The 1,153,433-nt window shown below is 43.8% G+C and overlaps 3 protein-coding genes, 1 non-coding gene and 3 pseudogenes across 4 annotated transcripts; 3 read left to right on the top strand and 4 right to left on the bottom strand.

Moving 5' to 3' along the window:
- Positions 1-213,337: 213,337 nt before the first annotated feature.
- On the bottom strand, positions 213,338-213,410 carry Trnar-ucg (transfer RNA arginine (anticodon UCG)). Its single transcript has one exon. It is a non-coding gene; the product is annotated as a tRNA-Arg (tRNA).
- An 82,897-nt stretch (positions 213,411-296,307) lies between these two features.
- LOC126284016 (nucleoredoxin-like) lies at positions 296,308-1,000,061 on the top strand. The gene is made up of 7 exons (XM_049982561.1): positions 296,308-296,899; positions 793,633-793,890; positions 860,510-860,610; positions 977,609-977,807; positions 987,491-987,581; positions 988,213-988,334; positions 998,225-1,000,061. The coding sequence occupies exons 1-7, from the start codon at positions 296,483-296,485 to the stop codon at positions 998,459-998,461; spliced, it is 1,425 nt and encodes a 474-aa protein (XP_049838518.1). The 5' UTR covers positions 296,308-296,482; the 3' UTR covers positions 998,462-1,000,061.
- LOC126285504 (5S ribosomal RNA) lies at positions 615,854-615,971 on the bottom strand (annotated as a pseudogene).
- LOC126285532 (5S ribosomal RNA) lies at positions 768,747-768,864 on the bottom strand (annotated as a pseudogene).
- Positions 803,580-803,697, top strand: LOC126285531 (5S ribosomal RNA; annotated as a pseudogene).
- Positions 1,000,062-1,010,605: 10,544 nt separating the features above from the next.
- Positions 1,010,606-1,148,722, bottom strand: LOC126284015 (cell division control protein 45 homolog). The gene is made up of 14 exons (XM_049982560.1): positions 1,148,246-1,148,722; positions 1,147,965-1,148,117; positions 1,136,664-1,136,801; positions 1,136,516-1,136,581; positions 1,117,050-1,117,223; positions 1,096,183-1,096,244; positions 1,083,422-1,083,613; positions 1,076,051-1,076,182; positions 1,046,066-1,046,270; positions 1,044,437-1,044,492; positions 1,044,215-1,044,353; positions 1,033,985-1,034,184; positions 1,026,930-1,027,006; positions 1,010,606-1,011,333 (listed from the first exon to the last, which is right to left on the bottom strand). Exons 1-14 carry the CDS (start codon positions 1,148,294-1,148,296, stop codon positions 1,011,269-1,011,271), a joined length of 1,710 nt encoding a protein of 569 aa, XP_049838517.1. The 5' UTR covers positions 1,148,297-1,148,722; the 3' UTR covers positions 1,010,606-1,011,268.
- Positions 1,148,723-1,148,768: 46 nt separating this feature from the next.
- On the top strand, positions 1,148,769-1,150,206 carry LOC126284017 (mitochondrial fission process protein 1). Its single transcript, XM_049982562.1, has 3 exons — positions 1,148,769-1,148,966; positions 1,149,046-1,149,173; positions 1,149,276-1,150,206. The coding sequence occupies exons 1-3, from the start codon at positions 1,148,915-1,148,917 to the stop codon at positions 1,149,567-1,149,569; spliced, it is 474 nt and encodes a 157-aa protein (XP_049838519.1). The 5' UTR covers positions 1,148,769-1,148,914; the 3' UTR covers positions 1,149,570-1,150,206.
- Positions 1,150,207-1,153,433: the final 3,227 nt, after the last annotated feature.

Raw genomic sequence — 1,153,433 nt, 5'->3', positions numbered from 1 at the left:
ATTGAAGGTTAGTGTAACTATGTAAATAAATGATTAACTTTGTATGACTTGTACAGAACCCACCTGAGTGAGTTATATTTCTGTTGGTCCGTAATGGGCAGGGGACATCGGCTGGGTAAGTAAAAAAAAAATTGTGTGACTAGAGCCTGCCGTCGGGTAGACCGTTCGCCAGGCGCAAGACTTTCGATTTAACTCCACTTCGACGACTTCCACGTCGATGGGGATGAAATGATGATGATTAGGACAAAACAACACCCAGTCTTTAACCAGTTAAAATCCTCGATCCTCGCGGGAATCGAACCCGGACCCTTAGGATTGACATTCTGTCGTGCTTTTTTTATTTTTTTTATACAAATGGATAAAAGGAAGGTCGTTCCTCTTTAGCTACATAAACAGAATAATAGGAAGTCATCCCGTTACGACAAAGGATGCTCCATATTATAGCCCGCTGCGAATTTTTCGATGACTGTCTTCTCGTTGCTGTGTTGTTTCCGTTGTTTGTCCAATCTCATAAAAAAAGGAACTGGGAAGAGGTGCTATGGTTATCTTTTCATGTCATCGATAATCCAGCTGCAAGGCGGACTATGGAATGCGCTCCAAAGAACATTAGAGAAATATTGCCTATATTTAGGGTTCTTGACGATCGCACAATGTCGTTCGGTGAAGTAATACCAAAAATCGGGTACTGTCTTTTCGCCATTACCGAAGAGGTAGTGAACAGCGTGGCCGCTGATCCACGTCACAGAGTTCGTTTTTACTCTTGGGAAATAAATATTATCGGGGAAAAGAAGCTATCGGGTAGTTATCCTGTCGGGAGTCGAGCGTGTGAGAAAAGCCAATAGCTGACGCACCAAATACCAAACGTCCTTTGCCGAACTGCATTCGAAACGATGTTCATCCGTGTCAATCACTTAGCATGTGGCACACAAGCGGGAATCAGCGAGGTGGATGTGATGTAGGCGGGAATGGTACAACTGTTTCCCATTAACAGTTACGTACCATGCAGATTGCACGTCAGTATCAAGAGTGGTGGCATTCACTGCCTGCCACACAGCGCGCCACTTTGTATTGGGGTGTTTGCTTTCAATCACATTCGGCGTCATGTTCATTTGCATGGCAGCACGTATCGCCCTCGTCATCATCAAGCGTGTGGGTAGTAGTGCAGTGCGGATGTAGCTTAATTCAAGGAAGAATTGGCTAATGTAGAAGAAAGGTGCTGGGGTGTCCGATATCATCACAGGGGGTGCGAGTGAGATTGGTCGTAAGGCTTCCAGTAAGAGACTTGTGAGGCACGTCGGACTTGGTCGCCACAGTTGCAGGTGACAGCTGACGAACAGGGCCTTCGGTCTGTTCTGAACATGACAAAGGCCTAAACCTTCTCTGCTCCTCGGGAGGGTTAAGGACTCGTAACGAATCTTAAACAACATGTCCGTGTTAACAAAGGATCCCAAAACCACCAACATGCGGTGAGCCAGGGTAGATGGTATGCTGAGTATCTGTGCAAAATGGGGTATACGTGACGCCAAATAGACGTTAACATATTGTGTCCGTTGCAGGAGGTCTAGATGTCTCAGACGGTGGTAACTTATTCCTGCTCTCATCTGATTCAATAAACGCCTGTAGTTAAGGGCTGTTGAACGCTTCATGTCAGATGTGAAATCAATGCCAAGACAGCGGATTGTGTCACTGATTCGTAGCGGTGCGACGCTCTCGTCGGGTAGGCCTCTGCCTATAGACAGGGCGTGTGATTTGTGGAGATTGAGATGGCTTCCCGATGCCGCGCCGTAGGTCGCCACCCAGGCCAGTGATGCACGAACATCGTCATTATTGCGTAGAAGGAGTACCAGATCATCTGCATAGGCAGTGCAGCAGAAAGTGTGTCCACCAAGGGACATCCCGGTCAGGCGTTGTCGGAGGCCGCAGAGGAGTGGTTCCAAGACGAGGGCGTACAATATCGCCGAAAGAGGGCAGCCTTGTCGCACCGATCGCTGGATCTGTATCGGCAGCATAAGACGGCCATTATATAACACCTTGGACGTCGCGCCGCGTAGGAGACGCATCAGTACATTAACTATGACGTCCGGATACCCCATGTGTCGCAGTACCTCCATCAAAAATGTGTGGTCGACTCTGGCTAAAGTCGAGTGAGGCCAAAACTCCTGTCAGTTGGTGAGCTTTGGCTAGCGCGATCATATCTCTATATCGGCACAATGCAGTGCGAATATTATGGTCACCGCCTAACGATGCCTGGTCCTGCGACACAACACATCGCACTGATCGCTTTAGGCGTGCCGCCAGAAGCCGGATGAAAATCTTCAAGTCACTGTTGAGTAAGGTCAAGGGCCGATAGTCACTGATCCTGGATCCACCTCGTGGTTTGTGTATGGGCACTATCAGTCCTTCTAGGAAGACCCGGGTATCTGCGTCGTGGGAGACATAAGATCGCGGCAAATATCAGTCCATGCTGGTGCCAGCAATTGTTGATACGTCCGGTAAAATACCAGAGGAAGGCCTTCTGGTCCCGGGGACTTATGAGCAGCCCCAGCCTGTATTGCTTCAATGATTTCCTCTTCCGTTACATCTGCAGTCAAACCCGCCGCCGCTGTCAGAGAGATCGAGCCGTAAGTGAGTTGAGAGACTTCGGCGATCACCTCTGGGGGATGTCGATGTTCCGAGTACAGCCTAGTGTAGTGAGCCTGAAGGGCGTTTCCTATGTCGCGCTGGGTATCAAGGCGCCGTCCGTCGTGATAGCTTGGATCAGTGTCCTGCGTCGGCGCCGTCGTTCTGCAATGAAGTGATACATGGACGGTTCCTTCCGGGCCACTCTGTCTTGAGTGCGCGCTCTGAAGATCGCACCCTCAAGGTGGCAACGTGTTAATCTGATGATCTGTGCCTTGGCACGGTTCACTGTCACCTGCCGTGCAGGTGAGTACGGCAGTGTTGTACATTCCCTTAAGATGCTGTAGTAAAAGTCCATGGTATGTCTCTTCCATGCTGCAACATCTCGGGCGTAGCCTATCAAGGTCTTCCGAAGGGCTGGTTTGGCGCAGAGTAACCACCACGACAGTGTAGTCCGGTAGGTGCCACGCCGGCGGCTGAGTCCCACGTGTTCTCTATAAGGCGGCGGCATTCCTGAGAAGCTAGGTGGGCGACGTTCAACTTCCAAGGACCACGGCTGTGCCATACCTTCTGGCGGCCGAGGGTAATAGCGCAGATGTAGGCCTCGTGGTCAGAAAAAGCTGTGGGCCAAACTTCAGCAGATCTTGTCCCCACAGCTATGGAGCGTGATATGTAAACCCGGTCGATGCGGCTGGAGGAATGGCTGGCGTAGTGAGTAAATCCGGCCCGATCGCCACAAACACGTTCCCACGAGTCCACCAATTGAAAATTATTAATAATTGTCGTAAGTTCTGCGCAGGGAGAATGATGCGGTAACTGATCCTTAGGTGCTTGGCTACAGTTGAACTCCCCTCCCATTATCAAGGCGTCCTGACGGCCCATAAAGAGGGGCGTGATTGTATGAGCGAAAAACGTGGATCGTTCGCGACGCCGACCAGATCCTGACGGTGCATAGATGTTAATAAGTTTGACTCCTTGGATAGTAAGGGCCATGCCTCTGGCGTCAGGGAGATACTCGACGTCTTCTGCGGTTATACCTTCGCGGAGGAGGATCGCCACACCACTGCCATTGGCAGACGCATGTGAGACCCAAGTCTTGTAGCCATAGGTCCCTTGAAGTCTGCGACGTACACCTCTTGAAGGAGCGCAATGTCCATGTCTGCTGCGTCGAGTAGATCCTGTAGCATCGCTAGTTTATGTCGGGCACGTATATTGTTGATGTTAATCGTCGCTAGACGGTATGTTTGGTCAGCCAGGTCGGCAACTGGGTTGTGTAGCAGGCCAGGTGTGGGCGGCAGGGGCGGCGCCACAAAGGCTGACGATACAGCCGTAGTCACTGTGGTTGGCTGGTGCTGGGTACAGCCGAGGGAGCATCTCCGCCTTCGGCATCCTCCTGGTGCTGTGGCTCATCCTCGACATCATCCGCCCAAGAATCAGGTACAGCAATTGGTAACTGTTTATTAGTGCTGTCAGTAGAGCGCTTGCGCATATGTTTACTGGCAGAAGTGATGTTGCCAGACCGAGGCTCAGAAATTGTATCCGCCGTAGCATCGTGATGGGAAGGGTGAGTTGTGGTCGTAGAGTCCTGAGTGTCGTCCGACGCCGGATGTTCGTCCGGGTCACACATCCGAAGCAGGCAGTCATCGGATGGCGTATGGCGCCGTTTCTTGCGTTTTCGGGGGGACCGTTGTTTCCGGACATCTACATGACTACTCTGCAATTCACATTTAAGTGCTTGGCAGAGGGTTCATCAAACCACAATCATACTATCTCTCTACTATTCCACTCCCGAACAGCGAGCGGGAAAAACGAACACCTAAACCTTTCTGTTCGAGCTCTGATTTCTCTTATTTTATTTTGATGATCATTCCTACCTATGTAGGTTGGGCTCAACAAAATATTTTCGCATTCGGAAGAGAAAGTTGGTGACTGAAATTTCGTAAAAAGGTCTCGCCGTGACGAAAAACGTCTATGCTGTAATTACTTCCATCCCAACTCGTGTATCATATCTGCCACACTCTCTCCCCTATAACGCGATAATACAAAACGAGCTGCCCTTCTTTGCACCCTCTCGATGTTCTCCGTCAATCCCACCTGGTAAGGATCCCACACCGCGCAGCAATATTCTAACAGAGGACGACATGTTGTTCTGTGTCAGAGTGCGGGCGACAATCATCTGATGCGGTCTCCATTGGTAAGAAGGCAGAGGTCGGTACAATTTCTACTTCCATCTTCTCTTTAGGCTCGTCTTCGTGGCACAATTGATCACCGTCTTGAAGCAAGTGTGCCGATGACGTCGTAAAGGGGGATATGCTGTCCGCCACACTGTCATCGACCACTGACTGCAATAAGGCGTTACGATCCTGGGCAGGAACAGCTGTTGCGGTTGCAGCCGCTGCATACGTGATGGGGAGTGAAGTAGACGTCGCCGGGGGTGGAACTTCACCAACCGGTGTATGAGTCAGTCGGCGTTGAATGCAGGCCGATCGGACATGTCCTTCCTGGCCACAGCCGGCGCAAGTACGAGGTTGTCCGTCGTACATGACAATGGCTCTGCAGCCGCCAATTACTAAATAGGATGGCACATGCTTCGTCAGTTCAATCTTAATTTGTCGCACTCCATTTAAGACGGGTACGTCTCAAACGTTTGCCATTTTTCAGCCAAGTGGCTTAGCACGTTGCCGTACGGTTTGAAAGCTGTCATCACAACATGTGGCGGGGCTTCGAATGGCAGCTCGAAGACGCTCAGAGTGCGAAGGCCTAATCCAGCGTGGTCGATCGTGACAGTTCCTATGTGACCATCAAAATGCTTAAATTTAAGTCTATGAGCGTATCGGCACACAACATCAGTGCACGCCTTTCCATTGATCATTTTTATGTAGGTGACACTTTGTGTTATAGAAAAGTGGATCCCAATGATGTCTTGAGGTGCAATATGAAGTTCTTCCCGGATGAAACGTTGAATGTCAAGTGCTCGAGGTCTTGCGTAGTCCGCCTGAAATGTGATCTTAATTGTGGACTTGCGATACGAGTGCGCCATGGCACTACCGAGACACGGACGCGTGACACTCGCCGCAGCGGATGGTAAACAGTCAACATTCGCGCGCGCGGTGCGCTAACAGGGGGACACATGGATGAGGACTTTGCCCCACCGCTGCTAACAGCGGACTTTGAGCACTCAGCTACCGGGGACGGACAGTTGGTTAAGTAATTGTTAGTGTCAATGAAATTGACCAACAGCTGTATACTTTATTATTTTATTTTATTTTGAAGGCTACAAGCATCAGATCTACATGAGTTGCTATCTAGTCTTCAAATGAAGCACTAGTGTAACGATTGAATTCACGACATCTAGAAATTTATGGCACTGTACGACATTTCCGTTTATTTGAAGAGATGCATATGGGGCCTGTAGATCGCATACCGAAATGCTGAAACTAGTAGCCTCGAAAATAAGTTACAGCTATTGGTGAATTTCATTGACATCGAATCGTTCAGTATCCAGATTTACGGAGCATTCAGATGTAATAATGGGCTAATGTTGGACTTCATGCAAATGTGAGAGCTGGCATATTCGCCGTCAAGTTTCAGTCGACTACGTCTAATCTTCACAAGGGAGGATCGCCTTATTGTCCACCAAGCTCATCGTGGCCCCTTCGCTCCTGCACATACCATTTGACAACAAGTATTGGACTCTGTGCAACACTTTACGTCATCCTCTACCATTAGTCAGAAATTATCAGTTGCCGTACCGTACGTAGGATGCCGTTAACACCACACACAACCACACAAACGGCTAGTTTTGAAGTGGTGTCGTGACTGGTGAGCATGGAGTGCTGATGTTACTCTCTTGGCGTCGTGGAGTGGGATGCAACAGGATACGACTTCAGGTCACGACTGCTTGCGATGAGGGAACTCTGATGGCAGATTGGTACATCACAGACGTCCTGCGTCCTTACGTGTGACCTGTCTAGCGATGGTATGGTGCTGCAGATTTTGAGCTGGACTGTGCTCCTTTACAAGTGCCACGAGTCTCTATGATCTGTCTGCGTGAGGTTGAGGGACTCCAGTGGCAAGCAATGTTCTCAGATCTATCCCCGATAGAACATGTATGGGACCAGCTGCTACAACGGCTAAGTCCCAGGTCAGTGTCCACAATAACCAGTAATCAGTTACAACTTGTGGGGCAGCTTGCCTCGAAGAGAATACTACGGCTACATGACATTCTTACCAACGGAATCATTCCATCCCTGTAAGAGGGTGTACAACGTCATACTGATAAGTGGGCCAAAACTGCTGAGGTGTTTGTAAATTTGACTCGATTTTGTAATCATTGAAATAACACCACATACCCTCTCAAACCGTTTAGTTTCATTTCGTTTCCTCCCCTTATTCTCGGTGCTTCACATTTTTTGTCAGCCATTGTACACACATCAAAAATGTTTTGCATCACCCCGGTTCGTAGAACTCCTGAAGACAGATGTTGACTGTGGATATTGTATCGCAGACACAGTCCCTTTGACTGTTCAGAGATGTCACTAAACCAGCCTAAAGATGTAAATAACCATGAATGAGCAGCGCTTATTAGACGGAGGGCGTACGAAAGCAGATCAGTTCCAGTCACTCGACCAGGAAGGAAGTACACGGCTCGTGTTGTCTGTAGTTCAACTGTTACATCCACAGACCAACAACCACGTGCGAACAAAAATTTTTATTTGGTGTAGCAAGGCCACCGCTTAATTTTACAATAAGATAAACTTTCTCCGAAAACAAAAGGCTTCTTCTCCTACCAAAATTTTATAACAAGCCAAAGAATATGCCACGTTATTGAATTGAAATACTAGCAACCGAACTGAATATTCTTTCCTTTGTCGAGTTTTCTCTAGAAGCTTTCCGGCGGATGCCGAGAAAGTAGACGGGCGCAGAGTCCGGTGTCGATGGCCGGCGTAGCGAAGACGTGGCACCTGGACGTTCCGGCTGTGTCGACGTATCTTCCGGGCGCCAACCTGTTTCCCTTTCTTCCGGCTATTTAACACGGCGGCTCCAGTCTTCCTCCGCTGATACCGGAGTGATGATTGGCGGATGTTCGCGATCCCTTTCTGATGGATGGTGATATCATAGTGCGACCATCCACGAAGGAAAAAGGCTCGAGCGCGTGCCTAGTTCGCGGCTGATTGAATGTTTGGCGGCAAAGTCTCTAGGGCCGGCTGGCGGAACGCGCCGGCACTGTTGCAGGCGCCGCTTAACTCTGCCGAGGTAGCCGACTGTTGCGTTTGTGTGGCTGTACGCGCTACGGCATCAACCATGCCTAGACGGTCAATACCGCGGTTCGATCGCGTCCGCTTTGTTACTTTGTGCCAGGAAGGGTTTTCAAGAAGGGAAGTGTCCAGGCGTTTCGGAGTGAACCAAAGCGATGTTGTGCGGAGATACAGAGAGATCGGAACTATCGATGACACGCGTCGCTCAGGCCGCCCAAGGGCTACTACTGCAGAAAATGACAGATATCTACGGATTATGGCTCGGAGGAGCCCTGACAGCGAGGCCACCTTGTTGAATAATGCTTTTCGTGCAGCCACAGGACGTCGTGGGACTTAAACTGTGTTCAATAGGCTGTATGATGCGCAACTTCCCTCCCGACGTTAATGGCGAGGTCCATCTTTGCAACCAAACCATGCAGCGCGGATAAAATAGCCCCAAAAACATGCCTAATGGACCGCTCATGATTGGCATCTTCGCCAATGAGTGTCGCATATGTCTTCAATCAGACAATTGTCGGAGACGTGTTTGGAGGCAACCCGGTCAGTGCGAACGCCTTAGATACACTGTCGAGCGAGTGCAGCAAGGTGGAGGTTCCATGCTGTTGTCGGGTGGCATTATGTGGGGCCGAAATACGCCGATGGTGGTCATGGAAGGTACCGTAACGACTGTGCGATAAGTGAATACCGACCAATAGTGCAACCATATGGGCATCATATTGGCGAGACATTCGTCTTCATGCACGGCAATTCGCGTCCCCATCGTGTGAATGACTTCCTTCAGGATAACGATATCGCTCGGCTAGATTGGCCAGCATGTTCTCCAGACGTGAACTAAATCGAACATGCCTGAGATAAATTGAAAAGATCTATTTATGTACGACGTGACCCACCAACCACTCTGAGGGATCTACGCCGAATCGCCGTTGAGGAATGGGACAATATGGACCAACAGTGCCTTGATGAACTTGTGGACGAATACAAGCATGCATCAATATAAGAGGACGTGCTACTGGGTATTAGAGGTACCGGTTTGTACAGCAATCTGGACCACAACCTCATAATTTCCCGCTGTATGGTGCTACAACATGCAATGTGTGGTTTTCATGAGCAATAAAAAGATCGAAAATGATGTTTATGATGGTTTCTATTCCAATTTTCTGTACAGGTTCCGGAACTCTCGGAACCGAGATGACGCAAAACTTTTTTGATGTGTTTATTTACGAGATATGTGGTGCGTAAATTCCGGAGTATGGTGTCTGCTGTCTACTGAAAGTTAATCGTTTAATATTTACACACTTAGAGCAATTTTCACCTGTATATAACATTTATACATGTCTGACTTATTATCTAAAGATTACACATATATACAACATTTGAAAGTAGTCACAATATGAAACTGTATTACTGGTACCTACATCGTGGAGAATGCGTATGTACGATTAATCGCTTAGTTTCCCAAAATTAAGATGTGGCACCAGCAAATAAAATGTGTGATGCATCGTTAAATTGCTGCATTTCTGGACAACTTCACTTTGGCAGATCAGGAAGCCATTTCACGACGTCGCTGAGAGAAAATTTATTAAAAGAAAATCTTTAAGATACGGTCAAATACCCTTCTGACTGGTTTGATCTGGCCCGCTATCCCGGAGTAGCACCACATTCCACGTCCGCAGTTATTAGTTGAATCAGTCTCTGTCTGCCTCTACAGTTCTTGACCTAAGGAGTTCCCTCTAATGCCCTGAAACTATCATTGTACTGTGTAATATTGTATTAAACTGGAGACCTTGAAACAACGAAGAGGCTTCGTACCGGCATAGCCCTCAGTGGTTCACAACCCCTCAACAGGACACAGAAATCTATCCACCCCACCGCTTCCCTACACACCGAACCCAGGGTTATTCTGCGGTTCGGCGGTTCTGTCCTCAGTGGACACCCCCCCACCACCCATCCCCCGCTCCGGGGAAGTCTCATACCAGACGAGTCTAACTCCAAATGTTTGCGTGGTAGAGCAATTATGGTGTATGCGTACGCGGAGAAGGTGTTTGTGCAGCAATCGCCGACATAGTGTAGCTGAGGCGAAGTAAGGCGAACCAGCCCGCATTCACGGAGGTGGGGTAGATTCGTGCCGGGGACCGGCGCCTCCTCCCTGGGGAAGCAGCGCGTTAGACAGCGCGACTAGCCGGGCGGGCTTGAAACTACCGTACCTTAACACATGTCCTGTCATACTGTCCCTCCCTCATGTCAGTGCTTTCGACATACTTCTTGTGTGGTATAGCTGCTAATTTTTTATCTTACCATTCCACATAATTTTTAAAATGTTTCTGCAGCATCAGATCTGAAACGCTTCGACTCTCTAATTTTCCGGTGTTCGACAATACGTGATACACTTCCAGACAGTGTTGTGCTCAGAAGTTTCTTGCTCACGTTTTCTTACAGCTTACCTTGTAATTTCTGTGAATTTCTAAGATCTTCCTCCGCTTTACGTTGTAGATCGCTTTTGCCTGGGTCTACAAATGTAAATGCCTAAAACGACTAGAAGAAAGCGTTGTTTTTAAACGCTACTGGCCATTAAAAATGGGTACACCAAGAAGAAATGCAGATGATAAATTGGTATTCATTGGACAAATATATTATACTAGAACTGACATGTGATTACATTTTCACGCAATTTGGGTGCATAGATCCTGAGAAATCAGTACCCAGTACAACCACCTCTGGCCGTAATAACGGCCTTGATACGCCTGGGCATTGAGTCAAACAGAGCTTAGATGGCGTGTATACAGGTACAGCTGCCAATGAAGCTTCAACACGATACCACAATTCATCAAGAGTAGTGACTGGCGTATTGTGACGAGCGAGTTGCTCGGCCACCATTGACCAGACGTTTTCAATTGGTGAGAGATCTGGAGAATGTACTGGCCAGGGAAGCAGTCGAACATTTTCTGTATCCACAAAGGCCCGTACAGGACCTGCAACTTGCAGTCGTGCATTATCCTGCTAGAATGTAGGGTTTCGCGGGGATCGAATGAAGGGTAGAGCCACGGGTCATAACACAACTGAAATGTAACGTCCACTGTTTTAAGTGCCGCCAATACGAACAAGTGGTGACCGAGACGTGTAACTAATGGCACCCTATACCATCACGCCGTGATACGCCAGTATGGCGATGACGAATACACGCTTCAATTTGCGTTCACTGCGATGTCGCCAAATATGGATGCGACCATCATGATGCTGTAAACAGAACCTTGATTCATCCGAAAAAATGACGTTTTGCCATTTGTGCACCCAGGTTCGTCGTCGAGTACACCATCCCAGGCGCTCCTGTCTGTGATGCAGCGTCAAGGGCAACCGCAGCCATGGTCTCCGAGCTGATAGTCCATGCTGCTGCAAACGTCGTCGAACTGTTCGTGCAGATGGTTGTTGTCTTGCAGACGTCCCCATCTGATGACTCAGGGATCGAGCGTGGCTGCACGATCCGTTACAGCCATGCAGATAAGATGCCTGTCATCTCGACTGCTAGTGATAAGAGGCCGTTGGGATCCAGCTCGGCGTTCCGTATTACCCTCCTGAACGTACCGTTTCCATATTCTGCTAACAGTCATTGGATCTCGACCAACGTAAGCAGCAATGTCGCGATACGATAAAGCGCAATCGCGATAGGCTACTACCCGACTTTTATCAAAGTCGGAGACTTGATGGTACGCATTTTTCCTGCTTACACGAGGCATCACAACAACGTATCACCAGGCAACGCAGGTCGACTGCTGTTTTTGTATGAGAAATTGGTTGCAAACTTTCCTCATGTCAGCACGTTGTAGGTGTCGCCACCGGCGCCAACCATGTGTGAATGTTCTGAAAGGCTAATGATTTGCATATCACAGCATCTTCTTCGTGTCGGTTCAATTTCGCGACTGTAGTACGTCATCTTCGTCGTGTAGCAGTTTCAATGGCCAGTAGTGTACATTCTCTTCCTATACTGTAAAAACCGGCCGGGGTGGCCGAGCGGTTCTAGGCGCTTCAGTCCGGAATCGTGCGACTGCTATGGTTGTAGGTTCGAATCCTGCCTCGGGCATGGATGTGTGTGATGTCCTTAAGTTAGTTAGGTTTAAGAAGTTCTACGTTCTAGGGGATTGATGACCTCAGAAGTTAAGTCGAATAGTGCTCAGAGCCATTTTGAGCTATTTTTATACTGTAAAAAAGCTACATGTGAACCGGAGCACTTATTGTTAAAGAGGGAAATGCCGTTACATTTACCTCTTAAATGTTTTTACGACAAGTTTGTTCTAGACACGGAATGCAAATCATTAAATTGTGGCTGAAAAGCTTATATAAAATCCACTGTAGTCTTGAGCGGTATCTGCTTGTACTAACGATGAAGTGGCATTCAAAATATGAGGGGCTTTGACGGACAAACAGTACGCCACGCCGTAGTCACTCGACTTTTGCAGTTACGAGAAAAATTACATTTTGTGCAAAACTCCATATGTATTCTAACCCTTTCTCCGAGACGCATTGAACAGAATGGCTTTGCAAATCAGCGTTGATATAACCATTGGCCTCACTTTTTCTGTATGTCTATAGGGAGGGCTTCTTCCTTTTTGGTGTCTGCTTCTGCTGGATTTCAAGGTGTGCTCTCCCGTGGGACGGGGCTGAAGTGATGGCTTCGTTTGGCCAAATCCTTCGGATGGTCTCTGCTGCACTGTGTGTCTTTTTCTGCTTTTGCCATGGAGATACACTGTCCTTAAGTGACACAAAATTCCAATCGCATTTGAGTTTGGAAGCCACGAAGGGACACGGCTTGCAGGAGTGAATGGCGACCTAGAGGCACCACGTTCGATACAGCACGCAGTCCGTCCCACACACAGCAGAGGCGCATCTTCCATTTACTCGTGCCGAGCCGAGGAATTGCATTCAACACACCTAGCCTAACAGCCAGATAACGACGTTCCCACCGAGCGAGTAATCGAATAAGTTTCGCCGGACGAACGGCAGGAGTTTCGGCCCTCCCGCTGCTTCGAAAGGACGGGAAAAAAGGCAGGAAAGAGGAGCGGGAGCCGCGAGGCGTCCAGGCAGGCGCTAAAAGCGTTAACAGGGCGGGTGTCGGGCCGGGCCGAGCGCTGCTCCACGGCGGTACACAGCAGCACACAGCCGCGCCGCCGACTGACGGCTGAAATATTACTCGTCGGCAAACACCAGCTGCCTGCCTGCCTGCTCGCGAATGCACAAAGGCCCGACCCCGTAGTCCACGCTTCCCTCTCACATACACTGTGTGCGTGACGACCATGGCCGGGTAAACTCCTCGCCTATTACTTAGTGTGTTACGGTGCAAATATTGCGAGAAGGATAACGTTCTTTTTTTCTAATACATCCATAAATAGCTTGAAGAAGTACAGCGCTGGCCACTAAAATTGCAGTAAATTAAAACTGCCTGCAACAAACGACAAACTGGAGTGAAGTTCATGGACTACATGCTTCGATACGTCAATGATTAGTATTTCAGCGCAGCCACACGAAGTACCGAGTGATCAAAAAGTCGGTACAAATTTGAAAACTTAATAAACCACGGAGTAATGTAGATAGAGAGGCAAAAATTTACTCACATGCTTGAAATCACATGGGGTTTTATTAGAACCAGAAACCACATCTACCGTTATCGGGCCTTTTTTCTTCGAGGAAATGCGTGATTCTGGTTTTGTAACTGCTACCGTGACGGGTGAGACGTACGCCAATATGTTACAGAACCGCATCATCCCTAGCCTGGCTGATAAACACCTGCTGGAACGTACGATGTTTATGCAGGATGGCGCTCCACGCCATATTGCTAGACGCGTGAAAGATCTCTTGCGAGCTTCGTTTGGTGATGATCGTGTGCTCAGCCGCCGCTTTCGTCATGCTTGGCCTCCCAGGTCCCCAGACAGCAGTCCGAGGAATTATTGGCTTTGGGGTTACCTGAAGTCACAAGTGTATCGTGATCGGCCGACATCTCTAGGGATGCTGAAAGACAACATCCGAAGCCAGTGCCTCACCATAACTCCGGACATACTTTACAGTGCTGTTCACAACATTATTCCTCAACTAAAGGTATTGTTGAGGAATGATGGCGGACATATTGAGCATTTCCTGTAAAGAACATCATCTCCACTTTGTCTTACTTTGATATGCTAATTATTGCTATTCTGATAAGATGAAACGCCATCTGTCGGAAATTTCTTGAACTTTTGTATTTTTTCGGTTCTAATAAAACCCCATGTCATTCCAAGCATGTGTGTCGATTTGAACCTCTCTATCTACATTATTCCGTGATTTATTCAGTTTTCAAATTTATACTGACTTTTTGATCACCAGTACATAGCAACGACTCCAGCTCCTGTACAATTACTCATCATTGCCAGTAGCTTCCAGCAACAGGCTGCGTGTGTTTGGAACATAAGCCTCACCATCTACTCTTGTTTCCCCACAATCTTTCTGTGTTCACGCCGGTTCAGTACTCGCCTCTGTTTTTCAACGCACTCCTCTACACCTTTCAGCCATCTATCCCTTGCTCTTCCTCTTGCTCGTTTCCTTCTCGTCTCTATTTCATGTTTCTTATTGGGAATCCTCTTGCTTTCCATTCTTTTTAACAGCCCTTACAATCTTAACCTAGATGTGTCTATCCTGCTCTGCTAAGGTTCCTCTTCCATTATTTTCCTTACCCTTTTATTCCTTATGCTTTCTCTCCTTGTTACGCCCATCCTACTTCTGAGGAACTACATTTCGCATACCTCTAATCTCCTTCCATTTCGTTTCATTACACATGTTTCGCTGCGCCGGATTAGCCGAGATGTCTAAAGCGCTGCAGTCATGGACTGTGCGGCTGGTCCCGGCGGAGATTCGAGTCCTCCCTCACCCATGGTTGTGTGAGTTTGTCCTTAGGATACGTTAGATTAAGTAGTGTGTAATCTTAGGGACTGATGACCTTAGCAGTTAAGTCCCATAACATTTCACACACATTTGAACTTTTTTTTTTTTTTGAACACATGTTTCAGACGCATAAGTCAGTACCGGGATGCAATAACTTCTGTACATTACTCTCTTGCTTTTCCGTCGCTCATCTTTGTTCCAAACAGGCTTGTAACACGTCGTAAGAAATCTTCTGCCTATGTGCCTCATTCGTTCACCTCTTTCTCATTTCGTTCATTTTCCTCTATCACACTTCCCATGTACCTGACACTCTCCACCTTCTTCAACTGTTCACCACTAATCCTCATTCCGCTAGTTGGTCTATCTTTCTTTCAGGTTGTAAACAGTATTTCACATTTGTTTACATTAAATTTTATGCTGCACTGTCTCACAGTTTCTTCCCATGCATCCAGATGTTCCTGAACCTCCTATTCTCTGTTTCTCCAGACCATCAAGTTATCTGTGAACATTATTGTTTTCATCTTACCTTCTCCTGCTTTTCTGCCGCCTTAGTCATTATCTCATCCAAGACCGCAATGAAGAGGTGACAAATCACTGGTCTGTTTCACGCCATTGTTTGTTGGAAACAATCTGTTATTCCATTTCCCACTTTCATTCAAGTCATTCTCCCATGGTACCTCCCCTCTACTCTGTTCGTTGTCTCTTTTTCCACAGACGCTACCAAATGCCTCTTCTGTATCGAGAAAGGCCATCATAAGATCTTCCCCAAATTCAAAACGGTCCTCCTGGAGCTGGCTTACTGCGAATATGAAATCAACAATTGACCTCACAGGTCCGAGGCCATGCTGTTTCTCTCTGTCTGTTCTCGGCTCGTTTCCGGACTCTGCTGTCCACGAGTTTTTCATGCATCTTGGCACAACGTGGTATCAGTGTAACTCCACTGTAGTTTCTACACTCCTTCCTAATCAGTTTCTTGAATATAGGGACAATTAGCGCCCTCTTCCAGTCTTCTTCTCACCACCCTTATCACACGATGAAGCCTCTGTTTCCCAACTTCCCCTGCTACATTCACCATTTCGACATATCTGTTTCTTTCCATCCCCTACCCCCTGTTCCCACCCCCCCCCCCCCCCACCCCGCCAAGGTTAACTTCTATTTTATTTAGTCTATTATCGTCATCTCATCCTCGCTCGTTGCGTACTATTTTTTGTGTCTCTTTGTTATCATTCCTTTCCATCCGTCATTATTGCATCCGCTCTCAAACCTCTCCTCTTAGTTTTGATCATTCAATATAGAACTTTCTTACTTCTTCAGCAATCTGCCTCCATTATCTCTGTCCATTTCAATATAAGGGGTTGTACCTTGAAAAGCCATTATACTATTAATATCGACAAGAGTAAATCTAATATAATGGAATGTAATTGAATGCTCAGGGGGATTAGATTAAGAAATGTGACAGTAAAAATAATCCCAGTGTTGTATTTGAGGAGGAAAATAACTGACGATGGTGGAAGTAGGAAGGATATAAAATGCAAACTGGCAGGTGGCGAGAGTCTCAAAAAAGAGAAGCATTTTAATAACTAAATTAATTATTAAACAGTATTTTCGACAAAAAATTGTATGGGATGTAGGCTCCTGAGGAACGTGGACGATATGCAGTTTAGATAACAAGTGAATAGAAGCTTTTGAAATATGGGACAGCACAACAATGCTCATGAATAGACGGGTAAATAGTATAAATAATGGAAATATACTAAATTGAATTTGGAAGAAATATTATGGTCCAACTAGATTAAGAAAGGGGATGAGTTGATTGAACACGTCCTTAAATATGTATCCTCGTCTAGCATTCCTTTTCAGTTTTAGAATGGTCAGTATTATCTCAGTTACTTTTCTGAAAACTTTCATATAATTTCATACACAATATCTTTTATTTTAAGTTAAAATTTATGAACAGTAATTACTTTACAAAATATTTTAGTCTCGATGCTATAATCCACAAGTACTTGTTCTGAATTTACAGTTAAAATTTTTTCTATAGACATTTCAAATTACGAATTATTGGCACACTTAAAAATTGTGTTATTAATTACATAATCCTGTACTGATTACTATATTTATTTCTGGATTCGTTATGCAATAATAATCGAAATTAAAATTAACGGAAACTACTAGAAATTCATTTGTTAAGAAAAATTGTAAAACCTTTGGAATGTTGTCATTTCTACAGTGTGTGGAAGTCGTACGCTTGCCTCTGATGTGATCGGACGTATTTTTGTGCAAATAATGTAATTTCGGCTATGTTAATGTGAAAAATCAAAATACAGTATGATATACTAAAATGTGAGAAAGTATATTTACGTACAAAACATTCTGCAACAACAATCTTCAGATTTATTTAGTTCAAACAAACCGTGAGGACTTGATGTTAGATTTTCAGTATCAAGAATCAGACCCCTAGACAAGAAGAATTGGAACCATCTCCGAATGAGAAGCTAAATAAACTAGAAAGGTTATTGTAATCTTCACTCCTCTCAAATCTTTATAAAAAACTTTCCTTATTAATTACTTGGATTATACATTGTTTAATGTGGACAATAGAAGGACGAAGGAAGGAGGGGGAGACTACAGGTATCACGGAAATGTTTATCTCGTTATTAAGGAACATATGGGACTAAAATTTGCGGAGGCAGATGAAAGCTTGACTACAGCAAGGAGGTTTAAGTCGATGTAGATTCCAGTAGTTAGGCAGAATGTAAAGGTCAGCACAGCAGTGGTTATCGTGAATAGATGAAGCCAACCAGTTTTAGATTAAAGAGCACAACAAAAACAAAAATATCAAAAACGGAGCAAGCCACTAATTATCACAAAATCTAGAAGTACTATAGTCTCTGCAGTGGATCCCTGACGTCACTAACTGCATTTACGATGTGCTGAAATTGAATTCGGAAAACAATGAGGAAAATAAAACCGTTCCTCTAGTGTGTTTAGAGGGACACCCAGGTGTTCGGCATAATGAGCTCCCGTATTCCGATTTTATCCACGTTTCAAAAAGACAGGCATTTCCAGCAATGGAAATAGCAGTGGCAAACATCGCAGCAGGAAAAACTGGTTTATGTTCGCTCCAGTCCAGAGTGCCATACCATCAAAGCCGTAGCATAGCCGGAAGAATCTTCCATAGTGACATGTGACATTATTTATCGGAATAAGCTTGAGCACGGCGTGATTCCCAGCGTGCCTCTATAGGACTGCAGAGTCAGACTCTTCCATTCGCCGCGATCACACTAAAGAACATCACAGATATGTTGGGATGTACTAATTATGCTCCACCCCAAAACAAACTATGGGAGAATCCCAAAAATTCGGATTCCCGAACCAAAAAGCTCATACGATTCAGAATAATATCGAAACCGACTGTGTGATCCAGAATGAGATTTTCACTCTGCAGCGGAGTGTGCGCTGATATGAAACATCCTGGCAGATTAAAACTGTGTGCCGGACCGAGATTCGAACTCGGGACCTTTGCCTTTCGCGGGCAAGTGCTCTACCAACTGAGCTACCCAAGCTAAGAGACGAGGTATTGGCAGAAGTAAGGCTGTGAGGACGGGGAGTGAGTCGTGCTTGGGTGACTGTGTGATACCATGTTACTTGCAACAAGCGGACATAAATCTGTGAGCTATCAAATATTGATGTTTGTAAAGATACGTGGTGGCCAAGAAGGAATGGTCAGTATTCAGAGGTAGGACGGAATGATCATTCGAAGGAAAAAGGGTCCAGTAAATACGGGCTATAAAATGCACAACTTAAGAGCTATGAATACTCGTTCATCTTTGCTACGGTGAAACACATCTGTTCTATTGAACAAGTGCTCACAGTTCTTAAGTTGTGCGTTCTAGAGCCCATGTTTACTGGACCTTTCTTTCTTCGAATAATTATTCCCATCTTATCTCTGAATATTGACCATTCCCCCTTGGGCACCCTATAAACCCCTATAATTTGGAGATAGCTGGCTGAAGTAACCTTAAAAAGCACTTATATAACAGAAGTTTTCAGAGGAAAGGAAATGAAATTACATTTTTAATATCAGTAACTGTAAAACCCTGTGAATACGCCGTCAGTGATAAGGAACAGGAAGAGGAAATTAGTTTTATTAAAATAACAGTCGAGATCGCAATAAAACAACCAGTGTACGATCGTGGTATCGCGTGGAAAACTGAGGAGCCGCCAGCGCAAGCCATAGGGGGCCAAAAGATCTGAGGATGGTTTTAACATAGCCTGTCAAAATAAACAAATTTTATTCCGATCTCTACTGTTGCTTTAATCAAAGTTAGCACCAGATCGCTGCGCTCCACGGGCAGTGTTGTTTAAATTTATGAGGGCAAATTAGTGTTTAACGTCCCGTCGACAACGGGGTCTTTAGAGATGGAGCAGAAGCTCGAACTAGGGAAGAACAGAGGAGGAAATCCACTGTGCACTTTCGAAGGAACCATCCCAGCATTTGCCTTAAGTAATTTAGGGAAATTACGGAAGATCTAAATCAGGTTGGCCTGACGCAGGTTTGAACTGCATACTGTCTAATGAGAGTCCAGCGTGATAACCACTGCGCTACCTCGCCCGGTGTACAACAGTGACAAAGCAAGGCAGCTAGTTATGTGCATGAAACCGGAGGCACGTTTAAAAGAGAAGAACTGATGCCCTTAGCGAGTAATTTAACAGTGAAGGACGAAAGCTGATAAAAATGAAATCAGGCATCATAAAGGGACAAACAGTGGGAAACAGGAGATACGGCTTTATCTAACACATAGAGCTTGGAAGAATACACTGACGATACAGAAATTGTGAGATAGTTAGGGGGGGGGGGGGGGGAGAAAGACGAAATGTGGACAAACCAAATAGAAGACAAACCCTATTGATGTACAGCTGGAGCCGTAACAAGTCGTGAGGTCTTGAATGAAGAAAACGAAGGAGTTAATGACGATGAGGCACAATGGAGAGAAAGCAGGTACTCCTTCATTCGTTATCATGGGCTGAATGATCCAATTATTATTCAGCACGGTGTAGGAAAGTTAAAGTTATTGATTTCAGTACACTCAAAAACTTTATAATTTGCAGCTGCGTCGATACGTACAAAATTTGAAGAACAATTACTCCATGCGACGTAGACATAGGCGCCTAGGTAAATACAGTGTTTTTTGACTTGCGGAAGGAATTTATCACAGCTCTCGACTGTCGTTTGGCGTCGAATTCTCGATTGTGCTACTGGTGCAAAATCGTTAGAATCAAAAACAACAGTAAGACATTTACGTCCAACTGTCTGGAGCGACATAACGCTTAAAGACGACATAAAACTTTTTGTAGAAAAACGGCTGGCAGACTGAGATGCAGTGACAGAATCTTACAGAAATTTAATTCCTTCACTAAAAATGTGAAGTCTCCTTGAAGTCTGATGGTATTTTGCCTGTCTCATATATCCTGCTCAATAGGTGGAAGAGTCTCCTCATGGCTGGCTCTACCAAGGCTAGAAATAGCTCTAACGGAATGTTGTCTACTCCCAGAGTCCTGTTTCGACATCGGTCTTTCATTGCTCTGTCATATTTTCAAGCACTATCTTATCTCCCATTTCATCTTCATCTACGTCCTCTTCCATGATATTGCCCTCCAGTACACCCCCCTCGTAGATCCTCTCTACCTTGCTTCCACCTTTCTGCTTTCCCTCCTTTGCTTAGGACTGGTTTTCCGTCTCAGCTCTTGATATTCATGCAGGTGGCTCTCTTTTCTCCAAAGGTCTATTTTAATTTTGATTTAGACAGCTTTTTTTGATCCTATTGATATGTGCTTCTTACATCAATACATTTGTCCTCTAGCCATTCTTGCTTAGCCGTTTTGCACTTCCTGTCGATCTTTTTTTTAGACGATTGTATTCCTTTTCGCCTATTTCACTTACTGCATTTTTATATTTTCACCTTTAATCGATTAAATTGAATATCTCTTGTATTACCCAAGGTTCCTTCATTTTATCTAGGACCCTTCTCCTTAAAATCCCGCCTTTTTGCATTCCTCAGTTTTAATCAGCAGTTCATACCCAATTAGTTGTGATCAGAGTCCACACCTGCGCCTGAAAATGCCTTACAATTTAAAACATGGCTCCAAAATCTCTGTCTTACCATTATATAATAAATCTGAAACCTTCCGACGTCTCCGGGTTTCTTCCACGTACACAACCTCCTTTCATGATTCTTACACTAAGTGTTAGCTACGTTTAATTATCCTCTGTGCAAAATTCTAAGAGGCAGCTTCCTCTTTCATTCCTTTCCCCCAGTCCATATTCACCTACTACTTTTCCTTCTCTTCCTTTTTTCTATATTCCAGTAGCCCACGACTATTAAATTTTCGTCTCCCTTAACTATCTGAATAATTTCTGTTATCTGATCATACGGTTCTTCTATCTCCCCCTCATCTGCGGAGCTAGTTCCCATATAAACTTGTACTACAGTGGTGGGAGTGGGCTTCGTGTCTATCTCGACTACAATAATGCGCTCACTATGCTGTTCTTAGTAGCTTCTCCACATTTCTACTTTTAATCCAATATGACATCTACCCCTGCATTTCCCCTACTCGATTTTGTATTTATAACGATTATTCATCTGGCCAGAAGTCTTAACCTATCCATTCTCCTTTTTAAATTGTCTAACCTACCTGCCCAGTTAAGTGATTGTGGTTGCACCTACGCAGTATGGCTATCTGTACCGCTGAGGCTCACAAGCTTCCCCACCAACGGCAAGGTCCGTGGTTCATTGTGGGGGATAGCGGGGGTGTTGAAAAACATAAAAAATTAATTTTTCTCAAAAACATAAAAATACAATTAATGGAAATTGGAAGACATTTTCGTGAAGCAATACTCTCACAACACACGTGTAATTGGCGTATTAGTCTGGTACACAACACATTTAGCATCGCACACACTCACTAACAGGTGAACACAGCAGGTGATCGATGGCGCCAGGCAGTAGATGCCAGGCGAATGCAGTGAACGTCGATTGTTGCGCAGTAGCTGGCAGTGCGGTTGAAGGTTGCAACTTCTTTAGATACGGCAGATGGCAGTAAATGCTGATATGTCGCCGGCTGTGGGGTGCAGTGGGTAATCGGTGGCGGGTATGGTGGGTGGCGTGTAGGCGCCTGCTTTGGAAGCGAGGGTAAGTGGCCTCCAACGCCCCGGACGAGAGGTAAACACAGAAATTGCCCAGCCGCTCTACATTGGGTCGACTCCATCTAGGCAACAGGAATTGAGATGTACCACAGTGTCTAATTATCGACTGCAGAATAATCACTTGAAGGAGGAACATCCAGTAAATATCTGGAAGAGTACGGACAGATTTAAAGTGGAACTACCACATACAGTTAATAACGGCAGAGGCAAATGGCAGACAGATTCAAGAGCAGAAACCTCAAAGGTGTAGTCCACCTGAGATTGCTTACAAAACACACGTTCAGCCGACATTTCAATAATACCCGTCAGTCTGGAAACAAAAGAAGAGAGGGTTCAAACAGGAAATAAAGAGTACCAAACGCAGGACACCTTTCGCCACAGGTTCGTTAGTTAAGTGCGAGAGTGTGAAGGAAATTCTTTGTCATCTGGCAGACGCTGCAAGAGAGTTGTAGTGCTTCATGATTTGGTTCACTGTTAAAGTTCCGTGTGCATACGTTCCTACAAAAGTCAACCAACACACTGCTTTCTATTACGTCCACTATGTGTTCAAAAGTATCCGGACACCTGGCTGAAAATGACTTACCAGTCCGTGGCGCCCTCCATAGATAAACCAGGAATTCAGTATGGTCTTGGCCCATCCTTGGCCTATATGATAGCTTCCAATCTCGCAGGCATACGTTCAATCAGGTGCTGGAAGGTTTCTTGTGGAATGGCAGCCCATTCTTCACGGAGTGCTGCACTGAGGACAGGAATCGATGTCGGTCGGTGAGGCCTGGCACCAAGTCGTCATTCCAAAACATCTAAAGGGGTTCCATAGGATTCAGATCAAGACTATGTGCCGGCCAGTCCATTAGAGGGATGTTATTGTCGTATAACCACTTCGCCGGAAGCCTTGCATTATGAACAGGTGCTCGATCATATTGAAAGATGCCATCGCCATCCCCGAATTGCTCTTCAACAGTGGGAAGCAAGAAGGCGCTCAAAACATCAATGTGGCCTGTGGTGTGATAGTGCCACGCAAAAAAACAAGGGGTGCAAGCAACGTCCATAAAAAACACGACCACACCATAACACCACCGCCTCCGAATTTTGCTGTTGGCACTACACACGCTTGCAGATGACGTTCAGCGGGCATTCGCCATACCCACACCTTGCCATCGGATCGGCTCACTGTATATCGTGATTCGCCACTCCACACAACGTTTTTCGAATTTCGCTCCTTACACCAAGCGAGGCGTCGTTTAGCATTTACCGGCGTGATGTGTGGCTTATGAGCAGGCGTTCGACCACGAAATCGAAGTTTTGCACATCTCATAGTACTTGCAGTGGATGCTGATACAGTTTGGAATTCCTGTGTGATAGATGTGTGCCTATTATACATTACGACCCTCTTCGACTGACGGCGTCTCTGTCAGTCAACAGACGAGGTCGGCCTGTTTGCTTTTGTGGTGTATATGTCTCTTCAAGTTTCCACTTCACTACCACATCGGGAACAGTGAACCTAGGGATGTTTAAGAGTGTGGAAATCTCGCGTTCAGACGTATGAGACAAGTGACACCCAACCACCCGACCACGTTCGAAGTTCAAGAGTTCCGCGGAGCGCCCATTCTGCTCTCACGCGATTGATGATTACTGAGGTCGCTGATGTGGAGTACCTGGCCGTAGGTGCCAGCACAATGCACCTAATATGAAAAACCAATGTGTCCGGATACTTTTGATCACATAGTGCACATCTCGTGGAAAGACCTAACGGTAAATTTATTGAGAGTCGACATTACACCGGCTTTACCAAGAATCGCTTATCTTTCGCACTGTTAGCGACTGGAACAGGAAAGAGAGAAAGTGACAGTGGTACACAACATACCTTCCGCGACACATCATAGGATGGTTATGGCTATACGCCAGCTTTTGTTTGCTCGAAATCAAGCATATATTATGAGTGAATTCGTCGGACTTGAGGCTCAATTTTAGAAAGAAGTATGTTCACTGACGGTAAACATCGTAGCACTAAGAAAAAGCTTTGCAACATAAACAGAAGTTGACAAGCAATCTTCACGCTTCTCGCGTAGTAGAAGCGCCACTATGGGGATGCAAACCATGTTTGCTTTAAATACACGCAGTAACTGTCAAGTGTGTTAACTACATTTGAGATTAGACGTGGTGAATTGATGTTATCCAAGAATGCATTTAAGGTGATAAAGACGTCATTACCAACACGTCACTGAGTTTGAACGAGGTCTTGTAACAGGGCTCGATGTTCTTTCTGCGATACTGCAGAAAGACTGTATGTAGGCTGTTTAGGTTTTCTTATTGGTAACGCCACGTAGCGCTCTGTATGAAAATCACTGGCTGTGCTGTCTGCAGTCTGTGGCTGGTTTGCATTGTTGTTTGCCATTGTAGTGTTGGCCAGATAGATGTGAACAGAGCGTAGCATTGCGCAGTTGGAGGTGAGCCGCCAGCAGTGGTGAATGTGGGGAGAGAGATGGCGGGGTTTTGAGAGCGGATGATCTGGACGTGTGTCCATCAGAGACAGTAAATTTGTAAGACTGGATGTCATGATCTGATATATATATATTATGTCTGTTGAATACTATTAAGGTAAATACATTGTTTGTTCTCTATCAAAATCTTTCATTTGCTAACTATGCCTATCAGTAGTTTGAATCTTTTATTTAGCTGGCAGTAGTGGCACTCTCTGTATTGCAGTAGTTCGAGTAACGAAGATTTTTGTAAGTGATTCATAAAAGGTATAGGTTATTGTTAGTCAGAGCCATTCTTTTGTAGGGATTTTTTAAAGTCAGATTGCGTTGCGCTAAAAATATTGAGTGTCAGTTTAGTGATGATCAGAATAAGTAAAGAGAATAATGTCTGAGTACGTTCAGTTTTGCTCAGTTGTTTGAAAAGCAAATAATGTAAGAAGTTTATCAGCACAGTCATTCATAAACGTTTCTAAGGGGACGTTTCATAAGACTTTACACGGACATAGAAAATGTACACGATTTGCTGACAGTGTACTGCAGAAAAATCTGGCAGGTATATAGGCACTGTGCATGATTGCTGACAGCTGTGGTCACAGGAATGTTCGATCGCGAGAGCAGAAACATGAGCAGCATTTTGCACCACAGTGACACAACGAACTGCAACTAATCGGTTACTTCAAGGACAGCGAGCCAGACACACAGTGGCGTGCGATCCCAAACCACTGCCATTTGCGACTTCAGTGGCGAGAAGCGAGAGCTCATTTGACGGCAAAGAGAAAGGTCTGTTGTGTTTCCTGATGAAAGCTGGTTCTGCCTCGGTGCCAGTAACGATCCTGTGTTGGTTAGGAGGAGGCCATTTGAGGTCTGTCTGCGTGCTAGACACATTGGGCCTACAGCTGGAATTATGATCTGAGGAGTGTTTTTGTATGACAGCAGGAGCACTGTCATCGTTAGCCCACACACCCTCACTGCGAAACTGTTCGCCAGTCAGGTGTTTCGACCTGTTAAGCTGCCACTGATGAACAGCATTCAAGGGGGGAGGGGAGGGGGGGGGGGGAGGTTGCAAGACGAAAACTGTAGCCGCTGTAACCCAACAATCTTTAATCTTTACATAGTGTCGTCATGTTACTTTGTCCTGCTTATCAATAGATCTGTCTCCAGTCGACCAAATATTGGACAGTACCGGATGACAGTGTAATCCACAACCGGTATTAACCGTACTGTATTGACCTATCAAGTGCATCCCACAAATTGACATCCGGCACTTGTGCAACACAATATGTGCAGTTTTGTATGGTTGTATTCGACATTCCACATCTACATACATACTCCGCAATCCACCATACGGTGTGTGGCGGAGGGTACTTCGTATCACAACTAGCATCTTCTCTTCCTGTTCCACTCCCAAACAGAACGAGGGAAAAATGACTGCTTATATGCCTCTGTACGAGCCCTAATCTCTCTTATCTTTTTGGTATTTCCGCGAAATATAAGTTGGCGGCCGTAAAATTGTACTGCAGTCTGCCTCAAATGCTGGTTCTCTGAATTTCCTCAGTAGAGATTCACGAAAAGAACGCCTCCTTTCCTCCAGAGACTCCCACCCGAGTTCCTGAAGCATATCAGTAACACTCGCATGACGATCAAACCTACGAGTAACAAATGTAGCAGCCCGCCTCTCAATTGCTTCTATGTCCTCCCCCTGACAGGGGTCCGAAACGCTCGAGCAGTACTTCAGAATAGGTCGTATTAGTGTTTTATAAGCAGTCTCCTTTACAGATGAACCATATCTTCCCAAAATTCTACCAATGAACCGAATAAGGCTATCCGCCTTCCCCACAACTGCCACTACATGCTTGTCCCACATCATATCGCTATGCAATGTTACGCCCAAATATTTAACGACGTGACTGTGTCAAGCGCTACACTACTAATACAGTATTCAAACATTGCGGGGTTCTTAGTTCTATTCATCTGCATTAATTTACATTTATCTTTATTTAGAGTTAGCTGTCATTCTTTACACCAATCACAAATCCTGCCCAAGTCGCTCAACGACGACACCTTCTCGTACACCACAGCATCATCAGCAAGGCAGGTACACCAGTTATTAATGGCACCAGCGTTACAAATTTGAAATGGCTTATCTTGTGCTTACATTAACCTGTGATTTTGCAGTGTTAATTACTTAAATACGAGTATATTACCCAGACAAATGTACTCCCGAAATTTCGTTACTCTATATTAATTATTTTTTGATGTTGCGAATTTTTCTGTCAGTATACAGTACAAAAATACGAAATTAGTTCTGAACAGCACGCGGAAGTTCGCTCGTTTTGAAGTGCCGATAAAAAAGAAGTGCTTCTCTCTAATGACTGCGGAGTAGCAGAGCAGTACGGTGTTTAGTCGTAACTGCCTGAAAACTACCCTTCCCAAACTTTATTAGACTAGACGCCTAGCGGCTGTTTACGAAAGTTTGAGCGCCGCTGATATTCAGCGTGGTGCAGTAAACGTGGCATCGCCACTGAGGCAGTAAATGAAACAGCTGCCCGGCCTGAAGACGCTGCTAAATGAGCTGTGGGGCGTCCGGTGCGAGCAGTAAACAAGGTAACAGCGGCACTCCGGCGCCGAGTGAGGGAAGAATTTTGTAGACCGCTGGGTGCTTTGCTTGAGTAATACGCACTGAGCTATCCGCGCAGCGTAACGCTTTTCTGTAACTGCACTCCCAGAAGTGGCACTTCTAGTTCTGGGTGAAAATGACGCATTTGAAGTCCACGTAAACGGGCCCTTCGGCGGCTGTATTATTGTCTTCTTTGATCAGCCACGTAATTGTTTCTAGCATTATAGTGGAAGCAATAGAACGAAGTCACACAAAAGACAATTGAGTCATAGGAGGGTTTGTAATAAAACATAACTCCGAGCAGGATTGGTCAAACGACACTCGAACATCATCGAGTTTTCCCGACACGCCGCTCCAACAGTCATGTGACATTTTACTCGCGCGATGCGAGTGCAAGCGATTGACGTGGAACTACGAACTAACAACAACAAAAGTCTAAAGCTCTGCTGGAAATCTGGTAATTTAATGTAACACGAGAGGAAATAGCGTTAAATCATACCATCTTGTAACTCCCATTGTGTCTGAATATATCTGCAACATGAATTTTGAAACATGTGGGCAAATAAATATTTAGCGTGTTTTTTAAGAAAAGCTAACACTCAAAATGGCAACTCTGAATACAATGTTTCACTTGGTTATTAGAGATTATAATGATTCGGTGAGTAGAAAATCATCTTTCAGGTCTTTGTTCGTGTGCTGAGATAACGATAAAGGAGTCATCACCTTGCAACGAGATGAAAACGAGATGGTAAGACTCAGATGAAACACGGAAGACAATGAATTAAGAATTAAATGTCGGCAATTGTGTACAGAAGAATGTCAATTACAGCCTTAGTAATGGGTAATAAAGGTAATTTTTGTTATGGAGTTGTAGGTATGAACGTCTGTATTCATCTGTAATTTTGGTGGATTATACACGACGAATTTCACTAGTGAATGGTCGGCGTGTGAAGGGTATAAATGCAGATATTTCTTCTATTGGTGACTCAGTACGGTGTACTGAGCAACAATACGTCAGTATTTACGTCATTTGGAGTCTAACGATTATAGTTATTACAAGTTGTGTGTTTTTACATTGGTTAGTATCTCAAGTAATGTGGCAAGAGTAAGACGTTAGACACTGTCACATGTTGAAGTGTCGATGGGTAGACGCAAAACGGCTAGTCCATGCTAACAGGCGCAGTCTAGTTAGTGGGGCGGTGTAGAAAACAGCAGGTAGTAAATAATGTGGCGTATCTGCGGAAAGACCGTTAGATGCATAAAAATAACAACCAGCTCACTAGTGTGTCCGCATATTAAGGTAACACATATATAGCCGTCCAGTGTGGTCATGCGGTTCTAGGCGCCACAGTCTGGAGCCGAGCGACCGCTACGGTCGCAGGTTCGTTCGAATCCTGCCTCGGGCATGGATGTGTGTGATGTCCTTAGGTTAGTTAGGTTTAATTAATTCTAAGTTCTAGGCGACTGAGGACCTCAGAAGTTAAGTCACATAGTGCTCAGACCCATTTTTTTAATCACATATATAATATCTACACTTATACCCATTACACCGTGTATACAGTACGCATACAGGGGGAATCGCCTAAAGTTTGCAGCGAAAGTAGTGTGGAAATGGTAAGTGCAGTTAATGCGTGGTTTTCGCAGAACGGATTGGTATCCAGGGGCTCGCGTTGATAGCCAAACAACAGATTGTAATAGTACTTAAAATGTGAATTTTGTGTAAACATACACTTCTTTAAATGGAACAGTGCCTACTGACATTAACAAGCTAAAAGTAGGGTACATCAAATTGTCAGTGGTGTTTGTTGCACTACTCTAGTGAGAGATGTTTACGAGATATCGTATTTTGAAATGTTTCCACACCAACACTTTTACAGTACCTGTTGTAAAGTGCAGTTTTGCTTATTCTATCAATGAGAACAACAGTATAAGGTGAAATGACAAGTTTAATATCGCAAATTTTAGCACAAAATTACAGTTTTTACACAGTTTTCAACTCGACAACATAAAAACAGCACAATGGACAACACGTCTTGCCAACATCAAAAAATGAAATAATCTTATTCACAATAATGTTAAATATTAACTCTCTGGAAGAACATTAATCCTAAGCACAATATTATGAAACTTTTATTGGAATTTTCTTCACATTAATCTGTAGCACAATAATATGAATGTTTAATTGGAAGTTTCTTCACAAAATTTCTCCTACACATACGTTATTATGTTGGTCAGTACTACAAAAATCGTCTGATTCCACTTCAAAGTTTGGTACTATTTAGGATGACAATCAAGGCTCCTCGAGTTTACAGTGGACGCAAGCTGGTGAACCAACAAAGTTTACGCCTCTGCATGCGGTATTTACCTTAAGCTGAGAGATGCTGTCGAATGCAAGACCGCTATCTCCCACTGAAATTCCTACAAAACTAATTTGGCCTTTGCTGAACTTTCCAGCAGAAACTTTCCCTATGTTTCCGATGTGCAAGAAAACATGTACTCAGCCCTAGTCAGCCGGCCGAGGTGGCCGAGCGGTTCTAGGCACTGCAGTTTGGAACCGCGCTACCGCTACGGTCGCAGGTTCGAATCCTGCCTCGGGCATGGATGTGTGTGATGTCCTTAGGTTAGTTAGCTTTAAGTAGTTCTAAGTTCTAGGGGACTGATGACCTCAGAAGTTGAGTCCTGTAGTGCTCAGAGCCATTTGAACCATCAGCCCTAGTCTCATTATGTGGCGATATACACATGCAAGGTTGGAGCAGCATTCATATAATAGTGCCCTCTCAGTTCTCGCAAGAACAGTTTACTAGTTTGGCTGGTTCGTTTCTCCACCGTTGGAGCTAAACATTGCTACAGTTAATTTCTATCTGAAGTGCAGCTTCTGTGAACGCAGTGTCCACACAAATTTCTTCTTCCGTCACATAGAGAGTTAAGCGCTACATTCTGCACTTGGCGCCAGGTTAGAGAACAGTCCTGAAAATTTCTCTCTTGTTCTGTACAAGCAGAACTGCTTCCCCCGACTTGGGTTCATTTATTTTTCATGTTATGGCTGTTTTCGACCAATAGGAGCGTTCCTCTTATTTTGTAGGAACTCTCTCTACCAATCGCAATGTCCCTTCTATCAAACTGCATCGAAATTTCAGTATTTTTCTTCTTCCTAAGTGCGTTTCCGCCAATTGGATGTTTCGTGCCCGTTCTAGAAGCCTAAAGTACATTGACCTTCTTGTGTGTCTCACTCGCTGGACGAAATGCGTCACTGGCTCTTGTTTGTATCCTATTAGAATTCCGTAATGCAGCTTCCTAAAGCTTTTTCTCTGTCCCTTGTGCAGATGTGCCACTACAAATGGCCCTCCAGCCCGAATTACCTGGTCCAGATCGCTGACTTTCCTCCTTCCACCCCTTTAAGTGGTTTCCATTATAGCCCCCGCGGCAAGCCTTCGCTACACCATTGTACAGCTGCCTTTTCAAAACTAAAAGCGACTTGTATTGCGTGTTCTACCTTCCACTCAAAGACATGCATTATATAGGAATAGTGTATTAATTACCCTCAATTGGCTGTCATCCGTTTTTGCATTCCATACTGATAGGCAAATGTTCTCCGCCAAGTTACATTATACACTCCTGGAAATGGAAAAAAGAACACATTGACACCGGTGTTTCAGACACACCATACTTGCTCCGGAACTGCGAGAGGGCTGTACAAGCAATGATCACACGCACGGCACAGCGGACACACCAGGAACCGCGGTGTTGGCCGTCGAATGGCGCTAGCTGCGCCGCATTTGTGCACAGCCGCCGTCAGTATCAGCCAGTTTGCCGTGGCATACGGAGCTCCATCGCAGTCTTTAACACTGGTAGCATGCCGCGACAGTGTGGACGTGAACCGTATCTGCAGTTGACGGACTTTGAGCGAGGGCGTATAGTGGGCATGCGGGAGGCCGGGTGGACGTACCGCCGAATTGCTCAACACGTGCGGCGTGAGGTCTCCACAGTACATCGATGTTGTCGCCAGTGATCGGCGGAAGGTGCACGTGCCCGTCGACCTGGGACCGTCGTATGCGTGTTTGGCGCGGTGCAGGTGAGCGCCACAATCAGGACTGCATACGACCGAGGCACACAGGGCCAACACCCGGCATCATCGTGTGGGGAGCGATCTCCTACACTGGCCGTACACCTCTGGTGATCGTCGAGGGGACACTGAATAGTGCACGGTACATCCAAACCGTCATTGAACCCATCGTTCTACCATTCCTAGACCGGCAAGGAAACTTGTTGTTCCAACAAGACAATGCACGTCCGCATGTATCCCGTGCCACCCAACGTGCTCTAGAACGTGTAAGTCAACTACCCTGGCCAGCAAGCTCTCCGGATCTGTCCCCCACTGAGCATGTTTGGGACTGGATGAAGCGTCGTCTCACGCGGTCTGCACGTCCAGCACGAACGCTGGTCCAACTGAGGCTCCAGGTGGAAATGGCGTGGCAAGCCGTTCCACAGGACTACATCCAGCATTTCTACGATCGTCTCCTTGGGAGAATAGCAGCCTGCATTGCTGCGAAAGGTGGATATACACTGTACTAGTGCCGACATTGTGCATGCTCTGTTGCCTGTGTCTATGTGCCTGTGGTTCTGTCAGTGTGATCATGTGATGTATCTGACCCCAGGAATGTGTCAATAAAGTTTCCCCTTCCTGGGAGAATGAATTCACAGTGTTCTTATTTCAATTTCCAGGAGTGTATATCTTCACCTGCCCGTTGCGATGCATAAATGTCTCATGTAAGGTTTGAATGTGACCATTCATTCTGCCACCTTACACTGTGATAACACTAGTTCCGTGTATTCTGACCACCACAAATTTCTTCACGTTCTGCATGCTTGCAAATTTAGCTCAAAAGTGCATTGTGATCTGCTGACGCGGTAGGGAGTGGCCGCACGGTTTTAGGCACCATCAATCGATTGTGCCAGGCGCCTGCTGTCGGAGTTTCGAATCGACCCTCCATGGGTGTGTTTCGTTCTTAGCAGAAGTTAGTTTAAGGTAGTTTAAGTAGTGTAGGAACCGATAACCTCAGTAGTTTGGTCCCTTAGGAATTCACACACATTTTGAAGTGCTGAGCAATGAATCTCGTCCATCGATCGTTGTAAATTTTCGTTGTTTCATTGTTAACTAAATTTTTAAATTCTTTCTGCATGGTACGGTAATATTGTTTCACAGTACATTTGTACTACCTGTCACTTATGTGAGTGCATTATAGACATTGAGAGTTTTCATCCCTGTTTTCTGTCATTCTCAGTCTTTATGGAGGCCTGTGACGATAGATCTGTAGATTGACTTTTTTTGTGCAAACAGCCATTGTTGAATGAGATTCTGAAGTTGTATACATTATTCCACTATCAGTTGCAACAGTTTTCGATTAAATTGAACGAAGCGTATAGAGACAACATATTACGGCAAAGTACGTTGGTTAAGTCAAGGGACATGCCTGGAACGATTTTTCGATTAAAACTCGGTATTGTTGAATTTATGAATGAAAAAGAAGGAATGCAGGAAAAAAATTAGAACATCCTGAATTGATTGAAGGCCTTCCATTTTAAATGGACTTAACTGCACACAGCCCACGGAGAGACACTGCAAGGTGAGAATCAACTTCTGTCTGATTTTATGGGGCTGTATTAAAAAAGAAAATAGTGTTATACAAGGAACATATTCTGACAATCATTGCCATTAAAGAATACGCGGGATTTGAAGAATTTAATGTGGCCTTGAAACAATTGCAAGAATAGACTCCTAAACGTTTCCGGGACTCTGGCAATCTTACATCTGTTTTCGACACCATTTGCCATTTATGTTCAAAGCACCTGTGTGCAGGAGCAGTGACCTGTAGGGTAATTCTTGTTCTAGCTACAATTCCTTTTAAATTAAAACTGCCCATGATGTCTACATTGCTTTCCTCAGGTATATTTAGTGGTCTCCGTGATGACGATGTTACAAAACTTGTACAATATTTCGATCGATATATTTGTTTGAAAGATTTTTTTCGATTACGAACATGTGGCAACTTGTCTGTGAAAGTCTGTGGAACTGTCTCTGTTTGTCTGTATGCCGACAGTCTGAAATGGATGAAACTTTACTATGTCCTACACGAGCCATAATTAATTAAGTAATACTGAAAGTTGCTTTTGTTTGTAATGCATGTTGTTGAGAAATGTGAAATATAAGTTGTGTGCAGTACTACTGAACCACCATTTAAATGCAGTGCGTTCGCAGTTTTGTTGTTTTGCGCTCTTTGCTCTCCCCAGGCTCAGGCAGCGTGGCGCGGCAGTGGGGGAATAGGTGCAGTGAGGCTGAACGTCATGGCATTGGTGCCCGGGAATGGCCTGCGAGCGAAAATTCTTGGCTGCCCCTGTTTCAGACAGTAAGGCTGGCCATTTTGGAAGACACTGTTTCGGCTCCAGAACTAACTTGATATTTAAAAATGTGCGTCTCAGTATCGAAAGGGAGGGAATTTGTAAATGCTTTACTCTGCTTTATCATGGATTTAGCAACATTTCTAACCTAGCACACTGGCAACGTCAGAGAACTGTCCGCTCCATGTGGAGGTTTTTGAAATGTGGATTTGGGTAGAAGCACAGAAGTTACAATGAGTTGGCAGCCAGGTGTCACACGGCGAGGTTGTGGTGTCACCGCCAGACACCACACTTGCTAGGTCGTAGCCTTTAAATCGGCCGCGGTCCGGTAGTATACGTCGGACCTGCGTGTCGCCACTATCAGTGATTGCAGACCGAGCGCCGCCACACGACAGCTCTAGAGAGACTTCCTAGCACTCGCCCCATTTGTACAGCCGACTTTGGTAGCGATGGTTCACTGACTTAGACGATAGTTAGCATAGCCTTCAGCTACGTTATTTGCTACGACCTAGCAAGGCGCCATGATCAGTTTCTATTGTTATTGTGAATCATGTACTATAAAAAGCGACGTTCGTCATTAATGGATTAAAGTTAAGTATTCCACCAGCTACGTCCGTTTTTCTCAATTCTAATTCCCTTGTCATGTTCCAGACCTCACGCCAGCCTGCGTGAGCTAAAACGCGTGCATTTCGGCCTCCTTTAGTAACCCTGTGTTGGCTCTCCTGCCAACCACAACAGAGGTCTTTGTGAGGGACCACCTCCTAGTGTCGATCTGATGCTGTTAAGTACACTTTGGTGTTCTTGAGGAAATGTAAGTTAGCAGTCAGTGGTATTGTGATCGATATTCTAAGCAGCTCGTTTACTTGTTTGTTTCTAATACCGAGATTGTGTTGCCTATTTGATTTATTCTGAAGTGTATTTCTGGATTCCTTAAGTGTGGATTACAGAGCTACTCAGATAAGGAGCTTCATTCTCCGTGCTGTATTCGAGGTAAATTTCGGTACCCTCCCCAGTGTTAGCGTCATCCTTGATGAATTTAACCGAATATTCAGATAACTTTGCTCTCTGTCCATTTTTTATCAGTTTCATGAACCTCCAGAGCAAATAAACTCCTGTTATATGCAGATTTGACTTAAATTTCAAGACTGTTTAGATAGTCCAAGCACTTATCTTGGTCGAGGGACCTGTTAAAAATAATCTGTTTTGCACCATACTGGTTATATTCATTTTGTTGTCATACAAGGATAATTTATTTAGTGAAAGAAACGAGCATTGCACTCGCTCATCTGGTATCATTGTTATTTAGTTTTATATATGATTCCATGCCAGTAATGAGCATGGCACTCGCTCGTCTTTCTATAGGGTTCCTGCGGTTACGACAGCACAGTGGAACACTACTTGGAGTGCAAAAAGTTATGGCGGCCATGTTATTCCATTTTACTTTCTCCTATGCTGAAATCTACAGCTGCAACTTACGACAGCATAGCCTTTGCAAACTTTTTGCTATGTATTGATTTTTTATATGTGTACGCCATTGCCCTTGAGCCCCTCATTGGGGGCTTGACGACCAAGCTCTCTGGCCTCAACCTTCGCCAACACACTTTTCGCTGTCAGGCTTATGCTGATGACCTCCTCCTCCTCATTCGCTCCAGCTCTGAGATTCGAGCAATCCTCAAATTGATCACACTATGGGGCTGCCGGTGGCAGTGCCATGAATGTCGCCAAATCTTCTGCAACGCCTCCAGGAAGGTGAAGTGGCACCCCTGCCACTTGTGCGGACTTTCCGGTACCTGCGCATTACCTTCACCCCCACAGTCTCACGCACAGCGGCAACGAATTTCCGTCGCCTGTTAGACGTTATCCGCAGCGACATCTGTAACAAAATCCGCCAGAACCTCCTGCGCGTTGAGTTTCTTAATCATTATGTGGCATCAACATTGGTCCACATCAGAAAAGTTCTCCCTATGCGCTGGGAAAATGATCTGCGTGGCGCTACGTAGGGGAGGTGTGTTGCCTTCCGTAACTGGGTTAAAAAGGTCAGGAGACCATCCGATTCCCTGAAATCTTCGGTTTTGTTCCGAAGTGCTCTTGTGACTCAGAGGAACCTGAGTGGGGCGCGGACCGCAACATGACCTTCACGTGGCCCTGGTGCTCAGTAGCCCGCTTAGCTGGGGTGTAGCTAACGTGGAAAGGACCGTCCATGCATGACGGTAAAAGGTTAGCAGCCCTTTACTGGATGCAAACCTCACTGGTTCACACTGGCCCATCGTGAGTTATCAAAAGCGGTGGGTAAGGCATGGTCGGTCATGATCCCTCAGTACGTGTGGAGGCCCTTCGGGGAACGTAACTCGGGTTCGAGTGCCGCACCGTTTCGTTGATGTCAAACTCCACAACAGAAGACCCAGGTCTACATCCATAACACCTCCCGGCTGTGTTGAACAGTGAGGGTTGTCGTTGTGTCAAGGAAGGACGTAAAACTCCCATCATAGTAGGACGTTAAATGCCCCCAACCCGAGGCGAAAGCAAAGGGTGCGTGGTGCAGGGGAAGCTGCGTTACGAGAGACACACCACCTGTCTCTCCTGAGTTGAGCGTGGTGGTCGGGTGAGGGCAGGAGGACAAGTCTAACGACGATCCCAGAACCCTGTGTCATGGTTTGCAGCGCCTCTTGGTCTTGCAAGGCGTGTTTCGCCAAGCCCAGGAGGTGGTAACACAGCCTGGGTTAGGTTAGATGGGTCCAGACCCCCAAACGACTGGGTGACCGGCCCACAACCAGAGGAGGAGTAGGAGTGGGTCCTCAGCCGTAAGATGGAAGCTCGGACAAGTAGGGAGTGGAGGACGAGAGGTGCATCCGCGGAGTGCACTTGCCGATGCGAGAGGAGTGAAATCGGCGATGACCAGGTACTGAAGGGGACTAGTGCGCTGGCAACGGCGCGTTGAACCCAGCAGCTCTGAAGAGTCCTTGGTCTAGGGGCGAGGCCGGTGGGCGAGCTGCATTTTAGCCACCCCCACGTCACAGGAGCGAGTCTGGGGTAAGAGACGTGGCTCCCAATCCATTCACTTGTCTGTTAATAATGATGGCTATTAAAGAGGCAAGAGACTCCATCGCGCCCATAACGGCTTCAATACTAGCTGATCCCTCGCCTCATGATGGCCTGGGTCAGGCAATGGAGGACACCATAATGGATTGGCACATGAGGATAACCCAATTCTTACATCGGAATATCAAAAATGGGAAAATTAGCCAGGTTGCAGTCCAAGCCATCAAGACCGACTTGGCGGTATGGGCAATTGCCAATGCCAAACTAGAAGGCACGAATTTGAAAATGAAAACGAACCAAACGGCCGGACACAGTGGTCTTTCTAAGACCAGTGCCCGGCCAGGATGTCAAAATAGACCAAGAGAAATTCGCCACTGCCGTTAACCCAGATAGGAAAGAAATTAAAATCAATAGGGTTAAGGCTATGAAGAATGTCGTCATAGTGGACGTTGACACAGGACAGAAACAAGTTGCTAGCAAATCAGAAATTGTGCAAGGCAGTGAAGTGCGAGCTACCCCCAAAAAGGAACCAACTCGTTATCTTGTATGACGTTCCAACCTCACTAACAAATGACTAACCTATGTGAAACTCTACACCAGCAAAATTTAGATGATATGGATATAGAGACATTCATGAAAGACTTTAAGCTAAGGTTTAGGACAGGACCCAGGGACTGTGATGTAGGCCACTATGTCAGGTAAGTCTCCGGAGCTCTGTGGAAAAAACTCACATCCATGGGCAAGGTTTACACAGGATTCCACGTGATAAATGTCAAAGATTACTTAGTGGTACCTCGTTGCACAACTGCGGTGACATAGACCACATACACAGATACTGTAGCAAGAAGCTGGCATGCTCCAAGTTCAAAATCGTTCAAATGGCTCTATGCACTATGGGACTTAACATCTGAGGTCATCAGTCCCCGAGATTTTGAACTACTTAAGCCTAACTAACCTAAGGACACTACACACATCCATACCCAAGGCAGGATTCGAACCTGCGACAGTAGCAGCCACGTGGTTCCGGACTGAAGTGCCTAGCACTGCTCGGCCACAGCAGCCGGAAAGTTCCAAGTGCGGGGCTAAGGACCATGTAAGAAAAAATTGTAATAGATCAAGTATTTGCATAACATGCACGTGCAGGGGCAAAAGACATGCTGTGCTAGTGGTAGGAATTGCCCAACATATAATATGTTGGAACAGCGATTAATTTCCAGAATAGATTACGGCTGATGCTGTCTACGATACCAGGACAAACAAGGAAAGAGAGTCCCCGAGTAAGAGAAGAAGGGATGCAGAAAGAGCACGCAAATTTAAAGACTTCCTAAAGTCTTTATCAGAAGCAAAAAATAATAATGATTGATGCATGTATTCAGACCGAACAATGGCTCAGACTCCCCTGGGTGTGTCCTCCTCCCTCAACTGGGGGCGTAGGCAAACAGAGGAGGCAGAAAGATATGTTGGGCGACCAGAAGCAGAGAACCTACCACTCATAATCGAAGAAGGCCTAGCACCAGACAACAGCTTGCGTGGTAGTATGAGCGTTATACCCGTACAAGGAAGACTTTCACAGCTAATACTACGACAGCACAGTTACGAGCACAATGCAACTGAAGGTAGCACAAAGACCAATGGCAGCAAACCCGAGAAGGGTGTACCCAAACTTTGAGTATGCCATGCAGCTGCCACGCTTGGAGCATCTGGCTATTTTAACAATGGCGCTCAGATACGTCGTACAGGTAGGCCACAAATATGGCAGAAAGGTCACCTCTCAGCAATGGAGGCTGTGGACAGGATACAAGTCAAGTCGATGAATCTCCCCACGGACTTTGGGGCCCTGCGTGACCTCCTAACGAAGGTTTTTGAAAGACGAGGGGAAAACTTTGATCTGGAGGAAATTTACACACAGTCTGACCTAGCAAACGGTCGCATGGCTTTAGATAGGAGAAAGACATGGCCCGATTGTTATATTCGCACTTACTTTCCATAATGTCAAATGAGATAATGATGGGACGGATTAACTCACACAACAGTCGTTTAGTCATGCAGGAGCTGCGAAGGGTGGTGCAGGAGTGGAGACTGCACGTAATCTGCCATACTCTCAAACTGGGCAAATCCCTTTTATGGCTGCCACTTGGCAGGTAATTCACTACGGAGAAGAGCCAAAGGCGGTTGTAACTGTAACAAATAAGGCTCTATGGGTCACTACCATAACGCTGCTATCAAATAGCCATTCCAACATCGTGGAGTTACAATCACCTGTTGGACTTGTGAACATTGTTAACATGTACTTCTAATATGGAGGTAATTTCGAAGAATTTTTGGGCCACCTCATCGAGTTACCACGGCTTTGAGTGGGCGAAAGATCATAATCATGGCTGACATGAATGCCGAGTCCCCCCTGTGGTACATCGGCACTAGAGACGCAAATGGGGAAAAGGCTGAAGAATTCATCATGGCCTTCTAGTTAGTTGTGGTAAATAGACCAGGGAATCCCCCCACCTACAGAGGTAGAAGCGGACCTGGAACAAACATAGATGTTAATCAACACCAAGTGCCATCAGCAACATCAAAACCTGGGAAATTGTAGATCAAGTCACAACTAGGGACCATAACCTGATTGTTTTCAGCCTAAGGGCCGAAGAGTGCCGCTGGGACCTGAGGTGGGAGATCGAATACAGTTTTAATAAGACTGACTGGGAACGCCTAGCTCGGCTGTGTGACAATCCTACATGCCGAAGAACTGGCAGGGTCGGTAGATAGAGCAGTGAAAGGTGCTCTGCCGACTAGGAGGAGAGCCGTTGCGGCCTTCCCATCACAATGGACTCGTCAGCCTGTGAGATGGACGAGGAAGTACTATCAGCGAAGTATCGTCTGGCAGGAAAAATAGTTTAGGCTGCAGCATACCGGTAAGCCAAAGATATGTTCCAAAAATAACTGAAGGAGGTTAGGATTAAAAGCTGGGAGAGATATGTGCAGCACCAACTAGCCACTGACCCTTCGCGAGTCCCCTATAAGTTGGCCAGAGAAAAAAATAAGGTCTCCCGCGGTTCTATCGACAATCAGAGATGGAAATCGAATGACAGAGTCCTGGCAGGAGTCTGCTGAGGTCCTACTGCGAACTCTGTTTCCGGATGATGAGGAAACCGGGGACGATGAAATCCAATGCCAGATCCGCAAGGAAAATCATAAAGACTACACCAACGACACCGTGGTGTACTCCTATTCGGTGGATGAAGTGGTGGCACATCTCCCAAAAGGGGTAAGGGTCCAGGGCCAGACGGCATAATAGCGGAGGTTGTACAATTTCTCGCCCCTTAGCTAATAGCGTTTCTGACAGTGTTCTTCAGTGAATGTTTAAGGCTTCGTAAAATTCCCAAAAGTCTGTAAAAGGGCAAATATGGTGATAATAAAGGAAGAGAAAGACAAGGACCCTACGGAAGCTACGTCTTACAGATCTGTATGTTTCCTGGACATCTTGGGTAAATTACTAAAGAAGCTACTAGCTGACAGACTGACAGCACACAGGACACTACGAGGGATGAGCGACAGGCAGTTTGGCTTTCGGCTGGGGCGATTGGCGTCAGACGCAATTGCCATGGTGGTCGAGGGCTGCAGCTCAGCCCTGCACAAGTATGTGGTAGGCATCATGGTGGACACCAGTGGCGCCTTCGGCAACCTGTGGTGGCCCTCGATCTTCTCCCGCTTGTGTGAGTGTCCAAGGCCCCTCTATGGCTGTCTGAGGATATGTTGTGAGGACAGAGAGGTCTAGCTATGATCGCCTAGCTGAAAAATAAGTAAAACCATCACGAAGGGGTGCCCTCAGGGATCTGTCATGGGGCCACTCTTTTGGGACGTAAATATAGATCCACTACTAGAGAAATTACCACTCAGCAAGGACGTGCTAGACGTTACAGCCTACGCAGACGACCTCCTCCTGCTGGTTGGCGGCTGTAGCCGTGAGGATATAGTACTGTAAGTGGAGCAAGCAATAATAGATCTCGCCGAATTGTGATATGAAGCAAAAATGAAATTTGCACCGCAAAAAGCCACGTACCTATTGTTGAAAGGTAGCTTGGTCAGAAATCCAACAGTAAGAATTGAGGGAACACCAGTTCATATGCGCCGCGAGGCAAGATACCTAGGAGTTGTAATTGATGAAAAGTGGAGCTACACATCACACATGCACTCCTGGAAATGGAAAAAAGAACCCATTGACACTGGTGTGTCAGACCCACCATACTTGCTCCGGACACTGTGAGAGGGCTGTACAAGCAATGATCACACGCACGGCACAGCGGACACATCAGGAACCGCGGTGTTGGCCGTCGAATGGCGCTAGCTGCGCAGCATTTGTGCACCGCCGCCGTCAGTGTCAGCCAGTTTGCCGTGGCATACGGAGCTCCATCGCAGTCTTTAACACTGGTAGCATGCCGCGACAGCGTGGACGTGAACCGTATGTGCAGTTGACGGACTTTGAGCGAGGGCGTATAGTGGGCATGCGGGAGGCCGGGTGGACGTACCGCCGAATTGCTCAACACGTGGGGCTTGAGGTCTCCACAGTACATCGATGTTGTCGCCAGTGGTCGGCGGAAGGTGCACGTGCCCGTCGACCTGGGACCGGACCGCAGCGACGCACGGATGCACGCCAAGACCAAGGCCATAGGGGACCGCACCGCCACTTCCCAGCTAATTAGGGACACTGTTGCTCCTGGGGTATCGGCGAGGACCATTCGCAACCGTCTCCATGAAGCTGGGCTACGGTCCCGCACACCGTTAGGCCGTCTTCCGCTCACGCCCCAACATCGTGCAGCCCGCCTCCAGTGGTGTCGCGACAGGCGTGAATGGAGGGACGAATGGAGACGTGTCGTCTTCAGCGATGAGAGTCGCTTCTGCCTCGGTGCCAATGATGGTCGTATGCGTGTTTGGCGCCGTGCAGGTGAGCGCCACAATCAGGACTGCATACGACCGAGGCACACAGGCCCAACACCCGGCATCATGGTGTGGGGAGCGATCTCCTACACTGGCCGTACACCTCTGGTGATCGTCGAGGGGACACTGAATAGTGCACGGTACATCCAAACCGTCATCGAACCCATCGTTCTACCATTCCTAGACCGGCAAGGGAACTTGCTGTTCCAACAGGACAATGCACCTCCGCATGTATCCCGTGCCACCCAACTTGCTCTATAAGGTGTAAGTCAACTACCCTGGCCAGCAAGATCTCCGGATCTGTCCCCCATTGAGCATGTTTGGGACTGGATGAAGCATCGTCTCACGCGGTCTGCACGTCCAGCACGAACGCTGGTCCAACTGAGGCGCCAGGTGGAAATGGCATGGCAAGCCGTTCCACAGGACTACATCCAGCATCTCAACGATCGTCTCCATGGGAGAATAGCAGCCTGCATTGCTGCGAAAGGTGGATATACACTGTACTAGTGCCGACATTGTGCATGCTCTGTTGCCTGTGTCTATGTGCCTGTGGCTCTGTCAGTGTGATCATGTGATGTATCTGACCCCAGGAATGTGTCAATAAAGTTTCCCCTTCCTGGGACAATGAATTCACGGTGTTCTTATTTCAATTTCCAGGAGTGTAGATATCACATCGCAACGAGCCCTAGAAGTCCTAAACAACCTCATTAACATAGGTCATAAAAGATTCCATCTGCCACCCAATCTCATCAAACTCTATTATAACATAATCTTAAGATAAATAGTAGGATATGGGTGTGGGGTCTGGGCACACAGGCTTACGAAGATAATGCCTACCATGACTGTGAGAAGGGTGCAGTGGGACATCTTATTGCACTCTATTGGGGCATATCGAACCACTCCTGAAGGGGGTGGGGGCTTTATTGGTTTTAATGGGGCTGTGTCTACTAGATATTAATATCTGGGAACAGGCAGCTTGCTACTGCACAACAAAAGGGAAAGTTGAAAAGAATAGGGAAATTATGGTAGTACAGGTAGGTGATAAATTTGCAATTAGAAGAAGGGGGAGGAACTATGGCAAGAATCATGGGAAAATGGGGAGAAGGGTATTTCGACTGCTGTCCAATATAAGGGAAAGATTAGAAGTGGGATACTTTGAGCCAAGCAGGGGTCTGCTGAACTTCCTCACAGATCATGGGCCATATCCAACATATCTATGTCGGTTTGGTAAACGGGCTACACCAGCGTGAGACTGTGGTGCTCAAGACGCCATAAGCGAACACATCATTTGTGATTGCCCATTGTACAATGACGTGGCGAGTGAACTGAGAGTTCAGCTACCTAATCGCGACACCTGTTCCTTAATACGACGTACTAAGATCTTTCAAGTATTAAACAGTGCGAATGTAGTCACTGCTGCCACTCCCCCTGTCTGTGACGTATGAAAATGCGGCCATCATTTTCAAACAAATAGAACATGCATTCGTCCGTAAACACTCTCTGATGTCATTCCTGTCGCCAGTGACGTCGTTCCATACACCATTGCCATCTAGCATGTTCCTCACATTCGTCAAAGGTAGTCGCAGAAGTGGACGAGGCGCACGTAATCCATGCCGTAATAAACGGCGATTGACTATCACCTCTGACAGTGTGTGAAGTACTACATCGTTCCACTGTTACGCCAGAGCCGAGGAGAACGCAGATCTGTCCTGCAATGCCATTCTCATGAGGTGTCGATCTTCTCGGGGGGAGGTCTGGGTGGCGCGACTGAAACCAACTCGTCGTCTTCTATGGCCTTTCGTGAGCCATTCTGCACACACCCATTGCATTGCCGAAACACTTCGTCCCACATGAGCCGCAGTTTCCCGGATGGATGCATCACATTCTCTCGTGCCAATAATTCGGCCTCATTCAAACTGACTGATCTGGCGGTACGGATCGCGTATCCGTCTGCGAGGAATCCTGCACGTCTGCTCAAGTCACACTGATCCATTACCGCCGGCCGGGGTGGCCGAGAGGTTCTAAGCGCTTCAGTCTGGGACCGCGCTACCACTACCGTCGCAGATTCTTCAAATCCTGCCTTGGGCATGGATGTGTGTGATGTCCTTAGTATAGTTAGTTTTAAGTACACTCCTGGAAACTGAAATAAGAACATCGTGAATTCATTGTCCCAGGAAGGGGAAACTTTATTGACACATTCCTGGGGTCAGATACATCACATGATCACACTGACAGAACCACAGGCACATACACAGGCAACAGAGCATGCACAATGTCGGCACTAGTACAGTGTATATCCTCCTTTCGCAGCAATGCAGGCTGCTATTCTCCCATGGAGACGATCGTAGAGATGCTGGATGTAGTCCTGTGGAACGGCTTGCCATGCCATTTCCACCTGGCGCCTCAGTTGGACCAGCGTTCGTGCTGGACGTGCAGACCGCGTGAGACGATGCTTCATCCAGTCCCAAACATGCTCAATGGGGGACAGATCCGGAGATCTTGCTGGCCAGGGTAGTTGACTTACACCTTCTAGAGCACGTTGGGTGGCACGGGATACATGCGGAGGTGCATTGTCCTGTTGGAACAGCAAGTTCCCTTGCCGGTCTAGGAATGGTAGAACGATGGGTTCGATGACGGTTTGGATGTACCGTGCACTATTCAGTGTCCCCTCGACGATCACCAGAGGTGTACGGCCAGTGTAGGAGATCGCTCCCCACACCATGATGCCGGGTGTTGGGCCTGTGTGCCTCGGTCGTATGCAGTCCTGATTGTGGCGCTCACCTGCACGGCGCCAGACACGCATACGACCATCATTGGCACCAAGGCAGAAGCGACTCTCATCGATGAAGACGACACGTCTCCATTCGTCCCTCCATTCACGCCTGTCGCGACACAACTGGAGGCGGGCTGCACGATGTTGGGGCGTGAGCGGAAGACGGCCTAACAGTGTGCGGGACCGTAGCCCAGCTTCATGGAGGCGGTAGCTAATGGTCCTCGCCGATACCCCAGGAGCAACAGTGTCTCTAATTTGCTGGGAAGTGGCGGTGCGGTCCCCTACGGCACTGCGTTGGATCCTACGGTCTTGGCGTGCATCCGTGCGTCGCTGCGGTCCGGTCCCAGGTCGACGGGCACGTGCACCTTCCGCCGACCACTGGCGACAACATCGATGTACTGTGGAGACCTCAAGCCCCACGTGTTGAGCAATTCGGCGGTACGTCCACCCGGCCTCCCGCATGCCCACTATACGCCCTCGCTCAAAGTCCTTCAACTGCACATACGGTTCACGTCCACGCTATCGCGACATGCTACCAGTGTTAAAGACTGCGATGGAGCTCCGTATGCCACGGGAAACTGGCTGACACTGACGGCGGCGGTGCACAAATGCTGCGCAGCTAGCGCCATTCGACGGCCAACACCGCGGTTCCTGATGTGTCCGCTGTGCCGTGCGTGTGATCATTGCTTGTACAGGCCTCTCGCAGTGTCCGGAGCAAGTATGGTGGGTCTGACACAACGGTGTCAATGTGTTCTTTTTTTCCATTTCCAGGAATGTAGTTCTAAGGTCTAGGGGACTGATGACCCCAGAAGTTAAGTCCCATAGTGCTCAGAGCCATTTGAACCATTTTTTGATCCATTACCTTCGGTTTACAGCGACAACGGGGGCAGCAGGAACATTTTACCGGTAGGTGGTATTGCGCCGCGATATCGAAGTTGAACTACGACCCGCCGGACGTCACGGTTCAAACGCTAATCATTTTTGCAGAACATACTAATGTACATGTCCTGTGAATATGAACGTCTTATCACTAGTCGTTCAAGGTAGTCTTTTTTTCTGAACATTAGTACCCACGTACACCTCCCAACAAATACACGGAATCCTATAAATTCCTGCTTTTTACAGCTATTTTCAAGCATTCTTGGACACTTTCAGGCGATCCTGTATCTTCCGGATGCATTTGCAAATTATCGCAACGTTCCATTTTACAAGATTTTTCCAATACGTTCAGTAACGTCATTACCGAAAGGTAAGAGATCTTTTGTTCCCCCTTGAAAATGTTCTTTGCAGGTGGGGACGAAACGTTGGGTTTTAATGGAAAATCCCTCCGACCATCGTATTATACCCCCAAATTATTTCATTAACTGTGAGATTTACGACCGTGAAAGTTTACAATTAGAAGTATTTCTTCCGCCTCTTTGACAATCGAGTCCCAGAAGCCGTTGGCGCTGCATAACTTCTCCGTTTGTTGAGAATCGAATTTTTATTCTTCACAGATGCTACGCTCTGCCACCGCGGTCGTGTCTCTCTGACCCAATTGAATGTTTTCGATGTGTTCCGTACGGCACTGTGAGATGTATCGCTGCGTCTGTATGATGAGGAAAGTATGTGATTGCTAGCTGTACAAAGTACCCTTTGGCATTCACCGTAAGGTTGTTTCTGAAGCGTATATATAGCTCTAGATTACAGTGGAATTAAATCAAGTGATTCTAACGGAACCAGCTACTTGGACAGCTAAATAACTGATGGTGGCTGAAATAACGGGGATACAAACTGTAGACTGGCAATGCAAAGAATATCATAACGTCTAATACAAAATTTAAGTATTAAGAAATATTTTTCTGAAAATATTTTTCAGGAGTTTACACTTGCACAGAAGTGAAACGTGGACCATGAACAGACCATACATGAAGAGACAAAATTTTTTGTAGTAGTACATCAAAATACAGAAGATTAGATGGGTGGATTAGTAACTAATGAAGAGGTACTATATGTGATGGCTCTCGATCTTCCACCATAATTGAGTCCTTCAACTTGTGGTGGCAAATATGAGGTAGCCAAGGAGGTGGAAAGGTTTCTACTATGCCATGACTGCTTGGTAGCTACAACAGGAAAACACAATTAATTACGGTGGTTCAAATGGCTCTAAACACTATGGGACTTAACATCTGAGGTCATCAATACCTTAGACTTAGAACTACTTAAACCAAACTAACCTAAGGACATCACACACATCCATGACCGAGGCAGGATTCGAACCTGCGACCGTAGCAGCAGCGCGGTTCCAGACTGAAGGGCCTACAACCGCTCGACCACAGCAGCCGGCTAATTAATTAGCAGGAGTACAAAATAAGAAGGAATTTATTTCTTAACTTTGCTATTGTCCATGATCAGTTGGTTGACAAATATAGAAGACGCGACTAGACTAAACGTCTGTAGAATGACATAATTTAAAAGTCACAAATCTTGCAGGGACGAATTAATCTCTCGTAATCTTGAATGTCGAATCCGGTGAATTTGGAGACTAACTTGGCACTGGGCTACAAAGATTTGATGGCAGCAATAACTGAGCTACAGACGATGACTGACTAACATCGGCGCTGCCTGACCACTGAGCGTGGCTACGAACTGCAGACTGGCACAACTGCACTACTCTCCTGCTGCACATGAAGTGGCCCTGCGACGAGCGTTTACTGCGACTGGCTGTGTTCTCTTTAGCTAACACAGCCGTTCTTCTGTTCCGTTTATAGAGAGAATCACATCCGGCGGATCGATCTCTCAGGGGGCTGTGTGGTCGTATGACTGACGACGTCACGATATCGAATCGGGGAGAAAATATCCGGCACGCAGTTTTAGTTTATCAGGACGTTTAGAAATATTTACAATGAACATAATGAAGCACGATGCTCCACGGAGGAATTATTCGAATGACACGGATATCGGTAGGTGTGATGTACATACAAACTGTGATTACAGTTTCAGAAAAATTGGATGATTTATTAAAGAGATGGGCAACGGCCTTGCTGCAGTGGATACACCGGTTCCCGTGAGATCACCGAAGTTAAGCGCTGGCGGGCGTGGTAGGCACTTGGATGGGTGACCATCTCGTCGTGTTCTATGGCCATTTTTCGGGGTGCACTCAGCCTCGTGATGCCAATTGAGGAGCTACTCGACAGAATAGTAGCAGCTTCGGTCAAGAATACCATCATCATGACTGGGAGAGCGGTGTGCTGACCCCACACCCCTCCTATGCGCATCCTCCACTAAGGATGACACGGCGGTCGGATGGTCCCGGTAGGCCACTCGTGGCCTGAAGACCGAGTGCTTTATTAAAGAGATACAGCTTCACTATTTCAACAAGCCAATAACGCGTTGATCTACCTCTGGCTATTATGCAAGTAGTTATTTGGCTTGCAGTTGATTGACAGCGTTGCTGGTTTCCCTCCTGAGGGATGTCGTGTCAAATTCTGTCCAACTGGCGATTTAGATCGTCAAAATACCGAACAGGTTGGAGAGCTCTGCCCACGATGCTCCAAACGCCCTCAATGGGGCAACTGTTACGTTGGTATCACACCGCTCTCCTACGCAATTCCAGACACGTTTTCGGACTGGAGTCTCAGTGAATGGAGTAGAACTGTTTTCAGTGATGAGTCCCGTTTGGTCCCTGATCAGCAGCGAAGACGTGTTTGGAGACGGCACAGCGGTGGGATACCAGCCTGTCAGTCGCCACCATAAGGCCTGACAACCAGAGCTCACGGTCTGTGGTGACATTTGATTTCATTGCAGGACATCGTTGGTTGTCATCCGCGGCACCTTTACAGCACAGCTGTACGTTGACGATATTCTACTTCCCGTTTAGTTGCCTCTCATGGGACGCCATCATGGGCTTACTTTTCAGAAAGATGAAACCTGCGTCATACTCTGGGAGGTACTACTGATGGTATTCGCGCTTGCCAAACCACATCTGGGCCAGAAAGATCTCCAAATCTCTCCTCAATTGCGAACGTTTGGAATATTATGGAGCTCTGCAAAACCAGCTCTGGATTTTGACCATCTGACTCTCCATTTGGACATAATTTGGCACGATATCCCTCAAGAGGACACCCAATGATTATCTCAATCAGTGCCAAGCCGAATAACTGCTTGCGTAAGGGCCAGAGGTCGGCCGACGCGTTATTTACTTGCTCAGTCTCCGAAGCTCTCTCTTGTACAAATCATGCACGTTTTCTCCTCAGTAAATCACATCTATCGTTTTTTCGTCCCATTCGGATGATCTCTTCGTGGAGCGTCTTTTTTCTTAATTTTTATAAGGAAATAAGGCGATATACCAACAATGAGGTACCGAGCGAGGTGGCGCAGTGGATAGACACTGGACTCGCATTCGGGAGGACGACGGTTCAATCCCACCTCCGGCCATCCTGATTTAGGTTTTCCGTGATTTCCCTAAATCGCTCCCGGCAAATACCGGGATGGTTCCTTTCAAAGGGCACGGCCGACTTCCTTCCCCGTCCTTCCCTAATCCGATGAGACCGATGACCTCGCTGTCTGGTCTTCTTCCCCAAAAACAACCCAACCGACAAAGAGAACATATTGCTATGAGCAATAACTTCTATCAAAGATTTCGCACAAATCTGGAATCAATTCTGGTGATTATTTTGTTGCTTTGTTACTTTTCAGAGGAAAATGTAGTTATTTGCCCTCCCACTAAGTCTAGAGTTTAACGGTTTTCACTGAACACGCTAAGCGACCTTTGCTGGTGAATAACGAGTACATCCTCGGTAAGCAGAACTGCGCGATGACAAGCCTTCAGTTAGCGACAGCTGGCTCCTGGTGGCGCCTAAATTGCTTCCGCGAATGCCCAGCGCCTGCTGCAGTGGCACGCGGAATTCGAGGCTTAACAGGTTTCCAGGAGCACAGCCCGCCGTTTTCAGGAATCAGCAACGCCCCACGCCCAGCGGCTCCTTCTTAGAACGACTCAGGCAGCGGCAGTCTCTGTCGCCGCTCAACTGCTTTACGGGTGCCGGCGGTTCTCCGCCTCCCGAAAACCCGCGGTCGCTTTCTATGGAGACAAAGGACCATACCTGCTGATGTGTCGGAGTCTTCGCTATAAGGATGGGGTCAACTGAGCGATGGCTGTTCTCTGAAAACCCTGAACTGTAATAAGAAGGCTGATCTATGAAGTTATACGAGCCAATGCCTAATAATGGCCTTCTCGATGACGCTGAAATTCTATCAGTGACTGCAACGGACCTGGAACGTCAGTTTAGCTGAATAGATAGCGTCTTGAAAAGAGGTTACAAGACGAGCATTGTTAAAAAACAATGCTAACTAAGTGTAGCCTGGATCACATGACGCTGAGGGCATTAAGGAAACGGGACACTAAAACTACTCAATGAGAATCGTTACTTGGACAAAAAGTAGCTTCTATGATCGAAGTAAAAATATATAAAACAGAGTAAAACTAGCAAGAAAGAGAGATGTGTTGACACGGAGTGTAAATTTCAGTATTAGGGAGACAGCACTGAATATATCTGTCGTGACTGTTGCATTGTACGCAAGTAAAACGTGGAAGATAAACAGTACTTGCAAGAAGAGAAAAGGAGATTTTGTAATGTGGTGCTACAGAAGGTTACATGGCAGATCGTGTGACTAATGCACACGTACTGACTGTAATTTCCGGCACAAATTGGCCTAGAGGAGCAGTCGGTTGATAGGATACGTCCTGTGGCATAAATCATTGGTCCGTTTGGTAATAGCCGGAAGTGCGCGCGTGTAAGAATTGTTGAACGAGACCAATAGATGAATATCTACATCTGCATACATTTTCCGCCAGCCACCGTATGGTCTGTGGCGCAGGGCATCGTGTGCCACTACTACGCACTTCATTTCCTGTTCCATTCACGAACACAGCGAGAGAAAAACACTGTCTATATGCCTCTCTTGTCTTGTGGTCCTTACGTGAAATTGTACGCTCGCGGCAGCAGACTCTTTCCAGTATTTCATTTTATCATGTACATTTAGTGATCCTGTTGATCACGCCTTGTTTATGTATTCATTGCCTCCCAGATTATACAGCCTGCATCCCCTCCAGCTGCAGGGGGTCTTGCATAACCAGCACTTGGCCCCGAACCTACCGTCCTGGACCCTCCAACTCATCCATCTCCAAGTGGACACCAGACGTCCATAGGTATTGGTCCCCTCTACTCCGCCACCAGCCAGAGAGCCGCCACACATCTTCACGGCGCTGCTGCGGTTCGACCACCAGAAGACCTCATACCGTCGCTGGATGCAGTGGCGCGCCATTCATCTCGTTTCTCGGTTGCTGTTCCGGAACGGTCTCAACGCAGATGCTGGGCAAAGACTGGAGCTCGGCCCTGTCTCCTCATCACTTCCTGCATCCACACCTCTTCCTCCACCCCCCCCCCCCCCACTCCCACCCTCACCCTGCGTCTTTGCAGCAATCGTCATCATACGCCATGATGAAGACTTCTGCTCGTGGCACGAGCGGCGGCTTGAATATCGCCACCTCTGGTACCGCGCGCCGCGGAATTTGAACCCCGCCAGACGTCAAGGACGTCGAAGGCCCATAGAAATCTCTGCACCATCGCGCCGTAAGCTGTGGCGGCGCGCGCTTCCTGGCCAGCATTTAGAGTGAAGGCGCCACAGTGGAACACGTGGTTGCAGTGGCCAATAGCGGCGTCCCCGACAGAGTACTTAAGTGCCTACCTGTCGCTCAGCCTGCTCCCCCACGCGGATCCTCTATGATATCATTCCTGTCCCCCATCTGCTTCTATTCCTCGAACATACCTGCATACTCTACACCTCCCGCCGCTTTCCTCCCCCTCACCCGCTGGTTGCTCCTCTCCTCTCCCATCCCCACCCCCTGCCATGTCTTCATTGGTGTGTCCCCCCTACCCCCCATCTCTACACCCTTCTCTCCTTTCCCAAGGTGGGTTCCATCAACTCCCCCTCCCAGATGATACCCTCTCTCCCTCTGTCCTTTTCCTGGACTCTCTCTGCCCCCTTCTATCCTCTTTTTTCCCCACCTACCCTCTCTCTGCCCCCCTTCTCTCTCCCAAGTCCTTTTGCATTTCCCTCCTCTGCCTTTTCCCATTCCCTCTAGCGTCATCCCTGCCTCCCCCCCCCCCCCCCGGTTATGCGTCCTCTACTTCTTTCAGTTCCCCCCCCCCCCTTTCGTTTTCCCTCTCCTGCCTCCTTGTTTTGCCTCTCATCTGTTCAGTCCCCCCCCCCCCCCCATCTACCCTTGGTTATGGTGTGTCATCTTTGTGCCGACATTTTAGTGCAGTGTTTACAGTGAGTGTTCAGTGTTGTGTGTCTTTTCCAAAGTGTTGCAATCGGACATCATACTGTCGCTGGGTGTGATTTTTATATCTCTTGCAAACAGAAACCAGATTGTCGCCATGTTTTTTAATTGCCTGTCTACTATGTTAACTGTCTGCTTCCTGTGTATTTTATTAGCATTGCCAACCCTTTGTTTTATGTTTTAACTTTGCACAATTTTCCGCCGTTTTACAATTTAAGTCACTGTTTTATCGCCTGTTTTATTGTTTCTTATCTTCTCCTTACGTTTTAACAAGTCTGTAGGCTGCAGAGCAGCGTACTAAGCTGCTGCCAGCCTGCCCCCTTACAGAGGAATCGAAATTTAATAAACGAGAAAGAAACAAGTAAGCTCACCCTGCCAGTCTAACCTTGCGTACGTCTCAGGACATATCGTCTCGCATTAGACAGCATATTTACATTCGTGTTTTCTTTACGAGTGGGCGTGGTTGTCTTGTTTGGTTTTCTTGACTCTGTTGTCCATTCTTGTTTTTGATGTGAGGTCCTTCATTGGTTGTGTCCGTCCTCTCCCATTGTATTGTTGTTCGCAGGCCGCTCCGCGGGTTCCACCACGTTTCCATCACTTCAACGCCGCGACTGTTCCGGTCGCAATTATAACAACACCAACAGGATGACTTGACCAATGATGAATCCCCAGGTCCCCGATCAATGAAGACCACCAGGACGGTGTTACCTGGGCACCATCTTGTTGTTCGAGATTAATTCCATGCCGAACATTACACAGAGTTGTCGATAGCTATAGTTGGAGTCATGAACGATGGCGGTCGAGTTTACGCTTGTTCTGCGCACCTAAGTCACCCATTCTCCGACAGCTAACGAGCGTTCAACATGTTTTGAGTGCTCTGCTGTGAATGTCACAGCTATTGCGAGAATTAAACGTGATTGTAGCGAGTTGTTTTGTGAATTTCGATTCCATTTGTTGCGAGTTGTCATCGCTGATTGCGGTAGTAAGTGATAAAGTCTGCATAAGCAAGAGAGAGACATGTTTTGCAGGATACACGCTTTCTTCGAAAGTAAAGCACCCGCATGCGGACATTGTAACTGTCACTTGGAATCGTCAACATGCAATCCGCGTCCGTGCCTTGACATACGTGAACCGTCGTCGTGGATCGGGCTATAGCTCTAGTGGAAAACATTCCGTGTACACACTCAAACGTCCGTGTCGGGCCTCTCCCTATACCTATCAATGGCTGACACAAGCTGTCAACAGCGTAGTTGTTCTTTCGCACAAGTTGAGTAATGTATTTATTTAAATTATACTCGTGTCAACTAATCTTTTGTTTGCCTGACCAGATTCCTAAGTTGACAGACAACTTTGGCCACATTCCACCCATTTATGATTAGCAACGAGAACATAACATTTGGCTCTTCAGAACATAACGATTGCCGACTTACGCTTTTACACTTAATCATGCTCCAATTTTAAAATTGGAAAGCAGTCTGCTGTGCCGGAAGGAATGCGATGAAACTGTTGTTGGAGCTATTTCCATACTATTCCTTACTAACGATATTTATAGTGTATAAACAGTCCACAGCCGCGACTGTCTGACCTACTTAACGTCTGGAGTGCTATCCACCAGACGAAAATATCATAGTTGGACAATCGTAAGAAATTGCAGAAAACCAAGGACAAAAAGTACGATAACTGCTATAACTTGACCGCACGTTCGTGCAGCTACCTCTTCTCGGTTTTGTTGTTTAAAACTTATTTATAGAGTGTGTGCTTTCTCTGTATGACTCTTTTCCTGCTTTTTATATATTATTAGTAGCTTTCTGTGTGACGTATGGTGCACATTCTACTGAGCACGAAGGAAGATTAAAGTTCCCGTCGACATGAACGCCATTAGAGATAGAGCACAGGCTCAGATAGAGTGAAGGATGGACAGGAAATTGGAAGTGCCGTAGCGATTTACGGAAATCACAGAAAACCCAAACCTGAATGGCCAGATGAGGATTTGAACCGTCGTCCTTCCGAATGTGAGTCCAGCGTGTTAACAACTGAGCACCTCATTCAGTTAATGAATAGTGGTTTGTAGTGACACGCGATTCTCCGTAATTTTCCCCCTAGATTCTTGTTATTAATTCATATGCCAAATTCACTGAGTGCTACAGCTTTTCTGGAGTTTTTTGTATGTATTTCGGTGAGTTTCCTTTATACATTCGGTGCACAAGGGGCAAGAGACATTGTGAATTGACTCACAGTCAGATACTACATGCAATCATTTTTTAAAAAAATGCTTCTGGGACTATAAAAGACTACTCACACGAGATTAAAAATGAATCTAGTGTGCCTCTTTGTGATAGTAGCCTATTGTTTGGCCAGTCAATTTGGCTCGGCGCTGTTTATATGCAACTGCCAGTAACGTGGCATTAATTCTATTTGTATGTGCGTCTGACACTCACAGCATCTCATTTCAGTCATAAAAACGTAAGAAAAAGTCAATTAACTAAGGGACCTATTCAATACATTCTGTCTTACGGCGCTCCTATGATTGTTTGAAATCTGTCTGACGTGTAAGTTGAATAACCTGCACCATATCGCCTTCATTTGAATAAAATTGCTATGTAAATCTTACGTTGATAAATGGGGATTCTCCTTTTCTTATTAACATTCGTAAACCTTTGCTACTGGTTTTATTGATTTGTGTAAATTCTGGCGTGCTCCAGGGAAGTTTGTTCAGACCTTTGCCGTTGGTGTTATGTGTTAATGACCAAAGTGTCTACTTTAGTTTTTCTGCAGGTGACGTAGTTTGCTATATAGAAGTACTGTCTGAAAAAGCTGCACAAATATTATCAGATGTTGATAAGATATAACACGTATGTAATGACTGGTAACTCGGTTTAAATATTCAGAAGTATAAAATTATGTGCTTTACGAAACCAAATAATGTATTGTCATTCGATTACAATATCAATGAGTCTCAGCTGGAATTGGTCAACTCATGGAGATACCTGCGTGTAATAGTTTGTAGGGATATGAAAAGATACAATGACACAGGCTCAGTCGCATGTAAAGCATGTGACATACTTGGTTCATTGGTACGATACAAGGGAAATGCAGTTAGTCTAGAAAGCAGATTGCTTACAAAATGCACTGGACATTCATTCCAGAATACTGCTCAAATGTGTGCGACCTTTATCAAGTAGGACTAACAGGGACACTGAATCTAAAAAAAAAATGGCTCTGAGCATTATGGGACTCAACAGGTATGGTCATCAGTCCCCTACAACTTAGAACTACTTAAACCTAACTAACCGAAGGACAACACACAACACCCAGCCATCACGAGGCAGAGAAAATACCTGACCCCGCCGGGAATCGAAACCGGGAACCGGGGCGCGGGAAGCGAGAACGCTACCGCACGACCACGAGATGTGGACACTGAATCTATATAGAGAAGACCGAATGAATGGTCGTGGTTTTGTTTGGCGCATCGGAGAGTGCAAAGGATGTTCTGAGGAACGGTTGACAGATGTATCAAGATGGACGCCTGCTTTTCCGTAAAAGACTAATTAAAAGGATAGAAAAACTATCAGTAAGTAGCGAATGTAGGAATATACCACAAAGCATTACATTTCGCTCCCTTACGGATTACAGAGACAAGATCAGACTAATTACTGAGGTATGTAAGCAATCATTCTTCCAACTCTGCATAGTCGAATGTTATAGGACGAAGCTGTACCCTCTGCCACAGCCATTGCAGTGGTCTTTCAGAGTATACATGTTGATAGAGACATGGCTGATTCTGCTATTCCTCGGTGCTTGCAATAAGACCATGAGATCTATTAATCACTGCGGCATGTTGTACAGGTACAGTCTCAGACAAAAAACACTGATCGCAGGCCGGCCGTGCAAGGGACTAAATCCGAATAGTTCGCTTAAGGTGGCCAATAAAGTCGATCCTCCCTCAGAATTCCAACTCCGGTGATATGCACTGTAGAATGCGGAAGCGTCTGGAGGAAGTTCTGAAACACCCTCGAGAGGCGCGCCCGGCTAGCCGCGCGGTCTAACTCGCTGCTTCCTGAGCGGGAAGGGGTACCAGTCCCTGGCACGAATCCGACCAGCAGATTACTGTCGATGTCCGGTGTGCCGGCCAGCCTGTGGATGGTTTTTAAGGCGGCTTTCCATCTACCTCGGCGAATGCGTGCTGGTTTCCCTAATTCTGCCTCAGTTACACTGTGTCCACATGTACATACACCATAACTACTCTACCACGCAAATATTTGGGGTTACACTCGTCTGGTGTGGGACGTTCCCAGGGGGGTCCACTGGGGACCGAACTGCACAGTATCCCTGTTGTAGGGTTGTGAACCCCTGAGGCCTATGGCGGGACAAAGCCTCTACGTCGTTTGTAGGTCCCTGGTTTAATACATACATACATTACCTCGAGAGGCAGCTAGGCTGGAACAGCTCGTGATCTAGTGGTAAACGTGGCATAATGTAGCCACAGAGTGGCGATATCGAATCCACACCATGCCATTTTTCTTTTCATTTTTTTAAACAGCATTTCGGTTATCTTCGAAAGTAGTCCGTCTGACGAACCTAAAGAATAATGCCCTTCACTTTGTAATCCACGTATAAGACCAGAAATCTCCACAACAATTCCGCCACATATGTCACGGCTGTGTGAAGATCAAGTTTACGCTCGGCAATTTCCTCGCTCTGCAGCAGTCCCTGGCAGCCAGCTACCGGCCGCACGCCACTCGCCAACGTACGCAGGAGTCATCCAGCCACGTGAGCGCGGCGCTGTAATTGTGTTTATCAACGGTCATCTGCTAATCTGAGGTTCTTTACGTTGCAGTTACATATCCGATTGTGCATGCTCGAAACTTATGAACATTGTTCAACAGTTGTAAAATAGAATCCGAAGTGGAAAAAGTCTAATATTTGCCGCATTTTGTTTGCTCTGAATTTAACACAGGTGTGAAGAAAACGGTCTATTGGCGCACAGTCAGCATGGATTTAAAAAACTTCGTTCTTGTGAAACGCAACTAGCTCTTCACTCGCATGAAGTGTTGAGTGCTATTGACAAGAGATTTCAGATTGACTCCATATTTCTGGATTTCCGGAAGGCTTTTGACACTGTACCACACAAGTGGCCTGAAATTCCATGAATATCGTCTCAGTTATGTGACTGGATTTGTGATTTCCTGTCAGTGAGGTCGCAGTTCATAGTAATTGTCGGAAAGTCATAATGTAAAACAGAAGTGATTTCTTGCGTTCCCCAAGATAGTGTTATAGGCCCTTTGCTGTTCCTCACCTATATAAACGATTTGGGAGACAATCTGAGCAGCCGTCTTAGGTTGTTTGTAGATAACGCTGTCGTTTGTCGACTAGTAACGTCATCAGAAGATCAAAACAAATTGCAAAACGATTTAGAAGAGATATCTATTCGGCGCGAAAATTGGCAATTGACCCCAAATAAAAGTGTGAGGTCGTCCACATGAGTACTAAAAGGAATCCTTAAACTCTGGTTACACGATAAATCAGACAAACACGAAATACCTAGAAATTACAACGGCCGCTGCGTGCAACAGCCTCTGAATGTAGGGTAACCTGACACAGAAAATGTTGTGGGGAATGCCAACGAAAGACAGCCTTTTATTAGCAGGACACTAGATCTACTAAGGAGTAAGGAGACTGCCTTCACTAAGCTTGTCTAACCTTTTTTTTTAATACTGCTGCGCGGTGTGGAGTCCTTACAAGATAGGATTGACGGAATGCATCGAAAAATTTCAAAGTAGGGCAGCACATTTTATATTATCACGAAATTCGGGAGAGTTTCACTGAAATGATACAGCGTAAGGGATGTCCATTATTGAAACAAAGGTGTTTTTCGTTTCGACGGAATCTTCTCACGAAATAGCAATCACCGAGTTTCTCCAGAATGAGATTTTCACTCTGCAGCGGAGTGTGCGCTGATATGAAACTTCCTGACAGATTAAAACTGTGTGCCTGACCGAGACTCGAACTCAGGACCTTTGCCATTCGCGGGCAAGTGCTCTACCATCTGAGCTACCGAAGCACGACTCACGCCCGGTACTCACAGCTTTACTTCTGCTAGTATCTCGTCTCCTACATTCAAAACTTTACAGAAGCTCTCCTGCGAACCTCGCTGAACTAGCACTCCTGAAAGAAAGGATGGTAGAGCACTTGCCCGCCAAAGGCAAAGGTCCCGAGTTCGAGTCTCGGTCGGGCACACAGTTTTAATCTGCCAGGAAGTTTCATATCAGCGCACACTCCGCTGCAGAGTGAAAATCTCATTCTGAAAACATCCCCAAGGCTGTGGCTAAGCCATGTCTCCGCAATATCCTTTCTTTCAGGAGTGCTAGTTCTGCGATGTTCGCAGGAGAGCTTCTGTAAAGTTTGGAATGTAGGAGACGAGATACTGGCAGAAGTAAAGCTGTGAGTACCGGGCGTGAGTCGTGCTTCGGTAGCTCAGATGGACAGCCGGCACGGTAGCTTAGCGTGTTCGGTTCGGAGAGCCGGTTGGCCTCTGCAATAAAAAAACTGATGGAAGGATCAACCACCGAACTTGAACAGGATGTCTTGCGATGTCCGCAACGACCAAACCGACCAAACACTACGATATAAAAAAAAAATTAAAAAAGATGGTAGAGCACTTGCCCGCGAAAGGCAAAGGACCCGAGTTCGAGTCTCGGTCGGGCATACAGTTTAATCTGCCAGGAAGTTTCACCGAGTTTCTCCTCCGAATGCCAAAATATTTTGTTGGCATCGACCTACATAGGGAGAAACGATCACAATGATAAAATAATGGAAATCAGAGTTCGTAGAGAAAGATAAAGGTATTCGTCCTTTCCGCGCGCTGTACGAGATTGGAGTGAAGCTGGCTCGATGTACCCTCTGTTAGGCACTTAAATGTGATTGACAGTGTATCCATGTAGATGTAGATGTAGATGAAGATGAAGGCAGCAAGGTGTGAAGTCAGTAAGGTACCTCGGAATACTGTCGGTTGAGCGAGTGCTTTTGGACAAAACACGCCAGCAAAGGATTTTAATGTTGCAGGAAACGTCACTCGTTCTCACACGATTCATTGCCTATAGTCAATAAATCTCAATAACTGGCATATGTGATGAACTACAAGAATTTAACCGCAGCAAGCCATTTTCATTCAATAGACAATGTTCAGAAGCCGTCTGTATGAGTACAACGTGTTCTGACTGAAAGAAACTCAAAGGGGTTACTATTACTGCATTTTACCTTGAACGTCATCATTTCGCTCATTGAGCAATCCTATGCAGTATTGTTTCTGGAGTCTAGTTATGACGTCTTTATGTTAACTTCTTAACAGGAAATTATTGTCTGAACAGTAAGAAAAGACATTTCCTCGAGTAAAGTGCAGTGTGAACATAATATTAAGCAGCTGGTGGCTCAATAAAGATGTTGTACACTACGAAGCCCTCCACAGGGCCATGTCCATGAATAAGATATTACTCATTTTGGTCTTCGAAACCGTTTATGTTTATTTGCTGTCCTAAGTCAAACTGAAATGTTATGCACATTTAGCATTTCATCGTTATAATTTATTTCCTAATTTATGATCTGACTGCCTGTAGCTCTATTAGGAAACGGCGGAAAAATCTGGCCTTCTGTGAGGCTGGAACCGTGTTTCACAGGAAACGCGTTACCTCAGTGGCGTTACCTCAGTGCACCGAAGCGCTGAGGTCACTTCTTTATTGTCCCAGTGGTGGCTACAATTGATAAACTGCAACGCAAAATAGGAGATTAATTGCAATTTCCTCGTGGAGTAGCCTCCCTGGATTCAAAAGCATAAAGTGATACACCGATGTTACACCTTTAACTCGGAATATTCAATCAAACTGACAAGGAAATATCAAGTGAAATTGTCAGCGTATTTATACGTGATCCAGGAAGTAACTCGGCAGCCACACCTTTTCCAAACATATTCTACATGTTGCCAACTTTCAGTCATACTACGAGCAGGAAATATTCATTTCATCAGACGACGGGAAGCCTCGCGCGGAATAGGTCACCTCTTGTGTTTGAAAGAAACGACGATTGAGGCTCTGAGTACCAAAGGTATATGTCAATGGATTTCTGAACTACAGCATAGTTACTAATATTCACATATTCTGATTGCAGATTAAACATCATAAATCAGTAACTCTCACAATTATTTCTGTTTTTCTGTCGTAAGCACATCGAAAACTGAAAATCTAATTCACTAAACGTGATCTACATATATGGAGCATCTCAAGTGGTTATGCTGCATAAATTACGTAAAACGTTTTTCTTAAGAATTCTTTCATTTCAAAACGTGAAAATCCAAGAAGAAGCATCGTAAGCTACGAATAATGTCGCATTCCAAACCAAGAACGAGCTGAAAAACTGTATAAAAATTGACATCAGAGAATGTGTGCAGTGTGAGTTCGATTCGAGCTGCTGCTAACGCGAAAGGAGAAGTAATTGTTGTCAGGACAGGGAATGAGGAACGAAAAACGCACACAGTAATGTCTGGAATACGTCATCCTTAAGCAAAACCCTCGTTAAGTCTATAAATACTGAAAGCACGACAAGTATTAGCTCAGCTGCAAATAGATTGGACCTTATCTACAATATAACTATGGAAACGGGGATTAGTACTCATGATGTCATTATAGCAACCATGATTACGAAAGTTAATTAATCAGTCGGCCCGCATCTCGTGGTCGTGCAGTAGCGTTCTCGCTTCCCACGCCCCGGTTCCCGGGTTCGATTCCCGGCGGGGTCAGGGATTTTCTCTGCCTCGTAATGGCTGGGTGTTGTGTGCTGTCCTTAGGTTAGTTAGGTTTAAGTAGTTCTAAGTTCTATGGGACTGATGACCATAGATGTTAAGTCCCATAGTGCTCAGAGCCATTTGAACCATTTAATAAATCAGTCAAGAGGCTAGCAGAGTGTTTCTGCTAGACAGAGCAGATAAGCAGTTATTAGAATCTCACTTCGTTCCAGTAACATGGATGTAGAGGAATTATGGGAAAAGGTTTAGCAGATTGTAAATCGTAGTTCTGGAGCGTTATGTGCCTAAAAAGTCGATGATAGACGGAACAGACTCACCATAGTTTAATAACGAAATTCGTAGGATGGTGAAGAATTAGAGGCTACCACCGTCGCACCTTAGGAAAAAAAACAGCAAAGAAACCGAGAAAATATTGTTCGTATGAAAAATCGCTAAGCGGGTGTAATAGGCTACCATTTAGTCCCTTGAATGAGATTTTCACTCTGCAGCGGAGTGTGCTCTGATATGTAACTTCCTGGCAGATTAAAACTGTGTGCCTGACCAAGACTCGAACTCGGGACCTTTGCCTTTCGCGGACAAGTGCTCTACCATCTGAGCTACCGAAGCACGACCCACGCCCGGTACTCACAGCTTTACTTCTGCCAGTATCTCGTCTCCTACCTTCCAAACTTTACAGAACCTCTCCTGCGAACCTTGCAGAACTAGCACTCCTGAAAGAAAGGATACTACGGAGACATGGCTTAGCCACAGCCTGGGGGATGTTTCCAGAATGAGATTTTCACTCTGCAGCGGAGTGTGCGCTGATATGAAACTTCCTGGCACATTGAACTGTGTGCCCGACCGAGACTCGAACTCGCCTTTCGCGGGCAAGTGCTCTTATCGACAATATAACTATGGAAACGGGGATTAGTATACATGATGTCATTATAGCAACCTCCGCTATATCCTTTCTTTCAGGACTGGTAGTTCTGCAAGGTTCACAGGAGAGCTTCTGTAAAGTTTGGAAGGTAGGAGACGAGATACTGGCAGAAGTAAAGCTGTGAGTACCGGGCGTCAGTCGTGCTTCGGCAGCTCAGTTGATAGAGCACTTACCCGTGAAACGCAAAGGTCCCGAGTTCGAGTCTCGGTCGGGCACACAGTTTTAATCTGCCAGGAAGTTTCATTTAGTCCCTTGTTTACCACTCTGGTGTGGCTGTTGAAGATGAAAAACGAAAGCTGAAGTTTTAAATGTCACGATCAATAAATCGTTCACACAGAATAATGGTAGAATAGTACAGTGATACCGTAATTTCATCATCGGACAGAGTCCCGTATGGACGATATAGTAATGAGGATACCCGGCGTAGAGAGACTACTGAAAGATTTGAAAGCAAATAAATCATCAGGTCCTGATGGAATCCCAGTTCGATTTTACAAAGACTACTCCACAATTGGCGTCTTACCTAGCTTTCATTTGTTTCGCCCAGCACAAAGTCCCAAACGACGGGAAAAGAGCGCAGGTGACTCCACTATAAAAGAAGGGTAAATAACGGACCAGCAAAATTACAGACCAATATTCCTAACTTCGGTTTGCTCCAGAATCGTTGAAGTAATCTCAGTTCGAATATAATAAAATTTCTTGAGACTGAGAAGCTTATGTACCTGAATCAACATGGTTTTAGAAAACATCGCTCGCACGAAACTCAGCTTGCTCTTTTCTCACATTTTACACTAGGAAGTATGGATGAAAGGGAACAGGCAGACACCATATTTCTACATTTTCGGAAAGAATTTGACACGGTACCCCACTGCAAGCTGTTAACGAAGAAGGTACGAGCAGAAGGAATAAGTTCACAAATATGTGAATGGCTCGAAGACTACTTAAACAATAGAACCCAGTATGTTGTTCACGACGGCGAGCGTTCATCAAAGATAAGATTATCGTCAGGAGTGCTCCAAGAAAGTGTAATACGACCGATATTGTTCTCTACATACATAAGTGATTTGGCGGACAGGGTGGGAAAAAGTGTGAGGTAGGTTGCTGATGATGCCGTGGTTTACGGTAAGGTGTCGGTGTTCAGTGACAATAGGAATATACAAAACAATTTGGACAAAATTTACAGTTGGTGAGATGAATAGTAGACATCGCAAAATGTGGAAAGATGTAAGTTAGTGCGGATGAGTGGGAAGATCAAATTTGTTATTTTCGGATAGATCATTACTAGTGTCCTGCTTGACACAGTCAAGTCGTTTAGATATAAGGACGTGAAGTTGCAAAGCGATATGAAGTGCAACGAGCGTGTGAGAAATGTGGCGGGGAAGACGAATGGTCGACTTCGGTTTATTGGGAGAATTTTAGGAAAGTGTGGTTCACCTACAAAGGAAACCTTAGGGTGACATCGCAACACAGAAATTGCGTCGCGAATGAATACTACAGGGCCTAACCTGCTTCAATCTCAGAGAATTTTTTGCTTTTGTCACAGCATGAAACGTCTCCTGGGAGACCAGTAGCTAGTTTCCAATACAAGACAACCAGCTTTCTCTTATCCTAGAACCCTAAGAGGGACAAATCAAAGCAGAAATTGCGTCGCGATTTAATGTTTCAGAGAACATACCGACTTCTCCCTGAGAGAAAAATTTCACTTCTGTCACAGGATAGAACTTCTCCTCGGAGACCAGTAGCTAGATTCCAATGCACCATAACCAGTTTTCTGTACCCCTAGAAAACTTAGGGAGACGTCGCAACACAGAAATTGCATCACGATTGAATACTACAGGGACTAACCTGCTTCAATCTCAGAGAATTTTTTGCTTGTGTCACAGCACGAAACGTCTTCTGGGAGACCAGTAGCTAGTTTTCCATACACGACAACCAGTTTTCTCTAATCCTAGAACCCTAAGAGGGACGATTCATTGCAGAAATTGCGTCGCGATTGAATGTTTCAGAGACCATACCGACTTCTCCCTGAGAGAAAAATTTCTGTTCTGTCAAAGTATGGAACGTCTCTTGGGAGGCCAGTAGTTAGATTTCAATGCACCATAACCAGTTTTCTGTACCCCCAGAACACTTAGGGAGACATCGCAACACAGAAATTTCGTCGCGATTAAATACTACAGGGACTAACCTGCTTCAATCTCAGAGAATTTTTTGCTTTTGTCACAGCATGAAACGTCTCCTGGGAGACCAGTAGCTAGTTTTCCATACACGACAACCAGCTTTCTCTAATCCTAGAACCCTAAGAGGGACGATTCATTGCAGAAATTGCGCCGCGATTGAATGTTTCAGAGACCACAGCTACTTTTCCCTGAGAGAAAAATTTCTTTTCTGTCACAGGATGGAACGTCTCCTGGGAGACCAGTATCTAGATTCCAATGCACCACAACCAGGCTTCTCTACCCCTAGAAACCTTAGGGTGACATCGCAACACAGAAATTGCGTCGCGATTGAATACTACAGGGCCTAACCTGCTTCAATCTCAGAGAAATTTTTGCTTCTGTCACAGCATGGAACGTCTCCTGGGAGACCAGTAGCTAGATTCCAATGCCCAGAACCATTCTCTCTACCCCTAGAACCGTTAGAGAGAAGACGCAACACAGAAATTAGGTCGCAATTTAATTCTACAGGGCCCAAGCTGCTTCACTCTCAGAGAAATTATTGCTTCTGTCACAGCATTGAACGTCTTCTGGGAGACCAGTAGCTAGTTTCCAATACACGACAACCAGCTTTCTTTAATCCTAGAACCGTTAGAGGGACGATTCATTGCAGAAATTGCGTCGCGATTCAATGTTTCAGAGACCATACCGACTTCTCCCTGAGAGAAAAATTTCACTCCTGTCACAGGATGAAACGACTCCTGGGAGACCAGTATCTAGATTCCAATGCACCATAACCAGGTTTCTCTACCCCTAGAACCCTTAGGGTGACATCGTAACACAGAAATTGCGTCGCGATTGAATACTACAGGGCCTAACCTGTTTCAATCTCAGAGAAATTTTTCTTCTGTCACAGCATGGAACGTCTCCTGGGAGACCAGTAGCTAGATTCCAATACACGACAACCAGCTTTCTCTTATCATAGAACTCTAAGAGGGACGATTCATTGCAGAAATTGCGTCGCGATTGAATGTTTCAGAGACCATACCGACTTCTCCCTGAGAGAAAAATTTCTGTTCTGTCACAGGATGGAACGTCTCCTGGGCGACCAGTACCTAGATTCCAATGCACCATAACCAGTTTTTTCTACCCCTAGACCCTTATGGAAAGGTCGCAACACAGAAATTGCGTCGCGATTGAATACTACAGGTCCTAACCTTCTTCAATCTCAGAGAATTTTTTACTTCTGTCACAGCATGGGACGTCTCATGGGAGACCAGTAGCTAGATTCCAATGCCCACAAACTGTTTTCTCTAGCCCTAGAACCGTTACAGAGACGACGCAACACAGAAATTAGGTCGCGATTTAATTCTACAGGGCCCAAGCTGCTTCACTCACAGAGAAATTTTTGCTTCTGTCACACCATTGAACGTCTTCTGGGAGATCAGTAGCTAGATTCCAATACACGACAACCAGCTTTCTCTTATCATAGAACTCTAAGAGGGACGATTCATTGCAGAAATTGCGTCGCGATTGAATGTTTCAGAGAACATACCGACTTCTTCCTGGAAGAAATATTTCAGTTCTGTCACAGGATAGAATTTCTCCCCGGAGACCAGTAGCTACATTCCAATGCACCATAACCAGTTTTCTCTACCCATAGACCCCTTAGGGAGACGTCGCAACATAGAAATTGTATAGTGATTGAATACTACAGGGACAAACAAGCTTCATCTCAGAGAAGTTTTTGCTTCTGTCACAGCATGAAACGTCTTCTGGGAGACCAGTAGCTAGCTTCCCATACACGACAACAATCTTTCTCTAATCCTAGAACCCTAAGAGGAACGATTCATTGCGCAAATTGCGTCGCGACTGAATGTTTCAGAGACCATACCGACTTCTCCCTGAGAGAAAAATTTCTGTTCTGTCAAAGTATGGAAGGTCTCTTGGGAGGCCAGTAGTTAGATTCCAATGCACCATAACCAGTTTTCTGTACCCCCAGAACACTTAGGGAGACGTCGCAACACAGAAATTGCGGCGCGATTGAGTACTACAGGGACTAACCTGCTTTAATCTCAGAGAAATTTTTGCTTCTGTCACAGCATGGAACGTCTTCTGGAAGACCAGTAGCTAGTTTCCAATACACGACAACCAGCTTTCTCTAATCCTAGAATCGTAAGAGGGACGATTCATTGCAAAAAATTGCGTCCCAATTGAATGTTTCAGAGACCATACCGACTTAACACTTAGAGGAAAATTTCACTTGTATCACAGGATGGATCTTCTCCTGGGAGACTAGTAGCTAGATTCCAATCCCCACAACCATTCTCTCTACCCCTAGAACCGTTAGAGAGACGACGCAACACAGAAATTATGTCGCGATTTAATTCTACAGGGCCCAAGCTGCTTCACTCTCAGTGAAATTTTTGCTTTTGTCACAGCATGGAATGTCTTCTGGGAGACCACTAGCTAGTTACCAATACACGACGACCAGCTTTCTCTTATCCTAGAACCCTAAGAAAGACAATTCATTGCAGGAATTGCGTCGCGATTGAATGTTTCAGAGAACATACCGACTTCTCCCTGAGAGAAAAATTTCACTTCTGTCACAGGATAGAACTTCTCCTCGGAGACCAGTAGCTAGATTCCAATGCATCATAACCAGTTTTCTGTACCCCTAGAACACTTAGTTAGACGTCGCAACACGGAAATTGCGTCACGATTGAATACCACAGGGACTAACCTGCTTCAATCTCAGAGAATTTTTTGCTTCTGTCACAGCATGGAACGTCTTCTGGGAGACCTGTAGCTAGTTTTCCATACACGACAACCACCTCTCTCTAATCCTCGAACCCTAAGAGGCACGATTCATTGTAGAAATTGCGTCGCGATTGAATGTTTCAGAGACCATAGCTACTTCTCCCTGAGAGAAAAATTTCTTTTCTGTCACAGGATAGAACGTCTCCTGGGAGACCAGTAGCTAGATTCCAATGCACCATAACCAGGTTTCTCTACCCCTAGAAACCTTAGGGTGACATCGCAACACAGAAATTGCGTCGCGATTGAATACGACAGGGCCTAACCTGCTTCAATCTCAGAGAAATTTTTGCTTCTGTCACAGCATGGAACGTCTCCTGGGAGACTAGTAGCTAGAATCCAATCCCCACAACCATTCTCTCTACCCCTAGAACCGTTAGAGAGACGACGCAACACAGAAATTAGGTCGCAATTTAATTCTACAGAGCCCAAGCTGCTTTACTCTCAGAGAAAATTTTGCTTCTGTCACAGCATATAACGTCTTCTGGGAGACCAGTAGCTAGTTCCCAATACACGAGAACCAGCTTTCTTTAATCCTAGAACCGTAAGAGGGACGATTCATTGGAGAAATTGCGTCGCGATTCAAAGTTTCAGTGACCATACCGACTTCTCCCCGAGAGAAAAATTTCTGTTCTGTCACAGGATGGAACGTCTCTTGGGAGACCAGTAGCTAGATTCCAAAGCACCATAACCAGTTTTTTCTACCCCTAGAACCCTTATGGAGACGCAGCAACACAGAAATTGCGTCGCGATTGAATACTACAGGTCCTAACCTGCTTCAATCTCAGAGATTTTTTTCTTCTGTCACAGCTTGGGACGTCTCCTGGGAGACCAGTATCTAGATTCCAATGCCCAGAACCTGTTTTGTCTACCCCTAGAACCGTTAGAGGGACGACGCACCAGAGAAATTATGTCGCGAATTATTTCTACACGGCCCAACCTGCTTCAATCTCAGTGAAATTTTTGCTTTTGTCACAGCATGCAACGTCTTCTGGGAGACCAGTAGCTAGTTTCCAATACACGCGACCAGATTTCTCTTATCCTAGAACCCTAAGAGGGACAATTCAATGCAGAATCTGCGTCGCGATTGAATGTTTCAGATACCATATCGACTTCTCAATGAGAAAAAAATTTCACATCTGTCACTGGATGGAACGTGTCCTGGGAGACCAGTAGCTCGATTCCAATGCACCATAACCAGTTTTTTCTACCCTTAGAACCCTTATGGAGACGTCGCAACACAGAAATTGCGTCGCGATTGAATACTACAGGTCCTAACCTGCTTCAATCTCAGAGAAATTTTTTCTTCTGTCACAGCATGGGACGTCTCCTGTGAGACCAGTATCTAGATTCCAATGTACCATAACCAGGTTTCTCTACACCTAGAACCCTTAAGGTGACATCGCGACACAGAAATTGCGTCGCGATTGAATACTACAGGGCCTAACCTGCTTCAATCTCAGAGAAATTTTTGCTTCTGTCACAGCATGGATCGTCTCGTGGGGGACCAGTAGCTAGATTCCAATGCCCAGAACCTGTTTTCTCTACCCCTAGAACCGTTAGAGAGACGACGCACCAGAGAAATTATGTCGCGAATTGTTTCTACAGGGCCAAACCTGCTTCAATCTCAGCGAAGTTTTTGCTCCTGTCACAGCATGGAACGTCTTCTGGGAGACCAGTAACTATTTTACAATACACGACAACCAGCTTTCTCTAATCCTAGAACCCCAAGAGGGACGATTAATTGCAGAAATTGCGTCGCGATTGAATGTTTCAGAGAACATACCGACTTTTCCCTGAGAGAAAAATTTCACTTCTGTCACAGGATGGAACTTCTCCTCGGAGACCAGTAGCTAGATTCCTATGCACCATAACCAGTTTTCTGTACCCCTAGAACACTTAGGGAGACGTCGCAACACAGAAATTGCGTCGCGATTGAATACTACAGGTCCTAACCTGCTTCAATCTCAGAGAAATTTTTTCTTCTGTCACAGCATGGGACGTCTCCTGTGAGACCAGTATCTAGATTCCAATGTACCATAACCAGGTTTCTCTACACCTAGAACCCTTAAGGTGACATCGCGACACAGAAATTGCGTCGCCATTGAATACTACAGGGCCTAACCTGCTTCAATCTCAGAGAAATTTTTGCTTCTGTCACAGCATGGATCGTCTCGTGGGGGACCAGTAGCTAGATTCCAATGCCCAGAACCTGTTTTCTCTACCCCTAGAACCGTTAGAGAGACGACGCACCAGAGAAATTATGTCGCGAATTATTTCTACAGGGCCCAACCTGCTTCAATCTCAGCGAAGTTTTTGCTTCTGTCACAGCATGGAACGTCTTCTGGGAGACCAGTAGCTAGTTTACAATACACGACATCCAGCTATCTTTAATCCTAGAACCCTAAGAGGGACGATTCATTGCAGAAATTGCGTCGCGATTCAATGTTTCAGAGAACATACCGACTTTTCCATGAGAGAAAAATTTCACTTCTGTCACAGGATAGAACTTCTCCTAGGACACCAGTAGCTAGATTCCAATGCACCATAACCAGTTTTCTATACCCCTAGAACACTTAGGGAGACGTCGCAACACAGAAATTTGTCGCGATAGAATACTACAGGGCCAAACCTGCTTCAGTCTCAGAGAAATTTTTCTTCTGTCACAGCATGGAACGTCTCCTGGGTGACCAGTAGCTAGATTCCAATGCCCAGAACCTGTTTTCTCTACCCCTAGAACCGTCAGAGAGGCGACGCACCAGAGAAATTATGACGCGAATTATTTTTACAGGGCCTAACCTGCTTATATCTCAGCGAAATTTTTGCTTCTGTCACAGCATGGAACGTATTCTGGGAGGACAGTAGAAAGTTTTCAATAAATGACAACCAGCTTTCTCTAGTCCTAGAACCCTAAGAGGGACGATTCATTGCACAAATTGCGTCGCGATTTAATGTTTCAGAGACCAACCAACTACTCCCTGAGAGAAAAATTTCACTTCTGTCACAGGATGAAACGACTCCTGGGAGACCAGTATCTAGATTCCAATGCACCATAACCAGGTTTCTCTACGCCTAGAACCCTTAGGGTGTCATCGCAACACAGAAATTGCGTCGCGATTGAATACTACAGGGCCTAACCTGCTTCAATCTCAGAGAAATTTTTGCTTCTGTCACAGCATGGATCGTCTCGTGGGGGACCAGTAGCTAGATTCCAATGCCCAGAACCTGTTTTGTCTACCCCTAGAACCGTTAGAGAGACGACGCACCAGAGAAATTATGTCGCGAATTATTTCTACACGGCCCAACCTGCTTCAATCTCAGAGAATTTTTTGCTTCTGTCACAGCATGCAACGTCTTCTGGGAGACCAGTAGCTAGTTTCCAATACACGCGACCAGATTTCTCTTATCCTAGAACCCTAAGAGGGACAATTCAATGCAGAAACTGCGTCGCGATTGAATGTTTCAGATACCATATCGACTTCTCAATGAGAAAAAAATTTCACATCTGTCACTGGATGGAACGTGTCCTGGGAGACCAGTAGCTAGATTCCAATGCACCATAACCAGTTTTTTCTACCCTTAGAACCCTTATGGAGACGTCGCAACACAGAAATTGCGTCGCGATTGAATACGACAGGGCCTAACCTGCTTCAATCTCAGAGAAATTTTTGCTTCTGTCACAGCATGGAACGTCTCCTGGGAGACCAGTAGCTAGATTCCAATCCCCACAACCATTCTCTCTACCCCTAGAACCGTTAGAGAGACGACGCAACACAGAAATTAGGTCGCAATTTAATTCTACAGAGCCCAAGCTGCTTTACTCTCAGAGAAAATTTTGCTTCTGTCACAGCATATAACGTCTTCTGGGAGACCAGTAGCTAGTTCCCAATACACGAGAACCAGCTTTCTTTAATCCTAGAACCGTAAGAGGGACGATTCATTGCAGAAATTGCGTCGCGATTCAATGTTTCAGTGACCATACCGACTTCTCCCTGAGAGAAACATTTCTGTTCTGTCACAGGATGGAACGTCTCTTGGGAGACCAGTAGCTAGATTCCAAAGCACCATAACCAGTTTTTTCTACCCCTAGAACCCTTATGGAGACGCAGCAACACAGAAATTGCGTCGCGATTGAATACTACAGGTCCTAACCTGCTTCAATCTCAGAGAATTTTTTCCTTCTGTCACAGCTTGGGACGTCTCCTGGGAGACCAGTAGCTAAATTCCAATGCCCACAGGATGTTTTCTCTACCCCTAGAACCGTTAGAGAGGCGACGCATTACAGAAATTAGGTCGCGATTTAATTCTACAGGGCCCAAGCTGCTTTACTCTCAGAGAAAATTTTGCTTCTGTCACAGCATATAACGTCTTCTGGGAGACCAGTAGCTAGTTCCCAATACACGAGACCAGCTTTCTTTAATCCTAGAACCGTAAGAGGGACGATTCATTGCAGAAATTGCGTCGCGATTCAATGTTTCAGAGACCATACCGACTTCTCAATGAGAAAAACATTTCACATCTGTCACTGGATGGAACGACTCCTGGGAGACCAGTATCTACATTCCAATGCCCAGAACCTGTTTTGTCTACCCCTAGAACCGTTAGAGGGACGACGCACCAGAGAAATTATGTCGCGAATTATTTCTACACGGCCCAACCTGCTTCAATCTCAGTGAAATTTTTGCTTTTGTCACAGCATGCAACGTCTTCTGGGAGACCAGTAGCTAGTTTCCAATACACGCGACCAGATTTCTCTTATCCTAGAACCCTAAGAGGGACAATTCAATGCAGAATCTGCGTCGCGATTGAATGTTTCAGATACCATATCGACTTCTCAATGAGAAAAAAATTTCACATCTGTCACTGGATGGAACGTGTCCTGGGAGACCAGTAGCTAGATTCCAATGCACCATAACCAGTTTTTTCTACCCTTAGAACCCTTATGGAGACGTCGCAACACAGAAATTGCGTCGCGATTGAATACGACAGGGCCTAACCTGCTTCAATCTCAGAGAAATTTTTGTTTCTGTCACAGCATGGAACGTCTCCTGGGAGACCAGTAGCTAGATTCCAATCCCCACAACCATTCTCTCTACCCCTAGAACCGTTAGAGAGACGACGCAACACAGAAATTAGGTCGCAATTTAATTCTACAGAGCCCAAGCTGCTTTACTCTCAGAGAAAATTTTGCTTCTGTCACAGCATATAACGTCTTCTGGGAGACCAGTAGCTAGTTCCCAATACACGAGAACCAGCTTTCTTTAATCCTAGAACCGTAAGAGGGACGATTCATTGCAGAAATTGCGTCGCGATTCAATGTTTCAGTGACCATACCGACTTCTCGCTGAGAGAAACATTTCTGTTCTGTCACAGGATGGAACGTCTCTTGGGAGACCAGTAGCTAGATTCCAAAGCACCATAACCAGTTTTTTCTACCCCTAGAACCCTTATGGAGACGCAGCAACACAGAAATTGCGTCGCGATTGAATACTACAGGTCCTAACCTGCTTCAATCTCAGAGAATTTTTTCCTTCTGTCACAGCTTGGGACGTCTCCTGGGAGACCAGTAGCTAAATTCCAATGCCCACAGGATGTTTTCTCTACCCCTAGAACCGTTAGAGAGGCGACGCATTACAGAAATTAGGTCCCGATTTAATTCTACAGGGCCCAAGCTGCTTTACTCTCAGAGAAAATTTTGCTTCTGTCACAGCATATAACGTCTTCTGGGAGACCAGTAGCTAGTTCCCAATACACGAGACCAGCTTTCTTTAATCCTAGAACCGTAAGAGGGACGATTCATTGCAGAAATTGCGTCGCGATTCAATGTTTCAGAGACCATACCGACTTCTCAATGAGAAAAACATTTCACATCTGTCACTGGATGGAACGACTCCTGGGAGACCAGTATCTACATTCCAATGCCCAGAACCTGTTTTGTCTACCCCTAGAACCGTTAGAGGGACGACGCACCAGAGAAATTATGTCGCGAATTATTTCTACACGGCCCAACCTGCTTCAATCTCAGTGAAATTTTTGCTTTTGTCACAGCATGCAACGTCTTCTGGGAGACCAGTAGCTAGTTTCCAATACACGCGACCAGATTTCTCTTATCCTAGAACCCTAAGAGGGACAATTCAATGCAGAATCTGCGTCGCGATTGAATGTTTCAGATACCATATCGACTTCTCAATGAGAAAAAAATTTCACATCTGTCACTGGATGGAACGTGTCCTGGGAGACCAGTAGCTCGATTCCAATGCACCATAACCAGTTTTTTCTACCCTTAGAACCCTTATGGAGACGTCGCAACACAGAAATTGCGTCGCGATTGAATACTACAGGTCCTAACCTGCTTCAATCTCAGAGAAATTTTTTCTTCTGTCACAGCATGGGACGTCTCCTGTGAGACCAGTATCTAGATTCCAATGTACCATAACCAGGTTTATCTACCCCTAGAACCCTTAAGGTGACATTGCGACACAGAAATTGCGTCGCGATTGAATACTACAGGGCCTAACCTGCTTCAATCTCAGAGAATTTTTTCCTTCTGTCACAGCTTGGGACGTCTCCTGGGAGACCAGTAGCTAAATTCCAATGCCCACAGGATGTTTTCTCTACCCCTAGAACCGTTAAAGAGAAGACGCAACACAGAAATTAGGTCGCGATTTAATTCTACAGGGCCCAAGCTGCTTCACTCTCAGAGAAAATTTTGCTTCTGTCACAGCATATAACGTCTTCTGGGAGACCAGTAGCTAGTTCCCAATACACGAGAACCAGCTTTCTTTAATCCTAGAACCGTAAGAGGGACGATTCATTGCAGAAATTGCGTCGCGATTCAATGTTTCAGAGACCATACCGACTTCTCAATGTGAAAAAAAATTTCACATCTGTCACTGGATGGAACGACTCCTGGGAGACCAGTATCTAGATTCCAATGCCCAGAACCTGTTTTGTCTACCCCTAGAACCGTTAGAGGGACGACGCACCAGAGAAATTATGTCGCGAATTATTTCTACACGGCCCAACCTGCTTCAATCTCAGAGAATTTTTTGCTTCTGTCACAGCATGCAACGTCTTCTGGGAGACCAGTAGCTAGTTTCCAATACACGCGACCAGATTTCTCTTATCCTAGAACCCTAAGAGGGACAATTCAATGCAGAAACTGCGTCGCGATTGAATGTTTCAGATACCATATCGACTTCTCAATGAGAAAAAAATTTCACATCTGTCACTGGATGGAACGTGTCCTGGGAGACCAGTAGCTAGATTCCAATGCAACATAACCAGTTTTTTCTACCCTTAGAACCCTTATGGAGACGTCGCAACACAGAAATTGCGTCGCGATTGAATACGACAGGGCCTAACCTGCTTCAATCTCAGAGAAATTTTTGCTTCTGTCACAGCATGGAACGTCTCCTGGGAGACCAGTAGCTAGATTCCAATCCCCACAACCATTCTCTCTACCCCTAGAACCGTTAGAGAGACGACGCAACACAGAAATTAGGTCGCAATTTAATTCTACAGAGCCCAAGCTGCTTTACTCTCAGAGAAAATTTTGCTTCTGTCACAGCATATAACGTCTTCTGGGAGACCAGTAGCTAGTTCCCAATACACGAGAACCAGCTTTCTTTAATCCTAGAACCGTAAGAGGGACGATTCATTGCAGAAATTGCGTCGCGATTCAATGTTTCAGTGACCATACCGACTTCTCCCTGAGAGAAAAATTTCTGTTCTGTCACAGGATGGAACGTCTCTTGGGAGACCAGTAGCTAGATTCCAAGGCACCATAACCAGTTTTTTCTACCCCTAGAACCCTTATGGAGACGCAGCAACACAGAAATTGCGTCGCGATTGAATACTACAGGTCCTAACCTGCTTCAATCTCAGAGAATTTTTTCCTTCTGTCACAGCTTGGGAAGTCTCCTGGGAGACCAGTAGCTAAATTCCAATGCCCACAGGATGTTTTCTCTAACCCTAGAACCGTTAGAGAGGCGACGCATTACAGAAATTAGGTCGCGATTTAATTCTACAGGGCCCAAGCTGCTTTACTCTCAGAGAAAATTTTGCTTCTGTCACAGCATATAACGTCTTCTGGGAGACCAGTAGCTAGTTCCCAATACACGAGACCAGCTTTCTTTAATCCTAGAACCGTAAGAGGGACGATTCATTGCAGAAATTGCGTCGCGATTCAATGTTTCAGAGACCATACCGACTTCTCAATGAGAAAAACATTTCACATCTGTCACTGGATGGAACGACTCCTGGGAGACCAGTATCTACATTCCAATGCCCAGAACCTGTTTTGTCTACCCCTAGAACCGTTAGAGGGACGACGCACCAGAGAAATTATGTCGCGAATTATTTCTACACGGCCCAACCTGCTTCAATCTCAGTGAAATTTTTGCTTTTGTCACAGCATGCAACGTCTTCTGGGAGACCAGTAGGTCGTTTCCAATACACGCGACCAGATTTCTCTTATCCTAGAACCCTAAGAGGGACAATTCAATGCAGAATCTGCGTCGCGATTGAATGTTTCAGATACCATATCGACTTCTCAATGAGAAAAAAATTTCACATCTGTCACTGGATGGAACGTGTCCTGGGAGACCAGTAGCTAGATTCCAATGCAACATAACCAGTTTTTTCTACCCTTAGAACCCTTATGGAGACGTCGCAACACAGAAATTGCGTCGCGATTGAATACTACAGGTCCTAACCTGCTTCAATCTCAGAGAAATTTTTTCTTCTGTCACAGCATGGGACGTCTCCTGTGAGACCAGTATCTAGATTCCAATGTACCATAACCAGGTTTCTCTACCCCTAGAACCCTTAAGGTGACATCGCGACACAGAAATTTCGTCGCCATTGAATACTACAGGGCCTAACCTGCTTCAATCTCAGAGAAATTTTTGCTTCTGTCACAGCATGGATCGTCTCGTGGGGGACCAGTAGCTAGATTCCAATGCCCAGAACCTGTTTTCTCTACCCCTAGAACCGTTAGAGAGACGACGCACCAGAGAAATTATGTCGCGAATTGTTTCTACAGGGCCAAACCTGCTTCAATCTCAGCGAAGTTTTTGCTCCTGTCACAGCATGGAACGTCTTCTGGGAGACCAGTAACTATTTTACAATACACGACAACCAGCTTTCTCTAATCCTAGAACCCCAAGAGGGACGATTGATTGCAGAAATTGCGTCGCGATTGAATGTTTCAGAGAACATACCGACTTTTCCCTGAGAGAAAAATTTCACTTCTGTCACAGGATGGAACTTCTCCTCGGAGACCAGTAGCTAGATTCCTATGCACCATAACCAGTTTTCTGTACCCCTAGAACACTTAGGGAGACGTCGCAACACAGAAATTTGTCGCGATTGAATACTACAGGGACTAACCTGCTTCAATCTCAGAGAATTTTTTCTTCTGTCACAGCATGGAACGTCTTCTGAGAGACCAGTAGCTAGTTCTCCATACACGACAATCAGCTTTCTCTAATCCTAGAACCCTAAGAGGGACGATTCATTGCAGAAATTGCGTCGCGATTCAATGTTTCAGAGACCATACCGACTTCTCCCTGAGAGAAAAATTTCTGTTCTGTCACAGGATGGAACGTCTCCTGGGAGACCTGTAGCTCGATTCCTATGCACCATAACCAGTTTTTTCTACCCCTATAACCCTTATGGAGACGTCGCAACACAGAATTTTGCGTAGCGATTGAATAGTACAGGTCCTAACCTGCTTCAATCTCAGAGAACTTTTTTCTTCTGTCACAGCATGGGACGTCTCCTGGAAGACGAGTAGCTAGATTCCAATGCCCACAACCAGTTTTCTCTACCCCTAGAACCGTTACAGAGACGACGCAACACAGAAATTAGGTCGCGATTTAATTCTACAGGGCCCAAGCTGCTTCACTCTGAGAGAATTTTTTGCTTCTGTCACAGCATTGAACGTCTACTGGGAGACCAGTCGCTAGTTTCCAATACACGACAACCACCTTTCTTTAATCCTAGAACCGTAAGAGGGACGAATCATTGCAGAAATTGCGTCGCGATTGAATGTTTCAGAGACCATAGCTACTTTTCCCTGAGAGAAAAAATTCACTGCGGTCACAGGATGAAACGACTCCTGGGAGACCAGTATCTAGATTCCAATGCACCATAACCAGGTTTCTCTACGCCTAGAACGCTTAGGGTGTCATCGCAACACAGATATTGCGTCGCGATTGAATACTACAGGTCCTAACCTGCTTCAGTCTCAGAGAAATTATTCTTCTGTCACAGCATGGAACGTCTCCTGGGAGACCAGTAGCTAGTTTGCAATACACGGCAACCAGCTTTCTTTAATCCTAGAACCCTAAGAGGGACAATTCTTTGTAGAAATTGCGTCGCGATTAAATGTTTCAGAGACCATATTGACTTCGCAATGAGAGAAAAATTTCACATCTGTCACCGGATTGAACGTGTCCTGGGTGACCAGTAGCTAGATTCCAATGCCCACAACCTGTTTTGTCTACCCCTAGAACCGTCAGAGCGACGACGAACCAGAGAAATTATGACGCGAATTATTTCTACAGGGCCCAAACTGCTTATATCTCAGCGAAATTTTTGCTTCTGTCACAGCATGGAACGTCTTCTGGGAGACCAGTAGCTAGTTTTCCATACACGACAACCAGATTTCTCTAATCCTAGAACCCTAAGAGCGACGATTCATTGCAGAAATTGCGTCGCGATTGAACGTTTCAGAGACCATAGCTACTTCTCCCTGAGAGAAAAATTTCTTTTCTGTCACAGGATGGAACGTCTCCTGGGAGACCAGTAGCTAGTTTCCAATACACGACAACCAGCTTTCTCTAATCCTAGAATCCTAAGAGGGACGATTCATTGCAAAAAATTGCGTCCCAATTGAATGTTTCAGAGACCATACCGACTTAACACTTAGAGGAAAATTTCACTTGTATCACAGGATGGATCTTCTCCTGGGAGACGAGTAGCTAGATTCCAATGCTCACAACCAGTTTGCTATACCCCTAGAACCGTTAGAGAGACGAGGCAACACAGAAATTATGTCGCGATTTAATTCTACAGGGCCCAAGCTGCTTCACTCTCAGTGAAATTTTTGCTTTTGTCACAGCATGGAATGTCTTCTGGGAGACCACTAGCTAGTTACCAATACACGACGACCAGCTTTCTCTTATCCTAGAACCCTAAGAAAGACAATTCATTGCAGGAATTGCGTCGCGATTGAATGTTTCAGAGAACATACCGACTTCTCCCTGAGAGAAAAATTTCACTTCTGTCACAGGATAGAACTTCTCCTCGGAGACCAGTAGCTAGATTCCAATGCATCATAACCAGTTTTCTGTACCCCTAGAACACTTAGTTAGACGTCGCAACACGGAAATTGCGTCACGATTGAATACCACAGGGACTAACCTGCTTCAATCTCAGAGAATTTTTTGCTTCTGTCACAGCATGGAACGTCTTCTGGGAGACCTGTAGCTAGTTTTCCATACACGACAACCACCTCTCTCTAATCCTCGAACCCTAAGAGGGACGATTCATTGCAGAAATTGCGTCGCGATTGAATGTTTCAGAGACCATAGCTACTTCTCCCTGAGAGAAAAATTTCTTTTCTGTCACAGGATGGAACGTCTCCTGGGAGACCAGTAGCTAGATTCCAATGCAACATAACCAGGTTTCTCTACCGCTAGAAACCTTAGGGTGACATCGCAACACAGAAATTGCGTCGCGATTGAATACGACAGGGCCTAACCTGCTTCAATCTCAGAGAAATTTTTGCTTCTGTCACAGCATGGAACGTCTCCTGGGAGACTAGTAGCTAGATTCCAATCCCCACAACCATTCTCTCTACCCCTAGAACCGTTAGAGAGACGACGCAACACAGAAATTAGGTCGCAATTTAATTCTACAGAGCCCAAGCTGCTTTACTCTGAGAGAAAATTTTGCTTCTGTCACAGCATATAACGTCTTCTGGGAGACCAGTAGCTAGTTCCCAATACACGAGAACCAGCTTTCTTTAATCCTAGAACCGTAAGAGGGACGATTCATTGGAGAAATTGCGTCGCGATTCAATGTTTCAGTGACCATACCGACTTCTCCCTGAGAGAAACATTTCTGTTCTGTCACAGGATGGAACGTCTCTTGGGAGACCAGTAGCTAGATTCCAAAGCACCATAACCAGTTTTTTCTACCCCTAGAACCCTTATGGAGACGCAGCAACACAGAAATTGCGTCGCGATTGAATACTACAGGTCCTAACCTGCTTCAATCTCAGAGAATTTTTTTCTTCTGTCACAGCTTGGGACGTCTCCTGGGAGACCAGTATCTAGATTCCAATGCCCAGAACCTGTTTTGTCTACCCCTAGAACCGTTAGAGGGACGACGCACCAGAGAAATTATGTCGCGAATTATTTCTACATGGGCCAACCTGCTTCAATCTCAGTGAAATTTTTGCTTTTGTCACAGCATGCAACGTCTTCTGGGAGACCAGTAGCTACTTTCCAATACACGCGACCAGATTTCTCTTATCCTAGAACCCTAAGAGGGACAATTCAATGCAGAATCTGCGTCGCGATTGAATGTTTCAGATACCATATCGACTTCTCAATGAGAAAAAAATTTCACATCTGTCACTGGATGGAACGTGTCCTGGGAGACCAGTAGCTCGATTCCAATGCACCATAACCAGTTTTTTCTACCCTTAGATCCCTTATGGAGACGTCGCAACACAGAAATTGCGTCGCGATTGAATACTACAGGTCCTAACCTGCTTCAATCTCAGAGAAATTTTTTCTTCTGTCACAGCATGGGACGTCTCCTGTGAGACCAGTATCTAGATTCCAATGTACCATAACCAGGTTTTATCTAACCCTAGAACCCTTAAGGTGACATCGCGACACAGAAATTGCGTCGCGATTGAATACTACAGGGCCTAACCTGCTTCAATCTCAGAGAAATTTTTGCTTCTGTCACAGCATGGATCGTCTCGTGGGGGACCAGTAGCTAGATTCCAATGCCCAGAACCTGTTTTCTCTACCCCTAGAACCGTTAGAGAGACGACGCACCAGAGAAATTATGTCGCGAATTGTTTCTACAGGGCCAAACCTGCTTCAATCTCAGCGAAGTTTTTGCTCCTGTCACAGCATGGAACGTCTTCTGGGAGACCAGTAACTATTTTACAATACACGACAACCAGCTTTCTCTAATCCTAGAACCCCAAGAGGGACGATTAATTGCAGAAATTGCGTCGCGATTGAATGTTTCAGAGAACATACCGACTTTTCCCTGAGAGAAAAATTTCACTTCTGTCACAGGATAGAACTTCTCCTCGGAGACCAGTAGCTAGATTCCTACGCACCATAATCAGTTTTCTGTACCCCTAGAACACTTAGGGAGACGTCGCAACACAGAAATTGCGTCGCGATTGAATACTACAGGGACTAACCTGCTTCAATCTCAGAGAATTTTTTTCTTCTGTCACAGCATGGAACGTCTTCTGAGAGACCAGTAGCTAGTTTTCCATACACGACAACCAGCGTTCTCTAATCCTAGAACCCTAAGAGGGACGATTCATTGCAGAAATTGCGTCGCGATTCAATGTTTCAGAGACCATACCGACTTCTCCCTGAGAGAAAAATTTCTGTTCTGTCACAGGATGGAACGTCTCCTGGGAGACCAGTAGCTCGATTCCTATGCACCATAACCAGTTTTTTCTACCCCTATAACCCTTATGGAGACGTCGCAACACAGAAATTGCGTAGCGATTGAATAGTACAGGTCCTAACCTGCTTCAATCTCAGAGAACTTTTTTCTTCTGTCACAGCACTGAACGTCTCCTGCGAGATGAGTAGCTAGATTCCAATGCAACATAACCAGGTTTCTCTACCGCTAGAACACATAGTTAGACGTCGCAACACGGAAATTGCGTCACGATTGAATACCACAGGGACTAACCTGCTTCAATCTCAGAGAATTTTTTGCTTCTGTCACAGCATGGAACGTCTTCTGGGAGACCTGTAGCTAGTTTTCCATACACGACAACCACCTCTCTCTAATCCTCGAACCCTAAGAGGGACGATTCATTGCAGAAATTGCGTCGCGATTGAATGTTTCAGAGACCATAGCTACTTCTCCCTGAGAGAAAAATTTCTTTTCTGTCACAGGATGGAACGTCTCCTGGGAGACCAGTAGCTAGATTCCAATGCAACATAACCAGGTTTCTCTACCGCTAGAAACCTTAGGGTGACATCGCAACACAGAAATTGCGTCGCGATTGAATACCACAGGGCCTAACCTGCTTCAATCTCAGAGAAATTTTTGCTTCTGTCACAGCATGGAACGTCTCCTGGGAGACTAGTAGCTAGATTCCAATCCCCACAACCATTCTCTCTACCCCTAGAACCGTTAGAGAGACGACGCAACACAGAAATTAGGTCGCAATTTAATACTACAGAGCCCAAGCTGCTTTACTCTGAGAGAAAATTTTGCTTCTGTCACAGCATATAACGTCTTCTGGGAGACCAGTAGCTAGTTCCCAATACACGAGAACCAGCTTTCTTTAATCCTAGAACCGTAAGAGGGACGATTCATTGGAGAAATTGCGTCGCGATTCAATGTTTCAGTGACCATACCGACTTCTCCCTGAGAGAAACATTTCTGTTCTGTCACAGGATGGAACGTCTCTTGGGAGACCAGTAGCTAGATTCCAAAGCACCATAACCAGTTTTTTCTACCCCTAGAACCCTTATGGAGACGCAGCAACACAGAAATTGCGTCGCGATTGAATACTACAGGTCCTAACCTGCTTCAATCTCAGAGAATTTTTTTCTTCTGTCACAGCTTGGGACGTCTCCTGGGAGACCAGTATCTAGATTCCAATGCCCAGAACCTGTTTTGTCTACCCCTAGAACCGTTAGAGGGACGACGCACCAGAGAAATTATGTCGCGAATTATTTCTACATGGGCCAACCTGCTTCAATCTCAGTGAAATTTTTGCTTTTGTCACAGCATGCAACGTCTTCTGGGAGACCAGTAGCTACTTTCCAATACACGCGACCAGATTTCTCTTATCCTAGAACCCTAAGAGGGACAATTCAATGCAGAATCTGCGTCGCGATTGAATGTTTCAGATACCATATCGACTTCTCAATGAGAAAAAAATTTCACATCTGTCACTGGATGGAACGTGTCCTGGGAGACCAGTAGCTCGATTCCAATGCACCATAACCAGTTTTTTCTACCCTTAGAACCCTTATGGAGACGTCGCAACACAGAAATTGCGTCGCGATTGAATACTACAGGTCCTAACCTGCTTCAATCTCAGAGAAATTTTTTCTTCTGTCACAGCATGGGACGTCTCCTGTGAGACCAGTATCTAGATTCCAATGTACCATAACCAGGTTTTATCTAACCCTAGAACCCTTAAGGTGACATCGCGACACAGAAATTGCGTCGCGATTGAATACTACAGGGCCTAACCTGCTTCAATCTCAGAGAAATTTTTGCTTCTGTCACAGCATGGATCGTCTCGTGGGGGACCAGTAGCTAGATTCCAATGCCCAGAACCTGTTTTCTCTACCCCTAGAACCGTTAGAGAGACGACGCACCAGAGAAATTATGTCGCGAATTGTTTCTACAGGGCCAAACCTGCTTCAATCTCAGCGAAGTTTTTGCTCCTGTCACAGCATGGAACGTCTTCTGGGAGACCAGTAACTATTTTACAATACACGACAACCAGCTTTCTCTAATCCTAGAACCCCAAGAGGGACGATTAATTGCAGAAATTGCGTCGCGATTGAATGTTTCAGAGAACATACCGACTTTTCCCTGAGAGAAAAATTTCACTTCTGTCACAGGATGGAACTTCTCCTCGGAGACCAGTAGCTAGATTCCTATGCACCATAACCAGTTTTCTGTACCCCTAGAACACTTAGGGAGACGTCGCAACACAGAAATTGCGTCGCGATTGAATAGTACAGGTCCTAACCTGCTTCAATCTCAGAGAACTTTTTTCTTCTGTCACAGCATGGGACGTCTCCTGGGAGACCAGTAGCTAGTTTCCAATACACGACAACCAGCTTTCTCTAATCCTAGAACCCTAAAATGGACTATTCATTGCGGAAATTGCGTCGCCATTGAATGTTTCAGAGGCCATACCGAATTCTCACTGAGAGAAAAACTTCCCTTCTGTCACAGGATGGAACGTCTCCTGGGAGACCAGTAGCTAGATTTCAATGCACCAGTTTTCTCTACCCCTAGAACCCTTAGGGAGACGTCGCAACACAGAAATTGCGTCGCGATTGAATACTACAGGGCCTAACCTGCTTTAATCTCAGAGAAATTATTGTTTCTGTCACAGCACTGAACGTCTCCTACGAGAACAGTAGCTAGATTCCAATGCTCACAACAAGTTTTCTCTACCCCTAGAACCGTTAGAGAGACGACGCAACACAGAAATTAGGTCGCGATTTAATTCTACAGGGCCCAAGCTGCTTCACTCTCAGAGAAATTTTTGCTTCTGTCACACCATGGAACGTCTTCTGGGAGACCAGTAGCTAGTTTTCAATACGCGACAACCAGCTTTCTCTAATCCTGGAACCCTAAGAGGGTCGATTCATTGAAGAAATTGCGTCGTGATTGAATGTTTCAGAGACCATACCGACTTCTCCCTGAAAGAAAAATTTCACTTCTGTCACAGGATTGAACGTCTCCTGGGAGACCAGTAGCTAGAGTCCAATGCCCACAACCAGTTCTCTCTACCCCTAGAACCGTCAGAGAGGCGACGCTACAGAGAAATTATGACGCGAATTATTTTTACAGGGCCTAACCTGCTTATATCTCAGCGAAATTTTTGCTTCTGTCACAGCATGGAACGTATTCTGGGAGGCCAGTAGAAAGTTTTCAATAAATGACAACCAGCTTTCTCTAGTCCTAGAACCCTAAGAGGGACGATTCATTGCAGAAATTGCGTCGCGATTTAATGTTTCAGAGACCAACCAACTACTCCCTGAGAGAAAAATTTCACTTCTGTCACAGGATGGAACGTCTCCTGGGAGACCAGTAGCTAGACTCCAATGCACCATAACCAATTTTCTCTGCCTCTAGAACCCTTAGGGAGCGTGGCAACACAGAAATTGTGTCGCGATTGAAGACTACAGGGCCTAACCTGCTTCAATCTCAGAGAAATTTTTGCTTCAGTCACAGCATGGAACGTCTCCTGGGAGGCCAGTAGCTAGATTCCAAAGCCCACAACCAGTTTTCTCTACCCCTAGAACCGTTAGTGAGACCAACACAGAAATTAGGTAGCGATTTAATCCTAGAGGGCCCAAGCTGCTTCTCTCTCAGAGATATTTTTGCTGTCACAGCATGGAACATCTTCTGGGAGACCATTAGCTAGTTTCCATTATACGACAACCAGCTTTCTCTAATCTAAGAACCCTAAGACGGACGTTTCACTGCAGAAATTGCGTCGCGATTGAATACTACAGGTCCTAATCTGCTTCAATCTCAGAGAATTTTTTTCTTCTGTCACAGCTTGGGACGTCTCCTGGGAGACCAGTAGCTAAATTCCAATGCCCACAGCCTGTTTTCTCTAACCCTAGAACCGTTAGAGAGACGACGCATTACAGAAATTAGGTCGCGATTTAATTCTACAGGGCCCAAGCTGTTTCACTCTCAGAGAAAATTTTGCTTCTGTCACAGCATATAACGTCTTCTGGGAGACCAGTATCTAGTTCCCAATACACGAGAACCAGCTTTCTTTAATCCTAGAACCGTAAGAGGGACGATTCATTGCAGAAATTGCGTCGCGATTCAATGTTTCAGAGACCATACCGACTTCTCAATGAGAAAAAAATTTCACATCTGTCACTGGATGGAACGACTCCTGGGAGACCAGTATCTAGATTCCAATGCCTAGAACCTGTTTTGTCTACCCCTAGAACCGTTAGAGGGACGACGCACCAGAGAAATTATGTCGCGAATTATTTCTACACGGGCCAACCTGCTTCAATCTCAGTGAAATTTTTGCTTTTGTCACAGCATGCAACGTCTTCTGGGAGACCAGTAGCTAGTTTCCAATACACGCGACCAGATTTCTCTTATCCTAGAACCCTAAGAGGGACAATTCAATGCAGAATCTGCGTCGCGATTGAATGTTTCAGATACCATATCGACTTCTCAATGAGAAAAAAATTTCACATCTGTCACTGGATGGAACGTGTCCTGGGAGACCAGTAGCTCGATTCCAATGCACCATAACCAGTTTTTTCTACCCTTAGAACCCTTATGCAGACGTCGCAACACAGTAATTGCGTCGCGATTGAATACTACAGGTCCTAACCTGCTTCAATCTCAGAGAAATTTTTTCTTCTGTCACAGCATGGGACGTCTCCTGTGAGACCAGTATCTAGATTCCAATGTACCATAACCAGGTTTCTCTACCCCTAGAACCCTTAAGGTGACATCGCGACACAGAAATTGCGTCGCGATTGAATACTACAGGGCCTAACCTGCTTCAATCTCAGAGAAATTTTTGCTTCTGTCACAGCATGGATCGTCTCGTGGGGGACCAGTAGCTAGATTCCAATGCCCAGAACCTGTTTTCTCTACCCCTAGAACCGTTAGAGAGACGACGCACCAGAGAAATTATGTCGCGACTTGTTTCTACAGGGCCAAACCTGCTTCAATCTCAGCGAAGTTTTTGCTCCTGTCACAGCATGGAACGTCTTCTGGGAGACCAGTAACTATTTTACAATACACGACAACCAGCTTTCTCTAATCCTAGAACCCCAAGAGAGACGATTAATTGCAGAAATTGCGTCGCGATTGAATGTTTCAGAGAACATACCGACTTTTGCCTGAGAGAAAAATTTCACTTCTGTCACAGGATAGAACTTCTCCTCGGAGACCAGTAGCTAGATTCCTATGCACCATAACCAGTTTTCTGTACCGCTAGAACACTTAGGGAGACGTCGCAACACAGAAATTGCGTAGCGATTGAATAGTACAGGTCCTAACCTGCTTCAATCTCAGAGAACTTTTTTCTTCTGTCACAGCATGGGACGTCTCCTGGGAGACCAGTAGCTAGTTTCCAATACACGACAACCAGCTTTCTCTAATCCTAGAACCCTAAAATGGACTATTCATTGCGGAAATTGCGTCGCCATTGAATGTTTCAGAGGCCATACCGAATTCTCACTGAGAGAAAAACTTCCCTTCTGTCACAGGATGGAACGTCTCCTGGGAGACCAGTAGCTAGATTTCAATGCACCAGTTTTCTCTACCCCTAGAACCCTTAGGGAGACGTCGCAACACAGAAATTGCGTCGCGATTGAATACTACAGGGCCTAACCTGCTTTAATCTCAGAGAAATTATTGTTTCTGTCACAGCACTGAACGTCTCCTACGAGAACAGTAGCTAGATTCCAATGCTCACAACAAGTTTTCTCTACCCCTAGAACCGTTAGAGAGACGACGCAACACAGAAATTAGGTCGCGATTTAATTCTACAGGGCCCAAGCTGCTTCACTCTCAGAGAAATTTTTGCTTCTGTCACACCATGGAACGTCTTCTGGGAGACCAGTAGCTAGTTTTCAATACGCGACAACCAGCTTTCTCTAATCCTGGAACCCTAAGAGGGTCGATTCATTGAAGAAATTGCGTCGTGATTGAATGTTTCAGAGACCATACCGACTTCTCCCTGAAAGAAAAATTTCACTTCTGTCACAGGATTGAACGTCTCCTGGGAGACCAGTAGCTAGAGTCCAATGCACCATAACCAGTTTTCTCTACCCCTAGAACCCTTAGGGGGACGTCGCAACACAGACATTGCGTCGCGATTGAATACTACAGGGCCTAACCTGCTTCAATCTCAGAGAAATTTTTGCTTCTGTCACAGCATGGAACGTCTTCTGGGAGACCAGTAGCTAGTTTCCAATACACGACAACCAGCTTTCTCTAATCCTAGAACCCTAATAGGGACGATTCAATGCAGAAATTGCGTTGGGATTGAATGTTTCAGAGGCCATATCGACTTCTCCCTGAGAGATAAAATTCACTTCTCTCACAGGATGGAACGTCTCCTGGGAGACCAGTAGCTAGATTCCAATGCTCACAACCAGTTTGCTATACCCCTAGAACCGTTAGAGAGACGACGCAACACAGAAATTAGGTCGCGATTTAATTCTACAGGGCAAAAGCTGCTTCACTCTCAGAGAAATTTTTGCCTCTGTCACAGCATGGAACGTCTTCTGGGAGGCCAGTAGCTAGTTTCCAATAGACGACAACCGGCTTTCTCTAATCCTAGAACCCTAAAATGGACTATTCATTGCGGAAATTGCGTCGCCATTGAATGTTTCACAGGCCATACCGAATTCACCCTGAGAGAAAAACTTCCCTTCTGTCACAGGATGGAACGTCTCCTGGGGGACCAGTAGCTAGATTTCAATGCACCATAACCAGTTTCCTCTACCCCTAGAACCCTTAGGGAGACGTCGCAACACAGAAATTGCGTAGTGATTGAATACTACAGGGCCTAACCTGCTTTAATCTCAGAGAAATTATTGTTTCTGTCACAGCACTGAACGTCTCCTACGAGAACAGTAGCTAGATTCCAATGCTCACAACAAGTTTTCTCTACCCCTAGAACCGTTAGAGAGACGACGCAACACAGAAATTAGGTCGCGATTTAATTCTACAGGGCAAAAGCTGCTTCACTCTCAGAGAAATTTTTGCCTCTGTTACAGCATGGAACGTCTACTGGGAGACCAGTAGCTAGTTTTCAGTACGCGACAACCAGCTTTCTTTAATCCTCGAACCCTAAAAGGGTCGATTCATTGAAGAAATTGCGTCGTGATTGAATGTTTCAGAGACCATACCGACTTCTCCCTGAAAGAAAAATTTCACTTCTCTCACAGGATGGAACGTCTCCTGGGAGACCAGTAGCTAGATTCCAATGCACCATAACCAGTTTTCTCTACTCCTAGAACCATTAGGGAGCCGTCTCAACACTGAAATAGCGTCGCGATTGAATACTACAGAGCCTAACCTGCTTCAATCTAAGAGTAATTTTTTCTTCTGTCACAGCATGGAACGTCTCCTGGGAGACCAGTAGCTAGATTACAATGCACCAAAACCAGTCTTCTCTACCCCTAGAACCCTTAGGTAGACTTCGCAACACAGACATTGATTCGCGACTGAATAATACAGGGGCCTAACCTGCTTCAATCTCAGAGAAATTTTTGCTTCTGTCACAGCATGGAACGTCTTCTGGGAGGCCAGTAGCTAGTTTCCAATACACGACAACCGGCTTTCTCTAATCCTAGAACCCTAAAAGGGACTATTCATTGCGGAAATTGCGTCGCCATTGAATGTTTCAGAGGCCATACCGAATTCTCCCTGAGAGAAAAATTTCCCTTCTGTCACAGGATGGAACGTCTCCTGGGAGACCAGTAGCTAGATTTCAATGCACCATAACCAGTTTCCTCTACCCCTAGAACACTTAGGGAGACGTCGCAACACAGAAATTGCGTCGCGATTTAATACTACAGGGCCTAACCTGCTTTAACCTCAGAGAAATTTTTGCTTCTGTCACAGCATGGAACGTCTTCTGGGAGACCAGTAGCTAGTTTCCAATACACGACAACCAGCTTTCTCTAATCCTAGAACCCTAATAGGGACGATTCAATGCAGAAATTGCGTTGGGATTGAATGTTTCAGAGGCCATACCGACTTCTCCCTGAGAGATAAATTTCACTTCTGTCACAGGATGGAACGTCTCCTGGGAGACCAGTAGCTAGATTCCAATGCCCACAACCAGGTTTCTCTACCCCTAGAACCGTTAAAGAGAAGACGCAACACAGAAATTAGGTCGAGATTTAATTCTACAGGGCACAAGCTGCTTCACTCTCAGAGATATTTTTGCTTCTGTCACAGCATGTAACGTCTTCTGGGAGACCAGTAGCTAGTGTCCAATACACGACAACCAGCTTTCTCTAATCCTAGAACCCTAAGAATGACGATTCATTGCAGAAATTCCGTCGCGATCGAATGTTTCAGAGACCATACCGACTTCTCCGTGAGAGATAAATTTCACTTCTGTCACAGGATGGGATGTCTACTGGGAGACCAGTAGCTAGATTCCAATGCACCATAACCAGGTTTTCTCTACCCCCAGATCCCTTAGGGAGACGTCGCAACAGAGAACTTGCGTCGCTGTTGAATACTACAGGGCCTAACCTGCTACAATCTCAGAGAAATTTTTGCTTCTGTCACAGCATGAACGTCTCCTGGGAGACCAGTAACTAGATTCAATTGCACCATAACCAGTTTTCTCTACCCCTAGAACCCTTAGGGAGACGTCGCAACACAGAACTTGCGTCGCGATTGAATACTACAGGGCGTAACCTGCTTCAATCTCAGAGAAATTTTTGCTTCTGTCACAGCATGGAACGTCTTCTGGGAGACCATTAGCTGGATTTCAATGCACCACATCCAGTTTTCTCTAATCGTAGAACCATTAGGGAGACGTCGCAACACAGAAATTGCGTCGCGATTGTCTTTGCTGCCTTCACACAGAGAGAAAAATTTTGTTTCTGTGACAGCAAGGAACGTCTCCTGAGAGTTTAGTAGCTAGTTTCGAATGCATCACAACCTATTTTGTCTAACCCTAGAATCCTTACAGACACGACGCAACTCAGAAATTCTACACGGTTTAATACCACAGGGTCCATACCAGATTCACTCTGAGTCAAAAATTTTCTATACTTACAGCACGGAAAGTCTCCTTGGAGACCAGTAGCTAGTTTCCAATGCATCACAACCAGGTTTCTGTAACGCTAGAACCCTTAGAGAGATTACGCAAAACAGAAATTGCGTCGCGATTTAATACTATACAAACCATGCAGACTTCTCTGTAGCAGAAAAATTTTGCTTCCGTCACGGTGTGAACTGTCTCCTGAGAGACCAGTAGCTAGTTTCCAATGCACCACAACCAGTTTTCTCTAGCCGTAGAGCCCTTTAACAGACGATGCAACACAGGGGTTGCATCGCGATTGAATACTACTGTGATAATGCTGACTTCACTCTGAGAGATAAATTGTGCTTGTGTCCCAGCATGGAACGACTCCTGGGAGACCTGAAGTCTGCTTCCAATGCACCACAACAAGTTATCTCTAACGCTAGAACCTTAAGACAGAGGAGGCAACACAGAAATTGCGTCGCGCTTGAATAACACTGTGTCCATGCCGGCACCACTCTGAGAGAAAAATTTTGCTTCTGACACAGCATGGAACGACTTCTGGGAGACCAGTAGCTAGCTTCAATATACCACATCCAGTTTTCTCTAACCCTAGCACACTTAAAGAGACGACGAAACACAGAAATTGCCACGCGATTCAATACGTCCATGACTACTTAACGCTGAGAGCAAAATTTTGATTCTGTTACAGCATAAAACGTCTCCTAGAAGACCAGTAGCTAGTTTCGAATGTACCACAACCAATTTTGTCTCACCCTAGAACCTTTAAAGAGACGACGCAACACAGAAATAGTGTCGCGATTGAACACCACAGGTTCCATGCCGACTTCTATCTGAGTGAAAAATTTTGCTTCTGTCACAGCAAGGAACGTCTCCTGGGAGACCAGTAGCTACTCTCAATGCACCAAAACTAGTTTACTGTAACCCTAGAACCCTTAGAGACCCAACACAACACAAAAATGGCGTCACGATTGAATATTTCAGGAACCATGCAGACTTCACTATGAGAGAAAAATTTTCCTTTTGTCATATCAATGAACGTCTCATGGGAGACCAGCAGCTAGTTTCCAATTCACCATAACAAGTTTTCAGTAATCCTCGGACCTTTAGAGGGACGACACAACATAGAAATTGTGTCGCGATTGAATACTACAGCGTCCGCGCCGCCATCTCTCTGAAAGAAAAATTTTGCTCTGTCACAGCATGCAACGTCTCCTGGGAGACCAGTATCTAGTTTCCAATTCACCACGACCAGTTTTCTCTAACCCTAGTAACCTTAGAGGTCGATGCATTACAGAAATTGTGTCGCTATTGAATGTTTCAGAGACCAAACCCATTCACTCTGAGAGAATAATTTTGCTTCTGTCACAGCAGTGAATGTCTCCTTATAGACCTGTAGCTAGTTTCCAATGCACCACAACCAGTTTTCTCTAACCTTAGAGCCCATTAAGAGACGACGCAACACAGATATTGCGTCTCGGTTGAATACTACAGCGTCCACGCCGACTTCAACCTGAGACAAAATAACTGCTTCTGTCTCAGCATTGAACGTGCACGACAAACAGTTTACTTTAACCCTAGAACCCTTATAGAGATGATGAAATGGACAAATCTTGTCATGATTGAATACTACGGGGTCCATGACGACTTCACTATGAGAGAGGAATTTTTCTTATCTCACAGTATGGAACGTCTCCTGGATGGCCACTAGCTAGTTTCCAAAGCACTACAACCAGCTTTCGCTAACCCTAGAAACCTTAGAGAGACGACACAACACAGAAATTTCGTCGCGATTGAATGATTCAGGGTCCATGCTGACGTCACTCTAGAAGATTAATTTCGCTTCTTTCACAGCATTGAACTTCTCTGAGGAGATCAGTAGCTAGTTTCCAATGCACTACAACGAGTTTTCTCTGACCCTAGACACCTTAAAGAGACGGCGCAGCACAGAAATTGTGTCTCGATTTAATACTACTGTGTCCATGACGACATCATTCTGAGAGAAAAATTTTGCTTCTGACACAGCATGGAACGTCTCCTGGGAAACCGGTAGATAGTTTCCAATGGTCCACAACCATTTTCTCTAGTACTAGAAAACTTATAGTGACCACGTCATACAGAAATTGAGTCGCGACTGTCTGTTTCAGACACCATGCCTATGTCACAGAACGGAACATCTCCTGAGAGACCAGTAGCTAGTTTTCAATGCACCAGAACCTTTTTTTTCTAACCCCAGTACCCTTAGAGAGACGACGCAACACACAAATTGCGTCGCAATTGAATAGTTCAGGGACCATGCTGACTTCATTGTGTGAGAAAATATTTGCATCTGTCTCATTGACGAACGATTCCAGGGAGACCAGTAGGTAGCTTCTAATTCACCATAACCAGTTTACTCTAACCCTTGAACCATTAAAGACACGACCCAACACAGAAATTGCGTCGCTATTGAATACTTAGGTATCCATGCAGACCTCACTCTCAGAGAGAAATTTGGCTCCTTTTACTTCATGGAACGTCTCCTTGGTTACCAGTAGCTAGTTTACAATGCACGACAACGAGCTTTCTCTAACCCTAGAACCCTTAGAGAGACGAAGCAACACAGAAATTGCCGATTTGACTATGAGACAAAAATTGGCTTCTGTCACAGCATGGAACGTCTAGGTGGAGACCAGTAACTAGTTTCCGATGCACCACACAAAGATTTTTCTTACCCTAGAACCCTTAGAGAGGGGATGCGACATATAAATTCCGTCGCGATTTAATACTACAGGTTTCATGCCGACTTCACTCTGAGACAAAAATATTGCTTCTATCACTTCATGCAACTTATACTGGTTGACCAGTAGCTAGTTTCCAACGCATCACAACCAGGTTTCTGTAACAATAGAACCTTTATAGAGACTACGCAAAACAGAAATTTCGTCGCGATTGAATATTTCAGAGTACATGATGACTTCACTATGGGAGAAAAACTTTCCTTCTGCCACAGCAAGGAACGTCTCCTGCGAGACTAGTAGCTAGTTTTCAAAACAACACAATCAGTTTTCTCTAACCATAAGACCCTTAGAGAGACTACGCAACACAAAAATGGCTTCGTGATTGAATACTACAAGGTCCATGACGACTTCACTCTGAGAGAAAAATTTTGCTACTGCCACAACATGGAAAGTCTCCTGGGAGACCATTAGCTAGTTTCAAATGCACCACAGTTTTCTCTAAACCTAGAACCCTTAGAGGGACGACACAACACAGAAATGTCGTCGCGATTTAATAATACAGGGTGCGTGCCGACGTCACTCTGACACACAAATTTTTCCTCTGTGACCGCATTGAACGTCTCCTGCGAGTCCGGTAGCTAGTTTCCAATGCACCACAACCAGTTTTCTCTAATCCTAGAACCCTTAAAGAGACGACGAAGCACAGAAATTGTGTCGTGATTTAATACTACAATGTCCATGACAACTTAACTCTGGGAGAAAAATTTTGTTTCTGTCACAGCATGGGACGTCTCCTGGGAGACCAGTAGCTAGTTTCGAAAGTACCGCAACCAGTTTTATTTAAACCTAGGGCCATTTAAGGGACGAAGGAACACAGAAATTGCGTCGCGATTGAATGCTACAGGGTCCACGCTGACTTTACCCTGAGAGAAAAATTTTCCTTCTGTAACGGCATGGAATGTTTCCTGGGAGACCATTAGCTAGTTTCCAATTACCACAACTAGTTTACTCTGTGCCTAGAACCCTTAGAGACACGACGAAATGCAGAAATGGTGTCGCGATTGAATATTTCAGAGACCATGCAGACTTCACTGTGAGAGAAAAATTTTGTTTCTGTCACAGCACTGGAACGTTTCCGGGGTGACCAGTAGGTAGTTTACAATTCACCACAACCAATTTTCCCCTACTCTATAACCCTTAGAGAGACTACGCAACAGTGAAATTGCGTCGCGATTCAATACCGTAGGTCCATGCCGACTTCACACTGAGAGAAAAATTTGTCGTCACGGCATGGAACTTCTCCTAGGAGACCAGGAGCTCGTTCCCAATGCACCAGAACCAGTTTTGTCCAACCCTACTACCCTTAGAGAGACGACGCATCACTGGATTTTTTTGTCGTGGTTGAGTACTGCACCCTGAGAGAATAATTTCGCTTGCTTCACCTAATGGAACGTCTCGTTGGAGACTAGTAGCTGGTTTCCGATGCACCACACAAAGTTTTATCTTACCCTAGAAGCCTTAGAGAGGGGGTGCAACACAAAAATTGCGTCGCGTTTTAATACTACAGGCTCTATTCCGACTTCACTCTGAGACAAAAATATTGCTTCTGTCACTTTATGGAACATCTCCTGGATGACCAGTAGCTAGTTTCCAAATCATCACAACCAGCTTGATCTAACCCTAGAGCGCTTAGAGAGACAACGCAACGCAGAAATAGAGTCGAGATTGAATTTTTCAGAGACCATGCAGACTTCACTTAGAGAGAAAAATTTTGCTTCTGTCACAGCATAGAACGTCTCCTGGGAGAACAGGAGCTAGTTTCCAATGCACCACAACCAGTTTTCTCTTTTCCTAGAACCATTTGAGAGACGACACAACACTGAAATTGCGTCGCGATTGAGCACTACAGGATCCTAGCCGACTTCACTCTGAGAGAAAAATTTTGCTTGTGTGGTAGACAAAAATGTCTTCTGGGAAACCAGAACCTGTTATGTCTAACCCAGAACCCTTAGAGAGACGATGAAACTCAGAAATTGCGTCATGACTCAATACTACTTCTCCACGCCGACTCCCTTCTGAGAGAAAAATGTCCTTCCGTCACAGAAAGAAACGACGCCTGGGAGACTAGTGGGTTGTTTCCAATTCACCACAACCAATTTTCTCTAACCGCAGAACCCTTAGAGAGAAGACGCTACACAGAAACTGCGTCGTTAATGAATACTACATTGTAAATGCCGACTTCACTCTGAGAGAAAAATTCTGCCATGGTGACAGCATTGAACGTCAACTAGCAGACCAGTAGCTAGTTTCGAATGTACCAGAACCAGTTTTTTGTAACCCCAGGACCATTAGAGAGACGTCGCAACACAGAAATAGCGTCGTGATGGAATGCTACAGGATTTACGGCGAGTTCATTCTGACAGAAAAATTTTGCTTCTGTCACAACATGGAACGTCTCGTTGGAGATCAGTAACTAGTTTCCGATGCACCACACTCAGTTTAATCTTACCCTAGAACCCTTAGAGATGGGATCCGATACAGATATTGCGTCGCGATTTAATACTACAGGCTCCATGCCAACTTTGCTCTGACACATAAATATTGCTTATGTCACTTCATGGAACATCTCCTGGGAGACCAGTAGCTAGTTTCCAATGCATCACAACCAGGATTCTGTCACCCTTGAACCCTTAGAGAGACGACGCAACACAGAAATTGCGTCGTGATTGAATACTATTAGGTCCACGAAGACTACACTCTGAGAGAAGAAATTTGCTTCTGTGACAGCAAGGAACAACTCCAGCGAGACTAGTAGCTAGTTTCCAATGCACAACAACCAGTTTTTTTTCTAAACCTAGAACCCTTAGAAAGACGGCGCAACATATAAATTGCGTAGCGATTGAATACTAGAGGGTCCTTGCCGACTTCACACTGAGACACTAGAACCCTTAGAGACACGACGCAACTCAGAAGTTGTGTCGCAATTGATAATTTGACAGATATGGCGAGTCCACTCTGAGAGAAAACTTCCCTTCTGTCACAGCATGGAACGTTTCCTGGGAGTCCAGTAGCTAGTTTCCAATGCACCACAACCTCTTTTCTCTAACCCTAGAACACTTAGAAAGAGAACACAACACAGAAAATGCGTCGCGATTGAATAAACAGGATCCATGCCGACTTCACCCTGAGAGAAATATTTTCCTCCTCAGACAGCATGGAACGTCTCCTTGGAGACCAGTAGCTAGTTTCCAATGCACCACAACCAGTTTTCTCTAACCCTAGCCCGCATCTCGTGGTCGTGCGGTAGCTTTCTTGCTTCCCACGCCCGGGTTCCCGGGTTCGATTCCCAGCGGGGTTAGGGATTTTCTCTGCCTCGTGATGGCTGGGTGTTGTATGCAGTCCTTAGGTTAGTTAGGTTTAAGTAGTTCTACATTCTAGGGGACTGATGAGCATAGATGTTAAGTCCCATAGTGCTCAGAGCCATTTGATCCATCTCTAACCCTAGAAACCCTAGAGAGACTACGCAACACAGTAACTGCGTCGCGACTGAATTCCAAACGGTCCTTGCCGTCTTCACTCTGAGAGTAATATTTTGCTTCTGTGACAGCATGGAACGTCCCCTGGGTGACCAGTAGCTAGTGTCCAATGCACCACAGCCAGTTTTCTCTAACCCTAGAACCCATACACAGACAACGCAACACAGAAATTGCTTCACAATTGAATACTATAGGGTCCAAGATCACTGCCTCCGTCTCATGGGGGTCCACTTGCTTGTTCCAGATGGACCACAACCGGTTTTCTGTAACCCTGGATCACTCATATCGACGATGCAACACAAAAATTGCATCGCGATTGAGTGCCACAATTTCAATGCTAACATCCTCCGAGAGAATAATGTCGCTGCTGTCACAGCATGGAACCTCTCCTGGGAGTCCAGTAGCTAGATTTTAATCCAATACAACCCATTTTCTGTTCCCCTAGAACCTTTAAATAGACGACGCGACGCGAATGAATACTACAAGGTTCATGCTGACTGCCTCCGAGAGAATAATGTTGATTGGATAACGGTATGGAACCTCTCCTGGGAGTCCAGTGATTTCCAATGCACCACAACCCGTTTTCTGTAATCCTAGAACCCTTACATAGAGCACGCAACACAGAATTTGCGTCACGAATAAATACTAAAGGGTTCACTCTTTCTGCCTCCCAGAGGAAAACGTTGCTTGGGTAACGGCATATCACATCTCATTGTAGTCCTATCACTTGTTTCCTTTGCACCAAAACCTGTTTTCTGTAAAATTAGAACCTTCACATTGACGACTCTACATAGGACATGCATCGCGGATGAATACTACAGGGTCCAAGATGACTACTTGCGAGACAATACTGCTGATTCTGTCACAGAATGGAATGTCCCATGGGAGACCAGTAGCTAGTTTACAGTGCACCACAACCCATTTTCTGTAATCCTATAACCCTTAAATAGACGACGCAACAAAGAACTGCGACGCGGTTGAATACTTCAGGGTCCATGATGAGTGCCTCCTAGAGAATAATGTATATTCTGTCACAGACTGGAACGCCTCCTGGGAGTCCAATAGCTAGCTTATAATGCACCACAAACCGTTTTCTGTTACCCTACAACCCTTAGATAGACGACGCAACATAGAAGTTGCGTCGCGATTGAATACTACAGGCTCCATGCTGACTGCCTCTGAGACACTAATGATGCTTCTGTCAGAACATGGAACGTCACCAAGAGTCCAGTACCTAGTTTTTAATGCACCACAACCCGTTTTCTGTAACCCTTGAACCATAGCATAGACGATGCAACACAGTAATTGTGATACGATTGAATTCTGTAGGGTCCGTGCTGACTGCCTCCGAGAGGATAATGTTGCTTCTTTCACAGCATCCAGCGTCTCCTCGGAGTCCAGTACGCAGTTTCCAATGCACCACAACTTGGTTTCTGTAACCTTAGAACCCTTCCATAGACGATGACGCAGATAAATTGTGTCGCGATTCAATACTACAGAGTCCATGGAAACGCACTCAGAGAGAATGAGGTCGCTTCTCTCACAGCATGGAACTTCTCCTGGGAGTACAGTAGCTAGTATCCAATGCACCACATCCCGTTTTCTGTAACCCTTGAAACCTTCCATAGACAACGCCGCACAGAAATTTGCATCACGATTCAATACTGCAGGGTCCTTGCTCAGTGCCTCTTAGAGAATAATGTTGCTTCAGTCACGGAATGTAACGTATCATGCGAGTCCAGTCACTTGTTTCCTTTGCAACACAACCAATTTTTGGTAACATTGCAACCGTCCCATTGTAGACTCGACATAGAACTTTTGTCGCAATTGAATACTACAGGGTGCAGGATGACTGGCTCCGAGAGGATACTGTTGCCTCTGTCACCGCATGGAACGTCACTTGGGAGTTCAATATCAAGTTTCCAATGCTCCACCACCCTCTATCTGTAACCCTAGAGCCCTTACGAAGACGACGCAACACAGAATGCGCGTCACGATTAAATACTGTAGGATCCTTGGTGATTTCCTCCGAAAGAATAATGTTGCTTCTGTCACATCATGGAACGTCCCCTAAGAGTCCTGTAGCTAGCTTCCAATGCACAACAGCCCGTTTTCTGTTCCCTGAATCCTTACATAGTAGACGCAATGCAGAAATGTCGTCGTTATTGAACACTACAGGGTCCATGCTGTCTTCCTTCGGTCATGGTAAGGAACGTCTCATGGGAGTCCAGTTGCTTGTTTATTTATTTATTTTACTTATTTATTCATTGTTCCGTGGGACCAAATTAAGGAGAAGTCTCCATGGTCATGGAACGAGTCAACACATGAAATTATAACACGATAGTAGAAACAGATAAAATGAAATACAAGAAACGTATTCAGGCGACAATTCGTAAGTTTAAATAAAGAAAATCAAGAATGTAACACTGGAATTTGCTTAATTTTTCAGCTCTTCCAGGAGCTCCTCGACAGAAGAGAAGGAGTGAGCCATGAGGAAACTCTTCAGTTTAGACACAAAAGTGTTTGGGCTACTGCTGAGACTTTTGAGTTCTTGTGGTAGCTTATTGAAAATGGATGAAGCAGAATAGGGTACTCCTTTCTGCACAAGAGTCAAGGAAGTGCATTCCTCATGCAGATTTGATTTCTGCCTAGTATTAACGGAGTGAAAGCTGCTAACTCTTGGGAATAAGTTAATATTGTTAACAACAAACGACATTAAAGAAAATATATACTGTGAGGGCAATGTCAGAATTCCCAGACTATTGAATAGGGGTCGACTAGAGGTTTTCGGACTTACACCACATATAGCCCGAACAGCCCGTTTTTGAGCCAAAAATACCCTTTTTGAATCAGAAGAATTACCCCAAAAAATTATACCATATGACATAAACGTATGAAAATATGCGAAGTAGACTACTTTTCGTGTTGAAATGTCACTTATTTCAGATACTGTTCTAATGGTAAATAAAGCAGCATTTAGTTTCTGAACAAAATCCTGAACATGGCTTTCCATAACAGCTTACTATCTATCAGAACGCCTAGGAACTTGAACTGTTCCGTCTCGCTTATAATATGCCCATTCTGTCTGATCAAAATATCAGTTCTTGTTGAATTGTGAGTTAGAAACTGTAAAAACTGAGTCTTACTGTGATTAGCATCGAATTATTTTCCACAAGCCACAAACTTATTTCCTGAACTACATTATTTAATAATGTTTCAATGTTACACACAAGATCCTTCACTATCAAGCTGGTGTCGTCAGCAAACAGAAATATTTTTGAATCACCTGTAATACTAGAAGGCATATCATTTATATAAATAAGAAACAGCAGTGGCCCCAGCACCGATTCTTGGGGAACGCCCCACTTAACAGTGCCCCATTGGGACTGAACATCACTACCACTCTCAATATTTCGGAGAATTAGCTTCTGCTTTCTGTTCTTAAAGTAAGAGGCGAACCTATTGTAAGCTACTCCCCTTACTCCATAATGGTCCAACTTCTGCAATAATATTTTGTGGTCAACACAGTCAAAATCCTTCGTTAAATCAATGAAAACACCTAGCGCTCGCAAACTTTTCTTTAATCCGTCCAAAACCTCACAGAGAAAAGACAATACAGCATTTTCAGTTGTTAAACCATTTCTAAAACCAAACTGTACATTTGACAGCAAATTATGTGAATTTAAATGCTCCAGTAACCTTGTATATACAACCTTCTCGATAACTTTAGCAAACACCGATGGCATAGAAATAGGTCTATAATTGTCAACATTGTCCCCGCTCCCTTTTTATAAAGTGGCTTCACTACCGAGTACTTTAATCAGTCAGGAAACAGTCCACTCTTAAAGGAAAAGTTACAGATATGACTGAGTACTGGGCTAACATACATAGAACAATACTTCTGTATTCTGCTAGTTATCCCGTCATATCCATGAGAGATCTTGGTCTTCAGTGATTTAATTATTAACTCAATCTCTGTCTTGTCAGTCTCGGAATACTTTTTTCTACGAGCGCTATATGATTCCCTGTTCCCTGTTGATCCTAGGTTTCTATTTAGTTCACCTGCTGTAATCAGAAAGTGATTATTAAATACTGTACATATATGCGACTTATCAGTAACACGCACATTCCCACTACGCACTGATTCTATATCCTCGACCTCTCTCTGCAGACCAGCAACTTCCTTTACGACTGACCATATGGTTTTAATTTTATCCTGAGACTTAGCTATTCTATCTGCATACCACATACTTTTTGCCTTCCTAATAACTTTTTTAAGCACCGTAGAATACTGTTTGTAATGGGCTGCTGCATTTAGATTTTGACTGTTTCCAACGTTCTGAATTGCCACTTTGTTCTACAGGATATTCTTACCCTCTAGTCAGCCACCCAGGCTGCCTGTTTGTGCTAGTACCCTGTTTTGACGTTCTAACGGAAAACAACTTTCAAAGAGCACGAGAAAAGTCTTGAGGAAATCATTATATTTATCGTCTACTGTATCAGCACTATAAACATCTTGCCACTCTTGTTCCTTGATAAGGTTTACAAAGGTCTCTACAGCAACTGGATCAGCTTCTCTAAAAGGTTAATAACTATATTTGACATGCATTGCAGCACAAAAATCTTTTAGAGTTAAAACTTGTGCATCATGATCTGAAAGGCCATTCACTTTTTTTGCTAACAGAATGCCCTTCTGGTAATGAGGAATGGACAAAAATGTTGTCTATGGTTGTTCTACTGTTCCCTTGCACTCTCGTTGGAAAGAATACGGTTTGCATAATATTATATGAATTAAGGAGGTCTACCAGCATCCTTTTCCTTGCACAATCACTTATACAATTAATATTGAAGTCACCACATATAACTAACTTTTTGTATTTCCTACAAAGTGAACCAAAAACCTGCTCTAGCTTTAGCAAAAATGTTGTGAAATCGGAGTCTGGGGATCTATAAATAACAACAGTTAGAAGTTTAACTCCACTAAATTTAACCACACCTGCACGACATTCAAACACCTTTTCAGTGAAATACTTTGAAACATCAGTTGACTCAAATGGGATAGCGTTTTTCACATACATGGCTACTCCCCCACACCGCAAAGAGCTCCCAGGAAAGCTGCCAGCCAAGCTGTATCCTGGTAAAGGAAGCCTCTGAATTATCTCCTTATTTAAGGAGTGTTTAGATACACCAATAATTTCAGAGTCAATATCTATAAGCAGTTCACTAACTTTAATACCTTGTATAATTTGATGAAATATACTAACTCCCTCATTACTCGGCTACCTAAGCTTTGTCGAAAGTGGTTTCTTTGTTAGAGAGACTTCCCTTAAGCAGGAATACCTATCAGCTGACTTCAATCTAAAAAAGGTGCAGCTCTAACACATACTACTGCAGGAATTTTCCCATGAGTGATCCACTACACCCACCTATGCTGTCACCTATAAGCTTTGCCAACCTCCCCTTTCCATACCTGTTGAGGTGCAGGCCATGTCTAGTGAAACCCGTCCTGCTGATAGACTCCACCGACACCACAGAAATGTAACTCATGCCTTCTCTCATCAGCGCACTCCCAAGTCTCATGGTATTACGCTTGACGGCTGTATTAAGATGCCGATCGTGACGCTGAAACAGTTCCACGAAATGCACGTTCGTGTTGCCAGTCTGAGTGACTATCTTTTCCAGGTCACCATCTATGTCATACCTTGCACAACAATCCATCTTCTGTATCCCTAAAACCCTTAAATAGTCGACGTAACACAGAAACTGCGTCGTGATTGTATAGTAATGGGTCCATGCTGACTGCCTCCGAGAGAATAATGTTGCTTCTGTCACAGCATGGAACGTGTCCTAACAGTCCAGTAGCTAGTTTCCAATGCACCACAACCCGTTTGCTGTAACCATAGGTCCCTCACAATGACCATGCTACACAAAAATTGATTCGCCATTGAATACTACAGGCTCTATGCCGACTTCTCATCAAGAGACCAACGTGACTACAGTCGAGGCTTGGATCGTATTCTTGGAGTGTAGTAGCTTGTTTGCGATGCTCCATATCCCGTTTTGTGTAACCCTAGAACCCTTACGCAGACGACACAACACAGAAAATTCATCGGCATTGAATACTACAGGGTCCATGCTGACTCCCTCCGAGAGAATAATGTTGCATCGGTGACTGCATGGAACGTCTCATGGAAGTCCACTTTCTTGTTTCCTTTGCACCACAACCCGTTTTCTGTAACCCTAGAACACTTACACAGACGACACAACACAGAAATTGCGTCGCTATTGAATACTAGAGGGTCCCTGCTGACTGTCTCCGAGAGAATAATGTTGTTTCGGTCACGAATTGGAACGTCCAGTTCTATGTTTCCTTTGTACCACAATCTATTTTCTGTTAATTTAGAACCCTCACATTGATGACTCATCATAGAACTTGCGTCGCGCTTGAGTACTACATGCTCCATGCCGACTTCTTTGCATGAGACTAACGTGGCTACAGTCAGGGTTTGGCACGTTCCCTTGAGTGTAGTAGCTTGTTTCTGACCCCTCACATTGATGGTGCATAAGTAACTGCATCGTGATAAAACACTACAGGCTCCATGCCGACTTCTCCTCGAGAGAATAACGTGCCTACCGTCACGCCATGGAACGTCTCCTGGGAGTTCAGTAGCTTGTTTTCAATATACCACAACCTGTTTTCTGTAACCCTAGGACCCTCATACTGACAACGCAATTGAATACTACAGGCTCCATGCTGACTTCTCTCCGAGAGACTAACGTGCTACAGTCTCCGAATGGAACCTCTCTTGGGAGCCCATTGGATTGTTTACAACGTACCAAAAGCCGTTTACTGTAACCTCGCATGCTAACATTTATGATGCAACACAGAAATTGTATTTCGATTGAACTTACAGGCTCCATGCCAACTTCCCTCCGTGAGAGTAACGTGCTATGGTCTCCGAATGGAACCTCTCCTGGGAGTCCAGTAGCTTATTTCTGATGCACCACGATTCATCTACTGTAACCCTCGCAACCTCAAATTGGCATTGCGGCACAGAAATTGCGTCGCGATTGAATACCGTTTACTGCAACATACACTCCTCACATTGACGACGTGACACGGACGTTGCGTCGCGATAGAAAAATACAGGGTTCATGCCGACTTCTACCCGAGAGACTAATGTGGCAACGGTCACCGCAAGAACCTCTCTTGGGAGACCAGTAGCTTGATTCCGATGCTCCAAAAACCATCTACTATAACCCTCACAATCCCACTTTGACAGTGCCACACAGAAATTACTTTGCCTTTGAAGACTACAGGCTCCACGGCCCCTTCTGTCCAAGAGACCAATGGGGCTACAGTCACTGCATGGAATCTCTCCTGGGAGTCCATTACCTCATTTCCGATGCGCCACAATTCGTTTACTATAACCCTCGCATCCTCACTTGGCCGATCCAACACTGTGTCGCGATTGAGTAGGCTCCATGGCGACTTCTCTCCCAGAGACTAACGTGTTACGGTCTCCGTATTGAACCTCCCTTGGGAGACCATTAGCTTGTATCCGATGCACCATAACCCGTTTATTGTAACCCTCGCACCCTCACATATCCGATGTCACACAGAAATTGCGCCGCGATTGAATACTACAGGCTCCATGCCGACTTGCAGATAGACGTGCAGATAGTGATATCGAAACACTGCGTTTAGTATGTAACATTATGTGATTGCATTATCATTTTAAATCGTTCACTATTCGAGCAGTCGCTCTGCAACAGCTACAGTTAGCCAATAATGTTGTGAGAATATAAAAGGTGAACGACCTGTGACGTAAAGTGTTTGTTGTCGAAGCGCCGTCAGAGATGCACTGAGTTACTGACTTTGAAAACCGCTGCGCTAAAAACCGACAGAACACTTTTACACATTCTTTTGATGTACGGGATATTCTCGATTAACACTTACTCATTTACTCATTTTTTTTCTCTTGTCTCTTGTAATCTGTGTCGGACGCGCATGTCTTGACGCCGTATTATTGTTGCTAAAAATAATATTATTTTAGTGTAAAGTAAAAATGTAATACAAAAACTGCAATAGTGCATAGCAGTAGATTAACTGTGCGACGTGTATGTGAAAACGTCAAAGTAATTATTTTCATTACTAGTAGAGAAGTGCCAATCAAAACGGCATCCATGTTAAATCCTTCATTGCAGTGTACGTTCATCTATTAATAGCCATAAATTCAGAGTTAAATGGAAATGGTGTATGGACTATTTATTTAGTATAGAATCTATGTCTCACTTCTTCATGAAGTTATTTTTCTTTATGTTTCTGCCAAATAGAGAGTTCACAGTCATGAATTGTTTCGTCGATATCGGACGGAAGTTGTATGCGGCGAAATATTCTCTCCGCGCAGTATTCTACTGGTAAATGCATGATAAACAACGTCCCTTAGGAAATACATGTTGAGCTATCCAAAAAATAATTATGTTTCGAATAGGCATTTACTCTCCTCTGCAATGCAACTGCCGACTGATCAGACGATACAGCAAGAAACAGCCTCACACGGTCGGCGTTCGCAAATATATCTCCACCGCTGATTATAGATGTATGTTACAGCACAAAAGTAAACATATTATTATAATTAGCGACTAGGGTAGTGATATTTCAGGTGTCAGGCACATCCAACACCTTCCATGAAAACTCTGACATGATAAGCAAATCCAGTAGTATGTCACATAGCTCCGAATAAATCGTGATATTAAATTAACCAAAGTAATACGAGTAACGAGAGAGCAAATGGAATACCACAGACTAACACAAGAATGCCTAAATGCATGTCGTACCTTCCTACCGTGAGACAGACGCAGCTCTGAGGGGAGAAACGAGAACAGAAGCCTAGAACAGAACCATGTTAAGCTAGAAGGCCCTACGATAAGGCACGGACTCGACACCCACGTTGCCAGTTAACCACTAGGACAACGCCAGCTGCAAGTTTTAGCGTGAGACTTTTTCGCGTCTTTATTACGTCAAGGACCACCCCCGAGCCCATGTTAAAAGCTAGAGCCCTCCAGAACAACAGTATAGACCTTACAATAACACAAAAAGGGCCACGCCACCCGCAAGTTTTAGCGTGAGACTTTTTCGCGTCTTTGTTACGTTAGGACCACTCCGCAGCCAATGTTAAAAGATAGACCCCTCCAGAAAAGCAGTATAGATCTTACGATAACGCTAAAAGGACCACACCAGCTGCAAGTTTTAGCGTGAGACTTTTTCGCGTCTCTGTTACGTTGCAAACTTTAAAAACATTGCCCCACCACGAAAAATATAACGTTTCTCATTGGATAGTCTCTGACTGGTCAGATGAAAACACAGCCAGATAGTTTTTTTTTAAACCAATTCGGTAAATGGTAGTAAGAAGAAGTTAGTTGCTTCCGAGATGACGAGGTGAGCGGAGCTGTGCTTCCCGCCGCCGCCCTGACGCTGCCTAAACACCGACAAGGTAATGAACGCACGTGATGCCGCATTTTTGAACGCATAAGGCTTCACTCAGAACTGCAGAAGTCTCATCTGTTACACCCATTTTTGCGTAATACTAGTGTCTATCGTTAATTAAAACTCATGGTGTTCACATTTGCCACTTGAAGTAAAAATCTGAAACGCGATTTCTCTGTCATATAATTATTGAGAAGCCACATCAGCCACTGTAATTTACGACAAGTTAGATAAGTAATTAAAGATAATTGAGGGTCACTGTAGACTATTTTGATAGTTTTCTCTCTTGTGTAACTTAATTTAAACCTAGATTATAGATGTGATATGGCATAGGTCGTCCTTCGATCCATTGTAGAACTTGGAAACCCACTCAGGGAATATTCGTTCACATTTTTGTTGAACGCAGTTGGTTTTTACCATCCTGTATTGAAACATTTCCTTTTATCAATAGTGCAATTTATAAGTAATGTTTTGTGAGTAGAATAAAATTTCCAATTGTAAACTTAACTGCTTTTTCGACGTTATTTTACGAGCTAACGAAAAGTAGGGAAGCCTTGAACCCCTTCCACTAAATTTAGTTAGTATTAAGATTTTTTTACAGGAGTGCAGTGGAGCTGACGCTGAAATCATTAAGTATGTGGTTATATCATCGCCAGTCTCACTGAACTGTTCTGAATTCTTCATGTCATGTGTGGTCTGGCGTCTCCTTACCAGCAACAGGTCTCAGGTTCAAACTAGTCAATTCCCTAAAACACACACTCAGAGCGTCGTTGCGTGAAAGTGGTAGGGAGACACGATATAGAACAAACAGACAACACAATGAATGTTAGAAAATGGCGACGCTGCCAGGATGGTAAAGTACCATAATTTGAAGGTCGACCACATGCCTAATTAGGTCAGAAAAATATCCTGTTCAAAATAAAAAAAATTTTTTTGAGCATTATAAATAGTCGAAAACAGTAGCTGCAGCGATAGATAGCAAGAAGGTATTCAATAGAGACAATCTAGCAGAGACAATAGCATAATTAAGTTATGAATTTTGAAAATTGTTAGAATTAAGTTTTCTCTCCAATGCAAGCACGCAGGTGGCGGATACATCGTTGACAAGATGGTTCTGACCCAACAAGTTAGAGAATTGATTGTCAAGTCGTGTGTGCAAAAAGTTTATCAAACGCGTGTGATCGTATGAGCGCATGTAAACGTGAAGTAGGGCGCGTGAATTGCTTTTAAAAAAGAAAATAAGGGATTCGGAAAGATTAGCAATGGCAGATCGAGAACTTGACCGAATTGAGGTAGAGACCCAGAATAAAAATGGACAGAGAATAGAGGACAGTACAACAGACGATGCAGTATCGCGAGAAATAGGACAGATAACGCACCATAACGATGATAATGTACGCCAAGGCACAGAAAACCTAGGTCAGCATACGACATAGGAGCAGGAAAGTAGTGAGACAGTCGATGAGGATTCTAACTTGCGTCTTGAATACGTAGAACCCATAGTACAAGTAATCAGAGCTCCCTAACCACAGAGTACAAGGAATGCGAGCAGAAACGTGTCACAGCACAGTTCAATGCAATCGGTTGCAAACCAACACTTGGGCGAAAACACAGAGCGTTGGACGTCTTAAGAAAACGCAATAGGACCCACCAATCTGGCAGAATTATTACAATTAATGACGGAAACCATGACAAGACAAAACAAAGAAATTGTGAACCGAATTAAAATTCAGAATGCAGAAATGGCGCTACATAATGCAGAAACCACGAGACAAATGCGTGTAATTAAAGAACAAAACAAAAAAATTCAGTTACACCTAAGTCATATTGAAGACGAAGCAAAAGAATCTCGAGAAGTGATAGGAAACTTAATAACAGGTCACAATCAATTGAGAACAGACGTTGACAAGGTACAAGCGGACGTACAATCATTGCGTAATGACACTCAGGACGAGATCAAAACATCACGTAACAACACCCAGGGAGAAGTCAAGAAACTAACGAAACAGATAAACGTAATTACTAGACAAGCAGCAGGTACAGCGCATGAAACTGTTGAAAACAGTGTGTTACACAAACGTATCACAAAAGCATCGCTGAAAAGATATGATAACCGCATAGTCAAAATAGAAGCGCAGACGAAGCGGCAATTTCAGAAATTGCGAACAGAGTTGTTGCAAACCATTGAAGAGCGTAGTGAACAGGATCAAACAAGCACAGAGTCTGCAACCACATCCGTATCTCTAACAGCACCGGAAAAACAAGCAATTAACGAAGACATTACGCATTTGAGATTCCAATCACAGGCGGAAAGTAACATACGTGAAATCAGACAGCCTGCACAGCAACAAACACGTTTCGAAATTCTTGATGAACAAACGTCATCACAAACACATGCGGAACCACAAATGTATGTTTCAAGACAGTTTGGATCGTGCAATGAAGCAGCAAGGTTAGCCAGATAAGATACCCAATCAATACGTGACAATGGAAAGCCAGGACGCGAAGAGTACAGTACAATGCATGCACCTACACGTTCACAACCGATAGAAGAAAACTATTGCGTACCACTCCAACGATACTACGCAAGGGTAGGCGAACGTTACAGTGGACAATATCCAATGGATCTACCACAACCGGAAAGAACGACGGGAGAAATGATCAGAAGCAAAAGTGGCGAAGAATCACAAATTTCATATGGAACTATGACGAAGTACGACGATCATTTCCTCACAGTTTGAAAATTTCAACACTTTCGAGAAGGAAACTCATTACATCCACGAACTTTTATTGATCAATTCCGAGTAGGATTACTAGAACACTGGACGCTAGCAGACAAATTAGACTTTATAAGTGCACACGTGCTAGGAACAGTCGCAGAAACCATGCAGAATGTTGCAGCGACATGCCGATCGTACGAAGATTTCAGAGAGAAGTTTCTCTTACGATATTGGTCCAGCGAAGCACAGAACAGAGTGAAGTACGAATTATTACAGAACCCATATTTTGAAAATTCAGGAGAGAAGAGTCCCGCGAAATTTTTGGAAGTAACGGCAAAGAAAAATCAATGCTTAGATGTACCATAGAGTGACGGAGAGTTGATTAAATTATGCGCGATGAAGCTGCCATTGAAATACCAGCAATCATTAGTAGGCCGCGGAGGCAATGACGTCGAAGCATTTAAAGGTATTCTAAGGGAACTAGAGTTCATATTTTCGGAAGATGACGCAAGAAAAAGACGAAGCGCACGTGACAACGAAAGCAAAAAGCAGTGGAATCCACAAGACACAGTACGAAGAAACAATAATTACGAAACACGTGATGACTTCGCACCAAGAAACGACAATAGATTTCAACAAAGAACCGGTTATGGATTTAGAGAATATGGCAATAACTATAATTCACCCAGGAACGGCAAAAACTATTACAGAGGGAATAACGACAACTGGAACGGTTACTGGATTACCAACAGACCGACAAACTATCAACAAAGAAACCACTATCAACAAGCTGAACAAGAAAAGCGAATACAGATAGAAGAGCTGGAGGTAATACCACCAAACCCCGATAAACTTTCGAATTGACAGCTAAGTGCCCATGCCAAAGAGAATGACGCACCAACCCAGGACAATTGTAGCACCTTGACCAGAGAAGTAAAAATCTTATCACGAGAAGAGAAGAAGGAAGAAACAAATCCACAGGGACCAGATGAAAACGAAGACAAGAAAATAACAATATTGTGTTGGAACGAAATTAATTGGGAGAATACTGACGAGGAAGATGAATTACCAGAGGCATGCACAACGAATATAGGAGGAAAGGACGAAGTAATGAGTATTGCAGAGCTATTTGAGATGGAACCCAGGGAAAGCGAATTCAATGAGGATAATGCGCAGTCGACAGAAGTTGAAAATAAGTTACAAGTGACCACACAACCCAATGTATATAATGAAGGGAAGTTATGAAGCGATAATTAGAGCATTTAGATGCGATTATGTGGAAGTAGCGACGAAAAAGGAGAAGATAGACGAGGATGAGGAAAAAGTAGAGGATGTTGAAGAAAGTGTAAATGAAGGAAGAAATAGAGAAGAGGAAATAAAAGAGAGAGAAGTAGCAGTCAAAGCTTATCCTACAGAAAGTTCGAATTCACAAGGGAAATTCCTAAAAAGACTCATGTATGATTCAGTGGAGGATTCGTTGATGCAAGAAGAAGAAGAACAGAACCAACCCTTTCAAATTTAACTAGCTGTGAAGGCCATATAAAGCATATCCCAGTCAATATTGTAATTGATAGCGGAAGTGAACTGACTGCGATCTCAGAAAATTTAGTCATGCAGTGTAATGCCAATGATGAATTGCCAGTTCTGAAAACACGTAAGATTAAAGTAAGAGGTCCTATTAGAAACAATTCTGCGGAAGTTACGAGACAAACAAGGTTAACTCTTTCGTGCCAAGGTCAAAAGATCGAAGCCAACTTAGTGATTATACATAAACTAACTGTAGATTGGATTATAGGTGCAGATTTTTTTTATGAGAGACGAGTGGTATTAGAGGTGGGGAAAGGTAGCATAACATTCGGGAATGTCACACTTCTCTTTGAGCAAAAGCTAAAATCAGAAGAAATACCAGTTACAAACAAACAATTAAGAATGACGTGAGATAAAGAGGACGAAGAATTAGAATGGTATGCATAAAAGAAGAAATCGCCTCAACTCATGTTAGAAGTCCATAAAGAAATCGACGAAAAATTGCAAGAAGTTCAAGGTATTTCGGAACACAGTAAAAGAGAATTAGAGGATATTTTGAGAGATAAAGCAGAGGTATTTTTACCTAAGACTGGCAGTATTAAACACTTTCAGTACAAGTTTGATGATTAATTTTATTACTGGTAAATAATCAGCAGAATATTTCAAGATTATGTTGCAGATAAGATCGTCAGGAGAAGGAAGAATGAAGAGAGAGGAAGGTGGGAAACAGAAAGTAGTTTCAATAATAACACCAATAGGACCATAGATTAAGGCGAAGGGATAAAGCGTAGATAGTCTAACAGCATGAAATACTAAAATGCTATACACCACGACACTACACAAAAATAAAAAACGAATTTGAGGATTCTTGAGTAGACGTTAAGACTCCAAATATCTTAGAATTGTAACATGGAAAGGGCACCGAAATTTGTAAGGCTTTTTAAAAGAAGGCGCAAAATAATGTAGGTACTAGACATATGTCAGATGATTATAAGTAAAACTTTTTGTAAGAACCATTGTAAAAACTCCAACAAAGACCAGATGCAACGACCCACAAGTTGCAACGCGAGAAGTATCAAGAAAGACACGAGGGCAGCGAGACCAACAGAGTGACCTTCTTGTAGCGGAAGTGGACAATAAATTTGCCTGCTAGGTGGAACCCTGCTGGGATGGAACACGGAGCCTCACAGTGACAGGGCCCTGCAGATACGCGATGGGACTATGAACGCCAGAAGGGACTGGTGCAGGGACACCGGACTTTCACCGCTCGTAAACCCCCGAGGGCCCAGACTCAGCGGTGCGAGCAAAATACGGCCCGAAGAGAAGACCGCTTGGGCAAGCCACCACTGGCAAAAAATATGCATAAAAGTCACACTACTGCTATTAAACAGCACACTGATGCACGAAACTGAAGAAAACTTCCACAAAGTAAAAATGACACACCCATACAATTTATCAAACTGTTACTAAGAGGAGAACTTCAAAGCTACTAGTTATCAATAAATATTTCCATATCCTACCCAGAGAAGAACCAAGAAGCAAGTAAGAAGCAGAGAAAAAGCAGGAAGAACAGAAGTTGAAGATCCGCAAGATTGAGACCAAGAAAAAAGATGGGTGAAGACATACCTTCCCAAATCCCTATCCTATTGTAAACTAGTCGTCTGCGAAGTATTACAACGAAAAACGACCACATTCAGTGACACATAACGATGACTTTCACGCATACAAAGCCAGTAAACCACGAGATTCTGCACTCACAGCTCCATTCCATTATGGGACCTCCACAACAGCAACACACACTTGCAAAGCCAACAAGGAACGATGAACGAAGCTATACGTCAAATACTTGTCCACATCCATCTCGCTGAAGTCCATCATCTTCGTGCAAAAACAGTCGCCAACCTCATGCTTAAACATTCATAGGACTGTGTGAATGTGTGAAATCAAATTACGTGATGTAGGAATTGTGCAAAAGAAACGTGTGAAAAACTAAATACGTTAAGCACACCAGACAGCTAATAAACTACAAAATAACAGTCATTGACTATGGACTTAAGTAAAAAATAGACTATCGATAAAAATAAGTCATTAGTTCTGAAATGGACAGTATATAAAGAACAAAAGTAAGGCAATTCTTGGAAATAATTCTTATTTGTTAGTGTACAATTTTGAAATGAGTGTCTAGAAACAAAAACATTTTACTTGCACAAAAGTAAAGCATAATAAACAATAAAACAATATGCCACTTATTTTCTCCTCATGAAAATAAAAGGATAACTATGTTTTACTTATTTTCTCCTTATAAAAACAAAGAATAAAAATTTATCTTGTTGGATGTTTTCCCTTTTTTTAACATTTGTACCATTTGTTAGGATAATATCTCAATACTTGTGTATGTATATTTTTTTGTCAAGGCAATTCTTGGAAATAATTCTTATTTGTTAGTGTAACAATGTTGAAATGAGTAGAAACAAAAACGTTTTACTTGCGCATGATATTTAGAAAATGTGTTAGAAATAGATTTCACTTAATTACTACATTTATAAAAACTATATTTCTAAGAAAATCGATGTGAAAGACTCCTCACTTTCGACAACAAACTTCTTCAAAAACATTCACACATAAATAAAGAAAGAAAATAATTAAAATTAATAATAGCATAAAATATTCTTCCCTTATCATTTTTTATTATAACGTGAAAGAATATAAAAATATAAATTAGTAATACAAACTAGCATAGAAGAGAATAACGTGGCTGAACAGTATGAAACAAAATTTAAATAAATTAGAAAATTTTTGACTGACTTAGACTACGATTCAATCATTGCCTAAATTCAGTGCAAAAATTAAGTTCGAGGGTGGTGATATTTCAGGTGTCAGGCACATCCAACACCTTCCATGAAAACCCTGACATGATAAGCAAATCCAGTAGTATGTCACATAGCTCCAAATAAATCGTGACATTAAATTAACCAAAGTAATACGAGTAACGAGAGAGCAAATGGAATACCACAGACTAACACAAGAATGCCTAAATGCATGTCGTACCTTCCCACCATGAGACAGACGCAGCTCTGAGGGGAGAAACGAGAACAGAAGCCGAGAACAGAACCATGTTAAGCTAGAAGGCCCTACGATAAGGCACGGACTGGACACCCACGTTGCCAGTTAACCACTAGGACAACGCCAGCTGCAAGTTTTAGCGTGAGACTTTTTCGCGTCTTTATTACGTCAAGGACCACCCCGAGCCCATGTTAAAAGCTAGAGCCCTCCAGAACAACAGTATAGACCTTACAATAACACAAAAAGGGCCACACCACCCGCAAGTTTTAGCGTGAGACTTTTTCGCGTCTTTGTTAATTTAGGACCACTCCGCAGCCAATGTTAAAAGATAGCCCCCTCCAGAAAAGCAGTATAGATCTTACGGTAACACAAAAAGGGCCACTACGATCCGCAAGTTTTAGCGTGAGACTTTTTCGCGTCTCTGTTACATTAGGACCATGTTAAAAGATAGAGCCCTCCTGAAGAACAGTATAGATCTTACGATAACGCTAAAAGGAGCACACCAGCTGCAAGTTTTAGCGTGAGACTTTTTCGCGTCTCTGTTACGTTGCAAACTTTAATAACATTGCCCCACCACGAAAAGTATAACGTTTCTCATTGGATAGACCTTGACTGGTCAGATGAAAACACAGCCTGATAGTTTTTTTTAAACCAACTTCGATAAATGGTAGTAAGGAGAAGTTAGTTGCTTCCGAGATGGCGAGGTGAGCGGAGCTGTGCTTCCCGCCGCCGCCCTGACGCTGCCTAAACACCGACAAGGTAATGAACGCACGTGATGCCGCATTTTTGAGCGCATAAGGCTTCACTCAGAACTGCAGAAGTCTCATCTGTTACACCCATTTTTGCGTAATACTAGTGTCTATCGTTAATTAAAACTCATGGTGTTCACATTTGCCACTTGAAGTAAAAATCTGAAACGCGATTTCTCTGTCATAATTATTGAGAAGCCACATCAGCCACTGTAATTTACGACAAGTTAGATAAGTAATTAAAGATAATTGAGGGTCACTGTAGACCATTTTGATAGTTTTCTCTCTTGTGTAACTTAATTTAAACCTAGATTATAGATGTGATATGGCATAGGTCGTCCTTCGATCCATTGTAGAACTTGGAAACCCACTCAGGGAGTATTCGTTCACATTTTGGTTGAATGCAGTTGGTTTTTACCATCCTGTATGGAAACATTTCCTTTTGCCAATAGTGCAATGTATAAGCAATGTTTTGTGAGTAGAATAAAATTTCCAGTGGTAAACTTAACTGCTTTTTCGACGTTATTTTACCAGCTAACTAAAAATAGGATAGCCTTGAACCCCTTCCACTAAATCTAGTTAGTATTAAGACTCTTTTACAGGGAGTGCAGTGGAGCTGAAATCATTAAGTATGTGGTTATATCATCGCTAGTCTCACTGAACTCTTCTGAATTCTACATGTCATGTGTGGTCTGGCGTCTCCTTACCAGCAACAGGTCTCAGGTTCAAACTAGTCAATTCCCTAAAACACACACTCAGAGCGTCGTTGCGCGAAAGTGGTAGGGAGACACGATATAGAACAAACAGACACCACCATGAATGTTAGAATTACATAAGCGGTGGGTCACACCACGTATGTTTCAGTCATCATGGCAGTTCACTGGAAACACGGGAAGAGTGCCTGAGTTGTCGAATTGATCGAGGACTGGAGTCACTGCCCCTCCGACACTGGTGAGTGAAGCGGTGTCCCAAAAGCGACGGCTAGGCGCCTGTGGACGAAATATATCGCCATTGGCCGTACCGGGAGTAAAGGTGTGTGTGGACGTCCTGTGTGTCCAGTGAGAGAGACGACCGACGTTTACTCGGCAACACAGGTCTCAATCCGTTCCTCGATTGCCGGCACGTAGGAGAGATTTCTGAGTTTCCTGGCAGTGGAAGAACTGTGAGCAGGAGGTTCAAAGATAATGGACTTTTATGCAGAACAGCTGCTATAAAGCAACGCTTCACTATGTATCCCAAGATCGACCAAATGGCATTGCCTTTGACTGGAGCAGAGTCATATTTGCTGACGAGAAAATACTTTCTTCAGAGAATAGTGCACAGTTCAGGTGGGATATCAATAAATTGTGTATAGTATCATAAATGCAAGATTTTTATGTAAAATTGGGTTTTCGTTATTGCAGTACAGAACATTCTTTATTAAATCGGCAAATTCTTTATTACGTACACTTTTATGATGCTGAATTTGTTCAATAAATGTTTTCTTTGAATTTGTGGGCGGTTTCATTAACCTCAAACGGTTTTCATATTACTAGATTTACCGTCCGCAAGGCGAATGGTTTACTCCGAGGTATCTCGTGGAAAGAGAAAGGAATGGATGCTATTCTGTCTGCTACATCTAGGCACGGGGAGCCCGAGCCCTATAGAAAATTGGGGGCATTCTCTAAGCAAAAGCCAACGTTAATATTCCGGATAATATAATGAAGCCAAGCGCTGAGATGCTGTATCTTCTAGGCGTCGTCTATATCCTGCAAGTATGGACACCAAATAATGTAAAAGAGTTTTCATAGTTTTCAAATATTCATTTATTATTATTATTGTTATTACTATTGTTATTATTATCGTATTTACCAACCAGGATCACGTAACAACATCAGTTACTCTTCTTTCTTTGTTGTTGTTCCCAATTTTTTCAAGTATCCCTTCATTTTCTCCCATGTGTTTTCCTTCTTCTATCCATGTTGTTTCCAGTTTCTTACTTCTTCTGCTTTGAAAGTCTTCTGAATTCAAGATTTTACTGTTAAAGAGATTTACTTCCGTTAGTTCCGATTCTTTAATGTCGTTTCTTCCTAGTTCTTTGCGTACTTCTTAACCCGTGCTAAAGTTGATTTATTCCTCCAGAACTAAAGGAATATTTCTTTCTTCATCCTGTTTGCATTCATTCGGTAGATTCGTCAACAAAGATTAATCTTCGTTTAGCCATTATGTCCGTTATTTTCTCTATATTTTTGTGGATCTCCTCATTTCTACACACTTTCCAACCATTTTTAATTTGTATTTTTCCCACTTTATTCTAATAATCCCTCTTTTGTTATCATGATTACGATTATTATTGTTACACTACTGGCCATTAAAATTGCTACACCACGAAGATGCTGTGCTACTGACGCGAAAGCAACCGACAGAAGAAGATGCAGTGATATGCATATGATCAGCTTTTCAAAGCATTCACACAGGATTGACGCCGGTGGCGACACCTACAATGTGCTGACATGAGGAAAGTATCCAACCGACTTCTGATACACAAACAGCAGTTGACCGGTGTTGCCTGGTGATACGTTGTTGTGATGCCTCGTGTAAGGAGGAGAAATGCGTACCATCACGTTTCCGACTTTGCTAAAGGTCGGATTGCAGCCTATCGCGATTGCGGTTTATCGTATCGCGACATTGCTGCTTGCGTTGGTCGAGATCCAATGACTGTTAACAGAATATGGAATCGGTGGGTTCAGGAGGGTAATACGGAACGCCGTGCTGGATCCAAACGGCTTCGTATCACTAGCAGTCGAGATGACAAGAATCTTATCTGTAACGGATCGTGCAGCCACGTCTTTCCCTGAGTCATCAGATGCGGACGTTTTCCAGACAACAAGAATCTGCACGAACAGTTCGACGACGTTTGCAGCAGCATGCATTATCAGCTCGGAGACCATTGCTGCGGTTACCCTTGACGCTGCATCACACACAGGAGGGCCTGCGATGGTGGTGTACTCAACGACGAACCTGGATGCACGAATGGCAAAACGTCATTTTTTCGGATGAATCCAGGTTCTGTTTACAGCATCATGATGGTCGCATCCGAGTTTGGCGGTGAACGCACATTGGAAGCGTGTATTCGTCATCGCCATACTGGCGTATCACGCAGCGTGATGGTATGGGGTGCCACTGGTTACACGTCTCGGTCACCTCTTGTTCACATTGACGGCACTTTGAACAGTGGACGTTACATTTCAGATGTGTTACGACCCGTGACTCTACCCTGCATTCGATCCCTTCGAAACCCTACGTTTCAGCAGGATAATGCTCGACCGCATGTTGCAGGTCCTGTAAGGGCCTTTCTTGATACAGAAAATGTTCGACTGCTGCCCTGGCCAGCACATTCTCCAGATTTCTCACCAACTGGAAACGTCTGGTCAATGGTAGCCGAGCAACTGGCTCGTCACAATACGCTTGTCACTACTCCTGATGAACTGTGGTATCGTGTTGAAGCTGCATGGGCAGCTGTACCTGTACACGCCATCTAAGCTCTGTTTGACACAATGCCCAGGCGTATCAAGATCGTTATCACGGCCAGAGGTGGTTGTACTGGCTACTAATTTCTCAGGATCTGTGCACCCAAATTGCGTGAAAATGTAATCACATGTCAGTTCGAGTATAATATATCTGTTCAATGAATTCCCGTATATCATCTGCATTTCTTCATGGTGTAGCAATTTTAATAGCCAGTAGTGTATGTCGTTCATTTTTGCTGCAATTTGATTGGTGGAGCTGCAAGAATAGAGACATTGGATGTTCATTACAACGAAATATTAGTAATTTCCTAACATATTCATCTCCAGAGTAACAGCATAAATGTAAGGCGACAAAAAGAACATGAAAAGGTAAGTACGAAACTGCATTCAGTATCATATATTAAGAAACTTCCACGGCTATTGTTGTAGTTGGGTAGAGAGGGAGTGGGTATAAATTATGCTGTGGTAGGCTGTAGCAACTGTTTATCGCTTCCAAAACGAAGTTGCAACCTACTGCAATAGATGAAAAAAGAAAAAAAATGACGCTGGCATAAAGAGGCATATGGCATTTCACTGCGATTAACTGGCATATTACTGGCCTGTGTTATATGTGGAGCACCATAGTGTGGATGCTATTCACCCACTGCTGAGCAACTCTTTCGTGAGCAGAAAATAGTTTCCCCAAGTAGTTGAACTATTTGCCCACCTGTGCCGTCGTGTTACACCCTGACAATTCCATCTGAGTAATGTGGCAGGATAAGAGGCGTCGTTCATAAATGATAACACCAGCGACTCAGTTAATAACAGCGTGCACTGACTGTGAAGAACTGCATAGGAAATTAGCACAGCTCTCAGCTTGGTGAACGGATTGCTATCTTCGTATCTCTCTGCCGTAAGTATAATGCAACTGCTAAAGCTCTTCAACATGGCTGCCCTCCGCCTTCACTGACAAAACATCAACAGTGTTGTACTGCGATCACTATGAGTAGGTACTTGTCATTCTTTATTTCACTATTTAACGGCTTAATGACGGTTTTGTTCAAGGACGACTTATCCAAGACTTTACTGCCTGTACTTTTCATTACTCATTTCTTTTGTTGATGAGAGCTGCTTCTCCATTATCAGCAGCTAGAATCGAACTATCACTTCACATATTCGCTGGTGTCAATTTTTACATAGTTTTTTTGAGAACGCTTTTCAGGTAGTTCTTGGTTTGGAACGTATCCTTGGATGTTCACGTTTTGCAATGGAAGCCGAGTTGTCCTTAAATATGTGTTCTTCTGTTTCGGGGTTGCTGCCTCGAACAGAATTCTTAAGAAAACATTTTCAGAGTCTGTGACGATCAAGAGACGTGTTACGTTCTCGTAATTTAGGCAGCGTAACCACTCAAGACGCTCCATAGATGTGAATCGCCTTTGTGAATTAGATTTTCAGTTTTCAATGTGCTTACGTCAGAAACACGGAAATAATTGTGTCAGTTACTGATTTATGACGTTTAATCTGCAGTCGGGTCATCTGAGTATTATTAGTAACTACGCAGTAATTCACAAACGCGAATAAAATCCATTGACATATAGATTTGGCACTGAGGTCCTCATTCCCTGTGTCTTACAGACACAAGAGGTGCTCACTTCAGCAGCAGGCTTCATATCGCCCTGTGAAACTGTTGGAATGTTCGTACATTTATATAGATATATGGAATCCAGTGAAGAGTGATATATCTTTATAGCACAACCGTTTTGGTCTTTGCGTGTTTTCTCACTCACTGTAAAACGATGGATGTGTGTAGTTGTACCATGATTTGTACTTAACCTTTGTTCTGAATAAATATTATCAACAGAAACGAATATTCCTGCTCGTAGTATTAATGAAATTCGGCAACCACGCTGAATATATTTGGCAACAGTAAACTGCTGAGTTAGTTCCTGCATGATGTATAAATATGTTGACAAATTCACTTGATATTTCCTTGTCAGTTTGATTGAATAATCTGAGTTATTTCCTTTAAAGGCGTTATATCAGCGTAACATTGTATGCTTTTGAGACCAGGGAGTTAATTGCACTGGGAAATTGGAACTAATCTCCTCTTTTTACGTTGCAGTTTATCAATTCTAGTCACAGCTGGGACAATAAGGAAGCGACAGCAATGCTTTAGTGTCACTGAGATAACGTGTTCCATCTGCAGCAAGGGCTGCAGATGGAGTTCGAGTCTCACTGAACACCAGATTCTTTAGCCGTTTCGAGACACAGCTGCAGGCAGTCAGATCCAAAATCAGTAAATAAATTATACCTATAAATCTCCAAATATGCATACTGTTGCAGTTCAATTTACGACTGGAAGCACAGACAGTTTCGCAGTCCCAAATGAGTAATATCTTATTCATTCGTGCTGTTACAGACGTACTCGTGTTACTGCGTGTTTTATTAAAATATTCATCATAAGGCTACCTTGATAAGCTGAATAATAGTTCTTATTTGTTGGCAATAAATACTAGCTGCGATAGACACGACCCTGGAGAGGGTTTCGTAGAAAACAAATCCTTATTGTGCCACTAGCGGCGTAATATTATGTTCACACTGCTCTTTGCTGTTTTCTTACGGCTCAACCATCAATTTCCTCGGAGGAAGTTAACATACAGATGTCATAATCAGAAACCAGTAACAATCCTACATAGGCATTTTGAATGAGCGAAATGACGACATTCGAGTTAAAATGCAGTAATGGTCACACCGTTTGGTTTTTGTTGCTTTCGTTTAGAGCCTGTTGTGCTCCTACACCCGACTTATGAACCTTATCTACTGAATACAAATAGCGTACGATTAAATGTTCGCAGTTCATTAAATATGTCGGTTATCGAGACTTCGTCAACGTAGAAAATGAGTCGTGACAGAACTAATGACGTTTCTTCAAACATAAAAATCTTTTGCTAACGTCTTTTTCCCAAAGGCACTCGCTCCACATATAGTATGGGTCTTCCGGGCCACCTTCCTGCCTTCACACCTCTGTTAAATCCAGAGTGAACGATACGTTGCAAATGTTAGACTTTTTTCCATTTGCGACTATTTTTTACAACTTCGTGGCTACATTCCGCGACGTTTACCACGTTTTTTTGTTCTTTTTACAGGAATGAAGGTACACAGTAAGCTTCAAACAGGGTGTAGTTTGCTATTTTTGTATATTTTCTTTATTTTTTTTCCTTTATTTTCGTTGTTAGTTGCTTTATTTTATGAAAATAAAACTTGTTAGACAAAAATTACACCGTTTTGGGACTCAAAACGAAACAATTTTTTTCTCTTGGAAGAACACAATCAGGGAAGGCTCCAGTGAAAGAGATATATGGAATTCCTTCATGATTAAAGACAAAGTGAAATGTTATTGCAAATAAAACACGATAACTTCCAGTGAGCATTCGCCATATATTGCAGAAACACAACGGGGGCGGGCAGTATCCGAGGAGCCATATGATCGAATTCCCACGTAGGCGGACGGGCTCCTGGGAATCAACGGAAACGGAAACTGGCGCGCACACACACGTGGAACCTGGCGCACTTGGGACGGTCTGGTTCTGATCAGCAGTGGCTTGCGGCATGCATTCCCCATCTGGGGCCGCAGAAGAAGAGTGGGAATGTTACAGACTCAATGGCTCTGAGCACTATGGGACTTAACTTCTGAGGTCATCAGTGCCCTACAACTTAGAACCACTTAAACTTAACTAACCTAAGGATGTCACACACATCCATGCCCGAGTCAGGATTCGAACCTGCGACCGTAACGGTCGCACGATTCCAGACTGCAGGGCCTACAGACTCAGGGATGTCTGACAAGTCCGTAGATACAGTACGGAGCTGTGGATCAGGTCTGTCATCATGTGAATCCGAATAGGCGGTCTCGGTCTTGGAAGTCAGGTCGCAGGAAGTGGTGAACGCTTTCGTATCTTAAACAGCAACCGACACGTTATCATCCGGGCTAAACTCACGGATGGGAGAGTCCTCCTCCACCGGAATTTTTTCAGTAGAGAAGAGAAGCGAAGAGCAATAGTCTGACTCTTCACCATTTTGCATCCGTCTACGCTAGTTTTGAAGTGAAGGTTCTGACGACGCGGAACCTACAGTGGCGAAGTCTTTACGCGAGGCTGACGGCGGAAATGCGCTAGCACCATCACGCAAATTGCTCACTTTGCCCCTCAGATGAGTGGTTACGCACAGGCTGTCACTTGGGGAACCAGATCCGCTAAAGTTAGCCTTTTACATTGTTCATAAGTGAATTTTAAGACCGTGACATGACAAGGGCAATTTGTCTGGAAGTGTCCACTCTTATTACATATAAAACAGGTCTGTTCTTGTCCTGTATAAATTATATGTACCCGGCATCTACAAACCTGCAAATGAGAAGGAATATTCCGTTCAACCACCATGTCCACGGATCGAACTCCACTACAAACTTGTAAACGATGTTGAGCGGACCAGTGTTCCCGCCGTATGCTGCGTATATCCCCAAACAAAACAGGACGGTTTTGAGGAAACAGTCATCAACTTCGGAAGAAAAGTTAAACCCCTAACATTGGTATATCCTACCTGCGCGTTCGCCGGAATAACTATTCTAGCAGAGACATCGCGATGATCGAAAGGGACTTATTGTCCGTGCCGCGAAATGAGCCTGTGAACCTGAAGCGGGTCTATAAACTTGGCAAACAACATATACGATTCGGAATCGAAGTAAGCCGAGTGAACCTGTTGTGAAGTGACCTTGATCGTATCTACAAGCAAATCGTGAATTTCTAATGAACTCGGGTGCACATGACGAGTGGACTTGTCAAAACTAAAACTGACGTTACCTGTACGTGGAATATTCCTGGAAGCCGTGGACGACATCACGGCGCAAGACAACGCTACGTCGAAATGGAATCAGAAACACGAGACGCTCACGATTCACACGGCACTGAGAACACACAAGGATGCTCTGGCAGCGGAATGATAGAGGCGGGAACAGCCAGAACCTTCTGACCGGCGTATGTAGCGGGAATGCCACTAGGCCACGAGGAGTTACAGTCTTGCTGTCTCTTGAGGAAATGTCAACACTTTCTCTAGAAACTTCCTAATCCCATAGGTTGCCAGATCGTGCCTATCGCCGGACATAGAGTTCTGAGGAGCGATCGACTTTATTGTTCAGCTTAAAGTGAATGACTCGCACGTAGCGTCTGCACCAACCAGCCAGCTATCAATTTTTCTTGGCTAATACTGTACCTCTCCTGACCACCTGGCTAGCGCTTTTCATGCGACGGCAGCTGGTTTCCGAGAAACTCGATGTTGAAGTTTTATGGGAACCTCGTGCACCTGTAACGTGAATCGCGTTTCGGCCAAGTGAATGTGCTGCAGCGGCAGCCCTGCCTGGAAACTGATGCTTTTCTCTTGTTTTCTTTCAATTCTGAGCTACAGAATATCATTAAGTTGTATATGCCATACAAAATTATTCGAAATACCCATTTTCGCATTAATAAATCAATCAAACTTTCTGCAGATGTGTAGTCTGTTTGTTACAGTGTAGATTACAGAATCGCCTTACTTGCTATCGCTTGCATCGCTTGTTGCGCTACAACAGAGTTACGGATTGCATTTGTTGCAGAAGCAATGGGGATAGAAATCAGTAGAGTACCAAGAATATTTAATAAAAGCTACTGCCTTGGAGGCTCACGAATGTTTCAGAAGCGATACCTGGAGAACACAGCTCGTTTAAATTCAAGAAAACTGTTCACGGAGCGAGGTGGGGCAGTGGTTAGCACACTGGACTCGCATTCGGGAGGACGACGGTTCAATCCCGTCTCCGGCCGTCCTCATTTAGGTTTTCCGTGATTTCCCTAAATTTCTTCAGGTTAATGCCGGGATAGTTCCTTTGAAAGGGCACGACCGATTTTCTTCCCCATCCTTCCCTCACCCGAGCTTGCACTCCATCTCTAATGACCTCGTTGTTTGATGGGACGTTAAACACTAATCTTCTCCACCCTCCTCCTTTCTTCTATCGACTTCAAGGCGGACAACGCTGTGAAAGGAGGTGCACTAAATTAATGCCAAATAGAAAAACGTATTTTTTATTGAATCTTCTCTCGAAGCTATATCTGCATTAGTGTTTAGCAAATCGGGATCATTTTCAATTTTTTTCATGAAAAAGCTGCCTTTAAAAATACAAATCACACCAATGGCAAAATAGAGCACATTGAGATTTTATAATTTATACAGTACAGGTGCATGCTTATGTTTCGTCTACAATGTAATTGCAAATCGTCTTATCGGTCTGCCCTATCCACGTATGTACGAAGTAAAGAACTTTATCTTGCCCCACATACAGAAGAATGACAAGTACAGTACAGTACTATCGGAAACTTCACTGATTTCGTGCAGTTCGCAATTACATTATGTTGTGTACATAGTTCCGCATAGTCGGCGCGTACACAACTTTCCCACTAGGGCGCGCCCCGCTAAGTACAACAGTGCAAGCGCAGCGCTCGGCCGTCTCCGCACTACGAGATGGCCCTGCCTTAGAGACGGACCAAACTCTGCTTCCGGCGATCCGCATATTAATATTTAATGCAGCCAATGAGATTGCTGCTAACGTAGAACCTTTTCTCCTCGCGGATCACAATCGCGCAGTGATACCTGAACGCGCGAGGTATTATAACGAGTGTACAGACCTCCGATTAGTCAGTCTGCATTTGTCTGCACCAGTCTGCATTAGTCTCTACCAGTCTATAGTCAAGTTTCAGTCAGCACCTAACAAAATTACCATATTCCTGTACATAGCCATGAAGATAAATGTATAGACACTTGGCCAAGTATCAGAGATATGAGAATAAGATTAACGTACCAAGACCAAAGGAACTTCGGATTCTCAATTGTAAATAGCATGCTTGTTATTATTTTAATAAATGTGTGTGAAAATTAATCAAGTTCTGTTTAAAGTTGGTCACCGTCAATCTGCTACTCTAAGCCTGCAAGTGGCATTTCTATCGTCTGACCTGACGGCAGAAGATAAACACGCCACGATAAGACCACGAGACATATTGCTGACACTCGCTTACTTCGTTAGAGCGACAAGTCAAATAATCTGATGATGTGTGTTCCGAAGGTCTTACAATACGCACACCACACATTTTTTAATTTGTGAGTCCACTCGTTAGATCCTTTTTGAATAATCCGAACAAATTTCCCGAACGGTTCTTTCGTACTTAAGAAAACTTACGGAATTACCTTTTCTTACCCAGTTACACTATTCTGTTCTGTGAAGGAATAACTGATTTTGTTAAAGTCGTTTTTCTGCTCAGGGACGACTTTCCCTCCTTGTTCTGCATAGGATCGCCGGCCGTGGTGGCCGAACGGTTCTAGGCGCTACAGTCTGGAAACGCACGTCCGCTACGTTCGCAGGTTCGAATCCGGCCTCGCGCGTGGATGTGTGTGATGTCCTTAGTCTAGTTAGGTTTCAGTAGTTCTATGTTCTAGGGGACTGATGACCTCAGAAGTTAAGTCCCATACTGCTCAGAGGCATTTGAACCATTTTTTTTTTTGCATAGGATCAATTGTACGTCGATTGCTACTGGCTGCCGGTTTGATAGGTCAAAATCAGTGATGCGTACTTTCGTCTGTATCCGGAATCCTTCAGTAACTGCATATAATATTTAAACATATTCTGTATCATGAAACTGAAAAAAAATACGCAGCCAGTATTCGAACCCATGCTGCTGGCTCGCTAACCGTGAACCTTAGCCGTTGCGCTGCGCTCGCTTGCTCTAAAGACAATAAACGTTACCGGTATAGGAGGTACGCATAAAACTCTGACATCAATTTTCTCAGAATTTAGGGGCGGTTGCACCAAAAGCCACTTGCTACGTACTCACGATAGATCCCTGTACAATACACTCCCCAGAACCAATGATTAACAGGTCTCGTGGTCCCTTTGTCAGACCACGTGTGACCGGCCGTCCGCATGGCTAATTCGGCAAGTATTGATCGCATGGTGAGGCGGGGTCGAGTCACGTTGCCGCCGGCATTCTAGTGTACTACAGCGGCAGGAGGTGTGGCTAACTCCCCATCAGCCACAGAGTAGGGCAGCGCTCTCACCCAGTAGCGAGACAAAACCAGTGCCGTGCGCCTCAGCCATCCTTCGAAGCAGTCAGTACTGGGGCGTGTCATAAAACTGTAGCCGCTCAAATCTGCGCACACAAAATGTCGAGGAAAGGTCCACTATTCCCCCGTCCAAATTCCGCAACTTGCTCGCCAAATCGAAGAGCCTAGTGCTCTTACGTGGGGTACTGAAACAAATGTCTGGAGATGCCCGGACAATGACTCTAGTGCCAAAATGTTTACATTCGGAGCGATCATGATTTATTGTCCGACGCAGTCATAAGACTTTCGCTTCTGACCAGATCTTCAGAAACACCATCGAAGAACATAAAATCCAAAGTAATTTCAAAATCTTATCTCTTCTACTTGACAAAGCGTACTTTAAAATAAACATAAAATAAAAAATGGTCAATACCTTACGACCAGTATATGCTACATGTACTAGGTGTGATAAAAAATGTGGTGCGTGAACTTTTTTAGCAGCTACTGCTGACGCTACAGCCATTTGCAGTAATTTGTCCGATAGCCTGGTCCGTTGGGACACTCAGCGTGAACATGGAACACGTTCTGATTTGTTAGTCTGCGTCAGGATATGCTATACCGAGGTTGTGTTTACCGTGTCCGTCGCGCACGGTGGATTTCTAGCAACGCGTGAACGTTATGTTCTGTGTGAAGTTGCATAACCTGCCAGGGAAACTTATAGAATGTTGAAACTGGTGTAAGGTGATAACGCTGTAGCTCGGAAGACTGTTTAGAAATGTTATTCAAATGGTTCAAATGGCACTGAGCACTATGGGACTTAACATCTAATGTAATCAGTCCCCTAGACTTAGAAACTACTTAAATCTAACTAACGTAAGGACAGCATACACAACCATGCCCGAGACAGTATTCGAACCTGCGACCGTAGGAGCAGCACGGTTCCAGACTGAAGCGCCTTAAAAATGGTATGATCGATGTACAAATGCAAATGAATGGGTAGAAGACGAGCAAAGTTCGTGACATTTATTAACCTCGAAAACAGAAGAAAATGTCCAAAAAGTTGCAAAAATTGTTCTTTCAAACGGTCGAATAACTATTCAAGAGCTTACCCGAAGAATTCTGCATCTCATACGTCTCCGCGCCAAACATGTTAATCGATCATTCGCAAATAAGACAAGTGGGTGCAAATTTTTTTTTCCCAGGCTTTTGAGTAATGAACAGAAAGAAAATGTTTGTCAGTTTGCAAGGAGCTGAAGGGTCGTCAGCATTCCGATGTGCACTTCATCTCCAAAACTGTAAATGGGCATGAAACTAGGACCTATAGATATGAGCCTGAAACGAAAATTCAGAGTTCCCTATGGCAAACCAGTGAAGCTCTTCGCCCTAAAACGGCACGTCACTCAGAATATCGAAGTCAAGCTGGTTGTTTTTTTTTCGGTACTGAGGACATAAAGCGACCAGAGTTCGTTCTAATCAGAACTGCTGTAAGCGCCGAAATTTACAAGGCAGTACTGCAACATTTGTAAAACGATGTCACGAAGAGAAAGATCAGAAAAAATGGGCAATGGCTTCCTTCATCACGACAACGCGTCGTCCCACACCTCGCATTTGATTCCCGAGTTTTTGGCCGAGAGAGGTGCTCCTGTCACCACATTCAACACCATGCGATTTCTGGCTCTTCCCAAAACTTAAAACCGTGCTTAAACGAAAACGTACTTAAGCCATGCCTGATGCTGATAGGGCTACGACAGAGCACCTAAAGATCCTTCCAAAAGAAGCTTCCAGTCATGGAAGCAGTCATGGTGCCCTAGCGAGCACGCTGAAGTGCCGCAACACGACCTAGCAGGGACTCGACTAACGGCTGGAGTAGTGCTGGAGGGAACTGACACCATGCATCCTGCACGGCTCTCCAGGAGAACGAGTAGCTGTAGGTCTCATCTGAATAGGACGTTGCAAGGCATCCCAGATATGCTCACATGGGAACCTCCCCATCGCACCCCCTCAGATTTAGTTGTAAGTTGGCACAGTGGATAGGCCTTGAAAAGCTGAACACAGATCAATCGAGAAAACAGGAAGAAGTTGTGTGGAACTATGAAAAAAATAAGCAAAATATACAAACTGAGTAGTCCATGCGTAGCATAGGCAACATCAAGGAGAATGTGAGGTCAGAAGCGCCGTGGTCCTGTGGTTAGCGTGAGCAGCTGCGGAAGGAGATGTCCTTGGTTCAAGCCTTCCCTCGAGTAAAAACTTATATTTTTTATTTTCAGACAATTATCAAAGATCAAGCAATCACACATAATCAACTTCGCTCTCCAAAATTCCAGGACAGGTTCAGATTTACTTGGACATATGCTAGATTTGACGGTCTACACACGGAAAAATTTGAAAACGTTAAAAACATATGTTTTGACAGAGCACAGGGAAAACTGTGCGACAGTGAAACTGTTGCATTCATTTGTTGCAGTTTATGTGAGAAACTCTTGTGTTTTGATCACTTTTTGGGAGTGATTATCACATCCACAAAAAAATCTAAATCGGGCAAGGTAGAAGAATCTTTTTACCCATTCGCCAAGTATACAAGTTAGGTGGGTCGACAACATATTCCTGTCATGTGACGCACATGCCGTCACCAGTGTCGTATAGAATATATCAGACGTGTTTTCCTGTGGAGGAATCGGTTGACCTATGACCTTGCGATCAATTGTTTCCGGTTCCCATTGGAGAGGCACGTCCTACAGTGAACAGAGACGTCAATGAACGAGCGGACAGATCATAACTTTGCGTAAATAGAGAAAGTAAACTTTTCACTCGAGGGAAGACTTGAACCAAGGACCTCTCATTCCGCAGCTGCTCACGCCAACCACGGGACCACAGCGCTTCTGACCTCATATTCTCCTTGATGTTGCCTATGCTACGCATGAACTACTCAGTTTGTATATTTTGCTTATTTTTTTCATAGTTCCACACAACTTCTTCCTGATTTCTCGATTGATCTGTGTTTAGTTTTTCAAGGCCTATGCACTGTGCCAATTTATAACTAAATCTGAAGAGGGGGCGGGGGGGGGGGGGGGGTGATGAGGAGGTTCCCTTGTCAGTAATGTTTATGTATGGAGAGTTTGGTGGCCAGTGGAACTGTTTAAACACAGAAGAGTGTTCCTGGAGCCATTCTGTAGCGATTCTGGACGTGTGGGGTGTCACATTGTCCTGCTGGAATTGCCAAAGTCCGTCGGAATGTACAATGGACAGGAATGACTGCAGGTGATCAGACAGGATTCTTACGTACGTGTCACCTGTTAGAGTCCTACCTAGACGTATCAGGAGTCCCATATCACTCCAACTGCACACACCCCACAGCATTACAGAGACTCCACCAGCTTGAACAGTCCCCTGCTGACATGCAGGGTGCATGAATTCATGAGGTTGTCCCCATACTCGTAGACCTCTATCCGCTCTATACAATTTGAAGCAAGACGTCCGACCGGGTAAAATGTTTCCAGTCATCAACAGTCCAATGTCGGTAGTGACGGGCCCATGTGAGGCGTAAAACTTTGTGTCGTGGAGTCATCAAGAGTACACGAGTGGATCATCGGCTCCGAAAGCCCATATTGATGACGTTTCGTTGAATGGTTCGCACGCTGCGCTCGTTGACGACCCAGCACTGAAATCAGCAGCAATTTACGGAAGGGTTGCACTTCTGTCACGTTGAACGATTCTCATCAGTCATCGTTGGTCCCGTTCTTGCAGAAACTTTTTGCAGCCCAGCGATGTCGAAGATTTGGTGATTTACCGGGTTCCTGATATTTACGCTACAGTCGTGAAATGGTCGTACGGTGAAGTCCGCACTTCATCGCTACTGCAGCGATGCTGTGTCACATCGCTCGTACGCCGACTATAACACTATAAACCTTGATAACCTGTCATTGTAGCAGCAGTGACCCATCTAATAACTGCGCCAGACACTTGTCTTGTATAGGCACTGCCTCTTTAAATATACCTTTACTGGAATACGCATACATATACCAGTTTCTTTGGTGTTTCTGTGTATGATTTGAAGGACGTGATGTGCATTAGAAACTAACAGAAGTAATAACAAAAAAATTTAAGGCTACAATGCATAATATGATTTCTTGTATTAGAACAGGGTAAGAATTATAGAAGAAGGAGAAGAAGAATTTAGACATGTAAACAGGTAGAACTGGTGTTATAAAAAAATGGCCCTGAGCACTATGGGATTTAACATCTGTGGTCATCAGACCCTAGAACTCAGAACTACTTAAACCTAACTAACCTAAGGACATCACACACATCCATGCCCGAGGCAGGATTCGAACCTGCGACCGTAGCAGCCGCGCGGTTCCGGACTGAGCGCCTGAACCGCTAGACCACCGCGGCCGGCAACTGGTGTAATAGGCGTATGTAAGAGGGAGTGTCATTCATGTCATGCTCAACACTAGCGTCGCTTTCTTCCGGCAGAAGGGCGTCGATGTTGCATAGCGGATGCGACGCGGCTGGCACCACCTTAGTACTTACGTACGGAGCATGTGCGTTGGACGAGGACACGCAGGGCGCGGGTGGTGCGCACAGACCTGCAACAAATGGTAACAATAATGGCTCCAGCGCTGCTGGACGTCGAGTCGAACTGATATTGATGACAAAACCACCGGACATCATACTACGGTGTTTCAACTCCGAGCCAGACTTCGTCAGTCGTAGCGGCTGGTGAGTCAGCCCAGGACTGAATGTTTTCATTGGACGAGTCATCTGTCGAACGTGCTGGCTAGGGAAATAGGCTACCACCATCTGTAGTGAGGTAGGTCAGGACAGCGAGGACAACAATGCAAATTTGCGTTTACTTCTTCAAATATAACGTCACGGAAACCTCGAAGGTAGGGCACAGGCTACGGACTTAAGATGTCGTACATCTACATCTACATTTATACTCCGGAAGCCACCCAACGGTGTGTAGCGGAGGGCACATCACATGGCGCTTTCATTACCTCCCTTTTCTGTTCCAGTCGCGTACAGTTCGTGGGATGAACGACTGCCGGAAAGTCTCCGTGCGCCCTCTAATTTCTCTAATTTTACATTCGTGATCTCCGCAGGAGGTATAAGTAGGGGGAAGCAATATATTCGACACCTCATCCAGAAACGCACCCTCTCAAAACCTGGACAGCAAGCTACACCGCGATGCAGAGCGCCTCTTTTGCAGACTCTGCCACTTGAGTTTGCTAAACATCTCTGTAACGCTATCACGCTTACCAAATAACCCTGTGACGAAACGCGCCGCTCTTCTTTGGATCCTCTCCATCTCTTCTGTCAACCCGACCTGGTACGGATCCCACAGTGATGAGCAATACTCAAGTATAGGTCGAACGAGTGTTTTGTAAGCCACCTCCTTTGCTGATGGACTACATTTTCTAAGCACTCTCCCAATGAATCTCAACCTGACACCCGCCTTACCAACAATTAATTTTATATATGATTCCACTTCAAATCGTTCCGCAAGCATACTCCCAGATATTTTACAGAAGTAACTGCTAAAAGTGTTTGTTCTACTATCATATAATCATACAATAAAGGATACTTCTTTCCATGTATTCGCAATACATTACATTTGTCTACGTTAAGGGTCAGTTGCCACTTCCTGCACATGTAAACGCATGCTGTCCAAAACACCACCTACGCGAACCAGATATGGCATTTAGCACACAGCGGTACCCTGTATCATCACCGCTGTCAACTTCCACAGTTGTTACCGTTCGGTTAATAAGTTTCACTTCATTTTACCTGCGAGTAACAGGTGTTCGTTGTTTGATTGCCGGGCGAGCGTCTGAGTATCTGACTTTGATATCCACATATATTCCGCCTTTTAATGTCAATATGAAATTTCACTCAGACGAGTGCTAATATTCTCCATATTTCGTCATTGTTCTTGTTGTTATGATGTTGTTTTAATGTTCTTCAGTCCTAAGATTGGTTAGATGCAGCTTTCCACTCTACTCTGTCCTTCCAAGTCTGTTTACCTCTGCGTAACTACCGACACCTACACCCGTTTATAGTTATTATTCCTCTACTTTTCCAGTCTGTAGCAAAAGGAATCATTCTTTATAGGTCACGATCTCTCCAGTCAACTAATCCCTCCTTTTAGTCAGGTTGTCGGACAAATTTCTTTTCTACCCAATTCCATTCAGCACTTTTTTATTAGTTAGCCGACCCATCCATCTAATATTGAGCATTTTTCCGTAGCACCGTTTCCTTATTCTCTGTACATACTACTTCCGAACAGTGCTACACTGCAAACAAATACTTTCAGAGAAGACTTGATAAAAGTTAAAAAATATTACACATCAATAAATATTTTTTTCAGAAATGACTCTCTTGTTGTTACTAGTTAGCATTTTATGTCCTCTGTATTTCGCTCATCATTAGTTATTTTGTCACCCAGATAGCAGAATTCTGATACTACACTCCTGGAAATGGAGAAAAGAACACATTGACACCGGTGTGTCAGACCCACCATACTTGCTCCGGACACTGCGAGAGGGCTGTACAAGCAATGATCACACGCACGGCACAGCGGACACACCAGGAACCGCGGTGTTGGCCGTAGAATGGCGCTAGCTGCGCAGCATTTGTGCACCGCCGCCGTCAGTGTCAGCCAGTTTGCCGTGGCATACGGAGCACCATCGCAGTCTTTAACACTGGTAGCATGCCGCGACAGCGTGGACGTGAACCGTATGTGCAGCTGACGGACTTTGAGCGAGGGCGTATAGTGGGCATGCCGGAGGCTGGGTGGACGTACCGCCGAATTGCTCAACACGTGGGGCGTGAGGTCTCCACAGTACATCGATGTTGTCGCCAGTGGTCGGCGGAAGGTGCACGTGCCCGTCGACCTGGGACCGGACCACAGCGACGCACGGATGCACGCCAAGACCGTAGGATCCTACGTAGTGCCGTAGGGGACCGCACCGCCACTTCCCAGCAAATTAGGGACACTGTTGCTCCTGGGGTATCGGCGAGGACCATTCGCAACCGTCTCCATGAAGCTGGGCTACGGTCCCCCGCACCGTTAGGCCGTCTTCCGCTCACGCCCCAACATCGTGCAGCCCGCCTCCAGTGGTGTCGCGACAGGCATGAATGGAGGGACGAATGGAGACGTGTCGTCTTCAGCGATGAGAGTCGCTTCTGCCTTGGTGCCAATGATGGTCGTATGCGTGTTTGGCGCCGTGCAGGTGAGCGCCACAATCAGGACTGCATACGACCGAGGCACACAGGGCCAACACCCGGCATCATGGTGTGGGGAGCGATCTCCTACACTGGCCGTACACCTCTGGTGATCGTCGAGGGGACACTGAATAGTGCACGGTACATCCAAACCGTCATCGAACCCATCGTTCTACCATTCCTAGATCGGCAAGGGAACTTGCTGTTCCAACAGGACAATGCACGTCCGCATGTATCCCGTGCCACCCAACGTGCTCTAGAAGGTGTAAGTCAACTACCCTGGCCAGCAAGATCTCCGGATCTGTCCCCCATTGAGCATGTTTTGGACTGGATGAAGCGTCGTCTCACGCGGTCTGCACGTCCAGCACGAACGCTGGCCCAACTGAGGCGCCAGGAGGAAATGACATGGCAAGCCGTTCCACAGGACTACATCCAGCATCTCTACGATCGTCTCCATGGGAGAATAGCAGCCTGCATTGCTGCGAAAGGTGGATATACACTGTACTAGTGCCGACATTGTGCATGCTCTGTTGTCTGCGTCTATGTGCCTGTGGTTCTGTCAGTGTGATCATGTGATGTATCTGACCCCAGGAATGTGTCAATTAAGTTTCCCCTTCCTGGGACAATGAATTCACGGTGTTCTTATTTCAATTTCCAGGAGTGTATTTCCAGTGTCTGACTTTCCAAGCCAATTCCCTTAGCATTGCCTTATTTAAAAGCACTCCTTTCCATTACCATTGTTCTATTTTTGTTGTTGTTCATCTCATAACACCGTTTCAAGACTTATTCAGTTCGCTCAATTGCTCCTCCTAAATGCTTTGCAGCCTCTGACAGAACTATAATATAATCAGCAAACCCACAAGTTTTATTTTTGCTAGCTGAATTTTAATTCGGTTTTTCAGTTCGTCTTTGCTTTCCTGAGCTGCTTGTCTGCTGTACAAGAATTGGATAACATAGCGCTCTCAGTAGCTTTTCCGAGTCAATACTGCCAAAAGATATTCCTAACCCTACAAACTAATGAGGAGGTGTTGAATAGGATTGGGGAGAAGAGAAATTTGTGGCACAACTTGACTAGAAGAAGGGATCGGTTGGTAGGACATGTTTTGAGGCATCAAGGGATCACAAATTTAGCATTGGAGGGCAGCGAGGAGGGTAAAAATCGTAGCGGGAGACCAAGATATGAATACACTAAGCAGATTCAGAAGGATGCAGGTTGCAGTAGGTACTGGGAGATGAAAAAGCTTGCACAGGACAGAGTAGCATGGAGAGCTGCATCAAACCAGTCTCAGGACTGAAGACCACAATAACAACAACAACCCTACAAAAGCTGTAAACACACTTTTCCTTCTTTCATTCCGCCTTCAAAGAAAGATCGTAGTGTGCGTATTATCTCAAGTGTTTCCACATTTCTCTAGAACCAAAAACGGGCTCCCTCAAGTTCGACTTCTAGCAGTCCCTTCATTCATTTGAAAATATTTTTTTTTAATTTTTTGCAACGGTGACAGATTACTCTGATCGGTCATATTAACAACTCTGAGTACCTGCTGGATTCCTTCTTAGTTCGGTGATACTGAACTATCAAGATGAGTATGTGTCCCGTAATTTCGTTTCAGTTTCGATAACGGATTGATTTCAGAACGATGTCATAAATGCGGTTTATTATTTCATTTTGGATTATCAGGAATATTATACGATATCAAGTGAACGTGGCAGTTAGTACCTGGGATCCGTGGTGCAGATTAGAGTACCGCCAGCCCATTTCCTGGCAGCTATCCCTTGAGGTGCGTGCAGCGTGGCTCCCCTTCGCCGCCTGCTGTCCCGCACGACCAGGCGGGGATTCCCCACCGCAGCGTGAGCCACGCCGGCCAGTCTGTCGCGTGAATAAACCACCAGGTGGGGCGAGCGTCAGTCACGCGATACGAGCCGTCTGACTCACACCGCCAGAGCCGCGAAGGGGGCCCCCAGCTGTCCCCTGTATGTTTGTAAGCGGCAGTAACGATTATCCACCACCAACCACTCGTGTCTCAGTCACTCGACAAAGAATACAGTGCCACGGTACACTACACGGCCCACGCACAATAATCTGACCACCTGACAGAAGCCTGAATAACCACCTACTGCACCGCGGACCGTTGCGAGAAATGCAAGAAGAGAGTCAGTAAGGTTCTGTAGAGTCTTGCCGACTCCGATGCATTGGCCAGCTGTGCTAAGTTTCTCAGCTGAGGATCCATAGAGTGAACACTGAGTTGGTCCCACAGTGTCTCGATTGGTTCTACATCCAGGGAGTTTGGTGACCAGACGAGTAATACACACTCATCCTGGGCTCTTAAAAATCTCGCACATACACTGCGAAATATGCGATGTATTGCGCAGTCTTGCTGATAGATACCATCACACTAAGGAAAAACAAGTTGATATATAAGAAACTATCAGCCTCGATTGCGGTAATGAAACCAACCTTTACCAAGGTTTCAGCCCTAATAATTGAGCCTTCTTCACAAGATATACCTGAATCTACAATTTGTCTAAGAGGGCATGGGCTAGAAATAAAACTAAAACTAACTGCATGTAGGGGTGGAAATGGTCCCCGAGGATATGTGCATACTAGTGTTGATCCACTGTACCTTCCTCAATGACGAGACTACACAGAGAATGCCAGGAAAACATTCCCCAGACCATGACGCTCCCTCTGCCGGCCACTGTTTTCCAGGTCCCTCCGGAACACTCGGCATACCCTCTACTGTTAGTGCTGCCACACTGACATTGAATATTGACGGTGATCACACTAATGTGCCCAAACCTTACACACTATGTGTATCCGAACACCTGGCTCAAAATGACTTACAATGTCGTGGCGCCCTCCAAAGGTAATGTTCGAATTCAGTATGGTATTAGACCACCCTTAACCTTGATGACAGCTTCCACTCTCGCAGGTATACATTCAATAAGGTGCTGGAAGGTTTTTTGGGGAATGGCAGCCCATTCTTCACGGACTGCTGCACTGAGGAGAGGTATCGATGTCAGTCGGTGAGGCCTGGCAAAAGTCGTCGTCCCAAGTAATCCCAAAGGTGATTTATACGATTCACGTCAGGACTCTGTGCAGGCCAGTCCATTGCAGGGATGTTATTGTCGTGTAACCGCTCCGCCACAGGCCGTGCATTATGAACAGGTGCTCGATCGTGTTGAAAGATGCAATCGCCATTCCCGAATTGCTCTTCAACAGCGGGGAGCAAGAAGGTGCTTAAACATCAATGTAGGCTTGTGCTGTGATGGTGCCATCAAAACAATAAGTGGTGGAAGCCCCCTCCAGGAAAAACACGACCACACCATAACACCACTGCCTCCGAATTTTACTGTTGACACAACACACGCTGACAGATGACGTTCACTGGACATTCACCATACCCACACTCCGCCATCGTCTCGACACATTGTGTATCGTGATTCGTGACTCCACGCAACGTTTTCCCACTGTTCAATCGTCCAATGATTAGGCTCCTTACACCAAGCGAGGCGTCGTTCGGCATTTACCGGCGTGATGTGTGGCTTATGATCAGCAATTTTCTCACCTCCCTACTGTCATAGTATTTGCAGTGGATCTTGGAATTCCTGTGTGATGGTCTAGATAGATGTCTGCCTATTACACATTACGACCCTCTTCAACTGTCGGCGGTGTCCGTCAGTCAACAGACGACGTCGATCTGTACGCTTTTGCGCTGTACGTGTCTCTTCACGTTCCTACTTGAATATCACATCGGGAACAGTGGAGCTAGGGACGTTTAGGAGTGTGGAAATCTCGCGTAGAGACGTATGACACAAGTGACACCCAATCACATGACCACGTTCAAAGTCTGTGAGTTCCGCGGAGCGCCCCATTCTGCTCTTTCACGATGTCGAATGACTACTGACGTCGCTGATATGGAGTACCTGGCAGTAGGTGACAACACAAAGCACCTGATATGAAAAACATATGTTTTTGGGGGTGTCCGGATACATTTGATCACATAGTGTATGTCCTGTCGTAACTCTACCTGACGTAATTTCCTTTTTTATTATTTTTCTTTCACCCAGCGCAATTTATAACATAATGGCGCAAGGTTCAAATGTTTTTTGACCATTGTAAGTAATTCACCTTTATTGCAGAGGGACAAAGATGCACGAGAGAAGTCCACAAGTAGTGAATAAGATCCTTGACTCTGCGCTGAATTTAATCTGTGAATCTGGAAGAAATTATCTGGAATACTTTATTATGGAGATGGTAACTTGTTTATAAAGCTATTTTATTAATTGTATTGATGGAGAAGAGTTTTGGACGAATATTTCAATGTAACCCTGGATGCACAAGAATGAAATGTTTGTTCGTGAGAACTATCAATTGAAGGAAATCTGCGTCATTTATGTAACTCATACTAATATTCATGATTTGTATTAATTTGGTGTCTTTGGTTTCGTTACGTCACTAATTACACAATTGGTTGAAATTTCTGTAGTTTTGTAATGGGAGAAATTCGTACTCTTAAGATCTCTTTATGTTGTGCAGTCTTTTTTGAGTTTAATTTTTCAAAAACGATTTTCTTTTAATTAAAACACTGGTCCATCATTCTTAAAAAAGTTTTGAATATTTTGTCATGTGTGCATTGCAGCTTACGTCACACGCACACAGATTGTTTCTGACAAACAAAGAAAAATTTAGAGTAGATTATTTTTCTTTTGCTGCGACACTGCCTGATTTCAGTTTGCTTTCGAGAATATCGAAGCACCAAACACAAAACTGCATTCTGAGATAGAGGTAAGTCACTTCTCTTCCAAGAGAGATCTCACCTTGCATTCTTGTGACTTAACATTATGTAGTTAGAATTTCAAGGTGTTGAGTCAAGTGAGAAGATTAATTTATAGTGAAGAGAGTATGTTCTCTTTATACTGTGTTGAGTAGTATTTTATTTTGTGGACATTTCAAGTCAGACATTGCACTTCGTAACGTACTCCAGTATTGAGTCTCTATTCAACAGTTTTCACAGAGTACACAATTAATTCCTTTTGAGATTTAATCAGTTTCATTTTCATTATTTCAAATTCAGCATTTTCTCGGATTTATGTTTTGTTTCACGACACTGTTCACATGCGCAACACAGAGCCAACGAACAGCACGTTTTTCTAGGCAGCTGAAGACGATATCTACAGCACATGTATACGAGGAGAAAGCTTTTGGAAAGAGAATATTCGGTATTTCACATAGAGAACATACAATTGGAATGAATTACGAATGAGTATCCTAAAATATTATAAATAAGACTTTTGAATTTTTTTCTGCGTGGACGTGAATTATGGAAGCATGTTTCTACTAGACGGTGGGGCCACGCTCTATGAACTATGTGATGCGGCAGCGCTGACAATGAGGTGATAACAATCGCCAACAACAAGCCGCAGCTGAACCAGAGACAATCTTGGAAGAGGAATTTTAGATTTTACTCAAAACAAGGTCTCAATGAATTTTTATAAAGGAGAAACTGTAACATCCCCCATCCTAATCGACCTACTGGATTGCGATATAATTAACCGTTATCGCGCATACCTAGGGAAATTTTACAGTGAGTGAGGCTATCGTTATCAAACGAAAATAATACCGATTTGTAGGAGGAAAGTGTACAACGGACCTTTCTGCAGAAGAATCTATTCTAAACCTAATCTCAATATTGGTGATACTTTTGAAATTGGTGGAAATTAGTGCAATCGCTCACGAACCACATAGCGGGGAGAACGGCACCACGTATTATTTTTAATACAAATAACACTCATTAGCTAAAGACCGGATAATTAAACGGTCGCCAGCCTACTAGGGCAACGAATATCCAAAATCCTAATAAATATAATGGTAAAGAAAATTAAACAAATAATCACTGGCATGGCAACGGAAGATTTTAATTTGAGGTACTAAATTTTGAAAGTGAAGTTAAATGAAGTTGCTAATTAAATACATGACTGGCTGTAACTGAAACTTTGTTTCGTAAAAAAATGAGTTTCATTAAAGTCAGCATAACGAATGCAAAATGTAGAAAAAGGCAAGCCATTTATTTTTAATTACTGAAATATTGAGTCGAAATTACTTTAAGCAAATGATCAACTGATCTAGTTTTAACGGAACAATAAGGTACGAACCAGGCCATCAGAAGTCACCCGCTAATATAGAACAAATGAAACTGCGCACTCTAATTTTAGTCATTAGCTTTGCCAGTGAAATTTTGCGTTACTTTAAGTGATTTAAGTTAATTCAAAACTGCAAATTAGTTAAGCCTCTGTTATGCAATACAAGAATATACAGTTACTGAGACAGCAAAATTTAGACTGGAACTGGTCATTAGCTAACAAACAAAGCTGGCAGTAAATAATTAATGTTTCATATTTTTACCACACATGGTAATCACATGGAAAGGAAAGAGACCCAACTTGGTAATAATGTCTGAGGACAGTTACAATACAGGTACCCTATGAGTTTAACTATTGCAGGTTATTACTGAAGAAAGTTAAACTTTGTGAAAGAAAGGCCACTGGCTAATGCCTATACGATAGTAGTTAACAGTCCCACGATGTTGTAGCTGTGCGAACGACAACGTGTGTAGGCAACGACAATACTGGGCTATCACTGTTGCTGCTGCTGGTGGTTCAGAACCGCGAGTTGTCTGCAAAGCTATGGATAGTTACGGGACGGGCAGCAGTTAGAATTGCACCTTCTGGCGCCTATTCACTCCTACCGTCCTCTCAATACTCGCGGGACAACGAAGTATTTTACACCTACACTGGCGCGGTCATAGCTGCACACCGCATCTGCGGGAGCGCCCAACAAATACTTCGGCACCCTTTCATGACTCAAGCTGCTCTACTTCCTCTCTTTTCGCAGCGCGACAGAGACTCTCCGTACGCAATGATAAACAACGGAACAGCTACTGCCATTTCGTCGTTGCTATCATACATTAAAATGAAGTTCCTTGGTTAGTATCCAGCAATTTACAATATGCAAATTATAATTACAATCTATTATATACATTCACAAATAAATACACTATTACATCCAATTCATGTTCAATTTAGTTCTTGTAACAAAGCCTACAGTTTCAGAATTAGAAGTACAGCACAATTATCAACGGATATCAAATGGTGAAAAATTTTGGATGGTCCATAAGGTATTTATCAGAATTTTCGGTATTACAAGATGCTAGTTTGATCTCGAAAAAAAACGTGCAATGATTGTGGTTAGGTGTTCTTTCAGGTGGACTTAAGAAGAACCAAAAACATTGTTTGTAAACAGAATGATAAACCGTTCGTACATAAAATATGAAAATTGAGGCCCCTCCCGCCGGAGGTTCGAGTCCTCCCTCGGGCATGAGTGTGTCTCTTGTTCTTAGCATAAGTTAGTTTAAGTAGTATGTAAGTCTAGGGATCGATGACCTCAGCACTTTGGTTCTTTAGTAATTCATACACATTTCAACATTTTTTTCTGTTGTGAAAATTGCATCCTTGGTTTATTTTATTTACTTTCATCTGAAAATTTTAAATTGCGACTTTTAAATGTTATTTCTTAATTAGGGTTCTGTATCTCAATTAGTGAAAACGGATCAGCTCTAGGAACACTTTCTAGTCCATCTGTCTATTTGCCTGACAGTTTGACTGTTAAAAATCCTTTTTTCTCAGGAACGGGTAGACACATAAAGTTGAAATTAATCTCACATACTAACGTCTACCGATCCTTGACTGTGTGAAAAATTAGAGCATGCAAGTCAATGCAATCAAAAGATATAGCTATATATGTGACATATTGTGATACTCGCAAAGTCGCTTATCAAGACATGTATCGTTCCTGATGACCTAAATTATGAAATTTGGCAAGAAGCAAGGTTTTACAGTAAAACTAACGGAAAATGCCGAAGATTGGTACGAGTAATTTGTAATAGCAGACGAAAACTGTTTTTCCCCTTTGTTACCCTTCTATTTGTCTGTCTGTCTGACTCTTAAGAATCCTTCTTCTCTGGGAAGGGTTGACGTACAAAGTTGAAATATAACTCACATACTAAAGACTATAGTAGCCTGGAAGTGGAAAGTACATTAGTTTGTAAGTCTATCCAATATATGTCACATATTATCAGGCTCGCAAACTCACACATCAAAACCTATAGGACACTCTCTGAATCATGAAATGAAGAAACTTGGCAAGAAGCAAGGTTTCACAATACAAATAAGAACAGTAGATTTGCAAACTTGCTCAATCAAAACATTCTAAGAGACAAAAGTTTAGAGATAACGAACAGTTTAACACCAGTGTAAATACACTCCTGGAAATTGAAATAAGAACATCGTGAATTCATTGTCCCAGGAAGGTGAAACTTTATTGACAGATTCCTGGGGTCAGATACATCACATGATCACACTGACAGAACCACAGGCACATAGACACAGGCAACAGAGCATGCACAATGTCGGCACTAGTACAGTGTATATCCACCTTTCGCAGCAATGCAGGCTGCTATTCTCCCATGGAGACGATCGTAGAGACGCTGCATGTAGTCCTGTGGAACGGCTTGCCATGCCATTTCCACCTGGCGCCTCAGTTGGACCAGCGTTCGTGCTGGACGTGCAGACCGCGTGAGACGACACTTCATCCAGTCCCAAACATGCTCAATGAGGGACAGATCCGGAGATCTTGCTGGCCAGGGTAGTTGACTTACACCTTCTAGAGCACGTTGGGTGGCACTGGATACATGCGGACGTGTATTGTCCTATTGGAACAGCAAGTTCCCTTGCCGGTCTAGGAATGGTAGAACGATGGGTTCGATGACGGTTTGGATGTACCGTGCACTATTCAGTGTCCCCTCGACGATCACCAGAGGTGTACGGCCAGTGTAGGAGATCGCTCCCCACACCATGATGCCGGGTGTTGGCCCTGTGTGCCTCGGTCGTATGCAGTCCTGATTGTGGCGCTCACCTGCACGGCGCCAAACACGCATACGACCATCATTGGCACCAAGGCAGAAGCGACACTCATCGCTGAGGACGACACGTCTCCATTCGTCCCTCCATTCACGCCTGTCGCGACACCACTGGAGGCGGGCTGCACGATGTTGGGGCGTGAGCGGATGACGGCCTAACGGTGTGGGGGACCGTAGCCCAGCTTCATGGAGACGGTTGCGAATGGTCCTCGCCGATACGGCAGGAGCAACAGTGTCCCTAATTTGCTGGGAAGTGGCGGTGCGGTCCCCTACGGCACTGCGTAGGATCCTACGGTCTTGGCGTGCATGCGTGCGTCACTGCGGTCCGGTCCCAGGTCGACGGGCACGTGCACCTTCCGCCGACCACTGGCGACAACATCGATGTACTGTGGAGACCCACGCCCCACGTTTTGAGCAATTCGGCGGTACGTCCACCCGGCCTCCCGCATGCCCACTATACGCCCTGGCTCAAAGTCCGTCAACTGCTCATACGGTCCACGTCCACGCAGTCGCGGCATGCTACCAGTGTTAAAGACTGCGATGGAGCTCCGTATGCCACGACAAACTGGCTGACACTGACGGCGGCGGTGCACAAATGCTGCGCAGCTAGCGCCATTCGACGGCCAACACCGCGTTCCTGGTGTGTCCGCTGTGCCGTGCGTGTGATCATTGCTTGTACAGCCCTCTCGCAGTGTCCGGAGCAAGTATGGTGTGTCTGACACACCGGTGTCAATGTGTTCTTTTTTTCATTTCCAGGAGTGTATTTGTGTGTTGCAGTATAAACGCAAATATAGCTCGCAGGTAACTTCTATTGTCTCACTGCATTATAGAAACACACTACAATTAAAGAGTTTTTCAGTGATATCATTTTACAATTATATCAATTAAAAACCATATCTGAAACACGGGAAATTAGCTACAGATTTATTTAGGATAGAAAGCCTTTATGGAACTTTACCACAGTCTGCCGTAACACATATATACTTAACCAGCCACTTAGTTATTATTATCGTTATTATTCTAATTCATCACTGTTTTTTTAATATTCTATTTGCCTTGTAAGAATGTGCCACACTGGATGTGTGTATGTGTGTGTGTGTGTGTGTGTGTGTGTGTGTGTGTGTGTGTGTTTTCCATTCCGAGGCAGTGCAATTCCAAGGAAGATTTTTTCAGTTTTTATTGTGGTTCGATTACTTTTACGAAAACGGAGTCGTAGCGGTATCTCTCGACAACAGTTCTATTACACAGCAGTCATTACAGGAGCACCTGCACAGAACTAAAGTGTGAGTAAAGGCAGTATGCTTGTAGTTTGGTATAGGAATAGTCTGAATACGTAAAACGTATCTGGGTGATCGAGTGTTAGCGGGTGCACAATTAAGATGTGTAGAGAATACGTGTTTACATTTAGACATGTTTTAGGACGTGATAAATTCATGACACTGTTATAACAACTAGAACTGGTATGACTTTATCACGTTTTCAGCAGAGATGTGATAATAGTCTACCTCGTAAGTGCAGCGTACGTCATCTGTGTATGTGCTTCGCTTTCCTTGCAACAGTAGTAAACTTAAGAGTTATCAAACAAGGCAGCCCATTCTGTTATTCGTAAGGTTGGCTACACTTCGGGTATATTTTTATAATTTTCGAAGATGAATGGTGACAAGCGAGTTGTTATAAAAGAGTAACAATTCGTACTCTGTTAAAAACCAACATAATACCGAATTTTAAATAATTTTCTTGAAAGAAAAACCTGATTATAGTATTTTTTTTCCTTTCTCTAAGACGTAAGGCAGCCTCCCCCCTCCCCCTGCCACACCTCCCTTGACCTCTGGTATGGATGCCCTTGTTACCACTCATTATCAAAAATGCAGAAGTCAGCAGACATGTAGTTCCCTTTAGTTCTTCCATACTTTCAAAATTCAGTATGGAAACTGAATACAAGGAGCCGGCCGCTGTGGTCGAGTGGTTCTATGCATTTCAGTCCGGAACCGCGCGACTGCTATGGTCTCAGTTTCGAATCCTCCCTCGGGCATGGATATGTGTGATGTCCTTAGGTTAGTTAGGTTTAAGTAGTTCTAAGTCTACGCGACTGATGACCTCAAATGTTAAGTCATGCAGTGCTCAGAGCCATTTGAACCATTTTTTTTAAAAAATAAAAGTCATGTGTAAGCAGAGGAACGCGAAGCTCCGCATTATGAGCGAGGTGGGCCAGTCGGGACCAAAGAACCACTGTGTCAATCTCTGCCAATGACGTCTTTCCGATGCAGTACGGAGTGTCATCGGGTCAGCACACTGCTGTTCCGGCCGTTGCCGGGTTTCTTGACCTTAGAGATGCAACGTCTCACTCGCGTAGCTGCTGAACTGGTATCACAAGTCAGAGTGCACCCCATCCCAGTCCTACCATCACTGAAAAACCCCTGGCAAAACTAGCAATTGAACACAGCTCCTCTGTGTAGCAGCCAGACATATGGACCCTGACCTATGGAGGCAGACTGTACAAGCACGCCAGATATAAATGCAAATAGTGTCACTGATTTTCTATGGGATTAAGATTTGGTGGACGAGCCGAGGTGCAATAGTGTGCCCATATGTACCTCAACTTTAACTCGAGCAGCTCTTTCAAGACGGATTTTGTCGTCTTAAAAGAAAGCGAGGTTCACAAGATACTCGTTGTGAAAATGTACACTCCTGGAAATGGAAAAAAGAACACTATGACACCGGTGTGTCAGACACACCATACTTGCTCCGGACACTGCGAGAGGGCTGTACAAGCAATGATCACACGCACGGCACAGCGGACACACCAGGAACCGCGGTGTTGGCCGTCGAATGGCGCTAGCTGCGCAGCATTTGTGCGCCGCCGCCGTCAGTGTCAGCCAGTTTGCCGTGGCATACGGAGCTCCATCGCAGTTTTTAACACTGGTAGCATGCCGCGACAGCGTAGACGTGAACCGTATGTGCAGTTGACGGACTTTGAGCCAGGGCGTATAGTGGGCATGCGGGAGGCCGGGTGGACGTACCGCCGAATTGCTCAACACGTGGGGCGTGAGGTCTCCACAGTACATCGATGTTGTCGCCAGTGGTCGGCGGAAGGTGCATGTGCCCGTCGACCTGGGACCGGACCGCAGTGACTCACGGATGCACGCCAAGACCGTAGGATCCTACGCAGTGCCGTAGGGGACCGCACCGCCACTTCCAAGCAAATTAGGGACACTGTTGCTCCTGGGGTATCGGCGAGGACCATTCGCAACCGTCTCCATGAAGCTGGGCTACGGTCCCCCACACCATTAGGTCGTCTTCCGCTCACGCCCCAACATCGTGCAGCCCGCCTCCAGTGGTGTCGCGACAGGCGTGAATGGAGGGACGAATGGAGACGTGTCGTCTTCAGCGATGAGAGTCGCTTCTGCCTTGGTGCCAATGATGGTCGTATGCGTGTTTGGCGCCGTGCAGGTGAGCGCCACAATCAGGACTGCATACGACCGAGGCACACAGGGCCAACAACCGGCATCATGGTGTGGGGAGCGATCTCCTACACTGGCCGTACACCTCTGGCCGTACACCATTCCTAGACCGGCAAGGGAACTTGCTGTTCCAACAGGACAATGCACGTCCGCATGTATCCAGTGCCACCCAACGTGCTCTAGATCGTGTAAGTCAACTACTCTGGCCAGCAAGATCTCCAGATCTGTCCCCCATTGAGCATGTTTGGAATTGGATGAAGCGTCGTCTCACGCGGTCTGCACGTCCAGCACGAACGCTGGTCAAACTGAGGCGCCAGGTGGAAATTGCATGGCAAGCCGTTCCACAGGACTACATCCAGCATCTCTCGATCGTCTCCACGGGAGAATAGCAGCCTGCATTGCTGCGAAAGGTGGATATACACTGTACTAGTGCCGACATTGTGCTTGCTCTGTTGCCTGTGTCTATGTGCCTGTGGTTCTGGCAGTGTGATCATGTGATGTATCTGACCCCAGGAATGTGTCAATAAAGTTTCCCCTTCCTGGGACAATGAATTCACGGTGTTCTTATTTCAATTTCCGGGAGTGTAGTTGAAATTGTATGATTATTTGTCCCATGTCACTGTTCCTTGAAATTCAGCTGAATCTTTGGAATTAGTTGCGAAGCATACGCCTGATGGGCACCTACAGTGATTACTCGTCCCTCCTCGGTGGTTCGTTACTCTTGGACACTGTCTGGCAGCGCAGTAGGCCGCCGCCGCTCCGGACGGCAAAGCAGCGCCCTCCGTTGCAGGCAGACTGCCGCGGGCCGGGCCGTACCCCCTTTGTCCGCCCAGAATTTCACAGCCGCCTCCTCAAACAATGGAACAGCCGGCCCGGGCGGCGCGCGAGGTTAAAACTCGTCCCCAGAGCCGGCCTCTTTCCAACGCCGCCGTCAGTGCTCATACTCACTGCAGCCTACAATTAAAGCTCACCAGTCGGTACATCCAAACTCTGTACTCTGTTGACTAAGGATGGGAAAAACCAACCGGTTAAAACCAGTATCGTTATTTTAGTTCTGAATAATCGGTATCTTTCGGTATTTGTTTGGTTTCGCTGATAACAGTTTTGTTTTAATAATAACCTGCCAAAGGGCTGAAATATCATTTAGCCGTCGCAGCATTACTAAAAGTTTTGGTTTTACAATAAACCTTTTAAAAAGCAGTAATATTTATTCATAAATTTTCCATTGTTCTGAAACGTTTGTTATTAGAGACAACAGTAAAAGCGAAAGGTGTTATTTTAATAATAATGCCGACAGAAACGAGCAATATACGGATGGCATAAGAATTGCTGCAGCATTGCTGAAACAATAAGGTACCTGTCACCAAGTGACGAGGCGTACTGGATAGTACGCAAGTTAATGCAGTGATCGAGACTTGCCGCTTTTGGGCTATTGGTAGTTTCTCGCTGTTGTTTCTGGACATTAGTTACAGAATGGCAGCATCCCTAGACTGCGAGTATTTTACGAAGGGGTTCCGCAGCTCTTGGTCGTGTGGTAGCGTTCTCACTTCCCGCGTCCGGGTTCCCGGGTTCGATTCCCAGCGGGGTCAGGGATTGTCTCTGCCTCGTGATGACTGGGTATTGTGTGCTGTCCTTAGGTTACTTAAGTTTAAGTAGCTCTAAGTTCTAGGGGACTGATGACCATATCTGTTAAGTCCCATGGTGCTCAGAGCCATTTTACGAAGTGCAGCACCAGTGAAGTGCGATGCCCCATTTTCCTTAAGAATGGGGGGGAGTCACAACAAACTTGCGGCATCATATAAGGAGAAAAATTTAACAATTCAGTCATAGTTTACAATACATAAAGTTTACAATATAGAAAGTGACGGATCTGTTCTCTGTGTCTACATAGTATGTCTTTGTCTGCTCACAGTGCTTCAAAACAGACAAATTAACATGAAAAATATGGTACTCCGACCTCAGTTTTCATGCTATTTTGTCGAAAACTGATATTCTGAGCCCGCGGTTGTGTACAAAATACAGGTTGACTCTTACAGAGAAGACAGTAGCAGCAAGCCACTTTTTACAATGCTGTTTATCTATTTAAATAGCACCGTCACCGGTCTCCAACCGAAATATTCAGACGGCTAGTTCACCTTGTCCCAAATGATAAAATTTCCTTGGATTGGTTGTGTCCTACAATCAAAACAAGACGTGAGACAACGTCTTTTTAATTGTAATTGTGCCTCACAACGATTTGAGATCATGTGAACAAATTACTCGAGTGAAGATTTTTTTGTTACTTATGTTGAAAATACTGCGCCATAACGTTCCGGTGCTGACTACCTGTGATCATGTAGAACAAACACTGTATGATGCCCTTTTTTAAGTATATTTATACACATAATCTGAAGCACCAATCATAAACCAAGAAATTTACCACATGGTAGTATGTACACAGGGATGGCGATAACACAACCATAACAATGTCAAAGACTTCCACTCTCAGAGATATTTCGATATGTATACGTGACAGTAGGAATTTACGAATTTCTGATGTTCTGTTACTTACTATTTGTATTAATATAAACTGATTAAAATTTAGATAAAGAAACAAAGCAGCCAGTTTGTTTCAAAGTGATACAGTAGTGATATTATGTAAATATTATTGTATATATTCGAGCTATAAATGATAAGGGATCTTTGTACTATGACATACATAGGAAACAAAGCAGATGAATTGGAATGGATGTACATAAATAAGTACTACAACTGTCGACATTACAATTTTTGTAAGGTATACCTAGTTGAAGGTATTGTTTGAGAAAGCAATCAGCTATATATTATTCATTATTTCACACTGGGTTAGCGTTGCGTGTTGTTATTGTTAAAGGTGAAGGGAAGTTGTGTTTACTTTGCACTGTAGAGCAGGCGAGTGAAATTTTGAAGAAAGGCTGCATTGGCTAACTCGGTCTGTTTATTGAGAAGATTTTATGGTGATTTGCTTTTATGTATGTATAATTCAATCTCTTCAAGAAAATTCATAAAACTACCTTTCTGAGCATGGTGCAATACTCGTATGTGGCCGTCCTCTTTATTCCATGATTGTTAATTGCAGTGTGCAAGGCCAATGTTGCAATACCTTTCTCAGTATGCATATCCTATAAAATAACATACGTTAAAATAAGCTTCCACACAAACAAAAAACTTCAGCAGACAGCATTTCACAATTTAAAGAATGATAACCCCTCCATACAAAAGATGTGGCATACACAAACTCACCTGTCAAAGTTGCCCCAGATACTCTATTGGACATACTGGAAGAAGCATTGAGACTCGGTTCAAAGAGCACATAGATGTCATACCTTTGAATAACGTATGAAAATCCAAAATTTTCCCAGGCTCAGTCTTAGGTCTGCTGTTGTTCCTCATATGTGAAAGCGATCTTCTGTATAATTTCTTTTTGCAGATGACACTAGTATTGTAATCAGTCAAACTACATACAGCAACAGAAGAAATAATAAACAGTGTTCTCAAAATTTCGTGCAAATTGTCTTGCCGTCGATAGTAAAAAGGTACAACATTTCAGTTCTGCACATCTAAGAATATTACACCAAGAATGACTTAACAGATGGTAAGGAAATTATAAATCTGGGGGAACATAAAATTCTTCGGGGTTCATAGTGATGAGAATTTAAATAGAAAAAAATATTTTGGAACTCCTTAGGTCAGCCACATACTAACGGAGAATATTTGTAAGTCTTGTGAAGAGACAAATCAGTAAGTTAACATATTTTGCGTGTTTTCATTCAAAAATGTTACATGAAATTATGTCCTGGGGTAACCCATCATTCAGAAAGAAAATCTTCATTGCTCAAAAACGTGCTGTAAGAATGATATGTGGCGCTTACCTACGGTCATCTTGTAGAAATCTGTTTAATGAGTTGGGCATTCTGGCTACTACTGCACAGTATATTCACTTCCTCATGAAATTTTTGAAAATAATCTACTGTAGTTCAAAGGAACAGTGATATACATAATTACAATAACAGAAAGGAAAATGACATTCATTACTCCGCATTAAGGATATCTTTAGCATAGAAGGGGGTGCACGATGGTGGTACTAAAATTATTGATAACTGGCCCAGAGACATAAAATATCTGACAGACAGCAAAGTAAAATTTGGAAACAAAAATTTGCTCCTTGACAACTTCTCCTATTCTGCAGAAAAATTTGTCGTATTGTAATATGTGAAAGCTCTTAGGAATTACCAACTCACATTTATAAATTTAATAATAATTATTACCAAGAAACTATAAATGTCCAACATGCAGCCACACTCACAGTCAGTTTGCGATATGAATGTAAAATGAGTCATTCTACATAATTAATATATATTTTGCAAATAATAGATAGAACATGAAACTACCTAACTAACTGACTGTCGAAAGTACGATCGTATGGGACAGCAAGCGAAATCTATGACTGTACTGAGGATTTATTGGCAGGAAGGACACTGCGAGTTATCTTGGATGCAGTGTCATGGACAGCTGTAGTAAAGACTTCGGCTGTACCACAGGGAAGTGTGATGGGTCCCTTGATTTTCATATTATATATTATTTTAATGGTCTTGCAAATAATATTAATACTGAAGATAGCCTCTTTCCAGATGATGCAGTCACCTATAACGAAGCACTCTGAAAGAGAGTGTACGAATATTCAGATTTCAAAATGTTACAAAGTTTGGCAAATTGCAATAAATTTTGTAATGAGTATGCCACAACGCTCCATTACATAAAACAATATATCCAACTTAACGCTATTCTTTGCATTGTGTAAGTACTCAGATATCGTTACTAACAATCTGAGGGCGCAACATGGGAGAAGCTTTGTTGTGAGACGAGGTGTGTCTGCGAGATTGGACGAGTAGTGTCGGACGAGAGCTCGGTGACAGAAGACGTGTCACGCTGCCCTCACGTCGGTGACCGCAGGTCTTACCACACTCAAGGATTGATTTCATTTATGTAGCCAGGAGACACCTAGATGGCTTAACTACGCTTGAAGATAGGATTCAAGGTAAAATTCGCAAGCAATACGCAAAAGCAACTGCAGGGTTAGGCTCGTGATTCTTAGTCCGAGTTTGCAGTAATCCCATGTTCTGCTTGTCAGTGAAAGTAGCCTCGTTATCCTCCAAATAATAATAATTATTCTCCACATCTAAATAATATGCTATGGTTACTAAAATTTGATGCAATTTTGAAGCTGAAATAATTTTTTAACCTGGCACTTAGCTATTATTGACACATATGTCATTTGGCCTTGTCATTACTTCTTCATGATGATTCTGAAGTTTTAAATAGACTTATTTTAATAAAATACCTTCTCAAAAGCTATTTAGTAATTAACAGGACCCAAGCAAACTCCTTTTTATTAAATTCATTCATAGTAACAATAAGCTTTCGTCATCTAAAGAGGTGAGTGCAAAACTTAGCGCCAAAACAGACACACTGACACAACAGAACATGTCATGTACCCTAGTATAGCAAATTCCGTTGCACAAGTCAGTTTCTGTACTACTTGTAAATTCATACTCAAATACACGGTCAGATAGCTTATCGAAATGTTAGTTTTACGTTTTTCATGGAATGATCTGTTCAGGGCATAAATGACAGTGAAACTGACATACAACACACACACACACACACACACACACACACACACACACACACACACAATGTTATGCAGGTTAGTTCCGTTTACTAAGAGCTCAGGTTTCTTTGTGGTGTCACCGCCAGACACCACACTTGCTAGGTGGTAGCCTTTAAATCGGCCACGGTCCGGTAGTATACGTCGGACCCGCGTGTCGCCACTATCAGTGATTGCAGGCCGAGCGCCGCCACACGGCAGGTCTAGAGAGACTTCCTAGCACTCGCCCCAGTTGTACAGCCGACTTTGCTAGCAATGGTTCACTGACTTCTACGCTCTCATTTGTCGAGATGATAGTTAGCATAGCCTTCAGCTACGTTATTTGCCACGACCTAGCAAGGCGCCATTATCTGTTGCTATTGATATTGTAAATCATGTATCATCAAGAGCGACGTTCACCATTAATGGATTAAAGTTAAGTATTCCACCAGCTACGTCCGTTTTTCTCAATTCTAATTCCCTTGTCATGTTCCAGACCTCACGTCAGCCTGCGTGAGGTGAGACGCGTGCATTTCGGCCTCCTTTAGTAATACGGAGTTGGCTCTCCTGCCAACCACAACTTGCTTATCGAGCCCAGTTTCACTGACGAATAGGTATATTGGCTGTAGCTTCACTATATGATAAAAAGCATCCGGACACCTTCAGAAACACACGTTTTTCATATTCGTTGCATTTTTGTGCCACCTCCTTCCAGGTCCGCTGTATCAGCGGCCTCAGTAGTCATTCGACATCGTGAGAGAGCAGAATGGGGCGCTCTGCGGAACTCACGGGCTTCGAAAGTGGTCAGGTAATTGGGTGTCACTTGTGTCATACGTCTGTACATGAGATTTCGACACTCCTAAACATCCCTTGGTCCACTGTTTCTGAAGTGATATTCAAGTGGAAACGTGAAGAGACACGTACATCACAAAAGCGTACAGGCCGACCTCAAAAAAATGGTTCAAATGGCTCTGAGCACTATGGGACTTAACTGCTGAGGTCATCAGTTCCCTAAAACTTAGAACTACTTAAACCTAACCAACGTAAGGACATCACACACGTCCATGCCCGAGGCATGATTCGAACCTGCGACCGTAGCGGTCACGCGGTTCCAAACTGAAGCTCTTAGAACCGCACGGCCACACCGGCCGGCTAGGCCGACCTTGACTGTTGACTGACAGACACCGCTGACAGTTGAAGAGGGTCGTAATGTGTAATTGGCAGACATCTATCCAGACCATCACACAGGAATTCCACGACCCAATGCAAGTACTATGACAGCTAGGCGGGAGGTGAGAGAACTTGGATTTAATGGTCGAGCGGCTGCTCATAAGCCACACATCACGCCGATAAACGCCGAATGACACCTCGCTTGGTCTAAGGAACGTAAACATTGGACGGCTGAACAGTGGAAAAACGTTGTGTGGTCACGAATCCCAGTACACAATGTGTCTATCTGAAGGGAGGCTGTGCGTATGGCGAATGCCCAGTGAACGCCATCCGCCAGCGTGTGTAGTGCCAACAGTAAAATTCGGAGACGGTGGTGTTATGGTGTTGTCATGATTTTCATGTAGGGGTCTTGCACCCCTTCTTGTTTAGCGTGGTACTATCACAAAACAGGCCTACATTGATGTTTGAAGCACCTTCTCGCTTCCCACTGTTGAAGAGCAATTCGGGGATGGCAATTGCACCTATCAACACGATCGAGCATCTGTTCTTAATGCACGGCCTGTGGCGAAGTGGTTACGCGACAATAACTTCCCTGTAATGCATTAGCCTGCACAGAGTTCTGACCTGAATCCTATAGAAAACTTTTGGGATGCTTTGGAACGCCGACTTCGTGCCAGATCTCACCGACCGACATCGATACCTCTCCTCAGTGAAGCACTCTGTGAGGAATGGGCTGCCATTCCCCAAGAAATTACTGAATTCCAGCATTAGCGATTGAGGGCACCACGAACTTGTAAGTCATTTTCAACCAGGTGTCCGGATACTTTTGATCACTTTGTGCACATAATAGATATTTGTTACATAGACGTCGCTTTAGCCGCTGTTGCTTCGGAATTGGTTGTATATACGTTACAATGTTCAGAAATGTAAAGCTGTTGACTTCCTAAAGCGAAAAAATGTGGTATCCTACGACTATAATATCAAAGAATAACAACTATAATCAGTCAACTCATACAAATACTTGGGCATGACACTTTGTAGAGACATGAAATGGAACGATCATATAGCCTCAGTCGTGAGTAAGGCAAGTAACACACCTCTGTTTATTTTTAGAACACTATGTAAATGCAGTCAGCCTACAAAGGAGATTGCTTACGATACACGCTACTCATCCTAGCATAATGCTCAAGTGTATGGGATCCATAACATATAGGACTGACACAGGATGTTGAACACATACAGAGAAGGGCTGCACTAATGGTCACAACTATGTTCTAGGAGAGTGATATGTAGGTGATTGTAGCACATTCCTGTATTCCTCAATTAAAGCTGGTTCTTTAAATGCTGTAAGCAGCCTTTTTCATGATTCTTCATGCCAATCTTCAAGCACCTGTCACTTCAGATTTCTCATACTCTCTTTGACTGCTGTCTTCTAGGTCAAACAAGTCCAAACCGTCTGTGCTGCTGTACTTTGTATATGTTGCATGTTCCCTCTAGTCCTAACTGGTATAGGTCTCAAGGACTTGACCAATATTGTTAGGATGGGTTGCACAAGTGTTTTGTACACAATTTTTTTGGTATCTTGACTGCATTTTTCCAATATGCTAGCTATCATCAATCGTCTGTCATCTGCTTTACCTTTGGCTGATGCAATGTTATAGTTCTATTTCATATCTACACCTACACTGTCTGACATACAAAGTGAAGCACCCAGAAGACACAGATAGATGTCAATGTAAGAAATGTTTTCACAATTACAAATACCATCAGACTCCTGCTGCACAATGTATTCTTAACAATGAAAATTTGCGCCTAACCAAGACTTGAACCAGGATTACCTGCTTGCTTCATACATGTGGTCATCTTAACCATCCACCCACATCCCCAGGACCAACACAGACTTCCGTATTTCCTAGCGTCTAATTGTGCTAGTCGCACAAGTTGCTGTGATTCCTGCACAGGGAAAGAATTGAGGTTACTGTCGCGGCCTTTTTTGGTATCAAATATTATATTTCAGTGCTTGTGTTTTTACAATGTACTCTGCAGTGTCCTGCAGACATACGTACATGTCTCAAGGAATTTGCGGAGTAGATAGTAAAAACACGGGTATTGCAATATGGTATTTCATAGCAAGAGAAGGCTGCACAATAATAAAAAATCTCCACCTGTGCACAAATCATAATAGCGAACTGTGGATCCTGCTTGTGTAGGCTTTGTCATTTGCTTCGGGTACCCAACAGGCAGACCCATCTATTATAAGTAGTGGGATAAAGTTCGTTCTGCACCACTTTTGACATCAAATTGATGTCCAAATTGATTAAATTGTTACAGCAGATTGATCTATAACATTAACCTATTGTTTTGCTAATTGATTTGTCATGTAATCCCTTCCTCTCCCATTCCCCTTAACCTATTATTCTATTAACTGATTTACGACTCTCTGGAGATAATCCTTCTGAGAAATCCTACCCCATCCGTCACCCTTTGATGTGTTACAGCAGAAACGTGATGTATCAAACTGCTTGTGAAAGAACAACACAGTGATCCTGCCTTGCAATTGACAGTCTGTAAGATATGGTCCTCTTAAACTACAGGCAACAAAACTTTCTACTGGTGTGTGCACGGGACTTCGATCACTGACTACCTGCTCCAGTAAACCAATACCTGTATATTTAATAGGATCGCCACATATTCTCAATATCAGAAAGCATTCGGTATTTGTCATAGGTCATGGTAATATCGAGTTCTGTACTGGGTGATGTTAGCAAAGACTTTCATAGTTCATAGTTTTTCTCTGTTGGGTTGTACAAAATAACGAGGACAGAGAGAATGTTTGGATGACAGAGATGAATGCACACTGAGGGACACAGATCTCCTTTGGACTGCATCACCTGTATGTAGTATGGAAATCCACCACAATGCAGTAGGAAAAGCTTGTTCTTTTCGCAGTTCCTGTATGATGTGGAGTCTTCTTAAGATTTCCGATAAGAAACACTGCTGTAAGTGCTCTTTTCTATTGCCCTGTATTGCAGGAGAGAGCTCGTTTGGCGCTGGTCTTACATATTGCGCACAGTTGGTGGAGCTACAACAAGTTGCAATTCCCACTGAGTGGTCAAAAAACAATCCTGCAGATCTACTCAGGTCACCCTGTTTCATCACAGGATGCAGAAGGTGGTAGATATAGGGCTCTCTGACTCGCGCTCAGTTTCCACTTAAGCTAGAATGATCACATGGACAAAGCTGCAGAGAGGACGTGGCCGAGACTGAGGAACAGTTATAAGACGTAAAGGGACTATCTAAAATCACGCTGGAGTTTTGCTGTATGGGGTCCTTAGCATATAGGTCCGAGAAAGGTGACTCGTAGACTGCCTGAAACCGGATACTGACGTACGGGGCGTTCAGAAAGTCTCTCCGCAGTGCCGTATGATTGCTCGCCTGCCTGGATTGCTTCCCATCAAGTGGACTCTCCCAACATTCCACTGTTTCGTTTATCTCAGTCAGCGTCAGTAGTATCGTTGGTGTGTGTGTTATTTTCAACAAGACGGTGTAACCGCGCATACAGCTCGCGTTTCAATGTCACTGCTTGCTGATGTTTTTGGTGATCGCCTGACCTAACACCACCTGACTCTTCCTTCTGGAGTGCAGCAAAAGCAACTGTCTACAAAAACCGTCCAAAATCCATCGATGAATTGAAAACTGCAACATTCCCTTTCACTGCTTCTGTTACAGAAGAAATGTTACAGCTTGTGTTAGGGAACATGATTAGACGAATTGAATTGTGTATTCGACAACAGGGGCGGGACAGGGTAAATATTCAATAAATTAATAACCTCTATTTCACTGAGTTTCATTTCGGTATATTCACTGCGCAAACGGCACGCGCAGCTAACAATCATACGGCACTGCGGGGAGACTTTTCGAACATCTCGTAAAAAAGAAGGAAAATGTATATAGTCAATTATCCATATGTGCACTTCCTTCAAAAATAGATCCCTATATCCAGTTTTGTGATGTTTGAGAAATGAATGATTGGTTTGTTGTCTGCTGGCCAGAGACAGTGGATGTAGAATCCGTAATTATCTTTGAGACCGTCCTCTGGTCAGCTTTGGCAGAACCAAAGAAAGGAAGTATTCCAGAGCACTAGAGGGCCTGGAGTGTGGCTGACCAATACGGTAACAGGATCCTCCCCCACTTCACAGGAACCGTGGGATGGCCATGTTCCGGCACTCTGGCGCTGCATCCTGAAGCTGAAACACCTATTTTCAGTGTGCTCTGTAAAACTAAAGATATGGGAATGGTATGCATGTGGAACATTTAAGAGTAGCTAGAAATAATGATTTCCCTTTTCAGAAGATGGACGAGGACAAAACTTTCCGGTGGGAGATTCATGTAAAGGTAGGCAGATAAAAACTTATGGAAAACTTAGGATTCTTTGGTAGTGACCAACGGTCACAGTGAAACCACGTGTGGTAATTTTAAACTGAGGTACTTGCATGTCGTAATTTTACGCTGAGAAACTTGGGTGTGTAAATTTAACCAGAGAATATTTAAGAACTGCGTGTGCAGAATTTGAATTAGGAACAAACACTTCCACATGGTGAGTACTGGCTTTATCTCAATGTGACTAAGAGAGAATGGAAAACAGAAGTGCTTGTGCAAACTTTCAGTTGAGGATCCGTGTGTGAGATAGTTAAGTAATCATGATACCAAAATTACCGTTATTAATTACATTCGTGTGAAGCAAGTTAGAGATTTTGATACTCTGAGGGAGAAAAAGGTGAGCTAGTCATTTGCCCAGCAACACAATGAGAGTTACATTGCAGTGGGACGTGAGCATAAATCCTCCAGAGTATGTGGTAGGTCCGTAGGAAAGGTTACGTGCGAAATTTAATCTGAAGGTCTGTGACTTGTTACTCTGGGTTGAAATTTTGTTGTGGGGAAGATTTGATTCATACTGGCTAAAGTCGGTTTATCTGTTTTATTTACATGTTTAACCTGTGTAATTTGAATGTGGCGACCTAGTCACCAGTACTGTTCCAAAAATCAAGAATTTTGTTTGAATAGCCTGACCATTAGTAAATTCTATTGGTTATTAATGAAAAATGAGCTTATGAGGGCGAGAGAGAGAGAGAGAGTAGTATTGGATATCCGTACCAATCCAGGATGTGCACTATAGTAATAAGGAGAAACATTTAAACCATAGGATATTGAAATGTGTACGTATTATCATGCCAACTGGGCAGAGAATTCCTTGTTTTCCCTTACTTTAAATGTATTGAAGGAAATTATGTATCATTGCGGTGGCAGAATCTCAGAAAATATAAGAGGAGATATGGAACATAATGGTGGTCATGATTATTTAGTACAGGGTAGCGATTTTGTTCAGACATTTTCTGCCATAAGCTCCGTATTAGTAGGATAGCGAAGCTATGATTAAAATGAATGCTACAGAATGGGAATGTGGTCGTGCCAAGGTGGCAAGTGAGTCCATTGGAAATGTTTACAGACAGTGTGATATTTAAAATTTATTAGTCAGACGCGTTTAGTGCCGTTGCGTTGAGATAGAAAAAGAAAAATTTATAGCGAGACAGTCGAGTGATAAGGCTTTGATATCATTGTACGATAAGCCATATCAACATTTCCGATGCACAAATATTAAAAACACTCGCTTGGAGGGCCCCACATCTAATAGGCCTGACTGCATACATCTCTAAGGCTTATCGTTCACATCACATTGCAGGTGTTGTACAGTTCAGAATAAATGTTCGAATATTTCCACCGTCAGGCTGAGTGTATTTGTGCACTCTTGAGAGACCGTGTTGTGTTGCTTGGCCGAGTACCTGTGCACATTCCTTAATGAGGGGGGCAACGTCCACGATGCTTCAGACCATTTCATCTTGCATAATCACCTTTCGTTTGTACACCTCGCACTTGATCCAGGCCCATAAGCAAAAATCTGTCGGCATAAGTCGTACCGATCTTGGTGGCCAGTTATCTGTCCCACTACGACAAACCCAGCGGTTAGGGTTAGTGCAGTTGAGACGTTCCTTCACACGTATGGTAAAATGTGGATCTGCTCCGTCATGCTGAAAGTTCTACATTACAGTCCGCGTGGGCACAGGAACGTCCTCAAGGTCTTCAACAAACGAATTTCCTAAATATGCAACTAATTCTGTCCCATCATGCACTTCTCTAAAATGACAGGACCTATCAACATGTTACCGATCATGCCGCACCACACAACGATCGAAAAACGAACATGAAAATTGGGCACAAGTTTTCTGCGAGTAATATTATACAAAAGGGTGGGTCAAAGATAGGTGCGGAAAGCTGAAGTGTGCTAATAGCAGGACTGCACTGCAGCATTTCAACAATGTGCTGCTGCTCCTACACAGGTTGTTGAACTTGGAAGAAGACCCATATTACACAATGTGGAGAAAACTAGGCGATTACGAATTTGACTTATCGGAAAAACCCGAAGGTATTCTCCGACAGAAGTAGGAACACTACCCTCGCAGAAGTCGTAAACGTATGCCACATCTGCATATTCTTCATTATGCAGATGTGCGGCATTTTAGCCAGTGAGCGTACAAACACAGTTAACCGATGATTCTTCCTGATGCACTTTCAGTCACTCGTATTACTTCACTCGCAATACACGATGGATAACTGCGCTTTCAGCGCACTAGTTCAACGCCAGATAGGCGTCCCGAGCAAGGAAGTTGAAAGCAACGACGTAGATGGCTCTAGAGTAGTCAAAACGTTCCGGTGGGTAACAAACATACACGCGCGCCACTATAGTCCGATTAAAATTACTTGGTAGTTGACATTTCACGCGTTGGAGTTGGTTTCCTGGAATCAGAGCGCTCTACGTCACGCCCGGGCCGTTCGCCGTTTCCAACCTCCCACAACAATTCGTCAGTTCACTTCCAGTTGCCTGTCCGGCTTTTTTTCTTGGTATGTTTGCATGCAGAATCCTAGGTCTGGCACTTGTATTTCGTATTTCATCACAGATGTTAAACATATCAAAAACAACACGCACAGAACGATGCTAACGAAATGCATATGTTTCATACACAACATTAACCAAACTCTACTGGATCCTCCAGCACGCTCTTCAGTGTCGCATACACAGCTACTATAATAACAGAGATCGACTTGCACAAGACCACACGAAGCCAAATTTTTCAAAGCTGCAGTCCACTGTTGTGACTGAGTTACAAGAGCACAGATGTAATAACATCAGACAACGTAATGGCAAAGCGCTGTGCTTAACGTATAAACCTCACGTGTAGAAGCTCGTAGATTCTTATCTTGTCAAATGCAGCGACTTTTTTTCTATTTTTATTTATAAATCTACTCAAAAGACTTTGATTATTATCTTTATTCATTTATTGATTTCAAGTTAATGTCCTTATTTCTAACACTTTGCCGCGTTATTTTCATTATCCTACTGTCTGTTTTATTTGCTCTTATTTTTCTTCCTATATTTCTTTTTCCGTTTGGAATTAGCCTGTGTCGCTTACAATCTCCAACTGAGGGCCAGCCAGGACTGATCATCGGTTGGTAACGCGGTAGCTCGTGCAGCCAGTGAGAGGACAGTTTCACGTAATCAATGATAGTGAGAAATTACAGTTTGCTTTTTGCGCTGAAACTGCAACTTTTCTGTCTTTAGTTTGCTGTTAGAGATTAGCTTTAATCGCCATGAACAACGAGATCGTGATGTTAGTACTGTTGTCGATTGACGATCGCCACTTTCTCGGATACATTGTACATCACGAGATTGTGAGATCAGCTATCGACAGAGCATCTCGCATTTCCGTCACATCACGCGGTGGCACCTTGCAACGTTGCTCTGTGATACACACTAACAACATCTGTAAAGTGAAGCACTGTGTTCGCGTGTAGCCTATAATCGAGTGGTAGTCGTCAGCAAGACTTTAGCGGTAAATGACAGAGATCAACTGCCAACTAATTTCAATCGGTCTGTAGGCCAAAAACAGATGTACATCAAGTGTGCTCTATCTTGAAAACCATTCGGACAAGGGCGCATGTCAATATGAAATTTTACGCTTCAAATGAGTGTCCCCATCATTTCCCTTACATTCCTCGTGGGAAATCCTGTATATCTCGCGAAAAGGTCGTGAAGTCAGGAAAATTCGAACTCGCAAGGGGCGCGCCAAAGGCACAAGAAGGAGGGAGGCGGCGAGGGGAGTAACAATGGAGTGCGAAGTAACCTCGGTCTGACAAAGAGAAGCGCTGTACCAAAATTGCAGTTTGGTAGTTTTGGTACACTACATAAATAACGCAGTAAATTGCAGGATTACCAGTAGTATTGGTAGCATTTCTAGGGAAAGAAATAAATGAATATCTGACAGAGAAGTAGCTGACGACTTCTCTTTGCTTTTTGTTTGTTTGTTTTGCACACCATTATAGCCGTACATCATTTAGTGTTAGTCCATTGTGCTAGTTAATCCTTTAAAAATATAAATTGTGTTTTATAAGTAATAGAATTCAGCTTATCGCGTAAATTCTGCGTTTTTATATAACCGAAGCAATTACTTCTGATGCAAAAACACAAAAAATATGTATTATTATTGTTGTTTTTTGCACTCAATGGGACGTTCTTCATCATGATCAAAGGCAAGAGTTTTCTGTTGTTAGTAATAAGTGCGAAATATGTTTCTGAATATTAGAAACATGTTTCTATAAGGTCGACGAAGCATTGAAGAGATGTTACATATGTTTTCGTTTTGCCATTTTTTTAAATTTTAGCTTGTTTTCAGGAAATTCTGTTTTCTAGCGCTACATGATAAATCCGTAGTCTTTTATTTTTCCAACAACATCCCCCTGTTTAACGTGAAAAATCAACGATTTTCAAATAAAAGCCGAATTAAACATTATAAATTTCAATAAATACTGTTTATTTAAATTAAAAGGAAGGTCAGCGTTGGCCGTAATATTGGTGGTTTATTCATAGCAAAATAGATTTTCGATCATATAGTGATCATCTTCAGTGCTGGAAGTTAAAAATTTCACATAGTGATCAGTGAATTAAAAACAAAAACCACAAATACAGCTGAGTATAAACCAACTGTTTGAGAGAACATATCTGTGGTGTACAAATTAAACTCATAGCCACTGGTATCCAGTTATTATCAGCAACCAAAACTGAGAAACGATCACAATAACTGAAGCCGATGTTAACATTCACCTATGCAGCAGACCTCAGTGTGACAGGGTCTGTTTCCTCAATGGGGATATTCGTATATAAATTGACGATGTCTAACGAAATAAACATCATAGTGTCTGCAATAGGTATATCTTTTATTTTTTCTACTAATTGGGCACTATTTCTAGCCGAAAATTGCTGCTAAAATTTATAGCGTTTGTTCAAAATTGTTAAGCATTTTTTCGCAATGTTCACCAATCTCCACCCTCCCGTCGAACAAACGCCTAATGGGGTAAAACTCCTTATGAACCTTGACCTGTGATCGTAGCCTAGGAATTTTTGGATTCATTACCCTAAGATACTATATCGCACGTGGGGCTATCAAATTTGAAAATGATTTAAGTTTCTCATTTAGCTTTCTTTAGATCTCATTCGTTGGGTCTCTCTCAATTTATGTAATACCGTTTCCTCGAAAAAATTGTTAAGTTTTTTTCTACATACAGTCTTTTGTAACAATGATAACGGAGTTCCCTTTGTCTGCCTTCCTTTTAATTTAACATACATGGTCGTTGTGCAAACAGCACTCCATGGAGTCGCCAATTAATACTGTTTATATGTAAGTAACAGACAAGAATCTCTTTTTGAAAGGTTCAGTGCTTCCGATTTCTAGCAGAATATAGTAAGATACCGGTACTGATAGCATACGCAAACAATGTGATCGAAATAAGATAATGCCCGACAGATCTGCAGCACACTTTACGTACACGTTACGCGGTTACTATCTTAACTGGCCGCCGTACACGTAACGCGGTTAGTTAACTGACCGCAGCCACTAGGAATACTACCGCAGTTCACGCTTACTTGTAATAGTCTACGGTAGCCTACGGTAGGTCTACAAATCCAGCCCCAGACAATTAAGCAGCCTGCAGAATACGGATGTAGACGTTATCATTTGAGACGACAGCTACCTACATAAAAATGAGCTTCTATACGGGGAACAGAGCAGAAGTGGTTAGGTGGTATTTGTGGAGTGAGAGCAGATGGAAACGCCGAGCAGAAGGCGGCGGGTAGCGTCAGTGTGTGTAAGAGTGTACGGGCCAACTGGAGCGCACGTGACGGGCTGGGGCCGGCCATTCACACACCTGGCGGACGGCGCGGGCTGCCAGGAATAGACGCGGCGTCAGCTGTACGCACCGCACCGTGCCACGCACTGCCCTGACGCAACGCTGGCCACCACCAGAGCAGCCAGGGCGGACGTCACCACGCTACACCACTCCACTGTCGCCAGGACATCCCACCACACCACACCAGTCTGTGACGCGCAACAGCAGGGTTGGCTAGCTGGCCCCCATTTTGGGAGTGACCTGACGCCTGATTTGTCACTTGTTGCTATGCACTTCGCATTCATTTAGTGATTTCATCCTCTTCTCCCTAGCGTTAGTCCCGTCTAATTCGGACCCCCTTTCTCCCGGACTTGGCAAGTTATAATTTACTAGCTGACTACCCGGCGCTGTCCTGGTATGTATTTATTCCAACCATCTATTAGTGCATCTCCGTGCTCCCCCTGTCTATATCCTCCTTATCCCATCCTCCTGTCCTTCTCGCCCTCTGCTCACCTTCTCCATTGCCTTGCCACCTCCCCCACCCCCATCTCCACCACTCTCTCTCCATATCCTCCTCCCTTCTCTTCTCGCTCTCTCTCTCTCCTCTGCCCCTCTCCTCTCTCTCCATCTGCTCATCCCGCATTTTAACGTCATCTCCCCCTCCCTTTGTCCATCTTTCCTCTCTCTGCCCATGACCACCTTACCTGCTCCCTGCCCATTTCCATCTCCCCCTCCCACTGTTCGTATCCTCTCCCTTTCCATCTCCTCCTCTCCCATTTGCCTGTACATCTCCTCCTTTTTCTCTGTCCATTTCCTCCTCTCTGTTGAGTTTCGCCTGGCCCATTTCTGTCCTTGTCCCCTGTAGCTGCCAACCCCTCCTTCCCCCTCTTTCTGTTCGTCTCTGGTTCCCACCTTTTATCACTCCCAATCCGATAGGAAGCTGATGGTTCTCAATGCTACGGTATTTCTTTCCAGATCATAACTAATAACTGTACGAAATTTGGCTACTATCGTTCCAGGCGTTTCGGATGAGCTTTTTGCGAGTAACTTTGCTCGTCTACATACGTCTAGAACGCATTTCACATATACACTCCTGGAAATTGAAATAAGAACACCGTGAATTCACTGTCCCAGGAAGGGGAAACTTTATTGACACATTCCTGGGGTAAGATACATCACATGATCACACCGACAGAACCACAGGCACATAGACACAGGCAACAGAGCATGCACAATGTCGGCACTAGTACAGTGTATATCCACCTTTCGCAACAATGCAGGCTGCTATTCTCCCATGGAGACGATCGTAGAGATGCTGGATGTAGCCCTGTGGAACGGCTTGCCATGCCATTTCCACCTGGCGCCTCAGTTGGACCAGCGTTCGTGCTGGACGTGCAGACCGCGTGAGACGACGCTTCATCCAGTCCCAAACATGCTCAATTGGGGACAGATCCGGAGATCTTGCTGGCCAGGGTAGTTGACTTACACCTTCTAGAGCACGTTGGGTGGCACGGGATACATGCGGACGTGCATTGTCCTGTTGGAACAGCAAGTTCCCTTGCCGGTCTAGGAATGGTAGAACGATGGGTCCGATGACGGTTTGGATGTACCTTGCACTATTCAGTGTCCCCTCGACGATCACCAGAGGTGTACGGCCAGACAGGAGATCGCTCCCCACACCATGATGCCGGGTGTTGGCCCTGTGTGCCTCGGTCGTATGCAGTCCTGATTGTGGCGCTCACCTGCACGGCGCCAAACACGCATACGACCATCATTGGCACCAAGGCAGAAGCGACTCTCATCGCTGAAGACGACACGTCTCCATTCGACCCTCCATTCACGCCTGTCGCGACAGCACTGGAGGCGGGCTGCACGATGTTGGGGCGTGAGCGGAAGACGGCCTAACGGTGTGCGGGACCGTAGCCCAGCTTCATGGAGACGGTTGCGAATGGTCCCCGCCGATACCCCAGGAGCAACAGTGTCCCTAATTTGCTGGGAAGTGGCGGTGCGGTCCCCTACGACACTGCGTAGGATCCTACGGTCTTGGCGTGCATCCGTGCGTCGCTGCGGTCCGGTCCGAGGTCGACGGACACGTGCACCTTCCGCCGACCACTGGCAACAACATCGATGTACTGTGGAGACCTCACGCCCCACGTGTTGAGCAATTCGGCGGTACGTCCACCCGGCCTCCCGCATGCCCACTATACGCCGTCGCTCAAAGTCCGTCAACTGCAGACACGGTTCACATCCACGCTATCGCGGCATGCTACCAGTGTTAAAGACTGCAATGGAGCTCCGTATGCCACGGCAAACGCTGACACTGACGGCGGCGGTGCACAAATGCTGCGCAGCTAGCGCCATTCGACGGCCAACACCGCGGTTCCTGGTGTGTCCGCTGTGCCGTGCGTGTGATCATTGCTTGTACAGCCCTCTCGCAGTGTCCGGAGCAAGTATGGTGGGTCTGACACACCGGTGTCAATGTGTTCTTTTTTCCATTTCCAGGAGTGTATTTATTTCACACGTTTTTGTACATACTGGGTGATCAAAATGTCAGTATAAACTTGAAAACTGAATAAATCACAGAATAATGTGCTTGGGATGACATGGGGTTTTATTGGAACTACGAAATACAAAAGTTCAAAAAATGTCCGACAGATAGCGCTTCATCTAATCAGAATAGCAATAATTAGCATAACAAAGTAAGACAAAGCAAAGATGAAGTTCTTTCCAGGAAGTGCTCAATTCGTCCACCATCATTCCTCAACAATAGCTGTGGTCGAGGAATAATGTTGTGAACAGCACTATAAAGCATGTCCGGAGTTATGGTGGGGCATTGGCGTCAGATGTTGTCTTTCAGCACCCCTAGAGATGTCGGTCGATCACGATACACTTGCGACTTCAGGTACCCCCAAAGCAATAATCGCACGGAATGAGGTCTGGGGACCTGGGAGGCGAAGCATAACGAAAGTGGCGGCTGAGCACACGATCATCACCAAACGACGCGCACAAGAGACCTTTCACGCGCCATCTGTAGTACATTTTCTGAACTTCTTCTTTTTTTTTGGGTTCTAGTTAAACCCCATGTCATTCCCAGCATGTGTCTCATTTTTACCTCCTTATCTACATTATTCCGTGGTTTATGAAGTTTTCAAATTTATACTGACTTTTTGATCACCCTGTATTTCCAGCGAATTTCGCCTTCCAGTTTCATTTTCACACTTCTCATTTCTTATGACAGCGTATCTCCTGAAGTATGTGATATAATTTTGTAGGTAAATGCAGTGGTATACATGGCTACTGTCTACGAAATGCGTTGTGCATAGATTTAGTTTTAAGGCAGTAACAAATTAAAACGTCAGCATGATGCGGAAGTTTTTCGCGCATCTCAGTATTGGACGTCATATATCCTGAAAAATGTGTCGTACAAAGATATACTTTTGTAAGTACATTTAGTGGCGCATCTGGAAACTAACGGCGAAATGTGTTGCGAATAGAGTTAGTAGTAAAGAAGTAATAAATTAAAACGTCATGCATGTTGCGTCAGTTTTTCACGCGTCTCAGTATTTTACGCCATATATCCTGACGTATGAGTCACACAATGACGTAATTTTCTTGATACGTTCACTGTTATGTAATATGATTACTGACTACGAAATGTGGCAGCTGTTCGAGCAGTGGCGGTGTTAATACATGCTGGACACAAATCGATACATAATAAAAAGAAATAAGAGATGTGCTTGGATTCATTACTGGAACAAAAAAATACTTCAGCTCCGTTTCACAGGACCTTGATTATGGAAGACCCGAGAAGTTATTTTATTCATATGAGAATGCCACCAGACCAGTTTGCATTTTTTTTTTTCTAAATAAAATTAATGATGCAACAAGGAAGAAAGATCAGCTTGAAGTTGAAGCTCTTTTATCCATGTTTGCTTTAACAATACATATGTTTTTAGATCGGTCCCGCCTTTTGCACAACACAATTTCGTTTTTTATCCCTAATATATTTCACTGCAGTTCCAGCAGCAGTAGTAGGATTTTATTTTATGGCTTTTTACCACATGGTGCTGTTTTCCTGATGTGTTATGTTTTTACATTTCATTCACAGTTTGTCATGTTTTCTGTTTTCCTTATCTTCTTCACTGTGACGTTTTGTATATTGAGCTGTCATTGTCACTGTTTAACTGTTTATTGGTTGTAAAAACAAGATACTGAAACAGCTGATAGTGTCCTGCATGACACAGTCACGTCTTGTAAATATCTGAGCCTAGCGTTGCAAAGCGAGATGGAACGAGCATGTGAACAGTATGGAAGAGAAGCCAAATAGTCTCCTGCGGTTTAGTGGCAGAATTTTAGGAAAGTGTGAGTCATCTGGAAAGGAGACCGCATATTGGACGCTAGTGCGATCTATTCTTGAGTACTACTCGAGTATTTGGCATCTCTACAAGGTCGGGTTAAAGGAAGACGTCGAAGTGATTCACAGGCGGGTTGCTGCATTTTTTAACGGCGAGTTAGAGCAAAACACAAGTGTTACGAAAATGGTGCGGAAACTGAACTAGGAACCCGCAGAAGAAGGGCGAAGTTCTTTTCAAGGAACACTACTGAGAAAATTTAGAGAATCAGCAATTGAATCTGACTGCTGAACAATACTACGCCGCCAACACACATTTCGCGTATAACTACAAAGATACGAGAAATTAGGGTTTATGTGGAGGTATACAGACAGTCTTTTTTTCCTCGCTCCACTTGCGAATGGGACAGGAAAGGAAATGACCAGTAGTGGTACAAGCTACCCTTTGCCACGCACCATACGGCTTGAGGATTATCTATGTACATGTGTTTTTCAACTTTTTCCTGCAACACCACGTCTGAAGAGTTTCCAGAATTCTTTTCCGCCTTATTCAGCATCCGAGTTTCACCCCCACTGAAACATCCGCTCCATGTGTGGCTCCTTAAGAATCGTTAACTGGTTGCAGTAGATATCGGCACCTAGGAGGATGCCGTGTTGCTTCAGTTCCGGAAAGCATTCGATACAGTTCCACAGTTCCGCCAATGAACAAAGTATCAGAATGAGATTTTCACTCTACAGCGGAGTGTGCGCTGATATGAAACTTTCTGGCAGATCAAAACTGTGTGCCGGACCGAAACTCGAACTTGGGACCTTTGCCTTTCGCGGGCAAGTGGTCTACCAACTGAACTACCCAAGCACGACTGACGCCCCGTCCTCACAGCTTTACTTCCGCCAGTACCTCGTCTCCTACCTCCGGCACGCAGTTTTAATCTGCCAGGAAGTTTCATATCAGCGCACACTCCGCTGCAGAGTGAAAATCTCATTCTGGAAACATCCCCCAGGCTGTGGCTAAGCCATGTCTCCGCTATATCCTTTCTTTCAGGAGTGCTAGTTCTGCAAGGTTCGCAGGAGAGCTTCTGTAAAGTTTGGAAAGTAGGAGACGAGGTACTGGCGGACGTATAGCTGTGAGGACGGGGCGTGAGTCGTGCTTGGGTAGAACACTTGCCCGCGAAAGGCAGCGGTCCCGAGTTCGAGTCTCGGTCCGGCACAAAAGTTTGATCTGCCAGAAAGTTTCAACAAAGTTATGGAGTTTTAGACCAGCTATCTGACTGGATTTAAGTAGTAGCAAACAGCACACAGTATGCCCTTCTCAGCGCAGAGAAGTCTTCTGGCGAACACGTAACTTTGGTTGTATCCCAAGGCACTGCTAAAGGGCTACTACTTATCACAATATATACTGGGTTAATCACTTAAAATCTGCATCGCAGATACTGCGGAAACAGAAAGTGCTATAGACGTGCGGTTTTCGTGGAATAGATAGGTAGTCTGGGATTCGTTCCGTTAGTCGATAAAAATATTGTAATAATACTTTGAAAGTGTATTTTTTGTGCAAACAGATACTTTTTAAAACACAACAATGTCTACTGACATTAACAGACTAAACGTAGGGTACGTTAAAATGTCAGTTGTGTTTGTCGTAGGATTCTAGTGCGATTCGTTTGCGAGATATCGCATTTTGAGGAGTTCCCGAACCGACACCTGTACAGTACCTGTGGTAGCACACATTGAGGAACAACCCAAGTGCATACACTAGTTATGTGGATTCTGACCAGTAACGAGACAACTGACCATCACATGCAGCGTGCAAAATAATGACCACCATCGGCAATACACGTTTCCGGCCTGGAATGGAACGACTGCTGCACACTTGTTAGCACTTCAGCGGATATGCCCGAGAGGACTGCAGTAACACGTCGTTGCACATCATCGAGTGTAGTTGATACAACGTTGTACACAGCGTCTTTCAGCTTGTCTCACAGAAAAAAGGGTACAGAGACGAATCCAGGGAACGGGTCGGCCAAGGTACAGATCCTCTCCGTCCAATCCATCGATTTGGAAACAATTCGTGAAGACATGCTTTAGCTTCGTCCACTATGGGCTGGTTAGCCATCACGTTGGTACCACAATTGGCTCCTAATCTGCAGAGGAACGTCTTGTAGTTTTCGTGGAAGATGGTCTGTTTGGAGGCTGCGATACTTGTGCGCGTTCAGTGTTCCGTCTATCAAAAACGGGCGTATGAGCTAATCGTTCACTATCCAACGCCACATTTTTACGTTCCATGGACGTTGACGTTCCACCTAACGAAGCCAGCGTGGATTGTCAACAGGCCAACAGTGCATGTTTCGGTGGTTTACCTGACCGTGCTTGGTAAATAGGGCATCATCACTAAAGAAAATGCACGATGCATCTGGAGTATCCCGTCTTAATACCCAGGAGCAAAAGTTAACGCGATTCTCTTAATTGTTTCCATAAAGCTCCTGATGGAGAGAGATGTGATAGAGAGGGAATCTATGTTGATGGAGAAAGCTTAAGACGCTTGCCTGAGACTTTTTCATGCGACGGCGAGGGATCAACTGCAGCAGCAGCAAGAACATTAATTTCCCCTCTTCTTTTCGTCACTTGTTCCTTTCTGTTACTTTGCATAGGTGTTACACTGTGAAATTCACATAACTGATTGAAGAGGTTTATAAACAATTGTCGAGATGCTTGAGGTCTATTTGGGTAACTCACTGCATACAACATACAAGAATCAACCGCATTCTTGCTACGCTCACCATATACCATGAACATATCGACATTTTGCGCATTGGGAAATCTCATCGTCCATTTATGACCCATTTCTTAGACTGTCACACACTAACTGCCTAGTAAGTCGTAATGCACTTAAGGAACGCACAAGCATGTGTAAACAAACATAAAAATACCCTAAATAGCAACTAAGCAGGTTGTATGGCACAAACGAATGTCCGTGTGCAATTTTTCAAAATACGACATCTCGTAAACGTGTCGCACTACAATCCTCCAACAAACACCATTAACATCCTGATTTACCCTCTCTTAGTTTGTTAATGTCAATGGCAAAAATTGTTCGGTCAAACAGGGTAAGTAACTATTCAAAAGCTTACCGAAGAACTGTGCATTTCGTACGGGTCTGTCGATAATTTGCAAATGAAATGAGTGAGTGCAAAATTTGGTCCAAGACGTTTGGGTTATAAGCAAAATGAAAATCGTGTGTTAGTTCGCACAGAGCTGAAGGATAGTCTTCATTCAGAACCGGACTTCGTATTAATTTCTCTTTTTTTCATATCCGGCATATTCACCAGATTTAGCATCATACCACTTCCGGCTGTTACCAAAAATTAAGACCGCGCTTAAAGGAAAACGTTTTCACACCATTCCTGACATTGAGAGAGCCATGTCATAGCAGCTGAACGACCATAAAAGAAGCCTTCGAGAAATGCTTCTAATCATGGATTCAAAGTCGGGATAAGTGCATTACTAGCCTAGAAGAGCGCTATGAAGGAGATTAAATCAAATTCCATGTAAATGTTTTACTTTGTTTCTAATAAAATTATTCACTGTATTTTTTATCTTATCTCGTATTGCTTCCTCCCACATACACCTGGAAGAAACACCTTGAGGGTAAAATTTTAGAGACTCAAACTCACGCTGAGGCTACCCGCAATCGTTCCTCCCGCGAACCGCACGCTGCTGGAACAGGAAAGGCGAGAATTGACAGTGGTACACAAAATATCCTCCACCACACACCGTAACGTGACTTGCGGAGTGTAGGTGTTGATATAGTTAAAGTCATTGTTGCGTTTGCAATACAGAGACAAAGGTATTCTCTTTAGACACATGCCATGTGAGGACGCACACCGCGTATATAATAAGAATCACTTTAATAAAAAAGCACAAAAATAATCCCCTAAAGGAATGATTGGGTTCAAGGGACTGGCTGGTAATTTTTACTGAAATCCAGAACTAATGTGCCGAATCAAACAAATTTTTATTATTACTAGGTTTTTACGTTAACATCTGTATATGCATAATGAGATGATCCCTCCAGATTAATTATGGAGCAGTGTGTTTAGATGAAAATGACAAGTAACACAGAAGTATTAATTTTTTTCCAGTTTTCAGTACGGATAGGCACCTCTACTATCACTGACAGAACGCACAAGATTCTAGTTGATTTACATATCAACATGAAGGTTATTGACATACAGAACAAACGACACTTTGAGCACGCACTGTATGTATGACCCACAACTAGCCATTCGGTACCTGTCTCGGTAAGACTGATTTCAATACGAGCGGAGCTGCGTATATTTACCCTGTGATGTTCTCTGAAACGTCGAAAACACAGAGGGCGGTCCCCTCGTGGTGTCCAGATGTGTATCAGCGTCTTATTGCAGCTGTGAATGCCCCACGCGATCGCGTGTGTACAAGACTAACGTCCGGGCTGCAGGACTAAATACTAAACTTCGCTGTCAATCCGTCGCAAGGATCGGAGCAAAAGCGACCGCTTCCTTTCGAAGCCAAATCGCGAGTCCTTAATTTCTGTAGCTACCAGATGCTCCGCGCACGGCGCCCGGGCCCGTCCAGCAATAACAATTTTTTTATTAACTACCCACTTTCACTCCTGCTCGTCGTGTGGATGCCGAGCGTCTGTCCAATCAGCGTTGGTTTTGGGAGGCGCACGTCGTCTGAGGTCACTGGCCCGAGCACTACACAGGCGCCGTTTTCAGAATTCGCGGAAGGTCCCTCTGCTGCTCGGACGCCGGCGCCGCCATTGTCTGGAACGGGCGTCTGGTCTAGGGAGAGATCAAAGGGACGCATCTGCGCAGGATGCCGACTTGGGCGGCCCTCTCTGTGGGTGTCATAAAATCGCCCCCTGACTGCTCAGCACCGAGACCACATGCAGTGGTTTCCGGCAGAGAGCACTGCCACTTAAAAGTTCTTCATAATACGTGATCATTGCTGTAATACATTGTGCGCTTTAATAGATAGGCGCGCGGAACCCTTAACTTGATCTCCTCACTTTGCTGGTTGCTATGCCAACCCTCAATTCAGTAATAACAATGCAAATTGGCGGATAGTGTGGGCTTTGCACCTGCAGTGCAACTTTTAAAGATGGGCCTACCCCTGTCAGATTCAGACTTAATAATACATTATCATTTTGACAAATTTGTGGGAATTCGTTACTTCTATACTTTTTAAATGAACTGTATGAAATGCACTGTGTAACCCGCAGGCCAGGACAGGCAGTTTAAATTGTGGAAAGGAGCCAAAATAAGGGGTTGTCAGTTACACTCGAACATACAATTTTATTATTTGATGAAACATTACAAGAGACAAAAAAATTGTTTAAACACACAGCTTTAATCTTTGGGACTTAATTACTGGCTGAAAGACACTTTAATTTAAAAACGGCTGTAGGCCAATAACTTAAAACGCAAGCACAATTTTAAAACTAAAAGGCAGGCCTTATCTTACAACAGTTCTTTATTTAGGCTGAAGGACAAAAGAATCTGAGATTTTCAGAGCAAACAATTTGAATTCAAAATCGGCTGAAAGCCCAACACTTACAGCTAAAAAACGTTAAATTAAAAAAAAGTTAAAAACACGGCCTTACATAAAACAATTCTTAATTAGCCAAAACTCAACCAAAACAGAAATGTAAAAGGCAAAGCCTTATCTTAAAACCATTCTTTAATTAGACTGAAGGCCCAAAGAATCAGACGCTTCAAAAGCAAACAAGTTAAATTCATATCGGCTGAAGGCTTAACATTATTTTTTTTATGTATCAAGGGCCTTGACTAGAAGAAGGAATCGGTTGGTAGGACATATTCTGAGATCGATTTAGTATTGGAGGGCATCGTGGAGGGTAAAAATCGTAGAGGGAGACCAAGAGATGAATACACTAAGCAGATTCAGATGGATGTAGGTTGCAGTAGGTACTGAGAGATGAAGAAGCTTGCACAGGATAGAGGAGCATGGAGAGCCTCATCAAACCAGTCTTGGGACTGAAGACCACAGCAACACAACAACAACAACATCAATGGCCTTACGTGAAACAATTCTTTAATTTAGGGTGAAGGCCTTAAGAGCAAAACAACTCAAACTCAAATTCGGCTGTAGGCTCAACACTTAAAATTCAACAACATTAAAACTTTTAAAATGCCAAAGGTCTTACGTGAAACAGTTCCTTAAATAAGGCTGAAGGCCTAAAGAATCTTACGCATTAAGGGCAAAACAACCTTAATTTAAAAAACAAAATCGGCTAGAAGCCATACGAGTACAAACAACAAGAACAACTAAAAAAAAAAACTACACCCAAGGGCGCTCAGATGTTCGAGGGTCTCCCTGGAATTCAAACACTAACGCTGGCTTAGGTGAGACAGGCAGTTAGGCCAACCATTCACGATCCGACGACACAACCCAAGCGACCGACAGCCAACGGACCCACCGACAAGATAACTTCCACTTCACCCAACCAGTGGACAACAGGGTGTTCAACGGAATAACATAGAAGATATTGGCGCCTACAACCAATCATATTTGGAGCTGTCAAACTACACACCGTGCTGGTCAGCAACAACACGATGAGGAATCTACACTTCCTGAAATTTACGTGAACGGCCAGGGAAGGTAACCATAACATTAACGGCCACAAAGCAGAAGATTCTGCTGGTGCACTTCAATTCAAATAACCAAATACAGTGAAACTCCACTAGAGGGTGGCTAGAATTTTCCAACTTGAAAACCATTTTGTTGCTCGTGGGAGTACCCCATCAGCCGACAACGAACTCCAAACGACACAATGTGAACAGTCTTCACTTGCCGGTAGATTAAATCAAAACTCAACTTTTGTGTCCAGAGTCGGAAAGCCACGGACGTTGTAGCAATGGCAACAGCCCCACACACTCCGACACCACGTAGAGACCGCCAGCGGCCGCTGCCAAACGACGTCCCGCAGCGAATTCCTCACTGCTCCACGCCAACCGATTGCCCAGGCCCAGAAACGGTGAAAGGACCAGATATACGTCGGCCGATGAGACGACCAACCGAACGACCAACCAATTGTCGTCCCGCTCCAATCTCTGTCCTTCGGACAGTTCACGTGTGTCACCAGAGGTCGGCGAGCACTGGCTGTCGGCGCCTCACTTCACTTTACTGCTGCTGCGTCCCTACTGTACTGCTGGTCCGCCCCAAACTGACCGCCAGACACACGACCCGGAAATACCGTCGGTCGCTCCAGAGATGGTACAACAGTGCACTTATCGATACGCGCTGCTGCTGCTGCTTACGGGCAAGTAAGGCAGGAAATTAGTGACTCCAGTAAATGGAAAAAGAAAACGACGCGGGAGTACCGTAATAGAAGATGACAGACCATAAATGGGATAAACGCGAGCCGTGCATGGCTCACTGTATCACTGATGTACCTGACAAATTTTCAGAAGAATGAATTTCGGACACTAAACAGGCATTTTCACATTGCCTGTTACAGGCTTATCGAGGATGTACAGAGGTCTTAGTAAAATTTTGATAATCGCCACTTGTCCAGAAAAGTATCGTTTGTATGGGATCGTGCAAAGAACGAAATACCAAGGCAGGATCAGTACCCTGCAATGAAGCCACTAGAAAGCACAGTCCCTGCCTCAGGCAGCAACTAATGGGCAGAGTCGCGGTGGACGCCCCCAGAAGAGTTTTCACACGTCACCGCATCAGCATGCTGACCCACGTCTGAGTGCAGGCCCACTCAGCAATTACCGCCGATCGACTCTGTCGTCTCTCTATAGGCGGCAGTGCGTCAGTTCCGTTGTGCAGAACTCTGCACAAGTGTTTACCGTGCGTTGTACCCTGTCTTATGTAACCTGAGGCTTTCCCGGCGAAGGTTCTCTGGTGTCCAGCCGGATCCGATCGTCGACGTTCCACGATATTTCGTCGTTCCGCCATCATCAGGTGGTGCTGATGGAATGATCTGTCTCCGCTGTGTCCGTGGTATGCGCAGTTCATCTCCATCCGCCGTGGCGGAAGGATCTCGCGTCCGCTGGCGCCGTTGCTCTATCATGGTGTTTAATAATGGTTTCCAGGCCTTGCTAAGTTGAAACTTGGTGTCCCTGTTGATGAGGTTATCTGTTACGCGAATTTCTATGGCCTCCTTGTGGATAGTGTCCCAGTAGGCACTTGTGGCAGTCAGGATTTTTGTCTCTTCGAATTTCGCTCTGTGTCCGGTTTCAACGCAGTGTTCTGCTAGGGTCGAATGGCGTAAACGTGTGTGGCGTTCGTGTTCCTTGCATCGGTCCTCGACCGTGCGAACTGTTTGACCGATATAGGATTTGCACAGGATTTTGTATACGCCCGCTTTCTTAAGGCCTACGCCATCTTTTGCCGTTCCTAGTAAGTCACGAATCTTTGCTGGAGGTCGGAAGACTGTGTCAATCTTGTGTCGCCTTAACAGTGACCCTACTTTTGACGACACGTTGCCAGCAAACCGCAGAAAGGCCCGAGCTTGCTTCTCTTCTTCGGGTTGTTCCTCATCTCGGTTCTTGCTGCACTTCTGTTGTCGGAAGACCCTTTGGATTTGGCGGTTGCACAAAGGTCTACAACTGTTAAACTACTTTTCTTCATAGCGTCGCACAAGTTTTTGTATGCCTTCTTCGCAGGTGTGTATTCATCCATGTGGTAGCATGTTCTTTCAGCTCGTGGTCATCGTTGAAGTGTTGACCACCAAGGACATATTTTAGGTGTAAGAAGAGATGAAAATAGCTAGGAGCGAGATCCGGGCTGTACAGAGGAGGATCAAACGCGTCTAAGTGAAATTCCCGTAAGAGTTGTTTGGTCACATTCGCCGTGTGAAGTTGGGCATTATCGTGGAAAAAAATGAAATTTCAGTTTTACAGTAACTATTTCATGAATTAGTGATCGTGAGACTTGCGGAACTTCCATAGCAAGGGTATTGAGTGTAAACTTACGGTTGTGCTTAATATTCTCTCCAATTGTGTGAACCAGTTCATCAGTAACCACAGACGGGCGTCCACTTCGTTCTTCATCGTACACTTGATCGCGTTCTTCATTGAACAGTCTGACCCATCTTGTAACCATTATATCACTCACTGCATTTTGTTCGTAAACCTCGCAGATTTACTGATGAATTTTCTTTAGTTTAACTTTCTTTGCATTTAGAAAACAAATCACAGATCTGACTTCACGCGTGAAGGCATTTTCAATTACGGCTGACATTGTAAAGAATCACTACAAAGCACACGTCGGCAGCAGCGATCTGAAAATGGCGTACATGTCTCCTCCTTGAGTCAGAGTAACTGCCGCGCATGCTTGGAACTTCGATCGTAGAGATGCCACCAATAGAAATAAAAACGGAACTTACTTTGCGGGCGACCCTAATACTTAAAATATTACTGTGGACATGGATTGTTACAAAGTTAAGTATTTCATCATGTTCAAGTTGCAGTAAAGTGATCTAATATTTCATGCGTTGTATGAGGGCTGTTCGGAAAAGTAAGGTGCGCACAGTCGCGAAACGGAAACCACAGTGAAAATGAAAAATGTTTTGTTTGCAGCAGTTTCCTACATCTTTCTGATACTTCCCTACATAGTCGCTGCCGCGACTTATACATTTGGGGTCGCTTGAAGTCAGGCGAAACCTGGCAGCAGGCACCCGTACTCGGCGGGAGACTATTTATTCTTCTAAGCACATTTACGTGCTCACTTTGTGTTCAGAACTGGAAACAGCGACGTGACGCGATCGACAGGCATAATAGAGACACTGTCCAACACATCTGCGCAATGCTTCACACGATTTTCACTGTCGTTTCCATTTGGCGACCTATCGGACCTTACTTCTCGAATAGACCTCGTACTATCAACTCGGCTTCCTCCAGGAGTAAAGCAAGAACCCTCCACTGTACTAAGGAGCGTTATTTCGTTCAGTACATCAGGTTCCATGTAAAATCAGTTTGAAGATCAGATCACCTTCAAATCTCCCGCTTAACGGTCCACTATGTAATGTATTGTGTACTGTGTATTTAAACTGGGGACCTAGAAACGACGGAGATGCTTTGTCCCACTGTAGCCCTCAGTGGTTCACAAACCCATAACGGGTCACAGCAGTCCACCCTCACCATCGCCGCCCACACCCGAACACAGGGTTATTGTGCAGTTCGGCCCCCAGTGGACCCGCCCCCCTCTCCCCCCCTTGGAGAACGTCTCATAACAGACGAGTGTAACCCCAAATGTTTGCGTGGGAGAATAATTATGGTGGACGCATATGAGGAGACAGTGTTTGTGCAGCAGTCGCCCTGTGTAACCGTGTGTGTGTGTGTGTGTGTGTGTGTGTGTGTGTGTGAAATCTATGGGACTTAACTGCCAAGGTCATCAGTCCCTAAACTTACACACTACTTAACCGAAATTATCCTAAAGATAAACACACACACCCATGCCCGAGGGAGGACTCCACCGGGACCAGTCGCACAGTCCCATGACTGCAGCGCCTTGGACCACTCGGCTAATCCCACGAGGCCCCAGTGTAACTGAGGCGGAATAAGGGGAACCAGTCAGCATTCGCCGAGGTAGATGTAAAACCGTCTTAGAAACCATCCACAGGCTGGCCGGCACACCGGAATTCGCCAGGCGGAATCGTATCAGGGACCGGCACAACTTCCCATTCGGGAAGCAGCGCGTCAGACTGCGCGGTTAGCCGAGCGGGCCCAGTATGTAGTGGTAGAGCTGCACAACGAATATATCGAGAAGTTTTTCCAGGCCGCCTTGATCCAGCATGCCGCGTCCCTCCTGCAAAACAGCTGTCCTCCAAACCTGCAACACACTCAGGTCTAGCGGGTAGCCGCACTTCATTCGTCGTCTACCACTAGAGCCAATAGAATCTGCAAGCCAAATAACAACCCATGCCCGACCCCTATGTAGATAAACGTTCCAGACAATAACAACGATTTGTTGCCCACAGAGTTTCTGGCAGCAGCCACGAGAGACGACAGTTCGGCCGTGAATAATATACACCACTTGCAAACCTGACTCCAATAATCCTACATTTTCCCCTCTCCTTTCCGGTCCTCATGTGCTACTGCGCCTTTACCAACCCTACACCCAAACACCCTTTACGCACTCTGCCAAAGAAACTTCAACCATCTCCCCCTCCGAAATCATAGTCTCTGCCCTCATGTTTACCCATTCTACCAGCTAAGTCCATCCCACACTTTCTACTTCATTACAGCTACTTCTCCCTCCGCTCCTCCCATTTCCTTACCAACCTGATATCGGTCTGCCTTTCTTTCCCCATCGCCTTCCCAACATTTCTTAGCCTCACCAGTACCCCTCTACTCTGTCCCCTCTTCTGTCCCAACAGCCACACATATCCCATCAATACTATACTCCAATCCTCCAGCACTGTACCACCACATTCCTACCTCTTCGCCGGCCAACCTTTTCGCGTACAATAGTCTACTCCAGAGAAGGTCCTTACAGTTTTAGTTTTGGGAAAGTGCTTATTTTAAATATGACTGTTTCACCACCACATTTTGAATAATTTTAAATGTATGCTTATTGTGTTTCGCATTACCTTTTATTTTTACTGTTTTTAACTACAAGTGCAAGAAGTCTCGTCTCTCATATACATGAAAACTTTAATTTTGTTTTCACCTTTGAAAGTTTTAAATTCATTGCAAATACATTACCTTCTGTTTCTTATTAGTGTTTATTGTAAACTGGCTGACGAGCGGGTTGACTCTACTACCCCTTCTCCCACTCGCCATTGTGCACCGAAGGGAGGATGAATACAGAAAACAAGATGGAGTGGAAGTTTGGTCTCAGCTATTGAACGAGTCACTGAGCGAGGAAGTACCGTGGTTAGCACACTGGACTCGCATTCGGGAGTACGGCGGTTCTAACCCGCGTCCAGCCATCCATTTTTATGTTTTCCGCGACTTCCCCAAATCACTCTAGGCAGATGTTGGGATGGTTCCTTTTGAAGGCCGGCCAGAGTGGCCGAGCGGTTCTAGGCGCTACAGTCTGGAACCGCGCGACCGCTACGGTCGCAGGTTCGAATCCTGCCTCGGGCATGGGTGTGTGTGATGTCCTTAGGTTAGTTAGGTTTAAGTAGTTCTAAATTCTAGGGGACTGATGACCTCAGAAGTTAAGTCCCATAGTGCTCAGAACCATTTGAACCATTGTTCCTTTTGAAAGGGCACGATCGATTTTTTTCCTTATCACTGACGCCATACGAACTTGTGCTCCACCTCTAACGACCTCAATGTCGACGGGACACTAAACCCAGTTTTCCTTCTTCCTTCCAGAAGCTGGTTTCATATGTAGGCCATGAATCAAGGCTTTTGCTAGGAACCATCGTTGGACAGCTGCTGTGTAAGATTTAACTTCAAATCTCTGTCGAACTTAGCGTAGCGCCCTTAGTTCTTCAGACTTTGGCCTTACGCCAGCTAAATAGTGATTGTTATTAATTTCAGAACATTCCAAGTGAACGTGAACTTGAACCTATTTCTACTAGTCTCGGCTTTCCCCCACTTCATCATTATCTGCTTTTACTTGATGAGACTCAATGTAGCAAGCAAAACTTTATTTGCAAGTGACTTACGCCAAACAAAAGCTTTTATTTATGTAGTTACGAAACTTTTTCACTTAAAAATAAACTTGTTTCACATTGTTTACCTGGCCAGTGTTTTTATTGTGCCTCCACTGGAGCAAGACACATTACATCAGATACCACTTTCGTCTGACTGGTTGCAGCGTTGCGAGAAACGAATACGTTCGCATCTAGGAGGGTTGACTGACGTGCTCCACGGCCATGCACCAGAGTTAGTGGACCGTGTGTATGAAAGCATGCGTCACGGATACACCAGCAGGTAGAGCAGCATGGAGGAGCTCCTGTAGAGCACAATCAGGTCAGACCTCGTTCTCTCAGCTGTTTTTGTGCGCCGTGAAGCTGGAGATTTGACAGCGAGTCGGCGTGCTAAAAAGCAATGCCACCGACTTTTTCACTTGAAATATCTTAAAGCTTTTTAAATAAACCATTCTATATCTTGATTCCTCATTTTTACATATTTGCTACCCTCTACCTTTAGACGGCTCCGAATTGGGTTTAACATGGCGGTGTATAAAGTAAATATGTCAATGACCGTGTAGTGATCGAGTTTGCAATTGGAAGACTTCGTCCACAGGTGTTGCACCGTCTCTTTCAGCATGATGACGCCAGACCACACGTAACGTTGTAATGTTAGTGCTACAATTTGTTCTGAAAGCGGTGCTGACATTCAAGACAATAAAAGCGGGTTAAAACCTGTGAGCTGTCTGGGGAAGTTAACCTTGCACTAGTGCGCAACTGTTTCACCAGGTATCCACTCTAGCTTACCAAATTCCTAACCACACTAACATTAATTATAATCTTTTAACTGTCGTATATATATATATATATATATATATATATATATATATATATATATATATATATATATATATCCGTTTATATTTGGACATTTATTTTAACATTGATCATTGTTCCGTTAAAATTTCAGCATATTAAACTTGATTCATAACGAAACTGGTGACTTGCAAGAGGAAATTAACCACAACCAACCGATTCAATTTTCACTCGAAGGAGTTACGTTTGTAGCGCAATCCTGTCCGCCATAAAATTACCACACACTGGTATCCTAAATTCATACTAACTCTCTGTGAAATCTTCCCGAAAAGAATAGCTGAGGGCTACTTTGATGCTTACACCACATGCTTCACGTGGTCAACTTGGTTTACATAAAGAGTGTAACTCGACAATAATTTTGATAAATAAAATAAATTACATCCAAACGCAATTTACAAAAGAAAATCCACGAACTGGTTACTATCGTCTTACTATTAACCTGATGGGTCAAACAATTGTATAAGCACGTGGTACTGGTCTCGCAAAATACGCCCCACGTGGGTTGAACATAAAGAAAAATTGCTATATTGAAAAATATTGTTAAGACGAGACGTTATAATCTCACGCACATTCGCATTTAAAATTGATAATCTTAGAGTTACGGATCATCAAAAGTGGTTTCACTTTACTCACAAAGTAATGACAAAGCAACTACTGGAAGATATTCTGAACTTCACACTCGAATTACACTGCGTTGCAATTTAAGATAACATAAGATATTTTAGATCTAAACCTGAAATAAATGTGATTAATTTTTCAGTTAGGCTGAACTTAAGAAATCCATTGTTCTACGGACTTAGCAGAGACGCGCTTAGCCGGAGATCTTACCACTTCAGACGCTCGCCGCCGACAGACTGGCCGTGGGCCCCTACCGAGGGTCCTTCCAGATACAAAACGGAAGTGACCAGAGAGGCAGCTTCCTCTACCAACATGACAAGGGACGGACTGGACCATACTAAGAATAGAAACCTCTCTGCTTTTATAAAGCGTAGCTACCTGTTCCGACGTTGGTCCTACTGTTCTCTAGCAGACAGGCTTCTCTGCTACCATCAAGCATGCAACTAGAAATACATTTGATCATTCATCCTTTCACACAGAAGGGAAAGGGGATGACAGTATCTTATCATATACAGTATATAAAAGAAAGCTGATGTAGGTTCCGTATGAGACTGTGCGACATGAATTACATATAAACTGTGTTTTAAAGTGTAGTAGTGTGAGAGATCGTTCTTGATTATGTGTAAAAGTAACATGTTCCACGGCTCAGTCTCCTCCCAGATAGTCGAAAACACCACAGTAAATTTAGAAGTCGAATGTATGCCGTAAATGACAACAGTTTTAAGTAATTAACATGAAAGGCATCCAACAGAGACTTTTCAACGTATGCAACAATCCGATTCCTTGGGTTCACTGTTATCTGTCATCCCCTGTACTGTCCCGACTTGCTTCCATCCGATTCTCATCTGTTTCCAGAACTTAAACAACACCTTCGACGACTCTACTTTGATAGTGATGAAGTGGTGAAGGCGGAGGTGAAATTGTGGGTCCATTATCAAAATCGAAGATTCTACAGTGGCGGTATCAACGAACTTTTCTCGTTGGGACAAATCTGTTAGTCGCCAGGAATACTATGTTGAGAAATAAATATGTAGACATGAAGAATAAAGGTGTAGTATGTTCATTTAAAAATGTTTATTTAAAAAGCTTTAGGAGTATTCGCATGAAATATTCAGAGTCATTACTGTTCAGCACGCCCTAGTATTTTATATGCATACAATACATTTCCCATTAGTGGTTCCTCATCAAAACGTCTTTTACTAAGTCCCCGTTACAGCAGCCATCAACCTGTAACAAAGATTATGAAACACCCTGTATTCCCGTAAATTCTTTATTTTCATATATTATTATTGTTGTTATTACATAAACAAATTTTACAAATTTTATTGTAAGTGAAATTATTATTTGTCATTAATACTCATACCACTATTATTAAAATTGTACACGCCTATGGGACAGTAAAAGTTAGGGTGACGGCAATTCATATTTAGGGCGAGCAGAGATGAGAGGACAGGGGGCGGGGGAGATGGTAACTCTGGATGAACTGCCGCAGTAAGAAACTGCTTTTTAGCCAGGGGACGTGACAGCAGACAGCCAATCCGACTCTTACTTTATGACGGAGATCGTGACACACTGACAAGACAAAAAAAAAAAGGCATGAAAGAAAGCCACCCTATACAATTTCCCGTAAAGAATAGAAAATATTGCCGGCCTCTGTGGCCGAGCGGTTCTAGGCGCTTCAGTATGCAACCGCGCAGCCGCTACGGTCGCAGGTTCGAATCCTGCCTCGGACATGGATGTGAAGTCCTTAGGTTAGTTAGGTTTAAGTAGTTCTAATTTCTAGGGGGCTGATGACCTCATATGTTAAGTCCTATAGTGCTCAGCCCCATTTGGAAAATATTGTGTTGGTTCATAATCTCGTATAGTTTTTGCCATGTATGTTAGTGTTCCGATTGCTATGACTTTATTTATCGACTGTCATTTTTTTTATTTATGCTTCACTGTTGCTATTTGACTTTACATATTGCCATTTTGTCATTTGGACATTGGGAGTGCAGCTGTGGAACGCTAGGATATAGAGTGCCAAGCGGGAATATTGGAACATTTGCGACATATTATTCTTGTTCAGTTCAGTAGAGGGCTGACACCATCGGAGCCAGCCAGATACATTTGCTTCGCGTACGGGGATGATGGCACTGGACAGACGACGCCAAGAAAGTGGTTTTCGCGATTTAAGAAGGATCGTTTTGAGATCAGTGAGTCTCCATGTTCAGGAAGACTTTGGGGGTTTGACGAAAATCTTTTAAACGCATTAATCCACAGTGATGCACTTCACGAGAACTGGCAAATATGATCAACTGTGATCATTCCAGATTAGTGTGACATTTGCATGAAATGGGGAAGTTTCAGAAAGCAGTTGTATGGGTACCGTATGCTCTAACCCAGAATCCCAAAAATCTGCGGATGGGCCGATGTGATCTCTGCTTGCTCGTCACCAATTGGCTCGTAGACAACATCGACCATTCCTGTTGTGTATCGTTGCTGCTGACGAGAAAATGTGGATTTATTCCCCATACAAAGACATGCGCACATCCACAGTAGATCATGTTACAAATCTGGCGGACCTTCGACGGTGTGAGGTACTGCAAAGTACTTCCCCAAGGTGTAACCATCACTGTTGACTTTTACTGTCAATATTCCGACAGACTGAAAAGAAAAATATTATACCGGTGTCGGCTTGGGCCTGTCGAACAACCTATCCGAATGAAAATGTTCTCCGAACATGAGTAGACGAGTATTTCGCCTCAAAACCACGTGATTTATACAGCAGCTCGTGTTCATGCCGTTTGTTGCTTGGCACCTTGTCATTGCGGTTATGGCATCTCGTTTCTTATTCGATTTATTGGCATCACTAAGTTGTGGCTTGTCTGTCTGTGAGTGGCAGCAGCAGCGATTATCGTTATGAGTACTGTGGTAGCATCTTTGGAGCGCCCGCTAGTATTTCCGGGATCGCATTGTGTGGAGTGGCGAGTTGCAAACGGAGATTAGTTCGGTTGGGGCGCAGCAGCGAACAGGTCCGTGCAGGGGGAAGGTGGGGGGGGGGGGGGGGGGGAGGCAAGCCGGGGCTGCTGGGTGGCGGCGTGCTGCCACTGCCGGATCGAGGAGAGCGACGACTTCGTTGCACGCGGAACCCTGGACGTTTAAGCTGAGTGAAGACTTAACTGTCAATGCAACCTCGACTATTATGAGATCTCGCCTTTGGTCGGTGGGCTGTTGCTCTCAGGGCCACACAACCTGCCAGCAATGAGTGAAGTGTTTCGAGGTGGTAAAAAATTGCATCCTTCTCTATAGGTTATTCATCATTGAATTTAGGTTATTCTTATTAAAGAAGTGCACCCAGAGATATTTTCTGACTTGTGGCCGCTAACGCCCCAGTTACCTGCCCTGGAGGTTAGTGTACTTCTCTGGCAGTGTACCTTTCCTCATTATGTTGATGCTGTCTGATAGGGCGTGTAGTTCGGCAGCCTCTTGTATTGCACTGTGCATATTTTTCTTTTGAAGTCTACTTTGGTTCTAGTGTTTCCTTTGGCCTTCGGTGTTCACGCCGGCCGGAGTGGCAGAGCGGTTCTAGACGCTACAGTCTGGAGCTGCGCGACCGCTGCAGTCGCAGGTTTGAATTCTGCCTCGGGAATAGTTGTGTGTGACGTGCTTAGGTTAGTTAGGTTTAAGTAGTTCTAAGTTCTAGGCGACTGATGACCTCAGAAGTTGTCCCATAGTGCTCCCATTTTTTGGGTGTTTGCTGAAGACGTAGTGCTTTCTGTGTCTTCGCCCTTACCAAAAACTATTCCATCGTTGTATCGGTGATCTTACATTAGGCGGATTGGTTAGTCGGTCGGTCGGCCGCCTGTCCTAATTCCTTAGATTGTGATGTTTGTTTTAAGGATATTTGTAAGTTTATAATGTAAGATGCCAGGACATGGGCACTTACACGTTAGCTTACCAACATTAGTATTAATAACAAAGGGACTAGCAAGGGCATCAGATCACGACTCTATTGAATTATGCTAAATATGAGGCACTCTCGGGCAGTAGTCCCTGCATGTCTGCATGATTGAGCCACTAACTTAAAGCGTTGGTGAAAATTGTGGTATATAGGGTGAGTCACTTAACGTTACCGCTGGATATATTTCGTAAACCACATCAAATACTGACGAACCGATTCCACAAACCGAACGTGAAAGAGAGGGGCTAGTGTAATTGTTTAATGCAAACCATATAAAATGTACAGAAGTATGATTTTTAACACAAACCTACGTTTTTTTGAAATGGAACCACGTTAGCACATCTGAACATATAAACAAATACGTAATCAGTGCCGTTTGTTGCACTGTAAAATGTTAATTACATCCGGAGACATTGTAACCTAAAATTGACGCTTGAAACCTCCGACGTTCAGTTGCGTGTTGTAACAAACAAGGGCCACGGTCGGCGAGCAGCATCTCCAGGGACATGTTTACGATGACGACCGTGTTTACGAATGTGGCGGTAGTGCACTGTTATGGTTTGATCTAGCTGTCGCAGTGTCCGCATGTAGCGCTTGCTGCTATTGTTATTCTGCATTCGTCTCCGCACGCAGACCAACTGTAGTACACCGTGTTACCAGACGCCTGTGATAGTATAGTGTTGTAGGAACTGTGACCATGGTGTATTCGAACTCTGACAAGGCGATGATAATCATCTATGGCGAATGTCGACGAAATGCAGCTGAAGCCTGCAGGGTCCGTAACAGGCCCGTCACAGGAGAAGCGGGTGCAGTTGGTGTGTTAGCAGCTGTTGCCATGTACCCACACATGAGTACACGGGACATTGCGAGAGCCGGTTGACTGAGTCAAAGTAGTATCATGCGCATACTGCATCGTCTCCGCTTTCACCCGTTTCATGTGTCGTTACATCAGCAATTACATGCTGATGACTTTAATCATCAAGTGCAATTCTGTCAACGGGCAGTAACAGAGAATGCGTTGCCGTTCTACCTGTTTACCGATGAAGCGGGCTTCACAAACCACAGGGCAGTGAATCTACGGAACATGCATTACTGGTCCGTGCACAATCCTCGCTGGCTCAGACAGGCAGAGCGACAGCGACCGTGGACTGTAAATGTATGGTGTGGAATTATTGGCGACCACCTCATTGGTCCTCACTTCGTTGCAGTGGCCCAAACAGCTGCAACATACGTCGCGTTTCTACAGAATGATCTGCCAACGTTGCTCGAAAATGTCCCACTGGACACGCGTCGACGTATGTGGTACCAGCATGATGGTGCACCTGCAAATTCCGCAATTAACACTAGGCTGACCCTTGACAGGATGTTCGACGGGCGTTTCATAGGACATGGAGGACGCATAAATTGGCCAGCCCGTTCTCCTGATCTTACACCTCTGGACTTCTTTCTGTGGGGTACGTTAAAAGAGAATGTGTACCCTGATGTACTGCGGCGTGTACGACATTCATTACGCCAGAGATTGCAATTGTGTGCAGGAAATGATGGCCACCACATTGAACACCTATTGGCCTGACATGTCGAGACACACTCTATTCCACTCCGTAATTGAAAACGGAAACCACGTGTGTACGTGTACCTCACCCCTCATGGTAATGTACATGTGCTCAGTGAAAAAGACAAATAAAAAGGTGTTAGCATGTGGACGTAATGTGCTGTTCCAGTCTCTTCTGTACCTAAGGTCCATCACCGTTCCCTTTAGATCCCTACGTAATTCGGTGCTCTCCGATACACACGATCGAACAGCGGAGTAGTGGTACTCAAGCGTCAACTTTAGGTTACAATATCTCCGGATGTAATTAACATTTTACAATGCAACAAACGGCACTGATTACGTATTTGTTTATGTGTTCAGATGTGCTAACGAAACTAACGGGGTTCCATTTTAATAAAACGTAGGTTTGTGTTAAAAACATACTTCCGTGCATTTTTTATGGTTTTTATTAACCAATTACACTAGGACCGCTCGTCACATTCGGTCTGTGGAATCGATTTGTCAGTATTTGATGTGGTTTACGAAATATATCCAGCGGTAACGTTAGGTGACTCACCCTGTATGAGTCTGCAGCTGGCCGTAGCTCGCCGGGCCGCCGTGGGCGGCAGGTAGCGGTTACCAGAAACGCGGGACGATATGGCGCTTTTGGGGATAGCCCGGCATCCGGAGGCTCCTGTGGTGGCAACACGTGGCGAAGGTGGGAATTTCGCTTGCCTAGGGGCGTTATGACCTTCTCGATCATTGGGTAGATCTCCGTGGAGCGATATCGCCGATGATAGAGCGTTCGACATTGGCCTAAACTGATTATCTTCCGCCGCGTTTTCGTACGCGTGGCAGACGAGAGAATTGTGGAAAGGATTTCGTCTTCAGCCATCGAGCGGTACGGACTTGGATACGGCGCCTTGGCCATGGTCTTAGAAGGGAGATATACGGTCTATACCGCAGCATTGCACCAACGCGTGTTCCGTGCAGAGTTCTGCGGTTAGAGGTCTTTGTGTGCTCAGATTTTCACCAACGCTTAACCACTTCCAACAACTTACCTAATGTTCTCGATCTAGAAGTTATCCTTGCCGAGTATTTATCAACGCATCTGCAGGTAATAGGGGTGCGTAATTGCAAATAGTTAATGTGCGATTCTCAGGAGTGGGTGGGTGGACAAAGAGATTCAAATTTATTTGCAAATTTTGTCAGTTGTGGAGAATATCAAATTAAAATGCCAATATTACGATCGAATTTCGACTTCATTGAAGCTAGGATTAACCCTGCCCCAGTAAGTTTTACAAGTACTCTAGTCACTGCACAACTTGCCCAGACGGGAAGGAAAGAAGGTTTGCAGTCTTCAGTGTCAGCGACGGAGTGATAAGCTTACACTAATTATTGTTGGTGTGGCCTTCAGCCGAGCAATAATTCCACTTCTTTCGTGATAAGACCTTCAGCCGTGTTACAGGTTGTTTTAAAATGAAGTATTTATCTTAATAAGTGCTATTTAGAATTGTTCTTCTGACTTCTAATTCAGGCCTTCAGCAGTTTGTTTGAGGTTATTCTTGGTGGCCTTCACCCCTAAAATTGTGAAATTTTTTCTTGTGATAAGGCCTTCAGCCGTCATACAGTCATTTGCTTTTTTACGAGGGTGTTTCAAAATTATAATTTCTTTAAATAAAGTTTACGTATTTGTTGTGCAACAGAGAGTAACTTATTACGGTCCTGTCCACAATCATAACCTTATCCTGCATCATCCTAAGAAACCAGCTCTCAACCCCAGCGCTGAAAATTGTGAAGGAGGAATATATTATAGACGACTAAAGTCTCTGTTATGTGTATCTGTTGTATTTATGAAACTTACGGAAAAACGCTATACACTTAAGCACCAACCCAACAGAATTAAACTATGTGTTGCAGAAGGCTGGTCTGAGGATCAAAATGTAATTCGCAAACAGCAGATTCTAATCCGAGCTAGATATTTGAAAGTGTTGTTTTCCGGTCCAATAACGGAATGTGACGTTGCAGCTAAAGCCGTCGGCACAGGGACCGTGTATCCGATCGTTGAGCGTTGAGCGTGCCGGGTTTCTGACGTCATAGCGTGGAATAGCACGTTCGGGAGTCTTTTCGGACGTGCAGAGCGATATCTGGCATGTCAGATATTCTGAGCGCACGTCTGAGCGTTGACCAATGAGATGCCACAACGCCACTTACGTCACACGCACGCCATCTCCCTTCAGTATAGAGTTATGAGGCGCCATATAGGCATTCAAGCCTATATGTATATATGGCGTTTCTGAGCATCAGCAAATTGAGAATCACTGGAATACCCGTTGTTAGTTGTGTAATTCGTTCCAATAAAGTAATGAGAAACATCATTTTCGTGGCAAAAGAATTATTGTAACTTACGTATTATGAGAGTAGGCTATTTGAACGCAACGACACACTAAAGATCCGTCGAAAACGCATTGTTCTTGGTACAATTTGTTATAATTAAATTTCTACTTGTAACATAATAATCTACGATTAACGTTTTCAGTAAGGGGTAACATAATATGATTAGCTACAAGGAGCATGTCGTTGGTTTAACGCTGGCATGGTAGCTCAGCGTGTTCGGTCAGAGGGTTTGCTGCTCTCTGTCATAAAAGAAGAAAAAAACTGAGTTAATGGATCAAGGAACAAGTGAAACAAATGTCTTGCGACGTCCGCCCCGAGCAGATGCAACGAACAAAAGCGAACAAAATCAGATTAAAAAAAAAAAAAGAAAAAAAAAAAAGAAAGCGTGTTCGGTCAGAGAGCCGGTTGGTCTCTGTAATAAAAAACTGAGTGGAAGGATCAACAAATGAACTTGAACGGATGTCATGTAACGTCCGCAACGACCAAATACAAAAATCAACAACGAACAAGATCCAAAAAACAAAAAAAAAGCGTAATGAGTAGCGTCTCTCTCGTAAATGAGTTTTTGTTGATGCGGTGGTTCGCGTCTTAACACTTCCATTTTTTTCCTAACATTCGTGTTTTTATTAGGTTCTGATACTTTATTATTAGTTTAATATATGCTATTATATTTCATGTTATGTAAATATAAATTCACCTATTTTTAAGGGGTGACTTTGTTCGATTGGCTTAATCTACAGCACAGCTTGCGCTAATTGTATAAAGATATTTTGCTCCTTTTTCTTTTACGCTTCGTAATTCACATGTTGCAAAGATTCTGCTACTGGGTAGGAACAGTGAACAAGTAAGACTGACCTTCGGGTTTTACTAAAAACTGGGAATGGTGAAATAATGTTTATCTGATGAGGAGAAGTATTGCAAATTTGTACCGCACTGTTTGTAATGGAACTTTTATACGCCTGTGTCCTTATTGACTGGACATGGTACTTTCCTTTTCGTGGACGACGGAGGAACTGTGCGTTTAAATAGAGCTAACGTGGGAATTTTACGCTCGCCCGTTGAGTAAACAGTGTGATTTTCGAATTAGAGATATCCGTCAAACTGTCGCTAAAGTGCGTTGCGATCGCGTATACCACGTTGGGACCCACGTACCGTATGCACAAGTCGCGTCGTGTCTGAGCGTTTAGCAGCACTTTGAACGTTGCACGTTCAACGTTAACGTTCGACAGCACGGTCCGTGTGCCGACGGCTTACGGGACAAGTGCGCCCCGTGGGAGGGCACGGCTTTTAGACGGCGCGAGGACATGGGCAGCGGGTGGTGTGCCCACTGGGACCTCGGCCGGCCATCGACCGCAGGGACACGTGCGCCGGCGGCCGGCGGCCGACACGCGGGACACAGCCGCAGCCACCGCCACCGACGCCGTGACGTCACGCGCCGCAAGCCTGACGCAGCCCAGCCACTACCGGGACGCTGGGTCGGCCCACTGCGACGAACGGAGCAGCGCCTCGGAAAATACACCCCTGGAAATGGAAAAAAGAACACATTGACACCGGTGTGTCAGACCCACCATACTTGCTCCGGACACTGCGAGAGGGCTGTACAAGCAATGATCACACGCACGGCACAGCGGACACACCAGGAACCGCGGTGTTGGCCGTTGAATGGCGCTAGCTGCGCAGCATTTGTGCAGCGTCGCCGTCAGTGTCAGCCAGTTTGAAGTGGCATACGGAGCTCCATCGCAGTCTTTAACACTGGTAGCATGCCGCGACAGCGTGGACGTGAACCGTATGTGCAGTTGACGGACTTTGAGCGAGGGCGTAAGTGGGCATGCGGGAGGCCGGGTGGACGTACCGCCGAATTGCTCAACACGTGGGGCGTGAGGTCTCCACAGTACATCGATGTTGTCGCCAGTGGTCGGCGGAAGGTGCACGTGCCCGTCGACCTGGGACCGGACCGCAGCGACGCTCGGATGCACGCCAAGACCGTAGGATCCTACGCAGTGCCGTAGGGGACCGCACCGCCACTTCCCAGCAAATTAGGGACACTGTTGCTCCTGGGGTATCGGCGAGGACCATTCGCAACCGTCTCCATGAAGCTGGGCTACGGTCCCGCACATCGTTAGGCCGTCTTCCGCTCACGCCCCAACATCGTGCAGCCCGCCTCCAGTGGTGTCGCGACATGCGTGAATGGAGGGACGAATGGAGACGTGTCGTCTTCAGCGATGAGAGTCGCTTCTGCCTTGGTGCCAATGATGGTCGTATGCGTGTTTAGCGCCGTGCAGGTGAGCGCCACAATCAGGACTGCATACGACCGAGGCACACAGGGCCAACACCCGGCATCATGGTGTGGGGAGCGATCTCCTACACTGGCCGTACACCTCTGGTGATCGTCGAGGGGACACTGAATAGTGCACGGTATATCCAAACCGTCATCGAACCCATCGTTCTACCATTCCTAGACCGGCAAGGGAACTTGCTGTTCCAACAGGACAATGCACGTCCGCATGTATCCCGTGCCACCCAACGTGCTCTAGAAGGTGTAAGTCAACTACCCTGGCCAGCAAGATCTCCGGATCTGTCCCCCATTGAGCATGTTTGGGACTGGATGAAGCTTCGTCTCACGCGGTCTGCACGTCCAGCACGAACGCTGGTCCAACTGAGGAGCCAGGTGGAAACGGCATGGCAAGCCGTTCCAGAGGACTACATCCAGCATCTCTACGATCGTCTCCATGGGAGAATAGCAGCCTGCATTGCTGCGAAAGGTGGATATACACTGTACTAGTGCCGACATTGTGCATGCTCTGTTGCCTGTGTCTATGTGCCTGTGGTTCTGTCAGTGTGATCATGTGATGTATCTGACCCCAGGAATGTGTCAATAAAGTTTCCCCTTCCTGGGACAATGAATTCACGGTGTTCTTATTTCAATTTCCAGGAGTGTATTGCGCGGCTGTGTGTGTCACGTATTGTGCGCGCCGAGACCCGGCTGCCACGCGCTTTCGTCCTCCGCGGGCCGAACGGAGCCACGTGCGCTGTGGTCCGACACGGGCCGGCTGTGCTCATGCTGCATCTTATGCCGAAACCGGTAATCGCTTCAGCGAAAAACCTACACTAGTGCCCAAATTAAAGCAACAAACTGTTATTTCCCCGTTCTTTGCCTAATTCATCCAGATCTACATGGTTACTCTGCAATTCGCACTTAAGTGCCTGCCAGAGTGTTCATCGAACCATTTTCATACAGGGGTGAGTCAAATGAAAACCTTTTTTTAAGTATTATAATAGTTTAATAAGTCACGGCTGCAAAATACTAACGTGAGGATAAAGTAGGTAAAAAGACGAGGGCTAGAAGAAATCCTTGGGTAACAGAAGAAATATTGAACTTAATTGATGAAAGCAGAAAATATAAAAATGCAGTAAATGAAGAAGGCAAAAAGGAATACAAAAGTCGCAAAAATGAGATCGAGAGGAAGTGCAAAATGGCTAAGCAGGGATGGCTAGAGGACAAATGTAAGGATGTAGACGCTTTTCTCACTAGGGGTAAAATACATACTGCCTGCAGGAAAATTAAAGAGCCCTTTCGAGAAAAGAGAACAACTTGTATGAATATCAAGAGCTCAGATGGAAACCCAGTTCTAAGCAAAGAAGGGAAAGCAGAAAGGTGCGAGGAATAAATAGTCTATACAGGGGCGATGTTCTCGAGGACAATATTATGGAAATGGAAGAGGATGTAGATGAAGATGAAATGGGAGTTATGATAATGCGGGAAGAGTTTGACAGAGTACTGAAAGACCTGAGTGGACAACAATCCGTTAGAACTACTGACAGCCTTGGGAGAGCCAGACCTGACAAAACTCTACCATCTGGTGAGCGAGATGTATGAGACAGGCGAAATACCCTCAGCCTTCAAGAAGAATATAAATAATTCCAATCCCAAAGAAAGCAGGTGTTGACAGATGCGAAAATGATCGAACTATCAGTTTAATAAGTCACCGCTGCAAAATACTAACACGAATTCTTTAGAGATGAATGGAAAACTAGTAGAAACCGACCTCGGGGAAGATCACTTTGGATTCCGTAGAAATATTGGAACACGGGAGGCAATACTGACCCTTCAACTTAGAAGCTACATTAAGGAAAGGCAAACCTAGGTTTCTAGCATTTGTGGACTTACAGAAGGCTTTTCACTATGTTGACTGGAATACTTTCTTTCAAATTCTGGCAGGAGTAAAATACAGGTAGCAGAAGGCTATTTACAGTTTGTACAGAAACCAGATGGCAGTTATAAGAGTCGAGGGACACGAAAAGGAAGCAGCGTTTGGGAAGGGAGTGAGACACGATTTTAGCCTCTGCCCGGTGTTATTCAATCTGTATATTGAGCAAGCAGTGAAGAAAACAAAACAAAAATTTCTTGTAGGTACTGAAATTCATGGAGAAGAAATAAAAACATTGAGGTTCGCCGATGACATTGTAATTCTGTCAGAGACAGCGAAGGACTTGCAAGAGCAGTTGAACGGAATGGATAGTGTCTTGAAAGGAGGATATAAGATGAACATCAACAAAAGCAAAACGAGGATAATGGAAAATAGTCGAATGCTGAGGGAATTAGATTAGGAAATGAGACACTAAAAGTAGTAAAAGAGTTTTGCTATTTGCGGAGCAAGATAACTGATGACGCTCGAAGTAAAGAGGATATAAAATGTACACTGGCAAGGAAAGCGTTTCTGAAGAAGAGAAATTTGTTAACGTTGAGTATAGATTTAAATGTCAGAAAGTCGTTTCTTAAAGTATTTGTATGGAGTGAAACATGGACGATAAATAGTTTGGACAAGAAGGGAATAGAAGTTTTCGAAATGTGGCGCTACAGAAGAATGCTGAAGATTGGATGGGTAGATCACATAACTAATGAGGAAGTATTGAATAGGATTGCTGCACAACTTGACTAGAAGAAGGGATCGGTTGGTAGGACATGTTCTGAGGCATCAAGGGATCACCAATTTAGTATTGGAGGGCAGCGTGGAGGGTAAAAATCGTAGAGGGATACCAAGAGATGAATACACTAAGCAGATTCTGAAGGATGTAGGTTGTAGTAGGTACTGGGAGATGAAGAAGCTTGCACAGAATAGAGCAGAATAGAGAGTTGCATCAAACTGGTCTCTGGAGTGAAGACCACAACAACAACAATTACGAATTTAAGGTTTTCATTTGACTCACCCTCGTACTACTTCTCTACCATTCCACTCTCGAATGGCGCGTGGGAAAAAGGAACATCTAAATCTTTCACTTCGAGTTCTGATTTCTGTTATTTTATTATGATGATCATGTCTCCCTACGTAGGTGGGTGTCAACAAAATATATTGGCATTCGGAAGAGAAAGTTGGTGATTGAAATTTCGTAAATAGATCTCGTCGCAAAGAAAACCGCCTTTCTTTCAGTGACTGCCACCCCAACTCGCGTATTAATTCAGTGATACTCTCACCCCTACTGCGTGATAACACGAAACGAGCTGCCCTTCTCTGCACGTTTTCGATGTCCTCCGTCAATCCTACCTGGTAACGATCCCATACCGCTCAGCAGTATTCCAGCAGAGGACGGACAAGTGTAATTTAAGCTGTCTATATCATTGGGTTTATCGCATCTTCTAAGTGTTCTGCCAACAAAGCGCAGTCTTTGTTTCGCCTTCCCCACAATATTATCTATGTGGTCCTTCCAACTTGTTGTTGTTGTGGTCTTCAGTCCTGAGACTGGTTTGATGTAGCTCTCCATGCTACTCTATCCTGTGCAAGCTTCTTCATCTCCCAGTCCTTACTGCAACCTACATCCTTCCGAATCTGCTTAGTGTATTCATCTCTTGGTCTCCCTCTACGATTTTTATCCTCCACGCTGCCCTCCAATGCTAAATTTGAGAACCCTTGATGCCTCAAAATATGTCCTACCAACTGGTCCCTCCTTTTTGTCAAGTTGTGCCACAAACTCCTCTTCTCCCCAATTCTATTCAATACCTCCTCATTAGTTATGTGATCTACCCATCTAATCTTCAGCATTCTTCTGTAGCACCACATTTCGAAAGCTTCTATTCTCTTCTTGTCCAAACTAGTTATCGTCCATGTTTCACTTCCATACAAGGCTACACTCCACACTTTCAACTTAGGTGGCTCGTAATTGTAATTCCTAGGTATTTAGTAGAATTGGCAGCCCTTAGATTTGTGCAATTTATCATATACCCAAAATTTATCGGATATCCTTTAGTACCCATATGAATGACCTCGCACTTTTCTTTGTTTAGCGCCAATTTCCACTTTTCGCACAACACAGAAATTCTCTCTAGATCATTTTGTAATTGAAATTGATCGTCTGATGATTTTACCAGACGGTAAATTACAGCGTCATCTGCAAAAATCTAAGGGGGCTGCTCAGATTATCACCTAGATCATTTATGTAAATCAGGAACAGCAGATGGCCTATGACTCTTCACTATTATGCTTCTCAAACAACGACAGTTTGCTGGCTGCGAGACACGGACAGTTATAATGCTGAAAGACGATATCGTCGTCGGGGAAGACATCAAAAATGAAGGAATGCAGGTGGTTTGCAGCTGTCAGCGTGTCTTTGAATACCAACACAGGTCCCACGCAGGCACAGAGGAATGTCTCCCATAGCTAATAGTGCCCACACTAGCCTGCGTCCCGAGCAGCCTTTCATCTCGATGACGGCCTTTGTGGAGACGACCGTCGACCTAGTGTAGCAAAAATGTGATGTGCCCGAAGAGCAAACAGGTTGATCGGTGGTCGAGTCCCGATGGCCCTGCGCCCACTGCAGTCGTAACTAACGATGCCGTTGGGTCAACACATGAACAGGTACGAGTGGTCTACTGCGGACCTCCATGTTCGGCAATGTACGATGAACGGTGTGCGCCGAAACACGTATGTGCACCAGTACTGTACTCTAGAGCCAGAGATGCCACAGATCACCATCTATCCTACTTTACAGAACAGACAAGCCACCGAACCCCAAGACTCGTGGTCGTCCAACCATTTAGCGCTTAGTGGTAGTTTCACTGTCCTTCTACCTCTTTCCGTAGATGCTCACAGCAGAAGCAAGTGAATATTCAACCAGCTCCGCCGTTTTCGAGATACTCGTTCACAGACTCTGCGTAATAATAATCTGCCCTTTGTCAAAGTTGCTTATCTCGATGGATTCCCCGTTTGCAGTCCATGTTTTGCTAGCATGCTAGCTGTTCTGCTTACATAGTTTTGTTACTGCATCACGTGTCTGCAATGCCACCAGGCGGCAATCCAACGCCGCGCTGGGCACTGGTCATAACTCTTTAGATTATCAGTGTATGTTAATAAGATTGTAGGGTAGACAAGTTTTAGAGGTGGTAAAACGGACCAAACAGGAAACAATGGCTAGTAAACATGGGCTTTAAAATGCATGATTTAAGAGTTGTGGCCAAATGTTCAATAGAGGAGATGTGTTTCACACTAGCGAAGATGAGCAAGTGCTCATAACTCCTCAATATGCATTCTAGAGCCCATGTTTACTAGACTCTTTTCTTCTTTTGGTCCACACTACCATCTCTGAAAATTGCCTTGGGAGGTTCCTATCCCATTCTGTGGCATCTAGTAGTCAGGTCTACTAGATGAGTGGCTTGCCGAGAGAATGCAATTATTATTCGTACATCAGAAATATTTTCATGATTATCGTACCCACTGCAACTATGCTTGAATATGATCCCTAGCACCTAACAGTTAAGCTATAATTTATTTCCGTCTTTACTTCTTAATGCAACGCAATGGATAACGCATCTGACTAATAGTTAGTGCACATTTCTGATGGACTCACTCCACCCTGGTAAGGCCACATTTCCTTCCTGTGGTATATATTTTATGCAAAGTGAACATCCCAGCAAGAAAATGGAAGTTATCGTAACATACCTCAACAAAATGGCTACCCACAACTCAATAATCAAGACCATTATTTGTTTCATATATTTCCTCTTTTATTACTATAAATTCTTTCACGCTAAGGTATCAAAATTTCGTGCATTACACTTAAACAAGTTAAACAAGGGTTTCTCCACCCAGTGTGCATGACATAACATAAGTATTTTACTATTCTATGGTCTCGTAATGTTTCTGTCTATTGCTACAGTGCACTTTCTGGATTGTCAAGAATCTTACGCTACTTCATCCTCTCCCACACTCTCGTAATCTCATTCACTTCCAACGTAACGAATTACTGACTTTCGTGGTGTACTACAAAAAATCATGCTTGACGCACTAAAATCGCTACTGTCTCATGCAAATCACACAGATTAAATACACGTAATAAATCAAAATGACAGTATAAAACACATCTCAAAAAACAAAATGTTTGGTTTTCAACTTGTTCTGCTTTCCCACATCAAACAATAGTCACTCTACATTCACACGTCACTGACCCACGTAATAATTTTCCTACCACAAACTCTGGAGGTTTTATGCACATCTCCCTCTGCAATGCAACCCATACGGAGTTGCCGGGTAGATGGCTGTCTCACCTTAATTCACTCTCAGGGTATCTGAATATGAAGCTGGCGTCACACGAATGTATCTCATAATGGAAGTTTTGGTATCTTATTTATCTCTCACACGGATCCTCAACTGAATGCTTGGACAAACACTTCTAATTCTTTTTGTTGCCTCATAGTCAGATTGAGACTCACACTGTACTCACCACGTGGAAGTGCTTGTCTCTAATTCAAGTTCTGCGCACGGAGATCTTGTTTTTGACTTAGATTTACACACGCAAGTATTTCATCTTAATACTACCACACGCTAGTATTTCGTCTTATAGTTATAACACGTGGTTTCTTCGTCACTTACGAAGAATCCTATGTTCCCCATAAACTTTTACCTGCCTATCTTTTTCCGAACAATTTACATGAGCCTCCCACCTAAAGATTCTAATAAGAGAAATTATTAGTTCATCTACTATTAAATATTCCACATGCATACCATTTCCATTTAAATTTGTTTTTATAGAGCACACACAGAACACGTCTTCACACCTCAGGAACCAGCGAGAGTGCTGAAACATGGCCGTTCATCCGGTCATGCCGCGCTTCCGCAGAAGTGTGGGAGGACCTTGCCACCGTACTGGTCAGCCACATCCCAGGCCCTCTGGTGCTCTGGTATACTTCCTCTCTTTGGTTCGGCCAAAGGTTACCAGAGAATCGTCTCAAAGATGATTATAGAATCTACCTTCGCTATCCGTGGTCAGCAGACGACCAGCCATTCATTCAATGCACAAACATTACCAAACTGGATTCAGGGGTCTATTTTAAGGAACTGCACATCTGAATAATTAAACATACAAATTGCCCTTATTTCCTACATTGGTATCCGGCTTCGGTGTATTAAATAAAATGTTCTACAAAAAACGCTGTTCTGACAAGAACGACAAAGTATGTTGTCGCACATCTTTTCTATGCCGGGCAGTACTGAACCCTTTCAGCCTATCTTACAATCTTAGCAACAACAGAACCAGCACATATTGTCAGACTTATCAGAACGGCTTCTGCTTCTAACTTTGGACTTGTTCGTTTCCGGTACATGGATCCTAACCTAAAAGTGATACATTTGTCTTTCTCCATCATCCTTGAATACCATCACAGAATCATCCTGCATATACATGCATTGATAGGCGCAGGCGCCTGTAACTTTGATGCTCTATAGCGTGATTCGATGACGTTTCCGAATATGGGTTCCTATTCGAAATATTATGTACTCATTCCCCACATCCTAGGAGTTTGTTACGTTAATTTCTGAACACCCTATATATCAGTGAGAGCTGCGTATTCAGAGATTTTTTTGAACACTCATGACGCGGCAAAGTTATTGCTTACAGCCAAGAGGGTCCCACCGTTCATTGTCAACATAAAAACAGGTAACACGCTAAAAGCGGTAATCCCTGATTAAAACGACTGCAATCGCGGTATGCCTATAAGTAATACAAAGCCAGATAAACTTGTTTTAAATTTCTAACTAGCGCATAATTATGCGAACTAACTAAAAATCACACTGGCATGCCTTAACTTCGACAGATAGGTATAATAAAGCTTGAATGTCTTGACATGCAGTAGACACCACAGAAATCTGTACGGCGCCAGCATAGACTGTATTAATGAGTCCGCATTACGAGCCACGTGTGTGAGGTGGCACCAGAGCGAGTCTCCGGTAGGACTGATGCTATCTACGACGAGAAAGATAGGGTTCGCTTTAGAATGCGTTTCTCTTAATCTGCAGGCAGAATTACATTGCTTCCGAAGCAACTCAGGCCATTTTGAAATCTTGTCGGGTTTTCAGTCGGGAGACGTCGTCTGAATGGTGCGATATTTTGGCAAGCTGAATTTTTGCCAGGTAAATCAGTCATCACAATCGCCTAAAGATTGCAACACGTCAGCTTTTCGAAACATCGCACCACTCAGACGATGCCACTCGGTTGAAAACCCGAGAACATCGTACGCAGGGAGAGACTAAAACCGCACAAGAAGTCAGACAAGTTTCATTTTAACATTCTTTAACGAACGGAACAATGATATGTTAATATCACGGTGCAGTCACATAAGACTTCGTCTCTTAACATCATAAAATCAGAAACGAAAATTTAATTGTGATGGGGAACTGGAGTCCGATAGTAAAGGAATGACGAGAAGGAGAAAGAAATGGTTCAAATGGCTCTGAGCACTATGGGACTTAACTTCTAAGGTCATCAGACCCCTAGAACGTAGAACTACTTAAACCTAACTAACCTAAGGACATCACACACATCTATGCCCGAGCCAGGATTCGAACCGGCGACCGTAGCGGTCGCGCGGTTCCAGAGTGAAGCGCCTTGAACCACTCGGCCACCAGCGGCCGGCAAAGAGGAAGAGAACGGGGACTAAGGGAGAGGAATGAAAGGGGAAGCCGCCTAGAAGAATTTGGTGCAAAGCATAATTTAATCACCGCTAACATTTCATTTAAGAAACATAAAAGTAATTACGTACGTGGAAGAGATCTGGAAACACGACAATGTTTCATATGAACTACATCATGTTAAGGAATAGATTTCGAAATCAGATTTTAAACAGGAAAATTTTCTCCGGGACGGGCATAGATTCTGACTATAAATCATTCTTTATGAACTGTGGATTAAAATTGGAGAAATTTTGACTTTCTTATGAAGGGTACGTCTTATTTGATTTCTATGTAAGGGTCACCGTTTATACTGAAGGTAATATTTAATTCAAAAGAGTGGATATATCAAACATTCTACATCAGACTACAGGCTTTTTCTCTCCACGGTTGTTGCTGTGCTTTACTGGGCTGCTAAAAAAGACAGGAGGTAGATTTTGTGTGCAGATTTATATATAAACTTTCTGATTCACGTTCCAGAGAAAAGAATGTTAATGGATCTACAAGGAAACAGCAGTACGGCGATAGACAATATCTTCATAGATGGTTAGCTAGTTAATGGGCAGAGCGTGATAAAAATTATAAATGTCCTGTTAGACCATGACGCGCAGATAATAATACTAAAAGGAATCAAGGCACAGTCGCAGCCGAAAGGTGAACAAAAGATTTAGAAATACGAGTCCACTTGCGATGCAGTCTTAAAAAGCCAGTTTCGAAGAGCGAACTCGGCAAAAGTCCACGATACAGACGATTTGAACTTTGCTTGGTAGCTCTGTCCGATGCAGGCAGATATGTAGTATTAATAAGTAAAGCATTTGGATAACTTACGACACTGGAATATCACAGGAGAAAACTGAATGTCTAAAATCACGCGTTACACCCGAAGCTCTTCCAACAGACTTAAAACTATATGGTCAACTTGAGAAAGACTCCACCGTGATAGGGCAGAGTTTAGTGCTCAGCATATTGTGCTTCTCTTGCACAAGAATCAAAGTGATGCAACTTGGCTGCGCAAAATACTTAATAACCACTTCTTGTGAATAGAGAGTGTCGAGAGTGATGGTCCAGTCGTAAAGTGAGTGCCTGGAAGCAGAGAGGTCGCGGTATAGGACCTCGGTCGGACAGTGGTATTTTTCAGGCCGAGTTTAATCTAAACTCTCGACTATGTGAGGAGTCTCCAGGAATAACAGGTGGTCCGAATTCCGCGTTAAACCGGAAGTCGCCCTCCCCCAGGTGGATATCTCGGGTAGATTACGGACACGCCAGTCACGTAAGTGGCGTCCAATAGAAAGACTTGCACCAGTCCACTTAGCACACGAAATCAATAGTCGGCAAGGAGAATCGAAATTTTATTGGTACGGATAGATATGTAGATGACTTGAAAGCTGGCGTTGGGTGAGAACCTGGAGCTACAGGAAACAAGCAAATAAGAAGTTGAATCAATTATTACATGACTAGCTGACAAACCTACAATTCCTGGGGTATTCATTTTTCCAGTTTCTTATTATAAACTAAAACAAGAAAATGAACCGCGTTTGTAGTGTAATATCGAAAACAATTCATTTCCGCGTATTTGTAAAAACATCTTTGAAGTTATGAAACAGCAACACAACGATAATTGCATAACGTACTAAAGTATATGTGCAGAATCAAAATTAAGAAACGCAGAATGCAAAATCTCTCTAATGTTTATTGAACTCACAACTTGATTGTAAACAATACTTGTTGTAACACGTCTAGGCAGCTGGGCGCCGTTGCTTCAGGTGTCTACAATGCGATTTTGTAATCTCTATGGCAACGCCTCTTTATAGCTCTGTAGACGGCCATTGTTTGCGACTACAGCCGTTTTCGCTTCGCAGCTAAAATCTGTCCAAAGTGCTGCCAGGCGTCAGGGATTTCCTTTATTTGACACGAATGTACGAATGTATTAACTTCATCCATAATACAGCCATTTTTAACGCATTTGAGTGTTTCTGACTGTCTCAGGTAGGTAGTTCTTACCACTACAGCGATTGTTGACAGACATATGGCTTAAAGAATGAAGTCTCCTCTAGTATGAATGATACAATTTCACGTAGGACTATAAAAATGAGTGCATGACATATTAAATCTGTACCCACCCACCTGTGAAATTTGTCTTTCAGGTGTGGTGAATTTTCTGACGGACTGAAATACTCTTCAATGAAACCACTTTATAAAAATTGTGTAAGAGATAATGTAGACAGTTACCGGCCAGTTTCTTTGATACCAGTGTTTTCAAAAGCTTTTGAGAAGGAAATATATAGGAGAGTAGAGCGACATCTCAGTAAACATCCAACGATCAGCTAGAACATTATGACCACAGACTTACTGTCGATATGAACCCGTCCAGGAGATAGCAGCGTCATGACTGCTAGTTCCGACCCACGCACGATGCCTACAGTACCAGCGAGAGTGCTTTCCGTGTTTAGAATGGGGAATCTGAGTTTGACCCAGGGTAGACTGCGATGGCCTAAAGGCTCGGCATGAGCATTTCGGAAACTGCACGGCTTGTTGTGCGTTCGAAGAGTGCCGTGGTGAGTGTCTTTAACATGTGGTGAAACCAAGCTGATACCACATCCAGACGTCGTGGCTTTGGGCGGCCATCACTTATTACAGAGGTCATACCTTGTAGGGTGGGCAGGCTGGTAAAAAAGGATAGGCAGCGAACCGTGACGGAAAATAACAGACGTTAATGCTGGACAGACTACAAGTGTGTCTGAGCACACAGCGCACCGAACACTCCTAACGATGGTCCTCTGCACCCGACGACCCGTGCATGTGCCAATGTTAACACCGCGGCATCGGCAACCAAGACTGAAATGGGCGCGTGACCACAGGCACTCGAGGTTGCCGTTGTGGCAGAACGTTGCATGGGCTGATTAATACCGCTACCTTCCTCGTCATGGCGGTGTATAGGCGCGAATCCGTCGTCGTCCACGGGAACAGCTCCCTGACACTTGTACTGCGGGAGGGACACAAGCTGGCGGAGGCTCCATTATACTCTGCGGAATATTCATGCGGGCGTCTATGAGTCCAGTGGAGGTCGTGCAAGGTACCATGATGACCACGTACACCCTTTCATGGCGATCATGTCTCCCGACGGTGGTGGGACTTTTTAATACGATAATGCGCCATGTCACAAGGCCAGGAGTGTGACGCAGTGATTCGAGGAAGACAGTGGCGATTTCCGTTGGATGTGCTGCCCCCCCCCCCCCCCTCAACTCACCAGATTGAAGACGATCCATCACATCTGGAATGTGGTCGAACGTCGGTTCAGAGCTCATCACCCACCTTGCCGGGAATTACGGGAATTATGTGACTTGTGTGTGTAGATGTGGCGGCTGCTCCCTACAGCGATCTAACAAGGCCTCAAGGCAGTTTGGGCGAGGGCATGCGGGAGGAGGAGATAGTGCACTGTTGCAGTGTTGTGAGCCTCCTGGCTGCGCAGGCGACTGTAAAGATGGATGTTGCCACGACCCTGAGCTACTTGCGTAGAGAGAGTTGTCCACGGATGCCAGAGCGGAGTAGGTATGGGGGCGGATGGGGTGAAGGCGGCTGTGGCTGCTGCAACTGCCCGCCCAGTGACAAGTGGCGTCTTACACAGTGGAGCATGCGGCACAGGACCTCATATGGGTCGTTGTTTCTTCACCCCCTCTGTATCCGCGCCACGGTGTATTGTGGTGAGGCACCTGCTGGAAGAAGAAGAATAGGGAAAGAAATTAAATTTAGCATTCTAGACATTGCTTGCTGCTGCTGCAAGGAAAGAATTTCGATTATATATAAGCAGCTTGAGTGTGCATATAGATTACCCATACAGCTCTGGTTCCATGACACACCCCTCAAGCCACTGGGAATCAACTCTGGCCTCTGCTCGTGGCGAGACAGGTCCATCTGCCCCACCCATTGTGGCATCTCATCATTCTCGCCCGAACCGCCGTGGACCCAATGACCCAATCGTCTACAACAGCAACACATATATTTAATAAAAATGTATACACAACCAAAACTGGGAAAAAAATACATTTGGAAGATACGCTTATACAGGGTGTTACAAAAAGGTACCGCCAAACTTTCAGAAAACATTCCTCGCTCACAAAGAAAGAAAATATGTTATGTGGACATGTGTCTGGAAACGCTTACTTTCATCTTAGAGCTCATTTTATTACTTCTCTTCAAATCACATTAATCATGGAATGGAAACACACAGCAACAGAACGTACCGGCGCGACTTTAAACACTTTGTTACAGGAAATGTTCAAAATGTTCTCCGTTAACGAGGATACATGCATCCACCCTCCGTCGCATGTAATCCCTGATGCAGCCCTGGAGAATGGCGTATTGTATCACAGCTGTCCACAATACGAGCACGAAGAGTCTCTACATCTGGTACCGGGGTTGCGTAGACAACAGCTTTCAAATGCCCCGATAAATGAAAGTCAAGAGGGTTGAGGTCAGGAGAGCGTGGAGGTCATGGAATTGGTCCGCCTCTACCAATCCATCGGTCACCGAGAAGCTGAAACGTCCCCTTTGAAAAATTGTGCAAGACTGTACTTAAACTGACACACAATATTTTTAGCGTAACGCAATCTGACTTTCAGTAATCGCTACAAAGAATGGCCCTGACTAACATTAACCTATACGTTTCACAAATCGCTTACCTCACAAAAATCTTGGTTACTCGAAATACTGCAATACAGCGAGCGCCACTACTGCCAGCTAAATAAAAGATTCGAACTACTGAAGGCACTAACTACTGATAGGCATAGTTTTCAAATGAATGATTTTGATAGAGAACAAACAATGTATTTATCTTACTAGTGTTCAAAAGTCATAATGTATATAGCAGTTCATGACATCCAGTCTTACAAATTTCAAAACTCCGCCATCTCTCTCCCCACATGCACCACTGCTGGCGGCTCACCTCCAACTGCGCACGCTACGCGCTGTTAACATCCATCTTCCCAACGCTACAATGGCGAGTATTACAACAAATCCAACCAGCCACAGACTGCACACAGCACAGCCAGTGATTTTCATACATAGCGCTACGTGGCGTTACCAATATAAAAAACCTAAACAGCCTACTTACAAAGCATATGAACACTTCGACTGAAATGTGCAGGAGCCCCATCGTGCATGAACCACATGTTGTGTCGTACTTGTAAAGGCACATGTTACAGCCGCACAGCTAGAGTATCCCGTATGAAATCATGATAACTTCCGCCATTGAGCGTAGGTAGAAGAACATGGGGCCCAATCAAGACACCACCAACAATGCCTGCCCAAACGTTCACAGAAAATCTGTGTTGATGACGGGATTGTACAATTGCGTGCGGATTCTCATCAGCCCACACATGTTGATAGTGAAAATTTACAATTTGATCACGTTGGAATGAAGCCTCATCCGCAAAGAGGGCATTTGCTCTGAAATGAGGATTGACACATTGTCGAATGAACCATTCGCAGAAGTGTACCCGTGGAGGCCAATCAGCTGCTGATAGTGCCTGCACACGCTGTACATGGTACGGAAACAACAGGTTCTCCCGTAGCACTCTCCATGCAGTGACGTGGTCAACGTTACCTTGTACAGCAGCAACTTCTCTGACGCTGACATTAGGGTTATCGTCAACTGCACGAAGAATTGCATTGTCCATTTAAGGTGTCCTCGTCGTTCTAGGTCTTCCCCAGTCGCGAGTCATAGGCTGGAATGTTCCGTGCTCCCTAAGACGCCGATCAATTGCTTCGAACGTCTTCCTGTCGGGACACCTTCGTTCTGTAAATCTGTCTCCATACAAACGTACCACACCACGGCTATGGCCCCGAGCTAATCCATACATCTAATGGGCATCTGCCAACTCCGCATTTGTAAACATTGCACTGACTGCAAAACCACGTTCGTGATGAACACTAACCTGTTGATGCTACGTACTGATGTGCTTGATGCTAGTACTGTAGAGCAGCAATGAATCGCATGTCAACACAAGCACCGAAGTCAACATTACCTTCCTTCAATTTGGACAACTGGCGGTGGATCGAGGAAGTACAGTACATACTGACGAAACTAAAATGAGCTCTAACATGGACAATAAGCGTTTCCGGACACATGTCCACATAACGTATTTTCTTTGTTTGTGTGTGAGGCATGTTTCCTGAAAGTTTGGCCGTACCTTTTTGTAACACCCTGTATACAAGCAGCATGAGTGTGCATAGAGATTACCCATACAGCTCTGGCTCTGTGACATATCCCTCAGGTCACTGGGAATCAACTCTGGCCTCTCCTCAGGGCGACACAACTCCCTCTCCATCTGCTCCACCCAGTGTGGCATCTCATCATTCTCACTCGAACCACCATGTACCCAATGACCCACCTCGCCAAAATCGTCTACAACAGCAACACAGATTTTATACAAATGTATACACAACCAAACAAGGAAAAAAATATTTTTGGAACATAAGCTTATATAATAGCTGTGACAGGGAAGGTATCACAGCCACTACCCCTCGCTGCTCCTCTTCCTCGAAATCTTCGACAACAATAAATAATGTGTCTCAGATGGCAACATATTCCACATAAACACAGCACTACAAGACAGGAAAATATACACACTTACAATGCTGCTGCTACATCTCAATTTCCAGATAATCCACGATTTGGTGACTTTGTTCCTAGAAGATAAGAAAGCACTCCGTCTTCAGGCCACAAGTGACCCATCGGAACCATCCGACCGCCGTGTCATCCTCAGATGATGATGCATATAGGAGAGACGTGTGGTCAGCACACCGCATCCCTGGTCGTTATGATGGTTTTCTTTGACCGGAGCCGCTAGTATTCGGTCGAGTAGCACCTCAGTTGGCATCACGTGGCTGAGTGCACCCCGAAAAATGACAACAGCGCAACTTCGGTGATCTGACGGGAACCGGTGTATCCACTGTGGCAAGGCCGTTTCGAAACTATAAGAAGAAGACAAATATTAAGCACTATTCTTAGTGACTGAATTGTGGAAAAAAATGACAGTTACCGGCGTCCTCAAATTTCCGCAGCACGTGATTTAGGGAGCTGCATGGCCTGTGAGTGTTCATCTGGAGCACCATAACCTGCGAAGGACATCTTGAATCAACGCCACACATTGCAGTCCTATATTGTATTCCAAAAGCACAGGTGATTATAATGGTTTGCCTCACAAGTGTATCTTCAGAACAGCTGTTGTGATTGGATTTCCGAAATGAGTAACGCACAGCTGTTGTCAATTGGTCAGATCAACGTCGTCCTACACGGATTCCATTTTGTAAAGGACAAGAAATTGAGACAGCTGCCGTAATGGTTGTACGTTTATTGTGGTCTTTAGATAACAGATTAAATCAATAAATAAAACATATATATCTAAATTACATAATATCTGTCCCCTAATGATTTAAAATAGCTCCCAGTTTGTTGGTCTCTGGTTGGCACAATTCCCATCGGTTAAGGGACGTATAAATTGTCACTTTATTGACAAATTTTAATTTATGTATGCATTAATATTGTTTGGAATTTGTTGATTAATTTGGACGTTTTTAGGATTTCATAAGCCATTGGCCATTTAAAAATTAATGTCCCAATAATCTTAAGGTCTATAAGACAGTGGTATGATTCAGGTTACAGTGGAAACCTTGCTGAATGAGTTGATAGGATTCTTGTTTGCGTTGTCCGTGGGATATTCTTGGTATAACGGAGGAAGCAGGATCTATTGGTGAAACTGCTGGTTTGTGGTACGGCCTTATGGGACCAAACTACTTAAGTCACCCGACCCTAAACCTACACACTACTTAATCTGATTTTAACTAACTTACGCTATGGACAACACACACACCCATGCCCGAGGAAGGACTCGAACCTCCGACGGTGGGAGCCACACGGACCGTGACAAGGTGCCTACACCACGCGGCTATCCCGCGCGGCTGACACCGCTGTCTGATGGCAAGATTACTAGCAGTCGCCTGATAAACAATACCATCAATCAACTGTCAGTATATTGTCGCCAAGCCATAAGAAGCATTGGAAGTAGACTAGATGATATGAAAAAGGCTGACATGCAACGTTTTCCCGTAAAATATCAACAGATGCCAAGCCAGTCCACAATTTTTGGTCAAGCGAGTGGTTTAAACATAAAAATCTGAATCGGCTGAAACTTTAGAGAAGTTTACTCGGAAGAAATATATACTTGAGACTATTATGTAGGTTATAAAGCCAGTTTATAAGGATTTGACAAACTCAAATTTGTTGAAGAAAGGTCTGACAGGGGAAAAACAAAAGGTGAATGAGACATTCAGTGATGTAGTGTGGACAAGAGCACCTAAAATGCATCTATGTGATGTCATACATTGAAGCTCGGTGTGTATGGTGCTGTCATCACATTTAGTCATGATACTGCTGGCAGACTGAAAGCGTTAGAGGAGCGGTGTGATTGGAATACGCGAGCCACTCTGGAGAAAATGGACAAGGAGCGAGTCGACAAGGCTGAGCTGTGGGCCAAAACCTGTCCAAGGAGGGGTGAAGAAACCTCGTGCATTCAGACTATGTAGATGACGACGATGAAGACTACAGTGCTGCCGCGTTTTAACTACTATTTCTGTTAAAATGTTTGTATAAAAAATAATTTGTGACTGCAAAAAAAAAAAAAAAAAGTACAAATGGCTCTGAGCACTATGGGACTGAATTTCAGAGGTCATCAGTCCCCTAGAACTTAGAACTACTTAAACCTAACTAACCTAAGGACATCACACACATCCATGCCCGAGGCAGGATTCGAACCTGCTACCGGTAGCGCTCGCGGGGTTCCAGACTGTAGCGCCTAGAACTGCTCGGCCACTCCGGCCGGCTTGTGACTGCAATTTCTGGAAAATAATTCCCATACAAATTACCCGTTTTCTTAGGAACTTTGCCGGCAGCGGTGGTCTCGCGGTTCTAGGCGCTCAGTCGGAAACCGCGCGACTGCTACGGTCGCAAGTTCGAATCCTGCCTCGGGCATGGATGTGTGTGATGTCCTTAGGTTAGTTAGGTTTAATTAGTTCTAAGTTCTAGGCGACTGATGACCACAATGTTAAGTCGCATAGTGCTCAGAGCCATTTGAACCATTTTCTTAGGAACTTTACATGATAGACTTTTATGTGACCCAACACTTCTGGAATGGCTGTAGCAACTTTTATACTTCTAGTAAAATGCAAAAATATTTAAGGAAAAAATATAAAAAAAAGGTATAACAGAAAAATAATTCTATCCTAACGCCTAGAATATAACTTTGAACATAGCTGCTAAGGATCAGTGACCGTGTCAGAATTATATTAGAATAAATAAGCCCTAGGTCATAAATATTAAGTCAAAATTGACCAGGTTTCTACGCTATTATGAGCATCGTCTTCAGAATTAAACTAACTGTTCTAAAACATGTTAGGTATATAACACATTAATAAAATTAAAGTTTGTACTGACTGGAAAGAGATGCAGTAGCTACAAGTCATATTTAAAAAAATCTAAGCCGGAAAGGCGACGTCATGAATAGTTGTAAATAAAATTGTGAGCCGCTAAGGGCTGCTCGTACTTGAGTGTACAAGGGTTGCTCATGTAGCTGTGGGTCACGGAGGTTGCGATAGGATGTTAGCTGAGACATCAAAAAAATATGCCAATATCATAAAGGAAATGATATGCCTCTTCTTATCAGTGTGTGATATTTGTCAACAAAAGAAGACAAAAAGGAAAAGAGGGCTAGTTTCAAAGCCAATTCTCTATTCGGAAATGCATAACAGATGCCAAGTCGATTTGATAGATTTCAAAACACAAACACACAGGAATTTAAAATTCATTCTAGTTTACCAAGACCATCTCACAAAAGAAGAAGTGGCTTATCATTTGGTGGACATATTCCTAACTGTAGGGGCGCCGTGCATTCTGCTGATAATGGCAGAGAATTCGTCAATAATGTTATAAGTGAACTCGCAAAGCTTTGATCAGAAATGAAAATTGTGCATGGGAAACCAATTCACAGCCAAAGTTATCGTTCTGTTGAACGTGCCAACCAAGACATTGGTTAAAGGACAACAATTCGACGAAGTGGTGGAAAGTATTAAGGTATGTCTAATTCATGAAAAATCGAGCTTACCACTCTCGCATAAAACAATCACCTTACAAATCATTATTCGGAACCGAACCTAGAGTAGAACTTTTCACTACCTCGTTCCCTCAAAAAATCATAAATGATATTCAGAATGAAGATGACCTAAAGAACGCAATCGAAGATGATAGTAATACCAAACAGTACGAAAACAGTGATGATATAACATTGTAAAAATTGATACAAACGACATTCAAAATGCTAGAAAAATTGCGGCATAAAATTTAACAAAACACGCTAAAAGAATGAAAGCTTCCTCTGACAAATCCTATCCACCAGCTGTCATTGGAGACAACGTCACCAAACCTATTCGAGATGTACATAAAGGCAGAGGTGACCTTCGAAACGTAACTGGAGTAATGCTTCAAAAGACTGATGAGGGCCTCTACAAAGTTGCCACCAAACATGGCGTACTTCAAAAACATTATTTTCCGTAATTTTTTGTAGTAAAATATTAAAAATATTTATTTTAACATCTTTTTTATTTTTTTAGGACTGATTTCGACGTCTGAATTCAGAAGTTTTTAGATGTAGGAGATATTAACCACGATATTGAAATATCTTTAAGGACCGCAGCCACAAAACATTCTGTTGGATCAAGGCAAGGCTTCGTGAAATGCAGCTGTATGAAAAACTGTACAACAAATAAATGCACTTGTAAGAAAAACGAAGTGGAATTCTAAGTGCCACCAAAGTAAACCTTGCAAAAATAAGCAAACTGCAGATAAGATGATTTCTGTGGATCTGAAGACAGATGTGAAATTACTGATTAGTTAATAAATAACTTTAGTGAATTGTATTGACTATTTTATTTCTACTCCTTTATTCAGTTTACTTTCAAACTAGGTGAAATTAGTTCAGACTAGGACGTACGGTACCAGTTTGTCGTAAAGCATGCAATTTCGAACGAGGATAAACCGATTCGACCTAGGCTAAACTGCTTTATCCTGTCGGAAACAGGATGAACGAGTATGATCTAGGCGAAACTAATTCAACCTAAAATCGGATTTGGGCGGTAACATATACATACTTCTACCAAACTAGACGAGTGAGTACACGTAGTATCTATAAGAAACCTGTAAAAGTTTCGATTAGCTGCATGAAGTAGTTCTTGAAAAAAATGGGTCATGAAATTAGAAAAATTAACATTAGCGGAATACGCCATTCATTCTTCCCTTGAGAGCCTGTACGTAATAAATGACTAAACGAAATTCAACGCAAACACCGATGGCACAAGGATAAAAGAAGAAGTTATCGAAATTAGTTTTTTTAATCAAAACTACAGAATAAATATGTTTAGCCTGTAGGGGAAATCGTTTTACCATGCATGCAATAAGAAGCAGTTGTAAAATATATATATTAACGTTTACTATATATTTTGGATTTGAGTCTTTTGTACGTTCTATATAACACCAGAGGCAATTTCGTTGCTTGTTTGTGAGTAATTCTGGACAGTATTCATCGGTTAATTTGTTCGTGTGCTGGAAAACATTCTGTCGACCTAAATACATCTTGGTCGACAAGGTCTATGAGCCGACGTTATCAATTTTCATGGCCTTCTTCCAGGTCGACGTCGTCTGCAGCAAAACAACGCGTCGAGTGTACATGGGAGCCATCTAGCGGACGGCGCGTTAACTGCATATTCTACGGCCGTCTACCACGCGGCGTTGCGACTGGTCAGATAACAAGGCGTGTCAGAGAATGTTGTACTGATCACGTACGGCTTTACGTGCTATCACGCACATGAAACATATTCAGCATTGGGTAGGGAAGCCATATAGAGCACACAGGGTGTTCGGAAATTCCCATTCCAAACTTTTAGGACCTGCTGAGGGGAATGAGTAAATAACATTTTGAATAGGAATCCATGGCCGCAAATGTACCGTTACTTTTCTACGAAAGATTCAGTTCAGACGTTAGCTCATCTATTTCTGTTTGAGGGATTGAATTAGGTATGACGCTGTACAATTATCAAGTTACAATTCGAAAGGAAACATAATGAAGAATCCACTTATCATTTAAATACACTTCTTTGTATTAATACTTAAACATACGTTTCTACATTATTCTAAAATTTAAAAAACCAGCGCACTGTACCTACAGAACAGTATTAGTGCATAACAACATCCGCTCGATGTGGCGACCGCCAACGTTATTATGCACGTCATCCCGTCTACAATATTACATACCAGTACAAGAAACTCTGAGACTTTTCTCATTCTCTAAGCAGACTTGGACGCGTTACACATCTGAACTGAAACCGCAGTCCGGACATTTGGGTTCCCATTCAAAGTATTATCTACACAGTCCCCTATACTAGTCCTAGAAGGTTGTTAACGGGACTATCGAACACTCCGTATGTTACCTGAGGAGCCGGTTACTCATTCACTTCCTCAAATTTCAAACGGAGATTTGAATGTCACATGGACGAATAATTTTCAAAACAAAACAAAAGTGGACAATGTGTTATGGTAGTCATTAAGCAGATAACTTCGTTCGCACAGCTATCTTCATGAGACGAAACTACGTTTCATAAACTGCTGTCAATCACATACTACGAAATTTACAATAAAATGATACACCACCAACTGTGCCTTTTAGCTTCGGAACAGTGATCTTAAATTTTTGTATACTGCCTTTCTTATTTAAGCTACAAAATAATGTCAAGAATATAGCTATGTCATTCTTTTCGGAGATAACTCATAACTTCCCAGCTCAGAACATGTCCTAAGATTCTACAACATATGACTGTCAACAACTTTGACTGCAATTTTGTGGATCAATTACGCTAGGCTTCCAGTAGATGGATGTGAGCCGTGCTTTCTTCCAAATATTGCGTACGGTTTTTATGTCACACGATTATAGTTAGAACAGTAGTAACTCAGCCGTAAATTCAGTGTAGACTTTAATAGGGATTCCATCGGGCCCTGGAGCTTTGTTCAGTTTTAACGAGTTATGTAGTTTGTTAACGCCACTGATACTAATATCTATTTCACTCATCTTTTCAGTAAACGTGTCGTATTTCACACATGGAGCTCGTAAACACTGATGATGTCATGACACTGTTTCGTATCAATCGTCCACGAAGTTCTTGTGTAATAAGACATCCGACAGAGTTGTCATTAACAGTTCAACGGATTCGTATCGTCGAAGGCAAATGGCTCAAATGGCTCTGAGCACTATGGGACTCAACTGCTGTGGTCATCAGTCCCCTAGAACTTAGAACTACTTAAACCTAACTAACCTAAGGACATCACACACATCCATGCCCGAGGCAGGATTCGAACCTGCGACCGTAGCAGCCGCACGGTCGTCGAAGGCAGTGTTCCGCTGTTAAAAATATAGTCCCCACACATAATTTGTAGTTTCTGGTTAGTATACGACTTCGTTAAGAAAAAATATTTGCTGTTGTAAAACAGCTAACACATCAGAGTACAGAAGAGAATCAGATCTCTCAAAACTTTGTATAGTAATCAGCATAAGAGAGAGATAAAGAACAAACGAACAAAAACGAAGATGGTAAAATGATTTTTCAGAATACATTTCAGTTGTCAGTTACGAATATTTTTTATTACACCTTATTGGTTTCGTCAAATTATTTTTGTCTCTTTAGAAGCTACAAAATTAGGGCCACAAAATGATCCTTTTGGAAGACTGGAATATGTAAGCATTCCCACCTGAATTCATAAGATTTATTGAATTATAAACTTGTATTAAAGCATACACCCTATTTTGGCTGCATATCATCTCTTATTAAATGTGTAAATTAGCAATTCCTTTTATATATGAGAACTGCGTTCCATGTTTTTTTCACATGTATTATATAAAACTTCCTTATATAACTTGGTTATATTTTTATATATTTTTATTGTGTTCCTTTCTACTACACACCAGCCTGGCATATACTTAGATGTGATTCAGTTACTGTAAATTGTCAATCTATGTTTGCAGTACCCACACACAATAACTACATTTCTGGTCATATCACTAGATTTTACTTCTATGGAGAACACATTGATACATACGTACGTTGCTGTAACATACTTTTTATACTTCACATATATCCCTAGTTTTATAGGCTTCTGGAGATAACAAATTAATTCGTCGAAATTGGAAAGGTGTAATAAAATATACTTGAAACTGGTGACTTAATGTTATTCTGAAAAATATATACTAAAGTTGTTGAAAATTACAGCGATGAATAAAACAATAAATCACTGCGATATTTCCCAGATATCGTTCAGCTGATACAAGTAATAATAACCTTTCATCTCTATATGAGAATGAAAGCAATTGCGACTTTCTTTGTTTTTCAATAATGAACAGTTATTTAGGTGTTAAAAGGGTAGTTAGGCAGTTCATTTCGAACTTAGTCTATTCAACAAAGTACACCATTCTCTGAAGGTCAGTCCAACACAATTGCCTAGTGATGAAGATCTGCCCTTAATGCTTGCCATAATAGAGTGGAAAATGTCACGACCTGACTTCTGGCTAACATTTCGGAGCAAAGGTTGTTCCTCTCCGTATGAAGGCAGTCACTTGCCCTGACATTTACGGTGAAGACTGTCTCAGTAAATTTTCACTGCACGCCGCGTTACTTCGCACACGTGGCAATACAATTGTATCAGTCCAAGTGCACCATTTATAAATTCTTCACGCGGTACCGTACACTCCACGACGGATTCATGACAACGGAAGGGCAAAACATCCATCTAGTAAAGTGTGAGAAAAATAATTCGACCGTGACAGGACTCGAACCTGCAATCTTCGGATCCGAAGTCCGACGCCTTATCCATTAGGCCACACGGTCCGTGTGCATAATGCGCTCTGTAGCTTCTTTTGATTACAAACTAGTTCACTCTCCTGCCGCTAGAGGTTGTTACGTTGGTGGTTTCACGTTAACTCTAAAGATGGCAGCACACTGTAGGCGTAGAGCTATGCACTGACTTCAAAGTGTACAAATGGAAAGATTTGCTGGTGTCTTCTCGAAAAAACATTCCATATTAAGAAGACTCATACTCGACATTGTTTTTGTGCGAAGCAATTGTCGTAACGTGTACTTCAATGTCAGACGTTAAACGGGAAGAAACACGTCTCACATTGCTATGTCGAAAGTTTTGAATGCAGACGGTAGCTGCATATGGATCCAGATTGAATATTATATTTTATACGCGGTTATCCCCTCTTAGTCCATACACCCAACATGCTGGAAATGAGTAAATTTAATTTTCTTCTGATGCACGAGAAATAATGTTACAGAGCTGTATTTACGTCCCACTGCACCAGTTATTAGAGCTTCTCCCGTTCCATTCACGTATAAAACTCGGGAAGAATAATTTTTTTTGCCTCCGAGCGTGCTATAATTAATCTAATCTCGTTCTCGGCATCCCTACGCGTGGGGTACGTAGGGGGCTGTAGCATACTGCCAGACTCGTCATTTAAAGCCGTCTCTTGAAACTTAGTGAACTTTAACATCTGATCTTTAACATCTCTTAACTTTCAACATAATTTTGCTGAAACATGTTCTTCCAGTAAATCTTACACAGATTCATTGCGTGTTAAAAAGATTTTGGGTACAGATTTTACAAGAATAATAAAAAGCGCAACTGGAAACAAAACTACTGGGATTTCCGTCACAGATTTTTATGAGCAGTCAGTTTTCGTTATCAATTTTAATATCGTTCTATCTTCATTGATGAAAAATTGAATTATACTGTACTGGAGTATCTAACGGCATTGGATCTGCAGGAGCTATGCTAATAAACTAGTCCAAGACAGAGATCGGAAAAAGGCCTAATTTTCAAAAACTCCTTGTGAATAATAAGAACTGGTAAGTGGAGCAGAATATGGTAATTTTAGGAATAATGGATCCCAAGCCAAAGACCCGCAGACAAGCAATGTTGATTTAAAACGTTCCCGGACATCATATGCGTGAAGTCTACGGTAATTGCGATAGCAAAATACAGGGTTACTGTAAGTGATTCATTCGTTTTCATAGTTCTGTATGCAAGAAAGTATTACATGTAAAATTATTACTGACGCAGAAATAGAGCCGTCAACTCACCATGTTTGCATTTTGCAAATTTTCTGTGTTGGTCCCTCTGATTACACGTCGTACGTCTAAACGGTAATCAGGTTCGTTCCATACCGTATGCAGCAACATTCTGGCAGTAGTCATCACAGCAGCATAGATGCGTTGAATAGCTGTTCCAGTGTTTTATGTAAGTCTGCAGGCTTTCGTGGCCGTTGTCATTGAAGTTAATATCTTTTGGGTTATTATGACGCGTCATTTTTCTTCTAAAATTTCGACCCCTCTGCAGGGATTTTCCTCAGGATATTTTGGTGTCCACTACTGCTGGAACACTCTCAGAGACGAGTGTCACGTCCACTTATAAAGGGGGAGTTTTCTGACGTTCGTGCTGGAGAAGCGATAGTATTGGTTAAAATTCACATGGGTGCTATTGGTGGGCCATAGCCATAGGCTAATATTCCCGCTCTGATGCAGAAGACGCGGCGTAGGTCGGCGTAGGTAGCTCTTCTCCTGTGGATACCATTGACGGTCATCGTCATTAGATAGAAAGGCACTATTCCACACTTATGCTGGAGAAGGGTTATTGATTGAAATTCCTGCTACCGCTATTAGTTGGTCGTCATCAGTGGCTAGATTCGAAACGGATAGAGCAAGAGAGGGGGAATGTTAACCCAAAATATTATTGTCCTCCGAGGTGACTTGCAGCGCGTTGTTTATGCCGCTCACACACCACGGCCGCGTATTTACTTCCTTGATGGCGGAGAGCTAAATGGCTCAGAGCACTGTGGGATTTAACTTCTGAGGTCATGAGTCCCCTAGAACATAGGACTACTTAAACCTAACTAACCTAAGAACATCACACACATCCATGTCCGAGGCAGGATTCGAACCTGCGACCGTAGGAGTCCCGCGGTTCCAGACTGTAGCGCCTAGAACCGCTCGGCCACCCCGGCCGGGATGGCGGAGAGCCACGAATCCGGAAGCCTGCAGCCGTCCTCTCTATTAAAATTAGATGCATTCTTAGAAATTTCAACCGCTTCTAGATCTTTCTTCTATAAATGTTTGTTTATTTAGCCAGTACACGTACTTTATTAAAATCGATGTGAGAGCCACAGTTTTCGTGATGATCCGCTACTGCCGATTTTGCACTTTGTTTTAGGCGCATGTACCGTTAGTGTTCCTTAATGCGTTCTTTAAGAGTTCTTCCCGTTTCGCCTATATACACTTTGACGCAGCCACATCACACTTGATAGACGCCTGCATTGTGGAGGCAATCAGGCGCATCCGTTTTCCGTCGGAAAAAGTCTTTTATTTTGTTTAGACTAAATGAATACCACTTTTATTTAAAATTCTGCTTATACGGTCAGTGAACCCAAAAGCGAACGGTAACGCGACGGAGTGAGAAGGCGGTTCCTCGTCATTCTTATTAGCGGTATAAATATTCCGCCTAACAGCCCTGTCGATTGAATAACTATCATACCCATTTGCCTTCAATGTCCTCTTTAAAAAATTAAACTCCGATTCCAAGTTGTCATCGGTGATAGGGAAGGCACGAGAAGACAGTGTAGTGCTTGCTTCTGGGCTGGGTGGTGGTGCGAAGTGGCATCTAAATACCTGTTCGTGTTAGTCGGCTTTGTGTACACTCTGTGACCTAGAGTGTTATCAGATCTTGTGTATACCAATACATCTAGGAACGGGAGACCGACCTCACTTTCAACCTCCAAGGTGAATTTGATTTTGGGGTGAATTCCATTTAAGAAATTGTGGAACGCAAGAACTTCTTCTTCGCCGTGTGGCCATATAACAAATGTATCGTCCACATAGCGGAGCCAGCAAGAAGGCTTCAAAGGAGCACTACTTAACGTTTGTTGCTCAAAATGTTCCACAAAAACGTCAGCTGCAACTGGCGAAATGGGTGAGCCCATAGCAAGGCTGTCAGCCTGTTCATAGAATTCACCATTGTATTTAAAATAGCTAGAACGAAGACACAATTCAATTAAGTCACAAACATCTGGTGCAACATTCTCTCTTATGATCTCCATTGTATCTGATACTGGGACGTTAGTAAATAACGATGTCACATCAAAGCTAACAAGAATGTCACCTCCAGATATCCTCAGTGTGCTTATAATTTCTAAAAAAATGTTTCGAATCTTTTATAAAAGTATTTGTTTTACCAACTAGATGTCTCAGTTTGCCAGGTACATGACGTGCTAAAAAATAAGTCGGCGAGTTATAGGTCACAAAGGAACCGATTCATTTTGTATTTTCGGTAGTCCGTACATTCTGGGTGAGACAGGTATTCGAGGTGTCAGATTCTTTGTAATAGAGCTGTCCAGTCTGGACTCTGATATCCGGTTTTTCACTTTCCGAACGATTCTGTTCGTCGGATCGCTTTTTAACTTGCGATACACAGGATCAGCTAGTAGTCGTTTCGTCTTCGTGTGATAATCCACAGCGTCCAAAACAACATTAGCATCCCCCTTATCCGATTTTGTTAAAACGATTCTTTCAATTCTCATGAGTTCCTGCGCCGATATGTTGCTTTTCGGAGGAATTCGATTTCCGTAGAACTCCCGACAAATCTTGCCTAACTTCTTCGGCCTGCACCTTCGGAAGACGAAACAAGGATGCTTCGACGCCACTTGCGATTTCTTCTACAGGTATTCTCTTCGGTGTAGTTGCGAAATTCAGACCTTTGCCCAGAACTGAAACAGCTGCTTCATCGAGTACTTCTGACGATTCACCACTACTCGCTTCGGATCCACAGTAGCGTCTTCCTTCTGAACTGTAACCGATAGCTTCTCGAATTTCTCTTTTTCACAGCACTGAAATCCGAAAACCTTGTTGAATGATCAAACGTTATTCTGTCCACTTTATCCTAGTCCTGGGGTGAGAGAGTTGCCGCCAGTGAAAAATGCACATCAATTAAAACGGAGCTAATATAATTCAAGTCTCTGCGTATTTGCTGGATTCTTTCACAGAGAAGTGCTTCGCTGGCCATTTGGTGGATTCTCCTGGCTTTCTCTGTCTGCACATGGTGGCTAATTCTGGCGAATGTGGAAATAACATCCTTAGCACGGCACCGGGATAGAAAGGCCAAATCGCATAGTAATTTACCTCTTCTTCTACGAAGGTTCTCCAGTCTTCTGATGGTGGTATAAACCTCTTGCCCATAAAAGCGTTTTATGTAACTCTGCAGGCTTTCGTGGCCGTTGTCATTGAAGTTTCTTCTAACATGACGCGGCCTAATAACCCAGAAGATTTTAACTTCAACGTTCCAGTGTTCTTGGCAGTGGGGGGGGGGGGGGGGGGGGGGCGTAAACGCGGTCCGTAACGTAGCCCCAGAGGAAAAGAAAAAAAAAACACAATGCGTTTGTTTAGGTGAAGGTGGGTAAGGCGAAAGAGCCAAGCTATTCGTTTAGGTAGCGACAAACATGGATCCTCCAGTGAGAGTGTGCACCGTCTTATTGGAAGTTGAAATTCTCGGAATAACCAGCAGTCATTTGTGGAAACGACCACAACTCAACATATCATGATGACATATCCGTCACGGTCATCTCACAGAAAACGAGCAGCGATAGAAATACGCCGTTTGTTGCAATATGCTTGGGACAACAGTACATTTTCAGGCGGACAAACTTTCGAAATTACAGTAGTTACAATTTTCAACAACAGATGGCGCTGCAAGTGATGTGAAAGATATAGAAGACAACGCAGTCTGTGGGTGCGCTATTCTGTATGTCGTCTTTCTGCTGTAAGCGTGTGCTGTTCACAACGTGCAAGTGTGCTGTGGACAACATGATTTATTCCTTAGAACAGAGGATTTTTCTGGTGTTGGAATTCCACCGCCTAGAACGCAGTGTTGTTGCAACAAGACGAAGTTTTCAACGGAGGTTTAATGTAACCAAAGGACCGAAAAGCGATACAATAAAGGATCTGTTTGAAAAATTTCAACAGACTGGGAACGTGACGGATGAACATGCTGGAAAGGTAGGGCGACCGCGTATGGCAACCACAGAGGGCAACGCGTGGCTAGTGCAGCAGGTGATCCAACAGCGGCCTCGGGTTTCCGTTCGCCGTGTTGCAGCTGCGGTCCAAATGACGCCGACGTCCACGTATCGTCTCATGCGCCAGAGTTTAGACCTCTATCCATACAAAATTCAAACGCGGCAACCCCTCAGCGCCGCTACCATTGCTGCACGAGAGACATTCGCTAACGATATAGTGCACAGGATTGATGACGGCGATATGCATGTGGGCAGCATTTGGTTCACTGACGAAGCTTATTTTTACCTGGACGGCTTCGTCAATAAACAAAACTGGCGCATATGGGGAACCGAAAAGCCCCATGTTGCAGTCCCATCGTCCGTGCATCCTCAAAAAGTACTGGTCTGGCCCGCCATTCCTTCCAAAGGAATCATTGGCCCATTTTTCAGATCAGAAACGATTACTGCATCACGCTATCTGGACATTCTTCGTGAATTTGTGGCGGTACAAACTGCCTTAGACGACACTGCGAAAACCTCGTGGTTTATGCAAGATGGTGCCCGGCCACATCGGACGGCCGACGTCTTTAATTTCCTGAATGAATATTTCGATGATCGTGTGATTGCTTTGGGCTATCCGAAACATACAGGAGGCGGCGTGGATTGGCCTCCCTATTCGGCAGACATGAACCCCTGTGATTTCTTTCTGTGGGGACACTTGAAAGACCAGGTGTACCGCCAGAATCCAGAAACAATTGAACAGCTGAAGCAGTACATCTCATCTGCATGTGAAGCCATTCCGCCAGACACGTTGTCAAAGGTTTCGGGTAATTTCATTCAGAGACTACGCCATATTATTGCTACGCATGGCGGATATGTGGAAAATATCGTACTATAGAGTTTCCCAGACCGCAGCGCCATCTGTTGTTGACAATTGTAACTACTGCAATTTCGAAAGTTTGTCTGCCTGAAAATGTACTGTTGTCCCAAGCATATTGCAACAAACGGTGTATTTCTATCGCTGCTCGTTTAGTTTGTATTGCCGTTTCAAATATACCGGTCATTTTTGAAACACCCTGTACAACCCATATAGCTTCGTGGGTGACACCGCACAGAAAACATTAAGCTCAGATGAATCTCGTTCATGGACCGCAACTTCATGAGGATTTCCATTGCCCGATACTCTTACAACACAACGTGGCGATTAATCTTTCCATGTGACTGGACGGTTACTTCGTCCCTGAACATCAGCTTGGAGGCGAAATGTTCATCTTCAAGTGCTCCCTGCCCTGTGATGAAATCTGAAGGCACAGGCCGTTAACTTCTTCCAGTTTTAATAGTAACACCAGCTGCAGACGGTACTCTTTGAAATATAACCGCCGCCGCAAAACCTTCCACACAGTTTGCTGCTGTTCTGTTTTCTATTTCGTGGCCTGCGCAGACCTTTTTTCTCCACGGTAGCGTCTGGAACACTTGATCGACTGGTACTTTTCTGTTTATAGAGACAACCAGAGTCCATAAACTGTCGATGCACTGCCGCACAATGCTCTGTTTACGAGGCAGTTCTTTTCCATAACTCCTTCTGAATGCACGCTGCGCTATTCTAACCGATAAACATCTCGCATATTCCAAAACACAAAAGCTCTTTTCTCGCTTTGTCTCCATTTTGTACAGGTACTGCACCTGTAATGCCAACTCTTGGGTTCAATGCGAAATCGGTGAGTTTATAGCTCTGTTCATGCATCGATCATCTATATAAATAAAAATAAATGTATCTTTATATGTTTGTCCTCCTAAACGACTCATCCGCTTGCGATGAAATTTTGGTGAGTTGTTCTGTGTCTCTCAGTAATTCCTAGACCCCCACCCCCCCCAGAAAAGAGTGCGACACGTACTTCAGGAGGTATGACGTCATAAACAATGAGACGCCACAGACTGAAAACACCCAGATTTATGCATCCAGTACTTGAGAATGAGAGCACTTCGCGACTCGTAACAAACTTTACACAATTTATAATTTTAAATCTTTAAGAAAATTTTTCTCGCTGGCAACCCCTTCGAAATGATGAAAGGAAAACATGTTATGCCTTATTACATTTCCGCTGTATACCACCGTCGAAACAAGGCCACGGGAGTAGACAACATTCCAGTAGGACTACAGACAGCCTTGGGAGAGCCAGGCCTAACAAAACTCTATCATCTGGTGAGAAAGATGTATGAGACAGACGAAATACCCTCAGACTTCAAGAAAAATATAGTAATTCCAATCCCAAAGAAAGCAGGTGTTGACAGATGTGAAAATTACCGAACTATCAGTTTCATAAGCCAAGGATGCAAAATTCTAACACAAATTCTTTACAGACGAATGAAAAAACTGGTAGGAGCCGACCTCGGGGAAGATCAGTTTGGATTCCATAGAAATATTGGAACACGTGAGGCAATACTGACCCTACGACTTATCTTAGAAAATAGATTAAGGAAAGGCAAACCTATGTTTATAGACTTAGAGAAAGCTTTTGACAATGTTGACTGGAATACTCTCTTTCAAATTCTGAACGTGGCAGGGGTAAAATACAGGGAGCGAAAGCCTCTTTCCAATTTGTACAGAAACCAGATGGCAGTTATAAGAGTCGAGGGGCACGAAAGGGAAGCACTGGTTGGGAATGGAGTGAGACAGGGTTGTAGTATCCCCCCGATGTTATTCAATCTGTAAAGGAAACAAAATAAAAATTTAGAGTACGAATTAAAATCCATGGAGAAGAAATAAAAACGTTGAGGTTCGTCGATGACACTGTAATTCTGTCAGAGACAGCAAAGGACCTAGAACAGCAGCTGAACGGAATGGACATCGTCGTGAAAGGAAGATATAAGGTGAACATCAACAGAAGCAAAACGAGGATAATGGAATGTATATAATGAATTAGATTAGGAAATGAGACGCTTAAAGTGGGAAATGAGTTTTGCTGTTGGGAAGCAAAACAAGTGCTGATGGTCGAAGTAGAGAGGATATAAAATGTAGACTGGCAATGGCAAGGAAATCGTTTCTGAAGAAGAGAAATTTGTTAACATCGAGTATAGATTTAAGTGTCAGGAAGTCGTTTCTGAAAGTATTTGTATGGAGTGAAGCCATGTATGGCAGTGAAACATGGACGATAAATAGTATGGACAAGAAGAGAATAAAAGCTTTCGAAATGAGATGCTACAGAATAATGCTGAAGATTAGATGTGTAGATCGCACAACTAAAGAGGAGGTATTGAATACAATTGGAGAGAAGAGAAGTTTATGGCACAACTTGACTAGGAGAAGGGATCAGTTGGTGGGACATATTCTGAAGCATCAAGAGATCACAAATTTAGTATTGGTGGGCAGCGTGGGGCGTGAAAATCGTAGAGGGAGACCAAGAGATGAATACACTAAACAGATTCAGAAGGATGTAGGTTGCAGTAGGTACTGGGAGATGAACAGGATAGAGTAGCATGGAGAGCTGCATCAAACCACAACAACAACAACCCCCGTAAAACTGCTGCATCATGCATGACGTTTTAATGTATAACATCGTTACTGGTAACTCTTTTCGCGACATATTTTGCGTGCAGTATCCACATATATCACGAAATGTGCTGGCAAATTTATATCACTGTACAGCACATAGTTACCGCGATACGACATATCATAAACAATGAGATGCGTGAGAAATTGCCGCGTTACACATGATGTTTTATTACCTCTTTGCTACTAAAGCTATCCGCAGCACATTTCGCAAACGTATTTAAAAAAAAGTATATGAAACCATGGGCCAATTCCAATGCAACGACGTGTCAAAATTTTAAATCAGTTTGTGGCATTTCAACACATGCCGAATACAGATAGTATCTGCGTATTTAGTAGTTTGGATAATATAAAACTTTGACTACGAGTGAATCATGTATTGTGGCCTGTTTTATCGTGGGCGAGGCAATTGTATATTCTGGCTTGGTACATGGGAGGAATCTGCTGCGACCATTTTCAAGTACTGTTGAGGAATTCGCCTAGCGTGACATAGCAGAAAGGAAAAAATTAAAACGCAACGAAGAGACGATAAAGAGAACGTCACAACTTCTGATCACGTGACTCCACCGGCCTTATCGCTATGACACAGTTTGGTGTAGGCTACGAGAGAATCTCTTAGATGACAATCAGTATGGCATTAGGAAAGGTAAAGGCTCAATCAAATGGAACACTATAAAAAGTTAAAAATTTTTGAAACTTTTCAGAATTTTCTTATATTTTCTCAGTCGCAATTAAAATCAAAATTTTTTTGCAAAGTTATAACCGTTTTCGGTAACTTAACTACCAACTTCAGATTTGAGAAGAGACAAAGCAAGAGAACAATTATCCGAAGTAAAAACGGTTATTGGCTTATTGTTAAAAAATTTACAGGGAATTAACATAGCAATGTTGTATTACAAATGCACTGGGAGTTTATAACAACGTTGTATCATCCATAACATTCTCATTTTAAATCTTAAGATAAAATCATAATTATTTAGAAGAAAGATCAGTTCGTTGAACTTATCACGCTATTTGCGACAATAATTGAAACAAAAGGCCAGCAAGCGTCTTAAAAATTTTATCCACTGTAACGTCCATGCAGTTATTTTCGTTGTAGTCAGTAACTGCAAGCAGGATTTTGCCTTTGAAAAAGAAGAAGTAAACGACACGTTTGCTTTTAGTTAAGAGCGCATAAAAGAAATCTGATTATTCAAAATCATACACTGGATGACACCAGACGCCCACGTACTGAGAGTTACAGCAATACTTACCGTTATGTTTAATGAAAGTGGCAAGTTAGCAGTTAGAGAAAGCGCCGATCGTTACCGTTTTGGTATATAAGCGATAAAGAATTTTCTCTTGTTTTTTTTTAAAAAAAAGACAGTAAGTAATTAAATTAAAGTTACGTTAACACATATCGCAGAATATGATTTTTCCCCTTTATGCGCTATTTCATCCCCCTCGCTCTAGATAGGCGGAGGGAGGGGTGCCAGTAGTACAATTCTCCGCACTTCAGCCAAACGAATTAAAAAATTTTACAGTGAGAAATATAAACAAAATTTGTGATTGTGTTCTACCTTAAATTAAAAAGCACAGACAGATATTTAAAAAAACTGAAATGTATACATTTTAAAAACACATTGCAGGAAGCTGAAATTCTTCTTATAGAAACGCCGAAGCACTGAACCTACACTTAAAAACTGAAAGACTTGCTCTAGGGTGAAAGAGATCGGTGGAGGTATATTCCCAAGGATTGAGGGGTCTGGGTAGAAACATAGGAGTCTATTACACAGGAAACACTATGGAGATGAGAAGTAGAAGCAGAGATGGATAGTGGGAAATACAGTCGGTGGGAAAGACAGAGCGTGAGCAGTAGTGTATCGTGTAAATGGGGGGGGGGGGGGGGGGGCGGGGTAGGGGGGGTTGCAAGTCAGAGGGGATGGTGATGGATGAAGAGGGGAAGGAACCCTGATGGACTGGGATAGGTCGGGAAAAGCTAAAGTTGGTAGGAGGGATAAATATCGTGGCGGTTCTCACTGTCGGGTAGAGGGAATTGAAGTTGTATTGGGGCAGGCTGTGGAGTGTGTGCAGTTGTTGGGAGAGAGGCATGTGTTTGTGAAGGTGCTCCAGGATAGCACGTTTGGTGATCAGAGGCGGGACATGGGGTGACTGGAATGTAGTTTGCGGACAATATAGAGGATGCGACGTATTCGATGTGGGTGAAGAGGGGTGGGAATTTGTCGAGATGGTAGAGGAACCAGGCGGCGGGAGGTAAACGGACGCGGGAAGCGAGACGGAGTGCGTGGCGTACGAGATTTCGGAGAGACTTACGGGGTGGAGATCCATGCAGCATTTGCGTAGCGAAGGATGGGTCTGATCAAGCTTTTGTAGATGTGGAGTATAGCTGAGGGCCGTAATTCCCAAGTTCAACCTGTTAATAATTTTAGTAGTTTTAGTCTATTATGGGATTTTTGTTAGATGGTTAGTAGGTGAGGTTTCCAAATTATCTGTAGGTCGAAGGTTAGTCCAATATATTTCAGCGCGTTAGTTAGCTGGATGGGACTGTTGCAAATGGTAAGGTAGATGTCATGGAGGGGTAAGGTGCGGTTGGTTCATACTAGAATTACTGCTTGAGTATTGAGGAGCCGTTAGTTACATCAGACGTAAACTGTTTGCGGTAGATTTGGAAAGATCTTACGATTAAAGAATATCAAACTTCATTACAGAGTTTGCGACTTTACCAGATTAAAAATGTAGTGTGATTAAAATAAAAGAAGCCAACAAATAATGTTATTTACTACACTACGAGGGGAGTTTGAAAAGTCTGTGCAAAAGTAAAAACTACTTACGTGTTTGGGGTAGACCTTTTTTATTTTTCGACACAGTCTCCTTTTAGACTTATACACTTCGTCCAACGCTGTTAAAATTTATTGATCGCTTCCGAATAATAGAAATTGTCCAAGTCTGCAAAATAGCTCCTCCTTTGTATTTAATATTTGTCCCACCAGCCATTTCTTCAAATTGGGGAACAAATAGCAGTCCGATGGAGCCAAGTCTGGAGAATAGGGGGGATGTGAAACGAGTTGGAATCATATTTCCATTAATTTTGCGACCACAACTGATAAGGTGTGCGCTGATGCATTGTCGTGATGGAAAAGGATTTTTTGCAGTTCAGTCACCGGCGTTTTTCTTGCGTCTCGGTTTTCAAACGTCCAATAACGATGACTAATATGCACCTGCAATAGTTTTACCCTTTTCCAGATAGTCGATGAGGATTATCCCTTGCGAATCACAAAAGACAGTCGCCATAACCTTTCCAGCCGAACGAATGGTCTTCGCCATTTTTGGTGCAGATTCTCCCTTCGTAAGCGATTGTTTGGATTGTTCTTTGGTCTCAGGAGTATAGTAATGTATCCATATTTTATCCACAGTGAAGAAACGACTCTTAAAGTCCTGCGGATTCTTCCTGAACAGCTGCAACCCATCCTTGCAACACCTGACACGACTCCGATTTTGGTCAAACGTGAGAAATCGCGGAACCCATCTTGCAGATAGCTTTCTCATATCCAAATTATTATGCAAAATATTATTTACTCGTTCATTCGAGATGCCCACAGCGCTAGCAATCTCATGCAACTAACTCTTCTGTCATCCATCACCATATCATGGATTTTATCAATGATTTCTGGAGTCGTAACCTCCACAGGGGGTCCAGAAGTTCAGAATCACTTGTGCCCATATGGCCACTCCGAAAATTTTGTAAGCACTTATAAACTGTTCTAATCGAAGGTGCAGAGTCACAGTAATGTTCGTAATGTTTATCAAGCTTCTCTTTAGTCTCCTGAGGCGTTTTGCCTTTCATAAAGTAATGTTTAATCACCACACGAAATTCTCTTTCGTCCATCGTCTGACAATCACTAGAGTTCCTTGATTTACACGAATGCCAAACAGAAAGAAATAGACCAATATGGCTGAAACTTGGTGTGTGTTCTTTACAAAGATGCTACTAACTAAACATGACCTCGACACGCGCCGGTGGTCTCATCTCTCGGACTTTGCACGGACTTTTCAAGCGCCCCTGGTATATAATTCATCGTCATTTATTAATAAAACCATATAAGTTAATAAGTTTATTCGGAAGTTTATAACGCGAAACAATTAATAAAGTATGGAAGGCGCTAGGAGAAAAGGCTGTTGTTTTTGTACAAGACACTGGTAAATGGAGGTTGTTGGCATTATAACCTGCCTCGCCAGATCGCATTGAAATGAACAAACTGAATTTAATCAGACCTGTTATTTAAGTATCTATGATGACGTACCTCAACTGGCGGCAATCATAGCAGGTGACCCAAGCCAGCAGCTGCAGTTTTACAGAAAGTTTTTCTAAAATTTTTACAATTTTGCATTTAATTATCTGCTTGCGATCGCTTTCTCCTATTCTGAGAATGTCAGATATATTCATTAAAGGCACCAGGCAGACTGTTTTGACGTTGCGATGGATTACGAAAGCAAACCTAGAGAAAAAAAGGGCACGTTCATGGGATTTGTTGAACTGGTAGAAACGTCCGACAAAGTAAAGTCAAGCAAAATTTCAGTGATTGGAATTCCTGTGAAAAATGGGTGTAAGCTGTAGGGCAAGACTAGAGACATACAACATGTACAAGAAGCCAAAGGAATTATTACGAATGGAAGATCAAGATCGAAGTGTTAGGATGAAAGACAGGGGTGGTGTCTGTCGCCGCGAGTATTCGACCTAAGGCACGAAGATGCATTGAGGGAAATAAACAAAAGTTTCAGGACTGTGATGAAAATTCATGGCGAAAAGATATCAGTGATAAGATTTACTGATGGCATTGCTATCTTCACTGAAAGTGAAGGAGAAATACGGGAGATGTTGAATAGAATAAGTAGTCTAATGAGTACAGAATATCACGTGTAGTTAAATCAAAAGAGAACGAAAATTTAAATAATAGCAAAAATGATACTAGCTGTAAACATGATATAAAAATTGATAACCTCAAAGCCGGCCGCAATGAGGTTGTAGGCGCGCAGTCCGGAAGCGTGCGACTGCTACGGTCGCAGGTTCGAATCCTGCCTCGGGCATGGATGTGTGTGATGTCCTTAGGTTAGTTAGGTTTAAGTAGTTCTAAGTTCTAGGGGACTAATGACCACTGCAGTTGAGTCCCATAGTGCTCAGAGCCATTTGAACCATTTTTGAACAGAAACCATTTTGAGAACCTCAAATGGACGAAGTCAAGGAATTTCGCTACCCTTGAAGCAAAATAACAAACCAACGACATCCTACCGACATCAAGATGATTAGAGATGGATCACAAGCGCGGATGAAGGATGGATGCGGAAGGTCTTCGGCTGTGGCCTTACAAAGCAACCACCGGGACCTTCGCCTTCAGTATGGTGACCATATTTCTGGGCGTCGAGGATGGGACCATTTTTATAACTGCTCGCTCAATGTAACGCAACATACGCTGTAATTCTTATACATTATTGAAGCTTACAACGAAGTGAACAGGAGCACCAAATGATAATACAACAAACATAACCTAAAACATAAGAACATTCATAGTTACTATATAATTATAATCCACTTAAAATTTGGTAAACAGGACACATTTGCTTAGGTAATTACACGCAATTTTTTATGTCGGCATACCACTGTGGTGAAAGAATTTGATTCAGCAAATCTTTGCTTGCCTTTAAGTTTAAGAAGTCATAGGATTCCATACGACGGTATTTCTAATTAATTTACAGCATTATTATTGCTTTCAGAGTCTATCCTTTTATTTGAGTTTTCTCTGTTGTCAATATGTTCCTCATCAGAGAAAAAACAAGCTCAGCTGTTGTATTTTTACGAGGAAATAACAGAGATCCCATAGTCTTCGAAATATTTTCGTAAGATATATGTTTGGTTGCGAAGTGCTGCAACCTTTGTATCATATGCATATCAGCAACGGTTTTTTCTATGCTTCATTCTCTGTTTCCTGTGATGTGACAAACTGATGCATATTAACACACTGCGAAACCATTTGTAGTCTAAAAAGGCATGAAAATAATCTGTCCACTGCTCATTGTTTACTGATTTTGGAATAAAGTATAGTATGCTATAAATATAAAAAATTATATACTGATTTCTTACACGAGCGAGAATTTGGTTCCTGAAAACCAGAACATTTAAGCGTCCCTACAGAACCAATTGGTGAATAAGGGGACTATAATCCAAAAATCGCAACTTTCCCGGCCAAATCACGACGTTTGTTCACTTTACCTTAAGCCACACAGAGAAATCACACAAAACATAAATCATGACGGCATCTGGCCATGACATGACCGGGATGTGAACTGTCGTCCTATTGAATGCGACTCCAGTGTGCTATCTCGATGGGTACCAAAATAGCACAAGGCACAAGGAGGACTGAGTAGACACATTAAAACCACACTAGCGTAGGCGAAGACGGGTTCTCGGCCAAAATAAGTTTACTGCTGCAGTATCAAACTTCGGCCTTAATTTGAGATTGAAATCTCTGAGAATGTACATTTGCAGCAACAGCATTGTATGGTAGTGAATCAGGGACTGTGGGAAAACCGGAAAAGATGAGAATCGAAACGTTTGAGATGTGGCGCTATAAACGGATGCTGGATACTAGGTGGACTGATAAGGTTAAGCAATGAGGCCTTTCTGCTCGGAATCAGCGACGAGAAGGACAGATGGAAAACACTGAGACGAAGAAGCCACACCATGATGGACGTTTCTTGAAGTATCAGGGAACAACTTCCGTACTACTAAAGGGAGCTGTAGATAAAACTATAGGAGGGCATAGATATCGGAAAATAGCCAACAAACAGCTGAGGACGTAGCGTGTAAATGCTCATCTGAGATGAATTAGTGGCGGGTCGGACAAGAAAACCAGACATGAGAAAGTAGGACTCGAGCTAAAAGGATTCCGCACGAATTTACTTACACTACTGCCCATTAAAATTGCTACACCACGAAGATGACGTGCTACAGACGTGAAATTTAACCGACAGGAAGAAGATGCTGTGATATACAAATGATTAGCTTTTCAGAGCATTCACACAAGGTTGGCGCCGGTGGCGACACCTACAACGTGCTCACATGAGGAAAGTTTCCAACCGATTCCTCATACACAAACAGCAGTTGACCGGCGTTGCCTGGTGAAACGTTGTTGTGATGCATCGTGTAAGGAGGAGAAATGCGTACCATCACGTTTCCGAAGGTCGGATTATAGCCTATTGCGATTGCGGTTTATCGTGACGCGACATTGCTGTTCGCATTGGTCGAGATCCAATGACTGTTAGCAGTCGAGATCCAATGACTGTTAGCAGAATATGGAATCGGTCTCTTCAGGAGGGTAATACGGAACGCCGTGCTGGATCCCAACGGCCTCGAATCACTAGCAGTCGAGATGACAGGTATCTTATCCGCATGGCTGTAACGGATCGTGCAGCCACGTCTCGATCCCTGGGTCAACAGATGGGGACGTTTGCAAGACAACAACCATCTACACGAACAGTTCGACGACGTTTGCAGCAGCATGGACTATAAGCTCGGAGACCATGGCTGCGGTTACCCTTGACGCTCCATCACAGACAGGAGCGCCTGTGATGGTGTACTCAACGACGAACCTGGGTGCACGAATAGAAAAACGTCATTTTTTCGGATGAATCCAGGTTATGTTTACAGCATCATGATGGTCGCATCTTTGTTTGGTGACATCGCGGTGAACGCACAATGGAAGCGTGTATTCGTCATCGGCATACTGGCGTATGACCCGGCGTGATGCTATGGGATGCCATTGGTTACACGTCTCGGTCACCTCTTGTTCGCATTGACGGCATCAAAGTGCCGTGGACGTTACATTTCAGATGTGTTACGACCCGTGACTCGACCCTGCATTCGATCCCTGCGAAACACTACATTTCAGCAGGATAATGCACGACGGCATCTTGCAGGTCCTGTACGGGCCTTTGTGGATACAGAAAATACTCGACTACTGCCCTGGCCAGCGCATTCTCCAGATCTCTCACCAATTGAAATCGTCTGGTCAATGGTGGCCGAACAACTGGCTCGTCACAATACGCCAGTCACTACTCTTGATGAACTGTGGTATCGTGTTGAAGCTGCATGGACAGCTGTACCCGCACACGGCATCCAAACTCTGTTTGACTCAATGCACAGGTGTATCAAGGCCGTCATTACGGTCAGAGCTGGTTGTTCTGGGTACTGATTTCTCAGGATATATGCACCCAAATTGCGTAAAAATGTAATCACATTTCAGTTCTAGTATAATATATTCGTCCAATGAATAACCGTTCATCATCTGCATTTCTTGTTGGTGTAGCAATTTTAATGGTCAGTGTTGTACGTGTATACATAGGTCGTCCATCACGGGAATCGAGAATGTGAAATATTTTTGCCTATTATCAATAGTAATGCCGGTAAGACATCGGTCGCGGGGATTCCAAGACTTTCGAGAATATTTTATTTTCATGTTTGAACTTTGTGTAATTTTGTATGTGTTATTGTAATTTTCATTTATTTTATTAATTTTGAAGTTATATTAAGATGTTACGCTAATTGGAAATCGCAGATTCGATGAATTCATCTGCTCTCTCCACTGTTGCTATTTCTGGTAATGTTTAATGGAAGCCTCCGGAGAAGGAAACGGTAAAACCGACCTTAGAGCTATTACTGTTACGAAAATGTAAAAATTATTGCTCTGTGGAACGCTTTATCGGATATTTAATGGGATGTCGCAACCTTATCCCAAACAATGGAAGTGTAATCCTGCATCAGTTAGCAGTAAAAGTATTACTTTGCTGCAAAACATTGCAGATGCTGCTGCCAGGGTGGTTCAGTTTCTCAGTCGCAGGGGAATTCATCATAGTTCAGCCAATTAGCAAGATATGTTAGTAAATTATTTACACTGACTTTCCTCGTGAGTCACTGTGTCCATTACTGAAAACCAGATCAAAATTTCTACAGTAGCTGCCAAGGTCTAATTTTGTGTTTGCTGTCCCTACGGGAGCGATGCTTAGCGGAGGTTGCAATACATTCGAGATTCGTCACTTGAGGTTCCCTCTTGAAACTTTTCTATCCAAATGGTCGAGCGGAGTGTAAACAAGAATCGCTATAAATTACATCATGGGTTTTTTCATGGACAATAGAAGGAGTAGGAAATTGAAAAATTGGTTGGTTTCGCTAAAAAAGTGCTTCAAGTAATGAAGGTAATTAACAAAAATGTATTTGTAATTTAAAACAAAACTGAAACTGCACTGTAAGGGGTAAAAAGCGACGCAACACGAAAACATGATTCGAATGTGACGGCAATCTGGAGACTAGAAATCTACTCTCTAGGAATCAGCATGGGTTTCGAAAAAGACGATCGTGTGAAACCCAGCTCGCGCTATTCGTCCACGAGACTCAGAGGGCCTTAGACACGGGTTCACAGGTGGATGCCGTGTTTCTTGACTTCCGCAAGGCGTTTGACACAGTTCCCCACAGTCGTTTAATGAACAAAGTAAGAGCATACGGACTATCAGATCAATTGTGTGATTGGATTGAGGAGTTCCTAGATAACAAAACGCAGCACGTCATTCTCAATGGAGAGAAGTCTTCCGAAGTAAGAGTGATTTCAGGTGTGCCGCAGGGGAGTGTCATAGGACCGTTGCTGTTCACAATATACATAAATGACCTGGTGGATGACATCGGAAGTTCACTGAGGCTTTTTGCAGATGATGCTGTGGTGTATCGAGAGGTTGCAACAATGGAAAATTGTACTGAAATGCAGGAGGATCTGCAGCGAATTGACGCTTGGTGCACGGAATGGCAATTGAATCTCAATGTAGCGAAGTGTAATGTGATGCGAATACATAGAAAGATAGGTCCCTTATCATTTAGCTACAAAATAGCAGGTCAGCAACTGGAAGCAGTTAATTCTATAAATTATCTGGGAGTACGCATAAGGAGTGATTTAAAATGGAATGATCATATAAAGTTGATCGTCGGTAAAGCAGATGCCAGACTGAGATTCATTGGAAGAATCCTAAGGAAATGCAATCCGACAACAAAGGAAGTAGGTTACAGTACACTTGTTCGCCCAATGCTTGAATACTGCTCAGCAGTGTGGGATCCGCACCAGGTAGGGTTGATAGAAGAGATAGAGAAGATCCAACGGAGAGCAGCGCGCTTCGTTACAGGATCATTTAGTAATTGCGAAAGCGTTACGGAGATGATAGATAAACTCCAGTGGAAGACTCTGCAGGAGAGACGCTCAGTAGCTCGGTACGGGCTTTTGTTAAAGTTTCAAGAACATACCTTCACCGAAGAGTCAAGCAGTATATTGCTCCCTCCTACGTATATCTCGCGAAGAGACCATGAGGATAAAATCAGAGAGATTAGAGCCCACACAGAAGCATACCGACAATCCTTCTTTCCACGTACAATACGAGACTGGAATAGAAGGGAGAACCGATAGAGGTACTCAGGGTACCCTCCGCCACACACCGTCAGGTGGCTTGCGGAGTACGGATGTAGATGTAGATGTAGATGTGATGTGCATGTACAGGCAAATAAGTGATTACAATTTCAGAAAATTTCGATGGTTTGCTTAGGAGAAACAGGAGTTGTCGCATGTCCTCCTGAGGGAAACTGTAGCAAACTCTGTCCACCTGGCGCGTTAGATCGTCAGAATTCGTCAAAATTGCGAGGTGGTTGGAGGGAGCCCGTAATAATGCTCTAGATGTTCTCAACTGGCGAGAGGTCCGGCGGCCTCGCTGCCCAAGACAGCGTTTGGTCGGCACGAAGACAGGCGGTAGAAACTCTCGTCGAGTGCCAACGGGAATTACGCCGCTGAAATGTAGCCCATGTATCGCTGTGCCTTAAGGGTACCGCAGATGACAACCAAGGGGTCATGCCACGGAAAGAAACGGCACCTCAGACCATCCATCATTCATAGTTGTCGGAACGCACAGCGGCCGACGGTCAGATTGGTATCCCTCCAGAAACGCCTTCGCAGGTCATCGGAGCCCAGTTCTAAGCATGACTCATCACTCATCTACTCCAGTAGAAGATTCCAGGCCGATGACGTGTCTGGGGACGTACCGGACAACGGTGGGACTACCGACCTGACTGTCACCAGCCATGCAACCCAATAACCTGAAGTGATGGCCTGGGGAGCCATTTCATCTCATAGCAGAACCCCTTTGGTTGCCATCCGCGGACCCTTGCAGGACAGAGGTACGTCGACGATACTCTACGCCCCTTTTCATTATCCCTCATGGTAATCCATCCTGGCCTTACATTTCAAGACGATTATGCCCGCCCACACAAAGCGAAAATTTGTGCCTCTTGTCTCTGTGCTTACCAAATCCTAGATGTTAAGTCCCATAGTGCTTAGAGCCATTTGAACCATTTTTTGTTAATTTGCGCAATTTATTAAGCGACTGTAATCTCAAGCCGTGATAAAGAGATGCGCGATGTTACTAAGCCAAAGAAAAAGAAGATGCGAAGTGATGAGTTGCCAAAAAGTGACAAACTTCAGTACAGACTTCATTTAACCCACACTGTGTGGGAGGTGTACAGCATTTCCTCCATGAATAGAAAAGGACTCTAATAATTACTATAAGGCAAAACGCAAACACTGTAATGATTCTATAGCTGGTACTCTAACTGTATTAAAGAAACACACGCAACCAAAGAAAATCTTAGTAAAATGAATGGTTTCACTGAAAAATCTTGTGGAACTTTTGCAACGGTTTTGTGTAAAGGCACGACAATGCTCGACAAACATCCTACGGAAGTAGAATAAAATATTGTGACATTGAATAAAATATTGTGACATTGTTTTTATTTATCCATACTATCATAATCAAATGTACAGCCCATCCAAGCGTAATAGTAGAATAACATTCAAGGTTCGGTATTGGCGCCACTACTTTTCAATGTGTACATAAGCGACATACCAACAACAAATGCGCGGAAGTTCTGTTACGCAAATGACATGGCCCTGGCTGTGCAACATGAAAGTTTTGAACGGTGTGAAAACTCCCTTAACCAAGACCTCGGAGTAATGGGTAAATATTTCAGATCTTAGAGATTAATTCCTAACCCAATAAAGTCAGAAGTTACAGTGTTTCATTTAAACAACCAACAGGCAACCCGATCCCTTGACGTTACCTTTGCTGGTAGAAAGTTAAATCATAACCCAAACCCAAAATATCTTATTATTAAATTGGATAGATCGCTTAAATTCAAACCATACCTAATAGATACTGCTGCTAAGATACGCACAAGAAATAATGTTAGTCAAAAGCTCGCCAATCCTAGCTGGGAAGCTGATGTACGTACTCTGAAGATTTCTTCTGTAGCGCTGGTATACTCTGTTGCGGAATATTGCTGCCCTGTTTGGCTGAACAGCAGCCACACGTCTAAAGTGGATACTCAACTAAACAATACCATGAGAAGCTTAACTGGGACCATTAAATCCACCCCACCACCTTGGCTTCCTGTTCTCTGCAGTATAGCTCCACCACATCTTAGGCGGCAAACCGCCTTAGTTAATGAATGGCGTAAAATCTCCTCCAATACCAACCTTCCAATCCATCAGGACATTGCCCCAAATCTTTCCCGACTAAGGTCTAGAAGACCACGATGAAGAACACCTCAAAACCTTATGGCTACGTCTTACGATGCCATGGATTCATGGAAAAATGAATGGTCTCAGACTGGACTATTCAAGAACTGCAATGAAATATCACCTGGTGGAAACCTATCTGGTACAGACCTGCCAAGAGGAACTTGGGTTATACTCAATAGACTCAGAACTGGTCATGGCAGAAGTGGCGAGATGCTCTGTAGATGGGGCATACGAGACTCACCACAGTGCGATTGTGGACATCCAGAGCAAACGATCCAGCACATCATTCAGGAATGCCCTAAACGTGAGTTTAAAGCATCCATTCGAGAACTTTATGCAGCCTCTCCTGCAGCCGTCGAGTGGATGGAAAACCTAGACATAGAACTATAAAGAGACTCTATAGATTCCATATATGTGATTGCTGAATGACCTTATAGCAACAATTTCTATATGATAATTTTATCTTACCTATGACAAGATACCTTATTGTAACAACCTGTGTATGCCTACTTTATACTTAATTGAATGTCCATAAGACGAGACATTATCTATGTGTTACAATGTATCTTGATTTTATCTTTATCTGTCTATATGTATTTAAACACGAAACCATTTGTACTTGAAAACCACATACGCTAAATAAATACATAATAACAGTAAAAATCAAGGTATAGCTACATGAAAAAACTGTCAGTTGTCAAAACAGTGTAAGTTTGTTGAGGGAACAAGCTGCTTCCCGTTAACCACTCTCTTTTGTCCGTCCTAACCAAGCAGACGTAGGTATGAGTAACTGGCAAATTTTGTACTTTACATTGTTCTGAATAATAACTTGGCATCTACGAGTATATAAAAAGCGTCTATCGTTAATGTGGTCATCTATTGATCACTCACATATGTTTTATTGTTGTGTATTTTGTATTTTAGAGATGGTGTGTCAGGAAGAGTAATGTACGAGGGTCGGTCAAAAAGTAATGCCTCCCATTTTTTTTCTACTTAAAAAAATTAAGTTAAGTGAAAAATCTGAATTTGGCGCCATTCCTCAAACCTTCTTCTTCAATCCACTGCAGTAGTAACTTTCTGTGTCAACAGGTGGCAGCACAGCAGAAGTTTGTAAGATGGCCGACATCGATGTTCGTTTGAGACAGCGTTGTGTGATTGAATCCTTGAATGCAGAAGGTGAAACGCCCATACGCATTCATGAAAGACTGAAGAAGGTGTATGGTGTTGTGACAGTGGATGTCAGCACTGTTAGACGATGGGTTCGTCGTTGTAAGGAAGCTGAAGGGCAAACACCGTTGACTGACGAAAAGCGGAGCGGCAGGCCGGTGAGTGCAGTGACTCCACACAACATTCAGCAAGTTCATGACATCATTCGTGGTGACCGTCGGGTGACTGCAGATGAAGTGTGTCGCATTATTTCTCTTAGTAAAGGCAGTGTGATCACGTCAAAACATCCGTGCGTCAATGGCTTAGGAAGCAGAGCTGTGATTTTTACCGTGCTGGGATACATGCCCTTGTTCAAAGATGGACCAAAACTGTAGAGATGGGCGGAGATTACATTGAAAAATGACAAAATGATCCTCAATGTTGTGGTTTTCAACCTATGTAATTGCATTTAAATTTCCTGACAATTAAACGTAGAAAAAAAAATAGGAGGCATTACTTTTTGACTGACCCTCGTACATCGTTCGATAGCAATCACGCCGATCGCTGATCGTGTCCTATTGTTTGAGAACTGTGTTCCGAGTATTGCCTGCATCTTTAAATATGATGTCCTATTCAGTTTTGTTGCCATTATTTAGGGTAGAAATTAATGTAAGACATTTCACGAACAGTCTGCCAGCACTCACCAATCAGGAAACGACAGCGATTTCCTTTTCTTCTTACAGGAATTAGTATTATTACTCAACGAGATAATAAATATGTTTCGATGTAAATCCAAACATCGTGCTATCGCTTCTACATCTACATAGATATTCTGCAAGCCACCGTACGGTACGTGGCGGTGGGTACCCTGTACTAATATACCACTCGAAAGTAGAGCAATGGAAAAACGACAGTCCATATGCCTCCGTATGAGCCCTACTTTCTCGTATCCTTACGCGCAATGTATGTCGGTGGCAGTAGAATCGTTCGGCAGTCGTCTTCACATGCCAGTACTCTACATTTTCTCAATAGTGTTTCTCAAAAAGAACATCGACTTCCCTGCAGAGACTCCCATTTGAGTTCCCGAAGCATCACCGTAATACTTGATGCTCATTCGTATCTATTTGTAACAAACCTAGCAGCCTGCCCCTGAATTGCTCCTATGTCCTCCCTCAATCCGACCCGGTACGGATCCCGAACACTGGAGCATCAGCGTCTTGTATGTGGTTTCCTTTATAGGAGGACCACTCTTTCCTAAAATTCTCCCACTAAACCGAAGTCGATCATTTGCCTTCCCTACAACCTCATATCGCTTTACATCTTTACGCCCACATATTTAAACAACTTGACTGTGTCAAGCAGGACACTAATAATACTGTATCTGAACATTACAGAAATTATCTTCCTACTCGTCCGCATTAACTACGTTTTTACACATTTAGGGCAAAATGCCACTCATCACGCCAACTGAAAATTTTGTCTAAGCCGTCTTGTATCTGCCTACAGTTAGTTAACTTCGGCATCTTACCGTACACAATGGCACAATTAGCAAACAACCCCAGATAACTGCCCACCCTGTCCGCCAAATTATTTCTGTCTATAGAGAACAGCAGCAATCCTGCCACACATCTCTGAGGCACTCCAGACGACAGCTTCGTCTCTAACGAACACTCGCCGTGTAGGTCAACAAACTGAGTAATTTTACTTACGAGGCCTACGAGCCACTCACATATCTGTGAACTTACTCCATATGCTCGTACCTTCGTTAACAGCCTGCGATAGTCCACCATGTCGATGTCACGAGTCTCTAATTATATCTGTTTGCAAATTGCAAGAAATTTGATTAAAAGCATTCTTGAGTTCAGAATCTGTAACATCAAGATTCCTACCTGCGCTCATGTTGTAGTTAAGATGTCGATGCGACGCTAGTTTTTCTTCTCGCGAACTGAGCAAGACAATTTAATATTGCCAACTGTAGTATTTATAACTGCTGTGTCTAGCAATCCTGCACACTCGGTTCGCTAGACAAACATTCAGACATCTCGTATTAATGAGTTTTATTACAACTACAAAAATACAAACACTTAACTTCGATCACACAGATGTGTAGCAAGCAAAGGACGACATACAAAATAATCAGTGCTTTCCAGAATAGAAAAACAGAAGTCTGTGCTACATGTTGTTGTTGTTGTTGTGGTCTTCAGTCCTGAGACTGGTTTGATACAGCTCTCCATGTTACTCTATCCTGTGCAAGCTTCTTCATCTCCCAGTACCTACTGCAAAATACATCCTTCTGAATCTGCTTAGTGTATTCATCTCTTGGTCTTCCTCTACGATTTTTACTCCCCACACTGCCCTCCAGTACTAAATTGGTGATCCCTTGATGCGTCAAAACATGTCCTACCAGCCGATCCCTTCTTCTAGTCAAGTTGTGGCACAAACTCCTCTTCTCCCCAATTCTATTCAATATCTCCTCATTAGTTATGTGATCTACCCATCTAATCTTCAGCATTCTTCTGTAGCACCACATTTCGAAAGCTTCTGTTCTCTTCTTGTCCAAACTATTTATCGTCCATGTTTCACTTCCATACATGGCTTCACTCCATACAAATATTTTCAGAAACGACTTCCTGACACTTAAATCTATACTCGATGATAACAAATCTCTCTTCTTCAGAAACGCTTTCCTTGCAATTGCCGGTCTACAATTTACATCCTCTCTACTTTGACCATCACCAATTATTTTGCTCCACAAATAGCAAAACTCCTTTACTACTTAAAGTGTCTCATTTCTTAATCTAATTCCCTCTGAATCACCCTACTTAATTCGACTACATTCCATTATCCTTGTTTTGCTTTTGTTGATGTTCATCTTATATTATCCTTTCAAGACACTGTCCATTCCGTTCAGCTGTTCTTGCAAGTCCTTTGCTGTTTCTGACAGAATTACAATGTCATCGGCGAACCTCAACGTTTTTATTTCTTCTCCATGGATTTTAATACCTACTCTGAATTTTTATTTTCTTTCCTTTACTGCTTGCTCAATATACAGATTGAATAACATCGTGGAGAGGCTACAACCCTGTCTCACTCCCTTCCCAACCACTGCTTCCCTTTCATGTCGCTCGACCCTTATAACTGCCATCTGGTTTCTGTACAAATTGTAAATAGCCTTTCGTTCCCTGTATTTTACAACTTCCACCTTCAGAACTTGAAAGAGAGTACTCCAAGCAACATTGTCAAAAGCTTTCTACAAATGCTAGAAACGAAGATTTGCCTTTACTTAATCTATTTTCTAAGATAACTCGTTGGGTCAGTATTGCCTCACGTGTTCCAATATTTCTACGGAATCCAAATTGATCTTCCCCGAAGTCGACTTCTACTTGTTTTTCCATTCGTCTGTCAAGAATTCGTGTTAGTATTTTGCAGCCGTGACTTATTAAACTGATAGTTCGATAATTTTCACATTTGTCAACACCTGATTTCTTTGGGATTTGAATTATTATATTCTTCTTGAAGTCTGAGGGTATTTCGCCTGTCTCATACATCTTGCTCACCACATGGTAGAGTTTCATCAGGACTGGCTCTCCCAAGGCTGACAGTAGTTCTAATGGAATGTTGTCTACTCCCGGGGCCTTGTTTCAACTCAGGTCTTTCAGTGCTCTGTCAAACTCTTCACGCAGTATCATATCTCCCATTTCGTCTTCGTCTACATCGTCTTCCATTTCCATAATCTTGTCCTCGAGTACGTCGCCCTTGTATAGACCCTCTATATACTCCTTCCACCTTTCTGCTTTCCCTTCTATGCTCAGAACTCGGTTTCCGTCTGGCAGTATCTATCTAACCCTTAGTGGGATATGCCTCTACATTCTTACATTTGTCCTCTAGCCATCCCTGCTTAGACATTTTGCCCTTCCTGTCGATCTTATTTTTGAGACGTTTGTATTCCTTTTTGCCTGCTTCATTTAGTGCATTTTTGTATTTTCTCCTTTCATCAATTAAATTCAATATTTCTTCTGTTACCCAAGGATTTCTACTAGCCCTCATCTTTTTACCTACTTGATCCTCTGCTGCCTTCAGTACTTCATCCCTCAAAGCTATCTATTCTTCTTCTAGTGTATTTCTTTCCCCCATTCATGTCATTTATTCCCTTATGCTCTCCCTGAAACTCTGTACAACCTCTGGTTTAGTCAGTTTATCCAAGTGCCATCTTCTTAAATTCCCACCTTTTTGCTGTTTCTTCAGGTTTAATCTACAGTTCATAACCAATAGATTGTGGTCAGAGTCCACATCTGCCCCTGGAAATGTCTTTCAGTTTAAAACCAGGTTCCTAAATCAATGTCTTACCATTATGTAATCTATCTGATACCTTCTAGTATCTCCAGGATTCTTCGATGTATACAACTTTCTTTTATGATTCTTGAACCAAGTGTTAGGTATGATTAGGTTGTGCTGTGTGCAAAATTCTGACAGGCGCCTTCCTTTTTCATTTCTTACCCCAATCCATATTCACCTACTACGTTTCCTTCTCTCCCTTTTTCTACTCTCGAATTCCAGTCACCCATGACTATTAAATTTTCGTCTCCCTTCACTACCTGCATAATTTCTTTTATTTCATTGTACATTTTATCAATCTCTTCGTCATCTGTGGAGCTAGTTGGCATATAAACTTGTACTACTGTAGCAGGCGTGGGCTTCGTGTCTATCTTTGCCACAACAATGCTTTCACTACGCTGTTTGTAATAGCTTACCCGCACTCCTATTTTTTTATTCATTATTAAACCTACTCCTTCATTACCCCTATTTGATTTTGTATTTATGATCCTGTATTCACCTGACCAAAGGGCTTGTTCCTCCTGCCACGGAACTTCACTAATTCCCACTATATCTAATTTTAACCTATCCATTTCCCTTTTTAAGTTTTGTAACCTACCTGTCCGATTAAGGTATCTGACATTCCGTGCTCCGAACCATAGAACGCCAGTTTTCTTTCTCCTGATAATGACGTCCTCTTGAGTAGTCCCCGCCCGGAGGTCCGAATGGGCGGACTATTTTATCACCAGAATATTTTACCCAAGAGGACGCCATCATCATTTAATCATACAGTAAAGCTGCATGCCCTCGGGAAAAATTACGGCCGTATCCCCTTGCTTTCAGCCGTTTACAGTACCAGCACAACAAGGCCGATTCGGATAGTGTTACAAGGCCAGATCAGTCAACCATCCAGACTGTTGCCCCTGCAACTACTGAAAAGGCTGCTACCCCTCTTCAGGTACCACACGTCTGTGTGGCCTCTCAACAGATACCCCCCATTGTGGTTGCAACTACGGTACGGCCATCTGTATCACTGAGGCACGCAAGCCTCCCAACCAACGGCAAGGTCCGTGGTTCATGGGGGGTCTGTGCTGCGTAGGGAGTGCTAATGAAGAGGCTACGATGCGTTGGTTAACGAAGTGGGTAACGTTTACGCTGCTATCGAAGTGGGCTGCCACCATTCGGGCGCGGCACATATGTCGTCCTGGAGGGAGGTCGGTTAGCGTGCGATTGGCTGACCTCTTCTCACAGCAGTCTCTTTTCTGGCGTGCCGGCGCTGACTACGCCGTAACAGTAACTACGCTAGTGCAGGCAAAGCGAGTGAATGTAGTCCTAAAATATATTTTGTGGTATGACTAAAATTGGTAAAAGAGTGTCACGGAACATACAAATGAAGTTCAGCCCTAGAAAATGTCGAAAATGACAGTGTGAGCGAGTCGGCCGCCGAAATTGTAGTCGCGGCCGCCGTTGATATTCAGGCAGAAATTCATGTAGACCTGTAGAAACAGTTTTGCTACAACCGTCGTAACGTCAGATCCTTTGACTTCATTGTGTCAGAAAAATAGAAAATATGATAAAAACAATTTCGACCTTATGGCATAGAATCTTGTCAACAAATAATAAAATGGGCGCCCGAATAAAACTGAATTTCGAGAAAGTAAAAAAAAGAACAATCCGAACAAATAAGAGTTACGCTTGATCACATCGCAAAAGAGCAGTCGGAATAAATTTCCGACTATTTCACCGCAATGTGAATCAATACAAATGCGTTTCAAGAAGCATATCGCTCAATACCGTTGACATTATCGCAATTTCTCGCTTTCCGAGCACGGGATCCTGGGTTCGATTTTCACCTGCCTTGAGATGACTGGGTGTTTGTGTTGTCCTCATAATTTCATCATCATTCCTGCAAGTGGAAGAATGGACTCCGAAGAGGCTGGGAATTGGTACAGGCGCTGATAACCCCGCAGTTGAGCGCCCCACAATCATTATCGCAAGTGCTGGATGACGTAGGCTCAATGAAAACAAAACAGACAAGTATGAATATTTCAATAAAGCAGCTTACGAGCCAGTTCCAAACTTTAGCAACGGAACATGAAAACAAATCCAAAGAAAGTTTTGATGCAAAGCATCAGGAACTGACAACTGATGTTCCCTCATGTTTGAAGGCACAGGAAAAGCATACAAATAATATCTTTAATCTAGAAATACATGATACACCACAGAATGTAACTCAGGGAACAGTAAGCCAATGTAGTACTCCTAATCACCATGTGACACGTGCACTGCAACACACAAGCCAGCGACTTACTGCAAAAAATAGCCGCCGTAAGAAACGTAGTATACGAACCAACAATAACACGTACAGGTAACGGGGATGGTAGCGCACAATCAAACGAAAGGCTATAAGGGAGGAAGAAGGATCAGTTCACGCACAGATAATTCATTTGATTGCGTGATTGGGTAGGGACAGGACCGACTTTATCTACAGTATTACTTGTAGAAAGCCTAGTAAAACATAGGCAGTTCTAGGCATTCTTACCTGAAAAGCAAACACCCCACTCAGTCGTATTTATAAGAAGTTTGCGAGGTGGCTTTTCACAAGCGTGGATGACCAACAGAAACACAGTTTGTCATAGAATATACAAGCGGTGAGGGAGCACTTTGAGCGACGGACACAACCGAGAAATACACATCATACGCTGAGTCCGAAACGACTTTCCTAAATCAGTACTGGTCCGCGCAAATTCAGGAAACATTACGGAAACAAAACAAGTCTATAGTCTATGATTTGCAGCCCTCTCATCCATTACAAGACAACCTCAGAAAATATTTTGACCGTTCTTTAAGTAAAACTGCATACAGGGACGAGCCGATAGGAAAGAAAGATGTGATTAACTTGTTGAAGTCCAAGTTACCAGTGCACGTTAAGGAGAAACTCATATTTGTGCAGGACGCTTACGTAAAACAATTAGTTTCAGTACCGGATTAACAAGATCTAACACAGTACAGTTCTGGCGGTGTTGATGCACTAGCGACATCTACTAACAGCAACGGCAAGGACGGCCGTAGCAGGTTCTGGAGAGGCAACAGCGACCAATACCATGTCGAATCTGTAAACAACAAACGACGTTATGAAAACAGTGAAAACTTGTACCAAGTTGTCTGTTTCATATTTTTTATACCTCATTCCATTACTGCTCTACATCGAATTTTCAGGCTGATGAGGAACACTTAGCGAGCTGAGAGAAACCCTTTGCCAACACCTACATTAGAAACTGAATTAATGGTGAAGATGATTAGTCAGTTACGTGCCTGCAGTTTTGTTGTTTTATCGACGGGGAAAAAGGGAAGATCCTACTGAGTAGGTTGAAAAGCGAGCAAAAATATCAATACGGTAAAAGGCCTAAGTGCCTTTTGTCTAGGTTTCGTAAAAAATCCCAATTTAGTGCAGAAAGAACCTGCCAACGCTGGTCGTGGGTACAGGTTAGAACAACCCAATATAAACAGTCGGTTGTACGTTTACTTATCGGTTGAATTATCCATTCATTCCTTCGATTGTAACCGACCTGTGGCAACAACCAGCGAGTTTAAATTTCATATACTGGCTATGCCTCTGCTATATTTGAAACTAATTGAATACTCGTCATACATTTTATGTTTATCAAGGAGCGTCGTCTGCTGTGTCAGCCACTTGAAATTGACTTCGACTAACTTCGAATTGCTCATGCCAGCTTGATTTTTTCTGAAAAAACAGTAAAGACTTGTGATCTGTATGTACAATGGCAACAACAAGGAACATTTTAGACGAATTAAGAATAAACTTTTCGATGTATTGGGTTGTTGTATAAGTTCGTAGCCTTTTTCAGAAAGTTTAATAAACACAACACATCCATAGTCATCAATAATATATTCTGTTTGACTATTTACAAGTCAAGAGGTAACAAAATGGTTCAAATAGCTCTGAGAACTATGGGACTTAACTACTGTGGTCATCAGTACCCTAGAACTTATAACTTCATAAACCTAACTAACCTAAGGACATCACACACATCCATGCCCGAGGCAGGATTCGAACCTACGGCCGTAGCAGTCGCGCGGTTCCGGACTGCGCGCCTAGAACCGCTAGACCACCGCGGCCGGCTAAGAGGGAACACCTCTGTTTGGAGAAGACTTGGTGAAAACATTGAATAAACTTGATACAACCGTCAGGAGCCATCTGGAGTGGCCATGCGGTTCTAGGCGCTACAGTCTGGAACCGCGAGACCACTATGGTCGCAGGTTCGAATCCTGCTTCGGGCATGGATGTGTGTGTTGTCCTTAAGTTAGTTCGGTGTTAGTTCGGTTTAAGTAGTTCTAAGTTCTTGGGGACTGATGATCTCAGAAGTTGAGTCCCATAGTGCTCAGAGACATTTGAACCATCAGTCGAATATCTCACGTTACGTGAAACCACTGAAATCCAGAGAGTGGCTGACGAACATCCACACAGCCGACATGGGCGCAGAGACTGGTCACCCTCGACTGAAAAAACCGATTGGCCAACCGGTTGTTAGAAACCATCTGGTTGTCCCGCCGCTAGCCGTAAGTACCGTACAACAGTACAGCTCAGTCGGCAGAACGAAGGTAGAAATTCCGGATGCTAAACCCAGCTCTAAAATTCCAGGCAGCTTTAAATGGGAGGACACTCCGTTGGAGAGTGAACAGTTCATTATGGGCAATAAAAACGTACAGCAAGTAAGAAAAGGCGAGAAAAAGGTAATTGTGTGGTGGAACGGCGCCTGTTCCCAGGCCCTGGGCCACGTGGACTGTGAGAGACCACCGAATCGCTAGCGGCTACTCCGGGCATAGGCACCCTGGCTGAGACTTGTGCAACGGGAATTCCACTGTTAAATGCTGAAGAGAGAGCAGATAGGTGGAAAGAATACATTAAAAGCCTCTATGAGGGCGAAGATTTGTCTGATGTGAAGAAGAAACAGGAATCGATTTACAAGAGATAGAGGATCCAGTATTAGAATCGGAATTTAAAAGAGCTTTGGAGGACTTACGGTCAAATAAGGCAGAAGGGATAGGTAACATTCCATCAGAATTTCTAAAATCATTAGGGGAAGTGGCAACAAAACGACTGTTCACGTTGGTGTGTAGAATATATGAGTCTGGCGACATACCATCTGACTTTCGGAAAAGCATCGTCCACACAATTCCGAAGACGGCAAGAGCTGACAAGTGCGAAAAATTATCGCACAATCAGCTTAACAGCTCATGCATCGAAGCTGCTTACAAGAATAATATACAGAAGAATGGAAAAGAAAATTGAGAATGCGCTAGGTGACGATCAGTTTGGCTTTAGGAAAAGTAAAGGCACGAGAGAGGCAATTCTGACGTTACGACTAATAATGGAAGCAAGGCTAAAGAAAAATCAAGACACGTTCATAGGATTTGTCGACCTGGAAAAAGTGTTCGACAATATAAAATGGTGCAAGCTGTTCAAGATTCTGAAAAAAGTAGCGGTAAGCTATAGGGAGAGACGGATCATATACAATATGTACAACGACCAAGAGGGAATAATAAGAGTGGACGATCAAGAACGAAGTGCTCGTATTAAGAAGGGAGTAGGACAAGGCTGTAGCCTTTCGCCCCTACTCTTCAATCTGTACATCGAGGAAGCAATGATGGAAATAAAAGAAAGGTTCAGGAGTGGAATTAAAATACAAGGTGAAAGGATATCAATGATACGTTTCGCTGATGACATTGCTATCCTGAGTGAAAGTGAAGAAGAATTAAATGATCTGCTGAACGGAATGAGTACACTGTATGGTTTGAGAGTAAATCGGAGAAAGACGAAGGTAATGAGAAGTAGTAGAAATGAGAACAGCGAGAAACTTAACATCAGGATTGATGGTCACGAAGTCAATGAAGTTAAGGAATTCTGCTACCTAGGCAGTAAAATAACTAATGACGGCAGAGCAAGGAGGACATCAAAAGCAGACTCGCTATGGCAAAAAAAGGCATTTCTGGCGAAGGGAAGTCTACTAATATCAAATACTGGCCTTAACTTGAGGAAGAAATTTGTGAGGATGTACGTCTGGAGTACAGCATTGTATGGTAGTGAAACATGGACTGTGGGAAAACCGGAACAGAAGAGAATCGAAGCATTTGAGATGTGGTGCTATAGACGAATGTTGAAAATTAAGTGGACTGATAAGGTAAGGAATGAGGAGGTTCTACGCAGAATCGGAGAGGAAAGAAATATGTGGAAAACACTGATAAGGAGAAGGGACAGGATGATAGGACATCTGTTAAGACATGAGGGAATGACTTCCATAATACTAGAGGGAGCTGTAGAGTGCAAAATCTGTGGAGGAAGACAGAGATTGGAATATGTCAAGCAAATAATTGAGGACATAGGTTGCAAGTGCTACTCTGAGATGAAGAGGTTAGCACAGGAAAGGAATTCGTGGCGGGCCGCATCAAACCAGTCAGTAGACTGATGACCAAAAAAAAAAAAAAAAGGACAGTCACCCCGGTCACCAGACTCCATGACGCAACCGGAGTACGGAGGCGAGGTTGTCGCGACAGACGCCAGCGACGACGAAGGAGCAGCTTCTGTCTGCGCGTCTCCTGTGGCTCGTGTGAGTGGGCCCTTGAAGGCGCCCTTACTGGGCGATACTCCATCTCGTCTGGGTTAACGTTGTTAGCAAAAGTGGAAACCACTGATCTAGTGGGCATAACGGCGACGCTGCCAAGTGTAGCCCTAGCTACAATTCACACAGTGGATGGTTGCTTAAACACGGGTGTTAAAACTATTAAATACAAAACTGAATGAGGAATCCAACAGTTTGCCGTATCTGTGTTTATTCAGTAAGAGTAATCCTGGTCATTAGACTAGTGTTGCTACAGGGGAATATCGGACTCCTCATTCAGTTTTATATTTGATTGTTTTAACAGCTTTACTTAAAGAACTGCCTGCTGTACAAATTGTCAGTCAGTAGTGTATAACCATTTTAGCTGTGCCTGCCCCAGTTTTAGAATTATCTGTAGCCATAGCTGTCTTCTTGGCGTCATATTATTATAGTCTGTCACCAGCGTGATTTTTACTGGGAAATGTCTTACTGTTTAGTAATCTGAATGTACTAAATTTAGTTAAAATGAATACGGAGGCAGTTTAGAGAATTCACTTTGTAGGTACCGTGCGCGTTGAAGGTTATGCGCTTCCAAGGTGACTACTTCTAGCTGGGAGTAGTGGCGCCCTCCTGTGACCCAAGCGACTAGGGGGCCGTTGTGTGGGAGAAAACTGCGGCTGTGCACGCAGTTTCGATCGTACTGTGAGCTCCAGGACGACCGCGGCGACGTCCTCGAGCATTGCCCGGGGGTGTGAGGGGGTTCTCCGTGCTCGACAGCCGCCTGCTGACAGGGGCGCTGCTCGCCTCGCGACGCCGCACGAAACGCGACCGAGGCCGATCGAGACAGTAAGACGCGACGTGCTACGAGAGCGAACTGCGCAGCAAGTCTCAGCCAGGGCGCCGAGGCCCGGAGTAGCCGCTAGCGAGGCAGCGGTTTTCTACCTTCGTTCTGCCGACTGAGCTGTACTGTTGTACGGTACTTACGGCTAGCGGCGGGACAACCAGATGGTTTCTAATAACCGGTTGGCCAATCGGTTTTTTCAGTCGAGGGTAACCAGTCTCTGCGCCCATGTCGGCTGTGTGGATGTTCGTCAGCCACTCTCTGGATTTCAGTGCATTCACGTAACGTGAGATATTCGACTGATGGTTCAATTGTCTCTGAGCACTATGGGACTCCTTCTGAGGTCATCAGACCCAAGAACTACTTAAACCGAACTAACGCCGAACTAACTTAAGGACAACACACACATCCATGCCCGAAGCAGGATTCGAACCTGCGACCATAGTGGTCTCGCGGTTCCAGACTGTAGCGCCTAGAATCGCATGGCCACTCCAGATGGCCCCTGTCGGTTGTATCAAGTTTATTCAATGTTTTCGGCAAGTCTTCTCCAAACAGAGGTGTTCCCACTTACATATTTGACTTCTCAGACTTCTCAGTTAATAGATTTCCACATTTTCCCTTCTCTTTCGAACAAACTTCAACGAACTTGATTTCCAGATGAAAATGCACTCCGAAATAGGTTCGATGAGTTCTTCGCCTCTGCTCACCGTTGGCAGACCTGTAAATAGTCAAACAGCATATATTATTGATGACTATGTATGTGTTGTGTTTATTAAAATTTCTGAAAAAGGCTACGAATTTATACAACAACCCAATACATCGAAAAGTTTATTCTTAATTCGACTAAAATGTTCCTTGTTGCTTCTATTGTACATACAGATCACAAGTGTTTACTGTTTTTTCAGAAAAAATCAAGCTGGCATGAGCAATTCGAAGTTAGTCGAAGTCAATTTCAAGGGGCTGACACAGCCGACGACGCCCCTTGATTACACGGGTATTCAATTTGCATCAAACATGGCACAGGCATAGCCACTATATGAAATTTAAACTCGCTGTTTGTTGCCACAGGTCGGTTACAATCCAAGGAATGAATGGATAATTCAACCGATAAGTAAACGTACAACCGACTGATGGCATTATTTCCCAACAACCGACTGAAGTGACTGTTTATATTCGGTTGTTCCCACCAGTACCCACGACCAGCGTTGCCAAGTTCTTTCGGAACTAAATCGGGATATTTTACGAAACCTAGACAAAAGGCACTTAGGCTAAAATTAAAAATACAATAAAACTAAACACTGCATTTTACCGGATTTATTTCTTTGCTCGCTTTGCAATCTCCGCAGTAGGATCTTCCCTCCTTCCCCGTCGTTAAAAAAACGAAACTGCAGCCATATAACTCACTGAATCATCTTCACCATTAATTCAGCTTCTAATGGAGGTGTTGGCAAAGGGTTTCTCTCAGTTCGCTAGGTGCCCTTCATTAGCCTGAAAATTCGATCTACAGCAGCAGTGGAATGAGGTATAATAAGCACAAAACATGCGACTTCATACTTCACTGTTTTCATAACGTCGAAAATATTTCATCCACTTATCATCCGACTTCACCTTAAAAAATTCCGCTCTTCATCCTTAAGAAACGTGTTCAACTGCACACATCGAACATCAAATCCTCGCCTACACGAAGTTCATATAGAGACGTCACTTCTAAGAATTCTCAAACTAAGCACTGCTTCCCTATTAATGAGAGTTGTTTGAAAGCTTTGCACACGGCCTCTTCAAAGTCAAATCGTTTGTCACACTGCAATTCGTCTGTCGCTTCTCTTTTCGATGTTTTGACACACTCGTCCTTTCTATATCTACATCTACATGGATACTCTGTAAATCACGTTTAAGTGCCTGGCAGACGGATCCTCTAACCACCTTCACGACTCTCTATTATACCAATCTCGTATAGCGCGCGGAAAGAACGAACATCTATATCTTCCCGTACGAGCTATGATTCCCCTTACTTTATCGTGGTGATCGTTTCTCCCTATGTTGGTCGTTGTCAACAAAATATTTTCGCATTCGGTGGAGAAAGTTGATGACTGGAATTTAGTGAGAAGATTGCGTCCCAACGAAAAACATCTTTCTTTTAATGATGTCCTGCCCAAATCCTGTATCATTTCAGTGACACTCTCTCATATTTCGCGATAATACAAAATGTCCTGCCCGCCTTTGAACTTTTTTTGTGTATTCCGTCAATCCTGTCTGGCAAATATCCCAAACTGCGCAGCAGTATACTAAAAGAGGACGGACAAGCGTAGTGTAGGCTGTCTCCTTATTAGATCTGTTACATTTTCTAAGTATTCTGGCAATCAAACGAAGTTTTTGTTAGCCTTCCCCACAACATTTTTTATGTGTTCCTTCCAATTTGAGTTGTTTGTAATAGTAATTCCTAGGTCTTTAGTTGAATTTACGGCCTTTAGATTAGACTGATTTATCGTGTAACCGAAGTTTAACGGATTCCTTTTAGCACTCATGTGGATGACCTCACACTTTTCGTTATTTATGGTCAACTGCCAATTTTCGCGCCATCGTTTCTAAGTAGATTTGCAATTTGTTTATGACTTTATTAGTCGATAAACGACAGCGTCATCTGTAAACAACCTAAGATGGCTGCTCAGGTTGTCTCCCAAATCGTTTATGTAGATAAAGAACAGCAAAGGACTTGTAACTTTACCTTGGGGAACGCCAGAAATCACTTCTGTTTTACTCGATGACTTTCCGTCAGTTACTACGAACTGTGACCTCTCTGCCAGGAAATCATGAACCCAGTCACTCAACTGAGACGATATTCCATAAACACACAATTTCACTACAAGCCGCTTGTGTGGTACAGTGTTAAAAGCCTTCCAGAAATCCAGAAATACGATCTGAAATCTCTTGTCAATAGCACTCAGCACTTCATCGCGAATAAAGAGCTAGCTGTGTTTCACAAGAACGAAGATTTCTAAACCATGTTGACTGTGTGTTAATAGAACATTTTCTTCGAGGTAGTTCATAATGTGTTGAACACAAAATATGTTCCAAAATCCTGCTCCAATCGACGTTACCTGTATGGGCCTATAGTTAAGTGGATTACTCCTTCTACCTTTCTTGAATATTGGTGTGACCTGTGCAACTTTCCAGTCTTTAGGTACGGGTTTTTCGTAGAGCGAACGGTTGTATAAGATTGTTAAGTGTGGAACTAATGCATCAGCATACTCTTAAACGAACGTAACTGGTATTCAGTCTCGACCAGAAGACTTGCTTTTATTAAGTTATTAAGTTGCTTCACTACTCCGAGGATATTTACTTCTACCAGCTGTTCTTGAAATCTGGAATATTTACTTCGTTTTCTTTTGTGAAGACCTTTCGGAAGTCTGTGTTAAGTAACTCTGCTTTGGCATCACTGTCTTCGATAGTGTCTCCATTGATATCGCGCAGAGAAGGCAATGATTGTGACTTGCCGCTAGCACACTTCACATACAAACAGAATCTCCTTGGATTTTCTGCCAGGTTTCGAGACAAAGTTTCGTTGTGGAAAGTGTTATAAGCATCTCGCATTGAAGTCCGCGATAAATTTTGAGCTTCTGTGAAATATCCCAAACTTAGGGATTTTGCGTCTGTTTAAATTTGGCATGTTGGTTTCGTTGTTTCTGCAACAGTGTTCTGATCCGTTTTGTGTACCAAGGAGGATCAGCTCCGTCGTTTGTCAGTTTATTTGGTATAAATCAATTGCTGCCGATACTATTTCTCTGAATTCAAGCCACATCTGGTCTACACTTATATTATTAATTTGGAAGGAGTGGACATTGTCTCTCGGGAAGGCGTCAGGTGAATTTTTATTTGCTGTTTTGAATAGATATATTTTTCGGTTAGTTTTGGAGGATTTGAGGATTACAGTATTCAATGTCGCTACGACAACCCTGTGTTCCCTAATCCCTCTATCCGTTTTGATGCTCATTATGGACTCAGGATTTTTTGTTGCTAGGAGGTCAAGTGTGTTTTCACAACCGTTTACTATTCGCTTGGGATCATGAGCTAACTGCTCTAAATAATTTTCAATGAATGCGTTTAGCACAATTTCGGATGATGTTTCATGCGTACCTCCGGAATTAAAGATGTATTTTCGACAACATATCGAGGGTAAATTAACGTCACCACCAACTATAATCGTAAGAGTCGGCTGCGTGTGTGAAATCAAACTTAAGTTTTCTTTGAACCTTTCAGCAACTGTATCAAGAATTGGGAGATCAGTAAAAGGATCCAATTATTATTTTATTCCGGTTGCCAACAATAACCTGTGCCGATATTATCTCACAGGAACTATCTAGTTCAATTTCTCGACAAGTTAGACAACTTTTAACAGCAACAAACACGCCACCGCCAAGCGTGTTTACCCTATCCTTTCGAAACACGGTTAGGTTCTTCGCAAAAAATTTCTGCTGAGTTTATATCCGGATTTAACCAGCTTTCAGTGCCTATAACGATTTGACAATATGTGCTTTCTATTAGCGCTTCAAGCTCTGGTACTTTCCCAACACAGCTACGACAATTTACAACCGTTACCCCGATGGTTCCTGTATATTACGTTCTTCCTGTGTTCGGCCTGCACCCTATGTGACTGAAGCCCTCCTTGTGTTTTCCCGAGACCCTCTAAACTAATAAACCGCCCAGTCCACGCCACATAGCCCCTGCTACCCGTGTAGCCGCTATTGAGCGTAACCCAAAACCCAACCACCCTTTGGCGCAATTCGAGGAATCTGCAGCCTATACGGTCGCAGAACCGTCTGAGCCTCTGATTCAGACCCTCCACTCAGCTCTGTACCAGAGGTCCGCAATCGGTCCTGTCGACTATGCTGTCAAATGGTCAGCTCTGATTTCGTCTTGGAAGGAAGACTGGCAGCCTTTACCACTTATGTTAGCCGCCGGAAACCAGAGAGAATCTCTTTTGATCCAAAGTGACACATATCAATGGTACCGACGTGAGCAACCACCTGCAACTGGCTGCACCCTGTGCTCTTCATAGCATCTGGGAGGACTCGTTTCACATCTGAAATGACTCCACTCAGTATCCACACGGAATGCACATTGGTTTTCTTTCCCTTCTTGGCAGCCACGTCGCTAAGGCGCCCTCTAAAGCGCCTATCGTTGGAGCTTCCAACTACCAATAAACCCACCTTCTGTGACTGTCCGTTTCTTGCAGACTGAGTGGTTTTCTCTGAAACAGGACAGACGACAGCATGTGCCTCAGCGACAGTGTCAGCCACAGGCAGCACGTGGAACCTGTTTGTCAGACAAACCGGGGAGGTCTTACGTGCGGCCGTCTGGGAAGTCTTTCGCCGCCTGCTTCGCCCCGGGGCGACCTCCCACACCATGACAGGTGAGGGGTCAACCTCAGTGCGGGCAGTAACTGGGTTTGCCACCGGTGAGGACCGATGGGAGGACTCGGACGTGCTGGACGTCCGTTGGATCCCCACGCCCGGCCCACAACAGTGGCGCCCATCCACTGCAGCCTCAAGCTGTGTAACCGAAGCCATCACAGCCTGAAGCTGAGAGCGAAGTGTCACCAACTCGGCTTGTATCCGCACACAACAATCGCAGTCCCTGTCCACACTAAAGACCATTGAAAACTAAACCATGCAAATAAACAGACTATCGGCATGTGCTGCGCAACCCTATTGTAGACCCTGACGAAAATGCAAGAACTGTATCTAATAGATTAGATTAATACGCAGAGATTCAAAAATCTAACTACCGAAGCACTCAGATGAAATTCTTCCAATCCATATGTGTCACACAACAAACCAGTGCTTAACAGTATTAGTTAGAAACAGTCTTGTTTCCAATTTTAGTTTTTTATTTTTCAACGACGCGTTTCGCCTGAAGATACGTAAATAAGGCGAAACGCGTCGTTGAACAATAAAAAAACTAAAATTGCAATCAAGGCTGTTTCTAACTAATACTCAGGTGAAACTAAATAATTCGCCCCTGATTAGGTACTTTTAATATGTCACAAAATCGGTCCACTTTCCGACGTGGCTATTAGATATTAAATAAACACACAGAAACTCAAGAAACTAAACTATTATAGCACACAGATGATATTATGAAATTACCTCCTGATTAGGCGCTCTTAAAACTCACGAAGTCGGTTACTTATCCGTTGCATGTCTCGGCCGGCTACTGCTGCCTAACTGCTGCCTTATCAAAGAGTGTGGCCGAAAATATGTTTAGCTTTTCATAATAATGTGAGTGTATGAACTTTTAAAATAGTTTCAATTTGAACCTGAATGTGAAGGGAGAAGTGTTATGCCATGCTTTAAAAGTATGTATATAAATACGGCCCTAATTAAAGACCAAAGAGGATACTTTTCAGGTTGGACATATCTCATCCAATGTCGACGCGCATGTGTATGGTGATTTATCGGATTTCATCCTGGCAGTACTATCACTTCCGGAATTCCACAGCTGAATGCGAGCAAGTATTCAGGCAGGTATACTGCCAGGAGATTGTAAGCTGTTTGATTGTAACTACTACCAGCCTTATCGCCAACTACTGAGATTATTAATTCAACAAGAAAGAATGAGAGGTGAGACGTAGCAATTTCAAAATTTTCGATATAATTTTTAAAGTTAATTTCCTTTATAAATTTCTTGTTTTCAGCAAAGTATTCAGTAGCTGAGAAACCGTCTCACTACATCAACAATGAATGAAAATCTCTCGCAATGACAGTGTGGCAAATGGTCCGCCGGCTGCTGCACTACATATCAGCCGACAACGTCTATGACTGAAAGAATTTTTACCCATCGAAGAATGTATAAGAAGTTTATACGGTTGCACCTGTATCCGACGATTATACTGAACTGACATTGAATGGTTTCATCCAGACAAATGCAAACTATTCTAGTGGTGACATTGGTTATTTTTATTTTATTAAATAGTTTAAATGTTTCTTTTTGTAACTATAGAACACAGGCTAATTAATATTATCAGCGTAGGCCGAGATGGTAGCAGATGAGCGGAGATTGAAAAATAAAAAGTATGTTTTTTTTAGTGCGATATTGTTGTAGTGGGTTGTTCGGTCGATTTGTACTAAATTCCTAACAACACTGGTCTAGAGGCAACGTGAAATTAGCGTAGTGAGCGGTCGATACTGCATTTTTTTTCTCTGTTGGACGGTGACATTTAGCCAACGTCGCCCGTCGTTAGAGACAAATGTAATGAATGAGTCTTGACTCGGTGCCAGGAGTAACTCAAATACAACTAGAGACCTAGGCATAACCACATCGAAGTGCTGGGACACAGAATTTGGTGGTCGCCTGAAGTCAGATACCCCATAGTTTCACTGGAAACGGTTCTCCTTATGCTTTATCATATTCACACAAAAAGTCAAAACATATATTCAAATGACAAAAGCTATCTCTCCGTTGTTTGTAGGCAACGAATTAGACCAGAGGACGAAGTTGCGCCTACGCACAGCCCCTGTCCTTGCAGCAGTGCTACACGGCAGCATCGGCGCATTGCCTGGGGAACAGCCTCTGCCGGGCAACCTATCCAGTCATAAAGATTCCAAAACAAATTTTTCCGTTGGGTTGTTAGGGCACTACCATGGGAATGCATCACAGACTTGCATGCTGCCACACAGCTACGTATCGTCAGGGAAGCAATAAAAAAAAAGGCTAATACCGACAACCTTCGCCATACAGTAACTTGCAAAGCCTCCACCGAGGCCACTGACACAAGTTACCCCTCTGCTTTATAGCACTCGACGACCAGCAATTCGTCAGCTCCGCTCATCGCCCACGTGAAGATCGCGCCATCAAGGAAAGGTCGGCTAGGGGCCGCTGAGCACCGTTACAACCGGTTCCTTTCAATGGCACCTTTCGACAATAAACAAACAAAACCTAACCTGCTACAGCAACCCAAGGTTAGTCGCATGAGTGGTAGGCCTCCTGTCCAACCCATAACACCTGGTGGTAGTAATTAAAGCGTAGCTATCCAAGCGGTCCAGTGTGGGCTGTAATTATTACATGGAAGCGAAACTTGGTAGAAATGCTCATGCGTTAATACAAAGCTGATTTACTCTGGGAAACAAACTGGTTCGAATTTTGGCCACCAAGTGCAAATCTCTCGCTGTGAATGGAAGAAATGTTTCCGAATGTAATGCATCAGGAACGGGACGGGCCAGAAAAGGTCAAACAAGTGAGATAAGGTTATGATGATTTTATTGTTAATCACCGCTTACCCAATTTGTTCAACGTGAGCACTGGAGTCGTGGACGAGATTTCACATCTGTAAAATGACGTGATCAGCAGGCGTTCGCAGCAAAAAAATCGTTCTAATGGCTCTGAGCACTATGGGACATCTGAGGTCATCAGTCCCCTAGAACTTAGAACTACTTAAACCTAACTAACCTAAGGATATCACATACATCCATGCCCGAGGCAAGATTCGTACCTGCGACCTTTGCAGTCACGCGGTTCCAGACTGAAGTGCCTAGAACCGCTCGGCCACCGCGGCCGGCCGCTCGCAGCAGTTTTGATGGAATCTCAGGAACGCGTTCCTGTATACTGGCCTTCAGCTCAAGTAGGGGCCGAACGGGACCCTGCTAAACCCGTTGTTTTACATGTCCCCAGACGCAGAAGTAAAGTGGATTCAGATCAGGTATCTTCCAAGCCATGCATCTGGGAAACCTCTGGGGATAACACATTCGCGGAAGGTTTCTGAGCCGTGTGTGCCTCGTGTTCGAGCCATCTCTCTCTTTTTACATTCTGTTTTTACTTACTGCCACCTTGTTTCTTTAATTCAATTACTGGTGTTACTGAGTTGCTGCCTCACCGGCCCGTGAGCGGCAGCAGCAGCGCTTTCGATGTATGCCCCGCCGTATTATCTTTGCTTGAGATTACTTCCCGGTTGTCGTGTGTTGGAGAGAAGTTGGTATTTGGCAGTGAATTTGCAACGCGCCAGGAGTGGAGTTCCGGACCTGGCAGTCGGACAGTTGGGACGCGGCAGGAGTCGGTCGGGTTGGAGCAGTAGTGAGGTCGGATAGCCATGACTCGCCCGTCCGTTGCCGGCACACGTGTTTTCAGTAGGGACGGTCTTGGTTGATCGTCGGTTGGTCGTCTTACCGGATGACGTGATTACTCGCCGATCGTTTATGTGTTGGCGATGTGTGTGTCTCAACTCGCCGTTCGTCTTCGTCACTGCATAGTCACTGCTTTTACCATCGGTCATGTTCTTCGTTCAAGTGTTTGAGATATTGTGTGTACCTTGTGAAGTCGACTGCCCAGTTATTTTAGTGCTGTTTCCGTGCTGATGTGTAGCAGTTGGTCGGTTGGCGCTCCAGTGGGGCATGCAGCGTAAGGAAGATGCGGATAGCGATCATTTGCCCGACGATTGCCGACACACACGTTTTGCGTGGGGACGACGTTGGTTGACCGTCGGTCGGTCGTCTTGTTAGAAGACGCGTATTTGGCCGGCGATTGCTTATCGGTTGGCTGTGTGCGCCGACTCGTGGTTCGTCCTCGTTACTGCACAGTCGCTGCCGTGGGCGTCGCCTAGTCCTCGTGCAGATGTGTAGTTTATGTGATTTTCACTGACATGTTCATTTGAGTGTTGCCGGCGTACTGCCTCTGAATTAGTCGGTGGTTTGATTAAAAGACGTGGGTTTTCGGGTCCTCCACCCTTATCGGTTGTCTGGGATCCGTTCTTGTTTGGTTCCACAGTCTCTGCTGTCAGCATCGTTGGAAATTTTGGTGCGACTGCGGAGCGGAATCTTGCTAGAAGTGTGGAGCATTGGTCCGCTCACCGTCGATCGGTTGGGTTGTCGTCGGATCGTGAGTGGTTGGCCCGACTCCCTGTCTCACCTAAGCGAGCGTTCGTGTTTGAATTACAAGCCGACCCTCGAAAATCTGGGTGCCCTTGTGTGGACTGCCTGATCTTTTTCTTAATTTATTCTTCTTGTTGGTACTTGTATGGCTTCTAGCTGTTTTATTGCTTTCAATTAGAGTTGTTTTCTTCTTAAGGCCTTCAGCCTAGTTGAAGTACTGTTTCACGGAAGCCCTTTGTCATTTTGAAAAATTGTTGAATTTTTAACTCTTCGGCCTTCAGCCGATTTGAATTTAACTTGTTTACTTCAATCTATTACATTTTTAATTCTTCGGCCTTCAGCCGGTTTGAGTTTCAGTTGTTTGTTTTTAAGGCCCTCAGCCTAAATTAAAGAACTGTTTCACGTAAGGACTCTGGTATTTTTTTAAAAAATTAATATTTTGGAGTTTCGCCGGGCAGAGTGGCAGAGCGGTTCTAGGCGCTGCAGTCTGGAACCGCGCGACCGCTACAGTTGCAGGTTCGAATCTTGCCTCGGGCATGGATGTGTGTGATGTCCTTAGGTTAGTTAGGTTTAAGTAGTTCTAAGTTCTAGGGGACTTATGACCTCAGCAGTAGAGTCCCATAGTGCTCAGAGCCATTTGAAGCTTTTTTGGTGGGGGGGGGGGGGGGAGGAGGGGTTTTGTTCACTTCAGCCTAACTAAAGAAATGTTTTAAAATAAGTCTTGCCTTTTACATTTCTGATTATGCTTGAGTTTTAAGTTATTGGCCTTCAACCGTTTTTAAAATTAAAGTGTCTTTCAGTCAGTAATTAGATTAAAGCTGTGTGCTTAAAAAATTTTTTGTGCTCTAGTAATGTTTGGTCAAACAATTCTACCTGTCCTGTCCAGCGGGATAAGGAGGGCGTTTCAGTTGCATTACACAAACCTTTCACTGAGCGAATGATGTGATGTGTGGCCTCATATTGCACGAAAACAGTGACTTCCATAATACTGTGCTCTCTCAAAGCAGGAATCACGTGTTATACAAGAAAGTCTCGATAATGTGCGGATGCCACAGTACGCCTGACAGGCCGTCCAAGTGTATTCTCTTCAAAGAAGAACGGACCAACGATGCAGGTGATTGTGAATCCATAACACAAAGACACATGCAGCGAGTTCAATGACTCTTCGTGCATAGCATGCGGTTCAACATTATCCCAAATTCAGCAGTTCTATATATTTCCTGCACCCTGTAGTGCAAAAATGTCCTTTTCACTCCACAGAATATTACCCAGCCACGTGTCATCAACTACGACCCATGCCAGAAACCGAAGAGCAAATCCAGAATGTTGGTGCGGACAATAAGGTTTCAGTTGCTGCACCGTGTGGGTGCTAGCGTAAACTAGACCACAAGGCATTTCGTGCTCTTGACCATGGGATGGACAATTCTCGTGACACTATACGAGCGCCAGCACTACACGTAGCACGTGCTACATGGTCAGTTAAAGCAACAGCAACCTCGTCAGAACTTCCACCGGAATAGGACACCTTTCTGCTTTTATATGTCCGACAGAAAGGTCGCCAGCGATTTTGAATGTGATTATCATCTTCCTTAAACAGGGCCTCCTCTCAGACCTTAAAGTCGGCGATACTCTCCCGATGCAGCACTGTAATTACTGCCGTTCACACGAAACAGTTTCACTAACAGCATTCCGTCTCCCATATCCATAGCCGTACTGTTCACACACATTATGGTTTGTCAAATGACAGCGTTGATGTCGTACCACATACAAACAGCATACAACGCTACATTTGCACCTTGTGACCATAACTGGATCTAATTTGTTTCCCAGTGCAAAGAAGTTTCGCATTAGCGCATTTGCATATCTGCCAAGTTTCGCTGCCATTGTGTACCTACACCCCACACTGGACTCAGTATATATACACTCTAAAACAAAAACAACAGAAAAAAACAAAACAAAAAAAAACGTACAACACGAAGGAATTATCCGAATGGGACGGAAATCGGGAACTGGTAGGTGTAATGTACATGCACAGGCAAACAAATGAATACAATTTCTGAAAAGTTGGATCATTTATTCAAGAGGAATAACTTCACACATTGAGCAACTCAGTAACGCGTTGCTCCAGTTCTGGGCCTTAAACAAGCACTTTTTCGGCTTGGCACTGATTGACAGAGTTATTGGATGTCCTCCTGAGGGAAATCGTGCCACATTCTCTGAAATTGGCACGCTGGATCGTCAAAATCGGGAGCTGGTTGGAGGTCCCTCTCCATATCGCTTCAAGCGTTGCCAACTGGGGAGAGAACGCTTGCTGTCCAAGGTGGGGTTGGCGAACATGAAGATAAGCAATAGGAAATCTCGCCGTGTCGAAATTTTAAGCCAAGGATGACTTGCCATGAAGGGTAACAAAACGGTGTGTACATTATTGTCGACGAACAGCAGTGCTCTTAGGGTGCCTAGGATGATATCCAAAGAGGTCCTGCCATGAAAAGAAATGGCGCCTGAGGCCGTATGTGGGGCTACAGTCAGGCTCGTATCCCACGGCCGTCTGGGGCATCTGTTAACACGATTCCGCTGATCATCGCCGCTCAGTTGGAAGCGAGGACAATTCCACTCCAGTCAGTGAGATTCCAGGCCGTGTTCCATATCCATAACGCCTTTCTGTCGCCACACTGACCTACAAAACAAATATTCAATTAATTACCTAGAATAAATAACGCATTAAAAATTTATAAAATACTTTAGAAAAATTTTGTTGCATTAATGATGCTAAATTCAGCGATACGTTAGGGGAAACTTCGCTATCTTCTGTTTGCCAGTTTCCTACAAACGAACCAGGACGAGTACAGATTCTTGGTTTTTTGAATACTAACGTTGTTCCATGTATATGCACTCATAAATAAAAATGTTGCCACGTACCTTATAACAGTAATTCCCTTCGCCATGTACACAAAACCTTTGATTAAAACTACCGCAAAATCAAAATCAATGTTGTCAAAACACTGAACGAACAGCTGCCAGTAAGTCTCCAAGAAGCAAATTGTTCACACTGACCTCACTAAATGTCGCATAGCACAAGCGGTACGAATATTATAGTAGTAGTATGTACACTTAGATGACGAAAGTCATAGGGTAACGACGCGCATATATATAGATGGCGGTAGTTCCGCGTACACAGGGAATTAAAGGGCATTGTCTGAGCTGTCATTTGCAGTTAGGTGATTCATGTGCAAAGGTTTCCGACGCGATTATGGCAGCACGACTTTGAACACGGAATGCTAGTTAGAGCTAGACGCATGGGACGTTCCATTTCGGAAACCGTTAAGGAACTCAATACTGCGGTATGCACAGCGTCGAGAGCGTGCCGAGAATACCAGGCTTCAGTCACCACCTCTCACCACGGACGGCGCAGTGGCCGACGGCGTTCGCTAAGCGACCGACAGAGAGCAACGGCGTTGGACTAGAGTTGTCAGTGCTACCAGACAAGCAACACTGCGAGAAATAACAGCAGCGTTCAATGTGGGACGTTTGTGTTAGCACACTGAAGCGAAATTTGGCGTTAATGGGCGATGGCAGCGGACGGTCTGGTGACCAGGGTGACTGTCCTTTTTTTTGGGGGGTCATCAGTCTACTGACTGGTTTGATGCGGCCCGCCACGAATTCCTCCCCTCTGCTGACCTCTTCATCTCAGAGTAGCACTTGCAACCTACGTCCTCAATTATTTGCTTGACGTATTCCAATCTCTGTCTTCCTCTACAGTTTTTGCCCTCTACAGCTCCCTCTAGTACCATGGAAGTCATTCCCTCATGTCTTAGCAGATGTCCTATCATCCTGTCCCTTCTCCTTATCAGTATTTTCCACATATTCCTTTCCTCTCCGATTCTGCGTAGAACCTCCTCATTCCTTACCTTATCAATCCACATAATTTTCAACATTCGTCTATAGCACCACATCTCAAATGCTTCGATTCTCTTCTGTTCCGGTTTTCCCACAGTCCATGTTTCACTACCATACAATGCTGTGCTCCAGACGTACATCCTCAGAAATTTCTTTCTCAAATTAAGGCCGGTATTTGATATTAGTAGACTTCCCTTCGCCAGAAATGCCTTTTTTGCCATAGCGAGTCTGCTTTTGATGTCCTCCTTGCTCCGTCCGTCATTGGTTATTTTACTGCCTAGGTAGCAGAATTCATTAACTTCATTGACTTCGTGACCATCAATCCTGATGTTAAGTTTCTCGCTGTTCTCGTTTCTACTACTTCTCATTACCTTCGTCTTTCTCCGATTTACTCTCAAACCATACAGTGTACTCATTAGACTGTTCATTCCGTTCAGCAGATCATTTAATTCTTCTTCACTTTCACTCAGGATAGCAATGTCATCAGCGAAACGTATCATTGATATCCTTTCACCTTGTATTTTAATTCCACTCCTGAACCTTTCTTTTATTTCCATCATTGCTTCCTCGATGTACAGATTGAAGAGTAGGGGCGAAAGGCTACAGCCTTGTCCTACTCCCTTCTTAATACGAGCACTTCGTTCTTGATCGTCCACTCTTATTATTCCCTCTTGGTCGTTGTACATATTGTATATGATCCGTCTCTCCCTATAGTTTACCCCTACTTTTTTCAGAATCTCGAACAGCTTGCACCATTTTATATTGTCGAACGCTTTTTCCAGGTCGACAAATCCTATGAACGTGTCTTGATTTTTCTTCAGCCTACAGTACGACATTGCCCGCAGCGCCTCTCCTGGGCTCGTGTCCATGTCGGTTGGGCCCTAGCCAACTGGGAAACCGTGGCCTGCTCAGGTGAGTCCCGATTTCAGTTGATAAGCGCTGATGGTAGCGTTCTTGTGTGACCAAGACCCCGTGAAGCCATGGACCCAAGTTGTTAACAAGGCAATGTACAAACTGGCGGTAACTCAACCGCGGTGTAGCCTATGTTTACATGGAACGGACTGAGTCTTCGGGTCCAACTGTACCAAATCATTGATTGCAAATGGCAATGTGTGACTACTTGGAGACCGTTTGCAGCCATACATGGATTTCACAAACAACGACGGAATTTTTATGGATGGCAATGCGTCGTGTCACAGGGCTACAATTATTCGTGATTTATTTGAAGAACTTTCTGGACATTGGAGCGAATGATTTGGCCACCCAGATCGCCCGACATGAATCAAAAAAATGGCTCTGAGCACTGTGGTACTTAACAGCTGTCATCAGTCCCCTAGAACTTAAAACTACTAAAACGTAACTAAGGACATCACACACATCCATGCCCGAGGCAGGATTCGAACCTGCGACCGTAGCAGTCGCACGGTTCCGGACTGCGCGCCTAGAACCGCGAGACCACTGCGGCCGGCACATGAATCCCATCGAATATTTATGGGACATGATCAGGGGTAACTCCATGCACAATATCCTACAACGGCCACATTTTCGGCATTATGGATAGATACAGAGGCTGCATGGCTCAATATTTCTACAGGGAACTTCCAAAGACTTCTGAGTCCATGCTACGTCGAGCCTACGCGGTTTGAGAAGGAATCCTGTGACTTTTATCACCTCAGAGTAGGAGCTCTATGAATGAAGACACCAGCCTAGAACACCGTCGACCTCCCATGACGAAATTTTGTGCGATAGAGTTCAGTAAAGTTTGATTCACGTGAGACTTCAGATGGTATTATACTGTCAATCGCAGTGAGTGGTTTGTACATAGCTTGAGAAAAGTATATTAGAGATAGTAAAATATGATAAATTTTATTTAAACACATTGTAGCGTAGAACAGGGATGCTAAGTTTTAGATGCAGAAGACAGAGCACGATGAAGACAAGACCCAAAGGAGATTGAAGTAAGTGGCAATTGAAATCGAGCATGGTAATGAGAAATATTCAAATTCAGTCTACACAAGGGAAAATAGATCCAGTCATACAAACACACTAAAGTTGCTGAGAAGTCATTTAATAATGTTTGACAGGATGTCTTGTCAGACCCACCATTTACAAAACTGTGATTTCCCCAGTCGATTGTTGGATGACTCCAGTTTGCGCCAGAGGTGACAATATTGTTAGGGAACATTCATAGTAGATAACAGTGCACTTCTCTTAATTTTTGGTTACATCTGGAGTGAGTTTGGTGGTGAATAAAAGGATCAGACTATGTCCCCCCCCCCCCCCCCACCCCGATACTGGTTCTGGCACAAACCATCTACATGCTACGTCAGTTTCTATCTTGGTGAATTTGAGAGATTTGTTGGCTCCGAAAAAAATCAGCACCTATATTTTCTATTCGTCTTAGATTTACACCAAAGATCTCACTACTTTGTATGTACGGTTTTAGCCCGATTTTGTACCTCCACTGCTCTTTAGAACAGCTTCAAATTCTGGGTCTGTGTTTGCGAATGCGTTGAAAATTGATGAGTAGTACTTGAGATTCTAGGCCAATTCTTTGGGGGTTACACTGATACTTTGTGGTCTCCTACAGCTATTGGAAGGAGAGTCTCGTAAGCTAAAAAACATATCTGTGCAGCCCACACACAGTCGTCCACATGATGCATAGTGCACCCCAATGGCGCAAGTCTAGCAGGTATTTTCTATCATTAAATACTGTCTTTTATGTGTGATGCGTAGTTTCTTAACATTACCTACCTAGACTTACAGGAGCCTGACAAGAATGTCGTTTCGCAGTGTGATAACACTACAGCTGCACTGGAAGCTACGCTTACGGTCACAGCTCTTTTAAATCTGTCTTGGCTTGCGCAGTTACACAACCTCACAGCCGCTTTTGCCTACACGTGAGTGCTGGCGGAAGTTGAGACCAGCAGAGTGTGACGAATGAGATGGAAGTCTTTCCAAAAGGAGCTGTCCATTCTGGTCGGGCGAGCCATTAATTATGTTAGCGCAAGTGTCAGCCACACTCTGATGAGCATCTGTCCGTCTAAAAGGCAGTCTGGAGGTTGCACTCTTCCGCCTCCGTGTGTGGCGGTCCATAAGCGTGAACGTGGGAACGAGTTGGAAAGCCAGTCTCGTTCCTTCGTGAGTTTCCGACCAGCTTTCCACTCCCATGGTTGTCATAATCCTTCTACGTCATTCGGGCAAGATGCAAAGCTTTAGAAATATTTGTAGCTAATTCATATAACAAAGTAAGTGCGTAACCCCCAACACTCACAACCGCACGAAAACGTGCTTACAATATAAATCGCTCACCCAAAATCAGTGGTATGAACCCAAAAACAGTGGTATGAACGATTCGCATGCAAAGCCGTGCGTCTTACCAGGAGAGACACTTGAATGATCACTTAATCAAGGTGCACGATAAGAAATTTAGTACAACATAAAAACAAAATATCGATATAATAGGACTAAAAAGACACCGAATGCAACAAAATATTACCAACGTCTTGATGTATACTCCTTAAGACTATACGAACTCCATACTAAGGTTCTTGTATGCGAATCACTTATACAACTTTTTCAGAGCCGAGCGGTTTGTATTCTAAGCATATTTTCGTGTGTTTCTGAAAGATCCAAGCGAACACTGCCCTTTTAAGAGCCAAAACATGCGTTTATGTGAGAATGAAGAAACACTAATGCGGTCTTAATTTAAGCAAATTGATTATTTATTCGCCTGTTACCTGTTGAGAATTACGAACATTTCCAGATATAGTTACAATATTTCGATAAACACATGAAATGTATTTTTTTCTGTACTGATGTCCAAATTTAAAGCAATAAATGGAAGTTCCCCAAGGTTGCGTTTATTTTTCCTCAAAACAGTATAAACAGGTGATAGTAAAGTAGAAAAAATGACGAGAATACAGAACGCAATCAGCTGCAACATGCATAACGATAGGTAAAAATGTTCTTCGTTTTTTCCCACTCAACGGATTTGCATGCACATTGTAACAACTGGTTAATGTGCTCAGTATGGGGTGTAACCACTTCTGCCACCAATACAGGCATGACAACGACTCGTGTTCAGGCAATGACGCCCATTCTTTCTGCAGAGCTGCTCGCAAGTCTTGGAGAGTGATTGGTGGATACTGATGTGATGCATTCCGTCTCCCTCATACACCGCAGACATGTTCTATGGGATTCATGTCGGAGAGCGAGCAGGTCACGCCATTCGTGCAGTATCTTCCGTTTCCAAAAAACCTCAACCACCTCTGCCCTAGGAGGTCGAGCACTATCGTCCATCATTACGAAGTGTGGGCTCACCGCACGTAGCAATAATCGCGTATGAGACCCCAAGATCTCCTCACCTGAAGCAGTTATGTCTTGCTGTACGCCCCTACAATTTCGTGAAGAGGTGTTCGAGTGGTCAACATAACGTCTGCCCACACCATTAGGGGTCCTCCTCAATGAGCTACCGTTCGACCGACCAGAAGGCATGTTAACGGCTCTAGTCTAGAGGTTCCCTTCTGTGAAGTCACGCCAGAGGTAAACAGACAGCAAGTCTCCAAGAATAAAGGCCACTCTGCTGAAGCCTTCTGCACACCGTTTGCCTCGATACAACACGTCCAGGGGATGCTGCGACGCCAGATGCCAGTTGCAGTGCAGTACTAAGGCGGAACCGTCGTGCCCTTACAGCCAAACATAGTCCACAGATGTCACACGTGGTCGGTCCTGTCCTGGTCTCTCGGTCTCTATAAGCTGTCGCCTCATCCGAGAAACAACAGAACGATTCACGTTAAACCATCAGGCCACATTAGATTACGACTCTCCTGCTCCCATTTTTCCTATGGCCCTTCTCACAGCAGAGAGTATCTAGACGTCTTCTCTGTGCCATACTGCACCGTTTGTGACCGTGTACACAGTGACTGTGGATCTGCGACAACCCTGCAAACACTACTCCGCTTGATAGCTGCCCTGGCGTTACAGCTAGCGTGGTTGTCCGTTGCCAGAAAGCCATCTTCCGTTCAGAACACGATAGTAACGACATCTATTGACAGTTTGTATGATTATACCGTGAATTAGACACAAGACGGGGAGACATCAGTTTGTTGCTTTAATTTTGGTTACCAGTGTATTTTGTAGGATCAGGAAAGTTCTACGTCCAATTTCAGTTGACCAATGTGATCCAAGTCCAATCCTTAAATACACTACTGGCCATTAAAATTGCTTCATCAAGAAGAAATGCAGATGATAAACGGGTATTCATTGGATAAATATGTTATACTAGAACTGACATGTGATTACATTTTACACGCAACTTGGGTGCATAGATCCTGAGAAATCACCACTGGCCATTATAGAGGCCTTGGTACGCCTGGGCATTGAGTCAGACAGAGCTTGGATGGCGTGTACAGGTACAGCTGTCCCTGCAGCTTCAACAGGATACCACAGTTTATCATGAGTAGTGACTGGCGTATTGTGACGAGCCAGTTGCTCGCCCACCATTGACCAGACGTTTACAGTTGGTGAGAGATCTGGAGAATGTGCAGGCCAGGGCAGCAGTCGAACATTTTCTGTATACAGAAAGGCCCGTACAGGACCTGCAACATGCGGTCGTGCGTTATCCTGTTGAAATATAGGGTTTCTCAGTGATAGAATGAAGCGTAGAGCCATGGGTCGTAACACATTTGAAATATAACGTCCACTGTTCAAAGTGCCGTCAGTGCGAACGAGAGGTGACCGAGACGTGTAACCAATGGCACCACATGCCATCACGCCCGGTGATACGCTAGTATGGCGATGACAAATACACGCTTCCAAAGTGCGTTCACTGCGATGTCGCCAAACTCGGATGCGACCATCATGATGCTGTAAACATAACCTGGATTCATGCGCAAAAAATGACGTTTTTCCATTCGTGCACACAGGTTCGTCGTTGAGTACACCATCGCAGGCGCTCCTGTCTGTGATGCAGCGTCAAGGGTAACCGCAGCCATGGTCTCCCAGCTGATAGTCCATGCAGCTGCAAACGTAGTCGAACTGTTCGTGCAGTTGTTTGTTGTCTTGCAAACGTCCCCATCGGTTGAATAAGGGATCGAGGCGTCAACTGCACGATCCGTTACAGCCATGCGAATAAGATTCCTGTCATCTCGACTGCTAGTGATACGAGGCCGTTGGGATCCAGCACTGCGTTTCGTATTACCCTCCTGAACACACCGATTCCATATTCTGCTAACAGTCATTGGATCTCGGCGAGCGCAATACGATAAGCCGCAATCACGATAGGCTACAATCCGACCTTTATCAAAGACGGAAACGTGATGGTATGCATTTCTCCTCCTTACAAGAGGCATCACAACAACGTTTCACCAGGCAACGCCGGTCAACTCCTGTTTGTGTGTGAGAAATCGGTTGGAAACTTTCCTCATGTCAGCTCGTTGTAGGTGTCGCCAGCGGCACCAACCTTGTGTGAATGCTCTGATAAGGTAATCATTGCCTATCACAGCATCTTCTTCCTGTCGGTTAAATTTCGCGTCTGTAGCACGTCATCTTCGTGGTGTAGTAATTTTAATGGCCAATAGTGTATTTCGTTACACACTTGGCATGCTGTTATAAAATCCCGTTTCACTCAAAAAATCGAGCGTTAAATGGCTGCACTTTTCTTTGTCTCACTGAAAGGTACTGCAGGAGGCGAACACGGAAATTCTGCTGATCTCACGTGATCGACAGCGCTGTCCAGCTGCAGAAAAAAATGCTTAGCCCATTGAAACAGGTCTTAATTCCCATCCGCAGCCATAAATGCTGGTTAATGACACGCCTCAGGTGTCAGCGTATTTTCATGAGGTTTGTCCTGCCAGATATAAAGTCCTGTAGAGTCTAGCTGGTCTAGCAGTAGTAACGACACTTTAAAGTCTTCTACATTTGGAATGGATGAGGTATCGAATATATTGCTTCCCCCTACTAATACCTCCCGAGGAGATCACGAATGTAAAATTAGAGAGATTCGAGCGCGCCCTGAGGCTTTCAGGCAGTCGTTCTTCCCTCGAACCATACGCGACTGGAACAGAAAAGGGAGGTAATGGCAGTGGCACGTAAAGTGGCCTCCGCCACACACCGTTGGGTGGCTTGCGGAGTATGGATGTAGATGTAGATGTAGACTTTTAGGATTATTCGCATATTTCCAGACAAGAGAAAGATAACAATCTGACTCAAAAGCGAAAGAAACTTCTCTTCTGCCATTGCATTAAAAAAAAAATGGGGGTTCACAAGTTGTAAGTGGGGGTCCACGAAAATTTTTCTTAACCTTAACTTTTTTGAGTAGCTAATATATTTTAAGAAGGTCAGCGACTGCTACCTGAAACAAAAAAAAAAAACATATTCGATATTCAGTACAACGCGTATAGAGACTTGCAAAGTGCCACCCGCGCGCCCGTTAGCCCGAAATCCTTACTTAGACAAAATACGACTTGTGTTGTGCTTGCAAGCTTCACTAATATTAATACGAATGCCAAGGGCAAAACGTTACTCATTTTTTTCCGGAATTTTGGGAATAGAAGTGTTAGTGAATCGATGTCAGTGTTTGCAAGTACCGAAAAAATTAAGTACCTGCCCTTTTGTTAGCGGTATACTAAATTTATATTAAATAGCTTCTCAAGCTTCTCAGTCTTATTGCTTGTATTAACAATAAGAATCAGTACTAATCAATGAGGCGTTGCTCTTATTGAGTGCAGTACAAGTAAATAATAATACAGTCCACTAATAAAGAGAATCTATGCTTATCAAAAGAGGCATTGGTCTCGTGAATTAGGTATGTATTTTCTTTAATCGTTAATTAAAAACCGGCTATTTAATCTCGTGGCTGCTAAAGCTTCGACGGTTAAACAATGAGTCTTAGCAGTTTATTGCTTTTAATAATTAAAAACATTTGGTTTTTTCATTGTAATAATTAATTCTATTCTGCTCTGTTAAAATATCCATATCCTGTTAAAATCACCTCATGATTACTAAAACAAACACTTTTTTTCTTTACAGGTTACCTGATACGAAAAATGGCTGAATCTAAGAAGAAATGTCGACAGTGCAGTGTTGATTATTTGAAATTTGGTTTTCTTCCATCAAAGACAGACAAAAGATTGCCAATGTGTCTTTTATGCAACAAAATTTTGAACAAAGACTTTATGAAACCATCGAAGCTCGATGATCATCTAGGAAGGTGTCATCTTGATGGAATAGGTAAAGATTCGAAATACTTTCAAACATTGAAGGAAAAATATGAAAAGAGACCCACTGTGGACAGTATATTCACTTCAACATCTCAAAGTAACGATGATGGCTTACGGGTATCGTACAATATCTCATTGCTTATAGCGACATACACTGTTTCACGTTTTTGTATTCGTTCTCTAACAGCCGCTCACACAGCTGCATATGACAACATGCATGCCGAGAAAAATTACAGCACAAAAACACAGAAAATATGCAGCAAACAGTGGCAACAATCTCAAAAACCATGCTGTGACGTATTGTAAATAAGGTCTTACGGAAGTTTTCACAGACAACAAAATTAAAAAAAAATACTATCCACAAGTTCATCAAGATACTACTGGTCCAGATTGTTCCGCTCTCAGCGGATATTCAGCGTACATCCCTCAGAGTGCTTGGTGGGTTACCCTTTTTCAATATATCCCAGGAATGTCGATAGGGTTCATGTGTGGAGAATATGCTGGCGACTCTAGTCGAGCGATGTTGTTATCCTGAAGGAAGTCATTCACAAGATGTGCACAATGGGAGCGCGAATTGTTGTCCGTGAAGACGAATGCGTCGCTAATATGCTGCCGATATGGTTACACTATTGGTCGAAGGATGGACTCATGTATCGTACAGCCGTTACGGCACCTTCCATGACCACCAGTGGCGTACGTCGGCCCCAAATAATACCCCCCCCCCCAAAAAAAAAACAGCAGAGTACCTCCACCCTGCTGCACTCGCTGGACAGTGTGCCTAAGGCGTTCATCCTGACCGGGTTGCTTCCAAACACGTCTCCCACGATCGTCTGGTTGAAAGCATATGCGAGACTCATCGGTGAAGCGAACGTGATGCCAATCCTCAGGAGTCCATTCGGTATGTTGTTGAGCTCATCTGTACCGCGCTGCATGGTGTCGTGGTTGCAAAGATGTACCTCGCCATGGTCGTCGGGAGTGAAGTTGCGCATCATACAGCCTAATGCGCAGGGTTTGAGTCGTCCTATAGCTGCACGAAAACCATTATGCAATATGGTAGCATTGTTGTCAGGGTTCCTCCGAGACATAATCCGTAGACAGCTGTCATTCACTGCGTTAATAGCCCTCGGGAGGCCCGAACGAGATATGTCATGGACAGTTCCTGTCTCTTTATATTTCCTCCCTTTCTGAACAACATCCCGTTGGTTCACTCCGAGACGACTGGTCGCTTCCCTTATTGGGAGCCCTTCTTGGCACAAAGTAACAATGCGGGTCCGATCGAACCGCGGTATTGACCGTCTAGCCATGGTTGAACTACGGAGCACACGAGCCGTGTACCTCCTTCCTGGTGGAATGACTGGAACTGATCGGCTGTCAGACTCCCTCTGTCTAATAGGCGCTGCCCGGGCAAGGTTGTTTACATCTTTGGGCCGGTTTAGTGACATCTCTAAACAGTCAAAGGGACTGTGTCTGTGATACAGTATCCACAGTGAACGTCTGTCTTCAGGTGTTCTGGGAACTGGGGTGGTGCAAAACGTTGTTTCATGTGTTTTGCATCAAGGTGGACCCACCTCCATATTGTTGAAATTTTAATAGTTTGTTTGTCTTTAAATGTACATCATATCTAGCAATAACTATCATTTTCAGATAACTCCTCCGTGCTACATCGTTCTTTCTTTTTGCCCTGAGAGTGTATACTTCCATAATGACAAACTACCTGTCATCTGACTACTCAATAAAATGGCATCGTCTTGTGGGTGTCAGTGTACCTCGTTAAACCTGAATCTGGAAGGGTGGAGGGGGATTTGAACCGCCATCCCCGCGTATGGGAGAGCAGCGCTTGACCTCTAGTCGGCCACCTGACACTGCCCCAGTTGCCAGGTGTGCGGCGGAGGCGAGCTGACAGCAATTAGCGGGGAGACGGGCGGGCGTCTTAATTGGCGGATAGTGGGTGGGGAGCGGGCGCGCCCAGCCGTGGAGGAAGACCGGGGACTGCCCCGGCGTGGGAAGACTGCGGCCAGAGGCTCTCAGACCCACCAGCCGACGGCGGAACGCTGCTGGAGGGGCGCGTGCAGTGTGAGTCGCGCGTGCAGCATATACACTGCTGGCCATTCTAATTGCTACACCACGAAGATGGCGTGCTACAGACGAGAAATTTCACCGACAAGAACAAGATGCTGTGATATGCAAATCATTAGCTTTTCAGAGCACTCACACAAGGTTGGCGACGGGGGTGACACCTACAACGTGCTGACATGAGGAAAGTTTCCAATCGATTTCTTATACACAAACAGCAGTTGACCGGCGTTGCCTGGTGAAACGTTGCTGTGATTCCTCGTGTAAGGAGTAGAAATGCGTACCATCACGTTTGCGAAGGTCGGATTATAGCCTATTGCGATTGCGGTTTATCGTGTCGCGACATTGCTGTTCGCGTTGGTCGAGATCCAATGACTGTTAGCAGAATATGGAATTGGTGGCTTCAGGAGGGTAATACGGAATGCCGCGCTGGATCCCAAAGGCCTCGTATCACTAGCAGTCGAGATGACAGGCATCTTATCCGCATGGCTGTAACGGATCGTGGAGCCACGTCTCGATCCCTGAGTCAACATATGGGGACGTTTGCAAGCCAACAACCATCTGCACGAAAAGTTTGACGACGTTTGCAACAGCATGGACTATCAGCTCTGAGACCATGGCTGCGGTTACCCTTGCTCTTGACGCTGTAGCACAAGCAGGAGCGCCTGCGATGGTGTACTCAACGACTAACCTGGGTGCACGAATGGAAAAACGTCATATTTTCGCATGAATCCAGGTTATGTTTACAGCATCATGATGGTCGCATCCGTGTTTCGCGACATCGCGGTGAACGTAAATTGGTAGCGTGTATTCGTCATCGCCATACTGGCTTATATTCCGGAGTGATGGTATGGTTACACGTCTCGGTCACGGTCACCTCTTGTTCCCATTGACGGCACTTTGAACAGTGGACGTTACACTTCAGATGTGTTACGACCCGCGGCTCTACCCTTCATTCGATCCCTGCGAAACCCTACATATCAGCAGGATAATGCACGACCGCATGTTGCAGGTCCTGTACGGGCCTTTCTAGATACAGAAAATGTTCGACTGCTGCCCTGGCCTGCACATTCTCCAGATCTCTCACCAACTGTAAACGTCTGGTCAATGATGGCCAAACAACTGGCTCGTCACAATACGCCAGTCACTACTCTTGATGAAATTTGGTATCGTGTTGAAGCTGTATGGGCAGCTGTACCTGTATACGCCATCCAAGCCCTGTTTGACTCAATGCCCAGGCGTATCAAGGACGTTATTACGGCCAGAGGTGGTTGTTCTGCGTACTGATTTCTCAGAATCTATGCACCCAAATTGCGTGAAAATGTAATCACATGTCAGTTCTAGTATAATATATTCGTCCAATGAATACCCGTTTATCATCTGCATTTCTTATTAGTGTAGCAATTTTAATGGCCAGTAGTGTATTTTTCTGTAAGGAGCTGATCGTTACAAGAAGAAACGACAATGGTGGTCGACGCTCTCTTGAAACACATGGTACAAAAGTACAGTGGTACAAAATTAATGTCTGCCTTAGAGCTGAATTGGAATACGAGGCATTTCATATTTTTTTCGTAATGTAAGGTCAAATTGTTATTGAATTGAATGGTCCGTAAAATTTTCATAGATGAGGCCTCTTTTAGGACAGCTGTAGCTGCAGGAGAAAGTTAACGGTCACTCCCAGTTTTCTTTATTTCTCTTTGTCGTTCACCGCGAAAGACGGCAGTAAAGACAGAATTTTCTTTTTCACATCGTGCTTATCATTTTGTAATGACTGAGTTATTTCTCTCCTGTCGTCTAGTCTTTTCAGTTTGTTTTTAGAATCGCAATTCGAAGGGGCCAATGAACATGTCCCTTGAGGATAAAACTCTCTCAGCTTTAATACTCTTCCATATACGACTCTATACACAGTAAATACACGCCCTTTAGTAAGACTTGATCACTTTTGCTATCCAGTAGCAACACGTGAATTACGAAGTGTAAAAGAAATAGAAGCAAAATAGCTTTACACAAGTAGTGCAAGGTGTCCTGCAGTTCAGGCCACTCGAACACCCAAAGAAAGGTGAACTTATATTTACATAACATCAAGAATTATAGTACATACTTACATTAAACTAATAATAAAGTAACGTAACCTAACAAAAACGCAAATGTTAGGAAAACATTTACGTACTGGCGAGTCAGCAACGTTTGCCCAAACATAAAAATTTTCACAAATCAGTGACACTACTTACCACGCTAACCCAACATCCTGTAGTTAATCGCCATTCCTAGGATGTTACCAATCTTAGCACTTGCTGAAAGCTTTAATCGTAACTATGTTACTAACTGAAATTCAATTATAACAACTTGTACCAAGAACAGTGCGTTTTGGGTGCATCCTCAGTGTATTGCTGCCTTCAAATAGCATACTCTCATAATAAACCAGTTACAATAATTCTTTTACCATGAATATGATGTTTCTCATTATTTTATTGCAACGGATCACACAGTTAACAGCGGGTTTTCCAGTGATTTTCAATTTGATAGTGCTCAGAAACGGCATATATACGTGTAGGTTTGAAATGAATGCCAATATGGCGCCTCACAACTTTGTGCGTGCATGTGACATAGGCGGCGTTGTGCCATCCCATTGGTCAACGCTCAGACGCACGCACAGAATATCTGACATGCCAGATATTGCTCTGCACGCTCGGAAACATTCCTGAACGTGCTATTCCACGCTATGAGACAGAAACTCGGCACGCTCAACGTTCAACGTTTGGATTCACGGTCCCTGTGCCGACGGCTTTACCGCCAGAGCGGTAACTGCACTCCGTACGGCGAGATAAGAGTTTGGCCAGCTTTCAAGCGCGAGACGCAAAAGGCTGCCGTCAACACTGCCTGAAGGAGTAGTTGCCTAAAAATGCGGCTGCACTGAAGTGTTGCCATAGAAACGTAAGACAAATCGGGCTCAGTCTGTGCAAAATCCAAATCACGCTTGTCTCATGTGAGATGCTGATAGTCATGGATCATGATAGTCAGGCCAATGCAACGCAACTTCACTTTATAAAAGCGTTTGACTCGGTATCACACCAACGTTAATTAACAGAAGTACGGCGAAACGAGGTCTCAAACAAAATTGGTAAGAAGCATATAACGTGTTTTTCTTGGATGGAGAGCTATCAATAGGCGTTGAAATTGTTATCTTTATATTAGACTAGTTTATAAGTCCATGTCGTTTTTGTTTTGCACGCAGTATTCCAGTTGACATGGGAGTATTTATCGATTGTCATTTTTTTTATTTGTTGTTCATTTAGATATTATCATTTTGTCATAGTGAATGGAACTATGGGCGCTAGAAAATGCAGTGCCATGTGGATAAATCGGAACATTTTCTACATATTCTGCTCTGTTTGTTCAGTAGAGAGGTGAAAACATTTGCGCAGTGTATGACGATAATGCCACTGCACATAGCACGGCAAGAAAACGGTTTTTCATTTGATGGAGGATCGTTTTAACATTAGCGACTCTTCATGTTCAGGAAAATTTTCGGGATTTGATGAAGATCATTTGAACGCATTAATCCACAACGATCCACATCACTGTACTCGAGAACTGACAAATGAGATAAGTTGCAGTCAGTCCACCGTCGTGTGACATTTACATGCAATGAGAAATTGGATACTGTCTTGAAAGGAGGATATAAGATGAACATCAACAAAAGCAAAACGAGGATAATGGAATGTAGTAGAATTAAGTCGGTTAATGCTGAGAGAAATAGATTAGGAAATGAGACACTTAAAGTAGAAAAATTAGTTTAGCTATTTGTGGAGCAAAATAACTGATGATGGTCGAAGTAGAGAGGATATAATATGTAGACTGGCAATGGCAAGGAAAGCGTTTCTAAAGAAGAGCAACTTGTTAACATCGAGTATAGATTTAAGTGGCAGAAAGCCGTTTCTGAAAGTATTTGTGTGTAGCCATGTATGGAATTGAAACATGGGCGATAAATAGTCTGGCCAAGAAGAGAACAGAAGCTTTCGAAATGTGATGCTACAGAAGAATGCTGAAGATTAGATAGGTAGATCACATAACTAATGAGGAGGTACTGAATAGAATTGGGGAAAAGAGGAGTTTGTAGCACAACTTGACTAGAAGAAGGGATCGATTGGTAGGACATGTTCTGAGGCATCAAAGGATCACCAATTTAGTATTGGAGGGCAACGTTGAGGGTACAAATCGTAGAGGGAGACCAAGAGATGAATACACGAAGCAGATTCAGAAGGATGTTGGTTGCAGTAGGTGCTGGGAGATGAAGAAGCTAGCACAGGATAGAGTGGCATGGAGAGCTGCATCAAACCAGTCTCAGGACTGAAGACCACAACAACAACAACGAGGACGTTAAAAAATCGGATAATGGATACTACATTCTCCACGCCATAACCACCAAAATCGCAAAAACCAGGTGCTTCTCTGTTTGCTCGTCACCAATTGGCTCTTGAGCAACACCGAAAAATTGGTTCAAATGGGTCTGAGCACTATCGGACTTAACATCTGAGGTCGTCAGTCCCCTAGAAATTAGAACTACTTAAAAGTAACTAACCTAATGACATCACACACATCTATGCCCGCGGCAGGATTCGAACCTGCGACCGTAGCAGTCGCGCGGTTCCGACTGAAGCTCCTAGAACCGCTCGGCCACAGCGGCCGGCGAACAACACCGACCGTTCCTATCCTGTATCGTTACTGGTGACGATAAATGGTGTCTTTATGATAAGGGATGGAAACGAAATGAACCACTGAGCCCAAGTAAAGCAGTAACTCTTCATAAAAAAAAAAACTTGAGCGCATTCTCAAAAGATAATATTGGTCATCCGGTGGAACATCGATGATATGGTTTACTACGAAATGCTTCCCTGAGATATAACCATCACTGTTGACGTTTATTGCCAACACCTGAGACGTCTTGCAGACGCAGTCCAGGAACAGTGACCAGGAAAACTGCTTGAAATGATGCTACTCCACGATAAAATCCTCCCACATTCTGCAAGAATTATAAACAACACTATACACGAAACTTCCTGTCAGAATAAAACTATGTGCCGGACCGAGACTCGAACTCTACATCTACATCTACATCCATACTCCGCAAGCCACCCAACGGTGTGTGGAGGTGGGCACTTTACGTGCCACTGTCATTACCTCCCTTTCCTGTTCCAGTCGCGTATGGTTCGCGGGAAGAACGACTGTCTGAAAGCCTCGGTGCGCGCTCTAATGTCTCTAATTATACATTCGTGATCTCCTCGGGAGGTATAAGTAGGGGAAGCAATATATTCGACACCTCATCCAGAAACGCACCCTCTCGAAACCTGGACAGCAAGCTACACCGCAATGCAGAGCGCCTATCTTGCAGAGTCCGCCACTTGAGTTCGTTAAACATCTCCGTAACGCTATCACGCTTACCAAATAACCCTGTGACGAAACGCGCTGCTCTTCTTTGGATCTTCTCTATCTCCTCCGTCAACCCGATCTGGTACGGATCCCACACTGATGAGCAGTCCTCCAGTATAGGTCGAACGAGTGTTTTGTAAGCCACCTCCTTTGTTGAAGAACTACATTTTCGAAGGACTCTCCCAGTGAATCTCAACCTGGTACCCGCCTTACCAACAATTAATTTTATATGATAATTCCACTTCAAATCGTTCCACACGCATACTCCCAGATATTTTACAGAAGTAACTGCTACCAGTGTTTGTTCCGCTATCATATAATCATACAATAAAGGATCCTTCTTTCTATGTATTCGCAATACATTACATTTGTCTATGATAAGGGTCAGTTGTTGCCACTCCCTGCACCAAGTGCCTATCCGCTGCTGATCTTCCTGGATTTCGCTACTATTTTATAATGCTGCAACTTCTCTGCATACTACAGCATCATCCGCGAAAAGCCGCATGGAACTTCCGACACTATCTACTAGGTCATTTATATATATTGTGAAAAGCAATGGTCCAATAACACTCCCCTGTGGCACGCCAGAGGTTACTTTAACATCTGTAGACGTCTCTCCATTGAGAACAACATGCTGTGTTCTGTTCGCTAAAACCTCTTCAATCCAGCCACACAGCTGGTCTGATATTCCGTAGGCTCTTACTTTGTTTATCAGGCGACAGTGCGGAACTGTATCGAACGCCTTCCGGAAGTCAAGGAAAATTGCATCTACCTGGGACCCTGTATCTAATATTTTCTGGGTCTGATGAACAAATAAAGCGAGTTGGGTCTCACACGATCGCTGTTTCCGGAATCCATGTTGATTCCTACAGAGTAGATTCTGGGTTTCCAAAAACGCTATGGTACTCGAGCAAAAAACATGTTCCAAAATTCTACAACAGACTGACGTCAGAGATATGTGTCTATAGTTTTGCGCATCTGCTCGACGACCCTTCTTGAAGACTGGGACTACCTGTGCTCTTTTCCAATCATTTGGAACCTTCCGTTCCTCTAGAGACTTGCAGTACACGGCTGTTAGAAGGGGGGCAAGTTCTTTCGCGTACTCTGTGTAGAATCGAATTGGTATCCCGTCAGGTCCAGTGGACTTTCCTCTGTTGAGTGATTCCAGTTGCTTTTCTATTCCTTGGACACTTATTTCGATGTCAGCTATTTTTTCGTTTGTGCGAGGATTTAGAGAAGGAACTGCAGTGCGGTCTTCCTCTGTGAAACAGTTTTGGAAAAAGGTGTTTAGTATTACAGCTTTACGCGTGTCATCCTCTGTTTCAATGCCATCATCATCCCGGAGTGTCTGGATATGCTGTTTTGAGCCACGGGACCTTTGCCTTTCGCGGGCAAGTGCTCTTTCATCTGAGCTACCCAAGCACGACTCACGGCCCGTCCTCGCAGCGCCAGGAAGTTTCATATCAGCGCACACTCCGCTGCAGAGTGGAAATCTCATCATGGAAACACTATAGACGAGTTAGGTTGGGAAGTTACTCCGCGTCCGTCTTATTCACCTGATATTCCGCCCTCAGACTTTCGCCTTTTCCGCTTTCTGACAAACAGCCGTTAAGGAACGTCCTTCACAGACGAAAATGCGCTTCGAACGTGGATCTACGAGTTTTCGCCTCAAAATCACGTGACTTCTACAGTCGCGGCATCGAATCGTTACCCCAGCGTTGGCAGACTGTTGTAAATGCAGAAAGAGAATATGTGATTGATGATTAATGTCTTTGTTATGTGCGCCTGCTGTGTTTATTAAACTACAAACGGATGCACCAACATAATAGTTAAATTGGTACAGGGCTTATCTGATGTACAATATGTCACGAGCGCACCGCTGGGGACCATGGGAACTATGTATTTACTTGCGAACTATGGCGTCACGGTTCACGTGGAGACAGCGTCTCCAATTCTCATTGTCTGAACAAAGCGAGACCTTGTGAGGCAGCATGGATTCTACTCGACGCTGATCGGTCAAAGCGTATGAGAAGCTCCGCCGTCGCTGACAGTTGTTTGATAGCCGTAGCCGAGTGGGGTTGAGTGTATAAGGTCGTGGATCGCGCTAACTAACTGCATGGGCTGCAGTGTGTTAAATGCTCAGAATAAGTTGTTGTGGTATTAAGAACTAATTGTGTGAAGACGTACTATGATTCACATTAGAATTATCAAGTCTCAATCTCTGACTTACAAACTAGAACGTCATGTGGAATGTTGCTGCGACGCTTGCCGCTCATGTTGTATATTAATGACCTTGCAAACGATGTTAATAGCAACTACATGTTTTTGGCGGGTGTTGCAGTTATCTACAATGATATAAAAACTAAACTAAACTCCTCCCGCACAGGCCATGAAGACGCAAAGGTACTGACTGGCCGCCGTGTCATCCTCTGCCCATAGGCGTCACTGGATGCGGATATGGAGGGGCATGTGGTCAGCACACCGCTCTCCCGGCCGTTTGTCAGTTTCCGCGACCGGAGCCGCTACTTCTCATACAAGTTGCTCCTCAGTTTGCCTCACAAGGGCTGATGCACCCCGCTTGCCAACAGCGCTCGGCAGACCTGATGGTCACCCATCCAAGTGCCAGCCCAGACCGACAGCGCTTAACTTCGGTAATCTGACGGGAACCGGTGTTACCACTGCGCCAAGGCCGTTGGCCTATAACGATATACTGTCATATAAATCTGAAGAAAAAGCGCTGCAGATCTCGATAAGATTTCAAAGTGGTGCAAAGCCTGACAATTTACTTTATACGTTTACAGATATAAAACAGTGCACTAAAAAAAATTTAAAAAAACGTAGTATTATTTGACCGCAACATAAATGAGTCACAACTGGAATTGGTCAACACATACAAATATCTGCATCTAACATTTTGTACGAGTGTGTAGTAGATTGCTCATGTAGGCTTAAGGGGAGGTTTACTGTCTTTGGCCCGAAAAAAGCATGTTTTTGAGAATTTTTTTTCTCGGGATGTACTATAGATATCAATGTAAAATTTGGTCAAAATGTTTATTGATATTTCCTCTAACAACTGGAATTTTTTCGACCGGAAATGAGCTAAGAGCAAAGGAGGAAGTGCCGTCGGAACGAAACAAAATTTCGCTTGTAGTTCGCTTATTTGGACCACAGGGATCAAAATAGCGGCCATTTTTTTTTTAAAAAAAAAGGTTTTTTCATCGACTTTTAGACTTTGTCGGCCAAGTAAAAATATTTGTACCAGATGGATCGGAATAAAAGTGATACAACTCCTAAACAATTTAGTTAGCTTCGTCGGAAACAAAGTATCATGCCAACCGGTTCAGAAGGTTTGAAGTTATCATACCGATCGTTAAAAAAAAAGAAATCGAGAAAAACGCGTTTGAAGTTTTGATTACATATAAATGTAATATTATGCAGCTTACGTTCAATCTGCTATTTCGGGTGCATAAACTAGTCCTTCCTCTTCCTCATAGAAGGCGTTCTGCTCGATGTGGGCCATTCCGCGCTGCTCCAGAGCCGCTCGTACGGCAGGTGACAAGCGGCTTTCGGCCGCTTGAATCCGGTGGTCGTCCGAATGCTTGGCGAACTGCGTCGAATAGAGTCCCAGGGTGACGTCCATCGTTGTCATGGTCTTCAGAATTGCTGAATACCCTTCGTTGAGGCTGCTCACTGCCAAAAAGTCGCAATCTCCACAGTCTTCGCACCAGAATGCAAATGCTTGGGGGCTAACTTCCAAACACATGCCTGCAAACTTTCATTTGAATTTTGTGTGTTTCCTCCCAAGCACCAGTACAATAGCTCGTCCTCCGAAAGGGCCTCGTAGATCGGATGAATCACTTTTTGAACTTTGGAGAGCGGCTGGTCGTGTTGATATTCGTCCAGATGTCCGGTAGCCTCTGCAATGCGCCATTTGCACCAACTAGTTTCCCCAGCCGGACAATTTTAGTGCTGTGGATGGTCATCCGTCGAACACTTGTCGAAATACGTTGCCCAAATTGCCTTCTTCATCTGTTCTACCGAATTGGAATGCCGTCGGATTGCCAAGCCGTAGTACGTCGTAAGCTCCTCGATCACTTTATCAGTATCAGTCATACGCAAGCACACAGAATAATTTTTCGCGGCTACAAAGTCGAAATTCCGGGGAAAAAACTGGTGCGTGAAAAAGGTCGAATTCAGACAAGTGCATTTTTTTGTTCAACCGCGAATAACAAACATTTCCGTTCCGTATTAGGAAAAACCGTATCGGGGGTGGATTCTAAACACTTTTATGGATCCAAAAATGCATTTTTTTAAATCGAGATTTTTAATCAAAAGATAGTAAACCTCCCCTTAAGCTGTCCTGTCGTGTGACTAGGGCCTCTCGTCGGGTAGACAGTTGGCCGCGTGCAAGTCTTTTGATTTGACGCCACTTCGGCGTATGAATTAGCAGAAGAATTTTCCGTTTTCTAACATTTCAACCAATGAATCATATTTCCACAGACAGCTACCATTTTATTTATGTAGTATTCCTTTTCTTTCTTCAGGAGTCTGTATTTCATTGCACGACTTGAAACAATCAGAACAGCTGAAGGTAATGTTTTGATGCAAACTAAGATGGCGGACGACGTCTTCAAGTTTTTGACAGTTCCCCTCATTTTTACTTCTACGAGTATTTCGACAATAGCCTTGTTTCATGGCACTTACAGACTTATCGTGTGTTGTTGGATATTTTTCAAATAAACAGAGAAACCTATACCCGAGGTTTAATAGTTTGATGAAATAGGAGAAGACAAAAAAAGTCGATAGCAATCTTGTATAAGCAAACATTTAAGAAAGAATGCGGTGAACTTGAAGCATGCCATTCTGTTTCCTCACTCGTGCGCCGAACAAAATCAAAATGGCCCTAAAGCTATTAAAAAGGCCTCAGACTCCTGATCTGAAACTAGAAATGTAAATTTAAAGTTCTCAGACTGAGAGTGTTAATTTCTGCCTGACGATGCTTAGGTAAAATCGAGAAAGGTAGTAAAAAGGTACAATATATTTACGTGCCAGAAGATCGAATCAAAATCATAGAATCAGCAAAGACGAAGGAGTGTAAATTCACAGTCGTTTTAACATTTAGAAAAGTACTTCTAAGCATAAAAAACTTTTAAAACGTAAAAGGACAGTCTGTCAATCGAATGAATACAACTACTGTCTGGGAGTTGAAAAGGCTTATTCTTAATGATTGAACTCAAGGAAACTTATAACGAAAATCTCTAGGGAAAATGAAGTTACCACGGTATAATTAACTGATTCCTTAGATTTATATTGACAGCAATAAATTATTCCGCCGCTACAGGCGCCGCCCTGTGCACAAATGCGCAGAACACGATATAAAAACTGTAAATTAAGGTACACTTTGACGTCAGTCTATTTAGTAAAAAAATTGCAGATCTCTGATTTAAAACCTCATGTTGGCTCCCAGTAGAGTTACATTGTGCCTCGTCATATTAAACTACCCAACAGTTTTTAAAAATACCAATGATAAGTGCAATAGGACTGGCTGGCGAAGTTTTCAACACTAATGTCCAGAATGGATACAATATAGTGGCTGACTACAGTGAGGCGACAAAACTCATGGCATACCTCCCAATGTCGCGGCGATCCCAATTTGGCCGGCGTGTTGCGCAGACTCAAGTCGTTCGAAGACCCTTGCACAAATATTGAGACATGCTGCCTCTATAGTCGTCTATAATTGTGAAAGCGTTGCCGGTGAAGGGTTCTGTGCACGAACTGAACTCTCGCTTATGTCCCTCAAATTTTGGATGAGAATCATGTCGGACGATCTGAGTGGCCTTATAATTCGCGAGAATTCTCCACAGTGGCCTTCAAACCAATCGCGAGCAATTGTTTCCCTGTGACATGGCGCATTGCCATGCATTAAAATTCCATCGTCGTTTGGGAATATGAAATCGATGAACGGCTGCAAATGGTCTCCGGGCAGCCCAACATAACCATTTCCAGTCAATGATCGGTCCAGTTGGTAGAGTGGACCCAGTCCGTTCCAAGTAAACACAACTCACACCGTTATGGAGCCACCGCCAGCTTGTACAGTGCCTTGACAACCTGAATCCATGGCTTTGTGGAGTCTGTGCCACAATCGAAGCCTACCATCTGCTCTTACCAACTGAAATCGGAACTTATCTGAGCAGACTACGGTTTTCCAGCCGTCTAGGGTCCAACTGATATGGTGAGGAGTCTAGGGAGGCGCTGAAGGAGATGTGCTGTTAGCAGACACTCGCGTCGTTCATCTGCCATAGCCCATTAACGCCAAATTTCGAGGCAGTCCTATCGGATACGTTTGCTGTAGGTCCCGCATTGATCTCTGCGGTTATTTTACTCAGTGTTGCTAGTCTGTTAGCACTGACAGCTATAGGCGAAAGCCGCTACTCTCGGTCATTAAGCGAAGTCCGTCAGCCGTCCGTGGTCAGAGGTACTGCTTGTAATAGGGGTTATTCTCGACACACGCTTGACAATTTGGATCTCAAAATATCGAATTCTCTCATGATTTCCGAAATGTAATGTCTCATGCCTCTAGCACACTAGCTCCAGCTACCATTCTGTGTTCAAAGTTTGTTAACACCCGTCTTGCGTTCATAATCGTGTCGGTAACCTTATCACGTGAATCACATGAGGGCAAATGACAGCTCCGCCAATGCACTGCACTTCTATAAGTCGTTTATACGATACAAGTGCCATCTGTGTATGTGCATATCGCTATCCCGTAACTTTTGTTACCTCAGTGTATATGACTGTCGTAGCTGCCTGCTGTTCGTTTTCTCCGCACATCAGGCAGGTCATGCGGGTAGCCGCCCCACTAGGAGGACGTGGCTACACGGCTGTCATTAACACAGAGGTATTTTCTTTTTATGGCCTGTGCTGTTTACCACGGAGTTATTCGTCGCCTCCACAGCGTCTGGGGGCGACAACCTCCCGTGTCACGGCAGGACACTATTTTTCTACACCATATCACGTTCTTTCGTAGCAATACAGACATATCTATGTGCTCACGGCTACTTAGACCACCGTTGGACCTTACGATGTGAGTAACGCAATACACCGCAAGTCGGCAATACCAGCAGTTTCGTCGGGCCCAGCGCTACCAGATGGCAGTACCAGCAGATTCGTTTCAGCGCTGCACGCCAGCAGACCCGCTCAGTCCCTTGTGGTCGTCACCAAGAGTACGTCAGAAGTCACACGCCGGCAGACCGGCCCAGGTGTTCACGACGACCCCCAACACGACTCTGAGGTTCGTCGTGTAGGTACATTAGAGTCAACGTCAAAGGAGAGATATTGTTGTTGTAGGTACTTGTGTGGACGTTCATCCAAAAGCATTGTAATTGAATTTCGTCATAAAAGTGTCTTCCATCAATCCTCAGAACGACGATACTATAATTACAATCTCACATTTGTTTCGATTCTTGAGAAAACAACGACTGGTTTGGACCAAGTGTCGTCTCTTGTTCGTAGACAATTGCTCCACACCCACATTAGGTTAATTGGTATTCCATTACCTGGATAGCAACTGTGGGTATCGGCTCGAACTTTCTTTGAAGCATGCATGGAGCAGATTTTTACAAAATTGCTGTTTTCGGTTGTAACACTTTTCCCACCATTCAGCTGCCGTTTAAAATTTGTCATCTTCCCTTCTGAACATTACTGCATGAATTTTAGGAGAGTATAAATACGTATGTTACGTGACCATTACACGGTTTCGTGAGATTAATCTGGAAAAGAAATGAAAAGGAAGATGTCTGCAGACTCCAGCGAGCGTGCATCGATGTTTGCTTCATCAGTGCAGAGGACCTGTGAGTGTTCTTCGTTTTATTGGGAGAATTTTACGAAAGTGTGGTTCATCTGGAAGGCAGACTGCATACCGGACGCTGGTCCGGAATATTCTTGAGTACTGCCCGAATGTTTGGGATCGGTACCAGGTCGGATTAAAGGAAGAGGCAGGCTGCTAGATTTGTTACTAGGAGTTTCGAACAACAAATAAGTGTTACTGAGATGATTCGGGAAATCAATTGGAATTCCCGGAGGGAAGGCAACGATTTTACTGCCGCCAACATACACTGCGCGTTAATACCACGGAGCTGGTCATCATTTTGCAGGATAATGCTCAAGCGCGTAAAGTGCAAGCTCTTACTGATTTGAAACTTTCTGGCAGATTAAAACTATGTGCCGGACCGAGACTCGAACTCGGGGCCTGCAAGGTTCGCAGGAGAGTTTCTGTGAAGTTTGGAAGGTAGGAGGCGAGATACTGGCAGAAGTAAGGCTGTGAGGACCGGCCGTGAGTCGTGCTCGGGTAGCTCAGATGGTAGAGCACATGCCCGCGAAAGGCAAAGGTCCCGAGTTCGAGTCTCGGTCCGGCACATAGTTTTAATCTGCCAGGAAGTTTCATATCAGCGCACACTCCGCTGCAGAGTGAAAATCTCATTCTGTTACTGATTTGTTTGACTGATGGGGCTGCTAAGTCCTATACCACCTACTGAATTCCGCTGACGTAAGCCCTCGTGAGTTCGATTTCTAAACTGAAGGAAACAGTTCACAGCATTCGCTTCAGAACTGTTACAAATTCGTCGGGCAATAGACCGCACAGCTCGGAAACACAACTGGCACTGCTAGGAGTATCCTGTGACTTCCATATTTCTGGGTATACACAATGGTGGTGATAGTTTGAGAGTCAGTAAAGCTTTGAATTACGTATCTATTTTGTAAGAGCTGTAAATAAATACTTGCCACTATTTAAGTTCCAACCCTCGTAGACAGTCGCTTTTCTGTCGCTCTATTTCCAAGTAGAACATGAAATAAAATGTCTAGTAGTGGTACAGGGGGCTCTCCGCCATGCACGGTGGCTCTCGCAGAAACCATGTAGATGAACTTGTACATGTAGATGGAAAACATCACCTGGAATGCTGTTCAGGAATGGCAAGACAACAGGTCGAATAACCAGATTGACGTACAATTTTGCAGACACTGTGCATGGGATAACCACGGCAGTGCTCCTGCTGTTATAAGAAACCGCACCCCTGATTGTAACTCCAGGTGTAGGCCCAGTGTGTGTAGCAATCAGACAGGGTGGAACCAGCCCCTCAACTGACCTCCTTCTAACCGACACAGGGCCGTCACTGTCACCGGAGCAGAACCAGCTTTCATCAGAAAACACGACAGACCCCCACCCTGCTCTTCAATGAGTTCTGGCTTGACACAGCTGAAGTCGCGATGGCGGTGGTTTGGTGTCAGTGGAATGCACGTAACAGGGCGACTGGCTGGGAGCAGACCTTGTGCCACTGTGGTGCCAACTACTGCTCAGACTGCTGCCGCAGATGCCAGAGCCATACGCCGAACGCGATGGTCTTGCCTCTCCGGAGACTGGTCTTCTTGTGGCCGTATATTCTCGTCAATACCGCTGCCAGCAATAATGTACAGTGGCTACAACCCTGCAACGCCTTTCTGCAGTTCGCAGAAGGAATATCCAGGTTCTCATAGCCCTATTTCGTGACCTCGTTCAAACTTAGTGAGGTGCTTGTAATGGCGTCTTTGTCGTCCTAAAAGCATTATTGATTAACATCGCCACCTCCAATCTCAAAGGTAAGTAGCACTCGCAGCCGTTACAGCGTATATTTAAAGGCAACCTACAAACTTTCGGTTACGTCGCGCATTTTTCTTGGTGTTGCGATTCTGTTTCCGTCAGTACACTTATATAGTCGGTAGTGTTCTAATTCCTTTCTACAAGAACAAAGTAGACGTATGTAACTGCGGGAACTTTAGGTGCATACAACTCACGTGTCATACTATTAAAATACGGGAAAGAGCCCTTGAAGAACGTGTAGCTCAACTTATCTCACTAACAGGAAATCAGTTGAGTTCACAGCAGGAAATCTGTTTGGTTCACAGCATCATAAGAAACTACAGATGCTAATTGAGCTAGACGACTACTGACGAAAAATCCCGAGAGGGGAAGTAAAATCTAGTAAAGATCTTAGCCTAAGTACCAAGACACATCCTACGCCCACACGCCTCCTCCCAGAACACTATATTCGACTTGTCACGCACATCTACAACAATGTCCCAACTTGCGTCAAAATTTCTGTATGAATATCTTAAACTTTCATGTTATTTACACTGAGATGCCATAAGCCACGGGTTACCTCTTAATATCGTGTCGGACTTCTTTTTTCTCAGTGTAGTGCAGCAACTCGAGTTGGCGTGGACTCAAGAAGTCGTTGGAAGTCCCCTGCAGAAATATTGACCCACATTGTCTCCACAGCCGCCCATAACCTCGATCATGTCCCAAAAGTTTTCGATAGGATTCATGTCGGGCGTTCTGGATAGCCAAATCATTCGCTCGGAATATCTGTAACGTTCTTCAAGCCAAATGCGATCAATTGTGGTCGAGTGACACGGCGCTTTGTTTTTATTACAAATTCTATGTTTATTTGGGAACATGACGTCCAGGAGTGGGTGCGAATGATGTACAAGTAACCGACTGTGTAGGGGACCATAAGCTTGAACAGTGCCTTGTTGACAACCTGGCCCCAAGGCTTCGTGGGGACTGCGCCATACTCGAACCGTACTTTCAGCTCTTACTGAAATCGCGACTCATCTGACCAGGCAACAATTTTTAGCCGTCTAGGTTCCAACCGATACGGTTAAAAGCCCAGGAGCGGTGCTGCTAGCGGAGTGCTGCTGTTAGCAAAGTCACTCGCGTAGGTCGCCTGCTGCCATAGGCCATTAACGTCAAATTTCGCCCACTGTCCTAACGGATACGTTTATCGTACCTACCACGTTGATTTCTGCTGTTGTTTCTCGCAGTGTTGGTTGCCTTGCATTTCTATGGAAACGGTGCTGTTCTCGGTCGTTAAGTGAAGACATTCGGCTTGCGTGTTGTCCGTGTTGAGAGGTAATGCCTGACATTTGGTATTTGCGGCACACTCTTGACACTGAGGATCGCGGAATATTGAATTCCCCAACGATTTCCGAAACGGAGTATCCCATGCGTCTAGCTCCAACCATCATTCCGCGTTGAGAGGCTGTTAATTCCTTTCGGGCCGCCAGTATCATGTCGGCAAAGTTTTCACATGAATCACCAGAATACAAATGACAGTGCTACCAATGCACTGCCCTTTTATATATGTAGTGTACGCGATGTTACCGACATCTGGATATGTACATATCGCTATCAAATGGCTTTTGTCATCTCACAGTGAGTATCCATCAGGGAAATGCCTTAAGTCACTTATTGTTTAGTGTTGTAATGAAGTATCTAACTGAAAACACGGAAACAAAAACCGTGTAATCTTTTGCATTGTATCGATGTAGCCATCACATCCGATAACATCGAGAAAATTCACGAGAATCTTGAGGAATGGAAGATGCTACCTGAAAGAAATGCTCGCGCATCAGTAGAAAAAGAGTTCATAATGTGCCACTTCAGCTGTGATATCACAAAACCGACAGATATCTCGCTTGATAACGTCACACTTTCAACTTCGTACTTTGGGATAGTAATAGCGCAAGAATGAAGAAACTGAAGGAAAGAGGCTCTGCGCCGATAAAAATGGAAAAATTTGTATAACGACTGTAAAAACAGCGCTATTGTGTGACCGTAAAGCCTGGACACCAAAACTCAGCCGATGCTTTGTACAACATAAATGAGCATGGGATGGTCGAGTAACAAGTGAGCAACGATGTACCAAGAAGTAGTTTAAAAACGATCACTGTAGACGAAAATCTCTAATATTCCAGGCTGAGACGGTGCGGTGACATAACAAAAAGACGTGAAGACCATGTGTCGAAGAAATGCCTTTCCTTGGTTGAAAAGAGGAGAGGCAGAGGAAGGACTGAAACCAGCTGGTTGATATATGTGACACGAGGAAGCCAGCTTTAGTGAAGACGCCTGTCAGCGGGGTAAATGATTAGAAAAGCCGGTCCCAAGTACCGGGAAAGGGCGAGGACAAAGAAAAACATGTAGGTGGCATAGGACTCCGAAGGAACCTGGAGGGCAGGGAGGGCGGTTGGGGGGCAAGAAGGGGCACTTGCCCTCTCCTGGAATTTCAGTGTTGTCACGTATGTCTCGAGATGAATGTTTATGATTCTGCTCAACAGCATTCAAGGGCTGACACAGCGGCTTCAGTGAATACCACGTTGTCTCTTCTCACGTTGGTCATGGGAAATGACACCGTCGTGGTGGTCGTATCGACGTAATTTTGCACTGCATCTTTACAGTACAATTCTGAAGTGCAGTACGTTATGTCTTCTCTGACTCTTCAGCTCCAACTCATAGCACAGTATAGATATGGCTGAATTATGTGTGCCCGAAACCTGTTCCCAGTTCCGACAAGAACAGCTCCCTTCGGTTGTGCACATCATTATCTCGAGAGCAAGCTTGCTTTTTAGGCGTTAAAGCTTGCTGAAGCTTCATTCAGTTTTTCGCGGTAGAGCAATCGTAGCAAAATATGAAGAGTATGGTTATGCTATACTGCTTGTGTAATCACATCTGCTTCATCTGTGGACCAAACTACAGAAAAAAATACGAACTTCTTCACTCGGCGAGAGGAAAAAATTGTGAGATATCAAGGTCGAAAATGTGTGTTGGTCTTGTTGAAGTATCTGCGTCATTAACTATATCGCGTGCATCCAGGTGCAACAGCAAAACCATAAGTTTGTGAGTTCTGTAGTCCCGTCGCTATCTCTGCACAATAACATTCCAAATAAGCGAGCTGAAGACCATCATAATGGTGTCCTAGGTTTTAAGTGCTTGTTCTAGCGAGGAATTTGATTGTTGTTTTCGAAAGTTTTCCACATCCTTAAAATTAAGCTAATAAAATAAAAATGCGAACCTGCCTTTAAAAAATAACTGGATAAATACACACATCAAAAAAAGTTTTGCATCATTCAGTTCCCAGAACTCCTGAAGATAAACGTTAACTGTGGGTGTTGTATCACAGACACAGTCCGTTTGACTGTACAGAGATGTCACTAAACCCTCCCAAAGACGTAAACAACCACGCAAGAGCAGCGCCTATTAGACGAAGGGGGTCCGACAGCCGATCAGTTCCAGTGATTGCAACAGGAAGGAGGTACACGGCTCGAGTTGTCTGTCGCTCAGCCATGCCTAGACGGCTAATACCGCGGTTCGATCGCGTCCACATTGTTACTTTGTGCCACGAAGGGCTCTCAAAGAGGGAAGTGTCCAGGCGTCTCGGAGTGTACAAAAGCGACGTTGTTCGGACATGAAGGAGATACACAGAGGCAGGAACTGTCGATGATATGCCTCGTTCAGCCCGCCCAGTGGCTACTACTGTCGTGTATGGTACAAATGGCTCTGAGCACTAACATCTACGGCCATCAGTACCCTAGAACTTAGAACTACTTAAACTTAACTAACCTAAGGACATCACACGTCATCATGAGACAGAGAAAATCCCTGACCCCGCCGGGAATCGAACCCGGGCATGGGAAGCGAGAACGCTACCGCACGACCACGAGATGCGGGCACTGTCGTGTATGACGGGCTATGGAGAAACCCTGACAACAACGCCACATGTTGAATAACGGTTTTCGTGCAGCCACAGGACATTGGGTTACGACTCAAACTGTGCGCAATAGGCTGCATGATGAGCATTTGCGACGTCCATGGCGAGGTCCAAATTTGCAACCACGACACCATGCAGCACGGTACAGATGGGCTCAACAATATGCCGAATGGACCACTCAGGATTGGCATCACGTTCTCTTCACCGATGAGTGTCGCATATACCCTCAACCAGAACATCGTCGGAGACGTGTTTGGAGGCAACCCGGTCAGGCTAAACGCCTCAGACACACTTTCCAAGCCGGCCGCGGTGGTCTCGCGGTTCTAGACGCGCAGTCCGGAACCGTGCGATGGCTACGGTCGCAGGTTCGAATCCTGCCTCGGGCATGGATGTGTGTGATGTCCTTAAGTTAGTTAGGTTTAAGTAGTTCTAAGTTCTAGGGGACTGATGACCACAGCAGTTGAGTCCCATAGTGCTCAGAGCCATTTGAACCATTTTTGAACACTTTCCAACGAGTGCAGCAAGATGGGGGTTCCCTGCTGTTTTGGGGTGTCATTTTGTGCGGCCGACGTACGTCGCTGGTGGTCATGGAAGGCGCCGTAAGGGCTGTACGATACGTGAATACCATCCTCCGACCGATAGTGCAACCATATCGGTAGCATACTGACGAGGCATTCGTTTTCATCGATGACAATTCGCGCCCCCATGGTGCATATCATGTGAATGACTTCGTCCAGCATAACGACATCTCTCGACTAGAGTGGCCCGCATATTCTCCAGACATGAATCCTATCGAACATGCCTGGGATAGATTGAAAAGGGCTGTTTATGGACGACGTGACACACCAACCAATCTGAGGGAGCTACGCCGAATAGCCGTTAAGGAGTGGGACAATGAGGGTTCTGTACATACTTAATCATGTACGAAGAGCGTTCTCCGCCAGTTTCGGTTGAAAAAAAGTGTGGAATTTGTAGTGAGACATTGTGGAAAACTCGCGCTTCAGCCTCTATATCTTCATAAATTTCCGATTCGTGGTGGCGCAGTCCATAGCCTCCAAAATGGGGTCTGTAACGGAGATGCGTTCCAAGCAGATTGCTGTCATTGAGTTCCTTTCGGTGGAAAATCAGAGCATGACAGATATTTACAGGCGTTTTTAGAATGTCTACGGAAACCTGGCACTAAACAACTGCACGGTGAGCCGTTGGGCGAGGCATCCGTCGTCATCACAAGGTCGCATAAACCTGCCCGATCTCCCGCGTGCAGGCCGGCCGCGACTCGTGCAATGCTGAAAATTGAACAAACGACTTCAGCGTGTTCGTAGACACAAAAAATGCAAACGAACAACTCCTTCTCGATGCGAATGCAAGCCCTCACACAAATTTGTTCACCCGACAGGAGCTAACAAAAATTCATGAGGATTGTCTGTCTCATCCACCCTTACAGCTAGCATCTTGCACGTTCCGACTTCCATTCTTTTGACTCAATGAAGGATGAACTCCGCTGGAAGCAGTACGTGGATTATAAGGAGGTTATTAATACAGCGAGACGTTGGCCTCGACGCCGATAAGTAGAGTGGTGCCATGCCGGAATAAAGGCCTTGTCGGTAAGGTAGCATAAGGCCGTCACATTGAACGGATGTTATGTCGAAAAACAGGGTTGTGGTGCCAAAAGAAATGGTTCAAATGGCTCTGAGCACTATGAGACTCAACTGCTGTGGTCATTAGTCCCCTAGAACTTAGAACTACTTTAACCTAACTAACCTAAGGACATCACACACATCCATGCCCGAGGCAGGATTCGAACCTGCGACCGTAGCAGTCGCACGGTGGTGCCAAAAGAGTTGGGAATAATATGGTGTTCTGGAATCGTGAATAAAACCAACCTGCTTTCAGAAAGAAGCAATACATTACGTATTGAACACCGCTCGTGTGTAGACAGTTCGTATGTTTGTTTTGATTAGTGTGTTTACAATATCAAAACATGTGACAGTAATGGTCGTATCTTTTGATAACGGTGGCTTACAAGCTTTGTTTGTATGCTTCGATACGTGTGTTTAGAGTATCAAAACATGTGACAGTAATTGTATCTTTTGATAACAGTGGCTTAGAAGCTTAAATTTTTCGCACCGCTAAGAGACCATAGACTTTAGTATTTGACATAAATTTCAACTTGGAGCCTCTATTCTTTCCTTAGAAAAAGAGGTCTTAACAGACGGACAGACATCAGAACAACCAAGTTGCCTTGTAAGGGTTGCGGTTTCACGAACTGAGATATGAAACCAAGGGTGCCAATAAGCTGGACAGGAATACACTATAGCGTAGTCAGGTGTTTTTATTTCAACAAAATGATTTAAGTCGGTATTATGCATGTTTCTAACGGGATTGAAAGTGGAAATTTTGTGGCTAGTTACAATTCGCCACTGTGTTCTATAATATTAAAAATATTCCGTATCCCAAGGTCTAGGCTCTCCCCTTGTACGGAACCAGAGAAACTCGAACTTTCGGAATGTTGTCCTCTGTTCCATGACAGTAGGCACCTGTCTGCTAGCATTTGTATGTCTGATACATGCGTTACATCTAATACCTCAAACGGTACTGAAAACAGAATAAAAAATTCGGAGGCGTTACTTTTCAGCACGGCCTCATATAATTTCATCAGATTTGTTTCGGTCAGGAACGTCCTCTATACCTTTGGTAGCTTTTTATTTGTCCTCCCCATCCCGTCTGTCGAGGTACAAAAATTCCTTCACTTCATCTCCTTCGTAGTCCCAAGTTTTGGTGCCCCGTTTATCGATAATCTCATTTCTGTTCCTCCTCATTACTTTCGTCTTTGTTCGGATTTCCATCAGTTCTTAATGTGTGTTCGTTAGAACATTCCATTCAACAGGTTCCGCAGTTATTCCTCATTTTCATTGAAGATAGCAACGTGATCAGCAATTTTTTTTCATTTTTAACCTTTGATCCCGAATTATAATACAATTGCTGCAGCTTTTTTTCCGTCATTCCTTCTTCGATAACTATTTTAAACTTTCGCTCCTAGTCTTCTTATTATCTTCCGCTTCCATTTTTTTGAAAGCCAAAGGCTTTGCCGCAGCAGTAACACCGATTCTTGTCAGATCACAGTAGTTAAGCGCTGTTGGGCTTGGATAGCACTTGGGTGGCTGACCATTCGGAGTGCGATCAGCTCTCGTGACGCCAAAAAAATTAGGAGCTACTTGACTGAGAAGTATCGGCTCCGATCACGTATACTGAGAACGGCCAGAAGAGCGGTGTGCTGCCAACATGCTCCTCCACATCCTCATCTATTGACGCATCTCGCTTGAAGATGACATGGCGGTCGGTCGGTACCGTTGGGCCTTTAGAGGCCTGTTCAGGCGGAGTTTAACGGGTTTTTCACAAAATTAAAAAAAGGTCTTACAACAATTGAAAGAAAAATAGCCCTCGGTCACTATTTTTAAGAAATTAACCTGGTTTCAACACTACTAGGAGTGTCTTCCTCAGAATTTAAATCAAAGAATGGTCTATATTCTATAACATGGTCACAGAATTATGACTGAAAATGTATGATAGGGTATAAGAGAAATTTGTTAACATGGAGTATTGATTTAAGTGTCAGGAAGTCGTTTCTGAAAGTATTTGTATGGAGTCTAGTCATGTATGGAAGTGAAACATGGACGATAAATAGTTTAGACAAGAAGAGAATAGAAGCTTTTGAAGTGTCGTGCTACAGAAGAATGCTGAAGATTAGATCGATAGATCACATAACTAATGAGGAGGTATTGAATAGAATTGGAGAGGAGAGGAGTTTTTGCCACAACTTGACTAGAAGAAGGGATCGGTTGGTAGGACATGTTCTGACGCATCAAGGGATCACTAATTTAGTACTGGAGTTCAGTGTGGGGAGTAAAAATCGTAGAGGGAGACCAAGAGATGAATGCACTAAGCAGATTCAGAAGGATGTAGACTGCAGTAGGTACTGGGAGATGAAGAAACTTGCACAGGATAGAGTAGCATGGAGAGCAGCATCGAACCAGTCTCAGGACTGAAGACCAGAACAACAACGGGGTATAAGTACAGAATCATCGTGAAAGGTTGGCAGTACTTATGTGTCATTTATAAAACAATCAATATGCCAAAAGGGCATTAGCCACAAAGAAATTTAAGATAAAGAAAACTGTGATGGCGAGCCACTAAGGGCTGCTCGTTACTTGGTGGTGCAGGTTGCAGTTTGGCCAATCTTTCACGACGATTCCGTACTTATATTCTATCATACGTTTTCAGTCATAATTCTGTGACCATGTTATAGAATATAGATCATTCTTTGATTTAAATTCCGAGGAAGACACTCCTAACCGTGTTGAAACCAGGCTAATATGTTAAAAATAGTGACCGAGGGCTGTTTTTCTTTCAATTTTAACTATTCACGGTCTCTGAAAGTGCAGCCGTGCACAAAATTTTGAAAGTCTAACAAGTTTAAATTAGGAATTATCTGTGTTGCATTTCTATTTGTATTTTAGCCAGACACAAGAAACAGCCTACCAAACATGTATAAGAGTAAAGTAAATATTTTCATCAGTTTAGTAAAATCGAGTGGACTGAAGTGTGCCGATATTGTTGCTGCTATGCTGATCGGGGCGCTCTCTTTCGTTCTGTAGGGAATGCGGTTTCTTATCCTCGGTGTATCCCTTTTCCACGAAAGTAACATTTTATGTGGTGTCACCGCCAGACACCACACTTGCTAGGTGGTAGCCTTTAAATCGGCCGCGGTCCATTAGTATACGTCGGACCCGCGCGTCGTCACTATCAGTGATTGCAGACCGAGCGCCGCCACACGGCAGGTCTAGTCTAGAGAGACTCCCTTGAACTCGCCCCAGTTGTACAGCCGACTTTGCTAGCGATGGTTCACTGTCTACATACGCTCTCATTTGCAGAGACGACAGTTTAGTATAGCTTTCAGCTACGTCATTTGCTACGACCATATTCAGTTAATATAATTAATATCTTCAAGAATGTATTCTGAACAGATAATACTGTGAATCATGTACCGTCAAGAGCGACGTTCATCATTAATGGATTAAAATTAAGTTGTTGTTGTGGTCTTCAGTCCTGAGACTGGTTTGATGCAGCTCTCCATGCTACTCTATCCTGTGCAAGCTTCTTCATCTCCCAGTGAACTAATTACGTCCGCTGTCTGAATTCTAATTCCTTGTCATATTCTAGACCTCACGTCAGTATAGTTCTTCCCTCCTCACGCCAGCCTGCGTGAGCTAAAACGCGTGCATTACGGCCTCTTCAGCCAACACAACAGTTTACTTCCCCCATCCCCCACACGTCAAGATCACATCCTGGGTACGCTCTCGGTTACGATACACCGCACTCGGTGAGGCTACGGAGTCTGCGGCAGCGTCGCCATGACTACCGCACTCGGGCAGAGCGTGCCCCCGGTCAAGTGGCGCGCTCTGCTGCCCGCGCGCGCCCTGACGGCGGCGACCCGGAACTAGCGGCCCGGCTCGCAGCAGCGGCGGCGGGCGGCGTGGCCTCAGTTCTCCTCCGGACCCCGCGCCGTGAGCGTCCACAGCCGAGAGCAGGCGAGTTCGCGAACCGACGCCGCCGCCGCACTCCCGCGTGTTCCGTGAGCCAGCCAGCCGCCACCGGACGGAAAGCCAGCGAGCCATGTCGTGCTGCGACTGGGCGTGGCGCGTGCTGGGACGCGCGGGGCTGTCGCGCTGCGCCGACCCGGACGCCGTGGTGCCGCTGGAGGCGGCGCTGCGGCCGCGCCCCCAGGTGCTGGCGCTCTTCTTCCTGCCCGCCGGGGGCGGCGCCGCCCCCGAGGACCACGGCGTCTTCACGGCGCGCCTGCTCGACCTGTACCGCCGCCTCAACGACGAGCCGGCCGGCGCGGAGGAGGAAGCCGGCGCCGCCGCCGCCGACTCGGCCGCCCCCGACACCAAGCGGCTGGAGGTGGTGCAGGTGCCTCTCACCAACGTGGACACGGCCGCCGTCGCGCTCCAAGACGCCGAGCTGGCCTTCCGCAAGGCCGCCGCCGATCTGCCCTGGCTGGCCGTGCCCTTCCACGACATGCACAGGAAGGTCAGTGCTCGGCGCCCGGGGCAGCCCTCCCCCTGCCTGAAATCTCGATTGTGGTGACAGCCTAGCTTCGAAGGGGTCTAGAGTGTTCATCCCAAATATGTTGTCTGTGTCGACAGTAGCATAGCCCGAAGTCGAGGTTAGGTTGATAGATGACAATTTGTTGAGAGGTGGCCAAGCCAATGAATTAACTGAAGCGCTCGATACCGCTTCGCAACCAGCCGGACCTAGACCGTAGGCTCCGCTTCTAACAATACCACCACTTGCAAAGTAGGTTAGAAATCAGATTAATAATGTTGCTCGCGCAGCATACGTTCGCTCTATAGGGCAACAACAAAGTTATTGACTTGGATGGTGATGCGTTGGCAGAAGAGCCAACACCGTGTTACTAGAGGAGGCCGAAATGCACGCGTTTTAGCTCACGCACGCTGGCGTGAGTGCGGAAGAACTACACGGACGTGAGGTCTGGAACATGACAAGGAATTGGAATTCAGAAAGCGGACGTAATTAGTTTGATACTTAACTTTAATCCATTAATGATGAACGTCGCTCTTGGCGGTACATGATTCACAATATTATCTGTTGATTATAAAAACTGAGTAACTTGCTAGGTCGTAGAAAATGACGTAGCTGAAGGCTATGCTAAGCTGTCGTCTCTGCAAATGAGAGCGTATGTAGACAGTGAACCATCGCTAGCAAAGTCGGCTGAACAACTGGGTGAGTGCTAGGTAGTCTCTCTAGACTAGACCTGTGGCGGCACTTGGTCTGCAATCACTGATAGTGGTGACACGCGGGTCCGACGTATACTAACGAACCGCGGCCGATTTAAAGGCTACCACCTAGCAAGTGTGGTGTTTGGCGGTGACACCACAGATGGTATCGTCAGAATGGAAAGAATGACGTCACTGTAAAAAAGTCATCAATTTTGGCACTTAGATTTCGTCGAAGTTGTTATGGCTCATCTTGTTGATTCTAGCGTGATTCCATATATTTAATTTCCACTTTAACCAAACACAAGTCTTGACTGTTCTTGTACAAAGCGAAACAACAACTTAACTTCTGCAAAGTGAAAGTAAGACTGCTCTGTGCGCATTCGCGCCAAAACGGTTACAAGTAAGTCAAAGATTATGATTATGATTATACATTAATCAAACCAGATGGGAATATTCTCACAAAAATATGTCTGTTACTTCGCAGAAAAGTAGTACGATATTATTGGTATCGAGAACTGGGGTTGGAGTGCCGTAATGGTCACGTAAATAAAGAACCATTACACGCTACAGATGAACATGACACCACCTCTAATTTGCCCCGTGTGGCAGTTTTACAGCGATCATGAGGAAACTTAACTGGAAAAATGTTGAAGACAGACGTAAACTGTGGTGTCACCGCCAGACACCACACTTGCTAGGTGGTAGCCTTTAAATCGGCCGCGGTCCGGTAGTATACGTCACACACGGCAGGTCTAGAGAGACTTCCTAGCACTCGCCCAGTTGTACAGCCGACTTTGCTAGCGATGGTTCACTGACTTCTACGCTCTCATTTGCCGAGGCGATAGTTAGCATAGCCTTCAGCTACGTTATTTGCTACAACCTAGCAAGGCGCCATTATCCGTTACTATTGATATTGTAAAATATGTACCGTCCAGACCGACCTTCGTCATTAATGGATTACAGTTAAGTATTCCACCAGCTACGTCCGTTGTTTCTAAATTCTAATTTCCTGGTCCTGTTCCAGATCTCACGCCAGCCTGCGTGAGTTAAAACGCGTGCCTTTCGGCCTCCTCTAGGAACACGGTGTTGGCTCTCCTGCCAACCACAACATAAACTATAGTGAGAAAGTCTACTAATAAAGTTGCAAGAACAGGCTTTAAATGATGATTCCACGAATATACGTATCTCCCATTTAGCAATCATGAGGATGAGATGACAATAATTACAGTATCCACAGAGGCATTCAGAATTCTTCCCGCTCTCTAAACCGGACTGAATCTAATAACCTAATAACTTGTACACTGGGAGATACTCTCTGCCATGCACTTCACGCTGCTTTGTAGCGTATAGACGTATATGTAGATGTATGTCTAAGATTTCGATTCACTTTCGTCGATTTTGCTAACTCTCAACCGAACTGTCACCTTTCAAACTAACCTAAACCTTGGGTTAGGCAACAGATGACCGTGCTCTAGAAACGGAAAACTGATATAGGCGCAAGAGACATTTTGTTCGAGTCGTGTCTCTGTTTTCCTTCTGTTTGCACACATATGTAATCACGCGCCAGGTCATTAGTCTGTTACGAGACGGAGCCAGTAAGCGGTATAGGTAAGTTCAATTTATTCAAGCCAACGCATGTGAATGCCAAATAAAATTCGTGGTAACACAGTGATCCGTAACGTAGCCAAATGTTTACATTCACGCTATATTTCATCGCAGTTTGGCATATTTAACGCACTATTCGTCTCGTAAACCAAAAGACTCACAAAAGTTTTTGATGCGTATGATGTACATACATCACACATAAAATACGAAAATTGTAACGGAGTTCCACTACGTAACTTCTGCCAATTTGGTTGGGATTTTGTGAACCTACCGAATGTGAATGTCAAATAAAGTTTTTGGTAACAGATTGATATGTTCCGTAGACGTCTGCTTTCGCGCTATGTTTAATGCACTTTCCTTGTCTATAAAAACTAAAATTGCAAGGTTATTTCACAAAACCAAGAAATTTTGCTGCTGATTATGTATGTTTATTGTAGATACACTATAAACAACACGCTTCAGGAGCAATAACATATCTTTGTCGCAGGTCGCGATCCTATCTTTGGCACTGCTGGAGGGGATAAGGTTGAGGAGGAGGCGGGTGGAGGGAGCCAGTTGATTGGTGGTAGGTTCATAGTTTGTTAATGCCTCCTCCAAGATATCACCTACCATCACACGGAATTTTTAATGGGACACAGATGTCTAACATTTTAATAATAACAACAATAAAATATGAAAACGTTTTAATAATTTAATCATGAAATTTTTTAATATCGAAAGGAGGTACTGAACAGAATTGGGGAGCAGAGCAATTTGACGCACAACTTGGTAGAAGAAGGAATCAAATCGTTCAAATGGCTCTGAGCGCTATGGGATTTAACTTCTGAGGTCATCAGTCCCCTAGAACTTAGAACTGCTTAAACGTAACTAAGGACATCACACACATCCATGCCCAAGGCAGGATTCGAACCTGCGACGTAGCGGTCGCGCGGTTCCAGACTGAAGCACCTAGAACCACTCGGCCACTCCGGCCGGTGAAGAAGGAATCGGTTGGTAGGACACGTTCTCAAGCATCAAGGGATCACCAATTTAGTACTGGAGGGAAGCGTGGAGGCTAAAAATCGTAAAACCAGTAGATGAATGCACTAAGCAGATTCACGAAGATGTAGGTCGCAGTAGTCAATCGGAGATGAAGAAGTTGCGCCGGACAGAGTAGCTTGGAGAGCTGCATCAAACCATTACGAAGACCACAACAACAACAACAAAATCTCCGATAGCAATAAAATAAGTGCCCTACGCACAATATAACTTAGCACTTTTTAAGGATGCAAGCAACTGAGAATGTACTGTGTGAATCACATTTCGTACATTTTAAAAATCCCTCCTATTTTCAGAACTGTTAGTTTTCCTGCTATATTATTATTCGAAAAATTATCTGAGAAATTTGGAAATTGATATCCGTTTGGGAACCGTAATTTAGTTTGACGTCTCCACAGATTTCCTGCGTTGTGGTGGTTACTACCGTACGGCTGTCTGCAACGCTGAGGTACGCAAACCACCCCAGTTCGGCAAGGTCCATGATTAATGGAAGGGGGAAAGAAATTCCATACTCGGATAACATATAATACCAAAAGATTGTTGTTGTGTAGAATATAGTTCAATTGATATATCGTATGACTGCACGATAAAAGACAATGCTACAAGAGGCGATCAAAAAGTTTGCGGGCGTTGCTGCAGTGTATACGTAACGTAGCGCGACTCCAATGCGGGTATATAAACAGCGACATCTAGCCGAGGGATAAGTGTTGCATTCGTGTCATTCCGACGTGCGTGCCGTAAATGTGGAAAAGTGAAATATGGGGACGTTATTACCGAATGCGTCCAAACAGGACCAACGTGTTTTCTTGGCCATCCAAGGACGAACACGGCTAGACATCCATCGGAGAATAAAGAATGTGTACGGAGGAACAGTGCCTCTCGATAAGTACCGTTGTGGAATGGAGGTGCCGCTACTTCATGACAACGCACGTTTCGATATGGCAAATGTCGTAACGCAGAGCTACGCCATTTGAAGTTGGAGGCACTCGAGAACCTGCCCCAAAGTCCTGGTCTTTCTGCGTGCAATTATCACCCATTGGATTCCTGAAATAAGATTCTGAAGGGCCGACGCTTTATGTGCAGCAGGCAGTTACGGAATTCTTCACCCAGCAGGACACGTTTCTTTGCCGAACGGGTCTCCTCAAACTCGTGTGTCGGTGGATTGTTTGCCTCAAAGATAACGGCGATTTTGCGTGATTAGTGTACCGATTCTGGACTGCACGGCCTTCGAAAGGAAACTGTTTGATACTTTCTCATATACCAGAATCATTAGTATGCAAGGACGAGGCCTGTACACAGTAATAATAAAATATCATCGTGGAAAATCATTTAGCAAAAATTTTTTGATAACATGGTTCTGGAGATGAAGCAGCGATTAGTATGATTAATCAATTATTCAAAAACAGTCTTAATCGTACTTATTATTATTATACCGCCAACCGATTTCAACCCGACGCAGGGGTCATCTTCTGGGCGTTTACACCATTGGTCGACTGCGGGTGGTGTCACTCCTGTCTACATAACGGCAGGAAACTATGATAGTTATGTAGACAGGAGTGACGCCACCAGCAGTCGACCAATGGAGTAAATGCCCAGAAGATGACCCCTACGTCGGGTTGAAACCGGTTGTCTACTTATTTTCTGTCTCTGTCTTTTGAGTAGACAATTGAAGAAGCACAGCTGGTTTCAGTCGATGTTTTCGGTTGAATGACCTTGTGTACCGTCTAGAATCGTTCGCGGGGTGTACGAAAATTATTGAAGAAATGGCCTGAACACGACCGCAGTCCCTCACAAAGACGATGAAATTCACCGCGGCCCTCCCCTTTGCCACTGACGCCGTATAGCCGCTTCGCCCGCTTCCTAGAAGAGGCTGCAGACAGAAGCAACAGCTGGCCGCCGCCGGCTCGGCAGCACAGCAGGCACGTCCGCCGCCTCCCCCGCTCTCCGCGTCACGCCCGCCCCCACCGCGCGCTCTGTTTGTCCACTCCGCGGCGGGCGACGGCACGCCTCCTCTGTTTTGAGCCCTGGCAGGGTGGCGCAGACCTGCCATAACTCCTTCTGCAGTACCCACAACGCTCAACAGTTCCCGGCGTGACTTTAATTTAGAAAAATTCCCTCATTCGGACTTCTCAGCACAGTTCCTTACACACTGGCGATTCAAAAATTGTCTCCCCCAAAATTTCGTTCCGTGCAAGTTTTAGGATGATGAATATCAAAGACCTAAATTATCAACATCTGTATTCACTGTAATTGATATCTTCATCCAAGTAGTGAGAACAGCCACTCTCCAGCTAGTGCAGTGGGGGCACTTTTTTGTTGTAAGGCTAGAGGTGAGAATTTCGGTACATTCGTGTATTTGCTTGCACTTACTCATTTCTAGCTTACATGGTATTATATATTTTCCGTATTCATTATACAACTGTGACAATAAAAGTAGTAAAATTCACGTGACAATGACTCTGCACCAACACGCAAATGAATATAGAATCGTTTTTAGGACTCCGGACATCAACCCTTATAGGATCACTTCATAGCCGTTTGTCTGCCGTATCTGTCTGTCTGTCCGACTGTTAAGAACCCTTTCTCTCAGGAGCGGGTAGAAGTATCAAGTTGAAATTTACGTCATACTCTGGTCTCATGGTGATGTAAAAAAATTTAAGCGTCTAAGTCAAAGCAATCAAAATACGTAGCCATTTATCTCATGTCGCAAACTCACTCGTGAAAGTCTATAGGGTGCTGTCCATTGATATAGAACCATGAAATTTCGCAAGAGGTAAGGTTTCGCAGTACAAGTACGAGGGGTGTTTGAAAAGTTTGTGCAAAAATAAAAACTACTTACGTGTTTGGGGTAAGCCTTCTTTATTTTTCGACATAATCTTCTTTTAGACTTATACAATTTGTCCAACGCTGTTCTAATTTGTTGACCCCTTTCGAATAATAGGGATTGTTCAAGTCTGCAAAATAACTATTAGTTGCTGCAATCAGTTCCTCGTTTGAATAAAATTTCTGTCCCGCCAGCCATTTATTCAAATTGGGGAACAAAAAGTAGTCCCAGGGAGCCAAGTCTAGAGAATAGGGGGCATGGGAAACGAGTTTGGATCCTATTTCCAATAATTTTGCGACCACAACAGCTGAGATGTGTGCTGGTGCATTGTCGTGATGGAAAAGGACTTTTTTGCCGTCCAGTCGCCGGCGTTTTTCTTGCAGCTCGGTTTTCAAACGGTCCAATAACCATGGATAATATGCACCTGTAATAGTTTTACCCTTTTCCAGTGAGTCGATGAGGATTATCCCTTGCCAATCACAAAAGACAGTCGCCATAACCTTTCCGGCCGAAGGAATGGTCTTCGCCTGTTTTCGTGGAGATTCTCCCTTGGTAACCCATTGTTTAGATTGTTGTTTGGTCTGAGGAGTATAGTAATGCATCCATGATTCATCCACATTGAAGAAGCGACGCTTTAAGTGGCCGGCCGAAGTGGCCGTGCGGTTCTAGGCGGTGCAGTCAGAAACCGCGAGACCGCTACGGTCGCAGCTTCGAATCCTGCCTCGGACATGTATGTGTGTAATGTCCTTAGGTTGGTTAGGTTTAACTAGTTCTTAGTTCTAGGGGACTAATGACCGCAGAAGTTGATTCCCATAGTGCTCAGAGCCATCTGAACCATTTTTGACGTTTTAAGTCCTGCGGATTCTCCGTGAACGTCTGCAAATCATCCTTGCAACACTTCACACGATTCCGGTTTTGGACAAGCGTGAGCAATCGCGGAACCCATCTTGCGGATAGCTTTCTCATGTCCAAATGTTTATGCAAAATATTATGTACCCGTTCATTCGAGATGCTCACAACACTAGCAATCTCACGCACCTTAACTCTTCTGTCGTCCATCGCCATATCATGGATTTTATCAATGATTTCTGGAGTCGTAACCTCCACAGGGCGTCCAGAACGTTCAGCATCACTTGTGCCCATATGGCCACTCCCAAAATTTTGCAACCACTTACAAACTGTTCTAATTGAAGGTGCAGAGTTACCGTAATTTTTATCGAGCTTCTATTTAGTCTCCTGAGGCGATTTGCTTTTCATAAAGTAATGTTTAATCACCACACGACGTTCTTTTTCGTCCATTTTTTGACAATCACTCGACTTCCTTGATTCACACGAATGCCAAACACAAAGAAGTTGACCAATGTGGCTGAAACTTGGTGTGCGTTCTTTCCAAAGATGTTACTAACTAAACATGATCTCGATACGCGCCGGAGGTGCTACCTCTCGGACTTTGCATGGACTTTTCAAACGCCCCTGGTATTTTTTGACAGCTATCCGATTGTGTGTTTGTCCGACTGTAAAGATCACTTTTTTTCTCAGGAACAGGTAGACGTATTGGCAACGGCCTTGCCTCAATGGTTAACACCGGTTCCCGTCAGGTCACCGGAATTAGGCGCTGTCGCGCTGGGCTAGCACTTGGATGGGTGACCATCCAGTCTGTCAAGCGCTGTTGGCAAGCGGGGTGCATTCATCCCTTCTGATGCAAACTGAGGAGCTATTTGTATGAGAAGTAGCGGTCTCTAAAACTGACATACGGCCGGGAGAGCGGTGTGCTGAACACATGCCCCCCTCCCCCCCCATATCCTCATCCAGTGACGCCTATGGGCCGAGGATGACACGGCGGCCGGTCGGTACTGTTGGGCCTTCATGGCCTGTTTGGGATGAGCTGAGTTGTTAGTAGACGTATTAAGTTGAAGTTTATGTAAGATACTAAAGTCAACGGGCACTGAAGTCTACGGTGTAAAAAAGCTTCTACGTCAATAAAAAGAGATACGGCCATTTATGTCACACATTTTGATATCCTGCCATTATTTCCGACCTGCCATTATAACAGGCAAAAATTGTCGTAATTCTGGATTTCCTTAATGGGTGAGCTGTCTGTGTAAACATAATTAAGTTTGAACGGAAACCCCAGTGCGGGGACCCTGCTCACACCTGTCCTGATTATCTCATTCCAGAGACACATTGGTCTTTTGCCACTTGAATACATTACAGGCGCTTTGGAAATCTGCTGCTAGAGAAGAATGTTGAAGATTAAGTAGGTATAGTGGATATCTAGTCAGGATGTAGTAAGTGAAATAATGTGGAAAAGGTCAATTAAGACGTCAATTAGTACCAACGTTCGTTGTTTCCAATTTCATTTGCTATGCGTATAGTTGACGGAGAACTGCACCAGCGGGACAGACAACCTGCCTTGCATACAGTTCCAAAACACAATTATTATTATTATTTGCTGTCAGCTTTGCAGGAAATGGCATAGCTGACAAGAAGGGGAGTGGTGTCACCTATGACTTGTATTAAATGAAACACTTTAGGTTAAGACAAGATCAAAATTTTCAGTGTCCAGCTGTGAACTGTGAAGCACTCTCTGGAAAAATTCGCCTTTGTTAATTAACGAAAATGCTGCACCAGTTGCTCTATAGTACTTCATTCAGCCCACTACATGTTTCGGCTTTGTTGCTAACCCATTCTCAAGCGAATCTAAAACTGTCATAGATTTGATAGATGTATATTTGTATGTGAATGAAGATGGAAGAAAAGATAGCTTAAATATGTTTATGTACAGATAAGCTGAAAAATTTGGTGCCGAAGTAATATGCAAAACATGCAAGCAGATTTAAAACCTTGCTTGTCTGATAATGCGATGATTCTGTCGTCTCAAAACTGTGTAATTGATTACATTATATTTATTCTTTTGGTTTAGAGAGATTTATGTTTGGACCCATTCGAACATGCAAATTATATAAGCAACAAGCTAAAAAATAGTTTTTCAATAAAGGTGCAACATAGTTGTAGTGGATGGGGCATCCAAGTGAAGCGGAGATTTATACTCTCAGTGTGCAAAAGTTGAACTACAGGGAACCCCAGAGATTGTTGGTATAGCTTGGATTTTCGTATAGACTGGATGTTAGCATAGCTTGGATGCGTCGTGCACTGCTTACATATTTCTAAACATCTGGATACCATCTAGATACAGTTGCGAATTTGGGGAGTAACTTTAGCTAAAGGCTATACATAACGAGGCGGCAAATGCTTTTAAGGCCTCATCCTTCATCGAGATTAGGCCTGTCAGGTGTACCGTGGCATTTCCATGTTATCGAGGCATCCTTGTACAGCATATGATCCGTTAAGTCGTAATTTCATCTCTTATCAAACGATCAAGTTGTGAAGTGCAGCGACGACCGAACGAAGCGTTTACCCACAATATGGGAAGTGTAGTTCAGGCTGGATGTGCTTCTCTGTTGTTTTTGGAGTTCCTCTTCGTACAATGCTTTGGGGCCTGTCGTGCAGGTTACTGTGAAAATGAACCAGAGTGTTCATTTCAACGTTCTCGCTGACGATATATTGTCCTTTTACCACATTTCCTTGACGAGAGTTCTTCGGTCAGTCCCGTCTTCCAATATAACAGCCGTGTTCATGTACACGTCCCTGGTTTGGCGAATAGTTCAAATGGCTCTAGGACTTAACTGCTTAGGTCATCAGTCCCCTAGAATTTACAACTACTTAAACCTAACTAACCTAAGGACATCACACACATCCATGCCCGAGGTAGGGTTCGAACCTGCGACCGTCGCAGCCGCGCGGTTCCGGACTGAAGCGCCTAGAACCGCTCGGCCACTCCGGCCGGCTGGCGAATAGTCAGACATCCTACCGCACCCAGCCTGGTCCTGATACCACCAAATCTTCATCCTACAGGAAACGTCTGTCCTGTGGACAAGATCTGTTTCGCAGTAATTACGTGTTGGATCCGAGGATCACACGTTACATAGGTGGAAACTAGTAATACAAATAAGCATATAAAAATGTTGTCCGTCTGTGTACAGTGTACCCGAACAAACACGTGGACTCTCTTCCTCGCCAATGTCATTGCTAGAGGAGGCGTTATGCGATATTAGCACAGTTTGTGACACTTGCGAAACTCCTGCCGTTACTTTGCAACCGCTAGTGCACCGTTCCCAAGTGGCTGGCATGTCTAAACACGCTGCGAAATATTTGTGTATTATATCAGTGGAGTATACGAGGGTGAGTTAAATTAAAATCTTAAATTTGCAATAACAAATCGACATTTCGCGCCGTTATTCTGTAAGTTGGTAAGTGTGCTGCAAACAGCGTGCAGAAAGGCCTGTAGGTGGGAGCACAGTGCACATGCATACATACTGTCGCAGTATCACTATGAAGATGGCCGCCCCACTTGCTTCTTGCATCTTGAAAGAACAGCGTTCTGTTATTCGGTTTTTGCGTAGTGAAGGTGTGAAACCTACTGAAATTAATCGACGAATGAAGGTTCAGTACGGTGATGCATGTTTGTCACAGCAGCAAGTCTACGAATGGAGTAGGAAGTTCGCAAATGGCGTGACTTCAGCGGAAGATGCTCCTCGTCGAGATCCGGCACAACGAGTTGTGACTCCATAGAACATTTCAGCAGTTGAAGCCATAGTGAAAGAAAACCGCCTAGCCGCGCGGGATTAGCAGGGCGGTCAAAGGGGCTGCAGTCCTGGACTGTCCCGACGGAGGATCGAGTCCTCCCTCGGAAGTGGGTGTGTGTTTTTGACCTTAGGATAATTTAGGTTAAGTAGTGTGTAAGCTTAGGGACTGATGACCTTAGTAGTTAAGTCCCATAAGATTTCACACACATTTGAACATTTTTGAAAACCGCTCAGTGACACTGAATGACATTGCAACATGTTTACAGATTAGTCATGGGTCAGCACACCACATTGTGCATGATTTGCTCCAGTCTCACAAAGTGTCTGCAAGATGGGTGCCACGACAGCTGACTCCTGAAATGAAAGATGTGTTGATGCTTGTGAAGAGCTTCTTCGGCCATCACGGCTTCCTTGCAAGAATTGTTACAGGGGACGAAACTTGGGTTCACTTCCACCAACCGGAAACGAAGAGAGCGAGCAAGGAATGGCGCCATTCCTCATCTCCAAAACCAAAGAAGTTTCGAACAGAACCATCAGCAGGGAAGGTTATGCTGACTCTCATTTGGGACGAAAAAGGTGTCATTTTTTAGCATTACATGCCTAGAGGGACCACAATGCAACAATCACAGAACTGCATTTTGAGTGTCTTCCTCATCCACCATACTCACCAGACCTTGTCCCAAGTGATTTCCAGACGCAGTGGGAGGAAAGAAGTTCCGTTCTGATGAAGAGGTACGCCACGTCGTGCATGAGTGGTTGCGCGCTCTGAGCACTATGGGACGTAACCGCTGAGGTCATCAGTCCCCTAGAACTTAGAACTACTTAAACCTAACTAACCTAAGGACATCACACAACACCCAGTTATCACGAGCAGAGGAAATCCCTGACCCCGCCGGGAATCGAACCCGGGAACCCGGGCGCGGGAAGCGAGAACGCTACCGCACGACCACGAGCTGCGGACTGCGCACACTACCAAAAGAATTTTTTTGTAAAGGAATTTATGCACTCTGTAAGCGCTGGAGGGGTTGCAGTGAGCGTTGGGGGAGATTACGTTGAAAAGTGATACAATAAATATATTTTTTTAATTTAAGGTTTTCATTTGACTCACCCTCGTAGAAGCATTTTCAAAACGCAAGTGAGGTCGTATTTCGGAGTGAATTGTTCCGCTATAAAGTATAGCAGCAATAAAATATGTCTCGAAGATTATAAAAAAGTGCCTAATTTTGACTGTATTGGCTCCGTCGGAATGGGACTCGGAAGAGGCGACTGTGCCGATGGACGGCCGTGTGACCTCAGCCGGTAGGCGGCACTCCCTGGGGATATGTAGGGGCACGTGATCAGCACACCGCTCTTCCGACCGTTGTCAGTTTTAGTGAGCGCAGCCGCCACTTCTCGGTCAAGTAGCTCCTCAATTGGCATCACAAGGTCTGTTGTGCACCCCGCCTTGCAACATCGCTCGACAGGCCCAGAGGGTGACGCATCCAAGTGCTAGCCAAGCCCGGCAGCACTTGACTTCGATGATGTGACGGGAACCGATGTTACCACTGCCGCAAGGCCGTCGGCTGACTGTATTAAAATAAATGTTAAATCAACAAAGGAACTTGTGAAACAAAGTGCAATCGGCAGAAAGCATCAGGATTCAGAAGGTATGTGCCAACTAGGCGGATATACTCGGTACCAGTTCCTTTTGAGCTTTAACATTTCGGATAATAATTCGTTTCCCACCTTAAACGATTTTCCATTATGCGAGTACGACTCCGATGCTGTGAACCATGTATATTACGTTGCACTCAGGTTTCGTGATTATAATTTGACACTGATAGGATATTATTTTAATTACATTTTCCTATTCGTATTGGAAAAGTCCCCGACACGTTTATTTGCGTCTGTGTTATCGTAAATACAAACCTGGGAATGTCAACTGACTACCTAAATGTGCTACTGAGCTCAAAGTCATATCAGTTACATGAAATTGACAAGAATCTTGTGTGTGTAAAAAGCGACGTCATTCATAAGCAAATAAATAAGCAAACCAATAATTTCGCGCTCACTACACTTGGCCAGTGAGAACTGTTTGAGAAAAAATGGAACTGTATATAAAAGAAAACCAAACCGTAATGTCGACCTGTGTAAGAATATAACATGAAAAAAATTTCTGCAGTGACATATGGCTCTGGTAAAACAAAGAAACTGACTAAACCCACATTGCGCAAAGGAACCGAAACATTCACGTCTTATGAATCTCACCTGCAAAATGAAGTACTGGCAGAAACAGCAACACAGCAAGACTCCGCAACAGCTAAAAAAATACAGCTGAAAAGTAACTACAGTTTGTACAGGGAAACTGGGTTCATAATCTTGACAAAGAATGCCAATGAAACACATGAGTCAACCTTAAGTACTGAAATTTTAGTTAGAAATAAACGTATCAAAGAAAACAGTTACAGATTCTAATATAAAATTCGTTTAATTAACTCAGAAAATCAATCAATATAATAACTACCAAAAAATCGACTGTGACGAGAGTGAAGTAGACCAATAATACGTCCATCAAAATAAAGTTTTTACTTCATCAAACAATACCCCGTTCCTCATTTCAAAACCTTTTTGATGGCCATATGCTATTCAGCCATCCTCGTATTAAATCTGCAACTCACGTAGTTCCACAAGTGTGTCCACTCATTACACCCCGCCTGCTGCACACTGCAACTGTCCACTACAGACTGTCAAATATTTTACGACTCCACAGTGCTGGCGTCACAGACAGATATCGCAGGCACAGATATTGTTGTCCAACAACTCTTTCTCTGACCGCAATTCTTGAAATGTATCATTTTTCTTTACAGATATTAACATATTCAATAACATGACAAAATAGCCATCTTACAACGCCCAGTAAATGTGTAAATATCGAAGTAAAACCATTAATAAGCAATTTCTCCGTTTATATCATTCCATTCTTCCGTTACTGCAGGACAGCGGCTTGGAGAGCTAGCATCGCTCCAGCTGTCAAAACTTCGGAGAACTGAAGCGACGCTAGCACTCCAAGCGGTTAGTGTGTAGTAACTTCACTCAAAAGGTTACACTTCTTTTCCCTACAGAGTTTTGGGACTGTTTGTCGTATACTTGTCGTCGCATACCGCAGTATAAGTGCGTTGTCCCCTGGTAACAAATAACCTTTTGTTTGATGAGCTCAACAAACAGTGATAAAGTATTCAGATTGTAAATTAGGATATAACAGGTCTCGCGTCGGTAGTAACGGGTAAATATTCGTGGGAGCAACCACGGTACGGAAGACTGGGACGAGTGTGTGCAATGGCCGTATTGTTATGGAAATGCAAGGAGGTGGAAGGAGCGGGTGCGGCCATCCCTCCCGTGTAGTGTCGCGATTATCTGGTGAGGGAGGAGAGAGGGTGGGGCAGCCAAACCCTTATCGCGGCGTGCGATTCTCTCTAACGGCCCGGCCCCATTACGCTGGGGAATCTCTAGCAACACCCTCGTGATTCCACATTACGTGACGTCACGGAGAAGTACACTGCATACACCAAGGGGTTGCAACGTCGCTATTGCCCCTTCAGTGCACGTCTGACTCTGCTGACGAGTATTCTTTTCACCAACTGTAGCACTTGTCCCGTTATACACGCTGTAACGGATGTGAGTGCAGATGTTTTTATCGATAAAATTCAAATGTGTGTGAAATCGTATCGGACTTAACTGCTAAGGTCATCAGTCCCAAAGCTTACACACTACTTAACCTAAATTATCCTAAGGACAAACACACACACCCATGCCCGAGGGAAGACTCGAACCTCCGCCGGGATCAGCCACACAGTCCACGACTGCAGCCCCTTTGACCGCTCGGCTAATCCCGCGCGGCTTTATCGGTAACTGAGGACGTTTTACTGTACAACATTAGATCAGTATTATGCCATTAGTAGGCTAATAATTACAGGTATTAGGAGTAATATGTTTTCAGCTTCGTTGGTACCTGCCGCGGGCAGCTGGTCAGGTGTTAATTGCGGATGTATGCAAGCAAAGCTGTTAGTCTGTACTGGCAGGCAGGCGTAGTCCACTTAGTAGTGCAGTTACGACCGTGCATAAAACATCTGGTGGTAAATTATCTGACCTATCTGTGTGAAGACAATTTTGAAAATTTGCGAATATTGCAATATCTGTCAACAACGCAAAAGCGTTGACGTTCATACTGGCTATATCACAACTGCTACGGTCACCCAGTCATAGCTGCACTTTCTCTGTCTAATGGCTTCTACGGGCAACAAAAATTTAATTTCCAATATTTCACATAAGTGTTCACCGAATTCAAAAATTTAAATTGTTGTTGTAATCTGCTCACTCGGAAGCGTAATATATATTTTGAAACAACGTAACTCATAGCGCACAAATTACCCGTGCTATATTCATACATTATTTGAGAATAACACGTAACGGTTTCCAACAAAGTTTACACATAATTTAAAGTCTTACTTATACTTTTTCTCGCCCTTTCCCCTTCCACGAAAGAATGAAAGGAAAAAAGTTTCTCTTACTGTATTTTCGGTCTTCATGCAGCAAAATTTCAGCACCAGGCATGACGTTTTAATTTATTACTCTGTTCACAACATATTTTACAGATAGTATTCACATATACCACTAAATATACTCCCAAAATTATGTGCTTATTCGACACACAGATCAGGAGATGAGAAGATATTACCACTGATATATGCGAAAAATGTAGTTCTCTTTCAAACGGAGAGCAAATTACCCAGACCATATTACCCAGTGTTTGATAATAAGCGCACTTAGCCACTTCGAATAGGCTTTATAAATAACTTCAGACTTTTCTTAAAGTTTTCATTTGTCTACGGACGACTAATCCGAAACTAATAAAAGCAATATAGTTAGGATTTTGTGTCTTCAACCGTGCAGTTTTTACCTGCGCAACGTCAAATATTTAAAACAGTAAATTATTTGATCATAGTATGAAGACTTTCACGACCGGATGACATATCTTCTGGTAAATCACGACCTTACATCCCGGAAGGTTTACCAGTAAATTATTTGTAAAGTAATCAGACGTGTGCTGCTGTTTTGTACATCGCAACTAGATTCTTTAAGGACTCGGGGATGGGAGGTATGCTGTTATTCGTCATTTCCTAAGCTCTCGTAGGAGATCGCCTGAAGTCATTAAGATATGCAGTGAGTGACTCTGCGTTGTTGTGGCGTGATGCGGTGTATGACGCAGGTATTTTATTATTATCATTTACTTGTTTTTCGCTTTGGGCGGCAAAGATCGTACAACCAACAGTGATAACAATATGGCATATTAATACAGTTGCAATTTTTGCACAGTAGAACGATAAAAAGAGTTGGATGTACAAATATAACTTCTAAATGTAAAATGAAAACACTAAAAGACGTACAACAGTTCACACCAGTGCAATTTTCACAACATAACAATGATATTTATCTGAAGTGTACAAAGATAATTTCATTATATACGGTAACAAATTCAGCGTTTGGATCTGCAGCTCTTGTCCTTTCTTTCGACGTTTTCAATTAAATTGTAGGATATAAGTTCCGCCTTTTTTTTGAAAATACACTGTATTTTATTTTTATCCAGATGTGTTTCAGCACCTCTTTGCCATCATCAATGGGCTTTTGTTTATTGAAAACTGTAAAAAGTGAACATATTTTAAATTGTAACTGATTTAACAGAGTGAGGCCTAAAAAAAGGTTTTGTTCGTTTTGCTTCTTATCGTGATTGTTAAATCAGTTAAAACCTAAAATATCTTCACTTTTTACAGTTTTCAATAAGCAAAAGACCACTGGTGATGGTAAAGAGGTGCTGAAACATGTTTGGGCAATAAAAAACCAGTGTGTTTACAAAAAGGCGGAACCCACATCCTGTAAAAAATTCAAAATTACAGCCCAGAATTCGAACTGGACTGGTCACTGGAGGAGAATGACGTCGGAGTTTTCTAAGGGGGCTGATTGCACCAAAGGACATGATCCACACAATTTATGAGTCAAAGCTGATAACAGCGTATTTTAAATAGTGCGAGAGCAAATAATACCAATCCATATCCAACCGACGAAGTAAAGCCGACTAGTCTTGTAGGTATTCGGTGTGTACGGCCGAGCACTTGATACACGGCAGTATGATGTGGTTCAGGCCCGCCGCCGTCGTTGTGTTCTTATCACAGTTTCCAGAAGCCGGCATAGGTGGCTGGTGTAACACCAATGTCCCAGCCTTATGCTGATGAGAGGGGTCACATGATGTCTCCTAAGTTTCACGGAGGTGAAGCACGGCCGAGAAGAGGCTTTCGGTTGTGTGGCTGTCAGATGGCCGGCTTTACAACACTGGGATACGAGCCATTGACAGTTTCAGTCATGATAAGTAGCTTTCTTTACCGTCGAGTTGAACTCCATGTAAGGGATTGGTGTTGGGCGGAACTCTCCTTCCGTATGTGAGGCCCTTTTATCGTAGTAAGTGGACGCAGAACACAACCTCTGCGCCTCTATTATGGCCCGCGAGACATCCAAGACACATCTGTTAGTTTGTTTGTCAAACGCCGGGGTGCAGAGCGGAAGCTTCAGCAGCGACGACCATCACATTCAACGCCTTCCTACGACTTTTGGCTACTCAGTGCAGTATGCTAAACAGCTAGTCCACACTTTCTGTACTGTCTGTCTAGTAATAGGTATCGTAGAGTGCTGTGCCGAAACGCGTAACTGCTAACACTTTTATTAGCTCATCTGTTGTGACTGTTCGTGATTTGAGTTTTATGGGCTCTAGCGCGTGGTCCGATGCAAATTTCGCTGCCTGACGTTTTGTCTTCCAGCACTACAAATATCTTCAGAAATTATGACGACTCAGAAAGGAGTTACACTGTGAAAGAATATTTCTGATTGTTTATACCCTCTGATAATTCTCCAGCGGCCGGGCGGAGCGGCCGTGCGTTTCTAGGCGCTACAGTCCTGAACCGGTCGCAGGTTCGAATCCTGCCTCGGGCATGGATGTGTGTGATGTCCTTAGGTTAGTTAGGTTTTAGTTCTACGTTCTAGGGGACTTGTGACCTCAGACGTTAAGTACCATAGTGCTCAGAGCCATTTGAGCCCAATTCTCCAGCATTGGAAGACGGGACTTCAGATAGAGAAATACGCCTTGTACGACGGCCTAATGTCCACAAAAGAAAAATTAGGAGGGACTTTTCGAAATTGCTTTTCAACATAGTCTCCACGAAAAGCGTGGCATCTGCGACGTCACTGAACCAAGATGTCTTCTGGAATTTAAAAAGGATGTTAAACGTCGTTGACTGCGATAGACGATCGTGGTCTGATGACAGCTTGCAAGCTAAAAAGCGGTTAGCTGGATAAGTAAATGGTGTACATCATTACGTCTGTTTCATTCTTAAATAATCTCCATATTTTCTGAATTCATGTTATTGATTTTCTGTAATGCTATTCACCCAACTAAATACGTAATACGCATGAAGGAAATATATCACAGATAATACAGAGCAGCTAAATATTCAACTATAGTACCTTGACAAATAGCACAAAAATGTACGAAATGTTATAAGAACCACATTCCAACATTAAAATTAATATTTTGTGGTTTATGTATATCTGTTATACAGGATGTTCCACAATTCCTATCAGAGGCTTCTAGAGGTTGTAGATGTGGCTTAGTAGGCAAAGTTTTGTCGAGGAACTAATATAGGGAAACGTACGGTTTGGATGCAAAATAAGTTTTAAAGTGGATTACTTCCGAGTCCATCGCTTTATTTATTTATTTATTTAACCTGATTTGATTAGGACCACCAAGCCCTTTCTTGCACCGTACCGGGTTTTCACAAACACAGTATCTTTTTTTAAATTCATAGTTGTGTAAGAAATAACAATTTTAATATGACAAATATTATTAAAATAATTTGAGTGTCAGTAGGGACGATGCGAGTCAGCAATTCTAAGAACTAATAGAGTTACTAGTGGCAGTACTTTATTACTACTTCTGCTGCTGCCAGTAAAAGTCATAATAGCAATAAAAATATAAGTAGAGAAACTTATAAAAACTTATAAACAATTATAATAGCAATAATGATAGTGGCAGATATAAAAAAGAATTTATAGGTGTACAAAATAAATGTTTTCTGACATATCGGCTTTTGGAGGACGGGCGGAGACAGTGACCTCTGACATGCGTGCTCTTCAGCTGCCCACAGCACGGGCAGTGTTTGGAGGACACCTCGTCGGGATCTCTTCTACTTGACGGAGGGCGTCTTCTTCAGAATAGTGGGTGAGAGGGGCGGGCGGCGGGGGGTGTTACCGTGCAGCATCACAGTTTCTCGCAGCCGTTGTTGCAGTCAGCGGAAAATGGTGTGTGACGTTATAATTACAACAGGAGCTGACTTCTCAGTTTACTTCCGAACCGTGAAGTGCGGGAACTGAAAGTGATCCGATCTTCAAACGTATATCCTAATAGGTCACTTCCGAAGATGCGTTCCTCCCTGTGTAGTGCGTTTCTGCGATCCAGAAGTCACAGAATGGAACAGACGCTGGCCAGAATGCCGCCCGAGGCGGGAACAGACGCATCTACACTTTAATTCAATTTTATGAGATCTTTATCCGTCGTGGAGGCTGTTGGTATTTTTCCTATACATCCCTAGATATGGGTCCCTTTTCTTACGCGTTGTTTCTCTTCTATCTCTTCGTTTTGCAATCGCCCTGGGAACGGATGTGGAAGAGTTTTGTCATACTTTACAAAATATTCAAAATTATTTATTTGTATTCAACGAACCGAATCTTCACGTCACAATCTCAGTGGAGCTTAATTTGCAGTGTTAATACACGGATATTCTCCTGGAGGGAGAAAATCAACTTTTGTATGTCAGGCCTAACAACTATAATAAATTTTTCGGTTACAAAACATTCACATACGCCAGAAACGCTGGCTTCAGCGAGTAAATAAACGTTGGGACGGGTTGAAGCAGTCATTAGAGACACTGTCTAGAAACTATTATAAACTTGTAGTCCTTGGGTCGGCAACAGAACACAAGCAGACCGCCGCTACTGTACTGTATGTTTGACCGCAGGGCACCAAGTTCAATAATTGAGGAAGTCAATTAGCACTGTACCAACAGCCGGAAGCTATTCGCCTGGGCCTAGGCGAGGGGCCCATGTAGAAACCGTCAAGTTCTTCCCTACATCCCCCCTCCCCCTCCATCGTCTCCACCCATAAAGTCAGTAAGGAGGCGAAATGAATAGACAGTCGCTGAGGCCTTCAGCTCTTCCAAAATGAACGCTTATTTGCTTCATCGATCAGCATCATCAGTTCGCAAGTAGCCTCCAGCTTACTTTGCAATGTTAAGGTTTTTTATTGTTTATCTTGTTTGTGAACGAATGACTGTTAAAGAAAACAGCACGCAACATCGAAGCGATTTCGACAAATACGCTGTGGCTGAATACAGCCTCACACCAAGAAATTATGGCGTCATAACACGATTATGTTGAACTAGCTGCAGTACCCTGCGTTGCCCGACATGTTTAACTGATTGGCCCTGTGCCTCGTTGGTACTCATAATGAGTGCAAGTCGGTCGGGAAACAGCAATCGCTTTAAATCGGAAGGTATATTTGAACCACAGGCTGTCAACAGAAAGGACAAATGAATACGGCTTCACCTCAACAATTCATAAAAATCGTGTTCTAGGTTTCCAGTCCTGACTTCCGCAAATATACGCCAGTTTCAAACCAAAAGTTGAGGAATAACAATTACACCATAGATTATGCTTTGGTTTCTTTTTAAGTTACAAACTGAAATAATATATCTGGAATCCATAATGTGCCTAAAATTTAACTGCAAAGTATAAACTTTTATCATTTTCCCTGTATGAAAAGATGATTAGTTGCACCATCTGTTATTACATTTTGCGAGAAGTATCTCATTGCGTTTTTGGAGAATTCGTCTATTACTGTTTCCGTTCAGTTTTAAGTGTTTCGAGGAGGGCTGCGTTTGAACATGACTCGAACTCTTCGAACAGTCTACGTCACAGTTCGGAAAATCTCGGGTTCTTTTCGATCTTTTGCTCGACCCACGATCTGGTAACTTTCGTCGGTAGTATAGATTAACTTTTGTATGGCACTGTGCATTTTAATAATAAGAATAACTGTGAAACATAGACCGAAATATCTTCTCATGTAACAACTGCAATTAATCAATAAACGAGAACTGGCACTCATGTTTCTCTCAAATTCTGGAACTTTCGCTCGTCCCGCGATCTAGTGATGTCAGATGATACTACCTCCAAGTCTGGTATTGCCCCTGTAATTTATTCTCGCGATAGGAAATACAGTCAGTTTGCCACAATGTATTTCGTTTGTTAGACATGTTATTTTTCCATCAATTTTTTCATTGTTTCAATTTAATGTAGAAATTTAAAGCAAATCGGCCAAGAACTTTAAAGTAAATCGGTGGAAATGCTTTTCGACGTTTCTGGTAACTACCCTTCCGCTTTACATACACTGAAGAGCCAAAGAAACTGGTACACCTGACTAATATCGTGTACGGCCCCCGCGAACACGCAAAAGTGCCGCAACACGAAGTAGCAAGGCCTCGACTAATGTCTGAAGTAGCGCTGGAGGCAACTGGCACCATGAGTCCTGCAGGGCTGTACTTGGGGCTGGAGACCTCTGCTGAACAGCACGTTACAAGGCATCTCATATGTGCTCAATAATGTTCATTTCTGGGGAGTTTGTTAGCCAGCGAAAGTGTTTAAACTCAGATGAGTGTTCCTGGAGCCACTCTGTAGCAACTCTGAACGTGTGGGGTGTCGCATTGTCCTGCTGGAATTGTCCAAGTCCGTCGGAATTCACAATGGCCATGAATGTACGCAGGTAATCAGTCAGGACGCTTTCGTACGTGTCACTTGTCAGAGCCGAATCTAGGCACATCAGGGGTCCCAAATCACTCACTGCAAACCCCCCACATCATTACAGAGCCTCCACCAACATCATTAGTCCCCTGCATAGTCCATCCGGTCGATACAATTTGAAACGACACTCGTCCAACCAGGCAACTAGTTTCTGGTGATCAACATTCCAATGTCGGTGTTAACGGGCCCAGGCGAGGCATAAAGCTTTGTGTCGTGTAGTCATCAAGGGTACACGAGAGGGACGTTGGCTCCAAAAGCTCATATCGATGATGTTTCGTTGAATGGTTCGCACACTGACACTTGTTGATGGTCAAGCACTGAAATCTGCAGAGATGCACTTCTGTCGCGTTGAACGATTCTCTTCAGTCTTCGTCGGCCCCTTTGTTGCCAGATCTTTTCCAGCCGCAACGATGTCGGAGATGTGATGGGTTACCGAATTCCCGATATTCACGATACACTCGTGGCATGGCCGTACGGGAAAATCCCCGCTTCATCACTACCTTGGAAATACTATGTCCCATCGCTCGCGCGCCAACTGTAACGCTACTTAAATGTAGATAATCTGCCACTGTAGTAGCAGTAACCGATCTAACAAGTGCGCCAGATACTGGCGTTGCTGACCGTAGCGCCGCATTCTGGCTGTTTACAAATGTCTGTATTTGAATACGCATCCCTACACCAGTTTCTCTGGCGCTTTATTGTACTACATTATATATGTTTCAAGTCAGATTACGAAATCTTTTGTAGACAGTGATCTTCCTCTTGTCTTCCAAAATTTCATCAAGGCTGGAATGAAACTGTACATTTGCATCAGTTACAAACAAACAAAGAATCTGGCACTTGTCTTCATATATATGTAGATGGAACGATGTCTTATGTCGTCTAACAAGTCATTGAAATCAGAGTGTGCAACATCTACTTTAATCAGGACAACGGCTGCAGGTCTAGTGTGCAGTAACCAAAACCAACCGCGGGAACGCCTTGGGCTGCGGATAGGAGCCGCGAGGCGGTGAAGCCGTCCGAGGTGGAGCACGTACCACCGGGTAAACACAAGGACGACAGACCAACGGCAACCGATAACAACCGACTATAACCGACACAACAAGGAAGATATAAACAACGGAGGCTTGTAGAAACCACAACACCAAACACCAACAGTAAATCCATTCGGAACCAGAGCCAGGCAAATGTCAACAGCGGGCAACAACCAGAATGCAGTACCGCCGAGATAGAAACGCAATCCAGAGCGAGTACCAGACTGACTGGACTAGCTAGCTTCAGCCTGACAGAGACAGATTGGTCTCTGTTGTTCGGTGGAGTCTAAGCTGGTTGGCTATTCCTCCAAGCTGGCGGTGTGTGTGGGTTGTCCTTTCGTTGTGTTTATGTCCTTTCAGTCTGCTGGGACGGCGTTCCTGACGTGCTTGCAACTTATTGGTCGCGAAGCAGGTGTGGCCATCTGGTGGCGTTGAGACGCTGCACACGGTGGCCTAGTGCTCGGAGGAGCGGATTTGTTGACTGCATGGTCTTCTCGTAGAAGAGTCGTGCAGCCTGGCGAAACCTCTCTCTAACAGTTCATCTACATCTACATGACTACTCTGCAATTCACATTTAAGTGCTTGGCAGAGGGTTCATCGAACCACAATCATACTATCTCTCTACTATTCCACTCCCGAACAGCGAGCGGGAAAAACGAACACCTAAACCTTTCTGTTCGAGCTCTGATTTCTCTTATTTTATTTTGATGATCATTCCTACCTATGTAGGTTGGGCTCAACAAAATATTTTCGCATTCGGAAGAGAAAGTTGGTGAGTGAAATTTCGTAAAAAGGTCTCGCCGCGACGAAAAACGTCTATGCTGTAATGACTTCCATCCCAACTCGTGCATCATATCTGCCACACTCTCTCCCCTATAACGCGATAATACAAAACGAGCTGCCCTTCTTTGCACCCTCTCGATGTCCTCCGTCAATCCCACCTGGTAAGGATCCCACACCGCGCAGCAATATTCTAACAGAGGACGAACGAGTGTAGTGTAAGCTGTCTCTTTAGTGGACTTGTTGCATCTTCTAAGTGTCCTGCCAATGAAACGCAACCTTTGGCTCGCCTTCCCGACAATATTATCTATGTGGTCCTTCCAACTGAAGTTGTTTGTAATTTTAACACCCAGGTACTTAGTTGAATTGACAGCCTTGAGAATTGTACTATTTATCGAGTAATCGAATTCCAACGGATTTCTTTTGGAACTCATGTGGATCATCTCACACTTTTCGTTATTTAGCGTCAACTGCCACCTGACACACCATACAGCAATCTTTTCTAAATCGCTTTGCAGCTGATACTGGTCTTCGGATGACCTTACTAGACGGTAAATTACAGCATCATCTGCGAACAACCTAAGAGAACTGCTCAGATTGTCACCCAGGTCATTTATATAGATCAGGAACAGTAGAGGTCCCAGGACGCTTCCCTGGGGAACACCTGATATCACTTCAGTTTTACTCGATGATTTGCCGTCTATTACTACGAACTGCGACCTTCCTGACAGGAAATCACGAATCCAGTCGCACAACTGAGACGATACCCCATAGCTCCGCAGCTTGATTAGAAGTCGCTTGTGAGGAACGGTGTCAAAAGCTTTCCGGAAATCTAGAAATACGGAATCAACTTGAGATCCCCTGTCGATAGCGGCCATTACTTCGTGCGAATAAAGAGCTAGCTGCGTTGCACAAGAGCGATGTTTTCTGAAGCCATGCTGATTACGTGTCAATAGATCGTTCCCTTCGAGGTGATTCATAATGTTTGAATACAGTATATGCTCCAAAACCCTACTGCAAACCGACGTCAATGATATAGGTCTGTAGTTAAATGGATTACTCCTACTACCCTTCTTGAACACTGGTGCGACCTGCGCAATTTTCCAATCTGTAGGTACAGATCTATCGGTGAGCGAGCGGTTGTATATGAGTGCTAAGTAGGGAGCTATAGTATCAGCGTAATCTGAAAGGAACCTAATCGGTATACAATCTGGACCTGAAGACTTGCCCGTATCAAGCGATTTGAGTTGCTTCGCAACCCCTAAGGTATCTACTTCTAAGAAACTCATGCTAGCAGATGTTCGTGTTTCAAATTCTGGAATATTCCATTCGTCTTCCCTGGTGAAGGAATTTCGGAAAACTGCGTTCAATAACTCCGCTTTAGCGGCGCAGTCGTCGATAACAGTACCATCGGCACTGCGCAGCGAAGGTATTGACTGCGTCTTGCCGCTTGTGTACTTTACATACGACCAGAATTTCTTCGGATTTTCTACCAAATTTCGAGACAATGTTTCGTTGTGGAACCTATTAAAGGCATCTCGCATCGAAGTACGTGCCAAATTTCGCGCGTCTGTAAATTTTAGCCCATCTTCAGGATTTCGCGTTCTTCTGAACTTCGCATGCTTTTTCCGTTGCCTCTGCAACAGCGTTCGGACCTTTTTTGTGTACCACGGGGGATCCGTTCCATCTCTTACCAATTTATGAGGTATGAATATCTCAATTGCTGTTGCTACTATATCTTTGAATTTGAGCTTCATCTCGTCTACATTCGCATAGTCAGTTCGGAAGGAATGGAAATTGTCTTTTAGGAAGGCTTCTAGTGGTACTTTATCCGCTTTTTTAAATAAAATTATTTTGCGTTTGTTTCTGATGGATTTGGAAGAAATGGTATTGAGCCTAGCTACAATGACCTTGTGATCACTAATCCCTGTATCAGTCATGATGCTCTCTATCAGCTCTGGATTGTTTGTGGCCAAGAGGTCAAGTGTGTTTTCGCAACCATTTACAATTCGCGTGGGTTCGTGGACTAACTGCTCGAAATAATTTTCGGAGAATGCATTTAGGACAATCTCGGAAGACGTTTTGTGCCTACCACCGGTTTTGAACAAGTATTTTTGCCAACATACCGAGGGTAGGTTGAAGTCCCCACCAACTATAACCGTATGAGTGGGGTATTTATTTGTTACGAGACTCAAACTTTCTCTGAACTGTTCCGCAACTGTATCATCGGAGTCTGGGGGTCGGTAGAAGGAGCCAATTATTAACTTAATTCGGCTGTTAAGTATAACCTCCACCCACACCAATTCGCACAGAGTATCTACTTCGATTTCACTACAAGATAAACCACTACTGACAGACACCAACACTCCACCACCAATTCTGCCTAATCTATCTTTCCTGAACACCGTCTGAGACTTCGTAAAAATTTCTGCAGAACTTATTTCAGGCTTTAGCCAGCTTTCTGTACCTATAACGATATCCGCTTCTGTGCTTTCTATTAGCGCTTGAAGCTCAGGGACTTTTCCAGCGCAACTACAACAGTTTACAACTATAATTCCGACTGTTCCTTGATCCAAGCACGTCCTGTAATTGCCAAGCACCCTTTGACATTGCAGCCCATCCCGCACTTTCCCGAGGCCTTCTAACCTAAAAAACCGCCCAGTCCACGCCACACAGCCTCCGCTACCCGTGTAGCCGCCAGCTGAGTGTAGTGAACTCCTGACCTATTCAGCGGAACCCGAAACCCCACCACCCTATGGCGCAAGTCAAGGAATCTGCAGCCAATACGGTCGCAAAACCGTCTGAGCCTCTGATTCAGACCCTCCACCCGGCTCTGCACCAAAGGTCCGCAGTCGGTTCTGTCAACGATGCTGCAGATGGTGAGCTCTGCCTTCATCTCGTAAGCAAGACCGGCAGCCTTCACCAAATCAGATAGCCGCTGGAATCCAGAGAGAATTTCCTCAGATCCAAAGCGACACACGTCATTAGTGCCGACATGTGCCACCACCTGCAGCTGGCTGCACCCTGTGCTCTTCATGGCATCCGGAAGGACCCTTTCCACATCAGGAATGACTCCTCCCGGAATGCACACGGAGTGCACACTGGATTTCTTCCCCTCCTTAGCCGCCATATCCCTAAGGGGCCCCATTACGCGCCTAACATTGGAGCTCCCAACTACCAGTAAGCCCAACCTCTGCGATTGCCCGGACCTTGAAGGCTGAGAATGATCCTCTGAAACAGGGCAGGCAGCTGCATCTGGCTCAGCCAGAGACAGTGCCTGAAACCGGTTTGTCAGACGCACCGGGGAGGCTTTCTGGTCAGCTTCCGGGGACGCCTTTCGCTGCCTGCCACGCCTTGGAACGACCTCCCAATCAACCACAGGCGAGGGCTCAGCCCCACTGCGGGCAGCAACCGGGGCAACCACAGCGGCAGACCGATCTGGGGACAGGCGGGATGAGGTTGACATCCCCGTGATACCCGAGTCCGGCTCCCCACAGTGGTGCCCATTGGCAACAGTTGGAATGTTGGAGACTCGGTTAAGGTCGTCCGACGGGAAGTCCCGAGGGAGGTGCAACGCCAGCCGTAGGATCCGGTTTTGGAGTCGTTGTAGTCTTCCGACGTGGCTCGCTGCGGCGTTGCCCCAAACCACAGCGGCGTAGTCGATGAGTGGACGGATTAGAGTCAGATACATCGCAACACCCAGGTCAGGTGGGAGTGCAGTTGATGGATTGAGGAAGGGGTAGAGCTGTGTCATTCTACCCCTGACCTTTTTGACTATATCATCGATGTGTTGTCTCCAAGTGAGCCCTCTATCCAGCGTCACACCCAGGTACTTTGCTGTAGTGCCCCAAGGTACGGCGGTTCCCCTAATGGTGATCTGCGGTAGAGCAGCTGGAATATGTTTCTTCGTGATGAGGAGGGCTTGCGTCTTAGCCCCATTGAAGCTGAGGCGCCACCTCCTGGCCCACTGACTAAGTGTGTCAGCTGCTGCTTGCATGCGTCGTTGGAGTAGAGCTGCATTCATGCTCCTTGCGTACATCGCCGTATCATCTGCGTAGAGGGCAAGGTGGACCCTGTCCATCCGCGGCATGTCTGCAGTATACAGGATGTAGAGTATGGGGCCGAGGACGTAGCCTTGGGGAACTCCAGCCCCGACCAGACGGCGCGTCGACAAGTCCTCCGTGCGGACATGGAAGCTTCTGTCGGCGAGGTAAGATTGTAGGAGGCGGACATGCGGCAGGGGCACACCGAGGTCCAAAAGCTTGAAAAGGAGCCCCTCATGCCATACAGAATCGAACGCCCGTGAGACATCCAGGAAGATGGCCCCGAAAAACTCCCGTCGTTCGATGGCATCAAGGGCCTCTTCGACTAGTCGAAGCAGTTGGTGCGTTGTTGCATGACCAGGGCGAAAACCACATTGTTCGTCCGGCAGTAGACGTTCTTCCTGAATGTGACGTTGTAAGCGTCTGAGATAAAGTCTTTCAAAGACCTTGCTGACCGCTGGTAGTAAGCTGATGGGCCTGTAGCTACTTGGTAAACGAGGGTCCTTCCCAGGCTTCTGGATGGGCACTACCTCCGCATGTTTCCATGCTTGAGGATAGTGTCCAGTGCGGAGAATGTTGTTGAAAAGTCGAGCCAGGTGTTCTGTGGCTGCTGGTGGCATCTGTCGCAGCATTTCATTTGTGAGCTGGTCAGGGCCTCCCGCCTTGCGCTTGTTGAGTCGCCGAAGTTCTACGGAGACTTCATCAGCATCCACCTCTTCGATGTGATCGTCGCCCACAGGTGCATTGAGGAATACCGGAAGACGTTGTGTAACCAGTCGAATGTGATCCGGATCCACGGGGTCCATGATGGGCTGGAAATTTCGTTCAAAAACATCAGCGATGGCGGTGGCTTTGTCCGCTGGGCTGCTGGCGATGTTTTGACCGACTTGTAGCGGCGGTATCCTCTGTCGTCGGCGGAGGAAGAACTGCGTGGCTTTCCAAGCAGTACCATCATCAACCCGAAGAGTGTCCAGGCGGTTGGACCATTCCTGATGGCGGTGATTTGCAACGGCAACCTTTATCTCTCTCCTCATCCGGTTTAGTGCCCTCTTCGTTGCTGCGTTTCGTGTCAGCTGCCATTCACGGAATAGGCGATTTTTGGTGGTTATCGCCTCCATTAGATGTGGTGGCAGTTGCCGAGATCGGTCAGGTGGTTCAGATCGCGGCCGCGGTGTGGCCCGGTGCACCGCCTGTATAGCACAGTCTTGAAGGAATCGGGCATAGCCATCAACTCCAACCTCAGCAGCATCTGGTGCATCTCGGAGGCCCTCAGCGATCAGCTCCTGGTATCGGATCCAGTTGGTGTTCCTGGTCTGGATTCCTCTCCGCGACACTGGCTGAGCATCGACATCGATGTCAAAGATAACTGGAACATGGTCCGAGGATAAGGCGTTGCGAGTGCTGGCAGATATAACATAGGGCACCCCCTTGGCCACGTCTGGAAGTCCACCATTGTTAGGAAAGTGGGTGGGATCATGAGGTCCGAGGATGATGGCGTTCCACCGCTGTGCGACTCGGAGAAGTTTTCGTCCGTAGTTGTTGGTAAGACGAGAATGCCATTCAGTATGTTTTGCATTAAAATCACCGCCGGCAAAGACCTTTCCAGGTAATGTCAGCAGCGCTTCAACGTCCTGTTGGAGTAACTGCCTGCCAGGTGGACGGTAGACAGCCACAAACGTGATGCGCCCATGTGAGGTGTCAACAGCTACAGCAGTTGCCTCCATCGCTTGTAGTGGCGGAAGCTGAATCTGATGGTGCGCCAGTGAAATCCGGACGTAGACCGCAGTACCACCGCCATGGGTTGGTCTGTCAGTCCGATAGCACACGTAGTTCGCTGCTCGGACGTGAACTCCAGGCTTGAGAAAAGTCTCCGAGACGAGGCAAATGTCAACGGCTTCATCTCGCAGCAGCTGACGAAATTCGCCATCTTGGGTGCGGATGCCCTGGGCTTTCCACACGCATACAGTGACTCCTCGTTGACTACGGGCCATGCTGGGTCTGCGATGAGTTGCCGCGGGATATCCCTGAGAAGCTCCCGAAGTTCTTGCAGGAGGAGCTTCATTTCTTCCATGCTGGAATCGGCCGCCTGGGAGGGTGCAGATGCAGCGTGTGGGTGTTGAGCTGGGGTTTCCACGACGACAGCCTGGCGTCCCTGTTGGGAGCGGTCGTGTTGTCCCTGGTCTTCACTCTGTTGCTGATCAGGACGCAGTGCTGGTGGTCGCGCTGTGCCTCGTGGACGGCGGGCCTTCTTGTTGTCTGCAGCTGTTGCAACAGTGGCTGGCGCCGTCGCAGGTACGGGGGCCTGCGGAGAGGAGCCAGGGGAAACAGCAGCAGCAAAACTGACTCCAGGTCTGACTGGTGCAGGCCGCTTTATTGAGCCAGGGCGCTGGCCACGGCTCCGTGCCGCAGCCCGTTGGAAGCTGGAACAGCCGCGGTAAGAGGCAACATGTTCTCCCCCACATCCAGCGCATTTGGGCGGTCCATCTGTCCGCTGCCGTGTGCAGTCGCGACTAGCGTGCTCCCTTGCACACTTAACACAGCGTGGGGGTAGCGTGCAGAACCGTGCTACATGCCCAACCATTTGGTAGTTGTAGCACTGAGGTTCTCCCCTCTTCGAGCGGAGTTTTTCTGTAGTGACTGGTGTCGCCGCTATCTTCGTGACCTGCCACAGCCCACGGTTGTGTGGGATATCACAAGTGACCACTAGGACCAGCGGCGTCTCCTTTCTGGTTCGGCGAGACGGTAGGCGGGTTATCGACCTGAGTCCAAATCCATAGCCCATATCCTCCAGTTGCTGCCGGATGTGATCCAGGCTGTAGTTTCGAGGGAGCCCTCGAAAGACGATCTTTAGCGTCTTGTCCGTTGCCGACGGATAAGTGTAGAACGGCTTTTCCTGTTCTCCGAACGCAGCCGTAACCTTTCTGTAGTCATCAGCTGTTTTCAGTGTGACCTTGTACAGGTTGGTGCCAGCAGGCTTGATGACAACGTTGTCTTGGCCAACAAGACGAAGCAGCATCCTGTAGAGGCCGTCGTAGTCTTCAGTATGTTGGACCACAATAGGCGGCGGCCTTGGTTCACTCTTCTGAGTAGGTAACTCCACACCCTCAGCGAGCTCATCATAACTGTTTGTCGTCGGAACCGGCGGTGCAGACGACAGTTGAGCCTTCCTGGCCGGCCGTTTGACGAGTTGAAAACCTTCCTCATCGACGACGACATCCGCCGGTTTTGCCTTCTTTCCCTTAGGAGGGGCTCGAGTAGTTCCTGTGGTGGTGGTCGCTCTTCTTTTCTTCGTCCTGGTGGAGGTGGACGCTTCATGTCGTGCCGCCGTCTCGTCGTCTGATTCGGGCAGCGGTACTTGCAGTGCAGCCGACTCGAAATCTATAGTCATGTCCAATGACGATGCCTGGGTCGTCTTAAGTGGGGGGCCGGATGGGGCCGCCGGCAAAGCAAGCTCTGCCGGACGGCGATCCGCCACACCCTTCGCTGTACGGACATCCTCTCGCTCCGACATCTCAGCGCAGACTTGTGCTTTTGTGGCCGTGCTGACTGGACTAGGGCAGAGCGAGTCCCTATATACGAAACCGGAGGGAGAAGCTATTGGCCGCGGTCTGCACGTGGCGTAGAGGTGGCGCCCTCGCTGCGCGAGAGCCGCTGCGCGGAATAGCCGCCGCTGAGGCGGAGCCCTCTATGGGCTGACCACCTCCATATGTTCTGTCGCGTGTTCGACTTCCGGGGCGGGAGGTACTAGATACTGGTGTGCTCGATGGTGAAAGGTGCCAGAGAAACAACCTCAGTCATCCGCTACCCAGGGGAAACTGCATCTCTACTAGAACTCCTCCATCACAGAGGGAGACACAATCTCTGGCAGCATACGCAAGTTCCGTGAGTTAGTCACACCTGCACGACAGAATTCGGCTAGCTAACCAAAGTGCCACATGGTGTGCACTTAACTCCTGGCAACAGCGACAGATGAAATCGTCGAAATCTCGATATTAAGCACAAATCTGACGCTGCAAGAAATCCGCGAAGCACTTATCCAAGGAAGTCACCGAAAAGTACTACGTTGTCATAACGATTCGGCATCTTGTTCAGATAGGTCCGTGACACCAGAGAATGGTTGTGTCCCTACACCATGTAACCTTCATCGCTAGCTAAACGTAAAGATTCAGTTCTGAGTCGCTCATTCGCAACGGTAAACTGCGGTAAACAAAATACTTGAGGCCTTCGTCAATATCCACCTACCTAGGTTGATTTAATTGTAGTAGACGCATTACGTATTGTATTTTCAAGTAAATCTTTTGTAGGGTACGATGCCCATTTTTCGGGTGTTTGCCTGAATCTGGGCAGCTGAATATCTGCCTTGCTAGGTGCTGCACGCCGTAGTTTGCTCCGACAACCGGTATCGTAGGTCGTTTGATACCCCACTGTCAGTTTGGTGCCGGTGCTGTAAACGTTTCGTTCTCCACAGCCGTTTTCGCTTTGTGGTCAAGATAAACATTTTTTGCAGAGTTTAGTAGGAAGACGTTCCCCAAGCCAGGTAAGATGTACTTTCAAAGTATTTCGTATGAGACAGTAGTCTGAAGTATGCTCTTTCCTATCGAATTGGTAAAACGTGTCGACCACTGTTCCCTTCAGAGCTACATTGTGCGCAAACAGAAGTCCTAAAAGCGGTTGTAATGGGCTGCGCTGTTTAGGATACCCGAAATTTGGCGTCAGTTTTTATACAAACAGATGTTCCGAATTTTGTTGCACATGCCGCCTTGCCAGTCTTTGAGGGACAAAGACGTTGCGCCACTGATGGGTTTGGCGGAATGCACAGCAGCAATAATGGAAGTGGCTGCAAATGGCTTCAAAAAATGTGGCACCGGTCCTTGTGACCCCTGGTTTCTTCATCTATCGATTTTCCTACTCAGCAATCTGCAGCAAATGCGGATATATCCTCAGAAGCCACAGCTGGGCCACTGTCGACTGAAGTTCATGGAATGCAGGAAACTGTGTGTATTATTGAAAGTAGCCCACCTCCTGTATTTCCAGCATCAAACCAAACACAAAAATCAGGTAAAGCAGTAGTGTTGACGTTACCTCATTTTAAAAAGGAGTCCCTAGCTAGAGGGGCAAAGAAAGCAATTACCACGTGTGCAAGGCAGACGCCACCTTCAACAAACCTAATCCAGGATCTTCATTTGATGCATCTGACAGACCTTCAAGATCTGGAGCTACCAAAAGCAACCTCTCTGTAAGAAAGAACCAAAGTGTCACGAAGCAGCAGAATCCTGATGAGGTGGACTTGGATTCAAGCATTGATGAAACCATATTGAGAGACTCATCATCTGACTCTGAAGAGGACGAAGAGTGCATTTATTGCGCCCCGCTGTTGTCAGATGATATCTCTGAATAGCCATGGGTTAAGTACATCGGTCACTTTCGCTGGTTTTATGAGTTTTTGTGCAGGTGTCGACGTTGATACCCGGTAAGTTTTTAAATATGACTTCTGTATCAGAAACCACCAACACTGAGCATTTTTCTTATAATGACTGAGACATCTGCAGAATAACCGACAATCATTCAGGACTCGTTACTTTGAAAACAAGCATTTGGTGCGAATAAAGGCTATGTTACTAATTCATCAAAATGTAGTGTTTATTTTATCCGAGGCAGGATTCGAACCTGCGACCGTAGCAGTCGCACGGTTCCGGACTGCGCGCCTAGAACCGCGAGACCACCGCGGCCGGCTAAAATGAGAGAATGATGGCATATTTCGAGTCTTCAAAAAATTTATCAATCTGCCATATGTCTTTTCATTTGTGCGAGTTCTTTGACGAAATGTAATCCAAGATTTTCAGCATTTCTGTGGTGATACCATCTTCTCTCCAAGCTCTGTTATTTTTGATTTTGGTGATATTCTTGTGTATCTCTTCTTGTGAGTGTAGTGAGGGATCGGTTTGGGTGTACGTGGAAATTTCCTTAGGGAATCTTGAAAGGGGGGGGGGGGGGGGGTTGAACAGATGAGTTCAGCAAAATATCGTGCCACTTAGCGACAGTTATTCTGATTGGTCGAGGCATGGATTTCGTCTGATACTCTAAAGCATACGTTTTGAAGAATAAATCTTCGGATTATTTCTGCAAAAGTCCTACAGAAATTCCTAATTGTTTTAGTTACGAAAATTTACTTCAGTGGAGTCCAGTTTTTCTTTCTTATATTTGCTCTTAGTTTATCTAATGGTTTTTCTTAACTTATTTGCCGATTTCAAAGAAGTCTTATTTTTGCTAGGGTCTTCTTACTGTTATACTTAAGATCAACAACTTTTTGTTCTTCTAGCGCTTTCCACGTTTTAAGCGCCACCAGGGACGTCTGAAATTCTTTTCCAGTGGATTGATTCTCTAGACTTTGGTGTGATTTTCTTGTTTTCCCAGTTCTTTGCATGTTGGTATACTATTTTCAAAAATGGGACTTAACATATGAAGTTATCAGTCCCCTAGAAACTACTTAAAGTTAACTAACCTAAGGACATCACACACATCCATGCCCGAGGCAGGATGCGAACCTGCGACCGTAGCGGTGGCGTGATTCCAGCAGACTGAACTGCCTAGAACCGCTCGGCCACAGCGGCCGGCTATACTATTTTCTGGAGCTTTTTCTTTTTTTGGGGGGGGGGGGGGGGAGGTGGGATATGTTCACTTTGCTTCTTATTGAATTGTGTTCCGTGTCATTGCTCGTTCTCTTGGAATCTGAATCTCGTAGACTTCTTTCTGTAAGCGATAGCATTTGGCTATGTGATCGACTTCATATTCACTAATCTGAAAGATGTCGACATGATTCTTAAGCTGTTTTGGTCGGCATACTTCGATGAGTCTAGTTCCGCTTTTGCTTTTTGAACCTCTGGACTGGAAAATGACATACTGTCTCCTAGCATTCTCTTTCTTTGCCGATTTGCACATTGAAGTCACCCAGCAGAATCTTCATGTCTTCTTCAGCAAATCTGCGAGGGTTTTCTCTAGTTTTGCCCAGAACTTCTCGGTGATTTTGTGGGTCTTCTCTGTCGTCTATGTTACCGGGCGCGAGGAGTCTGATGAATGTGTGCGTCTTGTTGGCGCACTGTATGCGCATGGTCGTGATGCCGTTGTTAATGGAAGATACTTCTGTGACTGAGTTGACTATATTTTTGTGTTTGGCAAAGGCCATGTCCAGAAGCGCATCGCCACGAGTGACTCGTATTCCTGTTTTACTCTTCAAGTTCGACTGTCGCTCTAACTCTGACACTAGGATGTGTGATTATCCACGTTGAAATAGTGTGTTGATATTGGAGGTGCTACTGTATGTTTGAATTCTGGATGGAAGTTTGCCAGAGCACTCCGAATTTCGCTGTATTCGTGATTGCCCAGGTCCTCCAGATTCCGAGAGTCCGATTGCCACATGTCGACGGGTGGACTCGTTACAACCTGGTGCAATGCTGTATTTACTTTCACGAACCATGATAACTTCTGTTTATTTGTCCAATGCTTCCGTCGGCTACCTAGAAGCAGGGACTGTCAGTTCCTGTAGCCGAGAGGCAGCCATGCGCACTGTGGTTTCTGCTGCAGACGCGTCTTTGGATTTTTCCTTACTTTGGTCTGCTCCAAGTAACAAGTTTTCGTGGTACGTGCCACATCGAGCGTGCACTTTCCTGTCTGTTTCTTGATCTGGAACTAGCCCTAGCTTCCAGCAACAGTACAGGTGGGAAGCGAGTGAAACTGCTAGTGACTGGTGAGCGCCCGCTCTCTACGCTTGCGCCAGACTGGTTCTCGCTTCCGATGTCGCCACCCACGGCCGGCCGTGTCCCAGTAATGCGAGCTCCTCACTCGAATGTGAGGGCAGCGCGGCAGCGTGCCGCTATCCGGTATCAGTAGCTAATGTAGTGCCGTGGAACCCAGCCTAGCGTTACACCACTTCTGCGGAAAACGGAGCTACGAGCACTCGATCGTGTCTCCGCTTCATTCGCAGCACCGACCACATCAAGGTCATCGTTACTGTGCGAAATCGCTACAATAAACATTGCTGAAAACACTGCGGGCAGAAACGTGACTTTGGGGAGGAGGGTCTCGGTTCCTATTTGAACTAGGGACATGAGGCGCCCTTTGCGTTGCAGTAAGTATGCTACTGACCATTAAAATTGCGACACCACGAAGATGCAGTGCTAGAGACGCGGAAATTTAACCGTCAGGAAGAAGATGCTGTGATATGCAAATGATTAGCTTTTCAGAGCATTTACATAAGGTTAGCGCCCGTGGAAACACCTACAACGACCTGACATGAGGAAAGTATCCAACCGATTTGTCATACACAAACAGCAGTTGACCGGCGTTGCCTGGTGAAACGTTGTTGTGATGCCTCGTGTATGGAGGAGAAACGCGTACCATCACGTTTCCGACTTTGATAAAGGTCGGATTGTAGCCTATTGCGATTGCGGTTTATCGTATCGCGACATTGCTGCTGCCGTTGGTCGAGATCCAATGACTGTTAGCAGAATATGGAATCGGTGGGTTCAGGAAGGTGATACGGAACGCCGTGCTGGACCCCAACGGCCTCGTGTCACTAGCAGTCGAGATGACAGGCATCTTATCCTCATGGCTGTAACGGGTCGTGCACCCACGTCTCGATCCCTGAGTCAAGAGATGGGGACGTTTGCAAGACAACATCCATCTGCATGAACAGTTCGACGACGTTTGCAGCAGCATGGGCTATCAGTTCGGAGACCATGGCTTCTTTTACCCTGGACGCTGCATCGCAGACAAGAGCGCCTGCGATGGTGTACTCAACTACGAACCTGGATGCACGAATGGTAAAACGTCATTTTTTCGGATGAATCCAGGTTCTGTTTACAGCATCATGATGGTCGCATCCGTGTTTGGTGACATCGCAGTGAACGCACATTGGATGCGTGTATTCTTCATCGCCATAGTGGCGTATCACCCGGCGTGATGGTATGGGGTGCCATTGGTTACACGTCTCGGTCACCTCTTGCTCGCATTGACGGCACTTTGACCAGTGGACGTTACGTTTCAGATGTGTTACGACCCGTGGCTCTACCCTTCATTCGATCCCTGCGAAACCCTACATGTCAGCAGGATAATGCACGACCGCATGTTGCAGGTCCTGAACGGGCCTTTCAGGATCCAGAAAACGTTCGACTGCGGCCCTGGCTAGCACATTCTCCAGATCTCTCACCAGTTGAAAACGTCTGGACAATGGTGGCCGAGGAACAGGCTCGTCACAATACGCCAGTCACTACTCTTGATGAACTGTGGTATCGTGTTGAAGCTGCATGGGCAGCTGTACCTGTACACTCCATCCAAGCTCTGTTTGACTCAATGCCCAAGCGTATCAAGGCCGTTGTTACGGCCAGAGGTGGTTGTTCTGGGTAGTGATTTGTCAGGATCTATGAACCCAAACTGGGCGAAAATGTAATCACAGGTCAGTTCTAGTATAATATATTTGTCCAATGAATACCCGTTTATCATCTGCATTTCTTCTTGGTGTGGCAATTGTAATGGTTAGTAGTGTACATACATAGATGGCGGTAGTATCGCGTACACAAGATATAAAAGGGCAGTGCACTGGCGGAGCTGTCGTTTATACTCAGATGATTTATGTGAAAAGGTTTCCGACAAGATCATGTCCACACGAAAAGAATTAACAGAATTTGACCGCGGAATGGTAGTTGGGGCTAACGTATGAGACCTTTCTTTTCGGAAATCGTTATGGAATTTACACTCCTGGAAATTGAAATAAGAACACCGTAAATTCATTGTCCGAGGAAGGGGAAACTTTATTGACACATTTATGGGGTCAGATACATCACATGATCACACTGACAGAACCACATGCACATAGACACAGGCAACAGAGCATGTACAATGTCGGCACTAATACAGTGTATATCCACCTTTCGCAGCAATGCAGGCTGCTATTCTCCCATGGAGACGATCGTAGAGATGCTGGATGTAGTCCTGTGGAATGGCTTGCCATGCCATTTCCACCTGGCGCCTCAGTTGGACCAGCGTTCGTGCTGGACGTGCAGACCGCGTAAGACGACGCTTCATCCAGTCCCAAACATGCTCAATGGGGGACAGATCCGGAGATCTTGCTGGCCAGGGTAGTTGACTTACACCTTCTAGAGCACATTGGATGGCACGGGATACATGCTGACGTGCATTGTCCTGTTGGAACAGCAAGTTCCCTTGCCGGTCTAGGAATGGTAGAACGATGGGTTCGATGACGGTTTGGATGTACCGTGCACTATTCAGTGTCCCCTCGACGATCACCAGAGGTGTACGGCCAGTGTAGGAGATCGCTCCCTACACCATGATGCCGGGTGTTGGCCCTGTGTGCCTCGGTCGTATGCAGTCCTGATTGTGGCGCTCACCTGCACGGCGCCAAACACGCATACGACCATCATTGGCACCAAGGCAGAAGCGACTCTCATCGCTGAAGACGACACGTCTCCATTCGTCCCTCCATTCACGCCTGTCGCGACACCACTGGAAACGGGCTGCACGATGTTGGGGCGTGAGCGGAAGACGGCCTAACGGTGTGCGGGACCGTAGCCCAGCTTCATGGAGACGGTTGCGAATGGTCGTCGCCGATACCCCAGGAGCAACAGTGTCCCTAATTTGCTGGGAAGTGGCGGTGCGGTCCCCTAGGGCACTGCGTAGGATCCTACGGTCTTGGCGTGCATCCGTGCGTCGCTGCGGTCCGGTCCCAGGTCGACGGGCACGTGCACCTTCCGCCGACCACTGGCGACAACATCGATGTACTGTGGAGACCTCACGCCCCACGTGTTGAGCAATTCGGCGGTACGTCCACCCGGCCTCCCGCATGCCCACTATACGCCCTCGCTCAAAGTCCGTCAACTGCTCATACGGTTCACGTTCACGCTGTCGCGGCATGCTACCAGTGTTAAAGACTGTGATGGAGCTCCGTATGCCACGGCAAACTGGCTGACACTGACGGCGGCGGAGCACAAATGCTGCGCAGCTAGCGCCATTCGACAGCCAACACCGCGGTTCCTGGTGTGTCCGCTGTGCCGTGCGTGTGATCATTGCTTGTACAGCCCTCTCGCAGTGTCCGGAGCAAGTATGGTGGGTCTGACACACCGGTATCAATGTGTTCTTTTTTCCGTTTCCAGGAGTGTAGTATTTCGGGATCCACAGTATCAAGGATGTACCGAGAATGCCAAATTTCAGGCATTACCTCTCACTACGGATAACGCAGAGGCCGACGGCCTTCATTTAACGAACGAGAGCAGCGGCGATTGCATAGAGTCGTCAGTGCTAACAGACAAGCAACATTGCGTGAAACAACGGCAGAAATAAATGTGGGACTTAGGACTACGTATCCATTAGGACAGTGCTGCGAAATTAGCCCTTAATGAGCTATGGCAGAAGAAGACCGGCGCGAGTGCCTTTGCTAACAACACGACATCGCCTGCAGGGCTTCTCTTGTGCTCGTGGATTCCAGGCGACTGGAAAACCGTGGTTCCCTTTCAGTCTGTAAGAGCTGATGGTAGGGTTCTAGTGTGGCGCACATTCGACGAATCCATGGACCCAGGTTGCCAACAAGGCACTGTGCGAGCTGGTGAACGGCTGTAAATGGTTTTCAGATAGCTGAACATAACCATTTCCAATCAACTATCGGATCAATTGGGCCAGAGGACGGAATCCCTTCCATGTAAGCACAGCCCTCACCATCATGGAGCCACCACAACCTTCTTGAGTGCCTTGTTGACAACTGGTAGGGTCTGCGCCACATTGAAACCGTGCCATCAGCTCTCACCAACTGACTCACCTGACCACGCGACGTCTTTCCAGGCGATATGGCGAGGAGCCCAGCAGACGCGCCGCAGGCAATATCGTGCTGTTGCCATTGCCCACTAAAGCCACAATTCGCCGAACCGTCATAACGGATACATTCTTCTTACGTCCCACATTGATTTCTACGATCGTTTGACACATTGGTGGTTGTCTGGGCGTAAGAGAACTACAACATTGATATGAACACTGCTTTCAGCCAGTAGCTGGTCAAAATAACTTGCTTTTTCTTGATTCCTGGTCTGTGTATAAAAGTCATGCTTCTTTGGAGCAAACTAGCCCTCCTGAAAAGTGCGTGGCGCTACAGTTCATGCCACCTGGAACTACTGGTCAAACTCCTGTGTTTTTCCGTTCCTATAAGTGATATGATTGCACTACGTGCAGCTACACCTGAAAGGATAGCCAGTTTCCGTATTAGCTCCACCAAAGACTGTTCCGCATTCGTTTTTATGGCACACATTCCACCGATCCTCATCACTCCGATACCAATGTGATTCTTTAAGAGTTCTTACCCAGCTGAAGGTCCTGCGCGGTTTGTAACTCACCAGGAGTTCGCCTTCGACCGGGATGCGGGAACCTTTGTGACCACTGTGGCGCCCCATTTTTCATACGGTGTTCATGGTGCAAGTTAATGGTTTGTTTTGAACACTTCTTGAAAGTCGATGATATCCGTTTTGTTAAGCGTAGTACATAATTCCCACAGAAGGTTGATCTCTGCAACTCCCGATGCACTCATTTCCTGTCGCCTTCCTGATGTGCATGGTGAGTCATTAGCAGCTAATATATATCCTAATTGTTTACACAACAATGAGTCACACTAAAGAGACACTGCACTCGAGGGTTCCTTGTTAGCTATGGAGCTATATTTTTGTACACTGAGCATTTTGTACTTAGAGAGAAGACTTTAGCAAATGTGTGTCTCAAATGATGCTTTAATATTCAAACAAAGTTGTGAACATTCGGCACGTTTCTGACAATAAGAGGTTGTATAAAGTGAACTAATATTTCACATGTTGCGGTTCCGATCTGCCATCTCCCGGAGCAGTGAAGGAACCCGCAGTTATGATCGGACGATTGTAGTTTTGTCAGGCCATAACGAAAGTCATCTGAACGGTCCTCCCACACCTCGGTATGGCGGGTGGTTCTAATGGGCGTAAGCATCGCGGAACCCGGTCTGCAGCGAGTTTTTCACGTTCCAAATGTCGTTCAAGATGTCGAAAATTGATACATGACTGATTTCCACCTTCTCCACTGTAGCCTCGACCGTGGTACTACCAGGGCGCGCACACCTCGTGCGACTCTCTGTTATCGGCAGAGAGATGATCTGCCACTTGTTATTGAGACTTACCTCGCCACAAGGTAAGTGTCTGCAATCCCAAACCACTGTGTTATACGCTGACAAAAACTAAAATCCCTACACCAAGAAGGAGTAGTGGGAGATAAACGAAAATTGTTAGGTGTGTTTCTACATATTTAAGATGATGTCTATTCAGATTTCGCGCCAATCGCATAAGACTGCCTACTATCAGGATGGAAATCAGGTTTGCTTTAAATACAAGCTGTAACAGTGGTGAGCGTTTGATGGATGTGGTGGGTTGATGTCAGTCAGGAATGGATTTAAGACGGCAAAGACGTCATTATAAACACCTCAATTACACTCCTGGAAATGGAAAAAAGAACACATTGACACCGGTGTGTCAGACCCGCCATACTTGCTCCGGACACTGCGAAGAGGGCTGTACAAGCAATGATCACACGCACGGCACAGCGAACACACCAGGAACCGCGGTGTTGGCCGTCGAATGGCGCTAGCTGCGCAGCATTTGGGCACCGGCGCCGTCAGTGTCAGCCAGTTTGCCGTGGCATACGGAGCTCCATCGCAGTCTTATCACTGGTAGCATGCCGCGACAGCGTGGACGTGAACCGTATGTGCAGTTGACGGACTTCGAGCGAGGGCGTATAGTGGGCATGCGGGAGGCCGGATGGACATACCGCCGAATTGCTCAACACGTGGGGCGTGAAGTCTCCACAGTACATCGATGTTGTCGCCAGTATCGGCGGAAGGTGCACGTGCCCGTCGACCTGGGACCGGACCGCAGCGACGCACGGGTGCACGCCAAGATCGTAGGATCCTACGCAGTGCCCTAGGGGACCGCACCGCCACTTCCCAGCAAATTAGGGACACTGTTGCTCCTGGGGTATCGGCGACGACTATTCGCAACCGTCTCCATGAAGCTGGGCTACGGTCCCGCACACCGTTAGGCCCTCTTCCGCTCACGCCCCAACATCGTGCAGCCCGCTTCCAGTGGTGTCGCGACAGGCTAAAATGGAGGGACGAGTCGTCTTCAGCCATGAGAGTCGCTTCTGCCTTGGTGCCAATGATGGTCGTATGCGTGTTTGGCGCCGTGCAGGTGAGCGCCACAATCAGGACTGCATACGCCCGGGGCACACAGGGCCAACACCCGGCATCATGGTGTGGGGAGCGATCTCCTACACTGGCCGTACACCTCTGGTGATCGTCGAGGGGACACTGAATAGTGCACGGTACATCCAGACCGTCATCGAACCCATCGTTCTACCATTCCTAGACCGGTAAGGGAACTTGCTGTTCCAACAGGACAATGCACATCCGCATGTATCCTGTGCCACCCAACGTGCTCTAGAAGGTGTAAGTCAACTACCCTGGCCAGCAAGATCTCCGGATTTGTCCCCCATTGAGCATGTTTGGGACTGCATGAAGCGTCGTCTCACGCGGTCTGCACGTCCAACACGAACGCTGGTCCAACTGAGGCGCCAGGTGGAAATGGCATGGCAAGCCGTTCCACAGGACTACATCCAGCATCTCTACGATCGTCTCCATGGGAGAATTGCAGCCTGCATTGCTGCGAAAGGTGTATATACACTGTACTAGTGCCGACATTGTGCATGCTCTGTTGCCTGTGTCTATGTGCCTGTGGTTCTGTCAGTGTGATCATGTGATGTATCTGACCCCAGAAATGTGTCAATAAAGTTTCCCCTTCCTGGGACAATGAATTGACGGTGTTCTTATTTCAATTTCCAGGAGTGTAGTTTGAACGATATCGTGTAACAGGTCTAGGAGAAGCTGGACGTTCCTTTCGCGATACTGCAGAAACACATGACACAAATGTAGCCACAGTACATGATTGCTGGCAACGGTGGTCGCTCCAATGTACGGCCACAAGAAGACCTCTTTCCGGAGACCAGGTGGCGCTACCGAGAGGGAAGACCGTCGTGTTCGGCGTGTGGCTGTGGCGCACCGTACTGAGTTTGCACCAACAGTTCGAGCAGCAGTTGCCATCACAGTGACACAACGAACTGTTACAAATCGGTTACTTCAACGACAGCTCCGAGCCGGGAGCCCTATTGTGTGCATTCCACTGCCCTACACTACCGCCAATTCCGACTTCAGTGGTGTCAAGCGAGAGCTCGTAGGAAGGTAGGGTTGAGGTGTCGTCTAATGAAAGCAGGTTCTGCCTCTGTGACAGTGATGGTTGTGTGTTAGGAGGCCATTTGAGGGCCTGCAACCAACCTGCCTGCGTCCTGGACATACCTGACGTGCACCTGGAACCTAGAATTATGGTCTGGGATAGGATTTCACAAGACAGCAGGACCATTGTCGTGGCTGGCCCATGCACACTGATCGCACATTTGTTCGTTAGGCTGGTGATTCGTCCTGCTGTGGTGCCGTTCAGGAACAGCATTCCAGGGGGTGTTTTCCAACACGATAACGCTCTCTCACATACGCTGTTGAAACCAAACGTGCTCTACAGAGTGTCGACCTGTTGCCTTGGCTTTCTCTGTCATCAAATGTGCGTCCAGACGAGGACCTACGGGACATCATCGGATGACAACTCCAACTCCAATGTCATTCAGAAACAGCGTTAGTCGTTCCTATATTGACTACATGGAACTTGAGCCCACAAACTGACAAGTGGTACATGTACGATACAGTATATGAGCTTATGGATGCTTGCATTCAACACTCTGGCGGCTATACTAGTTATTAAGGTACCGGCATTTCACACTAGCAATGGAATATCTCTCTCTTCATTTACGTTCGAACTCTCAGCGTTAATCGCTTTAATATGTAACCTAGACAAATGTATTCCCAAAATTTTATTACGCTACATTATTTCTTTCTGTTGACGGAGCAGTGTTGCCGTTCACTTCCAGCAATTCGGCGCGGAGTGCTGAGCGGTGTTGCCCTTCAGTACAGGAAACGAATCAGCGCACGATAGTCCACTTTATCAACAGGCTTCGCCTTCCTGTTTGGCTGCTCCGGTGACGTGCTACGGTAATGTGGTGTGGGGATGTGAGAGTATCTGGTCTTGGTGAAAACCTTCAGCTGTCTTTTATTTTGGACACTGCTATAGACTATTTTCAAACTTAGCCAAAAAGAGGAAACTCAAAACGTTTGGGACTGCACAATTTGACAACATAGTGTAAGGTTGTAAACATCATACTTGTAAGCATAAATAGCAGGAATGTAGTACCTTGATGTAAACGATTACAAGCTACTGTTGCAGGCCAACCATAGTCGGGAAAATTGTCAACCGTATAATAATTGTACAGAGAAATTGTCACCAGAAGGCTTATTCACAAGGAAAGTCAATAGCAAACTAATGGACGAAAACAGCTCAAGCAGTACAACCGATAAAAATAGTGCCATGATAAATATGAAAACAGTACAGCGTATGCTAGGAGGTGAATTTTTAAACTAACAAACAAAGTGGCACAGTGTAGTCTTTGGCTGAAAGTAAACAACTTACATATCTGAAATAGATCGTAATATTAAGTGTACAACACAGATAGAAACAAAGAGAGTCAAACTGACCAAAATGTCTAGTAATAAATTGAAAATGACTGTCAAATACATTGAATTGAATCTAATGCTTAGAAAAATATTGTAGTTTTAACCAGCATAACCAAAGAAGAGGGGGGTGTGGAACCAAAATGATGCACTGTAAGCATAGGACTATGAAAAGAAAAAGAAGAGGTAATAGGGTAGAAGAATGAGGGGGAAAGGGAAAGGTAGGGAGAAAAATGAAAATCAACAAAAGAAGACAAGGCAAATAAACTGTCAAGTATTACCTTATACATCAATTAAGTAGATATATATGTACTTATATTACTTGCACAGGCACCAGGTATTTGGCGGGGGGTAAAGGCGGGGTGAGAACCCATAAACAAAATTATTGACCGAGTCACTGCATCTACAAAACAAAGCAGCGAACGAATAAAAAGCGGGAAGAAAGGAAGCTAAGAGGGTGGATAGGGGCTGGAAGGAAGGACAGGAAGATAAAGAAGCAAGAGACATGTAAATGAGAAAAAGAAGCAGTGCTACCGAATCACACGAGTATTTTAAGAACTTTCAGCCCCAACAGGCCCTGGAGTGCCCAACGGTACCGACCGACCGCCGTGTCATGGCTCCGAGCACTATGCGACTTAACTCCTGAGGTCATGTGTCCTCTAGAACTTAGAACTAATTAAACCGAACTAACCTAAGGACATCACACACATCCATGCCCGAGGCAGGGTTCGAACCTGCGACGCCGTGTCATTCTGAGCCGATAGGCTTCACCTGATGCGGATATGGAGGGGCATTTGGCAGCACACCGTTCTCCCGACCGTTGTCAGTTTTCGTGATCGGAGCCGCTACTTCTCACTCACGCAGCTCCTCCATTGGCCACGCAATGACAGAGTGCAGCCCGCTTGCCGGCATCGCTCCGCAGACGCGAACGGTCACCCATCCAAGTGCCAGACAAGTCCAACAGCGCTTAACTTCGGTGATCTGACGGGAAGCGGTGTTACCACTGTGGTAAACCCGCTGGCTAAGTATCCTAAAAGCTTACATCAAGATTATTTTTAAGCACAAGAATATTCATAAAGATGTAGTCGTTTACATCATGGTATAACATTCCTGCCATTTCCGCCTGTACATATGACGCTTATAATCTTACACTATTTTGTTAAATTGTACAGTCTCCAACGTTTTACATTTTCGTCTTTTATGCTAAGCTTGGAAATGATCTATGACCGAAAAAAGTAGCACTGTGGAAAATAAAAAACAGCTGAAGGTTGTCACCATGAATGTCAACAATTATTTATCAGCTGATAGCCCATCTATATACACAAATAAAAAATTAGTTCCACAAATTTACTTTTTCGAGGTGAAAATTAAGACCTAGTGAGTAGCCATCATTTTTATCCAGTACGTTTTGCGGCCTTGTAATTAGACATTCTGTTTCGCTTGTAACCTGCCTTCTGCGTTTATAACGTACTAACTACGGATGCTGAAGACGTTACTCCAGCGATGAACTGTGCTATTGAGGGGTCGTGGAGTGAGAGATACCTTGAGGTATCGTGACGAGGGCAGTATTATAAGGAATCTCACAGCACGGCCGCCCCTTGTGAGACAGGGCCGGCTGAGCAAATCGAGGCGGCAGTTCTCACACCGCCTAACGAGCGGGCCTCGCCCTGAGCGCCGGAGCTTCGAGGCTGTTGAAAGCAGACGAGGCGTGAAGAGTCAGAACGTGCCAGCAAATGTTGGCAGTTTTGAGCGGTGCTCCAGAGACATTTTCTGGAAGGCTGGATAAACATTAATATAAATAGGCATATAAAGAACCCCATCCCAGGACTTCCTCGAGTCCTTTTTACCTGCTGTCGAGCTCGTATAATAGCGTTCATTGCAGCCAGGCTAGATGGCAGTCAGGTAAATTCTCGCTTTTTACATTAAGATACATCGTCATCTGCTTACAGAGTAGCAGTCTTATAGCATCTTTGAGAAAAGATAAATGTTAGAGCCTGTCACACCTGTTCAGTGATTTTTATTTAGTAACATATGTCTGTATATGCAGGCTAGTCTCAGGAACTGCTCTACGGATTTTTATCCGTTATTGACTATCCACACACACACATTATAAAAGAGTACGTATGTATGTATGTGTGTGTGTGTGTGTGTGTGTTCTACATCTCCTCCTGAACCACTGGATCACTTTAATGCAAACTTGATACACGTATCAGTATGAAAAGAGACCACCTCAAAGACGAGGTGGCGGTGGGCGTTGAAACAGTAGCGTACCTCACGACGCACGAACAGCCGGAGTATATTAATCCACTATTTGTGAATGAGAGCACAAAGTGAGTAGTTGGGCCCAAACAAAGCAGCAGCTCCCCATACAAGGATTTGCGCGCATTCACAAAAGACAATGTTATGCATGTGGTGGAACAGCGACGATGTAGTGTAGTATGTTTTTCTTCACCGAGGCGCAACCATCACTACTTATCCTTACACTGATGGCCTTTAAACATATTTTGTTTAAAGCATGAATATTTCTTTACTTAAATATTCTTAAGCGTTTTAATTAAAATATTGTTTTGGTGGATCAATGAGATTAACTTTCACGTCTTAGGAGCCGTGTATTTTTTTTCTCTTTGTTCTTTATTGTCAACAACTGAGATGTCTGCCAGACGCAGTCCAAGAACAACGAGTAGGAATACTGTGTGAAGTGATGTTACTCCACAATAACGCCCGCCTGCGTTCTGCCTCAAGGATGTTCCGCCGTAACGTGAAACGGCGACACGAAGATGAAGAACGCAAGAGCAGAGAAGCCTGTGAGACGAGGTCAGCGCAGGGCGGAGCGGCCGCGCGGTTCGAAGCGCAATGTCACGAATTGCGCAGCCCCTCCCGCCGGACGTTCGGCTCCTCCTTCGGGCATGGGTGTTGTTCTTAGCATAAGTTTGTTTAATTTAGTTTAAGTAGTGTGTAAGACTAGTGTGGTGTGCGTACTGTAAGACCTTCAGTACACACACCATCAGATTATTTGACTTATCACTCTAACGAAGTAGGCGAGTGTCAGCAATATGTCTCGTGGCCTTATAGTGGCGTGTTTATCTTTTGCCGTTAGGTCAGACGATGGAAATGCCACTTGCACGCTTAGAGTAGCAGATTGACAGTGACCAAAATTGACAATCTGGAGTTCCTTTGGTATTGGTACTTTAATCTTATTCTCACATATATCTCTGATAGTTGACAAAAGTGTCTATTCGTTTATCATCATGGCTATGTACAGGAATATGGTAATCTTGTTGGGTGCAGACTGAAACTTGACTATAGACTGGTAGAGACAAACGTAGAACTCGTACAGACTAGTACAGACAAATGCAGACTGGTACAGACTGGTGCAGACAAATGCAGACTGACTAATCGGAGGTCTGTACACTCGTTATAATGCCTCGCGCATTCATGTATCACTGCGCGAGTGTGTTCCGTGAGGAGAAAAGATTCTACGTTAGCAGCAATCTCATTGGCTGCGTTACATATTAATACGCGGATCGGAGGAAGCAGAATTTAGTCCGTCTCTATGGCAGCGCTATCTCGCAGTGCGGAGACGAACGAGCGCTGCGCCTGCGCTGTTGTGCTTAGCGGGGCGCGTTCTACTGGGAAAATTGTGTACGCGTTGACTACGTATAACTATGTACACAACGACTAGGGACCTTTAAATGGCTCTGAACACTATGGGACTCAACATCTGAGGTCATCAGTCCCCTAGAACTTAGAACTACTTAAACCTAACTAACCCAAGGACATCACACAAATCCATGCCCGAGCAGGATTCCAGCCTGCGACCGTAGCAGACACGCGGTTCCAAACTGAAGCGCCTAGAACCGCACAGTCACACCGGCCGGCAACTAGAGACCGATGACCTCAGCAGTTTGGTGCCATAGGAATTCACACACATTAGAAAATTGTGAACGACGCCAGCCAATAGCCCGCTGACTAGGACCGCGCCACGACAGTGGCGACCTCTACAAGAAGAGAATGTAAGCTCCGCTCCTGCCAACCTCGGCTGGATGGTAGCAGACCGGCAGTAGCAGACCAGAAGCAGAAGCCGCCAAGTAGAAGACACACCCAAGTAGACCCGTCATCCTAACTGTTTTACTGAGACTTTTGCCTTATATTAATTGCTTGTACGGGCATTGTATATACAGAAGGTCACTGACTGCATGTCGCCAATCGCTTGCGAAAGCTCATTGTACACGAAAGTTAAGTACTGTCATCTGCTTTATTGTAATAAAAATCAGTAATGAAATTGGCGTGAATTGTAGCGTAACTATCTGAGAAAGCAGCATCCTTTAGGCACCCTACAAGAGACAAGTGGGCAGGACCGCACAAAGGAACTTCCTTTCCGGATGAAATGCATTCCGAATATGGGTCGACGACTTCTTCACCTCAGTACGAACTGTCGCGGAATCTAGAAGTTACCCTAGCGTTGCACAGTGTTGTAAATAGTGAAGGAGAATATATTATTGATGACTAGGGCCCGGATTTTAATAACAAGTCATATTTTTTTTCTGAACTATAGGGTGAATTTTAGAACAAATCTAGGCACTTTAGTGTCGAAAAATGTATTTTGATTGTGCATATAAAGTCATATTTCAACAAATTTTAGTAATAGGTCATATTGTGGCTAACTTTTAATATAATAGGTCATATTTCCGTCAACTTTTTCCAAAATTGCGTATACCGTTTTTCTCGTATCTTACGGGACACACGAATAAGAAAATGAATATGTTGCTTACGAGACAATATTTAACGTGCTATTATGAAAGATAAACAGATAAATTAGTACACAGATTTATTTCTCAGGACTGTAGCAGAAAATCGGTGTATCACAACTGTCGTTTCGCGAACATAAAACATGGTTGCGCAGAGTCGACAATACGCTCTCAGAGACAACAAAGGCGGCTTCTGCCGTAATAATCATCGCAGTCGCACAGGTGTTCCCAGTAACCAGTTTGAATACAGCCTTTGCCTTGTTCAACATGCCTAAAGCAAAGTGCTCCGACAACTTTAAGTTGGGAGGGTGTGTTCGAGAATCTGGAGAGCTTTAGTACTTTGGAAAGAAGGTCTTTACTAGTGATGGGGAAAATATTATTTTCTAAACTGTGTGAAGTTAAAGTTAGTGCAGAAAATCGCTTTAATGTGCAACAACACCGTAACAGCGCTAAAGATAGCAGCTGTGTGAAACGAACTGCTGAAAATAACAGCAGGCAAACGCTATTATTAGAACAGACAGGTCGATCGTTAACCGTGCAATCATTCTGCAAGGATTTGTGTGAGATAATGCTGTCCCGCAACATCCCATTGGAAAAGCTGAAGAATCCACATTTCAGCCAGAGTGGCCGTGCGGTTCTAGGCGCTACAGTCTGGAACCGAGCGACCGCTACGGTCGCAGGTTCGAATCCCGCCTCTGGCATGGATGTGTGTGATGTCCTTAGGTTAGTTAAGTTTAATTACTTCTAAGTTCTAGGGGACTGATGACCTCAGAAGTTAAGTCGCATAGTGCTCAGAGCCATTTCCACACTTCATGCGGTTCTTGGAGAAGTACACAACACATCCAGTTCCAGATGAATATACATTGAGAAAGAACTATTTTTCTACAATGATGTGCAATCAAATTACCCTGGCGTCGACAAATTAATTTCCTGTGGCAAGAAAATCTATGTGAAGGCTCCGCTACGGGTGCAGAAATTCAACTAACAAGCACGTTCAACGCCCCTCCCACTAAAAACCTGTTCTTACACGATAGGGTTCTTAGCTTAATGTTGCTGAGTATTACTGCACTAACTACACCCAAATAAAGACAATCTTCTGTGAGCTTGATAGCGATGAATCAAGTACTGTCAAAATTGTGAAAGATGTTTTTACAGATTCATTGTTTCAAAACTTGGCATACATCAACGCGAATTTTTCAGTGATATCAAAAGCCATCAAAATACTGGTATCTGTTGGCACTCAGCTATGTGGGGCCCTGAGTATTGTGCAACGTGTGCAGAGTGAGTTGAGTCGAGCACGTGGTCATGTGGCTGACAAAGTGGAAACCAAATTGCAAAGTGTTCTCCAACGGAATCCTGGATATTCTACACTGTACAAAATTAGTGACAGTCTTTCAGGGAATGCCGCAACATTTGAAGAAACTGAAACAAAGCTGAACTCCAGTGACGTGGCTGCCTTCAAATACGCTCCAGTGACGTCTTGTGAAATAGAGAGCAGCTTTTCCAGGTACAAAACTATCCTCAGGGACAACCGTAGATCTTTGACAATGGAAAACCTGAAAATGCACCTTGTGATCCAGTGCAACTTTGCAGATACTGAAGATTGACATATGTTATTAAATAATATGAAACGCTTTAAATATTATATAGAAATAAAAACATTGTTTTACTGTTTCGATAGATGATCTTTTCACTGTACTTCGTGTTTAGAAAATAAAACACTCAGACATTAAAAAAATAGGTGCAAATTAGCCACACACCCAACTGCAAGAAAGAACTATACTTACAATATTTTGAGAAGTGAATTTTTTATTACTTTATGGACAATAAAAAATTAAATAAACAAACCAGAATGCTTTAAGTAAACTTGTATTAAGTCATATTTTATTTTTACGGTCATATTTATGTAAGTTTTAGGTCATAAATTCTTACATATTTAAATGTTTTTCAGGTAATTAAAATCCTGGCCCTATTGATGAGTAAAACCTCGGTTACGTGTTAATTAAACTCATCGAAAAACGCTTCGAACTTATGCACCGATCTAATATGAGCAAAGTCCATATCTGGCTCAAAATGGCTCTGAGCACTATAGGACTTAACTTCTTTGGTCATCATTCCCCTAGAACTTAGAACTAGTTAAACCTAGCTAACCTAAGGACAGCACGCACATCCATGCCCTATCAGGATTCGAACCTGCAACCGTAGCGGTCGCGCGGTTCCAAACTGTAGCGCCTAGAACCGCTCGGCCACTCCGGCCGGCGTCCATATCTGGAAATGTTTTTTTTGTTTGTTTCTCTATTACATTGGTTTTTTGTCTCAGTGCAATTATGTCTCGAAACTGAAGAAGAGTACGTGACGACCACACCGGTGAAAGTTTTCCCTGAGGCCTGGAAACTGGGACAAATTAAGCCACTGCCTAAAAAGGACATAGCCACAGCACCCTCTGACTACCGCCCCATCTGCCTTCTTCCTACACTATCAAAGGCCTTAGAATATATAGTTCATGACCAGCTCACCATCTACCTCACTACTAACAACCTATTAGACGAATACCAATCAGGTTTCCGTAAACATCGAAGCACAACATCTGCTCTGATAAAGGTGACAGATAACCTGAAACTTGTCATGGACAGACAAGAAGCGACTATCATTTGCTTCTTAGATTTCAGCAAAGCATTTGATACTGTCGACTTCGACATCTTACTGGCCAAACTTAGCGGTCTAAATTTCTCACGAAGTGCAGTGCAATGGTTTCGCTCATACATGACGTCTCATCAGCAACACGTCCTATCTGGGAATATAAAATCACAATGGCGGCAGGTAGTGTCAAGCGTTCCCCAAGGCTCAGTATTAGGTCCTATACTCTTCTCTCTGTATGTCAACGATGTGTCATCGGTCTGACCTATTGCAAATACCATATGTATGCTGATGACCTTCAGTTGTATCTCAGTTCGAAACTAAGGAATCTCAAGAAAGCTATTGAAAATTTCAATACTAACCTCGATGCACTGTCAAAATGGGCGCAGGACATAGGTCTAAAACTAAACCCATCTAAAACCCAAGCGGTACTTGTTGGTCACTCTAAGCTCATTAGCCCAAAACATCGGGAATCCGTACCACCTCTTATCCTAAATGGAACAAATATTAACTTCTCTCCCTCAGCAAAGAGTTTGGGAGTAATAATAGATGAAAATCTAAATTGGACAGAGCACGTAACTGCAGTGTGCAAAAAAGCATCAGTATCCCTTCATGTCCTACAAAAATATAAAAAACTCTTCCCTTTCGATCTGAAAAAGAAATTAGTACAAACGCTTATACTCCCAATCATTGACTACAGCGATATTATCCTACAAGGCCTCTCTCAGGAAAATTCCCGACGTCTAGAACTGGTCATGAATGCCTGCGTCCGATATATTTGTGACGTTCGACTTTTTGATCACATTTCACCAGCATATGCAAAATTGTCCTGGCTGCGTGCAGACAAACGCAGAGATTTCCATACACTCTGTCTCATCTACTGCCTTATAAATGTAAACTGTCCCTCATATCTCTCCTCGTCCCTAACGCTCATGTCGGAACAACATGACAGAAACACACGTTCCCATTATAATAAAATCCTCTGTTCCACTGCATCGCTCAGTCACCTTCTCCAAGTCCTTTACAGTAGCGGGAACCCGACTCTGGAATAACCTCCCTCGTTATGTTAGAGAACTTAAAAGCATGTCCAGCTTCAAAAAACAGTTAATGACGTATCTACTTAAGCAACAGTAATGCCTTCCTCTGTACATGAATGCACTTCACCTCATTACTTCCCTCTTTCCCCCCTCCTTAAATCTCCATTCCCCAAAACACGCTAAACTAGTAAACATCTACTTTACACACATCTGCACAAACCTTCATTACTATTGCCAATCCTTCTCATGTTTGTAATTATTATTTGATTTTTTTACTGTTATTATTATTGCTTATTATTGCTTTTATCATAATCTGTATGTATAGCACCTGTTGTAAAAATACTGCCGCATTTACTTTATTAGGTCTTAGTCACTACTCTTTATTCATATTGTCACTAGAGTAAGCTAATATTCTCATTTAAACGATGGTCATGATGTAACTCTGATATGTGAAATGCTATATGTGTGGAACACTGGTCCGATGTAAGAGAGGGCCTGATGGCCCTAATCTGATCAGGTTACATAAATAAATAAATAAATAATATGAGGTCTGCAGATGGTCGCTGACGGACTAGCAACTAGTTTGCACCAGCAAAGCACTCATTCTGCGTCATTTATGGCCTGCCAATTATCATAATTACGCGCGCATCTAATTGCTGTAATCTCTCAGGAGGGAAGAAACGTAATTTCGCTATCCGGGCGTCAGAATTAGAAGCCGAAGTTAAGGCACCCAACGCTACCGGAGCCAGTAGACAGCGAATCCCTTGCCTTCCCGGCTGCGGTAATCGCCTTTCGCGACGCGAGGAGCAGAACAGATAACTTAATTGCGGAGGAGATTAAAAGAGAGCGGATTTCCGTAATTGAGCGCAGTTTCGCCTACGGGGCGTTCCATTATACCTCTGTGCGGAATCTACCGACAGTGCGCCGGGCACGTTCGTTACCGCACCTGGAAACCAGATATGGGGGAAGAGCAGGAAAAAGAAGAGGAGCAGAGAGAGGGTGGGAGGTAGCGTGAAAGAGCAAACGCAGCAGAGGGGCGGAGGACCTGCATCGCTTTGAGCAGCACCAACCAGTCTCACTCCGGAGTAGGACGAGCTGGCGCCAAGACCACGGCGGCGAAATACTGTTCATGGCACTGCTATTAACTGATGTCAGTTTTTACGGTAACTTTGTATGTAAATCCCAACTTACAGTGCACATTATTGAAAGCAGGTATATCCTGGTATGGCTTCACTGCTATACCATGCGAATGAAAAAAAAAAGATCATTTCTTCACGATTGCGTACGATACCTTGATTAACTTCGCCACGAATACACCTCAGTGATTACCACTTTTTTTTACGTTGATGAGCCAAATAAACTGGTACACCTTGTATTCTTACCCTCCCACACATAACTGCTAAAATTTTCAGTATTAGCACAAATTTTCAAAGCTTCGAGAGCTGTAAGATATACAAAAGAATAATTTTGTACTTATCTTCATTATCTCGTTGTTGCCGATGGCTCGAAATCTTGGCTAGGCCTCATTCTTGCAGCTGAAATTTCGATTTTGTAGGTCCTTGATGAATGCCTGTATTATTCTTGAAGTTTTTTCCTTTGTCACATCTTTGAAAATTACACCGTCATTACATTTTCCACATTAAAAATAATAAAAACAATAATTACACTTTTGTTGACAAATTTAGGAAACGTCTACTTCCATCAGAGACATGCCCACCACTACATACATTCCGCGATACTCACATTATTGCAAAGAGTTTACAAAGCAAAAGAGTTTACAAACTTTCTTTTCCAAAGAAGAATCTTCATCATATTATATCATTATTTTATAAATCAATCCAGACATAAATTTAACAATTAGAGCTAGATTGAAAAATTAATAATATGAATTTTAACCCCCCATGAACCATGGACCTTGCCGTTGGTGGGGAGGCTTGCGTGCCTCAGCGATACAGATGGCCGTACCGTAGCTGCAACCACAACGGAGGCCAGACAAACATGTGGTTCCTGAAGAGGGGCAACAGCCTTTTAAGTAGTTGCACGGGCAACAGTCTGGATGATTGACTGATCTGGCCTTGCAACATTAACCAAAACAGCCTTGCTGTGCTGGTACTGCGAAAGCAAGGGGAAACTACGGCCGTAATTTTTCCCGAGGACATGCAGCTTTACTGTACGATTAAATGATGATGGCGTCATCTTGGGTAAAATATTCCGGAGGTAAAATAGTCCCCCATTCGGATCTCCGGGCGGGCACTACTCAGGAGGACGTCGTTATCAGGAGAAAGAAAACTGGCGTTCTACGGATCGGGGCGTGGAATGTCAGCTCCCTTAATCGGGCAGGTAGGTTAGAAAATTTAAAAAGGGAAATGGATAGGTTAAAGTTCGATATAGTCGGAATTAGTGAAGTTCGGTGGCAGAAGGAACAAGACTTTTGGTCAGGTGAATACAGGGTTATAAATACAAAATCAAATAGGGGTAATGCTGGAGTAGGTTTAATAATGAATAGGAAAACAGGAATGAGAGTAAGCTACTACAAATAGCATAGTGAACGCACTATTGTGGCCAAGATAGACACAAAGTTCATGCCTACTACAGTAGTACAAGTTTATATACCAACTAGCTCTGCAGATGATGAAGAAATTGATGAAATGTATGATGAGATAAAAGAAATTATTCAGGTAGTGAAGGAAGACGAAAATTTAATAGTCATGGGTGACTGGAATTCGTCAGTAGGAAAAGGGAGAGAAGGAAACATAGTAGGTGATTATGGATTGGGGCTAAGAAATGAAAGAGGAAGCCGTCTGGTAGAATTTTGCACAGAGCATAACTTAATCATAGCTAACACTAGGTTCAAGAATCACAAAAGAAGGTTGTATACATGGAGGAATCCTGGAGATACTAAAAGGTATCAGATAGATTATATAATGGTAAGACAGATTTTGGGAACCAGGTTTTAAATTGTAAGACATTTCCAGGGGCAGATGTGGACTCTGACCACAATCTATTGGTTATGACCTGTAGATTAAAACTGAAGAAACTGCAAAAAGGTGGAAATTTAAGGAGATGGGACATGGATAAACTAAAAGCACCAGAAGTTGTATATAGTTTCAGGGAGAGCATAAGGGAGCAATTGACAGGAATGGGGGAAAGAAATACAGTAGAAGAAGAATGGGTAGCTTTGAGGGATGAAGTAGTGAAGGTAGCAGAGGATAAAGTAGGTAAAAAGACGAGGGCTGCTAGAAATCCTTGGGTAACAGAAGAAATATTGAATTTAATTGATGAAAGGAGAAAATATAAAAATGCAGTACCTGAAGCAGGCAAAAAGGAATACAAACGTCTCAAAAATGAGATCGACAGGAAGTGCAAAATGGCTAAGCAGGGATGGCTAGAGGACAAATGTAAGGATGTAGAGGCTTATCTCACTAGGGGTAAGATAGATACAGCCTACAGGAAAATTAAAGACACCTTTGGAGAGAAGAGAACCACGTGTATGAATATCAAGAGCTCAGATGGCAACCCAGTTCTAAGCAAAGAAGGGAATGCAGAAAGGTGGAAGGAGTATATAGAAGGTTTATACAAGGGCGATGTACTTGAGGACAATATTATGGAAATGGAAGAGGATGTAGATGAAGACGAAATGGGAGATAAGACACTGCGTGACGAGTTTGACAGAGCACTGAAAGACCTGAGTCGAAACAAGGCCCCCCGGAGTAGACAACATTCCATTAGAACTAGTGACGAACTTGGGAGAGCCAGTCATGACAAAACTCTGCTAGCTGGTGAGCAACATGTATGAGACAAGCGAAATACCCTCAGAGTTCAAGAAGAATATAATAATTCCAAATCCAAAGAAAGCAAGCACTGACAGATGTGAAAATTACCGAACTATCAGTTTAATAAGTCACAGCTGCAAAATACCAACGAGAATTCTTTACAGACGAATGGAAAAACTGGTAGAGGCGGACCTCGGGGAGGATCAGTTTGGATTCCGTAGAAATGTTGGAACACGTGAGGCAATACTGACCTTACGACTTATCTTAGAAGAAAAATTAAGAAAAAGCAAACCTACATTTCTAGCATTTGTAGACTTAGAGAAAGCTTTTGACAATGTTGACTGGAATACTCTCTTTCAAATTCTGAAGGTGGCAGGGGTAAAATACAGGGAGCGAAAGGCTATTTACAATTTGTACAGAAACCAGATGGCAGTCATAAGAGTCGAGGGGCATGAAAGGGAAGCAGTGGTTGGGAAAGGAGTGAGACAGGGTTGTAGCCTCTCCCCGATGTTATTCAATCTGCTTATTGAGCAAGCAGTACAGGAAACAAAAGAAAAGTTCGGAGTAGGTATTAAAATCCATGGAGAAGAAATAAATTAATCTATGCATCCCAGGGTAGCACTTACTCCCAACGTAATTCGTAATTCGTTGGATACATTCAAATCTCTGTCTTCCCTTATTGTTCTTGCCCTCTACAGCTGCGTTTAGTGTCGATGTTATTCAGTCTGTATATTGAGAAAGCAGGAAAGGAAACAAAAGAAAAATTTGGAGTAGGTATTAAAATTCATGGAGAAGAAGTAAAAACTTTGTGGTTCGCCGATGACATTGTAATTCTGTCAGAGACGGCAAAGGACTTGGAAGAGCAGTTGAACGGAATGGACAGTGTCCTGAGAGGAGTATATAATATGAACGTCAACAAAAGCAGAACGAGGAACGATGGAATGTAGTCAAATTAAATCAGGTGATGCTGAGGGAATTAGATTAGGAAATGAGACACTTAAAGTAGTAAAGGAGTTTTGCTATTTAGGAAGTAAAATAACTGATGATGGTCGAAGTAGAGAGGATATAAAATGAAGACTGGTAATGGCAAGGAAAGCGTTTCTGAAGAAGAGAAATTTGTTAACATCGAATATAGATTTATGTAATGTTACTTAAAAACCGTCTTGATTGCAAATTTTTTATTCACATGACCGGTTTCGGTTCATTCAGAACCATCTTCAGATCTGATATTTCAGTTACAGGAGTAACCCGTCCAAATCCGGCAATTTTCACATGCTACGTCAGATCTGATATTTCAGTTACAGGAGTAACCCGTCCAAATCCAGCAATTTTCACGTGCTACGTCACATGTAACTGAAATATCAGATCTGAAGATGGTTCTGAATGAACCGAAACCGGTCATATGAATAAAAAATTTGCAATCAAGACGGTTTTTAAGTAACATTATAAAATCACTGATTGCTGTTATCCCATAAGACATTATGTCTGTTTTTGCATCGATTTATATATCAAGTTTCTGAAGAAGAGAACTTTGTTAACATCGAGTACAGATTTAGGTGCCAGGAAGCCTTTCTCAAACTATTTGTATAGAGTGTAGCCATGTATGGAAGTGAAACATGGACGATAACTAGTTTGGACAAGAAGAGAGTAGAAGCTTTCGAAATGTGGTGCTACAGAGGAATGCTGAAGATAAGGTGGATAGATCACGTAACTAATGAGGAGGTATTGAATAGGATTGGGGAAAAGAGAAGTTTGTGGCACAACTTGACTAGAAGAAGGGATCGGGTGGTAGGACATGTTTTGAGGCATCAAGGGATCACAAATTTAGCATTGGAGGGCAGCGTGGAGGGTAAAAATCGTAGAGGGAGAGATGAATACACTAAGCAGATTCAGAAGGATGTAGGTTGCAGTAGGTACTGTGAGATGAAGAAGCTTGCACAGGATAGAGTAGCATGGAGAGCTGCATCAAACCAGTCTCAGGACTGAATACAACAACAGCAACAACAATGAATTTTAAGGGACCAGATCGTAATTTCAACTATTTTTAAAAGAAGAGTAATTTTAACTGTTAGTACATACCGATTGTAACACAGTTTCTTTTTTATACATTTTTGCCTGAAATATAACACATTGTATACAAAATGATATGAATTCTTTTAGTGAAACAGCTGAGTTAATTTTAACCTATACAAGAATCGTTAGTATACATGATATCGGTTGTCTCTACAAAAAAAAGGGTAATGTTAGAGGTGGGCGAATCATTATAACCTGCCTAATATCGTGTAACGCCCCCGCGACCACGCAGAACTGCCGCAACACGATGTGACATTGACTAGCCTTATGTTTGATGTAGCGATGGAGCGAATTGGCAACATGTATCCTGCAGGGCTGTCCATAAATCCTTAAGAATACGAGGGGTTGGAGATCTCTTCTTGACCGGACGTTGCAAGGCATCCCAGATGCGCTCAACAGTGTTTACGTCTCGAAAGTTTGGTGGACAGCGGAAGTATTTAAACTCAGAAGAGTGTTCCTGGAGCCGCTCTGTAACAATTATGGACGTGTGGGGTGTCGCATTTGCCCAAGTCCGTCGGTATGCACAATGGACATGAATGGATGTAGCCGATCAGATACGATGCTTACGTACGTGTCACCTGTCAGAGTGGCATCTAGCGGTATCAATGGTCCCATGCCACTCCTACTGCAATCGCCCGGCACCTATACAGAGCCTCCACCAGCTTGGACAGTCCCCTGCTGACATGCAGTGTCCATGGATTCATGAGGCTGTCTCCATACTCGTAGACCTCCATCCGCTCGATACAATTTGAACCGAGAATCATCCGACCAGGCAAAATGTATCCAGAAATCAACAGTCCAATGACGGTGTTGACGTACCCAGGCGAACCGTAAAGGCTGGTGTCGTGTAGTCATCAAGGGTACATGGGTGGGCCTTCGGCTCCGAAAGCTCATATCGATGATGTTTCGTTGAATGGCTCTCACGCTGACACTTGTTGATGACCGAGCAATAAAATCTGCACTTCTGTCACCTTGAACAATTATCTTCAATCGCAGTTGGCCCTGTCCTTGCAGGATCTTTTTCCGGCCGCAGAGATGTTGGAGATTTGATGTTCTATCGGGTTCCCGATATTCACCGTACAGTCGTGAAATGGTCGTAAGGGAAAATCCTCACTTCATCGGTACGCCAGAGGTGCTGTGTCCCATCGCTAGTGCGCCGACATGTGGCTCCCATAGTTAAAAAAGACAAAGTACAATGGAGAGCTAAGAAATATATTTTTCCTCGTTTTACAGCGTGTCGTCCTCTATTCCGGCTTGCTGGACGGCTGTTGCTGTGATTGTGGGTCTGAAATCGCCTGCAGTGTGTCCCACATGCCCATCATCACACGATTAACAGCATGGATTGTTCCCCTTGTTCTCCCCTGACCCCAGTTGAAGTAATGTTATTATAAAGAGTCGAAGGAAGATACCAAAATAACATTGCAGCCATGTTTACAAATGCAGTACCGACGACAAATAGCTGCAGCGACGCAAGCGGTCCAGGCGGTTACATTTCACACTGCAGTGAACAGAAAAAGAACGACTTTTATGATCAAATCTACGGCGAAGCGCTAGATAAGATCATATTTTTATACGAAAGGCGAACTTTGACAAAGTTTCCTATGACACTATCAAATTTCTTTGACATAAATATTTGGCATATCGACTTTGACAAAGAAATATGATAGTGTTTAACCGGCGTAACCCATCGTCAGGTATCCAGGGGCTATTGCTGCACGTAGTTATAACATGTCGAGCTGACTAGTCTGCCAATGTTTGTTTCACATACAAGAACATGAAACGCCATATCTATGTGCAGTAGTGGCTCCTGGCTATCTGATGATGGGTTGATTCCGAAACTCATCGTATGAGCGGTGAAGCCATTCTTTGCCTGCTGTGTGATTTTTACCATTTACAACCCAGTCAGGCTGTACGCAGAACTACTGACTGATTGGCATTACAAGTTCGACGTCGTTGTCGAATGACAAAAGAAATATTTTCGTGTGATGTTGTTGTGGTTGGCAGGAGAGCTAACACCGTGTTACTAGAGGAGGCCGAAATGCACGCCTTTTAGCTCACGCAGGCTGGCGTGAGGTCTGGAACAGGACAAGAAAATCAGAATTTAGAAACAACGGACGTAGCCGGTGGAATACTTAACTTTAATCCATTAATGATGAACATCGGTCTTGACGGTACATGATTCACAATATCAATAGTAACTGAATATGGCGTATTTTGTTAGTGAACCATCGCTAGCAAAGTCGGTTGTAAAACTGAGGCGAGTGCTAGGAAGTCTCTCTAGACCTGCCGTGTGGTGGCGATCGGTCTGCAACCACTGATAGTGGCGACACGCGGGTCCTACGTATACTAACGGACTGCGGCCGATTCAAAGACTACCAACTAGCAAGTGTGGTGTCTCGCGGTGACACCAGAGATGTAATCACAAGTTAACAATTTTCGGATACTTTTCTTTACTTGTGGTATCCGTCGTTGCTTCTTGCCAAATTTCATTGTCCTATGTCAGCAGGAAGTGCCCTATAGGTTTTGAATGAATGAGTTTCCTAGTCTCAAAGTAGACCTTAGTATGTGATATAAAGTTCAACTTGACACGTCTTCCCTTTCCTGAGCAAAAAGGGGCCTTAACAGACGGTCGAGTAGTCAGACTATCAGATAAAAAATCACAAAAAGAAAATTTTCGTGTGGTATCGTTATACATTTACGGTTTCTGGATTTTTCCTTTTGTGTTACTCTATACCTTCCTCCCCCTTCCAAAATTTCATGATTCTATGCCAACAGGAAGTTTGGGAAAATTTGGAAATTTGTGGTAAGTTCCTATGGGACCAAACTGCTGCCGGCCGATGTGGCCGAGCGGTTCTAGGCGCTTCAGTCTGGTACCGCGCGACCGCTACGGTCGCAGGTTCGAATCCTGCCTCGGGCATGGATGTTTGTGATGTCCTTAGGTTAGTTAGGTTTAAGTAGTTCTAAGTTCTAGGGGACTGATGGCCTCAGATGTTAAGTCCCATAGTGCTCAGAGCCATTTGATACATTTTTTGAACCAAACTGCTGAGGTCATCGGTCCCTAGGCTTACACAGTACTAAACCTAACTTAAACTATCTTACGCTAAGGACAACACACACACACCCATGCCCGAGGGAGAACTCCGACAGGGGGAGGCGCGAGAAACCGTGACAAGGCGCCTGAGACTACGCAGCTGCCTCGCGCGGCCTATTTGTTTTGACGAGTCAGTTTGCAAGTATCAAAACATGTTACATAACTGACCGTATATTTTGATTATATTGACTTAGAAACTTCACCTTTTTACACCGGCAAGAGAACATAGACATGAATATGTGACAAATTTCAATTTGATACATCTACCCGTCCCTAAGAAACCGGGGTCCTAACTGACGCGGGAAGAGACAGAGAGAAAAAAAAATTGTTGTCTGATGAAATTAGAAATTAATTTTCGGATTTTTTTCCTTTGTTTCTAGTATAAAACCTTACTTCTTGGGAAAATTTCCTAATTTTAGTCAAACTGAATGTATTCTGAAAGTTTTAATGAGTGAGTTTGCAGGTATCAAAACATGTCACATTAAAGGCCCTATCTCCTGCTGCACTGACTTAGAAGTTTTATTGTTTAACACTGCCAAGGGGCCGTAGATCTCAATATATGAGATAGAATTGAACTTGGTATGGCTATCTTGTCCCGGGAACAAGGATTCTGGAAAAGGTGGACAGACAGAGAGGCAGACACAGAAATACAGCAAAGTGATCCCATAAGGATTCCGTTTTTACCGATTGTGGTACGGAATCTTAAGAAATAACGTGGCATCAACGCATCAGGGCCAGATTTGTAGACTGGTGTCTCAGCCAGACGCACTAACGACGGCGCTCTCGCGTGGTGTGGACGAGATCCTAAAACTCTGAATCTACTCAAAAACTCGTAATAAAGCAGCATTAGTTAGGTCTGACAGTAATAACCTACCGGAGAGATGAAGAAACGCGGTGATCCGTTAGACTTACGCCGCCATGGTGCGCTTCTCTCCATCTACACTCATATCTACGTGATTACTTTGCAGTTCACACTTAACTGATTCGCTGAGGGTTCATAGAGTTGATCGGTTTTGACTGAACGTAAGACAGAATATGGTCAAAGTTGAAGTTAGACATACATTCGCTCACTAATAAGCCATAGCAGATCAATTTCTAATGACTGCGGTTATATAACCTTCCATCATATTAGTGAGAACAATTTCTGGTGATAAATGTCTTCCAGAACTAAACTTTAGTGGGCATAGATAAGGAGGACGTGATCACCCCGACGATGGTATGGTCATAGAGGTGGAGGAACACCGAACGAGGTGGTGCAGTGGTTAGCACACTGGACCCGCATTCGGAGGAAGACAGTTCAATTCCACGTTCTCCATCCTGATTTACGTTTACCATGATTTCCCTAAATCGCTCCAGGCAACGAGTTAATGTGTTAAACATTTAACGTTAAGCAATGAAACCTCTACGGTTGAACACGCAAATTCCTAATTACGTTGATTTTATTAGTTTTCAATTATTAACGTAAGGACTAGTGACAACTTGAATAATCAGTTGACAAAACGTCATAGATTTTGCGTAAACTTTACTAGACGTTGCTAATTGATGTTATTATCAAACGCTGGATGAATGTAGTTTGTGTATTTTGCACTCTCCTTTGAAAAAAGCTAATTTCTTCACGCATGCCAAAGTTTGTGACGTCATACCTCCTAAACAATGTCTCGTACAGATACATTCAGTGGTTGCCAAGAGAGATAGTAGTAAGGAAGTAACATAAAAACGGCATGCCTGATTCTGAAGTTTTAGTGTTGTTGTTGTGGTCTTCAGTCCAGAGACTAGTTTGATACTGCTCTTCATGCTACTCTATCCTGTGCAAGCTTCTTCATCTCCCAGTACCTACTGCAACCTACATCCTTCTGAATCTGCTTAGTGTATTCATCACTTGGTCTCCCTCTACGATTCTTGCCCTTCACGTTGCCCTCCAATACTAAATTGGTAATCCATTGATGCCTCAGAATATGTCCTACCAACCGATCCCTTCTTCTAGTCAAGTTGTGCCACAAATTTCTCCTCTCCCCAACTCTATTCAATACCCCCTCATTAGTGATGTGATCTACTTATCTAATCTTCAGTATTCTTCTATAGCACCACATTTCGAAAGCTTCTATTCTCTTCTTGTCTAAACTATTTATCGTCCATGTTTCACCTCCATACATGGCTACAGTCCATACAAATACTTTCAGAAAAGACTTCCTGACACTTAAATCTATACTCGATGTTAACAAATTTCTCTTCTTCAGAAACGCTTTCCTTGCCATTGCCAGTCTACATTTTATATCCTCTCTACTTCGACCATCATCAATTATTTTGCTCATCAATTATTTTGCTCCCCAAATAGCAAAACTCCTTTACTACTTTAAGTGTCTCATTTCCTAATCTAATTCCCTCAGCGTCACCCGAATTATTTCGACTACATTCCATTATCCTCGTTTTGCTTTTGTTGATGTTTATGTTATATCCTCCTTTCAAGACACTGTCCATTCCATTCAACTGCTCTTCCAGGTCCGTTGCTGTCTCTGACAGAATTACAATGTCATCGGCGAACCTCAAAGTTTTTATTTCTTCTCCATGGATTTTAATTCCGAATTTTTCTTTTGTTTTCTTTCCTGCTTTCTCAATATACAGACTGAATAACATCGGCACTAAACGCAGCTGTAGAGGGTAAGAACAATAAGGGAAGACAGAGATTTGAATGTATCCAACGAATTACGAATTACGTTGGGAGTAAGTGCCACCCTGGGATGCATAGATTAACGCTGAGGAGGAAATCGTTGCGTACCACATCAAACCAGTGGGAAGATTGGTGATGATAAAGTAATAGCCTTTTTTTTTAGCCTCCCTTTGAGGGAGTTTTGCAATTGGCTGCCATTGTGGTCAGGCCAGCAATACTGAATGCAGTTCATTATACACGCCGCTGGTCTGCGGTCACACACACACACACACACACACACACACACACACACACACACACACACATGCACACCACAGCAATGGCGGCATCAATTACCAGCGACCAAGCTTTGTGTGTTTCTCCGCGCGCCTACATACAACAGGACTACTGATTTTCAGTTTATCTGGTTCATCTGACGATGTGAAGGTGTAAATTTAGTATCCTGCTCATCTTGCATCAATACCGAAAGCATTCCGAGATAAATTTTATTATCTCTGCGCATCTAACGGAAGCGTTGGTACATATCGATGTCGTATATTATCAGCCGAATGGAATCACGCATGAAACCGAATATCCTTTTGAGGCAGTGTAATATTCATTCGCTGTGATCGTGTATCTTGGACAATGCTAAACGATGTACAAAGCATTCAGTCTTGTATTTGTAAACTGAAACTAGGACCTTTAAAAAAATGGCTCTGAGCACTACGGGACTTAACTGCTGAGGTAAGGACATCACGTACATCCATGCTCGAGGCAGGATTCGAACCTTCAACCGTAGCGGTCTCGTGGTTCCAGACTGTAGCGCCTAGAACCGCTCAGCCACTCCGGTCGGTCCTAGGACCTTTAGTTTACTTTTATCGGTAGTAGTTAATGTTATAGAGACGACTGATACATTAGCAAAGTATAGACGATGAACATGTTCCTCTATGTACAAACCGTGAGTTTTGCCATATTTTTATATTATGTTTTTGTAAATAAGCAAATGATTTCAACATCAGTAGTTTTACAGATTAATTTTTTCCAAAAGTATTGAAACCATAATATACCGAAATATATCAACCCTAACATCTACATAAATCTCTCTTTTTAACCACGGTTGCGTCACGAATAGAAACATTACAGTAGCTATACTTTCAGGTGTTTACGTTCTTATAAAATACTCCGGTACTTAGAGTGGTTGCATGTGAAAGAAAGACCAGTGTAAAGAGCAAATTCCATCTTTTACAACTTATAGTACCCGTACTTGAAGACTGTACAGCTTATAACAGAAGCAGTAAGTAATTGTTTATCTAGTCGCAATTATTTCATCATCAAAGTAAACTGCATTTGTGTAATGGGGCCAATGTGAACTTCAATGTATAAATAATGATGAAATAATCACGATAAGCACCTCAATATGGTAGTTCTTTGCTTTATATATGTCGTATATTTAAATAGGAACCGCGGTATGTAATTGAACATTAATAATTTTCTTTTATAAACGTTAGGTGATTGTTACTTTTTTATCTCACTTTGGGCAGTAACTCCAATGCGGAAACTATCAAATCAAACTTGCGTAACTAAAAACCAACGAGCAACAGTAGTTTTTTTATAAGGAAATATATCTTTGACCATATTATTAGCTCAAACGTAATAAGGTGTATCGATCACAATGACGTCCTCCATTCGAGCCGGCATGACTTGCGAAAACACCGATCATCTGAAACCCAACTCGGACTTTTCTCACAGGACATCCCGGAAGTCATGGATCAATGCAGTCAGGTAAATTGAAAATATCGGCGTCCTGTAAGTGTAACAGGAACACGTATCATTGGAGATGTACTTTTTGACACTGCCTTCAACACGGTTGCATTGTGGAAATTTTTGATATGTTTGCGCTCAACTCACTGAATATGGAAGACAATACTGGTTCTTTCAGCACGATGGGTCAGCATTACACACGTCTAAGATATCCTTCGAACGAGTCCATGAGGCCTTCACTGAGGAACGAGCCGTCAGCCACCACGTTCGCCGGATCTAACAACATGTGACTTTTTTCTGAGACTTCAAGAGCAAGATCTATAACCAAAAACCACACACAATACATGAACTGTAACACAACATCAGTCCCGAAGTTGCCGTCGTCGATATTCGTACTTTAAGTCAGGTGTATCCAAATATACTTAGGCGTGCACAGCTGTGTGTTGACGTTGCAGGGAGTCACTTTGAGCATCTTGTATAAATGTATTTTTCACTGTAAATAAATGGAAATTCCGTTTCTGCTCCTCGTTTCTGTAATTTTACTGCATTTTTTTAATACTTAACTGGGCTACTTTTATCTGCGCAACCCTGTAAAATATCAAGGAAAACTACACCGGTGATTTAAAATGTGCCACCTATACATCTAAGTGTGGTGTCACCGCCAGACACCACACTTGCCAGGTGGTAGCCTTTAAATGGGACTCGGTCCGTTAGTATACGTCGGACCCGCCTGTCGCCACTATCAGTGATTGCAGACCGAGCGCCGCCACACGGTAGGTCTAGAGAGACTCCCTAGCACTCGCCCTAGTTGTACAGCCGACTTTGCTAGAGATGGTTCACTGTCTACATACGCTCTCATTTGCCGAGACGACAGTTTAGCATATCCTTCAGCTACGTCATTTGCTACGACCTAGCAAGGCGCCATATTCAGTTACTTTTCTGAACAGATAATATTGTGAATAATGTACCGTCAAGAGCGACGTTCATTATTAATGGATTAAAGCTAAGTATCAAACTAATTTCGTCCGCTTTCTGAATTATGATTCCTTGTCATGTTCCAGACCTCACGCCAGCCTGCGTGAGCTAAAAAGTGTGCATTTCGGCCTCCATTCGTAACACGGTGTTGGCTCTTCTGCCAACACAACACTAAAGACAAAACTACTGCATAGGAATATAAGCCATATCTGATGTTTACCAACGTCACATGGTCTCTTGACTGCTGATGTAGAAATGAAGCTTTCTTTGAGATGAACCTTTTAGGCATATGGGCAGACAAACTTTGACGCAACTTTGTGCTGTGTATGCACTTGAGAAAGTTGGGGGCATCTTGTTTTCCTAATTTGAGAATCTATAGACCAGTCCATTATATCCGAGCTGGATAAAAAAGAAAAATCCATTCTCAGATACTAGAAACCAACTCTGTCATCTACAATAACGAACATGACGCACACACATATGAGGCCAGGGAATGATGCATTACAAACGTTCTTAAGAGATTTTTTTCCCGACCCATTTTTTACACAGTTGATTTAGACGTGTCCGTTTCCGGAAGCAAAATGTTTGTGGCTGAACCGTGCATCAAATATATTCGACAACTGCCGCGGGAGATCGCTGCAGCGGCACGTCACGCTGCTGACTGGATCCCGTGTGTGGTGGTTTGTGAACGCTGGGCAGCCAGGCTCAGCACCGACTCAGCTTGTATGTCAGCTGTCAAGTCAGCTAGGGAGGACGGCTTAGCACCAATTACAAATTCCTTGTGCTCCGCTAAACTTCTGGTTTTTCGGATCCATTTCTTCACTGTAATTAATTTTTGATATCTCGAGTCTTAGGATCGAAAGCGGTCTACTTTTGTCCTGTCCACCTTTTGCACGATGACTGACGAATGGAAGCCGGCTGTTTATTGCTTTTCTGAATGCAAATGACCACGTGCGTGTGGCATGCTCCATAAAACAAAGTACGACTTCTTCAAACCCAGTGACCGATATTACTAAACCACTGATGCGATCGCTTGCGGCAAGTTCCAGGTCTAATGACATACAGACGCAACAAAAATTTGATTTTCTGTATTTGGTATAATTACTAACCAAATTTAAAAATGTAGAATGCTACCATGAAGTACTTATTAAGGGGCGTAATCTTACGGTTAATGTTTAACACAATAAGTACTAAAGATTTCCAACAAACTTTACACATAATTTCATAGTTTTTCGAAACTCGTTCTCACTCACAAGCTCCGCAAAGTAATGAAAGGATAAAAGTTTAACCCTTCTCCCTGTTCATGCAGCAAAACCTCAACATCAGGCATGATGTTGTAATTTAATACTTCTTTACTACTAATTCTATTCGCAACACACTTTGCAAATGGAGTCCACGTATACCACTGAACGTAACTACAGAATTATACAGGGTGAAGAATAAATGCCGCACTTGGATGTCGGAATGCGATTCCTCAACCAGATTCAAGACAAAATATTATTATCTAGCAAAATCAAATCTGGAGCGTTTGGAAGACATATGAGTGAAAACGAGGAGCTGGGTACGCAGTCACATCGTACAGCGCATCTGAATGTACAGAGGAACGTGTGTCATCCCGCACTACCGTGTTAGGTGGCGTAGCTTACTGAGTAGACTGCTGGGACATCAAACGCACAGCCACCAAGAAGCAGAAAAATGGCAGACCTTCGAGACATACCACACATTAAATGGCGTGCGTCAGATCAGACTTTAACTGGCGAAGCACGTGTCCTCTTATTTGATGATTGGTGGCGTGTGGGAGACGGTAATATACGATAGTCAGCTGTCCACAGGAGTACCACCTAAGGTCATGTTGCATCCGCAGACGCCTGATTCAGACGCCAGTAGGAGACGTCGCACCCACAGTACTCCCTATCGCCTAAGCCGCTGTTGCAAATGTGTCGGATGCACTGGTCCAGACTTCTTCCGACCTGCCATCGTTGCCATTACTGACAGAGCAGCGAGTCTTCACATGCCCTTTACGCCACCTCCAGCGGAAACGGCGCCCTCTGACGCCTTCAGAACCCGAGAAGTAACGTTGTAGTTATTACGGTCGTTTGACTCGGGCGTCGTACCAACCTTTTTTCCCAGCTGGGGCTGTGTCGGATGGTGGCCGATCCCACTCCGATATGGTACAACACCCTCGGAAGCAGATGTCACCGAGGAAACACAAGGAATGCACTTGCACATCTGACAATTGTCTCCTCAGAATGGCCGCACCGCAGGGCGAACCGATGTCGGAAGACGCACTGATCTAGCAAGACTGGCCGTCGAGCGTGCTTCCTTCCCCACCTATGCCCAGTTTGTCCTCAGCAGCCTGTAACGGCTTCAAAAGATGTTCAAATGTGTGTGAAATCTTATGGGACTTAACTGCTAAGGTCGTCAGTCGCTAAGCTTAAACACTACTTAACCTGAAGTACCCCAAACACAAACACACACACCCATGCCCGAGGGAGGACTCGAACCTCCGCCGGGACCAGCCGCACAGTCCATGACTGCGGAGCCCCAGACCGCTCGGCTCCCCCCTCCCTCCCTCCCCCCCCCCCCACCAACTGCGCCCTCTGTTGACAAGCTGTCTCTGGACAATGAAATGCTGCTTCTGTTTCTTCGGTGAAGGACATAGAGAAGGAACCGCAACGAGCTGTGAATACCTACGTGGGCGTATGCTGCCGTTGTTGCCTCCCACAACCTCATCACAGTGACCACCAGGACCTCCTTAGCTGAATGCCACTGGTAAACCCAATTTCTCGACAGTAGGAGTGCCAGAACAGACATCTCGCATAGCTGCAATTAAACTCTATTCGAGCCCAACATAAACTGACTACGCTCCATGATCTACTTTGTGCGGTAGACTTTGACGTGACCCTCTTACAAGAAATGCATGGGATGGTTTCTTTAACCTATCTGGATTTATCGCTTTCATCTCCCGCGTCCCAGATACCGGTAGTGGTGTGGCGATCCTCGTCCATGAAGGGTCACCCATCGACAACAATCTATATGCTCCATTTCGAGGGTCGTGGCTCTCTCATCCTTCAGTGTCGGAAATGCTAACATCTACACTCCTTCAGTATGGGAAAGGTGAAGGGAATGCTCTCCCTTCATTGTGGAGGCAGTTTTACCTCTTCTCCTGGAGCGGCAAGATGCATTGGTGCTGGCTGCTGATTTTAATTCCGACCTCACCCCAAAGATCAGCTGCCACGTCAATAGCTTTCGACAGACCTTACCGCCATCGTCAAACATCCCTGGCTTGTCGAAAAAAAGAAAAACGTTCAGGCGAAAACCTCAGTTTCAGGCACTACACCGCATGTTCTTCCAGTAGCCTCGATCGCTGTCGTATTTCGCGATCGCTGGTGAGATGACGCAATACCTGGCTGCTGCAGTGGTGTAGCTGCGAAACTTTTCGATGTCATTTTGTGTTTTATCGACGTAGCGGCATTTTGCAACAGTCGCTTAAAATGCCTCTAAGCCGAAGTTGCGAGTAATAGCTTGATTTTAAGACTGATTCATGAAGATAATAGTACGTACTTAAGGACGGAATGAAAAAGAAGAAGGATTGTCGTGGAATCTAAAACTTGTCTCCTATTTTCCTTGCTTGCATTCCGATAAGAAGTTAATTAACAAAATCCAGTTGTTAATTAATGTTTAAATAATGGAGTGAGTATTCGTATTTAAGTACATACCTTCTGCAATAGCCTCCATTTAAAAAAAAAATTCGGTCTGATTTCGTTGAACAAAAGTATTTCATGCGAACAACGCAGTACTTTCCAGCACGGTTAATTCGGCGCATGGCTAACAGATTACTGCCGCGTTCGACCTGAAATCCAACCTTGGGAAGAAGCAGCTTCCCGCTTCAAAGCCTACGATTCAATATTCCCAACATTCTCCAGCCAACCTATTGAAAAAAACGTCTTAACTCCATTTTTTTTATTTGTGGCCACATTTTTGGGATTCTGACAGAATATGAGCTCAATTATCATGTGAAACATTGAAAGGCGGCTACATATCCCATAACGTTTCCACATCGTTTCATCATCTCGGCTGTCGTGTGGCAGATGTCATCCCTCCGCTATCCGTCTGCCTGGTAAGACCGACTGTCGCAGCATGCACAGGCGTCGTTGCAAACCTTAACCTCCATATATGCAGAGGCAGGTAACAGCATGTGCAGTGTGGTGAAACGTTTTGGTCGGCGGGAAGTGACATCATGGGCTTCCACCCTCGGGAAAGGGAGAGACCTCCACAGATCGCGGTGGAAGGAACAGATGCCAGAACGCAGCGTGTGGTTAGCGTGACCTGGTGGCTCATACTGATAGCCTAAGAGGTTCTACCTAGGATATTACGATACCAGTAAAAGGAGCTTGAGGTATTTGACCGCGATGTGATCTTGATTTATTTTGTTTTCTTTTATAATTCATTTCACCCGATGGAACATGGGTTCCCTTTGCGTTCTTTTCGGTAGCACGCGATCCAGCCTGCAAACACCACTTATTATGAGCTCTGACAGCATGATAACTCAAAAACGTTTTCTCTTTCGCGCCAAAAATTTTTTCAGCATTGTCCTGGGAATGGGAGCTGGATCACCAGGTCATGTGAGTGTCCATTCATTATGACCTATGATATGATGATAACTAACAAACTTTTCTCTTTCACGACAAAGATTTTTTCAGCATTACTCAGGGAATGGGAGCTTGGACATTCAGGTCACGTGAGTGTCCATTTGGTTTAATTACTATATTCAGCAGTTATTGATGACGCGTTTTTGTAACATCATTGTGTCTATACGATAAAAGAAACAGTATAAATGGAATACCATTTTTTTTCACGCGATCTTGGCCACTGAACACCGACCACCCAAATTTCTAATGCGCTTGCGTCTAGTACCTGGTAATGTTTCAAATGGTTACAATGGCTCTGAGCACTATGGAACTTAACATCTGTGGTCATCAGTCCCCTAGAACTTAGAACTACTTAAACCTAACTAACCTAAGGACATCACACACATCCATGCCCGAGGCAGGATTCGAACCTGCGACCGTAGCAGTAATGCGGTTCCGGACTGAGCACCTTAACCGTGAGACCACCGCGGCCGGCTCGAAATGTTTGTTGCTTTGGTAATATACGAGTGATTTTCTTCGCTATGTGTATTTCAGCGAACAGGTTGCAGACCATTGCAGACCTGAGATGTAGTCAAAAGAGGTGCGCAAAATTTTGGTACTCAAACTTAAAAGACCAGTCATATTATTAATTCAACCCTAAAAATTCGAACTCCCATATATAACGCAGCTTCAAACGTCTGACTACTAATGTTTTAAATACATGCCGTCAAGCATGTAAAACCTTTGTGGCTGAAGACATAAAACCCTAATTATGTTGCTTTTATTAGTCTAGGATTGTTCATGCATATTCTAAGGAAAGAGTTGAAACTAAACAGGGTAAACAAAAAATAATAATCTATTTACGTCTTCCGGTGGATCTTTTTATTAAATAGTGAACTGTCAAACTCTTAGTTTTAGGCGTCATCACAGCAAAAGTAAGTTATAATAGTAAAGTAGTAAAACATAACAAATTAAAAAGTCAAGCTGGATGCTGAAGCTTTAGAGCATAAACAACCACTGTTTAGTAAGCGATAAATTGTTTTACTTTCTATACTTTTGGGGGGGTGTAGGCGACGAAACGTTTACGGAAGATTTAAAATTATGCATAAAGTTTGTTTTGAAGTCGCTAAGTGCTCTCATTATTTAACACAGTATGGGTATAGTTCCGGTATTTTGCGTCTGTTTTGACAAAAGCTATTTTTTTTACATATCTCAAACTTTATGACGTCATATCACCTGAGGTTTGTGTTGTAAAAATGTACAGCGTGGCGGTCAGCATGCGATTTGTCACCCCAGTCCAAAGCAAAAGTGTGCCTTGCAAAACCTAGTCCCACTAATATGTTTAACAAAAATGTAGTTTACAAAATGAGGCTCTGACAGCGCTGTAACTGGGAGAAGCGTGCATTCCGTATTTCAACTACTATCAGAATATAATTTTAATTCTTCTTAAATGTCACCACGAATTAAACAATAACATACCCTTAAGAAGAAGGATGTTTTGATTTCAAGAACAAATTGAAGTTTATAGTTAAATTTAGTGAAGAAGAATTTAGTTACTTCGAAAAAATATGGAACTAAACAATGAAGAAAAAAGACGAGACAGTGCTGTGGGAACGGTATGCAAACCCGCTGATGTTCGAGGTACGTTTGCGCCAGACTTTTTTTTCAGTTAAAGCATAAAATTGTATCCACTTTACTCCTCCACAATGAGATATCTTGTGAATTTCTTTCTAGCACTGTTATCATTATTTAAATATTAATACATATCATGAACTTCTTACAGGCTTAAACGACCACTTTGTTTCGCACATGGCGCAAATAAAACAAACAGAAAGTAATAAGTAATAATAGTTGATACCGTAACATCGTATCCATTCAAGAAAAAAAAAGAAGAGAGAGAGAAAGAGAAACACGATAGGCAGGCTACACATTATGCTACGCACAATTCTTTCTTTCTGTGCGTTTGATGTTGAGGGTTACCTTCACAGACCGGTACAAGTAACCTTCACTTTAGAGAAGGTGTTCAAAGATATCACCTTTCATTTGGAAAACACTTCGCCACTCGCTGGATCATGCTTTGCTGCAGCCTACGCTACACATCTCTATCCATTATCACCAAAGAGGCAGGCATGTGAGCTATTAGGTCGTGTACGTCCATGCGTTCAGTACTATAAACTTGTTCCTTTAAAGTGTTTCCACAAACCAAAGTCTAGCGGATTAAGTTCAGGATAACGTGGAGGCCAGAAGGCTGGATCACCACGACCAAGCTGTTTCCCTGGAAACGCTTCATATAAATACACTCCTGGAAACTGAAATAAGAACACCGTGAATTCATTGTCCCAGGAAGGGGAAACTTTGTTGACACATTTCTGGGGTCAGATACATCACATGATCACACTGACAGAACCACAGGCACATAGACACAGGCAACAGAGCATGCACAATGTCGGCAATAGTACAGTGTATATCCACCTGTCGCAGCAATGCAGGCTGCTATTCTCCCATGGAGACGATCGTAGAGATTCTGGATGTAGTCCTGTGGAACGGCTTGCCATGCCATTTCCACCTGGCGCCTCAGTTGGACCAGCGTCCGTGCTGGACGTGCAGACCGCGTGAGACGACGCTTCATCCAGTCCCAAACATGCTCAATGGGGCGCAGATCCGGAGATCTTGCTGGCCAGGGTAGTTGACTTACACCTTCTAGAGCACTTGGGTGGCACGGGATACATGCAGACGTGCATTGTCCTGTTGGAACAGCAAGTTCCCTTGCCGGTCTAGGAATGGTAGAACGATGGGTTCGATGACGGTTTGGATGTACCGTGCACTATTCAGTGTCCCGTCGACGATCACCAGAGGTGTACGGCCAGTGTAGGAGATCGCTCCCCACACCATGATGCCGGGTGTTGGCCCTGTGTGCCTCGGTCGTATGCAGTCCTGATTGTGGCGCTCACCTGCACGGCGCCAAACACGCATACGACCATCATTGGCACCAAGGCAGAAGCGACTCTCATCGCTGAAGACGACACGTCTCCATTCGTCCCTCCATTCACGCCTGTCGCGACACCACTGGAGGTGGGCTGCACGATGTTGGGGCGTGAGCGGAAGACGGCCTAGCGGTGTGCGGGACCGTAGCCCAGCTTCATGGAGACGGTTGCGAATGGTCCTCGCCGATACCCCAGGAGCAACAGTGTCCCTAATTTGCTGGGAAGTGGCGGTGCTGTCCCCTACGGCACTGCGTAGGATCCTACGGTCTTGGCGTGCATCCGTGCGTCGCTGCGGTCCGGTGCCAGGTCGACGGGCACGTGCACCTTCCGCCGACCACTGGCGACAACATCGATGTACTGTGGAGACCTCACGCCGCACGTGTTGAGCAATTCGGCGGTACGTCCACCCGGCCTCCCGCATGCCCACTATACGCCCTCGCTCAAAGTCCGTCAACTGCACATACGGTTCACGTCCACGCTGTCGCGGCATGCTACCAGTGTTAAAGAATGCGATGGAGCTCCATATGCCACGGCAAATTGGCTGGCACTGACGGCGGCGGTGCACAAATGCAGCGCAGCTAGCGCCATTCGACGGCCAACACCGCGGTTCCTGGTGTGTCCGCCGTGCCGTGCGTGTGATCATTGCTTGTACAGCCCTCTCGCAGTGTCCGGAGCAAGTATGGTGGGTCTGACACACCGGTGTCAATGTGTTCTTTTTTCCATTTCCAGGAGTGTAGCTACGCACATTCATTCCAAAGCGTGACGGTGGGCCGTCATGCTGAACCCATAGCCGAACACCAAGAGGAGCGTTTTCTAATGCGACAAGCAAAGTACTGCAAAGAAACATGCGATACAGAGGCGCAGTCAACTTGGCCGGCAGTATGTAAGGACCCAAAAGCACTCCTCCCACGATGTCAGCCCGCAGGTTTATATCAAAGCATGCCTGAAAGCCACGTTTATGTGTGACATGTGGGTTGTATTCCGACCATCTGTGGCTGCTTGGACGTTGAAAATACCTTCACGAGTGAAGCTAGATTCGTAAGTACGTATCACGTCATTCATAAAATGTTCGTTATCTTACACTAGGTGCGAAAGGAATACACAAAATCTTTACTCGTCAAATGCCGTCTTATGGCCGTTGGTGTTGAGTGAACGTGTAATGATGTGGGTGCAGTTCTTCATCGTGCAACACTTCAACAACTAGTCCTTGAGATATTTGGAACTGCCTTGGTACAGGTACTTCGCCGAGGTGATCCGTCAACGCTATGAAGAATCGCCCGCATCTCGTGGTCGTGCGGTAGCGATCTCGCTTCCCACGCCCGGGTTCCCGGGTTCGATTCCCGGTGGGATCAGGGATTTTCTCTGCCTCGTGATGGCTGTGTTGTGTGATGTCCTTAGGTTAGTTAGGTTTAAGTAGTTCTAAGTCCTAGGAGACTGATGACCATAGATGTTAAGCCCCATAGTGCCCAGAGCCATTTGAACCATTTGAGCTATCAAGAATCGCGTCCTCTGCTTGTGGACTACGCCTAATCCGTAAACGATCTCTGTCCATTAGTTTCCCGAAGACTTTGATGCAAGCGACGAAAAAATTCTCATCGGGATGTCGCCTTTGATGGTATCGTGCAGCTATGCACAAGCAGTAGCAGCGGCGCCTGAGTATCGGATACACCCAGCGCCAAAACGCGCCGACCCATTCGTCGTTTGTGTATTCCATCGGGAATCCGCCCACCTGAAATGGACAGCCCCTGTTACGATTGTGTACCGCACGTCTCGTAGACACATGCGTGCAGTTTAATACATTCCAGTATCCTGTGATAGGTTGTTGTCATGTGACAATGTGATCCAGCTTATAAACGACGAGAACTATGGAACGGATCTCTAAAAAATAAAAGGAGGAACCTGGCGAGGATATTTAAAAGCACTGGGCGCCGAACCGCACAATAAACCTGGATTCGGTGTGGGGCGGCGGTGGGGTGACTGGACTGCTGTAGCCTGTCGTGGAGTTGGGACCCACTGAGGGCTTCGTCGGGGGTGAAGCCTCTACGTCGTTTCTAAGGCTCCAGTTCCATACAATACAAGCTATATTAATTGTAACATCAACAGGTAAACTTTACAATGATGCAGAAGTCGAGACAAGCTCGTAGTGACGAAATAAAACCAGCACAAGGTAAATAAAATAGTTCGCAACTAATTGTGAATAAATTTATATAAAATCTCACATTTTGACCACATATAAGCCATGGGCCCTGCAGAAAAGATAAAGGATAGTTGTCATGAGTCCTATTGGAAAATGAAGTCACAAAACTAATTCGCAAGTACATCGATACGAAGCTGTCGCTGGGTAGTTTATTACAGGAGGGAACTGCACAGAAGCAGTAGGAGAGATCAATCTGGGACAGAATAATAAGACAGAGACGTCTCATTCATCTCCCCTCGAATCCCCCTGCGTTTTTATAATGGCGTTGAGGCTTCTGTCAATATCAGCGGCGTATTATCTTTCTCTGAATGGATGAATGTCAGAGGTGCGCGAACAAAAGAAGCGAAAAATGAAGGGCGTCCTAGCTCGCGCAACATGACAGGGAGGGCGGTCCAAGGATGGCTCACACCGCACTGTCTAGAACGTAGCATCTGTCTGTCTCCTCCGTCTCATTCTCTAGAGAAGGCAGTCAAGTCCCTTAATGGGGTAGGTAGGTTTCAGAATTCAAAACAGGAAATATGCAGGTTGTATTGAGATATAGTGGGAATGATAGGAAGAACAGGATTTCTGGTAGGTGACTACAGGGTTACCAATGCAAAACGAAATAGGGCAATGCAGGTGTAGGTTTAAGAATGAGTAAGAGAGTAGGAATACGGGTAAGCTACTGTGAGCAGTATATGAAACACAATGTCGTAGCCAAGACAGACATGAAGCCAAAGCCCTTCTCAGTAGTACAAGTTTATAGATGAAGAAACGAGTGCTAGTCAAGCAACAAACGCCGAATAATTGCTGTATAGTATAAGGAGATGGTGTACTGGTGGAAGTACATCTGTGAGGGCGGGTAAAAAGTGGTGTTTGTATAGCTCAGTCGGTAGAGCACCTGCCCACGACGTCGTAGGTTCGAGTCCCGATGCGGACTTGCAGGAAGTTTCTGTTATGAGAAAGACTGCAAACACCTTCATTAGTTGGCGAGCGTGTACCTGTGGAGCCGATCAAGTAATGTGGTTATTGCGGGTCGGTGTCTTTATATCTTACAAATTGTAAGTGAATGTGAATGTCTTGCATTGTGGACACAGATTTTTATCTGTCAGGCAAGGTTAGCGACAGTTGTCAGGAATCCGGGGGAATCCCCAGTTTGCCGACTGACCTATTTCGGGCTGCTGAATGGCACACCGCAAACAGCTGAGCAGTTTTTACGGGGGTCAATCCAAAAGAAATGCACACTATTTTTGTACAAATGCAGTTTTCATTCTCCATGAATGAAAGCTTTACAGTGTGTAGATAGATCCATCCCGCTTGTTTTCAAACTTAGTTCAATCTGTTCCCGTGAATGTCGCCGTCACAGCATGTCTTCAAGATGGCTGCTAAACTTGACGTTCGTCAGAAGCAACTTGTTGTCATAGAATTCCTGTGCTGTGACAGTGGGAAACATCCACAGGAGGTTGAAAAAGGTGTACAGAGATGCTGCTGTCGATCGCAGTACAGTTAGTCGGTGGGTAAGCAGGTTATGTCATGAAAGCGGGCTCGGCAATATTGGAGATTGTCCTCGCAGCGGTAGGCCTCTTACTGCCCACACTCCAGACAATGTGCACAGAGCTAACGAATTGGTGACTGCTGACAGACGCAACACAGTGAACGAATTGTCACGCTGCATTGGGATAGGGGAAGGAAGTGTTTGCAGAGTACTGAAAGTGTTAAAAAAGGTTTTTGCCAGGTGGGTTTCCAGGATGTTGACAGTGGCTCACAAAGAAACAAGAAAAACTTTATGCAGCGAACTTTTGGAACAGTACCAGAATGGTGGGGATGAATTTCTTGGAAGAATTGTGACAGGTGATGTAACATGGCTCCGTCATTTTTCACCAGAGACGAAGAGGCAATCAATGGAGTGGCACCATGCAAATTCGCCCAAGAAAAAAAAAATCGAAACCACACTTTCTGCTGTAAAAGTTATGGCTATGGTGTTTTTCGATTCCGAAGGACTCTTGCTTGTGGACATCATGTCACGTGGAACCATCATAAATTCTGATGCATGTGTGACGACACTGAAGAAACGTCAAGCTCGACTGAGTCGTGTTCGACCACATCGGCAAAAGCAGGATGTTTTGCTGTTACACGACAATGCACGGCCACATGTCAGTCAGAAAACCATGGAAGCGATCACACATCCCTGATGGACAACACTGAAACGCCCGCCTTACAGTCCTGACCTGGCTCCATGTGACTATCATCTCTTTGGGAAACTGAAAGACTCTCTTCGTGGAACAAGGTTTGAAGATGATGACTCCCTTGTGCACGCTGCCAAACGGTGGCTCCAAAAGGTTGGTCCAGAATTTTACCGCGCGGGTATACAGGCGCTGGTTCCAAGATGGAGTAAGGCAGTTGAGAGGGATGGAAATTATATGGAGAAATGAAAATATTGTTCGTAAAGGATGTATCTACACACTTTAAAACTTTCAAACATGTAGAATAAAAGATGGATTTTTAAAAAAATAGTGTGCATTTCTTTTGGAGTGACCCTTGTAATTTATATACACCAGTCCTGAAGGCTGGTCTACACTTTATGGAAAGGTTAAAATTCTGATTCTGTGAAGATATGGAGCGTAACAGTCGTCCCGGTTTCATATTGCCACATAATGTATCATTCATTTTGTATGGTGTACTGAAAGGTTTGACATCTACACGTACACTCCTCCTACCTTACGATGCGTAGCTATGGTGCTCCTGATACCACTAACATTGCCCGCTTCTGTGTATCTCTTGCCAAAGCCGAGGGGGGGGGGGGGGAGGATCTCTGATTTTCTCGTTGTGGTGATTTTGAGAGGAATATTGGGCAATATGTTGCCCGAATCTTCCACAAGGTAATCTCTCGAAATTTTAGCAGTACAACTGTCCATGACTGACCTCTGTTGTAGCGACCGACAGTGCAGTTTGAATAATTCCGTACCGATTAAACAGTTCCACGACGAAGCGTGCCGCTACTTTAGCTCGTCTATCAGTCCAGCCTGGTAAGACTGCAAGATTGATAAGCAGCATACATCAGTTGGTGGAACGAGTGTAAGTGACTTCTTTCGTGGATGAACTTCTACATCTACATCTACATGGATACTCTGCAAATCACATTTAATGGCCTGGCAGAGGTTTCATCGAACCACCTTCGCAATTCTCTATTATTCCAATCTCTTATAGAGCGCGGAAAGTATGAACATCTATATCTTTCCGTACGAGCTCTTATTTCCCTCATTTTATCGTGGTGATCGTTCCTCCCTATGTAGGTCGGTGTCAACAAAATATTTTCGCATTCGGAGGAGAAAGTTGGTGATTGGAATTTCGAGAGAAGATTCCGTCGCAACGAAAAACACCTTTCTTTTAACGATTTCCAGCCCAAATCCTATATATCATTTCTGTGACACTCTCTCCCATATTTCGCAATAAAACAAAACGTGCTGCGTTTCTTTGAACTTTTTCGATTTACTCCGTCAGTCCTATCTGGTAAGAATCCCACACTGCGCAGCAGTATTCTAAAAAAAGGACGGACAAGCATATTGTAGGCAGTGTCCTTAGTAGGTCTGTTACATTTTCTAAGTGTCCTGCCAATAAAACGCAGTCTTTAGTTAGCCTTCCCCACAACATTTTCTATGTGTTCCTTCCAATTTAAATTGTTCGTAATTGTAATACCTATGTATTTAGTTGAATTTACAGCTTTTAGATTAGACTGACTTATCGTGTAACCGAAGTTTAACGAATTTCTTTTAGCACTCATGTGGATGACCTCACCATTTTCGTTATTCAGGGTCAACTGCCACTTTTCGCACCATTCAGATATTTTTCCTAAATCGTTTTGCAGTTTGTTTTGATCTTCTGATGACTTTATTAGTCGATAAACGACAGCGTCTGTTCAAATAGCCGAAGACGGCTGCTCAGATTGTCTCCCAAATCGTTTATATAGATAAGGCACAGAAAAGGGCCCACCGCAGCTCGTGGTCTCGCGGTAGCGTTCTTGCTTCCCGAGCACGGGGTCCCGGGTTCGATTCCCGGCGGGGTCAGGGATTTTTCACCTGCCTCGTGATGACTGGGTGTTTGTGTCGTCTTCATCATCATCATCAATCATCCCCATTACGGTCGGAGGAAGGCAATGGCAAACCACCTCCACTAGGACCTTGCCTAGTATGGCGGCGCGGGTCTCCCGCGTCGCTCCCCTACGCTCGGTAAACGGAGTATGGGACTCATCATCATCATCACCTTGGGGAACGTCAGAAATCACATCTGTTTTACACGATGACTTTCCTTGAGTTGCTACGAACTGTGACCTCTCTGACAGGAAATCACAAATCCAGTCACATAACTGAGACGATATTCCATAAGAACGCAATTTCAATACGAGCCGCTTGTGTGGTACAGTGTCAGAAGCCTTCCGGAAATCCAGAAATACGAGATCGATCTGGAATCCCTTGTCAATAGCACTAAGCGCTTCAGGTGAATAAAGAGGTAGTTGTGTTTCACAGGATCGATGTTTTCTAAACCCCTGTTGACTGTGTCTCAATAGTTTTCTTCGAGGTAATTCATAATGTTCGAAGCCAATATATATTCCAAAATCCTGCTACATATCGACGTTAACGATATGGGCCTGTAATTTAGTGGATTACTTATAGTACCTTTATTGAATATTGGTGTCACTTGTGCAACTTTCGAGTCTTGGGGTACGGATGTTTCGCCGAGCGAACGGTTGTATATGATTGTTAAGTATGGAGCTAATGCATCAGCATACTCCGAAAGGAACCTAACTGGTATACAGTCTGGACCAGAATACTTGCTATTATTAAATGATTTAAGTTGCTTCACTGCTCCGAGGATATTTACTTCTACGTTACTCATGTTGGCAGCTGTTCTCGATTCGAGTTCTGAACTATTTACTTTGTCTCCTTTTGTGAAGACGTATCGGAAGGCTGTGTTTAGTAACTCTGCTTTGGGAGCACTGTTTTTGATAGTATCTCCATTGCTATCGCGCAGAGAAGGCATTGATTGTTTCTTTCCTCTAACATACTTCACATACGAACAGAGTCGCTTTGGATTTTCTGCCAGGTTTCGAGACAACGTTCCATTCTTCTTTGAGGTTTTTCGCTGGCCCTATTATTATTTGCTTTGTTTTATTATTACTGGAATAACAACTAATATATGAAATAAAATATGTTGCTACGAAAAGAGCCCCGAAATGCCTTTTAGTGATGCTGTGCTGTGACTTTCTTTGGATCATTAATTTTCAACAAAACAAAATATATTATGTTCTTGTTGTTCTGAATCTGGCTTTCTATTAAAGGAACATTTTTTCGTTACTGTAACTCGCCATAAAGTTCAACATATCTTCCTTACTTTACAGTTACTGAAAAGGTTACTGAAAATTATTTCGTTATCACTACTGATGTTCAGTACGCAATGATTGTTCAACATCAAAATTTTGCAGTGGATTTTTGTTAACAGTAAGACACGAATAAGTACCACGACTAACAGGAGAGCATGAGACTACTATCAGAGAAAAAGATGTTTTTACTATAAGGTTTGCCAGACCAGAACTACACACAGCAAGAGTTCTTTTACGTCATGAAGGTAAACTATATTTTTGCACTGTTAATAGTATATTATCAGCAGCCCGCGTCAACCTGTAAAACACATAATAAAATCTGCTGCTCTGCTCTGCAATTCCGAAAGCTGAAAGAAATAATTGTAGTTCACTATTACCTGTCCGCTTCTTTTCGGTATGATTGGTTTCATTTAATGCAGTTTGAATGCGCCGCGGCAGCGGCTCGTTCGTTCGTAGCGCAGCTCTGCACCACAAATGATACAGTATTTAAATAACTGAAAATGTCTGAAAGGGATGGGATAAAATACCAGGCAAGCTTATTACAAATCATAATGCAAGGTTCCACTAAGTAACTCTATTCAAAACATTTAAACAAATCAAGTTAATACACACCTTTTCAAAGCTATGTCTAATGGCGTCCCTCTCACAGTCTTGACAAAAGAATGCTACGCAAGCGTTCAATATAACGTCACAGGCTCTTCCTACTCACGTAACTACAAGAAGACGACAGAGAAATTAATGTTCATTTTTTACTATTTATACTAGTCACATATTGTCATCTTTGTTTGATATTTAATAAGTATCATCTGTGGCGGTTTCAGTACTCGCCGACACAGATATTATCTAAATAAAAAAAAACAGTACATAATTCTATACAAGAAAAAACACGGCGCATAATGCTTTTTCTTTATTACATAATATGTCTTTTGCTAAGAGACGTTACAGGTTCTTCCGATGAGTGATACAACGCACTTTCCATGCAGACCGTGAAACGGCTGACGTTCGCCCGTAAGACTAGGCTGCTCGTGTTTGGCATGCGCACAGGTCTCTCCCCTCCCACCGCGGCCCTCACCGCTCTGACAGCGCAGCGGACGCCTCGCGGCGCGAGCACAGCAGCTCGCGGGGGCGAAGCGCGCTGCCAAGCGGCTGGCGCGCCAGTCCAATCAATAGGCGCGGAAGAGGGACGTTGGCGGGCGATCATCTTGTCAGCGGCGGGATTGGCATCAGACGGGAGAGTGGCCAGCAGCTGGCGCGGAGAGCCACTGGCGCCAGCTGTGTGCCGTCCAGGCGTGAGGAGCTAGCACGGCGATTATGAACACTATAAACGCCACCCAGGTGCTCTGGAAAACAATCAGAAAGAAGGAAGAAAGAATAACATTGGCAGAAGTGCACACACTGTTTCTTGGCGCTTTATGCTGTGCATCTACGTCTGTACCATGCAAACAATAACATGACACACCTCACTGACTGTATTGCCAGAAGTGTCTGCCACATTTCGTCACATTTTGTATAAGTGCATGTGAGGTGAAGTAGTGAGCGGAAATTTATGAAGAACGGGGTGAAAGCAATGCACTAAATAGTAGCTGATTGAGACACCACCCAGGGACACGAAACATGACGGAAAATTTTGCAGATGACATGCTGCCAAAAAACACGACGGAAACGAACACTAAAATCGATGTTTAATAATACAGTTCAATTAGCGATGTAAATTTAAGGAAACAAAAATTTGACCCACAGAATATGACACATTGGTATCGTAACATGTCTGGGGAAATATGAAAGTAAACTAATTGTGTTTGCATAAGGCTGATTTACAAAATAACCCAGATGTGAAGTACATGGCAGAAATTGTGGTATCATATAATGATACCTCCCTCACCGGCGTTCACAGCTTAGAGCGGAAACGAATGTTTCCGGCTGACGCCAATGGCGGGGAGCCAGTGGATCCAGCGAAGCGCGCCCGCTGAGCCACGTCTTCAGCAGCTCCAACTAAGAGCGCCCTCTGCACTGCGATAAAGGATGTCCGGCGGCAGCTGCACGGCCCGGTCTCAGTCGCAGCCTTCAGTCTCAGCCTTCGATAGTTGCTCGTGTATTACACTACCGGCCATTAAAATTGCTACGCCAAGAAGAAATACTGATGATAAACGGGTATTCACTGGACAAATATATTATACTACAACTGACATATGATTACATTTTCACGCAATTTGGGTGCATAGATCCCGAGAAATCAGTACCCAGAACAACCACCTCTGGCCGTAATAACGGCCTTGATACGCCTGGGCATTGAGTCAAACAGAGATTCGATGGCGTGTACAGGTATAGCTGCCCATGTAGCTTCAACACCATACCACAGTTCATCAAGAGTAGTGACTGGCGTATTGTGACGTGCCAGTTGCTCGGCCACCATTGACCAGACGTTTTCAATTGGTGAGAGATCTGGAAAATGTGCTGGCCAGTTCAGCAGTCGAACATTTTCTGAATCCAGAAAGGCCCGTACAGGACCTGCAACATGTGTTCGTGCATTATCGTGCAAAAATGTAGGGTTTCGAATGAACGTCCACTGCTCACAGTGCCGTCATCGCGAAAAAGAGGTGACCGAGACGTGCAACCAATGGCACCCTATCCCATCAGTGATACACCAGTACGGCGATGAGGAATACACGCTTCCAATGTGCATTCACCGCGATGTCGTCAAACACGGATGCGACCATCGTGATGCTGTAAACAGAACCTGGATTCATCCGAAAAAATGACGTTTTGTCATTCGTGCGCCCAGGATCGTCGTTGAGTACACCATCGCAGACGCTCCTGTCTATGATGCAGTGTCAAGGGTAACTGCAGCCATGGTCTTCGAGCTGATAGTCCATGCTGCTGCGAACGTCGTCGAACTGTTCGTGCAGATGGTAGTTGTCTTGCAATCGTCACCATCTGTTGACCCAGGGATCGAGACGTGGCTGAGGCTAAGATGCTCGTCATCTCGACTGCTAGTGATACGAGGCCATTGGGATCCAGAACGGCGTTCCGTATTACCCTCCTGAACGCACCGATTCCATATTCTGCTAACTGTCATTGGATCTCAACCTACGCGAGCACAATGTCGCGATACGATAAACCGCAATCTCGATAGGCTACAATCCGACCATTATCAAAGTCGGAAACGTGATGGTACGCATTTCTCCTCCATATACGAGGCATCACAACAACGTTTCACCAGTCAACGCCGGTCAACTGCTGTTTGTGTATGAGAAATCGGTTGGAAACTTTCCTCATGTCAGCACGTTGTAGGTGTCGCCACCGGCGCCAACCTTGTGTGAATACTCTGAAAGGCTAATCATTTGCATATCACAGCACGTTCTCCTTGTCGGTTAAATTTCGCGTTTGTAGCCTGTCATCTTCGTGGTGTAGCAATTTAATGGCCAGTAGTGTAGTTTCTATACACTGACAACACGCCGTAGCAACTGTAACCATATAGCATCTTCGGCCAGCTTTCACAACTGTCGATTTGTCAAATTTGACGATAAAGCGTGAAATTATAAATATTACATGAAAAAGCCATTACCAAAAGGAGAAAATCATTAAATACCTTATTCATGTCAGCACGTTGTAGGTGTCACCACCGGCGCCAACCTTGTATGAATACTCTGAAAAGCTAATCATTTGCATATCATAGCATGTTCTCCTTGTCGGTTAAATTTCGCGTTTTTAGCCCGTCATCTTCGTGGTGTAGCAATTTAATGGCCAGTAGTGTAGTTTCTATACACTGACAACACGCCGTAGCAACTGTAACCATATAGCATCTTCGGACAGCTTTCACAACTGTCGATTTGTCAAATTTGACGATAAAGTGTGAAATTATAAAAATTACAAGAAAAAGCCATTACCAAAAGGAGAAAATCATTAAATACCTTATAGCATAAGAGTCCAAAACATACACCACGCTGTAGTACAATTCACATAGGCAGCGATCACTCATAATAGATGGACGTACGTACTGAATTCGTTTATCCGAAAATATTAGGCAACATTATAATAAAATAAAAATGTTACATAACTTTCGCAGATGCGCTGAAGATGGCAGTCTAGCCGACAATAAGTACAGCATTAAACTACTATACCAAAAAAATGTTGAAATGGCTCTGAGCACTATGGGACTTAACATCTGAGATCATCAGTCCCCTAGAACTTAGAACTACTTTAACCTAACTAACCTAAGGACATCACACACATCCTTGCCCGAGGCAGGATTCGAACCTACGACCGTAGCAGCGGCGCGGTTCCGGACTGAAGCTCCTAGAACCGTTCGGCCACAGCGGCTGGCCTAAGAACATCGATGGCACTTAAAACTACTGCTGAAAATGTAGGTTGTTATAATGGAGCGCAACGCCCTGTCTTCCCCTGGCTGGAACAGAGCTTCAGAAACCCTATCTCTGCGCTATGATGAGAAATGGACGACTTAGAAGTCCCTGAACAGGTTGAGATCTGGATTTGGCGGATCAAAGATGAATTTTACAATAAGTAGCTACACTGATCAAGGTTATATTCAGTACGACTGTGGAGAAGATTAGATTGTTCATCATATGCTTCAAAGGCGTCTGTGTCCAGGCCCTTGCACAAAAACTATACTGGAAGTGGAAAAGCTTTGGGCAAAGGTAACGTATTCGTAACACAGAATAACTTCGTTAGTGCGAAATAGCTTAAGACGAACTCACAGTTAGCGCGAAAAAAAATATTGGCCCCTGCACGAATACATCAGTTCTTATGGGAAGATTGATCGGATAACACGAGTATCGGTTAAGGCCAATTGCGAATTCTTTTTCAGTCCCTAGCGTAATAAAATTTCATTGCAATACAAATTTCCGCTGTTACGGTATTTCCAGTGTTAATTGTTTTCGTAAGTGAGTGCAATTTATGTAACTACAAAGCTAACTACCCATTGTTGACTCGTTTCTAATGTATTGTAGGTCGGCAGTCGCGATTGCCACCTCAACAATGAGCGTGTGTGGTACTTTTAAAAAACATTCAGTAATTTGTGCTGTAACATTTATACTCGTGTTCGATGGCATGTGTTTTATTAGTCTTGGCCAAATGGATATAGAATACTGAATAGAATCTACAAATGATAGCACACGAAACATGGCAAACAGGAAATAGACAGCTCTAAATGTACAAGTGAAGCTTAAGATTCTAAATCAAGTGAACCATGGCACAAAGAAAACAGCAATTACAGAGCAGTCTGGCATTACCGAACCTGCTCTGTTTATGATAATTAAGAATCGAGGAAACATGATTCAGATTCCGGAAACAAATCTGAACTGTTTCGTAGCGCTGCGCATGAAGACCCCAAGACCTTACTACTAGAATTTTTCAGTCATATGCGTGCATCTAACATATCTTTAAGTGGCCCTATGATCTAGTCGAAAGCAAATGAGACTGCCAGAAATATAGGCATCGAAGACTTCAGTTGTTCTGCTGGTTCGCTGTATAAATTCCAATATTCCAAAACAGACATTCAGATGAAAGTGCGAACAGCAGGTTCCATGAGTTCCACCGAGTGAGGGAAAAGTATGCCTCGTGTGATGCGTTCAGTATGGAAGAAATTGGACTTTTCTACAAACGTTTCCCAAATCGCACCCCAGGAGATAGAAGGCGATAAGTCTTACGATGGAGCACTCAGCAAACAAAGTGTAACCGTTGCCCTCTTATGTACGCGGTCGGCGGTGAGAAGTTTAGTCACTTGTTTCTCGGTAAGTTCGAGAAACCGTGTTATTTTAAAAACACAAATATGGACACCTTTACCACGCAACTACTCTCACCATACGAAAGCTTGGATGGACGGCATATCGGATCGCAAATGACTTCTTTGTTACTTACTCCACGGCCGTTAAGGATAGTTGGTGAATGACGCATCCAGTCAAAAACATGTTTTAAATGTTTTATTTCAGTGCCATAACCGGTTTCGGTAAAAATGTTACCCATCTGAAGCCCGATATCGGTTATACCACGAAAACAAAACATTTGAAAAATATTTGAGGCTGGTTGCGTCATTCATCAGCTAGTGACTTCTTCGTTTCAACAGTGCAATGGTTTGCTCAAAACTGACTTGTTCTTCTTACACTAGACGAAAGTATTGCCCATAACGTACAGGATCCGAACCTAATCAACATAAAGGGTCAGTTTTTTCCACGATAATTCACTTTCAGCCCTTGGACCAAGGCGTCATTTCTCTCATGAAGAGAGCTCATCGCAAGCGACCTGCTTGAGCCGCTGTTCATGCTGATGAAAACAATACTGCAACCCCAAATTTTATTTATTTATGTATTGATTTATTTAACCTGGCAAGATTAGGGCCATCAGGCCCTCTCTTACATCTAACCAGGCATTCTACTTATTTTACATTCATATGATTTAGTAGGCATGTTAAACTACATCTAGTACAAAAAGTGAAATAAGCAATTACAAAGGCACACTTAGAAAAATACATACATATAGAGTTTAGATGATAAGTACTGTTATAATTAGGCATTATGAAAGGGACAGATTTTAGACAGAAGTGTTAGCAGCAGGGAGTTTGGGGGAGACTGATGGTGAAGGGAGGAGAAGAACAGAGACATGATGAAACATAGTTAAGGGAATGTAAAGGAAAATAAGATTGCGTGGCTAATAGAGATAGATCAAGAGGAAAAAGAGAAAGGAGCAAGATACGAAACACTAGCTTTGCTATTTGGCAGAGGAGAGGACTGGCCATGTACATTAATTTTGTGGAAAACGTTACGAGCATGATAGTAGGAAATGCTTCAACTTCTTCTTGAAACCAGGAGGGGATTGAATTTTTCGCAAGATAAGAGGCAGTTTGTCCCAGAGGCGGACAGCGGTAACTGAGAAAGAGTTTGCAAAAGTTTTTGTTTTGTGAGTGGGCAGTTAGGATACCAAAATTGGAATCTGTTTGCGTAGTAAAAGCTATCTCAGCAGCATGGAACTTCGTGTCGCCACATCATATACAGAAGTGCTCTAGCAGAGGCGGGAGACACAGCAGCACTGAAGATGTCCAGGAGTTAGACGATGCTACCTCACCTGATCAGTGGACAGCTCTGCTGACCTGCGGATTAATTCTGTACAATTCATTAATGCAGACGCCGATGTTGCTGTAAGGATCATCAGGAGGAGGTGGGCAGGAGCAGAATACAAATACCATCCCAGGAGATGTTTACAGCCTTGTCCAGCTTAAAACGACTTTTTTCGACGTGCGACGTCAACTGCTATAGTTACAAATGGTTATGAAATTACAAGATATTTTCGTTCCCGTGAACGTGAGCAAACCATGCTAAAAAAAATTCCAAGCAAATAGAATAATTTATGAGTACTTGTATTTTTACAGTCACTTTTAGTGTTACAAGTCTATAGTAAAATTTTTGGAAATTTGTGGTAAGGTCTAATGGGGCCAAACTGCTGAGGTCACCGGTCCCTGCGCTTATGCACTACTTAATCTAACTTAAACTAACTTATGCTAGGGACAACACACACACACACACACACACACACACACACACACACACACACACACACACACACACACATGCCCGAGGGAGGACTCGAGCCGTTCGGACCGTGACAAGGCGCCTCAGACCGCAGTCTACAGTAAACGTAAAGTGATTGACATTATAGTGTATTAGCATTACTGTACTACTGCACATACAATACTGGCCATTAAAATTGCTACACCAAGAAGAAATGCAGATAATAAACGGGTATTAATTGAGTCAAACAGAGCTTGGATGGCATGTACAGGTACATCTGCCCATGCAGCTTCAACACGATACCACAGTTCATCAAGAGTAGTGACTGGCGTATTGTGACGAGCCAGTTTCTCGGCCAGCATTGACCAGACTTTTCAATTGGCGAGAGATCTGGAAAATGTGCTGGCCAGGGGAGCAGTCGAACATTTTCTGTATCCTGAAAGGCCCGTTCAGGACCTACAACATGCGATCGTGCATTATCCTGCTGAAATGTAGGGTCTCGCAGGGATCGAATAAAGGGTAGAGCCACGGCTCGTGACACATCTGAAATGTAACGCCCACTGTTCAAAGTGCCGCCAATGCGAACAAGAGATGACTGAGATGTGTAACCATCACGCCGGGTGATACGCCAGTATGGCGATGACGAATACACGCTTCCAATGTGCGTTCACCGCGGTGTCGCCAAACACGGATGCGACCATCATGATGCTGTAAACAGATCCGGGATTCATCCGAAAATCGCAGGCGCTCCTGTCTGTGATGCAGCGTCAAGGGTAACCGCAGCCATGGTCTCTGAGGTGATAGTCCCTGCTGCTGCAAACGTCGTCAAACTGTTCGTGCAGATGGTTGTTGTCTTGTAAACGTCCCCATCTTTTGACTCAGGGATCGAGACGTGGCTGCACGATCCGTTACAACCATACGGATAAGATAGCTGTCATCTCGACTGCTAGTGATACGAGGCTGTTGAGATCCATACTCTGCTAACAGTCATTGGATCTCGACCAACGCAAGCAGCAATGTCGCAATACGATAAACCGCAATCGCGATAGGCTACAATCCGACCTTTAACAAAGTCGGGAACGTGATGGTACACATTTCTCCTCCTTCCACGAGGCATCACAACAACGTTTCACCAGGCAACGTCGGTCAACTGCTGTTTGTGTATGAGAAATCGATTGGAAAGTTTCCTCATATCAGCACGTTGTAGATTTCGCCAACGGCGCCAACCTTGTGTGAATGCTCTGAAAAGCTAATCATTTGCGTATCACAGCATCTTCTTCCTGTCGTTTAAATTTCGCATCTTTAGCACGTCATCTTCGTGGTGTAGCAATTTTAATGGCCGGTAGTGTATATATATTTTGAAATCAGTGTTTTTCAGTTAAGACCATTTTTTTAACGCCAACTCTTTATATTTCGCTCCCTGCGGATTCGTGTTAAAGCGGCTGTACTGTAATATGTATATTTGTTATAAGAGAATACTGAGGTGCTTCCACAGAACCAACTGCCACACACACACAAACCATTTCATCGCCATGACTTACATAGGTCGGCAGCGGATAGTGACACAACGACTTGGTATACCGGTTCTACAGCGTCGACAGCGTTCTTAAGAAATTAATGCGCTCTTTTAAAGAGATGAAAACTATTTTCTTATCTTGCACTTCTGTTGCATTCGACAGTCTGTCCGATGCCACAGACTATGATACGCCACAAGAGCCTAGGGAGGTAGCAAGAGGAGGTCATCCAACATTAGTGCAAGAGAAAGGACACTTCTAACGCCGTATGAGGTGGTATGGAAGCTAGGCGTCCGAGTGTCTTTTGCGGATTCATCTTCTACGTGCACTTATTCAGGAAAATGTGCCGGAACTGCATTATTAAAGGCGACGTCGCCTTCGGCTCGTGGAGGTTGTTGCTTCTTTTGTCTAGCGGCGGGCTGCGGCCGGTGTGGAGGGCGTCCTGGCCTCTCAAGGCGCCACGTCGCCATGGTAACGGCCAATTAGCGGCTGTCAGGCCTCTGCTTGCTGCCTGGCAGCTGGGTGAGGGGCGGGGGTGGACTCCTCACACCCAAGAGAGCAGGCGGGGTGGCGGCGTAGGCGGCGGCTATTCTTCCCGTGCCGCGCGCCGCACACAAAAACAACAGAGGCCGGTCCGACACACAGGACCGCCCCTGGAATAGCTATATATATATTTCAGCCCGCCACTTCCTTTTGGCAATGAATTGCCTTAAGAGCACTCTTAAGGTCATGTTTGTAAGTCAACAGTAGCGCTGAGAGGGGAGTTGGAGGCTTTAGTGCACAGCACGAGATTATGATTATGTTTTCATTAATACAATAGCAGTATAATGGGGCATTGATTACCAGTGTGGTGTCACCGCCAGACACCACACTTGCTAGGTGGTAGCCTTTAAATCGGCCGCGGTCCGTTGGTATACGTCGGACCCGCGTGTCGCCACTGTCAGTGATTGCAGACCGAGCGCCGCCACACAGCAGGTCTAGTCTAGAGAGACTCCCTAGCACTCGCCCCATTTGTACAGCCGACTTTGCTAGCGATGGTTCACAGTCTACATAAGCTCTCATTTGCAGAGACGACAGTTTAGCATATCCTTAAGCTACGTCATTTGCTACGACCTAGCAAGGCCCCATATTCAGTTACTATAAGTACTATTTTCAAGAATGTATTCTGAAGAGATAATATTGTGACTCATGTACTGTCAAGAGCGACGTTCATCATTAATGGGTTAAAGTTAAGTGTCAAACTAATTATGTCCGCTTTCTGAGTTCTCATTCCTTGTCATTTTCCAGACCTCACGTCAGTATAGTTCTTCCCTCTTCACGCGAGGCTGCGTTAGCTAAATCGCGTGCATTTCGGCATCCACTTGTAACACGGTGTTGGCTCTTCTGCTAACAGAAAAACCAGAAAGAATCGGAACATGAAGATGTTCGATAACTCATATTATGGATGCAAAATCATTTACATAAACACTGGATTAAACACAAGACTGTACATCAAATAAGGGGGGAGTCAGGAGGAAAGGTACGTAGTTCGAAGGCTCAAAGCATTACTGATTCTGAACAAAAAACTTCATGTGAACATATGCCTATTCGGAATAGTTTCCGAGATACAACAGTTTTAATTTACATCTACATCTACATGACTACTCTGCAATTCACATTTAAGTGCTTGGCAGAGGGTTCATCGAACCACAATCATACTATCTCTCTACTATTCCACTCCCGAACAGCGAGCGGGAAAAACGAACACCTAAACCTTTCTGTTCGAGCTCTGATTTCTCTTATTTTATTTTGATGATCATTCCTACCTATGTAGGTTGGGCTCAACAAAATATTTTCGCATTCGGAAGAGAAAGTTGGTGACTGAAATTTCGTAAAAAGGTCTCGCCGCGACGAAAAACGTCTATGCTGTAATGACTTCCATCCCAACTCGTGTATCATATCTGCCACACTCTCTCCCCTATAACGCGATAATACAAAACGAGCTGCCCTTCTTTGCACCCTCTCGATGTCCTCCGTCAATCCCACCTGGTAAGGATCCCACACCGCGCATTGTCATTGTTTACAAAGTACCACAGTATGCTCGCGATTTCTCCACGGAAACTGTCAGTCCTAGACAAAAAATTAATAGTATATGTTTCGGTAGCAAATTTAATTAAATTAAATTGTGTACTGAGACACGTTTTCGCTGCAGTTTTCGAGTTATTAAAGAAAAACATGTTAAAATGATATTAAACGTGTTCTATCTCGGAAACTATTCGCAGTAGGGCATATGTCTATATGAGGTTTTTTGTTCAGAATGACCAATACTATCACCCCTCAAAGCATGTACCTTTCCTCCTGACTCACGCTGTGTATTACAAGTTTTGTAAAAAACACAAGAGAGCTGACTGCGTAGCCTATTTTCTAAAGGCCGGAGTGTAAAAATGGAAATGTCGTGTGGCTGGGGCCTACCGTCGGGTAGACCGTTCGCCTGGTGCAAGTCTTTCGAGCTGACGCCACTTCGGCGACCTGCGTATCAATGGGGATGATAAGGACAACACAACACCCAGTCCCTGAGCGGAGAAAATCTCCGATCCAGCCGGCAATCGAATCCGGGCTGTTAGGCATGACATTCCGTCGCGCTGACCAATCAGCTACCAGGGGCGGACACTCCGAAGTGTACACTAAAGCAGACATACAGGTTACGTAAGAAAGTCCAAGATTTCTTTTTGTTACAGAGCTAAATCGCGCCAACGCTATTAAGACAGAAATCCTTCTCGTTGTTCTCAACGCTTCACAACTGCCTTTAGGCAGTGAAAGGCTTCCCTACTGGACGCCCCTTTCATGTGTGCTAACTCTGTCACTGGACCCTCCCTCGGAGTCGCAAATCTCCTGCTAGTCATTTCATCGCCCGTCAGTGTTGGATAGCGTGGACCATAAACATCAGATTCGAGTCCGTTTTACATATTTTCTTCGCCATATTTTTTAAATCTTGAAGATTTTTTAATCAGCCCAGTCATTTCGCATACAAATTAATTGTTCCTGACGCTTCTGGTGCAGTGATAGCCCACCTGAAGGAACGAGCCCATTCCAACCACATACCAGCGTACTGTACTTGACGGAAACCGAAGTTTCTGCCGCCGTATGTACAGCAACATCGTAGTCGATTTCTTTGAACGTTTGCTGAATTGTTATTTCACCTGTCAGCAGGAAAGCCTTAATGCAACGACGTTTCAAGGTGCTCCATCAGTTGGAGGAGTGAAGCAATGTTGGGAGAAGAAAAAGTCCTCATACAATTTGCAAATCAATATTTGCAAGCTATGTTTACTGCGGTAACACCTTTCTTGGACTAGTCTATTACCGGTATTTTCAGTTTATTGAAAACACTTTGGCCTAAGATTTACGTTTAGTAGCCATTGCGAACAGAGCAACAGCGTCACGATACCGCACAAGCCAAGGCCCGCACAGCTACACAGAACAGCAACAATGACATCTGGCATTCAGCGGAAACTTCCGAAGAGGCCTGCCCAGCGCCACCGAATCTGTACTTCGCGGTCCACTGAAATTCGATTCTGCCCACTGGAAGGTTTCCGTTAACCAATGTTCCTGTTGATCGCTGTATCTATAACCGAAGCTCCGTTGTAGTTGATAACTAAGTAAAACGCACAATTCACAGTCTTACCCACAGTTTATTTCAACCCACACCCACTGTTAGCTTCATAGCCATCATTGCGTCTATAAGACAGAAATAAAAATAAACGTATTTCAGGCTTTGTGATACATGAACTGAACATTCCCGGCAGATTAAAACTGAGTACCAGATCAGGCACACGCTCTACCGCTGGGCTATCCGCTCGCGAAAGGCAGTGTTCTGGGTTCGAGACCAAGTCCCGCACACATTTTTAACCTGACGGCTTTGAAATCAGCGCACACTCTGCTGCAGAACTGGAGGTCGATCTGGAAACAAACGTGAACCTACTGCATACAAAAGGAAAACAATAAAGTTTACTACCGCATAACACAGCAGGAGTTAGATAGATCCCGCCTACAGAAAAATTAAAGGGACCTTTGGAGAAAAGAGAAATACTTGTATGAATATCAAGAATTCAGATGGTAAACGAGCCCTAAGCAAAGTAGGGAAAACCGGAAGCTGGAAGGAGTATAAAGAGGGTCCATACAAGGACGATGTACTCGAGGGCAATATTATGGACATGGAAGAGAACGTAGATGAAGATGGGAGATGTGATAATCCGTGAAGAATTTGATATAAGTAGAAACAAGGGCCCGAGAGTAGACAATATTCCGTTACAACTACCGATCGCCCTGAGTGAGCCAGCCATGACCAAACTCTTCCATCTGGTAGGAAAGATGTATGAGACAGGCGACATACCTTCAGACTTCTAGAAGAATATAATAATTCCAATTCCACAGAAAGCAGGTGCTGATGGGTGTGAAAATTACCGAACTATCAGTTTGATCAGTCACAGTTTCAAAATACTAACTTCAGCTCCGACGACGAGGTAAAAGAAGAGGTTCGTAACTTTCTCAACGACATGACGGTGAGCTGGCATGACACGGGCATACAAAAACTGCCACGGCGTCTACAAAAATGCATCGACAGAAATAGTAATTATGTCGAAAAATAGCTAAATATTCAAGCTGTAAACTGATGTAAACCATTGTAGAAATAAACAGGTCTATGTACTTACAAAAAAATTAAGACCTTACTTTTGGGACTACCCTCGTAGATAACGTCGTGAGGAAGTCAAACCAAAGATTACGTTTTATTGGCAGAACACTTAGAAAACGCAACAGCTCTAGAAAGATACGCTTACCAGATACGAATGACGGAGGCCATCGAAAAGTTTCAGATAAGGAAACTCGATTTGTATTATCGCGAAATAAAGGAGAGAATGACAGTAATCGTTAAAAGAAGCGTTTTTCGTTGTGATGAGACCCTTTCACGAAATTTCGATCACCGACTTTCTCCTGTGAATGCGAAAATGTTTCATAGCCGCCAACCTAAGTATATAGTTAGAAATGACCGTCGTAATACAATAAGAGAAATCAGAGTTCTTCACAAAGGGACCTTCCTAACATTTGGCTTAAGTGATTTTTCGGGACCACAGGGGAATTACACCTGGGTGGTCCCTGACGGGTCTGAACCACCGACCTCCACAGCCCAGCTCGCACGCCTGCTCCGCACTGTGAAAAGAGGCCATTTCGGAACAACGCGTGAATACGCGCGCGCACTTAAGTGTAAGGGAGGTGACGCATTGCGATCGGCATCCGGTTGTGGCCGGCCCGCCCTGTTGCCCACGCGACCCGCAATGAGGGAGGAACCGCAGCCGCAGGGCGTCGCTGCCGAGGTGGGGGAGCCATTATTTTGGGCGCGCCATGAAAATTCATCGAGGGTCACGGCCAGGGCAGTGGCCTTCCGCACGGGCTACGAATCCGGCCCGCCCGAGCGCTGCCACTTGTCCATTACTTTTGGTGAATTTTGTTTTAAGGGCACTAGGCCGTGCTCCGAGGCATATATCCGTACTTTTTTGTCTCCTAATGAGGCTGACATCATCAGAAGCCATAAAAAACTAGAACAAAATTTTCAAACTTGAATAAGCTCAGAAGAGAGCAATACGAACTTACCCTCCCCGATTTGATTCATATTGACAGAATTGGTAGGACAAGACTACGAATTGAACATATTTATTTATTTATTTCTCAAGTAAAGACCACCAGTCTGTTGTTATGTAGCAGGTCGAACATTACGTATCTTTATATGTTGTGTTGTTGTTGTTGTGATCTTCAGTCCAGAGACTGGTTTGATGCGGCTCTCCATGCCACTCTGTCCTGTGCAAGCCTCTTCATCCCCAGATAGCTACTGCAACCTAAATCATTCTGAATCTGTTTACTGCATTCATCTCTTGGTCTCCCTCTACGATTTTTACCCTCCACTGTTCCCTCCAAAACTAAATTGGTAATACTTTGATGCCTGAGAACGTGTCCAACGAACCGATCCCTTCTTCTACTCAAGTTGTGTTGCAAATTTCTCTTCTCCCCAATTCTATTCAGAACCTCCTCATTAGCTACGTGATCTACCCATCTAATTTCAGCATTCTCCTGTAGCACCACATTTCGAAATCTCCTATTCTTTTTTTGTCTACGCTGTTTATCGTCCATGTTTCACTTCCATACATGGCTACACTCTATACAAATAGTTTGAGAAAGGCTTCCTGGCACCTAAATCTGTACTCGATGTTAACAAATTTCTCTTCTTCAGAAACGCTATCCTCGCCGTATCCAGTGTACATTTTATATCATCTCAACTTCGATCACCCTCAGTTATTTTGCTGCCAAAATAACAAAAATCTTCTACTATTTTAAGTGCGCACACCTACATCTACATCGACATTTATACTCCGCTAGCCACCAAGCGGTGTGTGGCAGAGGGCACAATTCCCTTCAAAGTCATATTCCCCCCCTCTGTTCCACTCGCGGATCGCGCGAGGGAAAAACGACTGTCTGAACGTCTCAGTACGAGCTCTTATTTCCCTTATCTTTGAAAGATGATCATTACGCGATTTGAAAGTTGGTGGTAATAATATGTGCTCTGCATCCTCGAGGAAGATTGGATTTCGGAATTTAGTGAGCAGCCCCTTCTGTTTAGCGCGTCGTCTATCTGCAAGTGTGTCCCACTTCAAACTTTCTATGAGATTTGTTACGCTCTCGCGATGGCTAAATGTACCAGTCACGAATCTTGTCGCTCTTCTTCGGACCTTCTCAATCTCTTGAATCAGACCCAACTGGTAAGGGTCCCATACAGACGAACAAAACGCTAAGACTGTATGATCTAACGTATTGTAAGCTATTTCCTTTGTTGAAGGACTGCATCGATTCCGGATTCTACGAATAAACCGAAATCTAGAGTTCGCGTTACCCGTTACTTGTGTAATCTGATCGTTCCATTTGAGATCATTTCGAGTAGTCACACCCAGATACTTGACTGATGTTACCGCTTCCAAAGACTGACCATTTATTTTGTACTCATACATTAATGGGGATTTTCGAGTTGTTATACGCAGTAGGTTACGCTTACTAATAATGAGAGATAACTGCCACACAGCCGGCCGAGGGGGCCAAACGGTTATAGGCGTCACAGTATGGAACTGCGCGACCACTGCGGTCGCAGGTTCGAATCCTGCCTCGGGCATGGATGTGTGTACTGTCCTTAGGTTAGTTAGCTTTAAGTAGTTCTAAGTTCTAGGGGACTGATGACCTCAGAAGTTAAGTCCCATAGTGCTCGGAGCCATTTGAACCATTTTTGAACTGCCCGACATTAACCCTGCATATATATACTGCAAATTCTCATTGATTTGTTCGTGATACTACTTTCCTGTAGACTACAGCGTCATCGGCAAACAGTCTAAGGCCGCTGTCAATAGCATCAACCAGATCGGTTACGTAAATCGTAAAAAGCAGAGGACCTATTGCGCTGCCCTGTGGTACACTTGAACTTACTTTTGTTTCTGTTGAAGTTACCCCGTTCAGGATGACATACTGCCCTCTGTCTGTTAGAAAACTTTCTATTCAACCGCATATGTCATTGGATAGACCGTAAGCGAGCACTTTTTGTAGCAAGCGATTGTAGTTCAATATTTCCGTTAAAATTCTGTGAACGGTGCTTCGGGAAACCTCAGGAACCAACGTGCAGAGATCATCCAGGGTGATCCACCGATCTTCACACATGCTTTGCTCAACCTTCAACACTGTCTCCTCAGAAACTGACGGTCTCTCGCTCCTTTGTTCATCGTTAATTTCAATCCGACCAGCTGCAAACTCTCTCCACCACTTACGAACATTATTGACATCCGTACATGACTCACCATACACTTACGTCAATTGGCGATGGATTTCAATCAGCGCAGTGGCCTTTGCTTTCAAAAACCGAATAACTGAGCGCAATGCGCACTTGGCGGTAACATCCAACGGGAGCTCCATTCTCAAAGGCTGCCAAGCCAAGACTGAGCGCCTCAGCGCGGCGTGCGCATGTTTACACACAGCGCGCGAAGCACTCTTCATAACAGCGTGACCAACTGCCACGCAAACAGAGTTCTGTACTTATAAAAAAGAATAGGATATCTTACTTTTGGGATTACCCTCGTAATTCGACTGCATTCAATTATCCTCGATGATATCCTCCATTCAAGACACTGTCCATTCGGCTCACCTGCTCTTCCAGGTCCTTTGCTGTCTCTGGCAGATCTACAATGTCACCTGGCGAACCTCAAAGTTTTATTTCTTCTCCATGAATTTTACTTCCCACTCCAAATTTTTCTTTTGTGTACTGTTTGCTCAGTATACGGATTGAATAACATTGGACATATGCGACAACCCTGTGCCATTCCCTTCTCAACCGCTGCTTGCCTTTCATGCCCCTCGCTTCTTATAACTGCCATCTGGATTCTGTACAAATTGTAAATACTTTTTCACTCTCTATATTTTACACCTGGCATCCTCAGAATGTTTTAGCATACAAATTCAGCTTTATTACTAGTACATTTCTTGACAATATTACAAAAGTGTAAAACGAAAAGTAAAAAAATAAAAAAATGTAGAGAATTTATATACACAATTTTTTGAAGCTAATTTGTATAACAATAATAAAAAAGATACGTAATAGGTTTTAGATGTATTTTAGGTTAAAATTAGAAGTGTATTACGTGGAAGAAATAAAAGATGACAATTTGATTTAGACATGATGTGACATTTCCCGCCTTTATACTTTCTATGCATGTGGTTACATCTTTTACGTATGCTGCCTGTGGTAGTAATTAATACTGTATTGATTAATTAGGTTACAATATGCTTCCGAACTTAAGGCAACAGTGGAGATTGGAATTGATTTAATGTGTACTAGTCAGATGCATAATGGAAAATGTTTTAATTGTGGTTTTAATGTTTTTAATAGAGCCATGTTGCTCAAATTTCCTTTCAACCACATGTAAGGTAACAGTTTCTTCTGAAGAAGGCGCACCTAGCTGGCTCTGAAAAGTAGTTAAAGAATTTTAAATTCTATTTGCGACCTTTTGGCTGGAAATTTGTGACATTGTAATGATACATTCATTATTTTCAAATCTTTATCCTGGAAAAAGGAGAAAAAATTTCGTAATAACACTAGAAAAAATGGGTACACAAGATCTTACAATATGTGCACTCGTTTTATTCATATTATTTTAGCTACATGTGTGGTAAATATAACGTGTAACCTATGGGGTAGTGCGCGAATAAGGACGACACTAATCACAGAAACATGGCAAACAATGATCATTGCGTCATACAGCACTTGTAATGAACGCCAAATCTTTGCGTGTGCATAGTTTTTTCAGTGTGTGTTTTGCAGAACAAATTTGGGTTACATTCGTAAGTGGTCATCACACAATTTCGCGGAGTATCTCGCTAATCGGTTCTTGGAATTGCATGGGAATGCAATAAAAAAAGTGGCCAGGTGCGACTAGAATTCACACACCAAGGGTTCCGTTCAAACGTACGTATGTACATGGACAGTTCATCGACTCCGGGAATCGAAAATCTCGACCATTTTGCCTGTTATCGATACTGGCCAGATACCTGTCACAGATTTTCGACAATATTTTAATTTCAATCATATAAACGTGACATGAAGTCAAGCAGGAGGCATGCTGCCGTTATTATAATAATCTATAGTTGTCCATTCAGTCTGATTGGGCCGCAGTGGTAAAAGTCAAACATCAGGAATGTCTTTATTGCTCATATGACACGTTTCGTGATTTATCCATTCATCACATATTCAGCAGCGATTACTGCACGTAGACATGGGGTTTCAAGTTGTATTTAAAATAAATATTTCCAGACTAAAATCTGGCAAGATGAGTCCTCTTTGCAGATGATGCAGACATTATTGTCGAGTAATAGCTCATTAACAGGGAAGACGTTATAAGCTGTTTAGGATAAATAGGCTTGCTTGAACTTAAAGAAAAATATAGCTGATGTAATTTTGTGCTGTCAAATACACCCCACGTCCTATTAACACTGTGACCAAAAAAAAAAAAAAAAAAAGTTGTAAGTCCTTGGATCTAAACATTGATGAAAACTACCTAGAAAAATCGTAAAGCTTAATAGATCTGCTGAAGTGCTGCGTTTTAGCAATTTTTGTCGGTCGAAGTGGCAGAGCGGTTCTACGCGCTACAGCCTGGAACCGCATTCCGCTACGGTCTCAGGTTCGAATCCTACCTCGGGCATGGATGTCCTTAGGTTAGTTAGGTTTAAGTGGTTCTAAGTTCTAGGGGACTGATGATCACAACAGTTAAGTTCCATAGTGCTCAGAGCCATTTTTAGCAATTTTTGCCGTAATGATAACTGCCAACTTTGGGCGCAAAGATATCAGTAAGAGAACGAATTTTATGTGTTTTTATTCAAAGATAATATTTTAGGGTAATTCATATCTTAGGCAGCAAGTTTTCATTACACAAAAGAAAGTAACTAGTATTATGTGTAGGGTTCACACGTAAGCAACTTCCAACATTCTGTATACAGAGCTGTAAATACTAATTACAGCCTCACTATATATTTTTTACTGATGAAATTTTTTGTGCCCCAGTCAATTGCAAATAAGTGCAATTTGAGACTCGTAGAAGTGCTCGGCGGTACAATGCTAGAAAGAAAAATTATCTGCACTTCTATAAAAAAGTGAAATACAAATAAAACAAAGTTCTATTACACAAGATTTGCAGCTGTAAAACCATTTGATAATCCCCTCGTTGGAACTCAATGACTAGCAGACAGCTAATGTATCTCAAATATAGATTACAGTTGTTTCTCCTTTACAACTCCTATAACAGGAATAAGTAGTCAATTACAAACAGGTAAACGGTCAGTGTTGCTGTATGTTATACGTAATATCAGCGCGGCAGTGGTAGATACTGCCTCATTCTAGACTTGTGTGACCTGTAGATGGCTTTTTCGGCTATGTGCTTCGTTTTCCTCACTTTCTTAATTAAGTTTCAGTTAATGTTGCGGCTGTGGAAAGCAACAGTGTCATACATATGCATAGTATCAGCGATAACAACATGAAGATTATAAAACAGAGATATAACACCAATGTAAATCATAGACAGTAACAAAATTAAACATATATGGTAACTATCTAAACATGTAATATCGCTGATCCATTGTCATCCAAGCTGTCAGAAAAATAGTATATATGGGAAACAAGTAAAATCCGATATACATCTCCAGTGTACAGCTAGGAGAAAGTAATAATTCTCAAAAACACAGGACATGACAGCTATGATGGTAAATGTAAGGTAAAAACACCTAATGATGTATTATAGCTTTTCAGATCATAGTTACAAGGGCATTATATTAAGACCATCGCTTACTCATGTATTTACAGAGTACCTGACTATGACAGCATACCGAAACGGGTTAATCTTGAATGATATAAAACATAAACAACCTACATAGCAGTGTAGCTGCCTATTATTCATAAAAATCATGTCATAAAAAGACATATTTAGCAGTGCTAGATCCAAAGAACAAAAGAAACACAATGCGACTAATTACGTTTTCTTTTCTCTTGCAGGTGAGTCGTTGGTGATGTAAGGCGACCTGGTAATTTCAAGATGCGTAATGTAAGTAGAAATTCTGAAGCTAATGTTTATTTTTGTAGACGGTCACTCGGTATAAAATACAGGTAGAACATACAGATGGAACCGTGGGTGACGTAATTCTGTCACAAAAATATGAACGGGCACATGCTCAACGGGCCCGACAAAGTTTTCAAATAACTCATCGCAGCGATCGACATCATGCAGACACGCAATCTACGTTTCACTGACAACTGTTCACAGACACTGCCAACCCACCTTCACTAGAACCCTGTTAAGGGATGCATTCTGGGTATGTGTAGATTTCAGGACATGACAAGGTTGCATTTTAACGCTCTTTAACCAATTTCTGTCTGCGATTATTATCTTTATGTCTGTTTCACAACGGAAAACTATAAACACAAGTAAATCTACATCGTGTACTGTACAAGGTAACATTGAATCAGAAATTTTGCTACATGTGCATGGGCGTTAAGCATTAGATAAACATACCTGGAAACAAAAATGTAATTAAATGCGTGGACTAAAGGGACTTACGCCAACACGGTGACATCAGTTACAATCCAATGAGGAATACATGTAACGTGTCCAGAAACGAAAATCGTAATATGACATGGAGCATACACAAACTACTGACGTCACACCGCAGTACGGAGCACGAGCACACTTGGCGAAAGTCGCCTGGGGACGTGACTGTAAGCTCAGCTTATCTGACCAAATTTTAATAAAAATATAATAACAGTTGTGATAGGTGTATAAAACAAAATGTCTGGGCTGCAAAGAGTTATGAATACTAACTAATTAATAAAGCCTTCAGAAACTGGGGATAAAGTGTTATATAAACCTAAGGTGGGAAAAAAACCTGAAAATAATAAACCAATGTTAGTGAAATAAATGTGTGTGAAACGGGGACGAACAGAAATTGTCTTTGTATCAAATAAGGATAAAACATATGGATATGTGTAGCAAGGAGAAGCTAATTTACGCAGTGGAGAAAGCAGTACTGCATGCTCTAACAAGAGTATGGGGAACAACGACGGTGTTCAACTCTACAGGTAGGCAATCGACATAGGAAGACCTACCATGTACCTCTCGAGAGGGACAATGTGAGAGTTATAGTACTGTGCAACCTCAGCTGTCACTCGCATCGTGGACGCCAAAACATTAATAATTTTTGTTGTCTTATTATCTCGTTAATATTTTATATTCAGTATCCACTATTTCTAGTCAGCTGCACATGCTGTTACATGAGTGTTGCGTTGACAGTAAGGCGATTCAAGAATTAAATATTGCATTCAGAGTGCGTGAAACCTGCGGTATCGTAAATCGATACCACACCCACCGGCGTCTCACAGATGGCAACGGAAACGCAAGTTACTGACAGACGCCGATAGCGGGCTTTCTTGGTGTGTTTGGAGCCCGAATCATGGATCTGTCACTTGTATTTCGTACTTCATCATACATCATAACCACTCCAAAAACAACACACACACACCACTGCACAACGATGCTAATTAAATACACATGTTTCATGCACATCACTAACCGAACATCAGCAAGAGAAAGGGAGAGAGACGCGCCGACAGCACTGGAGAGGCAACTCGTCGGCTTTCCAGACGAGCCCTTATTTGACATAGATCGCCACGGACAGATTTGGAAGGTCCAACAACAGAAAGCTGGACTCCGTATCATATTTATCCTCACATTTTGTCCTAAAAGCCGCACTGTCTCGTTAGAATATGGGCCTTTTTGCAAAAGGCACCACAAAAAATGACTTAGATACGGCAGCTCCTATCTAATAGCTTGCTGGATCCAACAAGTAAATATTTTCTTGCAAAAAATACCAAATCTCTTATATGGAGGTCGTCAAAACCAGCATTTTACACAAAAATATACCAAATCCACTTGGAGAGTCATAGCAAGAAGTACCAAATCCTCTTGTACTGCTCTGGCTGAGTGCTGTAATGTCTCAAACGTAGTGAGCCAACATCTGTGCAATGATGTGGTTACAGTTTCAGTGATGGCTGTCATCAGTTCGTTACTGTGTTGCTTCATGTAATATTCTTCTATTTTCTGTGTGCTTGTTTATGGTGAACACTTGAAATGAGTTCTGATATGTGCAATGAATATGCTGATATGCCTGAATTTACAGAAAAGTTTAAAAGATTTTTAATTATGTGGAAGCGAAGTATTTTGAAACTCGCTAAACATATTTCTGATGAAACTGCAAAACCTCAAATCAAACATAAATGCGATGATAATTTTTGCAAAGCATTATGCAAATCCGAGGGAGACGTGATAAGTGAAAGTAACAGAGAGTGAAGGTGCTAGGAGTCCAAAGAAAATTAGTTCATATTCTGGCATTTTTTTCTTCAAAGTAATTGTTAAAACTAATCTGTGTGTGGCATGCTTAGTCGCTGCTGAACTACCAGTCAATCTTCAATTTTTGGTGTCCCTGTTAACGCATATCGGTAAAACGAATATGGCTAATTTGAGACCGCTCTCTCGCATGGGCACTCAAAATTCAGCTTTAAAAATCATTTTGCTTGTAATGGGAAACAAACTGATGCTTTCGCTTGACACTGGGCGACACACGAAAGATGAGACGGGCAGTATTTGTTCTAGCCGACTGTCTCTACACACTGCAAAGCTGAACCAAAAATATCTTCTGAGAACCAGAGAAAATGTATCTGATGACTCTTCTCCTTCTCCTCTTGAGTCGTGTTCCTCAGGTTTACGTCGTTAGTTTGGAACGAGCCATAGTAGTGCGTTCTCTGCTTCGTCGCCAGAAAACCGAACAGAAGCCGGACAGGGTGTACTTCTATATATTTGGCGGGACACTACCGTAAAGTAAAAGGGACACGTGGCAACCCTAAAGACAATAGACGTATCCGGTGTAAGGGCTGCGAGAAGAACGAACGTTGCCAGGCTGCATTCCTCATCGTCATCGTGGTACAGTATGCGGTATGCTGTTCTGTCTGTCCGTCCTGACACGGGACGTGGTAGCTAACGTTGAGGTGGACGAGGACGGGACATCCGACCTCACGAGAGGCAGTATCTTCAACACACGAGACGAGCTGTGATTTGTGTTCTCAGCGCTCTCCAGGCGTCGTTGTTGGCTTTATTTGACTCGCAGACCTCTCACTTTCGTTACGAAAATAACGCGCGTAAAATAGGTGCGTTATCTCTGTCAGCGACTGTCGAAGAAGAGCGGAGGAAATCGCAAAGTAGAATCTGGGCTCGTCGATGGCTTGAATTGTGAATTGTTGGTAGAGGAACACCGCATAATGCTGTACAACGATTTGAGATACATATAGTACAAGTTATCTCTAATTCAATTGAATGTTGATCCCATTTTCGTTTTAAACTCAGTGTTGTTACGATATGACGACTGTCAGATTGCGCGTGCATAATATCCATATTATCGATGTTGCACTGACTACAACTTTTCATGACGTCGTCTTTCCGACTTAGATTTTTTTTTATAATGTGACTTGTAGGTACTGCATCTCTTTCCAGTCAGTACACACTTCACTTTATTAATGTCTTATACACCTATTATGTTTTAGAAGAGTTAGTTTAATTCTGAAGACGACGCTCATAGTAGCGTCGAAACCTGGTCAATTTTGAATTAATATTTGTGACCGAGGGCTTATTTGTTCTAATATAATTTTGACACGGTCACTGAACCTTAGTAGCTATGTTCAAAGTTTTGACTACCAATTCTCTGAAGTAACGTACTTCATCATACAGATTTCAAGACAGAAATTCGTTTCGTAATTTCATTCGAATGGAAAAGACGAGCTTTTCGCAGCAGCTCACTCTTACTGAAAAAGATGTTTACTGGCAAGATACAAACATGAGCGAGTCCATAAACCCAGAAATACGAAAATATATTTTACACGAAGTATCATGATAGCGAACGCTTCCAGTGCGTAGCTTTCGTTTAGTTCCAAACATAGGCTGGTAGTCTCGTTAAGATTTCTTGTCACTGGGGAACATTTCAGCCGCTGGAGGTGTGTGCGAACTCGCTACCGTCATCCTAGACACAAGAGCTCATGACGTCACCACTTGCGCTACATAGAGATTAGTCTTCTCCGTATATGGCATAGACTGAGTAAAGACCGTAACTACGAATGTCATTATTAGATATTTAATACGTATATTGTACCAAAAAGACGTGCGTTTTTGATAAATCATACCGCCGTAGCACTGATACGGTATACTTTCATAGCAGTATCAATAAAAACAACTATATCCCTGTTACATGCCAATATGTAGTTTCTTGTCATTTTGTTATAACGAATCGCACCTAAATCGAGGCGTTTTCGAGATGATTTCAATTTGCTGGTGCTTTGAAACAGCTTATATTTCTATGAGAAAGAAAATCCACCAAATACGATGTATAACGCTATACAATATGGCGGCTCCTCTGTCCTTTGTGTGGCGTAAAACGATATCGCATCGCATTGGCCACGTTCATCTCCAAGAGGTACAAATCTAACATGCCAGATTCTTTATTTCACGGTCCAAAGTGTAGTGCGCAGTGGAATTCCACAATGTGGCGTCACCAGCCGGGTTTTCAGGTCCCGTGAGAGAACGACTTTAGGTACGCATCGAAACATCCATAGTTTCAACAGCAGCAGCTACTTTTCTGACGTGTTACGATCTCTGGTTGTCCTCTATATTCGAGGCCTCCATGGCGTTATGTTTCAATAAATTAACGCAAGACTGCATGTTGCTCATGGTGATTCGATATAAAGGTTGCTTGACTGTAACCTGGTCAGCACGTCCTCCAATTGTCTCGCCCAGTGAAAATATCTGCTCATAGGTTGCCACAATTCGTTAGCCACTATGACCAACTCTGGCACAGAGCTGATGCAGCATGCGGTAATGTACCTATATCAGTGACGTATACAGTCTATGCCGACTGAAATGACGAATGAAATTTTTTGCCATCACCGAGATTCGAGCCCAAGTCTCCAGCTCACTAGGCAGATGAGCTAACCCCTGCGCCACCCTAACATAGTGGCTTTGCAAAAGTGCACGGAATACCGTAGCACACCTCCCTCCACAATCCAAAGCCCCATTCACACCGCAAATCCACTTTGTATTCCCACTAAACTCGAACAGAATTGCATAGGCCCTCCCACTTCACCGTAATAGTTCGTGTACACCGAACAAAACAGGAGATCCTGTTTAAAACCCAGGCACAGATGTTTTAATCAAAAGAAACTATATGATTCCGGATACCTTTTCAAGTCTGAAACACTTGCGATGCCCGGCTTTCAGGCAGGATCTTCCGTTTCGTTTGATACACTGGTGCTATTGCAATACAGTTGGAGAGCCTCTGCCATGCTACTACAGTTTGGTAGATGTAGTCCAGGTGGTACGGTAACTGGCATTTTAATCGTCAAGAGTGATTACAGCAGGTCCTCTGTAAAACATTTGCACTTATATACGACAAACGTAGAAATGGAACATTGGTCGGCTTTGAAAGATGCCCTTTCCACGTCGTGGGCTCCAATTTATTCGCACCACTTCCTCTACTAGAAGCGAAACCTGTTTTCTTTGTACCCTCCTCTAATAGTTACATAGATTAGTACCAACTATCATTCTCGCCTCGTTCAGGTCCATTACATTTCGTTATGGCCTTACGTTACCAGTAGGACTGACAACGTGCTTTGCGAATAATGTCCAAACTCGGTTACTATTCGTATGTGTTATGACCATGGTCCCATTAATTGTTTGAACTGTCTATTTCTTAATTGTGTAACAATGTATTTGCTGTGTTTAGCGTTACAAAGTGTTGTGAATATAGAGTACATGTGACATAAGAAACGGTGTATTTTACAGCATGAAATGTCAGAATGAAATTAGCAAATAAAAAAAATGCACCCCAACCCAGAATTGAACCCTCGACCTCGTGCATGCTAACCCAAAACTCTGGCCGCTGTGCCAACTGGACAACACGATGAAATATGTGTTGTCAGAGGACGTTACTGTACGTGTTCTTAGAGTGTTACCAGATTGCCACTCTTTAACGTTCTTTTTCAGCCGGGTATACTCACCAGACGAAATTTTGTATCACATTTTTTTTTATCGCTGGCATGTGTCGAGTCGCGCTGCGAAGCCCGAGTGCGCGAATTTCGCTTCACCCTGTATATTCCCAAATGTCGTCCAAATTGAGTGATATACGTTCAAAATGGTTCAAATGGCTCTAAGCACTATGGGACTTAACATCTTGGGCCGTCAGTCCCCTAGACTTAGAACTACTTAAACCTAATTGCATTTTATTAGTAATAAAAATTAGTTGATCACATAACTTCTGCGTTTATAAATAACCAAATCAAGTGCAGTTAAAACGCACAAACATAAAAATCTATACGACTGTTATTATTTTCTAATTAATGGAGCGTTCTTCATCATGATCAAAGGCAAGAGCTTACAATTTTTTCTTTTTATTTATTTATTTTGAGGAACGTGCATTTCTGGCACTGTGATCGCAGGTTTAGATGGCTCTGGGCACTATGGGACTTAAGTTCTTAGTCTCGTAGAACTACTTAAACCTAACTAACCTAAGGACATCACACACATCCACGCTCGAGGCAGGATTCGAACCTGCGACCGTAGCAGCAGCGCGGTTCAGGACTGAAGCGCCTAGAAACGCTCGGTCACCGCGGCCGGCCATCATACCATCAATAAGTAAAATTTGTGCGACTTTGTGAAAGAACACTGGTTATTTCTCTGCTGCGATTCGCACTCGCTGCTGGTGGGGATTATGTGTGTCGCACACAGCGCCGTACCGCCGCGAAGGAGAGCCAGCGGCCGCGGTGGAAAGGCCGGGGCCGGGGCAGCAGCGGCCACGGTCAGAGGGCGGCAGGAACCCCGTCCCGCGGCAGCCGCCTCCGGCACTTAGCATCGATTCGCGGCGGCCGGCTCCCAGCGTCGCAACATCCAGAGGTCCGCCACCTGCGGCCGCGTCCGGCCGTGTGAGCCGCGATCGATGAGGAGGGGACCGGAGGGCAGGTGGGACCCTCCCACCTGGGCGCCTTGGCCCTGCTCCACTTAACGGGCCGGCAGAAGAGGCGCCCCTGGGTCCGAACCCCCCTACCGAGGCAACCCAGCACCTCCTGAGGACAACAGCGCCGTAAACAGTCGTGTCCGGGGTGATTCCGTGTTCCTTCTGGAGGGCATCTAATATACACTTATGAGCGAAAAAAGAAACACACACACACACAGCACCGAGAAGGAGTTGTGCGATATGAACGAAAGTTGGCAGGAGTGTTTCTACATTTCTGAACCGTGATTTTAAACTATCAAAATATTTTCTTAAAGAATACCTTTAACAAATGTGAATTTTATTCCTAAAAGCCTTTTCAAAAACCGATTTAAAATTACAATCAGAAAGCACGCTTTAAATAACAAGTTACAATTATTCAGAGGCAGAGTAACCAAACTTTTTTTTTTTTTTTCAGTAGGAGTCTTCGGGCTGAGAAGCTTCCGCCACCTTTCTGCACGGCCGTAGTCACGACTGCTCACAACGACCTCCGAAAAACTACACTGCTGCAAAACTGCAACACACCAGATTTTAACAACTCACACAAACACATTGACTATGCTCCCCGTAAGAGGAATGGAAATGGTAGAAACACTCACACTAAGAAATTATTTGACACCAAAAGTAGAAATTGTTTTTAAAAGAGCTCTTACGGTGGGAGGGTGGCAACTTTATAAAAATTACTATTTAAATAAAACCCATGAAATTCAGATTTACATAAAGTGTACAACATGCTCTATATTACACCGCCTCTCAAGATGATAGGCCAGATAAAAACATATTTCAGAAATTCGGCCTTTACCTTAATTCTGTAATTCGTTAACACCGAATCCAAAAAACATGACAGAGGCAGCTATTAACGTACGGCAGAGCGACAGACAGACAGACAGATACTAACTGCCTAACGAATGCTGACGAGAGACAGACGAGCAAGTTGGGGACGAAAGACTGACCGAGAAAACAACTAGAATTTAACAACTAAATGACACAACATATCTCCAGTCAGTTAACATCTAATAAACTGCGATTTCTGGCGAAGACCTGGCGCGGCGCCCCCAAAACGCTCTCCCGAACCGTCCGCTGCCAGCCGCTTCAACGGAGGCATGAAGGCGTGCCGATCACCCCTCTCACGGCGTCGCAGCTCCCGCCGGCCAGACCGATGTCGTTGGTTGACTCCTGTTGCTCTCGTGTCGACCGTGAAGCCACTACGCCTCGCTATACGGCCCGGCCACTGGACTCACGTGGCGACCTCAAATGCGCCGACGTTCAAGGCGGACAAGTCATCTTGTGTCTCAGTGCGCGACCGACCAACCGATCGATCCAACCGCCAATGCCCATTACCTGAGCAAACTCGAGCAGACTGTCGGCCTAACACATACTAGCACTCCAGAGGACAGACTGACCGCCTCACCAGTGCCGACGAGAGACAGACCCAGACTGACTTGGCTGACGAACTGACCAGACTCACCCAGACTGAAAGACTCAGATTGACTGACTGCTCGACCGCGGGGCTCATACCGCCCCTTAAATGCACGTGAACAGGCAACATTTCCCCTTTCCCACCCGAGGGAGACCAAGGCTGCGATTACCACAGCGGCGCCACCGCCAGAAACGGAGGGCGTCTGCTTTACACTACGCGCTGCGGCGCGCTTTTCAAAACTGCAAATTTTACCACGGCTCAATCTGAAACACGAAATCTATTCAAATCTTAAGCCACTCGTAGGCGCTAGTAGGATGTAAATCGGATTTCCTTTAAATACTCGCTGTAGTAAAGGTCGTGAGCGTTAGCTACCTTTGAGATTGGGCGCGGTGAGTTGATGTTGGCCAAGAACGCCTTTAAGGCGACAAAGACACCATTACCAACATCTCACTGAGTTTGAACGTGGTCGTGTAATAGGGCTACGAGAAGCTGGATGTTCCTTCTACAACACTGCAGAAACACGTGGCAAGAAATAATTGCTGGCAGCGGTACCGAGAGGGAAGACCACCAAGTTCGACGTATAGCTCTGGTGCGTTGTACTAAAACTCCAACAGCAATTTGAGTAGCACTCGGTGACACACTTTAAGGACAACTCCAAGCGTGACTCTCTATAGCGGGAATTCCAGTGAAGCCAATCCACCGAGACTTGTCACTTCAGTGTTGTCCAGCGGGACCATTTTGGAGAGCAGGCTGAGGGTCTCTTGTGCTTTCTCATGAAAACTGGTTCTGCCTCGGTGCCGGTGATGGCCACGTGTTGGTTAGAAGGAGCACAGTTGAGGGCCTGCAACCAATTTTTCTTATTGACGAACCCATCCAAATGAAAACAGGCTTCGCCGCTGAACCAAACCATACAACGCATACTAACTGGCACCCCGCGCCGCGCCCAACCGTGCAGCTTGAATGTCCCAGCGTAAATCGTTCAGAAGTTATGACGATGTTATTTCATACCATTCAATAATTGTCACCCTGCGCATATGTGGCAGTGGTGATGTCGTTGTGGCTCATCAGGGTCATCAGCATACAGGTTGAAATTTCTACATGGGAGCAAACTGTGGGCAACGATCTCTCAGCGGATTAGGAGCAAAAAATCTCACATGGACATCGGAACTGAGTTCGAAGGGAGGTATAGCCACTTGAATGTGAAAACAACTTTGGCAGTGACCCCACTATCACCACCAAACAGGTGGTCCGTCAACAACCTTGAGGAGTGTTCTCCACGACGACTGCCATTGCTACGGTTGCCACGTGTCCACCTTTTTTCGGTCATACCCGGCCAAATATATATAATTCCGGTCTGACCTGCTTTTGTTAGGTTTTTCCGTGACAAAGTAGAAAACGCACAACTAAGGCTTGTTCTAAGCTAATGACGCAAGTGCGAGGAATAAGTATGAGAGGGGGAATGTGGTGAGATATCATAGGTATATATGGCTATACACCCAACGCTGTTCTTGTATCTGTGTCTTATACTTTTCTTCGTTCACTGAACGAGCCTGCTACTCAGTAACACAACCACGCAACACGCAGAGCGAGGGAGGCAACGTAGAATGTGTCGAGTAGCCGATGCCAGCCCGTTCAGTTGAATACTGTAGAACCTCGATGAGCCGACACCTGCGATTATAATCAGCGTCGAAAAACTTGCAAAGCGTTATCGATCGATTTTACTCAAGAAATCTACACTCATGCGACTGTTTTACTAGCCAATCCACAAGCCACTCCTCTGAGTCTGAGCTTCAATAAGATGACATAAAATCTGTTTCTTCCACCCTCCCCTCCCCCCGCCCTCTCGCATGCAACGGACCATGGCCTTACTGAGTGGTTAAAACGACGTTACAGGAGGAGATATGTCAGCGTTTTGTTACAGAATACAGAAGGGGGTTGTTATCTTTTTGAAGCAATGAAAAGCCTGAACATGAAAGATATAACTTAAACAGCCGCCCAAGGTTGGGAAGACATTAAGAAAACCATTCTATAAAATCATGGAAGAAAGTTTGCTCTAGCCTGAGCCATGAGAAAAAACTTCTAGATGCAAATACTGTGCACATGGAGACACTGATTTGCAATCTCTTCATAATGACATCCAGTCTTCTGATGTAGAGGAATGGCTAACGGAAGGTGACGTTGCTGCAGTCACGAATGAAAAACTTGAAGATGCAACAGTATAGTGTTTAGTAACAGAAGTCAGATGACGAAAATTAAGGGAAGAAAACGCCAAGATGAGCCATTTTCCAGCAAAGGATGCGTTCAAGATCACTCTCTAGTAAATGGAATGACAGCCAACCGCTACGGTTACGGACAGATTGTGTGCAAAGAAATGAGGTGATGGAGCCGCAAAGTAAAGGTTTAAGAAATTGAAACAAAAAACATAATAAACGTTTTAAATAAATTTTCAGTGCCTAAAATTTTCTGTTTCCCTTTCTTTTTATTACAAATGTATTAATTTTGATTCATGGCATAGGTTCGAGCTATGTACGTGGCTTGTTTCATTCCCTTTCAATTATCCGACCCTTTTAGCGTTCCGACCACTTCCTTCCTTAAAAGCGATGGTTCATCGACGTTATACCCTATTATCTTTTCATAAGTCTAATTGAAACGACCAAAGTTATTCAACATCTTTTTCCGTCCTAGAAGAATAGATTATCGTTTATTTAATGCAGAACATTTACTTTGTTCTGACACAAGATGATCTTGCGAGGAAAATAGAGCAATTAAGAAGCTTCAGCATTTTGTTATTATCATAACTACCAAATTATAAGGCTGTTTACTGGCTTATAGTTTAAGTGTGTTTAAGGTTGATCCCTCAAAACTGACTGTAAATGTTTATTAATAAACAACTGAAAATACTCAACTGACAATTTATATTTAAAATATACGGCTCAATATGACTTCCGAGTCTGGCTTTTATGATTTTGGACTTGTCAACTCTAGCCACTACCCATACAACTTACAACGTGTGCAGGCCTCATTACCTATGAGTTTTGCCTTGGGGGCGATGGCTTTGTGCCTGGTTCGTCGCACAAACCACCACTGAACAACGATTTCTGCCGTCCGTCCTGATCACACATGAGGCTATCCTCACGAGTAACGGTGTCGTCGACCCCTACAACACGCCTGGAGGCTACAGGGAATCCCGTAGTATGGTGGCAGCGAACCATCAGCACCAGTTCAGTCTCAGTGTGTGGGCGGGGATTTTTGGCAACAGCTTCGTAGGGCCTTCCAAGCAGGGCCTTCCTTGATAACGCCTCACGGGCAGTGTATATCTGTGCACTTCCTCCTCTGCTGGAAGAAGTGCCTGCTATGGTAAGCAAGATGACGTGACTGCTACATAGTCGTGCTCTACCAAAACTACTGTTCGGTAGGTATAGTTCAGTACACAAACGACGTAGTAAACAATCTGATTACCTGCACTGTTGGTATCATTGGTAGCGAAAGAGACATAAATGCATGTATGAGAGATAAAGTGCGACCCAACGACTTATGTTGGTTTTTTGGTGGTGTGTTTGTTAGTTTTTCACTTAATTAGAACTGTACATCGTACAATGTAAGTCCATTGTGTATTTTATATCCTTACAAAATATGAATTGCATTTTATTAGTAATAAAAATTAGTTGATCACATAACTTCTGCGTTTATAAATAACCAAATCAAGTGCAGTTAAAATGCACAAACATAAAAATCTATACGACTGTTATTATTTTCTAATTAATGGAGCGTTCTTCATCATGATCAAAGGCAAGAGCTTACAATTTTTTCTTTTTATTTACTTATTTTGAGGAACGTGCATTTCTGGCACTGTGCTCGCAGGTTTAGATGGCTCTGGGCACTATGGGACTTAACTTCTCAGTCCTGTAGAACTTAGAACTACTTAAACCTAACTAACCTAAGGACATCACACACATCCATACCCGAGGCAGGATTCGAACCTGCGACCGTAGCGGTCGCTTGGTTCCAAACTGTAGCACCTAGAGCCGATCGGCCACGCCGGCCGGCTGTTCGCAGGTGATAAATGCGTCCTGAAGCCGTCCACCGCAGCTCTCGAGTTCTCAGCACGAAGTTGTAACGTCTGATGAGCATCTAAGAGCCCGAAACCGATCATGTTTTAGCTATTTTCAATCTCTGCTACGACATGTATTCCGAAAGTAGAGTCCAATCCGTCGCGAAATAGAAACCACAGTGAAAAACCGATAAAGGTTTGCATGGGTGTGTTGGACAGTGTGTCTAGTATGCTTCCTGACCGCGTCACGAGTGTCTTTTCAGTTATGAGCGCAGAGTGAGCACATAAATATGCCTAGCAAACAGTGTCTCCCGCCAAGTACGAGTGCCCGTGAGAGATTTCGCCTGATTTGATGCAGCCCACACAACATTTCTGTCATGCGTTTCCATCTTCATGACAGTTCTCGGCCGCCCTCTGCAGGAACAATGATGACGCCCCTGCAGCATTTTCGATGGGAAGTGTTTGATCGCCCTCTGTACAGCCCAGACTTTGGTCTCACTGATTTTCACCTCTGCTGATATGAACTCCAGGCTATGAAGTAAACGTTTTGGCACAGACGACGATTGCAGACCAGCGCAGATAATCGGCGAAAAGTGCAGGCGACTGCCTTCTATGACGGGGCTATTGGAATGTTGGTACGACGCTACGACAGATGTCTCAGACGGAGCGGCGACTATGTAGGGATGTTCCTGGAAGGTCTGGCTAACTATTGCAAATAAAACGCTTTTGATTTTCGCTGTGGTTTCCATTTCGCGACCGATCGGACCTACTTTCAGAATATGCTCAGTTGCGGATGTTCCTCCGGCATGATTGTTTACTCAAGGTTAACTGAAAACAATTCGGAGAGAGAATACTCAACCGAGAGAACTTTGTTTCGGCAACAAAAGGTGGGCTGGCAAACTTTGGAGAAGCTTACTGCATTGCTGGGCTGGGGCTGTTGCTCTCCCGTAGTATCGCGAAACGCTCGCGATCGCATAACCACAGAACCGGCTATCGAAACCGATCATCATTACTAGACTGTGCCCAAAGTAACTAGCCATTACATTTTCTGTAGCATGGGAGTGCCTATCTATGGAGAAGAGGCGGTCGCGGATGACACGGCAGCTGGTGGACCCTCCAAGAAGACATTGAGAATCCTCCGCAGCGGTGATGCTCACCGGTTTTGTTGGCTGGTCGGCACCTCACACTTGTGTACCTACGGCTGAAAAAAGTAGTGCAAGCGACAACTTGCTGGGTGGTCAAGCGGCTGTCGCCTGCTGGACCGTAGAACTGGCCGCTTCCCTTTTGCACCAAACGTTTCCTAACCTGGTGCAGCCTCGGCTGTTCAGACGGTGTGCTCCTCTGTGGTTGTGCACGCCTCCACAGCAAGAAGATGCTTCGTTTAAACTTCAGTCTTTTTAACAACCGCGGCCATATTGCACAGTTTATCAATTCCCCTCAAAATGACAGCAGGCCAAGTCTGTTTACGGATTTCAGTTCCTCTTGAAAGCTTCCTTCAAAAACTATTTTCGTCGTACTGACTTGGTTGGCTGGTTGTAGCTTTGCTGTTGTTTAGTTCGCAACAGTGAGAGAAATCGAATATTTCTGCCTGTACGAATACAACGCCAATCTGACCCTGTTTTGTAATCTATCTAAACATGTTGCAAACTGATTAAATCCTGAAGTTTACTGTTAATCTCTTTAACCCTTTCGGTCATGGTGTCCTCATAGAAGGACATACTAAATAAATGCTTAGTATATTAAAATTCGTTAAATTTTATCATTTGTGATTTTTGTCATCATGTTGTCACAAGCTGAGAGTTTGTTTGAGAACAGTGTCGACATCTCCTGTGCCACAAAACAAAACTTTCATGTGCGCAGTCACATAGACGCCTCCAATTACTCTTTGTACCTCCCATCAACCGGTTAACATCTTCTGAGTTTTGATTTTAAAAAATGTATTTGCGCGTAGAAAGGTGCATTCTTGAAGGTTAAAACTAAAAGTGTCTTTCAGAACGAAAGGTATGTGACATATTTAGAACTTTTTATCCATGTCTCCAAATGAGGATATTGTGATTGGAAGGTTGTAATAACATAGAAATCTAGGACATTACTTCGGTGTCTTTTTAGTCATCTTACGGTGATTTAACATTGCCCCGAGTCCAAGACAGAGGAAGGCCACTTACAGAAGAAGAAGTTATAGAGCTCCTTAATTCATCTGAAATTGACGATCTATCCGATGATCCCGGCGATAATTTTGAACAAGAGGATTTATGTCACACGGTATACTGGAAGCTGATTAGCCTAGATGCAAATCCCACTAAAGTTGCATGATAAGTGACACTGAGATAATCCGAAACACTCGTCCCATCCAAACGACAATGCATTGGCAGTGAGAATGTCATTGTTGGGTGAGAATTTGTTAGAGCGCAGCCAACCTAAAGCTCAGTAAGAAAAATATCTATCAGACTGAAAGGTAGCTTTGAATGTCCAGATTGGTATGTGTGATGTATGCTCACGTGCTTTTCATCCGGCCATGGCAGGACGGCAGCCACGCCTGTTGGGTTTTAGACCTGCGATCTTTTTTCCGTCATTGTATTTTATCTCTGAAAATCTTCTGGCATGTAAAGCAAAGGCAGTGCGATATATGAGCATTAAATGTGCCTCGGGGTCTGTTTTCATGATTCATCACAGCAGCGGGCTTTGCACCCGAAGACAACGTGCAGTTAACTGCTTTTAAATCCGAACACGATTTTCGACAGCTCTTTTCATACAATTTTATAGCCGTTTTTGCAACATGAAACATTACTTTAAGATATTTTATTTTATTCGGACAGCAACCAGTTTCGGCAGATCAGTTTGCCATCTTCATGCCCCATACTCTTTTATCCAAATAAACGAACTTATCGTATAGCGCCATAAAAAACAGGTTATCGTGAATTCCAGTCATTACGCAAATGCTTCATTTGTGTAATTTATGTATTTCGGTGTTTTATTAACCTCCATTGCATGATGTAATTTTAGATTTTTTACTTCTGATGAAGGTATATTTATATATACCGAAACTTTGGTCAAGAATTTTAATAAATCTTTATCCTGCAACTGTTCTGGCTGTCATCCTTTATCGTGAAGAATTTCAACAGTTGCTGTTTCAGCCATGTTTAAAATCTTAAAATCTAGAAGTATTTCTTTGAAATAAAATCAAATACAATACTTTGACTTTTCGACTTGTACTACACCCACTTGAACACAATGTCCTCATTTGGGAACTCGTTTTATCCCCCTTGGGGGGCATCTCGGAATATCATAAAATCATAAAATAATTTGAAGAACTGGATAGCAAAGCCATGATTTTTTTCTTAAGGAAATAAATAATTCGTGACCGAAAGGGTTAATTAAAGAAAGTGGGCCCAGTGCGTTAATTATCTGCTTTATAATGCTGTTCATGAAATAGCTCCTGAAATGAAAATACCTTGTCTCGTAAGGCAGTTGCTTGGAAACGAGGTGCTCCTTGTGCTCCACCTGCAAATTTCTGACTACGGTTGCTGATGCAAAGTGTGTACAAATTTCAGAAATGCAGGTAACAAATTCCCAGTAGACCTGTTTCACTCTGTATATAGGGAATTTATTACAAGGTTTATTTCGTTTCTGTAGTTGTGTAGGTGCTTTAATTCTCTGGTGAATCTTACATACTTCGAAATAAAACTGATTGCAAATTACTGATAGAGTAGCCGTTTGTTCCTCATAAAAATGTCCCGAATCGTAACCTGATTTTATATTCATTCATGCCTTCTCGACGCATCTTTGTTTCCGGCCTTGCGTGACAGCCCATGCACACTTCACTGCACGTGGCGTTCTTGGGAGAGTTCGTAACACGATGTTTTGTAGTTGTTGTAACATCATCTGAATATCAATAAGTGATGTCAGCTGGATGTAGCATACGTGAAGAAACTTGTGGAATTAGAACTAGACTTGTGAGAGCGGATGATCTGGAAAGAGACAGTAACTTTGTAAGACTGGATGTCATGAACTGATGTATATATAATATGACTTTTGAACAATATTAAGGTAAATACATTGTTTTTTCTCTATCAAAATCTTTCATTTGCTAACTATGGCTATCAGTAGTTAGTGCCTTCAGTAGTTTGAATCTTTTATTTAGCTGGCAGTAGTGGCGCTCGCTGAACTGCAGTAGTTCAAGTAACGAAGATTTTTGTGAGGTAAGCGATTTGGAAAACGTATAGGTTAGTGTTAGTCAGGGCCATTCTTTTGTAGGGATTTTCGAAAGTCAGATTGCGTTGCGCTAAAAATATTGTGTGTCAGTTTAAGCACAGTCATGCATAATTTTTTCTAAGGGGATGTTTCAAATGGTTCAAATGTCTCTGAGCACTATGGGACTCAACTGCTGTAGTCATTAGTCCCCTAGAACTTAGAACTACTTAAACCTAACTAACCTAAGGACATCACATACATCCATGCCCGAGGCAGGATTCGAAATGCGACCGTAGCAGTCGCACGGTTCCGGACTGCGCGCCTAGAATTTCTAAGGGGACGTTTTACCCTGTATCACCTGACCAAAAGTCTTGTTCCTCCTGCCTCCGAACTTCACTAATTCCCACTATATCTAACTTTATCCTATCCATTTCCCTTTTAAAATTTCCTAACCTACCTGCCCGATTAAGGGATCTGACATTGCACGCTCCGATCCGTAGAACGCCAGTTTTCTTTCTCCTGATAAGAATGTCCTCTTGAGTAGTCCCCGCCCGGAGATACGAATGGGGGACAATTGTACCTCCCGAATATTTTACACAATAGGACGCCATCATCATTTAATCATACAGTAAAGCTGCAATCCCTCGGGAAAAATTACGGCCATAGTTTCCCCTTGCTTTCGTCCGTTCGCAGTACCAGAACAGCAAGTCCATTTTGGTTACAAGGCCAGATGAGTCAGTCAACCAGACTGTTGCCCCTGCAACTACTGAAAAGGCTGCTGCCCCTCTTCAGGAACCACACGTTTGTCTGGCCTCTCAACAGATACCCCTCCGTTGTGGTTGCACTTACGGTACGGCTATCTGTATCGTTGAGGCACGCAAGCCTGCCCACCAACGGCAAGATTCATGGTTCAAGAGGGGGGGGGGGGGGGGCTCGGTGGGGGGGGGGGGAGGCTGTTTAAATTACCTAATGACATTTGTCTCAATATTGTTACAAGTTAAAATCGGGCCACTCTTTTTGGGAAACCCTGTATTACCGCGTCACTTGCCCGCATCGCCTCCTGGCCAACTTCATAGTGGGCAGTGGTCATAATGTTGATTGTACATGACTAGAGTCGCGTCGTTCTGTGAGTGCTGAAAGCTGGTGGTTTATGTTCCGGATGTACCCTCGACGTGAACGTTTTACTGCCCTTCGGGATAAACCCGTTACCGTCCATTCAATGCAAATGAACCGTCTGAGTTGAGAGCCAGGGGTCTGCACTGCGAAGAGCTCCACCCCGCCTGCGCCGGCGGCAGCCGTGTCGCGCTTAATTAAAGTGTCTCGCTGCCTTTGACAAATGAACAGGGCGAAGGCGACCATTTTAGTGCGTACGCTGCCTCGTCGCTGGCATCCGACTGCGTATTAATGGCGGCCGCGGACAATATGAGCCCATTTCGTCGCTGTGTACAGTGCGAGCGGTGGGCGTCATCTCCTAATGATCACTAGTTTGTTACGGCGCCCCTGGCGGCCTGGTACTGTGTTGTGGCGTGGGACGGCAGAGTCTACCACCACTGGAGGCACGTTCCTGCTTGGAAACAAAAAATAAAGTACGGGACAGCATTTTTTCTACTGATAATTGGAACGATACGTCTAGACATACGCCGCGCGGGATTGCCGAGCGGTCTTAGGCGCTGCAGTCATGGACTGTGCAACTGGTCCCGGTGGAGGTTCGAGTCCTCCCTCGTACATGTGTGTGTGTTTGTCCTTAGGATAATTTAGGTTAAATAATGTGTAAGCTTAGGGACTACACCTACACACACTGATGAGCCAATACATTATGACCACTGCCCACCGTGAGGCAGAATGCCTCCTGGTAGTGTTGCGGGCACCTGACACCGCGAGGAAACGATGTAAACGGGAGACAGACGAATGGGCAGTCATTACAGCGAAGATACGGGCCACTGCTATAAGCGGTTTTGACAAAGGGCACATTGTTTTGGCGCTGCGGCAGGTAACGATAATCTCTGAAACGGCGAAGCTGGTCGCCTGTTGGCATGCTACTGTCGTTCAAAGGCCATCGCTGAACGTGGAGCCCCACATCACACGACCCCTACGTGTTCCTCAGCTGACCCAACGACGTCGTCAGTTATGACCGCAGTAGACACAGCACCACTCAGTTTTCACCCTGGATTAATAGAAACGTGTCGCCTGTCGAATGAATCGCGTTTCTTCTTACATGAGTTCGATGGATGGGTCCTCAAACACCGTCAGCCTTGCGAACGGCTTCTCGAAACGTGCACCGTGCAGCAGATGCAGGTCGGTGAGGGCATATTGAGTTGGGGTTCCTGCGGATCTGTGGTAGTAATCGAATACATTATGACGGCAGTGAACCACGTCAACATTCTAGCGGACCACCTGCATCGCTTCATGGTTGAAGTCACCCTTTACAGCGACGACATCTTCAAGCAGGTAAACTGGCCGTGTTGCAAGATTAGAATCGTGCTACACTGGTTTTAGGGCTATTATAGTGAACTCACATTGATGTCTTGGCCAACAAACGTTCCTCACCTGTAGCCATTGGAAGACATATCGGGCCGGCCGGAGTGGCCGAGCGGTTCTAGGCGCTACAGTCTGGAATCGCGCGACCGCTACGGTCGCAGGTTCGAGACCCGCCTCGGGCATGGATGTGTGTGATGTCCTTAGGTTAGTTAGGTTTAAGTAGTTCTAAGTTCTAGGAAAATGATGACCTCAGAAGTTAAGTCCCATAGTGCTCAGAGCCATCCAGTAATTTGGGGAAGTGAGTAGATATCTGGGGCCACATGCATCTGGAATCCTGTCATGGACTCGTAGAATCTATCCGTGCCAAGTAAAATCTCTGTTGTACTGTGTTTGAAAAGCGGAATGCTGCGCGGAGTGGCTGCATGGTTCGAGGCGCCATATCACGGATTGTGCGGCCCCTTCCGCCGGAGGTTCGAGTCCTCCCTCCGTCATAGGTGCATGTGCTGTTCTTAGCATAAGTTAGCTTAAGTTAGTTTGAGTAGGGTGTAAGTCAAGGGACCGATAAGCTCAGCAATTTGGTCCCTTAGCAATTCACACACATTTGAACACTTTGAAAAGCGGAATAAGCCGCCATTAAATAGGTGGTAATAACGCTTTGACTCATTCGTGTACATATTCCGAAGCCACCGCACGGTCTGCGGCAGAGGGTATCCTGTGCCACTACTAGCCGTTTGTTTTCCCATTCCACTCGCAGGCAGGGTGAGGGAAAAAAGACTCTCTATATGCTTCCATATTTTATCTTCATCGTCCTTCGGCGAATTGTATCATGGCGACAGTAGGATGCATGTGCAATCAGCTTGAAATGCCGGTACTCTCAATTTTCTCAACAGTGTTCCTTGAAAAGGACGTAGCCTTACCTCCAGAGATTCTCATTCCTGTTCCCGAAGCATATTCGTAACACTTGTCAGTTGTTCGAACCTGCTGGTAACAAACCTAGCCTCTGAATTGTTTCGACGTTTTCATTTGATCCGACCTGGTACGGATCCCAAACACTCGACCAGTACTCAAGAATAAGTTGTATCAGCATCATATAAGCGGTCTCCTTTACAGATAAACCACCTTTCCTAAAATTCTCCGAAGTCAACCTTTCGCCTTTCCTACCACAGTCTTCCTATGCTCCACTTCATATCGCTCTGTAGCGATACGCTCAGATACTCAAACGACGTGACTGTGTCAAGGTGTATCCGAACATAACTGGTCTGTTTTTCCTACTCATTTGCATTAACTTACATTCTTCTTCATTGAGAGCCAGCTGCTGTTCACCACACAAACTAGAAATTTTGTCTAAGTCATCTTCTGTCACCCTAAAGTCACCTATCTTCGGCACTTTCCCGTAAACCACAGTATTATTAGAAAACGTCCGCCGATTGCAGCCCACCCTGTCCGCCATATCATTTATGTATACAGAGAACAACAGCGGTCCTGTCACACTTCCCTGAGGCACTCCTGACGATACCCTTGTCTCTGACGAAATCTCGCCATCGAGAACCACTGGGTTTTATAGCTTGAGAAGTCTTCGAGCCACATGTCGGTGAACTTATTTCATATTATCGTACCTTCGTTAACAGCCTGCAAAGGGGTACCGCGTCAAACTCTTTCCGGAAATCTAGAAATATGGAATCTGCCTGTTGGCCTTCATCCACATTTCTCAGTAGATCGTGTGAGAAAAGGACAAGCTAAGTTCCACACGAGCGATGCTTTCTCAAACCGTGCTGATTCGTAGACATAGGCTCTTCGAAGTCAGGATCTGTTCTAGAATTCTGCATCGATGTGAGGGTGTTGGTCTGTAATTTCTTGAGTCCATTCTTTTGCCCTTCTTATACACAGCAGCCACCCGTGCATTTTTCCAGTCACGAGAGCCCCTCGATAAATGCAAACTAAGTAAGGGGTCAATGCGATAGAGTACTCTTCGTGAAACCGACTTGGGATTCCATCCAGACCCGTAGACTTAATTCTTTTTTCGAGTCGTTCAGTTGTTTCACTGCGTCAAGTATCTCTGACGCATAGGGGACTCTGTACGATCGTGAAACGACGTTACGTTAGTACGGCTCTCCTGAGTGAACGATTTCTTGAACGCCAGAACCAGGCTCGCTCAGTTGCTTGCTGCCGTGTTCATTGGGAACGGTGTTGCTTTTATGCTGCAGCCTGGCTGAGCGAGCCTGGTTCACTGGTAGACAAAAGTACTCGCACATTATGGATGTGTTTACACATCTTGGGTACTTCGCTGTTGTATTACGAAATTATGTTATATGGTAAAACAGCAAAAACTGATGAAGTATTTATATTAAAAGGCAGCGCGTTAATACACGTGAAAGGGCAGCAGCGTTTCTATAAGTACCAATTTCGTTCCTGCGATCAAGTTGTTTTGGGAAACAATTTCAAGTGTTGATCGAGACAGGGAAAATCACAATTATTTTTGCATTAATGGAATTAAAATTATTGTTAGTCATTAATCAGTGTTTGTCTGGTGGTATTTCCGGTATGTACAGTGGATATTGTTTTTCTTTATTGAGACAATATTAAATCACTCACTGACATATTTCCAAAAATGCGTTTTCTGCATGTTCAGTGGAACATAACTTCTCATCACAGGAAGGTTACTTGGACATGTACCATGACAGTAATCTCCAAAGTATTATAGTGCCTCACCCACGCTACACTTTGGGGGGGGAAACGTTCAGAGTTCAGTATCAGTACTGAGGACAGAGAGCAAGTGTGTGACTGTAGACCTCTGTCTCAGTTCACTGAAAAACAGAAGTTCACAGTAATTTCCTGATTGGGTTAGAAAGTGATAGGTTTCTGAGACAAAATACCTTCTTTACTGTTGAAATGTTAATGTGCATCACGCCATCCTTATTTAGACATAAAATTCTAAGATGCCGTAAATTTCTGAGGTTGATACAAATTCATTATTGATGCTTTATGTGTTATTACTTACATTTATCATTGTATTATTTAAAATTATTTAGATGCGGATTAGTCATATGGGGCCAAAAGACACTAATATATATTTTCAGTTTGAATATTTTAGTAATAATTGTTCCATATTCAGTGCTTTCGTATTACACCGTTTACAACTGTTAATATATATTTCAGAGTTCAGATACACTTCAAAAAGATTTAGAGTCCAATAGAATCTCAAGTCAGTATTAATTATTACCCCTTCTGTTTGCATTTATTTAACATCTTGTATATCAAAATTTTGTTTTTCGAAAATTAGTTTCCTGTTGTCACTTTCTAATGATTTTCTAAACTTTGTATTTCGGCTATTCCATGTAAAATAACGTAATCACTGCTCATTTTGTACATTTTAAGGAAAATGAAAACTAATTATTGCCAGTAAGGCAAAATAATTAAATTTGGTTAATTCCATAATTTTCCAGAAAAAGTTGGAGTGAGCCTAATTAAAGTGAAATCAGTGCATGTATAAGAACGTCTTGTATATAGGCACTTCAGAAAGACACACAGTACTCTAAAAGATTTGAACGAAAAACTGAAATATAGTGAAACATTCAAAATTCAAGAGTGATAACTTTCAAACTCTTGCTGTGCGCAAAATGGTAGTTCTTTCTTAGACTCAGTAAGGGAAAAACTCGAATGCCTTGCATTCATATTTTTTCATAATTTTTTCCTAGTTACGAGACTGACTGCAGTGAAGTCATAACCAAAAACAAGAACTGAAAGTGAATCAACTAAACTGGTGTCAGCTATTTGTTTACCAAGTGGGTTGGAAAAATATGAACGGATACTTTTTACAGGGAACAGTCGTAACACCAGACATCAGAATTCGCAATGATTTTGTGAAACGATTTTTTTTTTCAGTTCGGCTCATTTATATTATTCTTCTGGCATCTTGCAGTCTTAAATAGGACAGACACTACAATTTTATACGAAGGTGCATAATTTCACTGGTGCATAGAGAAGTATTATTATTCCACTCAGATTTCTTTTGAAATTAAAGACGGCCGCATCTGATGAGAGCAGCAAGAGACCTGTTACTCCGCGGAGTCCCGTGCCTCTGAATGGCCCGCGCTGCCCGTCCCTCGTGAAGAGAGGGAGATTGCGATGTGCGGTAGGCATGCGGCCTGACGTTAAACGCTCATTGTTCTGCGCCGGCATAAAAGCCCAGCGGAACAAACGACGCGGCCACCAGGAGTACCCATTGTTTCTCCGTGTTTATGGAAAAAAAAACTTCCGCTGTGGAACTGCAGGAAGGAAGAACGAATTCTACTCTGCACCAGCGCACCGAGGACCTCCTGTCATGGAAGATGGATCTGATGATAACGTGGATATTCGAGAGGCAACCTACACATAATTAAGTAGAAACACGCCCATAATCTTGCGGACAAGTGCGGCTATTAGAAGTCTTATACAACTGAATTTCGGCTCTGTTTTTAGCCAAGCACGTTTCATCTATCGTGCAGAGGTGTCAAAGAAAATAAAAGAAATAACTGTGTGGTTAAATAGAAACATTTTTGTTTGAGGTACGCAGTGCTTCAAACCAGTAGTTTCTGATGACTTTAACATTCCCATTTTCCAATTGAAAATACAAGCTGCTGTGCCCACTCAAACTAATTACATTATACTTTCCGCTGGGTCTTTCGGAGGGCTATACCTGTACTAGCAATGGGATGTATGTCAATTAATAAGGAATGTGTGTTTTGTATGAACGACTTTAGGTAACCTGTGACCCTGTCTATCACTGGCCACAATTGCAGTTAGTGTAGGGAAATTATATGTGATGTAAATATAACTACAAGACAAAATTACAGACTACACAAAGTACATAAAATACAGCCACACCTTAATTAATTGACACGTATGTATTTGATGCGTTGTTCATGGAATTTCCTGCTACCACTGTATAACTTTGGAGTGAGCACGAATTATTTCCCACATTCTACTTTTTTTTTTGGCCTTCATTGAGAAGTCCTATAATGTCACCGCATTAGTCGAGCACTTACAATTGTAAAATTGACGGTTGTGTAAATTTTACCTAACAATTTTGTGATTTTTGTTGTGGCTCGCATGAGAGCCAACTGTGTTATTAAAGGAGGCCGAAATGCACGCGATTTAGCTCACGCAGGCTGGCTTGAGGTCTGGAACATGACAAGGGAATTACAATTGAGAAAAACGGACGTAGCTGGTGGAATACTTAACTTTAATCCATTAATGACGAACGTCGCTCTTTACGGTACATGATTTACAAAAGCAATAGAAACTGATCATGGCGCCTTGCTAGGTCGTAGCAAATAACGTAGCTGAAGGCTATGCTAACTATCGTCTCGACAAACGAGAGCGTAAGAAGTCAGTGAACCATCGCTAGCAAAGTCGGCTGTACAACTCGGGCGAGTGCTAGGGAGTCTCTCTAGACCTGCCGTGTGGCGGCGCTCGGTCTGCAATCACTGATAGTGGCGACACGCGGGTCCGACGTATACTACCGGACCGCGGCCGATTTAAAGGCTACCACCTAGCAAGAGTGGTGTCTGGCGGTGAGACCACAATTTTTAATATCACAAAATAAGCAGTTACGTCGTTGTAATTGTCAGGTACCGGCCGCTGTGACCGAGCGGCTCTAGGCGCTTCCGTTCGGAACGACGCTGCTGCTGCGGTCGTACGATCGTACGCCGTATGGCCATTTTCATGTAACACTGCAAAACTTACATTCTGTCAAAATATAAGACTCGTCGGATCTTGTGGGACTCTCACAGTCAAAAGGCTACATTTTGACGACGACATGTACTCATGTCAGGTAGGCTTATATTCTGACAGAATGTAACTTTTGCAGTGTTACTTGAAAATGGCCATACGGCCGAAATTTCAAAAGTAATAATAAATATTTTATACAGTCAACGGTGACTATGATGTCTTTTAAGTGTAACAGAAATGTTTCATTACCGTACTGTAGCTTCTATTTTCGATTACTTCAGTTGTACTAACATTGTTCGTAATATGCACTGACGGAAAAAAATAGCTATTACAAAAAATAATTACTGTAGAGTAATGAAATTTTGGAAATACATTTGTCTAGGTAACACATGTACGTCATTAACATTGTAAGATCTCAGGTTAATGTAAGCACGAGATGAGCCATCCCAAATGCGAAATGCAGGTACATTAATAACCCGTGTAACAGGCAGGATGTTGAATGCAAACATGCATCCATTGTGTTGTACAGGTGCCCGGTGTCAGTTGCTGGGAAGCACGATGTACTTAGCTGGACAAAATAAGGACGATTAATACTGATTATGGATGAAACTAGAGTTGTGTTCCCATGATGTCCCATTTCTGCACGATAGCGAACATATCTGGTGATCGTGAAAGTCAAGGCAACATGTCGACACTGTGTACAGCATGTCTGGTTACAACAGCTGTGTACTACAAAGCGTTATCCTGTTGGAAAACACCTATTGGAATGCTGTTCATGAATGGCGGCACAACAGGTCGAATCACCAGATAGCCGTACAGATTTGCAGTATGGGTATGTGGGATAACCATGAGAGTGCTCCTGCTGCCACACGAAATCGCACACCAGGCCATAACTCCAGGTGTGGATCCGCGTGGCCAGCACTGGCACAGAGGCAGAACCAGCTGTCATCAGAAAACACAACAGTGCTCAAACCTGTCCTCCTATGAGCTCTCTTTCGACACCGCTGAAGTCGCAAACGGCGGTGGTTTATGTTCAGTGGGATGCGCGCTACACGGCTACTGGCTCGGAGCTGCCCTCGAGGTAACGGATTCGTAACAGTTCGTTGTGTCACTGTAGGGCCGGCTGTTGCCCAAATTGCTGATGCAGACGCAATACGATGCGCCAGAGCTATACAGCGAACACGATGGACTTGCTTCTCGGTAGTTCTACGTGGCCTTCCAGAGGCCCATCTTTTTGTGACCGTACATTCTACTGATGACCACTGCCAGCAGTCATGTTTCAGTGCTTTTGCAGTATCGGCGAAGGAACATCCAACTTCTCGTAGCCCTATTACACGACCTCGTTGAAACTCAGTGAGGTGTTGATAATGGCGTAGTTGTCACCTTAAAGGCATTTTTGACTGCATCGCTTCAATATGTCCAATCTCACAGGAGACTAACACTCACGAACATAACAACTCTGTTCTCTGCCCTCAAAGAATTAGTATTTAAATCCTTAAACCTACTCTCTCTTTCTCTCTCTCTCTCTCTCTCTCTCTCTCTCTCACACACACACACACACACATACACACACACTCTTTCTTTACTCTCTCTCTCTCTCTCTCTCTCTCTCTCTGAGAAATTCAAAACAACCGCGAATTACATCTTCAACTGTTTCAGTTTCTGCCATCTTGTTTTCACACCTACTGTTCCACTGTCCGCCATCTTGTTACCACAGCTGATAGACAGTGACAGTGACATCTCAAAACACTGAACTTGGCAATGAAGAAGATGACGAAAAAAGAAACCGAAGTGAAACATAATGTAAATAGACACTCAGACACACACACACACACACACACACACACACACACACACACAACGTTTCACATAAATTTATATCAGGCATAGAAATCGTAATTTTTGCATAAATGTTTCACCGACATATAGTTGCAGGTGACAAACTGTAAGGAAAAACAGACACTATAAAAACGTAATACAGCAGGAAAACCACACCATATGGTAAGAAGGTATGAATACACAATTTTATGTTCTCTTGAAAAACCTCTAATTACGATTTAGAAACTAATATTTGTATCTTTTGAAACACTAAAGAACATTCCTTGTGTTTAACAGCCATAGCAATAAATAAAAAAGCCACTGATGATACTGCAACGGCAGTGAAACATATCTGGGGCAAAAACAACATAGTGTTTTGCTAAAGGCGGACCCCTTCCAAAAACCTATATTATTTAAAGCCAATTTGATTTGCATCCGCATAATGGCGCTACTAGCACCACACTTGGCGACTGTTGCGAAGTTTGAATGGACATCACCTTTCAGATCTAAAAACACGTCCAACAACTTTTTTTTATGTCGCACAACTCGTTGGTGTTGTGATTTTTGTATCCGTCAGCGTATTGTAAGGAAAGACTTACGGTACCTGGCAGCACTATAGCGGGGAACGGCAGGATGCGCCACGGAGCCAGCTGGCAGAATTCGCCACTCGCTCGCCCGCTCGCTACTTAGCGGTCGCGGCCCGCCTTATAACGGTCTGACGGGCGCTCTGTTTGCCTGCCGGCGGCTCTGCGTAACGGCCACAGCGCCTGCCTTCCCCTCCCTACCCACCCCCCTAAATGACACTAATTATCAGCACCGCGCATGCGCTGCTTGCAGGGGTGGCTGCTGTGACGACACGGCAGGCGCGAGCCCCAGACAACACACGGAAGCCTTTGTGTTGCCCGTGAAGGGATTCGACACACTTCTGCCACCTTTCTTGGGCTTGGACGCCCCAGACCAAGCTGGGGCGTTGTGAAACAGGGAGATAATGACCGAGTGTACCCACTCTTTAGGTGATTGAATAGACGTTCTACTCTCACGCCTTGCGACTGACCGATAACCCTGTCGGATTCGTTAGAGGGGAGCAAACACCATCCATCGGACAATATCGCTACTCGCTTCCCCAGCTTTGAAAGCAAAACATCACCGTAGCACACTACAGTTGAGCACCTATAATACGATAGAACTCAGGATGAAAATTGTTGCAGTAACGGATTTTTCAGATAAGATATCATAGTTTGTTCATACGTATATGAAGCTCAGAAACAATGAATTAAGAATAAAACGGTATATATACTCAGCAACTGCAGGTTAAGTAGGATTTTTTGAATTTCGTTGGAATAGTGTTGAACAGACACTGTTAATCTTTGTCACAATTACTTAGAGAGATTTCAGTGCTAACCAAGAACAAGTGATTGCTTTGTACTTGTTTCTTATATGTACTGGAAATTAGCTTTGAAGTGGCCGGCTGAAGACGCAAACACCAGGGCGACAATATAGCAAGAGAGTGTCAGTCACGTGCGGAAAAGATTCCTGTGGAACCAAATTAAGTGGTGTGCAGCTAGAAACGGAAGGCATTCTTGTGCAAGCCGACCAATTAGAAACGAGAGTGTCATGTGGAACCATAGGCATTCTTGTGCAGTCCCATCACTTAGAAATGAAAGGGTCGTGTGAAACAAATTCACTCGTGTGCACCCAAGTACATGAGAAACGAAATAAAAGGCCAGGCAGCGGAATAGCTAGGGGAAGAGATTCAGATGCAGATTCAGAGCTAGTGCTGGCAGTTTGTAGATTCCGCAACGAGACGCCAGCGGGGCCGAGTAGGCCCATAGCAGCCTATACAGCTGATAAAGACTTCAACTACGAGAAATCGGCGATAGACTCAGGAACTGCAGGTCAAGTAGGATTTTTAGAGTTTCATTGGAACATTGTTGAACAGAACCTGTTAAACTTTGTCTCACTTAGAGAGATTTCAGTACTAACCAAGGATAAGTGATTACGTTGTACTTGTTTCTTATATGTTCTGGCAATTAGCTTTGAAGTAGCAAGTCCGAATAAATAGACTGAATGTTACTAAGGGGTTTATGGTCCGACACGTCACGTAAGTATACGTGAGAATAAACTTGATAGAAGCTAACCAATCTATTCTGCCTATTGCAATTCTGGAACCTATTTTCAGGAAACTTAATTGCTTCAAAGCAAGGAGATTCTCTCCCTCTCATCTCCGATATAAAGGTTGACCGCAATTTATAACTAACCTATTGTCGTTAACGTCCGGATTGCGCTAGGCAGTTCGCACTTACATCATTCTGGTATAGGGAGGCTGTGCCGGGACGCGACAACAGGGCCAGTTTTTCTGGGATTTTAATGTAGCAAAATTTTGTACTGGGATAAGTTTTCGATAGAGGCCATAGTTGTCGAGTTATTCAAGAAAAACGTACAAAAGTCATTTTAAATTGCACCCCATTCTCTTACTAATCCCCTACCAGTTAAGGTTTCTAGTTTGATTTCATGATACGCCCTCGTAGCACTATACAACTATTTGCGACTGCACGAATTATTTCCCACATTCGCCATTTTTGGTCATCATTGACTGGCCTTATTAGCTATCGAGCACTTACAAATCATAAAATTGATGTTTGTATAAATTTTACCGACTCGAACCTGCAACGTAGCGATCTCGCGGTTCGAGACTGAAGCGCCTAGAACCGCGCGGCCACCACGCCTGGCCCTCGTTTGATGTTGGGACCGATTCTACCACTCATAGAGAAATGTGTTACGCAGCGACGCTTTCCCCAAACAACATAATTTCACTTTTAGTGAGAACAACGTACAAGTGCTTACATTAAGCATGGAATCACAACGAAAATCAGTTTCACTATTCGACTTTCATTAATACGAGCTGATATTCTGTACTATTTTAATGTCTTTCGTATGATCCGTGTTTTAACGTGTGCAAATGCCTGTCCAGCTGATTCAATTCTGAAGACTTGATGCAAAGGACCTCTATTGTAATGTGCGCCTGTTAATAACCAAATGGGGCGACTGTAATGTCTTTGACCAAGTGCCGCCGACAAAAAAGCTTCGTGTGGCCGGCAAAATGCAGTTTCTACGGTCCATGGTAACGCAGCTCTAGTCACACCACTGTCGTAATATTTCAGAGCGCACTTCAAATTGACGATTACTTGCCAGAGCTGTTTTTGGGAACGATTTGCGCCTGGAGCTTCGGGAGTGATGTGTGTGGAAAGCCGTTGGCCGGACCTGGCGCCTATTGGAGTGACTCCATTCCAGACCGGAGATTGGCAGGTGCACGGTCTGCACCTGCGATGTCAGGAAATGAGAAGGCGCGACGCAGATGTGGCGTGGGCGAATTTGGTGGACTCTTCGGAAGCAGAATTTTAGTGGCGCGAGGCCTCCTGTATTAGGATACAGAGACCACTTCATCTACGTCTACGTGATTACTCTGCTATACACAATAAAGTGCCTGGCAGAGGGTTGAATGAACCACCTTCAAGCTGTCTCTCTACCGTTCCACTTTCGAAAAGCAAGCGAGAAAAACGAGCACTTAAATTTTTCTGTGCGAGACCTGATTTCTCTTATTTTGTCGTGATTATCGTTTCTCCCCATGTAAGCTGGTGCCAACAGAATGTTTTCGCAATCGGAGGAGAAAACTGGTGATTGAAATTTCATGGCAAGGTCCCGTCGCAACGAAAAACACCATTGTTTTAATGATTGCCACGCCAATTCACGTATCATGTCTGTGACACTATCTCCCTTATTTCGCGATAATACAAAATGAGCTGCCGTTCTTTGTACTTTTTCGATGTCACCCGTCAGTCCCACCTGATGCGGATCCCACACCGCACAGCAGTACTCCAGAATAGGACGGACAAGCGTGGTGTAAGCAGTTTCTTTAGTAGACCTGTTGCACGTTCCAAGTGTTCTGCCAATGAATCGCAGTCTTTGGTCTGGTCTACCCACAATATTATCTATGTGATCGTTCTAATTTAGGTTATTTGTAATTGTAATCCCTAAGTATTTAGTTGAATTTACAGCCTTCAGATTTGTGTCGCTTATGGCGTAATCGAATTTTTGTATTGTGAATAACTTCACACTTTTTTTATTCAGCGTCAATTGCCACTTTTCGCACCATACAGATATCTTATCTAAATCATTTTGTAAGTCGTTTTGATCATCTGATGACTTTACAAGACGGTAAATGACAGCATCATCTGCAAACAATCTAGGACGGCGACTCAGATTGTCTCCTATGTCGTTAATATAGATCAGGAACAATAGAGGGCCTATGACACTTTCTTGGGGAACTCCGGATATTAATTCTGTTTTACTCGATGACTTTCCGTCTATTACTACGAACTGTGACCTTTCTGACAGGAAATCTCGAATCCAGTCGCACAACTGAGGCGATACTCCGTAGGCACGCAGTTTGGTTATAAGACGCTTGTGAGGAACGGTGTCGAAAGCCTTCCGGAAATCTAAAAATATGGAATCAATTTGACATCCCCTGTCGATAGCACTTATTACTTCATGAGTATAAAGAGCTAGTTGTGTTTCACAAGAACGATATTTTCACAATCTGTGCTGACTATATGTCAATAAATCGTTGCTTCGAGGCACTTTATGATGTTCGAATACAGTATATGTTCCACAGCCCTACTGCAAATCGACGTTAGTGATATAGGCCTGAAATTCAGTGGATTACTCCTACTTCCCTTTTTGGGTATTGGTGTGACTTGAGCAATTTTCCAGTCTTTAGGTACGTATCTTTCTGTGAGCGAGTGGATGTATATAATTGCTAAATATGGAGCTATTTTATCAGCATACTCTGAGAGGAAGCTGACGGGTATGCAATGTGGCCTTGTCTTTATTAAGCGATTTAAGCTGATTCGTTACTCCGAGAATCCCTACTTCTATTGTAGGTCCTTGATTGGAATTCAAGAATATTTACTTCGTCTTCTTTGGTGAAGGAGTTTCGGAAAACCGTGTTTCTGTTAGTCATGTTGTTAGTGGCGACGCAAGGTCATCCTGTTTATAGACTACATCTTTTTTCTTTCGAAGTCTAACGGTGATATTGTAACTTAGTCAGAGACGGAAAAGGCTTTGCAACGAATAGCGCTTTAAAAATTAGCAAAGCGAACATCAGTGAAAGTGAAAGCAGTGTGATGAAAATGGTTTTAGGTTAGATTTAAAATTTGCTTTGCTACCTGTCAGACATTTTATGTTATTGGACAAATGAAAAATTGGACAAATGAAAAATTTTGTTCCTATACATCGAACTCCTTTCTGGGCCCCTGACAGCTTTAATAACAGGTAATAAAGGACATTGTTTCCGCTAGCGTTTTACGTATGGGCGTCAATGGTCTTCTCAAACTGTGATAGATTATTTTTTACTAATTTCGAGAGGGAATATATATATTCTGATTGTGTTGACAAAATGGTTTACTTCTTGAATAGGTAACTAAATGCCGGCTGCGGGTGAAGACTAGATATTATCATTACGTCGCGCTATTATACAATCAGTACTTTCTCTCTACGAGTGAGTTACTCAAGAAAATAATTTCACGAGGCACTACTGAGTGGGAATATACAGAATATGCTGGAGGTTTATTCATTCGTTTCCAACTCTAGCAATCATACGAAGAGGAAATGTAGTTGAACTTAATTATAGCAGGAGCTCAGTAATATCCTCCTTTGTGTCAGTATGTACACCCGAAAATCTGCAACATTCTACCCTATTTACTGACTCACGTTCATGGACTACGTAAATTACTGATACCACTATATTTGTCCTATAGAACCGAATATAGCATTCACTTTTTTTTTCAAAAGTAAGGGAAATCGTTAGTAACACCAAACGGTAATTTAATCTCACGAACCTTGTACTGCCAAAGTTGTTTCTAATCTGAAAAACAACAAGTAAAAAACCACGAGAAGACGGGACTTAGTAACATATTTCTAAATACTGCATAATGCATTTATTATATGTATATAAATAAACCAATGAAAATGCTTTGTAACGCTCCATGTGAGCCGCTACATAGTTCTATGAATGTAAAGAGCAGTGTAGCCAACCCTTGTGTACAAGAAAAGATCCGTTACCGAAGGAGCTATTTTGGTAATTGATCAACGAAAGGATAACGTCTTTTGAAGAATTCAATAGTTTTCGAGTGATGTCGTAATAAGATTGAAACTGCTTTTCAGACGGGAAAATTCCGTTGCTTTCAAAAAATTTACGTGAATCTGAAGAGTAGTTACTTGATTTTTGTAGGAGGTACAGACTTTAACAGTTATATTGTATCGCCGCGACAAGCTCAGAGCCGTGGTGGCTAGCGTGCTCAAATGTCGCGGCAAAGCCGCAAAGTCAGAAGTCAAACTACTTTAAACCAGAAAGTAGGGACAGAATTGCCATTCTTGGCGTTAAAGGCCTTCAGCCGTGACTGTCGCTACTTGTCTTAAAATTCTAATGTGGCAACTGTATTTTACAGTTAACCTTTAAGGTCTAGGTGATTAGTTTTCAAGATTTTAATAACTATAGTATGTTGCAACTAGTTAAACAGTTCTTAATTTATCGCCATTACGGCCTTTAGCCGTGAAACAGTTCTTAATTTATTCTCATTAAGGCCTTCAGCCGTGAAACAATTCTTAAATTATTACCATTATTTTATTGTTGATTTTAAAAAAAACGTGAAATTAACTGATTTAGTGACTGATTACGGCTCCGTCCACAAGCGTTACCGAGTCCTGCCTTTCTTGACCACCAAGTCTCAGTTACATTGGCTCCAAATATGAACATAATTCTGACGAACACGACCGTGGACGTGTGACACAATGCGAATGTCGCCACACACCCTCTTACTCACATTTCAGCCCTGCTTTCTGCGCATCTGCGTTAGACTCAGAACCGCGACGTCCAGCGTTGAGATCACCCCGTTTTCTTATGGGTTGCCGAGGAAACCTTCGGAGACACACAGCCGCTGAGAATCGCCACAAAAAAGGTTCAAGGGATGGCATAAAGGGCGTCAAAATGAAACCAATTATTTGCTTGGACGTTGATTCACACACATTTCGCTGCGAAACGGCATTTGTAGTGTGCTGAGCAACAGAAAGACGTTTCCGACATCATTCGAAACTGCTGACATACACCAGACGACTTATCCCTTCTCTAAAGACATCGTGGGCACGCAGTCCCATTGAATTTAATTGCATCCCTCTGGAGTGTAGTACAAACGCAATTTTTGCTCTGATGTGGAGGATGAAACTGCTAGGGACCGATCAAAATTATTGGACGAAATGTGAACGTGATATGAAGCAGAAAAGAATACTTATGCTTCTTCAGCCCTCCTGTTTTTCACCCTTTTGTGGCATGATAATAGGGGGAAGCGACGTTGACACATGCACGAATAAAACGACAAGGGTCTCTCTAAGACCACCCAGTTCGGCACCAACCTAGATGCCAGCTGCCACTTTTGCCGAGCAGCTCAAAATTATACGTGTACAGAGACAATCTGTGTCGGGAGTCCAAGGCGCCTGCAGGCTGGCTGCACTGCTACCTAGCTGCTGTTAGTGGGCACTCGGAATTAGAGAGATGTCAGGGGATTGCCTGCCTGGATGTACCTAGGACCCCACCACAGACTGTCTCTGTAGAGGCACATTTTTAAATTATTCAACAAAGCCACACATGTGACACCAAGGGTGCTGTCAAACTGGGCAATATTACAGGGATGCTTTGCCATTTTATTCGTGCATGTGTCAATGTTGCACCCCCATATGATAATGCAAGCGGAGGCTGCGAAACACGAAGCCTGAAGAAGTATAAGCACCCTTTGCTGATTCTGATCATGTTCAAATTTCGTCCAAAGGTTTTGAAAGTTCCCTGGTAGTTGCACCTTGTACGTTGGGCACTACACACTAAAGATGTTGCAGGACGATGATGTTCTTTGATCAGGGATCAATTACCCACGGGATACCAGCAGTGTCAAATGTTGTCCAAAACATCGTCGTGTTGCTCATTGCGCCTTTTCACCCTGAAATACGAGGGAATCAACGCCCAAGGAAAGGGTTGGTTTCATTGACGTCGTTTATGCCGCCTTCTGTGCCCTTCTCGTGACGATTCTGAGCGGCGGCGTGTGTGAAACGTTTCTCTTCGCCATCCATAAGAAAACCGCGTGAATTCAACGCAGGGCGTTGCGGTTCTGAGATCCAATGCAAAGGTGTCAAAAGAAGGGGTAAGATGTGTGAAAGAGCGGTGTGACAACATTCTCATCACCCACGATGGCTTTGGACAGAACTGAGTTGAAATCTGGTGCGTCAGGAACCCACCATACACCTCACTTTAATGTGTGAGCTGTGGTCTCTTTTTTCGCACGTGTGGACACCTCGCTGTTTGAAGTGACGCGGTGCCCGAGGGTGACGTCACAAGGCGCCTTGCCTTTCCTTCATTACAGAGGAAGGTTTTAGGCATCAATGATCCAAATTTTTAAACTTCTGTGCCGCAATGGAAGACAATTACGGGGTTTCGAAAACGTAACCTTTCACTATCATTTCTCTTGTTTTCTTCTTCATACTGACAACACTTTTACACATGCGACAGTGGACTGCATGAGTGGCACTAAGGGGTTTGTGTGCCGAGAACCGACTACAGAGACATTAGACTCACTGCATCCAAAAAAAGAAAAGTGATTGTATGGTATTGTTGGCCGAAAGGCCCCGTCTGCTGATTGACATGTCCTGACATAGGCGGGAGAGACAAAAAGGGGTTACTAGTCAGTCTGTGCTCCCGAGCGGTACAGAGCAGAAGGCAGAAGGACAATTCACAGTGAAAGCATTTGATTGTTTTTTTCTATCTGAGCCAGCACTGGTACAGGCATTTACTAGAAATGCATGTGGTGAGACTCGGTAGGGAACTCGTTGTGGAGACCCTTGGACAAAGAGGGTTTTGAAATAGATGTTTATTCCAGACAGGACTAACTAATACACTGGAGGCTAGTTCTAGGGTTAGAATAAGCATGAATAACACTGTTACAACAGAAGCCAGTGCAGAAGTCCCACGAGTGGAATCTAACCACAGTAGCAAATTCTAGCAGCATCTTAGGGGAACAACTTAGTTGCAAAGCAAAACATACTGAAAGTGACACTGTTCACTTTCACTGAGGCACTCCAAGAGAGAGAGAGAGAGAGAGAGAGAGAGAGAGAGAGAGAGAGAGAGAGAGAGAGAGCAGAGTTATGAGGAGCTGGACCGAGGCTGGAGTCGACGGACGCGGATTCGGCGCCCAGATCGTCCGACTGAGAACTCTGTCAAAATGCGGAATCTAGGGGTTTTAAAGAGTCGCGTGGAGGCACTGTTTTTCCCACTTAAAGCCACCCAGCCAATCCCGTAGGTCTCTTGCAGGTGCCTGCCAATCACGGTTTAGTCAGGTCTCCTCTGCTGCTCCTAAGGCGGGGATGTTAATGCAGTTGCACTAACTAAGTCTGTATTTGGTATCAACAATGTTCAGCTGAAAGCTAAACGTAACTGCTCTGCCAAAATAAAGCTTGCAGCATTATTATTATACGTCATTTAGCCCCGCCCCTCGGGCTCCCCGGAGTAGGGGCTGCTTAGTCAACAGTTTTCTGGCATTTTCGCTCTCTTTCTAACCATTGTGTCTACTGACGTTGCTGTTCTCAGGGATGGTATCAAGTACGTGCCTGTTGGTTACAAAGTTCTACGGTGACAATCTATTACAGCGTCTAGGCGACATATGAAGTTACCTGTTAATTCCTTGAAGAGTAACTAACACCCTGGGACCGCGTCTGGGGGCGTCTGCATTTTCGCAAGGCTCTCCCCTTGCTGTAAACTTCATGTAACAATATCTCTCCTAGTTTCGTCTGCCCTCAACATCGTCTCTGCTTATGCGCCTTGGAACGCCTGTCCTCCTTTCTCACAGCTTCAAGATAACACTACAGAAGCAAGGATTAAGCAATATATTACAGGATGTTCGGCCTCCAAGTGCATTTCAGTCGGCGCCACATTGTGCGACTTGCTGGCCAGTGATAAGGATGAAATGATGATGAGGACAAGGCAACACCCAGTCCACGAGCGGAGAATATCTCCAAACCGGTCAGGAATCGAACCCGGGCCCGCTGCATGGGAGGCAAGCACGTTACCACTCAGCTAAGAAGGCGGACACTGCATAGAATTACAGGCGTTCTCCTGCCTTGCGAAAGGCGCCTAAACACTCGCACGTCCGGTAAAGGTGTCATCAGTGGCGGCAGAGATACTGTAGCTAAGATGACCCTTACCTGACCGAGAAAACGTGCCTAATACATCGACTGCATCAAAAGCACGGCCATTTTGCACTGTTACATCTTCTAGCCTCAGCTGTGTCTAGTACTGAAGCAGCATATTCTATCCGAAGATCTCTGCCCATTTTCTTCGCTAGAATCTGTTTTTAAGGCCACGTTTCAAGCCAGAACAGAAACAGACGTGGTCGTGTTCTGGTTTAACGGTCACAGTGCAGCTATGGGCGACAAAGAATTTGATGTCTTTTCTAATAAGCAGTGTTCTCCGGCTCAATAAAGTAGGGCAGACTGTCAACGTACAACTTCCTGTGCACCATCAGGCCCCAAATTAGGAATTAGTAGAATGACAAATCATACGAAAGCAAGGGAGTAGATTACGCAGTAGTGGTTCCTAATCTATCAAACAATCCTTGATATCACAAGAATAGTGGTAACAGGAACTTCGAACTGAAAGTACTGTGTCTCGCGTCTAATCACTGGAGTTTCCACCAACACCTGGATCCAGTACGGTCCCATCTCCCTAGTGTGACAGTGGATCTGGACAACTCTTCAACCATAAGATCTCCAAAGTTTAAGCAAATTGTAAATCTTGTTTTGGAGATGGGAAGGCTCCACCATTTATTGATAACGAAATTTGGAAGACGCTGAGGAAGCAGAGGCTGCTGCGCTCTCGGTTCAAAATGACCACAACCAAAGTTTAGTAGAGATTCGTGAGACTGTGAAAAGATCTACGCGCGAAGCATACAACAACTACCACAGTCACACCTTAGCAAAAGAAATTTTTAATCCTATGTGAAATCGCTAAGTGGGTCTAAGGGTCCCGTTAAGTACCTTGTTGACCACCTTGTTGACCAATCTGGTGTGGCAGTTGAAGATAGAGAAACGAAATTATACATTCTATAAATCGTTCAAGCAGGAGAATCGTACGAACGTACCGTCGTTTCACCATCGAACAGACTACCGTATGGATGACGTAGTAATAAGCATCCCTGGCGTAGAGAAACAACTGAAAGATTGAAAATCAAGTAAGTCATAAAGTCCGGATGGAGCCTCAATACGGTTTTTCAACGACTACACTAAACCACCGCCCTCTTACCTCGCCGAGCGCGAAGTCTCAAGCTACTGAAAAAAAGCGCAGGTGACTTCAAAAGAAGGGCAAAGGTTCGGAACCGCAAAATTACAGACCAATATCCCTACATTCATTTGCTGCAGAATCTTTGAACACATTCTCAGTTCGAATGCAATAAATTTTCTTGGGACCGAGAATCTTATGTCCACGAATCAGCATGATTTTAAAAAGCGTCGTGCGAAACTCGGCTTGTCCTTTTCTGACACGATATACTGCGAACTATGGGTGAAGGGCAACAGGCAAATTTCGTATTTCTAGATTTCCGAAAAGCATTTGAGACGGTGCCCCATTGCAGGCTGTTAACAACCGCACATCTACATCTACATATACACGGTTACTCTGCAATTCACATTTAAGTGCCTGGCAGAGGGTTCATCGAGCCATTTTCCTACTACTTCTCTACCATTCCTCTCTCGAATGGCGCGTGGGAAAAAGGAACACCTAAATCATTCCGCTCGAGCTCTGATTTCTCTTATTTTATTATGGTGATCATTTCTCGCTACATAGGTGGGTGTCAACAAAATATTTTCGCATTTGGAAGAGAAAGTTGGTGATTGAAGTTACGTGAATAGATCTCGCCGAAACCAAAACCGCCTTTGTTTCAGTGACTGCCACCCCAACTCGCGTATCATATCACTTACACTCTCACACCCATTGCGCGATAGCACGAAACCAGATGCCCTTTTTTGCACTTTCTCTATGTCCTCCGTCAATCATACCTGGTAAGAATCCCACACCACGCAGCAATATTCCAGCAGAGGATGGACAAGTGTAATGTAGGCTGTCTCTTTAATGGGTTTGTCGCATCTTCTGAGTGTTCTGCCCACAAAGTGCAGTCTTTGTTTCGCCTTTCCCACAATATGTAATAGGTTCACAGATATCTGAATGGCTCTAAGACTTCTTAAGCATTGAAACCCAGTATGTTATCCTCGACTCGAGTGTTCATCAGCGACAAGGGTATCGTCAGGAGTGCCCCAGGGAAGTGTGATAAGACGGCTGTTTTTCTCTACATAAGTAAATGATTTGGCGATCAGAGAAGGCGGCAATATACGGTTGTTTGCTTATGATACTGTGGTGTACGGTGATATGTCGAATTTGAGTGATTGTAGGAAGATACAAGACGACTTAGATCATGTTTCTAGTTGATGCGATGAGTGGCAGCTAGCTACAAATGTCGAAAAATCTAAGTTAATGCGGATGAGTAGGAAGAACAAACCTGTAACGTTCGGATACCGTATTACTTGTGTCCTGCTTGGCACAGTTATGTCGTTTAAATATCTGGCAGTAACGCTGCAAACCGAGATGAAATGAAATGAGCATATGAGAGCTATGGTGAAAAAGGCGAATAGTCAATTTATTGTGAGAATTTTGGGAAAGGGTCGTTCATCTGTAAATGAGGCCGCATATAGGACACTGGTGCGACCTATTCTTGAGTCCTGCTCGTGTGCTTGCGATCCGTAGCAGGTCGGATTGACATCAAAGCAATTCAGAGGCGGGATGGGAGATTTGTTTCCGGTGGGTTCGAATAACACGTAAGTGTTACGAACGTGCTCCGAGACTTAAAATGGAAAGCCCTGGAGGGAAGGCGACGTTCTTTTCGTGAGACCTTATTAAGACAATTTATAGAAACGCCATTTGCAGCTGATTACTAAACGATTCTATTGCCGCCAGCGTGCATTGCGCGTAAGGTCCCCAGAGATAAGATACGAGTAATTAGGGTTCATACGGAGGCTTGTAAGTGGTCGCTTTTCCTTCATTGTATGTGCGAATGGAACATGCACTGTATGGTGGCGCTCGGAGTATATGCAGATGTAGATAACAATATTGTATTCAGCTACTCCAGAAAGTACTGAAGGATGTAGCATGTAATGGACATGAGAAACGATATAACGCAGTTCAGACGCATATTCGATTTCTTAGTAGAGGACAATATTCCAGTTACATACACTACTGGCCATTAAAATTGCTACACCACGAAGATGACGGGCTACAGACGCGAAATTTATCCGCCAGGAAGAGTATGCTTTGATATGTAAATGATTAGCTTTTCAGAGCATTCAGACAAGGTTGGCGCCGGTGGCGAAACCTACAACGTGCTGACATGAGGAAAGTTTCCAACCGATTTCTCATAAACAAACAGCATTTGACCGGCGTTGCTTGGTGAAACATTGTTGTGATGCCTCGTGTAAGGAGGAGAAATGCGTACCAGCACGTTTCCGACTTTGATAAAGGTCGGATTGTAGCCTCTAGCGATTGCCTTTTACCGTATCGCGACATTGCTGCTCGCGTTGGTCGAGATTCAATGACTATTAACAGAATATAGAATCGGTGGCTTCAGGAGGGTAATATGGAACTCCGTGCTGGATCCCAATGAGCTCGTATCACTAGCAGTTGAGATGACAGGCATTTTATCCGCGTGGCTGTAACGGATCCTGCAATCACGTCTCGATCCCCGAGTCAACAGGTGGGGACGTTTGCAAGACAACAACCATCTACAAGAACAGTTTGACAACGTTTGCAGCAGCATGGGCTATCAGCTCGGAGACCATGGCTGCGGTTACCCCTGACGCTGCATCACAGACAGGAGCGCCTGCGGTGGTGTACTCAACGACGAACCTGGGTGCACGAATGGAAAAACTTCATTTTTTTTTCGGATGAATCCAGGTTCTGTGTACAGCATCATGATGGTCACATCCGTGTTTGGCGACGTCGTAGTGAACGCATATTGGAAGCGTGTGTTCATCATCGCCATACTGGCGTATCACTCGGCGTGATGGTATGGTGTGTCATTGGCTACACGTCTGGGTCACGTCTTGTTCGCATTGATGGCACTTTGAACAGTGGACGTTACATTTCATACGTGTTACGACCCGTGGCTCTACCCTTCATTGTATCCATGCAAAACCCTACATTTCAGCAGGATAATGCACGACCGTGTGGCAGGTTCTGTACGGCCCTTTCTGGATACGGAAAATGTTCGACTGCTGGCCTGGCCACCACATTCTCCAGATCTCTCACCAATTGAAAAGGTCTGGTCAATAGTGGCCGAGCAACTGTTTCGTCAAAATACGCCAGTCACTACTCATGATGAACTGTGGTATCGTGTTGAAGCTGCATGGGCAGCTGTACCTGTACACGCCATCCAAGCTCTGTTTGACTCAATGCCCAGGCGTATCAAGGCCGTTATTACGGCCAGAGGTGGTTGTTCTGGGTACTGATCTATGCACCCAAATTGCGTGAACATGTAATCACATGTCAGTTCTAGTACAATATATTTGTCCAATGAATGCCCGTTTATCATCTGCATTTCTTCTTGGTCTTTCGATTTTAATGGCCAGTAGTGTAGCACTGTGGATCATGAACATGTGTCAAACTAATCATACCAAACTATAAGATCCGTTCTACAATAATACTTTTGTGTGTAATTATCCCCTGTTCCAAAATGTGTTATAATCCATAATGTTCCTTCAGATATACACGAAGTTATATAACTGGATAAAACACGTGGTGGCTTCCTGTACAGGCTATGTTCGGAAGCCAATAAAATAAATTTAAAAAACTTGCCTTTCTTCGTGTATTCTTTCAGTATCGCTGTAATGAGTGTCTTATCGTGTGTTTTCTTCTTTTACAGGTGAGTTGTTGCTACCAGAACATAGGAAGGCAGTAGTAATTTCGACCACAGTAGTGTAAGTAACTCACAAAAGCTTAAAATGCTACGTCTTTTCCATCTTTAGTGACAGTAGGCCCTCGGTATTCTGCTTTTCACCTTTCTGAGTGTTTTTATACTATTGTCAGATATTGTCCTATATTTTCTGGAACCACACGTATGTAACTATCCATCCATCTCTTCATCTAAGTAATATTCGAACGTCAGTGGAAGGAATAGACCATCGAGCTGATCCTAAACCGAGATAATATGCAAAATACACATGCACTTAAATTGGCTTTGCCTCCTTACATTTACTACTTCGAAATGGTAAGCAGATGATTTAGAATTTGCAGTTTAATTTTTGCATCCACAGCTTTCAGAGTGTTTTGCATCTTACCGCCCACTTGACGAATGAGATTCAGCAAATGACTGGTGTGTCAAGGCAGGAAATGGCAGCTGCTCACCCTTACGCCATCCCCCCTCCATACCCCTCTCCCAACCACCACCTTTAAAAAAGAAAAAATGTCAGCTTCCATTTCAAGATGAATTCAGCATCATACGAGAATGCAGGCTTTCTCTGTGACTTTCATTGATGAAATCTTCTCGGTTTATCAGCCAATCGTGGCGCTCTCCTGCTGTCGTGACGTTTCGACGAGTTTTCTGCACGTCATCTTCAGGCGATGTGTAACATTCATGTGCAGGTCGTTCCTTTAGAGCCGCTGGAGAGCAGACTCCTTTGCCTATGTTCCAGCAGGTGAGCCATTCGTGTACTTCCGGAAGAGATGTCCCCCCCCCTCGCCCCCCCCCCCCCCCCCCCCCCAGCAGGCACGACATCTTTTCCAGTGGCATGGCGTTGGCCCATAAGTTGTGAATTATCTCCTCATTTTCTGCGAAAGCATTTTACATCGCTTGACAAAAGCGAAAGAGGTTATTGTAATTTTGAGGTTGTTGGCAATGATTCTTCAAAATCATTGTCACTGATCGATTGCTGAGATCTAGCTCTTTGCTTTTCCGTCTAGATGATTTTCGCTGACTGCTTCGTCAAGCTTCACCTACACGATCAGCATACCTTTGGGTCTGGCTTGGTTATAAAAATGGTTCAAATGGCTCTGAGCACTATGGGACTCAACTGCTGTGGTCATCAGTCCCCTAGAAGTTAGAACTAATTAAACCTAACTAACCTAAGGACGTCACACACATCCATGCCCGAGGCAGGATTCGAAACTGCGACCGCAGCAGGCGCACGGTTCCGGACTGCGCGCCTAGAACCGCGAGACCACCGTGGCCGGCGCTTGGTTATACATAACCATTTTTTTAGACTACGGCTTTCCTCTGTAGTACTACTAGTGACTTGAACGTTCAAAAGGTCTCTGTGTACTGCATCACTATAAAAATACTTAAATTACCTGAGTGTTCAAATGCAAGCCCTAAAATTATATTGAATATACACTACGTGATCAAAAGCATCTGGACACCTGGCTGAAAATTACTTGGAAGTTCGTGGCGCCGTCCACCGGTAATGATGGAATTCAATATAGTGTTGGCCCACCCTTAATCTTGATGACAGCTTTTACTCTCGCAGGCATATGTTCAATCAGGTTCAAATGTTCAAATGTGTGTGAGTTCTTAAATGACCAGCTGCAGAAGTCATCGGTCTCTAGACTTACACACTACTTAAACTAACTTAAACTAACCTATGCTAAGAACAACGCACACATCCATGCCCGAGGGAGGACTCGTACCTCCGGCGGGTTTTAATTAGGTGCTGGAAGTTTTCTTGGAGGATGACAGCACATTCTTCACGGAGTGTTGCGCTGAGGAGAGGTATTGGTGACGGTCGGTGAGGCCTGGAACGAAGTCGGCGTTCCAAAACATCCCAAAGGTGTTCGTTAGGATTCAGGTCAGGACTCTGTGCAGACCAGTCCATTACAAGGGATGTTATTGTCGTGTAACCTCTCCGCCACAGGTCGCGCATTATGAACACATGCTCGATCATGCACTTGCCATCCCCGAATTACTCTTCAACGGTGGGAAGCAAGAAGGAGCTTAAAGCATCAATGTAGGCTTGTGCTGTGATAGTGCCACGTAAGACAACAAGGGGTGCAAGCACCCTCCATGAAAAACACGACCACACCGTAACACCACCGCCTCCGAATTTTATTGTTAGCCCTACACACACAGATTACATTCACCGTCCATTCGCTATACCCACACCCTGCCGTCGGATCGCCACAATGTGTACCGTGATTTGTTAGTCCACACAACGTTTTTCCACTGTTCAATCGTCCAATGTTTTACGCTCCTTACAGCAAGCGAGGCATCGTTCGGTATTTACCTGCGTGATATGTGGCTAATGAGCAGCTGCTCGATGATGAAATCCAAGTGTCACCTCCCGCCTAACAGTGGATCCTGATGCAGTTTGGAAGTTCTGTGTGATGGTCTGGATAGATGTCTGCCTATTACACACCACGACTCTCTTCAACTGCCGGCGGCCTCTGTCAGTCAACAGACGAGGTCGGCCTGTACGCTTTTGCGCTGTACGTGTCCCTTCACGTTTCCGCTTCACATCGGAAACAGTGGAGCTAGGGTTGTTTAGGAGTGTGGAAATCTCACGTGTATTACTCAAGTGACACCCAATCACCTGACCACGTTCAAAGTCCATGAGTTCCGTGGATCGCCCCTTCTGCTCTCTCACGATTTCTAATGACTACTGAGGTCGCTGATATGGAGTACCTGGCAGTAGGTGGCATCATTATGCACCTAATATGAAAAACGTATGTTTTTGGTGGTGTCAGGATAGTTTTTAATCACATAGTGTATTTTATGCTTCTAGATTTCCATCCTTCTCATTACTGTCTATGTGAAAGTGCATGCGAATCTATTTTTCGTGTTTCCATTGGTAGATAGTAGTACGGAACTTGCTGTCTGCTGTGGTCAGTCTGGCCAACTTTGGGTGTTGAGTCAATGTAAAGAGCTTTGTGCCTTCTAAATCGTCTTTATCGACAATGGATAGCTTGGTACCGGAAGCAACTTCTTTGGTCTGTTCTGGCTACCTGCGGAGATTCGTTGTTCTGGGGTGGTTAAGCACTTGGTGGTGGGCAGTCGGTGAGTGTGGTCGGTAGCTTAAGATTGAGCTTAGAGTGAGATGTGTAAGTCTTCAGGCTAGCTGAAGTAGTATATTTCACTTTTTATTACAGCGATAGGTTCATTATGTAATTCACAGTTTACGCAGTATAGTGCATGGTGCAATTTACCAATTTTAATAAGTGTCTTGTGGTACTTTCTTTGTGCTACCAGAACTTCTAGTGTGCAGAGGCTTCCCACCTAGTGACGCTGACATTATTACAGTAGATTTTCCTAGTGTGTAGGCGTGCGTGGATACATTCTCGTGTGAATGTTTTCATTTATTATTGCAGTTTGAATTCTTTCGGTTTCACCTGTGATTTGATGAAATTTCCTTTATACTTTGTACCACGTGGCGTGAACTTGCCTTTTGTGTTGCAATCAGACGTGAATTTAGGTTGTGTTGATTGTTCTATGTAATTAATGGATTTTAGTGTAGTTTATCGTGTGAAATTTCAGATGGGTAGCGTACTTGCTTTGTTAGTTTGAGCTAGGTGCTTGGACGAGGCAGTTGAGCCGTCAGCTCTCCGTGTCCCTCGAGCAATAAATTTCTTGCAGCTCATTTGATCTTTTTTTGCGCATCGCGCATATAATTTAGCCGTTTTGTGAAAATATTCAGCCACGTGGTGAATGCCCTACCTTTTCAATGTAGTTTTCACGTGTCTCCTCCCCCCCCCCCTTCCCCATCTGGTATCGATTTCATTTACGTCAGAATATTTCAAGCACTTGCTTTTGTCGGAAGATTACTACTTCGGAAGGCGTGAATCTGCTTCCCTGACTCTTTGGTGAAGGCGTAATGTGTCTTGAGCTTTGTTCTTTGATATGGATCTTGCGTAAGTACGTGAATTTACCCTACCCACTTCCCAGAATTTTCACATACCTTCCCCTTCATGTGGTCCGTCACCATTCAACCATTTGAAAGAGTGTTAAACTTAACTAAGGCTACGGCAAGCGTTATTACAATCTCTTTACTGTACAGTGTTTAACTTATATTTCTGGTTAAATAAATTGTGTTTATATTTGATGAGTGCCCATCAACACAGCCACCCCATCCGAAATCGATCTTAGTACATCGAACCTGTCGTTACCAAAGCGCATGCCCAAATTCTGAAATTTAATTATATTCTAAAGAATTGTGTTTTATTTTAACTAACTGCTTTCGTTCAGTGTGATCACGCTTTTGAGTAAATTAATTTCAGCGTTCATTTGATGAGAGTACTGACAACTTAATGGTCACTAAAACAAGTTAACTAATTCTTTAATTAATTGTAATTAATTTATTCCAAGGTTCGTTGGGTGGCGAACATAAATAATTTACTATCAAAGAGAATATCAGAGCGCTTATTTGCATTAGCATTCGGTAGTCCAGTAAGTTTAAAAAGCCACCCATCCCGTTTCTGTAGAACCTATTTAAGGTTTCTCATTGGAAGGTTGATAGCGCTGGAAGATGACACGGGAGCTCATGGGCTTGATCAAACTCTCGGTGGAAACCCCACAGAAGCACTGAGCTCCAGCAAAGCTTTCCGAGCTCCATGGCTACTGAAACTGCCATCTGTCCACATGCCCAGGATCAAGTCCCCCACTCGCAAATTCCTCATCAGCCGTACCTGAAATCTTCGTGTTTGAGTGTGTCACCCGATATGTAAAAATTATTTAAATAAGAAGCTTATTAATATAACACATATTTAAAACGGACTGAAGAGTACAAAATAATTTCCCCCAGCCGGCTGCAGATTCCACACCACATACAGATAATTCTAGAAGTTTGTGCTTGTGAATTTTTAATAGATATGACAATGCTTGTAAGATATAGAACGAAAATCTTGGGGCGCAAGCAATGGATATTTGTTGTACGAAGGATTCACATAAGTTACTAATCATTTTACTACTTTGCAAATCATGTGAACAGTTGTGTGATTTTTCTCAACGAGAGCTGCTCTCTGCACTCTCCTTTCCATTATATGTTGCATGCGGCCGACGTTTTAAATTTTACAAACATTGCCGTAGTTGTTAACAATTCATAAGCACAAATTTTCAAAACTATCTGTATGGGGTGGGAATCAGTGAGGGGCTGGAAGAAATTATTTTATACTTTTTAAGCCGTTTTAAAAACAGTAAAAAGATTTTTGCTTAAACACTTATTTTCTGCTTCTCAGTCTTGCGTGTGTGAAGTTATTCAGTCGATTTGAACATTTTAATGAGATTCCAACAGAGACATGTGGTAAACTTCAGTTTCTCTTCACCTGAATCAAACACTGTATTACTTCCTCCGATGTACAGTATATCTCGCGAGAAGACCGTGAAGGTAGAAAGTGAAGAGAATCGTACTCACACCGTGACTTACCCGCATTCGAGGCTGGAACAGCAAAAAGGGGAAGTACTCTCCACCTAAGACCAGACAAGAAAGACAGTTAATCTTGCGTCGTCACCCAGTTCTGGGCCATGTTACAACTTTCAGGCCTCTAGCTGAGCGGGAACTAAGGTTAAAACCAATTGCGAAATTTGTGCCAAACAGATAAACAGACGAAAAAGCGATGTACACTATTGGACATTAAAATTGCTACACCATGAAGAAATGCAGATGATAAACGGGCATTCATTGGACAAATATATTATACTAGAACTGACATGTGATTACATGTTCACGCAATTTGGGTGCATAGATCAGTACCCAGAACAACCACCTCTGGCCGTAATAACGGCCTTGATACGCCTGGGCATTGAGTCAAACAGAGCTTGGATGGCGTGTACAGGTACAGCTGCCGGTGCAGCTTCAACACGATACCACAGTTCATCAAGAGTAGTGACTGGCGTATTTTGACGAAACAGTTGCTCGGCCACTATTGACCAGACCTTTTCAATTGGTAAGAGATCTGGAGAATGTGGTGGCCAGGGCAGCAGTCGAACATTTTCCGTATCCAGAAAGGCCCGTACAGGACCTGCCACACGGTCGTGCATTATGCTGCTGAAATGTAGGGTTTCGCAGAGATGGAAAGAAGGGTCCACTGTTCTAAGTGCGGTCAATGCGAACAAGACGTGACCCAGACGTGTAGCCAATGGCACACCATACCATCACGCCGAGTGATACGCCAGTATGGCGATGACGAATACACGCTTCCAATGTGCGTTCACCGCGATGTCGGCAAACACGGATGCGACCATCATGATCCTGTAAGCAGAACCGGGATTCATCCGAAAAAATGACGTTTTGCCATTCGTGCGCCCAGGTTCGTCGTTGAGTAGACCATCGCAGGCGCTCCTGTCTGTGATGCAGCGTCAAGGGTAACCGCAGCCACGATCTCCGAGCTGATAGCCCATGCTGCTGCAAACGTCGTCGAACTGTTCTTGCAGATGGTTGTTGTCTCGCAAACGTCCCCATTGTTGAGTCAGGGATCGAGACGTGGCTGCACCATCCGTTACAGCCATGCGGATAAGATGCCCGTCAAAAATGGTTCAAATGGCTCTGAGCACTATGGGACTTAACATCTATGGTCATCAGTCCCCTAGAACTTAGAACTACTTAAACCTAACCAACCTAAGGACAGAACAGAACACCCAGTCATCACGAGGCAGAGAAAATCCCTGACCGCGCCGGGAATCGAACGCGGGAACCCGGGCGTGGGAAGCGAGAACGCTACCGCACGACCACGAGCTGCGGAAAAAATGCCTGTCATCTCGACTGGTAGTGATACGAGGCCGTTGGGATCCACCATGGCGTTCCTATTACCCTCCTGAACCCACCGATTCCATATTCTGCTAACAGTCACTGGACCTCGACCAACGCGAGCAGCAATGTCGCGAAACTGTAAACGGCAATCGCGACAGGCTACAATCCGATATTTATCAAAGTCGGAAACGTGATGGTACGCATTTCTCCTCCTTACACGAGGCATCACAACAGCTTTTCACCAGGCAACGCCGGTCAACTGCTGTTTGTCTAAGAGAAATCGCTTGTAAACTTTCCTCATGTCAGCACGTTGTAGGTGTCGCCACCGGCACCAACCTCGTGTGAGTGCTCTGGAAAGCTAATCATTTGCATATCGCAGCATCTTCTTCCTGTCGGTTAAATTTCGCGTCTGTAGCACTTCATCTTCGTGGTGTAGCAATTATAATGGCCAGTAGTGCAATACAAATGTCTTACAATGTATGCGCTTGTATCGAAATTTGTTTGAGGATGGAGTCATGACTCCCCCTCTCTCCTGTTGGACCCTCGCGTGTCGCAACAGAGCAGTCTGCTGTTTCAAGGGGGCGTTTTCAGTGCTGCGAACAGTAGCACCGTCTATGGAGCTGGCGTCTGCCTCTCTGCACGACCCGTGTGTAGAGAACGTAGAGCGTGCTGCGTCGAAGGGTGGCTGTGAGCTGTCTCCGGGTGGGGAACGTGTGAGAGGGAGCCTCGTGGAGAGATGGCGAGACGTGCGGTGACTGCGATGCAGCAGCGGGGCGAGGCAGCATCTCACGCGGGATTAACCGAGACACCGTCAGCAGCTGCAGCCCGCGTCAGGAGCACGTTAAGGGCTGTGAGAGGGGGGGGGGGGGGGGTGAGGCTACGAAGTGTAGGGAAGGGGGGGGGGAGGCGAAGCGGGACCCGGACTACGTCAGCTTCTGCTAGACGCAGCGCATTGTTCGCGGGCACCATCACGGCGCATGCGCAGCAGCTCCGGCCGCTAAGCGCAGGTTTTAAAGCGAGGTACGCCCTCCTAAGTGGTCACTTGACCGTCCGGATAAGGGCACAGTCACTAAAAGCTTTAATCGCCGCAGACAATTACCGAAAAACGGGCGTAAATGGTCTGTACGTCAGAAAGAATTCTTGAAATTACAGAATCGCAGCGACATTCAGTTTCAGAATCTCATACCTGTTCGCTGGAGTTGACATTTTAGGAATGGAACGCGCGCTACTTTGCGTTCAGTGACCTTCCACCTCGTTATAGTTAGCTAATGCACGTACACGTTTCTTACTGCAAACTTTAAGACTCTACTGGTTTCAGTATTGAGTGCCTTTGTCACTCCGACGTCCACATGAACAAGTACTGCGGCGACCACAGCCATTACGAAACACACGAAACGAATTCGCAGTTGCGAATAAGGACTGCCATCGGCTGTGGAATGGAATGACGACAGTGAACATTTGTGCCGGACCGGGAATCGAACCCCGATTTCCCGCTTATCGCAGTGAACATGTATGGACATAGATGCATGTCCAAAAGGAACTTTGCATCGTATCCAAATTACACAGGCACTGCAATATCGTATTTATCTGCCGCTACCGGGCAAGCGACTTTCAAGCGCAACGTCTGATCGGTACGGGAATGTATACGAGGGTAATCCCAAAAGTAAGCTATTTTTATAAGTTTATTTCTACAATGGTTTACATCAGTTTACAGCTTGAACATTTAGCTGTTTTTCGACATAATCACCATTTCTGTCGATGCATTTTTGTAGACGCTGTGGCAGTTTTTGTATGCCCATCTCATACCAGCTCGCCGCCATGCTGTACAGAAAGTTATGAAGTGGCGTGATTGTTACTTGGTCTCAGGTGTAAAGTGCTATCACCAGGTTTCGTCACCCGTGACAATTGAGTCCAGAAAGTTGTCCTGTTCGACTGCAAGGCGGTGAATAAATGCATGGCAAGCACCAACTCGTTGCCGCATGTGGTCCTCAGTCAGCATGCGTGGCACCCATCTTGCGCACACCTTCCGGTAGTTCAAAGTTTCCATTAAAATTCTGTGAGCGGTGCTTCGGGAAACCTCAGGAACAAACGTGCAGAGATCATCCAGGGTGATCCGCCGATCTTCACACGTGCTTTCCTCAACCTTCAACACTGTCTCTTCAGAAATTAACGATCTCCCGCTTCTTTGTTCGTCGTGAATTTCGGTCCAATCAGCTGCAAACTCTCTACCCCACTTACGAAAATTTTTGACTCACCATACACTTCCGTCGATTGGCGATGAATTGCAATCGGCGCAGTGTCAAAAACAGAATAACTGCTCGCAATTCGCACTTAGCGGTAACATCCAACGTGAGCTCCATTCTCAACGGCTGCCAAGCCAAGGCTGAGCGCCTCAGCGCGACGTACGCATGTTTACACACAGTGCGAGAATTACTCTTCATAACAGTGTGACCAACTGCTACACAAACAGAGTTCTGTACCTATAAAAAAAAGGAGCCCTTACTTTTGGGGTTAACCTCGTATAACAAATGTGCGACTACAGGTCGTAGACGCATGGTTGACGACACATGGAAGTTTCGGTCTGGCCTTGGCTCGTGCACGGATAGCGAAATGGTAAGGCCACCATTCGCGATAAGCGGGAAATCCGGGTTCGAGTCCCGGTCCTGCAAAGATGCCCACTGTCGTCATTCCATTCTACAGCTGGTGGTAGTCCTTCTTCGCAACTCCGAATTCATTTCGTGTGCCTACTGATTTCATCCAACGCCTCATGCAACACAAGAAACTCCTCCGTCCCCCCTCCCCCCCCCCCCTCCCGCACCTTCCCCGCCTCACCGTCATTACCAAACTGCTGACCATATCCGTTAGACCGTTTATGTTTGGTGGAAATAACAACGATCCCGTCACACGTTTCCAAGCCACTCCTGTTGATACCATGTCTCTGACGAACACTCACCGTGGGCGACAACTTACTGCCTTGTACTCCGAGCCACTCACGTATCTGGGAAACTAACACGTAGCCTCGGATCTTTGTTAATAGTTTGCAGTGGGGTACTAGCAAACTAGTAACGCGTGATTCGCTGGGAGACCCAGGATGGCAGGTTCAGCCGCCTGAACTGGAAAGTTGTTTGCTATGCTTCGCACGCGCAGGTTCCTTGAAGTGTGGCCGTTGTGTGTCGCTGAAGTGTAGCTGTAGACAGTGAATGACTGTAATGGGTGTCTGTGTTTAGTATGGTGTAACATAGCCCGCTCCCCCGAGCTGCACCAAGGAAGCCGCCGAGCTTAACGCCCACATCCGACAGACGGATCACAATGAAAGCAACGTGTAAATATTTCAATCCGTGTTGGTAACGGTCTGGTTAGTCGGTGCAGGGCAACGAAACTGTGTTGAAATTAAAATTTTAACGAAAGTAATGCAAAATTTCTACTACCCAGTAAACCATCAATTTCCCTGCGAGAGAATAACCTGGTTTTAATGAAATTTACATATGCTTAAACTTAACTAACCTAAGGACATCACACACGTCCATGCCAGAGGCAGAGTTCGAATCTGCGACTCTCGAGTTTTACGTGCGTCCATCTATGTAGCAGAAGTGTGCGCCCACGTCAGTGCTAGTAAAAATGGTGTCGGGGCAACAGAGATCGTTTTGTGTTCTACTGTTCGCGCAGTGCTTTTCATTAATAACCGTTCAGCGTGACTTTCGTATTAGGTATGGCGTGGATCCTCCTACAGCACAGAGCATTGGACGAAGGCAGGTAAATTCCGAGAAACAAGTTGTTTGCGTAAAGGCAAATCCTCCTTGTTGATGGTGTTGTCAGACGTTTTTATTTCAACGGCTCCTTTTATTACGCTATTTCAAAATCCTTTCGTCCTCATAACGACAGATGTTCCGTCGAACAGATTTCAGTGTCCATTTTCTAAGGGCGTGTTCTGCCACGACTGATTTTTCTGGATAGCGTAGGCGTAAAGCGCCTCTCGTCTTCCGGCCGGCGTTGCTCCACAGTCCGTACTGTTTGGCCGACGTAGTAACAGCCACACTGACATGGTATCTTGTACACTTTTAACCACCTGACGCGGCTGGAAGCCCGAGAAAATTTTGTTAATATACAGTGAATTTTGTTTTTTTATTATCAGGAAACTGAAAAAGTTCATTTTTTTTCATAGGTGTTCCGTATGTCCCCCTTGCGATGCACGGCATATGTCAACGCGGTATTCAAATTCTTCCCACACTGCATCGAGCATGTCTTGAGCTACAGCTTCCACAGCTGCTGTTACGCGATGTCTCAGTTCATTCATTCTCGTATGTAACGGAGGCACATAAACAGAGTCTTTTATAAACCCCCCACAAGAAATAATCACATACAGTCAAGTCCGGTGATCTTGGAAGCCAGTAATGTAAGACTGAACCACTTGCTCCAGTGCGACCGATCCATCGCTCAGTGATCCTTTGGGTCAAAATTTTCCTCACTTCCAAATGCCAGCGTGGCGGTGCCCCACCTAGTTGGTAAATGAAGTCGTTTGAATCAGTCTCCAACTTTGGGGAAAGGAAGTTCCCAAGCATGTCGAGATATGTGCTTACTGTAACAGTGTTCTCGGTAAAGAAAAACTGACCAAAACTGCACAAAACACATTAAATTTTGGAGAGTCCTTCTCATGTTGTTCAACTTCATGAGGTTGTTCCGTATCCCATATTCTCACATTATGACGGTTCACCTTTCCATTTAAACGGAATGTTGCTTCGTCACTAAACACTAAGCGTGGAAGAAAAATGTCATCGTCCATCTTGCCAATAACGAAACTACAGAACTCCACACGTTGTTGTTTGTCACCTTCACCAAGGACTTGCAGTAGCTGAATTCTGTATGGTTTCATTTGTAAACATCGACGCAACTCACGCCAGAAGGACATCGAGAGCATCTTGAGCTGTCGAACTGCACGGCGAGCGGATGTCTGCACACTCCTTATGAAACTACGGCGGATGCGTTCGACGTCTGTGTCAGGCACTCGGGGACGGTCCGGATTTGCCTTTACACAAACAACCTGCTTCTCGGAGTTGTACATACCTTCGTCTACTGCTCTGTGCTGTAGCAGGATCCACGCCATACCTAATACGAAAGTCACGCTAAACGGTTATTAATGATCCGCACTGCGCGAACCGTAGAACACAAAACACTCTCTGTTGTCATCACAGTATTTTTGCTAGAACTGACGTGAGCCCACACTTCTGCTACCTACCTGGAACCAAGTAAAACTTAAGAGTTAGCTCTTTCCAACAGTACGTTGTTCACGAAGGTATCTCAATTTTTAAAATCGGAGGGCCGCCCGGAGTGGCCGTGCGGTTCTAGGCGCTACAGTCTGGAACCGAGCGACTGCTACGGTCGCAGGTTCGAATAGTGCCTCGGGCGTGTGTGATGTTCTTAGGTTAGTTAGGTCTAAGTAGCTCTAAGTTCTAGGCGACTGATGACTTCAGAAGTCGCATAGTGCTCAGAGCCATTTGAACCAAAATCGGAGGATTCTTTTTGATACACCTTGTATTACTTTAACAAATAATCTCTGACAATCACTGTGCCTTTCAGTGGATATGAATTTTGACGGTAATTGCATTCACTGGCCTACCTGTGCACAGGGAACGCTCGTCCCTTCTGCAACCTGTCACTATTAATACGATGATGAAACTGTCAAAGAACAAATTTCATTTACCCTGCTTGCGATGTGCAATGCAGCACGGTGCCTTCTCACCTTCCACACAAATCGCGATGTGAAACGCGAGTGTACATGCACATTTATAAACGCAAAGAACGAAAACTAAGAAACTAAGCTTAACGAATGATAAATGAGAACAAAAACTTCAAGTATAACTATGCTTCATAAAACCAGAACGAAAATACACATCTTCATAAAGTTCTCGCAACTAGTCAAGTTAGCGAAACATTTCATAATAATTTTCCTGTCTACAATCACTTTCCTTGATACTTGTTTCAGTTATAAAACAATTTATATGCTTCACTATTTCTACAATGGACTTTAACCAAATGGCTAGCTTACAATTAAATGACATAAATAAGGTGACAGATAATTGCAGTCATAAATTGCAGCATTCATAGAATGAGGACTGATATTCAGTCTTTGGAGTCTTTAGTAGTGGCACACATTTAGCACCTTCATCTGGTGGCACTTCCTCACCATCATTTCCCAGCCCGAAATTAATCATTACGTAAATCCTTGATGTGTGTTCCTTCCAGGGCAAATTACGTGAACAGAAGAGCAGTCCCGAACAGCGACGTCGCAACGTCCTTCACTGGGTTATTTTTGTCAGTTCCAGCCTTCTAAACGCATCCTCAGGCAGTTCAATATCTTCCTTTATAACAGAAACCAGGTGTTTGCCGCCATAGTCTTGTATCTGCTGTACTACTGATTTATTTTTCATGTGTGACTTGCAGGACAGGTTAGGACCAGGAACTTGAGACAACCCATCCCCTCTCCACGAGGAATCCAGTTCCTAACCTATACCGATTCTGTTGAAGACCATTCGGAGCATGTTTCCATATTTCGTATTGTGATTCTGATACTTAAGTATTTTCTCGAATTCATTTTCCATATAAATACTGTATTCAATATGTTCATCGCTCCCAGTACTGTTAAAAATATAACTTGTATATTTGCCCATTAACCAGATCACTGTGTTATTTTTTGCCTGAGGATAGTAACTTTCTTCTGGTCTGAAGAAAATGTTAGTCAGTACATTATTTGCTGAAGTTCTTGTTATTTGAGCAATTTTCTCCCTTGTCCACCTCCAGTTAAGAATCCGATCTCCATATGTGTAACGATGAGGCACACCATCAACGACGCTGCATTTGCCGCAGAGGTTAGTGTCACTTAAACCGATGGCAAAGAGACACTCATTAGTGCTGATGATGTTATTGACTACATTGTGCCACGCTGTTCTCACGTCAGACGAGTGGAATAAATAAAAAAAGAACACTGTATATAACTAGGCAACCTTAGAAAACTCCTATTTTCTATTGTGACATTCTTGGAGTCATATCATCTCAGTACCGCAAAATTTTTCCTCAGAATATATTAATTCAAAATCCTTTTCAAATAATGTTGCCTCCAGTACATGGCAGGCCAGTTTTCATTTTTCTGAAAGCAAGTACATAGCCAGACTGTCCAAAACATACTAACTTCTACTCTGGCAAACTAAAGCTAACCTCTCTGACCAAGATCTGTGGCCTCAGGAACGGGCTTACAAAGAATATGGTTATATCGACACTATGGAGGTTCAGTACATTTATCAAATTCATAATTTCATTCACATTTACTACCAAATCTACCTGGAAAAAATGACAAATAAAAGAGATTCCTTTCAACATTCCCTCAGTTTGTGGGCCACTGCGGAAAGGTTTTTAAAAAAATGGCTCTGAGCACTATGGTACTTAACTTCTGAGGTCATCAGTCCCCTAGAACTTAGAACTACTTAAAACAAACTAACCTAAGGACATCACACACATCCATGCCTGAGGCAGGATTCGAACCTGCGGCCGTAGCGGTCGCGCGGTTCCAGACTGAAGCGCCTAGAACCGCTTGCCCACTCGGGCCGGCGGAAGGGTTTCGAGTTTAATCCAGGACACTGGCGCCAAGATTTGCGATCAGGGACCCGCTGTACCAGCACCCCTGCCGCCTCTGCCAAGGAGGAAAACTGCCAACAGCGAGGGCCGTTCTGTTCCAAATATTGACCACGCCAGGGGGTGCTAAACTTCAGCGATCTGACGGGAAGCCATTTCCCACCGCGGCACGGCCGTTGACACTCTGGCGGCGTGCCAAACGCTTTCCGGTATTCTAGGAGTATGTAATGTGCACGGTATAGCATTTTCTTTGTTCAGGTATTGTAAAACGTCAACTGCTCCTTGCCTTCAGATATCTGGTTCATCTTGTGGCAGAACACTTGAAGGACATATGCGCTCCGGATCTAACTGTCTTGCCCTACAAAACACGGGAAAGGGGTGCAGCGGAGGGGAGGGGGGGACGGGTCTTCAATGGTAATGTATTAATGTTTAATTTCGTGGGGTACCATACTAGGTTTAGCTATATCTGGATATTTCAACAATAGGTCTGTAAATATGTGTTTTGATTCATGCTACTTACGACAAAAAAAAAGGTTCAAATGGCTCTGAGCACTATAGGACTTAACATCTGTGGTCATCAGTCCCCTAGAACTTAGAACTACTTAAACCTAACTAACCTAAGGACATCACACACATCCATGCCCGAGGCAGATTTCGAACCTGCGACCGTAGCAGCAGCGCGGTTCCGGACTGAAGCCTCCACAGCGGCCAGCCTCAGAACTTACGTTAGTTATGTCATCTACTTATCTCTTATTTTGGACATCTACTAATAATTGGAAGTTATTCAAACAAACATCTCCCAGTATAGCTTTATTCATTTTCGCAGCGATAAACGGCCATTGAAATTGACGTCGCAGTCCCAAATCGATGGTACGAAGGACGATCCCGAATGCAGGAATTTCGGTACCATTAGTAGCATACAGTTTAAACGGTGATTCATCATTAACGTTTGAGTCAGTTGGAATTACAGAAACATCATCCCCCACTGTCAACTAAAAATTGCAGTCCTTTTATTTTTGTCGGTTACAAATGGGCGAGTTTTGCGGCAATTGCCTCGGGCAACAGAACTTGCCGCTAGTTCAACTGTTCGGTTGCCTTTCTCTGTTCAAACCAGCTATATGGAGGCATGAATTTTGTTTCACATCAGCGCACATTCCGCTGCAGAGTGAAAATCTCATTCTGGATCATTCAGTTGTTTCATTCGACTGAGAAAACCGACTGAACGAAAAAAAAAACAACAATAAATTGGCCTGCCAGTTGTTAAAACTTGTGTTGAGGCAGCCTACAGCCCCCCAGCGGGCGGCCGCCTTCTCACACATTTCGCTCGGTGGTCCTCGCGGTGCAGCCGCGCCGCCTCCAGCGTCTGACGCTGGTGACGTCACGGCCGGGGTGGGTGTGGTGGGCAGGCGGCATTCCTCAGGCGAACGTGGACGCGCCGGCAAGGTCACGCGAGGCGGCGAAACGCGAGAGCTCACACACAGCCGTGCGGTGTGGCGGTCCGCTTTGCTCAGCCAGCGCCCCTGGAGGGGGAAGGGGGAGGCCACTCTGGAAGCGAGGGAAGTAGGCGCAAAGAAACATCGTCCATCAGGAAAAAAACCGTTACGCAAAACCGGAAAATGTTTCGAGAATCTCTGCTCGAAGTTTCTTCGTCTGCCAGAAGTGAAACTGGAGGAAGGCGTATCCTTTGGATTCGCATTCCAAAAATGATTTTAGAGCCCAACCCTGAACCAAGCTCTGCAATGAACCCCAACGTTCTACATCTACATCATATCCCGCAAGCCACCTAATGGTGTGTGGCGGAGGGTACTACAGACCTATATCATTGACGTCGGTTTGTAGTAGGGTTTTGGAACATATACTGTATTCAAACATTATGAATCACCTCGAAGGGAACGATCTATTGATACATAGTCAGCATGGTTTCAGAAAACATCGTTCTTGTGCAACGCAGCTAGCTCTTTATTCGCACGAAGTAATGGCCCTATCGACAGGGGATCTGAAGTTGATTTCGTATTTCTGGATTCCCGGAAAGCTTTTGACACCGTTCCTTACAAGCGACTTCTAATCAATCTGCGGACCTATGGGGTATCGTCTCAGTTGTGCGACTGGATTCGTGATTTCCTGTCAGGAAGGTCGCAGTTCGTAGTGATAGACGCCAAATCATCGAGTAAAACTGAAGTGATATCAGGTGTTCCCCAGGGAAGCGTCCTGGGACCTCTGCTGTTCCTGATCTATATAAATGACCTGGGAGACAATCTGAGCAGTTTTCTTAGGTTGTTCGCAGATGATGCTGTAATTTACCGTCTAGTAAGGTCATCCGAAGAGCAGTATCAGTTGCAAAGCGATTTAGAAAAGATTGCTGTATGGTGTGGCAGGTGGCAGTTGACGCTAAATAACGAAAAGTGTGAGGTGATCCACATGAGTTCCAAAAGAAATCCGTTGGAATTCGATTACTCGATAAATAGTACAATTCTCAAGGCTGTCGATTCAACTAAGTACCTGGGTGTTAAAATTACGAACAACTTCAGTTGGAAAGACCACATAGACAATATTGTGGGGAAGGCGAGCCAAAGGTTGCGTTTCATTGGCAGGACACTTAGAAGATGCAAGAAGCCCACTAAAGAGACAGCTTACACTACACTCGTTCGTCCTCTGTTCTAATATTGCTGCGCGGTGTGGGATCCTTCCTTACCAGGTGGGGTTGACGGAGGACATCGAAAGGGTGCAAAAAAGGGCAGCTCGTTTTGTATTATCACGTAATAGGGGAGAGAGTGTGGCAGATATGATAAGCGAGGTGGGATGGAAGTCATTAAAGCAAATACGTTTTTCGTCGCGGCGAGATCTATTTACGAAATTTCAGTCACCAACTTTCTCTTCCGAATGCGAAAATATTTTGTTGAGCCCAACCTACATAGGTAGGAATGATCATCAAAATAAAATAAGAGAAACCAGAGCTCGAACAGAAAGGTTTAGGTGTTCGTTGTTCCCGCGCGCAGTTCGGGAGTGGAATGGTAGAGAGATAGAATGATTGTGGTTCGATGAACCCTCTGCCAAGCACTTAAATGTGAATTGCAGAGTAGTCATGTAGATGTACTTTCGGTACCACTATCTGATCCCTCTAACGCTGTTCCACTAGGAAATAGTGCGTGGGAAAAATGATTGTCTGTAAGCCTCTGTATTGGCTTTAATTTCTCGAATTTTCTCCTCGTGATCGATAAGCGAAATGTACGTGGGGCGAAGTAATATTCTGTCTAACTCTTCCTGAAAAGTGTTTCCTCAAGAGTCACTTCAAATGTTTTTCATAAATTTTGGTGGTGTCTGTTGCGAACCATGTGAATTCTTTCATGTGAATGTTGGAACGATAGCTTCAGAGACGCTGGAACAGAGTTTTTGTAGGGGGACTATAATTGCTCACTTCCTCGACACGTGCAACTGGCAATCCACCGCAGAAAAAGACGATATTAAATGCTTGAAACAAAGCATCTTGATCTTCAGCAGTAGATCTGCAGTTTTATTTCTCAACCGGTTTCACTTAATGGAAGCATCACCACCGGATGACTAGAGGTAAAATGAAACGAAAAATATACCTTGTATACGTGGTCAAATTAAAGTAAAAATGTTGTTTGTATGAACAGAGAATTACCTGCGGTACTTACAGAACTGTACTGTGAAAAATCAAAATGACGTTAACATCAAAGGAGGCACTCTCACATGTTCTACATAAATAAGTGTCACGATGAAATGCTTCGCGGGGTAGCCGTGCGGTCTGGGGCATCTTGTCACGGTTCTCGCAGCTGCTCCCGTCGGAGATTCCAGTCCTCCCTCGAGCATGGACGTGTTGTGAGTGTTGTCCTTAGCGTAAGTTAGTTTAAGTTGGATTAAGTAGTGCGTAAGCCTAGGCGCCGATGACCTCAGCAATTTGGTCCCATAGTCCTCACCACAGATCTCCATGATGAAATGCATACAAACAATAAAACTGTCTTCTGTGCGACAAGGTATTGCCATGAATAGATGGTAACAAATAGGTATGTATTGTCATTATAACACCACAGACTGTATACACTGAGGTGACAGAAGGCATTGGATAGCGATGTGCATATATGTATACAAATGGCGGTAGTATTGCTTACGCCCTGCATAGCCGCAGTTGTCATTTGTTCTCAGGTAATTCGTGGGAGATGGTATTCGACGTGGTTATGGCCGCACGGCGAACAGGCATTGAACGCGAGATGACTGTTGGAGCTGGACGCATTGGATCTTCCATTTCGGAAATCGTTAGGGAATACAATATTACGAGACCCACAGGCATTACCTCTCACCACGACAAAACAGTGAACGATGACGTGCATTTAACGAGCGAGAGCAGTGCCGTTTGAGCAGAATTGTCAAGCACCACTGTGTGAAATAACCGCAAAAATCGACGTCGGGCGTACGACGAAGGAACCTGTTAGGACAGTGCGGCGAAATTTGGCGTTACTGGGCTATGGCAGTAGACGACGGTCTCGAGTCCCTTTGCTAACGCCACGACAGTGGCTCTTCTGTGCTGGTGACAATATCTGTTGGACGCTAGACGACTGGAAAACAGTGGCCTGGTCAGGTTACCGCCGATTTCAGCTGGTAACTTGATGGTGGGGTTCGACTGTGGAGCATACCCCACGAAGCCATGGGCACATGTCGTCATTAAGACACTGTGAAAGCAGGTGGTAGCTCCGTAATGGTGTGGGCTGTGTTTACATGAAATGGACTGCATCTCCTGGTGCAGCTGAACTGGTCATTGACTGGAAACGGTTGTGTTCCGGCATTCATGGACTGCATGTTGCCAAACAATGGTGGAATTTCTGTGAATGAGAATGCGCCATGCCGCTAGGTCACAATTGTTCGCGACTGGTTTGAAGAACATTCTAGACAATTTGCGTGAATTATTTTTCACACAGATCATGCCACATTTACGGGACATAACCTAGAGGTTAGTCCGCGCACAAAAACCCTGCATCAGCACCTCTTTCGCAATTATGGACGGCTATAGACGTAGCATGGCTCAATATTTCTGTAGGCGACTTATTGACCCGTGCCACGTAGAGTTACTGCACTACACAAACCAAGAGAAAATCCGAAACGATATTTGGTGATATCGCATTACCTTTGTCGCCTCATTGTAATGAAAGAATATCAAGAGCAATGGATTTATGATGACAGTCCAACGATCCTTTTGTCAGGAGTTATGGATAACAACAAAAATAGCGTCCAAAATATCGATGAATATTACTCTCCGCTCAATCCTTAGCCTAATAATAGCGATATCCAATAACAAGACATTAGCAAAACGTGCAGTAATAATGTGTACTCCAAAAGGAAATAAATACTGTAAGTAACAGCATCCTCCACCATTTTTTATGAACAACACCTTGAATGTTTTTAGTTTGGCTAACGGCCTTGCCGCTGTGGTAACACCGGTTCCCGTCAGGTCACCTAAGTTAAGCGGTGTCGGACTGGGTTGCCGGGCGCTGCTGGAAGGATCTGAGCACTCGGCCCTTGTGAGGTAAACTCAGGAGCTGCTTGATTGAGAAGCAGTGGCTGCGGTCTCGTGAACTGACTTCGACCCGGAGAGCGGTGTGCTGACCACACGCCCCTCCATATCCGCATCCAGTGACGCCGGTGGGCTGAGGATGACACGGCGGCCAGCCGGTACCGTTGAGCCTTACAAGATCTGTTCGGACTGAGTTTTAATATAACAGTTTTAATGCATTATGCAATGTGAATAATTTTGATTAAATCTGTAGCACAAACTTCGTGAGGTGAAAATTATCGTTCGGTGTGTGGTCCTGAAACACTACACACCGTAAACACACGCTTGTTGAACACAAAATTTGAAGTGCAGGCGATGTAAGCGATGTGTCGTGACAAACGAGGGTGAAAGAACGCCGGAAATCGGCCAGTTGGGGTATGGAGGCTAATGAACACATTTCCAGAACTACATACATGGGCTAACAGCACTTGAAATCGTTAAGTACCACGAAATTTGCACTAAAAAGTTAATTGTAACCTGAAAAACAAGAGAGAAACATGGTAAAATGTAGCATACTAACATACTACAATCATACTAACATATTGTAACCACCACATAACATATTTACTGTACGTATAAAATTAGACTTGTGTTACAGGTCACTGAAGATCCTTCACAAACAAAAGAAGCAAAACGCGTATGGCAATAAACAAACTGCCATCCGTTAGTTACATAGACGGAACACACCTCCATGAATTTTGAAGCAGCTAAGAAACGACGGAAAACAGAAAAAATAAAAGGATTCCTCTTGTCTGGACCGGCCGCGGTGGTCTCGCGGTTCTAGGCGGGCAGTCCGGAACCGTGCGACTGCTACGGTCGCAGGTTCGAATCCTGCCTCGGGCATGGATGTGTGTGATGTCCTTAGGTTTAAGTAGTTCTAAGTTCTAGGGGACTAATGACCACAGCAGTTGAGTCCCATAGTACTCAAAGCCATTTGAGCCTCTTGTCTGGCCTTCAGCGGGGCTTACTTCGACCGAACTCAGCCACGCGGGATCCTCATTGGTTAGTTCCATAGCACCGACTACGTCTACATCTTCACTTGACCAGGCGAAGACTATATGTTGCTTAGCAGTCGAGAACTTAGGAACAAAAATGTTCAAATATGTGAGAAATCTTATGGAACTTAACTGTTAAGGTCATCAGTCCCTAAGCTTACACACTACTTAACCTAAATTATCCTAAGATCAAACACACACACCCATGTCCGAGGGAGGGCTCGAACCTCCGCCGGGACCAGCCGCACAGTCCGTGACTGCAGCGCTCCAGACCGCTCGGCTAATCCCGCGTGGCAACTCATGAACAGAATGCATTTGGAATAATTTCGTGATTCATAACTCTCGTAATAATGAATAGCCTGAAAGGCGACTTATAATTAGCAGCTTTCAACATAGAGCTGGCAAATTTGGAGCACTGAATGGCATCTTAACGAGCGTAGAACCTGTCGAAACAAATCTAATTAAATAGGGCTCTCAAAGGTGAAGGATTCGATAAATACGGCTGTAGTGAAGTCAGATACATGAAACCAAGGGTGCCCATTCTATAGTTTGTAGGGGGAGAAAGGACCAGATGGCGTAGACGTAGGGGTATTTTTATTATCTTGAAAACGAATGGTGACTTGTAAGTGACCATATTAAAATTCCATTTCCAATCCCATTAAAAACATGCGCAGTACTGACTTCTGAACACGTGGCTACACTATTCTTTTTTCTTTCCCTAAGTGCTAGGGTGGCCGCGGGCGTCCCCCGCTCTCCGCTATCCCATCGGCATGGGCGCCTTGTCTGGTTGGCACTTGGTTGCAGATTATGGGTGACACAGGCAATTTCCAAACGGAAAACAGAATGACAGGAAGAAAAATAGTAGCAAATAAAAAAGTCATCACGATTATGACAATGACTTGAAAAAACATCAGAACCAAAAAAAAAATACATTTAAACCAGCTAACTGAATAAAACAACACTACTGCCCATTAAAATTGCTACACCACGACGATGACGTGCTACAGACGCGAAATTTAACCGACAGGAAGAAGATGCTGTGATATGCAAATGATTAGCTTTTCAGAGCATTCATACAAGGTTGGCCCGGGGGCGATACTTGCAACGTGCTGACATGAAGAAAGTTTCCAACCGATTTCTCAGTTGATCAGCTTTGCCTTGTGAAACGTTGTTGTGATGCCTCGTGTAAGGTGGAGAAATGCATACCATCACGTTTCCGACTTTGATGAAGGTCGGATTGTAGCCTGTCGAGATTGCGGTTTATCGTATCGCGACATTGCTGCTCGCGTCGGTCGAGATTCAATGACTGTTTGCGGAATATGGAATCGGTGGGTTAAGGAGGATAATACGGAACGCCGTGCTGGATCCCAAAGGCCTCGTATCACTAGCAGTCGAGATGACAGGCATCTTATCCGCATGACTGTAACGGATAGTGCAACCAAGGCTCGATCCCTGAGTCGACAGATGGGGACGTATACAAGACAAAAACCATCTACACGAACAGTTCGATGACGTTTGCAGCAGCATGGGTGCACAAATGGCAAAACGTCATTTTTTCGGATGAATCCACGTTCTGTTTACAGCATCATGATGATCGCATCCGTGTTTGACGACATCTCGGTGAACGCACATTGGAAGCGTGTATTCGTCATCGGCATACTGGCGTATCGCCCGGCGTGATGGTATGGGGTGCCACTGGTTACACGTCTCGGTCACCTCTTGTTCGCATTGACGGCACTTTGAACAGTGGACGTTACATTTCAGATGTGTCACGACCCTTGGCTCTACCCTTTATTCGATCCCTGCGAAACCCTACCTTTCAGCAGGATAATGCACGACCGTATGTTGCAGGTCCTGTACGGGCCTTTCTGGATACAGAAAGTGTTCGACTGCTGCCCTGGCCACCACATTCTCCAGATCTCTCACCAGTTTAAAACGTCTCGTCAATGGTGTCCAAGCTACTGGCTCGTCACAACACGCCAGTCACAACTCTTGATGAACTGTGGTACCTTGTTGAATCTGCATGGGCAGCTGTACCTGTATACACCATCCAAGCTTTGTTTGACTCAATGCCCAGGCATATCAAGGCCGTTATTACGGCCAGAGGTGGTTGTTCTGGGTACTGATTTCTCAGGATCTATGCACCCAAATTGCGTGAAAATGTAATCACATATCAGTTCTAGTATAATATATTTGTCCAATGAATACTCGTTTATCATCTGCATTTCTTCTTGGTGTAGCAATTTTAATGGTCAGTAGTGTAATAATCAAAGTAATTTAATCTGATTTAGAAATTAAAAAATTCGCTGTATTCGAACTTGATTGTACGCTAACCACTTCCATACATCCCTACACTGCAGAATAGTGCTATATGTGTCATCCAGTCGCAACGATCAATAGCAGCCTTTAAAAATTCGGTTTCACTCAAAGTCGTGCGAAGCTTATCTAATATACACAGATCTTTGTGATTATAGTAACTGTATATGTGACGTTGAATCGCGTCTTGTGCGGAAGGATCCAACAGCGTTTGGTTAATGCTGTGGCTGAAAGGTGCGTATATTATTAGCATGGTTGCCTGTGTATGTATGTATGTGTGTGTGTGTGAGTGTGTGTGTGTGTGTGTGTGTGTGTGTGTGTGTGTGTGTGTGTGTGCGTGCGTGTGTTGTTCTTCGCGTAGTTATCGTTTGTGATGAAATCCGAAATAAAACCCAGGATTCGGGATCCAAATACCTCAAGAAATAAAATCAGGGAAAGAGTCGGAAGTGAACCAACTGTTGTGACAGTTTGTCAATGGCGAACGGCGTGACGTTGAGTGCACTGTTTGGAGGAGACCAGCTCCAGCGCCTGAAGTGTCAATAATCAAGTAACTAATTGTGGTGTCCCCGCCCGACGCCACACTTGCTAGGTGGTAGCTTTAAATCGGCCGCGGTCTGGTAGTATACGTCGGACCCGCTTGTCGCCACTATCAGTGATTGCAGACCGAGCGCCGCCACACGGCAGGTCTAGAGAGACTTCCTAGCACTCGCCTGAGTTGTACAGCCGACTTTGCTAGCGATGGTTCACTGACTTCTACGCTCTCATTTGCCGAGACGATAGTTAGCATAGCCTTCAGCTACGTTATTTGCTACGACCTAGCAAGGCGCCATGATCAGTTTCTATTGCTTTTGTAAATCATGTACCGTCAAGAGCGACGTTCGTCATTAATGGATTAAAGTTAAGTATTCCACCAGCTACGTCCGTTTTTCTCAATTCAAATTTCCTTGTCATGTTCCAGACCTCACGTCAGCCTGCGTGAGCTAAAACGCGTGCATTTCGGCTTCCTTTACTAACACGGTTGGCTCTCCTGCCAACCACAACACTAATTTTAATCGATATATAGTGATTGCAGAATGCATCGAATCGCAAGACATTTCACTATGAGCAACGCTCATAAATTTTAAAATCGATTATTTGTATGTCAGGTATTTCCTGAACAGCGGTCCAACACTTTCTAGCAACAACTTTGTTTCGATTCTGTCCTCCACAGTGCTCGCTAAAACAGGAAATGTGGCTAATCATTCCAGGGAGAGATATGAAATATTCGTACAGCTTGCTATCTCTCAGCTTCCTCGTTTGACCTCTGTTTCTGATCACATGAAACAATCTACTTGTTTTCGTTACGCGCCATACACCGTAAAGTTAGAAGATTTTAGTCATTTCTTCTAAAACAAAATATTGTTGGAGGGATAAGTTGGCGCCAGCAAAACTTTCTGGAGGTCGAACCTGCAACTTACAGAATTCCCATCTGAGTTCTGCGCTCTCTCGGTCTCTTGGTTCCTCTCCTCTGCAGCTCTGCCTTTTGCTAAAAGGTGTGCATTACAGTTATATGTAAGTTAATATTTCTTAACAACAGCGCTACTGTAGGCCATGCATGGACGTCGCCGGACTCTTTTGAGGTGATGAAAACCGGGATTCTACTCCTCTGAAAATATCTTCCAGTAAATATAGTCTTCAACTGCTTCAAGATTGTTTCTGCATGTCTGAGTTTTAGTAACACGATTAGTAAAGAGAAGTATGGGAAAGGAGGACTAGTTACATTTCATAGGTATGTACAACAAATTTGTAATTGTAAATCTAATACTGATATGAGGCACTTTACATATACAAAAATTTTCTTCTATTCTAGAGATAATTTGTGCAATTTTATGTCATGTGTTTACGAAACAGATGCTAGATAAACCTGCAAGTGTGTTTCAGTAAACTGCCAGTTAATGTATACATGCTGTGTTCATATGTAGATAAAATTTATACACGACACTTTGATTAATTTCCTCCGATTTATTCAGGCTCTCAATTCCTTTAGTGTATGTAAGTATTTCTGCATGAGACAGTTTGCTGTACAGTGACATTGTACCGCAGTTAATTAGATAAGAGCCGGCCGCGGTGGTCTCACGCTTCTAGGCGCGCAGTCCGGAACCGTGCGACTGCTACGGTCGCAGTTTCGAATCCTCTCTCGGGCATGGATGTGTGTGATGTCCTTAGGTTAGTTAGGTTTAAGTAGTTCTAAGTTCTAGAGGACTAATGACCACAGCATAGTGCTCAGAGCCATTTTTAATTAGATAAGATTCGGAAATACGATCAGTGCAATAGAAAACGTAAAAAAACACATGTTTTATTACTCCAAAATTCGAACAGTGATCCTGTATTTTTTATTTTTTGTGTGCATAATACACAGTTTTACTTTTCTGCTGAGATGGCAAAAAGGGCTACATTTGTTTTACTTGTGTACAGAAAGCAGAAGGGTAAATAAAGAATAACTGAAAATAATAATGGACAAGCAGGTGCTGCAAATTGCTTAGCGTATTAACTGTAACAGTTGCATAGATCCAAACGCATCATTTTTTCTTTTTTTTTTGCGACGCTTCGGCGCCGTCTACTGTGTCATCATAATGTAATTAATTAGAACAGAAATCCGAGAATATGAATAAATGCAATAGAAAGCGTAAAAATATTGTTGACTATCAAATGTTATCCCGTTACCGAGGAAAATGTAAATAAAGTGTATCTGAGCTATTGATGTTAAGGCGAAAAAGCACAGTACTATAGCTCTTCACATCTTTAAGCCAACTTCAGTTCTTGGTATCGATTTGTTAAGCTGTCTGTAAAACACGTTACAGAATTTCACGGTTCTTCTGAAGGTGATCTATCTGATGCATCGCGAAGTAGTAACACTCAAAATACGCTAAGCGCTATACGGTTCAAACGTGCTGTCCCAAAGTAACGTGACTTCGAGCTGCAGATGTTGCGGACAGAATTGTCGTTCTGGGCACCCGAATGGTCGCTCCATAGACATTTATGTTCTATGGAACAAACACATGCATTAACAACTGGCTAGAGCAGAACTGTCAAATAGATCCGATCTCAGAGATACCGATGCTGTCTGTGATGTCGATAGTCAATTCGCGCCGGCCGCTGTGGCCGAGCGGTTCTAGGCGCTTCAGCTCGGAATCGCGCTGCTGCTACAGTCGCAGGTTCGAATCCTGCTTCTGGTATGGATGTGTGTGATATCCTTAGGTTTGTTGGTTTTAAGTAGTTCTAAATCTAGGGGACTGATGATCTCAGATATTAAATCCCATAGTGCTCAGAGCCATTTGAACCAATTTTGAAGAACGCCTACCCACAACGCCATCTTGTGTAAAGCCTGCCTCAACAGTAAATAAAATCTTGGAGACAAATTGTGGATCTACACCACACTGCCTCAAGAACCATTAGCAGAACTGCACTCTGGCAGGATGGCCTTGTGGCCTAACTGCCTGCACGCAGAGAACATGACACGTAAACAACTGCTCATGAAATGCCGCCCACGCCAGAGGATGTCTAGCACTTTCGGCTGCTGCTATTCATCGCACACTGATTCCAGGATTGTCGTCCACTGCACCTGGGACACGCTCCTCCATTTCATGGCGTGAGAACTGAACGAGGCCTTCCACTATCTACTTTGTTGGGTGCTACGGAATCCGTTTCCCCAAGACGCTGAAACAATCGGCTGTACAGCTTAACAGAAGGTACCCTGCGTGCTGGAAATCGTTCAGGGCACATTTGCTGAACCACAGTAGTACATCACGCGTGCCATTTGTCTTGTAGAATAAAAGGCGTCCATTGAAAGATTGTGTCAGATTATCTGCAAGAGAGAAAAATGTGTTGTGTCTCACTACAAACATCACAATAATATGTACTTTAAACGTGACCTGTAAGTGAGCCTAACACTACGGTACGCGTCCGGAGTTAGTAGAAATGTACGCGAACGTAACAAGATGTAGCAAGACTACAATGCAATCACAGAACGAGAACGGAACAACTCACCGCAGACCAGTGAGCCAACTTAACAACACGGGGGTATCGTAGCACGCTGCTGACCCTGGAATAACAGGAGCGCCAATGCAACAACGGTGCTCAGATACACAACCACACGTTCGTGATGCCCTCCTACCTTGCAGTATTCCACGCCAGGGATTGTTTCTAACGTTAATCATCAGGTAGTGGTCTGTAGTATGAGAAATAATGGATTGCCATGGATGACATTACAGAGCACCTCCTATGAACACGTGTTCATGTCATACCTCAGAACATGTACTTTGTGGGACTCATAGTAATAAGACATTTTTGTCTTGTAGTGGTGCGAGAATGAAATTGAGGCAATTTTCATTTGTGAAGGAATGCAGATGAAACGCCACCAAAAATGCTTAATTAAGAAAGTTAAAAGAAAAAAAAATGTTGTGTGGTGGAGCGGCACCGACGCCGGGCTGTGCACTCGCCTCCAATGCGCGCCAACTATCTCAGCTCACCGGCAACCCCGAAATTCGTCTTCTCGAAGAACTGCTACCTGCAGTGGATACCGATCAATTGCTTGACCATAGTTACGGACATTCCGTCTGAAATCTGATTTTTCCCGGAGGAGTAATCTGAAGTACATCGCTTCGGTTTCCCGAGGACAATTGAGGCTCATCTGCTCCAATTCCAGTAGCTGCAGCTCACGAAACTGTCGGCACTGTCATCTTCGTTGAGTCCATAGCACGGCGGAAGCACCGCGGACGTCCCTGAGCTCACGAAACGCCCGAACATGTAGTTGTACTACAGATCTCTCCCACACAACGGCCTCCCAGACGCAGGGATTACAGGAGTACGCCACAACTCCCAGCCGGTAGAATCGCGCTTCTGAGCGGGTGACACGACATACCTGCTTCTCAGAGCAACCTGCCTTTTTCCCCTTAAAATTTTCCATGGCGTTGACGTCATTTTAATTATCACTAACTATACCGGATCAATCCAACAATGTAATGTCGAGACGAAGTAATGAGATATATATATATATATTTGGCTGTTTGCGTTATTACCTGCTACATAATATGGCGAGTGCGAGCAGTGGCGGTTGAGGGTTGCCGCCGAGTTTACAGCTTCGGTGGGCAGATGGCGCGCGCGTCGGCGCGCCACTAGACACACCCGCTTGTTCGTTTACAAAAATACTCACTGTTTATTGGTAACTTTGGAAATGCCGTTATATGTGCGTCCACACCTTGCCATTTTCTGTTCAGCTTTACACATGCGCTTGCGTTATCAACAGTTCAAGCACACTTGCGTATTTAGCCAGGCGCATTTTCTTTGGGTTGGAGAGCGTGCATCGCAGCGCATTGCTTCCCGAGTTAGGTTTGGCAGACGACAGGCACCTGGGGTTCATGCACTCAGGGTCGTTATAATTAAATTTCACTGTTTGAGAGTGCTAGCAGGACAATAAAACTTTGTGGGCGCATTTGTAACGACACGCGGAATAGAGATAACGAATAAACCACCTATAGAAACACATTTCAATTTCGATATGAAAGGCTAACATTTGTTAATTGAGTTCCAAGATTACGTTACGGGTTACAAACGTTATCGAATGTGGCGGTCTTCTGCATCCACGTCGACGCTGGAAACGCACTAGAGATATCATTTTACAACTGTTCACAGACTTCTCATACGTTGGATCATGGAATGTTTAACTATAGTGACTGCTCGCGCATTGCTTGAAGATCTCATATTGCGTCCAGCATTTTTAGCCGTGGTAACAGTAACTACAACAATCTGTCGCACAATTGGCTGTCGGCCTCTCCCAGCAGCAATTCGCAAAGGACCGAATTAACTTTCTTCAACCCCGGTACGGAAAGAGGACCTCTCCGTACTTGTTTAGTGCTTGCTACGTAAGCATCTTGTCTGATCATATGCATACATTCACGTCCACTGTGCATTCTGACGGACTTTGACAGTCCCAGCGGGCAAATGTGACATCCCACACTTCCATAATAGTTACAGAGTAGCTCTAGGAACACTCTTCTCAGTTTAAACACTTCCGCTGGTCGTCAACTCCCCAGACATGAACATTACTCACCGTATTTGGGAAGCCTTGCTATGTGTTGTTCAGAAGAGATCTCCACGCCCTCGTACTCTTTACGGATTCATGGACAGCCCTGCAGGATTCATGGTGTCATTTCCCTCCAGCACTATATATAAGGTGTGATATATATATATATATATATATATATATATATATATATATATATATATATATATATATATATATATATATAGTTAACAGATTCTGAAAAAACTCCTTTATTAGTCAAGATCGCAATTTTTATTTTAATTGCCACTAGTTTTGGCAGCAGTTGTTAACCGTCTTTACATCTAGTAATTACACGGAAAGTAGAATACAACTAAAAGTAGTATGTACATGTATAGAACTAAAATTTTTAGTTTATATGTATATATATGAGGAGATCGGACCAGGATAAACTGAAAGAACTAGACGTTGCAGAGAGCTTTAGCGGGAGCATTAGGAAACGATTGACAAGAATGGCTGAACGAAATACAGTAGAAGAAGAATGGGTAGCTTTGAGGGACGTGTGGTGTCACCGTCAGACACCACACTTCCTATGTGGTAGCCTTTAAATCGGCCGCGGTCCGTTAGTATACGTCGGGTAGCCTTTAAATCGGCCGCGGTCCGTTAGTATACGTCGGACCCGCGTGTCGCCACTATCAGTGATTGCAGACCGAGCGCCGCCACACGGCAGGTCTAGAGAGACTTCCTAGCACTCGCCCCAGTTGTACAATCGACTTTGCTATCGATGGTTCAGTGCCTACTTACGTTCTCATTTGCCGAGAAGATAGTTTAGCATAGCCTTCAGCTACGTTATTTGCTACGACCTAGCAAGGCGCCATTATCAGTTACTATTGATATCGTGAACTATGTACAGTCAAGAGCGACGTTCATCATTAATGGATTAAAGTTAAGTATTCAACCGGCTACGTCCGTTGTTTCTAAGTTCTAATTTCCTTGTCCTGTTCCAGACCTCACGCCAGCCTGCGTGAGCTAAATCGCGTGCCTTTCGGCCTCCTCTAGTAACACGGTGTTGGCTCTCCTGCCAACCACAACAAGACGAAATAGTGAAGGTAGCAGAGTATCAAGTAGCTAAAAGGCGGGGGGCTAATAGAAATCCTTGGTTAACAGAAGAGATATTGAATTTAATTGATGAAAGCAGAAAATATGAAAATGCAGTAAATGACTCAGGCAAAAAAAAAAAAAAAAAAAAAAAAATACAATCCCCTAAAAAATAAGATCGACAGGAAGTGTGAAATGGCTAAGCAGGAGGCTACAGGACAAATGTAACGATGCAGAGGCTTATCTCACTAGGGGTAAGATAGATACTGCCTACAGGAAAATTAAAGAGATCTTTGTATTTGGGTTGTAGCATATCCCCGATGTTATTCAATCTGTATACTGAGCAAGCAGTAAAGGAAACAAAAGAAAAATTTGGATTAGGAATTAAAATCCATGGAGAAGAAATAAAAACTTTGAGGTTCGCGATGACATTGCAATTCTGTGAGAGACAGCAAAGGACCTGGAAGAGCAGCTGAAAGGAATGGACAGTGTCTTGAAAGGAGGATATAAGGTGAAGTGTCGGAAGTTCCATGCGGCTTTTCGCGGATGATGTTGTAGTATACAGAGAAGTTGCAGCATTAGAAAATTGTACCGAAATGCAGGAAGATCTGCAGCGGATAGGCACTTGGTGCAGGGAGTGGCAACTGACCCTTAACATAGACAAATGTAATGTATTGCGAATACATAGAAAGAAGGATCCTTTATTGTATGATTATATGATAGCGGAACAAACACTGGTAGCAGTTACTTATGTAAAATATCTGGGAGTATGCGTGCGGAAAGGTTTGAAGTGGAATGATCGTATAAAATTAATTGTTGGTAAGGCGGGTACCAGGTTGAGATTCATTGGGAGAGTCCTTAGAAAATGTAGCCCATCAACAAAGGAGGTGGCTTACAAAACCCTCGTTCGATCTATACTTGAGTATTGCTCATCAGTGTGGGATCCGAATCAGATCGGGTTGACGGAGGCGATAGAGAAGATCCAAAAAAGAGCGGCGCGTTTCGTCACAGGGTTATTTGGTAAGCGTGATAGCGTTACGGAGATGTTTAACAAACTCAAGTGGCAGACTCTGCAAGAGAGGCGCTCTTCATCGCGGTGTAGCTTGCTCGCCAAGTTTCGAGAGGGTGCGTTTCTGGATGAGGTATCGAACATATTGCTTCCCCCTACTTATAGCTCCCCAGGGGAACACGAATGTAAAATTAGAGAGATTAGAGCGCGCACGGAGGCTTTCAGACAGTCGTTCTTCCCACGAACCATACGAGACTAGAACAAATGCCTCTGGGCACTATGGGACTTAAACTGCTGAGGTCATCAGTCGCCTAGAACTTAGAACTAATTAAACCTAACTAACCTAAGGACATCACACACATCCATGCCCGAGGCAGGATTCGAACCTGCGACCGTAGTGGTCGCTCGGTTCCAGACTGCAGCGCCTAGAACCGCACGTCCACTCCGGCCGGCGCGACCGGAACAGGAAAGGGAGGTAATGACAGTGGCACGTAAAGTGCCCTCCGCCACACACCGTTGGGTGGCTTGCGGAGTATAAATGTAGATGTAGATGTAGAACATCAACAGAAGGAAAACGAGGATAATGGAATGTAGTCGAATTAAATCGGGTGATGTTGCGAAAATTAAACTAGGATATGAGAGGCTTAAAGTAATAAATGAGAAGCAGGACTATTGTTTCGATAAAATGGCTTTACGAGAAAATCCCTGCTCATCTTGTCCAAACCCATATTGACTGTCTGCACCTGTAATGCACATTGATGCAAGAGGGCACGTACGATAGTTTGTAGGGGAGGGCGGGGGGCGGCTAGATCTCGGGATGTGGAGTATTTCTAATACCTTGGAAGACGAATAGTGCCTGTAGCTATAAAAAGTTCCAAATTGTTACAGAAACGCGTAATATCATTTCCTTGAAAGAAAAACACCTGCCTACACTATATTTTCCTTTCTAAGTAAAGAGCTAAGGCAGTTAGGCGCGGGGGGGGGAGGGATCCATGGACCCCAAAAGATCCACGAGACGTACCCGTGACGACCTAAGGCTTGACGAGAATGAAGTACTGGATTGATCTGACACGGGGAGGGAATATATTAACAGAAATTTTCCACATGTGAAAAAGAAAAAAAAAAGACCAGGTGTGAGTAGGACACACGCAGTGAGGAATCCGCCGGCCGCTGTGGCCGAGCGGTTCTAGGCGCTTCAGTCTGGGACCACGCGACCGCTACGATCGCAGGTTCGAATCCTGCCTCGGGCATGGATGTGTGTGATGTCCTTAGGTTAGTTAGGTTTAAGTAGTTCTACGTTCTAGGGGACTGATGACCTCAGCAGTTTAAGTCCCATAGTGCCCAGAGGCATTAGATTTTGAGGAGTCCACGTTTACATCTCCATCGCCATAGATACTCCGCAAGCGTACGGTGCTCGACGGAGGGTACCACGGTTAGTCATTTCCTTCCTGTTCCACTCGCAAAAAGAGTTAGAGAGAAACTACTGTGTATATGCCCCCATATGAGCCCTAATCTCTCTAATCTTCATAGTCCTTATGCGGAATGTACATTGACGCCTCTAATGCCGACTCCCTAAATTTTCTCAGTAGTGCTCCTCGAACGTACAAACGTACTTTCGTATATAGACATAGAAATTGTTATCGACACGGATACCGGCAAGTTATCGGCCCTAGGAATGCCAAGACTTTCGAGAATGTTTTACTTTCACGTGTGAAGTAGGATAACAAATGACAATAGAAGTATGATATAAATAGAAGTTAACAGTTTCGAAATTTCAGTTTTCTTGTACCATGAAGCATTGCGTCTTGCCAGATTTTATGATTCTAGGTTAACGGCAAGTGCTCTGTAGGTTTTGATGAGTGAGTTTTCGGGTATAAAAACTGTGGCATAAATGGCCGTATCCTTTGATATAAAGTTATAAGCTTGAATGTTTTCAGATGTCAAGGGACCACAGGTCATAATGGTTCAAATGGCTCTGAGCACTCCCTACAACTTAGAACTACTTAAACCTAACTAACCTAACGATATCACACACATCCATGCCCGAGGCAGAATTCGAACCTGCGACCGCGCGGTTCCAGACTGTAGCGCCTAGAACCGCTTCACCACCCCGGCCGACACACGTCATAGCATGTGACATAAATATACACCAAACTGTCCCATAGGAAGAGGGTCCTAAGAAACGGGCAGACAAACAGGCGAGGTAAAAAGGCAAAAAATATTTTTCGTGTCATATAATTACAAAATTACACAAGATTCTTTCTAAAGTCCTTTTGAACTGGGCAGAGCCGCAATTGGACCCGCAAATCGGGGAATACCAGGGAGGTTTTAGAAAGAGTAGATCATGTTCAGAACAAATACTAAATCTCAAAAACATTATAGCATACCAAAAATCAAGGTCAAAGACATACCTAATCTCCTTAATTGATTTCAAAAAAGCATATGATTCGATTGATAGGGAATCTATATTATTAGTCCTGGAAGAAATGGCTTTGGATAAGAAAACAAACAATTTATAAAAGCGACCCTTATAAATACATTTTCGAAAGTTAAATTTATGGGCGAATTATCGGAACCCTTTGAAATAAAATCGGGAGTCCGACTGGAGGATGGGCTCTCACCGATGCTGTTCAGCGTTTGAAAAAGTAGTCAGAGAATGGAACAGAAAAATTAAGAGCGCTGTAAGACTGGATGCAAAAAGAAGAACCTTAAAGTAAATTGCATTGCTTTTGCAGATGATATGGCCCTGTTTGCTGAAACAATGGAAGAAGCACGGGAGCAAATCCGTGAACTAAAGAAACAAGCAGCTGCTTTGAAAAAACTAAGATATTGACAAACATCAAGCACTCGTGTAAATACATCCAAGAACAGAAGATTGAAATATTAAAAGAATTCAAATATCTCGGAGAATGGATTAGTTGGAATGCTGGCGAAAGCAAAGCAATGGAATCCAGAAAAAATAAACTTGAATTGGCCTTCGAAATAACAAAAAATACATACCAAAAAAAATCTCTTTCATAGGGGTCCAAAATTACACATTACAAGACAGTGATTAAGCCAGAAGCACTGTATGCAGCAGAAACACTTAACATGAATTTCAAAGGGCAAATAGAGATACTTGAGCTAAAGGAAAGAACATTTTTGAGAAAAATCATTGGGCCAAAATTTCAAGACAATAAGATTATATACACCAAAAATGAAACACTCTACAAGAAAATTGAATAACTTTCAGATTCTATGCGAAAAAGGAGAATAAATTTTTAAGGTCATCTTCTCAGGATGAATTCCAACAGATTAACTAAACAAATCTTTGACTTCTTCCGTAACTGCAAAACCCAACTGGTTTAAAGAAACTAAGAAAGACATAGTAGAATTAAAGATTTTAAAACATTCACTTATTGATCGAACAGCTAAATTAATTACTAAAGATGAAAACATAATGTCCCTAGACAAATCTACACAAGATTCCAAACCCTTCATCTCTGAAGAAGAGAGGAGAAGAAAAGAACAACGCACAAAGAAATGATTGATCCAGCGTACCCCAAAGAGGGTGAAACGAAATAAGAAAAAGAGAATTACAAAGTAACAGTTCTCTGATTTTTTCCTTTACTTGTTTTGTGAAACATTTCTTCTTGTCAATGGGAAGCGCATTATACGTTTTGCTGAGTGAGTTTTCGTATATCGAAATGTTTGACGAAAATGGTCGTATCTCTTGATTCAATTGACTTAGAAGCTTAAACTTTTTGTATCGCCAAAAGAGCACAGAGTGTAATGTGCGACGTGGGTTTGAACTAAATACGTTTGCTCGTTTTTAAGAAGACAAGATCTTAACAGTTGGACACACAGACAGTCAGACGGACATGAAAGGGGTCCTTTAGGAGTTCCGTTTTCAAAGACTGAGCCTCGGAACTCTAATGAAAATACGTTTGGAGCCAAGGAGCCTTACTTTAGCTTAATGTGGCGTTAAACCGTGACTTCAGCAAGGCGCTACTCTCACTCAGCTTTCTGTGTGTGCCTTGCGACCGGCAGTGACGGCCTTGAAGGCTCTGCGTGGAGGGAAGGCCACGCTAGCTACGCCGGCCCGCACTTCCGGTCCGCAGGGCGGCGTTGAAAACCCCGCCAAGGCGGACCCGTCGCGTCACTTCCGGCCGCGGGTCGCCACCCTGCGCCAAGGCCGCGCACGACCAGGTGCACCGCGGTCGGACCCGCCGATTGGCTAACGTTCGAGATGTCACAAGAAAGGCAGCTTGCTCGTGTAAGATCCAGCAGATGTCTCTGCGGTCAAGGTATCTCCACAGTCTAACCCTAACGTAACAGTCGCGACACTGCCTCGATTTTGTTGCCTACCGCGCCAGCAGCGCCCCAAGCGGCTACTAACTTAAACTGTGAGTTCAGCGCGATCGTGAAAGCGAATAGTGGTCGTTTATTTTGATTCCTACAACGGTTTTTACAAGTGAGAGCGTTTGTAGCGCAATACGAATTCTTTACAGACGAGTGGAAAAACTAGTAGAAGCCGACCTTGGGGAAGATCAGTTTGGATTCCGTAGAAATATTGGAAGACGTGAGGCAATACTGACCCTACGGAATATCTTAGATTAAGGAAAGGCAGACCTACGTTTCTAGCAATTGTAGACTTAGAGAAAGCTTTTGACAATGTTGACTGGAACACTCTCTTTCGAATTCTAAACGTGTCAGGGTAAAATACAGAGAGCGAAAGGCTATTTACAATTTGTACAGAAACCAGTTGGCAGTTATAAGGGTCTAGGGGCATGAAAGGGAAGCAGTGGTTGGGAAGGGAGTGAGACAGGGTTGTAGCCTCTCCCCGATGTTATTCAATCTGTGTATTGAGCAAGCAGTAAAGGAAACAAAAGAGAAGTTCGGAGTAGGTATTAAAATCCATGGAGAAGAAATAAAAACATTGAGGTTCGCCGATGACATTGTAATTCTGTCAGAGACAGCAAAGGACTTGGAAGATCAGAATGGAGAGTGTCTTGAAAGGAGGATATAAGATGAACATCAACAAAAGCAATACGAGGATAATGGAATGTAGTCGAATTAAGTCGGGTGATGTTGAGGGTATTAGATTACGAAATGAGACACTGAAATTAGTAAAGGTGTTTTGCTATTTGGGGAGCAAAATAACTGATGATGGTCGAAGTAGAAAGGATATAAAATGTAGACTAGCAATGGGAAGGAAAGCGTTTCTGAAGAAGAGAAATTTGTTAACATCGATTATAGATTTAAGTGTCAGGGTGTCGTTCCTGAAAGTATTTGTATGGAGTGTAGCCATGTATGGAAGTGAAACATGGACAATAAATAGTTTGGACAGGAAGAGAATAGAAGCTTTCGAAATGTGGTGCTACAGAAGAGTGCTGAAGATTAGATGGGTAGATGGGCACAAATTGACTAGAAGAAGGGATCGGTTGGTAGGACATGTTCTGAGGCATCAAGGGATCACCAATTTAGCATTGGAGGGCAGCGGGAGGGTAAAAATTGTAGAGGGAAACCAAGAGATGAATACGCCAAGCAGATTCAGAAGGATGTAGGTTGCAGTAGGTACTGGGAGATAAAGAAGCTTCCATAGGATAGAGTAGCATGGAGAGCTTCATCAAACCAGTCTCAGCTCTGAATACCACAACAACAACAACAACAACAACAAATTGCAGCACCAACATGAAGAAGACACCACAGCTGTCTTTTTTTTTTAAATTTTCCTAAGGATCCTGATAGGTATATACCATCATGTTACTAAACTGTATCGTCAGGATTCACTTGCAAAACTACATGTGTATTAATGATTAATTTTTCGTTTTAGGAGTAGAAAATGGCTAGTTAATAGCAGACGAGAAGACCTTGTGAAAAAAAAAAACCATTTTACCTGTATAATAATATTAGGTTTTGTTCGTTACATTTCAAACAAAACCAGTTCTTGAGCGCAGACAATAATAAACTCGTGTGGAATTGCTGTACCCACACTGATATCCCAAATAAGCCACCTCAACTGACGATGAAGAGGAAACTGCCACAAAGATTTGACAATCCTCTAAAGCTGTAAAACAGTCCTATGACACAGAAGCATCCAGTTCAACTCTCCATGTATCAGTGCCAGATTCGTGTGAATCGTCAATACAGACCTGCTTTGACGATGAAGTGGTTAGATTAAGTGCAGTTATTCGTGTCTCACAAAATCGTAATGTTTGGTATGTATTTCATTCACTTCTGTTGATAGTCACTTAATTTTCCATGCTTCCTTCGTTTGATATTATTTTATTAGCACCTTGTTCACTGGCAGATTGTTTGAAAATTATTCAATTATTTGGTTTTGCGTGAAATCTAATGTAAACTCATTATAATGTTTTCAACATATTTCTCCCACAATTTGGAATTTGCTTTTCCCACTTAGACTAATATAAAGATGAAGGTCGTACTTCTGGCAACAGGCGACGACAGTGACAAACACAGAATGTCTACAGAACGATAAATGAGCTGTCGATCGCTTTTGCATGTAGAGGTACATGTCTGTGCTTCTTACTTTTGAATCTGTGTGTTTATATTCTTTTGATGTCGACGTGGTAAGCGGCAGTTCTATCCAGCGTCACAAGTGTTACTTCACAAATGTGTTGTAGCTCGCCTCTCGATTCACGGTTTATGTCCACACTTGCGCTTATTTTAGATTCATTTTTAGAAACATATATGCCTGCTGATACTACACAAACCCTTGGAGGCAAGAAAATAACTCAAATATTTCGTAAATTACGTAGGAAATAGATGCAAAACAAACATGCTTACGACGAGTCTGATGTTCACCTTATTAGCCGCTTGGAGCGCTAGTGTCGCTCCCTCTGTCAAACGGTAACGACTTTTGTAGCAGTGAGTGTCGCCACTGTTATGTTAGACTGTGGTATCTCCGTGAAGGCCCTTAAGCTGTCGGCATACGGGCCGTGCTGGCGAACGTTAACGTTGAGCGTGCGAAGTTCAACGTGCTGCTGAACGCTCAGAAACAATGCGACTTGTGCATACGGTACGCGGGCCTCAACGTGGTATACGCGATCGCAACGCACTCCAGCGGCAGTTGAACGATGTTTCTTGTTCGTAAATCACACTGTTTACTCAACGGGCGCGCGTAAAATTCCCACGTTAGCTCTATTTAAACGCACATTTCCTCCATCGTCCACGAAAAGGAAAGTATCATGTCCAGTCAATAAGGACACAGGCTTATAAAAGTTTTTCCGCTTAAGATAAACATTGCAGTATAACCCCAAGGTCAGTCTTACTTGATCACTGTTCCTACCCAGTAGCAGAATCTTTGCAACATGTGAATTACGAAGCGAAAAGAAAAATAAGCAAAATATCTTTATACAAGTAGCGCAAGCTGTCCTTTAAATTAAGCCAATCGAACGAAGTCACCGCTCAAAAAGCGGTGAACCTGTATTTACATAACATCAGATATTATAGTATATACTTATATTAAACTAATAATAAAGTATCAGAACCTAATAAAAATGCGAATATTAGGAAATAAATTCAGAAGCGTCAAGACGCGAACCACTGACCAAACACCCATACCTTTAATAGTATAGTGACATTACCCATTACGCTAAACCAATAGCAATTATCTTGCTTCTAAATACAGTATTTTACCCCTTGGTGAAAACCTTTATTGTAGATATGTTACTAATTGAAATTTAATTATAAGAAATTGTACCAAGAACAATGCGTTTTGGATGGATCTTCAATGTGTCGCTGCCTTCAAATACCCTATTCTCATAATACGCAAGCTACAATAATTCTCTTGCCACAAATATGATGTTTCTCATTATTTTATTGTAACGAATCACAGTTAACAAAGGTTTTTCCAGTGATTCTCAATTTGCTGGTGCTCAAGAACGGCATATATACAAATAGACTTGAAATGAATGGCAATATGGCGCCTCGCAAGTCTCTACTGAACGGATACGGCGTGCGTGTGACGTAGGTGGCGTTGATCCATCTCATTGGTCAACGCTCAGACGCACGCTCAGAATATCTGACATGCCAGATATTGCTCTGCACGCTCGGAAAGACTCCCGAACGTGCTGTTCCACCCTATGACGTAAGGAACTCGGCACGCACAACGTTCGCGTGCACGGTCTGTGTGCCGACGGATTATTTAGACCACGGGTATCGTAATCCTACACATCGGTAGCTATTCAACCAGACAAAATGAAGCAGGAATTGATCAAATCTTCAGCTAGGGCTTCCACTGCAATTTGGAGGTTAGTGCAGCCCTTTCTTTCTTAGTAATGGAAACCTCCCAACTTCATTCTCGCAAATTACGTAACTTTTATGGAGAGAAATAGGTCTCCAACAAGTAAGCTACTGTATGTTTACCCACTGCGCCCGTTGGGTTCTCTGACCCACTCAGTAAATACTAGACTAGTGACCTTACGGCTCAGGCCTTCACTCATGCTATGTTTTTTTTTTATTTATTTATCGCTTGTTTCATTTCTGGAAACGATTCTTTAACGTAAAAACTGCAAACTTGGAGCAGGGCACAGAGTCCATAAACAGGATAACCCAGTTGTAACATTAGGTAAGCAACTTCTGTTATTCCTATTTGGTATATGTCCCACATGTCTGAGAACTATTCAAACGTGCGCTACTGTTTTGTAGCCATTCACCTTCAAAAACGTCATTTTTATTTGTTCTTGGAGCACGTTACTTTAAAAACCTGGCATTCAGTTTCTTTTCAATTTGGGTCTTCTACCTTATTTCAAAGTACGTTTATGGAAAGTTAAGCAGTGACCCTTAACGAGCACACAAAGCTGTCACGGGCATAGAGAACTTGATTCAATGACAATGGCGAAACCCATCTACTACTTTTAATTTATCTCTTCCTAATATGAGGGTTGGAACTTAAATAGTGGCAACTATTTATTCACAGCCGACACAAAAGAGTTACACATTTGAACCTGTTACTGCCCTTGAAAGTAGTCACCAGCGTTGTGTAGCACCCGTTGCCAATGATGTAGAAGACGTAGTATACCGTTAGCAGAGCCTGTTCTGTTGATGGAGCGAATGGAGCGGTCTACTGCCTGTCCAATTTCTGGAACAGTTCTGAAGCGAATGCCACGAAGTGTTTCCTTCATCTTCGGAATCAAATCAAAGTCACAAGGACTTAAGTTCGGAGAGTATGGTGCATGGTACAGTACTTCCCAGTCCCATCGACCGAACAGAGCAGCCACAGCTTCATTCTCAGTCGCTCGCTCATACGATTTCAGATGAAAGTAGAATCTATTGTTAAAATACCCAGACTATAACTTCACAATACCTAAAATGAAGTTACAGGAAAGTCTGACAAGCTGATCGCTGGGAAACAATAGAATCACCGAGCATCCTTGGGAACACATCAAATTCTCCTACATAACAACCCATGTAAAAGATTTTCAGTTGTTCAAAAGATGTTAATCTTTTGCGTTGCTGTAAACTTTCATTTGCATTTATACTTTGTACCACTTAATATGTTTATAACTTGGCTAGATCCATTGATGATCTACGATTTTTCTTTGCATTTTACGCACATGCCACATATAAGAGCCATCATATGTATGTGCATCAAGTTATACACCATCTGATCAAATGTATTTTGACACCTATCAGTGGACATTGCTTTGGGTTCGAAAATGGCTCTGAGCACTGTGGGACTCAACTGCTGTGGTCACTAGTCCCCTAGAACTTAGAACTACTTAAACCTAACTAACCTAAGAACATCACACACATCCATGCCCGAGGCAGGATTTGAACCATGCGACCGTAGCGGTAGCGCGGTTCCTGACTGCGCGCCTAGAACCGCAAGACCACCGCGGCCAGCCATTGCTTTGGGGTGAGACCACGTTTCGCCTTGGCTTGAAATCTTATGGGGAGATTTTTAATGAGGCGTCTGAATGTCTGTGGAGGACTAGCAGTCCATTTTTCCTCAAGAGCCGAAGAGCAGAGAAGGTAGCGATGTTGGACGAGAGGATCTCGAGCGATGTTGACGTTCTAACTCGTCCCAAAGGTGATCGACTGGATTCAGGTTGGGATTCTGTACAGGCCAGTCCATTTCAGGAATGTTACTGTCCACAAACCATTGCATCACAGATCATAGATGCCCCTTTGAGCGGGTACTTCGGCATGTTGGTACAACCAGTCATCGTCTGCGACATTCTCTTCCGTACGCAGTAAAGCGTGTTCACAACCTTCTGCATTTAGAGTTTTTTTTAAGCCCAATAAGAGGACCACATGCTAACTACGAAAACCACCTCCATAGCAGGACACCACGTCCTCTGTACTCCGCTGCTGTAACATACACATGTTGGCATGTAAGGTTCACCAGTCATCCTACAAACCCAAACCATACCGTCGGAATAGCAATAGGGTGTGGCGAACTTGTCACTCTAAATTACTCGTTTCCAGCCACCGACTGTCCAATGGCATCACTCTTTGCAGCACATCGAGTGCCGCTTACCAGAAATGTGTAGCTTATCTGGAGATGGTCGACATAAATTGTACTTCAAAAAATGGCTCTGAGCACTATGGAACTTAACATCTGTGGTCATCAGTCGCCTAGAACTCAGAACTACTTAAACGTAGCTAACCTAAGGACATCACACACACCCATGCCTGAGGCAGGATTCGAACCTGCGACCGTAGCGGTCACGCGGTTCCAGACTGAAGCGCCTAGAATCGGACGGCCACGCCGGCCGGCTATAAATTGTACTACATTTCCTTCAACTTCCTATGCACAGTCAGTGTGCTAGCTGGACTTCCTAGTAGCACTTTGATACTGACGAGTGATTCCTTCCACTGATTTCGTGTGTTTACAGCCACCCTCCGCAATGTTCGACGGTCCGTGACCATCACTATATGAGGCTGCCTGGTCTTGGTTCAGCCACGGTTGCTCCTTAGCGTTCTCACTTCACAGTCGCCCACTTGGGCTGAAATGTCCCTGGCGAACTTCGTAATCCAGTACCATCCAGTGACTAGTCCGGGTTAGAAACTACTGAACTCTCCTGATCGACCGATTGTGAAGTTACTGTTTCTTTAGAGACAACGCAAAACTCGTCGCCTCTTTTTAAACTTCCAGGTCCTCCTCTCGTGACATCTGGTGGTCATTTCTGCATTACTTGTAGGTACCGATATACCTTTGATCAGACATTACATTTATGACTTTACTACATGATACAGTGTTCCTCTGTTCAATGACTATGTCAAGAGCTTACTTCGGAATTTCCTTGTTTCAAGTTACATGTTCGCTCTTCAGGTTGTGTATCAAATGTCGGTTGTTTGAAACACGGGGTCCAGCAAACAACGAAAGAGATGCGTCGTACGGGCTGCGGGATGGTACTGCTCGACCAGAACACGGCGGTGATCCCTGACCGCTGGCAGGGCTTTCCTAGGCTGGGCGACCGTGTCTTCTAATGGGGCGTGTGTGATTGGCAGAACTGCGCGCTGCGGTTCCAGTGACCCAAAGCTTAACAGCACTCGTTAACAGCGGTCGTTAATTAACGCGCGCAAATCAATGCGCTTGCACGGAGTCCGACAGCGCTCTCGATTCAATTGGCTCAACCACCGACTGGGCGATTAAATTAATACCACACCGTATAACGACTGACTGAGCCCTCCGATTCATTATTGACGGGGAAGGCACTTGACAGCCGCACTCTGCGCCGAACGACGATGTTTTTCTACTGCACGGGAAGTCTAGGAGTAAAAGTACAATCAAAATTTGCTTATAATTATTTTCTGACAGTAATACGGCACATTATTCAGCCAGTCACACTAAAAATTGTCAGAAGTTTGAACGCTATAAATCCTTCTGAATGGTACTAATGTAACCTGTCATCTCACATCCCTGAACTGCAATACCTCCACTGATCTGTACTGCATTAAAATGATCAGTGAATCCAAGTTCTATTTTGACTCTTGTTTTCCTGAAAAGATACCTGCGTATTCAGCCCATACTTTAATTTGCGCAACTACTCGAGGCACTCGAACTCCATAACCTGAAACATTAGGCACTGTCTGCATTCGTAGCGTAGCGGTAGCGTTTCCACCTACCACGCAAGGAGCTCCAACGTTACGCGCGGTAAGGAGCCGCTAAGGGAAATAGCGTGCAGGGGGAGAAAGAAAGCCAAAATACTATCGGTGCGGCTGCTGGGGGGCCACATCTGAGATTTGGGAAGGTCATGCCTGCAGCGATCGAGCATGAAGGTTGCAGTCGTCTGCAAGACGTAGCTCCGTCGGCAACAACGGCGCCTGTCACTTGGGTTCTGGCAGAAGCGGCTGAGGAGCTGGCCTCGCACACGGGGTGCAAGAAGAGCTGCCAGTTGGCAACTGTGTTCCCACAGGTGGTCGTGATCCTCTGGTTTGGAGCCTGGAGGGAAGTGGATGATCTCAACCAAAAGCTTAACTCACTATATGTGACATCTTGGCTGTAGATTCCTACACGTGCGTTATCTGGATGAGAACTGTAGGACTGCCTTTGATAAGCCAAAGATGCATTATACAAAGGCAGCAGCTACTCGGGTAGCAAAGTAATTGGGGTTGCACAGTAGATTTTTTTTTTTTTTTAGGTAGTAGTTTGTGGTACTCTGGTGCACATTCGTCGGCCGACACGCCACCAAGTGAAATCAGATCGCTTTCAGAGTAAAATCACTTCGACTGTCAAAATTTTACCAGTAAATTGTTGAAGTGTTCGTAACAAAGTTCCCGGGTTTATTGCCCTCACGGAAATTTGTTGCGCTCCAATTATTCTGGAGCTGGCTGAACTCCGTATTCGAAAACTTTGAAATATTTTTCAAGTCATGGAATGTGTTTCGGAAACAGAGATTAGATGCCATAGGAGGGGGTCTTCATTTCAATCGACAAAATTGTCTCTGTTGAGCTTCATTTTGAGTGTTAAGTTAACTGGATACGTGTAAAAGGTCAAGTTAATTGTTTGATATTTATACCGGCCACACGATTCTGACGTGACAGTTCTAGAGCCATTCAAAGTAAGCGCGAAAACACACTGATCATGCAACATTAGATAGAGGCGACTTTTCCCTACTGAGTACAGACTGGAGCGTCTATGGATTTATTGCAGGGGTCATGCGAAGTACACTCCTGGAAATTGAAATAAGAACACCGTGAATTCATTGTCCCAGGAAGGGGAAACTTTATTGACACATTCCTGGGGTCAGATACATCACATGATCACACTGACAGAACCACAGGCACATAGACACAGGCAACAGAGCATGCACAATGTCGGCACTAGTACAGTGTATATCCATCTTTCGCAGCAATGCAGGCTGCTATTCTCCCATGGAGACGATCGTAGAGATGCTGGATGTAGTCCTGTGGAAGAGCTTGCCTTACCATTTCCACCTGGCGCCTCAATTGGACCAGCGTCGTGCTGGACGTGCAGACCGGATGAGACGACGCTTCATCCAGTCCCAAACATGCTCAATGGGGGACAGATCCGGAGATCTTGCTGGCCAGGGTAGCTGACTTACACCTTCTAGAGCACGTTGGGTGGCACGGGATACATGCGGACGTGCATTGTCCTGTTGGAACAGCAAGTTCCCTTGCCGGTCTAGTAATGGTAGAACGATGGGTTCGATGACGGTTTGGATGTACCGTGCACTATTCAGTGTCCCCTCGACGATCACCAGAGGTGTACGGCCAGTGTAGGAGATCGCTCCCCACACCATGATGCCAGGTGTTAGCCCTGTGTGCCTCGGTCGTATGCAGTCCTGATTGTGGCGCTCACCTGCACGGCGCCAAACACGCATACGACCATCATTGGCACCAAGGCAGAAGCGACTCTCATCGCTGAAGACGACACGTCTCCATTCGTCCCTCCATTCACGCCTGTCGCGACACCACTGGAGGCGGGCTGCACGATGTTGGGGCGTGAGCGGAAGACGGCCTAACGGTGTGCGGGACCGTAGCCCAGCTTCATGGAGACGGTTGCGAATGGTCCTCGCCGATAACCCAGGAGCAACAGTGTCCCTAATTTGCTGGGAAGTGGCGGCGGTGCGGTCCCCTACGGCACTGCGTAGGATCCTACGGTCTTGGCGTGCATCCGTGCGTCGCTGCGGTCCGGTCCCAGGTCGAAGGGCACGTGCACCTTCCGCCGACCACTGGCGACAACATCGATGTACTGTGGAGACCTCGCGCCCCACGTGTGGAGCAATTCGGCGGTACATCCACCCGGCCTCCCGCATGCCCACTATACGCCCTCGCTCAAAGTCCGTCAACTGCACATACGGTTCACGTCCACGCTGTCGCGGCATGCTACCAGTGCTAAAGACTGCTATGGAGCTCCGTATGCCACGGCAAACTGGCTGACACAGACGGCGGAGGTGCACAAATGCTGCGCAGCTAGCGCCATTCGACGGCCAACACCGCGGTTCCTGGTGTGTCCGCTGTGCCGTGCGTGTGATCATTGCTTGTACAGCCCTGTCGCTGTGTCCGGAGCAAGTATGGTGGGTCTGACACACCGGTGTCAATGTGTTCTTTTTTCCATTTCCAGGAGTGTACTTTTGAATACACTTTCCGAAAGGTGTCTTTAAGAGATGATAGACAATCGACGAGCAGTGGAGATTGGTTCAAATGGCCCTGAGCACTATGGGACTTAACATCTGAGGTCATCAGTAACCTAGAACTTACAACTACTTAAACCTAACTAACCTAAGGACGTCAGGCACATCCATGCCCGAGGCAGGATTCGAACCTGCGGCCGTAGCAGCCGCGTGGTTCCGGTGCACGAAGATCTCGATTTTCACCCGTATAAGCTGCAGACCATTCAGGAAATTAGGCCTCGCGATTGGGTTTCACGCGAAACATTCTGCTTAACCATGCGTGATCTCCTTCGCCAAAATCCACAAATGTTGCACACCATCCTGAAGTCCGATGAAGCTCATTTCGAGTTATGTGGTTCAGTGAATAAACATAATATGCGTTATTGGAGTGATGTCCATCCGCATGAACTACCTCAAGCTCTTGCACAGCTCTCGTGTCACAGTGTGGTGTGGAGTTGCTTCCTTTGGGATTTTTAGCCCTTGCTTCTTTGAGGATGACAGCGGTGTGGCTGTAAGTGTCACAAGTGAACGCTACCTAAAGATGCTGCAAGAATTCTTTCTTCCCCAATTAGGTATGGCCGACGTGGATGTGGAACAATTACGGTTCCAACAAGACGGAACGACCTCGTATATAGCCAGAATTTGCATGGATTTTTTGCGACAGACATTTCCCAGTAGAGTAAATTCCCGTTTTAGTGACATTTCCTGGCCGCCCGCTCACCTAAACTTTCATGTGCAGACTTTTTCCTTTGGTGCTGCCTGAAGCAATAAGTGTTCCGAACACGTTGTGCCACCATTCCTGAGTTGAAGGATCGCGTCAGAACTGCCTTCGCCAATGTCCCAGGGCACACGTTAAGCCGAGTTACGGAAAGCTTCCAACGCCGCCTAAATGAATGTGTTGTGCAGAGGGGGCATCATTTGGCAGGAATCATATCCAAAAAGTAATCCACGCAATGGACAATGACTTTCACATTAGTAAATGGCATACCTTTAACTATTAATTGAAATAAGAGGTAATAAATAAATTACAGTAAGTGCTTGGTGGTGTGTTTTTAATATCCTACTATGAACGCTGCCGCAGCCTGTATGTTTACAAGTGATTCATCGACAGCACATTGTGCCATACACATCCGTACACTTGTTTCTATTTAAGTAGCGTATTGTGCTTATGAGTCCAGCTGTGACGTTGTCATAAAACGTATGACACTAGCACTGTTAGTACAGGTGCACGTTAGCAGAAGCCGACGTCACATCGCTGGCCAGTCTTACCGACGAAAGCGACTTGCAGCGCGCACCTGCTGCACGTCCAAACAGCTTCCTGCTTCGAGACTATGGATTGTGGAATTAAACCTCTTCTCAGCTGCGACTCTGCAACTTACCGACATTTTCCGAAAACTGTCTTTAGCAGCTACTTAGACAACACAAACGTAATGAGAATATTTTATACTTTGCAGCTCCAAAAAGATGTGACCTTATCAACAGAACAAAGATTAGTGATCATGATGTCATCAAAGTGACGATGGTTGCTGAAGTTCAGAAATCGATCTAGAAGCCTAGGAGAGCATTTAAAAAATGTTGATTAAGGACGAATTGTCGCACTCTCGGTTCAAAAAAGGACGCGGATACGTCGGCAGCCAAAATCTAGTGGAAATTTGTGCGTCCAAAAAAGATTGATGCTCGAAGCATAGAACGACTTCCTCCATCATAGCCAAAAATCTTGACGAGAACACGAGAAAATTCTGGTCCTACTTAAAATCACTAAGCGAGTGAAAGAGTTCTATATAACCTTTCGTTTACCACTCTGTTGTGGCAATAGAAGACAACATATGGAAAGCTGAGGTTGGAAATACCCCTTCAGTTGTAAATTACTTTATTTTCACACGACCGGTTTCGGACTGTTATAAGCCCATCCTCAGGTGTCGTAGCTGTGCTGTGGTCCCCGGGCGCTCATAGGCAGTACACTGCGCCTGGTACACGCGGCGCTCGGCGGCTACAGCACAGCTACGACACCTGAAGATGGACTTATAACAGTCCGAAACCGGTCGTGTGAAAATAAAGTAATTTACAACTGGAGCGGTATTTTCCACCTCTGCTACAATGATCAGTTGCGGATGTTCTGCCAACAGGATTGTTAAAAGGAAAGCTGATGTTTTTAGTTTCGTGTTTAAAAGAATAATTCTCGCAGGACGATCCTAATACACACGAGTAAGGATGACCCTAATACATACAAGTATCATCATGTAACTGCCCCATTGACTACGTATGGATGACATAGAGATTGTTTTGTAGTTACCCTGGTGTGCATGACCAACTGAAAGAGTTGAAAACAGATAAGGCACCAGGTCCGGATTGAATTCGAGTTAGGTTTTACAGCGGATGCCCATCGGCATTGCCGCCTTTCTTAGCTTGCATTTATCGCGTATCTCTCGTCCAGCGCAAAGTCTCAAGCGACTAGAAAAAAGCACGGATGTGTAGTGTATACAGAACGGTAAAAAAACGGACCCGCAAAATTACAGACCAATATCGTGAAACTCAGATTGCACTTTCCTCAGACGATATCATGCTAACCTAGATGAAATGTAACAGGCTTGGTATTCTTAGATTACCAGAAAGTACGTGACAGTGCCACACTGTTAACGAAGGTCAGTGCCGGCCGGTGTGGCCGTGTGGTTCTAGGCGCTTCAGTCTGGAACCGCGTGACCACTACGGTCGCAGGAATCCTGCCTCGGGCATGGATGTGTGTGATGTCCTTAGATTAGTTAGGTTTAAGTAGTTCTAAGTTCTAGGGGACTGATGACCACAGATGTTAAGTCCCATAGTGCTCAGAGGCATTTTTGAAAGTAAGTGCGTACGGAATAGGTTCTCAGATATGAGATCTCGAAGACATTTTAAGTAACAGCCCGTACTTTGTCCTGGAGGGCGACTGTCTATTAGGGACAAGGGCATCGTCAACATTAGCCGAGGGAAATACGATGGCATTGCTCTTTTTCTCTATATACATAAATAACCTGCGAATGCTTGCTGATGACGCTGTGGTGTACGGGAAAAATGTCGCCTTTGAGCGGCTGTGGGAGGATACAGGCTGTCTTAGACAGAATTTCTATTTGGTGTGATGAAAGGCAGATTGCTGTAAGTTAGGCAAATGTAAGATAATGCGGATGAGGAAGAAAGGCGGTACTGGTGGTGTGCTGCCTGACGCAGTCACATGATTCGTAACGTTGCAAAGCGATACGAAATGAAACCATAACGTGAGGTTGGTGGTAGGGACGGCGAGTGGTCAGCTTCTGTTTATCCGGGGAACTCTAGGAAAGTGCAGCCCACCTATAAAGGAGATCGCATGTAGAACAGTAGTGCGATCCATCCTTGAGTACTGCTGGAGTGTTTGAATGGCCACTAGGTGCGATTGAAGGAAGACATAGAAGTTCAAAACCGTGCTGCCACATTTTTTACCGGCAGGTTATACCAACACGCGAATGTTACGGAGATGCTTCGGGACCTCAAATGTGAATCACTGGAGGGAACACTATTGAGAAAATTTAGTGAACAGGCATTTGCGCCTGATTGCAGAAGAATCTTACTACCGCCAAGGTATATTTCGCGTAAGAACCGCAAAGACAAGAAGAATTATGGCTCTTACATAGCCCTGTAGACAGTCGGTTTTTCCCTCGCTCCATTTGCGAGTGGATCAGGAAAGTAAATGACTAGTAATGGTACAATGTACCACCCACCGTGGCTTGCGAAATATGAGGATGTAGATGTAGATCCGAACATACCAATTTTCCAAAGCTGTGTAAGTGTTACCAATCATTTAGTCTTGTAGTTATTAATTATATAACTTTATTTTATAATGTGATAGTTATAACTCTATGAACGTCTCTCCTGTATATACCTCTGTGAGCGTCCGTGACTCTTCTGTCTCATTTCCACGATCCCTGCGCAGGGTGTACAACACCGTCGTCGGATACCGACTCTCTAAACCTAGCCACTAGCGTAGGTCGCCTATTGCTTGTTCCCTACGATGGGACGGGTTTTATTCAGCACTCGTCCACGATGATTAGGTGTCCATCTAGACTGACGTAACGCAGGAGCAACGTCTCTACTCTTCTCCTTTCTTAATGGATGGAAGCAGTCACGGAGACCAGCGGACGGTGACCTTTGTCACTTTCAGCACGTCGTACAAGATTTAGAAAACTGATCCGTGATAGATTTTCATTTCTTCCAGTATCGTCTCTGTAGTAGAACTAAACTGAACTCCGTCCGAACAGGTCTCGGAAGACCTTAACAGCAGTGTCATCGTCAGCCCGAAGGCGTCACTGGATGCGGACACGGTGGGGCGCGTGATCAGCGCATTGCTCTCCCGGCTGGGGTCAGCTTTCCTAACTGGAGCCGCTGTCGCCTACACAGTGGTTCGCCGATATTCGAAGACCAGAGCCTCATCTTGTGGCCACCGGTACTTCAAAGCCAGATGGTATTCTGCCACATTGTTCTTCGGCGTTCAGACGCTGGAACCGCCTTCGTCGGCTAGCAACAGTTTCACATGATGGAGCTTTGTTGCTGCCCTTATCCGCCAACTAGGATGGATTTTTCTGCCACTTCTCGCTTTTTCCACATCTGTAAATACATTTAATGTGAAAAATCTCCAAGCCACACAGTGATTACACTGTAAGTCCCCCATAACTGACGAGGAAAACAAGGCACGTGCCATAACCTGATTTCCCAGACACTTCGTTACGTGGAAGAGGCGTCAAAAAAGAGAGCACGTACGTTTTCTTATCCGTAGATACTTGGCCAGTAGAGAAAACGATGGTCCAACATTTCGAGGCAATTTACATGACTTTTAGTGAGCAACAAGCTCGGCCGAAGCGGTAGCACAGTGTCTAGCGTCACGGCTTCACACTTTTGCGCCCCGTGTCCGAAATCCGATTATTGCCTCTTTTTTTCATTTATCTACCCATGTCTGGAGAAGATCATTACACGAATGTTTTCCAGAGTATACTGAAGTAACGTTGTCCTTACTCGCCTACTAATTGTATGTCTAGTGAACAAATTTAAAATGAATAAACCAAAAAACTGAACGTGAAAATTATTTGAAACTGTTTTTGGTGAAATTCCTGTAGTGTATCTTGATTCATAATCTTTTGCGATCGCGAATTTCCGGAAAAATTATCGATTATGCGTTTGCCGCGAAATTATTGCCAACGTGTGAAATCTTCAGGCATCTCTTAACCGTAGTAAGATTTATACGAAGAAATGCCCTCTGACAAACTTGCCTTCGCGCATTGCTGGTGCTGTTTGGAATTTCTATGTTCAGAATATTTCTGCCGTCAATATCATACAGGGAAATGCACCAAATCTTCCTTTAGAATTGATAGAAGAACCAAATAAAAGCCCCCTCAAATATCACACATACATATACATACTAAATGTATGGCAGATATTTTTGAAACCCAGTTGTAATTTTACAGATAATATGACGTCCTGGTATCCCCCAACTTGACAAGGCACGTCCGTGTTGTAACCTCGTACGGATGTGGGTAGATAAATTAAAATTACAGTCGGGTTTCGAACATGGGAAGCAAACGTGACAGACCACGACGCTAGCCACTGTGCTACAATATCGGCTAAGACTATTGCGTGCTAAAAGGCATCTGCATGACGTCAAGCGCTTTGACAGACGTTCTTAGAAATTGTCGAATATCAACGTATAAGCCGGGGCATGTATTTGCTTCTTATTTTGGCTCCCACTAAGTATCAATGAAATCTGGTTATGGCACTTATCGTACTCTTCTCGTGAGAGAGCAAGTCGATTCGTGGATCAGCGGTGGGCAAAAGTATACCGCGTCCAGTAGGAGCACACCCAGTGGAGCTCTGCGGCGAGCCTTCTGGTTGAGGCATTATTTATGTACCACAGACGTGCTTGGAATGTTGGAAACCAGCGCTGAAGATTTCTGGTGTTGGAACGTATATTACGACGTCCGCGTTAACGTAGATTCCCATCTGTCCCCATCGATTGCCGTACTGCAGCTGGACGAAAGAGATCGGTCTGTACGTGATCGAGGATCGTCTATCTATTTCTGTGTGTAAACCTTGTGTCATTGACTGTAATAGTACCTCAAGCATGGAATTACCGTATTAGCACAGAATTGCAACACTTCATTACGTAGGGCTTTTAATAAGTAAAGCAACTCGTTCTTTTTTTTTTTTTTTTTCCTCTGCCGATTTGTCCGACTTGTTCCGACAATGGGTGACAGTTTGTAGCCGAAGTAGACTGTCCATTCACATTAACGTGGCCACCTGTCAAAGGCCTGATAAACTCGTCCTTTTGCCGCGCGAGTTATGCAGGAAGAGCGTCGGTGAGGCTCTGAAAGATACCGGAAGGGACGTGGAGGCAGGGCGGCACCAGTACGCTGGTAAGCTGCGCCAGGTGTCTCGGTTGAGGACCCACGGCGCGAACACCCCTATCGAGATGGTTCCACAGACTCTCGATTGGGTTCGAATTCTGGGAGCTCAGTAGCCAGGGGAGTACTGCAAACTCATCTTGGTGGTGCTCGATCCACTCCCGTACATTGCAAGCTCTGTGCAACGTTGCACTGTCCTGCTGGTAGATGCCCTGCAGTCGAGGAAAAACAAACTACATGTAGTGGTCGATACGGTTCCCAAGGATAGATGAATTCTTGTGTTGATCAACTGTACCTTGCAGAATGATGAGATCATCCGGGGAATGCCACGAAAACATTCCCCAGATCATACCGCATGCAGGGTCTTTGTACACGAGAATGTCTGTACAATGGAGCATGAAACCACCACCTACCACCACTCAGTGAGGTCCTGTTGCGGTACTGACGTATAAATTCCAGTTGTCCTAAAAATGAACTGCGGTCGGCTTGGGTGCATGAACGAGGCACCTACTGCAGAGGCACACACGCAGCAACGGTCGCTGAATGGTTCTTGAGGAGACACTGTTAGCAGCCCCTTGGTTCATCTATGTCGTCAGTTGCTCAACAAGTGGTTCAAACTGCTCTGAGCACTATGGGACTTAACATCTGAGGTCATCAGTCCCCTAAGAACTACTTAAACCTAACTAAGCTAAGGACATCACACACATCCACGTCCGAGGCAGGATTCGAACCTGCGACCGTAGCGCTCACGCGGTTCCAAACTGAAGCGCCTAGAACCGCTCGGCCAGACCGTAGCGATCGCGCGGTTCCAGACTGAAGCGCCTAGAACCGCTCGGCCACACCGGCTCTACACTCGCACGTCTACTCGCCTGTACACATGTCCGCAGCCGTGGATCAACGTTGTCATCTATGGCTCGTGAGGCACCACAGTTGCCTCACCACCACTTCTGTATAGTGCCATTTGCCGAACACGGTATACTTTCACGGCGCCAGCACGCTAACAGTCTACAAACTTAGCCGTTGCAAACGCATCCACGCTCTGCCAGGAAAATGATGATGATGCCGTTTTGGACGTCATACAAATCTTTCTCTTTGCCATTACGACGACGACAGCACTGTTTGCGCCCCCCCCCCTCCCCCTCTCCTCCCGACACGCTTTATAGACCCTCCACCACTGGTGCTGCCATCTGCTGCCTGTGATTGGCTATTGCATGTTGACGTGGAACATAGGCAGTGGACACATTAATGTGACTGGACCGCGTACAAGCAGAAACGAAGTGTGGTTACCGGCTGAATTCCTGCAATTTTGTGGATCAGTTAATACGCCGTGATAACATGAAGACCCACACGAAACTATCACATAGGCTAAGTCGTTGGTAACGCAGGCGGCAGACTTCAGAAATTGGAAAAAAACATCAATCTTAAAAGGAGACTGCCTACAAACTTCTTGTTAACTCAGGTGATGTGGAGAGAATTAGCGTAGGAAAAAAGACACTTAAAGTAGTAGATGAGTTTTGCTGTTTGGGCAGCAAAGTAACTGATGATGGCCCAAGTAGAGAGGATGTAAAAGGTAGACTGGCAATGGCCAAAAAAGTGTTTCTCAAGGCGAGAAATTTGTCAACATCGAATATAGCCTTACATGGCTACACTCCACACAAATACGCACATGGACCAGAAATGAACAGAAGCTTTTGAAATGTGATGCCATATAAGAATGCTTAGGGTGGCATCAGTAAATTAGGTAACTATTGAGCAGCTACTGAACTGCAGTGAGGAGATAGGAAATTTGTGGAACAACCTGACTAGAAACTTCCTGGCAGATTAAAACTGTTTGCCGGACCGAGACTCAAACTCGGGACCTTTGCCTGTCATGGCCAAATTCTCCACCAACTGAACTACCCAACCACGACTCACGACCAGTCCTCACAGCTTTACCCTCCTACGGAAAGCTTCTGTGAAATTTGGAAGGTAGGGGACGAGGTAGTGGCGGATCTAAAGCTGTGAGTATATGTCGTGAGTCGTTCCTGGGCAGCTCAGTTTGGGGTGTTATGATTCGAATGCTTGGAAGTGTGGATAATTATTTGATATTGGGTAATGTTTTAAATGCGTTAGAAGGTCTGTGATGTCGGGAATGCCAGCATCTCCAGATTCTGGAAGAGCAGAGCTGTATGAAGAGGCTAAGCTGACCGAAATGCAAGAGAGAGAGAGAGAGAGAAAGAGAGAGAAGTATGATAATGCGGCTGACTTGAATGCTGTAGTAAATATTTTTCAACATCTGGAAAAAGCCTTTATACGTAACTGTGTAACACTAAAAGAATACAGAGCAGCTTGTGCAAATTTGCTTGTTCAGTATAAAGCAGGTTTTAAGCAAGTGCAAGGGGGTGAGTTTCCTAAAACTGAATCATTTGTACGGAAATATCGTCTTGATTGTCGTGCTGTTTTGAAAAGGATTAAGGAACAGCGGCCAGTCACAAGCAAGGATGACAAGGGAAACACAAGGAAGCGCATAGCTGATATTATTCCGGTAAGATTGTGTACTTCTGTTTTAAAACACCGCAAGAAGAAAGTGAAACAAGAACAGAATTCTGTGAAGCATAAAAAATATAAAAAATGTTGGCAGAGCACTTGCCCGCGAAAGGCAAAGGTCCCGAGTTCGAGTCTCGGTCCGTCACATAGTTTTAAACTGCCAGGAAGTTTCTTCCATACTAGCGCACACTCCGCCGCAGAGATAAAATTTCATTCTGGGAACCCAGAAGAAGGTATCGTTTGGTGGGACACGCATTCTGAGGCATCAACGGGTCACCAGTTTAGTTTTGGAGGGTAGCGGGGGTCTTAAAATCCTAGAGAGAGAACAAGAGATGAATGCAGTAAGCAGGTTCAGAAGGATGTAAATTGCAGTAGTTTGTCGGAGATGAAGAGGCTTGCACAAGGGGGAGAGAAGCACGGAGAACCGCATCTGAACAGTCTTCGGACTGAAGACCAAAACAGCAGAGAGAGAACCTTCCTGTAGCCTCAAGCGCAGCCAGTTCGGCCTATGTGGACTAATATACTAGCTGATACTCAGTACTGGCGTACGCTAGCTGCCGTTTCCCCGGACGTGGGTACGGCGGATACTGGCGTGTGTGTGTGTGAGTGTGTGTGTGTGTGTGTGTGTGTGTGTGGGAGAGCCCGCGGCGCCTGCCACCCGGCGAGCGTCTTGTTTAGAAGCGGGCCCCAGGGCGGCGCCTGGTGGGGACGGAGCTCAACACAGGCTGCGATGAACGATAAGGCCGCCCGAGGCGTGTAGGAGGGAAGGGGAGGGGGGCGACGCCGGCCCCCAGATAAACCACGCGCCGCCCCGGGAAAACTAATAAAAAGGAGGCAGGGCGGGCGGCGGCGCGAGGCGCGGCAGCATTCCGCAGGGCCATCAGATAACCAGTGCAGTTTTGTCAGCGGCCTCCGAGATTCAGGCCGCCCGCCTTTCTGGTAGAAAAGCACCGAGAAAAGAACATGACCTCGAGAAAGGGCTTGACAGGTCCCTTCGAGCTCATCCAGCAAGCCCTTCGTCACCGTGTTATTCCGCAGGTCTTTGTTCAGAGTAATATCACAAGTGACAACGTTTTAAGTTAACCTTGACCTTAACTCTTATTGATAACAATTGAAACTACAAGTTTACTCTTACCAATCACAATTTATTTTATTTTCTCCATTCGTTTCAGAGGTTTAAACCTCCATCATCAGTAGCATTTATGTCAACTATAGGAGGCGATAAAAAGTTTCCGTTTGAAGGCGTTGCTACAGAGTATTTCGAACGTAGCGCGAGTCCGATGCAGGGCTATAATCACCGACACGTGGGTAAGAGATTAATGTGGCATTCGTGTGTTCCCGACGTGCGTGTGGTAAATGTGGAAACGTGAACTATGGAGACGTTATTGCTATATGCCTGGAAACACGGCCATCGTGCTGTTATTCTTTTCGTGACTGCCGTAGGAGAAACACCGTAGACATGCCCAGAGAACGAAGAATGCGTATTGGGCAGCATGTGGAATGGTGCCCCAAGTTCTCTGCTGGTCTGCATTTGACGCAAGACACCAGTCGATCTGGGAGGCCAGTCTCGTCCATTACGCACCACACCACGTAGAATACACTCGAGCACACGCCCTATAGTCTTCACGTCTTCCTATGTAATAACCAAACCTCCAGTCGCTTAAAAAACTCTTGAAGGGCCTACGTGGGTGTGCATCGGGCAGTTACGGACTTGTTCACGCAGCAGGTCACGGTGTTTTACCAGACGGGTATCTTCAACCTGGTCCGTCGGCGGGATGATTGCCTCAATGCTCACGGCAATTTAGCCTGAATGACACACCAGTTCTGAACTGTACGGTCTTTGAGCGGAAAGTTTTTGATCGCACCTTATAATGAAACATGCCCCTTGTAGGTACGACCAGTGAAACACGTTATAAAGAAGTCGTACACACAACTCAGACATGTCTTATTAACTGACATAAACCCTCCTTTGTTTGAACCTCTGAAACGTCGGGCCTGATGGTTTAGTGTGTGCCTGGAAACCGAGAGGTCGCGGGAACGAATCAGGGTCGGACCACGACATTTCCAGTCTGCTTTTTCTCTGACCTGATGTGAGGAGTCGTCAGGATATCCGGTTAAACTGTACGTCCCGTTTGCCCAGTTGGATAACTGGAATGGGCTATGGACACGTAAGTCGCTCAAGTGTCACCCAGTCGGAAGACCTGCACTCTGCCAATGAGCCACACGAAATTATTATTGCCCGTGGAACAAGTAGTCGAAATGAAAATAAAGTAACTGGTGAGTGGTGGCACTACACCTGGCTTGATTTTGCTACACTCCATTACCCCTGCTTTACTTTTGTTTACTTCTACCTGTAAACTCGTTTCAGAACATTATCCTCTTCGTCCAACTGCTGTTCCCAGTCCTTTGCTGTCTCTGGCAGAAGTACAATGTAATCGAAAAACTTTGAAGTTTTTTTCTTCTCCCTGAACGTTGACTACGTCTTCTATATTTCTCTTTCGTATCATTCAGTGCTTGCTCGCCGTACAGTTATAACATTCAGGATAGATCACAATCGAGTGGAACTGCCTTCCCAATTACTGCCTCTGTTTCATCTCCTTTGACTCTTGCAGCTGCAGCTTGGTTTCTGAACAGTTTGGGAATAATCTGCGGCTTTCTTCTGATGCAGTGTTGACATGATTAAAGCTACTCACTCAACTGTAGGATGGCAGAGTAGTACTTAGACGAGAATAAAATGCATATTTTCTGATCTTCCATTACAGGCGTACAAAAGACAAAATCTCAATAATATTAATAACACTGAAAAAGGTGGGAAAAGGACCTACTCAGTTGAACCTGAATACAGGAGCCAATCCAGGGGAAAATTCTTGGTTTAAGAAGCATTATAGAATGAGGCGAGCGAGGGAGAGTTATGATATAACGGCAGCAGAATATTTGCCTTTACCTGATCAGCATCATGGATGATCTAGAGAATCGATGGGACCATCTTTAAATTTCCAATGACGTATGGCGATTTGCGAGTAATAAAGGAATATAATCCAGAATGAGATTTGCACTCTGCAGCGGAGTGTGCGCTGATATGAAACTTCCTGGCAGATTAAAACTATGTGCCCGACCGAGACTCGAACTCGGGACCTTTGCCTTTCGCGGGCAAGTGCTCTACCAACTGAGCTACCGAAGCACGACTCACGCCCGGTACTTACAGCTTTACTTCTGCCAGTACCTCGTCTCCTTTCTTTCAGGAGTGCTAGTTCTGCATGTCTCGCAGGAGAGCTTCTGTAAAGTTTGGAAGGTAGGAGACGAGGTACTGGCAGAAGCAAAGCTGTGAGTACCGGACGTGAGTCGTGCTTCGGTAGCTCAGTTGGTAGAGCACTTGCCCGCGAAAGGCAAAGGTCCCGAGTTCGAGTCTCGGTCGGGCACACAGTTTTAATCTGCCAGGAAGTTTCAAAGAATATAATGATTGCCGGCTGAAGTAGTTGCTTTTATAATTATTCTCAATATCTAACGCACTGTGAATCTTGAGCCTGCAGCTCCATATTGCTTGGTGGCGGACTATACCCATAGCGGAAGCGTCTGTTGTGTCTCTTCTGAGTTCGGCGACAAGATGAGAGTGTTCTCCGTAGCCTCTGCCAACAGGCAAACAGTCCACTGAGAAGAAACGGCACACTTCGTAATGCGAACTTGACGGGACTTTTTTTTGCACCGAGTTGCAAAGGAGTCGCTCTGTGATGACAGGTTACGGGGCTCGGCCGACAATTTACCGCCAGTTCCAGATTTCAGGTGTGTCTCTGTGCGTAAGACACCCCTCATATATAATACAAATACTCCGCTTTAACGGAAATCGTCATCGTGGCGATAGACTGTAACTTAACAGTGCCAATACTTATTAGCCCTAAAAATTGTGGGCAAAACAGTCTCTTCTTGATAAAAATCATTACGTTATCGTCATCTTACTGGTCACCTTGGAGGCATCCACAAAATTAATAAATTCAAATTTTAGTTTTACGTTAAGTATTGCTTTGGGTCCACGCAATTGCAACGGAATAAAACTGATTTCTCGTTCCATACGCGTTTCGCTCGTATTACGCATTTGCAAAGCGGCTTCAGTGGCAAGTTTCGTAGCTGCTGCTCTGGATGTGTTCCGTTTCCAGTTTTACTGGTGTTCTTCTTCTGCTTACTGCCACGCAAAATTCCGTTTAAACAGCACTTGCAAATGAGTGATGAAAATACCTTGCTAGTAATAAAAAGGAAATTCATATCGAACGCAAAATTCGTTTTATTCAATTGTTATTAGACAGATCCGAAGTAATAATTATCAGTATAATACACACATCAAAATAAAGTTTTGCATCACCTCGGTACAGAAAATTAGAGTAGAGATCAACATAAACATCATTTCCGCCCTTTTTATTGCTTATGAAAACCACACATTGCATGTTGTAGCACCATACAGCGAGACCTTCAGACGTGGTATTCCAGATTTCTGTACACACGGGTACCTCTGATACCCAGCAGCACGTCCTCTTGCATTGATGCATCCCTATATTCGTCGTGACATACTATCCACAAGTTCATCAAGGCACTGTTGGTCCACATTGTCCCACTCCTCAACGGCGATTCGGCGTAGGTCCCTCAGTGTGGTTGGTGGGTCACGTCGTCCATAACAGCCCTTTTCAATCCATCTCAGGCATGTTCTATAGGTTTCATGTCTGGAGAACATGCTGGTCACTCTAGTCCAGCAATGTCGTTATCCTGAAGGAAGGCATTCAAAAGGTGTGCACGCTGGGGGCGCGAATATTCGTCCATGAAGACGAATGCCTCACCAATTTGTTGCCGATATGTTTGCACTATCGGACGGAGGTTGGCATTCACGTATCGTACAGCCCTTAGGGCGCCTTCCATGACCACCAGCGGCGTACGTCTGCCCCACATAATGCCACCGCAAATAGCAGGGAACCTCCGACTTGCTGCACTCGCTGGACGGTGTGTCTTAGGCGTTCAGCTTGACCGGGTTTCCTCCAAACACTTCTCCGATGATTGTCTGGTTGAAGGCACATGCGACACTCATCGGTGAAGAGAATGTGATGCCAGTCCTGAGCGGTCAATTCGGAATGTTGTTGGGCCCACCTGTCGTGGTTGCAAAGATGGATCTCGCCATGGACGTCGGGAGTGAAGTTGTGCATCATGCAGCCAATTGTGCACAGTTTGAGTCGTAACAAGACGTCCTGTGGCTGCACGAAAAGCGTTATTCAATAATTTGACGTTGCTGTCAGAGTTCCGAGCCATGATTCGTAGGTAGCGGTCATCCACTACAGTAGTATCCCTCTGCGGCCTGAGCGAGGCATGTCATCGACAGTTCCTGTGTATCTCCTTCATGTCAGAACAACATCGCTTTGGTTCACTCCGAGAAGCCTTGACACTTCCCTTGTTGAGAGCTCTTCCTGGCACCACTTTACAACGCAAAGCGATCGAACCGCGGTACTGACCGTCTATGCATGGTTGAACTACAGACAACACGAGCCGTGTACCTCCTTCCTGGTGGTATGACTGGAACTGATCGGCTGTCGGACCCCCTCCGTCTAATAGGCGCTGCTCATGAGTGGCTGTTTACATCTTTGGGCTGGTTTAGTGACATCTCTGAACAGTCAAAGGGACTGTGTGTGTGATACAATATCCACAGTCAACGTCTGTCTTCAGGAGTTCTGGGAACCGGGGTGATGCAAAACTTTTTTTTTTGATGTGTGTGCTACATGCAACTGGGGATGACGTGACAACAGAAGTTAAAGACTTCAAGTTTCAGTACTTAATAAACTTAACCTCATCTCCTATCTAATTCTCCCTATCAATTGAGAGACCACTCTGTATGGGCACAACTTGAGTGCATGGTTAAACGTTACAATAAATAATTTCGGTGGTAGATGAAATATTTTGATCTCTGTAGGAAAAACAGTAGGTATGTTAAGGTTGGTCTTAATTTGTCATATTCAGATATCTTGACATTTTTAGCGTTGAATAGAGTTCAGTGTTTAATAATAACCATTAAAGTGAAGAAATCGGTGTACATAATAATTATTATTATAGCCCTGTGGCACCCTAAACTGTTGAGAACGCGAAGGAGTTTTCTTCGATGTTGTAAAAGGAGGTAAGTGACAACAGATTAATTCTTGGCTGGCTTGGACTGCGTGAAAATGAACGTTTGTGCAGCACGTAGCAGTTAAGAGAGTAATTCTCATCCCTTTTAAGAAGCTTTCAATCTTTAATTTCCCGAATTCACGGTCAAAACATAAAAGGGAATAACAGTTCTCTCCAGGTCCATTCATCAGAGAAGCTCTCTGCCTCTTGCTCTAAAGCGAGGCAGGCATTTTTTTCTAGCTCGTAAAACTGAGCATAATCATAAAATATGGCACAAGGAAATTATTATTATAGTCCTGTGGCATCTTTAACTGTTGAGAAGGCGAAGAAATTTAGCGGTACCCTTCTCGCTAATGTAAGTCCATTTTGCGTGCTGCATCCTCAAATTGCTGGCGCATCTGATTTTCAAAATTATTAAATTATTTTGTGGCATAGTTGATCGTAGTTGATTCCATTTGAAATGACTTGGGCCTCACAGTGGATTCATGTAAACAATGTCAGATTGCGTTGTAAAATGGATTAATTCAGGGAAGAATTTGTACAGCTCCCACGCCAATGTAGGCTTTCACACGAAAACACCATTCCTTATCTGGTTTGTGTTTGTTATTTTTGTGTGAGATTTATCAGCTAGTTGTAGTTACTAAAGGTTTAATTAATAATAGTTGCCATTGTTTTGTAAACTTAAATACGCCACTGTTCTCATTCGTACTCCCTGTACTATCCCCTTTCTTTATTTTATTGTGGTGGTACATGGGTAGTATCACGAGCGACGGCTTGCCGTTTCTCACGATCCATGTTTAGCGCGTGTGAGCATCGCCCGATTCGACCGAAGAAAAACTGCACTCCTTGCCATTAAAATTGCTACACAAAGAAGAAATGCGGATGTTAACGGGTATTCATTGGACAAATATATTATACTACAACTGTCATGTGATTACATTTTCATGCAATTTGGGTGCATAGATCCTGAGATATCAGTACCCAGAACAACCACCTCTGGCCTTGATACGCCTGGGCATTGTGTGAAACAGAGCTTGGATAACGTGTACAGGTACAGCTGCAGCTTCAACAAGATACCACAGTTCATCAAGAGTAGTGACTGGCGTATTGTGACGAGCCAGTTGCTCGGCCACCATTGACCAGACGTGTGCAATTGGTGAGAGATCTGGAGAATTTGCTGGCCAGGGCAGCATTCGAACATTTTCTGTATCCAGAAAGGCCGGTACAGGACCTGCAACATGCGGTCGTGCATTATCCTGCTTAAATCTAGGGTTTCTCAGGGATCGAATAAAGGGTAGAGCCACAGGTCGTAACACATTTGAAATGTGACGTCCACTGTTCAAAGTGCCGTCAATGCGAACTAGAGGTGACCGAGACGTGTAACCAATGGCACCACATACCAGCACGCCGGGTGACACGCCAGTATGGCGATCAAGAATACACGCTTCCAATGTGCGTTCATCACGATGTCACCAAACACGGATCCGACCATCGTGATGCTATAAACTGAACATGGATTCATCTGGAAAAATGACGTTTTGCCATTCGTGCATCCAGGTCCGTCGTTGAGTAGACCATCGCACGCGCTCCTGTCTGTGATACAGCGTCATGGGTAGCCGCAGCCATGGTCTCCGAGCTGATAGTCCATGCTGCTGCAAACGTCATAGAACTGTTCGTGCAGATGGTTGTTGTCTTGGAAACGTCTCCATCTGTTGACTCAGGGAAAGAGACGTGGCGCACGATCCCTTACAGCCATTCGGATAAGATGCCTGTCATCTCGACTGCTAGTGATACGAGGCCGTTGGGATCCAGCACGGCTTCCGCATTACCCTTCTGAACCCACCGATTCCACATTCTGTTAAGAGTCATTGGATCTCGACCAACGCGAGCAGCAGTGTCGCGATACGATAAACAGCAATCGCGAAAGGCTACAATGCGACCTTTATCAAAGTCGGAAACGTGATGGTACGCATTTTTCTTCCTTACACGAGGCATCACAACAACGTTTCACCAGGCAACGCCGGTCAACTGCTGTTTGTGTATGAGAAATCGGTTGGTAACTTTCCGCATCGGCGCGTTGTAGGTGTCGCCACAGGCGCCAACCTTGTGTGAATGCTCTGAAATACTAATCATTTGCAATATCACAGCATCTTCTTCCTGTCGGTTAAATTTCGTGTCTGTAGCACGTCATCTTCGTGTTGTAGCAATTTTAATGGCCAGTAGTGGAATTTGAATTCCGTCGATCGACGTCCGAAGTCTGTACGTGCGAGAGTTGAGATGGGTAGCTCTAGGAAAGCGCTCTTACTGGCGACAATTTCGGCCGTTTTCCGTCATCGGCGGAATCCGCCGACGTCGGTGAAACTGCGAGGCAGCCAAAGTGGCGCGCCACGCCTCGAACGCACGCCACCTGTGTTGGGACAGGGCTGGTGGCAGGGCTTGCGGTCCGCGGTCTGGCCGCTGACCGCTGACAGCTGGCAGTTGGCAGTTGGCAGTTGGCAGCGCGGCACGTCCACAATCCCAAACAGACGGCCGGACCTCGCGAGCGGCGACATCTGCACTCCCATTTCCCACTATGGCAGCCAGTGCTTGTGCTGTATACATCCTCAGCACGCACTATTCTACAACTGAAGTCGTCTGTGTGTAGCCCGTATGCTCTTTTGAGTACACATCTTTAGCTGTGGTCGTACCGCCTTCACCCACCCTTTTATTCTGAAAGCTATACTGGGTAGTCCAAAATCAATGTAGAGATTACAAAAGGGTATAAGTCTTTAAGGGGGGTAGGACGTCAAACGGGCCGATTTGGGGCAGGAGAGACACCACAGGACATTTTAATTTCCACTGTCTATACTTTTGCAAAAAAATTCATAAAACTTTTGCAGCATGACCAGGAAGGATTCAGAATTGACACTCATAACAGTGGAAGTTCAAAAACACAACAAAATAAAAAATTTTACATGTGAAATTTCATCATTTTTTCACTTACTATTGGCTGCTGTAGGTACACTTTTCTTCGTAAGTAAGAGAGATTCTTCGATGAATTTTGCACAGCATACAAACCATACTTACAGGCCTATGAAACTGTAGAATGTATTTAATTAATGGTTAAATGAATGATCTACTTACATTCTAAACGTCATGTTTAGAAAAAACACAAATTCTACAGTTAATTAAATTTTTACCACAGTTTTTAATAGGTTTGGAAAATTCTACAATTTTGCATTAAAGAGTTGTGTTTAGTAAGTATACCAAGTTTGAAAGTAATAAGTGATATATTTTGAAAGTTACATGTACCTAAGTACAGAAATTTGTGTTTTCCGGAAAATGGCCATTAAAATTTCTGCTTGTATTTGGCATTCTTTGAGAACTGTCCAGCATCATAACCAGGTTCATTTTCATTTTCTAAATCAGTTTCCTTCCTTTTCACATCCCTATGATGCACGCCTCTTAATTTTATCACCTCCAAAAATGCTTTATCTGTTTTCACTACACGCTCTCTGCCTATCACATATAGAGCTTTGATGCAGTTCACGCCGGACCTAATTCCCATTTTCTCTAAATATATATTTCCTGCTTTGCACACAATCATTAAAACATGAAACTGAATCATAAACACCAATAGCAAGTGCACTCCTTCCCACAAAAATAGTTTTTGGCAATGTTTCCCATAAACTTTCATTTGGGTTTTGGGTACCGCCATGAAGACATTTCTTCAATAAGTTTTCAAATGGTTCAAATGGCTCTGAGCACTATGGGACTTAACATCTGTAGTCATCAGTCCCCTAGAACTTAGAACTACTTAAACCTAACTAACCTAAGGACATCACACACAGCCATGCCCGAGGCAGGATTCGAACCTGCAATCGTAGCAGTCCCGCGGTTCCGGACTGAGCGCCTAGAACCGCGAGACCACCGCGGCCGGCATAAGTTTTCATTTGCAAGGTCTCGGAATATAAGTTTGATGACAATCTCTGGCACAAATATAAACATTAGAATTCTACAGAGCGAAATACACTTACGTATGACAGAAGAATAATTAATGTCCAAAGGAGTGTGGCGCTGCATTATTGTACGCTTCAGAGCAAATAACGTCCCTTGTAATCTCTCAAACATATATGAATTATACACCAAACTATTCAGGAAGATGTGCGCTACAAAATAGGCCTATCTTTGAAAAATCGATTTCCTGTTTAATTTTTGACGTCCTACCCCCCTTAATGCGTAGCGATTCACCGATAAGAACTTCGGAGAATGTAAAAGAGAGTTCAAAATTACGATCGCTGGCCAAGTACAGCGGGCGTTTGCTGTGTTGCAGGTCCTCGGCTCTAGCCAGAAACGTCCGGCTTTTTACGGTCATGTCCGGCCAAATAAATTAATACAAGTCCGCCCGTCCGAAATTTGTTAGTTTTTTTTTAGTAAAGAAGTACAGACGGCACGGCAGGGAATTAACTGACTTTGAACGTGGAATGGTAGTAGAACTACAGGCGTAAGACATTCCATTCAGGAAATCGTTACGGAATTTAACTTTCCGAGATCCACAGTGTAAGAATTGTGTCGACAATACCAAACTCCAGGCATTGCCTGTCACTACGGACTACGTAGTGGCCGACGGCCTTCACTTAACGACCGAGAACAGCGGCGTTTGCGTGGAGGTGTCCGTGCTGACAGACAAGCAACACTGCCTGAAACAAGCAACACTGCGTGAAACAATCACCGACATCCATGTGGAACGTGCAATGAACGTATTGGATAGGACTGGGCAGCGAAGTCGAGCGTTAATAGGCTATGGTAGAGGCGATAGACGTGAGTCCTTTGTTGTCAGCACACTTATCGGTTGGACCGTTTGGTCAGATGAGCCCCGATTTCAGTTGGTAAGAGCCGATGGTAGACTTCGAGTGTGGCGCAGACCCCACGAAGTCATGGAATCATCTTCGCCTGAAGATGGCAAGTAAGAAACTTACTGAAACGTTTCTGGAGAACAACGCATTGACTCGGCTTTCAACCAGAAAAGATTTTATCATGGAACCTAGGTGTCAAAAAGGCAGTGTGCAAGCTGGTGTTCACTCCATAATAGTGTGGGTTGTGTTTACATGGAATGGAAGACAGGAAAATAAAAGAGAGTGAGAGAATGAAGGAATACTGAGTCAAAAGGGAAGAACAACAAAGGATTAAGAACTGAAATTCGAATTTGGTCCCCTTAACGCAAGAAGAAGATGAATCACAGCATTCTCTGAAACTGTAATCACGTAGTGTTTTGCTGGCTGCCGTTCTCCAGGGCTCCTCCAAGCCCAGGCAAGAGGTGAGGGCACCGCTTCATTTTTCGTGACGTCAGCCTGTGAAACCTCTGGCCTGGTCTGCACCATCCCGAACGACGCCGCGCAGACGTCACGGTCATTAGTGACGTAACCTGCCCCTTATTGACGGCTAACACTCACCATTTACGCCCGTGTATGACAGAAGGCTGCCACTCCCACTGCCGCCTGTGTACACGTCGTTCTTCCCCTTCAGTACAACGCCTCGGTTAACAATAGAAAGTCACATTAGCCCTGTTACTGGGAAGGGGAGGTGACGATTTTCGGCAGAATCCCGCACTAGTAGTACGTAAAAAACTGTTCTTATGTAATCTCCAAGGGTCCTCTGTGTCATGCAAATACAAAGCAGATTGGAGCTTCATGTAGCAAATTGCTGACGATACCACTCCGTAATGCCTTCTTACTTCAGCAAGCAAGCAAGATTCGTGGGGACTTATGGAAGACTGCGTGGCCATTATGGACCTAAGTTTACTTCATCAATTATGGAAGCCAATCAAGGCGGTTAATTGAGACCCCTGAAATGTTGCCCGACCGACCCTCTGTTTAATGAGCACACACAATGTTCCTTACCCCATGTCTGCCCTCCTCACCAGCTACCCAACACGCGATAAATTATTCGCTCGATATATTCGCGCAGTAATATTGTGTCTGGTTTCGGTACGGGGGTATCTGAGTTTATGACTTAGGTATCTGGACTCATATTAAATTAGCTCTTATGAAGCTATATGAACAGAATGCGAATGTGTTTGAAACGTTTTATCACAGATAACTTTTTTTTTCTGTGGGATACCCGGTAATCCATATGCTGCCTTAATCTTACACCTCAGAGAGTAACACTTTTAGGAAGAGCTCATAGTAATTCCAGGGAACACAAACTAGGACCGGATTTGTAAGATGGAGAAGTAACGGTTTTCATATTACTCCGATCTGAAGTCAAGCGCTTATCATATTTTCCAAAAGTAGTGAAGATTAGAGTTTGTCCTATCGACGTTAAAGACGTAGTGATTTGGACAACGACAATGAAAAGATATTATGTCGTCCTTTTTCACAGCTGACATTGGAAATGACTGTAGCGGAAAAAAGTTTGGGGAAGTTAGCTCCAGAATTTATATGTAATTGAATGGGTAACGTAATTCATCTATCTCCATACATACCTTGCAGACAATTGTGAAATGCATTGCAGGGATTTTTCCAATTCTGCCACATACTAGATGCGGCGTTACCCCCTGGCTCCGACGTACACTATTAAGTTTGGAGAAAGTGACTGTTTGAATTAATCTGCCTGACCGTCCACTGATTTCTACACGCCAGCTTGTAACCCGTTGTTAAATCTTGAATTGAAATTAGTCAGTATCAGTTTGTAGTTAGACAGCGGTTCCATTGACCGGGAGACTAAACTGGATAAATGCTTTTTTTCTTTTGTCGTTGTAAAATTACTGATTTTGTCGATAGAGATCAAAGATGCTGTTTATTGCTGCAGCCTACTTCGATTTAGTGATGTCTGTCTCAGATTTCAATCTTCGAGTGTTTATTGACAAACTTACTACTTGTAAAATAATTTCATTCTAATGTCGAAAAAATTCCCCTGCCTTAAAATCGTTGTCCACACATTAAATAATCTCTTTACATTTCTTGATTGAGTAGGCAGAGAAGTGAGTTCCTCTTCGTAACACTTTTATTTGCGTCGTTTAACACACAAATGTTATATGACAGATATTGACAGATAGACGTCAGAACACAGATTGGTTCAAATGACTCTGAGCACTATGGGACTTAACATCTGAGGTCACTAGTCCCCCAGAACTTAGAACTACTAACCTAAGGACGTCACACACATCCATGCCCGAGGCAGGATTCGAACCTGCGACCGTAGCGGTGGCGCGGTTCTAGACTGAAACACGTAGAACCACTCGGCCACAACGTCCGGCAACAAAGATTGTTTCTCAATATCATAATATGCACATCTGGAATTACATATCGTCATTCAATTTTCATTCAAACACAATTCCTGTGTCAATTTTATAATGAAACTCAAGAAGGGAACAACAGTTGCTGGCAGTAACTCCTTCTTGCTGCCGGCTGTTGTTGCGGTTGCGTAGTGGCATTGAAAGTGGTCAGCATAGCATCTTTGGCGCCAGCCAGTGAGAAAACAGATACTTTCCCGGAACGCAATCGCAATAAAATAACACTGGTATTACAAAACCATATTAACTTCATCAACTTAGTGGACATTAAATATTAACTCTCTCTCTCCTGTACATGGCGCGGCGCCAAAAGTACCTATGTGACAGTAGTTAATTTTTCTGTTACGCAACGCAAGTCATTAGGGTTTTTGCTCACACAGTTCGTATATCGAACGTGCGAAGTATGACTGCTTAAGAAGATCTGTGCGCTCTGTAATTTGTGTAATTCTTTCAGCATGGTCGCTCCGGAGCGATACGTAGGGGGCTGCAGTGCATTCCTAGATTTGTAAGCAGGCTTTACGGCTATTGGGTCTGCGATCAAGCGTTTTCTGGGTCTGTCTTCAAGCGCCTACCAGTTGAGGCATTTCAACAAGTCATACTGAACAGCACCGAGGGCGCCAGCGGGTTTACCGACCCCGTCTGGCTGGTGGATCACCATCAACAGTGCCACATGCTCTAACTTGGCACGTAATCGAAGACATTGGCGCAGAGCCAATAAGAAATTTCATGCTGCCAGCGCTCTTCCACTTGAAAAACTGTCTGTGAAAATGTCATCCCCCATCGGGACTCGAAGAGGCGTACCTCCGAGTCGAACGCCAACACACAGGCCGACCCTTCTGTATGTTGATGTAACAGAAGAAATATACAGCCCATACATGACGCACACAATAACTGCGTTCTACTTGATGTCTTTGGACGTTCTTTGTTGTACTTCATAGAATACTCCTACAGTGAATAGAGCAGAAAACACAAAGGAGTGTCTCATTTTCTTCCTTCATGAACTTAGTACGAATTTTATAGTCATACAGCAAGCTCTAGATGACACGATTATTGGTCGTGTGAAGTTCGGTAATTTAACAACAAATAAAAAAATCCTGAAGGATCATGTAGATAATTGCGGCGACAGTATCCCAGTAATATGAACATGTATGTGGTCATCTTCCTGTCTGTTCGGCTACGAAGTTTCTGGGGATGCAGTCCTTGGATGAAAATCTATCGGTTAACTTGCCAAGTTAGTCGGACTTAGCCCTTGTTGACGGTGATGCGGTAGTCATAAAATCTTGGAATTTGATGAATTTTGACGTCGCAAGTCAACGCACAGTTTCTGTTGTGCCGTTTACTGTGGGAGTCAGCGCGGACGCAAAGGAGAGAAGTTGCGATGGCTGGTGGTAGGAATCCAAAAACATCTGTACATAGATTTCCTAATCAATAGAAAACTATTTCTAAAAATAGAAGAAACTTCTCTTGACTGCTGTGCCTCCTACATACCAGTACTTTACTCAGTATTCCTACTCGAAGAAAGCACGCGAAATACTACTGCTGCTACTCAGTACCCATGCTTCCTTGACAGGGGACGGTGAACCCTGTCTTTTCTTCCTGGAGCAGTAGCGCTGCCCTCTCTTTCCGCTGGCACGCCGGTCACCGCCTTCTCGACTCCGTTTCGGGGCCCTGCACTGGTCGGTGTGCAATCGGTGCTTTAGGACTGCTCGTTTTTAGTTCTGTCTACAGCTTTGCTTAACCCTCTCGCTACGAGCAAAACGTCGAAGATTTCCAACCCGTTGTTTCCAGCGAGTAAAGCAATGCAGTGGACTTTGAAAGACCTAGCATGTTGAGTAAATAGCAGTTTTAGTTTGGATTATTCGCGTTTTTCGGTTATCCGTTGAAAGCCAATCGTTGCCTTCTACATTAAGTACTAAAAAAAAAAAAAAGAATTATATGTAACTGATCACAGCTGATTTTCAGGCAAACCCTAACTATAATTGTGTGGCGACAACCATTAACCTGCGAAGGCGTCATGTGTCATGTGTCTCAGAACTGATAAGTTAGTCCTGCAACGGTAAGATGTCGAACTAAGCCTTTTGGACGAACTTCCGTACAATGCATATGTTTATGGACGTTTTTTAAACTGCAGCAACTCCGAAGCTGTCTTAAATGCAAAAACTCTGACCTCTGAACACGGGAGAAAAGCTTTCCTCTAAACATTCGGTACGAGCTGATCTGCAGCGTGTGCTGACTGCGCTGCTGCATCTGCCATCAGTCTGCTGTACACGTAGTTACTGTGAAATGCTGAAACATCATGTAACACCTAAAAATACTCGTTAACGTTGTGAAATGTACCAGAGATTTATGAGTACCTGGATGCAGTCACTGTGTGTCCTATTACGGATTGTGAGCAAGCTTCAGATCCATACTGTACCTATTAAGCGGAACACTCATAAGCAGACTAAACTACACATACTGTAAGAGCTAAACACAATAAAAGAAACAGTAGTTGAAACTGGTTATGATACTTATGTGACAAAGAAAGTAAATCAATAATTATGTAAACAGAAAAGGAATGGACAGGACATATGTACACAATATCTCGCACAACAACACGGAAGAACGCAACACACAAGCAATTATCACATGCAGGACAGAACACAGCAAGAACCCGCACAAAAAGCAAAAATATACTTAGTAACCTACAATACTAAAACAGTTCACAGGATAGGTAAAATTTTAAAGAAATAGTGATTCAAAATAGGAAACAAAACAGACAACATAATGCAGGCAAAACTGAGATCACAGCAAATAAGCACAGTTAAATTCAAGAGATTGGACTTATATGAGCTTAAATGCAACATTCAACAGTCAGTATTCATAGGGAAACCGTTCAGGAAGTTTTAAGGAAGATACTTCAGAGCTTTAAAAAGCTCACTTAATAGCTCACAACTCTCTCTCAACCGAAACGGAGACAGATTTTAAAATACCGAAATTCAGCCACAGCCCATACCATAAACTTACCTTTCAAAAAAACGTCTACATAGAGAAGGTTTTACCAGAAGGAAAACATACTATAAAAGAGTACACTATGCTATGCAATGACATAATATTTAACACGTTAAAGGAAGTTTACAGAAAAAACGATACATACAGGTAAACACACACCCATACACAGAGAGAGAGAGGGAGAGAGAGAGGGCGAGGGAGGCGGAGGGAGGGAGATAGGGAGAAAGGAAAAAGAATTCGAATTTGCCGCCAAACTCACAAGAGAACAAACGAAAGCCCACTGGAACTAGACACACAACGGCAGGATTAACACTCTGTTTTGGTAAAGTTAAGAAGTGTTACTTCCAAACGAAGTTCGATGAACCCTCTGCCAGACACTTAAATGTGATTTGCAGAGTATCCAAGTAGATGTAGATGTAGAAGTTCCGCAAAATGTGTGTAGCGTTTGTGTGCGATTCTTAGCAACTTACGGGATTGCATATGAAACAGGATATCAGAAAGGTAAATGTAAGCAATCGCATAATATAGTCGCGAAATATTTTCGAGCAATAAAATTGCGTTTAGATGTAAAGTATTGTGTTAACTCGTCAGGTAAATACACATTAACATCATTTAGTTGCAGATGACGAGCTACCGATGTCTGATAATGTGCAGAGCATTCTGCGTAGCCCTACAGTGTAAAAAATGAAGGTAAAGACAACAAAAAACTAAAACTGTTTTTGAGACTAATTTTCGTAGACTGGCAGATAGGCAAACGGACGGACGGACAACAAAGCGATGCTATAAGGGTTCTGTTTTTACAGATTCAGGCACGGAACCCTAAAAACAGGGTTTGCGTAAAGGTGGAGATTACATTTAGTAAACTAAGCTCCGTTTTCAGTTGCAAATTATGCCAAGAGATTTGCCGTACCTAACTGCAACATCAGGAAACGAACTCGGCCTACGTTAATGAAGCTAATTACATGTGCAAGGCATCGTTTAAGCCAATAGCATCTAGGAATCTGACCAATACATTTGCAGCGATTTGGAACACTGTGAATTGAAGCAGAAACACGAATAAAAGGTGTGTAAAACGCATGAGCAATTCGGACAACCATTCCTCCGGCATGGATGTGTGTGATGTCCTTGGGTTAGTTTGGTTTAAGTAGTTCTAAGTTCTAGGGAACTGATGACCGCAGAAGTTCAGTCCCATAGTGCTCAGAGCCATTTGAACCATTTTTCTTACGGCAAACCATCTGCCGTACAATTGGCCACCGCAGGGCCATAGCTTTCCGCGAGACTTGTCACACGTCCGGTCAGGCCAAAGAGCTACGCTACCATTGACGCCAGCGTGCTGACGTGCATGTCTCTTTGTCGAGGACGGGTAGCGTCATGTCGACTTACCTATGAACTGAGTCGAGACGGAAACAGACGCCTTTCACCGCGACGTCTCGGGTCCGCATTAACCCGTATAATTGGTGCGTCCACGATGTGTTTTAGTTACGCGGGGAAGTAAAAGTACTTCTTTCACTCTTTGTCTGAGAGTGCCACCAACCCTTCCAAGTGTGCGCCAAATACGAAGAACATTTACACTTTGAAGACAGCTGTTCAGAAAATAAAATTAAAATCCGGGTAGTTGCTCGAAGGGAGACGTGGAGTGGAGTAAGAGCGTCGCTGAAGCAAAACGCGTGTCTCTAAGAACACTCTCTGCAACTTGGAGGAGGGGGAGGAGGCGTCACGAATAGCGGTGACGCTGCTGTCGCGGCGTACACACAGGGCCGGGCGCCGTCTGCATTCAGCTGCAGCGACGAGGCGCTGTGTACACAGTGCGTGCGGGGGCGCCGTGAAAGAGCCGCGCCGGGGCTCTGCTGCTGGCGCTCGTTACTGCGACGCGGCAGTCACCTGTAACCGACCGTCCCGCTCTGCTCTTTGGCGGAGCGCGCGCTCGCAGCTCGAGAGGCCTGTTGCGGCCGCAGCTTACACCTCCAACCTGCCACCCCCCACCCGGACGGCACTCCGCTCGCTACGTTCCCCTTTGTCTCTAGTCGCTATGCACGGAGGTAGCTATCCGGAGGCTCTCGCCACATTTCTATGGCGCTTATTTCACGCCTCGCCGGGTTTCATTGCTCACACAGACCATCCGCACTTCGTGCGAGAGAACTGCACTGGAGCTTACCGTCCACCAGGAGCAACACGTTGTGCAAACGGCACTCACCAGTCACTGGAGCTTACCGTCCACCAGGAACAACACGGTGTGCAAACGGCACTCACCAGTCACTGGAGCTTACCGTCCACTAGGAGCAACACGTTGTGCAAACGGCACTCACCAGTCACTGGATTACGCCCATCCATCTAATAGGTCGCTGGTACGCATGTGGCAGGAGAAATGGTGTACATTCTCTGAGTTGTATGCGGTGTCCAACAGCGAGAAATCGGCAGATGTCAGGCTAGCGTCGGGTTTACTCAGAGGGCAGCTTTCATTACACAAATATACATGGGTCCTTGATGACGTTAGAGAGTTTGATGGATGATGGGGAAGGGCAACGGACCATAGGTCGAAAACGGCTGAGCTTAAAGTTATGAGGGGCGTTTGAAAAGTCCGTGCAAAGTCCGAGAGATGGCACCACCGGCGCGTATCGATGTCATGTTTAGTTAGTAGCATCCTTGGAAAGAACGCACACTAAGTTTCAGCCACAATAGTCCATTTATTTGTGTTTGGCATTCGAGTGATTGTCAAAAAACTGACGAAGAAGAATTTCGTGTGGTGATTCAGCACCTTCGGGTAGAACAGTTTATAAGTGGTTTCAAAATTTTCGGGGCGGCCATATGGGCACAAGTGAAGCTGAACGTTCTGGACGCCCTGTGGAGGTTACGACTCCAGAAATAATTGATAAAATCCACGATATGGTGATGGATGACACAAGAGTTAGGTGCATGAGATTGCTAGTGCTGTGGGCATCTCGATGGACGGGTACATAATATTTTGCATAAACATTTGGACATCAGAAAGCTATCCACAAGATGGGTTCCACGATTGCTCAGGCTTGACCAAAAACGGAATCGTGTGAAGTACTGCAAGGATGGTTTGTAGCTGTTCAGGAAGAATATGCAGGACTTTAAGTGTCGTTTCGTCACTGTGGATGAAACATGGATACATTACTAAACTCCTGAGACAAACAACAATCTGAACAATGGCTTACTAAGGGAGAATATGCACCAAAAAAGGCGAAGTCCATTCCTTCAGCTGGAAAGGTTATGGCGACTGTCTTTTGGGATTCACACCGGATAATCCTCATCGGCTATCTGGGAAAGGGTAAAACCATTACAGGTGCATATTACTCATCGTTATTGAACCGTTTGAAAACCGAGCTGCAAGAGAAACGCCGAGGATTGGATAGCAAAAAAGTCGTTTTCCATCACAACAATGCACCAGCACACTCCTCAGCAGTTGTGGACGCAAAATTAATGGAAATAGGATTCCTACTCGTTTCACATCCCCCCTATTCTCCAAACTTGGCTCCCTCAGACCACTATTTGTTCCCCAATTTGAAGAAATGGCTGGGTTCAAAATGGCTCTGAGCACTATGGGACTTAACATCTTAGGTCATCAGTCCCCAAGAAGGTAGAACTGCTTAAACCTAACTAACCTAAGGACATCACACACAGCCATGCCAGAGGCAGGATTCGAACCTGCGACCGTAGCAGTCCCGCGGTTCCGGACTGCAGCGGCTAGAACCGCACGGCCACAACGGCCGGCTAAATGGCTGGTGGGACAAAGATTTTATTCAAACGTGGAGGTGATTGCAGCAACTAATCGCTATTTTCCAGACTTTGACAATTCCTGTTATTCGGAAGGGATCAACAAATTAGAACAGCGTTGGACGAAGTGGATAAATTTAGAAGGAGACTATGTCGAAAAATAAAAAAAAAAGTTTACCCCAAACACGTAAGTAGTTTTTATTTTTGAATTGACTTCTCAAACGCCCCTAGTACAACTGAAAATCTCTCTGATACCTCTGATAGTGGAGTGTATTTAGAGGATGCGGAGAATAACGTGGCGGCTAGATGCGCTGTCGGGAGGGTAAGCGGGGGAGAGCGGCAATGGTGGGGGTTGCGTACAGGGGTTGCGGCCACAGCGGCGTGGGAGAAAAGGCGAGGACTGATGGCCAGGTGCTAACTGAAGCCTATGCTCACATTTGTGGCAAATACTAAGTGGAGCCTCCCAATGTCCACGCTTCCATGGTCGTGACTCAAAAAAAATCATTGTCACCTCTGCTTTCGTTAATATTTACAAAACATTCCGCTCAAAGTGCAACAAAAGCAGCGATTTACTTTCGCCTGACATGTCAACCGTTTGCAACTTTCAGACAAGCGTCATGTGATGGCGAATTTTCAGTAAAACTTGCGTTTCTCTTGTCGTCATTTTAAAATTTCCGCTTCCTGCCAATACACAGCGGAGTTTAACGTCATCTCACTAACATGCTGTGCTGAAGCAGTTGTTAGAGAATTCTGAAACAGTGATTTATTAAGTATGTTAAGTGAAGAACTGACGACAAGTAAGGTCAATAGGTTATGAAAAAGCTCGTCCTCAGTACTGCGAAAACGTTGTTCTAAAACCCAAAGCATTTCGCGATTCACCAGCCATCGATGGCCCTCAAAAGTTGGATACCTTCATCAAACACCTTTGTAGTCAGGGGAAAAACACAATAGGTAATGAGCCTTCACATGATAACCATATGGAAATATTTGGTGTGTCCATCCTGTAAGAGGTCCGTAATTAAAGAATTTGTTGCTAGCGCACTCGAGCTGATGTAATTTCGATGTATTGCTCACGCGCTGCCTGCGATATGTAAGCTAGAAGAGAATCTGAGACCAAAGAGTAGTATTGACTGCAGTAGGAACTGTGTAGCAGTAGCAGTTTGTTGTTGGTAGCGAGCAGTCTGGTCTGGTGTATCGTGTTGGCTGGGCCGGTCGTGTGCAGCGATGGCAGAGCCTGTGCATTATAGGATAAGGTAAAAGCAGCCTCGCGCATATGTAGTATTGTTAATCAAGTCCATGTAAATGTTTAAAAAAATCTGTTAATAACAATCTTTCTCATAAAAAGTAAGTGAAAAGTAAAGTAAGTAAAAAGCACCACAATTCGAAAGCTTCTATTCTCTTCTTGTCCACACTATTTATCGTCAATGTTTCACTTCCATACATGGCTACACTCCATACAAATTCTTTCAGAAATGTCTTCCTGACACTTAAATCTATACTCGATGTTAACAAATTTCTCTTCTTCAGAAACGCTTTCCTTGCCATTGCCAGTCTACATTTTATACCCTCTCTACTTTGACCATCATCAGTTATTTTGCTCCCCAAATAGCAAAACTCTTTTACTACTTTAAGTGTCTCATTTCCTAATCTAATTCCCTCAGCATCACCCGACTTAATTCGACTACATTCCATTATCCTCGTTTTGCTTTTGTTGATGTTCATCTTATATCCTCCTTTCAAGACATTATCCATCCCCGTTCAACTTATCTTCCAAGTCCTTTGCTGTCTCTGACAGAATTACGATGTCATCTCCATGGATTTTAATACCTACCTCAAAATTTTCTTTTGTTTCCTTTACTGCTTGCTCAATATACAGACTGAATACGTCGCGCATAGGCACAGTTCTGTCTCACTCCCTTTCCACCCACTGCTTCCCTTCCATCTCCCTCGACTCTTATATCTGCCCTCTGGTTTCTGTACAAATTGTGAAGAGCCTTTCGCTCCCTGTATTTTACCCTGCCACCTTCAGAATTTGAAAAAGATTATTCCAGTCAACATTGTCAAAAGCTTTCTCCAAGTCTACAAATGCTAGGAACGTAGGTTTGCCTTTTCTTGATCTATTTTGTAAGACAAGTCGTAGGGTCAGTATTGCCTCACGTGTTCCAACATTTCTACGGAATCCAAACTGACCTCCCCCGAGGTTGGCTTCTACCAGTTTTTCCATTCGTCTGTAAAGAATTCGTGTTAGTATTTTGCAGCTGTGACTTATTAAACTGATAGTTCAGTAATTTTGACATCTGTCAACACCTGCTTTCTTTGGAATTGGAATTATTATATTCTTCTTGAAGTCTGAGGGTATTTCGCCAGTCTCATACATCTTGCTCACCAGATGGTAGAGTTTTGTCATGACTAGCTCTCCCAAGGCCGTCAGTAGTTCCAATGGAATGTTGTCTATTCCGGGGGCCTTGTTTCGACTCAGGTCATTCAGTGCTCTGTCAAACTCTTCACGCAGTATCGTATCTCTCGTTTCATCTTCATCTACATTCTCTTCCATTTCTATAATATTGTCCTCAAGTACATCGCCCTTGTATAGACCCTCTATATACTCCTTCCACCTTTCTGCTTTCCCTTCTTTGCTTAGAACTTGGTTTCCATCTGAGCTCTAGATGTTCATACAAGTGGTTTTCTTATCTCCAAAGGTCTCTTTAATTTTCCTGTAGGCAGTATCTATCTTACCCCTAGTGAGATAAGCCTCTACATCCTTACATTTGTCCTCTAGCCATCCCTGCTTAGCCATTTTGCAATTCCTGTCGATCTCATTTTTGAGACGTCTGTATTCCTTTTTGCCTGCTTCATTTACTACATCTTTATATTTTCTCCTTTCATCAATTAAATTCAATATTTCTTCTGTTACCCAAGGATTTCTACTAGCCCTCGTCTTTTTGCCTACTTCATCCTCTGCTGCCTTTACTACTTCATCCCTCAAAGCTACCCATTCTTCTTCTACTGTATTTCTTTCCCCCATTCCTGTCAATTGCTCCCTTATGCTCTCCCTGAAACTCTGTACAACCTCTGGTTCTTTTAGTTTATCCATGTCCCATCTACTTAAATTCCCACCTTTTTGCAGTTTCTTCAGTTTTAATCTTCAGGTCATAACCAATAGATTGCGGTCAGAGTCCACATCTGCCCCTGGAAATGTCTTACAATTTAATACCTGGTTTCTAAATCTCTGTCTTACCATAATATAAATTATCTGATACCTGTCAGTATCTCCAGGCTTCTTCCATGTATACAGCCTTCTTTTATGATTCTTGAACCAAGTTTAGCTATGATTAAGTTGTGCTCTGTGCAAAATTCTACCAGGCGGCTTCCTCTTTCATTTCTTTGCCCCAGTCCATATTCACCTACTACGTTTGCTTCTCTCCCTTTTCCTGCTGTCGAATTCCAGTCACCCATGACTATTAAATTTTCGTCACCCTTCACTATCTGAATAATTTCTTTTATTTGATCATACATATCTTCAATTTCTTCGTCATCTGCAGAGCTAGTTGGCATATAAACTTGTACTACTGTAGTAGGTGTGGGCTTCGTATCTATCTTGGCCACATATTATGTAACATGAACTAATCATAGCTACCCCTATTTATCATTGCAAACTTTTCAGAACCATGCGCAGTTCCTTACTTCAACGCAAATGTCACAGAAACTATGACCATTAACGAAATGATGGGCACATCATCATGTAGCTGACTTATAAATCTCGAAATAACGCAAAAAGGATTTTCTTATCGATTAGTTTCTATAAAATCGTTTGAGGAAGATTGCACGGTGTGCGCTTCGATTCTGTCATCCCAGCGAGGCGCCAACCAGACGAAAGCGAGCGGAGAATGTCGGTTTCTCTTTCCGAACAAACGAACGAACTAGCTCAACACTTCGGATGAAAAATGATCGCTGCGCATCGACCATCGTCGCTACGCGGACTCTGCTGATACTGTTGTTGCTAAGACTGTAGGGCAGGCAGGTTGAGCGGTGGTACCATGTACCAAAACAAGAAAGAAAATCTGGTAAACATGAGGTCTAAAACGCATACCTTAAGAGCTGTGGGCACCTGGTCAGCAGAATAGATGTGTTTCACAGTATCGAAGGTGCTCATAGCTCTTAAGGTTTTCATTTGTAAGTTAAGAGTCCGTCGGTTCGACACGAAGGTCTTTTATCTAGAATTGATTCATTTATCCTTCTACACATCCCTGCGTATCGGTTGGCATTTCCTATCATTACTGACTGAATTTAAAATTTATTAAATGCTGTCATTATGCACTCATTAAGAGGTATAATCTTACGTTGAACATTTAACAAACTAAGCCAAGCATTTAAATTAGAAAATTCGTCTATGTCTTGAGCCAGCATAACGCATGACGCACAAAATATCCAGACTTTATTCAATCAGTACTTCCTAATGAGAGCACTTAGAGACATCCCACAAACTTTCCACAAAATTTCACACATTTTGAAACTTCTTTTCGCTGACACCCACCACTAAATAATCAGAGAAAAAGTGTCTACCGCATACTACATTTACGCTGTTTCCGCAGTAGCAACTCACCATCATGCATGGATCTTAATTTATTACTTGTTTACTACTACCTCTGTTCACAGTACATTTTACAGCCAGCATCCGCACGTACAACTGAACTAGCCTACTGTATTATATCACTGTCTGACGCGTAGTTCAGGATATATGACGTCGTTAACAAACTCATCACACATTTGAAGTTGTTTCATATAATGGAGTATGATTTTTTAGAGAATCGGATGTGGGACAGTTATACGTACTGTCGTACTTACTATAAACGTATTTGAATGTAATTACTTTTATTAGCGCCCACCTGGCACTTATTTTTGCCCAAGCTCTACTTTAGCAAGAAATGCAAAACTACAGCACGTTGCGTTCTACAGTTTTTTATACTCTCGTACCTGTTAAGGAAATTCTTCCACGTGTCGTCCTCCCATTACTTCAGTGAATTACGTTTTATTTCAAACATCATCTCATAAAATCCTCACAATTCCATGCGCAACCTTATCTACGGCAGACGTTAGTTTACACTTTACTTCTGAGATTGCCCAAGACGGGAAAACCCAGAGGATTGTCAGCTGATCTAGGAGGCCTAGTGCCGGCCGCGGTGGTCTCGCGGTTCTAGGCGCTCAGTCCGGAACCGTGCGACTGCCACGGTCGCAGGTTCGAATCCTGCCTCGGGCATGGATGTGTGTAATGTCCTTAGGTTAGTTAGGTTTAAGTAGTTCTAAGTTCTAGGGGACTGATGACCACAGCAGTTGAGTCCCATAGTGCTCCGAGCCATTTGAACCATTTAGGAGGCCTAGATAGACGTTTAGGCTCTTTTCGACCTGTGCATTTTGAATCATATCGCCACAATGGAAGTTGTCTTACATGCCAAAGACAGATAACCCACTTTATATATATATATATATATATATGACTTTTAAAGAAGTGGAAATTACTAGAAGATCTAGGCCTTATATTGTGAAACAGTGTCTGTTCAAACTCGCTTTCATTTGCAGACGATCACGTAATGATTCAAGCAAATGAAACTTAGTTACAGAAATCAATGTATGTTTTAAATAATCTACGTAAAACTTATAATTTTAAAATCTTAATTAATAATTCCAAAATTGTGGGCTTTAGAGGAAAAGACTGATTAAAATTTGTCCTAGAAAACAACATTTTACAAGTATCGAATTTTAAATATTTTGCATTGACCAAAAAAATTAGCGAATTTCAGGCTCTAGGGCAGTGCAGAGAACTTGGTTAGAATAGAACTGAAAATGAAATATTAAATAGTAATGCTTTACCCGCACTGCTTCATAGCAGCGAAACCTGGGTGCCGACTCAAAAGCAGCTAAGTAAAATACCGTCGGCAGAAATAAGATTTTTAAGGTGTGTTAAAGGATGTACGAAAATACGAAATGAAAGGATTAAATAAAGCATCAGTACATTATAAAATATTAAACCGTTGGCAGAATGGGAGCGGCCATTTAACAAAGAATGTAAAATGCCAGATTTCCCGAGGCAGCGCTGGATTACGTACCGAGAGGAAAGAGAGATGGAGGACGACACAGGATAGGCTGAAGACGCCTGTGAAGCCGCAACGGGCGAAAATGCTTAATCAATGAAGTGAAAAAGGAGCGGAGACCTGCTGCTGACCATCTTTTGTGATGAGGGCATTAATTTTATTTTTAGGCGACACTTGCGAGTAGGGGAATATCCAGTCTGGCGATTAGTTAGGGACTCTTGCCTGCTGACTAGGGTAGAGGGAACAGCTGAGCAGTAGCTCTGCTAGTTCCGAAGGTCTACGTTAACTATATTGAGAGGTTAAAAGATTGACTCTGTGTAGATGTGCAGTGCTGTGTGTTAAACAGGTGATATCTGCGGCTTCCTTGACTGAGATTACCGTTTCAGCTCAGGCTTCTTGTGTGCTCCTCGCGTGTAAGTAGTTTTTCGTTTGGCACCACACAATTCAGACTACTTGAATTTTTGTTGATGTAATGTGTTGATGTGCCTTTAAAATTACGTTTTGTGTGCCGAATGCTTTACAAGTCTTTCATGCTGAAAAATACAGTCACACGAGCTTCAGTGTCTGATAAGTGGCGAGCAAGGGTCGATTCATCTCCTCTTCTCTGTCGTTCAATCATAGAGTCTGGTACTGACCTGAGCAGTAATGTGTTGTATCTGTAACCTCCGACTGTAGGTGTGAAAGTAAAGTACTACCACCGCATAGTGTGGCATATTTCCTAATTTGTTGTCAATTCCAGTATAATAATGAACGAAAATAATGCAGAAGATGAGTTTAGAATTGCTGTCATTGTAGAGTTTGTGTGTGTGTGTGTGTGTGTGTGTGTGTGTGTGTGTGTGTGTGTGTGGGCGGGGCGGGGGGGGGGGGGGTTGCGGATCAGCGGGTTGGTCAGAGCAATCAGCCGTTGCAAAGCATAGGTTTCACTAGTTAAACATTCAAATGAAGCAGTGTGTATGTTTGTAAAGGGAACATCTAGTAGACGTGCATTTGTAGCACAGAAAGGTACCGCATCGTACGAAATGGATGAGCCAGATCTGTTGTGTGGACACTGAACGAGTAATAACAACTCACTGTTGCGCGGTGTGGGATCCTTACCAGACAGGATTAACGGAGTACTTCGAGAAAGTTCAAAGAAGGGCAGCACGTTTTGCACTATCGAGAAATAGGGGAGAGAGTGTCTGGGGCATAGTACAGAAATTTGGGGTGAAAATCATTCAAACAAAGGCGTTTTTCGTTGCGGCAGGATTTTCTCATGAAATTTCAATCACAAATTTTGTGCTCCGAATGCGAAAATATTTTGTTGACACCGAACTACACAGTTAGATACAATCTTCATAATAAAATAAGGGAAATTAGAGCTCACGTGTGAAGATATAGGGGTACTTTCTTCCACGCGCTGTTCGAGAGCGAAATAATAGAAAATTATTGTGAAGATGCTTCGATGAACCCCTGCCAGGGATTTAAGTGTGATTTGCTGAGTAGCCCTGTAGATGGAGATGTAGAAGCCTTTTTTGTGAACATAAGAAGTATTTTATTTTGTATCTTAAATTTGAATAACTGCCGATCTAAAGATCTCGAGTTCGATGCCTAGTCATATGATTTTTGTCTGTCACCTATCGCTTTTTTCACCTCTCACAACTGCTTTTATTACGTTAGCGTTGCTCTCTGGTTCGCAGTCTAGGTTAAACTGTACGTATTTCTCAAGCTGCGACATCGTCGCGAAAAAACAGTGAACCGCATATGTAATAAGTTTCCTTTAATTTACGTCTATGGCCACAAATTTTTTGTTAACAAATTACCGGGTTCGGTCTTTAATGACCATCATCAGATCTGTTTCATAAAAACAAATTCCTAATATACTGCGGCCATAGAGCCTGCAGTATATCAGGACTTTGTTTTTATGAAACAGATCTGAGGATGAGCATTAAAGACCGAAACAGGTAATCTGTTAACAAAAAGTTTGTGACCATAGATGTGAATTAAAGGAAACTTGTAGGTATTTCCCTCTCCGCCTCGATCACCTTCCCTATACAGAACTGTCCACCTCCACAACTGAGTGGTCAGTGTGGCTGATCGTCAAGCGGTTGACCCGTACTCGATTCCCTGCATTGCCAGCGATTTTTTCTTGGTGGGGGACTTCCAACGGTGTCCAGTTAGTCCCGTCGTGAAGCCTAATGAGGAGCCGCTTTAATGTAAAGTACCAGCTCAAAGGTTTGGAAAGTCGATAACCGCCGGGATAGCGGTGTGGTAAGCACATGACCCTCCAATACCACATTGCAAAAGATGACACGGCGACCGGTCGGCTTCGCTCGGTCCTCTGGAGTTACCGCTATGACTGGATGGGTGTGGGAGGAAGCCGGGAACGTACCACCTCTAACGGGACCAACCATAGTGAAACACACGTGGGATTCAAACAAGACATCCAGGTGGTGCCGGTGTTACTTTTAAATTCGAATAAGACGTATTCCTCCACAAGATAACTGAAGTGTTCACGAGATGAACGCACGTGTCTCAGTTTGTCCCTTGGACGCCACCCAAGAGCGACGTCGAGATAAGTAAACATTTAGATTTCGAGTAAAAGCGCCAACTTGCAAGGCACTCTGTGGGACGGAATGCGCAACTCTGAATGTTTACTCGTCGACCGGAGATGCGGCTGTCGGCGAGGTCCGCCTCGGCAGAGAGCATTCCCCACTCAAGCCAGACCGGGAAACCCACTATGCACTCCGCGGTTCGCCGCCTCATCAACGAGCCGGAAATCTACTCAGCTACGCGACTTCCTGCAGTCTGTGTGGTCGCTTTCAGCAGACGTGCCCTAACAGTATGTACTGGAATCGTTGTTGTTTACTTGTACGGTAACTACCAGCCAGAGAATGTTAATAATAACCTCAGGCTTTTTGCAAATGAAGCAGTACCTATAAAGAAGTACTACCAAAAAACGCTGCACAAATGTCTAGTCAGATCAGGATAGGAATTCAAATTGTTGCAAAGATTCGCAGCTTGTCTTAAGAGCTCTGAAATGTAAAATTCTGTAAGTCATAAAACGCGATAAAGTAGTAGCGTGTTGGAATCGGTCAACTCACAAATAACTGGATGTAAATTTTTTTGTAGGGATGTGAAATGGAACAATATCGGATCAATCGTCGATAAAGCAGAGCAGATTCAGTTTATTGGAAGCACACTGGGAATATGCAGCGAATTTACAAACAAGGCTGCTAACAAATCACTTGTTCTTCCTATCTTAGAATGTTACTCTCAAGTTGAAAGGTAGTTACGTTGTAAACAGTTGCAGTTTTGTTTCTAACATTTGCCACTGTAAACACTTATCCTGAGTACATGTACGTATAAAGGAGACCCTCTGGATTGCAAAGTCTGTATTGTTGTCAAGTAATCTCTTCTGTGAGTGTCCGAGCACTTGCGTGCCGAGCGTTGGCTGAAGTACACTTTTGTGCAGGTGCGCAGTCCTGATCTCAGAATGCTGTTGTTCCAGCTTAGTATTAGCTAGACAAACTTAGTTATTCTACATTAATAACTGCTTTGTGACTGGATTTATTTTTTTCGTCGGTGTCTATCGTGAAACAAGAAAGTGAGACCGTAGCACATTGTATTTCACACGACCAATTACTTACAGCTTACCAAACCAATAAAGGAGGGCAGTCTCTGGTGAATTATGGTTCAGATGGCTCTGAGCACTATGGGACTTAACATCTGTGGTCATCAGTCCCCTAGGCTTAGAACTACTTAAACCTAACTAACCTAAATACATCACACACACCCATGCCCAAGGCAGGCTTCCAACCTTCGACCGTAGCAGCCGCGTGGATCCGGACTGAAGCGCCTAGAACCGCTCGGTCAAATCGGGCGGGCCGGCCGGAGTAGCTGAGCGATTCTAGGCGCTTCAGTCCGGAACCGCGAATTAATTGAGGATCCCTGGAATAAAGACGACGTTTTTTCGCAAGGCAGTGTTAAGAAAATGTAGAAGTCACTTCAGGCCACATCTACATCTACCTGATAACTCTGCTATTCACAATAAAGTGCCTGGCGGAGGGTTCAATGAACCACTTCAAGGTGTCTCTCTACCGTTCCACTTTGGAACGGCGCGCAGGAAAAACGAGCACTTTCATTCTTCTATGTGAGTCCTGATTTCTCTTATTTTATCGTGATAATCATCTCTCCCTATGTAGGTGGGTACCAACAGAATGTTTTCTCAATCCGAGGAGAAAACTGGTAATTGCAGTTTCATGAGAAGATCCAATCGTAACGGAGAACGCCTTTGCTTTAATGATTTCCAATCCACTTCACGTATCATGTCTGTGGCACTATCTCCCCTACATCGCTGTAATACAAAACGAGCTGCCCTTCTTTGAACTTTGACGATATCATTTGTCAGCCCCACCTGATGCAGATCCCACACAGCACAGCAATACTCCAGGATAGGGCGAACAAGCGTGGTGTAAGCAGTCTCTTTAGTAGACCTGTTGCACCTTCTGTTCTGCCAATGAATCGCAGTCTTTGGTTTGCTCTACCCACAGCATTATCTATGTGATCGTTCCAATTTACGTTATTTGTAGCTGAAGAACGAGTCCATTCCCTCCAACGTTCATTTCGCGTAAGTACCACGAAGATAAGAGAAATTAGGGTTCGTACCGAGGCATATACACAGTTGTTTTTTCCAGTATATTTGCCAGAGGAACAGCAAATGGAAATGAGTAATAGTGGAACAAAGTGCCCTCCTCCATGCAGGATGTAGTACCTTGTGGCGTATGTATGTAGATGTAGATTATCGGGCAACCAAAATTTCACCAGTTCTTTGGTCCTGTAGCGAGAAAAGATGTAGGCAATGTAGCGGAAACACGGAAGGAAAGACGTTGAGAGCAGCGAGCAGGTGGACAAATCAAATTAAGAAGACCTTCTAGGACAGCAATAATGTCAGTACTTCATATAGTTATTGGGCGAATAAAAAAAAATTAAAATGTTGTCATAATCTGCTCATTAAGAAGTATAATCTTACGTTATAGCCGGCCGAAGTGGCCGCGCGGTTCTAGGCGTTACAGTCGGGAACAGCGCGACCGCTACTGTCGCAGGTTCGAATCCTGCCTCGGGCATGGATGTGTGTGATGCCCTTAGGTTAGTTAGGTTTAATTAGTTCTAAGTTCTAGGGGACTGATGACCTCAGAGCCATTTGAACCATTTGAACCATAAGCCATTTTGAAGGGATTTCTGGCTACTGACTTTGTTTCCCCGGGTCTGAAGAACGCCCGAAACAGTCTGACTAGCGCAGCCGAAGTATTTCGTCTCCCAGGCGCACCACAGCAACCCCAAGGTGTCCGAAGCACTTCGCTTGTAATATCATTACTCTTATGTTTATCAAAACTAGTAAAATTTAATAAACAAAAACGGTAGTCTCGTAGGGTAACCATGATAGATTGTCATACCGAAAACAGGGTTAAATACAATGAACAGTTTATAAATAATGTGCCGACCAATCAGAAGTAAGTTCAGTAGAATTGTATGTCTCTCCCACGGGAATAGTACATACTGTACCATCTGCTGCTTGTATGTCACTCCACTTTTGTACCATATGCTACTTCACGTGTAATAAGCTGCATCAAGGCGTACTTCTTGGGAGATAAAATACTGGTGGCCACAGCCAGGAATATCACAGTCTTTATAGCATCGCCTCAGCTTTGCCGGAGCTCTATAGACGATCTGCGGTGCATGGTATGTTGCCTCTTGCGTTTGTTTTGGAATTGTCGAAATTTAGGACGGCAATCTGTACGTGGTGAGATTGATTTTGTTTCCGCGGCTTGCTCGTGTTTTTTTTTTTTTTTTTTTTTTTTTTTTTGCACACGCACGCACACACTCACTCACACACACACACTCACACACACACACACACACACACACACACACGCAAATGGCTCTGAGCACTATGGGACTTAACATGTGAGGTCATCAGTCCCCTAGAAGTTAGAACTACTTAAGCCTAACTAACCTAGAGACATCACACACATTCATACTTCATTCTCATGCTCATTAAGAAGTATAATCTTACGTTATAGCCGGCCGAAGTGGCCGCGCGGTTCTAGGCGTTACAGTCGGGAACAGCGCGACTGCTACTGTCGCAGGTTCGAATCCTGCCTCGGGCATGGATGTGTGTGATGTCCTTAGGTTAGTTAGGTTTAAGTAGTTCTGAGTTCTAGGGGACTGATGACCTCAGAAGTTAAGTACCATAGTGCTCAGAGCTATTTAAACCATATTACATTATAAATTTAACACAGTCCTAAACATTTTCTCGCTTACAGGCCCACATAACGAAAGGAAAACCGTTTATTGCTTACTAAATTGTAGTTGTTTATGCGGTAAAGGTTCAGCATACAGCATAACGTTTTAATCCATTATTTCTTTTACTACTAACTCTACCTGCTGCGTATTTTGCAGAAAGTATTCACAAATACTACTGAAGATACCTACAAAGTTAAAGCGTTCTACGTCTTATAGTTTAGGAGACAAACTAGCTTCTCAGGAAAATGTAAATAATTCCCGATTGACACTGTACTTTGTAAATCAATATGAGATGCTATCAATGCACTTTATATAACTCATTATTTGTAACGGAATTGTTAGTATTCCCGAGTAATTAACTTCGAGAGTATTTAGTCGTGTCTAATGGAACTGTTGTCCCGAACGTCGACGGCGAGCGAACGTAATAACTAACATGCACGGCGGCTTCTCTGGATTACGATAATCTATTCTTTAAAGATTCTAGGACGGCAGGATTAGTATTAAAAACGTAACCTAACACCAATACTGTCAAAACGGATAAACCGTCCGAACAGGAAGCCCAGACAAGCGTATAAAACAAAAACAGAAAGGGTACCTCAAAAGAGCGGGTTGGAATCCCGTAGTGCGGTGTCTGAGGTTTGGGCGCTGCTCTACTCCACAAGCTTAGCGCTTAGGACAGAATTCTCATGTCCTGATGTGTAGTAGGCGTAGTGTGAAACGGTGTAACCGAGGTTAAGGTGGTGTTTGAGTTTTGCGAGGTGAGGTCCCCTTCTGCGGAAGGCCAGCCGGCGCACCCCTAAGCCGAGGAGAGATTTGGGTAGAAGCATATTCACCGCATATTCACCGCCAAACACAAACAACGACAATACACCAATCAGGATAGTGCACCGCACCGAGACATTTTCGCCTGGGAATGATACCGAAGTAGCTCCCGCAACAGGTTCAGATTTCGTCGCAAAAAGCAGTGCACGCCATGGGCGTGAAAACGAAATAAGATGTGGAAAACGCAAATCCGACGTCGCGAAATATCACGCGACACATCGACACAGTGAATCTGACGCCGAATAGGGTTTCTGGCGTCACATCACGTGAATCCGCCAGCTAAAATTGAAGCCATCTGAAATTGAAGCCAACTCCTCATCTATCGAAGTTCCCGTGTACGAAACGAAGCGGCAAAAATCATTGACGAAGCAGTCTCAAAACTTTCTGCAATTCTCATCCCGGATACAGAAAAAGCAGACGCAGACGCGCAACTTGTACAGCTGTCAATAGAGATTTCACAGAAGTTATGGAAACAAACGAATTGAGACATGCGCAACAAATTCGATTCGTAAACCTAAAGACACTGTGGCGTCGCAGTAAAGCACAGAGGAAGACACCATCGCGTATAATGTCACGACTATAAATGTATATCAAAACTTCGTTTTAGAAATTGACAATTCAGATGAAAAATACCACCACTGGTAGTTCACGACAGCGAAAATTATTGTCAACGTTAAACAAGGCCATCTCTGGATCGCTGCGAGCTTTCCACAAAGGCGATTACACAAACGAACACTTCGATACCATTGGAGATTACACACACACACACACACACACACACAAACAAACACACACACACACAATTCCGTGGCTTCGAAATCGTAAAAAAGGGACTGACCAGACAATTTACCTCCGTTGACATTTTCTTTGATGTACTTCATACATGTTATCCAATACAGTTCAAAACGAGAGACCCAGCGACAAGAAATTCGCACCGAGAACTGATTTGTGTCGCCATATGGGAAGAGGCGACAACGTTTCTATTATTCAGACTGAACGGTTTGTGCCTTGCGCCAGGATCATAATCGAGAATTAAGAACTGAAATGCAGCGCTGCACAACGCAAGAATTGTCAACGATTGAGCCATACGATAAGACATTGTTACTTGCCGCTCACTGCATTAAAATTCTTGAAGATCACGACACGCCACAAAGCCAACTTCCGCGAAAACAAAAAGCGATAAGCGTTCAGGGGCGGATGTGTGGTCCAGTAAGAAATTAAAAAAAAAAACATATTCAGCTACAAAAAGCAAAAGCCAGTCGCTGTGGCCGACCGGTTCTAGGCGCTTCAGTCCGAGACCGCGCGACGGCTACGGTCGCAGGTTCGAATCCTACCTCGGGCATGAATGTGTGTGATGTCTCTAGGTTAGTTAGGCTTAAGTAGTTCTAACTTCTAGGGGACTGATGACCTCACATGTTAAGTCCCATAGTGCTCAGAGCCATTTGCGTGTGTGTGTGTGTGTGTGTGTGTGTGTGTATGTGTGTGAGTGTGTGTGTGTGAGTGAGTGTGTGCGTGCGTGTGCAAAAAAAAAAAAAAAAAAAAAAAAAAAAAAACACGAGCAAGCCGCGGAAACAAAATCAATCTCACCACGTACAGATTGCCGTCCTAAATTTCGACAATTCCAAAACAAACGCAAGAGGCAACATACCATGCACCGCAGATCGTCTATAGAGCTCCGGCAAAGCTGAGGCGATGCTATAAAGACTGTGATATTCCTGGCTGTGGCCACCAGTATTTTATCTCCCAAGAAGTACGCCTTGATGCAGCTTGTTACACGTGAAGTAGCATATGGTACAAAAGTGGAGTGACATACAAGCAGCAGATGGTACAGTATGTACTATTCCCGTGGGAGAGACATACAATTCTACTGAACTTACTTCTGATTGGTCGGCACATTATTTATAAACTGTTCATTGTATTTAACCCTGTTTTCGGTATGACAATCTATCATGGTTACCCTACGAGACTACCGTTTTTGTTTATTAAATTTTACTAGTTTTGATAAACATAAGAGTAATGATATTACAAGCGAAGTGCTTCGGACACCTTGGGGTTGCTGTGGTGCGCCTGGGAGACGAAATACTTCGGCTGCGCTAGTCAGACTGTTTCGGGCGTTCTTCAGACCCGGGGAAACAAAGTCAGTAGCCAGAAATCCCTTCAAAATGGCTTACGGTTCAAATGGTTCAAATGGCTCTGAGGTCATCAGTCCCCTAGAACTTAGAACTAATTAAACCTAACTAACCTAAGGGCATCACACACATCCATGCCCGAGGCAGGATTAGAACCTGCGACCGTAGCAGTCGCACGGTTCCGGACTGAAGCGTCTAGAACCGCTCCTCCACAGCGGCCGGCCGAAGTGGCTTACCTCAAGGTTTGGTATTAGCCCCACTGCTTTTCAGCATTTACATTGCTGAGATGCCAGAAACAGCTTGTATGAAATTTGGCCACGCTGACAACTGGGCTATTGCCACAAGGCACACTGATTTTGATACAATGGAAGAAACCATGCCATCCGCTCTGTCTTCTCTGGCAGCATACTTCCGTAAATGGAGACTTAGGCCTAACGCCACGAAGACAGAAGTTAAGTTGCTTCCACCTCAATAACAGAGAAGCCGACAGAGCTCTGGAAGTATACCTTGCCGCGCCTCAACCACACCAAGGAGCCAAGGTAACGTTAGACAGAACGTTGTCATTTAAATCACACCTTACAAAAACAGCTGCCAAGGTGCATCCATAAACTCGGCGGAAGCACCTGGGGATCAACGGCAACAACTCTGAGGAAGCCGGCAGCTGTGGCCGAGCGATTCTAGGCGCTTCAGTCCGGAACCGCGCGACCGCTACGGTCGCAGGTTCGAATTCTGCCTCGATGATGTCCTTAGGTTAGCTAGGTTTAAGTAGTAGTGAGTCTAGGGGACTGATGGCCTCAGATGTTAAGTCGCATAGAGCTTAGAGCCATTTGAACCATTTGAACTCTGAGGCAGTCTGCGCTGAGCCTGGTGTACTCTGCGGCGGAGTACTGTACACCAATATGGCTAAATAGAGTTCAAGTGAACAAAATCGATCTCGAAGAAACTCTGAATTACCGGTACACATCGATATACCAGATCTGAGTACCAAGAGCCGTCGCTCAAGACATCCTCCTCTTGCTCTCGACAGCCTCACTGGGTCTGACATCAACTCTTGGAGAAGAGAATGGCTCCATAATGCCCCAACAACTTTCCACCTAATGCCTTGTATTACCGAGGCAGTACCTGGGTTTGATCAGCCCCGCAAGGTCTGGTCAACTCTTCAACGATTTAGAACTCGGCATGGAAGATGTGATGACTCACTCTTCAAATGGGGCTGCTGTCTTCGCCAGCATGTGACTGCGGTGCGCCTACGTAGACCATCAAACGCATAAGAGAAGAATGCAATGCTAGAGCGTTCCTCGTGGCATCCCAAAAATCCATCGAATATATATGCAAAGACTAGATGTTTGTCTGTGAATATATGTAATTTTGTGTAATGTAGAATAACGTGATCCAATACTGAAACGTATTTAAATGCCATACGCTAAATAAATATATAAAATAAATTCAGAGCCGGATGTGTGTCTCTGTTTCGGACGGACATGTCGTACTCTATATCGGAAGTTGTTAGAGAAGTGACCGTTCTATTAAGAAAGTTATGTGAACTGTTTTAGAAGATAATGTGAAAAGTGATTATTTAAAATATAAACAAACAGGATACATTAAGAAGAGGTGTCGCCTACCATCATCGTCTGTACTACTGATCTTCCCCTCTGTGGAAACAGATACTAACCTGGGCAAGCGGCATCCCCTAAAAGCACAATCACAGGTTCAAGCTCGAGATGAGAGCATAGCAGACTCCGCGGAAGAAGATCTCACGACCGACGAGCTGTCTTCTGCGCTGAGAACACAACTTTAGATGACGACAGGTTGGTGGAAAGAACGGTCAGGGACTCTTGTTCAATCTCTACAGATCTCTCCAGCGTCCAGATCTGACTTCCAACACGACAACGTATAATTTATGAGACGTATACGAAAATCGCGTTGTGTGACTGGTTTAACTAGACGTGCGAAGAAGCCACGCCAAATCCACTACAGCTCTCTAGGATTTTCTCTCTGTTACAGGAGATCTTACTTCCAAAAGAATTTTGCTTACTGACGCCCTGTTAAGCCCGCACGACAGGACAGGTAGTTGGAATTTTGGAAAGTGTCCAAAATGAGCGACTGTCAGTTACACTCGAACACATATAACTTTATTTATTTGACCAAACATTACAGTACAAATTCTTGAACTTAGTTATCGGCTGAATACGCCACACTATCTTATGCCTTAAGGGCACAACCACATCAATTAAAAAAAAGACGGCTGAAAGCCATTAACTCAAAATTGAGGCGCCAACAAGAATATTTAGAAGGCAGAAGGCCTCACGTTAAGTAAGTTCTATAATTTGGCTGAAGGCCCAAAAATCTAACACTTGAAAAGTGTTAATTTAAAGACTGCTGAAGGCCAATGATTTAAGACCCAAGGTAAAATTAAGTTAAAAAAAACACACACACACACACAAGACAGAAGGCCTTATCTTCAATTAGGCTGAAGGCCTCAGTCTGATGCTCGAAAGACAAAGATCCTTAATTTAAAAATGACTGAAGGCCGCATGACTTACAACTCAAGGTAAAATAAATTTAAACAACAAAGCCTTATCTTAAATTAGGCTGAAGGCCCCAAACAGTCTAACACTTGACAAGCAAGGAGCTTTAATTTTGAACCAGCTGAAGGCCCATGACTAAAAACACCACTAAAAACAATTCAAGTGTAATTGAAAACCATCGGCTATGAGCCATACAAATACACACAACAGAAAATAAGAAAAGGCAGTGCGGCTAACGGTGCTCAGAAGTTTCGGCCAGCACTTGAAATATTAACGATCACTTAGGTGAGACAGGCACATCACAAACTACACACAGTTTCACAAACACTAGTACGAAGAAAGCAACCAATGCTAAAATTCTTGACTGATGAAGGACACGGCCGAACCACGAGTTGAGACACACACCGCCAACCCATGAGCGACCAGCGAGCAAATACACGTCGTCCGGTAAGACGAGGAACCTAGGATCAGCCAAACTGTCCCCACTTAAAATCACGTGTGCCGGCAACTGTGGGGCGAGTCACGGCTATCGAAGCGTCACTACTGCTCCAACCCGACCGACTTCGGCCGCGTCCCAACTCTACGACTGCCAGGTCCGAACTGCATTACAGGCGCGTTCCCACCTCCTGGCAGATCCGAACACACGACAACCGGGAAGTAATAGCAGTCAGCAAAGACAATACGCCAGGGCTTATATCGATAAGCGCCGCTGCTGCCGCTCATGGGCAGGCAACTCAGTGACACCAGTAATTGAAATTAACATAACGAGGTGGCAGTACAGTAAAAACAGGATGTCAAATGAGATATGGCACGAACAAGAGCCACGCACGGCTTCCTTACGTCTTTGCTGTTCATAGTTCTACAAAACTCACCTATGAATGAAAATACACTCCTGGAAATTGAAATAAGAACACCGTGAATTCATTGTCCCAGGAAGGGGAAACTTTAGTGACACATTCCTGGAGTCAGATACATCACATGATCACACCGACAGAACCACAGGCACATAGACACAGGCAACAGAGCATGCACAATGTCGGCACTAGTACAGTGTATATCCACCTTTCGCAGCAATGCAGGCTGCTATTCTCCCATGGAGACGATCGTAGAGATGCTGGATGTAGTCCTGTGGAACGGCTTGCCATGCCATTCCCACCTGGCGTCTCAGTTGGACCAGCGTTCGTGCTGGACGTGCAGACCGCGTGAGACGACGCTTCATCCAGTCCCAAACATGCTCAATGGGGGACAGATCCGGAGATCTTGCTGGCCAGGGTAGTTAACTTACACCTTCTAGAGCACGTTGGGTGCCACGGGATACATGCGGACGTGCATTGTCCTGTTGGAACAGCAAGTTCCCTTGCCGGTGTAGGAATGGTAGAACGATGGGTTCGATGACGGTTTGGATGTACCGTACACTATTCAGTGTCCCCTCGACGATCACCAGAGGTGTACGGCCAGTGTAGGAGATCGCTCCCCACACCATGATGCCGGGTGTTGGCCCTGTGTGCCTCGGTCGTATGCAGTCCTGATTGTGGCGCTCACCTGCACGGCGCCAAACACGCATACGACCATCATTGGCACCAAGGCAGAAGCGACTCTCATCGCTGAAGACGACACGTCTCCATTCGTCCCTCCATTCACGCCTGTCGCGACAGCACTGGAGGCGGGCTGCACGATGTTGGGGCGTGAGCGGAAGACGGCCTAACGGTGTGGGGGACCGTAGCCCAGCTTCATGGAGACGGTTGCGAATGGTCCTCGCCGATACCCCAGGAGCAACAGTGTCCCTAATTTGCTGGGAAGTGGCGGTGCGGTCCCCTACGGCACTGCGTAGGATCCTACGGTCTTGGCGTGCATCCGTGCGTCGCTGCGGTCCGGTCCCAGGTCGACGGGCACGTGCACCTTCCGCCGACCACTGGCGACAACATCGATGTACTGTGGAGACCTCACGCCCCACGTGTTGAGCAATTCGGCGGTACGTCCACCCGGCCTCCCTCATGCCTACTATACGCCCTCGCTCAAAGTCCGTCAACTGCACATACGGTTCACGTCCACGCTGTCGCGGCATGCTACCAGTGTTAAAGACTGCGATGGATCTCCATATGCCACGGCAAACTGGCTGACACTGACGGCGGCGGTGCACAAATGCTGCGCAGCTAGCGCCATTCGACGGCCAACACCGCGGTTCCTGGTGTGTCCGCCGTGCCGTGCGTGTGACCATTGCTTGTACAGCCCTCTCGCAGTGTCCGGAGCAAGTATGGTGGGTCTGACACACCGGTGTCAATGTGTTCTTTTTTCCATTTCCAGGAGTGTAGTTAGAAGACAAACCGCTTTAACAACAGGATTCATGCAAATAATAAGGAAGAGGAGGAGCAGCCTCGGCGATTATCAGCCGCCATTGATTCACTCAGGAAGGTGCAGGAAGAGGAACAAGTTACTGCCGCGGGGAACAAAAGCAAATTCTACCGCCGGAGTTTGCGCCAAGTTTGGCCGTGGGCGAAACTGTCGTTGTGGGTAGCTAGGGGGAGGGGTGAAGGCAGCGGCGGACTGTAGTCGAGGGTGGCGGGGGCGGAGGGGGGAGGACCAGGCGCCGATCAGCTGCACGTATCTCACGCCTCGGCCCGCCCACGGTTAAGAATTCAGCGCGAGTCTGCAGGCAGGGCCGAGCCAAACTCACTCTGGATTTTCACACTGGCAACACTGCGTCTCTGGCGCTTTCCACAGAGCTCCTCACTGCTGTCTGCCCAGCACTATCAGCTATGTAAGAATTTTTTGTTTATTTATAGACGCAATCACTCACTCTATTGACAAAATCTCGTTTGTTCCACTGTCAGTTCATCGGACAAAATGTTAGTGGCCTCGTGATGAGAGCACATTAATCACTTTGGAACACTGTAGGTGGTCTAGACTGGTACCAGGCGGTGGTGTCTCTCCTCATAAGTAAACTACGGCAATGAACTGGTGTACGTGTATCTATCGGTCGCATTAACGTGGGTCGACTTGGAAAGGTGACATGAAGGTGCAAAGTGAGTACCGTGTATCGACGTGGTCGAATGAATGAATGAAGTCGCCGCATTTGTTAATATATTAAGACTGTGTGACGGATCTACAAGGAACGGTGTATCGTCTGCCAGCCATGTAAGACGGTTACGCGGCAGCGCAACAGTGATCGTAAAAATATCCTAACCGAGAACGGCCCGCAGACGTGTACCACGTCTTCAGCAAACCCGACACGAATTGCTGCGAATTTCAACCAGTTTCCGGCTAAACATTGCCAAGGGAACTGAATCCAACAGACGTACATCGCAAAAGGCCATTGCTCATAACGGCCATTGATATGTTTGTAAGTTATTCCACTTGTTATCACTTGTAGTGACGAAACTACAAGTGGAACGTTTTGGAGCAAACACCGTTGCCGTGCTACAGCCATTTGAAAACATGTTTGCTATGTAGGCCGGTGGAGGCTCATTCACGCGTCTGTGAGTGTTGCAGCGACGCGGTTGAGTACACATTTGCAGAATACATCGACGTGATCCTGAACGGCGAAGCTCACGGTAATGGAAGAGCTTCTCGTCGCCTTAATCAAGATCGTTCACCACAACGTCCGACTCCATCGCATATGCTTCTTGCCACAATTAAGCAATGGTTTCGAGAAAGAGTTCCTTCAGCAACAGCAGGCGTGACTATGTTGTCCCAAGGAGACGCCGCACACACGAATTGGAAAAGGCCCCAATACACCGCGTAGAAGAGAAACCGTTTAAGAGTACACGAGCAATTTTCTGCGTTATTAATGATTAGAATTGTAAAATAAGTGATGTGCTGAGTCACGCGTAATCAATTACTTGTAAAAGTGGTCCCTTTACCAACATGTTTTTTTTAATGATTGTAGCATGGAAATGGTACGTTTCCATACGTGGCTTTCCATTCAAATTATTATCTACTCACTCCCCTCTACCAGTCCTAGAAGTCTGTGACAGGAATTTCTGAACACCATGAGTAGAAAACTTACGTCCACTGCTCTCTGTATCGACGCCTCTAACCATCACCATCAGTCACAAAGAGATTCGGTGCCGAGGATACTGGTCCACAAAGCTCGGCCATTTTCGGTTCAGGAGAACCACGTCGAAGAATTGCAGCACCTACGAATAATATTCCGCAGGACTGGGTACTCAAAGCACGATGTCTTTCGGAGTGAACACGAATACTGAGAAGAGTACGAGTTTCTAGCAATGTTCGATATGCTCCACTCGGAGTCCTACGATTACGATACCGACGGTGATATTTGGCAACAGCAGCTTTCGCATTACCATCATAGAAGCCCAAAATGTACACCATCTCTCCATACTCCTTCATGAAAACGTATACGGCATCGCAAAGAATAGTGTACACAGGAGACAATAACAGTAAACAGTGACTGCAGTATCAACAACGTGATTGTTATGCAGACGTACCACTCGCTGCACTCGTCTACATAAGACTGATTGTGTGTCCCATGAACACAAGTGTAGCGCTCCATACACCGTGACATGTTTCGGAATTCTGTTGTAGCTTCTTATTTATGGATCTGATTGTTGTGTTGGCAGAAGAGCCAACACCGTGTTACTAGTGAAGGCCTAAGTGCACGCGTTTTAGTTCACACAGGCTGGCGTGAGGAGGGAAGAACTAAACTGACGTGAGGTCTGGAAGATGACAAGGAATGAGAATTCAGAAAGCGGACGTAATTAGTTTGATACTTAACTTTAATCCATTAATGATGAATGTCGCTCTCGACGGCACATGATTCACAATATTCTCTGTTCAGAATTTATTCTAATTACTGAATATGACGCCTTGCTAGGTCGTAGCAAATGACGTAGCTGAAGGCTATGCTAAACTGTCGTCTCTGCAGATGAGAGCGTATGTAGACAGTGAACCATCGCTAGCAAAGTCGGCTGAACAACTGGTGCGAGTGCTAGGAAGTCTCTCTAGACCTGCCGTGTGGCGGCACTCGGTCTGCAATCACTGATAGTGGCGACACGCGGGTCCGACGTATACTACCGGACCGCGGCCGATTTAAAGGCTACCACCTAGCAAGTGTGGTGTCTGACGGTGACGCCACACTGATCACATTACTCTGTTTACATTTTTTGTTCCAAATACCTTAAGGAATAACCTCCGGCAACCGGGGGAAAACCTCGTGACTCACCCTGTATTAGTCTTGGTCCGCAGGTGTTTATAAATGAGAACCGTGTGACGTCTGTAGTAGTTGCGTGGGGTTAATCATTAGAAATACGTAACTAATGGAAATTGAGTACTAAGGCTGTGAACAAAAATAATCGGTTATGAGTAAATGACTCCAGATAATTTCTTCAATTGATTTCTCGTAGGTTATATTATTCTCGAACAGGTAATTACCGTTATTTTTTATTAAAATTAAATAGCTGTCGCTGCTGTTGTAGATGATTCTAAGCGTTGAACTACTACGGTGGATTCGAAATACGGACGAGTGCATCCGGCAGCTCATACGTACGGTATAGCGTACCGTGTAATAATACGCGCTCATTACGAAGCTGTAGATGCTCAGTAGCGACCGATGAATCTGCGCACGTACGGGTATCATGATTACCGATGCCTGCGGAGCCCACGTAATGTCAGAGCCTAAACTGAATAGACGAAAGGGAATGAATGCGAGAGAGGAAAGCGCCTCCTTTTTCTCGGAGGCGGCGGTGCGACGCCGTGAATCGGCCTCTACACACGCGTCGCCGCTACAGAGGCGAGGCCTGCCTTTGTCCTCCGTGGCGGACCGCCGTGAGTGATTCGGCGGCTCTGAATGGAGATGCGGTGAAAAGGCGGAATGATGACCCAGCGTAGCGCGCGCTCCGCTGCTGCCACACCTGGGCGGCGGTCCGCTACTTCCCGTGGCTACCCACACTGAAGGGAAGAGGGCGGAGGGATGTTCAACAAACTGCAGACGCATCAAGAGGGTCGTGGAAGAACACCGAGTAGTTTACTATTGAAATTCGGAGAGCACAGTTTTGGGAAGACTCGGATTTTCTCCCTCATACGTCTCCCAAAATCACTACAAGGAGAAAATTCGACTTAGAGCTAATTCGGAGGTTTACCAACAAACATTCTTCCCACATGTCACTCGCGAAGCATATTGCGGTACCAGAAGTACACTCTGCCACACACGCTAAGGTGGCTCGCAGAATATCAGGAATACTGATGTGGAGGTAGACATAGATACCTAACATTCCTTATGTTGTATGTGACGCACAAACATGAGTCAGTTTACAGCGATGGAATGACATGCTTCATATAACCTTGTGGTATCTTCCTTTAATTATGCAAATGACTTCTATTAATGCATATGGAACAGGTATGACTCAGACGTAACGCAACTGTTGGCCGAACGGAAGCAGGATGTGCGTGTGATAGTGAGCTGAATCACGTCGCCACCTCTGGTCCTTGCAGATATGGACAACACATCTACTGTGCCCCGGTTACGGCTCATTGAACCTAATTTACTTCGTCCCTAATGAGTAAAACGAGTGACAAAATCACTATTATCCATCTCTTGCCTTGCAAAAATAGACGAAAATCGAAATATTGCACAGTCCTGTAACTTTTAACCACAAAATAATTATCGTTGCTATTTCCAGGCGCTATTTCCAGGTGCTTGCTTCAGTATCTCTGTGTATACCACATAACAAAGTTACATGCCATTCTTGGTACTATTGTATGCCGTTTCGATATCTTGGGCTATTACGTATTGTCATCAATAAAAGTCTATCGCTGACTGAAAACAGGAAGTCCATGAATGGCTGTAAGTGGTCTTCAAGTAGCCGAATATCCGAAGGACCCAGTCAAGGCTTCGTGGGGTCTGCGCCACACTCTAACCCTGCTATGAGTTCTTACTAACTGAAATTGGGAATCATTTCATCACGTCAAGATTTCCCTGTCGTCTAGCAGGGGGAGGGGGGGGGGAGGGAAGGGGCGCTGAGGGCGATGTCGTGCTTGTAGCAGAGGCATTGGTGTCGGTCGCCTGCTGACATCATAGCGCATTAACACAGATTTCACCGCACTGTCCTACGGGATACGTGCGTCGTACGTCCTACATTGATTTCTGCGGTTATGTCGCGCGGTATTCTCGTCTGTTAGCAGCGACAATTCCAACCAAGTTCCGCTGTTCTAGGTCGTTAAGCGAAGCCCATCGGCTACAGCGCTGTCCGTTGTGAGAGGTAATGCCTGAAATTTGGTGTTCTCGGCACCCTCTTGACATTGTGTATCGCGGAATACCGAATTGGCTAACGATTTCTGAAATGGAATGTCCCACGTCCCAAGCGTCTAGTTCCGACTACCATTCCGTGTAGAAAGTCCGTTAAATCCCGTCGTGCGCTCATAATCACGCCGAAAACCTTTGCACGTTAATCAAATGACGGCTGCGCTAATGCACTGCCTTTTTATAGATTGTGTACGTGATACGACCATTATCTGTGCACGTACATGTCGCTATCCGTAGACGTTTGTCAACTCGGTGTATTTAAATTTATTTTTTATCTAAATTTGTACAATAAATACTTCGTGATAGTCTTGTAGACTGATAATCTTCAACAGTTTCTCGTACGTTGCTGGGGCTGCCACAGTGATGGACCATAAAATGGTGCGTGCTATCTTGAAATTGCAAAAAAAAACTCTGTAGATGTAACGCAGTAGCTGCAAGGGAAACGCATTTTACTTGGCTTGTACTACTAAGCTACACGATGTTTTCTGTTGGGCTTTTTCACTCGCTCATATCGATTACATGAGTCACCGTGAAGTGTCGGAAGCCGCTTTCCCGCTGAGAGATAACAGGCGAGTGAATCACAAGACCGGTACGAGGACGTGCGTCTACCTGAAATGTACGAATGTTTCGATCTTCTACTACTGGGATGACACACGTACATATTTTCCTTCCATATGAGCGCCCAGTGTTATTCTCTGAGAGTGACATGGCTGGAATGCGGGAAATGTTCTGTCAACTAGACAAAGGCGCTACGCATCTTCACCGGGCTATTTGGTTCAAGTTCGACGGGGAAAATATTCCACAAATGAGAATGTCCTAAATTGTAGCGAACTGTGCAATAATTGCAGCAGATTAAAGGTACGTCCAGAACTGCAATTCGCAATTAGGTTGATTACTGTGCCTAATATTCCACTCTTGAAATGCTACATGAGTGGATTTCCTTTAAAAATTGGCATTTTTCACCTAGTCGACCTCGTCTATGTCTAAGATTAGTAAAGAGAACACGGTGGACATGGTACTGCCTTGTTATGGAGCACATCGTCAGACGGTTAACCACAACATAGACGGCGCGTTTACGCAACAATTCTGTGGCTGCCTGTTTTTCAAATAGTTTAATACTATGTTTCGTTTATTTCCCGTATTAATCTCTCCGTCCGCCTGTGCTTACTACATGGCGGCCCTCGGAAAATGGTTATTTTCAAATGCCGACCATGCTACGATGTAGATCTGCTGACGCCATCTGCCAAATCTGATCGGACCTCCCACCAGTGTCCCATTCAGATCACTATGGCACGTTGGCCAATGTAGGTGTGTGTCGAGACGGTGGAGGAGTTCTATCATCTTCACGGCGTTGCGGCTGTCCGATGTGCCATGTATCGCTCAAGTGATCGCCATTTCAGTCTTCCAGAAACAAGGGCAACTTCGGAGTTGGTAAACCAGCGACGTGAAACGGATTCCGTAACCAATGTGAGGTGTATGAAACCTGAAATAACGGTTCAAACGCTGATAAAATATCGGAAGAATTCGTGCAGCTCTGCAACGAACCCAGTAGCGATCTGTCAGTCGCTATTCCAGAACACTGAACATCCCTCAAACGTGTTTGCTGTAGACTAAGAAACAGGATTTAAAGTTTCATTATTATGATCTGCAAGTGTCTCAACAGCTACGGGCAGGAAATGAGTAGGCGTACTAGCTGCCAAATATTACGGGAGATAATTGACCAGGACGACGCATTTCTGACAAATGTTGTGAAATCTGATGAGGCAAACTTTCATCTGACTGAATTTACCAATAAACAAAACTTGCAATATAACTCGGACACATGAAAAGGCCCAGGGTGTTCCAATGCTTGTTACCTGGTGTGCTGTTGGACAATCCATTAGAATCGTTTGGTTATATTTTTTCGAAGACAACAACGGCAAGCTAGTGGCAGTTCGAGAGTTATGTGGTTCTTCATTCCCCAGGCGCAGGGACAGTGCTGTCTAAACGAGATATGGTTTCAGTAAGATGGGGCTGCAGTCCATACGTCCCGTAATTTAATGGCTACAGTGAGGCGCCACTTTCCACATCGACTACTCTCACGATTTGGTGATATCCCACAGTCAGCGAGATCATTTCATTTTCAGCCCTCAATTTTTCTGTTTGGGGTCTTTTCACCGTGGCTCCACAGTACTGCGTTGAAGCTGCAATCCGGGAAGTGACACAGGCCATTCATCAAGAAGTAATTGAGAACGTAATGGGGAGCTTCCACGAGTATCTTCAGCAACTGCGATTGCGGTTTATTGTATTACGACATTGCTGCTCGCGTTGGTCGAGATCCAATGACTGTTAGCAGAATATTGAATCGGTGGGTTCAGTAGGGTAATACGGAACGCCGTGCTGGATCCCAAGGGCCTCGTATCACTAGCAGTCGAGATGACAGGCATCTTATCCGCATGGCTGTAACGGATCGTGCAGCCACGCCTCGATCCCTGACTCAACAGATGGGGACGTTTGCAAGACAACAACCATCTGCACCAACAGTTCGAGTCCACAGCTCGTGGTCGTGCGGTAGCCTTCTCGCTTCTCGCGCCCGGGTTCCCGGGTTCGATTCCCGGCGGGGTCAGGGATTTTCTCTGCCTCGTGATGACTGGGTGTTGTGTGATGTCCTCAGGTTAGTTAGGTTTAAGTAGTTCTAGGGGACTGATGACCATCGATGTTAAGTCCCACAGGGCTCAGAGTCTTTCGAACCATTCGAACAGTTCGACGACGTTTGCAGTAGCTTGGACTATCAGCTCGGAGACCATGGTTGCGGTTACCCTTGATGCTGCATCACAGAGAGGAGCACCTGCGATGGTGTGCTCAACGACGAACCTGGGTGCACAAATGGCAAAACGTCATTTTTTTCGGATGAATCCAGGTTCTGATTACGGCATCACGATGGTCGCATCCATGTTTGGTGACATCGCGGTGAACGCACATTGGAAACGTGTATTCGTCATCTCCATACTAGCGTATCACCATGTGTGATGGTATGGGGTGCCATTGGTTACACGTTTCGGTCACCTGTTGTTCGCATTGATGGCACTTTGATCAGTGGACGTTACATTCATATGTGTTACGACCCGTGGCTCTACCCTTCATTCGATCCCTGCGGAGCCCTACATTTCGGCAGGATAATTCACGACCGCATGTTGCAGGTCCTATACGGGCCTTTCTGGATACAAAAAATGTTCGACTGCTGCCTTGGCCAGCACATTCTCCAGATCTCTCACCAACTGAAAAGGTCTGGTCAATGGTGGCCGAGCAACTGGCTCGTCATAATACGCCAGTCACTACTCTTGATGAACTGTGGTATCGTGTTGAAGCTGCATGGGCAGCTGTACCTGTACACGCCACCCATGCTCTGAAGCTCTGTTTGACTCAATGCCCAGGCTTATCAAGGCCGTTATTACGGCCAGAGGTGGTTGTTCTTGGTACTGATTTCTCAGGATCAACGCACCCAAGCTGCGTGAAATGTAATGACATCTCAGTTCTAGTATAATATATTTGTCCAATGAATACCCGTTTGTCATTTGCATTTCTTCGTGGTGTAGCAATTTTAATGGCCAGTAGTGTAGCACTGTGTATCATGAACATGTGTCAAACTAATCATGCCAAACTATAAGATCCGTTCTACAATAATACTTTTATGTGTAATTATGCCCTGTAACAATATCTGTTATAATCCATAACTCACCTCCAGATATACACGAAGTTGATAAAACACGTGGTGCCTTCCTGTAGAGGTTATGCTCGGAAGCCAATAAAATTAATTTAAAAAACTTGCCTTTCTTCATGTATCCTTCCAGTATCACTGTAATGAGTGTGTTATCGTGTGTTTTCTTCTCTTACAGGTGAGTTGGTGCTACCAGAACATAGGAAGGCAGTAGTAATTTCGACCACAGTACTGTAAGTACTTAAAACGCTACGTCTTTTCCATCTTTAGTGACAGTGGGCCCTTGGTATTCTGCTTTTCACCTTTCTGAGTGTTTTTATTCTATTATCAGATCTTGTCCTATATTTTCTGGAGCCACACGTATGTAACTATCCATCCATCTCTTCATCTAAATAATATTGGTAAGTCAATGAAAGGAATTTGCCAATGAGCTGATGCCAAACTAATCGAGATAATATGCAAAATACACATGCACCTAAACTCACTTCGTCTCCTGACATTTACTACTTCGAAATGGCAAGCAGATGATTTAGCATTTGCAACACACCATCCAAGCTCTGTTTGACTCAATGTTCAGGGGTATCGAGGCCGTTATTACCGCCAGAGGTGGTTGTTCTGCGTACTGATTTCTCAGGATCTATCCACCCAAATTGCGTGAAAATGTAATGACATGTCAATTTAGTATAATATATTTGTCCAATGAATACTCGCTTATCATCTGTATTTCTTCGTGGTGTAGCAATTTTAATGGCCAGTAGTGTAATACTGCATCCGAATGTTCTTCCTACTCATCCGCAGTAACATGCACCGATTTTTTTTTCCCAGCATAAGTCTGCATTAACGTATTAGCCCTTGTATCAAGTTTCATTGCCATACAATAATTACAGCCCATAGTTGGCCTCCGTGAGTAGCTGCACTATACTACCCGGTGTCTTACAGCTACTCCTCGTATTACTGACTGACGCCATAGGAAGACAGTCGCCAGCGCCAGATACAAGTAGCGGTGACGTTTTTAATCTAGAGACGGCCTCCCCGACCAGTGAAGCACCGCCGAGGAGGCGGCGGCTCTGGGGAAGCCCGTGCTCTGGCCTCCCCCTGGCACTGCTGTGGCTGGCACTCCCATGGGAAATCGGGTCACGGTGCGGCCAGCGGCCAGTATTTGGAGAGGAGCCCCTGCTGGCGCGGCGTCCCACCAGGCGGACGTGCTCCGCGTGCCACACGCCGGCACAGCGGGCAGCGGGCACGGGGCAGGGGGCAGAGGGTGGCCGAGCACGTCACCCGGCACACAGTGGCTGCCGCAGGCAGGGGCCTGTTCACAGTGCTAGAACACTCGGTATCTAACATTTCCATTTGACACAGAGTTTAAGTTTTTTTTTATTTTGAGATTTTCCTCATTACAGAGGCTTATTTCCAACACAATAATTTACTCAGAAATTACCACACAAAGAATAAACTTTCTTAAACTACATTTTCAAAATATTGCTTCAGGTGTTTCGATCTTGTGTGTCCTCTTCCTCTTCGCCCATTCTCCTCATTGTGTGTTGTACATTTTGGAGCCAGGTGGTCATAGGTCGTCCTTTTCTTCTGCTCCCTTCCGGCTCCCACTCCAGTATCAATTTCGGTATTCTGGTTTCCTCCATTCGTCGTACATGCCCGTACCACTCTAATTTCTTCCTATCCATTACGTCATATAGTCTTTCTTTTATTTCCATTCTCCTTATCTTCTCTTTCCTGGAGTGTCTTGCCGATCTTCTCCAGAACTCCATCTCTACAACTTGTAATTTTTAATGTCCTTCAAGTTAATTGTCCAGGTCTCTGTTCCATACAGAACCACACTCTAAAATATAGATTTTTTATACTAACTTTTTAGTTCTGCTCATTACATTCCTGTTCCATAAGACCGAGTTAAGCATCCCAATGACCTTCCGTCCGCTATTAATTCTTTTATTGATTTCTGACTGATTTTCCCTCGAATTCTAAAATGGTTCCCAAATAACAGAAAGTGTTTATCTTTTTGATTTTCTTTCCTTCAATGTATAGCTCATCTTATCATTAGTCAAGTATTGTGTTTTTTGATAATTAAGCTTCAAATCCCAAGTTTTGTAAGCTACTGCTAGTTGATTGCACATATAGTTAGTATCCTCCCCATCTTGTGCTACGACTACTTCATCATCAGCAAACAATAGACGATAAACTCCATCTCTTATTTCTAATCCCATACTACTACATTTACGAGACCATGCTCTAAGGCTAATATCTATATAGGTTTTATATACTGATGGTGTCATGGGACAGTCCTGTAAAAGGCCATTGCTTGTCCTAAATTTCTGTGAAAGTTTGTTACCAACTTTCACTTGACAAATGTTATCCTTATACATCCGTTGTATTATTTTAATCAAGGAAGGGTTTATGTTTGCCATATGTAGTGCTCTCCAAAGTAATTTTCTTGGGACGGTATCATACGTTTTTTCTCGATTTATGAAAATTAATCCTATAAGTTTTGATTTTTCCCTATGTTTCTCCAAAATCTGTCGTAATGTGAAAATATGGTCTACACAGCCGTGAAACCACATTGTTCTTCTTGGGTTCTAAAATTTTTTTCCAGTTTATTTTTAATTACTTTCGCAAAAATTTTCATTGATGTGTTTATAACACAAATTCCTCGATAGTTTGAACAAATTTTGGGATCCGCTTTCTTAAATATGGTATTAATGTAACCTAGATTCATCTCGTTGGGTATTGAATCTCCATGTATCATTTTGTTGAAGAGCTGTGTTATCAGTTTCACAGTTTTGTCACCACCGTATTTCAGACACTCCAAATTGATAGTGCCTGGTCCTGGTGATTTACCGTTCTTTCCTTTTCTCAACTCCTGAAGTATTTCACTTCCTAAAACTGGATCTCATCATCTTCATCTCCATTTTCTTCCACTGTTCCTTCTTCTACATATTCTTCTCTGTCCTCATTTAATAATTTTTAGAAATACTCTTCCCATTTCTTTTGTGTTATCAGTTGGAGATTGGTTTTGCTTTTTGTATCTTGTTGAAGGCCTTTTAATACAGACCATGTTTCTTTTGCTCTCCCAAATCCTTTTACGTAAATTTTCAAAAAAAAAAAAAAACGGATAACAGCTAGGAACGAACCAGCGACTTCGCCATCCACTAATGTCGCTACGATCGAAAACTATTTCTCTCCTCTGGTACGCCGACATATCCACCTTATTATTGGTTCAAGTTACAATGAAATGCAGAACTTACTGCACCGACCCACCTGGTTCATCTACGTCTACATGGATACTCTGCAAATCACTCTTAAGTGTCTGGCAAAGGGTTCATCGAACCAGTTTCACAAGACTCTCTATTATTCCACTCCCGAACAGCGTGAAAAAAAAAATCTATATCTTTCCGCACAAGCCCTGATTTCCATTATTTTATTATGATCATAGTTTCTCCATCTTAGGTCGGCATCAAGAGAATATTTTCGCATTCGGAGGAGAAACCTGGTGATTGAAATTATGGTTGAAGACCTCGCCGCAACGAGAAACGTCTTCGTTTTAATGATGCGCACCCCAAATTCTGCATCACGTTCGTGACACTCTCTCCCCTATTTCTCTATAACGCGAAACGTGCTGCTCTTCTTCAAAGTTTCTCGATGTACTCTGTTAATCTTATCTGGTAAGCATCCCACACCGCGCAGCAGTACTCCAAAAGAGGACGGACAAGCGTAGTGTAGGCAGTCTCTTTAGTAGAACTGTTACATTTTCTAAGTGTTCTGCCAATAAAACGCAGTCTTTGAATCTCTTCCCCAAAACATTATCTATGTTATAGTTCCAACTTAATTTGTTCGTAATTGTAACTCCTAGATATTTAGTTGAATTGACAGATTTTACATTAGTGGGATTTATTGAGTAAAAGAAATCTAACGGGAACCTTTCGGTATTCATGCGGATGACATCGCACTTTTCATCATTTAGGGTCAGTTGCCACTTTTCTCACCATATAGATGTCTTTTCTAAATCGTTTTGCAGTTTGATCTTCTGATGAATTTACTATACTATAAAGGACAGCGTTATCTGGCAACAACCTAAGACTGTTGGTCAGATTGTCTTCTAGATCGCTTATACAGATAAGTAACAGCAAAAGGCCTATAACACTTACTTGTGGAACGCCAAAAATCACTCTTTCTTTTACTCGACGACTTTCCATCATTTACTATGAAATGTGATCACTCTAATAGGAAATCATTAACCCAGTCTCATAACTGAGATGATATCACAAGCACGCAATATGATTACAAGCTGCTTGTGAGGTGCGGTGTCGAAAGCCTGATTGGCTGGTAAACAGACTCGTTGGCGGGAGACGTCACGCTCCGTAGCTTACTCTGGTCTTTAACTGAGAAATGGTTACTGTTGTCACTTCAAAAATGGTTCAAATGGCTCTGAGCACTATGGGACTTAACTTCTGAAGTCATCAGTCCCCTAGAACTTAGAACTACTTAAACCTAACTAACCTAAAGACATCACACACATCCGTGCCCGAGGTAGGATTCGAAACTGCGACCGTTTCGGTCACGCGGTTCAAGATTGTAGCGCCTAGAACCGCTCGGCCACCCCGAGTGGCTTCTCGCTTCACGACGGCTGCCAAAGCCACAATAACTTTACTACTGTGGTAAAAATAAATGTCGCCAACTGCCGAAACTTTAATATTGAACACTCTGATTCAAAAACATGTTAAGGCATCAATACATTGGTTTGTTTGTAATGTCATTCTAGCGGAAATACTCCATATTTCTACAGTGAGGGTGCAGTATGTGTAGTCTATGACAAGGAGTGCCATGGACAACGTACTACAAATCCTAACTGGCGGGGACAGAGTGTGGCATTGGAGATGCATTGGAATGTGACTTTTCTACGTTTTTCTTGAATAACTCAGAAACAACTGAGTCTTTCGAAAACGTATCCTAATACAAAATATTACTACATTAAATTTCCTACACATAGGTCTTGTTCATTCTTCTGTAGCACTAATAGTTTGCACGTAGCGATAGAGAGAATATGAAAATGTCGCGCGTCTTATTTGAAGGCGTTGTGGGTAGGTGCCGATGAATAACCCTGTATATTAACAATGCTGGGGAAAATCTAATAGTTTAGATCGCGTGCTGAACTTTGTGATGGATAGTTGCCTCTGTGTTCAAGTCTTTCTGCACTTCCATGATGTACTCCTGTAGACGGAACAAACATGAGAGCATTCGTGCTGGCCTTCTTTGAATAAGTTTAGTACACTCATGTTCAGAAAGAAAGACACCATGTACGATTAGAGACAGGGCTTTCATATTCATGAGACGTGTACATTAGTATGTTCTGCAGGAGTTATTAGCATTTGAACCATATCGATCTACGGGCTCAAGGTCAACATCAATATCGCGGCGTGACATTATCTACCAGTAAAATGTGCCTGAGGCTGTCGTTGTCGATGTAAACCGAAGGTAATGGATCAGTGTGACTTGAACAGACGTGAGGGATACCCAGTAGATGTGCACGCGAACCGTACCATCAAAGCAGTGAGTTTGAAAGAGAGCGCATTATGGGCATGAGAGAATGTGATGCATCCACCCGCGAAATTGTTGCTCCTGTGGGAGGAAGTGTTCCGGCAGTGCAGCGATTGTGTGCAGAATAGTTCACGGAAGAAAACTTTTATCCATTCTGGATTTGGAACACTGCGACTGTCTTGTTAATGGTTTCAGGAATTACTGCAACCAATCGCCGGTTACCAGTATCGTTAAATACGATACTAGTAAGCGAACATTATGTTTTCCAGGGCAGTGCCTGCCACAAGAATAAAAACAGTGCACGACCCCCACAATACTCCAAACTAAATCGTATCATCTGATGATGAATCACCAGGCGATTCGAAACCGGTCATGAATAAATAAAAATTGAAAAAAAACAGCGATTGACTGCAGTAGTTCCTGAAACCTTTAGTTCACGGAAGGCTGTAGAACACGACGAGAAGGGTCAGGTCGAACCAGCCAGACCATACCCCGAAAAGAACGACACCTCGTCCGAATGGCCTTACAGGACAGATCTGCGCCCTCCTGGGCGTACTCTACCCAGGGTGGCAGTCCATCCCCGTTTATTATGGCACTCGTTACGTGCGCGTCGTCCACTTCTCCGCCTACCTTTGACAAATATGCAAAAACATGCTAGACGGCAATGGGGTATGAAACGACGTCATTGGGGACAGGAATGGCATCAGACAGTGTTTTCAGACGAATCCAGGTTCTGTTTGTTTCAAAATGACGGCTGCGTTTCGGTTGACGGCAGACAGGGGGAGCGGCATCGCAGTGAGTGCATTCGCACAAGACTTACAGCGCCAACTTAAGGCCTTATGGTGTGGGTACAACCAAAAACCACAGTTGTTGTGTGTCCAGGGTTACTGTGACCAGTGTGACCTACGTGAATGACATCCTGCGATCCGTAGCCACGCCCTTTCTGCAGAACATCCCAGACGTCGTTTTCCAGGAAGATAATGCACGGTGTCAGCATTTTGCTCTGGCCCGCCAGATCACCACACTAGTCGCCAATCGAAAAGGTGTGGGATATGGTGAAGCGACGGGTGCAGCGCTGTGACCCAATGCCAACCACCACAGATGAACTTTCGAACCAGGTGAATGCAGCATAGATGGCTGTACCACAGGACGCCATTCTCACCTTATACGTGTCGATGGCATCACGCATAGAACAAGTTATGAGGACCCATGGCGGACCCTGTGCCTACTAGCCAACAGTGCACGTGCTACACGCTACACTGAGATCACTGAAATGCTAATCATTCCTCCAGAACATACTAATGTACATGTCCTGTGAATATGAACGTGGAAGCATTTTTCCAAACAGCTATGTATTTCACCAAACCATACCATATTTTCAAATTCATAAAGTGCCATAGCGAATGCTCTGTTAACCATTTTTCAGTGGTGCATACAATGACTACTCTCGCAGAGGACTATTAAAATAGTTTATGGTTAAAAGAATACCTGAAAAATCGGATGTGAGGCATGAAATGTACAAAGGCGAACTGAAAAGCAGTGCTCACTAAAGTTGTGTTGCTCGTTCGTGGAGCTCTGACACTACTTAAATGGAGAATATTGTCAATATTGACCACATATATTCAGTATGAATTAGTTTGTGGCACAACTTGACTAGAAGAAGGGATCGGTTCGTAGGACACGTTTTGAGGCATCAAGGGATCACAAATTTAGCATTGGAGAGCAGCGTGGAGGGTAAAGATCGTAGAGGGAGACCAAGAGATGAATACACTAAGCAGATTCAGAAGGATGTAGGTTGCAGTATGTACAGGGAGATGAAGAAGCATGCACAGGATAGAGTAGCATGGAGAGCTGCATCAAACCAGTCTCAGGACTGAAGACAACAACAACAACAACAATATTCAGTATGTATTGACAACAGTGAGAGTATTTTGAGGGCCATTAGTATTGCTTTCCAATATTTCTAGTATTGGCAACACACCAATATGTGCCCTCTTTCTGAGGCACAGTATTTTTTAAAGGATGCGCCGCCATGTAACTGTGTATTAATGCATATTTCTTATGTACAGTCTAGATTTCGGCTTTCACGCTTTTATCGTGCGCAATACTAAAAACAAGAATATGCAAATAGCAAGAGACATTATAAAAAACTGTACTCTTTAAATATTAGACGAAACCTGATATAAAATTACGAGATATGCTCTATTTCTTAGCCCATTTACGTCATTCTGCTGCGTGCTGAGCACGATAACAAATACACAGTTCAACTCATTTACTGAACGTGTTACGACTGGTACAAAATTAACATCTTGCACAATGATATGCGGCAGTCCTCTAAGACAATTTTGTACTACTTATATAATGTTAACCAAATGTACTGAACTGTATATTTGTCATCCTGCACAGCACACAGCAAAATTATTCTAATGATCTTTAAGTGATGTTATATCAGCTTGCTTCTAATTATTTATGTTAATCCAGTTTTTTTATTGTGTGTCGTACTATTTGCCTATTCTTAGTTGTAGCACTATACTCGATAATGGTGTAAAAGCAGAAATCTAGATTGCACAAAAGAAATATGCAGGAATAGGCAGTCAAATGGCGGTGTTTTCTTTCAAAGAACTACACTGAAGAGCCAGAGAAACTGGTACACCTGCCAAATGTCGTGTACGTCCCCCGCGAGCCCGCAGAACTGCCGCAACACGACGTGGCCTGGAGTCGAGTGATGTCAGAGGTGAACTGACACCATGCGTCCTGCAGGGCTGTCCATAGCATCCCAGATATCCTCAATAATGTTCATGTTTGTGGAGCTTGGTGGCCAGCGGAAGTGTTTAAACTACGAAGAGTGCTCCTGGAGCCGGTATGTAGCAATTCTGGACGTCTGGGGTGTCGTATGGTCGTGCTGGATTTACCCAAGTCCTTGGGAATGCACAATGGACATGAATGGATGCTGGTGATCAGTCAGGAGGCCTACGTACGTGTCACCTGTCAGAGTCGTATCTAGACGTTCTACGGTCCCATATCACTCCAACTGCACACGCCCCACACCATTACAGAGCCTCCTCCATCTGGTTCATTCCTCTCGTGGCATGCACGGATTCATGAGGTTGTCTCCATCCGCTCGATACAATTTGAAACGAGACTCGCCCGACCAGGCAACATGTTTCCAGTCATCAACAGTCCAATTTCGGTATTGACGGGCCCAGGCGAGGCGTAAAGCTTTGTGTCGTGCAGTCATCAAGAGTACAAGAATTGGCGTTCGGCTCCGGGAGCCCACATCGATTATGTTTCGTTGAATTGTTCGCACGCTGACATTTGTTGATGGCCCAGCATTGAAATCTGCAGCAATTTGCGGAAGGGTTGCACTTCTGTCACGTTGGACGACTCTCTTCAGTCGTCGTTGGACCCTTTCTTGCAGGATCTTCTCCCGGTTGCAGCTGTGTCGGAGATTTGGTACTCCGGTGTAATGATCGCACGGGAAAATCCGCACTTCATCGCTACTTCGAAGATTCTGTGTTCCATCGCACGTGCGCCGTCTATAACACCTCGTTCAAACTCACTTAAATCTTGATAACGTGCCATTGCAGCAGCAGTAACCGATCTAACAACTGCGCCAGACATGTATTGTGTTATATAGACGTTGCCGACCGCAGCGCCGTATTCAGTCTGTGATCAAACGTATCCGGACACCTGGCTGAAAATGACTTACAAGTTCGTGGCGTCCTTCATCGGTAATGCTGGAATTCAATATGGTGTTGGCCCAACCTTAGTCTTGATGACAGCTTCCACTCTCGCAGGCATACTTTCAGTCAGGTTCTGGAAGGTTTCTTGGGGAATGGCAGCCCACTCTTTACAGAGTGCTGCACTGAGGAGGGGTATTGATGTCGGTCGGTGAGGTGTGGCACGAAGTTGGCGTTCCAAAACATCCCAAAGGTCTTCTATAAGATTCAGGTCAGGGCGCTGTGCAGGTCAGTCCATTACAGGGATGTTATTGTCGTGTAATCACTCCGCCACAGGCCGTGCATTATAAACAGGTGCTTGATCGTTTTGAAAGATGCAATCACCATTCCGAAATTGCTCTTGAACAGCGAGAAGCAAGAAGGAGCTTAAAACATCAATGTAGGCCGGTTATGTGATAGTGCTATGCAAAAAACAAGCCCCCTCCATGAAAAACACGACCACACCAATTTTACTGTTGGCACTGCACACGCTGGCAGATGACGTTCCGAGGATTCGCCATACCCACACCGTGCCATCTGATCGCCACATTGTGTACCGTGATTTGACACTCCACACAACGTTTTTCCATTGTTCAATTGTCCAGTATTTACGCTCCTTACACCAAGTGAGTTGTTTGGCATTTACCGCCGTGATGTGTGGCTTATGCGAAGCTGGTCGACGAAGAAATCCAAGTTTCAAGTAACTATCGTAGTACTTGCAGTGGATCGTGATGCAGTTTGGAATTCCTGTGTGATGGTTTGGATAGATGTCTGCCTGTTACACATTACGACCCTCTGCAACTGTCGGCAATCTCTGTCAGTCAACAGACGAGGTCAGCCTGTACACTTTTATGCTGTTCGTGTCCCTACACGTTTCCACTTCAATATGACATCGGAAACAGTGGACTTAGGGATGTTTAGGAGTGTTAAAAGCTCGCGTACAGAGGTATGACACAAGTGACACCCAATCACCTGACCACGTTCAAAGTCCGTGAGTTCGGAGGAGCGCCCCATTCTGCTCTCTCACGATGTCTAATGACTACTGATGTTGCTGATATGGAGTTCCTAGCAGTAGGTAGCAGCATAGAGCACATAATATGAAAAACGTATGTTTTTGGGGGTGTGAACCCCTGAATTCAAATACGCGTGCCTATGCCAGTTTCTTTGGCACTTCAAAGCATATTGACAGTTTTACAGCATTACTGAACGTGTTAGTGGCCACTTAAGGCACTCAGCCAGCAATGTGAGCCAGTTTCTATGGAGACAACTTGGGTAACTCCAGCAGGACCATGTGAAACCCCACACGTCCAGAATTGCTACATGGTTGCTCCAGGAAGACTTTTGAGTTTGGTTCCCACCGAGCACAGTTGCGCCAGCAGCGAGGCTGCAGCGTCAGCGTCTCCTCCTCACAGACCAGCAGCAGACTACCTGGAGTGATAGCAGCAGCCAGACAAGAAAGCACCTGCCTCTCTCTCCTCTCCTCAGGAGGGCGCCGTAGGGCGGCTGGCGGTGTTGGCGGAGAAGCGGCGAGAAACCCTATCCGGCCTCTCTCTACCCTCCCGCCCTGTGTTCTAGCCACTCCTGGCGGCTGTTATTACCAGCGCACACGCCTGGGGACCCCGCGACAAACGACACCCATTACACTCCTCTTGCCGCCCAGGGAAATTGGCGCTCCGCGGCCGTAACTGGAGAACACGCTTTTTGTCACGGGCACGGTATACCGGCGTCGTGGCGGCTGCAGGCGCAATTAATGGAACGAAGCAACTTCATCACCGCCCGCCGAGTGTCACCGAGAGATCTCCGCACAAATACAAGGAAGACGACGCTAATAAAATGCAAACGAACACTCGTAGACAACAAGGTAAACGTCGTACCGAAAGCATGAAATACACTGCTGCCCAAAAGAACTGCAATACCATCAAAGCGGCACATACAACAAACTCCAAATTGGCATACACTGCGTGTATATACAAATTCTTAGCGCTTCGGGGGGTATGCACATATACAGGTGGCGGTAGTATCGGGTACAAAAGGCATAAAAGGGTGGTGCATTGGCGGAGCTGTCATTTGTTCTCTCGTAATTCAGGTGAAAAGGTTTTCGACATGATTAGGGCCGCACGGCGGAAATTAACAGACTTTGAACGCGGAACAGTAGTTACAGCTAGACGCATGGGACATTCCATTTCCGAAATCGTTACAATATTACGAGATTCACTGTGACAAGAATGTACCGAGAATTTTCAGCAATTACCTCTCGCCACAGACAACGCAGTGGCCGACGGCCTTCATTTAACGACCGTGAGCAGCGGCGTTTCGCAGAGTTGTCAGTGCTCACAGACGAGCAACACTGGGTGAAATAACCGTAGAAATCAATGTGGGACGTACGACGAACGTATCTTTTGTCATCTCAGCATAAAGAAAGATCTCGTAGAGGATTTCTCACTCAGGAATGGCATTTGAAGGTCGGTTGCTCGAGAGAACATCGCGATTTTCCTCGTCCAAGGAGATAAAACGGCTACAAGCACAAGTTGGAATTTGACTGCCGCAGAATCGTGGCCTCCTGAGAGTACGATTGCTCTGGGTGGCATTGCTGTTTGTGTTGGTCGTAATCCCAAGAACATCGTGTGAATATGTACCGGGAAGATCCAGAAGAGCCATACGGTAGATCATACAGGATTTTAAAGGTTCCACGGGACTAGCACCCTAGAGGACAGGTACAGTCGTGGACAAAACGAGCGAGACCCCTCGCCCTTTTCGTTATGCTGATCCGCACAGCTTTAGAGTCTGCTGCACAGCATACAAGGCAAGGCGACCAAGTGCTACCAACATACTCTGCACAGACGTGAAATTGAAAAACTATCCGAACTTTGGCAGACAGTTTTCAGTCGCGTGTAAGACTATATTAATGCTGGTTAGTGTGTTAAACAACACGTAAATATAAGATATAAATGAAAGAAGAAACGCTAATTAGTATGAACTGTACTAACAAAAATGGGTAGACAGACGGTCAAGAAAGTAAGGCTAGTAGGGTTCCATGTTTAACAAATTGGGTGACGAAATCCTAACAACGAAAATAGCTACAACAGTTACTGAAGATGAGGGCCGCATAAATAATTCCCCCTACTCTTTATTCGAAATGTTCTAGTTGCAGTCGATACATCAGCATATTAATCGTAGCTACGCTTTCGATCCAAATCACGTTTACAGGAATGCAAATAAAGTCCACTTGCCTATACACGTGGTAATTCAGATCCCAGTATTAATGCCACCGCGTTTTAGAAGTGCGAGCATTCCCATTAAGAAACACTTCGGCTAATGAACGTTTTCTGGCTGTGGCGAGTGTAATGGAGAATTCGAAACGTTGTAGAATACGTTTGGCAGCTATGTAGCCGTTTATTTCCTGGGGTGATGCACAATTATGTAATGGTTCTTGCATTAACGTGAGGTGTAAGCGGTGCTGCTATTCACGACTATAAAAGTGGGATAAAAGCTGTGAGCTGTCTGAGGAAGTTGACCTTGCATTACTGCGCAATTGTTTCACCAGGTATCCAGTGTAGCTTACCAAATTCCCAACCAGACTAACATTAATTATAATCTTTTAATAGTCATACGAAAACCGGTGATATGTATTAAAAAGGAGAATTAAAATAAAAAGAAATAAATCAGTTTATATTTGGAAATTTATTTTAACATTGATCATTGAAATTTCAACATATTAAACTTGAGTCATAACTAAGCTGGTGCTTTATTTAGAATTGTGAAAATGTGAGTTTGTAATCTTACGGAACACATCAAATATGGAGCCAAGATTGGGAGACTGCATACAACACTGCATTCATAAATTAACTCACGAAGAATGTTGAAACGTATGCGAGAGGAAATTAACCACAACCAACCGATTCAATTTTCACCCAAAGAAGTTACGTTCGTAGCGCAATCCTGTCCGTCATGTAATTACCACACACTGGTATACTAAATTCATACTAACTCTCTGTGAAATCTTCCCGAAAAGAATAGCTGAGGGCTACTTTGATGATTACACCGCATGCTTCACGTGGTCAACTTGGTTTACACAAATAGTGTAACTCCACAATAATTTTGATAATTAAAATAAATTAGATCGAAAAGCAATTTACAAAAGAAAAACCTCGAACTGGTTACTATCGTCTTACTATTAACCTGATGGATCAAACAATTGTATAAGCACGTGGTACTGGTCTCACAAAGTACACCCCACGTGGGTTGAACATAAAGAAAAGTTGCTATATTGAAAAATATTGTTAAGGCGAGACGTTACAATCTCACGCACATTCGCATTTAAGATTGATGATCTTAGTTAGATTTACTGATCAGCACGTGGTTCCACTTTACTCACAAAGTAGTAACAAAGCAACTACTGGAAAATATTCTGAAGTTCACACTCGAAATACACTGCGTTGCAATTTAAGATAACATTAGATATTTTAGAGCTAAACCTGAAATAAAGGTGATTAAATTTTCAGTTGGGCTGAACTTAAGAAATCCATTCTCCTGCGGACTTAGCAGACACGCGCTTAGCCAGAGATCTTACCACTTCAGACGCTCGCCGCGGACAGACTGACCTGTCCCGCTACCGAGCGTCCTTCACAAATACAAACGGAAGTGACCAGGGAGGCAGCTCCTTATACCAACATGACAAGGGACGGACAGGACCATACTAAGAATAGAAACCTCTTTGCGTCTAGAAAGCGTAGCTACCTGTTCCGACGTTGGTCCTACTGTTCTCTAGCAGACAGGCTTGCCTGCTGCCCTCAAGCATGCAACTAGAAATACATTTGCTCATTCATCCTCTCACACAGAAGGGAAGGGGGATAAAGAAAGCGGATGTAGGTTCCGTATGAGACTGTGTGACATGAATTACAAATAAACTGTGTTTTAAAGTGTAGTGGTGTGAAAGATCGTTCTTGTTTATGTGTAAAAGTAACACGTTTCACTGCTCAGTCTCCTCCCAGATAGTCAGAAACACCACAGTAAATTTAGAAAAGGAATTTATGCCGTAAATGGCAACGGATTTAAGAAATTAACATGAAAGGAATCCAAGGGAGACCTTTCAATTATCCTACTAAATTTATCGCTAATAACAGTATTTTGTTATTTCACCAAAAATCCCGAATGATTGTCACATAAGCGGTGACATAAAGGTAGAAAATTCATGTTTTTGAGTCTAGAAAGCTCTATGCAACAGAAATTGCAAATCATTTTGCCATTTTCAGTGCGAAATTGCCAGCTTATTCATGTGTGGGTTGTCTGCTAGCGTAATGAAAGGTGTTTGCTACTGCAAGGGAGGTCTGGTTTGTTTCCGGTTCCAATCTCGATGGAGGCAGATAGACTATCAGTGAAGCAATTGTAAGAAATTCTCGTGCCCCCAATAAGTTTTATTGTTACCTTTATTACGTACCGGCGCCATGTGGATGTAAATATGAAAATCTTGCAGAATTTCATACTTGTTACTGCCTACTTTTTCGCTTCTGTCAATAAATGAATTGACTAAGTGTGGCACTGAATGATTTTTAACTGAATTTCGTTATGAATCTTCACGCATTGCTGAATTTGCACAGTTTCATGGTAGGTCAGCAACGGGTATCCAGTATGTCTGGCCTGAACGTTGACACAAACCGTTTTGCGGCCGAATGCGCATAATATTTTGCTAATTCGTAACCATCTGGGGTGCTTTGTCTTACTAAAACAATTATGATATTTCGATAAGCTGAAATTCATTTTTATTAGTACAGTTCATACTAATTAGCATTTCTTCTTTCATTTATGTCTTACATTTACGTGTCGTGTTTAACACAGTAATCAGCATTAATCAGCATAGTCTTACACATGATTGCTAACAGTCGACAAAGTTGGATAGTTTTTCAGTTTCACGCCTGTGCATAGTATGTTGGTAGCACTTCGTCGCCTTGCCTGTTATGCTGTGTAGCAGGCTTTAAAGCTGCGAGGGTCAGCATAACGAAAAGGCGAGGGGTCTCGCTCGTTTTGTCTACGACTGTACATCATTCGCTCAGTCGTGAAGTATCGTGCGGCCACGTCACGCATGTTGATCCAGGAAACGGGCTTCTTTACGGTAAGACAAAGTGCTCTCTGACGTGGAACGTGTGCGAGACCGGACGCTGTCAACAAGACGACCGTCGTTGCAGCTTTCCTCGAGGTGTCAGAAGATACAGAGCGCCAGGATAGACATTTCTCTGTGTGGGGTCTCTGAGAAAAATGAACGTTGCCAGATAACATAGCATTCACTGTGCCACTCAAGCGGCTTGTCGTGAAATTGCATGCTTCTGGAATATCGTCTCAGTTATGTGACCAGATTTGTGATCTCCTGTCGGAAAGATCACAGTTCATAGTAACTGATGGAAGGTCATCGAGAAAAAAAGAACAGATTTCTGGCGTTCCCCAAGGTATAATTATAAGCCCTCTGTTTTTCCTCAACTACATAAACGATTTAGAAGACAATCTGAGCAGCCGTCTTAAGTTGTCTGCAGATGACGCTGTCGTTTATCCAGTAGTAAAGTTATCAGAAGATCAAGAAAAGTTGGAAAACACTTTAGAAAAGATATCTGTATGGTGCAAAAATTGGCAACTGACCCAAAATAACGAAATGCGTGAGGTAATCCACATGTGTGGTAAAAGGAATCCGTTAAACTTCGGTTACGCGATAAATCACTCAAATCTAAAGGCCGTAAATTCAACTAAATACCTTGAAATTAGCAACAACAAAGTGAAAGGAACAAATAGAGAATGTTGTGTTCTTATTTCAATTTCCAGGAGTGTATAACATAGATAATGTTTTGGGGAAGAGATTCAAAGACTGCGGTTTATTGGCAGGACACTTAGAAAAGATAACAGATCTGCTAAAGAGACTGCCTACACTACGGTTGTCCGTCCTCTTTTACAATACTGCTGCGCGATGTGGGATCCATACCAGATAGGATTGACGGAGAACATTGAAAAAGTTCAAAGAAGGGCAGCACGTTTTGTATTATAGCGAAATAGGGGAGAGAGTGTCACTGAAATGAAACAGGATTTGGGACGGACATCAATAAAACAAAGGCGTTTTTCGTTCCGGACGAATCTTCTCACTAAATTTCAATCACCAGCTTTCTCCTCCGAATGCGAAAATATATTGACACCAACCTACATAGGGAGAAACGATCACTATAATAAAATAAGGGAAAACAGAACTCGCACCGAAAGATTTAGGTGTTCGCTTTTTCCATGCGCTGTCCGAGGTTGGAATAAAAGAGAATTCTTGTTAAGGTGTTCGATGAACCCTCTGCCAGGCAATTAATGTGTTTTGGAGAGTATCCATGTAGATGTAGATGTAGTTCGTGATACGGGCGCTGGACCTCGAGTGATAGTATAGGGTGCCATTGGGTACACAACAGGATGAGCTCTGGTTCACACAGCCGGTCACCTCGACAGCTGACGTTACATTTTTGCAGGAGTAAGGCTGGTCTATGCGCCCTATCTTTTTGGTCTCCTTGACGCTATCTTTCAACACGGCAGCGCAAGATTGTATGCCACCCGTGGCGTCTCGACGCACAATCATACACACAGTGTTCGACTGTGGCCCTGGCTAGCACGTTCCGTGGATATCTCAACCGCTTAAAACAGATCGTCACAGATTGCCGACACACTGATACTCCACAAGTTGCCAGCCACAATAATTGATGAACTCTGGCGTCTGTCATGCAACCTCATTCGTCTGGATGGTCAGTCAAATGGTTCAAATGGCTCTGAGCACTATGCGACTTAACTTCTGAGGTAGTCAGTCCCCTAGAGCTTAGAACTACTTAAACCTAATTAACCTAAGGACATAACACACATCCGTGCCTGAGGCAGGATTCGAACCTGCTACGGCAGCGGTCGCTCGGCTCCAGACTGCAGCGCCACTCCGGCCGGCGATGGTCAGAACTGTTGTCACTGGCAAAGATCGCAGATCTGTGTAGTAAATTTCACATCCTGTATAGCCTCAAATGTTCTAAAACGTTAATCAGGGATTTTCCCCTGTGAACCGAATTTGCACAGCAAGGAAAATTATTTGCTGTCCTTTGCAGAGTTGCTGTTTTAGCGGCCAGCAGTGTAGCTTACGTTAGTAGCGACCGGCTGCGGTGTGGCTTATAGGAGGTTCCTCTCACCCTCCCCCCCCCCCCCCCCCCCCCCCCAACTTAGTACTGACAGGACACTGCGCGTCAGCGCGCTAGCGTTTTAGCTAAGAGCAACCCGCTCGGCTAGCCGTGCGATCTAACGCGGTGCTTCCCGAGAGGGAAGGCGTGCCGGTCTCCAGCAGGAATCGGCCCGGCGAATTAGTGTCGAGGTCCGGTGTGCCGGCCAATCTGTGGATGGATTTTAAGACGGTTTTTCATCTACTCCGGCGAATGCGGGCTGGTTCCCCTTCATTCTGCCTGTTACAGTATGTCGGGATTGCTGTTCAAACACTGTCTCCACGTACGTGTACATCATAATTACTCTACCACGCAAACATTTGGGGTCCACTCGTCTGGTATGAGACGAAACGTTCCCGGGTGGTGAGGGAGGAGAGGCAGGGAGGGGGGTGGGGGTGGACAGAGGGGTCGAACCGCACAGTAACCCTGGGTTGAGTGTGGGGCGGCGGTGGGGTGACTGGGCGGCTATAGCCTGTTGTGGGGTTGTGTACCACTGAGGGCTATGGCGGGGACGAAGCCTCTCCGTCGTTTCTAGGTCCCCAGTTCCATACATACATAGCCAAGACCACATCGTGGGTACTTGTATAGCGAGGCGATACAGACGTACCAGTATAAACGTCTTAATGGTTTTAGAAAAATATAATGGGGTGTTAAATTATATTACACTATTTTTAACCGAAAACCTTTTCTAGATCCAGATATAATAACGCGTTCGGCATCGCATAACGTGCTGCACTGCCTGCGTATAGATCTTAATGCGCACAGATGTAGCTGCTGATTATACTCAGAAGAAGCCTTTCGCGCACGAAGACGAAACGTCGGTGAGTAGTGTTGTAGTTCGACCACCGCCTCTCAGCCTGCAGATTTCAACTCAATTACAATATTTATCTTCTCAATATTTTAAAACAGTGTGAGATAAAGGGATACTATTCTCTGCGTTTTCTGTTGCTTGTGTGAGGTCATGGTTCGCCGTTCAACATACACAATGTGATAGATTTACGATGTATAATGCGAAGGTAAAAGAAAATAGGCGACTTTTCTAAATTCCATCTCTAAGGGGATGTAATAGGCGATGAAATGTTTTTTGGAAATACGTCGCTATTAATGCTGGGTCTACGAATCCTGCCTGCTCGGTTCGCTAGACAAAGAATGAAACAACTCGTATTAATGAGTTTCATTGCAATGAGAAAATTGCAATACTTAAGTTTGAAAGACGTGTCGCAAGCAGAGGGCGACAAACAAAATAATGATCAAATACAGGTCTGTGCTACAGAAGAGATTCCTAACGAATTCGCTAACGTTGACGCTAGTACCCAAGTGCGTACCGCTGAAGCTGCTACGGGAGTGGCCGCCAGCAGTCGACCGCGGCGCTTGTGTCCTCTGCACGCAGGCGCCGCTGCTGTCGCGTTGTCGTCCTGGAAGGGATGTCGGTCAGCGTGCGACTGGCTGACGTCTTCTCACAGCCGTCTCTTCTTTATCGTTCCTGACTGACGTGCCGGCGCTTGACTTTACGCCGTTACAATTAAGGCAATTTTGAATCTGGACCTATTAAAATTGGTATTTGGTTTCAAAAATGGCTCTGAGCAGTATGGGACTTAACTTCTGAGGTCATCAGCCCCCTAGAACTTAGAACTACTTAAACCTAACTAACTTAAGGACACCATACACATCCGTTCCCGAGGCAGGATTCGGACCTGCGACCGTAGCAGCAGCGCGGTTCCAGACTGTAGCGCCTAGAACCGCTCGGCCACTCCGGCCCGCGGCATTTGGTTTCTCGGTCGTAAATAAAAAAATACGTATTCCAACGCTATTGAAAATTTAATCACTAAGGGGATAAAATAGTGGTTGAAAGTATTCTTTTAAAAATATGTAATTATTATTTTTAAAGCTACATATACGAAGTTGGTATCTGACTTCTCGTTTCGATTTTTTTAAAATCTTGTTTCACCGCTTTTGGAATTTCAACCGCTAAGGGGATGAAATTTTTACTGATAATATTTAGCTAGGAAAGCACTTTTAAAGCTAAATCTAAGAAAATTTTCATTTGCCCTCTCATAAACAAAAAATACGTATCTCAGTGTTTTTTGAAAATATTTCGTTACTTTAAAACATTTTTAAAGCTAAATCTATAAAATAGGGCTTCTGAAGAAACATGCATTACGGGTGAAAGCTTCTAAGGAAATGTCACCAGTAGAACTCAAGAGGCAGGATTAACAAAAGACCTCCGACTCCATCTACCAGAATCGCTTTTTGGTCGGAATTACATTCGGAAAAGACCATGCTTTTATTAGCCGAGTGGTCTGAGGCGCTCCAGTCATGGACTGTGCGGCTGGTCCCGGCGGAGGTTCGAGTCCTCCCTCGGGCATGGGTGTGTGTGTTTGTCCTTACAATAATAGAGACTGATGACCTTAGCAGTTAAGTCCCATAAGATTTCACATACATCTGAACATTTTTGAGACCATGCTTTTACGGCCTTAATTAGCATGAAAAATGCTGATGATGTTGCAATTTGTGAACAACTAAAAAGTTGGTTAACGAAAAGTAAAGGAATCCGTGCATACCATACAGCGTATACGAGCAAAACAGCGCTCGCAAAGCTGGTTACCGATATCTCGGTCGTTGTTCTGTGTTCAGATGCATGAAATAGTGCAGACTGAAAGTCGCTACAAGTTCTGAGAAACAAGTGCGGTCCTCCGTCACAGCCTTCTTCTTAAAGTTCGCAGGAACAGAAATTTAATATCGGGACTGGAGGGCAGGCGGGAAGGCGGTGGAGCAGAAGCTTTAATTAGAGCCGCGGCGGGAGGAGCCGCGGCGGTGGACGGCCCATAATTCAATTACGGCGGACGGGATACAGGGAGGCTCACCGTGTCTGCCTCCCAGCTGGGCGGAGAGCGCGGGCCAGAGGAGGCCAGGAGCCGCAGTGCAGCGCCCGAGAAGCCGCGTCCCCCCGCTGTGTCACTGTCTCCTCCAGATCCCACTGACACTCCTTCGCAACTCGTTACGACACACGATGTGTACCCTCCGAATTGCGCATCTTACTCGTGAACAGTAATTGTTCTCACACAAAACTACATCGATCAATCTTGTCTACAAAACGGCTAAAAGAAATATACATCCTTTTCACCTGTAATTGATTTCATTTTTCCTCTTTCTGCAATGGCCACCTGCGAGCCAAGCCCGATACTGCATAGAATCACCGCGCGCACTGGACTTCGTCCCTGAGGCGAAGGAAATACACTACTGGCCATTAAAAGTGCTACACCAAGAAGAAATGCAGATGATAAACTGGTATTCATTGGACAAATACATTATACTAGAACTGACATATGATTACATTTTCAAGCAATTTCGGTGCATAGATCCTGAGAAATCAGTACCCTGATCAGCCGCATAGTCCATGACTGCAGCGCCTAAGACCGCTCGGCTAATCCCGCGCAGCCCACTCGTACGTGTCCCATAAATCTTCTATGGGGTTCATGTTGGACGATATGGGTTGCTACACCTTTCGCTCCAATTGTCGATAATGTTCTTCAAACCAATCGCCAACAGTTGAGCCCTGGTGACACGGCGTACTCTCATCCATACAAACTCCATCGTTGTTTGGGATACGAAGTCCATGAATAGCTGCAAGCCGAAAATAATCGATTCAGTCGCATCAGGGCACTCAGTACATTCCATGTAAACACAGTGCACACCATTATTTGACCACCACCAGCTTGCACACTACTTCGTAGGATGTCCACCACACTCGAACTCTACCTGAAATCGGGACTCATCTGACCTTCCACGGTTTAGCAGTCGTCTAGGATGCAACCACAAGCCTCGGAGAGGCGCTGCAGACGAAATCGTGCTGCTAGCAAAAGCACTGGCTTCGGTCGTCTGCTGTCATAGTCCATTAACGCTAAATTTGGCCGGACTGTCGTAACGAATACGCTCGTCGTACGTCCTACGTTGTTTTCTGCTCTTATATGACTTAGTGTTGCTTGTCTGTTAGCAATGACACCTCTACTCGAACGCCACTGCACTCGGTCGTTAAGTGATGGCAGTCCGCCACTGCGTTGTCGGTGGTGAAAGGAAATGCCTTTAATTTGATATTCTCGGCAGATCTTGACACTGGATTAATAAAACCAACAAATTGCAGGGACCGATTCCTGACTGGAAATGAAGGGAAAAAGGTCCTGCGAACATGTGTCCGGAAAGGGGCGGTATGTGTGTAACGAGAACAAGTCGTCACGCATCACGCGACAACAGATGTTCAAAGTGGTCTCCATGGGATGCAGTGCACGCGTACACAAGTCGCATCATTGATTGCCGCAATCTTTTGCACGTCTCGGCCTCTCGCGGAATAGCGTCACAGGCGTCGTGGACACACTATTGTTGGATTCGCACGTAAGGAACAGGTTAAGAATACACAATGCTTTTCAGATGCCCCCAAAGGTAATAACCCGGGGGGGATTTCAGTGCGGTGATCTAGCGGGCCATACTACAGGGCCTCCCTGTTCTATCCAACACCCGGGGGAGATATTGTTGACGCGTCGGGTAACTGTAAGGCGGAAGTAGGGTGGTGTTCCGTCATGCAGAAACCACATAAACTGTCCGCCAAAAGCACGTTCTCAGTCAGCCCAGACAGAGCATTCCGCAGGAAGTTTAGGCTCATTCCTCAGTCTAGGCGTTGTGGAATAATAACTGATCCAAGTATGTGATCGCCAAAAACCCTGCCCATATATTGATGCAGAACCGATCCTGATGGAACGCCTGGGAATTGTCTGTAACCCACAGATAACGATTATGCAGATTCGTGATGTCAGTTCTCGTGAAGGTTGCTTCGTCGGCAAAGAGGACTGACAACAGAAATCTCACAGTTGTGATGGTCTGGTGCAAAAACTATTGATAAAATCCTTACCGCAGAGGGAAGTCCGCTGCTGATAATCCTTGCTCTCGTTGCAGGTGACTGGGATAGTAACGGTTGTTATACAGGATACACAAAATCGTACTTTGGTTTACACCATGTTAACTGGCCATTTGCCTGGAGCTTGCACTAGGGTTCGTCTCAGCATCTTTTAGAGCCTCGTCCTCCAGATCTGGTGTACGCGCAGTCTGCCGCCTCCCTGCACGTTCGTCTGTCTGAAAGGACCCATGACCACACAAACCCCTCAAAAAGGGCTTTAAATGTTGTGTGATGTGGTTGGTGACTGTGAAAGTACTTGTTTTGGTGTAGCCGTGCTGTCTCCCAATCGTTTCCATCTGCTTCGCCCTATACAAGCACCATATCGGCTCGTTTCCCACATGAATAACGAATCATTTTACTGTTTACAGTACGCTTCGTCGATCACGACACTGCCTGAAAAACACACACACATACACATGCACACGCACGCACACACTCACTCACGCACACACTCACACACACACACACACACACACACACACACACACACACACACACACAAATGGCTCTGAGCACTATGGGACTTAACATATGTGGTCATCAGTCCCTTAGAACTTAGAACTACTTAAATCTAACTAACCTAAGGACATCACACACATCCATGCCCGAGGCAGGATTCGAACCTGCGACCGTAGCAGTCCCGCGGTTCCGGACTGAGCGCCTGAACCGCTAGACCACCGCGGCCGGAACACACACACACACACACACACACACACACATATATATATATATATATATATATATATATATATATATATATATATATATATATATATTCCAGTATTTCCCGATTCTCTGAAAATGCGTCGTTGCACCTCCCATGCTATCTGCTCAGAGGCTGGAGCTATTACCTGTGTACGAAAGAGTCAGTGAATAAGTCTAATTAAAACCACTCACCGCCCTCTCTCTGTCCTAATCACATAGTAAAAATGTTACAATGTTACACCAACCGACCAACCGACAAAATTTGATTACCGTTGTGCAAGGCTTTTCACTTTACCTGCTGCGCTTCTCTCTGTAAGTAAAGTTATAGCCGGTCCCACGCAAGAGCAACGGGGCTCCGATTCACAACAGCTTACTTACGTCACTTCTTTTGATTTGCGTTTAAAACTAAAAGGCTGTAATTCAAAATTTACAAGAAAACAAACCGTCTGAAATATAATTATTTACATTGTATCTCACATTTCATTTAATTGACACACTTCCATTATATAGATTACGAATCATCATCCGTGACAGTGACTCGATTGGACCGCCGAAAAACATTGGACTGTGTAAAAATTGGAACTGTATGGGTGCTGTTGAGCGCCCCACAAACCAAACGTCATCACCATCAACCATCAATAAACCAAGTCAGTCACACGATATCCATCAGAATCAATAAGAAAATAAAATTTATTTGGGCCCACTATCTCATAAATTCACCAGGACAAATACGAACAAATTCACCTCACAAGAGACCAAAGAGACCCACACCACACCAATACTAACGCTGTGCACACGTCATAAGACCTCATTTCTGTGATCATCTACTACGCAATGGAGCTTCTGTTGCCAATATGGCTTGTGGATCGGCAGTTGCTATCTCGCCATATTAGCCTACGTTTCGCCGGTTTCCGAGCACTTGTCATCTGGGCTCTCTGACCTGTGCGTGTTGCTGCTTGGACGATTCTGGCTCTGTTCATCGGAACTGATCTGAGCTCACTTTGCAGCCTTAGCGCTCACCTTGTAGTGTTCATCGACATAGCGTCGATCTGGGCTTCCACACGGTACGTGATTTGCGGAGTCACCTGTCTACATCGTGTCTGGCTGCTACACAGCACTTCCCTTGTGGTTAAGAAAGAGCTTGTGGCCTTATTCTTGTGTTGTTAGTTAGCCAGTAACCGTCATAGGCGGGGTTGTTACACAAATCATTCGAGCAGTCTGCACTAAAAGTCGCCTTCCACTCGTCCGTATGTCTCTTTTCCTAGTAATGAACTCAGAGGCTTCTATAATACAACCAGTCACAGGCAACTAGGATTTAACTTAACAATGGAGTCATATCCATAGAAACGACTGAAACACCCAATGTTACAGACGGTGTATCAACCGACGTTGAAGAAACTGAAGGCGACTATATTCTCAAAGAATCTGCAACAGATAGCGGCAAGTCTCATTGGCAAGTATCTGCGAGAGAGAAACACGTGTATTGGTTCACCGGAGGAGGTAAGAAACGTGTATGTGTCAGTTGTGTTCTATAGGAAACTCTATTTGTCCATTCTTCATGTGAATTTCGTGAACGAGACAACAACGTTGCAGAAGAACGAACTTGTCGATCAGAAATAGTGTTAATACTAAATTCATGACGTTTTTAGCTCTTTTTCCTGAATGCAAATAATATTAGTATAAGCAGTAATATACTGCACGACCGGTCTTTAGATATTATCGACGATACAGGCTCACCATTTCGAAGTTGAATTAAAGTGCAGTTTCAGTGCCGACGAATTTTTCTTGAGGTGTAGTTGTTGGTAACGGTGCGATCAGACAGCCACACATGAATCAGATGGAGATAGCCAAAGAAATTGTTGTTCTTCATTTTTTTCATTTCGTAAATGAAGTTATATTTAGTTAGGTTACATTTTACTTGTGTCGCGTTGACACAGATGTTGATAATCAGTGAGGATGTCGTCTCTCAAATAAAATTAGCTGATAATTTTTTTGTGTCTTAGGAATTTATATCTTATATTGTGTGTAATTATCACTGTTGTATTACGTTTCATAGTAGCGAAAACGTTTTAGATTGTCATATACTCCATGAGTATTCACTGAATGTTATTTCTTTTTTTGGGTAATTTAGTAGAGTTCTGTTTCGTTTATTTCTTTGCGGAAGGGTTGAAAATTACGTATGCTAACTTGATTATTGTGGGTTTTAGGGTTTGTTAGATATTATCCATATTTTTTGGTGTAGTCTTTATTTGTGGGCATATTTTTAGGAGTTTTCGTGACTGTCCACAACTCAAATGGATTCAATTTAATTTGCAGGGTGAAATAGAGGAGTGGTGTTTCAACCGGATACTATCTGGAACAAAAAGAATTTGTAGTAAATGTTCCGCTGAAATTATACTTGTTTCGAGACTGATTCCAATGGTGCTGCAAGAAAGAGGGGTGCCACATATTATGCTGTTTGACCACATGACAAAGCGGGGGTAGCCGCGCGGTCTCGGGCGTCCTGTCACGGTTCGCACGGCCCGTCGGAGGTTCGAGTCCTAAACCCCGGGAATGAGTGTGTGTGTGTGTGTGTGTGTGTGTGTGTGTGTGTGTGTGTGTGTTTTGTTGTCCTTAGCCTACGTTAGTTTAAGTTAGATTAAGTAGTGTGTAAGCTTAAGGACCGATAACCAATCCCATAAGATCTTACCACGAATTACCAATTTCCACATGACAAAGGAGTTGGTTTGCTGGCAGTAGATTCTACATTGGAGACATCTCCGAAATGACATATCTGTTGGACAACAAAATGTTCTGATATTTTCATGTCATCAGAATTATGTTTGTCGAAACACATCCTCGCTGGCTGGATAAGCTTCAGCCAGGAAGTTTGTATATTGGACTGAGTTCTAAGTGATGATCTCGTGGGGGGCGTAAAGAAACTAGCCGAGATCAGTCATCTACATTAGGCAAATGCAAGTTTCCTACAGAGAAGTGTGTTGTTGACAGGTGCGTCTTTAGTGATGTGGAGAGGGGCAGTAACAAGTGTTCTTCTGAAGCGGCACGGAGGCTGTACATTTCAGAGTTATGAAAAGAAACGTTCTCATTGGTACTACTGTCATATCAGTTTGCTTCATTCGTACAACTGCCTCAGAGATGCCGGTTTTGTTCATTTACCTTTAAATCATAGTTTACATTTCAAAGAGCCAAAAGGAGGTGCCCACAGCAACGGCTGTCATAAAATGATCATTTCGGTGTCCCGACAAATGCAAGGACACTTTTGATTCCTATTTAGTTGAGTATATATGGAGAAGGAGATGGAGCCATGAGGAAGACTTGATTCTGAGTGTTATCGACTCTGTGGAAAGGATTTATAATGGCCTATGAGTTTTTTTTATTTTCATTTTAGTTTCATGTTATTGCTACTTTACTTAGAGGACAGACATGTTTCTCATTTCATTTCAAGAAGTGATAAACAATTATCAATAGCAATAAATTTCTATTCTTCATTCCACTTTTTTCCGCGTTTTTTACTTGATTTACAGAACCATTACGTTATGTCACATCTTTACACTCTTGCTTCGAAAAAAAATTTTCTTTTCTACGAATATGTCACATTTTTGGAGTATGTGATTACGCAGGATCCTAACAGGACCGGCTTAAATTGTTGCGAGTTAAACGAACGGCAATTATATTTACGTCAAAGTGCTGTTACAGTGTCGAGTGTTACTATAATGTGAAAAGCGAAGCCACGACGCAGTTTAGTTTAGGAAACGAAATAAATGAAGAAGCACAATGTCGTAGGGTATGTGCATCTGATTGATGACTAGCCGTCTTCGCTTCCCGTGAGTCAATCGTGCCGCAGTATCCACACGTCACGCCAAAACCACCGACGCTCTAAGTGCGCTGTTGTGTGAATTTGAATCATTCGGTTCAGTATAGCCTCAAATCTGACGTAAAGATAAAGATGTGGCAATGTCGTTTACTACAGTCATTTATTTAATATAAGATATTTGTACGCACGGAGCATCACATTTTCAACATATTTTTGGAAAACATACTGATCAGAAGCTCGCTGCGATTGAAATAGTGAATACACAGGGCGCACAGAGCTTGTTACTCGGACGCTCATCATTCTGGATGCTTCATTATTACTAGCATTGTGTGGTTAAATCCAATAATCGACAGGAGACAGCTGACGTCGTGTTTAAAAGGTAATTATGTGTGGTAGACTCGCGAAATACTGGTAAAATGAGAAAGGAAAATGTTACATTTTTGGTGCGTCCGTCAGTCCTTCTCTCCCTACGTTCCCAATGCAGTCGTAAAATGCTTAATCATCGGTAATGGCCGCGCGGTCTACGGCGCCTTGCCACGGTTTGCGCGGGAATTAACGGCAAGAGAGCATGGTCTACCATACGACTAGATCAAAAGGCATCCTGTCAAAGATTGCCGACTATGGCGCACAGTTTGTAATTTGAGCACACAATCGGTATAGTTAGTATAAGTTCATACATCTTCGGTTATTAATTTATTTATAAATATCGACTTTTCCTGGGATTGTAAAGTTACTGAAATATAGTATTCATTACCCATAGATAAAAATGGTTCTTCCGTGAAGTATTCTGCACACAGCCGTTGCACTGCCGTAATACTTCCTCCCAAAGAAGCAACAAGTTTCCGGATGGATGCATCACATTCTCTCATGCCCATAATACGCTATTTTCAAACTCACTGGTTTGATGGTACGAAAAATGGTTCAAAAGGCTCTGAGCACTATGGGACTTAACTTCTGAGGTCATCAGTCCCCTAGAACTTAGAACTGCTTAAACCTAACTAACCTAAGGACATCACACACATCCATGCCCGAGGCAGGATTCGACCTGCGACCGGAGCAGTCGCTCGGCTCCAGACTGCAGCGCCTAGAACCGCTCTGCCATTCCGGCCTGCTGACCCGTAGACTCCTCCTAATGTTTTAGTGGCAAAAGGCGACTTCTGTTGGCAAATGTTTGTTAATAACGATTACTTGATTCACGTCAGAATAAATGCATACCCTGCGCATTTCTTTGCTGACGTCACGACCGATTTCTGCATCGGCACGTCATCCCACTGACTGTGTGTTTTGAAGGATATCATTCAGTATTACTAGTAATTATCCTGGCCAGGCGCATCATAAAATGATCTGGCGAATCAAAAATCAACACGAAAAAATGGCTGCCGCAGTATAGTTCATTCGTAATTTTAATTCATAGGGAAACAGCGACTGTTTGTAGCCATCACGCGTTTTGTTCTTTGCCCATCGTTCTGCGACTCCAGCTCTCTGGCATCCGCCGTATTTTCTCCCATTTCGTGTTGTTATTCCATCATTTAGCGAAATAATGGTCGAAGCAGACGAAATGAATTAAAATTTGTGCTGCTCGAACCCGCGTCTTCTTGAGTGCTAGGCAGATATATTAACCATCACATCACCGCAGTACTATGGTCAACGTTGCTTCACGAAGAACCTAAGCTGAGTGCCCTCCCCAACACAAACTTCATTTCATTTTTCCCTTACATATTGTCACTACTGCCGGGGCTCTCCAATATTGGCAAGCACCTCGGCATTGGACGTAATGGGACGTCCTTGTCCCGGCGGCAGCACGAATTTTAATTCATTTCGTCTGCTTCGATCATTACCGTAGATAATAAAAAGAGACTTAAATGTCTCGACGAAACATTTAATTATAAGGTTTAGCGAAATGTTGCAAAGTATCATTCGAGTTCCAAGTGTTAAATTAATACCTTGATAGGGGGAAAAGGGGAATGTTACCGGACCGTTAAAAAATGAAAAAGAAAAAATGGAATATTTCGAAGCGTACAAAAAGAAACAATAAGAAAAAGAAGAGATTTCTAGCTCATTTATACACGAGTGACAACAGGCTGACGAAACGGCTCTTCAGGTACATCTGGGAAAAGAAGTTAACGGCACGCTAGCTCCGAAAAGTTGAAAAACATTAGAAATGTGCAACATAAAAGGAATAAAAGGAGAAGAAGCAGCAGAAAGAGATACCGTCAGAAACAAAGTGTTAAATTTTGGCGAATTTGGAGACACAAGCAGTAAGAAAAAAGATGTGGCGCAATAACAAAAAGACATGGTGGAGAGACAAGAGCAAATAAGAAGGAACAAAAGTTGCCCGTCGGTCACTGGTTAGACAAAAGGGAAGGTGAAAAATAATTGAGGTGCCTGCAGCCTGTCGTGGTGCGAAGAACTTCTTGAAATTGCCCCACTGGTGATAAGGATGATACACAACAGTAGGTGTGACGCAGAGATGTAGGAAGTGGCAGTGTCGACAGGCTGTATCCGCAGCATGGCCCAGAGGGCTCTAAGTGCGCGCGGACTGCAGTTGGTATGGTCATGGTCATGGCCATGGTTATGGTAATGGTTATGGTTACGGTTACGGTTAGACAAGCAGTTGGCGCGCCTTCCTCTCTCACGTAGCATCACGTGACGTGGCGCTCTTTGTGCGACAAGAGCGTCGGGAAGGAGGAGTGGTGGGGGAGAGGGGCGGGGTGTGTCTAATGAAATTTCCCGGGGGAGCGGGTGACGCGCGGCGCACAGCACCCTCCGCCACGCACCGCACTCCATTAGCGGCGCCGACACGCAGCAAGCGGGAGCATCGCTTCTCAGCACTCCTCTGCTTTCCGCCGGCTCAGTGCTCGCAGGCGGGTACTCCGACGTATCTCCCAGCATCAACAATACACCGTACACCATTTCTCGCACCATCACCGAAACGATAAAGTCAAATACGTGCAACTAATCTGCGACTACGGTTCCGTATTGATTTACACTTTGTCTTTTCCCCCTCAGACATGAAACACAAGTGGACTCATCACTACAGCTGCAAGTTCTTTGTCTAGCCGTAGGTTGGAGGATAATCACTGGAAGAGTAATGATCACACAAACGCCCAAAAAAGGACGTGAAATGTTGTGTGATGTGGTTTGTGCCTGTGATGGTACTTGTTTCGGTATAGCTCTGCTGCCTGTCGACCGTTTCCATCTGCTTCGCCGTACACAAACACCATCTCGGCTTGTCCCGGACATAAATACCGGACATTTCTAGTCAGGAATCCACCCCTGCAGTATGTCGGCTTCATTAATGTCCACCCTGTATATCTGCCGTGAGGCAGCATAACTCACAGCGCGCAAATCATCGACACCATACTCATCCACTGGTTGAGAGTGAGAGCACCTAGCAACTTCCAGCAAACTTCACGTGTAGTTTCAAGCCTTTTCCAAACTTATTCTCACCGACAGCACCACAAAATAATAGAAGTAAAACAGTTTATTGCTTACTAAATACTCGTTTTTCATCCAGTAAAATTTCAGCATCACAAATGACGTTTTAATTTTATACTTCTTTTACAATAACTCTGTTCGCTATCTATTCCGTACCACGTACCACTATGGATACAGACACAACGATATCATTGTGGGACACAAAACTGCACAAGAAAGACTAGCTTGTGAGAAAAATGTAAGCAGCTAGCAACATCGGTTGTATAAATCTGCATAAAAGTAGGTAGTTATCATAAGACCCTCTGGTCACCGAACTAAAAACAATAAATACGAATGTCGTTGCAACTGATATTACAAATGATACTTTCCTTCTACGGCAAATAAATCTCGTCCCTCGAAAATTTCCCTCCTTACCTACCACAGATGAAGCGCAGTAAATAGCACGTAGCCTGTGAACCCGTTGTCTTCACGGTGTAATAAATTCTTAGCGGCGAACTGGAAGGGATACCACTCATTTTGTATTAGCATAAGACGAGAATCTGCACAGTTATATTCGACTTTATGAATCGCAAATATACTGAAGCGCCAAAGAAACTGCTATAGGCTTAGGCATGCGTATTCAAATATAGATATATGTAAACAGGCAGAATACGGCGCTGCAGTCGGCAACGCGTATACAGGGTGAGTCACCTAACATTACCGCTGGATATATTTCGTAAACCACATCAAATACTGACGAATCGACTCCTCACTTCACAGACCGAACGTGAGGAGAGGGGCTAGTGTAATTGGTTAATACAAACCATACAAAAATGCACAGAAGTATCTTTTTAACACAAACCTACGTTTGTTTAAATAGAACCCCGTTAGTTTTGTTAGCACATCTGAACATATAAACAAATACGTAATCAGTGCCGTTTGTTGCATTGTAAAATGTTAATTACATCCGGAGATATTGTAGCTTAAAGTTGACGCTTGAGTACCACTCCTCCGCTGTTCGATCGTGTGTATCGGAGAGCACCGAATTACGTAGGGATCCAAAGGGAACGGTGATAGACTTTAGGTACAGAAGAGATTGGAACAGCACATTACGCCCACATGCTAACACCTTTTTATTGGTCTTTTTCACTGAGGCACATGTACATTACCATGAGGGGTGAGGTACACGTACACACGTGGTTCCCGTTTTCAATTACGGAGTGAAATATAGTGTGTCCCGACATGTCAGGCCAATAGATGTTCAATGTGGTGGCCATCATTTGCTGCACACAATTGCAATCTCTGGCGTAATGAATGTCGTACACGCCGCAGTACATCTGGTGTAATGTCGCCGCAGGCTGCCACAATACGTTGTTTCATATCCTCTGGGGTTGTAGGCACATCACGGTACACATTCTCCTTTAACGTACCCCACAGAAAGAAGTCCAGAGGTGTAAGATCAGGAGAACGGGTTGGACAATTTATGCGTCCTCCACGTCCTATGAAACGCCCGTCGAACGTCCTGTCAAGTGTCAGCCTAGTGTTAATTGCGGAATGTACAGGTGCACCATCATGTTGATACCACATACGTCGACGCGTTTCCAGACTTGGACCTCGCTGTTTCTCACGATTCTGCAAGCTGCCTCCTAATCTCACACCACTCGCTTCTAGGAAGGACTTTCCAGCTTGAAAACAAACTTCTTTTGTCAAACACTTACACCTGGATGCGTCGGTTCGCTAAGCTCGGCAAGTCGACCGAACTCAAGTGTTCTGCCGCTCCATTATCAGATTCCTGGGAAGCCTCACGGAAAACACCTGGTGGGAAATATGGTATAGTGAAGGGGTACTTGCTCTGTGAGGGGTGGTCTTCGCTTTGCTGTCCAAAAGAAGTTTCACAGGCGGTTTCTTGCTCTGGTATACAAAAAGTACGGGAAGCTACAGAAAGATTTCTATGCGACTACCAGTATAGTGAATAGTAGAGAAAGAAGATATTAACTGACACTCTAATCTCCACAGTCACTGATTATTACTTTCTATAAACGTGTTCATACATCAACTAGTCTCAATTGAACTCAAACCAAGTGAATTAAATAGCCTTATGACAATGGATTCCGGAGAAATGTAGGAAAGCACGAGGCAATACTGACCTTACGACTTCTTTCAGAAGATATCTTAAGGAAAGGCAAACCTAGTTTATAGCATTTGTAGACTCAGAGAAAGCTTTTCACAAAGATGACTGAAATACTGTCTTTGAAATTCTGAAAGTAGCGGAGGTAAAATACAGGGAGCAAAGGGCTATTTACAACTTCTATAGAAACCAGATGGCAGTTATCAGAATCGAGACCGGTGAAAGGAAAGTAGTGATTGTGGAGGAAGTGAGACAGGTTTGTGGCCCATCCCCGGTCTTACCCAATCTGTGTATTGTGCAAGCAGTAAAGGAAACAAAAGAAAGGTTTGGAGTAGGAATTAAAGTTCATGAAGAAGAAATAAAAACGTTTAGGTTTGCCGATGATATTGTAATTCTCTCAGAGACAGCAAAGGACTTGGAAAAGCAGTTGAACTGTATGTTCAAAAAATGGTTCAAATGGCTCTGAGCACTATGGGACTTAACATCTGTGGTCATCAGTCCCCTAGAACTTAGAACTACTTAAACCTATCTAACCTAAGGACATGACACAACACCCAGCCATCACGAGGCAGAGAAAATCCCTGACCCCGCCGGGAATCGAACCCGGGAGAACTGTATGTAAAGGGTCTTGAAAGAAGGATATAAGATGAACATGAACAAAAGCAAAACAAGGATAATGGAATGTTGTCGAATTAAATCAGTTGATGCTGAACGAATTAGATAAGGAAACGAGACACTTAAAGTAGTAGATGAATTTTGCTATTTGGGAGCAAAATAACTCATTGTGACCGAAATAGGGAGCATATAAAATGTAGACTGATAATGGCCAGAAAATCGTTTCTAAAGAAGAGGAGTTTATTAACATCGAATATAGATTTAAGTGACAGGAAGACTTTCCTGAAAGTATTTGTTTGGAGTCTAGCCATGTACGGAACTGAAACATAGATAATAAACAGCTTAGACAAGAAGAGAATAGTGGCTTCTAAAATGTGATGCTACAGAAGAATGGATAAGATTAGATGGATAGATCACATAAATGAATACAATTGGAGAGACAAGAATTTGTGACACAATCTGACTAGAAGAAGGGATAGGTGGATAGAACACATTCTGAGACATCAGGGGACCACCAATTTAGTACTGGAGCGAAGTGTGGAGGGTAAAAATAGTAAACGGAGACTGAGAGATGAATACAATAAGCAGACTGAGAAAAATGTTGGCTGCAATAGTTATTCGGAGATTAAGAGGCTTGCGTAGGATTGAGTAGCATGGAGAGCTACCAGTCTTCCTATTGAAGACCACAACAACATCACCAACAACAATAGCAACATGACAGTACACATGAGACTTGTCAGTCCAGCAACAGACTGCCGCCTATCATATTACATTTTTCTCAGTTTTGATATGGGGTTTAAAACTAAACTTTTTCATGCTTCTGCTCAATCCCTTCGTCTTTCTTTGGTTAACTCTCATTACACGTTTAGTCCTCATTAGACATCACATTCCGTTCAAGAGTTTATGTCATTCTTCCTCACTTTCACTGAGGACAGCAATGTTGCCATCTAATCTTTTCGTTGATATATTCTCACCTTGAATTTATATTTCATTGTGACGTTTCTTCTAATCTCTTCTTTGCGTCATCGACGTAAATGTTGTATAATAGAAGAGGAAGACTGCATCACTCTTTAGTCAGGGCTTTCCTGTCTTGATTTTCCATTGATCAAGTTCCTTCTGGGTTCTTGTACGTATTGTGTATTGCCCTGTTTCGTACAAACGTATGTTACTCCAGCATTGAAAATATGCTTTGTTTTTGACTGCTGGTAATGGCACAGTGCTATTTTGCACCAAGTGCACAGGAACACAGTGTATTCTGAAGGTCGTATCTTCGAATGCAGCTGCTACGGTCGCAGGTTCGAATCCTGCCTCGAGCGTGGATGTGTGTGATGTCCTTAGGTTAATTAGGTTTAAGTAGTTCTAAGTCTAGGGGACTGATGACCTCAGATGTTAAGTCCCATAGAGCTTGGAGCCATTTGAACAATTTTTTTCTTCGAATGCAGATGAAGTAACAAAATGCGTGTATGTGGTTTGGAAGGCCGACGGTTCCTGGAGACGGCTCATATGTTACGAATTTAGTTGAGAGTCTTCAGTATCGCCCAAAAAGACGCGTGCCGTGGAGCTGAGCTTTGAAATCGTAGCTGAGTATGAAGTGTGATAAATGTCATTGTCGCCGGCCGCGGTGGTCTCACGATTCTAGGCGCGCAGTCCAGAACCGTGGGACTGCTACGGTCGCAGGAATCCTGCCTCGGCCATGGATGTGTGTGATGTCCTCAGGTTAGTTAGGTTTAAGTAGTTCTAAGTTCTAGGGGACTAATGACCACAGCAGTTGAGTCCCATAGTGCTCAGAGCCATTTTTTGTCATTGTCAACTGATTTATCGGCTCTCTGTATCTAAGCTCGCACTGATTTCATGTTATCATTTACAGTATGAGTAACTCTATTTTTTTTTTCTTTTCAGGTACGCTGATTTCCACATCTCTCTACTCTTGTAGGAATCGTAATCAGAAACCTGGTAAGTAAAAGGTATGAAAATATTTAAAGAAAGAAGAGGTCTGTAGAAGGAACTAGGTTACGAATTTCGTGATTTTTTACCGTTTATGTTCTCTTTATCATAAATTAAAACCACGTGCAGTAGCCTCACTTAGTACATTATTTTTTATTTAAATAATGAAAAACTGCACCAGTTACTCATCTGTTCCTGCAACGTGTTTAGACAATTTATTCTCATTTTCAAGCTTGCATTTGTTTATACGAATGTTTCTGGTGGAGTTTGGGTGTGCGATTTCCCTCCTCTCTTGCATTATAGATGTCATATTGAAAATCGGAGAAAATGAATATTGGAGTATTTTTATATGCTAATGTTCAAAAATGGTTCAAATGGCTCTAAGCATTATGGGGCTTAACATCTGAGGTCGTCAGTCCCATAAACTTCGAACCACTTTAACCTAACTAACCTAATGACATCACACACAACCATGCCCGAGGCAGGATTCGAAACTTCGACAGTAGCAGCAGCGCGGTTCCGGACTGAAGCGCTAGAACCGCAGGACCACAGCGGTCGGCATATGCTAATGTTAGAAATAGTAATTTTGTTTGTCTAATTACAGGTATTGTGCCTCCTCCTTTACGCAGAATGTCACACACACGCAGATCATGATTTACACTGTTTGGTTTTGTAGTCATAACATATTACAAAGATGTTAGACGCTGTTGCTTCACAAAGATATTGCTCACAGTCAGAGGTGTTACAATGTTTCTAGGTTACATTATGCATATAGAATTGTCAATTATAAAATTTATTTTTCCTGTACTGACTACTGAATTGTCGACTGCATTTTTTACATATGATGAAATGTAATAAAAATGGAATCAATAATTCAGCACTCAATAACGATAAAAATAAACTTAATATTTGTGAAACCATAGCGTCCTAATACCTTTACAGCATGTTTTGATTACATGAAAAAACACTGTGAGTGATGATCTGCTTGTGTGACATTCTGTGTAAAACCTATAAGTAGACAAAGAAAAATAACACTTCTAAGACTAGCATATAAAATCACCTCAAGATTCATTTTGTCCGATTTTACGAGTGAAGTGTAACGTCAAAAAGACATCTACAATGCGAGAGAGGCGGAAAATTACACACGCAGACACCACTAAAAAACATTCGTGTAAGCAAAGGCACTAGAAAATGAGAGTAAATTCTCGAAAAGCGTTGTGCTAAGCATGAAAAAATAAGTAACGGGTGCAGTTTTGCATTATTTAAATCATGAATGACATATTTGCAGGCTTTTCTAAAGCATCGATTATGCTGAACAAAACTACATTATTTTGTTTATTTCGAGCTGCACTAGGCCAGACTGTGGCAAGATTCATTCAACAACGAAACGACTTCCATACCTGTCACGAAAGAAAAGCGTAAAAATAAGGTTTAATGCCCCATCGACGGAGAGGTTTTCAGAGACGGATTTTAGAAGGAAACAGGCAGTAGCACTGTCAAAGGAACCATCGTTGTATTTCCTTCAGGTGACTTAGGGAAACCCCGAAACCGAAATTTGCTTGGTCGAACAAGGAGTTGACCCTCTCATCCTCCCGAAAGCGAGTCTGGTGTCTAGCGTGTTACCACTGCCTTAACTACTGACGTGACCAACATAGCGTGCTATACGTAAAGGTCCAAAACCTGAACGTAATCTCTTGAAAACGAAAATCGAAGAGGAAGGACGAGTACTAACTGTAAATGGCGGCAAAAAAATTCGAGAAAGGCCGGAGTTGTTGAATCCGTTTAGCTATAGACCACACCCTCTGAGATCTAACTGTGTTTAGTTTTCAGGCCTATCGAGCCCCATCAGTAGATTCGCACATCCACAATTCGGGTGTATATATTTCTGGCAGAATTCACTACGAGGCGGTAGGATTATATCAGTAATGAGAAACGACATGAGGGTGATAATAATTCAAGTTAAACTTTCAAATAACACCACTGGTCAGAATGACGTCAAATTGCAACGGAATATTATCGGAGAAGGGGGAAATCGTATGGCACAAGAAAAATAATTAGTTACAAAATGTAGCAATATTGGCGCTGTAAGCATCATAATTTAATAGTGGTCGACTACAAATGACAAATGAATTATACAACACTGCCTAAGGTGTATGTTTGACGTTAAACAAACTGCAGTACTCACTGTACTCGGCTTACAGGAGTGATACTGTTAGTCACGTAAGCCCATCCACCACGGCAAGGTCATATGACATCGCATGGGAAAAATCGGTTTTTAATTGTCCTGAGACCAAAAACAGCATGAAAAACATCAATCAAAATCAAATTGTATTATTAATTTCCGTGTGGCTGGCGCAAAACGTGTTCAATATGCTGGCCACCGTTTTCTGCAACAAGTTGAAATCGAGAAACAGCATGTTTCAAAACTGATCGAAGTGTTTCTGGGGTCACGTTCAAAATGCGTTGCGCAATGCTTGCCTTCAATGCAGCTAAGTTTGCAACCGGAACACTGAACACAACATCTTTCAAATAGCCGTACAACTAGAAGTCACACGGAATAAGAGCAGGTGATCGGGAAGGCCAGGCTGTAGGGAAATGGTGATTGATAATTCTAGCATTTACGAAATGGCGCTTCAGGAGCCGCTTAACTGGATTTGCATTGCGCGGAGATGCGCCATCTTGCATTAAAATTATCCCATCCAGCCGGCCGCAGTGGCCGAGCGGTTGTAGGTGCTTGAGTTCGGAACCACGCGACTGCTACGGTCGCATGTTCGAATCCTACCTCGGGAATGGATGTGTTTGATGTTCTTGGGTTAGTTAGGTTTATAGTGCTTAGAGCCATTTGAACAAGTTGATCCAAAAATTGTTCAAATTCCTCTGAGCACTATGGGAATTAACTTCTGAGGTCATCCAGTCCCCTAGAACTTAGAACTGCTTAAAATTAACTAACTTAAGGACATCAGACACATCCATGAGCGAGGCAGGATTCGAACCTGCGACCGTAGCGGTCGCGCCGTTCCAGACTGTAGCACCTAGAACCGCTCGGCCACTCCGGCCGGCGTCTGCACAATGCAGAGCCGGCACCATAAGGTGCACGGCACTACTTACTGGTGATTTCTTTCTCTGTGAAAGGAACAGCAACTGAACTGTCTATATACGTCTCTACGAGCCTAAACGTCCGTTATCTTGTCTTTGCACTCTTTACGCGAAAATGTACGTCGACGGCAGCAGAATCATTCTGCAGTCAGCCGAAAAATGGCGTTTCTGTATATTTTGTCAGCAGCGTTTCACGAAAGGAACGTTGTCTTTCCTCCAGGGATTCCCATTTGAGATCACGGAGCATTCCCGGTGTACTTTTCTCTTAATCGATCCTGCTTATTGCAAATCAAGCAGCACGTGACAGGGGGTCCAGTCGGGTAGACCGTTCGCCGGGTGCAAGTCTTAAGTTGACTCGCACGTCGATGGTGTTGACATGTTTATGACTAGGACAACACTACACCCAGTCCCTGAGCGCAGAAAATCTCCCATCCAGTCGGGAATCGAACCAGGGCCCTGAGGATTGACATTCCGTCGCGCTGACCACAGGGGCGGACATCCGGGCTCGTAGGGATCTGAAACACTGCAGCAGTACTCAAGAATGGGTCCCACAAGTGCTGTACGCGCTGTCTGCTTCAGAGACGACCTGCACCTTCGTAGAATTCTCCCAACAACGAAGATTACTATGCGCCTCCCATACTACTGACCTTACATGCTTGATCCATTTCATATCGCTTTGCAACGTTATGCACAGATATTTAATCAGCGTGACTGTGAAAAGCACCACACTACTAATACTGTATTCTAACAGTACAGGATTGTTTTTCCCACTCATCTGCGTTATTGTGAGGATATCTCTACATTTAGAGCAAGCTTACATTCATAACACCAAACAGATATGCTGTGTAAGTCGTCACTCAACAAGGCCGTGCGGGATTAGCCGAGCGGTCTAGGGCGCTGCAGTTAGCGACTGTGCCGCTGATTCCGGCGGAGGTTCGAGTCCTCCCTCGGGCATGGGTGTGTGTGTTTGTCCTTAGGATAATTTAGGTTAAGTAGTGTATAAGCTTAGGGACTGATGAGGGGTTGGGTTGGGTTGTTTGGGGGAAAGAGACCAAACTGCGAGGTCATCGGTCTCATCGGATTACGGAAGGATGGGGAGGGAAGTCGGCCGTGACCTTTCAAAGGAACCATCCCGGCATTGCCCGGATCGATTTAGGGAAATCACGGAAAACATAAATCAGGATGGCCTGACGCGGGATTGAACCGTCGTCCTCCCGAATGCGGGTCCAGTGGGGACTGATGACCTTAGCAGTTAAGTCCCATAAGATTTCACACACATTTGAACATTTTTCACTCAACAACGAGACTTTCCAATGCACTACAGCGTGACCAGCTCAGTCGCAGATTACTGCTCACTCCATCCATCATCTGTAGACCCAAGACGGCAAACCTCACACATTATGCCAAATAAATAAATGTCCCACTACTTACATCTTTTCGTAGAGCGACCATGGGACAAAAAATGGTTGAAATGGCTCTAAGCACTATGGGACTTACCATCTGAGGTCATCAGTCCCCTACAACTTAGAACTACGTAAAACTAACTAACCTAAGCACATCACATACATCCATGCCCGAGGCAGGATTCGAACCTGCGACCGTAGCAGTCGCGCGGTTCCGGACTAAAGCGCCTAGAACCGCTCGGCCACAACGGTCGGCGACCAAGGGACAGACCACTAATCTCGCTGCGGGCAACGATTTATCACCTAGTGCAGTTAAGTTAGTTTTCCTGTTTCATAAGGTGTAATTCTGGCAGTCCCTGATCGCGACGAATATGGAGCGGGGCACGTTGGCCTCGACTTGCGCGCTGTTCCCTCCCGGAAACACCCAGCCGACTTCGTCTGCACATCGCAGCTACGCGCTGTAGCGTACACCGTAGTGTGCGTGTGCCGGCATGTGAGCGGCGCCGCGCCTCGCGTCGCTCTCTGCACCGGCGTGCAGCGCCCCCATTGTGGAGGAGTAATGGCGGCGGCAGTAGCCCTCGCGTCTGAAGCCGAGCTGGGACTCGAAACCGGGACCGCCACTCAGCGCCGGGAGCGCCGCCATTCGGCAGCGGCCGCGGTCGGAACAATGCGCAGCCCTAATTAGGCGGCGCAGCCACTCCCCACTCCTCCCCAGATGAGCGGGAGGCGCGCCCGATGTCACGCCACGGGGCGAGAGCGATGAGCACACAATGGGCCGATGTTTCGCGTCGTCGGGGTGGCGCACCTGCTGCCGCGTGACGTGAATACCTGCCGTGCTGTCACTTCGCAATTGTTGACGGGTAACGCATCGCCTGCTGATTAAAACGCGACATTCCTTTCACCTGCGTCCCATTGCTGCGAATGAGCGTTCCGAGCTGCAACTCACGAGATCAGTCTACAAATTGTCCCCAGGCAGTGTCAGGGGAAACAGACGTGGTTGTCAAATGTAAGCTTCCGCCGCCACTCCACGTCCTGTAGCTGTGGATATTGCTGTCGTGGATTTCAGTCCGAAGGTAGGCTCGGTGTAGAAATGGCGGTTATTGCTCAAACAACCGATTCTCGGTTATATCGGTACTGCTCCACGACAGTTTAACCTGGCCATTAAAACCGCTCTGAAATAATCGGTTTCTGAAATAATCGGTTTTCGATTTTTATTGCTATTATTTCGTGCAATAAACGTAGAAACCGAACAAAGATTGGAAAATTTTAGATCTCTCACTTTCAAGCATCATAGAACCAAAATATTATATTAAACAGGCAAATAAAAGAAAAGTTTGTCTGTCCGCCATCTGCTGCTTTTCTACAAAAACAATAAGTGGCTGAATACTACAAAAAGGCTCCTGTGTACTACTGATTCTAATTTTTTGAAGCTTCACTCAAAAATCATGTTTTAATCGGCGATAATACCACTGTTTGCGCATTAAGAATAATCAGCGCTGCTGGCCGCTGTGGCCGAGCGATTCTAGGCGCATCAGTCTGGAACCGGGCGACCGTTACTGTCGCAGGTTCCAATGCTGCCTCGGGCATGGATGTGTGTGATGTCCTTAGGTTAGTTAGGTTTAAGTAGTTCTAAGTTCTAGGGAACTGATGACCTCAGATGTTAAGTCCCATAGTGCTCAGAGCCATTTGAACCATTTAATCAGCGCTAAGTCCAAGGCGCTGCAGTCACGGACTGTGCGGCATCTCCCGGCGGAGGTTCGAGTCCTCCCTCGGGCATGGGTGTGTGTGTTTGTCCTTAGGATAAAGTAGTGTGTAAGCTTAGGGACTGATGTCCTTAGCAGTTAAGTCCCATGAGATTGCACACACATTTGAACATTTTTGAATCAGCGCTAAAGGGTAAAAATTGAGGCTGAATAAACTCTGTCTTTCGTGTTAATTTGTCCATGCAGATAATGGAACATGTACACACAGTCAACAGATCATCTCCTCTCTATTTCTATTGCATACTTTGAATCTTCCAAAGGCAAGGAAAGCGTTTCTGAAAAAGAGAAATTTGTTAACATCGAATATAGATTTAATTGACAGGAAGTCATTTCTGAAAGTATTTGTATGGAGTGTAGCCATGTATGGAAGTGAAACATGGACGATAAATAGTTTGGACAAGAAGAGAATAGAAACTTTCATAATGTGGTGCTACAGAAGAATGCTGAAGATTAGGTGGGTAGATCACATAACTAATGAGGAAGATTGAATAGGATTGGGGAGAAGAGAAGTTTGTAGCACAACTTGACCAGAAGAAGGGATCGGTTGGTAGGACATGTTCTGAGGCATCAAGAGATCACCAATTTAGTATTGGAGGGCAGCGTGGAGGGTAAAAATCGTAGAGGGAGACCAAGAGATGAATACACTAAGCAGATTCAGAAGGATGTAGGCTGCAGTAGGTACTGGGAGATGAAGAAAGTTGCACAGCATAGAGTTTCACGGAGAGCTGCATCAAACCAGTCTCAGGACTGAAGACCACAACAACAACAACTTAGAATCATTTTCACCCAGCTTTTAATTGCCTTCCTCTTTTATTATTTCATAGAAATGGCAGACAACTCCTTAGTCTTTTAAAGTAAATGATGCATCGTACTTGTTTGCTAAGTACTTTGCTAAAAATATTTCTGAACTGGAGTTGCAACCATTCTGCAGTACGACGGATGCCTGTCGACGACAGCGAAGAACTTCCGCATAGATCAGGATGGGGGAAATCTTGCACACTCCATGTGCTCGCGTACCGTAAGACAAGACACACAGCAATAGGAACATTACTGTCTCAACAATGTTTCATCAGTTCTTATGATATGCGTGTTTGTTGCTCGTTTCAGTTAGTAAATAGCACCGACCGATTTTCCCATTTTGTGTAATAGCGCAATATTTCAAATCAATGCAGATTTAAGGAATATAAATTACTCCTTTTTCTTTTTTTAAAAAAAGAGAAAATGTTTATTTAACAACGAGAAGTCTTAGCACTGCTTCTATGAGTTATTCATATTTCTGTTTTGTTCCCTGGTATTAGTAAAAGATGAAAAAAACACCTCTTACAACCGAGACCAAACAAATTTCGAAAAACATGGGTTATTTGGAACTGAAATGTCGGTATCGGTTTTAGCCGGTCGGTTCTTCCCATACTTAAAGTGGACGTTATGGACTTCCGCTCAACCATTTGATTCGTATTGCCAGGGTGTGTAGATCACGACTAGGACATACGTAAACATTAAGGCGCAAAACACAAACCGTTTTCTGGAAACAGAGTTGGAAAAGTTCAGGCCTACTTACAGTATACTTTTCAGGGTAACTTGGTACCCATGGAGTCCGTAGTAGAACGAGTGAGCGCTTAAGTTTTATAAGAGCGGAGTCGTCGGACCGAATCTTGTTGCCAATATTACTTTTTAGTGTGCTGTCTGCACCAGTAACTGACGCTATGCTTTGATATGCGTGATGCGCCACGAAATTGTGACGACCCAACACCCACTTATGAATGCAAACCAAATTTGTTTTGCAATATACACAATGAGCAAACAGATTTGGAATCGTAGATGCAGCAGTGTGAAACAGTTCACGTCCACAACGTGCAAAAGGCTTCTTTAAAAGCTAACCAGTAAAAACGATTGTATTTCCATTTCTGTGTTCGTAGCATGTAAGTACAAATGTTTTGTGGAATACTCCCTGTAATCGCTGTATGACGATTAAGACTTCAGATATCGTACTACGCAGACTACATTTAGCAAATAAAAGCAAATATGGCTCGGCCCAGAATCGAAACCTCGATCTCCTGCACGATAACCCGAAGTGCTATACGCTGCACCAACTACGCACCACTGTTCTGATCTGCTGACTGAGGTAGTTACCGTACATGTGATTACAGTGTTGCCAGATTGCCAGTCTTGAATTTCCATTCACTGCCGGAAATACGCGGAGCGAAATTTTGAAAGAGACATTTTTGTATTGCTAGTATGTGAGGAATCGCGCTGCCAAGTCCGAGTGCACAAATCTGTTCAGTCTGTATATGTGACATTTAAAAATAAAAGGTGTTGTCGAATCCTACAGAGTGTAAGTATGCCACATACAGAGCTAGTGACAGGCGCCGACACATTTTAGCAATACCGAAGGCGATGGCGAACAGGTTGCTAGCAGCGTTTGGCTATTTTGTGTGCATGGGTGTTATCTTTAAAATTTGTTATGACACACTTACTCTTCCCCCTCGGGAGGAAGGCCTTGGTGTTGTCAACGTACGTGATAGAGCGACTGCAGTCTATGTCTGCACAATGGTAAAATTGTGGACCTTCCATCTCACTGGTTTGTGGGCAGCCCTGCTTGATGAACTGGTTCCTCTTTCCCGAGTGCTGCCCGTTGCAATTACGCATATTTCTACTTCCCTGTTGCACATCAAGAATTCTATCATCGAATACAGTTGTCTGTGTGCCATGCCCTCAGGGCCACAGAAAATGGTACGACCCGATGTATCAGAAAAAACAAACACTGTCCGAAGAGGCCGTGAATCGGTACTGACCGGTCGCCGTGTCATCCTCAGCCCTTAGGCGTCACCGAACACGGAACGGAGGGGCATGTGGTCAGCGCACCGCTGTCCCGGCCGTTGTCAGTTTTCGTGACCGGCGCCGTCAATCAGATAGCTCCCCAATTGGTCCCACAATAGCTGAGTGCCTTCCGCTTGCCAACAGCACCAGGCAGACCCCGACGGTGACGCATTCAATTGCTAGCCCAGCTCGACAGCACGTAACTCCGGTGATCTGACGAGAACAGGTGTTACCAATGCGGCAAGGCCGTTGGCCGACCTGATTGTTAGAGAAACAGATGACACCACTCTGGCTGCAATGCCATTGTGGAAGATTTTCCGCTTTGGCATGCTTGACGGTTGAATATCGACTGTTTATGAACCTACCTCATAGCTCTGGTTTCCCGGATGAAACTCTTTTACCACCCACGAATACAACCGAAATGAATTGGCTTAAAGGACTCTCAGTTTATTATTTGCTTCATGACGGCAGCCAGAGCGACATTGATTTTTGGGCGTTTCTCCAGTATAGTCATACTTATTTACTGCTCCATTCGAGATATCGTCAGCATTACGCCAGTGTCTTTGGGCAATGTTTTCATGGAACCTTTCTGCAAGTGGCGTGTGTCGGGCATGAGAAGGTGAGTTCTTGTTTGTTCCGGAATCTGACTCATGTGGTGAGCCAGGGAATACGTTTTCGAGAAGACGTGCCCGTCCGTTGGGGATCGGTGTGAACCTACACATCTCTCGTGAGTACGCGGCGGCCGTTCTGTTTTGTTTCACTAAAAGTGCGTCCCTACGTCAGTTTTTGTTATTTGTTACTTTGATGAAGTTCCCAGATCCTGAATGAACCTACTACTTGTTGGAAAACTAATTAAATAAAGGTTATACTGTTTATGGTTCAAATGGTTCTGAGTACTATAGGACTTAACGTCTAAGGTAGAACTTAGAACTACTTAAACCTAACTAACCTAACGACATCACACACATCCATGCTTGAAGCAGGATTCGAACTTGCGACCGTAGCGGTCGCGCGGTTCCAGATTGAAACGCCTAGAACCTCTCGGCCACACCGGCCGGCATACTGTTTATGGAATTCTAATTAAATTCATCTGTATCAGTCATTTGTATCAATTTTAAATGTTATGTAGACGATATATTCTTTGTATAATTGTGTAATTTCCATTATTGAACGGTATTGCACCATTATAAAATAAATGGCAAGGCCAAAGCAAGTGACAAGTGAGTTAAGAAAATGGTTAGCATTGCTACCGCCGGTGCAGAAGGACCCAGGTTCGATTCCCAGTATGGCCTCCGTTTACTTCTGAGGCAGGGAAGCCTGGTACAGGGGGTATTGAGCCCTTGTGAGGCCAGATTGAAGCTTCTTAATAAAAATATTCTTTGCTTATATTGCTGAGTGAAATCCACGTACTGTCACTTTAATATTCTTTATCATCTCAACACTGACCCACAATATTCCAGCGCAACACAGCCTGACTGTTCAAAAAATGATAATCTGACTACAAATAATTAATACACAAAAATGGGCCTGAATTAGTAGAAACCCTATCAATGACCTATACATTTCATAAGTCACTTACCTCACAAAAATATTCATTACACGAACCACAGCAATGCCGCAAGCACCAATACTTCCAGCTAAATAAAAGATTGAAACTACTGATAGGCTTGTGGTTAGCAAAGGAAAGATTTTGTGCAGAGCAAACAATGTGTTAACTTAATAATGTGACAATCAGTTCAAAAATTATATAATCGTCCTTGACATCCAGTTCCAAAAAATAATCATCGACAAATTACATTTCCATGGACGACACACACGTCCAGATCGCCCGCTTGCGCTAACACTTCAGACCTCCAACCTCAATCTCCGTTGGGTATTCACCTTCAACTTCCATCACTGCTGGCGATTAACTTCCAACTGCTAGTGCGACCAGCCACAGAGTCTCTTACAGAGAGCGCACAGCGCTGTCAGAGTTATTAATGCAGTGCGCTACATAGAGCTGCCAACATACAACCACATAAGCAGCCTACTTACAAGAGGAGGAGCTGCTTGAAGAAAGAAACAGCAGCATCATCAGGGTTCACGTACTGCCAGTAGGAGCTGGAGCGATTGGCTAGATGCTGGTCGCCGTCCCATGATCACGGATGGCCGCTCGTACTGTCCTGTACGCAGCAGTCGATCAGTCGGAACAGGCCTAAGGCGTAATCCGTGAATGGTGTTTACATTTGCTTTTTCCGCTCATGTTTGGGAACCACACAGTGTCAGTGCCAGAACGAACTGATAAACCTGAAGTGACGCTGGCACCGTCGGAGTTTGACGTCGTCAGTATTAGCCAAGAGCACTTAGCCGGCCGGCCCCGTGTTTGATTCTTGCAAGCCGCCTCCTCTGTATGCAAATTGGCGAAGCGTCGTGCCGCCGAGTGGTGTGATTTAATAACAGGTTCCGCTCCGGCCGCCTTCGACGAGGCACTTTGCGTCCCGGCGGCGCGTGCAGCACCAGAGTAACTTGTCTGCGCTATTTTGCCCCTGCGCTCCGGCAAATGGAGCGACCGTGGCTATGGCTTTGGGCCGACTAATTTGCATGCTAACGTCGGGAAGTCTGGCGACGGAGGAGGGGCGCAGAAAAATTGGAGTGAGCTTGTTTGGGCCGGCGAGAGAACGGACAGGGGATGTGACAAGGAGGGAGAGGTAGAGGGAGAGAGAGAGAGAGAGAGAGAGAGAGAGAGAGCAGGAGAGGGCAAACGACGCGGTGTCGGGTGGGAGGGGGAGACGGCGGTACGGAGGCACAGACGAGACCGAGCTATGGGGATAACGCGATTGGGCGCGCACGGGATCGCCGAATGCGATTACTGGCGACCCGAAGCGGAGCGCGCCCAGCCGAGCGTTAAGGGGCTGAATGGGGGCGGCAGTGCTCTTGAGCCGGGGGGGGGGGGGGGGGGGGGGTTTCTGTTCTGTTCTGCAGCCTGGGGCTGGTGGCGCGCGTCCAGATAATGGGCCTTGATCCTCCACTTCTGGCAGCCTGCGATAACAGCGTCTGGCGCACCGGAAAGGTCGTCCCATCTCTCCTAAAGGACGCGGCTTCTGCGTATCACGTGGTCATCACCTTAAGCCAGTTTTACCAACTATCCATCCACCTGCTGACTAAGCTACTTGGGAGCGAAGCTCTACGTAACCACATTTTTGTACAAACACGTCGTATCTATTCAGCAGTGTCTCGATCGTACAAAAGACGTGCACCGTAATATCCAGTTCACTGTTGCGAGGGAGACGGAAGAAATGTTGCCATTCCTAGATGTTCCACCAGAATCTGCAGGTGACTCCCGTAATCGAGAAGGTTCGTCGAAGAAACGCACGGAACTACATAAACCAATATCGCCGACTCTGCTGGAGACCGGACATCTGCTCCGTAGCAAAGTAGCAAACGACGGTCAGCGGCAGATACCGGGGTCCAGGTTGAAGCTCGTGTTCCTTGAGTTCCAGAAGACGTTCAATAGAATTCCGCACTGCCGCCTCATGAACAAAACGCGAACGTGTGTAATATGAAATAAATGTGGGATTAGATTCAAGAGTCCCTACAAAAAAGAACGGCACGTCATCCCTAACCGAGAGAAAGAAGCAAATATAAAATTTCTAGCAAAGCTGCATGGTCACCAACGGTAACTGTTCTTTCTGGAACAGATACTACCGTCATATATAGTTAAAGTATGGATTCCCGGCCATTGACCTTCTTGTGCGAACGCGCACGCTATGCCCGAACTCGTACAGGACTTGGTAGATTAATCTGCCACGAGTAATGAGTATGATGGGCAAACATCTATTAGGCGCACAACGAATGTAGTGGTGTGAACATTAGGTTGGGAGTGTGGGTCTCACGGGGAGCGTGCAAGGAATAAGTCCATGTAGGCGCACTACCCTCTGTGCCCTCGGTGGTTCAGATGGATAGAGCGTCTGCCATGTAAGCAGGAGATCCCGGGTTCGAGTCGGGCCGCACATTTTCAACATGTCCCCAATGAAGTACATCAACGCCTGTTTGCAGCTACTGTGTCCATTTAACTATCATTTCATTTCTAGCAAAGCTGCATGGTCACCAACGGTAACTGTTCTTTCTCGAATATATATATATATATATATATATTCGAGAAAGAGCAGTTACCGTTGGTGACCACTCCACTCTGATGTGCCCGAAATCGCTTATATATATATGTATGCGATTTCGGGCACATCAGAGTGGAGTGATACAGGGCCATCACTTATCACAGTATGGGCACCGTCCAGTCGCATTAAGGTGACCACCTGTCAAAAGCCTGAATAGTCACCTTCTGCAGTGCGGACCGCTGCGAGACATAGAGGAGGACAGTCAGTCAGGGAGGTTCTGAGAAGTATCGACAGCGACGTGGAGCCGTATCGACTCCAGTGGAGTGGCCCGCTGAGCCAGGTTTCTCGGCTGATGATCCGTGGCGCGAACAGACCGGTCAAGGGGGTCCCGTAGATTCTCGACTGATTTTAAATCCGGCGAGCCTGGGGTCCAGTAGAGTATGGTAAACTCATCCTCGTACTCTTCAAAGCACGCACGTACACTCCGAGCTGTCTAACAGGCAGCATTACCCTCCTGGTAATTGCCGTTGTCCCGAGGAAAAACAGGTTGCATATAGAGGTGGACATGGTCCCAAGGATAGGTATATACATGCGTTGATCTGTTGCGCCTTCCAGAATAACGAGATCAGCCAGGGAATGCCACCAAAACATTGCCCAGTTCATAACGCTCCCTCCTCCGGTCTCGACCCTTCCGACGATTTTTGTACGGCCATACACTCCAAGGGCCACCTGTTCGATGGAGCATAAAACGTGATTCGTCTGAAAAGGTCACCTGTCGCCACTTAATTGACGTACAGTTGCGATACCGACGTGAAAGTTCCACCCTTCGTCGCCAACGAACAGTAGTCGGTGTGGGTGTATGAGCCAGGCGCCTACTGCGGAGCCTCATACGTAGCGTGGTTCGGTAAATGGTTGAGACGCTGTTGGCAGTCGTTTGGTTGACCTGGGAGGTCAGCTGCTCAATAGTTCCACGTTTATTCGCCGTTACATATCTCACATGTAACATGTTTGACTGTTTATCAGCTGTAAAAGCAAACATGGCGGGCATCGTAATTTTGGCTTAAACAATTTATCTACTTTAAGGTGTAAGTGGTTACAGATGACAAACTGTGGAACAAAACAGTCACTGTAGTAACACAACACGTCAGAAAAAAACACACCATGTGGTAAAAAGGCATGAATTCATAATTTTATGAGTTTTTTTAAATATCTGTAATGACGATTTAAAAAACTAATAGTTACATGTATACAAACAGTTTAGAACATTCTTTATCTTTAACAGCCATAAAATAAAAACCCACTGAAGATGCTGCAACTGCAGTGAAACATGTTTGGGTTAAAAAACAAAATTGTGTTTCGCTAAAGGCGGACCCTATGCAAAAACATGCGTATATTGGAAATGGCGGACACGTTCGTTGGGGAAGTCTAGATTTTGGGATTCAAGGAAACGTCTCACCACAAGAATCTCTTCTGCGTCATAGTGGAGATGCTCGCCAAGCAACGGTTTCTTTATCCGAGGAAAGAGGAAGACATCTCTTGTCCTATCTCGGAAGAAAACGGGAGTGACCCAAAATTTGATAGCCTGAAGAAGCAGCAGCTATATGTGACTGCGCCCTTGTCGCTTTCGCGTCGTAGTGGAGCAAAAAAATGTTCAAATGTGTGTGAAATCTTATGGGACTTAACTGCTAAGCTTACACACTACTTAACCTAAATTATCCTAAGGACAAACACACACACCCATGCCCAAGGGAGGGCTCGAACCTCCGCCGGGACCAGCCGCGTAGTGGAGCGAAACCAGCGTCTTGGACAGCGTCTCACAACGCTTCGTATGGACAGCCTCCTGCGAACTGGTCACGTGATTTCGGTAGTATCCTCTTGTGACGGTTTGCCTCTTAAGAGCTTAGTCTGTCAGCAAACACTGTGGCAATCCCAATAAAATGTTGCGTCCGTAGCTGTTACGGACTGGCCTTGCTAGCTATGAACACTCCAAACATTCAGTACATTAATAAAAGACCATCGCTTTTAATTACAGTGTTTCCAGGAAATGAAATTTACGTAACTTTGAACATCTGAGTCCGTCCCAGTGATGTCTGTCAATCGTAGATCAGAGAATACTACGAGGGGCGTTTAGTGGGTAGTGCAACACTCTCTTTTTTGGTCAGTTGCGGTTGAAAAAAATTGCTGTGGGACATCTAGGAAAATTCCCGCTTCTGGCCCTATAGATTGATGAAATTCCGATATGTGGCGGCGCTATACGTAACCTTTCAAAATCGTATCTTTGAGTTTCTTTTGGCAGAAAAGCAGAGCATCGCAGGTATTCATAGGCGCTTGCAGAATGTGTACTGAGACATGGCAGTGAACAAAAGCACGGTGAGTCGTTGGGCGAGATTTCTGTCATCACAGCAACAAGATCGCGCAAGCCTGTCTGATCTTCCGAGGGCCAGCCGGTCGCACACAACTGTGAAATTGAAGAAATGACTTCAGCGTGTTCATCGGCACAAAGAGGCAAACGAACTTGTCCTTCTTCACGACAACGCAAGATCTTGCACAAGTCTGCGTAAGCGAGAAGAGCTCACAAAACTTCTCTGGACTGTTTTTCCTCGTCCACCTTACTGTCCGTATTTCGCACTTCCCGACTTCCATTTGTACCGCCCAATGAAGGCTACACTGCGCGGGAAGCAGTACGTGAATAATGCGGAGATTATTGATGCAGCAAGACTTTAGCTGTGCCGTCGACCGGCAGAGTGGTACCATGCTGCCACACGGGTCTTTCCAGTAAGGTGGCGAAAGGCTGTTGCATTGAACGGAGATTATCTGAAAAGTAGGGTTTATTAGCCGAAAGAGTGGGGAATAATGTGACGTGTTGGAATCCTTAATGAAACCAACCTGTTTTCAGAAAAAAATGTGGCTCTTTACTTATTGAACGCCCAGGGGAGTTGCGAATGTAGTCCGGAGATTAGTAGCGTCGTGCACTGTTTGTTGTTTCTCAGTGCGACTCTTCTGAGATCTGGGAGCAGAACTCGTCGAGCGGCATCTTAAGAAGACGAGCGGACGGATACATTGGTACGCAGCGGGTGGAACCGAAGGCGGCGTCCGCTGGTGGCGTTCGCGTCTCCACGCATACGTATGCGCTGAGCCCTCTGGCGACCGTAAGCCGCGGTCGCACCTGCTGGAGGACGACATACGTGTTGTGTCTTCTGCCGAGACGTGGGCGGTGCCGTGGGCGGTTGACGTACGTATAGAGACCTCCGACACCGCAGTAACACCCAGGGTCACCTTGGTCTATGGTGGCTTCACCTTCGACTGTTTCAGCGCTGCCGAATCCACGCTGTTTAACAGCTTGCTTTGCTGTTTTGTCTCAGGTTCGCAGTGATAGACCTAGCACTCATCCATGATGACTACTAGGGATGACGGTTATCGGTGAAACAACCGGTTTTCAGTTGTCTTTTTTCTTCGCGCCAGTTTAACCTGACAATTAAAACCGCTCTAAGTAACCAGTTTCTAAAATAACCGATATTAGATTTTTTTATTCCCATTACTTCCTGTAATAAACGTACTCAGTTTCAACAAAAATAGAATCATAATATTAAATTTAAAGGCAAATAAAAGAAAACTATTCCAGCCACTGTTCGCTGTTTTCTACAAACCTGATAGTTCGTTGCATACGACATGAAATCAACAGCATTCGCCTACTGATCTAATGTTTTGAAACACTGTTAAAATATAATATTTTAATCGAGGACCATACCAGTACTTGACCATTACGAATACTAAGTGCTAAAGGATGAAAACTGAGGTCGATGAACTCAGTTTTTCGCTATAATTTGTCCGTTTTGAAGGGCTACAAGCAGGTAGAGGCATATCATGTACACGCACGCAGCAGATCAGCTACATGCTATTTTTATTGTATACTGTGAATCAATTGTTGAGTTTTTAATTTATTGCTGTTACCATAATTTTCTTCCTTTTGTATTAGTTCATACAAATGACAGACAGATCTTTACTCTTTTAGCCGCGCGGGGTAGCCGTGCGGTCAGTGGCGCCTTGTCACGGTCCACGCGGCTCCCTCCGTCGTAGGTTCGAGTCCTCCCTCGGGCAGGGGTGTGTGTGTCGTCCTTAGCGTAAGTTAGTTTAAGTTAGATTCAGTAGTGCGTAAGCTTAGGCACCGATGACCTCAGCAGTTTGATACCATAAGACCTTCTCACAAATTTCCAAATTTTACTCTTTTAAAGCAAATAAAGCATTCTACTTCATTGCTATATCACTTCGTAAAACTATTTCCAGACTGGAGTTGGTGCAATTCTACAATACAACGGATATGCAGCGACGACGGCAAGAAAACAACTGTACAGAAGAGGTGGGAGCGAGTCTTGCACACTGCACACAACGCGTACCTCAAGCCAGGGCACACGAAATTAGTAGGAAGTAAAAAACACATACAAATACCAAAAAATACCGGTTCTTCAGGACTAAAATACAGATATAGATTTTAACCGATTGATTTTTATATCCCTTGGGGACTATGCGGCTAAAGGAGACATTGGCTGGCCTGGTATGGGTACGTTTCTACTAATACTCCAATCGTGTGCACTTTCTAAATTGGTGTGAGCAGTTGCAGAGCATACCGGATTGCAATGTTTATCATGTTGAAAATGACGTGAAAGATGCTAAAAACTGATGCATCACCGATTTTCACATTTACCTCTCGACACGCCGGTCTTCGATTTCAGGGCTTCCACTACTTTTGTGATTCCCGGTTTTCCACAGAGAGATGATCTGCCACCTCGTTCTTCGTCGTACATATTTGTCTGACCACACTGGAAGCGTCTGCATAACCTAGCACTGCGCCATATGGTGGTACACTGTTGCTCACGCAGCCACCAACTCATCATTTGTTTTGTACCGTTCTACGCCGTCAAATTCAGAAAGCGAATTACCTCATAATACCCCACTTCTACTGTGCGTCGCATGATTTTGTTTTGTCTCTTCTAACTGCTTGCTGTGATCGTGTGGTACAGCGATTTCAGTGCATACCATTATTGCAGTCATGCGCCAACAAAGAAACAAAAAATAAATAAAGAGAGAGAGAGAGAGAGAATGTCTCTGATTCAATGCAACCAAAAAATACGGCCGTTTATGTGATATATTTTGGTGCAAACTCACTCATTAGAACCTATATGGTACCTCCCGTGACCTAGAATCATCAAATTTGGCAAAAGTTGGGTTGTTTGGAGGAAGGGGCCAAACAGCGAGGTCATCGCTCTCATCAGATTAGGGAAGGGCGGGGAAGGAAGTCGGCAGTGCCCTTTCAAAGGAACCATCCCAGCATTGGCCTGGAGCGATTTAGAGAAATCACGAAAAAAGTAAATCAGGATGGCCGGGCGCGAGTTTGAACCGTCGTCCCGAATGCAAGTCCAGTGTGCTAACCACTGCACCATCTCGCTCGGTAAATTTGGCAAGAACTAAGGTTTCACTGCACAAGTAAAGGAAAACACCCTAAAACTGGGACTCTGTTACTACAAAAAATATTTACTTTCTCACTAACTTTTGAGAACATTGCTTGTGGAGAACAGCGGTTATCCTTAGTACTTTAAAATGAACACAAACATTGCTTGTGGAGAACAGCGGTTATCCTTAGTACTTTAAAATGAACACAAACCGCCCCAGCCGGAAGAAACGTTTATTTTTGTGGTTATCAGTTTCCGTCAGTTACTGACCATCTTCAGGGTCATACCATCTTGGTAGGCGGTGGCGGTGAATGGAGCAGGCGTTACGAACTCCAACAACGTCACGTTGCTGCTTTCACCGCCACCCCCTACAAACATGGTATGAGGTCTGAAGATGGTCAGTAACTGACCGAAACCGGTAACCACAAAAATAAAGGTTTCTTTCAGACGAGACTGTCGATGTTCATGTTAAATGTATTTTCTCGTTTATTACCCGTTTTCATACTTCGAACATTCTCCAAAGTCCCGTTCCCGGTAATGTTACCTTGCCAGCATCAATGCCAATAACAGGCAAAAATAGTCGAGGTTCTAGATTCCCGGGGTGGATGAACCGTGTAGTGTATACATCGTGAAGTTTGTACAGAAGCCTCAGGGCGCGAGTCGTGCTCGCACCTGGATAACTTTTACGATGGGTTGACACTCTGCGGTGGACGTCAGAACACGCCGTTACGCGATGGGTTCGTCGCTCTAGAGAAGGTGAGTGGCAGACACAGTTTGCCGATGCAGCGTGGGGCGGCTGTGATGTCACAGAACATCTTTTGTGTACTACTTTATAAACAACGGCCGGCCATTGTGGTCGAGTGGTTCTAGGCGCTTCAGCCTGGAACCGCACGACCGCTACGGTCGCAGGGTCGAATCCTGCCTCGGGCGTGGATGTGTGTGATGTCCTCAGTTTAGTTAGGTTTAAGTAGTTCTAAGTCTAGGGCACTGATAACCTCAGATGTTACGTCCCATAGTGCTCGGAGCCATTTATATATAACGGTAAGTGGTGGTGGTGGTGGTGGTGGTTAGTGTTTAACGTCCCGTCGACAACGAGGTCATTAGAGACGGAGCGCAAGCTCGGGTTAGGGTAGGATTGGGAAGGAAATCGGCCGTGCCCTTTCAAAGGAACCATCCCGGCATTTGCCTGAAACGATTTAGGGAAATCACGGAAAACCTAAACCAGGATGGCCGGAGACGGGATTGAACCGTCGTCCTCCCGAATGCGAGTCCAGTGTGCTAACCACTGCGCCACCTCGCTCGGTATATATATATAACGGTAAGGACAGGAGGGCTACACAGTGGTGCAGCAGCTGCCGTCGTAGAAAAACTCAGGGGCAGTGCTGATTAGCGGACAAGTAAATCAGTAAATGGAAACTTTACTTAACAGCAGTTAAGTCCAGCTAATACAACAGCAACAAGAGCGTCTTAGGATGACGGTCTCTTAACCAATGCACGAGTGATAGCCAGAGCTGCGACTGATCTGCATCTCGGTGGCGACTTCGTTGTGATTGGCCCGTACCTCATTGTGAATGGACTGTGCGGCTGCCTCCCACATCCTACATCGCGGCGGCAGACGGCGCTCGTGTACGGAATTGCTGGATGTGTGGCTCACCAGGCGTGCTCCATTGGGTCTGCCAGATGCCGTACGACCGCTACCGGCTTCTGACGGAAAATTGCATTGCCATTATCAACTGTGGGATGCCAGTGTGGCGTCTATGACACGATAGCAACCAGCGTGTCGACCAAATCATCTGTAATGGCTGACAATTAACAACAGACGAGTTCTTTCGCCAGTTATCCACCGATAATGGCAGTATGAGAGCCTTTACTGAAAAACTGGCTACTCCAGGAGTTGTGCACTCTAGGCACCAAAAATGTTGACTGACCGGAATGAAGAACTTTGTACCATTTGAGTTCCATCTGGTGGGCACACTCAAAGAAGCTCATCGGGAGCATCAGTTTAAAGATGCAGAGGCCCTGAAAAATCCAGTACACCCGTGGCTGAAGAAGTAGTGGCATGAATTTTGCTGCACATATATATTTGCTCTTGTTTCAAGGCTGAAAAAGGCTGTGGACAAAGACCATGCTCATACTGAAAAGTAAGAAATTGACCGTGAATGTTGTAGCTGCTATCCTATCGGTATGGCATGTACTTTTCTTGTTAAATAAAAAGATAACTGGAGGCCTTATCTTGTAAGCGAGCCTCTTTGGCAGCTGACTAGTCGATTTCTGTTGAACTTCAAAGCGTAGTTTTACACTTCAACAGAAAGTACGAGTAAAGCGTAGGTGTTATACGGCAGCATCAACCAACCAATAGCCGTCTCATACTTAAGTTTTGAAGTTATGCAGCGGAAATATCAAAGTTACTTAGTTTTTAAACAGTTTGTTATTTTCAGAAATTTGAAACATCTGTTATAATAGAGTCATCTTGAGCAATTTATTGATTCTTCCTATCTGCTGTGCTATGGTTGGACATGAAATGAACTACGAAGACCTCTGGCCAACACGCTCAGATAGCTGCATTTCGACATACAGACAGTTTAGGCATGTTTGTGACAGGATCGTTCGTATTCTCTGCGTACGTAAACAATCTGACGGACTGTATTAAATATCTAGGAGTAACGCTGTAAAGCGATACGAAATAGAATGAGCACATCAGATTGGTTGTAGTTAAGAGGAATGGTCGGTTTCGTTTTATTGGGAGGATTTTCGAAGAGTGTGGATCATCTACAAAAGATACGGCATATAGAACATTAGTGCGACCCATTCTTGAGTATTATTTTAGTGTCTAGTAGCCCCATCAAGACTTCAAAGTAGTTCAGAGGCGTGCCTCCACATTTGCGACTGGTTGTTTCGATCAGTACACAAGTATTACGGAGATGCTTCGGGAGCTTACTTAAATAGGAATTCCTGTAGGGAAGACTACGTTCTTGCGGAAATTTAGAGAACCGGCATTTGAGGGCGACTACAGAATGATTCTACTGCCACCAACATGTGTTTCGCGGAAAAACTAAGAAGATAAGACGACGGAAATTAGCTTCAGTTCAGAGCCATATAGACAGTCGTCTTTCCGTCGCACTATTTGCCAGTGGAACAGGAAAGGACATGCCATTATTTGATGGAGAAATACATCCATGGTAGACTCAGACGACCATTCAGATATGAGACAATTTTGAAATATGGAAAGGTCTTGATCGCATAGTTCTTTATTGTTACTCATTTCAGAATTTCATCATCAGACAGAAACTGCGGGATAAGGTGAACAAAAGAAATTACCGATAGCAAATATATACATACTAACGTAATATTTATATTAGTAATCAATGTAGGAATTTTTCAATCAATATCGTACTTACATGTAAATCAAATTTTAGTAAAGGGCTCACGAAACAGATCTGATAATGATGAGATCTGTAACATATTCAGATGACATCTGTATTATGTTCAGCCTACGCCCTCACTATCGTGAGCCTATTATTAAAGTTTGATTCACATGTGAGTATAATACTGACTGAAGAATCTGTATATGGATCACTAATATATGTAGTTATGTTAGCATATGTTACTATGTATATATTTGCTGTCGTCGATTTCTTTGTGCACTTTACGCCACAGCTTCTGTCTGATGAAATTGTGAAACGCGCAACACTTCATAAAGAAGCGTGCGATTAAGGCCTTTCCATATTTCAGTAATGTGCCAGGAAAGGAAATGAGTAGACGACGCGTGAATAAAAAGATGTTTGTCCTTTACGGTGTCACGTAGAACCCGGGATCAAGTACCAGTGTACGATAGCAAGATCGTCAGCAAACATAAACACTACACTCTACGGGAAGCACATCTGTGTAGCACACACTGGAAGTACACATGAAGTTGAACTGTCTGTCTTAGTAGATAATTGTGTTATTTATTCATGCCCTGAATATTATAGAAAAGTACTATTTTCCATAAATAAGCAAGTCCCAGAACCTTCGAGAAATGATAAATCTTAAGAATTACAGGCAGCGCGATTGCAAATTACGATCTACACGTGTCCAGCCAATGTCCATAACCGTTGGATTATGGCAGGCGACGGTACTGCACGCGGTAATATTGATTTTGCCAACAGTCTTTTGATTTATTTGAACTGACCATCAGTTTTTCATGCACTTCCACTTTCTACCTCGGAGCGTATTTGGCAGTTCCTTATTTGTCACTATTTTCATGCTTTAAGAAAAATTTATATACGTGTTCTGTTTTCTCAATGAAAGGGGGTTCTTGACTATAGTTGGTTAGCTAGTTTGTTTGTTAATTATTTATTATTCTCCAAATAGGGCAGAGTGGTATCGCACACGCGACATTAATACTACAATAAAACATAATCCAGAGTGAACATACACGCAAGACTACAATTACCAACAGATGTACTTAGCTGGAAGACTATAGTCACGTTACACAGTGTAGTCACATTTCACTTGAGTCACTTCACACGCTGCACTCACCGCATACACTACATACACCACACACCCGTGTCTCTCCATTACATTTTTTGTGCTTCCCCATTAGTCAGCCTGAAAAACTCATTCAACGTCGTTCCATAACGAAATTTGAGCTCAGCAAGATATGAGGAAGTTACCATTTCCCTTTCAGACCATAGACAAACAATTTTCCAGCTATAGATAAAGAATTTGTAACGGTATTACCGTAGGATATGTATAACTATGGAGTGAGTACAGCCAACAGCTGTGTTCTCAACATCATGTGATTTTGAGACGGCGTTACTTGTCTACAATTGGCAGTAGCAGCGAATGTGAATAGTACATTTATTAGTCTTGTATTATATACGTTTCTGCACGTTTGAGTTTTAGTAATAACTACGGTGTGGTATTATCGTTGTTACTAATCTACAGAGAAGTATGTGAAAGGAGGACCAGATACTTTTCCCAGGTGTGTACAACAAACATACAAATGTAAATGTAATATTGCTGTGAGGAAATTTTATGTACTGAAAAATATCGAGACACAGTTTGATAAAGTCATGTATCGTAGAGGTAATTTGTGTGATTTTATGACCATGTTTTTACGAGACAAATGCTAGACAAATTTATAAGTTTGTTTCAGTAAATTGTTAGTCAGATACACATATTGGTGCTACGTGTATATGCAGATAAAATGTATACATAACAGTCTGATTAATTTCCTCCTGTTGATGCAGGTTCTCAAAGCTTTGTATGTATCTAAGTATTTCTGCACGAGACAGTTTCCTATACAGTGACATTGTAATGTAATTAATTAGAACAGCTTCGACAAGACGGAGCAGTGCAAAAGAAAACCTAAAAAAATGAATATTATTGGCTGTCAATTGTTTTATCACTCCAAAATTCGAGCATTCATCCTGTATTTATTTTTCGTGCGTAGCGCCGGGATTTACTTTTCCGACGGGATGGCGAAAAAACGTTACAGATATTTTACTTGTCTATAGAAAGCAGAAGGGTAAACAAAGAAAATTTGAGAATAGTAATGAGTCGGAAAATCGCTCACGGCATTTGTTGTAACAATGTCATAGTTCAAAATGCGCTGGTTTTTCGTGACACTTCTTTGGCGCCGTATATAGTGTCATTGTCTATCTAAGGCAGCTAAGTAATAACACTCAAAATACGTTAAGTGCGATGGGGCTAAAATACGCCGTCCCAAAACTACGTTACTTGGGCTGCAAGAAATGTTGCGCATCGAAATATTCAATCCATAGATTTGAGATCAATTATAATTTCCATTATAATTAATTGGCGGCCGAAGACTTCCGGCATAAGAAGTCAGCCTCATTCTGCCAACGGCCTTGTCAAAGAGGGCGGAGGAGTGGATAGGGGTTCCGGGCACTCTCTTGTCCTAGGGGTGGGAAATTGCCCCTAAAGGCGGAGGAATCAGCAATGATCAACGACATGAGGATGCAGAAGGCAATGGAAACCACTGCATTAAAGACACGTAACGCGTATCCACAGGACATGTGGCCTGCAGTTGAAGAAGTGTCATGATGATCTCTCCATTGGCAAAAGATTCCAGAATAATCCCCCATTCGGGTCTCCGGGAGGGGACTGCCAAGGGGGAGGCTACCATGAGAAAAAGATTGAATAATCATCGAAAGGATAATGTTCTACGAGTCGGGGTGTGGAATGTCAGAAGCTTGAACGTGGTAGGGAAGCTAGAAAATCTGAAAAGGGAAATGTAAAGGCTTAATATTGATATAGTAGGGGTCAGTGAAGTGGAAGGAAGACAAGGACTTCTGGTCAGATGAGTATCGGGTAATATCAACAGCAGCAGAAAATGTTATAACAGGTGTAGGATTCGTTATGAATAGGAAGGTAGGGCAGAGGGTGTGTTACTGTGAACAGTTCAGTGACCGGGTTGTTCTAATCAGAATCGACAGCAGGCCAACACCGACAACGATAGTTCAGGTATACATGCCGATGTCGCAAGCTGAAGAAGAACAGATAGAGAAACTGTATGAGGATATTGAAAGGGTAATGCAGTATGTAAAGGGGGACGAAAATCTAATAGTCATGGGCGACTGGAATGCAGTTGTAGGAGAAGGAGTAGAAGAAAAGGTTACAGGAGAATATGGGCTTGGGACAAGGAATGAAAGAGGAGAAAGACTAATTGAGTTCTGTAACGGAGCAAAATAACTGATGATGGTCGAAGTAGAGAGGATATAAAATGTAGACTGCCAATGGCAAGGAAAGCGTTTCTGAAAAAGAGAAATTTGTTAACATCGAGCATAGATTTAAGTGTCAGGAAGTCATTTCTGAAAGTATTTGTATGGAGTGTAGCCATGTATGGAAGTTAAACAGGGATGATAAATACACTCCTGGAAACGGAAAAAAGAACACATTGACACCGGTGTGTCAGACCCACCATACTTGCTCCGGACACTGCGAGAGGGCTGTACAAGCAATGATCACACGCACGGCACAGCGGACACACCAGGAACCGCGGTGTTGGCCGTCGAATGGCGCTAGCTGCGCAGCATTTGTGCACCGCCGCCGTCAGTGTCAGCCAGTTTGCCGTGGCATACGGAGCTCCATCGCAGTCTTTAACACTGGTAGCATGCCGCGACAGTGTGGACGTGAACCTTATGTGCAGTTGACGGACTTTGAGCGAGGGCGTATAGTGGGCATGCGGGAGGCCGGGTGGACGTACCGCCGAATTGCTCAACACGTGGGACGTGAGGCCTCCACAGTACATCGATGTTGTTGCCAGTGGTCGGCGGAAGGTGCACGTGCGCGTCGACCTGGGACCGGACCGCAGCGACGCACGGATGCACGCCAAGACCGTAGGATCCTACGCAGTGCCGTAGGGGACCGCACCGCCACTTCCCAGCAAATTAGGGACACTGTTGCTCCTGGGGTATCGGCGAGGACCATTCGCAACCGTCTCCATGAAGCTGGGCTACGGTCCCGCACACCGCTAGGCCGTCTTCCGCTCACGCCCCAACATCGTGCAGCCCACCTCCAGTGGTGTCGCGACAGGCGTGAATGGAGGGACGAATGGAGACGTGTCGTCTTCAGCGATGAGAGTCGCTTCTGCCTTGGTGCCAATGATGGTCCTATGCGTGTTTGGCGCCGTGCAGGTGAGCGTCACAATCAGGACTGCATACGACCGAGGCACACAGGGCCAACACCCGGCATCATGGTGTGGGGAGCGATCTCCTACACTGGCCGTACACCTCTGGTGATCGTCGAGGGGACACTGAATAGTGCACGGTACATCCAGACCGTCATCGAACCCATCGTTCTACCATTCCTAGACCGGCAAGGGAACTTGCTGTTCCAACAGGACAATGCACGTCCGCATGTAGCCCGTGCCACCCAACGTGCTCTAGAAGGTGTAAGTCAACTACCCTGGCCAGCAAGATCTCCGGATCTGTCCCCCATTGAGCATGTTTGGGACTGGATGAAGCGTCGTCTCACGCGGTCTGCACGTCCAGCACGAACGCTGGTCCAACTGAGGCGCCAGGTGGAAATGGCATGGCAAGCCGTTCCACAGGGCTACATCCAGCATCTCTACGATCGTCTCCGTGGGAGAATAGCAGCCTGCATTGCTGCGAAAGGTGGATATACACTGTACTAGTGCCGACATTGTGCATGCTCTGTTGCCTGTGTCTATGTGCCTGTGGTTCTGTCAGTGTGATCATGTGATGTATCTGACCCCAGGAATGTGTCAATAAAGTTTCCCCTTCCTGGGACAATGAATTCACGGTGTTCTTATTTCAATTTCCAGGAGTGTAGTTTGGACAAGGAGAGAATAGAAGCTTTCGAAATGTGGTGCTACAGAAGAATGCTGAAGATTAAATGGGTAGATCACATAACTAATGAGGAAGTATTGGGGAGAAGAGAAGAGAAGTTTGTGGCACAACTTGAGCAGAAGGAGGGATCAGTTGGTAGGACATGTTCTGAGGCATCAAGGGATCACCAATTTAGTATTGGAGGGCACCGTGGAGAGTAAAAATCGTAGAGGGAGACCAAGAGATGAATACAGTAAGCAGATTCAGAAGGACGTAGGTTGCAGTAGGTACTGGGAGATGAAGAAGCTTGCACAGGATAGAGTAGCATGGAGAGCTACATCAAACCAGTCTCAGGAATGAAAACCACAACAAGTTTCAGCTAGTAATAGCGAATACCCTGTTCAAGAATCACAAGAGGAGGAGGAGGTATAATTGGAAAAGGCCGGGAGATACGGGAAGATTTCAATTAGATTACATCATGGTGAGACAGAGATTCCGAAATCAGATACTGGATTGTAAGGCGTACCCAGGAGCAGATATAGACTCAGATCACAATATAGTAGTTATGAACAGTAGGCTGAAGTTCAAGACATTAGTCAGGAAGAATCAATACGCTAAGAAGTGGGATACGGAAGTTCTAAGGAATGACGAGATACGTTTGAAGTTCTCTAACGCTATAGATACAGCAATAAGGAGAGAGCAGATAGGTGGAAAGAAAACATTGAAAGCCTCTATGAGGGTGAAGATTTGTCTGATGTGGTAGAAGAAGAAACATTAGTCGATTTAGAAGAGATGGGGGATCCAGCATTAGAATCGGAATTTAAAAGAGCTTTGGAGGACTTACGGTCAAATAAGGCAGAACGGATAGATAACATTTCATCAGAATTTCTAAAATCATTAGGGGAAGTGGCAACAAAATGACTATTCACGTTGGTGTGTAGAATACATGAGTCTGGCTACACACCATCTGACTTTCGGAAAAGCATCATCCACACAATTCCGAAGACGGCAAGACCTGACAAGTGCGAGAATTATCGCACTATCAGCTTAACAGCTCATGCATCGAAGCTGCTTACAAGAATAATATACAGAAGAATGGAAAAGAAAATTGAGAATGCGCTAGGTGACGATCAGTTTGGCTTTACGAAAAGTAAAGGCACGAGAGAAGCAATTCTGACGTTACGGCTAATAATGGAAGCAAGTCTAAAGAAAGATCAAGACACGTTCATAGGATTTGTCGACCTGGAAAAAGCGTTAGACAGTATAAAATGGTGCAAGTTGTTCAAGATTCTGAAAAAAGTAGGGTTAAGCTATAGGGAGAGAAGGGTCATATACAATATGTACAACAACCAAGAGGGAATAATAAGAGTGGACGATCAAGAACGAAGTGCTCGTATTAAGAAAGGTGTAAAACAAGGCTACGCAGAATCGGAGAGGAAAGGAATATCTAAGGTAAGGAATGAGGAGGTTCTACGCAGAATCGGAGAGGAAAGGAATATGTGGAAAACACTGGTAAGGAGAAGGGACAGGATGATAGGACATCTGCTAAGACATGAGGGAATGACTTCCATGGTACTAGAGGGAGCTGTAGAGGGCAAAAACTGTAGAGGAAGACAGAGCAAATAATTGAGGACGTAGGTTGCAAGTGCTACTCTGAGATGAAGAGGTTAGCACAGGAAAGGAATTCGTGGCGGGCAGCATCAAACCAGTCAGTAGAAAGATGACAAAAAAAAAAAAAAAAAAAAAAAAAAACACGTATAAGTATATTCACTGTTCTCGTGCAACCCTATGTATAAGTGCCATCTGGTGGCTATAAATATAGGTGCTGCAAAGTGTGTAGTCAATGGATGACTGAGGACGAAACTGCCCTCTGGGCAATGGTGTTACTTGAGGGTAGCTTTACCAATTAAAACGTTAATTATTATCACTTTAATACAGTGACTGAGTGTATTGTCCTGAAAACCCGCTGTTAAATTACTTTACAATTTGGCGCAGACATGTTTTTCTCGTGGTGAAGCAACGTAATTGCTGTTTATTTACCATTGGAGGTACTTTCTTAATAATCCACAACCAGCGGCGAATATCGTTTGCCAACGTCCTTTCTCTCCCGCTGTTGTTACGAGCTGCTGTACTCTCACCCGCTTATTAGACGGTGTATCGAGTGCAGCGTAAACAAGCGGCACGGTAAGCAACGCCCGTATTAGTGATTACCAGGGATCATAAGGTTTCAATTATCACCTTGAAAAAATAAAGTTACGTAATTAAGTTGTAGTTTGTTTGCAGGTACATGTCTGCAGTTCTCCTGGGCAATGAAATCCCCTAGCGGACTACTGTTGTTGTTGTTGTTGTTGTGGTCTTCAGTCCAGAGACTGGTTTGATGCAGCTCTCCATGCTACTCTATCCTGTGCAAGCTGCTTCATCTCCCAGTACCTACTGCAACCTACATCCTTCTGAATCTGCGTAGTGTATTCATCTCTTGGTCTCCCTCTACGATTTTTACTCTCCACGCTGCCCTCCAATACTAAATTGGTAATCCCTTGATGCAGCTCTCCATGCTACTCTATCCTGTGCAAGCTGCTTCATCTCCCAGTACCTACTGCAACCTACATCCTTCTGAATCTGCGTAGTGTATTCATCTCTTGGTCTCCCTCTACGATTTTTACTCTCCACGCTGCCTCCAATACTAAATTGGTAATCCCTTGATGCAGCTCTCCATGCTACTCTATCCTGTGCAAGCTTCTTCATCTCCCAGTAACTACTGCAGCCTACATCCCTCTGAATCTGCGTAGTGTATTCATCTCTTGGTCTCCCTCTACGATTTTTACTCTCCACGCTGCCCTCCAATACTAAATTGGTAATCCCTTGTTGCCTCAGAACATGTCCTACCAACCGATCCCTTCTTCTAGTCAAGTTGTGCCTCAAACTCCTCTTCTCCCCAATCCTATTCAGCACCTCCTCATTAGTTATGTGATCTACCCAGCTAATCTTCAGCATTCTTCTGTTGCACCACATTTCGAAAGCTTCTATTCTCTTCTTGTCGAAACTATCTATCGTCCATGTTTCACTTCCATACTTGGCTACACTCCATACGTATACTTTCAGAAACGACTTCCTGACACTTAAAACTATACTTGATGTTAACAAATTTCTCTTCTTCAGAAACGCTTTCCTAGCCATTGCCAGTCTACATTTTATATCCTCTCTACTTCGACCATCATCAGTTATTTTGCTCCCCAAATAGCAAAACTCCTTTACTACTTTAAGTGTCTCACTTTCTAATCTAATTCCCTCAGCATCACCCGACTGAATTCGACTAAATTCCATTACCCTCGTCTTGCTTTTGTTGATGTTCATCTTACACCCTCCTTTCAAGACACTATCCATTCCGTTCAACTGCTCTTCCAAGTCCTTTGCTGTCTCTGACACAATTACAATGTCATCGGCGAACCTCGAAGTTTTTATTTATTCTCGATGGATTTTAATACCTACTCTGAATTTTTCTTTTGTTTCCTTTACTGCTTGCTCTATATACAGATTGAACAACATCGGGGAGCGGCTACAACCCTGTCTCACTCCCTTCCCAACCGGTGCTTCCCTTTCATGTCCCTCGACTCTTATAACTGCCATCTGACTTCTGTACAACTAGTAAATAGCCTTTCGCTCCCTGTATTTTACCCATGCCGCCTTCAGAATTTGAAAGAGAGTATTCCAGTCAACATTGTCAAAAGCTTTCTCTAAGTCTACAAATGCTAGAAATGTAGGTTTGCCTTTTCTTAATCTAAAGTAAGTCGTAGGGTCATTATTGCCTCACGTGTTCCCATATTTCTACGGAATCCAAACTGATCATCCCCAAGGTCGGCTTCTACCAGTTTTTCCATTCGTCTGTAAAGAATTCGTCTTAGTATTTTGCAGCGCACTACTACAGGAACCAAAATCAGACGGCACAGGCCATTGAAAAAGTGGACTATCATGCGGTGATTCGTTTTCTGCATTTCAAGACGAACAATAATGGAACAGCCCATGTTGAGCTGGATTAATTGTACAGCAACAATGCACTATAACAATATGACGCAACAGTTAGATTGGAGCAGACGCTACCATTGTGGTCAAGCAAGGCCAAACAGCAAAGAATGAAGGGACAGAGCATCTCTGTGAAGAACCGGAAAACGCCACAAAAACAGGAGGCCCTGGTGCTAGAAGACCGGCGTACTATAATCGAGATGAAAACCAGTCATGGATCAGCTTGTATATCGCAGGCGCCATTTTGAACATAACAAAGGTCGCGCTCGTTGGATTCTGCCATTCCTCGCACATACTCGAAGAGACCAATCGAATTGCGGAAGCAGCAGAAATGTTCCACCTGTGTCGGGCTAGTCCAAATCACTTCTTTTAGTCGCTCAAGTGCTGGGGCTATCACCTCGATGGTGAGTGAAAGAAGGAAAGCAAGAAGTAGAAACCGATGGATTTACTTCTTCTTCTTCTTCTTCTTTTTCGTCCTGGCCTTATCACGAATCTTCACTGGACTGGATCGGTAGGTCAATAGTAGTGGACGACTAGATGTCCTTCACGTCGCCCCCCACCCCCACCCCCTGCCCAGAACGGGGCGTAATTTGTGAACCCCATCTATCTGCTTCTAGTATTACCCAATGTGAAAGTGTGAGTACGTTTTTGACATGCATGTGAAACATGTAACTGAGTCAGGATGTGGATACTAGCCTGGTATTCACCTGGTCGGATGTGGGAAACCACATAAAAGTCTAAGCATGTGGATTCACCACCGCCGATTGAGGCGAAGACCCAATCATCTTTGGGAAAGATAATGGTGAGTGCTTTTTAAAACCGCAATGGTACAGTTATAATAGATTATGCTTGTAAGAGGAAACGGCTACAGCAGTGGACTATCGAATCCGTCTGCCCAGGTTACCGGATGCTGTCAAGACAAAGCACAGTCTGAAGCTGTCCAGGGTGGTGTTTTTGCTTCACGACAATGCTTCGCTTTATCCTGCACAGAAGATAACCATACATGTGCTTCTTCATACTATCACATTTTGCCTCAAGCACTCTTATTATCCACACATGGTATCTCTTTCCGCAGATGAAGAACCCACTGTACTTCAGGCATTTTCAGAATGATAACGAGGTTATTTTAGTGGTTGAATGTTTCCTGAACAGTCTGACAGGTGACTTGCGAAAATACGTCCTCTATCGTTACGATGAGGCGCTTCAGTCCGGCACCACGCGGTTGCTACGGTCGCAGGTCGAATCCTGCCTCGAGCATGGATGTGTGTGATGTCCTTAGGTTAGTTAGGTTTAAGTAGTTCTAAGTGTAGGAGACTGATGACCTCAGAGGTATTTACTGGTGAAAGTAAGGAAAAAAGAAGTAATACCATAATATAATTTCACGGTCTTCCTTTCTTGAGATCAGAATTAAAACATCACGACTGTCCCCTGTAATCAATCTGAAGTGACCGTTAGTCTCTCTCTGTGGGCTGATTAAAAGAAGTGAAATCACGAAATTTGACACACTGGGTGGACCGAGGAAAGCTTTTATACGAACGACGATACACGCTGGCCTTTCCGCGGCGGTTGGCTGCGAAATCCACCCAAGTCGTCAACTCATTTGGTGTAGTAGGCCCTCTCCTCCCGCAGGAACGACAGGAGAATTTTTCTCTGTTAGGTATTCTGGTGCGATCGAGTGAATCCTGAGACTGACAATACGTGTGTTTTCTTTGTCGAGTTTGATTATATTGGCTTCGCTCTCACGTCTACATCTACATCCATACTTCGCAAAACACCATGTGGTGCGTGGTGAAGCGTACCTTCTACAACTGCTAGTCAATCCCTTTTCTCGTGTCCACGCAAATGGACCGAAGAACAAAATTATCTATATGCTTCCGTTGAGCACTGACTTCCCTGATGTTCGCCAGATGCGCGATGTTGTTCGTAGAATCGTTCTGTAATACGTCGAAAATGCCGGTTCTCCAATTTTCTCAACAGCGTTTCGCCAAAACAACATCTAATTACGTCACGGAGTTCCCGTTTTAGCTCGCGCATCATTTCGGTAACACTCGCGTCTTGATAGAATCTATCGATCACGAATCTTGTAGTACGTCTCTGAATTGCTTCAGTGACTAGCTTTAATTAATGCGCCCTGGCTTGAATCCCACGCACTCGAGCAGTGCAGAAGAAAGTGTTGTACAACTGTTCTGTACGCGGTTTCCTTTGTAGATGAGCTGCGCTTTATTTCGTATTACTTTGCAACGTTACACTTGGTATTTAACCGATGTTACTATGCCGAGCACCACACTCTTAATACTGTATTCGAACATTGTACGACTGTGCTTCCTACTCTTCTGCATTAATGTACATTTTTCCGTATTTGGATCAAGCTGCCATTTATCCCTCCGAATAGGAATCCTGTCCAAGTGAGCCTGTTTACTCCTGCAGTCACTCGACGATGACACTCTCCAGTACACTACAGCGTCATCAGTGGACAGTCGCCGACTGCTGCTCTCCGTGTCCGTCAGATTGTTTACGCTTCTAGGGAACACTTCTGACGCTATCCATGTCTCTGATGACCACCCGCCGTTCAGGTCAACGCACTTCCGGTGCGTAACAAATCTTCGAGCCACTCACATATCAGAGAGCGTGTTCCGTACACTCGGACCTTCCTTAACAGTCTTCAGTGTAGCACTGTGTCAAAGGCTTTCGGGAAATCAACGGATATGGAATCTGCCTGTTGGTCTTCATCCATGGTCCGCTTAATATCATGTGAGAAAAATGTTAGCTGAATTTCGCAGGAGCGATGATTTCTAAATCCGTAATAATGTGCCGACAGTACATTTTATCGATCTGGAAAAGTTATTATACACAAATAAAAAAAAGTTTTGTATCACCTCTGCTCTGAAAGTTCCGAAACCTTTACAGAAAATTGGAATAGAGATCAACATAAACATCATTTCCGCCCTTTTCACTGCTCATGAAAACCACACATTGCATTTTGTACCACCATACTGCGAAACCTTCAGAGGTGGGGGTTCAGATTGCTGTACACACCGGTACCTCTAATAGCCAGAAGCACGTGCTCTAGCATTGATGCATGCCTGTATTCGTCGTGGCATACTATCTACAAGTTCATAAAGGCACTGTTGGTCCAGATTGTTCCACTCCTCAATGGCGATTCAGTGTAGATCCCTCAGAGTGGATGGTGGGCCACGTCGACAATAAACTGCCCTTTTTAATTTATCCCATGCATGTTCGGTACGGTTCATTTCTGGAGAACATGCTGGCCACTTTAGACGAGCGATGTCGTTATCCGAAAGATGTGCACGATGGGGGCGCGAATTGTCGTCCATGAAGACGAAAGCGTCGCCAGTACGCTGCCGATATGGTTGCACTTTAATTTAATAACGTCTCTGAACAGTCAAAGGGACTGTGTCTGTGATAGAATACCCACGGTCAACGTCTATGTGCACGAGTTCTGGGAACTGAGGTGATGCAAAACTTTTTTTGGTGTGTGTATTTAAACTTATAATATTTTCAAGAAATATGCAGGAAACCGATGTTTAGCATATTGGTTTGAAATTTTGCAGGTCTGTTCTTTTACCCGTCGCACACAGTGGAGTCATCTGCGACTTTTTCCAGTCGCTCGGGATTTTGCCCTGGAAGAGAGATTAACCATAAGTGCAAGATAACAGAGAGGCCAGTGCCAAATAGTACTCACTGTAAAACGAAATTAGTATTCCATTAGGATCTCGGGACTTGTTTGTTTTCAATTCTGTCTGATGTCTTCCAGCGCCAGTGACGCGTATTTATATATCCTCCGTACAAGAGTGTGGGGTAGTCAAATGGTGGATGTCTGTATAATTTCTTAAACGCCAGATTTATAACTTCAGCTTTCTCTTTCTGTCTTCTGTTATCACTCCAGACTGGTCGACAAATGAGTAACCTTTAATCCGCTTCTTGATTATGCTTCGCACATAGATCTTTTTATAGACTCACGAATTCCTGCTAACTTGTACCTATCGCAATTTAGTCGTTCTTTGTTGAACCGAGATGCCAACGCTCTCGGTTTTCCCAGCATTCTCCGAATTTTGTAATTAAGATCAACGACAGAAAAAGAGGCACACACCAAAAGAATTATCCAAATGGGGTTAAATTGGTATACGTCACTTACTCGTAGGACAAACAAATGTTTACAATTTCAGAAAAATTAAATGACTTATTCAAGATAAAGCACTTCGTCTTGAGACGGCATGTGGCCCATCAGGACCATCCGACCGCCGTGTCATCCTCAGCTGACGATGAAGTTAGGAGGGGCGCGTGGACAGAACACCACTCTCCCGGCCGTTAGGATGGTTTTCTGTGACCGGAGCCGCTAATAATCGGTGGAGCAGCTGCTCAATTGGCATCACGAGTCTGAGTGCACCCCAAAAAATGGCAACAGCACTTGGCCGCCCGGATGGTCACCCATCCAAGTGCCTGCCACTCCCGACAGCGCTTAACGTCGGTGATCTGACGGGAACCGGTATATCCACTGCGACAAGGCCGTTGCCCTATGCAAGAGAAACAGCTTCAGCAATTGAGCAAGTCAGTAAGCGTTGGTCCACCTGTGTTGCTTACGGATTGCAGTTATTCAGCTTGACATTGATTGAGAGTGTTTTTGGATGTCCCTCTGAGGGATAGCGCACCAAGCTCTGCCAGATTCGTGCGCAAGATCGTCAAAATCCCGAGCAGGTTGGAGGCCGGTCCCAGTAACGCTCCAAACGTTCTCAATTGGGAAGAGGTATGCAGCCATTTCTGGCCAAGGTAGGGTTTGGCAAACACAAAGGCAAGCATTAGGATCCCGCCCAGTTTGGGCGGGTGTTATCTTGCTGAAATGTAAGCCCAAGATGGCTCTCCTCGAAGGGAAACAAAAGACGACGTAGAATATCGTCGACGTACCGCTACGCAGTAAAGGTGCCGCTGATGACAACCAAAGAGGTCCTGCTATGAAAGGAAATGGCAGCACAAAGGATCACTCCTGGTTTCGGGTCCTGTGGCGGGCGACAGTCAGCTTGATATTCCACCTCTGTTCGGGACGTCCCCAGACACGTCCTTGGCCTGGAATCTCGTTGCCTGGATAGAATTGTCTTCACTAATGACCAGCGTACGTCACATGTACCGATTTCCGTCCCATTCGGATAATTCCTTCTTGGTGCGTCGGTATTTTTTTCCCTTAGAGTGTATATGACGGTGGTCCTATTTTTCTAGAACACGATTCGGAATCAGTCTTGACTTTGCCCATAATTCTCTACAACCACCATGTTGGAACTGAATGATATTCTTCTTTAAGTAGGATGCTGATAACTACTTATCTGATTAACTTCTCATGGTTGGTATTCACAGTAATATAATATTTCTTAAAAGACATCATAGCCGCCGTTGACTGTATGAAATATTTATTATTACGATTTTATGTGATGTATCTGTCCAGTTTTGTCTTAAATCATAAGTAACAAATTTTATCAGTAATCCCGATGTATTCTACTGTAAATAATAGCTTATGGACTATGAGGGAAGAAAAGCATACTCCAATGCATTTTATTTTTGTATATTTTATAAATGAAATGTAACGTCAACATTTTATTGTTTCCAAAGAACGTGACGTATTGTATCAATCTACCTCACCAGTGAATCATAGAACTGCACAGTTATTTTGGACACTTATCGAAAACATTTTAAGCAATTTCGATGGAATACATATTTATTTAGCCTGGTTTTAGAGCCTCGTTGAAGGATGCATCCTGTAGTTGTGAGGAGACATTGTGATGTTTTGTCCCAATTTGTGGTGCTGCACAGTAAATTGGATTGCTGGCGAGCGTTTTACGCCATTCATATTCGTAAATTGTATAGACACACAAAATATTATATATAAGAGCTCTGTCTTCATCTCATTTACGAGCACTTAAGTCAATGTGAGAGCTTATTAAGAGATAACACATGTATTATCCTCTATTATGTTATAAACAAATATTCCCATCCCACCCTACTGCCTTTTACAATCATAGCACTATTTAGAAAGCTGTATGATGTCGACAGATGAATAGATTTTACGATATAAAGCTTATAAGTTGTAATCTGGGTGTGCACTATCTTCGCCAAGTGCACAGGCAGTATCTTTAGTAAATGTGTTTTCAAAAAATGGTTCAAATGGCTCTGAGCACTATGGGACTTAACATCTGTGGTCATCAGTCCCCTAGAACTTAAAACTCCGTAAACCTAAGTAACCTAAGGACATCACACACATCCATGCCCGAGGCAGGATTCGAACCTGTGACCGTTGCGGTCACGCGGTTCCAGACTGAAGCGCCTAGAACCGCTCTGCCACTCCCGCCGGCTAACACTGACAATTCAGCACATATTTAACAACATTTTACGATGTAATAAGAGTCGTACTCATCGGATCTTGTGGGACTCTCGCATTCAAAAATCTGCATTTTGACGACATGTACTCATGTCAGGTAGTCTTATATTCTGACAGAATGTAATTTATGTATATTTCTCACCAATTTTTATAATTACGGTAATATCTTAATGAAATGTTTGTTTAATTATGTATATACAACCTGTGCTTCATTTTTGTGTTTAAATTAATTTTGCACTGTTACTTGAAAATGGCCCTAAGGGCGAAATTGCAATCGTAATAAGCAATATTTCATACTGTCAACGGCAACTATGATGTCTTACCTGCTCTTCCTGACCGAAGAAGTGGCCACTGTGTAACACCCCTTCCAATACGCAACCAGTAGCTACTAATTCGTGTTGCCGAACGTGTGCCGTGCTCTATATAAACACCACTGCCTCAGTATCACGCGTTCCGGTGTGTCACGACGAGTGATCAAAAAGTCAGTACAAATTCGAAAACTGAATAAATCACGGAATAATGTACATAGAGAGGTACAAATTGACACACATGCTTGGAATAACATGGGGTTCTATTAGAACTAAAAAAATACAAAAGTTCAATAAATGTCCGACAGATGGCGCTTCATGTGATCAGGATAGCAATAATTAGCAAAACAAAGTAAGACAAAGCAAAGATGATGTTCTTTACAGGAAATGCCCAAGATGTCCACCATCATTCCTCAACAATTGCTGTAGTCGAGGAATAATGTTGTGAACAGCACTGTAAAGCGTGTCCGGAGTTATGGTGAGGCATTGGCGTCGGATGTTGTCTTTCGGCATTCCTAGAGATGTCGGTCGATCACGATACACTTGCGACTGCAGGTAACCCCAAAGCCAATAATCACACGGACTGAGGTCTGGGGACCAGGGAGGCCAAGTATGACGAAAGTGGCGGCTGACCACACGATCATCACCCAACGACGCGCACAAGAGATCTTTCACGCGTCTAGCAATAATTTGTTTTGTTTTTTCGTTTTGTTTTAATAAAACCCCATGTCATTACAAGCATGTGTGTCAATTTTTACCTCTCTATCTACGGTATTCCGTGGTTCATTAAGTTTTCAAATTTATACTGACTTTTTGATCACCTGGTATATTCGTATCTCGACACAGTGCTGCTCTCTTGCGCGGTGCGGAGCGTGACAGTGGAAGGGCGCGCGTTTCGGAGGCCCACATTCTCGGCGCGTCCCGTCGTTAGCACTACAAGGTGTTTCCGGATTGGCACGCGGTGTTGTCGGCCGGGACTCGCACAGCGCGGCTGTTACCACTCGAGACAAAGGCGCGGCCCCTCCGCGCGCGACCGACACGCGACGCGCCCGTGCCGGCCCCAGCTCGCGTGCGAGTGCGTGTACGTGTGCGTGCGCCTGCGTGTGGTGCCGAGGACGCGTGAGTCAGCGGCGGCGGCGTGAGTCAGGCGCGCACCCCGCAATTCGCTGCGCCCGCCAACCCCCTCCCCTGCTCGCCCCGCGGATGAACCGGCCCTGGAGGCGCCAGAGACCTGTTGGCAGCGACGTAGTCTCCCCTGCCTCCGCCAAACAAGCCGTAATTCTGAATCGCTCCGTACAAATCCGCAGCTTGCATTGCAGATTGTGCTCCGCGAGCGACCCCATTAAACGGCGCACTGACTCATTATAGAACGAAATTGAATCGCTCCTGGAATCACGTTAACTCGTGACGGCCCCAGAAGTACTACGCGACAGCTCCTGCTATCCAGTGGTGAGCAAAATAAATGGGCACTATGGGACTTAACGTCTGAGGTCATCAGTCCCCTAGAACTTAAAACTACTTAAACCTAACTAACCTAAGGACATCACACACATCCATGACCGAGGCAGGATTGGAACCTGCGACCGTAGTGGTCGCGCGGTTCCAGACTGAAGGGCCTAGAACTGCACGGTCACCCCGGCCCCATCATGAGCACCTCGTTCAATATCCGACGGCCTCGATCATTGCAGACGCACTTCCAATGGTGACCAATAACTGTAGAGCCAATTGTTGAGTTGTGATGCACCGGTCGGCACGAACAACGGCATCCGCACGATTCGGCATGTCTGGAGCAGTGGCTGTGACAGGACGTCCCGACCGTGGCGGGTCATGAGCTCTGTTCCTGCATCTCCTGAGGCCCATCACCCAACTGTACTCCTATCAATTGCAGCATCACCATACACTGCACACAACCGCTTGTGGATGTTCATCACGGTTTGTTTTACTGCGCACAAGAATTCAATAATAGCACGCTGCTTGTAACGTGAGTCGTATGTAGACACCTTTTTGACGCTATACCACGGCTCTGCCATCTACCAGAACAGTTCGAAACTTCATCGGCGCTCAGAACAAACATCAAATGTGAAGCACCATAATGAAATTTCTCTATTTATATTAATGGCTTTTTTAAAAAAAAATGTGGGGCATTACTTACTGAACGATCCTTGTATGTACCGGACCTGGATTCGAAAACCGGGATTCCCGCTTACTATGCAGGTGCGTTAACCACTGCATCATCTTTAGTACCACATTCCCATCGAGTGCCACCTACCCGCAGTCTCTGTCCATTTTACTCAGTGCTCGCTACTCTGAGAATCCCACAGGAGATCGGACGTATTTGTGTATATGCAATGAAGAAAGCAGATCCATTGCTCAGCTAGGCGTATCAGTTATATGGATGCAAACCGCCGGAAGAGCAGACACCACGCATTCATATGACGTGACGAGACACTTCGCGGTAGTACTAATACAGCCCCGTACATTGTTAGTTTAAAGTTATTTTCACAGAACGGCCTGGCGTTTCAGTTTCCAGCTTGGGCGTCCTCTGGCAGTTTTTATACCTGCAGACATTTGTTGGCCACATCTTGTCTCCCGTGCACCTCGCTGCCTACCAACGTCACATTGACTACACACGCTGAGTCATGGGGAAAGGTACGTGCTTTGAGGGGCGGCAGTTCCAGCGAATCTGAACAAAAGACCTCGTATGGACAGATGCCATATTCCGAATGGGTTCTGGGATACAGTTACTATCACTTTTGAACGTTTTCCTTGAATAACTCAAAAACCGCACACTTCAGCGAAAACTCGTCACAGTAAAAAATTAAACTACATTAAATTTCGTACAAGAAATACCCTTTCACCTTCTCTCTCTTTCCTAAAGAGAGCGCGAGAATACTGAAAATCTCGCGCGACGCGTATGTTCTTTAGCTTAGATAGTTTTTGTAGACGAATCTGAGGTAATTTCGAGACTTTTAGAGCATAAGCGTTTTGTTTCAAATAATTCGGCTCTTCGCCCTTTACACTATTGTGGTACGTTGTAATCGTTGACAGTGTTTGAATAATACGGACCATACATGACAATGAACTCTGTATGTGTGCTAACCCGGCAGCCATTCGGAACAGGAACATCTCCGTATGAAATTCTTTGTTCAGAATGACCACTCAAAGCATGTACCTTTCTCACTCACTCAGTCTGTAAACCAGGTGGTTATAAAACTTTCTGGCACATTAGAGCTGTGGTGTGCCGGACCGAGACTCGAACTCGGGATCTTTGCCTTTTGCTGGCAAGTGCTCTACCAACTGAGATACCCAAGCACGACTGATGCCTCCTCCTCACAGCTTTACTTCTGCCAGTACCTCGTCTCCTACCTTCCAAACTTTACAGAAGCTCTCCTGCGAACCTTACAGAACTAGCACTCCTGAAAGAAAGGATATTGCGGAGACATCTCATTCTGGAAACATCCCCCAGGCTGTGGTTAAGCCATGTCTCCGCAATATCATTTCTTTCAGGAGTGCTGGTTCTGCAAGGTTCGCAGGAGAGCATCTGTAAAGTTTGTAAGGTAGCACACCAGGTACTGGCAGAAGTGAAGCTGTGAGAACGGGCCGTAAGTCGTGCTTGGGTAGCTCAGTTGGTAGATCACTTGCCCGCGAAAGGCAAAGGTCTCGGGTTCGAGTCTCGGTCCGGCACACAGTTTTAATCTGCCAGAAAGTTTCATATCAGCGCACACTCCGCTGCAGAGTGAAAATCTCATTCAGGTAGTTATAATTAAACTTTATGTTTTTAACACGTTATAACACGAAAACTAGTTACCAAACGTGGTAGGGTTAATGTCAAGGACATGGCAGAGAGAAATAATGCAGAATCAGTTGAACTGAAACACTTTTAATGTGTTGCTACGGTACATGATACCATTACATACCGGTACCACTACTGCTACAAAAGGGACTGAATATGAGAGTCTGAAAGCGCAGTATTGCACTCCGCTCAGCAGAACGAAGCATATCCGTAGGTATGCTGGCTACCTCTCTTGATATGCTGCCCTTCAGATCAGCACACGTGTGAAGGTTGCCCTGGTGAACACTGTCCGTCAGGTAGTCCCACAACCAGATATCACAGGGAGTGAGATCAGGTGATTGTGCCGGCCAAGCACATCGAAAAGATCGGCTGATAATTTGATCGTTGCCAAATGTGTTTCAGAGAATCAGGTGAACTTCACGAGCGATATGCGGTGGGCCCCATCCTGCATGATAACTGCTGAGTTCAACGCGTCTCTCTCTTGTAGGACGGGTATGACATGCTGGCGAAGCACATCGCAGTAACGCTGACCAGTCACACTGCAAGTCTTTGGTCCTTGAGCGCCAACCTGTTCAAAAAAGAACAGGCCAATGATCAACGTAGCCGTGAAGCCACACCACACGGTGGCACTTTCACCATACAGAGGAACTTCATGCCGGCTGGAGGTGAAGATCCGCACACACAGCAATTCTGTGCGTTCATCCCAACCGTCAGAGAAAAATCAGCTTCATCAGTTCATAACATGGTCTAGGGCCAGCCCTCGTCGCCTTCAACTTCAATCCTAGCGAGAAAGTGAAGGAGCGAAGTCAACACGGCGTTGTGCAAGCTTATACGGACATCACTTCCGTGCAGTGGACCACGGGATGTTCAACTGTTGTGACACAGCACGCACACTGCCTGACGATCGGGAATTGCGCGCACCGTTGTCTGCCATAGCAACAGCGATTTCATCAACCACCTGTGGTGCAACCGGTCGTCGGACTCTTCCCGAACCGACGTCCAGTTCTCCAGTTGATTCGAAATTCCTCATGCTCCGCACAGCAGTGGAGAAAGAGGACACTTCCGTAATGCTTCCAGGCGGCGATTTTCTCGAAGTGCAGCTGCAGCATTAATGTTGTTTTCATAGTGGAGCATCACCTGCTCCTCTTTTCCGCGCTCATGTTGACGCGTCGACAAACATGCTGCGACTGGTCAAGTGTGTGATAATGTGAATCGGGATGACTGATGACGACACCTGGTGACCATAACTGGAACTGGACAGTGGCGCTGTGACTCACGGAAATCATGCACCACATACTGTGGACATTAATGCTACCACGTATGGTACTCGTATGGTAATTAGTTACCGTGTTATAACGTGTTAAATATGGAAAATTTAAATACAACACCCGGTATACCGCCATGCAGCAAGGTTGCTGCTAAAATACTCGCTATTCTGTGCGTTCTTCTGTCCCTGTTAACACGTGTCGTTAAGACGAGTACCGCAGTAGGCAACTAGACTAGTTTTAGAGACAGATAAAATTTCAACTTTACAAAAACACTTAATTAGCAACATGAAACAAAGCTTCGTTTCCCGCTGACCCGTGCACCGCATGAAATATATGTTGGGTAGTATTTGCTTCAGCTGAATCATTTTGAATATTCCAAAAACGAAGTAAACGTGATTTCTAACGTAGTTGGTGCAGCCTCAGAAACGAGATATCACATCACACGGAACGTTACGCCCTCCTATACGTCGTTTGCGACAGCAGCGCTCCTCGGTGGTTGTCTGGGCCTTATATGGCGCGAGAGACCATATAGTTTCCTTACGCTCGCTCGGTTAGCTATCGTCGAAGGCGAGAGGACAAGACTGCGAACGAGAAGGTGGAGACGCCTATGGGCTGGGCAGGGAATTGCTTCTTGAGCAAGTTATTGTTTGGCTTTCTTGTGAGCCACCAACTGCGTCCCGCCTACTATGTCCTCGGAACACGTACCACGGAAATGTAGTAGCAAGTACTCTCTGGTTCTTAGCCATCATTTCCCAAGCAGCCTCCAAACGTTGTTAGCATCCAACTATACAGCAACGTATAAGCTACTGTATGAGTTCGCCAACATCAAGGTGTAGCTCCCTGCACTGATAATCTAATGCTCTTGGTACGTAGAATGCTAGGGGAAGAGCAACAGCCCAATTAACTGACTATATCCCCACGCGTTACTCAACAGAATATGGAGCGCTGAACCTCTAAATGTTTGTCACTATATATCTCTTCTATTTATGTGTCTCAATACTGTTGTTTGTATAAATGTGGCAGCAGTACCCCAATCTGATCCTTGTGAACTATTCTCTTGTTCTATCTAGGTAGTATCTATACACCTGCACAAATATTCAATTCTCTATCCGCTGCTTTTTAAACAATTCTTACAGAAGACACTGACAATATTGTATTATTAATTTAGATTTGTAGTAATTAAGAAAGGCTGAATTGGGAGTATCGCAAATGTGTATCAACGGCGATTTGTCATTTATTATTGCGTTGCTGGTACGATTTTTATAGCATACTATCACTGCATATCGTCTTGTGTATTCCTTTCGGTATACTCGGATAGTAAAACTTGGTTTATCTCGAATCTGTCCCTTGTTAAGTCTACATGACTTTGTACCTGGGTACGACTTAAACTTATGTCTACCAAGTATTTTCAGAATGAATTGTAATATAACATTTCGTGTGTTGAGATGGCTGTATGGGCACCAAATACGGGAGAATACCAGTCGGCCCGCAACATTTATTGTGCTAATTGTTACCATCAACATTATACACACACTCCTATATGTTTCAAAGCCCATATTAAAACGCACTTTTGGTCCCTTTTCCGAATGCTAGCCATGTTTATGTGCCTGTATCGTACACTGTACTGAATTACGACGGTATCCGCTACAGGCGTTGAAGCAATCTTGCAATTTATGCTCCATATTTACAAAATCAAGCAACTCCTGAACGGGGAACCGTCGTATTTATACACTGCATCGAATATTCCATATCATACTTACAGTAAATTAATAAATAAGACCAATAAATCTAGGGCCTAATTCAAGAAAGGAACTAGTAGGAATTATTCAAAATATATGGGTCACCGAAGAAATCCCAGAAGATTGGAAGTGTGCCTTAATACATCCATTACACAAAAAAGGGGATAAACATGATGTAAATAATTACAGAGGAATTTCTCTACTTCCTGTCACATATAAGATTTTATCAGCTTGTATTCTTGAAAGAGCACAAGAAATGCTAGAACCCAAAATCTCAGATTTCCAAGCTGGGTTCAGGCCAAACAGATCATGCCCAGAGCAAATTTTAAACCTAAAATTAATCACAAGGATAAGGAAGATGCGAGTCAAGCCTACAGTGTATGTCTTTGTCGACTTCAAGAAGGCATATGACTCAATCCACAGACCCACACTATTTAGGATTCTTGAGGAAAAAGGATTGGATCGGAAAATACAGAAAATCATTCAACAGACGTTAACAAATACAAAATCCAAAGTGAAATGTATGGGAAAACTTTCAAGACCATTTGAAATAAAAACTGGGGTTAGACAGGGTGATGGGTTGTCGCCTTTGTTGTTCAATGTAGTTCTGGATAGAGTCATGGAAGAATGGGAGAAGAAACTTAAAGAAGAAAAGTGCTGGAAACCAATTTCATTAGGAACCCAGAAACATAACCTAAGAATCCCCTACTTAGCCTTTGCAGACGATCTCGCAATAATGGCAGATTCTAGTGAGATGGCTATAAAACAGGTAGAAATTCTAAAAGAATGTGCAGAAAAAGTCGGCCTACAGATATCATTTGAAAAGACAGTGTTTACAACAACAAATTTAGAAATTTCCAAATTACAAACAAAATACGGAGAAATCAACAGAGTACCATACTTCAAATATCTTGGAGAAATTATCTCGGAAAAATTTGCACAACAAGAAAGAATACAAAAAGCTCGTAAAGGTTTAGGATTAGTGCAAAACCTCTATAATAAAAAATGTTTATCTTTAAATGCAAAAATTAGGCATACAATACAGTCATTAAGCCATCAATGTTATATGCCAGCGAAACCTTGGCACTAAACAGGAAAACTGATCTAGAAAAGAAAGAAGAAAGAAGAATAATTAGAAAAATTTTGGGACCAAGATGGACCGAGAATGGATATAGATTACAGAAAACATCAAAAATTGAAGAATATTCTAACATAGAGATAGACATGAGGAAAAGACGCCTTAAATTCTATGGCCACATAATGAGACTTTCTGAACACAGATTAACAAAAAGAATTGTAAAATACGTAGATTCTCTTGTTAATGGAGGAGAATGGATCCAAAAAGTTAAAAAAGATTTGGAATTAGCAAAAATTACTAAAGAAGAAATAGCTGCAAGGAACAATTTTAGAATAAAAGTTGGAAAGTGGGAGGTTAAACCAGAGACAAAAGCACCGAGAACCGGAACAAAATGGAGCGAAGAAAGAAGAACTAAATTTTCGCAAACAATGAAAAACTGGTGGGCAAATAAAAAGAACCAGAAGACCAAGAAGAACGGAAAGTGAACCAGCTTTACTTAGCGTCTTCCACATGGGAGCTTTACGACTAATAATAATAATAATAATAATAATAAGACCAATAATCCCTTAGAAAACAAGAAGGCAAGTAAAAACAAAATTTTTGCGGAAAGAATGACACGAATTGGCAACCTTTCGGTTCATGATCCCTGTCTACCCACCATCATCAATAGGCAGATGTTATTTCAGTTTGTGTCTTTGATCTTTCGATGTCCTACACGTTTTAACCAACGATATATTGTTAACTAACATTTAATTCGGCTTTCCGGGCGGGAAGGAGCGCCTGGTCCCCGGCACGAATCCGCCCGGTGGATTTGTGTCGAGGTCCGGTGAACCGACCAGTCTGTGGATGGCTTTTAGGCGGTTTTCCATCTGCCTCCGCGAGTGGGGACTGGTTCCCGTTATTCCGCCTCAGCTACGGTATGTCGGCGATTGCTGCGCAAACAAGTTCTCCACATACGCGTACACCACCATTACTCTATCACGGAAACATAGAGGTTACACTAGTCTACTGGTCTGGTGTGAGACGTTCCCTGGGGGGTCAACTGGGGGCCGAACCGCACAATAACCCTGGGTTCGGTGTGGGGTGGCGGGGGAGTGAAGTGTTCTGCGGTAGTCGTCGTGAGGTTGTGGACCACTGCGACTGCGGCGGGGACGGAGCCTTTCCGTCGTTTCTAGGTCCCCAGTTACCATACAATACAACACATGCAACATTTAATTACGACAAACCGTACCAAAAAGATTCGTTTATGATCAGTCTTAAATGCGTTGGTGTTCACAGCACGTACGTTACAACATTAAAAATTAAAAAAAGAACCCCAAATACGGACTTCAGTTGATGAATACAACGTAATGCGCCATGGCGTCTACAAAGTTCTGCTTGTGATGCAGAGGGCGGTCTTGTATCGCACTGTTTCGGCAGTGGAACTGTCGCGCTGTGATTTCACAAATCTCGCCCAGCGGCTCGCCCCCGCCTTCACGCCACAGCCCAGCCCGGTGTGCACCTCCCCCCCCCCCTCCCCCCCACCCACCCTCCTCCGCCCACTCCTGCCGGCAGGCCGTCCGGTTCGATCGCGACGACATCAATTATTGTGGCGGCTGCTGCCTCTGCTGCTGCTGCTGGCGTCCGCGTGCTCAGCAGAACGAAGCGGCATCAGCCCCCGCCTAAGCAGGGTCAGCATTACGCCACCAGCTTTACAGACAGGATGTCCCAGTAAGAGCGGTCAATATTCAAGGAATTGACAGGGACCGTCATTCGAAGCAAAAAGATGTTGTAAACGTGGGTTCTCAAATGCATGCCGTAAGAGCTATGAGCACTTCTTCACCTTCCATGCTATACAAAAGATCTCTTCCACTATAAGCTTTTTGCTTTCCATATTTTGGGAGGATGTACTGTAGACCAAAACGAGAAAAATGTCCAGCAAACAAAGGTTACAAAGTGCATACGATAAGACCTATGAACACTTGTTCGGTAGAGGAGATGTGTTTAGCAGTAGCGAAGATGAACTAGTGCTCATGGCTCTAAAGATATTCACTTTGGAGCGCTGGTTTACTGGACATTTTTTTTTCCTGTTCTCGTCGATACGACCTTCTCCCAAAATATGGAAAACACACACCTTTCAGCAGAAGTGATTTATTTCACTGTATCGAAGATGAAAAATTGCTCATAACTCTTAAGGTATGCATTTTTAGGTCCCAAGTTTACTGAAACTTTTTGCTTCGGATGTTCGCGGCTGACATATTGTTGATTGTTGACCATTCCTCCTCGGACGCCATAAAGAGGGTGATTCAGTTGCACCTACTACTGTCGTTTGATGCAACCTGCCATATTACATCTGGCCTTCAAAAATCACGAGCGAAATTTTCATATTCTCTTACCTGCTACGCGCGAACAGCTACTCCTACATAAAAAATGGAATAGGATCTTTTTGTAGGAAATTTAAAGCAGTTAAATTTTTTTACTGGGATCCGTTTTCGCTAGAGGCCGTAGGTTTCGAGTTATTGAAGAAGAACGTACAAAAATGATCTTCGATCACCTGTACCCTCACATTCATCCCTCACCGGTCAGGGTTTCTGATAAGTTCTTCGTAGCACTCCCACCTACCACTGCAAAAAAGTAACCTACTATACGAACTGTTACCGATATTTCACTTTTTTGGTCTCTATTGATTGGTCTGTCGCGCCAGCACTGTTGTTATTGTGGTCTTCAGTCCTGAAACTGGTTTGATGCAGCCCTCCATGCTACTCTATCCTGTGCAAACTTTTTCATCTCCCAGTACTTACTGTAACCTACATCCTTCTGAATCTGCTTAGTGTATTCATCTCTTGGTCTTCCTCTACGATTTTTACCCCACACGCTGCCCTCCAGTACTAAATTGGTGATCCCTTGATGTCTCAGAACATCATCTACCAACCGATCCCTACTTCTAGTCAAGTTGTGCCACAAACTCCTCTTGTCCCCAATTCTATTCAATACCTCTTCATTAGTTACGTGATCTACCCGTCTAATCTTCAGCACTATAGTCGGCTATTTCGGCAACTTTATTAAACGTGCCAGTGAGATTTATGAACAAAAAATAACTTCTGTAAACATTACGCTAAAAGTATGTTGACAATTCTATCCAACCACAGTAGTTTCGTAGTCTGTAGGCATGACGAATATAAAGATGAAATTGTTTATTTTATGCTGTTAAAATTCATAATTTTGTTTGATAAAATTTACAGGAACGTCACTTTTGCAATTGGTATGCGATCGACTAAGCTGGTGGCGTGATTAAACCCAATCAACAAAACAAGTTAATATGGGAAATAACTGTTGCAGTCGCAACATTTTGAAAAGTGGTAGGGGGATTGCGTAGAACAACATAAACTAGAAGCCCTGGTTGGATGGGGCTGAGTGTGGCAGTGGGACTGCATTTGAAGGTCACTTCGCACTTTTTTCTTGAAGAACTCGAAAACTACGGCCTATAGCGGAAACGTATCCCGGTACAAATTTATCTAAATGTAATTTACTACATAAAAGTCCTATTCGTTTTTTCTGTAAGACTTCCAGTTTGTGCGTAGCGAGCGAGAGAATATCAAAATCTCGTGCGTCGTTTTCCAAGGCCAGATATAACATTGAGGGTTGCATGAAACGACAGTGTTAGAGCATCTGAATCGCCCTGTATATACAGGAGTGTGTCGTAATTAGTCACACAAACTGACGCGGGGAAAATTACTTGATAAAAGAAAAAAATATTCTACTAAACATGGGTCCCCAAGAAGTCTGTTTGCGATTCAACTGTGTAGCTAGGAGTCACCACTGATTTCATTATGAAATATTTGTCCTATTTATCACAAATGTGTTTGAATTTAGCGACTTGTCCTGGTTTCGATCGGGTGACATCAAGTACCTACAGTCGGGCGACCTGTCCACTGTTGTGGTAATAAGTTGTGTACACAAGCCTTCCTCGTGAATCAGCCTCTCTGTTGGTGAAAGCAAGCAAGCAAAGCTCTGCGTTCTGAGCTCCGCCTTGTCGTCTTCTACAAGTGACATCGATGAATGCGGTACGGGGGGAGGGGGGGGGGGGGCGGGCAGCATACAGCCCTCCCGGCCGATGTCGGCTTTCTGGCGTTGGAGCCGCTACTTCTCACTCGAGCAGCTCCTCAGTTGGCATCACGAGGCTGAGTGCTCACCATCTCAGCCCCCACCTCCCACCAAGGAAAAACACCTATCAGTAGGTGGAATCAAGTTCGCAGCTCGTGCTCTTGCTGTAGCGATCTCGCTTCCCGCGCGCGGCGTCCCGGTTTCGATTCCCGGCGGGGTCATGGATTTCACCTGCCTCGAGATGACTGGGTTTTCTTGTGTCGCCTTCATCATCATCATTCATCCCCATTACGGTCGGAGGAAGACAATGGCTAACCACGTCCTCTAGGGCCTTGCCTAGTGCAGCCGTGCGGGTCTCCCACATCGTCCCGTGCGCTCCTCGGAGTATGGGACCTCATCATCATCATCACCTGGAATCAAACCCAGGCCCCCAAGTAACAACCATAGACGGTGACCACTGAGCTACAGAGGCGAACCTTTGAGTTAAAACAACATCAAAATCCTTGCACGCTTCCTGAGATAAACTTTCATACACAGACAAAGATACGCGCTAGACGATTTAAACAATGCAACACAATTAAAGGATGACAAAGTGTTGACACATGCAAATCAAGGCCAGAGGTCGTAAGTCGCGTGAGCTGCAAAGTGAGTTAGTGATGTCACGTTGGCACCAGATTGCACCATAATTCTCCCCAACGCCATCTTGGGCGTGTCTCTCTCTGGAAAAGTCCTCACCCCTACTCTTGCCCGCACTCACCTTTTGCTACCTCCGCTACACCTACCGTTCAAATCAAGCAGGTTTCTTATTGGTGTCCGAGGGAAACGTTTCAAAAACACCGCCACTCAATGTCGACATGAGAAATACTCAGGAGCTGGCATAAAGACCATCCATGAAACTCAAACCACTCTCTCTATAGGGACGTTTATTTTCACACATTTTGTGCCCCAAAAAGACAGTTTGATGTGCGATGTACGGAAGGACGACTTTCTTGAGCAATTTTTCCACTGCTGGCGCCCCTTCTCCCTCCTGGCCCCCGACGATTCAACTCTTTTCTAAGGACATGGTGGGGCTGAAGCCCCACTAAACGTTATGTAGTCCCAGTTGTTGCTTTGTTATTCAGGATGGAACCACTTGGGACTGTTTAAAAACATTCAACGGAATTTCAACGTGGTCCGAAGCAGAAAATGGTGTTAAAGCTTTTTCATCCCTCCTTTTGGCTCTTCTACGACCTCTGCGAAGAGGGGTGTGACATTAACATGCGCATCAATGAAATGGCGAACGGGCCCTTTCAGACTACCCGGTTTGGCAATACCATTGCACAACGTTCTAAAACATTAAAAAGTCCCTATTTAGAGACATCCCTCTACCGTTCTCTGTCCAACGGCAGATAGAAAACCCTTCTGATTTCACTTATGCCTAGCAGGCGATAGTGTGTAGCAGGTCGCTTGCCCGTCTGTGAGCAGGAATCAGTGAATGGGTATCCCTGTACAAGGACATTTTTAAAGCTCTGGTCATCGGAACTGAGTCTGAGGCGAGGCTCATCACTGAAGACAATTCTACTCCAGTCAACGAGATTTGAGGCCGAAGACGTCTCTGGAGACAACCCGGGCATTGATGAGATACCATCCTGTTGCATGGAATGATGGTTTGGCTTGCCATTTCTTCGCATAGCTGGACCACTTTGGTTCTTATCTGCGGCACCTTTACAGCACAGTGATACGTTTTGTTGCCCTTCCTGGCAAGCCGTCCTGGGCTTAAATTTCAGCAAGATAATGGGCGCCCGCACATGGCGAGAGTTTCTGTTGCTTATATACATGTTTTCAAAACCGTTCCTACGGCATCATGGTCACCAGATCTCTTGCCAGTTGAGAACGTCTGGAGCATTATGGGCAGGGCCCTCCAACCATGCAGGTTTTTTGGGGATGTGATACGCCAATTGGACAGAATTTGACTCGATATCCCTCCGGAACACATCCAACAACTCTATCAATTAATTCTAAGGCAAATAACTACTTGCATAATTGTCAGAGGGGGATCAACGCATTATTGACTTGTTCAGTTTGTGAAGCTCTTTCTCTTGCATAAATCTCCATTTTTCTTGAAACTGTAATTATCTATTTGTGTGTACATGTACATAACATCTACCGATTTCCGTCCGATTTGCATAGCTCTTCCACGTTGTTACGGTTTTCCTTTCTTTTTAGAATGTATTAGTGTTAGTGAACTATATTTAATGTCAGAGAGTGTTGCTTATTTAGTAATCTTGATCATGCAATTTGCATGCCTGAGTAAAGGTGCAGGGCGAGTCTATAAGTGCAGTTTTATTGACACTTTTATCTCAGTTAGAAAGGTTGGATTTAACCATTCTTCACTTACGGTCATTTAGTGCAACATAACGAGATTGGTCACCACTTGATTATATAGTCATTACATCAATTAAATTTAATTCGACCATCGCGTTGTTTGATAAACGTGGTTCTCCATTTGCATCCACTCTAGAAGACTGCGGCTAAAGTAGTGAGAATATCGTAATTTGTCATTCCATTTATCTTGTTCTTTGTCTCTGTCCAATCAAAATGATTCGATACATCTTGCTCAAGTGCGCATAAAATACTGTGCACAAGATACGAAACCAAAAAAAGTAATAAATGTAAGTTGTCTCATGTTCGAGCTGTCTACATAATTTTGAAATCATTATTAACTTCTGTGTGCTACAAAGAATAATGACAGCAGTCAACGCAGCAGAAGCACAACCGTGGAAGAAGATACTAGAAGCTTAGGCAGTGGACTACATACATAGTTCGCTTCTAACCTAACCAGACGTACATCGGAACTTAAAATTTCCCAGGCATTCATTGTCCGGCTGACATAAGTATCTTCAGATAATTTATTTACTAAGTGTACTCTTCACCGTAGCTGAGACAAGTTTAAGTGCACACACTTCCCCACATTCGTTGACAATTGGCCTTTATTTTACTACCAAAGCTGCAGAATAGTACTTTCTATTATCTGTAAAATTTTGTTCCATTCGACGAATCATACCCGCTCCTTCCATATTATTGGGGTGCAGCTTCCTGGCAGATTAAAACTGCGTGACAGCCTGGGACGTGAACACGGAACCTTTGTCGTTCGCGAGCAAGTGCTCTATCGGCTGTGTTAACCCGGGTTGGCTCACGACGACCTTTACTTCCGCAACAATACCCTAAGCCATCTCTACAATACCCTTTCCTACAGCGATGTTATATAGGAATGCTATGTGAAGTAGATCGACCACATGAAACTAAGTCCGGGTAAGGCATACGTCAGAATGAACTTCGTTGGAAGAATTCTCGCGAAGTCTTGTTCACCTACAAAGCAGGTATCTTACAAAACGGGTCTTCACGGCAATCCTTGAACACTGTTCGTCAGTCTGGGTTCCATACCAGATAGCACTCATAGAGGAAGTAGAGAAAATCCAAAGAAGAGTAGCGAGTTTCGTCAACAGAAGCGCGAAAGCTCACGGAGATGCTCAGCCAGGTCTTGAGGCAGACTCTGCAAGACAGGTGTTCACATCGCGGGGTGGTCTGCAATGTAAGTTCCGACAGCGTACATTCATACAAGAGTCCACCGATATGTTACTTTCTCCTACGTACATCTCGCGAAAAGGCCACGAACATAAAATTAGAGAGATTCGAGTTCACACAGAGGCTTCGCAACAATCGTTCCTTCTGCGAACAATTCGCGACTGAAAGGGGTAAGGAGGGGGGAGGGGGTGTAGGGGAGGGGAGGGACAGCAGTATTCAGAGTATCCTCCGCCACACACCAAAAGGTGGGTCGCGGAGCATAATTGTGGATGCGTGGAGTCTCTCAGTGTAGACATAAGAACGTGCAGTTTGGAAGATAGGAGATGGTGTACGGCCGAAAGTAAAAGTAACTCAGAAATCAGAGTACTTTCGCATGGAAGGCAAAGGACCCAGCTTCGAGGCCCGGTCTACATACACTTTTAATCTGCCAGGAAGTTTCACATCAGCGCACTCTCCGTCACGTAGTGAAAATGCGTTCTGGTTATTATGAGGTCGTTTTTACCATTTTCTCTACCTTGTACTGTAACACGAAGTACACAAGTTCTGACATGCTGATTTTTTATGTTAATCCCTTCCCGCTCGCCCCACTTCACTCGTACAACCTCCCCCCCCCCCCCCCCCCTCGCGCTGAATTGGAATATGCGCGGTTGCCCGGCGTGATTACGGCGCGGAACACGTGTCGCCGTCGCGGGCCGCTAATGACGCAGGTTTACGCGGCGCCCGCACGCTGCAGGACCGCGGGCTGCCGGGGCCGTAGTTAAAATAAGCCGCGCCATTGAGCTCGATAATTACGGGGGGCAGTCGATACGGCGCTCTTCATTATTCACGGCTGTCACGTGTGGCCGTGTGTGTGCTATCGTGGTGGGAAGGGCACGCCCCCCTCCCCGGCAGACACCTCCGCCAGATCGAACGACAGACGGCGACTTCTGACCTCCCCTCTGCTGTGGAGGCTCCTCTCGAAAACCCGCAGCTCGCGGGCTAGTGGCTAGCGCTACCGCCTCTGGGTTCGATTCCCGACCGGCTCGGGGATTTTCTCTGTCTGGGCACTAGGTACTTGTGCTGTCCTCATCATTTCATCATCATTCGGGAAGGTGGCGAGACTTCAATGTGAAAAGATTGGAAATTTTTACAGGCGCTGATAACCACGCACTTGAGCGCCTCACAAACCAACTATCAACTTCTCCAAAGTAGTACCGGGTGTTATAATTAAAGCGCAACCACTCAGAGAGGTTCAGCGTGGGCTCTTGTTATCGTATGGCAGCGAAACATGGCACAAATGCTGATGCGTTAATTCGGAACCGATTATTGGTGAAACAGAATTACTTCCGATTTTGGTCACCGGGTGCAAATCTGGCGCTGTGAATGCAAGAAATCCGTATTGAAATGTTTCCTTATGTAATGTATTACGATGTGGGTAGAAAAGGTCAAAAATGTGACGAAGGCATAATTTTGAACTGTTCGATATGAGTACCAGAAACGTCGACGAGCTGCTGCACCTGCAAAGCGACGAGATCAACAGTTGCTCGTAGCGGTTTCGGTGCGAACTAAGCAAATTGTTTCTATATACTAACCTTCTTATCAGGTAGAGACTGAACGTGTCCCTGGTAAACGCGTTATTTTAGATATTCGCCGGCCAGTGTGGCCGGACGGTTCTAAGTACTTCAGTCTGGAACCGCGCGACCGCTACGGTCGCAGGTTTGAATCCTGCCTCGGGCATCGGTGTGTGTGATGTCCTTACGTTAAGTTAGGTTTAAGTAGTTCTAAGTTCTAGGGGACTGATGACCTCAGATATTGAGTCCCATAGTGCTCAGAGCCTTATTTTTTTTTTTTTTTGAGGTGTTCCCAGAACAAAAAGTTTCAGATCAGGTGACATTGCAGGCTGTGTGTCCGGGTAACCTCTGGAGTTAACATGTTTGTGGGAGGCGCAAGAGCAACATGAGGTGTTGCCCCATCTTGCATGAAGACTTTTCCATACAGCTCTTCCATGGCAGGAATCACTTGTTGTACAAGGTCGTCTCGGTAATATGGAGACGTAATGGTACAACTGACAGGGCCTCTGGATGCGTTCTCTTCAAGGAAGAACGGACCGAGAGTAACGGTGTAAGTAACTCCACAGCAGAAAGTCACATACGGTGAGTGCAGTGTCTCTTCGTCCACGTCACGCGGTTTAACAGTACCCCAAATTCGGCAGTTGTGTGTATTCACTGCACTCTGTTGTGTAAAACGTGTTTCGTCCCTCCATAGAATATTGCCCGGCCACGTGTCATCACCTTCGATCGATGCCGCAAACCGAAGAGCAAACTCAGAACGTTTCTGCGGATCATGAAGTTTCAATTGCTGCACCGTCTGGATCTTGTACAGGTGCCAGCGTAACATAGACTGCAAAGCTTCCGGCACTGTTGACAATAGGATGGACAATAATGTGGTGATACTGCACGAGCAGTTGCACCACACAGAGCACGTTCTGCATGGTCAGTTACAGCAGCAACAACCTCGTCAATAACTTCCACCAGTATAGGACGCCTTCTGTAGGACTACGGCGGGGCGGTCCTGAAACTTGATCGCTAGCACTGTGTGGAGCAAACTACAAAATTAACGTCCACGTACCTCAGTATAGCGTCCATTCACCGCCCGTTGCTCTGCATTCGTAGGTGCTATGCAGACGATGTTAAAAGCAGCCTTGAAGAAAACCATCGTCCATACTTAACGACTGCATAGTCCTCGTAACTCAGGTAACAAAGTCAACCTGCAAATCTCTAGTAATAACGGGCATAAGGGGATGCTTCCTTCCTTCATTGAAAATGTTCTCTTTTCGATACTAACGTTTTTTGTTATCTTTTAGTTGTTGTGTCAACAAGCCCACCTTTACGTTGGTAGCACATCCACTGCTAATTCATGCAACTTATGTCACACGAAAGACAGCCAGAAATGTGCCAAGTCCAACCCGAAATATTACGAGATTAACACAGTCAATACTCACACTGACCTCGCATTCGGGAGGACGATGGTTCAATCCCGCGTCCGGCCATCCTGATTTAGGTTTTCCGTGATTTCTCTAAATCGCTCCAGTCAAATGCCGGGATGGTTGCTTTGAAAGGGCACGGCAGATTTCATTCCCCGTGCTTCCCTAACCCGATGATACCGATGACCTCGCAGTTTGGTCTCTTTCCCCCAAGCAGTCCAGTCCAGTCCAGTCAATACTCTGCTACAGAATGAGTTTCACACTCGGTCCTTTTCTGTGGATTCTTCAAATGAAGATGTTCGCCAAAAAATGTTCTGTAAATGCATACTGAACACGCCACGCAGAATTCTTTACAAAGGCCTATAGTTTAAAAAAATAGTTCAAATGGCTCTGAGCACTATGGGACTTAACTGCTGAGGTCATCAGTCCCCTAGAACTTAGAACTATTTAAACCTAACTAGTTCCTAAGGACATCACACACATCCATACGCGAGGCAGGCTTCGAACCTGTGACCGTAGCAGTCGCTCGGCTCCAGACTGTAGCGCCTAGAACCGGCCACTACAGCCGGTCGATAGTTTCACACGTGGTTTTCTCTACAACAAACACTTCAAAATTTCCCAAACTTCACACTGTCCGTAACTGCATCTGCTTGCACTTCGATACAAACCGAACGCGATATAACAGTTTTTCATTCATTTTACAAATAATTTTTTCGGACACGTCTAGCAAGACCTTCTCGTACGACTGACAGAATGCCGTTGCTTTGAGGGCATATAACTCATTCCAATGCGCGGGAAAGACTTTACTCTCATTGATTGATGAAAACGAACAGCCATTCAGATTAATCTTTCATGATCATCACTTTTACTAACAGTGGATAGTGTCTGATCACTCTCGTTATGACTTGCCAAAGGACAGAACTAATGTCATACCGTCATACAAACAATGTGCAGCGCCGGATCTGAATCTGGCGGCCAGATTTGGAACTAACTTTTTCCAGCGCAAATCAAGCCTCATTAATGCATTAGGAAATCTACCAACTTTCGCTGCCATACGATGACTACAGCTGGGCTGGGCCTCCTTGAATAGCTGAACTTTAATTATAACAAAGAATGTAGTAAGCATGTTGAATTATAGGAGGACAGTTCACATGAAAAGCGTAAACGCGCCAGAAAATAGCGATGTATGCTGCCACTAGCCTGTTACATGGAAAACTAACGGCCAGTGGGTTTCGTGTGTCGCAAGTTATTACCAGCAGTCAGCTCTCGTGCTAAACAATGTAATTGCGTGTGGTTTCATTCTGACAGCTGGCAAGTAAGCCTCGAGCTGTCTATTCTTTTCGGAAATTGAACCATATCGACGGTGCTGATTTCACTAGTGACGTGCTACATCAGCCATTCGATGAATTATCGAAAGTCAGTAACCTACGACAGTAACAATAAAAGTGTGGCACCGCATTGTGGCATTTGCTGCAGTCAATGTCAGCAGGGTTAATGCAAAAGATAGAATGAGTTTTAGTGTTGCTGTCATTGGAACGCTGGCGGCGGCATAAATGTTCTCTCCAGTAACAAGGGCATATAAATCACTATGTATTGATTGTTAGAAACCAGACTCTCGAGAAACAGATAAATGAAGAATGACATATATCGGCAAAGGGAACATCTGCAAGGTGCGCATTGTGTGGTACTGTGAGGCACCCCTGCCATACCAAGCGGACATGCCACATATATGGTGTTGGGTTCCACACTGGAGAAACTCTGGTTTATGTAAACTGAAGGTCAAGGAGGGAGGAAAGAGAGGAAAGGGAAGGAAGTCATGATACGAGCTGCATCGGGCTTTATGCGGAATCGGCGACGACTGGAAATGTGGACCAGACTAGGACTCGAATCAACGATCTCTTGTTTACTCGGCAGTTGCGTTACCACTACGACTTGTCCGCAGCTCGTGGGCTAGTGGCTAACGTTGCTGCCTCTGGATCACGGGGTCCCAGGTTCAATTCCTGGCCGGGTTGGGGATTTTGTCTGCCCGGGGACTGGGTGTTTGTGTTGTCTTCATCATCATTATTCGTGATAGTAGCTCGATTGGACTGCGTAAAAAATTAGTGTGTGAATAAATTGGGGATTTGTACGGGCGCTGAAGACCGCGCAGTTCAGCGCCCCACAACCCAAACATCATCAACCACTGCGACACTCAGACACAGTGTTCATCGCAAATGCATCGACTATGTCGGGACGCTCCCCCGCCAACTCACATTCCAGTCCGGCGCCACCTGTTCGCAGTCCCCGTTCATGCCCACCATGCTCGCTGATGTACACTGAAGAGCCAGAGAAACTGGTACACCTGCCTAATATCGTGTAGAGCCCCTGCGATCACGCGGATGTGCCGCAACATGACGTGGCCTGGACTCGACTAATATCTGAGGTAGTGCTGGAGGGAACAGACACCATGAATCCTGCAGAGCTGTCCATAAATAAGAGGAGGTGGAGCTCTCTTTTGAACAGCACGTTGCAAGGCATCCCAAATATGCTCAATAACGTTCATGTCTTGGGAGTTTGGTGGCCAGAGGAAGTATGTAAACTCAGAAGACTGTTCCCAGAGTCACTCTGTAGCAATTCTGGACATGTGGCGCGTCACATTGTCCTACTGGAATTGCCCAAGTGCATCGGAGCGCGCAGTACACATGAATGGATGCACGTGGCCTGACAGGATGCTTATGTACGTTTCATCTGTCCGAGACAAGTCTAAACGTATCAGGGGTCCCATATCACTCCAACTGCATACGCCCCACACCATTACAGAGCCTCCACCAGCTTGAACAGTCCCCTCTTGACAAGCAGGGTCCATGGATTCATGAGGATGTCTCCATACCCGTACACGTCGATCCGCCCATTACAATTTGAAACGAGACTCGTCCGGCCAGGCAACGTGTTTCTAGTCATCAACTATGTCGATGTTGACCAGCCCTTGCGAGGCGTAAAGCTTTGTGTCATGCAGTCATCAAGGGTACATGAATGGGTATTCTGCTTCGCTGTAAAATCACATAGAACAAAAATTCTGTCGAACACCTATCTTCTGTAAACGTTGCACGTATTTCATCATTGCTGGATCTTGTTGAACTCCGCGACCGTCGGGATTTGTTGGTAAAGAAGGTTACCAGCCACTAATACCGTAGACATGTTTTTTTCTAATTGAATTATCTGTTTACGTCTGTCATGCCCATGTACGGGCGGTCTGAAAAGCTTGTAAGGATGTTGCAGTGTAGGCTGTTTCGTTTCTTTAAATAAAAAAAAAAGAAAAAAAAGAAAGAAAAAAGAGCTATGCAAAAATTAGACATGCGACGGTAGCAAGGATCGAATACGAGCCAACGGCTGAGCAGTCTCGTGCGCCATCATCTATTCTGTGAGAACAACTGACACTGGTTGTATGTGGGGGGCCTCTTCAATTTGCTCGCACAACTGCGTGATTCCCTAACTCGAATGCTGAAGCGCCTAGAACCGCTCTGTCACAACGGCAGGCCGACGCTACCGCCATCTGCATATGTGTATATTGTTATTCGTTCACTTTAAGTCACTACGGTGTGAAACTTATTAAAACTATTTATAGCTGGTTGATATCTTCAACAACAGCTTACTAATATAGTAACTTTGAATGTACTTGATTGAACCCTTGTCAAGAAAACAGTGACTCTTACCAGGAAAGTACTTGGGCTGGAACAAACACAAGTACACCAAAATCGTGTGAGAAATAATGTAAAGGTCTCTTATTGCACTAGTGATACTCCCGCATCTGCAAAACTCTGCAGTCGTCCGTTAGGGGCCTCTGCGTATGCCATGCCGCATTGCACACTGACCTGCCGGTACGCCAGTCGGGACCAGTAGGAACGGTGCAGTGTGCCTCTGAAGTTGCGTTTTGTGATATTATTTGTATATTGAAGCGTCAGATGGCTCGGCGATTGGTAATCAATCCTGCTAATTTATTGCGATTGGTTGAGATGAAGTTACGTGAATATGGTATTGGTGTAGAAGACGAATCATTCAAATGTTTTCTGGTATCTGTTATAGTGCAGAAATATGAGCATAAGTTAGAAACAGCTACTGTTGTAACACTAACACATAATGATGATGATAGGGATGATAATGACGAACAACTCATTGCAAACGGTAGTGCTACGGCAAGTGCGGGAAGAGGCGATGGAAGCAGTGACAGTGAATACCAACCGTCTCCGAAGAAGAAGGTTAAAGCTGCAAGTATCATCACGACGTTTGATGACAACACACTGGAGAACATGTACGATGATTATTACGAAAGAGGTTTCGACAGATACGACAAGCTTCTGAAAAGATACCCTAAACTGAAGTCTAAAAGCAATATTAAAAACATACTAGATTACGTGGCAAAGAAAAGAGAAGGAAATACAGTTTTCAAAGGAAATCGTACGCTGCTGTTCAAGACCATCAAGGAGCGTGTAATGGCGAAACTCGAAGAAGCGTGAGAATGCGGTTCCGCCGTACATTATTGGCATTTACAACACTGGGCATTGGACGTAGCCAGAAATGTCGGGTGTACAAACTTTAGAGCTCACTAGGATTTATTACTAATTTTAAAAAGGAGTTTAGGATAATATCACGCCGTATCACTAGGCTCCAAGCACGAAAAGATAAGGATGACGAAGAAGAGCCGATTGAAAGGGCTCAAACGTTTGTTGCTGACGTCCATGAGCATATCACAGTCCTGTAGGGAACTGTAATCAGAGTCAGTTCAACTATGAACTGTCTTGTGACAGAACAGTATCCATGAAAGGGGAGAGAAATACTGTCGCGATGTTACAATCAGTTAACTGTGCAACACATAGTTACACGATCGATGTTGCTATATCAATGGGCGGACGATTGGCAAACTCTATATTTGCTTCCAAGAATCCAGTGGAAAGTTTGGACCCTGCGTGTCAAGGGAAATAGAAGCGCGGTGTCCTCCAAATGTCGTCGTCGATGCAAGTGTGAGTGGGAAGATGACGAAACAACATCTGAAGACTTTTTTCCGTCAGTTTTGAATCCACATTTGTCGAGAAAGTCATTAGTACTTTGTGACCATTGGTCTGGACATAAGGATGAATGAGTACTACTGGAAGCATCTGGCGGAAAACATGTAGATTTAAAAATCATTCCGCCTAAAACTACAGAATATGCACAACCTCTGGATGTGTATTTCTTCAGGCAATATAAAATATATGCCAAGAGAATAACAGACTTCATTAAACTACGTTCCAGTAATATGCAGCCGAAATTGCACACAGATTCTTTATGATGAATATGCATTCTGTCACTTACAATCAGTTATCTGCTGGAGTATACAGACCAATGCTTCGTTGCGCGTTGCAGGCTACGATATTGGTGAATCAGTGAACAACTTCAAAAGTGTCATTGCCGTGGCGTTCAACATGATATTATAGAATGTGCAAATACGCCATGCGATCAACTTGCATTTCTTCACTGTGCGTTTTGCAGTCATTCGTATTGCTCGGAGCATTTTATTGACATTCCGCATTTGCATTTGTAGTTAAGATTGCTGCATTGCGTATGGCGTCTACAATTACATCTACAGTGATATCTAGTGCATGACTCCAGAGTTTTGCAGGAAAACGACACCCACCAGCACATCCAGAGGTACGTAATGGTCCTGTAACCAAACGTTCATACAGATCTGTTTGTTCGAGCCCATGTACTTTCCTGGTTAGAGAAAGTTTATTGCTGCTACCCAAAAGGTTACTGAAGCAACTTTAGCTGCTGGCAGAGCGCGTGACATCGCCGGCATACAGCGCACGCAGCACACACGGCGCGCGGCTATCCATCTCGCAACCCTCTGCCTGTTTGGCCAGTGACACTCGGAAAAACCACCCTCCCCCTTCACCCTTCCCCCTTAGCCACCCCCCCCCCCCCTCCCGCGCCCCTCCCCACGCGCTCAGCGGACCCTCAGAGTCGGACGCTGCGGAATTGCGTTTTAATTGCCGGCCGCAGATGGGGAACCAGACGCACCGCGTCGCTGGACGCGCCAGCACTCTCTCACACACACACCGCTTCGTGGCAAGCCAGCGCCGCGTGCGAGGTAAACGCGGAATTAAAACTACTCCGGAGGTTGCTTTGAAGGTCGCGGACGATGAACCGTGTTGCCCCCACGTGGCGGTGTCAAACCGACATTACTCAAATGACACCGTAGGAGTTGTAGGAGAGCAAACCTCGAACGTAGCACGTCACCACTGTGAGGCACCCTCTAGCAGTGATTTCTGATAAAGGCACCACATACCACGAGTGTTCAGTAAGGACTGGCGCGACAGTCCGGTTTAAACTACAAAAAAATCCCGACTACACGCGGTGATGAGGACATGAGAGTGCACGTCGAAACTGCGCATGGTTTTTTACTATAAAACCACTATTTCCTGCATCAAGAAACATGCTTCGAAGAGCGTTCACTAAATTATGCAGTACATTTGTTTTCCCTAAAAGCACGTTAGTTTTATTCACGAGTCCAATCACCGTGTTATTCCACTCTGTATTTTACGACGTAATCTCCGGCCTCAGAGGGCCTACGCTCGCACGGTACCACTTTACTTGTCCACGGCGAAGCCAGCGTCTTGCTGCATCAATAACCGCCCTATCATCCGCTTTCCGCGGAGTGCGTCCTTCATATGAAAGTCGGAAGGTGCGAGATCCGGGCCGTAGGGCGGATGAGGTTCAAAAATGGTTCAAATGGCTCTGAGCACTATGGAACTTAACATCTGAGGTCATCAGTCGCCTAGAAGTTAGAAGTACTTAAACGTAACTAACCTAAGGACATCACACACATCCATGCCCGAGGCACGATTCGAACCTGCGACCGTAGCAGTAGTGCGGTTCCGGTCTGAAGCGCCTAGAACCGCTTGGCCACAGCGGCCGGCGGAAGTCTTTACTCTAAACGATAATACTCGTTGTTTTATTAGAGAAAACATCGGGGTTCCCTTTCCTTTTTGCTTTCAAAAATCGCCGAATTACTAATGGATAATCCGAAAGACAGATACTCAGCAAGCGCGATCATCAGAAGCTGGTTGTAGTTGGCCCCAGACGCTTGACATCCAGAAGGGAGTACTGCGGCGGCAATATTTAAGGTGAGCAGAAGTCCCTATTTGACCGGGACAGAGGCGATTTTTCGTGTCCAGTCCTCTTGTCCCCATAAGGGCTTTCTGGGATACCTAAATGTATCGATTTTCATAACTCAGATCAAATTCTCGGTAATGTGAGGTTTCAATGTATAACCTTTTTATATTTCTGACAAGTATCTATAATTTATTTGAGTATCGTATATGCCGGCCTGGTTGGCCGAGCGGTTCTAGGCGCTACAGTCTGGAAACGCGCGACCGTTACAGTCGCAGGTTCGAATCCTGCCTCGGACATGGATGTGTGTGATGTCCTTAAGTTAGTTAGGTTTAAGTAGTTCTAAGTTCTAGGGGACTGATGACCTCAGAAGTTAAGTCCCATTGTGCTCAGAGCCATTTTTGCGTATCGTATCTCTAATCTAACGTACCATGACACACTTTATTATGAAATGTGTCCACACGGCCCACTTGATGATGCATTTGACTTGGATATCTCCCTTCAATAATACTTGCGTTGAACTTGGTATTTCTGAACTGATTTTGCTTAGCACAGACTGTAATGCGTTCACGTGTATTTACTTAACATGTGTACTGTAGGACTTTCCACGACTTTTCATGGGCCAGTACTGAACGTAGAAGGACAGTGTATATCGGCAATGGGTGTAGATGCAAGACCTGTCCCATACACCCTCCCACCACCACCTACTCCAGTCCTGTCACTAACATCATCAATCGCATCAAAGGCAGGACCACCTGTGAAACCAGTCATGCGATCTACAAGCTAAGCAGCAACCATTGTGCTGAATTCTACATTGGCATGACAACCAACAAGCTTTCTATCCACATGAATAGCCGATAAACTGTGGCCAAGAAACAACTAGACTACCCTGTTGCTGAGCATGCCACCCAGCACAAAGTCCTTCATTTCAATGATAGATTCACAGTCTGTGCCATATGAATCCTTCCCACCAACACAAACTTTCCTGAACTGCGCAGGTGGGAAGTCTTTCTGCAAAATATCCTATGTTCCTGTAACTCTGCTGGTTTCAACCTTCGTTAGTTATTGTCCTTACCCATCTAGCCCCTTCCTTGTTCCAGCACTACACAGCCCTCTATTTCACCAACGCACCCAGTCTTTTTACTTCTCTCCTTTTCCGCTAACATCCCTTCTCTCCCCCACCTTCCATCTAACATCCCGACAACACCTAGTTGCCCCATTCTCCACCTCGTTCCTGCATGCTCCCAGCTGCACCTTACCACACTCCCCACATCTACCATGCTATCCCTCCCCCTCCCCACCCCAGCCTCCTCCTGACTCTTCAACCCCCCCCCCCCCTTCCCCAGTTGCCTCTCCCACAACACCATGCTGCTCACAGTCTGGTTCCAGCTGTCAGACACTGCAGTCAAGCGTGTGTGAGTTGCATTTGTGTGAGGGTGTACATGTGTGCATGTTGTCTAATTTTGACAAAGGCCTTGTTGGCCGAAAGATAATTGTGTGACAGACTTTTTGTTGTGCTTTCTGCGACCCAGCGTCTTTGCTGTATGATTAGCAGCAACTATCCTTTTAATTATATTGTTGCAGGTGATTTAGTTCGAAAATTAATCCAATATGTATCACCACAAGGATGGGGCCCCTCCACGCCCGCACCAACGTGGTGACCAAACCAAAAGTTCTACTGTCACCTCCGTATAACACGTTAGTTTTAGAATCAGGAGTCACAGGATGCAGGCTGTGATGTTATCCATGCGTCTGGGTAAGATTACTCATTTACATGGTCCATCAGGAGATAGAAGTGGTCGAAAACGATCGAAGGGTAGCGGTTGTAAGGGCAGAGGAAAAAAGTGCCCAGGCAAGCGCCAAGGGAAAAAAAACCTCTGCGACAGTAGAACGGGTAGTAAGGGCAGTAGCGGATTGCTAGCTGCGACAGCGCATGCATGGTGTGGTTATGTTAGTGCGAGGTATCGTGCATCGTTACCGTTGTCGTTGCTGGCGCTCGTTCCAGGATCTGCTGCTGCTGCGTCCCTGAAACATTTCATTGTCGTCATATATTAGTGGGCGATCGGTCATAGATCAGCTCACAGTGTGGGGGGTGTGTGTGGCTGGTTTGCGTGCTGTGTACAGTACGGTTTCCCTCCGATTGCCGATTTTCCGGCGGGTTAAGCATCTGGGGTTGCCAGTAGTAGCTGAGTTGCAGGGGCTCGCCAGTACTGTCATGTTAGCGTGCTATGGACCATAGATGTTCAGTTTCGTGCTAATAGTGTTGTTGGTCTATTATGCTTCCATGTATGGTTGTGGTCGTAGTTACCCAGAGAAAGGATAAACGGGTTACGCGAGTGTCTCGTGTTTCTGTACAGTCGTGTGGAGAGTTTTTGGAATACCTGCAAGATGGTATCTAGCCGATATTCCCGGTGAAGGTCCGCGGTGCGCGTGTAGCGCGGAGCGTTGCTTATGATTCTGAGTACTTTGTTCTGTATGAGCTGCAGACGGCGCACACGTGTGGGCGCAGCGTATCCCCAAATGGGAGCAGCATACGTCATCAGAGGTCTGATAAGTGTGGTGTACATGGACCTGGACACCCTCCTATTCAGTGTGCTATGCCTGTTAAGCATAGGGTAGAGTTGTTTGAGCCTCGCGTTTGCTTTGTTGGTCACGTGTTGGATGTGGTCCCCCAGAGTAGTTTCCGGTCCAGCCAGACACCGAGGAATTTGACCTTCTCTCGGAAACGGATTGGGCGGGCGTGTAGTGTTATTTGATTGCAGTGTTGATGTTTGGGCAGTAGTTTCGGTCTTCTGGTGAACAGAACGGCTTCGTACTTGTCGACGTTTACTCTAACACGCCACTTCACCAACCAAGGCTCTGCCGTTCTGAGTGCGGTCTGTAGTCGTGAGTTAATGTTAGACGGCTTCCAATCTTGCGCTAGGATGGCAGTGTCATCCGCGTAGATTGCCATCGTCGTGTTATGTGTAGCTGGGAGGTCGTTAATGTAGAGGTTAAACAGTAAGGGCCCTAGGATGCTTCCTTGGGGTACCCCTGCCTGTATACCATGTCGTGTTGATTGTTTGCCCTGCACGTCAGTGTTGAAACTCCTGTCCGTGAGATATGAGTGTATGAGACGTACGAGCCCGTCGGGGAACCCTGCGTCGTTTAGTTTGCGTATGAGGCCGTTGTGCCATAGACGATCGAAAGCCTTCTCGATGTCCAGGAACACCGCACCAGTTGCTTTGTTCATGTTGTATCCGTGTGTGATGTATTCGACGACGCGGAGGAGTTGTTGTGTTGTCGAGTGGTGATTCCTGAAGCCGAATTGCTCCGGCCTCAGGGTGTCATTTGTAATGCAGTGCCTAGTGAGTCGTTTTAGTATTACCTTCTCAACAATCTTGCTGAGCGCGCTCAGCAGGCTGATGGGTCGGTAATTTTGTGGGAGGGAGTGGTCTTTCCCCGGCTTCCTGAACATCAGGACCTTGGCCGTCTTCCAAAAGGCGGGGAAGTGTTGGTGTTTGAGTATGGCATTCGTGATGTGCGTGAGATATTCTATTTCTTTATCCGTGAACTCCTGGAGGACACGGTTTTGAATGCCATCGTGACCAGGGGCCTTCCTAGCAGTGGTATGCATGATGGCCCATTTCACTTCAGCTGTTCTAGCCTGGCAGATGTTGTTGCGCGCTGGTTGGGCCAGGATGCGAGTGACCTCCTGGTCAGTTGCAAGTGTGAACGCTGGATCTGAAGGGTCCATGTTCGGTGTGAATGACGCTGCAAGTGTGAGGGCCATCAGTTCAGCTTTTTCTTCCGCAGAATATGCCGGTCCGTCGGGTCCTTGTAGCGTGGGTGTGTAGAGTGTATCACCAAAGATCAATATTCCATCGAATAGCGTTAGAACGTTTACTTCACAGTTGAATTAATACGTCCAGGGTTCTTCATCGTAAATAATAACTTGTTCGCATTTCCATGTTCCTTCAAATTTATTCTTTATGGATGTGTCAGAAATATTCATATATTTTTAGATTTAACTGATTTCGTCCAAAGTTTAAGACTACATTCAAATGGTTCAAATGGCTCTGAGCACTATGGGACTTAACTTCTGAGGTCATCAGTCCCTTAGAACTTAGAACTACTTAAACCTAGCTAACCTAAGAACATGACACACATCCATGCCCGAGGCAGGATTCGAACCTGCGACCGTAGTGGTCGAGCGGTTCCAGACTGTAGTGTCTAGAACCGCTTGGCCACCCCGGCCGGCCATCCCCCGTCCGCGTTTGTTACGCAGTTAGTGTATGTATATCGTTAGCAGTGTTGGTATGGCTGTCGTTCGGATCAATTTTTAAACCGGGCAAATGAGAGTCTTTCCACTCCGCTAGTAAGAGAACTTAGTGACTGGTCGCCCGGTCGGGGCTTAGTTCCTGCATCTGAGTGTGCGCGTTAGGCCGCCAGTCTTCTCGAGTTTGCACAGGCAAGGTCATTGGCGGTTGGATCGATCTGTTGGTCGGTCACGCGCTGAGACACAAGATGGCTTGTCTGTCTAGAGCGTCGGCGCATGTGAGGTCGCCACCTGAGTCCAGTGGGCCTCGGCGTATAGCGAGGGGTAGTGACTTCGCTGTCATCACGAGAGCAACAGGAGTCAACCCACGACATCGATCTGGCCGGTGCGAGCTGCGACGCCGTGAGACGGGAGATCGGCGCGCCTTCCTGCGTCCGTTGAAGCGGCTGGCAGCGGACGGTTCGGGAGAGCGATTTGGGGGTGCTGCGCCAGGTCTTCTCGAGAAATCGCAGTTTATTAGAAGTTAAGTGATTGGTGATATGTTGTAGATTTACTCTTGCTAAATTCTACTTGTTTTCTCGATGAGGTCACCAGCCGTTTTGCTTTGGGGTCGCCCCACCATTTCTTATTTTCCCACACGCGGGAAGGTTGTTGTTTATAAATTGGGTGGTCAGTTTTTCCCTTGTGGAGTAGGGGCAGGTAAGAGCAACTTGCGGTTCGGGTTGTTCGGTAATCTCCCTATCAATCTTCCGTACGTTAGTAGCTGCCTCTGTCATGTTTGTCGGATTTGGTGTGTTAACGAATTTATTGCTTGGAGTGTAACGGCCTAATTCCTGAAATATGGTTTGATCTTGCCTACCATCTTCAGAGGCGGTATATGTGTACTGTAAAGTATGTTAACGTGTTTGGCCAACCTTGTAGAGTTTATATAAGATTGCATTTCATGTGCTTTTATTTAAATGATCATTTTAGTATATAAAGTTGCCACCCTTTCACCGTAAGACTTTTCTTAGAAGTTAAAATCAAGTTGCACCTTCGGTGGCAAGGTTAATATTTCAATTGTTAGTGTTTTGTACTATTTCCATCCTTCCTATGGGGGGCGGGGGGGGGGGGGTGCATAGTTTGTGTGCTTGTGTAAACTGTTAAAACTCTTAGCCTAAAGTTATCTGGTGTGCTGCAGATTTGCACCCAGCGTAGTCTTTCAGAGGCTGCTGTGAGCGGTCGTAACTACGGCCGTGTCAAAAGGGTGCGGCAAGGTTCTCTGCCCGAAAGCTCATACAGTCGTTTCTTTCTGCCTCTGAATAAATTGTAACTTTGATATTTAGAGGGTGTTTTCTGAGTATAATCTTAAATCTGTTTCTTTTTTAAAAAATTTTAGGCACTATTAAAGTGAACAAGATTCCCATTTCTTAAAAGGAATTTGGTTATGATTTCATCAGTTACTCCCTGGCAACTACTTCCATGCTTACATAGTGTGATTAAATGTGTTAATGTTCTTGGTGAATTGCTAGTAAATAAAATAAATTCGTAAGAAAATTCTTTGAAAATAAATCACGGTTTACGACGTGATGCGTAACTTTTTTGTTGTTTGTATTTCGCAGACAGCATCCGCATGAGGCTCTGAATGAAAGTAGCTGCACAAATATATCACTGCACGACACACAGTTCAAGAGATATGACGTCACAAACACCGAAATGTTTGAAGTTTTAGTACATTTATTCTTGTAAGACACTCCTACAGTCGAATCAGCTTCAGGAAATCCCTGACACCTAGCAGTACTTTAGACAGCTTCCAACTGCAAAGCACAAACGGTTGTAGGAGAAAACAACAGCTCGAAGACGCCTTGCCGTACAGACGTTTACAAAAACGTATCGTAGGCACCCCCGAAGCAGCTGCGCCCGGCATTCGGAAGTCTTTCATAATTTTAAAGATGTTTTCACGAATATCTAGAAACGAATTTTTTTATATTAGATGAATACACATCTTTTTAGTTTGTAATAGAAAATTGATTAAGTGAATACCAGGCTGTTATCTGTCTGTTAAATTACACGCGCTACTAGAGGCGTTAAAAAAGTGCTGTCTGAAAGCAGGTTGGCTTTATTCAGAATTCCAATACACCATAGCATTCTCCACACTTTTGACTACAAAGCCCTATTTTTCAAAATAACGTCCGTTCAATGTGAGGGGCTTACCTCATCTTAATGGCAGGGTCCGTATGCTCGTGTAGCTACCACCTTGCTGGTCGAAGTCGGAGCCAACGTCTTACTGAATCAATGAAGTCCCCATCGTCCACGTACTGCTTCCTACGGAGTGCATTCTTCACTGGGCCGATCAGGCGGTAGTCGGAAGGTGCGGGATCAGGGTTGTGCGGTAGATGAGGGAAGGGAGTCCAATGAAGTTTTGTGAGCTGCTCTCGGGAGCGCAGAATGAGACGTTCGTTTGCATCACCTCGAATGAGAATGTCCGCAGATCGTGGTCTCGCGGTCGCGTTCTCGCTTCCCGAGCACGGGGTCCCGGGATCGATTCCCGGCGGGGTCAGGGATTTTCACCTGCCCCGAGACGACTAGGTGTTTGTGTTGTCATCATCATTTCATCATCATGCCTGAAAATGGCGAGATTGGACTGAGTGAAGTTTGGAAATTTATACGGGCGCTGATAGCCGCGCAGTTGAGTGCCGCAAAATCCAACCATACTCATCATCATCGAATGAGAATGTCCGCACTTTGCAGGAGTCGCAGCCGTGTGCGGCCGGTCGGCACGCGGAGACCGGACAGGTTTGATCGCCCATGTTGTGATGATGATAGACCCTCGCCCAACGATTCACCGTGCTTTTGCCAGCCGGTGTGGCCGGCGGTTCTAGGCGCTTCAGTCTGCAACCGCGTGACCGCTACGGTCGCAGGTTCGAATCCTGCCTCGGGCATGGATGTGGGTGATGTCCTTAGGTTCTAAGTTCTAAGGGACTGATGGCCATAGATGTTAAGTCCCATAGTGCTCAGAGCCATTTGAACCATTTGAATCACCGTGCTTCTATTCATTGCTAGGTCTCCGTAGCATTACGCACGCACCTATGGGTATCTGTAATGCTCTGGTTTCTCGCCAAAAGAAACTTAATGATAGCTGTATGGCTGGAACGCTCCTCCGTTATAGGAGCCATTTTGAAGGCTACTTACAGCGCTGCCACCCATGGGAACGTCAGGAAGCTATGGGAACTGAAGCAGGAATACTTCACGATGTCCCACAACAAATTCCGAGTTTTTTCAACCAAACTAGCCAAGAAAAAAGAAGTGTGGTGTTACTTGTTGAACGCTTCACGTACAACGATCTGTCCGAGAAAGAGATTAACGAACTTGTCGCAGCGTGTTGACGTATGTTTCCACAGAAGAACAAGTGTTCGCTGAAGCTATTTCCGTCGTGTATTGACTCGATTCCGCACAAGTCTGTGGCGGAACGTGTGGCTAACAGGAACGGGGAAAGGCCCGCAGAGCTGGGCAGCGCTTTAACTTTCCTGCGTGATGGAGTCCCCGCCGCGGCAGTGACAAGTCGGCAAGGAAGGGAACGTGTGTCGCGTGGCGCCGGCCGCCCCCTGGCTATCGGAATCCGCTGCTCGACCTCCGGCCCCGAACAATGGCGGGGCGGGACGGCTCACTCGCGATACGATAGGAATGCCAGTCGATACTGCGTGCCTGCAGCCCGCCGGGCGTGGGTGGCTGTTGGCTGCGTACACTGACAGGCGAGCCAACTGTCAGCTCTGCGTGCGTAGGGGCGCAGAATCGAACGAAAGCGTTCGATAGTTACTCATTAGCAGTACAGCATCCATAAAAGTATCGAAAATGAATAACGAGCACTTTGGGTACCGATACTTATTCCTGATGAGAAGATTAAACTCAGCACTCTCTGTCCCTGTTTTTAAAATATATCAATAAAATTTCATTTGGATGCATTTCCTGTTATTAAGAGTTCATAAATTCCAATGTTACCTAAATGGAAGCAAAATGAGATTTATAAATTCTCCCGTGCATAGCTCTGAAAAACTGTTGTTCTCGGGATCTTCAGTCCTAAGACTGATTTGATGCAGCCGGCCGCGGTGGTCTCGCGGTTCTAGGCGCTCAGCCCGGAACCGCGCGACTGCTACGGTCGCAGGTTTGAATCCTGCCTCGGGCATGGATGTGTGTGATGTCCTTAGGTTAGTTAGGTTTAGTTAGTTCTAGGGGACTGATGACCACAGATGTTAAGTCCCATAGTACTCAGAGCCATTCGAACCATTTTTTTGATTTGATGCAGCTCTCTATGCAAGCTCCCCACGCAAGGCTTTTCACCTCCGCATAACTACTGCAGCCTACATCCTCAATCTGCTTATAGTATTCATCTGTCGATCTTCCTTTACAATTTCTACCTCTAACACTTCCCTCCATTGCTGCTCTATGCGCACAAATGAAGAATGTACCACATTTATTTACACTGATGACTCAAAAACATCGTTTGGTGTTGGGAGTGCCTGTATTGTTGGCGACACCCCCAATCGATTTCAGCTTCCCGACCACTGTTCGGTTTTTACTGCGGAGCTTTACGCTCTTCTCCAGGTTGTCCAATACATCCGTCGACATCAGCGGATACAGTATGTTATCTGCTCAGACTCTCTCAGTCTCCAAGCTCTCTACCCTGTCTGCCCTCTGGTCCACCGGATTCAGGACTGCCTCCACTTGCTCCACTTGGGGGTCGTCTCTGTGGCGTTCCTCTGCATCCCAGGACATGTTGGTATCTGTGGAAATGAGGCGGCAGATATAGCGGTCAAGGCTGCACGCAATCTCTCTTCTTCAGCCAGCCATTCACATGATTACCTTCGCAGATCTGCGGAATGTTTTATGTCGTCGTGTTGCTCTTTTATGTAGCGCACATTAGTCGACACTTCCCAATAATAAATTGCGGGACGTGAAAGCTCTTCCCTGTGCTTGGACCTCTTCCTCCCGAACTTCTACAGTAAGCTTTCCTTCTGTTTTTAGTTTCCCCAATTTTTTAAGTTTTGTTCCCATTGCTGCTGGTTTCCAGTTTCATTTTTTTTTTACCTTTTCGTAAGTCACAGCCCGGGCACTAATGACCGTAGCAGTTTTGCGCCCTAAAGCCATAACAAAAAAAAACTTCCTTCCAGTACGAAACTGGTGGTCCCTTGGTTTCTCACATTGTGTCCTATCAAACGAACCTTTCTTCTAGTCGAGTTATGAAACACATTTATTGTTTCCCCAATTACTTTCAGAACCTCCTCATTAATTACATGACCTATCCACCTAATCTTCAGCATTCTTTGTAATACCATATTTCACAAGCTTGTATTCTCTCCTTGTCTGAATTGTTTATCGTCCTTAAAAGGCTACGCCCCACACAGATACCCCCAGAAAAGACTTCCTAACACATAAATATAAATTCCGTTTTAACAAGTTTCTCTTCTTCGGAAACACTTTTCTTGCCGTTGTCAGTCTACAGTTTATATCCTCTATATTTCGGACAGCATCAGTTATTGTGCTGTCCAAATAGTAAAACCCGTGAACTACTTGTAGTGTCTCGTTTTCTAATCTAATCCCCTCAGCATCGCCTAATTTAATTCAACTAAATTCCATTCCATCCATAGTACTTTTTTTGTTTAATGTTCATCATATGACCTTCTTTCAGGACACTGACCATTCCGTTCAGTTGTTCGTGCAAGTCCTTTGCCATCTCTGAACAATCGCAATGTCATTGGCAAACCCCAACATTTTTATTTCTTCTTCCTGAGCTTTCAGACCATCTTCAAATTTTTATTTAGGTTCCCTTTACTGCTTGCCAAATGTGCAGTCTGAGTAACATCGGAGGCAGCAGACAACACTGTCGCACTCCCTTCCAACCACTGCTTCCCTTTTATGTCCCTCGGCTCTTACAACTGCCCTCTGTTTTCTGTAAAATTTATAACTTTCGCTCCCTATATATTACACCCGGTACCTTCAGAATTTCAAAGAGTGTATTCCAGTTGACACTGTCAAAAACTTTCTCCAGATCATTATTGCCTCGGGTGTTAATGCACTTCTCCGGAATCCAAAATAACCTTTCCCGAGTGAAAATTTGCCAGTTTTTCCATTCCTCTGTAAACAATTCATGTTAGTGTTTTGTTGCAACCATGACTTATTAAACTGATACTTCGGTATCGTTCACATCTGTCAGCACCTACCTTATTTGGAATTGGAATTATTACATTCTTCTTCAAGTCCGAGGGCATTTCACCTGTCTCATACATCTTGTTCACCAGATGGAAGAGTTTTGTCCTGCCTGGCTCTCCCAAGGCTATCAGTAGTTGTAGGGGAATGTTGTCCACTACTCGGGCCTTCTTTCGAGTTAGATCTCTCACAGCTCTGTCAAATTCTTCTCGCATTGTCATATCTCCGATCCCATCTTATCTACATCCTCTTCCATGTTTATAAAATATTGCTTTCAAGTTCATTTCCCTTGTATAGCCTCACTACATACTTCTTACTCCTTTCAGCTTTTCTCTCTTTCTTAGTACAGGCTTTCCATCGGGGCTTTTGATGTTCATGCAGCTGCATTTCTTTTCTCCAAAGGCCTCTTCAGTATTTTCTATGGGCAGTATCTATGTTTCCCCAACTTATACTGTATTCGCTTCTAAATCCTTACATTTCTCTTCTAGGCATTCCTGCTTAGCTATTTTTCACTCCCTGTCAGTCTCATTTTTAAGCCGTTTGTATTCCCTTTCACCTGCTTCATTTGTAGTATTTTTGTATTTTTTTTCCTTTCATCAATTAAATTCAGTATCTCCTTTGATGTTCAAGGATTTCTCCTAAGGGTTGTCTTTTTACCTATTATTTAATCCTCTGCTGCCTTCACTGGCTCATTTCTCAAATCTACCAATTCGTCTTCGGCTGTATTTTTTCCCTCGTTGTCGTCAATCGTTTTCTAATGGCGTCTCTGAAACCCTTAGCAACCTCAGGTTCTTCCGACTTATCTATGTCCCATCTCCTTTATTTCCTATCTTTTACGGTTTCTTCAGTTTTGATCTACTGTTCAATAACTTCTTGTCAGCGTCCACATCTGTCTGTGGAATGTCTTACAGTTTAAAATCAGTTTCCGAAATCTTTGTCTTACCATTATATAATCTATCATGGACTTCCGGGCGTCAGCAGGTCACTTCCGTGTATAAAACCTTCTTTCGTTATTCTTATTGTCAGTGACAATTAAATTATGTTCGGTGCAAAATTCTACGATATGGCTTCCCCTCTCATTCCATATTCACCTATTTTTCCTTTTCTTGCTACTACCGAAATCCAACGCTCCGTCATAATTATGTTATCCTTTCCCTTAACTGTCTGAAGTATTTGTTTCATCTCATCATACATTCTTTGAATCTTTATATCGACTGCTGAGCCAGTTGGCGTATGATCTGGTATTACTGTGGAGGGTGTTGACTTGATCCATGACTTGGCCGCGATAATATACTCTATCCTTTCCCTTAACTGTCTGAAGTATTTGTTTCATCTCATCATACATTCTTTGAATCTTTATATCGACTGCTGAGCCAGTTGGCGTATGATCTGGTATTACTGTGGAGGGTGTGAAACGTCCCCTTGGAAAAATTTATACAAGACTGTGCTTAAACTGATACAGAATAATTTCAGCGCAACGCAATCTGACTTTCAAAAATTTCCTACAAAAGAATGGCCCTGACTAACATTAACCTATACGTTTCACAAATCACTTACCTCACAAAAATCTTCGTTACTCAAGCTACTGCTATACCGCGAGCGCCACTACTGCCAGCTAAATAAAAGATTCAAACTACGGAAGGCACTAACTACTGATAGGTATAGTTAGCAAATGAAAGATTTTAATGGAGAACAAACAATGTATTTACCTTAGTACTCAGGATATATATATCACTTTTTGACACCAATTCTTACAAATTTCAAAACTCCGCCATCTCTCTCCCCACGTCCACCACTGCTGGCGGCTCACCTCCAACTGCGCAACGCTACGCGCTGTTAGCATCTAGCTGCCAGGCCCAACACTACAGTGGCGAGTATTACAACAATGCCAACCAGCCACAGACTGCACACGGCACAGCCAGTGATTTTCATACAGAGCGCTACGTGGCGGCGGCGTTACCAATTAAAAAAAAAAACCTAAACATCCTACTTACAGGTGTTGACTTGATCCCTGACTTGGCCGCGATAATATACTCTATCCTTTCCCTTAACTGTCTGAAGTATTTGTTTCATCTCATCATACATTCTTTGAATCTTTATATCGACTGCTGAGCCAGTTGGCGTATGATCTGGTATTACTGTGGAGGGTGTTGACTTGATCCCTGACTTGGCCGCGATAATATACTCACTATTCTGTTCGTAGTAGCTTACCCGCAATCCTATTTTATTACTCATTATTAGACCAACTCCTGCACTGTCCCTTTGTTTTATTTTATGTAACCCTGAACTAACCTGACGCGAACCTACTGCCACCGAATTTCACTGATTTCCACTATATCCAGCTTCAGCCTATCCATTTCCATTTTTAAATTTTCTTATCTACCTGTCTGATTTAAGGGCTCTAACATTACACGCTGCTGCCCGTAGATGGCCAGTTTTGTTTTTCCTGATGACGGCATCATCAAAATTAAGAAACCGGAATTGTTCCGTTGAAGTGTTCTTCGGGGTTGTTGGCTGGATAAAAAAATCATTCGGATCAGTTCGATGTTAAACGAGTTGTACACACATACGCACACACAGACGTTTTTCTGCGAGTGGCCCTTTATTATTCAAAGTAGTATAAAAATTGCCCGTTTATGGTCGAAGGATGTAACTCAGATTCAGAAAATAACCAATACTTACTAAATTAATAAAAGTGTTTAAAGTGAGTTCTTTCGGTTAATAGACGTTATAATGTAAGATCACTCTGCTAAGATATGACTTCCTGCGACATATGTTTAACAACGCAATTTGTGAAACTCAATTACCTCAAAAATACATTTTTGATTTATGCCCCTATTCTATCAACGTCGTCCCGTGTGTATTCAAACAAATATGTAACACTTTATTCACTATCTAGTTATCTTGTTCAGTGAATAGTTGTTCCATGTTGATGTCGTGAGTTGTGTTTTGAAATGACATTTTTCATGTTTGAAATATTTGCCGAAGACTTAAAACTTTTTAAACAGACTTTGCACCTCATTTCATTATCATCCAGTTTTTCAAACTACAGTCAACTTTCACTTTTAGTAGCGGTCGCTCTATATGCTGGTGCGGTAGCACTTGCACTTCATCTGCTTTAAATAACAATACAAAAACGAACAAATAAGTTGAATCATGAAAACAAGAGGATTTAAAAAGAACGAACTGCGAACGAAATTTTGCCAGTTCGGCGAAGCGTCGATAATGTTTCCACACAAGCCCCCACTATGTTTACATGGGGCTCCCAGAAAAGGATTTGGTAAACTGATTTCCCAATACCGCTTCTGATTGGTCATGTAAACACTCCGAAATCGATTCTGAAAATCTGGTTCTAGCTGACAGTTTTCTACTTCCACAATCGATGTTCGATCCCGCTTAAACTCGCAACCATTTCTGAAACTTGCTTGGATTGTCGGGTTACGTCTTGTTTTTACAGTTTTTTAACTAGTATGGACGGAGTGGCTTTTTTGTACAGTGAAGGAGCAGTAGAAATGTTGGACTAAGGGCGAAGTAGTTTACCTCTTAATAGTTATGTGACGAGAAACAGCGATTGTGCTGGTTAAATCAGAAACTGAAACAGACGCCATATTTCACTGGGCTAGCAAATCTTTTTCAGGCCTTAACATGTAAAATCGACAGTTGAAAATGGTTTCTGAAATTCTGTTTTCTTCTTCCGGAAGACGTTCGCTCGATTCTTGGCCTGTTCATGCTCGCGTGCTCGATTCTCGAAAGGGTTGAAACTGAGATATGCGGACAAAATATTGGGTAAATAATTAAAACTAAGTAATTAATGGTATCATTCGTTACGACGCCTGCTATGAAGTACTCATATGAGTAAATGTATCGACTTAATAGTATAGTGTAAAAGGTACTAGATACCAAGAAGTATCGAGAGCTTCTCCGTGTCCCTGCATGCATGCCTTACGAGTACACCGTGCAGTCCAGGTATCTCCTAGCAAATGCTACATTCCCACCAAAAATTTATTTACAAATCTTTTCGTTTATTTATATATGCCACTTCTATAATCTTCTCGTCAATACTGAGAAGTCTTCTTGAACGGAGGGAGACTTCATTTAAGGGTTTTTAGATAGTCTCAACGTCATGACGCTACAGTTCACCATAAGCGTAAGTTATTTTTATAATTTGGGTTGGCACAACTACTGCATTAAGGGGTCTAATTAAAATTCCCCTGGGAAAACTACGTTAAACAATGTAAAAATCATAACCGCATCGAAAAAGTTCCGTCTCTTCGGTGCCGCCAATGAAAAATACAATTATTTCATAGAATAATTTATTCATTGTGATTTCACGCAGCTGTTTAAAAACTACACCCGAATGGACAGAAAAAAAGAGCGCACCTGCAAATTGTTTAAGTCTGTAAAATACACCATCCATCACTGATTAAAAACGTAATGTATTGTCCCAATAAAATTGAAGGCATTGTGCCTCATAGAACTCGTAGTGCCTGATTAAGTCAGTGGTGCTGAGAGAGACGTCAGATCAGAATGAATACAGTACAAAGATTGACTATTTTACATTGCTACAGTCATCTCTGTTTTCGATAAAACAACGGCTGAGTTCGAATGTAGAGCCTCTTCCCGCATGCACATACAGTAAGTATTCTTTTTTGAACTCCATTCCCCGCAACGTGAAGATGGGTGACGACTCGTATGTCATCTTCAAATGGTTCAAATGGCTCTGAGCACTATGGGACTCAACTGCTGCGGTCATTAGTCCCCTAGAACTTAGAACTACTTAAACCTAACTAACCTAAGGACATCACACACATCCATGCCCGAGGCAGGATTCGAACCTGCGACCGTAGCAGTCGCACGGTTCCGGACTGCGCGCCTAGAACCGCGAGACCACCGCGGCCGGCCGTATGTCATCTGCCAGCTGTAATATGCAAAAGATATTTATGGGAACATGAATAAAAAGATTTTCAATTCTTAAAGTATACATACAACTGGTTGCATATGTTGAATGTAAAAATTAAAAAAAAAAAGTATTTCCGGCTAGTGGCCCTCCTCCCATCAGTCAGCAAATATTTAACATTTATTGTATCCTTTTGCATATTAAATTAACACTTAAGGGGGAGTAAAAAACGTATCTACCTGGAACATTACAACAGTAATACTGCAACAAGTTAAGAATTCTTCTGTGCTTGTTTTCAGTAGGTATTTCACGTTGCGAATAGAGTTCGATACTTTTTTTTTATAAGACCCACAGGAATCAGTTTTTGGTCTTTTACTTATAACAATGATGTGCATAGTTACTTCGATCTCATTTTAACTGTCAAACACATCGATGACCAACTGAATTTGATAAACCTGGTATAATGAAAATTAGTTAGTCAATTTTTAATGTTTTCTCCGTCTTAAGCTTACTACAATTATTAAAGAGAATTTTACAACAGTTTTTTCGGTTTTATTTTATAAGCATCTTCTGTGGTCAAACTGGATACTTATGAAACTTCCTTGCAGATTAAAACTGTGTGCCGGACCGAGACTCGATCTCGGGACCTTTGTCTTCCGCGGGCAAATGCTCTACTTTCTGAGCTACCCAAGGTCCCGAGTTCGAGTCTCGGTCCGGAACACAGTTTTAATCTGCCAGGAAGATTCATATCAGCGCACAATCCGCTGCAGAGTGAAAATCTCATTCTGGAAACATCTCCCAGGTTGTGGCTAAGCCATGTCTCCGCAATATCCTTTCTTTCAGGAGTGCTAGTTCTGCAAGGTTCCCAGGAGAGCTTCTGTAAAGTATGGAAGGTAAGAGACGAGACACTGGTAGAAGTACAGCTGTGAGGACGGGGCGTGAGTCGTGCTTCCGTAGCTCAGATGGTCAGTGTGGCTCTCGCAGCCGAGCGAAGCGGACGTGCGGTGTGTGCTCTCCGCTGGCAGAGAGGGCCCGCGCGCCTTGTTTACTTTCTTCGGCCGACACTAACGTGACGCCGTAGAGCTCCAAGACCATGGCAAACCAATACAGAAGATCAACCTTGAAATTCACATTTCGGAACGACTTTACCCGACCAAAGGCGCTCGAAGTCGAACGTTTTTTAAAAGAGGAAGCCAAGATCCCGGCTGCCGACATTGTCGGCATTCACCTTTCGATCGTGAGTAGCACGGTCTATGTAAAGCTCATAAACGAAACTACTTGCGACAGGGTGCTTCGAGAGATGAAACAAGAACTCCGATTCTGCCACGCAGATGGCAATGTTGGCAACGTCGAGGTCGGCCATGCCGCAATGGGACTGCGGACTATACGCATCTTCGAACTTCCATTTGAACTCCCGGCGGCAGAAGTTGTAGCGGCGCTTCGCCCCTACGACACGGTACACGAACACGTGGCTGAAAAATGGACCCAGTTTAAGACGTATCCAGTACTCAATGGAGTACGCCAAGTGCGCATACATCTTCAACGACACGTGCCATCATATCTACAGATAGGTGGATGCCGGGCCATAGTTATTTATGACGGCCAACCGAAGACGTGTTCCGGATGCGGTAAGGAGGGTCACCTTCGTTCCGAGTGCCTCCAGCGTCGGATCACACAACTCCCACCGAAGGACGTTGCACCACCAGCGGCGAAGACTATTCTACCCGTTACTTACGCGGCGGCGCTCACGACGTTCTCTACACAACAGACACGGCCGACCGCTTCAGCGGTACAAGAATCACTTTCCACGGACAAAGACCTGGATGATCAGCCGACCTGGCCAGTGGTGGAAAATAGTACTACGACTCTGGAGCTACCGAACGCAACAGACATTGACGCCAGTAAGATGGCAGTTGATTCCCTTATTGTACCGACCGAAGCGTTTGTTCCGGCGGAGCGTGAGTCAGTGCCGTCTTCTGACAATGAAGGCCACGTACGTAAACAGCGATCACCGAAACGCCGAAAGCGGCGTCGTCGGACCGTATCGGAACACAGCGGTTCGCATTCGGCCGGGGAAGAACGACTGACCACTCAAGAAGCCAGCCGCGAAGCTGAAGCTGTTTCCACTGACTCCAACCTTGCAGAACAGACAGAAAAACATGTAGCTTTCGACCATCAGCCCAGTGACAGAAACAGTGAGCAGTGGGAAGGTACCAGTGCAGGCATCGAAGTCGCCCGGTCCCTTACTATCAAACATTCCGAGGCTATGGACCATGAACAGACATCCGCGCCCGCTTCGTGGGCCGAGGACGTCGAGACACAAGATCCCGACTCGCGGCCAGCTGAGGCGCCGCCGGATCATGCAGCATAAGCAGCACAAGGAGGACCGCGTTCGGCGGGGGGGTGACATCACTTCCGATGTTCGCTTCTCTCCACCTTCACCATGGATAAACTCGCCCAAACAACTCGTTGCCAGGCTTACCGCCTGGCGACAATGAATATCAACATGATCAGTTCTCCTGTCAAGATACAACTTTTGAAAGAAACCATACGAGCCATGGGGGTTGACTTTGCTTTCCAACAAGAAGTGAAAACGACTGCACTCCCGCACTTTTACGGGTACACCACACATGTGACGCCCGGTAGCCCTGCAGATACCGGAGTGGCAATATTAGTGCGTGAAGGTATTGAAGTTACCGACATCACGTTTCTTCCCTCCACGCGGGGAATAGCATTTACGGCACTCAACACCCGATTCATTAATGTTTACGCGCCGTCGGGTACCACAAGACGTCACGACCGCGCCAGATTCTACTCCACAGATGTCGCTCCCCTTTTCCTAGGACGATACGACCACAACGTTTTCGCCGGCGATTTTAATTGCGTACTTCACCCCAAGGACCAAATCCCACATTACATGCCTTGTCCGGAACGGGTGCGATGATCCAAGAACTTCACTTGTGCGACACGTGGGAAAAAGTCCACGGTAACCGCTCTGGCCACACTCATCTTACCAGTCATTCGGCCAGCCGACTCGACCGCATATATGTGTCACAAGATCTCACACAATGTGTGGTAGACGCCGAACTATGGCCTCAAGCCTATTCTGATCACAGTGTCTATATCTGCACTATACACCTTTTGGAAGCTCAACATAACTCATCTCCAGGACCTGGATTGCCGTCGGCAAGTTGCAGCAACGTGGACTGACTGTGAACGCCGCCACCCTCGATACACGTCGACCCTGGAGTGGTGGCTCCTCTGTGCCAAACCAGCAATCCGTAGGACACTTATGCAATATGGCAAGGACGTGACTGCGTGGCATCGACAGACCCTCGATTTTTACTACGCGGCACTCAGGGACCTCGACGCCTTACCCCCTTCCCCGGAGAGACAACATGATCAAAGCAGAATCAAGGCTCACATACTATCATTGACGAAGCACCGACTAGAAGGTGCAGTAGTCCGCTCGCGACGGCACGACCGAACGTTTGCAGAGGAACCCACTATGCACCACGTTGTGGCGGATAAGCGCCGACAACGCCAACATTTAATCACACAACTCAGGACACACGACGGTCGCTTATGTACGACCCAAGCAACCATAGTAAAGGCGGTGGAGGATCATTTTCGTCATCTTTACAAGGAAAGAATCGTTGATGACGAGGCCACTACTGAAGTGTTACCGCAGGTAACACGTACTATCGACGAGGTTACCGTGAACGCACTAACAGAGGAAATCTCACTCGAAGAAGTCGAAGACGCCGTGGACAAAGGTGCGGCCAATAAGTCTCCTGGGCCTGATGGATTGCCCATCGAATTCTACCGGACTTACGTCTCCAGACTGTGTTGTGCCGCCAGCGTTTGTAGAAGGTCTTCTCATACCGGTACAGAAGCCAGGTGGAGGGCTATCGATTAATGACTATCGGCCGCTTACAATGCTGAACGCCGATTACAAGATTTTCACCAGGATTATGGCGCGTCGTATTAGGACGACTTTGCCGATGATCCTCGCTCCAGAACAGACGTCGCAGGGGGGAGAAGCCAACATACACATGGCCACCGGTGACTGCAGGGACTTAATAGCGATCGCTTCTGCGTGCCGTCTGAGAGCGGCGATCGTCTCCGTAGATTTCAATCGCGCCTTTGATAGAGTGCACCACAACTTCCTCCTACGAGTGATGGACTGTATGGGATTTCCCCCGGGCCTCATCGACACCCTACGGCGTCTTTGGACCGCAGCCAGCTCACACGTCCAGGTCAATGGAAGGACGTTAGGTCCAGTACCCATTAAGTGGTCTCTACGACAGGGTTGTCCTCTTTCTACCTACCTTTATGCCATCGCACTCGAGCCACTCCTAGGGGGCCTTAACCACCGCCTATCTGGCATCACGCTGCGGGACGTCACCTTTCGCTATAGGACATACGCTGACGACCTGATACTGCTAGTTCGTTCCAATGACGAAGTTCAAAGCGTACTAACCTGGATTGAGCGATACGGACAGGCCGCCGGCAGTCTTTTGAACATCAACAAGTCGGCGGCGTTGGATATCGGGCGTGGTCTCGGACCGGAAGCCCTCGCTCCCCTCCCACCAGTTTCTGATCTGCGATATTTGGGAATAACGTTCAAGAAAGATGTACGTAAAACAGCTGCAGCAAACTACCGACGGTTATTACAGATCATACGCGCAATGGTGCGACAGAACCTGCTCCGGGACTTGAACCAGCTACAACGTGTTGAATATCTGAACCACTACGTGGCATCAAAACTCAACCACGTGGCACAAGTCCTCCCACTACCGCTGCAGATAGGTCGCCGGCTTCAAGCGGCCTTCAGTTACTACGTTTCCGCAGGTCATATCTTTAAAGTACGATACGACACTCTTACCCTCCCAGTGCACAAAGGAGGGCTGGGATTGGTCAACGTCAGGGCGAGAGTAGCTAGCCTTTACATGAGCAACATGAGGAAACGATGGAAAAGTCAATATACCTCTCTCACGAGTCGTTTACTACAGGTTATGATGCCAGTCTCTAACGTCCCGCCGGTGTCGGTTGCGCACGTCGCACCACAGCTCTCCCATGTGTCGACCTTCATTCTTGATTACAGCTATGTCAGCTCGTGCCTCTCCGCCACGCGTCCACCAAAGGCGAAAGATTTTTATACCAACCTTCTGCGTGCTGTTCCCCATAACGTGGTGGAAAACAAGTACCCTACGGATCACTGGCCAAGAGTGTGGAAAACGATACACCACAACTTTCTGTCCTCCACGGTGCGTTCGAAGTGGTATCAGATCGCCAACAAAAAATATGCCACACTACAGCGACTTCACACTATTGGACTGGCAGACTCCCCTTATTGCCCAGATTGTCACCTTTTGGATACTGATGAACATCGTTTTACTTGCACATCATCGTACGGAGTTTGGCGACTAACACAGAAGATATTGGCTTGTTACCTCCGGGTCACACCTGATATGATTGACCCTCAGACCCTACTCTGTCCCGATGGAACTTACTTTCCAGCTGCAAAATATCATGCGCTTACATGGTTCAAAGGACTTACCGTAGCCTACATCTTTCGCGACGGAGAGAAAGAGCAGCTTGATTACTGGTGGTTCCTGCAAAATGCTCACAATGCCCTCGAACGTACACCGAAATACCGTACGCTCTTCGCAAATTATTTACGCAGCATTTTCGTTAACCCCCCACTCAGCTGGGGAGTGCCCAGCTGCTGTTAATGTTCTGTGCCGCATCACACAAACGGCTGAACGTTCTGCCTTGTCAGCCATGAGCGAAGGAAGAGACAAGCTGCTGCAAGGATGCTGTTTTCCTTGAGGCACTAGCGAAGCTGAATGCATCCGTTGCAGATGCCCTTCAAAGGCGCAATTGGAGATATCAGATAACGATGACGAGGCTCCAAGTGGAACCAGTTACATTACTGAAGAACTTTTTAGTTGGAATTACATCAGTGATTTATGTTTTTATTTCTGGATTACTCTTTTATGCCACCTTTGTTGTTGTAACACTTACTTGTAACACTTAGTTACTAGAATTCTCATTTGTACACGTTCCCTAAATGTAATCATGTAAGAAAAAAAAAGTGGCAAAGGATAGCCCTAACCTTGATTTCCCATATTTCCCCTGATATATAGGCAGCTCTCTGGGGTGGGTTTACTCAGGAGCCAACGACTGAAGTGGATCAGATTTTTTGTTATAGGATGAAAAGTGGCGGTGGCACTTAGGGTTTTTTTTAGTTCCATTTTCCTAAGGGGCTTTTTAAGGGAAATTACTAAAAAAGGGTATTAAAAAAAGGGGTAGCGTCTATTTAAAAAATAAAAAAAGGAAAAAAATAAGAAGAAAAAAAACAAAAGAAAAAATAAAACAAAGAAAAAGATGGTAGAGCACTTGCCCGCGAAAGGCAAATGTCCCGAGTTGGAGTCTCGGTCCGGCACACAGTTTTAATCTGCCAGGAAGTTTCATATCAGCGCACACTCCGCTGCAGAGTGAAAATATCATTCTGGATGCATATGTTTGTACATTTTTTATTGTTTTAGATAAAAACAGCATTTTGTTTATAATATTTGTAATCTAAAACAAGCAAAATGTACAAACATATGTATCCAATTTGCAGAACGACCACAGAAGACGCTTTGCAAATAAATCAGAAACGCTTCTGGTGTAAAATTCTTCGTAATTAAGTGCAGTGAGCTTAATACAGGAAACCAATAATAACTGGTTTTAACAGCTGCTGTGGAAGATGGCTATGCTGACAAACATAATATTCCATTGATACGTCACGCGAGTGATACAGGGCACTGGGCTGTTTACGTGCCACGGCCTCGATGGCTCACCGCGGGTTCCTCTACGTGGAGCAGACTGCAGCCACCAAAATATGCAAATCCCATGCACGGCAGTGTGCTGATGGGAATTCTTTATTGCGGGCGCTAACGACGCGCAGATGAGCCACACTGGCTTTATTTATTATTACCGCCCGCGTTTGGGCTCCAGTTGACGACGCGATGCACAAAGTGAGGCACTAACTTTCAGTTATGCGAATGTTATATTACGACATTAAATTTAAATTAATTTTTAATGTTTTAAGTGTAAATGATTCCATATAAGACAATAAAATTTTATTATTTTTCAATTTTTGTTAAATTTAACTATTTCCACATAACATAACAAAGTAATACTTTTCTTCGTAAATATTCTGTATCTAATATTCCTTACTTGTATCAGTAATATATTTGTATAGATCGGACGTATTTTATCTGTGGTTACGACTTTCCCTCGTCTCCTGACTACGGGTTAAGAAGCCGAAGAAGACTGCTTCATATTTAATATTGTTGCCATATTCTTTGTAGCGCTGACGGAAAATTCGGTTAACGTCTAAATCAAGAGCTTCGAGTATTTAGGAGAGACAGAAAAAAGTAAAGACAGAAGAACCTTCACTGAGGAACAGAGGAAAAAGTAGGGTGAAAGAATAATAAAATAATGGGAAGAAAGGGAAGAAAAACGTTTCCATAGCCGGCCGAATTCGACACAAAAAAGAACTTCGACTAAAGGTAATGCAACAGGCATGAGGTATGTTCCGCACACACACATACACACACACACACACACACACAAGTGTTGTGCGAAAGGGCGGCGTGTGCGAACACAACATGCGAATGTAGTGTGGCAATTCTTGCAGCACGTAATCTCTCGTTGACATCCCCAGCCACAGAGTGCATACGTTAGCTGCACGGACGCTAGCCGGTGGGAAAATTTCGAATTTTTTGGAGAACAGCTCGTGGTGACTCGCTGCTTTCCAGTTACACACACACACACACACACACACACACACACACACACTCTTCATGTACGCGATGTAGCACCAACTCGTACGGGGAAAGATGGGAGCTGTTTGGAGAGTGGGAAGGGTGGAGAGTGGGGGGGGGGGGGGGGGGGGGGGTAGGCAAAGCCCTGCCAGCGACGCCAGATATGTGAAATAAAAAGCGCATGATACCGCTGACGCGCGCTTCAGATTAAATCTGATTAACGCACAGGAGAGCAGGGAGCATAAAATAATAACAAAAAAAGAGGCGGACAAATTAATTGTATGCGCACCCAAATACCGCCGCGGTGCTGAATGGGTAAATTTTTTAGCAGAAGCTCCTTTGTTCAGTGATTGTGTATCACACGAAAGGAAAAGCGAAAATAGGGAAAAATGTTACAGCCGACCGATGTCGAATTGAAAAGTTGATTGTAAAATACCAGCACCAAATGCCAAACATTACGTAATAAGAGAACACGACAGCTGCTGTTGACACGTAGCTCGAGAGAAATCCTCTCTCGCCGGTTCTCGAATCTGTTATTGTTTGGCGCTGGAAACCGACGTACTCCCTGGGAAACGTAAATTTCTCTTCCTGGAAATTATTTAGTCCAGTGAGTTGTTCGTTTCAAGAGTAATTCACAGGTACGTGTACATCTAAACTCCGCAGACCGCAGTAAAGCGCATAGGAGAGGGTACTTAGCATTTTACCAAAGTCATGAGTCTGGTCTTGTCTGCGCCGTGCCTACGTTAAACATACTTAAATAGGAGTCACTCGGGATGACTGGCGTCTGTCTTCTAGTGTCTGCCAATTCATGATTTTCTACATCTGCGTGACGCTCTCCTTTAAATCTAACAAAGCTATGGCTGTTTGTGCCGACCTTCTCTTTGTACGTTCAAAATCACCTGTTAGTTATATTTGTTACGTGGCCCACACACTTGAACAGTATTCAAAGATGCGGTCTCCTTTGTAGACTCACGTATCTTGCCAGTATCATGGCAATAAACCGATGTCTGCCAGGTGCCTTACCTACGACCGGGCCGATGTGATCTTCCGATTTCATATCCCTACAAACTGTTGGAATACAAACCTCTCAAAAATGAGATCGACAGGAAGTGCAAAATGGCTAAGCAGGGGTGGCTGGAGGACAAATGTAAGGATGTAGAGGCACATATCACTAGGGGTAAGATAGATACTGCCTACAGGAAAATTAAAGAGACCTTTCGAGAAAAGAGAACCACTTGAATGAATATCAAGAGCTCAGATGGAAACCCAGTTCTTAGTAAAGAAGGGAAAGCAGAAAGGTGGAAGGAGTATATAGAGGGTCTATACAAGGGCGATGTTCTTAAGGACAATATTATAGAAATAGAAGAGAATGTTGATGAAAATGAAATGGGAGATACGATACTGCGTGAAGAATTTGACAGAGCACTGAAAGACCTGAGTCGAAACAAGGCCCCGGGAGTGGACAACATTCCATTATAACTTCTGATAGCCTTGTGAGAGACAGTCCTGACATAACTCTACCATCTGGTGAGCAAGATGTATGAGACAGGCGAAATACCGTCAGACTTCAAGAAGAATATAATAATTCCAATCCCAAAGAAAGCACGTGTTGACAGACGTGAAAATTACCGAACTATCAGTTTAATAAGCCACTGCTGCAAAATACTAACACGAATTCTTTACAAACAAATGGAAAAACTGGTAGAAGCCGACCTCGGGGAAGATCAGTTTGGTCCCTTGATGCCTCAGAACATGTCCTACCTACCGATCCCATCTTCTAGTCAAGTTGTGCCACAAATTCCTCTTCTCTCCACTTGTATTGAGTACCTCCTCATTGGTTACGTGATCCATCCACCTAATCTTCAGCATTCATCTGTAGCACCACATTTCGAAAGCCTCTGTTCTCTTCTTGTCCAAACTATTTATCGTCCCTGTTTCACTTCCATAAAAATACTTTCAGAAAAGTCTTCTTGATACTTAAATATATACTAGATGTTAACAAATTTCTCTTCTACAGAAACGCATTCCTTGGCATCGCCGGTCTCTATTTTATGTCCTCTCTATTTCGACCATCATCAGTTATTTTGCTCCCCAAACAGCAAAACTCTTCTACCACTTTGTTTCATTTTCTAATCCAATTCCCTCAGCTTTACCTGATTTAATTCGACTACATACCCTTATCTTCGTTTTGTTCATCTTATATCCTCCTTTCAGTACACTGTCCATTCCACTCTACGCTCTTCCAGGTCCTTCGCTGTCTCTGACCGAATTACAATGTCATCGGCAAACCTCAATGTTTTTATTTCTTCGCCAAGGATTTTAATACCTACACCAAACAATTCTTTTTTTTTCCTTTACTGCTTGCTCAATATACAGGTTGAATAACATCGGGGATAGGCTACAAATCTGTCTCACTCCCTTACATACCACTGCTTCCCTTTCATGCCCTCAACTCTTACGAACTACATGATAAAATATATAACACCTGAAAAAAGTCAGGTACATAGTTTAAAATGCAAAACAGAGATCTTCATATAAAGGATACTAGTCAAATATATATACATATAATCAAAACATAAGAATATCATCTTGCGTTCATCCAGAATTCGGTGTAGGCTGCTCTTGAGTGCATTTTCTGGGTGCATCCGTCGACGAGCATTTTAGAAGGCGTTCCGTTGTTTGTGTTTCATGACACTCACACTTGTCAGAGTCTGTGTAATTCCACCTTTTCAGAAATTCACACATTGTTTTGATCGCCCCGAGCCCCCACGAAAGCGGCTCAGTGTCTTCCAGTGTCGCCAGTATAGGTGGTGGAGCTTCCTCCGTTATAAGGGCCTCTGTATATTGTTTTTGCCATAATGATTTTATGGAAGTTGCAGTTGGTTGTACTGAATATACGAAACGTCGTGTAGGTATAAGCATTTTGGGCATGGGTTGGTGGTTGTGTAACGAGTGATGCTGGTGATTCTTCTGCTTGTTCTTTTCTTTCGAGCTCAGGAATAATCTTCTGACATTTGATGGGGCAGTACCTGGCAATGAATATAAATGGTCCACTCTAGCAGGTCTCAGGCAGCTGGTTAACTTCCAGCAGGTATCGTTTAGGGTTCAATGAATTTTAGCAATTCGTCGAGTTTGTTCCTGCAATCCACCTAGTTTGCTCTTTGGAGTTAAATCTTTTTGTGAATGTTGTTTCTACGAGCTGGACAGCAGGCCTTATTTCCAGTTTAACTGTTCTCTGTTGTGATCTCAGAATAGGACTCAAAATTCTTTGCTTACAAAAGTCAGATCTGGATTGTAACACTTCCTCCGTCGTTTGCTATTAAAGAGTGGTGGCTGCTTGGGATCATGAACCAATGCATCTGGTAATCCCCCGCCCACGGTTCAAATAAATCACCATCTTCATTAAGTTCATTGTAGCCCTACTGTGTACTGTGGCAGTTAAAATCCCCTAAAACAACTGCGTGGTTTCTGTCTCTTGTGTGTGATAGGAAAGGAGTATTAATGCTTAAATTTTTATATGGGCATTTCTATAGCTGGAGAGATTATTTTGGTGTTGTGCAATTCTACAACTATGAGTTCAATATTATTGTGATGAATGGTACGACTGAAACCTTCTCTTATGAAAATGGCAGTTCCGTACTTTTCAAAAAATGGTTAAAATCGCTCTGAACACCATGGGACTTAACTTCTGAGGTCATCAGTCCCCTAGAACTTGGAACTACTTAAACCTAACTAACCTTAGGACATCTCACACATCCATGCCCGAGGCAGCATTGGAACCTGCGACCGTAGCTGTCGCGCGGTTCCAGACTGTAGCCCCTAGAACCGCTCAGCCACTCCTGCCGGCCATACTTTTCATGTGCTATCTCATTTACCAGCTGCATACCCGCCATATCGGGCTTATTTTAAGAGGAGTCACTATGTGTCTCTTGTAAACAAAGGATGTCGCAACTGTTAGGTCTGATGAATTCTTCAGTTAGATATTGTTTGTTGACTGAAATTCCTTCGACGTTGAGTGAAATAATTGTCAGGGTAGGCAATAAAATCAGGGGACTCGCTGCTTGGCTAATTCACTTTTTAGGTACATTGACCCGGTATAGCCCGTTCGGTAGCACAATTCGCGGAGCGATACCAGACTGATATCGGGAACCCTTCTGCTTTGACATCCTGCACCAGGATGAAAGCATGTTTTGCTGTTTTGCAGTTGCTTGCAGTTTGATTTTTCCGAGATGGTGGTTAAAACTTTACGATTACCCGTAGTTTATGTCGTACGTGGGTCCGCAGTAACCTCAGTATTTGTTGGACGTTGCCAGCCAGCACAGGATATTAACTGCAGTGGCGGATGCGAGCGCGATGAACACCAGCACGAACGTGGCGCAAAAACAGAATTAATGTATTTGAGTTAGTTTTATAACGCCGTGTTAGTGCTGGGTACTGTTTAATATGCGCAGTTGTTGAACTCTGAGGGAGAGAACACACACTGGCGCGCTAAGTAGCGACGCGGGCCGCTCGCAAGCGCCCATAAACCGCCCAACGAAGTTTTACGGGCAGTCTCTGCCGCTCTCTCTTTCTCTCTCTCCAGAAAAGTCTACGCCGACTGCACGAGCGCCTCGCGTCTGCACCGCTCGGCGAGTGAGTCTCCTTTTTAATAGCTCAGCGCCGGAGGACGCATCCTGCCGTATTTGCAAAGCCTATCCTCCTCTTGGTTGAAACTGCTGAAAAAAAAAAAAGATCCCAGCTGGCTTAGGGGGCGGGAAGATTAAGCGCACGCGGAAATGGGAAAAAATTCTACATAAATATTGATGGGGAGGGAAGGAAAGGAAATAAATAAATAAATCTTAAGAATTTCTCGAGGACTTTGGATAGGATGCTGGTATGGAGAGCTTCCAGTCGAAAATGAAATAGCAGCAAGTGTCCAGTCTGAACAGGTGCAGTGACGTTGTTGTCATCATCTTCAGTTCGAGGACTATATGCAGCTCTCTTGGCAGTCTGGCCTGTGCAAGGCTCCTCATTTTTGCATAACTGCCGCTCCCTGCATCCATTTGAAGCTGCTTACTGTGCTCAAAGCCTTCACGTCCCTCTAAAATTTTTGCCCTCCACACTGCCCTCTGTTACCAAACTGACGATCCCTTGATGCCCCAGAATGTGTCCTATCTGCCGATCCCCATTTCTAGTCAAGTTGTCCCGCACATTTGTGTTCTCCCCAGTTCTATTGAGTACCTCCTCATTAGTTACGCGATCTACCCATCCAATCTTCAGCACTCTCTCGTAGCACCTCATTCCAAAATCTTCTATCTTCTTGTCGTGTGAATTGCCTATCATCCATGATTCACTTCCATACAAGAGTAAACTATAAATACTTCAGAAAAAAGTCTCTAACACTGAAATTTGTATTGGATTCTAGCAAATTCCCCTTTTTCATAAATGCTTTTCTTGTTACTGCCAGACTGCTCTTTATATCCTCTCTACTTCGCCCATCAAGAGTTGTTTTGCAGCCCAAATAAAAAAGAAAAAAAACCTCGCCTACTGTTTTTAGTTTCCCATGTTCTAGTCTAATTTCCTCAGCATCGCCTCATTTATTTCGATCATATTTTGTTATTCCGATATTACTTTCATAGATGGTCATCTTCCAATCTCTTTCAAGACGTATCCATTTTGTTCAATTGCTCTTCCAACTCTTTAGCCGTCTCGCCAAACTCTAAAGTTCATGTTTCTTCTATCTGCACTTTAATTCATCTTACATTAGTATTGGAACGAACGACGCTTCAAAATATGTTTCAAATGGCTCTGAGCACTATGGGACTTAAGTTCTGAGGTCATCAGTCTCCTAGAACGTAGAAGTACTTAAACCTAACTAACCCAGGGACATCACACACATCCATGCCCGAGGCAGGATTCGAACCTGCGACCGTAGCAGTCGCTCGGTTCCGGACTGAAGCGCCTAGAACCGCTTGGCCACCGCGGCCGGCAACGACGCTTCACAAACGTGCGTTAGCAACTGCCTCTATGGAGGTGAATCCAGCTCCTGGTGAAAATTATATAAGCCGCGCTGAGGTAATGTTCGCCTATTGTGTGTGGAATACTTCATAAAATTTCAAGTCTGCTTGTCCGCAAACTCGCGTTGTAGAAACCACATACAAACACTGTCGAATCGGGTAGTTTTCTTTATGAATCCGTTTGGGTTGTTTTTTATAAGTAAGAGGAGTTTCCATTACGAAAACACGAAATTAATATCATGTTGATACATGTAGTGTACACTATCCTGTACAACCCCTTCATCTCTGCTTAAGAACTCCAATGTTCGCCCGTTTCAACCTGCTTCTTGTATTCATCACTTGGTCTCCGTCTACAGTTTTTACCAATACTAGATTGATGAGTCCTTGATGTCTGAGGCTTGCCGGATGGGGAACTGGGTGACTTTTCTAAACTGTACCCCTTTCCCTAAACCTCTTCAGTCCTTCCCCTTCAACTCTCCAGCTGGAAAAGCAAGTTGTCTCACAAACCTCTTTCTTCGCAATTCTACTCAATATATCCTACACGTTCTATCCATCTAATCTACAGCTTTCTTCCGTAGTTTCAAAAGCTTCTGTTCTCTTCTTGTCCTTAAATAAAGCATGTGTAAATGTAAAAGTGAAGACCCGGATGGAAAGGAGACGTCGAAGTGAAACGTTGCTGGTTAAGAGTGTATGTGTTCTTATTTCAGTGATTATGAAATCGAGATAAATTTACGAAGAACTCGACAGTACGAGCCCACTTACCAGTATGACTTCGCATATCCTCAGCTTGGACGCGTGCACTGTTGGCCAGGTTGTTACAAAGCCATCGTATCCTCTCCTGAGGCAAGGTGCCGGATATTTGACGATTCGATTTGCCGCACAAATGGAGACCCACAATGAGGCGTTCTCAGTCTGACAACGCTGTCTCACATTTCGGTGTGGCTCCTCCGTGTCCTTCACAGTGATCGCTCAATATCTGACGCTGTTCAGGCCCACTGTACATACGACTATACTTGGTAACGTGGATTTATTTTCAAAGAAAAATTCGTAAGAATTTATTTTATTTACTAGCGATTCATCAAGAACATTTACACATTTAATCACACTATGTGAGAGTAGAAGTAGTTGCCAGGGAGTAACTGATGAAATCAAAATCAAATTGCTTTTAACAAATGGGAATTTTATTCCTAAAAACCCTTTTTTTTAGAAACAGATTTAAAATTATAAGCAGAAAGCACCCTCTAAATATCAAGTTACAATTTATTCAGAAGCAGAAACAAACAAATTTTCGAGTGTATGAACTTTCGGGCTGAGAACCTTGCCACTCCCTTTTGACACGGCCGTAATCACGACCGCTCACAACATCCTCTGAAAGACTACACTGGTGCAAATCTGTAACACACCAAATTACCTTAAAGCAAAAGTTGTAGCAATTCACACAAGCACACAAACTATGCACCCCATCGGATGGATGGAAATGGCGCAAAAGCTAAAATTAAAAGATTAACTTGGCACCGAAGGTGCAACTTGATCTTAACTTCTAAGAAAAGTCTTACGGTGGAAGGGTAGCAGCTTTATATACTAAAATGACCATTTAAATAAAAAGCCATGAAATGCAATCTTATACAAAATTATACAACGTTGGCCAAACAAGTTAACATACACAGATACCGCCTCTCAAGATGACAGCCAAGATCAAAACACATTTCAGGAACTAGGCCGTTACAATCCAAGCAATAAATTCGTAAACACACCGAATCCGACAAACATGACAGAGGCAGCTCCGAAAAATAGACAGGCACAAACTGCCTAACAAATACTGACGAAAGACAGACGAGCAAGCTGGGGACGAGAGACTGACCAAGAAAACAAGTAAAATTTAACAAGAGTAAATCACACAACATATCACCGATCACTTAACTTCTAATAAACTGCGATTTCTCTAGAAGACCTGCCGCAGCACCCTTAATTCGCTCTCCCGAACCGTCGGCTGCTAGCCGCTTCAACTGATGCAGGAAGGCGCGCCGATCTCCCGTCTCACGGCGTCGCAGCTCGCACCGGCCAGCTGATGTCGTGGGTTGGCTCCTGTTGCTCTCGTGTCGACCGCGAAGCCACTTCCCCTCACTATACGTCGCGGCCCACAGGACTTACGTGGCGACCTCACATGCGCCGACGCTCAAGACGGACAAGTCACCGACCAACCGATCGATCCAACCGCCAATGACCACTGCCCAAGCAAACTCGAGCAGACCGGCGGCTCAACGCGCAGACTCATACGCAGGAACCAAGCCCCGACCGGGCGACCACTCGCTGAGTTCTCTCACTGACGGAGTGGAAAGGCTCTCATTTTGCCGACTTTAAAGGTTGATCCGAACGACAGACATACTACCACTCCGACTGACAGACAGACACTAACTGCCTCATAAATGCGGACGAGAGACACACTAGCAAGTTGGGGACGAGAGACTGACCCAGACTGACCGACTGGCGAGCTCATAGCGCCCCTTAAATGCACGTGAACAGGCAACCTTTTCCCCCTTTCCCACCAGAGGGAGACAGCAAAGATGCGACTGTCACAGCGGCGCGACCGCCGGAAACGGAGGGCGACTGCTTCACACTATGCGCTGTGGCGCTCTGTTCAAAACAGCAATTTTTACCACAGCTCAGTACGACTATACTTGGTAACAAGACTGAACACGAACAACACCAATGCACTCAGGTGGCCGTGCTGTCAACGAGAACTGCAGCTCCAACCGTTTACATACCCGCCGATGGTGTGTAGGGCTACTTGCACGAAGTTACATCGACATCCGTCCGTACCTTCTGGGAGCTACACTTTTTTCTTCGGGCAGTGTATATGAGGCATAGCTGCAAACGCTTGGGTTGTCACACTCGGTCGGCCTGACTCTGCAGTCGCTCTCGATTCCAATATCAGTTTTAGGAACAGTTTACGTGGGTAGTGTACGCGAGATTCACCGGCTGTGTCTCTACAGCCACTCAAACTGGCACATGTTTATATGATCCTTTTAAATTGGAATATCCCGTAATAACGTTCTCCTGGTATATTTACCATTTCGTGATTCTCCTTGTGTATAAGACGTCATAACAGTGCAGGAGAGCAGCCGACAGCGTTTGAAACGAGAAAGGGGCAACTGACGCTTGTGATAAATTTAGCGGATAAAACCGTCAATCCAAAAGCAGGTATTAAAATATGCAGCTGTATCGAGAGCAAAACAAGTGGCGAAAGGGTAAGATATAAACAAAAACCGGTACTAAGGCGGTTAAAATTACCCGTGTCGGAGCGGAGGAGTATTTGCGAGCTTCATGCCTTCGCCCACACATGTGATTTCAAGTGAGAGCGCCCAAGAGCAGCTGAGACGTGTGCTGCCCGGATCGTGAGCGGCCGGCCCGGTGGACGCGGGGTCATTGCGACGACGGCCTTGGGACTTTCAGGGAAGGAAAAGAACGTTATTTCCGGGAAACACTGTTGCGAAAATTTAGGGAAACCGGTAGTCAGGAGAGAGACAGAGGCAAATCAATTGCTGTGGTCTCACCGCAGAAAAAATTAAACAAACTGAAACGTCTCTGTGAAGTCGTTTCGTAAGATGCTTGTCGAATTCGGTACAACCTATTCATTTTACTACCTTATTTTAGCTCAATTCATGAACTCTTCCAGAAAGATTGAGCACTCAAATAAGGTCTATTGATTATTATATGTGTGTTTTAATGAGGGTTTCGGTTTTGTTTTGTGGGATTCACTGAATTGGTCATCGTCTGCTGGGAGCAGACGATATTGTTGCTCGTTCAAAGGAGAGCACAGGATGACCAACTTAGGCCTCCAATACCTGAACAGAGAGGTTTACCCATCTTAGTCGAAGGCTGTTTTTGTGTGTGAGGTTGGTGACGGAGAGCTACCCCTCTGGTAGCTTCCGCTGCACGAGGAGCTAGGTAATCCGGAAAGATAAAGGGGCACTCTTCGGTGAACGCTTGGTGAGTACGGATCGTAGCTCTTAAGGGGGGGTTTCAGGTGATAGGAATCAGGTTGAGTTAGGACTTCATTATGTTTAACTGATGAAATACTTAAGAACTTTAGCTTATCTGAAGCGTGTGAAGCGAGATTTTTTAAATGATTTTTAATCTTATATTTTGTGGAAATTGCTTTTGTCTTTGTGCGTCGATTTTGTGCCACGTGTTTGGTAATCAATGACCCTTCAGGTTCACCATGGCACCGCAATAGGCTTTATTTCAACAGTTTGCTTGTTTAATGAGCCACAATTTCTGCAAGAATATCTGTTCTTTCGTGCGCTTTCTACAAAGCAGCACAACAGTTTGAGTCAGAGTGCACCACGTGCTCTAGTTCGGCCGTTTGCAAGCAGCAGACGCAGTTAGTGTGTTAAATAATTATCGCATAGCCTTGTGTATTGGTTAAGCCTCTGTCCAGAATATAGCATGCGTAGAATCGTAATGCAAGTCTCACCTAGATATTTTTATGGCTTTAATGTATTCTGTGTTTCTTCTTGCTTTAGTTAAATTGTGCTCTGTTTCATTCTCACGTAATTCTTACTTAAATATTTCGAGTCAGGCACCAGTTATATGTAGTTAGGTTGTGCAACCAAATATTTAGTTACAATAAATAATTTACGTGAAAGATAAATTCTTTGGTGTCGATCTTACCCCCTTACTCTGATTTCCATTCATGAATTAATCAAGCTGCTTCATGCACGACATGGAGTGCTATTTATCTGGCTGCTTAAAGAAAGTTGCCTACTTGTAATTAAATTATTAAAGTAATTAAACTAATAATTTTCCAGCTCCTTTTTTCTAAATGGTTAGTTACGGCTTGGGCTGGTGGCGATCCTGAATTTCTGAATTTTTCTCATTATTTGTGTGAGAGAAGCAGCTAGAAATGCGAGATAACGTATATGGCTCTATTAGAAACGTCGTAAACATAGTAATACGTTATAAAACCGTTAAAAGAGCGCACTGGCCGCTTTGTAGAGCTGAGGATGGTATAGAACTGGTAGCAAGTAGTCGTAAGTCACGGACATGAAGTGTGTGCCTGCCAGACGGTTTTATGAAACCAGCACAATGGATCGTCGGGGAGAAAGGAGCTATCGTGTTTGGACGTTGCCGTAACCATATCGTGAATGAAGATGCCCAATTTGTTGGTGCATCAGAACGAACAATCCTATGGCCTACAAGGAATGGTGGACTCTCTCAGCCATGTAGCTCGGAATAAAAACAGGAGTCGTACAAAGATCATCATAATCCATAGTCATCACAATTGATATTTCAGTGTTGTCGCCGGACAAGTGTTGCCTCTTCTTCTGCATATTCATGATGAGTACGCTGTGGAAACTACTCTCTTCCATGTCAGCGATGTTCACAGGCTATACAAGTACGTTAGTGGATTGATGATTACTCACGCCAACTGTCGTAACTTGAATGGCCCGCTATATCACACAATCTCAATGGCGTAGATAATGTCTCAGACTTTTTGAAACAGTGAGTGAAACAAAACTATCAACATCCCCACAGCTTGGTAGCTCTTTCGCGCAATGGTCAGAGGTGAGAAAGCTTTAGTATATAGAAAATTCCAGACAACCTTATGTGGAATTAAAAGACACGGCCTCGACATTAATAAGGGTGCAAAAAAAAAAAAAAAACTTCTGCGATGACGTGATTCAGGAACGTATCGGAGTCGGTCTGGTAGACTAGGGATCCAGTATTATAGTTACACTTTAGCACAGCTTTGGAAAACTTTCGATGAAATACGACAGAAGGAGTAGATAAATTGAAATTTGAGGAATCATTGGGGGAAGTGACACCCAACGGACTACTTTTGTTGGTTTGTGGAATCTATGAGTCTGGAGACATTGTATAAGAATTTGAGATAAGTGGCATCCATACAATGCCGAAGATAACAAGGACAGTTAAGTGCGACAACTACCGCACAATCAGCTTAACATCTCATGCATCCAAGATCGTGAGAAGAATAATACTCAAAACAATGCAAAAGAAAACTGAGGCTCTGTTAGTCGACGAGCAATTTGCATACAGCAAACGTAAATCCACCAGAGAGACAAATCAGACTTTGCAGTTGACATTGGAAGCAAGACTTCAATCAAATCAAGGCTTGTTCATTGGACTTCTTGACTTAACAAAAGCCTAGCTATAAGAAAGGGCGGGTAATGCACAATCTGCACAGAATGGAAGACGAAAATCAAAGTTTTAGGACTGGAATGTGTATGAGGGAAATGTGGTCCTTCGCCGCTTCCGTTGAATCTGTACATCTAAGAAAGAATTAAGAAAATAAAAGAAAGGTTCAGGAGTGAGATCAAGGTTCAGGGTGAAAGGGTATCAATGTTAAGATTCGCGGTGACATTGCAGTCCTCAGTGAAAGCGAAGATGAACTGCAGGAGCTGTTAAATGAAAAGTGAAGTCTGAGTCGCACACACTATTGCGAAGAAAGACGAAAGTAATGAGGAGAAGAGACCGGGGGTCAGTGATTCAGTTAAGATCAAAATTAGAGACCACGAAGGGGACGAATTTAAGCAATTCTGATACCTTGTGCACGAAATAACCCTGATGAACGAAGCAAGGAGCACATAAAAAGCAGATAAACACAGACGAAGTGGGCATTCATAATCAAGAGAAATCTGCTAGTATAAACATCAATCTTAATCTGAGGAAGAAATTTCTGAGAATGTACGCGTCGAACACGATATTGTATAGTAAGGAATCATGGACTGTCGAAGCTTTTGCGACGTGCTGCTATAGAAAAAATTTGAACATTAGGTGAAGAGATAAGATAAGAAATCAGGAGGTTCCCCGGAGAATCGGCGAGAAGAAGAGTACATGCAAAACATTGACAATAAGGATGGTAGGACATGTTTTGAGGCATCGGGGAACAATTTCCACGTTGCTAGAGAAAGTTGTAGAGCATAAAAACTGTAGGGGACGCCGGAGATTGGAATACGTCCAGCAAATAATTGGGGACATAGGATTCGAGTGCGATTCAGTGATGAACAGGATAGCACAGTGTAAGACGTTGTGGTGTCCTGACCATCGTTGCTTACATATTCCGCCCTCACAATCATATTCCGCACATCAAGACGCTTCATTCGAACTCGAATTCGATAAGATAAAGTCAATGTAGTATGAATTCATGTAAACGATATGCAAATAACAAGTGCACACTGGGGTTGAAATACTCGAGGCTGGCGTACACACATACATTCCAGACACGACGGTCACAGGAGCTTTTAGTTCGAGAGAGACAGACCACACACCGGGAGGCCGGTCCCTTCAGAGGAAGAGTCAACCTCGGCCTCCCATGGAGCAGACAGCATGTGCCCGAGTGAAAGGGGGAACGACCCCGTGTTCGGCTTAAAAGCAAATTCCGCTACATTGTGTGGGAGCGTCCAACCTACGCATTCTTTACACATAGCACGCAGTTTCAGAGATTTTCACAGGGAGACAGCAAACGCCAAACGCTGATACTACAGATTTTCGGATTGGTCGACTTAAAAGAAACGCCATTCTCCCGTTTTAGAAGAGCAATGCTGATTGGCGGACGATGTTTCTGACGCCTTGAGCTGAAGGAGTAATGGAAGAGACCGAAATATATATCCCTTCATGTCTGGCATGGAGAGGCGCCGTTCCGTTGTCGCTCTTGGAGCGAGGAACAAGTCTCTCCTCAGTACTTCACTGGGAGAGCACCTCTGTCGAGAGCGAATCGATGTGAGACTCTATATTGAGTCCTTGCGATTAAGCGTTGTTCACTGTGTTGGCTGACACACTTATTGTGCGGTGTGAAAGGACAGAGTTATAGTTAAACGCCTGCGGGCGAATTTTTGAGTGGCATCGCGGTGGACTGGTTATCTGACCAGTGTACCACACCAATAATTAGACTAGGGGCGAATAGGAATTCTTGACTTCATCAAGGCGTAGGGAGAGTTTGATTGGCGAAGGTCAATCCAGATAGAACGAGAGTTATCTTATTTGTCAGCAGCAAGCGGCGCAGACAGCAGGCACCGCAGCCTACGGTATTGTGTGCTACAGCTATTGCGAGCCCCATATTTCCTCCACAACAGCACACTTCACTGTATTTCACACGCGACTGCCTCGACCGTACCTAGCAACATTCTAAAGGGTAATTATTCAAGTTGAGTAGGCGCGACTTTCAGCCATTCTGCCAAGTCAATAACAATCTTAAATTTTGTATAGAAATTTCATTAGCGAATCCTATCATTGAGAGGTAACTTCATATTATGGAAAGAACCAGGATATAACTCGTTCAATTCATAACTAAAAGTGCCATTGTAATTTCTCATAATTTTTGCAAAATAAATAATAATTTTCGTTAGTTTCATGTTTTTCTTACACTAAGTAGCACTACTCCAGTACCCTAGTATCCCGCTAGTTACGTAAGAAATTTTGTGAATTTTTGTGTCACTTCCTTACAGCGGACGACTCCAGAAGATATTTATTGCTGAAAATTTTTCAGGCATTTCTCTTTAGAACGTTAGGAGCGTCTGTCTGATTTCTGTAGTAGTGTGGGACTGGAAATTGCGTCTTGCACGAGCCACAGGGTAAAGGGTGCATCTCAGATTAATCCGTTGCGCAGGATAACAGAATAGCAGATCAACCCCACTCTCACAACAGGCGAGGAATTTGTGGCGAACTGCATCAAACAAGTCAGAAGGCGCATGACCCTCGACTCCTCCTCCGCACACAAAAGGCATCTAATCGTGAATGAGTGGCTTCAGCTGCGTATGGGATACCTGAGGGAACTTACGGACAGTCTTCATCGTCCAATGGGGGGCCAATATCGAGTGTAGAGGTGGTGCTACACGACAACAGGTGTGACATATTTCTAGGGGTGAGTAATTTCTTGGCCGGTGTTCTTTTGTTTCGCGTAACGACCAAATGAACAAGGCGAGAGCCTTCGAAATAGTTATTCATCCCGCACCTCATTTTTAATGGAACAGCTAAGAGAGAGGCTGCTTTTACACGCTGGTTGACAAACGCTGTCCAACAAGAGGGGGGTGAAGGTTGGAAGAGGGGGGGGGGAGGGGTAGGCCCCAAATCACTACTGGGCTGTACTACTGACTTTGGCTAGTGGAGTAACTGTTTTAGCCGAACTAGACGAGTTAAGAGCGGGCTTTGTAGAGAATTTCGAGCAGATCGTTGCTCCGTGTACTGCAGAATTTCGAACTGCTGTTCCGCCCTCTGCTCACAGCGGCGTGGGGTTGTTTGGGGGAAGAGACGAAACTGCGAGGTCATCGGTCTCATCGGAGTAGGGAAGGACGGGGAAGGAGGCCGGCCGTGCCCTTTCAAAGGAACCATCCCGGCATTTGCCTGGAGCGATTTAGGGAAATAACGGAAAACCTAATTCAGGATGGCCGGACGCGGAATTGAACCGTCGTCCTCCCGACAGCCGCGTGCAGCGACGCCGGCGGCACTTGCGTCGTACGTGAGAGTCTCTGTGTGAAGAGTATCATTGCGCAGTTTGTACAGAGTGTCTCCCGCCCTGACAGTGATACGAAGACCGAGTCTTACGTCTTTAGGATACTAAAGGCGTATCGGAATAACTCTGCCGTGGAATGTGCCAACCCATTGCGACCTAATCAATTCTTGTTTGCTCGAAGCATGAACTCAGGTAGAGTTGTTGGCAAACCTGTATATCATGACACTGATGCCGTCAGCCCAAGGGCTCCCACCGAAAATAATTAAACTGGAACCTATAAATTAACACACCATCAGCTATGACCGTCGTCCCGCAATAATAACATGAATTGGACTTCAAATGGCTCTCTTATTGGTAAATTCATTCTTAAGCATCTTTACTTATTGCAGCGAAACGGGAGGGACGTAGTACGAAAATATACTATTATGCTCTTGTGATGACAAGCATAACGTCGTCATCAATCTTTTTTTCTGAGCCGGAGGTTAACTAACATGGTATAACACAAAGACGAAAGAATTTGATAGTAGAGGCACCGGAGGATAAGTTCCAGAACCTTCCGAAACAAATGACAGCCGTAAAGAAGAACGAAATGCCTGGGACAGATATTGCGGAAGTGCATAAAACGAAACTGTAATATAATTAGTACAGAGTAGGCATGCAGCCCTATGGAAGCAGTGACTGTGTTGCAAATTTCTTTCAATATTATACATTTCGGGGCCAGTTTTCACGATTTATTGCCGATCGCGTCTTATTGCCTGCTCATTATTAGATGATCTGTTTCAAAAGAAAAAAATAAAGTAGGATAGTATAATACTAGGAAATTAAACTATAAATCCAGCTGAAGGTGAGTCAACACAATGGACAAGTGCACGGAAATTACAGCGGATGCACAAAAATCTATGGAAAGAACGCACTCACTGCATGCATGCGCGTTAGTGTGTCCGCATGAAGCCACATTCTGCTAGTAGTCTGCTACGCATGCTCTTCTTTGCTCGGGAGTTTGTGCTGCCTTTCTTGTGATGAAACGGCGACCACAGAAGGAAACACAAAGGCGACTGTAATTAACTACGAGTAAATAACAGAAGTACGACAAATAAGTGACGGTGATGTTTTGTTTGCAAATTTCAAGAGGTCACAGAGGAATATTTTACATTTCCTGCTTCGCAACTGCAGCAATAAGGCTGGTAAAAACACTTCGTTAGCTACAAACGGGCGACTTATATACCAGATTGAACCATTTATTTCGCATTTTAAAACAAAGCATTTCTGAGATTCTAGGAACTGAGAATTGCTTGATGGAGCTTCTTAGTCGTTATGTGAAGTTTAATTGGCTTTTAGTACGTCGTATGTATTTGTTTACCCAACTTTAATCATAAACGGTTATGTATAGATTACCTTGGACTGGGCAAATTCGGAAAAGTCCAAACGCTAAAATCCTAGAACGGAGGTTGCATTTTCCAACTTTGTGTTTCTTGCATCATCAATGACCTTCATTTCAGTTTCTAACAATATGTTGGAAAGACACGAATACTCCATTTTTTCTTTTATTCTCCTTAACAGTTGTACTGTTATGTCGTTTTAGCGTGAATATTCGTCCACTGTTTTCACATGCATCTTTCGTAAATTCGTAGACTATTTCTTCTCTGTTTTCCTACTTCGAGCATTATCGTATTCTTTACAATAACGTGATCAGACTGCTTACCTAATACATGATCCTCAGAGGATGATTTCGTAATTTTTTCTTCAAATAATCATCAGGAGTGACATCCCATAACACATCTGTAATTATCAATAAATTTCAGCCTGGTTCCTTTGCAGTCAATAGGTATTATTGCACATAAATCATCTTAAAGCATAAGCTCAACGTACTACCCAATAAAACACTCCTGGGCCCCGGTTGCCTGTCGTCTGCTAAACTGGTTAAGAGATTCCCACCGAACCTGGGAGGGAATACGCTTTTACGCACGGCCTGCGTTTCGCAGAAACGTGCACGCATAGTTGTGCTGTTCGAATTGCAGGAAAAGCGCAAAATTGAACAAAGAGGACGATCTTGTTCAGGCACCTCCATGTCTACACACAAGCAAATGTACTGGAAACGTCAGCTGAGAAGTCCAGGGGAGACGGTCGCTATCTAAACGAGTCTGCGTAGTGATGTTACGATCTGCAGACTCTGCGACAGTATATGCGTGAACTTCAACCGGTTCTGTTTTGATTCATGCGACAGTCCAAACGTCCACATGCAAATGTTAGATAAGAGCACGAAACTCGGTTTCTCCATTTTCAGTCGCAGTCAACCCACTGCCCAATTCGGACGGCTGCCAGCAATGAACTGTACACTGTACTCCGTTGAAATTCCTTACACTATCCTTGGAATAATCAAACTTATCAATCATAAAGGAACAACAAAATGTTCCATTCTTTCAAGGAAATTTACCAGAGGTGTCACACTACCCTCATAAAGTTGGTAACTCTTAAATTTCAGATACGTGTTTAAAAATATTCACAATGTATAACTCTTTCTGAAAACTATGAGGGAAGTGTGGTAAGTCTTGTAAATTTCTATGAAAGAATGGAACATTTTTGCTGTTACTTTATGGTTGGTAACCTTCATTATTTCAAGGATCGTGTAATTACCTAACTACTGCTGCAGATAAGCGAAATGCACACCCGATGCAGAACGCATGACACTCGCCTGCAGAATTGATAAATCAAGCTACTATGAGACGAGTGCGTGACGGCAGAAAAAGGAATCCCATCACAGGCAAAGGCGAAAAACAGGTCGAAGAGGCATGATAATACACCAGATAATACTTGAAAGAATGCGTTCTTGAAGTAATGAATTTGTTCTTTTAATAACTATACTGAGTATTTTTTTAATTAGTAAGAATGTATAGCCCCTTAACTGTATCCAAACGGCATCCTTTAGGAACATGATTACACATATTTACTTTTGAATACATCGTGCGAGCAGACAGTGATCAATGTTATTACTAATAGTTACTATTAAAATCAGTCTTGATTACAAATTTATGTATTCTGGTAACCGGTTTTGACCACGCCTGTGGTCACCTTCAGACCTGCAAGTCCAATACAAAGTCTGGTCAGAGTACTACATACATTAAAGAAAAGGTCTGAAGATGACCACAGGCGTGGTCAAGACCGGTTACCAGAATAAATAAATTTGTAATAAAGACTGATTTTAATAGTACAGTAACTATTACACATACCAAGACGTTGATCTATGCGTCCTACTCTTTGGCTCCAGTTTTTAAACCCTCAGCAGACAGTTTACTATGTGACTTATTCAAGCGCGAAGGTTGTGTGTAGACATTAGTCTGATTTGTGTCTTAGTTTATTTGGCAATCTACTATCCCTATTTTTCTTTCTTTTTAAACAGTTCCTGTTACCATGGCATGATAGTAAGGCGAATACGGTGATGGTATGATTTTTGTAACCTGAGGTTTAAATACGGCAATGGCCTTGCCGCAGTGGATACACCGGTTTCCGTGAGATCACCGAAGTTAAGAGCTGTCGGGAATGGTCGGCACTTGGATGGCTGACCACCCAGGCAGCCACGCACTATTGCCTTTTTTCGGGGCCCACTCAACTTCGTAATGCTAATTGAGGAGCTACTCGATCAAATAGTAGCGGCTTCGGTCAAGAATACCATCATAACGACCGGGAGAGCGGTGTGCTGACCACACGCCCCTCCTATCCGCATCCTCAACTGAGGATGACACGGCGGTCGGATGGTCATATATATATTAAGAGGCACTTAGTTAGTAAGGCAACACGGTTTTTTCCTCGACCAATTTTGTTTGAAAAAATGCGAAATTTTTTATGGGGCATCGTGGAGTATTCTCGCTTCAGCCTCTGTAGTTTTATGAATTTCCGACCGGCGGCGGTGCTACACGTCGACCTCAAAATGGCGTCTGTAGCGCAGGTACGTTCCAAGAAGAGAGCGCTGTCATTGAGGTTCTTTTGGCGGAAAACCAGAGCATCTCAGATATTCGTAGGAGTTTGTACAGCGTGCACGGAGACCTGGCACTGAAGAAAAGCTGGGTGAATCGTCGGGCGAGCTCGCTAAGACCAGTCCGATGTCCCGCGTGCCGGGCGGCCGCACTCAGCTGTGAATCCTGCAGTTTCGCACTGCAGCGTGTTCGTAGCCACAAAAATGCGAGCGGACCTCTCCTTCTCCGTCACAATGCAAGGCCTCACACAAGCTGTGCATCCGAGAGGAGCTCACAAATGTTCGTTGGACTGGTCTTCCTCATCCATCCTACAGCCCTGATTTTACACCTTCCGACTTCCACGTGTTTGGCCCAACGAAGGATGCAAAAGTGGTACCATGCTGTCGTACAGGCTCACCCAGTAACGTGGCGGAAGACCTTCGCATTGAACGGAGAGCAGGCTGAGAAATAAGGTTTTGTAGCCGGAAGAGCGGGGAATAAAACTGTGCATTGGGATCCTCAATAAAACCAACTTGCTTTCGGGAAAAAAGTGTTGCATTACTTATTGAATGTCACTGGCGTTTGTATTTCTTGAGGCGTTAGGAATATAGAGGGAGTAAAGCACCTTTTATAGGAACAGTGCGTGGTGATGTAACATTTTTCAGCTGGAATTTTCCTGGTTTTTTCCCCGTCTGTTCACCTTAGATTTTCATACGAGCAGTAAGCCGGCTTCGAGGAAGGCAAGGTTTACCTATCCAATCACGATGCGGCTCCCCACAGACAGGGGCTCCATGCCGTGGAGTTTGTGTGAAATCATATTTGTGTGTGTGTGTGTGTGTGTGTGTGTGTGTGGGAGTGAGTGAGAGAGAGAGAGAGAGAGAGAGAGTGGTGGGGTGGGGGAAGGGGGGGGGGGGGCACGAACAGAACGCTGCGCTCACAGGCTAGCACGCCGCAAAAACCTTTTAGGAGCTCAAATATTTACAAAAGCGCGCCGCGGCGCGCAGCGCCTGCCCCCCCCCCCCCCCCCCCCCTGGTGCGTTGGTGTCCGTGTGTGTGTGTGTGTGTGTGTGTGTGAGTGTGTGTGTGTGTGTGTGTGTGTGTGTGTGTGTGTGTGTGAGCACGGGCGTGTGTGTTCGTGTGCATGTTGACTCGCCGCCTAACTGTGGAGGCTGATCTGCTGTTGGTTGTCGGCGGGATTCAACAGAGAGCGGAGCGGCGCGGCCTGTGAGACAGATATAGAGAGGTGGTGAGCGCCGGCAGGTGGAGAACCAGCGGAGAAGCAAACGAGGTATACAGTGAAAGACAGGGGATACGTAAGCAGAGGAAGCAAGCCTCCTTACTGAATAGTGACCAGAAAAATGGCGAGTGCTTACGAGCTTACAATTGTACCACTATGTACGTGTTCTTTTAAAGATGATAAACGTAAAGCAGTAAAACAAAGAATGACGAAATTTTGAAAGGGAATTAAAGTTTAGGGAGAACGAATATAAACTTTAAGGTTTGCCAATGACACTGTAATTGTGTCAGACACGGCAAAGGACTTTGAAGAGCAGCTGAATGACGCCTTGAAAACATGTTGTAATAGGGACATCAACAAAACTAAAATAAGGGCAATGGGACGTAGTCGAATTAAATCAGGAGATACTGAGGGAATTGGACTAGTGGACTAGGAAAAGAGAAACTAATAGTAGTTTAGTGCTGCTATTTGACCAGTAAAATAACTAATGATGGTCGAAGTAAATGAGACATAAAATTCAGGCTGGATGTAGCACGAAAAGTATGTCTAAAGAAGAGGAATTTGTTACCATACAGTTTAAAACAAAGAAACAAACAAAAAAGACTTCGTCCGTATCGGTGTTCAAGGCCCAACGGTACGGCGTCACCAGATGCAAATACGGAGGGCCATGTGCTTTGTACACCACTCTCCCACCTACTTGTTACAAGGGCTGAGTGCACCGTGCTTGCCAACAGCACTCGGCAGACCCAGACAGTCCACCAACCAAGAGCTAGGCAAGCCCGACAGCGCTCAGCTTCCATGATCTGACGGGAAGCAGTGTTCCCACTACGACAAGGCCGTTGGAACAATACAATATATGCTACTGGGGGAAAAAAAATTAATACATCTGTGAAGGCGACGTCAGTTTTGATCCGATGACGGTATGTGCCATGTACTGACAATGGTTTGAAAGTCGTCCGCCGGCCGGTGTGGCCGAGCGGTTCTAGGCGCTTCAGTCTGGAACCGCGCGACGGCTACTGTCGCAGGTTCGAATCCTGCCTTGGGCATGGAAGTGTGTGATGCCCTTAGGTTAGTTAGGTTTAAGTAGTTCTAAGTTCTACGGGACTGATGACCTCAGAAGTCAAGTCCCATAGTACTCAAAGTCATTGGAACCATTTTTGAAAGTCTTCCGCCAACAAATAGCGTAGTGTCATAGCTGTCAGAGCGCCATCTGTGTCTACCCTTTAATAAGGCATGTCCACAGCCAGAAGGCTCAGTGTGGTGCAGAGGTGTGCAACAGCCATGTCATGGAGACGCACTAGTGCCTCCTACATCCAACTGAGAGAGCTTCAAAGGGGTCAAATTGCTGCCTTCCGTGTGGCGGGATGGTCCTTGCAGAGAATTGCCACACAAGTTGGATGTGTGGCTTCAGTTGCCCAACGATGATGGTCACGTGAAAATTCTCACACCTGTAGACGAGGTTCTGGACGTCCACGCAGCATAGACGCCCGCCAGGATCGTCGTACTGTAACGGCAGCAGTGGCAGATCGTACAGTACCACAGTACTAGGAAGAGTGCTTGTCAACCCAGATGTGTCAACACGAACCGTAGCGAACCGGTTATTAACAGTGGGACCACATACAAGCACACCTCTAGCCCGTCTTCCACTCTCGCCACAGCGTCGACGCGTATTTGAAAGATGGAATGACGCTCTGTGATCTTCACCTATGTAAGCGGATTCTGCCTGCACGCAACTGACGTTCATTTGTGCGTATGACATAAACCTGGTGTATGCTGTTACGTCGAGTCCATTGGTTCAGACACACTAGCTCCACCTCACGCCTTATGGTCTACAATCTCAGTTTACAATCTGCTAATTGGCTACTGTTTCGGGTTCTTCGGCCGACGTTCATCTAATGATATTACTGACGTTTTGCCAGCACGAGTGGCAGGCATTGTCAAAGCTTTACCCTCCACTGCCCGTGGTGAACTGGAGCCGAGCTCGCGGCCGCAGACTGTATGCACCTGGCCCGTCAACGTCCGAGTGCTTCTCCTCGGTCATTTCCGGTGCGGTTCTCTTGCTGCCTGCGACGGTCGTTCGCTGCAGTGCGGGAAGCCAGGATTCGTTTACCTTAAGGCTTTCCTCTTTCTTGTTGAAACTGTTAGTGTGTTTTTACATTTCTACAGCTTCTCTGAACAAGCGCGTGTGATAGTGCTTCTCTAAAGCCAGAACTTCCGCGTCGGCGAATTTTATTACGTGGTCGGTCTCACTCAGTGCGTGTTCTGCCACGGCCGATTTCTCCACCTGCCCCAACCTGCAATGTCGCTTATATTCTTTGATCCTGGTGTTGATTGTTCGCCCAGTCATCCCGACATAAACTTTTCCGCATGTGCACGGTATACGGCACATTCCCGACATTGCAAGTTGGTCCCTTTTCTGCTTTGCCGATCTCTGATCTTCCTTGTCTGTTTGAAAATCGTCTTTACGCCAAGTTTGGGCAATATACGGTCGATCCTGTCCGTCACTCTGGGAATGTATGGCAGAAAGGCAGTACCCGACTTTTGGTTTTTTAATTCTTTACTTCGCTGAGTGTTTGGCTCTGTTACACTTCTAATATAATTTGTGGAGTAGCCATTGCTCCTCAGAACACGTTCCAGGTGTTGGATTTCGCGTCTGAGGTGCTGTGGCTCATATATTCGTCCTATTCGCGTTAGAGCGTATTAATCATGCTTCTTTTTTGGTTCGGGTGGTGGCTTGATAGTCTGTGCAGCTATCGGTCCGTGTGTGTCGGTTTTCGATACACGCTGTGTCCCACGTTTTCACCATCCCTTGTGACCAGCACATCTAGAAATGACAGCTTTTTGTCCTTTTCTACTTCCATGGTAAATTTTATGTTGGCGTGGAGGCTGTTCAAATGTCTTACGAAGTCACCAAGCTGTTCTTAGTTTACCTTCCGTGTTTTTGCAGGGGACGCTAACCAGTGATTGCTACGTGCAGAATGTTATTAGACCGTTCTTTTTTAGTTCGTTCAACAGCAAAGTGATGTGTCGTTCCAACAGTATAATGTTTGCCCAAACAATGCCCCAAAACTCAGCGTGATCTGCAAGACGTACAGTAACTTCCCTGGCCAGCACGGTATCCAGACTTGTGTCCCATCGAGCACGTGTGGGATATGATACGACGAGAAGTGAGTCGTGCGACTCGTCGACCAACAACTCTTACAGAACTACGTGAACAGGTGGAGCCGGCGTGGCATAACGTATCCCAGGACTGTATTCGCTATCTGTACAACTCTTACAGAACTACGTGAACAGGTGGAGCCGGCATGGCATAACGTATCGCAGGACTGTATTCGCTATCTGTACAACTCTTACAGAACTACGTGAACAGGTGGAGCCGGCATGGCATAACGCATCCCAGGACTGTATTCGCTATCTGTACAACCTATTGAACGCCAGAGTCAGCGTCTGCATTGCCACTCGTGGAGGCTAAACCACGTACCAACACGGGTGTTGCAGTATTGGTCGATGCCTGATACCTCACAACCGCCAGTGCTATTATTCTGAAAATGTAATTATTTCGTGTGCTTCATATGCACTGTTGCGACAATAAATCTTGAGTGAATTGGAAACCTCTAGAAGGGTGCACTAATCTTTTTCCGGCAGTGTAAATTTAAGTGTAGCACGTCCAGACCGAAGTTAAATGCCTGGAACGTAGCCTTATACGACCCAGAGAGGTGGACAGGAAACAATGCAGACAAAAAGAGACAAGATTTCGAAACGTTGTGCTGCAGTAGAATGTTCAAGGTTAGATCGGTAGATAGAATAACTGATGAAGATGTACTCAATCGATCAGGGGAACCTAGCACAACCTGACTAAAAGGAGGGATCGGTTGGTAGGACAAATTTTGAAGCACGAAGGAATGGTCAGCTTGGCATTGCAGGGAAGTATAGAGGGTAAATATTGTACGGGGACACGAAGACTTGACTACGATATGGAGGTTCAGGCTGCAGTAGAGGTGAAGAGGCTTGCACAGGATATTCTAGTGAGGAGCGCTGCATCAGATCAGTCTTCGGACTGAAGATCGTAACAACAACAACAACAATCATACTTGTAGCAAAAACTTAGCTTTATTCTACTGTCTGAATGTAGCCTCATCCCATTTTGAATCTCGGATACATTATGTGGATGTATTTCTAATTTTGATGTACTCGCACAAACGCCGATCTAAAAATAATATGCGACCCACTTAGCTCAGTAAAGTGAAACATTAGGGAAATGAAACTGTTGTTGCTTTGCCGGGTAAGCTGTGGTTAATAACATTTGTCTTCTCTTGTTTCAGGTGAGTCAGATCAGCGATACGCCCTACTACGGCAAGGCGCGGTGATGGGATTCCTCTGCAAACCCGGGTATGGCGCAGGTAAATCGACCCACAGTAAGTTGTTATCAGTGATGGAGGGACAACGCAGTCAGTTGAACACAGTGTCCTGCTAACAGCAGTGGTACAATGAAACAAGCAACCGTCTCCAACCTGTGAAAGATACTCTTCTCTACACACTCACAGTATCACGTATCCAATATATATATATATATATGCCACATGCGTCATTCCAGTCACAAATCCGGAAGGCGGGTTCGTTCGCCTGGCATACTTTTGCCTCACAGGAAAGGTTCATTATTACTCTTCTATTCTTACTGCTTGGATAATGTGTTACTCATATCCATATAAGTATATAGCTCTGGCAATACCGGCCATGACCTTCTTCTTCTTACGGGACTTGGTAAGAATGTCTTCCACGAGTAATAAGAGTGTTGGGGTGGGACACTACGAATGTAGTGTGTGGACATACAAGGTGAGAATGTGGGTCTCGCGGGAGGTGTGTGCGAGATAGTCCCTGCAGTCGCACTCTCCTCTATGCCCTCGGTGGCTCAGATGGATACCGGCACAGCAGCTCAGCGCGTTTAGTCAGAGGGTTTAGCTCCCCTCTGTAATAAAAAAACTGAGTGAACGGATCAGTGAACAACCTGACCAAGTGTCATCGGACGTCCGCCACGAACATAGTCAACGAACAATATAGAACAACATACGATTTTTAAAAAAAATAGAGATGGATAGAACGTCTGCCATGTAAGATGGAAATCCCGGGTTCGAGTCACGGTTGGGGCACACATTTTCACCTATCCCCGATGATATATATCAACGTCCGTCGGCAGCTCAAAGTATTAAAATAATTCTAATTTCGTTTGTTACTCAGTACTGCAGATCCAAGATTTCATAATCAAATATGGCAGTCCAGAATTAAAATTTCCGTTACTGTGGTAAGCTCGCCCTCAACGTCATCCTGAAGTATTTTTTTCCGTGCCCCTATGATATTACCGGCTGGTGTGGCCGAGTGGTTCTAGGCGCTTCAGATGTTAAGCCCATATTGCTCAGAGCCATTTGAACGCTATGATATTGCAGTGGACCTAAAGTGCAAAATACTGAGAAATTACAAAAAATCTAAGTTTAAAATGGTGAGATAACTCGTGTGACGTGTTTTGAAGATATGCAGATTGCGTGTTAATTTTATTTAAACATTTAGGAACGGTTTTGATCCCTATCAGACATGTTTGTAGTAGTATTGAGTTAGTTGGAAGACACGTGTCACAGAAATCGCCGGCTCTGTGATAGATGTGAAGTGGTAAGACAACTTTTTTGACATTTTCAAATGGTTGCATAATGCATGGTCAATTTATTTAAACAGTTAAGAATGTCTGTAACACGTCGCAGGGAATGTGTATAGCAGCATTTTACCATCGGGACATTAGCATATCGGAGCTCTTACAGTTAGGCCTAAATACTATAAAAAAGAAACAACGATTACGCGTCCAGAGCAGGACAGAGTGGAATAACCACATAAAACAAATATTAGTAGAACTGGATACCGGAGTTATCTATTAAAAAAAGCTCAAGGAAATGTGAGTTACCCACGAAAGAAGCGGCTTACGAAATACTGGATCGACCGCGTCTTGGGTACTGTTCGTTAGCCTGAGGCTCTCAACAGTGATAGATAGAACACTTGCCAGTGAAAGCCAAAGGTGCCGAGTTCGAGTATCGGTGAGGCTCAGTTTTAAACTGCCAGGAACTTTCATATCAGCGCACACTCCGCTGCAGAGTGAAAATTTCACTTTAATAGATAAGGTAGACAATATATTAAAAAAAAAAGGCAATGTGTTTCGTCACGGGTTGTTTTAGCCGGCACAGGAGCGTTACGGAGATGCTCGTCAAACAGTGGTGCTTAGTGCTACAAGAGAGTCGCCGTGCATCACGGAAACGTTTGTTGTTGAAGTTCCGACAGAGTAGGTTCTAGGAAAAGTCAGGCATTACATTACTTCTTCCTAAATACGTCTCAGGAAACGAGCGCGGCGAGAAAAGCACAGAAATCACAGAACAGACGGAGGTTATCTACAATTTTTTGTTCTCCTCGCCACCATTCATGATTGGAACAGAGAAAGGCAAAAATATAGAGGTTCCAGAATCACTCTCCGCCACACACCACTGGCTGTCTTGCTAGCTACAGACGTAAGTGTAAATATAGATGATGAGTTCGTAGAAAGTCGAAACTGATTTCAACTCACCATATGTGACCTGAGGAATACGGGGCGTAGCGGTTATAAGTTCACATATTTCAATTGGTGACTGAGAGCGGTGTTCTGAACAACATTACATCAATATTTACATCATTTGCATACTAATAATTACAGCTATTAGAATTTGTATGTTTTTAGGTTGGTTAGTACATGCAAGTACATGAGGCAAGAGCAAGTGATTAACGCTTATTTTCCCCCGGGAAGCAGATTAGGTGCTGAAATATGGACGTGTGGACACAAAATGTTTAATCTACACTGACAAGCGTAGTAGACTTAGTGGTCCAATTGCGGCTGTGCTGAAAACATCAAGTAGTAAAGCGCGTCACGAGTTTGTGGGAAGAGTATTAGACGGAGAGAAAGACAAGCAACACACTGATGGTGTTAAGGTATCACACAAAAAAATGTCTGCACTTATACCTGTTACACCCTTTATAATTAATATAGAGGGTGGGCAGATACAGTCTGAAAAGCTAATAAGGATGTTGCAAGGCAGATTGTGCTGAGAAGTAACTGTTAAAGAAAAAATTAGATAGATACTTTGTGCCGTTTACAAGTTATTTAGGATTGAAGTTAGTCAATCAGGACGTTGGGAGCGCAAATTCAACCACTTGCGCATTCAAATGCGGTAATGCTCAGACATTTGATAACGGTATCTGGCAAGAGATGTTCAGAGTGCTTAGGAAAAGCGGAATAAAGTAGAAAGACATCCGTGTGATACTCAGCTTCTATAAGAATGAGGTGGCAGTGATTAGGAACTGTCACCATCAACAAGAAGCAAATATTAGAAAAGGGGTAAGGCAAGGATGTGCTCTCTCCCCTCTTGTATTCAATGCTTACATCCAGGAAGCTACAGACTAATGAGGTGGGGATCAAAATTAATGGGCAGAAGATACACATGCTACGTTATGCAGATGATATTGCTATAGTCACGGAGACAAAAGAAGATCTAGAGGAAGTCCTCAGAACAATGGAAAAAATTCTATGCAATCAGTATGGAATGAGAATAAACAAAAAAAGACTAAAGTGATGGTATGCAGTACAGGATCAGAATATGAATCTTTGAGAATGAGAATTGGAAGAGAGGAGCTGGAATTTACTTACCTGGGAAGGAAAATCACAAGAGATGGTAGAAGCCGGAAAGAAATTGCGCCAGAATACAAAAGGCCACAATTGCATTTAATCGGAGAAGGAACTTACTCACCAGCAACAACATCAGTCTGAAAAAAAGGAATCGTATCGTCAAAGGTTTCGTTTGGAGTGTGGCCCTATACGGATGTGAAACTTGGGCGATTGGAAGAGAAGAGAGAAGACGTCTAGAGGCCCTAGAGATGTGGTGCTATAGAAGAATGATGAAGATCAGCTGCAGAGACAAAGTAACAAATGAAGAGGTGCTTAGAAGAGTACAGGAAACCAGATCTCTGTGGACGCACATCCAAACAAGAAGAGACAAACTTGAAGGGCACGTCCTACGACACAACAACATCATTAGAACAATAGCAAAAGGAGCTACTGATGGAAGGAAACGGCGAGAGCGACCAAGGATATCATACATGTAACAGATCATGATTGACGTTGGATGTAAGACATACGTGTATATGACGAGGAAGGCAGACAGAAGAGAGGAATGGCGCTCTGCTGCAAACCAACCTCAGGGTTGAACACTAAAAGAAAAGAAAAGAATGCTCAGACAGCTGTCGGTCCGTGAGTTACCCCTTGTTGCAATGCTCGTTACGTTTTTCGGAAGTGATACATTTAAATTACGCCAGCAGAGGTTACTTTTGTTCGGTTTGAGGAAACTAAACTAGGAACAGTTTTCGACACTGTCTTCGACAGGCTGCTTGAATTTAAGCGCGCGACGACCCGACTTCAATGCCAAATAACTCGGAAACGGCGGTTTTTCTTAACAATTAGTTTTCAGCACTGCTTGCCCCGCAAACACCGTTACAAGCTTCTCGGACCGTTTCTGACCATCCTGCACAGTAAAAAACTTCGATGCTACTTTTCGAATTTGTTCTGGAATCTGGAATTCCCCGAGCGGCAGCAGGTGACTGTGTCAGTAGAAGGCGGCCCGCATAGAGAGCTGCAGTCTCAGTGAATAGAGACTGCAGTGGGACATCATTTCGGCCCTCCAGTCGCTGTTATTGTTGGCGCCAGCCGCGGGCGACGCAGGGGTGGCGCCAGTCGACAATGGCTGCCCTGTGCCCCGTGCCCTGCTCCGCGACCCCTCGGCGCCAGCGGGAGAGTCGAACTGCCGGCGGATGCAATCAGGGCACGAGCGGCTCTAATGAAATCGCTTTAACCCCGCGGATGTCCCCAGCTGGCGCCAGCAAATGATGAACTGCTGCCTGATGAGCAGCCAACTCTCCTCTGACGCTGAGGGCCGGCCGGGCGAGAACAGACTGCGGCTTCGCCTCCAGGCATTACTTTGCTCTGGGGAACAGCCACAGGAAGTGATGCCAGCGAGGCCACCCACAGGTACAGGCTATTAGTGGAGTCATGGTGATCACCGTCCCATCTCCCACAAAAAAAATTGGACCAGACAGACGTAAGTCGGAAGCTGTAACTTCCGCTCTGTAGGAGTTTTGTGTGAAGTGCTTTCTTCAGTATCCTGAAGGTAGCTCAATGCAGTTCAGAGGTGATCGTTGGACCATCAGGGCGGACATCAACCAGAATAAGCCATTCAGAGTCCGAGAAGGCTGTCACTGTGACTTAAGTGGCTGAGGGTGCGGCCTTGAACTTTATTTCGAAGAAGAGCTGGTGTGGCGCCACTCCATGAATTGCCGTTTTATTTCCAGTTCGAAGTAAACAATCCATGTTCCATCGCCTGTGACGATGTTCGACAGGAAATAGTTACGATCATCCTCGTACTGCGCAAGAAATACGATAAAGATGGTCTTTTTTCGTTGCTCTTTGTGGTTTTCTGTTGCCCAGCGAGGAAGCCTGAGGTCACACTCACGCCTTTGAATATCCTAACTTGTGCACAAATCTTTCAGCACTACGTCCAGTTGTGAACCAATGTGTTTGAGTATGATCTGTGGATCATACCAAATAAGAGTGTCCGCACGTTCCAACATTTTTGAAATTAACTGAAAATAACAGTTTTGTGGATATTTATGGTGGGTATATTTCTGATAAAAAAAATGCTAGTGTTTGGTTGTGAGGAAGCGGAGAATTTCCTGTCTGAATATGGAAGTGTTCTTATGGACGGGGCATTTGGTAGCTGTTCGAAGCAGTTCAAACTATTCTACACCACACACGTTGACTATGGAAGCACAGAAAAAGAGACGAATGTATTCCTATTTTATTTGCCTTACTCCCAGCCAAAGGTCAAAATACATATGAAAGAATTTTTCTAGATTGAAAAATAATATGTCTGAGTGGTCACCGCAAACTGCAGTGCTAGACTTTGTTTTCGTAGCTTAATAGTTGCCATTTCAGTTTTCCCCGAAACATCCTTTTTGAAATTGCAATTTTCACCTCGGCCAATGTCTGTGGAAGAAATACTACAACTGGGGTTAAGGAAGGAATACAGGGATACCGAAGGTCTGCAATTGTTTTGTCGCATGTGTGCTGCAGTGGCATATCCTCCACCAAAGGGTGTTTATGAAGCGTAGATTGTAATAATGGAGGGAGTTCCCAGCGGCGAAAAGGTCATGTAATTCGCAAACTGTATGGTCAATCAATGAATGAGCAATCCTAGTATACCAACTGAAATGTACTAGAACAACAGCAAAACACCACTCAACTCAAGGATGTTGAATAGGTTGTCTGCCCACAGGCTCTTACAAATTGGTCAAGGGTTATCTCTACACAATGAATGGACGATCCTAGAATACCAATTGAAATGTGTTAGAGCAACAGTATAGTACCACCCAACTCAAGGGCGTTGAAGAGGTTGTCTGCCCAAAGGCGCTTAGAAATTGGTTAAGCGTTATCTCTGCACAGATAAGTGCTCAACGAAGGTGCACAGGTAGCATCGAGGGTGCTGCCAAATGTAGGGAGGGGGAGGGAGCTTAGAGGTACCCTTTGATGAGATTCAGAGTGTTCCTGGTATGACACATTACTGTCTCACAAATGCTAACAGTGGAAGGTGTTCCTAGCAAATTGTTGGATGTGCAGGCCTAACTTCAGGTCTTGAGCAATTGTCTCGATGTCCAGTTAGTCTCCAACGCCGTTTGTAGATACAAACGTACATGCAATTGACTGTGAATGATGGAACGACAAATAGGAAAATCTCAGTCCTGCGTCAATGAAAATCAACGAAAAAAAGTTGCCACCCTGGTTTTTAATAAAAATTAAAGAAAAAACAGTCTTCAGAGCCAATCTAACGACAATATTTGAACCTAAGTTATCGGAGTCTAATCTTCACTTATCGAGCGAAATTGCAAGATCAAAAAAATACATGTGAACGATTTTAATGACCGTTTGAAGTCAAACACTCACGAATTCGCGTATAAACGTTCTCCAATGCACTTTTTATCCCTAAATCACTTTTGCATGGTAACATATTCCGTCCACTGCACATACGTTTTATGTCTCCAAAAACTAGTCCAAGACCGTATAGTGAGCTAGCTTCAGTGCTTCGCGACTGCCTGCACAGGGCGCGTTTCTCATTGCTCTCTTTATTCAGCCAATGATTATCAGTATGGTATAAAATTCTAATTGAAATGTGAGCTTAATTTTGGAGTCACTGAAATCGTGAATAGGAAGCTGTCATTGGAGGGTATTGGTACGTGAAGATAGGCGCAGGGTAGGAAAGGATGGAGAGTAGCATCAAAATAATCGGAAGACTGACGGAGTAGAGCAGCGTCGTCAAACTGCGGCCAGAATCAGATTCTCATGCGTCCTGCGATTCTCATCCGTATTTTACAATAATTCTAGCGGTCCAATCCGCCTTCGCACGGGTACCAATTACTATGTACGGTGACAGGATTTGTCAGCGTAGCGGTAATTTTGTTTAAGACGTAATGCGTAGAGTAAAGTTTTAAAAATTAGAGAATAACGTTAGGTAAGTGAACATCACAATTTTAATATAGATTAAACGCTTTAAGCATTCGATCCCACAACGTATTGCTTACCAACGACGCGCTTTACCACTCGACCACCAATCCCGTCTACAGTTTAACGTGGAATCCGAACTATGTTTTGCTTCTGTCAAATATCCACAACATTGAGAAATGAATGCTAGGTTAAGAGACAGCGAAAAATCTGTGGCCAAACCTGGAATCTGTCCCGCTTCATTCCCGTTTTCAGGTACGCGCTTTATTTGTAGACCAGTAGGCCCGACTTGGATTTTACTCACGTTTCGTTTTTGTCTGGAGTTGAGGCAGATGTACCGCTAAATGGCAACGCCATAGTTTTCAGAGCGGCGGCAGACTGTAATTCATCATAGTTCTATCAAATTCTACGAAATATTTATAAAATTATATACACATCCTTGCTTGTGAATTAAAATTTAATTAGTGAAAACATGATCAAAAACCCTACAGTAGTTCAGACAGAAGCGAGCAGGAAACCTTCAATTTATGTACTTAGCACCTAGCAACAAACAGCCGAATCTAAAAAGGTGAACCAACTTTAAGAACTTCTTAAGAGTGAAGTTTTCCTGCTCAGTAACAAACAAAAATCCTTACAGAGAGAGTAATATTTTAAGATGTGCGTAATATTGTTTGACGTTCCAACTTTAAGAACTTCTTAAGAGTGAAGTTTTCCTGCTCAGTAACAAACAAAAATCCTTACAGAGAGAGTAATATTTTAAGATGTGCGTAATATTGTTTGACGTTGGTGAATTCGAAAGTAAGCTGAGTAAAGTTGTCCGCTTACCACACGGGCAGAGAAGTAAGTAAGGTGACCATTGCCGGGTTAGATGATGGGAGAGGGGGGATTGTTTTATTGTTTGTCTTCCAGTATCACGGACGTGTGTGACTCTTATCAGTCTACTACTATGGTGTAAATTTTGTCACGGAAGTAACATAGATTCGTGAATGTCCATTAGGGAGGGGTTGCTTTCAAATAAGGTGACGGTACGTATTTGTAACAAGGAATGTGCAATTAAATTAAGGCTGTCGTAATATAACACAAAGAGTAGAAAAAATGACTTTCGAATCATTTAGAAGGGACATTTCATAAATAACACACACTAATATTTTACGTACATTATTCAGTATCTCTTTACAGTCCTGCAGTATAGTTGTCCTGCTTCTCTATGACTGAATCCCAAAGTCTCTGAAGCTTTGTTATTCTATCCAGGACACCACATCTGTTCATATGTCGAATGGCTCGGATAATGGTGATAGAAAGCTTTTCCAGAGAAAGAGAATGACGTCCACGCATGCGGTTTTTCAGCTTTGGGAACAAGACGAAGACTTGTGGAGACCCGGCTTTAGGGAGGATGCGGCAACACGTCTTATCCATATTCGCGCAGTTTTTGCAGCACAACACTGCCAGTATGAGGGCGAGCATTGTCGTGGGGAATGAGTGCCCTGCCTCGAACAAATAAAGTCGGGTTTTGTGCATTTTTCGGAGTAAATTTTGCATTAAATTACGATAACATACTGCTGCGACACTTATTCCACATGGGGCTCCTTCTGTAATGCTGATTCGTTGGTGAGCGTAAGCAAAAATCATCATTTGCTTGAGCGCGTCGAAATTGTTTTGGACACGGAGAATGTGAAACTCTCCACTCATTGGACTGTGATTTCAACTCCCGCTTAAAGTCCTAAATTCACGTTTCATCAATAGCAACAGTCTGACACAAGAATCCGTGATCTTCACGGTTGAACCATTGTACTAGCAAGATTGCAATGTCCAGGCGTGTCTGCTTCTCTTCAGCAGTCAGTGTGGGACCTACGTCGAAAATTTTTCTCTTCTTCAAATCATTTTTCAGAATGTGGGACGCTGATGTTGGGGAATTCCCGTGGCTTCGGATGGTTTCTCACAAATCGCACTGCGATCTTCTTCAAGAGCATCTTCCACAGGGTTCACACTTGGTTCATCTGTTGACGTTTTTGACCTTCCGAGTCTTCGATTATCGTCTGTACTCATACGACCACCACGAAAACGATTAACCCAATGAGAAAGTGTACTACGGTCATCTGTAAACTCACCATAAACTCCACTTAATGCACTGTGGATTTCTTTCGGGTTTTTGCTGCGTAAAGTTTCAATCTTCGGCTAGTCCCGGCGGAGGTTCGAGTCGTCCCTCAGGCATGGGTCTGTGTGTTTGTTATTAGGATAATTTAGGTTAAGTAGTGTCTAAGCTTAGGGACTGATGACCGTAGCAGTTAAGTACCATAAGATTTCGCACACATTTGATTTGTATCAATCTTGATATACGATCTCTGGTCTTGGACAGTCACAGTACCCGAGACCCCTGCGGGGTCCGTTTATACCTCTTGCCTATTTTACGTCGGAGTACACAGCGAAAAAATAAAAGCACGTGCTTCTTCTTCTGGCTCCCAACTACATCACACGTAATGTTCATAGCTGTAGCATGAAACCATCCACAGTAACACCAAACTGCGCATTACTTGTGAAATGTGCCTCGTAGTAAACATTTGTGATCATGTTTTATGTTGCATAACGCATTTCATTATAAGTACTATTACAGTTATCAATTTCCCACTCATACAAAAATTATGAAATTAGGAATTATGAAGTCACAGCTGTGGGATCGCTGTGTGTGGCAGCAATCAGAAACAGGAAACAGTGGACACGAAGTGTTCCGGATGGTAAAGACACTTACCAAATGGTGCTTTGTTTGCCAGCGGCCAGGTTATCGCGCCCTTGCTTCAGCAAGTATACTGGGGTCTCATAACACGCAAATTTTTGTAGGCCAGAAGCGGTGCCCAGCAATGTCAGTATTGGTTCTTGAGAAAAAAGTTTGACGACCAGTGGCGTAGAGGATTGCCGTCCTTGCATTTGCAAATGGAGTAGCAAATAGCTAAACGCGAAGCATCATTTGCCACGCACCGCCAGGTCGCTGCCAGAATGCTGACGCATGTTTACGCAGGATTTTACAAGTTGACACAGTTATAAAGCCCGCCACAAAGACAGGTGTTTGGTGGCGGAGCTGCGCCGCCAGCCGACGCCGCGCCGCGGCGCTTTGATCACCGCCCCCACTATTGCCTCCGCCCCCGCCCTCAGTACTTAAGCGAGTCGCCCCTACCCTCGGGCGCTGGCGCAGTCTCCGGGCGGTGCGTGCCGCGTGTCACGCACACACGCAGCCACGCACAAAGCGGCCTCCACACCCGGGGTGCGCAGCTCGAGCCCCGATGATTTGCTGAGCCGCGCCGCCCCTGCCCTCCGCACGCGGCCTGATGGAAAGGCGGGAATCCGAGGGGTGTGGCTCCAAGGAGACTAGTGGGCCACGCCAGCGTCATCAGCGAAATGTATGCGGGCGTGGGTCAATGTTAGCGCCACTGTTTGTTTACATCAGTTTTTAAGAAACAAGCATAACTACAGAGTGTTTAGAAACTTGCGGTGCATTTTTACTTGTGCATTCGACAACGAAGTATTTATTTTCAAAAGAAATATCGGATTTTATAAACGTACATCTCTTATACACATGCACATACAACCTCGGTGCTAAGGGGTGTGTACGTGTACCACGTTATATTGACATACAACCACGTGTTCTGGGTGCTTTACTTTTTTGTCAGGTATTGTACATGATGCTGGCAACAATCAGAGCAAAATGCCTCGGACCTTTGGAGGTGACGGAGTCCCACTGACAAACCAGGGACTCCTAAGATACGACTTGGCAAACAAATGGTAATGAGATGGGGAGCTATTAACATCAATGGGGGCTACCCTGGGAAGAAGGTAGAGCTGGCAGAGGCTGCAAGTAAGATGGGGCTGGAAGTTTTAGCTGTTAGTGACATTCGGGTAAAGGGTGAGAAAGAAGAGGAAGTGGGAGAATACAAGGTCCACCTGTCAGAAGTCAAAGCAGGAATAGCATAATGGGGTGTAGGGCTTTACATCAGGAAAGAAATGGAACCCAGCGTAGTTTCAGTGAGGTATGTAAACGAACGACTGATGTGGATAGATTTGACAGTGTCTAGCAAGAAAATTAGGATTGTGTCAGTATATTCGCATTGTGAAGGGACAGATCAAGATAAGATGGATAGTTTTTATGGGGCACTCACGGATGTAGTTGTTAGAGTAAAGGACAAGGACAGTGTTCTGCTCATGGGTGATTTTAATGCCAGGATTGGAAATCGAACAGAAGGGTATGAAAAGGTTATGGTTAAATTTGGAGAGGATATGGAGGCCAACAGGAACGGGAAACAACTCTTGGATTTCTATGCCAGTATGGGCTTAGTAATCACAAACTCCTTATTTTAAACATAAGAACATTCACCGGTATACTTGGGAAGGCAGGGGAACCAGATCTGTCATTGACTACATAATAACAGATCAGGAATTCAGGAAGGCTGTGAGGGACACACGCGTATTCAGGGGATTCTTTGATGACACTGATCATTATTTAATCTGCAGTGAAATTGGTATCGTGAGGCCGAAAGGGCAGGAGGTCAGGTCCATATGTAGGAGGATAAGAGTGGAGAAACTTCAGGATAACGAAATCAAGCACAAGTACATAACAGCGATCTCAGAAAGGTACCAGTTAGTTGAATGTAGTCAATTACAGTCATTGGAAAAGGAATGGACAAGGTACAGGGACACAGTACTAGAAGTGGCTAAAGAATGTCTTGGAACAGTAGTGTGTAAAAGTAGGATGAAGCAAACACCTTGGTGGAATGACACAGTCAAGGCAGCCTGTAAAAGGAAAAAGAAGGCGTACCAAAAATGGCTACATACTAGAACTCAGGTAGACAGAGAAAGTTATGTTAAAGAAAGAAACAAAGCCAAACAGATAATTGCAGCATCCAAGAAGAAATCTTGGGAATACTTTGGAAACAGGTTGGAGACTATGGGTCAAGCTGCTGGAAAACCACTCTGGAGTGTAATTAGCAGTCATCGAAAGGGAGGTAAGAAGGAAATGAGAAGTATCTTGGACAGGTCAGGAAAACTGCTGGTGAATCCTATGGATGCCTTGGGCAGATGGAGGGAATATTTTAAAGAGTTGCTCAATGTAGGTGAAAATACGATCAGCAATGTTTCAGATTTCGCGGTAGAATGGGATAGGAATGATGGAAATAGGACCACATTTGAGGAAGTGGAGAAAATGAAAATAGATTGCAGTGCAATAAAGCAGCTGGAGTGGAACTTATCAAATACAGTGGAACGTCGGGTCTTAACTGGCTACACAGGATAATTGAAATGGCCTGAGAGTCGGGACAGGTTCCATCAAACTGGACAAAAGCAGTAATCACACCAATCTTTAAACATGGAAACAGAAAAGATTGTAACAACTACAGAGGTATCTCTTTAATCAGCGTTGTGGGTAAAATCTTCTCAGGTATTGTTGAAAGGAAAGTGCGAGTATTAGTTGAGGACCAATTGGATGAAAATCAGTGTGGGTTTAGGCCTCTTAAAGGTTGTCAGGACCAGATCTTTAGCTCACGGCAAATAATGGAGAAGTGGTATGAGTGGAACAGGAAACTGTATCTATGCTTTATAGATCTATAAAAGGCATATGACCGGGTTCCTAGGAGGAAGTTATTGTCTGTTCTACGAGATTATGGAATAGGAGGCAAACTTTTGCAAGTAATTAAAGGTCTTTACATGGATAGTCAGGCAGCAGTTAGAGTTGACGGTAAATTGAGTTCATGGTTCAGAGTAGTTTCAGGGGTAAGACAAGGCTGCAACCTGTCTCCACTGTTGTTCATATTATTTATGGATCATATGTTGTAAACAATAGACTGGCTGGGTGAGATCAAGATATGTGAACACATAATAAGCAGTCTTGCATATGCGGATGACTTAGTTGTGATGGCAGATTCAATTGAAAGTTTGCAAAGTAACATTTCAGAGCTAGACCAGAAATGTAAGATGAAGATTAGCATCTCCAAAACGAAAGTAATGTCAGTGGGAAAGAAATATAATCGGATTGAGTGCCAAATAGGAGGAACAAAGTTAGAACAGGTGGACAGTTTCAAGTACTTAGGATGCATAGTCTCACAGGATGGCAAGATAGTGAAAGAACTGGAAGCGAGGTGTAGCAAAGCTAATGCAGTGAGCGCTCAGCTACGATCTACTCTCTTCTGCAAAAAGGAAGTCAGTACCAAGACTAAGTTATCTGTGCACCGTTCAATCTTTCGACCAACTTTGTTGTATGGGAGCGAAAGCTGGGTGCATTCAGGTTACCTTATCAACAAGGTTGAGCTTACGGATATGAAAGTAACTAGGATGATTGCAGGTACTAGTAGATGGGAACAATGGCAGGAGGGTGTCCACAATGAGGAAATCAAAGAAAAACTGGGAATGAACTCTATAGATGTAGCAGTCAGGATGAACAGGCTTAGATGGTGGGGTCATGTTACACGCATGGGAGAAGCAAGGTTACCCAAGAGACTCATGGGTTCAGCAGTAGAGGGTAGGAGGAGTCGGGGCAGACCAAGGAGAAGGTACCTGGATTCGGTTAAGAATGATTTTGAAGTAATAGGTTTAACATCAGAAGAGGCACCAATGTTAGCACTGAATAGGGGATCATGGAGGAATTTTATAAGGGGGCTATGCTCCAGACTGAACGCTGAAAGGCATAATCAGTCTTAAATGATGATGATGATGATGATGATTGTACGCCTCACAATATTGAATTTTGTACATAGATCCTACTAGATTTTTTTAGACAGATACTACTGGTAGAAGCCGACCTCACGGAAGCTCGGTTTGGATTCCGTAGAAATATTGGAACACGTGAGGCAATACTGACCCTATGACTTATGTTAGAAGCTCGATTAAGAAAAGGCAAACCTACGTTTCTAGCATTTGTAGACTTAAGGCTATTTACAAATTGTACAGAAACCAGATGGCAGTTATAAGAGTCGAGGGGCATGAAAGGGAATCAGTGGTTGGGAAGGGAGTGAGACAGGTTTGTAGCCTCTCCCCGATGTTATTCAATCTGTATATTGAGCAAGCAATTAAGGAAACAGAAGAAAAATTCGGAGTAGGTATTAATATCTATGGAGAAGAAATAAAAACTTTAACGATGACATTGTAACTCTGTCAGAGACAACAAGGGACTTGGAAGAGCAGTTGAATGGAATGGACAGGGTCTTGAAAGGAGGATATAAGATGAACATCAACAAAAGCAAAACGAAGATAATGGAATGTAGTCGAGTCAACTTGGGTGACCGCGAGGGAATTAGATCAGGGAATGAGACACTTAAAGTAGTAAAGGAGTTTTGCTATTTGGGGAGCAAAATAACTTATGATGGTCGAAGTAGAGACGATATAAAATGTTGACTGGCAATGGCAAGGAAAGCGGTTCTGAAGAAGAGAATTTGTTAACATCGAGTATAGATTGAAGTGTCAGGAACTCGATTTTGAAAGTATTTGTATGGAGTGTAGCCATGTGTGGAAGTGAAACATGGACGATAAATAGTTCGGACAAAAAGAGAATAGAAGCTATCGAAATGTGGTGCTACAGAAGAATGCTGAAGATTAGATGGGTAGATCACATAACTAATGAGAAGGTATTAAATAGAATTGGAGAGAAGAGGAGTTTGTGACACAACTTGACAAGAAGAAGGGATCGGTTGGTAGGACATGTTTTGTGGCAGCAAGGGATCACCAATTTAGTATTAGAAAGCAGCGTGGAGGGTAAAAATCGTACAGGGAGACCAAGAGGTGAATACACAAAAGAGATTCAGAAGGATGTATGCTGGAGTACGTACTGGGAGATGAAGCAGCCTGCACAGGATAGAGTAGCATGCAGAGCTGCATCAAACCAGTCTCAGGACTGAAGACCACAACAACAACATCATAGATTACTAATCTGGAATCGAATTTCGTCGTCGTCTTTTAATTTATCAGTTTTATTTCGAAGTACAAACTCCATGTATCGAGGTATAAGAGGCGATCAAAACTTTCCGATTGAGGGCGTTGCTGCAGCGTGTATGCAATCCAGCGCGGCTCAGATGTGGGTTAGTGTGGCCTTCTGGCGGAAACGTTTTCATCGTTCCTTATATTTAAACCTTGTGCATCAGCTGATGCGTCAGTTACTTTAAAATGCTTTTTTAAAAACAATATCAAAAAGTAAGTTCGCAATTTTTTTATATGAGTCTTGAAGAATGGATATGTCAAACGTTTTAAGTGACTTTTTTTTTTTTACATAAAAACGTGCTGAGTGCTATTGTGCTCTCGGTACCCTGTTGCGTGCCCGAATGCTTGTTCCGAGTGCCACATTATGGAGAAAATGTTTCAAACATTCATTACTACTATGCGTCGAGGCCTCCTCCACTTTGCTGATACACAGCTGGTGTGGAAAGCAGACTTCGTGTAAGCTTCTGTCTGTATCAATAAAATACCCTTATAGTGGAAAGTCTTCTTCATAAAGCACCCTCTCCTGACGCAGGCTGACGGTCCACGAAGCAGCAGCCTCTGAACTGCATAGATGAGCTGTAACAACTGGTATCTTTCGCCTCTTATAATGTGTCCTAAAATGGTTGAAATGGCTCTGAGCACTATGGCACTTAACATCTGAGGTCATTCGTCCTCTAAAACTTAGAACTACTTAAACCTAACTAACCTAAGGATATCACACACATCCATACCCGAGGCAGGATTCGAACCTGCGACCGTAGCGGTCGCGCGGTTCCAGACTGAAGCGCCTAGAACCACTCGGCCACATCGGCCAGCTAATGTGTCCTAGGTACTGAGTGAGCGATAGTTCTTTTTGCTTTTACATACGATGAAGGACTTCATCGTTTTGAAATTTTAGACACCCAAGTTATGCGTAAGAGATGGAAACGCAGATGCATTTCAAAAGAATCAGTTTTTTGTCTCGAGATATTGTTCGAGGGACCAGTTTTCGCACGATAGAGAAAAGTGGAGAACACGTAGCAACGAATCTTTCACATTATCAGTTTGTGGATTAATATCGGATCTTACGAAAAGCTTTACATTCCGACAAATTGTCTGCTGGCCTAGACCTCTCTTGCAATCACAATCGCAGTGCCCAAGCGCCTCAAGGAGGATACTTACCCATTCTTATTTCCTTTCATTAAGAAAGTTACTTCGATAGTTCTTTTAGACAAGACTACATCTTTGGTCGTGGAAGTGTTCAAAAAGAGGCCAAGCTCTTCACTGCGCTGAACTAAATTGTCTATCGTGTGTTGGTGCGTAGGCAGATCATCTGCAATAACAGCAGTGGCATGTGCATACCGACTATTGTTAATTATCTTTGCATTTATAATGATTCCGTTGCTTCCTCCCGCCAACATTTCCCTGAAGACTGCTTCTGAGTAAATATTACACGAGGGAGATGATAGTATATAGTCGCTTCTGATGCCCCTTGCTCAGTTTTTACATCTGAGATCTGATCCCAGTAGACCGTGCTGATAATGCGTAATAGTTTTGGTCAGCACCGGCTGAAGAAGAGTGCTTCACGGATTCCACCCCGGTTTCCGAAGTCAGACTTGATCACGTCCATTTGGTCAACTGAGGATGACGTTCGGTTTGTGGGGCACTCAACGGTGCGGTTGCCAGCGCCCGTACAAGTTCCCAATGTTTTCACAGTCTAGTCTCGCCATTTTCCCGAATGATGTTGGTATGATAAGGACAGCACAAAACACACAGTCCCCGGGCAGAGAAAATCCCCGATCCGGTCGGGAATAGAGCCCAGGACCCTGCGATACAGAGGCAGCGAAACTAAGCACTAGACCACGAGCTGCGGACGCGTCCATTTGGGACTCACATTTCGTGTAAATCCGTGTGTGTGTGATCCGCAGAAATACTTTGAGTACGTGAAACATCAAATTAATCATAGGACAGTCATCACATTGTGAGGAGTTTCTCTTCCTGGACAATTCTATAAAAGTTGATCTCAGTCTTCACAAGGTATCTGTCCTGTTGCATAGATAACACTGAACAACGGCGCTGAGGTCAATCATCCCAGTTCAGCTAAAACTTTAATAACTTCACCATAAACTCCATCCCAAGCGGTAATTTTACTGTTATTCTGCTATTGAATGGCATGTGCTATTTCACTGTTTGTGATTTCAGCACTGTCTTCTTTGATTCTTACATCAGGTAGAGGAGGATCACCTCAACTTACTTGGAAAAGGAGTTGGATATATTCCTTCCATCTCTTTTTTTTTCCTTTAACAGCTATTATAATCTCATTATTTACGTTCCTCTTTATTTGTGGACGTCGCTTCCTTTGAAGGCCACGTATCTCTTTCTTTGGACTTATAAGTTCAAGTGATAGCGTTTTTTTTCTGAAGTGTCTCAATTTCTGTACATTTGTCAGACATCCACTATTCCCGTGCTTCTCTGCATTTTGTTCGTATGTCTTTGCGTAGGCTTTTGTCTTCTACGGGATTTTTGTTTTTATATTGCCTTGTTTCATTCATAAGCTCCAGGATTTCATCAGTCATCCAGTTCTGCCATTTTTTGTTGGTGTGGTACCCTGTGCAACTCTCTTGGACTTAAAACTTCCTGGCAGATTAAAACTGTGTGCCGGACCGATACTCGAACTCGGGACCATTAGAGGGCAAATGCTCCACTGTTGGTGCATGAACCTGAAAAATGTTCATAACTCGGTGTGATGTCTGTAACTTTAATAACATTACTCGATCATCAAATGGAACGAAATCGAGAACTAATCTTTCTGTCATTGATGACACAAATACGGCAACTCCATATGTGAGGTTGGTATCAGGAGAGTTTCTGTAACGTTTGGAAGGTAGGAGACGAGGTACTGACAGAAGTAAAGCTGTGAGGAGGTGGCGTGAGTCGTGCTTCGGTAGCTCAGCTGGTAGAGCACTTGCCCGCGAAAGGAAATGTAGGGTTCCAATTGGTTCTTCTTCTATAGCCCGAGTCCATTCTGTTTATTTCATATTTTCCTCAAGAGTAGCATCAACAGTACAGCTCAGTTCAGAACTTGCTATATTTCTTACGTCTCTCAGTGCTGATATCTTAACGCCCCTTCTAGCGTCACTAAGGCGTTGCATTTTAAAGTCCGTTGCTACTGGGTTGTGGTCAGTATTGACATCAACACCAACATAAGTTCTAACTGCTTTCGAACATTTTCCTAGCTCTTGTTTCACCAGAATAAAGTCAGTCTGATTTCTCACGATCTCCTCTTCACTATAGGATGAAGTTTGAAAAATGTATTACAAACAGAAACTTCATGTTCTGTAGAAAACCACTAACGTGTCAACTCTTTTGTTTCGTTCACCAAGACTATACCTCGCTACAGCATTTACCTTCTGCACCAGAGCCAATTTTTGAGTTAAAATCACCGATAACCAGTAAAATCTTTCCTTTTTCTGTGTGCTTCAGTGCTTCATCCAAGGTGTTACAGAAAGATTCCATATTTTCATCACTTTTGTCTACTGTTGGTGCATAAACCTGAATAATATTCATAGCTCAGTGTGATGTATCTAACTTTAATAACATTACTCGAAATCGAGAACTAATCTCACTATCATTGATGACACAAATACGGCAACTCCATTAGTGTGGTTAGTATCAGATCCCCCTGAAAAGCATAGGGATCCTTTCTTCATACTGTGAATCTTAGATCAAGGCCATCTTACTTCGCTCCTCTCTGCCTCCACATGTGCGAGCTTCCCAGTCATATATAAACTACGTACATTCCATGTGCAATTCGAACTATGTTGTCGTACACTTTCAGAACTTCAGATCAAATGGCTCTGAGCAGTATGGCATTTAACATCTGAGGTCATAAGTCCCCTAGAACTTAGAACTACTTAAACCTAACTAACCTAAGGACATCACACACATCCATGCCCGAGGCAGGATTCGAACCTGCGACCGTAGCAGTCACGCGGTTCCGGACTGAAGCGCCTAGAACCTCTCGGCCACCGCGGCCGGCCTTTCAGAACTGTCGGGCGTTCTAGTCACTGCAACGTTCAAGGCATTCCGCCTCGGAGATTCGAATGGGGGAACAAAAATTTCGGACTAATTTACATTCAACAGAGAGACGTCATGTGAACTTCAAGGGATGTCTTTCAGAATCTTTAATGTAGTGGTTTCCCGTTGCGTCCTGCATGCTAATGCTACTGACCAAATATTGGTTCTTCAGCATTTTGGGACCGTTTCCTATACCAAGGGGAAAGGAATGCCTAACCTCGACACGTTCATCCACCATAAAGGAGGAGTTGCCACTTGGTATGGGATATCTTCTTATCCCGGAAGATTTACTCCTTTAAGGTTCAAAAATGATTCAAATGGCTTTGAGCACTATGGGACACCTTCTGAGGTCATCAGTCCCCTAGAACTTAGAACTAAGTAAACCTAACTAACCTAAGGACAGCACATACATCCATTCCCGAGGCAGGATTCGAACCTGCGACCGGTTCCAGACTGTAGCGCCTAGAACCGCACGGCCACCCCGGCCGGCCACTCCTTTAGGGAAACTGGCTTTTCCACACCTCTAGAGCCTCCCTCTTACGTACGTCGTGGAACACATTTCGGCTCCTCTGTCGAGACCACGCCGGCTTGGGTGATCCTGCCGATGGCTAAGGTAACGCCACCACAGCGCCGGACGTCGACGGAACACGCAAGCCCTCCCGCCCGGCAATGAAGGTACCTCCGACAAGGCGGTGTCTCCTGGAAGGGAATGAAAGCTGGATTATAGAGAAACGAAGTTAGGTAAGTCCTTGTTTCATGAAATTTCAACGCATGCATCAGACTTCTTTGATTTTAAAGATGCTGCTGAAATATCGTTGTCAAAGCAAGAGTGTAAGATCTCCGAAAGGAGCACTATTAGAATTTTTCATTCTCATCCATATCAAATAGCTGTTAAAAATGCTTACTCTGATATATAAGAATGAAGAAAAAAATGCCAGAGTACTCAATAGAGGAAAGACCATGGCTGCTCCTTGCCACACCGTGCCTCATCCAAAAGACCAGCTACATTGCAAAACGGAGAGACCTATTGGCTCTCTTGCCAGTTCTTCCTCACCGGCACAGGGAATTCTACAGTAAACTTTGGAACATACAACACCAATAATGGAGATGTGCAAGAAATATAAGCCTGTACTGAGAGTGTTTCCTTGAATTTAATTTTGTTCTTTTTAACTGTGAAATAGTTTTATTTAACTATAGTTCTACTAGCTAAAATATTTCTGAACTTGTGTTATGACAAATAAAACGCAGAGCAGTTGAACCATGAAGTTTTTTATCTGCAGTTTCAACTAATCAGTTCGCTGGTATGGCACATAAAACGTTCTTAATAAATTATGTATTTCCTAATTTGTGTTATTATTTTTTGCATTGATAAACTGAGCAGCGTAATTATGAGACACCGGAATACCTTCTCAATTTTTTGGACGCAAATAATTTATGTACAGAAAGAGCTACATTGTTTTGGGATTTCTCCTGACAAATTGGAGATTTGGCGCTTAGAACGTTTAACATTTCCATTCTTCAGCTTACGGGGCCTACCTCATTGAAAACCTATCATGTCATGCGAATAGGAGGCCCTTCTGGTTTCCAGTTGATGTTAGTAGTGCTGGAGATAATTTCTAAAAGGGAAACCTACAGGGAAAAATACACTCCTGGAAATTGAAATAAGAATACCGTGAATTCATTGTCCCAGGAAGGGGAAACTTTATTGACACATTCCTGGGGTCAGATACATCACATGATCACACTGACACAACCACAGGCACATAGACACAGGCAACAGAGCATGCACAATGTCGGCACTAGTACAGTGTATATCCACCTTTCGCAGCAATGCAGGCTGCTATTCTCCCATGGAGACGATCGTAGAGATGCTGGATGTAGTCCTGTGGAACGGCTTGCCATGCTATTTCCAGATTGGCGCCTCAGTTGGACCAGCGTTCCTGCTGGACGTGCACACCGCGTGAGACGACGCTTCATCCAGTCCAAAACATGCTCAATGGGGGACAGATCCGGAGATCTTGCTGGCCAGGGTAGTTGACTTACACCTTCTAGAGCACATTGGGTGGCACGGGGTACATGCGGACGTGCATTATCCTGTTGGAACAGCAATTTCCCTTGCCGGTCTAGGAATGGTAGAACGATGGGTTCGATGACGGTTTGGATGTACCGTGCACTATTCAGTGTCCCCTCGACGATCACCAGAGGTGTACGGCCAGTGTAGGAGATCGCTCCCCACACCATGATGCCGGGTGTTGGCCCTGTGTGCCTCGGTCGTATGCATTCCTGACTGTGGCGCTCACCTGCACGGCGCCAAACACGCATACGACCATCATTGGCACCAAGGCAGAAGCGACTCTCATCGCTGAAGACGACACGTCTCCATTCGTCCCTCCATTCACGCCTGTCGCGACGCCACTGGAGGCGGGCTGCACGATGTTGGGGCGTGAGCGGAAGACGTCCTAACGGTGTGCGGGAGCGTAGCCCAGCTTCATGGAGACGGTTGCGAATGGTCCTCGCCGATACCCCAGTAGCAACAGTGTCCCTAATTTGCTGGGAAGTGGCGGTGCGTCCCCTACGGCACTGCGTGGGATCCTACGGTCTTGGCGTGCAACCGTGCGTCGCTGCGGTCCGGTCCCAGGTCGACGGGCACGTGCACCTTCCGCCGACCACTGGCGACAACATCGATGTACTGTGGAGACCTCACGCCCCATGTGTTGAGCAATTCGGCGGTACGTCCACCCGGCCTCCCGCATGCCCACTATACGCCCTCGCTCAAAGTCCGTCAACTGCACATACGGTTCACGTCCACGCTGTCGCGGCATGCTACCAGTGTTAAAGACTGCGATGGAGCTCCGTGTGCCACGGCAAACTGGCTGACACTGACGGCGGCGGTGCACAAATGCTGCGCAGCTAGCGCCATTCGACGGCCAACACCGCGGTTCCTGGTGTGTCCGCTGTGCCGTGCGTGTGATCATTGCTTGTACAGCCCTCTCGCAGTGTCCGGAGCAAGTATGGTGGGTCTGACACACCGGTGTCAATGTGTTCTTTTTTCCATTTCCAGGAGTGTATGAGTGACACGATCGACGAGAAAGGAGACGGATAATTTTGAGCAGTTTTACATTGTAGCAGAAAGTGTCTCATACACTATCACTCAAGTAACTGTTATTATGTGAGACTTTAGATTGTGGTGAAGAAAGAGCCTACCGTGTGAAACAGTCGATAACGTGTATAGATGGAGTGCTTGCCATCGAACTGATGTACAAAAAGTGCAGAGAATTCAGTAGAAAAATACCACAACATGTTTTTTTTCCGAAGTCAGTAAGCCTGCTGTGTCTGTCACCAGGCTATACTGAGATGATGAGACAAAAGTAGGCAAGACGAGATTATGGGACGTGTTTGTGTTGGCTGTTGCGTTGCTTCACATCCCGAGTCGAATGTGCAAAGTGTCAACAGATTACATTTGCGTAGCAGACTGGATCATTAATACCAAACAATTTCTAGACAGAACTCACTTTCCAAATTGCATTGGTGTTCTGGACGGGAAAGATGTGAGACTTAAGAAGTCTGCTAACAACTGCTCAGAGTTTTATGATTACAAGAATTTCCTTTCGACAATACTTTCGGGTGTAGTGGACACTGACTATTATTTCACTGTGATGGACATGAACTCATGTGGCGACAGTGAGGATGCTAAATTCAAGAAATCCAACTTCTACCAAAGACTGAAAGCTAATCAGTTAAACATTCCAAACCCTCAAAAAGTATCTCAAGATAAGGAAGGAGAACTTCAGCCTTTTAATTGCGTAAACGATGAGGCATTTGCACTATCTAGGCATATTCTGCGGCTTTATTCTAAGAGATATCTGACAATAAAACAGCATGTTTTTAACTATAGATTTTGTCGTGCTCGTAGAATGGTGGAATGTACACTGGGGATTTTAGCTAACTAACAGAGAATATTTCATCGGGCTATCGATATGAATTTCGGTTTTTTACACGTAATCATAAAAGTATGCTGTATTCGAGGTAATTTTGTAGTAAGAAATGACAGTGTACAAATCGGAAACGAGTCGTACGAATTCTTTCTGCAGCGCTGTGAGCCGATAGGAATAAGAGCTGACACGTGCGGTATGCAGATAATGGATTATTTTGCGAACTACTTTGTGATTCCGGAGGATCAGTACCTTGGCAAAATTTAAATTGTGCCAACTGCGATATCTACATGAATTAATAACATTTGTGAACTATGACATACTTTTGCTATTCTTTTCAGGTCGGTGCAATTCAGTTCACTTCCAATCGACGCTGCAGCACACTTCTCCCCATGGTTTCTCTTCGAAACTGCGATCACAGTATGATTTTAATTTCCTATTTTGTAGAGCTGGCCTCTTTTCTGCTTACGAAATTAGTCTTTCTGAATCGACGGCTAACTAACACACTCATCCGTTTCGCAACACCCGTTCCAGACCTGCTGCTGGCGAGCAGAACGTGTCTGCCCGCAGTCTAATGTGTAGGAATCAGCATGGGTTTCGAAAAAGACGACCGTGTGAAACTCAGCTCGCGCTATTCGTCCACGAGACTCAGAGGCCCATAGAGTCGGGTTCCCAGGTAGATGCCGTGTTTCTTGACTTCCGCAAGGCGTTTGATACAGTTCCCCCCACTCGTTTAATGAACAAAGTCAGAGGATACGGACTATCAGACCAATTGTGTGATTGGATTGAAGAGTTCCTTGATAACAGAACGCATCATGTCATTCTCAATGGAAAGAAGTCTTCCGAAGTAAGAGTGATTTTAGGTGTGCCGCAGGGGAGTGTCGTAGGACCGTTGCTATTCACAATATACATAAATGACCTTGTGGATAACATCGGAAGTTCACTGATGCTTTTTGCGGATGATGCTGTAATATATCGAGAGGTTGTAACAATGGAAAATTGTACTCAAATGCAGGAGGCTCTGCAAGGAATTGACACATGGTGCAGGGAATGGCAATTGAATCTCAATGTAGACAAGTGTAATGTGCTGCGAATACATAGAAAGAAAGATCCTTCATCATTTAGCTACAATATAGCAGGTCAGCAACTGGAAGCAGCTAATTCCATAAGTTATCTGGGAGTAGGCATTAGGAGTGATTTAAAATGGAATGATCATATAAAGCTGATCGTCGGTTAAGCAGATGCCAGACTGAGATTCATTGGAAGAATCCTAAGGAAATGCAATCCGAAAACAAAGGAAGTAGGTTACAGTACACTTGTTCGCCCACTGCTTGAATACTGCTCACCGGTGTGGGATCCGTACCAGATAGGGTTGATAGAAGAGGTAGAGAAGATCCATCGGAGTGCAGCGCGCTTCGTTACAGGATCATTCAGTAATCACGAAAGAGTTACGGAGATGATAGATAAACTCCAGTGGAAGACTCTGCAGGAGAGACGTTCAGTAGCTCGGTAGGCGCTTTTGTTGAAGTTTCGAGAACATATCTTCACCGAGGACTCAAGCAGTATATTGCTCCCTCCTACGTATATTTCGCGAAGAGATCATGAGGATAAAATCAGAGATTTTAGAGCCCACACAGAGTCAACCCGACAGTCTTTCTTCCCCGAACAATACGAGACGGGAATAGAAGGGGGAACCGATAGAGGTACTCTAAGTACCCTCCGCCACACACCGTCAGGTGGCTTGCGGAGTGTGTACGACTACCGCGTCGCACGTGAAACAGGGCCGGCTGCAGTCATCGCCGCTGCTCCTTGATCGCAAGTGCGCGCGCTCGTATTCCAGCTACCGTGTTCCATTCCTGTGACAAACAAATGACGCGACGGAAAACCGGCAGTGCGCGCCTAGCCTTACGTGTGCAGACCGTGCGCCCGCCCGCACACCTACACGCACACACACTCACTGGTGATGAGTGTAGTGGAAATGGCAGCAACGTTGTGGGATGCTGCGGGCGTGAGTTGCATATCCAGGGGAGAGGGCGAGCGAGAGCATTGTGCCCGGCCGCTCCACCCTCCCAGCACGGCTGCCGGCTGCTTGGTCGATATGGCCGCTACTTGGTTCACACACCGGCAGCCGCGTGTCGCTTACTCAGGTGCGCCCTCGCTCCCCCCAGTGATTGCTGCGTCTCCACCAAAGAACAGCACCCTGACGCTCGCTTGCTGCGGCTCCCCGGGCAAAATTACGCCTCACTATTGTATTTCCCGAAATGTTAAGACAGTCTCTTGTCGAATTAACTGGTTATAAGATGGACACTCATAAGATTTTCACTATTACATAGGGAAAATCGAATTGCGACCAATGAAAATAAGTAACAATGTCAGTTATTCGTTAAATATACAATGAAGGCTTACGCGACCGGATGTCACAGTTGCTGATGGGTCTTCCAGGCTGTTTGACCGCGGTCGAAAAACTTTTCTGTTCCTGACGTTTCATCCAGAGCTGCGCTGCACATCCTCGGAGCTGCTCCTGGCGACGCTGAGTCTTACCGACTGGTAAGTCGGACGTCGGGGATGGACATAAATACTGTGTGAAGTGGACGTGGTACAGTTTACTGATCAGCAAAGATATTCTTTGTCAGAGATAAAACTTAAACTTAACTGTCAAGAATAAAGACTTATCTATCAACTCTGAAGAGCCACTGTCCCTACATCCCTGTGTTTCATGGCTTCTTACACTGAAGAGCCAAAGAAATTGGCATACCTGCCAAATATAGTGTAGGGCCCCCGCGAGCGCGTAGAAGTGCCGCAACACGATATGGCGCCGACTTGACTAATGTCTCAAGTACAGCTGGAGCGAATTGACACCACGAATCCTGCACGACTGTCCATAAACTCGTAAGCGTACGAGAGGTGGAGATCTCTTCTGAACAGTACATTGCAAAGCATCAAAGATGTGTTCAGCAATGTTCATGTCTGGGTGGTTGTGGTGGTAAGTTCGTATGTGACCAAACTGCTGAGGTCATCGCTCCCTAGGGCTACACACTACTTAAACTAACTTACGCCAAGGAGAACACACACACACATGCCCGAGGGAGGACGCCTCAGATCGCGCGGCTAGCCCGTACGGCCCCATGTGCAGGGAGTTTGCTGGCCAGCGGAGGTGTTTCAACTCAGAAGAATGTTCCTGGAGCCACTCTGTAGCAATTCGGGACGTTTGGGACGTAATATTGTCCTGCTGGAATGGCCCAAGTCCCTCTGAATGCACAATGCACATGAATGGATGCATGTGGTCACACAGGATGCTTACGTACATGTCAGCAGTCAGAGTGGTATCAGCGGTCCCATATCACTACTAATGCACACGCGCCACACCAGTACAGAGCCTCCACCATCTTCAACAGTCCCCTACTGACGTGCAAGGTCAACGGATTTATGAGATTGTCTCCATACCCGTCCACGTCCCTCCACTCGATACAATTTGAAACGAGATTCGTCCGACTCGGCGATTTGTTTCCAGTCATCAACAGTCCAATGTCGGTGTTGACGGGTCCAGAAGAGGTGTAAAGCTTTGTATCATCAAGTGTACACGAGAGCACCTTCGGCTTCGAAAACCCATATCCATGAAGTTGCGTTGAATGGTTCGCACGCTGACACTTGTTGATAGCCCAGTGTTGAAATCTGCGGCAATTTGCGGAACGGTTGCACGTCTGTCACACTTAACGATTCTCTTCTGCATTCGTGTTCCCTTTCTTGCACGATATTCTTCCGGCCGCAGCAATATCGATTTGATGTTTTATCCGATTCCTGATATTCACGGCACACTCCTGAAATAGTCGTATGAGAAAATCCCCACTTCATAGCTACCTCGGAGATGTTGTGTACCATCGCTCGTGCGCCGACTATAACACCAACTACAACACCACGTTCAAACGCACTTAAATAATGATAACCTGCCATTTTAGCAGCAGTAACCGATCTAACCACTGCACCCGGCACTTGGTGCCTTATATGGGCGTTGCCGATCGCATCGCCGTATTTGAACACGGATGCCTATACCAATTTCTTTGGCACTTAACTGTATTTTCTGTAACAATTAGCTCATTGCTGATATATTTCGATGGCTTCTCTATACAGTCGTGGATAGTAGCTTGTCGTAGTAAATCAAATTTTGGTTTCGGAAAACTTCATGATTTCTTGTCTGAAGAACATGCTCTGCAACAGCTGATTTTGCTGTTTTCCGTAGTCGGCAAGGAGTTTTGTGTTTTTTCAGTGTTGTATTAGCAATCTCTTACTAGTTCCAATGTACACGTTTCCACAAGTACACGGTATCTTATATAAGGTGAATATTAACGAAACGTACAAGCTGTAAAGACGGATTCCTGACTGGAAATGGAGGAAAAATGTAAAAATGTCATATGGACACTTGTCCGGAAATGCATCGTTGGCATGGTACGTGGCGTTGACGAATAACTGTTCATCTGACCACATGCCGTGTGTTCCTTGTGTGTTGCAGGTGGTAAGTATATCAGTAGTTGTCATGCAGAATGCACATAATCGTACTTTGGTTTACACCGTGTTGGCGGGACACTTGCCTGCAGCTCGTACTAGAGTTGGCCTTAATTTCCTGTAGGACCCTGTTGTACATATCTGGTGTACGCACAGTCCGCCGCCTCTCTCCACCTTCGTCTGTCTGTAGGGATCTATGATCATACAAACGTCCAAGAAGGCTTGAAATATTGTGTGATGTGGTTGGAGTATGTGAAGTTACTTGATTTGGTAGAGCCGTGCTGCCTCTCGACCATTTCCGTCTGCTTGACCGTACACAAACACCATCTCGGCTTGTTCCCAACGTGAATATTGGACCATTGTGCTGCTTAAAGTACGCTGAGTCAATCACACAGCCTGCAACACAGAAGAAACATACGGCTCGTGGTCCATTTCCAGTACGGGATCCATCCCTGCAGTTTGTCAGTCTGTTGATGCTCACCCGGTATACTCCACTTTCTGACAGAGGAGGGCGTTTGTCCTTTATAGATCTTAGTGCTTTACATATTGCCTTAGTCGATGAGTCGGAAAGACTCAGCGTCGCCAGGAGCGTCTCCGAAGACATCCAGTGCAACTCTGGGTGAAACGTCAGGAACCGAGAAGTTTCTTAAACAATGGTCAGACAACCCGGAATATTCATCAGAGACTATATTCTTTACATACTGACCAGCCAGTATGGCATTTTTTCCCCAACGACAGATGTCTTGGCTAAGTCCATGGCTGTACAAGCCCCGTTTTGACTGATCAGCAAACGCTTCGCGTGAAAGATAAGCTCGTCATCATTCTGGAAATGCATGCTACGAAAGAGGAAGTGGTCACTGGATTGAATGTCAAGGGAATACTTTGGCGAAGAAACATTTTGTAGGTCATCGGTCCCTAGTCTTACACATTACCTAGACTATTTTATGCTAACAACAACACACACACCCATGCCCGAGGGATGACTTGAACCTCCACCGGCAGTGGTCGCGCAGCCCGTGACAGGAGTGGCCGAACAGTTCTAGGCGCTACAATATGGAACAGCGCGACCGCTACGTTCGCAGGTTCGAATCCTGCCTCGGGAATGGATGTGTGTGATGTCCTTAGGCTAGTTAGGTTTAAGTAGTTCTAAGTTCTAGGGGACTGATGACCTCAGAAGTTACGTCCCATAGTGCTCAAAGCCATTTGAACCATTTTTTTGCATCTTCTAAAACATTCTCTCTTCCACCACTTTGCCGGTCTACGACGTTAAAATCGCCGTTCCTGAAGCGTTGAAACCACTCACGACACGTTCTTTCAATAATAGCGTCCTTACCATACGTACTTGAGAGCATTCGATAAGACTCAGCCGCTGTTTTATTCATATTGAAACAGAACATTAACACCTCCCGAAAATGACGAGAATTAGGCTCAAAATTGACATTTTCAGTCAAGAACAACGTTATGATGCAGACACAAATCGACTAATGTTTGAATGAGGTTATGTTGACCGAGGTCCAAGCTGCCTGCCTGACGTCTGCGATCAGTTTCTTTCGACCGCTACTTACCGTTGTCGCCACCTACCGGCAAACGGCGGAAGCAAGTGGTTGGTTTGTTTACTTCAATGAAAAACGCAACTGTGCTAGAACACCCTTCATAGACTACTCAGGAGGTAGACAGAAATATGGAAACGCCACAAAACACAATACCGTGCCTAATACTGTGTAGGAAAAGTGTCCACATTCGAAACAGCATCCAGTCGCCTCAGAATGGATAAATACAGTTCGTGTACGGCTTTCAAGGGAGTTTCATTCCATTCTTCCAATAAAATAGTAGAAACTTCAGGTGACGACGGTGGGGGTGGATAGCCATCTCGCTCGCTTCTCTGCAAAGTTGACCACAAACGCTCACTAGTAATGAGACCTGCCGGTTGTGGTGGACAGGGAGTGGTACAGTTCATCCTCGTGGCCACTGAACAGGTCCCCGTCCACGCGAGCTGCATGAACAAGTGCCCTGTCGCCTTGGAACACAGCATCACCGTTGGATGGCCAGGATCCACTAAATCAGCCAAAATGGCCACATAATGCTTGCCAGGAATTTTACACTCCAGAGTAGCCGTGGCTCCCATGGAATACCACAATATGGCAGCCAAAATCATCACCGAACCGCTGCCATATTTAAGTCTAGGGGCGTAAACTTAACGAGAAGTTGGGAACAGCGTTAAAGAAGAGCCACTTGACCAAATGACATTCCTCCGGTGCTCCGTAGTCCAGGTTCCATGGCTTCGGCATCGAGTTTTTCGGGCATTTTCATCACTGGTGAGTGGTTTTAGAATTCCAGATCGTCCTGCAGTCCCGTACTTATGGAGGTCACTTCGTGTTGTTTTGGCGTGGACAAGGTTCGCAAGTACAACATTCAGTTTCGCAGAGACTTTTGCAGCTGGCACACTCCTCTTCAATGAGCGTCTGTCACAGTCGCTCAACACAGACTTTCGTCGGCGTTGTGGCTCAGCGGATGATCCTCTTCCGCTTTCCTGTTGCACTATAAACGTTTGAAGTAACCTCTGGCGTTCCACAGGGGAGTGTTGTGGGACCATTGCTTTTCACAATATATATAAATGACCTAGTAGATAGTGTCGGAAGTTCCATGCGGCTTTTCGCGGATGGTGCTATAGTATACAGAGAATTTGCAGGATTACAGAATTGCAGAGAAATGCAGGAAGATCTGCCGCGGATAGGCACTTGGTGCAGGGAGTGGCAACTGACCCTTAACATAGACAACTGTAATGTATTGCGAATACATAGAAAGAAGCATCCTTTATTGTATGATTATATGATAGCGGAACAAACACTGGTAGCAATTACTTCTGTAAAATATCTGGGAGTATGCGTACGGAACGATTTGAAGTGGAATGATCATATAAAATTAATTGTTGGTGAGGCGGGTGCCAGGTTGAGATCCATGGGGAGAATCCTTAGAAAACACTCGTTCGACCTATACTTGAGTATTGCTTATCACTGTGGGATCCGTACCAGGTCGGTGCCCTCTGCCACACACCGTCGGGTGGCTTGCGGAGTTTAAATGTAGATGTAGTAGATGTAGGCACGGGGGCTCTTAAAACACGAAACACCTCGACTCCCTTGGTTACGGAAGCACCCATCATATGAGTACTAGCAGTTTGCCGAGGATGGGACTCTCTTAGCTGCGCCATAATGCACTCACAACTACACAGAATACTGTTCTGGTCATGACTGACACTTGCAACGTATTGAGGACATTGCACAGGTGCCGTTTGTGGTCAACTACAACAGCACCACCTGGAGGCTTCGTTACCACCTGCATATATGTTCAAGCATGCGTCTTTCACAGTGTTTCCATATTTTTGTCCATCCCTGTAGGTGATCACCGTCAGGCAGATCACTGTCTAGAACAATGAAATGAAAAGCATTTGTGGTAGATGAACTTCAGCAGACTTGTGGAAGGTTGCATCTCTCCAGTTCGGAGGGCTGAGCTGTGCTAGCTGTCTGCTCTTGTTAGTTCCCTGACGTAACGCAGTCCGTGGCCCGTGAAAAGCGGCGATAGGCGGCAGCTGATAGCGGCTGCCTTTGGAGGCCTCTCCCTTCCACTCATGGCTAATTCTGTGGCTTGTGATGCCGCTCGCAGCACCGCAACATTATCTGCCTCTACTTGCGATTCCAGCGGACCTAGCCTGCCTAATTTACAATGCACCGACTTCTTTTTGCAGGGTCATTCAGGAGCAGTTTTAAGCAACTGAGGCGGCTGGAACATTGTCAGCTTCCAGTTAGAAAATTCGTATGACCATGTCACCAACTCATAATAAAAGTAGAACCGATTTGTACGCTTACAAGATACGCCAAAAAGTAACCGGAAACACTGAAATAAGTTGCGATGGGTAGTTGTAAAATTTTAATCATCACCTCGGAAAAAAATCATGCTACGGCCGTGAAATTTGGTGACAGTGTTAGTTCTTCTTTACATATTCACCCTTCAGTGCTATACACATTATCCTACAGTGGGTGACGTGATGAATACCTCGGCTGAACGCGAAAGCGCAAGAAGTGAAACCTCCCCTTAGAAAAATTAATGAATTACTGTGCTGGTAAACCCCTTACGTTATTTGATTTTCAAACAGCTGAGCACAACCGAAAGTACTCAGACATTTCGCTCTTTACTTATTCTGATCAACATTAAACTGACACACAATATTTTTAGCGCAACGCAATCTGACTTTCAATGATCTTTACAAAAGAATGGCCCTGACTAACAATAATCTATACCTTTCATGAATCACTTACCGCACTAAAATCTTCGTTACTCGAACTAGTGCAATACAGCGAGCGCCAATAGTGTCAGATAAATAAACTACTGAAGTCACTAACTACTGATAGGCATAGTTAGCAAATCAGAGATTTTGATAGAGAACAAACAACTTATTTACCTTAATAGTGTTCAAAAGTCATAATATACGTATCAGTTCATGACATCCAATCTTACAAATTTACTCTTTCTGATGACGTCCAGATCATCCGCTCTCAAAATTCTGCCATCTCTCTCCCCGCATCCACCACTGCTGGCGGCTCACCTCCAACTGCCCAACACTACAATAGTGACTATTCCAACAATGCCAACCAGCCACAGACTTCACACAGCACAGTCAGTGATTTTATATAGAGCGCTACGTGGCGTTACCAACATAAAAACCTAAACAGCCTACTTACAGAAGTCGCTAGGTACCACACAAGGGCAATACGGGGAGGTAAGGCAAAAATTGGTAGCTGAAAGAAGAAACATACGTTACTGTGTTCTGTGCAGAAAGAGATTAGTCGTTGTTCTGGAGCAAAGAAACGCACCTGGCAAGTCATATGTTGTCCAAACGTTCGTAAATACAACGTAACCTTCCACCATACATTTCATTTTTACCGGAATATGAGTGACGAATGTGTCCGCGGACAGCAAAAATTGTTTTAAGTTTGTTTTTGTGTTTTAATATGTAATCACGTAGTCTGCATTGTGAAATACACTGAGGTAACAAAAGTCATGGTATAGCGATGTGCACGTATATACACTCCTGGAAATTGAAATAAGAACAGCGTGAATTCATTGTCCCAGGAAGGGAAAACTTTATTGACACATTCCTGGGGTCAGATACATCACATGATCACACTGACAGAACCACGGGCACATAGACACAGGCAACAGAGCATGCACAATGTCGGCACTAGTACAGTGTATATACACCTTTCGCAGCAATGCAGGCTGCTATTCTCCCATGGAGACGATCGTAGAGATGCTGGATGTAGTCCTGTGGAACGGTTTGCCATGCCATTTCCACCTGGCGCCTCAGTTGGACCAGCGTTCGTGCTGGACGTGCAGACCGCGTGAGACGATGCTTCATCCAGTCCCAAACATGCTCAATGGGGGACAGATCCGGAGATCTTGCTGGCCAGGGTAGTTGACTTACACCTTCTAGAGCACGTTGGGTGGCACGGGATACATGCGGACGTGCATTGTCCTGTTGTAACAGCAAGTTCCCTTGCCGGTCTACGAATGGTAGAACGATGGGTTCGATGACGGTTTGGATGTACCGTGCACTATTCAGTGTCCCCTCGACGATCACCAGAGGTGTACGGCCAGTGTAGGAGATCGCTCCCCACACCATGATGCCGGGTGTTGGCCCTGTGTGCCTCGGTCGTATGCAGTCCTGATTGTGGCGCTCACCTGCACGGCGCCAAACACGCATACGACCATCATTGGCACCAAGGCAGAAGCGACTCTCATCGCTGAAGACGAGACGTCTCCATTCGTCCTTCCATTCACGCCTGTCGCGACACCACTGGAGGCGGGCTGCACGATGTTGGGGCGCGAGCGGAAGACGGCCTAACGGTGTGCGGGACCGTAGCCCAGCTTCATGGAGACGGTTGCGAATGGTCCTCGCCGATACCCCAGGAGCAACACTGTCCCTAATTTGCTGGGAAGTGGCGGTGCGGTCCCCTACGGCACTGCGTAGGATCCTACGGTCTTGGCGTGCATCCGTGCGTCGCTGCGGTCCGGTCCCAGGTCGACGGGCACGTGCACCTTCCGCCGACCACTGGCGACAACATCGATGTACTGTGGAGACCTCACGCCCCACGTGTTGAGCAATTCGGCGGTACGTCCACCCGGCCTCCCGCATGCCCACTATACGCCCTCGCTCAAAGTCCGTCAACTGCACATACGGTTCACGTCCACGCTGTCGCGGCATGCTACCAGTGTTAAAGACTGCGATGGAGCTCCGTATGCCGCGGCAAACTGGCTGACACTGACGGCGGCGGTGCACAAATGCTGCGCAGCTAGCGCCATTCGACGGCCAACACCGCGGTTCCTGGTGTGTCCGCTGTGCCGTGCGTGTGATCATTGCTTGTACTGCCCTCTCGCAGTGTCCGGAGCAAGTATGGTGGGTCTGACACACCGGTGTCAATGTGTTCTTTTTTCCATTTCCAGGAGTGTAGATGACGGCAGTATCGCGTACTCAAGGTATAAAATGGAAGTGCATTGGCGGAACTGTCATTTGTACTCAGGTGATTCATGTGAAAAGGTGTCCCACGTGATTATTGCAAATTTGTGGTAAGTTCCTATGGAAACAAACTGCTGAGGTCATCGTTCCCTAGGCTTACACACTACGTAATGTAACTTACACTAACTTATGCTAAGGACAACACACACAGCCATGCCCGAGGGAGGACTCGAACCTCGGACGGGGGCAGCCGTGTGAACGATGGCAAGGGGGCCTAAGTGATTATGGCCGAACGACGTGACCTGACAGTCTTTGAACGGGGATGGTAGTTGGTTGGAGCTAGACATATGGAACATTCCATTTCGGAAATCGTTAGGGAATGAGTATTCCGAGATCTACATTGTCACGAGTATACCGAGAATACCAAATTTCAAGCATTACCTCTCACCACAAGCAATGCATCGGCTGACGGCCTTCTCTTAATAACAGAGACCAGTAGCGTTTGCGTAGGGTTGTCAGTGCTAACAGACAAGCACTACTGCTTGAAATAACCGCAGAAATCAATGAGGAACGTACGACGGACGTATCCGTTCGGACAGTGCGGCGACATTTGGCGTAAATGGGCTATGGCTGCAGACGATCAACGCGAGTGGCTTTGTTAATAGCACGTCATCGCCTGCAGCGCCTCTCCTGGGGTTGGACCGTAGACGACTGGAAAGCCGTGGCCTGGTCAGATGAGTCCCTATTTCAGTTGGTAAGAGCTCATGGTAAGGCTCGAGTGTGGCACAGACCCTACGAAGCCATGGAGCCAGATTGTCAACAAGGCACTGTCCAAGCTGGTGGCCGCTCCATAGCAGTGTGCGCTGTGTTTACATGGAATGGAGTGGGTCCTCTGGTGCAAATGAACCGACCGTTGACTGAAAATGGCTATGTTCGTCTACTTGGATACCATTTGCAGCCATTCACGGACTTCATGTCACAAAACAACGATGAAATCTTTATGGATGAAAATTCACCATGTCACCAGACCGCAGTTGTTTGCAGTTGGTTTGAACGATATTATTACCGGCGAATGATTTAGCCCCCCAGATTGCCTGACATGATTCCCCTTGAACAGTTGTGGGACGCAGTCGAGAGGCCAGTTCGTGCACAAAATCCCGCACCGGCAACTCTTTCGCAACCATGTAGCATTGCTCAGTATTTCTGCAAGGGACCTCCAACGATGTCTTGTGTCCATGCCGCATCGATTTGCTGCGCTACTCCGGGCAAAAGGAGGTCCGACACGGTATTAGGAAGTTTCCCGTGGCTTTTATCGCCTCAGTGCAGAACGACAAAGTGCGCACAGTGAGAGGCGCTTCAGTCTGGAACCGCGCGGCCGCTACGGTCGCAGGTTCGAATTCTGCCTCGGGCATGAATGTGTGCGATGTCCTTATGTTAGGTTCAAGTAGTTCTAAGTTCTAGGGGACTGATGACCTCAGATGTTAAGTCCCATAGTTCTCACAGCCATTTTTTCTTGAGCGGCACGGCAGGGCTGAGCCGCTACAGAGGACAACGTAGTGGCCACAGGCGGTAAATACGGACTCTTTCAGCAGAATTCGAGAGAGCTCTGAACAGAGGTAGAATTGAATGTACGGCAGAGAAAAAGTGAAATGTTTTATCTACGGCATTCAGTTTCTTCATCTGTACTTAACCATTTACTTTTCTCTATTTTTTCATTATTTAAATCCCTCTTTCCCATTATTAACTTTCTTAAATATAATATCTAACGCTGTTTGGCCACGGATCATCTCCCAAAACGTCCATAGTCACCCTTAAATAATTTTAAAATGACTTTTCTCTTACCTTAATTGGCTTCCTGGACTATTCTCTTCCAACAGGCATCAGCGTGACGTGCATCTTAAATTACAACGCCAGCCTTTCATTGTCTAAACAAATGTTCTATTTCCTTTGGTAAATATTGTGTACCATTACTATCTAATCTTTTGCAAATGGTTTTGTACGCTGATGTACAGCAATATTCAGTTATTTACTCTGGATTGATTAATTTTCAGAAGTTCTATGTTCACTCAAAAACAGATGTTACATTGTTTTCTCTGTTGAAACAGTCATATGACACTTACCCCTAAATCTGGCCCACGTTCAGTTAGAAAGAACAACATCTTTTTATTTCTCCTCATCTGAAAAGTAATTATCTCCAAAAGTTCTCTCCTACGTACCTTCCCTCATTTTTCCTTGCCTGTTCTGTGTTTTACTGACATTTAGAGCATAAGAAGACATCTCCTGCTCAGTTTCTTTATACTGTATCCTGAGATTCTGTCACATAAAATATAATACAGCGATTTGCTTAAATAAGTAGCGAAAACCTAATAGAATGTCCACGTTCATCTTTTGTAACAACAACATAGGTTGACAAAAATGCGTCTCTTTAATGGTGCCATTAACGAACGCTTCTTTTCTAGCTCCACTGCTATTTCTTTCATTCATTCCTCGTATATTGAATACCATGTTAGATAACGCAGTCCACTGTGTCCTTCATCCTGGGTTAGGCTAAGAGCACTCCCTGAGTCAACTATAATGTTAATTACCGTATTAGTTACCATCACCTTGACTGTAGGTCGTAATCCCACCCCTTCTCCTGAAACATCTTATGTCAATATCCCTTGTGTCCGATCATGCATTGACTATTTTCAGCCACGCGTGGTTAGCCGAGCGGTCTGAGGCGCTGCAGTCCTGGACTGTGCGGCTGGTCCCGGCGGAGGTTCGAGTCCGCCCTCGGGCATGGGTGTGTGTGTGTTTGTCCTTAGGATAATTTAGGTTAAGTAGTGTGTAAGCTTAGGGACTGACGACCTTAGCACTTAAGTCCCATAAGATTTCACACACATTTGAACACTTTTTTTTTACTATTTTCAAATAAAATGTCGTTCCTACTCCTGCACTTCATTTGCTCACTTAAGATTTCATCACTTTAATTACACCTTTTATTCGCAACTTTGTTTCAGTTAATCCTACCACCTTCCCTTGCATTCTAGTTTCATTATTATTAAGTACATTGATTTGTTGTTCCCTATTTCTTGCCCCATATGGATTATCTCGCCATTCCACATATTTTCTCTAATCTTCGATATAAATCCATGGTTTTCTCCGGTACTGATTCAGATTTAAATTCAACCTCCTAACATTTTCCCTCATACATTAGACATCACTTCCTACTGATAAATGATATATTGACTTGTGTCTGCTGAGCTAGTTTATCCCACCAGTTTCTGTACGCATAGGTATGGCACCACATCCAATGAGTGCAGAAATCCCATACCGTCTATGGAAAATCTCACTCTACCTGCGTAGTCCACTCTGATGCTTCGATTTACCACTATTCCTTCTGACTGTATTCCGTTAACTGACAGAAGCGTTGCCTTCCCCCGATCTTTTACTCCACTCCATCAAGTTTTTATCTATTAGACAAAAATTTGAACATGAATCAATTAATAAATATACAATTTTATTGCTCACTTGCCGTTCACCAACATCCTTTTCTTCCAGCAAAATGTCCCTCAACAATTCTCCCTCCTGACTTTGCATGAATGTCGATATGTGTACCTATTTTATCAAGTGCGTCACATGATACCCTCTCGGGCATTTTTCTGCGTGGCTTCGCATTGACAGTCTCCTGTTATCGTGTCAAAGTTCGGCAGTATGCATCGGTGACAGTTTACCCGTATGATCATAATCCGTCAGCAGCACACCGCGGTATCCCCAAAAGAAACTCCGTGTCACCTTGCCCAACAATGGTTGGGGGTTCGCCTTTTTCGCCCGTGGACAGTAGACGTGTTTCCACTGCTTCCTGTGCTACTTTGTCTGAGAAGGATGGGATGAAGGTCACAATAATGCTCCCAACACTTGTCCATGGTGATTAGGCGGCTAAATAAGTAATCAGACTGACATATAGCAACTGCAATATTTCTACTACTACCTCGATTCGTCGGCCTCTTTTAGTGATTGTGAGCAGCCGCGGAATCCAACAGATGGCGATCTTTGTCAAGATCAGAATGTCATGGGAAATACTGGTAACTGATCTGTGACTGACGGTAGCATTTGTCACTATCGCCTCGACCACTAGGACCTTCACTTCCCTTATGAGTGCCCCCAGTCCTTCACAGAGACTGCAGCGGGACCTGCAGTATGAGTCTAGTTGTCCTAATAGAATCTGCAGCTCTCTGCGCAAGCAGTTTGCTGTGGTCAAAGCAAGACGTAATTTTTCAGTTTTGATTCGCAGAAATCAATAGGGTTTGGTCGACATCGTTGCTTCTAAGCCCAAATAGTTGACAAAATTAGCCTGCAGCCATTTTTAGTACTATTGACAATAGTGAAATAAAATACAAGAAATAAACGCCATTTAAACAATTAAAAAACACTCCGTCTTCAGGCCACGAATCGACTACCGGAACCATCCGACCGCCGTGTCATCCTCAGTGGAGGATGCGGATAGGAGGGGCGTGGGGTCAGCACACTGCTCTCCCGGTCGTTATGATGGTATTCTTGACCGAAGCCGCTACTATTCGGTCGAGTAGCTCCTCATTTGGCATCACGAGGCAGAGTGCATCCCGAGAAATGGCAACAGAACATGGCGGCTTTGATGGTCACCCATCCAAGTGCCGGCCACGCCCGACCGTACTTAACTTCGGTGATCTCAATGGAACCGGTGTATCCACTTAGACACGGCCGTTGCCCATAAACAATTAAAAGGAAACGTAAATATATTAAAAGGCTCCCGATACACAGTTATGTTGTCTACACCGCAACGTTTTGAATGTTAACCAAATTTCATCCAGGCGATTGCATAAGTACACAACTACGACTGAATGGTGGTCTCACATCGGTTTCATAGATTAATTGAACAGTTTTCAAACCAGTAAAGGAAATTTAGTTACGTAGTGTCAGCAGAGCATTCACAAACAGCAAAAAGTGCATAGCAAGTGCATTAATTCACGAAGAACTAGTAGCAAAATCTTAAACGTTCGACAGCGTGAAATTTTGCTAGCATACATACAGAAGTCAAAACTCATTATATCAACATTATCTTAACAGAACATATTCGTCACACAGTTAAAATCAAAAAATTATGCAATGAAATCACTAAAGCGTACAGCTGCTTGCAAACACTTAAAGTTCTCGTGAACCCACAAGAATCAGTCACTTCAGCAACATGAAATTCTTAAGCCCAACGGAATTCGAAGTCCCAAATATTTCTAAGTGTTCGACTCGCGATCACCAAAGTATTTAAATCACACTAACATTGTCTGGAGCTCCAGCGGCGCTGTGGCCGCCCACATCCGACAAAAGACTGATGGACACCAGCCAAAAGACCGTGAGCCATGTTTTGCAAGCATTTTAAAGATTTTTTTCACATGCTATTCAATATTCTTACTTTCAACATGACCACCATGAAATCAGCATAAATATAAACTGCAAATTTTATAATAATGAATAACTTTATGAAATTCTAGCTATCCCTGGCACTGAAATCTGACTCTAGTCAAAATATCAACTTTAAACAGGATGTATGTACGCATCTATGTGCATTTGTCCAGCATCTCCTTCTAAACCACTGAACTGGTTTCAAACATGTTTGGTACATATTCTGCTTGCTATATGGGAACATGCCCTCTTGGTGTTAGAACCTACTAGCTCGCATAGAAGCAGGCATTAAAAGAATTTATTAATCCTGACACATTGGCTTCCTGCATGACATGTATGTCGTGGCAGGTAGTATTGGAACGTCTTGCACGGGATATGTGTGCAGACGGCCATAACTAAGCAGAGAGAGCAGGAGAAGGAGATACAAAGTGCGAGAGGGGAAGGGTGTGGTGTATGGACAGAGAGGGGAGGAGGGGATAGACAGAGAGAGAGGGGGGGATGAGATACAAAGAGCAGGGAGGAGGAGGTTGACGGATAGAGAGAGGAGGGGCCACGTTTCTGAGTAATATTTCAGACGAACTGGAAATAAAAAGAACGATGACGTAAGACGCTTTGGAGAAAATCAGTTTTCTGATGGACTTTAACACAATATGAAGGATTGTTTGGCAGATAATAATGCATTCGTTCAGGACTTTGTAGTGGTCGCATTAATACAGAAGCTCAGAAAATTGAAAATTTTTGTTTTAAAGCACTTAAGAAATAAAGTATCGAATCAAAACGCCTTCAGCCGCCTAAATTTCCAGCTGTTATTTCATTTGAGTAACCAGATTCAGTGCAACATTACGCAATCTTCAGGCTCCTTCTGACTGACGTGTAGCAAGCTTCTAAGTCATTTGAGTCAAAAGATATCGCCATTTACGTCACGTATTTTGATACTCACAAACTCATCCATCAAAATGTATAGATGAACTGCCTACACAGTGCGGATGGAAACAGTCTGACGAGCTTGTAATGATGCTACAGGGTAGGTTCTTCTGAGAAATAAAGAGTTGACAAAGAAATTCCACGCGTTGCGCCATTTACAAGCCGTGAAGCTAGCCAATCAGGCCGTTGCGCACGAAACTTCAAGTGCCCCGCCAGACAAGGTGTCGCCAAACGTGTTCTTCGTTTGGTTTCTTAAAACTGAGCAAGAGAGCGATAAAAAATTGGACACAGGACAGTAGAAAAGATGGAATCCAAGCCTTTGCCTGAGCAGCCTCGCGTGCTATCATCTACGCTATGAGAACAACTGACACTGATTGCATCTGACGGCCTGCTTGAATTAGCGCGCGCAACTTGAGTGATAATCTATTTGGAAATGGCGCAACGCATCGAATATTTTCTTAACCATTATTTCTTAGGACAACCTACGGTGCAATAGCCTTACAAACTTTTTAGACTGTTTATGACCATCCTGTACGTACAGGATGTTTCAAAACGACACTGACAAACTTCGAAGTGTTGTAGATGATGTCTTGAGGACCAAGTTGACGGGAGGAACCAGTGTCCAGAAACGATGGAGAGTGCCGAAGTTACAGGCGCCGGCGACTGCCGCTACGCCACCCCTTCAGAAGCATACGTGGCATCGTACGCTGACGGACCTTAACAGACATCTTTGCGAGACGTTCCGCCTATGATCCGTCAGCGTACAAGATCACGTTTGCCGCGCGGGGTAGCCGCACGATCTGAGGCGCATTGCTACTCTTCACCACCCCCCCCCCCCCCCCCCTCGCCCGCGGCTGAGTCCTCCCTCGGGCATAGAAGTGTGTGTTGTCTTCAACGTAAGTTAGTTTCAGTTAGATTTAGTAGTGTGTAAGCCTAGTGCCTGATGACTTCAGCAGTTTGCTCCCATAGGAACTTACCACAAACTTCCTAAGTCACGTTTGCTGCCGAAGAGGTGCCCTACACTCTGTCGGTGGGTGACTTTCCAGAGGCAGGGGCTCTCACCCTCTATTTCTTCCTCGAGACGCCCTCGAAAGCCTCTCGGAGTTTTTTTTTTTTTTTTTTTTTTTTTTTTTTTTTTTTTTTTTTTTTTTTTAGCGTCCTGTACAAAAGTTTGCACACAACCCTCGAAGCGTGAGCCGTGTTTGCACTTGTTATTCACTTTTTTTTCTTTATTTTTTTTATTTTGCTTAACGCTTAACCTGATGGTTCAAATGGCTCTGAGCACTATGGGACTTAACATCTTAGGTCATCAGTCCCCTAGAACTTAGAACTACTTAAACCTAACTAACCTAAGGACATCACACACATCCATGCCCGAGGCAGGATTCGAACCTGCGACCGTAGCAGCTTAACCGGAGCATGTAGGTAGCGTTACTTCTACGAGCAGTTGTATTCGGATTCTAATCATATAACCATCTGTGTGTTCAAGCATGTAGTGCACTTCGAGCCAGTTTGCTGCCACCATAGCGTCGCAATTTCAATGGTCTGTAACGTATAAACACGGAGGAGCTGTAACAGTACACTGCGATATACTCGTGCGTACCGACAGTGAAGGAGGAGCAGCTCGCAGATTTATCCGGCTCTACTCTCATAGATCAACCCAATACGGAGTCCAATTACGATGCGGCTGCGTTGTTTTAGTCGGCAGCCGAGCAAACGGAGGAGAATTGGGACGGGCGGAACAGAGTAGAGAGGCTAGCGACCGCTACACCACTACGGGCAGAATGGGTGCGCACGCGGCCTACGTACTCGAATGGGATGCGATTTGCGGTGACTCCTCCAGAGACGGACGACAATGGCCGGCAGATCCCCGCACCGACATTACCATGACAACGGCGCGCATTAGCCGCGGGGCCTCGCGGCTCATTGTGTCGCGCAGAGGTCTCCGTTCACTAATGGGGATTATTTCGCCGTAATTCGCCGCGGCGCAACGGGCGAGTGCGCCCACACTATCCCCGCCACACACACACACACACACACACACGCGCCAGGAATGGCTCCACCGAGTAGAGAAGGGGGGGGGGGGGGGGGGCAGAGGAAGTGAAGTATGAGGTAGGGGCTGCGTTGAGGGAACGCGGAGAAAGACCCATACGGGAAGAGTGGGACGGAATGGAATGGGATGGAATGCGCAGGCTGGGCCCAGCGTATTGACTGGCTGCGTTCTTCCCGCCGATAGGCGGCCGCGCAGAGCTTCCGTGCTGTGCAAGGGCCGCCGACCGCCAGGAATGCCTGCCTGCTTGTCCCGCCGGAGGGGGTATAAGAAAGGACACGCGCCACTCTGTCGATGTCGACAGCGCAGTTCAGACCTGCCAGCGCACCTCATTGTTCAGAGGCACGTTTTCGGTGAACGGGAGCACATTAAGGCGCCGACTTTGGTTACGCTTCTCGGCTGCATACTGTGGAAAACTGCGCCGTCATTGCAACGGCGACAGCAGGTATTTATGAGATAATCAGAATGCAGGCCGAATAAAAAATCTTTCTGAGATTATTAAAATTCAGATCTAAGGAACTGCGCTAGAAAAATTATTTTGAACAATTAGTTCATGAGCCCACTCGATACGTAAATGGTTACGAAAGCATACTTGACCTTTCAGCAACAAATAATCCTGGACAAATAGTGAGCGTTGCGACGAATACAGGGATTAGCGACCACAAGGCAGTTGCTGCTAGGCTGAATATCGTACCACCTACAATCATCAAAAAGAAACGCAAAGTATAACTACAGAATGAGATTTTCACTCTGCAGCGGAGTGTGCGCTGATATGAAACTTCCTGGAAGATTAAAACTTTGCCTGACCGAGACTCGAACTCGGGACCTTTGCCTTTCGCGGGCAAGTGCTCCACCAACTGAGCTACCCAAGCATGACTCACGCCCCGTCCTCACAGCTTTACTTCTGCCAGTACCTCGTCTCTTACCTTTCCAACTTTGCAGATGCTCTTCTGCGAAGAGCTTCTGAAAAGAGCTTCTGAAAAGTTGGGAAGGTAGGAGACGAGGTACTGGCAGAAGTAAAGCTGTGAGGACGGGGCGTGAGTCGTGCTTGGGTAGCTCAGTTGGTGGGGCACTTGCCCGCGAAAGGCAAAGGTCCCGAGTTCGAGTCTCGGTCCGGCACACAGTTTTAATCCGCAAAGTGTAACTATTTGAAAAAGCTGATAAAGATGCTCTTAACGCATTTTTAAGAGACAGTCTTCTCTCCTTCCGATCTGATCATTTAAGAGTAGAAAAGTTGTGGAATGATTTTTAAAAAATGGTTCAAATGGCTCTAAGCACTATGCGACTTAACATCTATGATCATCAGACCCCTAGAACTTAGAACTACTTGAACCTAACTAACCTAAGGACATCACAAACATCCATGCCCGAGGTAGGATTCCAACCTGCGACCGTAGCAGTCACGCGGTTCCAGACTGAAGCGCCTAGAACCGCACGGCCAAGTATCAACAGCAATTGAGAGATATATGTTGTGGTTGGCAGGAGAGCCAACATCGTGTCACCAAAGGAGGCCGAAATGCACGCGTTTTATCTCACGCAGGCTGGCTTGAGGTCTGGAACATGACAAGGGAATTAGAATTGAGAAAAACGGACGTAGCTGGTGGAATACTTAACTTTAATCCCTTAATGACGAACGTCGCTCTTGACATTACATGATTCACAGTATCAATCGCAACTGATAATGGCGCCTTGCTAGGTCGTAGCAAATAACGTAGCTGAAGGCTATGCTAACTATCGTCTCGGCAAATGAGAGCGTAGAAGTCAGTGAACCATCGCTAGCAAAGTCGGCTGTACAACTGGGGCGAGTGCTAGGAAGTCTCTCTAGACCTGCCGTGTGGCGGCGCTCGGTCTGCAATCACTGATGGTGGCGACACGCGGGTCCGACGTATACTACCGGACCGCGGCCGATTTGAAGGCTACCACCTAGCAAGTGTGGTGTCTGGCGGTGACACCACAATATATATACCACATAAATTAATAAGTGATGGTACTGATCCCCCATGGTACACAAAACGGGTCAGATCGTTGTTGCAGAAGCAACGAAAAAAGCATGCCAAATTTAAAAGAACGGACAATCCCCAAGATTGGCAAAGTTTTGCAGAAGTTCGAAATATGGCGCGTACTTCAATGCGTGATGCTTTTAACAATTTGCACAACGAAATTCTAGCTCGGAATCTGGCAGAAACCCAAAGATTTTCTGGTCATACATAAAGCACACCAGCGGCAAGATGCAATCAATGCCTTCACTGCGCGATAACAACGGCGAAGTCACTGATGACAGTGCCACTAAAGCAGAGTTATTAAACACGGTTTTCCGAAGCTTTTTCACAAAAGAAGACGAATAAATATTCCTGAATTCCAGTCAAGAATAACTGCCAAGATGACAAACGTAGCAGTAGATATCCTCGGTGTAAAAAGCAGCTTAAATCGCTTAATAAAGGCAAGGCCTCCGGTCCAGATTGTATACCAGTCAGGTTCCTGATAAAATAGCTCCATATTTAGCAATTATATACAACCACTCGCTTACAGAAAGATCCGTACCTAAAGACTGGAAAATTGCTCAAGTCACACCAATACCCAAGAAGGAGTAATCCGGTGAATTACAGGGCTACATCACTAACGTCGATTTGCAGTAGGGTTTTAGAACTTATACTGTATTCGAACATCATGAACAACGTCAAAGAAGACGATTTATTGACATATAGTCAGCACGGATTGTGAAAATATCGTTCTTGTGAAACACAACTAGCTCTTTATACTCATGAAGTAATAAGTGCTATCGACAGGGGATGTCAAATTGATTCCATATTTTTAGATTTCCGGAAGGCTTTCGACACCGTTCCTCACAAGCGTCTTCTAACCAAACTGCGTGCCTACGGAGTATCGCCTCAGTTGTGCGACTGGTTTCGTGATTTCCTGACAAAAAGGTCACAGTTCGTACTAATGGACGGAAAGTCATCGAGTAAAACAGAAGTAATATCCGGCGTTCCCCAAGGAAGTGTTATAGGCCCTCTTTTGTTCCTGATCTATATTAACGACATAGGAGACAATATGAATAGCCGTCTTAGGTTGTTTACAGATGATGCTCTTATTTGCCGTCTTGTAAAGCATCAAATGATTAAAACGACTTGCAGAATGATTTAGATATCTGTATAGTACGAAAAGTGGCAACTGACCCTGAATAAATAAAAGTCTGTAGTTATTCACATGAGTACTAAAAGAAATCAGCTAAATTTCGATTACGCGATAAATAACACAAATCTGAGGGCTGTAAATTCAACTAAATATTTAGGGACTACAATTACAAATACCCTAAACTGGAACGATCACATAGATGATATTGTGGGTAGAGCACACGTCACCACAAAAGTTGGTGTTTGAATACATGGCCAGGTGAGTAGGATGTAAGTAATAAGGACATAGACTTTACGACTTCCTCCCTGCCATAAGGGAGCGTTTGAGAATGAAACACACCGATCCCAGTCGCGCATGGTACATTTCGTAACTATGCACAGACCGTGTCCACACAAGTAAACCGCATGGTTCAGAGAAGAGACCTACACCACATGTGGGGAAGAAGATTCCCCACGACACATTGTGTTCCTACGTTGGGAACACTACACAGAAATAGACGTACATGCATACACAGCAATAAAAGATGAAGAACAATGAGCCCAATTAGATACGTTAGCAAATACTATTCCAAAAACAACACACGAAGAGTACCTGCAGACACAACGCGGCAAATATGCCCATATGTAACGTAACAACAATCTCTAGAGGGCGGACACAATTTTATTTGTATCTCAACCTCAAATTATTATTATTTAATAAATTATAATTTTTTTCCACTATTACAGGTAAAAACAAAAAAAAAGAACTAGACAGAAGTTGACGAACGAAAGCTATAATATGTACGACCTGTTTTAAAATATCAGGTAGCAGGTCTTTAAATTTGCAATAAATAAATGATGAATAACCATCTGCTGTACCACTATATATGAGTTCTCCGACCCACAGCTCGGCATATTATGCCTGCATACTTTCCCGGAGATGTGAAACGTTGCTTCATCGGAAAAATAAACTTTGTGAAGGTACTCATTATCTGCATCGATCTGTTATAGCGTGTCTCTAGCAAACTCGGCATGTCTGGGTTTGTTATATGGCTGAAAAGCTTGCTGGGTATGGACTTCGTACACATATAAATGCGGCCGTTTGTGTAAAATCTCCACCACTCTGCTCTGAGATACTTCTGTTCTTCTGGAAACACGACGCAGTGATATCTCCAGACGGCACTGAAACGCTGTACGCACGGTACCAACACAGTCGCCACTCGCTCCAGGTCTCCCGCTTCTTGCCGTCTCACCAACATTGCCAGTTTCTTTAAACTTTTCATACCATCCTTTGGTGCCCCTCTCATGTGGCGGATCTCGATAATAGACACATCGGAACTGTCGCTGAACCGTAATAGGGGACCTCGTTTCATGAAACCAATCAACACAATACCCCTTCTCCTGCCCAAAATGGTTCAAATGGTTCTAAGCACTATGGGACTTAACAGCTGCGGTCATCAGTGCTATAAACTTAGAACTACTTAAACCTGACTAACCTAAGGACATTACACACATCCATGTCGGAGGCAGGATTCGAATCTGCGACCGTAGCAGCCGTGTGGTTCCGGACTGGAGTGCCTAGAACCGCTCGGCAACCGCGGGAATGCTCTTCTCCTACAAAGACGTCATTGTCACTGCAGCACTCTCGAATAACGCTACCTGTAATAAGGGAGAGATAAAAGGAATCAGATGCTCTCAGTGCACACACAGAAGTTTTTCCATAAAAACATCGTGAGTTAAGCTTCCATCTGCAAAAAAAGCCGCATAGACATGTTCAAGCTTATCCATAAAAACCTTTATGAGTTAAGTAACATCTGCAACAAACCACATATCTATATCTAGCTTCGTTACTTATAAATAAATTTTTATAATCAGGGAAAGAAATATTTTATGTTCCTCGTGTAATTCCGTGAGGCTCGATGGCCTGACACAAATCTTTGTATTGGACGCCACTTCGGCGACTTGCGTATCTATAACAAACTCAGTTGCGCTACTGGAAAGGAAACCTACATTTTAACGTGAAATCCGAACCACATGTAATTCTAGGCGAATATTCACAACACTGAGAGGTGAACGCTAGGTTAAAAGCAGACTGAAATATTAGACGATTCGACGGGGATTCGACCTTGCGACCGTTTCCAGGCACGTGGTGAAGCTTCACATTTATGAGTACAGATGACATCTATCCACTGTTTGTTGTTATTTTATGTTTTCTGTGGCAAGATGTGTTAATTATATGGTTCACGTATTACCTCGAAGACAAATGTGAACGAGTGGTATGTGGGCCGGATAAATCGTCATGGAAACATGTGATCAGTAGAGTGCCCTAGGGCTCAGTCCTATCGATTTTCTCGCTCTATCAATTCTGCATATCGATAAGGATAGAAGCTGAAGAAACGAATCAGAATTTGTCCCAAGTATCTCCTGCCTACTAGACAGATTGTCTATCCACTACACCACCCGGGCAATGTGTCAAACAGAGCTGCACTAAGTAGCCTAGTCCAGTGCCCCCCCCCCCCCCCCCCCACCTCTAACACAAACTCTAATTCACACTTCAGCCCACTTTGATTTCCAATACTAGAACAATACCGCAGCTTTGTATGTAATGAGGAAAACTTGCCTGTACCTGAGATGTTGTTGATCTATTGATCTGAGGTAATTACATTTTCCTAGAGACATATTGAGTCTCAACTTTATCTTCCATAAGGATGGAACCTGAAGTAACGAATCAAAATTTATACCAGGAGTTAAGAAGGGGAAAATCAAGATGGGTTGCGTTGTGAATCAGAGTTCGTGTTAGCGAGGGATTTGGACGAAGGAATTCCGTGCTGCTGCGTTAGCCACAATGCCCGGTTCTTGTAGTGAACAGCACACCTGCTCGGAAGGCAGGAGACCTGGATTCAAGTACTGGCCTTGGCTTAAAATTTTGATACATTACTTCAGTTTTTAACCTTATCGAATATAAAGTTCATCTACATCTACGTGATTACTCTGCTATTCACAATAAAGTGCCTGGCAGAGGGTTCACTGAACCACCTTCATGCTGTCTCTCTACCGTTCCACTCTCGAACGGCACGCCGGAAAGACGAGCACTTAATTTTTTCTGTGCGAGCCCTGATTTTTCTTGTTTTGTCGTGATGATTATTCCTCCCTATGTAGGTGGGTGCCAACCGAATGTTTTCGGAATCGGAGGAGAAAACTGGAGATTGAAATTTCATGAGAAGATCAAAAAATTTTTCAAATGGCTCTGAGCACTATGGGACTCAACTGCTGTGGTCATCAGTCCCTTAGAACTTAGAACTACTTAAACTTAACTAACCTAAGGACATTCCACACATCCATGCCCGAGGCAGGATTCGAACCTGTGACCGTAGCGGTCGCGCGGTTCCAGACTGTAGCGCCTAGAACCGCTCGGCCACTGCGGCCGGTGTGGCGTTACAGGAAAGTAATAAAAGATTGGATGGACAATTCTCAAAATTGACGAGTGGATGCTGAATTTAATTGGGGAAAAAAGAAGTCCATGGAATAACTTGACTAAATGAAGTGATCGGTTGATAGGTCACATTCTAACGGTCAAGCAATCGTCGGTTTGGAAAGGGCTTTAGGGGGGGGGGGAGGGCATGAAGGATTATGGAGGCAGATCAAGGCTTGACTACATTAAGCAAATACACGTTTTTGGCAGTAATTATGCAGAGATGAAGAGACTGGCACAGAACCGACCAGCGTAGAGAGCTTCATGAAACCAGTCTTTACTGAAGACCACAACAACAACAACGATATAGTCAACAAAAACTCAACCGCAGCGAATATCACAAATGCTTCATTCTTGTAACTGCTTCTTATATACCGACGAGATCCGATACTATCTACATCCCAATCCTAGTTGCTGCCTTGTCAGGTATGAATAATGAACTTCGTTCGGCGACGGGATGAGAACACATTCTGGGTTCTTTGGATATCATAGGCAAACCGCAAGTATAATCGATCCGTGGACAGTTCTACAACATTTCAGCCAATACGTTTTGATGGTGTCCAATTACCCTATCAACAAATAGTAAAATATCTTGTAATAATCTAGAGTTCACTTCTAAACGAATTTTTAGCGCATGCAGAAAATCTCTCTCTTGCTGTCATGTAACCTAAAATTTAGAGAAATATTCCCACCTCGTATTAAACGAAAATTGGTCCAGCCTTTACGTTGTCTAGTCTTTAATATTGTGACGTAGTAAAATAGTAAAAACTACAGCTGTGTTGAAACAGTTATGCACGCTTGCGTATGCGGTTGTTTGCTCGCGTGAAAGAATCTCGACAGTTCATCGACCGTGTGTTGCCGTCTCTTTGATGCCCATGCCGCACTCTTCATCACTTAAAAGTCTGTATAGGCTGGTACGGTGTCATAACTCCCGGTGCGTGACAGACGTTGGGGACAGCGCCTTTGAGCTCGTCTCCCAGCAGTTCCTGCTGCCACGAACGCGTCACAGCCCACGGGAAATACATTCCGCTCAGATGTAGCCGCGGGAAGACGGCGGGAGGCGAGCCGGTGAAGTCTTAAAATGATGTCTCTCGGACAAGGGGACACAGTCCCGGTGTAGAAAGGGGCGAGGCTCACCCACTGCGCATCAATTCGGCCCTCGTATCCGCCTAACATACGCCAGCCAGCAGGGAAGTTAAAACACTCGCTGTGTGGCGGATGCAACCGAAGCAGGTGTTGCAAATTAACGTACGAAATGAAGGCACGGTGAAAGGATACGACAAAGAAAGCAGTTTATCTAAAACCTCTACCAGAACAATTGTCAGGTTAATTGAGACGCAGAAGTAGTTGATTTTTTAAAAACTTATAAGCTTTCGAAATTGACCGATACAGCCACCTCAAGACGGGAATGTTATGCTGCAGTTCGTTTTGACAATTCAGAGTATACATTAGTTTATATCATACCCTGGTACGAAGTTATATAGGCTTAACAAAGGACAAATTGCGACATAACACAATTTTAAAAAATGGTTCAAATGGTTCTGAGCACTATGGGACTCAACTGCTGTGGTCATTAGTCCCCTAGATCTTAGAACTACTTAAACCTAACTAACCTAAGGACATCACACACATCCATGCCCGAGGCAGGATTCGAACCTGCGACCGTAGCAGTCGCACGGTTCCGGACTGCGCGCCTGGAACCACGGGACCACCGCGGCCGGCAACACAATTTTACATGCACAGTATGCTGAAACAAGGAAACGAGACAAGCGTAATACAGGCTACACAGAGGTAATATGTTAAAAAATCCTACTAGCAACACAATAAGAAATGAAAAATCGCCGTTGTAAACATTTTGAATACTCTCAATTGAATCATATTGATAACTACCTAAATTAACTACCTACATTATCAGAAAATTGTTCAGTTTGTGTTCAGTAAGAACTGATTCAAAAATTCCAGGTAGAGAGTTGGATATCAGTCCAAGTACAAGTACCATGTAAAGTCTAAACATAACCGGAGAACAGCATAAAAGGGCCAGATTTTGGCATTGTAGACGTACGTGTAGATACACCAGTATTCAGACACATACATACCAGATGTACATAATAACATACATTTAGAGATTGAGCGTTCCATATCCCGCTGGATAGCGCTTGGGAACGCAGTCAGTTTATAGTGTTTTGGTCTTTCTTTAGCATTCTAATTACCAGGAGCAATACATCAGAGGCACAGGGAGCTTTCCCGGGATATTGGCACTGTTGACGAATCTGTACAGTATTTAATACGTTGCTATATCGTTGGATGCTAATAAGATTTTGAGGCTGCTTGGAAACTGATGACCAAGAGCCCGAAGATTACTTGCAAGTACGTTTCTGTGATACGTGTTCCGACGACATTGTCAAATATATGGCTTGTATCTTCTTCCTACCAGCAAACAAAAAGAATTATCGCACTTACATGGAGCCGATAGAGGAGTTTGTTGAAGTTCCAATGATTAAATTTTCACCTTACTATAAATGTCGTGAAGCTTCTCGATGTTTGTCTTCTACTGTATCGTGGTTCTCTTGGATTTGTGGGATAAATCAGTGTGTAGTAGCCGCCTTTGATTTTAGTTGTCCTCGACCATTCCTGTTCCCAGTTGGTGGACAACCGCTTTTCTAGCATGGATATCATATCTGTGAGAGGGACTGTGTCGTATTTAGTACCTCTATGTAGTGCTGGCTTCACTAGGGCTGCTACTCGTTCAATTCCAGGTATGCGAAGTGACCTTTCTTCCATACCATCACGATGTTGCGATAGTTCCTCTGCACTCAAAACACATAATCGATAACTGCTGCAGCTATTGGTTGGTACAGTTATTATGACGATTTCTAATCAGTTGTAGGCCTGACATACTATCAGAGATTATGACTATTGTGAATGCGGTGGTCGCCTGTTGAAGTGAAACAATAAGGGACTTTCTTCTTATGGTTTGTAGCTAAGTTCTTAATTCTCGATTGATCTGCCACGTCAGTGCTTCTCGTGCTCACAACTACGTAAACTCTCTGCGAAATGACGTAACTGTCTTTTTCGAAAACCCTTATGTATTTTGTTGCTGACATGAAACAATTTACACAGTCGTGTGAATAGAGCTCACATTAATTAGAGCAATGGCAATGTATCTTAAGTGAATCTTATGACATGGCCTCCTTATGACATGGCCGGTTTAAGTTACACACCAGACGTACAACATTTTCAGATGTTTTCTCGGGCGTTAACGTTGTAGACAGCGCCCCTTTCTCTCTGCCATCCAAAACACAGCGAATCCGCGGCGCCACAGCAAAAACGACACATTCACGGCAGATGAGGGAGCTCAGTTTCCGTCGCGCATTGCTAATATCCTGTGTCCGCGCTTCGTTCATCACTTGCGAACATATTAAAGTAAAGAACGCGCAGATGCGTGTTTGATACCTACTACCTACCTAATATACGTTTTCTACACGCACTAGCATCTTTCGTCAGCCTAAGAACATAGTAGTGGAACATGTTATTGGCGAGAATCTCAAGTTACACTACTGTGCAAATAGCAGGGCTGCCAAAATGTCATTCAGCTCTGGTGTCAGAGTAGTGCAGAGTGGATCCATCTTGTATAGGCTTTGTCGTTTGCTTTGGGGTACCCAGTCGGCGTCTACAGGAGATTAGAACCCGTCTGTACGCACCAGGCACGCATCGTGATTGTGAGATACGAATTCCATTACCGTTGCGTTAGTTGGGTCCCGATTTTGAAACGGTCTGCAGAGTCGACGTCTCGTTCGGCCTATTGTGATGTGGTACAAGTGGACTTTCTCACACCTCCATACACTCAGCTGCGGCTGGTGGATGTTGTAGAATCGTAGGTTATCGGTACTACCAAGATAGCAGCGGGCACCGCGAGCAACACTTTGTCTCTCGTCGCCAATGAGGAACCTCCAGGTCGACGACCAATGAAGACGGCCAGGACGGTGTTACAAGAGGCGGCCACTGGGCACCGTCCCCACCTCTACTTCCACTTCCACTTCTACTTGTAATTCCGTGCATCTAGTGAAAGTCCGTGCTGCTAGCTGGTGCCGAATACTACTTCCAGCTGTCGATAGGTAGCTCTATCGGGAAACATTCATTGTATATAGACGCACGCCGGTGTCAGGTCTCTTCTTATTGCTAGCCACGGCTGTACGAAATTTCAACGGTGTAGCAGTTCTTTAGAATAAGTGGACGGAAGGAGAAAACTCAACACCGAGAAGGAGTTGTGCGACGTAAACGAAAGGTGGTAGGCATGTTACTGCATATGAAATATGATGTCTGTTCAAATTCGCGCCCGTGGCGTAAGAGTGGCTGTAGTTAGGTTTGCTTTAAATACACGCTGTAACGGTCGCGAGCGGTGAGCGCTAGTCACCTTTGAGATTGAGCGTGGTGAGTTGATGTGGCTCAAGAATACCTTTAAGGCGACAATGACGTAGTTGTCAATACCGCACTGAGTTTCAACCAGGTCGTGTAATAGGGCTACAAGAAGGTGGGTGTTCCTTCTGCGATATTGCAGAAAGGTTTGGGAGGAGTGTAGCTACTCTACATGACAGCTGGCAGTGGTGGTAACGAGAATGGACGGTCGCAAGAACACTGTGCTCCGGACGTTCACGTGGCACTAACAAGAGGGAAGGGCATCGTGTTCGGGGTCTGACGCTGACACACCGCGCTGCACCTGCAGCACAATTTCGGGCAGTAGTTGACACCATAGTAACATAACGAACTGTTACAAATCGGTGAGCCGGCCGAGGTGGCCGAGCGGTTCTAGGCGCTACAGTTTGGAACCGCTACGGTCGCAGGTTCAAATCTTGCATCGGGCATGGATGTGTCTGATGTCCTTAGCATAGTTAGGTTTACGTAGTTGTAAGTTCTAGGGGACTGATGATCTCAGAAGTTAAGTCCCACAGTGCTCAGAGCCATTTGAACCATTTTTACAAATCGGTTACTTCGAGGACATCTCCGAGCCAGACGCCCTGCGGCGTCCCTTCCATTGACCCCGAACGACTACCATTTCCTAGTTGAGGGCCTGTAACCAACCTGTCTGCGCGCTATTAACACTGGACCAACACTTGGAGTTACGCTCTGGGGTGGGATTTCGTATGACAGCAGGAGCAATCTTGTGGTTATCCCACGTACACTGACTGCAGATTTGTACGTCCGTCTGGTATTCGATCTGTTGTGCGGCCATTCATGAACAGCATTCAGGGGCTGTTTTTCAACAGGTTAACGCTGTCTCACATACTGCTGTTGTAACCCAGCATGCGCTGTAGATTATGGACATGTTGCCTTCGCCTTCCATCTCCAATCGAGCACATGTGGGACATCGTAGGACGACAACTCCAGCGTCATCTTCAACGACGCTTAGCCGTCCTTGTCGTAACCGACCAATTGCAACAGGCATGGCAGTCTGACCCACAAACTGACATTCAAAATTCTGGCGGTTGACCAGTTGTTAATGTACCAGCATTTCACATTTGCAGTGGCTTACCTCGCGCTTACATGAACCTGTGATCTTGAAATGTTAACCACTTAAATATGTGACATAGAGAAATGTATTCCCAAAATTTGATTACTCTACATTAATTATTTTTTGGTGTTCCGATTTTTTTTTCCGTCAGTGTATTCACTCAAAGTGCATTCGTCTCAACTGTTTTGCTTGCCACTCCCGGTTCCTACGGTGACAGCTGCTTTAGGCGTATTCAACTAACTTGTCATTAGCAAAGAGGTCATAACGGTTTCCGACGCGCACCGCAACAGAAGTTGTACAATGAAGACTTTTACGACCGTATGTTTGAGCTACCGAGAATTCTTCTGGGATGTATGGGCGTACTCCATGGAACTCTTCTATCCCTGACGTTTCGTCCAAGGCTGCGTTGGACATCTTCGGAGGTGCTTCTGGTTGTGCTGAGTCTGAGTCGGACGTCGAAGAGCGGCCTAAATACCGTGGAAAGTGGGAGTGGTCTGGATATCACGTGATAGCAGAGATAAACCTTGTCAAAGATAAAATATAACCAATGATCATAATACGTCAAAGATAAAAACATCTCATCGATTCTGTAGCGCCACTGTTCATATATCCCTGAGTTTCAAGGCTTCTTCTTTTCTGTTAAAATTATCCCCACGGTATTTAGGCCGCACCTTGATGTCCCGACTCGTCAGTCGGCAAGACTCAGCACAACCAGGAGCACCTCCGAAGATGTCCAACGTAGCCTTGGACGAAACGTCAGGGATAGAAGAGTCCCATGGACCACGGCCATACTACCTGGAAGAATTCTCGGCAGCTGACGATACAAGTTGGTTGCTTAGCCAATAACTTCGGCGCGCTCCAGTATAACTGTGACGAAGGTATGTAGCTGACTTGGCTCCGGGAAGTGAAACAGAGAGGATGGATGGTCTGAGTGTGAGCGTGGCAGGGCTCCGGCGAAAGAGTGCCGAAAGGCGGCCGCAGGGAAGCGGGACAAAAGCTCCCTCCACTACTGTTAACTACTGCCGTAGTTACGTATAACGGAACTGCGCCACGTCGCTCCGCTCGGTTCAGGATTTTCCGGAGCGCTTCGGCGAGGAGAAAAAACAGGCGTCTCCGACACGCTTTCTTGGCTCTAAACGCTTTCATCCGTTCACTCTCGCGAGGAAGACAGAATTTGTTTTCCTCCGTTTCATCTGGGGCAGGCAACTCATTTGGTGGTGAGGCCGCGCTCATGTTCAAACCGTCTACGTGCCCCCGCCCCCCCCCCTCCCTCCCCCAGCCCCCTCTCCTCGTCACCCAGTGCTGTTATTTGCTGCCGCCGCTCTTGGTAGCGATGTTAATGTAATGTGTGTGTGTGTGTGTGTGTGTGTGTGTGTGTGTGTGTGTGTGTGGTGATGAGAGAAGAAAGTGGCTAACAATACGTGGGCAATACCGTTTTTGGTGGTTTTTTTGCATTAAATGAATCTTAGAGATCTTCAGCAGAGAAACAAGCGGCAGATAATCCGATTTTTAGAGCATTACTCCAGTGTCTGGAACCCTTATCCAGGAGACATTACAATAGGCCTCCAATTCAGAGTGGCGCTGCTGGGATCGTAACAGGCCTATATAATATATGTGAAAGTGCAACAGAGATGAGTGGGGAACGTGAATGGGAATCCTTGCAAGCGAGAAAGACGGGTTAGTTCACGGGAAACCCTGTCGGGTATATTTAGAGAACTTGTATTGGAATAGGTTTGTGGACCACTATGCTACCAGCGTTGTGTATCTCGCGTAGGGGTTGCGACAATAACAGGGGTTAGGACATGCACGAAGTCTGACAGACTAACACATTTCCCTTGCTCATTACGCCTGTGGAACAGGACAGAAAATTCAATATACTGGTTAGATGTTCACTCCGTCATGCTCGTATACAGCGTAGCAAGCAACTCTCTGAAGCTTGTAAGTGTGTTACACGGTAGGTTGTCAATACTTTGCGCCGTTTCCGAGTTAAATTAGCATTGAAGTCAGCCCATCAGGCCGTTGCGCGCCCAAATTCAAGCGGCCCGCCAGACAGAATTAGTGTCAGTTGTTCTCTTCTTCGACAAACAGCGGAAGTATTGAAACACCGTTGCAGCACACAGTTTTAATCTGCAAGGATGTTTCAGTACTTCCTCTGTCGAAGAAGAGTTTTTCAGTTGTTATGAGGAATTTTTTAGTTTTCCAGAATAAGTTTTTTTCGTTCAGTGTTTTTAATATCAAGAACAGAAAAAAGTTTGGTAAATAAAGAAAAGTAGCCCACTGGTAGGTCGTATCACATTAACAACGCTTGTTTTGTGGAAAATTTATAAAAAATACGGAAGGGTTGCCAAGGTTGCTGATGGACGCCTGTACCTTGACCCTCGACACGAACGCAATCGATTCAGATCTTGGTGATGGGTGAGATTTTCACCGCCAGTACTTGGCCGACAAGATGATCTGAGGGGCTGGCGTAAAGTTCCTCGTATATATAATTTACAGCTGACTGGAGTGGCCGAGTGATACTAGGCGCTTCAGTCTGGAACCGCGCGACCGCTACTGTCGCAGGTTCGAATCCTGCCTCGGGCATGGATGTGTGTGATGTCCTTAGGTTAGTTAGGTCTAAGTAGTTCTAAGTTATAGGGGACTGATGACATCAGAAATTAAGTCCCATACTGCTCAAGCCATTTGAACCATTTTTTATAATTTACAAAAATTACCGTTTCAAGGTTACAGGATCTAAAGTTAATAAGTTGAGTAATAGGCAGTATTTACTGCCCTTTCTTATATTATTTCACGTGTAACTTTTCGAACGTCCTTTTATTATTCAGCTCTGTTTTCGTAGCCATTTTTGCTTGTGTTGTAAATCAATCGGGACATCAGAGGCAATCAACAACTGTCGGTATGCTTGTGAATTGAAAATATTCAAAAAATATGAAAGCCAAATAATGTTTAATGCATTATATTTCCTACCTGGTACATTTTTTGCTTTGACTGTGAAAATTTTGGATAGCTATTTTGATCAACCAATACTACAGATCTAGAGTAGGAGCGTAGACATGCAGTTATTAAAAATGCTCATCGTTAACAAAACAAAACCACGAAAAATAATAATAAGAGCAGAGGAGACCGAGGCTCGAACTTAGGACCTTTGCATTTTGCGAGCAAATGCTCTACCGACTTAGCTATCCAAGGACGACTCACAACTCGCCCTCACAGCTGCATTTCCACCAATACCTTATTACCTTACCTCCTAATTTCAGAGAAGTCCTCCGGCATACCTTGCAGCATTGACAGTCCTTGAAGGAAGGTCATTAGGTACTGGCGGAAGTAGTCTTCGGGTAGAATGAGATTTTCACTCTGCAGCGAAGTGTGCGCTGATATGAAACTGCCTGGCAGATTAAAACTGTGTGCCCGACCGAGACTCGAACTCGGGACCTTTGCCTTTCGCGGGCAAGTGCTCTACCAACTGAGGTACCCCAGCACGACTAACGCCCCGTCCTCACACCTTTAATTCCGCCAGTACCTCGCCTCCTAACCTGCCCTACTTGCCCGCGAAAGGCGGAGGTCCCGAGTTCGAGTCTCGGTCCGGCACACAGTTTTAATCTGCCAGGCAGTTTCATATCAGCGCACACTCCGCTGTAGAGTGAAAATTTCATTCTAGAAACATCCCACAGCCTGTGGCTAAGCCATGTCTCAGCAACATCCTTTCTTCCAGGAGTGCTAGTTTTGCAGGGTTCGCAGGAGAGCTTCTGTAAAGTTTGGAAGGTAGGAGACGAGGTACTGCCAGAAGTAAAGCTGTGAGGACAGAGCGTGAGTCGTACTTGGGTAGCTCAGTTGGTAGAGCACTTGCCCGCGAAAGGCAAAGGTCTCGAGTTCGAGTCTCGGTCCGGCACACAGTTTTAATCTGCCAGGAAGTTTCAGTCTGCGGGTAGTTCAGTCTATAGAGCTGTTTCCCGCAAAAGGCTAACGTCCCGGTCTGACACACAGTTTTACTCTGTTTCGAAGTTTGAAACCAACGCACACTCCGCTGCAGAGTAGAAATCCACACGGAATGGAAGGTTCTCTTCGAAAAACACAGAAGCTATTGTCTGGAAAACTAAAGTAGAGCAATCTGTCACTCATCTGTGAGAAAGTAATAAACCTTCGAAAACACTTATTTGAAATTCTTCTGAAAAACTGTGTAAAGGATCTTCGAAAAATATTACTGTTTTTCTCACTAGATGAAAACTCTTCTTCGGAAAAATATAAAATCTCTTCTTTGGGACGAACAAGCATCTCTTATTTTAGGAAAAAAACCGTTTCTTTGACGCTACGGAGGCAGGTAATAGAGAAGAAGGCTTTACGACCTTCCAAAGCCTCCAGAGAAGATTGAGTAGACAGCTTATGCCCGAGAAGTGGATTTGTTTAAGAGAGTATGAAGTTAAGAGTGGCTTGGAGCCAGTTGTAAGATTAATGACCGAAGGAAACAGAGTTGCAGTATAAGGTAATCGTCTGTGCAGTGAGGTATATGGAGACAGTAAAGAGGCGGGGGCAATAAAAGCACTTCTGCCGTGATGGAGGAGAGTAAAAACCTCCGGGGGCAGCTTTCTGTCTCGGGATTGGCCGGCTCTGGCTTTATGGCCGGCGGTCACGGCAGCGGAAGGCCCCAGTCTGCTCTTAAAGAGATGACTCGGGCGCAGCCTTTCCCTGCTCTGCTCTGCTCTGCTCTGCTTTGATACGGGCCGTGGCCGTCTCCACCATTGTGGAACGGACCGTGTGCTGGCTGGTCTCTGGAGCGCACTCACGTTTCCACCTGCTGAGAGCAGCTCTGATACTGGTGTCGACACCGCTTTCCGAACGATTTCGGTCGTAAAAGTTGGACGCCTGAAGCTCTGGGCAGGAAAAGTACAGAGTGCGGCGCTTAAATCCGTACAAATTTCAATTTGAATCTCTCACCATATCACAGTTCCACCGGAGGTCACTATTGTTATTCTTGAAAGCCACAGGCATCTAGTAAACAGTTGTTGTTGTTGTGGTCTTCAGTCCAGAGACTGGTTTGATGTAACTCTCCATGCTACTCTATTCTGCGCAAGCTTCTTCATCTCCCAGTACCTACTGCAATCTACATCCTTCTGAATCTGCTTAGTGTATTCATCTCTTGGTCTCCCTCTACGATTTTTACCCTCCACGCTGCCATCCAATACTAAACTGCTGATCCCTTGATGCCTCAGAACATGTCCTACCAATCGATCCCTTCTTCTAGTCAAGTTGTGCCACAAATTTCTCTTCTGCCCAGTTCTATTCAATACCTCCTCGTTAGTCATGTGATCTGCCCAACTAATCTTCAGCATTCTTCTGTAGCACCAGATTTCGAAAGCTTCTATTCTCTCTTGGTCTAGACTATTTATCGTCCACGTTTCACTTCTATATATGGCTACACTCCATACAAATACTTTCAGAAACGACTTCCTGACATTTAATCTAAACTCAATGTTAACAATTTTCTCTTCTTCAGAAACGCTTTCCTTGCCATTGCCAGTCTACATTTTATATCCTCCCTACTTCGACCATCATCAGTTATTTTGCTCCCCAAATAGCAAAACTCCTTTACTACATTAAGTGTCTCATTTCCTAATCTAATTCCCTCAGCATCACCCGATTTAACTCGACTACATTCCATTATCCTCGTTTTGCTTTTGTTGATCTTCATCTTACATCTTCTTTTCAAGACATTGTCCATTTCGTTCAACTGCTCTTCCAGGTCCTTTGCTGTCTCTGACAGAATTACAATGTCATCGGCGAACCTCAAAGTTTTTATTCTTCTACATGAATGTTAATACCTACTCCGTATTTTTCTTTTGTTTCCTTTACTGCTTGCTCAATATACGGATTGAATAACGTCGGAGAGAGGCTACAACCCTGTCTCACTCCCTTTCCAACCACTGCTTCCCTTTCATATCCCCCGACTCTTATAACTACCATCTGGTTTCTGTACAAATTGTAAATAGCCTTTCGCTCCCTTCATTTTTCCCCTGCCACCTTCAGAATTTGAAATAGAGTATTCCACTCAACTTTGTCCAAAGGTTTCTCTAAGTCTACAAATGCTAGAAACGTAGGTTTGCCTTTCCTTAATCTATTTTCTAGGATAAGTCGCAGGGCAGTATTGCCTCACGTGTTCCAACATTCCTGCGGAATCCAAACTGATCTTCCCCGAGGTCAGCTTCTACCAGTTTTTCCATTCGTCTGTAAAGAATTTGTGTTAGTATTTTGCAGTCGTGGTTTATTAAACTGATTGTTTGGTAATTTTCACATCTGTCAGCACCTGCTTTAACCTCAAAATGACCGAGATGTTACGGGCGAGTGCGGAGTACAGCCGAAGAGCCGCGATTATCGAATGTCTTCGCGCTGGGCATCCGCCCACTGAAATAGCGCGGTTCTTCGGCTACCCGAGATCAACTGTTTACGATATTGTGGCCAAGTATAATGCTTCGAAGAAGTCCGGGGTTCACGTCCCAGGTGTTGCTTCCAGTGACAGTGATATCAGGCTGCCACATTTATTTGGAAAGGAAGATGTTGTCACAAAAGGAATTTTTTTGCAAGTTTTGACGAATTTTGTGAAATCGTAGATGGTTACTGTGACCCCAGGGAGACAATATGGCTTTCAACAGGACGGTGCTCCGGCTCATACGAGTCATTTAGTCAAAAACTTGCTCTTGACATGTCCATGTTAAAAGAGGTCTTGCTGCCTAATAGTCTGGATTTGAACCCCCTCAACTACTATGTTTCGAGTGTAATCAAAAGAGTTACCAGTGAGATGGGGCACCCTAAGGTCTCACCTCTACGCACCGCTATCGAAGCAGCATTCTCGAGTATGGACAGCGCTGTTTAATAGTGCCTGCGATCGCTTCAGGCCAAGATCGGACGCGGTCATTGTGGCTAAAAGGGGTTATATCAAGCAACGTTACTTTTGAAAGATACCACTTCTTACATATAAAAGGAATTTAATTTGTATTTTGGTTCAATAAATCTGGTTTTTTAAAAGTTTCATTTGTCCGGATTTAAGGGCCGCACCCTGCATGTTCACCCTTTCCCCTCCACTTGTTGCCATTTGTAGCTCGTGATTGGTTCAAACACAGTCACATGATATTTGGGAACGAGGGTTGCCTGAAAAGTTTCCGACCTCGACATGAAGTTTGCAGACCTTGTCAACAAAAGCAGGGGCATTTGTGTGCGCATGCATGGTAAAAACAACAAGCAGACGGACAATTAAAGATACAAACAGCACAAGTAAAATCCCAATAAGCCTTCAATGGGAATTGTGAAACTAGTGTATAAAGCCAAGACTCAAATGGTTCAAATGGCTCTGAGCACTATGGGACTTAACATCTGAGTTCATCAGTCCCCTAGAAGTTAGAACTACTTAAACCTAACTAACATAAGGACATCACACACATCCATGCCCGGGGCAGGATTCGAACCTACGATCGTAGCACTCGCGCGGTTTCGGATTGAGCACGGTAAGGCATTTACCTACATTGTTGCCAAATCAGCCTTTTTAGTACTGACTCTGGCTTCTTTATAATGCAATTTAGCTGGCAAATGAGTGATTTATTTGGGGTCCGAAAGTATGGCTTTTTTCACAATCATTTGGCTTCTCTTCTAGCTTTTTATCGCGGCAGTAGGAAAGAATTAAAATCCACGTTGATTACTCGCTCCAGTGTTCCACGAAAATTTATTATTAAGTTGTATTAGAAATCACAGCACAGCAAAATAAGCTGTATAGGCGTGTTGTGAAATTTTAAGCATACACATAAACAAGAAAGAAAATGTAACTACGAAAAATAAACAGTTCAGAGCCTTACTGGAAATGCTGTTACAACACAGCTAACATTAACAAAGTATCGCAACTTCACAATCATGAAGGAAGTTGTTCTAAGCAAAGCAAACTTTCATTTAAACCGGATTAATTAGAAGTCCCCCCCCTTCGCAGCTGTAATAAACAATGCTCCAGCGACTGAACTGAGGATAGAAACAGCTAACTTCTATTCATTTCAGTTGTTTGTTAAGTGTAGTAAATAATGTAATATTATAGTACAGATATTCTGAAGTTTGTAGTGTAAGTACGTAGCAGAAACATTATCGATACTTTTACTGTGAGAAAAAGAATGTTATGCGAAAGACACTGATGAAGATGTTTATTTACATTCACTTTTTCTTCAAAATATCGAGGTTTTAAAAATAGCCTCATATTTTACATGAATATCACGGAAATAAAATCTCAGATTTTAATCTATGCATTCTAAGTACTGTCGCATCCAGAAATCATTTCTCTCGTGAGACAAACATGGCGCTTCTGTAAGTTTTTATTCTTTTTCTCTTTTGTCTCCAGCTGTTACGGCCATTAAAATGAAACGTCGTATACGCATTTAAGATATAATGCAAAATCCAGTGCAACAGTTATTTTTTGGAGTTGTTTTAAACTGAATTACTTACATGATATGAGTAAATCTGAGTAAATTAGTTTTCAAGGACTTGAATCCAAAGTAAAAAAATAAAATCCATCAAAGTAATATCAGCAGTGATTACGTTTAGAGTTTGTGTGTGTATAAAATTTGATCATATTGTTCTTCACACAGTTGAAGTTATCTAATCGTACCTACTTTATTGGATTTTTGTATTCGTCGCTCCCCCACTTAAATACCTAACACAGTATAAGTACTGCAAAAATAAAACTGCGTAAAATACACCTTATTTCAACTTTTTCTGGCTTGTTTTGTAAACACATTGAGCTTATTTCGTTTTGGGGAAGTGCAACACTGGTCACCAAAATTTCGGACGGGCAGCTGTTGTTTGACAGTCGTTTTAGGGAGTCGATGCCAATGTTTTCGTGAAAACGGACAAAATCGAGTATCGAGCTCTCACTAGAGTTTTATTTTAGAAAGGCAATAAGCCTACGCAAATTAAATATTGGCTGAACGCTGTGTACGGGGCTCTACGCCATTATTTACCACCCTGAAATTTTGGGTAGCTGAATTTAAACGTGGCCGTGCCAGCTCGGGTTACGATGAACGTTATGAAAGGCCAAAACCTGCAACCACTGACAATAACATTGCTCAGATTCACCAAACTGTCCTAGAGCACAAGGAAAAACCTATTACAGGATCCTACTACGCGACATTACTTGACAAACTGAAAGCGGAAATTGAGGAAAATGCTCACATTTGCAGACGAAAGATTTTTTTTTCACGAAGATAATGCTTCATCTCACTCCTCAACCGTCGCCATTCTGAAATTCCACGAATTGCGATTTCAACTCCTTGACCACCATACTTACTCACCAGATCCAGCACCAGGCGATTTTGTTTTTGTTCCCTTGGCCAAAAGTTGAGCTCGGAGGAAATTTCCATCACTTTTGTAAACAGAGGAAGACATAAACTATTATTTGGACGGGCTGAAGAGATGGGGCCGTCGCTGGAAGAAATGTTCCATTTCTTTGTAAGGTCGGAAACATTTCAGTCTACCCTCGTATTGGACCTATACGAGGCTTGTGACACACAGGAAGTATTGGGCATCTTCGTAAGATTCGTGTGAATAACGCCGAAGTGTCATGCTTTCGGCTGTACATTTTAAGCCCAGAAGAAAGGAAAAATTTGTAGGTTTTCCTCTGAATGGAGAGCTAATACCTAACACATACTCTTTTGCCCCTAATTTCATATTTAATGCGTATGTGAGATCATATTGGCAGAAAGTTCAGAGACTAAGTACAATGGTCTGTACCTGACGTTGTATCATGCCACTTTCACACATCGTCAAACTACCATTGTTACACACACACACACACACACACACATACACACACACACACACACACACACACACACACACACACACACACATATATATATATATATATATATATATATATATATATATATATATATATATATATATATATATATGCAGAATTTTAAAAGTGGACATGCTGATGTTAAATAGTTTTATATTTTGTTTTCGTTGTTCTCGGAATACGGTTGTTGCCTCCGGATATTCCTGTACGAAGACTTTTAAAACTTTCCAGGATTGTAGAAGTTCGATGGATCAGTAACTACGAAATAATAAATACTCACAGTTTTAAATTTCGTATTGTTAAACACTTCACGCAAGTAGTTGAAAAGAACAATTTCCTTCATGAGCTAAAAATTCCAAACAAATGCAAAACATACGCTTTACAAATGCCTTCAAACGACTCCATCTTACAATTCCCCTTCTTTCCAAGCGAACGCCACATCAATAATTACATTTATATGCAAAGAATCTGATTATTTACATCGCTGACAAAGATTATTCAAATTAGCTTAGATGTTCTCTAAGTAAAGACGAACAAAATTCATTTTGAAATGTTGTAAACAATTTTATAAAATTTAGAGTTATGTTCGTATCCACATCGAATGTAAGCGGTAACGCTCAAAATATGTCGTTTGCCAAGAGATTATTGACTTACAATCAGTATCAGAGAATTCATTTGCTGCATTAGGCTTAATTCCATCACAACATAAATATCAGTTACACTTCCCGTCAAGATCTGCTTGTGTGGTCTGCTTTGTGTCAGGCAAGGTTACTATAAATTCTGTTAGGGGGTTTTCGCTGTATCCATAATGTGTTGTTTAGCATAGTATTTTACTTCGGCAAAATTTCCTTGTCAAAAATCCAAAATTATTACTACATACAACAATATATAACATACCGTAATTTTGCCTTGAAAGGAAATGAACGATTATGAAAGCCGTGTAATAAAAATTTTTGCAGCAGCTGGAATCCCGTCTGTTTAAAACTTCTTGTGAAAATGAACTTTTGCGATCTAATATTGCTTACCTTTTTCTGCTTCTGAGGACTCGAGATGGTCAGTTAAATGCTACAAGTACTAAGTATTGGAGCTTACTGCTTTAGTAGAAGGAACGAAATCTACTGCTATTGCTATCGACTCTTAGAATCTCCAAAACTGAAGTTTCAGCAGATCAGAAGATATATTTTTATGACATATTATCCTTCCATTTTTCGTTGCTGAAAATTCGAGACGTTCACTACAAAGCTTGTACTCTTGAGATACCTGAGCTCGCTTCTTTAATAAAACCAGCTTAGTAAACCGTAGCAGTAAATGTATAAGCAGTAACGCAAGCTGAGGAAAGAAGGAAGGATGCGTTCAACACCCCGTCTACAGCGCGGTCATTAGAAGCGGTGTACAGGCTCGGATTCTGAAAGGATGGGGAAGGAAATCGGCCGTGCCCTTTCAAAGGAACCATCCCAGCATTTACCTCGAGCAATTTAGGGAAATCACGGAAAACCTTCATCTGGGTAGGCAAACGGGGGTTTGAGCCGCTGTCCAACGGAAAGCGAATCCCGTATGCTGACCATTGCGCCCCCCCCCCCCCCCCCCCTTCGGTTCCATAAGTCAGTCAGCCGTACCTTCCCCACGCGCAGACTTAGGACACCATCGCTGTGTGAAGCGGAACCGGCGTGTTCTGTCCCTGCCTCCCCTCCTCCGACGAGCGAGGCTGCTGTGGCACCAAACACAGGGTCGCTATGCGCGAGAGTTTTGCCATCAGAGCACAGAGGCCAGCCACCTCCGCACTTAGTTGCAGAGCTTAAAACACATCCCCGCGAGGCAAATGTGTATGCCTGCTGGTAAACGTAGGCTATAAGGCAGCTTCGAGAGATGAAATAGTCAAGGCAGCAGACGATCTAATAGATAAAAAAGACAAAGCCTAGTAGAAATCATTGGATATCATAGGCGATACTGAATTTAATTGACGAAAGGAGAAAATACAAAAATCCAGCAAATGAAGCGGGTGAAAGTGACTACAAAGGTCTAAAAAATAAGATCGACAAGAAGCGGAAAACGGCTAACCAAGAATGCTTAGAGGACAAATGTAAGGATTTAGAAGCTTATTTCACTAGAGGAAAGGTGGATACCAGCTACAGGCCTTTGGAGAAAATGTATGAATATCAAGACCTCAGGTGGAAGAACTGAAAGGTGGAAGGAGTATATGGAGGGTCTATACAAGGGAGATGTACTTGAGGGCAGTGTTACACAAGTGGAAGATGAAATGGGAAGTATGATACTGCGAGAAGACTTTGATGGAGCACTGAAAAACCTAAGTCGAAACAAGGCTCTGGGAGTAGACGAGATTCCTCTAGAACGATTGGTAGCCTTTGGAAAGCCAACCGTGATAAAACTCTTCCATCTGATGAGCAAGGTGTACGAGACATGTGAAAAGTCCTCAGACTTCAAGAAGAATATAATAACTGCAATTACAAAGAAACCAGGTGCTGACAGGTGTCAAAATTACCGAACTATCAGTTTAATAAGTCATGGTTGCCAAAATACGAATTGCTAGCAAAAGATTAGAAAAACTGGTAGAAGCCGACATCGGGGAAGATCAGTTTGGATTCCATAAAAATGTTTGAACACGCGGGGCGATATTAACACTACCATTTACCTAAGAAGATAGGTCAAGGAAAATCAAATCTATGTTAATATCTTTGTAGATTTAGAAAAAGCATTTGACAATGTTGACTGAAATACACTGTTTCAAATACTGAAGGTAGCAGGAGTAAAATACAAGAATCTAAATGCTATTTACAGCTTGTACAGAAACAAAACGGCAGTTACTGGAGTCGAGGGGCGTGAGAGGTAAGCAGTGGTTCAGAAAGGTGTGAGACAGAGCCGGCCGGTGTGGCCGAACGGTTCTAGGCGCTACAACCTGGAACCACGCGACTGCTAGGGTGGCAGGTTCGAATCCTGCCTCGGGCATGGATGTGTGTGGTGTCCTTAAGTCAGTTAGGTTTAAGTAGTCCTATGTCTAGAGGACTGATGACCTCAGATGTTAAGTCCCATAGTGCTTAGAGCCATTTGAGCCATTTGAAATACAGACATGAAGAATAAAGATGTAGGACGTTAATAAAGTTTATTTTTTTTAAAAGCTTTATGTTTTCACATAAGACATTCAGAGGCATCACTTTTCAGCACGATAGTGGAGCGACAGTGTTGGGATGAGGCCTATGTGGTTCCAGAGTTAGCTCCTTGACGGGCGCCTGTCGTACAGGAACATTGTTTCGTTCCAAATTAGGTAGCAGCTACAGCATGGCAATGTTGTATAACATTACTGTTTATTGTGCAAAATTTTGTTTTGCAAAGCTATTCGTTGGAGTCCCTTTTGCTGTAGCTTGTCCGTATGCTTTACCGAAGAGATCTTCAGTATGAAGAATACGATTTATTAAATTAAATATTACTTGTTGTTATTAAGTTAAAAGTTATTCAGTTAGTTAATTACTCAACTGATTGGTATAATGTTATCGTTCAATTACTTGTTACTGTATCGATTGTAATTATTTAATTCTGTCATTAACCACTGCTCATTTAATATGTTATTAATTATTCTGTTACTTATTATTCATAAATTATTAGCCAATTAAATATTACTAATGGCATTAAGTCAACTGTTGCATTTGTTTGATATGTAGCTCAAACAGTTGTTGCGACAGTATGTGAGGTTACACTTCCCATCATTGACCCACCAGCTCATTCGTGGAACAAGTGCAGTTGATCTAAACATTTGTGGCTCATTCTTGAATAGCTTGAGAGCGTTTGGGATCCACACCAAGTCGGATTAGAGGAAGAGATCGAAGCAATTCGCATGTGTTTGATGAATGTCTCTAAAGCAGTATGGGACTTAACATCTGAAGTCATCAGTCCCGTAGACTTCGAACTACTTAAACCTAACTAACCTAGGGACATCACACACATCCATGCCTGAGGCAGGATTCGAACCTGCAACCTTAGCGCAAGCGCGGTTCCGGTCTGAAGCGCCTAGAACCGATCGGTCACAGCGGCCGACAATTCGGATGTGTGCTCGCAGATTTGTTACCGGCAGGTTCGATCAGCACGAATGTTGCACAAACGTTCCATAAATTCAAATAGTAATCCCTGGAGGGAATAGATGTTCTTTTCGCAAAACAATATTGAGAGAATTTAGAGAATCAGAATTTGTGGTTGAGTGCAGGACGATCCTCCATTTATCAACATACATCTCGCATGAGGACTGTGGAGACAAGCTAAGAGAAATGCAGGATCGCACGGTAGCATATAGACAGTCGTTTTTCCGCCGCAGTATTTGCAGATGGAACAGGATAGAGAAAGGCTATCATCGGCGTGGTATCGTCAACAGATCAGAGGTGCCAGAAGAAAGCCGGCTACGCGAATCAATACTACAGCCGTTAGCTACAATCGGCAAAAACGTATGGTAGTCGCTCCTGAAGACGACGCCTTCCTTTGGAGCACAGTTGTGCCCTCGCATAGGAGGTCAATATAGAGCCGAACAAGGAAGCACTCTGCCTCAGTTTGTAAGCTCAGCTTCAGCAGTCAACAACAACGCGAAGGAGCAGTGAACATAAAGCTTCAGATAAATATGTACATGAACGTTATACTTCAGAAAAACAGTTTCTAACTGCGTGCAAGAACAGACGGTTTCATAGTCAGTGACAGTTCTAAATATTCTGTATTCTCCTGTTGCAAAGAACTGTCTCAAGCTCAGCATTCGTGTAATCAATGAACCAGTATTTCATCTGTTGTAGTTAAAAATGAACCTTCTGCCAGAGCACTCAAAGAGCCCACAGTTGTGACCAGAGGATCGTCGTTTCGTCTGGTCACAACAAGTGGTACAAAAGGCTATCCGGCAGGCAACTTACGGTGGCTTGAAAAGTAGGTACGTATATTTAGACTAGCCAGATTTTTGTGGAGAATGCCTCCGGGAAATCTAGGACACGGACTCAACGTGTCCACTTGCCTGTTTGCAAGACGATCTGTGTGAATAATGCAAGCTGTGCCTGACACGAGTTATTTTTCCCGAATCCGCGCAGATTCGTTGAAAGGAGCCTGTTTTGCTCCAGCAACACCGTAATGTTTGAACTCGGAATGTGCTCTACGGCCCCGCAGCAGATGGGCGTGAGGTTTTTAGACGTGCCAGCAACACTTAGCAGCGCCTGTGCGGCCTGCAGAGTATTTCTAGAGGCTTCGCAGTGCAGAAGCGATAAGGCGCGAGACAGCCGGCGTGGGCGCGCGCCGCTCTGAATGCTCCCAGAATAGAGGCGGCCCGTACACAGTGGCTGCTGTGCTCTGGAAGCGAGGTCAAGGGCCAGCTGCCGGGCCACAATCTGACACGTACAGTCGCGGCGCCGCTGCTCTGTGCAGTAAAGGCGAAAATGTGTACACAGGTCGCACACTGTAGACAACGGCCATCGGAACAGTAGACAAGTCCGATTAAAATTACTTGATAGTTGCGTCTGTCACTTGCCGCTACAGTGTCAGCTGCCGGATACTGCTCGGTTATAGGCGACACACAAACACGACGAGTCACACCACAACGCTGTTAATTTGTAACGCGGAGCAACGTTGGAAGCGGCAGCTGCGAGGTATGAAGTAAATGCGAGATGATCTGTCGACAGCTGAACTTGAGCGACCAGTGACTGAACTGCGGCAGACGACGCGTATTCTAGCCCTGAATTTAAACTCAAGTTAACCACAGACTCGTGATGTGCAATGTGTCCGAGAAAACGGCGGTTAGCAGTCTGCAGCAGAACTGAAATCACGATCTCTTTGTTCACAGCGATTAAGCTAATCTCTACGGGAAAACTCACAACACAAAAATTTCAGTTCCAGTGCTAAAAAGCAAACTGTAATTTCTTACTGTCGTTCTTTGGTTACTTGAAACTATCGTTACACTGGCTACACGAACTGCCGCTTAACCAACCGATAAGCAGTCCTGCTTGACACTTTTTGTAGATTAAAGACGATACTGGCAGATTCCAAATGAAGAAAGAATGACAGGAAGAAAAAATAAGGGGAAATAAAAGAGTTAATGTCATAATGATAATGACGCTGCAAAGCATTAGAAATTTTAAAAAAATGAATTCAGTTGAATAAAAATAATAACGACAGTCACTTCCCTGAACAGGAAAGGGAACCATAAAAAAAGAATCTACTTGCCGCCGCCACCACTTGTGTCCTAAGAAAGAAAGAAAAAAAAGAACTGCACCTCTTCAGGCGTTGGCGCCGACCTATGGCTGTCACCAAAACAACTAACCTATTACTAAAAGGTGGTAGGATAGGAAGAAGGTAGGTGAAGAAAAAACGCACGACAGCAATAAAAATGAAAAAGGGTTGTGTACTACCTTCTTTTCCCAGAAATTCCGGATTCGCTCGCGTCTTCGGATGGTAGAACACCCAAAAGTGTCTTCTCGAATTTTTTTTGGATATTCCATATGTAGTTCTTTCTGAGCATCACGTTGGCAAAATAAAGATCAGCATCTCATGGCTTCAACGTTCCAACTGGAAGGCGGGTCGTAAAAGGCGCTCCATAGAAAATTTGTAAAGAACTGCTTGTATCGGGAGTTGCGAACAAGTGCGCTGTGTCGTTCGTGAAGATACGTCCAGTAACCTAGTTCCGACTTCTCCTCGGGATCAATAAGTTACCGGACCGTATGGCTGCGTATCCAGTTCACGGCGTTAGTTTTCGCTCTGTGGTAATGAATCACAACCGGGAATAAAAACGTCAGAACAGTGATCTAAGCAGGTGTCTGTCGGATAAGGAAAGTCAAGATACTCTCCAGACATCAGACCAAATGCGAATCGGTGAGCGTCTGTGTCGCCCACACCACAGTGAACACAGAGGGGTGTGTCAGCGAGGCGGACGCGTTGCAACGAAACTGGTTGACCTGTTTGCCACTGACGGTGATACACCAAGAGGCTCGAACGGTTGTGTCAAGAAAGCCTGCACGCACTGCTCTCCTTACATGGCGCCATATGGTCTGGGGAAACTTGTTTCCAGAATGAGATTTTCAGTCTGCGGAGTGTGCGCTGATATGAAACTCCCTGGCAGATTAAAACTGTGTGCCTGACCGACATTCGAACTCGGGACCTTTGCCTTTCGCGGACAAGTTCTCTGGCGAAACTCGTGTTCGATGTGATCTGGGAGCCGATGCATTTGTTGTGCGTCATGAACAGTTTTTGTCCGGAGTATTCGTGGGAGTGGTATGGATTGGAGGATGTAACATAATTCCATAAAGAAAACAGCGGTGGAATGTCTGCTAATATGACTGTGGCTGACATGGAGGCCGGAGCATATTCATGTAAAAACAGTCCGGTAAGGCTCATCAGGCAACGGCGCCTGACTTTTGGTTGGGGGCTAACAAATCGTGCCGTGATTCTGTCTGGCACGTGGAACAGCCGACCACGTCACGCTCCCGTGGGAGAACAAGAGTGGCATATTGATCTTTGAATAACACCCCAGTACAGACAACTGCAATCAACATACGACGGGCGAGGGTAATCTGGATTGGGAACACTTGTGCCACGTGAGGGATGCGAGAGGCCTGGTAGACATTCACGTATCGCGCGTACTTGTACAGTGTCAAGGGATCTTAGCCGGTGATCAACGAGGCCAGCCCTGATCGTTTGCAGCAGATGTCTGTTGTTTGTTGCCGCCGAACAACGAAGATCATTTGTAAAACCAATATCTAAGCAGCGGACGGTGATGGCCACGCTTAGAGAAGCGACACGCCTCTCATGTAGGCGCACTCCGATGAGCATAACTTGTGATTTGGAAACGTTAAGAGAACTGCCCGATACCTCACTGTGTCACACACGCGCGGACATCATCTTCACTGCGTAGGTAGAGGCGGAGATCGTCAGCACAGCTTGGTTTCGAACCTACATCCTTCCACTCGGCAAGTTAAGGCGCTAACAACAACGCTACGATACCATCATGATAAAAGTTGTTACATGTATGACTGGTATTCCAGTAGCAACGATAATTTGCAACCTTCAAAAATTTGAACTCACTTAATGTCGTGCGAAACTTTTCTAATACAAACAGATCTCTGTGATAATAGTAACTGTATATGTGGTGCTGAATCGCATCGTCTGCGGAAGAATATAGCAGTGTTTGGTTAATGCTGTGTATGGAACACGTGCAAATTTTTAGCATAGTTTGTGTGCGTGTGTTGTTCTATAGTAATCATGTGTGATGAAATACGAAATTAAAATACCGGATCCAGGATTCAGGATCCAAACACAACAAGAAAGAAAGCTGAACAAAGTGATTTGTTGTGGCAGTTTAGCAACAGCGTAGAGTTAGGGCGTGACGTTGAGCGCTCTGATGCGACCAAAACCAGCTCCAGCCTGTGATGTATCAACTGCCAAGTAATTTTAAGCAGACCATAGTCGAGCTCATGATGAGGTCAGCTTAAGGAGACCATCCCTGAACAGGTTGCGTTTTTAAAACTTCCTCCCTCCTCACAATATCATTGATCTATAAAGTACAAGAAGCTCAAACTTTTTACAAACAGCTAGAGTTTTTAATCAAAGCATTTCCAAGAAAAATATCTGCAGATATTTATTATATTGTGATATTGACGACACTGTTTATAAACGGCTAAAAACAGAAGACTGTTTAACTAATGTACCATTTTCTTTGGTATCACTGACTGCATAGTATAGAGAACAAGTCAGGCTACAGACAAGATTCAGGGGAGTATGTTACGCCTCGGTTTCCTTTTTTGATGCTAATTTCTAACAAATATGCAAAATTTATTTTACTACAGGTAATATATTTAAAAATTTCAATCAATGATCACACAAATCATATTTTAAAATTTTATAAATTTAGTAGGCAACGGAGGTAGAGGAGGTCATTGTAATTGTACACTAAAAAGCCAAAGACAGTGGTACACTTGCCTAATGTCGTGTAGGACCCCGGCGAACACATAGAAGTGCCGCAACGCGACGTTGCATGGACTCGACTATTGCCTGAAGTAGTGCTGGAGGGAACTGACGTCATGAATTCTTCAGGGCTGTCCATAAATCCGTAGGAGTACGAGAGGGTGGAGATCTCTTCTGAACAGAACGTTGCGAGGCATCCCAGAGATGCTCAACAATGTTCATGCCTGGGAAGTTTTGTGGACAGCGGAAGTGTTTAAACCCATAAAAATATTCCACGAGCCACTCTGTAGCAGCTCTGAATATGTGGGGTGTCGCATTGTCCTGCTGGAACTGTCCTAGCCCGTAGGAATGCACAAAGGACATGAATGGATGCAGGTGATCAGACAGGACGCTTACACGCGTGTCACCTGTCAGAGTCGCATCTAGGCGTATCACCGAGCGAGGTGGCGCAGAGGTTAGCATACTGGACTCGCATTCGGGAGGACGACGGTTCAATCCCGCGTCCGACAATCCTTGTTTAGGTTTTCCGTGATTTCCCTAAATCGCTTCAGGCAAATGACTGGATGGTTCCTGCGGAAGGGTATGGCCGACTTCCTTCCCCATCCTTCCCTAATCCGATGAGACCGATGACAGTTTGGTCTCCTCCCCCAAATAACCCAATCCCCTAGACGTATCAGGTGCCCCATATCACTCCAATTTGAAATGAGACTCGCCCGACCAGGCAACATGTTTCCATTCATCAACCGTCCAATGTCGGTGTTGACGGGCCCAGGTAAGGCCTAAAACTTCGTGTCGTTCAGTCATTAAGGGTACACGAATGGTCCTTTGGCTCCCAAATCCCATATCGATGATGTTTCGTTGAATGGTGGGCACGCTGACAGTTGTTGATGGCCTAACAATGAAATCTGCAGCAATTTGCGGAAGGGTTGCACTTCTGTCACGCTGATTGATTCTCTTCAGTCGTCGTTTTTGCAGTATCTCTTTCCGGCCGCAGCGATGTCGGAGGTTTGATGATTTACCAGATTCCTGATATTCACGGTACGCTCGTGAAATGGTCGTACGGAAAATCCTCACTTCATCGCTCTCTCGGGAATGCTGCGACTCATCGCTTATTTGCCCACTATAACACCACGTTGCAACTCACTTCAATCTTGATAACATGCCATTGTAACAGCAGTAACTGATCTAACGAATGCGCCAGACACTTGCTGTCTTACATAGACGTTGCCGACCTCTGCGCCATATTCTGCCTGTTTACATATATGTGTACTTGAATACGCGTGCCTGTAGCAGTTTCTTTAGCACTTTAGTATATGTGCCAGTTCTGTGAATTTACCTTCATTTAGCAATAAAGTGTTCCGGAATGTTACAAATTCAGCGTTCCGATAAATCACAAAAGAAGATTTACGAACTAATCAGTTTATTACTACGCAGCTTTAGATCACACAAGCTGCATATTGCTGTTCGTCACCTCTTTCTTTATCCTTCGTAACCTTGTCTTCGTTCTTTTATCTATCCTAGTGTCCTTGGTAAGATATTGTAGCTTTCTCCACCTCGGTCACTCGCGGCCGATAAATAACAGTTAGACCTTAAATATTATTCCTTCCAGTCCGGATGTATAATATTTTCTAGTAAATGAAGCCAACTAATTGTACAACCAGTGGACGTTATCACTGTATTCATTACATGTAACATCAACATGGTTAGTTCGCTAAATACTGTGTTCGGATTTCATTCCCCTATGCAGCTGTTGAAGCTTTCGTTGGGATTTTGGGAGAGACCATGAGGATGTCTCCAAAGAAGATTTGTATTTGCCAGATTGTTTATGCTTAATTGCCCCATAACAGCAAGGAATGGTAGTGAGTGTGTTGTATGCCTGTACACCCAATTTCTGTAGGTGACTCTTGAACCAAATTATGTGTATTATTCAATGTTGCTTTGAAATGGTTTCTTTATTCTTGGAATTTATTACACAGGAAACACATACACTAAAATAAAATGACATAGTAACAACTATGAAACAAACGTATTTCAAATTCCGAAAGCAAGAGTAAACAAATACTGTATACTTACGCACTTTATAAAGACAGGGGGCCTAGCGCCTGTGCAACATTACATTCACACTAAATTTACGAACAAACGGATAATGGGAAAGTAGACAAACTATATGTTCTTGTAATATCTACAGATGCTCTTATATATTGAGCGAGTGCATTGTTTTAAATTTTTGGTACTTTTTCACGTGAAGGTCCCCTTACGCACTGGAGATTTTAAGTACACCATGTGAGTTCATTTACTAGCCATTTACGCACATCTGTATTACTAAACGGCTAAACTACAGCGCATTTCCACTGTACGCTGTACACTTCGTATCTAACGATTTCCAAGGTGCAAACAAAATGTGGTTTTCAGTATTTCATATAACTGTTGACCGACGTGCCCGAATTGTCGAGCGCCTTAGAGCGCCCATTCCGGGAGACGGGGAGGCGCGCTGGCCCCGTATCGAATCCACCCGGCGGATTAACGTGGAGGCTGGTGCGCCGGACAGGCTCCACGCGGTGTTTAGGCGGTTTCTCACACCCCACGACGCCAATACCGGGCTGGTACCCACGTACGGCTTCAGGTGCACACTTCGCAAACATTAACAAAACGGTCTTATACGCTTACATGAGCTGTAATACTGCACACAAACAGATTTGGTGCACAAATTCCGTCACAGGGAGAAATGGTAGCGACAGGAACGATATAATCCGGGCACTCATTGCCACTTACAACGCCAAAACCACAGACCCTGTGGAACACAGGAGAAAGCCAGTAACGAGCGGAAGGATTGATTATTGACCAAATTAAAAAATTTAAGATGCTGTCATCTGCCCCGTAAGAAAAATGATCGCACATTAAAGGTTTAACGCAGTAGACAAGTATTAAATTTAGGAACTATGTCTATGTTCTGAGGAAGCGTAACTCGCGCATACAAACTACTCAGATGACATCCATCCAGTGACTCAACAAACTTTAAACATAATTTCAAAGCTCTAGTAAAACCAAAATAATTAGGGTTTTGGATCTTCCGCCACATAGATTTTACATGCTTAACATCAAATATTTAACGCGTTTCTGAAGTGGACAGACGTTTTGTACAATGGAGTTCGATTATTTGCAAAACTGAGGTTGGAGTGATTAAAACTAAACTAAACTAAACTCCGTCCGAACAGGCCATGAGACCCAACGGTGCCGACCGGCCACCGTGCCACCCTCAGCCCACAGGCGTCAACGGATGCGGATATGGAGGTGTGTGTGGTTAGCACACCGCTCTCCCGGCCGGTTTACGAGACCGGAGCCGCTACTTCTCATACAAGTAGCTCCTCAGTTTGCCTCACAAGGGCTGAGTGCTCACCGCTTGCCAACAGCGCTCGGCAGACCGGATGGTCACCCATCCAAGTGCTAGCCCAGCCCAACAACGCTTAACTTCAGTAATCTGACGGGAACCGGCGTGACCACTGCGGCAAGGCCGTTGGCGAGGCTGGGATCATTATTAGACAAAAATAGGCTTGATAATTACTGCACAAACAACTCTGTCCATGACGATGGAACAAGATAAACATTAAAATTACATTTATCAAGAAAAAATAAACACAAAACTAACAAGTACGAGACATCGATGCCAGAACAGAATTATGCTACTGAGAAACAGTAACAGGAAATATAACACACAAATTTTCAACATAAATTTTCGAGATGGTTTTCGCAATTCACTTGCCAATCTTTCCACATTCCTCGATGTTTGCTGGTACATACACGCCGCACTAAATATACATTATGTACCATTATGTACAAATGAGTGAATTAATGTTTCAAAACAATCTACTCGTACATGACCCGTATTATTAAACAGCTAACCCATGTCACGGTGCCAGTAGCGGGACGACTGTCTGTTAGCTCTCAGAGGCAACAAAAAACGATTTTCAATACTTCATGCAGCTATTCAAAATTCAAAAATTGTAAGTAGTGTAATAACCTATTCATAAAGAAGTTTAATCCAGTGTTAAATGTTTAACACGGTAAGACACGTATCAGATTTAGATACTCTATATATATCTGGAGACAAGTCAAAGAGAGCAAGTTACCCAAACCATATTCGTTCGCTGTCTGTGAGTGAGAGCATGTAGCGATTTCAAGCAAACTTTGCACGTAATTTCAAACCTACACGAAAATTTTTCTCGATTATATGCTTAACGTCAAATATGTAGCCCGTTAACTGATTTGTAAAGTAATCAGACGTTTGAAGTTGTTTTAGACATGGGAATTGAATTCGTCAAAGAACACACACACACACACACAATTAGTTACTTCAGACGATCTTTGAACGGAGAAGACTCTCATTTGAACCGATTTTCGTGAAACACACGCACCGTGCCCACTTGATCGCTCACAGCCTTCTGTACATCCACTCCGTAGTAGGTAGTATTTTTTTTCTCCGTGTTCCGAAAGCCTCTGTCTTGATAGTATCACTTCAGAGGTATGGGATCTAGACATTCCAGTGTTCAAAACTGCGTATTACGCTTTTACACTTTACGAAGGAATTTTCGGAATTGGATCAGAAATCGTTAGGTGTGGACATATGCAGACGAACAAATGATTACAATTTCAGGAAAGAATTTAATAATTTACTAAAGAGAAAGTTGGATGTCCACCTGATGCATATCGTTCAAACTCGATCGTCAGAGTACAGTCCTGGACTCGCATTTCAGCAAGATAGTGCCCGCCTGCACACCGAGAGAGTTTTCGTGCTTGGCTGACTCTACCTTGGGCAGCAAGGTCGCCGGATGTCTCCCAATTGAGAACGTTTGGAGCATTATAGACAGGGTCCTCAACCAGTTCGAGATTTTGACCAATTAACGCGCCATTTGGACAGAATTTGGCGCGATATCCCTCACGAGGACATTCAACAACTTTTACCAATGAATGCCAAGCCGAATATCAGCTTCCATAAGGACCAGAGTATAGATTTAAGTGTGAGGAACTCGTTTCTGAAAGTATTTGTATGGAGGGTAGCCAGGTATGGAAGTAAAACATGAACGATAACTAGTTTTGATAAGAAGAGAATAGAAGCTTTCGAAATGTGGTGCTACAGAAGACTGCTGAAGATTAGATGGGTAGATCATATAACTAATGAGGAGGTATTGAATAGGATTGGGGAGAAGAGGAGTTTGTGGTACAACTTGGCTAGAAGATGGGATCGGTTGGTAGGACATGTTCTGAGGCATCAAGGGATCACCAATTTAGTATTTGAAGGGCGGCGTGGAGGGTAAAAATCGTAGAGGTAGACCAAGAGATAAATATACTAAACAGATTCAGAAGGATGTAGGTTGCAGTAGTTACTGGGAGGTGAAGAAGCTTGCACAGGATAGAGTAGCATGGAGAGCTGCATGAAACCAGTCTCAGGACTGAAGACCACAACAACAACAACAAGGACCAGAGGTGGACCAGTGCGTGACTGCCTGCTCAATTTTTGCAGCTCTTTCTCTGGAATAAATCATCCAACTTTTCTAATATCGTAAACATTTCTTTTCTGTGCATCTACAGTACATATACTAATTTCCGTCGTATTCTCATTATTCGTTCGTGCTGCGTCTTCTTTTTGTTTTTTTTTTCGTCTTACAGTGTGTATACCCCATCCACCACGACAGTGTTAAATGTAAGGATATGCAAAATTGTCACAAGGCGAGGAAAACACATGATAAAAAGAAAAGAGATCCACAGAAAAATCGTAGATATCAGAAGAAGAGAGAGAAACATATATTTAAGAAATATTGGATCCTAATACTAAAAGAAGATACGATATTGATTTATTGATCAGCCAGTTACGGATGTGACTGAAAAGTAAATTGGAAAGAAGGTGGGGAGGGGGGGGGGGGGGAGCGAGACGGATAGACGGAAATAACCTCGAAGTGTTTCTTCATGAATACATTGTAGTTGGCAGCATTTCATTGATGACTTTTGGTTCCGTTGACATTTATTTTACTATCATTCATGTCCCTTGGGATCGTACGAACGCTTTAGGCGTAAACGTTATTGTTCCAGCGTATATGACTTTGCGAGAAAACTGGCTCTCTCGCCGCTGGGAGCGCTGGTTCGCTCCTGCTGTAAGACGACAATTTTTCAGATCAGCGAGTGTCGCAACCCTTTGAAGTTAAGACTGTGGTACAACTCATCGCCTGCTCATCTGAAAAAGGGAACTCCAGCCCGGAACATTTCGGTACTGCGCGAGGGGAGGCGAAGCAGTGCACAATCGCTACGCTTTGCTCGGTCTGAAGCTTCCGAAATGGAAGCACGGCTCGGCACGGCACCGCGCGAAGAGATCTCGTAACGTTCTAGTAATCAGATCCTCCACCACTTTGTGCTCAGCAGCTGAATAATGTAAAAGTCACCACAGAGCCATTTCAGGTACGTTGATTACGCCACATCCGGTTTCGTTGTAAGTAGACTTCTTCAGATTACACCAGAATCTCCAAAGTGACAGAAATGAGCCGGTGTCATGACTAAGTATGCATCAGTCTCCTTCTCTGACGCCAAAAGCACACTCTGGAGCACGACAAGCACAGACAGGGACTTCGCCTACCGCCTGGTACCTGTTGGTTACAGTAATTAATCTGCACACTACTCGCGGAGGTCCAGTATGGGCTTTAATTATCGCATTGGGAGATATACTAATGCGTTAATGCACAACCGATTTACGCTGAAAACAAATTAGTTCCAATTATGGCATCAGTTGCAAATCTAGCGGTGTACATTGTTTGTGTGAGGGACGACATCCACGCTCTCGTTTGACAAACCATAACATGAGTGAATAGTACGGCTGTCGAGTAAAGAAACCGTCCACTGTCAGTGAACCTGCTTTATGTGAACGTCAGCAACTACTGTACTGCATTAAGAGAGTATCACCAACTGAAAGGTCCGAGGAGAAGCCCGATGTAGATAATTTAAAAAAGGCGATAATGAAATTAGAAAACACGTGCGATCTTGGTGTGGCGCCTGAAGAGGAAGGCGTCCTCTCCCAGTGGTAGTTACTGACTCGGTTGCCTTTGCTGTAACTGACCATGCAGCATTTGCTCTCGCTAGTACTAGTGCTCTCGCAGTTTCACGACAATTGTCTATCCCATGACCGACAGTACGGGAAGTTTTTTACACTGCTACATGTACAAGATCCAGATCGCGCAGCCACGGAAATTTCATCATCCACAGCAACCACCTGGTAGTATAAGCACAGCCGGCAGTAAACACTGGGGACAACAGACGACGCTGCGCTGCACTGGACACTCCAGACAGGACAGCTTAGTGAAAAAAGTACACATGTGAACATCCTGGTCGGCTACTGTTGAGTGGGATCTATCGATTGTAGGATATCATAGTCGTTTCAGACGAAAGTAAGTGATAGTGTAACCTAATTAATACGTAGATATGATTTAAAGTAATCCTCACTCATTGTTCTGTATTAGATTCATGTTCTTAATTAGATTACGTGTTTCGATCACTATGTACTAGTATCATTCAAAGAGCTAAGTAGTTGCTTCAGCAACTTGTGTTCTCCATTCAAAACCACATATCAGAATAATCTGACCACCTCAGATCTAAGTAGTAGAGTGAACAACCCGTCTTGTCCTCCCAAAACAACATATCAGAGTACTATGGACCATCTTCAGATCTCACTAATTGAGTCAGCAGTCTACCTTTTCTACTCAGAACCACATACAGAGAACTCTTGATCATCCTCAGATCTCAATTGTTGCTTCAGCAGTCCATTTTGTCTACTCAGAACCAGATATCACAGTACTCTGGACCATCATCAGATATCAGTAGTTGAGTCAGTAGCCCCTCTTGTCAGAACCACATATCAGAGTACTTTGGATCATCCTCAGGTCTCAGCAGTTGAGATAACAGCTCATTTTGTCTACACAGAACCACCTATCAACCTACACTGGATCGTCTTCACATCTTAGTAATTGAGTCGGTGCCCATCTTCTGAACTCAAAATCACATATCAGAATACTTTAGGTCATCCTCAGATGTCAGTGGCTGAGACAGAGGACGATGTTTTACACTCATAACCACAAATCAGAGTACTCTTGATCATCTGTAGATGTCAGTAGTTGAGTGAGCAGTCCATCTTGTGTACTCATGGCCACATATTAGAGTACCTTGGATAATCCATCAGATCTCAGTAGTTCAGTCAGCAGCCCATCTTGTTTACTCATAACCATACTCTGGATCTTCTTCAGATCTTAGTAGTTGAGTCAGCAGCTCGTATTGTCTACTAAGAACCACATATCAGAGTACTCTATACCATCCTCAGATGTCAGTGGTTGAGAGAGCAGACCATGTTTTACATTCATAACCACAAATCAGGGTACTCTGGATCATCTGTAGATCTCAGTACTTGAGTCAGCAGTCTATCTTGTGTACTCAAGACCCATATCAGAGTACCTTGGATCATCTTCAGATCTCAGTAGTTCAGTCAGCAGCCCACCTTGTCTACTCAGAACCACATATCAGACTACTCTGGATTATCTTCAGATCTTAGTAGTTGAGTCAGCAGCTTGTCTTGTCTACTGAGAACCACATATCAGAGTACTCTATATCATCCTCAGATCTCAGTAGTTGTGTCATCAGTCCATCTGGTCTGCTCAGAACCACATATCAGAGTACTTTGGATCATCCTCAGATCTCAGCGGTTGAGACAGCAGAACATCTTTTACACTCAGAATCACACATCAGAGTACTCGGCATCGTCTGTATATTTCAGTCGTTGAGTAAGCAGCCCATCTTGTGTACTCAGAACCACATATCAGCTTATTCTGGATCATCTTCAGATCTCAGTAGCTGAGTTAGCAGCCCATCTTGTGTACTCAGAACCACATATCAGGCTACTATGGATCATCAACGGATCTCAGTATTTGTGTCAGCAGCTCGTCTTGTCTATACAGAACAACATATCAGGCTTCTCTGGATTATCTTTAGATCTCAGTAATTGAGTCAGCAGCCCATCTTGTGTACTCAGAGCCATATATAAGAGTGACTGAGTCAGTAGCCAATCTTGTCTACTAAGAACCGCATATCAGATTACTCTCGATCATCGTCAGATCTCAGTAGTTGCGTAAGCAGGCCACCTTGTGTACTCATGACCACATATCAGACTACTCTAGATCGTCTTCAAATCTCAGTAGCCTATCTTTTTACTCAGAAGCAGATACAGTGTGCTCTTGATCATCCTGAATTTTTGGTGGTTGCGTCATCAGTGTTTCTTGTCTGCTCAGAACCAGGTCAGAGTTCTATGCATCATCATCATCAGATATCAGCAATTGTGACAGTAGCCCATCTTGACTACTCAGAAACAGATGAGTATTCCTGATCAGATCTCAGTAGTTGAGTCAGCAGCTCGTTTTGTCTTCTCACCACACATACCAGGCTACTCTGGATTATCTTCAGATCTCAGTAATTGAGTCAGCAGTCTATCTTGTGTACTCAGAACCACATATCAGAGTAATTGAGTCAGTAGACCAATCTTGTCTACTGAGAACCATCTATCAGAGTACTCTTGATCATCTTCAGATCTTAGTTTAGTCAGGAGCTCGTCTTGTGTACTCAAAAGCACATATCAGACTACTCTGATATACGGTTCTGAGTAAATAAGAGGGGTTGCTGACACACTACTTAGGTCTCTAGATAATCCGGAGGGCTCAAAACATATAATCTATTAAAAATATGCAGCTGCAATAGAACAATGAATGAGAATGATTTTAAATATCTATACAGTTACTGAATGTCTCAAGACAATTATGTCGACTGTAGTGTATACAGATATAACTTTAGCTGGTAAGTAACATACGAAATTACTTAACATCTGTGAATGCCGACTGCACAAGTGACACTTTTAGGTGGCAGTCAAGTGTAAAAGTCATCTTTTATTCATACATTTTGGAAAAACTGCATACAAACGGAAGAGTAGGCCAGAAAGCAATTATGTACAATACGAGAGGAACAAAAACTACCGCCTACAAAAATTCTTATCGTCACTATAGACGTGAAACAGCCAGTTTCTGTGACTAACAAAATGATGGCGACTGATGAACATTACAGACGGAATTAACTACTTTTCCACTGCGATCTGTAAGCTTACTAATGAACGGAAGGAAAACTTTCCCCTTGTGTATCTCTTGTTCATCGCTGATCCTGATTTTCTCCCTAGGGCGAAGTGCTCGATCTGTCCCTTTGTTACAGTAACCGTTCTTCTTGGACGTCAACCATAGATGTCCAACCTCATCTTTTAAATAAGTCGGTTAACAAATTTCGTACGCCCTGCCCACCAAGGTTTTAATCACACCTCTTTTTTGTCTGGAGTGGTGGTTATGAACATAACGGTCAGCATGTGTGGCTTTCCAATTGCCACAGATAACTTTCTAGCTGACTTCATGGGAAGGATTGTGGTCTCCTGTACACTGCCCATATATCTCATGCTCTCTCGAGCGCTGGTTGCAGATCGCCAGTTTATTGCTGAAGATGTCTCCCATAGTCGGAGACAAAACGTTGAGATCAAGTTTTATACATCGACCACGACCTATTAGCCTTGAAGTTTGAAGCGATGTCAGTACCGGCCATGAAAACTTACATTGTATGATCAGTTAGATGCGCTCAGTCATATTGTTAGGCCGCATGGGGTAGCCGCGTGGTGTAAGGAGGCTTGCCACGGTTCGCGCGGCTCCCTATGTCGGAGGTTCGAGTCCTCCCTCGGGTGTGGGTGTGTGTGTTGTCCTTAGCGTAAGTTAGTTTAAGTTAGATTCATCAATCTGTAAGCCTAGGGACCGCTGACCTCAGCAGTTTGCTCTCATAGGAGGAACTTACCACCACCATCTTGTTAGCAACAAAAGTAGATCGCAACAGTTAGATACAACATCATAATTATTGTTTACTTTACATTGTACAGCGGGCAACGGCCTTGCCGTAGTGGATACACCGGTTCCTGTGAGATCACCGATGTTAAGCGCTGTTGGGCGTGGTCGGTACTTGGATGGGTGACCAGCCAGGCCGCCATGCGCTGTTGCCGTTTTTCAGGGTGCACTCAGTCTCGTGATGCCAATTGAGGAGTTACTCTACCGAATAGTAGCGGCTTCGGTCAAGAATACCATCATAACGACGGGGTGAGCGGTGTGCTGACCCCACGCCCCTCCTATCCGCATCCTCCACTTGAGGATGACACGGCGGTCGGATGGTCCCGGTAGGCCACTCGTGGCCCCTGAAAACGGAGTGCTTCTTTTTTTTATATTGTGCAGCACATGTTTGTCCTCTCGGGCGATAGCTACGTGGGGCCGTTTAAGTCCTGGATGGCGTTGACCATGGCCCTCCTGAACCCATGGATTCTATTATCGCATGTCAGTCGTGGAATCCTGACTGATGCAGCATCACGAAGTAATAAATGCTGTCTCAATAGGGCACAAAAGTGCCACTGTCCAAATCTGACGCATGCTGGTACATGTTTCTCCTTCTTACACGAGGCATAACATCTTCTCACACATACCAAAAATGCAATCTGTAAAGAAAAGCAAAGACTGTCGGAATAGGGCATCACCGCATGCAGATATGGAGGAGTATGTGGTCAGCACACTGCTCTCCGAGCTACTGCTCAGTCAAATAGCTCCTTAGTTGGCCTCACGAGGGCTGAGTGCATCCCACTTGCCAACAGCACTCAGCAGACCCGGACGGTGGCCCATCCAAGTGCCAGCCGAGGCCGACACCCCACAACTTCGGTGACCTGACGGGAACCGATTTTACCAGTGTGGCAAGGCCTTTGAGACAGTAATAATCTGCTCATGCGAATTTCTCTGTGACGGATCAGAACTGAGTTTGACCTTTTTCCCCTTCACATTGCTTGTACAGTGAAAGCGTTGTTGAAAACTTTTTCGTAGCGCACGCTCTCTCTGTACTCCTAATGCCGCATTTTGACACGAAGATAAAAGCTGCTGTCCATCAGCGCCGTCGACAGGCTGGGTTTAATTAGCTGCTCACAAAGGACGCTACTTTCCCCTTTGTGCGAGTGTGAACACGTTCAGCCCCGCGCCGATATCGCTTTTTAGAGTGGAGTTGCCACTCAGATGAGGCGTATTGTCTCCAAATTCGTCTACACACAGGGCGGCACCCCAGAGCACAATCGGCGATTTGTGTAGCGGTGCACTGCTGCGCTCTTCATATGCGAACCCTCTATTGATTGGCTGCACAGCGCTTCGTGGTGCAAGCCGAGCCTATGTTGATATTTCTGTGCTAAATAAACTTCACTGCGCTACGGTCTGAAGTAACTGCAGCTTCGCTAATTATCTTTCGATTCCTACTGTGATACTTAACTAACACAACAATACCGAGAGGCTGTATCCGAATATTACTGGTTCACTGCATGTTCCAAATGCCAGATGCTGTTCACACGTAAGAAAAATCAGATCAGCACCCACTAATACATACACTGGTGTCACATCGTGATGTGATTTAGTTAGATTTGATCCAAATTCATTTTATTCCGCTGTATGTTCTTGTACGACAGGTGAAACAAATGGAACTATTCCACAAACAGCTGAAATGCTCGCATACCATCGTTCTAACCACAAATACTAGAATACACGCTAGGGATCACGAGGTGCATGCGCGTGAGCAAGCCGCACCACTGACGTCAGAGTGAACCCAACCAGAGCTCAGTAGACCGGAACTGCCACTACGTATTGAGTTTTCATTGCGTTTGTGAGCGAAAAAATTGTTCCTTACGACAAGGAATTTTTGTTGTTGACTGGCAACGGAGTACAGAGTGCCGCCTTAATTGTCACTGTATTGTGGGATTTTTAGAGAAAGTTTTGGAGTTAAAATAATGGTTTGTTGAGTGTCCTAAAAGCAGTGAGACGAAAAGGAAATGGATAAACGATGGTAAACTTGCAGTCTCGTTTTCAATGGAAACTTCTTGCGTCTGTTTAATACATTTTATTCCTTCGGATTATGAAAGGGATTTGAAAAAAATCTGTTGAATATCGCTTCGAAACGCAAGCTGAAGGCTGATGCTCTTCCAACTCTAGCTCTGTTACCCTCCAGTACTGATTGAGGGCGTAATAATGAGCCTAATAAAGAGACAAATATTCGGGCACAAACACGAAGTTCTCATAAGGAAGTAGAGGATATTTGAAAGGTGAATATATAACCGACTAATGAAGAAAGCACTGCTATATAAAACGATAACCATGAAAATAAACACTTATGTGAATGCAATAATGGGTACTTACTCAAAGAACTACAAATTACAGAAACAGAAAAAAAGACTTTATCCAAAAGATGCAGATTTACAGGATTCTCCCTCTCGCTATAGCGCTGAATTACTGAAATTAAAACATGTGTAAGAAGAGATTCAGAGCCCTTATTCTATGAAAAACAGATGGTTATGAAAGGACGGTGTAGTAACTGCTCATCTGAAGACATTACAAAGGCAGCGAATTTGCGGTGCCTATTTTATAAAGCGCTATTCGCTGTCTCTAAGCTGGTCGTAGGCTGTGTTCCAAAAATCAACAGCATAGAGATAGAAGTGATGACACTTTCTACAGCACCTGACCATCATTTTGCAGGGCAATGCTCAAGCACGTACACTGCAAGCTGTTACTGATTTGTTTGACTGAAGGGGCTGCTACGTTCTATACCACCTACTGTACTGCCCTGACTTAAGCCCTCGTAAGTTCAACTCGATTTCTAAACTGAAGGAAACACTTCACAGCTTTCGCTTCAGAACTGCTACAGATTCGTCGGTCAATAGACCGCGTCGCTCGAATTGTCAAGACAACTGGCACTGCTAAGTGTATCCTAAGGCAACGGGTGACTACTTTGAAGGTCCGTAAAACTTTGAAACACGTATCTATTTTGTACGAGTTGGAAATAAATAGTTGCCACTATTACAGTTCCAACTCTCGTACATATTAAAGGATTAGGAACTAAAAAGACAGACGCCAATATTAGAATTCAACGTTGTGCCAAAATTTCAAAGCAATCCATGAAGAATGTTCGGAGATTTTGAAGAAACGAAGATCTACGTGATGCAGATGTTCCTAATCGCAAATTTCCGAAAGTTTATAAGCGGATGCTTTGAAATTTTGAGACAATGTTGCATTGGAATACCATTGTGTTTTTATATATATATTTTTTTGATGTATGTAATATATAATTTTTCATAAATTTCGTAACAGGAAAATATTGTTACAAAGAATCTCGCCTGTGCGTGTGTGTGCGTGTGTGTGTGTGTGTGTGTGTGTGTGTGTGTTTGTGTGTGTGTACACACGCCTGTATAGGAAAACAACATTTGGCATTTGGCGGTCAAGAACTTTCAGAAATACACGATTTTGGAAAACATTTACATTTTGATTTATATTTCAATATATAATTTTATATATGATATGTGCAACGTTAAGCATAATTTTAATTGTTTTGAAAGAACATATACCAAGATTGTGTAACTCACCTTTACAATTTTTGTACGAGAGATTTCGACTGAAATTAATTTTACTGTTAGTACCATTGTAAGAGGAGTACTTTGTTGACCAAGTAGAAATGGGAACTCGTACTTTTTGAGAGTGTATTGATTGTATATTTATTATTTGCATGAAAGATGGATGCACTCTAAACAACAAGAAACATTGCAGTAGAAAAGTTTTCAAATGGTGTGCAAAGAGATCAGCGAGCTCAAACCCGAACAGGTAGATACTGGTGACTCTAGAATCTTGACTGGTGCTGTGATCGAGTGTTTTTTGCTTCGTTTGAAGGGCATACAACTGGAATACGGGACAGTACAGACAGTATCCAATTGCTGTACTAACGGTTACACGAAGCAAGTCAAATATTATAAACTGACTAACCGACGCGAAACGTCAGTGAAAAGTTACGTGAAAAGGGAATAGCACTTCTCTATATTTAAGAAAGTTTATTTTTTATACAGTGCATCGAGTTCCAAGCGTTATAGTTACAATAATGTGAAACTGGTGTGAAACAATATTCTTTAATAGTGGAAGTTCCCAACTGAGGAATTATCTCTCAGTTAAATGCGACGTCAGTGAAAAGTATGTTTGGCGTTTAACTAAATTCTTTTACATTTGTTTTGGCCCGATTTACCAACATTGTTTCAACTTTGAGGGATTACATTTATTGAAGATTCTGAAACAGCACCTACCATTTCAAATTCGCTGCGTATAAAGAGCTCACATGAAATGAATATCGGTCAATAATAGTAACAATGCCAAGTCTTATTTTTCGTAAATAATGTTATGAGGAACGTCTCCACACGTCAAGATAATAGTTTCAAGATAACAAAAGTGTGTGAATTCCTAAGGGACCAAACTGCTGAGGTCATCGGTCCCTAGACTTACGCACTTCTTAAACTAAGTTATGCTGACAACAACACCACAGCCACGCCCGCCGGGGGACCGAACCTCCGGCACGAGGGGCCGCTTAGTCCGTGACATGGCGCCCACGACCGCGCGGAAACTCCGCTCACTTTCAAGATAACAAATGGTTCGAATGTCTCTGAGCACTATGGGACTTAACATCTGAGGTCATCAGTCCCCTAGAACGTACAACTATTTAAACCTAACTAACCTAAGGACATCACTCACATCCATGCCCGAGGCAAGATTCGAACCTGCGACCGTAGCCGTCGCGCGGTTCCGGACTGATGCGCCTAGAACCGCTCGGCCACACCGGCCGGCTTCAAGATAACAATATATATGTTTTTGGATAGGGTCCGCCTTTAGCAAAACACAGTTTTGTTTTATAACCCAAACATGTTTCACTGCAGTTGCAGCATCCTCAGTGGGCTTTTATTTTCCGTCTGTTAAAGATAAAGAACGTTCTTTGTTGTTTTGTATACATGTAGCTATTAGTTTTTAAAAAATAACTATGTTATTATTATGCCTGAAATTATTTAATTCTATGTGTGTGTGTGTGTGTGTGTGAGAGAGAGAGAGAGAGAGAGAGAGAGAGAGAGAGAGAGAGAGAGAGAGAGAGAGAGAGAGTGTGAGTGTCTATTTACATGGTGTTTCACTTACTCTTTTTTCGTCTTCATCACTGTAAAACACTGAATATTGAGTTGCCAGGCATAATAATAACATAGTTCTTCAAATCGTAATTTTGGCTTAAACAATTTATCTACTTTAAGGTATAAGTGGTTGCAGATGACAAACTGTCGGTCATTGTAGAAACACAAGACGTCAGAAAAACCACACCATGTGGTAAAAAGGTATGGATTTTCATAATTTATGTGTTTTTTCAAATATCTATGATTACATTTTTTAAAAACTAATAGCTACATGTATACAAAACAACAAAGAACGTTCTTTATCTTTAACAGATGGAAAATAAAAGCCCACTGAGGATGCTGCAACTGCAGTGAAACATGTTTGGGTTATAAAACAAAACTGTGTTTTGCTAAAGGCGGACCCTATCCAAAAACATATATATTGTTAAAGCAAACACGGAAAGAAAGAGCTTCAATACCAAGATGATTATTTTCAAGATAACAGTTTGTTTTATTAATACAGTGGTGATCGTTCAGCAACAGCAGTAACTGCGCGTTAGTTCTTTTACTTTGAGCAATGAGATTAATGTTGTGACAAAGTTTTTTTCAGTAACTTGCTGTAAAAGTAGTTAACGCAGTATTTCAACAAACTTTAATTATTCCTAATCATTAGCGATGAAGTCCTTCAATTGATCATTAATATTAAAGTACATCAAAAACCCTGCCGCGTAACCGTGCGTGTTAAATCGCAGCTATCAAGACAGGGAGGTGCGCCGGCCTCGGATCGAATCCGCCTGCGGATTAACGGAGAGGTTCGGTGGGCCGGCCAGCCTGGCTGCGGTTTTTAGGCGGTTTCCCACATCCCACTAGGTGAACACTGGGCTGGTACTCAAGTCCCGCACAAACATGCAGAAGAATTTCGCTTACTTTCACATGAATAACACTATACACAGAAAGGTGGCTTGCACATATTCCAACCCGAGAGATAACGGACTTGGGACAGGAAGGGCATCAGACCGCCCCTTAAATGAAATATGTCAAGTCCGCTACCAGCCACACCAAACCCGCGCCGATGCGAGACAAGGCACAGTAAAAAGGTCAAATAAATAAAAAGGGCACATTTATTTTCATTGCATGAACAACAACATAGCTCTGATCACTTCTATACATTTTGAGAAGTTGAACTTCTTTGGAAACGTGCAAATTTTTTAAGTGTTTCTCTACATCGTTTCCGAGTGTACCCTTATGTGTGGATACATGTTCGAAATTTTTGAAGCTTTTCGTTATAGGCAGTTCCTTATAAATGTATTCCGATCACACAGGGAACAACGTACGTATTAAATTTTTGAAGTTGTTACTTTGAAGCTAATTTGGGATATTCGCTGAAAATCCACTCTTCACTTAATAAAATTTATATTTTTACGACACCTTTTACAAGAAATGTGACATTAATTTAACAAATTGTCACGCTGGTAGAGATCTACAAAAAAATGTTCGTCCTTTGATCATATTATTCAAAATTACTGGTAGGACAGCATTGCGTGTGTTACAGCGGGGTAGGAAACATACTAGACGTCTTGGCAACAAATAATCCCGAGTTAACAACGAGCATCAAAACGGATACAGGGAATAGTGAACACAGGGTTGTCGTAGCGAGATTGAATATTGTAATCCCCAAATCCTCGAAAAATAAGCGAAAAGTATACCTATTCAAAAAAAGCAGATAAAAATTCACTTGACGCTTTCCTGAGAGACAATCTCCACTCCTTCCAAATTAATAATATAAGTGGAGACCAGATGTGGCTTAACTTCAAAGAAATAGTATCGGGAGAAATTGAGAGATTTATACCAAATAAATTAACAAACGTCGGAGCTGATCCTCCTTGGTACACAAAACGGGTCAGAACACTGTCGCAGAAATAACGAAACAAATATGCCAAATTTAAACAGACGCAAAATCCCCAAGATTGGCGATCTTTTACAGAAGCTCGAAATTTAGCGTGGACTTCAATGCGAGATGCTTATAACAGTTTCCACAACGAAACTTTGTCTCGAAACCTGGCAGAAAATCCAAAGAGATTCTGGTCGTGTGTGAAGCATGCTAGGTTCAAGAAACAAACAAATTCTTTCTCTGCGCGACAGCAATGGAGATGCTATCGAAGACAGTGCTGTCAAAGAAGAGTTACTAAACGCAGCCTTGCGAAATGCCTTCACAAAAGAAGACGAAGTAAATATTTCAGAATTCGAATCGAGAACAGCTGCCAACATGAGTAACGTAGAAGTAAATATCCTCGGAGTAGTGAAGCAACTCAAATCGCTTAATAAAAGCAAGTCTTTTGGTCCAGACTGTATACCAGTTAGGTTCCCTTCGGAGTATGCTAATGCATTAGCTCCATACTTAAAGACCATATACAACCGTTCACTCGATGAAAGATCCGTACCCTAAGACTGGAGAAATGCACAGGTCACACCAATATTCAAGAAAGGTAGTATGAGTAATCCACTAAATTACAGGCCCATATCGTTAACGTCGATATACAGCAGAATTTCAGAATATATATAGTGTTCGAACATTATAAATTACCTCGAAGGAAACGATCTATTGACACACAGTCAACATAAGTTTAGAAAACGTCGTTCCTGTGAAACTCAACTAGCTCTTCATTCACATGAAGTGCTGAGTTCTATTGATACGGGATTTCAGACCGATTCCGTATTTCTGGATTTCCGGAAGGCTTGTGACACTGTACCACACAAGCGGTTCGTAGTGAAATTGCGTGCTTATGGAATATCGTCTCAGTTATGTGACTGGATTTGCGATTTCTGTCAGAGAGGTCACCGTTCGAAGCAACTGACGGAAAGTCATCGAGTAAAACAAAAGTGATTTCTGGCGTTCCCCAAGGTAGTGTTATAGGTCCTAGGCTGTTCCTTATCTATATAATCGATTTGGGAGACAATCTGAGCAGCCGTTTTCGGTTGTTTGAAGATGGTGCTGTCGTTTATCGACTAATAAAGTCATCAAAAGATCAAAACAAACTGCAAAACGATTTAGAAAAAATATCTATATGGTGGGAAAGCGGCAGTTGACCCTAAATAACGAAAAATGTGAGGTCATCCACATCAGTGCTAAAGGGAATTCGTTAAACTTTGGTTACACGATAAATCTAAAAGCCGTAAATTCAACTAAATACATAGGTATTACAATTACGAACAACTAAAATTGAAAAGAACACACAGGAAATGCTGTGGAGAAGGCTAACCAAAGACTGCGTTTTATTGGCAGCACACTTAGAAAATGTAACAGACCTACTAAGGAGACTGCCTACACTACGCTTGTCCGTCCTGTTTTTGAATATTGCTGCACGGTGTGGGATCCTTACCAGATAGGACTGACTCAGTAAATCGAAAAACTTGAAAGAAAGGCAGTACGTTTTGTATTATCGCGAAATATGGGAGACAGTGTAACAGAAATGATATAGGATTTGGGCTGGAAATCATTCAAAGAAAGGCGTTTTTCATTCCGACGGAATCTTCTCACGAAATTCCAATCACCAACTTTCTCCTCCGAATGCGAAAATATCTTGATGACACCGACCTGCAAAGGCACGAACGATCACCACGATAAAATAAGGGAAATCAGAGCTCGTACGGAAAGATATAGGTGTTCATTCCTTCCGCACGCTACACGAGATTGGAATAATAGAGAATTGTGAAGGTGGTTCGATGAACCCTCTGCGAGGCACTTAAATGCAGAATATCCATGTAGATGTAGATGAAGAAATAGATGAAAATAGACAAATTCTTTTCAAAAGAACTATAGGAACCATCCCGTCTTTCGTTAAAGTTACTGAGGGAAATAGCGGAAAAGCTAACCGGAGCCGGCAGGTGTGACCGAGCGGTTCTAGGCGCTTCAGTCTAGATAACCGCGCGACCGCTACGGTCGCAGTTTTGAATCCTGCCTCGGGCATAGATGTGTGCGATGTCTTAGGTTAGTTAGGTTTAAGTAGTCCCAAGTTCTAGAGGACTGATGACCTCAGATGTTATGTCCCATAGTGCTTGGAACCACTTGAACCATTTTTGTAGCGTCACCTATAGATGCAATTTATTTACAAAAGACTCTGGGTGCGACAACGCGCGTGCTCTTGAATACCACCACCAGGATGTTGGCTCCGACGGCACATCTATTCTGTGCGTCAAGAAAACTTTTTGTTTGTAGCTGTTACAGACTCTTGTCCGCCCCCCTGTAACTGAATGGTCAGCGTGACGAGTTGTCAATCCTTTGGGCCGGGTTCGGTTCCCGGCTGGGTCGGCGAATTTTCTCCGCCCAGGGACTGGGTGTTGTGTTGTCCTCATCATCATCGTATCACCCTCATCGACTGCAGGTCGCCGAAGTGGCGTCAAATTGAGAGACCGGCACCCTGCGAACGGGATGCCCGTCAGGGGGTCCTAGCCATAATATTAAATTAAAAATTAGACAGATCCTTCATCACTGTGATACGAGATTGTACGCTATAAAAAAGTAACTGTAGGCACTTTCAGTCCACTAATTTCGTTGAATTGAATTTCCTCATTTCGAGAGTACTGAAGGGCGATCGTTTTTAATTGTAAAAATCCCTTTTTTTTTTTGAGACAGCCGGTTTCAAGAGACGTTGTGGTCATTTTCAGTTCTTAAATTCTTTTTGTATTAAAACATGTTCGTTTTGCGCTGAACATCGCTCAGAAGATGTCAAACGGATAAAAGTCAGCACATTATAAAATGTTTGGCATTGCTAAAATATTTAAAAACAAACAACACCTTGTCCAAAAGATCATGTCCATATGCATATTGCTCACACGTGCTTGTTACGTCATACAAACACGTACGCAATACCACATCTGTTTATATATGGTATCGATGATGCTAGCAATGGAAATTTTTATCCATTTGACATTTTGTGCGTGATGTTCAGGGTATTGTAATGTATTGCATTGTATTGTAAGGTTAACCGGGGACCTAGAAACGACGGAGAGGCTCTGTCCCCGCCGCTGCCGCAGTGGTCCACAGCCCCCGACGACTACCGCAGTCCACTTCACCCCTCCGCCGCCCCACACTGAACCCAGGGTTATTATGCGGTTCGGAGGGATCACATCTGATAACGTCATGCAGAGATTATAATCTTGTCCTGGCTATTTTGGCGACGGTCATTATAGTACTATGTGCTAATGGCGACTAGTGTTGACAATTTACAGAGTTTCAAGGAATCTACTTGGCGTCACTGAGCGCCGCTATGTCTCAGGCGGAGAACATTCGATAGAATGTAGACGGCCTGTGGGGGTAAAGCGGGGAAACTCTCCTACCCTTCACTACATTCCTCCTGCCCCCCCCCCCCCCGCCCCCCCCACCACCACCACCCACCGCAGTACCGCAGTCGGAATCATAGCACGCCAACTGCCGTCCTATTACTGTTTATTAAATTCCACGAGCATAGAGCGCAAGACGTGGCGTACCCACTACTATTCCATATCGTAGTTCAGCAGCCTTTCACGTTATAGCATCGGTGTAAACTGTTTCGTGGGCCAAGGTTTCATGTCATTTATTTGCTTATTTAGTTACTTAACCAGACTAGGCCCTTTCTTTTATGACTGATTTCAGAATCACACGAAGCAATACGCACTTGAGACCACCAGAAGCAATTGTCGCAAATTTCTGCAGTTTTTCTTGTTGTTATAAATGAGGTTTCGTTTTGTCGAAATTTGTAAACATTTCTCATTCTATACATTTAATTTCTGTATAATATACTAAAGCTATTTGGAATATATAGGAAATTCTGAAACGTGGAGAATCTTACGGCAAGCAAACTGCTATACACTTTTACAACTATTTATATAACATGTTGACAGTTAAGCCATACTTAGTCGGTCTTGCACCGTCTCCTACCTTGAAACAAAAGAAGGTTTTTTGCAATGGAAAGAGTGACACTTTGAAATGAACTGAGTTTCTTTAACATGTTACTAAATTTATCTGTCTTGAACATTTGAAATGGTTTTTGTCAGTACATAATGTAACAATTTTTTTTTTTCGTCCGGGAATTTGTATTCCTTTAGTTTCACGAAGCTCCAATTGTTGGCAGTGCTATAAGTAGTCTTGCAAACGGCATCTGTAACGGAGGAGCGTTGCAATCAGAGAGCTGTCATCGAGTTTCTTTCGGCGAAAAACCAGAGCATCACAGACATTCATAGGCCCTTGCAGAATGTCTACGGAGTCCTTACAGTGAACAAGAGCAGGGTGAGTCGTTGGGCGAGGCATCCGTCATTACCACAACAAGGTCGCGCAAACCCGTCCGATCTCGCGCGTGCCAGCTGGCCGCTCACAGCCGTGGCTGCTGCCGTGTTGCAACGTGCGGACACTCTCATTCGAGGTGACTCATATATCACAATCAAACGCCTCGCTGAACAACTGGACGTCTCTGCTGGCAGTGTTCACACAGTCGTCTACCAGTTAGGGTACTCAAATGCATTTTCCTCACCGCCTAACAGAAGACCATGAAGAGTAACGAACGACCATCCGTGCGGAAGTGTTTGCGCGTGAAGGGCTGACCACGACAACTTTTAGCCAATCATCGTCGCAGGCGATGAAACATGGTTCGTCACTTGGAACCGGAAACAAAATGGCAATCCATTCTGTATTGGAATCCTGAATAATACGAAGCTGCCCTAAGAAAAAAAGAAAGAAATGTGTCGCATGACTTATTGAATGCCTCTCGTAACTAGTTTTTGATAATATTTCTGCTTATTTTGATTTCGCTTACTGATTATTGATGTGTAGTAGAGAAATAATGTTACAAATAGACGATTAAATGCAATATAGACAAGATTTTCTCGAGTGCAAAGCTTTCAAATATCTTTTCGTATGTCCGTGACCATTTAGCACCTTGGAATACGTCTTCACACGTAGAAAAACCTTAATTTTTTATAGTAACTTTTGTAATCTGCAGCACACAGAAAGTGAATGCCATTGTTTAAAAATGGAATAAGAACATATATTAAGCTTCTATCACAGGGCAGCTTTGAGGTCACATTCTCAAAAGTATACCATCATACAACACCTTCCCCGACTTAAAAAATGATAATAATTTCAATACCGATGAAATGTGGACTTGAAAGTGAATAGACTATTTGAAACAAGTTTTGTATGTAACTAACTTTATCTGGAATAACAGTACTTTTAACTAATAAAATACTAGCGAGAGTAGTACAACTGCTAATAATAATAACAATAATGACAGTACACGATAAAAGAAGTATTTATGGGCTTTCGAAATGTGGTGCTACAGACGAATGCTGAAGATTAAATGGGTAGATCACATAACTAATGAGGAGGTATTGAATAGGATTGAGGAGAAGAGAAGTTTGTGGCACAACTTCACTAGAAGAAGGGATCTGTTCGTAGGACATGTTCTGAGACATCAAGGGACCGCCAATTTAGTGTTGGAGGGCAGCGTGGAGGGTAAAAATCTTAGAGGGAGACCAAGAGATGAATACACCAAGCAGATTCAGAAGGATGTAGGTTGCAATAGGTACTGGAAGATGAAGAAGCTTGCACAGGATAGAGTAGCATGGAGAGCTGCATCAAACCAGTCTCAGGACTGAAGAACACAACAACAACATGGATGTACAAAAGTGAGATGTTATGACAGCGATTTCTGAGGGAGAGAAATTCAGATAGGTTGCACCAGCGGTGGGCTTTGGGAAATAAAAGTCCGGTGGGAAAGAAAGATACTTGGGGAACTGATTTTGTACAGGAAGAATATCATACGTTATCGTTGTTTTAATAAATATGCCATTACCTGTCTTTTGTAGCTGGAGCTGTTATTCAGTTCTCTGGTGTGAAGAGGGAGGTCGCTCTAGCGTCGGATTTCTGCTTCTAATAAGTACTTAGAGAAGGCGATTGAGTGATAGAGTGGGACAGAAAGTATTTTCCTGTGAAGGGGACGAATCTTTTCGCTGTGTTGTTCACACGAAGGTCGAGGAGGAATATTATGGGTAGTGTACGTTGATAAGACGGTAGAGGAAAAAGAGTATGTGCAAGTCTCTGCGCTTGTGTGCACGTAGCCGGCTGTGCAAAAGACGGTAGAACACCGACTAGGAAGTAGAACGTGAAAGATGTATCGAACGCTGGCGTCCATCGCCAGCTGCAAGAGCCGTGATCTCTCCTGAGAAAGACCTTGCAAGATAGCATGGCCGTAATCAGCAAGTGGAAGTACAGGCGTTTGTGCTTTAATTGAAATTTTTGGCCTTCGAAGAGACTGATCATCAGATTGGTCTAACTAAGAAACCGAACTGTTTATGCTGTCACTCTGGTATAGTGCCCTGATAAAGCACGGATTGTCTATTCTACATAATTTGAGCAACAAGCAGAAAATATTTTCACTGCATTCAACATTTATATACACGAAACTTCAGAAATGTTCATGTAATTCTGTGACTATAAGAGGCATTACATGGACCTCGGTAGTACAGACCTTTGTCTCGTCAGAAAAGAGTAGGGCGACGCTTTTCCCTTTCGACGGCCTTTATTATGATTTGAAAAATGAAGCAAACGTTTATGCTTTTTAACTATGACCATTGTCATGGAACAGGTAAAACAGCAGACACCTAGAGTATCGAAATCATGGTGTAGTCTGATGAGCTGACCCTAATAAGCTGTGGTCTGTGGGTCTTGATGGCACGTCGTAGCTTGTCCAGTGATAAACAGTAACGGTCCCAGTTATTTGTGGAGCCAGGTTCCAAAAAGTCAATGAAAATGACATCACACTGATCCCAGAATAAGGAGGCCGTCACCTTTCGGCCAGCTGTTCGTGAAAGTCTTGGTTTCTTCTTCCGAGGGGAACCCGGATGACGTGACTCCATGGATTTGGTTTTGCTCTCAGGTACGGACAAAAGCAACTATGTTTCATTCTGGACAATGACGCCGTCAAAACAGTTTCCACTCTTCAATAAAGGTGTTCATGAGACCCTCGCACACATTCTTCCTCATCGTTTTCATTTCTCTTGTCAATAATCTAGGCACCCAACGTGCACAGATTTTTCTGTATCCTAGTGAGTGTACCAGTGATACCATACTAACTAATAACAAACGAGTCATTTCAGTAAGCTGTCGTGTCGTCACACATCTGTCATTTTGGGTGATTTGTCAATGGTCTCCTTATTAACACCACTCACTGCCGTCGATGGTCTACCGCATCGTGGATTGTCCAGTAGAGAGAAATCACCTTCTGTGAACCTCTGCAACCACCGCTGCACACGGCTGCGATCCACTGTGTCCTTCTCAAAAACAGGGAGCAACTTCCTGTGAATCGATGTGAAGAGTCATAGCCTGTCTTGAGTAACTTCATCACCGACCGTTGTCGCAACCTGACGTCTACTTCACGGTCCATTAGGGCTCACCTGAAAATAAAAGAAAATACTTTTATTTACCAACTTATAGCTAAATGTTCCAAGTATGCTAAAAAAAATTTCATTCTCCTCCTCCAAAAAATTAAAAAAATTGGAGACGACAGTGCAAAAGTTTTTGAACGCCCTTTGTACAATCGATTCACCGAAACTGGCTACGTATCGCATAGGGTGGCGGGTCAGGGTGGCCAGCAGTCTATGGCCCTGCAAATTGAACAAGTCTGGCAGTTGTCTGGGTAAACCAACGACATGTGTCAGCTTAAAATCTAATATGACTAGCGTTACGGTGTCGAAGGTACTACGGAAACGTCTATCATTTAAATTCTACAGACTGAAACTGTTGTAAGCTTTAAGAGAAAGTGACAAGGAAAAACGAACTGAGTTTTATCATAGCGTGTAGGCTTTCACGGCCGGCGTCTTCAGTAATTAAAACTTCCGAGCTAAGAGGCCGTGGTCCAATAGTAGAAATTCTTCTCCCTGACGTTTCGTCTACGACTCACCTCAGATGATGTTGTCCGCAGCTGGCAACGAATTTCAAGGAGAAGTATTTCTACTATTGGACCACGGCCTCTCAGCCCGGAAGTTTTAATTACTGAACTGAGTTTTGTATAGAAACGTTTAACAAAATGCCGACTGAAGATGATTTTCTTAATAAACTTGGTTTCAGTGATAAAGCCAACTTCCACGCTGCGGTCAAGTGATTCGGCGTAATGTTCGGATATGTGATGAACACAAACCACATCGCGAATCGAACATATACGGGACTCCCCTGGGATATCGCATTTTAGCCCATGTAACGCTTAGTGTATTTTGAGTGTTATTACTTCGCTTCAACAGATAGATCACGTTCAGAAGTACAGTGAAAGTTTGCATACGCGTTTCATGGACATCTGAACAGTTTGATTCCAGGAACTGAAGTTGGCTTGAAGATGCGAAGAGCAATACTATTGTGCTTTTTCGGTATAGTACCATAGCTCAGATTCCATTTTATTCACGTTTTTTGGTAGCTTGGTAAGAACTGACAGCCATCAATATTTTTGATGCTTTCTATTAATTCAGTCATATTATGAAATATCTCTTCTAACTAATTACAGTGCAAGGAACTGTAGACGGCGCCAAAGTGTCGGAAAAAAACGTATTTGGAACTCTGAAATTATTATAGTAAGGACGGCAAGCGATTTGCACCAACTGCTTTTCCATTATTATTTTCAATTTTTCTATGGTTACTTTTCTACTTTTTATAGACATGGAAATAATATTTTTTACGTTTTCTATTGAACTGATTCATATTGTCGAATCCATTCTAATTACGTTACAGTGACACGGTATAGAAAATCGTGTCATGCAGAAATACTTAGATACAAGGTAAAAACATTCTAGAGTGAAGATTGCATAAAAATTTCCTTATTTAAAACAACCGGTTTCAACTTCAAATATTAAAAAAAAAATTGTTTTGGAAACGTGTTAGGTTAGACCTCACACCAAGTAGTCATTTAGATAAAAAGACGGCAAGGTTGAAGAGGTTTGTCATAACTAAAATATTTAAAAACATTAAGCACGTTATGCAAATGGCCATGTGCAAATACACTGAAGAGCTAAAGACACTGGTACACCTGCCTAATATCGTGTTATCGTGTAGGGACCCCGCGAGCAAGCAAAAAATGGAATGATCGTTTGGTATTGTGGCCGGGAGGCCCCATCCGGGGACATTCGACCGCCGAGTGCGAGTCTTATTTCAGTCGACGCCACACTGGGCGACTTGCGTGCCGGTGATGAGGATGAAATGATGATGAGGACATCACAACACGCAGAAGCGCCGGAACACGACGTTGCATGTACTCCACTAACGTCTGAAGTAGTGCTGGAGGGAACTGACACCATGAATCCTGCAGAGCTGTCGATAAATTCGTAAGAGTATGAGGGGGTGGAGATCTCTTCTGAAAAGGACGTTGGAAGGCATCCCAATATGCTCAATAATATTCCTGTCTGGGGAGTTTGGTGGTCAACGAAAGTGTTTAAGCTCAGAACGGTGCTCCTGGAGCCACTCTGTAGCAGTTCTGGACGTGTGTAGTGTCGCATTGTCCTGCTTGAATTGTCCAAGTTTGTCAGAATGCGCTGTGGACATGAACGGATGCAGGTGAGCAGACAGGATGCTTACACACGGCCGGCCGCTATGGGCGAGCGGTTCTAGGCGCTTCAGTCCGGAACCGCGCTACTGATACGGTCGCAGGTTCGAATCCTGCCTCGGGGATGGATGTGTGTGATGTCGTTAGGTTAGTTGGTTTTAAGTAGTTCTAAGTGTAGGGGACTGATGACCTCAGATGTTAAGTCCCATAGTGCTCAGACCCATTTGCACCATTTTGAAGGGTTGCACTTCTGCCTGTCATTGGTCCCGACCTTGCAGGATCTTTGTCCGGCCGCAGCCATGTCGGAGATTCCTGATATTCGGAGATTCCTGATATTCACGCTGCACTCGTGAAATGGTCGTACGAGAAAATCTCCACTTCATCGCTACCTCGGAGATGCTGTGTCCCATCGCCACGTTCAGACTCACTTAACTCTTGATAACCTGCCATTGTAACGGCAGTAACCGATCTAACGACGGCGCCAGACACTTGTCTTACACAGGGGTTGCTGCTAGTTTACATACCTCTGAATACGCATGCCTATACCAGTTTGCTTAGCGCTTGGGTGTATACACATCGCTGCTTTATTACTGCGCCGTTGCTTTGTGAAGTGCGCGTCCGTCAGTGTGTGGCTTGCGGTGTGTGTGGCAGGCGCGGCTGTGCCGGCGCTATCGCGCGCGCTCGGGCTGCCCGTCGCTGGTGCTGCTGGAGGGCGGGACGGGCCGCGTGCTGTCTGCGGCGGCGGGCGAGCACCTGCTGCGGGACCCCGAGGGCCGCGGCTTCCCCTGGCGGCCGCGCCCCGTCTCCCACGTCCTGCACGCCGCCGCGCTCGTCGCCGCCGACGGCAGCTCCACCGCCTTCCGGGACGTCGACGCCACCATCGCCGGGCTCTACTTCTCCGCGCACTGGGTGCGTACCTGCCTGCACCGCCGCTCTGCCATTCGGCTGCTCACTCGGCGTGGTCGCGAAGCTTTAACCGTTTCCCTGACGTGAGCGAGCGTGCACGTCATGCTACGCCGTTCCCCAGGTGCTGTAGACGTGCGTACTCGGGCCGCTTCAATTTTCCTGCAGTGCTCTGTACGGATGTCGGAATGCGTCCTGAGCCGCCGACCTCTCACTGCTGTGGACGAGTTACTCTCATATCTCGCTGAATGAAAAAGTTTCGAATGTTTATCACACAACACACGTGCCTCATTGCTTGCTGTTTGAACCGTGAATTTACTTTCAAAACATTTTATTAAGAATTTACTTTATTCACTAGCGATTCATCAAGAACATTAACACATTTAATCACTCTATGTAAGCGTCGAAGTAGTTACCACCGGGTAACTGATGAAAACAATTTTGTTTCAATAAATTGAAATTTATTCCTAAAAGATTTAAAATTATAATGAAAAAGCACCCTGTAAAATATCAAGTTACAATTTATTCAGAGGCAGAAATAACTGGTGCAAATCTGCAACACACCAGATTACTTTAAACTAAAAATTTTAACAACTTACACAACATAAACAATGCACCCCATAAAAGGGACAGAAATAGTACAAAACATTCACATTAAAAATTATTTGCCACCGAAAGTGCAACTTGTTTTTAAAAGAACTGTTACGGTGCGAGGGTGGCAATTTTACATACTAAAATGACCTTTTAAATAAAATCCCATGAAATACAGTCTTACATAAAATGTACAAACATGCTCTACATTACACATATACCACCTCTCAAGATGATAGGCAAGATAAAAACACATTTCAAGAATTCGGCCTTTACACCTTAAGCAATAAATTCGTTAATACCGAATCCAACAAACAGAGGCAGCTACTAACGTATGGCAGACCGACAGACAGACACTAACTGCCTAACAAATGTGAACGAGAGACAGACGAGCATGCTGGAAACGAGATACTGACCAAGAAAACAAGTAGAATGTAACAAGTAAATCAACAACATATCTCCAGTAACTTAACTTCTAATAAACGGCGATTTCTGGCGAAGACCTGGCGCAGCACCCCCAAACGCTCTTCCGAACCGTCGCCTGCCAGCCGCTTCAACGGACGCAGGAAGGCGCGCAGATCTCCCGTCTCACGGCGTCGCAGTTCCCCCCGACCAGACCGATGTCGTTGGTTGACTCCTGTTGTTCTCGTGTCAGCTGCGAAGCCACAGCCCCTCGCTATACGGCGCGGCCCGCTGGACTCACGTGGCGACCTCACATGCGCCGACGCTCAAGACGGACAAGTTATCTTGTGTCTCAGTGCGCGACCGACCAACCGGCCGATCCAACCGCCAATGACCGTTGCCTGAACAAACTCGAGCATACTGGCGGCCTAACACATACTAGCACTCCGGACGACAGTCAGACACTGACTGTCCCACACTGACCCGGCTGACCAGCTCACCAAACTCGCCCCGAGTGAACCCCTGACCCTTTGGCGAGCCCATAGCGCCCCTTAAATGCGCTTGAACAGGCAACCTTTCCCACCAGAGGGAGACACCAAAGCTGCGATTGCCACAGCGGCGCCACCGCCAGAAACGGAGGGCGACTGCTTCACACTACGCGTTGCGGCGCGATCTTCAAAACAGCAAATTTACTACGGCTCACTGTCACTTGCACAAAACCTTATTTCGATATCTTGAATCGTTTATGAAACAACGACGATTTTTATGATCACATGGTTCGCAATGTGCAAGGACGTAAATGGGCGCATCGCATTCGACCGTCCTTCAGATATAAAACCCAATAACTCGAGAATCAAATCAGATACCCTTCTCAATTTTAAATTAAGTTTCGATATCTTATCAACATGTGCAATGTATGAGCTAAAATAAACCATACGTAAACTTCACGCAATGCGTATTTACCTCTGCAATATATTCGCTCAGTGTATTACTTAATCTGATGCAGCGCAGTAGATATGACGGATAGCGAAAAGGAATTCAGATACTTATCGAGTGATGATACCAGACAGTAAGATGTGCAAAAATAACATTTTTTCCCCTAATAGTTTTCGAAAAAACGGACGGAGCGCCGCAATAAAAACCACGGCGTGCAAGGAGCTCGTCTCTAGCAACAAAAAGGAAAACACTTGCTGCTACTGAGGGTACTTCCTTTCTCTGATGTACGGCACCATGAAAACCATGGTTGGAAGTAGTCAGTCAGATGCTGTATTGTAAATTTTTTTGTTTATTCATAGACACAATCACATGTTTATGCCTTTAGCATCTGAAGATGGTCGTTGTATGGCCGATGCCGGTTATGTCTGTGTCATAAACATGTCCATAAATAAACAAAAAAATTTTACAAGAGAATCAACCACGCACTCCATAGACAAAATGTCGTTTCTTGCAAAATGCTGTATTGCTTGATATCCGAAAAGCATCAGACCACACTCTTATCAACGGAAGTACGGGGTGTCAAGGCAGATTTTTAACTGAACTGACGGTTTCTTGGTGCGAACGACGAACCACGTTACCTTGCGTGGAATGACACTGACAGATGTAGAAGTAACTTCAGGTCAGCCTCAGGGAAGTGTGTTGGCTCTTGCTGTTTATGTTTTATTAGTTTGGTGCATAAGTTCGCAGCCTTTTCGTTTTGCATGGTGGTTTTCCGGTTGCTATGGATTTATTTATCGATGGTCATTTTTTATTTTTAGACCACTGGTCCTATTTGATTTTTATATATTGTCATTTTGTCATTTGGAGATAGTGAGCGGAGTCGTGGAGTCTAGGAAATGGCGTGGCACGAGCAGAAATCAGAACATTTTCGACACGTTCTGCTGTTTGAGTTCAATAGAGAGGGGGCAGCAACGGAAGCAGCCAGAAACGCTTGTGCCGTGTACGAGGATAATGCGACTGGGCAAAGGGCGACAAAATAACGGTTTTCTCACTTTAACGACGATCATTTTTTTTTTATGATCATTTAAGCGCACTAACCCACAATGATCAACGTGGGCGTGCTCGAGAACTGGCAGATGTGGTGAATTGTGATCATTCCACCATCGTGCTACATTTCCGTGCAATAGTAAAGGCTAAAAACTCGGGTCTATCGGTACTGTATGCTGGAGAGAAGGAAAAGTGTCTTTATCGTAACGCAAGGTAAAAGAAGGGATTGGTTGCGACCAAATAAAGCAGCAATTTCCCGTACAGAGACCTTCGCGTGTCCACAAAAGATAACGTTCTGCGTCCGGTGGAACGGTGACGGAGAGCTGCAGTACTTTCCCGAGGTGTAATCATCACTGCTTACATTTATTGTCAACAAGTGAGACTGTGGTATCAACGTTCGATACCACACTTGTTAGGGGTTGCAGTTATCGACCGCGGTCCGATCCGGGAGTCGTGACCAGTTCTCGTCCACTCTTGCTCGGAACGTCAAAAACTCGTACTAAAGTAACATAGCCTTCAGCTAATAGGAAGCAGTCTCTAACAAGGTGCTTAGTAACGTATGGCCTAAGTGAGGCCTCAATAGCCTATCAGTTTGTAATTATATTCGTTGCAGATCCACACCATGCAGCCAGCACCTTATCGCCGTTACTGACAAACCTGCTGTGGTTTATATGTTTCCATTTAGCAGTGGCCACCAGAAAACACTGGCGATGACTCGTTCGTCGTCATCATAACAGAGACGTCTTGCAGATGCAATCCAAGAACATGGACGAGGCTGACTGCTGCGTGCCGCATTCAGCTTGACGGACAGGAGTTAGGTTCAAAAGTCATTCTGTACCCACCTTATTCACTTGATCTTGCGCTCTCAGATTTTCACCTTTTACGCTCTCTACAGAAGTTACTTTTCGGGTGAATATGCGTTCCGAACAGGGCTCGGCGAGTTCTTTGCCTCGAAACCACGCGATTTCTACTGTCGCGGAATCCCAGCGTTGGCAGACTGTTGTAAATACGTTACTCATCACTAAGGTCTCTCTTATATGTATGTGTTGTATTTGTTAAACGTATGGAAAAACGCTACGAACTTATGCACCAACCGAATATATTAATGAGTCTGCAGACAATATTAAGAGTAACCTCAGACATTTCGCAGATGATGAAGTCACCTGTAAAGCAATATTGTCTGCACGATTATTCATTCTGATGTTGATAAGATTTCGAAATGGTTTAATGGTTACCAACTCATTTAAATGTTGATAAATGTAAAACTTTACATTTCACATGACAGGAAACATAGTATACCATGGATACAGTGTCAGTGATCGCAACTGGAATTGGTGAACAATTTGTACCCATACGAAATGGAATCATAGCATATTCCAGTTCATTGCTAGAATATTACGGAAACACAATCTAAAAACCAGATGGCTTATGAGACACTTGCATGTCCCATCCTTTAATGTTACTCAATGTGTGCGAACCATACCAGACAGGACTAAGGAAGGATTCTGGACTTATACAGAGAGCAGCAGCACAGACAGTTTCGGATGTACCACGGAAGATCCTCACGGAGATGCACTAAAAAGCTCAACTGGCAGACGTCTGAAGGTAGATGCAAGCTGTCTATGAATGCCTACTTACACATTTCCAAGAACGATACTTAAATGAATAACCTAAGAATATACTGCGACATACTACGTATCGCTCCTGTAGCAACTGGGAGGACAAGGTCAAGCAAAAATATGGCGCACACAGAGGCGTTTACGCACCTTACATCCCACACTCCATACGCGTATGGAACGGGAAGAAGCCAGTAATAAATGATAAAAAGAGGGCTATATTGTGCCTTTCACTTAAGAATAATTTGCATGGTATAGCTGTAGCTGTATTTAATTCCGGCAACCCAGGTATTACCTTTCGCTGAGCTTACTAATGCTTGGACGTGTAGAGCAAACGACTTGCAGTTTCTGTGTTTCAGCCTTTTGCAGCGTTTACGGTTACAAATAAGCTGCTTTAGGGGCGTGATCTACCACACATTGTCAGTGATTTGTTTGAAAAATGTTAATCTTTCAGTTCGTTTTGTCAACGTGGATAAGTTATTATCCCGGCGGAGGTTCGAGTCCTCCCTCGGGTATGGGTGTGTGTGTTTGTCCTTAGGATAATTTAGGTAAGTAGTGCGTAAGCTTAGGGACTGATGACCTTAGCAGTTAAGTCCCATAAGATTTCACACACATTTGAACATTTTTTAAGTTATTATCAAAATGACAGTTGCTTTTTCTACAGATGTTATACTGCTGATTTCTCACATGCAAAGAATCTCTGCAGATCAAAAAAACAACAAGTCAAAATACTTCCACTATTCTTTGATATCCTTTTCGTATCAGTAACTTGAAAGTTCCAAAGTTATTCAGTAAAGTGTATGTATTCGAAATTCTGCAAAATAAGGCGTCAGTAACTTTTAAGTTCCGATGTTATTCAATTAACGGTCAAGATTCGAAGATGGCGTTGTCAAATACAGTCATGGAAAAAGGTATTCAAACACGGTTGTTCATGCATACTAGGCCTAACTTTATAAAAATTCTGTACCAATGGCTTCACACAGTGGAGAATAAAGTATTATTAATACATACAATGAAAATTACATTGTACATAAATATGACGACAATGTTAATACTTTGTAGGCATTCCTCTTCCATGTATCAATGCTCTTAACCTCTTTCTAGCTTACTACAAAGACGTTCAATTGGATTAAACCTTCCAGTCGTGTATGGAATGCGAGAAGACTTGCTACTTAAATGCCTTTGTGAATACTGTAATAATTAGTCTAGTCTTGTCTTCACGGTACCTATGAGGGCAACACATAGGAGGTGAAGAATATTTATAGATACTTCATTCATTTCTGGTTCCTGAATCCTTGTAAGTAGTCTTCCTCGACGTTATTGTGTCTTATCTTCAAGAGTTTGCCAATTCATGTTTTTCAACATACGCGATACGTTCTCCCATGAATAAAACAAACCTGTGACCATTTGTACCGCGCTTCTTCGTATACGTTCAATACCACTGTTGGTATATGGACTATGATATGGTCGGAAGGCTTTATCCCGAAGCACCGTTACCATCAATGTTATATGGCCTCTCAAAGATACATAAGACGGACATTATAAATTCACCATTGTATGGAGTAGCTGAACACCTGGTGCACCTACTAAAACCTCTCATAAGTCACGGCACAAATCATGTCAAAGACTCAATTGAGTTTGCGAAGATGCTTCAGGAGATACATCAAGACAAGGGTAACCTGCCTGTCAGTTCCGACGTCACGTCTCTCTTCACACGGGTAGCGCTAGAGGAATCCTCGGGAGCCACTTCGACGAAAACTGTGGAACTTTTCCACCACGCGCTTACTACCACGTTCTACCCATGTGGTGGGAGCCCTACTAGCTGTTAGACGGAGTTGCTTGTGGAATCCCGTCTTGCGCCATGCACCGATAACCTGAAAGGTTCCATCCATACGTGACCGACACATTTGAGGTGTGGCTGCATGGCGAAGAAACCCGCAGGAATTTCCTGACCACCGTAACAGCATACTCGACAGTAGAAAGTCCACCATGAAGACAGAAGGAAACGGATGGATGCCTTTCCTCGATATCCTGGTGACACTCAGAGACAGAAAGAAAGACACCCATGGACTACCTAAACGCCTATATCTGCCATCAAATAGCACAATGGAAATCTGTGCTCACCACCCTGGTGCACAGAGCACGGGACATATGTGGCGCGGTGAGTCTGCCCACCGAGTTGCGGCGTTTGAAGGAAATCTTTCGGAGAAACAGCTTCTCGGAGACACAGATAAGACACTCTCTCCAGTAGATCAATAAAAGGAAGAAGACGATTGAAAAGAAGACAAAAAGCGTATGGTGTTTCTTCCGTATGCTCGACCGTCCAAAGCGAGAGTGCCAGGTTATTTGAGAAAAACATTAAAACCATTTTCCACATGTCCGAAAGAACAGAAACCATCTTCATATATTAACGTTAAATGTTCAAATACAGTACACCGTTTGAAAAACATAGCCCTTATAACGCATTCTGATGTGGTGAGTGACTACAATGAATTCATGTATGGTCTATCACAAAAAAAGGGCAAACCAAACCGCTGTCATCGTTGACTGCAGTGGCTTTCTTGTTCTGCTGCCAGGCGTATCGTGGGGCAAGAATTATCAATACATTAACAGCAAGAAAAGATAAAACGAATATGTCCTGGCAGATTCCTAACTGCAGGGGTAGAACACCACAATCCGTTTCCTACTACATATAATTGGTTTGACTACACTATGGTAAAAAGAGGTGCTCGTTGAGGGTATCCCTGAATTGAGAGTGGGTCAGCTACGTTCCGTGCGATAACGCACGCTTTAGCACAAGACATCAATCATTTGATGTTCAAAACACATAAATGCTAAGTTCTATATGTGTTTTTTTTCGGAATTGCATGTAGGATATCGGAGAGTAAAGCACGACTGAACTCGTGTCTTTCGGATCTACGATACAAGGAACAGAAATTACTATCGTTCCACATCACGGAGGGAACGTTCTGCCGGTGTCTCTGTGTTTAAAATATTACTGACCATTAAAACTGCCTGCCACGACGTCGGTACGCAACGAAGTTGAAACTGGTACGATATATACTATATCTGTGAGTTGCAAATGATTAACAGACACACAAAGCACGTGCGGAGTCTCCACTCTGGGTTTGGCATCGTCAGACGAGCGTAGCCGCTGTCGTATGGCAACGGGTTCCGTTGGGTACACAGCTCGATCACCTCTGTTTCACAGAGCAGGTGATCTACACAGTACGCGTTACATTGCTGACGTTCTAAGGCCGGCAGCTCTGTCTTATCTTCGAGGTCCCAGTGACGTTATCTTTCAACGAGATAACGCAAGATCGCATGTCGCCTGTGCTGTCCTGACCTACCTCGATACCCAGTGGGCGCCCGCCTGTTGCTCTGGCGCGAGACGTTACGTTCACCGCGTGGTGTCTCTCTGTGACGTCACTACGCTGTGTCGGAGCCCAGTTTCGACCTTAGGGGATGCGTATCGACTTTCGTGGTCGCAACGAGTCTGAGCGTCGTGAGCCTCCCGTGACACAGAGCTCACACCTGGTATAATTTGCTGCTGTGGCTTAGTGATTCCGAAAATTAGTGTGGCCGGTTGCTGTTTTCACTACCTAATTATTTCCAAGTATGAAACTAATGTGTGGCTAATCAGGTTATGTTAATTTCAGAGATTCTGTCCGCAAATGCACCATCATTCTGCGTGCCTCTTACATATTAATAAACGGAAACCTGTATATAGGTTGTGCACCAGTAGATAAGTCATATCTTGCCTCGTCTTATTCCTCCTGAACCTGTTTGTTGACATCGTTTCAATTTATCTGTTTATTCATTTGAGGACCACATACATAACGTAATGTCGTCTAGTTATGTATTCAAAATTATACGTTCTTTGTACACCAGAATAATAAATTTAGTATTAGCATAAGACTGTTCTGAAACCTTTAACACATTTCAAACAAGGAGTGTCTTTGCGATTGTGGTAGTCACTCTTGCACACGAATTAAAGAAGAAATTCGTATCTTCAGTTTTTACATTCGTTGCACTTTTTGCAACTACAGTATTGCTACCTTTTCTTTCTTTGAAAGTCAGAACCTGCCGAGCGCATATTTGTATCCCAGAGGGAAAAGTGTGCTGGTTGTGTGAAGTTTGTTCTTATTTGTGCCAATAATTATATATCACTGCGAGAGAAATTAACTTTTTCCTTTTACTTGCAAGTAACCGAAACAACAAGAAAAACCAGCAGCGTTAACATTCCTGTACTGGTACCATAATACATTTATAATGCATATGTGCATTAATTGAAGAAGTTCTTCTTTGGAAACGAAGTTTCCTAAAATAACTATATTGCTTGTAAATTTTCTTTTGTGGTCTACAGATGGCTGAGAGTAAGTTACCTTTTAATTCTTTTTCTGATGTAGTAGTCTATTCTATGATTTTTATCCTGAGTGGTATTTGGCTTGTTTTACCAGATGATCAACGTATTTTGAATATTTATTGGCATGTGCGTGTTCCATCCTTAATTTGTAATTTATTGACAGTGGCAACTCAATCCTGGCAGAGAGCGCACATATACACCCTAAGACAAAAAAAAGACACATCACGATGGAAGCATCCGATTGAGACGGAAATCGTCAGGTCTGATGTAAGTGTCCAGACAAACAAATGATTATACACTCCTGGAAATGAAAAAAAGAACACATTGATACCGGTGTGTCAGACCCACCATACTTGCTCCGGACACTGCGAGAGGGTTGTACAAGCAATGATCACACGCACGGCACAGCGGACACACCAGGAACCGCGGTGTTGGCCGTCGAATGGCGCTAGCTGCGCAGCATTTGTGCACCGCCGCCGTCAGTGTCAGCCAGTTTGCCGTGGCATACGGAGCTCCATCGCAGTCTTTAGCACTGGTAGCATGCCGCGATAGCGTGGACGTGAACCGTATGTGCAGTTGACGGACTTTGAGCGAGGGCGTATAGTGGGCATGAGGGAGGCCGGGTGGACGTACCGCCAAATTGCTCAACACGTGGGGCGTGAGGCCTCCACGGTACATCGATGTTGTTTGTGCAGTAATTATCAAGCCTATTTTTGTCTAATAATGATCCCAGCCTCGCCAACGGCCTTGCCGCAGTGGTCACGCCGGTTCCCGTCAGATTACTGAAGTTAAGCGTTGTTGGGCTGGGCTAGCACTTGGATGGGTGACCATCCGGTCTGCCGAGCGCTGTTGGCAAGCGGTGAGCACTCAGCCCTTGTGAGGCAAACTGAGGAGCTACTTGTATGAGAAGTAGCGGCTCCGGTCTCGTAAACCGGCCGGGAGAGCGGTGTGCTGACCACACACACCTCCATATCCGCATCCGTTGACGCCTGTGGGCTGAGGGTGGCACAGTGGCCGGTCGGCACCGTTGGGCCTTCATGGCCTGTTCGGACGGAGTTTAGTTTAGTTTTAATCACTCCAACCTCAGTTTTGCAAATAATCGAACTCCATTGTACAAAACCTCTGTCCACTTCAGAAACGCGTTAAATATTTGATGTTAAGCATGTAAAACCTATGTGGCGGAAGATCCAAAACCCTAATTATTTTGGTTTTACTAGAGCTTTGAAATTATGTTTAAAGTTTGTTGAGTCACTGGATGGATGTCATCTGAGTAGTTTGTATGCGCGAGTTACGCTTCCTCAGAACATAGACATAGTTTCTAAATTTAATACTTGTCTACTGCGTTAAACCTTTAATGTGCGATCATTCTTCTTACTGGGCAGATGACAGCATCTTAAATTTTTTAATTCGGTCAATAATCATACCTTCTGCTTGTTACTGGCTTTCTCCTGTGTTCCACAGGGTCTGTGGTTTTGGCGTTGTAAGTGGCAATGAGTGCCCGGATTATATCGTTCCTGTCGCTACCATTTCTCCCTGTGACGGAATTTGTGCACCAAATCTGTTTGTGTGCAGTATTACAGCTCATGTAAGTGTATTAAGACCGTTTTGTTAATGTTTGCGAAGTGTGCACCTGAAGCCGCACGTGGGTACCAGCCCGGTATTGGCGTCGTGGGGTGTGAGAAACCGCCTAAACACCGCGTGGAGCCTGGCCGGCGCACCAGCCTCCACGTTAATCAGCCGGGTGGATTCGATACGGGGCCAGCGCGCCTCCCCGTCTCCCGGAATGGGCGCTCTAACGCGCTCGACAATTCGGGCACGTCGGTCAACAGTTATATGAAATACTGAAAACCACATTTTGTTTGCACCTTGGAAATCGTTAGATACGAAGTCTGCAGCGTACAGTGGAAATGCGCTGTAGTTTAGCCGTTTAGTAATACAGATGTGCGTAAATGGCTAGTAAATGAACTCACATGGTGTACTTGAAATCTCCAGTGCGTAAGGGGACCTGCTCGTGAAAAATTACCAAAAATTTGAAAAAATGTACCCGCTCAATATATAAGAGCATTTGTAGATATTACAAGAACATATAGATTGTCTACTTTCCCATTATCCGTTTGTTCGTAAATTTAGTGTGAATGTAATGTTGCACAGGCGCTAGCCCCCTGTCTTTATAAAGTGCGTAAGTATACAGTATTTGTTGACTCTTGCTTTCGGAATTTGAAATACGTTTGTTTCATAGTTGTTACTATGTTATTTTATTTTAGTGTATGTGTTTCCTGTGTAATAAATTCCAAGAATAAAGAAACTATTTCAAAGCAACATTGAATAATACACATAATTTGGTTCAAGAGTCACCTACAGAAATTGGGTGTACAGGAATACAACACACTCACTGCCATTCCTTGCTGTTATGGGGCAATTAAGCATAAACAATCTGGCAAATACAAATCTTCTTTGGAGACATCCTCATGGTCTATCCCACAATCCCAACGACAGCTTCAACAGCTGCATAGGGGAATGAAATCCGAACACAGTATTTAGCGAACTAACAATGTTGAAGTTACATGTAATGAATACAGTGGTAACGTCCACTGGTTGTACAATTAGTTGGCTTCATTTACTAGAAAATTTTATACATCCAGACTGGAAGGAATAATATTTAAGGTCTAACTGTTATTTATCGGCCGCGAGTGACCGAAGTGGAGAAAGCTACAATATCTTACCAAGGACACTAGGATAAATAAAAGAACGAAGAGAAGGTTACGAAGGATAAAGAAAGAGGTGACGAACAACAATATGCAGCTTGTGTGATCTAAAGCTGCGTAGTAATAAACTGATTAGTTCGTAAATCTTCTTTTGTGATTTATCGGAACCCTGAATTTGTAACATTCCGGAACACTTTATTGCTAAATGAAGGTAAATTCGCAGAACTGTCACGTATACTAAAGTGCTAAAGAAACTGGTACAGGCATGCGTATTCAAGTACACATACACTCCTGGAAATGGAAAAAAGAACACATTGACACCGGTGACTCAGACCCACCATACTTGCTCCGGACACTGCGAGAGGGCTGTACAAGCAATGATCACACGCACGGCACAGCGGACACACCAGGAACCGCGGTGTTGGCCGTCGAATGGCGCTAGCTGCGCAGCATTTGTGCACCGCCACCGTCAGTGTCAGCGTTTGCCGTGGCATACGGAGCTCCATCGCAGTCTTTAACACTGGTAGCATGCCGCGATAGCGTGGACGTGAACCGTATGTGCAGTTGACGGACTTTGAGCGAGGGCGTATAGTGGGCATGAGGGAGGCCGGGTGGACGTACCGCCGAATTGCTCAACACGTGGGGCGTGAGGTCTCCACAGTACATCGATGTTGTCGCCAGTGGTCGGCGGAAGGTGCACGTGCCCGTCGACCTCGGACCGGACCGCAGCGACGCACGGATGCACGCCAAGACCGTAGGATCCTACGCAGTGTCGTAGGGGACCGCACCGCCACTTCCCAGCAAATTAGGGACACTGTTGCTCCTGGGGTATCGGCGGGGACCATTCGCAACTGTCTCCATGAAGCTGGGCTACGGTCCCGCACACCGTTAGGCCGTCTTCCGCTCACGCCCCAACATCGTGCAGCCCGCCTCCAGTTGTCTCGCGACAGGCGTGAATGGAGGGACGAATGGAGACGTGTCGTCTTTGGCGATGAGAGTCGCTTCTGCCTTGGTGCCAATGATGGTCGTATGCGTGTTTGGCGCCGTGCAGGTGAGCGCCACAATCAGGACTGCATACGACCGAGGCACACAGGGCCAACACCCGGCATCATGGTGTGGGGAGCGATCTCCTACACTAGCCGTACACCTCTGGTGATCGTCGAGGGGACACTGAATAGTGCACGGTACATCGAAACCGTCATAGAACCCATCGTTCTACCATTCCTAGACCGGCAAGGGAACTTGCTGTTCCAACAGGACAATGCACGTCCGCATGTATCCCGTGCCACCCAACGTGCTCTAGAAGGTGTAAGTCAACTACCCTGGCCAGCAAGATCTCCGGATCTGTACCCCATTGAGCATGTTTGGGACTGGATGAAGCGTCGTCTCACGCGGTCTGCACGTCCAGCACGAACGCTTGTCCAACTGAGGCGCCAGGTGGAAATGGCATGGCAAGCCGTTCCACAGGACTACATCCAGCATCTCTACGATCGTCTCCATGGGAGAATAGCAGCCTGCATTGCTACGAAAGGTGGATATACACTGTACTAGTGCCGACATTGTGCATGCTCTGTTGCCTGTGTCTATGTGCCTGTGATTCTGTCAGTGTGATCATGTGATGTATCTGACCCCAGGAATGTGTCAATAAAGTTTCCCCTTCCTGGGACAATGAATTCACGGTGTTCTTATTTCAATTTCCAGGAGTGTAATTTAAGAAAAATTGGACGATTTATTCAAGAGAGAGAGCTTCACAAATTGAGCAAGTCAATAACGCGTTGGTTCACCTCTGACCCTCACGCAAGCAGTTATTCGGCTTGGCACTGAATTATAGAGTTTTTGGATGCCCCCTAGGGATATCGTGCCGAATTATGCCCAACTGGTGCGTTGGATCGTCAAAATCATAAGATGGTAGGACGGTCTTGCCCAATATGCTCCAAACGTTCTCAATTAGGGAGAGATCTGGTGACCTTTCTGACCAAGGTAGGGCTTGGTAAGCACGAAGACGAGCAGTATAAACTCTCACTGTGTGCAGGCGTGCATTATCTTGCTGACATTTAGGCCCAGGATGGCTCGCCGTAAAGGTCAACAAAACGGGGAATAGTGCCGCTGATGACAAGGAAACGGGTCCTTCTATGAAACGAAATGGTACAGCAGACCATCGCTCCTGGCTATCGGGCTGCATGACGTGTGACGCTTAGGTTGTTATCCTACCACTGTCTGAGGCATCTCGAGACACGTCTTCTGCCTCGAATCTCACTGTCTGGAGTGGAATTGTCTGCAGCCAGGAGGCCCACTTCGAACTGAGCCCCGATAACCAACTAGGACGTTTGTGGAGGTACCTGAGACAGTGGTGGGATAGCAACCTGACTGATGCCCATCATGGGGCCTGACAAGGAGGAGTGATGGTCTTGGGTAACACTTCATTTCGTAGCAGGGCCCCACTGGTTGTCGTCCGCGACACCTTTACTGCACAGAGGTACGTCGACGATATTCTACGCCCAGTTTTGTTACCCTTCATGGCAAGCCATCCTGGACCAACATTTCAGCAAGATAATGAACGCCCGCACACAACGAGAGTTTCTACTGCTCGTCTTCGTGCTTGCCGAACCCTACCTTGGTCAGCAAGCTCACTGGATCTCTCCCCAATTGAGTACGTTTGGAGGATTAAGGGCAAGGCCTTCCAATCATCTGAGGATTTTGACTATCTAACGCTCCAGTTGGACAGGATTTGGCACAATTCCTCTCAGAGAGACATCCAACAACTCTGTCAATCAATCCCAAGCCGAATAACTGTTTACATAAGGGTCAGACATGCGACAACGCGTAAATGACTTGCTCAGTTTGTTAATCTCTTTCTCTTGAATAAATGGTTTTTTTTTTCTGAAACTGTAATCATTTGTACATGTATATCGATTCGGAAAACACCTCTCGGGAACATTCCTCTGAGTAGTATTCACGTGGGCATCCACGGGTCCAGTGGAGCTCGTGCAACACACCATGACAGCCTTCACGACGATCATGTTCCGACAGCAGTGGCATTTTGCACCAAGATAAAGCTCCATATTATAAGGCCAAGAATGTGACAGAGCGATTCGAGGAACACAGTGGCAAGTTTCAATTGATGTGCTGGTCCTCCAACTCGTCAGATCTCAACCCAATTAGGTGATTTGTGTGTGCAAATGTGCTGCCAACTCCCTCCAGCGACCTTCCAAGACCTCAATGCTTCCATGCCACGACACGTCGCCGCTGTTATCAAACGGTTCAAATGGCTCTGAGCACTATGGGACTTAACTTCTAAGGTCATCAGTCCCCTAAATCTTACAATTACTTAAACCTAACTAACCTAAGGACATCACACACATCCATGCCCGAGGCAGGATTCGAACCTACGACCGTAGCGGTCGCGCGGTTCCAGACTGTTGCGCCTTGAACTGCTCGGCCACCTCGGCCCGCCGCTGTTATTCATGCCAAAGGTGAAGATGCCGGCTTTTAGACAGGTAGTATTGTTCTCCCTGATCAGTCTATGTTCTTTAATGTGGAAACACTTAAAACTCAACAAGGTGAAAACATTTTTGTGCTAATCTAAACGTTTTCACAAATATTTGGCGTTAACGATGTATCTGAATAACCTTTTATATGTAACAGAAATCGAAGATTTACGTGCGAACCGTTACCTACCGGTGCACGGTAATTGTTAACTCCGTGCTGCCCTGAGCTGTAATAATAGTAGCAGTTTGACAGGAAACTGAGAGAGTGTGTAACTTCAGCTTTGGTCACGCTGCTGCGAGAGCACGGGGGCTTCGCTCCGCCGCAGCGGTGTCGGCTGTCTATTCCTGGCGGCTCCTCCTTCTACACGACTCCAGCCACGGCCGCCGTGGCTCGCATCGCCTCGTTAATCATACAGAGCCTCACTCTGGCCGCCCACATCTCACAGCCCGAGCCCCAACCTGCCATCTCTCGCACGGCTTCTGGCTAGAGGAATAATAACGGAAATAGGAGCAGTGAATATTTTCCCTCTCCTGCGGAAAACGGAACTCATTTGGATTGAAAATCATGTTGGGCCATCATGGCCTACTATGAACAAAAAATATGTGTGAAATCTTATGGGACTTAACTGCTAAGGTCAACAGTCCCTAAGCTTACATACTACTTAACCTAAATTATCCTAAGGACAAACCCACACACCCATGCCCCAGGGAGGACTCGAACCTCCGCCTGGACCAGCCGCATAGTCCATGACTGCAGTGCCTTAAATACTATGAACAACTCAACTGCAAACGATAGTGGATTGTCACACACAATCATCAGACCGGAAGTTTGCCGATCACGGTTGACAAGCGTATATGTTACACTACCACCGCTGAGTCGTGGTTCGGAGGTCTACAGTGATTTATTCTAATTGTTTACTGTTCACAGTTTGCGTGAAGTATACTGTTTTTTTTCTTCTAACATTCCATTTTGTGAAAACTGTTGGATCTTATTTATCAGTTGCTAGTGTTCAGTTTGTATTTTTAACCTCATGTAGAATGTGGTTGAACATTCTGAATGTCTCCACATATGTACTGTGAGTGAGAAACGTCCTGTAACTGATGATTTGTGACAATCGAGACTGCTAACAATACTAAATGGTTTTTCATACCAACTTAAAGGGGTTAAGTATGTACAAACCACGGGAACCACCAATTACAAATACTCGTTTGTGTGTTTGAAGGTGTGGAGTACGATATACGCTTGACGCCTCACGACACTGGTGTTCATGACCTTAGCTGTCACCGAATGCGGTCGCCTACAAGTTGTTGATACGTTTTGAGAAATTAAAATTCGGACAATACCGGGACTCATCCAAATCGTCTTGCTTACCGCGGGCAGCTGGCAGAAGCGCTCACCCCATCGGAACGCCGCGCCTGGACCGCTGCAGACACTCAGTGTCACTTATTATCCTTTTCTACAGTTTTTCCAAACAAAACAAGCAGGGATTCTCCCGCCTAACCAGACAGCGTGACGCCGCCGTGTGCCACCATAACCGTTCATCCGGTGGAACGAAGAAACCTTTGGTTGTTCGTTCGGAAAAATAGGAGCAAAACGTAACTTCTGGAGGCGTTTTGGGATGGTGAAACTGACTATAGTAACTCTTCGCGATAGGCATAAATACAGGGTTTGATCTTCAGTCTGCACAAATTTCATCTGTTACGATATATTCACACCTTCTGAGCGGCCTTCACTGGTAACATATCATGTAATGCCTTTCCGTTCGTTTCATTGAACTGATATCCACAAATAAGATATTCAGTGATGTAGCGCTAATTTAAGGTTAACGTTTTGGCAGGAAGTCATACAAAGAACTCTGAGAAGAAACAATTTGGGTGATGAGAGGTCGATTCGAGATTTTACTGTGTCAAATGCTGGTTCATTTGTTCGTATGACAAAGAACAGTGATTGACAGAGTAGACAAAGAACAGAACGGCTTTGTTCGGTCACCAGCCTAGGGTAACAAAGACACTGGATAATCCTTAGCAAGAGCGACTGCTAACAATTGTTGACGCACTCTTTTCTCCCTCAGGAGATTTCATCACTGCTGCACCTTCATGCAGAGCGATCGATCCGTTCTGAAACAACATTTAGTCTCTTCGCAATATCCTGTCTCCCAAGACCGTACGTAAGAGGGGGTCTCAGGAGTTTGTAACACAGAGTAGAGATGCTGTCAGACAAACTCTGCGTCGCTAAATGAGGCGTCTCCAAATGGTCTGCCTCACGGCTAGCAGTTTCAGTTACAGAAAGTTTCATTGCAAGAAACGCATCACAAGAAGGATTGTTCAAAAGTTTTAATGACGTTAGCCGCAGCTGGGCATTGAGATGCGTCAACGATAATAGGTGAAAATTTTTGCGGAATCAGGGCTCGAACCCCAGTTCCCCGCTTTACGCGAGCTGTTTCGGTCATCCGAGCACGCTTCCTCTTCGACCCGAAATCCTAGTCTGTTACTACTGACGTAGCGACACCTACCCATCGACCCGTTTACTCGCAGCCCCTGATTCCTCCTGTAAGAGATCAGGCATAGTGTGCATCACATCGTACATTTATACTTTCCATTCGATACAGATATGTTGAGATGTTGCGCGGCATAATTTCTCCAATACTGTCGTCAAGTACTGTCACCTCGAGCCTTATGCACAGAGGAGGAAACAGAACATACTAATATACTTTACGAGACGAGAGAGAGAGAGAGAGAGAGAGAGAGAGAGAGAGAGAGAGAGAGAGATTTCTTCTCGAAAACATATTCTGTTCTCTAATGTACGTAAGGCTCAAGGTGGCAGTACTGGAGAAATTATGCCGCGTAACATATCAAAGTATGTGTATTGAATGGAAGTATAAATGTACGAGCGGTAATCTTACAGTTCTAATCATCTTCTCGAAAAAGCAAGCTGCGATCATGAATGCTGGATATGGTGTTAGTCCTTCTCTATGCATTCGTCCTTCAGTATGATGATGGCAGAGACCTCGGTTGTAGAAATCTGCATTTTGGCTGTAGTGGAAACGAGCCACCTCGTCTCCGTTCTGGCAATGGCTGCCACGTAGTTTTCTTTAACTGGGGAAAAACAAGTGACTGGGTGCCATGTCATAAGAATACGGAAAGAGAGGACATGGTGGGGGAGCAGGGGCAAACTTTCGCATCCCAAGCAACGGCATGTGTAGCTGTGTCGCTTGTGGTATTAGCTGACGCGTTGTCACGGCGTCTCTTCGGACAGTTCCCTGCTACACGTCGTCTTGGCCCTCGTCACGTTCCTGTGAAGGCTTGCACGTTACGAGGATCACGAGTGAGCAGTACGCCGTGGTGGTCACAAAAAAGTACCCTCAGCTTCATCTTACCGGTGATGGATGCGCGTTAGTGAATGTACATGTTTCCGTTATTTGATCTGTCCTCAGTCTTGGTTGCTTAAACTCTGCAATGATCCGTGGTGATTAGGGGCTCACGATGTCGTGTGGATCGCCGCGACGCAGCTGCAACATTTCCTCTCTGCCTCAGTTCGACGGTGCTTCTGAATGGGTGTGAGAAGCCGCGGCAGAAAAAATCCCCAACCCGACCGGGAATCGAACCCGGGACCCCGTGATCCAGTGGCAGACAAGCTGGCCACTAAACCGCGAGCTGCGGGTGAAAGGAAGGTGAGAGTGTGATCAGCAACCTCATCATAAGGATGTAGAAGAAGGTTCAACATTTATTCACCAAGAACACTTATATGAATATCCTGGTTCCTGCACACAGTAACCTAATTGAGTGGGTCCAAATATCCCCTAAACATCAAGTAACCACCTGAGAGCTGAACGGCACCCTCCACAATGGGTTAAACACCTGTTAGCCAGCTACTGTCTTTCATGTAGTTTGGCACACTGACGACATCACCTTTAACTCTCACAGTGTGCAATGATGTTTTGTCAGGTAGCCAATCGTAAATGTTCATTGGATCTGTCATGGCGCCGGAGACATCAGGCGCCGACGGCAGCACGCACAACTTATTAGTCGTGCGGGTTGCAGCAAAATCAGCCCCTACAGTTCAGGCAACGCGGGACAGCCCAACTCACGACAGACCGCGTTGACATACCGCGCCTCTTCACGCATCCGCTCTGTGACGTGTCGCAAGTATCGAGGCTGCTATGTAGACTAGTACAGCGCTGCAGACAGTAATTCTGTCACAGCCAGCAAACTGGAGATCTCCACTACGCCGCGCCAAGGACTGTACCATCGACATCTGAACAGCACGCCGCCTCTTCAGCTGGGGCTCTAAAGTCATCACCGACATGATCGTCTTGTTATGATTGTACTGTTGTTCTCCTAGCCGAAAAGCTAGTGTCACACTAGTTTCAATTCTTGTCGGACTTAGATGTTTAGCTATTGTTGGCTCTCAATGCTTCTTCAGCGAAGTACACCATAAAAGTTGTCAAGTGTTTGTACTCCTTGACTGCGGCATGGATTTCGATTTTTGGCCTTAAATCTGAAACGAGAAGCTTATTTTTCCGTGTTGAGCTAAGTTTATTAGGACTTGATGACGCACTCATTAAAGAGCGTGTGACAGCAAAAACTTTTCGCTTGTTTTAACCTATAGATGGTGTTCTCTGATGCATGTGGAACTCTTTCAAATATCAAAAAATTGTTCAAGTGGCTCTGAGCACTATGGGACTCAACATCTTAGGTCATAAGTCCCCTAGAACTTAGAACTACTTAAACCGAACTAACCTAAGGACATCACACACACCCATGCCCGAGGCAGGATTCGAACCTGCGACCGTAGCAGCCCCGCGGTTCCGGACTGCAGCGCCAGAACCGCACGGCCACCGCGGCCCGCCTTTCAAATATCACGGAACTTATTTATTACCTTTGCAACTCTGTAAGTCTAAGTGGCTCCATTATTCAAGAGCGATCATTTATTTTGTTTCGCTTACTGAAGCTCTGGCCCCCCTTTATTCATGAACCATCCTTTCTTTTGTTTCATTGTGCAGAATATTTCTGCAGAAATTGTGTTAAATAAACATTTGTTTGTTCCCCATAACTGGCCTGTTTTGTGTTCAGTAAACTTTTGTTTGTTCCCTATAACTGGGCTGCCTACTTGTACCTGAAAGCGGCAGACACACCAAGAGGCAGTTCCCTTCGTATATTCACTTAGAAACTTGTTAAGACAGACGTTGAATTGACTGAAAGAGATACTTAATGTCAGTTATGATCTTTTTATAACTACCTTTCATGCTGTATGACCGACCGAAGTGGCGGAGTGGTTAGCACACTGGACTCGCATTCAGGAGGACTATAGTTCAAACCCGCATTCGGCCATTCTGATTTAGGTTCTCCACGCTTTCCCTAAATCGCAGCAGGAAAATGCCGGAATGGTTCCTTTGAAAGGGCGCGGCCGATTTTCTTCCCTATCCTTACATAATCCGATGGGACCGATGACCTCGCTGTTTGGTGCCCTTGCCCCAAAACAACCAACCAATCATCCATGCTGTATGGCTGCGAGTAGTACACTGTCCGTTGTAGATACGTTGACCTTCTATATTGACATTTTTTACTAATCAATTAACTTCATTCACCATGTGGTCATGGACATGTTCAAACACGATCACGTGCTTCTGCCATTCTGCGACATCAATCCGTATGACTACACTGATTCCAAACAATTGTCTGGAAGATATACACCACTTCTGCGCCGTCATTTGCGCCAGTGGTGGAGAGTCACGTGACCGCCTGCTAGTTCTGTTCCGTCTACAATCGTTCAAAGCAACAACTGGGCTGTTTTAAGAGGGCGTTTGGCGTTCTAAGCTCACGATGGTGCACTGTTTGCCGTATAGTTCTACCAAGTCAGCGTTGATTGTTTCAAAACGCCAGCCGATGTGGCCAAACGGTTCTAGGCGATTGTCTGGAACCGCGCGACCACTACGGTCGCAGGTTCGAATCCTGCCTCGGGCGTGGATGTGTGTGATGTCCTTAGGTTAGTTAGGTTTATGTAGTTCTAAGTTCTAGGGGACTGATGACCTCAGATGTTAAGTCCCATAGTGCTCAGAGCCATTTGAACCATTTGTTTCAAAACTGTTGCCCTTCAAATGCCGAAAAATAATTACCGTATCATTCTCCACTTCTTCATTAGGCCGCGCCATTTTACTTTATCTCTCATTGTTAATCGGGACTGCAGATATCTGCCCACCACCCAACAAAAATTGAAGTAAATGTTCTAATTTACTCATCATCGCGCAGCCCAAACCACAAAGGATATAAACATGACATTTAGAGAGAGTGTTGGTCTTTTCCTGCAGGTGTCGTTCAAGAAGATATTTTTAGAAGTTGCACCCTTAAAAGGGTATTTTTTGAAAATACTTCGCTAATATGGCAATTTTGAAGCTAGAACTACGAAAATTGACATTTGGTTACTTGGTCAGTAACAAAGAAATAGGGGTTTAAGCATTTTTCGATATATAGTCCCTATGGCGGTGAAATAGCGCGTGAAAATTTTTGTTGAAAATAAATCATTTTTATAGAACTACTAAAGCATTTTTAAGGCTACAGCTACCAAAAAGGTATTTCAGTTCCAGGTTAGGAATAGAAAAAGCCTGAAACTTCCTGGCACATTAAAACTGTGTGCCGGACCGAAACTCGAACTCGGGACCTTTGCCCGCGAAAGCGGGCAAGTGCTCTACCAACTGAGCTATCCAAGCACGACTCACGCCCCGTTTTCACAACTTTACTGCTGCCAGAACCTCGACTCCTACCTTCCAAACTGTACAGAAGCTCTCCTGCGAACCTTGCGAGCACTTGCCCGCGAAAGGCAAAGGTCTCGGGTTCGAGTCTCGGTCCGGCACACAGTTTTAATCTGCCATGAAGTTTCATATCAGCGCACACTCCGCTGCAGAGTGAAAATCTCATTCTAAAAAAAGCCTGCTTCAGTGTTTTTGGAACTTCAGCTCCCAAGGGCGCGAAAAGAGATGAAATCTTTTCTGAAGATATTTCATTATGAAATCATTTTTAAAGCTACCTCTGTGAAAATTTGAATTTGGCTTCTCTGTTAGAAATAAAAAATACGTGTTTCAGTGCTTTTTGGAAATTAAACCCCTAACGTGGTGAAATAGGTGATGAACATTTTAAGTATGTTGTTGTTGTTGTGGTCTTCTGTCCTGAGACTGGTTTGATGCAGCTCTCCATGCTACCCTATCCTGTGCAAGCTTCTTCATCTCCCAGTACCTACTGCAACCTACATCCTTCTGAATCTGCTTAGTGTATTCATCTCTTGGTCTCCCTCTACGATTTTTACCCTCCACACTGCCCTCCAATACTAAATTGGTGATCCCTTGATGCCTCAGAACATGTCCTACCAACCGATCCCTTCTTCTGGTCAAGTTGTGCCACAAACTTCTCTTCTCCCCAATTCTATTCAATATTTCCTCATTAGTTATGTGATCTACCCATCTAATCTTCAGCATTCTTCTGTAGCACCACATTTCGAAAGCTTCTATTCTCTTCTTGTCCAAACTATTTATCGTCCATGTTTCACTTCCATACATGGCTACAATCCATACAAATACTTTCAGAAATGACTTCCTGACACTTAAATCTATACTCGATGTTAACAAATTTCTCTTCTTCAGAAACGCTTTCCTTCCCATTGCCAGTCTACATTTTATATCCTCTCTACTTCGACCATCATCAGTTATTTTGCTCCCCAAATAGCAAAACTCCTTTACTGCTTTAAGTGTCACATTTCCTAATCTAATTCCCTCAGCATCACCAGACTTAATTCGACTACATTCCATTATCCTCGTTTTGCTTTTGTTGATGTTCATCTTATATCCTCCTTTCAAGACACTATCCATTCCATTCAACTGCTCTTCCAAGTCCTTTGGTGTCTCTGACAGAATTACAATGTCATCTGCGAACCTCAAAGTTTTAATTTCTTCTCCATGGATTTTAATACCTACCCCGAATTTTTCTTTTGTTTCCTTTACTGCTTGCTCAATATACAGATTGAATAACATCGGGGAGAGGCTACAACCCTGTCTTACTCCCTTCCCAACAACTGCTTCCCTTTCATTCCCCTCGACTCTTATAACTGCCATCTGGTTTCTGTACAAATCGTAAATAGCCTTTCGCTCACTGTATTTTACCCCTGCCACCTTCAGAATTTGAAAGAGAGTATTCCAGTCAACATTGTCAAAGGCTTTCTCTAAGTCTACAAATGCTAGAAAAGTAGGTTTGCAATTCCTTAATCTTTCTTCTAAGATACGTCGTAATGTCAGTATTGCCTCACGTGTTCAAACATTTCTACGGAATCCAAACTAGTCCTCCCCGAGGTCGGCTCCTACCAGTTTTTCCATTCGTCTGTAAAGAATTCGTATTAGTTTTTTTTCAGCCATGGCTTATTAAACTGATAGTTAGATAATTTTCACATCTGTTAACACCTGTTTTCTTTGGGATTGGAATTATTATATTCTTCTTGAATTATGAGGATATTTCGCCTGTCTCGTACATCTTGATCACCAGATGGTAGAGTTTTGTCAGGACTGGCTCTCCCAAGGCTGTAAGTAGTTCTAATGGAATTTCTTCTACTCCCGGGGCCTTGTTTCGACTTAGATTTTTCACTGCTGTGGCAAACTCTTCAGGCAGTATCTTATCTCCCATTTCATCTTCATCTACATCCTCTTCCATTTCCATAATATTGTCCTGAAGAACATCGCCCTTTTATAGACCCACTATATACTCCACTCCTTCCACCTCTCTGATTCCCCTTCTTTGCTTAGAACTGGGTTTCCATCTGAGCTCTTCATATTCATGCAAGTGGTTCTCTTTTCTCCAAAGGTCTCTTTAATTTTCCTGTAGGCAGTATCTATCTTACCCCTAGAGATATACGCCTCTACATCCTTACAATTGTCCTCTAGCCATCCCTGCTTAGCCATTTTGCACTTCCTGTCGATCTCATTTTTGAGACGTTTGTATTCATTTGTGCCTGCTTCATTTACTGCATTTTTATATTTTCTCCTTTCATCAATTAAATTCAATATTTCTTCTGTTACCCAAGGATTTCTACTAGTCCTCGTCTTTTTACCTACTTTATCCTCTGCTGCCTTCACTACTTCATCCCTCAAAGCTATCCATTCTTCTTCTACTTTATTTCTCTCCCCCATTCCTGTCAATTTTTCCCTTATGCTCTCCCTGAAACTCTGTACAACCTCTGGTTCTTTCAGTTTATCCAGTTGCCATCTCCTTAAATTTCCACTTTTTGCAGTTTCTTCAGTTTTAATCTACAGGTCATAACCAGTAGATTGTGATCAGAGTCCACATCTGCCCCTGGGAATGTCTTACAATTTAAAACCTGGTTCCTAAATCTCTGTCTTACCATTATATAATCTATCTGATACCTTTTAGTATCTCCAGGGTTCTTCCATGTATACAACCTTCTTTCATGATTCTTAAACCAAGTATTAGCTATGATTAAGTTGTGCTCTGTGCAAAATTCTACCAGGCGGGTTCCTCTTTCATTTCTCTCCCCCAATCCATATTCACCTACTACGTTTCCTTCTCTCCCTTTTCCTACTGCCGAATTCCAGTCACCCATGACTATTAAATTTTCGTCACCCTTCACTATCTGAATAATTTCTTTTATTTCATCATACATTTCTTCAATTTCTTCATCATCTGCAGAGCTAGTTGGCATATAAACTTGTACTACTGTAGTAGATGTTGGCTTCGTATCTATCTTGGCCACAATAATGTGTTCACTATGCTGTTTGTAGTAGCTTACCCGCATTCCTATTTTCCTATACATTATTAAACCTACTCCTGCATTACCCCTATTTGATTTTGTGTTTATAACCCTGTAGTCACCTGACCAGATGTCCTATTCCTCCTGCCACCAAAATTCACTAATTCCCACTATATCTATAACCTATCCATTTCCCTTTTTAAATTTTCTAGCCTACCTGCCCGATTAAGGGACCTGATATTCCACGCTCCGATCCGTAGAACGCCAGTTTTCTTTCTGCTGATAACGACATCCTCTTGAATAGTCCCCGCCCGGAGATCCGAATGGGGGACTATTTTACCTCCGGAATATTTTACCCAAGAGGACGCCATCATCATTTAATCATACAGTAAAGCTGCATGCCCTCGGAAAAAATTACGGTCGTAGCTTCCCCTTGCTTTCAGCCGTTCGCAGTACCAGCACAGCAAGGCCATTTTAGTTATTGCTACAAGGCCAGATCAGTCGATCATCCAGACTGTTGCCCTTGCAACTACTGAAAAGGCTGCTGCCCCTCTTCAGGAACCACACGTTTGTCTGGCCTCTCAACAGATACCCCTCCGTTGTGGTTACACCTACGGTACGGCTATCTGTATCGCTGAGGCACGCAAGCCTCCCCACCAACGGCAAGGTCCATGGTTCATGGGGGGGGGGGGGGGATTTTAAGGATATATTTCGTAATATTAAAACGTTTTTAAGTCTGTATATATGAGTATCGGTATTCTACAGAAATATTTGTTAGGGATGAAAGTTTCTGTGGACATGTGACGACAAATCGCTTTTTGGTCATAGGTACACTCGGAAAAGAACATGCTGCTATTGCCTCAATTAGTGTCAAAGGTTTAAAAGATGCTGCAATCGTGAACATAAAAATTCGATTCAGGAAAATCAAAAAGATCTGTGTAGACCATACAGTCTTCGCAAGCGAGGCAACAGGCGCTAAGCTAGTGTGCCATAATTATTTGGAGGCGGTAATTAAAACTTAATGCCTACAGTTGACAGACGCTCCCTCAGTGGTGAGACGACGGCTTTGCGTAAGGTTTCGAAGAGAGTTCCAAGCGTTTTGCAGATCCGAACATCCACTGGAGTCACGCCATTAGGCTCGTATACAGACCAGCCCAGCACGCGGAGCTGGGCGTAAAAAAGCAAACAATCAGTTGGCGCCCCATAAATCCATTAGCGCTCAGGGCGCGCCTGATGTGATTAACCCGGCGTGGCCGCACCGTGGCGTGTTAACAGCGGCGCACAGGCTCGCGGCTAGCAGACCTTAACGCATTCACCGGTGAGACTGGTGCGCGTAATTCACTTACCGGTTATTGGCGGCGTTACCTGCGCCACGGTCGGCCTACGCAGTTTTCGACTGTGTGCGTCGCTGTTTGCTACTCGCCAATACCTATCACGGGACCGTAATTAGTGCTGTATGATATCTATCGCTGCGGTTAGGGCGCATTTACTCTGTTCACATATATGAACAAGCATGTCACGTTAGCATTTGTGTCAATGTGTGCATCCACTGTGCAAATTCTGCGAAAAAAAGACGACGTCGAGCCATTTTTGCCTTTGCAACAGGAGTGCTTTCGCTGCAACACAACAAAACTCTCTTGATTGAATCGCTCATGAGTATTCAGAGGCTGTCGCTGATGTTCGATCAAGCACTCCTCTCTATTACTTTCTGTGAACTGAGTGATTACGTAACAAACGTACATCAGCACAGAGATACCCGTTAATTAACAAGACGCTACTGAATGGCTGTAAAATATTGATTATTGTATTTTTGAAAAAAACTAATTTGCTAAGTCCGTAAAGGAATGAAATTTTAAAACTCAATCACGTGAGAGCATGGCCTGAGTTCCATTGTATACTGACGTGACAAAAGTCAGGCGATATGCACATATTCGAGGGGCGTTTGAAAAGTCTGTGCAAAAATAAAAACTATTTAAGTGTTTGGGGTAAACCATTTTTATTTCTCGACTTAGTCTACTTTCAAACTTATACACGTCGTCCAACACTATTCTAATTTGCTGATCCCTTCCGAATAATAGCAATTGTCCAAGTCTGCAAAATAGCTATTAGTTGCTGCAATCCTCCTCGTTTGAATAAAATCTTTGTCCCGCCAGCCATTTCTTCAAATTGGGGAACAAATAACAGTCCGAGGGAACCAAGTCTGGAGAAGAGGAGGATGTGAAACGAGTGGGAATCCTATTTCCATTAATTTTGCGACCACAAGTGCTGAGGTGTATGCTGCTGCATAGTCGTGATGGAAAAGGACTTTTTGCGGTCCAATCGCCGGCGTTTTTCTTGCTGCTCGGTTTTCAAACGATCCAATAACGATTCACCTGTAATAGTTTTACCGTTTTACAGATAGTCGATGAGAGCTATCCCTTGCGAATCTCAAAAGACAGTCGCCATAATCTTTCCGGCCGAAGGAATGGTCTTCACCATTTTTTGCTGCAGATTCTCCTTTGGTAACACATTGTTTAGACTGTTGTTTAGCCTCAGGAGTATAGTAATGTATCCATGATTCATCCACACTGACGAAACGATGCTTTAAGTACTGCGGATTCTTCCTGAACAGCTCAAACCATCCTTGCAACACTTCACACGATTCTCTTTTTGGTCAAGCGTACAGAAGATATCGTCGCCGTTCTAAACAAACAGTCTACAAGACCATCGAGAACATCGAATTCGCTACAACAGCTGGAGACAAGAAGAATCGTATTACAGTTAAGTCTGTCGCTGCACAAGCTCTCTTGGATGGTCCTGCTGTTTTCGTCAGTTGCAGACTTAATTTTAGTTTAGATATAAACGATTCTTTTAGTCATGGTAACGGATGGTTTACTGTAGCCATTGTTCGTGGTGGTACAGGAGTACCAAGTGTTGCTGGACTTGAAAGTTTTGTTGACAGAGACATTATTGCTTTTCGCACTTACCCTATTTCTGAATTGGCTAATAAGGATTTTGGTAAATCAGCATATGTTTCTCCGTCTTCTTTGTCATTATATACTCGTAACAGGAGGAAAATATCTGTAAACGAATCTGTATTTATTTGGGTTAAAGGCAAAGGTGTATGTGAATATGTAAATTGCAGAACCCATCTTGCGGATAGCTTTCTCATGTCCAAATGCTTATGCAAAATATTATGTACCCATTCATTCGAGAAGCCCACAGCGCTAGCAATCTCACGCACCTTCACTCTTCTGTCATCCATCACCATGTCGTGGATTTTATCAATGATTTCCGGAGTCTTAAGCTCCACAGGGTGTCCAGAACGTTCAGCATCACTTGTGTCCATATGGCCACTCTGACGATTTTGAAACCACTTACAAACTTCTCTAATCGAAGGTGCTGAGTCACCATAATGTTTATCAAGCTTCTCTTTAGTCTCCTGAGGCGTTTTCCCTTTCATAAAGTAATGTTTAATCACCACACGAAATTCTTTTCCGTCCATTTTTTTCAATCACTCGACTTCCTTGATTCACACGAACGCCAAACACAAAGAAATAGACCAATATGTCAGAAACTTGGTGTGCACTGTCTCCAAAGATGCTACTAACTAATGACTTCGATACGCGCCAGTGGTGCCATCTCTCGGACTTCGCACGGTCTTTTCAAACGCCCCTCGTATAGATGGCGATAGTAGTATACAAGGTATAAAAGGGCAATGCATTGGCGGAGCTGTCATCTATACTCAGGAGATTCATGTGAAAAGTTCCCAGGTGATTATGGCCGGACGATGGGAATTAATAGATTCTGAACGCGGAACAGTAGTTGGAGCTAGATACATGGGACATTTCATTTCGGAAATAGTGTGGGAATTCAATATTCCCAGGTTCATAGGGTCAACAGTGTACCGAGGATATCAAATTTGAGGGATTACATCTCACCACGGACACCGCAGTGGCCGACTGCCATCTCTTAACGACCGAGAGCAGTGGCGTTTGTGTAGAGTTGTCAGGGCTAACAGTCAAGCAACACTGGTCGAAATATCCGCAGAAATCGATGTGGAGCCTACGACGAACGTTTTCGTTACGACAGTGCGGCGAATTTGGCGTTAATGGGCTGTGGCAGCAGATGACCGACGCGAGCCTTTGCTAACAGCACAACATGGCGTTTCCTGGGCCCTTGACTATAATGGTTGGACCCCAGACCACTGGAAAACCGTGGCTTGGTCAGATGAGTACAGATTTCAATTGGTAGGAGCTGGCGGTAGGGTTCGAGTGTGGCGCAGACCACACGAAACCATGTTGTCAACAACACACTGTGCAAACTAGTGGTGGCTCCATTGCGGTGCGGCTTGTGTTTACATGGAATGAACCGATCATTGACTGGAAATGGTTACGTTCGGCTACTTGGAGACCATTTGCAGCCAAGGACACAGTGTTGGGTAACAACAATGAAATTTTTATGAATGACAATGGACTCTGTCACCAGGCCACAATCGTTCGCGATTGGCTGAAGAACATTCTGGACAGTTCGAGCGAATGATTTGGCCACCCAGACCGCCCGACATGAATCCTATTGAACAGTTATGGAACATATAATTAGATCCAGAAGAAGGCCGCTGCAATCGTGGCCGAAACGTTGGCTTTTCTATAGCAGCAGTAGTTTTTATATTATGACGCGGTACCAATCCCAGAAAACTTTTATGTCGAGTTATGGAACATGATCGAGAGGTCAGTTCGTGTACATAATCCAGCATCGGCAACATTTTGACAATATGGAAGCAGCATGGTTGAATATTTCTGCAGGGGGCTTCCAATTAGCCATTTAGTCCATGTCACGTCGAGCTGCTACACTACGCTGAGTGAAAGAAGGTCCGACACAATCTTAGGATGCATCCCACGACTTTTGTCACCTCAGTGTATAAACAAGCGTTGTGTGTGGTTAAGGTACGACCTGTTTCTCGCTGTTCGCTCTCTTGTTACTGTTCCGTCGTGCCGCTTGACCTACGCTCTACAAGGCCGAAAGGCGACTGGCAGCATATTCTAAGAGCACTTTTTCATCGTTCACCTTGCGGAGAATAGCTTTGTCGCTTCAATAGCCAACCCGAGAAACCTAAATGAAAATGAAAGGCTATTAAACGTCAGAAATATTAAGCTTAATCAGCGATTAAGGGCACTTAAAATTGTAAGCCACCTGCAGCAAGAATGTGGTACGCTAGCATGTGATTCAAATTTCGATATGGTTTTTCACATAAGGCCGCACCGAAAGAGTGGCAACGGAAGAACCGTAAGAGAAATAAGTCAATCGAGGCAAACGGCGCACGTGGAGAAAGAGTTACATTGATGGCATCTGATGAGAGATAATTCAACATGTTTCCTAAGGTTGGAATAACTACTCTGCGGCGATAGCTGAATGACAAAGTACAGGCTAAGCATTTGTATCCTATATTGTACAACACAGCAAGCGGAGGTGAGGTTGGGAAGGGGGTTCTTCCTTCTAACTGTACTAATGTTATTCAAACACTTCTTCAGTCACCAGACTTGTTTTTTCTTTATTGCGTTTCGATTCCGCGGGGGGGGGGGGGGGGAGGCGGGCTGTAGCAGCGTAATAGGCCGCTCTACAGTGTACGGAAAAGTTGAAAAACATAATTAGAATATAAACAAAGAATAAAACAGGTGATAAAACAGTGACATTGTAAAAAACTGTAAAATGGTGGAAAGCTGTGGAATTTAAAATATAAAAACGTGGCGTTGACAGTGAGGATGAAGACACACAGTAAGTAGACAGGCACAGCTAAAAAAACACGGTGACAGTATGGTTTCTGTTCGCACCAGATAAACACAACTAGCGACAGTATGGTGGGTGTTCGCAACACTGACAGAGGACACACAACACTGAACATTGACTTTAAACTATAGAGGCGACAAGGCGGCAGATGGGGGTGGGGGGAGGACCCGGACCGATGAGGGGGAAAATAGGGGGAGGCGCTGAAAAGGGGGGCGCCGATGGAGGGAGGGGAGATACAGAAAAGGGGGCGACAGGCCGGACAGGAGTGGGGAAGACAGTAGAGAGCAAAAGAACTCAGGGGAGAGAATGGAGTCACAGAGAGGGTAAGCGGAGAAAAAACAGGATGGAAGGGGGAAGAGGGAGCCCAGGTAAGGGGCAGAGGGAGGGAGGGGGAGGTGAGGATCACAGTTGATAGGAGGGATAAATGGAGGGAGAGAGGGCATCATCCGGGAGGGGGAATTGATGGAAGCTACCTTGGGAAAGGAGATGAAGGGTGTAGAGGTGGAAGGTAGGGTGGACACAACGGTAAAGGAGCGGAAGAGGGTGGGGGTTAGAGAGCAGAGGAACAACCAGGGGATGAGGGGGATCAAGTTGGTGGGAGGTGTAGAGGACGCAGATATGTTCGTGGAAAAGGAGCAGATGGGGGATAGGAATCAGGTCATAGAGGATCCACATGGAGGATGGGAGGCATATATGGAAGGCGAGGCAGGGTGCACGGCACTCGAGGATCTAGAGGGACTTAGAGAATTTTGGGTGGGTGGGGGGGGGGGGGGGTGACATAACAGAGGGTGGGACGGATTACGGATCTGTGGGTGTGGAGGTCGCCAGACTTTCACACCATAGTTTAAGAGGCGAACTCGGCAAAATGGTAGCGAGAACTACAGTAAACTAGAAAGAAGATCTGAAGAATGAAGTTGGGAGCAATGAGAAGTGATTGAGTTCAGTACAAAGAAGGACCCATCGGTAAGGAGGAACAACTTTCGGAAGCGGTATACGGAGCAGTAGGTACACTACCTGATGAAATTTATCTTGAAACCGCCATGTGTTACTGAACCGGCCCCTAGATGTCACGAGAGGCGGATCTGCCTTACTTTGTAGTTGGTGATTTTCGTATTATACGCTTTTTTCAAGACACTATTGTTTCCCTTAAACTGCCTTTTGAAGACCTTTGCCGAATGTAACAGGATTACAATGTCATCTGCGAACTTCAACTTTTTAATTTCTGCTCCCTGAACTTTAAACCGCTTTCCAAATTTCTCTTTTATTCCCTTTACTGCATGTACAGATTGAATAATATCGCGGATAGGCTAGAATCCTGCCTCACTGCCTTCTCAACTACTGCTTCCCTTTCTTGCGCTTCGTCTCTTATAACTGCAGTCTGGTTCTGTACAACCTGTAATCAACTTTTCGGTACCTCCATTGTATCCTTGCTGTCTTCAGAAATTCAAATAACGTATTCTCGTCAACGTTATCAAAAGCTTTGTCTAAATCTACAAAATCCTTCCTTCAAATTGTCTTTTAATGTAAATTGCAATGTCATTATTGCCTCGACTGTTCCTTAATTCCTATGGAACCCAAAGTGTTCTTCGGTGAAATCAGCTTTTATCAGTTTTTCTTTCTCATTTTAATGGGAAGATATGTTATCTGTTGATTAAAAACATATCTGGGTAAAAATCTTATGTCAAGATCGCAAATTTTCTTTATTGATTACCGGTTTTGGCTCACTTACGAGCCATCTTCAGGCCTTGAGCAGTTTTCTGCAATCTGCTTCGCCTCAACAGTCATATTTATGTTCTTTGAGTCTGCTAACGGGGGAGATACATGATCTGTTCTTTTAATACATAATTTCAATAATGAAAATTTGCTTCCTTGAGGCAGGATTTTTATCCACACATGTTTTAAATCAACAGATTACGTATCTCCCCACTGATGGTGTCAGAGAATAACATAAACATGCCTTGTCAGTTGAAGTGAGATTGTAGAAAACTGTTCAACATCTGAGGATGGCTCGTCAGCGAGCCGAAACCAGTAATCAGTACAGAAACTTTGCGATCTTGACTTAGGAATTTCATCGAGACATGTTCTACCAATTATATGAATGCATGGTGTCTGTTCTTTCGGACATCTCCGAAAGAACGACACCATGCATTCATATAACTGATCCGCTTAAATGGCTATGGATCCACCGTCTTCAGTGCGGATGCACAAACACGTTCAAATGTGTGTGAATTCCTAAGGGACCAAACTGCTGAGGTCATCGCCCCTTAGACGTACACACTATTACACTAACTTACGGTGAGGACAACGCACACACACACCCATGCCCGAGGCAGGACTCGAACCTTCGGCGGGAGAGGCCGCGCAATACGTGACATGGCCCCTCTAACCGCTGGCCACTTCGTGCGGCTACACACAAATACCTCCGATCTCCTGCGGGAATCTCACATCAGCGAGCAGAGAGGAAATGGGCAGGGACTGGGGTTAGATGGTTCTCGATGGGAATGACAGTCGACCCACCCAGTTGTGCTGAACACTGTGTCCTGGTGGCAGAGTGGTTTCCGCACTTGCCTATAGTAAGCGGGAGATCCTGGTAGGGTACACATTTCTATTCATATCTGCTATTTCCGTATAATATCCCAATGCAGCGTACATCAGTGATCCCTGCCCTCTCCTTTCCTTCCTCCTAGCTCCAACTTCAGTTTTCATATAACCTCTTCTACCAGTTTTTCGATTATTCTATAAACGGTATATGTCAGTATCCTGCAGCCACAAGCCATGAAACTGGTGGTTCGACAAGTGTTTACGCCTGTTGCATCTGTCTTCTAGAGAATTTGGTCGTGTAAATCTGACAGAGGAATCTGAAACGAGACCTGCTGCAGTCCAAAGCTAGTAGCGACGTTCGATCAGCGCGCACATGTGAAATTCTGATAGTATATGGACGAAATGCGATGTCGCATTCAGCCGGAATGAAACGGTGTCGACAATACGACCAAGGCCTCACAGACGTGTGTGCTGATGATCGGGAAATCCAGACCTCACGCCATGCGATTTCCATCTTTCCGGCAATCTGAAAGAACATATGTGGGGGAAAGAGGTTTATTCAACGATGAGAACGTTCGTGTAGCGGTTCCCGAATGGCTTCGTGACCAAGCAGCGGATTTCTATTGTCGAGGATCTGAAGGATTGGTAGAACATTCCAGCCGTTATTTAAAGAGACTTGATGACTGGGTTCACAAAGTGCAATGTATCTGTGTCACTTTAAACTGTAGTGCAGCATTCGAGAAGAGCTACTTGGCCTGTCATAATAATGTGTAACGTTTATAAGTCCTATTGTACGAACCATGATGTAGTTCCTACTTTTCATGTGGCCAGATAAACGTATATGTACTGAAGCCAAACGTGCCGCCGTGGAGACTGCAGCGCTGGTGCTTGGAATGGCTCCAAAAAAGTGTCTGCTGCAACTGGTGAGACTGGGGATCCCCGTAGCCGCATCATCCATGTGTTCGTACCGAGCGAGGAGAGTTGCCGGGATGACTCTTTCGCAAAAGCCTCGAAAAGTTGCGATCCCCATCCGTGCACGACTCTAATGATCTCGTCGTCGACGAGACGTTAAACGTTGATTTTCTGCCTTCCTTTGTTGCACCTGTTTGTAAAAATTCCCTTTCCATCTCAAGTACATAGAAGTAAGGCAGTGGTGCACAAGGCGATAGGTACCAAGCATTAGGAAAATTTTTGACGGTACGTGGAGCGTTGAATAAGTAATGCCACACATTTTTTCGTCTGCCATTTGCGGCTGAAAAAAATGCGAAATTTTTTGTGCGACGTCGTGGAGTATTCCCGTATCATAGGTCCTGTAGTTTCATTAAGTGGGGGGTAGTAGCCCTATATGTAGCCTTCAAAATGGCATCTGCAGTAGAAGTGTATTCCAACCAGAGAGCTGACTGACTTTTCTTCAGTGGAAAACTAAAAAATCGCAAATAATCATAGGCACTTGCAGAGTGTGTACGGAGACTTGGCAGTGTACAAAAGCACGCTGAGTCGTTGGGCGTGGCGTCTGTCGCCATCGCAACAAAGTCGCGCAAATCTGTGCGATCACCCACGTGGCGGCCAGCCGCACAGAGCTGTGACTCCCGCAATGTTGGAATATTAGCACACTCTCATTAGAGGTGATCGACGGATCGCAGTCAAACACCTCGCTGCACAAGTGAAAGTATCTACTGGTAGCGTTGACACACGCGTCCACCAGTTGGGGTACTCAAAGGTGTGTCACCGCTGGATTCCTCGCTGCCTAACAGGGACCGTAAAGAGCAACGAAGGACCATCTGCACGAATTGCTTGCGCGTTACGAGGCTAATCGTGACATTTTGTCTGTCGAACATTGTCACGAGCGATGAAACGTAAGTTCAGCACTTGGAGTGTCCTTCCTCATTTACCCTACAGCCCGGATCTCTCACCTTTTTGGCTTAACAAGTATGCACGGCACGGGAAGAAGTACGTGGACGATGGAGAGGTTATTGATGCAGCCAGATGTTGATTCCCCCGTCGACCAGCAGACTACGGTCGCATGCAGGACCTCCCAGTAACTTGCCGTATGGCTGTCGCAATGAACGGACATTATGTTGAAAAATAGGGTTTTGTAGCCAAAAGAGTGGAGAATAATATTGTGAATTGGAATCCTGAATAAAATCAACCCACTTTCAGAAAAAAAATGTGTTGCATTACTTACTGAACGCCCCTCGTACATTGGTTCAAATCGTACAAATGGCTCTCAGCACTGGGACTTAACATCTGAGGTCATCAGTCCACTAGAACTTAGAACTACTCAAACTAACCTAAGGACAGCACACACATCCATACCCGAGGCAGGATTCGAACCTGCGACCGTAGCGGTCGCGCGGTTCCAGAGTGAAGCGCGTAGAACCGCTCAGACACACCGCCCGGCCCTCGTACTTTGGTGAATAAGAATTTAGCCTCAAAGTTATCATAACGTCCACAGATGAGCTGCCGTACGTGCAACGGTGTTGGACCTTGTTCTTCATGAATAACTGTGTGACTCGTTCACAGTGGAGGAGGCCAGTGAGCTTGTTATACCACCTCACCTGCCTCAAGTGAAAAGGAACGTTGCACGAACAGAAGTGTGCGTGGCTATGCAACACATTGGGAGAATGTTGTGATTTCTCCAAGGGTCACGAACACAGGAAAGGGGCGGAGCAAAAGACTCTAAAATTGACATTTTAGATATAATTGAGTGGGCTAGTTTGAAAACGTATCACGCCTTAAAGATCAAATTTTATTAGTGACACAAAAACCTTGTTACATCGCAGAGTACTGATGATTATCGACTCACTTATATAAGTTTGTGTATCCCGCCTGGAAGGCGGCGCGTGGCTCTGCTCCAGTGATCCGCGAAACAGGCCGAATGAAGGAAGCGAGCAGGAGCAGGAGTGGTAAAGGACTTCGGAACTGCGTGTAATATAAAGATGTTTACCATAGGCAAAAACAAGTTAATAAATGGTTACATAAATTTTCGATGATGAGCACGTACGTGCGAAGCCGTATTTCCGTCGTAAGTAGTACAGTCTAAATAGCACGCTAGCGCAATGTGATAGCAGATGTGATGTTCCCAGGCCGTTCCCGTTCGTCCGCTCTCGTAGTGCCAACCTACGAGCGTGCCCCTATACTGTGGCATCGGAACTATCGATACCACAGAAGCGTATGAGGATTCTGTAACGAATAAAAACTCGGTGCCTCAGATTCCTCCGGGGGGGGGGGGGGGGCAGTAGCAAGTGCCCCCCTTGCCGCTCCCTGCTCCCAGCACCCCGCGCGCCGTGTGGCCGCCCACGCAGCTGGCTGCACATGACGCCGCAGATAACACAGGCTGCGCGACGCGCTCGTCGCGGCATCAAAGAGCCCGGCCTGTGCGGGGGTCCCCAGTCGTTTTACGATAGTGCAGCGCACCACAGCACAGCGCCGCCGCTTTTACTGCCCGCATCTGCCCGTCTGCAGCTCCTAAACAGGAAGTCTGCGCTCCCAGCTATCTCCGGGAAGTCGCGATTCTACTGCGGCAAAGTCGTGCTTTGGACAACGTCCTGAACGGGAGCCGTTGTGACCAGGAAAAGAATATGATTACTTACCGCCCCTAAAAAAAAAAAACTCTGAATTTTCCATTAACTGCTTCCCTATGCTTCGAACTGTAGTGATACTTTAGTCGAAGCGTTTCAGATGCACTGCTGTCGAAGTCTGTTGAAAATCATGTAAATTAATATACTACTGTCCATTAAAATTACTACACCAAGAAGAAATGCAGATGATAAACGGGTATTCATTGGACAAATATATTATACTAAAACTGACATGTGATTACATTTTCACGCAATTTGGGTGCAAGGATCCTGAGAAATCAGTACGCAGAACAACCACCTCTGGCCTTAATAACGGCCTTGATACGCCTGGGCATTGAGTCAAACAGAGCTTGGATGGCGTGTACAGGTACAGCTGCCTGTGCAGCTTCAACACGATACCACAGTTCAGCAGACTGGCGTATTGTGACGAGCCACTTGCTCGGCCACCATTCACCAGACGTTTTCAGTTAGTGAGAGATCTGGAGAATGTGCTGGCCGGGGCAGCAGTCGAACATCTTCTCTATCCAGAAAGGACCGTACAGGACCTGCAACATGCGGTCTCCATTATCCTGCTGAAATGTAGGGTTTCGCAGAAATCGAATGAAGGGTAGAGCCATGGGTCGTAACACATCTGAAATGTAACGTCCACTTTTCAAAGTGCCGTCAATGCGAAGAAGAGGTAACCGAGACGTGTAACACTTGTCACCCCGTACCATCACTCCGGGTGATACCCCAGTATGGCGATGACGAATACATGCTTCCAATGTGCGTCCACCGCGATACCAAACACGGATGCGACCATAATGATTCTGTAAACACAACCTGGATTCATCCGAGAAAAATGAAGTTTTGCCGTTCGTGCACCCAGGTTCGTCGTTGAGTACACCATCGCAGGCGCGCCTGTCTGTGTTGCAGCGTCAAGGGTAACCGCAGCCACGGCCTCTGAGCTGATAGTCCGTGCTGCTGCAAACGTCGTCAGACTGTTTGTGCAGATGGTTGTTGTCTTACAGACGTCCTCATCTGTGGACTCAGGGATCTAGACGAGGCTGCATGAATCGTTACAGCCATGCGAATAAGATGCCTATCTTCTCGACTGCCAGTGATACGAAGCCGTTGGGATCGAGCACGGCGTTCCGTATTACTCTTCTGAACCCACTGATTCCATATTCTGCTAACAGTCATTGGATCTCGACCAACGCGAGCAGCAATGTCGCGATACGTTAAACCGTAATCGTGATAGGCTACAATCAGACCTTTATCAAAGTCAGAAACGTGATGGTACGCATTTCTCCTCCTTACACGAGGCATCACAACGTTTCACCAGGCAACGCCGGTCAGCTGCTGTTTGTGTATGAGAAATCGGTTGGAAATTTCCTCATGTCAGCACGTTGTAGGTATCGCCACCGGCGCCAAACTTGTGTGAAAGCTCTTAAAAGCTAATAATTTGCATATCAAAGCATCTTCTTCCTATCGGTTAAATTTCGCGTCTGTAGCACGTCATGTTCGTGGTGTAGCAATTTTAATGGCCAATAGTGTAGATGGGGCTAGTACCACGTACAGGTCATGTGTAGAAGTGTCCTTTGTACTTAGACGACTAATGCGGAAAGATTTCCGACGGGATTACAGCCGTACGATGGAAATTTACAGACTTTGAAAGCGGAGCTAGACGCATGGGACATTCAATTTCGGAAATCGTTAGAAAATTCAGAATTCCGCGATCCACAGGGTCAAGAGTGAAACTAGGATATCAAATCTGAGGCATTACATCTCACCACGGACAACGCAGTGGCCGACGTCCTTCGCTTAACGACCGAAAGCAGCGGCGTTTGCGTAGAGTTGTCAATGCTAACATACAAACAACACTACGTGAAATAACCGCATAAATCAATGCGGGACGTACGACGAACGTATCTCTTACGACAGTGCGGCTAAATTTGGCGTTAATGCTTTATGGCAGCAGACGAGCGACGCGGCTGCCTTTGCTAACAGAATGACATAGCCTACAGCGCGTCTCCTGCGCTCGTGGCTATATCGTCTGGACTCTAAACGACTGGAAACCCGTGGCCAGACAAGTCCCGATTTCAGTTGGTAACAGCTGCTGGTAGCGTTCTAGCTAGTGCAGACCCCACGAAGCCATGGTCCCAAGTTGTTAACAAGCCACTGTGCAAACTGGTGGTGGCTCGATAACGGTGTGGGCGGGCTCCCGTCAATCTACCGATGCACATTGCTCGAACTCTTACGGGAGTCGATAGATTGCCTGCCGCGAGTAATGAGTATCGTGGGCAGGGACACTACAAATGTAGTGTGTGGACAGAAAGTTGGAAGTGTGGGTCTCACGGGGAGCGTGCCAGAGATAAGTCCCTGCAGTCGCACTATTCTCTGTGTCCTTGGTGGCTCAGTCGGATAAAGTAAGCAGGAGAGCCCGGGTTCGAGTCCCGGTCGGGGCTTACGTTTTCAACTGTCCCCGATGATATTTATCAACGCCTGTAAGCAGCTAAAGGTCTAAATTTCATTGTAATTTCATTATTCGAGTGAATGCTTTGGCCATCCAGATCACCCGACATAAATCTCATTGAACATGCATGGGACGAAATCGAGAGGTCAGTTCGCACACAAAACCTTACGTCAGCAGCACTTTCGCAGTTATGGGCGGCTACTGAAGCAGCATGGTCCAGTATCTCTGCAGGGGGCTTCCAACGACTTGTTGAATGCATGCCACGTTGAGTTGTTGCTCTACGCCAAACAAAATGAGTTCCGACACGATATTGGGGGGTGTTCCATCATTTTAACACCTCAGCGTATACACTGATCGGCCAGAAGAAAATGATCTACCTAATAGCCGATACGTCCACTTTTGGCACAGATCACAGTGAAGACGCGTCGTGGCACGGAGCCAGTGAGGCCTTGATAGCTCGCTGGAGGGATTTGGCATTACATCTGCACACACAGCTCGCCTAATTCCCGTAAATTTCGGGGCGGGGCCAATGAACTCTGACGCCACGTTCAGTCACATCCCAGATGTGTTCGGTCGGGTTCAGATCTGGCGAGTTGGGTACAAAAAATGGTTCAAATGGCTCTGAGCACTATGGGACAACATCTATGGTCATCTGTCCCCTAGAACTTAGAACTACTTAAACCTAACTAACCTAAGGACATCACACAACACCCAGCCATCACGAGGCAGAGAAAATCCCTGACCCCGCCGGGAATCGAACCCGGGAACCCGGGCGTGGTAAGCGAGAACGCTACCGCACGACCACGAGATGCGGCCCGAGTTGGGTACATCAACTAGTACTCGCCACTGTGTTCCTCAAACCACTTCACTCTTGGGTCTTGTGACATGGAGCATTGTCTTGTTGAAAAATGCCACTGCCGTCAGGAAACATGGTCGCCATGAAGGGGTGTACGTGGTCTGCAACCAATATAAGAGACTCCTTGACAGTCATAGTGCCTTGCATGAGCTGCACTGGACCCATGGATGCCCACGTGAATGTTCCCCAGAGCCGCTGCCAACTTTTCACCATCCCGCAGTACAGGTGTGAAGGAACTGTTCCTCTGGAAGACGATGGATTCGCGCCCTCCCATCGGCATGACGAAGAAAATGTTTCACGCCCATCCATCGGCACGATGAGGAACGATCGGGATTCATCTGACCTTTCAACGTCCAGTGCCGATGTTCACGTCCCCATTTCAGCCGTAGTTGCCGATGTCGTCGTGTTAACATTGGCACATGCTTGGGTCGTCGGCTGCAGAGGCCCATCGTTAGCAGCGTTGGATGCATTGTGTCTTCAGACACGCACTCTGCCCAGCATTATTGTCTGATGTTAGTTCCGCCACAGTTCACCGCCTGTTCTGCTTACCAGAGTGTTCTGCCAACGATATCTGTAATGAGGTTTGGCCGTCCAGCCCCCCGACCGCTGGACGTGGTTTCACGTTGGTTTCGCCACGTGTTGAAGACACTCACTGCAGCACTCCTCTAACTCCCGGCAAGTCGTGCAGTTTCCAAAATGCTGGCGCTGAGCCTCCGGCCACCACAGTGTGCCCTCAGTCAAACTTATAGAGATTGCACGCCTTCCCCATTCTAAACACGGACAGCGCGCTCACTGATGGTACATGCACCGTACATGTGTCTGACTTGCAGTCATTCCTCGTCAGGTACAATGCTACCTCCTGGATGGGTTTATATAGATAGCGAGTCGGTGGTCATAACGTTCTGGCTGATCATTGTATGTACAGTGCTATTCAACGCTCCGTACCTCTGGATTTTATGCAACTCCCAACGCCGGAAAAAAAATCACATGTGAAATTTTCATGTTCTCTCGCTGGCTACACGTCAACTATTAGTTTAGAGAAAAAATTATCGATTTGTAGGAAATTTTAGTTAAATTTTGTACAGGGAAATGTTTTCGCTGGAGGTCACAGTTTTCGAGTTATTCAAGAAAAAAGCGTTTGAAGGTCACTTTTTTTAAGGTTTTTCTTGAATAATTCGAAAACTACGACCTCTGACGGAAAAGTATTCCAGTACAATATTTACATACATTAAACTCACTACAAAGAGGCGCTGTTCATTTCTTCTGTAGGACTAACAGTTTGCGCGCAGCAAGCGAAGAATACGGAGATCTTGCGTGTGGTATCCCCATAGGTGGGGGCAGCCGAATTAACCTGCATAAGCAAGATTATCAGAAACATTGTGAAAAGCTTGTAAGGGTGTTGCAGGGGAGGTTATGCTGCCCAATAATTCTTACGAAAAAAAGAAATTCGATACGTTGCGCCGTTTCCGAGTTGTTTAACGTTGAAGCTTAACCAACCAGGCCGTCATGCGAGTAAATGCAAGGAGACTCCCAGAGGCAGCGTCGCCAAACTTGTTGTTCGTTTGATTTCCTCAAACCGAGTAAAGGTAGCTTTTGCTCATCTAGTTTCAGTTTGTCACTTACGAAAAGCACATTTTAACTGGTAATGATCATTTGAAAAAGTGATTGCCCACGGACCCTAGACTTCCGTGCATTGCCGCTTTTGAGTGCGTGCAAGTGCCTGATTTTGCACTCTAAACGATCTGATTGGCTAACTTCAGCGTTAAATAAATCGATTTTTTTCTGAATAATTATTTCTCAGTGCAAGCTTCCCTAAAATACCGTACAAGCTTTTCATACTGTTGCTGACCACCGTGCACATATAGTCAACATATCAGTTGTCGTTGAGTGGTTTTCTGAAAGAAAGTTATGCTGCATTGCTTCAGCCGTCAACCGTGTGGAATGCCACGCGAGGGGCCCGGGTCGGAGATTTTCTCCGCTCGGACTGGGAGTTGCATTGTTTTCTTCATGATTTCAGTCCATCGACACGCGAGCTCTGTTCTATCACTGTCAAGTATGTTTCACTGACACTGTATCCTTCTCCTTCTCTTACACAGCCATAATCTCCTTCGTTCTTTCTATAACACAAACATTCTCTACTATCTTCCAGTATTTACAACTTTTCCGTCTCTTTCCCAATCTTTTTTGAAGGTGTCGAGGATCATAGAATGAGGCAGATAGTATCCTCTTTTTCAGTCACAGACTATTAAACAAACAGAAATATGTTCGCATTTTTTGTGCTCTGGTAGGACCATTTTTCTGCTGGTTCCCTCCTTATTCCTGCTGCAGAAGGGCATGTAACTAATATGAAACGGCATGTACTGATCATTAAAAAGTAGATACTTTGAGCTACTTATGTGGAATTGTTTTCAGGAGAAATAAAACTGGCGTTCTACGGGTCGGAGCGTTGAATGTCAGATCCCTTAATCGGGCAGGAAGGTTAGAAAATATAAAAAGGGAAAAGGACAGGTTAAAATCAGATATAGTGGGAATTAGTGAAGTTCGGTGGCAGGAAGAACAAGACTTCTGATCAGGTGAATACAGGGTTATAAATACAAAATCAAATAGGGGCAATGCAGGAGTAGGTTTAATAATGAATAAAAGAGTAGGAATGCGGGTAAGCTACTACAAACAGCATAGTGAACGCATTATTGTGGCCAAGATAGATACGAAGCCCACGCCTACTACAGTAGTATAAGTTTATGCCGACTAGCTCCGCAGGTGACGAAGAGATTGATGCAATGTATGATGAGATAAAAGAAATTATTCAGATAGTGAAGGGAGACGAAAATTTAATAGTCATGGGTGACTTGAATTCAATAGTAGGAAAAGCAAGAGAAGAAACGTAGTAGGTGAATATGGAATGAGGGTAAGAAATGCAAGAGGAAGCAGGCTGGTAGAATTTTGCACAAAGCATAACTTAATCATAGCTAACACTTGGTTCAAGAATCATAAAAGAAGATTGTATACATGGAAGAAGCCTGGAGATATTGACAGGTTTCAGATATATTATATAATGGTAAGACAGAGATTTAGGAACCGGGTTTTAAATTGTAAATCATTTCCAGGGGCAGATGTGGACTCTGACCAAAATCTATTGGTTGTGAACGGTAGATTAAAACTGAAGAAACTGCAAAAAGTGGAAATTTAAGGAGATGGCACCTGGATAAACTGAAAGAACCAGAGGTTGTACAGAGTTTCAGGGAGAGCATAAGGAAAAAATTGACAGGAATGGGGGAGAGAAATACAGTAGAAGAAGAATGGATAGCTTTGAGGGATGAAGTAGTGAAGGCAGCAGAGGATAAAGTAGGTAAAAAGACGAGGACTAGTAGAAATCCTTGGGTAACAGAAGAAATATTGAATTTAATTGATGAAAGGAGGAAATATAAAAATGCAGTAAATGAAGCAGGCAAAAAGGAATACAAACGTCTCAAAAATGAGATCGACAGGAAGTGCAAAATGGTTAAGCAGGGATGGCTAGAGGACAATTGTAAGGATGTAGAGGCGTATATCTCTAGGGGTAAGATAGATACTGCCTACAGGAAAATTAAAGAGACCTTTGGAGAAAAGAGAACCACTTGCATGAATATGAAGAGCTCAGATGGAAACCCAGTTCTAAGCAAAGAAGGGGAATCAGAGAGGTGGAAGGAGTGGAATATATAGTGGGTCTATAAAAGGGCGATGTTCTTCAGGACAATATTATGGAAATGGAAGAGGATGTAGATGAAGATGAAATGGGAGATAAGATACTGCCTGAAGAGTTTGCCACAGCAGTGAAAAATCTAAGTCGAAACAAGGCCCCGGGAGTAGACTAAATTCCATTAGAACTACTTACAGCCTTGGGAGAGCCAGCCCTGACAAAACTATACCATCTGGTGATCAAGATGTACGAGACAGGCGAAATATCCTCAGAATTCAAGAAGAATATAATAATTCCAATCCCAAAGAAAACAGGTGTTAACAGATGTGAAAATTATCTAACTATCAGTTTAATAAGCCATGGCTGAAAAAAAACTAATACGAATTCTTTACAGACGAATGGAAAAACTGGTAGGAGCCGACCTCGGGGAGGACTAGTTTGGATTCCGTAGAAATGTTTGAACACGTGAGGCAATACTGACATTACGACGTATCTTAGAAGAAAGATTAAGGAAAGACAAACCTACTTTTCTAGCATTTGTAGACTTAGAGAAAGCCTTTGACAATGTTGACTGGAATACTCTCTTTCAAATTCTGAAGGTGGCAGGGGTAAAATACAGGGAGCGAAAGGCTATTTACGATTTGTACAGAAACCAGATGGCAGTTATAAGAGTCGAGGGACATGAAAGGGAAGCAGTTGTTGGGAAGGGAGTAAGACAGGGTTGTAGCCTCTCCCCGATGTTATTCAATCTGTATATTGAGCAAGCAGTAAAGGAAACAAAAGAAAAATTCGGGGTAGGTATTAAAATCCATGGAGAAGAAATTAAAACTTTGAGGTTCGCAGATGACATTGTAATTCTGTCAGAGACACCAAAGGACTTGGAAGAGCAGTTGAATGGAATGGATAGTGTCTTGAAAGGAGGATATAAGATGAACATCAACAAAAGCAAAACGAGGATAATGGAATGTAGTCGAATTAAGTCTGGTGATGCTGAGGAAATTAGATTAGGAAATGTGACACTTAAAGCAGTAAAGGAGTTTTGCTATTTGGGGAGCAAAATAACTGATGATGGTCGAAGTAGAGAGGATATAAAATGTAGACTGGCAATGGGAAGGAAAGCGTTTCTGAAGAAGAGAAATTTGTTAACATCGAGTAAATATTTAAGTGTCAGGAAGTCATTTCTGAAAGTATTTGTATGGAGTGTAGCCATGTATGGAAGTGAAACATGGACATTAACTAGTTTGGACAAGAAGAGAATAGAAGCTTTCGAAATGTGGTGCTACAGAAGAATGCTGAAGATTAGATGGATAGATCACATAACTAATGAGGAGGTATTAAATACAACTGGGCAGAAGAGAAATTTGTGGCACAACTTGACTAGAAGAAGGGATCGATTGGTAGGACATGTTCTGACGCATTAAGGGATCACGAGTTTAGTATTGGAGGGGAACGTGGAGGGTAAAAGTCGTAGAGGGAGACCAAGAGATGAATACAGTAAACAGATTCAGAAGGATGTAGGTTGCAGTAGGTACTGGGATATGAAGAAGCTTGCACAGGATAGAGTAGCATGGAGAGCTGCATCAAACCAGTCTCTGGACTGAAGACGACAACAACAACAACAACAACAATGTGGAATTAAAATAATGCAAAATTAATTTTACGCCTCTTACCGAACTTTACGTGTAAAAGAAATTTTCATGTGCTTCAGTTACTAAAGGAGATATAGTATGAAGTATCTCCTTTAGTAATTGAAGCACTTCTATGCTACGTCATTTTATAAACTGCGTTTTCGCCTCAGACGAGATTTTAAGGCTCATTTTACTTTTTCAAGTAGGATAAATTTGAAGCTATTGTGCCCGGATAAAGATATCAGTAACTTTTTCAAGATTGCTGGTGGCAGGGATGTTACGAACATTTGAGCCATTTAGTGCGCATAGCCGTCCTGGAATCAGCGACTCGGTTTTGGTACCCAAAAACAATGTTTTTCGGGTTTTCTCAGGAAATGGCTATATACTAAACGGAGTCTCCATAGGAACCTGAAGGCCGCAGACCGCATCGAGTGCAAAAAGTATCGGTCTATTTGCTCCATTTGCCTAACCAGGATGAAGTGTGTAACAGTCAAACATTGGCCCTCTACTGTAGGATTGTTAGAGCAACACGATCCTACTGCTGGGTATAGAAATGGTCGTATGCCTAAGTCCATCCAATACACTTGACTCTTATCTATTCATCGCCAATAGACCGAAGGTATGAGCACCCGAAAATCCCGTTTTTATGCGCGGCGTTTTGGAACATATAAGCTGCGCAGAGCTGTCGCATGCACATCGGTTACGTAGTCTTTTCATCTGCATTTCCGAAGGTGGAGTGACAGCTTGCGATATTCTGTTACACCACGACAGGCGAACGCGAATGACCACGACTTCAGAAATTAAAAGGCGCATCGCATCGGAAAAAAAATAGTATCTGTGAGCGGAACTAGTATAGCAGTATGGACGAGTGTAGCAGACTTCTCCTTTGTTCATTGCATATCTAGCGAGCAGGAATCCTGATTCGTACCGCCATCCACCTGCAGAAATCTTCCCTCGGCGCAACGAGCTGAAGCAGCGATTCACCAGAGTAATCACTCGCAGTGCCGGTTATTACAATTCTAGACTTCATTCCGACGCGTGATTAAAACGCTTGCGAATCGCGATAATGAGCGCGCGAAAAAGTTCCGCCAGCCGCCATCGGCCGATTTTTGCGGACGCGGCGGAACTTGAAATAAAAAGTGCCAGTGAGAGTGGGCGTGGTGGAGAGGGGGTGGCGGAAGGGCCGCCCCCGTGCGACTCTGCCCTGCTGCCGCGCCGCTTGCCTTTAATCACGTCGCTCTCCCAGCCTTTTAACCCGGCCAGCACCTGGCTTGCGGCTTCCCTCCAAAAGCCTGCGCCGCCGCGTTTCATGTTTGCGACGCGGCAGTCGGCAGAAAGGACTGCGGAGAGCATCGGGCGCTTAAAGCCCTCGCGCCGTCCCAGTTACCGGGGGCCGTCCGATACCGGCAGTGGAAGCGCCGGATCGCCCAGTCTACCTTTGAGCTAGGAATGCGAAAACCGACCCGTCAACGGTAACGATTGTTTAGTTCTGAATAACCGGTATTTCTCGGTATTTTTTTTATCTCTGTCACAACAGGTGTTTTTTTGTTTTGTTTTGTTTTTGCTGTGTCGTCCGAAAAAGACACCCCAGGGCAAAAGCACCACTGGCGCAAAGATGCGAGCTGGTGCCATTGCCAATGACATTCGCCCCTTGAGCGACTTCCATCAGCGCCACGGGCTGCGCTGAGGATGAAGCTATCGACTTCGCCTCGGCCACTTTCCGGACGAGTACAATCCGCCAGTGCCCGGACGACAACGGAGGAAAGCCTACTGGGAAGGCATAAGAGCAGCTCTCGCCCACCTGGTTATAGATCAACGTCCAGGGCTGACTTAGACAGAAACGTCCTTAAGGGAACTCTTTGAAGTAAACAGGCAGTTGTAAACCGCATTTGCTATGTGCTGTGAAGTATACCACTAAGGGTGTGTTTTTTGTGTTATACAGAGTGAGCACAAAGTCTTTCCCTGATTCTAGCAATGTATTACAGCATAACCGTTTGACATAATAATTTACATTTGATACCGTTACATAGGTGAGTGTTACTAGTTTTTTTTAAGACCAATTACGTTAGTAAACCTCAACGTGTGCTCCGTTGGTAGCTCGGAGAATGTCGAGGCGGTACTCCGGTTCCCGCCAGGTGTTTCGAACATGTGTTCTGTCACAGTACGCACAACAGCTTGTATCCTATCCTTCAGTTCGGTGACGTCAGCAACTGGTGTGACGAAGACGCTGTCCTTGGTATAACCACAGGAAAAAAGTCAACGGGCGTAATGGGCTGGAGAGGGGAGTAATGTCCAGATCGTTGGATTGGAAGGAACGGTCCAACACCTTGACCAGCCCGCTCTCCAGACATTACGCCTGTTAACTTTTTTCTGAAGTTATATCAAGGACACAGTCTTCGTCACACCAGTTGCTGACGTCGACGAAGGCTAGGATAGAAGCTGCTGTGGGTACTGTGACAGAACACATGTTACGAAACAACTGGCGGGAACTGGAGTACCACCTCGACATTCTCCGAGCTACCAAGGGAGCACACGTTGAGGTTTACTAACGCAAGTGGCCTTAAAAAAAAGGTGGTAACACTAACCTATGTAACGGCATCAAATGTAACTTATTATATCAAACGGTTATTCTGTTATAAATTTTTATAATCAGGGCAAGACTTTGTGCTCACCCTGTATTATATGCAGTGTTGCAGACTTCATTATTCAACAAGTTCCAAAGATAAGAAAACCTTTTTAACTCATTTGTGTGAAGTAGATAATAATTTGTTGGAGTGTTGTAGAATGTTCGTTCTCCGACCCTGTTACCTGACCCTGGGGTCAGTGTAATAGTGGTAGGAGAAATTGTCTTAGCACCAGAAGCCGTTCCACGAACTCACAAACTCGGCTCACCTTAACAACAGTGGCAACTCGGCCTTTACAAAAAATTTTACTAACAACCGAGTAAAAGAACCGACAGCAGCAGTGCTAAAAGTTTTCGCTTTAAAATAAATCTTTTTTTTAAAATAATTTATATTCGCAAAATTTGCATTCGTTTGAAATATTGTTATAATAGAAAATGGGTAAACAGATCAGTGCCAATTTAATAACAATGCCGACGGAAACAAGCAACAAACAGATGGCATTAGAATTGGTTCAAGGCCGGCCGCGGTGGTCTCGCCGTTCTAGGCGCTCAGTCCGGAACTGTGGGACTGCTACCGTCGCAGGTTCGAATCCTGCCTCGGGCATGGATGTGTGTGATGTCCTTAGGTTAGTTAGGTTTAAGTAGTTCTAAGTTCTAGGGGACTGATGACCACAGATGTTAAGTCCCATAGTCCTCAGAGCCATTTGAACCGTTTTGAATTGGTTCAAAATGGCTCTGAGCACTATGGGACTTAACGTCTGTGGTCATCAGTCCCCTAGAACTTATAACTACTTAAACCTAACTAACCTAAGGACATCACACAACACCCAGTCATCAAGAGGCAGAGAATATCCCTGACCCCGCCGGGAATCGAACCCGGGCGTGGGAAGCGAGAACGCTACCGCACGACCACGAGCTGCGGACATTAGAATTGGTACAGCATTGATATGACAGTAATGTTAGTGCTGCCGTGTGTCGTGGCTTGAGGTACATTGTGTACGCGCTCTGTGCAACAGTTGCGCCCGCCTCGTCTATACGGTAGTTTCTGGTTGTTGTCGCCTGCCACCAGTTGAACTGCGGAATGACGACAACGAAAATATTTTTAAGATGTAGCAGTGAAGTACCGTGCTTTATTTTCTGTAGAAGACAAATATTTAGTCTTTCGTTCCTATGAAATAATAAAAAATAAGGAAATTATGGTAACAGCAATAAAATTAAAAGTCAACAACAAGTCATTCATAGTATGCAATCAAAATGTAAAGTGGCGGGTCTGCTTCCTGCGTCTACATAAATGCCTTTATCTGCTTGTAGCCTTTAAAAACGGAAAAATTAGCACTGAAAACACATGACATAAAGGTTTTGTAAGCATCGTGCCGCGTAAAAAACTATACTGGAGAAACCAACGCTGGATTCTGCAGCGTAGCTGTTTTTGCACGTTATGATGCGGTACGATACTTAGAAAACTTTTATGCCAACTGTCTCTGGCCGCGGAATGCTACGCAATCATATTACGAGAAACCCATTGTTAAAACCTCAGTTGTTACTCTTTACCACTGACTGTTCGTAGTGCTTAGAACATGATTTTTTAGCAGAGTTTCAAAATATTAGAATCAATAGGAGATTACTGGTGAATTTTTGTACTGTTCAGCCACTTAAAACTTTCCGAGAAATGCAGCGAGCGGTGAACGGACAAATTTTTTTTATTTGTCTATTTAATTTAATGTTTTGATTTCATTCATCATGAAACTGAGAAAGTCAAATTGTCTTCAGCCTTCGTTCACATTCTGCGTTTTTTACAGGAAATAATAAGAATTAAGAAACCTAAAATAGGTTATTTCAGAAACAGGTTATTTTGACCGGTCTTAACAGTCATGTAAAACTGGCTTGAAAAAAAAAACATTATAACGGGGAAAAACAACATAACGGGGTACCGGTTTTTTCAGGGATATCCACCATCCCTACCTCTGACCAGTTGTCGCCTGTGTGGGTCCCGAGTTCATCGTGACAGCGTCCTTTACTCTTCGTCCACACGCCAGCATTTGCGAATATTTATGGGACAGTTGAGTCCTGACGGACAGGTTGTGTCCAATGCATTTGTGGTTTTGAACGTGAGTAATTATGTCCTGTCATTGCGAAACAAAAAAGGGGGGCTACATGTAAATGAAGATGGTGAGCAATGACTGTGACACATACATACTAAAATACGACCTATTGTGTGACATTCAGAATAAGAACACATGATGTGGAACATTCAGTTTTAAGACCAGTCTTCGAGTGGTTTAATACATCCTTTACTATTACGTTGGTACACAAGTTCACGCCGTTTTTCCATAAGATTAATAAACACAACACATAAACACGACAGAGACTTTAGACACCAATTTACGAGGCTGAGTTAAATGAAAACCTTAAATATTTTTTATATATTATTTGTTGTGCAGAAGTAGTGCAAAGCTGTATCACTTTTCAACATAATCTCCCCTACTCTCAAAGCAAGTCCTCCAGCGCTTACAAAGTGCATAAATTCCTTTAGAAAAACTTCTTTTGGTAGTCCGCGCACCCACTCATGCATCGCGTGGCGTACCTCTTAATCACAACGGAACTTCTTTCCACCCATTGCGTCTTTGAGTGATCCAAACATATGGAAATCACTTGGTGCAAGGTCTGGTGAGTATGGTGGATGACGCTCAAAATACAGGTCTGTGATTGTTGCAACTGTTGTACGGGCAGCGTGGGGCCTTGCGTTGTCATGTTGCAAAGGACACCTGCTGACAGCAATCCACATCGCTTTGATTTGATTGCAGGCCGCAGATGATTTTTTAGGAGATCTGTGTGTGATGCACTGGTGAGAGTGATCACTCTAGCTAGGCATGTAATGCTCCAAAATGACGCCTTTCTCGCCCCAAAAGAGAGTCAGCATAACCCTCCCTGCTGATGGTTCTGTTCGATACTTCTTTGGTTTTGGTGATGAGGAATGGCGCCATTCCTTGTTCGTTCTCTTCGTTTCCAGTTGGTGGAAGTGAACCCAGGTTTCGTCCCCAGTGACGATTCTTGCAAGGAAGTCATCACCTTCACGTTCAAAGCGCAGAAGGAGTTCTTCACAAGCATCAACACGTCGTTCTCTCATTTCAGGAGTCAGCTGCCGTGGCACCCATCATTGAGACACTGTGAAATTGGAGCACATCTTGCACAATGTGGTGTGCTGACCCGTGACTAATCTGGAAACATGCTGCAATGTCATTCAGGGTCACTCTGCGGTTTTCTTTCTCTAGGGTTTAAACTGCTGCAATGTTCTGTGGAGTCACAACTCGTTGTGCCTGACCTGGACGAGCAGCACCTTCCACTGAAGTCACACCATTTGCGAAATTCCTACTCCATTCGTAGACTTGTTGCTGTGACAAACATGCATCACCGTACTGAACCTTCAGTCGTCGATAAATTTATATAGGTTTCACACCTTCACTACGCAAAAACCGAATAACATAACGCTGTTCTTCCCTGGTGCAAGTCACAAGTGGGGCCACCATCTTCATACTGATACGGAGACGGTATGTGAGCATCTGCACCATACTGCCACCTATAAGCCATTCTGCACGCTTTTTGTAACACGCTTACCAACTTACACGATAACAGCGCGAAATTTCGATTTGTTATTACAAACTTAAGGTTTTCATTAACTCACCCTCGTAATATTCACCTTCACTATCTACAACAGTCTGCGACGCTCGGGTAACTTTTCGATTACGCGACTGTAGAAATTACTTGGTTTTCAGACGAAGAACTCGTCGATCCACGTTCGGAGCGCATTTTCAGCCAGGAAAGAAGTTCCCTGAAAGTTGTTCGATAGAGAGCGGAAAAGATGAAAATGTCAGAGCGCAAGATCGGGTGAATAAAGTAGACGCGGAATGAGTTCCCTCCAAAGTCGGCTCTATATCCGATTACATCCTGACACTTGCACAGGCAGCATGGCAGCAGGACAAGAGAATGTTTCCTTTGGAACGCAAGGTTGGAACAGTTTCGGCCACAACTGCGTGGTCGTGCTGCACACAAACGACGTAATAATGTGTTTCAGAAGACTCTTAGCTGGTCACTTCACTGTAAAAACTCTACTTTTTACCAGCAACAGCTTAAAATTTATGAAAACTGATGTATAATTCGTGTTTTTACTTGAAAGTGAATTCTATTTTTTTAAGACCCAAAGTTTCTTGAAACTGGTTGTCTTAAAGAAAGAAATTTTTTATGCGATTTAGGCTGCTGAATGTTTTTTAACAAATAAAACAGATCGAGCCTCACAAAAAGAGAAAATTCTGTGGAAATGAATACAGTAACATGAATGTTTATCGAATTTAACTAATGTATAACTTTTTGTGACTTTGCGGATTATCCAGATGATCTGCGGTCCTACCAAATTCGGGTAAGCGAAGTTCCACTGTAACTGCAAGGATTGCTCCACACAGAGCGCTATTGTACACAGGTAGAGCCCAACGGGCATATCTTTGTACCTTTGAATCCCACCGCGGTCGTTAACTGCGGCCTGAATCGGTGTATCCGTCGTGTGTTTTACCACGTCCTGCCTGCCACGCACCGCTGTAGGCATCGCCGATGCAGACCGCGTAACCTCTCGGGTCCACTGTGGCGTCACGGCGCAGCGAGGTTTGTGGTAAAATGACACAGATAGTGGCAAAAGATAGAATCATTTAAAATGCCAAATATCATTAATTAATGTCAACCATTAAACTTTTAAGCTGTGTTGAACACAGAGTACAAACTGTACGACTGTGTATTTACCGCCAGGTACGATGAAAATTCTCATCTACGGTACCCCTTAATGCTAACGCAGATCGTAAAACTAACACATGGGTGCTATTTGTCTTATGGGCTAAATGTGCGACAAACTACAGCACCTTCCAAGGTTCAGGTATGATTCAGTCCTTATTACGTACTGCTTTAATTACAGATACAGTTGACTCTTAATAATTCCAGAATCAAGAGACCTAACGAAAAAATAATTGAGTGCTCATCGATTGGTATAGAATCAGGAAAAAGTCGAAGTAAGTTATAAGTTAAAAATTGGGGGTACCCAAAAAAAAGGATAAAGAGAAAATAAAAGAAAACGAGCAAGTTTGCCGGGGGCGGAGCTTGCGTAGTACGCATTTCTCCCGCTAGACGTCTATAGCGCAACTCATGGCCAGTCCGGTGCCGCCCGTGTTGTCGACCTGGCTTGTTCTGCCCATCTGCAGGGATCGTTTTTGCTAGCGCTATTTTGTTCTTGTTTCGTTTTTATGATGGCAAGTTTAAGTGAACAATGTGTAGCTGTGAAATTTTGTTTTCTACTCGGTAAAAATGCTGCCGAATCTGTTTTAATGCTGAAAACAGCTTAGCAAGATGATGCTATGGGAAAAACTCTCGTTTTCGAGTGGTTTGCTCGATTTAAAAATGGCGATATGTCGATTGATGACAAACCTCGTTCTGGATGTCCATCGACTGTCCGAATCGACGAAATGCATGAACAGCGCAAAAGTATTAAGCGATAAACTTATTTTCCTTTCATGATTCTGCGAGACGTATCAACGTTACGCCGATGGTGATCGTGGATGGCGCCGTAATAGCTGTACGATACGTGAATGCCATCTTCCGACCGGCAGCATATTGACGAGGCATTCGTCTTCATGGACGACAATTCGCACCCCAGTCGTGCACATCTTGTGAATGACTTCTTTCAGGATAACGACATCGCTCGACTAGAGTGGCCAACATGTTCTCCAGACATGAACACTATAGAACATGCCTGGTATAGATTGAAAAGGTCTGTTTGTGGACGACGTGACCCACCAACCACTCTGAGGGATCTACGCCGAATCGATGTTGATGAGTGGCACAATCTGCAACAAGGGTCCCTTGATGGACTTGTGGATACTATGTCACGACGAATACAGGCATGCATCAATGCAAGAGGACGTGCTACTGGGTGTTAGAGATACTGGTGTGCACAGCAATCTGGACCACCACCTCTGAAGGTCTCGCTCTATGGTAGTACAACATGCAATGCGTGGTTTTCATGAGCAATAAAAAGGGCGGAAATGATGTTTATGTTGATCTCTATTCCAATTTTCAGTGCAGGTCCCGGAACTCTCGGAACTGAGGTGATGCAAAACTTTTTTTAATATGTATAATAAAACACAATCATCGACGAGCTTCAATTAACTGACTATATTCCCACATGCAGTTTAGCAGCATGTAGAACGGTCAGCCTGTACATGGATGTCATTATGTTCCTTTATATATATTTATATATGTGTGTGTGTGTGTGGGTGGGTGGGTGGGTGGGTGGATGTGTTTGAATACTGTTGTATCTATACGTATGACGGTAATACTCGAGTCTGGTTATTGTACACTGTTCTCATACTCTGTCTAGATGGTGTTTATAGACCTGCATGCGGACATACAAAAGCACAGTGTATTGTTATTTTAGACACATAGTCATTAATATGGACTGAACTGGGAATATCCCAAATATGTATCAATGGCGTTTTACAGTTTTTTATTGTGTTACCAGAAATTTTTTTACAGTATATTACCTCTGTGTATCCTGTGTTACATTTTCGTCTTGTTTACTCGTTCCAGAATACTGTGGATGTAAAATCTGTTTTATAACGGAACCTGTTCTTTGCCGGGAACTTCGTACCAGAGTACGTAGGGCACGACTTAAACTGCTGTATATTCTGCAGTGTCAAAACAGACTGTAGAATCATATTTCCTGTGTGTAGATGACTGCATGTGCATTTGCCGAAAGCCAAAAATAAAAAAAACATAATGCGTGACACTACGAGAAGATACGACTGCGATCATAGGTGCTCTCTTTCCCTTTCTAATGTAATTAGATATGCACGTCGATTTCACATATCAGTTATGGGTAATATTCTCGAAGAAAAATGGATTTCTACATTTTGGGCTGTAAAGGAAATAAACTTGCAAGATATTGATGTCTATGATGCGTATTAGGGCTTCAGCCATCCATATTGGAAATGTTTTTATTTTATTTCACGGTGTTTGTAAATCACCACATCAGCTGCCATTTTAAAATGCTTTAATTTTTACAGCCGACTGCATTCATCGAACAGCATCGATTTATAGCACATTAAGTATAAAATAAAATATTGAAGAATCTTTCATCAGACTTGAATAAGCAATGCTACAGATTTATTTTTGTGCAATAATTCTGCTCAGTCACATTCAGCGTGTTTAGAGCTGCGAATTACACTATACGACAGAAACGAGGGGCCGGCCGCGGTGGTGTCGCGGTTCTAGGTTAGTTAGGTTTAAGTAGTTCTAAGTTCTAGGGGACTGATGACCACAGCAGTTGAGTCCCATAGTGCTCAGAGCCATTTGAACCATTTTTGAACAGAAACGAGGGAGGAAGCATTACAAACGCCAGTCAGGAACGAGTTGTTCTTGGACTGCTATGAAACAGATGTACTGTGGTCTCCAGATGTACACACAATTGAATCACAGTAGCCGAACGACAACTGCACAGAAAAGGTGGCAAAGAGTTGTTAAGTCATCCAACATGGATAGAAGAACAAATCCGGCAGGCACTACTCGAACAACTGAATAAAAAGCTACTGACAGGTAACAAGAATTGCTAGCAAATTAAATGAGCGACACACACACACACATACACACACACACACACACACACAGGCCGAAAAGACACGATACGGCTCAGTGGAAAATTTTGCCGTTACCTGCGCGACGGGATGGCTGACCTTGGGGCATGGTGATAATCGCACATCGTGCTTCAGTCGTTGAATTCGGCAAGGGCTTATCGAGACTCCCGAACAATAAAAATGAACTAAATGACTTAGGGTCGAAATAGTCGCTTTCCATGTTCTCTTGAGGCCTCAGCACGCAGAAAAACCTACATCGTGCCTTAAGTGCTACTACAGCTGCCGCTGATGGCAAAAGCGCGGGTTGTCTCCTCAAAGTTCAGATAAAAAGTGAGGTCGGCTGTTCTCCTTGGGTTCTGTTTAGAATTTCGCATCAGGAGAAATGAAGGTCAGCTGTGGAAAATGTAACTGCTTTTTGTGACAAACGCAAATGAGTATCTTCCCAGCAACTTCTGAAGGAGTCGCCTTGTGATGTTAGGTTGCCAAAACATGGCGACATTTTACCGCCAGTTTCACCTGGCAGTGATATCGCTGCTACTCGCAAAGATTTAGCCTCCACGTATATCGCCATCCCGGAAATAATACTGTTACTTATTGATTGCAAATGTTGGGGAAAGATACTGCTGTACGTAAGGAACATAATTATACTGTGGTCATTTTTCTTTTCTTTCAGGAACATGCAAAAAATTAGTATTCAAATTCACTATTCAATAACTAAATCTGTTTTGCTATAATTTTACCTTTGATTGTTTCTGTGTAAAACGTTAGTATAAGCCTGACGTTACAACCTCTGCGAGATGTGGCAACACAATTGTGGAGTGTTTTGACAGCAATCAGAACTGTTTTAGTAGCAGCGGTCCCCAATACTGACACGGTGGGGCGGTAGTCGGTCCACGCATGTACCGATTTTATTATGAACTGGTATCCTGCATAAATTAGTATCTGATGAGCCCCAATAGACCAGCTGTAGTAAGGGTGCGATAAGCTAGCCGCCGGGCGGCAGGTACTTACCGTTAATAGTCGCCACCATTTGGAACACTTTGTATCGACTGTTCTGTTTCAGATTAAATGCCGGCCATTTTTATGGTTTTCACAATTTTTAAATTAAGAACGCTAGCCAACATTAAACTGTGTCGCTAATCTTATATGAAAGCCTGAAACTACTACTTTGGACGACATATACAAATTCTTACATATTTCCAGAATGAGATTTTCACTCTGCAGCGGAGTGTGCGCTGATATGAAACTTCCTGGCAGATTAAAACTGTGTGCCCGACCGAGACTCGAACTCGGGACCTTTGCCTTTCGCGGGCAAATGCTCTACCATCTGAGCTACTTTTTTTTTTTTTTTTTAGTTTATTGTATTGCATTTTTGTTTTCTTTATTTTTCTTTGTTTTTTTTTTGTATGTATGTTTTTATTTATTCATTTTTTTTTGTATTATGGCAGTCGTTGCACCAGAATTCTAGGAGTCGCTTGCGCCGTCTGATTGGCGGAACATCCAAACGTGTCTTCTCGAAATTTTAGTGGGGATTCCGTGTGTAGTACGTTCAGAACATCATATCGGCAAAAAAGCATCAGCATCTCATGGCTTGGACGTTCCAGCTGGAAGGCGGGTCATGAAAGGCGCTCCGTAGAAAATTGGAAAAGAACTGCTTGTATCTGGGGTTGCGAACAAGTGCACAATGTCGATCGTTAAGGTACGTCCAATAACCTAGTTCTGATTTCTCATCGGGCCCAAAAAGGTAGCGGACTGTATGACCGCGTATCCAATTCACGGCATTAGTTTTTGTTGTGGGGTAATGAATCACATCCGGGAATAGAAGCGTCAGGAAAATAATCTGAGCAGGCGGCTGTCGGGTGAGGAAAGCCAGGATACGCTGCGCGAGCCTCCAGACGTCAGCAGACGGACCACATGAGAACCGATGAGCGTCCGTGTCCTCTACACCACAGTGAACACAGAGTGGTGTGTCAGCAAGGCGGATGCGGTGCAAACGAGACTGGTTGACCTGTTTGCCATTGACGGTGATATACCAGGTGGACTGAACGCTGGTGTCGAGGTAACCAGCATGCACTGCTTTCCACACACGGCGCCATATGATCTGGGGAAACTTGTGTTCAATGGGGTTGGGGGTTTGACACATTTGTAAGGTGTCGTATACAGTCTTTGTCTGGAGTATACGGAGAAGGGGTAAGGAGTGCAGAATGTAACTGATTTCAAAGAAGAAGTACCGAAAGTGATAAAAGGGGGGTGGAATGTCGGATAACATGACCGGGGCTGACATGGAGACTGGTGCGTATTCACGCAAAAGCAGTCCGGTCAGGCTCGTCGGGCAGCGACGCCAGACTTTCAGTTGGGAGCTAACAAAAAGTGCGGTAACTCTGTCTGGCACATGGAATAAGCCCACTCCACCACGCTCCCGCGGGAGGGCAAGGGAGGAATATTGAACTTTAAATAACATCCCGGCACAGACAAAGGATCCCATCGCCATCAACATACGACGTGCGAGGGTAATCGGAACCGGGAACACTTGTGCCACATGGGGGATGCGTGAGGCGTGATAAACATTCACGTATTGCGCGCGCTGTATAATGTCGAGGGATCGAAGCCGGTGTTCCACAAGGCCAGCCCTGATCGTTTGTAGGAGACGTCGACCGTTGGTTGCCGCTGAGCGACGGAGGTCATTCATAAAATCAATGCCCAAACAGCGGACACTGGTGGCCACACTTAGAGGAGCGACAGATCTTTCTGGTAGACCCTCACCAATGAGCAGAACCTTCGATTTGGAAATGTTAAGAGAACTGCCCGATGCCTCCCCATAAGTCGTCACCCAAGTCAGAGCAGCGCAAACATCGTCTTCATTGCGGAGGTAGAGGACTAGATCGTCAGCATAGGCTGTACAACAGAAGCGGTGCCCATGCAATATCAGGCCCACCAGGCGTTGGCGAAGCCCCTGTAGGAGGGGCTCTAATGCCAAAGCATACAGTATCGTGGAAAGTGGGCATCCCTGTCGGACAGAGCGCTCGATCGCTAGAGGCGCGGTGAGGCGACCATTACAGAGTATTCTTGAAGTTGCGCCGCTCAAGAGCCGCATTACCACGGTGATTGTACGAACCGGAAAACCCATGTGTTGGAGGACCGATTTCAGAAAAGTATGGTCGACACGGTCGAAAGCTTGACGGAAGTCAAGCGATGCCAATGCGCCAGGTAAATGTCGCGAGCGCGCGAGCGCAATCATGTCTCTATAACGGCAAAGGGCCGTATGGATGTTGTTGTCACCGCCCAACGAAGTCTGATCAAGGGAGGTGACGGATCTTGCTGCCTTCTTGAGGCGTGAGGCCAACAAACGGGTGAAAATTTTCATGTCACTGTTGAGTAGAGTGATGGGCCGGTAATCACAGATCCGTGATCGCCCATGTGGCTTAGGGACCAGGATGATGACCCCATCAAGGAAGGTGGCTGGGATCATCGTTGTGGGTGACATCAATTCACGACAGATGGACGTCCAAGCAGGTAACAAAAGGTAGCTAAAATACTTGTAAAAGTCGAGGGGGAGGCCGTCAGGTCCAGGGGACTTGTTGGCAGCCCCCACCTTGATTGCATCTAGGACTTCATCAGAGGTCACTTGTTCCTGAAGTTCTTGAGCCACATCCTCTGGCATGGTGTTGACAGTCATTGCTGCCACCTCCTCAATTAAGGTCGGGGGATGAGGGACGGCAGCGAACAGTTGACGGAAATGAGAATAGAAAGCGTGACCAATGTCGCATTGCGCAGTGTGTCGTCGTCCTTCCGCATCTGTGAGATCGTGGATGAGGGTTCGACGACGACGTCGGCGTTCCCTGAGAAGGTGGTACATCAATGGCGTTTCATGAGGCATATGGTCACGGGTGCAGGATCTGACAAGAGTCCCTTCTAAGCGCCGTCGCGTGAGGGAAGTGATCTGCGCTTTAGCACGATGCACCATCATCTGACGATCGGGAGAGAAGGCCATCGAAGTGCAGTCACGAAGGACTGCATAATAAAAGTCCATGGTGCTCGCTTGCCAGGCTTTGAAGTCTTTGCCATATCCTATCAGCGCCCTGCGCAGAGCTGGTTTCGCGCATGATACCCACCACGATAAGGTGGATGCGTAGGCGGGGCGACGACGATGACAGAGGGCCCACGCATCCTCAACGATTCGTCGGCAATCAGGGACAGTCAGGTGGGAAACGTTGAATTTCCACAAGCCGCGGCTGTGCCACACTTGTCGGCGGGCGAGGACGACATCGCAGATGTAGGCGTCATGGTCAGAGAAAGCCAGAGGCCATACTTCGGCATGTAGAGTGTCGGCAGCAAGGGAACGTGTGAGGTATATACGATCGAGACGACTAGATGAATGCGCCGTATAATATGTGAAACCTGCACGGGTGCCATGCACCTTTGTCCATGTGTCAACAAGCTGGAGTCTGTCGATGATGACGGAGAGGGCCGCACAAGGGGAATGATGCGGTAATTGATCTTCAGGCCTTTGCGTGGAGTTGAAATCGCCACCGAGGACCATATCATCTAGGGGACCCTCAAACAGCGGCGTTACCTCGTCAGCAAAGAAAGTGTGTCGATCACGACGTCGACTGGAGCCGGACGGTGCATATACATTGAGGATACGGACGCCGAACAGCGTGAGAGCCATACCCCTAGCATTAGCAAGGTACACTACATCTTCAGCAGGGAGTCCAGAACGGAGGAGGATGGCAACTCCACTACCGTTGTCAGAAGCATGGGAGATGTGTGCCACGTAGCCAGTGGGGGCATGGAAATCGGCGACAAACACTTCTTGGAGGAGGGCAATGTCGACATCAGCAGCATAAATGGTCTCACGGAACATTGCCAGTTTATGGGAGGCCCGAATGGTGGCCAGATTCATCGTCGCTATGCGGTAATGTTGGGGGCGTGCTCCCACCATTGGCACAGATGTTCCGGCAGAGATGTCTGCCTGGCGTGTAACATCTGACGTAGTCACCGTTGTCGTAATCACTGGCTGGAAGGTGGGTCAGGCACCTCCATGGGGCACTGCCTGATGGGAGGACCACCATCTCGAACTGCTCCTTCGTCGATATCATCAGCCCAGGAGACTGGAACAGACGGTGAGCGACTGTCACACTCCTCGGGGGCGAGTTGTAGCGACGCTGCTGTAGTGGGGTCCAGGGAGGCACCCTTCTTGGAATCCGTCATATTCGTGTGAGATCGTTCTTCAGATGGGACATCAGGAGCAGCCTCTCCTGTCGTCAGAACGCTCGAAGGGAGATCACTGTCGTGTATCAGCTCCACTGCCTGTGATGCCACATGAAGAAGTGTGTCGTCAGATGGCGTTTGACACCTCTTCTTCCGTTTTCTGGGCGACCGTTGCTTTCGGAGGTGCTGTTCTGAATCAGAATGTGGATGTTCGATGTCCGAGGTCGCGCCAGTCTGAAGAAAGGCAGAGGTAGGCACCGCATTCGCGTCGATGTCCATCGAGCTCTGGAGAGTTGGTGGTGTCGTAGCCGTCAGAGGAGATGGTGCCGGTGAGGCCATGGCAGCACCGTCATTTCCAGTGGGGAGTGCCGGGTGGAGAAGAGGTGCTTCCAGAAGTGACGCATCGGGGCTGCGTACGGCTGTGGCGTAGCTATCTGGTAAAGAAGCGGCCGTCACTTTGGGAGCTGAGTCACTGGTCGGGACCTGGAGCAAACGTCGGCGGAGACATTCTGACCGAACATGGCCCTCCTGTCCGCAACCGGCACACGTCCGCGGCTGGCCATCATACATAACGATGGCTCGCACGCCACCTATCAGCAGATAGGATGGTACATGTTTGGAGAGTTCGATTTTGATTTGGCGGACACCATTCAACACGTTGTATGTCGTGAATGTCTGCCATTTCTCCGCGATGTGCCCCACAACATTGCCATAGGGTCGGAAAGCTTCGACGACCACATCTTGCGGCACTTCGAAAGGGAGCTCAAAAACCCGGATTGTTCGAAGTCCGAAACCAGCGTGATCGACCGTCACCTCTCCAATATGCCCGTCAGAATGTTTGAACTTGAGTCCGCGTGCGTGTTGTCGAACTACGTTAGCACACGCTTCCTCCGTCGTCATCTTAATATAGACGATGCTGCTAGTTATAGAGAAATGAATACCTATCACTTCCTGAGGGTCCAGACGTAGCTCTTCGCGAATGAATTGCTCAATTTCAAAAGCGCGTGGTCTAGCATGTTCGGCTTGGAATGTTACTTTAACTGTCGCTCGGCGGTAACAGTGCGCCATGAGGTGCAATAGAAATGGACGCTACACAACACGAAATACCGCGACGCGGAAGTAAACAAACTACGGTGCGCTGTCCGGCGCGCGGAGCCGGTCCGCACGCGACCACGGCCGAAAGCCGACTGGAACTCGGGACCTTTGCCTTTCGCGGGCAAATGCTCTACCATCTGAGCTACCGAAGCACGACTCACGCCCGGTTCTCACAGAACCGGGCGTGAGTCGTGCTTCGGTAGCTCAGATGGTAGAGCACTTGCCCGCGAAAGGCAAAGGTCCCGAGTTCGAGTCTCGGTCGGGCACACAGTTTTAATCTGCCAGGAAGTTTCTTACATATTTCTTTCACATAGCATATTTTTTTGTGTGAAATACTTTAAAACAAGACTTATTGTACATGGCTATTTTGCACTCGCTGCAGTAATTTGGAGTGTCTGTTCTTTAAACCTTTGCTGTTAGCCTACTATTAATAAAAAAGAGTGTTTCGTGATTCAGAAAACGAAGAAACATCAGAAAAGAACGCAACGTTTCAACGTGCGTTCTACGAAATGAAAACAAGAAATACTCACTTGAGGTTTGGCACAAATTCAGGCTCAGCATCCGAGCCTCCGCTAACCTCATCCTCAACATGATTGTCAACAAAATCTTCCTTGAATTATTGTCTGTGTCTTTCGATTGCTTACGTATCGAACAACAGCTGCCGCCCGCTAGCAGTTTGTGTTCGTAGAACAACGGTTGTTTTCTTCCGCGCAATGCAATGAAGACCGGTGGAGCCCATCGATGTATGTGGTATTTGAAAGCGGGAGATATTGTACCCAGTCACATGTTGAAAGTCGGAATCAGCAGTCCCGTCAACTGACGGGGTTGGCACTCAGTAATGTGCTTAGATTTAAATGCATTATGCAATATGAGACCATCACAATTGTTTTTTAAATGACATGAGTGTTATTTTGATTCTACCCGTTGCGTTGCATTACAACAGTCTGAATTTAAATGGCTCTGAGCACTATGGGACTCAACTGCTGTGGTCATTAGTCCCCTAGAACTTAGATCTACTTAAACCTAACTAACCTAAGGACATCACACACATCCATGCCCGAGGCAGGATTCGAACCTGCGACCGTAGCAGTCGCACGGTTCCGGACTGCGCGCCTAGAACCGCGAGACCAGTCTGAATTTAATTTCATATTTCTGTGTACAAGTATTTACCGTATTTGAAGATGACCTTATCTGTAATTCACATTCACGAATACATGTTACTTCGGTTTGAAATTCATACCGTAACAACTGATCATTCGAGGCACACACGCCAGTGAGTTGTCAGCATTGTAAGACATACATGGAAATTTCCTTTCTGACATCCTCTAATCTCTTAGTGGCTACGGTATTTACTCATCTGCCCCTGAGATAAGCGGCCAAAATTATTTAGCTCACGGACGAATTCACCAAAGCCAATTAAAATTAAGCACATCTTACGATATTACTCTTCGTGTTAGTATTTTTGTTTGTTACTGAGCATGAAAACTACGCTCTTAAGAAACTCTGAACAGTAGCTGACGTTTTTGGAATCGCCTGCTAGTTGCTGGATGCATATTATTATAATATACGACAGAGAATTGCAGGACGCACGGATAGTTGATTGGGCCGCAGTTTGGCGACCACTGATCTAGCCTCATACCATAAACTACAGAGCTATTAATGTAACGTAATAGCAAAATCGTCGGCAAAATGTTCCGTTACCACGTATAAGTCTTTTCAGGTAATGTGACTGCAATATGCACTCCGCTCTCGAGTGAAAGAATCAGACTACAGTTGGTAACATAGCACGGAATGTATCTACATTGTTTTATAGTGGTTTTCTTCTTTTACAGTAGTTTGATTACCAATTCTGTTTTACTCTGACACAAGTCTGCACATAAATCTGTTTCTACCAGTCTTAATGTTGTCGTTCCTACAAAAAACGGTATGTACTGCACTAATACAGTGAACTGCTATTCCAGACATTCGGGCCTATTATTGACCTACTCTCAAGTGCATCTCTCGGCCTCTCCCGAAGCAGACAGCCCGGTTGGTTTCTTAAATGCGTGGCCCCCTCACCCACTTCCACCTCTTGCTATATTTGAATAAGCACCTCTTCTCTCTGATGACTCATCTAATGACTCGTAGACGTAGGTCTATGGAACAGCAATTAGCGAATAGCCCTCCATCCCACTTGCACAGGTTCCCTTTAGAGCGATTTCTCGTTAGAGTTTTCAGGAGAACAGATTGGTTTCGCGTGGCTGTTGACCTTGGGACAAGAGTTATTGAAGGAGGGAGACGGAGGGCCTCAAGGTTCTAGGAAGAGAAATTACGAGGAAGGGAAATATATTTCAGCCTAGAAGAGGAATTTAAAAATCACAGTGCGAAGTAAGTCGAGTGCGAAAAGTTGTAGCTACTTGTTTGTCACTCACTTATTTTTCCTCCTAGCGATTTTTATGTGCTTTGCTGGTTATTTATTCCAGAATTTGGTATTTTTCTAATGTTGCCGCCACAGTCGTCAGGTGACGTAAGAGAGGAAAGCCGCCTGCGACAGCTGTCTGTGACCTCAACCTTTGTTCTGCGCGTTGTCGTATTGTAACTGTGTGTGCGTTGTGTCTTCCGAGATGAAGAGCGGAGACCAGCTCGACATTTCCCTAAACGTGCTTGGAAAATTGCCTAAAAACGTCACGCGGACTGGCCAGTGCTTCAGATCCAGTTAATCCACCCTGACCCACTTCTCTGCCACTCATAACCCCCCTGTTTACATGTTAAAACCCGTCTTGTCAGCCGTCTGTTCATCTGGTCTAATCGCTGAGCGCGTGCGCTGTCTTCACTAGATGCATGCGGTGCATACTATGCCTGTGGTTCCGGAAGAGAGGTAGATGTTCTGTAGTTTCGGGGTAACAGTGTGGGCGATCGACGGATCTGGACTTTAGCCAACATGGTCTTGTTGTGCTGCTGCTGTGAACCGCGGAAAGCAAGGGGAAACCACAGGCGTTATATTTCCCGAAGACATGCTGCTTTACTGCATGAGTTAATGATGATGGCATCGTGTTGCGTAACGAGTTCAGAGGCCATTCGGATCTACATTTGGCGACTACTGAGAAGGATACCGTCATCCTGAAAAACAAGACGATAAGTACTTAATAGAAACAAAATATAAGGTGCCGTATAACCAAAGAGGAGGTGTTAAATCCAGCATGTCATTCCAAGCATGTGTGTCAATTTTTACCTCTCTATCTACATTATTCCGTGGTTTATTGAGTTTTCAAATTTATACTGACTTTTTGATCACCGGGTATTTTTTCCCGTGTCCCGATTTTGATGAAATGAATCCTATATTTTGCCCCAAGCTACACTCAAATCACCTGTGAAAATCCCGTGAAAATTTGTATAGTACTTTTGGAGGTTAGAGTGTTCAAATAGATAGACAGACTTGAGGATTTACAGTTTTATTAGTAGTTCACAGATACCAGGAAAAATTTCTCTCTTAGTCTCATGCATAGAGTATTTCAGCTTTTACGTAATGTATTCGCAAACTGAAACAACTTTTTATAGCGTGTTAGTATATCATATATTTTTTCAACCTAGAATGCAGTGTAACTGTTATTCTTTTATAGTGTGTCATCTCAAACGAAAGAGAACTTAACATAGAAAACCTATTTGCATAGAAATTTATGTCGGGAATGTTAAACTGTTGTGGTTTACATTATTTCATTCTATGCGAAAAACTGCGTGTCTATGTTGCTATGCAATATGTTTTCGTTTACTTTTATCGGTATCCACAGTGTCTTCACTGTGAAACTGCCTTTTTAACTTGCGTTGTCTCTCTGTTTAGAAGATACGAAAACAAGATGGTTTGGGCGGGAGTTTTTGATGTTATTTTGACCGTGGGCTTTGAGAGGTCTCTCTCTATATATGACAGGTCTCTCTCTCTCTCTCTCTCTCTCTCTCTCTCTCTCTATATATATATATATATATATATATATATATATATATATATATATATATATATATCTTCCCGCCCCCCTCTGTGAGTGTCTGTGTGTGAGGGAGGGGGTGGGGGAGGATGTTGTTATGGGTATGGGTCGTCTGACGGTTCTGTGAGGTTGCACAGGGCTGTGTTTTGGTTTATTATTTATTTACTTTCTACTATGGCTTTCTGTATGTTGTGGCTTTCTTCTGTTATTAGTTTATGTTGGAAGCTGTTGCTATATACAGGGTGTCCCAGCTATCTTGTCCACCCAAAATATCTCTGGAACAATAACAGCTATTAGAAAACGACTTTCACCGGTATCAATGTAGGGCTGGGGCCCATGAATGTACGTATTTGGAAACATTCTAAAACGAAAGCATATGTGTATTTTAACACAAACTTATGTTTTTTTTTTTTTAAATGGGCCTCCTATATTTTTTCTTCAGCAATCCATAGCATGACAAAGCACATACACAATGGCGTTGATTGCATCGCAATATTACCCTTACATCCCAAGATAGTCGTTTTCCAATAGCTGTTATTGTTCCAGAGATATTTTGGGTGGACAAGATAGCTGGGACACCTTGTATATGAGAATTTTTCGGCTACTGTTGATGCGTGTGTGGTTTGTGTTTCCCTAATATGGGGTACGTCGGTACCCGTGTGTTGCAGTGCCCGCCCTGCAAGGCGTTCACGCCGCAGCTGGTGGAGACCTACCACAAGGTGCGCGCCCGCGGCCATCGCTTCCAGGTCATCTTCGTCAGCTCGGACCGGTGAGTGCTCACTGCTCACTGCTCACTGCTCGCAGCTTACCGCAGCTCTGCTGCACGACCACTCACTGTGTTAAAGACGCAGCCGTGCCTCATTACTGTCTGCTCAGCAACTCGACTGGTATCAGAATGAGATTTTCACTCTGCAGCGGAGTGTGCGCTGAAATGAAACTTCGTGGCAGATTAAAACTGTGTGCCGGACCGAGACTGAAACTCGGGACCTTCGCCCTACGCGGGCAAGTGCTCTACCATCTGAGCTACCCAAAAACGACTCACTCCCCGCCCTCACAGCTTTACTTCCGCCAGTACCTCGACTCCCACCTTCCAAACTCCACAGAAGCTCTCCTGCGAGCGCACACGCCGCTGCAGAGTGAAAATCTCATTCTGGAAACATCTCCCAGGCTGTGGCTAAGCCATGTCTCCGCAATATCCTTTCTTCCAGAAGTGCTAGTTCTGCTAGGTTCGCAGGAGAGCTTCTGCGAAGTTTGCAAAGTAGGAGACGGGGTACTGGCGGAAGCAAAGCTGTGAGGACGGGGCGTCAGTCGTGCATGGATAGCTCACATGGTAGAGCACTTGTCCGCGAAAGGCAAAGGTCCCGAGTTCGATTCTCGGTCCGACACACAGTTTTAATCTGCCAGCGACTGGTATCACTTCGCATCATTTGTCCAGGAACTGTAAGTTTTCTGTCTAAAGTGTTTCTGCTTAGTAAAAAACACTTTTGTTTTCAAAACAACATTCGACTTGAGATCAGTATTACATAATTTTACTCGGAAATATATTTAGGTCAAAAATTCAAATTGTTCCGACTTAGACGAAATGAATTGTGCACCGGATGCCGTTAACGTCAGTCCCGTTCCCGTTTAAATGGCAAACTAAAAATAATAAACCGCTAGGAACTGTAACTGACAGTTTTACAAAATCTGGACTCGGCTGAATAATTCAAAATACTCGAAAATAAATGTTTGCTGCTCGGTAAAAGAACAACATAAAGGAAATAAACGGGATTCTCTTTCTGGCCAATGACGTCGGTAAGAGGTACCTGCGTGCAGAGAAACACTAGCAAACGAAGGGATGTTGGCGTGTCCACGTGCTGTTAACGCCAGACGGAGCCGCGCAGTGAAATCAGAACTCAACTTCTGTCGTTATTCTCCCAGTACAGTACTTCCGCGCTTGCTTACGTTTCCTTCCGAATTCTTCCCCAGAAGCGACTCTGTTAAAATGACCTGGTATGTGCTTCTGGTATTGCGCTTGTGCCAGAAAGAGCAATAAGTGTACTGTAATCTTAACTGCTTTTCCTTGCATTGTGACTCAGCAAACTTATCGGGTTTGAATCTGTTCAGATTCTTAAGTGTCTCATAGTAACACCTGAAACTCTGTGTGGCATCGTCGAGACATGCATTACCAGTTACACTTATTCGATAAAATCACACGTTGCTGCTGAGTCTAGCCATGAGGACAAACGCAAACCGTGCTCTAGGCGGACGGTGTTATCTACGTAGGCCATAACGAAAGCCCGTATTACACGCCGCTTGAATGAGTGAGCGATCAACTAGATTGTACCTGCCGTATGCGTTAGCCAGTAGGTGCATACAGCCGTCAAAGACACTTCACGCACACTGAACTGTTTTGCGTCTGCTATAGTAGACTACCCACATCTCCACTAAGCGTCTTGTAATGCAGGCTTAAGGATACATCTATATCTACATGGTTACTCTTTAACTCACACTTAAGTGCCTGGCAGAGGCTTTATCGCACCATTTTCATACTACTTCTCTACCATTCCACTCTGGAATGGCTCGTGGGAAAAAGAAACACCTAAATCTCTGATTTAATTTATTATTATGAAGATCATTTCCCACGTAGGTGGGTGTCAACAAAATATTTTCGCATTCGGAAGATAAAGTTGGTGATTGAAATTTCGTAAATAGATCTCGCCGTAAAGAAAACCACCTTTGGATCAGTGATTTCCACCCCAACTCGCGTATCATGTCAGTGACACTCTCACCCCTATTGCGCGATAACACGAAACGAGCTGCCCTTCTTTGTACTTTTTCGATGTCCTCCGTCAATCCTATCTGGTAAGGATTTCATACCGCGGAGCAATATTCCAGCAGAGGACGGAAAAGTCTCTTTAGTGGATTTGTCGCATCTTCTAAGTGTTCTGCCAACAAAGCGCAGTAGTTGCTCGTAATTGTGATTACTAGGTATTTAGTCGAAATGATAGACCTTAGATTTGTGCGATTTATCGTATACCCAGAATTTATCGGATTTCGTCTATAATAACACTAACGCCCCACCACTGATTTTTTTTTTTTTTTTTTTTTGAAAGAATCGTACTCTCATGTGTAAAGCAGCTTACAGTCAAGTGCAAAGTTTGTCGGAAGTCACTATGTGCTCGTATTCTCAAACATTGAATGAATGAAGTTTGCGTAATTTGCACGACGTGAACGAAGCTATCATAGATTATGTCCCTTAATAAATAGATTACGATACCATTTAAAATTTTTGTATTTGGTCAGTAGTTAACAAAATACTACAACTGAAATTTTAATTACTCCTGGAAGCCGTTAGATAGCCAACCTGCAACTTGAATTGGGTATCAGGACAATCGTTCCAGCCGATTAGTGATATACGAGTAGACAGAGACTGGAGACTCTACCTGAACTATGCATACATCTGCTACGGATCTGCAGTGTAATTCACCCTATTTAAGCTAGACAAAAATACAGTATAAGGCGCTCCGCATCTGTGCCGATCGGCGAAATCGACGCCAACAAATATACTGTTATGGGAGACAACATTAAAAGTACCACTACATCTCTGACAGCGTCACCTTTTTCGTGGCATCGTTTGTTATCAGAATATCCGGACGGTGGCGATCGACTATTTTACCGGAGGCTATTGTATTCAACTAACATGCGCCGACATACGCTCTACATTACTTTGAAATAGAACAACTCTCACAGAGTGATGCGCGCTCCAGCTTTACCGTGTTACGAGGACCGTTATCATATAATGTTCACATAAATCAAAGTAAACGGTCTGAATTATACCTATGATAACACTTCACAGTAAGTGATACAAAAAGATTTATGGACACATAACGGATACCAAAATACTATACACAGATGGTACCAAGAATGCTAATGGCACTGATGTGCATTCGTAGATCAGAAAAAATGGAAATGACTCTGAGCGCTCTGGGACTTACGAGCGGAGGTCATCAGTCGCCTAGAACTTCGAACTACTTAAACCGAACTAACCAAAGGACATCACACACATCCATGTCCGAGGCAGGATTCGAACCTGCGTCCGTAGCAGCAGCGCGGTTTCGGACTGAAGCGCCTAGAGCCGCTCGGCCACAGCGGCCAGCCCAACGCCTTAAACGACAAGGTGAATGAGTTGGCATGAGGAATGGAGCAGACAAACCAACGACAACAGGAAATATTATAGAAGGAAACACCCTGCGATCCGGACAACACATTGATATATGAAGCACACGTTGTCAATAGAATTTTATACAACCATTGTACAAGCGACATTGTCACCGTCGCGTCAAGAAACACTTTCTTTGCCTGCCTGCGAGTGATCGACAACTGTCTTTGTACTAATGGAGAAAAAGAATATTAGGATGTACCGAAAACACAAACAGTGTAGATCGAAAGCTGAGCCAGCTGAATGCTACGGGGTACAAAGGCCACCACTGTGTTACCACTCTTTTAGGAAAAACAGGCGTTAGGGTGTGTAGACCCATAAACACAGCTGTCAACGAACTAAGAGTGCTCCATATAATCAGCCACGTCTAAAACTAAACCCGGCAGTACGGTCGGCAGGAGGAGGAGGAGGAAGAGGAGACGGCCACAAATGTTTACAAATGTTGACCCATTAATAATTGGGTCAACATTTGTAAAACTCTCTCTGTAAAACGTCCATTAATATTTGTAAAACTCAAATTTCTCCCTCTCAAAAGCCACCCTATGGGGACAGAGAGAGAGTTTTAGTTTAAGCGAATCAAAATTTACGAAGTAAATAAGTATTTTTTTTATACATACTCATTTTCCACGCGGAAATGAGAAGATGGATTTTCTTGAATTAAGGCGCCAACTACCAAGAATCAAAACAAATGTAGATTTTTATATAGAATCTGATACTGCAGTAAAAAATTGAGGTTCCCATTTGAAATTTTAAAGTTGCCTCGTGCCCCATTCCCATGGGGCTGGAGTGGCTGGCTAATTTTAGCACCAGCAAATGTCCCCTCGAAAAGAATCAACTTTGGATTCTACACATTTTTTCGTGTCAAGCTTATTTTTCGAGTTATTCTGGATTGTCAACTTAAAATTTACACCCTGTATACAACTTAATTCTCGCTAGGTACAATGGCCAGCCCTATCACACGCTGCACCCACAATTGGTCCGAACTACCTAGGTGCAAAATAAGGCTCAAATTGTTCTGAGCACTATGAGAGTTAACGTCTGAGGTCATCAGTCCCCTAGAACTACTTAAACCTAACTATCCTAAGGACATCACACACATCCATGCCCGAGGCGGGATTCGAACCTGCGAGCGTAGCGATCTCGCGGTTCCAGACTGAAGTGCCTAGAACCGCTCGGCTATAAAATAAGGATCGGTGAGCTGTGACCTCGCAGATGCAGGATACGAAGTGAAGTGTGGAGAGCGGAGTTGAGGCCCTGGCTGGTGCTGCGCGCGCTTGTGAGACAGTATTAACTGATTACACATTTCTTAGCTTTAGTTTGTAATTGAAATGTCTTCGCGGCAGCAGGGGGGGGGGGGGGGGGGGTTGCGGACGCCTCACACTGGTGTGCTCTCTCAGCAGCCTCTCAAGACTGTTGCTGACATCAGGACAAGACATGCAGCGGAACGTCTCTGCACAGGGCAGACCACACGGCTGGCTGCAGGCGCTGTCTGTCTGGTGTTGTCCCACATCTCGGCGCACTTCTGACAGGGCACACTCGTTTACCTCGTAGGGAGTGCCCCAGGCACCTTCCAGTGGCTCAGCACGGGCGGCAATGGCTGTGCGGAGTTACGGCGCGTCCTCCCAACCTGAGGATGGCCAGGTCACTGGTGTCAGCTCTCAGATGCGAGACCGGGGCAGCGGCAGCAGCTAGCGCGCCTCGTTACCACAGCCACATTGTGACAATGTGGCTGCAGTGAGCCGGTGGTAGAATACTCCTGGTCTTCACATCAGCGGATAAGAGCTCGGCAGCTCACAGGGACTAAGTCCCATAGACCAGGCTGGCTACAGTCTCGAAGGTAGCAGTCATCAGGCGAAAGGTACACAGCACAACACTAGTCCTGCCTCGATGCTAGAGCTCACTGCAACTGGAAGGTAGAGAGGCTTCAGAGCCCGAGTATTTATAACTGTCTACATGTGCATCTACATATATACTCCGCTAGCCACGAAGCGGTGTGTGGTGGAGGGCAGAATTCGCTCCAAAGTGATATTCCCCCCACCCGCGCTGTTCCACTAGAGGATCGCGCGAGGGAAAAACGACTGTCTGAACGACTCAGTACGATCTGTAATGGTGATCATTGCGAGATTTGAAAGTTGGTGGTAATAATAAATGCTCTACATCCTCGGTGAAGATCGGATTTCGGAATTTAGTGAGCAGCCCCTTCCGTTTAGCTCGCCGTCTATCTGCAAGTGTGTCCCACTTCAAACTTTCTATGAGATCTGTAACGCTCTCGCGATGGCTAAATGTACCAGTCACGAATGTTGCCGCTCTTCTTTCGACCTTCTCAATCTTGTGAATCAGACCCAACTGGTAAGGATCCCATACAAACGAACTAACGTATTGTAAGCTATTTCCTTTGTTGAACGACTGCATCGCTTCAGGATTCTACCAATAAACCGCAATCTAGAGTTCGCCTTACCCGTTACTTGTCTAATCTGATCATTCCATTTGAGATCATTTCTAATAATCACACCCAGATACTTGACGCATGTTACCTTTTCCAATGACTGGCCATTTATGTTGTACTCGTACATTAATTGGGATTTTCATCTTGTTATACGCAGTAGGTTACACTTGTATGTATTGTATTGTATGTGAACCGGGGAACCTAGAAACGACGGAGAGGCTCCGTCCCCGCCACAGCCGCAGTTGTCCACAACCCCACGACGACTACCACAGTCCACTTCACCCCTCCGCCGCCCACACCGAACCCAGGGTTATTCTGCGGTTCAGCCCTCGGTGAATCCCACCAGGGGATGTCTCACACCAGACGAATGTAACCCAATGTTTGCGTTGTAGAGTAATGGTAGTGTACACATACGTGGAGAACTTGTTTGCGCAACATTTGCCAACATATTGTAACTGAGGCGGAGTAAGGGGAACCAGCCCGCATTCGCTGAGGCAGATGTAAAACCGCCTAAAAACCGTCCACAGACTGGCCGGTTCATCGGAGCTCGACACAAATCCGCCGAGCAAATCCGCACGGCGAACCGGGAGGGCTAAGTTACACATAGTAATATTGAGAAATAACTGCCAGTCATTACACCACGGATTTATTTTCTGCAAATCCTCATTGATTTGTTCACAACTTTCGTGTGATACTACTTTCCTGTAGAGTACAGTATCATCGGCAAACAGTCTAATGGTGCTGTCACTACCATCAACCATATCGTTTATGTAAATCGTAAAAAGCAACGGACCTATTACGCTGCCCTGGGGCACACCTGAAGTTACGCTTGTTTCTGTTGAAGTCACTTCGTTCAGGATGACATACTGCTTCCTGTCTGTTATAAAACATTCTATCCAACCGCATATGTCATCGGATAGACCGTAAGCGCGCACTTTTTGGAGCAAGTGACAGTGCGGAACTGAGTCGAACGCCTTTCGAGTGTCGAGAAATATGGCATCCATCTGGAAGTGGGAGCCTGTTGTACATCATACATCTGTTGGAGGCAGCGACGTTATGTCTTGGCAAGCATGACCGAATGTGGCCCTGTTTTCTAGGCTTGTCAGCAGTCTTCACCACACATCTGTTTCCGACAGTGGCTTTCAGCTTTTCAACTCTGTGATTTTCTGCAGGCTGAAGGGCGTTCTTGTGTAAGATTTATGCATTGTTATGGCACCTTATAGTGTTGTCAATACGGTGTTATGTTCCATCCACAATGAGATCATCTTGCTGAATTGGCGATTCATACTTCTCTCTCAAGCGATGGCTTCAGTTGTGTGCCATGATATTATGGTGTCAGCTCTTGTGTCTGTCTGACGTTCTGGTTGTGACATCATGCCCCAAACTGCCTTGCTACGGCTTGGTGATGGTTGGGGAATATTTTTTAAAAAATTTTACTTTCATCCAGTACATCTTCCTGCAGCGCAACAGTACAGAATACCGCCATCTTCTCCCAATAAGAATCCGGAAAGCAGATATGAAACTCTGCCTCAATAACAACCACTTTCAGTTGCAATGAGCTACGCCTGTTCACTGTGCTGCTCCTCCCAACACCTCGTGCTTCTCTCCTTGGCTGGTGCTGCGACAGCTCCTTCAGGCGACCACTTTGCCTGCCGCTTCTGTCTGTCGCCCCACAGCGTGCGAAAGGCCAAGATTCCAGCAGTAAGGGCAAAAGGTGAGGCTTACAGGGAATAGCTGCGTAAACAGACGCAATCTTCTGTAACCACTGTGTCGTCAACGTTACGTCAATCTTCGCTTCTTGTGAGACCCTGCATGTATCTTTTCAATTCTCAGCTGGCAACACACAATTTTTTTAATGTTAATGAGCATTTAACGTTCATGTTTCACTTTTGTAAGCTAGTACTGGCGGTATACACTAGGTACACAATTCCCATGTAAGGCTCATTGCTCATTGGGATTTTGCTTGTGCTGCTTGTTGTTTTCAATTATCCTCAGTATACAAATTTGGGAATTTTTTAAAATAACTTCTTCATTAATCATTACTATTTTCCTATCGGTAACTGATTATATGACTTCGGTCCTACAGTATCTCTTCTGAAGTTCTTCTAGATCCGAAGCAAACAAAACGGCACTATGTACAAATGAAAGATGGTTCAGATAATAATCTTAACGATCTGAAGACCTCTTCCAAAGCTAGTAATATCAACGAGTGTGAGGGAATCATCCAGAGTTCGGAGTACCTCTGCAGTCGCGGTCGCAAAGTGAATTCTTCTCGATGTACCGTTAAATAGCTGCGGGGAACTTGGCAGACTGTACTGCTGCAGGTGCCAGAGGACACCTCTCAATAGCTGACTGAATCGTTTACGTCTCGACTGGATTCTGTGCTGAGTGAAACTGGGGACATTTCTGTCCGCTATCAGGCGGCCACAATTACTTCAGTCGGCGGTGTACCTGGTAGAAGTAACAGGCCGGCGCTCAAGTAGATGGAGACTACATCTCCGTGTAGCGAGGACGAGGCCTGCCCAACCAGGACTATTAAAGCCCATAGCCTCTGTGACCAGGGGACAGTTCCGTGTCGCTGGTCTTGTGATGGTGGGGCGCAAAGTGGCAGCGGGGTGGGGCAGAGCTCGGGCGCCTCTCCCCCTGTGTCCGGCCGCCGACACAAGTGCTCTCTGTGACGGGCCGCCTTTGATCTCGAGCGCCGGCCACTGACACAGCGTAAGCAACCGCACTCACCTCCCGCCGGGGTCCGGTCCGGGGGTAATATTCCTAGCGGATTGCTCCTTTTGTAAGGATCCAGTGGCCGGACATCGAGTCTGAGCGTCAGCTTGAAGATGTGCACTTCCATTTAAGACAGGAGAAGTGGAGAGCGTGCGTCGTCGAGGGGACGTAAAACCTCATTGTAAAAGAGCAGAAAAGGGCCGAAAAATTACGCTTTTCCGTTTCGGGGTAATTTCCGTATTAAGCTTGTTTCAGTCCCATACTGTGGCTGCTCTTGCGGAGATACTTTCGTGACGTACTAGCGTCCAGTTAGACTTAGCGCGAACCAGGAATAACAGTCCTCGTGCAGATACAGCTGAGAGAGGATAATAACATCAGTTGATACAAATAATGCGAAAAATATTTTTTTCTGTGGCATGCACAATAATTCCATGATCGAGCTGGCTAGCGCACGATAATCTAGTGGTGGTCGATCTCGACATAGACTCGTGTGAGTTGCCCAAAAATAGGGCAACTATTCGACGAAAATTACTCTCACCGTCTCTATTCAGGGCGAGGAACGAGCAGTGTAGTGGGACCAAAGTCCCATGTTTCTTTTTACACTCCCAGTGACGTGCATTTAGGCGACAAATTCACTTCTATTCATGTTAGATTTCATTCCCCAAATAGCTACAGTACTCGGCGAGGACACATGGAAATCTCTTAGGGCCTGTTATGCTAGGACAAAAACATAACGCATATGAAGCTGAACTCGGAAATTTGTGTTGCAGAAACGTTAACTGCAGATTATTTTGTCGCGAACTGGCATCAGTTTTGAAAGGCAGGTCTTCTCAAGTTCACTTTCAGTCCTGAGTTCACAACCTAGTGATGGTACAAAAGCACAGATTTCGCGTCAGGCAAAGAGAATCTGAAAATAACTAAATATTGAAGAAGAGATGAATGAGTGCAGATAAAATGTGCTCCCAAATGAGTGAGGTAGAGCAAGTAGCTATGGAGTTGGATAACTCTCCAGTCGGTTCCACATCTACATCTGTGCTCTGCAAACCACTGTGAAGTACTTGGCAGTGGATACTTCGCATTGCACCAGTTATTAGCGCTTCTCCCCGCACCACTAAATTTTTATATAAATACTTAATCAATAGGAAAGTGTTGGTACTCAGTCGATGTAGAATTCAATTTTGCTAACGTTAACTTTTTCGATAAAATCCTTAGTTCCGGAGCAATTTGAAAAAAAGGGGAAAAGTTCACAACCTAGTGATGGTACAAAAGCACAGATTTCGCGTCAGGCAAAGAGAATCTGAAAATAACTAAATATTGAAGAAGAGATGAATGAGTGCAGATAAAATGTGCTCCCAAATGAGTGAGGTAGAGCAAGTAGCTATGGAGTTGGATAACTCTCCAGTCGGTTCCACATCTACATCTGTGCTCTGCAAACCACTGTGAAGTACTTGGCAGTGGATACTTCGCATTGCACCAGTTATTAGCGCTTCTCCCCGCACCACTAAATTTTTATATAAATACTTAATCAATAGGAAAGTGTTGGTACTCAGTCGATGTAGAATTCAATTTTGCTAACGTTAACTTTTTCGATAAAATCCTTAGTTCCGGAGCAATTTGAAAAAAAGGGGAAAAGTGTTAATTTTTTTATCGTCACTGCTGAACAGCCACTCAGAAATCGGGGCAAACGCAGATTATTCATACAAGAGGCTTAGGTGAGTGATTAAAAAAGTTTCCAGAATTCCAGTAGTTTTTGGAATACAGAAATCTAATTTTGTTAGGCTATATGTTTTCTTCTCGATTCCTACGGGAAGCACATTGAAAGAACCGTTGTAGATTCCTAAATTCTTCATTTTGATCTGTTGCTTGAAAAATTTCAAAGGCAGCTATCGCGGGATAATTTACGTTTATCTCCAAACGTTTACCAGTTCAGCTGTTTCAGCATCTCGGCGATGTTCTGCCAAGGGTCAAACAAATCCGTGACCATTCGTGCTGCTCTTTTCGTACACTTTTAAAATCCCTTGTTAGTCCTATTTGATACTGGTCCCTCACACTGGATCAGTATTCTAGGACGGGTCGCAAGCGTGGTTTTAAGCTATGACCTTTGAAGACTGATTGCATTTTCCCGGTATTCTATCAATAAACCGAAGTCTGCCACCTGCTTTATTTACGACTGAGTCTACGTGATCGTTTCTTTTCATATCCCTACAAGTTGTTACATACAGGTATCTGCGTGAGTTGACAGATTTCAACTGTGGCTCGTTGTCATTGTAGACAGAGGATAGTGCTATTTTTTGTTTGTGGAATGCGCAATTGTACATTTACTAACATCTAAAGCCAGTTGCCGATCTTTTGCAACAGTTATTAAGATCTAACTGATTATTATTTGTGCAGTCTTTTTTCAGTCAGTGGTGCATTATAGATGAGTGCACCGTAGCAAAAAGTGTGAGGTTACTGTTAATATTGTCTGTAACGTGAAACACACTATATGAACAGCAAGGGTCCCAATACACTTCCTTGGGGTACACTTAAAGTCACATCTGCATCCGTTGGGGTACTCTCCATTCACAATAACATGCTACATCCTTTGAATGTTGGCCTCCATAAGAGTCCCTTTCTGTGCAGCGACCGTACAATATGAAATTATAAAGACTGTAGCAACCAGTCGCGGAAACATAATTCATTTATCTTGTTGCAAATCGATTTATACACATGTCAGTCATCATCGGTGCTTGGCAACACTTTGTTGCTTATACGTCGCTTTTTGAACACGATGTGTTGGCTGGTGGTAGTATTATTAATGTCTCGTCTTCATGAAACACGGCACGTGCCTAGCTTACTACCACCAGACAACACATCGTGTTCAAAAAGCGACGTATAAGCAACAAAGTGTCGCCAAGCACCGATGATGACTGATATCAGTCGAAATCGATTTGCAACAAGATAAATAAATTATGTTTCCGCGACTGGTTGCTACATTCTTCATAATGCTACATACTTCCTACGAAGAAATCCTCAATCTGGTCACAAATTTCGCTCAATAGCCAGTAGCAATCGTGCTTTCGATAATAAGCGTTGGTGTGGTACTGAGTCGAATGTTTTCGGACGTCAGCATATACTGCATTTATCTGACTTCTTCATCAGTGGATTTCAGGACATAATGATCGACTTTTTCGGAACCCATGCTGGTAGTCACGGAGAAGGTTCGTGATACACGTTACGTTTGAGCTAGAACAATCGGGTGTTTCAAAAGTAATATCGTGGTTTGCAGACTGTAGCATTTATTACATTCAGCTTACAGAAATAAATAATACACCAAATGAAACAGCAAATGAAAGAGTTCTGTTCGATGCCTGCACGCATGACGATGAAAATTTTCTGAATCGTTTTGTCTTCGTTGATGAATCGATATTTCACCTAAGTGGAAATGTGAACACACATAATATGCACATCAGGGCGTTAGCAAATCCCCACGAGACGGGGCAGCTGTGATGTGACTCCTTCTAAATTGAATTTTCTTTTTGGTGCCATATCCCGGCGGAAAGTTTAGGGACCTTCCTTTTTCAGTGAAGCATCTGTAACTGGTGCTTCTTACCTGGATGTGCTAGAACTATGGTTCTTTCCTCAACTGGAAGAAGCTGAACCACAAAATTTTACTTGGCAGCAAGATAGTGCGTCGCCTCACTGGTATAACTCAGTGCGCGATCGCTTAAACGATGTTGTACCTGACCGCTGGATTGACCGCAACGAGCTGGACGGCAGAGCTTGTTTCGCATGGCCACCACGTTCTTCCGATATGATGCCACGACTTTGGTGGTTCATAAGGTTTGATGTGTATGTGCCTCCGCAACCAACCGCTCTACCCGACGTTGCAACACGTACTCCAGACACACTGATCAAGGTTTGGGAACAACTCGTCTATCGATTCGATGTATGCCGTGTGATGAATGGTGCCCATAATGCTCTTACATTTGATGTATTATTTATGTTTGTAGTTTGAATGTAATAGACGCTACAAAGCCTTAAAACCCCGATATTAATTTTAAACGCTGTTGTGTCAGAAAGCGACGGTAGCGTAACTGCAGTACTTTGAGTCGACCTCGTGCCCGGCCTGTTTGTGAGCTTCTTGCTGCTGCGGGGGCGCGATACGTCGCAGCTGTGTCCGATGTGAGCGGTACGGTATGTACAGCAGAAGTAGCCGCGTGCAGCCGGCGCTGACTAACGCCTGTCAGCAGCGGCCACGGGTCCCGTCAGCTGCTGCGTGAGCTGCCAACCGCCAAGATCCCCACAGACATGATCCTAGAGGGGGTCTGGAAATTGAGGGGGGGGGGGGGGGTGGAGGGGCGAGCGAGTTTACGACTTGGGGAGAAAGGACGGAAACAAGCAGACCACCTCGGAGACGAGGGGAGAACACACACACACACACACACACACACACACACACTGGTACCCCTCCTGCCCCCTACTGTTGGCCAGACAGCGTGGAGCCACCTTCGCTCTGCTGTGGGCAGACTGGAAGCGCCGCACGCACTTCGCAACTGTTACAATCGAATGCCGGACATTTGCCACGCCGGACATTTGCCACACTTGCCCCTTCGCCAGGTAGCTTGAGTAGCGATCCCTCAGGTAAGGTACGCCCTTCCTCGTACTTCTTCTGTCCGCATTCAAACCGCCGTCACCACATCTTACTCGATAGAGTACCAGTACGTAAAGGATCTTCTTCTTCGACATTTTGGCGAAATACAGAACTTCTTTTTCGAAATCGAAATATTTATAACTTTTGGGAAACGAAAGCAATACCGACTATTATGTCAGTATGTAATTAGTTCTGCCAAGTATAAATATAGATCCCACTGTCTGCACGGTAGCTTCCTTTCACGCTTACTGATTGCGATGGAAACAGTCCATCGGCATGGGGGCAACAAGAAAGGAACGATGTAAAGAGGAGGCGAATGTACGCTAATCATTTCTTTTTGATCACTGCATTTGTGCCTACTTTAATTACTACAACTTGTAATGATACTTGAATTACGTAACCATTACGGCACCTCATCTGAACCTCTCGATACCAGTAATATCCTACTGTATTTCTGTTAACTACTTAACATATTTCTGAGACAACATTCAGATTTGATTTCATTTGTGATACATCGATATGTTTATATTGCAATGATATTATTCTTATGTGTATTCTTTCTTTTGTCATAACGATCTTTGACGTACTTCTAACTCTGATTTTTGGGCGCGTAAGCGATAGTTAGTTAGTTGTTGAGTTGTCAGAGAGTCGGACCTTGAGAAAGTCAAGTGTTGGACGTCATGTTGGAAAGACGCATAACGTAGTCCGCTTACAAAATGTGAACTTTAACAGACTGTGAGAGAGACGTTTTCAAGTATGTTTTGCATTGTGAAGTGATGTCTTGTGTGATACGTGATATTGCAATAAAAGCAGTTAAAAGGGAGTGTAACTTAATTTCGGACTGCTGATTATCTTTTTACATCACCATTGTCCAGCAAAAGTGTAATCTTCAAGGATGGTTTGTGAAGCGCATCTACAAAACTTTTGAATATAGCAGAATAAAACCTAGGCCTCTTTGCATCCGAGCTTGGAATCATAACACTTAGATTTTCAACGACTGAGCAATGATTTTACGACGAGACCAGCGTGGGAAACACAAAAAGATGATTGACTAGTTTTTTTCATTATTACATGAAATGACTGTTAACTGTGCTCGAATGACACCTGCCACATAATAACTTAGTTGTTGCCCGAAAATTCTGTATTTAGCAGCGTGAGCAACACCACAATCATTAAATTTTGACCTTTGTTGTGGTAGGGTTGTTAGAAACTGCATGCCCAAAAGACAATAAGGAAAGAAGAAATGGGAATGTGAATGCTTGAAAAGAAGAACGAAGTACTCCATGTTAATTTACTCTCTGAAATCCGATGTCCCTTGCGGGTAAACATTAGTTAATAAAGTGTAGCGGGACAATGTTCAAAGCAGGACTGAAAATACGTTCACTAAACAGAGATAAGTACATCTATATTGACATGTCATCTAAAATCGACGTACAATTTTAAAATGTTAGAAATAAGGGAATGAAGTAATACAGAATGCTACACTTGTAACGTACGTTGTTCTACATTGTTTAGCGCTGGGATTTACACGGTCACAGAGAAAGCATCCTAGGTTTTGCAGGCAAAAGCCGTAATTGTAAGGGTTCTGCACTACAACAGCAACAAGAAGCACAACTTAAGGAAAAATGATGTAATGTGTGTTCCAGCTCACAAGCGACATTGAAGCAGATAGTTCTTGAGACTTAGTATGCGCAGAGGTTATATTCGACAACCGGAATAAATTAATAACTGGCTCCTTTCACAGATCCCCGGTCTCAGATGAAACAGTTGCTGAACAGATCAAAGAAAACTTGAGTCTCATCACAAATATGTACGCTACTCATACAATTATGGTAGACAGTGACTTCAGTCAGCCTTCAGTAATTGTTCTAAATGCTTTTTTTAAAATTATTTTGAACAATTAGTTCACGAGGCCATTCAAATTGTAAATGGTTACGAAAACACACTTGACCTCTTAACCACAAATAATCCTGAGCATGACGGCGGATACAGGGATTACAGTCGTAGCGAGGCTCAATTCCGTAACAAAAAACTTCATCAAAACTAAAGCCGAAATATATTGATTTACAAAAGTAGCTAAAAATTCTGGTGACGTCTTTCTAAGAGAGTCTACAATCCTTCCAAAGTGACGACCATGTGTGGCTTAAGTTCAGAGAAATAGTATCAACAGCACTCGAGAGATTGATACCAAATAAATTAATAAGACATGGAACTGATCCCCCATGGTACACAAAACACGACAGAAAGCTGCTGCAGGAGCACCGAAAAAGGCACGTATAATTTAGGCGAACTCAAAATCTTCAAGATTGGCGAAGTTTTACTGAGGCTCGAAATTTTGTGCGGATTTCAATGCGAGACGCAATTAATAGTTTCCACAACGAAAGTCTCTCTAGAAATGTGGCGGAAAATTCAAATAGATTCTGGTCCTATTTGAAGTAAACCAGTGGAAAGGTTCAGTAAGTACCTTTACTGTGCGACAGCGATGACGAGGAGGAGGGGGAGACAAGGGATCCAACTTTTCGGAGCTGGTAAAATCGTGGCAAATGTCCGGCGTGGCAAATGTTCGGCGTGGCAAATGTCCGGCGTGGCAAATGTCCGCACACCGTTACAAACATACCGTGTGTACTCTGTCAGAACTACGTTAGGGCATACACTTCAGCAGCACAACGTGGAGCAGACAACACAAGCGTAATCTCACCCCCACCCCCCTTTACACCACTGCGATCGAAAAAGTGCAAAAGCGAATAAGCGTTTCCTCTGGAGTAAACGCTGCAGGCTCGTGAGTAAACTGCACTCGGACGAGTTTGATTCTGCGGTGTCGTCCAAAGAGCGCGGTGGAACATCGAACTTGCTAATAAACGCACGTCAGTACCGCAGACGTTAGCGATGTCCCGCTGCAATCCTCAACGGCGAATGGGAGAGGCTGAAGAAGACACGTCGCTGTCTCTCAGCACAGCAGAGCCATCGCGCGTAGGGAAATTAGAACCAAGCACGAGAGCGCTCTGCCCGTTTTGTGACCTCAGCAGCAGCCAACATCATCAAGCAGGGATAAAGAGTTATTCAAGTTTCAGATGCATTCTTGTAAATGTTGGATGCTGTACTTCGAGAGAAGAGTCTGTTAATTTCACTACTGGCCATTAAAATTGATACACCAAGAAGAAATGCAGATGATAAACGGGTATTCATTGGACAAATATATTATACTAGAACTGACACGTGATTACATTTTCACGCAATTTGGCTGCATAGATCGTGAGAAATCAGTACCCAGAACAACCACCTCTGGCCGTAATAACGGCCTTGATACGCCTCAGCATTGAGTCAAACAGAGCTTAGATGGCGTGTTCAGGTACAGCTGCCCATGCTGCTTCAACACGATACCACAGTTCATCAAGAGTAGTGACTGGCGTATATTGTGACGAGCCAGTTTGACCAGACTTTTTCAGTTGGTGAGAGATTTGGAGAATGTGCTGGCCAGGGCAGCAGTCGAACATTTTCTGTATCCAGAGAGGCCAGTTAAAGACCTGCAACATGCGGTCGTGCATTATCCTGCTTAAATGTAGGGTTTCGCAGGGATCGAACGAAGGGGAGAGCCACGGGCCGTAACACACTGTTCAAAGTGCCGTCAATGCGAACAAGAGGTGAGCGGGACGTGTAACCGATGGGACCCCATACCAGCACGCCGGGTGATACGCCTATATGGTGATAACGGATACACGCTTCCAATGTGCGTTCAACGCGATGTCGCCAAACACGAATGCGACCATCATGATGCTGTAAACAGAACCTGTATTCATCCGAAACAATGACGTTTTGCCATTCGTGCACTCAGGTTCGTCACTGAGTAGACCATAGCAGGCGCTCCTGTCTGTGATGCAGCGACAAGGGTAACCGCAGCCAAACGTCGTCGAACTGTTCGTGCAGATGGTTGTTGTATTGCAAACGGCCCCCTCTGTTGACTCAGGGATCGAGAAGTGGCTGCACGATCCGTTACAGCCATGCGGATAAGACGCCTGTCATCTCGACTGCTAGTGATAGGAGGCCGTTGGGATCCAGCACGGCGTTCCGTGTTATCCTCTTGAACCCACCGATTCCATAATCTGCTAACAGTCATTGGATCTCGACCAACGCGAGTAGCAATGTCGCGATACGATAAACCTCAATCGCGATAGGCTACAATCCGACCTTTATCAAAGTCGGAAACGTGACGGTACGCATTTCTCCTCCTTACACGAAGCATCACAACATCGTTTCACCAGGCAACGTCGGTCAACTGCTGTTTTGTGTATGAGAAATCGGTTGGCAACGTTCCTCATGTCAGCACGTTGTAGGTGTCGCCACCGGCGCCAACCATGTGTGAATTCTCTGAATAGCTAATCATTCGCATACCACAGTATCTTCTTCCTGTCGGTTAAATTTCACGTCTGTAGCACTTCATCTTCGTGGTGTAGGAATTTTAATGGCCAGTAGTGTAGTTCATCTACTGATGCTTCAATAGTCAATGACGGACATAAATTATCAAGCACGCCTGTGGCAAAGACAGTATAAAATTAAGTAACTCTTTTTATTAGTCATATAATGAAGTGAACTAATATTTCATTTATCGTAGTTCGACGAGCCATCTCCCAGAGCAATATAAGAACCCACTGTTGTGACCAGACGACTGTAGTTCCGTCTGGTCGGAACAGATTCGCATTCGCTTTTGTTCCAGTGGTTGTCGATCTTTTAGTGAATCACCAAAGGAAGTTCGCATTCTCTCAGCTTCATCGTTTCTGTTGTTGACATGAGTTGCATGAGCGATGGACTGTCGTCTGAAGACGATACTGATAGATAAATATACATTTCATATGTGGCGCTGGGACCCAAAAGAGCCACAGCACAAATACCGAAGAAAAAGAAACATTACTGGTATAAAATGGCAGCAGCGCTCCCAGGTCCAACAAGGGACCTAAAAAAGAAGATAAACGCATTAGATTCTTCCACGAGGCTGAAACGGAGTGACAAGCTTTGTACTTCTTTTTATTGAAGTGTGAAAGTGCAGTACATTTGCTACAAAGTAAACAAGTCTTAATAAGTGTCTATAATGCGCCGGTCGCGGTGTCTCGCGGTTCTAGGCGCTCAGTCCGGAACCGCGTGACTGCTACGGTCGCAGGTTCGAATCCTGCCTCGGGCATGGATGTGTGTGATGTCCTTAGGTTAGTTAGGTTTAAGTAGTTCTAAGTTCTAGGGGACTGATGACCATAGATGTTAAGTCCCATAGTGCTCAGAGCCATTTGAACCATTTGTCTACAATGCTGACTAAAATTTAAAATACATAGGAACGCCCTGATCATTCTCATTGGTTACGTACGTGTTAAGTGAATTTACACGGCTGGTGTATCATTCTTATGTTTGAAATTTGTCATGATAAATAAAAATAGCTTACCTGGGATCACGCTGGCTACCCTCTAAGAAACCACATAGGAGATTTTATCATATAACATATGTGACAGATCGCAATCGAATATATATTTCATTAACCATATTTTACCATTATATTCCTTAGTGCACTTCAATAAAATTCTTGAAGTGCTTCGCATATGGCACTACAGGCATTGGATACTATTTACTATACAGTAGCTATTGAAGTACGAAATAATCATAAATGCAAATGTCTTCAGTTGCTAACAATCAGAGTGTAAATGCTAGCTTCCCTTTAGGTTATACTGGTCGTCTATTTTTAAATTTTCTCCTCAGCTGTAATGAGAACCCAGCGAAAAGCGTCAAGCGAGGTATGTGCAAAGGTTCGGAATAATGCTAAGGAAAATTGGAGCTGCAGTTCAGTTTTTACGCACTCTACCTCTACGCGTTTCACAGTTACATACATGTTCAGACACCTAGATTTTTCCTTTCCTGCGCTATTTTGCTTACTTCGTCAAAAACACTGCTTCCGCCATGATGCTTCATAATCCTTTCTGAATACCACACTTCCGCGTCGTGGCAGAAGACCACGAACCGGGCATAAACAGTAAAGGCCTTTGAGCTATGCTCCTTTCATGTACGTTCGGGTATTGTCCAACGACCAAACTGCTAGGTCATCTGACCCTGAGCCAGGAAGGCAGAGGGAAAGAGCGACCCACCGGTCCCACCTCGGTACCCCGGTCGCCTTTAGCTTTCGAGGGATACCAGCAGCTGCAGCAAGTACAATGTCCTCGTCTTCAGTTTGTTTAGGGAAAAAAATTTGTTTTCCTGGTATGACTAGCACGAAAATTACTGGAAGCAAATTACGATATGTCAACCAAACGTTAAATGTTTTCTCCTCTAATGTCCGAGTATCTAAATTAACTGTACATCAAACTGTGGCACTAGTTGTGTCAATAATGATGGTTTGTCGTGAAAAGGTACGAATTCTGACACAGGAGCTGACAACATACATAAATAAATTAGAAGCTTTGTATCAGCAATGATGGTAACTACAAAAGCGTGTTCAATTTTAATAATGAATTGTAAATTTTCTTGCCGAAGTACCTAATTTGTCTTGTGCATGAAAAACGAAAATAATCACAGCATTAAATCGTGAGACAGAACCGTCAGTTAAACAAGTTCCAGTAGGGATCGATCAAATCCCAGAAATGATGAGTAACATAAAGCACGAGATTTTTTAGCAGATTTGACTTGAGTGCGTGATGAGTTCATTGTTACAGATTCTTTTCAGAAAGAAGAAAAAAGAAAATTTACCGAGATCTAGACTTTGGTACAAAACTTAAAGCTTCAAACGTTCGGGCTCAGGGGGCGTCAAGCTAATGGTGGTCTAACATTCTTTATAAAAGGGGAGGAAGATAAGAAAATAAGTTTTCAGGGCGCGGGAAAAAACGGTATTTTAACTGAAAATGTGATTTTTCTCACCATACTTGCCACATGAACAATGTACATAATTGTGATACGGATTGTGTCACTTCAGTTTACAGAAATATGAAAAGGTGTTTCAGTGACCATTAAATAATTTGCTGAAGCAACGTTTCGATATATAAACCTCAGGTTCAGGCTACAGCGGCAATACGGACGCGAAAAAGTCTCACGCTAAAACTTGTGGGTGGTGTGGCCCTTTTTGTGTTATCGTAAGATCTATACTGTTCTTCTGGAGGACTCTAGCTTTTAACATGGGCTGGGGGGTGGTCCTGACGTAACAGAGACGGGAAAAAGTCTCATGCTAAGGCACATGGGCTGGGGGGTGGTCCTAACGGTTAGCTGGAGATGTGGGTATCCGCCCTTTGTCGTAAGGCCTTCTAACTTAACACGGTTCTGCTCTCGGCTTCTGTTCTCGTTTCTCCCCTCGGAACTGCGTCTGTCTCAAGGTGGGAAGGATGACATGCATTTATGCATTCTTGTGTTAGTATGTGGTATTCCATTTGCTCACTTGTTACTCGCATTACTTTGGTTAATTTAATGTCACGATTTATTCGGAGCTATGTGACATACTACTGGATTTGCTTATCATGTCAGGGTTTTCATGGAAGGTGTTGGATTTGCCTGACACCTTACACCTTGGTATGGTTTCTTGGATGTTGTTTAACCCTACTCATAAACTTGTAAACGATTCATAAAACACGATATCACAGTCAGCTTTCCTGTGCGCTAAAAACTAGATCTCCGTCAAAACAGAGCTTGTTTCGGTTTAACTATTGATGTGGTGATATTATCTTACGTCGTATTCCAAATGTTTTCCGCACATTTTGCTGTGCGATCTCTTATGTTGGTCGCGAAAGGTAATACAATAAGGGACGCTGGTAACGGTCTTTGATAAACGTTTTCTTATTTTGTAACAGTCTTTGATAAACCTTTTCATATTTTGTAACATGGAAGTAACTGATCGAAATATAAACAATACAATATAGAAAGTGAATTGTGCATTAATTAAAATGAAGATTGGCCGATAACCTGGTCCACGAAACATTTCTGTTGAATTATTGAAGGCCGGAGGAAGATATCTGAAGAAACGAATAACCATCCTGATGAACAACTGTTGTAAGAGGATTGACAGTCACTGTCAATTAACGGTACACGTGGCTTTAAAGAGTTAATAGAGGAATATAATTACTAATCTGAGAGCAGTAAGGTTTCTGGCTAATGTGCTAATTTTGGAAAATATGTTTTGAGATAAAAAAAATCAGCCTTGTCGGACAGGAAACCACAAATCCCGTCTGCAGTGAAACGTAGTAAAGGACATTCGTTGCCCAAGGAACGGGAACTAAACGTGGTAACATACATGCAAGATTATCACCAGCGTAGTAAAAACAGATATAAACACATTTTGAATAAGTCTGCAGCAATATGGCCTTGTAGCACATAAGAAAAACTACGGATATTCAAAGGAGGACAAGGCGCGCTTGTTACAAAATGGTCCAAATGGTTCTGAGCACTAAGGGACTTAACTTCTGAGGTCATCAGTCCCCTAGAACCTAGAACTACTTAAACCTAACTAACCTAAGGACATCACACACATCCATGCCCGAGGCAGGATTTGAAGCTGCAACCGTAGCGGTCGCGCGGTTCCAGATTGTAGCGCCTAGAACCGCTCGGCCATCCCGGCCGGCCACGCTTGTTACAAAAATTGGTGTTGGCGCGTTTCAAGGATGCTCGATACAATTTACCGGATGAGTATGCTAGTGAGATACTACGTCACGCACATCAAATTGTGTGTGACGTAAAAATACAATAATTTCAGGGGAAGCAGTGGATGGTTACCTAACTTAAAACAGTGCTTCAGAATTGGAAGAAGTAAGATAACGAAATTTAAAACAAAACTTCAGCTTGAGGAAGCACAGCAAACGACGGAATCAGCCCGATAATTTGTAGATGAGATAAACAAACGCATCGCATCGTTCAGCAAGAAAATTGTTGATCTCCGACCATAGGCATCTGAAGAGGAAATTCATATGAAAGGAAGCCTAGAAATTAGAGGTACCAAGAGAATTGTATCAAGATCAACTAATACCAGTGCCTTAACGCATTCGTATACAGTTAAGTCAACTGTTAATCTGGATGGTAAATTGGCTGGAAAGTTATTTATTGTACTGTGAGCAGTTGGAGGTGCCCTGCCCCTTACGATTCTTTTTCGTGTCCGTCATCTTGCAAGGACAGTAGAGAAGATTTGTCACATCAAGCTATATTGCGGAAATAGGCGTAAGAGAACTACAGCTATGGTGTGAACACTGACTTTGGCCAACAGCTGGTCAAAATAAGTTCCTTGTGCTCTATTCCTGGCAAATCATACTCGTTCAGAACAAACTATCTATCCTAAAAAAAATTGTGACATTGCAGTTCATACCACCTGGAACCAATGCACAAATTCAGCCTCTGGATATTTGTTTTTTTTCCGTCCCTATAAAACGTATTATCTCACTATGTGCAGTTATGCCTTAGAGGATAGCTCCATGACAGACTGTTTCCCATATGGGTGCATGCCATCACATTCCATCAGTTCCCATCGTGCCGTTACACCATTGGGTTCTATATGACGGCACTCTGAACAGTGGACGTTACATTTCAGATGTGTTACGACCCGTGGCTCTACCCGTCATTCGATCCCTGCGAAACCCTACATTTCAGCAGGATAATGCACGACCGCATGTTGCAGATCCTGTACGGGCCTTTCTGGATGCAGAAAATGTTCGACTGCTGCCCTGTCCAGCACATTCTCCAGATCTCTCACCAATTGAAAACGTCTGGTCAATAGTGGCGGAGTAAGCGGCTCGTCACAATACGCCAGTCACTACTCTTGATGAACTGTGGTGTCGTGTTGAAGCTGCATGGGCAGCTGCACCTGTTTGACTCAATGCCCAGGCGTACCAAGGCCGTTATTACGGCCAGAGGTGGTTGTTCTGGGTACTGATTTCTCAGGATCTATGCACCCAAATTGCGTGAAAATGTAATCACATGTCAGTTCTAGTATCATATATTTGTCCAGTGAATACCCGTTTATCATCTGCATTTCTTCTTGGTGTAGCAGTTTTAATGGCCAGTAGTGTAACTTTCACCGGGACAGGACGACTTCCTCTTCCAGGTGCCACACCAAGCTCACCAGTGCTTTCAAATTGCATTATCATTTTCTTTAAAGAATTTTATATCATCGGGCCTCTCCTCAGACATTTCAGGCGGTGATAGCATCTACTCTGTAATTGGTGCCGTTCACAGTTTCACTAACACCGCATAGCTTCTATAGCGACACTATTCACATAGTGTACGGGTTGTCAAATGGCAGCGTAGATGTCATATTGGGATAGAATCAATTTACAACGATGGCAAAAGTAGCGACTATTCTTTTCCAATGTAATTCAGTTCAGCTTTAATGCATTAGCATTTCTACCGTGTTTCCTGCCACACGGTAATTACAACCCACACTGGACCATCGTGGGTACCCACCCGGTACATAAGGCCTCTTTATCGACTTCAGCAAATTCGAAATACCTTACGATTGGAAAGCTTGTCCACTGTAGCTACGGAAATTGTGTACCATATTCCTGCTCCTTACGACTATTATGTGTTGCACCGCACAGTGGTGGTCTCAAAAAACAGTCAGAATCACCTGTGTCTGATAATAATTGTGTCTTTGCCATTTTTGGCGGTGGTGAATATCATGTTTCCTCTACTTGCTTTGCTTCTCTGTCTCAGGGTCACAGGGATACGGCGAGCATTCTTCCATGGTGATAAGGCAGCTGAACGAGTTATGGGAATTGGCCTGACACGAATGTCTCGGTTTGACGGACGTTTGGATTTGGCGTGAACAGTCGCAGAAAGCAGCGCACTGCGACGTTTGTTATGTCCGAAATGTCGTGCAAGATGTTGATAAGCGATGCGTGACTGATTTTCGCGTTTTCCTGTATAGACTCCGTTTTCATACGCCGTTCTTCGACCACCAGGGCATTCACTTCTCTTCCGATTCTCTGTTCACGGAAAGATGCCTGCCTCTTCATTCTGCGTCATTCAACTTTTCTCCACGCTAGAAGCGTGTTCAGCACCTGACCACCACAGTTCATCGAACCCGTACATTTCTAACAACTCAGCGTGTATAGCTGCAGATTTTATCCCCTTGAAACGCAGAAAGTCAATTACAGCGCGATACTTCACTTTATCAATGGACTGGACTATATTGTAATCTGTCCTCTAGCGGTGTGCTACGCTACTGTACATTGGGCATTTCGTTGTGTAACAGAACTCCAGACATGTATCTGCACACATTTTCCCGAGTTCATAAATAAAACGTAACGAATGCCCGTAGCAAGGAAATAACTTGTGATGTTGGCAGCTATATCTAAACGTGGCTTATCTGTTTCTGCCTCGCTTAACTACAGCAGTAAACACTGTGTTTCTGAGGGGCATACTCCTCACGCTGTTGAAAGTATCCCACTTGATCTTCATGTCGGGATTTTTTTCTGTCATGATGGAGCGTCAAAACACTATGCACATTTTTTTTCGTGAGTATCTGCAGCAGGCTTTCATTTAAAGTTGAATAAGAAAAAAGAGGTTTTTTCCTGGCTAGGTCGTTTACCTTGTCCAACGTCACTCCAAAAAATGGTTCAAATGGCTCTGAGCACTATGGGACTTAACATCTGAGGTCATCAGAACTATTTAAACCTAACTAACCTAAGGGAATCACACACATCCATGCCCGAGGCAGGATTGGAACCTGCGACCGTAGCAGCAGTGGGGTTTCGGACAGAAGCGCCTAGAACCGCTCGGCCACAGCGGCCGGCCACGTCACTCCATTCGATCTTCTATGGTCACGTGAAAAGTTTTGTGTACGAAACATCCGGAGAAACTGAAGAGATCTCGATGGGCACTCCTGCTGCCTGTGTCGCTGTTCGAACAAAACCAGCGTTCTTCGAACACGTACGACAGAACTTTGCGAGATGATGTCATGCATAGGAGCTGGGGGACGCCACGTAGAAAAAGTGTTTACGACGTAGAACCAACTAAAATTTTTACAGATAAGTGTGTACGCGAATTTTTATCGTTGTCAACAAACCGACAGCAAGTTTGATATTTTATTACTTTTTTGTTCCCTGTGTCAATGTGATGCATTTGCCCTTCTCTTTCGTTCGTGAAAGATTGGGTCATCATGGAAATTCCTTGTAGTACGAGAGACGTCTGAACCACAAGGTACAACAATTTAAGCAGGCGCGGATCTAAATAGAGGGGAGCACGTGCTTTAGTCCTGTCGGAGAATAATACAGTAGCATGGAAATTGTCTCAAAAAATGCAAAAGGTTCCAGAAGTTACGTTTAATGAAGTACATTCTTCAACTGCCTTTGTGGGATCATGCACAAGATTTGGCTTGCGGCCTCACCGACTACAGAAAACATTCCAGCTATAAAAAGTTGCATATTACATTCACAGGCAGACCTTACCTGCTGTCAGCAACAAATCCGACACAGTTCGTGAGTCCACAGGTACAGTAGCCGAGAAACGACAGGAAGCTGAGTAAGACAAGACACAAAGGGACAGATCTTCCACCGAGGAGAAAAAAAAAGGTAACAAGTTAACAGAAAGACGAACGTGCCGAACGTAGGCGGAAAAGAGCGAAAGAAACAGCTACTCTATAATCATAACCTTGAGAGCTGTGTCCACAGTCAGAGTGCTAAGTGAAATACTGGCAACGGCGACTGCACCGTGACTTTTATGCTGTGTAAATTATGAGGTTACCAAAGTTGTGAGAGGTTGTTGCTATTTTTATTATAGGCCTTAAATTATTGTGTCAACTTTTTGGAGAAATGCTTTTCAAATGCTATATTTCCCTGAGTTGCAATTTCTTGGGAATTACGGTAAAGCGGAAGAATAAGTGCTAATGAAAAAAAATTACTATAGTATTAAAATATTTCAATTTTTTTGTTGCTATTAAAACGTTAGGCATTTCTGGAACGCCTGCTAGGCCAGAAATAACGGGAATATCAACGACACGCAAATGGCAATCATTTACATTTCCTCAGCTCAAACACCGACAATGTTCTGAAGTTGCTCGCAGCTTGAGAAATGGCAGGTTCGGTTATGAACTATTTTAAATTGCAGGAGGGGTTCACTTCCTTACGGCGAGAATTCTCAATCCGGTTCTAGAACGGATAACTAACAGTTAACTTGCCGATTTGAGTGTGCGTCGTTTTATCGATAGTTCTCAGTTTCGAAGAAGAGCATTGTGAGTTACCGTTGTAAGTAGGCTGTTTAGGTTTTCTTATTGGTAATGCCACATAGCGCTCTGTATGAAAAATCACTGGCTGTGCTGTGCGCAGTCTGTGGCTAGTTTGCATTGTTGTCTGTCATTGTAGTGTTGGGCAGATGGATGTTAACAGCGCGTAGCGTTGCGCCGTTGGAGGTGAGCCGCCAGCAGTGGTGGATGTGGGGAGAGAGATGGCGGAGGTTTGAAATCTGTAAGACTGGATATACATTATGACTTTTGATCACTACTGAGGTAAATACATTGTTTGTTCTCTATCAAAATCTTTCATTTGCTAACTATGCCTATCAGTAGTTAGTGCCTTCCGTAGTTTGAATCTTTTAGTTAGCTGGCAGTAGTGGCGCTCGCTGTATTGCAGTAGTTCGAGTAACGAAGATTTTTGTGAGGTAAGTGATTTGTGAAACGTATAGGTTAATGTTAGTCAGGGCCATTCTCTTATAGGGATTACTGAAAGTCAGATTGCGTTGCGCTAAAAAAATATTGTGTGTCAGTTTAATCACAGTCTTGTATAATTTTTCTAAGGGGGCGTTTCACCGTACGTGCTCGCTTGCGGCTTCGGCATTGTTAGTGTCGAGGCAAGAGGTAGGAGCTGCTGGTCGAAGAAACGGGAGTTTCCAAGGTTTATTACACTGAAAATAAGATCGAAAGCTGCCGAGGAACTGAAGTGATAGATTGAATATTAGACTCTTGTCCTTATGGGTTACTCTTCGGACAAGCCGAGGACGTGCGCTGCGCATCGTGTCTGGTCCGAGCGGAATTTTTCTGGACGAGACCAGCAGAGGCGGCACTGCTACGCCGGGTTAGGTCTCCGGCATCGCCCAGTGTTTCTCCTTGGGAGCACCCAGGAACGGGATGCACTCAGCTTAATGACGACGAATGGTGGAGTTGTTTTAACAAAAGTAGCGGTTCTTGTTTTCTCCTCCAGTGCTAACAGTCGGAGGAAGAGCGTACTGACCGCATCCCTCTTTAACTTCTCCGTCCAGTGATGGCTTAGGTAATGGCTGAGAGGGCGCCTAGACGGCAGGTAACTGTCCTTTACGACAAGGGCACTATAGAGTGCATTTTAATCAACCTTTCCGTTCTTATTGTACCAGGATCACTCCAATAGAAATGCACAATATTTTTGTAAAAATACAGTTTTCATTCTGCATGTGTCAAAGTTTTACAGTGTGTAGATACATTCTTCCCGCTTGTTTTCAAACTTAGTTCAATCTGTTCCCGTGAGTGGCGCCGTCACAGCATGCCTTCAAGATGGCTGCTACACTTCACGTTCGTTAGAAGCAACGTGCTGTCATAGAATTCCTGTGCTGTGAAAACCAGACAGTGGGAAACATCCACAAGATATTGAAAAAGGTGTATGGAGATGCTACTGTCGATCGCAGTACAGTTAGTCGGTGGGCAACAGGTTACTTGATGAAAGCGGGCACGGCAATCTTGAGGATTGTCCTCGCAGCGGCAGGCCTCGCACTGCACACACTCCAGACAATGTGCGGAGAGTTAACGAATTGGTGACTGCTGACAGAGAACAAATTGTCACGCTACGTTGGAATAGGGGAAGGAAGTGTCTGCAGAGTACTGAAAGTGTTGGCGTTAAGAAAGGTTTGTGCCAGGTGGGTTCGTAGCATGTAGATAGTGGCTTACAAAGAAACAAGAAAAACGGTATGCAGTGAACTTTTGGAACAGTACGAGAATGGTGGAGATCAATTTCTTGGAAGAATTGTGACAGGTGATGAAAGATGGCTCCATCATTTTTCACTAGAGACGAGGATGCAATCAATGGAGTAGCATGATGCAAATTCACCCAATAAAAAGAATTCAAAACCGCACCTTCTGCTGAAAAAGTTATGGGTACAGTGTTTTTCGATTCCGAAGGACTCTTGCTTGTGTACAGCATGCCAAGTGGAACCACCATAAATTCTGATGCATGTGTGACGACACTGAAGAAACTTCAAGTTCGACTGAGCGTGTTCGACCACATCGGCAAAAGCAGGACGTTTTGCCGTTGCACGACAATGCACGGCCACATGTCAGTCAAAAAACCATGGAAGCGATCACAAAACTCTGATGGACAACACTGAAACACCCGCCTTACAGTACTAACCTGGCTCCATGTGACTATCATCTCTTTGGGAAACTGACTCTCTTGGTGGAACAAGGTTTGAAGATGCTGACTCCCTTGTGCACGTTGCCAAACAGTGGCTCCAACAGGTTGGTCCAGAATTTTACCGTGCGGGTATACAGGCGCTGGTTCCAAGATAGCGTAAGGCAGTTGAGAGGGATGGAAATTATGTGGAGAAATGAAAATATTGTTCCTAAAGGATGTATCTACACACTGTAAAACTTACAAACATGTAGGATAAAAGATGGATTAAAAAAAAGTGTGCATTTCTTTTGAAGTGACCCTCATATTAGAATCACCTGTCTATTCACAGCCGGCCGTAGTGGCCGAGCGGTTCTAGGCGCTTCAGTCTGGAACCGCGCGACCGCTACAGTCGCAGGTTCGAGTCATGCCTCGGGCATGGATGTGTGTGATGTCCTTAGGTTAGTTAGGTTTAAGTAGTTCTAAGTTCTAGGGGACTGATGACCTCAGATGTTAAGTCCCATTGTGCTCAGAGCCATTTCAACCATTTGTCTATTCAAAGAGGGAAAAATGCCTGTCCTATACCGATTACACAGTTCCATTTTGTGGCACGTCCAGTGAATTACTCAGACCTTCTGTTTCCATTATCGCATTCGCCTAACATTAGGCCGCTGGTGAATTTTTCAGACAAAATGAAGTCGTTAGCGGCATTACCTCTGCACAGTGTGACGGTACACCAGGGTGATAGGACGAATGTGTGCTGTATCAACATCATGCTGCTGGTAGGGGCCTCCTATAAACGAGGACTTCCGAAAGTACGTTACACATGGTAAGACCATTGCGCAATCAGAGATGCACGTTGTACGACTAAGAAGAAAGAGTATGCTCTGTGTTTGCTGCAGACAGATGTGCAGAGGTACGGGTAATAGGTGCACCTCAATGTGCGGGTGAATTGAAGTGTCTACTGGAAACATACTCCAAAGTTGAGTACAGGGGACAGTACGGCCCTTGGTGGCGAAACATCACCGTGAAATTCTGGAGGCACGCGGGCCAAAGTACAGCCGCAGTGAAATGGTGCCAGCAATTTGACAAAGACCCCACAGGCGTTGGTGATGCTGATCAGGAAGCGAGGCCATCACATCGACCAGAAACGATCAGCGTCCAGCCTGCCGCGGAGCTGATACGCAGGAATCGCAGAGTGCCTGTCAGCGGACATTGCTCAACAGACAGTAGAAGCCTGTCTGAGTAGGCAGTGTTGATTCGAGCGTCTAAGATCGTCTACCTTACCGGAGACTGCCCGCACTGGGTTCCGCCATCACAGTCAGCTGCAGTCAAAGGAGCAAGATTTGTGGCGTCTCTCGACTTCCTTCAGATTACACCGCAATGATTTCCTAAGCCACATCATTACCGGCGATGAGGCGTGGGTCCGTCAATTCACACCAGCAACAAAGAGAGCTTATGTGGAATGAAGCCACGCCTCAGCGCCTCTGAGAAATGAAAAGTTGCGCCATCAGTAAGCAAGGTTGTCTTCGACTGTGGAGGAATTGTGTACACAGGGCTTATGGGAAAGTGTCCAACGCACACTGGACTCGAATTCGGGAGGACGGTCGTTCAAACCAGCGTCCGGCCATCGTGATTTACGTTTTCAGTTATTTTCCTAAATCGCTTAAAACAAATACCGGGATGGTTCCTTCGAAAGGGCACAGCCGACTTCCTTCCCCATCCTTCCCTAATCCGATGGGACCGATTAACTCGCTGTGTTTAGTCCCCTCTCAGAAATCAACCAACCAACCAAAGTGCCTAACCATCCAAAGCTGTGGTACGTATTAAGGTAAGACTGTGTTTAAAAAACAGTAATAGCGTTTTACACAGTTTTACGAATTCCAGCGGCGTGCTTACCATGTGCTGTTCGCCTTGAATTATGTGTGCACCCAGTTTGTTACATTTGCGTGCCATCATCGCTGAAAATGTCTGTAGTGCTTCTTTAGGAAGATGTGTGGCTCGGCGTGATAAGAAGTTGAGATCAATAGAAGGGGTTGTAAGGCCGTGGGTCATCTCTTACCGACCAGTTACAAGTGATGAAATCTGCTTATCATGCCTTCGCATAAGACACAGCCCCGTGACGCAAGGCTGTCTTCTGACAAAAGAACCATCAGACACGTTAATCGCGGATTTTGGTGAGTCTGTTATGTTATAGACTATAGGGGGGCCTGACCTGAGTGCCTCGCTAGCGGCTACTTATGCGGCGACCCCCAGTTTCCACTGGAATCGACGCTGAAGTTTTATGCGTTAACTCCCATACCTGCAACTGTAGTCTAGTTGGAACATGTGAGCATAGCATAGCGACTGACTTCTACGAGCACACTATTATCAGCATGAGTTCAAATCTCGCCCGTGCACTTTCTTCTTCATTCGGTTTCTCCGTACAGAATATCATTAAATTGTATATCATATGTAAAATTATTGATAAATACTCATTTTCCCTGTAGTAATTAGATTCATAGATCAATAATTACAGCAAACTTCTTCACATGTGTATTTCCCGATGGAAGAAGTATAAAACAGATTTGAACAATGTTATTTCACATGGTTCAAATGGCTCTGAGCACTATGGGACTCAACATCTGAGGTCATCAATCCCCTAGAACTTAGAACTACTTAAACCTAACTAACCTAAGGACAACACACACATCCATGCCCGAGGCAGGATTCGAACCTGCGACCGTAGCGGTGCCTTGAAAAGTTGCTTCATAAATTAAAAACTGTGATCTGGACGAAATCAGTGAAGTTCGCGAAAGTGCTCCACGATGTGTCTTTAAAATCTGTAATTCTTCTGTACGTGGGACCAGAAATTGTTTTTTTTTAATGTTATAGGTTAGTGAGGAGCGCAGACCGATCAGACGTTTTATGCTCAAATCTTTGTATATGAAAGGGAAGCATGCACCTGCACTGCAAGAACCATCCCACCCAAATGTACACCACTTTGCCAATCCTGCGATGTTTATTTTATAGGCAGGGCAGAAATTGAAAAAAAATATCACTATATTCCCTACTCGCTAAAACGTAATAGGGAAATCTCTTCGATGGATGATCCATAAAGGTACATTCTTTAATTCTGCATCAACGAAGTTGGTTGAAGAGAGAACAATCGTTTTGATTTGCCGGCCGCGGTGGCCGAGTGCTTCTAGGCGCTTCAGTCCGAAACCGCGCTACTGCTACGATCGCAGATTCGAATCCTGCCTCGGGCATGGATGTGTGTGATGTCCTTAGGTTAGTTAGGTTTAAGTAGTTCTAAGTCTAGTGGACTGATGACCTCAGATGTTAAGTCCCACAGTGCTCAGAGCCATTTGAACCATTTTTTTCTTTTTGAATTTAAACGTTTTTCCGATTTCGCTTGTGAAACATTCGTGTGCCTGCTGAGTAGATTTTCATTAAATGTGCATGATGCTCTACAATTTTATCACTCGATTGCTTCTGCGACAAATGCTATCCGGAATTGTATTCTACTAGCACAGAACGCGATGCAAAGACATAGCGAGTAAGATGATTGAGTACTCTGTTCCGTCGCAAACGGGACAGTCATTTGAAGAAAGTTTACTATAATTATTGATTTATTAATGAAATTATTACGGCGAAATTGAGTATTTTTGAATAATTTGGCATGGCATTTTGTACGATGAAATTGGAAAAAAAGGAAGTGCACAAGTGATATTTGAACCCATGGTGGTCACAAACCTTACCCGATAAGCTACCCTCATTTCTCGGAGCACGACGGAAGTTGCAGGTATGGGAGTTGCACATAAAACTTCAACATCGATTTTGTCGAAATTCGGCGGCCGTCGCATGAAAAGCCGTTAGCCAAATACTCAGGACAGGTCCGTCTACAGTCTACAACATACCGCAGACTCACCAAAATCCACGATCAACATGTCTGATGGCCCCGTTGTGAGAAGCAAAGAACCGCGCGTTAGTGATACATGTGGAATGATGATTACAGTTCACCACATTTCAAATGCGAGGTCAGAAGACGATTTATTAACAGATCATCCTTCCGCCTTAACTGATGACGAGATTAATGTGGCGCGTGGTCTACGATTGTGTATTTTGTTTGGCCTTCTAGCTCAGCTTTGAACCCAGAGATTGCAGTGTGTGTATAAGATGGCTGGTTCTTCCAATTATTACATTCGTGATCTACATCTACATGATTACTCAGCAATTCACACCTATGTGCCTGGTAGAGGTTCATCGCACCATTTTCATACTACTTCTCTATCATTCCACTCTCGAATGGGGGAAGAAGGAACACCTAAATCTTTCCGTTCGAGCACTGATTTCTCTTATTTTATTATGATGATCATTTCTCCCTACGTAGGTGGGTGTCAACAAAATATCTACACATTCGGAAGAGAAAGTTGGTGATTGAAATTTCGTAAATAGATCTCGCCGCAAAGAAAACCGCCTTTTTTCAGTGGCTGCCACCCCAGCTCGCGTATCATATCAGTGACGCTCTCACCCCTAATGCGCGATAACACGAAACGAGCTGCCCTTGTTTGCACTTTTTCGATGTCCTCCGTCAATCCTACTTGGTAACGATTCATACCGCGCAGCTGTATTCTATAAGAGGACAGACAAGTGTAATGTAGGCTGTCTCTTTAGTGGGTTTGTCGCATCTTCTAAGGGTTCTGCCAACAAACCGCAGCTTTGTTTCGCCTTCCCCACTATATTATCTATGTGGTCTTTCCAATTTAAGTTGCTCGTGATTGTAATTCCTAGGTATGTAGTCGAATCGACAGCCGTTAGATTTGTCCGATTTATTGCATACCCAAAATTTATCGTATTTCTTCTAGTACCCGTGTGGATGACCTCGCACTTTTCTTTGTTTAGTGCTAATTGCCACTTGTTGCACCATACAGAAATTCTCTCGAGATGATTTTGTAATTGGAATTGATCGTCTGATGAATTTACTAGACGGTAAATTACAGCGTCATCTGCAACTATCTTTTCTGAACTATAATGGGCCAATGTGTGGAAGAATGCGAGAGAACGAATGCGACGTTATATAGCGTTTAGGACGTCTGCATTTCACACGTTTGTAAACTATGTATCTTAGCGGTAATTGTAAGGGTGCTGACAACCACGATGTTGGACGCACTGAACGAACCTTGAAATCCCCATCTGCGCCACCTGCGACGCGGTCTGGAGTCCAGTAGACGCCAGCTCTGCTAGCGATGTCGAGCAGGCGGAACCGCTAAGCCGTCGCCCGCTGTTTGGCCCTTAATTGGCCTCGCCTTGCCCGCTGGCAGCTGCAGGCTGCCGGCTTCACACTCTGGTAAAAAAGCGCCGCGCCTTTGTAGAGTGCCGCCCATTGTGTGAAAGCGGTCACAGCGCAATTCCTCTCTCACTGCTCCGAAAAACAACCGAAGGCTTCGGGAAGGGGTCGGGGCGGCCAAATGAAAATCCTCCACGGCTCCTCCACTCAATTCCGGCCGCCGGCGCTGCGCGCCAACTTTTATCGCGACTTTATCGCCTCCTACCCGCCCTGCTCGCAAGTTAGAGCAGATGCCTTAACGTCCTTTGATGGCGATGTCCGTGGAACGATCTCAGTTAGGGGCGGGAGTGGCAAAGGGAAGACTCGCGAGAACCAGTCGTGCCTAATCCTATTTCCTCTGATCTGTTAAAAGCAGGCGCCCTGCTCTGCTATTGCAGGAACTGTGTCGTCTTGTGGAAACAGTCTGCCGCACCAGAGTCGGCAGATTTCCATGCGGCTTCTTACTGAAAACGTTGTATTACACTGGGTGAAGAACACCACAGTTGGGGGACGTCGAATCGTACAAAATTTTCCAGATAACCACAGGTGGAAAATCGTGAAGCTGTGGCTATAGAAAGACAACCAATGTGAAAAGAACGTGCGTCACTTTATTCATTTAAAATAATTTTCCCGAGATAATATCTGTTATGCAAAAGAGCGAAATCACTCTTTAAATTTTCTGAGGATAATTATTGGAGCTGAACACTCAAAGCTAGGCGACCGTGGCTTTTTAGGTTAGGCGCAATTTTTTTTTGGTCATATATACCGAATAGAGTTCGACTGTTAAATGAACCACCTTAACGTCTTTAATTTGTTAAATCAATAAACTGTACCGTGTAGAGAGAGGAGCACACTAAAACGGTCGACATGTTCAATGTTATTAATCAATATATAATAATAAATGTGTGGTTTGTCAGTGTGTGCTGTTAGTACTCGGCAACCCACCGCCGCAGCCCCATGATGGTTATGAGGTACGGTAGCCGTCCGTCCCCCATCCACGAAAAAGGTTTCGATTTGGAACTGCAGGGATTGGATTCTAAGATACGAGTGTCAAGAGACGGCATCGCATCACAGTGCTTTATATGGGAGGTCACTGAAGAAGCTGTGGATTGAGTTCCAAAGTGACCCATACTGGTCACAACGTTGCTTCAAGAATGCTCGAGTACGTTGGATAATGAACATCTGCGAAGCTACTGACATAAAAAGACACCCAAACAGCGACGAACGCGCTGGAGATGTCTTGTAAGCAGGAGTGTTTGGGTCTGTCTAGCACTGAGGCTTTTGAGACGCCCGCTAAACCCACAGGGCAGAACAGGTGATTAGGATTGTGGAAAGGGCCAAATAAGGAGTCGATCAGGTTCATTTAAAATTGTAATTTAATAACACCTTTAAACCAAAACGGCACATAGCCGAATCTTTAGCACTACGAGTTTCAAAAAGGCAATTATTTCACGGCTGAGGGCCTCCAAACAAGAAATCTTAAAAGTCAACAAAATATAAATGCAGTTAAAATAGCAAAAACAAAATAATTAAAATATATGTGGTATCACAGTTAGGCTGGAAAGCGAGCGAGCGACTCTTAACCTAAGGGACATCCTAAGTGCCCTGTGGTTTTACAGGATAAACCCAATTGTTATTCCTGTTTATCCTAATTGTATTTGTGTCTCTGATGGCCTAACGTGTTGTGTGTGTCCTATGTGTCACATGAGTGTTGTGTGCGTGTGTAGTGTGTCTGAATTTGCTCCAACAGTGGTCGTGAGTGTTTCCACTGGCGATTACTGCCGAAGCATGTCGGGCCATCGTGTGGTCCCCCTCCTGTGCTCCTGGGTACCCAGGTTTGCTATTAACCTGTTGGCTGACTGGGACGACAGTTCATAGAACTGCCGCGCCAGCAGTTTGAAGCGATCCCTAATCATGGGGATCCCTGTGACGTCATGCAGGTCCCTGGTGGGGAAGTCCCGCGGGAGGTGCATGGCAAGGCGCAGGACCTTACCTTGTAGGCCTTGTAACCGCTTGATATGGCAGTCGGCGGCATTTCCCCACACTACGGCCGCGTATTCCAGCACTGGCCTGATCAGTGCTAGATATAGCGTAATGCCGCAGTGTGTGGGAAGCGTGGACTGTGGATTTAGTACAGGGTAGAGTTCGCGTAAGCGTCCTAAGACTCTGCCCCTAACCTCTGTGACATGTGGTCCCCATGTGAGGTGCCGGTCTAAAGTCACGCCCAGATACTTAACAGTGCGAGACCATGGGATGGGGCCTCCCATGATCTGCACTGGTTGAAGATCCCTTGGTATCCGGCGACGTGTAATAATAATTGCCTGGCTTTTTGTGGCGTTAAATTTCAGGCGCCATTTTGTTGCCCATGCTCCCAATACGTCGCACGCCTCTTGTAGGCGACGACGAAGGATATTAACCTTGAGGCATCGTGCGTAGAGGGCGGTGTCGTCCGCATATAGTGCTAGCGACACTCTCTGCGTCCTAGGTACATCTGACGTGTACAGGGTGTACAACAGGGGGCCAAGGACGGATCCCTGTGGTACTCCCGCACGAACAGGCCTATTAGTGGATACTCCGTCACCGGCGCGGACACTAAAAGTGCGATTTTGCAGGTAGGATGCAATGAGTTTCACATGTGGCGTCGGTACCCCCAGTTCAAAAAGTTTGAATAGGAGGCCCTCATGCCACACGCTGTCAAAGGCCCTGGAGACGTCAAGGAGTATCGCCCCTGAATACTCCCGGCGCTCCAGGGCACCCATCGCATCTTCTACTAACCTCAAGAGCTGTTGCTGTGTACTATGCCCCTGCCGAAAACCGAACTGTTCGGGAGGCATGAGCAACTCGCGGTTTACATGAGCTAAAAGCCGTTGGGCATAAATCCGCTCAAAGACCTTTGACATTACTGGGAGGAGGCTAATAGGTCGGTAGTTTTGCGGCAGCCTTGCATCCTTCCCTGACTTTGGGATGGCTACCACCTCTGCATGTTTCCATACAGAGGGGTAGTCCCCAGTTCGCAGCACATGGTTGAATAGCTCGGTGAGCGGCTGAATAGCAGGAGGGGGGAGCTGCCGTAGCATAACTGCCTCCACTCTGTCACTGCCACCGGCTTTCCTGGTGTTTAGGGTTCGCAGTTGGTATTCAACCTCCTCCTCAGTGATAGCAGCTATCTCGTCCTCTGGAGCTGCCTCTGCTGCCAGGAATACAGGCAGACGCTCGTGCACGAGTTGTACATGTGCTGCGTCTATGATGTCCGCTACAGGCGTGAAGTTGGCTGCAAACGTGTCAGCCAGGGCGCTAGCCTTGGCGTCTGGTTCGCAAACCACCTCCCCACCAACTTGTAGCGGAGGTATACGCTGCCCTTTCCTGAGAAGCCTCTTAGTCGTCTGCCAGGCAGAGCCATCATCAAGGCGGAGCATGGCCACCCTCCCTGCCCACTCTCTATTGCGATGGTTTTCAACCGCCACTTTAATCTCGCGTCTGAGTTGGTTGAGGCGACGTTTAGTGGCGGCTTGCCTCGTGATTTGCCATTCTCTGAAAACCCTATTTTTGTGGCGTATGGCTTCCAGAATATCAGGAGGGAGCTGGCGCGAACATTCAGGCGGCCTGCGTGGTCCCCTCGGTGTTGCTGCGTCTACAGCTTGTAGCGCAACCTCAGCGAGCCGTCGTATCATCTCATCAGCTCCTACATCACGTGGGTGAGGAACGGTATCGAGATCGTCAAGTATACTTTCCCGATACCGCTCCCAATCCACCCTGCGAAGCTGTCTACGCCATTGTGGTGGCTCTGTTCCCTGGAGATCAATGTCAAAAACCACGGGGACATGATCCGACGATAGTGCGCACCGCGTAGTGGCAGTAATGAGGTGTCCGATACCCCTCACCACCGCCACATCGAGTACGTCAGCTAGGCCTCTGTTGTGGGGATAGATGGTTGGGTCGTAGGGGCCCACCACGATCCCATTGTGCTGCCGTACTACACGTAGTAGGCGTCGTCCACTAGTATTAGTGACTCTTGAATGCCACTCCGCGTGTTTCGCGTTTAAGTCTCCGGCGACAAAGAGTTTCCCACGAAGGTTCATCAGTGTCGCGAAGTCAGCGGGATTCAGGAGTCCCCTAGGCGGTCGGTAGGCTGCCACAAAAGTGATCTGACCCTCTGAGGTTTGTACTGCTACAGCAGTGGCCTCAATCGTAGCAAGCTGAGGCACTTGTACTAAATGGTGCTTGAGAGAGGTTTTGATATATACTGCAGTACCTCCCCCTGCCGTTAACCTATCTGTTCGGTAGCAAGTGTAGTTTGCTGCACGAACGTTGACTCCTGGCTTTAGGTGTGTTTCGCAGACGAGACAGATGTCTACTGCCTCGTCATACAGAAATTGGCGGAACTCACCAGCCTGTGTTCTTATGCCGTTTGCATTCCATGCGCAAACTGTCAAGCCATGAAGTGGTGTATTATTCATGGTTTTGCATGGAAACCTGTTGGTGGCCGGCTGCTAGAGCCGTCTGCACTGCAGCAATCAAGAGCTGCGGTAATTGCACGAGCATCTCCTTAACAGTTCTGAGAAGCGAGCAAAGCTCAGCTTGCAAATCTGCAGGAGTCTCCTGGCTTGCTGAGGTTGCAGATGCGATCGGCTGCTCTATCTGCCGTCCGCTCCCGTGGGCGGCTACAGCTGCCGGCTCCGTTTCGCTCTGCTGTGCTGCGTTCTGATTGGCTGGCGCAAGCCGCTCTCTCTCTGTTCTCTGCCGTCCGCGCCCGGAAACGACTTCCTTTGCGACGGGGCGAGCGTCACTCACATCAGCCCGCTGGCCGACGTTTTCAACCTCGGCACGCGGGCGTGTTCTGATAGCTTCGCTAACCTGACGCGGTCGTGCCGATTTAGCCTGAGTGGCAGGTGCGGCAGCCTTGCCCCTCGCGATTTGGCTAAAACTAAGGCCAGGGGTCACCCGTTTGGCCGGAGCATTGTTGGCACGCTGTTTAGCGTCCGCCTTCTTAAACGTTGCACAGCCACGATAGCTGGCAACATGCTCCTGTTCACAGTTACAGCACTTAGGTTTCACGTCCTGTGTCTGTTTACAGTCACGGCTCTGATGCGGGCCTGCACATTTTACACACTTGGCCGGCATACTGCACCATCTCGCGACATGGTTTAGTCCTTGGCACTGGTAGCACTGTGCCCTTCTACCCCTGCCGCGAAATCGTTCCACAAGCACATTACGAATATTTGCAACTGTTGTCAGTTGAAATATTTTCCTATTTTCAGCATTATCCACTAGTATTACCTGGAATAGTGGGATCTGCTCGTTTGTTCCGGGCGTCTTCATGCGAGAGACAGCCCTGACACCATAACCTAATTCCTCTAACTCCTCTTTTAGGTGGTCCGGGTCCATTTTAAATGGGAGTCTGCGGAAAACCACCTTGAGCAGTTTCAGTGGCTCTGTAGAGTGAGTGTAGTTGGGCACGCCCATTTCCCCAAACACTTTCATGAGAGTCACATAGTCCTCTGTATCTTTGACAGTGACCTTATATGTGTCCCTGCCCGCAGTTTTATGAATAAAGTTGCCCTGCACCCTACTTTTCAAGAGCTGTTGAAAGCTTTTGAAATCAGCCGTCCATCTGACGACGATGGGAGGAGGAGCACGGGTCTTTGGCCTAGCCGGTTGTTCGATACTCGCGTCTTCCGGGACGTCCGTGACAGTGGCATACCTATTGGTTGTCTCTAGCGGGGGAGCTCGTGTGAGCTCTGCTGCCCTGGCAGTGTGCTTCCTGCTCGGTACCTGGAAGCCGTCGTCGGTGGAGCAGCGGTCGCCAGTGGCGGCCTTGGTGCCCACCTGTGACACCTTCTTCTTAGTGCGCGTCCTAGGCGCCTTGCCCTTCGAGGCGGCCGGTTTCTTTGCTGACGCCTCAGCTCTATCAGCAGCGGGGCGCTTCCTTGCGGTCGCGTCCGCATCCCGGCGGTGCGTGTGCGTGACTTCCTCCCGACCACTCGAGGTCACGTCCACGTCTACGTCCATGTTCGCTTGCCCACTGTCTGGTATGAGACCTTTCAGTAAGGCCAAGCTCTTCTCAGCCGCAGCCGCAGCCGCAGCAGCCTCGGTAGCACCGGTGCAGCTAGTAACCGCGTCATTTGCGTGCGAGACAGGTGTCTCGTCCGCGACGCAGCGTTCGCTCGCACCGGTGGTGCAGGGGGTGGGTACCACCGGAAAACAGCCAGGGTACGTCAGTGGCCCTCCCCTTACATCAAGAACTCGTGCCACTGTGTGCGGGAGCAAACCCCCGTCCACATCACACGTAGAGCTACGATGATCGCCTTCGGCGTGCGGAGCCGAGGCCCCGTCCGCCGACGATAACCTCCTAACATTCGGCATCGTAGCCACACTGCGCTGGAAAGCCTCAAGGCAAAGTAGATAGAACAAACATATGCAAGGTGCAATACAAGCGGCTGAGGGCCACAATTAAATTTTAATTTTCTAACATATATTACCATAATCTTTTAAGGCAGAAGGCCGCAATGTTTTTGCTTAAAGGGTCTGTGTAGGAGTATGGCTCTGACCTTCGGTTGTATTGTACTCCTCTCTGCTTTTTGCAATAAACCTTCATTTATGCTCTCTGCAAATCAGTAAAAAATAATTGCCCTCTTTATTTCATTACTAGGTGGGAAAGGCCAGTTTTTCTTTGTCTTCATTTTCATTTGTTTCCTGAGAAAGTTTCAGATCAGTAGAGAACATCGTAAAAATTAACATTCAAAAAATCGTGGAAATGTGTTTCACGGCCGGAAATAGTGTCGAATGTTCAAAAATACTCTTGTAACTCACTTAGGCTAGTCATTTCTAAAATATTTATATCACTTAACACATTAAATTTCCGCTTAATACAATATTCGCTTTCTTAAGCAATTCACTTTCACTTAAATTTATTTCACTTTTTATCAGTCTCCAGAAGTACACTGACGCATGCGCCTCGCTCACGCCTACACATACCCTTTAAGCAACAATGCATCCCCACCGCAACAGGATGATGGAACATTCGAGAATGTTCTAGAAAATCCTGGAACATTATGTAAAAGTCTATAACATTTTAGAACATTCTCGAAACTTGTAGAAGATCCTATAACATTCTGGATCATTCCACTGAAACGAAGGTAACATCAGATACTGGCGCATAATAGCGCTTCTAATGTGTTCTGTATACATAAACGATTTATCAGACAGGATCATCAGTACTACAAGATGTTTCGTTCAAGATACAGGCGTGCACATGGAAGTATCGGGCGCGGTTTGACGATTCTAAGGAATTGCACTAGAATTTGAACAAAATTTTCGCTTGACGTAAGGAATGGTAGCTGTCTTTAACTGTGGATCTACGTAAGACAGTGTCCATAACAAATAGAAAAGAGTTGACCAGGCCCGAATGGGACTCGCGTACTGAGGGTTTCGTACAAACTTAATTATGTGAACAGACAGCCCATCCACCCGGGAATCGAGGATTTCAGTGATTTTTGCCTGTTATCGGCACTGAGGTACGGATCTCTGGATTCCAAGACTTTTCAGAACGTTTTAACTTCAAGTTCGAAGTCGGACAACAAATCTAATAAGAAATTATCTTTCGTGTGATACATCTACAAATTAACAATTTTTCTGATTTTCCCCTTTACTTTTACTGTATAGCTTTTCTCCCTGTCAAAATTCTTTATTCTAGGTCTAGGTTAAGATCCGAGACAGCTACTAAAATTATTTGACTTGATTCAGTACGACATTTTGAGAAATTTCAATGAAACCGGATGCTGTGCAAATGATAATTACTGCAGCGTCGGCAAATATGAAGGACCTGTTAAATATTTATCCAAAGAACTTTCTTTACTTTCCATAAGCTATGAATCAACTGACGCATCTCCGCATCCCAGTGATTAGTATTTGCACGTGGGATAATTTACGAGTTTGTAGTATGTGGTGAGTTGATTGGAGTGAGTTTGTTGTCATGACAGAGTGGGGGTAGTGATGTGTTCAGTGGGCTCTTAGAATAGCGTCCGAACATAGATTTAGATCTCACTAAAGTTACCGGGTATTAAGATTGGCGGATCGCCTTCCGTGGTACGAATTAATTGTGAATTGGTGTCGTTACTAAAACAGCATTTAGGAGTGCTCGGTGATGAGTTAATACAATTACACTGCGTAATTCACTAGAAGACTTCGTGCCCAATGAAAATAGGTTTTGAACATCTCACGAATGTTGCGGTTCCAACAATTAATGTCATTATCTCAATTACAAATAGATTAAAACTTTTATTGAAGACAATGGCAACAAGTACAGTGATATGATTTTTTACTTAGAGATAAAATGAGTAACGTGCGGTGAAACGTTGGAATGGCTTCTGACTTCAATCAATAAAACTGAAATTTTTCATGACTGGAAAGAACGGATTGTTTATGTGACTGAGCAATTTTTGCTGACATTATTAATCATTTAAATATGTTAAATGCGAAACTTCAAGGTAAAAATCAATTGATTACTGAACTTTAAGGGCTATATTACATCTTTTCAATGTAAATTAAATCACTTTCAAACCTAACTGAAGTCTGACACCTACATCAGACTGGAAGGAAATGTCAGAAAAGTAAAAATACAACTTTAAGAGTGGATACGATGAAAAAGCCTTCAAAGCTCGTTTCACTGTTTTTCACAGGATATAGCCATTGATTGCTAGATTTATTTAGAAATGCTGTGGCTGTTTTGCCCGAAAATGCACCAGAAGTGGTGCAGCTGAAACTCATCCACATTCAGAACGATGAGAAACTGCGCCTTAAATTTAATAAAGCAAATGTGTTGAATTTGATAGACAATCTATTAAAGTGCGCGAGCCTCTTTCGGCAAACTTATATACTTCAACAAATTTTTCCCACAATGAACATTTGTTAATGTTAATCTAGAAATAGGAACAGCTCTATCAATGACAATTCAGAGTAAATATTACGCTTGACTATGACAAAGATTGCGCTAAACACCGAAATAATTATGGAATCAGTCGAGTGTCATGTTTTATATCAAACTGAGTAAATTCTGTTGAAAGGCGTCGATGAATCCACCTTTCATATAATGCTGTAGTTTTGTAATTTAGTTCATTGATCAAGTATGCAGAACATCTTTTCTCTGCCTGCGCTTTCTGAAATTTTACACCATAAAGGACGCTGACACTGTGGATCAAATTGATTGTTTTATTCTCATTTTTATTACATTTGATATTTAGCACATTGGGCTAAGTATCTGTATCCACCTGTCTTAAACACGGACAATCGCTTCACTGAATGAATGTGGGAGTAACTCAGCTGGAGTTCTTGGGATACTCATCGGTCCAAATTTTATCTGCGTGCGACGACGTAATTGGTTCTCTGTGGAGGCGAGGGAGATAATCCGCGCGGGAGGGCTGAACATCGTGTCCGGGATGGCGCAGCGCTTAACGCACCTGCCTAGTAAGCAGGAGATCCTGGGTTCGTATCCCGGTCCGGCAGACATCTTCACTCGTGACTGCTGACTCCGCAAAATGTCCCCCCTCCGCCTTCCATTTACATGTAATGTTATCACTGCTGCAGATTCCACGTGCTGTCTGTTTTTTTGGACATGCCCGAAAGAACAGACACCATGCTTTCATATAAAGTGTTTCCTAAGCTGATTTCATACTCCACTTGAAACTGAGCGCCACAGCTTACTCATATAGGCACCAATTTTATATACGAAAAGTATAGGGCATGGGTTGCGTGCGCCTCGTCCACTTCTCCACATCTTTGACGAATGTGCAGAAACATGCTGGACGGCAATGGTGTATCGAACTACATCACTGGGGGCAGAAATGGCATCAGATAGTGTTTTCGGACGAATCCATGTACTGTTTGTTTGAAAATCATGGCAGAGTTTTGGTTCGCCGCAGACATTGGGAGCGGCATCACAGTGACTGCATTGGCACGAGACGCAGAGCGCCAACTTAAGGCCTTACAGTGTGGGGTACTATTGGATATAACCAAAGATCACATTTAGTGCGTCTCCAGGCCACTGTGACCAGTATGACCTATGTGAATGACGTCCTGCGAACCGTAGCCACACCCTTTCTGCACGACACCCTAGACGCCATTTTTCAGCAAGATTACGCACGACATTATATTTCTGCACGAACACGTGCCTTCTTGTCACAGCCTTTTGTCCTGGCCCGCCAGATCACCAGACCTGTCGCCAATCGAAAGTGTGAGGGATATGCTGAAATGATGGATGTATCGCTGTGACTCAGATGAACTTTGGAACCGGATGAAAACAGCGTGGATGGCTGGACCACACGACGCCATTCGTGCCTTGTACGCGTCGATGCCGTCACGCATGGAACAACTTGTCAGAGCCTCCTAGGCAACAGGATTCGTGCTGAACAGAGGTGTCTGAAATGCAAGTGATTTCTGCAGAACGTACTAATGTACATGTCCTGTGGATATGAACCCCGTTCGAGGTGTTCTGTTTCTTCTGAACATGGTATGATCCTCGCTGACTTGTGAATTTATGGCAGGAATGTTTCTATACTGCATTGGAGAAGCGCCGTGCGCACTCAGCAGTAATGAGATGATCCACTCACATCGAGGCGGAGAGATTAAAACTGTTTTACGGCCGTGGGCGGACCGTCTGTCAACGCTGCCGCGCAGCTTTCGACACGGCGCTTCCCGGCGTCTCGTTTATTTCGCACTCCCGAAAACTCGTGCGGCTCCTGTCTCGCTTAGAAATATTCCGAGTGGAAACATAATTTCTTTCGTTGTTTTTCTTCTTCAAATACTACTTCCCGCCGGAGGCGTCCTCGGAATATTAAGGCTTACCTCGCAGGTAGCGAGCGCCGCCCTTCGCCAACTCTTCTGGCGTTGCGTTGGCGCTCTGAACGCGGCCAGGGAGTGGAGGGGGGCAACTCGTCTGCTTTCATCCGGCGTAACAGCGCGGTCCCGAGTCCTGCAGTTAACTCACTCGGCACGCTACACGGCGTGCGAAAATAGCGACGAGCAAATTTCATCGCGAGAAGCGGGGATAGGTGGAGAGGGGTAGGCACTTCGGTGTGATTTTTGGCTCAACACCGGAAGACGCACTTCACTTTCCACCAGACGACTGACGTGGAGCCACGCTTCAGATCCGAGCGGAGGGCTGCGCTGAGAATGTCGGAAGTTTCCTGCAGTTTTACCTACCCTTCCACACATTACTTGCTGTCACCCACATTACCCCTGACGTCATTCATTGTGTACATTGAGCAAGCAGTAAAACAAACCATGGACTAATTTGGAGATGGAATTAAAATTGAGGGAGAGGATATAGGACTCTTCAGATTTCTAAATAACATTCTAACTTTATCAGACACGCAAATGAGTAGGAAGAACAGTTGAATAGAATGGATACAGTCTTGAAAAGGAATTCTAAGAGGAACATCAATTAAAGTAACAAAAGGGTACTGGAATGTAATCCACTTAAATCTGGCGACGTTGAAAGACAGAAAATCGAGGAACTAAGAGTATGAAACGTCCCCTTAGAAAAATTATTTAATTACTGTGCTGATAAACCTCTTACATTATTTATTTTCAAACAGCTGAGCAGAACTGAACGTACTCAGACATTTCGCTCTTTACCTATTCTGATCAACACTAAACTGACAGCCACTATTTTTAGCGCAACGCAATCTGACTTTCAATAATTCCTACAAAAGAATGGTTCTGACTAACAATAACCTATACCTTTCATGAATCACTTACCTCACAAAAATCTTCCTTACTCGAACTACTGCAATACAGCGAGCGCCAATACTGCCAGCTAAATAAAAGATTCAAACTACTGAAGGCACTAACTACTGATAGGCATAGTTAGCAAATGAAAGATTTTAATAGAGAACAAACAATGTATTTACCTTAATAGTGCTTGAAAGTCATTATATATATATATATATGGCATCCAGTCTTACAAATTTACTGTCTCTGATGTCTGATGGACACACGTCCAGATCATCCGCTCTCAAAACTTCACCATCTCTCTCCCCACATCCACCACTGCTGGCGGCTCACCTCCAACTGCGCAACGCTACGCGCTGTTAACAGCCAACTGCCCAACACTACAATAGCATATAGTCCAACAAAGCAAACCAACCACAGCCTTCACAAGCCCAGTCAGTGATATTCATATAGAGCGCTACGTGGCGTTACCAACATATAAAAACCTAAACGGCCTACTTACAAGTAGTAAATGAGTTTTGTTGTCTGGGCACCAAAATAACAGATAATGGTCAAAGTAGAGAGGATATAAAATGCAGAGTGGCAATATCAATAAAAGAATATCTGAAAAATACTCATTTGTTAATATCTAATACCATATTTTGCGTCAGGAAATATTTTCTGAAGGTATTTGTGTGGAGTGTAGTCTTGTACGGAAGTGATACGTGGATGATACGCAGTTCAGTCAGGAAGAGAATAAAGCCTTTTGAAATGTGCTACAGAAGGTCGCTCAAGATTAGTTGGGGAAGCTCGAGTAACTAATGTGGAGATGCTGGATCACACTGGGAAAAAGAAGTTTATGGTATAAGTTGACTAAAAGAAGGGATATGTTGATAGCACACGTCCTAAGGCATGAAGGAATCATAAGCTTGATAGTGGATGGAAGTGTGGAAAGTAAAAATTGTAGAGGGAGACGAGAGAATGAATATAGTGACCAGTCTTCAGACTAAAGATCGCAACAATAAAGTAATAGCAATAATTTATAATTCAGAAAAATACATCATTCCGAAAGCACATGTCCGAAAATTTCTAAGGCACCTATAGTACCAGGAAGCCAGAACAATTTTGACAGCTCCACGGTTTACAAGATACTCGGGGGTGAACAAAAATGTGGAAACACCAAAAACACGACACGTTACCATGCCTTGGAAATCAGTTGGCATTACAAACAGCTTCCAGTCGCCTCGGAAGGGATAAGTAAATGGATTTAGAGGGAATCTTATATCATTATTCCTGCAAACTAGACACAAGTTCAGCTAACGGGAAGGAGGTGGATAGCGATTCCGCACCCTTCTCTCGAAAGTAGATCACAGAGGTTGAGTAATGTTGCGATCTGGTGACTGCGGCGGTTCATCGTCGTGATCACAAACACAGTCCTAAACGATGCGAGCTGTGGGAACAGCAGCCCAGTGGTCTGCTGGGGAAAAACATTGTACCAAGGGGTGGGCCTGATCAGCCAAAGTGATCACATAATTGTTGGCAGTAATACGACATTGCAGAGTGACCACGAGGCCCAGGGAATACCGCCATATGCTTGCCGAAATCGTCATCCAACACCGGCCATGGGATGTAAACTCGGTCAGAAGTTCGAAGCAGTGTGAATCAAGACTCGTCTGATCAAACGACATTGAAGCGCCCTGCTAAACCCGCAGGACAGGACTGGTAGTTGGAATTGTGGAAAGAGGCCAAAATTAGCGGCTGTCAGTGACACACGAACACATATAACTTTATTTATTTGACCAAATATAACAGTACAAATACTTGAACTTAGTAATCGGCTGAATATGCCCACAATCTTATGCCTTTAGGGCACAACCACTTTAAATTTTAAAAAGAAGCTAAAAGTCATTAACTCAAAATTCAGACGCTTAAGCCCAAGATGTAACACATGAAAAACAACAACCTTAATTTAATGACTGCTGAAGGCCGATGGTTTAAGACTCAAGGTAAAATTAAATAAAAAAAGAAACGAGGCAGAAGGCCTTATCTTCATTTAGGCCGAAAGCCACAAACAGTCTGATGTTCGAAAGACAAAGATCCTAAATTTAAAACGGCTTCAGGCCCCATGACTTAAAACTCAAGGTAAAATAAATTTAAACTACAAAGCCTTATCTTAAATTAGGCTGAATGCCCCAAACAATCTAAGGAACTTAAATTTTAAAACGGCTGAAGACCCATGTCTTAAAACACATCTAAAATAATTTTTAATAGGCAGGAGGCCTTTGTCTTTAAACAATATATTTATCAGGCTGAAGGCCCAAGCTATCTAACACTTGACAAGCAAGGAGTCTTAATTTTAAAGCGGCTGAATGCCCAAAACAATTCAACTATAATTCAAAACCATCGGCTATGAGCCATACAAATACACACAACAGAAAATAAGAAAAGGCAGTGCAGCTAACCGCGCTCAGAAGTTTCGGGGGTCGGCCAGCACTTGAAATACTAACGATCACTTAGGTGAGACAGGCAGACGGCCCAACCATTCTCGATCCGACGACAACCCGACCAACAGACAGTCAACGGACGCACCGACAACGTAACTTGCGCTCCACTCGACCAGCACACAACCAGGAGTTCACTGCAAAACGTAAAAGGCATGGACACCCACAACCAAGCATACATTAAGCTGTCAAACTGCACACCGTGCTGGACGCGACAACACAGTGAGGAAAGGACACTTCCTGAATTTACGTCAACGGCCAGGGCAGGTAACCGGAACGTTAACGGCCACAAGGCAGAAGATTCCGCTGGTGCACTTCAATTGCAAATAACGAAATACAGTTAGACTCCACCGGACAGTGGCTTCACCTTCTCCAACTCGAACACACACGTTGTTGCTTGCGGGAATGTCCCAACAGCCAACAACGAGAACCAAACGGCACAATGTGAACAGTCTTAACTTGTTGGTAAATTAAATCCAAATTCAACTTTCGTTTCCAGCATCGGTGAGCCACGGACCTTTTAGCAATGGGAATAGCCCTACACACTCCGACACTGCGTAGAGACCGCCAGCGGCCCCCGCCAAACTACGCCCCTTGGGGATTTCCTCGCTGCTCCACGCCAGTTGACCGACTGCCACACATCAGCACAGAGATAACGCTAAAATAACTGAGCAGTCGACAACACAAGCTACACACAGTTTCACGAACACTTGCACGAAGGACTAGACAATACTAACGGCAGCGACTGTACAATAACAAGGACGAATCACGAGCCTGCTTGCAGGCAACCCATAAGCGATCGCCGGCCAATATACACGTCGTACGACAAGACGACCAACCGCTGACCAACCAAGGTGGTCCACACTCAAGTGATATGTATCGGCAACCGTCGGGCGAGTCATCGCTGTCCGGACCTCACTGCAGCCGCGCCCCGACTGAACTTCCGCCGCGTCCTAAGTCGAACACTGCCAGGTCCGAAATGCACTGCTAGCGCCGCCCAACTCACTGGCAGATCCGAACTAACTCCCAACACACGACAACCGGTAGTAATAACAGTCAGCAAAGATAATGCGCGAGGGCTTATATCGATCAGAGCCGCTGCTGCCGCTCACGGGCAGACAAGGCGGCAACTCAGTGACACCAGTAATTGAAATTAACATAACGACGTGGTAGTACAGTAAAAACAGGATGTCAAATGAGATATGGCACGAACAAAAGCCATGCACGGCTCAGACATTCTTCTATTGTGCCATCATCCAGGTTTTATAGCTCCGGTACCAAGTTTTTCTGTTACCGCCGTTTGCATCACTGATGAGTGGATTTGGAATCTCAGTTCGCCCTGCAAAACTCTATTGTTTGGTGCTGACAGATTTCGTGAGTGCGACATTCAGTGCTGCAGTGACTTTTAGCCGCTGTTGTTTCTTCTTTTTTGACACAATCCTCTTCAATGACCGTCAGTCTCTTTCACTCGAAACACACTTTCGCCCGTGTTGTGACTTAGCGAATAACGTTTCACCGCCTTCTCTGTACGGTGCCTTCGCTACGGTGCTTCTTGAAACACCTTGTTTACGGAAGCGCTCACCATACGAGGAACAACAATTTACCCACGTTCGAATTGACTTACCTCCGACAAAACACACTCACAACTACACGGAACGCTGTTTTGACTACGGCTGACACTTGCAACGTACTGAGGACATTGCACAGGTGCCGTTCGTTGCCAGCTACAACAGCGCCACATGCAGGCTTGGCTGCCATCTGTATTTATGTTCAACCATGCATTTCTCGTCGTGTTTCCGCATTTTTGTCCAGCCCCTGTAGGTTGAGTAGTGAGATACTAGAGGAATTCAATCTACAGTGGAGACTGTTTCCAAAACTCACTAGAAAAACATGGCGAGTCCATAATGAAATTTTACTCTGCAGCGGAGCGTGCGCTGATATGAAATTTCCTGGCAGATTAAAACTGTTTGCCAGACCGACACTAGAACTCGGGACCTTTGCCTTTTGCAGATAAATGCTCTACCGACCGAGCAACCTAAGTACGACCCTTGACCCGCCGTTACAGCTTCTGTAGAGTTTTGAATGTAGGAGACGAGGCATTGGCGGAAGTAAAGCAGTGAGGACGTATTGTTGGTCGTGTTTGCGAAGCTCAGTCAGTACAGCATTTCCCCGCGAAAGGCGAAGGTCCCGCGTTCGAGTGTCGGTCTGGTGCACAATTTTAATCTGCCAGGAAGACTCATGGGGAGTCCATTATTTAAACAAACTTGTGCATTGTGTGAATAATAAAATGGAAATAATCGTACGTTGTCCTCCATGATGAGTGGTCATCGGAGGTGAGGGTATCATCTGGAGTGCCCCAGGGAAGTGTGGTAGGTCCGCTGTTGTTTTCTATCTACATAAATGTTCTTTTGGATAGGGTGGATAGCAATGTGCGGCTCTTTGCTGATGATGCTGTGGTGTACGGGAAGGTGTCGTTGTTGAGTGACTGTGGGAGGATACAAGATTATTTGGACAGTAATTGTGATTGGTGTAAAGAATGGCAGCTAACTCTAAATGTAGATAAATGTAAATAAATGCAGATGAATACGAAAAAGAATCCCGTAATGTTTGAATACTACATTAGTAGTGTAGCACTTGACACAATCACGTCTATTAAATATCTGGGCGTAACATTGCAGAGCGATATTAAGTGGGACAGGCATGTAATGGCAGTTGTGGGGAAGGCGGATAGTCGTCTTCGGTTCATTGGTAGCTTTTTGGGAAGATGTGGTTCATCGGTAAAGGAGACCGCTTATAAAACACTAATACGACCTATTCTTGAGTACTGCTCGAGCGTTTGGGATCCCTGTCAGGTCGGATTGAGGACGGACATAGAAGCAATTCAGAGGCGGGCTGCTAGATTTGTTACTGGCAGGTTTGATCATCACGCGAGTGTTACGGAAATGCTTCAGGAACTCGGGTGGGAGTCTCTGGAGGAAAGGAGGCGTTCTTTTCGTGAATCGCTACTGAGGAAATTTAAAGAACCAGCATTTGAGGTTGACTGCAGTACAATTTGACTGCCCCCAACTTATATTTCGCGGGAAGACCACAAAGATAAGATAAGAGAGATTAGGGCTCGTACAGAGGCATACAGGCAATCATTTTTCCATCGTTCTGTTTGGGAGTGGAACAGAGAGAGAAGATGCTAGGTACCCTCCGCCACGCACCGTATGGTGGATTGCGAAGTATGTATGTAGATGTATGGCATTCTCCATCCGGGGAATTTCGGCGCCGAGTGCAAGTCGTATTTCAGTCGACGCCACACTGGACGACTTGCGTGCAGATAACGAGGATAAAACGATGATAAGGACAACATCAGTCCACGAACGGAGTAAATCTCTATCCCGGCCTGGAATCGAACCCGGGCCCGCTGCCTGGTAGGCAAGCATATGACCACTCAGCTCAGCAGGCGGACATTGTATGAATAGATATTATCTAACCCAGCCGTAGAATTGACCGATGGTTATAGGAACTGTGCTGTTGAGACGTATTTATCAAACTCCCAGCAAAAAGGGAAGGAGTCGGGGATGTAAAAGCTGCAGTTCAAAGCACCCTGTGCCATTCTGCGCTTTGTAGCGTTTGGATGCAGACGTGTATGTAATACCCAGGGAAGCGAGAAGAACAGAATGATCGTGATGCGCGAACGCTGCAGTTTCCTTTGCAGCGAAACTGGAGCCGGGAGCAGCTGTAGAGCCCCGATCCCGGCTCGTCTTACGCCTGCTCTGCCGCTACCGGCCAGGCTGAAGCTACTCACAGGGGCTGGCGCTCCCCGCCTAAGACGCACTCCCGCGCCAACCCCAGCGGAGGGCAGGGGCGTTGCCATGGATACGGACGCGCCGCGCAGCACGGTGGCGTGCGATCGTAAAGTTTGGTGTTCTGTTTTTATGTAGGGCCGTTTATCACGCTCCCCTCTCCGGTCGGAGCTCCCCTTCGCAGCCCTCGCCCTGCCCTGTTTCGTCTTGAGAATGAGGCGCCCTGCCCTCCCCTCCCCCCCTTACGCCCCCTCCCGCAGTATCGCAGCTTCCTGGGCGCCCCGCGTGTTTCCCGTGGCCATCCCGGCGCCTGCCGCATCTCTCCCTCCCCCTCGAGACTCGGCTTTGATTAATAGCCTCCCCCGCACACACGCTTCCCTTATTCATTAAACGCCTCGCCGTTCAGAATGGAGGCGCGAGAAAGATAACGTTCCAGTAGTAACCGTGAGGGCGTGAGGTGAGGGCCCTCCAGCGTTAATGGCGAGTGTTCGTCCGTCAGCAGCTGGCGATACGACGACAGGCTCAGCTCTGAGAAAACCTCGTCTTCTTTACTGCCGCTTTGGCGGCGTAATTATATGTGTCCCAATAGCTTCACTGTACTAAACATATAGTACTGGTGAAACACCTGCAGCAAAGGAAATTATAGAGCGAGTGAGGCGTACCGCTAACAGTATCAAGACTTATACCTACCATGCATGTAACTATTACGAAATGGACAAGAATACTGGAAATTATTACTAGCTGACACAGGTTTTCAGATGATAGGAGGAGGGTAGGTACACGCATTTAAATACTAATATATAAAACGCCACAGGAAGAAATTTAGTGGTATGAGATTAGAGGATCGCGTCGGCTATTGAACTGGACCATTTCGTCCGATCAACCTAGTCGGAAGCGTTCCATCTAGAAATTGGGGGACATTTAGCTGCGAGTGGGGTGGTGCTCGATCCTGATGGAATATGACGTCAGGTTGCAGATGTTCCAGTTTTGGCACAACAAACTCTTGCAACATGTCCTGGTAAAGATTACCGTTGATGACAAACTCGTCGAAAAAAAATGGACCCGCTGTGCAGTTGTGCATCAGAGTACACCAAAGACTGACCTTGGGGCTGTCTCTTTCCACTTGACGTGTAACACGAGGATGCTGTGAACCCCGTATACTATAATTATGACTATTCAGTTTCCCAAATACATGAAACGTTGCCCAAACATTTTCCATAAAGTTATTGTTAGCGTCAGCCTCGTCTAGCATATCCACACCAAAATGTTTGCACTGAGGTTTGTTGTAGGCTTTAAGCATGAAGCAGCTGCACCTTATAGAGGTATGGCAGTAACTTATTATGCGAGACTTTGTGCACTTATCATTTGGCCCTACTACGCACTGACTTTGTTGGATTCATTGCAAACTCCTGCGGTACGTTGTCCACGTTGGCGTCTCAAACACATGGGCCACACGCTCACGCTTTTATGGAACGAAAAAAAAGCTTATTAGTCATCTTCTCACTTGTTGAAATTCATTTGCTAGTGTCTAGTATAGTTTTAAAAATTATTTAAATCTAAACTGGTAAAGATAATCTCTCGATACCCAGTATATGACACAGTCCATGATTACTCTACTCTCTGCCAAATTTAGTTTAACCCAGAATAATGAAGATGAGCCTTTCTCCTAGCGTTGTAACATTGCCATCGCTTTTGAAAAATGGTTCAAGTGGCTCTGAGCCCTATGGGACTTAACTTCTGGGGTCATCACTCCCATAGAACGTAGAACTACTTAAACCTAACTAACCTAAGGACATCACACACATCCATGCCCGAGGCAGGATTCGAACCTGCGACCGTAGCGGTTGCTCGGTTCTAGACTGAAGCGCCTAGAACCGCTCGGCCACACCGGCCGGCTATCGCTTTTGAAAGTCAGTGTTTTATATACAGGGTGAAATTTTTACTCTACAGCGGACTGTGCGCTAATATGAAACTTCATGCTTGGATAGCTCAGTTGATAGAGCACTTGCCAGCGAAAGGCAAAGGTCCCGAGTTCGAGTCTCGGTCCGGCACACAGTTTTTTGTTGCCAGGAAGTTTTATATACAGGCTGTTACAAAAAGGTACGATCAAACTTTCAGGAAACATTTTTCACACACAAAGGAAGAAAATATGTTATGTGGACATGTGTCCGGAAACGCTTACTTTCCATATTAGAGCTCATTTTATTACTTCTCTTCAAATCACATTAATCATGGAATGGATACATACAGCAACAGAAAGTACCAGCGTGACTTCAAACACTTTGTTACAGGAAATGTTCAAAATGTCCTCCGTTAGTGAGGATACATGCATCCACCCTCCGTCGCATGGAATCCCTGATGTGCTGATGCAGCCCTGGAGAATGGCGTATTGTATCACAGCCGTCCACAATACGAGCACGAAGAGTCTCTACATCTGATACCGGGGTTGCGTAGACAAGAGCTTTCAAATGCCCCCATAAATGAAAGTCAAGAGGGTTGAGGTCAGGAGAGCGTGGAGGCCATGGAATTGGTCCGCCTCTACCAATCCATCGGTCACCGAATCTGTTGTTGAGAAGCGTACGAACACTTCGACTGAAATGTGCAGGAGCTCCATCGTGCATGAACCACATGTTGCGTCGTACTTGTAAAGGCACATGTTCTAGCAGAACAGGTAGAGAGTATCGCGTATGAAATCATGATAACGTGCTCCATTGAGCGTAGGTGGAAGAACATGGGGCCAAATCAAGACAACATCAACAATGCCTGCCCAAACGTTCACAGAAAATCTGTGTTGATGACGTGTTTGCACAATTGAGTGCGGATTCTCGTCAGCCCACTGATGTTGATTGTGAAAATTCACAATTTGATCACGTTGGAATGAAGCCTCATCCGTAAAAAGAGAACATTTGTACTGAAATGAGGATTGACACATTGTTGGATGAACCATTCGCAGAAGTGTACCCGTGGAGGCCAATCAGCTGCCGATAGTGCCTGCAAAGGCTGTACATGGTACGAAATCAACTGTGTCTCCTGTAGCACTCTCCACACATTGACGTGGTCCACGTTACCTTATACAGCAGCAACTTCTCTGACGCTGACATTAGGGTTATCGTCAACTGCACGAAGAATTGCTCGTCCATTGCAAGTGTCCTCGTCGTTCTAGGTCTTCCCCAGTCGCGAGTCATAGGCTGGAATGTTCCGTGCTCCCTAAGACGCCGATCAATTGCTTTGAACGTCTTGCTGTCGGTGCACCTTCGTTCTGGAAATCTGTCTCGATACAAGCGGCTATTCCCCCGTGCTAACCTATACATCAAATGGGCATTTGCCAACTCCGCATTTGTAAACATTGCACTGATTGCAAAACCACGTTCGTGATGAACCCTAACCTGTTGATGCTACGTACTGATGTGCATGATGCTAGTACTGTAGAGCAATGAGTCGCATGTCAACACAAGCACCGAAGTCAACATTACCTTCCTTCAATTGGGCCAACTGGCGGTGAATAGAGGAAGTATAGTACATACTGACGAAACTAAAATGAGCTCTAACATGGAAATTAAGCGTTTCCGGACACATGTCCACATAAACTCTTTTCTTTATTTGTGTGTGAGGAATGTTTCCTGAAAGTTTGGCCATACCTTTTTGTAACACTCTGTATATTCCAGCGGCCTTGCCGCCGTGGAACATCGGTTCCTGTCGGATCACCGAAGTTAAGAGCTGTCGGGCTAGGCTAGCACTTGGATGAGTGGCAATCCGGTCTGCCGAGCGCTGTCGACCAGCGGGGTGCACTCAGCCTTTGTGAGGCAAACTGAGGAGCTACTTGTTTGAGATGTAGCGGCTCCGGTCTCGGAAATTGACATACGGCTGGGAGAGCGGTGTGCTGACCACATGCCCCTCGATATTCTCATCCAGTGATGCCTATGGGCTGAGGATGAGACGGCGGCCGGTCGGTACGTTGGGCCTTCATGGCCTGTTCTGAAGAGTTTAGTATATATATATATATATAGTGTGTGTGTGTGAACAGGCAGAGTACGGCGCTGCCGTCGGCAACGCCTATATAAGACAACAAATGTTCAAATGTTTGGAGCAGTTGTTAGATCGGTTAATGCTGCTACAATGGTAGGTTATCAAGATTTAAATGAGTTTGAACGTGGTGTTTTAGTCGGCACACGAGCGATGGGCGATGGGACACAGCATCTCAGAGGTAGCGATGAAGCGGGGGTTTTTCCGTACGAGTGTAGCGTGAAAATCAGGAATCCGGTAGACTACCAAATCTCCGACGTCATTGTGGCCGGAAAAAAAATCTGCAAGAACGGGATCAACGACGACTGAAGAGAATCGTTCAACGTGAGAGAAGTGCAACCGCAAATTGCTGCAGACTTCAGTGCTGGGCCATCAACAAGGATCAGCGTGCGATCATTCAACGAAACATCACCGATATGGGCTTTTGGAGCCGAAGGCCCACTCGTGTATCCTTGATGACTGCATGACACAAAGCCCAACGACTCGCCTGTGCTCGTCAACACCGACATTGGACTGTAGATGACTGCAGACATGTTGCGTGGTCGGACGAGTCTCGTTTCAAATTGTATCGAGCGGATGGAGGTGTACGGGTATGGAGACAACCTCATGAATAAATGAATCCTGCATGTCAGCAGGTGACTGTTCATGCTGATGGAGGCTCTATAATGGTGTCGGGAGTGTGCAATTGGAGTCGTATGGGACCCATGATAGTCTACATATGACTCTGACATGTGACACGTATGTAAGTATTCTGACTAATCACCTGCATCGATTCATATCTGTTGTGCATTCGGACGGACTTGGGCAATTCCAGCATGACAATACGACACCCCACACGTCCAGAATGGCTACAGGTACACTCTTGGCCACGAAACTCCCCAGCTATGAACAGTATTGAGCATATCTGGGCTGCCTTGCAACGTACTGTTCAGTAGAGATCTCCATCTACTCGTACTCTTACGGATTTATGGGCAGTCCTGAAAGACTCACGGTGTCAATACCCCGAAGCACTACTTGAGACATTAGTCGAGTCCATGTCATGTCGTGTTGCGGCACTTCTGCATGCTCGCGGGGGCCCTACACGATATTACGCAGGTGTGCCAGTTTCTTTGACTGTTCAGTAAATATAGATATCCACACACACTCACTTACGGAATATGTTATTAATAACCCATTTCTTTTCAAATGCATTAACAATGTGGACAGCCGTAACATTAGGAGAAAAGCTCCTCTTCACTGTTCTGGGCTAACTCTGAATTTGGCAGAAAAAGGGGTGAATTAGACTGCCACAGAAGTCTGGCCAGTTACGGAACAGCTTCAAAAGTATGACGGATAGCAATCCGGCACTAAAAAAAAAATTAAAATTATTTCTGAATGTCAACTTCATCTATTCAATAGATGAATTTTTAGATTTTGAAACGTCCCCTTAGAAAAATTATTACAAGACTGGTCTATATGAAACGTCCCCTTTGAAAAATTTATACACGACTGTGCTTAAACTGACACACAATAGTTTTTAGCGCAACGCAATCTGACTTCCAAAAGTCCCTACGAAAGAATGGCCCTGACTAGCATTAAACTATACGTTTCACAAATCACTTACCTCACAAAAATCTTCGTTACTCAAGCTACTGCAATACAGCGAGCGCCACTACTGCCAGCTAAATAAAAGATTCAAACTACTGAAGGCACTAACTACTGATAGGCATAGTTAGCAAATGAAAGATTTTAATAGAGAACAAACAATGTATTTACCTCACTAGTCATAATATATATAGCAGTTCATGACACCAATTCTTACAAATTTCAAAACTCCGCCATCTCTCTCCCCACGTCCACCACTGCTGGCGGCTCACCTCCAACTGCGCAACGCTACGCGCTGTTAGCATCCAGCTGCCGCTGCCCAACACTACAATGGCAGACAACAATGCAAACCAGCCACAGACTGCACACGGCACAGCCAGTGATTTTTATACAGAGCGCTACGTGGCGGCGGCGTTACCAATAAATAAACCTAAACAGCCTACTTACAATTTAAATTGGTAATTTTTAAATTATTGAAAAAATTAAATTATAGCATGTAAAGTGGCAAACGGACAAGTTCCACGTCATTATCCAGTGTCGTGATCGTGATGTGTGGACCAAGTATAAATCTAATCCAATCAATGGACCGGCTGGACGGTGCGCCCCAGTTGCAGCGGCGGCACAAGAGCGACAAGAGCCCCAGAGTGCCGACTTGTGTCAGAGGCTGCACAGCGCTCTTCCCCGGTCAGCTAATCCTCCCGCGGCACGAAACACGAACCGCTGCGGCGCAGGAGCTATCGAACGCAAGTCCGATGCAGCGGAAGTGTCGCCAAAGTAGGCGTTAGCGCTTCCACAAACGCGCGCAGCTGCACGTGGCAAACATCACCTTCGCGCCTGAACGACCTTTAAACAAATTTTGAGTATTTGTTGGCTTAAAAAAGCGAGTTTTCACGAAAACTAAAGACCAAACTCTATAATAATTTGCATATTCTCCCGAGAAATTTTCAACCCTGAATAATGTCGTTCAAATGGCTCTAAGCACTAAACACTATGGGACTTACCATGTGAGATCATCTGTCCCCTAGACTTAGAACTACTTAAACCTAACGAACCTAAGGACATCACACACATCCATGCCCGAGGCAGGATTCGAATCTGCGACCGTAGCAGCAGCGCGGCTCCAGACTGAAGCGCCTAGAACCGGTAGGCCACAGCTGCCGGCGCATAATGTCGTCTGATTAGAAAAGAAACAGTAACTTCCCTGCTCCACTCCCGGTTCTCATTATAAATTACCCCTGTCTAATACTTAGTTTACATGAGTGACATGCAAAAATATCTAAAGTTGCTATTGTATAATACTACGGGAGGAACAGTTATAGCTTGCTTTGGTGGCCGAACGGTTCTAGGCGCTCAGTCCGGAGCCGCGCGACTGCTACGGTCGCAGGATCGATTCCTGCCTCGGGCATGGATGTGTGTGATGTCCTTAGGTTAGTTAGGTTTAAATAGTTGTAAGTTCTAGGGGACTGATGACCACAGCTGTTAAGTCCCACAGTGCTCAGAGCCATTTGAACCATTTCAGAAGTTATATTGTATCAAATAGTAAAAACTGATATTATTATTTAATAGTAGCTTTGCCTCTTTAGGTTGTTGAAGTGAACATACAACTCTGTCGTTTAAATAAAACTGATAACTGACTTTACGAATGCGTTATCGTCTGCTGTTTGTTTGAGTTCGGTCTAAGGACCGCGTCGAAATGTGTAAATTAATTTATACAGCGTCGCCTATATAAACATCGGACTTCGAAGGCTACTAATAAAGAAGGCAGGTTCTTATTTGCAGATACTGAAATTAAGATCGCTTGATATTGCCGATCAGTCGTCCACACTTCCACACAAAGCGTCATCTAGTACAATTACTAAGGCTAAAACTATTTGTTAAAAATGACTTCAATTCGAAAGGTAACTCGGGATGATCAGATTATTTGAATGAAAAACGAAATTCTTTTTGTGGTGATGTTATTTTACTAAAATAGCTGACACGTACAGAAGACCTGCATGTATCACCCCTAATTGTCAAGTGGAGAGGGAAATGAATCAGTCGCAAATTATCGTTTTACAATCATTACATGAAAAAAAAACACGACACGATAATGAACGTTACACAATACTTTCTTCGGATTATGGTTACATTTCTTTGATAAATGACTATGTTATCTTAGGCAATTTAACAATACCTCAAACACTTTATACCTTTTATTTAACATAACGTGACGGCAAAAAACGTTTTAAAATAATAAACTGACTAAGGTTAGTAAAAGTAGCGCTACACAACGTATAAAACAGCTTCAAACGTGTGATGACTTTACAAATGTGTTAATATGTTGAATATTTGAGTGTAGCAAGCAAAATATTTATGGTTGAAGGCATAATAGTTTTCACTCATCTCAGTGTTTAAAACGCCAACCTCTGAACATGTGTCATACAATAATATAATTGTACTGTTCGATTCAGTGGCCTACGTTGATACTATTTGCAAAATGTGTTGTGAATAGGGTTAGTTGGAAAAATGCAATAAATTAAAACTTCGCATCTAACGCTGACGTTTTAGTTCATTATCAGCGAAAAATACTTTACCTTTCATTATTTTGTAGGGGATGGCAAAAAAGTTTCGAACAAGTTTCAGATGTATGAAGTTCCTCGGAAGGCACTGAGTGCTCCCATTTTCAAACACTGGTTGAATGCATTTTGGGTAATTTGCGAGCCCCGTGTTACGTTGTCTCAGGCCCCACACCAAGTTTCTAACTGTAATACTTGACTTATTGTAGTAAACGTTTAACGTAAGATTATACCGATTAATGAGTTGATTGTGACAATATTATAAATTTTTAAATTGGTTCAATAATTTAACGAACTACTGAAAATCAAATTTTTCTTGGCCCTCAAATCCGTTGGATAAACAACCTGCAGTCAGAAACCAGGTTCGTGATGAACACCAAACATTTGATGCTATGTGGTTAAAGCTGAACAATTGATGCCACGTGCTTGGTGCTACTAGAGCAAGCTGTTGAGCTGTTCGTGCACAAGCAGCTGTATTTGAATTAATAAATGAAAAGCACTAGTCTTCTTTTGTTCCATAGTATTACTTTTATTGTGTTAGCCGGTTTTCGGCTTACAAGGCCATCTTCAGACATTTACTGAGTATTGTCACCAAAGAAGTTACAATGTCCGTAGACAACAATGGAAGAGAAGTTACACGTCTAGATTGAAGCAGAAACATACAGTAACATCTTTGACAGTGTCGTGGTAATGCAATGAAAAAGTAAAAAGAGCTGAACAGTCAATAAATAAAAATGTGGTAGACAAGAAAAACATAAACACAAAACAGGAACAGCATGCCTACATAAGTTTCTATTAATAAACAAAACTAATAAAATAAAATAAAATAGGTACTTGACAAGGCTACTTTATGAGGTGTAAGACATGGAGAGTGATACACAAACCAATTAAAAGAAACAATTATCAATGCAATTACAGAATATATAAGGAACTTAACCACAATCAATAAGATAATTACATTGTTACTTGTTTCTTCTTTTAACTGGTTTTTCTATCACTCTCCATGTTTTATACCTCATGAAGTAGCCTTGTCAAGTACTAATTTTATTTTATTTTATTAGTTTTGTTTATAAACAGCAACTTACATAGGCATCCGGTTCCTACTCTGTGTTAAAGTTATTTCCTGACTGTTCAGTTTTTTTACTTTTTCATTGCATTACTACCACACTGTCAAAGATGTTACTTACTGTGTGTTTTTGCTTCAATCAAGACGTATAACTTCTCTTCCAATGTTGTTTACAAACACTGTAACTTCTTTGGTGACAATACTCAGTAAATGTCTGAAGATGGGCTTGTAAGCCGAAAACCAGTTAACACAATAAAAGTAAAACAGTAGAACAACAGAAAACTAGTGCTTTTCATTTATTATAATGTTGTTGTACCAAGAACCGACGGAGGAATCAGTTAACGTGTATTTAAATTGTCTGTCTCACGAAGCATGGGAAGCAGCGGACAGTAATACAGTCTATTAAAGAGGACATGTGTTGCACTTAATTGCAGTGCTCTCACCATTTCCGAGCGTGAAGTCTGGAGAGAAACCGGTTCAAGATTGTGGCGTAGCGGTATTCCAACAAAAGAAAAGTAAATTAATGCTGAACTTACATTGATTGTGATCTTGCTGGAAGGGCGGTTTTTTTGTGATGGCCTGTCGGTGGTCACAGAGGGTGCTGGTTAAATAAAGAAGCAGTGATGACTTTATGATGGGTGCAGGAGCAGCGTTACACGCATAAGAAGTAGGCTACGTCTTAATACTTTGTCACCTAAAAATACAAGGGCTGCACAATTAATTTTTGTTTGTTTGTCAATACATGTCTGCAGTTATAACAGAGATTGAACCCTCCATGTCAAAGTCCCGTAGAATTCCGCCAGAGGAGCCAAAACTAAATGGCACAGCACATTATTAATATGGAGTTTCTTGCAGTATTTCATCTTCTGCATTTGCTGCAGCAGCCCATGCTGAGTTGATGGAAGTGTACCGCAACAGTGCACCACCGTGTGGCACACAGGTTAGGTGGCAAAGACGCTTGCAGTGTAGTCAGATAAGTCTCAATGGCTAGCAACGAAGTGGCAGACCATGTGTCTGAGAAGAATATGGAATCGCAAGTGAAGTGGACGCTCTGGTTCTTGGAGACTGGCTGTGACGATCGAGGGGACAATAGAAAAAATTAACATCAGTCGTAGATCACCTATCACCTAACACGGATTTTGAACGTCACAAAGATAGCCGCCCACTGGGCTGCACGACTCGGTGGAAATGTTGCAGCTTTGTCAGGCCAATCCACATGACTTCTTTGGTCGCCTAATCACAATGGACGGATGGTGGATGTACTGCTTCGACCTCGAGACGAAGGGACAAAGCGAACAGTTCAGTCATGTGAATCCGTCACCACTGAAAGTGGTGACTTCCCATCATCAGGCTGGGTTCAAGTGGTTCAAATGGCTCTGAACACAATGGGCCTTAACATCTGAGGAGATCGGTCCCCTAGAACTTAGAACTACTTGAACCTAACTAACCTGAGGACATCATACATATCAATGCCCGAGGCAGGATTCGAACCTGCGACCGTATCAGTCGCGCGGTTCGGACTGAAGCGCCTAGAACCGCTCGGCCACCACGCCGGCTCAGACTAGGTGACGCTAACAGATTTTTTTTTGGGGGGGGGGGGCGGGGGGGGAGGGGCTCTGGTGCGATGTGTTATTTACATATTATGCTGGTAAGTAGCGAACAGTCACCGCAGCACACTACCGACATCTCTTGACGAGGTTGGGATGCTGTCAAGACGAAAGGTTGCGAGAAGCTGCCCATCGGGGTGTCTTTGCTCCGTAAAACACTCAAGATTACTGTGTATAAGATACAGTTATACTTGTTTCTTGTTTGTGCTATGAAATTTCCCTCCCCCCCCCCCCCCCCCTCACCCATCTCACACCCCTTTCGCCTCTCGTGTTCTCCACACATAATGTTATGACTAGACGAAACTGCAACAGTCTAGCTAGAAAATGGGTTTTCTGAAAGTTCCATCTGGAAGTTGAACAACTCTTTAGTCCGACTTGGTGATGTTAACAGCTTCAGATGAGGTCAGAAAACTGGGACGGAGTGCTTGCACGCTTGGCTCTCCTTGGCCTGTATGTGAGGACACTGTCGTGCTGTAAGAGAGGGCGTGTCTTCTTTAGCCTATCCCATTCTTCACTGTGGACTGCAGCGAAACATCGCTAATACCTACAGTACCGATGCGCGTTGCCTACTATGATGTTGCATTGCGATGTTTGGACAATACCAGATATGCCGCCAGGTGACTTCGCCCTTTCTCGGTTGAAGAAATTGTAGAAGGAGTTTCCAGACAGAGGACGATGTGATTTTGGAGGTGAAACCTTTAATGAATAGGTAAAAACCAAACTTGCCAGCTAAAGTCTCTTCCAAATGATACAGTGTTAGCAAAAATCTGTCGCACTGACAAGGGAACCTCCCCATCGCACCCCCCTCATATTTAGTTATAAGTTGGCACAGGGATAAGCCTTGAAAAACTGAACACAGATCAATCGAGAAAACAGGAAGAAGTTGTGTGGAACTATGAAAAAAATAAGCAAAATATACAAACTGAGTAGTCCATGCGCAACATCAAGGACAATGTGAGCTGAGGTGCGCCGTGGACGCCAGAGACAGGCGTCGTGACTGCCGAGGCACACTGCATGCGGGCAGGCAGTCAATACCAGCCGAATGTACCCGTGGAGGGTAGGCTGGGCCGTAAAGCTCTGAGTAAACGCACATTGTTAGGTGGCGGTGAGGGTGCAAGCAGGCGCGAGTTCCACAGTGCACCGGCTCGGGAATGGGCCCAGCCTGGAGATATCATAGCGCGAGGGAGGACAGCGGAATTGGACGAGTAGGGAGCCGAGCTGAGCTGGCGCCGTTCCAGGAGGTAAGGTGTGGAGCTAGCTGCACGGCAGGAGGGGACGGCGGTGCCGGAGGGTGCAGGGTGCGCGCCCGGGGACCAGATGCGGGGTAGCGCGAGGCCGAGATACGGTCCCGCCGCCGCCAGTTCGCCTCTGCTGGCGCATTTTAATTAAATGAGCGACCGTACGCAGCCCTAATGGAGATTACAGGAGGCCCCGCGCGCCGCCATACGGCGTCCAGCACGATTTCTACTAGTGGCAGTGCAGAAAAAGAAAAAAAAACGAAAATATTACTAGAGATGGAAGGGAAGAGAGATGGAGAGACGGAAGAGAGGTTGCATACGTGTTCTGCTTGCAGCAGAGCTCAAAGTAATCTCAAACAGCAGTCAACCAAGACGCAAGGTTCAGATATGCTGCCAGACTGAAGACAGCTGTGGTCTCAGCTTGACGAGAGTGGTAACTCTTGAGGCACAAAGGTGCACCACCCATGTTTTTTTTTTTTTAAATAACACTAAACAACTACATTATTTTTGTTGTGAACTGCTTTTTATACAATCGTAAGGAGACGTGGGCGACAGACACGAGCAGCAGCTGTTGTGATAGCGAAGCTGGACAGAAGCAGAAATGATTAGTGAACATGTAAATACAGTAAACAGAAGTATTACTTACCTTATATCACTCTCCAAGCTCTGCAAAGAAACTTTACGAATGAACAAACAGCAAAGAAGTACAGCTATCTGTCCAACTGCTAATTAGTTGTTGAACGTTTTCTGTGACATGATGCCGTGTAGTAAAATACAATTTTCAATCGATGAATGCTCTGATCAGAAATGATAATCAAGGATGAACTCAAGTTAAAAAAAAAAAATGTACAGGTGTGAGTAGGGCTCGCGCACTGACGGTTCCGTACAACTCCGTGCATACAGGGTGATTTGTTCCACCGTGTATAAACTCGATGAGTCGATAGATCGATGAGAGGATGCGCAACAAAAAGGTCTAATGATGTTGGGTCTCGGAAAATCAAAGTTTCCGTGCTAGAGACAGTTTATTCAATCACACTTTGTTACAGAGACTGCAATCTAATACGTGCCACACCATGCAGCCACAGTTACAGTATGCATGCTATCCTCCTAGAGGGTGGTACTGTTCCTCATAGCCGGCCGTGGTGGCCAAGCGGTTAAAGGCGTTACAGTCTGGAACCGCGCGACCGCTACGGTCGCAGGTTCGAATCCTGCCTCGGGCATAGCTGTGTGTTATGTCTTTAGGTTAGTTAGGTTTAAGTAGTTCTAAGTTCTAGGGGACTGATGACCTTAGAAGTTAAGTCCCATAGTGCTCAGAGCCATTTGAACCATTTTTTTGTTCCTCATAAGTCATGCCCTAGCGCCCTCTCCTACCATAGTAATTTGTAGTGTTGTATCCGATTCACTTCTCTTGGTGTCTGACCTTGCGATGGATGTGATGTGTGGCATCCATCTGTTGTAGAATTTTATAATATGTTCCGACCTCAAACATAATGATGTATCTCGAACGCAGTGACCTCGTCTATCCCCGTCAGTGTACATTCCGAAAACATCCATCGTGTGAAACGTAACACGTCCTTTTGTCTCGTAACATCCGGAAAGTCGTGGAAAAAGACATTCAGACAGCTGCAGTATTTCGTGACTTCTGTAAAGGAGTCGAGTCACTACAACATCTGCGCTTATTCACAGAAGTACAGTCATATACATTACCAAAAGAAATTTGATTTCTTGGTAGGAAGAAAGCAGCATCACATTTTAAACTTAGTGTCAGCGACAAATATAGAAGTAGCTCCTGCCGTGCGCTTTGTAAAGGCATTGTCACTATTGCTGTTCATTTTGTCTGTTAATGTCCTGGCAGACGCTATTAATAGGAACTCCGAACTTTACGAGGATGATGCAGTTATCTGTACACATTGCTTTCGTATTCGAATCGAGAGCTTGCCGACGTGGTTATTATTTACGGAAATTCAAATGGCAATGGACGTCAGGCAGAAACGTTCTATGAGCAGGCGTATCCCCGCCGTCAACAACCATAACCTTCAATGCTTGCAACAGGGTTTGTCTGAGACAGGTCCACTTCAGGAAGCAGGAAATTGTGAAGGATGTGCCCGAAATGTTCGGACACCAGGCTTGGAGGAAAATGTAAATAACACTGTGGAAGGCGGCCGCCGTGTAAAATACCAGGCAGTTGGCTCGCCAGTACAGGTTAAGGTAGACAACCTTTTGGAAAATTCTTCATGGCAGTTGTTACTACCCTTATCAGCCCACCCGGCTGGCCGCACGGTGTAACGCGCTGCTTCCCGAGCGAGAAGGCGTGCCGGTCCCCGGCACGAATCTGCTCGGTGGATTAATGTCGAGCTCCGGTGTGCCGGCCAGCCTGTGGATATGTTTTATAGGCGGTTTTCCATCTACCTCGGCGAATGTGGTCTGCTTCCCCTTGTTCTGCCTCAGTTGCACTATGTTGGCAATTGCTGTGCAAACACTGTCTCCACGTATGCGTACACCATAATTACTCTTTCACACATATATTTGCGGTTACACTCGTCTGGTACGAGACGTTCCCGGGAGTGGTCCACTGGGGGCCGAACCGCAAAATAACCCTGGATTCGGTGTGGGGCGGCGGTGGGGTGGGTGGACTGCTGTGGCCTGTTACGGAGTTGTGAACCACTGAGAGCTACGGTGGGATGAGGCTTCTCCGTCGTTTCTACGTCCCCCGTTTAAATGCACAATACAGTACTACCTTTATCACTTACAGCGTGTGCAGGGATTACTAGTGACAGACTTTCCACACTTTACACATCGGGAACAGTTTTGTCACTGGTTTCTTCAACAGGCGATTCTGGGATTTGAGTCATCCATCCTATTCACAGATGAGGCAAGCTTTACGCGGAGTGGTATCTTCAACTTTCATAATATCTACATCTACATTTATACTCTCCAAACAACTATGAAGTACATGGCAGTGGGTGCTTTCCGTAGCGCCAGTTATTAGGGCTTCTACCCGTTGCATTCACATGACTGACTGATTAAACTTCTCTGTTTATTGAAGCTTTGTGAGTAGGCTATCTCTCTGTAACTTACGTCTGACTTCAAGCTACTGCCAGTTCAGATTTCTCGTCATGTCCTTGATCCTCTCCTATAAATCAAACAAACCTCTGGTCACCATTCATGCTGCTATTGTTCATATATTTTGAATATCCCATATTACGCCTATCTGTTACAGGTCCCACACACTTGGACAATATTCTAGGATGGGGTGCACAAGTGATTTTTCAGCAATCTCTTATCTAGACTAACTGCAGTTTCGCAGTATCCTGCTAATGAGCGGAAGTCTGGTACTTGCTTAACCTACCACCGAGCTTATGTGATCGTTCCATTTCTATACGCATGAACTGCTACGCCCAGGTGTAAGTAAGAGTTGATTAATTTCACTTTTGGCTCCTTGATGTTATGGTCATAGGGCACTACGTCTTTTTTAGTACTGTGAAGTGTATATGTTTACATTTTTGAACATTTAAAGCAAGTTGCCTATCTTCACATCCCTCTGAAATCTTATCAAGACCTGACTGGACATTTGTGCTGCTTTTTCAGGGTGTACTGCGTTACAGATAACTGTATCGTAGTCAAGTCCGAAGTACCTATTAATAGCGTCTGCCAGGACATTAACAGACAAAACGAACAGCAATAGTGACAACGCATTTACATAGCGCACGCCCGAAATTACTTCTACATCTGTCGCTGACACTCAGTTTAAAATGTGATGCTGCTTTTTTCCTACCAAGAAATCCTCAATCCAGTCACAAATTTCTTTTGATAATCCATATGATCGTAGTTCTGTTAATAAGCATAGATGCTGTAATGACTTAACTCCTTTTCACAAGTCAGGTAATACTGCATCTGTCTGAATGTCTTGTTCCACGACTTTCCGGATGTTACGTGACAAAAGGACGTGTTAAATTCCACACGATCGATGTTTTCGGAGTGTACACTGCACTGACTGGCATAGACGAGGCCACTGAGTTTGAGATACATCATTATGTTTGAGCTCAGAACATACTATAAAATTCTGCAACAGATAATGTCACACATGTTGGTTAGTAGTTTTGTGGATCACTTCTACGGCCTTCATGTTGACTGGTATAATCTGTGCTTTCTTCCAAATACTGGGCACACCATTCTTCGATGGACCTACGGTATATCTTGGTTGAAAGATGAGCTAACTCAGCTGCAATTTCTGTGCAGAATCTGACAGGGATTCCATTGAGGCCTGAAACATTTTTCAATTTTATCGATTTCAGTTGTTTCTCAATACCACTGATATTAATACTTATGTCACTCATCTTTGTAATGGTGCGAGAGTTAAATCATTTGCTGCGGCTGAGTCTGGTGACGAACTGTATATTACTTACTGGCTCCTGGGAAACTCGAACTCACGACCCATATCTTACAAGCGCTATAGCTCCTTCCCATGCTATGTTCCAGGAGATGTTGCTTTTACTTGACCTGCTTCATTCAATTTGCTTTTCTGTCTTTTTTTTTTTTGCATGCTTACTTGAACGTGCGCACCAAATGATAAATCAGTAGTGAGTAAGAATAGACATTATTACAAAAAAAGAAGATAAGTTCCGTGAGCTCTCGCAGATTCACCTGCGAGTACCTTCTTCCTCCTTTCAGAATAATTTCTGTCGCCTGTAGAGTGCTGCTGGGAAGTTATGTTTGGGAGACTTTTACGATTCCATTCAGAGCAATAAAATACAGTTCCAGCTTACGTCACAATGTTTATTTCACGACGTGTGAAACACGCACAAAAGATCACTCGTTATTCCCTCCTCGTATCAAACACAAACGTTTGCCCAGTGGGCATGAGTTAACACACACACACACACACACACACACACACACACACACACACACACACACACCACAGCGCGGAGAGAGAGAGAGATAATTTAGCAGCTACAGCAGTTGTACAGAGCAGCTACATCTATCGCGTAATATCCTGTTTCCGTTCCCTGACTATACAACGTGCTAAAGCGGTACTCTACAGTTTCCAGTGTATGAAAGAAGTTTGGAGTGAAGCTTTCCATCTGTACCGAGTTCCTAAGAGGTGGGTTTCGTCCTTTGAAACCGACACGTTATGCCACAAGCAGTGAACTCAGTTCTGCGTCAAAACATTTGTTCATCTTTCCAAGTTTCGCAGATTATTGCGACCGCAGAAGCATCCCATTCATTTAGCTCCTTGAACTAGCACAGCTGATTAAACACGACTCTCTTTCACGCACAGTGTACGATCTATGAAATTTCTAGAACATTAACAACCTTTCGTTCCCGTTTTTATATTTTAAAAATTCCTATTACGTAAAGTATATGGAAAATGCTAGAGCCAATATATAATTTTATAACGATGGAAGAGCGTACCAGTCCTGGATTTGCGGTCGTGGAAATATTCTCGTGTTTTGGGGATGTTACAATGTCCGGAAGACCTCGTAACGCAAAGCAAATAAGCACTGATGAAATTTTGCTGTTGACAGAGCTTGTATTAAAACGAAGACAGCTTTTATATCATTATTTTTATTTACTTTTAATCAGTGTTTCCGCAATCACCACATAACTCTGGTAATTAGGAGTGTCGTACGCCAGCAGTGCATGGTCTATATATGACAAAAAAAGTGTAGTTTGCTTTTGCTGCAGTCACGCAACGCAACATGTTCAAGAGAGATTCGTTTCAGTAGTGATAGGCAGGAACTGTTCCAGCCGTCTGTTAAATAAAAATTTAAAGAGTACTCCTTGTTATTAGACAAATCTGTATCCACGTGCGGCTCATTGCAGGCCTGTTACCCGACAAGTAACGACAAAAGTGGTGAACTTGTCGCAGATAAATTTGTGAAAGAAAGACGTGGAGATATGAACGAAGTGTGGTATGATGCGCTGCCACATTTATTTTTATTTATTTATTTAATTATTTAAATGTCAAGTTCCGTAGGACCAAATTGAGGAGCAAACCTCCAAGGTCATGGAACGTGTCAGTACATGAACTTACAACATAAAAAGTAATAACACATAAAAATAAATGTTCATGAACCTGAAAGAAAATCAGTCCACAAGTTTAAGCAAACGCTATCAGCAATACAAAGAGAATCATCTTAATTTTTCAAGGAACTCCTCGACAGAATAGAAGGAGTGACCCACGAGGAAACTCTTCAGTTTCAATTTGAAAGCACGTGGATTACTGCTAAGATTTTTTAATTCGAGTGGCAGCTTATTGAAAATGGATGCAGCAGTATACTGCACACCTTTTTGCACAAGAGTTAACGAAGTCCGATCCAAATGGAGGTTTGATTTCTGCCGAATATTAACCGAGTGAAAGCTGCTTATTGTTGGAAATAAAGTAATATTGGTAACAAGAAACGACACTAAGGAATATACATATTGAGAGGCCAATGTCAAAATACCCAGACTCGTGAAAAGAGGTCTACAAGAGGCTCGTGAACTCACACCACTTATTGCCCGAACCGCCCGTTTCTGAGCCAAAAATATCCTTCTAGAATGGGAAGAGTTACCCCAAAACATAACACCATACCATATAAGTGAATGAAAATAAGTAAAGTAGACTAATTTACGTGTCGAAATACCACTCACTTTCGATACCGTTCGAATAGTGAAAATGGCAGTATTAAGTCTTTGAACAAGATCCTGAACATGGGCTTTCCACGACAGCTTACTATCTATGTGAACACCTAGAAATTTGAACTGTTCAGTTTCACTAATCATATGCCCGTTCTGTGAAATTAAAACGTCAGGCTTTGTTGAATTGTGTGTTAGGAACTGTAAAAACTGAGTCTTACTGTGATTAAACGTTAGTTTATTTTCTACAAGCCATGAACTGAGGTCATGTACTTCTCTACTTGAAACCGAATCAATGTTGCACACAACATACTTTACTACCAAGCTAGTGTCATCAGCAAACAGAAATATTTTAGAGTTACCCATAATACTAGAGGGCATATCATTTATATAAATAAGGAACAGGAGCGGTCCCAACACTGATCCTTGGGGCACCCCCCACTCGACAGTACCCCACTCAGATCCCACATCACAGCCGTTATCAATATAGTGAATAATGATCTTTTGCTGCCTCTTGCTAAAGTAACAGGTGAACCAATTGTGTGCTACTCCCCTTATTCCGTAATGGTCCATCTTCTGGAGCAATACTGTGTGATCAACACAAAAAAAATGGCTCTGAGCACTATGTGACTCAACTGCTGTCGTCATTAGTCCCCTAGAACTTAGAACTACTTAAACCTAACTAACCTAAGGACATCACACACATCCATGCCCGAGGCAGGATTCGAACCTGCGACCGTAGTGTGATCAACACAGTCAAATGCCTTTGTTAAATCAAAAAATACTCCAAGCGTTCGAAACTTTTTGTGTAGCCCATCCAGTACCCCACAGATAAAAGAGAATATAGCGTTTTCAGTTGTCAAACGACTTCTAAAGCCGAACTGTACGTTTGATAGCAAATCGTGTGATATAAAATGATCAATTAACCTTACATACACGGCCTTTTCGATAAATTTTGCAAACACTGATGACATAGAAATAGGTCTAAAATTATCTACATTATCCCTTTCTCCCTTTTTATAAAGCGGCTACAGTTTGGCTCGTTGAAGAAGTTACTGGGAAGCTAGGAGAAGAGTAGAAATGGAGCTCACATTTTTATCCTGCATCTCAAAACGTTGGCGAGCACCACGAGGGCCAGTCATAAAGTTTTATTTATAGCCTCGAAAAAAAATAATATTCCGTAATTAATTCAATTCTTTTTTCACTGCAGGTATACGTTCGCTGTCATGGTACACACACTGCAATCGTCATGTCGAAGTACTGTGACACGCCACTAGGGGAGCCAAAACCTTGTGGCGCTGACCATCTCTACTTATCGAGTATCTTACAGATAGCTAGCATAGAATTCAATAACGTATATACTCAACAGTGTACATTAAGTTGTCTCAAAAACATGTTTATTTTTATAAACTCTGAAAAGTAGTTTCAGAGTTGGTATGTGATTAGAAAGGCTTGGTAGCTACTGGACTCCCAGGATAGGTTCCATGTAGTGGCCGAAGCCGCATTAGTCCTTGGAGAGAAGTCGGCATGAAGCCTGTAGTATTATATGAAATGTCTGTGTCGCATTGTCAATGTGAGTGTGTGAAGGTTACAGTAAATGGGTAGTGGTGCATCGGTTACAAGCTACGGGACTCCCAGAAGAGGTTGCATGCAGTGACTGTAACCATCTTAGTCTCTTGGAGATCTGTCACCATGGGCCTATGCAATACAATTTCTGTGTCTCACCGTCGATGTGATGGTGTGAGGGTCACAGTAAATGGGCAGTGGTGCAGCATGTATAAGGTACTGGACTTTCAGGAGATGTTCCATGCTGAGACCGTATCTGTGTTAGTCTCTTGGAGAGAAAATGGCATGGAGCCAGTGGTTTTCAATTGCGATGGGATTTCTGTGTCGCGATGTCAATGTGAGTTGTGAAGGTTACAGTAAATGGGAAGTGGTGCATCGGATACAAGCTATTGGGCTCCCGGGAGAGGTTCCTTGTTGTGACCATAGCCTTGTTAGTCTGTTGGAGAAACGTCGGCTTGGAGCCTGTAGTTATCAATCACAATGCAATTTGTGTGTTGCGTTGTCAAACGAGGGTGCCAGGGTTACAGTAAACGATCAGTGGTGCATCGGATACAAGCTACTGAACTCCCAAGGGAGGTTCCATGTGGTGACCGTAGCCACTTTAGTCTCTTGGAGAGATGTGTACATGGAACCTATAGTTTTCAACCACGATGCAATTTCTGTGTCGCATTGTCAATAGGAGAAATGTGTTGTGGTTGGCAGGAGAGCCAACACCGTGTTACTAGAGGAGGCCGAAAGGCACGCGATTTAGCTCACGCAGGCTGGCGTGAGGTCTGGAACACGACAAGGAAATTAGAATTTAGAAAAACGGACGTAGCTGATGGAATACTTAACTTTAATCCATTAATGACGAACGTCGCTCTTGACATTACATGATTCACAGTATCAATAGTAACTGATAATGGCGCCTTTCGTAGCAAATGACGTAGCTGAAGGCTATGCTAACTATCGTCTTGGCAAATGAGAGCGTAGAAGTCAGTGAACCATCGCTAGCAAAGTCGGTTGTACAACTGGTGCGAGTGCTAGGAAGTCTCTCTAGACCTGCCGTGTGGCGGCGCTCGGTCTGCAATCATTGAGAGTGGCGACCCGCGGGTCCGACGTATACTACCGGACCGCGGTCGATTTAAAGACTACCACCTAGCAAGTGTGGTGTCTGGCGGTGACACCACAGTGAGGGTTACAGTTAACGGGCCTTGGTACATCGGGTATAAGATACTGGACTCGCAGGAGAGGTTCCATGTGGTTGCCGTAGCAGTGTTAGTCTCTTGGAGAGAAGTTATCATGGAACTTGTAGTTTTGAATGGCGATGTGATTTCCGTGTCGCATCGTCAATGTGAGGTTGTGAGTGTTATAGTAAAGAATCGGTGCTGCATCGGATACAAGCTACTGAGCTCCCAGGGTAGGTTCCATGGAGTGACCGTAGCAGCGATAGTCTCTTGTGGAGAAGTCGGCTTGGAGTCTGTAGTTTTCAATTGGAAAGCATCTTTTGTGTCGCATCGTCAATGTGAGGGTGCAAGGCTTACAGTAAATGGGCAGTGGTGCATCGGGTGTGAGCTACCGAACTCCCAGGAGAGGTTCTATGCAGTGACCAATGCCGCGTTAGTTTCTTGTAGAGGTCGTCATGGAGCTTGTAGTCACATATATGCTAACGAAATGTTCTGTGTCGCATTGTCTATGTGAGGGTTACAGTGAACGCATAATGGATTATTGAGTATAATGTACTGAACTCCCAGACAGTCTGACAACCCTGCACAGTCGCTGCTGCGCTCAGCCGTTAAGTGAAGGCCGTCGGCCACCATTGTTCATGGTAACAGGTAGTTGGTTCAAATGGCTCTGAGCACTATGGGACTTCCGAGGTCATCAGTCCCCTAGAACTTAGAACTACTTAAACCTAACTAACCTAAGGACATCACACACATCCATGCCCGAGGCAGGATTCGAACCTGCGACCGTAACTAGAACCGCTCGCCCTCTCCGGCTGGCTAACAGGTAGTGCCTGATATTTTGTAGTCTCGGCATACTTTTAACACTGTGGATCTCGAAATATTGAATTCCCTAGCGATTTCCGAAATGGAATGTTTGATGGGCCTAGCTCCATCTACTATTCCGAGTTCAAAGTCTGTTAATTCCTGTTATACAGCCATAATGATGCCGAAAACCTTTTTATATGAACCACTTGAGAACAAATGACATCTCCGCACCTGGGCTGCCCAGTAATAGTGTACACGATACTACTACCTGCTGTACATGCGCATACCTCTGTCCCATGACTTCTGTCGCCTCAGAGCCCTGGTATGTAAAGATGGTGACTGCTGTCAGCGTTGTCCTATAAGCGTGCAACGGTGCATTAACGGGTCTCTTCGCCTGTATACAAACGGTCTTATTTAGGCCCAGAGTGCGACCTGCTACCAGAGGGAGGAGGGGTGTTGCATTCAGTAAAGTCTACAGTCTTTAACGAGGAGGTAGCGCGCGAGATGGCGCGCACGCACACTTCAAAACACAGTAGCCAGACATGGAGTTGGAGTGGGGCTCTAGAGAAGGCAGGAGAGGGTGGCTGTAGTAGGGGTCGGAGAGGACCGTGAAATATGCATGCAGGGCCACGCATCGCCAGGCACAGGTGGCGACCTGCATTAAGATGCGCTCCATTATGGATGGGGTGGGAGTCTCGCTGACTCGCGCTGTCTCCCTCCCCCCTCCCCCCTCCCCCCTCTCAATCCCACCCTCCCCTGGCTGAGAACTTGGCGCTATGATATTTAGTCGCCTATCGCAGCCGTTTCGTAACTGTTAATTCCTTACTTGGAGTCCTTTGATGGTACCTGACGTGGAGTCTTTGCATGGTACACCGTAACAACGTTCCACACTGTCAAGTCATATACCAGAAGCCTGAGTAACCACCTTTTACATCGCGGACCACTGCGAGACGCGCTGGAACAGAGTCAGTGAGGTTCTAAAAGGTACCACAGGGATGCGGATCCATGATGACTCTAGTGCTGGGGCAGATGCACTATGTTTCTCGGTTGAGAAACCATAGAGCAAACAGGTCGATCGAGGTGGTTCCACAGACTGAGTTTAAATCTGGGGAGTTTTATGGACAGGGGAGAATGCTGAACTCATCCAGGTGCTCTACGAACCGCGCACGTACACTGCCAACTGTCTGACTCGTTGCATTGTCCTGCTGTTAGATGCCATCGTACCCAAGAAAAACGAACGGCGTCAAGGGGTAGACGTGGTACTAAAGGATAGGTGCATACTTGTGTTGATACATTGTTCCTTCCAGAATGGTGAGATAACTCGGAGAATGGCTCGAAAACGTTCTTCAGACCACAACACTCCCTCCTCCAGCTGGACCGACGGTGCATAAAAAGTGATTCATCTGAAAAGGTCACCTGTCGCCACTCAGTTCGTCGGTGATGAACAGCCGTCAGCATGAGTGCGTGAACCAGGCACCTGTTGCGGAGGCTCACAAGCAGCAAGCTTCGCAGAAGGGTCGTTGAGCAGGCACTATTGGTAGGCCCGTGCTCCATCTCGGCGCTCAGCTGCTCAACAGTTGCACTTCTATTCGGCCGTACACATCTCCGCAGCCATTGTTCACCCGTGTCATATTTATACTTATACGGATATGGTGTCTGTTCTTTCGGGCATGTCAGAAAGAACAGACACCATTTCCATGTTGAACTGTGGATTTAATTTCAAAGAATATTCTTAAAAATTTATTTTATTTACTAGCGATTCATCAAGAACATCAACACATTTAATCACACTATGTGAGCGTGGAAGTAGTTGCCAGGGAGTAACTGATGAAATCAACATCAAATTGCTTTTAACAAATGGGAAATTTATCCCTAAAGGATCTTTCTTAAAAAAAAAAAAAAAAAAACAGACTTAAAATTATAAGCGGAAAGCACCCTCTAAATATCAGGTTAAAATTTTGTCAGAGGCAGAAAGAAACAAATTTTTGACTGTATGAGCTTTCCGGCTGAGAACCTTGCCGCTCCCTTTTGACACGATCATAGTTACGACTGCTCACAACAACCTCTCTAAGACTACACTGGTGCAAATCTGCAACTCACCATATTACTTTAAACTAAAAGTTTTTACAATTCACACAAGCACACAAACTATGCACCCCGTAGGAGGGATGGAAATGGTACAAAACACTAACAATTAAAATATTAACCTGGCCACCGAAGATGCAACTTGATTTTAATTTCTAAGAAAAGTCTTACGTTGAAAGGGTGGCTATATACTAAAATCTTCATTTAAATAAAAGCCCATGAAATGCAATCTTATATAAAATTCTACAAGGTTGGCCAAACAGTAGTTAAGATGCTCTACTGTACACAGATGCCGCCTCTCAGGACAGTAGACAATAATATCAATGTTTCCAAAGATCAAAACATATTTCAGGTATTAGGCTGTTACACTCCAAGCAACAAATTCGTTAACACACCAAATCCGACAGCTACTAACGTACGGATATTGATAGGGAGATTACCGAACAACCCTAACCGCAGGTTGCTCTAACTCGCCCCTTCTCCACAAGGGACAAACGGACCACCCAATTTATAAACAGCCACCGTCCCGCGGGTGGACAAACGGAGAAGAATGGTGGCGCGACCCCAAAGCAAAACGGCTGGTGGCCTCACCAAGAAAACAAGTAGAATTTAACAAGAGTAAATCAAACAACATATCACCAATCACTTAACTTCTAATAAACTACCATTTCTCGAGAAGACCTGGCGCAGCACCCCCAAATCGCTCTCCCGAACCATCCGCTGCCAGCCGCCTCAACGGGAGCAGAAAGGCGCGCCGATCTCCCGTCTCACGGCGTCGCAGCTCGCACCGGCCAGACAGATGTCGTGGGTTGCCTTCTGTTGCTTTCGTGTCGACCGCGAAGTCGCTACCCCTCGCTATACGGCGCGGCCCACTGGACTCACGTGGCGACCTCACATGCGCCGACGCTCAAGACGGACAAGTCATCTTGTGTCTCAGTGCGCGATCGACCAACCGATCGATCCAACCGCCAATGTCCATTGCCTGAGCAAACTCTAGCAGACTGGCGGGCTGATGCGCAGACTCAGATGCAGGAACTAAGCCCCAATTAGACGACCACTCGCTGAGTTCTCTTATTGGCGGAGTGGAAAGACCCTCATCTTGTCGGCTTTAAGGGTTGATCCGAACGACAGACATACTAGCACTCCGAACGACAGACAGACACTAGCTCTGCGTGTTCGGTGAGAGAGGGCTGCGTGTTCTCTGTTAAAAAAAAAAAAAAAAAAAAAAAAAAAAAAAAAAAAAAAAAAAACTGGGTCAAGGAAACGACGATCAACTTGAACGGATGTCTTGTGACGTCCGCCCAGACCAAACGCAACGAACTATATCGAGGGAAAAAAACCATGGATGGAGCGTCTGGCATGTAAGCAGGAGATCCTGGGTTCGAGTCCCGGTCAGAGCACACATTTTCACCTGTCCCCGTTGTTGTATACAAACGCCCGTTAGCAGCTGAAGGTATTAACATAATTCTAATTTCGTGTCATATATGGTCCGTGGTACACCACAGTTGCGTCTGTGCCGGTTTTGGATAGCGCCATTTTGACATGCGCGATTTACTTTTAACTACTGCGGAACGCGATCAGTTTACAGACCTAGCCGTTTCGGAAATGATTCAACTCTTGGGCCCAAAGCGAATGATCTTACCCTTTTGAGCGTCAAATAAGTCGCTGCGTTTCCGCATTACGACGACGACCGCACTGTTTTCCACGTTGCCCTGCACGTTTTATCTATCTTCCACTGCTAGTGCTGACACCTATCGCCTGTGACTGACTGTTGCACGTTGACGTCGAATTTAGGCGGTGGTTACATTAATGTGAGTGGACCATGTAGTTATAGCCTCGCAAAAATCTACCTGTGATCATGAGGCTTAGTGATTCTGCTAGCTCTCCTTTATGTATTCAGAGCGATACAAACAAAGATAGACGACCTGACGGAAACCTTGGTTGTAGAAGTCTGCATTCTGGAAGCAGTTTAATATGAGGGTCAAGGAGGGGGGGGGGGGGGGGAGGGCATAGCAATAAAGCAATAATTAAAAGACAACCAGTTCATTATGAGACTGCCATGCGAGACGATAATAAACGAAATGAATCCATTTTCTCCTGGAATAGTTTCCTTAAAGTCGCATCAGGAAGATTGTATAGCAGTGACAACTGTCAAATCGAAATAGCGAGTTTTTTGTCCACAGTAAAAGTAAAAGTTTCTCCAAAAAATCCGCAAAATTGCAAGTGGGATTCACGTACTGATGCTTCCATACAATCGTAGTTATGTAGGCTATATCGATGATTCATCCAACCTGGGAGTGGAAAATTTCGACGATTTTTGCCTGCTATTGATATCGGTACTAACAAGATATCAAAATATATGACATAAATGGCTGTATCGTTTAACCTTAAATTTTTTTACACCAACAAGTACCGTCGACTTTGAGATGTGATATCAGTTTCAGCTTGATACGTCTAACCGGTCGTGAGGGGTCTTGGACAGATAGACAGTCAGTCGGATAACAAATGACAGGAAAGCATACAGATGAACAATTTTCGGATTTTTCCCTTAATTGCACTGTGAAACCTTGCTTCTCGCCAAATTTCGTGATTCTAGGTCAAGAGCAAGTGCGCTATAGATTTTGATGAGTTAGCTCGCGAGTATCAAAATATTTAACAGTCGGACAGACAGACAACAAAGTGATCCCGTAAGATCTCCGTTTTCACCGACTGAAATACGGAACCCTAAAAACGAACTTTAGAAAAGGATGCTATCATGAATCATTTTCATAAAATTGTTGTCGTTACGAAGGAAAGAGTATCATAGTTTGATGTCCCTTCGACGACAAGGTCATTCGAGACGGAGCAAGCAACCACTCTTAGTCGGTCTTAAGCCGCTCAGTTAAGAAAATTCAATGAATATTAGGTCAATTAATAATTTTAAATAAGTTTATTAAATATTATTTAATATAGAGTAGTTAAAATCACTAAGAGAGTATAAGGTGCAGAAGCTAAAATACGCACCATTTTTCGTTTTACTAGTATTAAAAATAACTTGCAATCTTTTGTTTCATTTTCTGTCTGTCCTTCGCTTCGTTTCGGGGTGTTAATGTTGGCTCGTCTGAGCGTTGATGTATGACTTTTTTGTTTTGTTTTCGGAAATGTATTGAAAAGGGAAGTTTCTGCGTTCCGTTTACAAAATGTATAGCTAGAGATCTTAACTCGTGTGTATTAAAGTGACTAAACCTAATCAAATACTCAAGTAACAAGGATGGATTTCATAAAGAATAGCAAAGGAATATTTTTCCACTAAGATAGGCTGTGACCTTAATAAACTAAGATTATTTTATAAAGAATTAAAGCGCTGTCGTACGATACTCTGCAGCGCTACAGTCAATTGTCTGAGTAATATCGCTTGTTAGTTTTCTTACCTCCATATCGATTGCATCCCGATCAGACTTCGATCTATGGATTGGACTGCTCTGTTGAAAACATTGCGAAAAAAAAGAACTGAGGCAAATGATAGATAAGAATGAACATGTTAGCCAAAGATAAAGAATATTAGCATGAACATTTCCTGCCTACTACGATAAAACCAGAATATTACGTAAAAATAACAGTGGTATTTGTCTCAACACATACGATTATCCATCACTTACCGGGATAGAACTTTACATAAGATTTAGGAGAACCACATATGAAGATTACTAACTAGTCTAGGTCTGTGACGCCTCCTTTGGCAAGGTTTCTGCGTAGCAGTCACGTCCCTGAGATACAATTAGTCAAGAAACTACAAGAAGAGAGACATCGCGACAACGAGATAACCGGACCACGACAACGAAGGAAAAGACAAGAGAGGGGGGACGCCACAAGCACAAGCTCAGCAGTTTCAAGTTCCGCCTTTTGGAACCGAATAGTGAGCAGTTTAAAAAGTCGATTATCTTCGTCATCAGTTCAGTATCGATTGTTTCTGTATTTTATACTTAGGCAGTTCTGATATGCAGTGTCGTCGGAGCAAAGCCATTAGCAACAGTGAAGCTCCAGTAAATGCATTGCGTACAGCCTCCCGTACCACGGAGTGTGACACGGCGAACCTCTATTTTGCTGGTCATTAAAACTGCAACGTCACTAAGATGGCATGCAACACTCGTCAAATTCTGGAATCCTATCATTGCGTTAGTAGAAGGATTAGCAATTGTATACTGTATTATTATTTCTTAATTATGGATCACAGGTTTTTGCTCTCTCTTTTTTGCAGCGGGTGGATTAAACTGACGAAAAGTCTACAGATTGAAGTTGAACTAAACCCAAAATATTGCTCTCTGGGAATAACTGGACTGGCACTGTATTTTCGAGTCCGTAGAAATTTGGAATATCTTAATGGCGCCAGTCTGATTCTCTCTGAATTTAAAGACAGGCTCTTAGTAATTACTACAATTCTTTGTTATCTCGGTGGGATGACCACAACGGCGGCTAGAGACATATCTCCCAACCCGGTTATTTCCGTTCATACAACAAGTTTCATCCACATATTCATGAGATTAGCGGTATCGAACAATAGGACATGAATCAACGCTTGAACAAAAGTAATCAATTATTCTCACTTAGTGGAACTTCCATTGATACAAGTATTTCAACAAATGAAGGCCAGGAGGGGGAAAGGAAACGAAACAAAGATAGTTATAAGAGAAGTATGTCAGATAAAAGACGGACATCTCTCTACAGAAATAACTTATACTACTGGCCATTAAAATTGCTACACCAAGAAGCAATGGAGATGATAAACGGGTATTCATTGGACAAATATATTATACTAGAATTGACATGTGATTACATTTTCACGCAATTCGGGTGCATAGATCCTGAGAAATCAGTACGCAGAACAACCACCTCTGGCCGTATCAACGGCCTTGATACGCCTGGGCATTGAGTCAAACAGAGCTTGGATGGCGTGTACAGGTACAGCTGCCTGTGCAGCTTCAACACGATACCGCAGTTCAGAAAGAGTAGTGACTGGCGTATTGTGACGAGCCACTTGCTCGGCCACCATTCACCAGACGTTTTCAGTTAGTGAGAGATCTGGAGAATGTGCTGGCCGGGGCAGCAGTCGAACATTTTCTGTATCCAGAAAGGACCGTACAGGACCTGCAACATGCAGTCTCCATTATCCTGCTGAAATGTAGGGTTTCGCAGAAATCGAATGAAGGGTAGAGCCATGGGTCGTAACACATCTGAAATGTAACGTCCATTTTTCAAAGTGCCGTCAATGTGAACAAGAGGTGACCGAGACGTGTAATCAATGGCACCCCGTACCATCACGCCGGGTATGGCGATGACGGATACACGCTTCCAATATGTGTTCACTGCGGCATCGCAAAACACAGATGCGACCATCATGATGCTGTAAACAGAACCTCGATTCATCCGAAAAAAATGACGTTTTGCCATTCGTGCACCCAGGTTAGTCGTTGAGTACACCATCGCAGACGCTCCTGTCTCTGATGCAGCGTCAGGGGTAACCGCAGCCATGGTCTTCGAGCAGATAGTCCATGCTGCTGCAAACGTCGTCGAACTGTCCGTGCAGATGATAGTTGTCTTGCAAACGTCCCCATCTATAGAATCAGGGGTCGAGACGTGGCTGCACGATCCGTTGCAGCCATGCGGATAACACGCCTGTCACCTCGACTGCTAGTGATACGAGGCCTTTGGTATCCAGCACGGCGTTCCGCATTACCCTCCTGAACCCATCGATTCCATATTCTGCTTACAGTCATTGGATCTAGACTAACGCGAGCAGCAATGTCGCGATACGATAAACCGCAATCGCGATAGGCTACAATTCGACCTTTATCAAAGTCGGAAACGTGATGGTACGCATTTATCCTTCTTACACGAGGCATCACAACAACGTTTCACCAGGCAACGCCGGTGAACTGCTGTTTGTGTATGAGAAATCGGTTGGAAACTTTCCTCATGTCAGCACGTCGTAGGTGTCGCCACCGGCGCCAACCTTGTGTGAAAGGTGTGAAAAGCTAATCATTTGCATATCACAGCATCTTCTTCCTGTCGGTTAAATTTCTCGTCTGTAGCACATCATCTTCGTGGTGTAGCAATTTTAATGGCCGGTAGTGTAGTTACTAATGTGTCGCTATAAGTTGCATTGACAAAGAAACACGTCAAACTGGCGAAAGGTATACTACATGCTTGGATGTTCAAATGATGACCATTTCAGCACAACTGCAAAAAAGCGGGTAACAGTAGCACCCTCTACATTCTGCGTATAAAATGATGTTACGCAGCGGCTTTGTCGTTCAGAAATCGTTTTTCAATTTTTGAGTTGATCGTGTTATGCCTCGTGCAAGAACGAGATAGGTCTACCAGCATATATCGCAATTTGGCTGCGGTGGGACAATGGTATTTCGGGACAGCGGATTACCGTTCGCAGATACTGTTGCTCGTGTTGGCCGTGATCCCGTGGTCGTCATGGGAGTATCGAATCGTTGGGTGCAGGAAGGCCGGTATCAACGTCATATAGCAGGGGCGGCCGAGAATTTGGCTGATGAGCCCCGCACTGACACGGGGACCGTTGCCCTCAGGCTCGCTATACGAGTTGCGGCTTCTGACGCGGCGCAGTCCAGATGAGCGCCGAAAGTCAACACAACCATGTACTTGTCGAGGCTTCAAGGTTCCAAAATGACCGAACATCAGCAGATTGCATTCGCCATAATCATACGGGCCCAGCTCCTGACCTGATGGTAGGAAGTGCACAGAACAGTCATCTCTCATTCGTAAAGCCATTAATCTGGACACCAGCAATAACATTTATGACTGATAGCTACATGTGATACTTAAGTACGTACATACATCTCTGTGTCGGTTGTTTTCTCTCCGCATCGAACAGGTTTTCCACAAGCACATTACATAATTTACTACCTGATGTTTCCTGCAAGGTTGTAGCTGCACTATGCCTATCAGTATAGACTAACCATTTTGCGTCCATGCGTTCACACTTCAACATCTTGTTACTCACTGGCAAGCCAAAACATTATGGCCGCTGCCCACTGCGATGTTGGGATGCAGCCTGTTGGCATTGGCGGTACATGAATTGGCAACAAAAGTATGTGAGTAGAGTACACACGGACGGGGGATCATCCTCGTGAATGTATCGGCTGCAAATGGGGAAATCCATCGAGATAAGCGACTTTGGTATAGGGAGGGTTACAATTAGCCAGAGCCTGTGAACGAGTATCTCGAAAACGGCGAAACGGGTCGAACGTTCACATGCTATGTTCTGAGCTTCTAGGGAAAGAGGTATAAGGACAGTGAAACTGGCGCTAAATGGTTAGACGTGCAAGACTCTTCACAGCAGGTGGGGTTCGGAGGCTTGTCGGCTTGGTATAGTAGCATAGATGGTGAACTGTAACATCTATTCCAAGAAAGCCCATTGCTGTTGCACGCACAAGTGTTTGGGAGCGTACCATTCATCGTACAGTATTGAACATGGAGCTCCACACTCCCTATCTGTTTACATGTTGACCCAACGACATCGTCAAAGCCGGCCGGTGTGGCCGAGCGCTTCTAGGCGCTTCAGTGTGGCACCGCGTGACCGCTACGGTCGCCGGTTCGAATCCTGCCTCGGGCATGGATGTGTGTGATGTCCTTAAGTTAGGTTTAAGTAGCTCTAAGTTCTAGGGGACTTCTGGCCTCAGATGTTAAGTAAATAGTGCTCAGAGCCATTTGAACCATTTCTTTCCCATTTTCATTGTCCAATATTTTCAAGGATGCTATAAGAGTCAGACACGATTAACACCTTTCAGAAAGCAGAGTTTCCAAAAGTGACACTATTTCTGCCCTAAATGAGCGGCGCTTTGAGGAAGTCTAAAGGCTTTCTAGACTTGGATCTGATGACATAGGAAAGCACATCCATGCAGTTTTTTCTCTCCTCGTCGATGGTATCTACCAGCAGGACACGACAACGTGTCACGAAGTTCATAGTGTACGTACATGGTTTGAAGAGCACCAAGATGAATTTGTTGTGATCAGGAGTAACTACTTTCGTCTAGCAACAACTTTGGGTTTTTTGATTGTTCTGGGAGAAGGTTCATTTTTATACACAAAAAATGAAATATTAGCTCGTTTCATTACATAAATGAATAAAAGAATTACTTAACTTTGATACAGCTTGTTGCCACAGGAGTACGGGATAATTTACAACTGTCATTGACTATCCAAGCATCACATGATGCACTACGTAACAAACTATTCTCTCGCACAATCCCGCGCGGGATTAGCCGAACGGTCTAAGGCGCTGCAGTCATGGACTGAGCGGCTGGTCCCGGCGGGGGTTCGAGTTCTCCCTCGGGCATGGGTGTGTGTGTTTTTCCTAGGATTATTTAGGCTAAGTAGTGTGTAAGTTTAGGGACTGATGACCTTAGCAGTTAAGTCCCATAAGATTTCACACACATTTGAACATTTTTCTCGCACAACAATATTCTACATTTCAGTCAACAAGTCCATCAGAAGCTTTAACTGTCACATGGTCCGCTACTATGATGTTGACTGCTTCATAGGAGGTCACGAACTGGGACAGAGCTCTTGCTAGCTCGACACTGTATTGCCCTCAGCGTAAGGGCTGTGCTATCCTATGGATTTTGTAGCGCCTCTCATACGTCGTGGCCGATTGCAGCGAGGCGTCGCTGAAGCGCTGGGTAGCCGCGCGGTATAGGGCGCCATGTCACGGATTGCGCTGCCCCCCCCCCCCCCCCCCCCCTGTCTGTGGTTCGAGTCCTCCCTCGGGCATGGGTGCGTGTGTTGTTCTTAGCATAAGTTACTTTCAGTTAGTTTAAGTAGTGTGTAAGTTTAGGGACCGATGACGTCAGTAGTTTGGTCCCTTAGGAATTCACACACATTTGAATATTTGAGCGTGCTAATGTCTCTGGTATTGCTTCGCGTAGCCAACTTTCGTGTGGCAACACGATCTTTGGACAATACCACAGAATTTACCATACTCCCCTGGGCACAAAAATCTCCGGGTTTAAATCCAATCATGAGCATATGCGACCGCCTCGACCGGGCCGTTCGCGCCATGAATCCTTAACCGATTACTCCGGCGCAGTAGGCCACGCACTGGAGTCGGCGTTGCTCCACATCCCTGTCTGTATCTTCCAGAACTTCATTGACTCTCTTCTTGCGCGCCTCGCAGCTGTATGACTAGCAAAAGTGTTTGTGGATGTTTTGGACAGGTGGTGACAGTGTATAATCAAGTAACAAAATTCATTGGTGCGATATGCACATATACATATGGAGGTAGTAACGTGTAGGCAAGGTATAAAAGGTCAGTGCATTTGCGGAGCTGTCATTTGTACTCAGCTGATACATCTGAAAAGGTTTCCTAACTGATTATGGTCGCACGACGGGAATTAACAAGCTTTGTATGAGTAATGCTAGTTGGAGTTAGACGCATGGGACATTCCATTTCGGAAATCGCTAGGGAATTCAATATTCCGAGATCCATAGCGTCAAGCGAATACCAAATTTCAGGCATTACCTCTCACCACGGACAACGTAGTGGCTGACAGCCTTCACCTAATGATCGAGAGCAGAGGCGTTTGCGTCCAGGGCACCAGTACTAAGACACAAGCAACAGAGCGTGAAATAACCGCAAAAATCAATGTAGGACGTACGACCAACATTTCCGTTAGGACAGTGAGATGAAATTCATCGTTAATGGGCTGCGGCAGCAGACGAGCAACGCGAATGCCTTTGCTAACAACACGACATCGCCTTCATCGCCCCTCCTGGGCTCGTGACGATATCGGTGGGACCCTACACGTTGAAAACCGTGACCCGGTCAGATGTATCACGATTTCAGTTGGTAACACCTGATGGTAGGGTTCTTGCGTAGCGCAGACCCCACGAAGCCGAGTATCCAAGTCGCCAAGAAAGCACTGTGCGAACTGGTGGTGGATCCATAATGGTGTGTACGGGACTGGCGCCTCTAGTGCAACTGAGCCGATCCTTGACTGGAAATGGTTATACTTGTTCCCAAACAACCATGGAATATTTACGGTGACAGAGCGACATGTCACCATCCCGCAATCGTTCGCGACCGGTTTGAACAACATTCTGGACAATTCGAGTGAATTATTTGGACACCTAGGAAAGCCGACATGAATGCCATAGAACATTTATGGGTCGTTATCGAGAGTTCTGTTCGAGCAGAAAATCCTGTACTGACAATATTTTCACGATTATGGAGTGGCTTAGAAGCAGCATGACTCAGTATTTCTGCAAGTGACTTTGTAACGTACCCTCTCTGTTATGTTATTGTTGTTTTGTGTTATTGTAGTTGTAGAGATATGAAATTATTGTAACGGTTTGCTTAGTCAGCCGTACTTCGGAATTTTTGACATTAAATGGAGCCTGAAACTTGCGTAATAAATACTTCGCGTGAAGTGCGATTTGCGGCATAAGCAAAAATTAATTGCGGAGGTGCAATCCACTGAATATTAACAGAAAAGCTTTAGAACAATGCGCACAACTGACTAGGCACATTCAGAGGGTACGTACATTCGCGTGCGAGTGGTTGCGATCTGATGAGAAAGATGTATCTTAATTTTTTTGCGCAAAATAATTACGTCGTAAGACACTTGGAGATTGCGAACGTACAATCAGGGTAGAGGCACGTACGTTCTATCATTACCCGTGGCCTGGGTAAAAGAATTGCAATTATTTAAATTTAAGAATATTTCTTTTTCTGTCGGACTCCTATTTTTTATACGAAATGGGAAATTGCATGTTCTGAATGTCTCGGCAAAAACACATCGGAAATCGTGGAGGCCACCAAAGGAAAGTAGTGAGCACTATCACGTTCTCGAGCAACGACGTCGTGAAGATCGTCGCCTCCATCTAAAATTCGAATCCTCGAATTAATAGAATAATTTGTGCTCCGCTGGTATGCGATTTAGGCTTGATCCTGACAGAAATTATAAAACACATTTGTCATCATTTAACACCTTCATTTTACACACACACAGACATGAAATTATACAGTACATCTTTACGCCAACACATCAGAACAAAAAGTAGTTAATACTAGAAGTAATAAAAGAATCTCGAAATTAGTCCTTTGTCTATCAAGGATAAAACAGTTTTTCGGAGTATCCCTCTGGTATGACAGTCGAAAAAATTTTCTTCTTGTATCTTTGAGATTAAATTACAACATTTTGTAGTTCCTTTTCAACTTCCAACGACTTTTAGAGTCTATGCCTCGTCGTGTTGATTACTACGTAGGGGAAAAAGGAGGTCTGACAGGATATCAGGACGGATCCCATGACATTTGTCACCTCATTGCATATTGTAGTCGTCGAATAAGCAAATTTTCGTAATTTGCGTTCTTTCCAGGGTTTGTACTTTTGATGGCCAGCGGTATATTTACATAAGGCTGTAACGTTCCTGCTCGACTCGGAGGCAGTCGTTGGTATGGGCGCAGGCAGCACCTGTTCTCGACTAGAGGCTGAAATTGAATGCAGCCCTCCCCGGCGTCCCTAGGAGTGCCGGCTCCGCGCCGGATATTGCGGAGCGACCCATCCATCCGCCTTATTAGAGCACGGCAGCAGCCGGGAAGGCGCGGCCAGTTCCGCGCCCTCTTTGTTTATGCCGCCCGCACAGAGCGGCCGCCGCCATGCTGGTGCCGACTCGGCGTACGTGCCAACCACGACGGGCGCTCGATAAGTAATGCAAGACTCTTTTTTTGGTTGACTAAAAGCAGAATTTGTTGTCGGACAGTGGAATGTTCCCGCTTCAGCTCTATAGTTTCATGTATTTCCTATACGTGGCGGCGCTATAAGTAGCCTTCAAAATGGCGTCTGTAACGGGGGCGCATTCAAATCAGAGAGCTGTCACTGCCTTTATTTTGGAAGAAAACCAGAGCATCGCAGTTATTCGTAAGTGCTTGCAGAAGGCATACAGAGACCTGGCAGTGAATAATAGCGCGGTGTGTCATAATTGCAACAAGGTCGCACAAATCTGTCCGATCTCCCGTGTGCTGGCCGGCCGCTTACGGTTGTGACTCCTGCAATGTTGGAACGTGTGGACACTCTCATTCTAGGTGATCAATGAATCACAATCAAACACCTCGCTACACGACTAGCCGTCTCTGTTAGTAGTGCTGGCACACTCAAAGGCGCGTGTCTCCTGCGAGTGAGTTCCTCGCCGCATAATAGCAGTTCATAAAGAGCAATGAAGGACTTTTTGTGCAGAATTCCTTGCGCGTTATCAGGCTCACGGTGACAATTTTTCTTTTCGAATATCGTCACAGGCGACGAAAAATGGGTTCATCACTTTGTACCGGAAACAAAACGGCAATCCGTTGAATGACGCCACACCACTTCCCCAAAGCAAAAATTCAAACCCGCACCTCCGGCCGTCGTGGCCGAGCGGTTCTAGACGCTTCAGTCACGAACCGCGTTGCTGCTACGGCCGCAGGTTCGAATTCTGCCTCGGATATGGATGTGTGTGATGTCCTTAAGTCAGTTAGGTTTACGTAGTTCTAAGTCTAGGGGACCTCACATTTAAATTCCCATAGTGCTCAGAGCCATTTGAACCATTTGTTCAAAGCCGAACCCTTCGCCGCTGAAATGGTGACGGATTCTGAGACTCTGAAGGGTTTATTCTGTTTGATGTCCTCCGTCATGGTGCAATGACCACCTCTGCGGTGTATTGTACTGCCCTCAGGAAATTGAAGAAACGAACTTCTTCTTCCTCATGACAGCGCAAGTACTTACACGACTCTGCGCGCCGCTGAGGAGCCCACAAAATTTCGTTGGACTGTTGTTCGTCATCCACCCTACAGCCCAGATCTCGCACCTTCCGATCTGCGTGCGTTTGGCCCAATGAAGGATCACTCCGCAGCATGTAGTACGTGGATAGTAGGGAGGTTACTAGTGTAGCATAACTTTGGCCCCCACGTCGATATGTAGAGTGGTACCATGTGGGGATACAGGACCTCCCAGTGAAGTAAGCCAATCACATTCAACGGAGACTGTTGAAAAATAGTGTTTTGTAGTCAAAAAAGTGCGGGAATAATATGGTGTATTAGAATCCTGAATAATTTGTCCACTGGTTGTAATATTGTCTGAAGAATATACTGTGTTTATAACTCAGTGAACAATTCTTTAATTTACAGTGATTTTATTTGAAAGCAGCCTTTTTTATTGTAGTTTTGCGTAGTGTGCAGTCATTACGTGGGTGCGTGAAGCTGAGACAAACATTTATTCCTAGTTTTTCCATTTTGTGTTCAGTTGTTTTATGAAAGGCGCCCATAGCGGTGGAATGTTAACTGCATGCAGTTGCTAAAACCACGGCCCCAGCTACGACTTCCTTCGTACTCGCATTCAAATGCTTCAAATGGCTCTGAGCACTATGGGACTTCTGAGGTCATCAGTCCCCTAGAACTTAGAACTAACCTAAGGACATCACATACATCCATGCCCGAGGCAGGATGCGAACCTGCGACCGTAGCGGTCGCGCGGTTGTAGACTGTAGCGCCTAGAACCGCTCGGCTACCCAGGCCGGGCCAACCAGCAATATTTTCTATGTGATGGTTCCAATTTAAATTAGTCATAATTGTAAGACGTAGGTATTTACTTAAATCGACGACCCATAGTGCTCAGAGCCATTTGAACCATATTGCTAGTTGGGGGTGAGGGGTGGGAGGGTGAAACGAAGACTCAGTTTTATTGGCAGAACGCTTAGAAGATGCAAGAAATCTGTTAAACGGACTGCATACAATATGCACGTACGTCTTCTTCCGGAGTACTGGTGCGCGATCTGTCATTCTTACCAGATAGGGTTCATGGAGGATATGGAAAATCGTAAAGAAGGGCAGTTCGTTTTGTTTTCACACTAAAGAGGAGAGCCAAGTGACGGATGTTGAGGTTCCAATCATTAAAAGAAAGGTGTTTTTCCTTGCAACGAGAGCTTTTCAGGAAATGCAAATCACCAACTTTCTCGTTCGAATGCGAAAATATTTCATTAACTCCCAGCTACACGGTGACACGTGGCAGACGGACAGTTTTGAAGTGCTTGTTATTGAGAGCACGGTGGTGGGAAAAGATGGTGCTGGGAGTAGCTCTTGTCCACACAGGACGCCATTTCTGTTAGAACGGAGCAGCGGGACTTGCAACATAATTTGCTCTACGACAGATTTGCTAGAAATGAGGAGTCTGTTAGAGATAAGCAGCGAATGTTTCGTGTACAATTCATTCTCGGTCGACACGTAGTTGTTCCGAGTCGTAACACAACCCTCTGATAGGTGGAACACTTCAGATCAGCTGAGAAGGTAATGGATAAGAAGGCCCGAGACGCAGTGTAACGACGCCAGAAAACGTTGTAAGAGTGTGGGAAGCGATAGTAAGAAGTTCAGGACAGTCACATAGACGTCATGCTAGGGACCTAGCAATCAATCGTGAAACGGTTAGACGAATTTTGCATGCATCAGAATTCCATCTGTACATACTCATTATTATTTAACAACTGAAGCCAACTGATTTTGCTGTACACGAAGAATCCGAGTGATTTTGAGTGATAAAGTGATTTTGTTGATGAGCGATGAGGCTCATTTACATTTAAATGGGACCGTCGATAAACAGAACCTGCGTTAGCCGGCCGGAGTGGCCGTGCGGTTCCAAGCGCTACTGTCTGGAACGGAGGGACCGCTACGGTCGCAGGTTCGAGTCCTGCCTCGGGCATGGGTGTCTGTGATGTCCTTACGTTCGTTAGGTTTAATTAGTTCTAAGTTCTAGGCGACTGATGACCTCAGAAGTTAAGTCGCGTAGTGCTCAGAGCAATTTGAACCATTTTTGAACCTGCTTTACACTGCTTCTGAGCGTCCACACCATATGCATCAGTGTCCTTTACACTATGTAAAAGTAACAGTTCGGTGTGATTCTGTGTCGTGTGACAGTACTGGGCAATATTTTTTCGAAGAAAATGGGGCCACAGTCACTGTTAATTCCACTCGCTGCATATGTTTGAAATGTTCTTGAAACCAGAAATGAGAAGACGAAGAATCCCTTTAAAAGATCTGTGGTTCCGGCAGTGACGCTCTTCAGCAGAGGAAGAGGAAGAGGAGGAAGAAGAGAAAGAGAAACGGCCAGTCAGCGGTGGGACTCTCGCCCCGCGGCTGCTGAGCCCAGCACAAAGGGCCGAAGGGCGGGAGCGGGCAGAGGTGAGCTCCGGCCCTTCTTGCACTCGCGCCCCACTTTGCACGTTACCTCGCCCTGCTCTCGCGCTCGCTGCTGTCTCTTTGCTTGTTAGGGCCGAGTATCGAAGAGACTCATATTTCCGTTCTTTCCCGTGAGGTACGGATTGCTATTCCACTTTAAAAGACCATTAACCATCCCTCTTTTCCCTCCTCTTCACACTTTCACTCTCCAGTGATGCCTCTACTACATTGATTCCTCTCCCCCTTTCACCTTCGTGAGCATAGTATTGTAAGACGGGCTTTCAATAAGTAACACAATTTTTCCTCTACCAATTTCGGTTAAAAATTGCGGAATGTGCGCTAATATGAAGCTGGCAGATTAAAACTGTGTGCTCTACCAAGCACGACTCACGCCCCGTCCTCACAACTTTACTTCTGCCAGTACCTCGTCTCCTACCTTCCAAACTTTACAGAAGCTCTCCTGCGAACCTTGCAGAACTAGCACTCCTGAAAGAAAGGATATTGCGGAGACATGGCTTAGCCACAGCCTAGGGGATGTTTCCAGAATGAGATTTCTACACTGCATCGGAGTGTGCGCTGATATGAAACTTCCTGGCAGATTGAAACTGTGTGCCGGACCGAGACTCGAACTCGGGACCTTTGCCTCTCGTGGGAATGCTCTACTATCTGAGATACCCAAGCATGTCTCCGCAATATCCTTTCTTTCAGGGTGCTAGTACTGCAAGGTTCGTAGGAGAGCTACTGTATAGTTTGGAAGGTAGGAGACGAGGTACTGGCAGAAGTAGAGCTGTGGAACGGGGCGTGGGTCGTGCTTGGGTATTTCAGATGGTAGAGCACTTGCCCAGAAAGGCAAAGGTCCCGAGTTCGAGTCTCGGTCCGGCACACAGTTTTAATTTGCCAGGAAGTTTGTTTTGAGACATGTTGGAATATTCCTGCTTCAGACCCTACAGTCTGATGAAGTTCCAATAGGTGGCGGCGCTAGACGTATCCTTCAGACTGTCATCTGTAACAGAGCTGCATTTTTGGCAGAGAGCTGTCACTGACTTTCTTTTGGCGCAAAACCAGAGCATCAGGGATATTCACAAGTGCCTGCATAATGTCTTCGGAGACCTGGCAGAGAACAAAAGCACGATGAATCGTTGGGCGATACGTCTGTCATTATCGGAGCAAAGTCCTGCAAGTCGGTCCGACCTCCCGCGTACCGGCCCGCCGCACATAACTGGAACGTGCGGACACTCTCATTAGAGGTGATCGACGGCTCACAAACACCTCGCTCCATAGCTGGAGATCTCTTTTGGTAGTGCTTACACACTTGTCCACCAGTTGGGGTACTGAAAGCTGTGTGCGCGCTAAGTTCCTCGCCGCCTAACAGAAGACCATAAAGAGCAACGAAGGCCCGTCTGCTCCGAATTGCTTGCGTGTTACGAGGCTGGTCGTAACCATCTTTTGTCGAACATCGTCACAGGCGATCAAACATGGGCTTAATCCTTAGAACTAGAAGCAGAACCGTGGTTAATGGAGTGGCGGCACACCACCTCTCCGCCGACCGTGTGGCCGAGCGGTTCTAGGCGCTACAGTCTGGAACCGCACGAGCGCTACGGTTGCAGGTTCGAGTCCTGCCTCGGGCATGGATGTGTGTGATGTCCTTAGGTTAGTTAGGTTTAAGTAGTTCTAACTTCTAGGGAACTGATCACCTCAGAAGTTAAGTCCCATAGTACTCAGAGCCATTCAACCACCTCTCCTCCAAAGAAAAAGTTCAAAGCCGCACACTCAGCCGGTAATGTTATGGCGATGGTCTTCTGGAACTCTGAAGGGGTTATTCTGTTTGGTGTTCTCCCTAATGGTACAACGATAAGTTCTCAAGTGTACTGCGCTACCTTGAGGGAACTGAAGAAAAGACTCCAGCGTGTTCGTAGACACAAAATGCAAACTTTCCTTCTTCTCCTCACACAATTGTGCACAACCGAAAGGAGCTCATAAAACTTCGTTGGACTTTCCTCCCTCATCCACCCTACAGTCCGGATCTCGCACATTCCGACCTGCATCCGTTTGACCAAATGAAGAAAGCGCTCCAAGAGAAGCGCTGATGAAGCAAGACGTTGGCTCTGATATGGACCAGTCGAGTGGTACCATGCGGACATACAGGCCCTCGCAGTTAGGTGGGGTAATTCCGTCGGACTGATCGGAGATTACGTTGAAAAATAGGGTTCATAGCCAAAAGGGTGGGGAAGAATATGACGTATTGGAATTATGAATGAAACCAAACTGCTTTCAGAAAAAAATGTGTTCCATTACTTATTGAACGCCCCTCCTATTTTTCCACACATGTTAGTCATACTATTCTATAAATTTTGAAATGTTGAATGTTATGCGGCGTTTATGTATTAGGTTCTCAGACGTGTGAATGGGGCGACGGCTTTGTAGGGCGAGTGTTCATCGAAGACAAAGGTACGGTCTGGAGAGTCCCAGGGAAGTGTGATAGGACCGCTACTATTCTCCATATACACAAACGATCTGACGGAGGGGGTCAACAGCAGCTTGCGAGTGTTTGCTGATGACGCTGTAATGCGCCGGAAGTTTTCGTTTTTGAGTGAATATACCATGATATAGCAAGACGTGTACATACATTCTGTACGGAGTGGTCCATTGATGGTGACCGGGCCAAATATCTCACGAAATAAGCGTCAAACGAAAAAACTATAAATCACGAAACTTGTCTAGCTTGGAGGAAACCAGATGGCGCTATGGTTGGCCCTGTAGATGGCGCTGCCATAGGTCAAACGGGTATCAACTGCGTTTTCTTAAATAGGAACCCCATTTTTTATTACATGTTCGTGTAGTACGTAAAGAAATATGAATGTTTTAGTTGGACCACTTTTTTCGCTTTGTGATAGATGGCGCTGTAATAGTCACAAACATATGGCTCACTATTTTAGACGAACAGTTGGTAACAGGTACGTTGTTTTTTTTTTTAAATTAAAGTACAGAACGTAGGTACGTTTGAACATTCTATTTCGGTTGTTCCAATGTGATACATGTACCTTAGTGAACTTAACATTTCTGACAACACATGCTGTTACAGCTTGATTACCTGTAAATATCACATTAATTCAATAAATGCTCAAAATGATGTCCTTCTACCTCAATGCATTTGGCAATACGTGTAACGACATTCCTCTCAACAGCGAGTAGTTCGCCACCCGTAATGTTCGCCCATGCATTGACAATGCGCTGATGCATGTTGCCAGGTGTTGTCGGTGGATCACGACAGCAAATATCCCTCAACTTTCCCCACAGAAAGAAACTCGAGAGCGTCAGATCCGGTGAAGGTGCGGGCCATGGTATGGTGCTTCGACGACCAATCCGCCTGTCATGAAATATGCAATTCAATACCGCTTCTACCGCACGCGAGCTATGTGCCGGACATCCATCATGTTGAAAGAACATCGCCATTCTGTGGAGAAATGTGTGAAAGTGGTACTATGAACCCTCTGCCAGGCGTTTAATTGTGAACTGTAGATCAACCATGCACATGTAGAAATGAAGATGATACAATTCTTGATTTCGCGTATATTTCTTCCTTTTTAACTCTTAAATTAACAGTTTTTTTCCATAAAGTATTTTTTAAAGATGAACTTTAAACATTTTAAAGATGTTAGGAAGACTAACGAAAAATACAATTTTATTTTACGTAAAATACTTTTTATTGGCAGCCAAAAGTTGGTACTTTTGATTATATAACGGTAAGACAGAGATTTAGGAACCAGGTTTTAAACAGCAAGACGTTTCCAGGGGCAGATGTGGACTCTGAACACAATCTGTTGGTTACGAACTGTAGATTAAAACTGAAGAAACTGCAAAAAGGTGGGTAATTAAGGAGATGGGACCTGGATAAACTGAAAGAACCAGAGGTTGTACAGAGTTTCAGGGAGAGCATAAGGGAAAAATTGACAGGAATGGGGGATGAAATAAAGTAGAAGAAGAATAGGTAGCTTTGAGGGGTGAAGTAGTGAAGGCAGCAGAGGATCAAGTAGGTAAAAAGACGAACGCTAGTAGAAATCCTTGGGTAACAGAAGAAATATTGACTTTATTGATTAAAGGAGGAAATATAAAAATGCAGGCAAAAAGGAATACAAACGTCTCAAAAATGAGATCGACAGGAAGTGCAAAATGGCTTAACAGGGATGGCTAGAGGACAAATGAAAGAATGTAGAGGCTTATCTCACGCGGGGTAAAATAGGTACTGCCTACAGGAAAATTAAAGAGACCTTTGGAGAAAAGAGAACCACTTGTATAAATATCAAGATCTCAGATGGAAACCCAGTTCTAAGCAAAGAAGGGAAAGAAGAAAGGTGGAAGGAGTATATAGAGGGTGTATACAAGGGCGATGTACTTGAGGACAATATTATAGAAATGGAAGAGAATGTAGATGAAGATGAAACGAGAGATACGAAACTGCGTGAAGAGTTTGACAGAGCACTGAAAGACCTGAGTCGAAACAAGGCCCCGGGAGTAGGCAAGATTCCATTAGAACTACTGACGGCCTTGGGAGAGCCAGTCCTGACAAAACTCTACCATCTGGTGAGCAAGATGTATGAGACAGGCGAAATACCCTCAGACTTGAAGAAGAGTATAATAATTCCAATCCCACAGAAATCAGTTTAATACGTCACGGATGCAAAATACTAACGCGAATTCTTTACAGGCAAATGGAAAAACTGGTAGAAGCCGACCTTGTGGAAGATCAGTTTGGATTCCGTAGAAATATAGGAACGCGTGAGGCAATACTGAAGATGAACATCAACAAAAGCAATACGAGGATAATGGAATGTAGTCGTATTAAATCAGGTGATGCTGAGGGAATTAGATTACGAAATGAGACACTTAAAGTAGTAACGTAGTTTTGCTATTTGGGGAGGAAAATAACTGATGATAGTCGAAGTAGAGAGGATATACAATGTAGACTGGCAATGGCAAGGATAGCATTTCTGAAAAAGAGAAATTTGTTAACATCGAGTATTGATTTAAGTGTCAGAAAGTCGTTTCTGAAAGTATTTGTATGGAAGTAAAACATTGACGATAACTCGTATGGATAGGAAGAAAATAGAAGCTTTCGAAATGTGGTGCTACAGAAGAGTGCTGAAGATTAGATGGGTTGATCATAAAACTAATGAGGAGGTATTGAATAGGATCGGGGAGTAGAGGCGACTAGAAGAAGGGATCGGTTGGTAGGACATGTTCTGAGGCATCACCAGTATAGTACTGGAGAGCAGCGTGGAGGGTAAAAACGTAGAGGGAGACCAAGAGATGAATACACTAAACAGATACAGAAGGATGTAGGTTTCAGTAGGTACTGGGAGATGAAGAAGCTTGCACAGGACAGAGTAGCATGGAGAGCTGCATCAAACCCGTCTCATGACTGAAGACCACAACAACAACAACAACAACAACAAGATAAAGAAGTTTAAAGAAATATCAGCTGCCTTGCGAGCTTCTCTCTTAGTCCTGTCTGTGTTACCATGTTGCAGGAGCGCCGCTTTTCATGATAAGCAACGGGCGCTCAACCTGGCAGTAATACGTTTGCTTTTGTGCCTGACACATCCTGCCGCAAGAGCTCCCTCCGTGTCAACCGCTGTGCTCAATACAATTTGTATTTTTAGTTCTAACTTGTATTGCACTTGTTCGTTCCAGAACATCACATGACTCGTACGTTCTTTCAGTCCTGCTGCCTATAATTTTCCCAGAAAACCATTAGAGACTTTTATAAAAGACTGCCATGTCGTTTTATCTTTGTCCTTTACCACTATTTCAAACTGAATATCTTCAAAAAGTGCTGTGAAGTTTAAAATCATAAACGCACCTGAATGAAATTTTCACTCTGTAGCGGAGTGTGCGCTGATATGAAGCTTTTCCTGACAAATTAAAACTGTGTGCCAGACATAGACTCGAACTCGGGACCTTTGACTTTCTCGTGCAAGTGCTCTACCAACTTTTTTTTTATATTTCGTAATCTCATTTTGTTCGTTATAGTTCGTTGCAGTTGATCGTGGCGGACGTCCCCTGACGCCCGTTGAAGTTCGTTATTGATCCATTCACTCAGTTTTTTTTATTTATTTTTTTATTTATTTATTTTTTTATTACAGAGAGTGGCTAACCCTCTGACACAACACGCTGAGCTATCGTGCTGGCTCCAACTGAGCTACCCAAGCACGACTCACGACCCGTCCTCACAGCCTTAATTCCGCCAGTACCTTGTCTCCTATCTTCCAAACTTCGCAGGAAGGTCTCCTGCATACCTTGCAGAACTAGCACTCCTGGAAGAAAGGATATAGCAGAGACATGCCTTATCCACAGCCTGGGGGAGAGCTTCTGCGAAGTTTGGAAGGTAGGAGACGAGGTACTGGCGAAATTATAGTTGTGAGGAGGGGCCGTGAGTCGTGTGTGGGTAGGTCAGTTGCTAGAGCACTTGCCCGCGAAAGGCAAAGGTCCCGAGTTCGAGTCACGGTCTGGCACACAGCTTTAACCTGCCAGAAAAAGTTTCATAAACGCACCTGCTATCACTTTTTTCGAAACTGAGTCTATGTAGAGAGTCGGGCACTTCTCGAGGTGAATGGTTTATCATCCCTAACTGAGGGTTCTCTAGGATTCTCAGAAACCCTTTCTGGCGGTCCAAGAACAGGAATTTCTTAGTCCGAGCGTACATAGACAAAATCTGCATTTAGGCACTGGTGCTTTAAAACAATGGCTGGACGACGATCTAAAAGTGGGAACATAATAAATAACGCACACTTCCAGTCGTCTGATAAATATTTTCTTGTAATAAATATGACCAAAACTTGTTTACTGGTACAACTCTATTCAAATGTAGAGCCTATTGTCCTGTTTATCAAAAGTACCAACTTTTGGCTGCCAATAAAAAGTATTTTACGTAAAATAAAATTGTATTTTTCGTTAGTCCTCCTAACATCTTTAAAATGTTTAAAGTTCATCTTTAAAAAATACTTTATGGAAAAAAAACTGTTAATTTAAGAGTTAAAAAGGAAGAAATATACGCGAAATCAAGAATTGTACCATCTTCATTTTCCAGGAAGATCTACATCTACATGTGCATGGTTGATCTACAGTTCACAATTAAACGCCTGGCAGAGGGTTCATAGTACCACTTTCAAACATTTCTCTACGTTACACTGTCTTACAACACGCGGGAAAATCTTTAGGTGCGAACTCTCATTTCTCTTATTTTATTACAATGATAATTTCTCCCTTATGTCGGTAGGCGTCAGAAAAAAATTTTCGCATTTGGTAGAGAACGTTGCAGATTGAAATTTCATGAGAAGATTTACTCGTATTTTATCGTATTTGTGGCAGTCTCTCACTTATACAAAACGAGCTGTCCTCTTTTGAACTTTTTCGATGTTCTCTGTCAACATATACATGGATACCCTGAAACTCACATTTAAGTGCCTGGCAGAGAGTTCATGGAACCACCTTCACAATTCTATATTATTGCAATCTCGTATAGCGTGCGGGAAGGACGAACACCGTATCTTACCGTGCGAGCTCTCATTTCCCTTATTTTATCGTGGTGGTCGTTTCTCCCTATGTAGGTCGGTATAAACAAAATATTTTCGCATTCGGAGGAGGTATCATTTCTTGGACACTCTCTCCCATATTTCGCGATAGTACAAAACATGCTGCCCTTCTTTGAACTTTTTCGATGTACTCTGTCAGTCTTATCTGGTAAAGATCCTACACCGCGCAGCAGTATTCTAAAGGAGGACGGACAAGCGTAGTGTACTGAAGGCAGTCTCCTTAGCAGATCTGTTACATCTTCTAAGTGTCCTGCCAATAAAACGCAGTCTTTGGTTCGCCTTCCCCATAACATTTTCTATGTGTTCCTTCCAATTTAAGTTGTTCGTAATTGTTATACCTAGTTGAATTTACGACTTTCAGATTAGACTGATTTATCGTGTAAACGAAGTTTAACGAATTCCTTTTAGCGCTCGTGTGGATGGCCTCACACTTTTCGTTATTTAGGGTGAACTTCCAATTTTCGCACTATTCAGACATCTTTTCTAAATCGTTTTGCAATTTGTTCTGATCTTCTGATGACTTTATTAGTCGATAAACGATAGTGTCATCGCCAAACAAGCTAAGACGGCTGCTCAGATTGTCTCCCAAATCGTTTATATAGATAAGGAACAGCAAAAGGGCCTATAACACTACTTTGGGGAACGCTAGAAATCACTTCTGTTTTACTCGATGACTTTCCGTCATTTACGTCGAACTGTGACCTCTCTGACAGGAAATCATAAATCCAGCCACAAAACTGAGACGACATTCCATAAGCAAGGCATTTCACTAGAAGCCGCCTGCGCCTGTGTGGTACAGTGCCAAAAGCATTCCGGAAATCCAGAAATACGGAATCGATCTGAAATCCCTTGTCAATAGCACTCAACGCTTCATGTGAATAAAGAGCTAGTTGTGTTTCACAGGAACGATGTTTTCTAAACCCATATTGACTGTGTTTAAATAGACAGTTTAACTCTCCTCTCGCACAGGCCAGTACTGAGCGGCCGCCGTGTCATCCTCAGCTCATATGCCTCACTGGATGCGTACATGGAGGGGCATGTAGTCAGCACACTGCTCTCACGGCCGTATGTCAGTTTCCGAGACCGGAACCGCTACTTCTCAATCAAGTAGCCCTCAGTTTGCCTCACAAGGCCTGAGGGCACCCGTCTCGCCAACAGCGCTCGGCAGACCGGATGGTCACCCATCCATGTGCTTCCCCAGCCCGATAGCGCTTAACTTCGGTGATCTGTCGGGAACCGATGTTACCACTGCGTCAGGGCGTTGGCCAATAGACAGTTTCCTCCGAGGTAATTTATAATGTTTGAATACAAAATACGTTCCAAAATCCTGCTGCATATCGACGCTAACGCCATGGGCCTGTAATTTAGTGGATTACTCTTACTACCTTTTCAATATTGGTGTGACCTGTGTGACTTTTCAGTCTTTGGTTACGGACCTGTCATCGAGTGAACGGTTGTGTATGATAGTTAAGTGTGGAGCTAATGCATCAGCATACTCCGAAAGGAACCTAATTGGTATACAGTGTGGCCCATAAGACTTGCTCTTATTAAGTGATTTAAGTTGCTTCACTACTCCGAGGATATTTACTTCCACGTTACTCATGTTGGCAGCTGTTCTCGATTCGAATTCTCGAATATTTACTTCGTCTTATTTCGTGAAGGCCGTTCGGAAGGCTGTGTTTAGTCACTACTTTGGCAGCACTGTCTTCGATAGTATCTCCATTGCTATCACGTAGAGAAGGCATTGAATGTTTCTTGGCGCTAACATACTTCACTTACGACCAGAATTTCTTTGGATTTTCTGCCAGGTTTCGAGACGAAGTTTCGTTGTGGAAACTATTATAAGCATCTCGCGTTGAAGTCCGCGCTAAATTTCGAGCTTCTGTAAGAGATCGCCAATCTTGGGGATTTTGCGCCCGCATCCCGTGGTCGTGCGGTAGCGTTCTCGCTTCCCACGCCCGGGTTCCCGGGTTCGATTCCCGGCGGGGTCAGGGATTTTCTCTGCCTCGTGATGGCTGGGTGTTGTGTGATGTCCTTAGGTTAGTTAGGTTTAAGTAGTTCTAAGTTCTAGGGGACTGATGACCTAAGATGTTAAGTCCCATAGTGCTCAGAGCCATTTGAACCATTTTGGGGATTTTGCGTCTGTTTAAATTTGGCATGTTTGTCTCATTGTTTCTGCAACAGTGTTCTAACCCGTTTTGTATACCAAGGAGGATCAGCTCCGTCGTTTGTTAATTTATTTGGTTATAAATCTCTCAATTGCTGCCGATAGTATTTCTTTGAATTTAGGCCACATCTGGTCTAACTTATATTATTAATTTGGATTGAGTGGAGATTGTCTCTCAGGAAGGCGTCAAGCGAATTTTTATCTGCTTTTTGAATAGGTATATTTTTCGCTTATTTTTGGAGGATTAGGGGACTGAAATATTCTATTTCGCTACGACAACTCTGTATTCAATTATCCCTGAATCGGTTTTGATGCTCGTTATTAACTCAGGATTATTTGTTGCTAAGAGATCAAGTGTGTTTTCACAACCGTATATTATTCACGTGGGCTCATGAACTAACTGATCGAAATAATTTTCATTGAATGCGTTGAGCACAATTTCGGATGATATTTTATGCGCACCTCCGGAATTAAACATGCATTTTCGCCAACATATAGAGGGTAAATTAAAGTCACCACCAACTATTATCCTACGATTCGGGTACGTGTTTGAAATCAAACTCCGTTAATCCCATCTGGTAACGAACATGTTCAACATAGCAATACTCTAGCAAAGGACGAACAAGCGTAGTATAGGCAGCCTCTTTAGTAGATCTGTTGCATCTTCTACACCCACATTCATGTTATTACTCTGCAATTCACAATTAAATGTGTGGCAGAGGGTTCATCGAACCACCTTTAAGCTACCTCTCTACTGTTCCACTCTCCAAACGTGAGCGGAAAAAAAACCCTCAGATCTTTCCGTGCGACCTTTGATTTCTCTTACTTTATTCTCTAGGTGTGCTGCCAACAAAACGTAATCTTTGGATTGTCTACCGTAAAATATTTTCTACTTAGTCATTCCAATTTAATTTGTAAGTAATTGTAATTCCTATGTACTTAGTCGAACTGACAACCTTTAAATTTTTGTTATATATCGTGTAAACGAAACTTAACTGATTTTTTTTTGTGTTCATGTGGATGATCTCACCATTTTCATTATTTTAGTACCATATAGATATCTTTTCTAAATCGTTCTGCACATACAGATATCTTTTCTAAATCGTTCTGCAATTTGTTTTGATCTTCTTTTGACGACTAGACGGTGAACGTCAGCATCATCTATAAACAACCTAAGACAGATGCAGAGATTGTCTCCCAAATCGTTAATATATACAGGGTGATCAAAAAGTCAGTATAAATTTGAAAACTTGATAAACCACGGAATAATGTAGATAGCCAGGTAAAAATTGACACACACCACTGGAATGACATGGGGTTTTATTAGACCAAAAAAAAAAGGTTCACAAAATGTCCGACAGATGGCGCTGGACGGCAAAACTGCTACCGTGACGGGTGAGAGGTACGCAGATATGTTACAGAATCGCATCATCCCCAGCCTGGCTGATGAACACCTCCTGGAACGTACGATGTTTATGCAGGATGGCGCTCCACGCCATATTGCTAGACGCGTGAAAGATCTCTTGCGCACGTCGTTTGGTGATGCTCGTGCGCTCAGCCGCCACTTTCGTCATGCTTGGCCTCCCAGGTCCCCAGACCTCAGTCCATGCGATTATTGGCTTTAGGGTTACCTGAAATCGCAAGTGTATCTTGATCGACCGACATCTCTAGGGATGCTGAAAGACAACATCCGACGCCAATGCCTCACCATAACTCGGACATGCTTTACAGTGCTGTTCACAACATTATTCGTCAACTACAGCTATTGTTGAGGAATGATGGTGGATATATTGAGCATTTCCTGTAAAGAACATCATCTTTGCTTTGTCATACTTTGTTATGATGATTATTGCTCTTCTGATCAGATGAAGCGCCATCTGTCGGACATTTTTTGAACGTTTGTATTTTTCTGGTTCTAATAAAACCCCATGTCATTCCAAGCATATGTGTCCATTTGTACCTCTCTATCTACATTATCCCGTGAGTTATTCAGTTTTCAAATTTATAATGCCTTTTTGATAACCCGGTATATACAAGGAATGGCAAAGGGCCTATAACACTACCTTCGGGAACGCCAGAAACCACTTCTGTTTCGCTCGATGACTTTCTGTCGTTACTACGAACTGTGTGACCTTTCCGACAGCAAAGCACGAATCTAGTAACACAACTGAGATGATAATCCACAAGCACGCAATTTGATTACTAGTCGGAACGGTGTCAAAAGCCTGCTTGAGATCTAAAAATATGGGACCAGCTTGAAATCCCATGTCGATAGCACTCATTACTTTATAAAAATGTATAGCTGGTTGTGTTTGACAAAACGTTTTGTGAATCCTTGCTGACTGTGTGTCAACAGATCGTTTTCCTCAAAGATAATTCATATTGTTCGAACACAGTATATGTTCCAAATTGCTACTGCAAATCGACGTCAGCGATATAAAGCTACCATTCATCGGATTACTCCTACTGCCTCTGTTGAGTGCTTGTGTGACCTGTCCAGTTTCCCAGTCTTTAGGTACGGATCTTTCGTCGAGCAGCAATGAAACTTTAAATCTTAAGAAGGGTCGATATTTAGGATTCTTTACCAGCTCTGTTCCCACTGACTGAATGAAGTGTGACCATCGACGGGGGTTGTGCAGACATCTAAAAGTCACCTGCCTCCCGTGTTTTGTTTCTCACTGCAAACGAATTCACGGAGCAAACAAATGTGTGACCGTGGCCGTTGGTCACCGCAACGGAGTGGAATTGCCCAGGGAAATCGCGGCGAGCCAATAGGGAGCGGAGCGTGCAGGCAAGAAAATAGCGGCCTGGATGTAATAATACAACAACGGAAGTCACGCAGCTGAGTGTTGGCGAAAAGTACAGTTCTGGCAGGCGCTGAGGCGTCGCTTTGGTTCGTCGGGTGATGCGACCTCAGGGCGCACCGTATTCTGGCTTCCTTGGTTACTACACTACTGGCCATAAAAAGTGCTACACGAAGAAGAAATGCAGATGATAAACGGGTATTCATTGGACAAATATATTATACTAGAACTGACATGTGATTACATTTTCACGCAATTTGGGTGCATAGACCCTGAGAAATCAGTACCCAGAACAACCACCTCTGGCCGTAATGACGGCCTTGATACGCCTGGGCATTGAGTCAAACAGAGCTTGGATGGCGTGTACAGGTGCAGCTGCCCATGCAGCTTCAACACGATACCACAGTTCATCAAGAGTAGTGACTGGCGTACTGTGCGAGCCAGTTGCTCGGCCACCATTGACCAGACGATTTCAATTGGTGAGAGATCTGGAGAATGCGCTGGCCACAGCAGCAGTGGAACATTTTCTGTATCCAGAAAGGCCCGTACAGGACCTGCAACATGCGGTCGTGCATTATCCTGCTGAAATGTAGGGTTTCGCAGAGATCGAATGAACGGTAGAGCCACGGTTCGTGCCGGCCGGTGTGGCCGAGCGGTTCTAGGCGCTTCAGTCTGGAACCGCGCGACCGCTACGGTCGCAGGTTCGAATCCTGCCTCGGGCATGGATGTGTGTGATGTCCTTAGTTTAGTTAGGTTTAAGTAGTTATAAGTTCTAGGGGACTGATGACCTCAGATGTTGAGTCCCATAGTGCGCAGAGCCATTTGAACCACAGTTCGTATCACATCTGAAATGTAACGTCCGCTGTTCAAAGTGCCGTCAATGCGAACAAGAGGTGACCGAGACGTGTAACCAATGGCACCCCACACCATCACGCCGGGTGATACGTCAGTGTGGCGATGACGAATACAAGCTTCCAATGTGCGTTCACCACGATGTCGCCAAACATGGATGCGGCCATCATGAGCCTGGATTCATCCGAAAAAATGACGTTTTGCCATTCGTGCACCCAGGTTCGTCGTTGAGTGCACCATCGCAGGCGCTCCTGTCTGTGATGCAGCGTCAACGGTAACCGTAGGCATGTTCTCCGAGCTGATAGTTCATGCTGCTGCAAACGTCGTCGAACTGTTCGTGCTGATGGTTGTTGACTTGCAAACATCCCCATCTGCTGACTCAGGGATCGAGACGTGGTTGCACGATCCGCTACAGCCATGCGGATAAGATGCCTGTCATCTCGAGTGCTAGTGATACGAGGCCGTTGGAATCCAGCACGGCGTTCCATATTACCCTCCTGAACCCACCGATTCCATATTCTGCTAACAGTCATTGGATCTCGACCTACGCGAGCAGCAATATTGCGATGCGATAAACGGCAATCACGAAAGGCTACAATCCGACCTTTATCAGAGTCGGAAACGTGATGGTACGCATGTCTCCTCCTTACACCAGGCATCACAACAACGTTTCACCAGGCCACGCTGGTCAACTGCTGTTTGTGTATGACAAATCGGTTAGAAACTTTCCTCATGTCAGCACGTTGTAGGTGTCGCTAGCGGCGCCAACCTTGTGTGAATGCTCTGAAAAGCTAATCATTTGCATATCACAGCATCTTCTTCCTGTCGGTTAAATTTCGCGTCTGTAGCACGTCATCTTCGTGGTGTTGCAATTTTAATGGCCAGTAGTGTAGATGACAGAACCTCTCTGACATCTGCAGCTGGCTTAGCGCGGCCACTTCGCGCATCCACCTCAACCAGTCACATAAAACTACACTCCTGGAAATTGAAATAAGAACACCGTGAATTCATTGTCCCAGGAAGGGGAAACTTTATTGACACATTCCTGGGGTCAGATACATCACATGATCACACTGACAGAACCACAGGCACATAGACACAGGCAACAGAGCATGCACAATGTCGGCACTAGTACAGTGTATATCCACCTTTCGCAGCAATGCAGGCTGCTTTTCTCCCATGGAGACGATCATAGAGATGCTGGATGTAGTCCTGTGGAACGGCTTGCCATGCCATTTCCACCTGGCGCCTCAGTTGGACCAGCGTTCGTGCTGGACGTGCAGACCGCGTGAGACGACGCTTCATCCAGTCCCAAACATGCTCAATGGGGGACAGATCCGGAGATCTTGCTGGCCAGGGTAGTTGACTTACACCTTCTAGAGCACGTTGGGTGGCACGGGATACATGCGGGCGTGCATTGTCCTGTTGGAACAGCAAGTTCCCTTGCCGGTCTAGGAATGGTAGAACGATGGGTTCGATGACGGTTTGGATGTACCGTGCACTATTCAGTGTCCCCTCGACGATCACCAGAGGTGTACGGCCAGTGTAGGAGATCGCTCCCCACACCATGATGCCGGGTGTTGGCCCTGTGTGCCTCGGTCGTATGCAGTCCTGATTGTGGCGCTCACCTGCACGGAGCCAAACACGCATACGACCATCATTGGCACCAAGGCAGAAGCGACTCTCATCGCTGAAGACGACACGTCTCCAATCGTCCCTCCATTCACGCCTGTCGCGACACCACTGGAGGCGGGCTGCACGATGTTGGGGCGTGAGCGGAAGACGGCCTAACGGTGTGCGGGACCGTAGCCCAGCTTCATGGAGACGGTTGCGAATGGTCCTCGCCGATACCCCAGGAGCAACAGTGTCCCTAATTTGCTGGGAAGTGGCGGTGCGGTCCCCTACGGCACTGCGTAGGATCCTACGGTCTTGGCGTGCATCCGTGCGTCGCTGCGGTCTGGTCCCAAGTCGACGGGCACGTGCACCTTCCGCCGACCACTGGCGACAACATCGATGTACTGTGGAGACCTCACGCCCCAAGTGTTGAGCAATTCGGCGGTACGTCCACCCGACCTCTCGCATGCCCACTATACGCCCTCGCTCAAAGTCCGTCAACTGCACATACGGTTCACGTCCACGCTGTCGCGGCATGCTACCAGTGTTAAAGACTGCGATGGAGCTCCGTATGCCACGGCAAACTGGCTGACACTGACGCCGGCGGTGCACAAATGCTGCGCAGCTAGCGTCATTCGACGGCCAACACCGCAGTTCCTGGTGTGTCCGCTGTGCCGTGCGTGTGATCATTGCTTGTACAGCCCTCTCGCAGTGTCCGGAGCAAGTATGGTGGGTCTGACACACCGGTGTCAATGTGTTCTTTTTTCTATTTCCAGGAGTGTATATGTCCCTACGGCAATGCCTCAATGTTGTCGAAGTTCTGTAGATGAGTATTGTTTTTGCCTGCAGCTGCCTGCACTTCTCACTTCTAAGCTGACAGAAGCGTTTTCGATACCATGGATCTTTTTTGATGCGCCGGATTTTACATGCAAAAAAAAAAAAAAAAATTCTGGAAGGTTTTTGAAGCGTGTCACTTCTACACTTTAAATTTGTACGAATAAGTTCAAACTGTGCACGAATGTAGATGAATGGATAATGTCAAAACGAATTTTTTTTATCCAATAATCTTAATCCGTTGTGTAGCATGTAAATTACGTTCTTACGTGAACTGAATGCGCGGAAACGGTTTAAAGCGAACAAAATAAAAAATGGATTCTTTCGATAAATTTGAAAACCCGCTTTCTTAAAACCTAGCTCCATTCGGATTTTACGTGCAAAAAACACGCATTTGTGAGTTTTTTTACACACACCACTTCTATGCTTCAAACATGAGCGAATCGGTTTAAATTTTTTAAGAAGATAGGCAAATACAGCAGCTAATGGTCGTCCTGTTGTTTTGTGACAGCTTTACCCGCTGCCACGATATAAGCAACATCCAGGTCTGAGAAACAATAAAGAAAACTATACCTGATCAGTCATCGGCCGAGTCAACAAATATCTACATCGACTGCCAAGTTATAGAGGTCTAGTGTCAGAATTATAGTAAAGTAATGGGAACCACAATGAAAAATGTTGGGACGGCCGGGGTGGCCGTGCTGTTCTGGGCGCTTCAGTCTGGAACCGTGAGACCACTACGGTCGCAGGTTCGAATCCTGCCTCGGGCATGTATGTTTGTGATGTCCTTAGGTTAGAAAGGTTTGAGTAGCTCTAAGTTCTAGGGGACCGATGACCTCAGAAGTTAAGTCCCATAGGGCTCAGAGCCATTTGAACATTTTTTTTTTTTTAATGTTCCTATCGGAGCACAGAAAAAAGCGAATATGTGCTGGGCAGAATCAAGGATGTAAAGGAAGGGAGCTAACTTATCGACTTATTTGGAAGCTTCAAAGACGTTTAATCAATACATCTTGAAATATTCCCACTCTTTTACGAGTTAACCCTACTTTCCCAGCGCAGTGACATCTCTTAGCTGCAAGGTGCTGGCACATCGTCATATTGGAATTTATAGGCTAAAGTTCCTGGTTGTGTGCCCAAAATCCAGAAGATTCGCCAGCCATAGTAAACAATATATAAAATCACATGACCGAAGAGCATCTATGTAATGGGTGAAACAGTTTTTATGGGAGACATATAATTTCTGGCGCTGGGTTTGTTCCAGGGCAGAGAGTAAAATAATTTTTTTGATTTCTGGATTTGTGGGGGAGGGGAGGTGATCTCCTCCCCGAGGAGACCATTTCTTTCCCAAACTCCCCCCCCCCCCCCCCGTTACATGTATGGCGAAGGATGTTATAGGAAACAGACACAAATTTAATTGCTTCTAGAGAATAGGATGCATCTACACTCCTGGAAATGGAAAAAAGAACACATTGACACCGGTGTGTCAGACCCACCATACTTGCTCCGGACACTGCGAGAGGGCTGTACAAGCAATGATCACACGCACGGCACAGCGGACACACCAGGAACTGCGGTGTTGGCCGTCGAATGGCGCTAGCTGCGCAGCATTTGTGCAACGCCGGCGTCAGTGTCAGCCAGTTTGCCGTGGCATACGGAGCTCCATTGTAGTCTTTAACACTGGTAGCATGCCGCGACAGCGTGGACGTGAACCGTATGTGCAGTTGACGGACTTTGAGCGAGGGCGTATAGTGGGCATGCGGGAGGTCGGGTGGACGTACCGCCGAATTGCTCAACACGTGGGGCGTGAGGTCTCCACAGTACATCGATGTTGTCGCCAGTGGTCGGCGGAAGGTGCACGTGCCCGTCGACCTGGGACCAGACCGCAGCGACGCACGGATGCACGCCAAGACCGTAGGATCCAACGCAGTGCCGTAGGGGACCGCACCGCCACTTCCCAGCAAATTAGGGTATCGGCGAGGACCATTCGCAACCGTCTCCATGAAGCTGGGCTACGGTCCCGCACACCGTTAGGCCGTCTTCCGCTCACGCCCCAACATTGTGCTGCCCGCCTCCAGTGGTGTCGCGACAGGCGTGAATGGAGGGACGATTGGAGACGTGTCGTCTTCAGCGATGAGAGTCGCTTCTGCCTTGGTGCCAATGATGGTCGTATGCGTGTTTGGCTCCGTGCAGGTGAGCGCCACAATCAGGACTGCATACGACCGAGGCACACAGGGCCAACACCCGGCATCATGGTGTGGGGAGCGATCTCCTACACTGGCCGTACACCTCTGGTGATCGTCGAGGGGACACTGAATAGTGCACGGTACATCCAAACCGTCATCGAACCCATCGTTCTACCATTCTTAGACCGGTAAGGGAACTTGCTGTTCCAACAGGACAATGCATGTCCGCATGTATCCCGTGCCACCCAACGTGCTCTAGAATGTGTAAGTCAACTACCCTGGCCAGCAAGATCTCCGGATCTGTCCCCCATTGAGCATGTTTGGGACTGGATGAAGCGTCGTCTCACGCGGTCTGCACGTCCAGCACGAACGCTGGTCCAACTGAGGCGCCAGGTGGAAATGGCATGGCAAGCCGTTCCACAGGACTACATCCAGCATCTCTACGATCGTCTCCATGGGAGAAAAGCAGCCTGCATTGCTGCGAAAGGTGGATATACACTGTACTAGTGCCGACATTGTGCATGCTCTGTTGCCTGTTTCTATGTGCCTGTGGTTCTGTCAGTGTGATCATGTGATGTACCTGACCCCAGGAATGTGTCAATAAAGTTTCCCCTTCCTGGGACAATGTATTCACGGTGTTCTTATTTCAATTTCCAGGCGTGTATAATAGAAACTATCCGACAGTGAAGGTCCATGTATATTAGCAACTGTACCGGAGTGATTGCGTGTGGATCCTAAGCTACACACATCAAAAAAAGGTTTTGCGTCACCTCGGTACCGAGAGTTCCAGAACTTGTACAGAAAACTGGAATAGAGATCACATAAACATCATTTCCGCCATTGTTATTGCTCATGAAAAAAACACTTTGCATGTTGTACCACCATACAGCGAGACCTTCAGAGGTAGTGGTCCAGATTGCTGTACACACCAGTACTTCTAATACCCAGTAGCACGTCCTCTTGCACTGATGCATCCCTGTCGTGGCATACTATCCACAAGTTTATCAAGGCACAGTTTGTCCAGATTGGCGCACTCCTCAACGCCGATTCGGAGTAGATCCCTCAGATTGGTTGGTGGATCACGTCATCGATAAACAGCCCTTTTCAATCTAACCCAGGCATGTTCGATAGTGTTCCTGTCTGAAGAATATGCTGGCCACATTAGTTGAGCGATGTCGTTATCCTGAAGGAAGTCATTCACAAGATGTACACGAAGGGGGCGCGAATTGTTGTCCATGAAGACGAATGCCAAGCCAATATGCTGAAGATATGGTTGCACTGTCGGTCGGAGGATGGCATTCACGTATCGTACAGCCGTTATGGCGCTTTCCATGACCATCAGCGGCTTACGTCGGCCCCACATAATGCCACCCCCAAAATAGCAGTGAACCTCCACTTTCCTACACTCGCTAGAATGTGTGTCTAAGACGTTTAGCCTGACCGGGTTGCCTCCAAACAAGTCTCCGACGATTATCTGATTGAAGCCATATGCGACACTCATCGGTGAAAAGAACGTGCTTCCAATCCTGAGCAGTCCATTCGGCATATTGTTGTGCCCTTCTGTACCGTGCTGCATGGTGTCGTGGTTGCAAAGATGGATCTCGCCATGGACGTCGATAGAGAAGTTGCGCATCATGCAGCGTATTGCGCACAGTTTTGAATCGTAACACGACGTCCTGTGGCTGCACGAAAGCCTTATTCAACATGGTGGAGTTACTATCAGGGTTCCTCCGACCTATAATCCGTAGGCAGCGGTCATCCACTGCAGTAGTAGCCCTTGGGTAGCCTGAGGGAGGCATGTCATCGATAGTTCCTGTCTCTCTTTACCTCCTCCATGTTCGAACAACATCGCTTTGGTTCACTCCGAGACGCCTGGACACTTTCCTGGTTGAGAGCCCTTCCTGGCACAAAGCAACAATGCGGACGTGATCGAAACGCGGTATTCACCGTCTGGACATGGTTGAAATACAGATAACACGAGCCATGTACTTCCTTCCAGGTGGAATGGCTTGAACTGATGGCTGTCGGATCCCCTCCGTCTAATAGACTCTGCTCAAGCGTGGTTGTTTACATATTTAGGCAGGTTTAGTGACATCTGTGAACAGTCAAAGGGACTGTGTCTGTGATACAATATTCACAGTCAAAGTCTATCTTCAGGAGTTCTGGAAACTGGGGTGATGCAAAACTTTTTTTGATGTGTGTGTAATAAAACGTTGTCAGACATTGCACGACATGACATTATGTATCATGTTACTTTTGCTTCACGCGATTCATTACACTACATCACATGGGTACTAATACTGGCAAGTAAAAAAGTGCGAATATGTCAAGATGTTTTGATTTAACATAAATGTCTTTAAAGCTGCAAGATAAGCAAGAAAGTTAGTTGCCTTGTTTTAAATCCCAACCTCTGCACAGGACATATTCGCCTTTTTTTGTGCCACGACAAGAGCATTTTTCATTCTGGCAGATAATATTCGAACTTGTTTACTGTCAAGAAAATTTATTGTTCTATTCCTTTTTAATAAAAAGATATTAAATGCCTGTGTTATTCAACACATTCCCGCTTGTTTCAGCAATTTTCTACCAATCACACTTCTTTTGTCATCTAAGATATATTCTCTTCTGATCACTTCATCGCTCACGCAAATCATGCCAACAACAAAAGATAGAAAACGAAAGCTTTCTGTAGTGCTAATGCTAAAGCGGAGAGGACGTGTAGTTCCTTTGATGGTTCACTGATAGAGCGACCGCCAACAGAACACTAGTGAATTTGAGCCGTACACGACTGAATACTGTTCGCTCGCATCCATATACCGAACTTTTACGCTGCTGCCTGTTAGCTCCAACATATATCAGGCTTAAGTGCACTGGTCCGCGCAGGGAATCATTTCGCAGACTACCGGCTTTCTTTGTTTTCTCACACGAAGTACCAGTTATGTAAAGCAGCTGATCTTAGATTAGCTCAAAAATGAACTCGGATCAAGTAAACTTTTAATTGCACTCATCAGTTCACAACTAGTGACGCCTTAAAGGAACAGATTTAGCGCAAATGCTAGTTGAAAAGCTGTAAGTAATAAAGAAGTTGTTAACATTCCGACACTTCTAAAGTTCGAAATAGTTTCCTAAATCTATAACGTTAGGTTAAGGAGAATGTTGATGAATTAAGTAACAAGTGCAATACTTATTCCCATAAAAATTCTTGAAGACGACTCGTAATGCGAAAAAGTAACATAAGCAAATTATAACACTTTGCATTGAACAGTTAAGCATATGAATTTCGGCAGCAGCTAATAATGACTGAACATCTCTTACGAAAATTCTCTCAAGGTTTGAATAGATGTAACTACACAATTAGTATTCACTTTTTAACAACCAAACATTTGTTTAAGCTGCTGTGTGAACTGCAAGTGCGCTGGCGTAAGTCAATAAGCAGTCACATTTATTGGCCAATACGTAGCTTAAATGTATTTGTATGTAGGTGACAAGACAAGCGTACACCATCTCCAAGAGGACCATGCCCAGTAAATCACTATGTTGGGCAAAGTAACCATCAGGTTGACGGCAGCTCTACTTTAAGCGAACAATACGAATGTACAGCTCAGCTATTCTCTGTGTCGATAGTTTCTTAAGTGTTGAATAAACATGGCTTTAAACCCGAGAATTATCGAAACTATCATCCGCACGGAAATCGCTGACCAGTATGAGCATTTTCATTACATTCAGCAAAATTCTGCAAGCCCATCATTAAGCCACAGTCGCCAACAGTTTGTACTCGCCTTCAAATTGTTCGCATTCAAGGCCAACGCCAGGTTTCTTGGAGAAGTCTGAGAGGTTTTTTGCACTTATTTGCCTCTGTGCAGACAACAAGAAACCTTAAATAATAAATGCTGTATACATACGACGTATGTGATAAATATCCGTGGTCAAAGAGCAAGAATAGTACTGATAGCTGATTTGGTGTTGTTGTTAAACATGCCTGGTAATTTAGGTCAACCCTGAACCTCATTCAGTTGATCCAAGTTTAATGTTATATATTATGCAACGAATTTGTGAGTTGAGTTCATTTTCTGAACAAACCAGGAAACCTTACAGTTTGATTCTCTTGAATTTCCTTGCAGTATTTTCAAGTCATCTCCTGCAACATCTGTTTATTAAAGCGGTTAGACGCACAACTGAAAAAAAAACTCGAAAAAAATTGCTTTAAAGAGTGATATTAAGTATAAAATATTTGAAGCATTTTAACAGAGCCGCCAGCAGTTGAGGGTGTAGTGCACAAGTCTTGTAAACATTAAGTCGTTGATTCGATTCTCACTAGTAGTACCCTGTTTAACTTTCATTTAATTTTTATATTCATTATCAAATAAATTTAACTGATGCGGTGTGTTGTAAATAACACCGTTTGGAAATATTCAGATACTCAAAGGCCAATTTTCTGAGGTTTTTCCAGAAGTGCGCCTTACTACTTCTTCTTTCTTCAAATGTTTGGCATTTGCCAGATACACCCTTTTGCTCAGTGCTTCAGTCATCTGTGGTTAGTATTTATTTTCTCTCCACCTCTTTCATGGTCTAATTATTGATGTTTTTTCTATTGTTCGATAGCAATTTAATTATTATTCTGAGAATTCTAATTTCATTCATTCTTGTGACATGATCTCTCCATCTATTTATATACCACTTAATCTGTTCATTTATACTTGCCACATATTTTCTTTTCTCATTCACCAATAAAAACATTTTATTCAGCGTAATAGATATTTTATTTGAGACAGTAAACTCCCTCTGCTAATGCACACAGAAAATAGGATTATTAAAGTTAATATTTCTGAAATATATGATCTCCAATTTAGGTTTTTGTTGATGTTCTAAAGCAATTTGATAAATGTAAGTAAATAGTAATCACACAATAATTTGTGGCAAGTAACAATTTGCCATTTCCAGTAAATAATTCTTTATGGTAGATTTTATGATAAGCCTCAAAATAGTTATTTTTCACACTACATAAATACATTTCACATTTGACCACATGTCTCTTATCTTGGAATTGTAGCCATTTTGAATTTTGAGGCATTCCTTATCTCAACGATATTTAGTAGTTTTCCGACATTGTAACACCTGACTTCTGACATTGGTTGCAACACAAATCTACCTGGCTTTTTATTCATATATTCTGCAGCATGTACATCTTCACTGTCAGAGAAACTGACTGTACAAAGACATCCTCTTCTCGTAACTAGTGGCACAACCTCTTAACATTCTTATTGCTCACCTGTCAGTTACATCGACCTCAGCAAAACAATCTTTAGTCAAAAATGAGAATTCCTAATCTTCTTAATCATATAATTCCGCAGTGCTGTCATTAAGAAGTTTCTAATTGCTCGTCAGAGTGTAGAAATAACAGGTATTTCAGTACTCTACTATCGAAGACCAAATTGAAATGAGCAAATATGTATTATGACCTGAGGTCTACGTATGAAGACCTTGAGAAAATGGCTTATTTTGTAGTAACGAACAAAATTATACAGGTCGGAACTAATTCTCAACAACATGAATAGTTTCGAATGTTAGGTAAAAAACGCAGATTCTCAGTCTAATATGTAGGTATAATAATTATTTAGGTACCATTTCTATTTGCAGACGCAACTATTTTCTGCGTACAAACAGCTGTAAAGCAACACACCAATTGTTCTTTACAAGGTAACGTGCCTTGGTTTTGAAACTAAGAACTAGAAAGTCCACACTGGCAGACTGTCGTTCTATAGCCGGATACATGCGCCCGTTTGCGGAGAAAAATAGTAATTTCCAGCAGTTATTGTCCAAGTTTCGCTGCCACGAAGTACGGACGGTGTTTCCACAAAACTTTATTAGGGATTTCTTTTCTCACCTTTTCATTCACCTCATTAATGAATTTCTCACTTTTTGGTACCTCGTTTATGAAGGGCATGGTATTTCCCAAGAAGTTGAATTCATTCAGCCACTGTGTTTATCACAATTCTGTTGGGGTTGACATTGTCGTGCTGCTTTATGATATCGATACCAGGGCATTGGCCATCAAATCCTGAAAGTACACTACTGGCCATTAAAATTGCTACACCGAGAAGAAACGCAGATGATAAACGGGTATTCATTGGACAAATATATTATACTAGAACTGACATGTGGTTACATCTTCACGCAATTTGGGTGCATAGATCCTGAGAAATCAGTACCCGTAACAACCACCTCTGGCCGTAATGACGGCCTTGATACGCCTGGGCATTGAGTCAAACAGAGCTTGGATGGCGTGTACAGGTACAGCTGCCCATGCAGCTTCAACACGATACCACAGTTCATCAAGAGTAGTGACTGGTTGTATTGTGACGAGCCAGTTGCTAGGTCATCATTGACCAGACGTTTTCAATTGGTGAGAGATCTGGAGAATGTGCTGGCCAGGGCACCAGTCGAACATTTTCTGTATCCAGAAAGGCTCTGTACAGGACCTGCAAAATGCAGTCGTGCATTATCCTGCTGAAATGTAGGGTTTCGCAGAGATGGAAAGAAGGGTAGAGTCACGGGTCGTATCACATCTGAAATGTAACGTCCACTGTTCAAAGTGCCGTCAATCCGAACAAGAGGTGACCGAGACGTGTAACCAATGGCACCCCATACCATCACGCCGGGTGATACGCTAGTATGACGATGATGAATACGCGCTTCCAATGTGCGTTCACCGCGATTTCGCCAAAGACGGATGCGACCATCATGATACTGTAAACAGAACCGAAAAAATGATGTTTTGTCATTCGTGCACCCAGGTTCTTCGTTGAGTACACCATCGCAGGCGCTCCTGTCTGTGATGCAGCGTCAAGGGTAACCGCAGCCACGGCTTCCAAGCTGATAGTCCATGACGCTGCAAACGTCGTCGAACTGTTCGTGCAGATGGTGGTTGTCTTGCAAACGTCCCCATCTGTTGACTCAGGGATCGAGACGTGGCTGCACGATCCGTTACAGCCATGTGGATAAGATGCCTGTCATCTCGACTGCTAGTGATACGAGGCCGTAGGGATCCAGCACGGCGTTCCGTATTACACTCCTGAACCCACCGATTCCATATTCTGCCAACAGTCATTGGATCTCTACAAACGCGAGCAGCAATGTAGCGATATGATAAAAGGCAATTGCGATAGGCTACAATCCGACCACTAGCAAAGTCGGAAACGTGATGGTACGCATTTCTCCTCCTTACACGAGGTATCACAACTACGTTTCAGCAGGCAACACCGGTCAACTGCTGTTTGTGTATGAGAAGTCGGTTCGAAACTTTCCTCGTGTTAGCATGTTGTAGGTGTCACCACCAGCGGCAACCTTGTGAGAATGCTCTGGAAAGCTAATCATTTGCATATCACAGCATCTTCTTCCTGTCGGTTAAGTTTCGCGTCTGTAGCACGTCATCTTCGTGGTGTAGCAATTTTAATGGCCAGTAGTGCATGAAGATAACCGAGAAGGTCAAGTCCCGTAAGGTCGCCTAGTGAGACGAAAATTGATCTCCAGTGAGCGGCGTTGATGAGAGCGCTTCTCGTGCTGGCCGCTGGTGACCGACGCTCAGGCTCGACCCGGCTGCCTTACAGGAGCGCCGAGAGCTTCGAGTCCTACCTGTCGACGATGCCGTGGCTGGCGGTGGCCTACGAGGAGGCGGAGACGCGCCGGGAGCTGGCGGCGCTGCTGCGCGTCCAGGGCATCCCGGCGCTGGTGCTGCTGCACGCCGCCGACGGCAGCGTCATCACCGACGACGGCCGCGCGCTCGTCAACGACGACCCGGACGGGCTGGTGAGTGACCTTGCAAACGAGACGTCACACGCTGTGTCGAAGACGGAAAGAGCTCTCTACCAACTTTCGTGATCGTTCCGTTCACAACAAGTGAGACGAACTTGACGTTAGAAACCCACAACGTTTACCACATACGGGGAGAACTGGACGTCACGTTTTTTTTAACTGCAGGATACGTTAAACTAGAAATTTACGTTGTTTATAAATACGTAAAGTTCTGCATTCATGTGGGCTGGGCTGTGAATAAGGGAGAAATTAAACTGTTGGCAAGAACTAACTGTGAAACTTATAGAACACACCAAGCACAGTGGCACAGTGCTTATTACACAGGATTCGCATTCGGGAGGACGATGGTTCAATCCCACGTCCGGCCATCCTGATTTAGGTTTTCCGTGATTTCCCTAAATCGCTCCGGCAAAATGCCGGGGTGGCCCCTTTGAAAGGGCACAGCTGACTTCCTTCCCTAATCTGATGAGACCGATGACCTCGCTTTTTGGTCTCTTTGCCCCAACAACCCAACCCCCCTTATAGAACAAGATGTACCATTTTTTGCAATATGCCTTTATCAGTCGCAAAAGTGAGACGACTTACACAGATTTACAAGGGGGGGGGGGGGGGGGAGGAAATGACTAGTTTCACGAGTTGATTCATAATTAGAAATGATGGGTAGTAGTAGTGGTAGTGGTGGTTGTGGTGGTGGTAGTAGCAACAGCAGCTTTGTTCATTTGTAGATCTCTTTTTACAAGGCTATAGAACATGTCAAAGTATTTATAAGTTTAGACCAATTGAAAATAATCAAATTCGTATACATATACATTTACAGACTTCTAGTTAGAGACAGTAATTAGATTTACTCCTGGTATAGAATACTTCTTTTACAAATAACTTATTACATAATGTAATGCCACACTGTTCACTCATATCTCACTATAAGTCACTGTACACACACACACACACACACACACACACACACAAGTGAGTTTTTGTAGAAAAGGAAAAAAAGCAGTGCGAAAGTGTTATGTGGACTGTTGGATGTTTTATAATCATTATGATTATTTATTTGTATAACCTTTTTTTTTACCAAACCCCTACTCTGTTTAATTTAAGTATTCCTTCAATGTATAAAGTGTATTGCATAACAGGTACTTTTTAGCTGCCTTTTAAATAAGTATATTTTTGCAATTTCTTTAATCTCTTTTGGTCATTTATTATAAAGTTTCATTCCTTGGTAGAAAACACTGTTTTGAGTTTTATATTTATTTTCTCTTGGTAAATGTAAGTTGAGTCTAGCTCTTGTCCCATGGTCATCGAGAGAGCTGTTTGTGAGTAATTACCATTGTTATTTTTGTTGTGTATAACTGACTGGTGAATGTATTCACACAGACCAGTTAAAATCCCCAGTGTTTTGAACACATCTTTACAATGAGCTTGACTACTATTTTTGGTTATTATTCTTATAGCTCTTTTCTGGAGATTGAAAACTGAGTTCATATTTTGTGCATTTTTCCTCAAAAAAGGCTGCCATAGCTAAGAATTGAATGTACATATGAACAGTATGTAGCTAAAAGACTCTGCATGTTACACGCTGATGATAGGATTCTAAGGGCATAATGTGCTGATGACATTCTGTTTGCAAGTACCTTTGTGTATTCACACCACTTCAACTGAGAATCAATATTCATTCCTAGATATTTTGCATTCGTTACACAATCTATAGAGGTGCCATCTACATTTAATTTAACATTGTCATTTTCCCTCTTCAAACTGAAATTCATGGCATTACTTTTATGTATGTTTAATGTCACTTTATTGCTTATTGAACAATCATAAACTTCCTTGAGAGTTTCATTTGCTTTCTCTGCAAGGAGTTCTCTTATTTTTTCAGTGACTATAATATTGTTTTCATCATCGAAGACAATTTTTTCACCATGTGTAACCCTACTGGGAAAGTCATTGATGTGTATTAGGAATAGTATTGGTCCTAATATGCTATCTTGCAGAACTCCCATATTAATGTGTTTTGGTTCTGATAAGTGTTTTACTAAATCTTTAGATCTATTTTAAGTGTTATCCTTACTTTTTGTACCCTACCTGCTAGTTATGATCGAAACCAGCCATTAACTACCCGTCTTACCCCTAATACTTCTCATTTATTTTATAGAATCTTGTGGTTGACTGTGTCAAAGACCTTAGAAAGATCCAAAAATATGCCTGTAACACACTCATATTTGTCAAGAGCATCAAGTACAACTTTTGTGAATTCTACTGTGGCTGACTCCGTATTTTTGCCACCTTGGAAACCAAACTGTGATTTTCTTAAAAGATTGTATTTATTCAGGTAAGTCATTAATCTGTCTTTTGTAATTGCTTCTATTATTTTTGAGAATGGTGACTGCAGGGAAATGGTCCAGTAATTTTCTGTGTCTTCTGAATTACATTTCTTAAGCAAAGGTACCACTCTAGCCTGTTTTAACTGCTCTGAAAATGTCCCTGATGTGAAGGATTCATTTATTATGATTAGTCATTCTAACAGACAAATGAAAGCAGCAGCTTACTTATATTATGCCCAATGAATGACAGCTGTTCCAAAAATTAAAATCTGTTGTGCCAAAATTATGAAAAATGCCACATTGCAGGTTCAAGATGTACTTTAATCGAAGAAATTTTTGTTTGGCAAAGGAGCATGCTAAATGGAACAACTACAGATGATATTTTCAATCAGTGGTAATACACAGAAAATCAACATTCAAATTCTCACAAACAGTATGATTACATAACATTATTAACAAGCTAACTGCTGCACCATTCAGAGACCTCTTCAATATAATAATAACAAACATTTAGGTTCTGCCAGTCAACTTTTTGTAGTTGCAGCTATTCAGCATTTTCATTTACTTGTTATACATTGATATGCCATTATCTTGAATCCTTATTGATTCATCAGTTTCATTTCATTAATTTCGAAGTCATGTTTTGGTAAGCACGGCACATCTCTTTGACATTCCACTTTCCCATATTAAATGAATATGCTACTTTTGGTCTGCTTGTAGCTCTTTCAGTAGCACCTGTATTTACTCTGCAGGTCTGGCTTTCAGAAGAACTGGTCATTAAATATGTGTAGTGAAAACATTGAGATTGATTGGATGCTGCTTTTGGTCACACTGAATTATTCTGGAAATTCCCCATTACGGAAACCTCTTATCAGAAGTCTTCCGATGCAGACTCTTTCATGTATGATGTGACTGAGTTAGAGTCAATGCATCAGCCACATCCATATACAAATGCCAGTCCCCAGTCACTCTCCAGCTCCAACATTTAAGAAGTACCACATTATGCTTCATGCATTTTCATAATACTGTGAAGAGCAATTTCAAATTTACCTGATATCCTGAATTGTGTTTTAGTGTAAACAATTTCCAGCTATTGTTACACTACCTTTCTGAACTATATTTCCCACTGAAAAGCCTAACCCATAAATAGAAAAGCTGAGGCCTGCACTTGGCTTAAAAATACTAGTAACTTGCTGATTAACTGGGTTCATTCAGACACCCTCACTCCAGCTTACTAATTAGCAGTAATACTTATTGCCAATTCTTTTAACACTTTAATTTACCTTACCCTGCACTGCCAGACTACTTATTAAGTTGTGGGTTTCTCTGAATACTCTTCTTTATAATAAAACTACTGACACTGTGGCAGCTAAAAGATCAATTAATCGAGTGTGACTGGTGGAGTACACTCCTGTACACATAGACTATCTTTGTGCTGTTCTTGTTTGGTTTTTTGAGTGTTGTATCATGTTTTTTGTCTTTGATAAATAAAAGTAGTTTTTAGTGCATCTGAAATTAGTGTGGGTAGGTGATGTTATCCCTATAATCCTTTTCTTGTGCTATGTACAAATCACATCAACTTTTCGAGATTAGCTTCTTTTCTTCCAGTACTCTGTAGCACTGCCAAAAATTACCCATCGTTACTCAGATCTCCTGCTCACTAGGCAGATGCACTAACCGCTATGCCACCCGGGGCATAGACGCTTTGCAGAACTACATGTGCTACCCTAGCATGTCTCGCTCCTAATTCCAAATTCCCATTCACACCTCAGCCCACTTGGTATTCCTCCTCAACTTCAACAGCAATGCTCTCCAACTGTATTGGATTAGCAGCTCACCACTGACTGAAAAGGGGATCCTGGCTGAAACCCAGGCACAGGTGCTTTAATGAAATGAAACTATAAGATGCTAGTCTAACACATCTGGAGAGCCTTTGCAACACTGTTTGAGTTTAGGGGGAACACCAAGTGGGGTGAAGCATGAATGGGGAATTCGGACTGTGGAGGGAGGCTTGTTTGTGTGTCAGTGCATCTACCTAGTGTGCAGGAGGCTCGGATTTGAATCCAGGCCTTGGTACAAAGTTCCATTTGTCACTTTAGTCTGTGTATGCACATTATTTAGAAAAGGCAATGAAAATAATTTATAATATATAATGTCAATATTACTTTAATGGGGGAGTTGTCTGCAATAAATAATTTTATTTTTAAAGCCTACTTAACAAATGGTTATGTTTACTGCAACAGATATGAAGGTGAGGCTAGGTTAATCCATCTTTAATCAAATTTGCATTTGAAATAACATTTTAAATCACATTTACTGACCTGAATATGAGGGAGCAAGACCCAAGAGAACTCAAAATTCCTTTTACTTTTCACATTCTTCAGAAGGTAAGCAAATTTGTTAATATGCCACATGAGAGATTAAATATAGCTTTTGTCTAACTCAATCACACTTGCTTAGTTTTTGTAGCTTTTTAATTTTTTTGTTTTTTGGTGATGATCCTTCTTTGAAAAAGGATTAAAGTATGAACTTTGCAGAGACTCAAATTTTGTAATGGAAATGATCTTATGATGAAGAGAAATTGATTGTACATTCATGACTGAATTGCTGGCCAGATTCCTATTCACACTGTCCCTTTTGTCCAGGAGGAAGGTCCTTGGAACATGGCTCTATAAAAATCAGAGCTCAAACATCGAGATAAAATATTGCATAAACAATACTAGCAACACTTTCATAAAATTCACAAAAATTCCCATTAGTACAGACCTAAATCTAAACCTTAAGAGTTCAATTTGTAAGATGTGATACCTGACCTGCACTTCTATATGGCTCTGATGAATGGACACTAAATACACCAGTAGCAAATAATGAATGGGTATAGGCAAAGGGTGCACACTGACAACACACAATATCCTGTTGCACAGCATGCACTACTACATGACAGTCATAACCTTGGTGCTTGTTTCTCCGCATGTGCAATCTGGATTCTTTCCCCAGACACCAGTTTCTCAGAACTCAGCATGTGGGGAACTGGCACTACAACATGTCCTTGATTCTCGCTACCCACCTGCCCTAAATGCTGAAACCAAAGAAATTAACATAAGTTAATTTCTTTGGTTTCAGCATTTCTTCACAGTAGCTATTCCTTTCTTAACTACATTCTAGTTTTCTACCTCTTTCATTTTCTGACCTGTCTATTTTTTGCCATCCCCCTCCCACCCCTATCACATACAATGCCCTTAGCATTTGACTCTTATTAACTTGTGCATGATGTTTTAGCAGTACTCTCTGCTTTGCATATTACCTTATCCTCCACATTTAAGTTTTTAGGTTTTCAAATCTCACCCAGTGCTGTCCCCAACAATTAATCTTTCCTTCTTATCCTGTCTGGTAAGTCTCTCCTGACCCAGTGTTCTGGTGACTTTTCCGAACTCTATCCCTTTTTCTAAACCTCCCTTCATGCCTCTTCCTTCCTCTTCAACCCTTCTGCCAGGAGGAGGAGCCACTTTCTCCAAAAGGTTGCATATGTAATACCTTCTTATGTGTGTTCACAGGCTTCCGCTTGGTGAGTAGATTTTTTATCTGTCCAATTACATTATGTTTTCAAAAATTGATTTTTTCCAAAAAGCATTAAAATGGTACTTTTTGAAACATGAATTTGTTAACACCACCACCTAAAAGATTAATATTGCTGCTTTTATTTGAAATAATCATTCTGACATCTTTCTTACCTTTTTTGTTGGAGCTCCATGTTTTTCAGTCCAAAATTGGGTTTTTGTCCAGTGCTTCCTTGCTTCTCTGCCATAATTTATCGAGCATACATTTACAGGGACAGATTAGGAAATGTTTCATATTCCTGCTATTCTCCAGAATCACATATGTTGTCATATTCATTTGTCAGGCCCTGCTTGATTGGGTTTGCCTTAACTGGTGCCACACCAATTCTGGTGCTGTGGAGGCTCCTCCAAACCTTCCATTTCATGTTCTCACCAGTAGTCATATACTGTAGTGGAGGCTAATCATTTGGATTTTCAGTAAGTTCTTTGTTCGAGAATCTCTTGAGGGATTTGAGTCTTTCAAGTCCAGAGAAAATGCCAAATAAGGTATGGCTTTTAGCATATGTATGCTTCAGCTTCTCACGAATTGGGTCTGTGAACTGAGCTATGCATAGTTTATTCAGCAGCATGGGCTTCATCCAAACAGTTAACAGTAGATGCTTTTCACTTAAGCTTTAAGTTGGCCTGTTTGATATGTACAGATGTGGACCACAGTGGGCAAGCATATTCTGCTATGCAGAAGCATAGTGCCTGATATTGGGTCTCAGCAGCTTTGGTGTAATTTCCTGTTTGCTGTTAGCCAATTTTTTCAGAATATTTCTTGCTGCGACTTTATGACGGGTCTTCTCACAGTGACATTTGTATGTTGAAGACCAGTATACTATGACACCAGAGTATGATGGTTTATGTGTGTGTTCTAGCTTGATGCCATTCCAGCTTACATTCAGCTCTTGGTTTTCTTGTATTTGCAACTAAAGTACTTACGTTAAGGCAAACAAAAAGTGGATTATCTACAGTAGTAACTTCTGTAAGGTTTGGAAGATAGAAAAGGAGTACTGGTGTAAGTAAAGCAGTGAGAAATCTTTCCTGGGGAGCTCAGTCAGTAATACAGACTATGAAGAAGCTCACCAAGATCTGGCAGAACAGAGCGATAACCAACAATACAACAATCCAGCTTTTTGAAGTACTTGTGTTTTCCATCTTCTTTTATGACTGCGAAACATGGGCACTCAAGGCCAGAATAAGCAGCGTATGGATGCATTTACGCTTTAGTGCAGCCTCAGGACGCTGTGCATAAAATTAACTGAAAGAAGAACTAATACATTTGTTACTGAGCAACTTAATTTCACCAGCCATCCATTTCCACATGTCAACCAAAAACTTCACCAGTTCTTTGTCCATATTGTTAGAAGAGAGGGAGAAAATCCAGGAGAAATAAACACGGGAGGAAATATCAAGGGCACAAGACCACGAAGGAGAGCAGTGAACAGGAGTATAGACCAAATCAAGTTAGCAGTCTATCAGCAGATGCTAAGAGAAGCAGGTAACCATCCGGCACCAGACGCTCAGTTCATGGGGTCACAGTGTTCAGCAATAAAAATATGACTTGTGTGATGATGAAGTAGTTCATGTTATGTATGGTTTTCAATTAAAGCAATTCACAACGCACATTATTGTAATATTTTATCTACTTCCAGGGTACTCAAAATAAATAGATGAACGCAATCACAGTTTTTTTTATAAGAGGCTTGATATGTGGATAATGGGGTGTCGCTAGAGTTGCATTGAATGTAATCTTTTAAAATTCCTCAGAAACCAGTCAATCCTTTCAGTTGCTGGACACTGTATATTGTAGTATCATTAGACTATCAATGGTCTTGGTTGACCTTCCATGACTTTTAGTTTCATAATATGAGATCCTGAATGATGTCTACTAAACGTAAATTTCATACACATCCACTGTAAACTATGGTCATTCAATTTCTGGGGACATGTTTGAGCAGTAAGTGTGTTATGTTCTAGCTGAGATGTAAGCTAATCGAACAGTCACAGATAGTTTTGTTCTATTTAACTGTTAACCCAAAAATTTGTCTTTAGAGTCCATTGTCAATTTTAAAGATCACGTGTGGTAGCACTGCAAAACATTCAATCTCTCTTTCTCAGTATCTTCAGCTTATTACCTGCTGTGTGGAAAGCATCATTCAACAGTCAGTATGACTTTGTCAGTCTAACAATAAAATACTGTATATTATTTAGAGCTGATGCACAATTAAGTGCCTGGAATACTGCATGTTTCGCTTTATGTGTAATAATTAGGTATTTCCAACAGACCACAGATTTCTAATTACTATATATTTTGCTCTCCAACTGCTTCTTTGGATTTTTCATTTTACAGCATTTTATTATAAGTGTGAATTTATGTTATTTTTTGGCTATAGCATAGAGAAACGTTTGAAATGTAGAGGAGATGTCTGCAGCTAATCCCAGTTTTTAAGTTAGGTACAAGAACTAATGTGTGATATAGATGATGAGAGAAATGGGAACGACCATGATATTTTTTAGGATTCTGATGCTGATCCCAACTTTGTGGTAGCTGACAGTTGCTATGAAATAGATAGTGATGCTAAACAGAAGAATACTTTATTGGAAGCAGAACCTGATGTGATCTGTACCCAGTGCTGTTTTTCTGGAGGAACACTGGGGGATGCGTACCCTAAACTTTTACATTGACAAAGAAATTTTTTTACGATGTTGAGAACTTGGAAGAGTGCCAAAGATTTATTTCACAGACGTAAATTTTTATTTCATTTTTTTGTGTTGGCAACTGCAATGCGAACGATACCAGTGCCTGCTTTATTTGAGCTGTAAACTCAACTGAAGAGTCCAATACCATCTATTTTGTAGTTCAACATGTTGATGACGTCATGGCTAAAAGCAGATGGGTGGTATCCTATGCTTCAGTTATAACTAATTTTCGCTGCATTATATCCCATGTCGGAGTACCCTCAAACTTTTTTTTAGAAAAAAAGCGCTGTCTGTACCACAGATAATTTCTCGCAGCAGACACACTACTAGAACAAAATTTATTTCAAATGATTTAAAGGGGGGGATGTTCTGAGCCTGTTAGAGCAAAAAAAGAAAGCATTGCATTTTGAAAAAACGAATATTTGGACTAAGAGCCAAGATTTGAATTTTGGGCAAAAGCCTACAGAATCTCAAATTTTTGTAGGATTTATTTGATTATGAAATGTTAGAGGCATACCAAGTGACAGAATGGAAAAGAGGTAAAAGTGTATAAAATGATCTGAATCCACTAAAATAAAATGGCACATGCACCAAATTTGATCAACTAATTTACCTGGAGTACTGTACAAAGATATGCTTTGACTATGCAAAAGTCCTGTGATGTAATATTTTCAGTTAATTTGATTATTAATTTCATTTACATTTTCTGTTATTTTTCATTTATATTTGTGACTGCTGTAACAATATTAGCAAATTTTTGAAGACTGATAATAAATGACAGCACACACGTATGATATTTGATTCATTTTAGATAATGCAATCATCGTTCGAAGTCCTTATACATGCTGAATAATATTAAATTTACTTTCAGTATGAATTAGCTAACTATTTATTTAATTTCTGGCAGCTAATGTGAAGTAGTGTGATAAAAAACATTACAAAGTTTGGTGGACCACATGTTTCTAGTTATGCACATTTGAGAGATGTTTAAGGTTAAGGGTGAAGAAAATAGAGCAAGAGAAGCTAACTGCACAGTATGACAATGTTTCAGGAATTCCCATGGCAGCCAAAGTTGGTGAACATCTTGACAGAGAGGTATGCTGCAAGAATACATGACCATCCAGCTATTATCCTATTTGTTGGTGAGTATTCTGTCTGCATTGTTCTCATGTAATATGTGTGTATAAAGCAATGTTAATGTGGTACTCTTGTGAGCAAAAGTAGGGACATAGAGCAAAAACACAATGTACAAGTTAATCTATATATTTAAGTAAAAAGAAAAGGTTATAGCTATGTAAAGTAACAATTTTACAATTTTAAGAAAGCTCTTTTTTCTACAACATTCATAACCCTTCCCCTATCCCCTCCTTGCCCCAATGAAAGTGTCTGAATTTTTAAGTCAACATTTGTTTTGAGTGACTGTTGTACAATGAGCAACACAAGTTTTGCGTAACTGATTGATTATAACATTTGATCAATCATCTGGTATGAAAGTGTGTCACTTACAAATTCATATCCATTAGGAATAAAATTTGTAAGTGTTACTACCAATTATATCAACAGTTTAAGAAGAGTGTATGTTAAGTAACACCAAGTCATCTCTAATTTTCACTATCACCATATTATATGATAGCTTTTTGCCTGCATTTAAATTGCAATAGTATACTCTGTCTTAGTATTATTACTTACTATGAAACAAAGCAAACAAAGATGGGTAATAATAAATGATAAAAGTAACAAGACAAAAACCTAAATGATGATTTCTTTTTGCAGAGGGGGAAGAAAGTGAAATGGAGTTTGCCGAAGCTGTTCTGTTGCCTGCAGCTGAGGAATATGATGCAGAGCACCGGCTTGATGACACTGAAGATAGACTCCAGTTTTTCATTGGTTATGATGTAAGTCTCTTTTAAGCTTACAAATTATAATGAACATTCACTACCAATTGCTTGAAATGATCCCTAGTGGAGATAAAATAACTCAGCAGAAGCATGCATAATCTGACATGAGTTGTAGGTACTACGTCTGCGCATAAATACTGAAATCAGCATGCTCATTATGCATTATTTGTCCAATAATTGCTGAGACTGAAGTAGTTTAAAAAGGAATCTGTTGCAAATATGTGCACAGTGGGATAATATTCTTCAGAATATGACTTAGGTGGCAATACACCACTGCAGGTGCTTTCTTCAGTCTTCAAACACCCCCTGGAAGTTGGCAGCAAACCAGATACCACACTGAAGTTGGCTGGACTGCCCCAATCATCATAACAAAATGTCTTTTGAGGCCTCTTGTAAGCCACAAAGATCAAGTCAATCATCTTTGTTTAGTTTAATGTACCACCTTATTGCAAAAAGCTGATTGATGGTTCACTCTCGGCATAAGCAGTAACTACACTTATACTTCAGGTACACTGTTCAGACATCCACGACTTGAAGGCAACTAAGCCAGTTCTTCTATCAAACATAACAGCCTGTCCATAGAGCCTGCCTCTTGCATTCCTTCCTGATGGGAGGGAGGGATGGATGGATGGATGGTGTTATAGGGACCAAACTATGAGGTTATCAGTCGCTTAATCCTTTGTGTGTCAAGCCAGGAATAGTCCCCAGAGAGAAAGTACACAAAAGACAAATCACAATGGTCTCAACTGTATCCAAGAACCAAGAACGCCAAGAGACAGAAGCTATCTGAAGTGAGAGAGGAGTAAAAGGGTGAAGGTGGGAGAGTAGTGACCCCCCCCCCCCCCCCCCAGAAAACAGCTGGTGGCCCCTGGGACATATGTGACCGGAGGCAGACCCTCTGTGTTCAACCAGTGCTTCCATACTCACCTGCATTACCACAAGAATACTACACCAGTGTCCAAAATTAGAGCGACAAACTGCTGTTTACCCATCCTGTGTCTAATTCACAATATAATCATACAAAATGTCAACAAATGTCGTTACCATCATGTTCTGCGCCGAAGATGGCATTACGATTAACGGATAACCATGCTAGCAATGATATCAGGGCACCTATCAAGCAGGGTAGTGTTTGCTGGGTAGTTCCACATGTATAATCGCTGTGTGCAGTCACAGATGGTGCAGTATGGCACAGAGAATATGCATACAGACTCTCTGCTCTAGAGGGCCATAAGAAGAATGGAACCAGGAGAGTCGCAAACTGATGTGACCTGATGGCTTAATGTAAATCGTTTCATTGTTTCTTGAATGAGGCAACAGTTTATAGAGACCAAAACTATATTCCAGAGGCCAGGACAGAGCCAACCACACATGACATCAGAAAGAGTGGATCTTCATTTGGTTTTAAGGGCATGATGGTACTGTCTTAGTATTGCATGACAACTGGCATCTGACCTTGCAGCATCCAAGCAGTGTACAGAAGGCTTCAGCAGAGTGGACTTTATTGTCGGAGCCCTGCTGTATGTATACCTCTGATGCATCTTCACAGAAGACAGTCAAACAGTGTGGACTAATGTTCTTTATTCAGATGAGACCCAATTTGGTCTGGAAAATCTTGATGGATTCGTATCTGGAGGGAATATGGTACACAATTTCAGGACCCGAACTTTGTAAAAAGGAGGAATGGCAGGAGCCACAATGGACTACTGAGTAAGGAAAGCCATGGGCCCCTTGGGTCAGAGCAGTGACAGGGCACTCCTCCAATCCCTCAATCGACCAACAATACTAATGTACCCTATGTCACAGGTAGGAGTAAAAACCTTCTTCACAGTAAAACATAAAACCAAATTGGTCAGTCTGGCATCATCTGCTAGCCCAGAGGTAGCATGTCTACAGGGTTAAGGTTTTGCAAATAATGTGGTCAAATCAGGGTGGTTGAGTAGGATGTGGACCACTGTGAGATGGGCACCACTTGGAGAATGTGGTTGTCAGCTAGCCAAACGTTACCAATGTGAAACTGACAGAGGACAGTAGATACCATAAGTAAAGCATGAAGGGAAGATTGCCACATGGTCGTGGTCTCCTTTATGGTTCGCAGTTTATCCAGGCAAATCAGGGCACAGCAATCCACTTTCCAAGCCTCCAACAATTGCCAGTGTAGAGTTGACCCAAGATCTAGTTCTGCTGCCTCCATCCCCAAAGTCAGGATCTAGGTAGCCAACTTGGCCAACCAACCAGCACCTTCATTCCCTGGGATCTCAATGTGACCAACAGTCTAAACAAAGACTTTTGTTAACCCTCATTGCCAGTTTTGTTAAGGCCTAGTTGCTACTGCTGTGGACGCTGAGTTGCCACTGTTATTACAGTACGCCGAGTTTGGGAGTTCGTGAAACAGCTTTGGTGCAGTACACTGCTAAGACAGTTTCTCCCTGCCACTATTACACAGCCTTGCCTCAGGGTCAGGTAACAGGATAGGACAACAAAGGTTCTAAAAAACTCCAACAAATTAGTAAGCAGGTCACACAATTGAGTTAAAAAGGTTTACTTACCTTTGTAACTTATTGAATAATGAAGTATGCAACACAAAAAGGCCCTCAGTGGCTAAGTGAAAATAATCATAGGTAAACTTCACAGTACATAGCAAATGCAATTTACAACAACTGACTGTTCATTTCTAAGAGTTCACTAAACACTGTTCCCTGTCAAAGTCAGCCCTGGACGATGAGCTATAACTAAGTGGGCTAGAGCTGCTATTCTATCTTCTGAGTAGGCTTCTGTCCATTGTTGTCTGGTCACTGGCGGATTGTACTCAGCCGGCAAATTCAACATCTTCATTATCTTCATTCTCTGCTCGTGTTGCTGGTGGAACACGCACAAGTGGAAACCCACTTTGGCACTGGTACCAGCTCGCATCTTTGTGCCTGTGGTGCTTTTGCCCTTTGCTGTGTCTTGTTCGGACAACACGGCAAATATGACTGACCATCCAGTGTGGTGGAGGTCATACAGGAGATCTTGCATAACAACAACTAATGGATGTCCAGTGTAGCACTGGTCGACAGCCTGGAAACTACTCAAGGAGATGCTGATGACTAAGAATGACTTGTCAGTGCAAGAATGCAGCTGGCTGAGGGCTCAAGAAATGGCCACCAATTCTGCAATGAATACAATGAAACCATTCAGCAGGCAGTGTAGTTCACTGTATCTTGCATATGTGCAGGCAAAACCAGTTTGTCTGTAAAACCATCAGTGTATACCATGTCTGAGTGTCAAGGACATCCAGAAACAAGTGGTGGAAAATCATAGGATCTGCTAAGTCTTTCAGTCAAACCGACAGGTCAAGGTAGATCTGAGGATGGAGTACACACTATGGGGCACAAGCTACAGCTCCCTGACAAGAGGCGACAGTGGGGAAAGATGGAGTTCAGAGCACAGAATCTGAACTGCACTCATGACTCCAGATCTTGGCCTCTGTTGTACACAAGTGGTTGGCACTTGATCTGTAGGGGATCTGCAAGAAGGCTGTTCACAGGGCTGGTCCGAAAGCACTTGTTGCAAGTCGAAACCCACAGTGGTGTACCAGGTCCGGCATCTGCAATGTTGGAGGGCCTGTCACAAGTTGAACCCCACAATAGTGAACTGGATCCTGCATCTGCAATTCTGAAGGATCCATTTCAAGTCGAACCCCACAACGGTGTACCAGATCCTGCATCTCCAATGCTGAAGGTGATGCTGAACCATACAGGAGGCTCTCATAATCAATATACAACAGGATCAGAATTTTGTAGAGCTGCAAAATTGTAAAGTGGCCTGTACCCCAACTGGTGTTACTGAGATGGCAAACGAGTATTAAGCTGTGACTGAAATGTTTGCTTAAGTTCTCAAAGACAGGGAAGCCATGTCAACTGGGCATCAAAGACCAATCCCAAAAAATGGTAAGTACACAAAAGGGTAGTACGAGGCAACAGAAGTACGTGCCACATGTCTTGGTGGCAGAAAACTGGAATCCATGAGTCAGAGCCCAGGACTGTGTGTTTTGTATGGCACACTGCAGTCAGCGTTCAGCAAAACTGACATTTGAGGAGCAATAGCAGATGCAAAAGCTGTCGGCATACAAGGAGAATAACACTGTAGATCCCACAGCTGCAGCCAGACTATTAATAGCCACTAGAAAAAGGGTCATATCCAATAGAGAGTCTTGTGGGACCTTGTCTCTTGTATATGGGGAGTACTGTGGGAACCACCACCTTGGGCCTGGAAAATATGGCGAGACAAGAAGTTCCAGATAGAAACTGGGAGTTGGGCTCAGAGACCCCACTCATGGAGGATGTGGTGATGCAATGTGGTGCCATATGTAAATGAAAAGAGACAACGATAGGATGTTGACTCTGGAAAAAGCTGACCAACTAGTGGTCTCCAGACAGAACAACTTGTCACCAGTAGAATGGCCTTGGCAAAAACCACCCCACGATGGAGCTAAGGCACCCTGAGACTCAAGGTATCAACACGTGAGATTAATTGTGTGATAGCTGCCCATCTCAAGGGGGCATCTGCCTGGTTTCAATACTGGGATGATCAAGCTTTCTCACCACTGAGGCACGAACACACCCTCACTCCAGATACAGCTGAAAATGGCAAGAGTGTCACACTGGCAATCCACTGATAAGGGTCTGAGCATTTGGCTGTGGATGCAGTCTGATTCTGGAGCCATGTCAGACTGAGGGGCTAGGGTACTGCAGAATTCCCACTCACTGAATGGGCACTATGAGATTCTAGGTGACATGTAGTAAATGGTAAAGTAAGTCGCTCTTTTCCTATCAGGAAGGCGTGCCAGACCCCGGCACAAATCCGCCTGGCAGATTAGTGTTGAGATCCGATGTGCCGGGCAGCATGTTGATGGTTTTTATGGCAGTTTTCTATCTGCCTCGTTGAATGCAGGCTGGTTCCCCTTTATTCCGCATCACTTAGACTATGTCGGAAATTGCTGTGCAAACAGTCACATGCTCGGGGGAGGGAGCTGCCCACTGGAGGCCGAACCACTCAATAATCCAGGGTTCGGTTTGGGGCAGTGGTGGGTGGTTGAACTGCTGTTGCCCGTTGTGAACCAGTGAGGGCTATGGCGGGTCGAAGCCTCTCCATTGTTTCTAGGCCCTCAGTTTAATACCCAATACACAAGTCGCTCTACCCACTGTTTGACGGCATAGAATCTACCCACTGTTTGACGGCATAGAATGCAGGCTGAGAATTCTCATATGTAGAGGCTCAAGCATAATGAAAACCAAAATGTCTGGCAATGCCATCTGGCTAAGCACACCACATACTGGTGTCCATAGACACATTGTTGAATCTTCACCAAAATCTATGAAGGAGGGGTATGTGGTCCAATGGTAGCAACTTACCACCCTCGGCATTATAGTTTGTGTTGTTTTATGAGGTGGTGGACCTGAGCATGGAGCTGTTTAAAGGTAATGAGGTGCTCTGTTGACTGATGTCGTGTTATGGCAATGGAGAGCCCATCTGTGGTCTCTAATGGCCACGATGATTTTGGGGATCGCTGAATCAGCTGCTGATAGAATGGCTGCAGTTGTGCTCCAGCCAACCATATAGATACCTCCACATGGTGGGGTGTGAAAGGCAATGGCAGTGGTGAAAGCGTTCCAGTCAGCTTTGGAGAGAATTCATCTCAATTTATACCTATGGACACCCTGGTGAATGATGTCAAGGAAGGGTCAAAATGATGATAAAATGATCACTGCCACCCAGGTCATCATCGATTTATGCCACTTCTCCGAATCTGTTCTTAAGATGTTCAGTGAAGAACAAAGGCTTTGTAGTTCAAAAGGAATCCATCTCAGAACAAACAAGTATGGGGGAGTACTTCTCTCCTTGTCTCTGCACCCTACATTCCTCCTATGGGTGTAGCCATGGAAGGGAACATTTTGGTGTCATATCTCTCAGTATTGCAATATGACAGCTTCAGAAGTGACTGCTGGGACTGTGCAGCCATCAGCAGAAGAAAATTTAATTTGTTTAATGTGAAAATCTTCTGCCATGGTACTGCCCACACCAAATGGCAGCTCTCTCCATAGGAACCACCCAGCTAGAGCATCTGTTACCTGGCTAGCAAATCATTGTCCAGAGCCCCATGCTAGAGCCAGATTCCTTGGCTTCATGGGGTGTTTCCACCTTGGGCACCAACACTGCAATCCCAGCATCGCCCGGGGGCTACCACTGTGTGAGTACTTGACAACTCCCCACACAACAGAATGGCTACTGTGCTGGGTTTTGGGCTACGTTCATGACAAACTGAAAACCTTGTAATACTCTTCACTGTGCCCCTCATAAACCCAGAAGAGTGATATTTCTGTTATTATATAATATGTATGTTCCCTTCTTGCATTATTTCAACTGTCTGCAGTGCAGCTAACAATCTGTTTACCAGCCCTTTACATTTCTGAATGTTCCACAAAGAACATTGGAATTCTGATTTTCCACTATGCATCTTAGCTGTAATATACAGTAAATAATTCAAAACTGAAAGAAACAATGAATATGCCAGTTTAGTAGATGCTCATAAACTGCTTTCTTAACCAAACATTTGGAAGCATAACTAGTAAAGATGATACTTGTGACCACAATTACTGCTGCATTTTGCAGTTTGAAAGGGGTAAATCTATGATTTTAGTTTGCTGCATGTTTTGTACCAAGTTCAATTGCAATTCCTTCAGCCATGATAACACACTTATAATGTGTCATTAGTTTGAAAGACTTGATTGCATTTGTAAAGGAGTTTGGAATGACTAAGAAGAGTGTTTGAACTAAATGCAGAACATGAGTCTTTTGTATGTTCCCACATGAAATCTTTTAAGTGGTCTAGTCATAAATTACCAAATTCAGTGATGGCTTTGGAAGTTTCAAGGACATGTTTTCAACTACATTCATATCACTCACAGCTGTTACATATTATAAAGCTGACAGTTTACACCCTGACTGCCGAATATGCAAACAAAATGCTGCTGCAGTAAGAAGTATTGCCTTCAGTAGTGAAATTTTATCTTTATGGAATCATAAATGCCCATAATGTGTACATCCGTGGAACTGAGAACTCCAATTTGGTTATGCAATCTTAATTTGACTCGCAAAGTATGAACTTGCTTTTAGGATTCACTTATTATGTTCTTTTGAGACATTTTTCACAACACAGTCAGATCAACATTTCACAATGCCATAGCCAGTTTCCATCAGCCATGCTGAGAATGCAATGAAAACTGCTTAGAGCAGTCCTAAGCTACAAAACACACCAGGGAATTTTATTTGACAACAAGATGCTGCTCCTCCACACTGGTGTAGCTGTTCGCAGGGTTAATTAAATAATGATACCCCTAGCTGGTGGGCACAGAGGGCCAGATGACACAGTTCATTTGCCATGTACACTTTGTTCACTTGATCTGGTACTATGCAGTAGCATTTTTTTTTTTTTTTACTTATTTATTTTCCTGTAGGAATGGCAAAAATGCAAAGCTCTGCCACTCTGGCTTCAAAATGGGCCAACTGTGACTGATAGACTGCCATGTTACCTTCAACAAATGGCATCACTTGGATGCGGTATGGTAGGGTGTGGGGTCAGCACAATGCTCTCCCAGCTGTTGTTGGCTTTGCAGCTGTGCTTCTCTCAGGTGGCTCCTCAATTGGCATCACGAGGCTGAGTGTACCCATTCCAGTCCTCCCACCAAAGAAAAATCCCCGGCAATGACAGGAATTTAACGTGGGTTCTCCACATGGTACCTAGCTACACTGACTACTCAGTTATGGCGGTGCACCTGTGGGAGAGGGAATTTATAAAGGACTTTGTGCGCACTCTACCAGCACACTTGTCCAACTAGAGATTCACAAATGAAGCAGCTGTCAATTTCTTCCAGGCATGCTGATAAACATATGGGAAGAAATTGTTTTAGGGGTATATGTGTGTACCACATGACATTCGGCTCCCTTCCATTTGATGTATTACTGTAGGTAAGAATTAATAATATTGTGTGACTTTTAAAACACTGACATTTGACTTATTAATTAATTTGTTGTAACTTAATTTGATCACACAGTACCTTACGAGTACAAGGCTAGTCAGTGTTGACACATTCAAAGCATGTAAGTAACATAATAATTTTCTTAGAATATGGGTTCAAAGATGCTAGAAATCTTTGAAATGACAACATGTCTGCCTGCAAAAGTCACATTCTCAATCTAGTCTCCATAAAGTTCTACAGTTTAGACCATCATTTTCAAGAACAATATATTTGAATTATGGATGTGGAATAATTTATGACGTCAAATATGTTTTTACGTTCGTTGTTCAAAAATTATGAAATAGGCTTCAAAATACTGTAAGATTGCGCAAAAATATTCACAGGCTTTTTTTAATTTATTTATGTTTTATTTATTTTTATTTACTGTTTCTTGTCATGACATGTTTCAGGACTCGCCCATCATACGATGACAGATAATAAACAAAATTTCTTCTTACGTGAGGTAGAAATTACAATAATATTATAATGCTCATTACAGTAAAACAGTCAAGAGTAATACAAAGTGAACCTACAATAAATACCACAGAATACATATGCACATGATGGCTTTGACATACCAGTCATGTATCATCAATTAACCTAATGCTGAAAAGAAACCTAACAGGCATATGGCTAGAGCTGTGGTCTCAAGCTGCAAAAGAAGATACAGCACCCACTAAAAGCCAATGGAGCATAGATATGTGCACTGAGTGCCACAACTTTGTGTGGCTTATGTGTAAGGTCCACATGAAGTAACGACTTAGCATACATGTATGCAAAAACCTGAAATTATGCAATGGTCCACAGTACAAATCATTGACAACGTACTGAATAACATTACAGAATAAACTTGTCTGTATTCATGAAAAACAATCATGCAATACAGTCAGTTTTAGATAGACCTTGTACCATAAGTGAAACTTTTGATAACTAATTCCTTCTGATGCAACTGAGAAACAACACTGCAGCTAAATCTGTATTGGGCAAGAACACAATCAGTTATGCCCAGACCAGAACAACAATGTGATTGACAGCTAGTTGTTTACATGAAAGCTACCACAGCAACAACCAACCAAAGAACGAACTTGGCCATGTCTTCTGATTTGTTGGCCTTTGCTATATCAGTCTACAGACAACAATTATGGCCACTAACATACTGTTGTTCATTGTATGCTTTCTAAGTTTGTGCAGATTCTTTTTTATAATATGCCAAAGACTGTAGATAGCTAATAGTAAGAGAGAGCAACAAAATGTTAAAGGTTATTATGATCCCATAAGGTGAACTGAGTGCTGCAGATTAATGTAAAATGTAAAATCAGTACTGATCTGAAAAGCTGTTGCTACTGCAGCCACATTGGGTGGGCTTGCAACAGGCAACTGAAAACATCTCCCCTTTCCGCGTCTAACTGTCAATCACTGTGTTAGTCTGATCCAGGTGTAATGAAATTAGGCTTCATATGTTCAATACATAAACAAATGTTTCCTCTTTTATTGTAAATGATGAAGGTTATTAGCCACATAACTAGAATTGTAATGGAGGATAATTACACATCACATGATTGATTATATCAGGGATCTGGAAACCTGTTACTGAATGCATGAAGTATTATCAAATTCATTGCCAATTTTATAAAAATTATTGTTATAAATAGCTTTTTTCTGAACTTTATTTATCTCCTCCATTTTCACTCTTCATTAAAATCATCCCTGTGCAACATTATTTATAACACCATTGTCACCTAGAAAGGAGGTTATTAGTAATTTCTTCATAGATTAAATCGCAACGATGGTAACACATTAATTTTGGTTTCCCACCTCTCTTTGCAGAGTGATACGAGTGACTTGCTCCGTGAGCTGGTGGGCATTGATGATGCTGTACCCCTACTTGCTGCTGTGGACATTCCTAGTGGAAGACTGGCGGTTATGGAAGATGGTGCTGAGATAACTGAGGACTCTGTCCGGCAGTTTGTTGCAGCTTTCTGTGATGGCTCTTTACCTACTGTTGATATAGGATCTCCACAGGATCAGGAAGAGGGACAACTTGTAGAGATAGGGCAGTGTTAGAAGTAGAATCAGCAAAAAACCTTTTGGATACACAATGTAACTACAGATGTAACTGAATCGTGTGACTTTGAGCTGAGTATTCCAGAGGCAAGTAAATCAGATCAACAGTAAAATTATGCTGCAAGAAAAAGTACATAGGATTAATGGACAGCACTTCATAAGATTTTCTTACAAATACTGGATTATACTGCTCTATAAGCTTATCTTAACACTCTTTGACATATGAAAATTACAGTAAAATGTCTTTCACAATAAAATGAAAGAATTAAGCTTAGACAGTAGTACGGTAACATGGCAAAATGAATAAGGCATGTTTCGGTAATCCAAAATTCAGTCAAGTTTATTTTTAATTACAGCAGAATGAGGTCGATGATAATTAATGGCTGAAATGCAGTTAAATGACAAAAAATTGTTTCTCTTTCTTAGGAATAATAAGGTATATTAACGCCTTTGGTAAGCAAGGAATCATAGTAATAAATCCAGAGTAAACTTTCAGTAACATTATAAAACTTTAGTTATTTCATACCACAAACAAGAAGACTATTTAAACAATGTAGCCCATAATTATAAAATTGCAAATGTTAACAACAGATACAGTATTTTAAAATGTTTATTTTAATGAATTCTTTTATAAATGAACCAAAATATATGTACCAAAGATATCTATAAAGGATGCTATAGCACTGTCAGTGATATTAGCTGCTGTCTTCTACATTCATGTTGCATCATGATTTTCAAATGAGATATTTCAGACATAGTTGTAGCCATCTTTCAGTTTTCTACATGAATGGGACTCCATGACATTTGTAAGGAATGGAATAAAAGTATCATCTTTAAAATGAAGTTATTCCCTTTCCTGATAATTAACGTAAGGCTACAGTATGCTGCCATAAGTTCAAATAATAGAAACCACCTTAAATTATCATCCTTTTTATATTCAGTAACACAGATTAAATCTATATACACTTTTTTTGTACATATAACTGCAAATAAACTTGTGATGTGCATCCTGAATATTTAGATGAGTGAGAGATAAAAGAAAATGTGTCATGCTGGGTCATCTGAGGATTAACATTTCATGCTGGGCATGACTCAGACCTATAGGTTTTTACACGTAACTATACAGATGGCTCCATCAATTTTCAGACTAATTTGTCTTCAAATATGGCTACACATAGGTCAAAACAGGTTGCTAACATTAGTAAGTGTGAAATACTTTGTTGCATAAAGTTATTAAATAAATGTTCAATAAAATAAGAGCTGCCCTGAAGAAACCTTTTTACACGTTGCTTTCAAATTAAGATCTGTTGCATGTCAGGAATTTTACAGGAGAAGGTAAGTGACTGAAGATTTAGGTAGCAGCATATTCATATCTTTCTGAGCTGAAGTCAGTTATAATGAAAAGTGATAAATATGAATTTGACTTTTATGCATATAAAATGCAGAATGTTCCACTTTATTTCATAATACGGTATCATCAGCAATTTTTCTTCTTTAGGGCCAGCAACGTAACATATGTCTGATGACGACATGATTATTAGAATAGATGCACTAAACAGCTGCTTATAATAAGTAATCTATATTCATGACAGACTGTTTCGGCTTTTATCACCATTGTCAAGTACATCTAGATCGATGTGACGTGCATATTATGTCATCAGTGAACTGTCGCACAACTGTCACTGTTTTAATAAGATGATAAATGATGTCAATATGGTGAAAAAAATGTTAATTACAATTTGACAGCAGTTTGACAGCTACACTCTTACGATGCTATATGGTAAATATATAGAGTGAAACTGTTAAACTACTTTCACACTGTAATTATCTCTTTATTTTCATCATACTGACAACATTTACCATCTTATTAAAAGAGTGACAGTTATAAGACAGTTCACAACAATGTAACATGGATGTCACATCAATCTAGATGTATTTGACAATGGTGATAAAGGCTAAACAGTCTGTCGTGAATAAAGATTATTTATTATAAGTGGCTATTTGGCACATCTATTCTAATAATTATGTCATTATCAGACTTATAGTATGCTCCTGGCCATAAAGAACAAAACTTGTTGACAATATCATCTTATGAAATATGGAGAACATCATTATCACTTTACTTCTAATATTATAATTAGGGCCATCATGATTGCTTATGAACTGTAGTTCATTATTTACCATAAATCTGGCATGAAAATATAATTATTCACTGTAATGCTGTAGTTACATAATTTAATTCTGTAAACAGTTGTTTACCATGTGTTCATTTGCAAGCACCACAAATTATGATACACAATTGAATGTTAATATCTCCATTGTTTTTTCACCACTGTTCCTCTTTTCAGTTCTTGTATTCCACACGAACTGAGTCTTCCTCTTAGCCACTCATCTAGTAAAACTGTTGTTATCAGTGTGTCCATACCTATTGCCTGTGTCCATACAGAGCAAGTAATACAGTTTTGTCTTGTATGCTATAAGTACTGTAGTCCTCTTCTTAGGCCCATCTGTTAAAAATGTCTAGTTTGTAACAGATTTAAATTTATGCTACATACTATAATTTAAAATGTCTGAGAGTTACTGCTTATGGAATCTGGCCCAAGCTGCCAGAGTTAGTGCTCATGTGTGTGTGAGGTGTACTTACTTGTGTGTGTGAATGGTATGTGTTTCTCTTTTGCTGATGAAGGCTCTGGCTGAAAACTCTGTGTAAGTGTCTGTCTTAATTGTCCCTGTCTGAAACTTAACCTGTCTTCTTTACAGTAAGTAGCGATCTACCTATCCTACAATTGATAAATTACAATGAAGCAAAAAATGTGGCCCATACTTCGAACTCTGGATCTCCAACTTTAAGGAATCAGTGGGAATACAACTGTCTGAGGACCTTATAAATTGGGAAGGTGGTCTCCAGTTGGTTATTACACTGAACTCTGTCACTGCAAAATTTCATGTTCCTTATAGCTAATGATGCTTTGCTACGAGAGAAGATAAGAAAATATTGCACAATAATTTTGTTACCAAACAGTTTCATAAGTAACAAAAAAACACAAATGAAATTACATCTTTTACCCACTTTTCTATGCAGTCACCAACTTTCTCAACACCTTTCTCCCATTGTGGTACCAGTTTCAATAAGCCCTGTTCATAAAAGTCTGTTTGGCTGGAGTGCAACAATCCACAGACTGCTGATTTCACTTCCACATCTGTTGCAAAGCATTGGACAGCAAGGAATTTCTTCATGCAACCAAATAAAAGAAAGTGTCATAGTGCACAGTCCGGACTGTATGGTGAATGCTGGAGCACCTCCCACCCAAATCTGGCGATTTTCTCATGATCAGGAACAGCAACATGGAGGCGAGCATTGTGAGGAAGAATTTGACACTATCAGCATTAATGTTGTGGTGATTGTCGAAAAGGACGTGATGCAACTTAACCAAAGTTTTAACGTAGGCTGCAGCATTCACTGTGGTCCCTTGCTCAGCAAAATTCATCAATTACACATCATGCATATCACAGAACCTGTCACAAGCACTTTCCTAGCAGATTGAATCACTTTGAATTTTTTTCCACTCCATACAGGCCTGCTTGGTTTTAGGTGTATAGTGGTATGCCCACAAGTCATCACCACTGATGATTCCTTTCATAATGTCATGCCCTTACGCAGTGTAACATGTTAAGTGATCCAAATTTGTCATCATGTGTTGGCCCTGTAAGTGACTAACCAAGTAGAAACAGGCCTGAGTCTCACACTAGACTGCAAGAGCAGAACATCAGACCAATCCTACTTTAAGCTATTAGGCAACCAGAGCATTAACTCACTGAAATTTCAACACAATATCATACACCACACCATAGGATATGTTTGCAAATGCACATGCGGAGCATTCAAAATTGCTGCCTCAATAGTCCCCTCATTCTGCAGGGTTGCAGCTATTACTGGCCTACTGCTGGAGCATGGCGAATCACTGAGGTTCACTTGGCCCACATAGAGGATAGCACACCATTTGGAGACATTTCTGTGGTCCACACAGTCATCCCCATCTACACCATCTGTTAATTTCACTCAGTTTATGCCCTTTGGCTAAAAAATATTGAACTACACTTTGCTGCTCTTCACAAGTTGACAACAGTAACATGCGTACTATGTCTGTTTCATCGTTCACGCTTCTCTCACAAGAGCTGCACACGAAAACAAAATATCCTCTGTAGTGCAAACTTCAAGCTATTCAACATTCCAGCTGCAATACCAGGGGAGAAAAAAAACCTGTTGTGCATTATTTTCTGATCCTCCCTCCTACTTTATCGAATGAAGATAATCAATCTGACATTCATAAGATGAGATTCAACCACAGGGGATACTCAGAGCAACACACAAACTTAACAGCATAATTGCATGTGCGCACTCAAGTTACGCTTGCACCATGACATTTGGGAGTCTAACACACCTGCACTGGCGTGGTTTTAGAAACAGATGCTCAGTGTACTTTCATCAGGATATACCTGAAGATGGGCAACAGACTCTGTGCTTAAATATCATGGCAGAAATTTATTTACATAAGGGAAATCACTAAAAATTTCATGAAACAATCGAAGTGGTGAGAAAGTTTAAAATTTTTCTTTTTCTTTTATTTCTTTTAAAAAAAGCACGTAATACTTTGGACACAAGTATCATGCGTTAATGAATATTGCTGTATACTGACATGAAAAAGTAAAACATACATAGTTATACCTATCATTTTCTCAATTAATTACTCTTTTACATGATGAATAGTGGAATAACATGATCGCCGCATTCACAAGCACATTTATTTATTCTAGAAAGTCCTCTTGCCCTTTGATACACCATAACACAATTCAAAATCTTTTGCAATATTTTGTGTGGTATTATCAACACCATCAAAGTTTTGCCATCATAAACTTGACAAAACAATGTCATAGACATGAGAACACAGATTTGCAAATAGTTTGGGTCTCTGCTTTAAACACTTTCATAGAAAGATTTAACAAAGGGATAACAATGAAGAACATTAAGGCCAGTTAATTCAGTGTTTCGAGGGTTTGTTTTTTTGGACTTGACAGTGCATGCTTGTCGTTCAATACCCGTCATGTTCTAAATGCTAGGGGAGCATCCCTCTGTGATCCTTTCTTCAATTACTAAACGTCACTAGTGGAATGAAAAGAGATCTGAAAATAGTTTGAGTAACCCGCTCAATTAGCTTATAATGTTATCTAGCTGAAGAGGCGGGAAAAACAGAACATCACATCAGTCCTACAGCAGGAACTGTGGACTAGAATTAAGTTTTTCAGGACAGCCATGATTTGCATTCAGTAGATTGTAATGACCGGTTTCACTGTACAATATTACAAGAGCACAATGAGAATCTCTGGAATTTGCACTGTGGAATATACAACAAAGTGTCACAATATGAAATCTTACACTAACATTAATAAACTTATTGCATTTACAGTATGGTAACTTGCGTTTAAAGTAAAGTAGTTGGCTGGTTACACTGTCGGTGCCAGAGATTAAGTTGAAGTGCACATCCTAAGGTAATGTAGTGTTGTTACTGAGTGAGAGAAGGTCTTGTATACTCACTGGGAAATACCACAGGAAATAGAAATTCACATTTCAATAACTGATTTTATGGGCGTGTATAAAGACATACCATTTCTGCACTAGATAAAAATTTCATTGTGCTGCAATAGCTGTCAAAATACATCTTCAAAATATATTTACATCAGCAAAAATATACATTCCAAAGAACTAGTTTTAGAACATATTTGTTAGGATAATATGGCAGATGGTTGAGATTATGTCTTGACTGCTTTGTAGAGATACTATATCATAAAGATGTATTTTGACAGATATCTACATCTACATACATACTCCACAAGCCACTGTATGAGGCGTGATGGAGGGTAATGTGTACCACTATTAACCAGGTTTTTTTTTTTTTTTTTTTTTTTTTTCCCCCGCTCACAAATACAGCAAGGGAAAAATGACTTTGTATGTCTCCATGTGAGTCCTGATTTCTCTTACCTTATCTTTGTGGTCTTTACACAGAACATATGCTGGCGGCAGTAGAATCATTCTGCATCCACCTTCAAATTCCAGTTCTCTAAATTGAACTCACAGACACTTGAAGATAGGTGCAAAGTATCTCGTGAAAGCCTATTTTATAATGTGTCAAGATGCAGGTTTAACTAAAGAATATAGCTGTATACTACAGCCTACTATGTATTGCTCCCAGAGGGATCATGAATAGAAGATTAGACTTATTACAGTGCACATGGAGCCATTAAAGCCATAATTCTTTATGTGTTTCATACATGAATGGAGGGGGAAGAACACCTAAGAAGTCATACAAATGGGAAGTATTCCTTGCCATGCACTTCACAGTAGTTTTGCAAAGTATTGATGTAGATGCTATATACAGGGTGCATACGAGGACGAGGAAAAAAAATTCCCAGATTTTTCCCCGTAAAAGGTACACTTCTCCCACTCCCCCAGGTGATAATACCTTTTTTCCGTGTTAAGTGAGAGTGTACTTTTCCTCTGAACTGTAAAACTTATCAGTCTTTTGAACGGTTATGGTTTTATACAGGGGTGTAGAATTTCCCAGCACTTTAGAAAACGAAACTCAGGGAACAAAACACGTTTTGGGAAGATGTCTGACATGCAGCAACATGTACGCTGCATATTTTCTTATTACGAAAGTATAAATTCATATTCCACCAAACATCGCATGATACTTGCCAAAACATTTAAATCATGATTATGATGCACTTTTGTAAGCCTGTCATAGCTCACATCATGTGATCTCGCCAGCCGACAACAGTGGATGTTCAGAACATAGGACACATGATGCACTCAGCCCATAGCTTTATGTTCCTTGCCAATAGCAACATCACTGTTAAGCAACGCAAACACACAAATAGGAAAAGTTAATGGTTTAAATTAATACACGTAATGCTGCTACAAGAAAAGAAAAGAAAAGCTTTCACATATAATGTTGCCCCTTTCTGCGCATGTTGCACTTTAAGTTACATGACACAAATGCGCCAGTACAATTTTTAAGAACGACATAAATGTCAGGTCTTCTGGGCTCGAAATTATTCTAAATCATTGTACTCAAAGAGTTGATTTTTAAGTGAGAGTCAAAAGCTCTGTGAGTTAAGAAATTCATCGTACATACTCGAACATAGTTCATCTTTTGTAAAGGGAAATTTACTTTGAAAGTAACGCTTTTCAAACAACCATTCGCAATATTTTACCACGACCTAATAGAAATAGGTTCATTTCAGCAGTTGCCAGAAAACACCAGATAAAAAGTGTCTTACATAATGTCACAAAAGAAACGAGATATTAGAGGATACTCCAAGAGCACGGTAATTTCGTGAACCATACTAATATGCATTATTCGGCTTAAAGTGCACATTCATATGTCCAGATTCGGATGTAAGTTTTCTTGGAGTACCAGTACTGTATTATCACGTTTGGTTCTTTATTGTGGCGTAATGCCACACATTCTATAAGATGAAAATGTGCACCTGAAATGCAGCGAACAATTGAAACTAGCCAATACTGTGGAATTAAACATTCCATTTCAAATAAATTGGCTGGTTCAATGAAAAAGATTAATAAAAGCCAAATTTCTTTAGCAAATCGACAAAAATTAAGTTCATTTTGTTCTGCAATGTGATATGCTTGACTGTCAGGAAGGGGAAATAAAATAAAATCTGAAACTAATAACATATTTTAGCCTTCTGTAATTATGTGAATGTATTTTAATTATCTTGATAGCTCTTGATCAGAAAAATCCGTTTTGTTTTCATTTGATGTGAGATCAATAAACGAAAAGAAACAGCAAAATTACTAAATGTGAACACGGGTCACATGAGACTACCCACCTCCCTGTTACAACTTGAGACTGCTCTGTAGATCTGCTCTGGATCTACGATATTTCCAAACCAGGGAAATACTAGAGAGTGGCGCCCCTCCTCCCTTGAGCGTTTGAGGTAGGATGCTAAAAATTAAAAAATTGACTTTTCAAAAACATGTCCATTTTGCAGTGCATATCTTTCTGAAGAGCTGGTACATAAAACATATGTGTTTGAGGAGATGAATATATATTATTTGGTCTTAAATGTGCCAAAGTGTAGTGCCACGCCTCTTCACATAGCATTATTCTATCGCATGTCACTGTATTTCATTCTGTGGAACTCAATCACGTAACATTTTGTAATGGTTGTGTGTGACATAATTAAATATAGGGTACATAAAACCAGCGAAGACAATAGACAAGCAAGACAGTACATATTTTTTCAATTCTTAAGTCCTTGCACTGCTTTTCTCACTAACCTTAGTACAGCTTTACATGGCGTGCTTTCCTTTTGGGCAAGAATCTATTAGCTCATCAAAGTTCGTCAAAAACCAAATGTCATTGACTAATACTGAAAAAGGTATTAATACTAATATTACCCAAGACAGGGGTGCTTTCTCGATCTGATTACGTGTCTTTTGTCACTGTCTGCTAGATAACAGGTCTGCCTAATATTGCAGGAATTGTAACGACACTGTTTTGGCACAAATGGTCTCATTTTTATAACAGAACAGAACATTACGCCTACAAGTAAAAAGTTTCATGTTAGGAAATAGTTTCACATTTTATTTATACGCTCTAGCTTCTGAAGTATGAGATCGAAAAGTAGTAGTACAAAATTTTTATATAAATTTGGAATCCTCATATTCTTACATAATTTGTGTGATGTACCCGTTTCTTCTCCTTCCTCATTCTAACAAACAATCTTGTCATCACTAATTCTGTAGCTATTCCTGCCAGCATTAAAACTTATTCTGAAGTTAACTTGCCCAAACCTGCCACAATCATCGTTTTAGTTATCCCATGTTTATTCTCCTGTTCGCGTTATTACGTGTTCGTACAACGCATTTTCCATGCTACTCCAGGAATAGAATGTCAGCGGCTGCCCACCCCAGAAATTGCCGACTGGGGCAGATACCCCAGTTTGCTCCCAGCCTCTATGTCCAGGCCTTTGCGGATGCGTGAATCTGACAGCTTAGGAGGCCCAGTAAAATTTTTTCCGCGTGGTATCTGGCTGTTTGCTGCTATTGCTTATACAGTTGACTGCCACATTTCCGTAGCCAGAAGCAGGAGAAGGTACTACTCATACGCAACTCAACTGGGCATGTGCTCGCTCACAACTGCTCAAACGAATGTACTGTAAGGAGTTGTGACGTCACGCTCATCGGAGGCAATTTGCTGTTATGAAGCATTACATAGGTTTCCTAAAGCCGTTGACACATTTTGCTCTTGGCAGATGCTTGTGTGAGCACAGTGTTTTGTTGCTGTATATGGCACATTTCCTCAGCAACTTAGTTCCTTTACCCCCCATGTTTTATTGCTGAAGTAGCGAGATACAGTAATATCCTTTATTAGAGTATTGGTTCTTACCAGTCAATGCAACAAAAAATTAACTGAAAACTAAAACAATTAAGAATTCCCGAAATTCTAAAAAGTCCCGTTTTTCCAGGTTTTCTCCCGGATGAAAAAATTCCCGAGTTTTTTCCCGGATCTCCCGGTTCGTATACACCTTGTATATAAAGACCATATTAAAGATGTATGAAAATTTTCCAACAATATTTGTAATGCATCTTAAGGGAGTTAACTTGGCTAATAAAGTGCGAGAATGAGTGCAATCTGGGAGTAATACTAGAAGTAGTAGGGCAAACAATTCTGTGCACAGAAACAAGAAAAATCCTTGGACTGAAGAGAGAGAAGGCATCACTTGGAAACCAAGAAATAGATTCTATGTCTTGCGTGCCTGTCAACAACCCAATGTCTCTATTGTTTAGTGAGTTATTATTTTTACTCCCAAACTATTTACATTTTGCCAGAACTTTCCATGCCAGTTTGTTGAATATATATATTAAAAACAAAGATTCCAAGACTTACCAAGCAGGAAAGCACCGGTAGACAGGCACAATAAAATAACACACAAACACACACACACACACACACACACACACACACACACACACACACACACACACACACACACACACACACACACAAAATTACGAGCTTTCGCAACCGGCAGTTGCTTCGTCAGGAAAGAGGGAAGGAGAAGGAAAGATGAAAGAATGTGGGTTTTAAGGGAGAGAGTAAGGAGCCATTCCAATCCCGGGAGCGGAAAGACTTACCTTAGGGGGAAAAAAAGGATAGGTATATACTCACGCATGCGAGCGCACACACACACACACACACACACACACACACACACACACACACACACACACACACACACATCCATACATATACAGACACAAGCAGACATATTTAAAGGCAAAGGGTTTGGGCAGAGATGTCATTCGAGGCGGAAGTGCAGAGGCAAAGATGATGTTGAATGACAGGTGAGGTATCAGTGGCGGCAACTTGAAATTAGCGGAGATTGAGGCCTGGGGATAACGAGAAGAGAGGATATATTGAAGGGCAAGTTCCCATCTCCGGAGTTCAGATGTGTTGGTGTTGGTGGGAAGTATCCAGATAACCCGGACGGTGTTAACACTGAGCCAAGATGTGCTGGCCGTGCACCAAGGCATGTTTAGCCACAGGGTGATCCTCAATACCAACAAACACTGTCTGCCTGTGTCCATTCATGCGAATGGACAGTTTGTTGCTGGTCATTCCCACATAGAAAGTGTCACAGTGTAGGCAGATCAGTTGGTAAATCACGTGGGTGCTTTCACTCGTGGCTCTGCCTTTGATCGTGTACACCTTCCCGGTTTGAGTCCTCCCTCGGACACGGGTGTGTGTGTAGTTGTTAGCGTAAGTTAGTTTAAGTAGTGTGTAAGTCTAGAGACTGAAGACCTAAGCAGTTTGGTCCCTTAGGAATTCACACACATTAAACATTCTAAGACCAAAATATTGTACAATCAGAAAGCCTACTGGTGGCTCTGTAGCAATGACGGGAGATAGATTAACAACAAAGAAAAAAGCAGAAAAAAAAGTAAAACACACTAAGTATGACAGTAAGCTTGAAGATTAATCACTGTAAGACGAAAACATTGTACAATCATAAAGCCTGTGGCTGGCCCTGCAGCAATAATGGGAGATAGATTAACAACAAAGAAACAAGTAGAAAAAAATGATGCAGTAAGCTGTAGATTGTAATGTATGGAGAATTCTGCATGAGGCCAATATAAAGCAGCAAATGATAAACAGCTGTTGTTGATAAGGTCCAGGTCACCTTTCATATCATGCTGTAAGTTCACGAGTACCAAAGATTTTGCTTTTATTTGGTGGACACGTGATGTATTGTGGACCAAGCTTCAGTCTCCACATCAGTCATTGGTCAAATGTATGACTAACTGTCGGCAAGCCCTAATAGTTCCAGGCTTCAGGAGGTGCCATTGGCTAACACTCAAACCAGTCTCTGAGGGGGTCCTGGGTTTGACATGGGACCCACACATGTCCCACCAGTATTCTACCACTGCCTAATTTAGCCTCATGACACCAAGCATACCACTAGTGACAATACATCTGCCCCCTCCCCTAGGCACTACTGTTGAAGTACTGTGTGGAAGGCATCAAGTAATAATGAATATTCATCTTTCAGTGCCCATTCTTGACTCTGCATGCCCCACGGTATTGGAGACTCTATACCACAGCCTCCCACACATAGAAGTCTGCAGCCAGCACCAGTCTACAGTAACATATTTCCTCACACCATTGAAGTAATGTAATAATCAAAATGAAGGCTGACTTAAATACTATAGTGCTCTCCTATGCATGGTCCCCCCTCTCAGTGGAGAACCAGTTTGGCAGCTGTGTACAGGAAGGGCAATAGTTTGTCTTGGGTTCTATGCACAACTTTTTGTAACATTAGGAAAACATTGTGCCATGGAAAAGGCATGTTAAGAGACTGGAAAAAATCTTAGGACAGGGCAATAATCAAACTCTAACCCTTTGTATATGCAGTCTGATACTTTCAAGTCACAAAGTACAAAGCAGAATAACCATTAGGAAAGCTACTTCATATGTGTCATGGACGGTTAACACAAAAATGTAAAAAAGGTGTCCGTAGTAATAACTGGCAGAGTTTCATTCAAAAGGATGGAACAAATGGTTAAAATATCAGTACAACATTTTTAATTTCCCACAAAATATAATTTTTCTTGTTAAAATATTGTATTTGAATACATTTTGTTGAACATTTCAAATATTTTTTTACTCTTTATGTCTACGTGACAATTGTGCTAAAACACTTCAGTCAATTTATGACTCCTTTGTTCATAATATATTTCATTGTCTATTTTTTGTAAAACATGAAAAGTATATGAAAATTTATACAAATGTCAATATCACATACAAGAACTCACTGCTCATAAAATAATTTTACTATCAGGTAATGTCACTACCAAGATCCCATAACAGCTAAGCATTAAATACACAGGAAGTTCTAAATCTAATTGTACATTCCAAAACACACACACGTACACACACACACACACACACACACACACACACACACACACACACCTTAAAAGGCACTATTTATATTAAGAGGCAAACCATTCACACATACCTTAAAAGGCACTATTCATTATACTATAATTGATATTTAAAGCTTGTTTTTGAAAGAACATGTAACGGAGTATGAAGAGATTTTTCGTCATTTTTGCCAACTGTGCTAGCACTTGTGTAGAGGTACTAACATCTGAAAGACTCCTTCAGACAAGGCGATGCAATTGTCTGTTCTGTAAAGAGTAAAACAAAGATAAACGAAGATTCAGCTGAGGAGAGTAGTCAGTGCATCAAAGAACTTTGCTCGGTCATCTGTCTTCAACTGAACAACTGAAAAGAAATAAATGTACATGAATAATTAATATGTAAATCTCAAAACAGAGTGGCACTATAAAACATAATTCTTTACTACAGGCTAGTTACTTTTTACTAATTTGTAATGCAACAGTAGGCAGTTCACACTTTGTTTTAACTGTTTCTGACCAAACCTTTTGTTTATTCTATAGTTTGACACACAAGCCCAGCCCTGAACTATTGTCACTGAACTACTTATTTCCTTTAAAGTTTCAGGAACTCATTATGTCTCAAGCAACTCTATACATTTTCATACACGTAACTTTTTGTATTTCACTTTTTGATACTCCCCAAAATGCCCCTATCTCACAATCAGTGAGCCGTACTGAGAGCTGTAAGTGGTGCATAAGGGGAAGAAAGCAGTCGTGGGAGGGTGACCGCAAGTGAGAGGGAGGCTACATACCCCCGCTACCCACCATAAAAATATAAGTGTGTCAAATGGCACACACCTGTAACATGAGACTAAGGCTACTCATGGAAGTGATGCTGCTGTTGATAGCAATTGTCACTGTCATATGAATGTTATTGCTGCTTACATTTTACTGTCACTACCAATGAAGCAGCTGGCCTCTACACTGACAACGAATTGTTCTGTCATACTGTCAACAGTTATTCACCTTCGAATTTATGATCGTGACTGTACTGAGAGGTCTGCTTAGTTTCATACCACTAAACTGTTCCTTTACACTTCAAGCGAACTATTTAAGCAAATGTAACAGTCTACATTTCTTAATACCGTTTCACTGCAGCACAAATTAGATCACTTGACTTTACACAAATTTTATGTAATGAGGTAATATAAAAAAACAAAAAGACTGCTCATACACGGTGAGGCTAGCATCAGTTTTAAATACTTTGACTCTTTCCTTGCTGATTTACTGAGAGGACACAGTTCTGCTTGTCATGTACCTACATGAAACTAAGTAAGCTTTTATGAAAACCATTCAATTATTCCAACATTCTGAAGACAAAAGGCAGGTGATAGTTAACTTTAACTTAATGATAACTATAATTTCACTATTTCGTCGCTGGCTTAAATACACTCCTGGAAATGAAAAAAAGAACACATTGACACCGGTGTGTCAGACCCACCATACTTGCTCCGGACACTGCAAGAGGGCTGTACAAGCAATGATCACACGCACGGCACAGCGGACACACCAGGAACCGCGGTGTTGGCCGTCGAATGGCGCTAGCTGCACAGCATTTGTGCACCGCCGCCGTCAGTGTCAGCCAGTTTGCCGTGGCATACGGAGCTCCATCGCAGTCTTTAACACTGGTAGCATGCTGCGACAGCGTGGACGTGAACCGCATGTGCAGTTGACGGACTTTGAGCGAGGGCGTATAGTGGGCATGCGGGAGGCCGGGTGGACATACCGCCGAATTGCTCAACACGTGGGGTGTGAGGTCTCCACAGTACATCGATGTTGTCGCCAGTGGTCGGCGGAAGGTGCACGTGCCCGTCGACCTGGGACCGGACCGCAGCGATGCACGGATGCACGCCAAGACCATAGGATCCTACGCAGTGCCGTAGGGGACCGCACTGCCACTTCCCAGCAAATTAGGGACACTGTTGCTCCTGGGGTATCGGCGAGGACCATTCGCAACCGTCTCCATGAAGCTGGGCTACGGTCCCGAACACCGTTAGGCCGTCTTCCGCTCATGCCCCAACATCGTGCAGCCCGCCTCCAGTGGTGTCGCGACAGGTGTGAATGGAGGGACAAATGGAGACGTGTCGTCTTCAGCGATGAGAGTCGCCTCTGCCTTGGTGCCAATGATGGTCGTACGCGTGTTTGGCGCCGTGCAGGTGACCGCCACAATCAGGACTGCATACGACCGAGGCACACAGGGCCAACACCCGGCGTCATGGTGTGGGGAGCGATCTCCTACACTGGCCGTACACCTCTGGTGATCGTCGAGGGGACATTGAATAGTGCACGGTACATCCAAACCGTCATCGAACCCATCGTTCTACCATTCCTAGACCGGCAAGGGAACTTGCTGTTCCAACAGGACAATGCACGTGCGCATGTATCCTGTGCCACCCAACGTGCTCTAGAAGGTGTAAGTCAACTACCCTGGCCAGCAAGATCTCCGGATCTGTCCCCCATTGAGCATGTTTGTGACTGGATGAAGCGTCGTCTCACGCGGTGTGCACGTCCAGCACGAACGCTGGTCCAACTGAGGCGCCAGATGGAAATGGCATGGCAAGCCGTTCCACAGGACTACATCCAGCATCTCTACGATTGTCTCCATGGGAGAATAGCACCCTGAATTGCTGCGAAAGGTGGATATACACTGTCCCAGTGCCGACATTGTGCATGCTCTGTTGCCTGTGTCTATGTGCCTGTGGTTCTGTCAGTGTGATCATGTGATGTATCTGACCTCAAGAATGTGTCAATAAAGTTTCCCCTTCCTGGGACAATGAATTCACAGTGTTCTTATTTCAATTTCCATGAGTGTATTTAACACACTTGGCACAAATCCATTTTCATCACCAACATTCACACTTATAGATATTGTCTCCCCAGAAACCAGTGCAAAGAGACTTTGTTCTTATTACCATTCCAAAAATGAGCAGTGTGTCTGATTAACGTATATGTAACGGCCAAAGTCCAAAATTGGACAAAGCCGAAACTGGCTCGCCAAGAAGTTGCGAAATCGCCAATGTCACTTTAAATTGGACAGCCAATGTCTGATCTTTTGCCAATGTCTGATCTTTTCCTGATTTCACTTTTGGCCAGCCAGTTCACGAAGTGGCTGGGACCAATCAGCCAAACTCAGAAGAAAGAAGCAAAGCAGATTTGATTGAACAGTTTCAAACTTTGTAAGTCAGGAAATGTTGAACATCACTGTAAACTGACTGGCCAATGCCCAAGCTTTTCTCCAAGTTTGGGATCTGGCTGCTCAGTTTGCGAACTGTGGTAGACAGATTGCCAGAATCAGAAGGTAAAAACGAGTGGACGAATATGTATAATTTCAAGATGGAATCCGTACCAGAGAGGGTTGATAGAAGAGAGAGAGAGATGATCCAACGGAGAGCAGCGTGCTTCGTTACAGGATCATTTAGTAATCACGAAAGCGTTACGGAGATGATAGATAAACTCCAGTGGAAGACTCTGCAGAAGAGACACTCAGTAGCTTGGTACGGGCTTTTGTTAAAGTTTCGAGAACATACCTTCACCGAAGAGTCAAGCAGTATATTGCTCCCTCCTACATATATTTCGCGAAGGGACAATGAGGATAAAATCAGAGAGATTAGAGCCCACACAGAAGCATACCGACAATCCTTCTTTCCACGAACAATACGAGACTGGAATAGAAGGGAGAAGCGATAGAGGTACTCAGGGTACCCTCCGCCACACACCGTCAGGTGGCTTGCGGAGTATGGATGTAGATGTAGATGTATGCAATCTATCTATTTTATCAATCTCACTTATAAAGAATATAAACTTTTTACAATCTATTTGCTTTTAAATCTTTTTTAATACAACCACTATTCCCTTATTACAACAAGTTAAGCTTTTATGACTTTGGAATTACACAAATTATCTTATTTCTGCATTTGCAGCAATTTATTGCACATTTAGTAGAGCAACTGCATCAATTGTATCCTTGACTACTGGTCAATGACTGTAAAGATGATATGGTTAGTAATGATATTTCTTCTTTGGCCATGGATTCCATGCAGAAGAGAGAACTCATTTCTGGAATATAATTGCTTGAGAACACCATGTTCTGTTCCCAGCTTGTAGAAAGTGCCCACAAAATTCATGACAACTGCAAGAATGTTGGGATCTCCACAACCTCTGTCAACATCTGGTATAAAGATGTGAACATTGTCTTCAGCTTTTGTAGGTGGGAATTTTGTATCTGAATTTTTATATCTCTTTCACCTTGTGCTTGCAAACTGTCATAAACTCCTGCCCTCTTCTTCCAGATTTCTTGTTTATTATAACATAATTCACAAATAATTTTCCCTCCATATCATTCCTTTGCTTCATTTCTTCTTCCATAAATTGCATGTACATCTTTGCCAAGGATATACAACAACGAGCTGCACTTCACTCTTCTTCATAAACCAAATCACCTTGTTATTGTCTGGTACTTGGTCTTGACCCCCACTTTTGCTTCACACCTTGTATGGCAACTGCTGAATTCCGTGATGAAAAAAACAGTTTTTCATGATTGGATGAATCAAAGACCCTCAGCCCAATGTGCTAAGTTATTTGCTTGCATCGATGTCATAATCATATTCTGTATATCCTGGTTGGCCCGTTCGATGGAACTTTGGCTTTGGCTATATCTGGGTTTTCCAAGTACCAATTTCAGTTCAGGCCACTTGTTATTTAGCTCATAACTTGATTCGAAAACACTATAAGATAATCGGACTATTACACATTTGTAGCACCTATCATGGGAAAGATGTCAAGCAAATGATAAGTAATTTCTTCTGCTCTTTGGCTTTTCGAGGGTTGCAATAATATAAACTTGGTTACGTCATCTTGGTAACTGAGTACAACTTGTACTCCCAGTCAAGGATATTTTGCATGTCTATCAGATCTACCTGGCATTTTGAATTAAATTATTTAAAAATTAGAGGTCTGGAAACTAAAGCTTCCTTGCAGTTCCTTTTTCATTTGTGTGTGAGCTCCATGTCCTATTTTCAAGTGAGTATCATGCACTATTTCGAACAGTTTTTCTGTATGGACATAGTTGAAAACAGCACTCTTGTCTCCTATTACTGGTGCAAAAGTTTTTCTTTTCCACCAGCTTCAGCAATGTTATATTCTCTTAGTCAATGATAGGCAACACTCTCTTTTCTCTTCTTTGCTTTGGCTTGTTAAATGCCTCTATAAAAAACAGTATCTACTGCTTGTGATTATTCCACTGTTATTTACTTTTTCTTGTGGCAGCGTATTCAAAGTGTTCCAGAAACCTGCTTTCCACATCAAATGTCATTTCCGCATTTGCATGTATCTCACCTCCATTGTGAATATCGTAGCCATGTGAAGTAGACACGGGTCACTTACGGAAGAATGATATGAACAATTCAAATCGAATGACATTAGATGTGATCAGCCTAGGTCTCACTACTGAATAATTAGTAGTGGTATGTTTGATTACTGATTTACAGCACATCCATTAATTACATGAGCTCAAAATGGAGGAAATTAGTCTGGCAAAACCTCACCAATTCTCATTTCAAGGGGGAGGTCAATTATCCTCACGTTAACATTTTAATTCAGAAAACCCCCATTATTCCAAAAGATAACATTTTGTTTTATAAAATTAATACATAGCATAGACCATATCTGAAAGGCATGCTGCACAAATGCCATATTTCATTTGGGAAGTTCCCTCCTGGAGCGGCCAAATTCACACATGTCAGTTGAGAGAGAGTCATGATAATCAGCAACTCTCAAATGTATGTTGTTGTGTTTACAATTCATTTGTACCTTAACTTTTATAATGCGGGTCTTAAATGGCCTGCTGATAAGTCGAAACAAATGTCCCTGAGAAAGGTTAATCTTCTGTGAAAGGAAGTTAATCTCAAGTTCACTGACAAGAATTCTCTTAGAGGTCATATAAATTTAGAAATTGAGAAGATAGATAACAATAAGGCTCGGAAGATGCTACAACCAACATTGTCTTTCACATGAATAGTAAGGTTCAAAGGCTTTAGTCTATATCAATTAACAGTCAGTTTTTAGGGATCTGTTAATACAGTTAGACCTACTATTTTCAGGGACCTTTTTGTCTGTCTGTCTGATGGTTATAAAATTAAATACTAGGGCCTACAGGGTTGGTGTGTTTAAAGCAAGGTGTTTTCATGCCTTAAAAACATTTGATAAAATTTCTCTATAAAACATGTTTTCTTAAAGTATTTTTAATAAAGGTTTGAAAGAAATAATGGTTGTTAGTAGAGTGTTTCATATGGAGCACTGACAGAATGAGTGAGGAATTAGGGAAGATGGTATCGCCACCTAACTAGTATTTAGTTATTTGACGATTCTCCCCCCCCCCCCCCCCCCCTCAAAAAACTGCGATCATAGAGAGCCATTTGTCAGCAATCAGTGTATCACTATAATGAACCTTAAGATAATGCAGTTATAATTTTCTCACCCACTTTCACAGAAAAAAATGTAATACATGAAAGACAAGTATGTTTAGTAAATATATTTTCTATGTCAAATGGCCAGAGAAGACCTCAAGTGAGGAGGGCAGTACATTACATTTCACAAAACATCACAAATGGATGGGGCAAGAAAGGGAGGGAGAGGGAGATGGAAATGGAGAGAGAGAGCAGCTCACATACTTAACCGACATACCCTAAGCACATCTGAAATGCGCTAATACTACAAAAAACAGATAATGTAACAGTAGTCACAATTAATCCAATTTGTCACAAAGAAAAACAATGCACAGAGATGGGACCTTCTCCAAAAAGCAGCACATACCATGTGCACAGCACAGTTAACACTGAACGTGATAGAAGTGCTGCCTACCATACAGGAGGCACACACTGTTGCCTCATCATGGTATGCAGTGCGGTTTAGCCATGGATTTCCCAATGTATGTGCAATCACATCATGTTTTGGCCAATTCATGAAAAGGCTGGGCGAAGCCAGATACCAATTCTTTCAAGTAATTGGACTTTGGCCAATCCTCTCGGCCAAAGTGCGAAATGGCCAGCCAGTTCACAATCTGACCAGCCTTCAGGCTGTGACAACAATATATATAAAGACTTTTCACTATTACTGATTTTTTCAATGGTTCGGAAATACTGCAAACACCTTCTTGAATGTCTACTTTTCTCATTAATAATTTCCACTTCTTTGAGATTTTTCTCTGTCTACTTCTTAATCACTGCTAATCACTCATGCAAGTCCTGCCTGCTAAAGATGTTCTTTTTACTTTTTCCCCTTCAAAGCTGGATGCATCAATCTGAACACTGGGTGACTAATTGTATTGTGGACTGACATATTGTCCAATGAAAGACACATCTACTGTAATCATCTTCGAATGCTCCATATTTGTAAATGATTCAGCTTTCTTGTCAGCTCCAAAATACTGCAGGTAATCTTTGTGAATATCTTCCTTTCACCATCCACACATTTTGCTTTGGTATATACAGATGTATAGTCATAACACCACCTGATACATTAGCCTCATACTTCAGGAGCATGCATATACAATTCAATGTTTTCTGAATGGAGTCAGACAAGCAATGTGGACACAGGAGCAGTCACCAGTTCCTTCCCCTACCACACAAAACAAGACCATGGTTATTGTACCTGCAGTTGCCACAGCTCATGCTACACCCCATCGACTATGCTTCCAACACTGTATCAATAACCCACATGTGAAACAATTCTGTTTAAGATTACAATTCTATCATGTCTTCCAATAGGCAGCTCTTGCAGCATGTGCACAATAATTTGTTTTTACCTGTGCCCCTGATACTGTCTGCCAATATCTGGGCACTCTACTTCATGGCACAGTAGAAATAGTAGTTCAGTTTTTTACTGCCTGTGAAATGTGAGAGCAGTTCATAAAAATGTGGTTCTGACATCCCAAGTATATTTGCAGCTCCACAACAATGTTTAATAACACACATATGTCCACCCACACAGGGGTTTTGTTCAGCAAATTACATCCCTTGATTGTGCATTGCCTACTGCTGAGAAGAATCGGGGGAGCGGGAGAGAGAAAATAAGTTTTATAACTTAACATATTTGTACTCACAATTACTGCTTTGTACCTAATTGAGGAGTGATTTTTCTTTTTGACAATAGCATGAAAGTAGAAATATCGTATTGAGACTCAATCAAAATATAAGGTCACCTCGAGAAAAAAATACTGATCCACAATCTACCATAGTTGAACACTACTACGTTTGCCCGCCTAGCTGTGCATTTTCCTGGGCACAATCACTCTCCATCAGAATAAATATGAATAATACCGAATGTTAAGACCTCTACTGTATATGAAATGGCATCCAAAAGTTCTCAAAAATATATTAATTAAAATTATTATGTCTTAACTTGATCTTATACTACACCATCACCTGCAACGCAATCCTCTTGGGAGTGACAACAGCAATTCCAATACTTCTGCCACCACCTTTCAAACACACCCTGGAAGTCCATCCTTGTTTGAGTGTTTACCACCTTTGCATTTCAAACTGAATCTCCTCCTCAATTCAAGTGTTTGCTCCTTCAACTAGAGACCTCATTTTGGAGAAGAGGTAAATGTCACTCTCAAATAAGTCCTATAGTGAACATGATGGGTGGGAGATAAATGCAGACTCGTTTTTAGTCAAAAAATCATGAATAATGTAGGCTATATGCGACCATGCAGTGTCACGTCATAGTGGATCAATCATATATTAACAAGGGCCTAACATTATTTCTGATTTGTCGAGATCTTTTTGGCCAAAGTGAAGAATAACTCACCCATTGTCACAACTGTTGTTTAGTTTTGGGGTCACAGTCGGAAATCTAACTTTCATCACCAGTGACAGACTTTGAAAGAAAGATTGGATCATTTTCAACCAGTTGTTTCAGTTCCCTGCAAGTTTCCATACAGCGTTACCTCTGATTGCCTTGAAGTAGTTGTAGTGCAAACTTCGTTGCAATCTTTCTGATGTTCAATCTTTTGACAGGGCATGTTCACACGGCTTATAACTTATTTTCAACATGTTGCAGAGGTCTTCGACAGCTTGCATATGATCTTGCAGAATCAGATCCATCACTTTCTGAACATTTTTTATGTGATGCTGTGCTATATGTTTACGTTTGCATGAAGTTTTTAGTAGTAAAAAATGTGTTTTTCTATTAAGCGTTGAAACCTACTTCTGTACATGTTGAGGGTACTGCCTAGATGGATTTTGAGTTTTTTAAAGACTTGAGATGTTAATTATTAGCATAAGTAGTTATGAATAGTCACTTAATACAAGTCACACGTGTGCTCACTATACCAATCCACAAAGAGTGGAACGCCATTATTGATTTCGGCTAATCTTACACATGATCTTCCGGAAACCAAGGATAGATGTATAATGAGGCACAAGCTTCCTCGAATATACATTCAAAACCTGCAAACTAGACTTAACGTATGAAAATATCCACACTATTGCAGCACTGAGTGTACGGCTCCTCAGAAGTTTAACAGTTAGCACTGACTAGCAGCTTCTATTTCATAAATAATTTCATAATGTTTTTCATCTTTTCCATTGTTGACAACTAAAAGGTACTTGCTTGGTACACTGGTGAACATTAATGTTACTAATGTTTTTTCCTTGCATATTTTAGCCACAGGCACACAAAATGTATCATTAGTGATTTCAACCTGCTAGTATGCTGTTATCAGATGATCCTTCTGAAAGGAAAAACTAGTAAAAATTAGTTGTACACCACCAGAATGTTAAATTATGCCTGCCTGAAGAAATGATTTGACAGGTGTATGTGTAACTTACCTACACCCAGTGGCGGATACATATTGGGGGGGTGCCTCCCCCCACCTTCCTCCCACATAGCCACAGGAACTGCCCCTGCCAGTCAGCCCGCACGCTATTCATTCATTTCTTTCGTCACTCAACTCAAGTGAGTTGATTTATCGAGTAGTTGTAGTTTCCTATGTAGCATGTGCATCTGCGTCAACGTAGTTTCTATCTGGCACGTAGGTAGCTGACACACACCAACGAGAAAAGTCTAGTGATCTTGATAGCTTACTCTGTCTGGCATTTGTTCAAGAAAAGTCACGAATATTCTACTGTTTTCTTGTGATTTTCTCATATTGTTGAAGAGGCAAGGAGAGTTATGGAAGAGAGAGGTGTGGAGATGAGTGTTCCTCGTCTTACAGGTGGACAAAGACAGGGGGAAAACTGCGATCATAATGATGATGTCACGACATATTAGAAAAGAACTGTTTTTATTCCAACACTGGACCATGTTACGACTGACATGAGAGAAAGTTTTGCTGAAGAAAATATTTATCATTTAAAATTCAACATACTTTTGCCCTCACAACTACTGAAACATGATGGTAATGATCTGACACACAAATTGAATCAGTGTTTAACTGAACTGCTGTTCTTTGAAGAACAATTACTTGTTTGATTAAAAAGAGACTAATGGGAGAGATTCAATATAAGGAAGCAAGCATAAACACCTTTAATGATCATGATTATGTTATGAAAGAGTTGTCTGTTTGTCCTAGATCTGACTATCCTACTTTGCACATGCTGTACAAAATATTTTCTTGTCTACCTGCATCTACGGCTATTGTATAAAGAAGTTTTTCAACATTGCAGTGTACAAAAACATGGCTGAGGTCCGACAATGGAGGACGATCGACTTAATGGCTTACCTCTGCTGAGCATTCTCCCAGACATTGATTGTCCTATTGACAATGTAATCAACCAATTTGCCAGGAAGAACAGGCACATACAATTCATCATTTAAGGAGGAGAACCACAATTTTAACTTTTTTATATACTCAGATGGCACTGTCTTGTATATGTGAAGAATCAGTTTAAATAAAAAAACTTTGCATGTGACTTGATTATTTTTTATTACAGTAAAAGTAAAGGTAGCTCAAGATGTTTCAAGCGCCTCCTCCTTGAGGTTTTTCTGTATCCCCCATTGCCTACACCAGTAGTTACTTAAATTTTTAATGGCTTTCACATTGAGACAGATCTCCAATCATTACTTTCTAAGAAGTCTAAACTGTTAATGATGCCATTTATGTGACTCCAGGCTGAAATGTAAAATTAAAAACAAAATCATTTACATGATGGAAACTGTGTTCCCCAAGGCAGTGTGTCTCACATGGGTAAATTAATGTTACTGTAGGAGAATATTCATGTTTTCTGGTTTATCACACAATTTTTCTTTGAATGTTCCCAGATATAAATATTAAAAGATGGATGAGTTACCAAGCGGGAAAGCGCTGGTAGATAGGCACAATAAAAAAACACACAAACACTTACACACAAAATTTCGAGCTTTCGCAACCCACAGTTGCTTCGTCAGGAAAGAGGGAAGGAGAGGGAAAGATGAAAGGATGTGGGTTTTAAGGGAGATGGTAAGGAGTCATTCCAATCCCGGGAGTGGAAAGACTTACCTTAGGGGGAAAAAAGGACAGGTATACACTTGCACTTAAAACTCACATCCTTTCATCTTTCCCTCTCCTTCCCTCTTTCCTGACAAAGCAACCGTGGGTTGCGAAAGCCCAAAATTGTGTGTGTGTGTTTGTGTGGTTTTTTATTGTGCTTATCTACCAGCACTTTACCGCTTGGTAAGTCATGGAATCTTTGTTTTTAACATATTTTTCCCATGTGGAATGTTTCTTTCTATTTTATTTAAAAGATGGATGAAATGACAGAGGCTATTTACCATTAAACATAAATTTTCAAGTCATTGGAGGTACCTTTTGAAAACAAAAAAAATCGTTTAAGGAGGGGAAAAAGAAAGGGAATGTGTTCAGTGGTGGTGGTGCCACTAATAGTAGTAGTAGTTGTTGTTGTTATCACCGTCTTCTGTCCAAAGACAGATTTGAGGCAGGTCTCGACTTGATCCCACACAAGCCTCTTCATCTCCTCAAACCTACTACAACCGACATCACTTTGAACTTGCTTACTGTACTCACTCCTCTTTGACACTCTTTACAATTTCTATTGCCCACATTTCCCTCTAATATCAAGTTGACAATTCCATGATGCCTCAGATTGTATCCTGTCAACCAACATCGTTTTACACGAAGTTATGCCATAAATTTCTTTCTACTCAGTTTGCTTTGGTATCTCCTCATTAGTTACATGATCTATTAAAAAGTCCAGAAGCATGTGTATCATGTCTGAGATCAGTAACTCTGATAATAAAATTAAAGCAATTTGGAATATTATTGAAAGGGAAACAGGGCAACCAAGAGCACAGGAAGACTTTAGTGCAATAAAATTGAATGACAAGTGCACTAACAAACAATCAGAAATTGAAAATATTTTGAATAATCATTTTTTAAATGTTGTGGAGAAAATAGGATCTAGATCTTCACTAGAAGAGGCAAGGCTATTAATAGAAGAGGCCATACCTGCACAGTTTGAAACAGCTGTAATTCCACCAACCTCTCCCTCTGAAATCAGTAAAATAATAAACTCACTGAAAAGTAAAAGCTCTTACGGAATTGATGGCATTTCCAGCAAAGTACTTAAAGCTTGTTCCCCACAGATAAGTAGAATTCTCAGCCACGTATGTAATAGCTCTTTGGAGCAGGGTGTTTTCCCTGATAGACTGAAATATGCCATTGTAAAACCATTGCATAAAAAGGGGGATATGTCGGATGTCAACAACTACCGCCCAATCTCTCTTCTGACAGCTCTATCAAAAATTTTTGAGAAAGTAATGTATTCAAGAGTAGCCTCCCATATTTGTAAAAATAAAGTACTAACAAAATGTCAGTTTGGTTTTCAGAAAGGCTTTTCAACAGAAAATGCTATATATGCTTTCACTGATCAAATATTAAATGCTCTGAATAACCGGACATCACCCATTGGGTATTTTTTGTGATCTCTCAAAGGCCTTTGATTGTGTAAATCATGGAATTCTTTTAGATAAGCTAAATCATTATGGTTTGAGTGGGGCAGTGCACAAATGGTTTAATTCATACTTAACTGGAAGAATGCAGAAAGTTGAAATAAGTGGTTCGTGTAATGTTAAAACAGCTGATTCCTCAAACTGGGGTGCTATCAAGCACGGGGTCCCACAGGGTTCGGTCTTAGGTCCTTTACTGTTCTTGATATACATTAATGACTTACCATTCCACATTGATGAAGATGCAAAGTTAGTTCTTTTTGCTGATGATACAAGTATAGTAATAACATCCAAAAACCAAGAACTAAGTGATGTAATTGTAAATGATGTTTTTCACAAAATTATTAAGTGGTTCTCAGCAAACGGACTCTCTTTAAATTTTGATAAAACACAGTATATACAGTTCCGTACAGTAAATGGCAAAACTCCAGTAATAAATATAGAATTTGAACAGAAGTCTGTAGCTAAGGTAGAATTTTCAAAATTTTTAGGTGTGTCCATTGATGAGAGGTTAAACTGGAAGCAACACATTGATGGTCTGCTGAAACGTCTGAGTTCAGCTACGTATGCTATTAGGGTTATTGCAAATTTTGGTGATAAGAATCTCAGTAAATTAGCTTACTATGCCTACTTTCATTCACTGCTTTCGTATGGCATCATATTCTGGGGTAATTCATCGTTGAGTAGAAAAGTATTCATTGCACAAAAACGTGTAATCAGAATAATTGCTGGAGCCCACCCACGGTCATCCTGCAGACATCTATTTAAGGATCTAGGGATCCTCACAGTAACCTCACAGTATATATATTCCCTTATGAAATTTGTTGATAATAATCCAACCCAATTCAAAAGTAATAGCAGTGTGCATACCTATAACACCAGGAGAAAGGATGATCTTCACTATGCAGGGTTAAATCTGACTTTGGCACAGAAAGGGGTAAATTATGCTGCCACAAAAGTCTTTGGGCACCTACCAAACAGCATCAAAAGCCTGACAGATAGCCAACTAACATTTAAAAATAAATTAAAAGAATTTCTAGATGACAACTCCTTCTACTCATTGGCTGAATTTTTAGATATAAAGTAAGTTAAAAAAAAACTTAATCATTAGTGTCATGCAATATTTTGTGTAATGTAATTTCTTGTACAGACATCTTTTATTAACCTGACACGTTCCACATCATTACGAAGTGTCGTATTCATGATCTATGGAACAAGTATTAATCTAATCTAATCTAATCTAATCTAATCTAATACCCACTGTCCTTCTGTAGCATCCCATTTCAAGAGCTTCTATTCTCTTCTTGCCAGAACTGTTTATTGTTCCATATTTCACCTTCATAATAATCTTCCCAACACTTAAATTTATTTCTATGTTAATGAATTCCTCTTTTTAAGAAATTTTTTCACTGCTAGAGACAAGTCCACATTTTCTATCCTCTCTACTTCAGCCATCCTGAGTTATTTTGCTGCTGAAATAGCAAAACTCATCTGTTATTTTTAGCTTCTCATTTCCCAACAAATTCTCTCAATATCGCTTGATTTAATTTGATTACATGGTCAGTACTTAATAACAATTTCTGAAACTAAGGGTTCTTCTTCAAGAATTGAGACAAAGTTTTGTTATTTCAATGTCATGTTTGCTACATCACCATTTTCATTCTGTTCAATGCTGCTGGTGAGAATTATTGCACGAGATGGTGAGAATAGAGAGCAGCAAGCTGGAGTGGAGGGGGGAGGGGGGGGGGGGGGGGGAACCACAAAGGAACAGAAGCGATAATGGCAATGGATAATCTGTTGCAATGACTAAACAAAGTAAGAAAAATACTGAAGTAATGTACTATGATGAACCACTGTGCAGATGCAGATTCTAAAATTACTAGAAATGGGCAGGAGGGGGGAATGTTCCACAATTTCCACACCCTCCTTTTGTAGTACAATCTGCCCTAAATGGAAATACTAATTTTACTGCCATTCTGTGTTTTGCACATCAAATTTATGATACACCCTTGTGATACCATGTGTCATCAGCCATAATATTATCCCTTAAAAATGTCACACTCTTTGATTCTTCTAACATTCCTATTAGAAAGTGCCATTCATGTGCCAGCATGTATCTAGCAATGGTGGGTGGTGAAGGATATGGTTCAAATGGCTCTGAGCACTATGTGACTTAACTTCTGAGGTCATCAGTCCCCTAGAACTTAGAACTACTTAAACCTAACTAACCTAAGGACACCACACACATCCATGCCGAAGGCAGGATTCGAACCTGTGACCGTAGCGGTCCTGCAGTTCCAAACTGTAGCGCCTAGAACCGCATGAGGTGAAGGGTATCTTGTACCATTGTTAGTCACACCATTTCCTGTTCCACTCACAAATGGAGCCAAGGAAATCAATTGTCCATTTTCCTCCTTATGAGTCCAAATTTCTCATCTTCATGGTCCACACACTAAATATACATTGGCAGCAGTAGAACTGTTTTGCAATCAGGCACAAATGCTGGTTCTCTAAATTTTCTTAGTGGCATTTCATGAATAGAAATTTTGTCTTTCCTCCAGGGGTTCATTTGAGCTCATACCTGCATATGTCTAGTGGTGTCCCATGAGGAAGTGTGAATACGTTTGTTGAAATGTTTGTGAATCATGTATTCCCTTGTCAGATTTGACCCTAAAAACCACATCCAAGCTGCCTGGCATACCAGCACTCATCATTTATCTGCCAGACAGATTCAATCTGCTACTGAAGTATCTGCCCGAATCCAAGAACTGGGGTGCTAATGCGCGGGCAGGCACCATTATATATGATTCACCCGCTTAAAATATAAGAAACAGACACATCACATTCTACATTACCACATCACTGAAAATGCTTAAATAATTACATCAGATTTCTGTTTAGCTGCTATTTATAGTATAGAGACAGTTGCTATAAACATGTGAAATGTGTTAGTTATGCATAAGCCTTTTTACTCACTTGATGTGTCAAAACAATCCATAGTCATTCGAGCCCGTATTTTGATTGCAGCTTGTTCAAAAGCCTTCCCAAAGAAGCTACAAAAATAAAATAAAAAACAGGCTGCATAAGAGAACTGTGGAAATCATTAAAATGTTAGTTAACTGATTCTGAAACCACACATCAAATTTATGACTAATAATCAAGAGTTGTGTTTCATTATTTTTTTAAATGATGCGTTATATTTAATTTTTATTACAAGTGACATCAAATATCAGACAATAACAAAAGATTGTCCATTTTAGGCTATAAATTTAATTTTTATCTATTGTGCTACTGGCCGACTTCGTTATCAAGCACCTAGAGAAACATATTAACTTGTATAACAGTTCAAATATTTTAACAACATAATAAATGATGAAGAAATTAGACATGTAATACCATCCATTATTTACATTTCTTTTTCTTTTTCTTTGATTTACCAATCTTTCGACTGGTCTGATGTGTCCTGCCACGAGTTCCCCTCAAGTGCTAATCTGATCATCTCAGAGTTGCAACGTAAGTGCTCAATTGATTGTTGGAAGTATTTCAATCCCTGTCTTCCACTTTAGTTTTTACCCTCTACAGCTCCCTCTAGTACTATGGAGGTTATTCCCTGATATCTTAAAACATTCTATCACACTATCCCTTCTTCTTGTTAGTGTTTTCCATATGGTCCTTTCTCCACCAATTCTGCAGAGAACATTCTTATTTCCTTTCTTAACAGTCAACTTAATTGTCAACATTCTTTTGTAGCACAACATCTCAAATGTTTCAATTATCTTCTGTTGTGGCTTTCCCAGTGTCTATGGTCCACTACCACACATTGCTGTGCTCTGAATGTAAATTCTCAGAAATTACTTCCTCAAATTAAGAGCAATATTTGATACCAATAGAATTCTTTTGGCCCGTGGTAATCTGCTTTTTATGTCCTCCTTGTTCTGTCCGTAATGGGTTATTTTGATTACAAGGTAGCACAATTCCTTAATTTTGTCTATTTCATGCTCACACATTTTGATCGTAATGTTCTCATTAACCTCATTTCTAATGCTTCACATTAGTTTTGTCTTTTTCCAGTTTACTCTCAATCCACATTCTGTACTTATTATAGAGTTCATTTCTTTCAACAAGTCCTGTAATTCTTCAGTTTCACTGAGGATAGCAATGTCATCAATGATTTTACAACTGATATTCTTTCACCTTAAATTTTTATCCCCTCTGAAACTTGCCTTTCATTTTGGTCATTGCTTCTTTGAAGTATAGACTGAACAATAAGGTCAAAAGACTGCAGTCCTGTCTTACAACCTCTTTAATCCGAGCACTTTGTTGTAGGTCTACCACTCTTATTGTTCCCTCTTGGTTCTTGCACATATTGTATATTACTGTCTTATCTTTCTCAGAACTTTAAACATCTTGCACAATTTTACACTGTTGAATGCTTTTTCTAGGTCAACATATCATATGAAGATATTTTGATTTTTCTTCAGTCTTGCTTCCACTATCAACAGCAAAGTTGAACTGCCTCTCTGGTGTCTTTATCTTTCCTAAAATGAAACTAATCATCTAACAGCTCCTCAATTTTCTTGATGGTATCTTTGTTCTGTCATCGCAACTACAAAAAATGCGCATCTTTTTCACTAGCCGCATTTCACTTTATAGAGGTAGGGCACTGTCAGTGGTCTGCAATTAAATTATGTACATTTTGATTTGCTTTAAGATCGAAAAACAGTTCGTTAACAATAGGCTGGTTTCTACTTACGGTGATTTCCACTTGAAAATACCCTCAAGAATTGTAAAGCAACTACGGACAATATATCCACACAAATGAAGAATTTAATGATGCTTCTTCAATTTTCTTTTCAATCCTTCTACATATGATTCTCGCCAGCACCTTGGACGCATAAGCTGTCAAACTGATTGTGTGAGAGATCTCATGCTCATATGCCCTTGCTACCTTCAGATCTGTGTGAAAGATATTTTTCTGGAAGTCCGATGGTACACCAACAGTCTCATATATTCTACACATCAAATAAAACAGTCGTTTGAGTATTACTGCCCCCCAATGATTTTAGAAATTCCGACAGAATGTTATCTTAATGTTAGCACCCTTGCTTTTAATTTCATCAACAGTTGTTTTGATTTTTCTATATGCTGAGTCAGTTGTCCAGATAATCTTTATTTTTCAATTTCTTCACATCTTTCTTACAACCATTTCATTTTTTTAAAATGTCTTTCCTTAGGAATTTATACTGCAGTATTCCTGTCTACCCCAGAAAATTTTTGTTCTTCCTTCTTTTCTAAATCAGTTTAAATATTTCTTCTGTTATCCAAGGTTTCTTCATAGTTGCTTTCCTTATAATGTCCAATGTCCATGATTGTTCTTTTTAGAGATGTTCATTCCTCTTCAACTGAACTGCCTTCTCTCATATTCCTTACTGTGGCATTCACAACTGTAACAAACTTTAAACGTATCTCATCATTCATCAGTAACTCAGTATCCCGCTTCCTTCCACATTGATTCTTCTGGACAATAATCTTGAACTTCACTCTCCTCTTCAACATTACTAAACTGTGATCTGAGTGTAGATCTAGACCTAGGTATGGCTTACAAGCCAATACCTGATTTTGAAATCTCTGTCTGACCATGATATAGTTCAGCTGGAATCTTCCCACACCTCCGGGTCTTTTCCAAGTATACCTCTTCTTGTTGTACTTGAACAGAGGATTTGCTATTACCATCGGTAATTTACTGCAATACTCAACTAGTCTCTCCTTTTTCATTCCTTCCGCCAAGATCATATCCCCTCATAGCCATCTGTTTTATTCCTCCCTTACTACTGTGTTCCCTCTCCCATGATTATTAGGTTTTCATCTCCTTTTACATACTGAATTATGAGTTTAATATGCTTTATCTCTCCAACTTCTTTTTGTGATGATGGCATGTATACTTCATCTGTCGTCGTCGATGTTTTTATGTCGAATCTAATCAGAACGACCTTATCACTGAACTGTTCACATCAGCTTACTATCTGCCCTAGTTTCCTACTCATAATGAATTCTACTCCCATTATACTATTTTCTGCTGCTGTTGATATTCCTTACTTTTGTCTGGCCAGAAATCATCATCATCTTTTCTTTTCATTTCACTGACCACTACTACATCTGGACTGAGCCTTTGCATATTTTTTTCATATTTTCTACCTTTCCTACTAAGTACGACTCATAAAATGTTACCCCGTTTTTCATTATTCCATCTTTTTCGCGTGGTCACCGCCCCCTTGACCGTCATCTTCTGGAGATCTGAACAGGGGCTAATTCAGAATCTTTTGCCAATGGCGACATCATCATGATACTTTTTTAATTTCAGGCCACATGTCTTCTGGAAACACATTATGTGTCTTAAATGCAGTAGTTTCCATTGCCATATGCATCCTCATGCCGTTGATCATAGCTGATTCTTCCGCCTTTTCGGGGCACTTTCCCACCCCAAGGGCAAGAGAGTGGCCTGAACTTCTGTCTGCTCACTTGCCCTCTTTGCTCTTTGACAAGACCATTGGTGGAATGAGGTGACTTCTTATACTAAAAGTCTTTGGCCACCATCGGTGATGGACTGTATTCATAATTTACACAGGACCCAAGATGATTTTATTGCTAGTCAAACAAGCTACACCTAGACCATGATAACCACTATTTAAATATGCAGTAATATTAGGCACCAATGTTGCATGAGAAGTAGCATGCAAATCTTGTCAGCTCACATTTGAAGCCACATAGTGAATAAGACAGAAACAGAAAGTAAAATATGTGTATGTAAGATCCACATGTAGCATAACTTGAGGATGAAGTCAATGTCCATTTGCTACAGAACGTCATGATGTTCTGTGTGAACTTCAAGTAATACACTGATTATATTGACTTACAGACTGAAGTCATAATTAGCTGTCTTCACTTGTGTCAAACAAATACTCAAAGTTAATACACTAGTATCGAAAAGTTAAGCATAATCGTGAAAGCATGAAAATGAAAAGAGGAAACGCGAGGAATCACCCAACATACTGCACATGCTTACCTACTAAACCTATTTGTTAACTCAGTGTAGGGAGGAAGAACTCTGTGGTATGAATACTTTTATAGCAGAGAGTTAACACTAACAGTGCATGAGACAACTTAATGTCCCAGTCTTGTTTGTCTGTTTACAGTGAACAGAGTTGATGAATCTGACAGTGTAATGCCACAAAAAATGTATTTGGACCCTGTTTAGCAGGGGAGAATACACTCTGTCACCAGGAAGTAGGGTAGAGACAGACCACTACCTCGGTACCCTTGGATGCACTACGAAGTGTCACTGTTTTGGGACTCAGGAGATATTGTTCATAGGCCAATAAAAAGTCAACATGAATAATCACAGCATAACGGCCAAATCAAATTGCAGTACACCTGCAAAACAATTGGCTGCAGAGCTTGCAGCTGCCTCACCAGTTGGTCTTTTTCTGACAAACTGTGTAACGGAGACTCAGAACAGCAGAGCTGTTTTATAAACATCCTTCTGTATGCATCCCAACCACTCCAGCACAGGGACAGGCCCATGTATTGAGGAGTCGGCAATATCAAAATCGGATCATGGATGAACGAAGGAATAAGCTCTTCACAGATGAAACCCGCTTCAGTTTGTAAAATGATTCTCACTCCACATTACACTGCAGAGAACCTGGTAGCCTATACAACCACAGGAACATCACGGAAAGTGACCAGTTTGGTGGTGATGCGTCATGGTAAGGAGGGGCATCATCCTGATAGGTCGTATGGAGCTGCACATCTTTGTCGGTGGTGAACAACATAGAGCCATAAGGTAATAACATAAATGTTGATTCAGTTATTCCCATTCATAAATTAAAGTCAGCAAGAGGAATAACAAAGGAAGGTAAGTATTAAACAGCAATCACAGTGAACTATACAGCTCACCAGTGTTATCTAAATTTCAGTCATCAACATAATATATGCTTGAAATTCTCTTAGAAGTGAACATTTACACAATAGCAAATGTACTGCTACTAATAACAATACACTGGATAGTCTACATAAGCTCAATAAAGGCAGGATAATGAACATTTTTAAAAGAAATTAAAAGTTATACTGCTTATAATAAAAAGCCAGAATGTGTTCTTAATGAACAAACAGATTTAAAAAACAGAAACTGCTTAAAGAATTTCAAGCATATATTATGCAGATGGCTGAAACATAGATAGCACTGGTAAGCTATGTGTTTCACTGTATGAGATGTTTACTAATACTAATTCTCCTATGTTCCTCCTCTTCCTGACTTAAAAGTAGATATATGAGTGATCAGATCAATACCTATGTTATTATGTTATGGCTATACCTTATTCAGATGCTTTACTTACATGCATGGACATTCAGTGTCAATACACACTTTAGTTTATATCTTTGACATAAGTCAAATCAGCTAATTACAACTTCAGTCTGTACGTTGATGTAACAAATGTGTTATTCGAAGTTTACATATGATAGAATACAGTTCTGTAACAAATAGATGTCAAGTTTAGCCCTCAAATTATACTACATGTTGATCTGCCAGGTATTTTACTGTCTTTTCTATCCTGTTTGATACAAAGCACAATAACACAGCTGTGTGGCTCTGCATGTGGACTGTCAAATTGATCTGCACGTCAACTTCATGCAACATGGTGCATCACTGCATGCGGGTACCTTATGTCAAATTTGTGACTTTTCATTTATCAGGTTTTAATGATTCAAAATGTCATACAAGTTAAGCATTTCACTATTCAGCAGTTAGTATAAATTGGCCAATAGTACAACAAATAAAAGCAAATTTACAGCCCAAAAATGACACTGTTTTCTTTCATGAAAAACATCAAGGCTGTCGATTCATACACAAACACGATCTCAATGTTACATCCAAACCATGATAAAAATGCTTTCTATGACACTGATACATTTGTCTGTGCCACAATGTACACTTCAACTAATGTCTCGGAGACCACAAAATATTAACATATATAAATGGCTAGTATTAAACAAATACTAGAGATAAAGTCTCATTTCATCAGCCTTTGTAAACTGAATAACTCCTGAATTGCAGTGCAAATATGAGTGTGATTCAATAATTATACAAACAAATAGCTGTACAGCAAAAGTGGTTTATTATATTGATGCAATTTTCTTTTTCTTCAAACTTTAAGATATTCTAAATGTATTAACAGCCATCAATGTTTTTCTTAATCACATTTTAGCCACATGTGAGGCAAATAATTGATGTATCTAATATTGTGCAAATGAATGGAATCATTAATATGGTTGGATAACTGGAAACACATCTATTACTAGTCACACTATAAATGCTCAAGAACATGCAGCTCAGTGCTTAAATCGGAAGCACAAAGACAAAAAACGTAATTGTTTATAATAATGTACTATAGAAAATTGGATGAATACATAAGTGCAATTCTCTACAAGTAATAGAGAATGAAGTTTAATAATGTATTAAGTACATTCTATGTGAAATAATAATAATAATAATAATAATAATAATAATAATAATAATAATACACCAATGGATGTGCTTTAAAGCTCAAGCAAAGACAGAGCAGAAATAGTGTGGTTCACAGGAGGCCAAAACTAAGCACTAACAAGAAGCTCGCTCAACAAAAGTAAAAACAATATTCTCACATAAGAAACATGTCACATTTTCATGATTAATTCAATAAATATACAAAAGCAGTTATCAGACACTACTTTTAAAAGTTTTTATTTCAAACTTACTAGAACATATGAGAGAGAATCACTTGTTTCCACTAGCTGTAATCCTTACAGACTAAATGTGAGGAACACTGAAATTTTTGTACTGTAAATAAAGTGTCCTTTTCTCAACAAGTCTGCCAAGTCTGAACTAGGACATTTCTTAATGATGTGAATGCTTAAACTTTGTGTGCATTGTCATTCCACGCAAGTTTATTCAGGAAACATCCATAACTGAAATATTTAAATTTCATACTTACTTCTTAGGTGAATCCTCTGAAACTGGAGGAACACCAACAACAAGACATGTCCCTTCTGACGGATCAAGAGGGGCTGAGGCAACCATGGGCAGGCCATGAGCTTTCTTGTTGCGGGAAACAGCTACATAAGCCTGCAGTGCAAACTGTGCTAGCAATGCAAGACTGTGAGGACGAGAAAACATCTTCACATCTATAGAGCCCTGTGGTAACACATGAAACAATACTTGCAAAACATATAACACACTAACTGAAACACACTGACACTGAAGACAAATCAAATAAACACAAGACACAGAAAATAAATAAACCAGCAAAAATACATTTCAAAAATTTAAAATCCATGTCAGCACTGACAGGCGTACCCGTGCAGTGACTCCCACTATATGCACTCCACGGCACAGTGATGTAGACTGTACGAGAAGTCTATAGTTCCATGCTGCATTGGGTTTGTTCTTTGTTTTTGATTATGTAGTTCCTCTCTGTTTTGACTCATTGACACAGAACATGATGCAAATTTCATATTTCTGTGTAATTATTTTACATGGGGAAATAAATCTTTTCATGATGTGATCATGCATAACAGTCCTTCTGCACCGGCTTCAACATTCCATGCGACATCAAAACTAAGACTGTTACTTATGCATAAGCTGCATTGATTTTTTTGTTCAGCACAAAGATGAATTCCTCGCCAATGCCTACCAAGCCAGCCTCAAGTAATGGAGTTATCAGCAGGATTACAGTCAAATCACCACCATTCTAGCAGCATAACCCCTTCCCGGTTCATGTAATTAGAGTGCCAATTCATCTTAGCACACATATACAAAACGAAATACAGTTAAACGTTAGCTGCGATAACAGAGTATCTTACTGCAGGAGTCCAACTCTCTAGGCCTCTGGGAACCAAGCAGCATGCTGCTATCATGAAAGCATTGATTATGTGACCACAACAGTCTGAAGTTAAATAAAGTGGAACTTTGATTTCACAGTCTCCAATTTTATGTTTTTCAAAATTCTACACCATCAATTCATATCCTCTGTGGAAAACCCATAAGATCAATGTTAAAAATTCCGCTGATTTTACATTTCTTCCTAGTAGGGTTTACCTTGATTCTAAGTTTTTACTTGACGTCTTGCTTGACTTCATCCCATTTCTTCCTATTGACATTTGATGTGACTGAACGAGTTATAAGTTGCACAACAGACTGATTATTCACAACATGGATGGTGGCAGAGTTATGGGAATATTTTAGATCATTCTGCAGAGGACAGATATGAGAGAGGAAATGCTGACGTAATCCATGTTCAGTGTTACCAACACAACTTGCAATATTTAGTTTCACCGCGCAATTATGATACAACTATTGCGAGGTTCCAGCGGTAATGGAAAAACAAGACAGTGAAAGCGAAATGTTCTGGACCAGGCCGATATGTGATGAAGGGGACCAGCGACAACCATTCCTTGTGCCACTTATAACTCTGTCTCATCTTTTTTATGTATTTCTGATGTACTGTATTCAGCAACAATATCAATCGTCAACTTTTTACATTCAAATACTGAGACTCAAAGAATAAGCTCTGTCATAATCAAGGATATGTCACCCATTTCTGGCTAGTGAGCTTTTATTGGCTGGCATCTTGTTAAGTCACCCAATAGCTAGACCAGCAACCACACCAAATTTACACATGTAAAATGAGCTCACCTACTGGATGTGTGGAAAGAGTGAGTGGCCCTTCAGTGACAGGAGTGCTGGTAGGGGTGAACGCATTTTGTGAAGGGCTCAAAATAAACTTTTCGTGCAGCTGATATGCTTAGACAAGGTATCACACAGAAATAGAACAAAGGTTTTGCGACAGCACATTTTAAAGATTTTTTTGTTCAATTCTGACTCGATACAGTTTGAACAATTACATGCACTTCACTTCATGTACACATTTTGCACTACACAATGGAAATTGTAAAGATTTGTAGCAGTGATAAAGGTCATGAAGCAAAACTGTAGCACCTGAGCTTTGTTTCAAATTTATGTTTTACGTAGTATACAGAAATTCACTGAGCCGACTTCTAATAATCCTGTAACATCAATTCAGAAACCAAACTCATTTTTTCTTATCTCTGTTTCTCTCATCAAGCCTAAAATAACACTTAAATGTTGGTGAGCATATGAAGTGCAGCTCATAAGAAATGCATCAAACAATAACAGCAATGGAGACAAAGTAAATCATTAAGAAGATGTCCGCATTTATGCCTATGGCTTAACCACTTAGCTTTTGGGATGTTTATTGTATATTCAACACATTAATCAATTTTTGATTTTTTCTGGGTGAGCACAAAGGATGATCTGTCAAAAATGTGAGTTTTGAATGTATAATTTGTGGTCGTACCATGCCGGAAAATAGCTCGATTGCCTTGTACCCAGATACCTTCTTCAATTTTGTGATGATTTTCTACTTGTTGTTACAAATCTGTGATTTTTTAAAAACTGATGTAATTCACTAGCACAAATTATCATATAAACATTGTATTGTACATTTAATTTTCTCCATTTAGATTTATTCAAAGTATTGGAGAGGATTGCAACTTTTAATCATATATGCCAATTACATGTGTTTTAGGTAACACTTTGAAGGGTTTTAATGTTTTCCTCAATTCTGCATTTTTCTCAACTTTGTGGTTTTTAAATCTGGACTGCACAAAAATGTAAAACAAAGGTTTCACTGTATCTGGAAAAGCTTCAACAAACAGCCAAATTAGGTAACAGAACTCCATCACAACTGCTTTGTCGACTGCGTACTCTTGCAAGTAATACTGTCAGTGACGACGTGTTACACAATATAAGGCTATCCCAACTACCAGAAGATTTTAACGATATGTCCTGGAGATTTGAATGCATAGCACAAACAGGTGATCGTGATGATGGTTAATGTACAAGATAACTTGGTTAATGCACAAGATAACTCAACTTCAGAGACTTTGTTGTCGCTACAGTCTCAACTAGCTGAGCTTACAGTACAAGTGAACGTTCTACAAAAAGCACAGAAAAGGCAATGCACAAGTTCATGATCAAGTAGTTGAATTCTTTCACCAGTGGCACGCAACGTATTTTGTACCACAGAAAATTTGGTGAGGATACATGGAAGGGTACATCACTGTGTAAAGCAAATCGTGATGCCAATACAGTAGCAGCTACAACCATATCCACCTGGCAACACATGATGTTTGTTTATTATGGACCACAACTCAAAAGTGCAGTACCTGATAGACACCAGAGCAGAAATACCAGAGTATTCTGCAATCAAGTTACCATGTTCCAGCCTTGACGATGGTTGCCTGTATGCTGCAAATGATACAAAGATTATGGCATATGGACACGTCACTTTACTACTCAACCTTGGACTCTGGCGTACCTTTGAGTGGCAGTATGATCACAGCAGCACATTGGCCAAATAATAGACTGTGATGGACACACGAGCAGAGTCTGTCTTCGGTGCTATCAAAACAACACTAGCAGATGCAGCTCTACTAGCACATCCTGAAGCAAACACACTGATAGCATTAATAGTCTATGCTTCTGCTAACATAGCTGGAGCAGTGTTACAGCAGAGGATAATCCACTCTCTTTCTTTAGTCAAAAGCTGTTACCCTCACAGCAGAAGTTGGCGATGTATAATTGTCAGTTGTACACAGCCTACACTGCAGTAAAAAAATTCAAGCATTGTTTGGAAGGCCACCATTTCAGTATCCTTATGGACCATAAGCCATTAACATATGCCTTCAAAGTGAAGCCAAGAAAGACATTGCCAAGACAACTGAGGCATATTGACTACATGGCCAATTTACAACCAACATCAGCTACACACAAGACAAACTTAACATGTTGAGGCAATGGATGTAATTGAGCTGCAGCTATTGAATTTGATGCCATGGCATGGATGAGGAGCTGCATACATGGCTTGTGCAACAATCAGATTTCCAACTACGAAAAGTGACAATACCATGCACTAACATGGAGTTATACTAAGATGTTACCAAGCTAAAGCTTCGGCAATTTGTTCTGCAGCAATTTCAAACCCAGGCAATCGCTTCATTTCACAATCTAGCACATCCTAGAGTCTGATGAACAACAAAAGTGGTTAAACAATCTTTCATCTGGCCCAGCATGAACAATGACTGCTAATCATATACCCAACAATGCATGGCCTGTGTAAAGAACAAAATCACACTGTGTGTCAATGCACCACTAGGTACATTTATACTGTCTAACGAGTGATTTGACAATGTCCACATGGATTTTGTAGGCCCACTATTAATGTCTGAAGGCTGCAGTTCCTGGCTTACAATTGCTGACAGATACTCAAGATGTCAAGAAGCATTACCTATGGCAGACATGACTAAAGACATTGTAACGAAAACATTTTTCAATGGACAGATTGCACATTTTGGTGTATCATTGAGCGTAATGACACATCAAGGAAGCCAATTTGAGGCTTAACTCTTTCAGGCCTTAAGTTGCGACCCCACATGTCAGTTTTATTCAGTACAATGCTGGGAACAAACAGGCCACCGCAAATTTGTCTTTGCAGATGTAGCAATCTGTTCACAAGTGCTATTGCACAATGATGTGGTAGGCAGGCCACTGCAACCCCCCTATGAAGCTCCATGTACAGTAATCAGTCGAGGCGATGACAATTTCTAAATCGAGATCCATGACAACCTAACACTGTTGTACTTGACCATATCAAATTAGCATTTCAAGATTCACAACCGAAAGAAAAAGAACTGACATCGAGAAACACGAAGAAGGGACAGGCAGCAACTAAAGATCCTTCCACGTGACAAGCTACATAGGAGCCTCGACAAACATCGCATGCGGCCATGCAGGAAACATCAGCAGGCCTACCACCTCACAGCTAGAACAACATACCAATCCCAAGGAGAAGCTCCAGGGTTTCAAGAAAGGCGTGAGGAAGCGATCTGGACAGCAAGTCACATTTAACGAGAAATATCGCTGACATTTGTGGGAGTGGGGGAGGGGTGTGTGGTGTGTGTGTGTGTGTGTGTGTGTGTGTGTGTGTGTGTGTGTGTGTGTGTGTGTGTGTGTGTGTGTGTGTGTGTGTCCCACTATATATACACTATGTGATCGAAAGTATCTGGACACCTGGCTGAAAACGACTTACAAGTTTGTGGCACCCTCCATTGGTAATGCTGGAATTCAATATGGTGTTGACCCACCCTTAGCCTTGATGACAGCTTCCACTCTCACAGGCACACACTCAATCAGGTGCTAGAAGGTTTCTTGGGGAATGGCAGTCCATTCTTCAGTTGGCATTCCAAAACATCCCAGAGGTGTTCTATACGATTCACGTCAGGACTCTGTGGTCAGTCCACTACAGAGATGTTATTGCCGTGTAACTACTCCGCCACAGGCTGTGCATTATGAACAAGTGCTTGATCATGTTGAAAAATGCAATCACCAACCCTGAACTGCTCTTCAACAGTGGAAAGGAAGAAGGTGCTTAAAATATTAATGTACGCATGCACTGTGATAGTGCCACGCAAAACAACAAGGGATGCAAGCCCCCTCCAGGAAAAACACGACCACACCATAACATCACCACCTCTGAATTTTACTGTTGGAACTGCACACGCTGGCAGATGGCGTTCACTGGGCATTCCCCATATGCACACCCTGTCATTGGACTGCCACATTGGGTACCATGATTTGTCATTCACACAACGTTTTTCGACTGTTCGATCGCCCAATATTTATGCTCCTTACACCAAGCGAGGTGTCATTTGGCATTTACTGGCAAGATGTGTGGCTTATGGGCAGCTGTGCTCGTCCATGAAATCCAAGTTTTCTCACCTCCCACCTAACTGTCATAGTACTTGCAGTGGATCCTGATGCAGTTTAGAATTCCAGTGTGATGGTCTGGATAGATGTCTGCCTATTATACATTATGACCCACTTCTACTGTCAGTTAACAGACGAGGTCAGCCTGACGCTTTTGTGCTGTATGTGTCCCTTCACATTTCCACTTCACTATCACATCAAAGACAGTGGACCTAAAGATGTTTAGTATGGAAATCTCGCATACAGAAGCATGACACAAGTGACACCCCATCACCTGACCACATTTGAAGTCCGTGAGTTCCGTAGAGCATCCCATTCTGCGCTCTCACTATGTCTAATGACTACGGAGGTCGCTGATATGGAAGTACTTGGCAACAGGTGGCAGCACAATGCACCTAATATGAAAAACTTATGCTTTTGGGGATGTTTGGATACTTTTTATCCCATAGCATTCACACACATTGTGGTACAGTGATGCACACTGTATGAGAGTTCCATGATTCCATGCTATATTGTACTTATTCTTTGTTTTTTAATGTACAGTTATTCCTTGTTTTGTCCCATTGACACTGAATATCATGAAAAGCGTGTACTTCTGTGTAATTAATTTTTTTTTACAAATTAACCACACCTATATTCTTTTCTATATTATTCTTACATTGATTCTGAATTATTACTATTTTTTTAAATTTTACTACTGACTTGTTATTCTATTGTAAACTTTTATTCTGTAATTATGTGTAACACCAATGAACATACAAAATGTGTAACAATTTTGAATACTGAATACATGAAGTAGCAAGAGTATCTGTTGTGGTTTGTTTCTGTAACAAACACCTTGTGTTTTATATTCTCTGACACGTGTACACTTAGCTGATAATCAGTCATTACTGTGATTTATATTGGATCACACTCTCTCTTGTGCTAAGATACCAGGTGGGTTTATGTATATGTGTTGCAATGTAGATGAGACAAGTATGACAACGGGCTTACAACAAATAATCCAATACACTTTTTTCTGAAAGTAACCCGGTTTTATTCAAGATTCTAATACATCATATTATGTCCCACTCTTTGGCTACACAATCCTATTTTTCAACATAATCCTGCACAATTTTGCGACCTTACACCACCACACAGGGAGGGTGTGTACATTCACGTGGGACCACTCTACTACTCGACATAATACCCAACGTCCAGCTACATCAATAACCTCCCCAGCATCCACGTACTATTTCGTGCAGAGTGTAGCCTTTATTGCGCCAGTCTGATGGGAGTCAGAAGCTGGGTGGATGCAGAAGAATAGTATACTAAAGTTTTGTGAGCTCCTCTCAGTTGCACATACTTGTATGGCACCTTACGTTGTCCAGGAGAAGGAGAACATTGTTTGCATTTTTGTGGCAATGAAGACACTTCAGAAGTTACAGCTGCATGCAGTCGGCTGGCACATGGGAGGTCAGACAGATTTGCGTAACCTTGTTTTGATGATGACTGATGCCTCACCCAACAACTCACTGTGCTTTTGTTCACTGCAAGGTCTCCGTAGACCCTCTGCAAGCACCTATGATTATCTGCAATACACTGATTTTCCACCAAAAGACATTAAATGACAGCTCTTTTCATGGAATGCATCTTCATTACAGAGGCTACATGTAGCACTGCCACCTATTATAACTTCATGAAACTATAGGGGGTGAAGCAGGAATATTCCATGATGTCCAAAAACAAATTACACATTTTTTCAACTGAAATCGGCTGAGAAAAATAATGTGATGCCTTACTTATTGAACGCCCTTCATATATGGATTCCATTTTGACAGATGCTATGATAGGTGATTAGCAATTGATATTTTTGTATTACTTTGTATATCACCAACATACAACTGATTAGTATTTGTGCATTTCTATGTATTTCCTGCTTTGTTTCTTTGAATGCCGATATCAAATGATGATGGAATTAATATTAAAATCGGTAGTAATAAAAGACAATTAATAGTGTGACACGTATTTAAAAAAGTACATTACTGCTGTTAGCAACTGGCTTCAAAAAATGTTCAAATATGCATATGTTAGTGCACACAAGCACCATTTCCTGTCTCTTCCTTTGACACATTATCCCTATCACATTCTCATATGAATAACATACAATAAGCAAAGAAAAAGTGCAAAATAAATTGAAATACTATTGAAATACCATTTCAGGTTGATTGATTAATCGTACTGATGTATGTTTCATTGATCTGTCTGACATGGATAAAAAGGAGATAAATGTCTACACAACTAGAAAAAAGTTATCAAAGTCATTAAACAGAACTGCACTATCCACTTTTTTAACAGGAATCTCCTCTTCCTGGCATCAATGGTAACTTCTTGTAATATCGTTTTGAGATTCAGAACATTGGCTGACGGTATAGGACTTCTGAACGAACCTCACACTCTTCATTGTGTAATCTTTTAGATTAATTTTGTGAACTATTTGCACACTTTTTCTTTCCCTCTTGGCTCCTAAACCCAGTAAAAATTTGAAGGCTATGGATGAGTAGTTTGTGTATCAATTTCAGAGCTGTAGCACAGTAGCTGCCACAAAAGTGCTGTATATTCTCTTTCTTTCTTGTACACTGTTTTGTGAACTGTTTTATGAGAAACCTAGTGATATGGGCATTTCCAATCCACAAGGCTCCTTGAAGAAATATGTAAAGTTCAGGTACTTACAACAGCTCCCACCATGAACCATGGACCTTGCCACTGGTGGCGAGGCTTGTGTACCTCAGCGATACAGACAGCCATACCGTAGGTGAAAGCACAATGAAGGGGTATTTGTTGAGAGGCTAAACAACATTCAATCATGCAGTTACTGAACAAGGGAAGCAGCCTTTTCAGTAGTTCCAGAGCTACAGCCTGGATAGTTGACTGATCTGATCTTGTAACAGCAACTAAAACAGCCTTGCTGTGGTGATACTGTGAACAGTTGAAAGCAAGGCGAAATTACAGCCATAATTTTTCCCGTTGGCATGAACCTCTACTGCATGGTTAAATGATGATGGCATCCTCTTTGTTAAGATATTCCAGAGGTAAAAAGTCCCCCATTCGGATCCCCTGGCAGTGACTATTTAGGAAGACATTGTTATCAGGAGAAACAAAACTGAAGTTCTGCAGATCGGAGTGTGAAATGTCAGATCCCTTAATCGGGCAGGAAGGTTAGAAAATTAAACACAGTGACTTTCCTTTGTTTCACTGCACATTTTTACATTAAATTGTGGTTGGATGTGGTATCTCATATGAACAGTCAAATCATCTTCGCTTCAGCATATCTAACACACACTAGATAGAACTGATAATAGAATTGGGAATAGATCATCGAAGTCTGTATTCTCATTGATGGGAACTCAGAATTACCTTACTTGCAACAAAAGTACTGGAGCATGAGAGAAAATAATGTGTGGTGAAACATTAAACACATTGTATAAAATGTAAAATCTCATTTAGAAATTTAAAATCACAAAGACTTATGCCTTGGGCATTATATACCATCAGAGTGCACAATTTCCAGGCAACAGAAGCACACTTGAATCATAGAAACAGACCTCCCAGACTATTCCTCTTACTCTTTTAAAGGAGGAATCTGTGATTCTGAAAGTTAGGAGTTTTGTTTCACTATATTTGTAAATATTTCTGTCAACTGTATTGGGATTGGTGCCAACTGAAAAAGAGGAGAGGGGGGGGGGGGGGGGGGGGACCCACTAACTTCAACACAACAATGAATTTCAAGAGCCACCCTACCAAGAAGGTGATCTGTCATTATCTAAGTACATGTAATTTTGTATGTTCTCTATCTATTTAGCTACTTGTGGACTTAGCTTTTATTTGCATCGAAATGTTAATCAATCTTTGGATATTTTACTAACCATTTTCTCTCAGCAAGCACTTAGGTTTAGCTCACTAGAAGCTATTCTATAATAAGACAATGATGATATTTGTTTGACTGTATGACAACCATGTCTGTCTATTACTGACTTTTAGTACTTCACTATTCTTCTGAATTTGTTGGGTGGAGCAATTACATATATACACCATTCCTACACAAACATAATCAAAACACGGTTTTGTCCTTGTGCCAATTTCTCACATTTTATAAGTTTCTGAGGCAGGAGCTTCCTGTTCCACAAGCTATAGATTAATAAATCTTGGATGTACCTTATTGTAATATTGTTCTTATTACAAAGCCTTTGCAGTATTTGACGTTTTCTTTAATTGGCTTATTATGTGCCACAAAGCAATTAAGAATGGGCAATTATAGCTTAGAATTCTAATAATAAAAATAATAAAACCAATAGGAAGATTAACTCGAACTTACTATCAATATGAGAAACCACCTTACCTCTTGAAGAACCATGTACAGAAATGGACCTGCTGATATTACCAATCGCATTTCAAGCATAGATTGAACATGCCTGAAAATACACATTAATAACTTTTTTGCCTTCTCTATTCCATCCTCCAGTACATCTCTCTTGTTTCTGTGAATTGGACAAACAAAATATTTCAGGTTAAGAAAATCAAATTACAAAAATAATATGTTTTCAAAGCACTGAAATCAAACCTTGAGAGGCAATCTAATGCATCCATGAAGCAGTCAGCAGGCAACCGATCCTTTCCCTGCAAAAAAAAAATCAGATCATTAATTCAGTGTCTGTGAATTACAAGCTAGGCATTAAAATAATTTTGGAGTGTGTAAAGAAGAATTTCTTTATCCCTTGGAACATTTGCAAATGTTATATCTTGAAACAAATTGATGAAATTTACAGGTGTGCTGTCATGGCTGTAACAATATAGTTCATACAACAGAAAGCTCAGGGAGTTTATGCAAGTATTCTTGGGAGAAACATGACATTTTTCTCTTTAGATGCTCTTAGGTAAATTTAGAGAACTAATTTTTAAACACATATTTATTTGTAGGACTGCAAAACTGGAGTAAGAACCAAATGTAAAAAAAGGAAGTTTTATGGAAGCACAGTATGTTCATAAAATAGCAATTAATACAATAATATGAAGAAGAAGAAGAAGAAGTCCTACACGAACACATAGAACAAAACTGTTATAAGGCTAAAAATTTGTAACGTGGATGATGGGTGCAAAATAAACTGTACAAAAACATAATATGGGAGCTTGTATGAAGCAATAGACCGATTTTTCTAACTGTGAAGGCAACATTGTGGGAAGAAATATTATCTACTTTTCATCAACTATGTCAAGCATAGAAACATACTGCAAGTGGCATCAAGAGACAGACAAGAAGCAGTAAAATGGAAGGGAATAGAAATGGGTATCAACTAGTAAACAATTATTGAAAAGGAAGATAAGAGTTTATAGTCCCATTTGATAAGGAGCACAAGCTCGGACTGGGTACTGAGAAGGAAGGAAATTGGCCATGCCCTTTCAAAGCAGCATTTGCCTTCAGCAACTTATGAGAAATCATGCGAAGTTCCTCGTTAGCACAATGCCGATTTGAACCACTGTCCTCCCAAGTGTGGGTTCAGTGAGCTAACCAGCACCATCTCGCACAGTCAGTTTATCTGCACCACACATTGACATTGAAGAAATGATACCACATAACTGACTGGTATCACCACATCACTCCCCCCCCCCTCCCCTCCCGCCAAATATGTGTGTGTGTGTGTGTGTGTGTGTGTGTGTGTGTGTGTGTGTGTGTGTGTGTGTGTGTGTCCTACAGCTTGAGAACGGAATTTCATTCCTAAAGTTAGTAAAACAAAGTTCTGTATCTTTTGTTTGTGTATCTGTCAACAACGCAACGTTTCCGCCTTCCTGTGAGACATCTCTTTATTCCTAAATAACCTGTTATTCTCAACCAGAATGTTCCATGCATTATTACATCAACTAATAAATTCACTCATGTATAGGATTTTTATTAATGAATACTAGAATAAGTCAACTGGGTCACCAGAATGAAACACAAATCACTAACATCCAGCACAGCTTTATATCAAGTATGTAGAAATAAACTAACAGAAACTAACATAGCACTTACCATGTAGGCATCTTTCAGATTGCAGCAATGCAAAATGAAGAAGGTTACATTAAAATCTTCTACAATATTCACAAAAAATATTTCACAATTAATCTACAATTCTCTGTCTCTCTGATGAAGTAGCAATAAGTGCATTATTTGTGCCTGTTTAATGACATAATTAAATACCAAATGAAAACATACCGTATGCTCCAACAATGCCAACATAGCATAAACAACATCAGCTGCACAGTATCTGCCACGGAAGCCGTGCTGCAATGTAAATGACGCATAAACTATGCCATCCATTTCATATTTCTCACCCATCTTCTCCATCTTTGAATGGAATTCTTGACGAAGGTCCAAATCCATTGAACTGAATTTTTGTCGACTTTGAGCTAAAGGTAATCTGAAAGAGAAATCGGTCACTATTATTTTCCTAACGCAATAAATACAACTGGTACAACTTAGCTCACATGTGCAAGTAACATTTTGTTTTGACTACAATCAAGACAGAGAAGCATGGTGTCAAAAGGTAAGTAACTTTTAGCATGAAAGCAATTGAAATTTTTCAACTAAAACACCTGTACCAACAGCCAAACTCTTCAAATGCTGTAGCTCCCTTGGGTTTTAATAACAATATTTACTACAGATCCCTTCAATTGGACACCATATTGAGTAAGAATTGTGCATTATTTCTTTCTTATCTGAAATATTTATGCAATTGCCTCTAAAGTCTTTGGTCCATTTATAATTAAATTAGAGCTGTTACCTGGTTCCTTCTGCCACTGCTTGGTAGAACAACTTCATATTTACAAACGAAAAGCACAATAATGCTGATGTTATCTTTAGACAATAATTGACTAGCATCATCACAGAGGATAACAACACTGAGGATCAATGATAAAAATTTGTGTGTGTGTGTGTGTGTGTGTGTGTGTGTGTGTGTGTGTGTGTGTGCGACTTTTATAGGTTCTATGAAAATTGCGGGTCGAGCGGCACGGCCACCGGTTGCCGTTACCACATCTGCTGGCTGCTCCTGTGCCGGACACTAAACTGCCGGTAGTCAGCTGCGTGTGCGCTTCCCAAGTCAAGTGTAAACAACATTGCCACCTAATTAACTTACGCTACCTTTATTTACAGTAGGTGCTGAAAATGATGTCCCTCTGTGGTAAGAGCAGTCTGACATCTCCTGAAAACATTAGCAAACACTCAACAAATTTCAGCTGACAAAATCTGAGAAATGACTAGCCGATTCCTGTCTTCCAACTCTTTGAGCATGTGGGGACTGTTTGCACACACCTTGGCCTTGAACATTCTCCATAGATAAAAATCTCAACTGGAGAATGAGGCCAGTCAACTTGCCTATCATCAAAAACACTTCATATTGCTGTCATAGAAACATTGGCGATGTGTGGTCTTGCATCGTCCTGCATGAAACAACAGTACATCTTTTCGTTGTGTGCTAGTTCCCAAAAAGAAGGATGCAGTATATTGCTCACATACCTGTCGGAATGTATTGTTTAGTGGAAACAGATTGGTCCAATAATTTGTCTTGCACTAGTTGCACACCACACTCCTATTTTCGGATCATGCAGAGAATGTTGTAATTCATGAGCATTTTCAGAGCTCCAATGTCGATTGTTCTGAGAATTTAAATGCAGTCACACTTCATCAGATTGTTGGGAAAAAAATTGTCTCAAGACCAACTTCCCCACTGCGCGCAGATTGTAACAGCCAGATGCAATAACGATGTTGAGCAACAATATCAGAGTTTCTCAGTTGATGCGCTACTGTCAATATTTTATGGTTTCAATTTCAGTCTGTGCACAGCCATTTGAACAGATGCTCTTGACACACCAGTCTGAAGTGCCAAACAGCACTTAGATTTTCTCGCACTTCTTCCCGAGAGCGCCCCCCCCCCCCCCCCCATCTTACCTAATTTATTTTTAGTTAAAACAGTGGTTCTCTGGGCTTTCATTTGTGTGACACAGATCCAGGAAATTTTCGTATGAATTCAATCCAACATCCACATACAATTCTGTTTTTGCATAGTTCCACACAAGAAACATTCACTGATCCTTCTTGTTTACCGAACCGAATGGGAACTCAACAGAAAACTCAAAACGAAACACCCCGAACACTCTGTTAGGCATTATAGATGACACACACATGGTGTTTCTGTCCTGGCTCTGCGACATACAGGTAGGGATAGTCCCAGACTTGGCACCATTACAATAATCATGTCTAGCAACAATACTTGAAGCTATTAAACATAGAAAAAAACAAAAAAAAAAAAAAACACACCAGTTCAGTCAGTCGCACAGTACAGGCAGTATACACAAAGTATTGGTGTCCAAGAATTATGCATAGTGACAACCAGCAGATGCAGCGACAACAGCCGGCCTATGCATGATGCAAACCTCTATAATAAAACTGGTTATGGTGAGATAAATGTACTAACTGATCTTGAAGCATATGAAATGATCAATACCCTAGTTGAAGGATTAAAACAGAGACTATCATACAGCGGTATAAAAATGTTAAACGTCAACATACATAAACACTTCGTGTAATTACTATGACCATTATGGAGTTTGAAAAGGTATACAATGATAAACAATTATTTGTACTTTGTTTTTGTAATGTTTGCTTCACAGATGATTTTGCATGAACAGATCAATATACAACAGTGTTTTCTTTGCCACAGGTTGTTATAGGTAAACCTCAGTTGTAGTTCGGTATCAGTGGGGTATGGGAGTATGGGGTGCATGTAATGGGCAATCCATTTCAAATCACCCAGGCGATGTAGCTCAACATTTTTGATTTTCTTGATCTTTTTATCACGACTTCCCTATAGACAGACATTCACAAAACACTGTTTTAAAATTTTTTATAAGTCATAGTCTTCTTCTGGCAGCCGTTTCTACAATGGCAGTTGGGCAAATTTTAGTGGAAATCGACGTTTGCGGAAAGTTTAATTGCCATGTTATTTTAAAAGATATCAGAATAATTCAAAAACCAGTGTGTTCAGCATGAAATGAATTTCAGTCATAATTTTTTAAATTTTTCTATCATGCAAGAGAGTCAGTCAAACTCTTTCTGTACAGACTGTGAAAAAATTGATCATTCTTCACTTTTTACGGCCTTCAATTATCATGAAGGAAGAGAGATTCACTAATAACATGTTATCTCTGTGTTGTGTACTTACATAACTACCTGCATTAAAAGTTGCAGTCCTGAGAATGCATTCCTGTTTTTTATAGAGCTTTTAACAAATGGCCAAAACCCTTCTAACGTCAATTTTCGCAGGTCAATATCTAAAAAGGGACCGAATGAAAAAAAGTGAAAATTTTACAGAATGTTCTTTATTCTCATGGGAATATCTCTCAAAAAAAATTATGACAGACTCAACTACAGTGAGAGTAAAGGAGCGGCAAATTTCAGTAAAAACACTACCTCTCCATATGCTCGTGCAGTGCCAAGTTAGCAAACAAGGGCTTGAAATTATTACAGTTGACATCGGTCAAATGTTGTTTAAATCATTACATACAATAAATGATCAAATATTTCTACTTTTAAATAACAATGGGCAGAGATAACAATTGGTAAGAGTTCTAATTCTTAAAATTAACGGTACATTTGTTGTACTACACTTGCATACAGTATACACATAATAATGTTTCTCCATGTATAAAGATTTAAAACTTCAGTTGTAACTACTTGCCAGTTGCAATTTTCATTAGGGAGTTAAACAAACACGATATTTCATTGCATAGTTTATCAGTTATGTTGTGTGTGCTACCAGACACTTTGTGAATTACATTGGAGTTACTTTTCATATTACTTTCTTTGCAGGACACAAGACAATAAACAAGTGAATAAGTTTTGTAAGTGTAGATCTTCAACTGTTTTCAAGAATAGTAGATTTTTCAAGTATTGAAATGAGTTGTTTTGTGGGTAAACTAATAAGTGAACAGTGCCATAAAGAACACTACAAGAAGAAAGTGCATCAAGAATGAACAGTGCCATAAAGAACACTACAAGAAGAAAGTGCATCAAGAAGTAATAAGAGTGGGTGACTTGCCAGCTGAAGAACAATGTTTGCTAAAATTAAGAATTTTGAAAGAAATTCCTAATATTTGTTATTACCACAAAGATAAATATTTAGACAAACACAACCACATTTTTGGTAAAAAGTGTTGTGACCCATTTGGTACTCACAAAAAGCCAGTTAAAACTGGTTTGCGTAAAATACTAGTTGAACACCTAAACAAAAAAAAAAAATGTGGATATTAACCTAATTCCTAGACAAGCTCTATGCCCAACTTGCACATCAAGAATATTTGTAAATAAACCAGCTGAAAAAGTGGCAATTAGTGTTGAGAATGATTCTGAATTTCTTCCTGGGCCCTTTCAATCGGTTGAGGATGATCCTTTGCATCAAGTAGAATCAATCTGTGAAACTTTGGAATCATCTCCTTTACGTAAAATAACAAAGCTCAATAAAGACCAGCGACTATCAGCTTTACAAAGAAACGCTGATAAAATTACAAGTGCTGTCAAGCGAAAATTGGAAGAATCTCTCCATAATGATTTAGATGCTCAGAATGAAAATAGTACAGAAAATGTACAAAGTGAGTATGATATACTTATTACCAAAATGAAAGAAAAATTCAAAGTTTCCTGTGAAGATGACAATATTAAGATAATTAGCCTCTTGCCAAGATCATGGTCAAAGAAAAAAATAATCGAGGAATTTGGTGCATCTAAATACATGGTGAAGTTAACTAGGCAGCTAGTTATGGATCAAGGTATCTTACTACATCTTTCGAAGAGACAAGGTGCCAACAAAATAAGAGAAGTTGTTATTAATAGTGTTAAAGAATTTTATGAGGATAATGACAATAGTCGCATGTGTCCTGGTAAAAAGGAATGTGTTTCAACGGTGATTGACAATGTTAAGGTGCAGAAGCAGAAAAGGTTAATTCTTCTCTTGCTGAATGAGCTCTACAGCCTCTATAAACAAAAATACCCAGATAACAAAATTGGCCACTTTATGTTTTGTGTTCTACGAATAAAGTGGTGGGTTCTTCCGGGTTCATCAGGAATTCATACTGTATGCGTTTGCAACCATCATCAAAACACAAAGCTTATGATGGAAGGAGCAAAGCCTAATGCAAATTATAAAGACCTGATAGCTTTCATGGTATGTGATATTGATAATGAAAAATGTATGCCTGACATATGTGCAGGATGTCCTGGACCAGGTACCCTACTTGATATCTTAAAAAATGAACTTGACATCTTGCCTGATAAAGTAGTTTTCAAACAATGGGTACAAACTGATAAGAGTGGAGCTTGTTACACGGCTAATGCCCCGTGAGGAATTTTTACAGTCTCTTGTCGATAAGCTGGTGCTTTTAAATTCCCATCACTTTATCTCAAAAGCTCAAGCTCAATATTTTAAGGAAACGAAAGAAAACCTGAATGAAACCAACTATACATTTACAGTACAGGATGCAATTCAAAGTTTTCACTGGACTAATGCACAAGCTTCACTGCATCCGTTTGTCATCTTCTTTTAAAAAAATGACAATGTGTGTTGCAAAATTATTTGTGTAATTAGAATTTGTGTGTAGAACATAATACCACGACTGTGTATGCATTTCAACATCACATCATTAGAGAAATTGAGAATATCATACGTAATGTTGAAAAGATAATCTACTTTAGTGATGGCGCAAGCAGCTAGTACAAAAATAAGAAAAACTTCATTTATATCTGCCAACACAAAAATGATTTTGGTTTACCAACACAGTGGAATTTCTTTGCCTCATCACACGGAAAGAATTCTTGCGATGGGATAGGCGGAACAACAAAAAGAGAAGTTACAAGAGCTTCCCTTCAAAGACCTTACACAGAACAGATCCTGACTCCACATGATTTGTTCAAATACTGTCAACAGAATATTACTGGAATTAGGTATATATTTGAAACTTCAATACTTTTGAAACTTCAATACTTTTTACAAATGTATCATCTTTTACAAATAACAATTTTGTTGTTTGTATGTATGATGAGAAGTGGTGGCTTGGAAAAACTGAAGAGAAAAGTGAAGATAACAATGATGTTTTAGTGCAATTCTTTGCCCTTCTGGTCCAAGAACTGCCTTTCAACTTTCCAAAAATGACACTGCTTGGGTGCCTGCAAATAAAATAGTACGAAAGCTGACTCCACTGGAACTCAGAACAGTGTCTGGTAGAACACACAACATAACTGATAAACTATGCAAATGAAATATCGTGTTTGTTTAACTCCCTAATGAAAATTGCAACTGGCAAGTAGTTACAACTGAAGTTTTAAATCTGTATACATGGAGAAACATTGTTATGTGTATACTGTATGCAAGTGTAGTACAACAAATGTACTGTTAATTTTAAGAATTAGACCTCTTACCAATTGTTATCTCTGCCCATTGTTATTTAAAAGTAGAAATATTTGATCATTTATTGTATGTAATGATTTAAACATCATTTGACCGATGTCAACTGCAATAATTTCAAGCCCTCGTTTGCTAACTTGGCACTGCACGAGCATGTAGAAGGGTAGCATTTTTACTGAAATTTGCTGCTCTATTACTCTCAATGTAGTTGAGTCTCAGTCATAATTTTTTTGTGAGATATTCTTATGAGAACAAAGAACATTCTGTAAAATTTTCACATTTTTCATTCAGTCCCTTTTTATCATCATCATCATCATCATCATCATCAATAATTCCCGATTAAGGAGAGTGTTAAAACACAATCAATATTCACAATGACAATATGGTACAAAAATTGGTACATTTCAAATTCATGGCACTTTTTTCTGTCTCTTTCTTTTCTCTTCCCAAAAACCTCTCATAAATTCACTGTGTTTCTTCTTCCTCTCTTCTGTCCACTTCTTTCCTGATTTCTTCTCTTTTGGTATTTATTTGAATTTCTGTTTGTTGATTTTTTTTCTCTGTATTTTCCTCTGTTTGATATTTCTTCTGTGGAGATGTTTAGATTTTTGAGGTCTGCCATGGTTTCCTTTACCCAGTTAGTTTTCACCTTATTCGTCACCACTATGTTAATCTTCTTGGTCAGCCTATTTTCATTCATCCTATGAATGTGCCAATAGAATTTTGCCCTTCTTTTTCTGATATTGTCTGTAATTGTCTCTGTCTCTGTTTGTACAATTCCCTTGTTGGTCTCTTTATCCAGATCCCCCGTCTCTGAACTGGCCCATAGATCTTTCTCAGAATTTTCCTCTCTTGCTTTTCCATTTCCTTGATTTTAGTTCTTCCTCCAATTACTGTTGTTTCTGAGGCATACAAGGCCTCAGGTAAGACTGCTGTTTTGTAATGTCTTAATTTGGCATTGACAGAAATATTTCTTTTATTGTAATGGTTCCATGTAAGTCTGCACGTTTTTTGTAGTTTTGTAACCCTTTCTTCATTGGCTGTTGAAATCAGTCCTGTTTTCGGTATAATCTCTCCCAGGTATTTGAAACTTTCTACTTGTGTTACCTTTCCGTACTTTGTTATCAATGGGCTTCTGTCTGAAGATTTTGTTTCCACGTACTGGTCTGTTAATGTTTCCTGAATTAGTTTTCTGGTCTTATTGTCTACCTTAATTTCTTCTAGTGTATTAAAAAGTGTTTCTCTGTCTATGGAATCAGCAAATGTTACTGTGGTGTTTCTGAACTTTCTCGTTGTTAATAATGTTCTCAGACACCAGATCTGCTCACTGCATGATCTTCCCTTCCTGAACCCTACTTGGTATTCTCCGATCTGTGGATCTATCTGAGGTTCTAGGCGATTTAACAGAGCTTTTGATAGAATTTTGTATGCCGCTGGCAGTAACGAAATTCCTCTATAGTTATTAGGGTCTGTTTTGTCTCCTTTCTTGTGGAGGGTGTGTATTAGGGCTGACTTCCATTCTTCTGGTATCTTTTCTGTTTCCCAGATGTTTTTGATGATCAGTCCCTTTTTAGATAGTGACCTGCGAACATTGACGTTAGAAGGGTTTTGGCTATTTTTTAAAAAGGTCTATAAAAACAGGAGTGCATTCTCAGGACTGCAACTTTTACTGCAGGTAGTTATGTAAGTACAAAACACAGAGATAACATATTATTAGCGAGTCTCTCTTCCTTCATGAAAATTGAAGGCCTTAAAAAGTGAAGAATGATCAATTTTTTTCAGAGTCTTTACAGAAAGAGTTTGAGTGACTCTCTTGCACGATAGAAAAATTTAAAAAATATGCCTGAAGTTCATTTTATGCTGAGCACACTGGTTTTTGAATTATTCTAATATCTTTTAAAATAACTTGGCAATTAAACTTTCCGCAAACGTCAATTTCCGCTAAAATTTGCCCAACTGCCATTGTAAAAATTGCTGCCAAAAAAAAAAACTACGACTTATAAAAATTTTTAAAACAGTGTTTTGTGAATGCCTGCCTATAGGAAACTCATGATAAAACAAAATCAAGAAAATCAAAATGTTGAGCAACAAATTTTATTCATATTGGGTGATTTTAAATGGATTGACCCTAATTTGTAAGTTTTGTTAACATGGCGGTTGATGATAAATTTGTATTATGAAATGGAATGACTAAAAATATACCTATTCAACAACAGAAAATCGACCAGTGTTCATATTATATGAGAAAATGAAGCCGAGCATCCGCTAGACCAGTTTAAAAAAAAAAAAAAAAAAAAAAAAAAAAGAAAAGAAAAAGAAAAAAAATGCAGTTCATTGGGTCTACAGCTTTCAACAACAAAGAACAATAACAGATGAGGATTATAAAAACTGTATATTTTAAATTCTACTGTTTCTCTGCAGTGTGTCATTATCTCAGCATGCCAAGTGCCATGAAATTGTGACCTGCAGCTCAAATTTCGACTGACTTCAGAATTAATGAACATACATTGGGTTGGGTTAAAAGGGGGTGGTGCCGGTCAGAATATGGTGCCATCGGCTATGATTTTCTCAAAGTTAAATGTGAATACTGTGTTGGACTATATTCTTGTTGCAGGTTAAAAGTGCACATATTGTCAAAATTTTATGTGTATAATTAGCCAAGTAAGAATCACAGTTACAAAACAGCAACAATAACAGGAAAGGAGATCACAACCAAGAAGAAGAAAAGGATAAAAAATAAAAAGTGAGGTGAACAATCAACAACGTCGATGTCCAACAATGAAGTTAAGTACTGGAAATATTTTCTTTATTAGTGAAGCGTTTGGTTACACAATCACTAACAATAACAGTCATTGAACAAAAATCTGAAACAATGGGCGATAATACAGAAATGGGAGATTCATGTAGTGTTGCAAAACAAGAACAGGATAGGTCTATTGACAAAGCTATAGAGTCTGTGAATTATGAAAATGAGGTTATAATAATGACATACGTACTATGTCGGCACTGTTAATAAAAATGAGAAAGGATAATTAGGATCGGTTAATTGAAATGAATAATGACAATAAGGATCAGTTACTAAAAATGAATAATGATAAATAAGTATCAGTTTGTAAAAATGAATAATAATAATAATAATAATAATAATAATAATAATAATAATAATAATAATACAGATCAGTTTGCAAAAATTAATGAGCTACTTGAAAATCATAAACAAGAAATTAATAGCCAGTTCACAGAATTTGGTCATTCAATAGGAGTGTTACTTGATTGTATCAGTACACACTCAGCTCAACTAAATCATACCAATCCAAAAATTGAGAGGTTAGGTGGTCGAGTAGGGTCTGTTGAGTCCAGGATGAAAGAAATCTATCTTAAATTTAACACTAAAGTCCAAAATATCAAATATGTACTCCCTGAAGACAAGGAAAAAACAAAACTGCTTTTGAAAAAGTGCATGCAGAAATAAGTACTGTTGACAAAAACGTAAATAGTCAAATTTTGAGTTTGGAAACTAACGTTGACACCAAAGTGGCACTTGTTGAACACAGTTTTGTTGAACATCTGAAAACAGTAGACAGCAAATTTACAGGAAATGAATTATAAACTAACAACAAAACCAGCACTGTACAAGTAGTGTTTCTGTGCAAAAAAGTTGAATTGCCCAGTGATGAAGTTAATAGAGTAGACATTGAATTTTACATTCTCTAATTTTACATTTTTCACGATTCTGTGCCATAAATTCATAGCCGCTATGAAAAACATGTAAGAGCAATGTTAAAAATTCCCCAATTTTACAATTCTTCCTAAATAAGATTTACCTTGATTCTAAGTTCTTACTCAATGTCTCGCTTGACTTCATCCCGTTTTCTTCCTATTGACATTTTATATGGCTCAATGATTTATAACTGGCCCAAAAGACATATGGTTCACAGCATGAATGATGACGGAGTTATGGAAATATTTTATGGAGAGGGGTGAGGTGAGAGAAGAAATGCTGACAAAATCCACGATTGGTGTTGCTAACACAACTTGCAACATTTAGCTTAACTGCAAAATTATGATACAACTATTGCTAGGTTGCGGCGGTAATGGAAAAACAAGACAGACAATGGGAAGTGTTCTGGATCAGGTCAATATCTGATGAAGGGGCCCAGCCACCACCTTTTTTTTGTGCCACTTATAACTCAGTCCCATCTTTTGGTATGTGTTTCCAATGTACTGTATTCAGCAACAATATTAATCGTCGACCTTTTAAATTGGAACACTGAGTCTCGAACAATATGCTCTTTTATGGTCAAGGAAATGTCCCCCATTTCCAGAAAGTGAACTTTTATTGGCTGGTGACTTAACGTCACCCAATACCCAACACGTTAAACACCATACTAACACACACAAAATGAGCTTGTCTGCTGGATGTGTGGAGGGACTGAGTGGCTCTTCAGCAATAGGAGTGCTGGTAGGGATGAATGCATTTTCTGAAGTGCTGATAATACACTTTTCATGCAGCTGGTGTACTTAGACAGAGATGTCATATGGAAGTAGGACAAGGGTTTTGCGATAGCACATTTTAAAGACTTTTGTGTTCCAATCTGACTCAATACAGTTGCAACAACTTTGTACACTACTTATGTATATACTTTGCACTACATACACCATACACTGTACATCATAAAGATTGGTACCAGTTATAACGATACAGCCTTCCCCAAAATTCATATGAAATGTCTGACACCACCTTCCCTTTACATGCATCTGGACAGTTATCGAACAATTCAGTGCTTCCTAAGGCCTTGTATGCGCGTCTTCATATGTACACTACTGGCCATTAAAATTGCTACACTACGAAGATGATGCGCTACAGACACGAAATTTAACCGACAGGATGAAGATACTGTGATATGCAAAAGATTAGCTTTTCAGAGCATTCACACAAGGTTGGCAGCAGTGGCGACACCTGCAATGTTCTGAAATGAGGAAAGTTTCCAACCGATTTCTCATACACAAACAGCAGTTGACCAGTGTTGCCTGGTGAAACATGCCTCGTGTAAGGAGGAGAATGCGTACAGTCATTTTTCCGACTTTGATAAAGGTCGGATTGTAGCCTATCGCAATTACGGTTTATCGTATCGCGAGATTGCTGCTTGCATTGTACGAGATCCAATGACTGTTAGCAGAATATGGATTCAGTGGGTTCAGGAGGGTAATACGGAATGCCGTGCTGGATCCCAACGGCCTCGTATCACTAGCAGTCGAGATGACAGGCACCTTATCCGCATGGCTGTAACGGATCGTGCAGCCATGTCTCGATCCCTGAGTCAACAGATGGGGATGTTTGCAAGACAACAACCATCTGCACGAACAGTTCGATGACGTTTGCAGCAGCAAGGACTATCTGCTCAGAGACCATGGCCGCAGTTACCCTTGACGCTGCATCACAGACAGGACACAACGACGAACCTGGGTGCACGAATGGCAAAATGTCATTTTATTGGATGAATCCACGTTATGTTTACAGCATCATGGTGGTCGCATCTGTGTTCAGCGACATCGCGGTGAACGCACATTGGAAGCGTGTATTTGTCATCGCCATACTGGCATATCACCGGGCGTGATGGTATGGGATGCCATTGGTCATGTCTTGTTCACATTGACGGCACTTTGAACAGTGGATGTTACATTTCAGATGTGTTAGGACCCGTGGCTCTACCCTTCATTCGATCCCTGTGAAACCCTACATTTCAGCAGGATAATGCACGACCGCATGTTGCAGGTCCTGTACGGGCCTTTCTGGATACAGAAAATGTTCCGATTGCTGCCCTGGCCAGCACATTCTCCAGATCTCTCACCAATTTAAAACGTCTGGTCAATGATGGCCGAGCAACTGGCTCGTCACAGTACGCCAGTCACTACTCTTGATGAATTGTGGTATCGTGTTGAAGCTGCATGGGCAGCTGTACCTGTACACGCCATCCAAGTTCTGTGTGATTCAATGCCCAGGCATATCAAGGATGTTATTATAGCCAGAGGTGGTTGTTGTGGGTACTGATTTCTCAGGATCTATGCACCCAAATTGCAATAAAACTGGTTATGATGAGGTAAAGGTACTAACCAATCTTGAATCATTTGACTGATTTCCAAGTTGAAGACTCAAAACCAGAAATCCACTACCATGTGTCTGTACTAAAATTTGTAAATGTCAACATATATAAACACTTTATGTAATTATATGATTATTATGGACTTTTTGAAAAGATATACAAAGATAAACAATTATTGGTACTTTGTTTTTGTAATGTACGTTTCAAAGACGATTCTTCCTGACTAGATCATTATAAGACAGTATTTTCTTCACTACATGTTGTTATAGGTAAATCTTTGTTCTGGTTCAGAATAAGCTGGAAATGTGAGCAGGGAGAACATGTGATGTGTATGTTGTGTTAGCATGGTGGGTGACATCAATTTGTATTGTGAAGTGAAATGACTAAAAATACATCTATTCAACAACAGAAAATCCACCAGTATTCACATTATTTAATAAAATGAACCTGAGCATCCTCTACACCAGCATGAAATATTGCATTTCAGACTGTACTACAAGCCTACAATTTCTACCATGAAGACCAATAACAGATGAATATTATGAAAACTGTTTATTTTGAATTCTACAGTTGCTACCTTTCACTACAGTGTGTCATTATCCAAGCGTGTCGAGTGCAGTGAAACTGTTGCCAGCAGCCCAAATATCAACTGCCTTCAGAATTAACAAACAGACATTGGATTATAGGAGGGTGGTGATAGTCATACCACAACCCGCTCCCACACTTCTTTCGTGAGACACACTGTGGGGCTCAATGAGAAAGATGATATACAGATGGTGAAACAACACAACATGTAACAATTGGACTACATATTCCAATACACATTATTTGGTTTTAATGGTTCATATTTATTTACTGTGTAGCTTCAACATCTTCAATTATGTTACAATTTCAGTGTCACTGTCAAGGTTACATTTACTCTATTTTGCCCATCACTCTCCACAAGTAAGACCTTTTACAAAGTTTTTCACCAAGACTAAATCCTCTTTGATGACAAGTTATTCTCTTGTGATTCACTTGCAAGCTGAAAAACAGTAAATAAACGAATACTGTAGAACATCCACAGTTTTGTCTTATTTATTTATAAATTAGTTTTGATGACAGTTGAACATTTTTGCTGGAGGTCTAAGACAAATTTGCTACCCTTTTACCAAAATTCACTTGAAAGATACGTGTGTTGACAGTGAGTGGCAATGCCATCATAATCCACTTTCCTGTGACAGTATCTACATAAACAATCCGCCAACCACTACACAAAGTACGAGGGAGATGAGTGAATGTCCAACAGAGGGATGGTTTCCATTCTTTTATATTATTTAAACAACAGCAGACAACTTTCATTGTAAATTGAAGCAGACCGGACAAAAAATTGTTATCTCCAGGAGACATTACATTATACCACTCCTAGCCTTGATAATGGCATCAACACAGGGAGAAAAAGAGTTGACAAGTTACTTCAGGTATTCACGTACCAAAGCCATGCAATAATGATTACAGATATATCCTTATGAATTAAGAAACTGCACGAACATTGATTTCTATGTTTCACCCACTGTTCCATATAGTCTCACACACTTTCTGTGGGATTAAAATTGTACGATTTAATGGGCCAGTTTATGTCCAATAGCATGACTTAGTGTTCACCAAATCAGGAACCTGTTTGTTCAGCCATGTGACAGATCTGTTGTCATCTTAGAAGATTGATTGTCCACAGAATACTCATTATGAAAATGAATAAGAATGAGCAACACCTGCTCACCGACAATACTGAAGTAAACATCCTGCTTGATGTTCACAGTAACCTGAATGACTGGCCCCAAGTATTGGAATGAAAAACACCCTCGAAACATCACAGAACCACCACTGGCCTAACTACACCCTATGTACACTGCAATCTAAATGCCTTATTTGGATGACAATGCACGACAACTTGCCTCACCTCAAAAGAAAAAAAATCGCAACTCACTGAATCACACTATGCACCTCCAGTCAAATACTGCTACAGAAGCAATAATTCGTTTCCTTTCCCCTTCCCTCTCACAAATGCCTGGATGTTTCTAACTACAATTATTGACTTCCTACTCCTGTGAAGATCCTGTACCATCAGCAATGTTTGATTAAAGTTGCTAATCTGTTTGGTATATGATTATCTATACCACGTTATTTCATTTGAGAGTTTCAGCGCGAAATGATACAAGTCAAACAGTGGCGTGCAGAATATTAAGTAATTGTGAATGTGTCAAAGGACTTGCTGGGTCATGTTTTCCCCAATAAACAGTACCATTTCTGGCCTCATAACAATTACTGTTCTTCATATTACCTGACATTTTCCAGTTTCTTAAATCATCTATCACTGGATTACACCAAGGTAACAAAAGTCAAGGAACACCTAATAATATCCAGTTGGACCTCCTTTTGCCCGGCATAGTGCAGCAACTACACACAGTAAAGCCTCAACAAGTCACTGGTAGTCTCCTGCAGAAATACAGAGCCATGCTAACTCCATGGCTTGTGACAAAGCAAGCTGGGATAATTTTAATTCCCCTCTTGTTTTGTTACTTTTAACTATTTATCATTAACATACATGAACATAATCTGCATTTTCATATAACAGAGAGGTTGGCCCTCAGTTTTAAGAATTAACACCAGATCTAGTTTTGCGCTCAGTTTTGTGTATGTAATTGATTTTCTAATTTATTTTGACTATTCCTAGTTAGTACCTTCCATTATAGTGTGAAAACAAACAAATATAAATTCTGTACTAATAATAAACATTTGGAAGACAAAATACTAGTAATCTTAAAGTATTTGGCTCTATTTGAAAACAAGTTGGCAAAACCAGCCCTTAATTAATTCCCAAGTACTTTTCAGTTTTGTCAAAAGTATTATTTGCGTACTTATATTTGTTAATTTCAAGATTTAAACACATAATTTGACCTAAAACTTGTAGTAGAATAAACTGTTAAAAAGATGCAAGTTTTTGATGTATTCTGTTAATTTAATGAGTTATGTTTTAATTGTTATTTCTGTAAATTAAACATCGACCAATGTGAAATTTCAGTACGTATTATTGTGATGATATATAAGGGCTAGAGTTTTGGTCACGAGACAGTCAGTCCACAGCCGAGTTTCAGACGATGAGGAATTTGTGTTGGTTAGAACGACAACAATGCATCAACTTAACAGTGTAATAAGTGGTACACAATTAGGCCGTATTAGTGACAGTGTCTGATCCATACGTACCTGTTTATTCTTCAAGAACTGTAAACTTTGTGGCTAGGTTTTTAGTATTCGTGGATGTTCAACAGGAAACTATTGTAGCAGTATGTGGAGGTTTCCCTGCAAACTAATAATGAGGCTTATCGAAAGTTAAACAATAGTGCTCTGGCCATATAACTGTGTATTATTAGGCGGTTGTGAAAAGTGAAATTAAAGTACTGTGAAACGCAACTGTGCACCTGTCGGCTACATTATATACGGTAGTCAGTGTCAGAATCCACAACCCATTTTTCAGCCAGTGTAGCAACGCAGCAAGTCAACACCGAGGACAACAAACAAAGTAGTAAATAAAGCAGGCGGAACCGCTACAAGCAGTCCATAAATGCGAAAGTGTTGCCAGTGCTGGATTTTGTGCATGAACTGATCTCTCAATTATATCCCATGAATGTTCGATGGGGTTCATGTCGGGCGATCTGGGTGATGAAATCAATTGCTCAAACTGTCCTAAATGTTCTTCAAAGCAATCGCAAACAACTATGTCCCAGTGACATGACACACTGTCATCCATAAAAATTCCATTGTTGTTTGGGAAGACCATGAATGGCTGCAAATGGTCTCCAAGCAGCTGAACATAAATAATTTCCATGACAACCTGGGTCCACGGCTTCGTAGGGTCTGCACTGTAGTCAAACCCTACCATCAGCACTTACCAACTTAAATTGGGGCTTCTCTGACCAGGCCATGGTTTTACAGCTATTTAGTGTCCAAGTGATATGGTCACGAGCCCAGGATGCAGGCAATGTCATGCCGTTAACAAAGGTACACACATTGCTTGTCTGCTGCAAGAGCCCATTAACACCAAATTTCGTCGCACTGTCCTAATGGATACATTTGTTGTATATCTTGCAGTATTACATGTCTGTTAGCAATGACTAATCTATGCAAACACAGCTGATCTCAGTCATTTAATGAATGCCACTGCATTGTCTGTGGTGACAGGAATTGCCTGAAATTACCATCCTGCATTCAAAGTCTGTTAATTCGTGTCCTGCGGCCATAATCACTTTGGGAACCTTTCACATGAATCACATGAGTACAAATGACAGCTCCATCAATGCATTGCCCTTTTGTACCTTGTGCACGATACTAACTCCATCTGTATATGTGCACACTGCCATCCCCTGGCTCTTGTCACCCCAGTGGATATCTGTCTCCTAATTAATGGAGTTGAAAGGGACAGCAGTATCGACTTAATTAAGGCACACATCACCCCTGTCACTGTGTATACCCTATCCATTATAACTAATTTCAAACAAAAATCTTACACACTCATTATGATCAAACAAATACATGAATAAATTAATGTTTAATATTTCTGCTTATAAGGTAGCAGTGAATGAAATGTGATAAAAAAGCTAGATTATATCTCTAAACATTCTTTTGTACAGCAAAGAGGAGGAAACTGCCACATGATCTTTTGTTTTACTTTAGGATGCAAAAAGCAACTGGGGTCATACGTGCCCATGTCAAAACTAAAGAATACAAAGCCAGAGTGAAGTTAAAAAACGACTACCTGTCACTCTCAGTTGACACTAGAGAAGACAACTAAAAACAGGCGCGTAGACCCAAAAAAAGGCACACCACACAGAAACGGAGGTCCGGTACTAAAACTTAAATAGCCTTTGCCATATTGCTTTTGTGGATAAAAAGTAAAACACAGTCGACAGCCCACATGTAATTTGCTAAAACAGCCGATAACTCAGATGGCAAGCCCAAGCAGGAACGTAAACGGTTAAAAAATGGGCCTTCAGTCAGGAAGTGGCGGATAGTTAAAACTTGGGCACAGTGTGTGCAAATTGGTGGGGTAGCACCACTTAGGAAATGACGATGGCTAAAAAGGCAGTGCCCAATACGCAGCCTAGTTCAAATGACTTCCTCGCGGCGGGAGGGCCGCGAGGAAGTCGTCCAAGCCGCTGGGAGAGGCTTAATAAGCCAGACCTCATTCCCGTGAAAGGAGTACCATTGGCAATGCCAAAGGGACACCACCTCATGACAGCACAGAAATCATTGGAGGGAATATAGGAACTAGCGGGCTGAGGTACGAGGACTGTAGCCTTGGCAGTAGCATCAACAGCCTCGTTTCCTGGCAGACCGATATGACCAGCAACCCACAGAAACATCACACTGGCTCCAACAAGAGTGAGCAAGTTACAGTTTTCCTGGACCTGCTGCACTAAGGGATGGGCAGTGTACAGTGCACACAGAATTTGAAGGGTAGCTGAAAGAGTCTGGGCAGAGGACACAATTGAAAAGTCTGTGATGGCCTGATACAGGGTGATGAGCTTGGCTGTAAATACTTAGCAGTGTGCTGGAAGCTCATATTGAAAAACACAGGTGCCAATTACGAAGGCACATCTGACCCCACAGTCAGCCCGAGAGCCATCAGTGTATACAAAGGTACTATAGCAAAGGTCGTGAAACTGAAGGCAATAGAGCGAGGCTGGAGTAATGTCCTTATGAAGCGAATAAAGGCCAAAGATAATGTGGGCCGCTTCATGAAGCCAAGGTGGTGAAGTAGTTGCAGGTAGTGTGAAGTTAAGCTGCCAGAGCAAGTGCTGAAAGTGAACTCCAAGAGGTAACAGAGAAAAGGGACATGTCCCATACTGTTGATCAAAGGAAGCATTGAAAGAGGAGGCATTGGGTGGGTGGCCCGCATGGCAGACAAACAGCATGCATTCCAGCTGAGGAGAAAGTCATGGCAGTAGGACAGTGGTAGTTCGGCAGCTTAAGTATACAGACTATCAACCAGACTAGTGTAAAAGGCGCCAGTGGCCAAACGGATGTCACATTGGTGGATGGTGTTGAGACGGCGTAAGAGGGATGAATGTGCAGACACATAAACAAGCCATCCATAGTCGAGTTTCGGACGGACAAGGAACCGGTACAAACAGAGGTGGGTGGTTCAATCTGCACCTCAGGAAGTACTACTGAGAACACGTTGGACACTGATGAACCGCACACAGTGGGCTGCCAGGTAAGGCACATGGGAGCACCAAGAGTGTTTCCTATCGTGCACGAGCCCCAGAAATTTCATAGCTTCAACGAATGGAAGGGCAACAGGCCCAAGACGTAAAGATGACAGGAAAAACCATTTGCGCTGCCAGAAATTCATATCGACAGTTTAGTAAGTGGAAAAACGAAAGCCATTGTCGATGCTCCAGGAGTGAAGTCAATCAAGACATCACTGCAGATGCCGCTCAATGAGACAGATCCATGGAGAACTGCAATAGATGGAAAAATCATAAACAAAAAGGGAGCTGAAGATGCCTGGCAGGAGATAGGCCATCATTGGGTTAATGGCGATAGGATGACACTCAGGATGGAACTCTGAGGCACACTGTTTTACTGGTTAAGTTGGTTAAGGTGGTCAGCTAAGAGAGTACCTCTCTGACAGGTCCTGGGAGAACCCCAAAGGGGACAATGCGCATTAAAGTAGCAAAAATGGGGGCGGTAGCTGCCCAATAAGCTGAAGGAAGTCTGCCCTGGTGACATTGAATGACGGAGGCGGATAAACGATACAGAGAGAAAAAGTCAAGTGGGGAAGGAAAAGCTGAACTGAAACAGCTTGAAGATGGGTAGTCAGGGAGATAGGTCGACAATGAATGTCATGCTGTATGGGCAGCATGACGCCCTCAAGAGATGGAATGACAACCTCAGGGGAAATGACAAAATGAACCGTTAAGAAATGTGAAAACTCAAAGAGTTTGTGAGGGCGCACTTTCGATTCCTGAAGGCAGAGTACAAGGGGGCACTGTGATGCTAAAAGCAGTTGTAAATCCTCTTTGTGGGACAGAAGGCCGCAAATGTTCCATTGGAGGAGAGTCATGCTGGGTGACAGCCTGTGAAGAGTCGCTACTACAGGGCACAGGAGCAGGAGGATCCTGCTTCATGGTGCCCACAGAAGCATCGGCTTGCTTATGCAGTCAGTCTGTGGAGTCCAACAATGAAAAATGACTGGTGACGTGCACCCTCAAGAAGATCTTTGAGTCAGCGAAGGAGAAGACCGTTTGTCTTTCATGGACTCCTTCAAGCCTTTCTGGCTAGGCGAAGACTCGGGTGCTATTTTGTTGGTGGCTTTGTCTCTTGAGGTGGTTTGTTGCACAGCTGGACAGGGGTATGGTGATGCTACCTTGACACTGAGCGATTTCACAACCTCAGAGCTGTATTGGCAGTTGCATGTCTGCGTGGCCATGTCCTTCATGGAGCGAGGGGGAACAAGAACAGAGCTATAGGTATCAGAAGGGAGAATGCACGGTTTGCAACTAAACAAACCACTTCACCTCCTCCCCATTCTCATCTCTCACACACACACTGTTTGCTGCCCTCACCAGGTGTGTGTGTGTTTGAGATTGACGGGCGCTAAACAGCGTGGTCATCAGCGCCCAAGCGCATAGAAACAGGAACACAGGAGATGAAGGGACGAAGACGGACGCCGAACAAGGAGAACGGCTAAAAGACACAGGCCTGACGCAGTTCCAAATGCGCACATACAGAGGCAAAACAAGAGGAGAAGAAGCACACTAAAAAAGGAAAGGAAACACAAGGAAAAGAGAACAGATACCGAAGTGAAACAAGGAGGTAATCGTGACTGGCGGACCTCTTACCTAAAAACTGGGTGAGCCAGTCACCCAGCAGCACATTAAAACCTTCTCCCTAAAATCCGAGGCAACAGATTGGACAGGACACAAAACCGTAAAACCTTAACCACAGTCGCTGCGTCGTCTTGCAAAATAGAGGGCAAATCCGGTGGCAAGGAAACCACCGCCCTCTGGTCAGAGAATAAAAGACAGTCAAGTAAAATGTGGCGGACAGTAATCTGGACGCCACAAGCCCTGCAGATTGGGGGGTCCTCCCGCCGGAGTAAAAAACCATGCGTGAAGGGACTGTGTCCAATGCGGAGGCGAGTGAGGAGAACCTCATCCCGCCTGTATGACTGGTAGGACGTACGCCATGGTCGCGTAGTGGCCTTTACCAGACGCAGCTTATTGTCAGAAACTGCCAACCACTCCTCTTCCCATTGATGCATAACACGAAAACGCAAAAGGGAGGTTACAGCATGGAGGGGGACGGCACATTCAACAACGTGAGGGAGGGAACATGCATCTTTGGCAGCCACATCCGCCAGTTCGTTGCCCCTAATACCCACGTGCCCCGGCACCCAGCAGAAAGAAACCTCCTTCCCCTGCCGTTGCAGGTGGAGTAGGGCATCATGGATGTTCTGGACGACCGTATCCGCTGGGTACAAGTGTTGAATGGTCTGAAGGGCACTCAGGGAGTCAGAACAGATGAGGAACTTAATACTGGGAACACATCTCATCTGCTCCAATGCCCGCAGTATTGCAAACAATTCGGCATCGAGGATGGTAAACACCGCAGGAAGCCATAACTTGACGACTCGATCAGGGAAAACAACAGCACAACCAACAGTGTCCCCCTGTTTAGAGCCATCTGTGAATACAGGTACATGGTCCGGATGCTGGTTTAAAATATCGTAAAATAAGGAGGTAAAAACAAACGCCGGAGTGCAGTTCCTCCGGTTCTCCGACAAGTCTAAAAGGATGCTGGGCCTCTGGAGCAACCAGGGAGGCAGGCGAGTAAAACCTTGTCGTTGGGGGGCCACACGCTCCACACCAAGGGACTCAAGCAAATGCTTGGCACGAATCCCAAATGGTTTTGTTGCCCTGGGACGACTGGAAAAGAGACGTTCCATAGGCGGTCGGGCAACGGTAGGGTACGCAGGGGAGGTAGGACAGGCAAGGAAATGACACACCCGTCGCACCATGAGGAGTTTCCGCCGGACGGCGAGCGGCGGTTCCCCTGCCTCAGCACACAGGCTGGGGATTGGACTGGTACGGAAGGCACCAGTGGCCAGCCTGATACCCTCATGGTGTACTGCGTCAAGGATCTTCAGATACGAAGGCCTTGCTGACCCATACACGGTGCAACCATAGTCAAGACGCGATCGGACGAAAGCCCTATAAAACTGCAGCAGACGCGCCCGATCTGCTCCCCAGGACCGATGGCTCAGACACTTCAAAATATTCAGTGCCTTCAGGGCCCGCACCTTGAGGTCTTTAAGGTGAGGCAACCACGACAACTTGGAATCAAAAGTGAGGCCCAGGAACCTCACAGTGTCCCTAAAAGGAAGAACGGTGTCCCTCAGACGCAATTCAGGGGAGGTAAAAAGACGCCGAGAACGATTAAAATGAACACACACAGATTTGTCTGCAGAAAAGGTAAAACCCGTCTTTGCAGTCCATGCCTCTAAGCGCTTTATCGTAAGCTGTAACTGCCGACTAGCACTGACAAGACTGGAGGAAGAACAGAAAACAGCAAAATCGTCCACAAACAAGGAGCATTGGGCAGGACTCCGGATAGTGGACGTGATACTGTTAATAGCAACGGCAAAGAGGGTGACACTTAAAACGCTGCCCTGAGGAACACCATTCTCCTGCACGTACAAATCCGATAGCACATTACCAACCCGATATCGAAAGAGGCGGTGAGAAAGAAAGGACCGAATGAAGATGGGGAGACGGCCACGAAAGCCCCACTCATGGAGTTGATTGAGGATAAGGCGGCGCCAAGTAGTGTCATACGCCTTATTAATGTCAAAGAAGACCCCTAGACAATGCTGGTTACGTAGAAAGGCCTGCTGGATGGCGGCCTCAAGCAGGGTCAAGTTGTCTATAGTGGAACGACATCTCCGAAAGCCACACTGAGAGGGGCTAAGGAGCTGCCTGGTCTCGAGCAGCCAAACGAGGCGACGGTTGACCATGCGTTCCAACGTCTTCCCAACACAGCTCGTCAAGGCAATACTCCGATAACTACTGGGATGCGTTCGGTCCTTCCCTGGTTTGAGGAGGGGAATCAAAATTGCCTCCCTCCACGAGTCAGGGTACGTGCCAGATAACCATATCATATTGAAACAGTTCAGGAGAACTTCCTTGGATGGCAGCGACAGGTGCCGCAGCATGCTGTACCGGATTTGATCATGACCAGGCGCAGTATCATGAGCCACAGACAGCGCAGAATCCAGCTCCCACATTGTGAAGGGGCAGTTATAGGGTTCAGAATTTAGAGACCGGAAGTCCAAGTGACCCCTTTCGACGGCAGTGCGGTAGCGGCAGAAATCTGGATCACAGTTAATAGTGGCGGTAGATTCCGCAAAATGCATGGCCAGTGTCTGGGCAATGTCTCTCGGCGCCGTGAGGAGACATCCCTGATGCAGCAATGCCGTGACAGGTAGCTGGCTGAGTTTCCCGGAAATCCTCCTGATGGCTTCCCATACTTTCGTAGAACTAGTGGAGCGAGAGATGGAATTCAAGAACGATTGCCATGACCGTCGTTTGCTCTCTTTAATCACCCGCCGCGCTCTGGCCCTTGCCACTCGAAAGGCCGCAAGATTGTCAGCTGAGGGACGGCACTTGAAGCGGCGCAGTGCTGCACGGCGGGCGCGGATGGCTGAGTGGCACTCAGTGGTCCACCAAGGGACAGGACGCCTCTTGGGATGACCGGATGACCGTGGGATTGACAATTCAGCAGCATGTGAGATCACGGCTGCAACATGGTCTACCCATTCGTGGACACTGGCACGGTGTTCCAAAACAGCCAGTTGGCTGAAAAGTGTCCAGTCAGCTCTGCAAAGGTGCCACCGGGGCGGCACTGGTAATGCCACAGCCTCATCCAGGAGGCGAATCCAGAGGGGGAAGTGGTCACTAGAATGGAGGTCAGCTGCAGCCTCCCACAGAGCAGAATCCGCGAGTGCTGGAGAGCAAAAGGAAAGGTCAATAGCCGATGACGATCCGGAAGCAGTACAGAAATGAGTGGGAGCACCAGAGTTGAGGAGGCACAGTTCTTCAGACATCATGACGCTTTCCAGAATGCGACCCCTGGGGCAAGTAGTCGGAGAGCCCCATAAGACATTATGAGCGTTGAAGTCCCCCAGAAGAAGAAATGGGCGAGGGAGTTGGCTAATAAGGTCCGTGAGAGCCTCAGAGTCTATCGCATCCGGAGGTGGTAAATAAACAGAACAGACTGTGAGCCTCCGACCCACAAGAATGTCAACTGCAACTGCTTGCAAGTCGCTGACGAGAGGGAGCTCAGATGAGGGGTGCACATCACGGACAAAAACCGCAACACCACCCTTTGCCCTTTGCCCCGTCAGATCATCTTTTCGATATGCGGTATAGCCGCGTAAAGAAGGAGAATCAGTGGCCCGAAAATGTGTCTCTTGGATACATAAGCACAAGGGGCACTCTCGTATGAGGAGTTGTAATTCGGCCACATGCGTCCTGAAACCATTCAGGTTCCACTGTAATATGGGAGCCAGTGATCAGGGTGGCTGAACTTTCACCCTGCCTCTGTGCTTTGGAGGAGAGACCGTACTGGCCGGAGATTTATTCCTGGGGCGAGAAGATCGCCCCCGGTCGACATCAATGTCCATAAGATCCGATGACGACCCACGGGAGATGTCAGACAGTACGATGGCATCATCATCGGACCGACGCTGACTAGTCTCCTCAGGTGGCAGAACCTTCATCTTCTGAGGCTTTGTCTTGGGGGGCTTGGAATGCAGAGCCTTGTCAACAGTTGGAGGTTGACTCGCCTGGGCAGTAGGCGCCATATGGGGGGAGGCTGGAAGTACCTCAATGTCAGCAACCACGGCCTTGTCCGATGTAGTGGGGAGAGCCGCAGATTGCAAAACAACCGCAGCAGCACAAGTGCACTGGCAAGCGCAGGTTTTAGTGCTAACGCTAGCAACCTCCGTTTGTGTAGCAACAGTGGCCAGTTGTACCGGTTTTTTGAGAGCGGAAGCGAAAGATGTGGAAAACACAGGAGGTTGCATGGCCTTAAAGATCTTCTTGGCCTCACCATAGGGGATGCGCTTAGATGTTTTAATCTCCTGTACCTTCCGCTCTTCGAGATAGATGGGGCAGATCCGGCTCCAGACAGGGTGACTCCCAGAGCAATTCACGCACTTCACAGGCGATGAACAATCGGCTCCGTCATGGGCAGGCTGACCACATTTACCACACGTGGCTATTCCATTGCACCCCAACGTAGTATGCCCAAAGCGCTGACATTTAAAACAGCGCATTGGGTTGGGGAAATATGGCCGTACGGACAAACGTAAGAACCCCGCTTTAACATGCTCCGGGAGTCTCGGGCAACTGAATGTGAGAATAAACGAGTCAGATTTGACGAGGTCCCCATTGACTCGTTTCATAATGTGCTGCACGTCAACAATTCCTTCGTCAGCCCACTCAGATTTTAGCACGTCTATGGGGATATCCACCAAGTCCCTACACGTCACAACACCCTTACTATAGTTCAAAGTGGAGTGGAGCTCGGTCTCGACAGCGTACTCTCCTAGACAATTTGCTTTCCGAAGGGCAGCGACTTGACGGGAACTAGAAGTTTCAACTAACAGAGTCCCATTGCGCAGTCGCTTTACAGATTTCAGTGTTCCTGCAATTCCCTCAAGACCCTTGTGGATGTAAAAGGGATAAACCCTCTCAAAGCTACCCTCCTTCCTTTTAATAATCAAAAACACATTCTGATTATCAGCATGTGCTCCGTTACTACATTCTGTTAAATCTCTAGCAACACCAGGCGCTGGAGGACTCGCAGCGCGTAGCCGCTTTTTCGATTGGGTGTGTTTTCCTACCAGCGGCCCACCCAAGCCACTGGTAGGGGGAAAAGTAGAGGTCGAAGGGTCCATTGTGGTCCCACGAGCAGCTAGGAAACTAAAAGTCCACTCAGACAGATCCCCGCGTGCCTGAGTAAGCAGTATACAACTGGGGTGCGGCAGGTGCCCCAGAGGTTGCCCGCTTGCGACTGTTCCACCCCAACAGCCATGCATCTTCTAGGCGCGGAGCACACCGAAAGATTGAGGGGTTTTTATAGAGGTTGGCCTTCCTCGCAATCCAGGCGGTCAAGCCAAGATTACCATTCCCCGCAGCACACAACGTTTCACCGCCGCGCCGTACGGTGGTCGCTGAAGCATGTCCGGGGGTTACGGTGACAGGACACCGGCGGCGCAGACCAGTCCCCAGCTCAGGACCCCGGGGTCGCCAAGCCCGTACTCAGCAAGTGAATGCTGAGCCCCTGGGGGGTGCCCTCACCAATACATCCACCCATCTCTCCCTGCTCCTCTCCTTTATGGCTTCGTTTTTCACGCCTCCCTGCCACACAACCTCCTGACACTGCACCTGTTGGCATTCTAGTACCTGGACACATTTTCAGACAGTGTTCCTTCTTCCCCCACCACTACACTGCTATCCTTTTTCCTTCACAGCCCATTCCAGATTGCTGCTCCAGCCTCTGGGGATGTTGCAGTCTAGTGCAAGCTACTAGAGTTGGTGGTCATCCATGCATGAAGTGTGCTTGCTGGTGTGAATGAATGGTGTGTGTTTCTCTTATTCTGATGACAGCTGTGGTTGAAAGCTTATCTATGTGTATCTTTTTATTGTGGCTGTCTGCAACTTAACGTGTCGTCTTTACGGAAAGTAGCAATCTTTCTTTTCCTACACTGTTGATATTCTTACATGGAGTTTCCATTGTTTAATTTTCTTTTCCTTACGACCTCTACAGAAAGTGTTTCTTTTCATAAAACTTTGTTCTTGACTATTTTCCAATTTTTAAGCTCACATTACAAAATATTGGATATCCTCTAAATAGCGCACACTGGTTACTTTGAAGTGCTGTAGAACAAGTACCAGTAGTTCATAATGCTTTATCACTGTAGTCAGTCATGGTAGTGAATCTGTGTGCACTTTTCAATCAGCTGTGTGGGATCAGTGCAGTAGATGTGGCAGAAAAGAAATATCACATTTGTACAAACCCTTGAGTTCATGTAATTGGCCTATTTGTTTGCGTACCAACAAGGTCTGTCCGAAGTGTCTACATGGAATGGTGTTTGACTCACAGACATTTAACACAACATGAGAAGAGTTGTAAAGAGATCCAAACCAATGGGATGTAGTGGAGAGTGTCATGCCTTGCCAATGACAGTTGGGTTTCCAACCTAATAGGAATTGCTGCTGTCAGTGATTCCAAGCCCATCTAAAACAGCTTCCGAGAAAACACTGCAAAGGGTACTGCATACAACTGACATTTTGAGTTGGGTACTTCGAAAAAGATCATGCTCACAGTGGAATGCAATGCTGCATATTCTTAATGAGCCACATTTTACCATTTCTTCCAGTTCCATTCATTTATGGTACATGAGAGGAATGACTGTTAAAATGCCTCTGTGTGTATTGTAATCAGCTTCTTATTCTCTTTGCAGTGCTATGTACTTCATAGCAGGCTTCAGTATTTTCCTAAATTCTTCAAGTAATACCGGTTCCTTACAGTTTGCAAGTAGGTTTTCAAGGGGTGGTTGGTGTCTGCCCTCCAGCATTAGTCTATTTAGGCTTTTCAGCATTTGCACGATTTTCTCCCACAAATTACATTTATCTACGATCATTTGTGCTGCCCTTGGACACTGCTCTAAGATGGGATGCAACAGAGTTTTGCAAGCAGCCTTCTTTGTTGACTGACTGCATTTATTCCATTATCCTGTCAACGAACCAAAGACTGTCACATGCTGTCTCTACAAGTGAGCCTATGTCATCATTCTATTTCACATGTTCTGGCGTAACAAGTGCTGGCACATGGAATATAACCTCAGAGAAGACTTTGAGATGATGTCAGCCAATAGTAGGCTAACTAGGACACTAGAAGACGAGCCATCATCGTAACTGTTTACCTGAGCCTTGTGCCTTATATTAATAGCTTGCATGGAAATTGCATATAGCGAAGGACGTCGCCAATTGCGTCAGAGTTAAGTGTGGTCAGTTCAATTTATTGTAATAAACACCATTAGTATGATTTGCTTTATATTAATACGATTTGCTTGTATGTTGTCTAGCTATTCAAGAAAACAGCTACCTAGGCACCCTATATTGCATCAGTGGGCAGGATCCAACATCGCAGTCCCGCAGACTGTTACAATTAATAAAATGTTCTGGGCTATTATGCCATGGTCAAATGGATTTCACTTTAAAACACAATGTTTCATCCAAATCTGCGGAGGACATTTTCAAGGGGGATTATAGCATTGTTGAATGTCTGATTCACACCCTGGCTCACTGCTGAGCCAAGGGAGAAATGCAAAATTCCACTTTTGAATGTTCGTTCACAAAGAAAAGTCTATACAGGAAAACTGTTCCACGTTCATTCTACATTATAGAGTTAGCACCTCTTATAATAATAGGTCCCTGCAACAAATTTCGTTGCCTACAATCATCTCTGTTTATATGAATTTTCAAAGTTGTAAAGTCCTTTTTTAAACACTACGTATAAATTAGGGGAAACAGCACATTAAGAATTAAGACTCTTGATAATATCTTGCAACAAGGAACTTTCATTCAGTACAATGTTAGTCTTTTTCTTGACACTTTTGGTAGGGTCAACACCAATCCTGCAGTAAGCTGAATCAATTAATATAAAGTACATCTTTTGAATGTAATCCTGCTCTACAACTCCGCTGTAGCATTGTGTGTGTGTGTGTGTGTGTGTGTGTGTGTGTGTGTGAGGGGGGGGGGGGGGGGGGGCGTGCGTGCATTTCCTTTCCTGACATGGGCTTTGGCCAAAAGCTAATGTGGAGGTGTCTTTTCATTGTGCCTGTCTGCAACTTAATATGTCACCTTTATGGTAAGTAGCAATCTAACTTTCCCTTATACTGAGAAATCATTTACAGGAAGATAAAATCTCAATGTGTACTGTCAAGTTGCATCTCTGCAACCGGAAACAATACAGTTATGGTTAAAAATCAGCACCCGTATGGTTGCCAACTCCACCTTATCAAGAGTAAATTGAGTAATGGTCTTATTGATGAGAATCTGGAATTACACCAAAAATTAAAAACAACAACATATAAATTCAACTAGCCTAAGAAGATGCAAGGCCACTGCTCACATTACTGTTTTTGTCAGTCACTGTCATGATTTAATTGTATGGATACTTAACAACATAATTTTACAAAGGTATGATACTGTTGTTAAGTATCAAGTTTTATTCAATGTACCTATAGGGTAACTAAGATGGTTGGTTTTGGGGGAGGAGACCAGACAGTGAGGTCATCGGTCTCATCGGATTAGGGAAGGAAGGGGAAGGAAGTCGGCCACGCCCTTTCAAAGAAACCATCCCAGCATTTGCCTGGAGCGATTTAGGGAAATCACGGAAAACCTAAATCTGGATGGCCGGACGCGGGATTGAACCGTCATCCTCCCGAATACAAGTCCAGTGTGCTAGCCACTGCGCCACCTCGCTCGGTGGTAACTAAGACTTACAACTTGAAGAAGAGTTTGTAGAGTGAATCTTATGGAGCACTGTCAAATAAATAAAGATGTGGTCTCGACTATTAAGAAAGATATGTTGAAATAGCTTGGATATATAGGGAAGATGGACGAAAGGAGGGAGATGAAAAAATTATACATGACAAATGTAGATGGGAGAGCTCGAACAGGTCAATCTTAGCAAACATAGCTCAAGTAGATTCAGTACATTTTTAGTGTAGGTCAGCCCTGGACTTCCATAACAACAACACTTATCAATGAACCTACCTATACAGTTCAAGTTTACAAAATTTGGTTCTTGTAAGTTATTTCAGTAGTTGTACTGTTGATATTTGGCTCTGTTGAGTAATGAGTTCGCTGCCGGCCACTGCGCTAGTGAACACACACACACACACACACACACACACACACACACACACACACACACACACACAGAGGGGAGGGAGGGGAGAGGAGGGAGGGAGGGAGGGAGAGAGAGAGAGAGAGAGAGAGAGAGAGAGAGAGAGAGAGAGAGAGAGAGAGAGAGAGAGAGAGAGGGAGGGGGGGGGGGCGGGAGGAGAGAGATAGGGGGCAGGAGGAGAGAGAGGGTGAGGGGAGAGAGAGGGGGGGGGTGGGAGGAAAGAGAGAGGGGGGCGGGAGGAGAGAGAGAGAGAGAGAGAGAGAGAGAGAGAGAGAGAGAGAGAGCGAGAGAGAGAGAGACTTTCCAGATATGCTATGCATATTAATGTTTTCAATGGCCATGCAAGGCTTTCCCTTGGTACATTTGTGGCTTGAAAATGGCAGGGGATGGACTTGTCAAATTATCGGCAATTGTTAAAGATGTCACCTGGCTGGCCTCCCATGAGTAATTTAAAGAATTTATATACAAGAAAAAACTCTCAAATTTCACACTCCAGAGATAAAATGAAGCAATTTTCAGCAAATATCATTACCAATGATATGGTAAGAATCAATAAATTTACATTTTAGAAAAAAACAGACATAAATAAAAGGCAAACAAAAACAGGTAACTCACCCCATCTCAACCAGCAACTCGTTCATCTTCTTTTCACCCTTTAGTGTCCAGAGTCGGAGTTTACAAGAGGGGTAAACAGAATACCGCAAGCTACTTTCCACTGTCCAGTGGCGATACAATGCCAAAAGAAGACTAGCAAGTTAAGGGAAAAATAAATCTTTCTTTATGAAACATGTACACCAAAAATATTATTCTCACGAGACTCATTATTACAAGGTTGGACATTTGTGTGACCTTATTACATTGTTTAGTTTCTTTATTTTCATTGAAGCTAAGTCAAGGTAGGAATGTAACATGTATATGAGATTAGATCACCAATCACCAAGAAGATACTCCCAACTCTGCTGCCTACCAGAAGACAGGGTTTGTATACCGAACCGAGGAGCTAAAAAATTAACATTCAAACACAGAGTTACTGGTTTTGCACAGGTGAGTACATCAAATACAACCGCCAGACTTTATTTTCACATTTAATTATACATCAAACAAGCCAAGATCAAAGTATGAGACACACACAAATACAAAATTCTCAGAATTTTGACAGTGTTGAAACACATATCTGGCCACCACACAGACACCACTTATTATTCACTTTATGGTGATTATAGACTATTTTCTGAATCTATTTCAGTGCTACAAAATAATGACAAGAATTATATACAGAAGAACATAAAACTGATTATAAGATGACCATCATTAAGTAAGCCAATAAGTAACCAAAAGCAAAATGAGGTAATGGGATGTAGTCAGATTAAATCAGGTTCAATAGATTATGAAATAAGACACTAAAAGTGGTAGAAGAGTTTTGATATTTGAGCAGCAAAGCAACTGACAGTGGCTGAAGTAGAGAGTATAGAAAATGCAGACTGGCTGTAACAAGGGAAGTGTTTCTGGAAAAGAGAACCTTGTTAACATCTAATACAGATTTAAGTGTTAGGAAGTCTTTTGAAGGAATTGTCTGGAGAGTAGCCTTTTATGGAAGTGAAATGTATGCAATAAGTAGTTCAGACAAAAAGAGAATAGAATATTTTCCAATTCTGTAAGTTTACCTCTGAAGATTGAGTAACTAATGGGGCGGTACTGAATAGAACTGGGGACAAAAATCTTTATGGCACAAATTGACTAAAAGAAATCAGTTGACAGGACGTGTAATGAGGCATCAAGGCATTGTCAATCTGGCAATGGGGAGAAAGTAGCGAATGAAAACTGTACATGGAGACCAAAGGACGAATACAGATTCAAAAGGATGTAGATTGCAGTAGCCTAATTCCCAATGAAGAATCAAAAGTTGAGTAGTTTGCTATAATGACTCATGAGATGTTGAGAAGTCACAAATCGAAGTCACAAATCACATTCCAGCCTTGAGAGTTTTTTTTCCAGAAGTGGGTAGTCAACCTCAGCGTATCCAAAAGAGAGTGGGTGGTGGTATGAGGTCACAGTGTGTTGCTGCTGCTGCTGCTGCTGCTGTTGTTGTTGTTGTTGTTGTTTTCTTCAGTCCAAAGACTTGGTTGATGCAGATGAATAGACTGGCACAGGACAGACCAGTATGGAGACAACTGCATCAACCAAGTCTTTGGACTGATGAAAACAACAACAGCAGCAGCAGCAGCAGCAGCAGCAGCAGCAGCAGCAGCACACTGTGACAACATACCACCACCCACTCTCTTTTGGATACGCTGAGGTTGACTACCCACTTCTGAAAAAACACTCTCAAGGCCGGAATGTGATTTGTGACTTCGATTTGTGACTTCTCAACATCTCATGAGTCATTATAGCAAACTACTCAACTTTTGATTCTTCATTGGGAATTTCAGAGTTATAATCACTGAGGCACAGTAGTAACCAAATCTTGGAGGATGTAAAAACCTGACCTAATTTGTATTACAGTGCAGTAAAACCCCTTTTTATACTTTTCAGCAGACTGACTCAACAATTTGTACAATGCAGGAAAGTGTAAAATACAGGTAAGCATACTAAACACAACAAGTGAAAAATCAATAAATTACTCTTACTGTCATTCTATATTGTTCAAAATACGAAACTAAAACAATTTAAATTTTGCCTGTTTAAAAAATTTGAAGTAATTGTTTTTGTTTCTTTCTAACAGTAATTAGCTCTACTTGTCTCTGCACAGCATACAAAGCATCAATCATAAAAGCAGTGACTAGCTACACACACACACACACACACACACACACACACACACACACACACACACACACACACAAATGCATGCACAGGTTTCCTTCTTTGTTCTGATCATGTCCAATGGCAAAAATAAAATACAGAGGCAAAAGTATTTTGTGAAACCACTTTACAAAGATATTCATGTTCTGATGTGAGATGTATTATTGATAATCAACATAAAATTATGGCAAATAATACTTTTAACAAAATACTGGTGAAAACACTCAATCTGGCAGTCTTTGTAAACAGAGAGTAGACATGAAATCTACAGCTTGTTTCTGACAAGGTCACTCAGTTCAGGAACATCCTGTGTGATAAGGAGGGTGAAAATTGCTATCATGTTATGGAGCATCTTGGGGAAGAATGTTTACATTACATCAGGTCGTACCAGCCTAAGGCTGGGGGCCTAGTATGGATTAGCGTATTTCACACAGAGGTAACAATGATTCGAGAAATCCCACTATATAGACGGCTACCTTCAAAAGTGTTGTTGATCTGTGTATACAACTATGAAATTAAATTAAAGCTGTTGTAATACAATGCATTGGGCAGAAGGAAGTTTGCTACTAGAGTCACTAGGATCAGGACGTGATTATCATTAAGCAGTGACTCAGCATAGTTTCCCACCAAACACTGCAAACCTACAACACAGGCTGCTGTGACCCAACACGCTGACAGTGGAATCTCACTTACTGTACTAATGCTACTTTACATGAACAATAAATCTACATGTACTCTGTGTTTTCTTCTTTGATCCAAGGCTGACTTTCAGCATGAATATGATGCAATTTTTGCAGGAATCTGTATGAAAAACAATATCAAAGGTTGTGATAACATCAAAGAAAACATAAAATGTGAGAAATGTTGTGACACGGAATCATTAATCATGAGAAAGAATTGTATTGAAAGAATAGGAGTTCTGTTGGGACAATGAATGTAAGACGTGGGAAAATGTAAAATGCGGGGACATAAAAATGAGGCTTTACTGTATTTATTGACTTTCTATTTAATCATGATGCAGATTAATTTCCTTCATTCTTCGATTTCTTTTACATAATTTTTGTACACAGTGCATATATTTTGTCAATTATGAACTATAAGAAGCACCTTAATTTTTATGCAATTTTTTTTAAAATACTATTTTTGCTATTGGATTGTGAAGATAGACTAAAAAAATCTTAGTTTATAAACCAAACTGATCTTCAAAATTCCTGAAAATTTTCACGTGAACTTTCTACTTCTCCTTGTCCTTCTTCCTCTTCCTCACCATCATTATCCTCTTCATACATAAGGTGGTCTTCACTGCCACCGAGAGTGTTATTTATGAAAGATTTAACAATAAAGTCTTCTCTTACTCTAGACCACAACTGGTTTATCAAAAGGCGTTTTAGAGCTCCCTTCAGTGTGAATTCATCTTGGGTTTCATCCATATCCATTTGTTCCATTCCTCTCTCATAGACACTTTAAATGGTTTATTAATTGAGACATCAAGAGGTTGCAATTGAGAAGTAAACCCTCCTAGAATTACAGCAAGCTCTGTATTTCCCTGTCTCAATTTCTCTTTCACAGAATTGTTCAAATGACTACTAAATTGATCTAGCACAACAGAACAGTGCTTCAATAAAACACATTTCCTCCTTCTCCCACACTCTATTAATCCATAATTTCATACCAGCCTTGTCCATTCATCCTTCATCATGTACATGAAAAACACAACATGGCAGTATTTCAGAAGGTTTTCACATTGTATTGCACTTGAAAATGATCATTGGGTTAAGTTTAGTACTGTTAGCACAACATAAAAGGACAAAAGTGTAGTGCATTTTTTCATGTTCACTTGCTTTTATATTTACAGTTTTAGCGCCTTTCATGGCAACAGTTCTGTTACTCAGACATCAAATTTCAAGAAGTTTCATCAAAATTTGCTATTTTGTTTAGTTTCACACTGCTTTTCTTTCAATGTTGAATAATAATAGAATGGAAGGATAATATTTTCTCTATATACTCTTGTGGCATTTTCTGAGATATTTTGGTTTTGATTCACATGCTTAGTCCATGATGCTTCATAAACCTTTAGCACCAAACAACTTCACTTTTAAAGTCTGTTAATCTCCACTGTAGCACTAGGTTATGAGTGTGTATTTGACATTGTCATATTCCATCCTGGATTTTCCATTGTGTGTATTTGAATCATTTTTGTATTAATTTCAATGCCATTTTGACAGTGTCCTTGAATTCATTTCAATATGCCATCACCTAGTTTTTTCAATCCTCTATTTGCGTATCTAGTCCCCCCCCCCCCCCCCCGGGTCATCTCTACTGGCTCGCCAATCGCGAAAGGTATTTTTTCTGTTGGTGAAGAACCAAAATGTCGCTCATCAGCTCTGTTTCCCTGTTCTTCTGCATATGCTGTTACTTTGAATTTATAGTTCACACCATATGAATACCTTTTATTTTTTCCATTACAAAACCACTACCAACAAAAATACTGTAATGTTACTGATAACACAAATCATTTTCAATTCGGGCTCACTGGCACTGTAGACTGCAATGACACTTTACAGGCTGGACAGTGTTGGGTTTTGTGATGGTGGGATGGAAGGGATACAGCATTAGCAAGCTTGTAAATCCTTGTAACTCATGTATGTCATATCAGCGCACTGCTGCTGCCAGTTGAATCCAATGTTGCAGATAGATAGGTTTCCTGTGGCATCAAATATATGGCCATTTTCAAGACTTGTGCGAATTTTAAATCAAACACTGGATATATTTTTATTAATTTCGAGTATGAGACACATCTCAACTGTGGAGGCAATGTTTTGAAAAAAAGTGTATCTTATAGCCCATAAATTGTGTTAGTAAAGTTGGTAGTTCTGTCAGTAAAAACAATTCTCAATACTGTAATATAGTCCAAACAGTAGCCCCAGACTCAAACTGGTTCTTGTTACTGAATAACACAGCAAATTTGCCAATATTTCTCATTTTAGTGCAGATTTTCCAATCAACTTCTTGCATTCTGTATTATTTATAGTACTTAATCTAACAACTACAACATGAAAAAGATAGACACCTACTCACTACAAAAAAGAGGCATTGAGTACCGATGGGCACTATGAAAAAGAGCACAAGTAATATTTTTAGCTTACAGATAAATTCCTTCTTTTGAAGTAGAACTTTGTCAGGAAGATATTTCTAGCATTCATTTCTGTTGTGCCAGTCTGCGACTCAGTATGTCCCATATGTGGGGAGCAGCTATCAACCCTTCCCATATTGTCGTTATTTCATCCTGGACTTTCCATTGTTTTACCTTATTATTAACATCCTTCTTGGAGCCACATTTAAAATGCTTAAAATTCCTTCTTCTACAAGTTTATTTGCCAAAATGATCACTAGAGGAGAGTTTTCACACTGTTTCATTGTCTTAATTTAGCAATATTTCAGTTCCTTGTATGTTCCCGTCTTCTACATCTTTCAAGGGCACTGTACCAAGTCTAGGTTATGAAATGAATCCATAAACATATCTGGTTCAGTATAACTCTTTTAAATATTATGGGTAATCCAGACGGTACTTTTCCAAGTATCTCAATGTGTTTCAAGTACATTTTTTCTTTCGTGAGAGTGTTCAGAATGAAGCTGAAACATATCACAGACCTCTAAACAACTCCCTTCTTTCCTACTGCTTCCACCAAAGTTGTATTTGTCAATAAATATGTCTTCCTTATGCGCCTCATCCCAATCCACTCATGCTAGACTAATAAATATCTATCAAATAGTCTCAATTATTTTTACCATTTCCCAAATTTCCTTGTTATTTTATACGAATCACGATGTGACTTACACATAAAACTCATAGGATGTTGTTAGCATTTTTTAGTGGAAATAATAGTGTCAATACCGTTGTGCTCAAATTAACTCACTATTATTCATTTTTCCATTCAGAACAATGTCAACATCTGTTACAGCATTCACCAACACTATTGTTATAGCCTGATAGTCAATTCACCAAAAGTCTCTCTATTTACTTTAACTACTGCTAATTAAACTTCCGCATACCCATTTCCTCCTCCAAATATTCCACCTATTCTTTTCACGAAAGTCATGTAATAAAGTCCTGCACGGAAAAGTACAAACAGCTGCCAAAATGAAACGTATATTACTTCATTGTTAAGTCTGACATAAATTTATCCATCATTTATTCATTTGTTGCTTGCACACTGAGCCATGAAAAAATATTAAATTTACCACTTACATAATGTTTCTAGTGTCATCTGCCTGCTATATTACAGTTTTCCAGAACTATTTGCTTTTCTATCAAATATGATGTGTTCAGTAGTACACTAAACTTTTTTAGGACAATTATTTTCCATCATATGAGAGTCCAATCCCCATATTTTTAAAGTAATGTTTGCATTAAGCTTAAACAATTAAAATTCATCAACATTTAAATGATATTTTGCAAGTCACTTTACAGTATGTGGGATAGGGTACTTCCTGGTAACACGATCATTTTTCCTCTTCCCTGTTCAGTTGATGAGTAAGGTGTGGGAAGAATGTCATTAATATTTTGCATGAACTGCTAATCTTGTGGTTAGGATTTATGTCTCAACTATGGAGACTTTCTCAGAAATAAATGAGGAAAGATTAATTATTTAATCTCCTACTCTCTTTGACATTCCCCGATTTTTTAGGTTATCTAGCAGCCCTTTGACACTTGCTACTTCTTATCTTTTCCTTGATTGCAGCTAATTTCTGTTGAATTTATGCTTATAATTTAGTTATTACTATTCCTTATCTCTTGATTTGTCTATTGCCCTTTCTGACTTCAAGCTAGTTTTAGCAATTTGTATTTATAAATTCAAGCAGTAGAATGCAGTCCACCCATCTCGTGAAGTAACATAAGAAGCAATATGACTGCATAGGGCTGTATTAAAACAATAAAAATTAGGTAGTAAGTATGAAATTTGAAAATTATTTTATTCCTACTTTGAGGGGTTTTAGTGTGTGTGTGTGAATGTGTGTGTGTGTGTGTGTGTGTGTGTGTGTGTGTGAGAGAGAGAGAGAGAGAGAGAGAGAGAGAGAGAGAGAGAGAGAGAGAGAGAGAGAGAATTGTGACACACCTGTTCTATTTGCTCTAGGTTTCAATGAGTAAGTTGTGATTATTTTAAACAACATCAAAAAGGATACTCTTTGGTGTATGTGATTTTCAGTTTTGGACAAAGCCTTTGGATCTCATCATTACCAAAATCATCATCTGGCATATTTTGGTGCTGACTCAGTCTGGCAACATGGTTTTGCAGATTTCCTGTCTCCAATACATATTGCTGATTTTCAATTTTACCCATAAGCAGTTGTTCTGTCACACCAACAATGCACCACCTACAAAAATTGAAAGTTGCATTAATTATAGAATATGGATATAACCTTTATTTTTTATTTTTGTTTAATTCTTTTTGGAAAGCTAACAATAAATGATGTGATTTTTTCTCAAAACAAATAACTTTCTTTAAAGAAATAATCAATTTTGATGCATTTATTAGATTTTTTAACAGTGATCAGTCATACAAGTAAAAGTTTGATGTCATTTATAACTCGACACATTTTGAACACACAAGGAACTGCAGGTTTGTGTTTCTTACTGCTACTGAACATAAATAACTGCATATTAAAGAAAATTTCACTCAGAAAAATATCAACTTCACATACTGACCCATGGACTAGTTGGTAATTACCTGCAGGAAGCAAAACTTTGAGGACAGCCAATAAAACAGATAACAGTAACACTATTTACATGAATCAGATGTTCATTCTTCAAAGGATACAGAAGAAAATCGCTGACGGGATAGTGGACAGGAGAGGGCAGCAGTATGGGTTGATCACCCACAACTCACCCAACAAGAACGATTCCATATGAGGAGAATGAGAGGCAAAATCTCTTTTCTTTTCCTCTCATTATGAGAAAACTCTTGTTTTCTTAATTTAGGCCTCCTGTTACAGTTGTTGTACATTTCTGTTGGCTATTCTTACCATTATTAACCTACTTTGACTGTCATTATTTATGCATAGCATGAAATAACTGATGTTAAGTTTGAGGAGGGGAACAAGTGGAACTCTTGACTCATATCACGGGACCATGGCGCAGCATACTTATACTGGAGAATAATGATATAACGGCAACGACTGTTGTGCTCTCATGTATGCTGAAGACATCAAATAACCTGGAGCTGCTACTAGCAAGCAACACAAACATTACAGAAACATCCTCAAAACTTTGAGAACAGAAATCGACCAGGGAAGTGCACCATTTACTCCTTGCAAGCTTTGTGGATTTTGGAGTAACACTTTTATTCTTTGCTAATTTATAACTGTTACTTCTGATTGTGATTGAGAAAATAAATGTTGTAAAACATATGTGGTTTTCATTTCTGGTCTACGTAATTCATGACCCCAAAAATTCATACAGTTGAAGTCACAAAAACATTTCTTGCATTACATTCATTAAACATATAAAGTGCAAATTGTTTTTTTACAAACCACTGGTGACAAGATCTGGCAGCTGCAACAAGAGATTGAAGTTTTAGAACTTTTGACACTGAGACAGCAAGATAGGCACAATGAGACCACAAGCTCCAACAGTCACAGCAACACTGCAAGAGTACACCCTCAATTGTTCGTTAGCGTCAACTGGGTCGCGTCTACAATTGTAAGTACCACCATTTACGCTCACACAATCAGACATACTGTTTGCGATCTTAGAGAACATTTTTACACAACAACGGGTCACAGAAGACCATTAAAAATTTATATTGGCAATTAGCAACTTGGACCAGTGAGCAACAACAATAGCTTCCGACGAAATTCTACAACCACCTCACCACCAAGCATACCTCGCACTAAAGACCGTTAATCACATGCTGCATGAAGTTACAGGAGCGGAGGCTTCCGCAAGACCTTTAGCATGAGAAATACGGAGACAGAAATCCAGAGGAGTTTTAGAGGCATTTGCGCATGATAATGGATGTTAGCATAACGAATCTACCAACCGACAGCTTCTGCCACAAGTGCAGTTGACATTAATAATGAGTGACAATCATTATCTAAGTTGCTCCAAGCAGCTGATAGCGCATATGCCACATTGGAATCTCCTACTGTGGCATTCGTAGCAATGACAAGTACATGTCACAGCACAAGGCAAGAAACATGCAGTGGAGTTCCTAGACAAATATGGGCTAAATTGTGTCAATCATCAAACATCTCTGAGGACCCCAAGAGTTACAGACCATGGTTGGAAAGGTTGCCATGCAGTTACAGATCTCGGAGTTATGGACAGACTTCGATAAGAGGACATGATTGTCGCATGAATTCAACCTACAGCCATTACAGCACAGTCAAGGTCAAGCTAACACTAATAATTCTGTGGTATCACGGACGGTTTGGTCCCTGAGTTACAATTTGCATGATGCCGTGTGGGTATCCAAATGGCTACAGCAGTCTGAATTAGGCACCAAGGACTGCGGCACTCACAAACTGTGCCACTGACGTAAGAAGAGTCATATCACAGTTGTGCACACATGGATACACAATGAGGGTGAGGCCCACCATGGCATGCTCGTTTCTATTCTGATGAGTCACAGCATGGCACAGCATCAGATGCATGTGGTTGATAAGATTTTGAGGTTACGGTTTTTAATAGATACCATCTCAGAGGTCAGCGTCCTTCCAATCACAAGCACAGTTCAGACGATGGTGCATGAACTCTTACAGCTGTTAGCTGTAAACAACTCCAGCATCAGCACGTGTTGTCACAAAGAGCTGACAACAGACGTTGGTTTTTCTACTCAATACACGTGGAGTTTAGTGGTAGCAGACATCATGCAACCTATATTAGGTGCTGATTTCCTGTTGCACTTTGCACTGACCATATTCTTGGCAAATGCCTGCCTTATAAGCAGGGAATCCAGAGAGGTTCTGTGGACAACATAATAAGAGTCAAATCAATAATTCAAGAAAACAGTCCATGCAGTAAGAATTGCTGCAGCCACACAGCATTAAACACAGTACTGCGCACTATATATGCAAGACTCCAAAGCTTGCTGGTTGCACAAAACGTCTGTAGAATAGCTCTGTAGTGGTTGGTTAAGACCAAGGCAATACTCGGAGAGATGATCTGTGCTGGTGTTATACAAAGGTCAAATAACCCTTGGGCATCCCTGTAACACCTGGTGCACAAGGACGAAAGCACATGGCACTCATGCATAGATTACAGAATGCTAGAACGGTTCCAAATAAACACCCAATACTTAATATCCAAGAATTTGCCCATGCTGTGGCGGGCACAAACGTTTTCTCAGTGTTGGATTTTCAGAAAGCTTACAACCAGATCCCAGTAGTGCATACTGAGATGGCAAAGGCAGCAGTGATTACACCTTTTGGCCTGTTTTGAGTTTTTGTTTATGTCATTTGGTCTTAAAATACAGCTCAGGCCTGGCAGAGATTCAATGACAAAGTAATAAAAGGCTTTCCATTATTCTTCGCATATCCACATGATATATTAATATTCTCAGCTGACACACAAGTTAATGACACACATACATGAAGTACACCAGTGGTTGTGTCGTTATGGCATGGTACTAAATAAATACACGTGTGTCATACCTGAAAGTGAGGTAGCTTTCCTAGGTCATAAAGTTTCAGCTGGTGGGATCCAACATTTGCTTGAAAAGAAAGCCATTTTGTATAGTCTGTCATAGGCAATGGACTAAAGCAAAGCCAATGGACTATAAGCAACTTGACGGTTTTTAGATATGGTACACATTAACCGCTGTCCGTCGCCGGTAACAGCTGCCTCTTGGGCACCACTAATGGATGCGCTTGTGAGCTAAGAGCACCAAGCGCATTCTTATATTATAGAGCCTGGAAACGAGCAATGCTTTCAGCCAATTACAAAACAGCCTCGTAGATGTAGTGTTGCTTGCCCACCTTGCCCTTTATACACTTTTGGATGCTGTTGCCAACCAGATTGTGACTGGAGGAGCACTACAATAGGAAGTTAATGGACACTGACAGCCTCTGAGGTTCTTCTTCTGAGAAAGCTACAGGGCAGACGGACAAAATGGAATGCCTACAGTAAGTTGTTAGTGATATATGAGAGTGAGAGACATTTTCGCCCTTACATTGAAGCCTGGCCAGTGACACTTTTCATGTAGCATAAATCCATCATACTGTCCTTCAGCAACATCAGCAATAAATATTCATCATGGCAATTCTGGCACATAGAGTTCATCAGTCAGTTCACCATGGACATAAGGCACATTAGAGGCACAGAGAACATAGCCATGGTGTTATGTTGTAAAGTCAATCACCGGCACGCCAGTCAGGAATGACAAGGAGAGTAGGCCACGAGAAGAAGTCAGTCAATCACATGCTGACCAGACCTCCCTCCAGGATGACAACTCGACAGCAGCGGCCCCTATGTGAAGACGTAAGTGTCATGACCGACTGATGATGCCCCATTGCGATAGCAGTTTCAAGATTAGTGACATCAATAGCAGCATCAATGTTAGTCACTTCGCTTGTACTCTTTATTTAGCATGGACTTGGTATTGTGTATACTGAAGAATATTATTTTGTATTTCGCCTTCAGCTTGTGACCCATCTGTGTAATTGCAAAGGTTAAGTATTGTAATTTTCTTTTTGTGATAAAACTCATTAATATGACTTGTTTGATTGTTTGTCTAGCAAACTGAGTATGCAGGCTTCCCCGACACTACACACCGATTATTTTTCCTGGGTATGCAGTTTAGTCAGAATCTTATATTACAAAAACCTCACCACAGCACAAGTGTCTGGTCAAGAGCAGCACGATTTGTGAGACAGGATTGCAAATGGAGCAAACAGACATACCAGGAAGCAAGGTCAAGATATGGTGCAACACCTCATGACAAAGCCCACTGCCCTACATAGGCAGGCAGCAATTCCGCGAAGTGGCATTTGACACTGTCCACAGCCTATCACACCCAGTGGCGAACACCACTATCAAGTTGCTAATCTCACAGTTTGTGATGCCCTTCAATTAAAAAGTATGCCAGGAATTGAGATCACTGATGTCTTCAATGTCAGAATTGCAAAGTGAGGCAACACATTCATGCAGAGGTCAGAGGTTTTGCTGGATTACCAGCAAGGTTCACTCAAGTACACCTCAACTCAGTGGGTCCACTTCCACCCTCAGAGAATTACAGACATTTGCCCATGGCAGTAGACACATTTACAAGATGGGCGGAGGCCATACCAGTCACAGAAGTAGCAGCAGAAATAATAGCAAAGGTGTTTGTTGTGCACTTTTCCACTTCACTTAGTGCATGACACATCCACTTTGCAGCAACTTTACACATGTGTAGCTCATTGTGTAAAATCCTGCAGATTGTGGTCTTCTCAATACCTGTATGTCACTGTAATTCCTACAGCATCCACCTTTTGTTGTTCTCCATGCATTGGGTGATCTGGGTGTGAGTACAGCCCATACGCACACCGATAGGCCACCCGTATCAGTATAGGTTAGCCGTTGCATCTCTGCCATGCCTGAATACCCCTACCTACTGGGCAAACGTTCAGGGCACTAGAGCAGCATTCCCTACCATTTCCACAAGCTCCTCATGACATTGTAGCACATTCCTTCCACGTTGAACTGCAATCTCTACATAAGAGTGCTGTTCAAGTCAGGTAACATCCATCCTAAAGTGCTGCTCAACACACACTGTTGTCTCTCTTCATGCTTCGTTCTCCAAGAATGGACTGCCATCTAGCATCTTGTCACGTTACTGTGGATTCTTGGGAGACTTCTGATGTCACTGAATGTGCGTAGTTTGTAATGTGCTATTGTGTATTGTGGCAACTGACAGTAAATCATGTTTGCAATGACTAACTTTTTTTATCTTTTTTCTTTTGCAACATCTTTATGGCAGTGTGTGTGTGTGTGTGTGTGTGTGTGTGTGTGTGTGTGTGTGTGTTGATGTATCTCCCTACATGTAATGTTTACATAAGGGCTACTCTTTGTAGATAAAGTAATGAAAGGAAAATTCACTTGAGAAAACTATAAAATTACAGGGAGACAAAATGACTGGCTAGTTATTATCTTCTGAAGGTGAAATTGCAGTACTGTCATGACACATTTGAACAACAGAGTTTTTCTTCCCATCGTTATAATAGGTGAGATCCTCCCATCCTAGTACCTGAGTGATTTGATTCTACTTCCTCTTTGAGAATTGAACTTATCGTTCGAAAAGTTTTCTTCGCCCTAAATGCGACTATCAGCAGCACTGAAATTTTTTCTCCTGAAAGAGACACTGTCTCTTTTTAATGAAATAGATAAATGATCAATTGAGACAGTAGAAGGGCCATCCTATGGCAAAGAGGCCAAAGTTAGAATAAAACATCTGCCCAGAAGCAAATTAGGGTTAAAAGAAAAGCAACAAAGTAGACATAACAGACTAGAAAAACAGAATGCTGTGGACCATTGCGGGTGTTTGGATGCAATTACAAAGTAATGTAGATGTGAATCTGGACAAGTTACTAATAATTTCACAATACAGTACACAACTACCATAATAGAAATGATGAACTAGGAGTGGAACCAACAGAAATTAATGCAGAGAGCCAGCCAACACCTTCAATTATCAGTATCAACAATGAGGAACATTCAGCTGAAATAGTTCGTATTAACCTCATAAACATACAAAACAAGCTGCAGCTTAAGAATCCCTTATAGACGCATGAGCCTTCTTATAAATTTATGGTCATTGGACAGAGGACGAGTAATTAGGAATGATAAACTGATATGTCAGTTATTTAGAAAAGTCAGTATGCCTAATGGCTGGGTATGGATACTAACAAGGGAACCTCCTCATCGCACCCCCCTCAGATTTAGTTACGAGTTGTCCCAGTGGATAGGTCTTGAAAAACTGAACACAGATCAATTGAGAAAACAGGAAGAAGTTGTGTGGAACTATGCAAAAAATAAGCAAAATACACAAACTGAGTAGTCCATGTGCAAGATATGCAACATCAATGATAAGGTGAGCTCAGGAGCGCCGTGGTTAACGTGGGGAGCTGCGGAACGAGAGGTCCTTGGTTCAAGTCTTCCCTCGAGTGAAAAATTTACTTTCTTTATTTTCACAAAGTTATGATCTGTCCGTTCGTTCATTGATGTCTCTGTTCACTGTAATAAGTTTAGTGTCTGTGTTTTGCGACCGCACCGCAAAACCGCGCAATTAGTAGACGGAAGGACGTGCCTCTCCAATGGGAACCGAAAACATTCGATCGCAAGGTCATAGGTCAACCAATTCCTCCACAGGAAAACACGTCTGATATATTCTATATGACACTGGTGACGGCATGTGTGTCACATGACAGGAATATGTTGTCGACCGACCTAACTTGTACACTTGGCGAATGGGTAAAAAAATTCACCTGCCTTGCCCGATTTAGGTTTTCTTGTGGATGCGATAATCACTCCCAAAAAAGTGATGAAAACATAAGAGTTTGTCACATAAACTGCAACAAATGAATCCAACAGTTTCACAGTCGCACAGTTTTCCCTGTGCTATGTCAAAACATATGTTTTTAACGTTTCCATACAATGTCCCCATACTACGGCGCAGTTACCTCGCATCGAACGGGCAGATAATAATTGTCTGAAAATAAAAAATTAAACTTTTCACTTGAGGGAAGACTTGAACCCAGGACCTCTCGTTCCGCAGCTCCTCACGCTAACCACTGGACCATGACGCTCCTGGTCTTACATCGTCCTTCATGTTGCGTATCTTACACATGGACTACTCAGTTTGTATATTTTGCTTATTTTTTTCATAGTTCCACACAACTTCTTCCTGTTTTCTCGATTGATCTGTGTTCAGTTTTTCAAGGCCTATCCACTGCGCCAACTTATAACTAAATGTGAGGGGGGGGGGTGTGATGGGGAGGTTCCCTTGTAAGAAACTCTATAACATAACTAGGATTAAATATGACAGGCCAAACAAAAGTAAACCGATTTTGTGCTACTTCTAAATGATGTGTTTGGTTAATTTTGTCTTAACCAAGAGCAATATCACAAATGCTTGTAGCCGGAGCATTAATTAATAGCACAACTTACAGTGGAGACAGCCCAACACGGGGATCATTTCCCCACAAGACAAACTTCCTCCACAATGGCATACGAGCATTTGGGAGTATCTCACTAACTGTCTATAATGTCAATGGACTGGTTATGCATTGGTCACAGCTGACATAGCCATTTGCACATTGCCTTCCTACTTGTTGGTTTTCCCAGTGGCAGATTCTTGAAAGTTTCATCAACTACAAAATTTGCACCCATCACTTCCACTAACATCATCAGAACTGAATCCACTGTTATCTTGCACTTTACAACAGAGGTTTAAGAGAGCTTGGCAAGAATGAGTATCTGTGATACTGGTTAGATGTTTGTGACAGTCACTAGGACAGCGTCCAGCACCTTTACAGTGAAAACTGAACTATCTTCATGGCGACAGTTAAAAGAACATGAATTTATATAACAAGAAATCAGAACTTCAGCCACTTATGGGCAATGAAATAAATCAATGGAGAAGGTCAAAAATTTGTATTGGACCAGGATTCAAACCTGGCTGCTCCGCTTCTCTGGAACAGCTGAGCCCAAATTCTCAACCTGTCGCGCGCAAAGGAATGCCCCCTTCCATTAATCCCACTGCACATAGCAGCCACTAAGCTCCATATCACATGATTGTTGGGCGTACAGCGGATGACAGTCAATTTTGTATCCCGAAACAGCCCAGGACGTCTCCAGACATTTCTTGAGTCCGGAGTCTCATTGACTGGAGAACAATAGGCTATTTTCCTATGTTAAAAATATGGTTCAGATTATTGTTATTCTGAGAGATTATAACATTAAAGTAGCAGTTACAGTGACTATTCTCACAAGAGATCTGTTATTTTTATCGAATTAAACCTTAAAAATCATTAAATATCAAGTTTGGTCACGTGATCAAAAATGTTCTATTACTAGCTGAAGCTCTGGCGACTTCACAGACCAGGAGTAAGATGAAGTTATATGTGTGTCGTAGAAGTGTTAGCCAAAGTTGCCAGGTTTTCACGTACTACTTCTGCAAACAGCTTAGTCATTTAGTGACAGAAATCGCAATTCCAAGTTTTAATTAACATCAGAAGGGAATTTTGTGAACACTGATATTAGAAACCTTACAAAAGTTAATGTGTTTATGCTCCACCCATTTAGTCCCGCTATGTACAGCAATGGACATTCTTTTCCCTGATACCTGTAACATCATTACACATACTCAAAACTAAGGGACTGTAGAACTTTTGCAAATGGATCTGTATCATATAACTAGTTCGTTGACTATCAGTCATGAACCACGACCCAAACCACAATAAAATTATTATTGGTGACTCTCAATGCTGATTTCCTCTACATAAGAAACTTGGCAGAGGGACAGCTCAGAGCAAGCATTCTGTGATGCAATGAATAGCACATTTGACTGTGGGTAAAGAGGACACGAGTTCAAGTCCTGGAAGGGTCATATATTTTTAAAACTTTTACACAAAATACTAAAATAGTGTTAGCAAGAACTCATTGTAGCAATTGTTTAAATGGTAGCTTGTATTAAATATAGCTTCAAATTTAGTTTGATCAATGGACAACTGAGGTTAAATGCATTTCCTTTGCATACAAACAATTCATTCTTCTGGAAAGCATGGTGAGTAGTGAAGTAATCACCATAGTCCCACAGTACAACAAGGTATAGGACGATGTGATTTTGTATGCAGAAAGAGAAAAAACATGTACGACATGCAAGTAACACAAATGTAAGGGCTGTGATGTTTGTGGGTGTAGACCAATGTCAGTATCTGGAGTAGACTTATTTCGTAAGATTACGAAACTTCAAAATTTTAAAAAATACGAATTCTAGCTGTACAGTACAAAGATAAAAATATTGTTTCTAATAAAGTAAAAAGTGTTTGGTTACATCAATTAGAAAATATCTTTTTGAATGTGTTGTGTGTGAACAGCAACTGCAAATGTAAGAGCATGTAAACGACAAGGTAAACAAAACAGTACTCTGTTTCTTATCAGTGTGGTAAAGTTTTTTAATTTTAATTTGGTTTCATTAACGAGAGAACTGCCAAGTCATAAGTTAAGATATTCTTTTGGGCTGGATTTGAATCTGCGATCTATGGATATCATTTCATATAATTTGACAGTCTACCACTCTAACAACTAAACTACTAAAAAACGTACATGTAATAGGGTAGAATGACAACTTTCACTAAGAGTTTAATTTTGTAGAATGACACTATCCTTCCTTGTAACAGTGGGAAAGCACATCTCAGAGGTAAATCAATGTTAAGTTCAGAGTGCAAGACACTCTTAATCAAGCTAGGGAACTTGTACGTTGACTACTGGCATTTTACTGGTACAGTGCAACCACATTTTACACTTCTCATTCTTTGGAAGAGCAAAAACAAGTTTTCATAAGTTTTTACAGATGTATTTGTACAGTGTAGTACTACACACCATTTGCAACCCATTTTTTGAAACATAAATTCCAAAACAAGACATCACTATGAAAGAGCTTTATGAAAGTAGGAGCAACAACCTAGCCAGTGACGTTACAGGCATCACACAACTCAAATAGAGCATTTGTGTCGGCTTTCAAATTATTTGAATTTCATATATGTTTTTATGAAAGAATAATGAAATTCAAGAGGGGAAAAAAGCATGTTATGAGGATAAAATGACATAATCAGCCATTTAAGACGACTTCCAGGAAAAAGTCAAATACTCTATTGTCTTCAGATATGAACTCGCTCGGAATAGGCTGCCAATGACCAGTGAAGACATGTCTGGAGATGGCTCAGACAGTGGTGGGACACCAACCTGACTGTCGCCCACTATACAGTCCGACCACCAGGAGTGACGGTCCGGAGTGCCATTTACTTTCACAGCAGGGCCTGTTTGGTTATCACGCACTGCACTCTTACAGCAGAGTGGCAAGTTGTTGCCCTTCAAGGCAAGAAAATCTGCACTTACATTTCAGTATAATATTGCCACCCGCATATGGCGAAAGTTTTTAATACTTGTCTATACACTTGCCAAACCCTACCTCGACCAGCATGGTCACCGGATGTCTCCTCAATTGAGAACATTTGGAGCATTATGGGCAGGATCCTCCAATAAGCTCACGATTTTGACGTTCTTAAGCACCAACTGGGCAGAATTTCGCACAATGTCCCTCAGGAGGACATCCAACAACCACTTATCAATCAAGGCAAGCCAAATAACAACTTGCATAAGGGCCAAAAGTGGACCAATGTGTTATTGATTTGCTCTATTTGTGAAGCTTCTTGTATTGATTAAATCTTCCAATTTTTCTGAAATTGTAATCATTTGTATTTCTGTACATGGAGATCACATCTACTGATTTGTGGCCCACTGGATAATTCCTTTGTCATGTGTCTTTTTCTTTCTTTCTTTTCTTTTGCTCGCACAAATCAGAGGAGAGGAGAACAGGTAGATCTAAATAATCAAGGAACTCTGGGAAGTTCTTGGATGGTCCAGTTAGTAAAAAGCAACTACGTCACTGACTAACGAACGTGACTTGTAACTGACAATTCACGATCCCAGTTCCAAGTTGCACATCAAATGGTTTCCCATGGCAACAGAAATTTGATTTTCAGTATTTCACATAATTACTGACTGAATTATAATTTTTAAATGTTGTCATAACCCACTAAATTAGAGTTATAATCTTATTTTAAACCTTTAACACAGGAAGTATTACAATTAGAAATCGTGTAGTATAAGTATTGCTATACTTCACACATGACTTCACAAAAACCACATTTACCATATGGTAATGTGAAGGAACTTCTAATACAATAATGTGACTTCTAACAAAATATAAGAACGCGTAAGAAACTATTACAAACTAAAAGTAGTTTTAAGTTCACACTTTACACCATGGACCTGAATTCCTATGATCTGATCTTAAACAACACGAGGAAATTTTCTGCTCTTGCCAATGAACAATAACAAAGCACCAATTCGTACAATGCTTGAGTAGTACACACCTTCTGCATTCTGCACACACGGCATTTGTAAGTGGAGCCTCATGCTCTATCTGTGGGCTGTCAGGCTACTGCCAGCTAAAGTTAGCAACAGTGAGTTTTGCCCATAAGGGCTGCCAGTTTCATTTGACACAGCCGTGAGGACCAGCTGGAGTGTGTATTTGCAACATTGGAGTGACACATGACACATAGAAGACTACAGTTTTAGATGTCCTGTCATTTGCCTAAAAAATGACTGTTTTGTAACCTACTGCATTCAGCAATTCCTTCCAAAACATAACAAACTAGTTAGAAACGTAAAAAGGTTCACTACAGGAAATTCACTCAAAAATGAATGGTCACCTGACTTTTCAGTGGTTCTGAAAGCCACTCTACATTTTTATGCCCGTGGAAGCTGATGACCAAATGCTGTTAAATAATTAACAAATAAATGGCAAAAGACAGAATAAAGGACAATTCATGTTTGTTATCTGTATGTCAAGTGGTACCATGTGCTATTATATTTATAAGTCATCAGGACTTCGATATAATGCACTGAATATAGCTACATAGTAGCTCAAACGAATCTGCAACAAACAAATTAAAAATTTACGACCGATGCTGCCCTACCTCCAACTGTGAATAAAGAACAAGTCTTTATCTGTGGATTCTTGATATTTGTGAACTATCCTGAATTGTGGTTTTCCAGTGAACACCTACTGGTATTAATACATATCAAGTCATTACAACCACACACCAAGGACTACAAAAGTATGTGAGTTTCTACTCTGTAATATACCACTAAAGGAAAATGTAAAGACCAAATGACTTACCACAACATTTCATTGTCGTCCTTTGAAAGTTTCCACGCTAACTCAAACATTTCCACAGCACTCTGAAAAACAAAAAAAGAAAGTTACTAACAATTGTCATTACAAAGCTTGTTAAACCGTATCTATAAGTAAAAGTCTGCATTTGGAATTTATGCTCAATTGAATTCCTTAGCTCATGTTGTTCCGTGGAAGTCTGAAAGACATCAATGCAGGTGCTTCAAATGCAGAGAGCAACTGCATTTGATTTTGTTAATTTTATTTAGGCACCTCAAGCTCAAATGGTTACTAAATCACCTGCTGCAGGATCATGGCACATGACGTGAGACTAAGCAAACATGAAAGTGAAGGCTGGAGCTCAAGGCAGTGTTTAGAAAAAAATTTCCTAAGTTACTTATCACATTATTTCCAGCTCGAGCATTATCATCCATTAATATGAAATCTGGGCCCACAGCACCTTGCAACAACCGCACGAGGTCCCAAATTCTCGTTTACAATACCTGACAGCACTTAAACCTTGTTGATCCACCCATACAATTGCATCCAGATGTGTTCAAGTGGGCAATGTAATACTAGCTTGTGCCATTATGGATCCTCATTGATATCTGTCTCTTGCCACAATGTTTGGGTCCTGAAATCATGTTCCATGTTCCCTCCAGATACAAATTCGTCAAGAATCACTCTGCAGGCTAAATCGGGACTCATCTGTGTAAAGAACATTGGCCCACTGTTTGACTGCCCAGGTGGCATGTTGCCGACTCCATTCTAGACGTACCCATCTGTGAAGATGCATGAGAGAGAGACATGCAGCAGGTCTCCGACAATAAAGTCCACTTTGCTGAAGCCTTCTGTACACCATCTGCTTCAATACAACTCATCCAGTGGATGCTTCAAGGTCAGATGCCAGTTGCTGTGCAGTACTAAGGCGGTACCATAAGTACTAAGGCGGTACCATAGTGCACTTACAGCCAAATAACAGTCCTCTCTTTCTAATTTCACCTTCAATCAGCCCTACTTTGGTCCTCAGGATAAACTGTTGCATAATTCGAGAAACAACAGAACCATTCACATTAAGCCATCAGGCTACATCACTTTGCGACTGTCCTGCTTCCCTTCTTTCTACGGTCCTTTATTGCAGAGTCTGGTAGGGACCTTTTCTGTGCCATACTGCACTGTCTGTGCCCTGTGTACACAGCAATTGTGGGTCTAGATCTATCTGGTAAACACTACCACATTTCATAGGTTTCCTGGCATCACCGTTGGGGCGGTTGTGAGTGTTCTGCATGGAAGATGGCATTCCGATCAACGATCGTACAGGCATCTGTTGACAGTCTGTGCAATTATGTCACGAATTAGATGCAAGACAGGGAAAACAGCAGTTTGTTGCTTTAATTTTGGACACCAGAACAGTCTTCAAGCCACTGTACGCTCATAATCAGATGGTGGTGTTACAGATACATTACTTGGACAATGAACAGCTAGATGCTATAGGTGTTGTGCTGGAGAAAATAACTGTATTTCCATTATTTCTGTGAGCAACACAGCCATGGTGCCTTGCTGCACATGGTTCAGGTAATGTTCCTGGATGACGAGTCTGCAGTGGCTTGAAGACTAGTTAATATTGCAGAAAATAAATTTATTGTTTACACATAAAACAGCAGAAACTCTGCTCTTCTCTCTTTCAGTTTGATGATGACACATTTGAGGGCACATGTCCAAGAACATGCCAAAATTTGAATTCTAAAGCATTATCAGCTTCTGTGAACAATACTGAAACTGAAATTGCATAGAAATTTTTATCACAAATCATTGTTCATTTACTTTAATATTAGGCGGGGCATTTCTCATACAAGTTTGCAGACATTGATTCACAATTTGGACAGGTGGACGTCTCCAGAATTCCACCTCATCTTACAACAGTGTCATCCAACACTGAAAGACAGAGCAATGAAATATGGATGAATATGATGTCCAGAATTGCTAGCCCATAGGCACAAATGCCTGATTGCGTACACCAGATATGTGAACTGACCCATATAGGAAAAAGTGTTAACCCATCTATTACTGTACACAATGTTGACCATGAAATCATCTTCATTATCATCATCATCATCATCATCATCATCATCACCACCACCACCACCACCACCACCAGGAAGTCCTTCCAGTAACCATATCGGATGTCATCTAGTACTCCATGTTTTGAACAAAGACCTAAATTTTTTGTGTGAATTATTAAAAAATGGGGTCAATGGCTCATTTTATGATTTATGCTGCCAAACACACTGTCCCCTTTCATGAAGAAAATTGGTGGCATGAATTTGTTAGAGACAAGTTAGACACAATAAACAGAAACATAGACAGAACAGCCATTTTAGAATGCAGTTAGCATAATTGAGCTAGAGAAATATAAGATATGCCCAAATGAAAAGAAGACCTTCACTGAAGCAATGTTACATATAATCCCTGTGTGTGTGTGTGTGTGTGTGTGTGTGTGTGTGTGTGTGTGTGTGTTTACCTAGAGATAACACAGTGGTATTTCCAGTCGCACTAGTTATGTTAACAGCTTCACAGCAATTTTCTTATTTCTGGAGAGTTAATTCTGCAGTTCACTGCACGATGGATTCCCCTCAATCAGCCTAAATAGTAGTTATCCAGTTTCTTTGTGTGGAAAGTGAGCATGCTTCACAAATTTATCGCACGATGAGTGACATGTATGGTGAGCAGTGTCTCCCAAGGTGCACAACATTCTGGTGGTGTCAGCATTATGAGGCAGGATGTGTAAACATCAAGAACATAATTGATTGATTAACTAAGGGGTGGCAGTGTGTGGGGGGAAGGGGGGGGGGGGGTTATGGGACTAAATGGTGAGTTCATCAGTACTGCAGTTCCAAAGGTACTCTCAGAAGAGAGAGGGTCTGCTAAAAGTAGATGGATCCAGCTGGAGGGGTCAAACTATAAAACGAGCAAGTTAAAACACACACACACACACACACACACACACACACACACACACACACACACACACTACTAGGCATCAAAGGGTAGACCACACCTAAAAACTGGAAAAACAAAAATCAAACAATAAAAAATCCTGGATGGAATGTAACAATATTATGACAAGGAAAGTATCTACTCACCATATAGTGGAGATGCTGTGTTGCAGATAGGCACAACAAACTGGAAAAACAAACATCAAACAACGGAAAACCCAGGATGGAATGTAAAAATATTATGAGAATGAAAGTAGCTACTCACCATATACTGGAGATGCTGAGTTGTAGATAGGCACAACAAAAAGAGTCTCTCAATTAAAGCTTTCAGCCATTGGCCTTCGTCAGCCATAGACACACATATGCATACACACACACACTCACGCAAACCCAACTCACACGCATGACTGCAGTCTCAGGTAACTGAAACCACACTGGAAAAACAGACAGATAAAAGAGTGGTCTTCGCATGGGGAAGTGGTCATGGGTCCCAGACCGAGAAAACATGAAGAGAGCCCCAACCACAACCACCCTGCCCCTGCTCCAGGAGTAAAGAAAAACCCTATATTAGAAAATAAAAACAACTTTCATGGAGGAAACTGAGGACCAGTTCAACCATCCGTGAATTGTCTGCTAATGTTAACGATTAAGAATCTGGAAGACTATACTTAATATGAAGGGCCAAAAGAAGGGCACATTCCACCAATCTATGCAATGGCATAAGACAGTAGTTGTCTTGATTGTGTAGCGTTTATCACTGAGGGCAGCAGTTCACCAGGTATCATTCCACTTTTGGGCAGAGACAGATTTGATGAAGATCCACATTCTCTGCAGCTGGAACCATGGAAGGGAATTGGGGGGTGGGGGGGTGGAAGTATCTACTTCTCTTGCCAAACTGTCAGCCAGTTCATTCCCTGGGATGCCCACATGACTTGGGGCCCAGAGAAAGACAACTGAGCAGGTGGCATGGCCAAGGGCAGAGAGAAGGTCATGGATAGCAGAGACCAAAGCGTGACGAGAGTGGCATCAATCTACAGCCTGAGTCATACATGTTAAAACACTGTGAATGGAGGCCTGCGTAACAAAGTGGCCTGTTAATAGCCAGCAGCTCTGCCGTGAACACACTACTACATGACCACAGCAATAAATGGTGTTCTAAGCCAATAGGAGATGTGAAAGTGTATCACACCTTATCTATTGTCTTAGAACCATCGGTGTAGAAGATGGTAGCACCCTGGAACTCTGCAAGAATGGAACATACAACACGCCGAAAGACTACAGGGGTGACAGAGACCTTTGGATCCTGGAATAGGTCAGTCCTAATCCATGGTCCAGGTACCATCCAAGGGAGAGGGTGGGGAGGAGGAAATATACAGGGCACATTCTAGCAAGTTGAGATGAAGATTCCAACAGAGGGAAGTTAGACACATGTCAACTGGAAATACCACCTGAGGTGGTTATCAGGAGGGAGACATCTGTCATTTGCAAAAGAGGAGAGGGTAGACGGGATGGTCAGGGAATCGACATGTGGCGACTGAGCAAGAAACCAGGAGTTGGCTCCCCACTTCTGGGAGCAGACTGTCGATGGGAGTAGTACGAAAGGCACCAATAGCCAGATGCATCCCACAATGGTGAACAGAGTGAAGTACTTTCAGAGTGGAAGGAGCTGCTGTGCCATAAACCTGACTACCATAATCTTGTCTGGACAAAACCAGAGCACAGTAAAGAAGGAGAAGAGTAGCATGATCTGCACTTTAAGAGTGTTAAGCTTCTGCAAGAAGGAAGTCTTCAGGTGGCAAATATGAGGCAGCCATATCAGCTTTTTATCAAAAATAAGGCCCAAGAAATGGGTCTATGCAACAACATCTAGGAGCCGGTCGTCTAAATAAAGTTCTGGATTGGAGTGTACTGTGGACCAACAACATTAATTCATAACCTGTATTTTGGAGGGAGAAAACTGGAAGCCATGGGAGAGGGCTCATGTAGAGGCTTGTCAGATGGTGCCTTGGAGCTGGCACTCAGCCGATGCTACTGAATGGGAGTTGCACCAGATGCAAAAATCTGTCAACGTACAACACTGGGATATCCAGAGGCCCAAAGGAGGTCACAAACCCACTGATGGCTATGAGGAAGAGTGTGACACTCAGAATCCTGTGGGCTACCACTCTCCTGGATCCAGGGGGTGCTGAGTGGAGTGCCAACTCGAACCCAGAAGAACCTTTGGGATAAACTTACATATAAAAATAGGGAGAGGCCTGCAAAAGCCCCAGTCATGGAGGTTAACTAAAATGTGAAGGGACCAACCTGTCTCATATGCCTTACCTAGGTCAAAGAAGACCGCAGCAAGGTGCCAGCAGTGAGTAAAAGCCGGTTGGATTGCTGTTTCCAGCCTGAGTAAAGGGTCTGTTGGAGATTGGCTTCCAGGAAAGACTTACTGATACGGGGACAAAAAGCCCAGAGATTCAAATACCTGATATAATCAGAGCAGTTTACCATCCTTTCGAGCAGTTTACAAAGTACATTGGTCAGGATAATTGGGCAGTAGCTCTTGAGAGACGTAGGTAGCTCTTGACAGACGTTGGGTTCTTCCCAGCTTAGGACGAGGATAACTATACCGTCTTGCCATTGCAAGGGGAAAGCACCCATAAGCCATATGTGGTTGAAGACCCTAAGAAATGTTGCCTCTGGGTAATGTCCAAGTGTTGGATCATCTGGTTGTGAATGGAATCTGGGGCTAGGCCCATGCCATGTAAAGAAGTAAGGGCCTACAAGAATTCCCATTCAGTGAAAGGTTCATTATAAAGTTCAGCTTGGCGGGGGTTGAAACTGAGGGATTCTGTTCAACTCACATTTCCGCTGGAGGAAGGGACCAGTATAGAAAGAAGATGCCGATGCTGTCTCAAACTGTGTCGCGAGGCATTCTGCAAGGACTGATGATCAGTACACAGAGCACTCTGGAGAATAACACCCTGGACAGTAAGACTCTGGACAGTTGGTTGTCACTGGAAGCCCAGAAGGCTACAGTGTTTGGACCAAACCTGTGCTGAAGAGGCTTACATCTCCATGGAGGAAACATACTGCTCCCAGCATTCCTTTTTACTCTGTTTAATAAGGCAGCAAGCCTTAGCGTGCAGACGCTTAAAAGGGATAAGATTGGCACGTGAAGAGTGTCATTTAAATCACTGCAGTGCCCATTGGCAGTTCTGGATAGTGACTGCTACATCCTTGGTCCACCACAGTACTGGTCACTGATGAGGGGGAGCTGTGGATAGGGAGATAGCAGAGTCAACAGCATGAAGATTATTGGCAGAGACGTCCTGCATGACTGCATCAATGCAATTCAAAACGGAGATGTTGAAGTGCACAGTAGACACATGTAAGACCAATTGGCCCTGCTAATGCCCAACATGGATCAGTACATCATGGGGTGACCAAAGGAGGGAAGCCCCGAGAGCAAGGGAGGAGATTGTGAGATCGATAGCAGTAAGGGTGCCATGAGAGGCACTCAAGTGCATAGGGGAACTGTCATTGAGGGGAAACAAATCAAAGTCTGTAATAATATGGTCAATTAGAAGACCGCTACAAGTTGAAGTGGCATACCTCCACAGGGGGTGGTGTGCACTGAAGTCCCCAAGGAGGAGATGCGAGGGTGGGAGTTGCTGTATTGTATTAAGGTGGACATTTCAACGTAAGGAAGTGGCCTACCTGGAGGGAGGTAGATGTTGCAAACACTGATTGCTGGGGTTGTTTCTACTCTAACCACTATTGCTTCCAGTTTGATACAAAGGGGGATCCAGTCACCAAGGACACTGGAGTGAACCAAAATGCGGACCCCCCTGACACGCTATTCCGGGGCTGGCACGGTTTCGACAGAACACCCAATAACAATGAAATGTTGGAGAGTGGTCATCACAGAAGTGCGTTTCTTGCCTGAAGAGCAAGAAAGAATGCAGAGTAAGAGGAAACAAGGTAGGAACCTCCAGTAGGTGTCACTAATGTCTGTTGCAATTTCACTGCAATATCATGTGGAGAGAATCCAGGTTAGACAATACAGAACCGAGTGGAGGTCATGTCAATCGTTCAGTGGTCATCACCGACAAAGATGGGATGACTTCCATAAATAAGACAGCAGACTCAGGTTGCGGGGTGGGGGGGATAGCATCTCTGGGGCCACCAGGTGGGCCTTGTCCTGGGACTTACATTTCTTCTTCTTCTTCTTCTTCTTCCTCTTCCTCTTCTTCTTCTCTTCAGATGTGGAGTAGGGCAGGGCACAGAGGGAGAGCAGGCTTCTGCAAGATCCGGAACCAAAAGAGAGCGAGCAACCTTGGGGTGCACAAGTGATGCGTCTCATGGCCGAGTTGGTAGTAGGCTTCTGGCCTCAGGTATTAGTAGTGTGATCCCTGTGTGTGAGGGGGTTCAGCCAGTGGGGACATAACAGCCCCACCACAGCTGATGGCCTAGCAGGGTGGAGGGGGGTGACTGGGGGGGAAGGAAGAAGGAAAGAAAGGGGGAGAAAGGAATCCACACCGTAGATGGTAGGAGGGAGTTCTTCCCCAAATGACTCACTCTAAAAACAGAAAATTTAGAAGTGGAGTTCAAACCCGAAGCAAGGACCAAAACACCAAAAAGGATGAAAGAAAACTGCAAGCAATATAGGGAACTACCGTATTTACTCGAATCTAAGCCACACTCGAATCTAAGCCGCACCTGAAAAATGAGACTCGGGGGGGGGGAAAAAAAAAAAAAAAAAAAAAAAAAAAAAAAAAAAAAAAATCCCGAATCTAAGCCGTACGTAAAAGTTGAGACTTGAAATTCAAGGGGCGAGAAAAGTTTTAGGCCGCACCTCCAAATCGAAACAAAGTTGGTCCTTTGTAATAAGAGACACAATTTGGGTCGAATGAAAGACGATACAGCTACAGTAGTTTGGTTCGAGTCGTAAGCTTAGCAGTTAAGCTTTACCAGGTAGCCATTGCTATGCACCAGGCGCTCCGTCCGTATTTATACAGGTACCCTTCCTTTTTCACGTGCTTCATCTGGTTTGAAACGATTGCTTATTTTGCTTTGATCTGATAAGTGCTGTTTTCTTTGTTATATGTGTTCACATCACTCTAAGCTGAAAATGCATTACTGTACTGTGTCATGCATTGTTTGTCACATTCTGATAGTGCGTGTTTACGGTCTGTAGCCGCTCACGGCACGGCTTGCTTCTGTGCACGCTACCGCCGCTTACAATATATAAAAAAAGAAAGGAATCATCTAATTAGCGAAACAATAGCAAGAGACTGCTATTTGTTCTTACTTACACTGCTGCTTTCTTTGATAATGATTAACAAGAACCAAATAATAGACTGCGCATGATAGAACATGTTCTGAACGAGAGTTAGGCGAACATTTTTCTCCACTTGAAAAGCTTTCCAGCTGCTTCTTTAGTACATCAAATTGTGCACAGAAATTAGAGTCATCTTATACTTAGAAATCTAGTCAGTTGCCGTGCTTCATTTCTGACTGTATCACAATTAGGTATAAAAATAATACGAATATAAACATGACACGATATGTATATTCTTCCGCGTTTGCTGTTGTCTCACTCTATAGTTTCGTAGTTCATTAGGCAAACGGGATTTAAATGAGATAGTAGCAAACACTAAAGAATACATGGCAAAATTTGTATTCTTTCTTATGGTGAAGAGAATACTGCATGTGATTCACATTTCGTCAGGTTCCTATAAGCAACCATCTCTTCTCACAGGTAGGAAAAAATTCAGAACGTAGACTTGGCCATACTGACAAACATCCCAAACAGTCTTGCCTGGCGGATTTTCGTAGTAAATGGAAATTCTGCTACATTTGAAGATGAACAATATGGAATTTGTATTTACTTCGTTGGATAATGTATGAAAATGCAGTGGCCGAAACTCAGGGCGGAAAATAAAAGCTCGTCTACCACCTTTTTTTTTAAAATTTATTTACTGACGCAGAGGTTTTGGCACCAGTATCTTTGTACCTACAAAGCATGCCTGTGTAGCGCTACGTATATTCAATGGCAGAAGTTAGTTGTGGCGTCACCTACCAACATTTTTCAGAACTTCTGCTTGCTTTGCACTCTATTCTAAGCCGCAGGCGGTTTTTTGGATTTCAAAAACCGGAAAAAAAGTGCGGGTTAGATTCGAGTAAATACGTACGGTAAGTGGATAACCAGGAAGACATAAATAATAATGCCGAGAGAGGGGAAGGAGGGGGATGCTGGGAAGGAGCACGGATTGGGAAGGAGGGGCACGGTGAAGGAAATGCAATAGCTCAGAGCTCCACGTGCGGCCCGCTCGAACTCATGAAAGAAGCACGAGTTGGTTGGTTGGATTAAAAAAGGGAAAGGGGGGGGGGGGGGGGGGGAGGGAGGGATCAAACTGTGAGGTCATAGATCCCTTGTTCCCAGTAGAACTGCTACCCCAGGAAAAGAAGAAAACAAAGAAGACATAAAGCAAATAACAGGAGAAAGGAAGTACCAGAAGAACGACATAAGGAAAACAAACATTACAAAGGGACAAAGCAGGACAATAAAACCAGAGAGAGACGCAAGAAACAGGGGGAAGAGATTAGGAACAAGAAAGCAGATTACCATGGCCGGCGGACCATGAGAATAAAAAAGGAGAAGCCAGCCACTCTGCAACACATTAAAATCTCCACCCTTAAAGCACTTGGGTGGAGGACAGGGGCAAAGGACATGTGTTAAAACTCAGATCCAATGATAAAACCTACCCTCCCGAATAAAACATAAAACTAAAGCTGCTGTTGAACATAAAACTAAAGCTGCTGTTGAGGCATTGTCACCCATTGAAGGTAGGATGCTGGGAAAGTTAAAAGTCCGCCGCAGAGATGCTAAAAGTGGGCAGTCCAGCAAGAGGTGGATGACTGTCATTTGGGAGCCACAGTGACACTAAGGTGGGTCCTTGCGAGAGAAGAGGTAACCATGTGTGAGCCACGTATGGCCAATGCGGAGCTGACAAAGGACAACTGATTCCCTGAGAGAAGCCCGCACGGAAGGCTTCCACACATTTGCAGTCTCCTTAATGACACACTGTTTTGCATTCTGTTATGCCATGCCGTCTCCCAAAGCCAAAAACTTTGCTGCATAAGACAGAAAGCAGGTCAGTTTCAGAGATGGCAACTCGGATGCTCAGAACTACAAATGTGTGCAACATAACTGGTGAGCAGTTGTGCACGTCGGATCCAAATGAAGGGACCAGGACACTGGTCACTAGACTTGTTCTAAAAGCTCCCGTCACTAGGCGAACAACACAGTGGTGCACTAGGTCGAACAAACACAATGTTGAGGGTGCCGCTGAACCATAAACAAGACTCCCATAGTCAAGGTGGGATTGAACCAGGACTGTAGAGCTGCAGCAGTGTAGAGCCATCTGCACCCCAGTTGGTGTTGCTCAGGCAGTGGAGAGCAGTGAGGTGCTGCCAGCACTCCTGTTAAGCTGATGAAGGTGAGGTAGCCGAGTCAATTGGGCATTGAAAACCAGTCCTAAGAATTGATATGTCTCCACTACAGTGAGTAGGTCATCATTAAGATAAAGTTTGGATTCTGGATGAATGGTACGATGCCGACAGAAGTGCATGGCACACAACTTAATGGCTGAAAACTAGAATACGTGGGCTAGATACCATGATTGCACCTTGTGAATGGCTCCCTGTAGGCAGCGCTCAGCAACATCAGTACTAGAGGAGCAATACAAAATGCAAAAGTCACCCACATACAGAGAAGTGGAGACCAATGGCTCTACAGCTGCTGCTAGGCTGTTAATGTCCACTAAAAATAGAGATATGGTCAATATGGAGCCCTGCAGAATGCCATTCTCCTAAATATGAGGGGGGGGGGGCAGGAGGGGGGGGGGGGGGGGAGTGCTATGGGAGGCACCAAATTGGACACAGAAAGTACGGAGCAACAGGAAGTTTTGAATAAAAATCAGGAGTGGGACCTGGAGACCCCACTCATACAATGTTGTGGCAAGAATATGATGTTGCCAGGTCGTGTTGTATGCTTTACATAAAGACGGCAACCAGGTGTTGGCATCTGGAAAAGGCTGTTCAGATGGCAGACTTGAGGGACACAAGATTACAGCAGTAGAGCGACCCTGGCGGAAGCCGCCCCAACATGGAACTAGTAGGCCACCTGACTCCAGGAGCCAATACAACCATCGACACACCAAACATTCCAGCAGCTTACAGAGAACATTGCTGAGGCTGATGGGCCGATAGCTATCCATATCAAGCGGATTTTTACCTGGTTTGAGCACTGGAATGATGCCATCACGCCCATCCAGTTGAAGATGATGAGGAGGTATCGCTTGTAGTCAGATGAGAGACGTTTAATCAACTGACTCTGCATTCAGTCCAGTCCAGGGGCTGTGTTGGGGCAATGTGCAAGAGCGCTGAGGAGCTCCCACTATATAAATTGGTCATTATAGGGTTCACTGTGGCATGTAGTGAATGAGAGGACTCTCCTTTCCATCCGCCATTTGAGGGTACAAAAGGGTGGGGAGTAGTTTTCTGATGCAGAGGCCTGAGCATAGTGCTCAACAAAGTGCTCAGCACTTATGTTTGAGGCAGTAGAGAGCACGCCGTTGATGTTATCACCAGGTACACCTGTTGGGGTCTGGTACCCAAAAAGACATCTGATCTTCGTCCAGACTTGGGAAGGTGACATATGGCACCCAATGGTCAACACGTACCTCTCCCAACACTCTTGCTTCCATTGTTTTATAAGCAGGAGAATGTGGGCACGGAGCTGCTTAAAGGCTATTAGTTGCTCTAGAGAATGGTGCCGCTTATGTTGTTGTAGAGCTCATTAACACACTTAAATTTCCTCAGTGACTTCCAGCAGCCACCAAGGGAAGCGACTTCAGGGGACCACCAAAGGACTGTCTTTCACCAGGGGCACTCTAGAGAACGAGGGATCACGTTTTCCGCCACAGAAATTATAGTTGTGGTGACCTGCTCAATCACAATATCGATGGCACCATGTGGGGGAGATTCAACAGTGACAGCAAAGGTGAAGGGTATCCAGTCTGCCTTGTTTAAAGCCAATGCGTGTAGGTGTCCTTGGGCATGACACCAGGGGAGTGACAGGAAGACGGGGATGTGGTCACTACCACACAGGTCGTCATGTGCTCTCCAGTGGATAGATGAGAGAAGTCCTGGGCTACAAATTGATAAATCAATGGCCAAGTAACTGCCACGAGCCACACTGAAATGTGTGGTGGCCCCAGTATTTAAGAAGCAGACGTCAAGCTGGGGCAGCAAATTTTCGACATCTCTGCCACAGCCAGTAAGCACGGTGCTACCCCACAAGAGGTTACCGGCATTAAAATCTCCCAAAAGTGGGAAAGGTTTAGGGAGTTGATCAATCAGTGCAGCCAACATCTTCAGGGTTACCGCACCATCTGAAGGGAGATATATACTGCAGACAGTTATTTCCTGCATCGTCTGTATCCTGACAGCCACAGCTTCAAGAGGAGTTTGGAGGGGCACAGTTTCACTACATACTGAGTTCAGGACATAAACGCAACTCCACCTGACACTTTATTATATTTGCTACGGTTCTTGTAATATCCCCTGTAATCACAAAAGGCAGGGGTCAGCATTGCCGGGAGCCAGGTTTCCTGGAGGGCAATGTAGAAAGCAGATGTAAAGCTTAATATTTGCCATAGCTCAGCCAGGAAATGCAACACTCATGTAGGCAGTCTACGCCTCAGGGTCACCTGCTGCCACTGTGAGCCCCCGGGGGCATCATGCCCTGGCAAGGTGTACATTGGCACCACCAGTGCCAAGATTTCAGATGTGGAATAGCTCATACGGTAGATTTGTTGGATGACCATATCTGTTGTTCAACTGTTGATAAGCAAAGAAACTGTGCATCACATAATCCATGAGAAGTTTCATTATGGCAAAGTTTGTGCACAGACGGTGCCCAAGCATCTCTCAGAGAATCAGATATGGTGAGGATGGTGTTTGCCTGAACCATCTGTTGAGATATGCGGAGCAAGGAACGGATTTCATTGCTGCGACTGTGGCATGTGATGAAATGTGGTGCCACCACTTCAACCCTGTCTGAGTGGTGGCATCTCGTCTCCCTTTGTTCAAAACCAGCCCAATCAGCCGCAACTGCTGCACATACGATGATCACTTTCTTTTCCAATGTAGAATGACCTCTATCCATCTGGCTATTACAGAGTGCAACAGTTAATGATAAAATGTATTGCATCACACTGCTAAGGCTGAAATAGGCCATGAAGAACAAGCACACGGGCTAGCTCTCAAATGGCATAGTGCTTCTCCATGACATTAGGTTGTGTTTGTACAAAGATCCTACAGCACCCCCAAAAATTTCAATGGGAGGTCCTGGAATATCCTCCTTACAGCCCTGATAACTCCCAATCTGACTCGCATATCTTTGGCCCCTTAAAACAATCTCTGAAAGCTCAGAGGTTCACCTATGATGAGGAAGTACAGGACACAGTGGAAAACTGAACCTGGAGTTTCTTCGCTGAAGCCATCCAGTCCCTACCGACAAGCTGGGATCAGTGTATCAACATCAGCAGCAATTATGTATTGTTGTACTGTTCTAAATAACTGTAATTGTGATACTGTTTTTAAAATGTCTTTACATATAACTACAGTCTAATTTTCATTTGGACGCACCTTACACTTGATAATGAAGTTGGTCTGAAAAAATTAATGGTTATGAAAACACCACTGTCATTAAACTAGTAACATTTTTAGAGCCAGTCAAAGAAGCAACAAAATGCTCAATGGTGAGAGACCTCTGACAATAACTGTTTTTGTTTTGAGTGCAGACTGGAAAATCACTGCAATGCAGCACCCGGCAATGCAGAGGCAATTTTACAACAATCAATTTTTTCAATTATTGACTAAAATGCTGTCACAATTATATAATGTTCTAATATCTCACACCTCCCCTGCCTGTGACACTACACTTGCGACATAACGCTAAGTGTTTGGTTTGATGGTTATGTTGTAACATTTGTAGTATTAGTTTTTCAGTCACGATTCTTTGGTGCTGAAAAAATATAATCTGCTGCCACTCATGTTTACTAGTCACCAACTGCAGAAAGGAAACAAAAAAGGACATTTGTGCCTTCTTGTTCCAGTAGCAGTCATACTGAGTGGAGGCAAGTCAGAAGCACATTCATAATTTTATAATGTTTTACTCAATATAGTGGCAAGTTAACGAAAGATTTGGTGTTGCATTCATTATTTCAAATATCACCGAAAACTTTATGATACTTATAATATAGGCTTTTTCACAAAGTGAAAACCAAGTACGGAAAGCAGATTGCATACCTGGAATAACAGAGCATTTCAGATTTGAGAGAGCAAGAAATGATGATGATGATGATGATAATGATGATGTTGTTGCTTACTACTACTACTACTATCCTGCAGCAATACGTATACAGCCAAATCTGGTTAACGAATTTCTGTCTCCTGGTCAGAATATTAGCACCAACACCAGATTTCCAATGCAGGCTTACTATTACCACAGTGGTAGCATGGTGTGCCAACCTTTGAAGCCACGCTACTTCCCATGGTGCCCTGTATGATCACAGCATTCTCACTCCAAACATTCACACTCATGTATGCCATATCCCAGTGAGAATTAGTGAGGGAACCACCACTTTGCTGATCTTTTATTTTCCAATCAGTCAAGAACATTCATAGTTGATGGGTGACTTTAAATAGCAATGTGATTCAATTCAGTCATGTCACTGAGCTTTTGGAACACCCACTGGATGGCTCCAGCACATCCACTGAGTGTCACCAGAAAGTAAAAATGCTGGTTACAGCTGGTGGGAAACACTATGGCTCGCTTCAGGCAGTGCAGCTTTCCGAGCATGGTCTGCCCTGTCGAGCCACCAGCATGAAAAATCGCCTGCCATCACAATGCTGATGTGAGGATTTTGTGCCATGTGCCTCAACTGATGAGAATTTGGACTCAACTGGATTTTCAGCCTGCATATTACCTTGGGTTGGTATCGGCTCGGTTTCACTAGCATTAAATGTGAAACACAAAGCGCCAAATGATTTCTTGTCAATAATTCTGGATTTTGAGTTATTCTTTTTTAACATCCAGCATTAAATTACAGACAATTTAAAAAATAAAAAATAAATTAAAAAATTTAATTCCATCTTTCAACCTGAGCGAGCTACAACAGACTGAATATTTGTGATGGAAAAGATGTGTTTTGAGATAATACTTTAAAAGTTTCACTTTATTACCATTGTTTAATTGGACATATTTAAGAAACAAATTCTGCATATATATTACCCATAAAATGTTCTTGGTCAAATGGTACAGAGTTTTTTTAGGTTAACATCACATATTACGAGATTAACCCTTTCAGACCTATAACACATTAGTGTACATAAATCTAAAACCATGTACATTGCCTCTGACAGAGAGAAATTAATGAACCCTTTGCTGCTTTTCTTGGCAGACTACTGGTATGTTATTGCCAGCTGCAAATTGGCAACATCTGAGGGCATTTATAATTCTCATATAAAAACGGACCTCTCACCTTGTTTGGTACTATTGCAATCACATTTTTTTTTTTTTTTTTTTTTTTTTGTATACAAGGCTACTCTGAGCTTCATAAAATGCCTCTTAAATTTAAGAGATGCTATTTTGTGGAACACTACATGTGGAGCTGCAAGATTTTGAAAAGCAATTTTTGTCGGGGCAATGTTGTTTCCCCATAACAAAATGAGGCCCATTTTCAGAAGAATGACATTGATTGATTTTAATGTTACTATGATTGCTTTTAATGATATCATTGACTCCTGTTAAATTCAAACAACTTTTAAATCAACATGAGCATGTACAAAATGAAGTAAATTATTACCAAAAATGAAAATAGATTATGTAGACATCTCTGAACATTTTTGGTTGTACTGAAGATTTTGCTTCTTTGACAAGAGCTGCCCTTTTGTTTTCCATTTGACCGGAGATCAATTGTGACAAATAAATTATTGTGTTATTAGCTCATTAGGAACCCATTGTGTGGCAGAACAATTGGGTTATGGAAGTAGTATGAAGTCTATTAAAAGGTGGTCGTAGTAAGCTGTAGTGTTTTTATAATTTGTACAAATATTTTTCTACTCATTATTGACTAACTGTCGTAACCTCCATGTTAAATTACACTACCAACTGAACGACAGTTGTGGTTTTTGCCAAGCACATATACAATAACTGCTAGCTGTCTTTATTGTTAATGTTTTAGCTATTGTGTTTTTGGGTGGCTACGTTTAGACTAAATAATGTTTGGCAAGAACAGGGCAGGCATTACCTGCACGAGAAGTAATGGTTGTTGAAATCAAATCTGTAGGAGAGCCACAAGTCCTACAAGTCTACTTTGGACATTACAAATGTGTTCACAAATACACCAGTTAATGAAGCATCAGAAATAATTAAACATAATTTACCAACAGATAAAAGCATAGCAGTAAGTGAGATTGTAGAGCAGTTAGCCTTCTTGCAATGTGGTCTTGATTTCATGACTTTATCTTTAACAGAAAAATTTACCAAATGGAGACCGCTTAGCGATGGGTAATAGTTTGTTAAGTATATTGTCAGGTTTATTTCTTAATGACTTGGAAATTAACTTTTTTGAGAAATTCATTGGTATAAAAGAGGAAATACTGTATTATCACTAGTATGATGATGACACTATAATTTTATTTAAAGGCACTAAATAAGATTTAAATGAAATAACTAACACACTTTATCAAATGCACACAAAAATTACATGTACAGACACACAAGAAACTGATAGCTGAGTTAATTTCCTTGATTAACAGTTGCAGAAAGCCTACATATTTGAGAATCATTATTGGAAATAATTGAATCATACAACCCAACATAAAAAGCATATTTTTATTTATGCTTTAAACAGCATGTTGCAGTTACCACTCACTGACGAAGAAAGTCAGTGTATTTGGAACAATTCTCATGAAGTGACGAAACTGTACTGTGCTATAAAGAAAAACAATGAATGGACGGAACAACAACAATACAAGCAGACCAGTACAAGTAAAATAACAAAGACAAAGAAAATTCCAAAGACAAAAGGTTAATGTCAAATTTCGGAGAAACATTCCTTTAGACACGTGAAGGAGAATGTGCATAAGACCAAGTACCGTAATTCAGGACCATATTAAAAAACTGTTAAAATTTTCAGAATACATACATTGGCCTAACTGGAGACTGTATAAAGATTATAATAAAGAAACTTTCAGTTAAAATCCCAATTGTACAGCATTTGGTGAACATTTGAAGACAACTATCCATACTTTTGGCAAGATTCAAGATAACATGAAAATTAGCCAGGTAAAGACCCTTTATCGGAAGAACTTTTCATAGAAAAGAAGAGAAACAGACAAAATTTATTACATGAACAAAACAAATTTATTTCTATAGATTCTTCCAGTTATTCGACAAAGTGCCAGCGATTGTCTGTTAAGAGACACTCTTAACTACCTGCCATTTTATCCTTACCAAAATATTTTCAGAAGTGTCCTTTTTGAAGATGCATTGGAAGATATATTTTTAAGTATATTTTAATGTATTTTTTGAACAATTACTTTAACAGACATAGCAGCATAGTCAAATTGCACTAACACATGAATGATGTGTGTACATATACAACCATAAAAGCAGCAATTGACATTTAAATTTGTATCTTCTATGGCAGTTTAAAAGTATTTCATTACAAATGGTACTTGTTTAGCATACTTTAATAATTATGTGGTAACTGAATTAAATTGGTTTTTCATGTGGTGAATTCAAACCATTTTTGAGTCAGTCAGTAAAAAATATTCCATTATCTTTTGATGCAAATGACCATAGACATCACAAAAACTAATATTATACAACCAACTTCATCTCTAAGATCTGTAATGTGATCACCCAACTTCTTTGACTGTATGTTACCTTAAAGTAAATTGAATATGTTCTTTTATGTCACTTTAAGGTTCCAACACTCTGTAAATTCCACAGTGTATGGTGATGCTATTGTTGAATTGCCCAAAACCACTTCATAAAAAATACTGACTTCAACTTACGGCTATCCTACCAATTCAAACAGTGGTTCCTCAAACCTCTGGTGATTACTTTTTGGGGGGAGAGGGGTGGGAGGGGTGATTTCTTGAAAGAGCCAAACTGGAGTTTTAAAATCATAAGGATCTGAGTGTTTGGACTGACTAAAACTGTGCAGTGTACTAACAAATCTGAGTAGGTGGATAATGTACTCATACAAATGTGTGTTATGTGATCATTTTAAAGGAAATGTAAATGACATCACATATCCAAGATCTTCAGGGTATTTCTTTTATTTATAGGTTAACAACAGGGTATTATGAGAATTAAATTTTGTAAATCTCTGTAGAAGTGATGCCATCCTGTATTTTCTTTTATTAATCACTGTATATTGTGGTTATTAGAAATTGTATTACTGAATTGTAAATGCAAACTGGGGGTTCAACTCTTGATTTTGATCAGTCTTTTGAAATTTTTAAGTTGTTTATAAAGATAGTACCTAAATGCTGTTGCACAACTCTTAAACCAGCACCACCACTCCTAAAATCACAAATAGTCTGCAGTTATATTTGTTTAATTAGGTAAACACATTCACATTTTTGTACCACAGGACTTTTTTTACATATGCATGGGCTAACTATGACTCAATTAGTGCTCAAGTAATAATGCTAAGTTTGTTTTGTTTGCAGATGATAAACATTGCAATAAGTCACAAGTCAAGTACAGATTTAGAAATGGCTGCTAATTAAATCTTCACTGAAAATAAATTGTTTAAAGCTAATTCACTGTCATTAAACTTTGAAAAGACCCACTACATACATCAGAACCTGTAGATGTCCTTCCAGCACGTGTATGGCATGTGAAGACATGCCGATCGAAGAGGTAGACAATGATGAATTTCTAGGATAACAACTCGATAATGAATGCAGTTGGGAAGGGAATACCACAGAAATGCTGCAGTGCCTGAACAAGTCTGTACTTGCAGCGACAATAATGTTAGGTGTAGGAGACATAAATACAAAAAACTTGCATACTTTTATTCTATTATGTCATAGGGGATCATATTCTGAGGTAACTCATCAAACTGAGCAAAAGTTTTTAGAACACTAAATTGTGGTGTCAATTCAAGAACATTATGGATACAGCTAACTTTGTATTCTAACCACTGCTTCTTAGTTACTTTATTCCTTAATGAAATTTGTTGGAAGTCACGTGTCTTTATTTTCAACCAATAGCTCAATACATAGTACCAATACTAGGAATAAGAACAACCTATATAAAGACCTAAAATCACTCACCTTGGTCCGAAAGAGTCCAATATTGAGGAACACAATTTTTCAATGAATTGCCTGCATCCATTAAAGCCTTGGTTTCAGATAAAGCACAGTTTAAACAGAATTTGAAAGACTTTTTGATAGGCACCTCCTTTTACTCTATAGGTGTATATCTTAAACGGGACTGTTAGATCAGCTTAATTAAAAATGTCTGTTAGATTGCAGTTTTGACAGCACTTGGTCACAACAGTCAAGATTACGTAATTTGTGTACAGTAAATTTATTAAAAGTGTATAACTATGTTTCATTCTGATAATGTACTAATTATGTAAATATTAGAAATTCCAGTTTACCGTAATCTATTCACCTATTTCATCAATATCCTGACAAATGATCAGGGTAATGGGTATTGTGTTCAAATGTTTATGCTGTTTATGTTATACTTTCTAACTTGTTCCGCACCCACAAGAAGCATCTCATTTTTGGGTCTGTGGAATGAAAACTAAATCTAACCTAATCTAAAAAAAATACTAAATACAAAATAGCTTCTGCTCTGCCAATCTCTCACACTTCCATTTTTCTATGTCTAAAAAAGTTTACACACACAAACCACCAATTAAATCATGAATGAAACTGAGGATATATTATTTAACAACTATTGGATTACAAGCATGGAAATTGCTGATGATGTTAATATACTGTACAGTTAATATCATGCAATTGTAATGGACTTTTGGGTGATATAACACCAGTAGCAAAATCCACTGCAGTTCTTTAATTCCAAGCAATAATTACTAAACAGTAACCTCATTGGTAAGGGCTGGCAATTACTGCCGATTGTACAGATCTTATGTGAATAAGGACAAATGATAAAATGTGTGTGCATGATTATGATATGGGCTGGGAAGCTCAGTTGTCCATTCAGATACTGCCTGAAGAGTTACCAGCACGTATAGCAATTTAATTTCACGGTGCTCCTTATCGTTATTCTCAATTTCATCAAGTTCTCCAGTTAATCACCAAAGCCATTTTCTTGTTGAACCTACAGGAAATCGCAAGTGTGATCAACATTTGAATGTCGACTCATGATAATCCACTAATTTACAGTTAAGTGCTGTTCTCACGACTTTTTCCATTAACATCTCCAGTCTGTAACTGGAGTTTCTGTCTTGCTAAATAAGCCTCCTTGCAACTTTCTGGTCTCCCACAGGTTTCAGTAAATTGAAAGCTATGATAAAACCTTCTATTTACAATGTTAGAATGCAGGAGCATTCATTCTATTTATTACACAGTTTAGAGTAAAGAAATTTAAATATGCAAACAACATTTTTGTTTGTAATCAGATGATTACCATATCTATCAATCCTTCAATAAGATATAGTGAGTACTTTCAAAAAGTGTAGCTCACAATGAAACGCATCAATGTCAATTTCAGTATAACTATACATAAACTTCTTAAGTAGAGAAATAAAACAATATACTCACGGAACGACCATAGTAACTGAACTGTGTATACTCAAACATGATTCGGTTTCTATTTTCTTCCCATAACCTGCGTTCTCTTCTTTTGAGGATGGCTTCTTCCCCCAAACGCCTGCGTTTAGCCTGACGAGATTCCTCCTCTCCAGAGCCTTCACTCTCTTCATTTTCTTCTTCTGACTGGAATGAATTTATTTAAATTTCATGATGGAAATAAACAAGAGAAACTTATACTAGCACTTCTCCTTTTTTTAAAGAAATTTCTGCCATTTGACTGCTAGTTGATCACTTTTTTTACACAATCATGTTTTTAGATTTGTAGCTATCCTCAAGTGCATGCTGGATTATTAAGATAAGTCACAGGCATTATTAGAATAATGCCTGTGACACACCATCATTGGAAAAACATTTTCCTGGACTTATAGGCCAAATGTCGTATTACAGGCTAAGAGTAAATATCCAACTGATGACATTATGCGCAATGTGAAAACCATTAACAAACACTATGGCATATTTAGCAGAAAATATATTCCTATGACCTTCATTCATCACTTCTGTTCATCAGTTGGAATAATATCAGCAGAATTATGTATCTTGGGTATGTACTCTTATCCTGTGAAACCATAACTGGCCTATAAGATCAGAGATATTTTTTTCAGGAGATGACATAATTCAATGTGCACTGGAGAATGTTTGTATAGCCAAAATCATGACTGTCTAAAATAAATGATAAATTAACAGTGAAATGGCAGAAATGTCTGTCAAAAAATTTTATATGACTGGTCCTCCACGAAGGAAAGATCATTACACAAATACGAGGGTCATTTGAAAAGCAAAGAAACAATTATGACCCATCAATATTTATAGTCAGATAACTAACATTTACCGGAATGTGACAAAAAAGGCAATAGTATGGGAGTGGTGTATCATATTTAGGGGCAGACAAAAATATGTTCATGATGAAGATCACTTGAGCTGGCTGTAAGTGGTGAAGTAAGGATTGAAACAAAAATTAAAGACGATAGGCGTTTCACAATTAGTGGATTGCACTCTTTTTTTTTTTTTTTTGAGACATTCAAGTACCGTGTTGTATGAGATTGTTAGTGCAGATCTGGGCTGTAAATGTGTGTGTGCCAGCTGGGTTTCTCAAATTTTGCTCAACAAATGCAAAACCAAATGAATGGCTGCTGCATTGACATTTCTCTGTCACTGCAAAAAGGATAGTGATCAATGTTTGATTCACACTGTCACTGGTGATGAGACTTTGATATCAGGAAACAAAGTGCCAATGAATGTAATGGCAATAAGCAATCCCCATTGAAATCCAAAAAAGCAAAACAAATTTTAAGCACCAGAAAGATTATGGCTACAGTGTTTTGGCGTCGTAACGGTGTCCTGCTCATAGATCACTTACCTAGAGGCGAGACCATGAATGCAGTGGCCTACCGTCAAGATGATTCAATGACTTGGCCATGCCATTAAAAACAAGTGGTGCAGAATGCTTGTCACTGGAGTCAAACACCTACACAATAATGCACATCTGCATGCAGCAGGTGTGACATAGGTCTTGTGTCAGTGATTTCAGTTGGAAATGTTCCAACAACTGCTGCACAGTCCAGACTTGGTACCAAGTGATTATCCCTTTCCTCCAAATTGAAAGACTTTTTGAGTGGACAATGCTAAGGAAGTGATGATGAACTTAAAGAAGCCATTAACCTGTGGTTCAACAATTTAGCGACAAATGAGTATGCAGAAGGCACAGAAAAGCTGGTAAAACGGTGTGACAAGTGCATGAATTTGAATGGTAACTACATAGAAAAGTAGCTTGAATATAAAATTGTATGTAAAACAGTTTCGTTTAATTACATCAAATAAAACATTCTACAGAAAAAAGTGTTCTTTACTTTCTGAATGGCCCTCATATAACCAACATCAATAAAAACTTATTCCAGCAGTTATTACAGATTACGTATTAGTCATAACAGCCTGTAGATTGAGTTATTTTGGTTGGTTGGTTTGTTTGGGGTATAAAGGTATCAAACTATAGGGTAATCAGTCCCTTTTTCCTGACACAAGCAAGGCTCAAGGTAAAAAAAAAACCACCACTACAACCTAAAAAGAACATGAATGGAACAAACAAAAAACTGGGTAAACATATACCACAAGTAAAAGAAGGTGATAAAACTATAGAGCATATGGTCTGGGCTGGCTGATCACAATAATAAAAGACGATGAGCCAGCCACTGTGCCCACACATTAAAATGTCCACCCCAAAAAGATAAGACGAGATGATCACATGTAGGGAACAGACGATTCCCAAGACAAACAAATGCAAAGAAAGTGTGACAGAGTTAAAATGGAGGGAGGGTGGCAACCTCATAGAGAAGGCTAAATGCCCACCCTTAGATGGTATGATAAAAAAAACCTAACAAATAAAACGTAAAACTAAATCTGCTGTTGAGGCATTGTTGGCCAACACTGTAGGTAGGGTGCTGGGAAGGTTAAAACTCTGCCACAGAGCGGCTAAAAGTGGGCAGCCCACCAAGATGTGGACGAGTCATATGTGAGCCACAGTGACGCCAAGGTGGGTCCTCACGACTAAGGAAGTAGCCATGTGTTAACCACGTACGGCCAATGTGAAGCCGGCAGAGAACTTCAGAGTCCCTGCGAGAGGCCCACATGGAGGTCTTCCACACATTCATAATCGCCTTAATAGCACACAGTTTGTTGTGCATACTGAGATTATGTTATACCGTCTCCCAAAGCTGAAAAAGTTGCCGCATAATAATAACAGGCCAGTTACAGGGATGCCAATCTCTAGAAGTGGCTGCCTGGCCAGGAAGTTCATTTCCTGGGATTCCAACACGGCCTGGGGACCACACAAACACCACAGAATAACTGGACCGTTCCAGGGCCTAGATGGACTCCTGGATGGTCACTACCAAAGGATGGTGGGGGTAGCACTGGTCAATGACTTGTAGGCTGCTCAAGGAGTTAGTACAGAGAAGAAACGACTCGCCAGGGCATGAAATGATGTGCACAAGAGAATGAGAAATGGTCGCCAACTCTGCAGTGAAAACACTGCAGCCATCTGGCAAGGAGTGTTCTTCAATATGTCCTCCAAGAACATAAGCAAAGCCAACATGACCATCACGCTGTCAGTGTAAACCACTTCATGGTGCCGGCACATGTCAAGAATCAAGAAGAAGTGACAGCAGAGAACTGAGGAGATAACGGAGTCCTTAGGACCATGGGAAAGATCCAGGCGAAGCTTTGACCTAGGTCTACACCATGGAGGTGCACATGAATGGACCTCTAGTATTGGCGGTAAAGGCAAGGACTCCACTTCAGACACAAGAGATCAGATACAAACCACAATCTTAAGCCTTGACCAGTCCTAAGAATCAATACGTCTCCACTACAGTGAGTAGATCATCATTAAGATAAAGTTCAGATTCCAGATGAACGGTACAACATCGACAGAAGTGCACGACACATGACTTCGCGGCTGAAAACTGGAATCCGTGGGCTAGAGACCATGACCGCACCTTGTGGAAGGCTCCCTGTAGGTGTTGCTCTGCAACACCAGTATTGGAAGAGCAGTAGGAAATGCAGAAGACATCTGCATACAGAGAAGGTGTGACCAACGGCGCAACAGATGCAGGTAGACCATTAATGGCCACTAAAAATAGAGATACACTCAATACAGAGCCCAGTGGGACCCCATTCTCCTGGATATGGGGGGAACTATAGGAAGCACCAACTTGGACACGGCAAGTATGGAGCGATAGGAAATTTAGGATAAAAATCATGAGCACGCCCCCAAAATGCCACTCATATAATGTGGCAAGGATATGATGTCGCCAGGTTGTGCCATAAGCTTTTCGTAAATCAAAAATGACGGCAACCAGGTGTTGGTGTCTGGAAAAGGCTGTTCGGATGGCAGACTCGAGGGAAACTAGATTATTAATGGTAGAGCGACCCTGTCGGAAACTGCCATAGCATGGAGCCAGTAGGCCACGAGACTCCAGGATCCAACACAACTGCTGACTTACCATATGTTGTAACAACTTACAAAGAATGTTGGTGAGACTGATGGGCCGATAGCCATCCATATCAAGCAGATTTTTACCGTGTTTAAGCACTGGAATGATGGTGCTCTGCTGCCATTGCGATGGAAGGACACCATCGTACCTGATCCCATAAAAGATGACAAGGAGATGTCACTTGTAGTCGGACGAGAGATGTTTGATCATCTGACTGTGGATCCGATCTGGCGCAGGAGCTGTGTCAGGGCAATGTACAAGGAGCTCCCACTCTGTAAATCGAGCATTATACGGTTCACTGTGACGTTCAGTAAATGAGAGAGCTTTGCTTTCCATCTGCTGTTTGAGGGTGCGAAATACTAGGGGATAGTTTTCTGATGCGGAGGCTAGAGCCTAATGCTCAGCAATTGCGTTTACCCAATGGGCAAGATGTACCTCTCACAACACGCCTGTTTCCGTCTTTTTAGTAGTTGGTGAATGCGAGCACGGAGCTCTTTAAAAGCTATTAGGTGTAGCTATGTCGCTGTAGAGCTTGCTGATGCTCTTTAATGGCCTCAGCGATTTTGGGCGACCACCAAGGTACTGACTTTCACCGGAGGAACCCTAAGAACAAGGGATCGTGTTTTCCCCCGCGGAAATGATCGTTCTGGCGACCCATGTGGGGGAGATTCAATGGTGACTGCACAGGTGAAAGCTTCGCGTCTGCAATGTTTAAAGGCCAATTTGGTAGACATCTGGGGGAATGGCACTGGGGGAGTGACAGGAAGATTGGGAAAGTGGTCGCTACCACACAAGTCGTCGTAGGCTCTCCAGTGGACAGGTGGGATAAGTTGTGGGCTGCAGAGATAAATCATTGGTTGAGTAAGTGCCACAAGCCACAATTCAAATGTGCGGGAGCCCCAGCACTTAAGAGGCATGGGTCGAGTTGAGACAGGAAAGTTTTGACATCTCTACCTCGGCCAGTAACCACAGTGCCACCCCACAAGGGGTTATGGGTGTTAAAATCTCCCAAAGTAGGAAAGGTTTACGGAGTTGATCAATCAGTGCAGCCAACGCGTTCAGGGGTACTGCACCATCATCTGGAGGAAGATATATGTTGCAGACAGTTATTTCCTGTGTCGGCCTCATCCTGACACCCACAGCTTCAAGAGGGGTTTGAAGGGGCACAGGTTCACTGCATACTGAGTTCAGGACATTGATACAAGCTCCACCTAATACTCTATTATAGTCACTATGGTTCTTGCAATATCCTCTAAAGCTGCGAAAGGCAGGGGTCCGCATTGCCGGGAACCACCGTTTCCTGGAGGGCAATGCAGAAAGCAGGTGTAAAGCTGCTTAACAGTTACCATAGCTCAGCCAGGTGGTGGAAAAAACCACAGCAATTCCACTGGAGGATGATGTTATCATGAGGCTGGGAAGGCATGAAGCATGCAAGGATGCAGGTTACGCCTCAGGGTCACCTGCTGCCACCTATTGAGTATTTGTATCCATTCATGTTGTGGGTAAGGCATCAGTGGGATCCAGGTCCTCAGGGGATCTCCACCTCATCCGCAGGTACAGAATTGGTAGGGAGTTGTGGTGCTGGGGCCACCGGAGGGACATTTTTCTTAGCAGACTTCTTTGTTTGATTGCCCTCTCACTTTTCTTTGTGGACTTGCTGGGAGTACTTCTCCGAAGTAGCTTCAGACATGGAGGAAGACCATGAAGATCTTCATACAGCAGATTTTGGCTCCTTTAGCCTTTGGTGAGTGTCACTGTGGCATTGGTGAAGACCTCGGGAGAGAGGGTTCGAAGTGACCCCTTCCGCACGAGAGGAGCCGGAGGAGGCTGTTGCTTCTCCAGCTGGGGGGAGGGGACCAATGTCCCCTGCATTTGGGTGGGCCTTGCTCCCGAAGTAGGTACTTTGAGAGCAATGGAAGGAGATTGTCCCCCAACCATCAAGGGAGCAGATGTATTCTGGAGGTCCAGAGGGACCACTGTTCGTCGCACAGTGTGTGGTACGACTGGTACTTGTGATGGCAATGGTAATGTAGCTGCAGCATATGTGGATGTCAACAGAATGGGGTGTAATTGTTCAAATTTATGTTTAGCCTCTTGGTACGTCAACAGGTCCAGGGTCTTATACTCCATGATTTTTCACTCCTTTTGGAGTACTGTGCAGTCTGGCAAACAGGGGGAGTGCTGCTCTCCGCAGCTGATACAGGTGGGAGGAGGCACACAGGGAGTATCTGCATGCAGTGGACGTCTGCAGTCTCGACATGTGGTGTTGGAAGTGCAGCGGGAAGACATGCCCAAATTTCCAGCACTTAAAGCACTGCATAGGGGGTGGGATGTATGGTTTAACATCATAGCAGTAAACCATCACCTTGACCTTTTCGGGCAATGAATCACCTTCAAAGGCCAAGATGAAGGCACCAGTAGTAACCCTGTTGTCTTTGGGTCCCCTGTAAATGTGCCAGGTGAAATTAACACCCCACCACTCTACATTGGCATGGAGCTCATCATCAGACTGCAAGAGCAGGTCGCGATGGAAAATAATCCCCTGGACCATGTTGAGGTTTTTATGGGGAGTGACGGAAACAGAAATATCACCCACACACTCATAAGTGAGTAACGCCTGGGTTTGGGCTGGGGATGCTGTCTGAATCAAGACTGCACCGTTTCTCATCTTGGACAGCACTTCCACTTCCCCAAACTTATCCTCAAGATGTTCAACAAAAAACTGAGGCTTCATAGGTAGAAAGTAGTCACTGTCCATTCTGCTACAGACTAAATACCGAGGCGAATATGGCTCTCTTCGTTCTGTAGCCTGATGTCCCTCCCATGGTGTAGCGAGGGAGGGAAACAATTTAAGGTAATATTTGTCAGCATTATACTCGATCTTGCCCTTCTTAGAGACTGCTGGCGCTGTACGGTCACCAGCAAGAGATGACTTAGTCCACTTCATTGAGGGTCATCTGCCCTGATACCATCCACTCCGATCAGGGGCTCTCCTCACGGGCGCCACACAGCCACAGCAAAGGCCACCTGGCATGACGGCTGTTGCCAGGAATCCTGATGCCCCAGGAAGACAGGCAGCTACTCCTTAGCATACATGGGAGTTAACAGCTCAGGCATCAGCAGTGTGATCCCTGTGTTGTCAGGGAGCTACCACCAAATGGGTACATGGTGGCCCCACCACAACAGACTGGCTACCATGCTGGATATTGGGTGCAGAGTGATCCAATATTGTCATGGGGGCAAAATAGGACAGGAGACAACAGAAGATGACATACCCCGGACAATGTCCTCGGCCAAATAGTTGAATTGTGGGTGGAGATGCTAAGCCATATGGAGCACACTTCTGTATAATTTGGGAAGTGGCAGGTCAAACCATAAAATGGGAACTGAACTTATAGGGCTAAAAAGTGTGACTCCTTTTAGTCGCCTCTTATGACAGGCAGGGATACAGGAATACCTCGGGCCTGTTGTAACCCCCGGTCCCGCAGGGGGAAGTTATTTTGGAATTCAAAAAGCAAATCAAATAGTGGGAAATTTATATGAATCCACATGTACTGTAGAAATCAGACAATGACATTCAATTCTTCTTGTCACAGTTCAGAGAGTATAACACAATATGCTTGCTTCTCAAATAAGGACTATGTACAAGTGTGTGACACATTACCAAGGCGAATATGTCCAATGGATAAGAAATCAACTGTTTGTTATTATTAATGGTTTTCGAAGTCATTTACATAAGCTTTTCGTGGCTTCCAGTCTCTCAGACACACAAGTCAGGAAAATAGTTTCAAAATAATCTAAATTTGCACAATACCAATCTTAAACAGTAAGCAGAAAGTTGGCATCTAAAATGTACTCTAACCTATACCACTCTATATTGATCAGGGAGGAAAAAATATATATAATAGAAAGAAACTTCCACATGGGAAAAATATATTAAAAACAAAGATTCCAAGACTTACCAAGCGGGAAAGCGCCGGCAGACAGGCACATGAACAAAACACACACACACAGAATTAGGAAGGAGAGGGAAAGACGAAAGGATGTGGGTTTTAAGGGAGAGGGTAAGGAGTCATTCCAATCCCGGGAGCGGGAACACTTCCCTTAGGAAGCGCGCGCACACACACACGCACGCGCACACACACACACACACACACACGCACGCACGCACGCACACACACACACAAGCAGAGATATACATAATCAGGCACCATGAAGTGAATGTAGTGGGTTGTGCACAAAACACTCTGTTATCAGTACTGGTATAGTTAAATAAATTGCACTGGCTGAAAATCTAACTTTAACTGACATTCAACATAATTTAAAAGTTCTTTATGTTGAAACAACTTGTGACTGAAAGGCTAATAATGAGTATGCAGTAAAATTTTTTGTGCAAGAGACTGAGGTGTGGCAACTAGGCTTTATTCCTACTTAGTGGGGAAGGCTGCTTGGGGAACCAAATTCAGATACACACAGCTGTTACACTATTTATGCATAACACATTTGAAAACCTACTAAAACAACAAGATGGAACCAAACAATGCAGAATACACATTCAGTATATCATAGCCCAAACTATTCAAGAACTTAAACACGCAACTTTTTTTCAGTTTCTCCACAGACTTTAATCTGAAACTCCAAAATTTTCACCCCCCCCCCCCAAATTTAAAGAGGAAGCTGACTGAGTTATGTAGGCATAACTCAAGTCCATGTTAACAGTTTCATTTTTGTCACTATCTCTCCTCTACACTTCAAGATCAAAAATATCTTGACACCCCCAAAAACTTACTTTTTCACATTAGGTGTATGTGCTGCTACCTACTGCCAGGTACTCCATATCAGTGACCTCAGTAGTCATTAGACATCACGAGAGAGTAGAATGGGGCTCTCCGCAGAACTCATGGACTTCGAACGTGGTCAGGTAATTGGGTATCACTTGTGTCATATGTCTGTATGCGAGATTTCCACACTCCTAAACATCCCTATGTCCACTGTTTCCGATGTGATAATTAAGTGGAAATGTGAAGGGACACTTACAGCACAAAAGTGTACAGGCAACCTCATCTGTTAACTGACAGAGACTGCTGAAAGTTGAAGAGGGTCCTAATGTGTAATAGGCAGACATCTATCCACACCATTACACAGGAATTCCAAACTGCATCATGATCCACTGCAAGTACTATGACAATTAGGCAGGAGGTGAGAAAACTTTGATTTCATGGTCAAGCAGCTGTTCATAAGCCACAAGTCACACCAAATGACACCTCGCTTGGTGTAAGGAGTGTTAACATTGGATGACTGAACAGTGGGAAAACGTTACATGGAGTGACAAATCATGGTACACAATGTGGTGTTCCGATGGCAGGGTGTGGGTTGGCAAATGCCCAGTAAACGTCATCTGCCAGCATGTGCAGTGCCAACAGTACAATTTTAAGGAGGTGGTGTTATGGTGTGGTCATGTTTTTCATGGAGAGCGATTGCACTCCTTGTTGTTTTGTATGGCACTATCACAGCATAGGCCTACATTGATGCTTTATGCACCTTCTTGCTTCCCACTGTTGAAGAGCAATTTGGGGATGGCGACTGCTCTCTTTCAACATGATCAAGCACCTGTTCATAATGTACGGCCTGTGGCGAAGTGGTCATATGACAACATCCCAGTAATGGACTGGCCTGCACAGAGTCATGACCTGAATCCTATAGAACACCTTTGGGATCTTCTGGAACGCCGACTTCATGCCAGGTGTCACTGCCTGACATTGGTACCTCTCCTCAGTGCAGCACTCCATGAAGAATGGGCTGCCATTCCCCAAGAAACCTTCTAGCACCTGACTGAATGTATGCCTGTGAGAGTGCAAGCTGTCACAAGGCTAAGGGTGGTCCAACACAATATTGAATTCCAGCATCACCGATGGAGGGCGCCACGAACTTTTCAGCCAGGTGTCTGGATACTTTTGCTCAAACAGTGTACACTCTCAAGTCACTCAGATATTCTCCTGTATGTCTTGGTAGCAAGGGCTTGAGTTCAGCTCCCAAATGATTACACAGTTTTAATCTGTTGGAAATTTTTATTTCTTTTTTTAAAATCTGGTTAAATATGCTGTTTCTGTTACTTTGAATCCAATTTACAAATGATATTCCTATTTTCAGTGCTGCTTGCTTTTTTTTATCTTCCCACTGAGGATTCATAACTTCTGGCATTTCTCCTTAATGCCATCTTTATTTAGACTTTCAGGTCTTCTCAACTTAGCATACAAAACAAGTATTTCATTTTCAACTGAACATACAGGACAACAGAGAACATTCCTAATCTACTTCATTAGTATTACACTGTGCATCATCAGTTATGTATATGATTTACATCTTTTTCACTTGCTTTCTCAAGCTCTGTGCTGTTAAAAAAAAGGTACAGTTGTCATCAATCAAAAGGTTAGTTTGAACACCACAGTGTTTTACCAGGCACAGTTCTGCTGGAGATGGTATGCCACTGCTTTCCACCAACATTCTGAGCTGATGTACCCAGTCAGTTAGAGGGAGTTCTGTTGTTTAATGTGAATTCCAAATCACAGTACAATTTAGAGTGTTTCACATTAACAGACATAGCCAGAGGTGCAAGAAATGATGACCAGGAATGTAACTCAAGATATTTGGATCTGTATAATAGTACTTTACCACTGTGTCACCAAACCATTTTTATCTGACAACAAGTTTAAGTACAGCTTTTAAACTGTGCTGGGTGTTTTAAAGATCAAGTGTAACAGCTGAAAATGTTACATCTGCTTAACACTTTAATTACAACAATGAATTTTTATGTTTCAGAATTACTGAGAAAGGAAGCGGATTGGACTTGTGTAAATCAATAATTTTGATACAATTTGTGTGAGCAATCATAGGATGAATTGCGAGTATCTGTTGCAGTCAGTCATGTATCATTGCTCCCACTGACACCAATTACACCTGTCATCTGATATCAGAGACCATTCTCAGTTCATTCTGGAGGCTAGCAAAAATGAAGGATCTTAACACAGTTGCCTGTTGGCACCAATGTCACGAGTATCACTCTTATACAGCATGATGCCAATCCTTCATCTCAGAAAATCCTTTCATGGATTTGTTCGCCATCTCCATGAGTCAATTAACAGAAGAAATTTGTTCTCCTACACATCAGGCTTCGTAGGAAGTTTTCCAGATTTTGATTAACTACTGACACATACTCATCCACCAACTTTTGGTTTGGTTTCCTTTTAATGCATTTTATGAAAATATTAATAAATACAATACACAGCATTATTTCAGTTTATTTGCAGAGAAGTAATGTAAACACCAAATATAAAAAAATAAACAAACAAAAAACATCCCACAGAAGGAATCAAACCCAAGGCCCTCAGATTACCATTCTGTACTTTTTTTACTGCGTCAATGGTTGTCTGCAAGTTATGCTGACATAAAAGGCTCATTACTCTGTCAACCCATGCCAAAAATGTTATTTTCCCCTCCGAAACACTTGGCCATCTGCAGCCACAATTCCTGTCACTTTCATTTCTCATGGAGCAGTGCATATACCATAAATGTGGATGAAATCTATGATGACAAGTAGGCACAGTCCCCTTGTGAGAGATATTATGCTTGGATCTCAACAGGTTTGTATAACTGATACAAAAGTGAAATGGCAACATTCGATGAACTTCAATGGTAGTCATTTCAAGACTCTCAAACTGGTACATGTTAAACCCTTCTAGGCAAAACTGAGAGATGAGTAGAACAAAAAGTAACTAAGCTAGCCTTGATACAAATGAACCTTTACCAATCACTGTAAAGCTCCTTATAAATGAAATATACAAATGTAAAGCCCGAATAAAGTTGGCTGGACAACAGTTTGCACAATCATCAAATGTAATTTCTTTTTATAATTCGCTCTTCAAGAATTATTTACCCTAAGACATGTATAGCCTACTTATCTTGTGTATATAATGGGATGCAGAAGAGAATGGTTACATCAAATTACAAAAATGAATGTAATTGCACTATTTCTTATTAAAAGATATACCTAATGCTATGTTACTGTGACAAGCAGAATGGTCCATCCATACCAAGTGGTCCAGCACTGGTTGCTTGACCATCTCGGAAAAATTTTATAGATTAGATTTGATTAGATTAGATTAATACTTGTTCCATAGATCATGAATACGACACTTCGTAATGATGTGGAACGTGTCAGGTTAATAAAAGATGTCTGTACAAGAAATTACATTACACAAAATATTGCATGACACTAATGATTAAGTTTTTTTTTAACTTAGTTTATATCTAAAAATTCAGCCAATGAGTAGAAGGAGTTGTCATCTAGAAATTCTTTTAATTTATTTTTAAATGTTAGTTGGCTATCTGTCAGGCTTTTGATGCTGTTTGGTAGGTGCCCAAAGACTTTTGTGGCAGCATAATTTACCCCTTTCTGTGCCAAAGTCAGATTTAACCCTGCATAGTGAAGATCATCCTTTCTCCTGGTGTTATAGGTATGCACACTGCTATTACTTTTGAATTGGGTTGGATTATTATCAACAAATTTCATAAGGGAATATATATACTGTGAGGTTACTGTGAGGATCCCTAGATCCTTAAATAGATGTCTGCAGGATGACCGTGGGTGGGCTCCAGCAATTATTCTGATTACACGTTTTTGTGCAATGAATACTTTCTACTCAACGATGAATTACCCCAGAATATGATGCCATACGAAAGCAGTGAATGAAAGTAGGCATAGTAAGCTAATTTACTGAGATTCTTATCACCAAAATTTGCAATAACCCTAATAGCATACGTAGCTGAACTCAGACGTTTCAGCAGACCATCAATGTGTTGCTTCCAGTTTAACCTCTCATCAATGGACACACCTAAAAATTTTGAAAATTCTACCTTAGCTACAGACTTCTGTTCAAATTCTATATTTATTACTGGAGTTTTGCCATTTACTGTACGGAACTGTATATACTGTGTTTTATCAAAATTTAAAGAGAGTCCGTTTGCTGAGAACCACTTAATAATTTTGTGAAAAACATCATTTACAATTACATCACTTAGTTCTTGGTTTTTGGATGTTATTACTATACTTGTATCATCAGCAAAAAGAACTAACTTTGCATCTTCATCAATGTGGAATGGTAAGTCATTAATGTATATCAAGAACAGTAAAGGACCTAAGACCAAACCCTGTGGGACCCCGTGCTTGATAGCACCCCAGTTTGAGGAATCAGCTGTTGTTTTAACATTACACGAACCACTTATTTCAACTTTCTGCATTCTTCCAGTTAAGTATGAATTAAACCATTTGTGCACTGCCCCACTCAAATCATAATGATTTAGCTTATCTAAAAGAATTCCATGATATACACAATCAAAGGCCTTTGAGAGATCACAAAAAATACCAATGGGTGATGTCCGGTTATTCAGAGCATTTAATATTTGATCAGTGAAAGCATATATAGCATTTTCTGTTGAAAAGCCTTTCTGAAAACCAAACTGACATTTTGTTAGTACTTTATTTTTACAAATATGGGAGGCTACTCTTGAATACATTACTTTCTCAAAAATTTTTGATAGAGCTGTCAGAAGAGAGATTGGGCGGTAGTTGTTGACATCCGACGTATCCCCCTTTTTATGCAATGGTTTTACAATGGCATATTTCAGTCTATCAGGGAAAACACCCTGCTCCAAAGAGCTATTACATACGTGGCTGAGAATCCTACTTATCTGTGGGAAACAAGCTTTAAGTACTTTGCTGGAAATGCCATCAATTCCGTAAGAGCTTTTACTTGTCAGTGAGTTTATTATTTTACTGATTTCTGAGGGAGAGGTTGGTGGAATTACAGTTGTTTCAAACTGCGCAGGTATGGCCTCTTCTATTAATAGCTTTGCCTCTTCTAGTGAAGATCTAGATCCTATTTTCTCCACAACATTTAAAAAATGATTATTCAAAATATTTTTTATTTCTGATTGTTTGTTAGTGCACTTGTCATTCAGTTTTATTGCACTAAAGTCTTCCTGTGCTCTTGGTTGCCCTGTTTCCCTTTCAATAATATTCCAAATTGCTTTAATTTTATTATCAGAGTTACTGATCTCAGACATGATACACATGCTTCTGGACTTTTTAATAACTTTTCTTAGTACCGCACAATAGTTTTTATAATATTGAACAATTTCGGGGTCAGTACTCCCTCTTGCTGTTAGATACAGTTCTCTTTTACGGTTGCAAGATATTCTTATTCCTTTAGTTAGCCAAGGTTATTTATATGTTTTCTTGGAATTATGTTTAACTATTTTCTTGGGAAAACAATTTTCAAATACCCTTAAAAATGTATTGTGAAATAAGTTATATTTCAAGTTTGCATCGGGTTCCTTATACACTTCATCCCAGTCTAGCTGCTGTAGGCTTTCCCTAAAGTTTGCAATATTTATATTGTTAATTGAACGCACTGCTTTGAAAGTCTAATTTATTATACTGCATAGAGCTATGTCATGTACTGTAACAAGCTGTGCACTATGATCTGAAAGACCATTCTCAACAGGATAAGCATTTATGTCCTTAAACTTATCTTGGTCTATAAAAATGTTATCTATCAATAAAAAAGTTATCTATCAATATTTTCTGGGTGAATTCCCCAATGTTTAGTAGCCACAAAATATTTTTTTTTTAAATTTATTGTTTATAATTTTGAAATGGTGGCCATATCTGCTCCAGGCCACATGCATTTTTTTCGTATTTGCAAGCATCCACTTTTGTTACGATTATTCAGTAGTGTATTGTCCTAAGCATTTCACATGAAATGCATTTAGTTCAACACACCCTGGGCTACAAATTAACATCATTATCACTTAGCTGAATGTATTCTTTAACATATTTTTAATAGTTCAAAGTTATTAGCCACAAATTTAAAAAAAAAACTCAATTTTTGAACATCACTTGTGTCATAGGTCTGTATGCAAGATTTCCACACTCCTAAACATCCCTATGTCCACTGTTTCCAATGTGATAATTAAGTGGAAATGTGAAGGGACACTTACAGCACAAAAGTGTACAGGCAACCTCGTCTGTTGACTGACAGAGACTGCTGACAGTTGAAAAGGGTCCTAATGTGTAATAGGCAGACATCTATCCACACCATCACACAGGAATTCCAAACTGCATCATGATCCACTGCAAGTACTATAACAATTAGGCAGGAGGTGAGAAAACTTTGATTTCATGGTCAAGCAGCTGTTCATAAGCCACAAGTCACACTAAATGACACCTCGCTTGGTGTAAGGAGTGTTAACATTGGATGACTGAACAGTGGAAAAACGTTACATGGAGTGACAAATCATGGTACACAATGTGGTGTTCCGATGGCAGGGTGTGGGTTGGCAAATGCCCAGTAAACGTCATCTGCCAGCATGTGCAGTGTCAACAGTAAAATTTTAAGGAGGTGGTGTTATGGTGTGGTCATGTTTTTCATGGAGAGGGATTGCACTCCTTGTTGTTTTGTATGGCACTATCACAGCATAGGCCTACATTGATGTTTTATGCACCTTCTTGCTTCCCACTGTTGAAGAGCAATTTGGGGATGGTGATTGCTCTATTTCAACATGATCAAGCACCTGTTCATAATGTACGGCCTGTGGCGAAGTGGTCATATGACAACATCCCAGTAATGGACTTGCCTGCACAGAGTCATGACCTGAATCCTATAGAAAACCTTTGGGATCTTTTGGAATGCCGACTTCATGTCAGGCCTCACATCACTACCAATTTCAACTTTGAGATTCAATTGGAAGTTATGGAAAAATGATTACAAACATGAGTCAAAAATACGTTTTTTTAACATCTGCGATATCTGGTAGGCTAATCAAGTAAAGTATACCAATTGCATAATGTAACACACCACATTACACTAGTTAATGATTATTTGTTGAAACAATGCTGTGGCAATTGTTTCAGAAGGCTAACAATTGCATCTGCAAGCCTATACAGGTCTGATTGTTGTCTTTCCCCTTACACCAACAATTGTCTTTCTTACACTTAATAAGCCAGAAGTTCTTGAAGTGTGCAGTTGAAAAATGGTGTCTCAGTGTTCTTTTGGTATTATTATTAATGAAGTATGTCATAAAAGTGTGTATGGAGTGTATCCTAAAGACATTACTTTAATCGTTGCTTTACTCACGAGTCGACCCAGAGGTCAAATCAACATGCAAGTACCATGATATCAAATACTTTAAAAAATTTCATCACCTTTTTGGTCAGTCTTTCATGGACCCTTTTGAGAAACATAAGAAACCTATCAGAAAAGGTCTGCGAGAAATAACATTTGATCATTATTCTAAAAATTAAATCCATTTTGTCAGTCTAATACCAGGAAAATCATTGTGTCCAACACATTATTCTAAGATATTTGTAATTCACAAGAGAAATGATAGAGAAACCTCAGGTACAGAATTTTGCGACTTATCAGCAACCATTAAAAAAGTAGATACAGCTTGTGAAATCCTGGGTATATCGACTGCTAGTAAAATTAGAAAACTAAGTCAAGATAAAAGAACAAGTGCCTTGAATACAAAAATTGAAAAAGTGGCAGCTGCAGTCAAAAAGAATTTGGAAGTTTCATTTCAAAATACAATTTGCACTAAAACAGATGGAAGTTCTAAAACTTCCCCAACTGAATATGATGATTTGATAGAAAAACTAAAAACTAAATGCAGTAGTTCAAACAAAGAGGACAAAATTAAGATTATCAGTTTAATGCCGAATTCTTGGAGTCGAGCAAAAGTTAGTGATGAATTTAATGTGTCAGAATATCTTGTTAAGTTAACAATGCAATTAGTAAAAGAACAGGGAATTTTACCAGCATTACAAAAGAAAAGTGGATCTAATTTGGTAGATGAAAACACAATCAATAAAGTTATTAAGTATTATGACGATGACAATAACAGCCGTTTGATGTCTGGCAAAAAAGACTGTTTTTCTGTGAAAGAAAATGATTCTAAGATTCAAAGAAAAAAAAAGTTAACATTCAGTAATTTAAATGAACTATTCACAGAATTTAAAAAAGAAAATCCTGACATTAAAATTGGAAGATCAATGTTTTGCGAGTTGAGACCAAGATGGCGTATTGTTGCAGGGGCATCTGGCACCCATAATGTTTGTGTTTGTTCGTATCATCAGAGTGTAAAGTTGATGATAGATGGGGCAAACTTAGAGTTGCCTATAAAGACCTTTTGGAAGTTATGGTACACAATATTGACAGTTACAATTGTATGATCAAGGGAAAATGTGAAGATTTTCTGGGCAAACAAGTCTTACTTGACATGTTTGAAGAATCCAAAGAAGACAATTTGATGCCTGACAATATAAAATACAAACAATGTGTGGTACAAGATAGAACTGAAATGGTGACAGTCATAACATCATGAGAAGAGTTTTTGAAGTATTAGTGGCTAACCTTGAAAATCTGAAAATGCATCATTTTATTGCAAAAGCTCAGAGTAAATTTTGGAAAACAAAAAACAAGCCTTGGCAGCTGATGAATGCTTAGTTCTTGCTGACTTTTCAGAAAATTATTCCTTTGCTGTTCACGGTGAAGTACAGGGGCACCACTGGGTAAACAAACAGGCCACAGTTAATACATTTGTATTCTATTATAAAGATGAAGATAAACTAATGAGCCACAGCTTTTGTGTCGTAAGTGACTACCTTGAACACAACACTAAGGCAGTGTACATTTTTCAACTAAAATTAACAAACTACATTAAACAGCACTACCCTTCCATAAAAAAAAACTGATTTACTTTTCGGAGGGGGCAGCGAGTCAATATATAAATAAAAAAAAATTATGAACATCTCCTTTCATAAACAAGATCTTGGGTTTGATGTAGAATGGCACTTTTTCACTTCATGCCATGGGAAGAAAGCTTGTGATGGTGTCGGGGATACAATAAAGCTAGCTGTCACAAAAGCAAGTCTGCAGCGGACCGATGACAATCATATCATAACACCTCAAGAAATGTTTCAATTCTGTAAAAAACATATCAAAAGAATTACCTTTATTTTTGTACAATGTGAGGAAATACAAGAAGTCTAAGACAGTGTCTTGAAGGGAAGGTACAAGACTTATCAGAAAATTAAAGGCACTCGATCTTTTCATTGTTTTGTACCCCATTCACACAACTTACTGAAGCATAAGATCACATCAACTTCGCCTGATAGTGAACTTCATCAGTGTGGAAAACTTGTACAACTGGTTCTTCAAAATAAAGACATAGTGGCTTGTGTTTCCAATGAACAGTGGTGGATTGGCGAAGTTGATAATACTGACTGTCAAAACCAAGATGTACATGTTGTATTTTATCAACCTCCAGGAGCAAGGTCATCTTTTAAAAAATTTGAGAAGGATCAAGTTTGGATGCCACTTCAAAATGTACTAAGGAAGCTGCCTCCCATGGAATTTAAAACTGTGACTGGGCGAACTTATAATCTAACATCCAAACTCAGTAAACAAATTTCTTAAATGTTAAATGAGTGGTGTACTAAAAACAAATAACAAGAGAACAATATAACATAATTACTAGGCTTATTTTCAATAAAAAGTAAATAATCATAGACATGGCTAAATTATATACTGTAACTGATATATTTTATCCCATAAGCCTAGATGTCACAGATGTTAAAATCATGTTTTTAACTCGTGTTTGTAATCTTTTTTCCATAACTTCCAATTGAATCCCAAAGTTGAAATTCATACTGAAGTTTGATATCATAAAGGTTTATTAACTGAGAAATTTTCAGGTTTTTATCTGGTCCCCCAACAAAGATATTGCAAGCCACAAAATGGAAAAATTAAAAAACAATCCTTTTTTTAAAATAGTGTATTTTTTTAAACATAAGCTTCTCACCATTGGTACTCTATAAAAAGTAACTATACAATGCAGTATAATAGCAGAAAATATATTAAAGCTGAGAAATTAATCTTTCTTTGGAAAACTACTGTTCAAAAATTGAGGTTTTTTTTTAAATTTGTGGCTAAAAACTTTGAACTATTAAAAATATATTAAAGAATATATTCAGCTAAGTGGTAATGATGTTAATTTGTAGCCCAGGGTGTGTTGAATTAAATGCATTTTATCTGAAAGGCTTAGGACAATCCACTACTGAATAATTGTAAAAAATGTAGATGCTTGCAAATACAAAAAAACGCATGTGGCCAGGAACAAATATGGCTGCCATTTCAAAATAATAAACAATAATTTAAAAAAAAAGATATTTTTGTTCCTAATAAACATTGGGGAATTCACCCAGCAAATATAAAAATTTTCTGAGATGGTCAAGCAACCAATTATTTTTTTCTTGGACCACTTGGTATGGACTGACACAAATAGGAAATATGTTATGATATAATTTACCTCATCATCTCTAAAAATTTGATCAAATTCAGGAATTCCATCTTCTTCATTTGACACCAAAAACACCTGAGGAAAAAAAAACACAAATAAACTGCAACTATATAGTGTGTAGCACCGGTGTATATTAAATGAACCTGAGTGTAACTACCTGAGTATTATTATAGACATTGCAAACATCAAATGGTCGATGACTGTCAAGTATGAAGAACTTTACATCTTCTTCAGGTTGTAATGCTTCGACTATATCAATGTTACCACCACAATTTATGAGCACAACACATTTTACCTGCAATCACAGAGAATAAAAAAGGTAACATGAGATTTCAAGCATACTTTCACAAACCAGGGCACATGAGAGAGAGAGAGAGAGAGAGGGAGAGAGAGAGAGAGAGAGAGAGAGAGAGAGAGAGAGAGAGAGAGAGAGAATGATGATGATGATAAAGCTTGCAAAGGGTACTAATACAGTTATAAAATACAGGAACATTTCATTTGTTTAATATCTTCTTTGAAGGTACACACACACACACACACACACACACACACACACACAAAGCATTTAACCCACTCTTCACAGTTTTCCATATGGCTTCCAACAGCTGCAAAATACATACACCACTATGCATACAAGAGTTCTTCATGTATTTAGTAAAATGCTGTTCAGTAACAAATCTTCCCTTGTGTGAACAATTCAAATGCAAGGTATGTGGTATATTGAAGCTTCTGAACTGCTTTGTGCAAATAATTGGTACATACTTTTACCCTAATTCTCAAGGTTGGGTGGAAGGTATAAAGCACTTCTGTAACTTGAGGTAAACACTGGTCTGTAGAACAATTCTCAATGACAGTTTTATGTGATTTGAAAACTACATATTATGAAAGCTTCTCTCAGAATGAAGTAAACAGTCTATATTCTCTTCTTTAGAGAATGGGATTTCTGGACTAAAACATGTCCATCATTCGCATTTCATTTTGTAAATTTGTTGTGATATATTAATAACATGGTCTCGTTTACTGCTGCAAACAATGTTAGTCTCAAAGAGTCATCACCATTGAAATCAATATTTCTTCATACCATGAGCCTATGGTCATCCGCACTTATTGTCATACGAAATAGTTACAACACAAACAAATGCTACAGAGACGTTATTTTACAGAACAATAGAAATTATACACACAGTCAACTCTAAATAATCCTCTATTATATCACTTAACACTTGTTTGTCTACATCCGTTAGTTTCCATACTGCATAAAATTTCTCTTGAGTGCCACAGTCTAAGTTGAGCAGGAGTGTTCTTGAAAATGAATTGCACTCTTAAATAGAGAACAGTTTTTGTTGACCTCTATGTTACTGGATACTTGGTATGGGCAGAGAAAGGAAACAGCGGTGTACTCACAGTAGGAAAAATACTTGAATTATAGATCCACAGGAAGCCACTGAAAAATGAACAATACAAAAAAGCTGCCCAGTACTCTTGTGCAAACACAACAGAACTTTTACAGAAACATGATGGCTTCCTTGTGTGGAGCCTCATTCAGCATACAAATTAACAAGGTTTCCCCCACGAGCCACTGCATACTCAAATGAAAAAACAAAAACTGAACGAAGCCAGTATCACTAGATCGAATGTGAGCAGCATTATGTGAACAAGTGAACAAGATCTCATCTGATGTTTGGTCGTACATAAAATCCATAAAAAAAAGTAATCCATCCAGATACCGAATGATAATTTCGGAATGAAAATAGAAAATGATGAACATGAAGGCTAAGATATTAAATTCAGTACTGCGAAAGCAGTTTTCTAAAGAAGATACCAAGTTCATTTCCTGTAAGAGGCAGTCAAATGAAAATGAGACAGACTACCGGTATATAACAAGCGTCGTGATGACATTGGTCACGCACATGGGCATGTGTAGAAGTGCCCTCTACTGGGAATCAGGAAGGAACAGCGTGACCATTCACTGCTGTGCCATTTGTCTGTTAGATGTGCCCGGTGTGAGAGCAACGAGTCATGTGGGCATTCAAAATCACTATGGAGAGCAGGAAAGATGAAAAGTGAGGTGTAGTGCAGTTTCTGACTGCAGAAGGCGTGTTAGGATGTGAAATCCATGCCCGAATGTTTGCTGCATATTTCAGACACAGTATGTCACATGCACATGTGTTTACATGGAATAAACAATTTTGAGAAGATTGGGTGTAACTGAAAGACATCAGTGGTCAGGATAGATTCATCACGTCCTCCTGTCATTCACTGCAGTGGATCCTGCCATCAAAAATGACTGATAGTGGAGTGTAGAAGACATTCAGGTCACATTGGGCATAAATCATGACAGAGCATCTGAAGTTCCAGAAAATCATTCAGCGGTGAGTTCTTCACAGTCTGATAGAGTAGCAGAGGTTGAGCCGATTGTCAACATCGCTGTAGCACCTGGAATCGTATCATGGTGCAAAATATAATTTCTGGTCCCATTTTATCACAGGAGATGAAGCACGGTGTCATCATTTTGAGCCAGGGAGAAAGCTTCAGAGCCAATAGTGGAAGGACATGTATTCACTCCCTCCCCCCCTCCCCAAAAAAAGAGGTCCAAAGTTGTGACTGCCAGATCTGAGAAAGTCTTGATGACTTTTTTTTTTACTGCAAGAGCCTCATGCTAATTGATTTTGTGGAACACAGCATCACAATTAACACACAGCAATACACACACAGAAAAAAATTGAAACGTGCTGTCAAGTCCAAATGCCCAGACTGCATCATTCTGTTGCAGGATAATGCTTGCCTGCAGGCTGCCAATTGTTTTGACTATGCTGCAGAAGCTGTTCTGGGAATTCCTTACATCCTCCATACAATCCCCATCTCTCCTCATGCAATTTCCACATTTTTGAAGCCCGTCAGTTTCCTTGGGACAAAGAGGTGTGTGCCTGGGTATAATTATGATTCCATAGGCAACTGCAAACATTTTTCCATGAAGACACTGATTATCTTACAGAGCCTCATCGTGTCCTCATTATATTTTATATTGAACTGCAGAGCAACTGACCCTTCTTCTAACATCAATTTACTGTAGAGCATGGAAACAACACAGACTGGAAAAAGGTGTAGGTTGTTCCGAACTACAAGAAAGGTTGCAGATATATCGTACTGACATCCACTGTTCCAGAAATATGGGACATATTTTATGCTACCATATGATGGCTATTCAAGGCCACACAATCTTACACTAGGAAACAAGATGGTTTCTGAAAGAAGAGTCTGTGTGAATGCCAACCTTCTTTGTTTACTCCTAACATCTGAAGGAACGTCATACTCAAGCTCAGACTGATGCCATGTTTCATGAATTCCAGAAAACTTTTGATTACAATTCTGCACTGTTGCTCACAAAATATGGTAAAACTTCAGGATATGCCTGGAGAAAATTAGAAGAGACTGGTATATATTAGAGTTACATGTAGGGTACTGAAACACAAATAGGAAATACATCTACTAATACGAATCATAAGATTTTAATGGCGTGACTCACTACAGCTACCAGAAATGTGACGAACTACATGTTTCCCATCAACTGTACAAATTCATTCTTTATCTTCAACCAGTTTAAGTAACTGATTGCAGAATTCTGCCTTATGCAAGACACCTTTGGAGTTTTTTTTTTACCCAGAGAGGTTTCAGCACTTTTTGTTCTATCTTTAATGGTTTATTTTACTCCTTCCTGTAAAATTGTTATTACATATTAACATTTAGAGGAAACATTTAGTACAAAACATTTACATTTGTGAATGAAGCAATTATTGTCAAATATTGTTTACAGTTCACGGTTGAGATGTGTGTTACTGGGCTGATGCACTGTATGTTGTTTATTGCAGTATGTCTAATGTTCTGGTTTTATGGCTTATTAGGAAGAAGGGGTGGATGTATACATTAATTTTCATACCATACATGAAGCTATTGAATGTTTAAGTTGGCAGCTATAAATCTGCTACACCATCTACAACTTGTCATCTGGAAACAGCAAAACGAAATTTTGTTTTGTTTATTATGCACTTTTGAATGAAAATGAGTATGTTTTGAGTTATTTTGCATGTTACTTATGGCTTTGATGCTATGGTGATTGTATCCTTCATCTGTGGTGTGGTAAGATGCTGATTTCTACCATTTTTGTTCTTTTACAAGCAGAAAACTGTCACAGCCAAAAATCAATAGCCCAAGGAAAGAAAGTACTAAATGAGTACGCATCACTGTGCAATGAAACTCTCTTAAATGATTATGTACCGACAAAAGTGGTAGAAATCTACATGTTACCACACCAAAAAGAAAGGATACAAACACCACAACATCAAAGCCGTAAGTACCACACAAAATAACATGATACATACTCATTTTTTTCTGAAATTGATAATAAACAAAAATTAAAAATTACTTTTTGCTGTTTCCAGATGACAAGTTGTAGATTGCATGGCAGACTCACAGCTACCGACATAAACATTCAACAGCGTCAAGTGAACTAATGCACGCATTCACCCAAATAAGCTATAAAACCAAAACGTTAGACATACTGTAACAAACAACATACAACACATCATCCCAGTATAGTACAGTACACATATCTCAGCTGTGAACTGTAAACAAACTATATACAATATTTGACGACACTCACTTTATTCACAAAGTTAATATCTTGTACCAAATGTTTTTTCTAAACGTTAATATATCATACCACTTTTACAGAAAAGAAGTAAAGTAACACAGAGGTGCTGAAACACATCTGGATAAAACAAAACTCCAAAGGTGCCTTGCATACGGCAGAATTCTTCAACCAAGTTTTCTTAGTAAGCATGGAAAGCTGAAGAACTGCAACACCTTAAGATGATTATTTTGGTAATAGTAACCATCTTTACAGGAAGAAGAAAGACTTCACGTTAGCATGTGCACTTAACCTACAGCCTTTTTCTTGCTGTGAAGATGGGCCAACAACCAATAGAAAATAAAAAATAAATTTGTACAGCTGATGCCAAGCACACATTTACTATACATCATACGAATTCCCATACAGTGTGCTGAAAATTACACAAAAATAAGAACCATGGGAGAGCAATTGCCAATGGGTGGTAATTACTGATTAGATAAGATTGTAACATTTTTGTTAGATAACGGGTATGTAAGATGCCATGAGATTGTGCAATGCCATGGTGGGACAATATGGCATCAGAAGGATATGGAGGTTCAAGTGAGACACCTGGGTGACATGGCCTGGTATCACAGTGTCACTTACACCAGAAGGTTGCAATTGGCTGAGCATGGCCTCAATATAGTATATTATAAAACAAAATTTCTGTGGCTGGGTTGGCTGAAAGGCATCAGTTTGATAGCAGAGGGTCACAGTACAGGGGCAGTTTGGTGGTGGCTCTCATCAACAGTTGGCTAATAAAAGTAAGAATAGTATTTGACAGTCTGGTGTGAGTGTGGGGGGGGGGGGGGGGGGGGCACAATGAAAAGTCATGTCGGTTGTGGATCTGGTCTATTGTCAAAAAATATCATTACAAACATTGTTTATGATTGTGTAGTCACAGGCCACTCTCTCGTTCAGTTGCATACGTGCACTGGAAGTAATCAAAACATCATCTGCCCACAACTGCAGAATGGTATTTGTAATTAATATTGTGCAACATATTAAAGTGTACAGTGAACTGTGATGTGAAAAACCACAAGAATAAACAAATGACACCCCTTAAAAATACCAAACTGTGTGCCCTTTACTGCAATTCCAGTAGTTAAGAATTTCTTCCAAGTATCGTTTTAAGATGGCAGAACGAATGAGAAGATAGCACTCGATAAACACCACCATGACAATGAGTGTACGAAAATACATGGAAGCATAATGAAATATGGCAGAATGCTGCTGTACAAAACAGAATGTTTGGAAAAATCTAAGCAGTTCAATCAACACCTCTGAAATTGGTACATTCCGTAAATACAACACAAAGTTTTTGAAATGGTCATTTTAAATGTGACTATTGTAAATAAACAGTCACATTCCAGTCAAACCTATACTCAGGTCACACTAAACATAGTCTGTCATCACAATCAGCAATTTTTTTCCATTCAGATTCATTAGCTTCGCGAACTCTCAACCAAATTAACATCTAATCTTATCTAGCCTTTGGACTACTCTACATATCAATCTGTCACCACATCCACTTTTTTTCTACTCACAGTAAGACAAACATCATAAATAGATCAACTGTGCTAGTTTGCACATTTGTTGTCAGAGACACTACTACCGCCAATTTGTGACACTAATCTGTACACAATCTACAACACGTGCTACTACAGCCACAAGTTAGCTTAATTTTCCTTACGTTTAGCCAAAATATCATACAAGACTTTCAGTTTGATTGAGGAGGTCCAAGCAAACTATTCCTAATTCTTAATGGGAAGGCATCATCAGAAGTAAAAAACCTTGGAAACTATCCACACATGGTGTGAACATTGGCAGCAGAGCCTAAACAGAAATATATTTAATGTAACACACTTACACAGTAATATCTTGCAATATTTGACTACACGATTGGTTTGATCAGTTACTGGAATCAGTCACAACTATCAAGTACCTACAAATGCATGTCTGGGATGGTTTAAGATGGAATGACTAAAAATCTAGCTACAGGGCAGGCAGATGCCACACTCAGATATATAAGAACAGTTCCATAGAAACTCAGGAATTAAAGGAGTCACCTGCAGAGCTATCATTAGACAGATTTGCGAGTACTGTTTGATGGTATGTGTCGGATTAAAGGAAGAGACACAGGATTTCAAACATCTGTGCAATTTATCGTAGGTAGTCTGTGTGAGAGCATCAAATAAATGCTTGTAAAGAAAGGTGTTTGCCAGATAGAACCATGAACAAGTACAAAGGAAACTCATGTGAATGTCACTAAATCTTCACCATATTAAATTGGACTATTTCTCTCAATGAGCAAAACATATAATTTACGGAGAGCACTAAAAATACAAAATTTGCAAAAAAGCATAGAACTGGCTAACAACTAACTCAACAAGGCTAAGAAGAAGTCGACTATAGCAATAGTAAATGGGAAAGTTAGCATACAACACCGGTTCTTGTCTCAATACATGTCTGTCTGGATTCTTTTTTTTATTGTTTTCAAATTTTTCAATCAACATACTTTTTGAGCATACCAGCATTCCAGATAGCATAACACATTTGGTATTGATATATGATGGACATGGAAAATCACAAGAAGCCAATTATGTAGTATAAAATATGATGCAATAGAAGCTTCAATGGGCAATCAATCCACACTTTATTATATCATATTCTGTTCAAATTTTGTATTGCTACATGTATGACAGTACATGTTATCGGTAATTCAAAAAAATTTTTAGTTCTCGATATGTAGTACTTCGCCTTTAGGTGCCCCTTAAGTCAAGACTGCCGAAGTTTTGTAGCCAGAATGCTGAAGTTTTCATCAATTTTGGAGTGATGTCTTTCAATGAATAATTACATTACACTACTTCAATAACCTAGATGATGTAAGATACACGTTGTGTACTTAGTTTCCGCCTAGTGCTGGCACAGATGGAGATTCTTCTGCCAACACTCAGGAAAAAAAATGACATGCTGCAGACACTTTCACAGCTCTCTATCTGGAGCCAATTCATTTCAGCTCAGTTCATGGAGCTGAACCATTACAACAGGTGCTAACATATATTGTGTTATGGTACAGAACACAGTTCTGACTTAGCAGTCACTATATAGGGAGCACTAGGACAGTTAAACAAATGTCTGCATAACTACTTTCTGTCATACTGACAATATCATAGATTGCCAAGAGATAAAGTTATTTAGATTTCACTGTATTAGATATGGAACATCAAATTGTTACCAAAAGCAAAGTAATGTTTCTGTCATAACTTTGAGTAACTGTTATTTGTTATTTTTTAATGTGTTGCCACATTTCTGTCAAAACAAGTACTGGATTTAACTAGTAATACTTTAGCATACAAACTGCCATCCATTTTAATGAACTATAATAGAAAAGTTTTCTGCTACTTAGAATGTTTGGGCTGAATTAATAACAACATTCAGTTAGATCAGTTAAAATGTAGCCTTTAAGTGACACTTTCTAAACAGTGAAGGATTATGTCTACTAAAAAAAACAAAGAGTAGGGATTAGTTAAAAAATGAAACAAGTAAATAATAGTGGAAATAACAATGAAAGATTTACATTTCAAATAAAACTTTCACACACTTTTTTATTCTTCAAAAAATATTACTACAGAAGTATGTAAAGTAAAATATAAACACCTTATCCACTTATGGCCTACTTTTTTATTTCTGACACAGTAAGTTTTCTATGGTACAAGCATAACCTGTTTCAATCTTCAGGGGCTATGGGTGACAGTTGTAGACCAACTTTTCCTACCTTGTCAGTGTAACTCCTAGCATCTGAAGATGGTCTTTGAAGGCCAAAACTGGTTATGATTGTATCATAAAAAAGTATGTCAAGAATAAAAACTAGTACCTTACAATAAGTCAATCACCATCCCCACCAATGGAATATTACTTTTTGCCCCAAAAACTTATCATCTAGTTGAACTCAGAACTTAACTCATTACATACACAAGTTCACTAGATATTTTTCAAGATATCAAATGAAAAGTTGCAGTACACAAAATGGGAACCAAACACCATCCCTTTGTGATCAGCTGATAAGTGTGTGTAGTGTGTACAGCGACTGCGAGTAAGAAATGAATGAATAGTGTAGCACTAGGCTTTTGCATTATTAAATAACATCTTTGCAAAACTGTACTGGGCATTGTGGATAAACTAAATCAGATAGCTTGGTTTTAAACAGACTGGCCTTATATTCGGGAGGATGGAGCTTCCAATATTCAGCCAGTCATCCTGATCTAAGTTTTCCACAGTTACCCTAAACTACTTTAGGCAAGTGCTGGGATGTTTACTACAACAAAGCCATGGCCAACAACCTGTCTCATCCTTGCCAAATTATACGCAACAAAAGGATGAATGGTAATCTGTTGTCTTGTCCAGTGGAAACTCATACTGTAGATCTATACTATAATTTTCTGAAAAATCACATATGACAACAAATTCAGATTCCATAAGGTTTTCTCTTGTGGAGTTAAGGAATGTTCGTTGTTGCTTGGCAATGAACTCATGCCGAATCAAAGTTGAAATCTTACTACAAAATAAATCTATGAATTCTTCGGAAGTTTTCTCAACAATTTCCAGATTACATCGGTCAACTGACATCCACTGTCGGAACTGAACTTGTTCAATTAAGTTTTCATGAAAAGAGCCTTTCAAAATTTTACGTACGACAGTTTCTCCTGGGCAGTATTCACTGCTTCCCATGTTGTAATCAACTGATGATGGGTTGCAAAGCATTTTTGCAATGCACTGCTTATAATTGTTCAAGCTGCTGTTTGTTACTGTATTTAGTTTGGCATTTTCTATCATTAATCTTATGTTTTGGTGAGTTGTGCACACGCAGACAGTGTGTGTGCCACTCCGGCCAGCTAATACACAATGTTTTGGTCTCAACTCAGCAAATTTAGAGAAACCTATTTTTATGTTAGGAAATTTGTCCCTAAAATGGTTATAAGCTTCTTTAAGGTTACACAAAATAAGTCTTTTTGATATTTTTGTTTTATTTCCACTTGTTTCTGTAACTGGCACACAATCTTTAATACCTGGCATTGCCCTGCTAACTTCATTTTCATAAAATGAATGTACAGTTTTTACAGTTTCTGTTGGTAAACACTTCCCTGGTTTTGGGTTTGTACCTTCCATTAATCCTTTCTCTTTCAAAATTTTTTTGGACTGCTGAACAATGTAATTAGGAGCATTAAATTCTCTCATTATTTTCCTGATACTCCACTTTTCAGGTAAACTTGTAAGAATCATTAGTTTTTTTTTGCTCTACTTATTGAATTTTTTAAGTTTCTTTTAAGTTTTTCAAGAAAGGATTCACCAGTATGAGTATCTGACAAAGAAGTTTCAGGAGCAATAAAAAGTTTACGTGCCATTGATGAGATTTTCTTCACTTTTGATTTGGCGTAATGCTTAGATGTTAGTTTTCTCTTGTCAATTGGGGACTCACCTAGTTCTTGAAGTGTTGTGTTAAATGTTCTAACAGCTACTGAAGTTGGAGTGAAGTCAGGGACTTGTTGTCAAGCCCTATGTATACGGTCCTCTACTGACGTACAACCTTAAAGGTCAGTTTGGTGAAACTAGGGCCGTTAGTGAAAAACAAGAGTCTGAAATAATTTTATTTTTTTTAACAATGAACCCATCCTCATTCCACATTTTGATTTTGCCATGTGATTTACAACAGTATAAAATATTTGGAAAATTTTCAATTATGTACTTTTTGTAAAAAAAAAATCAAATCAAAATATTAATTACCATTTTTAAAAGGTTATTAATTAGAAGTTATGTTTTTTGTCTACCACTGGAAAAAGCATGAAAAATGCTGCAAAATGACACCTTTCCCAGTTCTCTAGCTCAATTACGGCAGCTCCTACGGCAATTTAAAAAAGTCCGTTCACACATTTTTGGCCAGTTTTTGAAAAGTTTATATGACCATATTTCAGGAATGGTTTGAGGTAAAAAATTGAAATTTGGTATTTTTCTTAGTTTCAGCACCCACTATAAGTATACCAACTTTCAGCAAAATCTAAAGGGGTGAGGTAAAATTTTTATTTAAAGTGTGTTGATTTGACATGAAATGACTTCCTGCCTGAAGTTCATTATATGCCTATACATATGGAGAGAGAGAGAGAGAGAGAGAGAGAGAGAGAGAGAGAGAGAGAGAGAGAGAGAGAGAGAATTACAAGTGCTCTAACCACCATTTGTGATTGCAGCTAAGTCAGTACCTTCAGCTTCAATTGTAAACAAATATTGGATGACACTGTGTAATACCACATGCCACTGTAATATAAATGTAAACTGTGATAACACTTAAGAGTTTTAGTATTTTCATTAACATCTTACGAAATTATTCTTTTCTGGAATACTAACACATTACAGACACTCAAAATTGACAGTTCTCATAAGGTGACAGAAACAATGTGTTTCCGAACTCATTCATTTCACTCCACAGAACAGCTTGGAAACAAAACTAAACATAATGCAATTATCTAGGTCTTCCCTGACTGATCTGTGGAATTTAAAAATATGAAAACAGTGTGTGTACCTCACATTAGCTAGTTGTGCCTTGATGCCTTTCACAGGCAGTACATCTGGTAAGTACTAGTAAGCAAGGTTTTCAGAACTATTTATTAAGTGGTTAACCCAAGAATGATCTTACTGTAAACTGCAAGTGTCAAAGTACTGTAATTAACTCCCACAATTAAAAATGGGAAACATGTATAGTTAACTTTCATGGATACTTAAATTGTCGAGTTTTACCTGATCAGAATTTTCTTTGTAGGCCGTTTCCAAATCTTTTATTCCTTCAATTGGAACAAGCGTATAAACAACACTGTCAGCCCTTAACAAGCAATGCAAAATCCTACATGCACATATGGCATCCACGTCATGGTTGACGAGCAACAAAATTCTCTGCAAGACGAAACAAGTTCACCTTATGAAAATACATGAAAATTTTGCATGCAAGAAGTTTAACATTTCTGAATTAAACTACTTTCATTATTGATGAATCTGTTTGCATCACACTCTGATAATATTACCTTTCCAATTAATTCACCGTAAAAGTCCTTTTTTATATCACCCACAAACATTATTTCAACTCAACGGCACTTCGACATTGGCAGTCATACCGCAGAAGCTGGCGACACGAGATTATTTGCCAGATTCCAGAAACAAACTACTGGTTCAGTAATCTTGCACTGAGTCTAATGCAGGATTAAGCCTTCATATTAAAATTTACTTATCACGATTACAACTTTCACTCCAAAACAAATACATACAGTTCACGGCCCAGCTGATTCGAATATGTCCACAAATCACAATAGTGGCGCTAATTCAAATAACTTTAGAAGAGAAGATATATCTAATGCCCAAATAATTTCTGCATAATAAAATTCATTCGTGCACCAAATTAAACCATTTGTTAGCTGCTGCAGCACATTTGCTACCTATGAGAGACATTTTTCCTTTTTAGTTTCAAGTTTCTTTTCTATAAACCTTACTTGCTATCTTATTGTAAGTCAGAATATAGACATTTAAAAAGGTGGCTTCCCTGCCAATTGCAGACGAAGCGGTATTTCTGGTTGGGGGCCAACAATTTGTGAATTGATTTGCTTAATATTTTTATGTTGTGATAATGGCAGTGTATTAGACCCGTTCCTGGATAGAAAAGAAAGAAATAAGTATTAAATTAATAAGAATTGCAAAAAATGTCAGAAGTAGAGAGAGACATATTTAGAGATAGCCCACTGAGGCTCTTAGGTAACGCTGAATTACACATTCCGAAATGATTTTAAAGTTGTTTACGTTTCGTAATATTGAAATTCATGTTTTTATTTAGGGTACACGAATGAAGTTGGTGAATCCTTTCGACCACTAATCCATGTAAAATGGGTATATCTAAGCTATGGGATTGCTAGTGCGTATGTTGTAGCTGATACTACAGATAAAACCTATAAAGTTTTTAAGGTGAATGAATAATAGCTCTTATGCACGTAGACAGCATGAAAGTATATTAGTGCGTTTGTTTTCCGTTGTTTCTGTGTCGTCAAAAAGTTATGAATATTTCAGATTCCATGCGACAACGTGCAGCAAAGACGGAGAAATGTGATGTTAGCGGCGGTTGATACTCTTCTTTGGCAAAGTTTTGCTTCCGTAATAATTCCTGGATTTACAATAAACCGTATTTGCGCAGCGTCTTTACTGATTCTTAGTAAGACAACTAAACTTCCAAAATCCACTAGGAAGTGGATAACAACAGCAGTAGGCCTCTCGTGCATTCCTTTCATCGTGAAGCCAATAGATTATTTTGTAGACATTGCAATGGATCGTACTTTCAGGGTATGGATATCAAAAAAAAGTTAACCGACGTTATTTCTTGTGTTGTCATACATTTAGATGCAATAGCAAATTAGTACTGTCGTTAGCGCAGAGAAGAAGAAATAACTAGTTGACAGCTGACTAATGGCTGTTGTGGATCACAAACAGATACACGAGGGTGTTAGTACTACATAGAACTATGTATTAATAGATTAACGAAATGGCAGTGCCTTCAAGATAAAAGGAATTCTGTTCGCTCGAGGAATATGCACTGTTAAATAAAATTGTGGAGTAACGACGAGTGAATCTAATAAGTCTTATAATGGTCTGCCTTCGTCCTTCAAGATTAATAAAAAGCAAGGTCTGAAGAAATAGAGCTGCATTCGCAGTTGAAGGAGTGTGTTCATTGCTGAAAGCTTTCAACAATTTAGTTTTCAAATTTCAAGCTCAGGAAGTCACTTGTTGCCTTCTTCTCTATCTTGATTATATAATGACCAAATGGTATTTTCATATGTATGTGTGAGACAATATAATGTGCATATACTTTATAGTTTGATAGTGAAAGGTTTGGTACAAATTAAGCTACCTTTTGCAATTAAATTTTCTCATTAAACTGAGTGCAGTATTTTCATTGTTGTATAAATGAATTTTATATTCCAGCAATAAAAGACAAATTTAATAAGACTGTGTAGAATTGTTTTGCAAATAAACTTTTGCCAGAAGCTATATGCTTGTTAATGTTGTATTTCATAAACATACTTTGTAATGCATTGACAACATCAGTCACAGTTGAATCGATAAATATCAGCAATCACGGATGTTTTCTTGGATAGTTGGTTCTCATGGATAATTTAGTGCTATTTTATGTCAAGAGCGCACACATTATAAAATACTACACAAATAAAATAAATCTTGTCTCAAACACAGGTAATTAAATGTTTCCCTAGAAATGAGCAACATAATTTATTTTTTCAGTGCCTTGAATGAAGTATGGATTGAACAGAACATAGGCGATACTGGCCCATAAATGAAGTAATTTGTAATTCATCAAAGTCATCGGATTTGTCTTCCATGTAACCTCAGTCTACATGTCATTCAATAGCTTTTATATCATCTATTCCAGATGCTGATGTCTGTATCTGCATCTGTACTCTGCAAACAACTGTGAGGTGCATGGCAGAGGATACATCTCATTGTACCATTATTAGGATTTGTTTCTGTTCAATTCATGTATGGAGTGTGGGAAGAATGATGGTTAATACTGAGTAAGTGTTTAAGGAGATGAAACAGGAAGGATTATCAGTCTCCTAGTCACTCCTCTACAACAGAAGCAATGTACCCAACCTCTCTGCATATAGAGTAAATTCTGCGTGGAATTGAGTTGAATTTTATTTGATCCTGTAAGATTACATTATGTACAGTAAATGTACAAGTAATAATATTGTATTAGCATTCATTATCACTTATTTTTTTACCCCTTTAGCTTACATTTTTACATCATTGATAATGAATAACAATATATACAAATTTAATTGCATAAGTATTCTGCAACACTGTAAAACTCTTTTTCAATTAGATAGTCTCTAATTTTCTTTGGAAAGTCATTGTTAAGTACACTGTCTTGCAGATTTTTAGACGGACTTCTTAGTAGTCTGATACCAGAGTATTGGGGTCCTTTTTCTAGCATTGCCAGTCGGTGGGGTATGCTCCGTACTTCATTCTTCCTTCTTGTATAGTGGGTGTGTGCACTAGCATTTTTAATCCAGTCCTCACTATCTTTTGTGATGTATATTATTGTTTTGTATATATACAGTGATGAAAAATTTAAGCTACCTAACTTTTTGATACAGTTTCTGCACATTTCAGAGGTATTTATTCTTTAAATGGTCCTAATTGCCTTTTTGTGAACTCACATTTTGTCTCTTGTTTGTTTGAGTTACCCCACACAATCACTCCATACTGTAAGTATGGTTTGAAAAGTCCATGATTCACTGCATCATTAAGAATATGACAGAGCTCAGTTTCTTACAGACATTATTAATATTTTTTTATTATTTTTTTTCCCCCAGTTCATTATCCACAAGAATACCTAAGAATATAGCAGAATCTACTTCTTCCTGCATTGTTCCATCAACCTCTAAACCCATGTCTACAGCTGTCTCCTTGTTTTTAAACACTGCATACATAGACTTTTTTAGATTTATAACCAGTTCATTTTCCAGCAGCCATTGAGCGCTGACATTTGCAGATATGTATGCCCTTCTATCAAGCTGTTCCATATTTTGGTCACTATTTAGTATTGTCATGTCATCAGCATACAATATTTTCTTTTCTTCCTCTTCAACCCCTAGATCATTAACAAATACATTAAATAACAATGGCCTCATTACTGAACCCTGCGCCACTCCATATTTGATGGGTTTGGTTTCTGTTTTGTTTGAGTTTCCTAATGATACAAACTGCTTGCGGTTGCACAAGCATGATTTTATCCATTCATCTGGTCACCCTCGAATGCCATAGTTGCCTAATTTTTGTATCAGCATTTCCTGGTCAATGGTGTCAAATGCTTTTGAAAGATCCAGAAACATCAAAAGAGACAACCTTTTTTCATCCAAGGACTGTAAAATGTATTTTGTTAGACTGGCAGTTGCTGATTCTGTAGATTTACCCTTTCTGAAACAATGTTGTGAGGGTATGTGAATGTTATGTTTGTCCAAATAACTAACTAATTTGGTATACATAAACATTTCTGGGATTTTCGAGAAACCTTATATAAGTGAAACTGGTCTGTAGTTGTTGGGGCAGCCTTACCCCTTTTCTTGTACACTGGCACCACCTTTGTTATCTTCAGTTTTTCTGGAAAAATTCCATATCTGAAAGAACAGTTTGCTATATTCAGCAGTGGTGTTGTTATCTGCTCACTTGCCAGCTTAATTACATGATTTGATATTTCATCACCACCACCTGATTTCTTGGACTTCAGTTTCCGTATAGTTTTCCGTAGCTCATCTTCCGTGACTGATCTTGAGGACATAGTACTGCATTATCTTTTTGGTACCTTAATACTCTTCTGTTTCTGACTATTTCTTTCCGATTTTAAGTTTTCTACTACACTGATATTATTCAGTATGTTTGCTATTTCCATACAATTTGTGACCACTGTGTTGTCTATTTAAATTGACCTAATATCTTCTTCTTTGTTTGACCCATCTTTTTCCTTTCCTTCAGCATTTATTGCATTCCAATCTACCTTTGCCTTGTTTTTGGAGTTCGTTATAGTGGCGTCAATTGCTTTTGTTTCTCTTATTGTTTTTCTATACTTCTTTTTTAACATTTTATTGTTTTCAGCTTCGCCCATCCGTCTGAAATCCTGTAGCTTTCTTCGCTGTTCTAGTATTTAACTGGTAATCCACTTTGATCTTGCAGCCTTTCTTGCCTCTCTACTTTGGGAAATGCTACATTAAAATGGTATTTAATTGTTGAAATGAATGCATCATGTTTTTCATTTACACTCTGGGCCTTTAGGGTTTAATTCCAGGTTTCCTTACTTAACATTATTCTAAAGATGTTGATATTTTGTTCACTTATGATCATAATTTCTGTGGTTGTTCATTTTGGTTCTGACATTGTGTCACATTACTTCTGCAAAAGCTGATTAGTTGTCCATGATGATCAGATATTTCTGTCTGAACTACATGTGACTCATAGTTACACATATTAGTAATTATGTTGTCAATAACTGTCTCACTTTGTGAAGTCACTCTTGTTGGTGTAGTTATTGTTACTTTCATGTTATGTTGTATTAACAATTCTTCAAAATCCTGTCTTATTTTTGTGTCTTTTCCCATGTCGATGTTGAAGTCTCCACACATAATAAGGTTTCTCTTCATATTCATTCTCAATAAGCTA

This window comes from Schistocerca gregaria, chromosome 8, assembly GCF_023897955.1.
Source record: "Schistocerca gregaria isolate iqSchGreg1 chromosome 8, iqSchGreg1.2, whole genome shotgun sequence".
In the NCBI taxonomy this organism is placed as follows: domain Eukaryota; kingdom Metazoa; phylum Arthropoda; class Insecta; order Orthoptera; family Acrididae; genus Schistocerca; species Schistocerca gregaria.
Note: the sequence above shows the minus strand (reverse complement) of the source record. Positions and strands in the feature narration are given on the sequence as shown.

Coding starts and splice junctions, on each gene's coding strand:
- LOC126284017 (XM_049982562.1), top strand. CDS start 1,148,915: ATGTCAGAAGTAGAGAGAGACATATTTAGAGATAGCCCACTGAGGCTC. Junction 1,148,967..1,149,045: donor TAGCCCACTGAGGCTCTTAG/GTAACGCTGAAT, acceptor GTTTTTATTTAG/GGTACACGAATGAAGTTGGT. Junction 1,149,174..1,149,275: donor AAACCTATAAAGTTTTTAAG/GTGAATGAATAA, acceptor TGAATATTTCAG/ATTCCATGCGACAACGTGCA.
- LOC126284015 (XM_049982560.1), bottom strand. CDS start 1,148,296: ATGTTTGTGGGTGATATAAAAAAGGACTTTTACGGTGAATTAATTGGA. Junction 1,136,582..1,136,663: donor ATGTCTATAATAATACTCAG/GTAGTTACACTC, acceptor TTTTTTCCTCAG/GTGTTTTTGGTGTCAAATGA. Junction 1,076,183..1,083,421: donor AAAATCACATACACCAAAGA/GTATCCTTTTTG, acceptor TTAACTTGCTAG/TCTTCTTTTGGCATTGTATC.
- LOC126284016 (XM_049982561.1), top strand. CDS start 296,483: ATGTCGTGCTGCGACTGGGCGTGGCGCGTGCTGGGACGCGCGGGGCTG. Junction 793,891..860,509: donor TCTACTTCTCCGCGCACTGG/GTGCGTACCTGC, acceptor CGTGTGTTGCAG/TGCCCGCCCTGCAAGGCGTT. Junction 987,582..988,212: donor AGCTATTATCCTATTTGTTG/GTGAGTATTCTG, acceptor TTCTTTTTGCAG/AGGGGGAAGAAAGTGAAATG.